Here is a 1,153,433-nt window from a genome sequence, read left to right as displayed (position 1 = left end):
GCAGTGTTCAAACTGCTAAAACCATAAAGATGTGCATTCTACATTTTGATTTTGAATGTATGTCATGAATCACAGATTGACTAAATTCCAGTGCTTTCAAATTTGTATGACACTTTGCACATGAACATAACCCATGAATATCACATTAATTCCATGAATTTCACGTAGCAAAAGAACAACCATAACATGCCTATAAGGACTAGCGCCAATCAACTATAACATGGCAGTATCAGCATTAATGGAAGTATTAACTAGGCAACACATAACATTTAATTTTGTTACTACTAAAATATCATAAAACATTTACTGCATTTATAAATCAATGTAAACAAAATGGATCACTGTGCAAACTTATTTACAGTCCATAAATTGCACGATAACTGTAACTGCATTTGAAGCACATGAGGAAAACATAACATTTCCTTTTATCCATACATGCGGGAGGCCTTCCATAAATTGCACGATGACTGTAACTGCATTTGAAGCACATGAGGAAACATAACATTTCCTTTTATCCATACATGCGGGAGGCCTTACCAGCATCCCCCCCCCATGTTGCATTGTTAATAGCTGCCGACATGTTCATTATGGATACATTTAACACACAGTACCTTTTTACTCAGCAGAACAGGAACATTTCCGATGCCCCTACGTCCCATTACAATTAGTTGCTGTAACATAGTCGTGTCTCCATACACGCTGCCCCCATGGCAGCACCACGACTGATGAGCAAACATGAGAAAACATTAAACCTCTCACAGGTAGCTCCAATTTCGGGACCATGGCCGCATAACACAAAAAATATTTTCATCTGCGAGATCCGCCGGTGGCGTATCACTTGCTTGCATTCCTGCCTGTATCGCAAATCCTGAGGTCACGTCATCACGTGAGTAACGCCTCAAGGTCCTTTCCTTTAATGTATCTTCCGCTCAGCATAACAGGGGATGGAGACTACGACGCTGTCCAGCAACGGAAAAGGAACCTTCAGAGACACAGCATTCGGGCCTGCGCCATTGCCTACAGCTGAGGCATTGCGTCATCATTAAGACAAATGCTCTCAGGCCGCACAGTGCTCCAGACACGCAACTGTTCCAACAGTCGACGCTATGCTTCAGCACTCTTTGATGGCCCAATTCAGTCACATCCATATAGTAAAAAGCCAAATATTAAACGCTGCCGTGTGCCCACAATTATTTTCTTTGAAGTTGATATTGCCGGATTATAAGCATTATATTGCCGGCTTATAAGCCTTTAAAAGAAGCATAATTCTCTATGGAAAACAGGATGCGCCAGCAGCCTCCAGCGCGCAGAACAACAATTCAACTGGCCCATGAGCACACGCTGTGATGAGCATTTCATTCACAGTAATTTATTAGCGACTGCATTATAAGGGAATGTAAATCCTTCTCTAGCCCTGTAACTTAGTCATTGTAGATGACATCCCTTATTTTAACTATTGCTGTAACGCCTCATCCGAAAACACAGTACCTTAAAGTATGGAAGTAAACAACTTCTCCAGCAGACGCTGCGTATTGGCTGCCTGCCATAGATTCACAGGATTTACACCTTTCACAGATGATTCATTCAGTCTCCTCACATGGAAGCTGGCGCTGGGCTGTGCCACTGCTGGGCTCATCAAAGACCTCTTCCATAAGCATTTCCATCATGTCAGGAGACAACAGAACCTCTTCAGTGGGTCCTTTTAACTTGGGATCAACAGGCAAATATATATCCGTGCAACAGGAACCAGCAAGCACCTGTTGATCCCATCCTCGTCGCCATTTGTAGTATCGGAGATGGTAAGAAGACATCTGGATTCAGGTAAGGCACAGGAGACCAGTATATATAAAAGGAGTAAGTTTATTGTTTAGTTACAGGGCTAGTTGGTTAGAAAGGCAGGGAGATAAATACATGGTATCCTTTCAGTAAGGTACTCCCATCCTGTGTCCCCAACTGTAGCTCTTGGAACTCTCAGGTCCCATAACATTCTATGTGACACAACTATATTCTACCAGCAGCACTGTGAGCACACAGTGCAGATAGATACCTACAATACTACACTGTCCAACTGCATCGTGACAGTAACACTTTCCGAGGTTGTCAGCAAATCAGAAGAGGCTGACAATAGTCAGCGCGGCTTGACTTGTAGACTCCCAGCAGCTTTGCATTGGTGAAATTGGAGTCATACTTTCCCCTTGAGGGACTGCAGAGAGTGGACGGGCAGTGAGCTGCAGCTTAAAGTAACACCGGCAAGTGAGTGATTAAGTGAGGAAGCAGTTCGGCAGTTCAGCGGGCACAGTGTTGTGACAAGCTTCTCCCGGGCCCTAAGTATTCAATCGTGAGTAAACGGGGGGAAGTTTTCAGCCTGAAATCTGGAACGTTTAGCTTGCTATGAAGACTGTAGGTTTTTTAAATCCTTCCTGGGATTCATAGTGCTTGAAGTGCTTATTGACAAGATTTTTAGGGTCGGTAGGAATGTATACACTAAGAAGCCGAGCGAAACCATCCAACAAGACCATTGCCGAGCAAATGTTTGAGATGCCATGTGAACTCTGCTTGTTTATAACAAGTAGTGTGTGTGCACACCTTTCTTTGAAGCAAATGTAATCAGATAGTCATAACTTTGAAGACAATTTGGGTGCAAGGGAGATAACACAAACTTGACACAAGTTTGGAAACATAAGCAACAGGAAAAAAGTATTGAAAGTATCGCATATTCCCGTCCCCTGCACACCTTATTGCTGAAAATATCAGCCAAAATGTATAAGGAGTTTATAGTGTCTTAAACCACATCTCATACAATAATGTCATTTATATAATTCAAATGATCCAATTCATTGACAATTACATTTGTTAAAATTATCTTTCTTTATGTTCATCGGTATCAGCACAACACGTTTCCGGATTTCAATCCCTTCATCAGGTGTAAGTTCACAATTCTACAAAAATAATTAGCAGTCCATCAATACCATATGAGGACATTCTCATAAAAATTACTAAAATTCAAAATATATTTTGTGCAGTAAATAACATTTCTCCAACAAGTGAGTATACAGCTTAAATCATTAAACGTTTATAAGGCTATGGAACATATCTTATATCATCAAAACAGAATGTAGAGTCAACGGCTACTCCTTATTCCATAGACGCACAGGGGGGGCGCACTTATACTACAGTGTGGGTAGGTTAGCATATACTACCACATAGATCACAGGAAAATGGAAGTAAAACAAAGTTTAATTGTTAACTCAAAGAACATTTTTTTTTTTTTAAAAGGCATAGGCCCGCATAACATGAATTGTAAAACATACATGTGAAACCAAGAGTTGCATAAGTGGGTTAGTAGCAAAATAGTGCCATTTCATGTACTGCTAAATGAGTAGCAGTACGGAATCATTGTGAACACGTATAGTGGATGTTTCTAGTTCGGATATGACTTGTACACAACAGATAATGCCATGTAAAAACAGATTTTCTGAGGGTGCCGAGCTGTCATCAGGACACTGGTATGGGTAGGGTGGACGGCTGATGCAGAGCCTTGGTTCACCTAAATCAATTGGGTGGCGTCTTGGACAAAATTAGTGGCTGGAATCTGCTGTCAATAGTACAGGCGAGGATGTCTAGTGGAGAAGGCAAGGGCTGGGCTCTGGCGCGACTGAGCAGCGTCTTAGCAGAATAGCTCGTAGTCAAATGCACAGTGTGCTGGCAAACATTTTTTGGGGGGGGGAAATACTGTAAAAATTGCAGCAGGTCGAGTAATCCCAGGTGCCAAGGCGTCAAGGATGCTCATGAAAAACTGTGTTGATCGAGAGCTGTATCTCACGAGGAGTCGTGTTTCGTGTCTCCCACCCTCATGAGTCAGGCCTCCATCACAAAAAAGAGGGTCCCTTGCCTCTTTATATATTACATATCTTATATTGTCATGAGATGTCTTTGGGTAGTCAACACTAAACGAAAATATACCCAGAGAGGAAATCACTCCTAATTTAGGGAACAAAAATAATTAGTGAAAGAAACCCAACCTGACAAGGGTGCGAAGGGTGCGAGCCTCATCACGACTTTGGCGGTAACCCCTTAAATCTGGCGGTAGCGCTATTACCGCCGGATTTAAGGGTTCGCCAAATCAGGACTTCGGTGGATTTCCCCCCAGCCCTTAGCTGGGGGGAAATCCGCCAAAGATTCACGCTATTACCGCCGGCGGGAAATCCGCCGGCGGTAAGAGCGCGAATTTTCCCCATTGAGCGCAATGGGGAATGAGGCATTCCCGAATGGGCTCAATGGGGAATGGGGACTCCAAAGTCCGCCAAAGTCGTGATCCCGCGCTATTAGCGCCGGGGCTATGGCGGTCGCGCTAATAGCCCCCGCGCTAATAGCGTTACCGTTACCGCCCAAGTCGTGATGAGGCTCAAAAGTCACTTTCTTCTACTAGCATGCCTTAATGTCAAACAAAGAATGCAGAAGGTGGTATGGTGCTAACCCCAGGTACAACAAGAGAGTAGGAGAAATAAGTACTTATGTGTAAACGAACACCTGCTAGACTGTGCCTATTCTGATATGGTTTACAAAATGTCCATGGTAACCATGGTAAATTAACTAAACCCGCTCCGTTAAACGCTGCTCATTCGAAAGTGGGTGAGTATGGCATTCAAGCACTAGCAGTTAATAGCACTTTGAGAATTTTTTTTTAAAAGACTTGCAAATCCTAGGAACATAACATTAAACAGTGTTAGCATTAGTGATCTCAAGTATCAACTATGCAATCATAACTTAGATTGTCCTACCAATTGCAGAAGCTACAGAATTCTGCAATGTGACTGATCATCACTACCCGCTGGTGGGCATCGGCTTCTGAGGCCCATGATCAGTTACACTGGCTTCCAGCGGAAATGCGGATGACTTCTAAAACCTCTTGCATAGTGCACAAATACTTCTACTCCACCAGCTCTATAAATCAATTGGGACACTTCCGTCCATTCACAATCTGCCTGTCTTCTTGAGCCAGTCATATCCGGGAAGACCACACTTGGGGGCAAAGGATTGTTTATTCCAGCTTCCTCACTGTGGATTTAATTCCCCATAGACTTTAAAATATGATTACATCACTGGCATCTCGGGGAGGGTGGGGGGAAGGGAGTGTTGTTTTATGTGAAGGTTTGTTGACCTAATTCTTTGTTCATGTACAAAATGATAATACATTTTGTTTAAAAAAATATGATTAATTCAATCGCTCTGTAGAAAATAACTTCAATATCCACCTTTATTCAGTTTAGATTAACTCGATAACTCTATAAATTCAGATCATCCCATGGATGTTCAATATTAGCCATGAGAAGCCACACGACAAGCCTTGTGCTTAACAAAAAACAATATAACACAACATAAAGTGTCACTTTATATATCAGGATTTTTAAGCACTTCACAAAACGCAGGATAAAAGAATTAATAATATTTACAGCATATGCTAAAAAAAGGGTAGTTGGAAGGAGTCCTTAGTTAGAAAATTGGAAGAACACTAAACACTAATAGTAACGAACAGGAATATTTGTTGTTTTTACTAAAAATAGACCTATGCAGAGAATTCAGTGAGTGAGCAGGACCGTTCAGATGCTGACTTAAGCAGAGAATTCAGTGAGTGAGCAGGTTAGTCCAGATGCAGATCCATGATATGATATGGCATTTATAACGTGCATATTCACAAGTGTTTCAAAGTGCAACGAGGCAAAGGAGGGGGAACAGAGGGAGGACAGAGACAACAATCTTACTAGGGCAGGTGACATTGATATCGCGCAAGTGCAGGGGAGGGGGGAAGGGGAGACATGCTAGGGAAAAGTGGGGAGTGGGCAGTTCAGTGCATAGGGTAGACAGTAAAATAAATAAAGACAATTAATAAAAGTGTGGCCAACGGTGGCAAGAGCAAGGGTAAGTGCAGACATCTGGTGTCAGTGCTTGTAGGGGGCTGTAGGGATACAGAAACAGTCCCTGAGTGAAAGGCTTGCCAAGGGGGCAGTGCAGGAGTGCAACTGGCAGAGAGGGGACCTGGGCCCCCGGGAACAGAGGGTAGTCAGGTAACCAGTGAAGTTACAGTGTCAGTCAGGAGATCAGCAGGGGAGAGGAGGAGAGAAAGCAGAGCAAAGAGCAAAGAGGTAAGCCTTGAGGTGCTTCCAGAACCGGAGATGGTTCTCCTCAAGTTTCAGAGAGGCAGGGAGGCTGTTCCAGAGGGAGGCCCCAGCCGAAGAAAGAGATTTACCACCAACTTGTTGCTTGGAGAAGAGACTGACCCTGAGAGAGTTGGAGACGGATGAGTAAAGAGCTCGAGAAGGAAGATATTTATGAAGAGAGAGTTGAAGGTATTGAGCCAACAGGCACCAGAAGGCCTTGTGCACAATTCAGAGGGTTTTGAACTTAGTCCTCGCCGCCACTGGGAGCCAGTGCAGAGATTTCAGTCCTGGAGAGATACGATCCCTGGGCTTGAGGCCAAGGACAAGTCTTGCAGTCCTGTTTTGGATGAGTTGCAGAGGGCAGAGAGTAGAGGCAGGTAGATTAAGAAAGAGGCAGTAGTCCAGCCTAGAGAGAACGAGAACTCTGAAGACAGTGAGTTTCTGGGGGAAGGAGAGGAATGGAAGAATACCTCTGAGGAGGTGCAGCTGATAGTGTGACTTCTTAGAGACGTCAGAGATGTGAGGAGAGAAGGAGAGTGTGGAGTCGAAGATGGCCCCTAGGTTTTTAGCCTCACAGGTGGGAGCAGGAAGAGGGCCAAGAGATGCCAGCCAGAGAGTGACAGGAAAGGAGGGGGTAGGTGTGCCAACGAGGAGAATCTCAGTCTTACTGTCATTAAGGCAGAGATCATTAGTGGCACACCACTCCTGGATAGCAGGCAGACAGTCAGAGATGAGAGAAGGAGAAGAGGTGGCGGAACGGAGCCTGAAAATGAACTGAGTGTCATCTGAATAGCACTGAAAGTTGGGGCAGAGAGCGACAATGCTGTTGGCAAGAAGTGCCAGGTATTGTTTGAAAAGCCAGGGAGAGAGGTGAGACCATGGAGATAATTCAGTGAGTGAGCAGGGTAGTCCAGATGCTGACCTATGCAGAGAATTCAGTGAGTGAGCAGGGTAGTCCAGATGCTGACCTATGCAAAGAATTCAGGGAGTGAGCAGGGTAGTCCAGATGATGACCTATGCAGAGAATTCAGTGAGTGAGCATGGTAGTCCAGATGGAGACTCATGCAGAGAATTCAGTGAGTTAGCAGGGTAATCCAGATGCAAACCTATGCATAAAATACAGTGAGTGTGCAGGGTGGTCCAGATGCAGACCTCTGCTGAGAATTCCGTGAGTGAGCAGGCTATTCCAGATGCAGACTCATGCAGAGAATTCAGTAAGTCAGCAGGGTAGCCCACATTCAGACCTATGCAGAGAAGTCAGTGAGTGAGCAGGCCAGTTCAGATGCGGACCTATGCAGAAATGTCGGTGAGTGAGCATGGTAGTCCACATTCAAACCTGTGCAGAGAATTCAGTGAGTGAGCAGGGTAGTCTGGATGCAGACCCATGCAGAACCTTCAGTGAATGGGCAGGGTAGTACAGATGCAGACCCATGCAGAGAATACAGTGAGTGAGCAGGGTAGTCCAGTGGTAGTCCAGATACTGACCTATGCAGAGAATTCAACGAGTGAAAAGAGTAGTCCAGATTCTGACCTATGCAGAAAATTCAGTGAGTGAGCAAGTTAGTCTAGATGCAGACCTACACAGAATTCAAGGAGTGAACAGTGTAGTCCAGATGCAAACCTATGTAGATAATTCATTGAGTGGCACCTCTTGTTGTCTATGCCTAGAGATGACACCCAGGTATTCAGAAACACACTCTGGGTGGCTTTTTTAACTCTTGCTCAGCGCAGACTTTCCTGGCTTCTCGGGCTGCACTGCCCTTACGGGAGGGACCAGACTGATATGCAAATTGATATTCTCAAAGCTTAAACAGCTCTGAAGCCATCCCAAGTGGGTTGCAGCCCACAGAATAAGTTATTGGAGCCTAATTTCACTTCAGTTAAGGATTTCTCACACTGTGGATTAATGCATCATGAAAGTAAAACATGCATGCAAAACAATCAGTGACAAAGCATTTTGGGGATTTTAATTCCCCCACCCTGGCACATAGCTCAAGTATCGAAAAAAAGGAAAAAGTGGGCACCACAAGATAATAGTCCTTAAAGTAAGGTGGAAAAGGAATTAAGCTGGTCAAAAAATGCTTTATATGAGCTGGCTGTGAAGAGTCTGGAGACACCCTGACTCAAAAATAAATAAAGTGGAGCAAAAGACTAAGTTTGGCCGACTTAGTCAGGCAGCCGCTCTCTGTTGTACCCAATCTGGGTTATGCAATTAGTAAAATCTTCTTCCAAAATGTTACTGTGTTCAAAGGAACTACTTATATCCGACTTCAAAATAATGCTCAGAGAGAATCCAAGTTTGAGATGTGAATTTGAAAGTCCTTCGATATCTTCGAAGGACATGTTACTTTTTATGATTTCAAAAAATAATTATTTGAAAACAAATTAATCGGAAACTCCACGCAATTACTTTGGGCCGTTACTTTAAGAACCAACACATCCCAAAAGGTCTGCGCATCCAATTGCGTCCCACGCTGTGCAAAAAAAGCAAAGAATTTGTACGCAGGTGGGAAGCCATTTTGAATAAATGCAGTCTTGACCTTATTCTTTTAACAATCCAAGAATTGTCCAAAAACTTGATTTCCCTGAACACCGAAATCAAAGAAATTGAGAAGGAACTTCTAGACTCGGTGGGCAAAGAGGAATATGATATCATTCTAGCGGACATCAACACCAAACTTGAAGATTATAAAACTGAACTAGAGCAGAAGAAAGTAAAGAAGTTCAAACGAGATACCTACGATTATATCAACGAAGAGGTATACATATGGATGGAGAAATACAGACCAACGGCTCCCAAAAAACTTTATAAATATCCGTCGGACAATACATCAAGCTCAGATTCAGAAGCGCAAAAAGACTCCGATGCCCAAGAAGAACAGGCACAGAGCGGTGATCCTAGCCGCACGACTGGTCCATCGACACAAACACCTACAACTTTGGCTTTTTAAGGCGCACGACCAAAAGAACCCGCAGGGGGAGGAGGAAACTTCAGAAACAAACCACAGACACGACTCCAACTAAAGAAAACTTAGCTATCAACATATCCGATAAAACTTTAAGTAAGATGGAAGAAGGCATACTACAAAAGGGCTTGAGTTTTGTGCCCACATATAGCACGGCATTGTTCGATACAAAGATCAAATTGTATACATTTGTGAGGAAACTCAAACTGAAAGTTTTCGTTGAAGAATTAGAAATGCATGAGAACGCATCCAATGCCCCTGATTTCCAACAATTTAGAGCCAAGAGTGGTTTCATACCACCAATCTCTGTACCATCCATTGACATCTTTCAAAAACTAGTGACTAGAGACCTCGAACGAATCAGCTACAAGACTCCACCACAAAAGAACCTTAAACCCCATGAAATGAAAACCATCAGGAATCTTTACTGTGACAAGAATATTACAATACGACCAGCAGACAAAGGAGGTGCGTTGATGATTATGAACACCACTGATTATGATGCTGAATGCATCAGACAACTACAAGATCGCACCATCTATGCACCTTTGGATCACGACCCTACTGTGTCAATCAAACAAAACCTCGAAACACTACTTGATAAAGCCATGGAACTTGAATGGATAAATGAACACACTCGCAAATTCTTAAACAATAATCACCCGAGAATTCCCAACTTTTACACATTATCCAAGATCCACAAAGATGCAACTAAACCACCAGGAAGACCCATTGTCGCAGGCATGGACAGCATTAATCAACTGCTAGGTGTGTACATTGACTTCTTTCTCCAACCATTGATTCAGAAGACTTCCACTTACATCAGAGATACCACACACTTTCTACAGAAGCTCAATACCACCACTTTTCAACCAGAACACCTGCTATTCACCATAGACGTCAAGAGTCTGTACACATCCATACCCCATGATTTGGGCATGGAATCAGTAGAATGGCTATTATTGGAAACACCAGAGGTCTGTGCACAAAAATAATTCATGATGGCCCTCCTCAAGTTTATAGCGGAAAATTAATATTTTCAATTTCACAACAAATTTTTCCCACAAGTCTCCGGAACATCTATGGGTGCCACCATGGCACCGTCCTATGCGAATTGCTTTATGCACAAATTCGAAATGGACAACATACTACAAAAGCGTGAATGGAATAAGTACATACATCTATGGACACGATACATCGATGATGTTTTTGGAATTTGGACTGACACAGAAGCTACTTTCAATATTTGTTTCAAATATTTGAATAGCATTGACCGTCGTATCCAATTCACCAGTGAAATATCCAAAGATAAGATCACATTTCTGGATGTCCAAATAACCAAGAGTGATACCGGTTACAACACTACACTTTTTCGCAAACCTACTGATCGCAACAATCTATTGCACAGATTAAGTTTCCACCAACCGAGTCTTTTGAGGAACCTGCCATACAGCCAATTGCTGCATGTTAAAAGGATTGTGAGTGATACAGAAGATTGCCTAGCCCAACAATTGATAATGAAGGAGAAATTCCTAGCTCGTGGCTACAAAGCATCAGAACTAGATTCAGCATCTCAGAGAGTGAATGCCCGTGACCGCAGTACCTTGTTATCCAACACTGATAAATCCCCAAGAGAACTCAAATCACCGGTATATGTTTCAAGATTCTCTTTCCAGAGGAATAAAATTAAAAACTCGATCAAAAAACATTGGAACATCTTCAAAAATGACATAAGAGTACAGAATTTGTTTGACTAACTGTCGGTTTTCGCATACCAGAGGAGCAAGAATTTGCCAGATGAACTCGTTCACACACGACCCAGGTTGAAAGAATCTTATACCCAACGGACTGGGACATATCCCTGCCTTCACTGTGCCGATTGTAATCTAGTATTGAAGGGCAATACAATACACCATCCACGTACGGGCCAGAAAATCTTTTTGAGAACATTTGGAACTTGTGATAGTACCAACATTATATATGGCATCAAGTGTCCCTGTGGGAAGTATTATGTAGGCCAATCCACAAGAGCAGCAAAAGTATGCTGGAATGAACATCATTCTTGTATTCGTAACTCTAATCCTAATTCAGCGGTGGCCCGCCACTGGAGTGAAAATAGACACAACCTAACCCAAATCAAGTTCCTGATCCTAGAGGTATTGAACAAAGTAAACCCACATGAAGATTTGGGTCTGAGGCTGAACAGGAGAGAAACTTTTTGGATGGATAAACTTGGGAGCCTATCTCCTGATGGGCTCAATGAAGAGATTAATTATCATTGCTACATCTGATTCTGATATTGTGACATTATGTATTGCTTTTACAAACACCTAAAGCTCTGAACATTGCAGACTCATTTTGTGGTTTTCTTAAGATTTTGATCTTGAGATTCCATTGTTCCATGCTTTATGTATGACAGTATTACACTGTTTTCGCCACTTCAGTTGCTAGATAAGTTGTTTTCTCGTACTTGCTGTCTGTGACCCCAGGTGTCATCTATCATATGCCATCACTTGTGACATGTTTGCATGCCTAACATGTTCCATTGAGCTGTTAATCTACCCTTTTGTATTTCTATTTGTACACTTAGTTTCTTGCATATACATTTCTGTATACACCCTGTTGTCGCACCTCCCGGACGTACTGTCTGGGACCCAAGGTGGCATTTTCCAAATGTCACCACCTGCGACATGTTTATTTATGTCTTATTGATTTTCCATGTTTGCTGACTTATTTTTTTATTTACAAGCATTTTTTTATTTACAAATATTATTCTTGTACAGCTTTGGATACGTTGCATCCGCGTAGTATTTCTTTCATTTCTATGCTTTTCTTCTTTTTTATTTTTCTGGTGTTATATATTCTATAATTCCTCAATGACCACCATTAGGTCATACTAATACTTGGTTTGCCCAATGGGGGCCTCAATACCTTGATTGCAGAGTTATTTTTGACCTACCCGCATCGCGGCTTTCTTCAGACGCGATGCGGTCACGTGGTTATTTAAATAACCGTTTCCTTAGCAAAGCCACAACATGGCGATGCACAGCGGTGATCGGACAGCTTTTCAGACGGCCGCGCTGCTTACACAGGTACTCCTGCGTTCTGGTACGATTGCTTTTGGCAATATTAACTTACTCGAATCCATTCAGGCAACTGATTAATTTAACCTTTATGTTTCCAGAATGCCACTTGATCATTGCCCTCTAATGGACTGCGTGTGCTTTTGAAATCAACACGCCTGTTATTGCAAAAGCTACCATTGGCTACACACCATTGCAGAGGTACTTTTTGTCCCTTTATTTTCTTAGCGCCATCTTATTTTCGTTTTCTGTTCACTCACTGCATTTTCCCCTGTTGTTTTTTCTCCAAAATGCTCTTCTACGTTATTTTCAACATCCCTACACCCTGGTATGTGTTTTGAATTTTCATTTTATGGTCATTTTTGATGGTTTTGTTTCTCCTTTTTTGCATTTGTATTTGTGTGATGTCATTACATTATTCTGTTATTACATTGTTACCATTTAGACTTGCCTTGACGAAGGAGTTCTTATACTCCGAAGTGCATTGGCATATATAGTCGATACTCACCAAGAGATGTGTAGCCGCATCCTCACTAAGATTGCATTAGTGTTCGGTTTTCAGTACCTGTTTGTTGATAAATCCTTATTCAACACATCTCAAACTTGGATTCTCTCTGAGCATCATTTTGAAGTTGGATGTAAGTAGTTCCTTTGAACACAGTAACATTTTGGAAGAAGATTTTACTAATTGCACAACCCATATTGGGTACAACGGAGAGCGGCTGAGTGACTAAGTCGGCCAAACTTAGTCTTTTGCTCCACATAGCTCAAATATAACATGCTTCCCTTGGAAACAGGATGATTGGTGCCATGCATGATGGCTTATACCACAGTAATACCAACTAAGCATTCCCCCCAAAACAATTACAGTGCTTAGAAGCTAGACAAATTGGGCATGAAGCACTATAGACATCACAAAATTAATATTATTAATGAAAGTGTTACACATGGGTAGGCTTGTAAAAAGAATTGACAATGTAAAGAAGGTGCCCAGAAACCATGGCATTGCTGCAATAATACTTCTTAAGAATGAGTTCAAGAAAAAAAATTGATAGTGAAGTGTCACTACTGAGGTCTAAAAGGGAAATCGAGTGCAGCAGTCAATTTACATTGGAACGAGTGTGTTGGGACAGCGTTCAAAGTTAAGTGAACTGTAGGAGACACTGCGCTGCAGGTAGATAAGATTGAAGGTCTTCAGAAAGGTTGTTAAGGTAGCACTAGCAGCAATCTGTCACGACACTTGTCAGAGAGGAAAGGCTCTCACAGATTGGAGAAAGGCTGTGCACCCCCAATTCACAAAAGTAGTAACAGGGGCAACTACAGGCCAGCAAGGTATGTTTTAATGTTGGAGGAAATACGCAGCATCAATTGCACAGAAAAATGGCAAAATAGCTGTGGTGACTAGTGAATACTTTAATTGGAGTGGCATAAACCTTTAATGTGTGCGAGCCAGCCAGCATAGCAAGGGAGCCCCTATCCACGAAGATGGCTATTAGCACCATGGCTGCCTCCAAAGTCGTGTCTGAGGCCGGGTACTTTGAATGGGTATTTACCGGGTCATTCCAACCTTGGAGGACCCGGTAAGTCTCCATTCAAAATATCCTTCCCCATTCCCATTCGAGCCCCCATATATTGCTGAGGGATGTCAGAGTAATACAATTCATGTGCAGCATGATTTGAAGTAGATATGAGTTCATAAAATAAAGAAAATTGAAGTCAAATAAAGTTTAAGATGAACATGAAGAATATTATTGATATATAAATACAATCCAAGAAATATTACAATAAAAAATTACATAATACATAGGTACATTAAAAAAGTAATTTATATTGTTAGAGAAAACGTGCTTACTCAAATTAATTTCTGTTCATGTGATTTCTTTAAATGTATATATCTTCTTAGTGTATTTAACTTAAAGTATGCTGTTAAAGTGGTATCCCTATCTTGGGCCTTTTCTGCAGCTAATTGTATGTTATCATTGTTGAAATGCACATTTTGTTTGCCTGGTTGATGAACTTGAAGTCTTTTTGTTGTATGGGTAAGGCAAAAGCTCCCTCTAGCGGTGATATGAACTACACATTTTGTTTGCCTGCAAGATTAACTTGAAGTCTTATTGTTGTATGCAAAAGGCAACAGCGGTCTCTAGCGGTGATAACAAGCGAAGCGTGCAGGACGGCTTTGGACAAACACATCTGCCTTTTATTATATAGTATGATATGATGTTTGGGGGTAGAGGCATGCAGAGGTGGGGCTGGGAGCAGAGTGGGGACTGGGGTCGGGACAGGGAGCATGGGGAATGCTGAGGGTATAGCGAGACCCAGAAGGGGACCAACCATGACAGGAAAAAGGTTCATAAAATATGCTCAAACTGAGTCGTCCAAACATACCATGTTTAAACTTAGGATAATTTACACATGTAGAACCAAGTAAACTGCAACAGAATATCCATTTATTACCGAGGTAGCAATTTGTTCAGTCCAACGCTGAGCAGGTGTTGCTTTTCATTAAATTTTGGCATTTTTTTTCCTCATATTGCTAATGTTCGTATGAGAATTGTAGTGGCAGAAGCGAAAATCTTTTGATGTCGTGTAGCAGTAGAAGATTACCCATTTTCTTTTTTAAGAGTGACTTCTGTGACTGAGTACATGGCTTGGTTTTATTATACTTTCTTGCCTTTCTAGCTGGAATTGCTCGAACTCACCTTCTGCATTCTGATCAGTTTAAGCCATAAGGCCTAGCTAGACAAGACTCTTAGTTCATTTCTTTCCATAGCCAGCTTCACGATCACTCTTGTTTCCTCCTTCTTTCCACCATTCACCGGATGCCAGTGATTTGATACTTAGCCACTGCCTTATTATTTCTTTGTGAGAAATAATGATCAAATTATAAAAAGACTTATTTTCTATGACACCTAGTTCTGTACTCTCTTCTTTGTATCCCAGGCAGTTCCTTGTCAGTGTGATCTTCACCTGTTTTGTGGAAAAAGAGTGCTTAGGTTTTCTTGCATCTTGTACCAGTAATCATAAAGCACTTCACAACCAGCATGAATGTGTCTGAGGTTGGCCATTTTGTGTACATATCTCTGCCACCCATGGTTTTCTTTTTTGTGACATCTGAACAGTTTTTCTACATTGCTGATTGAAATGTTGATGACATTTACCTGCACAGGAGGCTCCTTCCTTCCTTCCTTCCTTCCTTCCTTCCTTCCTTCCTTCCTTCCTTCCTTCCTTCCTTCCTTCCTTCCTTCCTTCCTTCCTTCCTTCCTTCCTTCCTTCCTTCCTTCCTTCCTTCCTTCCTTCCTTCCTTCCTTTGCCAAAGACTGTGTCAGTGGCTAGGTCTGCAGTATACATTTGTCTACCACCAGTGTTGGGGCAAATCAAGGCTTGTGTATTTCTCTCTTACTTTCTCTTAAATGGGCTACTGGACTCCCTCCCACATCATTCATCAATCTTTATACATACATAGTTGATGGAGTTTTGCTAAAGAGTGCTAATTCATTAGTGCAGAACATATTATCACACATGCCTCTTTGTCATCAAATAGTTTTTGTCTGATATCTTTCATATTATATTCTCTGGTGTATGAAAACAAATAAACGTCTAAAGTGATAGTGCTCTAAGTGCTGTGTATGTGCTTAAATTGCTCTTGTAAGAAAATGGGCCACATGAATTCATATCAGTTCATGTCAACATACAATGCATTATATCTAGTATACAATCTAACAAAGTTTAAAAATACATTGTATTCCACAATTTTGTTTATTTCTAATATATTGCCCTTTTCTATAAGTGCCTTATGTATTTCTCTTTTGACAGACAGGTAATGTCCTATTCTGACCACCGTACATACACATTGTTCTTTTAGTAACAGGCATTTTTTGTCATTCCATTAACACTTAAGCATTGCTCATGCTGTCTTCATGACTTCACTGATAGTCTACTCGAAATATGCTTTTACAATCACACTATTTTATACCTTTCAAAGGCGTATTACCCCTATTTTCTTCTGTTTTGTATTGATACATTTTTTATATTTTGTGCTTTCTTTATTCCTCCAAATAGGAATTTTAAACAAATGATTAACATTTATTTTTTCCAGGGGCTAAATGAGGATAATTATTTCATTACATGTAAAGTGCTTAACCTTAGCATTCTTTTTAATACACTTTTTAAAATATTATGCCATTTAAAATATTACCTTGATTAGTTTACTTTTCTTGTTCTGCTAGGACCATACTCTTCTGTTGTTTTTACTTCTACTAATCTCCATCTAGTAAAGTATAGACTACTCGTTTTTTCTTTCTTTTACATGTTGCTAAAGAGTATAAACATTATATTTATGTCTGCTTAACTATTCACTTCTAATCCAGTGCTCCATCTTTCATTGCTGTATGAAATGTGTGAGGGAAAACGCTGCATTATGCTGTTTCCCTTACATTTGCTTTAACGGATCCCAGCATGGTAATACTATTTCTGTGTTATTAGAAATACAGAACATTTGGGATTTGTAGTTTTTGGCAGTGTTTTGCTGTTTTTGTGCGAAAGTTTCAATATTTCACAAACAGTATTTGTACCTAAAATGCTACAATTTACATCTGTTTAAAGTACCTTGTTTATTGTGAATTGCATTCCTAATATTGCTCTCATGTTTTAATGTTTGTGATTCCCCATAATTTAAACTTTCAATTCTGTACATACTCCAGTTAGAAAGGAGTTGTAGAATATATCATGATTGGACTATTTGTTCTTATTCCTTCCTATTTTAGTGTTTTTTAACTGTTTTACCCCTACTGGTCTAATCCTGTCTAAAACAGGAAAAGGGAGGAGAAAAGGAAGATGGGAGGCTTGGAGATGGACGTCCCACCCTGTGGCTATGGTTAAATGTATAGTTCAATAAATAGAGAATATGTTTTAGCACAGTTCTTTTATCTAAGCTCAATGTTCCAACTTCACAAGTGTACTCAGTATTTATGAAACATATACTGGCTTAGATGTAAGTTCATAACCTATTTAGAGAATGTCCTGGCTGTCACCCATTCAATTGCATCATTTAATCCATTGAGGTCACTATGTATTCTAAAAATCATTTTTGTACCTGAATAATACATTGTTCTCTATTCTGTGGTGTATCTCCTCCTTGCATCTGTAGGAGTGCCACCCATTTGCAATGTTCCAGTTGATGTTCTGCCTCAATGATATGTTTGATGGTTGCAGCATCTAGTACCTATTTTGTAATGCAGCTTTTGTGTTCAATCATTCTACCATTCACATTTATTTCAGTTTTCCCAACGTACTTTAATCCATTTCACTATTTATATCACAGTTTGTGAGTTACAGTTAGTTAATCCAAGTCATTTCCATGCTCACTGTAGTCCTTAGTCTATTTCATCTGATTTTATAGTTTGATCCCACAGAACACAGTTGTTACAAGGATAATGTTCTTTATTTCTGGTAATCCCCATATTGTCGGTAAAGTGGGGTCTTTAGGTAGCTGTCTCTTTAGGGTGTTCCTTACTGATTTCTCTCTAATATTTGTGCTTCTTTTAAACAAGTACAGGAGTTGATAACTTTTTGATTTTCCACTATTAGGGATCTTGGTTCTTTTTCACCAAATGTTTGATTTTATATGAAAAATTGTTGTAGGTACTTACACATACTATACGTTTGTTCTCATGTGTTACATCTGTTGTTATGTGCTTTTGTTCCAAGAGAGCTTTCCACCATACCCCCTATCCTTCCACCAAAAACTCTGTTTCCTTTAAATAATCCTCCATGAACTGATTTAATGCAAATGTAGCTGCCCAATCCTAGGCTGACGCTTCACTTAAATGAAAGAAGGCTGCAACAAGTTGGTGTAATGCTAACCTGTACGGACCCTCCCTCACAATCATACAACAAACCCAAACCAATTTGCGCCAAACTTCATAGACTTGTTACAAATAAATACATCACCAAAGAATGTTTATATTGGAATTGGTATCATCATAAAATGTATAATAACATTCAATATACAATTACATTTGAGACAGAGTTACAATTCACATGTTACAGAAATCCAATCTGTGCTAGTACTGAGATGTCATATTAGATTTGCCAACCTGTGTTTCGCCTAGATCCCACATCTATATTCTCATGGAGAATAGTGAGCTTCTTCAAGGCTATGGACAAAATGCATCATATAGCACAAACTGTGCTTTCCTTTATGGTTTTGATTATCTGTATCAAAATATGATGATCACACCAATCACGCAAAGCCAATGATGCACTGAAAACAAACAATACATTTAACTCCATATTGTTGTGACTCACCACATTTTTGTATCATAAGATATTCCTTTTCATGTCGAATTCACAAGCAACAGCTTTCTACATGTAAATGCTTATCCACTGCATCCTGAGCAAAGCTGGTTTAACAAGCACTTTACATGATTCATAACTGCACCTATCCTACAATTCATCAATTGATCTCTGTATATGCAACTCATCAATTAAAGCAACATACTGCTCTCCAAATATGCAATTCCCAGCTTCGATTGGCCATTACTTTCCCATTATTTATTCTGTGACAAACAGATCACCAGTCAGTACCCTGTACTCCAAGAATATCACCTGATAAATTCATACCTTTCCCCAGTAAAAACCTTATAATTTTCAGTCCCATCTTGAAATTGCTCCTTTCGATATTTGACTTCTATCATGTCCATTAGCATTCACCTTTCAAAATGACATGGATGAGAAGAGAGGGAGGAGAGGAAGAAGAGGGAAAAGATCACAACAAATCAAGAAAAGACACAAGAGGCATTTCCTTTAACCAGGTGCAAACTCAAACACAATATGAATAGTTAGGATGGGAGAATACCATTGTCAATTTATCCAAAAGAAATATTAGTGATGCAGAAATTGATGTATTACAGAAGGTCTAACATTTGCACCTAGTGTACAGTTAAATAGTAGGTATATGTGGACACCTACATATTTTTTAGGAAGTTAAATTGAAAACATTATTTTCTAAATTACATGCTGACAGTATTGTGGCAACGGATGCTGATGTCAGTAGAGGATGAAAGCGAACCAAGTATACAAACAATCTTGAATGAGATTGATATAGAACAGGGAGCGAGTAGAGATAACTGCGTGTATGTCAAATCAAAATGTATTCTACCATTACCTACAGATAATGTTATACATCTGCTTTTTGATCTAATGACCCAGGACATTTGTAGATTGGATGATAAACTTAAGAAATATAGACTGTGTGGCAAACAAAACATGTATTTTCAATAAATGCAAATCATTAACAAGTTATAGCAGGAGGATACAAGTTATAATTAAGACAGCTGATAAAGGTGGAAATATTGTTATATTCAACAGAGAAGATTATATTCAAATGGGTCTGACTCATTTGCAATAAGTAGGAAAATATTGAATCATATCAGTAAAACCAAGGAACAATCTTAAAGATGTAGCATTAACCGAAATCAAAATGTGGTATGAAGGGGGTGTGATAAACACGAAAGACTATGCACACATTATGCAAGTAATTCCAAAAATTCATAATACATATGACAAAATAGCAACAGGCAGGTCAATAGTAAATGGCATCTGCTCATCAATGGAACTCATTTCTGAATGTATAGACAGTCTGTTTAATCCTATGGTAACCAATCTCATCTCATACACAAGAGATGCATGCATATACTTCGAAGACTTTCAGAAATTCAATGGGATCCTACTTATTGGTTAGTTACTCTAGATGTAGTAGCATTGTATACGTCTATCAATCATGAATTTGCGATTGATGCAATTTAATACTTTTACAACAAGAAGTCAGCCACAAACTTTATGGAAAGAACTATGATATCAGATCTTACAAACTTTGCATTAAAACAATGTTTCCACAATTAATTGCACAATTTACCAACAGTTGTCATGTGTGGTAATGGGATCTAAATGCTCATCATCAGCTAACTTTTGCATGGGCTTTCTAGAAGAGAATTACAGTTATAAATAGGTCTTGCACCAATTTCGTCACCAGGTAGTGTGATACATTGATTGTGTGCTAATGATATGGACAGGATCTTTTAAGATGTGTAGCTTTTATGAATGCTAATACATGGGGCATTCATCTTACTGTAATGTATAATCAGACATCCATAGCATTCTTAGATATATTCATCAGCAACTATGTAATTGAAACAAAAACATACAGAAAGGCCACTGAAGCAAATACAACTCTTCGTGCTGATAGATGTCACCAGAAGAGTATATCTAAGAACCTCCCCTATGGTGAATTTGTTTGGTCCAAAAGAAATTGTAGCTCACCAGAATTATTTCAACATCAATGTGACGCATTAAGCAAGAGATTTCAACAGAGAGGATACACCCAGAAGACTATTGCACAAGCAATTCAAAAGGTTAACTTGAGAGGCAGAAAAGAATCACTAATTCCAAGGTTTCATGAAAAAGATGCTCAGGATAAGTGCAGATTTATCACACAATATTCTGCATCAAGCCATGTGGTTCTTAATATGGTAAATAAACACTGGAACATCCTGAGGTTAGACAAGGATGTCAGTTAGTGCACAGACACAACCCCTAAAATTGTATAAAAAAGGTTCCGACAATTGTGAAAAGAGCAGCTTCAAACTTTCTGAAAGAAGAAAGGACAAAACAGCCTGGCGCAAAATTTTCTCTGATGGTCATGACAATCACATACAAATTAATGAAATAGTTCATTGGAAAAGTGGCTTCATAGTTTATGCCATTACATGTATATGTGGAAAAATGTATATTTGCAGTACTATACTCCAACTTCAAATCAGAATACATGAACACCTGCAAGCAATCAAAATACATGATGAAAAATATCATTTTGTGGTACATTGGCACCTGAAACATAAACAAGTCAATACGGATAATATTAGATTTGGTGGAATTAGACGAATGGTGCAAAATGAAAGAGGCGGAGACTTGGAGAGAATGCTTATGTAAAAGGAGGCTGGGATGATCTTTCATTTTAGAACAACTATTAAAGGTCTCAACTCGGATCATGAACTGCATGCATTTTTAGGTTAAATAAGTGATTTATGTTATCGCCAATTGAAGAATAATTCCTCACAATCACATGTTATATGCTAGGAATGGTACTTGTGCTTTTTGCTTTTTGATGGAGAGCAAACTGATGATCATTTATAATGGGTTGATAAAAATGGTTATCTCATTAGGGTCCCTTCTTCCCTCATACCCACCCAGCCTTACTCTTCCTTCCAGAGCCTGGTCCACAAACTGGTTGTCTCTCCCACCTCCTCCTTGACCATTGACACTATCTACAGGCCACACGGCTCTAGTACACTTTTCCTCTTTGAATGGGCTGATTTCCCCTCCTTTTCCCTCATAACCACCTCTAAACTTCTTTCTTCTTTCTGTGGGTGATTTCAACATTCACCTTGACTCCTCAATCACGGCATCCACCCTCTTCCATGACATCAGCTGTTCGCTCTGCATTCTCCCTTCTTGTCCCACCCACATGGCTGGGCACACTCTTGATGCCTTCATCCACACAGATCTCTCACTCTCCTCCCCACTGATCACCCCACTCTCCTGGTCAGTCCACTCCCTCCTCTCTTCCTACCTGGGTCCTCTCAGCCCTCTGACAGCACCTCCCCAGGCCCTGCCAACCCCATTCACGAACATCCGTCTGATGAAACGAGTGTGAGTTGCTGCTTTTGCATCTACCTTCATTCCCCCTCTCCCCACTACAGACACTACCTCTGGCTCTGATAGCAACCTCCATCTTGCCATTACCAACACCCTTGACATTCTTGCCTCAGTCATGAGGATACACCTGAAAGATGCCTCAGAGCGTAACACCTGGTACGACTTCGAACATGCAGCCTTGAAACGCAAGTGCAGATCTGCGGAATGGAAGTGGCAGACCTCAGGTGCATCCTCTGACAAACTGGCTTGTAGCTTGCTCCAAAGACAATAAAGACTCTTCATCCACACCAAGAAAAGGGCCCACATTCAGGCTCATGTCTCTGGTGCATCAAACAACACAGCTGAACTATTTAAAATCTGCAGGGAACTAGCCAACCCATCCACAGTCTCCTCCTCACCTCTTCTCTCCAAGGCCCTCTGCAACAAATTGGCCACACACTTCACTGTATACATTCAGGACATCCTAAGCACCCTGCTCTCCCCCACCCCTCCTTCCCCTATACCCTCCCTCCTATGGCCTCCCATCCTCCCTCTGCCTTTCTCTCCTATCACACCTGATGAGGTTACCAGAGATGTTCTCTCATGAAGGTCTCCTCCAAACAGGGTTTCCCTTGCTCTTCAAGAACCATTAAGAACAACATTGGCTATCTTGCACCTGCACGTGTGGATTTCTGCAACCACTCTTTTGCTACTGGATCTTTCCCCTCCTCTCTCAAGCACTCCCTTGTGCGCCCCTCCTGAAAAAATATTCTGCAGACCCCTCTTGCCCAGCCAACTACTGTCCCATATCTATCACCCCCATCTAGAGAAACTCTTGGAGAAGTTGGTCTTCCCCCAAGTTACCCAGCACACTGAACATGTTGGTCGCCTCCACAACCAATCTGGGTTCTGAGCATCTAGAGGCAGGGAAACTGCTCCCCTAAACACCTTTGAAGAACTGCTCACATCTCTTGACTCCAACTCTTCAGCTGTTCTCATTCTACTTGATCTCTCCTCTGCATTTGATACAGTCAACCACTCCACCCTCATAAAACAGCTCCATGGCACCCTAGGTATCTCTGAGCGGGCACTGGGCTGGCTGACCTACTTCCTCAAGGACCATCTCTCCCTTTCTCCTCCCCAACATCTATCTCCATCTGCGGTGTCCCCCAGGACTCCAATCTCTCTCCCTGGCTCTTTAACACATATCTTGCCCCGCTTGCACACCTCATCTCCACATTCTCCCCTAACTTCCAGTGTTATGCAGGTGACACACAACTCTTTTTCAAACTTCCTTCTGACCCTCTCCTTACTTCCTCCATCATCTCTGACTGCCTATCTGCCATCCAGTCCTGGTGCACTTCCAATGCCTCAATGCCAGCAAGCCAGAGATCCCTAGGAGTCCTGCTCCATCTTTCTTCCCCTCACTCTGGCCTTCTTCTAGGGGCTCTCCCCCTTCTCCTTCATCTGAATCTAGAAACCTTGGCTTCATCTTTGACTCCTCTATTTCCTTTCTCCCTCACATTCTGGACTTTGCCAAGAAAGCCCAATTTCAACTCTACCACCTCAAAATAATTCTCCCTTTCCACACTTTCCCCCAGAATCTCACTGTCTCTAGAGCTCTGGTCCTCTCTAGGTTAAACTACTGCAATAGCCTCTTCCTTAATCTACCTTCTTCCTCCTTAAAACCCCTCCAGCTAATGCAGCTTTATCCTTGGCCTCAAGCCCAGGGACCGAATCTCTCCAGCCGTAAAAACTCTCCAATGGCTCCCAGTTGCTGCAAGGATCAAATTCAAATATCTCTGCATCATCCATAAGGCTGTCTGGGGCCGGGGTATTTATAACTGGCTCTCACTAAATACTCTCCCTCCAGATCTTTACGATCCTCTGGCACCAACTCTCTTTGTGTCAAGCGCTTGTCTAAACAGCGAGCTGGTAGCCAATCTCTTTCTTCGGCAGACTCCCTCGAACGGAACAGCCTGCCCCTTCCTCTTCATCTTGAGCCGGATCTCCTCAAATTCTGGAAGCCCCTCAAGACTTTCCGTTTCACCTCTTCCTTCCCTTCACCCCTCCTCTGCTAAACCCCATAGTTTCTGAGATTGGTGGTCAGGGCCGTTATGTGTCCTCTTGGGCCCTGGCCTTCCACACCCAATTACCTTCAGCCTCCATCCGCTCCAAGCACTTGCATTGGCATCCACTGGCCTATGCCACCACTGGCTTGCACTTACTTATTTATTGGCAGCTGACCACTCAACTAGGCACTTACAGCTGCTCACTCCCTAGCACTTTCCTCCTGTTACACCTGCATTTATCCCCCCAAACCCCTCGTTCCTTCTCTCTCTGCACTTGCACATTCAAATGCTCACAAAGCCTAGTAGGTCCGCCTCTATCTTTCAATGTTATATTTGACTTTCATTCCCATGTTCCCTCCCTGTTGCCCTGTGGGCACTTTGAAACACAATTTACCTGTTGTATAAGTGCCTTACAAATGCACAATAAATCGAATAAAATAAATAATTTCATGTTTCAGATATTCAAGCTTAAAAAATGTTTGTGAGCATACATGTCCTAGGACAGGAGGACAGGGAATTTTACCTTAGATTCATCTTGATAGTTGACAGTATGTAGGAAGAATAGCGTGAAAACTCTATTGCTCTGTGGTTAAGCAATTGAGATGATGGCTTGAGCAAACAATTGGAGTGAATTTCACCCTGTGTGTGGTAAGAAGGGATACATTGTTATAGATAAAGATATATTTGCTCTCCTGCTATAACTATAAGGTGTGGTTATTTACACAGGCATATGAATGCCTCCCTGCCCCTCTCAGACTTGAGCTGGACCTCCTCAAGTTCCGTAAACTACTCAAAACTCTGCCGTTTTATACCTCTTGCCCTGCATCCCAATCTTGGAAGTCCACTGCACTAGCACTTAGCCTGAGGTTCTCCCCTTTACCTTCCCTTAGCACTTCCCTCCCAGGCTGCCATTACTCTGTCCCCCCCTATATCCTGCACTTTGCCTAACCGCACTTGCACGCCCAAATGCCACAAGGTCTAGTAGAACCATCACTGCAGTTTACTGTTTTGCTATTGTAATTTTCCCTTGTTCCCTTCCCATTTAGCCTTGTGGTGCTTTGAAACACTATTCAGTTGTATAAGCACCTAAAAAATGCTCAATAAAATAAATAAATATATGAGGCAGCTTAATATGGCGCCTTGTCGTGACAGGCGTGAGTTTCATTTGCATTTTACATAAGAAACATGGAAATAGGTTGCAAAATAGCACTCGACATGTACACCTCATAAAGGCAGTATGGCGAGATCCAAAGCAGTACACATTCGAGAGATTAACAGTTGAGTCTATGAGGAGAGAATTTAATACTTGTGTGAAGAATTCTGCAGATCCCTCACTAAAACCATACCCAGAGTGCCCAAGGGAGGGCAGACGCTTCCTTATCCCAACCCTGACGGTGGTGTACTGCGGGAGGATCACCCGGGTGGAGACAGGGCCCAGGGTAATGAGGCGATTCTGTGGGATGAGACACTGTGTTTTCTCTCTGAAGGGGGTATTTTTACCACTACGCCAGAAGAGGTTATGGCTTACTGTCTTTTAAATATCTCTCAACCTCCTGTTAAAACTAAGGTGGTAAAACCCAAGGTTATAACATATAAATATATTATACCAAAAGAACAAATCATTTGTATCCCAAAAAAAAAAAACCCTCCTCAATACCAAAGGTATACTACAAGGAATGGCAGAAATGATGCATCCTCTACACCTTCTTCCTCTGATAAGGTTGACACCTACAATCCCTCTTAAAAATACGAAGGGAATTAAATCTACCCTTAAAAATACCCAAGAAGTAGAACAATCTAACTTTTCTAAAGTGGACTACATGTCCTAGAATCCCATAGGGACTGAGTCGAAGAAGAGGGCTGAAGAGGCATGTAGAAGTGAAGGACAGGCAAGTAGGCCTAACAGCCTTTGCCAGGGTCAGGCAAATAACAGTAAGGGCCTGCACCTGAAATCACTTGCCCCACCTTGGAGGCATAAAAGGCTGCAAAAGGAGGGGGAAGCAGGGAGGAGCTGGGGATGGAGCTAGAGAAGGAACTGGAGCAGGAAGGCTGGTAGTAGTAGCAGAAGGAGAAGAGCACGAGGCTGGCAGTTCATGAGGAAATGTGATCACTTATGGGATGTCGGGACACAAGCAAAGCAGATTTCACCTACAAGTTGCCTTGCCGTGGCTGCACTGAGAGAGACATGCTGGGACAGAGGAGTGAAAGAGACTCCACGTTGGCAAGGCCGAACCAGAGACACCCATGCTGCAGAGTGGTGTGGGTCCCAAGAGTGCCTAAAGTGATAGCAGAAGGAGAAGAAGTCGGGAAGTGGAAGCAGCCCGCAACCGCAGTATTCCTGGAGCCGGTGAGTGAAGCTCCATGTTCAGGTTCACTCTGAAACCCTTGCCGGTGTGAGACACCTAAAGGTGCCTCACCCGCTAGTCCCCGGGCACGTGTCCTCCAAGTGGCCATAACACGACCATCGCTTTTGGATCCAGTTCCTGGAGTAGACCAATGCAGGAGGATCACCTGGATGCGGGGTCCTCGCGAGTGGAAGTGGCACACTGGAGGGTGAGACGCGCTATCCCCTTCCCAATAACACCTTTTCCTCATCCTGCCAGGTGGAATACATAGGAATTCACCCCTCTCACCACACCCTTTTCCGACACAAACATTTTCTCATGGACAGTTTACTGTGAGCGACAACGGTCTAACACCAGAGCTGTATACCTGACATGTCCCAACACGGGTCAAGCAGAGTCAGGCAATTACTGATAATTTCACACATCTGACTTCCATCACACTTCCCCCCAATGGATAAAAGGCGGAGCACAAAAGCACACTCTGAGCAAGGTAAAAAACACAAGAAAGCAGCAGTTCTAAGATGGCAGTTTAATACGTGGAGAAAGATGGCAAGACCAGAAAAGGTTACAAGGAGGGAATTGGCCTTGGCCTCTTCAGGGTCAGGCTACTTTCACGAGCCCTCAAGAATAAGAATCATAAGACCGAGGATTAAAGCTGAAGAAAGGTGCATTGTGTGTCGAAGGTACCCAGGGCTCTGCTGCATCGATAGCCGAGGCGTGGAGAAGCGATTGCCACCGTGGTGCTGTCCTTGGCTCCTACAACAAAGCCGCTCCAGTTAAGTCAGCACCGCTAGTGAGTCAGGGAGGCTGATAGCAGACCGCTCTGTGTTAGAACCAAAGTTGCAAGTGATAACGTTGTATGAAGAAATCTGCAAAGAAGGCATATGTGATGAGGGACACAAATATAATTGAATATCCAAGGAGTGACTGAACTTTTTGAAACCAAGGTAGATGCCATATACAGAGTGGTCCGGTGCCATCAGGTGCTCATTCAAAGGTCTCTGTTAGGTATCCAACCGCGAGTGTAAAATTGTGGACTGTGAAATCGAAGTGGTTCTGCAACGCGTCAACCCAAATCCTGTGCACATTCGAAAGTCTTTGATAGCTAATATGAACTGAAATTGGTCCGAGCCTGGCTGAAGGAGACTAATTGTGTAACAGGGATCTGAGCCCTAGTGAGGGGCATCCGGGGTGAACCGTGAGTCACCTGTGAAAAGATTGTGGTAGAAAAGGGGATCTGAGCGTGCCTGAAGGGGATCCAGGGTGAACAGTGAATCACCCTACTTGAATACTTGAAAAGGAACTTTTCGTTTGTTTGATAGATTAGGCCCTCTGAATTAAGAGACATTTTGATAACCTGAGAGACTTCAGCATGGACGGCCCTGATGCTTGTAATGGAATTGTGTCCTCATGCCAAAGAAGCCCAAGAGTGTGCTTTGCTTGAGTGAACTGGCTTGTCCTGTGCTGAAAACATGGGGAAGTGAGGCCAATGGCCTGAACTTCCTGACTTATCATTTTGTGGAAACTTCTTTCTTTTTCATGAACATTCCCCACACTATTTGTAAATTAGCAGTAAGGATTGGCAATAGGTTTTTTAGTATAGGCCCTTTCATTTTGAGAAGACTTCAATAGGACTGCATTATTATTATTATTTGATGGTCGTAGCTTGCTCCCATCTTAGATTTAGGTTTAGATAGGTCACACCCTTGATAAAGTTCAATAAACACCCTTGAACTGTGGTCACTTGTGTCTGTGTCACTTTGATACCATGCCTTCCTTACACCAGAAACTGTTACCATCTTTATATTAACTTATGTAAGAGTGGGAGCGAGGAGAAACTGTTTGTTATTGTGAAGAGTCCTGCTGACAAAAGAAATGTATCACGTGCACTTATGATACAAGTTGGAGTGCTTGCATATAAGAAAATGTTTCCATTTCCCATTGTTAAACTGTTTAACGTTACCAGAGTGCTATGTGTGTCTCTCTCTAATTAGGGAGGGGAACACTTTCAAATAACTCACAAAACCCTAATTCTGACTTTCACAAATGTTTACAAGATGTATTACATCAAAGAGGTTACATGTGCACAATTTTAGTTCTCGACGGAGTCAGAGCATAGTCTGTGTTAAAAAGTTAAAGAGCTTCATTAAAGAGTGGTCGAATGTACCTAAATCTAATTTTCTTTTGAAGATTGAACCATGCAACATCAAGAACAAATGTTTAGTAAATGTAGATTTTATTGAACTGACAAGAACAAGCATTACCCAAGCCCAGAGGCGAACCTTTACATAGTGAAACCAGCCCTTTTGAAATCTAGCCACCTAAATTCTTAGGTTGTTAAAGTTGTTAAAGGTCCAGTGTCCTCAGATACAAGTGTGACATTATTATCCAAAGCTGTAAGTGTGGCAATACATCTTAAGGGTAGCTACTGCAACCAGGACAGTTTGAATGTAGCTGGGGAAGGGAACTGGGTGCTTGTGAGAAGATTAAGTCAACCATCTGTAATGCTGAGACTGTTGAATCAGAGAGAAAAATCAGTCTGGAAGCAAAGACAGGTTATACCGGTTGCAGTAAAACAAACAGAAGAGGCAAAGAGGCTGCCATTTTCTTATAGCATAGAAAAGAAGTGTGCCTTGCCTACCTGTGAAGGTTGAAGAGTCTTGTCTATAAAGTGCTTAACAATCATAAAGTACAACAAAGTTTAAGAAGAAATACCAGAACTGTGGTTGTGTATAATACTGCCAGTGGATGTTACATTAAAGTAGGTTGAAGTAGTAGCATACTGTGGAGTCAAGGAATCTGGTTCCACAGTAACAGTAGTAGATGGGTGGTTGTCAAAAGGAAATCAACACCCTATTAAGAAGCATCCTGACAATTATGCAAAAGACACTGCATAGGTAATAAATACTTGGAAAGTTGTTCAAGAAGACATTGTACATATATTCTTTGAACTTTGGCAAAACAATCCTGGAAAGAGGATATACAGGATTACCATTGGTGTTCTTTCTTGGCTGGAATTGGAAGGGGAACATTTCAACAGAAATCTGAAGAACTTACCAGGGGATTTTTGTTTAGTGAACTTCTGTTTCATTTGGAACCTACAAGAACTGGATCAAGATTTTACTTTAACTTTTGAACATTTGGGGAAATTGACTTTGAACAATCCTTGGCAAGGGATTTACCCAGGCCAGGAAAAGGTCATCCGAATTTGTTTATTGTCAAGAGTGAGGGACAGTTTTGTTTCTGCTCGGAGTAACACCCAGAGTTCTTAGACTAGGTAGGGAACTCTCTGATAGAGTAGGTTTAGCCAGGAATCATTTCACCGTTTTATTTTAATAAAATGCTAAATTCTGAGAGAAATACAGCAGTTGTCCACCTCGCAATATTGAGCCCTCACACCTGGTAGAAGCAATTATTCGTCTCATTCTGTGGGACATACACAGTTGTGTTACGGTTTAGCCATTCTCTAATTGACTCTGTGTAGTAAAAATATTTAACTATATTTGGAGGATTGGAATAAGAGACAAGTGAGCTGTATTCAATTACATTCATAGGCTTTATTCGACAAACAAGTCTGAAAAGCACACATACATTCACATATGATCATTATACATAAAAATGAGATAAAACGAGATAAAACATATGATGAAAATGATCCTCATATAAAAATAAATACAGACAGAAGTATTGAAATTGATTTGTGTCATAGACCTTGTACTTTACTCATAGGTACCCTTCAAACCCACTTAATATATTGGTTTGTGGCATGCCCTTCCGGCTTATCAGCTGCATTTAGGCATATTGCCATTGCCCCTTCTGTCCATCTACATCCATGCCCCCAAAAGAGTGGTTTTAGAAAACGCCTCCTTAAAGGCAATGTTGCAGGACACAACAAAATCATGCGCTTCAGAATCTCCATGCCGCCCCTGCATAGGATACAAATGGATTAGGCTTCAACGTCCCATCTATGCATCAACTCTGCTGTGGGCAGGATCCCAAATTGAAATTTAACATACGTGGACCACTAGAGCTTAGTGCTGATCAGATCTAGGTAGGGCTCAAACCTCTCCTCTCTCTTAATTGTGAGATAGCATGCTAGGAATTAACACATTTTAGCTTTAGCCAGAGTATCCCGCCACATCAGAGCTAACGCTGCTGCTTTAACTCTATCTTTGCAGTGTGTGGTAATGGCATGGGGATCGGTCCAATAGCCCCCCAAACCCAGATCCATCAGACTCCTCTTTACATAAATTGCCCACTTCAAATTCATACCCCCTTGCTGGGATAACACATCCTGCAGTATTTCTCTGTATTTTAGACGTTTTTGGTTAGACCAAAGTCGGACCCAGTAAAAGGCTTAATACAATTGGCAGGCAGACTATATTCCCTGCAGTGAGTGGTATTACTTAAGCATAGTCAAAGAACCAGCAGCCAGAATTGATATAAGTAAAATCACTATGTTGTGAAATATAAATTAAAGAATACACACTAACTGCCAGTCCGAGATGATGCGCAGTTTTGAAAGGTGGAAGTCCTGCCTTTATTACCACGATCAGAATTATACAATGAGTGGGGAAAATGGTGCCCCAGTTGTCAGAAACACCAGAAGAATGTGCTAACCATGGCACAGGAGCTTGACAATTCAGGTATGGAGGTTGTAATGATCTGTGGAGGATAATAAGTATGGGCCAGGATTAATTACAAAAGAAGTTTGTCTGCATACTACACTATGTATTTTTACAGAACATTCTAGTCATTTTGAAAAACACTGGCTAATGGACATGATAGAAGTCAAATACCAAAAGGAGCAATTTCAAGACAGAACTTGAAACGAGAAGTATTTACTGAGGAAAGGTATGACATCAGGTGACAATTGTGGAGTACAGGGAAATGACTGGTGAGCTTCTTTTCACAGGATAAATGAGGAATAAATGACCAATTGAAGAAGGGAATCAATGAATATTTGGAGAGCAATATGTTGCTTTAATTGGTGAGTTGCCTATACAGAGATCAGTTTATGAGTTGTAGGATAGGTACAGTCACGAGTCATGTAAAAAGGTTGTTAGACCATGGTATTCTTAGGGTGCTATGGATAAACATCTACCTATAGAAGCCTGTTGATTGTAAATTGAACTGGAAAAGGATTATCTTATGATACAAAGATGTGGTGTTGTATGGATTAGGATTCAGGATAATGTGGAGTTAAATGTATTGACCCAGATCTCCTGAAGTTCCCAAGCTCCTCAATACCCTCCTCTCTTCCTCCTTCCCTCTCCCCATCCCTTATAATACACCCTTATGCCACTGTGACTGGCTGCCTGGGTCCCTCTGACTTCTTCAGGGCACAAACCCCCCCAACCAGTCCACCACCCTCCTCGCATTTAGCATGTGGTTCCTCCCCCCTGCACCCCATGCAATCCCTTGCACTTGCCCTCCAGGCCTCCCCCTAGCACTTGCCTATTCTCTGGGGCCTTTCACACCCTGCCTTCACCCCCCTTTTTTTACTTGCACTCTCTCCTCTTACCCTGCTCTTTCCTTCACACCCTAGCACTTCACATTTGTGCAGACTGGCACCCGCCCTCGCACTTATTGTTACTGCTCATGCACGATCCGAATGTCACAAGGCCTAGTAGGACCACTATTTTTATTGTCTCCCTTGCCCCCCTTTTTTTGTCTTGTGGCGCCTTGAAAAACCATTTGTTGTATAGATGCCTTAAAAATATCCAACAAATATATATATATAAATAATACATATGGCAATATCCCCACGTAAGGGCATACCCCTGTTGGCTTTGCCATTAATAATGCCATGCCACAATTACAAACATGTCTAAACTGTATGCACCAAAATGCCAGCATAGTTATTTAATAACAGCTTTTTATGCTCACTTTATCATAGATGCACAGGAACAAATATCATGCCACAGTAAGAAATGGCTAGACTGACTGCACCAAAATACCACTCTAGCCATGTAATAACAAATATGCTTTATGTATCATGGATGGATGCCCAATAAAAATGCCATTGTAGGGCACCCCACCCCTCAGCCCCCACCCACAAAAATCATCTCTTCAGCCGCCAGCCTGGCATGAACACATGCACACACCCATTCACACAACATTCACTCACTAATTTATTCACACCAATTACTTCTCCTTCACAAATGCACCTAGCCACCCATGCATCATACATACTCATTCACACACACAATACATAATATATAACACACCCTTGCATGCACGCATACATACAAATATACATAATAAATATGCGACACCCTCACCCACACAAACACTTACAAAAATATTTTTATTTCTTAGCTGATGTTTCCCGAATCTGAATCCCCTGAGGGATTCCTTTCAAGGCAGGCTCCCACCTCCAGTGCCAACAGCAGCCACGAAGTAAGGAGAGCTTCAAGTTTCCTGACATGCAGAGTGGAATCAGAATGCTTCCATCAAGCGCCTGAACTGGATCATTTCTTTCAGAAGTCAGAATGCATGCAGTCTGAGTTCAGAAAGAAATGCTCTTACTTCAGAAAGAAATCATTTATTTCTAAAGCTTGACGCCCCCCCCCCCCCGAGGACTGTGTGTGGCAGGGCCCCACACACCATGAGGGCTATGGAGGGCCCTGCTACACCAGTGTTCGACTGAAATCTTCTCAGGGCCTGTCAACGCCCTTTCTCCCACTTCCTCGTCTCGAAAACTTCCTTCTGTCACCTTTTGTGTATCACCTCCTTCCTCTTCTCCACTCCTTTCACCATCCTCCATCCACTCTATGATGCATTTTCTCTCCTCCTCCCCACACTCCTCACCTTCCTCCTTTTTCCTACTGATGTACCCCCACTCCTTCACTCTGATTACCTACCTCCTTTCTCGTACTGATGCTTATGCACTCCTTCCCATACCAATCACCTCTAGCCTCTCACCCCCCTCTCTACAGCCTCCTCCCTTCTGCGCTCTCACTTCAATCTCCAGCATCTCCCAAATATGCTTTTGCTCTGCCTCATACACCCACAACACAAATTACCAGGACATGGATTTTGAGTCTAGATGGCCCTGGCCTGCCTCATGGGATCATTCTTTACTAAGTGAATTAGTGTGTGTGTTAATAATCACTTTAATCTTGGATTGATATGGGAATAACAGTATAGTGTTTTTGATAGTCGGTCGTGGTCCCTCCCCTTGACTGTGGACTTGCAGGTCGAGTCTACCAAGAGGTCCGCCAACACCTTGGTTGCTCCATCTGCACATGCCGCAGACCAGATGAGGATAGCAGGGTTTGGCACTGCAGTGAAAACCGCAGGGAAATTGTCACTCTTAGAGGTGCCAGCCCTTTTCCTCTTCAAAGATTTGAGTCTCCACTGCCATAAAAACCCTTCTGTGTCTCTTTTCTGAAAACAGAGACACTACTGGGGACTTGCTAAGGACAACATGAACATACGGTATACCGTCCTTTGATCGCAGGACTTTTCCTCGCAGGGTTTTTTACCGCAAATTTATTTATGAAAAAAAAACGGGGGGTTAAAAAATTTAAAAACATTTGTGTAAGGGAATAAAAAAATTAATTAAGTTAACGGGGGGTTTGGGGGAGTAACCCCCTCCAAAAAAAAAATGCAATGGGTTTTAAAAAAAAAAAAAAATCGCATTAAAAAACCCTGTGATGAAAAGTCCCGCGATTAAATAACGTACAACCGAACATACAGGGCCTCTATCCACTTTGGGTGAGGTTTACATGGATATCTTCTTAGAAGAACATTAAACGCAGTTGACAGGCCCCTGCTTCCCACTGGTGGGATGGTGGGGTGAACTAGCAGATTCCCCTCATGCCGTCCACAGGCACTGCATCACACAGTGAGTGGTGACACCCAGCCCCATTGGCTACTCACCTCTCACCTCAAGACACAGGTAGGAGACTTTGTCACACCTGATTAACCAGTGAATATATTTGGTCTGCCCCAGTGGTGGTTTGAGGAACTCTAGAAGGGAGCTCTCATCTCTATCACTTTCCTCCATTCCCACTAGCTTACTTTTCCACTCAAGGGGAATTGGGGGGTGCAGCTGCAGCATGCTATCCCTTATTCACTTGTTGCATGGTGGCTACAGGCCACGTGTGTGTAATGGTTTTTGTTGCAGTGAACATACTTGCACATTGCCTTCAACTGATAATCTAACCTGACATAATAATCTAGGGGAGGCCAATGAAGCCAGCAGTCAACAGACACTAACAAAAACTGTATGTGTGGCAGGGGTGGGGTGTAGAGCAATTACTCTACTCCAGAAAGCCCTGCCACTCTACCTTACCTTTCCATAACATATACTGCCATAGACCTACACCATACATACTTAGAAATATTTGTGAACACCAGCCTGAATCTATACAGGACAGATTTGTAAATGTTGCCTTGCATTGCATACTAACATACTTGTCAATATCAACAAGTGCCACACCCAGAGAGAACTGTGAACATTGGCCTGTGTCGCATCTAGATAGGATTGTGAATGTTAGCATGCGCCACACTCAGATGAAACGGTGAATGTTAGCAATGACACACTTAGATGGAATTCTATACATTAGCCTGCGTCGCATCTAGAGAGGATTGTGAATGTTAGCAAGTGCCACAGTTATAATCGTGAACATTAGCCTGCGTCACATCTAAATAGGATTAGGAAGGTTAGCAAGCGCCACAGTTATAATCGTGAACATTAGCCTGCATCGCATCTAGATAGGATAATGAAGGTTAGCATGCGCCACACTTAGATAGAACTGTGAACTTCAGGCTGCCCCTCATCTAGACAGGATTGTGAACGTTAGCATGTGCCGCATTCAGATGGAATTCAAATGTTAGCATCTCTCACACTTAGTCAGAATTGTACACATTAGCCTGCGTCACATCTAGATAGGATTGTGAATGTTAGCATGTGCCACACTTAGATAGAACTGTGAACTTCAGGCTGCCCCTCATATGGACAGGATTGCGAACACTGGCCTAGCATATCCCACACTTGGATAGAATCGAACGTTAGCCTGAGTCGCTTCTTGATGGGGTTGTGAAAGTTGGCAGGTGCCACACTTAGACAGAATTATGAATGTTAGCACGTTAAATATCATATAACCCACTAACCAAAAAAAGCTCAACATTTCTGCATACTTAAATCACAAAAAAAAACTCACACAACCATCTCTCGCACAACATCCCGCACTTTTCACAACACTGCAACAACACATAAGCCGCACCAACAGCACACAAGGAAAGACATTGATCCAATACTCACACCAAGGCTCAGAACCCCGTGCATACTAAGTTGAAGCTGCCAACAGAACACCAATGCTCTCACTATCCTACTCCCTCTTCACCTTACTAACCCATCCCACCTTCTCATTTGCAGATCCGCCAGAGCACCTGGGGTCCAACTTTGTTGGTGACGGAGTGCAGTACAAATACCTTTAACATTTAACATTTAACATAAACCAACACAAGATTCCCGCTTCCGGATCTACAATGCAATCATTTTATTGCCAAGTGTTTTCTGAGTGCTGTATTTTTGCCTTTCACAATCTAAAAACAATGAATTTTCCAGAACGTTCCGCTTGGGATGCTTACAGGGTACATTACATTTCAAATGTTCCATCTTCAAACATATGCAAAAGCGTATTTCCACAAAGGATTCTACCATTAACTGTTTGTCGAATCATTTCCTTGGCCAATCATTTTGCCGATTGATCCCCCGACAGGCGCCCACAACCTATTCAACCTCTTCCTGTGGGCTTCCTGAGAGCTTAGCTTCCTCTTAAATCAAAGGACAAAACGTTATAGACATAATACCGCTCATTCATCTAGATGATATCTGGAAACGTGTTGCACAGATCTTTTCTAGGTTGTTCAGTACTGTACATAAAATGTCCTATGCAAACCATCGCAAGAAAAACAGAACAGTTAAGTAACAACAATGGGCCTGTCAGATTAATGCAAATATTGCGCATGGACATCGCAGGCAATTCAGGCACAATGTACAGTAAACCGGATAACCACTGATGTTCACAAAAAAACAGACATTTTAAAGGTGCAAGCACGTAGCAAGCAACTTGCACACGGATAGGTCAAATGAGAACACATTGAAACTATATGTGAACTGATCAAAGTGACATCGAACTATGACACACGTTTAGGAAATAGAGTTTAAAAATCGAGCCAGTTCAGGCACATTTTGCCCAGTCCCAAATACGATTTATTCCACGAGGAACTAGATTAATTTTTGATCAAGGCAAAAAGAAGTAAGTGAGATGTCTGTTTTTTGTCAGTCACCAAGTCTTTTCGAGATGGCTTCTAAATGTAGGTGTATGCCTTATTTCTTTGTCCTCACATCATTTTTCATATGCAAATTTGGGATAATCAGTGTCCCAACTCTTTCTGCCACCATTGACTTTATGTGTGTGTTTGTGTGTTTGTTTGCCCGCTTGCATGGATCGAGCAAGCGTGTGTGTGTGCATGTGTTTGCAGGTGTCCAGCAAGGAATTTCTAAAAGTAGCTAATCCTTAGTGTTGTGTGTTGGTCTAGTTCTTCTGGCAGAGAGCGTCATGACATCGTCATGACGCCTCTGCAATAAAAGGGGCTCTGCTGGCACGCACAGATCAGTTCAGCAGAGCCCCAGGAAGCAGCAACTCGTGTCTGTGCCTTTGTGTCTCGCCTGGGAACCACGTGATTGTGGCCTGGTTTACAGCGTGGCCCGGGTGCCCTTGGAGCCGCGACTGCTGATCCCCCACACTGTGAAGACTCCGCCCGGTGACCTGGGCGCTGAGGAGGTGCCGCTGTCCTGCGCGGAATGAAAGGGGAGCACACATTCGCCGAGTCGGAGAAGTTCGGCCTGCGGTGTGAGCTGCGTGGAGCCCAGGCTGCGAACAAAGGAGGGGGGCTTAGCCTGGAGCTCCGGCCCGCAGCTTGCCTGTGCGCTTCATCAGAGCGGCAAGCACACCCGCTGAGTCCCGGGCTGCCGACGGGTGAATACGTTTATGCTAAAAAAAAAACGAAAAAAAACCCACCGGAACGGATGATCGGTGCTGCTCACCTTGCCCGCAGCCAGCCTAGAAGGGGGGTGTGCACTCCCCATCGCCCCAGAGACCAAACGGGGCGTGGCCTCCACCCACATACGGCCTGCATGTGTCCCTAGCACCAGCAGGGAACAAAGGAAGTGGGGCCGAGCCATCTCCACCTCGCTCACGAACAGGAGAGTGGCCAAATGAACCAGGCCGCGGCAGTGAAGAAGGAAGGGCAATCAGGCTGCCTGCTCCCCGCATGAACAAAGGAAGCCAACGGGACAATAGCAGTGGTACAATGGTGCCCCAGACAATCCATCCTGGTGCCTACATTCGGCTGTCCGCCCCAGGGGCAGCGGCTCCACTCGGAGTACTCGTGTGCCCCCGGGAGGGACAAGTGAGAGGGGTACCACTGAGGCCCAATGCCAGTGAGCACCAGGGAAAGGGCCGACTGTGGCAAGAAGCGTGTGGGTGAGGCCCAGTGCAGCCCCCACAGGCTGTCCCTTCTGAACACCCCTGCTACCATCAGTACCCAGGGAGGTTCTGGCCACCCACGGAGCATGGGGAGGCATACGAAAGGACCCCACGAGGGGTAAGGAGACCAGCAGCGCAGGGACTGAACAATCCGCAACAGCCGGCCGCCATCGCCATAACAGTCATCCGGCCCAGCAGGCACTATGACGGAGGAAGATAATGAGGGCATATGTCGAGGACAGCTTGCGCCACTGCCCCACTTCGATGTGATGGGCTCGCCCGTCAGTTTGGGACCCTGGTGGACAGCTTGGGTGGAAAACTTAGAGCTGTACTTTGAGGCGATGGAGATCAAAGATGCAGCAAAATGCCTAACACTTCTGTACTCGGCCGGGCTGGCCGTTCAGAGGCTATTCAAGACACTAAGGCCCAGAAATCAATCATACGGTGCAGCCATCACAGCCCTGAACGAGTATTTTCGTCCCATGGTCAACAGGGACTACGAACGATTCCGGATGAGATGTGCGAAGCAGGAGGAAGGGGAGAGCCTTGATGCGTTCCATGGGAAGCTGTGTGGCATTGCACTGTCCTGGGACCTGGGAAACTTCGAGGAGGATGACATCAGAGCACAGATCATTTATGGCTGCAGCTCCTCAAAGCTATGCAAACAAGTCCTGAGGGACCCGATGCTTACCCTTGGTCGGATACTTGACCTCAGCCGGGCCCAGGAACTGGCAGAGGTGCGAGCCTCAGTGATGGACTCTTCCAGACACCACCTCAAGCTGGAGGCCCCATTCAGCGAGTAAAGATCGAGGAGGTGGCAGCTGTCGGCAAGTGGCCAGGTGGAAGATTGGTGAGGCGGGGAGACTGGCCGAGGAGAGACCCCAATGCCACAATATGTCATCAGTGCAGGTGGGACCTTCCACACCCGCAGGACTGCCCGGCGATAGGACACATCTATGGAAGGTGCGGGAAAGGAGATCACTTTGCACGGGTGTGCCTCACCCCAACACCCGCCAGCATGGCAGGGATGTCGGGGGGAACGAGTCGAAGGGGAGAAAGACCCCCAAAGTGGCGGCGGTCCAGGTGGCGGAGGGTCCCCGAGAAGTACTCCATGATGTGGGAGAGGAGGAATATGAAGAAAATATTTTCTTCTTGTCCTGCAGCAGCACCAGTGGCCAGTTGGATCCCGGGATCTTCTGAAGCTCAAGGAGCCTGTCGTCGGGCCCCGTGGGGTGCGGACTGGAACACACACACTTGTTTGCAGTGTTAAACGTTTAAGTTTTCAGTAGCTAATAGGTGGTGCTTGGACTGGAATGCACCCAATGTGTGCTGTGATGATGTAGGGGCACTGTGAGTGTGCGGACTAGGCACCCTGTGTAACCCAGTAGAAGGTTCCGTTTGCAGTTCCGGTTGCAGTGGGGTGAATTTTGTTTGGTTATAATAAAGGAGGGATGTTGTGTGTTGGTCTAGTTCTTCTGGCAGAGAGCGTCATGACATCGTCATGACGCCTCTGCAATAAAAGGGGCTCTGCTGGCATGCACAGATCAGTGCAGCAGAGCCCCAGGAAGCGGCAACTCGTGTCTGTGTCTTTGTGTCTCGCCTGATAACCACGTGATCGTGGCCTGGTTTGCAGCACGGCCCAAGTGCCCTCGGAGCCACGACTGCTGGTAACTGCAAGTGATCTCCCACACTGTGAAGACTCCACCCGGTGACCCGGGCGCCGTAGGGTGTCCCCCTACATTTAATCCGCTGGTTGCCCCCAGCGTACCTGCCGTGCCGGGTGATCCCGACAGCATCTGTGGCCCGCCCCGTTGACCGGAGGCGGGTCACCACACCTAGAACTTCATTTTGGTGAAAAGAGGGGTGTGCCACCGCTCAGGAAAAAAAACATGCAGGACGGTTACCTTCCTGTCACTCAAGTTGAAGGAAGAAGCATCCTCAGAAAAGGATAGGGGCTCAGGATGCTAGCGAGTGTACTATAGTCCTCACCAGAATTTTCTTCTTTTACATATATCTGTATTTTGTTTGTATTCGCATTTATTTTTTATTTCTATAGTCCAGTAAGCCAAAGATATCATAAATGGTGTGTGGATGGTGAGAGTGTTTGACCTTTACTATGGTGACCAGATACCAAAAAAAAGGGACAGGCCATAGACATAGAACTAGGGCTACAGTAAACACAAATAAAACTGTAGTCTTACTTCTATGTCTCGGACCTGTTGTGGGGGTTTGTGCTCCTAGGCACACTCCTCTCATTGGAGGAGAGAGGGCAGGGAGGGGAAGGGGGAAGAATTGGGGGGTGAAAAGCATTCACAGCCCCATTCCTGTACATGAAGATTCGCGCTGGGCCTGATTTCGGGATTTTGGAATCGGATTCCGGCAAAACCCGGAACCGTGGCCACCCACCCATCCGCTCCCGGGATGAGGTTTATAAAATGAAAAAACACCCAGGATCCTGGGACGGTGGATGATTTCCCGGGACTGTCCCAGGAAAACCGGGACGTTTGGTCACCCTACCTCTATACACAAAGGAAGTCCGACTGTCAGTGCTTGGTCTTTCTTTACTATTATCCTTACCCTTTTGAGGAGAAGTTGCGGTCTTAGACTCAGGGCTTCTACATTCATAGTCTGATTGGGAATTGACCCATCTTTCCTCATCAGCAGCGTTCCAACCGAAAGGGAGTGACCCAAGATGGCACAGTATTTCATTGCAACTTGGACTCCAGCTTTGACAAAAGAATGGATGGGGAGATTTTGGGCAGGTAGTTTAGAGTTGTCACCCCTTTTTTTATCGCTTCCATACAAGGGGTGCATATGTTGGAAATGTTGTCATTTATTGAATACATTTTCATTTTCATTTTCATTTTCAATTTAATTTTCATATTAGAAGAGCCACTTCATTGAGTAAAATTAATGTGAAAATCCAGAAATGCATCTACAAATGTAAATGTCACTAATTAAGATTTTTGTTCAATAGGTTAGAGGACACAAAGGTTTGCTTGATAATAATATCATGAGCGGAGGAAAGATAGCTGAGAGGCAGGCAACGCATTTGTCGTGGAAGCAAGACAACCTAGCACAATACAGGTTCGAATCCCGATCCCACACTTTATAAAAGAACAATTATAATTACAATTAATGATGATTCAATGACTTTCAGATCTCACTGAGTAGGCTTGTCTATCTTCTATTTTCTCACAGTGACATTATCAGATGCCAATTCATGTTTTTTCGATAGCTCACTGTGCCAACAGATGAGTGAAAGCATATCTACAAGAGAACAATCCATGGGATACAAGCTCATTCACTTAAAGCACACAACTAATCGCTGCTAAAGCCCCAATGACAGTAGGTTTAGTTTAGTTTAGTTTATTATTTGTATAGCGCCGCCTGGCCCTGGGGCATCCAGGCACTAAAATTGAGAACAACATTACAGAGTAATACAATACAGCGCAGATTTGGTACATTATCAGGTAAGTACAGATGAATGCAAGGTATGGCAAGCAAAGGTTATGTCAAAATACTTGGTTTAAAAGGTCAGGAACATGTCATAATACACAGTTTACTAGGTTGTGGGCAGTATGAACAGTTAGTAGAATAGTGTCAGTAGTTCAGGCTTTGTTGGTTAGTAACCATGATTTTGCGCTGTGTCTGAATCTATAAAAAGAGGGTTCAGATTTGAGATACAGGGGCAGTGAGTTCCAAAGTTTGGAGGCAAGCACGGGAAAGCTTGCGCCGCCTGCTTTTTTGAGTTTGTATCTGGGGTGGTCAGACAGTGTTTTTGCACTGATCTGGTTGGGCGAGGTGGGATGTGGAATGTGAAGTTGTCTGATAGGTATCTGGGTGCTTGGTTAGATATGCACTTGTGCGTAAGCGAGAGCGTTTTGTATTCAATTCTCTGAGATATAGATAGCCAGTTTCAGGATCTTCTGGTGTCAGATATGTGTTAATGTTTGGCAATGTTAAGAGCTGCTCGTAGGGTGTTATTTTGAATAAGTTGCAGCTTGTTGATGTTGTTTTGGCTGGTGCCCAGATAAAGGGCGTTGCAGTAGTCGACTTTTTGAGAGAACTAGCGCTCTGGCTAATGTGATACAATTGGAGGGTGAGAGATATGGTCTGCAATACTGATGGGTCTGCAGGTCAAGATAAGCACTACACTCTTAATACACATGCAACACACAAGGGCCTCATTACCTAATTTTGAAGGTATGATATGATATTTATAACGTGCCTGTACACAGGTGTTTCTAGGCACCACAAGACAAGGGAGACAAAGGGGAGACAAGACACACAATCCTACTAGACCTTTTGACATTGGGATTGTGCAAGCGCGACAACCAGAAGTGCAGGGGGGGAGAGGGGACTTGCAGGGGAGAGGCAAGGGGGAAGTGCGATCAGGGTGGCATGGCTCTCAGTTCAAGGAGGCAGGGGGGCTATAAGGGTTATAGATTTCAGCCCCTAAGTGCGTGCTATGCTAGGAGGCCATGCAAGGAAGACTGGTCATGGAGGAGCCTGATGCCCACTGCAACTCTGGGGGTACCAAGCAACGAGTCGGTGCCGCAGACAGGTAAGTTAGCAAGGAAGCATTAGAGAGAGGGGTTAGAGTGGTTAGAGGAGAAAAGGAAGGTCCGGAACTTCAGATGGTCCGGCTCAAGTTTGAGAGGGGCAAGGAGGCCGTTCCAGAGGGAGGCACCTGCAGAGGTGAGAGATCTACCCCCACTTTCTGTTTGCCAATGTATGTATTCGGTGGCATTCAAGAGAGGTACTGATGAGACAGAAAAGGGTGTAGCTATATTATTACCACTGCCCCTCAACTCAAACCTCGACTAAGTAGCATCAAACAAGGCCTTCATAGCATGAGTTAAAATGAACCTTGAATTCATATACCACAACATAACTGCTTCTCATAATGGTATGAACATAACAAAAAAAAATCAGTTTTGAAAAATGACTCAGAAACTTTGACTGAAACGTACTAATGCACCAAATAGGCAGGTTTGTCACAAACGTACTAATATTTCCATTTAGCTGTTTTCAAGCCCTTCCTGGAAACGTCTTCCCTGGGAAGATATAAGGTGGAGGAACAGTAAGACTGGTAGTATGTCCCCTATGTACATATAATTCACAGGTGTAGCAGCAGACTAACCATGTGTCAGGAAATATACTCATATCTGAAGGGCATAAGATAGCAAGCGGATAATACTAGTACTCAATAAACCCTCAACTTGGGGTGTGGAACACTAGTCCTGCAGAAGCATGAACAACACCAATCTGCACACAATGACCCTTCCCAGCAAGTCCTTCAACCAGAAACCTTTGTAATCCAATAATCTTGCATTTAAGGCTTGAAACCCTCAGGTCTAAAACCACAACCACTAACACCCAGCCAAATGGGACTAGCAATTTAATGTATACACTTAAAGAAGGTTCCTAAATCACTCACGTCTCCACATGCTTGCTTCAAAAATGTTATCAGCACACAGTGCAATTTACTATCAAGCTACTCATACTAGCACACACAGTGTCAAGTAACAAAACACCAAGACCCAACATAAGAGCCCACAGTATAAGAACACTCTTGTTGATATTATGGTTCGCAATGACATCCTACGAGAAACCAAATGATCTCAGAGGCTGCTGGCTTTCTGCCCACTTCTACCTGGTTTAGTTCCATAATTCACTGCCAGCCATCTGGCAACATTCTACCCTGCCAGCTCACAAACACTGCCCTGCTGCACTCTTCCCACCGGAGGCAGTTCATCAGGTGCCTGTTTTATTTTTCCTTTGCTTGCTGACCTTCCTTTGCTGTAGCACCTAACACATGGCTCTGAGTCCCACCCCCTCCTCACCTGGGCCCTCTATTGCTCCACCGACCAAGATGTATGCACCAATATGACACTCCCTATGGCTACATAGAATGCATTTTTCCTGCCAGACCCAAATCCATCGGAATATTGGGCACCACATTAAGCCTGGTCCGAACAAAAGCGATAGAGACTATCATCAGGGATCACACACCGCTTTTTTCCTGCAACCCTAATGTCCCGATCTGGTATTCTTCCTTCCTCCATCTAATTTGATCTGTCCCCATTAGATAGAGTTAGCTCCCATCCCACTCTAACACCACTCAAACACCACTCCACAGGTTGCCCCTATAACCAACCAATTGGCAACCTTACTTAGGGTCCCACCCTGCCCAGTTGGAACCTCACCCATATCACATATATCTGTGGCTTTAGTTTTTGCATCTGACACCTGCGATGGGCAGTCTTCACATGTCTTGTCTCTTGCATAACAAATCACCTTGTTTGTGAAATAATTTGCAGAGCTGTTAGATTACCATTTTACCCTGATTTATCCTCACCCCTGTTTATTTTACTCTCAACATAGGTGGCCTCACCTTATTGCAGTGTAGACAACGTCTATCTATTTCAGAGTTTTAAAGTCAGAGAGAGAGACGTAGATATAGATAGAGGCAGAGTGTGTGTGAGAGAGAGAGAGAGAGCGAGACAGAGATAGAGACAGAGACAGACAGAGATAGACAGAGAGAGAGTGTGTGAGTGATAGAGCGAGAGAGGGAGAGAGAGAGAGGGAGAGAGAGAGAGAGAGAGAGAGAGAGAGGTTGACTGTGCCAAAGAGGGAAACGGGAAATAAGAGTTGGCTGAAAAGGCCAGTGGTATGAGTGTGGGAGGAGTGACATTTGTTTTTCATTGTGGTGTCTGTATCATGCCTTCAAATGCCACAAAATGCCTTGCTATTTGTGGCTTTAGTTTATACACCCCTTACTTACCCGTTAACTATTCTACTTTCTAACTTATGCAATTCTGATCCCAGGTGTTCCACTGTATTTTTGCCTGATAGTCTGCTCTTATACATTCCACTGTCATTTTGCTCCTGTCTGTCTGCCCCACTCCAATTTCCAACTGGGATATTGCACCTGGGTGTCCCACTGTAATGTTGTTTGTTCCTTTGGGGGTTGTCGCACAGTTGTCCCACTACACCTTTGCCCGATTGACCATCTTGCTCCTAGGTTTCCCCATTGGGATTTTCCCCTGGAGCAGTTTCACTCCACTGTTGACTGTATACACTGCTGCCTGCTACTGTATGCCCTCCCCTAATCTGTTTCAGTAGCAATGGACAGCAAGCATCAAATGCTACACTATCAAAGCATCTCATACATCAAAGTGCCAACCAATTCATAATGCTACCATGGCTATATGAGACTCACCTCTGGACATAGGTACCACAAGTGCCTTCTACACAGAACACAGGAATCAATAAAATGCCAAAGTCATATTGCATTTCCCTGCTCTCCCACTACACTAAACCCATCCTCCCATATCTTTCAGATTAAGCAGAACACTGCAGATGATGCCAATGACAGCAAAGAACAGTTTACAATCCAGAAACTTACATCTTAAAAAGACTCACATAGGCCAAGAACATAGCTAAATGTATGAGAGTTACCGCCATACAGGGCTGCCCCAGAGTTCCTTACCGCAGCCGCATCTTCAGTAAAAACAGCAAGGCTAAATGTAAGACCCTAATCCTGCATGAAAACCAAAATTTACTTTCACAGGGAAATCCGCACCACAGAACACCAACTCGCTATTTTATATCACATTTAACAAAGTTCCCTATCTCATCCACACCATTTGTTCAGTCCTTGCAACATTAGCCATCAATGAGGGCCTTAGACCCTTGTCCAACCACCTGTGTTCCTCTTCCTTGGCATACATTAGCTGTTAGCAGAAATGTCTGAGGAGGATTCAAGCTAATTTACATGCATTGAGCTTTTCCAATCACTTCATGTCTTTCATCTCCATTTTGCTAAAATGAGCCATGCCCACAGATCCAAACATCACAATGGGTCCAACCAGAGTGAGTGACATTAATAACGGTGTGATTAATCTAAACCCAGGCACATGCCCACTAATACAGGGCTAAACACACCCTCTTGTGAAATGAATGTACTTGAGCATGCCTAGCATTCTAAAGTCTACACCGCCTGGACCACAATTAAATGTCAATCCTCAACTAATCTGCTTGCCCTATTATAGCACAGTCAAATAACCTTGACCTATGTGGTCAGACATTTGGCTAGACAAGCCTCCCCACATGATAGATTTGAATAACCTGAATAGGGGCTGCACCAATGCCCGCTCGACCAACAAAAACTCACTAATATCTGCAGCATAAGGCAACACAATACCTTGGCTTGACAGAGACGGGGTTCTCAAATGACTGGACTACCTGGTCCCCTTCCACTCAAGAATCTTGACGAACAGGAAAAACAAGAATGGGGCAACATTGCCTAAAATACCCCAATACCATTTTATTCAATGTGAACCCTTTTATTCAATATGAGTGACAGGGATAGATTTGAATCCTTCAAACAACTAGCATGGACTATTTGCCCCATCACGAGCAGTTGCACCTTGATCGTCATGTTACATGGCCGACCTGTACCACCCCATATTTTACTCCCAGAATGGAGAGAATTGATGTCCTCTTTGGCTAATCTTTTAGACAACATTCTTATGAGATTTCATCTCAGCATCTGGACCAACAGAAAGGAAAAATCCTACACCTGTAATAATTTGAGGGCCAATTCATGTCCACAGTCATACTTTGGATATCCTGTGTATCTGCAACTGAATGTCCTCCTACACTCTGGTCAGGTGACTCACTGATCCAAATCTGCCTTCAAATGCCTAAGGGTTCCTCCCTTCCATCACTGCACCCAGGTCAAAATTACCCTGAGACCCCCAAAAAAAGTTGTCTTCTAATCCTTTGCCAACCTCTTCCTCAATCTGTGTTACTGCACCAATGCCAAAGGTTTTGTAGTGATTCTCAGCAAGCTGAACACTTGACTACCCTGGCATTCTTACTCTCCGTTGCACCAAAGTCATCTGTGAAAGCAAAGAAAAAATGGTTTGATCTAGATGTAGCCTTCATGAAACCTTTGGGCTGCAAACTTGAAGCGCCCCGGATGATATCTTAACAACCAGAAGACAACTAGAAATGTATTAAGCATTTCCAAAAGTGTAGACTTAGCCTTAATGAAAAAGTTCTTTATGTACCTTCACATCAACTAAGCAACTAACAAATCCATAGAGTTTTACTGCAGTGACAAAAAATCAGTTTACCCTTCCGACATGATGGAACCAACACAAGAATTAATGGATACGATGGTACACATTTTAATATCCAAAGTGGCATCTATCAAAGATTCCAAACAACCGGGAGTGTTCACCCTCAACGCTTCCTGACCCAAAAAACATTGTTTGAAGAATTCTAGCTGCTGTACTTGGAGGACACTCTGGTCACACATTTTTTGTAAGTGTAAGATGAATACATTCCTTTACAATCTGCCTCGGTTTTACAACTGCTCAAGACCAGGTGAATTGCATAGGAATCTGTTAATCAATTCCACCTGCAAAGTGTAATTTGCAGGCATTATTTACTTTTTCAAAAGACAGAGTAAAAGAAAAGAGCAAAATCGAATTTGCCTCATTTTACCCTTTCCTTTTAACCTCTGCCTTGTGAGCATTTAGAATTACATGCAGGGGTCCCAATAGCATGTTAATGCAAACAATGGTGGTCCCCTAATAGCAATTAACATTTCTAGTAAAATAAGACTGCTTTTTTATTTATTGATCTTACATTATCGTCTGATGTTTGCAGTTTTATGTCAGCACTTTCAAGTTGCAGCAATGGCATTGTACCGCTTTATCTATATATATATTTGGGAAAGTTTGTATGTTGGGGGTTGGCTCCAGCCCCATACCAGCTGGTGGGCTGAAATTCTGGCCCAAGTTCAGTCTGGGCTGTACTGGAGATAGTGATATTTGACCAACACCACCCATTCGCAGGGTCCATCCCTGTGCCATCAGTATGGGCGATTTCGGGAGATTGACAATTTTGCGATTGTTGGCTCCAGCCCCACAATATTTGGTGGCCTGAAGTTTTGGCCCGCGGTCAGCATACCAGTCTTGGGTGTACTGGCGATAGTGAAATCTGACCAACCCCACCCATTCAATATGCACATGGCGGGGTGGATTTCTTCTATCAGTATAGGCAATTTTGGGAGATTGACGATTTAGCGACTTATTCAAAAATAGTAAGTTAGGACCCAAGCTCGGCATACCAGTCTGGGGTGTACTGGCGATGGTGAAATTTGACCAACCCAACCCATGCGCCCTGCACAGGGGTGGAGCGGGGTCCGGCCCTGTGCTATTAGTATAGGCAATTTCAGGAGATTGTCGATCTTGCGATTTTTCAAGAATAGGAAGTTATGACACAATATAACATACACAAGGCTGTAGCAGACCCCCACATGCATACCCGGGCACCACCAGGTAGTACCGCTAGTCTAAACATATATATATGAAGAAGTCCTGACTGACTGACTGACTCATCAATGCCCAGCTCAAACCGTTTAACCTAAGAACGTGACACTTGGAAGGCGCATTGCTTTCATGACGTAGGTACCCACTAAGAAAGGATTTTGGAAATTCGGTCCCAAAGGAGGTGAAAAGGGGGAAATAATTCATTTATGAGGATACCTATACCTCAAAAACCAAAGATGTTACAGACTTTAAAATTGGTATTTAGATTCTTCTTCAAAAATAGAGAAACACATGTTTTACCATTTTCTGAAAATCCAATTAAGGGAGGTCGAAAAGGGGGTGACTTTTCTTTTTAAGGATACCCGTATTTCACAAACCGAAGATGTTAGAAAAGTACAAATTGGCATTTTAAATATTCATCATAAAGTAGGTTTACGTGTCAAATGTCCTGTTCCTAACGTCTGTAGTTCTCAAGGTATGGATATCACAAAAAAATGAATACTCTTTTCTCACATCTGACAGTTGAGCCATAATATATAATTACAATGTAATATTATACGATTACAATTTAATATTACAGTAATTGTAAACAGAATAATAATAACATATTTTTAATATGCCGGATGGACACCCTGCCCACAATTTAGCTGATGGTGAACATGTACGAACAACACTGAGAATTAACGAAAACTCACAACGTTAATGTGAGCGAGTGTGCAACCCAAATGGTTGCATTTATTCCTATTTTTTAAAATTCAATTATTAATATTTTGGAGCTGCATTGGTCTGTTCCTAGATACGGTTGATTTCTTACTACATTTCAATTATTGCTTGTTACTTGGGTTTAAATTATATTTCTATCTTTAAGAAGTTTATTTATATAAGTATACATAGTAGAATAATAGTCACCAAAAATAATATATTGACCTGCTTCATTTCTTTTACTTCTTCTCCATAAAAAAATTTCAAAATGCAAATTTAACATTTCAATGTAGAAGGTGTGATGACACCACACACAGTCGGAACAATTGTAGGTGATGGAGCGTGCCTATTCCAGGCGCTATCTTATTTTATGTATAGCAGTCAAAATCTAGTTAGAGAGGTACGTAAACAAATAGTTGATCTTGTCATTGAAAACTGGGATGAATTCTCTATAATGTCCCACGACATGCGAGTGCCAATGCATGCTTTGATGACATGTCCCAACCCAGTACTTATGGTGATCTATTTAAGTTGACAGCGGCTGGACAGCTTTTCCAATTCGTTTTCATAGTTTATCATAACGGTGAACTGTACGCAAAACTCAGTAACAAAGGTAACCCTGTAGAACGGTTACCTTTTACGCGAAACCTTTCCAGGGGCCATTTTGATGCTTATTTGCCCTACGAACCTGATGGTGTTTCTAATAGCAATACATTTCCGACTTAGTTCAGTGTTATCACACACTGCTCTCAGGAATAATCTCCTTCTATTTCCACACCTAAGACATCTCACAAACGTTGTGCTAGCTACACCAATTCCACAAGGCAATAGAAACTTAGGACTACAGCAAATAACTATTCTTGGCGTAATTCTGAGCTTCACTGTTCTGGAGTGGCTGTTTATCAACAAAAGAATTAAAATATCCATGAAGCAGCATCAGCTACATACCAAGAAAACAAGGCTAAGGGGCATAGGGCGGCGGCAAAGAAATATCAACAAGAAAAGCCCGAGGTGCCTATGGCGGCGGGAGCAAGGTATGAGCAAAATGATCCTGGTAAACGAGTTGAAAGGCAGATGGTTCTGTGGAAAGTTAAGCGTACTCAGGCTTAGAATATGACCCTAATTTGAGGTATGAAAATTACAACACTGTAGCTCTTGGTGCTATGTTCCATAAATGTACTTACTGCAGCGCTCTCAAGTGGAGGGAAGAAGCTCCTGACATGTGTTGTAGTGCTGGTTAAGTGCAGCTTCCCCCTCTACAGCCTTTACCTGAGCCTCTTTATAGTTTGGTAATAAAAAATCACTGAGAACATACTCATTTAATAGACCATATTCAGAAATATATCGGTTGTTTTAAAAAAATGATGTAATTTGGTGCAAAACAGATTATAGAAAATGGTTTTATGCCAACGTTCAAGGTGCAAGGTCAGGTATACCACTTAGTCGGAGGTCTTCTACCTGTACCACATCAAGAACCTCCATTTTTGCAAATGTATTTCGTTGGGGAGGACTAAACGGAGGCACTCTTAAGGTACAGCAATTTACCTGGTATCAAACAAGGTTTGGTGAAACAATTGCAGCTTATGTTGCATAATAACAATACATATATAAGGGAACTGAAAACCAACTTAGACAAGGTGCCTCCAAACTGTGAATTTCAAATCGTCATTCATGCTGACAGAAAACCTGTTGATGGTCATGGAGGTCGCTTTAACGTACCAACAGCGAATTAAGTGGTTTTAGTGATGGTAGGGCAGCAGTTTGAATGATGAAATATTGTTTTGCAGAGCGACGATAACACGCTTCGGCGTTTCAGCCAAATTCACTATTCTTACGACGCCCTTCAGTACCCGCTTTTGTTTTGTCATGGCGAAGGTAGCTTCGCAGTTCATATTACTCAACCTAATCCCAGAAACAAAATGCCACTCAAAGAGATGGTCTCTGCAGCTTCCTTTTATTCTTATCGCTTCATGGTCAGGCAAGATGAGATTAGCTTTACTTCTGTTCTCTCTTAAGTCAGTTTTTAGTTGACATGTATGCCAAAATAGAGAAAGGTTGAACATCATTAAAAATAAGCAGGCACAACTCAGGGCAGATAATTGTATTAATCTTAGGGATGCTGTTGCAAGGCAAGATGCTGATATTAATCAACTGGGTCTGATGGTGATAATACCATCTTCATTACCCGGGGGACCCGTTACATGCCCGAAAAAACCTAGGATACCAGGACATATGTCTGCCACTATGGCAATCCAGACCTTTTATAACATTGACTTGTAACCCCCGGTGGAATGAAATCATAGATGCACTGCTGCCTGGCCAAAGGTCCCATGATCGCCATGACATTATAGTCAGGGTGTTCCAATTAAAAGGTAAGAAAATGTTTCTTTTGGAAAATTGTTTGGTGATGTTTGATGATTCCTGTTCTCTGTGGAGTGACAGAAGTGGGGACTGCCTCAATTACGCATTTAGCTATGGCTCGAGCAACACGTTTTCCCTGACAAGAATAAAGACCCTCTTCTTTATGACATCGTAAAGTCAAACATGATACATGGCCCCTGGGGAAGTGTAAACCACAAATTGCCCTGCATGAAAGAAGGGAGCTGTAGCAAGAGGTACCCACAAACTCTCCTCAAGGACACTCAGACAGGAGATGATGGATACCCGCAGTATTGACGAAGGTCTCCATCTGATGGTGGCTTCATCATTGATATCAACGTATGCAGTTAGACAACCGCTGGGTAGTACCTTATAATCCTGAGTTTTCACATACTTTTAATGTACACAACGTTGAGTAGTGCAACTTTGTTAAATCTATTTAACACTGCTTGTAACAACAAATACACTTAACTGTGCACTTTAAACATTGCCTTGAGTATTGAACACTTCAAACAAACATACTGTCAAACTTAAAGTCACTTAATTGTAGTAGTTTATTTGTTAATCCTGTGTTTTTCTTTTTCCCAATGATTATGCAAACAGAAACAGCAACTGTGCAGAACACACAGTAATGTTGTTCCAAACATAGTACTTGGAATGTACTGAGTATGAGGGTCTAACCAGTTCATGAATATGTGAGATTGTATGCAATGAAACATTGTTTACCACCAAATCTAACAATCTAACACATTCCTACTTAATAATTAATATTTCTTAAACCTAAATTTAGAAACTGACCTGTAAAACTATGAACAGTTAGAATATGCCAACTGGTATCTAACTGCATCCATAATACTGCAATGCAACTTTTGAATAGGAAATTAGTTAGAACAGGCCAACAGGTACCAAACTACTTGCAAAAATACCCTTCAGAACTATAAAACTATCAACAGTTAGAATACGCCAACTGGTATCAAACTACATCTCTACTAGTGCAATGCTGCTTTAAAAATGCAAAACAGTTTCAATACACCAACAGGAATCTAAGTACTTCAAAAATACCTTTAAAAAAATAGTGCACCGGTACTTTTGAAAAATAAAAGTTAGAATACGCCAACTACTTCACAAATACCCTTCATTACACTTCATTGCGAATACACCATCACAATTCTTTTTACTTCCACATTGCTTGTAACAACAAATATACTCATCTGTGCAATTTAAACATTCCCTTAAGTACTGCACACTTCAAACAAACATACTTTCAAACTTAAACTCACATAAATGTAGTAGTTGTTTTAAAAATTCGGTATGGATTTTTTTTCCCAATGATTATGCAAACAGAAACACCAGATGTGCAGAACACACAGTAATGTTGTTGCAAACATAGTACTTAGAATGTATTGGGTATAAAGGTCAAAAAGGTATGTGAGATTGTATGCAATGAAACATTTTAAACTATCCTGCCTAACATATTATACTATGTTTTTTTCAAAGAGAAAGAAGCAAAGAATTCTCCTTCATTATCATGTACAACAAACACAACCTATACCTATACCCTCAATGGTACTGCAATCATAAGTACTATTTGCGCTTCAATTGTATTATGCCACCATGGTACGAATACTGTATACTGCCCCTAAACTATTTATAGTTACTATACACATATTATTATAATGGTTGTATTCAGTGGCCAGATTAAATTTCTATACACATATTATTATAATGGTTGTGGCCAGTGGCCAGATTCTTGGGTGCATGGCCGTATTATGCTGTTGTGGTTATGGGCAGAGGCTAGATACGGCCATGCACCCAAGCATCTGCCACTGGCCACAACCACCACAGCATAATACGGCCATGCGCCGAAGAATCTGGCCACTGGCCTCAACCACCACAACATATTTAAACCATTCATAACAAGGACATAACAAGGACAAACAATACATATTGGAATAACACAACTCACCCTGAACCTCCCTCTCCCAATTCAAATGACGTCTACAGACACCAAAATGGACCGCCAGCCCTATTTTTCACATATGAAAACACCCACACATCATCTATATTCCATTCCCGTACCCTAACCAAGTCCTCATTCAGTCACCAAATAACCACACATGTGTTTCTCAAACTGTCTGCCCAAGACTCTGTCTTGGACTACTGCGGTATCCGTGGACTGCAGCGCCACCCGTATGCTCTTTTTCCACTTATACAAAGACCCTATATCATCTTATTTCCACTTTCCAGCCTCTCTTTCCAACACCAAATGATCCAAAATGTGTTTTCCAGAATTTTTCCCCACCGATCTGTCCGTGGTCAGTTGCGGCTGTCCACGGATCCAACATGGAGGGCGTATCGGAAAGTATGACGCTCCTCACGTTTTTTATCATCCGATGTCCGTGAACCTCATGTTGCCTACTGAATCAATCAGAGCCCCATCCGTGTACCAAACAGGAAAGCGAGTCCGCGGACCGAGCCCAGATATCACCAATTTTATTTTAACTACTTTGGGCCATTTGAAAAAGAAACTACTGATAGATTTAGACCAAATTTACAAAAGCATGCTTTCAGGACCAAGCCACCGTTCCTGCCGCAAATTAGCTGAAAATCCATCCAGCGGTTTGGGCTATAAATGTTTTCAGAATTTTGTTTCCATTGCGTCTATGGAAATAACAGACATTTTGGGACCCCCCTCTAACTCTCCCTTTACAAGAGAAACCTAGTTATTATCTCTGTATATCATATGTTCTCTAATTGTTACCTACCTTCCCAGCGATAAATAGGCTCTGATAAATAAAGTGACATACTGGAATAAACATTCGCACCCGGGAAGGGCGCTCAGCCAATCATGTGACTGGAACATCACGGGAGAATACATATTCTCTGCCTGCTGTTTCTGTCACCAGAGGCTCTTCACGGGGTGGTGCCATTCGAGCCTCCCCACTATCTCCGCAGGAAAATGAAATAAACCATTTGCATTTAAACCCTGAGGTGTAAATGACCTTCACCCCCACTGTAGCGGGTGCCATGGGTGGTAACTGCCCACAGCCCTCGCCAAGGCCCAAATTGTGGGCCGTTACCAGCCATGGCCACCTCCAACATTAGGGGTGAAAGCATTATTCTCATAATTCAACAGCTCAGAAATGTTGGAATCTGAGAGAACCTTTTGCCCTTAAGTGGACCAACTATATCAGGTGGTTGTGTTAACATTTACCCGAATATAAACAATGTTCGGTAAGGATTCACTATAACAAGATAAGGGAACCATACCCGGTCCTCATCTTGCATATAGTTTATTTCACAAGAGTTTTTTGAAAGAAGGGAGCCTGCAAAATGGATTTCTGCTATCAAATCTTTGCATAACTTGTTAACTTTGATGGGGATTCTTTTATTAGGGAAAACAAAATGTTACACTTAGGTTGTTGAGCCCTACATATCTGAATGAACTATAACTAATGAATTTGCACTCTCCTCTATGCACAAGGATAATGGGGTATCTGCAGCGTGGGGATCCTACATGGCAAAGTAGAAAACCTCAGCAGCGGTAAGTATATCATTGAGGCTGTTGGCTTGTTTCCATGCCCTTTGAGAAAAATGGCATAAGCTTTGCTTCCCTTCAATGATCCAAAGCATTTTCCCGCCTTTTTGGAAAAGAGGCGAGGCATCTCACAATGTGATTTTTACTCAGTACAGAAATGGAACAGCAATAGAGGATACAGTCCTATGTTTTCACATGCCACTGATTATGATCCAAGCTACTGCCATTTGGTGTTTTTGGAGGACGATGGGCCTCATTACGAACTTGGCGCTGATGGAATGAAGGGGGCTGGTACGGGACCGGCCCCCTTCATTCTGTGAGTGCCGATTACGAGGTTCCCTTTTTGCGGGATCAGACCAGACGTCTGATAAAACCAGATGTCTTTTCCGGGTCCCGCGAGGGGAAGAGGGAGGTAATAACGGGTCACTTGTGATGTGCTCGTTATCACCTCCCTCCCCATTCCCATTGAGCCCTATGGGGGCTCAAATGGGAATGGGGAATGGTTCCTGCAAGGAGGAATTACTGGGTCCTCCTATGTCGGAATGACCCTGTTATTCCTCATTGCAGGAACCCGGTATTGGAGCCCGGTTTGGAGGCAGCCATGGAGCTAATAGCACCAGGGCTGCCTCCAAACTCGTAATGAGAACCGTTGTGTGTATTATAAAATGTGTACAATTTCTATTGAATACTTGTGGCGAAGTATTAATTAGACAACTTGCTGTTTTTTTATGTGCAGTGTATGCATTTTAGGATCTTATGCCCCATACTACGTTCCCCATGTAATGTAAATCTTATAGAGGAATGTTTAATTCTCAGAGATTAACTCCATAAACACACTATTATTGTATAGGTTGTAATGCTATGTTTGTTGGACATTTTTATTCTGAATAAATATTTGAAGTTGTAAAATGTTTAGATGTATTTTACCTTAGCAGGGATTGAATGAGGGAAGACTAATCAAGAAAAATATACCTCAGAAAATAATTTTTGATTTAATTGCAACTAAAGAATTGTCTTGGTTTCTTCCTGCCGACCAGATCTGCCGATTGATGGGTTGTTTAAATGGAGACTTTTAAGACACAATGCTTACTCAATATGAGTGTAGACATTTTGAGGACATTGACGAGTGGCACTTGCCATCATATTGGCCCAGTTTTCGGTGCACGATCGGAATCCCGGAGAAAACTGCAGAAAGTTAATTTTAGCATTTGCTAGTCCTGAAAGGTATGGACACCTCACTACTTCCACTGCACGTAAGGCACTACAGGGGGCAAGTAACATCAGATTGACAATCAAGTGTAGTGAACCACTGAACTGTTCTTTAAAAAAATATATATATTTATAAGAGGTTTGTATCACTCACAGCACAATCATCTGTACAGTAATTCACATAGATCAATCACAGGAAGTCTATCCTAGTGGATCATAACATTCTGTTTACACAGGGGAGAATGCTCTCTCCGCTGGTGGTAAAAGGAAGCTCCTACAAGGGGCCCAAATGTCACAAGGTCTTTGTTGTACTGGCATCAGTTCAAGGATCGATGTATCCAATTTCGAGCACCACAAGACATCTCTCATCCATGCTGCCATTGTTTGCGACTATGTCTTAAGTACACTTTGTTCAACCAGCAACAGTTATCGAGCCAGTAATTTCCTTGATTATGGAGGTAAAACCCTGGTGCCACCCAATAAGCAGACCAGTGACTCCCATGGCACCTCAATATCTCGAATAAAGTAGATCTGGGTAAGTGTTGCTGTCCAAAATCCTTGCGTAACCGCACAGGACCGCATTACATGGAAAAATGAAGCATTAGGCATACCACACTTGGGGCATTGCCCTGTATTTGAGGAGTCATATCTCAATAGCTCTTTGGGAGATATGTATGCCTGGTGTAGCACCTTCAGCTCGATTACTTAATGCTTAGAGGTCAAAGAATCTTTGAGTGCATGGTTGCACATGTTAGACCATTTCTCTTCTTCAGTTGCTTCTCCCATGTTCCTTTAGCTTTGGCTTACCCCTCACAATTCCGGTTGGGTTAGCTTATATATACTGGAAATCAAGCATGCACAACTTACTGAACAACACACACGTTTCAGAATAGGGGGTTGGCTCCTTGGGGGACTCCAGGCACCATGCCTTAAATGCATGTTGCATTCTAAAATATCGAAGTAATGAAATTAAGTCACAACCCACAGATACAAACAAATCTTTCAAGACAAATTCCCCATCCAGGAACCTATCTCCTAGAGTCTGTATACTCATTGCACCCCACACCTTTTGAATCGCTTTGTGACACGTAGGTTGCTGTTCCTGTAGACCCCACAATGATACCCCTGGGAAATAATTATTGGGTACGCCAAGCTTCTTATGTAACCTCCTCCAAGCCAGAACCATACATCTGGCAGGGTCAAATTTACAGATGTCCAATCAGCAAAGCTTTTAGGGAAGACGGATATAAAGGTGCCTTCTCTGTATGCACATGTGGGAAGCACACTGATCCCGACATCCAGACAGACACAAATGGCATCTGTGCCGCTATGCAGTACAGTTCCATATGTGAGGCCTGTAGGATTATTTAGCGTCTTTTGGGAGCACAGCACCATTGCATGGGATTAATGTATTGTGATAATGCGGTACAAGCAATTGCACCATTCTTTTTCTCCTGAAATGCCTCTGTTGCAGGAGACACATTAGAGGATTAATGAACTAATATAATTAACAGTACTAACATGATCTTAATCAAATAACATCATAATGTGTTCTCCAGTGCAACATGAGGTGGAGAAGACAGGCTCTGAAAGTCATTTAAACGTGCACTTGGATTCATTTTTTTTTCTCTGTTCACTGTGTTAGCTGGATGCGAAATCTGCCTGCCAGGAAATGAGTAGATACCGTTTCTAAACCGTATAAGCCAAGCCATTGTTAAAAGAGGAGGATAGATTATTGTGCATTTTCATTGGTGACACGTCACCTTAAGGGCTGTGACAGAGGTCTCTTGGTACATTTCGGGGAGGAAGAAAGGCAGAGGACATTTTACACAGCTCCGGGGAAGACCTGGCTGGAGTTTCTATGGGGTTCCTGATTGAGAGGTGCCATCCCAGTCCATTGCTGACTTTCCCAGGCTGAAGATTCCAGTCAATAAGCACCGGCTTGAGAGACCGCAGATCAGAACTGCATGTCCTCGCTGGGGTGCTTTGAAGGAAAGCCTTGAGCCATTTAAAGAAAGCGACCAGTCCGGGGAGTTCACGTGCTAAACAGCTACAACTCGCTGGTAATTATCTTGTATGAAAGTGAGGGTGCGGTATGTGCATGAGACCTATTTTAGACAGGCAGTGTAGCGATAGCTTTTCACTGTGTTCAAATGACAGATTTTAATGTTGCCAGCTGAAGGCAAAACAAACGATGTAATTTTTTCTCTCTCTTGTGCAAATACGAAATGAAATTCGTAGTGTTCTTGCATTTTGTCTTTCTCATGTTTTTATTTCAGAAGAGGATTGTCTCACAAATGGTAATGTATCATTGTACAATGAAATTGTGATAACACAGTCTGCCTAAGAGTATTTTTGTTTCTGTTTCATTTGGTGCCTAAAAAAAATATTATGCCATAGAGGGAATGATGCTTAAAGCGCCAAGTTTCTATGCAGATAAAGTAATGTTATGAGCAATTATAAATAGCTATGTGCATGGTTCCACTCTGTGTATACATGTGTGTGTGATTTCTGAGTGGAACATAATGAAATAGTTTGCTGGACGTATATGAGTCAGCAGAAAGAGAGGCCTCTGGAAATAGTTTCACTAATGTAAATAAATTAGTGATTATACCACATGTTATTGTGAATACTTTATGGAAGCATAGCTCACTGGTGTAGATAAATCAGTGATAACAGCCATAAGTGGCATTCTATATGAAAATGTGTTATTCTTGAATAATGTAGAAGCCTGAGGCCTCTAGAGATCACAAGAACAGTCTGAACAAAAGAAAGGGGTTTTGTATGTTGGGGGCACAAATAAAACAAAGAAATTATGCTCATCACTATACCACAACGAAATGCATACCAACTACATGTATCTGTGTTCTGAAATAATGCATATCCACTATATTACTATAATACCAAACCCAATCTGAATGCAAGGAGTGATTATTGCTGAATTACTTTATTTTTGGTGGTAAGAAAATACCGCTAGGCCCCAAATCTACACAAAATAGGCTGCCCAGCTCAGTTTGGATTGCAAGTATATCCCACCTTATATGCAGTGTCTTGGGGCACCATGCTATAGGTTTGATAGTGATCTTGGCTTGGTAAAGAATGTCCAGGCCAGCACTCCTGGATGATCTGGGCACAGTTATCATTTTCACCAGCAAAATCTTGCCCTATAGCGAGAGGGGAGATTCGTCCATCTCGCCACTCTAGGGCTTCCAGAAAATTTAAATGGCTTGGTTTGAGAAGGCGAGAGTGGTCTCGGCTTACGGGGACCCTGAGTTATTTTACTGATTCCTGCTCCCATCTATATTACCCTACATTATCGGGCCTAATGGTGGCTTCATTTAGAGAGAATAGTATGTATGTCGTCTAGTTTATGTGCAGCCTGGAATAGGACCCAAATTGAGTTATCTGATGGCTTAGGGGGTGTGACATTCAGACTTGATTTCTCCAGATATAGCAAAATATCATCTGCATGAAGTTAAATTATCTCTGTGACCCCACTATAACCAGCCCCCTATTTAGATGGAAATTCAAAACCCTTATAGGTAAAGGGTCCATGGCTACTACGAACAGAGTAAGGGAAAGGGCACAGGCTTGTCTCATTCCCTAACTTAGCGAAATTGAGGTGAGCATTGCCCATGGCACATATTTTAGAAGTGGCTGCTGCATAAAACATGCCCTGTTTTTCCTAACACCCGGAACAGGTATTGCTATGACAGTGAATCAAAGGACTTTTCGTCATCCAGAAAGGTTCATAGTCATTGCATCGACTGCCAAACCGTTGAATGCCATACCACTGAAAAAAATCCATTGGCAAAAAAACATTGAATGCATTTTTTTTTTAATAGGGGTTACCCCGCACCACCCTTTTTTCAACCTTTAAAACCCAATATAATGAAACTAAACCGTTTACCATTGAAAAGAAAATTCAATGCTTTTTTTGTCTGTCGATGCATTTTTTTCAATGGTATGTCATTCGACGGTTTGGCAGTCGATGCAATGACCAGATACCTTCCAGAAATGCTGCAGTTGCCTGCACTGAAGGATCTATTAGCGCTAATACCACAAAGAGCCTTTGCATGTTGTTGACTATTGAGCTCCCCTAGAGGAACCCCAATTGATCCTGGTCAATTTGTTTTGGGTTGCAAGCATTCCAGATATTGCGACATCTCGTCGGGGGATTCCCATCTTTTGTCGCGCATAAATTGGCATAGTAACTATGGAAAATACCTAGGATATCCTCAGGAGAGGTAACTGTGTCCTGTGGCATCCTTAATTGCAATAATGTCTGATGCTCCCCTTTGACCCTTAATCAGCCAAGCTAGTGCCCTCCCTGTTGTTTCGCTCTCCCCATAACGGCAAGCAATTCCTGGCCTGGCAAGGAACCTCACCTCCCTATCTGCTGCAGTTCCGAAATTTTTAGATTTGATACCCAAAGGATGGTTCAAGTTTGTTATTTGAGTGCTCTAGCTTTTGTTCAATTTGTTTATTTTCCCTTTGCGGGGTCATGAGCTCGCAGTGAATAGATTTCAGAATCGCCCCTCCAAACCCAGGCTTATATCCAGATGTATACCGTAAAATCCTCTCGCAGTGTAGCCTCCAGTGCAAGTGACCCAGTGTTGTGCTCAAAGTAGGACAATATGGCCATATCTGCGCCTTGAATGCCACTTCCACGAGGGCCTCAGACTAAAAACCTCTACTGCAGCCTCAGACGAGAGAAATTGGAGAGGGAAAAGGAGCGGGAGTGATCTGAAAGCATCCTAGGAAACAACCTACAACTCGCAGTGGCATGGAGCAGTGAGGCGGGAACCAGTATCAAATCAATCCTGAAGTGCATATCATGGACTGAGGAGAGATTGGTTATTTGTAACGTGCTTACTAGCCAGAGGTGTCTATGCGCGGACCCAGGGATAGAACCTGTGTTGCTGCGTGTCATCTTGCTTCAAAGGCGAGCACATTGCCCCTGAGCTATCCTCCCGAGACCAGGGAGGGTGCCGGCTCTGTCACCTATCACACACCAGTGATGTAGACACTTAACTATCAAAATGATGTGTGCTTCTTATTTTATTGATTTTTTATAACGCACCTGAGTTTGGGTTTTAAGCGCGGATCAGGAATTCGAATTTCTGTTGCTCTGCGGGTTCTTGCTTCCAAAACCAGTGTGTTGCCCCTCTGCTATCCTCTGTTCACAGCGCCGTGTGAACCTAACTCACCTTCTGATATTACTTTTGATGTCACACACATTACTCCAATTCATTCAACTAAGTTGTAGTCAACTATAATGCTCTTGCATCATTTCAAAACATTTGATTATACATATTTTAGTATCCTACATCCAATGTTAAAACATAATACTGATCCCACTTTCAGAGTAAAGTGCATATTTGTACAGAATAAATATAAAAAACGTGAGAAATAAAGTGTATCCAATTTTCCTGTCCAATACAAAAGTGTCCTAAAGTGCTAGAGTGCCTCGTGTGTTACAAATAGAATTAATGTATTACAAAAGACAATTAACAAAATGAAAAAACGAATCTGATTTTAAAAACGTATTGACAAGGCGTGTACACCAAAACGATGCTTAGGATACTTAGGATTCCAGATTCTATCAAATTGACAGTTTACTCTATACAGGTAGGTATCTACCCGCTGTATCTGGAATCAGCTTGCCCTACATGCGCGTGTTTCTGCCGAGGTGTTGCTAAAACTGTTCATACTTTCATCAGGGGCTTTTGTTTCTTGTAAAGAAGTTACAGAAAGATTCTCTCTAAAATCCCATTCATCTGGCGTCTGTAAAATGTAATAACACTGCCTTAAACAACTTAAACAACACTGTTCAAATTATTCTTAAAAAACTTACTGGTGATTTACCCCAATATTCTTGAGACCCTCTCTGTCTGATTTTGACAAATGTCCACTTTGTAAAACACCTACCGCCCTTGACTGGATGGTTATATCAGATCTTTTTCATAGTTAGCATGGCTTCCCAGGGAGACCAAGGAACACAATTCACTCAGTACCATACACATGAGTCATAAGGTACACATTAATCTCACCTAGTATATAAATGTACCTGCCTGCCCTTCGACATGTGCACCCTTAAGTTGAATCTCCCATGTCACCATGTCATTCCTCTGTTTTCTCATTAAGCCATCCTGCTAGAAAAGCATTAGAAAAAATATCGAGTTACTAGTTCTACTAGTTAAAGGAATCCTACTCTACACAAAAGGGCACCTACATCAAACCTTTTTTTCACATGTTTATGATTTTGGCACAGTACTGCTTCCTGGCTGCACAAAAACCCGTTGTATCTCAGCATTCGTCCGGGCTCCGTGCGTGCATTGACGTGCAACCGTGGGTACGCCCCATTTATTGGTGCAACAGAGTTGCATCACTCGGCGCGTCTGTCTTAAATCGGCTGCACCACACTCCTCCTTTTTCATAAAAACAACAAAGAGTTATGTGGAACGCAATTAAATAAATCTTTCTTCTTCCCCCTCTGAAACTACCATACTCATAACATTATTTGTGAGTGTCTTGACCTAGCCTTTTTCTCTATGCGTCCAGCACATAGTCATTTAGACAGGAGGGTTTCTTTTGTATAGCACGTTTGGGGCACCGCCTTCCCCCTCCCTAACTTGACCTTTCATCATCTGCCAGGCCCTGATCATCTGGTTGTTGGTGGATGCTGTCATCTGCATCTTTCTCTGATTCTTCGTCATTCGCATTCCATTGCGTAGCCCATGCTTGGCCACCCTCACTGACGTTTTTAAAGATGCTCAAGTTCCTTTTCACTGTGGCGTTCCCATCTGACGCTGGCACCATGCACCCCTTCACTTCCGCCACATCCATGCGACGAGGTTCATAGATCAATGAGAGTTTTCCTTGCGGATGTCTGTTCTTTACTAGTACTTCATTTCCGGGTGTCAAACAATGTGGTTGTAGGCCCCTACGGAGGTTTTAATTTTCATTTCTGACTCTCCTTTCTCCTCCCCAGGTCTGCAGCAGGCCCGAGGACATTTCTTGAACAGTGCATTCACGGGATGCACACCCGTCCAGCAATGGGGCGCCGCTCAATATTACCTTGAGAACTGGTATAGGGCCTTTCTCAGACACTGGCCCTATCCATGGGCATTGCAAAATACATTGTTGAGAGTTTGAATGAAGCATATGGCCTCCCCATTTGTCCTTGGCCACACCAGTGACATTTTTCTGTGGTGGATTCCACACTCCCGCATGAATTGTCCAAAACCCTTTCCTTGGAAAAACGGTCCACTGTCTGAACAGATTTCTTTCGGGAACCCATGTGAGATGAACACTTTTTCTAGCACTGGTACAGTGTGGTCAAATGCCATGGATTCCACAAATTCACCTTCCGTATATCTTGTCCATTGATCAATGAACACGATGAAGTGTGTGTCCCGACCAGCACATCTAAAGTTGATGTGTACTTTCTCCCAAACGTGGAAACTTCTCGGCATAGACTTGATCCAAGGTTCACGTTGTACCGGGGCAGCCGCTTGGCACCAAACACATCCTGCCACAAATTCATCAACACATCGTTCCAGATTCGTGAACTACATCTTTACCCTCAGGCGTGCCTTGGTTTTTGCTGCTCCTTGGTGACCTTGATGTGCCAATGAAATGAGTTGCTGGATTTTGCTTGAAGGAATCACCATCGTAGGCCCCCTAAGCTAATTCCTCCCTGACCTTCTACAGTTGCTGGAGCATTGTGTGGGCATTGTGCGGGCATCATCAGTCTTTTTGTTCAAATCTTCCAAGATCCCCTTCCACTCCCCCTTTTGCAAAGCTCCTCAGAGGTGGCGGAAACACTCGTCCTCTTTAGACGCAGTGATCAACTCCTGAACAGACATTGAATTTGGAGAAGATAACTCATTGATGACTTTGACAGACTCCTCTTCCTCTGCCTCTCCAGTCTCAGTGCCACTTTGTCCCCTATTGGATGCTGCGAGAGATATGCTGCAGCGTAGTTTGCCCCAGGTCTATACACCAGACACACTCCATATTCCAGTAGGGCAAGCATCCATCTTTTAATCCTGGCAGGCGGTTTTGATGACGAGCCTGCCATGAACAGAATTGTCGGCACCCCCAAAGGGCCCAAGAGCCTCTTGCTCAATTTCAGAGTATCATTGTTCCATGTCTGACAGGACCCGGATAGCGAGCAACACTGGCTTTAGATTCCCAATTGCATCCTGCTGAGTTAGTACAGCACCCAGACCAAACGGGCTTCCATCAACCACAATTTCTGACGCCAAAGATGGATAAAAGAACGTCATGGTATCATTTGCTGTGGTGGCCTCCTTGACCTCGTCAAATTCAGCCTGCTCCGGCGGGCCCCACTGCCACACTGTGTCTTTCTTTGTCAGATTCATTAGCAGCTCTGTTACGGTGGCAAGGTTCCTGATGAAAGGCCCACAATAAGTCACCATCCCCAATTAGATGCGTACTTCTGACATTGTCTCTGGAGGTTTTGCCACCTTTTCAATGTCTTTCACCTTCCCCCGGGTCTAGCGACACACCCCCTTCTCGGAAAACAAACCCAAAAAAATCACTGCTGGTCTGGAAGTAGTCACATTTCTCTTTATGTAGAGTAAGCCCTAACGATTTTATCTTTTGCAGGGTCTCGACCAGTCGCCCCATGTGTTCCACTTCCGAGCTCACAAACATTAAGATGTTGGCACTAATGTTCAGGACACCATCCAGATCTGCCAAGACTCCACTGATGGTGTTTTGAAACACCTCCGCAGCAGACGATACCCCAAAACGGAGTCCCCTATAGCGATATAATCTTCTGTGCGTGGTAAACATGGTAATGTATCTTAAGAGCAAATCTAACTATAGACAAACACAAATGCTTAACAGTCTCACAGTATTAATAAGCATTTCTCTCCTACAACCAATCCATATATTCTCTAAGCGGACCCCTCAACTCACCCGCTTTTGGCGGGTGTCACCCACTACGGAGACAGTTCACTCACCTGCCAAGCCCCCTACACACCCTTACACTTCAATGAGTTGTCACCCACCAAAAACAATAGGGACACAAAAGTTTGAGGTATTCTCTAAGTATTGACTGTCTAAAAATTGTTCACTGCCTGTTTATTCACTTAACTGATATGTTTTGGGCCCTGTACATCCCCCGGGCATTGGTTATTAAATGGTTAAAAAATGCATTTAGGGAGGGGTTTGCTTTCTTAGTCAATGATTAAGAAATTCATTTAATTTTGACTAGCGAATTTATTGAGACACTCGTAGAACACTTGATTTATCTTTAAAGACTGGATTAATTGTTGCAATGTGCCTGTCAAAAATGTATAGCTGTCTAGAGAACCGTTAGCAACACTGCGGTTTACGCCGCTGATTTAGCTCCAGTCTAGCAGCGCAGTCACAACGGGCAGTCTAGCCTTCAGTGATGCAGCAGCAGTCGGTCATACATTTCCGCGTGATGACGTCTCCATTAGACGATCCGTCATAAGTCTGAGACGCAGGATTTACAGTCGGCCCATCCTAGACAATAAAAGATCCCTGTTGTATCACAGCGGTTCGTCCTCTCATGGCGCCTGGGGCCAGTGTGTAAATGTTGCAGCTCTTTAGCAGCGGACTGTTGCGTTAGGGAACAATTCCTACAGCATATCCCTAGGAACTGAAACACTGCACTTTAAATGATAATGTCTGTAAACTACGAGCAATTCCTACCTGCATTACATGACCTAATACGCGATTAACTTCTGTCCAGGAAAGGAGGCTTCCGTCTGCCCACGCAAAACATGGTTCAATTAAGTGTATGTTTTTTTCTTTCTGAAATCATAACTTCTTTTTCAAAATATGGAAAAGTAATTTATAAGGAGCAGAACTGGAATGCCAATTATGATCCATCTGTCTTTTGAAACCATTCTGTTCTACTGAATAAATAACTTGTTAGAAACCGCAAAATCAAATCAAGGAAATACAAGGGGTTCGTGTGTGTGCATTGAAGTTTTTCAATGAACATTTCTTAGCAGGGAAGAGGGTTCTGACTAAAATAGATGACATCATTAAAACAAATTGAAAGGAGGATGACAAAGCCAAAAAGAGTACATTTTTGATAAGCCTGGACAAAGGTGCTTAATGACTTTTTAGTGAAAAACAAACCGCCCTGCCAACATGAACGTCCTTTCGAATACATGTCAAGAATTTTTTCCACAGCACAGGCTTACCATTTATGTCAAAAAACAATCTTCAAATCACCTATAAATTTGGAACGGATTCCTTAACTGCTCGATCTGATTCCATGGCCTGAAATATGTTTTTGTGATCCGGCCAGAAAAGCACTAACTTGAGAAGGGGGAAGGCCAGACGTGCTGCAGAAAATATACGTGTGGTTAATCAACTCCAACTATGTAATGTAGGAGTTTGGGAACAATCAATCAGGTTTCCCAACTTGTAACCACCAAGTGGCTCTGAAGGGAGGACCTGGGCTTGGCGCGCTGTGGAACGGAAAGACGCAGAAGCAGCTGCAATTTGGATTTCCTTTAACAAATGTCTCGCATGCGAACTGAGGTTTCATGCGAATCGTCAAGCAAACGCAAGTCTTAAGGGGAGGATGCGTGCCCCTTACTGCAGAGCGACGATCATTCCTCGCATGTGTTTTGCCCAGTGATAGTTTCACCGATTTTTTTGTTGAGCTGATTGTACTGCTTTTTTTTAACGAAAAAAGCAGGGGAGACCCCTATACCCCCATTCTATGAACCTAATTTACCATCTACTTTTTGCGGTTAAACAAGTAGTTAAAAATAGACAAAATTAAATTAGTCGAAAAGAAGTGCCATCACAGTGCTCCCTTCTTTGTAATTGGGTAAGATGTGGTGCTCGGGGCCAGCCATGCACCCTCTATCCCAAAATGGTGGCAACCTGGGGCCAGATTACAGAAGCTGTGCTCCAGTGCAAGTGCAAAGATTGCACGGTATTAGTACTAGGGTAAAGTTTGCCCTATTTTTAAAAACATTTGGAAATATTAGAAAACCATTGCACCATGACAAGTGCATTTTGGCATGGTATAAGCATTAGGGCAAACTTTGCCCCGGTACAAGTAATGCATCCAAAATGTATCTTGGTGCATATACCATGCCAAACTGCACTTTTCATCGTGCAATGGTGTTTTCATATTTTCAAGTGTTTTTAGAAATAGGGCAAACTTTGCCCTTGTGCTAATATCATGCAAACTTTGCACTTGCACAAGTGCAAAGTTTCTGTAATCAGGCCCCTGTGCGACAACTTAGAACTGTTGTGCTGTAGAACTTGCCCCAAGCAAACATATTTGTAAAGTGTATACAAGGGTCTTCAGCATTTGGCTTTCGAGATGTTTTAGACTACAACTCCTATCAGCTGTATTTAGTTAGCATAGTCAGTCGTGAGAGCTCAGGTGGGGCCAGAGTCTAACACTGGAGAGCTGCAGGGTGCAGATCCCTGGCGTATGATTGACACCCAGCATAACACCGGTGGAGTCAGAGAAGAGTCAGGGAAGACTCACCCTCAGCGTACTAAGTGCTGCTATTTGTTTAAAGCAAGCAACAGTAAACAATTGTGAAAAAATGTAACCTTCACTAGGCTAATGCACATTTTCACAGGTCAATTTTTTAGGCAGTTTTAATGCAAAAAAGAAGCCTTGTCCAGCTTTTGACTGTGCCTCTGCCAATCCGAATGCTTGGGAACAATTCTATAGCTCCTGATATAGATGGCACTCTGAGATTTCTTCATGGCCCAGCTGCCGGGGCCTCTCTCCTATTTCGCCTCCACCAACCCTTCCTTCTCCAACCTCTGCTGCTGCACTTAACTCACCACTCATGATGGCACCCTCTCTGGTTTTTCCCCTCATCACCACTTCTGTTGCTGTCATCCACTGCACCAACTTCCTTTCCTTTCCTTGTCAGTGAAATGAGTTGGCACGGGCCAACAGCCACCGAGAGCCACTTGCTCGTTGGCGATCTTGGAAGGAGTCTGTTCTTTTACATGGATGCCGAGGGCTATTTTCTTGGTGGTTAGTGAGGAAAGGTGAAACGTCTTTCTTCGGATCATTATTTTTCTCCTTCATGATGGGTGTAAAAAGGAGTCAGAAGAAGCTCTAAAACAGTGTGCTAATAGATTTTAAACCTTGGGAGGGGTCATGATCATCTTATTAGGGTGGGCTATTTCCCTGCAATATTGCTTTTCTGCAAGGCTTTATTAAGGGCATGGTTTCTTCATAAGAAGCATTATATAAGTGTGGCATGGACAAACATATATGGAATAAAGTACCCTTTGTTGTTGTGGGGTGCATTTACAGGCCCTAAGCAGAAATCCCTGTCACCTAAAAAAACAAATTTAAAAATTGACGCGAAAAACGACTGTGCGATGCTTTCCCTGGCATGTATGTGGCAAGCATTTGAACATGCCACCAAAAAACAGCTGGGCTTTGCTGTCCCTGTCGCTGGCACATGTGTGGCAAGCATTTGAACATTTCACCAAGAACGGCACTGCATATGCTTTTCTTGCATCTGAATACCAAGAAGTTATGCACTGCATTCAAAACAGCCCTGCGTTTGCTTTTATTTCATCTGAATACCAAAAAGTTATGCACTGAATTCAAAACTGCCCTGCATTTGCTTCTCTTCATCTGAATCCCCAAAAATGATGCACTACATCTAAAAACAGTCTTGTCTTACTTTTAATTCACAAGAGGGGCAAGGATTTCAACATTGCAACCCAACACGGCTTTTGTTGGCCCTTTCATGTGAACAGCAGCACTCTAAAACACTGCAAATGAAAAGAACGGCTTGGCTTTTGCTTTATTCCATGTCAAATCAAAGAATCCTGTGCAGGGGGCCTACCCGCCGTGTTAATGGACCAACAGCAGATGCGCACAGTTAAAAAAAGGACAAAATAAAGAATTTCTTGACCTACAGAACAGAATTTCAAACATTTGATGAAAAACGGCTTTCAAACGTGTGAAATAAAAAGAAAAATGACTTTTAAAAGCCACAGTGAAAGGATAGCTTTTTGCTTGCACAGAAAATGGCAGTGAAACATGTTGTGGGTAGGGTGTTGACTAAAGCCATGTACATAATGTTTTCCCCCACAAGATTTCAATCGCCTTGGAAGAGGCTCAGAATACCAGAAAAAAACTGTTTTTGGGCTCAGGCACAAAACTCAATTGAAAGCCTTGCCTCCCACTGGAAGTCACACCTATAAGTTAACTATTCTGCAAGGACATGTGATGTGACTGAGGGTGTTATAATTCCCTGTTCTGCCAGACTTGTAGGCAGTACTAGCAGGGAGGACAAAGAAAGCAAGTGTGGAGCGAGCTTGACCAGGAAGTGTGAGTTCCTCCTGCACCCACTTCCACTGACAAAGTGACAAACTTCAAAGGGTGTAATAAATATCTTTGGTCACCGGCAGAGAAAGGCAAAGGCAGTTGGCTATGGGGGATTAATCAATGCCCTCCCATATGTGGCAGATCCATCAAATTGACATTAAAGGATTGAATATGTTTAGGTTTTTTTCCCAACACTCAGAATAAGAAGTAATTTTGTTTTTGTCATGGCCACAGAGCAAGGACCACAAGCTCCATCACATAAAGGGTCCAGTTGGACCCAGTCCTGGCGCCTTTGGCAAAAGGCTCATGATAAAGTGTGCTCTGTACATTTTTATTCTGCTGCACGTGTTATTTCCTCCCCTGTAGGGCCCCCAAATGCATCCAGGTCGGGCATGGCCATAGGAATACATTGGGCTGCACGTGCAGCATCTTCTGGGAGTGGCAGGGTGGGGCCACAAGGCAGAGCAAAGGGGCGTGGCTGGGACCAGGCTACTTAAGCCTGCCCCGCCCACATGAAAGCACTTCGCGTTAGTCTGCTCATAGCAGCGTAGCGCTCACCGCTGCCTGAAACGCTTCTTACCTGATTCCAGTGATACCATCACCTGCAGCGCATTTTACCTGATTCCAGCAATAATCATTTAAATGGTTTAATAAAATACACTGAAAAACGTTTTCATTTTGTGCTTTAAAATAAGTAATGACATGCAGATAATTGCTCTTACGGGTTAAAGAGGGATATTGCACTAATGAAACATTTATACCACAAACATTTCCATGTCAATTAATGGCTTTGATGTATCACAGAAAACTATTTTACAAGCAAGGAATTAGAAAAGCGTGTGACAGCTGTATTTAAGCGTTGTAGTGACAGTTGCAATTTCTGCTCTCTGCTGATTCAAGCAGGCGGCCTTGTGACGTCACAACCAAAGCGCAATAACTGATTAAGGAGCAGTTGTGAAGTCATTTTCTTACTAAGGTCAGTGGTGATATCACAGCTAGCTTGTAATATATGGGATAAAGTACCCCCTACCGTACATTATACAGATATTCCAAGTTCAGTGACTAAATAGAGGAACGAGGCCCAAGGTTGAGTGGCTTTAAAAAGTCACGTAACTCTGAGGTATCATGTTTTCAAGATTGATTCCTGATGGGTTGCTTTTAATATATGTGGAACAAGGTACTCATTACATACTTTATGAGGATATTTTAAGTCAAAGAGGAGGTGTGTGACCTAATGCTGAGCTCCTTTATTTACTCTCCTTCTGAATATGCTGACTTCTTCTCTTCAAAAATTCTTTCTCTTCGCCAAAACATTAATTGCTCCCTCCGCCCCTTCCCCCCACTCCCCTTTAGCTTGTATGTCTGACTTCTCTCCTGTTACTCCTTCTGACGTTTTCCCTCATCCTGTCCAAATTTCATCGTACTGCTGCCCCTTCTGATTCCCTCTCTGTTAGGCAGAATCACATGCAGTACCCTTGGGGAACACTACATGCAATTAAGACTACAAGTGTCAGTACAATTTCACCTTTGGTACACGCCTATACTACACAGTAATGTGGTAGCAGTGGCTGAACAGGCAGACTTACCTCAAGAGTTGAGTGAGCAGTCAAACAAGTTAGAACAAACTTGAATATGAGGCTGTCCCTCTACATACACCAAAGATCCTCTTTGTGAGGATGCTCCTGCTCCAAGAATTTCATGTAAGTAACAGAAGAATTCTGTATAAAGAAATTGTTTTTCACAATGCGCTTAATGCTGGACTTTAAGTGCAAGTCCAGGTATCGAACCCGTGCTGCTCAGCGTTGAACCTTGTAGTTAATTTAAAAGGAATGCGCTGACGTTTGTTTGAGGAAATACAGGAGGATGTTCTCAGTCAGCTAAATATAGCAATAACTTACCACAAACCCCAAAAGGCCATATTTATAGATCTATAGTACCAAAGCAGTGCAAGAGATTTAGTCGCCAAATCTTAATTGAATGGTGTCACATAGATTATATATTACAATAACCACACAGTTCAAATAACTCTGCAGAAGCCCAGCAATGTCACTCAAATGCCTTGAATATGCTGCTGCAATATGTAATCTAGCGAGAGCATTGGAGACTTATTTTCACAAACAATTAATACCATTCTTTGAACCATACATTGAAGAGTATAATTGCAAGAACGAATGCAGTTTAAATAGGCACTGCTGCAAACGTTTGAACAGAGCGTCTGGCTGCAGATTGGGACAGTAAATGCACAATATCTAATTACGTTAAAGATTCCATTGGAGTACTTCAAGGTACTATGCTTGGAAGGATTAGGTGCTAGAAGAGGACTAGTGCAAAAGCAAAAGCAAATCGCAGGATGACTAGAACCTCCATTTATAAGACGTGCATTGGTCACGTTCCATTAAATATTTACATCATGTATTAACAACATAAATATACAAAACTGTTGTATCGTGCTTGCTGTGTATGTATGAACTGAGCGAATGTTGATGTGCCGCTGTGCACTGTTTGGGTGTGAGTGTCTGTCAAGGTTCCAGCTTTAGTCAGTTGGGGACAAGTCAGCCTGGGTGATGGGAGCTAGTGGTTCGCTCCGTACCATCTTAAGAGACTTACAATAAAGCATAACTCAAGGAACCTAAGTGAGTGTCCAGAAGGAGCTTGATTACACAAACACAACACTAAAGTTTCATTTTTACATCTATTTTGACCCATGTCACATGTCATGAATGATGGCTATATTCAAGTGCTGTTCTGAGGACAGGAATGGAGGATCTGCCTTGATCCACATGCTAGCACCATGCTCCACCTTGAAGGTATTTTGGTTGAAGGTCAGTGGGAATATGATTACTATGATGGACATTACGATTGAGGTAGAGCCATATATTATCATCTTGGGTCTTGAAGAATTCTTAAACAGTTTTATAAAAGCAATTAAGAATTCTATGCTATAATAATAGCTAGAAGGCACATTGGGCCTCATTACGACCCTGGCGGAGTGGGTTTACGCCAGCGTTATTCGCGGCGGACCCGTCCGCCCTACTACGAGTTTCCGTAGCGCCATGGAGCGTTTTCCGCCTGGTTTTTCCGGGCGGAGAAATCCATGGCGCTACGGGACCTTGTCGTTAATTACGCCACCGTATTTTGAGGTGGCGTAATTAACGCCTTCCCCACTCCCATTATACCCTATGGGGCAAAAATGGGAATGGGGAAGGGTAAAATGGGGAATGGGGATTTACCGCCCCGCCAAGGTCGGAATGGGGCGGAAAATCCGCCAACCCCCATGGCGCTATCGGCAGCTTTCCGTGGTGCATTTTGCACCGCGATTTCCGCCAGGGTCGTAATGAGGGCCATTGTGTGTCTTGAATCGAGCGAGAGGGACTGGCTATCAATTCCTGGAAAAAATAACTAAACAAGGCAAAAAATATGATATGGACATTGTTAGAAAAAAGAAAAGACTACACAATGAATTAGAGGACAAATGAGGTTCTGAAAACTAGCACTTATATTCCAGTTAAAAGCAATAGAATAAAAGGTATTGTGAATCGGTATACAGTGTTTATATCGAATCCTGTATATTGAATCCCCATATATCATATCTTTTATCTTGAAAACCTTTATAGTGAATGTATTTAGGGTGGGGGAAAGGGTTAAATATTTTTGGGAAATGGTCTGGATGGGTTTTTAGGGCTGGGAAACAGGGGTTTGGAGGGGGGACCACTAAAAAAAAAATGCATTCACTAGAAAGGTTTTCAAGATAAAAGATTCGATATATAGGCATTCGTTATATATTACCCTGATCTAAAGACATGTAACCTTGTGAATCGTGATTTCAAACTTATTCATGTGTTCGTCCTCCAATTTTTTTTAACCACTCCTCTATTTCATTCACACTTAAGGCTGACAGGTAGTAATTAGCGTCCACAGCAAAAAGAGAAAGGAAAGAGGTAACTTTTAGTAGTCCAACGAGTGCAGTTTCCCACGTGATTGGTATTGATACTTCTGCAACGTTGGGGTTTGGTAATATGGATAAGCCCTGTCATGGTTAGAACCAAAATGGCATGGTCGCTAAAGATATTCGGGAGTACTGTAAGCTCAGTAACGTTCTCCATACAGGTATTGTTCCCGAAAAAGAAATCTAAAGTGGCTTCCCCCCAAGTACCTATATCCCATGTAAATTGACCTGGACATTTGCCCTTTGTTCTCCCATTAAGTAATGTAAGGTCCCAATCCTTAAGGAATTGGACCCACTGCCTATCTTTACTTTTACCTTTCTTCTGCAGCATAATACTTTTCTTGTCGATGTCCTGGAAAGGGGCTCACTTTTCCTCATCTATGTAGCGGACATTAAGATCACCACCCAATAAGTGAATTTCATTGTAAGGCTTACCAAGTCATTCAGCAAACAGCTCATTTAAGTCTTCGTACATGGGTTCCAGACAAGTTAAATCAGGGGAATGTAAACATTCACAACCAGCATTTTACATTTCTCCGTCCTTCCACCAAGTGTTAATTCCACCACCAGGACATTTTTGTTAATCAGGGGCACAGCAATACCACGAGAATTCAGCTTTTGGCTAACCCCAATAATGAGACCCCTGTAAGGTCTACCACGTGGACCGTTCTCTGCCATTACTTGGTACAAGTGTTATCCATCAAAATGAACCACTGAATCTAGCCAGGTTTCTTGTAGCAGAAATACATTGTATTTGGTGAGTTGGGGCAGAGAACCTTTGCTGTCCATTATATGACACAACCCCCTGGTATTCCAGCTAGCAACACTATATGTTCATTTATTACCAACCCACTGTTTTATTGGTCTACCTGAAGCACAAGGTTTTGTTGGGGACGGACCCCCAGGTATGCCAGAGGGGCACTGGGAGTCTGCTTCTATAGTTTAGTGACACTTGGCCCTGTCAGGTCCCATAGGTGCTGCTGCAATTCCATATGGTTAGTCATGTTTAAGCATCTGCAAGCCTTGCTTAGGATCACTTGTCTTGCGGTTTCTGCATTGCTGCATTTGGCTAATGGCAAAATAATAAAAGCAATGACAGTATGTATATGTATTTGTCCTCTAACTATAGAACTGTATGCTTGTGTTTTTCATGAATTTGAGTGTGTGTTTGTGTCCCGAAGTGCGGATGGCACATGTGCTTCATGTTTAACCCTGCTATGTCGTGGTGTCTCTAACAAAGTCAGCAATATGGCTTCTTGGTGTTTAGTCCAAGCTGTCCATACAGGTGTCTCTGATCATGGCCTGTGGCTCTTCATCCATGCATGGATAGATCTGTATGTCCCTTGGTCGGTAAGGCTGACTGAGGGGATACCTCTCAACATACTTGTTGATCATGGGTCCATTAGGAATTCGTACGAAATAGATTGGGTGATTACAGTGTTTTCTGGCCTTCTTCCCTGTCATGAATTTTGTAGGTGGCGGGGTGGTGGCAAGATTCCCCATCCCTCTTCAGTCCCCCCTCTGGTTGACCTGTCGACCACATCCTTATTCGACAGTCCTTTTATTCTTGTCTGCCATATCTTTGTTATTCCTCCGAGGTGCCCATAGTAGTTTGTGTGATCATCCAACGAACAGTTCATGTAACAGCACGCTTCTTCACGGTTGCACTAAACCCTCTTCCCTTCATAGTACTTTGCATCTAATGGGTTGTCCTGCTTCATTGCTCCAAGTGGGAACAGTTTTCATTGTGCAATCCTTCCCCTTATTTTGTTCCTTTCTGCCACAATCTCGTGTTTTGCTCCTCCTATATTCACATCAATTAGGACCTGCATTCCAATAGCTTCCTCTGCTGCCTTCTTGCACCAGCCATGCAGATTTGAATTCCACATATTGATGTTGTTACCAGCACATGTGCTTCAATTGTTACTTTTAGTCCATCTGACAGCCATGATGGCATCCAGGATCATATGTACGCTATCCATCTCTGGCCCTTTCCCACCCCCCTTGCTTCTTCTTCCATTTTGGCATGCATCTGTGCCAGCAGTGGCACTGCATCTGATAGTGTTCCATTGTTTTCATCGTTGGCAGGTAGGTATGTGCAACAGGAACTCCCTATCTTTGCGCAAACACCTCCTTCCATAGCTGTGACGTGGTCCAGAAGATATCTATTCTGGAGTGCCACCATCCTTATTGTTCCGAGCTCTTACTTTATTGCGTTGAACCCATTCACTGTAGAATTAATAGTCACCATCAGCTCCCTGCAGGTGAGTTGCAGATGAGTTGTACCCACTTTGCATTTGTGTACGTCTGTACAGAAGGTATTATTGATGCAAAGAACATTTGTGTCATGCTGAACAGCCTGTGTTCTGCTGGGATCTCATGTAATGATGTCTCCGATGTTTCTGAGAAGTAATTTTTCCTCTCTTTACTCTGCTCAATTCGGCTGGCTTTTCTACCTTCTCACCTGAAGCAATCTCTTCCTTCTTTTGTTATTGTCCATTTTTGGGAACTCATTTAGCTTCACGTCCTTGCGGGGCACAACTAGGCACGGCAGGTTGATGTGGATCAGCAAGCAAAATCCTCCCTAGTCGGGTGGCAACTTCTCGTATGCTTTCGATCCACATGCCAGAAGTGGTCCATCAGTACTGCTGTTCCTGCTTTCATAATTGCATGTTCACTGCTCCCGCATCCAACATTCTTGCCAACTTCAACTTCACCATTATTATGATGAGACAGTGTTGGTTTCATCAGATATATTATCGGCATCAGACCAGCTTTATTTGCCACCCATGTCAGTAACTTTGCACTTGCTTCCCATTCCTTCAGACACTTGTCATTTTTTTCTTGTACCTTGTACACTGGTGATTGTGCTAGTGTCAGTGCCTTGCTCCCTACTACACCATCCTTCCATCCATCATCTGTGTACACTTGGCCATACACTAGTATCTGTGGTCTTTCCCAGCAGTCTGGCTCTCCTCCCGTCCCTTTATCTTTGTCCATGGACATGGCAATTCTTTCAGGGTAATAGTCTTAATTTCTCATTTGTCAGGCCCATCAGTTATGTACTGTATAGCTTCATCATGTCTAATGTCTTTATGTAGTTATCTTCATACGGGAACATTGCTTTAGACATCCTTCTATCTGTCTTCCCTTGAAATCTTCATTAAGTTGTCACCATGAAGAGATACATTAGGCATTGTGCTCTTGCTGCTGGTATTTTAGTGGCTATGAACGTTCTGGAGGCCCTCATGGCATAGGAGGTTAAGTAGCAGACATATCAGCTCTCCCCAGGGGTTTCTTTACCTACTTTGGTCATGTGTTTGTACCACATATTATTAGACATTCGAGCACTGTCGGTGAGATAACATATGATATGGTATTTTATTTGTATCGCGCTCATACACAGGTTTTTCAGAGCGCAACAAGTCAATAGAGGGCAACAAGGGAGGACAGAACAACAATCTTACTAGGCCAAGTGACATTGAGAACACTCAGGTGCACAAGGTAGGGAAGGGGGAAAGTGCAAGGGAGAGGGGAGGAGTGGAAAGTGCTGAGCATGGGATAAAACAACAACGACTGGTAGTACAGCCAGGGAGGTGGCAAGTGCAAGGTTAAGGCACAGACAAGTGGTGTCTGATAAGTGCAGGTAAGGGGACTGTAGGGTTACAGATACAGACCCAAGTACAAGGGTTGCCAGGAGGCAGTGTGGGTGTGTGGCTGGGTGGGCAGGGATCTGGGCCCAAAACTCAGAGGGTAACCTGGTGCCTGATGCCGAAGCAGACAGATTAGCAGGGAGAGGAAGAGCAAAGTCAGAATCAAAGAAGAAGGTCTTGAGGTGCTTCTGGAACAAGAGATGGTTCTCCTCAAGTATCAGAGAAGCAAGGAGGCTGCTCCAAAGGGAGGCCCCGGCCAAGGAAAGAGATCTAGCCCCAACCCGTTGCTTAGAGAAGCAACTGACCCTGCGGGAGTTGGAAGTGGTGGAGCAAAGAGCTCGAGTAGGAAGGTATTTACGGAGGGAGAGTTGAAGGTATTGTGGACCCAGGCCCCAGAAAGCCATGTGGATGATTAAAAGGGTCTTGGATTTAATCCTTGCAGCCATTGGGAGCCAATGAAGAGATGTCAGGGCTGGAGAGATAAGATCCCAGGGCTTGAGGCCAAGAAAAGTCTCACAGTCCTGTTCTGGATGAGTTGCAGAGGGACGAGAGTAGAAGCAGGCAGATTTAGAAAGAGGCTGTTGCAGTTGTCCAGCCTAGAGAGAACCAGGGGTCGGGACACAGTGATTTTTTGGGGGAATGAGAGGAAAGCGAGAATACTACTGAGGAGGTGCAATTGGTAGTTTGACCTTTTAGAGACATCAGAGATGTGAGGAGAAAAGGAGAGTGTGGAGTTGAAGATGATCCTGAGGTTCTTAGCCGCACGGGTGGGAGAAGGAAGAGGGCCAAGGGAGGCTGGCCAGAGAGTGACAGGTAAGGTTGGTGCAGGTGTGCCGATGAGGAGAATCCCTGAATTACTGGCATTAGGCAGAGATTGTTGGTGGCACACAACTCCTGGATAGTAGACAGACAGTCAGAGATGAGAGAAGGAGAAGAGATGGCAGAGGGAAGCCTGAAAACGAGATGAGTGTCATCCGCATAGCACTGAAAGTTGTGGCAGAGAGCGGCAATGTGGTGGGCAGGGGGTGCCAGATATTGGTTGAAAAGCCAGGGAGAGAGGTTAGACCCCTGGGGAACACCACAGGTAGCGAGTGAGATAGAGGAAAAGAAGGACCCAAGTTGGACCTGGGAGGGTTGATCAGAGCGGAAAGAGGTCAACCAGGCCAGGGCCTGATCAGTGATACCCAGGTTATCACAGAGATGGCTGAGTAGGTTGGCATGGTTGACTGTGTCAAAGGCAGAAGAGAGATCGAGCAGGATGAGGACAGAGGGATGTTAGCGTCCAGGTTGGAGAGCAGGTCTTCACAGATGTTTAGGAGAGCAGTTTCCATGCTTCTGGAAGCTCTGAAGCCAGACTGATGGTCATGCAGACAACCAACAGAAACAGTGTCAAGATTAAGCTGAGAGATGGCCAGCTTTTCCAGGAGTTTGCCCAGGAAAGGAGTGATGGAGACCAGGCATGAGGGGTCGGCGGTGGGCTTCTTGAGAAGAGGGTGCACAAGTGTGTTCTTCAGAGGAGAGCGGAAGACTCTAGAGGTGAAGGAGAGTTTGCAGAAGTCAGCCAGAGCAGGAGCAAGGGTGTCAATGTGGTCCATGATGGTTTTGGAAGAGCAGGGAAGAACCTGATTTGATGAGACTTTCATAGATATGACTTGTCTGGAAATCTCATCAGGGGAAAACAGAGGAGAGGAAAGAAAGAGGAAGGGGGGAGGCTTCAGAAAGGCTAGGGGTAGCGGATAGAGAAGGGGGAAGAGGACAAGAGAATGAGAGGGTGGACAGGATGTCCTCGGTTTTTTAGATGAAATGAGAGGCAAGGGCTGTGCAAAGGGTATCGGAGGCAACAGGAGAGGTGGAGACTGCAGCAGGGTTGGCCAGCTCCTTGCAGATTTTAAAGAGTTTGGCTGTGTTGTTAGATGCTGCACAGACATGGGCTTGGATGTGGATTCTCTTCTTAGTTTGGACAAGGAGCCGGCATTGCCTTAGGAGCCGGCGGCTGAGCAGTTTGTGCGAGGATGTGCAGAAGCCCACCATTTCCTCTCAGCCACCCTATAATCGCGTTTAAGGGTAACTAGGTCAGAGTCATACCAAGAGTTGCACTTGGCTTTGGGCTTCAAGCAAATCCTCATGACAGGGGCAAGAACATCAAGACTATCAGAGTTGGAAGAGTAGAACATGGAAAGGGCTGCGTCAGGATGTGAGTCAGTCAGAGGAGGATGGGGGGAGAAAGTGGCGGCGAAAGCCTCAACCGAAACACCTATAATGGGTTGGATGATCGAGAAGGTAGGTGGCAGTTTCGGAGTTGGCTTGGCCTGAGGAGTAGAGAGGAAGAGATGGGAGGAAAGGAGGGAATCATCACTCCGGGAGAGAGGAGTGGTCAGAGGGATGGAGAAGGGGAGGTCAGAGGAGATCAAGATATCCAGCTTGTGCCCTGCAGAGTGTGTCAGGCCAGAGGGGAGAATAGAGAGAGAGAGAGAGAATTGCAGAGGTCACGAAAGAGTCCAGAGGAGGAACAGGGAGTATCCAGGTGGATGTTGAGGTCTCCAAGAAGGAGGAGTTCAGTGGTTGAGGCCAGGAAGCTGTAGGAGAGGTCCGCCCACTCAGAGAGAAAGGAGGTCATCTGACCAGGTGGCCGATAGATAGTAGCCACAGTAAGAGAGTGGCCAGGAGAGAGAGAAAGTCTGCAGACAAGGCATTTGAAAGAGGAGTAGGTCTGCATAGGAATGACAGAAACAGGAATCCACTCCAGGAAGACCAGGGCTACACCCCTTCTGAACCTTGTGGATCTGGGTGCAGAGAGGATTTTGTAGCCATCAGGGAGGACAGTGTCAAAGCTCATGACAGAGCTGGCAGTGAACCATGTCTCAGTGAGACTGAGGACATCAAGGTCAAGTTCTTCCAGGAGGTGACAGGTGTCAGAGTAGTGTTTGATGGCTGAGCTAGAGTTGAGAGTGGCAATGTGGAGAAGGTGCCATCCTTGAAGGGCTTCCGGGAAGGGGTACAGAGTAGAAGGAGGTATAGACGGAGCCCAAGGGAGGGGGGCAGGAGAGGAAGGAGGAGAGGGCAAGGGAGCCAAGGGGGGCTTTAGGGTGAGGCAAGGAAGCCGAGGAAGGGAAAGAGGGACAGTTGAAGAAGAAGGAGAAATTGATGAGGCATGGGATGTTTCTGTCAATGAGGAGAAGGTTGTCCTGAGGGCCTTGAACCAAGATGGTGCCATGCAGGTATATGTCTACCCCTTCATGTCTGGGTCAACAATGCACTTACCTCACCCTACCTTATCAGAAGTTTTCTGCTGTCCACGTGACATTGTTGTTCCACCTGCTTGGGTTGGGGAAATGTTAGTAGAGGGTACATCGGTAGCACTATCAACGCAACTTATTTTCCAGAATACGAAAATAATAACACTGCTAGCAATAAGTAAGACCAACAGAACCATCACATTTTTTAATAGGTCATTCATTTTCACTTATGCTGCTTGATCCTTCCAGCTTGAAGATATAGTTACCCGCCTGAAATGCACAAAGAAATGCTTTATTTTGTTAGTATTTTAAATGCTCTTAAGCCCTGCAGACCAGGTAGTCACTGATGGCAAAGGCAAACACGTCTTCCCACACTTTTCTTACTGATGGGTCTCTCAGTGTGGCGAAGACTGGGGGATTGCCATGCTCAAGCTGTGGGTATGTTTGGGCCAAATATTATATAAATGCAAGATAGTATACTCCGGGGGATCGGGCTCGGAACATGCTGGGTCTACTCACGGTATGGACAAATTGGTTTGGGATAGTATCTGGGTAATGGGCAGAAGGCAACATGGACAATCATCAGCAATTACATCGGCTTTATGTGTGGAAAGAAAAATAACAAACAGTGTACCCTAATCTATGTCCACAAGGAGTCCGTTCTCCACTTCTGCTGCTCGCGAACGTGTGACCATTGAATGCCATCCTCCTGGATGTGTACGTTCAGAACGAGCTTGTAGCTCTCCTAGGTGCTGTATGTTGGCCTTGTTGGTCAAGGTGACCTTGTTGCCAGGTGAGGCCACTGCTTTTTAGGGCTTGACATCTGCCAAGTAGTTCCAGACCGTCTTCCCCTTGAGCTTGACAGCATGGTTGGCCACTTTCTCCATGACATGCAGACCAGTGAAGCTTGGCGCATTCCAGTGCCTAACCAAGTTCCTGAGGAGGACAATGTCCCCTACCCTCACAGGGTTCTTAAATTCAGAGTCTTGTGGAATGCTGTCGCAGTTGCTCTCTTCGCTGTCTTCTGTGTTGTATCAGTTTGTATCTGGCGAGAGATAAAAGAAGCGCTAGCCACCAAATAAGTAACATAGTCAGACATTTCCTGTCCTAACACATCTGTACTACTATCACAATCTTTCAGTGCTCATGTGGGAGGAGCCTGGGTAAGATGCATGCGCCGTCCCATCACCATCTTATGGGGCGTGAAATGGAGGTCGGACCCAGGCTTATTGTGCAATGGAAACAAGGTGAGGGATTTGCAACAGGGAAAACACTATATATTGCATACGTTGTCCATGTGGCCTATATCACGTAGGAGAGACTGGACGCAAACTCAAGACCAGAATGAATGAACATGTTATCTCAGCAGTGGCCAGACATTTCATGGACAAGAAACATAGTGTGGCACAATTTAGATTTCTAACACTGGAAACCATCGAGAATTCAAAAGCAGGCAGCGACACAAAGAAATGGAGACAGCAAAGAAAAGCCTTCTGGATTGACCACCTGGATACACTTTCCCCTAGAGGGATGAACGAAGAGTTTGATCTGAACTGCTTCTCATGAATAAGGAGACATGAATGTCGATATGGTATATGTTACTAACTTCTTCACTTTTAGCAGTATCTCTAAAAGGGGTTACTTGTATGATGGATGATGATTGGTAGGTCAAGTGATTAGTCTAGGCAGCCTGTACTTGAACATTCTTACTCGATTAATCTTCATTTATCGCAGTTAGATGACTAACCATTTTCGGCATTACTATCGTATAATTACAGGGATTTTGGTGATTTGACCTTTAACACACCAGATACACAGTTTTACATATTTTGATTGTTGAATCACTTATTATTGTTTTGATCTTGTAAATATACACACGAGTGCAATATAAGAGGCACTAGCAGCACGTGTTTTTCATGAGAATACCTGCTTAGCGCTTTGTGCATCATTTACATTTTCCATAAATCAGACGTGATTAATAACCTTCCTCACACCAACCTACATCAATTGGCTTCGATATTACCCAGCCATTTGCTTTGATATTACCCACACATAGATGGCTGACCGCTTTTGCGAGGAGCGGCCATCTTGCTTGTTCTTGTTTATTCATGTCACCATGACAACGTTTCAATTTTTTCAAACACCGCAGACGAACAATCGCGTTCGTCTGGACTGAGAGCCAGCTAGCAACACGACTCAAGGTCCATAAGGTAAGAATCCATTAGACATGTTTTGTATCCAATACGTGTTCTACTTGCTTATGAGCTAATATATCACGCGGTTTCTTTCTAGATTCAACTATATGCATTCCACTACACACGTTTCGTTACACGGCATCAGCCGCTGCTAGAAAGATAATCAGGTCAGTGTTACCTTTCAGACCCTGAACACTCTGTTACCGTTATAAATCACATCATTGTGATACTCATTCGCACAAGACACGGTGGACCAATCCAGTGCTCCAACTAATACGTTATGTGTAACTGCTGTCATACTAACACAGCACAGTGTTTCATATAGATAATAGAAACGGAAAGTATCAATATTCAACGTCACTATGGTTAAAGTATGACATTGACAACCTATTAGACAATGATTAAAAGTAAGGCATGAACAACAGCATGCAAGACCAAATATGAGTTGTATTTATGTTTTTTTCTTATTGGTTTTTCTTCATTTGTTTTCATTCGTTTATCTTTTTATCTCTCTTGATCAACATTTCCTATGTGTTTGTTTGTGCTATGTTGTGGGTACCCTGTATTAATACTTACGTGTATTGGTTACTAATGCTGCACAGTAGAAATATGATTTGTTAAGGCCCTGATGAAGGATTCATTATCCGAAATGCATTGGCCCCAAACTTTGTTCGCTGTTTAACATGTTTGCCTTGTAACAAGTTGAATACAACTCACATTACAGTGAGATATAAACACAATTTATTGTATAACTAACAATGTCTAAAGTGATCATTAAACAATAAGAAGCAATTGAATGAACTTCAAATAAGCAAATAACCCCCAAGTGGGCACTACGGGTGTGCGGCCCACGCCGAAGGCTAATGGCCTAGGTCTTTTTCTTTCCTGTAATTGTTTGGGCTCAGCACAGTGGCACTCCACGGTGGGCTGTACCCCACATAAAACTTTGATATTGATATATATCATTTTGCTATAATATCAACAAACACGTGAAAAATAAGCAGTGCCCACTCAACCTCTCATCAGTATGTTGTACCCCTCCTTAAATACCATATTTCTGGTGCACTCTCACGCATTTGAAGATCTTCCTTGTTCCCATGGCACCCCAAAATATGCTCCACATTATGCCTCAAAGTGTGCTGTTTCGTTTCCCTTGAGATGAAATCTTCCCCTTTCATGTGTGCTTGGCACTTCTCTATTGCTATCTGTCTTGGATAAACAAACACATTAATCAGTCTGCCCAGTAAAAGTGCATGTTGTACTGGAGTCCCGTCCACCCTTCTGAACCTTCTCCTGAGCCATTGTGACAGTCCAGAGTGTACTGTGGATGTCACATAGGCAGAGTCGCAATATATTGTCACTTCCCTCTCTACGCTGTGTTCTAGTGCTGGTATTAGTGCCACTAGTTCTGCTGCTTGCACTGAGTAGTGTGATGGTAGTTGTGTAATGGCTACTACTTCATTAGGCCCATCTTCCTTCCGTCTTACTACTGCAGATCCCGTATGCCTGACCCCACCTGTCTGATCAATTGTTGAAGAACCGTCAATGTTGAGCACGTTTCCTCGCTCAAGTGGACCTCTACCTTGCGGGTGTCGCTGACCATATCTATGTTTGCTGTACAGTCGTGTGTATAGTCTCCTACCTGAAGGACATATGCTAGAAATGTTGCTGGGTTGAGAATTCTGCATCTCACTATCTTCAGTCCCACATTCAATAGTATCACCTCGTACCCTAATGCTCTTTGTATAGTCAGAGGGATCTTTGGCTTCTGCAGTATCGCAAAGAGGGTATGCCCCACATAGATAGTGATGGTGCACTCCATGGTTATTGCTGCTGACTTCTTCACTGCAAATGCAGCAGCTGGCAAAGCTTGTTCGCACTGATAGTATCATCTCATTATGTGGTCTAGTTTCCCACGGTAGTAAGCTATTGACTTTTGTCCCATGCTGGTCTTTTGTGTCAGTACTGCCTTCATCACTGCACCGTCAGTGTGAGAGAATAGGAACAATTCCTTTTTGTAGTCGGGGACCCATAGCACTGGTGCTGTGCTTATTGCTTCCTTCAGTTCCTTGAATGCCTCAGTCATCTCAGTGGTCCCTGTCAGTGTCTTGTTTCCTTTCTTTGCTTCCTTCTGGGTACCTAGTAGTGGCCTTGTGTATGTGCTATAGTTAAAGGCCCGCATTCTGAGTTTGGCGGTAAGTAACTCTCCTTACCGGCATGGCGGAAATAGCATGTCCGGGCAGTCATCAGTCCGCTATTAGAGGACTGTTACAACTTCGTGGGCATGAGCTTTACGCCATGCCTGTAAGGTCATTAGTGCCATGTCGTTAAAGGCACCTAATATGCCCTTAGCGGCATCAAGCATAGCACAGATAACACTACCGACAAGGTCCAAAGCGGCATTAGCAGTGACCGTTATTAGCGGTGACCGCTAATAGCAGTCACCGCTATTAACGGTCACCGCTAATAAGCGGAACCAGAAGTAGCGTCATTGCATAGGAACGGGAAGGAGCATGGCGGCCATCTTTAAAAACACAATCCATTGCCAACCTCACCACACAGGACCCTTCGGACTATGCTGTTGTCATGAAAAGATCCACTCATAACACCACTATGCCCAAGGCCCTGAAGAAGGGAGCTGCCCGCCAGCAGAAATAAAGATTCAATGAGGACAAGCTGCAGATGCTGGTAGACACACTGCAGGGGCATGCTGCCATAGTATTCTCCAATAACATGAAGAGAGAGGCAGTACTGAAGAAGAAGGAGATCTGGGCACTTGTTGCTCAGAAGGTCAGTGCCGTTGGGAACACCCCACACACGATCAAAGACTGCCGCAAGCGCTGGGACAACCTGCGACTTGGGGTACGAAATATCCTCTAAGTGAACCGCAGCCACGCTATGGGAACAGGAGGAGGTCCCAGTTCCACAATCAAGCTCACACCATGGGAGGATATCTGCGCCAGCATGATAGGAATGGAGGGGATCGAAGGTGTTGGCGAGATGGAGTGTGGCGCCACAACATCGGGCGATGGAGGTGAGTGTCCAAAGTAAACATTGTAATGCCAATACTGATGAAAGTCAACCAATATGTCAGTTCAAAGAGTCAAGTCATGGTCGAACACACACACACACTCCCAGAAAAGTGGGCGGACGCATTACAGACACATGCAGATGTCTGCCGCAAGGCAATATCGTACATGACATAACACACAAAGATGTAAATGCCATGAGTCACACAGTGTGCAGGCCCAAAATACTATGCATGTCAGATAGCATTGCTCTTGGCCAACATGAGTCACGCTGACGTATGCCTGCATAAACCACCCATGTATCAAAGAACGTGCTCATCCAAAACAAATGCCTATTACGCCCAATTGTGTGGATGAGCAATTGTCCTAATGTATGTATGATGCCTATAAAAACATCACTCATGCCGTCCCTCTCTTCGACCCCCACAGGCACTGACCAGGACAGCGACGGGCAGGATGCAACCCCTGCACAGTCCACACCCCAGAAGAGGTCCCGGGATGACAGCAACAGCCTTTTGACCTCGAGGGGACAACCCAGGGGGTGCCGTGCACCAACAGGCTAGCCACCCCAGGTACCCATTACACCGGTGCCACCAAGGCCCGTAGAGGGCGAAGCACCACCACCACCACCAACCATTGGCCATCCTGATGATTCAGGCGAGGCACCACAATCCGAGCAGTCCAGTTTGGCTGGGGAGGTGGCAGCCACAGCACCCCTGGCTGTGGAGGACCCACAGGACGACATATGGGTGCCCTTTGAGGACGTTTTGTCGGCAGTGGTCTGCACCTCAAGTCTACCGGTATCCCCACAAATATCGTCACTCGATGCAGAGCACGCCACGACCCCGGAGCAGTCTGGACAGGACCAGACGGAAGGACACTTCAGTCCCATCTTGACAACTAGGAAGGCTGAGCAGGCTGGGCAGGACAAGCAGGGACCGACCACCTCCACAGGTGCACCCGCAGGGCCTCAGCAGTCTGACCTGCTTACTGCCCTTGTGCAGGAATTTGCTGAGGACAACAGACTGGCCAGACAGGAGTGGCGTGAAAACGTTCACACCCTAGGCAGGTGCATCACAGACAACACTGCCTCCATGGCCTTCGTGGCGAAATCCATTGCTGACAACCCCAGCCGCCTCTGCGAGGAACCCTCCGCCAGGTCTTAGGCTGCATGGCGGATGCCATGGAGGCAGGGCATCCCGCTTCACAATCCCAACAGGCGGCCACTCCGTCTTCATCCAGTTCCACACAGACAAGCCCACTCCGCAGGTCGGCGCGTACCCTGCGCCGGCAAGACATGCCACCACCTGGACCAGGGAGTGCCAATTGAGCATCAGGGCAGACTCAGACTCGGGCATTTGAGACTCGATGGGACACGTGTGGGAGAGTTGTGGGGGGAAGGGGGTGCGTGGGGGAGTTGTGGGGGAATGAGTAGGGGGCTAAGGGTGTGCGGGGGAGTTGTGGGGGAGGGGGAGAGGGATGAGGGTGGTGGAGGGTTTTTGCACTTACATTTACATTGTTATATTTAATACACCCGTTGTGTGAAAAACAAGACCTGAGTGGACATTCATCATTGCAAATGTGTCATTTATTCATTTACAGTGCATAGTGTACATGTACCCCCACACCCAGTGCCCTCTGTCCAACCATCACGTCACCCTCTGCTGCCATATGTGTCAGAAATATTGTGCAATCACTGACTGGCGCACAGCAAGTCCCTCCTGTGCATCGGCACCGTGATGATGTCCAGCACATCTTCTTCTTCCCCTTCATCAACACCAGGTGGTAGTAGTTCAATGGCAGGGGCACGTTCTGGCAGATGCACATATTTTGCAGCATGACACATGCCATGATGATCTTGGCCATCTCCTCATGCCTGTAGAGGAGTGCCCCACCTGACCAGCTGAGGCAGCGAAATCGTGCCTTCAACAGGCCAAAGGTCTGCTCGATGACTACACGGGTATGGCTATGGGAACGATTGTAGTCTTCCTCGTGCCTGTTCTGTGGGTTTCAGACAGGGGTGAGGAGCCATGGCTTCAAGGGAGTGTCACTATCACTTGGGAGGCAATAAAGGTAAATGTTAGTCAATTCATGATGTATAGCTGTACTAGTCACACATGCCAGCAGTTTATAGTTGACCACATGCACATGTTCATGGATGAATTTATGCCATCTTCAGCCCCTCAATGTGTCCTGTGCCATCGACTAATGGAGTGGGTTGTATCTTCAAGATAATACATTGTGTGCACTGACGTATTGTTGCACATGCATCGTGTACGCATGCAGCTGTGTTCGTGTCAGAATTGTGATGTGTTGTGTTCTGTGAGATTTACTTAGAGGGAGCATTGCCAGTAGTCTGTGCATTATTGTGCAATTAGCGCTGATCATTCCCATGGTGACATGCAGCACTCCTGTGGATGTGGTGGCCCTGTGACAGACTGTGGATTCCCTAGTTGGTTCAGTTGAATGCACTTCCAGGGATGCTTGTCCTGTGTGGTGATATGCTGGAGGCCGCAACATAGTGCATATGCACTGCATGGTGCAGGATGGCGTTACGGAGGGTGAGGGCCGCTGATGAGTGGTGCAGGTCTTGTGGGATGTGGGGTGGTTTCCTGTTAGTCATGTAGTGATAGGTGTCAACCTTACTTCATTCCTATGGAATTTGGGTGTCATGTACCGTTTGGCAGCATGGTGGTGTGTGCATCTCTCCCCCCATTTCAATGCCATGTGCCAGTCATGCAATTTACCAAGCAGCCAGGCACGTCGTCCAGCATGACGCTCCATGAAGTGTAGCATGGTGTTCCGCAGGACCATAGAGTCATGAGTTGATCCAGGATATTGGGCACAACAATGTGTGATGGTCTTGCTGGCGTCACATACCATCTGCACATTGATGGAGTGGTATTGCTTGCGGTACACCACCTCCATGGCATGCGGGACCACCAACTCCACCTGGGTGCAGTCAAGGGCACCTACACAATTTGGCATGCCTGCCAGTGCATGGAAGCCAACTTTTGTATCAAATATCTCCTGGGGGGTCAGTGGTAGGTATATGTATGCCCTTGTGTGCTTGAGGAGGGCATCCAGCACTTGGTTCAGTATCCGAGAAAATAAAGGTTGTGATATGCCAGGCATGTGCCCCACTGTGTGCTGGTAGGTGCCTGTGGCAAGGAAGTGGAGTACAGACACTACCTTCAGTAAAGGGGGGATAGCGGTGCGTATTTCAATGAGACTGTCAATGTCGTCGTGTATCAGGTCCACAATGGCGTTGATGGTGTCCCGGTCCAGACGGTACAGGGTGTGGATCTGCTCAGGGGTTAGGTTGAAAGGACTGGGTCTGATGCGTGGAATTGGGGGCTGCCTGTGTGGTAACTGTGGCTGCACTGGTTGGGCATGCTGGGCTTGTCTCACCCTCCTTCGCCTCCTGTGTCTCCTCTGTGGTGCCGGCTGTTGTTGTTGTTGCTGCTGTTGTGGCAATGCAAGCATGTCCTCCAGCTCCAGTAATGCTACTACTATTGGAATCATCTTGGTGTGGGTGGGGGTGTGGGTGTGCTCCTCTTGTAGTGGGGAAGACTCCATTGCCTTCACCTGTGCTGATTGTGTGCACCTGTGGCAGTTGGGATCACTACACATGGCATTTTGCAGTAGGTCTGCGATGTTGGTATTTACGGCATGCCGGTAACCAATTTTAACGCCTTCATGAAGGCGTTATTTGCATGTCCGCTTAACTTGATAATATCCTACAGTTTACGGCATGCTGCTAATACCGGCATGGAGGCCCGTAAATTACGATGCCGCTAATAGCGGTCAGGCTGGTCAGAATAGCCCGTAGCGGTAATCGATGACAGTAATCCTTTACCAGCATCGTTTGTCCCTTTGCACCAACCTCGGAATGACCCCCAAAGTCCCATGCTCTGCGGTAGTTGCATAATCCAAAGAACTGTTGCATTTCCCTCACTGTCGTGGGCTTAGGTGTCTTGCGTATTGTCTCGGCTCTCTCTGGGGTGATCTGTCTGCCATTTTGGGATATTGCCTGTCCAGTGTATAACACCTCTTTCTGACAGTACTGTAACTTGGCTTTGTCCACCTTGTATCCCTTGTCAGCTAACACACTCAGCATGTGCACTGTGCACTGAGTCCTTCCTACACCGATCTTCTGTCTTGCTGCAAATCAAAATTTCATCTACATACTGTAAAACTGTGCTCTCCATCTGTATGTTGCTTAAATCCATCCGTATCACTCTGTTGGTGACTTGCAGTACCCTTGTGGAAGACAACTGTGTTTCCACTTCTGTTTTCTATGCATAAAGCTGTTCAAGTCTTGTGAGTCTGGCTGTAGTGGTACTGAGAAGAATGCATTCTTCAAGTCAATGACCGTGAAGCAGGCAGCTTCCGCCAGAATGCTGCACAAAATTGTTGCTGGGTTTGCAACTAAATGAGATTCTGCTTCTTCAATGTGGTTAAGAGGCCTTAAATCCTGTATGAAACGCCATGACCCCCCTTCGCTTTCCTCACAGGATACACTGCGGTATTACATGGGGACTCTGATGATGAAAGGGCTGTTCTTGTCTCATAAATGCCCTCATCTTCTTCTTTAGTTAGGGGGTACTGCTTAACTTTTGGTAAAATTGTTCCTGGCTTCAGCTTGATTTTCACTCCCCCTATTCTCTTTTTGTGACCCACGTCATAGGGACTTGTGGTACATGGGGTTGTGGGTATCTTGACCATATCCTCCCCCAGCATGTGGGTGGCACCTCCAGAGCCATTGCCATCCTCTGTGGTACGTCCCTGTAGTGGATTTTTAACTAATAGGTCACACTCATTTCAAACACCATCTCTATTTCAAGCCTCTCTTCCCTGAACAGCTCTTCATCGGTCTTTGTGGTCAACCTGCACCCATCTGCCACTGCGATCACTGCTCTCCATTGCCATCCTGTGTCATCCATCCTGTGCACTGCAATCCAATCCTCTCTCGCAACCACTGCTTCTATTTCTATTGGCACTATGGTTCCCTCTTCCTAGTCCATTGGCAACTCAGGCCTGAATAGGTACTCGTTTGGAACCCACCACATCTTCCCTGCAAGTCCTGGAAGCCATGCAATAGCAATGTCAGTTCCATACTGGAACATTTCTGCGTCTGTACCTTGCGTCCTCTGTACCTTGCGTCCACAATTTGATTGAACAATCTCCCTTTCATTGAGCATGTGAAATTCTGGTGTGGAGCACACTATTCCCTTGTCTGTGAATGTGATGGTCATGTTCAGTCTGCTCATAATGTCCCGTCCCAGTATGTTTACAGGTGTCTGTCGAGAGTAAAGGCAGTAATAGATCATGATCTCCTATAGAAAGTGGAAGCCCCCTTGGTTGTGATGCATCTGTGGTCCAAAGCCACGTTCCCTCTGTTGGCCCCTCTTCTTTGGAACCCTTGCTGAGGACCAGCCCGCCACATGAAACCTCCCGCATGGGCGATGCATACTGTTATGGTTGTGGCTACTGCTGTGGCTGCTGTGCCTGTGGGGTGGGGCCGGTCAAAACCACCCCTTTCATTGCGTACTTTGATAGTTTTCTTTGTACTAGTTTTGCTTCATCTATCTTCCTGTCCTCTGCCCTTTTCTTAACCTTCTCCTTCCATAGCCTACAATGGTGAACTATCATGAGTTGTATTTATGGTCACCCCTCCGCCACCATCCCTATCAATTTCCTTAAACTTTTCTGGACAGGCTCAGGCTCTGGCAGCCCTTGTACTAGTATGTGACAGAATATTGCTACCGTTTTGTCCCAAGGCTCTCGAGTTTCAAGATGCCAAAGCTCTTGAATCTCCTGAATGTGCTGGACACGGTCTTCAGCTGCCCTCATTTTCTGAGACATAATCGCCCCAATATCTGGTGTGTCTGGGTATTATGTTCTTAGTGCTTGCCATACTGCTGCCCTGCAGTTTGCAAAGGTGAACCATTGTGTGCTGTGTTTTGTGTCGTCAGCCCCGGGATCCCTGCCCTTTTCCATACATCATCCAATGCATCTCCTAGGATCGACACTAATAGTCTGTTTACGTCTCCACAGCTAGGCTATGTCCCACTGTCATTTTCTCTATCTCATTGATCCACTTTCTAGCCCCTGCACTCAACGATGGTTGCCTACACTTCAAATTCTCCTTGTCTGTATGCTTCCAAGGTACATACTGAGGTCGCACTCTCTCATAAGGGCATCTGTGTGAACCCTGCCTCCTCCTCATTTTTCATCCTTCTAGTCAGCCTGACTTGTCGGTCCCCTCACTTGCTCTCAATGCCTGCACATACATCTATTGGCTGTAGTATGGGTACTCTGGTGCTATCGTCATATCTCCTTGTTAATCATAGCCTTGAACAAGCCATTGCTGTTTCCCCTTTTCTTTGTCCTGGGAGGTCTCTAAGCCTATCGATGTATGTAGTAGTATCATGTAGGATGTGCGAGTCAGCTGCCAGTCATGCCTGCTCATTCGAGCTGCCCACTCTTCTCCCCCTGTGTGCGTCCTGAACTCCCATGACACCCGCTTGTCTGCCCCCATCCCTGTTGACTGGGATCGGAACTGCTCCCCCATCTCGTCCCCAATGTATCTATCCTCATAATCAGACCTTGTGTCCATGTTACTACAGAAATTGTCTGCAAAACTCTTCGATGTCAGGCTCTGTGCTAAGATCGATGTCCCTCAAATCGTACCTGCTTCCTCCTCACCAGGCCCCCAGATCTGCTTCTTCCCTTTCTGTGGTGCACCTGCCTTGTGAGCTTGTGCTGTCTGGTTCTGTCCGTCTGTCATCTCCTCTGTCTAGATCTCCTTTAACACTCTTATTGCTCGCTCATCCTTCTCCCTGCATGCTCGTTCCCTTGCCAGCCTATCCAACTGTAACTTCCTCTGTTCCCACTCAGCTAACTTGCTTTTTTTTGTGCTCTGCTACTCCTCCCCGCCTTTCGATCTCTTGCACTTCCCTTGTCTTTCTATCCCACTGCTCTTGCTCTGCTCTCTTCCTTTCCTTGATATCTCTTTCGATCCATTTCTCTCGTTCCCTCTCGATGTGCTCCTTCTCCTCCTCCTCCTTCCTCCTTCCTTAATCCGCTATCCTCACTCTCCAATTTCTCTTCTCTCCTCCTCTCCATGTCCTCTTTCTTGAGTTTCTCCTCTCGCTCCTTCTCTCTCCGGTCCTCTTCATCTATTATCTCCACACAGTCGGATGCTTTGCTGCTTCTCTTCAGCCCCTCCATTGCCTTAGTCACCCCTTCTGCCTCTCCATCTGTTTTCCCTTCCAGCTTCAGGAGTATCTGCCCTCCTATCCATTCGTTCGTGGCTATGCTCCCGAGCCCTCCCTCCCACCCTTCTGTGCCTCGCTGCTTGCCGATTGATCAGTAGCTGATTGCCCTGCACCTTTTACCCTCTCCTCATTAGTATATGGTGGTGGCTTATATGTCGGATTTGAGAACCCCTCTGCTGCCCTTAATTCCGAAATCTTGTACATCATTTGCACATCGTCTATGTCATTGGATGCCACGCTCAGAGGGACATGGGGAGGATCGGAGGGATGAGCCCCTGGCTCCTTTACCTCCTGCTGGCTCCGCATCCACTGATGCCTCGCAGCATTCTCCTCGCCTCCTGAAACATGTGCCACCGTTCACATATTGGCATGCATTTTGTTGACTTCTTCCCCTTATAGGTCCCCTGTATGTGTGTCAGTAGTGATTGATGCACGTATTTGGAGAAACTTCCACAAGGTGGCCATGGTTTAGATAACTTTCCCTCTGTACCTTTGGACCACTCTATGCTATATTTACAAATCTTCTCCTGATAAGGTAGGAGTGTCTTACACAGGTTCAGAAGGGGCGTGTGTCCCCCTGCACTTTGCCTGATACATATTCAGTACCTTTACCTGACTTCCAGTTGAGGGTTTTCGACAGTCCACTGTTTAGGGAAAAAGGTACATTATAATGTTTCTATGAGCCTCTCTGCTCTACAACTTATCAGGCATGCTCCTCCTTCACAATCACTGCCTCCTCAGGTACTCCCACATTCTTTCGTATGTGCCTTCCACGCACCGCCACTGGTTCACCTTGTCTGCCAATTCCAAGTTTCCAATACTAGCGCCTCACTGTCCCGTGCTCTCTGTGTCCTATGTGAAAACCTATGGGTGACGTCAGCAATCTATTGACCGAAGGTATTACAGACAAACCAAAAACTGCTTGCACACTGTAATAGCCCGTTACTCCCAACCAACACAAAAACCCCACAGTTGTCTTCCCACCTCCTGGCAGAGTATACCAATATTCTCTTGTGATCCAACTGTACCCACAGCTTTGCCTCGCACGCAAAACATCTCAATGTAGGAGACATAACAAGCCGTCTCACTTTCCGCAATCTAAGCCAGCTCCCTTGCTAACCCTTACAGGGATACCGTAATCTATGATCCGAGCAAAAACGTCCAACCCACAGGCAAATGACTATTTACATAACTTCTGTCATCAGTGCCCTCTAGTCAATAGTCTTGGTTAGTCACCAGAAAGGTTCACATCTAAACCCGAATGTGCCCTAAACATAGAAGACAGACTTCTACCTCTGCTCCTATCCCTACTACTTTGACAATGCTAGACAATACTTTGACAGTACTCCAAGACACTAAACAATGCTCCACAATACTCAATACCCCCCTCACACCCACAGTTGCTGTTAGAATGGGTCAATACTTATACTCCGTGGTCTGCTGGCGCTGCTTGTCTGCTGACTCCTCCAGAAGTTGCTCACTTCCCCGTCCTGGTCTGCCTGCACTCCTCGCTGACTTCGGGCAGGATGATTTCCAAGGGTCTCCTGACGACCTTTTTATTGCCATGTGTTTTCCCGTTGACTCGAAATATGCAAGGGTCTTGCAGCCTCTCAGGTTCAGCAGCAAAGGAGACAACCTGGTGCCGGGCTGGTGCAGCCAACCATATTCTCTGCTACCAACTTGTTGGGGACGAACTCCCAGGTATACCAGAGGGACACTGGAAGTCTGCGGACTTGGATGGCCCAACACCTTCCCCCAGGATACACAGAGGACTCAATCAACTGCAAGTTCAAGCTGCGGTTTATTACAGACAAAGCCAACAGGGATCAGCACAGGAACAGAAAATATTCATGCACATCTCGCTCTTCCTCGGTTCGCAGGCCGGTTTTATTCCCAAATGTTGTCAGCACTTCGTCACAACTTGGGCCCCTCTACAGAAAACCTATTGGACTGAGTGCTTTGGTATTGAGTATTCTATTACCTATATAGGACATTATAGATGTTATTCTACTGGGCCTTGCATGTCAGGTGGCTGGCCTGTCCCGTCTCCATGACGTTTATCTTCTACATTGTTGCAGAGTAATGGTCTCATCATTGGCCCCTTCCACCCACACCTGGATACTAAACTGTGATTGGTCAGTGCTGTCGTCCCCAGGCCTGGGACTTCAACTAGTTCACAGCCCCCTGTGCACCTCTTCAAGATGATGGGAATGGCTATGTGCCTGCATTGTAACTTGTGTGCACCACCTTTCACTCATGAGAATGTGCCTCAGACCTTGGAACAAATGTCGCTGTCTGTGATTGTTTTCAGCCTGGAGCGGCTCTCTTTCCACCATCAATCACTGTCTGTTGGCTGCTTCAGCTGCGTCACGTGTTCAGAGACCACAAATCTGAGCTGTGCACCTCTAAATTATGAGGATTTATTTGTATTTCTGCAGCTGGTCCCTTTGTCATCTGGGGATTGGAATGTCATCTGTATCTCTTGACCTTGGCTGCGGGTTCTGTCTCACACGTCTTGCTCTCTGTCCAGCCTGAATCGGCTCAGATCACCTTTTGCTCAGAGGCCTGAGGCCTTCTGTACATTTTCCTAAACCTTATAATGTGGTTGCTACAGTGTACATGCTATGCTGCACTTCCCTAGGTTAGTCACACTTGGCTCTGTCAGGTCCTATAGGTGCTCCTGCAATTCCATATGGTTAGTCATGTTTAAGCATCTGCAAGCCTTGCTCAGGATCTCTTGTCTTGCGGTTTCTGCATTGCTGCATTTGGCTAATGGCAAAATAATAAAAGCAATGACAGTATGTATATGTCTCTGTCTCTGTAAAACTGTATCGTAGTGTTCTTCATGTATTTGAGTGTGTTTTTGTGTTCCGGATGGCACTTGTGCTTCATGCCTAAAGCTGCTATGTCAGGGTGTCTCTAACGATGTCAGCAATATGGCTTCTTGAGTTTTAGTCCAAGCTTTCCATACAGGTGCCTCTGATCATGGCTTGTGGCTCTTCATCCACGCTTGGATAGATCTGTATGTCCCTTGGTCGGTAAGGCTGACTGAGGGCATACCTCTCGACATACTTGTTAATCATGGGTCCATTAGGAATCCGCCCGAAATAGAATGGGTGATTGTGGTGTTTTCCTGGCCTTCTTCCTTGTCATGAATTTAGTAGGAGGGGGGATGGTGGCAAGCTCCCCCATCTCACTTCAGTTTCTTTCCCCATTGGGCAGTCTCATTCTCACTCATAAAGTTATCAGGTGGGCACACAATAGCTATATACTTGTCCAATTGTTCATTTTCATATACCATCAATGGATAAAATCACTTATTCACAACATTGAATGCATGAGGATACGGATTAGCATTAACTGCCTTAACAGGCTGTTTGCAATACATTCTGAGCTTGTAATCTGATTTAATCAATTAACCTGTGATCATACAAAGAAGCGATAGCAGAGCGGGAGAGGCCAGTTCAATCAACACCCAATTTTTGGAGCTATCCCATTTAGGGAGTTCTATGTGTAAGAACCTGCTACTACTAATTGAAGCCTACCAGGGGATATTCTTCCACATGGCTAATAGAAACAAACGATTAAGAAGAGGGCTGTCCGAGGTGGGGCTTAGCTCTTATATCTTAACCAAATTCCCCAATGTCGATTCGGAGATGTTCACCCCACTGGAGTTACAGTTGCTTACAGCCTGATTCTCCAACAGTGAAGGGTTCGAATAATGGAACCTACATTATTATTATTATTATTATTATTATTATTATTATTATTATTATTATTATTATTATTATTATTATTATTAACAGGCACATTCCCAATATTATAGTCTCTCCCTGTTTAACGAGGAGTTCTGATGACGAAAGGCAGCCATTTTCAAACTTCTGAGGTTTATGTCTTTTGATACTTCTACAGGGATCACTTCTACTCCCATAATCAACCGTGGACGTATTTGCTTAGCCACAGACATTTGGAAGCGTCATATTCCTTGCTCTGTATATTCGTGGAACTGGGGTGTATCCATGTGTCTAGTGGTCCTCTCAGCTTCACTCTTCTTACTGACCCATCGGCCTGAACTTTGGAAACTATGTTTGGGCGTGGGTTATATGTAGAAACCTCATGCTCTACTCACTGTACTTTCTGTGGACTAACGCCCTTGTCCATGAAGACCACTCTCTTGTTGGAGTTGGACATTTTACGGGCTGGTTGACGTTTACGGCGCCTTGTATTCCCTGTACTAGATGGACTTTTCATCAAGGCGATGTCATTGCATGATGCTTTCAGCGCTGTTTTCTCAGTGCAGGCTATAATGGTCATGGGGTCATTTTGGGGAGCCATGAAACCTGGGGGAAATCAATCCTTGATGTTGTGTGTCTAGCACTTGAATAAGGCTATCCCCAGAACTCGTATTTTCCTGTATGTTATAAGCAGCACAAATCTGATCAACCTACTGGTTTCCCTCTAGCTTTTGCTCCTCCACTGCTTTCTTCCTCTGAGAATTCTGATCTAGAGACGAAAGCTTCCAAATCCGGGCTGCCTGACAAATTGGTACCAATAATGTTGCCGTGATTTATAGAAGACGGCCACAGTGAGTTCCATATAAGGTTGAGGTAAAGTTTGAGCAGGGAGCCATCATTATCATTAATAGGTGACAAACAGGAAATGCAGTTGTCAAGAACACCCATGGGTTCATCAGGCAGGGTGTGAGGGTTGCAACGTTGAAAAAACCCGAAATGTTTGACTGCAATGCCGAAGTGATATCCGGAATAGCCATTTTATAATTGTTTTCCTACTTTAAGCCTTGCATATTATTTGTCCCAGCTGGGTGTTTCGCTGGGCTCCAAGTGCATTTACCAGCCATCTGAGCTCAACTACGCAGACCGACTCGTCACTGGCCAGTGGTTTTCATACAGACAGGGAGAGCCAAAGCCAGGGACCCAATGTGGGACCAGGTACCAAGAGAGTTCTCTGTATCAACCGTTAATAATGTAAATTCTTTGCATACAGATGATCGGGCGGGATATAACTTGTCACCAAAACACCTGCCACTTGCCTTCACTGGCCACTTCTGTCCTCATGAGTTAGACCCAGAGGTTCTAGGGGAGAAAGGAGCAGGCCATGATCAAATGCAGGGCTAGAATCAGCCCCCCCTCCAGAGTCTACTTTGTAATGATCAATTCCTATGAGGGCAGGGGTATACCATTTTAATGTCTCAGGTAGTTTTGCCATGTAATTTAGGAATGTTGGTGGGCGATATCTATGAGTGATGTAGAGTAGGATTATCTATTTCATTCACTTAATTGTGTAAACACTGTCTTTGTGATTGCTAGACAGTCATATGTATTGTATTGTAGTGGCCATTTATATAGCACCTTTTCCCATTTGTATGGACACAAAGCGATTTGTGGTGGGAATGCCTTGGGGACAGAAGTCCAGGTATGGGAAACGTTCTATATGGACTTTAAAATGCGTGTGTGCATCTAGCCTAGATAAGGACTTAGTAGGGCTGGCGAGGCTCCAGTAAGCAGTCCAAGAGGTCAGGTACGTGAGCAGGTGCTGAGGATGTTCATGACAGAGCGCTAGTGCAGGAGACTTGATGTGTACCCAGCTAGACCGATTTTGTTGTAGGTTGTCATTGTATTCTAATAGCAGAGGTGTTGAGGCAAGTGTGGTGTTTCAGTGTGAAAAGTTCGGTGACCAGCTAGAACTAATTTGTCATAGCCGTAGCTGCATTCTAGAGTGCGTGGATGAAAGCCATGCCTGCGGCATATGTCCACAGAAGTGGTGCATGTATACATACCTTAAACTCAGAAGGAGTTTATTTTCGATGTCACTGGGTCAGATTATATATTTTTTTTTCTGGCACTATCGACCAGCTACCCCTAAATCTGCTAGGGCGATAGGCTGGTTGTCCTGGAGCATCTTCTAGTAAGGGCAGACATGCTACCATGGAAAAGGACCTGGCTAATGGGATTCTCTGAGTGCTATAAGCAAATAAATTAAATAGACATGGTGTGCAGTCATAATGTCGAAAAAATAATATCGAATTGCAAAAATGTCTGAACAATAATGTCAAAAAAAAATGTTGAATTTTTTATTTTTTTATTTACATGTTTTTTTTGGGTTCCGGGGGTAAAGAAAAGGGTAAAAAAAAAAAGCAGGGGGTTGGGGGGGAACCCCCCCATTTCAAACAAAAAACAACCCAAAAAAAAAATTCAACATTTTTTTTTTTACTTTTTGTTTTAGACATTATGACTTTCGATATTATTTCATTTGACTTTATGACTATAAACCAATAGACATAGCTTCTACATCTCTTCCACATTCTACAGATGCTAATAAAGTAATCAAATATGTGTGATGTCAAGGAATACTAGCATGTAACCACTGTGTATTCTAATGGCTAACCTAAGCAAAGGGGGTTGCTATCAAGAATCTTGGAGCGTCATGGGTGGGTTGAACCTTGCAGGCGTAATTTTCTGAGTAAACCACATGTGTTAATTATTTGCAGTGACAAGCCATCCACATGTCTTGACCCAGCCCTATGGCATGTCCTTGCAGGTAATGTGAGGATCTTACATATGACCTATGATATATTTCCCACCCCCAAAAACATCAGTCTAAGAGCGTCCCGTTTCATACTCCTAAGAGCCATCTTAGTGTATCACCATTCCTACCCTCAAAAATCCACCTAAGTGCATACCCTATCCTATCTCCAAAATCCAACCAGGCACACCTCATTTTCTACATTCAGTGAGCCCTCTAATTGAGCATTCTTAGTGCTTGGGAAAGCCCCTTTGATATTAGATAGTATAATCCAACTAAGTGCATAACATGTCTTATTCCCATTACCCAACCAGGCGCACCTCATTTGCTACCTCGAGTCATCCATCTAATCGAGCATTCTGAGTGTTTGGGCGAGCTCTTTTGATGTTATATAGGTCAGGGGCTACTGGTACATGTCCTGTAGGTATTTACCCTAGGTGGGAGTTGGGATGTGACCCCAGTGCATATTTCAAGGCTTGACGGGCTGTCCATAAACCTTTCAATGGTAACTTACATGCATGTTGTCTGCTAACCCGGGCACACCAGTTAGAGTGAAGGAAGTTTGGGGGGCTGAAGTGTGATGGTGTGTGGCAGTGGATTGGGGTTGAGTTTAGCAGGGAGGGCCACTGCGAAAGTAGCCTGCATCCATTGCAACATGACTTGTTGATTTTTCAGTGAGTCTGAGGCCGGTGTTTGTGTACGAGGAAAGTCATGGGACTACAGAGGGAGGAGGATTCAAGTTGTGGTAGAGTATAGCCAAGTTTTGAGGGCCTTTCTGAATGCGAGGTGGTTGTCAATGCAGCAGATGTGGAGAGGGAGAGAGTTCCAGATGTAGGAGCTTGGATGGAGAAAGAGGATCCTCCCAATCTTGTGGAGTTGCAATGGAAGATAACAAGGATCTGAGGTTCCTGGAGGGTTGGTAGCGTATGAGTTTATCCTGGAGGAATTTGGGTATGGTGTTGTGGATGGTACGGTGAGTGATGTGTATGGCTTTAAAGGTGCTCCATCGACCAATAGGGAGCCAGTGCAGGTTTCTGAGTGCAGGGCTAATGTGTTCTCTATGTGAGAGGCAAATGAGGAGACAGGAAGCTGCAATTTGGATTCTTTGGAGTTTCCTGAGCTGGAAAGCGGGTGCATCCAGATAAAGGCAATTTGCATAATCTAAGTGGGAGAGGATGATGGTGAGGATGGCAGAGATCCGGTGTAGGTCAGTGTGAGGTATGGGAAGATTCACCTGAGGATGCGAAGGTGGAAGAAGCAGGTTCTGAAAACAGAGTTGATGTGTTGTTAGAGGGATAGATTCAAGTCCATTGCATATCCAAGGTTTTTCACCAAAGTGGAACTTGTTGAGGAGGGGCGGAGGTGTTCGGCCTAGAGACTGATGGGCCAGGGGATAGGTTGGTGGACGAGAGTGGTTTTACCGTAAACTAGGATTTCTGTTTTTCTTGGGTTGGGTAGGAGGTGGTTGCTTATCATCCAGTGGTCAATATCAGAAAGGCATGATGAGAGACTGAGATGGGTGGCACCTGGCGATCTGAGTGTTATCTGCATAGTTGTAACAGATGAGGTTATGAGAACGAATTAGTGCAGGGAGAGGGCTACGATAGATATTGAAAAAGAGAGGAGACATGGATGCTCCCTGTGGAACCCCTTTCAGCACTGGCTGAGAGATGCAGGTGAAAGGGGAGGAGCATGATTTGTGAGTGATTCGAGATGAAGGAGGAGTTCCATTTGAGAACCTTGTCTTACATTCCTAAGGAGTGTAGCCTGTCTAGGAATATGGTGTTGTCAATGTTATCGAGGGAAGCCGAAGGTCGATAAGGATTAGCACTGCACATCATTCACGTCCACTATTCTTTTTAAGTCATCCCAAATTGACACCAGGAAGGACTCCGTTCCTCAGATGGGTTTGTGGGTTTGAAGATTGATTGGGCTGGGTCAAAAAGGTTGTTGGCTTCTGTGAAGAGGTAGAGCTGCTTGTATGCAGTGTGGTCTAGGAGTTTGGCAATGTAGCGTGTGTTGGAAATGGACCGGTAGTTCTTGGCAACGAGTGGGTCGAGCATGGGTTTTGAAGCCGTTCAGGAAGATTCCTGAGGTGAAGTATTGGTTAAGGGTTGACTGTGCAATGCTGCCTGCGCAGGTTGATGTTTATTAATTTATTGTTTGCTTGTTAGGTGCTTATACAGCAAGTAAATTCTGTTTGAAAGCACCCATAGGGAGACAGGGAGGGGACATGGGAATGAGACATATTAAAATACATAAAAATATTAAATACACTGGAGGGGAAAAAAGGACAAACCTAGTATGCCTTGGAGTATTCAGAATGTGCAAGTGCAGAAGGAAGGGGACAGTGGGTGTAGGTGTTGGGGTGCCCATACTTGTGGGTGAGCAATAGATGAACTGCAAGGTTTGGTAAGTGTGAACCTCCAGGACGGAGGGTGTGGCGAGGCAAGTGCTGAGGATAGACAGAAGCTTGGGGGCGATTCAGTGTGGGAGGTCAGGGGCCCGAGGATGCATAAGGGCCCTGGCCACCAATCAAAGCAACTGTGAGAATTAGCAGAGGAGAGAAGGGGGACGGAGGAGGTAAAGAGGTAGGTTTTGAGGAGCTTATGGAATTTAAGAAAGTCCTGCTCAGACACAGAGGGAGGGGGAGGCTGTTACTTGGAAGGGAGCCATTTGAGGAAAGTGATCAACCTCCTGCCCTCTCTTTAGCGAAACGCTTTACACACAAAGAGTTGGTGCCGGAGGAACGAAAAGGTCCAGGGGGAGAATATTTAGTAAGAGAGGGTTGAAGATAGTGTGGTCCCCAGCCCCAGACAGCCTTGTGGATTATACAGAGGGATCTGAATTTAATTTGTGAAGCAACCGGGAGTCAGTGAAGACTTTTTACGGCAGGAGAGATGCGGTCACTGGGCTTGAGGCCAAGGATAAGATTCGCAGCTCTATTCTGGATTACCTGGAGGGGTCGCAGAGTGGAAGAATGTAGATTCAAGTCCCTGAAGTCCCGCTTTGCCGCGGGAGACTCTACTGCGGTGCACTTTCTGTTCATTTTGTTTTGCCTGGACACATTTGTTTTCGTGCTTCACTGCATCATCCAGAAGGCTTTGCTCTGTTTTGGAGGCGGGACTACATAACGGAAACTGCACGCGCACCGCGCACGCGCACCCAGCAAGTCCCTGAAGTCCCGCTTTGCCACGGGAGACTCTACTGCGGTGCACTTTCTGTTCGTTTTGTTTTGCCTGGACACATTTGTTTTCGTGTTTCACTGCATCATCCAGAAGGTAAACAATACTACAGACTTCATATAAAGCACTTATAGTGCTATTGGACTATTCCTTTAACCCATACTTTTCTTTTCTTTAGGCTTTGCTCTGTTTTGGAGGCGGGACTACATAAGGGAGGCTGCAAACGCACTGCGGGCACGCACCCAGCAAGTCCCTATAGGCCCGCTTTGCCGCTTCGCCGCGCTCGTCGTGGCTAGTGGTGAAGATCTGTTATTTAGCAGTACATTGTCCTGTTTCATTACAGTGCTCATTCTGCAGTTTGTGAACCTTTTATGAAATGAAACATGGCATAATTTCCTTAAAAACCGGAATGCCTGTTGTAACCACGTTACATAGTACAATTGGTGCGAGCATTTCCCAGAACTACTCAGCCTCAATAACAAAAAAACCTTGCCTAAACTCTACTCCGCGTACAAGCAATATGAAAGTCAATTCAAAGAGTTGAGCCGAGGCTTTATTAGGCATGGATATTTGTTCTTTCTGCAGGGACTCTAGCTCGTTGGAAAATGCTGCAAGCATTAATGGAAATCCCATAGTAGCAGCAAATGCCTGTGTGGTCAATACATCAGCAGGTATAAAGTGGACTTCGCATGGTCAAGTAACAGAAACTAATACTGATGTGGAGGGATCATCTGGACAAATAATGCTCTCCAAGACCTCAGCTGAGGGATTCTCTGGTGAGACTGTAAAACCTGTGTCAACGGCCAGTGCCACAGTCACGTTTGCAAAAGAAAATGTTTCCCTTACGGATAGCATCATATTAACAAACGTGCTAACTGGTGCTGTGGCCTCTTCTGCTAAAGTATCTAATATTTCTGTTTCTTCTGTAAGTGATACTTCTAGTGCTAAAATAGCCTCCATGTCTGTTTCTAAGGACATACCTGTAATTGATCTAGATGTAAATACCACTGCTCTTTCAGCTCACATAGTCTCTGATAATTTATCTAAGTCACCTGTGTTATTTACAAATATCAGTGTTGCCAACTCTGTGGCAAATTTGTCATTTATTGCCCCAACCCCGAGGAAATTGGGCGAAAAGGGCCCTTCTGATGCTGGCTGTGGTGAAACTCAAAATGTGAATATTAGCATTGCTCTCACTTCTATGAATACTGCCATTTTAGCTTTGGCTAAGTTGTTTGAAGTTCTAGTTGTAAAGGCTGAAGTCCACTCTAGTCAGCTGAATCAATTACTTGTTGAACAACTCACGATCTCAAACAGACTCGAGAGCTTGAATCAGCCGAATAACACTACAATTATCAAAAAGTCTGTAATGTCCCAGACTCCCGCCGATGCTCCCTTATCTGTTCATACTTATCAGACTATTCCTTTCATATTAGACCCTATAATTGACTTAATGGACAATGCAAACGAAACATCAGTAGAACAGCAGAAAAAACCCTCTTACTCACTCTTTTGTGTTAATACTAATCCTCCTGTTGCAGCGAATTTAAGTTCCAAAAAGACTCCCTTGCTAAATGACAAAAAATCTAAAAATATTAAAACTGCGACCAAGGGTACCTCCCAAACTAAAACTTTCATTAAGAGGCTCTCAACTCCAGCTATATCCACGGTCGCTGTCTCTAAGGCAATTACAAAAAAATACTCGCAACAAATGCAGGCTACTAAGGCAAAGCTATCGCCTGCTGCAGCTGACCCTGTCATGGCTTACAGCCCTTTAAGTAAACTGATAAGTGTGGCTTCCCAGTTGTCACAAAAAACTCCCAAAGAATTAACATCTACTAGTCTCTCCTGTAATGATCCCATTGCCATCAAACCACCAGAAAATGGTTTTACTTTCAATGCTCCCTTGGCCCTGGATACCTTGAACGCTGAAAACCGCCGCAAAGAGATAAGGCAAGCAGTTGATGAGTATTTGTCATCTAAGACTGTCTCTAAAAATCTGACATTTGCGCAGAGCATATTAGCTGATCCGCAGAAAACTTCCACTCTTGTGGCTCAGAAAACGAAAAAAACAGGTGCGCCTGATATGACTGATCTAGAGAAAGCTGGGTCACAGGTGCCGTCACACAAGGGCAAATGTGTTATTGCCTCTAATTTCATCGCTCCTGGTGATGTCGAAAGATTGATACAGTCAACTCTGACCAAGTTCTTGGAGGCCTCTACTGCCTCACAAACTAAAGCCTGTAGTGCTTCTCACTCTACCTCCACTAATCCGCCCCCTATAGTTAAACAGAAACCTGTGTCTGCGCGTTTCAAGAGCCCGGCGATACATTCTTTGACTCTCAGTTGTATGATCTTGCCTGCTAAACAATACAATCTTAATCGTGCCTCTGTGCTGTCATTATTTCGTGAGATCTCAGAGCTTGATGATATTGGCACCAAAGATTTGAGCATGTTGAGTTCCCAGATGCAGCAAAACGTTATTCTGTAAATCTCTGGCTTAATTCAAGGGTTGTGGTTAATGCTATCTGGGCGGTCAAATCTCAACTTGCGGAACTTGGCTTTACTCTCTCTCCAACCCCTGACTCATCAGACAACTTACCTATTCGACATCAGGATTTACAACTAAAGCAGAACATAAATAAAACCCAAATTACGATCTGTACAATCTTGTAACTGTGACTGTCAAGGTAATCAAGGTTAGCAGTTTAACCCTTCAAAATCTGTTCTCTCCTTAATCAGCTGGAATTCCAGAGGGAATCGGCACTTAGTGAATAATTGTGCCATGCATTTGTTGGACCATGATGTAATTTTGCTACAGGAATCCTGGTTAACCAGTCCTCCATCATGGAAGAACTATGATGTTCTTCTGGTACCTGCTGTGAAACGCCTGTTGGGGCGTCCAACAGCTGGTCTGTTAACTGCTGTTAAGCAGTCATCCTGTTTAAAAATCGAGTCTTGGTTCTCTCCCAATTAATTTGTACAAATGTCCAGAATTATTGGGAAAAGTTGTTCTTGTGCTGCAATCAACATCTACTGGAACCCTTGAGGTATTTCTGATGATTGTTTCATGGAATCGGTAAATAAGGCCATTGATATTGTCATTCTTGAGGGGCATACAGATCTGATTTATTTAGCTGGTGATTTAAATTTACATTGTTTGGGTCAGTTTTGTCAATCTGAGCAAAAACGCCTTGTCAAGTGGTTAACATTTACTGAATCCTGCAATCTCTACATGCTAAATGATAACTTTCCACAGGATATCCCACCTAGATCCACTTGGCACCGTGCTTGTAGTCAGGGGATTATTGATTTCATCTATGTTAATGCACACATGCTAAATAATGTCACAACTTTTCAAATTATTGAGTCAGAAGTGAGTGACCACAACATTTTGCACACAACTTGGTGCTCGAATTCGATTATAACCGACAAAAAATCCATGTGTCTTATGGGATCATACAACGTAAATTCTGCCAGGAATCACTTAACGTGGTCTGAGAACTCCCTGAAAGCCTTTAGGATATGCTATGATGCCGAATTGAAGAACAAAGCCCTGAGTGATTTTCCATCAGATGTATATTACGATCTAATGCAGCTTTTTCAACCTAGCTCAACTACACATAAACGAAAACAAACACCACATTTACATATTTCGGACCATGAAATCAGAATCATGAAATCTATGGTTCGGGCTGAAAAGAGTAAAGTCTTAAAGCTCCCTACAGACTTATGATTAGTTGCCCTTACTTGCATACAAACCAAGTTTAGAAATTGGGTTAGAAGCAAGAAGGCTAAACTATCAAACTGATGGAAATAATCTGTTGATAGCTTTAGCATCAAAAAATACTTCTCAGTCATGGCAGATTATAAATCAAGTCACAGCTGGTCACCAGGTTGCTGTCCAAGCAAATGATGTGTCTGAGGATATGTGGGTTCATTACTACTCCAAAGTATTTGCTCTCCCTTTGGCATGTTCAAGTACATCCTTGTCGGAGTCTCAGCTCCCCTTCCATCTGTCCTTTGATAAAGATGACATACTGTAATTTATTAAACAAGCAAGTAATTCGAGAGCAACTCGCCCGGATGGTTTATCGAATGCACAATTGAAGCAGTTCCCGGACTTCTGGGCAGATATATTATATCTTATGTTTAATTCTATTAACACCTCTCAAAAAATTCCGATGTCTTGGAAACAATCAATTGTCATTCCCGTCTATAAGAAGGGTGATCAGGCCAATCCGGCTAGCTACAGACCCATTTCTCTCCTCGATGTGCCGGGTAAGATTTTCTGTCGCCTGATACTTAGAGAACTGAATAATTGGACTACAAATCACTGTAAGAGGGATCCTCTCCAATCAGGTTTTGTTAGTGGTCTTGACAAGATCCCTAATATAATCACAATCAACATGCTCAAGTCACATTATGCGTCCAGGAAGCAACCTTTATATTTTGCGTTCATCAACTTTCGATCAGCCTTTGACTCTATAAATCGTGACCTTCTATTTTTTAAGCTAAAATCACTCGGTTGCCCATCCTCTCTCTTGGCTTTAATCATTCAGCTACATACGGAAACTTCTATGAGAGTTAGGCTTTCCCTCGAAGTTCTCTTGTCTGTCTCATTTCTGACTTTCGTGGGACTCAAGCAGGGATGCATTTTGGCATCTATACTGTTCAACTTGTTTATCCTTGATATGGGTCTCTTGTTTCTTGGAATTATGGCTGATGCACCGGAGTTGGGTGGCCAGCATATTCCGCGGATGCTTTACACTGATGATCTTGTGCTAATATCACAAACTCCTAGAGGTTTACAGAATTTGCTATCTGCCCTAACAGATTATGCTGAGTTAAATCAGCTCACAGTCAATCTGTCCAAATCCCAGATCCTGGTTTGTAGACCTCATGGAAAACACAAAACTTACAATGGGGTATGGCACCTGCAAAAGAAACCTATGGAAATAGTTTTGGAGTATAAATATTTGGGCATATTTATTCAAAACACTGTTAATGATGGCAAATACCTGCTTACTTTACAGTCAAAATTATTGTCCTTAATATCTCACGCCAAAATTCTTATATACAAATATGGGAAATTCACGTTGAAACATCTCCTAATGTTTTATGAGCAAAAGGTAATTCCCATTATCCTCTATGGTGCCGAAACCAAGTTATACTCAAATGATGGTGCTTGGAATAGACTTGAGGGGACCTTTTGGAAAAGGGTTCTACATCTTCCAAACTGCTCACCGTTGCCTATATTGAGCTTCGGATTGGGCTTGAACTCATTAAGTAGCAGAGTCAAATGGAGAATGTGCTCCTTCTTTCGTAAAAGTCTGCTTGGGGTGACCAATAATAACATACTGAGCACGGTGGCTCGCTATTTGTCTGCCTCCAATCTTGCCTTCCCTTTAAAATGGCGGAATCTCGTTTTAGACACCCTAATTGAAGCCGACATATCATTACATTTCCTTATCGAAAACCCGGCCTGTGCGAAAATAAAGTACTGCCAATGGGTTTGGATTAAAAACTATGACCTGTGTGTGAAATATCGAGATTTCAATGTCAACCTTTTTGGAATAAAAGGTGTGGGCCAAGCGGCTGGTTACCTTTTGAAATGTCCATCGGAAAACGTCCGAAATACATTTCTGCGGTTGAGATTAAATTTATGGTTGACGAGAGAAGTTTTGGCGAGGCGTAAAATCATTCCTGCTGATACAAATATCTGTCGTTTTTGTGAGGTTCAGAGTGTAAGAGAAACCTTGCAGCACATAATTGTTTCCTGCCCTAATCTGAATGATATGCGAGAAAAACATTTTTATAATTTGCTAAATCTGTATGTGGAAATGGATGATAATGAGATATGGAGCATTTTTATTTAAGAGTGTCAGATTTTTGATCATAAAAGCCTTGGTGCACTTTTTGGAAGCCATCTTACCTGTTGAAATACAAATTCAATCTTGTTAAGTTCAGTGTTAATACATTCTAAAGCGGTCCTTGTGCACGGAGAGGAAAAAAAAAAATGACCATTATTATCATAAATTTGAAATGCATCTGATGCTTAATTTTAGATTAATTTTAGACTTTCTCATTTAATTGCTCGTTTTATATCTCTTTTTTCCATGATTTAAATTGTAAATATTTTTAGTTTGTCTGATTCTTTCTTGTTTAAATGAATTTGTAAATATAAATTTGTGTTGATTTTGAAAAGTTGATTAAGTCAGCTGTACCAAAATAATAAAAAAAAAAATAAAAAAAAAAGATTCAGGAGGAGGCTATTGCAATAGTCAAGCCTAGAGAGAATCAGAGCTCGGGTAACATTGAGCTTCTTGGGGAAAGTGAGAAAAGGAAGAATTTGTTTGAGAAGAAAGAGCTGAAAGTGGGACTTCCTGGTAATGTCCTGAGCGTGAGGGAGGAAGGAGAGAGAGGAGTCGAAGATGACTCTGAGGTTTCTGGCTTCAGAAGACGGAGCAGGGGAGAGCCCATGGAGGAAGGCCAGAGTGAAGAGAAGAAGGTGGGAGCAGGGGCCCCAACTGGAGGATCTCAGTTTTGCTGGCATTGAGGCAAAGATCATTGGAAGTGCACCAGGCCTGGATGGCAGATAGGCAGTCAGGGATGATAGAATGTGCAAGAGGGTCAGCAGGAAGTTTAAAAAAAGAGTTCTATGTTGTCTGTATAACACTGGAAGTTGGGGGAGAAGGAGGGGATGAGGAGTGCCAGCTGACTAAGGTAGATGTTAAAGAGCCATGGGGAGAGGATAGAACCCTGGGGGACACCACAGGTGGAGAAGGAAGTAGGATAGGAGAAAGTGCACAGGATGACTTGGGAAGAGCGGTCAGTTAGGAAGGTGCTCAGGCAGTCTAGTGCCCGTTCTGAGCTACCAATGGTGTGGTGGAGCCTTTGTATGAGGATGGAGTGGTTGACTGTGTCAAAGGCAGAGGGGGGATAAGGACAGCTGAGGAGTTGGAATCCAGGGATGCAAGCAGTTCTTCACGGGTGTTCAGAAGAGCAGCTTCCATGCCTGTGGATGCTCGGAATCCAGATTGATGGTTGTGGAGACCACCGACAACTTCAGTGTGAGAGTTGAGTTGGAGCAAGGCCAACTTCTCCAGCATTTTCCCCAGGAAGGGGGTGATGGAAATAGGGCAGTAGTTTACTGGACAGGTAGGGTCTGCTGATCGATTTTAAGGAGGGGGCGCGCAGGGAGTGTTTGAGGGAGGATGGCAAAGATCCAGTGGCAAAAGAGTGGTTGCAGAGATCAGTGAGTGTGGGGGCAAGAGAGCCAATGTTGTCCTTGTTGCTTCTGGATGAGCAAGGGGAGACCTGTTTGGATGAGACCTTCATGGAGCGTACAATTCTAGTGGCTACTTCAGGTGTGACAAGGGTGAAGGAGGAAGGAGGATGTTGAGGGGCCAAGAGAGGCAAGGGGGTGTGGGATATGTTAGGAGGGTGAGTAACAAGGCTGATCAGGATGTCCTGAGTGTTGGTGGTGAAGTGAGTGGCCAGTGCACTGCAGAGGGCCTGGGAAGGAAGAGGGGAGGAGGAGACTGCGGTAGGGTTGGCTAGTTCCCTGCAGATTTTGAAAAGTTCTGCCTTGTTGTTGGATGCACCAGAAACCCATGCCTGAATGTGTGCCCTTTTCTTGGCACGGATGGAGAGTCTGTATTGCCTTTGAATCAGGCAGCAGGCCAGTTTGTCAGAGGGTGATCATGATGTTTGCCACTTCCGTTTCAGGCTGCAAGTGTGGAGCTGTACCAGGTGTTATGATTAGAGGCTGGTTTTAGGAAGATCCTCATGACTGGGGCAAGAATTTCAAGGTGTTGGTGATGGACAAGTGGAGGTTTCTGAGAGCAGTGTTGGTGGTAGAGTCTGAGTTAGAAGGGTAAAGGGGGATAAAGGTGGAAGTGAAGGCAGCATGTTCTTGAGGAGTGTGTGTGGTCATGGGTCTCCTGGAGAGCCTGTCAGGTGAATTTGAGCTCATAGACCTGGATTTGCAAGGGTAACGGTGTGTGCTGTTCAGGAGGGCATGGGAGGGGTAGGTGGGCAAGTGGGGTAAGGAGCAAGGACAGGTTTGGGGCGGGGTGAGAATTGGGAGCTGTTGAGAGGGGGCAAGGATTGGGATCTAGGATAGAGCAGGGGAGAAGCAAGGTGGAGCCTGAGGCAGCTGAGGCGATGGTCCTTTCATGTCATTTATGTGACCCACAGGTGTGGAAGTCGGAGGGGGTGGGGGGGTGTTGAGATCAGTGTATTAGCCAGGACGGCCCTTGCTGCACTTAGCAATGGGAAATGTGAGGGTAAGGATGTGCAGGAGATGGGGGATGAGGGAGCAGAGGCAACTTGGTAGGGGGTGCGATTGAATGGGTGGGATCAGCTAGTTAGGAAAGATGGGGGAGGGGCTGGAGGCATCAATGTTCTCAACTCTAGCTCATACAGCTCCGACTCGGGAAGAGCAGAATCTGCGTTAACGTGGATGGGTGTGAGAAGGGAGCAGTTGGAAACTGGGGGTGGTGGAGCGTGGGAGTTTTGAAGGGTGATCAAGGGGCTTCGTGTAAGGATATGGGGCGGGGAGAGCTCGTTGAAGTAGAGGGTGTAGGTTGGCTGGGTAGGACATCAATATGCTTTCTGGAGCGCCAGCGTGCCCATCTGATTTGAGCAGTGTGAGGCATGTAGTCTATCGTTTGGGAAAGATGCATCCGGATTCAGAGCTTACGTATGTGGGAAAGTGCACCTATATTAAAGAAGGGGCAGGGGGTGTAGTACCTAAATTTAAAATACACGGCAGGGGAAAATGCCCTAGAACCCAAAGAACACAGCTGGGGAAATGCACCTGGAATCAAATGCACAGCATTTGGAACAATCTAGGATTTAAAGGAGCACAGCAGGAGAAAATGCAATTAGATTTAAAAGAGCATACCTAGATTTAAAGGAACACAGCAGGTAAAAATGCACCCAGAATCAATCTCACAGTATTAGGAAAAAAGTACATAGGATTCAAGAGAGCACAGCGGGAGAAAATTCACGTAGATTTGAAAGAACACATCAGGGGAAAATGCACTTAGATTAATAAGGCCACACCTAGATTTAGAGGAACACAGCAGGGGAAAATGCACCTAGAAACTATCTCACAGTATTTAGAAAAAGTACCTAGGATTTAAAAGAGCACAGTAGGAGAAATGCACCTAGATTTAAAAGAGCACACCTACATTTAAAATAACACAGCTGGGGAAAATGCACCTAGGTTTAAAAGAGCACACCTACATGTAAAAAAACACAGCAGAGGAAAATACACCTAGGCTTAAAAGAGCAGAGCAGGGAAAAATGCACATAGATTTAAAAGAACACAGTATGGGAAATGCACCTAGATTCAAAAAGAACACAGCAGGGGGAAATGCACCTAGATTTAAAAGAAGACAGCATGGGTAAATGCACCTATATTTAAAAGAGCACACCTAGATTTAAAGGAACACAGCAGGGGAAAATGCACCTAGTTTTAAAAGAACACAGAAGGGGTAAATGCACCTAGATTTAAAAGAGCACACCTAGATTTAAAAGACTATAGCAGTTGAAATGCAGCTAGATTCAAAAGAACAAAGCAGGGGAAAATGCACCTATATTTAAAAGAACACAGCAGGAGCAAATGCACCTCGATTTAAAAGAGCACACCTAGATTTAAACGAGCACAGCAGGGGAAAATGCACCTAGATTTAAAAGAAGAGAGCAGGGGAAAATGAACCTTGAACCAAACTCACAGTGGTTGAACAATGTATCTGGATTTAAGACCCTTTCAAACCCTAGCAGTACACTCAATTATTATTGCACAGTTCGGCTGGATGCAAGTAGACAAAGGTAGGAAAAGTGGAGGGGTTTTACTGGAGTGCAGTAATAGCTGCACTCCCTGACCACAGCACACTTACCTTATCAGCTGCTGCTGGTTGACTGTGGCAAGCCTCCCATGCGAACACGGGCAAACACTATGTGGAGCTGCTCAGCTGGGAGCTGCCCTTTGCCTTGTGGCCCTTAACCGGTGGCTGCCTGGGCTGCCCTGGGAGATTATCCTAAAAGGGTGTTCAGGCCAATCACGTGGCAGTGGGCAGGATGGGAGGCAGGAGCCAGGGGGAGAACCAGGAAGATTTTGGGGAGGGTAGTGGGCAAAGAAAGAGAGATGGTGTGGTATGTGCAGTGAATTGAAACCAAATAAAACAAACTAGGGTACAACAAAGGGGGTTGCGGATGCAAGTACTGTGAAAAACATATCACTGGGCAGCCACACACATGCAAAGTCCACTCATGGTGAGTGCAGTGGGGCTAGATTCTCGCTGTTGTTTTCCTGGCCTATGTGGGCCAATCACAGGGTGGTGGGCGGGATGGGAGGCGGGAGGCAGGGGGACAACCAGGAAGCTGTAGGGAGGGGAGCTGACAAAGCAAGAGAGATGGTGTGGCATTCACAGTGAATTCAAACCAAATAAAACAATTTAGGCTACAACAAAGGGGGTCACCAATGCAAGCAGGGAAAAAAACATACCACTTGGCATCCACGCAGATGCAAAGTGCCAGAGATCACTCTACTTCCAAATGCCCACTCATTGTTCTGACCATAAATATTGCAAGATGTTGAACCTCTGAAATGAGGAAGTGATGTGTTTTGTCCTTATATATCACCAAAACATTTGTGAGCAACACTTGCATGTCATGTACACTCATTGGCCAGTGGTCTGATCAAGTGGCAACTGCGTATCGACGTACTATTCTGCCTCAAACTGTTGTGCTCTATCATAGTATAGATAGATGAGGCTGTTGGGTGTAGCTCCAAAATTGTTAGCATTCACATTCATGATCATGTTTTGTCTCCTGTTTCTGTACAAGTGGTATAACCTGGCAGATGCAAGATGGCATTGAGAACCTTGCATAGGACCCATGACTGTGAGGATTGTGATATCAACACTGTGATTCCACAGGTCCTCTCGAAGGAGCATGTGGCAAACAAAATGCAAGATTGGCAGTACTTTGACTAGTGGTGTTATGGCATGGGTTCACATGTGGATGTTTTAAGGGCCCCCTCCCACTGACTCACCATATCCGGTATGATATGCGGTGGGAAGAGGTACCTCTTGGTGACCTCTTCATCAGCCAGTTAAAATAAGGTGATCCTGCTCTTATAAATTCTTTCCCTCCTCATCCTGAAGTCTCGGGAGGATAGCTCAGAGGCAACGCGTTCGCCTTGACAGCAAGAAACGCAGAGCGACAAAGGTTGCATCCTGTGTCCGCGCTTGGAAACCTCTGGGTAGTAAGTGCATTATAAATAACCAGTTATATATTATAATCCTCCTTCTCCTCATCAGTCTACACAGCAGCAGAAGGATGTCTACTGGATCAGCCATTTTGGGTGATGAGTACCTGCATCTCTGTTTTAGACTGTTATACTGTGTTGTTGGTTGTGACTTGGGTGCACTGTTTGTTTTCTGGGGGCCTGTCATACATTAGTGTCGGGAACACACGCAAGTGGGGTGGACAACGCATATTGGTGCTATTGTCAGCCCAATGCACAGGTCGCCTTTGAGAGTAATGAGCGCAAATTAAAGGAGCACATTCTCTGCGCTCCTTTCATTTGGGCTCATTTTGGGGAATCCTTCCCCCAAAGTCCACCTCCATCCATTTCAGTCGCCCTTAATATTCCAGAACATTCTGAGCCCCCACTCCTGAAGTGCTGCCTTGCTGCTCTCTGTCTGTGCCTGACTGTGATAAACATGACTGTGGTGAATTCGCAGCAACAAGCAAAGACTGAGAAGGAGACTAAACATATTCTTCAGTGCTATGGCGTTAAAGAAAATTAAGGTTATTTGTCATTATCGTTGACCAATGTCTTTATATCTTTTGCCTAGGCATGGCTACTTAGGTTCTTCATAAGCACAAGTTAAACGCTAGGTGGTGATCTACTTTCTCCCTTGGTCTACAGTCATTTCAGGGGAGTGGGGGCAACCTGGGTTCAGATGTTGGTGTTCCACTTGTTGATGTATGAAAGGCCTCCACGTGGGCTGGCCCATCTACTTCATTAAAAGGTTGAAGGTGACATGGTCAAGGAATAAATATGCAAATATGTCCCCTTCTCTCTGAGAGGTATTTGTCCAGTCCTCCTTGCTTTGCATTCTAGGGTTCTTAGTCAAGAATGTATAATGGAAAATACTATGATAACAGAAGTGTCTGAATTCAAAGAAGAAAAGGGACTGGACAAGAACCTCCCAAATACAATAGCACATGCTGGCGTATATGGTTCCCGTTAATCTCTGTAATTAACTGTGGAAAAAAAAAGATTTATTAAAATATGCTTTAAAAGGTAGATCAGATGCTCACTAGATTATCATTGATCAATATTTGTTTTGGCATCATGCATGTATGTGGGTAATTGTAATATGCCCCTCAGTAGTATTTAACTTTCAATTACTATGTTCTTGTCCTATAAAAGACCATTGGAATCCTTGAAAAGCAAGGGATGGGCAGCCGAGTAATGATCACCAGACAAACAACTATTGACAAGAGCAAAGCTTGAATGACCTCTGTTTTAAAGCTATGGACTCTAATTCACAAATTAATGGAGATGGAAATAGACAGTTATAGTAATTATATGGATCTATACATCAATATATTATTATAATAATTTTAAAATGAGGGCTGTCTTTTAAATTACTACTCTGATGAATAAATTACCCCGAGCCCTGGATTTTGACTTGTTTATGAATATCCAGTGAGCATTCACTGAAAACATGCAATTCACTCCCATGCAGGACCACCCCCCGCCACCCCAACACCCACTTACTTAAAATGAGGTGAGAGTTACACTGAATTGCTGGTTGTGAACGTGTAATCGGATCTCCATCCACTAAGCAGTGCTTTAAAACGAATTTATTATGTGCTAAATATTTCCTTTATTTGACCCTGTGGTGGGCTGCCTTAGCAATTAGGAAGTGACTGTTGCCATAAAACCTCTTTCAGATTTGTGGGGAATTGTTGATAACCAATGCAGAATTTGTAAACTGAGACTAACAAGCAGCATTTCACTCTCACGCTTCGGTGTTCCTGTGTTGCAGCATGTCACTCTGTGGCAAGGCGTCAGGCGATTAAAAGATTAGCACTGTCAAACTCTCCTATGTGTGATGCTTTCAACAAAGAACCCCATGACAGGGATGATTTTTTTTATTAGATCAAGTCTTTTGAGGCAAGTCACACAAAGCACAGTCACCCAGTAGCCATCACTGGAAGTTCACTCCTAGTTCAGAGCCAGCTGGGCAATGCATTGCGGTGATGCAAATTAGCTCAAATGTCAAGCATTAGCTCCAGGAAAACGCACGTGTCTTTAGGGCAGTACTATTTTAAACATTGAATTCTTGAACCAAAGTCATAGGATTCTTAAATTTGCAAGCAACTCTATACCAGTTTCACCCTTATAAGGGAGCATGCCTGCAGTACATCTGACGGCCTTGTGGTTGTAGCATTGGGAAATGTGCAGTAAACACCGGAAAACCTATGGTGGGTTTAAAAAGGCTTGGGGAGAAAAAAGAAATTCCAACTGAAATGTGAAAGTAGATTATAAAAAGAAGTAGGTATATACAAATCACTTGCGATCCCCAGACTATGGGTGGTCCATGCAGCATAACTTGACTTCCATTTCAGCTTCCAGCTCCCCACCCAGGCTTCACTTATCCCATAATGATTCATAAATGTCTGAAGACTTTTGCAATGTGACACCTAATGTCTGAATATATCCCCTACCGTAAGGTGGGGGGCTAAAATGTAGTGGCCCTATTTTTAAATCTCTCCCTCTGGGACTTCCTAAAGCATCTAACTGGTTTACTATTTGTTCTGTCTCTTTTCTTTCAGTGATGGTGACCCCACAAATACTCCTCACTCCCGTGTCTACTCCGTCTTACACAGATTCCATCTTCTTCTAACTCTATCTCTCCCTCTTTCTCCTCACGCCTTCCACTGATCTTATTGGGGTCTCCCAGGTCTCCTATCTCCACCCTCCATCTGGTCTCTTTGTCCTGCTTCCTGGTCTTACCTCTCTCTCTCTCCTTCTCTCTCTCTCTCTCTCTCTCTCTCTTCCTCCCTCTCTCATTCTCTATCTCTCTCCCCCCACACTCCGTCCCTTCTTCTTGTTGCTCTCTTTTACATCTCTGCTCTCCTGTCTCCACCTGCCAATTCCATCCTGGTCTTCCCTCTCGCCTCACTCCCACACTGCACCTGGCTATGCTCTCAATTATCCTCCTGACTCTCTCTTCCCTCTCTTTTATGCACACAGACACATGCACAAGCAACATCAAACAAACACACGCGCACTTTCTCTCAAACACTGTGTCTCATGTATACTCGTAACCCCATTCTCTATCCTCCCTCCAATTTCCCATTCACTCACAAATGAACAACTCATTTGGTACCACCCTCTCCGACCCAACACCTCACCATCACTTGCTCACAGCACACAGTCACCTTGCAATCCTTCTCCTCCTTGCTAAATCCGTCTCACTGGTCTGTTGGTCCATCTCCTCTGCTACTGACCTCAACCAAACACATGCTATCCTCCTCTGGACCTGCTGGATTTTTATAACCCAGCCTTCCCTCTTGTGAAATTCCTCCTTACTTCCATTAGCTCTTTACGTCAGCTGTTCCCCTTGTCCAATCACTAGCTGAGCCTATTCCCCTACATTAAGAAGACTTCTGGCCACCCGTTTTTCAGTCTCCATTCTTGTGCAGGCAGACATGTGCTCAGGGTGCTCGCTTTTGCTATGATTCTCTCTCGAAGCTTTGGTGAGGTTTACTTCGTGTCAGGCTTGGGAATCATTTCTGGGTTTTACTCTGCTTCCTTGCAGTCTATTTCAACGTTTAGTCCTTTTCCTGGTATACAACTATTCCTGTTTTGCTCTGTGTGGGGTCAGTGGGTTAGGTGTTGGGTGTCTCATTCCTTCTGAGAGGGGGAACATTCTAGTCTATTCCAACTGTGGTCAGGACTCTGGGTTTTCCAGGTTGAACCCAGGTGCATTCTGGCAGTTGTAGTTATGGTCCCCCATAACTTGTTCTTGTTTCCTGGGATCCAGGATTCCAATCAGGTTTCCCAGGTGTTAGGTGTTCACAGGCCCTTGTGTATTCGGAAAAAGAAGGAAAAGTGAACTTGCTAGGACAGACACTGATAGGTATTGTGGCACATTCAAGCACTCTGGCTCGCCAAGAAATGGGGTCCTTTTCCAGTCCCCCCCCCCTGCACCCCTGGGGTAGGACCGGCTCAGGCTGTATGCTGATAGGCCTACCTGAGGTTGAAAGGGGTCCCTATAACCTTCCGACAGGGTCATGCTTATGACCCTGTCACATATCTCAGGCGTACAAAGGGCACTCAGCACTGGTTTTGATGTTTGCATCCTAGGACTCATCATTTTGCTTTATCCATATTGCACTTCCCCATATTAAAGGCAGGACTACAGAGGCAGCAGTGGCAGCGGCACCACTAGTCAGCAGGGATCTGCTCTGACCTGGGGCGGGGCTCCAGGGCGAGTGGCTATGTAGGACCCAGTGCATAACGCAAAGTTTAGACAGGGTTTTAATGTACTGTATCACAATACACATAGAGTGTTTTCTGCCCCCCTAATAGAAGGACAGTAACAAGGCCACTATTATAAAATACTTTTTTTGTAAGGCCCCTGAGGACAGGTAACCTTTAGAGTATGGATCAACAACTAAGGTTAACGTGACAGTTCATGATGTTATTGATGAAGCTAATGGTGTAAATAATGATGCCACCATCTTTGCCCGATCCCCTAATAATTTATTATGGAATCCGATTTGCGGGAAATCATTAAAACATTACAAGGGTATTTTGAGAGAGATACCATACTGAAAGTAATTAGACTGTCAAAAGCACTAGCGCACCCGGCCCAGATATGTTAACCCTATGACCAGCAAGAACGATCGAGGACTATGTGCTGACATCCTGGAGAAGGCCTTAATTAGGGACATCATTGAGTTGTACAATGTGCCTGCCTCCTGGCACACTGCTTACCTGATTCCTTTTTACAAAAAGATTGAAAGGACATCCCTGTGAGTTATCATCATATAGCCATATTGGTTGCTTCCAGTAAGATTGTTGCTGCTCTCATACTGAAGAGTTGGAGCTTTGGACAAAAAAGTTCAAACAAGTTTCCAAATAGCTTTTAGAAAAAGCATGGGTATGAGTCCATTACCGATGTGTAATGGACTTATTAAGAGTCTACTGCTCGGACAAAGTTGATCCAAAAATGGGAATATGCTTTACATTGCCCGTGCGTATATTACTTGTGCATTTGACAAGGTCAATAGATACCTGTTATGGCTCAAACTCTTGCAATTGGCCCTTCCAGAGAAATTATTGAAACTTAACATGTTGATTCATGTTGACAGCAAAATCCAGACTGAATTGACTAGGGAAGGTGATCGGTCTAAACCCTTTAGTTTATTTGTGGGAATTAGACAGGTTTGTATTCTCACACCCACCCTTTTTAATCTTTACATTTCTAATATTAACAACCACTGGGCTAATTTAAATTGGTTCCCAGCCAACTGGGTTCTCTGACCTTGCATTGGCTAGCCTTTGCAGATTACCTCATTTTCTTCAATTTGATCTCTAAAGGCGTACAAAAGAAACTTGAGGCTTTTACTGCATATGCCAATAATAATAATCGTGAGGGCAATATCCAAAATCTAAAACCTAGTTGTTTACAAAATCAAGAAGACCCGAGGTTATGCGCTGGATGATTTCTGGGAATTAGCATTTTTCGTACCTAGGATTTACATTATCCAATTCTGTTTGTAAAAAAAAAGAATATTCTTCTCTCAAAAATAAATCTAAAATGTTCTCAGCCCATTTGAAAAGTGTTCCTATCAGACTGTTCAGCTTTTTCTTATTCTGAAAATATTACTCTACGAAGATCGTTCTGATTCTTCTACATGGTCTTGATATAACATTGTTTGATTTTAGGCCCTATCTTAACATTCAAAAAGAGTGTATTTGAATGTATACACTTTGTTCACCTTACCTATCTTACCCAATTATGTGATTCAATATGAGCTGGGTCTTATTTCTTTAGGGACAATTGCAACCTGTAAAAATATTGGACCAACGCCAGATTTCCTCTTTGAGGATGTTGAACGATGCCTCCTTGAAATTGGCATCGTTAAATAACTTCACGCAGTTTCATGATGATCTTTGTTCCAGATTGACTCTAGTCCTAGTTGTCCAGTGAAAAATCCTTTAAAGTACAACATAAATGGTATGATAGAGCTTGGATCTATTCTGAGAAAATTAGCTCTTATACACTTTTCAAAGAGTATTCCTAGTTTCCTAGGTAAAGTTTTTTTTTTAACCAAAACATTTAATGCAATTTCCTTGCTAATGAAAAGAAAATCTGTTTGAGATTTAGATTGAAGCTGGTTCCAACATTAGAAGGTTTAGGACTGAGGATGGGCGTACATAGGGATGAAAGATTTGTAGGCTTTGCAACGATGACTCAGCTACTGAAACAATGAAACATCACATAACCTCGTTTTTAGCCTTAAACAACTTGAGAACATTGCATTTCTTAAAATAGGTTTGTGCAAGTATTATGTATGCTTTTGAGACTATGTCGGTGAGACTGATGAATAGGGAACTAGTTTCAATGATTTTTTCTCTTTGTTGTTTTTTAACTTCTTTGTATGAAATGATGGAATGTTGGCCTCCTAGATTCATTTTGGAATTTAGTGCTGTTTATCATGTGTGTGTTTTAGAGGTATTGTGCAAAAAACAAGTAGGGTCCTGGGAGTCCCTCTACCAGACATTAGTCCTGGTTATGAGAGCCTTACCCAGATTCTTTAGCTCACTATCTCTCACGTAGGAGAAATATCCAAAGCATATCAGCCTTTGCCCTGCCCTGGGGCATTCCAGTACCGAAATGCTAGGCAATTCTCCTCTGAACAAGAGTACCAACAGCAACCCCAGACACGTGTTTCAGTCTGGTTGGACCTCATCAGTATGGTGTAGCTGTGCCTCTCTAAGAATAGTGAGCAAGGGGTCCACATCTGGATTCCCCTAGTAACTTAGGGTGAGACCCAAAGTTACTTAAATTATGCAAATACAAGTGGGGTCCTGGGTGTCCCTCTGCCAGACAATAGTCCCGGTTACAAGAGCCTTACCCAGATCCTTTAGCTCACTATCTTTAACAGAGGAGAAATATCCAAAACAAATCAGTCTTTGTCCTGCCCTGGGGAAGTCCAGCACAGAAATGCTAGGCAATTCTCCTCTGAACAAGAGTACCAACAGCAACCCCAGACACGTTTTTGGGTCTGGTTGGACCTCAGCAGTAGGGTGGAGCTGTGCCTCTCTAAGATTAGTGAGCTAGGGGTCCACATATGGATTCCCCTAGTGACTTAGGGTGAGACCCAAAGTTACTTAAAACAAGGGGTGTCCTGGGAGACGCTGTGGTAGTCCCTCTGCCCGGCATTAGTCCCGGTTACGAGAGCCTTACCCAGGGGTGGGGCCCTTAGGCTGGTGCCTGCTTGGCGCAATGGGTTATCCGGCATTGGGAGCGGCTATTAACAAGGAAGAAGAAGGGGGCCTACTGATGAGAATGGAAACATACCCCTTGTTGAGCCTAAGATACTCAGACCCATTGCTATTCCCTCTCTGAGAAAAGATGTGTTAAATCTGAAGTATGATGCTTCTGATTTGCTCTATTTGACCTAGAATGTGGTGGGGTAAGAGAAAAGACTGCACATGAAATATTGGTGGGATGGGCTTTCGGGGTGCTGATATGATCGGTATACAAGAAACATGGCACCTGGAGTGAAAGATGTATGATATGGAAGGATTTGTTTGTTTAGAAAAATTGCCATTAAGAGTAAACACGAAAGACCATCAGATGTTTCAGCCATACGGCTGGTGCAGAGCTAAAAGTGGTCATGAGACAAGATCTTTGTTGAGCCCACCACCCCCGCCCACACCCACACATTTTGTGTGACGGCTATACAAGGAAAGGTAAGTGATGGTTTAAGCAACAGAAGTTGTTGGCAAACCTTCAGAGATAAATTGAAAAAAATATGATATGAATGAATACAGGTTGACAAACCCCTTTTGTATTTTAGTTTTGGAAATTTTTATTTGTTTTTGGGTGCACCCCTGTTGTTTAAAGGATGATTTGTTTGTAAGAAGATGAGGCTTGGGGACCCCTCGATTTGCTAGATTTAAGCGATAAAGGAAATCGTATGTCACACAGCTAGGTTATAGTAATGGCAGAACTAGCCTTCATAAACCTGTTGAATTATGCTTTGAATTCAACTAGAGGCGGCGCCCTTCTTGATCATTTCTGCATAAATACCGAATTTTGGCCACCGGTTGTTGATTTACAGGTATAGCCCAGCCTACAGAGCAATCACGACTCAGTTATTGTCCATTTTAAGTTTGGTCATAATTTAGTTAAGCTGACTGATGTAAATGAACGAAAAAGACAGGACCCACATACTGAGAAAGAAATTTATAAATGGAGATAAGGTGTTGGGTTAGGTCAGTAATAAGGTTTGTCTGTAACTTTGGCACTTATTGAACTGCTGCTTGATGAATATTCGGATCTGCGTGATTTTTCTGTAGCGGAAAAGTCTGCGACGGAAAAGTTTGCATGAGAAATGTGCGAACCACAAAAGGTTTGTACGTTTTCCATGTGAACATGCATTTAAAACCCTACAAACCCACACCCCCACCCACACCCAAAACAGACCCATGACACAACCCACCCAAACCCTTAACACACCCCCACCCACACCCCCAACATACCCACAACCTACTTACCTTTCCTTCACGCTGTGTCCCTGTGGTGCCAGTTCCCTTTCACTTCCGTGATCGGGAACTGGCGCTGCAGGGTCCTTTTCTTTTTTCTTTTGTATTTTGTTTTTTTGGAAGATGCAGGGCTTTCCCCACAACCCCCGCATAGTGAGCGGGGTGTTGCGGGGGACACCCCTGCAGCCCCCGTTTTTTTTTTTTTCTTTTGGGTGTGCTCACCCCGCTCACTATACAGTAAAGTATAGTGATCGGGGTATTGCGGGGGACACCCACGCGGCCCCCAGCTTTTTTTTTCTTCATTTGGCGGTGTTGTCAGCAGATTCAGGCAGAAACAATGCGGTTGTTTTCCGCAATGCCGCGTTGTTTCTGCCTAAATCTGCTTTCCCATTTGGGGCTCTCGGGCTCCCCGTGGGGAGCCCGAGAGCCCCAAATGGGAAAGCAGATTCAGGCAGAAACACAACGCGGTTGTGTTGGAAAACGCTGCGGTTTTTCTTTCCAAGTTTCCCAGGCTCCTCTTTCCGAGTTTCTCAGGCTCCTCCGAGGAGCCTGGGAAACTTGGAAAGAAAAACCGCAGCGTTTTCCAACACAATAACGTTGTATTTATGTTTGCGGTCACTTCAAAAGAGACCGCAAACATAAATACAACGTTTTTAAAGCTGCGGTTTTATTTCTAAATTTTCCGGGCTCCTCCAGCCCGGAAAACTTAGAAAAAAAAACCCAGCTAGTGCTTATTTTTTTTTAAAATAAATAGCACTTACCGAGATTCAGCTGCAGCTTTCCTGCTCTGGTCTCCGGTCCCCGTCCTCCGCGTACAGCACTAATGAAGGTAAAGCCACCCAGCGGTAGCTTTTGTTTACTACAGCTGGCTGGCTTTTCCTTCATTAGTGCCGCAAAAGCAAAAGCCAGCACAGGAGGGCATCCATTTCACAAAATGGATGCGCCCATGTGCTTGCTTTTGTGAATTTCGAGCTTGACTAGCTCAAAATTTTACATAGGAAGTTTTAAAAAAGAGAATGCTAGTATTTCTTTTTTTATGTTGCCTATCTTAAATACATTTTTTTACTGGACCATGCCTTTAATCAAGCAGCTGGATTAACAGTACTACTTGGACATCAACTATTGCAATGCAGAGACACCCCTAATGTCATGGAGAGAGAGCCTCCATGTATTCCAGATGATGTACCCAATAAAAACGAAAAAAACATGATGCACAACAAACACTCCCATCATTAAATGCTTCTCTTACAAATTGCAGGTGTCCCTGGCTATCCGTTGCTCCCGTGGCTGATGACATCCATCAGAAACCATGCATTAAGAGGGTACCCAGTAATTGTATCGCAAACATTACCGAGTGGTTCATAACAGCGGACAATAACACTGAAAGACACAGACAAGATTAAATAAGATTAAATAAATATATAAAGGGTAGTGGGGTAACGATGGGGTTGAGGTGGCGTTTATAAGGGTGGAAAATAGGGGCGTTTGGGGTGGGACCCTCCAAATTTAAAAAACAAAAAAAGATTCTGTGTTTTGACCGCCATTAAATGTACCACTCTGTAATTGTGCTCGGTAAAATCACCTATATCCATTAGGACAAATGTCCCTATGCCTTAAGAGGATGCAATGCTCACCCTGACTCACACTCATACTCAAATGATGCAGGTAATCAGAGTCCAACCTGAGGTGGATGTGATGATGCCTGGGACCCGATATAGCCACCCACCAATACGTAGATAATACTCTGTAGTACATGAGAATAAAAAGCTCACAGGACATCAGTTATCTCCGATATTAGCTAGCCATCATCCAGCCATGGATGTTGGCTGCCTAACTCAAATGTAAACCAATCCAAGGCTGAATTCATCCTCATCAGTCCCCTCACTAAATAACAACTTGTTCAATAAGGGTTCAATTATATGCACCCAAAAGGATTTAATCCACAACTTTCAGATTCAGCAAAATCTTCAGGCTTCACCATTGACAGCAGTCTGTCCTTACAGAGAGACATGGACAAGAAGGTTCAAACAGCCTGGCTCCAAATCTCCACCCTTCGCAAAATCACACCACAGTGGCTCTTGTGGTCTCACACATCAACGGGGGAAATACCCTCCTGACATGACTCCAAGACGCTCACTTTCCTCCCCTATAAGCAGTCCACCACGCTTTTGCATGTCTTATGTGGAAATTTGACAGAATCACCGACATCCTATGCATATTACATTGGCTTCCTCCCGAGGCAAGAACACTGTTTAAGACTGCATGTATCATCTACAAAGCAGTAACGAGTAGCACACTAGCGGACCTGGCAGCTAAGCTCCACATATCTGATGGTACACGCTCATTGTACAGCAAATCTTCCAGCCGGCTTTAATCAAAGCTAGTCTGCAAAGAAAGGACCTGCAAACAATCTTTCACTTGTCACACACACCCACCCTCGGGAACTCGATCCTAGTATCGACTCGGAAGGCCCTCACAATTCTCCAATTTTACAAATCTTTCAAAACATAGCTTTTTTAATAGCACTTGAACATAGACTAATCTCAATGGACGCACAGAATTCACCTCACAGAACTGTGCTACTGTTAAAAGATTCCACCTCAAACGCTGGCTTCACAAACTGCAGTCGAGCTAGGTCCACGCTTTAAAGAATAACATAAAACATACAAAACACGGGAAGGGTGCATAATTCGTCATGGGGTCGTTCAGAACTTTTTTGAATGCAAATGAATGCACATTTCAATATATCATAATTTCACTAAAAGCACACCTATAAGGGAAACTTAATGAGTACTGGACTCATTTTCTGGTTTGCTGATATTTATTGAACAGAACCAGACACATCCCCACCCACCTCCCACATGTCCAACAAACATTATTACCCACCTCCCACATCCACAACACTGATAGCCACCAACCTCCAATATCTGCAACCCCCATACCCACCATCGTCACAAATTTCTAACTCTGATGTATAACCACATGTCCATGCATGCCCAGGTGAGGAGGGGCTGTTTCTGTAGAGAGTGCATCAACAGGGTGCCAGACAGAGATTCTTGTGTGGGCAATACAGAGATGAAGCTGGCTGTGTCCCCCCCACCCATGAATATGCTGCAGAGTGAATGTGATGGCCTTCAGCATGGCCTCATTGCTAGAGGATATTGACTCTGCCAACTCCTGCGCCCTTTGTGCCACTGGTGTGATAGCTGCAGTGGCATCTGCCACTCTCCGGCTTTGCCTCTCCACAGCAAATGCCACGCTCTGCAATGCCCCTTGAATGGATTCAGGCATGACCTGAGACTGCCACATGTGCTTCTGTGCCCTGGCCTCCATGTGCTACTGACTCAGCTCAATCTAGTTGGCTCTGTCACATCAAGTGTGTTTTGGGGGACTGGTGATGGTGAGTCATCGGGCATTTCCCCCACAAATTCTCAAGGCCCACAATCTGCAGTGCCATTCTCATTAGAAGTTGCATCACTATCCTTATCATGATACCACTGCACTGCCTGGCCAGTGGATAAGAGCAATGACATGGTGGTGAGAGGGAGGGAAGGACGTGGAGCAGTGCCCAGATGACGAGGCATACACCTTGGGATAACAGGAGTGTATGGGATGGAGTCTTGAGATTCCATAGGCAGCCATGACCCAGAAAAAATACTGGGCATGATTGTGGTCGGAGCCTCTGAGATACAAGATACCGTGGTGATTGTCACAACTGTGGTTGTCGGGGTGGCACATATGGTCGAGGTGATGGTATGGCCGTTGTGATCACAGTGTCAGAGCTGCCAGAGGTGGGGATGACACTGATGATTTCTGTGGTGACAGGCATGGTTGATGGAGTGGTGGGGGCTTCTGCCATGGGGCGGCTGATGCAGATTTAAGTTTGCTTTTTACCAACTGCCAGCATTCTGCTCTGCATCCCCGGTAATGTGGCTGGAATGTGGTGATGGTGTTGATGTTATGTTGCCAGAGATGCCTGCTGCACTGGTGCCTTTTCCTTCTTCCTGGCTGCCGTGGCTACCTATTCTGAGAAAAGAGACATGCTGTTAAAAGGTATGTGGAAAAGAGGCTGGTTTTGCATTGCATTAGAGTATTTCTTGTTGGGAAGGATGTGGATTTTTCACTTGGTACCCCTAGGACTTCACAGCTTGACTTCATGCAACTAGGGAATGTATGTTAACTATCAAGATGCTGTGTATGTTAGTGGGGGGCAAAGGAATTGTGTTGTGGGCACAGGGGGTGACCTGATTGGTGAGACGTGGTGCATCATTTCATGGAGTGGACTTTCACAGATTGCTAATGCATCTCGACAGGCCTTAATGGTTCTTGTTGTGGTGTGGAAAGGTGACATGTGCCCCACATCTGTCTGTGTGGCCTTTTGCATTTCATGTTTGTGGATGCCTGTGTGTGAGACTGATGAGTGACACTGCATGTCTATGGACTGGAGAGTTGGTGGCCCATTCAGGATAAATTAAGCACCCTTTATGTTACAGTTATGGCACTTTGGAGAGAGTCCTCTCACCATCATGTCAAGTGTTCCAGGGTGTGACCTGCCTGGTGCCCTGCCCATTGTGCATCTTCAGTGACAGCCTCAGAGTCAGCAGGTTCACGAGCAGGAGAGGGCTTGCAATTCTGTACTTGTTCTTATAAACCACAATGGTCTATCAAGTGTTTACCGGGTTCAGGTTGCCTGTCAGCTCCACACTCTGCATTTCTGACTCCCTCCATCACTGCCATGTGGAGTATGCTGCAGACTGCCTCCTGCCAGGGGATCAGGTTATGTTGCTCCACGGTGCCTCTTCCTGTGGCAGCTGTCTCCCTGCAATGGTGTGCCAGGAAACTGTGCAACCTGGCCTTCAGGTCATTACAGCGCTATTTGACATCTTCGATGTCCCTGGGCACTGTCTTAACTGCCACCACTTTGACACGCACTTCTGCCCAGATGATGGCCTTTCACTTGAATGTGGTCTTCTGACTACTTGCCCCATACAGATGGACTGCATGAGCCAAAATCTCTTCAGCAAGTACAGTGAATAGCGTCTCTGTGAATGCAGGCTTGTGCACCCTAAATTCTATCACTTTATAGATTTGTCTCCCAACATGTTTTGGCTTTCATTCAGGCTTGGATAGCTGTTATGGAAGCTGATGGCCTCCCTTCAGCTCCTGTTCGGTAATTCCTCCAAATACTGGTGGCAGTAACGCTAATTCTGCCAAATATTGGCTTAATTGACACTCGGTAGCAGATTTTGGCAGTAATTACACCAGGCGGAATTACTGTTCCTACTAGGAGGATTTTTTGCCCATCGGCTTATAATATGGTGGCAATTCCGCCAGACACATTCACGGTAACCTAAATTTAAACACAGAAAATAAAGTAAAAACAGATTTTAACTGTCACTCTACTCTAAGAAAAATATAAAATGCAAAGTTACCACAGTTAAAAAAAGGCCTGCTGTAAGATAATTATTCTAATATTTGACTGGTATACATGTAGGAAAAATAAATGTTGTCTGTATCATGTATTCTGAATATGGATTGATACATATCGGGACGATAGCTCAGGGGCAAGTTGCTCGCCTTGGAAGAAAGATGACACGGAGCAACACATGTTTGATCCCCGGGTCCGCACTTAGAAACCTCTGGGTATTAAGCGCGCTATGCATAACCTATCATATCATATGTATGCTAAAAATACAATGTAATATACAAAGCCAAGAACCAGGTGTGTTTTTTTAAATGAAGGAAAACTGTTTGCTATATTCCTTTTTCCTCAGACCAAGGCCCAATGTATTCAAAATACTAAGAGGAGGAATGTTTGCATTCAAAGTAAAGAAATCTGTTCAAGCTCATTTGCTATAATAGGATCTGCTTGACAGACAGGCTAAAATGGAATTGGGGTGCTCTATGACTAAGAACAAAAACAGGAACCCTCATAAAGTTATTCTTGAGCTAAAACACACGATCAGTTTAAAATCATAAATTTCTCGTAGATTAGAGAGCTAGATTAGATTTTTAGCTAGTTAAATTTGGAATTAATAACTACGTCTGTAAAACCAGATCAAACAGAATGCATTGTGTTCAATTGAACCTTGCATCTAGGAGTATGGCAAGCCCCAAAGGTTAAATGCAATCCATTAAGGCAAATGGTTTTTCAACTTGAGCACTGATAAAAACAGATGTCCGTGTATCCTAGGTCACATGTGAGGAAGGAAATAAGGAATGGAATAGGAAGATTTGAAACTGAATCTTAGCTTGCTGTGATGACATTAAGGTTTTAAATTGTTTCAAATCTGATTCAACTGTAAAAGACCTCAGGCAAAAAATGTAACATTAAAAAAACTAGCATGGTCGCATCCTTGCATATCAAGATTATTGGAACTAAAGTGATGTTTTGCAGCTAAAATATTAAAATCATAACTTTGCCACTGTACATTCTAGGGAGATGGGACACATCGCTAGACAATTTACACAGTGAGTGACAAATGAAAATGTAATTTTATGAGCTGTGAGATGCACAGTACCTATATTTATCTAATTGTGGAATTCCTCTCCCTAGAAAGTATTATTCAGTGATGTCAGATGCTAGGAGGAGTGTTTACAGGGAAATTAACCCAGCATTTAAGACAGGCACTATTGTAGCCAGCCTTCTTATGTGAAATAGCCAATAGGAAAGGATGTGTGTAAAATTAGTCATTTGCCTGTGGAGCTGGAGACCAATGAAATATGCAGGCCACTAGGAGTCAGCTATCCTCACCTACACCCTATAGGTGGACCAGATTATGTGAGAGGGATTTTGGAACGGGTGCACAGAATTATGGAAAACATATCTTGATAGATAAGCCGATGGCCTCTTTGCATCATTTCCTGTCCTGGGCCTTTGAAAGACAAACAAAAAGTGAGGATCTATGAGGAGTGATTATTTACTCATTTTTCCTGAATAGCATTTACAAATATTTTGGGAACCCACTGTAAAAGCTAGTTCACTGCAAAAAGAATACTGTGCAGGGTGTATGTGCTTTGTGATTTATATTATCACATTTGAAACCCTAATTGACATCATCATACTAGGACTTGCCATCTATGGATGCTTTAAACATCTCAAATTGAAATAGCTGTGGAATAACAAGTCCTCTGATTGGTGTCTGCCATAGTCAAAAAAGTAATTGAAATCTATTTCTTAAAGAACTAATTGAACTTTGATGTTGTGTGGGTGAACCTGATTCCTTGAAACTGGTGAGTGGATTGAGCCCCACTGTCCCAAAATTCTAAAAGCACCAGAAAGCCGGAAAAAACCCAAGCCTTTACAATTATTTACAACAAATCCAATACACTAGAAGAGACAAACAATTTGTGTTTATGTCAAATCTAGGAACCAATTGTCTGTAATAGGTAGTGTCCATGATTTTAGATTTACATCAGCCAGATTATTGAGAATTAGAGTTCAGATTTAATTACAGTAAATTGTTTTGTTGTAAACTTGATTTTGGTAATTGCTTCACCTTTTCATTTTAGGCTGAATTGGTTTAAAGGCATTATTCTCTTATGTAGATTGTTTGAGAAATCTAAGGAATACTTAAACTCGAATTAATTTAAAAGGAAGTTTCTTAATTTTCAGTGATAAAAAATGAAGAGAGGATGTGGAATGTAATCAGAGACTTCAAACAGCACCCAAGAGAAAATGGTAATCCACCAAAGTATTTACTGAGATTTACTTGCCCTGGGCTCAGAGGCATGTATATGAAACGAAGGCTTAACGCTTTACCTACTTTAGAATTGATGGGCCTTAGATGGGGCATACTGAAGGAACATAGAATATGTTGCTTCTGTAAACAAAGGTGAGTATTATAATTTGTAAAACATCTGATTATGTATTGTCCAAATTTGGGGGGAAAATGAATATTATTCCATGACAGCTTTTTTCAAAATATTGAGTTTCTTTCCTCTGCTGTCACCTGGCAGAGAAATTTAAGGGGACAACACATTTAATTAATCATAAGGGTTGCTAAAGGTATTGTTTATACCTTCTTGTTATTGTGAGATTCGATCTAAAACTAAATGTGGAACGTAGGCCAATTTCTTGATGAAATTCTCATGTTTGATTCTTTTAGATTTTACAGATCATGTTCTATTCATTGTCTAATGGATTTGTGAAAGGTTTGTTATGAATTAATCACATAATTATCAAAAAGATTTTTTGATTTAATTTTGTATTTGCATTTGATTTGATTTATACAGCCCTTTCACTAAAGCACTACATACACATTTTAGAACAGAATACATTTCATGAAGCAGACAATAAGATTCTTGATCAGAGTTAAGGGAGTGAGTTATAATGATTTAAGGTACGAAGTGAAAAGGAACAGAAGGCAAATTGGGCACATGGACAAAGAGAAGGAAGTGGGTTTCAGATGAAGGGGGACAGAGAGGGGAACAGAATGAGTCTAGGAAGGAGAGATAGGGAGGTGTCAGACCATTAGTCCACTTAACAAACACTACAGAGAACATACAAAAGTTAGCAACATTCAAAGAATAGCCCGGAAAGAGAACATAAATATACAGAAAAATAGGTGTGAGGTGTGAGGGTGTGAATAGTCGAGTTAAAGATAAAATGCAGGGGGGCAAGTTAATAGGCTGTTGAACTGAAAAGAAGAGAGTAATAAAGACGTGAGAACACAAGAGTGGGGATAAGCAATTTCATGGCATCAGGCTTCACGTATACTCAAGACTTGAAATGGTTAGGAATAGCCAAAGTTAAAAATGTGGGGGGCAGAGGAGAGGACTGATCCAAAGTAGACACCTACGTTGCAAGCTTTTGTAGACATAAGGAGAGAAGGGTGGAAATGAGGTAGGGGAGGGAGGAAAGGATTGTGGAACAAAACTATATGGATAAAATGCAAATCTCTTTTTGAGACATTTCAGTGTAAAAATAGGGAATGCAGCATATATTGGACTGCAGTGAGACAACAGGAAATATTGGTATGGAGAAAATTGTAAAAAGTGTAGAAAGATACAATGATATGGGAGTCATCAGCATAGAACTGTGAGGTTAGTGCAAAAACAGAAATTATTGCAGATAGGGTGGAAAGTGTAGAAAGAGCAAAGAAGCAGCCCCAAGATTAAACCGTGGTGAACCCCATAGATTAAAGGAAAGGTAGAAGGGTGTTTGCCAGCCCAAGAGATTGAAAAGAAATGGTTATCAAGGTAGAAGCGGAACCATTGTAAAATAGAGCCTGAGAATCCAGGAGAATAGAAGGTAGAAAGAAGAGTAGAGTGGTCTACTTTGTCAAAAGGGACCAATACATCAAGAAGGATGAGGAGAGAGGGTTGTTTGGTCTGACGGCCAAAAAAGTGAGTTATAAACACTCAAAAGAATAGTTTTCATAGAATTCACTGGGTAGAAGCATGATTGAGTAAGATGGATTAGGGAATTAGTGTCAAGATAGGACAACGTTTTAGAGCAGGTGACTCATTCAATTATATTTGAGAGACAAGGTAAAAGGAAAATAGAACAAATGTTACCAAGTGACGAAGGATCAAGCAAACGCTTTATAAGAATAGGTATGATAACAGCCTTCTTAAAATCGAAGGGAACCTTAACTGTGGAGACTGACGACTTAATGAGGGAAGCCAGAAAATGAAGTAGCAGAGGATAGAATTATTTTAAATTTTTATTACATTGCTTGTGTGAGTTTGCGGAATTTTGTTGTACATTTTGAAGAGCTTTGTTGAGGTCAATTGTGTATCTCGTGTAAAATCAAATGTCCCGATCATCTGACTCTCTAACCTATATTTAAATGGAGAATATATGTTGCAAGATAAAGCGGCATGGACAGATCAACTGGCAGTAGGAACAGCAACTGCGGTTTCAGATATTTTGGGTAAACAGAACTTTGAAAGCACTTTGAAATAGCCCCTGAAAAATCTTTACATCCCCCCATTAAAAATGGTAAGAGATATGAATAGCAAATCTGATAGAGTGGCCAAACTACTGAGGTGTTAAGAGGTTGCCCAGAAAGCCTCTGGAAAACTAATGACAGTTCAAACACTGTATGATCAAAGGACGGCATAGTTAAAGGAGCTGCAAGAGGTAGCAGCTGTACATCTGACCTCTATTCAGAAGCGGGGAAATATCATTAATCAAATATAAGGTGAGATTAAGGCCTACTTTGAAAAAAGGAAACAAGGGAAATTAATATTTAAGTGTTTTAATTGTTATTGTTTAAAATGCAGACCTAGCTGGAGAGCAGCGCAGCCCTGTACAGAGTGTGGGTAGCCAGCAGGAAATACAATTAGCCAGTGTCTAGGACACCTACGATCACAGACTGTGGGCCAATCATATATTAGAAGGGAAATTGACAAATACAGTTATCCACAATACGTTTTTGCTACATAATACAGTAACCCTGAAAAAGAAGATTAAAGAACTCGAAGGTTACAAATGATAAACTGCTTTGTAAGGAAGTCGAATTCTAGGCTGAATTTCATCAATTATATCATGATTTGAATGTTGTGCAACAACAGACATTCTAAAAAGCCAATGGGTCAAACTCTACAGCTCAAGAAAACCAACAATGACCTCAACAACCTTCTCAAGCTCAAGCAACCTCTTAAGAGGACCTGAATAAGGCATTCAGGGAATTCATGCCGTTAAGGGTAATTACAAAATAAAACTGATCTATTGGCCTCTAAAATTTAAATACTAAAAGCTAGGCAGGTCAGTCTGTTTGATTTAAATGAAGAGTTAGTCCACTGCAAACAGTGGATGATTGCTGAAATGGATAAGAATATAGCATTGACATCCAATCCGGCTGGCCAGATCGGGTGATAATGGCCTGAGGTCCAAGTTATAGGCACGAGTGCAGCGACCCGCCGGATCAGATGTTATTGCAATTCTGACACCCAGGATGCTGAGAGCAATGTATTTTGTATTAATGAATAGGACACACTCACAGCATCCAATTCATTCATACAAAATACTTACCTAAGATGGTCACCATGGAGCAGGAAGGCCAGGTTCCTGCGGAGCCATGGTTCCATCTCCATGGCTGGAGAGGTGGTGGCGGTTGCACCACCATCAAAGTAATCAGTTAAGTGGGTTAGAAGGGCAGGGAGGAAAGGAAATGGTGAGCTGAGGGGAGGGGATGGTGGGAAAATGGTGGGTAGGGGAGCAGCCTTTAGGCTGCTCGCAACGTGGGTTTGCATCGTGGGATTAAGACTGCAATGCAAACAACCTGATTGGTCAACTCTCCTGGCCTGGGTGCTAATGGCAAACTGACAAGAAATGAGGGACAGCCGAAATGATCAGGTACAGAAGCTTTTTAAGAGAGGATTTACTCTCCTGTGTCTGAGATTGCTTCCAATGTGTCCAGAAACTCCCTGATCCATACTATTGGATCTAGCATTCCTCACCGGCTCCAAGACCAAGAGGGGGCGAGGTATGAAGCTTCTCATTCCAGCCCATATTCTGACTGAAGGAAAGTTGTAGATTCCCTGTCAGAAGCAGAGGAAAACCTTGACCAACGGTGAAGGGAAGTGGCCCATTGAATGTGTCAATAGTAAACACGAGGGGGAATGAAACCACTCCCCAACTACAGGGTGTAAATGAGCGATAGCAGGTTGAGTTGAGGTAATAAGAACTCCAGAAAATGATCAGACACAGCAACCATTCAGCTCACATGGCAAAACTAGAAAGCCAGAGAACAGATTCCAGGAGGGGCAATCTTAAAACCTCTTGCTGCTTGGAGACCGGTAGGAACCATCAAGATTATGAGGAAGGTGGGAACATTTATACTTTCAGACGTATGAAGGGGAAATCACATACTATCCAACCCTCAAAAGGGATTCTGTAAAAATAATGTAGAGGAGCCTCATAGGAAATGAAATGGAAACACAGCACTGTCCTGTGTATGTAGGTGGGAGCTACTAAACCAACTTAAAAGGAGAAAAAATATGTAAGAAGGGAAGGAGTTCAAATAATGGCTCTGACTCTGAGGGAGGTTTGCCCCTAGTTCTAAGGCAAAACAAGGCACAGCTCAGCAAAAATACATGGGGCGGATGTTCTAAGAGAGCTAAGTCTATCCATGTTTGCCTCTGTTTATATACATACATAAAATCTTTATTTCGAAAGAGAAAGCCATAAAAGTAAACATAAAAAATAATAGACGGATGTGATAAAATGATGCCTCAGCCAGTACAATTCACTCAAAGGAGAAATATTGGTCAATCAAAAAAGGGATGTTGGATAAGCGGGCGAGGTTAAAAATACATTGGGCCTTGTAAGCGATATTCAATCAACACTACAGCTAAGTCAATGCCTAGTCTGGGATGCTGAGGAAAACCCTTATTGATGTATTTTTATATCCAGTTCAGTACTCTGGATGACAACCCTTGTATAATACCCCCCTCTTAGAACCCCACTGAGCCAAGAAGTAGGTTTGTTTTGCAAATTAAAAAGTTTATTTGAAAATGTAAACAATATATATATATATATATCACACTTCTATAAATAAATTGATAATGGATATTACACTTGTGAATATGAGCAGTAGTCAGCAAGAAGTAACTTATGAATAGGGACAGAAGAATAAGGTGGGAAAGAATGCTTTATATGGTTCAAGGAAACGCAAGGTGGATGAAATGCAGTACAGAAGATAACTTGATATGGCTTCAACAAAAGACAATGTAATCACTTTTCCTTGACAATTCACTCCCCCCCTATGCAATGTAAGAAATGGAAGAAGAGCACACAGTCTTCAAGAATCCCAACAAAATGCAATACGAAATGCAGTTCCCCCCCAGCAAGCTTAGAGGAAAATAGGTAGAGGTTTGAAACACAGGCCCAAAATGCTTTTAAATGTGATGGCAATAGATGGGAAAATGTGCTAACTGATTTTAATTCCCTCTAGAGATTCAGGGTGAGGGAGAGATACTTTATATTAGTTCAGGCTCACTTTAGCAATGCTCTATGTGTAGCTACCAGGTTACAAACGGATTTTAACAAAGGAAAGAATGGAGCTGCTATTTTGACAAGTGGAGAAATTGAGCCAAAATCACATATCGCGGTAAATTTCGCGAGTGCGTAAAACGTGATTGCGGAAAAAGTATAAGAAGTCGGCAAACGGTTCCAGAGATACGGACAATTTAATAAAGGTAGATTTTCGGATTTCAAGTAAAACTCAAAATGACAGGTGACAGCTTGCAGCTGCAGAATTGACAGGTGACAGTTGTGCAGCTTTAAAAATGACAGATGACACGATTTCTAGGAGGCTGTTCTAATTAGGTTAAAATAGCTTGAATTAGATTATTTTAACTAAGAGATTGGGTTCTGCACAGTTCTGGTGGTACTCACAATATATTTTGGGCAGGAATGGGCCTCGCCACGGATCTGGTCAGGTTTTGCCTGGACTCCGGTTCTGGTCTCGGCACTTCACAGCGATCTGGGTCAGCTCTGCTGTCTGGGTCTGTCGAGCACCGGATCTGCTCACAACGGTCTGGTTTATTGTTCTCTCGGGTTCCGGATACAGCACTGCTTTCTGGATACTGCTACAGGTTCTTGCAAAAATTCTTGGCAAAAATTCAAACAGCTCGCCCGGCTGTTGAATAGTTTGGTTGGTTTTGAGGCCTGCTGAAGAGGATTCAGCTGGTGGATTCAGGCTTCTCTGCTACAAATTCTGGAGTTAATTTCTGCTACAGGTTCTGGAGATTGATGGATTTGAAGTCTGGATCTCTGGGTGTGTGCCTGGGCCTAGCTAAGCCTGCCCCTCTTTACTTGTCAATGGCCCAATTCTCCCCTCTCCCATGATTGGGGGAAGGAAATGGATTGTCATCATGATGAGGTCTGTTTATGGGTCAGAGGATCCTCCCCTGGTCAATTTGCACCCAAATCTATTTCTGATCCAAATACATATTTATCTATGTACCATTTTTCTCATACTATAGGTCCAGTTAACATATTTTCTGTAGCACCAAACCATCCGATCCCTGTCTTTGTACGATGTTGTGTCCACTGATGACAGAACTCTCCCCTTTTCATCCAGATAACGACCTCTAAACCTTTCCAGATTTTACACAAATGTGCACCAGGGATATGGGTTACAGATGATAAAGTGTCAGATTTTTAACATGCATACATTTGGAGTAACAACCTTTTTTCCGCTACTATCCCCAGGAACATACCACAGGGTCCTAACACCTCTTAAAATGTGCACAGAAAAATCACAAGAATAATGATATTACTTATATAATTCTGACAAGTCCGCACTATGAGTTATCTATCTTTTTAAAATTATGCTCTGGTCAAAAAGGGGTGTGGCTTCCCACATCACATGGTGGAAGAACTGGTTTATCCACTTCCCCCACGCTCAGCTGCTAGCAGAGGCACTACCCCTCCCAGTTTTCCCAAGAGGAAGCCACTTTACGGCCCCCCCCAATATAACATTTGCCTGAGTCCAGGACAAGGCTTTGTTCAACCTCCTGCAGTCTGCAGATCCCCTCCCTTAATTCAATCAGGGAGGTGTAAGCTCCTTTTGGCAGGGACAGCAGGATGCAGCCAGGCGTGGGAAGAGTGGCTGAGCAGGTTTCTCCTGTCGGGGGTAGTTGTCAGGCAGAATCCAGTTTCATTAAGCCAGGTTTCAGCTAAATGTCACTTTTTGTTCCCATTTTTCTACATTCAAATCAAACTGACAATTTTTACACATGCAGCTAGAGTGCTGATTCTAAGTTCAAAACTATGACATTTCAACAGTTACAAACTATGTGACACTCAAAAGTAGGTCCCTCATTTAATTTAAACATTTCAATTTTAGTGGTTTTCAGTTCAGTTTAACTTAAGCTGCTGACTTCCACAGCTCAGCCAGTTTGATTATAAACATGGTTTTGGGCTCTTTTTCTTTCTAGATTTCGTATGCACACAAAACTTCATTCTGCCAAATGTCTGCTGGTGTTCAGTAAGATTTTTGAATATCCTGCAATCTTTGAAAGCTTGCATTCAGAGAAACCAAGGTGATTTCAATGGGCTTTTTAAGCTAACAGGACTGCTGTTTTTCCTTTGGCACACATTCCACTCATGGCACCCCTGGCCCATCACGCTCGCACTGGTGGGTGGAAGTTAGGCGACCGTTTTGGTGTGCGCACAAACTGCGCTGTTCTCCTAGATTCTGGCGCACATGTGGGCTTTTTGGCCATCTTGGATTTTCTAAGCCCACAGCACCAAATGTTGCAAATTAATGACTCAAACATGGGTGAATACACCTGGCAAAGCCCCCCCACCTGACTGCACTTCGAGGGGGAGTCGGGTGCGAAGAATGTTTTGACCCACGCACTGGTATGTCCGCATCATCTTCTTCCAATTCCGCAAATGGCACAGTTCAGCATCTTTTCCTCCATCCGGTTGAGTCGATCGGTTCTCCTCGCCGGTCCTGATGGAATATTGGGCGGTACCCCGGGCCCCTCGGGTCTCTGCTCCCGGTCTCCGGTCGTCCTCCTTGTTCAGTCTCCAGGTTTTCTTTCTCCTAGGACAACAAAGGAAAGCGGCAATACCTATTCGTAGACATTTCTTCCACACCATTGATATAGTGGTGTAGCATATACATTTTTTAGTCAAAACATTTGCGTTCTTATTTTAACAAAAACAAGATACAATTATAAGACTTTTTTTTTTTCCAAATCATAATATTTTAGAGACTATATGTGGGATATTTTAGGGTTGGAATTGAATTACTCTGGAGCGGTCCCCTCTGGTATTGCAGAGGACTCCTCCAGTTGTTGCAGAGTGTGCCTGGGATGGCAACACTTTAGCTGATTTCCCACTTATCTTCCCCCTCTGCCAAACTGCCTTTGGGGATGCAGATCTTATAGGCAACAGGGGAGATCTTGTCTATAATTTCAAACGGTCCCTTCCATGTAGGCAAGAATTTTCGCTGTTTCGCCTGGTTCCTTCGGAAATTGTATAGATAGACCCGATCACCCACCTTATATTCCTTTCGGGTAGTTTTCAAATCATAGTGGGTCTTCATGCTCTCGGCTGATCTTTCTAGATTCCGCTGAGCATAGGCAAAAGCACGTTGAAGGTGTTTCCTTAAATTCTCCACATACTCATGAGTTGTGGAGGCATTTATCAGTGTCTGCTCTTGGTTCTTGTAGAGCAAATGCTGGGGAAGCACCATTTTACGTCCAGTCATCAACTCAAATGGTGACATTTTAGTTGCAGATGAAGATCTGATGGCCATTAGGACCAGAGGTAATCGGATATCCCAACTTGGCCCAGAATCCGCCAAAAACTTTTTTAATATGCTCACAAGGGTTCGGTTGTATCTCTCTACTGCTCCAGAAGAAGCTGGCCTGTAAGCAATGTGTAGCTTCCTTTTAACCCCCAGTATCTCCCACATCTTTGTCATTACTTCACTGGTGAAGTGGCTACCTCTATCTGACTCAATCCTTTGAGGTAGACCAAAACGGGAAAAGATGTGGTTAATCATCAGGGCAACTGCTGTTTCTGCCTTGCAGTTTGGGGCTGGGAGACATTCCACCCACTTGGTAAACAAGCATGTAACGGTCAACATGTACTTGTTTCCTCTAGATGAGCGAATTACAGGGCCTACAAAGTCGATTTGCAAATCAGACCATGGCAGTGTCATCCCCCTCTTTTGGAGAGGTGCAAGGTGCGTGAGGGATGATGGCTGAAATTGTGCACACACAAGAAACCTCTTCAAGTATTGGTCGAGGTCCTGCCCCATGTGTGGCCAGTATGCAACCTCTCTTAAGATTTCCAGTGTTGTGTGAAACCCCCTATGGCCGGCGGTGGCCGCATCATGGGCATGACTTAACATCAGGCTTCGGAATGAGGTATGAACCCCCCACTGATCGTGGCCAGCTTTGGATTTCCTTACCAGCAAACCGTCTTGGATTCAGAACATTTTTGGACATTTCATCAACACTCTTAGGTCCTCTCTTCCAATGTAATCGGTATCCGTCAGGGGAAAGTTCTCAGGGTCCTCAAGGTGTTGGTAAAACTTACCAATAATTGGATCCCCCTTCTGAGCTGTAATTAAATCAGCATCAGGGGTCTCCTTACTCCATTGGGCAGTTGAAAGATCATTGTGAGCATTTGCTGGGACCTAGTGATAGCAGTGACCTGGATTTCCCCCAACAGGGACTCTATTTCTATCAGATCCCTGTGTATGGCCCCGGTTTTGGCCAGCTGATCAGCTAAGTCATTTCCAGTTTTGTCTGGTCCCTCTACTTTGGAATGACCCTTGATCTTTTTCCAGTAGATGGTCATCCCATTCGAGGTGACCAGATCATCAATGTTATGGATTAACTTCCCATGTTTCAGTGGTTTGTTATTAGCACATAACATGCCTCTGGATTTCCAATTAACCAGGTGCTCCACGAACCCGATCCGTACATAATCAGAATCAGTGATTATGACCAGTTCGTGGAGTTGATGTTGGACAGCAGTGAGGATGGCCTGATGCACAGCCATCAACTCTGCCACCTGACTACTTCAGGGACCAATTTTGTATCCAGCGGAGGGTTCTGGAAACTCCTTCACCCAGGCATTCCCTACGCCGGCCACCAGTTCTTTCTCCCCGTTGTTGTCAACATGGTAAGAGCATCCATTCACATAGACAGTGGGCATTCCCTCACACTTGTCTTCTTCAAAGACTTTGTGTGGGGAATTAAGGTACGCCTTCATGTTGTCCTTGATTTTTAGACTTTCGTCCTCGAGACAGTTTTCTCTGGCACAATCATGCAAGTCAGCCAGACCTTGCGCGAGGGGACTCTTCTTGTTTTGGCCATATCTGACCTCTACGGGAAAGCCTTGCATTGACAGAATCCAAGAAATAATTCGGGAATTACTCACATTTCCGGCCCGGATTCTGTCACTTTGGAGGTATTGCAGAGGCTGGTGTGGAGTCTCCACTATGATGTGATCCCACTGGATAAACGGGCGGTAATTCTTCAATGCCCACACCGTTACCAGGAGTGCCTTCTCACAATCGTTGAATTTTTCCTCCACAGAGGATAAAGTTTTGCTTGCATAGGAGATTACTTTATTGACCTTGTCATGCTTTTGGTATAATACTGCCATCAAGCACGTATTAGAGAACCCTGTCTCCAGGAAGAACTCCTTGTTTCTGACAGGGTAAGCTAGGCAAGGCGCTTGTGAGAGGCTTCTTTTGAGTTGTCTTACTGCCTCGGATTGTTCTGGACCCCATTCCCACTTGACCCCCCCTTCAGGAGATGAATCAGGGGACTAATGATCTCTGCGTAGCCCTCAATGAACTTTCTGCTGTAATTAGTCAGTCCAAGGAGGCTCCTTAGTTCCCGCAGAGTTGTGGGATCATTCAGTTTCTGAAGTGCTTCCACTTTCTTTTCCTGGGGACAGAGACCCTGAGGAGTAATCTCATGCCCCAAGAAATTAACACGGGTTCTACACCACTGTCCTTTCTGAAAGGAAAGTTTTGCTCTGGCGGCCCTCAACTGTGTCAGAACATAACAGATCTCTGCTATGTGTTCCTCCACAGATGAACTTTTGATGAGGACATCATCTACATAAGCCAGGTTACCCCTCGCACCCAGGTTGGGCATGCCCTTATGTAGGAAAATGTTGAATTAATTGCCGGAGTTGAGGTATCCGAAGGGAGTCCGGGTCCAGGTGTACTGCTGGCCCCCAAAGGTAAAAAGCCAGTTTGTATTGGTCCTCCCTACTGACAGGCACGGTCCAGTATCCATTGGTCAGGTCTATTGCAGTGAATACTTGTGACCCTTGAATCTGGGCCAGCCCTTGGTCAATGTAGGGCAGAGGCCATCAGGAAGTATGGACCCATTTGTTGAGCTCCCTAAGGTCGGCGCAGAGTCTCCACTGGCCGTTTGGCTTCAATATTCCCAACACCAGATTATTGAAAGTGCTGTGGACTGGACGGATTATTCCCCGGGACTCAAGGTTCTCAATTATTTCAGTAAGGGACTCCATGGATGCGAGAGGCAAACGATATTGCTTCACAAACACTGGAGTCATTCCAGGGTCCGTGGGAATTGTTGTGGTGTGGATGTCGGTGTGACCACAGTCATATGAGTCTACCGCAAAGAGATCTTGAAAATCCAAGAAAACTTGTTTCAACTTTTGCTTCTGTTCCAGAGTCACACAGGCATCAGCTAGGTTGACTCTCTCTTCCACCATCTGCCTGAAGCCTGGAAAGACTTCTGGTTTAGCTATCTCAGCGGCCTCCTCCAGCTGGGTGGAGAAGTCCCTGGTCAGAGTGCTGATTTGGACCGGAGGCTTCAGGTGGGCAAGGCAGCCCTCATGGACCTGGAAAATCACCTCATCCTCTCTGAAGTCACAAGTCACATCTTCCTTACCATAAGGGCAAGAAGTGTACACCAGGAACTTCCCCTAATGCCGGGTGAAAATCCTGTCTGGTGTTGTATTGTCCTCACTGTCACTGTCAAAACAGTCCTTGGGGATTGGTCCTAACAGTTCATTTCCTAGATCAATGGAAAAATGTCGGTCATCCACCGCCATTCCAATAATGGTGCCTGCGGCTAGAGTAATACTCTTTAAGTCGCTGTTATCCACCTCTATTGGAATGGTGTCATGTTCTATGTTGACTAATGGAGTTGGGTTTACCCCCAACCCTTGCTGTTGGAGAGAAGCATTTAGATGTATGTAAGCATCAGGGTTTTTCAATTTTTGTCCTCTTTTAACTTTCACTTCCAGGGAGAATTGTCGGGTCCTTTCTGGGATGGTGACTTCCTCTTTGATCTGAATTTCAACTGCATAAGGTAGCAATTGAGCTGACCTAAATGCTTTTTCTGGATCATCAAAGCCCATGGGATTATCCGCTAATCGGGACCAAGCTTTGAGGTTTATTAGGTCCAAACTAATGGCAAAGCGATTGAGAATGTCAATGCCTAAGTAAAAGGCGGCAGTGACATCTCGCACGACCCAACAATTATGGACTATGCTCTTGTTGCCAATGGAGATTTTGAGCATACACCTGCTTGGCAGGAGATGTTTGGAATTAGGTGCTTCCAGGTCCATTTCCCTTTTGTCTAGCAGTATGAATGTGGGAATGGCTGGATCTTTTGGGAGTTGGCAGAACATGGCTTCGCTGATGAAGCTCTTACCGTTGTTCACACACACTCGAGCGAGAACAGAGTCCTTCCCATCATTTAACTGAACAGGGGCAAACAACTGCTCTCCAATTTGCTGAATATCAGCCAGGCTCTGAGCTGATTTCACATCTTTCTGGACTATAGGAGTGGGAGTGTCTGATTGTGGATTGGTAAGAATTTCAGAGTGTTTCCTTCCAGTGTGGAATACCACCTTAAATTGGAAGGAAGGTTGATTTTCAGAAATAGAGAGGATCCCCCATCATCAGTCTCTTGTCCTACTGCTATTACTGTCACGTCTGGAATTTGGTTGTTCAGGAAGTGAAATACTACTTGGTCCGATTTTTGTTCAACCATGTGGCAGGTGCCGTTTAAACTAACATGGTTGACACTCAGTTTTAATTTTATTGGTCGGCTAGTCTGGGTCCAGAGGACCTTGTTTACGCAATCTATTAGGGGTGACAACCTTCTCAGGAGGTCATTCCCTAGTAAACAAGGGGTGCCCTCTGGAGTCACTACTATGACCGGGTGTTTCACCTTGTGTTGCCCAATTTTGATGTCCAAATCTGCAGTCCCCTCGACAGGAATTTCCTTCCTGTCAAAGTTCTGCAGTTGTCCAGGAAGAGAGGTGAGAGGAATACGGTAATTCTCCCCCCTTCCTGCATTTAGTTCATCAAAGGCCCTTTTGGACAGAAGGGTAGCTTGGGATCCAGTGTCCACCAGTGCCAAAATTGTACCCTGCCCCTGTACTTGTAACGGGGCATAATATCTTCCCTCCTTCTCCTCAAGGGGGCACAGATAATGCACATTTTTGGACAACTGGTGGGCTAACTTTCTGGTTTTGGACATGGCGAGAGAAGAGATTTGGGCAGAATTCTGTGAAGCGCCTGGGGGATCTGAAAGAAAAAGTTGGCAACTGGAAATGGTTTCGGGTTCTGGGCCGCCCCTCCTTTTTGGAGGCAGTCATCAGGATGGGTTTGACCCATGGGATTTTGGTATTGTCGGTTCTGGGATGAGATGATGGGCGGCGGTAGCTCAGTCTCCACATCTCCCCAGTCTGAATCGGCATCCCTTGGGACCCATTTTTCCTTGGGAGGAGTTCCCCCATCTCTGAAGGAGAAGATCCTTTTCCCAGGATCTTCTGAGGATCCCTCTCCCTCAAATTGGAAGACCTGTACCTCCTCCACAAAGTGGGTCTGTTTGGGTTCTTTGTTTCTCCTACCGCCCCTCTGCTCCTTCGGTGGCAGACTTTCAGGGGCAGGAGATTTTGTTTTCGGTTCCTGGTTTTCCAGGGGCTGTTTACAAGTTGGGAAGGAAGCTTCCTCCAAGGCTTTACACCCCTCTTCCCCTTGTGCCTCCTCCCTGGGAACCGATGGGTTATCGGGGTGCTGCCCCCGTCATTGTTCTGGAGCACCAGGTCCAGAGTTTGGGGCATTCTGCAGTGGCATGCTCATCTGAGGGTTCTGTTGAGCCCTCAGTATGTGACCCAGATCCCGTGCCATATTTTGGACTTGGCGCTCAAGTTGTGAAACCCGCTCAGGCTGATACGGGGCTCTATTTTCTCCCCTGGGCTGATCCCGGGAAGGGTAGCTATCCCTTCTCTGGTAATACCCTGGATTGGGAAGATTTGGGTACCCCTCCACCCTTGGCCTCCCCTCTCCCGGATTAGGTTGTCTGGGCTCAGGGAATTGGGGAAAGAAGGATGGATGATTTTGGGGCTGGAAATTGGGTGGATACCTGGGGAAAAAGTTCTGCCCAGGATTTGGTGAATGTCTGCCCTCCTGGGGGACGTCAGGAGGGAAGTTCCCTGGGCCAGGTGCTTGGCTGGATTCCCCCCCTTGGGCTGGAGGAGTCCACACCTAACCCAGGATGGGTCAGTTTCCCTTGTAGCGGGGAATTACATAATCAGGGGAGCGAGGGACCCCATTTGTGGGACTACCTCCTCAAATCCCTGTCTGTGACTGGCCCGAGGGCCTTCTAGGCTGTGAATTATTTGGTGCAGGCAGGTTTTTAGGCACCCCATCTCCAAATCCAAAACGGGGGTGACCTTTACCTCTGCCACCTTGGCAGCAGCAAGGGTGATGTTGGTTTTGGGGTTTTTCTGCACATTATTTTTATTTTCGCTGGGCTTCTGTACCTCATAGATCAAGGTATCCTGTTCAATGACCCAGTCTAAAGATCTTTTCTCATGAAAATCTCTCACGAGCTGGGTCATTATGTATTTGGGTAAGGCATGGAAAAACGTATTGATAAATTCTCTGCTATCCATGCGCACCCTTCTGGTGGTTTGCGCAAAAGCACGCTTTAATTCTTGCACAAACTCTTGTGGGGCCTGATCCTCCCCACATTGCAAATTGTAGGCTGCCTTGTGAGCCTCTTGAGGATTTCTGTGCACAGAAAAATGTTTCAAGATGGCCGCCCTGTATGTGGACCACCTTGAATGGTTTTGATCCTCCAGCCCTGCAAAGAAACTGGAGTATTCTGGTGAGAAGGTCCATTTGACATATTGAATACAGCTTTGGCTGTCCTTCAAATGGAAAGTCTCCATCATTTGCTCATAGAGCTCCAAGTGTTCCCAAACAGAATACTTGACGTTCTTATGATAAGGCCTGATGACACTCCTTATTGCCTTTATTTGTTTCAATGGGTCCTTAAGCAAGGCCCTTTTTGCCTTATTGGCCTTTTTGGTTCGGGTCACCCTGGTCCATTCATCCTCTGACTCCAAAGCACTGCTCCCAGAGGTGCCCGCCTGATCTTCCAGGTTTTCCCGGATTCTGCGAGCCTGGGAATGGCTGGCAGAATGTGGGGACCTGGTCTCCTGTGTCCTGTAACGCTCAGAGGAGTCTTCAGATCCCTCCTTGCTGCCAGGATTTGATGGGTATCCCCCCCACTGACCTAACTGGGCAGAGGTTTTCAGGATGCCCTTAATGGGCCTACTCTCCTGGGGTTCCCCACTAAATTGCACTGTGCTTGGGTGCCCATACCCGGATGCCCGCCCATCCATTCCTGGGAGGTACTGGCCTATGAGCCCCATACTTCTAGCTGGATAGTAATCTGCCATCCCCGTGGCCCTGGGTTCATGTGCGCGAGGGGACATGGGGGAGGCAGAGTCCAGGGACTGGGAGAGATGAAGGCCTCTGGTACTAGGGCTCCTGAGGTTATGCTCAGGAGTTTCTCTTTCCCAGCGAACCTCATCTCTATCCGCCCCTGCTTCCTGTTTCAAAGCAAGAGCCTGCGCTTTCAGTTCCTCAGTTAAGGCCTTACTAGACTCTATCAGTCTCTCCTGCATGGCTACCTGTTGCTGGAGCCTATCATTGTGCTGACAGAGAGCCTCATTTTCTCTCTGTGCCTCCTGATTGGTCCTGGAGTACTGGGCCAGTCTCTGCTGCAGGAGGGTTACCTCCTCAGTCCCATCCCTACTGGCCTGCTCCTTTCTTGTCAGAGCCTCCTCCACCCTCCTGGTGTGATCTAGCAAGCCCTGATGCTCTTTTTGGAGGTCACCCAGCCCCTGGAGGGCTAAGTGATTTTCTTCAATTTTTCTTTTTAAATGGCAGACTTCCTGGCCTAAGGTATCCCTTTCCTGACCAAGAGCCTGCATTTGTGATGCCAGGTCGTCCCTCTGCCTTTGAAAGGCACCAGCTTTCTGGCATTCTTCATCAAACTCTGCCTGGGTATCCATGTCTTTCAAAATCAATTTATTGCTTTCCTGTTTCTCTCTATCTAGTTGGATTTGCAGGGTGGCTACCTGCTCTGTGCATGCCCTGTTGAAATTGATCTGTTGCTCAAGCTTTTTCTGGCTCTGCAGTAAGGAGTCCAAACTGTCTTGATGCTCCTTCTGCAAAGCCAGAATTCTGGTATCCTGGTCTGTCTTTTCCTTTTGCAGTATATCCATGTCCTCTTTTATTTTAATGATATACTGCCTACTATCATTTTCTGACTCCTGGCTCCTCTGCAGCCTCTGCTCAGAAGAGACCAGGTCAGATTGGGCCTTTTCTAACACCATCTGTTGCCTATTTGCCAGATCTTGGCCTTCAGCACATTTGTCCTGCATGGCTCCCATATATAGATACAAATATGCCGCTATCCTGGCAATCTTATTATGTTCATCTTTGGCTTTAGGGGCCATATATAGTTCACTCAGGGCCACATGTTGGGGACCCTGATCTCTCCATATATCTGACCCTGTTTCAGTGACCTGTTGCGCGATTGCCTGCAACCAGACCGTTTGCTCCTGATGAGTCCACTCACCTCTCACAAATAGCTTATGTAAGAAGTCCTCTCTGGCTATTTTCATATCTACCAAGGTCGTCATTCTGGAATTTGAGTTCCTTCCTGACTTACAGAAGTTTGTATTTTATTTTGCAAAACAGACCGTTTCCTTAGAGCGTTCCTTTGAGGGATGCTTTCACAGTGTAAAACAGCGTGTTGATCTAACCGGATATGTGTATCTGGTCAGTTGGCACACTGTATTAATCTGCACAAGTGGTAATCCTAACCCAGAATTTCCCGGCTCCGAGCCCCCACTTTTGTAAGCGATATTCAATCATCACTACACCTAAGTCAATGCCTAGTCTGGGATGCTGAGGTAAACCCTTATTGATGTATTTTTATATCCAGTTCAGTACTCTGGATGACAACCCTTGTATAACACCCCCCTCTTAGAATCCCCCTGACCCCACTGAGCCAAGAAGTAGGTTTGTTTTGCAAATTAAAAGGTTTATTTGAAAATTTAAACAATATATATATATATATATATATATCACACTTCTATAAATAAATTGCTAATGGATATTACACTTGTGAATATGAGCAGTAGTCAGCAAGAAGTAACTTATGAATAGGAACAGAAGAATAAGGTGGGAAAGAATGCTTTATATGGTTCAAGGAAACGCAAGGTGGATGAAATGCAGTACAGAAGATAACTTGATATGGCTTCAACAAAAGACAATGTAATCACTTTTCCTTGACAATTCACTCCCCCCCTATTCAATGTAAGAAATGGAAGGAGAGCACACAGTCTTCAAGAATCCCAACAAAATGCAATACGAAATGCAGTTCCCCCCCCCCAGCAAGCTTAGAGGAAAACAGGTAGAGGTTTGAAACACAGGCCCAAAATGCTTTTAAATGTGATGGCAATGGATGGGAAAATGTGCTAACTGATTTTAATTCCCTCTAGAGATTCAGGGTGAGGGAGAGATACTTTATATTAGTTCAGGCTCACTTTAGCAATGCTCTATGCGTAACTACCAGGTTGCAAACGGATTTTAACAAAGGAAAGAATGGAGCTGCTATATTGACAAGTGGAGAAATTGAGCCAAAATCACAAATCGCAGTAAATTTCGCGAGTGCGTAAATCGTGATTGTGGAAAAAGTATAAGGAGTAGGAAGTCAGTAAACGGTTCCAGAGATACGGACGATTTAATAAAGGTAGATTTTCGGATTTAAAGTAAAATGACAGGTGACAGCTTGCAGCTGCAGAATTGACAGGTGACAGTTGTGCAGCTTTAAAAATGACAGATGACATGATTTCTAGGAGGCTGTTCTAATTAGGTTAAAATAGCTTGAATTAGATTATTTTAACTAAGAGATTGGGTTCTGCACAGTTCTGGCGGTACTCACAATATATTTTGGGCAGGAATGGGCCTCGCCACGGATCTGGTCAGGTTTTGGACTGGACTCCGTTTCTGGTCTCGGCACTTCACAGCGATCTGGGTCAGCTCTGATCTCTGGGTCTGTCGAGCACCGGATCTGCTCACAGCGGTCTGGTTTGTGGTTCTCTCGGGTTCCGGATACAGCACTGCTTTCTGGATACTGCTACAGGTTCTTGCAAAAATTCTTGGCAAAAATTCAAACAGCTCGCCCGCCTGTTGAATAGTTTGGTTGGTTTTGAGGCCTGCTGAAGAGGATTCAGCTGGTGGATTCAGGCCTCTCTGCTACAAATTCTGGAGTTAATTTCTGCTACAGGTTCTGGAGATTGATGGATTTGAAGTCTGGATCTCTGGATGTGAAGTCGTCGGTCAGCATGCTCCGCAGCAAATGGAATTGATTGTCTCTACCTGTCCCAGCAGTCTCTTTTTATCTCTACTTGTCATTGGCCCAATTCTCCCCTCTCCCATGATTGGGGGAAGGAAATGGATTGTCATCATGATGAGGTCTGTTTATGGGTCAGAGGATCCTCACCTGGTCAATTTGCACACAAATCTATTTCTGATCCAAATACATATTTATCTATGTACCATTTTTCTCATATTATAGGTCCAGTTAACATATTTTCTGGAGCACCAAACCATCCGATCCCTGTCTTTGTACGATGTCGTGTCCACTGATGACAGAATTCTCCCCTTTTCATCCAGATAACGACCTCTAAACCTTTCCAGATTTTACACAAATGTGCACCAGGGATATGGGTTACAGATGATAAAGTGTCAGATTTTTAACATGCATGCATTTGGAGTAACAACCTTTTTTCCGCTACTATCCCCAGGAACATACCACAGGGTCCTAACACCTCTTAAAATGTGCACAGAAAAATCACAAGAATAATGATATTACTTATATAATTCTGACAAGTCTGCACTATGAGTTATCTATCTCTTTAAAATTATGCTCTGGTCAAAAAGGGGTGTGGCTTCCCACATCACATGGTGGAAGAACTGGTTTATCCACTTCCCCCAAGCTCAGCTGCTAGCAGAGGCACTGCCCCTCCCAGTTTTCCCAAGAGGAAGCCACTTTACGGCCCCCTCAATATAACATTTGCCTGAGTCCAGGACAAGGCTTTGTTCAACCTCCTGCAGTCTGCAGGTCCCCTCCCTTAATTCAATCAGGGAGGTGTGAGCTCCTTTTGGCAGGGGCAGCAGGATGCAGCCAGGCCTGGGAAGAGTGGCTGAGCAGGTTTCTCCTGTCGGGGGTAGTTGTCAGGCAGAATCCAGTTTCATTAAGCCAGGTTTCAACTAAATGTCACTTTTTGTTCCCAGTTTTCTACATTCAAATCAAACTGACAATTTGTACACATGCAGCTAGAGTGCTGATTCTAAGTTCAAAACTATGACATTTCAACAGTTACAAACTATGTGACACTCAAAAGTAGGTCCCTCATTTAATTTAAACATTTCAATTTTAGTGGTTTTCAGTTCAGTTTAACTTAAGCTGCTGACTCCACAGCTCAGCCAGTTTGGTTATGAACATGGTTTTGGGCTCTTTTTCTTTCCAGATTTCGTATGCACACAAAACTTCATTCTGCCAAATGTCTCCTGGTGTTCAGTGAGATTTTTGAATATCCTGCAATGTTTGAAAGCTTGAATTTAGAGAAACCAAGGTTATTTCAAAGGGCTTTTTAAGCTAACAGGCACTGCTGTTTTTCCTTTGGCACACATTCCACTCATGGCACCCCTGGCCCATCACGCTCGCACTGGTGGGTGGAAGGTTAGGCGACCATTTTGGTGTGCGCACATACTGCGCGGTTCTCCTGGATTCTGGCGCACATGTGGGCTTTTTGGCCATCTTGGATTTTCTAAGCCCACAGCACCAAATGTTGCAGCTTAATGACTCAAACGTGGGTCAATACACCTGACAGCCTCATTGTAACTATTGAGGAATGGGTTTAACAACGCCGGTAAAGGTGCCGGCACCGTTAAACCCACTCTGCAATGTTACGAGGTTCCCTCGCGGGACCCTCTGTGGACGTCCATAGCGGGTTCCCCGAGGGAACCAGGGAGCTAACAACGAGCCCATTATGAGTGGGCCCTTTGTTAGCTCCCTCCCCATTCCCATTGAGCCCTATAGGGGCCCTATAGGGGCTCAATGGGAATGGGGGAGGACCGGGCCCGGGTTCCCTGAAGGGGAATTACTGGGCCCTCCAAACTCGGAATGGCCTGCTAATTCCCCATTCAGGGAACCTGGACCCGGACACAGTTTTGGAGGCAGCCATGGTGCCAATAGCGCCATGGCTACTTCCAAAGTCGTAATGAGGCCCATTGATTTCAGTTACACAGTATACATGTAACACAAATAAATCGAGGTAAAATCAGGACAAGTTTATGACACAATGACCTAATATAATCTACTGATGCATTTAAAATCCTGAGGACTACTTCACATAAATAATGAAGTATAGAAATTTAGGCCAGGGAAAGAAAATCTCACAGCCTCACTCACATCAATCTGCTTCAATGATACCTTCCGTCAGCCCAAACACTTCCTACTTTTATATAAATCAAGCAATTACAAAAACATTGATATTGCTTAAGCGGCCCAGTTTGAAAGTACATTGATTTTAGTTACACAATCTATATATATGTAATTAAAAATCGAGAACAATTCTGAACACATTTATGGCACAGTGATTTAATAAAATGTACGGATGCATTACAAAAAAGTGTACCCATTTAAAATTATCAGGACTCCTTCGCATAAATAATGAAGTAAGGCTATGTTGCGCGAGGAGAGAAAATCTTGCAGCCTCGCCTACGTCAATCTACTTCGGTGCTACCTCTCGTCAGCCCCAGACACTTCCTTCAGGATAGCCAAACCCTAGGTATAAGTGGAGCAGTTGCAAAAATGATGTACAAGTTGTCACCTTGGCTCAAGAATCTTTCAGCCACTACTGTTTGGCGAATACCCACGTCTCTCAGAATTGCCTTTATGTAGTTATTTCATAAATTAATAGATCCAACACAAATTATCAAAACATTTATTGTCGTCTCATTTGCAGCCCGCCAATACTTTTTGAAGGACGCGACAGGTAAGATGCCTAATCTGAAAGTATAAAGATCTTTCAAATGTCGGGCAAATAATATCCAAATATGATCTGTGACTTTTGCTCAAGATAGTCCAACCCAATCCTTAGGCTGGCAGCATCAAGCACAAGCATTTCTCTACTACTGGACTTCAATGTATTTTTCTTATTCATTATAATAGAAGTAGTTAGAGCTATCGAGATTGCCCATAAAGCAGTCACATCCAAATCCTTGAGGACGTCTTAACATTTACAATCCATTTTACACTTTTTCCTCCTTCCAGTGCAAAAAAGTACAGCAATGCTGCCCGATAAGATTCTAGGTCACGTTGTTTCCATAACTTAGCTAAAAAAATGCTAATCTTGCCAGAATCGATGGACAGCTGGGATCATGTCAAGTTCTAAATAAACCAATGCTGTGGGGACACTGAGGGGTAGCATTAAAAGTTTCTTTAGGAACTTATCCTCATATGTGTTGATTTTGGAAATTTCACAGTGACCCCAATGCTCTGAACCATTCGTGGCAGCAGGAAGGGTCTGTTTCTGGAAGAGGTCTAGTGCTGGGGAAATAGCCCCACTGCAATGTTTCACAATGAACAATAAAATGGCCCCACTGAACTTTTTTATTTTCTCAGACCATCCACCATTTTCTTGAAATTTCATCCCCAAATAATCATAATACACGACCTGTTCAAGTACCTGCCCACTTGCTTCCAAGCTTATTCTATGTGATATTGCATAGGGGGGGTTTGAACACCATGGTCTTGGATTTGTTGATATTTATGTCAAGGTGGGGCTCCTTGCACTTTGCACTTAGAAATAAGGATGCCATTGTCTGCGTAGAACAGAGCTGGGTATTTCTCTTGGTCCATTTTTGGGCAATCGTGGCAGTCTTTAAGCAATCCTTCAATAATTGCTTGAATATAGAGATTAAATAAGAGAGGGGCCAAGACACATCCTTGCCTGACGCCTCTCTCTATGTCTATGTCTAATCATAAGCTGGCCCCAGCAGTAGTGTAGAGCTGGCGGTGCCTTGTGCATTGTGAAAATTTGCCACAGGGTTGTTCTACACAATGAATCAAACGCTGTCCTTACATCTACCAAAACTATGTATAAAAGCATTTTTTTTAAAACAGTATATTTATGAATCAATAAAAAAAACATAAAACATTGAACAATTGTGTCACGATTTTCTTTTAAACCTGCCTGAAGATTATGTATTTTATATTCCCTATTGGCCCAGTCTTGAAGGTGTTTCAAAATTACTTTTCCAAATAGTTTCCCTATACTGTCCAAAAGAGTAATCGGGCAATTGTTACCCGGACAATCTCTAGCGCCTTTCTTATATATAGGTAGAATCACGGCTCTCTGCCACGATGGAGGAATGACACCATTAATTAGTGTTGTGTTAAATGCTTTAGTTAAGACCGGTGCCCAGATCATCACCTCCTCCTTTAACAGATCGATCGGGATTAGATCAGGCACAGTGGCTTTTCCACTCTTTAAAGAATTCAAAGCTATTACCAACTCCTTGACATACACTGACAGTTGTCCTGTTTCAGTGGCAAAAATAAACTGAGCTGGCAGGATGGAGTGTGGGGTACAGTCCTGGTACAATTTTGAGAAATGTGAACACCCATCATCCTCTCTGACACAACATTGTAACCCTTGGCCACCACTCGGGGCTCTATCAGACACCAATTTCCAGAACAGTACATGATCTGTTGATTTATCGGCATTCAAGAGATCAGACCATTTCCCCCAGACAAACTCCTTCTTCTTGGATGCAAGCAAACTCTTGTACTCTCCACGAAGAATCCAGAGTTTTAACCTATCTATTCCCAGCACCGATTTTGAGCATTCAATAATTCTAGATTTAGCAGTGTGGCAGTCTCGGTCATGCCAACTAGGACTGAATAAGGTAGATGTTTTTATTTTCTTTGCAGGGACAGAAACTAATGGTATCAATTTAGTGACACATTTCTCGTACTCGCTAAGAATATGTCGTTCGTTGGCGTCCATAGTGCAGATGACTTGAAAATGTTCAAAAACTGCAGAATAAAGCTTAACTTTCAGATCAGGTTTTAAAAGGTTTCACAATTTTCCCGATTTTCAGGCATTACCACAGACCTCCACTATTTGCGAGTTTGGCCTCATTCTGGGGTCACCTAATTGCGAGCCATCCCTACAAAATTCATAGCAAGCAGAAGGTGGTCACTTTCCATCCTGTCGTTTACTGCAAAGTCAACTTCTTGCTCTCAGTTTGGTCCTGAGATGAGAATTTAATCGCTTTGGGAGTTTCCATTATGATCCCTGAATGTTGGTCCACCAAGAACCGTCCATTGCATGGTCTTAAGTTTAAATGAAAGATCATGCAGCCTGTGTCAATGGCCCTGGGATGTGCTCTAAGAGGACAATCAACCTTCAACTACAGGATGTCCCAGGGCTGGTCCTTATCATCCCACAGCTCCGATATCTCTTTTAGGGGTTCCGACTGGAGGTTAAAATACCCTGCCACAATAGAGAGGCTGTCAGGGGCAAGCTGCTGGCGCTCATGGAGATGTGCTCCATGAGGGCAGTTATGGTGGCTATGCCTCGGGCGTTGATGATTTGTTAAAGATATTGTATAGTTGCAATGCTTCGTTCCCACCCAGCCAAATAACCAGTTCTTTGAGATCTGGGGAGCCAGTGAAGCTCTCCTCAGTCTTCCAAGAAAAAGAAATATCAACCCATATCAGGAGACCACCACTGGGTTGCTCCCTGGTTCCTGCTGGAATAGCGAATATTTGGATCAGACAGAGGATCGACTGCCCATGCCTCTTGCAGAATTATTATATGAAAGCTGCGCACATGTTCACACCAATCGGGGGTATTTAGCAATCTGTTTACTCCCACGATGTTGCAAGACAATAATCTAATAGCTCCCTGGAATCTCTCAATGCTACCGTCTGGGCCGTTCAGTCAGTCTACGTCCTCTCTAACCACCGGAATCATAGCCCCACTATTTTACGAAGGGCCTTACAGTACATTTATTAATGTGACACTGTTTGTTTCCTGTTCCGCGATCGGTCTGTGGTTGCCATGGCAACTATTCCAAACATTGTACCATACTGCACCACATTTAGGGGGACGGCATGGTAACATGCCTAAATTGTTTGTTTAACAAATTTGGACCACACAGTGTCTTTAAACACCTTTTTAACGGCGTGCCACGATAGAAACCTCCCCAAAATGGCCGCCCATATAAAGAGTCCGGGAGCCTGGCAATGGCGTTAACAACGCTTCGTTTCCAGGCTCCTCGCAGACACGGAATGACTCAGCATTCCGTGCTCCAGCTGCTGAAACCTTTTGTCAGCTACACGTGGCTTGCGAGCGCCGCGTACGATCATTATAGAAGGTATGCTACACACTTCCAAATGATTTTTAACAAGCTATTGACACATTGAATATCCGGCGTTGAGTGGCATATTGATATTATGCTCTCTTGCAGGATTTACCCTTCACTGCAAGACCAAGCCTGATTACAGCCTCCATTTTGAGGTAAGCTCGTTCCAGCCTAAAATTTAGCTGTGAGCCATACATAGCACGAAAGGATTATATATTCAGTATTATCCCTTTTTTTGACATTAGGAGCAACCCGGGACCAGTACCTTATGAGACAGTCACCCATACATGTGCCTAGGGTTCCCTTAGGTAAGATGTCTTTCCATGATATATTTTACATGATTCATTCACTGTATTAAAATCACTGTCACTTTAGGCACTCCCCTAATTATCTCTTCCCTTCCATATTCACAGCACTCCACGCTCATAAAGCCCCCGTCCTGATGAGGGCCGTGACAGATACGAGGCTCATCAAGCCCACACAGAAGGCCTGAAACACCCCGGTGTAGACGCACCCTTTTAACTACAAGTGCATTGTCACTATTTCTCTGAAAGAACATTTTGTCATTTGTTTTGGTGTTCGTGTTATAATGTTCATTTGTTCTCTGTTACATGCTGTCTACTAGACCTTGACAGTATGTGTTTTCATTCCATGCTTTGGTTACACAATTTACGAAACCAATCAGTGTTCATGTTATTGTGCTATTCTTTCTTGTATGAGTGTGTGTACAAAAATTGTATGTTTTGTTGACTAAATGCACAACTACCTAAATCATAAAAATCAAGAATTTCCCCAGACCAGGTATCATGAATAGAGTGTTGTGTACATTCATTTTTGACCACGGGGCTAGAAGAGGGTGCAAAAAGTTATTCCTTTTGACCTATTCGAGTGTGTTTTTGTTATATAAGTAGCCCTCCTGGGCAGAATAGGTCTCTCACCAGGAGCCCGGTTCTATAATCATTCCTGGATCACTACAGAACTCTCTGAGTTTATTATATTTTCTTCTGTATCTCTCAGCTCAACCTTGTCATGGTAATCGTGACTGCATCCTTCTTTCACTCTCTGTGAGCCGTTATTTCCCTCTCACTCTTCGTCAATCTGCTCACCCCACCCCTGCACATCTCTCCTCGAGGCCCACCTCTTCCTTCTCATCTCACAGTCGTAATTCCTTAAATAGTATCTACCTCCTTGCCTTCATCTCCCATTTCTATTGGACTTTAGATTGCCCACTTTGTCTGTGACAAATCCCATTCCATCCTTGATAGCTTCTACAGACTGAATTTGCATTTCTTCGCCTCCTGGCCTAACTGGAAAAGGAGGTGGTACCTGTATTCTATGTCCTTCTTACTGGGCTCTTGTTTCTTCACCTCCTAATCTCCCCATTTTTCATAATATGAATATCAATTCTCAACTTTCTCTACTCCTCTTTCTGATTCTTTTCTCAATCTGTATAGACCAATGGACCATTATTCATCCTTTATTAATGACTTTCCCTCCCTTCTTCCCTTTCACCTTCTACTTCCCTTCCCTTTCTTTCTTCTTGGAGATTTTAACCTCCAACTTGCATCCACTCATTGTTCCTCACCTTTAATAGCTCTCATCAGCTCTTTTGACCGGAATCAACTTTTGTTGCCACCCCTCCACAACTCTGGCTCCTCTCTCAATCTCATCTTTTCTTGTTTCCACTCACATACGTCGGTTCTGGCCTGTCCCACCTACTCTTCTGACCACCTCCTCCTCTCCTTTTCTTCTGCCTTGCCCATCACTCCTAACATTTCTCCTGCCACTGCTTCCTTCTCAAGATGTGACCAATGTTCCTTTAACTCTTCGTCATTCATCTCCTCACATTACTCTACAGATCTGTCTACTCACACTGCCTCAACATCCCTAAGTTCAAACTGAAAACTGCAGGAGGGTCCAACTTTCCGTTGTTAGCAACAAAGCTCTGGAACTCCCTTCCCGCAGCTCTCAGGGCAGAAACTTCCTTCTGGGCCTTTAGATCCAAAGTAAAAGCATGGCTCTTTGCACAGCAAAATTAAATTCATCCATAACCGCCTCTGTTCCTCTTTTACTTGCCTGCCTATACTGTTTTATATCAACTGTAACTGTATCTATGCCATATTCTCCTTTGTACACACATCCCATGCCGCCTTGTTGACTGATTTGTAACACTTGTCATCAGCCAATTGTAAATTGTTCCTTGTACATATTTCCCATGCCGGCTTGCAGACCGATCTGTAACACGTGTCATCGGCCACACACATCCTATGTCGGCTTGTTGACCATTTTGTAACACGTGTCATCAGCCAACTGTAAATCTTTCTTTGATGTTGTACTTGCAACTTACTGCTCAAGCACCCAGATACCTCAGGGTTAGGTGCGCTCTACAAATGATAAACTAATCTAAACTAAACTATTACGTCCTTCTCTTCCCTTCCCCCTGATCAGGTGGCCTCTGATCATCATTCTTCTTTTCTATCTTCCCCTAACATACACCACCCATCTCACCCCTTTCCTCCCTCCCGTAAACCTCCCCAACCTTGGCTAGTCCTCTCTCTCAGATCCTTCTGCCCATCTCTTCGCAAGGCTGAACGTTGTTGGAATGATTCACATTGCAGTGATGATCTCAAGATCCTTTCAGCTTCCTCTTACAACTCCCTTCTACTCACTGCTAAAACACAATATTTATTTCCTCTCACCATATCCCTCTCTCATAATCCTTGTTGCATTTGCACATCGCATCACTTGCACTGAAAAAAGTTTGGAGTATCTGGCCGAAGATCTCTCCTGTCACCTACACATTTTAAATCCCCCAAAAGGACAATAATTAAGGAAAAATAGGTTTACATCAATTAGTTCAAAAACTTTCATCGGCAATCATCTTTGGGACAGACTGAGCAACCAGTTGAAAATATGATGGTGTATAATTCTGCGGAAATATAAAGATGGAAAGAAAAGAAAAGAAAAATGGATACAAATGTAATGAACCAGTAAGTAATTACTGTTATAATGTTTAATGTTTTAATGTAGGGATAAATGGACCGTGGTTTCAAATGTAAGGGAATGTATTAATAAAACACATAAAACGTTTGTGTCATTATTAGTTGACTGAACCAACCTCTACACTCTTTGCTTTTATTCAAAGAATAAAGCGTGCTTTTGGATTGTAGACCGAGCCCACATAATTCGGGGGTGTTCCTTCGCTAAAAAGAAAGGCAGGACTGATTAGAAGGAAAATAAGTCAATGCCAGAGTAAAGAAGAAATAAAGAGAACCTAGGATGAAGAAACCATGAAAGAATGCATTTTCGTTTCCAAAAGATGAAGACAAAATCGATATTATCAAGATTCAGAACAGTCATTTAATTTATAAAAAGATATAAAAAGAACATAAAGAATTAGTAAAATAAAAGCCAAAATCTTAACGCATGATTAAATGGGACAGAAAAAACAGTGATCTCAGAGAATCCGATATCCCTAATGTCTGTAATACATCATTTGATTGATTAGACAGTTCTATGTGAAAAGACCTCATTTTAAAGGTCTCAAAAGACAGATGTACACTGCCCGATTTTTTTCTTTTGGTCATAAAAACAGCATTCCGAACGTATTTTTCACTTGAGACCTTTAAAATGCATTTTTAAAAAATATATATATATTCAGGTGGTTTCACCCTTCAACCCCCATTGTTCCTTCATGCCAATCCCACCCCCACCTTCTCCCGTAGGATTTCAGTCCCAGCCACCTTCCCCTGCCCCACAATCCCACACCACACCTGCCGTCCAAACCCTTACCCGTTCTCCTCGCCCTCCGCTTCCGGGTCCCACAGAGCCTCTCAGCCCCTGCGTGCACTCGTGTGTGGCAGGGGCGTGACAGTTTGATTTAGAAAGACCGATCTGTGCGAGTACATATCAGTCTTTCAAAATCAGTCTTTTAGTTAAAAGATCTTTATACTTTTAACTTAGGACCGAAAAGACTTGTGTGTTTTAATGATTTCTTTAGCTGCCATTTACTCACATGCTGGTTTCTCTTAGGTAAAAACCCTAAGTATTTGGATATATGTGTGTACTATTTACCCATAGAGCAGTGAGAGTTGGACCGGCAGGTCTATTGTGATTATGATATACTTCAGGTTAAACAAGCGTGGCCTCAGGAAGGGGAATCAGAATAATAGCGTGGACGCTCTTACACAATCAAACAGGAGAAGCCAGCCTCCATTTTATACTAAAGATGTTGCATTTTGATGGCAGGACCTCAGATCAGCACTGCAAGCGCGGATGCGCTTTATATATATATAATTAGAAGAAGGTAGCTGGCAGGTTTACCTGAATAATACTAAGTTTAGAATAGTGTTTCAAATGCGCACATCTGTATACTGGCCCATTGATGGGCGGGATGTGCAACTCACAGTCGAGTGAGGCATACTTGTTCTTCATTAACTTGGTTGGCAGATACGATTACACGCTATATATCGACTAATATATATTTGTATTCAGAACAGGGTTTCAAAAGTGCACAATTGTACAACAGCGATGAGCAAAAGACATCAGACTTGTGTGTTTTTATGTATTCCTTAGTCACCATTCACTCACATGCCCTCATCTCTTTGGTAAAAAACCAGCCGGCATGTTTATCTTAAAGTAGTGATGCCATGACCCCAGATCAGACATTCAAGCCCGGATGCGCTCTTTACATATAGAACCTGGAGTGTATAGCTGGCAGATTTATTTGAACAACACTGTTGGCTGGCATCCTTATCAAAAGTGCCGGCCTTAGTGGCAGCAGCGCCCCGGGCAGAAAAAGAGGAAATGTTTCTTTTTGTGGTAGGAGAAGTGTAATTTAAAAATTAAATGCGCTCGCAGAGGCTGTTGCATTTAACAACAATAGGATGCTGCGGCGGCGCATTTAATAACAATAGGGTGCTGCAGCATCCTATTAAGATGATTATCGCCCCACTTCCGCGCCAGAGCAGGGTGGTACTTATCTCAATCGGGTGCCAGCACCCTATAGTCGTTAAAGGCGCCTGCTCCCGTGAGCGCATTTAATTTCAAAATGAGACTTCTGCAATCACGCCAGCTCGGGGTAACCCTTGAAAAGCTCTCTCGAGCTGGCGCCCTAGGTGGCTAATGGCTCCCTTGGGCACTTTAGCATCCCGGGCGGTCAACCGGCCCGCTCTGCCCTAAGGTCGGCTCTGCTTATCAGGTAAACCAAAGGTGGCGGCAAGAAGACTAATCAGAACCATAGCGCGGACACGGTTAAATAGCAAATATAGCAAAAGTGAGCTGGCACGTCCATTATGTTATAGAGGGATGGGGTCACTGGCTCCCACGTGTTGAGGAGGCTCCATCATGAAGGCTGGGTCTGGTGGCTGAAGTATGTGTGCGCTGCACACAGAGGCAATGATAATGCAGACACTGGCTTAGTTTGCTTAGCACCTTTATTGATGGGTGAGCATTTGACCCTGAACATGTGATCCCATAGTAGATGTAGAAAGTGTGAAATGCACACCTACTCTTTCAAGTTTCAAAAAATATTAGAGGAAGAGTATGAACGGTTGTAGGTGCAGGGGAAGTACGAACAACGCTGGCACGAGGTAACAACAAAGAACAATGAGATTGGTGTCCTAAAAATGAGGACTCCAGTCCCCTGTGCACTTATACACTGTAGTGACAGCCAATAATTAAAATTCAATTCATGCAATATTTCATACAAGTATTTCAAACAACAAAGAATTTTCACAGCGCAGACTTTAAGATGTTCATCAAAGGATGCTTTATAATGTGGGATGCTCAACGCGTTTTGGGGTAACAACCCCTTCTTCAGGCGCAGAAACAACAGCTGTAGATACAAATGAAATACCATTATGTAGAATAATACAACATCCCATGCCTAGGGTAAAAACAAACAATTCACACAATAACAACAACATCACATGGCATACGTTACAGTGACCGCTAAAACTCACACTGCCCTCGTTGATCATTTAAAAACACTATTAAACACTTACAGGGAGTCCACTACCAACGTTTGGGCGGTTCAGTGTGTTATCTCATTAGTGATGGTGGTAATTACTTCACCCACATGCAGTTCTGGCCAGCACTGATGACAAGCTACTTTACTGGGCCTACTTTAGGCAGGGGATTCATACACATGACCACAGCTTCAATGCTAATTAATACTGGGTCCACTTTGAGCGTAGCACGCTTGAGGTAATACTGCATTGTAAACACGCCTGGTTGTCATAGTATAAATGTACACACATATATACATTGGCATGCAACACACACCATCGGAAAGCTACCACTGCAAACTTTATTAGTCCAGCAAAAGAGTAGGGCACGCCCCACTAGCTGGCAAAACCGCATCAGGAACACCAGGACCACATCAGCAGGTTGATCATGTGGGCAGCCCCTCCTTCGCAGTCCACAAGAGAGTGGGTGTCACCCCACTGGCTGGAAAAGCCACACCAGGGACACCAGGCCACATTGGCAGAATGTCATTGGCCAGTCCCTCTTTGTCCGTTCACCCAAGGTGGAGTGTGCTTCGTTATCTGACACACATCGGCTGTTGTCTCCCCAGCAAATCTCTACCGCTTCTGGACTATGCACACAGGCTGCCATTATGGAGCCGGTGGAAGGTCTCCCCCCAGCCCCAACTCCCGATGCTGCAGGATGGTCATTTCCAGCAGGGCCTGGTTGGTCCTTATTCCCTGCGGCAGACAGTCTGGAGTCTTTTGATCCCCCTGTCTCCCATAAGGATGGGGAAAGTGGAGGATGCCCTCCTTGAGTCCCCCACCAGTTGGAGAACAGCTGTGTGCAGGGCCACACCCGGGATCCCCCCAGGCGGGAATTGTTTCTCGCTTGCGCGGTGGCAGCAGCCCCGACGTATTGAGGCTCCCTAATACAGGAGCTGGCATGGGCAGCGGTCAGGGCAGTGCAGTGCCCCGGTTCTCCTCAGGCTGTATCCTCCCCAAGCCACATCCTCTCTCTTCATGGAAGTCACAGTCACATTAATATGGTGGCGACCCAGTGGCCAGGCTCCCCAGGAAGGGGTTAATGGCCGCGCACTTGGGCTGTGCCACCTTTCCTGGCTCGCCTATTGCCTGAAAGCATGAGCACTCTCTCAGGGGAGAGAAATGGCCGGGCCAAGGCTGCTGCATCCTTTGTTGCCTCACTCAGGTGGGAGTTCGCTGTGGCTGTGGTCTAGGTCGTACCAGGTGTGGACTCCCCCAGGCGGGAGGTCACTATTGTGGGTTCTGGGGAACAGCCACTGCAGCAGCAGTTCTTGGTGCACCTCTCTTCTCCTACTGCATGACCTGCTCCTGACTCTTGGGCACAAGGATAGGCAGGGGCAAATTGTGGCGTCCCATGAAAACACTGCATCATAAATTCTTGCTGCACCGTTCTTCTCCTTAAGGCCTTTGCCCAAGCAGGAGCTCATATGTGCAGCGCACCTCTCCCCCATTCAGGACTGGGTCTATTTGAAGCAGTGCACCACTCCACCAGAAAGGAGTGCCTCTACCAAGTGTCCAAAGGATCAGATAGCCCCCTGTGTTCTCCCCTGCCAGGAGCATCCCAAATTACTGTAGCAGCTTGGGCCACACTTCTCCCCAGGCATGAACTTGAACTATTGTGGCGGCATAGGCCACTCTTCTAAAGGCAAGGGTACCTAAAAGAAATGTTGTGGCGTGGGTCACTCTTTTCCCCCAGGCAGGAGTTACAGTTTTCACTACCTGCAGCAGTGGCAGAGGCCACACCGCAAACTCTCCCAAATGCAGGAGCACTCAGACTTACTTTAGTGGCATGGGCAGTCGATTTTCGCCCAGGCTAGAGTACATTGGCTGTGTGCCGAGGGCAGAATACTCCTGTGCCCTCTACCCACAGGCATGAGCAGCTTCTGCCAATGAATGTCTCCCCAGGCAGAAGCTCTTATTTCCAATCACATATTATTATTATTATCTCTTTGTCTGCTACGTGGGCAAGGGCTTCGCCTCACTCTTCCAACCCCCAGGTGGGAGATGGAAGGCTTTTTTTCCATTTTCAGCATCAGCGTAGGTTGCGCCTCTCTCCCCCAGACGGGAGTGTTCATTGTTTATTGCAGCACTGCTCTGCATTGATCCGTACGGCAGAGGTGGCTTCTTCGTTCCACCTGTGAGAGCTTTGAATGCTGCCCATTTATTCCGGTCCTTTGGATGTGGTAGTGAATGGTCACATTTTTCTTGCTACTCCTTGCATGGTACATAATGGTGGTATACACCGTTGGCACTGAGGTGGTCCCCAGGGGGCTGAGTGCTGTGCACTGGCAGCAGCTCCCCGGACATGCTGGGCATGGCCCGGCTCCCCCTTCAAGGCAACTCAGATGCATCCCTTCCCTTTTCACCTTGCTTTTTTTTCTTGGAACCCACTGGCAGCAGCGGAAAGGGCCAGAGACCCGTATTGCCAGTTGTCCTGCAGCGGCCACTTTCTCCTGTCCTCCCATCTCTCCTAGCCACCTACCTTCTCGGTCATTCGACCCATGAAGCGTGTGTCAGTTGAGGCTTTCGCTGCTACTTTCTGTCCTCCTTCTGCATCTTTGGTTGACTCACATCCTGACACAGCCCCCTCTAACCTCCATCTTTCTATCTCTGAGACTCTTGATGTACTTGCCCCTGTCATGAGGATGCGCTTGAATCCTATATCAAAGTGCAACTCTTGGTACGACTCAGACTTCGTCACCCTGGAACGCAAGTGCAGGGCGGCTGAGAGGAAGTGGTAGGCTACAGGTGGACCCTCTGACAAACTGGCCTGCCTCATGTTCCAAAGGCAGTACAGACTCTCTGTCCTCGCCAAGAAGAGAGCACACATACAAGCCCACGTCTTTGCGGCATCTAACAACTCAGCTGAATTCTTCAAAATCTGCAAAGAGCTGGCCAATCCTGCTGCAGTCTCTACCTCTCCTTTTCCTTCCCAGGCCCTCTGCAGGGCCTTGGCCTCTCATTTCATCACTAAAACTCAGGATATCCTGTCCAGCCTCTCTTCCTCCTCCTCCTCATCCTCCACGCCTGGCCTGCCTGTGGCCTTCTCGCCTCCTAACTTGTCTTCCTTTCCCTTGTTCCCCCAGACGATGTTTCTAAGCAAGCCAAAGCCATCAAGGACCACATTGACACTCTTGCTCCAGACCTGACTGATTTCTGCTATTTTGCCACTGGAACTTTCCTCTCCCCCCTGAAGCACTGCCTTTCCTCTCCGGCTAACTATTGCCCAATCTCTAGAACTCCTGTCTTGGGCAAACACTTGGAAAAGCTGGCCATCTCCCAGCTTAACCTTCACACTAAATCTGTTGGTTGTCTCCATGACCATCAGTCTGGATTCAGAGCATCCAGAAACACGGAAACTGCTCTCCTGAATATCCGTGAAGACCTGCTCTCTGACCTTGACTCTTACCTTCCTACTGTCCTCATTCTCCTTGATCTTTCTACATTCGACATGGTGAACCATGGTATCCTACACAAGCACATCCATCACAACCTGGGTATCTCAGGCCCTGGCCTAGCTGACCTCCTTTCACACTGACTGGCCCACTCAGGTCCAACTGGGGTCCTCTCTCCCTGGCTGTTCAACCAATACCTGGCTCCTCTCACCCACCGCATAGCTGCTCTCTGCTCCAACTTCCTTCTCCTACCTGTGAGGCTAAGAACCTTGGGTTTATTTTCGACTCCACCCTCTCCTTCTCTTCTCGTATTTCTGACATCTCTAAGAAGTCAAACTGTCAGCTGCACCTCCTCAGAGGTATTCTTCCCTTTCTCACTTTCTCCCAGAAGCTCACTGTCTCCAGAGCTCTGGTCCTCTCAATGCTTGACTACTGCAACAGCCTCTTTCTAAATCTTCCTGCCTCTACTCTACATCATCTACAACTTATCCAGAACAGGACTGGAAGACTTGTCCTTGGCGTCAAGCCCAGGGATCGTATCTCTCCAGATCTGAAATGTCTTCATTAGCTCTCACTGGTGGCAAGTATCAAGTTCAAGGCCCCCTACACTGTCCACAAGGCTTTGTGGGGTCTGGGTCTGCACTACCTCCAACTCTATCTTCCTAAGTATCTCCCTACTTGAGCTCTTTGCTCATCCACTTCCAACTCTCTGAGGGTCAGCCGCTTTTCCAAGCAGAGAGTTGGGGGCAGATCTCTTTCTTCTGTTGGGGCCTCCCTCTGGAATATCCTCATGCCTCTCGGAAACTTGATCAGAACCATCTTCGATTACAGAAGCAGCTCAAGACTTTCCTCTTTGCTGCCGCTTTCTCTTTTCCTCTCCTGGCCACCATCTGATTTTGTGCCCAGGTCCCTGCCTGTCCAGCTGCACCTCACACTGCCTTTTGGACCCACAGCACTTGTGGTCTGTATATGTAACCCTACAGCCCCCTCCCTTTGCACTTGCGACCCGCTGGCTGCACCCTCTGATTACCGGCACTTATCCACCCACTGGTTGCACTCTGTTAGCTGCACTTCTCCATTCCACTCCCCTTATTGCACTTCTCCACCCCCTTTGCACTTCTCCCCTCCCTGCACAATCTGTCTGACACAAGGCCTAGTAAGATCGTTGTTTTGTCCTCCCTTTGTTTCCCCCTCCTTGTCTTGTCGTGCCTAGAAACACTTGTGTACAGGCGCATTATAAATGCCATATCATATCATATAGGGGGCTGAGGTCTCTGGCCCCCACATGGTAAGGAGACCCCATTGTGCGGATCGGCCCTGGTGGGCCAAGTGTCTGGTGGACCACACAGACACTGGCTTACTCTGAGAAAGCCCGCTCGGCACCTTTATTGATGTGGATCACATGCGTGACCAATGAATTAGACACCTATTCAGGCAACGTATGGCCCTGTTAATACAGCCATACATCTTTTTTAAGATATAGGAATGCAGCCTATTCACCAATAGAGTTTGACAGTTAAGCAAGTATTAAGGTATGCAGAGGACCTGGTGAATATAGCCATACATGTTTTCCATTTTGGAATAATGTTTGAAATCTAGTGGTAATGGCATGATTTAACAAGTATTAATCACTTCAATGGATGCTCGCACATGAGGTGGTGGTTGGTAGACGGCTATACAGTTCAGGTAGCCGAGGAATATTATTATATTCATTGGATTACCCAATGAGGTGGTTTTTATCATTATTTGGAGTTGGTTGCATTATAATACTGTGTTCTTTTCTCTACCTGCCCCCTTTTCTCTTCCTACCTATGCTTACTGTGAATGGAATCAATTTTTTATGTATTTTTACATGTGTCCGTATGTTGTGTGAAATTATGTAATTTGATCAATGTGCAGGGAAAATGGTGGTTATGATGCACAATGTGATTTGGTTAATATTATTGTTTTTTTTTGCAACTATTGGGAACCAATTGCCCCTCCTTCTCATTAATATCTTGATTTGACATTTGATCATGTGATATTATTTCTTTTTGTTCATTAACGCATTGTTCAGTTTTTGTACATTAACACATGACACATCCCTGAGGAAGACCATACATTTGATGGAAACACGATTTGGCTGCTTATTAAAAACAACTTTTTTATTGTGTATTATGTAATAGTGGTTTTATGATTATCTCACCACTGAGATTAGCTTTTTTCATCAAGAAGTGTTAATGGGTAGGGTGCAGTGGTCAGGTTCACCTTTTGTAATTTACAATATAAATATTGAATAACATAACATAACATATGTGTTCCAAATGACACTTTGCACTGAAAAGAAAATAATTCATTTTAAACAGACACAACACAGTAAACGCAAAATTCACCAGTCACTTAGAATAGCATGATATGTAAAGTTACCATAGTTAAAAAAGGCCTTTTGGAAGATAATCATTCCAATATTTGACTTCTATACTTGCAATCAAAGTTAAGTTTGTCTTTATCATTTATTCTGCAAATGTATTATCTGTATGTATGCTGAAAACATAGGTTCTAAAATGCAAAGCCAAGAACCAACTGTGAATTTGATGTAGAAAACAGTATTCTGTAAATAATCTTTTTCACAGAGCAAGGCGCAATGTATTTAAAAAACTGTGAGAAGGAAGGTTCCTATTCAAAGTAAACATGACACACAGATCAAAATAAAATTGTAGTGTTCTTTGTCTCGTCATACTAAAATATACAAAATCTCAACAATGCAACTACACTCTAAAGAGATAGGACAAATCGACATACAATTTGCCCTGTGAGACTCATTAAAATGTTATTTTTTTAAGCTGTGAAATCATCAGAACATATATTCATAAAATTGTGACAATATTCTTCTTTAGAACTGTAACTCAGTGATGTCAGATGCTAGGAGAAGGTCTCATGGTGGAAGGAAACCAGAATTGTAAGCAGACACTCCTGTAACCAGCCTTCTTATGTGAACTAGCCAATTGGAAAGGAGGTTGTGTGAGATGTGCTATTTTCCCATGGCTCTGGAGACCAATTAAATCCATGGAATAGTAGCAACAAGGCATACATACCTCCCCCTTATGGGTGGATTATGCTGGTTATTTAAGCTCAAAGACATGGGAAGAAGAGAGAGATTTGGGAAAAGAAGAGATGCAATAAAGCCTGTGTGAAATGTGAATAGCAGGTTTTGATTCCAACATGATTTCCTTTTAAAAGGCCCTTATCCAGACTGAATTGAATGCACAGGCCTTACCCAAGCAGGACAAGATTACCTGACAGGGATTTTCGGGCAAGTTCACAGACTGTAGGAAAGGTTATCTGATAAGGCTAGTTTGTGTCCTTACCTGTCCTGTGTCTTTAGAAGATAAACATAAAGTTAGTATCTATGATCCTAACGTGCTGATAGCATTCAAATGAATTTGGGAACAGTATTTGAAAGCTTTATCAATGAAATGTGAATACAGTGCAATGTGTATGTTGTTTGTGATTTATAATTAAAATGTAAATGCTAGATAGCGTCATCGTAATAGGACTTTTCTCCTGGGATTTGGGATCACTGGAAGCTTTAGAAATCTCACATTGAGTGATTAACAAGTTCTATGATTTGTGTCTGTGATTGTCAATAAAGTAATTGGAATCTAGTCTTTAATGAACACATTAAACTGCAGTGATTTGATGGTGAATCTAATTCCTTGAAATTAGTGAGTGAGCTAAGCCATATTGTCCCAGTATTCTAAAATCAACAGAAATTTGCAACACATCCAATATTTTCAAGTAGTGTCTATGCCATGATAGGAAGCAATGGTTTGTTATAGATACTGTCCAAAATTTAGATTTAAATCAGCCTGGGCATTGAGAATTACAGTTTAGATGTAGCAGAAGTAAATTGTTTTGTTTTGAACTTGTTTCTGAAAACAGCTGCACTGTATGATTTTAGGGTGAAAGCTGGTTTAAAAACATAATTTTCTGTTGTAGATTGTTTGATTTAACTGTCTGTGAAATCGTCAATGTCAAGTTGTGTGTCTACATATAGAGAAACGAAAATTGTTTAAATTGATTTAGATTGAGGTGCAGCTGCAGTCCCATTGTAGTTCCAAGGGTGGAATCACCGGTCATAATATTTTTATGCCATTTTGTTTAATTAAAAAAGTGTTCCTGAAAACCGGCTTATTTCATTTGTGGGTTGTATTGTTACACATTAAATTATTTAACTGAGGGTTGTCTGAGAAAGCGCCAAACTATAAAAGTTAACTGTGCAGCTCTTGTTATCTAGCAAAGTTCAAGGAAGGAAAACACAAAGTGTAGGAAAGTACTCTATCCATTGATAAAGTCACCAGAATAATCCTGTGTCTGAAAAAGCTGCTTTTTTAAAATGCACTTTAAAACACGAATATAAGTGGGGGTGTTTTGGGGTAATTTTTAAAGGTAAGCTGGAGTATGGGGAACTGCAGGGAGTCTCCCCCGCATAAAAACATGTTCAAAGAGGCATTTTTAAAGGCAACTTTTTCAGCCACAGGATTATTCACTGTGTGTTTTTCACATAGAACCAACAATAACAGGTCTATATCTCCAGCATCCCATCCACTTATACATCAGACAATAATGATGATGAATGCAAAGACATGGATGAAGATCAAGACAAGATTTTTCATCCATCAAAGTCCAGGCAGGAGCATGTATTGTTGCTGGAAAGCAGTGCCACTGAAGAGGAAGAGGAGAATGAAATCACAGATACACAGGAGCTCACCCACCATCTATGTATAATTTCTTCCAGAAACAGCATTAAGGTCACATATCATAAAGCACACCACATCATTACGTGACATTGAGAACACCACCACCACTGCCTGTACCACCATGAGCAGATGAGCTCATGCTGTGTGTTGATAGCCCACTATGAAAGTCAAACTGTGGCAGTAATACACACAGTGTAAACGGTCTCTGAACTGGGCCACTTGTACACTCTATCAGAAAGTAGAATGCAAAAGGCCATCAGGGACCAACGTGGATGCCATAGCTATACAGTCCCATATTCAGTGTCAGGAGTTACAGACATGGGGAGAAGACAAAGGGTCAGAAGTGCACCTCTCCCCATGGCCCTCTGTATGCCACCACTATCCCACGCAGTTACCCCTGACAATACGTCATCTGTACTTTGTAGTGAAACACAGAGTTCTGCCTCCACATCCCAGCAATACATAGCAGCAGTGATCCCCCATTGTGCTTGGGGGTGTTTTCGACGCATTTAAGCATGACCAGAAATATCACAAGTCACATGGAAGAGCATGTCTGATCAATGCTAACCTGCTATAATGTTGACAATAGATATCTTGATCTACTCTTTTTGGGGAAAAGCCCTTGATTCCTGCAGCTTCCACTTGGAAGTTCCAGGGTGCAGTGTTTTTCTCTTACAAGACAATATCAGAATTGTGCAACAATGTTATGGCTACAGTCGGACAGAAACTACAGGGACAAAGTATACACTTCACCATGGACATGTGGGCCATTGGTCAGAGCATTGAGTACCTAGAAATCACAGCACACAGGAGGCCTTTCGTTCATCTATCAAGTAAGAGGGGTTCCAGAGGAATACAAGGGGGCAGGAGGTTCATGCAGTTCAGCACCAGGCAAAACTGTGCATGCAAGGGTTTCATGCCAGAAGCTGTAACAGAGATGACATCTGGGAAAAGGTGAAGGAGGTGGAGGCCCTGTGTCTAAGGCCTTGTAACTTTAATTTTCTATCAAATGTCCTTGCAGGTCCATGAATTGGTCTGAAATGGATGTCACCAGCTTCACGGGTGTCCTTCACCTTTTGGTCATAGGTATTAACAGCAATTGTGAGGATGTGAAAGCCATAGCCACTGTGGCCCAGAAGATCAGTTCCCATTTCAACTGGGCTTATCATGCCGAAAACGCACTGCACCAACTGCAGATCTGCCGGATCTCAGTGGCTACCTGTTGGAACCTTCCTACACACATGTTGTAGAGGCTATTTGAGCAGTGCAGTGCTATCATAGATTACGTCAAGACTCAAAGCAGAACGCTTATTACATTGTGCCAGTGGCAGCTACTGTCTCATGTCTCCTCTGCACTATGAAATTTCAAGGAGGCCACCAAGTGGGTTAGCCTTCACAGTGTGTTCCTGGGAGTGGTTCACATTCTGGTGTACCTCCTTGAGCTCAATCTGACCAACATGGCAAGGGCCTTGCAAGGTGTCACTGGTCTGGCACTGATAGTGAGTTATTGACTATCAACCTTGCATGGCAATACCTGGGTAGTTAGATATAAAGATAACATTGAGTACCTACTGGCTCCTTTTTTGGATACACATACCTAGATAAAAGTGCCCACTTTCCATCTGCATGTATGGGGGATGAATACTTGCAGCAAGCACAAGAAATACACACTGAGCAAATGTACAAAGACAAAAAGACAAAACAGCGCCGGCACCTTCTCAGTTATGCAACATACATAATACAAATAGGTCATGAACAAAAAGAGGCAGTAGCCCACCAGCCGCACAAATGCGTGTTGCATATCTACGGGATTCTTCAAAAATCGGAAAGAATGGAGATCCAGTGCATTAATGTCCCACTCAAGTGTGCAGTCTGTGAGAGTGTTTAGTGCAGCTGGGGTTATTCTCTTTAACCACAGGAGAAGACTTGCAGTGCATGTTGAACAACTGACATTTATAAAAAGGGAACAAACACTTAAGTGTGGACGAGTATGGAATGACATCTACCCCTAATCAACACACGACTTCAGATGCAATGATTTGTTACTCTATAGAAATCAGGCACCAAATCAGGCACCAAAGAGTGAAGCAGGGTTGTTGTGTGGTGCATATAGCTAGGATACAGACAAATCTAGTAATGACTGAGAGGTCCTGACAGGTTGCTGATTTACACATGACATTGCCTCTTTTGACAACAATGATTTTGAATCCTAGTTTTGTCTCACCAACACAAGCAACATATGATGGAGCCACTCCTTAAAGTTTTAGGGTTCTCTTGCATGGTATAGAAATCCAGCAAAGGTTCTTGGGCTATCTCACAGAGTGCAGCCACTCAATAAAGCTCTTTCATAGGCTACAGCTGCCTGTTAAAGTTGTGTGATATTCACGAAGGGTGAAGAAGCCTCTTAAGCTTCTAGGGTTCTCTCACAGGCACAGCCACTCACTAAAAATCTCGAGCTCTCTCATTAGGTCGCAACCTCCCACTAAAATTCTCAAGCTCTCTCACAGTACGCAGGTGCACACTAAACTTTCTCAAGCTCTCCAACTGAGGGTTTCCTCTGACTACATTTCTATAGCTCTCCCACTGCGGGTGCAGCCACCCACAAACGTTCTCAAGCTCTACCTCATGGTCGCTGTTTCCTGCAAATGGACCTTGATCTTTGCTTCCTGCTCCCACTTCAACCTTTTGCCACAACCCTCAATCATGCAGAAAATCTCATACTCCATCCCCTGGAAGTCAGTACCAATGTCAGGGCAAAAATGCCCCACTCCCAGGACCATGTGGGTTGTGCACAGCATAGAGTACACTGTTCCCTCTGGCTCCTTCTGTGCCTGGCTTGCCCCTTCCTCAATAGCAGCCACAGGGTGAGTCCGTTCCTCTACCATCTTCTTCTTCCTCTCCTCTACCACTGACTCTACCTCCACCCCCTCAGGTCGGTCCATGACCTGCTACAGTACCTCCACAGGCTGGTTCTCACCTGACATCCCCCTGAATGAACACCACCTCGTCCTCTGCACATTCACCTGCTAGGTGTAAACCACTTCCTCCTCAATGATCTCCATCCAGACAGGATTGTCACATATTGTTTGGCTGAGTAGTTGTTGTGGCTGCCCCCTTCTCCCACATAAGGAACATGCCCTCTTTCTCCTCTGCTGGTCCTGCCTTGGTGAGGGTGTCCACAAGAGACCCTGCCACTTCTGCTTCCGGGGCGGGGGGCATACAGAGAGGATTTACCTCTGCTATCTCCATGGGGTTGTCCACAAGAGACCCTGTTTGGCCTGCCTCTATGCTAGTAGTGAGGGGCTCTCCTGTGACCCTGCCTTCTCTCCCATGGCTTCACCTAAGGCCTCCCAGAATTCCCCAGGCTCACCCCATGAATCAGAGGATCAGCAATGTTGTGTGGCCTCCGCCCAGGAACTCGTGAAAAAAGAACAGCACCATTTTTCAACCAAGATGGCTAGGTACGGCTGGCGGTCGGTCAGTAAATAGGCATAGCATCATAGAGGTGATTGAAATGTCCAAAGGTTCTTAAAAGCAACAATTCTTTTGTGACCACAAAATGAAGGTGTAGCAGTGGGAGGTTAGTGAATGGGTGGTAGTGAAGAATCCCAGGCTCAACAGTAAGTGCCAGTGAGATATATATTTTGGCATCAAAGACAATACGCTCTGTTAGAAGCAGTGTGGTGGTTCTGCTGGGTGCTGAACTGTGGTCCATCGATCATCTTACCAAATGCAATGTGCATGTTCTCCACTGTGTTCAGACTAAAACAAGCTTTCCCCTGACCGGAAATTCACCAGCTACCCACCTACATCCAAGGCTGATCAATTGGGCAGGATCAACACCATTGCATTCCATAGCCATGTTGTTGGCTGTTTAGTTGACAGCAGCTCAGGGTTCTCCATTATGCCTGATTGGCTGAAGGACTATGTGTAAAAATAATGTAACTAAGTGTTGTGGGGAGGGGAAAATGTTGGGGTTTCACCATTTATTCCTATGGAATATTGTCTTTATTCCAGCACTCCAGTTGTGGGAGTGGGCGGAAATGTTGGGGATGGTATTTTCTTTAGATGGCAAAAAAGTCAGGGCCTCATTATGACTCTGGCGGTAGCCGTGCCGGTAAACACCGGCACGGCTGCCGCCGGCGTCATTTTTTTCCAGCACCCGGCAATGGCGACTTATAGCCCCGGCGGTCCCGGTAATTCCCCTTTGCCGGATGCCGAAACATATGACTCCCCATTCCCATTTGAGTCCGATTGGACTCAATGGGAATGGGGAGGATGGATGCGCTGGCGGTGCATCTGTCAAGGTCTGCGAGCTGGTGCCGTTCTGCCCGCCTGGTCAGACCTGGCAAGCTGAAAGGCACCCACTCGCAGAACTCGTAGTTTGCCGGTCTGGAAACAATGGTACCGTCAAACTTACAGGTACCGTTGTTTCCGGACCGGCAAACTTGTAATGAGGTCCAGTGTCTGATAGCACTGCTGGCTTTTCCTACATTGCCTCACTTAGTTAGAAGAAAGATAATATCAGCTTTGAAGCAGGTCAAGATCGAAGAAGGAAGGGATAAAAAAGGGTATGTGACACATGATAAATAACTTTTTGGGTAATTGTCGGAACAGATCCGTCATACGAGAAGTCCGGAGAGCTAGAGCACACGTCATGTCCAGCCAATTATCCTGGGCCTCCTGGATCCTGTTTTTAGGCAGGCAGTTCATTTAAGATTGAAACAGATAGCCAATTAATAAAGAAAGGGATAGAAAGCTCCATGAAAACCGGAGGGTGGTTGTTTTGCACTTCTATTGGCTCTGGAGGTTAAACCTCAAATTCATCTAAATGGTATTAATTGGTTTAATTGACCCCAATTTATAATGAGAACAGCAAGAAGACCCAGAGGATTGGACACTAAGGAGAATGTATGAATTGTCAAAGACAAGGAAGAAAGATTTAATCAGTAATATGCTGCCTCTGATTGTAAATAAAAAACTTTGATGAAAACGTTACTCTGGAAGAGGGTGTACTCTTAAAAAGTTATTTCTAGAAACTGAGCGTTTGTGCCACACACTGGGGTTATGAAAGCTATGGCAGAGGTCGGCAAAAAGGTATACGGATCTGTGTGCTGAAGAACAGGGTTGTTTCTCTCTTCAGATAAAGAGAGAGAGAGAGAGAGAGAGATAAAGAAAAGGAAAGATAGAGAGGGAAGGGAAGTCAGAAAGAGAGAGAGAGAAAGAGAGAGATGGAGAGAGAGAGGGGGAGGGAGAAAGAGAGAGACAGAGAGAGAGAGAGATAGAGAAGAGAGAGAGAGAGAGAGAGAGAGAGAGAGAGAGAGAGAGAGAGAGAGAGAGAGAGAGAGAGAGAGAGATGGAGAGAGAGAGAGATTTGGATTTGTTGAGCCTCCAGAGGTTTGGGTTATCACCTTTGCTAATGCAGTCAGCTCCGTCTATCAGCGTTGTTGTGGAGTAAACGTTCCTTAATTCCCCCCCAGAGCTGAGGTACCTTTCAAAATGTCTGCGTCAGTCGAATTAGCGTCACCTCTGTCAGCCAGCACTTTGGAGGGAGCGGTATGAATCGGACACACACAACGTAGCTGTTGGATTTGAATTACTGTAGGCTTCTCAAAGGCTTACAATTGCCAACATCGTCTGACCTCTCCTCATATGCACTACATATTGCCATGGATATAAGTCTAATACATCAAACGCCTATAATAACCTCATCCTCTAAGGCAATAAAACAGCCACAGACAATGGGCCTCATTACAAGTCTGGAGGTAGCCATGCCTTTAATACAGGCAGGCTACCTCTAAACTTGCAAAACAATCCGGCACCCGTGAATGGGCAATTAGCAGGTCATGCTGAGTTTGGCGGACCCGGTAATTGCCAATTCGCGGGTGCCAGTAATAAGGGACTCCCCATCCCCATTCGGCCCCATAGGGCTGAATGGGAATTGGGAGCTCGGAAGCACCGGCACCGCTCATAACGGTGCCAGTGCATCCACGAGTTGTGCTCACGGGTGCCGCACTGCCCGCCAGGTCTGACCTGGCGGGCAGAGCGAGACCCGCGAGCACCTCGTAGTATGGCGGTATGGTAGCAACGGCGCTGGTAGCACTACCGGCGTCGTTGTTACTGTACCGCCATACCTATAATGAGGCACATTGATATTAGTGAATATTAGATGCGCTCATCAAGATGCTGTTTTATGCTAATTTGTGTTTTTGCGCATATCTGGGGGCAGTTTTACACATTTAAATGCGCATCCTGAATTCACAAACGGCCTGCACTTTTAAATCCTGCTGCACTAGTTTGGAACAGGCACAGAGGGAAGTGCAAATAATGGCAGGGTCACTTCTAACTTTGTCATTGTTTTCTCTTGAAGTGTGACAACCAGGTTTTAAACGCTGTGGTCACCCAAGAATGGAAATGCTTTTTTTTTTCTTCAAACATTTCACAGAAACTTTATGGGCACGTCCCTGTGAAATATGGTCCCTGCAACAACGTTGCTGCTTGGAGCCTGTCATACATTAGTGTCTGGAGCACGCTGCCATCACTTAAGCATGCAAGTGGGCTGGACAGGGGATCTTTGCACTACTCTCCAGCCCTTCCTGAAATATGCAGGCAACCTTTGAAAAGTAGAACATTTCTAAAAGTAGTGCAAATCAAACAAGCACATTCTTTGCACTCCTGGTATTTGAGCGACCTTTTGTAAATCTGGCCTATACAGCAGTCAACTTTGCAGCAAAGAAACCCATCAAGCATACACTGGTTTTGTTACTGAAAGCCCAGCTATAGATGAACACCCACCTAAAAGGGCCAGAGACATTTTTCATGAAACCCATGTTTGCACAAGTGATACAATGTTGACAAATTGTTTACTGGCAGCATTTCCACTTGAGAGTAACACAATGTTGACAAGTGATTGCCTACTGACATAGTTTTGACTCACAAGTGATAGTTACAATTTCACTGAAGACAAGCATTCCTTTCACACACAGAGGATTCAGAAATATTTAAATATGTTGCCAGCATTGGTCTTACACAGTGAGTGAGCAAGATAGCGGTGCCCTTCTCAGGCAATGATCCCCAGCAAGAGGAGAGGGGCACTGAATTCCAAAACATCAGACAGGCAAAGTAAAGGCTGGCCTCTGACAATAAGAGCAGGGTTAGGTTGACCAATTAAAGACATCCAATCCCAGTACCTCACCAATGACAAGACACATGTGCAGACCCTCACAAAGAGCCTAACCCGGGATGGGGGACAGACACAGAGCTATGAAAGCATGCAGGCTCATTCTGGTAGTGCACAGGTTTGGAGGAAGGAGGTTGGCTTTGGAGAAACAGCTGGCAGCTTGAGAGAGGATAACAGATGGAAAAAGGAATTTGAGCAGGAGTAAGAAGTGGAGGATATTATAGGCCAGAGTGGGGGCGGACCTGGACAAGCTTGTTGTACTTAGTGAGGAGGTGGTTCGAGTTACTATGAAGTGTTAGTAGTTACTGAGCAGGATATTCTTTAGGTAGGTGGTAGAATTAAGGGGACAGGTGATGAATTTGAGGAGATGATCTCAAAAGAATTTAAGGAGGTGCCTAGTGTTTGGAAGGAGGGGCTTGGTAACTATCAGTTGGAGACGCTTGATGAAATCGAGAAGACAGGAAGATGCCAAGTGATTATAAGGAGGTAACTAGTATGTGCAAGGGGGAGGTTGGTAACTATCTACAAAAGACATTTGGTGAAATTAAGAAGGTGGGTGGAGAAGTTGTCAGGAGAACTTAATGGGGTGCTTAGTGTAAGTAAGGAGGAGGTTGATTACACTTTGGAGTAACACTTTGGTCACATTTTTTTTTCCTTTATTTGTTTTGGTTTATTCAAACCTTTACAAAGAAATATAAACAGTATAAAGCGATAAACATATTTCATTAAAACAGTATTTTCACAATTAATTGCTTATACATTTACAATTTCATTAAAATCCAAAATACAAAGAAACACACATGAACGAATAAAGAAAAACACGTACCACATCCCAAAGTATAACCACCTTAAATGCTAATACATTTACAATCTCATTAAGGTCCAAAATACAACAAAAAAAACCACACATGAACGAATGAAAAAAAAAGCACATACAACCTCCCAAATTATAACCACCTTACATGCTAAACAAACATTTTAAGACCTTTTTAAGCAATGGCACATTCTATATTATCCATTTAGGAACCAAGAGTACCCTCAACAATTTTTTTTTTATGTCAACACACAAGTGTTTTTCAAGAATTCGTTGACTTTTATTTTCAAGGCGATAGAAGAGCCATGAAGCATTTCACACCGGAGTTTGTTTCTATCCACACAGGCTGTATTAAATACAAATTGTGCAAAACTTTCCAATCTCTTCTTTCGAAGATTTGGACATTCCAGTAATAAATGTTTTAGGGATTCACCTACGCCTTTTAATTTACAGAACCAACATTCTTCGGTCCCTCAAGAGCTCAACCCCCGAATGAACAGGATCTCATTTGTACTTAGGACGTTAAACCTGAAGCGCATATAAGAGTTTTGAAATTCTCTTGACAGATATTTTTTCAGGTATACTTCCGGACGGAATTTCCAATATGACACACTATCAGAATATAACTTCGAATTTAACAAAACTACATTGTTCTCCAACCAGTCAAATGCATTAACAACCTCCTTCACTTTATCTGGAAACTTAATAAGTGTATTTACCGATAGACCTAAATCAAAGAGTTTTTTCTCACAGTCTTCTTTTAAGTTATACATAAAGTTTCCATTTGTAACTGTTTCAAATGAGCATAAATTGTACCGTTTTCAGCAACCAGACATTTTCTTAATAGAGCCAGTTTTCTATTGAACATGATACTATTGAGTGAATGCAGACCAAGTTCATATCTTATTAGCTATAGAGGAATATATTTTGGAACATAATATAATATTTTTTGCCATATCATGGACTCCAGTTGACGTAAAAAGGGCCACATAGATTTAGAGAAAAATTCACACCCATAAAACGGTCTTGGCAACACCTTGAGCCTATAGAACAGAATGCAAGGGTCAAAAGTAAATTTACCATATGTTCTTTCAATGGCTCTTATTTGATTGAGAGCCACTTCTTCTTTTTGTGTCAGGCTGGTTTTTATCACTTTACTGGAGTTACTGGAAAAAAACATACCCCAACCAGGTTAGGACCGTTTGGCTTTTAATTTTTGCACCATTACAGGTCCAATATGAAAAAAACGGGGTAGGACTTTTACAACCCACTTGAAAGATTATCGTTTTGATTGGGTTAATTTTCAGTTTTCTTTCATCAATAAACATACCAAAATCATTTATCAGCTTTTGCAGGCCGATTTTTGTGCAGTCCATTAATAAGAAATCATCAGCATATGACACCCACCTAACAGTTGAGCCTCCAATTTTAGGTCCAATGAGACCGCTAGCATCCAAGGACCTGCCTGCATTAGACACATACAGATTAAAGAGTGTTGCAGCTAATCTGCATCCTTGTTTAAGCCCGTTCACAGTAGGAATAATATCAGTCAGACTTCCTTTATTATTCAGCCTGACTCTAATTGCTGTTTCTGTGTAAAGAAGAATAATGACATCTAGCAAGGCTTTATCTATGCCTAACATTACCAAGGTTTTCCATAATGTAGGCCTATCGACAAGTTCAAAGGCGGAACTTAGATCCATGGATGCAATATGTAATGCATTCATAGCTTTTTGTTTGACCGCACTCATTAACTCAACCATCAACAATCCTCCAGCATCAGTCCCTATAGCTTTACGAAAACCAATCTGCCTATAGTCTAATATATTGTTGTCATCAATCCACATATTAAGTTTTTCAAGTACTATACCAGCAAAAAATGTTGACTCCACATTCATAAGTGTGATCAGGCGATAATTCTTGGGGCACAGACAATCACCTTTCTTGAAAAGTAACAATACATATGACACTTTCCAGTTATTTGGTATCCTCTTTTTGAGGCAAATATCCACAAATAAAAAAAGCAAAATCTTAGACCACAAATCAATGTTATTTTTTAAATTAGCAAATGACAAAAGATTGGGACCCGGAGTTGAGGTAGGCTTTGCTTTTTAATTAAGCTTTTAATGTTCTGGATTGATGTGTCCAAATGCCATACAACATCTATGAGAAACTCAGGACACAAATAGTTTTCAGGAGATTTGTATAAAGATCCAAAATACTTGGACCATATCCCAGCATCTATAGGATTCAGTTGTAAACGCTGTTGATTACATTGGTCTTTATTTAATAAAGACCAAAAGCTGGTATTATTGTTCCCACGCATGGCCTCTAACATTGCCTCCCCATCTTTTTGGCTAGCTCGCCTTTGATACTCTTAATCCAGTTCTTATATTTTTGTTTACATTGCCTAATTTTTAAACTCCTCTCAGTTTCACCCATGTCTTTTGTCTTTATATTTCTAATGGACTTTCTCATAAAGATCTTTGCTTTTTTTACAGTCTCAGCAAAAGTGTGTATGTGCACTTGATTAGATTATGTGCTACCACTTTTGAGCACCTTGCTACGATATAACATATCTTCAATGTAATCACCAAAATTATCGACAGAATAGCAAACCAACTTGTTCTCGTAATTTGAATATGCAAAGTCGTGTGTAATAAAATGGTTAGCCTTTTCCATTTCACCACAATTCCATTTTACGTGTTTCCCATCATTGAATGCTTCAATTTGAATAGGAAAGGACAAAATTTCATTATTATCCTTACTCCATGGGAGTTCCAAACTTAACATTGCATGATCGCTATTACAATTTTCTATAACTTCAAACTTTTTACAATACAATTTTTCATGGGTGGTCACAAATATATAATCTAGTATGGAACATGATCCACGAGCAGCCCAAGTTGGCAAAATGTTATAGACCGGCTCCAAGCCCCAACTCTTTCCAAAGTCCAGCCATTGACAACCTCTAGTTTTTGTTACTATCCAAATTGGGCAAAAAAGCATGTATCTGATACTGTGCAGCTTTTGTAAGTGAACAATCTGCATTCAGATCACCCGCAAGTAAAATGAAACCTTGTGGGTATGAGTCAAGCCAATTGCAGATCTCTTCATTTAAATAAACAAAGAACTCCTGTAAATCGCCTCTATTGTCATTGCATGTATTCCAATATACATTGAACATCAAAATATGAACAATTCCAACATCTGTTGTCAGTTGAAAACTTGCTCTTATGGCACAATCCAGCACAAAAGAGCTGTCCAATAGTTTGATGCACACATCAATTCTATATGCCAACAACAAGCCACCGCTAGGTCTACCTCTATCTTTTCTTTTTCCAGCTAGTCCTAGGGTATTAAAACCATCGATGTACAAGCCAGAGGTGACCCAAGTTTCTTGCAGCAGCACAAAGTCATATTTACTAAGTTTAACACTTACTTCGGTGTCTAGCAAAACATGTTTATAACCTCTTTTATTCCATGACACAAGTTGAAAGTTAGACCTTGCGCTAAAGTGGTTTGGGAACAGATTTCAATTCTGCAATAGATTCTCGTAGGGAAAGTGCAAGCCAGCGCCACTCTTGCATATCCTTTAGACAGGACTTTGCTTCATTGATAACCTCAATCCCTTCATTTCGTACAGGTAGGATTTCAGATGTTCTAGTCTCAGAGGTTCCATTGTACATCTTTTTTGTCTGTGGAGGCTTATGATTGAATGTATTATTGTAGGGTATAATAGCAAAGCCCCTCCTCTATAGCGAGCCCACCTCCTTCAAGAGAAGTGCTCTAATCAGGGGAGATTTGATGATCAGCCGTACATAATCATATCTCAGATTATGGATGAAGTCCACAAATTGTATATCCGCCGATCTCATCAGGCAAAGTTCAGGGATTACATGAAATAAATTCAATACATATGGTCTATTCAAGGAACTAGGACCGCCTTCCTTAAGTACATAGTACATAATTAAACTATGCTCATCTGGAAAAGCCGGTGGCCTTAAATGCCCAAGTGGCGGATCATTCTGCAGACTATGTCCCGTTGGCACAGGACCATTGTTAACGATGGGCATTCTGCATGGAGGTTCAAATAGCCCATCCGTCATTTAAGTAGTGTCTACAAAGTCCCTTGACGATGTGTTTTCGTTGGGTTCAATCAGAGCATAACCATTACAACTTGTGGCAAATTTCTTTTTTAGGATATTATCAACCATAGTTCCCAGAGTACGTTCTGAGACCCCGTCAAGGCCATGACCTGTACCATTTGTAACTGCTTCTGTTTCTGGTTTACAGGTCTGCCCACATACTTCATTTAATAGGTCGAGAGTCTACATTTCTGGACCCGCATGATGATTGATCCAAGGTGTCAGTCAGATTATCATCATGCAGGATTTTTTTAGTAACTTTCGGCAAGGCAGCCATGTTTTGACTCAGCTTCTGTTTTTTTAAGATGTTTTCGACCAAGCAACAAACATCTTGCTCTGTAAGGCCCTTCTGGGTCTGCACACGTTCTTCATTTATGGGTCGAGAATGTACATTCAAAGACCCGCCTGCTGGCTGAACCAAGGTTTCACTCAATTTATCTTCATGCAGGATATTGCACTTTGGTCAAATTAAGGAGGTGGTTGGTGTCATTCTGGAGGCAACATTTGGGGATATTGAAGAGGAGGGAGTTAACCTTTTGAAAGATGGGCTGCCGATACTAAGAAGGAAATTGATAGGTTTGAGGTGGAGGTACATGTAATTAAGGAGAAGGTTGGCCAAGCACCAGAGGAGGAGCTTTGTATGATTAAGATGGTGCAATATCAGGTAGAGATACTAGGAGCATTTATGGAGGACATTTTGGAGTATGAGGAGAAGTTTTGTGGCATTGTAAAGGAAGCTAGTGAAGATCTTCTGGTAAGAGTAAGGAGGAGAATGCTGAACATCTACCCGAGTAGGAGCCTGTGCTGAAGGAAAAGCTTTGTATGATTAAGATGCCGCAATATGAGGAGGCAAAATTAGGGGGATTTACGGAGGGCATTGCAGAGTATGGGGGTCATTACGAGGTTGGAGGTAACCATGGCGCTATTAGCGCCATGGCTGCCTCCAAAACCTCACTAACTCCGCCCTGGTGAATGGAGCTATTAGCGCCCCATTCCAAGGTTGGCGGGGTGGTAATTCCCCATTCACCAGAGCCCTTCCCCATTCCCATTTGAGCCCCCATAGGGCTCAATGGGAATCGGGAAGGCTCTAATAACGGTACCGCCAATTGCGGTACCGTTAATAGCTCTAAGGTCCCTTTGCGGGTCCTGTCCTTAACACCTGGTAAAACCAGGTGTTAAGGGAGGACCCGCAAAGGGAACTCGTAGTAGGGCAGTAAGGGATTGCCAGTACCGGTGCCCTTACCAGTACACGTAATCCCTTACCGCCAGGGTCGTAATTAGGCCCTATGAAGAGTTTTGTGGAGTTGCAAAGGAGGTTGGTGAAGATCGTCTGGAGGAGAAGTTTGGAGAGAGTAAGGAGGAGAATGCTGAACATCTGGCAGAATAGGAGGTTGTGAGGAGGAGGCATCTGGAGTATTTGAAGAGATATTAGGAAGAAGGGAGAAAGCAATAAGAGAAAATCATAAGGAGTTGGAAGAAGAAACGGCAGTGTTGTTAGAAGACTAAGTGGTCAGAGAAACAAAGGACACGATTAAAGTCCAACAGGAGGAGATTAAAGGCTGACAGGCTAGGAAGGTCCCAGCAGGCCTAGATCATCATATTCAAATGGGAAAGGCATTATGGAATTATCAGACCAGCCTACAACTTTGAGAAGAGAGATTACAACAGAGGTAGACAGCTGACTGAGAGGGGAGAGACAGTCCCATTTCATGGGCACCTCAGCAGCCCAGGGTGGGGGTCAACTCTGCCAGCTGTAGCTTCCACTTGAACGGAAACTGATGCTCTCCCTCTATCTCATAAAAGAGACACAGAAGAGAGTGGATCTATAGTATCAAGGCTAAATATGGAGAAGTCGTGGGTAACGCCTTTAAAACCAGCAAATAAGGATAATTATGGACAAAGCTTCAGGAAACTCCCTAAAACCAGGGACTCAGGATCATCATAGAAAAGGGGGCATGAAACCCCTGTTGGGTAGTTAATAAAGGTCCCATGGGTAAAGAGAAGTTTGAATTACGCATGCCATTTTGGGGACTGGGATATTACAAATTTGCACACATATAGTGTCGTTTTTGTGAATGGGATGAATGTTACTTTTTGGGTTATTTGTCTAAGATGATACAATTTTAGATGTGCACGTGCACAGCAATATAATTACAACGTTGTTGATATGATATAGATGAAATATAAATGTATGGATTGTCACTCAGCCTTAATGAGAAGCAAAGAGTTAAACATGCACATGCAATATAGAAGGTTGTGAATGGAGATTGTGATGAGGGAACATAGTAATCTTTAACACACACATGCAATACCATACATACATGCACGCTTTTTGGGATAGTTGGGAGACATGGGGGTTATTATGAATAAATGATTCCATGTGCCATGTGCCCACTCATTGTGGGAAGTTTGTGTGAATCGCTTAAGCTTGGATCTGCTGCGTGGTGAAACTTTGAATGGCCAGGAAACTGGTTTTACTCGATTGAAGGCTGAGAGGGAGAGTTAGGGTCAGTTTTGGCCAACCCTTTTGTATGGCATGCTGCTATTGTGGAAGAGAGATGTAATCTTTGTAAGTACATGGGAGTCTGCTATTGAATGAGAGAGAGGGATTTCGGCCACCTGGTAGGGCTGGTTTTCAGTGCCGGACAATTAACCTGATGCAAGGGATGCTTCCGCGCAAGCTGTACCAATAGATCATAGATTCTCAATTGAGTTGTCAGAGTGTGAGTTGGAACTATGTGGGCTGGAATGGTAAGTCGCATAGTTTAGAATGAAATGTGGACACCAAAAGGTTTGGGTGATAAAACCAGCAACAACACCAGCAACAATAGATAAAATAAAAGTGTGTTTGCTCCCCTTCTTTTCACACCAATGGAATTTCTATATAATGGCTGTATGCATCACAAGTAGTGGTAAAAGTTTCCAATCAGGTGGAACCTGTAATAGTTGAAACTGTTTGTGAGTTGTGTAAATGGTGTAACTAGGAGATAGGCTGTGACCAAATATGGAAGAACCCCAGAGAGGGGTGTAGTGTAACGTGCAATTATGAGTTTAAAGAGAACGGTGGTGCTTACATGAATGAATCCAGTGTGTGGAAGGAGAAGTGTGGAAACTGAAGGGAATATGGTTACATTGAATAGGTTTGACCAATAATGAGTGGGGGTTGACTCTGTAACAAAACCTGTGGGAGTTTTTTTAACTGTTGCAAATTGTACAAAATGTGTGGTTCAGGGAGACTCTGGTTAGTTTGACTATTTGATGTCATCTAGCCTTTGCCGGCTGTTTGTACAGTGAACTTACTTTAAGGACAAATGCGCACTTAGGGCCTCATCATGAGTTGGATGGTATCTGTGTGTAATTACTGTTGAGTGTTATTAATGTTAACGTCGGGATAAGTCATGCAGAAACCGCTGTATCATGAGTCTGAGGACATGCACAAATGTCCCCGGTGGTGATGCTAATAATGATCGACCCAAATAACGCTAACACTCAAAATCCCAGTCTAAATAGTGCTAGCACTGCTGGTGTAGCGTGTTAGGACTGTGCAGTAATAGTGTGCAGTAAATGCACCTCCACTGGAATGGGAAACACCACGGTGGCCATTTTGGAAATCACAATCCATTAAAAATCAGAGCCCCTGGGAGCCATCCAGAGCAACTGAAGTAGAAAAAATTCACATCAGCGTACAAGGGGCAAGTCAGCCCAGGATCGGATCCATAAGCCAAAATTTATGGAGTCTGGGCTCAATGTCCTTGTGGACGAGGTGTTAGGCCACTATAAGGAGCTGTACGGCGCATAACAAAAATGAAAACAGTTCAAAGCACTGCATCCACATCTGGGGCACCATCAGCAAAATGGTGTCTGCAGTTGGCCGGGTCCGCAGGGATGGGGAAGACTGCAGGAAGCGCTTTAATGACCTGCGGTCCGGGGCATCCTAGCCCAGCATCGGACAGACTGTATGGAACCCAGAGGAGGATCACCACCACCTGAGCTCATGCCTTGGCAGGAGCACTGCAGCAGCATCATAGAGATAGCAGGGACAGAGGGAGTCGGAGGAGTGGAGGCAGGCGTAACCACACAGGATGCCGAAGGCAAGTCACCCCCACCCCACAAATAACAAATGTAATGTGAACATCTCACCACACCATCAGCCAATGAGAATTCCCATGAGCTGCGCATTGAGCCACCACAGGCACCCACATTAGCACCCATGTGCCAGTGCACCTAGGACACCCCTATGAGCCAGAGCTGTGGGGAAGGCAGCTACGGGACACATCAAAGGGCCATTCAACACATAGCCATGGCATGGGCACAGTAGTGAACCATTGTCAGCTGGCTGTGTAAACCAGATGCCTGCAAGACAATAAATGCCTACGCCAACAATCAACCCCTGACATGCCACTGGCGAGAAACCACACCCCCAAGTGTGTCCACCCTCCCGCACCATGCCCCATATATACCAACCCACTGAAAAATACAAGCAGGCCAGGCCTGTGCATGAGTCCAACCACTCTGTGCAACCCCCTGTAAGTACTGCCATGCATGCCAAAACACGTGAGCAAATGTTGTCGGAATTGAAACAATATTATGCCTCCTATCGCAGCAATTGTATGTGTATTGGCCTACATCAAGTTGTCTAAACATCATATGCGAACAAACTCTGCGGCAAGGTCTTGACCTTAGAGAAAGTAATGTAAGTCGCCATCTTGGATTAAGTCGCCATTTTAGGTTCTCTTGTAATATGGAAGTCAACCTGAACATCAAAATGGAGGCCGAATGACATTCTGAGTAAGATTCTGGCCGTTGTGACCTCCGTACACACAAATAATTAATATGCCTGCAGGCCACTTGTCGGGGTCGCGAACTGAGACCTTGTCCTATTGTTGACCTATGTGTAAATGTACAACTATATCAGCGAAACTAATCAAAATGTATTTATTATAGGATTGACCTGGCTAGGAACCCTTATGTCCGGCTCATAGAATGGTTAACCCGCGAGAGGGTTGGCCAAGGGCTGGACAAATTGTATAAAAGACCCAAATATTCCAATGTACGGTCTCTCTCACTAACGCAGTGAACTTTCGTTGAAGTTCGTTATGTTACTCTGAGAGCCGAATAGCTATCCGTTTGTCAATTGACTTTGGTAACTGTTGTAGCTTTTAAATAAAGCACTTGTATGTTCTTTGTAACCTGTGTTGGTGTGTTTCTTTTTGGGCTTCCAGGCCTCATATTATTTTTCTGTTTCCACAGTTGGCGCCCAAACAGGGACCCTCAAGATTGATGCCGGATCATTGAAGGTTGACGCAGACTATGGAACCGGGATCGGACGGTGTGATACTGCGGGCCCGACCAAACGAGACGCGATACCTCGGCAGCGCTGCACGATCCGATCCTTGGACGATAGTCGTGTGGTCTGACACAGCATCTTGACGAGGGTCCATTTTTGAGCCGGCAGATTTGTCGAAACCACCAAACACAAGGTAAAATTCGTTAGGTAAGTTCTTTGGTAAACCGTACGGTCCTCCTTAGGTTTGGTCAGGTGCAGTCGCAACCCGGCTCTTAATTTAACCCTGACAATTTGAATTTGGCGCATTGTATCTGCAGACACAATTATTGACCAGGTAACACCAATTTTTTGTGAAATGCCTGGGAAATTGTCTAGCTGCTTTAGGGCTCTGTTCCGCAGCGATTGACAATCTTTGGAATTTAGCCGCCGGCACCACAGGAGGGGTCGCCGGCATGTACTATGTACTGTAAGTATGGCATTGGAAGTATAGTATTTAATGATATTTGGCACAGACAAACCAGACATGCCTCCGAATTTCAGTGGCCAATCAATGGTAGTTTCGAGATCCCCCATATTGAATACCTAGAAACGGTCTTGCTAAAAAAGAAGGCCAGACCTGCAGCATTTGATGTTTTGCAGAATTGGAAAAAAGAAGCATTGCAGCAGCTTAAAAGTAGGGATAAACATGCACGCCGTCACAAGACAAATGGCGAAAAGGCGTTGTTATATGATAAAGAAAAACATTCGGAGTCAGTTAGAAATATGGATAGGGCTTTCTCACTAGGTATCCAGAAAATGTATCCCTCTAAAGATTTCCATGTTTCCGAAGAATTTATTGAAAAATTGTTAAACGAACGCAGGCCTGGTGCCTCCGCACCACCTCCGTATGATCCACTCCCGGGTGCTCTGCCCATTCCTGCTGTTATTTCTGCTGTTATTCCTGTTGCCACTGTGCAACCTATTGTTCCCATTCCTCTAGTTGTTGTTCCTCCACCTATCGCACCACCCCTTTCTCCTACGCCGATCATTGTACCCCCATTGAATTTGCCCGCACCTTTGCTCCTGAGTGGTTCTGTATTGACTGAAGTTGATCGGGGTGCGGGGTCGAAGATTGTCACTCGAAATACTGTTTCTACAGGCAAGAAACAGGAATTATTTGCATGGGCTAAGCACTGTATGGAGAAAGGTGATCAAGTTAACGTTTTTTCCACATTATCAAATATAGACAATTTTCCCGAGAAAAATGTTTCTATCGAAGGTTTGGGGACTCATTTATGTGTAATGTGGGGTAGATTACAAAATTCGGATCTCCCACAAGGGTTGAGGGATCTAAATACTTTAGCGCTTTCGAGGGACACAGAGGAGAAAGTACAAGGTCATGTAGAGAGATTGTTTGAGTATAGGAGGGACTTTCGAAAGATTACGAGATGAGGATGAGGAAGACGACAGTATGTATGTACAGAAACGAATCCTTCCGTGTCGCAGATCGGCACCTGAGGAAGTACGAATTTGTACCAAAGATGCGATTCGATGGATCTCGGATTCATCGATACTGCCAGATGAAGTATATGACACGTATAGTCAGTATACAATAGATATGCAGAAGAAGGTGATTCAGGTAATGGTACAGTACCTACAAGATGAATGTGTAAGGAAGAAGGTTAGTTGTCCTATAGAATTATTGGGTATTTGTAAGAGGGCTTTTTCGCCTGACACTTCTTCAGCTGCCTTAGCGCTCGACCTGGCTCTGTTGCTTAGTAAGCGGTCAGAGTTACCTACATCTCAGTTGCCTATGAGAGAGGTTCCTCCGACATTTGTCCCTAAGGTTGAGATTCCCGCTAACGCTGGGACTGGTGCACCCGCTGTGGACATCCCTGCACACTATGTATCGCAATTTGTTCACGTCCCGTTTTCACGACAGGAAGTGAACACTATTAGACAATCAATTCCTGATATCAGGAAAAACCCAACAGGGTTTTACAAAGAGATAGGGCCTCATTACAACCCAGGCGGTAAGTTCCCTACTTTACCACCATGGTGTAAACTCCATTTACACCATGGTGGATGGCGGATTTACCGCCCCATTCTAAGGTGAGTGGGGCAGTAAATCCCCATTCCCCATTTACCCTTCCCCATTCCCATTTTTGCCCCAGAGGGTATAATGGGAGTGGGGAAGGCGCTAATTACGGCACCGTAAATTACGGTGCCGTAATTAGCACCAAGGCGGGTTAGCGCCTTGCATTTTAACGCCTGCTAAAAGCAGGCGTTAAAATGATAATCAGGCGTTAAGGGTTAACGGCGCCGACGGCGCCGTTAAACCCTTAACGCCTGGGTTGTAATGAGGCCCATAGAGTCCGTTTTGCAGTCCTCTGTGTTCACCTTAAGTGACATTGACTTGCTATTCCATGTACTCCTGTCCGTAGATTTATGGAAGCAGGTTCTAACAATAGACGATGTGCCAGGGTTAGGAGATACGTGGGCTAACATGACTAGGTTAGATGGGGAAAGACCAGCTGGTGAAAATCCACCTCAGGTAATACTTACTTTGCCTGATAGAATTGTCACAAAATTGAAAACCATAATTCCTGAGAAAAGAATTATTTGGGACAAGCTTACGGCCTGTGTTCAAGGGAAAACTGAACGTGCCACCGAGTTCTTTAATAGATTCGAACAGGTATTCTCTGATTTCAGTGGACAGGACCTGGGCACAGAGTCCGGGAAAAGGTTGTTTGTGGACAGATTTGTACGTGGATTGTTGCCCGACATCCAGTCACAGATTATGTCCTCTGAGAGTGCTTGGCAGGCGAAATCCCAATCTGAAGTTTTGCACATGGCTCAGTATTATGAGAACCGTGTGAATAATGCAAAAGAGAAAATAGAGAAGAAGAAAGGAGATTTGAAGACTAAAGTATTGTTGCAACAAATTGTTAGAAATCCCAGAGGAGGTACGTCACAGACCAGAGGTCAGTATGTCCCAAAAGGAAACGCTCCTTTGGGTTCTGTGAATATTAATCAATGTGCCTATTGCCGCCAGGAAGGTCATTGGCGAGCACAGTGCCCCGTCCTTCGCCAAAGGTCAAACAATGCATTTGGGAGTATGGGTAGACGACCTAGAGGTCGCCCCGGAGCGGGGGGCCCTGATAGAGGTCAGTTTTCGCAAGATCCTCAGCAACCTTTTCCACAGAAAAAATCAGACTTCGAGTGTGGACACGAGAAACATATTTGATCACCCTTCTGCTGCCTACCTTTCTGAAGAGCTTCCTTCAGATGACATTTTGTTTCGTTAGGACTGCCCAAAGCAGGGTTTGGATCCTTCACCTATTCCCGTTAATCAGAAAGGTCCCTACGTTGAATTGTTAGTGGGGAATAGGAAACATCAGTTTTTGATAGACACTAGAGCACAGAAGTGCTCCATTGATCATTCCCGGGTTCCAAACATTCCACTGTCAGGGCAAACAAATGTTTCTGTAGGGTTCTCTGGTATACCAATTGTCTGTCCGGTTGCTTCGCCGGTGTCTGTTTCTTTGGGTCCCTTTACGGACCATTGCCCTTTCCTTCTGACTTCAAACTGTGGAGAGAATTTGCTGGGGTTAAATTTGTTGAAGAAACTGAATGCAGTAATTCATTGTTCCTCTGATGGAGTACGACTGACGGTTTCAACACAGCAACTTCCCAGTTCCCAGTTTCTGACTCGACCATTGCCTCCAGAGTTTAGTGTTGTCCCGGAATGTTTATGAGCGGTTGACGACAATGATGTCGGGGTACTACAGATTGAGCCCGTTAAAATAGTTTTGAAACATGGAGTAAAATGACCACGCATTCCGCAGTATAAAATATCAATTGAGGGCGAGCGTGCTTTGAAGTGCATTGTCTCCGATTTTGTGCATCGAGAGGTGATTGAAGAGATTACAGGTAGTTTATGTAACAGCCCAATTTTGCCTGTATACAAAAAAGGCGACAATGAAATCCCGTACCATTTTATAAATGATCTTCGTGCTATTAACAAAGTTGTCGCCCCACAATTTCCAATTGTGCCTGATGTAACAACGATACTAACAATGATCCCTGCTACAGCTACGTATTTTTGTGTTGTGGACCTAAAGAATGCTTTCTTTAGTATTCCTATACACAAGGAGAGTAGATATTTGTTTGCGTTCACCTTGGGTGGACGTTCATTCACATTTACTCGGGCACCTCAAGGGTATACTGAAAGTCCAAGCATTTATAGTAGAGCTTTGAAAGAGCAGCTTGACACCCTTGAATTGCCACCTACTTGTACACTACTTCAGTATGTCGATGATTTGCTTTTGGCTGCAGATTTTTAAAGTGCTTGTAAAGAAGGCACTGTATTGTTACTTATTCATCTGGCCGAAAACGGTCATAAAGCTTCACTCAAGAAATTTCAATATTGTTGCCAGGAGGTCGCCTATTTAGGTTACCTCCTGTCAAAGGAGGGGTGAAGATTGACACCTGAAAGAATAAAACACATTTCTGGCATGTCTGTTCCAAATACGCAGAAGGAAGTCAGAGCCTTAATAGGTAAGGATTCCTACTGTAGGTTGTGGATCCCGAACTTTTCACTAGTGATAAAACCGATGTTGGCTTTGACGAAGAAGGGCATTTCTCTGCCACTGCCATGGAAATCGGAACATCAACGATCATTTGAGCTTCTCAAAACCGCATTATGCTCTGCACCGGTTCTGGGTACTCCAAATGATGACAAGGCCTTTGTGTTGTTTGTGCATGAATGTGATGGATGTGCTTTGGCTGTGTTAACGCAGGAACATGGAGGGAAGAATAGGCCGTGTGGCTACTACTCCTCCGCCCTTGATCCTGTCGCATGCGCTTTGCCGAGATGTTTGCGATGATACCTCACTCTGTAGATGTCCTATTGAATAAGACTCAAACGCAACACCTCACCTCTGCACGGATGACAAGAGATGAATTAATTCTGTTTGCCCCTCACATTCAAATTAAGAGGTGTTGTGTTTTTAATCCGGCTGAACTTCTACCTTTCCCGCAAAATACTGTTTGCGGTGACGAAGAATTACATGACTGCCTGTATACCACTGAACAGGAAACGAAGGGCAGGATAGATCTTATAGATACTCCTTTAGGTAATGCAGAAGGGGAGCTGTTTTGTGATGGCTCCTGCTTCAAACTCCCAGATGGTACATCTACAGTTGCCTATGCAGTTACTACGTTGAGTACGGTTGTTGAAACTAAGAGATTTTCGCATAACTCCGCGCAGGCCGAGAGATTATAGCGTTGACCCGAGCTTGTGAACTCTCCGAAGGGTATACAGTAAACATATATACTGATAGTCAGTACGCCTTTGGGGTGGCTTACAACTTCGGGAGGCTCTGGTCGGAAAGAGGGTTCCTAACCTCACATGAGACCAAGATTCAGCACGGTCCCCTGATAGTGCAATTGCTCTCGGCACGCTCACTTCCTAGGCAGTTAGCGATAATGAAATGTGCAGCACATCGTAAGGTCATAGATGATGTGGGAAAAGGGAACACTTTTGCTGACCAGATAGCCAGGCAAACGGCTACAGACCTTAGCGCAGACATGTATGCTCTAAGGGAAACAAAAGATGCCTATGTAATGGGTGAGGGTATCGGGTCTGTGTGAGATATCCAAACTGATGCTACAATAGAAGAATCTAAAAAGTGGGCTGAGGGAATGGGGAAACTGGATGACGATGGGTGTTGGGTGGATACATCTGAAGGAAAATGGTTGCTCCTTGATTCATATGTGCTGGCAATGGTTACGATGGCACACGGTCCTACGCATGTGTGTGCTCAGCAGATCACGAAAATGTTAGAACAAGTATGGGTGAATGATAAGATTTTGAAGATTGCACAGCGCCATGTTCAGAATTGTATGATTTGCTTACAGCACAATGTGGGGAAGGGGACAGTAACTCCAAGGGGAAGCTTTGGGCCCCCTTCTGTTCCCTTCGAGGTCATCCACTTTGATTTTATTGAGATGGAATGGTGTAACAATCTAAAATATGTTCTTGTGATTATTTGTGCTTTTAGTAAATGGGTCGAGGCTTTCCCCGTTAAGGATGCTACTGCCATGACCACTGCAAAGACTATGGTAAAAGAATTCTTTCCACGATTTGGGCTTCCAAGGGTAATTTGGTCAGACAATGGTCCCCATTTTGTTGCAGCAGTAATTTTGCAGATATGCACAGCGTTACACATTGAAAAGCGATTTCACTCGGCTAGACACCCTCAAAGTGCTGGGTTGGTAGAAAGACATAACGGTATCTTAAAGAATAAGCTTGCAAAAACATGTGCCGACACCAAATTGAAATGGCCAGATGCCTTACCTATTGTATTGTTAGCCATGCGTACCACACCTCAAACTAAGATTGGGCTGTCTCCATTTGAGGTAGTGATGGGGAGACCTGCCAACATTTGGGGTCTTCCAAAGCCTAAAGCATTGAGGGAGGTAGAAAATGTATTGCTTGTAGACTACTGCAACCAGTTGACTAAAAACCTGTATTTCATTTATCATCAGGTCCAATCAGCTTTACCTGTACGGTTTACGGGCCCAGGACACGATATTCAGCCTGGAAGTTGGGTCCTAGTGAAGGCCTACGAAAGGTCTTCCTGTCTCGCTCCTCGCTGGAGGGGACCCTACCAGGTGCTATTGGTCACCCAGACAGCAGTGCGGGTGGCTGGAAAAAAACATTGGATCCACGCGACGCATGTCAAGAAACTTCCTCACCCGACGCCACACGTTACAGAAGAAGCAGAACCCCTCGCTGATGCTACAATCTCTGATCCTGGAGTAGCAAACAGCACTGTGAGTGCGTCGGAGAATTTCCCTGAGCCCGTGGAGCTTGGGGAACAGTCCATTTCGTCTCCGCACTCTTTGAAAAAGTCATTTCCGGAAAACATTGTTTCAAGTTCTGCGACTTCCGTCGCCTTCGATACGTCGCTTCCCTCAGGAAGTGACGTTACCTTATTTCCAGATCAAACAGTTTTTGGTACCACCAGGTACGACCTTCGAAGAAGAAAATAGAACTACGGCACAGGTCTTTCCGTGCATTTGGAAAGAAGAAGTGATTGAAAGTTTCCTCTTGTAAAAGAAAGTTCCTTTCGAACAAAAGGAAAAAAAAAGGGGATTCTGCTGGCTAGGTTTGGGAAGGACTAAGAAGTCGCGCGACCGTAGTGTCGCCAGCAACGAACATTGGGGTCGTCGATTGAGAAACTACGATGCTTGCCACCTCCACCGCTGCTCCCCGCACTGGACTTGTAAATAAGGGGGTGACCAACTCGGACAACGAACAATATGCCTGGGCCCCGAAAACGTATTGCTGTGTTGTGTTAATAATAATTGGAATTTGTGTAATTACTGCTGTGGGACTTTGGTACTTTGAAGAAATTTACCCTCTTAAACCTCTACTGCCAATTGAGATTGTACCTCCTGCTTTGACTCCCTCTGTACACCTGCACACCTTGTCTCCTAGAGACTCCCAGCATAGACGAAAGTACCATAATAACACTTTAATGATAGTAATGAATGCAACGCATGCCATTTTTAATAAGAGTAATTGTTGGATTTGCACTCATTTACCGCAACATGGGAACAAGGGGCTAGGATGGCATATTCACCCTTTACCTTTAACGACTGCTTGCTATGCTTCTCTTAGAGCACTATTCTTTGGCCGTTGGAATGATAGCGTCTCAGGGAACTTTGATGGAATTAATTTAAATGATTTTGAGAAATGTGAATTGACTCCCCTGGGATGCTCGCTTTTTGCAAATATAAGTAGACCAAATGTCGCTTCTATTAGGCCATCTGATAAACTCTCTCTTCCTTTCCAAACTCTAATTTCCTTTAAAATGGCTCCGATAGGCAATAAGGACGCTGTGCCCCCTTCCTACTCTATTAACCATAGCCCCGATTCAGTCCCCTTTTGTGTACAAAGAAATGGCACTCGGCCAATGGGAGATTTTGAAGGTTGTATGAACATTGTAAATTTGACTGGGGAGAACAGACCTCTGTATGTAGGGGGGCCTGTTTATTTCATTTGTGGTAGTTCAGCATTTCCCTGGTTGCCCAAGGATTGGCAGGGAACCTGTTATTTAGGAATCCCGTTACCTGGGGTATTTATAGCTAGAAGTTTCGAAGGCTCGCCCACAGCGGGACGAGGATGGAGATACCCCTGGGCAAGTATTGGGAGATATAGTGAAATCAGTTGTGCCATTTTGGGAACAGATAGCAAACTCTGAAAATATTAGGGGACTAGCAAGAGTACTGGAGAGAACCATCAATCGGACCACGGATATACTCTACAATATGACACTAGAACAAAAGGCAATAAGATTGGTAGCACTCCAAAATCGGATGGCATTAGATGTCATCCTGGCAGAACGTGGTGGAGTATGCAAATTAGTGGGGCCCGCTTGCTGTGTTTTCGTACCAGATTCCTCAACGACAATTTTCAAAGCAATACAGAACTTGCACATCCTTAGTTCTGAGGTGCATGTTCCTGAGGGAGATTGGAATATTACCGCCTGGTTCTGGGATAGCCTACGATCCTTGGGTTGGAAGGTGCTTCCTGTTATCCTGGTTATTTTGGGAATCCTGCTATTCCTTTGTTGCTGTTTCCAATGTCTACCTAGTGTATGTGCAATGCTAGTGGGGTGTTGTGCTCAAGCGGTGAGCACAGTAGGGCACAAAATGTACGCCCCAGATATATCTTTAGATAGCATCTAAAGAGTTTGTGTTACAAGAGGTTCTGATGAATGACCTAATGGCTATAGACATTACAGATAATGATTCAGGATGTATGGACGACAATGCATGGAGTTATTTGCAGAAGTATTAGAAATGATATTAGCACTTGGCATAGGCCAAAAGGAGGGTTTGTCGGAATTGAAACAATATTATGCCTCCTTTTGCAGCAATTGTATGTGTATTGGCCTACGCCAAGTTGTCTAAACATCATATGCGAACAAACATTGCGGCAAGGTCTTGACCTTAGAGAAAGTAATGTAAGTCGCCATCTTGGATTAAGCCGCCATTTTAGGTTCTCTTGTAATATGGAAGTCACCCTGAACATCAAAATGGAGGCCGAATGACATTCTGAGTAAGATTCTGGCCGTTGTGACCTCCGTACACACGAATAATTAATATGCCTGCATGCCACTTGTCGGGGTCGCGAACTGAGACCTTGTCCTATTGTTGACCTATGTGTAAATGTACAACTATATCAGTGAAACTAATCAAAATACATATATTATAGGATTGACCTGGCTAGGAACCCATAGGCCCGGCTCATAGAATGGTCAACCCGCGAGAGGGTTGGCCAAGGGCTGGACAAATTGTATACAAGACCCAAGTATTCCAATGTACGGTCTCTCTCACTAACGCAGTGAACTTTCGTTGAAGTTCGTTATGTTACTCTGAGAGCCGAATAGCTATCCGTTTGTCAATTGACTTTGGTAACTGTTGTAGCTTTTAAATAAAGCACTTGTATGTTCTTTGTAACCTGTGTTGGTGTGTTTCTTTTTGGGCTTCCCGGTCTCATATTATTTTTCTGTTTCCATAATGTGACCTAATGCCATCCACTATGTCCCCTAAAGTCACGCAGGCATCACCTGCGGCTTCCAGGGAGGATGAGGTGGCGTGGCCATCCCATCGAGCACCCACCCGCATCTCCAACAGCACACCGTGAAGGGGCTGACAGGGCACACCAAGGTGGAAGACCCACCCCACCACCCCACACTGCAGCAATGGCATGCCACTACAAAGTGCCAAACCCTCCTGGGCCACGGCAACACCAACGGCCCAACCATCCAGTGCCACACCACCATCAACAGTCAAAACCTCCAGGGCCACACCAAATCCAATGGCCCAACCCTCCAGGGCCATCCAGGAGGAGGCTGTTGAAGCGGCCCCAATATCAACCACCCAGTAGGAGGGAGGGGTAAGCAGCGATGACCAGCAGGCTGCTGCGGTCCTCACACCTGAAGATATGCAAGTGCCAGAAATGAGCACACCACCGGAGAGCCATGACCGTGTAGAGGTGCACAGCCCAAGGCCACAGTGCCGAGCACACCGTCAGCGCGCCTGCACCCCGGTTGCTGACGAGGACACACCCACATATGCCTCATCATCAGGCAGCCCCACCAGGTAGAAGACCCCCCAGGAGGTACAGCCCTCCAGGTGGTATAGCCCCCCATGCAGTACTGCCCCCGAGGAAGGACAGCCCCCCCAGGCATCACAGCCCCACCCCAACACCCCCTACTGGTCCCGTGGCTGCTGTGATGGTGCAACTGGACGACGTAGAGGCATGTCAGCTGGGGATCGAGCGCCCCGGGGGGCGCAATAGGCAAGTGAAGGCCATCAGCCGTGCCATAAGGGGTGCTGCGAAGACCATGGCCAGGGACAATGCCCACATGAGGATGGTGGTGGAGTCATGAACAGCATCCCTCACAGGGTTCGGGCAGAGGGTAAGGGAGCTCTGCGAGGAGCTCTCTGCATTTGCAGAACAAATGAGGGAAACCAATAACCTCCTCGGGTAGCAAATCCAAATGCCTGCCTTCATCCCATCTACCTCCACCACCCCCACCGAGGAGTCTCAACAGGGAACCCCACAATGGTGGTCAAAGCACAGACTGCTACATAACTCTCCCAAATCCAGTGCACTAACCAAAGTGGCCACGTACCCAGTGAACGGACTGTGCACTGTTGGCCTGAGGGGCCATCACATGGACACATGGTTGGGTGGGGGTAGGGGGCACTGTGTGCAGTTGAGATGGTGTTAGGTAGGGGAAGGGGCGGACTGTGTGCAGGGGAGTTGGTGGTGGGTGGAAGTTGGGGGGACTGTGTGCAGGGGAGATGGTGTTGGGTGGGGGTAGGGGTGACTGTGCAGGGGAGTTGGTGGTGGGTGGGGAGGAGGGGCTTTGTGCAGGGGAGTTGGTACTGGGTGGCAGACTGTGTGCAGGGGGATTGGTGGTGGGTGGGGGACTGTGTGCAGGGGAGTTGGTGGTGGGTGTGGGGAGGGGATGGGGTTACTTCCACATACATTAAAGCCTGTTGAAATATGACAAAATGCAAGGACAATCATGATTGCGTACTAGTGCTCTTTATTCAAAATGTGCAGGTTGTGTTTTGGGTCTAGTCACTGTGCTAAAAAAGATTATCGATCAGTGCCTGTCGGGCCAGCCACCCCTCCCTCACCCCATCCCTGTATGCATCAGCCCTGGCTCCGGCCACATGGTTATAATCATCATATGCCCCTGGGGGTTGCCTGTCTGCATCAGGGGGTAGGGGCACATTCCACCTGCGGCAAATGATGTGCAGCATTATGCATGCCATGGTGATTTTGACAACTTTGTGCGGGGCATACATGAGGGCCCCTCCAGTGAGATCCAGGCACCCGAATCGTGTCTTCAAAAGTCCAAAATCATGTTTGATGCAGATGTGTGTCCGGCTGTGGACATGGTTGTATGCATGGTCATCTGGTGTTCTATGGTCAGGCACAGGGGTCATGAACCAGGTGAGCTGCGGTATCCTGAGTCACCTGCAAGGGATGGGATGACAACATCAGGCATGTGTACCATGCTTGATTCTGCAGATTCAGAATATTCAGCCATTATGCTCCGTGGGCATTCCTGTGAACAACAGGACCATGCAATGTGTCATGGATGTCCATCCTTCCTACTTCATGCCATGCATTATGTGCTGTGTACATCCACCCTGTGTTGTTGAGGTGGCTGTCCTTCTGCAGCTGATGGTTGACTGCCCATGGGATGGCTGGTGTGGCACGGGTGGACACGGTGCTACAGGTAAGGGGGAGCATGGCCCACTTTTACTCATCATTAATAGGTATTCATTTCACACAGTACTTTAGGGAATATGGAGTGGGTAGTGCCCTCTCACTTGAGATTCCTATCTGAGGCCCTGGGTGGACTCGCTGTTGGGTGATGGGGTGTGGATCTGCACTGCAGCACATGCCAGGTGCGTTATGGTCATTGTGGTTATTGTGGTCTGATGTGTTTTTGGGTGTGCAGCGATGTGTGTCAATCACCATGTGTGGGTCCAGGTGTGGTGGTCGTGTGCATGCAACCTTGGATCCCCCTTGTTAATGGTGCAGGTGCTGCAGAGGTGGTGACGGCACCTCTTATTGATCACGCAATGCTTCCTGTGGTGATACCCCTCTTTTTTTACTTGTGCTTAAACATACATTTATATCTGGATTTGTACTCACCCACTATCCAGGTCCATTGTCCCCTGTGCCTCTCCATTTAGGCCGGCAGTGTGCTGGTGCGTAGCACCATGGAGTTGTCAGTGGATCTAGGGTAGCCGGAACAGCAGTGGCTGATGTTTAGGTCAGGCCCACAGGTCATCTGCACATTCAATAAATGATAGTGCTTGCAGTTCCGAAAGACTGCCTCATGTGCCTGGGATGCAACCAATGCAACATGGATGCAGTCGATGACTACAATCACATTGGGCACTTGTGCGATGGCATAGAAGCGTGCCTTGAGGTCATTCACCTGGGCCTGAGTTGTGGGCAGTGCCATATGCAGGTTGTCATTGTGTAGCAGGGCATCAAGCACCTGGCCCAGGACTGCACTGAATGTCGACTGGGCCATGCAATGCATCATGGTCACAGAGCGCTGGTAGGGGCCAGTCCACAGTGCGGATGGCAATCCTGCTCCCAATGTCATTTTGTATTGTGGCCAGCAGCTCAGTGATGGTCACATGATCCAGTCGGTACTCTGTTACTGGCAGGGTGTCACTGAGGTCCCAGGGTGATAGCATGACCCTGGGGATGGGTGCATGCCTTGCTGCGGTTGGTCTCCTTCTCATCCTTCTCATCTCACCTTCTTTCCACCCCCCTCCCCCGTGCTCCCTGTGCCATGCCTTGGTTGTCCAGCATCTGTAGCTCCAGGTGCAGCATGCGGAACTGCATGTCAAAGCTCGCAGAAGACAATGGCCCCATGGTGTTGGAAAGTGTGCTTGGGTCCTGGGTGGGTCTTTTGTAGCCCTCTGGTGTGCATGGTATGCACCTGTGGTTTTATTCCTGGCACCTGGGTTCATCTACCTCCAGCTGGATTCTGGGGGTAATTCCAGCTGTATTATCGCCGGGTTTCAGGTGGTAATACTGCTGGAAATGGAGTTGCGATGGGTCTGTGATAATGGGCTGTATTGACAGCGGTATTATGACCGCCAGCTGTAATAATGTCGGCAGTGTTACACTCGGCTGTATTAACGCTGGCCCCTTTTGGGTCCTGCGCTGTCGTGATGATGCGGAGCGGTATTCCAGGAGGTAATACAGTTACTGCCGCATTTAAGGGCTAAAACCAACTCGTGATGAGGCCCTTACTCGTTAAGTGGTGGGCCTACTTTGGGTTATGGTGATCAAAGGCCCACTCCTACACATCTTATACCTGAACTCCCTTGAGCCACATATGTGAAGTAAGTCTACAAGACTTCCTTGGGAAGATGTTCTCCCAAAGAGCCAGGCGACTTTTATTTTGTGCCTTTCGTTGGGCCCTTTATTTTTTTGGCCAATGATGTGTCGTAGTCAAAGTTCAGGTATATTCCTCTCCTACACAAAATGCCAGATTGGCACTCCTCTTCCACTGCCAAGCAATGGGGCCATATTTGGTGATAATCTGCTGGTGATGCCCTTACTAAAACCCACCTTCGGTACAAATAATTCACAACGTCGTGTGTGTTCTGCTTGTTTTCTGGATTCATGTAGGAAACACTCTAGAGAGTGTTTTCCTTTTGGTACTGCTTACATGCACAGCACGCCCTATGCGCATGCCCTATGCGCAGTGTGCGCAGATAACAATCAAAAGGCCTGGTAATCTGATTCCGCTTTGCATTAAGCTACTGCGAAATACTTACTGTTCTTATAGAGGAGACAAACGTGTCTCGCTATTTGGTGTCAAGGCAGTTTAATTGACTATAACAGGTACGTCTTGTCACTGCCATATGTAATCTACGTTTGATGTTCTCGCCCTTCTAAGCTCCTTTTAAGCAGTGGCTCCTAGTCTCAGCTCCCCTGGTTGGGCGCCTAATGCTGTCATTCAAGGCACAGCAGTTCTGTTAGCATACGCTCATCTCACCACCTGCAAGGGCCCCCCAGAGGCTCATCGAGAGCAGTTTTCGGTGTATAGGTATCTCATAAAAGCAGATTGCTGTTTCTGATCACATCTGCAGATGTGCAGGGCCCCTCCACGTTGCGCACTCCCCGCAGGCTATTGGCGAGGGCTCGAAAACGCAGAGAAAAGGCCAGAGAAAATATTAGAAGTCACCTTTCCCCACTGAAATGGGTCTCCTGTTTTATCGTGTCACGCCATTGTGCTGTGTGTGCAGAGGCGTTGCACGGTGGGGAGGAGGGGCCGAGGGGGCTATAGCCCCGGGTTTTTTGGTTGTAGCCCCAGATAGAATAGCCCCCAATCCCGACAGTCCCAAAATTAGGGTAGCCCTAGATCTTTTCCAGACCTAGCAACACCCATGTGTGTGTTTGTGATAGTTCTACATGACTCGAGTTGCTCAACTTACTTGAAAAACTTAAGCCTAAATGGGTCATAAAATGGACTACTGCCTATTCTAAAATGATTGCTTATACAAGCACACCAATAACTAGATATCCGCAGAACCTCAAACACCTTGGCTATCACACTTTTATATACACCTTCATTGGACATTCCTGCTGCTTCTAAATGTTGTCACAATATTGCCTTATAGATTAAGGGAGGGGTCATGCCCACAGGATAATGACCGCCCTCAAGTTGAGGGCTGTAAATTGAGGAAGGGTCATTATTCCAAGTGATACTAACCACTGGAGAGGTCTTTTGGGCTGTTAGCACATAGTGTTAAGATCAATATAGGTTTTGGAAATGTGAAGTCTAGGCAACACCTGTTAATAAATTGATTGTGGCTTTATGTGGTCGTTTTTAACCATTATACCTCAAACCTTTTAATTGTAGCTTGTTGAACTGGAAGTGTTTTAATGAAACCATGCATTAGGTGTAGTGTCAACGTAAACCTAAGGTATGAGTATTTTTTTTTATTTTCATTGAAAAAAGATCCTCCCAAAGACTTGTTGAAAGAAATCTTTCTTCATAAATTGCATTGATGTCCATTGTTTGCAGAGCAATGTTTTCTGCTGTTTCCCTGTAGGCTTCTCAAGATAGAATGCTTGTAGTGCAAAAAATAACAGTAGTTATTGACTGCATTCCGAACATTCTAATTGTCAGATAGGCGGTCAGTAATAACATCCAGGTGTGGGTTAGGATCTTATGAGCCTGAAAGCCTGGTTTCTGGGTCCGAGTGGAGTGAGGGTAAATAAGCGGGTTGAGGGTTATAAAATCCTATATTTCCCAGTGGACAATGGGACTATTAGCACTAGGCATCAGGGCCAGGTGCTTAAATGCAATGGAAAAGGAAAAGAAAGAAAGCCATGCAGGTATTGCCCATGAGCAACAGATGCTTGGAGACCTGTGTCCATTTTGTCTGTCATGGTTCACCTAGTACTTGGAGCAGGACCGCCGTTTCCCACACCTAAAAACGCACCCCAACCTTTTCCCCAAAAGATGTAACCCTTTACCCCACCCCCACATACATTTTTGTTATGTTTTTCGTTATATAATTTTCGTTATATAATCATTCTGTATGACATGTTCATTATAAAGACTGTATAAGGGGCTCTCCAAGGGTTGGGAGGGGAAGAAGGAGTGGGAAAAAGGAGCACAGGAAGAGAATTTATTCCTGTGTACAAAAAGGGATGGCAGCATACAAGTGATTGTTGCCCAAAAGCTGACAGTCCAGATTGGCCCACAGGAATGCCACATCTACTCCGGGTGCTAATTAAGCAATATGCCCCGAGCGGCGGGGTCATTACCGACTCAGGTAATGCCCCGGGGCTCATAGTTATAGGCCCCGAGCGAAGCGAGGGCCTTAACGAAGGCCCGGGGCATTACCAGAGTCGGTAATGCCCCCTCTGCGATGGGCATATAGCTATTAGTACCCAGCCCACAAAAACTGCATGACCGGGGCACTAAAAGCTTTATTTTTTTCCCGAAAAAGACATCAAAGAAAATGGCCGCGTTCCCTTTCCATGGCAGCCATCGGGAGCAGACGCGCTGGAAACAGAAGCATTTTCAGCATCCGCTCCCGAAAAAAAGAAGGTAAGTGGGGTTGGGAGGGCGAAAAAAAAAACGTACCTGGGACCCCGGCGGGGGACGATGGAAGTCTCCAGCCGTGTGGAGGCTCGGAGCGGGGATGGCCCCGCTCCGAGTCTTCACACGGCTGGAGGCTTTCATCATCCCCCGCCGGGGACCAAGGCATAGACGGTAAGTGGGGTGGGGAGGGCAGGGAGGTAGGAGGTGGGAGGAGGGAGGGAAGGAAAAAAAATAAAAAGCCTTACCTCTGTCCCTAGCGGGGGGCAAAGGTAGCCTCTCAGCCTTGGGGAGGCTCGGAGCGGCGATGGCCCTGCTTTGAGCCTCCTCATTGGCTGAGGGACTGCCATGCCCGCTGCCGGGGACAAAAGCCCTGGAATCCCAACAGAGGGATTCCTGGCCTGGTAACGACTCGGTGAGGGCCAATCAGAATGGCTCTTTCATTCTGACTGCGCCCTCGCTGTGTACTAATCATGTTTTTGTTACCCAGATGAATAGTCATTAATAGACCTACATTGGAATCTGTATCCTGGAGGATGAACACTGATGTCTAGGCCTAGCACTTAACTTGGTAAATAATCCTGGTGGGGAAAGGGAAGACAATGGGCCTCATTCCGAGTTCGGAGGTAACCAGGCCGCTATTTGCGGCATGGCTGCCTCCGAACTCGTCCAAACTCCAGCCTGGTGAATGGAGTAATTACCGGTCCATTCCGAGGTCGGAGGGACTGGTAATTCCCCATTCACCAGGGCCATTCCTCATTCCCATTTGAGCCCCCATAGGGCTCAATGGGAAGGGGGAAGGCGGCAATAACGGTACCGTAAATTACAGTACCGTTATTGACCGGGGAGTCCCTTTGCGGGTCCCGTCCTTAACGCCTGCTAAAGCTAAAAGCAGGCGTTAAGGAAGGACCCGCAAAGGGAACTCGTAGTTGGGCGGTAAGGGTTTAACGGCACCGGTCTCGTTACCGATGACCGTTAACCCTTACCGCCCTACTCGGAATGAGGCCCAATGAGTGTGTTTTTATGGTGTGAATGTCTGAGCCCCTGGAATGGAAAGAGAGAGGAAAAGAGGTTGTACTCGTTCTAGGCGCAGTTGTCTGACCACATGGTCCACCCATTACAGGTGATGCAACGGATACACCTCCTTTGCTTTTCTGCCACAGTTACACTGCCACTGCTTCAGTTTAACCGTGGTATTCAACGCATACTCTTGCAGCTTTTTTAATCCTTGTTTTGCCACCATTCACTTGTTAGATTATCAAATCTGCTCATAGCTTTGCCACTGCTTCAGCTTTCAATGTATACAGTTACTCTTTTCCTTATGGCTCTTGCCAATGCTGGTTTTCCTCTGATAATACAATTCACAGTTCCTTATATTCATTATGATGCTTGCCAATGCTTGTTTTCATTAGTTTACACAATTCACAGTTCCTTTGTATTAGGACACACTATCCACTGCTTTCAATCACGTGGCATTCAATTATTGTTACTTACTTTTGGTTCGTTATTCAAAACCTCAAATCAGTCATATTAACTAAAGCAACCTCAAATTCACAGTTTACTCCCCTGCTGGGAATTTATACCCTATTCATGGGCTTTTTCGCACTTTCAAAGTTCACTGCTTTTCTTGCCCTTCCTTGGCCTTGACAATTTCGTTACAGTTCGGTGTTCAAAAACCGTTATATTCATTTCTTTCAGCCTTCAAATTATCATAGTAATCAATCATCTGTACTTTAAGTTTTACCAGCATTCTGATTGCCTACACTGTCCTTAGCTCATGAGTGATCCAACCTGCACACACCACAGGGTTCGCACGATAAAGCCCCGAGTCATTTAGCCTGCTTTGACACACCGGGTACGCTGCCTCCGTATGGCGTTCTCTGCTTCTGCAGGCTCTCTCTGTGGCTATTGCTGCTTCCTATAACGCACACCTCTTCCAGGGTCTCCACCGCCTTTGGTTACCAGAGAATGAGTCCTTCTGACTCCAGGAGGTCTGCAAACCAACCTTGCCACCGGAGACCTTCTGAAAACACCTGCCACAATCTGCTTCTGCTGCAATGACTCTGCAGCTCCTTGCTACTTCGTACACGCGTCTCTTTGCCTTCACCTCCGGCTGCTTTCCACATGCGATCTCATTAGCCTCACCTGAGCAGGCCATTGATACCGCCCCTTTGGCATCAGGCGAAGGCAATATTCATCAATTGCATAACGGTTTTGGTACTCGGCATCCCTTTGCCTTGTCCCAGTACCAGAGTGGTGTTTGTGTATGTCGGAGTTAAATATTAAAGCATCTATGTTTGTACGTTATCTCTTCCTTGTCTCAGTACCATATTGGTATGTATTAGGAGATGGTTTTCTGACAAAATAGGGAAGGAAGTGATAAGAGCCCATAAAAGCCTGGGGCACATTTGACTCCTTAGAAAAGGGAAATGGGGGATACTGTTTCTCACCCAAGAGTGCCTCATCCCCACTCCCGAAGTTTCCTCCGCCCAGGTGATCCTCTCTCGCATATCCACCCCCAAGGTCAGGATCCACAAGTGATGGCCTTTCCCTGGCCACCTGGTGGAAGGATATATTTACTCCCCACATACAGACCACCTGGATAGGCCTGCATACAGAGCAAATGACCACAGCTAGTTATGCTAAGCAAATCAATGTATCAATCACTTCTGCCATCATTGGTACAATAACTCATGATATATCAGCAATGAATTTCCACAGTGGACACTTCTAGAAACCAAGAGGGTCCATCAGACTAAAACCAAGCATCGGCAGAACCAGATGTAAACATCACTACTCCAGGCTCCACCACCACTACCATCACTAAAACAACAGCACCAACAGGCATCCAGTAAGTTTGCTGCCATTCCTGTCACTGAAGCCTGTAAGGATATTTGGCGTGTTACAGTACACAGTACAGCAATACTGCACAAGTAGCACAAAATTTTTGCAGCACCACCACCACAAGGGTGCGGTGCATTGCTATATGGGTTAGCAGATTAACAAGGAAAGACAGGCTATTCAGTCAAAAACGATTTTAACATATAAGATGCAAAGCTATTTTTACAGTTAAAAGCACACGTGTTCATTTAAAAATGCACACTATTTTTCACCTGAAATGCCTATATTGCTAGAGACACATTTGAAAATTAACAGCTAACCTATTAACCATTAACCTGACTAATAAAACCTTATTTTAATATAACCCACTAATAAAATGTGTTCTCTACTGCAGAATTAGGCATACTCTGAAAACCATTTAAATGAGTGTGCAGATTTTTTTTTCTTCTCTTCTCTGCCTGATTATCCGTGTTGTTGTGCACAGTAACTGCAGGAAGGAGGAAGTCAGATTTGCAACAATTGCAAATGTATAAGCGAAGCTATTGTTGAAGAGTAGGAGGATGAGAGATGATGAATTTCATTGGGACACGTCATAAAGAGGGCTGAGAGGAAAGTTTTAGTGGGCAGTAGCAGGGAAAAAGACAGGGAGACATATTTCTGCACTACTGGGGAGAAGACCTGGCTGTGGGGTCCTGACTGAATGCAAATTCCGGTGTCCTGCTGCAGTCGAGACTGGGGAAAGCTGAAAGAAAAACCTTTCCACTGGCTGAGGCATTCCTATCTGAAAAAGCTGAGAATTCCAGGCAATGACCCCGGCTTGAGAAGGCAAGCGTTCCTTTTTGCTGGAGTTAATCCAAGAGAGCCACATTCACAAAGAGAACAACTAAAGAGATAAGGTAATGAGAAGTGTGGGAGCTGAGTGTGTACGGTGATATGCAGTCAGTGTAGGATTCCTGTGCGTGTCTTAATCAAATACCAATGTTGCAAGTTGAATTCTGTTCTCCGCCACGCTCTTTGCAGTGTGTCATAGAAAATGCTTTTACTGTACCATTTTATTTATTTCTGTAAAGAATGAGATCATGTCTAAATGCAACTTTTATAATACAGAAAATATTTGAAAACAGACGGGTGGTTTATTTTCTATTTACCATTACAATGCCAATGATGTGGGGAGATTTTAAACAGTGCAATGGTCATTTTAAGACAGATGTGTGCATGTCAGAATCAGTATGAATAATTGTGAGTGACTGTAGTATAACATGTTGGAGGTACATGAGCCAACGGGAAGAGAGACTCTCTGAACATAGCTCCCTACCGTATATAAGGTAGTGGAAATTACCACAAAACTACCACATATAGCTCTCTGTCGTAAATAAGTCAGTGAGTTTGCCCATGGTGGCGCACCAACACTATCACTGGAAAATGTGGTATCCCTAGAATGCAGGTCTGAGGTCTCTCTAGTGATCACACGAAAAATCTAAGCGAAGATAAGGGATTCTGGACATTGGGGCCACAAATAAAACAAGGGAATTATGCTCACCAAAATACCACCAACCACGTATACCAAATAAGCAGGTCTGGGTGCTGAAATAATGCATGTCCATTGTATTATTGTTGCACATGGCCAAATCTGAATACAAAGAGTGATTATTGCTAAGTTATTTTTCGGCGGTAATAAAATACCGTCAGGCCCCAAATCTCCACAAAATACCCTACATATTTATGGTGCGTTGCAGGCCGGGAAAGTGATCATAGAGTACCTACTGGGCGTGGCAAGCGTGTCTCACACTGCCATTTGCACATTAAAGGGAACCCATTTTATAATAGCAGTGTGCCACTAAAAACGAATTTCAGAATGTCACAAAGGGAAACCACATTCTCAGATCTAGTGCAATATTTAGAGGCAAAGTTATTTGCACATGGGAATTGGTCTTCGAGTACCTTAGAATGGAGTAACCGCATTCAGGGTGAGGTGCAGAAAGAAAAACTAGACAATATTTTTGCAGAAGGCAGCATAATTCAGGTCTGCCTTACAAGATTATTGAATGCAGCCGATAAAAGTGCAGAGAAAGACTGTTTAATACGGCTATGCGGCAAAATATGGTTTATTTTAAACAAGTCCCTGCGAATGCAAGAGAATGATACTCAGCTAATTAACAGGTTAAAGACTGAATTAGACGGGGCAAGTAAAAATCAGGAAATGTTGAGAGCAGAATTGGATGTATGCCAAAAAGACATGCAATTAAAATGCAGAGACTTTGATACTCAGTTATCCAAAAGCAAGAAACAATTTGAAGATAGTGAGCAAGAATTGACACACTTAAAAGCATTAGTGGATCACATTAGGCAGGATAAAGATGAGGTTATTTCAGAAATGCAGATTTTACAAAAAGAACATTGTGAAAAAGAAGGTGATCTCCAGAGTGCAGAACAAGAAATGATTAAAATGATTCAAGAAAGAGACAAAAGAAATAAAGAGTTCAATGAATACCAAATGCAAATGTGCGACATGCAGGAGGCGATTAATAAAATGAGCGATGAAAATAATTACTTGCATGATGAAGCCAACAGACTCCTTAAAAAGTGTAAGGACTTAGAACAGCAAATGTGCATCCCCAGGTCCCAGGAGAGGCGGCAGGGTACCACATTCAATGGAGTGGAGGTGAATTCTAGCTCTGCCCAAAGAGCTAGTGCCCCAGTGACAGGGCCGGTGACTGAACTTGGTTGCAGCGCCCTTGGGGGATTTGATACTCCCATTGGGGGCAGCCACCAATCTCATACACCTGAAAACAGGATTGAATCACAAAATAGTGCAATTCCATGCATTGCAACAAGTAGCCCCATAAAAATAATGAAATCCATTAAAGCCCTGATCAAACCATTTAAAAAGGGAGGTGAATGCTGCATTGAGGATCACTTAGAAGCGGTGCATGACATTTTTAAAGCGCTCCAGATACCTAAGGAACAGTACAGACAATATTTTCATTTAACTTTAGATGCCCCGACGGCCAGCATCATAAGGGGATTAAATGAACAGCAAAATATGACATGGCTGGAGTTTGAAAAAGAAATTAGGCGTCATTTTTCTCCTTTTCAGTCATTGCAGGAGGCAAAGAAAGTCGCGTACACTATTACTGCTGGACCTAATACATCACCTCGCCAGTTTTTACAAGACTTAAAAAGAGCATTCTCTCGCTTTGATGTATCTTTTGACTCAAATTCCAATGAGTTTAAAACCGCATACTTCTATGGGCTACAGAAAGACATCATATCCCAATTGGTCCGTGAATTTGACCGTGACAAGTCCCTTGAATGGATTGTACATCAAAGCACCAAGCTATATGAGGTACTCTATTGTCAGGGTAGAGAAAGTGATAAAATGAAAGATACTAGGCCTAAATCTAAAGAACCCTCAGCCACAGTAATGGAAATCAGGTCAGCCAAAATGTCCCTTGAGTCTGCTCAAAGCCAAGGTAAAAATAATGTGACACCTGAACAAAGGGATAATCAACAAAGATCGCCATTTCCTGTACCAATGTTCCAATCACATGATCCTAGTAATAGAAAGAGCTACATCAGCCCTAGATATTTAGGAGATAGACCCCGGGTAAGATACCGGTCTGATATGGCAGGTATGAACAATAACCAGAGACAAAATCAAGATCAAAGAAATGATGGTCCCTACCAGTCATTGGGGACACAGAGCAGATTTGATCCCAGCACCATGATATATGGTAATCAGGATAGGCCCCGATATGTGGATCGATTTACTGATAATGGAAATCAACATAGGGGCCAGTACCCACAATCTGAGAGACAGGACATGAGGCAAAAAGTGAACTACAGTCCACGCCAGTACAATGATTCCCCACCAGGGGACTATAATCAAAGGATGGGTGCAACCCGCTCCCCTCCACAAATGAATCAAGAGTTCAGAAACCATCCCAACCGGTATCAATCACCTGAGAGGTATCAGAATAGATCCAGTCAGGGGGAAAACAACCAATATCGACCTAGGCCACAGAAAGAGGATCCTAGAGAGATGGAAAGGTTCCAGTGCCTTGAGGCCCAAGTGAAAATGTTAGCTGAGCAAATAGGAAAGCTCTATACAGCGCAAAAACAACCTTCCAAAGAGGGGGCTGATGGCTGTAGCAATGACCGGGGGGCTTCCGAAAAGTGACTAAGTACTCATGATAATCGCAGTGCCAAAATGACAGATTGCTCTGATATAATTTTGCATGACAACTCTGAGGTGACTAATGGATTAAAAATGAAAGTACCAGTAAATGAAATTGTGATAGAAAGTGCAAATACTTTTAAAAAAGAGGTACGGTTTAACTTAGAGCTAAATAAAACAGTAAAGATTTGCACAAATGAAAAAGAAACATTAGGAATTCCAAAAGAACAAAGGGACAGATTTAAGAAAAATGACTCATGCATGGGGAATACCAGTGAACAGGGAGTAAGTGGGGATGCCATAGCTCCTTCCCTGGGCAAGCAAAACAATGACCAAACACAGACAGAAAAAGGAAATACTCACAAGGAGGGTACAAGTCAATCACCTGAAAAATTCTTTGAGCCACATATTTTTGAAGAGGCTGAAAGGGCTGGTATTACACTAAATGATCACAAATGCATAGAATTAAAAAATGACAAATTGCTGAATGATGTTGTTACACATGTTCAGTTGGGAGGTTGTAATGTGGTCTCTGATGTTACCCAGATGGATGGGCGAACAGTGGCCACACTCCAAAAAACCTCTGAACATGGAGAAATGAATAAAATATCTCGCACAGAAATGGGTAAAAAGGAGGGAAAAATGTCTTTTCATTTACCAATGTGCTTAACCAAAAGTGAAAAAGACCTGAGAAAGGTGAGCCCTGAAATCAGTAAGAATTCACATTTCTTATGTGTATTAGAGGAAGTTGAGGACAGATATTATGCACCCATCACTGTAGAAGAAAAATGCCACACCTTTGCTATGATTGACACTGGCGCACAGGCCACAATTATGTCCAAGGAGCTGGTAAAGAGTATCAATGAAGGGAGGCCTCCACAGAGTCAGATCACAGTGAAGGCAAATCAAGGCCCAGTGCATAACTTTAATGGGGAGGAGGTGCCCATCATAGGTGTAACTGAGGTTGACATAAAAATAGGAAAGCACAGAATGAAACAAGAGGTATTGATCACATCTATTTGTGAAATTCCATTTCTGATGGGGACAGATTGCCTGAAAAGATTGTCTCCTCTCATAGATGGGGTGAATGGAGTGCTGTGGTCCTTAACCAAAAAACCATTGAGGCCTAAGAAACTAAAATCACAAAACAGCAATATAAAAGAATGTCACACCGTTGCCAAAACAAATGATGCTGTGGAGGTATATCTCCAGAATAGCTGCATACCTAGTGTCACTGTTATATTAATGTGTCAAGACAAAGATCAGAGCGACAATGAAAAACTACCTGTACAAATCTACTTGGACACAAGGAAAGATTGGCAGACTGCTATAGATGAGCACACATTACGTTTTTACTTAAAAGAGAATACATGCAAACAGAATATTGTTCCTAAAACAGATTCAGAGAAACACATTACCACTCTGGCAGAGATACACATAGAAGATGAGCAACCATGGGTTCACGTTGGTATAAATGATTATCTTAAAACAATAAAAGCCACTTTAGCGCTTGAACATGAAAGGAGTTTCATTAATGAGAAATTGTTGCAAAAAATTATGGAGAGGGAAGAAATCCCGAAATTTAGGATTAAAAATCAATATGTTTCTGGGTTGGACAGTCCAGACTTTGAAAACCGAATTACAGGCAGATGCATGCTTAAAATTAGCATTGGGCAGAAAACAATTTACCATAATGTATGGATAGTGAGTGGAGCACAAAATGAATTTTACATGGGCAATGACATCATGCACAGAATGTGTATGGTGTTAGATTTCCTTAATCAAAAAATATGGTCACGCCTAGGTGGGCCGGCGCCTGAATTTGAAGACAAAAGAAGGGCTTATCATTGTGCACAACTAGTTCCTTATGCAGTCGAATTACAGATGAGGAAAAATACTATTGTTCCTGCATTTACAAAACAGTTTGCAATAACACTGAAATGCAAAAATGGACAGCAGATGAAAGGCTCTGATGCATTTGTATGCCTGAATGAATCCATAAAACAGCAAGGCCTGGATTATGAATACATTCCATTGGTAGACATTGGTGAAGGATCTGTAAAAATCATGGTAAATAATAAAGGTTGTCAGGACATTCATTTAGAGGAAAACTCCCCATTAGGAATGGCCATACAAAAATCACATTATACGGCAGATTTAAATAACATGGTGATTGGGAATATTCCTGAAAAATATGTAGATGCCAAGGGCGAGTTGCCAGAACACCTGGACTCTCAGCCCAAAGGAATATTTAAAATTCATTCTGTGTATCCTTATGATTCAAATGAGACAGTGTGCTGCCATCAAGAGGATTGCATAATATTTAATTTAAATGAAAATGAAACAGGAAATCAGCCCATTGAAGTGGAAGCTGATATGCCAAAATATTTGAAAGTGGCAGCTCTACAAAAAGACACAGCCACACAGTTAGAGGAAAGCGCTGAGATTCCTTTACCAGAAGAGTTTCCAGAATTTTCCAGAATGGTAGAAGAGCAGATCTCCTTAGCGGATGCATGTGACAGCGATGAGGATCGACGCAATCTGAGGGAAATATTTATGGAGTTTAAGGATGTATTTGCAAAAGATGCTTATGATTGTGGTTTAACTGATTTACATGTGGCCACACTACCAGAAGGTTGTAGCAGAAATCCAGTGTTTGTACGCCAGTATAGACTACCGCTGGCATGTTTAGAATCATTGGCAGAGATTATTAAAAATTTGGAATCACGGGGAATAATTAGGCCCATTCATAGCACATCCAATACGCCTATTTTAGGTGTGTTAAAGCCAAATGGTCAATGGCGGCTGTGTGCAGACTTAAGAGAGTTAAATAAAAGAGTACCAGTATCTAGATGGCCACTACCATTCATTGATCAGGGCCTAGCTCAGATACATGGTTCAAATGTATTTACCACGTTAGATCTCACATCTGGATATTGGTGTGTGCCATTGGCAGAGGAGATACAACACCTATTTTCCTTTACATTTGACAGGACTCAATATGCCTGGCTTAGAGCTCCGTTCGGGTACATCAATAGTGGGAGTGAATTTGGCATATTTTTGAGAAAGGCCATGCCAGATGCAGCGGAAAGAGGAACAATAGTTTATGTGGATGATGTCTTGATAAAAAATGAAAACCTTAAAAGCCATTTTGATGAAATAAGACATGTGCTTGGCCAATTGCAGAAAGCAGGCGCCAAAGTATCTTTGCAAAAAGCACAATGGTGCAAGAAAAAAGTGAACTTTCTAGGGCATGAAGTGACTGAACATGGGCTAAATCCACAAAGGAAGAAAATAGAGGCCATACAAAGATTAAAAGATCCTAAAAATGTGAAAGGAGTAAAAAGTTTATTAGGGATGACAGGCTATAACAGAAAGTTCATTGAGAATTATGCAGAAATCACTCAACCATTGACTGAACTGCTTAAACTAAATACTCCCTGGAGATGGGAAGGAGAGCAGTCTGATGCAGTGGCTAGATTGAAGGAATGTCTTGTAAAGGCACCATGTTTAGCGTACCCCATAAAGGACAGGGATTTCTTTATAGAAATAGGCTTTTCTGAACATTGTATGTCAGCAGTGTTATCACAAAAACACGATTTGAATCACAAAACCATTGCATATGCAAGTAAGGCATTTTCCCAAGTTGAAATGAAATTTAATGAATGCGAAAAGGCCCTATTAACCACTGTGTGGGCGCTACAACATTTCCGCCCCATTGTTCAGGGAGAAAAGGTGATTATTGAAACAAATCATCAACCTTTGCAATTTTTAGAGAGTAAAAGAATTAGATCAGGCAATCTAGCGCAATCCAGAATCACTTCATGGACGCTGGCATTACAAGGTTTTCCCGTAGAAGTAAGATATGGACAAAATAAAAAGAGCCCAATTGCTCAAGGGTTAGCTGACTTACATGACTGTGCAGCTGAACAAATAACAAATGAAATGGATGTGGAAGCTAGTTTACAGGAATTTGAACAATCACCACACAAAGCTTTTGATGAAAAAACATGCAAGGATTTGCCAACTGTATATGTGGATGGTTGTGCTTTTCACATTGAAAATGACAGTAATAAACAATTAGTGGCAGGAATAGGAAATGTCTGGTTGAAATGTGAAGGCGTTCCTAGTATAGGGATGAGGATTGGAGATAGGAGCAGTCAGGTGGCGGAATTGGCAGCCATCTATAAAGCAATTGCTACTGCAGTTGATAAAAAGTTCAGTGAAATTGTCCTGGTGACTGATTCTGACTATGCACGGAATAGCTTTGTGGAGTATTTGCCTGGTTGGAAAGCAAGAGGCATGGTTACATACAACAAAAAGCCACTTAAACATGGAAAAATGATACAAGCCATAGACAAATTGGTGTCAGAAAATAATTTAACAATATACTGGAGAAAAATTCGTGGGCATTTAAAAACACCAGGAGAGGATAAGGAGGGAAATGATAAGGCAGACCATCTGGCTAAGATTGGGGCTGTGATGGGAGAATTGCTACCTATTGATTATTTAATGGGTGAAATACAAATTGATGCAGTCACACGTTCTAAAGCACCAAAAGAGGTAGATCAACCGGTGGTGCAGTGGAGTCATGACACGCCAGACCAAGATTTGATTGAGGCACAAAAGAATGATCAAATTTTGGGAATCTATTATAATCATTTGATAGATCCTGAACAAAATCCTTTAACAGAAAATGATTGTATGGGAAAAGAAGAGTTGAGGGTGTTATTAAAGAACAAAACACGAATTAGATTACAGGATGGACTCATGATTAGAGAGTCCATAACAGGGCAAATACAGTGGGTAGTACCCCTTTCATTCAGAGGACTAATGCTACACCATGCACACGATGCCATAACTGCAGGCCATAGGGGTTCACAAAAGACATTAGAAATACTAAAAGATTATGCTTACTGGCCACATATGTCCCAAGATGTGGAATTATATACTAGAGGATGTCTAGTATGCGCCCAATTTAAACCTGCTTCACCAATGCATAGAGCACCATTGATGAAAAGAGGCCTAACTCTCCCATGGTCAGATTTGCAAATAGACTATGTAGGTCCTTTAAAAAGGTCGAGCAGGGGACACCGTTATATTTTGAGTGTGGTATGTTTGATGTCAAAGTGGATTGAATGCATTCCTGCACCAGATTGTAGTGCGCAAACAGCAGCCACATTGCTGGTGAACCATGTGTTCTCAAGGTTTGGGTTGCCACAAAGAATTGAGTCAGACAGAGGAAGTCATTTCACAAGTACTCTAATGAGCAAGGTATGGCAAATACTAGGTGTGAAAAGGAAACTACATATCGCATATCGGGCGGCGTCTTCAGGTACAGTTGAAAGAAGCAATAGGTCTGTTGTGGATATTTTAAAGAAATTTGTGGCAGAAGCAGGTTCCAGCTGGGATTTACGTTTACCATTGGTTTTGATGGCAATCAGGTCGACTCCTGCCAAAGCAACAGGTGTTAGCCCCCATGAGGTCTTAACAGGTAGGAAAATGGTGTTACCACAACACCTACTATACAGAACACATGAGCAAACTCTAGTGAGTGCATCCACAGTTCATGAATATATTGATGAACTGAGGAGGCATTTGCAACATGCATTTGCTTTTGTGCAGAGAAATCTGGAAAGAGCTGCTGACAGTGCTAAGTCATATTATGACAAAAAGACATCAGTAAAGGAATACAATGTAGGGGATCAGGTGTACAAGTTTCATTTTGGAAAAAGTAAACAGAAAAATTCTAAATTTCTGGCAGCCTGGCAGGGGCCATTTCGAATTATAGATAAAGTCTCTCCTATAGTGTATAAAATTTTGAAAAATGAAGGTGAAACAGCAATAGAGCAGTTTGTCCATGTAAATCAAATCAAACCATGCCATCCCAGACATGAGATCAGGCAGCTTGAGCATGTGGAAACGGATAGAGTCCCTTGAGAAAATAAATGGGTGTAATCAGGAGGCAGTGACAAAGAAGTTAAAAAAAAGTTGATTGTTATGATGGCACATAAACACTGTAATATATGTAAAAATATATAATATAAATAAATAAATAAATAAATAAATAAATAAATGCACATATAACGGAAGCTCGTGGTTGGTGTGCAGAGAGAAAGTGTATTAAATATTGAATGCTGTTTTATATGTGTTTGTTTTCTTTTAACTTGTGTTTAATTTCAGAAAAAAGAAAAAAAAAACGAAGTATTTTTACCAAGCATGTTTTATTTTTGGCAAAAGGATGAAGTTAGTATTATGCTATGTACTTAATCTGTTTATTTTCTATTTTGATTTAGACAATTAACATTATTTGGTCGGAGGTTCCGGGATCAGAGGCCACGGGAGACGATGGAGTCCTGGAGTCCCCTGGATGAAGACCAAAAGATGCCTGCCTCCAGGTGGAGGTGAAGACAAAATAACCGGAATGCCAAAAGAGATGACTACTGTGGATTCAAGATTGCCAAGATGAAAGAGTACTCGAATGAACCGAATAACATCGCTGGTCGGGACATACCAAAAGAGACAAAACAAAAGTTCCGGCATATGAAGTTCCACGTATTTATTATTTTAATTATTTATTTTAACTTGTTATATTACTTATTTGTTTTAGTTAGTTGTTTTATTTCATTGTTTTTAATTGACTTGGAAAATTTAAACTTAAAGTAATGCCACTTCCACTGAGAAGGCAAATGTGGAACATTTTATGAACTGATGGACTCAGATGAAATGTTGATTGCAAATTTTCATTGATGCACATGAATATTCATTTTGTTGGATTGCTATATTGTAAAAAAAAAAAAAATAGAACAAGTTGTTTTTAGGAATTGGCTTGGATTATAGCCAAGTTCTAAAAACAAAAGGAGGGTATATGTAAGGATATTTGGCGTGTTACAGTACACAGTACAGCAATACTGCACAAGTAGCACAAAATTTTTGCAGCACCACCACCACAAGGGTGCGGTGCATTGCTATATGGGTTAGCAGATTAACAAGGAAAGACAGGCTATTCAGTCAAAAACGATTTTAACATATAAGATGCAAAGCTATTTTTACAGTTAAAAGCACACGTGTTCATTTAAAAATGCACACTATTTTTCACCTGAAATGCCTATATTGCTAGAGACACATTTGAAAATTAACAGCTAACCTATTAACCATTAACCTGACTAATAAAACCTTATTTTAATATAACCCACTAATAAAATGTGTTCTCTACTGCAGAATTAGGCATACTCTGAAAACCATTTAAATGAGTGTGCAGATTTTTTTTTCTTCTCTTCTCTGCCTGATTATCCGTGTTGTTGTGCACAGTAACTGCAGGAAGGAGGAAGTCAGATTTGCAACAATTGCAAATGTATAAGCGAAGCTATTGTTGAAGAGTAGGAGGATGAGAGATGATGAATTTCATTGGGACACGTCATAAAGAGGGCTGAGAGGAAAGTTTTAGTGGGCAGTAGCAGGGAAAAAGACAGGGAGACATATTTCTGCACTACTGGGGAGAAGACCTGGCTGTGGGGTCCTGACTGAATGCAAATTCCGGTGTCCTGCTGCAGTCGAGACTGGGGAAAGCTGAAAGAAAAACCTTTCCACTGGCTGAGGCATTCCTATCTGAAAAAGCTGAGAATTCCAGGCAATAACCCCGGCTTGAGAAGGCAAGCGTTCCTTTTTGCTGGAGTTAATCCAAGAGAGCCACATTCACAAAGAGAACAACTAAAGAGATAAGGTAATGAGAAGTGTGGGAGCTGAGTGTGTACGGTGATATGCAGTCAGTGTAGGATTCCTGTGCGTGTCTTAATCAAATACCAATGTTGCAAGTTGAATTCTGTTCTCCGCCACGCTCTTTGCAGTGTGTCATAGAAAATGCTTTTACTGTACCATTTTATTTATTTCTGTAAAGAATGAGATCATGTCTAAATGCAACTTTTATAATACAGAAAATATTTGAAAACAGACGGGTGGTTTATTTTCTATTTACCATTACAATGCCAATGATGTGGGGAGATTTTAAACAGTGCAATGGTCATTTTAAGACAGATGTGTGCATGTCAGAATCAGTATGAATAATTGTGAGTGACTGTAGTATAACTTGTTGGAGGTACATGAGCCAACGGGAAGAGAGACTCTCTGAACATAGCTCCCTACCGTATATAAGGTAGTGGAAATTACCACAAAACTACCACATATAGCTCTCTGTCGTAAATAAGTCAGTGAGTTTGCCCATGGTGGCGCACCAACACTATCACTGGAAAATGTGGTATCCCTAGAATGCAGGTCTGAGGTCTCTCTAGTGATCACACGAAAAATCTAAGCGAAGATAAGGGATTCTGGACATTGGGGCCACAAATAAAACAAGGGAATTATGCTCACCAAAATACCACCAACCACGTATACCAAATAAGCAGGTCTGGGTGCTGAAATAATGCATGTCCATTGTATTATTGTTGCACATGGCCAAATCTGAATACAAAGAGTGATTATTGCTAAGTTATTTTTCGGCGGTAATAAAATACCGTCAGGCCCCAAATCTCCACAAAATACCCTACATACCCCATCTAGGAAGACCCAGACACTAGCCAATCCATGCCAGGCCCCTGCAACCATGAACGCAGCACAGAGTACTCCACAAACACGGCCAGTGCCAAAGGAAGGTCCACATCCCTTAAATTCATATACCAGGCCACATTCCACCCATCTCTTGACTGTAGAGGTCAGCACAAATATTGTGGGCCGCATTCCACCCTCTCAACTGTTGCCAGTGGACCTTAGGGATGACCAGAAAGAGGAGGACAAAGTCACTCCTCTTTGCACCTACTGAAGTTTGCATCAATGACTGAGGTGGTGACCAGATCACCACCTGAGTGTGTCCAACTGATGGCCATCGCCCTGGTGATATCGAAAAACAAGTACCTCTTTTGACCTTGTCTACACCTCCTTGCCCAACAGCAGTCTTGCCATCTGTGATAGCCCCAGGCCCATAAAACATTAATCACAACACCAGGCAGTTCTGCAATATCTCAATATCTCAAAAAGATGGAAACACGACTACCGTGCCTGGAGGACATTTTTAATTAATACTTTTTTGTTCTCTCAGAATGCAGATGGCCCTAATGGGTCATGGAATGAAGACGGGACAGCACATGTCATGTCTCCACAGGAAACTGAACAGCTTTGTAGTTGCTATCATCCTCCAAAACCAGCGCATGAGGGAGAAAACAGAGACAATGACCCAGAGATTTGTAGTGATGTCTTGTATTTTGGAGCATGTGGGGACGACACTAGTTCAATTAAACACTATGTTACTCTTGACCCAACACCATACACCTCCATCAACACCCCTGATTTTATTTATTTATTTATTTCGATTGCCCCCAAAACCTGCAGGCATCGGGGCGCTGACAGAGACACAAAGGAAACAAACATAGTGACAAGATAAAAAACAGGCAAACTAATATGCCCTAGCTGAGAGGTGTTAAGTCATAACATGGAGGAGATTTAACTGAAAAGGTGTGTCTTCAAGGATTTTCTGAATTAAATCAAAGTGGAAGTCTCTCTGATAGACAGCGTTAGGGAATTCCAGAAGGAGGGAGCCAATGCCCGGAAAGATCTGCCTAGGCCTCTGGTTTTTTTAATTCTTATTCACTGTAGTAGGGAGAGGGCGGAAGATTGCAGGTCTCTGGCTGCCTTGTAAGGCATGATAATTTTTTAAGGTATTCCATGGCTTTTCCATAGAGGGAGCAGTGGATTACTAGGCCCATTTTGAACTCAATGCGTTGCTGCGCTGGTAACCAGTTTAGCTCTCTCCGAGCATTGGAGATATGAGCTTGTAGAGGAATGGTTAAGACAGTGCGGACTACATAATTTTGAATGGTCTGGCAAGTCCGAAGGTTAGACTTTGATGCTCTGCACAACAGCATGTTGCAATAGTTTTACCTTGATAAAATCATGGCACGAGCGATAGTCACTGAATTATTTTTGTTGATGAAAGGCCATATGGTCCGAAGAAGCCTCAGGTGGTAATTGCATGTCTTGCTGAGATTTTGTGCCTGTGCATCTGAATTCAGGGTGGCCTCTAGGACAACCCCTAGGGTCTTCACTTTAGATTGAGTCGGGATCTTGTTGCCTTGCAATGTAAAGTTAGCATATGTGGGGTCTAATTTTGCACGAGCTTGAGAATAGCCAAAAAACAGTAGCTCTATTTTATTGTCATTCAAGCAAAGCCAATTCAAGGACATCCAGCTCTCAATGGCATCGTAGAGGGTGTTTAATGTTAATGAGTCTGGCTGGTAAACAACACTTAGCTCGATGACTAGTTGCGTGTCATTGGCATAGTTGGTAAAAAAGACCCCTAGCTCTTCCAAAAGGGTACAGAGCAAGCGCATTTACAGGTTGAAAAGGAGTGGCGACATTGAAGCTCCTTGGGGGATGCCAAATTTGATTGAAGAAACAGGGGATGTGGCTGAGCCCCATTGTATATAGGATTCGCGACTGGATAAAAAGGACTTGACCCCAGTTGACCACCTTCTCCGAGCAGGCTCCCTGCTGTTGTAATCGCTCCAGAAGGCGCTCATGATCGACGAGATCGAATGCCGAATGAATCTGTCTTCAGCAGTCTACCTCGTAGGACTATCAGACTGTCGCAACTCCAATCCTCAAGCCTGCTAGACCTGGGGAAAAACTCAGGTAGAAATGAGGAATGTAGCTTTCTGTTCACCTCTACTTGGGAGGGGGTAGAGAGGAGTTTGTTGGGGGTAGGGGAATAGGATCAGGATTGCGTTGGGAAGGGGAATGGGTCAGGCAGAGGGTTGTGTTAGGCAAGAGGGAGGTATTGGGGTGTGTCTGGGGGGCAGTTTCAGGAGTGTTTTAGGAAGGGAGAGGGGAGAGATTAGAGTAGGAGTGCACACATGGCTTGAGGAGATGCTAAATAAACAGTGTTGTGCTGGCAAATGGGTATGTCTCTAGTTTTGTTTCTTAATATTAATCATGGGTCAAATCAGCTGCATATGGCTATGTTGCAGTATTCCAGTTATAGTTGTAATCATCAGCCATGCATAGCCTGCACTGCCTGATACTTCACAATAATACACATCAATGCCCCTTTGTGATGTGTGCCCACCCACACATACTAAATGCTGCCTGGGAATCTGAACATCCCTTGCTGGACAGATGGCTGGGGCTTCTTCTTCATCCTCATCCCCATTAGTGTCTGGTGGAGTGATGACATTCTGGGGCAATGGCACATTATGTAGCAATAAGCCCTGAGACAGCGGGCCAATACCGCCACAGGCCGTAGTTAACGAAGCCCGGGGGCATTACAGTGGGCTGGAATTGGCCCGTTGTCGAAGGGCTTATTGCCACTAGTACCTCGGCACGTTAGACTGGGGTACTAATAGCATTTTTTCTGCTCCAAAATGCTGCTGCATTTCGGAACAGAAAAAAAATTCAAATAAATTGGCCGCCGGGAAAGGGAAAACTTAGTCCGTTTTCCCTTTCCATGGTGGCCATCGGCAGCGGACATGCTGGGAACAGAAGTGTTCCCAGCGGGTTCGCTCCCAAGAAAAGAAGAAAAAATAAGGTAAATGGGGTTGGGGGCCTGGGGTGGAGATAGTTTGCAGGGGACAGGGAAGGGGGGAGGAGGAAAAAAAAACATACTTGAAAAAATAAGGTAAATGTGGTTGGGAGGCTGGGGTGGAGATAGTTTGCAGGGGACAGGGAAGGGGGGAGCAGGAAAAAAAAACATACTTGAGTCCCGGGCGGGGGACAAAGGCAACCTCCATCTCTGGGGAGGCTCGGAATGGGGATTGCCCCGTTTCGAGCCTCCTCATTGGCTAAGGGGCTGCCACGCCCCCCGCTGGGAACAAATTCAGGCCCGTACGTGCGTCCACGGGATTACACGTGGTATGGCACGGAAACGAGCCAATCACATTAATGTTTTATAACAGATTGTGGAGCATGCAACAGGCAATTACAATCTACCCAACCTTCTTGGGGGCATAGACATCTATGCTTCATCAGTTCTCTGTAACCAATGGAACATGGCTTTCAGTTGTCCTAAGGGCTTCTCTATAATGCTGCTTGTTTGTATGTGTGTCAAATTATACCGTCACTCTGTAAGCCTCGGGGGGTTTACTTAAGGAGTGAGTAACCATGGCAGGAGTTAATTGAGTAAATTCATGGATGCTTTTTAGATGACCAGACGGGTATAGTGGTGTTGTTGATGCATAACTAGATCAATGGAGCATGATTGTGGGATGTGGGATATATAATCTTGTTATGTTTTGGTGGACGTGTTCTGTGCGCGACTTCTGTTGTTGGCCTTCTGCCAACATTCCTTTCCTTTAAACTGGTGACCAACAACTGCGTTGCGCTTACCTAGGATCAATTTCCTATGTTCCCTGTGTGTGGCCATGCACACAGGGAGGTTACTAATGTACAGTGCCATCGAGTTGTGTGTAGAGCCAGGGAATCTAGCCCACCAATGTGTGATGGTCAGGTCTGTGTCACAAGTCCTTTAAACATGTAGGGTATGCTGTTAAAACGTGTTCCTGTACACTTGCTCTGTTGCCTGGGGGCTGTAATGGCACATGTGTGAACTCCATGGAACCAATTAAATGTTGGAATTGGGCAACATTTTAGAGCATCCTTTAATGGCATTTTTGCCCTCTAGGGTTGTGAGAAGAGGAACGTGCGCTGCATGGTGTAGTTGAGCAGCCAGAACCCCCATAAGAATTCCTGAAAATGTAGGCTGGGCCATGTCATGCCCCATGCCGACAGTGCAGCCTGTCGCAACATAATTGAGTATGCCAATTCAGTAGAGTGGGGATGGTATTTCATATGCCAATATGGCTCACACGTTACCTCTCGATGAGATGGAGTACATAGATTATGGTTGCCTGTCAAACCTATAACGTCTCAGGATGTGTTTGTGTTAATTCCCATGAGATTATTCTGATTTTGGGTATTGGGAGATCCTATGCTCCTCCGCTCTTGTAGGGGCATTCACTTCATGATTGCAGTATTCCTCTGGGCATCAAATAGCAGGTACAGCTTCCCTAGGTATATTGGCAGTGCTCCACTGTGCTGCATGTTGCTGTTGATGATGGGAATAGTTTTGGTTCACTTTTTTTAATGTGGGGGTTGGGGGAGGGGTGGGGGGGGATTATGTGCACCTATGATAGAATTTCCATCACCTGCCAGTCATTGCTGCCTGCTTTTTGATGCTAGTGATTTTGTGTGGTGTTTCTTGTGTTTTTTTAGTTTTTTTTACGGGAACTGGTGGTAAGAATTGTGTGATAAACACTACATCTATTATTTGCCACTCTCTTGCGTGGGTGTGGTAAGGCATGGTTACGGAATCCATTATTTTCAGAAGCTTTGCATCCAGTGTTATCGCGTGTAGCGAGTAATTAATTACTTGTACGGTGCGACAAATGGTGCAGTTTTTGCAAATACTGCATGTTTTGCCATTGCTGCCACATTCAAATTCAGGCCACGTGTGTACATTCAGAACTCTCCCATTTTAAAATGCACACTGGCGAATACTCTGAGAGGCTACCATCTCTGTCAGACAGTGTGGGCAGGACAACAAACCATTTCATGTGACAATACCTGCAATGCCTAACATGTTGGCTTTCATTTTAGTGGCCCAATGCCCTTATTTTCAGCAAGCATGCTGTATTTTTTAATAGGCCTTCACTGGCTCTTGTCAGCATGCCGTTATTCTTCACATAGGTCAGAGGTTCCTGCACTTTTCGGAACAGCAGCAATCTGTTTGATATGCACAATATTAGCTTTGTTCAGCTGGATTGCCATTCCTTCTAAGGGGACAGTTCTTGAACGTCTCATAGGAGCTGCACTTTGATGGCAGTCTCAGCATTAAATGGGTGTAGTGTCTGAACTCTTCTCTTACATTCCTGAGCAAGTATGATGCACATTGCCATAGAGAGAAGCTAGCTGTCATTGCTTTAGGAGACTTCAGGCTAAAGTGCTCAACAATCAGACACAAATCCAAATCTGTGTTAGTCTCATATGGCTTACGAGTGACTGACATACAGCCTTATCACAAAGAAGGGTGGACGAGCCCAACACTTTGTAAAAAAGAGCCCTATTGCAAAACTATATCTGTCCCTCTAGAAGAACTCTCCTGTCCCTTTGCCCAGCTTCCCCTAGATGTCACACGTAAGCCGCCTATCGAATAGGGATAACAGGAAAGACTTCCATATTCCTAAACTCCACTAAACACAATCTAAGTTGGTAAAAAAAATGTTTTGTGTGTCATACTACAAAGAGTCCCCCCAATACTCCTTTGTGTCACTAAAAAGATGGAGAACCTGTCTCCTCTCATAAAACACGGATACTTCAAGAAAGATACTCTACAAAACTTTATTCTTCCTCTTTTCTCGGATTTGTATCCTACGTTCAACTACTAAAACTACCACCCAGGTATGTCAAAACACCCTGGTGGTCTGCCAGTTCTCAGCAATGTAGTCCTATGTGTTAAAAAGTATTTCACTTCTCATGGTCGGTTGACCGGTTTCGGTGTGCCACCTCGCTTATGCCACCTTCTTCATGACCTAGCAATAGAGATCAACTATCTGTCATTTCCAAATTCTCTTGGAGTGCCGCAGGTGTATGGCTCACTATCACTCTGTATTGAATCCTGGACCTTTTTCTTCATTCAAGATGCTTGATGCATCTATCCTTTTCTTGCTGTGATGTCCACTTCATCCCTTATAGTTAGGAGGTTTAGTGTTAACAGTTTCCTTTGTGTCAATCAGGCTGTCATAAATTCACCTTTTGATCGCCTTGGTGCTTAGGGTCCTAGTGTTCATTAGCTTGTTGTCTTCAAATTGTTTTGAGGTAATCTTAATCCTGTCAGTAGTACCTGAAAACCTGTAAATAGTGGAGAGGGCAGTGTAAATTCCACAGACATGCTGTTAACACATCAAATATATAGTGTCCATTCTGGTGGTATGCACTAATATTGAACCATGATTAGAATGCTTGGATTTAGGGGACTTAGAATTCATCTTTTCATCCTCTTTAGCCATAAAATGAGGGTCAGTTGACAGTCAATTGGCCGTAACAAATAGCGGGAAGCATCAGGATTAAGATTGCCTCCCAACAATTTGAAGCCCTTGAAGTCTCCTTTGAACAGGAGTTCTAGCAGCAACCATAGCAACCGCAGACAAGGGCTTCAGCATTGTTGGGGCCCATCAGTGAGATGAAGCTGTACCTCTAAGCACTCACTGAGGAGACCGAGCATGGCCGAAATATGTGTCTGGGGTTGATGTTGGCACTCTTGTTCAGAGGAAAATTGCCTAGCATTTCGGTGCTGGACTGCCCATGTGGGTGGGACCAGACTGATATGCAAATGGGTATTTCCCCTCTGTGAAAGGTCCAGTGAGCTAGTGCAGGAACCTCTGACCTATGTGTAGACCTTCACGAGTGGCAACCTTCCCACTGAACAAGTTATTTGGCTGTGTTTGTTCTCAGTAGAAGGGCTGCCAGAACTTTTTTGTGTGAATCTTTAGACTTGGGCTTCATAAATTACCCAGGGTAATCCAGACGTGGACCCCCTTGCTCATTATGCTTAAGTACATGTCTAAGGTTGCTGTTGGTACTCTTGTTCAGAGAAGAATTGAGCAGTTACATGAGTAGTTTTGGGACGGAGTGTTTCTTTTTGTGTAGTTTGGTGTTTGCAGAGTGTTGTCTATTTTTTGGCTTCTTTGTCTGATCTGTCTCCCATGTGTTACCCAGTGGTGTGTGTCTTCTTCACTTACTTATAATAGACACAAACTGAATGGTATCTACTGTCTCCCTGAATCTCTGCTACTTTCATCTACAATAATCACATGCGTGAGTCCCACAAATGCTCTTTCTCCCAAGTGTCACCCAGTGGCACATTTCTTGTTCACTCACTTCAAGAGGGTGACAATGAATGGTATCTACTGGCCCTTTCTCCCATAACAATCATGTGAATGTGCATATAGCATAAGCTGCACTTATGTATTCCAAAAGTGTCACCCGATGGAACCTGTCTTGTTCGCTCACTTTTAAGAGGAAACAGACAGCTATCTCCCACCTCCCTTGATCTCTGCTACTTTCACCCACAGAAAACATAATAGCAGGATTCTTTCAGAAGCTGTTATCTGCTTGGGTTATCTGCTTGCCCTCCCAAATGTGACCATATGGCAAGTGTCTTGTTCATTCACTCCAAGAGAGGGATACTACCGGGTATTTTCCTATGCATGGTATACGTCACTCAATTGCTGCTATCTTCCCTGGAAAAAATCATGTTACTCTAATATCATACAAACTGCTCGCTGGGATTTTCAACTCCTCCTGTTCCATTTCCCAAGAATAAATGAGTAGCACGTGTCTTTTTCACTCACTTCAAGACAAAGAGTGTATCCAACCTCCCTGAGTCTCTACTACTTTCTACTGTCCGCTCCTCTTCCAAATCGTCACCCAATTGCACTCTTGTTGGCTCACTTCAAGAGGTAGACACTGAATGGTATTGTCATAGCCAACAGTTCATAAGTTGGGTGGTGCAAGGCATATACCACCACATTGCTGCACCCCCCAACTATGAGTTTAGTGGTAAGTTGGAGGATTTACTTCCAGCTATTAGCTGGAGGTAAATGCGCCACCTTTCCACCAAATTTTGGCAGAATTACTGCTGTGGTAATTCCACCAAAATCCCCCATGAAGTGCAATGGACTCCAAATAAATGGGGACTAATACCACCACCACCACTCATAATCCAGCAGTAATACCGCCAAGCCGAGTGGCAGTAACACTATTACAGTTCAGTGGTATCTCAGAGGATTAATCACCAAGATACCACCAAACTCATAATGAGCCCCAGGAACTTATTTCTGATGAGCTGCAAACGTACATGATGTACAGACAGAGCAGAACCGCAGACATTTCTGGGCAATGCAACGGAAACTGTGGTCATGTTTAGGGAGATGGTGAACCCTTATACCTGGGTCCTTTAAGATGAGGTAGCAATACCTAGAGATGGAACTTACTCATACATCAATAATCAAATTGACTCAAGAAGTTGGCAAAACATTGTGCTGTTTTATTTGCAATTATCTAAAACAGGGAGTTACAATGGACATCAACGAACGTCGCAAAGCACGGTCTCTGTGAATTTCATAAAAAACACAACACTTATAGTCAAAATTCGTCATCAGTGATGTCACACTACGTGGCAAACTACAAAAACCTACGTGGGGATGTGATAGGCTTACAGGGAACATCTAAGTATACATTCCATACTAACAAAGGTAGTGATTGGGTCTCTAACATCAGGTGTCCCGGAGTTCCCCCCTTCTCACCTGAGACCGATCCTTGCTGGACTCCGTGGGCGGTGTCTTCTTGCGGACAGACCTGGACTTTAATAAGGCTGAGCGAGTCTCTTCCGACTCCAGCATGCGTTTAAGATTCCGGGATGCAGCAATCCGGGGATCCGGGAAACGAAGAAGACGTGCTGATGGCGCACGAGTCCAGGAAGCAAGAGGAAAGGTAAAGGGCAAGGAATGGAAGTAGAAAAGCTAGGAACCAGGAAAGCAATACAGTGAACTACGGAGCACACGTCTGATCGCTAATTGCCAATAGCATTGAGATGCACAGAGCCGCGGGGGTGCGGTCTATTAGTAGAATACGTTACGTCCAACGTATAGACCGCGGAAGGCGTGTCACGCTGGACGGCATGTTGGGAGTGTCAGGGAATGCAAGGCCCGTTGCGATAAGGACCAGGAAGACCAAAAGGGGCGCGTCCTCTGGGTCATGACAGCATGCCTCCTCCGAAAACCTGTTCCTCCAGGTTTGCCTAGGTGTATGATGTGGTATCTTCTGAGCAGTCGAGGGGTATTCAGATTAGAAAGTGGTTCCCAAGTTCTTTCACTGGGGGGATATCCTTTCCATTCAACCAGGTATTGAAGCTGACCCCATTTATAAGTGGAGTCGCATATCCGGGACACTTCATATTCCAGTTGATTGTCCACCACCACAGGAGTGGGTCTGCAGGATTTCCGGGAGGATTGAATGTAAGGTTTTAATAAGGAGGTGTGAAAAACTTGGTGTATCTTTTTCCAGGATTCTGGTAGCTTGAGCCAGTATGAGACTGGGTTTATAATTTCCTTGATGGAAAACGGACCATAATACCGGGGGGCCAATTTGTTTGGCCGTAGATGTCGGGGTAGTAATTTCAAGGACAACCAGACTTGATCTCCAACTGAATAAGAAGGCCCGGGTCTTCTTTTGGAATCCGCATATCTCTTGGTCTGTGTTCTGGCCTTCTTTAAGTGCTCTTTGGTCTCCTTATTTATGTTGATGAGTGTTTCAATCCAGGAGTCGACAGTAGGTACCGGTGTGGGTTGTGGAAGAACATAGGGCAGAACTGATGGATGGAATCCTTGGCTGCAATAAAAGGGACTGGTCTTAACTGCTGAATGGTCGGAATTGTTATAGGCGAATTCAGCCACGGGTATCAGGAACGACCAGTCACCCTGAACCTTAGTGGCAAAACTTCGAAGATATTGTTCCAGACTCTGATTAGCATGTTGTGTGGCCCCGTTAGTTTGAGGGTGATAACCTGATGAAAGAGCACGTTGGATTCCTAATATTTGACAGAGGTGTTTCCAGTATTGAGGTCCTCGATCGGAAATTATCTTGGAAGGAAGTCCATGAAGGCGGAATATGTGCTCCAGGAAGATTCCAGCCAGTTCAGATGAGGATGGTAGCTTACTGAGGGGTGTGAAATGAGCCATATGAGTGAACAAATCAATGGTGACCATGATGGTGGTGTACCCTCTGGAAGGCGGTAATTCCACAATGAAGTCTGTAGCAATAAATTCCCATGGCCTTGTTGGCAGTGCGGGTTGAAGCAGAAGACCCGCCGGCCTCTTTTTGTCATGTTTATTCTGGCTACAGATTGCACAGGCTCGGAAGTATAGTTGTACGTCAGTCTTCATTTTAGGCCACCAAAATTGTCTTTGTATGAGGTGGAGGGTGTTGGTGATGCCACGATGTCCGGAGTGAAGGGTAACATGACAGAGGTTTATTATTCTTTGTTGTAATTTTTGTGTAGGAATGAGCAGAGCGTTGTCCTTGAACAAATATCCTTCCTTGACTCTCAGGTTCCATTGATTCTTTCTTGAAATATTCTTCCAAAGTCCAGAGGATTGGGTTTGTACTCGGATTTCTTCCAGGAGATTGACTGCTTGAGCTACAAAAATCGTGTGGGGAAACATCTTAGGATAGGCCTTATCTTCGGTAGTTTCATAGTCAGGCCGTCGAGATAAGGCGTCAGCAATCAAGTTTTGTGATCCAGGAACATGAGTGATGTGGAACTGGTGCTGGGCAAAGAAGAAGGCCCAACGAGCCTGACGACTGTTCCGACACTCCAATGACTGTAGAATTTGAAGATTTTGGTGGTCCGTGCGGACCTGGACTGGATATCTAGCTCCCAGGAGTAGATGTCACCACTCAGTGAAGGCTTGGCGGATGGCTAAAAGTTCTTTTTCCAGGACGGAGTAGTGTGTCTCACTGGGAGTCAGGGTTCGTGAAAGGTAAGCAATGGGGTGTTCTAGTTTATGCTCAAATTCTTGCTTCAACACCGCTCCAATGGCGTAGTTAGAGGCATCCGTTTCCACAAGGAATGGTCGATCAATGTCGGGTTGGGCCAGAAATGGGGGTTTGAGTAAATCTTGTCTTCAAGAGTTGGAATGCCTTATCTTGCGGAATAGACCAGACAAAGGGGGTGTCTTTTTCAGGAGAGCAACAATCGGTTGAACAATCTCAGAGAAGGTGGGTATAAACTTCCGGTAGAAATTGGTAAGCCCCAGGAAGGATTGAACTTGTTTCACGGAAAAGTGGGAGCAGGCCAGGATAATATAGCCTTTACCTTTGAAGGGTCCATGCCAATTCCCTCTGGAGTAAGGATAAATACTAGGTAATGAACAGAAGCAACGTGAAACAGACATTTCTCGGGTTTGGCCAAGAGTTTATGTTCACAGAGTCGTTGTAGTACTGCCTTTACATGCTCTTCATGCTTTAGAAGGTCCTTGGAGTAGATCAAAATGTCATCCAGGCAGACGATGACGAAGAGGAATAGCATGTCAGAGAACACCCTGTCCATAAAACGCTGAAAGACTGCTGGGGCATTAGCTAATCCAAAGGGCATGATCAGATATTCGAAGTGACCAAAGGGTGTTCTGAATGCTGTTTTCCATTCGTCTCCTTCCCGGATACGAATCAAATGATAGGCACCCCGGAGGTCCAGTTTTGTGAAAATCACAGCGCCTCTGACCGCTTCCAGGATATCCGAGATTAAGGGTAAAGGGTACCGGTCCTTGAGGGTGCATTGATTTAATCCACGATAATCAAGGCAGGGTCTGAGTTCCTTGGTGTCCTTCTTAGGAACAAAGAATAATGAAGCTCCGGCTGGAGATTTTGAAGGTCATATGGTGCCATTCTCAAGGTTGGTATCCAAGTATTCTCGGAGGGCTTTTTTGTCAGGTTTGGAAAGGATGAACATCCTGCCAAAGGGAATTACTGCTGAGGGATCCGTGTCTATGGCGCAGTCTTCAGGCCTGTGAGGGGGTAAGGCCGGGACTATGGCAGTTGAGAACACATCAACAAATCCCTGATAGGCTTTAGGAACCTGCACGATATTGGAAACCATGAGAGGTGCTTGATGGTCTATTGGTGGTTCTTTGGAAGGGGTCAAGGAGGGATCCAGGATTAGACAGTGAGACATACAAAACTCTGAGCCTAGGAATAGTGATCCTGCTGTCCAATTGATATACGGATTGTGTTTCTGTAACCAGGGCATGCCCAGTACCATGGGGTAATGAGCTGACTTAATAATGTCGAATCGAATTCGCTCTTGGTGGTGGTTAATTGAAAGCTGGATCTCTTTGGTCTGCAGGTTTATGGGTCCCGAAGTGAGGGGTCTTCCATCGATCGCTTCCACCGGCTGCATGATGCTTCGTGTTTCATATGGGATGTGGTGACTAAAAACCCAATCTTGATCAATGAAGATTCCCATAGCCCCGCAGTCTACCAAGGCCAAAACAGGATAGGTCTTATTCCCAGAGGTTGATAGGAAGGCTTGTAGTATCACTACATTGTTTTGTCCAGGAGAGTTCAAGGATGGAATTGATGTGGAGCAAACATCTCTCTCCTGAAGCCCTGCTCCATCTAGGATCGGGAGTTGGCGTACGCGAACGCCGAGGAGGGGCCAGAGGGCATTCTCTAACCAAGTGTTTGTCTGAGGCACAATACATGCACAACCCCGTATTAATCCTTCTCATCCTTTCTTGCGGGGATATGGGTCCACGAAAGGCTCCTATCTGCATGGGTTCTGGTTCGGTGACTGATCCTGGGTTTCTGTCAGATTTGGAGGTACTCTCAAAGGACACCTTCAGAGGGTTTCCTCTAGATTTTTTCTTCTCTGCCTTCCTCTCCTGGATGCGAAAGTCCATTTGCATGGCAAGGTCCATAGGAGCCTGGAATGAGTTTGGTTGGGCCACTCTGGCTAACTCATCTCTAATGTCCTCACTTAGTTCTCTACTGAAAAGGGTAAAACTTGCCTCCGGAGACCAATCAGCTTCCTTGCCCAATTGCTTGAATCGGGTTACATACGTGAGCACATCCTGGGATCCCTGCAGAAAGTCTAAGAGGGGTTCCTAGGCACTAAAAACCTGCTCTGGGCGATCAAACATGGTCTTTAGGGCCCGTATGAAACCATCATAGTCATCTAGGAGAGCGTCGCCGGAGTTAACTAGGGGTATAGCCCAGGTTAAAGCATTTCCGGAAAGGTGAGAGATTATGAAACCCACCTTAGCCCTGGGAGTGGAAAAGTAATAGGGCTTAAATCTAAAGTGAACCAAACATGAGTCCAGGAATCCACGAGGGGTTTTTGCCGACCCTTCGTATTTGTCAACAATGCCGCCTAGTAACACACTTTCTTTTGCAGCTGAATCACAGGGTAGAACTAATTGCATGAGAGCAGCGTTTTCCGCCTTTAAATTCTGCACCTCGGTGGTTCATTCTTGCATACCTCGCATCAGGTCCTGGACGGCCGCTTCCATGTCGACTTCGAGTGCGGTCGGTGGGCATCTCAAACTGTCACGGAGTTCCCCCCTCTGACCTGAGACCGATCCTTGCTGGACTCCGTGGGTGGTGTCTTCTTGCGGACAGACCTGGACTTTAATAAGGCTGAGCAAGTCTCTTCCGACTCAAGCGTGCGTTTAAGTTTCCGGGATGCAGCAATCCGGGCATCCGGGAAACGAAGAAGACGTGCTGATGGCACACAAGTCCAGGAAGCAAGAGGAAAGGGAAAGGGCAAGGAATGGAAGTAGAAAAGCTAGGAACCAGGAAAGCAATACAGTGAACTACGGAGCACACGTCTGATCGCTACTTGGCAATTGCATTGAGACGCATGGAGCCGTGGGGGTGCGGTCTATTAGTAGAATACATTACGTACAACGTATAGACCGCGGAAGGCGTGTCACGCTGGACGGCCATGTTGGGGAGTGTCAGGGAATGCAAGGCCTGTTGCGATAAGGACCAGGAAGACCAAAAGGGGCGCGTCCTGTGGGTCATGACATCAGGTGGACAACTAAGCCCTCCTCTAGTGCAAGTCATCTTCATCGTCATAATAAACACGATTATCCATTGGTTACACAAACTATAGGGCTCTCTGTTACATGGCCCTCTACAATTGGTTGGCACGCTTGTACCTATCTGGAATATTCCACAGGCTAGCAGCATGCAGGCTGGTACCCCAGGTGCCTTTGGGTTGGTCTTGACCATAGCTTCACACCCAATTAGTCTGACATCTATCCTCACTCTTGCGATCTGCCTTTCAATTAAGGCTTTGAACTTGGGTTTGCAAGAGCTCTCTGTGCCTGAGAATAAAAGGGAGTGTGACATGGTTTTATCTTCTGGTTTCGTTGTGTAGCTCAATCCAAAGTCTATTTCAATCTGACCATGTGACTGGAGACGACATTTTCAAGCTCTTTGCTCCATATAATACTAATAAATGATGAACTCTTGACACCTTCACTGTTTTTTCATTCCACTTCAACTAAAAGTTTCTTTCTTTCTCACGTTCATGTAACTACTGTATGGATAGCCAGGCTCACATTGGGTGGCCTTGACTCTTGGTGCTGGACCAGACAAGCCTTTCTTGAATTCCCTTTCGCCATTAGCTATTTTCCAACTGCACCACACTGAAACTCTGTCTATTCACAGGGTTTAAGCTTTGCTAAAGTGCATTGTGGAATATCCAGGTTCTTTACATTCCCATGTATATACATTGGCGCATCATGGCAATCTATTCATTACGTAGCCTGCCTCAAGATCACTTTGTCTACTTGCGTTATTGCATCTGTACAAATCTAAACTGACTTTGTATTTTCTTCAGCATTTCCTTGCATGCGCATCTTCATTTTGAGCCCGAAATGTTGCTCATCTTTGACACCTCCTCTTCAGATCTTATAGAATGTCTATGTTCTTTTGTCTTGTGTATCTTATCAAGGTGCGTCAGTTCTGCTTCGCATGACGTCACCCGTCCTCTTTCTCCATCTATTTACACTTCTTCCAGGACTTTGTCCAGAAGAACATCATATCTCCATGAATGCATATAGGGTTTTCTCAATGGGTACCTTGTTTCAAGAATTCTTTTCGGTACAGGCATCCTCACTGCTACTGCATGTGACGCAACTTCCGGTTCCCAACATATAGGCAACATGGGGGCGGAGCTTTTGGTGGGGGCTTTTGACTCTTCCCCTACAATGGTGTGGTAAGAGATTTGATTGGTTGCCATGGACATGTTAGACCGTAAGGCTGCTTCAGAAAGATGTAAGCCTCTGTATCAGGTGGAGGTACGCCAAGTGGTGTGCTCTACTGTGTCACATAAAGGTGTGTTTTGCTGCCTGAGAGCTGGAATGAGAGTCACCTGGGTGCCAGGTATATGTTCAGATCTGATTACATGTAATGTTAAAATCCAGTAGAGGATGTACATCTTACCACCTGGCAAGACCAATGGCATTGTACAGGTCTCAAATGCTGCTGTAAAGCCATGCCCTCCGAGGTCGAAGAATGTTCTATTAGGAAGATAATTGTTATTGGAATAGACTGAATGTGTCAAGCTAATTCTGTCTGAGGTTTGTGTGCCTGGAGGCCTCATCTTTGGGACAGATATGCTATGCTGTATTCCCTTTTGATTTCTGCATAGCTGTATGGAAATAAGTCCTGTATTTACCTCTGCTGCCTGAGGTTGCTTAATGTATTACATTGTGATGGATTTGTGTAGTATGCGTACTAAGTTCCAGAAACAGAATGTGGAGTGTGGAATGGTGAGAGACAGTGAGGAGGATGGTTTGGAGTGTGAGAGTGGGGAGAGCCTGAGACTGATGAGGTCTATTGACGAACCTACGTAAATAAAATACCAACAGTGTCTCTGCATCCAGTTACCCCAATCGGGGCTATTACAAATTCTTCTCTCTCACCAATTATGTGCTACTATAGATTCACTGACTTCAAATCACTCAATGTCTCACTCAGAATAAATATAACCAACTCTAAGCATAACTCTCTGAGGGGCCAGTCACCCACTGTCTCTCCCACCCTTCTTCCTACTCAACTACTCAATCTGTATTCCAATGTATTAACCCTTTTCAAAAATGTCCTAAGAGTGCCTACAGCAACAACCTCCTGCCTCTCTGAAAACTGTCACAAGTCTCTCCCCTTCTCACCTGCTTTTGTTGTTTGCTTGCGACCTTCTGGGATGTCTTCTTTCTCACGGTCCGGGATTCGTACAAACCCGAACGCTGGTCCTCGGATTCCAGCGTGAGGTTCGCTATTCAGTTTCCAGGAGCGTTCAGAAGTCCAGGATGGATACCAGGATGCAATGAAGTTACGCTCGGAAGCACAGAACGCCGTGACCCGAGCGCGGAAGAATTCCAGGAAGATAGTTAAAGGAATGGGAGGAAGGACAGGGTTTCAAGGAACTGGGAACAAGGATTCAAAAGGGAGCCCCGAGCAAACTCTGGCAACACATGTCCGACTTCAACAAGCGGTAGCGTTGAGACGCGCAGAGCCGCGGGGGCATGTCTCTTTTGTAAAGCGTGCAGCGTGGAACGTAGAGACTGGCCAGGAGCGTTCCGTTCCAAGCGGCCATGTTGGAAGGATCACTGCATTCAATCCCCTATGGGTCAGGGACCAGGAGGTCCAGAAGGGACGCAGACGATGGTTCATGACAAAAATTGCCTTAGACTGAAAACCAACTCCAGCCACATTGCCCCTTTATAGTTTATGAAGTCAAACTCTGTTGAATTTCTTAAAAGATTCGACGGAAGTTCGAACTGGTTGATTAACCTAAAATTGGGATGATTTGAGTTTCGACCAAAAAGCTCATACAGTCCAGGTCATAATGTAAGACAACACGCAAACTAATCTTGTGGGGAGACTGCAGGGAGTTCCTCCCGAACTTGTGAAGGGATGACTTTTGTGCAATTCCGGTTCGAAAATACATGACATAGGACTAGACCCCTTCAAAAATATGATTAGTGGCATGGCTATTCGGGTACTGTGATCTCATTTCCTAAAGTGCCTTGATCTTGCGGTGGAAATGTGCATGGGGAGGCTATGATGGGATTCCTGGGTTGGGGTTCTGATATTGGTATTGACCTTTAATCTACATCACATGTGTTTATAGAATTCTTGGCTGACAATAAGACTGTTTACACAAATATGTATTGTTTAACACATTATATGATGATTCTGGGGATATTATAAGCTTGGGTTTGGTTTGTGTGAATTGTTCAGATGATACGTTAGTTGTTATAGTTTATTGTTTATTCTTATAGAACATGGGAGAATTGACGTTATTCAGCTTTTATTGTTTATTGGCAGGTACAACCTTGATGGAATGGGGTTGGAACACTGCTTGCAGAATTTTATTATTGCTCACTTTTCCTTGGGGGTTTCCCTGAGGTTTGGTTTTTATGTGTTTTATGTTTTTTGTGTCTTGTCTTGTGGATTTTTTGTGTTTGTATTTGTTGCTTATGACTGGTTTGTTTGGATTTTTTGTTTGGTTTACCATTCTTTGAATAAAATTCTGCTTCTTCACTGGATAGGAAGGAAATTGAGATCGTCTGACCTCTAATGTTGGAATAAAGAAGGAAAGGGTTTAATAATATTTGTTTGGGATTGGTGAGATGGATGTAGGTGATCTGATGATTACGACATGGAATGTTAATGGATTGAAATGTCCAAAGAATTGGAGAAAGGTGATGGCGCGATTATGGAGATCTAGGGCTGATATAGTTTTTCTGCAGTAGGCGCACTTGATTGATGAAACTACGCAATGGCTAGTCAATTCCAAATATTCAAAGGATTTATCGAATTGTTTGTCTTCTAATTCTAGAGGAGTGAGTATTTTGTTCAGGAAAGGGTTGTAGTATAAAGTGGAGAGAGTGGCGATGGACTCAGAAGGGCGAATGATTTTTGCTGGTATAATTTATAGGGGAAAGATGATTACATTGGGTTGTATTTATGGTCCTTGCGTTTCTGGTAGAGACTTATTTGAGAAAATCTCAGAGATGTTGGATGGAATGAACGGCAAAACAATAATTCTGGGAGGTGATTTTAATTGTGTTCGGGATTTCAAGCTAGATAGGATCAGTACTTGTAGGTATACTAATAGGAATGTTTGTAGAGAATTTGATCACTTTCTTGATAAATTTAATTTGATTGATATATGGAGGGAATTGCATCAATTGAAGAAAGAATGTACATTCTTTTCTCCAGTGCATGATTCATTCACCAGACTGGATTATATCTTTGTCACCAAGACTTTATTGGATAAAACTTGTGAGGTTAATATAAGGGAACGAGGAATTTCTGATCACGCTTCGGTAGATCTTTGTTTGAGGATGGATGTGGTAGTCCCGTCTTTTAGGAAATGGAGATTGAAAACCGGTAGTTTGGAGGAGAAAGAAGTGTTAGTGGATTTACTGTCATGCATAACTGACTTCTTTGAGCTGAACGAAGGATCTGCTGATGAAGGGATAGTGTGGGATAGTTTTAAGACTACAATCAGGGGTTTTCTGATTGATTGACTTCCCGTCTTCGGAAAAAGTCTTTGAAAGATCTTAATGAGTTGGAATCACGGTTGTCTAAATTGCAGCAGAGATATGCTCGGAGTGGAAGGATGGAGGATAGGGCTGAAATGAATCAAATTCTAGAGAGGTTGACCAATGCAAATAATTTATTTGCGGAAAGGGGTCTTTTTTTCAAAACAAAAATATTAGGAGGCTGGTGACAGGAGTGGTAGATTACTGACGAATAGATTGATGGGTATGCATAATGAGACTTTTATCAAAGGTATTAAGGATGATAATGATCAACTATTGTGGAACAATAAGGATATTTGTTCTAGTTTCAGAGACTACTACAAAACTTTGTATATGGAAGATGTTTCAATAGTCAAGGAAGACTTGGAAAATCTATTTCAGGATATTCCTATTAAGAAATTGTCTGTTGATGATAAAATGGGATTAGAAGCAGGCATAGGCGTTGATGAGGTTCTTTTGGCAATTGGACAAATGCAGTTGGGGAAGTCTGCGGGATTAGATGGGTTGCCCATTCAGTTCTATAAGAAGTTCGATACTTTTCTGGATCCAAGATTGTGTGCTTTGTTTAATTCTTTCTTAGAAGGGAAACTTTTGTGTCAGTCAATGACTGAAGCCATGATTTCTGTAATTCCTAAAGAAGGGAGGGATAGTAAAAAAATTAAAAATTATAGACCTATCTCTTTGTTAAATGTTGATATTAAACTTTTTACAAAAATATTAGTAAATCGATTAGGTAGATTTTTTGGGAATGTTATTCATGAGTCTCAGGCAGGGTTTATGAAAGGTAGATCAGGTTATGATACCATCAGGACATTAATAGATATTATAAGTCTTCATGGTAATGGGGATGTTAACACTGCTTTGATCTTTAGGGACGCTGAAAAGGCATTTGATAGGGTGAACTGGAAGTTTCTAGACTTTACTATGGAGAAAATGGGTTTTGGGCTTAGGTTCAGAGAGGCAGTTGGTAATCTTCAGAATTCGGCTAGAGCGCAGGTTTGGGTCAATAATGTAATGTCGGAAACATTCACTCTTAGTAGAGGTACGAAACAAGGATGTCCTTTGTCGCCTTTTTTATTTAATATTGCTCTTGAGCCCTTGGTAGCACTAATGTAACGAGCAGAGAATATGTGGTTGGACATTTGGAACAAAGGAAATTAAAATGCTCTCTTATGTGGATGACATGGTAGTGGTGCTTTTAAACCCTGAGGAGGGGCGTATGATTCTTAAGGAGGTCCTTGAGAAAGTTGGTAAGTTTTTGGGTTATAGAATTAATTGGGGAAACAACAGAAGTCTTTCCGCTTTCGACTGCGGTTAGAAGGGAAGATTTTGTGGAATGGAATTGTAAATGGTCTGAGAGCAGTGTGAAATATTTGGGGGGTTTTCTGAGTAAAGATGTACGGAAGATGGTTCATTTTAATGTGGCTAAACTGTTGGATACACTTAGGCGAGATACTAGGAAATGGTCTAGATTGGACTTGGGGATCTGGGCTAAGATTAACACTATTAAAATGTCACTTCTGCCTAAAGTTTTATATGTGATGCAATCAATCCCTCTGAGTTTTTCGAAAAAAATTACTTAAGGACATTGATAGAGTGTTGCAAGATTTTCTTTGGGGTGAACAAAAGGCTTCTAAAATCCCAAAATATATTTTGCAGAGGGACACTAAGGAAGGGGGTTTTGGGTATCCAAATTTGGGAAAATATTATAGGGGTTTTGTATTGAAGAAGGCTGCCCAATATGTAAAGGCGCCATGTTGATGAGGAGCCAGTTTGGTTGGTTATAGAAAGGAATGCACTAATTCCTTTCAAATTGGAAAATATTTTCTCAATGGAGACATTGCCTAGAGGTTCTAATAGATTGCCAACTATTAAAGTGTCTAAAGACTTGATGACTTGGTGGGTGCTTAACTTTAAGGGCAATGTATTTCTGAATCATGTTTCTTCAATTTGGCGTAATCCTGCATTACAATTAGGCAATAGAGTCTTATGTTGGTGAAGTTGGATTTCGAAGGGGTTGTTGAAATTGGGAGATTTATTGCGGGATGGAGTCTTGAAGTCTTTTGAAGAACTTCAATGTGAGTTTCATCTGTGTGGCCGGGAAAAGAATAGATATAGAGATCTTGAACGACTTCTGACCCGAGTATTTGATATGATAGATTTACAACTGGAAAAAGAACCGGTAGGTTGGACTATATTCCATTTGTTGCCACACAATGTATCCACGTACCTGAAACTTATGAGTGTGGATGACTCAGTATTACAGTCCTGGCACGCATTGAGACAGAACTGGGAGTTAGATTTGGGTTTTGCAATCAGTGATGGAATCTGGAAGTATGTATGGCAGATTGGTCATAGTAGTAAGATAGATCTCAAACTACGTCTTGTACATCAGAAAATTTTGGGGAGGTTATACTGGACTCCAGTGCGTATATATGGAATGGGATTACTTGCTGAAGATATTTGCTGGGGATGTGGATGTGAGAGGGGGTCATTGATTCACATGTTGTGGAATTGTTTGAGAGTGTTCACCTTTTAGACAGAGGTATTGGATAGGCTGGATATCACTTTGTCGATTTCCTTTCCGAGGGAACCTTTTCAGGTTCTATTATTGGCAAAAAGGGGTTGTTGTTTGAAAGCTCGACTATATGGGTGTTGGATAGATAGGATATTAGTAGTAGCAGTGAAACAAATCATGAAAGTGTGGAAATCTAAGAAGAAACCAACTGTTGAGGACTGGATTAACGATGTGATTGTGTTGTCGGAATTTGAGTTAGTTCTAGCTAAGAAGCAAGGTAAAGAAAAGGAATATTGGTTTTTGTGGAAATCATTGATTTGTATGGTAATATAAGACAGGATGAGGGAAGTGAGGTATGAGGTTTTTTTTTTTTTGGTTTTGTCCTTTTGTCTATATGTCATGGGATTTGGTCAATTTTGCTGTGTTGTTAATTTTGTTTTGTTGATACTTACTATATTTTTGATTCTCATTTGATTGGTGTTATTTATTTTATTTGCCCATTTCCATGTATCTCATTGTATGGAATATTAACTGATATGGGTTTATGGGAAGATTTAAAGTTGATTGTGTTGTTCTTCTTATGTTGTTATTCTTCCTTGTTTGAATTTGTTTGAAAATTATAAATAAAGTTGATAAAACATTTTTTAAAAATACTGAAAAAAAAAATATGACTTCCATCAACGGTCAAGCATTCTATTCTTGCATCCTCATAAATGGTAAGATCTATGAGAACCTTATCCGACAGGTCACAATGGGATGTTACCATGGAAACCTGTTGGCCAGCCATCACTTTGTAGCAATATGTGATTCATTGACTTCCTCTGCACATATGGGAGAAGGTGGTTTAGCTAGAGGCAGGGTGAGTACATAAAGTGTCTACTTTGTGGGTTTCATGTGTGTTCTTAGCCACAGGTCAATGTTCACGTCCCACTTGCCCCCTCAGCAATATATCATCGTTTTCAGTTTTTTTTTTTTTTTTTTTTTACCAGAGCCATTCATTGGGGGTGATTTGACCTTTTCACTGCCTTATTTTTTCTTACTGGGAGCAGAGTTGTTTGGGTCAAAGTGACTTTTTTTCTAGCTGTGTGGTTACCCCAGATTTTGCTTAACTTACCTTTAAAGTAGGCACTTATTCGCCAGTCTCCTTTAAAGGATCATTCCCGGACAGAATAGTATGTTACATTTTTACTGACCGTCCTTATAAATTGCCAAGTTTTTAATGTTCCCTTATGGCAATGTGCTTGCAGAGCAGAATCGCCTTGCAGGAGATTGTATGTAAGCAATTGGTTAACCCATACGATATATAAAGATATAATTCCTCCTGGGCATATTGATGAAATCTCAGTTTCTTGTTGCATGGGTAACCAAATCAAATTATGCACTTTCTCACTATATGTATTGAATTATTTCACTCAAACTTTATTTGCTCACTGTCAAAGTGTTTTCTGTGCAGAGATATTCATTTATGGGAATTCCTGGGCAGTCATTGTTTTATAGTAATGTTGTCTTGTAGGCCTTGTACTTTTGTAATAGTTTGACCCATAGTAGCTAGAGGGAACATCAATGCCAAAATGCCCCATTCCAGTCGGAAGATGGTTGGCCAATCCTTTTTTGTTTCATTGCGTTCTGGTACTTGTAGTTCTAGTTTTGCCATCATGAATCAAGCACTTCAAGTCTCAGAATGCAAAGAGAAAACAGGAATTGACACGAATAGCACAATTGAATTGGTTTGTTATCAGGTATGAGAGTGGAGGCTTTGGGGCATTCTTTATCTAGCTCCTAATTGAGAAGCAACAGATTATTGAGCATTCTATATTGTATATCTTCAAATGAGATCTTCAAATGCCTTTGGAGATCCCACTGTAAGAAACTGTACTAAGAGGAGAGGGAGTGCGAAGGTTGATTGTTTTTACTGAGCACATGTGGAGCGTTCTATAACCAGAGGTTTGTAGAAAAAGTTGAGGTATCAGGTTTCTTTGAGTACTTTGTGACTCACTTGTGAAAACACATGCTCAGCTAAAAGGTACAAACTTTCCAAGAGGCACCTTAGGATGCAGTAGCAGACCCAGGGTTTTCAAGGGGTTGTCACCCACTTTGACCCTCCCCCATTGCCTGACTTGTACAACAGGGTTTGGTGGCCACTCAGACAACAGAGCAATCATTTCTTACTTAAAGGAAATACAAGCAGGAGATTGCAGTGCCTCTTCAACAGGCTAGTCAGACTAGTTGAGATCCCTTCTGTGGCCACTCCGTGTGTTTTCCTGTCTTTTCAGGACACCTTTTGTGGGTAAATATGTACCTGCTGCCTTGCCCTGAGAGAAGACGTAAGTTTAAGCATAAGAGTATGGATGTGTGCTGTGTAATAACGTAGTTCCCCACACATGTAAGTTGTTTGGATATCTTTATTCTTCAAACCCGAACGCCATACATCCTCTCCTCCCAGCTCCTACCCTTCTCACCAACCGCCACCCGGAACCTTCATCCCTCAACGTTCCACACATTAGAACTTTAGGAAAGGGCTCGCGGAAGCGCGAGCAATTACTACACATCTCCCCCCGTAAACCCCACAATGAATATTCATTAAATATGAACATAGATTAAGGAAATTGAAAAGTAATAACGAAACAGTAATATGCAGAAAAGACATATATATATGGAATATTGATAATTATTTACATTTCAAGATTAATCATCTGCAAATTCTAAAACAAAATCCTTGTACCTCGCTGGAATCTGCTTTATTCTGGTTGGGCGATTATTCACCTCGTTGGAGGATTCTGCTAAATTAGAATTCCCACACAGTCTCCTTCCTTGTGAAACCAAACCCGCATTATCTGACACAAGCACTGAAGGCTCCTCTACAACCCTTGTCTCCTCACCAGTCAAACCCAGAGCACCTTCATCAGAATCACACTCAGCATATCCATCCTCTCCTTTATCACCATGTCCCTCTTCTAATGGTGCAATATCATCACTTTCCGAGGCAGACACCTTCATACCTCCATGCTCCACCCGAGTAGCCTGCACATGAACTGTCTCAGTCCTATCACTCTGTAGGGGAACCACACTCTCAGACGCACATTCTGGACCAATTCCAACTGTATCACCACCTCCCTCACAACACTGGTCCTTAGTATCCGCCATCTTTCCCTTAATCAGGACCACCCTCCTCAAACTCCATCTGGTACCATCTTGTAGTTTAACATATCCATGACCTACTTTGGTCACAACACATGGCTTCATAAATTTGGACAAACCTTTGGCTACAATTCTTGGATTTTTCACCACTACAAGATCACCAACCTTTACACGCAGGGGTTTCTTTTTGGCAAGCTGAGATTCCCTGAAACGGGATTGTTTAACACGCACCTTGTCAAGAACTTCCTGCATGTTGATGCAACTTTGTACACCACCCCCAAGAGCGGCCACCCGGAGTTTAGATCCTGGTTTTCTACCTCTCATTAATTCAAATGGAGATACCCCGGTAAATGATGAAGGGGTAACCCTGAAAGCCTTTAGAGCTTCAGTCACAACACTGCACCACGGCAGACCATTCGCAAGTGCCAACTGAACCGCCCCTTTCACAAACCGGTTCATCCGTTCAACTAATCCATTGGCCTCAGGATTGTACAAAGCCACCCTATGGTGACGTATTCCTAGTTTTGAGAGGAACTCTTGCATGGCAACTGATACAAATTGGGGACCATTATCGGTTACTACTCCAGCAGGAACCCCTTCCCTGTCAAACACTGCTGACAAGAAGTCAATCACCTTTTCAGTGGTGACAGAGGACAGGGCCGTGGCCTCCACCCACCTAGATGTATAGTCAACTAACACTACAAAATACTTGAAGCTTCCACCCAAAGTATCCATTGGACCCATAATGTCTATGGCCACCTTTGACCACACGTCTTGCGGCACTTCCACAGGCTGTACAGGTTGGGGCGACGTTGTCCTACTCTTATCACTGACTGAACAAGCCACACAATCCTTGACTACTTTCTCAACCTCCTCATCCATCTTGGGCCACCAATACCCTTCTCTTAGCCTTCTCTTCGTCATAGATCTACCGATGTGCCCTTCATGAGCCAACTCCACCAACTTGGCCTTAAGAGATTCAGGTGGTATTAACCTGGTACCCCTGGCAATGCCCCACGGACCCTCAGACAGCTCAGACCATACTTGTCCGAAGGACTTGTCCAATCCATCCATGCCAGCACCGGTAGTGAGAGCAGTCTTGATGTTGTTCAATACGGGGTCCATAGCACACTCTCTACCCCATTCTTGCTCATTGACAGCCGGAAACACCTTGGCCACCAATACACATTCATCACTCGTCACATCCTGTTTTGAATTTTCCACATATACATCTTGACGGGGAAAACGAGAGAGACCATCTGCGACCATATTTTTAGTGCCAGGTAAATACTCCACCTTAAAATTATATTCACTCATGTCTGCCATCCATCGCATCACTCTAGATGATGCCTGGAATAAACCCTTAGATGTCAAAACATGCACTAGGGGTTTATGATCGGTGCGTATGGTGTATTCTACTCCCCACAAAAATGTTCTAAAATGTTTGGATGCCCAGATAGCTGCCAAGGCCTCCCTCTCTATTACAGCATATCTACGTTCTGTCTCACTTAGAACCCTAGACGCAAAAGCAATGGGGCGGTACGATCCATCAAAACACTGTTCAAGAACCGCCCCTACACCATACTCACTAGCATCCACTGTCAAAACTGTCTTCCTAGATGGAGAAAATGAAGCTAACGATGGAGCCTGGTCCACTTGAGCCTTCAAGTCTTCAAATTCACGTTGGCACAACTCCGACCACTCAAAATGTACACCCTTTTTGAGCAATGCTCTCATGGCCACTGTCTTGTCTGAGTACGTGGGAATAAACCTACTATAATATTCAGCCAAACCCAAAAATGACCGTAATTGGTCTTTACTGGTGGGTGAAGATACCTCACATAACGCCTTCACTAATTCAGCCTTGGGATGTATCCCCTTGGCATCCAACGTGTGTCCCAAATAAGTCACACTTTCCACCCCTATCTTACACTTACTCAATTTGACCGTCAGACCACTCTTCTCTAGAATGCCCAAAACTCGTAGAATCCTCTCATTGTGTTCCTCACGTGATCTGCCCCACACCAAGATATCGTCCTGGAAATACTCCACACCATCCACTTCACAAAACAACTTTTGCATCACCCGCTGAAAAACAGCGGAGGCGGATGCCAATCCAAATGGCATACGCCGGAAACGGAAAGCTCCAAATGGCGTAATGAACGAAGTAAGAGGTCGTGATTCGATGTGTAGATCCACCTGGTGATAGGCAGATGACAAATCTAAGGTGGAAAAACAAGATGCCCCTCCCACAAGTGAAAGCATTTCATGTATATTTGGTAAGGGATGCCTGTCTATCCAGATGTTCGAATTTAAATCTCTTAGATCAACACACATTCTCATACCTCCATCGGATTTGCGTGCCAATACAACCGGGGCTAACCATTCTGAAGATTCTACCTCCTCTATTACTCCAGTTTCCATCAGCTTTTTAAGTTCTGCCTGGAGACTTTCACGTGCCATGATGGGTACACGCCTAACTCTGTGTACAACGGGAACAGCACTCCTCTTGAGCACGATCTTGTGCGAAAACCCTCGCAACTTGCCCAGGGCGGAGGAGAAAACTGACGGAAATTTCTTTTGGAGAGTGTCAGCTGACAACGCACTTCCTTCACTCAAACCGCCTTCCCATCCCTTGCTCACACACAAAACAGGGACAGCTTTGCCAGGGCGAATCTCCATTTCCAGGGCAGCCTGCTCATCCCACCCAATAACCGGATCACCCTTATAAGCTACATACAGTTTTCCTCTGGTTTTCCGGCCATGAAATTCAATATCAACCCACTCATATCCCAATACTTTAATCGGAACACGGCCATAAGCACAAGGATTAATATCAGACGTCTTCAGACTAGACACCTCCTTATGGAACTTAGATTTATACATCTCAGGGGAAATCATAGTGTAAGGAGAACCCGTGTCAACCAACACACTGAGGGGAACTCCATTCACATTAAGGGTAGCCCACGCACTTTTTTTCGACGATCCCACACTCAACAGCGCACCTTCCTTTGGAAGCACATCCACCTTAACATCAGGACTAACATAACCTACAACCGTTACGTTGCTATCGTCTTCATCAGGGTCCACCATCCGCACCACTTCCTTCTGTGGGATAGCCTTACACATGCGGGCAAAATGCCCTCTTCCCTTGCATTTCCTGCACACAACAGCAGAAGCAGGACATTCCCTAGCACCAGCAACATGGCCCCTCCAACCACATTTCTTGCAGAAATCTCTGCAATTTGGCGTTACTCTTTGATCCTTGTCCCTGGCGCGATTTTCTTCATTTTTGCGAGGCTGAACCATGTGCACAATGTCTGTCTTTTCCGTCACTTCCTTGACGCTCTTCCTTGACTCTTCTAGGGCGCGAGCTATTTCTATTACTTTCTCCAACGGAGGATCCTTCTCTGTCCATAACCTCTCCCTAACTTTTGAGTCACTCGTCCTCATCATGATCTGGTCACGAATGTATTCTTCCGCTATGCCCGTGAACTTACACGTAGAAATGAGGGTGCGCAGTGCCGTCACATATGAATCAATGTTCTCGCCAAGACCTGGTGCCCTTGAAAAGAAATGATATCTCTCAAGCACAATGTTAGCTCTTTTGCCAAAACGTGTCTCAAGCTTTTTAAGAGCAGTCTCAAATTCCAAAATCACCGCCTGCCCTCCTTCTCCCTCTCCTTCACCTGACGACAAAGCTAAAACATCCTGGCCCGGAAGGTGCCTGAACACCCTCAAACCCTCCGTACCAAGGCAATTGAGTAGAGTCGCTTCCTTGTCATCATCAGACATCCTGGAACCACCTGACGCTCTCAGGTATACCTTGAAAGTGTCCACCCAAAGCTCCCATGCAATGGGGGGCTCCCCCGGATTGGGGAGGAAGGCTGGAGGAGGACGAGCATTGCTGTGCTGTATGCTCACTGGAAGCGACATAGCCACTGACAGAGGTCAATGCTATACACAATTGAATTCTCTGCGCACTGCTGTGAATAACAATGTTCTTAAGTACCTTGTTCAACACAGCGAACTAGCAAGATGAATACTCCACCATTGCACATGCACAATATTGTCACAGGCAGGCTCCAGTCACTTCCCTCCTCTATATTTTGCAGAAATAGAGGTGCAGTACCTTTAATGTCGGCACACAAGGAGTTAACTTTCCTCTCCTTGCAGTTCCAGTAATGTAGACACACCCACCAATAAACGGAAGCCTTCCGTCAACCTCCCATGTGCTGGGCTTAGCCGAACAACAATACTTCCACGGGCAGGCTCCAGTCATTTCCCTCTATATTTTGCAGAAATAGAGGTGCAGTGCCTTTAATGTCGGCACACAAGGAGTTAACTTTCCTCTCCTTGCAGTTCCAGTAATGTAGACACACCCACCAATAAACAAGAAGCTTTCCGTCAACCTCCTATGTGGTGGGCGGAGCCGAACCACCGGGCATCCGTGTATACAATGCGTCTTCTCATCTACGAAGAGCGCCGGACTGTGCCCCCTCCCAGGGTCCTCCTCTCACCTGTGCCTTTCTCGAGCAACTTTGTGCACCTCACGGCACAGCCGCACCCTGCCGCAAGCCGCGCTCGACCTCTTCCGGGAGCGCGGCTCGGCAGGCTTTTCTGCTGTGACAGCGGCCGCTCAGCCGTGACACGGCTGTACTCCTTGCCGTGTGCCGCGCTCGACCTCCTCCGGGAGCGCGGCTCGGCCGGCTGCCGAAGGCAAGATAGCGCTGGGCCAGCTGACTCTATTGACGCCGGGGGCCGCGCTCGACCACGTCCGGGAGCGCAGCCTGGAAATCAGCTGAGGTACCAGAGGATATGTACGGCTGGCAAGGCGCGTGGGTCGGGTCTGAAGATCCTCGTCGCCAGTGTAATAACGTAGTTCCCCACACATGTAAGTTGTTTGGATATCTTTATTCTTCAAACCCGAACGCCATACATCCTCTCCTCCCAGCTCCTACCCTTCTCACCAACCGCCACCCGGAACCTTCATCCCTCAACGTTCCACACATTAGAACTTTAGGAAAGGGCTCGCGGAAGCGCGAGCAATTACTACATGCTGCTATGTAATGCAATGTGCAAGCAGTGCACATGCATGCACAAGGGTTTGAATGGGTTTAGGCACATGTGTGAGAGAGTCAGTGTATGTGCATGCAAGTGTGTATGTGTATGTTAGTGTCTGCGTGTCTCTGAGTCTGACTAAGTAGGATGGCATCTGGTTGTACATATGTGCAAATGTAATGTGCGCATGTGTTTGCTTGAAACGGGAGGTGAGACTGCATGATGGAAGTCATTTAATGTGTATAAAGTGACAGTGGTGGCTTTTTTGAGTTCAGTACATTGTCAAAGTGGCATACTGTGGCACTGTTGGTGTGCAATGGGGGAACAGCATGGTGTTCAGTGGCAATGCTGGAATCTTTTGCAGGCACAGCATCAAAAAATTATATAATTTGGCAATGCAGTGATATATTGATGCATCTTAACGAAAGTTATCAATAATGTAAATACCTGATGTATCGTCGGGCTCGCTTCATGAAAGTGATGTCAAGAAAATTAATAGTGGCAATACTGCCATGTATTGTGGGTGCAACATTAAAGGGATTTCCACTGTGAGTACTGGCATATATTATGGGACCAGTGCCTAACTGAAAGGGATTTATAGTGGCAATGCTAACATATATTGGTGCAGCTCAGTGAAAGTGATTTACAATGCTTGTGCATAGTGTGGGTGCACCTTCATGAAAATGGTTTACAGAGGCAATGCTGACATATATTCAGGATTTAGCATCATACAAATGATATACAGTTGCAATGCACGCATATATGGTAGTTGCAGCTTCATGAATGTAATTTACAGTGGTAGTGCTGGCATATAGTGCGGGCACTCTCTTATGAAAATTGCATACAGTGGCAAGGCTGGCATATATTGTGGCTGCAGCTTCATGAAAGTGATTTACAATTACTATACTGGAGTAATAAAGATGCAAGTTCAAAACAGTATAAAGAAACTCACTTATCAGCTGCAAGACTAGAATGATAAAAAGGACAGGGGCTCATTCTGATGCATGTGAAACATAATCATTAATAAAAACGAATTCATAAATACAGAGGCACAGGTAAGTATATTCAAACTTAGAGGTAGGACGAAACATGGCAAATAGGCCTTAAAATCTTAATTTGGTAGAAAACACGTGTTAGCCTTTTGCGTGCAGAAAAAGCTGATGTGGCTGGTAACTTAGTGCAGAGTCTGCAATCCCAGGCCAGTACTGAAAGAAGTATACAATGGTTGTTATTTTTTGAGGTCATAGATTAGAGCTCGTAGGTTCCACCACCAAGTAATGAGTACATGACCATTCTATAATTCAAAAATCACTTGTAAAGTACGATTGTCTAATGGGGTTGAAAAGAGCCACAGCGGTTTCAAATTGCCCCACAGTACATTTTCTCTGGGAAAAAGGTTAGAGTGTCCCTGATATGCAACATTTGTGTAGCAGTACATCTGTGGTTTAAGGCTCTGATGGTGACATGGTGCTAAGCGCTTCTCATGTAAATGGAGATGAGGCGACCAGGGCGGATGATTAAAGTTCCGCTGGTCATCTCAAATGTTTCATTGAACTAACTTTGTTCTGTGGGAATTGGAGGTGGACTGTGACAGCACATGTTGTAATTGAGGGTGGTCTGGGATGTTTGGGAACCCAAATACAAAATATAATGGGCCTCATTCCGAGGTTGGAGGTAAGTACCGGTCGTTTCCGGCATGGCGTAAAGTACGACTCCGGCAAGGTTACAGACCGCTAATTGCGTCCCATTCCGACCTCGCGGACACGCGCTTTTCGCCATGCCGGAAAAGTACCTAGCGGCATGCCGCAAAACCCCCCGAAAAACCTCTACCGGCCTGCTGCGACACGTACATTACAACACCGCCATGGAAGCAGCAGCGACAGTAAATAACGGGGACCGTAATTTACGGATCCCATAAATTATGGTCACCGCAAAACAACGGAACCGGAAATTACGTCATCGCACAGGAACGGGAAGGAGCGCGGCGGCCATCTATAAAAACACAATCCATTGCCATCCTCATCAGGCAGCACCCTTGGGGGCAATCCGAAGTTGGGGAAAGCATCAGGAACCCAGGAACTATGCCTAAAGCACCTAAGAAGTCTGCGGACCGGCTCCGCAAGAAGCGATTCTGCCCTGATGAGCTCCAGATCATGGTGGACCACCTGGCAAAACACGCTGACGTGGTGTTCAGCCCAGACATGCGGAGGGACTCCACTATCCGCAAAAAGAACATCTGGGCAGAAACCGCCCAAAGGGTGAGCGCTGTAGGCTCCACCCCTCGCACCCCCAAGGACTGCCGCAAGCGGTGGGATGACTTGCGGGTGCGGGTGCAGGGACTCCTCACTGCCAACAGGAGTCAGGCCATGCAGACTGGAGGGGGCTCAAGTTCCCCTGTGCGACTTGAGGCATGGGAGGAGACATGCGCCGCAATGATTGGCACGGAATGCATAGAGGGCATCGGTGAAATGGACTGCGGGGCAACGTCGTCTGCCGATGGAGGTGAGTGTCCAAAGTCAACACTGCCAATGGCAATTGCATGATGTAGACTCCCCCAAAGGCACCTTGTCATGTAGCCACCCCCCCCATCCAACTAATGCAGAGTCAACTGCAACGCAATCAAGGGCCAACTGCAAGTACATAACACACATCAGCCATAGTGCAGTAACTTGCACATTCCATCATGCACATTGTGCATCAGGTTCGGCAGTGTGTGTGCCAGACTGCACATTACTATGGCAGGATGAGTCACTCCGACACATGCGTACACATGCGTACATTCAATTCACATTCATATGTACTAGTACTGTTGCAACGCCCATAGGGCCACAAACCCCAAATTACAGAAATGTGAATGCAGCGATCTATGCAATTAGCGCATCATACAATCACTCATGTTGTCCCTCTCCTCTACCCCCACAGGCACCGATCATGACAGCGGGGATACCCAGACGACCCGTCCATCCACCTCCACGTGCAGAGGCCGGTCCCGGAGCATTCCCGCACGGAATAAGAAAACCACCCAGGCACCACAAACGCCAGTGGAGGATGCACCACCACAATCCCTCCCTGCCTCGGCACCTGCCACATTAGACACCCCAAGGTCGGCAGAATCAAGCATTGCTGGGGAGTTGGCAGCTACGGCCACCCAGGAGAATGTGGACAGCCCCTTATCGATCTGTGGTGCCACTGAGGAGGACTTTTACCCCACAGTCCACACCCCGGAGCCCACCAATGTCCCCCTACCATCAAGCAGTGACTCTGTGGAGCAGGAAACACCTGGCCGTAGTGCTCCGGCAGATCCTGGACCTATTCCTCAAGTTGAGGCCATGCCAGGGCAGGTAGGCCCAAGACCCGCCAGGAATGTACCTACATACATTGATGAACCACATGCACATCAGCTGACGGACCTCATCAATGCGTTCATGGAGGACACCCGCCAGGGCAGGGTGTAGTGGGTGGATGAGCTAAGGCAGATGCGTCAGGCGGTCACTGACAGCAGCAATAGGTTGTGTGCGGTCCTGGAACGCATCGCGGATGCCCTGGAGGCTGCACCTCCCACACGACAGTCCCAGCGGGAGGACACACCGTCACAGTTCTCCTCCACCCAGACCAGCCCGCTCCGACGCTCATTGCGTACATTGCGCCGGCCCAACATGGATCCCCCTGGCTCTGGGGGCACGCCTTGAACATGCTGGCACACACATGTGGCCTATGTTGGCCTTATGGCACTATTCTGGGGTTGTTGTGGGTGAGGGGGAGGGGAGTGAGGGTGTGTTTGGGAGTTGGGGGGAGGGGGAGGGTGGTGGAGGTTTTGTTGTACACGTTTCATGACAATTATTCAATACACTGGTTGTTCATAATGTAAAACGGAGTGGACATTGATCATTGCGCAGGTGTCATTTGATGTCTCACAGTGCATGGAAGGCAACATTTGCATCCTGGGGAGTCCGTGGTAGGTATATGTAGTCCCTTGTGTGCTTGAGGAGGGCATCCAGCTCTTGGTTCAGTATCCGGGTAAATAAGGGTTGTGATATACCATGCATGTGCCCCACTGTGTGCCGGTAGATGCCTGTGGCAAGGAAGTGGAGCACAGTCACTACCTTCAGTGGAGGGGGGATGGCAGAGCTTTATTCAATGAAACTCACTATGTCGTCATGTATCAGGTCCACTATGGTGGTGATGGTGTCATGGTCAAGCCGGTACAGGGTGTGGATCTGATGTGGTGTTAGGTTGAAGGAGGTGGCTCAGATGCGAGGGATTGGGGGCTGCCGGCGTGGTAACGGTGGATGCACTGGTGGTGCATGCTGGGCCTGTCTCACCCTCCGTCTCCTCCTGTGTGTCCTCTGTGGTTGGGGCTGTGGTTGTTGTTGTTACTGCCCTGCAAGCAAGGCCTCCATCTCCAGTTGTGCCACTACTATTGGTATCATCTTGGTGTGGGAGAGGGTGTGGTGTGTGGGTATGCTCATTTTGTGCTGTGCCAGACTCCATTGGCTACACCTGTGCTGATTGTGTGCACCTGTGGCTGTGGAAACCACTGCTCTGTGTTCTTAACTCCTTCTCTGAGATGCCTGTATGTACTCCATGCCGGTAAGGTACTTTACGGCCTTAAGGAGACCGTTATTTACGTGTGCTCCTTACTTGCGATCAGCTCCGGTTTACGCCATGCCGTTAATTACGCCATGGTGGTGTGCGCGCACGACCCAAGACCGTAAATTACGGCATTGTTGTTTACGGTGCCGTAATTTACGGTCTGAAGGGTCGGAATGGCATGGAGCGGAAATCCATGCCGGTAAATCATTACCGGCATGGTTTGTACCTTACCTCCAACCTCGGAATGAGGCCCAATGTTTGCTTTTCTATAAGGGTCTGATATGCAAGCACCAATCAGCTCGGTGTGGGGAGATTTTCTCTTGTTGCAATGTTACTAATGTCATTCAGCTTGACTAGTATAAAAGTCTTAGATTTAGGGTGTTTCTTGACAGTGCCTTTTCATGCAGTTCTGTTCCAAGATCTGTTTGAATATAGCTTTCCCAGGTGCGTCTGGGCCCTGAATAAAAGTGTGTCACTTCTTGCACCGGCATACACTCCTTATTGACTACTTTTGTAATTTGTATTGGTGAGTTCCGACGTGACCCATGACACATTTTGGAGGCCCCACTGAGATACTTCAGCCTTTTGACTGAGGTGTGGGAATTCCATCTGTGCATCAATGTTGTGTGGGACAGTGTCCACTGGCCAGTACGAAGAGCTCTAGTACGAGGAGGTCTGTGGATGCTGAGTTCCCAAAGGTCCACCTGGTCTGGCGCTTCCTTCCCTCCGATGGAGTGCTGGCCTTTAAAGGGAGACTCCGAGGTCGAGGGAAGTGAAGAAACTCCTAAAAGGATACCTGAGTGTACCCGTGCATGAAAGCACAAGGGGCGGGAGGGATTATTCTTATGGTGTATAGGACACGCCCTGATTAGTGGTGTAGGGCGATTGGCCGTACTAGTCTTAGATGTTAGGTCTGCCAATCCGATAGGGAGCAGGTAGACAGTGGGACATCTGCATTAGAGCAGACAGTTGCGTAGTAAGTGGCCTAACTTGTTAGAGAAGAGTTGCACATAGTGCAGGCAATTGATATAGTTGTGTAATTTTCTTTTCTTTGGGGAAGAATTCGGTGAGTGGTGGCAGATTGTTTTAGTGTTTTGGGAAGTGGCCATAGTGTTTGTTTTATGTGGCTGTGGAAAAAACGGAAGAGCCAGAGCCAGAAAACATGGAAATAGTTGCAGAGCCACGTAGCACGTGTAAATGATGAAATTAATTGAGGAGAGGAGTAACCACTTTTTCTAACATACTAACATAGGGCATTGTTGTTAAGGTGGCAGGCCTGGGAAGAAGGTCTTTTCTGTAGTAATACAATATGACAAAGCGGGCCTGTGGAGAAGGCCAGTGTGAGTAAGCATTGAGAGCCAAGTGTGAAAGGGCGGGTCCTGTGCAGAAGGCCGGAGTGAATGAAAATAGGATGATTGAGAGAAGCAGTAAGTGTAAAATTGAGCAAGTGGGACTATTTGAAAAAGGAGAGGTTAAAGGTTTCAAATAATAGAGGGAAAGAGGGAAAAGGGAGAGATTAATATTTCAATGAAAAGGATTATGGTGGAGACAATGACATCCTATTGGATGGATGTCCCACTTAATTACATCTGCAGAAAGTGCCCCAATATCGTGATAAAATAGTAAAGTAACATCTTGAGTGGATACATGACACATTGGGAAAGTGTTAGAAAGAATGGCTTGGAGAGGGAACGTTCAATAAATATATTTATTATAGACAGTATGTATTCATACTTGTCACCTGCATATAAAGGTGCAAAGCTTAAAAAGAGACAGGATATTTTAGGGCTTTGTAAATTGTGCGAAGAAAGGGAAAAAAGACAGAGAAAGGAAAAGTGGAGGAGGATCAGGGAAGTGCACCGTCCCCTCCCAATATGAAATACCAATTACTAAAACCAGCTGCATGTTATACAAACCTTAAATGAGTGCCTCAAGACAAGGAAGGAACCCATAAAAGAGGAGGGTGACATGAGTGCTATTAGCAAGGACGAGAAAGGAAGGAGGATATATTTAAATGACATAAGAAAGTGCGCGCAGCAACAACTTGACAGTGTGTTCAAGGAAGCAGAAAAGAAAATGGAAAAGGAAATTGGGAGATAGGAAAGGAACACGAGAAGGGAGCCAACGAACAGGGGTGGACAACAGGATGCCTAAGGTTTAAAATAGACAATTGGGAACAGGACTCAGACAATAGTGAAACTGACATCAGAAGAAGGGCACATGATATCAGACTTGGAAGACGGGGGTGACAGCGATCCTGGGGATGACGAAACAGACACATGCAATTTGACAGACAGGAGAAGGTAAAGGAGAAGAAATTAAAGAGAAGAGGAGGGAAGAGAAGAGTCATTGGGCCTCATTCCGAGGTTGGAGGTAAGGTACAAACCATGCCGGTAATGATTTACCGGCATGGATTTCCGCTCCATGCCATTCCGACCCTTCAGACCGTAAATTACGGCACCGTAAACAACAATGCCATAATTTACGGTCTTGGGTCGCGCGCGCACACCACCATGGCGTAATTAACGGCATGGCGTAAACCGGAGCTGATCGCAAGTAAGGAGCACACGTAAATAACGGTCTCCTTAAGGCCGTAAAGTACCTTACCGGCATGGAGTACATACAGGCATCTCAGAGAAAGAGTTAAGAACACAGAGCAGTGGTTTCCACAGCCACAGGTGCACACAATCAGCACAGGTGTAGCCAATGGAGTCTGGCACAGCACAAAATGAGCATACCCACACACCACACCCTCTCCCACACCAAGATGATACCAATAGTAGTGGCACAACTGGAGCTGGAGGCCTTGCTTGCAAGGCAGTAACAACAACAACCACAGCCCCAACCACAGAGGACACACAGGAGGAGACGGAGGGTGAGACAGGCCCAGCATGCACCACCAGTGCATCCACCGTTACCACGCCGGCAGCCCCCAATCCGTCGCATCTGAGCCACCTCCTTCAACCTAACACCACATCAGATCCACACCCTGTACCGGCTTGACCATGACACCATCACCACCATAGTGGACCTGATACATGACGACATAGTGAGTTTCATTGAATAAAGCTCTGCCATCCCCCCTCCACTGAAGGTAGTGACTGTGCTCCACTTCCTTGCCACAGGCACCTACCGGCACACAGTGGGGCACATGCATGGGATATCACAACCCTTATTTACCCGGATACTGAACCAAGAGCTGGATGCCCTCCTCAAGCACACAAGGGACTACATATACCTACCACGGACTCCCCAGGATGCAAATGTTGCCTTCCATGCACTGTGAGACATCAAATGACACCTGCGCAATGATCAATGTCCACTCCGTTTTACATTATGAACAACCAGTGTATTGAATAATTATCATGAAACGTGTACAACAAAACCTCCACCACCCTCCCCCTCCCCCCAACTCCCAAACACACCCTCACTCCCCTCCCCCTCACCCACAACAACCCCAGAATAGTGCCATAAGGCCAACATAGGCCACATGTGTGTGCCAGCATGTTCAAGGCGTGCCCCCAGAGCCAGGGGGATCCATGTTGGGCCGGCGCAATGTACGCAATGAGCGTCGGAGCGGGCTGGTCTGGGTGGAGGAGCACTGTGACGGTGTGTCCTCCCGCTGGGGCTGTCGTGTGGGAGGTGCAGCCTCCAGGGCATCCGCGATGCGTCCCAGGACCGCACACAACCTATTGCTGCTGTCAGTGACCGCCTGACGCATCTGCCTTAGCTCATCCACCCACTACACCCTGCCCTGGCGGGTGTCCTCCATGAACGCATTGATGAGGTCCGTCAGCTGATGTGCACGTGGTTCATCAATGTATGTAGGTACATTCCTGGCGGGTCTTGGGCCTACCTGCCCTGGCATGGCCTCAACTTGTGGAATAGGTCCAGGATCTGCCGGAGCACTACGGCCAGGTGTTTCCTGCTCCACAGAGTCACTGCTTGATGGCAGGGGGACATTGGTGGGCTCCGGGGTGTGGACTGTGGGGTAAAAGTCCTCCTCAGTGGCACCACAGATCGATAAGGGGCTGTCCACATTCTCCTGGGTGGCCGTAGCTGCCAACTCCCCAGCAATGCTTGATTCTGCCGACCTTGGGGTGTCTAATGTGGCAGGTGCCGAGGCAGGGAGGGATTGTGGTGGTGCATCCTCCACTGGCGTTTGTGGTGCCTGGGTGGTTTTCTTATTCCGTGCGGGAATGCTCCGGGACCGGCCTCTGCACGTGGAGGTGGATGGACGGGTCGTCTGGGTATCCTCGCTGTCATGATCGGTGCCTGTGGGGGTAGAGGAGAGGGACAACATGAGTGATTGTATGATGCGCTAATTGCATAGATCGCTGCATTCACATTTCTGTAATTTGGGGTTTGTGGCCCTATGGGCGTTGCAACAGTACTAGTACATATGAATGTGAATTGAATGTACGCATGTGTACGCATGTGTCGGAGTGACTCATCTTGCCATAGTAATGTGCAGTCTGGCACACACACTGCCGAACCTGATGCACAATGTGCATGATGGAATGTGCAAGTTACTGCACTATAGATGATGTGTGTTATGTACTTGCAGTTGGCCCTTGATTGCATTGCAGTTGACTCTGCATTAGTTGGATGGGGGGGTGGCTACATGACAAGGTGCCTTTGGGGGAGTCTACATCATGCAATTGCCATTGGCAGTGTTGACTTTGGACACTCACCTCCATCGGCAGACGACGTTGCCCCGCAGTCCATTTCACCGATGCCCTCTATGCATTCCGTGCCAATCATTGCGGCGCATGTCTCCTCCCATGCCTCAAGTCGCACAGGGGAACTTGGGCCCCCTCCAGTCTGCATGGCCTGACTCCTGTTGGCAGTGAGGAGTCCCCGCACCCGCACCTGCAAGTCATCCCACCGCTTGCGGCAGTCCTTGGGGGTGCGAGGGGTGGAGCCTACAGCGCTCACCCTTTGGGCGGTTTCTGCCCAGATGTTCTTTTTGCGGATAGTGGAGTCCCTCCGCATGTCTGGGCTGAACACCACGTCAGCGTGTTCTGCCAGGTGGTCCACCATGACCTGGAGCTCATCAGGGCAGAATCGCTTCTTGGGGAGCCGGTCCGCAGACTTCTTAGGTGCTTTAGGCATAGTTCCTGGGTTCCTGATGCTTTCCCCAACTTCGGATTGCTCCCAAGGGTGCTGCCTGATGAGGATGGCAATGGATTGTGTTTTTATAGATGGCCGCCGCGCTCCTTCCCGTTCCTGTGTGATGAAGTAATTTCCGGTTCCGTTGTTTTGCGGTGACTGTAATTTACGGGATCCGTAAATTACGGTCCCCGTTATTTACTGTCGCTGCTGCTTCCATGGCGGTGTTGTAATGTACGTGTCGCAGCAGGCCGGTAGGGGTTTTTCGGGGGGTTTTGCGGCATGCCGCTAGGTACTTTTCCGGCATGGCGAAAAGCGCGTGTCCGCGAGGTCGGAATGGGACGCAATTAGCGGTCTGTAACCTTGCCGGAGTCGTACTTTACGCCATGCCGGAAACGACCGGTACTTACCTCCAACCTCGGAATGACGCCCATTGGGTGACTGGGGAAATAGACTTCAGAGTAGGAAGACAAGAATAGCGGTAGCCAAGACACCACAATGTGGCAATAAACACAGATCTTGCACACAGATGCCCCTTTTGCAGAAAGTGAGGGGCGAGGTTCACTACATACCACGGCAGAGAACGGACGGGGACAATATAGTTCACAGTTTACCTTCATTAATGGTGGGTGCAAGCAAGTGGATTCATGTTTTTATAAAGGAGACAGCGAGAAACCCATTGGCCATAGGAGATATAAAATGTTTATGGCAGTATTGGTTGGGGAGAGAAGTGACAAAATATGGCAACAGGCTCGATATGCTGGGGTAAAATTGAGCTCTAATATACATGAAGGAGCACCCTTTAACAACTATCGAGCACACGTATGGAAGGCTCTAAGGGAGCTGGTCCGATCTTCCTTGTCCACAGAAGCTGCTGAACCCCACAGATCGCCCTGAGATGTATGCTCAACAACTGATCAGTGTAACAGCTGAAATACAAAAATTCCTGCAGGGGGGAAAGGAAGTGGATAAAATAAAAAATAGGCACCAGAATCTCTTTCTTCCATTGGGGAATATCTGCAGAGGGGAAGAAAACAACAAATTAATTATTATTACTCTAACACTCAATGACCACCTTTTCCCCCCTTAACAACAATTAATACCTGTGCTTTCCTCTACAAGATCTGAGAGGAATTCTCAAATGACTTTCCAAATTCAGATATACTTCCCAAAGGCAACAAGATATCCTATTTTCAAAGTCTTGCTGAATTACTGTCTTATAAACCAACTTTGGAGAAACAGCCCTTTCTGATTTCATTTTGAGTTTTAAACTGGAAACTGTATGCATGTCTTCCTCTTATTTAAAAATGGTTCTTACATCTTTTTCCCAAAAACTGCAAAGGTTTGCTTTTGCTTAACAACTAAAGGGCCTCCCTTAACGCTAAAACTAATAGGCATGGATTGACTTGTGGGTGCTCAAGTGCAAGGAAAGATTCAATAACTCCTTACCTTCACAGCTTGGGAGTTTGGAGTTTTCAAAAAGGTAGGGGACCAGGACCAAAACCCCAAAATCCGAAAACAGTGGAGTGCAGACCATTGCGCCACTCCCTCAGGATAGGAAAAGAGCGGAAGTGCTCCAACAAGGAAATTGGGGTAAAAGGACAGCCCAGAGTGACAGAGATGGAGAGGCCATGCTAGGCCCCATTTTGAGAGCGAAGCTGGCTACGTGTGGAGTTCCTTTAAAATATAAAAGCCAGTACAAAACTGTGATTTTTTTGATACTGCCCTGTGCTCCTTTGTGCTCTCTCCCTAGCCCTCCATCTAGTTCAGTTTAGTTTAGTATATCCATTTACCACTCGTTCTTTTCTCATTCCGTATCTTCTGCTTGCAACCCCCTGTATTTCCCCACAGTTCTGCCCACTTCCGTTCTACCCCCATGCCACACCTACACCCCTCTCATCTCGCATCTGCCCCCTCATTGCATCATCTATGGTGTTCTCTGTTTCTCCTATCTTCCCCAACTGTTTTTCTATTGACTATCCTACCCTTCTCACTAAGTCTGGTAGGAAGAAGTTCAAAAAGGATATCCTGGTCTCCAACCCAGGCCTCCGTATCCCTGATACCTACACCAGCACTTCTTCCAGACAGACCATCCCGGCATCCTCTTTGTCGTTCCTTCGCCAGACCTATGGACTCTTCATATGGTCTCTGTTCTCTCTCTTTTCTCCTCCTCTCCCATTAATGGTGGCACTCGGTGGGAGGCCCTCCTGGCTTCTTTCTACTCCTCGAAGGTCATCATTAATGTTTACCTGAATGGGTCCATATTGGTCCAAGGCCCTCACGGCAATTTCCTCCTCTTTGATAGACGCTTCCCATGCCTTATCAATTTCCTTTCCTCTCCTGCTGTCACTACTCTCTCTTCTTCAGCTTCCTTGCCTCCCCCCTCTGCCACTTCTCTGGCACCCTCTTCCTCTTCTTTGGCTACCTTGCCCTCTCCTCTTACTTCCTCTGCCCACCCTCGGACTCCTTCTACACTTCCGCCGGGAGTACCTCTGACTTTTACCCCTTCCTGAAAGTCTTTCAAGTATAGCAACCTTCTCCACCTTGCAACTCTTAACTCTCGCTCAGCTGTCAAACACTCCTCTGACATCTGCCATCTCCTTGAAGAACTTGACCTTGATGTCCCGGGTCTCACAGAGACATGGTTCACAGTCAACTCTGTTACAAGCTTTGACACTATCCTCCCTGATGACTACAAGATCCTTTCTGCGCCCAGATCCAACCGTTCCAGCGGGGGTGTAGCCTTGATCTTCCTGGAATGGATCCCTGCTTCTGTGATTCCTACACAGGCCTACTCCTTCGAATGCCTGGTCTGTAGGCTTACTCTCTCTCCTGGCCACTCTCTCATTGTTGCCACTATCTACCGGCCACCTGGTCAGATCACCTCCTTGCTCTCTGATTGGGCGGACCTCTCTTCCTCCCTCCTGGCCTCGACCACTGAATTCCTCCTCTTTGGAGACCTCAACATGCACCTGGATGCTTCCTGCCCTGCCACGGGACTCTTTTGCGACCTGTGTGACTCTCTCTCTCCTTCTCTATTCTTCCCTCTGGCCTGACTCACTCTGCAGGGCACACTCTTGATATTCAGATCTTCTCAAACCTCCCCCTCTACAAACCCCCTCACCACCCCTCTCTCCTGGAGTGACCACCATCTCCTCTCCTCTCATCTCTCTCTCTCTCTATCCCTCAGGCCAAGCCAACCCCCACACTGCCACCCACCTTCTCGGTCATTCGACCCATGAAGCGTGCATCAGTTGAGGCTTTTGCTGCCTCTTTCTCTCCCCCTCCTGCACCTCTGGCTGACTCACACCCTGACACAGCCCATTCCAGCCAATCTGCTATCTCTGACACTCTTGATGTACTTGCCCCTGTCATGAGTATCCTCATGAAGCCTAAAGCAAAGTGCAACGCCTGGTATGACTCAGACCTCATCAACCTTAAACGCAACTGTAGGGTGGCTGAGAGGAAATGGTTGGCATCTTGTACATCCTCTGACAAACTGGCCTTCCGCCTGCTCCAAAGGCAATGCTGACTCTCTCTCCTCAATAAGAAGAGAGCTCACATCCAAGCCTGCGTCTCTGAGGCATCTAATAACTCTGTCAATCTCTTTAAAATCTGCAAGGAGCTGGGCAATCCTGCCACAGTCTCTACCTCTCCTGTCCCCTCCCAGGCCCTCTGTATGGCCCTGGCTTCTCATTTCATCTCTAAAACCAATTATATCCTGTCCGCCCTCTCGTCCTCTTCTGCTTCTCCCTCTGCTCTCTCCTCTTCCTATGGCCCCCCTGTGACCACCCCACCTCCCTTCTCTGCCATTCCTCTCTTCACCCCTGATGAGGTTTCTAGACAAGTCTGATCTATAAAAGCCTTCCCAAAACAGGTTCTTCCTTGATCTTCCAAAACCATCAAAGACCACATTGACACCTTCATTCCACCCATGACCGACTTCTGCAACCACTCTTTCGCCACTGGAACCTTCCCATCACCCCTGAAGCACTCTCTTGTGCACCCTCTTTTGAAGAAACCCTCAGTCAACCCCTCCTGTCTGGCTAACTATTGCCCGATCTCCATTACTCCTTTCCTGGGCTAACTCCTGGAAAAGCTGGCCATCTCCCAGCTTAATCTTCACACTGAATCTGTTGGTTGTCTACATGAACATCAGTCTGGCTTCAGAGCATCCAGAAGCAGAGAAACTTGTCTCCTGAATAACCGTCAAGACCTGCTCTCTAACATCATTGCTAATATCCCATCTGTCCTCATCTTACTTGATCTCTCTTCTGCCTTTGACACGGTCAACCATGCCATCCTGTTCAACCAGCTCCATGACAACCTATGTATCACTGATCAGGCTCTGGCCTTGCTGTCTTATTTCCTCTCGGACCGACCCTCCCAGGTCCATCTTGGGTCCTTCCTCTACTCTATCTCTCTCTCTACCTTTGGTGTTCCGCAGGGGTCTAACCTTTCTCCCTGGTTGCTCAACCAACTGGCCCACTGCATTGCTTCTCTCTGTTCCAGCTTTCAGTGCTATGCGGACAACACTCAGTTCGCTTCCAGGCTCCCCTCTGCCACCTCTTCTCCTTCTCTCATCCCGGATTTTATGTCTGCAATCCAGGAGTGGTGTGCTGCCAATGATCTCTGCCTGAATGCCAGTAAGACGGAGATCTTCCACATTGGCACATCTGCACCTTCTTTTCCTGCCACTCTGTGGCTGGCCTCCCTTGGCCCTCTTGCTGCTCCCACCTGTGAGGCTAAGAACCTCTAGGCTTGACTACTGCAACAGCCTTTTTTTAAAAATCTGCCTGTCTCTAGTCTCTGTCCTCTACAACTCATCCAGAACAGGACTGCAAAACTTGTCCTTGACCTCAAGCCCAGGGATTGTATCTTTCCAGCCCTGAAATCCCTCCATTGGCTCCAAGTGACTGCAAGGATCAAGTTCAAGACCCTATGCATTGTCTCCAAGGCCTTCTGGGGCCTGGGATCACAATGCCTCCAACTATCTCTTCGGAAATATCTTCCTACTCGAGCTCTTCACTCATTCACCACCAACTTCTTGAGGGTCGGGCGCTTCTTCAAGTAACGTGTCAGGGCAGATCTCTCTTCTCGACTGGCGCCTCCCTCTGGAACAGCCTCCCTGCCTCTCTCCTTCAGGCTACTACTTTGGGTCATGCTTGCGCACCTTACATGAAATGAAACAACATATTTTAACTGACGTGAGTCTGAAGGAAGAATTCTAAATAAAACTATTATTCATGCGTGCCAATCAAACCTTATAGAGACTAACGTCTCAGATATATTTTGAGTAAAGCGTTATTGACAGGGGCATGCATATTCCTACATTCGAAGTATGCTTGCAAACGCTGTGAAAGTAAAGCCCCTGAATGCTCACACCAGGGAAAATGTAACCCACTGCGGAAAAAAGGCCAAAGTCGATCTTGTAAGGGTAACAAGTTTAATCTCATGCGCAGAGGAGAGCAACAGCAACTGCTGCCAAGAACGTTCTGCCAAAAAGAGGTACAAGCAGAAACATTTAAGGCAAAAACATTGTCATAATGATGCAATACATATAGTTAAAACCTGCATGGCTGATTGGATGGACCCTATACAGGTGATGCCTCTATCCATATGGGATGGCAGTTTATTGGTCTGAGCCCAGTCCATCCATCTTCCATCATGTGGGTGCTGCAGGGCTCATCTTCTTCTCACGTCGTAGGTCAAACAACATATTCATTATACTCCTACTACACAACTTGTTTATCACTTATAACATGCACTTGGCAGGCTTCAAAACAGACACACAGGAGGTTACAGGGCACTCTAACCTTCACCCGCCCATTTCACTCACTCCGTCTGTGCCATCCGGCACCAACGTCTCCGCCCTTGTTTTGAGCTATATTTTTTACCTCCAAGCACCTCGCAATACAAATCACACAATTGTCACTGCAATTATACATCCTGTCCATCCTCTTTGAACATTTCAGGATTTGTTACTTTGGGGTTGATGGTAAAAGGGATCAGTTCGTGGGAGAAAAGATCGAAAGTTATTTTTCAGAAAATAACTTTCAGTCTTCTCTCCCCTGAACATTTCAGCCTTTGCCCTTGCGCCCACCCCATCCACCAAGTTACCTTTGTGGCAGCCCACTTTGCTGTGTGCCGCTGGCTCGCTGTGTCCCTACAACACCTGTTTCCTTTCAGTTCCATGATCGGGAACCAGCGCTGCTTGTTCCTTTCTTTTTTTTCCTTTCTTTTTTTTACTTTTTCAGGACCCCTGCAACCTCCACTCACAATAGAGTTGAACAAGGGTGCGGGGACACCCCTGCAGGAGCCACAGCCCTTGCCTTGCCGGCGAATGTGAGATTTGGTAGAACATTTCAGTCGTTTGAAATTTTGGAACAGACAAATTCAGCCAAATCTCCTATTCAGTTTTTTTATCTGAATTTATGGACATTTCCGATCAAAGGGCACCAAGTGTCATGGAATTTGGGGATCTTAGGGTTTAGTTAGTTATATGGGTTATAAGTCATGGTCACATGGGAATAGGATGGGTCGTGTTTTGGCCAAAGTGAGATAACATGCCCACCATGCACCGGCCTCTAATGGCGGCCTTGCAGGGCACTTTCATTTTGGGTGAAAGACACACCTTCGCAACACTTTCAAGAATCATGGACAAACATTGTGGTGGGTGGGGGCACAGCTGTCCTCATGGGAGTACAGGCATGACTGAAGATTTTATGGACCACGTCTGGACACTCGCCGACCGCGGGCGGGATACTTCTCAACCGGCTCCCGAGGGCCAATATCCGGATTGCGCTGTCCGGTCCTCTCGCAGCTCCGCGATGGTCCTGTAGTCCTCAGAAGGGGGCAACGGCAGAGGGGGCCGCGCCGCCGGGCCTCCCCGCAACGGGAGTGCCTGGAAAAATAAAAATAAAAGTCGATCTTAAACAGATCTCAGCAGTGCCTCCAACTTGTCGGGGGGGATTCTGCCGGGGTCGGCCGGGCCGTCCGCAGACCTCCGGGCAGGGAGGCCCCAACTCCTCCCGTGTATATCTCGGATCGAGACAGAGTATGAGGCACACACAAGGAGCAAGGCAACTTCTGTCGTTTATTATGCAAACGGCAGGGATGGGTCAAGGAGCGCACGCGTTCGTCCTGACACACACACAATAGTGGGGCTCGCAGGCCCTTTTTACTACATTATGACGCGCTACTTGCGTCATTCCAAAAAGTTACCAAAAGAACCTATCGCCACTCTTGATTGGTTGCTCGAGTGGTGGGGTTAGTATAGTACGCCTATAGAGAATGATATTAGTGGTTAAGGTGTAGTCAGGTGGTATATCTGGGTTGTCCCTACAATTAGATACATAAGAATTGTTACATGAAGACCCCTGAGGATTGGCTAACGTTACTGACGTCTGAGATAAGAACCTCATGTTCTGATTGGTGCATCCGTGAGCTCCCCAGCCTGGGACCACCGTTGTTCCCAGCACACGGTGCACCTGTGGTTGCAACAGTGTTTCAGTATGGGTACGTGCAGGCAATGTGAGGATTTATTCATAGGTGGGAGACTGACCGTTCCCACTGTAGCAGGTGTCCATTGAGCCTTTCAAGTGTGTCGGCCTGCGTCTCGTAGCGAGGTACCCAGACGCCTTTTCTCTCCTGGGTTTTGGCATCTCGTCAGGTTATGCTTGGTCACGTGGGGAGGGACCGTGTTTGAGGCATAATTCTGCACAATTAATATTGTTTTTCCACTGTATGTCTGGTTTAATTTGCAGATATGATTTTAACATTGGTACGTGGAGTGCGAGGTTGCAACATCGTGCCTTTGAAGATTTGTTTCTTGACTGTGGGTTTGCAACATTACGACCTTGGCTGGTTGCTCCACTGGGTTCTTTCTGCAGGCTCAGCAACCTGACTTTTGCTTTGTTAATGTCCACGGGAACTCTTGCTTGGGGCCTACTTGGGCCTGGTGCACGAGTAATCCATTTAGTGCATGGATGCTTTAGGTTATAGTGGCATACAGTTTCATGGCCAGTATCGTGTTTCCATTATATCTCTCATGATGGTAACGGGTTTCAAGAGAAGCGTGAGCAAGCGTTATAAATGAGCTCATGGTGCGTCTTGCGTTTCTGCATTCTGAAAGCCTATGTAAAAATAATAAAGATGCACGTCCGTGAATAAGCCTGTCGCCTACGTCAGAGCACTGAGTATGTTCTTCGTGTAGATTGGTGTGGAAATGTTCAGCGTGTATAATAGTTCAGCGGTGCTTCCCGTTATCTAGGTCGTCATGGCATCTCTAACGATGTGTAGATTTCAGTCTAGTTGGTCCGTGCCGCAGGTGTCGGCATGGCCAGTGCGGGCTGTTGGGCAGGCAGATGGACACATCCGTATGTTTCTGTACCAGGGTATTTGGTCATCTGGTAAATGGGCAAACTCTTCTCGTGGCGGGTGTCTGGGCCGCGACCCTCTAGGCCAAGCGCGAGAGGTGAAGGACGGGAGTCTGGTTTTCCATTCTCCCACTTCAGTCCCCCCTCTGGTCGACTTGTCGACCACAAACATATCCTTCTCGTTATCTCCTCTTACTCTCCATATCTTGGTTATCCCTCCGAGATGTCCATAATGGTTTACGTGATCTTCAAATGACCAATACATGTATTCGCATGTTCCTCCAGGAGTACAGTACACCCATCTTCCTATGTAGCTCCTAGGGTTCCTTGGGTTCTCGATCTTCACTGATGGTGGGTCTAGATGATTGGCGATGATTTGGGTGCGCAACTTCTCCCTTTCGTGTATTATCACACCTGTGTGCTGGCCGTCATCCGCTGGCATCAAGGGGTGCATTCCCACCATTTCCAGCAACTCATCAGTTGAGCGCGCCTTCCGGGCTTTCCAAAATCTAATTATTATCAGTGCAGCTCCAGCCAAAATAGCACATCCCACTATTATTTTCAGTCCATCTGACAGCCAAGATGGCATCCATGACCATAATAGTGAAAACCAGCTTTTATCCTTGTTTACGCCGTTACTTTCGTCCATCATTTTGGAGTGCATCTGGGCCAATTGTGAAACTGCTTCTGTTAGTGTACCATTGTCGGCATCGTTGGCAGGTATGAACGTGCAGCATGATTGTCCTATCTTTGCACAAACTCCTCCTTCCATTGCTGTGAGAAGGTCCAATACATATCTGTTCTGTAGTGCTACCATCCTTACAGCTCGCAGCTCCTCTTTAATTGCGTTAAACCCATTTACTGTCGAATTTATGGTCATCATTAGTTCCCATCTGGTTATTTGCAGCCATTTTGCGTTTGCGTATGCCTGCAGTCCCGGATGTATTATTGAGGAGAAGAACATTGCTGCTCTGCTGAATAGTCTGTGTTCTGGCGGTATTGAGGTTAGTTCCGTTTCCGACCTTCCCCACAGATAATTTCCTGTTAATGGCTCTCCTTGTCTTTTTCTCCTGTTTAGGACAGTATTATTGCTGTTGGTCCTGTTTTCTTGCTCCTTCTGGAGTGGTGCAGATCTCTTTCTTCTCCTGTCTCCTTCATCCATTTTCGGAAATTTCGCCACATCGACATGCTTCTTAGGTACCACTAGTGATGGTACATTGACGTGTACCATTGTGCACACACCACTCCACAGGGGAGGCAGTGTATGATATGCCTTTTCTCCGCAGGCCCAATAATGGTCCATTATTACTGCTGTTCCCGCTCCCCCCTCAGGTAACTCCATCACACTTGCACAATTGGTGTTATATCCCACGTCCACCTCTCCTTTATGCTGGTAACATACTTTGGGCGCAGTCAATGGTAATATAGTTATCGGGTCTTCATCTTCTTCTACCCACGTGAGCATTGGTACATACTTGATCCATGTCGTCCAACATCGATGATTGTGTGTCTCGATGGTTGAGATAGTTTCTTTTGTTACCATGTTGCTGCCAACCACTCCTATCTCCCAGCTGGTACCCAGGAACACCTTTCCTGTTATCGTCAGTAATGGCCTCTCCCAGCATCCTTGTTTACCCGGAACTTCCGTGGCGTACCAATCACATGGTAGATACTGCAGTGTTACCTTCTTTGTTTCTCCTTTTTCAGGGCCACTTGTTATGTATCTGAATGCTTCAGCATGTAAACTGGTCTTGTGATAACTCAGATAGGTCTTGAGGAAGTTGTTTTCATATGGGTATGAGTCTCGTGTTTTCCATGTCATGTGCACTACTGTTCCTTGGAATCTTCCTTTCGTTTGGAACAGGGCCAAATATATTATGCACTGTGCTGTTTTTTCATCTATTTCTGTGGCAACAAATGTTCGTGAAGCGCTCATGGCGTATGGTATTAATGAGCAAACGTAACAGCTATCCTCAGTTGTCTGCTTACCAATGCGGGTCATGTGCTGGTACCATATGTTGTTTGTGACGTGTGCTGAATCTTGTACATAATTATCAATACCTTTATTGTCTGAGTATGTGCTGCGTTTAACTTTATTTCGCTTTTGTTCATTGTTACTGTTACCACCTGACGTAACACCTGTTGCAGCAGGGAGGTGGGGTACATTAGGTTTGGGTGCAGCAAAAAAACTCATAGCATAGCTGTACTGCCATACAGAGGCAGCCAAAACTCCGGTGATCATAAAAATCCCTATTATTTTTATTACATATGCTAACCTCACCGACATTTTTGCTCTTACCTTGCTGCAGTCCTGGCAGCGTATTCTTGCGACGTTAAAGTTGCCCGCCTAAAAATTCTCAAAAAGTGCTTGTTATTAAATGTTAGTTTTGTTTCATTAAGCTCTCCCTATCAAATAGTCATTCAGTGCCCAGGTGAAGAGTTGCTCCCACGCTACTCTAAGTGATCGGTCTCTCAAGACCGGCAAGTATGGGCGGAGGTGGGGCATGTAATTTTCTATGGCCAGGAGGAAGGCCGTGTAGTATACACGTACCCTTTTCTTTTTTAAGTATGTTGGCCTTTTTATTTCGTATACAAATTGGTGTGACAATTCTTCTGGGTAACTATCGTCTGGCAGCACCATCTACGCCTGCACACTGAATTTGTTAGATAACTTTTCTTAACAATACAATATTACGCAGCTCCTGTATGTGCGAGAGAAAAAGAGAACATTCACGTGTTTACATGTGTATTGGTGCAAGCGAAGTCCTTAGTTTTTATTACAATTGTATTTAGTAGTCAATGGGGGGGGGGGTTTGCTCAGATGGCGGGAGCAGTTTTACTCTTTGAACGTGTGACCATGGGGTGGGCAGTGTGGGGATCGCCCCCTTCTTCGTCCGTTATTCTCTCCGAGGGAACAATTGGGTCGTTGTCTGTGGTTGTGTTTTCTTCCGCTGCCGGGGATGTTGTTGGCGTTTTTCCAATGGACCTGTCGTTGGCGCTGGGGCGGGTCTGCAGTTTGTAGATTTTTACATCATGCAGGTGGTTCCACGCACGCTTATCCTTTAGTTTTACTGCTCTTGTTGATACGTCCTCTACTAAATGGGGGCCAGTGAACCTCTGCTGGTTCCACCTTCTATTAAAATTTCGAAGTAGTACGTGGTCGCCTTTGGCAAGTTTGCACAAGTTCTCCTTTTCCAATTCTGTATTTTCGTCTATTTCTTGGTTGCTGGTGGACCCGCCCCGTGTGCGCTCGAGCTGTTGAGACACAAACACAACGCTAGTAATCAAAGAAGACACATATTGATACATTTCATCACCTAACACATTCGCAGAACTTTCTTGGTCGGTGAATGCCCTTGACGTTGGTGTTAGGGGAAGGCGCATTTGGCGTCCAGTAACCACCTCGTGTGGGGTGAGGTGGTGGTCGGACCCTGGCCTGTTTCTAAGTTCGAACAGTGCTAACGGAAGGCAATACAACCAACTTTTCTTTGTTGTTTGCTGTATTTTAGCAATTGCCTCCTTCAATAGGCCATTCAGGCGTTCACATACACCATTGGCCTGTGGGTGGTACGCACATGCAAATTTGTGTTTAATGTTCAGTAGGGATGTGATATGCTGGAACATTTCATTTGCGAAATGGGGTCCGTTGTCTGATCTTAACACCTCGCACACTCCCCACCTGGGGAATACCTCCCTTACTATAAATTTGGCTGCTCTAAACGCATCAGGGTGTGAACAGGGCCCTGCTTCGATCCACCTAGAAAATGGGCATACTACTACTATCATGTATCTATTGCCTTGACAAATGTTGATCATATCAACATAGTCAATGTGGAGGTGCCGAAAAGGTCCTTCTGGTCGGGGTATGGTACCTCTTATCACCTTTAAAGTATGACCGGCCGTGAACTGTTGACATGTAAGGCAATTGCTGATAAAATTTGACACATGGGATGTTAACTCGGGACAGAACCAATCTTCTCTAATTCGTGCTGCTATTATTTCTTTGCCTGTATGGGCAGGGTGATGTAATTGGTTCAAGGCGGTATTTAACAATGCCAATGGTATTACAACTTTCCCAGTGCCACCCTGGCGCCATAGTGCGTCGGTTGGTGACATTGTGCATCCTCTTTTCACCCATACTTCTTTTTCGGCCATTGGTGCAGCCGCTTGTAACTCCATAATCTGGGTGGCTGGGAGATGGGTGTACCCTTCTTTTATTAACATCTCCCTCGCTATTCCCCTCCCTCTCCCTCTCTGTGAGTCTGTGGGGTTCCATATCTCACCAAAATATGCAGCATATTTTGCATGTGCGTCTGCTGCTGCATTTCCTTTTGATATATAGTCTTCTCCATTGGTGTGTGCTGTGCATTTTACTAGGGCTAGTTCTTGGGGATCGTTTATTACTTCAATTAGTTCAGCCAACAAGAGGGCATGTTGTACTGGAGTGCCGTCAGCTCTCCTAAACCCTCTTCTTCTCCACTTTGATAGCCCTGAGTGGACAGTGGATGTAACATATGCACTGTCGGAATATATAGTAACTTTTTTATTAAAACTTTCCTTTAGTGCCAATATGAGTGCAACCAGTTCCGCCGCTTGAGCAGAGTAATGCTGTGGTAATTGTACACACTTAATAGCCACACACACTGGCGCTTCCATCATTTGTACTACTGCTGCCCCAGTCCTCCTTATCCTGTCTCCTTGATCAATAGTTGATGACCCATCAATAAACAAAAGCTCACCTCCCTCTAGTGCGTTTTCTTCAACTTTCCTAGTACATGAGTACATCTCAGTTACTTGGGTGCAGTCGTGGGCGTAATCTCCCTCTTCAATTACTTCTGCTAGGAACCTTGCAGGGTTAACCGTGCTACATCTAACAATTGCCAGTTCAGCTTTGGACAAAATAATCTCATAACCTGTTGCCCTCTGTGTCGTCAGTGTGGACTTAGGTTTATTCAATATCGCAAATAGTGCATGTTCTACAAATAGTGTAGTTGGACACCCCATAGTTATTGATGATGCTTTTTCTACTGCAAATGCAGCTGCAGCAAGACCTTGTTCGCAAGAGAATTGTCCTAACATTATTGGATCTAAGTGACCGCTGTAAAATGCTACTGGTTTATAGCCCATGCTAGTCTTTTGGGCCAATACTGCTTTCATTACTGCTGAGTCGCAATGTGAAAATATAAAAAATCGTCGCTCATAGTCTGGGGATGCTAGTACTGGAGCAGTTGATATTGCTTCTTTTAATTCATCAAATGCCTCCTTCATTTCCATAGTCCATCCCAACTTTTTCTCCCCTTTATTTGCTTCCTTCAAACCCTCAAGCAGGGGTCCTATGTAAGAGCTGTAATCAAATACCCATGCTCTACAGTAGTTGCACAGTCCCAGAAATTGCTGCAGTTCTCTTACAGTCTGTGGCACGGGAGTGCCTGATATTGCCTGTGCTCTTTGTGGTGCAATCCTTCTTCCATATTGTGATATCAGTTGGCCAATGTAAAGTACCTGTTCCTGACAGTATTGTATCTTTTCCATGTCTACCTTGTACCCCTTTTCAGCCAATATCGTCAACATTTTTAATGAGTCCTCTCTACATTTATCTTCATTTGTACTGCAAATTATTATGTCATCCACATACTGTAACACTGTGCTTTCCAACTCAACGTTACCCAAATCCATCTGTATTACCCTATTGAAAATTGAAGGTGATTCACAATATCCCTGTGGTAATCTGGTATGTTTCCACTTCCTATTTCGGTAAGTGAAGCTTGTCAAGTCTTGTGAGTCTGGGTGTAATGGTATTGAGAAAAAAGCATTTTTAAGGTCAATCACTGTAAACCGTGATGCTTCTGCTGGAATGCCACACAAAATTGTGGCCGGGTTTGCTGTTACTGGATACTCTGCTTCTACTATGTTGTTCAACGGTCTGAGGTCCTGTATGAACCGCCAAGACCCTCCTTTAGCCTTGCGCACCGGGTACACAGCTGTGTTGCATGGGGATTCTGAGGGGACCAATATGCCATTGTTTATAAGGGCTGTTATGGTTTCGTATATGCCCTCATCTGCCTCTCTTGACAATGGGTATTGTTTCACTCTTGGTAGTATGGCACCCTTTTTTAATTTTATCTTTACACCCCCTATGCTTTTAATGCATCCTACATCATAAGGGCTAATAGTCCATAATGATTTTGGCACCTTTGACATATCTTCTTTAAAAAATGGGACTGGTGTGCCAGCGGGTGCCTCAAGTGCCATTGCAATTTTCTGTGCCACTTGTTTGTGAGCCACTGTTAGCCACATTTCTACACTCATCATGAACACCATTTCATTTTCCTCCTTTTCTTCTGAAAACAACTCTTCATCTGACACCTGGGTCAGCCTACATCCTTCTGCTAGTGCTATCACCGCCCTCCATGCTCTCCCTTCTTTATCTTGGGCGTGCACAGCAACATAATCAGCTGTTGCAATAATGCTCTCAATGTCCACTGCAATGACCTTCCCTTCCAGTTCATTAGCTGGTGTTTCTGGTCGGAATAGATAGGCTGCTGGTCTCCTCCATATTTTCCCTCCTATCCCTGGCATCCATGCAAATGCCATGTCTGTTCCGTACTGGAATAGCTCGCCGTCTACCGGCTCCGCCCTGATCGCTATCTGTCCACAGTATGCTTGCAAAATCTGTCGTGCTGCAAGCATGTTAATCCCTGGAGTAGAGCAAATTATGCCATCCTCTGTAAAGGAGATCGTCATATTTAATCTGTTCATTATGTCCCTCCCCAGTATGTTTACTGGTGAGGCACTATAATACAAAAGTGGTACTGACAGATCGTAATCTCCAATAGATAGCGGGACGTTATCAGTAAATGGAACCAACCCTTTAGCCCCAGAAAACCCTTGTGTGTTCATGGCTTCGCCTGACATCTTAAACTTACCTTCCCTTATGCAAGACCGGGTTGCCCCGGTGTCAACAAGGAATGATAATTTTTTGTCACCTATCGTTACCTCTATGCGTGGCTCCTCCGCACTATTAGGTGTTACTGACAGGATGGGACACACCAAGGCCGTCTGTGGGCTGTCCTATTGGGGGTACAATGACTGGCCATTCCCTGTGTAAGGGTTGTGCCCCAACACCGTCACCCCACCCAATTGCGTTCGTTCAGGTTGTGGTGGTGGTTGTATTAACGCTGCACCAGTTACTTGTGGCAGGTATTGTTTTATTTGTTGTTGTGGTAGGGAATAGTGTTGGTCACTCCCTTGTGGTGACATCTGCTGTGGTTGTATGCCCTGCTGTTCTTGTGATGTCCTATGTTGTGCTTGTTCGTTCCATGCTGGTGTTCCTGGCCTGACCCTGCATGTACGTGACATGTGTCCTAATAGTCCGCAGCTCCAACACACGGGTGGTTCCCTGTTTTGCCATGGGAAGTTCCCTGTGTTGTCCTGGTATACTGGTTGCCCTGTCTGGTAGTTATTTCTGAGTCCCCCAGCCTGTTGTTGGGTATTATATCCGTATCCTCTTCCCCTCATAAACCCTCCTCTCCCTCTATTATAATTATAATACCCAGCTCCTTGCATTGGGTACCCTCCTCCCATGTTCTGTGCGTGTGATTGCAGAGGCAGCACTTGCTCTATTACCTCTTGTGGAGGCGCTATTTGAGCTGGATTTTGTGCAGCCACTACTTGCGTTGGGCTTTGGGCCATTGGTGTTGGCGCAGTTATTAGTGCCCCTTCCATGGTATATTTAGTAAGTTTTTTCTGTACTAATTTGGCCTCTTCTGTTTTCCTGTCCTCTTCCTTTTGTTTCATTTTTCCTTGCCATGTTCTACAGTGATGTACTATAGTCAGTTGTATTTCCGGCCATGGTTTTGCTTCCATCCCCACTACTTTCTTTAATTGTCTCTGAACTCCTTCTGGGAGCCCTTGTACTAGTATATGATAAAATATGGCTGGTGTTTTGTCCCATTGTTCTCTAGTTTCCATGCGCCACTTCTCTTGAATATCCTGGATATAATCAACAGGATCCTCGTTCTCACCCATCTTACGGGAAGTAATGGCTCCTATGTCTGATGTGTCTGGGTACTGCACTCTTAGTGCCTGCCATAGCGCATGTCTGCAGTTTGCAAATGGTGCCCCATCATGCGATGTGTTTGTTATTGTTACCCCATGGAATCCCGCTCTTTTCCAAATGTCATCCGCTCTATCCCCTAATATTGATATTAACAGGCCCTTAACATCTCCCACTGCTAGTTTCTGTCCTGCGGTGTGTTTTTCCATTTCATATATCCATTTACCCGCACCTCCACTTAATGATGGGAGCCTACATTTTATGTTTTCCTTATCCGTATGTTTCCAAGGTACATATTGTGGTCTAACCCCTCCTCTCTCCAGCAGTGGCATTACATTCTGTCTTGTGTCATCCTTTATGCTCCATGATGTTAACTCTTCACACCCCTCCTCTTCCCCCATTCCTTTTACTACTTCAAATCCTTCCTTACTACCTCTTCTCCTACCTCCCTCTTCTTCCTTTCCCCTTTTTTCATCCTTTCCTGTGTTCAATATTGGCACGTCTGTTTGCCTGTCTTGCCTGCGACTAGGGAGGTCCCTAAGCCGACATGCATAAGGTGTAACTTCGTCCATGAAGGGTGCGAGCTTTATTCTGTGCAGAGAGCGTGCAGTTGTTGAACATGTGGGGTGTGGCGTTAGAGAGCGTGATGGTGATGTGGGTGGCGTGTGTTGGTTGGTGAGCGTCGGTGGCGTGTGTTCGTTAGTTTGTGTTTCTCCCATTCTTTTCACTTCCTCCTTACTTCTCTCCAGCTCCTCCCATCTTCTACTCACCCATGGCGAATCTATGTTTGTTCTAGTGAGGTATAGCTTATCTAAGCTTTCCCTTTCACTCTTCCTTCCATCCTCACTACAAAAATCATTCATAAATTGCGCCCCCCACTCTGCCTTTTTTCCTTTTATTGTTACAGTTTTTAAGTCTATTAGGTCTCCCTCTTCCTTTCCGTTGTTACCACCTGTTCCCCTTAGTGCTGACGTTGTTGCTACCTCTCTATTTTTATATACTTCTCCCCATCTTTCACTCTCCCTCTTACTCTCTTCTCTCTCCCCTTCACTCCTCTCCTCCATCTCCCTACTATTTTCCTCTCTTTTCCTTTTTAATTCCTCCATTACTTCGTTGCTCATCTGTTCTAATATCCTTTCATCCTCTCTCCTCCTTTCCCATTTCACCCTTTCTCTTTCTACTATACTCTCTATTACCTTCCCCTCTTCATATTTTTTAGCTGTCTCTGATATTATCCTCCTCCTCCATATTTCCATTTCCTTTTCATTTTCTTCTTCTTCCTTCTTCTTCTCCCTCATCACTACTCTTGATACCCTTTCTGCTGCTGCTTTTACCCTTACAGCTTCCCTCTTTCTCTCCTCACTTTGCTCCCTTAATTTTTCCAATTCGTCCTTATCTTCTTTCCTTTTCCTCACTCTCTCTCTTTCCTCCCCCTCAAGTTGTTTTATCAGTTCATTCTGCTCATCCCTTAGTTTAGCTAATCTTTCCTCCAAAATCTCTTCCTTCTGCCGTAGCAGCTCCTCTCCCCTCATTTCACTCTCTCTTTCACTATCCTCGTTTGTTCTCTTTACCACCTCCCTTTCCTCTCCAGTTAGTGATCCTCGTAATTTCAACAATATCTGTGCAGCTACCCACTCATCGTTTCCTATCTCTACAGTCTGCTCTTCTCTCCTCCCGTCCCCCATTGGTATCTTTCCATGAGCCACATATGGTGGAGGGCTGTATGCCGGGGTTGAGTATCCTTCAGCCGCCCTTAACTGTCCTTTTATTTCTCCTAATTCTCTTAAAGGGTACAACCCTCCCCCCTCTGTTTTCACTCCCGGTGTTAAGGGTATCTCATTGCTCGGTTCCTGTTTTATGTCAGCTAATTTATCAACCTTTCCTCCACCCAGTTTTTCATTTCCCATATTCTTTGTTCCTTCACTCTCCTTTTCCCCATCCGTTCCTTCTTTCTTAATCTCCTTTTCTTCCGGTGTTTCCCCCATAGTGAACATTCCATTTGGTCCTGGTCTAGACCCCTGGAACATCCTCCATAAGTTAAACACCTCCACATGGTTTGCCAACTTCTTCCCCTTGTATGTATTGTGCAGATGGTTTAATAGTGAATGTTGGGCATATGGGTCAAAGCTACCATTAGGCGGCCATGGTGTCAACATTTTGTTGTCCGTCCCCTGGGTCCAATCTATGCTGTACTTAATTAACTTCTCCCTATGTGGTGGCAGTGTGGTGCATATATGTTGTAGTGGGGTAGTGAGGGTATTCCCCCACCCTCCCAACCCTCTCCCGTATGACATACTAGCTCACCCTTTCTTACCCTTCCCCTTGCTACCAGTTTGCAACATACAACCTTTTATTGCTTACCTTGCCCCGCAAGTGTGGGGACTTACGACAATCCTTTGACAAATTATGCAATGATAATAATCCCAAAAAAAAAAAATTATAAAACAAATATATTTATGATGTTATATTATATTCCTTCCCCTACGGCCCCCTGCGGCCGAAGCGCACGCAGCCCCCTGCAGCTGCGTACCCCTTACGACGATCTTACACAGTCGTCCTTTTTCCCCGTTCTCCTCCCACCTTTACACTTGCCGTGGCCGGCGTTCTCCGTGCGCAGCCACGCCCCCTTCCCCTTCTCCTCTTTGATCCACTCGTTTATCGTTTATCTCCGTGTCCGCTCCTTTATCATGTTTCTCTTCCCCACCAATGTCAAACCCAAAGCTTCTTGTGTTCACGATATCTTACTAAATCCCTACTGGTGACGTCACCTATTTCTTCGAACTACTGGTATATTCGTGTTATGTTCTTTAAATTCAAAATACACTTGCAATCTACCCCGCTAACCCTACAGCTGTCTTCCTGTCTCTCCTGGAACAAGGTAATCTCATCAATACTATAACCGGACTGTGCACGCTGCGTCGCCTCGCGTGTGATACGCCCCTCAACAGGAGGGCTTAACCAGCCAATTATCTTCCGTTTTGGGCAACTACGTAACTAGCCACCGCCCACAGGGAAACGTCATCTACCTATCGAGTTTCTTGCTCGAACAATAGGGAACCTCATCTACCTATCGAGTTTCTTGCTCGAACAATAGGGAACCTCATCTACTCATTGAATGATAAATGTCAAATCGTAGGAAACCACACACACCCACCCTCACACGTAGTCGCGATTTAGGCCAATCAGTGTCTTTCGAGCGGCTGCACGTGATGTTTTCGTTCCCCGCCCCCCTCTTTCGCGTAACGTTAGCTTTTTGTTGCGAGCGTCTGCACGTGTTGTTCTCGTGCCCTGCCCCCCTCTTTCGCGTAACGTTAGCCGCCTTCTCTCGCACTTAATTCACTACCATTCATTCCATTATCATCACTCAATTAAACCTTCACCCCACCTTTTTACAATACCTCCCTCCTCCCTTATTTACTTCCGCCCCCTCCCTCACAATTTCGCATTGCTTGTTGTGCGTGTCATGCTCACCAAGTTCCCTCGATGCAGGGCCGCTCGACTGCGTGCACCCCTCCAAGCGGCTCGCCACCTCCCCTCGTCTGGACCACGTCTGGACACTCGCCGACCGCGGGCGGGATACTTCTCAACCGGCTCCCGAGGGCCAATATCCGGATTGCGCTGTCCGGTCCTCTCGCAGCTCCGCGATGGTCCTGTAGTCCTCAGAAGGGGGCAACGGCAGAGGGGGCCGCGCCGCCGGGCCTCCCCGCAACGGGAGTGCCTGGAAAAATAAAAATAAAAGTCGATCTTAAACAGATCTCAGCAGTGCCTCCAACTTGTCGGGGGGGATTCTGCCGGGGTCGGCCGGGCCGTCCGCAGACCTCCGGGCAGGGAGGCCCCAACTCCTCCCGTGTATATCTCGGATCGAGACAGAGTATGAGGCACACACAAGGAGCAAGGCAACTTCTGTCGTTTATTATGCAAACGGCAGGGATGGGTCAAGGAGCGCACGCGTTCGTCCTGACACACACACAATAGTGGGGCTCGCAGGCCCTTTTTACTACATTATGACGCGCTACTTGCGTCATTCCAAAAAGTTACCAAAAGAACCTATCGCCACTCTTGATTGGTTGCTCGAGTGGTGGGGTTAGTATAGTACGCCTATAGAGAATGATATTAGTGGTTAAGGTGTAGTCAGGTGGTATATCTGGGTTGTCCCTACAATTAGATACATAAGAATTGTTACATGAAGACCCCTGAGGATTGGCTAACGTTACTGACGTCTGAGATAAGAACCTCATGTTCTGATTGGTGCATCCGTGAGCTCCCCAGCCTGGGACCACCGTTGTTCCCAGCACACGGTGCACCTGTGGTTGCAACAGTGTTTCAGTATGGGTACGTGCAGGCAATGTGAGGATTTATTCATAGGTGGGAGACTGACCGTTCCCACTGTAGCAGGTGTCCATTGAGCCTTTCAAGTGTGTCGGCCTGCGTCTCGTAGCGAGGTACCCAGACGCCTTTTCTCTCCTGGGTTTTGGCATCTCGTCAGGTTCGGCTTGGTCACGTGGGGAGGGACCGTGTTTGAGGCATAATTCTGCACAATTAATATTGTTTTTCCACTGTATGTCTGGTTTAATTTGCAGATATGATTTTAACATTGGTACGTGGAGTGCGAGGTTGCAACATCGTGCCTTTGAAGATTTGTTTCTTGACTGTGGGTTTGCAACATTACGACCTTGGCTGGTTGCTCCACTGGGTTCTTTCTGCAGGCTCAGCAACCTGACTTTTGCTTTGTTAATGTCCACGGGAACTCTTGCTTGGGGCCTACTTGGGCCTGGTGCACGAGTAATCCATTTAGTGCATGGATGCTTTAGGTTATAGTGGCATACAGTTTCATGGCCAGTATCGTGTTTCCATTATATCTCTCATGATGGTAACGGGTTTCAAGAGAAGCGTGAGCAAGCGTTATAAATGAGCTCATGGTGCGTCTTGCGTTTCTGCATTCTGAAAGCCTATGTAAAAATAATAAAGATGCACGTCCGTGAATAAGCCTGTCGCCTACGTCAGAGCACTGAGTATGTTCTTCGTGTAGATTGGTGTGGAAATGTTCAGCGTGTATAATAGTTCAGCGGTGCTTCCCGTTATCTAGGTCGTCATGGCATCTCTAACGATGTGTAGATTTCAGTCTAGTTGGTCCGTGCCGCAGGTGTCGGCATGGCCAGTGCGGGCTGTTGGGCAGGCAGATGGACACATCCGTATGTTTCTGTACCAGGGTATTTGGTCATCTGGTAAATGGGCAAACTCTTCTCGTGGCGGGTGTCTGGGCCGCGACCCTCTAGGCCAAGCGCGAGAGGTGAAGGACGGGAGTCTGGTTTTCCATTCTCCCACTTCAGCCTCATGGATTTGGGCTTAGTGCATGCAATGCCGCCTTTACCATGCTTACCACTCAAGCCTTCGCTTCTACCTAGGAATTTTAATATCTATGCAGAATAGTGATGCCGTCCATGCCTTGGACCGCACCATTTGAATATGCTATAATTGATGATGTTAGCATGGGGTCCTACTGAACGGGTAAGCACCCCTTTCACTGGTTCATTACAGTGCCTGGAATGCATATCGCCTTACTTGAAAGCGCCTAAGGGCGGCTGTCCACTTCCCAACATTCCCCCCTTTCGTTACTTCTACAGTAACAAATTCTGTAATTGCTCTGTGCTCACACTCCTCAGTTTCTACATCCACATATGGCTTATTCTTTTTTACTGGCACCCATGCCCTACACACTGATTGCAAACGTCCCCCCCTACGTGCATACTCTTCAGGTGAACAAGTCATGTAAATGCATCCCTCCTCCCCCGACAGGTCCACCCAAACCTCTGTGTAGTTTTCTGGATCAGAGGGTTGGGGAATGAAACTGGTATAAAGGATCAACTTCATCTTCATACAGGATAGGGCACATTTCATACTTTGGGCCATCTAGTGGGACATCGGTCTGCACTTCATTGTCTTTTGTTTCCAAAGGTGCTTTTAAACCCCCAATTGATACCATCATTCTTGCGCTCTCAGGTGCCACAGTGGCACAGCATTAAAGAACAAGCAGACACGTGCAGAAAACGACCAGGATGAATACAATGATGTCCATTAACACCTTCATGATTGCTCATAGCCATGATGGTGCCCAATTGAAGGTCATGCTTAACCAATTATTGTCCTGAATTCCTCCCTCCTTCTTCATGTGAAACCTAAACCATGAACAGCTGCAATGATTTGAGATAGTTATGCATTTTCCGTATTTTCTGGAGGTTCGAACGTGCAACAGGAATCGCCACATTTTTTGCAAACCCCACTCTCCATTGCTGTTAACATAGTGAGCATGTATCTATTTTGCATTGTCATAAATCTTAGTTCTCGTAACTCAACCTTGATCATGTTGAACCCATTCTCTGTATCGTTTGCAAGCTGGACCCGTTCCCACTGCACTATCTGTAGCCATTTGGCATTGGTCGCCGCCTGTACCCCTGGCGAGAGTAGGGAAGTGAAGAAGGACTCTTCCTAGCTGAACAGCTGAAATTCTTCTCGTATTTCAGCAAGCAAAGTGGAAGAGTCTTTAGAAATGTAGTTCAAACTTTTCATTCTCTGTGGTTGCTGGAATTGTCCTTTTCCTAGCCGGATTTGAGGCTTGTGCCTGGGTACCAGGCCCTTATCTTCAGGCTGTATTGTGGGGAAACTTGTTGGCTACTCTGCAGGCAGCACTCCCCCCTTCAGGTGCACTTCTGACATTACCAGTAGCGCTGAATGCAATGTGGCCAGCGAACAACAGCCCCTCCATGATGCTGGGAGGTGCAAGAAGGCTTGACAGGAACAGATCCAGTAGTAATCCATCAATGCCGCCATTCCTTTCTTCATGTCTGTGATCAATAGACTCTTATTACAATGTTCGTTTATGCCAACACTGTACACTTGCTGTGTAAACAGAGCTTCTATTCTTCTTCCTTCTGCACTTGCACTGGCTTTTCCATCATTGCAATCAGCGTCAGCATTGCAATATGCTATATCCAGATTTGTGCACAGGAGTTGACCACTCATGCTATTCTGTCCTTGCTGAATGTTACCAATCCTTCTACCAAGCAAGGTAGTGTTCTGGCCTGCCAGTTATTATTGAAATATTTCCACCCCTTCACCATCAGAAAAGGTAACTCCACACACTTGATGTTTCTTTGGTCGTTGGGTCACTTTACAAAATCTGGGGCCACCATTTGCAATTCCACACTGTGTGCCTGTAATGTTCCTTTTATTCTGCATAGCACAAGATGAACCAGGCATTGTTCCTCTTTAATTGGGACTGCTTGTGGTACTAACAGCTTTGGAGCCCCTGACGTGTACGGAATGAGTGAACCCATATAACAGCTCTAATTTACATCATTTATCCCCACATCACTCATGTCAGAATACCATGAATTACAGAATTCAGGGTGATGAATATCCTCAATCACATCAAAACGCAACCCTTGATATGGGTCATACTTTCGTTGTACTTCTCTTTTCATTCTTGTATATACATTCTCGAGGGTTGTCACTTTAGTAATACTGTCAGAAATACCATTGTACCCTTCAATAGAGGTAGACAATCCCCTGTTTATTGTAACCAACTTGTTCTCTATTTGGTTCACAGACGGAACTTGCATATTGGAGTCATTGACCCTGTAACCATTATTATTATTCGAATTCACATTAGTACTAATATATGTAACTTCACTCACGTTGTTGACATGTATATCTATTGTTCCATTTGGAGAATATACAATCCTATTTCTCCCACTGCCCCTTTATAGGTCCCCCCCGTATAATACCCTCCCCCAATACACTCCCAATAGTATTAGGAATATCATGCACAATCCTCCAGCAAGTGCTAACCAACAATAATAGATTGTTTCCATAGTCTTTCATTTGCATCTCTATGCCACCGGGTCCTTACTTAACAACCTTTGTACAAAGCTGCGTCCATCTTCTTTTCACCTACAATAGAAGGTCAGATGCACAGGACAACAAAAAGGGAGGGACGTGCAAGATGTACAGTATATATACAAGACAGAAAAAACACGAAAAAAACTGAAAGGGAGAGAGAGAGAGAGACAGAGAGAGAATAGAGAGAGAGTGTGAGAGAGAGAATGAGCTCCTACAAAAGGAAAAGTATGGAGTTAGCAGCCTGTCGTTTAAGCGTGCCACCATACCTGTGTCTCCTTCGGGCAGGCCGTTAAGGTGCTCGGGGTACAAGAACTGCCACCCTTGTTGTTAAGACAACTGATGCACCACTGTACTTTCTGGAGGTGCCCTACGGACATCAGATAGGTGGACCCAATACCACAGCTCATTCACTTTAACCACCAGGGGAGTGCAAAACAGCACCTCACATGGTCCCTGGAACCACGGATTGTTCCAGCTGCGCACAAAGTTGCGGACATAGACGTAATCCCCTGGCAGCATTGGTCCAGCCATTATATGCTCAGGATCTGTTCGTGTTGTCTGTGCAGCATCGGGCGTCTCCATAGTCACAGTTCTGGGAGGCGCAATCTGTCGGGAGACATATTTAATGGCTCAAGTTAGTGTCATCAAATAATCCCTGAATTCCTCTCCTGACACCACTGCATCCTATGCGCATCAGAGAGCCTTCTCACAGGGGACACAGGGTATGCATGCGCTGACCAGTAACCACCTCATGAGGTGATAGGTGATGGTCTTTGCTTGGCTGAGTGTGTAAGCTAAAAAGGGACAGGGTAGACATTACACACAGTTTTTCTTCAATGTAGTGCACAATTTAGATAACTTACTCTTGAGGAGACCATTTATCCTCTCCACAACGCTTTGGCCTGTGGGTTATAAATTGAACACATCCGATGCTTGATACCAAGTAGTGCTGTAACATGCTGGAATAATGCATTGAAGAAATGTGTACCATTGTCTGATCTCAGGACCTCGCACACACCCCAGCATGGGAACACTTCCCACACCAGAAACCTTGCAGAACACTTGGCATCTGGTGTGCACATGGCCCTGCTTCCACCCACCTTAGGAAGGGACAGACCACAACAATGTGGTACCTTGATCTATTACAGCATTCCCCCATATCAGCATAGTCTATGTGTAACTCATGGAACGGCCCAATAGGGTGGGGCAATGTGCCCCATAATGTTGGTAGTGTCATCCTTGTGCTAAAACATTGACATGTGGTACAATATCAGTGATGCTCTCCTGGATATTTTGCGTTAACCAATCCTCCTGTATATCTGCAGCTATGTGTTTTTTCAAACTATGAGATGGGTAGTGCAATTGTTCAAATGCTGCCACTAGCAATTCCCGGGGCATCACTGTCTTCCCACAGCTCCACAATAGATCTGTCAGAGACTGCTTACATCCTCTCCATAACCACAACTCCTTCTCCCACTCAGGCGCCCTCCCTTGAATCTCAATAATCTGGGAAATAGGCAATGCGGTGTATGGCACTGGATTCTCTCTGTCAGTGGGGCAGTCATAACATACTTAGTGGATGTTTAACTTCACTGATATGTCACCATTTTGGCTGCCGCATCAGCGGTTGCGTTCCCATTTGAGATTTTGTTGGTCCCATTAGTATGGGTGGCGCACTTGAAGACGGCCACACCAGATGGTTGTGATAACACTTCTATCAGCATGTCTAACAGCACAGCATGCTGTACCAGAGTTCCATCCGCCCTCCTGAACCTCCTCCTCTTCAAAAGGGAGATACCCATGTGTACTGTTGTTGTAACATACACTGAGTCAGAATATATTGTAATATGACACACTTGCGATACACTCAGTGCTTCGATCATCGCCACAAGTTCTTCTGCTTATGCGGAATAGTGTGTAGGTAAACTCTACATAACCACCGTCTTGTACGCCCCTCCCTCAAGACGTACCACTGCTGCCCATGTCCACTCCTGCCCATTCTCCTGATCAAATGTGGATGACCTGTCAACGAAAAGTACCATACCCTCCTTCAATGCACAATCCCTTGCTTTGGGAGTGTCATCCTCCTCCCCCTGGTACGTGACACAGTTGTGTACTGTCAAGTCCTCTGCCATCGGAAGATGTGAATGTGAGATTTCGAGATAATAGTCTCATATGCCGATGTGTGGACTTCGACCTCTTCAAAATAGCAAACAAACAATGTTCCACATACAACGTTACTGAAAATCCCATCACCACAGCTGTGGAGCTTTTCTCTATGACAAAAACAGCAGCTGCTAATGCTTGTTTGCACGCAAAATGTCCTTGCATCACTGTATCTAGACTACCACTATAATAGACCAATGACTTATGGCCCAGACTGCTCTTCTATGTCAACGCTGTTGCCTTAAGCTGACTATCAGAATGCAAAAACAAATATAATTGATTTGTATAATCCAGGGTGGCCAGAACGGGTGTCAAGCTGATGACTTCTGCTGTCCACAATAATTTGTGGTCCTTTGTCTTCTGTGCTTCCCTTACGGCCTGCAAAAGTGGCCTGTTGTATGCTGTCTAATACAGGCCCTGCATTAATTGCACAGGCCCAGGAACTTCTGCATCTCCTTAACTGAGGTGAGTCTGTAGGTGGCGCATACCGATGCTGCCCTTTCAGGTAGTATCCTCTTCCCATTTACTGATTTAAACTGCCCCAAATAAATAAATTCCTGCTGGCAATATTGCAATTTGGTTATCTCAACCTTGTAACCTTTACAAAATAATAATTGTAACAGTGCAACCACGTCTCTTCGGAAATGGTGTTCATTGTCACTGCACACTAGCAGGTCGTCCACGTACTGGATAATCGTGATGGGTACCTGAATATTCCCTAAATCAGCGTGCAGTATTCTGTTAAATGTACTCGGGCTCTCACATTACCCTTGAGGTAATATAGTATGCTCAAACCTCATGTGACCCTGCGTAAATGGATGAAGTGGAATCAAGAAAAATGCATTTTTCATATCTACCACAGTGAAATATGTAGCCTCCTTAGGGATTCTGCATAGAATCGTTGCAGGATTTGGAACCACTGTTACATCTTTCAACAACCCTACATCATGAGGATTCGTAGTCCACAAATGCGGGGGCATGATCCGTAAATCTTCTTCAAAAAATGGGGATGAAGTTACTACTGCCATTAAGGGACACTGCACTCTGTGGTACTGTGCCATTATCAAAAGGGATGCACATTTATTGAATCATTTCCCCCTCTTTTTCGCTATTCTCAAACAATTCATCATCTGTCACCTCCTTTAGCTGCACTTTTGGGTCTACACAGAGCACTGTGTGCCACTCACACCCATCCCTGTCCACCCCTAGTAGAACAATCCTTCTGTCTGACAGGACCAATCCCTGCAGGTCCAGCGATAGTATCGTTCCTGCCACCACCTCGTGTGACACAGCTGGATGAAAAATGAAATCAGTGGGCACTCACCAGCACTGCTTGGCAATCTGGGCACCACCTTCACAAGCACTGTTATACCATAAATAAACATGGCTGGGTCTATGGGAATCCTGCGGACCACCACCTCCCTGGCAATTGTGCGGATTATCAACATCGCCCTCACAGCACACATCCCAGGTGTAGAACATACTACTCCATGATCTGTAAAGGATATAGTCATGTTTAATTTACTGAGCAGGTCCCTACCCAGTAGAATGACAGGGTAACTCTCGGACTATAGTAGGGGCACCCACACTATCTTCCCTCCCACCTTTATATCCAACGCCTCAGTGTATGGAACCTTGGAAATAGCCCCAGAGAACCCCTGCACGTCAAGATATTTTCCAGATAGTGGAAAATTGCCTTCCATAATACACAGTTTAGTTGCACCAGAATCCACCATAAATATGAATTGCTGTTTTCTATCTCCTCCCCCACCAATGGTTCCTCTTCAGGGTGGATAGTTGTCGACAGGAGCAGACACACAGTGCTCTCTGTGGGCTGTCCAAATCAAGATGCATGCTTGTTCCAGGGAATGAGAAGGGACTACCTCCTACTACTGCTGCTCCCCCAAACGGAGCGGTCACCGCACCTAGTGCCTTGATTACCAGGGAAACACCACCCTGCTGTTGCTGCAGCAGATGTCGCGCTTGTGTGTCCGGCGCTTGGGGCTGCTGATTAAAAGTTTGGTTTTGCCCCTGAGGATGCTCCCAGTTCTGGTACCATTGGCCATGCTGCTGGTATCCTAATCCTTGAGGTCCTTGGGGCTCTTGCCCCTGTTGCTGCGGCCCATAGTTATACTGCACCATGGACCTGCTCCTGCATTCCCTTGCGAAATGCCCCCACCTTTAACAATTCCAACATTGAGACTGTCCAAACCTACCTCCCCTTGGTCCAAACCCTCCTCCCGGAAATCCCCCTCTTCCTCTGTCGGGCGGTGTACTGTTTCCCCATGCCCCACTGCCTTTGTCCTCATTCCAACCAGAGCACTGCAATAGTGGCACTTGCAACTTACTTGGTATTCTCTGTTCCCTCCACCTGTACTGGCGTTGACATGGGCATCTGAACTGCCACATTTGCCATTTTTTTCTCTACCAACTTTGCTTCATCCCCCTGATGTCTTTGCACCATTTCCCTCTCCCGCTACTTAATCCTCTTGCAATGATGCACTATTATGCTCTGTATCCAATATCGCTAGAGCATCATATTATCCAGACTAGATTATGGAAACTCTTTAATACTAGGTGCCACCAAAAAATGCCTCAAGCAATGCCAAGTGATCCAAAATAATGCAATAAGAACAATCACGGCCAAATCCAATAGAGATCACATCTCTGACAAAAGAAAAACTCTCCACTGGCTCTCCATTGAGGACCGTATCTATGTCTCTTGTCCACCACTGTCTCTATGGTTCAGCCCCTGACTATCTCAAAAAACAAATTAGACCTTATGTACCCAACCGAACATTAAGATCAGGAAACAAAGGGCTGATCCAAACTGGACAAGTAAACAAACCCAATGGCTTGGGCCGAGCCTTCCCCAGCCTAGCCACGACTAAATGGAACAGACTCCCACTCGATCTTCGACTTGAGCCCAACTATCTGATATTCAGAAAAAAACTGAAAACGGTTCTGTTTAAGTAGCCACCCCGACCCACCTCCGACCAGTCACCTGACCGATATGCACCGCTTGTCCTTTCATCTTATGTTGTCCTGCATCTCTTTGTCAGTGCCCTGATGCCCACGGGCTGCAGCGCTCTATAAGTAAATAAATAAATAAAAATCTCCAGCCACCCTTTTTGCCTCAATACCCAGAATCTTATGCAATGCCTTCTACACCTCCTTTGGCAAACCCCTCTTTACGATAAAATAGAAAAATTGTATCGATTGATCCCACTACGATCCCGTATCCGCTCTCCACCTCTCCTGCATTTTAAGAATACATCCAGCTGGGTCCTCATCACCACCCATGGTATATTGCATCAAAAACTGTAGATCGGGGGTGTCAGGAAAGGCCCTATGTAATGCGCCCCATACCAATGCTCTAACTGCGTTAAATGATGCCCCATCATGTGCATCATCTCCCAAGGTTACTCCCGGGTATCCAGACTTAACCCATACATCTCCAGCTTCTTCTCCAGCTACAGCAACCAGTAAGCTCCTAAGATCCACTATTGCCAGGAGCACCCCAGCTTTTTGTTTTTTGAATTTGTATATCCACTTGCTCGCCCCTGCTGTAAACTGTGGGAGTGCCTTCATTAAATTATTCTTATCCATTTGGGGCAAAGGCACGTACTGTGTCCTCCCTTCCCCCTTATGTATAAGGAGCATCTGGATCTTTGCGCCACTTCCCAAACCCTTCTTCACAATATCTCTTCTTTTCTCCAGTGCCTTCCGGCCAGCTCTGTTCCTTAATCTGCCTCCTGCCCATATACCTTCTACTTGGGGGGTATTTTCGGCCACCTCTTCACCCCTCCCTTTGTCTTCACTCGGGTCCTCTGTAAATGGGCCAGCATCTCCTCCCTCCACATTTTCTTCCAGCACCGTAGTCTCCTCTCCCAAGACAATCTACCCACCCGGCTGTTTTCCACCAACCATTTCACAAGGCAGAGGCCAAACTGCCACCCATGCAGCTAGAGATTCTCATCCGAGCAAAAGCATGTCTCCTGCAGGTCGTAAATCATGTCTCAAACCGCTCGATCGCAGTCGGTCATCTCACACATATAAAGCTACAGAGTCTAGTCACAGGCATAAATAGGAGGTAAATATATAATGCTCGTACCTCAATGGGCGAGGGATCTCTCAGATGCGATGCGGCCGACCGTGGTAATGGCCTTTCGCCTCGCTGACATGTGTACACTAACCCTTGCCCGGGCAATGTGAAGCATGTGTGGAAGTATGCTTTCCATGGCCATCTTGATGTGGGACTAGTCCACTCTACCACAATGTTACTAGCAGTTACTGGGGACCTCCCAATTTGTTGATTCACTCACACGGGTGCGGGGCATTGCGGCTGCAATATCCACTTGCTTGGCCCTGCTGTAAGCTGTGGGAGGGCTTTCATTAAATTATTCTTATACATTTGGGGCCAAGGCACGTACTGTGTCCTCCCGTCCCCCTTATGTATAAGGGGCATCTGCATTTTTGCTCTACTTCCCACACCCTTCTTCACAATACCACTTCTTTTCACTAATGCGATCCAGCCAGGTCGGATCCTTAACCTGCCTCCGCCCATATACCTGCTACTTGGGGGTGTTTTCAGCTGCCTCTTCAACCCTCCCTTTGTCTTCACTCAGTTCCCTTATAAATGTGCCAGCATCTCCTCCCTCCACATTTTGTTTGAGCACCGTAGTCTCCTCTCCAAGACACTCCTCCCACCTGGGCTGTTTTCAACCCCCACACGTTTTATACCTTTAATGTCCATTTTAAGCAATATTTCCCCTGACTTCCACCCTTCCACCCCTGTTCTTAGTGCACTTACTTCCCTCCCCGTTTCTGGGGATGTCTGTAACCTCTGTAGTTCAGTTAGCTGACCTGTCAATCTATCTTAAAACTCCCTAGACATGTACTCGATTGATGCTGGTTCTTCAGGCTGGTGGGTATATGGAGACGGGGGAGTGGTAGCCTGTGATGTTGCTGACACTGCAGGGGGCCCAACTTACGCAGGAAGGATCCCTATTGTGGCGGGTACATAGCTTGGAGTAGTGTACCCTTCTGCGGGATATGGTGTCAAGGGATATAATCCCTTGGTCCCTACCTGAGCCCCACCTTCTCTTTGTCACAGCTTCGGATTCCAGGCACAGGAGTGGCACAAACCAACAGCCCCCACTACGGTCTTGGTGCCGGCAAGACAGAGCTTACGCAGGCCTCCGAGACCCCAGCAGGGAAAGAGGGTTAGGATCACAATGATTGGATAAACATCGAGCAGAGGGTAACCAGAATGAAGGTTAGGAAAGGGGAGGTGGACAGGCAAGGGAACAAAGGCGTGACATAATAACAGTACATGCACACTATTACCCCCAACACACACACATTGGTCACACACAACGTTTGATACAGAAAGAGGCACTTAGCTCTGGGGGTGAGTGCTGGCCTCCTGCCTGCACACTCTCAGGTGCGGTGCCCGGAGCAGTTCAAATGCTGCAAAGAGAGTTTAGCATTAATGTTCTGTGTTTGGTTCACATATGGTAAGATACAGAAGAACTGGCATGCAGACTGATGACACCCCACCCTATGGGTTGGTTAATGTAGACACATGCACCGGCAGTGTAAATCTGCTCATGCAGCCTGTTAAATGCCAAACAAAAGATGTGCAGCTATGTCCGCCACACGTGGCTAATTATTGGTTGTCAGAACGTGTGGACCAAGTTCGCCACATGTGGCTAAGACATGAGAAATCCCATCATGTTGCCAAAGTTTGCTGCATGTGGCTTATGGCGAAAAAAGCACACTGTGCTGCCACAGTTTGCTGCATGTGGCTGAAGTGGTGGGTTTTTAGGAAGCGCTGTTCACATTAGTTTTCATGCAACATGCAGGAGAAAGTCCCTGTCTTTAAATGCAGCAAAACGCTATTAAACACTTAGCTTTGCCACAAGCAGGGGACGTGATGTGGCTGGGCTGTGCCCCCTGCGTGTGCCCCTCTGTGGAACTGGTATCCAAATGCTCCCCTCCTGTCTCTGCGCTATCTCCCTGTTGCAGCGCATAAGAATTCAAGCATGGATTCTTCCCCAAAGCTCTTGCGGTACTTATCTGGCATGAACGAGGGGCCGGAATGCTTTTTCCTTGGGGCGTGGCACCTCACGTGAATCCCCTCTGCAGGAGCTCCGGATGATGTGTCTGCTCTGGTCGGGTGCTTAAGCACAAGCCCCGTGCCTTTGCTTGCACCTATCCGCGTGCGCGTGCCCCTCCCGACGTGGGAGTGAAAAAGTAGTTCCCGGCCCGGAGGCTGCTGGGGGTTGTAGTTTGCAGGTCCTTTTTCCTGCAAAAAGGGCAAAGAAGCCTCCGATAAGGCAGGAGTCTTTTCCTTTTGTCTTGTCTTGTTCTTTTCTCTGTTGTCCTGTGCTTGGGGCCTTCTACAGAGCCCCCTCTGCCCCTTACAACACCCTGCACCCTGACAGTACTTGCACCCGCATGGAAGGGCTCGGGTTTAGGTTTTCCAGGGTGATTCACATGAAATGCCTTTACCAACCTAGGGGCATGGATATTGTGCACAGGTTCCCAAGATCGTTCCTCGGGACCATATCCCACCCAGTCGACCAAATAATAAAGCCCATCTTTACATTGGTGACAATTCAAAATGAGCCGGACTTCATACTCTGGATGCCGTTGTACTATTATGTGTGGCGGTCTCTCAGTGCGAATAGAGGGTTGGGCCGGTTTCAACAAGGACACATGGAAAGTGTAGTGAATTGCCACTGGATTGACTATATCCGATATAGTAAAGGGGCCTAACAACCGAGGCTGTAATTTGCGAGGTCCAGATAGTTTAATGTTTCTGGTTGATAACCAGACTCTGTCACCCTGTTTGTACTAGGGGTTTTTACCTCTTTTTTGTCTGCATAATATTTACAGGATCTTTTTGTAGCTTCTAAATTTACCTGAATATCTCCCCATACCTGTTGTGCATGTGCCTGATGCCCCAATAGGGTAGGTAGATTTGTTGGATGATCATTCGGTGTTGTGGGCAACACTCGAGGATGGAACCCATAGGCACCAAAAAACGGAGTATGTCTTGTGGAGTTATGTTCTTTGTTGTTATAGACTCTCTCAGCCAGCCAGACGTATTGGACCCACGATGTCTCTGTGTTAGCCGTGTAACAGCTTAAGTACTGTTCCAGACATTGGTTTACCCTTTTGGTTTGACCGTCTGTTTCCGGGTGATAACCGGACGATAGACTGGCCTCCATTCCGATTAGTTGACAAAATGCTTGCCAAAATCGAGATGTAAATTGTTCGCCTCTATCTGTGGTAACACGCGTGGGTAATCCATGTAGGTGCACCACATTGTGCAGGAACAACTCTGCTATTTCACCAGCAGTGGGAACGCCGACAAACGGAATTAAGTGGCTAATTTTAATGAGTGAGTCTACAACAACTAGGATCGAATTGTACTTTTGCACTGGTTGTAAATCCACAATTAAATCCATAGTAACCGTATGCCAAGGAGCTGGTGGAGTTGGCAATGGCTGAAGTAAACCCGCTGGTTTCTGATGACTAGCTTTTTGTCTGCTGCAAGTGCTACATTCTGATACATAGACCCGCACATCCCGAAGCAACGTGGGCCACCAGAAATGTCTCTCCACGTTTTGCTGGGTTTTCGTTATACCAGGATGCCCGGCTAGAGTGGTATCATGGCACCAACGCATTACTTCCTTTCTAAGTGCTGGTGTGGGTAAGTCTTAGCGTAGTATGGAATGCCATCTACTAAGGTATGCTGCGACCCTCGAGAACACCATTCTTGCAGATCTTGTGTGGACATGGCTCTTAGTACATCATCAAAGATGTTAGGTCTGCCTACTAGCTGTCATGATCACTGCTTCCAAGGAGTCAGGACCAGCCCAACGTCCTTGGAAGCAGGCCCCTAACCTTAATCCTAGGCACCAGCCGGTCCCCACTGGGACCTTTTGGACCTTGTCCTGGCGCCGGTGGCGCCAGGCTCATCAATGCCATCGGTCCCGGCACTGGAAGCGCCGGGCTCATAATCTATATGAAGATGCTTGGGTGGACTTACCTGCAGCAGACCATGCTGCTTACTTACCAGCTGCATAGGAATCCTCAGTAAGCCGGAACTACTTTCTTACCTGGGTGGGGCAAGCTCCACTCCCTGGATACAACACTGGAACTCTTCTGGAACAGGAACTCTTTTCTTACCTAGGCGGGGCCGTGGAGGAAGACGCCTCAGCACTCCAAGGCTATTTAAACCACACCCGATTGATGAAACGTGCTTCGCGTTATTCTGCATCTGCAGCAGAACGCTCACCGAGTCTGTTCCAGCTTTTCTTCTATCCGGGCCCGAACCTGCAAGAACAATACTTACCATTCCTGCATCCAGTCTTCAGCAGAACCTGCAAGAACAATACTTACCATCCCCGCATCCAGTCTTCAGCAGCACCTGCAAAATAAGAAACTACAGGTTAGCACAGCAACCTTCATACGAAGCGCATTACTCACCTGATCCATCGGCAGCGATCATTTCATCGCGCTGCATCTCCGCCTGTGAAAACAAAGGCATAGTTATTTCTTACCGGCACTCTGGGTCTCCAACGCTGCAATCCGGACCTGAAAGACAAAAGGAGAGACATTAGGCAGGTATTTACTTACGCCCATCGCGCTCGCCATAATAGGACGCCTGCAAATACTCTGGCGTTTTCCAGCATCTCTTCAGCACGAACCCGCAGCTGCAAGAGAAAAGAAACAGTTAGAGCGCTTGCATTTACTCACGCATTTCCAAGCGCTTCATTCACATTCCAAGGCTCTGGCTCCAGCTTCGGCTCCCTTCACACCATCGTCTGTCTCCAGAGCCCTGCAAAACAAATAGGAGAAAGCATTATACCAAACCCTGATCTACATAAAAGTGCCCTCGCACCTAAAGACTGTAAGGACAAAAGGTGTCCGGAAACTCACCGCTCGTGCAGTTAACGGCGGTAGCGATCCTCTGATGTTAAGAGGCCTACGTTTTACCCAGTGAAGGAACTGGCAACGGCACCCTGCACCAGACGCAGATGGAGAGCCCAGCATTCACCTATCTAAGGTGAGCACGTTGACCTGGGGGATTCTACGGGGAAGCTGGGAATAGAGAGAGAGAGAGAGAGAGAGACACTCAACTGCCCAGATCATTAACTCCCATATTCTCTCACCTGCAGAAATCTCACCCTTCGAGTTCGACACACAGTGCGAAGAGGCTCAGTCCCAGAAGCCAACCGAGTCCTGCACATCACCTTTCGAGTCGCAGACACCTTCCTGCCTAGACCAGCGCCTCCGTGGGAATCAGGTGAGCGTTACACTAGCCTAATTATCCGGGTAGCTGGAACTATCGCACAAGCTTTGCCCGTACCTTTGTCCTCAGGCTCCGGATAATGCAACAGGATATCAGCTTTCATATCGTTTGTTCCACGACGATACGTGATTAGGAAGACAAAACTCGAAAAGAACAACGCCCACCGAAGTTGGCGGGGACTAAGTGTCTTTGCGGTTTTAATAAACTGTAGATTCTGATGATCAGTCATGACAGTGATTGTATGGCGAGCTCCTAGCAGGTAGTGTCGCCATTCATCAAATGCTGCCTTTACAGCCAATAGTTCTCGATCAGCTATGGTGTAGTTGACTTCCGCGGGAAGCAGCTCTCAGGAATAATATGCTACCAGATGTTGTAATCCCCTCTTGGGGTCTCCTTGGGAAAGTACAGCCCCTAAAGCATAACTTGATGCATCAGTTTCAACCAATAATGGTTGACTTAGGTTGGGATGCCATAGCACTGGTGCAGACGCGAATGCTGATTTCAACTGCTGAAAACCTTGTCTAGCCGATTCATCCCAAAAGAATGCTTTCCCTTTCTTAAGCAATGTTGTGATGGGCGTGACTAGTTCAGAAAAGCTCTTAATAAAGCACCAGTAAAAATTGGCAAATCCTAAAAAGGATTGTACCTCCTTCATGGACGTGGGAGCTGGCCACTCTACCATTGCCTGTACCTTTTTCTGATCCATCTGTACCCCAGATGGAGTCAGAAAGTATCCCAAGAACGCGTGGTGCAGTGAAATTCGCATTTCTCGAGCTTGGCGGATAGGTTATGCTCTCGGAGCCATTACAGCACTGCCTTGACGTGTTTGATGTGCTCCTGCCTGTTTGGAGAATATATCAATATATATATCATCGATATAGACTACCATGAAGACATCCAAGTATTCGCATAGCACCTCGTCTAGGAAGTTCTGAAAAGCTGCTGGGGCGTTACATAATACAAACGGCATCACCTAGTACTCGTACAGACCAAATTTGGTTCTGAATGCTGTCTTCCACTCATCTCCAGCCCGTACTCGCACCAGGTTATAGGCCCCTCGAAGATCTAATTTGGTGTACACAGTTGCATCTTACACTTGATCCAGTAATACTGGAATCAATGGTAAGGGATACCGGTTTTTAACCGTGATACGATTAATTCCTCAGTGATCTATACAGGTTTTTAAATCGCCAGTCTTCTTTGGTACAAAGAAAAGTGGTGATGAGACTGGCGAGTTAGATTTTGTATCAATGTAATTTAGGTGCTCTGTCTCAGCTTCTGCTAGGACATACACGCGACTACAGGGCAATTTTGCACCTGGTTCGAGGTCAATACAGCAATCAAATGGCCGATGGGGCGGCAATGTTTCAGCAGCTTGTTTGTTTAAGTTCTTTGTACTCGGACGGTAGGTCACTCAGATCTGACGTCCCTGCAGGTGTAATGGTAGGTTCTGGTGTGGCCCCCTGAACCAAAGACATGGTCTGTTCGACTGATACAGAGTGAGACAGACAGTATGATGAGGACAAGGATACAATGCCCTTGGACCAATTCACGTGAGTATTGTGTTTAGAGAACCATGGCAATCCCAAGATAACGCCAAATTGCGGTGCCGCTATAAGGTCCCTGTGGTTTTTCTGACAACATAGCGTCAGTGTTTGTTAGGAATCCAGGACGGTCTGTCTCTAAGTTTGGCAATATACCTGTGACCAATACACAGCATGTTCATTCCCATTTCTCTTCTCGTTTTCCGTTCGCAAATCCTAACTCTTCTGGAGTACGTAAGATAGTGCACAAACATCCAGTAATTATGCCTCGTTCCTTCCAACAACGCTGGAGGTGGCCTTGGAAATGTTGGCTGCCGTTGCACAGTTATGTCAGGTCACGTTACCATCAACGGCATGCCACTGATAGCAGATCACATGACAGCAATATAAACCCTGCCCGTTCCAGGAAGCGTTGCTTCTGAATTTACTTTCTTGCTAGCCCTAAGCTTATTGACTCATGATTTGTTATTGATGCCTCTGGCCCATTTCTGCTTTCACAGAACTCTTTCTCTTGATCCATGGTTACGTCGCCTGGTTTTCTGCTGGATATTACCCATACTCTGACCTCAGAACGCTGACACGACTTGTCTTGCTTGCTGCCTTTTGCCTAAAATTAAATGCTGGTACTGGACCTTGCTCTGCTTACTGGATTTACCTTTCCTCACGTTTTGTCAACTGGATATTCTTGGAACATTGCCGACCACGGAAAGTTATTTTGGATTGCCTCCTCATCGCAACTTTTCTGCAGCTACAAACTTTTCTACGGACTTATGTGCTTAGGCTAGAGACTGCCATACGAGCACGTTATTAGGCGTTCTCGTGCCGGCGGTGTTAGGTTTGCTTTTCTGGGACCATATCTTGTATTGAACTTCGCATTTCAGTCAACATTAAGACTTTTTATTGGATTTTGGTGCTTCACGGATTCTGGTCAAGATTACTTAGGGTAAGATTTGTTTACATCTTCCTGTTTAGTCATAGAACAGTTTAAAGTCTTCCTCTTACTAATTCTGACCTTTTTTCTGTAGGAATCACCCAGTTAGTTGAGTCCTTATTCAAACTAAAGGAAGACTAAAATCGACGTGAGTTATTACTGGCTTCTTCTCTTTTGAATATCTTTTGTTTATTATCATGTTGATTACTGATTGCATGTCTTTCCATTGTAGCCAGTTGTTCTCGGGTGCTATTACCAACTTCTCGCTATTGTTATGATTGTATTACTGTTATGATTGTATTAAGCAGTGTAATAAAGCTGTTGTAAAAGTCTACAAAGCTCTCCTTGACAGATCGATGAAACCAAATGGGAGGACCAATGCAGCCGTGAAAGTTTCCCTGAGACAGCCCTGACCTCTCTTACCCAGGATAAAGTAACCCAGGAGAAAGGGCAGGACCGCCAGGGAAACCCTCTAATGGGAAGAAAACCCTGGTCGAGTCCCCCTTCGTCTGGATCGGGAGGAAGTTGACTTGGAAGCTTCCCCGACGGATGGCAGAAAAGGATTTCACACGGGAGGCTTCTCCTAAGAGCACGGGAGAGGGAAAAAAGTAGAACAGTGAAGGGGAAGCAGAAAGTAATCCTCTCACCAATGAAGGAACGAAGTTGGAGGAAGACTGTTCAGAACTGGAGATCGGATGTATCGTGGAGCAGCGGGAGACACTGGAAGGAATGAACAGGTGAGTATGCTAATCGGAGAGAGGGGGGAGCCCTAAAAGGACTACACTTACTCTAAAGGAAGTCTAGGAGAGACGGGAAACAAACAGGTCTGCCGGATTGGTCTGAATGAACAGTGTGCAGGCGAAGGCTGAAGGGAGAATCTGAATGAGGGGAGAGAACAGAGTTAGGAGAAACGGAAGGTACAAGTAGTTTTGACTAATGGAGGTAAGTAGAAGTTACAGAAGCAAACTCACGGAGCGCCAAAAGCAGAAGCGACGCGAAGCGCCGTCCGCTTTGATTCCGGATAAAGGATCACGTGAGCAGTTGGCCGTACGTCGAAGAGACGTGCAAAAACTGGAACGCTGCAGGTAGTACGGGGAATCTCACGTGCATCCATCTTGGAACTGTTCGAAAGCAGAGTGCCGCACAAACGGGTACGTGCCCACAAAGACCATTTGCAGCGATGTGTAACAGTCTGCCCCCTCCTTCGGGGGGCACCCCGGGTTTACCCGGATGAAGTAGAAAGAAACGCCAAACAAGACGAGGCGCATGAACTCCAGAAGCCGGCTCCCAAGTCCTTTCAACAGGCGAATAACCCTTCCAATCAATCAGGAATTGCAATCGACCATGTCGGAAGCGTGAGTCACAAATAGCAGCCACCTCAAACTCGTGACCACCGTCCGTAGGAATCGGAGGTGGTGGAGAACCCTAATTCCGGAGAAAGCGATCTCGCACAACCGGTTTGATCTGAGACATGTGAAAAACCGGATGTATCCGAGACCAAGAGACCGGCAAAGAAAGTTTGACAGCAGCCGAGCCAATCCTGGATAGAACCTGAAATGGTCCAAAGTACCTGGGAGACAGTTTAGATGGAACCAGGTGGTGAAGAAGGAACTTGGATGCCAACCACACTGAGCCTCCGACGGTAAATTCCCGATCATCACGACGGTGCCGATCAGCGTTCCTTTTAGCCTGATCTTGAGCCATCTGTAAAGATTGCTTAGCCAGTTTCTGCCCCTCGCGAATGTCAGTAATCAAAGAATCCACACCTAGGCAACCAGAATCAGAAGGAGACACATTCGGAACAAAGGATGGATGGTAGCCATAGGAACAAAAAAAAGGACTGGTCTGGATTGCCGAATGTCTGGAATTATTGTAAGCAAATTCCGCAAACGGAAGAAGCTCCACCCAATTATCCTGAGCAGCCGAAATAAAGCACCGTAAATAACCTTCGAGGGTTTGGTTCAACCGCTCCGTTTGCCCATTAGTTTGGGGATGGTATCTGGAAGAGAGGGCACGTTTGATGCCCAAAATGCGACTGACATGTTGCCAAAAGAGAGAGGTGTATTGGGGACCTCGGTCCGACACAATGGTATCTGGTAAACCATGGCGAGAGAAAATATGAGAGGAAGATTTTTGCCATGCAAGGTGCCCCAGGTAGCTTTCGCAAAGGTGTAAAATGCGCCAGCTTGGTGAAGTAATCGATGGTCACCGTGATTGCAGTCTTATTTTCTGATAGGGGTAGATCTGACACGAAATCAGTTGAAATGATCTGCCAAGGCCGGTCTGGAATAGGCATTCTAGCTAGTAATCCCAAAGGTGGTGATCGAGGAGTCTTAGCATGACCGCATATTTTATAGGCTGCAACATAGTCCCGGACGTCAGATCTTATAGATGGCCACCAAAAATGCTGTTGTATTAGTTCTAAGGTGGAGAGGAACCCACGATGCCCTGCAGCTTGTGAGTCATGGCAAGTCTTCAACACTTCCAGTTGTAAGGAAGGGATGGGAATCAGTACTTGAGTTCCATGAAAATAATATTCGGTTCCCTTGGTAAGATGATGGGTCGAAGCAATACTTTCACATAACACTTTATTAAGATTAGTAGCTGTTCGTAATTCTTGAAGGAAATCAGTCAGAACTGCAATGAATTAAGCATTGGGAAACATCTTTTCGGAGCAGAAAGTGGATGTCGGAGAATCCTTACGGGATAAGGCATCTGCCCTCAAATTATGTTTCCCAGGCCAGAAGGTGAACTCAATCCGATAGGGCAGAAAGAAATAAGCCCATCGGGGCTGTCTACTGTTAGTGGTATAAGCGTTCTGAAGAACTTTGAGATTTTGGTGATCCGTGCGCACCCTAACTGGATAAGGAGATCCCAAAAGTAGATGTCTCCATTCTTCGAAGGCACGCTTAATAGTCATCAGTTCTTTCTCGAGAACAGAGTAGTTCAGTTCCGCCGGATTGAAAGTCTTGGATAAGTATGCTACAGGTCGTTTATCCCCCTGTTCTGACAGTTGTAAGAGAACAGCTCCTTATGCATTCTGAGAAGCATCTGTTTCAACAATGAATTGTTTGGATTGATCTGGGGTGATCAAGATGGTTTCGGAAGTAAACATTTTCTTCAACATGTCGAATGACTTCTGAGCTGATTCATTCCAGGAAAATTAGACACCTTTCTTGAGAAGTCGAGTAATGGGAAGAATGATTTCTGAGAAACATGGAATAAATTTCCGATTAAAATTTGCGAATCCCAAAAACCTCTCGATGTCTTTTATCCCAGTATGAACGGGTCAGTCCAATACAGCTGATACCTTTCTAGGATCCATAGAAATTCCCTGAGATGATAACACGAACCCCAGATAGATTACTTGTTCCTGGTGGAATTCACACTTCGGCACTTTACAGTAAAGGCGGTTTGCTTGAAGGCGTTCCAATACAGTGTTTACATGTTCAATGTGATTTCCCGGGTTTGTGGAATAAACAAGGATATCATCAAGATAGATGATAACAAATCGGAATAATATGTCAGCAAATAGATGGTCCATGAACCTCTGGAAGACCGCTGGAGCATTTACCAAGCCAAATGGCATGACATGGTATTCATAGGGCCTCATTACGACCCAGGCGTTAAGGGTTAACGCCGTTGTTAACCCTTAACGCCTATTCTGATTTTAACGGCTGCTTTTAGCAGCCATTAAAATCCATGGCGCTAACCTGCCATGATGCTAATTACGCCACCGTAATTTACGGTGGCGTAATTAGCGCCTTCCCCACTCCCATCATGCCCTATGGGGCAAAAATGGGAATGGGGAAGGGAAAATGGGAAATGGGGATTTACCGCCCCACTCACCTTCGAATGGGGCGGTAAATTCGCCATCCACCATGGTGTAAACGTAGTTTACACCATGGTGGTAAAGTTGGCGCAATTAGCGCCTGGGTCGTAATGACCCCAATAGTGTCCAAATGGTGTACGAAAGGCGGTTTTCCATTCGTCCCCGGGAGCAATGCGTATGAGATGGTATGCACCTTGGAGATCCAGTTTTGTATACAGAGAAGCCCCTCGAAACGCTTCAATGATGTCCGTAATGAGTGGCATGGGATACTTTTCGGCAATGGTTATTTTATTGAGTCCTCGGTAATCAATACAAGGACGGAGCTCATCAGAGTCTTTCTTGGGAATAAACAAAAGTGACGTTCCTGCCGGTGACAATGATTCGGTGATAAGACCGTTACGTAGATGGGTTTGAAGTAAGCCTATGTGACAGTCATCCCTTCTATGAGGAGGCAGAGTAGGGAATTCAGGGTTTTCAAATACCGATCGGTATCGTAAATGACATTCAGGAATCTCTAGTTGATTTACGGAGGATTACGCGGGATGCAGTGTCTCTTCAGAAGGAATGCGGATCCCCACCGACTCTTGAGAAAGACAATGGTGGACGCAATACTCTGACCCAAGAAAGAGGGTCCCAGCAGACCAATTTATGAATGGGTCGTGAAGTCTTATCAAGGGAGCCCCAGGATGATAGGGTAATGGGCAGTCCTAATGACATCAAAGACTAGGGTTTCCTTATGATTTGCCAGCATGCACATAAGCGGAACGGTCTGTTCTTTAATAGGCCCAGAGCCTAAAGGACTACCATCCACTCCCTGAATGGGAGTGACAACAGTCTTTGGCACCTGAGGAATTCCGTGTTTCTTTGCCCAATCATTATCCACAAAGTTTCTAGCCGCTCCGCAGTCAATCAAAGCAGGGATAATGTTCTCAGATAATATCAGAAACAAAGATACTACCACCATGGATTGGTTAATACGAGAATTGTCGAGTGACATACTTGTCTGATATGGGGAAGAGTGCTTCTGTACGCTTACCAGTCTTCCCCTAACGGTAAGGCTTTGAAGTTTCCCGACTTCTGGTTCAGAGAACGGCGTGGAGGGACTAAGTGGCAATCTTTCAGAACATGAGAGGAGGACCCACAATACATACACAGCTTTAAGGACCTTCTCCTCTCCCTTTCAGTAGCAGATATCGGTCCTCGGATGGTCCCGATCTGCATGGGTTCTTTGGTTTGCGAATGAGACTTCTGGATCGCTGGTGAATGCTCAGACTGAGATCGAGTTCCTTTGCACTTTTTTTTCTCATATGTCCATTCATGCATACGGTAATCGATTTGCATGGTTAGTGTGATCATATCCGCCAAGTTAGCTGGGCGAGGGACCTTAGAGACCTCATCCTTGAGTTCACCTGTAAGGCCTTTCCGAAAAAGAGTAAGAAGACCTTCATCGGGCCAGCCCAGTTAGGATGATAGTTGTTTGAATTGCATAATGTACCATAGTAAATCTCTACTGCCTTGTTTTAGATCGAGAAGCCTTTCTTGAGTGGCTACCAAAATTTCCTTCCTACCAAACATGGTTTTGAGACTGTTGCTGAAAGCGGAGTAGGAATCAAGGATAGCATTGTTGGAGGTAACTAGAGGGCTTGCCCATGCTAAGGCAGGCCCAGAAAGATGTGAAATCACATAGCCCACCTTATCTTTATCCGTAGGAAAAAAACGAGATTTAAAGGTAAATTGGATTGTGCAGCTGTCGAGAAATTCCATAAGTTTATATGGGTCACCATCATACATGACTGTATGTAATGATGACGTGGGAGTGTCAGAAAAGGCTCTGGCCACTTGATGTCGCAGTTGTGCATTGTCTTGTTTTAAGGATTGCATCTCTAGGGACATGGCCTGCATTGCCGCCATTAGTTGCTGCATTTGTTGTTCCATTTGGGCTATCGACTGTCAATATTATGGGTGTCGCTTACTGTTATGATTGTATTAAGCAGTGTAATAAAGCTATTGTAAAAGTCTACAAAGCTCACCTTGACAGATCAATGACACCAAATGGGAGGACCAATGCAGCCGTGAAAGTTTCCCTGAGACAGCCCTGACCTCTCCTACCCAGGATAAAGTAACCCAGGAGAAAGGGCAGGACCGCCAGGGAAACCCTCTAATGGGAATAAAACCCTGGTCGATTCCCCCTTCGTCTGGATCAGGAGGAAGTTGACGTGGAAGCTTCCCCGACGGATGGCAGAAAAGGATTTCACACGGGAGGCTTCTCCTAAGAGCACGGGAGAGGGAAAATTAGGAGAATGTCAGAAGAGGGAAAAAAGTAGAACAGTGAAGGGGAAGCAGAAAGTAATCCTCTCACCAAGGAAGGAACGAAGTTGGAGGAAGACTGTTCAGAACTGGAGATCGGATGCATCGTGGAGCAGCGGGAGACTCTGGAAGGAATGAACAGGTGAGTATGCTAATCGGAGAGAGGGGGGAGCCCTAAAAGGACTAAACTTACTCTAACGGAAATCTAGGAGAGACGGGAAACAAACAGGTCTGCCGGATTGGTCTGAATGAAAAGTGTGCAGGCGAAGGCTGAAGGGAGAATCTGAATGAGGGGAGAGAACAGAGTTAGGAGAAACGGAAGGTACAAGTAGTTTTGACTAGTGGAGGTAAGTAGAAGTTACAGAAGCGAACTCACAGAGCGCCAAAAGCAGAAGCGACGCGAAGCACCGTCCGCTTCGATTCCGGATAAAGGATCACGTGAGCAGTTGGCCGTACGTCGAAGAAACATGCAAAAACTGGACCGCTGCAGGTAGTACGGGGAATCTCACGGCATCCATCTTGGAACTGCTCGAAAGCAGAGTGCCGCACAAATGGGTACGTGCCCAAAAAGACCATTTGCAGCATTGTGTAACAGCTGTGGTCTTCCTGGGGCAATATTCCATCTTTCAGACAATCCACCTTCCAAGATAGTCCTTCAGTACTATTGGAAGTTGTATCGTAGGGAAGAATTCCTCACCTACACTACAAGGTCAAAACGCTCATAGGCCTGAAGAGTTACGTCTCCACAAGGGGTCTTACAGTGTTTGAGTGCATTGGGTTATAGGGCCAGAGCACAAAGCAGTTCCGTCCAAAGCCCTCACTGGTTCTGATTTTTTCTTTTTACACAAGGGCACTCCCAACTTAGTAGCGTAGGCTATGTCCATGAAGTTACCTGTGGCACCGGTATCCAGGAGTAGGGCAACCCTAACCTCCTGTCCTAAGAATTGCAATGACCCAGGCAAAGTGATATGAGGGGCATAGTTTACAAAGTCTATGACTGGGGTAACTTCCACCACTTGGCTCGGCTATAGTACCCCTACAACTGCTGAGCCGAAATGTTTCCTTGCATTTTGGGTTTCGTGAGGCATTCCTTAACAAAGTGTCCTGTGGTTCCGCAATATAAGCACAGGCTTTCCTTAAGCCGCCATTCTTTTTCGTCTTTGGTAAGTGGACCCCAGGTCAAACCTATCTGCATGGGCCCGTCCCCAACTGCTTTTTCCGAGACACGGGTTACGTGTGTCTGTTCTAGTCTGGCTATTGGGCGTGAGTCCCCTCATTTTTTGTCCCCTTGTCGTTCCACCTGACAATGGTCAAGGCGTAACACCAGATCAATCATGGCAGGACAGTCTTGGGGTTGGGGGTCAACCTGTGTGATAAGGTCCTTCAACTCGTCCCGTAGACCTTGGTAAACGGGGGACATTCTTTTATTCTGAGGCCACTCCGCTCAGCCACCAGCCTATTAAACTGAGTCACATATGTGACTAACTCCTTATTAACCTGATGCGGGGTGAACAACTCCCTGTCCTTGCACATAGCTGCAGCTCTGCGGTTAAATATTTTGCCGAATTCAGATTGGAATTTGTCACAATTATACAGTGCTCCGTTGTCCCTTTGTACCAAAGGATTTGCCCAAGCCCCCGCATCTCCGGTGAGGTAGGAAATAACAAAGGCCGTTCTACACTGGGTTGCCCTAAACGCTGTTGGTTTAGTGAGAAAGTGAAGCTGACATTGAGTCAGAAAGGTTTGCTACTTCTGTGGGTCACCTGAATACGTTTCTGGAGGGGCTAATGGGACTACTGGCTCTGGGGAGACATGTACCTGAATGGGAGTGGGAGCGGTGGCGCCTCCTGGGAGAGGAGCTGTCTGCGCTGTCAAAGAGCATACTTGGGTAGCGAGGGTAGCATAGTCTTGCCTGGTGACAATGAGCTCGGCTTGCAAGTCCTGTAGGACTTTAGTACGTTTCTCCATTGCCTGGTCGGAACGTACCACTCAGGCGCCTGATATACTTGGGTTTGTGCTTCTGTCACCGCTTCGGATTCCAGGCGCAGGAGTGGCACGAACCAACCACCCCCACTATGGTCTTGGTGCCGGCAAGACAGACCTTACGCAGGCCTCTGAGACCGCAGCAGGGAAAGAGGGTTAGGATCACGATGATTGGATAGGTATCGAGCAGAGGGTATCCTGAATGAGGGTTAGGAAAGGGGAGGTGGACAGGCAAGGGAACATATTGGTGACATAATAACAGTACATGCACACTATTACCCCCAACACACACACATTGGTCACACACAACGTTCGATACAGAAAGAGGCACTTAGCTCTGGGGGTGAGTGCTGGCCTCCTGCCTGCGCACTCTCAGGTCCGGTGCCCGGAGCAGTTCAAATTCTGCAAAGAGAGTTTAGCATTAATGATCTGTGTTTGGTTCACATTGGTAAGATACAGAAGAACTGGCATGCAGACTGATGACACCCCACCCCAGGGGTTGGTTAATATAGACACATGCACCGGTAGTGTTAATCGCTCATGCAGCCTGTTAAATGCCAAACAAAAGATTTGCAGCTATGTCCGCCGCACGTGGCTAATTATTGGTAGTCAGAACGTGTGGTCCAAGTTCGCGGAACGTGGCTAAGAAATGAGGAATCCCATCGTGTTGCCAATGTTTGCAGCACGTGGCTCATAACCAGAAAGCACTATGTGCTGCCAAAGTTTGCTGCACGTGGCTTATAACAACAAAAGCACACTGTGCTACAAAAGTTTGCCACACGTGGCTGAAGTGGTGGGTTTTAGGAAGCGCTGTTCGCATTTGTTTTCATGCAACATGCGGGAGAAAGTCACTGTCTTTAAATGCAGCAAAACGCTGTTAAACACTTAGCTTTGCCACAAGTAGGGGACGTGATGTGGCTGGGCTGTGCCCCCTGCGCGTGCCCCTCTGTGGATCTGGTGCCCAAATGCTTCCTTCCTGTCTCTACGCTATCTCCCTGTTGCAGCGCGTTAGAATTCAAGCATAGATTCTTCCCCAAAGCTCTTGCAGTACTTATCTGGCATGAGCGAGGGGCCGGAATGCTTCTTCCTTGGGGCATGGCCCCTCACTTGAATCCCCTCAGCAGGAGCTCTGGATGATGCGTCTGCTCTGGTCGGGTGCTTAAGTACAAGCCCTGTATCTTTGCTTGCGTGCATGCGGGTGCGCGTGCCCCTCCCGACGTGGGAGTGAAAAAGTAGTTCCCGGTCCGGAGGCTGCTCAGGCTTGTAGTTTGCAGGTCCTTTTTCCTGCAAAAAGGTCAATGAAGCCTCTGATAAGGCAGGAGTCTTTTCCTTTTGTCTTGTCTTGTTCTTTTCTCTGTTGTCCTGTGCTTGGGGCCTTCTACAGAGCCCTGTCTGCCCCTTACAACACCCTGCACCCTGACACTCTTTCTCCCTTCATGTACCTCTTACTTCTCTGTCTCGACACCTCCACAACATTACCTTGATGCTCGGTATCTTGCAACATACTCCAAAGATCGAGGAACTCCTTTCTCCTTTGTAGCTGCTTATCCTTGTTGTCATGATGCCTACTCCCGGGAAGCCAGTTCAGGACCAGCGTCCCCGAAAGCAGACATCATGTCCCCAGGGAGGGACCCAGCAACCCCTTATAGGGGCTCTTTGGACATTGTCCTGGCGCTTTTGGCGCCAGGTTCATAGAAGGCATCAGTCCTGGCACCATAGGCGCCAGGCTCATTATGGGAGTGCTTGGATGGATTTACCTGATGCAGACCATGCTGCCCGATCCAGACCTCCTTGAGGTCTGAAAGGGACTATTTTACCTATGGGACTATTTTACCACTCGGGCGTGGCTGAGGAAGAATACTTACCTGGAACTACTTTGGGGGCTATTTAAACCACGCCCAGACAGCAGCTAACGCTTCGCGTTGTTCTGCATCTAGCAGCTGGACGCTCACCGTGTCTGCTCCTGCATCCTGGCTCCAGCCACGCCCGCCTGCAACCTGGAACACCTGAAAAGGAAGGAAAGGAGAGAAAGGTGAATAATTGAACTTTACCTACCTCCATCCGGAGTCCGGAACCATCACTCCGACGATCCTGAGAAAAGACATTATTTTTAGAAGCGCATCGCATCGCTCGCTGCAGCGCCTCGTTCCACTCACCTTCACGAGGCGCCCTCGGGCTCTTCAGCGACCATTGGCACCATCCGTCGCCTTTCAGCGCCTAAGGAGAAAAAGAGACAATACAAAGGTGAGCGAAGGAACAGATTGAGGAAGGCCTGATTCTTCCACCTTAAGACTTACCTGATTATTGTTGGGACAATCTTTCCTCACCCCGGGTCGGCGCCGCTTCTTTGGCACTTCCGTACCCCGGCCCCTAAGGGGAAAAAGACACACGCATTAGTGGGTGAAAGCAAGATCACTAAGGGAACCATCCATCAAAAAGACTCACCAGAGTTTACCTTTGGCGAATCCATTCCTCAACGCGGATTCTTCATCCTGCATCTGAAATAGAGAAAAGGACAACGGACAATTAAGGCTTGAACTTTTGCAACTGAATACTTACAGCCTCATATCGGAAAAGTCAAGTGGAGTTGAATACTCACCAAACCCGAGATCAGTGAAGTAAGTGGAAATCAACGCGCCCCTGCATCGGAAGCAGGATGGAGAGCTCGTCCATTCAGACTCTAAGGTGAGACTCTACGGGGAATCGCGGAGGGTGTTCGAGGAGTGTGAGAGGGGAAAGGGGGGGGAATCCGACACATTATCCAGCAGACAGTTAATCCCCTTTTCCATCTACAGAAGGATTCTCCTACGAGCCAGACAGGCGAGGTTTGGGGGTCCGGTCCAGTCCGTCTTCCGAGTCCTGCGCATCACCTTAGAAGAGGTCATAGCAGTCCAGAACAGGTCGGCGCCTCCGTGGGAATCAGGTGAGTGTTACAGAACGCGAAGCCTACCTATAATTTCCCACCCGGGCGCTATGGAGACTTCCGAGACAGACCAGCTGGCCCAGCTATTGGGGGAATTACAGGCTGAAGTTCATTCCGCTCGCCAGGAGACAAATGCCCTCAGGAGAGAGTTAATGGTATCTAAAGAACGAACTGATGATCTTGCCAGACAGCTATTACAAGGTCAGGCTGGTCAAACTCCTTTACCAGGTTCTGGGGGGTAATTCCGCCCCAGTGGTTTCAAATAACCCCCTGCAAATTAATCTACCTGGAAATATGCCACTGGCCCCACCGGAACGTTTTGCCGGAGACCCCAAAAGGTTTGCCGTATTCATGAATCAATGCCGATTGCACTTCCTCTGCAGACCTGGGGCCTTCCCTAACGACCAAACCAAGGTCGCTTTTGTACTATCATATCTCATGCTGTGGATTGGTCAGTTCCACTGGTTACTCAAGATGACCCAATTCTTCGGAACTTTCAAGCCTTCCAGACAAGCATGGAAAGACTTTTTGCGCGGCATTCTCAGGGACAGACCCTGGACAACGAGCTTCTATCCCTACGACAGGGTAACCTGGACCTCTTAGCCTATATCGCGACCTTCAATAGGTTAATTGTGGAGACTGGATGGCCGGAGGATAAAAGAATTACTTTATTCCATCGAGGCCTACGTGGAGAACTTAAGGATGTCCTGGCCCAGGTCGTAAATCCACCCCAAGACTGCTCTGAATATATAGACTTGGTGGTCCAATTAGATCACAGACTTCAAAACAGAAAGGCAGATCGGTCCAAGTTTGAGACCCGGGTTTTGGTCAAAACCCATGTTAACCCCAAGGGTGCCGATGTTACTGAACCTATGCAAATTGGAGGGGTTAAAGGACCTTTAACTCAAAAAGAGCGTGAACGAAGACGGCAAATACAATTATGCCTTTGTTGTGGGGCTTCTGGACACTTTTTACGAGATTGCCCTATAAAACCATCTAAGAAGGCGGTAGGAGTCACTGATAAGAACCTGATGGAATCTGAGTCGGGAAACGACCACGCCCGACAAGCGTAGGGGTCCGCTTGCCGAGCTTAAAAACTAACTCTCTGACCTTGCATTTCATCATGCCAATGGTCCTCGTAAATCCCAAGCAGCCTGGGCGGTTACATGCCATTAAGGCATACATCGATAGTGGGGCTATAGGAAACTATGTGGATCTGAATTGGCTTCCAGGATCAACCTCCCTCTTTGCCCTAAAACCAGTAAGGATGTCATCACCACAGTGGATGGAACCGAAATCGCCTCTGGCCCGGTAACACACTCCACTACTGAAGTGACATTGTTGGGTCAAGACGGTTATCGGGAGGCAATTGTGTTTGATGTAATCAAGGCTCCGCAATTTCAAGTAATTCTAGGAATCCCTTGGTTGGAAACAAATAATCCTCGAATTGACTGGCGAGCAAAGAGGATAACCTTTCCAGATTGTGCACAAACCTGTTATGCAAGAAATCCAAATATTGGCCTAGCTACATTAACCCCTGTCATTTTGCAAATACCGCCAGAATACCAAGAATTTCAAGACGTCTTCCAAAAGGAACAGGCCAACACTCTACCGCCTCACAGGTCGTATGATTGCCAGATCGATCTATTGCCCGGTGCACAACCCCCTTGCAGCAGGATCTATGCCCTTACCGAACCCGAGAATTTTCATTTACGACAATATCTAGATCAGTACCTAGCCAATGGTTTTATTCGCCCGTCTAAGTCTCCTGCATCCTCGGCTTTATTCTTCGTGCCTATAAAAGAAGGCGACCTCAGAACTTGTATTGACTAACGCGCATTGAACCAGATAACTGTTAAAAACCGATACCCTTTGCCTCTGAACCCTGAACTCCTTGACCAGGTGAAGGATGCCTGCATATACACCAAGTTAGATCTCCGGGGGGCCTACCATCTGGTGCGAATAAGGGAAGGCGATGAATGGAAAACTGCCTTCCGCACCAAATATGGGCTATTCGAGTACCAGGTGATGCCTTTCGGATTGTGCAATGCACCGGCTGCCTTCCAATACTTCATGAACGATGTCTTTCGGGAACTCATCGACGTTTGTGTTGTCGTATATATCGATGACAATCTTGTGTACTTCTCTTTGGAATCTGATCATAGAAAACATGTCAGGGCAGTTCTCGAGAAATTGCGCCAACACAAACTATTTGCTAAACTTGAAAAATGTGTTTTCCATGCCACAGAAGTCGAGTTTTTTGGTTTCATCCTGACACCTAAAGGAGTCCGCATGGACTCACGAAAAGTGGAAGCTATCCTCAAATGGCCATCGCCTAGCTCAGTGAAAGGTGTTCAAAGCATGCTTTGCTTTGGCAATTTTGATTGCAGGTTTATCCCTGAATTTTCTCGTGTGGTTCAACCCATCATTGCGCTCTTAAGGAAAAATAAACATTTCGAATGGTCTGAAGAAGCCGAGCAGGCCTTTCAGGAACTAAAAGCTAAATTTACCTCTGCACCTGTATTGAAGCACCCGCGCCCAGATCTCCCTTATGTCGTCGAAACTGACGCATCCAGCCTAGCCATGGGAGCTGTCCTGTCTCAAAGAGATCCCGAAACTAACCAACTGCATCCCGTTGCATTTTGGTCCAGAAAATTTTCGGCACCCGAGGTTAACTACGCAATCACTGACAAAGAACTGTTAGCCATTAAATCCGCCTTTAAAGCCTGGTGGCATTATCTACTTGGCGCTAGACATACCATCACGGTGATCACCGACCACTGGAACTTACAGTATTTAAAGACCGCCAAGCCTCAGTCATCACGACAGCTCCGTTGGGCTTTGTTTTTTGCGAAATTCGATTTTGTAATCACCTACCGTCCTGGCTGTAAGAATGGCAAAGCGGACGCTCTGTCCCGAATAGGAATGGGAGAAACGGATACTAACTCAAAACCTGTACCGATAATTCCCGAATAGAGAATTTTGGGCATGGCTTCTTTACAAACGCTTGAAGACATTCAAGCTAGAGTTAAACAACTCCTGGACCCTACAGACTTACAGGATTGGGTAAAAAAGGGATCTGACTTTACTATAAATAATGATTTACCTTATTTCCAAGGGCGCTTATTTCTGCCACACAAGGAATTACAAGAGCTCGTTATTTCTCGTTATCATGATACACTAATAGAGGGGCACCCCGGTATTGCCAAGACGGAAGAAAAGGTGAATAGACAATTCTGGTGGCCTTCTTGGCGAAAAGGTGTTAAATCGTTTGTGATGTCCTGTGGTGTTTGCGCCCAAAATAAAGGCCAAAAGAAAAGACCAGCCGGTCTCCTTCAACCTTTAGACATTCCGCCAGCACCTTGGCACACCCTGTCATTGGATTTTATTACGGACTTACCTCCTTGTTCAGGATATAACACTATTCTTGTTATTGTGGATTTATTTTCCAAAATGGCCCACTTCATTCCATTGAAAGGTTTACTTTCAGCTTCAGTTCTAGCCAAAGAATTCCTTGAAAATATTTTTCGTTTACATGGATTCCCGTCTGTACTAATCTCAGACCGGGGAAGCCAATTCATTTCCCACTTTTGGCGTAGATGTCAATTGGCACAAATCGATGTAATATTATCGACTAGTCACCACCCTCAGACCGATGGTCAAACAGAGAGGACGAATCAGACCCTTGAGCAATATTTACGATGTATGTTGCAGCAATCTGAAAGTAACTGGAAAGACATTCTTTGGATAGCCGAATATGCATATAATAATTCGGTACACTCTGGAACTGGGCAAAGTCCTTTTTATACTTTATAAGGGCATCACCCTCGAACCTCAGACCTCGACTCGCCTCAAGGCCTCGGAATGCCCGCAGTGGACCATCTGCATTCTACAATTACCCAAGCCTTCAAAGACGCAACTACACATTTACAACAAGCCAAAAGAAAATACAAGGAGAATGCTGACCTGCATCGGAGTGAAGCACCTCAATACCGGATTGGGGACCAAGTATGGCTGGGTACCAGGCTGTCACGCTCGGCCGCCGTTGGCGGCTGTGGAGACGCTGGCGATGGGGCGGCCATTGATTTGGCCGTCACGCTGCCGACGTTCACTTACAGCGGTCTAGTTTCTTTCGCCCCTCCTCTGTGGAGCCTATTTAGCGTCATCCAACCCGGAAGCCCGCGCGTTGCAACCCTCGCGTCAGGCTCCCGGTTGGTACGCTGAAGTGTTTCCTTTCCGTGGCGTCTGCCACCTCATTTACCCCTTGTGCATCGCTCCTCTTCCCTGGTGCTCTACTCCCGCTCCTGTTTTTGTCTTCCTAGTCCTTCTCCTTGTTTTTTCTCTTCCTCGCTTAGGCTACTTGTGTCTTTTCCTTTTGTGCCTCGCTCCCTGCTGACTTCCATAATTGCTTGGTCGTGTCGACCTTCCGGTGTAGGCTCTCCTGCCTTAGTTCTGTTTAGCGGACATTCCAAGCTTCGCTATCGGCTTACCTCTGTCCTGCCCTGCAGTCCTGCCACATCCTTCTACAGAGACCTGCAAAAAAGGGTTTTTTTGTGCCTTCTGGGCTTTTTCCCCTACACCGGTTTACCCCGGTTCAGGGGCCCCCTTTGCCCCCAGTTCGAGGGGCAGGGTGGCTTCCTCTCGGGGTAGATCTTGTCATCAGACCAGAGAGCAGGCTGTCTGGAAAAGGAGATTCGGAGCAGATCCGGAAGAGACATCTCAAAGTGAGCAGGAAGGAAGTAAAGAAATACGGGGGACAGGAGTGAAGCTAAAAGAAGGTAAGAGTAAACTTGACACAGGCACTTATCGCTCAAGGGACCTCGAACTTTTAATCCAAAATATCTGGGGCCTTACTCCATTACGGCCATAATCAATCCAGCAGCCGTTAAACTTGATTTACCAGCTAACATGCGAATTCTTGCTGTTTTTCATGTGTCACTTTTGAAACCAGTGCAACCTGGAACCAGACTAATCAAGCCTCCAGAAGCCATTCAAATAGATGGAGAACCTGAATTCGAGGTGAAGAACATTTTAGATTCAAAGATGTTAAGGTCAAAACTTTTCTATCTAATCGATTGGAAGGGATACAGGCCTCAGGAGAGGTCGTGGGTACCCAGTGACCATGTACATGCACCTCGATTAATTAAAAAATTCCACCGGATCTTCCCAAACAAACCAAAACCCCCGGAGGGAACAATCTTGGGAGGGGCCTTGGGGGAGAGTGTTGTCATGATGCCTACTCCCGGGAAGCCAGTTCAGGACCAGCGTACCCGAAAGCAGACATCATGTCCCCAGGGAGGGACCCAGCAACCCCTTATAGGGGCTCTTTGGACATTGTCCTGGCGCTTTTGGCGCCAGGTTCATAGAAGGCATCAGTCCTGGCACCATAGGCGCCAGGCTCATTATGGGAGTGCTTGGATGGATTTACCTGATGCAGACCATGCTGCCCGATCCAGACCTCCTTGAGGTCTGAAAGGGACTATTTTACCTATGGGACTATTTTACCACTCGGGCGTGGCTGAGGAAGAATACTTACCTGGAACTACTTTGGGGGCTATTTAAACCACGCCCAGACAGCAGCTCACGCTTCGCGTTGTTCTGCATCTAGCAGCTGGACGCTCACCGTGTCTGCTCCTGCATCCTGGCTCCAGCCACGCCCGCCTGCAACCTGGAACACCTGAAAAGGAAGGAAAGGAGAGAAAGGTGAATAATTGAACTTTACCTACCTCCATCCGGAGTCCGGAACCATCACTCCGACGATCCTGAGAAAAGACATTATTTTTAGAAGCGCATCGCATCGCTCGCTGCAGCGCCTCGTTCCACTCACCTTCACGAGGCGCCCTCGGGCTCTTCAGCGACCATTGGCACCATCCGTCGCCTTTCAGCGCCTAAGGAGAAAAAGAGACAATACAAAGGTGAGCGAAGGAACAGATTGAGGAAGGCCTGATTCTTCCACCTTAAGACTTACCTGATTATTGTTGGGACAATCTTTCCTCACCTCGGGTCGGCGCCGCTTCTTTGGCACTTCCGTACCCCGGCCCCTAAGGGGAAAAAGACACACGCATTAGTGGGTGAAAGCAAGATCACTAAGGGAACCATCCATCAAAAAGACTCACCAGAGTTTACCTTCGGCGAATCCATTCCTCAACGCAGATACTTCATCCTGCATCTGAAATAGAGAAAAGGACAACGGACAATTAAGGCTTGAACTTTTGCAACTGAATACTTACGGCCTCATATCGGAAAAGTCAAGCGGAGTTGAATACTCACCAAACCCGAGATCCAGTGAAGTAACTGGAAATCAACGCGCCCCTGCATCGGAAGCAGGATGGAGAGCTCGTCCATTCAGACTCTAAGGTGAGACTCTACGGGGAATCGCGGAGGGTGTTCGAGGAGTGTGAGAGGGGAAAGGGGGGGAATCCGACACATTATCCAGCAGACAGTTAATCCCCTTTTCCATCTACAGAAGGATTCTCCTACGGGCCAGACAGGCGATGTTTAGGGGTCCGGTCCAGTCCGTCTTCAGAGTCCTGCGCACCACCTTAGAAGAGGTCATAGCAGTCCAGAACAGGTCGGCGCCTCCGTGGGAATCAGGTGAGCGTTACACTTGTATTTTGCTGCTAAAAATTTGGACATGTGTTACAAAATGCTCTAATTGTGTGAGCCCTGCCCTGGCCTTGGGCAGGGCATCCCCCCTGCTCCTTTCTCTGCGATTGACTGCTCATGATATTTTTCCACCCTGTCATGATACAGAGGCAGGGCCTTATACATGTACTCTATTGGTGACCCTTCACCAATGCTAGTGATGTCTATCTCTTACGGGGCCTTCAAAGCCCCTCTAATGCGCTGTGCATGCTGCCACTTATAACAATAAAAACAAAAGAACCAACCCCTACCCTTCTCTCTCACCCTTCCATACGCAGACATGCCGCTCCAAGAGATCGGGAAAAAACCACACCACACTGCGACCCACACAATTACCACCCCTTCCAGGGCCTGCTTCTTTGCCCACAAAACACTACTACCACAAAAAGTACCAACGTGCTACACTAACAACCGCTACTTGTTCCAGGACTACTACTTATAGGAGACCACTACTTTCCAAGAACCTCCTTTAAATATTATTCTGCCTCGTGGTACCACCTTTCCTCCCCTTCCTAGGAGGGGATCCCTTACCTTACCTTCGCCTTACCTTATAATGCCTTACCTTATAAAGCTTTACCAAACTGATCAACTAATAATACACATTTTCACTAGCAATAACCCTAACTTCATCCATGTCACATCAATGAGCTCGCTCTCCACGTTCTCATACCATTCACACTTCCCCATGTAGCCAGCCCCTACTTGTTATATCTCACAAGAGTCTACTCCCATGTGCATGTTCACCCAAACCCTTCTGCCACAGGGTTCCAACACTGGCCTGCACTCTCCTACTAGGCCGTTTGGAACACATGTTTTTTCGGGACCAGTTGCTGTAGGTGGGCGCGGCTCCTTCTGGAGAAGCAGCCTGGAAGCCTCTGCAGGTACGGGGCGCTGGGATCATGTCGGGGTCACCAACTGAAAGTAAGCCGCTGAACACTCACACCAGAGAAAATACAACCAGCTATGGAAGAAAGGCCTGAGTTGAACTTGTAAGGATAACACGTTTTAATGTACAAATGAGAGAAACAGCAAAGAACTCTGCTGCCAAGAACGTTCTGCCAAAAAGAGGTGCAAGCAGAAACATTTAAGGCAAAAACATCATCATAAGGATGCAATACATACAGTGAAAATCCACGCGGCCGATTGGATGGACCCTATACAGGTGATGCCTCTATCCATATGGGATGGCAGTATATTGGTTCCAGCCCAGTCCATCCATCTTCCATCAAGTGGGTGCTGCTAGGCTCAGCTTTTTCTCACGTCGAAGGTCAAACAACATATTAATTATACTCCTACTATAAAGCTTGTTTATCACTCATATCATGCACTTGGTAGGCTTATAAACAGACACACAGGAGGTTCCAGGGCACTCTAACCTTCACCTGCACATTTCACTCACTCACTTCACTAATTTATCCCTCCCAGCACCTTGCAATACAAATCACATGATTGTCACTGCAAGGATACATCTTGTGCATCCTCTTTGAATATTTCAGGACCTGGTGTCATGGAATTTGGGGATCTTAGGGTTTAGTCAATTATATGGGCTATAACTCGTGATCACTCAGGAATGGGCTGGGTCGCACTTTGGCCAAAGTGAGATAACATGCACACCAGGCACTGACCCCTAATCGCGGGCTTGCAGGGGCATTCCTTTTGGGTGCAAGACACATCTTTGCAACACTTTCAAGAACAATGGACATACAGTGTGGCCTGTGGGGCACCAAATGTCCTCAAGGGAGCACGGTCATGACTGGAGATTTCTGTTGCCTCATGAATTTGGGCCTAGTGCATGCAATGCCGCTTTTACCATGCTTAGCGCGCAAGTCTTCGATTCTTCCTAGGAATACTAAGATCTATGCAGAATAGCGATGCCGCCCACGCTTTGGGCTGCACCATATGAATATGCTATAATTGATGATGTTAGCATGGGATTCTTCTGGATGGGAAAGGGCCTCTTTCATGGATCCCCCCTCCTCCTGGTTCATTACAGTGCCTGAAAAGCATCTTGCCTTACTTTACAGCACCTAGGGGAAGATGGGGCTGTCCCGTTCCAAACAGCTGTACCCTGGAACATGCGCACTGAACTAAAAAGAGTTTATTTCACTTCAGCTTGCATGCATTGCACTTTTTAAGTCTTTCACTCAACTGGTTCTTGAACGGGAAAAACAATGATAATAACTAACTAACTCACTAAATACCTAAACTAATAATTCCAAACACTTCAACATTTTCATGAAAATTTGCTTTTTCCAGACATTTTTCTACTGCTTAATATCACTGCACTCCCACCAAATGCTCTGCTTTTCCTGTCCCATGCAGGCTGAATTAATTCTGGATGAATTCTTAATCTGGAACTTGATCAACTTTCAAGACTTAGGCCTGCACTCAAGAGCAAAAAGACACAGGACCTTCCTGCATAAGGAAGGACAATGAAAGTCAGTTCAGAATGCCATTTCAATTCCCTGGCAACCACAATCTCCAATCAGCTTCCAGTTACTTCATTACCAATCAATTGCTATATTCATCTCTGCCATGTTGGATTGCGGAACTCTCCTTCTACAGACAATGAGGTTAAAGGCCAAACCAACTGTAAAATGAAAACTTTAATTCAGAGAAAATATGAGAATGTTCAGTAGGTGTATGAGTACAGAGTGAAGCACAAGGCTAACATAAGTCAGAATGCAGACTGCAGACCTGACAGTACCCCCTCTTCAAGCCCTGACCCCAGGGCCTGGTTTAGCTGGGTTCATCTATGAAATATGGCCCAGGTTACAGTACTGATTCAGGCATACTATCCACGTAGCACAATATGAAGGCTACCCACACACATGGAGGCGTTTCTGTACAGGGTACATGTGTTGTGGGGATGGTCTCCTGGGATTGAGGATGTGCAGGCAGCAGGAGGCAGTGCACGGGCAGAGGCACAGCAGCAGCAACATGGTGGGAGCCATGAAGGCTCGGGGCCTTCGACTTTGGAGGGGCAGGCATCGGCCGGAGGGCAGGTGGACCCAGGACGGGGTGTGTCTTCTGTGTGGCAGCGGTTGGGCCAGCAGATAGGTGCGGAGCGGCGGCGGGCGGAAGAGGCGCGGCTCACAATGGTCAGGGCGGAGAACTCCATGCGGAGGGCCCTGAGGCGGGCCGAGTGCCTCGAGGCAATCCGCAGGGGGTTGGAGGAGGAGACAGCATCGTCCCTGCAGACCCTCGGGGCCATGGAACAGGACCGCCTCCGGGACATCGAACAGGAGTTCGATGATGCCCTGGCCCAGACCACCACAGAGTGAGCCGCTGGACTTGCCCGCCACCTTTGTATATAGTTATATAGTTAGTGTTAGGTTTCCTTTATTTTTTTTTTTATTTGGTTGCTATTGGACAATGCGCCACGTTTTTGTATGTAGTTCAGTTTTTAGTTAGTTGTCATAGTTAGGTTTCATTTGGTTGGGCTCATGGACCCGGGATTATCTTGTAAATAGTTCTTCAATGGATTTTTCTTTTTTATGGATTTTTTTCATCGCCATGGAGCAATGGTTTTTGTTTATCATTTACCCTTGGATTTCTTTTCTGACTGTGACTTTGGACACCATTTATTTTGATTGTGCTGTGTGTTTTTGATTTTTTTCATGGACATTCATCTTCTTTTGTTTGTTTTGCTTTGTGGTTTTTCTCATTTCATTTCCATTCAAGTTGATTTTAAATACATTTATATTTTCATCCTTCAATGTGTCGTATCATCGCATTGCTTTCATGCATGTCATGTTGGGTGTTTTAACATTCACTTGCAGCCATTGTGTGTGACAGACATGTGTTCATTTGCATTATTTACATTGGGTGTGTAACATGTAATTGCCTTTGATATGTGGGTGGATGTGATAGTTGGTTGGGCCTTTTGGCAGGGGAGGATGGCCATTACGGACATGATTGGGGATTGGTGGGACCCAGGTGCAGAGGGGCATGGATGGGACATGGGCGAGGGCCTGGTGGAGGGTGCCCCTGCACTGCTGAGGGGTTGGGGGGTGGGAGACATGGGTGGGGGCCTGGTGGAGGCTGCCCCTGGTGGCTGGGGGGTGGGGGTGTTGGGAGAGATGGGTGGGGGCCTGGTGGAGGCTGCCCCTGGTGGCTGGGGGGTGGGGGTGGTGGGAGACATGGGTGGGGGCCTGGTGGAGGCTGCCCCTGGTGGCTGGGGGGTGGGGGTGGTGGGAGACATGAGTGGGGGCATGTTGGAGGCTGCCCCTGCACTGCTGGGGGTGGGGGTGATGGGAGACATGAGTTGGACATGAGTGGGGGCCTGGTGGAGGCTGCCCCTGGTGGCTGGGGGGTGGGGGTGGTGGGAGACATGGTTGGGGGCCTGGTGGAGGCTGCCCCTGGTGGCTGGGGGGTGGGGGTGGTGGGAGACATGGGTGGGGGCCTGGTGGAGGCTGCCCCTGGTGGCTGGGGGATGGGGGTGGTGGGAGACATGGGCGGGGGCCTGGTGGAGGCTGCCCCTGGTGGCTGGGGGATGGGGGTGGTGGGGAACATGAGTTGGACATGGGTGGGGGCCTGCTGGCAGGTGCCCCTGCACTGCTGGGGGGTGGGGGTGGTGGGAGACATGGGTGGGGGCCTGGTGGTCGGTGCCCCTGCACTGCTGGGGGGTGGGGGTGGTGGGAGACATGGGTGGTGGCCTGGTGGAGGCTGGACCTGCACTGCTGGGGAGTGGGGGTGGTGGGAGACATGGGTGGGGGCCTGGTGGAGGCTGCCCCTGGTGGCTGGGGGGTGGGGGAGGTGGGGAGATATGGGTGGGGGACTGGTGGAGGGTGCCCCTGCACTGCTGGGGGGTGGGGGTGGTGGGAGACATGGGTGGGGCCTGGTGGTGGGTGCCCCTGCACTGCTGTGGGGTGGGGGTGGTGGGAGACATGGATGGGGGCCTGGTGGAGGCTGCCCCTGGTGGCTGGGGGGTGGGGGTGGTGGGAGACATGGGTGGGGGCCTGGTGGAGGGTGCCCCTGCACTGCTGGGGGGTGGGGGTGGTGGGAGACATGGGTGGGGGCCTGGTGGTGGGTGCCCCTGCACTGCTGGGGGGTGGGGGTGGTGGGAGACATGGGTGGGGGCCTGGTGGAGGCTGCCCCTAGTGGCTGGGGGGTGGGGGTGGTGGGAGACATGGGTGGGGGCCTGGTGGAGGGTGCCCCTGCACTGCTGGGGGGTGGGGGTGGTGGGAGACATGGGTGGGGGCCTGGTGGTGGGTGCCCCTGCACTGCTGGGGGGTGGGGGTGGTGGAAGACATGGGTGGGGGCCTGGTGGAGGCTGCCCCTGGTGGCTGGGGGGTGGGGGTGGTGGGAGACATGGGTGGGGGCCTGGTGGAGGCTGCCCCTGGTGGCTGGGGGTTGGGGGTGGTGGGAGACATGGGTGGGGGCCTGGTGGAGGCTGCCCCTGGTGGCTGGGGGGTGGGGGTGGTGGGAGACATGAGTGGGGGCATGTTGGAGGCTGCCCCTGCACTGCTGGGGGTGGGGGTGATGGGAGACATGCGTTGGACATGAGTGGGGGCCTGGTGGAGGCTGCCCCTGGTGGCTGGGGGGTGGGGGTGGTGGGAGACATGGGTGGGGGCCTGGTGGAGGCTGCCCCTGGTGGCTGGGGGGTGGGGGTGGTGGGAGACATGAGTGGGGGCATGTTGGAGGCTGCCCCTGCACTGCTGGGGGTGGGGGTGATGGGAGACATGAGTTGGATATGAGTGGGGGCCTGGTGGAGGCTGCCCCTGGTGGCTCGGGGGTGGGGGTGGTGGGAGACATGGGTGGGGGCCTGGTGGAGGCTGACCCTGGTGGCTGGGGGGTGGGGGTGGTGGGAACATGAGTGGGGGCATGTTGGAGGCTGCCCCTGCACTGCTGGGGGTGGGGGTGATGGGAGAAATGAGTTGGACATGAGTGGGGGCCTGGTGGAGGCTGCCCCTGGTGGCTGGGGGGTGGGGGTGGTGGGAGACATGATTGGGGGCCTGGTGGAGGCTGCCCCTGGTGGCTGGGGGGTGGGGGTGGTGGGAGACATGGGTGGGGGCCTGGTGGAGGCTGCCCCTGGTGGCTGGGGGATGGGGGTGGTGGGAGACATGGGTGGGGGCCTGGTGGAGGCTGCCCCTGGTGGCTGGGGGATGGGGGTGGTGGGGAACATGAGTTGGACATGGGTGGGGGCCTGCTGGCAGGTGCCCCACAGTGCTGGGGGTGGGGGTGGTGGGGAACATGAGTTGGGCATGGGTGGGGGCCTGCTGGCAGGTGCCCCACAGTGCTGGGGGTGGGGGTGGTGGGAGATATGGGTGGGGGCCTGGTGGAGGGTGCCCCTGCACTGCTGGGGGGTGGGGGTGGTGGGAGAGATGGGTGGGGGCCTGGTGGTGGGTGCCCCTGCACTGCTGGGGGGTGGGGGTGGTGGGAGACATGGGTGGGGGCCTGGTGGAGGCTGCCCCTGGTGGCTGGGGGGTGGGGGTGGTGGGAGACATGGGTGGGGGCCTGGTGGAGGCTGCCCCTGGTGGCTGGGGGGTGGGGGTGATGGGAGACATGAGTGGGGGCATGTTGGAGGCTGCCCCTGCACTGCTGGGGGTGGGGGTGATGGGAGACATGAGTTGGACATGAGTGGGGGCCTGGTGGAGGCTGCTCCTGGTGGCTGGGGGGTGGGGGTGGTGGGAGACATGGGTGGGGGCCTGGTGGAGGCTGCCCCTGGTGGCTGGGCGATGGGGGTGGTGGGAGACATGGGTGGGGGCCTGGTGTAGGCTGCCCCTGGTGGCTGGGGGATGGGGTGGTGGGGAACATGAGTTGGACATGGGTGGGGGCCTGCTGGCAGGTGCCCCACAGTGCTGGGGGGTGGGGGTGGTGGGGAACATGAGTTGGACATGGGTGGGGGCCTGCTGGCAGGTGCCCCACAGTGCTGGGGGGTGGGGGTGGTGGGAGACATGGGTGGGGGCCTGGTGGAGGGTGCCCCTGCACTGCTGGGGGGTGGGGGTGGTGGGAGACATGGGTGGGGGCCTGGTGGTGGGTGCCCCTGCACTGCTGGGGGGTGGGGGTGGTGGGAGACATGGGTGGGGGCCTGGTGGAGGCTGTCCCTGCACTGCTGGGGGTGGTGGGAGACATGGGTGGGGGCCTGGTGGAGGCTGCCCCTGGTGGCTGGGGGGTGGGGGTGATGGGAGACATGAGTGGGGGCATGTTGGAGGCTGCCCCTGCACTGCTGGGGGTGGGGGTGATGGGAGACATGAGTTGGACATGAGTGGGGGCCTGGTGGAGGCTGCCCCTGCACTGCTGGGGGGTGGGGGTGGTGGGAGACATGGGTGGGGGCCTGGTGGAGGCTGCCCCTGGTGGCTGGGGGGTGGGGGTGGTGGGAGACATGGGTGGGGCCTGCTGGCAGGTGCCCCACAGTGCTGGGGGGTGGGGGTCATGGGAGACATGAGTGGGGGCCTGGTGGAGGCTGCCCCTGGTGGCTGGGGGGTGGGGGTGGTGGGAGACATGGGTGGGGCCTGCTGGCAGGTGCCCCACAGTGCTGGGGGGTGGGGGTGGTGGGAGACATGGGTGGGGGCCTGGTGGAGGCTGCCCCTGGTGGCTGGGGGGTGGGGGTGATGGGAGACATGAGTGGGGGCATGTTGGAGGCTGCCCTTGCACTGCTGGGGGTGGGGGTGATGGGAGACATGAGTTGGACATGAGTGGGGGCCTGGTGGAGGGTGCCCCTGCACTGCTGGGGGTGGGGGTGGTGGGAGACATGGGTGGGGACCTGGTGGAGGCTGCCCCTAGTGGCTGGGGGGTGGGGGTGGTGGGAGACATGGGTGGGGCCTGCTGGCAGGTGCCCCACAGTGCTGGGGGGTGGGGGTGGTGGGAGATATGGGTTGGGGCCTGGTGGAGGGTGCCCCTGCACTGCTGGGGGGTGGGGGTGGTGGGAGACATGGGTGGGGGCCTGGTGGCGGGTGCCCCTGCACTGCTGGGGGGTGGGGGTGGTGGGAGACATGGGTCGGGCCTGGTGGAGGCTGCCCCTGGTGGCTGGGGGGTGGGGGTGGTGGGAGACATGGGTGGGGGCCTGGTGGAGGGTGCCCCTGCACTGCTGGGGGGTGGGGGTGGTGGGAGACATGGGTGGGGGCCTGGTGGTGGGTGCCCCTGCACTGCTGGGGGGTGGGGGTGGTGGGAGACATGGGTGGGGGCCTGGTGGAGGCTGCCCCTGGTGGCTGGGGGGTGAGGGTGGTGGGAGACATGGGTGGGGGCCTGGTGGAGGCTGCCCCTGGTGGCTGGGGGGGGTGGGGGTGATGGGAGACATGAGTGGGGGCATGTTGGAGGCTGCCCCTGCACTTCTGCGGGTGGGGGTGATGGGAGACATGAGTTTGACATGAGTGGGGGCCTGGTGGAGGCTGCCCCTGGTGGCTGGGGGGTGGGGGTGGTGGGAGACATGGGTGGGGGCCTGGTGGAGGCTGCCCCTGGTGGGTGGGGGATGGGGGTGGTGGGAGACATGGGTGGGGGCCTGGTGGAGGCTGCCCCTGGTGGCTGGGGGGTGGGGGTGATGGGAGACATGAGTGGGGGCATGTTGGAGGCTGCCCTTGCACTGCTGGGGGTGGGGGTGATGGGAGACATGAGTTGGACATGAGTGGGGGCCTGGTGGAGGGTGCCCCTGCACTGCTGGGGGTGGGGGTGGTGGGAGACATGGGTGGGGACCTGGTGGAGGCTGCCCCTAGTGGCTGGGGGGTGGGGGTGGTGGGAGACATGGGTGGGGCCTGCTGGCAGGTGCCCCACAGTGCTGGGGGGGTGGGGGTGGTGGGAGATATGGGTGGGGGCCTGGTGGAGGGTGCCCCTGCACTGCTGGGGGGTGGGGGTGGTGGGAGACATGGGTGGGGGCCTGGTGGCGGGTGCCCCTGCACTGCTGGGGGGTGGGGGTGGTGGGAGACATGGGTGGGGGCCTGGTGGAGGCTGCCCCTGGTGGCTGGGGGGTGGGGGTGGTGGGAGACATGGGTGGGGGCCTGGTGGAGGGTGCCCCTGCACTGCTGGGGGGTGGGGGTGGTGGGAGACATGGGTGGGGGCCTGGTGGTGGGTGCCCCTGCACTGCTGGGGGGTGGGGGTGCTGGGAGACATGGGTGGGGGCCTGGTGGAGGCTGCCCCTGGTGGCTGGGGGGTGAGGGTGGTGGGAGACATGGGTGGGGGCCTGGTGGAGGCTGCCCCTGGTGGCTGGGGGGGTGGGGGTGATGGGAGACATGAGTGGGGGCATGTTGGAGGCTGCCCCTGCACTTCTGCGGGTGGGGGTGATGGGAGACATGAGTTTGACATGAGTGGGGGCCTGGTGGAGGCTGCCCCTGGTGGCTGGGGGGTGGGGGTGGTGGGAGACATGGGTGGGGGCCTGGTGGAGGCTGCCCCTGGTGGGTGGGGGATGGGGGTGGTGGGAGACATGGGTGGGGGCCTGGTGGAGGCTGCCCCTGGTGGCTGGGGGATGCGGGTCGTGGGGAACATGAGTTGGACATGGGTGGGGGCCTGCTGGCAGGTGCCCCACAGTGCTGGGGGGTGGGGGTGGTGGGGAACATGAGTTGGACATGGGTGGGGGCCTGCTGGCAGGTGCCCCATAGTGCTGGGGGGTGGGGGTGGTGGGAGACATGGGTGGGGGCCTGGTGGAGGCTGCCCCTGCACTGCTGGGGGGTAGGGGTGGTGGGAGACATGGGTGGGGGCCTGGTGGTGGGTGCCCCTGCACTGCTGGGGGGTGGGGGTTGTGGGAGACATGGGTGGGGGCCTGGTGGAGGCTGCCCCTGGTGGCTGGGGGGTGGGGGTGATGGGAGACATGAGTGGGGGCATGTTGGAGGCTGCCCCTGCAATGCTGAGGGTGGGGGTGATGGGAGACATGAGTTGGACATGAGTGGGGGCCTGGTGGAGGCTGCCCCTGCACTGCTGGGGGGTGGGGGTGGTGGGAGACATGGGTGAGGCCTGCTGGCAGGTGCCCCACAGTGCTGGGGGTGATGGGAGACATGAGTGGGGGCCTGGTGGAGGCTGCCCCTGGTGGCTGGGCGGTGGGAGTGGTGGGAGACATGGGTGGGGCCTGCTGGCAGGTGCCCCACAGTGCTGGGAGGTGGGGGTGGTGGGAGACATGGGTGGGGGCCTGGTGGAGGCTGCCCCTGGTGGCTGGGGGGTGGGGATGATGGGAGACATGAGTGGGGGCATGTTGGAAGCTGCCCCTGCACTGCTGGGTTTGGGGGTGATGGGAGACATGAGTTGGACATGGGTGGGGGCCTGGTGGAGGGTGCCCCTGCACTGTTGGGGGGTGGTGGGAGACATGGGTGGGGGCCTGGTGGAGGGTGCCCCTGGTGGCTGGGGGTGCAGGGGGACATGCGTTGGTGGGCAGTAGTGCAAGTTGACATGTGGGTTGGCTGGTGGGCATGGCCATGGTGGATGGGGTGCCTGCATGACATGTGCTGGGTAGGCCCCTGTGGTGTGAGCCACCTGCAGGGGCAATGGAGGGTGTAGAGGGAACACTTGGGAGGACCCACACGTGCAATTCACGTGTGCTGCTCCCCGCGCACCCCTGTCATACACGTACCCTGATGATATCGCGTGTGGAACTTCCCGCGCACCCCTGTAATACACGTACCCTGATGGAATTGCATGCGGAACTTCCCGCGCACCCCTGGAATACACGTACCCTGATGGAATTGCGTGTGGTACTTCCCGCGCACCCCTGGAATACACGTACCCTGATGGAATTGCGTGTGGAACTTCCCGCGCACCCCTGTAATACACGTACCCTGATGGAATTGCGTGCAGAACTTCCCTTGCACCCCTGGAATACACGTACCCTGATGGAATTGCGTGTGGTACTTCCCGCGCACCCCTGGAATACACGTACCCTGATGGAATTGCGTGTGGAACTTCCCGCGCACCCCTGGAATACACGTACCCTGCTAATGTTGCGTGGGATACTTCCCCCGCACCCCCGAATACACGTACCCTGATGAGATTGCGTGTGTGACTTCCCGCGCACCCTTGAAATACACGTACCCCGCTCATTCGCGTGTGTAAATTCCCGCGCACCCCCGAAATACATGTACCCCGCTCAATCGCGTGTGTAACTACCCACGCACCCCCGATATACACGTACCCCGCTCAATCGCGTGTGTAACTTCCCGCCCACCCCCGTAATACACGTACCCCGCTCAATCGCGTGTGTAACTTCCCGCGCACCCCCAAAATACACGTACCCCGCTCAATCGCGTGTGTAACTTCCCGCGCACCCCCGAAATACACGTACCCCGCTCAATCGCGTGTGTAACTACCCGCGCACCCCCGATATGCACGTACCCCGCTCAATCGCGTGTGTAACTTCCCGCGCACCTCCGAAATACACGTACCCCGCTCAATCGCGTGTGTCACTTCCCGCGCGCCCCCGAAATACACATACCCCACTCGATCGCGTGTGTTGCTTCCCGCGCACCCCCACAATACACGTGCCCCGCTCGCACAGGCCTGATCGCGTGAGAAACTTCACGCGAACCCCTGAAATACACGTAACCCGCTCCCCCAGGCCCGATCGCGTGAGAAACTTCACGCGAACCCCTGATATACACGTAACCCGCTCCCCCAGGCCCGATCGCGTGAGAAACTTCACGCGAACCCCTGATATACACGTAACCCGCTCCCCCAGGCCCGATCGCGTGAGAAACTTCACGCGAACCCCTGAAATACACGTAGCCCGCTCCCCCAGGCCCGATCGCGTGAAAAAGTTCACGCGAACCCCTGGAATACACATAGCCCGCTCCCCCAGGCCCGATCGCGTGAAAAAGTTCACGCGAACCCCTGAAATACACGTAACCCGCTCCCACAGGCCCGATCGCGTGAAAAACTTCACGCGAACCCCTGATATACACGTAGCCCGCTCCCCCAGGCCCGATCGCGTGAGAAACTTCACGCGAACCCCTGAAATACACGTAGCCCGCTCCCCCAGGCCCGATCGCGTGAAAAAGTTCACGCGAACCCCTGAAATACACATAGCCCGCTCGCACAGGCCCAATTGCTGTATGTTGCCACTTTTGTAATGCGCAGGGACGCTACCGCCTGCCTTCGTGTGGCGGACGTGTTTCGGCTTGTGCGTGTCTTTGGCTGTGCGTGGCTTTGCCCTATTCGATTCCATGAATACGTGTGGTTCGAGTGCGTGTGGGCGTTCCGTCTGCTTCCCTGCAGTACATCCCCAGTTACGCCCTTATTTTCGCGCGTTGTTCCCCATTCTGCGCGTTACGCCCCGTGTCCCGCCCACTTTCTGGTGTATGCGCCGAGGTTGTGCGCTTTCACTTTGCGCGTCGCGCACGCCTTTCGGGATGTTGCAGTGACTTGTGCGCCATGCACGGGTTTGGCGCACATCCCGGGGTGTACACGCGCAGGGACTTCCATGAATCGCACGCGTGCGCATGCGCCTGTTTTGGTCCGCTTGCGCCTGCTTGCGCCTGCTTGCGCGTAGATTTTCAGCGCACGTTTGTTCCATGAATCGGCCCCTTAAATAAGAACATTTTAGTTAACTGATTTCTGCCACCTGTTATCACAGAAATGTTGAACTGCATTTGTGAAGCTGACACCTTTACAACTTTGGATCACACAGCGACGTATCATTAGATCATGCAGTCTTGAATAGACTCAAAGAAAAGGGGTAACCAGAGAGATAACAACATTTAAATACAGAGCAAAAGAGGTGGAACATGTAGGACATGTGATAAATGGGCGGGGTACAAACTGAAAGAAGATTCTATAAAGGCCATCAGGGATGCAGGTTTACTATGAAATAAGGAAGAGATAGTAGCTCAACTTTCAGATAGTAGCTTCACTAAGTACCATGGGCTCAAAATAAGATTGCAGATTTTGTTCACGAATAACAGGGAGGTGGACATGGATTTGGAGGAGGCAGTGGCTTGTGTTCTTAACTTTTCTAATGGAGCAAAATCTAGTCAATCTAGTCAAGAATGCGCAGTAAGTGATCTTTGGTAGACAATTTACCAATAAGAGGGCACCAGTTGATCCATCCTGAGATTGTTGTGGTCAGCTCACGTATTACACGGATGAAGAGGAAAGTGAGGGAGAAATGTTGGTGACCTGGGTTATATATTTTTGTTGAAAGACAAGCTAAGGATTTTTGGCCATGCTGTAACTCAGAAGAAGTTCTTAAACAACAGATTACACCCATTCCCTTTCTTTTCTGGAAATGGCAACACCTAAATATAGATGTGTTGGGCCCATAATTACCATTGGGGAAGAAAGCACATTTTGTTTTGGTGATGGTAGATTTTATTCTTTAAATGGCCAGAGATAAAATTGGTTGCACATGTAACATCAGAGGATATTAAACATTTTCTGGAACAAGTATTTAGGACAGAGGGGTATTCTTCGGAACTTATGAGTGATGATGGGCCCAGTTTCTGCATGAAAGGTGTAGAAAACAATCACCTGCTCTTTATCCCCGATGGCACAGAAAAATGCTCTTGGTGCTTACTTGCTCACTTACTATCGCGCTAGATGCCTGCTTTTGAAGGGTGCATGATGTGAGTAGGGTTGGCTAGTCCAGGCTCCTTGCCTCTACCTCCTGAAAAAGCTAGACCTGATTTCACAAAAATGTTCAACAATTCCTCACTTCTTATAACTGTACTTGTTTCCCCAAGAAGGAACCGTGAACTTATGCCCAACGGACTGGCAGAGAGAGTAGAGGAAGTGAGAAACCCTTAAACCTGAGAGACTGTTAGATTGGGAATAGGGTGTGCGAATCCCCATAGCCTAAAGAACTGAGAAGCAGAACTCCCTTCAATTGACATTGTTTTCTTCTCCAATGACCTGAAGAGCTATATTTCACTTCAGGAATTTCAGATTCTCCTCTTTCATTGTCATAAGCCACCTCATAGTGCTAATTGCTGGAAGCACATGTATTTTGTTACCAAAAGGTTATTGCCTGACAGCATTATTAACGAGACAAGTCTGCTCTGTTGCATTTTGCTTATGTTCCCTACATTGTATTCTTCTGCTAATGAAGGTCAATGCTTGATCAACTGTGGATTTAGGCTTACTCATGACAATGCCATGGTGTGAAAGATCTATATGCACCATACATGTCTTACTTTACTCCAGAGACCTCTGCCCAGGACTGTACAGAGAGCCCCTGTGAATGTCACAATGCACTTTTGTCTGTAGGGGGTTGAATTAATTGTTAGAGGTTAAATCATTAAAAGGTGTTCTAATTATCTCATATCATGTTACAAAATTCCCACAGTGCCTACTGAGCCCTAATAAGTCAGACCAACTAACAGCAAACAGAAGGGATGTAACCTAGCAGTTCTGGCTGAACTGCTCCTTGGGGTGGGACCCGGCCGGATTTGCATATGATCTTTCCCCTTTCTGTAATGGCTTGGCAGGTGAAGAATGATGGACTGGATGGATGCCCAGAGCAATTGCCAAAGGTTTCAAATGAATTCTAAACCATCCAGCCATTACCTTTCTGTTTAGCTTCCTCTTTGATATAATTACTTGCCAAGACGTGGCATACTTAAAAGGTCAAAAGAACAAGGGAGAAAATGAAACCTTATGGCACACCACATTTGAGGGCCTCAAAACATTTTTTTTATGTAGTACATGATTTAGTTTGGTACACACTTTTCATGAAAAGGAAAAAGAAAACAAATTATCAGCATTCCATTTCATTTCATGTTGATCTTCTTTCAGAGCCGTTGTGTTAAAACTATACATTTAAGATACAAATTCATACTTTCTTATTCTCAATCAATTTAAGAATTACTTCAAAAATTTGCATACAGCGATTGGCATGGCTCGATGGTCTCCAAAAATGAGTTTGGACCAGCATTCTTCAAGTGAAGCTGTTTTTAGACCTTTGAGAAATTCCAGCAAAACGTGTGTCCTAAGTAACTTTATGGCCGTGCATTGCAGCAATAAATGTTTTACTGTTTCAATGTGATTCCTGTTTTGGCATAAACGCCAGCAAACATTAGAACCTCTCTTGTTGTTAGAACATTCTGCCGTATTCTCATGAAAAAGTCTCTTAATTGAGTGCTCTGGAATTTGGCTAAATAAATATTCTCTCATACAACAGGGTAGTTGATCATTTGTATGTGGATCATAGATATTGAGTGTGGATTCAATCCTGTCTCTGGATTATCTTTTTCGTCTTTTATGGATTTGTTATTAGCAGATCCTCAATGATTTCCAGATGTTGCAACCAGGCCTGACAGGAATGTTTCCACTTCATGCACATCCAATCATGTTCACTGTTAAGATTGGGGGATAGGATTTGAGATGGGAGTAGATCATCAGGCATTATACACTTGCGATAGAACGATAAGGATTTCCATGGCACAATTGAATGTAATCCTAATTCAAACCATACTGATACAATCGGGTTGCTCATGGGAAGCTGTAGTACTTTCTTCTAAAACACACCTTCTATGATGTTCCAAAAGTTCCTTGAAAAGGTTCAGTGCTGATTGATATGATATGATATTTTATTTATATCGCGCTCGTACACAAGTGAGATTCCTCTAGAAATTCTGCTCCATAGGTGACAATAGGCATGACCTTTTGTTTATAGAAGGTGATAATAGGCGTTATGGTAAATTTACAGTATTTGTTGTTGAACACGCGAGCCACTGTTGTCAATGTTCTGTTCTTCGATCTGATTGCAGTCATTCAGCCTCTCTCGTCCATGTTCCAGCTGATCTGAGCACCTAGGTAGGTAATTGACTGAACTCCACCCAGTTCTTGATTTTCCAAGAACCAAGATTGGGTTGATGTGTTCTGGCGTTTCATGTTTGATTTTCACGAATGTGCTTCTTTCAATGAGTTCAGATGAAAACCAGTTCAAGAAGAATCCACATAATCTCGTGGGGATGAACAAGATATCATTAGCACCTTGGGCTGGGGAGCCAGCCAATCAGGTGGCTAGAAACGCAGGCTTGAACCGCTGATACAAACCCACTTTCCAAGCCACCTGATGGCTGGCTCTCCCTGCCGCCATCTTCCCCCCCACTCACAGTCCCATTTTTTTCACACCCCAACTCCCCTACTTACCTTAATTTGGCAGCTGTGGGTGCTGCCGCCACATCCGCTCCTTCCCTTTGCCTCCCGCACGCCACCATGGAAAGGGAAGAGCGGCACCAAATGGAGACCTTCTTCTCTTTCTATGGCAGCCCTCTTGGAAAAGGATGTTCCTTCCTACAGTGGGACATCATGTGCTTCCCGCTGTAGGAAGGAAAATCCTTTTTTTTAGCACCCCAGGTTATCGCTTTGGCAACCCGGGGTTCTAAAGCCCTTCATCCCTGTTCCAGCCCCTGGAACGGGTGATGAATGCCGCTACTACTACTACTACTACTACTACTACTACTAATAATAATAATGATAATAATAATAATAATAAGACTAATAATAGTAATTTTCCCATAGAGTGCCCCATGTACGATTCTTCCCATGTGTAAGTGCTGTATAGACAGGCGTTATTATTACCCAATTTAATGGTACTTCGTTAGTTAAACCCGGAAGGATGAAGCGCTGAGTTTGCTTTGTTGCATGATTCAAACTTGCAAAGTGTAAGCTTAGGCAAGTGCTTATTGGACAATTAAGAATTTAATTTATGTTATATTGGCGACCTGTTAGAAAGCAACAACACTTCAATGAGTTCTCAGAAAGGGTGTGGTTTGAGTGAGGTATAAAGTTGGATACCCAATTAGAAGCTTACATGTTTTTTTAAAGGTACACCTAATGCTACCTTTGGAGACAAAGTAGACAAAGTTAAAATGCCCTCAGATAGGAAGGCATGGATGATCTTCAAAAGTAGGAAAGATTAAATAAAAACACCTTTTTTGTAAGGGTTGATTAATGACATCCTCCCATGAATGATAAAAGTAAAGTATTTGCAAGGTGTCCTTTATGTGTGAAGGTTTGTAAGTTAAACAAAATAGGTAGGGATCACAGTGGTACAGAGAGTGGTGATCTTTCTTGTTTATTTTGCTTATTTACCGAATTTTCTGAAGGCAATTTCAGAGGAGTTCTAAGTGAGAGAGAGGGCAAGTGATGACGAAACCTCACATTAAATCTAATAAGCAACGCAGGCAACAAAGGTAGAGTCAAGGGGGGCGCACTTATCAGTTGTGGGAATGATGAATAAGGGGAGGGGGCATCCCAAGATGGGGGGGAACATCATTGACAGCTGCACCAGTTAACTCGTGTTGTGTGTGCAGGTGCGGCTTGATGACATTCCGGAACAAAGAAGGGGTGGGGAGCACCCAGGAGGTGGCTTGAGGTGGCTGGGGGGATAGAGACCCTGGGACAGCGGCAACAGGCAGCAGGGGTAGCACAGTAGAATATGAACCATGCAACAGCCATAATTACATACAGGCTGCAGGCGGCAGGTAAGTAAGCCACTTCAGTTTTCACACTGACAGACCCCGTATTTCGGGGCAGACATGAATTTCTCAAGCACTGAGCCCTAGCAGCATGCTGGAGAAATATTGCAAACCCACCATTCCCAGGAGGCTGTAGTCGCTGGTAGATGGGTCCAGCCAATACTTTCGAGGTCAGTGAGCCAGGCTCCTGGCCACTCACTGGGAAAGGAAGATACTCAGTTAATAAACACTGGTAAAAACATTCATCTTTGATTCATAACACACGTATAAAAACCACGAGGGTGCCACTGTGCATTATTTTGTTCTCAGACATTGGGAGTAATATACAAACAATATTCAATTCCACAAATGGCTGAGGAGGGAACGTTCGATATCAGGATAATAGAACATATGTTCTCATACCTGCTGGCGATATACAAAGGATCCAAACTCAAGTGCAGGCAAAATATTCTAGGGCTTTGGAAGCTCTATGAACAGAGAATGAAAGAACCCAAAAAGAAGGGCAAACAGACAAAACAGTGACATGACAGAACTCCCAGCGTTCCACCCCCTCCCTATTGGTATCCAACATTAAAACCTGCCGCAGGGTACACCAACCCTTGGGGCATCTTCCCAGTAAGGGGGGACTCAAAGAGGAGGGCATATCCAGGTAACAAAAAGAAAAGGGTGACCAAAAATACCTATCAAACATAGAAAAATGCAGGCAGCGACAGCTGGATATGCTGTTCAAGGAAGCGGAAAGAGTAATAGAGAAGGAGGTGCAGAGAAAGGAGAAGGGGACCTTTGGGGGAGGAGATGGATGGATATCAGCAAAGATAACATTTGAATTGGATAAAGAGAAGTCTGACCAGGGGGAGGAAGAGATGGACACACTTGATGAAGAGTGCAGCGTCTCAACAGAGGAGGAGGAAGTAGTAGTTAGCATGGAGGACGAAGACCCCTAGGGGACAGAGACGCAGAGGAGATAGAAGCAAAGGAAGCAGGGAGAAACAGGGGAAAGGAGCATGCACTGGTCGATGATCCTCCACCAAAGAAAAGCAATGATAGGGATGACAAAAGTGAATAGAAGAGAATGGAACATAGGGACCCGGACAAGCCAAATGTCCCTACTACAGAATGGGAAGGGGGATGCACACTGGACAATGGACAGAGACAGTTTGATCTACAGCTTGCCCTCCCTTAAGGCGGGAGCGAGTACGTGGATAGATACACTTAAGAAGGAGACAGCCGGCGATTGGGGATATGAAGAGCTTTTTTGCAGCAATAATAGAGGAACGGGTGGACAAAATATGGGAACAAGAGGGCTACAACAGGGTTAAACTAAGTACCAACATACACAATGGTGTGCTCTTTAACAACTGTTGCGCACATGTTCACCAATATCAGCAGAACTTGTTTGTTATTCATTTAAACCCAGTCCATTCCACTGGATTATACTTACCTGTATTGTCTTCCCAATATCCCTGGGTACTCTATCCCCATATTTTTGTCATTCATATGTTATTAAATACATTAAGTCAAAAACATGTGCTTCTATTGACTTTCATATGTGTTAAACTATTGGATTGGTGTGACCTCTCACTCTTAAATTTTGTTTTGTTTACTTAACTACGCCCATCTGGGTTTTTCAGGGCATAGCCAGGTGCCCTTACATTTACTCTTTGACACGTGGGCCAGGAAGTGTAGCTGCTCTAATGCTACATTCAGTTAATTTCTGGTCATTACTGGCTCCTCTGTGCTATTTTGTCTCCATAACAGGTAGGTGGGAGAAAGAGAACACTCCCAATGTCCCAGAACTCCTTCTCTTCCTGAGGTGCTACTCCTTGTATTTCAAATAGCTGAACAATGGGCAGAGCATTCAATGATTCAGTTGTATCAATGATTCAGTTGGTCCTTTTTTACCCTTGCACCATCATAGGTACTTTCTCTGTTGTGCCCAGATATAATATGGTAGTCCCTTCAGGCAGGTAGGTCGCTTCTTTTGCTGCTTTGTCGGCCATCTAATTCTCTTGGGAAATAAAATCCTGACCGCCTGTGTGGGTACAGCTCTTTATTATTGTTACCTCTATGGGGACTAGCAATACCCCAATTAGCTGCTTCAACAACTGTGCATGCTGGACAGGGCACCCATCACTTCTGCTGAACCCCTTCATTTCCCATCTTGCTAACCCTGAGTGCACTGTGGAGGTGACGTAGGTAGAATCGGAGAATATGTTGACCGTGTGCCCCTCTCACATGTCTAAAGCTCTTTTTAGGGCCACCAATTCAGCCACCTGTCCTGAGTAGTGAGCCAGGAATCGTTCCTGCAAACAAATGCAAAACTCCCCCCTTATGTGGCACACCACTGCGGCACCCATATACCTGCATCTCGTGTTGCAGATGAACCATCAACAAAGATCAAGTCCCCTCCCTCTATTGCTTCCTCCTTCATCTTGGTGTTCCCCTACAACTTGTCCATATAGGATGTGCAGCCGTGAACGTACTCTCCCTGTTCACTGGGTTATGCTATAAATTCTGCTGGGTTTACCACGTGACATCTAACTATTTCAATTGCTAGGTTGGTCAACATTACCTCAAATCCGGGGGACCTTTGAATTGTCAACGTTGATTTTGACTTCTCTAGTATTGCGAAGAGTGAGTGCTCCACGTACAAAACTACGGGGAAACCCATTGTTATCATTGCTGCCTTCTCTATTGAAAATGATACAGCTGCTTCACTGGGTCTAGCAGTCCGCTGTAGTACACAGTAATTTATTTACTTATCATTTGTCTTCTCGATCACAGTTATGTGGGCGTATTTTGTGTAAATAAATATAAGCATGAGTACAACACATTACTAATCCTTATATAAGAGCACACGCTTCTTAAATAGCCTTCACCCAATGAAGCGTATCCTGGCAACCATATTTAAATGGGTTACTGAATTTAATGTGTGTTTAAAATTAACAATGGTACCTCTCACACATCACAATGTCAGAGCCTTTACCTTACCAGCGCTGGGATGGATTTATTTTTCAGTTAGCAGTTGTTGATAGCGACACCATCCCAACATTCACCTCTTTTACATTTCCTGTGCTGCATTGTATTAGGTTTCTAAGATTAATTTCTGATTTATATTGTCTTAATGCTGCCTTGAACTTCTGGATTTGTTTCTGATCAATTCAGTCTGAATTTTGCCTTAGGGTTAGGCTTGATTGATAACGTTTGCTTTTTAACTTGTTTTTATTGGTTTTCAAGATGATTTTACTAACAACCCCACCCACCTTCTCCCTCCCTCCTTCCACACAGTCTGAGTCAGAATAGTTGGGTATACATAGAGTAGTACTTTTGAGTTTCCCATTCATTACGATATGTTCGAAATGTTCAGGTTTTGGAGGCACCATTGTTGCACATAGTCCCCTTCAAGAAAGTCCAATATCTCGCCCCCATGGTTCCTGAATTTGTCCCTTTCTCCTTGGATTCCATATGTTAACAATTCCAAGGCTACAATGCCTCATATTTTACAGAGCCATTCAATGTTAGTTGGGGGGCAGGCTCGCTGTTTCCATTTCCTAGCAGTCACAAGCCAAGCCGCTATCACTAGAACCATACAGGCTTTTCGTAGGTGGTTTGTGGGGATTTTCAATTCAGGGTCCATTATCCCACACAGCCATTCTTTAGGGGTGTACCTTTGAGGGCCTTTGATCATCTGCTGTACTTGGTTGATCACCTCTCCCCAAAAAGGCTCTAACGCCGGACACTTCCACCAAACATGTCTCCAGTCCACCTTCCCAGAGCTCCCTCTCCAACATTCTTGGGATGTGTTTGGGTATATACTATTTAACCTTTCTGGTGTATAGTGCCATTGGAACATGACTTTGTACCAGATTTGTTTCGTCTGTATGGATATCGTAAGTTTGGTAATGTCCTACCAAAGATGTTCCCAATTTGGTCTCGCTATTGCTTCCCCCAATGTCTTCTCCCATCTATTATTGTATGACCATATAGAATTATGTCCCTGCCCCATTAGGAGTGAGTATAGGTGCAAGATTAGTTGTTTATCCCCTGAGTGCGTCGTTATGAATTTCCCGCATGGAGTGAGGATAGTTGCTGTTGCCATTTTGATATTGGGCTGCATCAGCCATTAACGTAATTGGTAATATTCCAACCTATCTCTTTCAGTCAGGTCTGGAGTGGCCTTACACTCATCAAATTTCATAACACCCCACCCCACCATGTCTCACCACTTTCATATATCCCTTTGCCCTCCATCTTCGGAATATCCCCTGTCTCGTGCCGGGGGAGTATTGTGGATTGTTGTAGAGCGGGGTGAAGTGAGAGGACCACGATGACAGGTACCCTTTCAATCGGAGACAATCCCAAACATTACACGTTGCCGATGAGTATCTGGCTATGCCTGATATTTTGGGGTTGATCCTGTCTCTCTAGCCATAAAAGCCCTGCAAGCTGCATCGTTGCCAGTGCGCAATACATCCTTGCCCATTGCCTAGTTCTATCTTCCGAGACCCATTCCTTTATTACTCTAAGTTGAGCTGCCTCATAGTACTTTATGAAGTCCCAGTCCACCTCGTAGTTTGGCGGCCATCGTGGTGTCCATAGCCAGTCTCTGTTTTTTATATTGCCATATGAATTGAGATATGATTCTATCACGCAATCTGAAGAACATCTTTGGTATTGCAATGGGGAGCACTTGGAAAGGATATAATAGTCTTGGCAGTATGATCATTTTGATTGTAGCTATTCTCCCCAGGCAGGAGATTTGTAGGGGGGTCCATACCTTGAGCTCTGCTTTGTTTTTAGTTAGGAGTGCCGGGTATTTTGCTTCTTAAAGTTCGGAGATCAGTGATGTCAGTTTTATGCCGAGGTAGGCAACGGTGCCCTTTTCCAAGTTGAACGGCCCTGCCAATGTGGCCTGCCGGTTACAGAGACTATGGGGCCCCAGCCACAAGAGCTCTGACTTGGTATGGTTGATTCTTAGCCCAGAAACCTTTTCCACCTCTTCCATGACCTGAACCAGGGCCAGAAGAGAGGTGTCACATTCTTTCAGAGTCAGCAGCATGTCATCTGCGAAGGGCACCACTTTATGTTCCTCCCCCCTGGACCATATACCTTGAATCGCTGTGTTACTCCTAATTGTAGCCAAGAGTGGTTCTACATACATTGCGTACAGAATGGGTGACAGCGGACATCCCTGCCTTGTGCCGCGTGTGACGGAGATCTTATTGGACAAGTGGAAGTTAATTGAAAGCCTCATTGAGGGGTCTGTGTAATTCGCCTTCACCTTCAGTACGAACTTAGGTCCCAGACCCATCTCATATAAAGCTTCCATCAAGAAAGACCACTCCACCCGGTCAAAGGCCTTTTCAGCATCAAGTGCTAGTATCAGTGGCTGTTCCCGCTTCACCCCCCCACCATCTCAATTAGGTGTGCCACTCGCAAGTGTTATTCCAAGTGTGATGTCCCTTTATAAAACCTTATTGGTCTGTATCTATCAACTCCAGGAGGAGGGGTGTGAGTCTAGCTGGTAGCACCCCTTTAAAGATCTTAGCATCCAGGTTCAGTAAGGCTTTAGGACGGTATGAGCTACATGCCGGCAGGTCTTAGTTAGGTTTAGGGAATACCACTACTTTCACCTCCATCATTGATTGTGTCACTATTCCCACCGTCCTATAGAGTTGAAAAGCTCAGCTAGTCTGGGGCTCAGTTTCTGGGTGTATTTCTGATAGAAACCCACTGGGAATCCATCCGGTCCCGGCGCTTTATTAGATGGAAGATATTTTATTACTGCCTCTACCTCCTCAGATATTTCCTCTTTCAGATGTTCACTATCTTAGGGTGTGATTTTGCCTAGGTGGAGGGTGTTGAAGTAATAGTTCACTGCGGTCCGATAAGCCTAGTCTGAGGAGTACAACTTCCCATACAATTTCTCAAAGGAGCTTATTAATGAAGTTTTAATGCTGCCTTGAGATTAGCTTTTGATGAGTGCAGTTTTAATTATGGTTTTCTAGGAATAGTTCATGATTATTGTACATTCCATTAAGTATGTTGAGAGGTACACAGGGTGAGACTCATCATGTGGTTTATTTATTGCTTTTCTTGCTGCTGCAGATGTTGGGAGGTTCTGGGAACGGTACTATGATTGAGCGGTAGTGCTGAAGCTGTCTTCGAAAGCTGTAAACAAAATGGTGGTGCCAGTGGTACAGGAAGAGTGGTTGCTCTGGAGAGCTTGAATTGAAAGAAAGAAGGTAAGTTGTCACTAAAATACCAGGGTTGTCCTCTTATGTACAGGTCTATACAAAGTGGCCAATGAGAATTGAGTCCTTTCCCTTCTGCATTCTCCAGTGATGTACGCCTGACCTATTGCCCAATGTATGTCCTGCAAGAGTTCCTGTCAGTGGCCCTAGTGGTCTCAAAAGCCCTGCATGTGCCCTGAGGTGACCACCTTGTTCAAAGAATCTGCATCTGTGTGGCTTGTCTGATATGTGTGACTGTGATGAGGGCCATGACAAGGGGTTTGTGAAGTAATGCCTATTCCTTTTACCTGTCTATGGCTCCATTCTCCTACCCTCATTTTTTGTGTTTTTTTGGGGGGGTAATGTTGTCAATTTTAAGCCATCTTGAATGTCTCTGAAGTATTGTTTCAGGAACCTGAGTCAGTCATGATATCAAACATAAAGAATTTGCCAGTGAAGGACCAAAAACCTTCTGTGCATTAGTGATCTTTATGTAGGTCTATGTTAAATCATCATTAGTTAGCTTCCTTGTGTATATCATTACATTAAATGACCACTGAAATTGGAGAGTGATCTGAGATAAATATATAGCTCATGTTGATGGAAACTAGGGAAGATGATAATGATTTGATCAGGTGTCTGTAGTTAATTCTACATAGGGATTCATGTACCGGGGACGTAGAAGAAAACGATTTGTCATGAAAGGGTCTCTGAGAGACTTACAGGCCCACTTCCTTTGTGCATGCTAGAAAGGTCGCATTGGGCCTCATTACGAGGTTGGTGGTAACCCACCGGTGCTACCTGCATGTTGCCGCCAACCCCGTAACACCATTACCTCCGCCAGATATCCCGGTGGCACCGGGTTATCACAAGTGGCAGCGGTAACGGTTAGTACCCATTTCCATGGAGTTCCATAGGACTCCATGGAAATTGGGACACGGAAGCACCAGCACCGTGGCTAACGATGTCGGTGCATCCGTGAAAACAATGCCAGTAGGGGCAGAACTCCCGGCAGGACAGGCCTGTCGGGGATCGGTGGCCCCTACCGGCATCGTTGTAGTATGGCAGTCCAGAAAGGGTGCAGGTACGTTGGTACCAGCACCCTTATATCCGGATAGCCATACTTATAATGAGGCACATTGTGTGTTCTGTGAGGGGTCTAGGAATGTATGGCAAGTGTATACTTGTAGTCCATTCATTTATTGTGGGCCCCACTCAGAATTAAATTACTTTTATTCCCTGTACATTTTTGTTCAAGTACATCATAACCATAAGGGCAGTAGAAGAATAAAATAGGTACAATTTCAAAAATGTCAACATTCTAATAAAAAGATGAAAAAAAAAAGAATACAATAAAAGAATAGAAAAAAAGGTTGGAACTTCAGATAAATCTCTACTATTAAACGAGTGATAACTCTTGGTACTGCATTCGAGAAGAACAAATTATAATACTTAGCCTATTTAATTTGGAAAATGACCTTCATTATCAGTTTGCTCCCACCACCATTATTCAACTTAACTGCAAGATAAGATTGGCATGCCCAGGAGTAGAGCCTTGACTGTCAGGAAGCATTACTTAAACTGAATGTGAATGTGTAAAGGAAGCCGTGAAGATTAAATGAATTGATGGTGATGAGGCCAATGCTACAGACATTCACCACCAACCAAGAAGCAGGCAGTAAAACAGAACTCAGGGGATTAAGTGCACTTGCCAGAAGAACAGAAAAAAGAGCATTTCCTCTATCCCCTCTAGAATTCAGGCTTGTAGCACGGACTGAAAATTAGGTAGTGGAAAAAAGGTATTTTAAGATTCTTAACAATGTTAAGAAGGAGAAAAATCTCTGCAAAAACTTTGAATCAGATTGGGGGGACTAAGGCTCCATCAAGGGGCTCTAGATGCATCTTGAAGATTTGAAAAAAACAGCAGCAGCTTAACCCCTGCTTAACCATCATAGCTTGCCGTTAATAATGAGCTGCTGTAACGCCCCATAAGATTGCAGCTTGACGATTAGTGGCCCTGAGGCCAGGACAGCCGGGACTGGGGTGTTTTTACAAAGGTCTTCACGTGCCAATAGGTCCACCTAAGGAACTGACCCACTGACGCTTCAGGGAGAACGTGTGAGCTCATTCTGCTGCTAAGCTACCAAGCATTTGGGCTTCTAATTTTGATAGCAACCGGTTGTGCCTTGAACTGGATGTTTTCTCATGAGGAGTAAGGGAGTTGGGAGACGGACTATGGGAGCCCCTTGAGTTAGTCGAATGTTCCTTGCTCTCCTGACTGGATGGTATTTAAATTGATTGACTTTCCTTTTAACCAATTGATTTTGAAGCTTTTAAATGTCTTCTTCTTAACTTGTGGTTCTGCAAGAAGTATTATTTATTTGTATTTTCATATTCTGTGTCCCTGTTGTGTAGAGACTTCATTGCTTTTGCCGTGCAGGGTAATATCTTGTGCTGATTGAGTGGGTCCTGGTGGGGCACTGAGGGAAGTTCATCAAAGACGCTTTGGAAGGACTGGGATGTTAGTGTATCAGTGATTAAGAAACCGACTTCATAAACATCACCTACAGTCAATAATTATATGAAAAGGGAAGGCCAACGGCTCCATCTCACCCCCAACCCAGAAACAAATCAAAGCACATGCATAAAGTGTTAAAACCCATAAACGAAGTAAATGTGCTGATTTCAGAAATACTGGGCCTTTTAGAGGACATTTCTGTCCCGGTCTATCCAATGGGCTTACTAATAATAGCAGTCTGCAAAGTGTTGGCTTATAAAATTCTGTTAATGGTTTTTATACCCAAATTGTGAAGGAAATGGGCATCCATGCTCTTTAAAACAGTGTTGCCCAGGACAATAAAACAGACATATTTCTTTTTTATTGTGCATTTGGTTATCACAAACCTTAAACACATTGAGTAACAAAAATCTGTCATAAAATTCATCAGAAGTACATAGAGAAACATAAAAAAAAACATAAAAACATATAAATACATTCAAATATCGCATCTAAAAAAATTAAAGTAAGAAGATACCTAAGACAATTCATTTAGCAATTTTACAAGGTACTATTATAATAGCCATCATAGGTTTTTTCTATATATAAAAAGCAGACGCAATAATCACAGTCGATTCAGCATAATATATCGTACTCCTAAATTGATCAGTATTAATAAAATCCATGTTTACTACAAATGAACCATAGCCTTTCTCATATAATTTGGGCATGTTCCCACAGGCTGTAAGTATATATATGTCCATGTCGGTTTTACAGAATCTGCAAAATCACTCCTTGTAGGGTGTACTCGTCCAGCCACCCATATTTTCTTTACTAGGAAGAATGTTAAGTCTTAAATATGCAATAAAATGTTTTAATTCAAGACTACCTGCTTTAATTACATAGCTACAAGGGGAATTCTAACAAAAACTCTGAGTTGCGAATGAAGCATATTTTTTTTGTTATGCAGGTAGCAATGGCTGGAATTTATGTCCCATGGTATGGTTTTGGCTTTCATGTCCTCAGCCATGGTGGCCGAGGTAACCAAGTCTTGCAAAGAAAGTCCAATTTCAGACAAATAATTAGTCATGGTTGCCTCTATTTCTGAAAAGAGGGTACAAGAAGACTGTTTCAAATAGAGACCTAACAATCTATTATGATGACGATTAATCAGACAAAAAAAAAAGTACACATTTGCCTTGCTCTAGTAACCATAATGATCTAAGCGATGGGAACCCAAACTCCAGCCTCAGCGCCTGCACCAGCACAGACACGGCTACTCGGATAATTGAACAAAGTAATTTGCTCTTCAGACGCTCTGACCATGTCATTTGAATTACTTTTGAAGAATCAGTACCAGGGACAATGCTGGTTTTGTATATATTGATCAATCCATCAATATTATGTCCTCCCTTGCTGTTGACGTATCTCTTAAGTACTTGCCATTTTATAAGGATTTTGCCCATAACATAGGCATAATGATGTCATTGATTCTGGTGAGTCCTCATCAGACCCCCAAGATACATATAGTTGTTTACAATTTCTAGAGGGTCTTCATCAAGTTTCCACACAAACGTGTTCTTAGTACTGGTAGTATGACCCACTATTAAGACCTTGGTCTTAGCTACATTAATTTAAAGATTATTTTCTTTAGAATAGGCCAGCAGTGCATCAATAGAGGGCTGGCGGCCTATGGGGTGTGGTCAAGTAACACAGTATCATCTGCGTATCCAAGCCAGGAAACATGTTCACCCCCTAATTTGGGAGGGAAATTATTAACTTCTCTCAGAACCTTGGCCATATCTGATACATAAAGGTTATAAAGGGGGGGAAGGGTGCAACCCTGCTTTAATGCTTTATTAGTGGAAATGGGCAGCTTAGTAATGCCCTCCTGGTTCAAACGTACCATTGCTAATGTGACTGAGTAAAGTTTTTTGATGAAGTAGAGCAAGCACGGCTCAATTGCCCAAGCCCAAATCTTCTCCCATAGCCTGGCTCGGGGGACTGTGCCAAATGCCTTACTGAAGTCCACCAAGCAAAGGTAAAGTCTCTTTGACTTAGGACATGCAGCCTCTGACATTAAGCAATGTATGGCACATATATTAAGCTTGGTGGAATGCTCCTTTCGGAATCCTGTTTGTACTTTGTTAAGCAGACCCTGTCTTTCAGCCCATGGATTGATTTTCCTCAGTAATAACATTGCAAAAATCTTCAGGCTACTATCCATCATTGCCAGGAGCCTATAATTGTCCGGGCAGCACCTATCTCCTGTTTTAAAGACTGAGATTAGCACTGTCATCCACCAGCTCTCCAGTATATTACCAGTATTTATGATCTTATATAACAGTTTTGACAGGGTAGTCGGCCACAACTATGGATTTACCTTCATACCAGCGTTCGCCAGACCATCAGGTCCCGGAGCTCAGCAGTAATTGAGTTTCTTAATAATGAGTACTAAATCATCTATATCAAATACCAACTTTTGCTCCACATCCAGATGAAAGAGTATCGCAGGATCATATGCGATGTCAGGATCAAAAACAAGGGTTGGATTGCATTAGACCATGCCAAACCCGAGACAACATTATCTCCCTGTTCAGTCCGAGCAGCAGTACAATGCCTAATTAGGCACCAAAACCATTTGTTATCATTGCTCCTCAGGAGCTTAAACAAGAGCATCCAGTTAGCATTGGACAAAGAGGCTGTATGGACTTTGAGCTAATTTTTGTAAGGTGTGGCTAAATTGGACACAATGCTTATTTTCTCAGAAGTAGGGATAGTTATGTCTCTCCTGATCCTAGCTGTGTCATGGCAGTATTCCCTTCTTTTAATTTGGATAAGCATATTGAAGGGACCATGTTCCGGAGCAGACCTAACAGTATACTTGCAAGATAGCCCAAGGTGTTCACCCAGTATGCTCATAAGCTCACTGAAGTCCCAATCATGGCATTCCTACCAGCCTAAAAGTGAAACTTCCCTATCAAGGACATATTTATGAAACTTGCTAAGATTTTATCCAGTCCAAAGAATACGGTTCCCTTGGGAATTAGTCGTAACACAGTTACCAATACTTCTGCTGTACCTAATTTTATCCAACGATGTAGTCCATTTCAGAATAGCATGATCACTGTATCCAGTATGATGAGTACTCAACTCACTGAAGCGACCTGCTGTATCAAAGTCTGCAAAACTGTAGTATAGGCAAGAGTAAACTCTGCAATTCATCCAAGTAGGACAGGGAGTCCCCCTAAACCTCCCCTTATGTTAAGACATGCCAGATCTTGTGATTACGTGTACCCCACTCCAAATTTCCTGTTCCAGATGTATCTCATGGTTCTATGCAGGAATAGCCACTCCAGTTATTATCTGTAGCAGCCAGAGGGTCATACAGGGTGGGAGAATTAAAGTCCCCACCCAAGATCACTTTTTCCTTCGGACACTGTTCAGCCCAGGAGGATATTAAGTCCTCTACCACCTTTATTCAATCAGTGTGTCCTCTTCTGTTAGGGGGAGCATATATGTTCACCCAAACAACATGTATGGGCACCCAAAGACAAAGGGTGTCGGAGATGACCGCAGGTAAGATGTAAGAATTGTGGGGGCCACTGTTGAAGGGTGTCAGTGTGAGATAGACATGTACACCAATGGCTAATCCTCCTGTTGTATTACCCCTCAGAAGACTAATTGCTGGATGACACAGAACTTGAAACCCTTCAATATGGAAATCATGAGTGAGCCAGGTCTCTTGCAACATAATACCTCAGATTTCATAATGTAGTCACGTCCTCCCAAATGCCTCAAAAAGAAACTATATCCCCGGGTGTTCCAGCACATACAATCAATGTTGGACTTGGCTTCATTATATCAATGATTACCAAATCTCAACGTGTAAGGTATCCATTATGTGACTCGCTTTTGGCCATTCACTGTATTTGTAGGAGTCATTAATGAGGCTTGTAGACTCTCCATCTCAGTAATTACAGCAGTCAAGATTGGGCTCACTCGATTGACCTGCATTGTGTTGATAGTATTTTTGATTGGGGAACTGATTACATGTTTCCTACAGACTGTGAGAATGTATCCCATCTTATTTATTTCCATATTACAACTACTCAGCAAAGTGGAAACAACAGGTGAGATTAACTCAATCAGGGCCCGGTTGGCCGAGCTGTAAGGAGTGGGGAGTTCTATGTGAAGTTTTTCATCTGAAGCAATTCCACTCAATCTTGGAATGTTACTCCACAGTTCTAGGAGGAAAGCACGATTGAGGTGTGGGCTCATATCACTCAGATTAATTTCTTCCAATTTAATCCATTTACCAATGGAAGATCCAGTTCTGATTCACCTTGGGAGGGAACCTGGTGTATATTATTTTTATCTGGATATAATATACCCCTTTGATACGATGGTAATGATGGGGGCAAATGAGGAAATAAATGTGAGGGTAAATGAGGAGTTGAGAAAGACTGTGAAAGCAGCGACAATCTCTGCATCTCATCAGACAGGGGTCCATTGTGACAATGTTCCTGGGCATTAAACATCTGTGTGTGATTATTACCTATTGCTACCGAGGTAGGCATTGGATTCCTCCCATTTGCAGAATAACCTCCCAGTTCAGAAAAATGTGCCATCCCGTTAGAATGGGTTGGTAGAGTCGGCTGTGATTGTAGTTTATTGGGGCCATGTGATCAAGTACCTCCACTTGCAAGGGACCGTTTTGTGGGACTTGTCCACCTAACTCATTACCATTGTCCCGTGCAATGCCTAACACAGGCCCCTGGTCACACTGATGGATGACATTGCCTGAGTTGTCATGCCTATTCCGAGTACCAGGAAGTTTCCACGGCTGTAGCAGGGTTTTCTGCGCCGTAGGCAAAGCCATTTATACTAGGGCAAAGCCATTTATCCAAGATGCTTCGAAGAGTAACCTGTTTGAATATACCATCCCCTTGGTCTACCATATAATTGACACCTATATGAGACCTGCTCTCTGAATCGGCTCAGATTCCTGGTATTGCCCGGTCAGCGGGCTGAGGTTCACTCTATTTCATATTAGCAGCCACAGATCCAATCAATGTTCCTTGACTTGTTCCTCTGTTTCTTGTTGGTATATTTGTTTTTATTTTTCCCTTCCTCACCACCCCCCGTACCCTAACAATGATACCAAAACATCATTATGAGTTGCGGGCCCCAACTGATTACTTTTTTCCGTCATACGGTACTCCCTTTCTAATACCTCAATTGTGTCTAAATTCACTTAAATGTTAGGGGTTGGGAGTATATGGATGCTCCCCTCGTCATTAGATGTGAGACTCTGTGGAATAAAAGAGTTCACTGTCAGTAAACAAGGTTCATTAGACATATCAGCAGAAGTATCCAGTGGCAAGTCCACATTACATGCAAGAATAACATTTACAATTTTGCGCAATATATATTTTTGTTCACGTTGCTCATCTGCCATTACAGAACATAATTGAAACAAGGACTCCATTTTAGCCAAGAGCAAGTTATCACAAGATGTGGGAGTCAAAATTGCAGTTGCTTCTGCAAAAGTAATGGCCGCCGAGAGCATGAAACTCTCATTGGTACTATATAAATCTGATGAGTCAGAGGACGTCGAGTTAAGTCGCTGTAAATCCAGACTAGCAGACAATTGTGTACCAATCATTTTATCAATCCCCAGGGAAGTCATAGGTAAAACAGCCCCTCTACCAAAGGAGTATCTCTGAAGGCCAACATACATCTTACGGAGAGAATGGTTATTGTCTATGGCCAGCAAATCAAATGAGTTTCTTTCTGAGAGAGTCTCATTATTAATGGCCAGGGTGGGGAGATCAAGCTTCTCAGAGGTTTCAATCTGTGTCATTATTGCAGGCTGAAAGAAACCAGAGATTTTACTCTGGAATACCATGATATGGTATTGTTTGTCTTTCTAAGGTGTGGGCGGGTCACGCGTCCCACACAATTTCCCTTTCCATTTTCCTTTAACAGGTGCCGGACTGTGATCCCTTTTTGCAGCGGCACTCCGTAAGGAATATTTACTATAGTTCATGTTCAGCAGATACAAGCAGGTACAGTTTCATGTTCAGCAGATACAAACTCCTCGGCAGTGCGTACCTCTGATTTGTACCCCGCCCCGGAAGTCTTTCAAGAACAGCAAACTTCTCCATATTGCCACTCTCAACTCTCACTCAGCTGTCAAACACTCCTCTGACATCTGCCGCCTCCTGGAGGAATTTGACCTTGATGTGCTCGGTCTCACCGAGACATGGCTCACGGCCAGCTCTGTCAGGAGCTTTGACACTCTTCTCCCCGATGGCTACAAGATCCGGTCCACGCCCAGATCCAACTGTCCCAGAGGGGGTGTAGCCCTGATCTTCTGGGAATGGATTCCTGCCTCTGTCATTCCTATGAAGGCTTACTCCTCTTTCGAATTCCTTGTCTGCAGGCTCTCTCTCTCATGGCCATTCACTTCCTGTGGCGTACCATCTTTCGATCACCTGGTCAGATCTCCTCCTTCATCCCTGAGTGGGCGGACCTCTCCTCTTCCCTCCTGGTCTCGACCACTCAACTTCTCCTTCTTGGAGACTTTATTATCCACCTGGATGCTTTCTGTCCTTCCTCTGAACTTTTCTGTGACCTTTGCAAGTCTCTCAAACTCTCTATTCTCCCCTCTGGCCTGACTCACTCTACAGGGCACACTGCGGATGTTCTGATTTCTTCAGACCTTCCCCTTTCTATCCCTCTCACCACTGCTCTCTCCTGGAGTGATCACTTTCTCCTTTTCTCCCAGCTCACCCTCTCTACCCCTCAGGCCAAGTCAACTCCAGGAATGCCACCTACATTCTCGGTTATCCGACCCATGAAGCGTGTTTCAGTTGAGACTTTTGCCGCCACTTTTTCACTGCCCCTACCCCCTTTGGCTGACTCACACCCTGACACAGCCCTTTCCATAATCCACTCTACTATATCTGATTCTGTTGAGGTTCTTGCCCCCTGTCATGAGGATCCGCTTGAAGCCCAAAGCCAAGTGCAAAGCGTGGTATGACTCAGACCTTGTCACCCTTAAACGCAAGTGCAGGGTGGCTGAGAGGAAATGGCATGCTTCCGGTACATCCTCTGACAAACTGGCCTGCCACCTGCTCCAAAGGCAATGCCGACTCTCTGTCCGCACCAAGAAGAGAGCCCACACCCAAACCCGCGTCTCTGCAGCATCTAACAAATCGGCCATACGCTTTAAAATCTGCAAGGAGCAGGGCAATCCTGCTGCAGTCTCTACCTCTCCTGACCCCTGCCAGGCCCTGGCTTCTCATTTTGTCTCTAAAACTCAGGACATCCTGTCCTCTTTCTCTTCCTCTCCCACTCCTCCCTCTACTCCCTGCTCTTCCTCTGGCCCTTATTTGGCCACCTCTCCTCCCTCCTTCCTTTTCTGCCTTTCCCCTGTTCTCCCCAGACAAGGTTTCTAGACAAGTCTGATCTATGAAAGTGTCATGCCCCTTCCCCCTGGCCCTCACTGGCAAGTCAGCCTTCCAGTTAGGGCCAGTCAAAGGCCTTAAAACCTCATCCAAGACTCTCTTGGAGTCAGTCCTATCGCCTTTGGCGCTAGGCTCATAACCATCATGAAGACCAACATTAGAATGGGACTATTTACTTGGGACTTTTTAACTTGGGGGGTTCAGCCAACATGGAGGCACACACATATCTCAGTTACAAAGAACTGAGCTATGCAGTCTAGTCTTTTGGGTGTGGCAGGCCTGGGACTACTTTACCTGGACTACTTTACCTGAGACTATTTAAACCACACCCAAACAGCAGAACATGCTTTGCGTTATTCTGCTGTGGGCAGTGTAACGCTCACCGTGTCCAGTTCTTTGATGCGCCAGCTTACCTGAAACCAAGGACCTGCAGAGAGAGAAAGAACACTACGAAATTTACCTGGAACAGTATCCTGTCTTCAATCCATGGCCGACTTCAGTTCCACTCACCTGAAGGTACAGACTCCATCATCTGGGACCACATGCATCCTGGAATACCATAACCTGGAAAGAGGAGAAAGAAAGACAGCATTAGTAAGCGTTTACTCACATTTCCTCCCGAATGAAGAAAGCCACACAATTCTTACCTGGGTAGTCATCTCCTGGTCAGTATCATTGCTGGAATATTACGGCGCTCGGCGAGGAACATCGCAACCTGCAAGGAGAGAAAAGACACAGGTTAGCAATATAAAAGGCGAAACAGCTCCACGCATCGCGCATTACTCACTGGACAGCATCGCGCACACCGCGCTTTCGCCTACCGACCCATGCTCATCTTCATACTGCATGACAACACCAAAATACCTTTGCATACCTAAAAGGAAAGAACCAAGACATTATTATTCGAACAAAGAGGAACATAAGAACTGCAGATAAAGACTGTAAAGCAGCAAACCTACAGAGTCGCAGCAGGCCTGGATTCTCACAGGAGGGGGGCTTGCACAAGTGAAGTAACTTGGTTGCTGCTCGCCCCCCACATCTACGCACCCCTGCCACGAGGAGCAGGATGGAGAATCCACCTTTTACAATATTAAGACCCATCTTTAATCAGAGGCCTTACCAAGGGACCGGAAGAGGGTTCGAGAGTGCGAATCATCCAACCAGGGCTGGGAGGCATCCCTGTGGATACCAGGTGAGCGTAACAGAACGCAAAGCCTCAATAATATTATCCACCTGGGCGACATGGAGACTTCAAAGACTGACCAGTTAGTTCAGTTGTTGGGACAATTACGTGCTGAAGTACATTCAGCCAGGCAAGAAACCTAGGAGAGATTTGATTGTTACTAAGGATCGTACTGACGAAATAAGTAGACGATTGCTCCAATCACAGGCAGGACAGACCCCATTGCCTGGTAACATTCTGCCAGCACCTGTACCAACTTCTTCCACCAATCCAGTACAAATAACCCTTCCTGGGGCAGTTCCTTTAGCTCCACCTGAACGATTTACAGGGGACCCCAAGAAGTACGCAACGTTCATGAACCAGTGTCGTCTTCATTTCCTTTGCAGACCTGGGACTTTTCCTAATGACCAAGCGCGGGTTGCTTTTGTCGTGTCATATCTGAGTGGCAGTGCTGCGGATTGGTCGGTACCATTGGTAAGTTAGGATAACCCGTTGTTACATGAATTTGGGGGTTTCCAGATGGAAATGAAAAAACTCTTTGCTCGTCATACCCAAGGCCAAGCATTAGACAACAAACTTTTGTCACTCCGTCAAGGAAGTCAAGACTTGCTTACATATATAGCAACATTTAACAGTCTAGTCGTTGAAGCTGGGTGGGCTGAGGAAAAAAGGACCACACTATTTCATCAGGGTCTATGAGGGGAACTAAAGGATGTCCTTGCTCAAGTGGTTAACCCTCCTAAAGACTGTGGAGAATTCATCAACCTTGTGGTGCAATTAGATCACAGATTACAAGACCGAAAAGCGGACCGGATAAGGTTAGACACTTGAGCTGTGTATGTCCGGTCAAAGGATAATGTTCCACGTACATTGGAAAACACGGTAGAACCCATGCAAATCGGAGGTGTACGGCCCCCTTTAACTAAAACTGAAAGAGACAAGAGAAGGCAACAGCAATTATGCTTATATTGCAGAAAAAGCAGGCCACTTCCTCAAAAAATGTCCAGTGAAACCACCAAGGAGAACTGTTGGAGCCACAGAGAAGGAAGAAGATAACAAGGAGTCGGAAAACTACCAAGCCCGGTGTAAGTGCCTTTCCCCGGCTTACTACGTGTAAGAGAAAATAAAATAACCAACACAACCCCTGTCGGGGAAGGAGGCACTGAGAACTGGCTGCAAGAGTTCAAAGAATGGTTTATTTCTCCAGCTAGGAAATAACCCAAAAAATGCCCAACGTCATTTACATCATCACTCATATATATATCAATTAAAGTAACTCTAACAAAAAATACTAAATGGACCCGATTGGCCAGGCAGTGTGGTGCTGTAGGTGTGGGTGGCATCTCTTCCTTCTGATTGGATGAGTAGCTGACGAGATGATGGACGTCAAATATCTTGTGCTCCACGCAGGTCCGGGTCCGGTCACTGTGGTCACTACTTAAGCTAATATGTTGCATTCGTAAAACACTAAATAACAAATTATCTAAACATTTTATACTTCTTTTCATATTTCTACACAAATCACACATAGTATTTATTGTCAGTACAATTGGGTCATTCGTGGCTTTAATTGGAGGCCTTGACCTTTATTGTGCATGTAAAAAAGTCAAGTTGTGTTTCACATATCTCCAAAGCTTTAGACCTATTAGTATAAGTAAAAAAATATTTGTGGCAAAGTGCTTAAGGTTAGTAGCGGGTGTGTTGGGTGGATTTTGCAGCGCAGGTGAGGGTCTGGCACTTGAAAGAAATACCTTACAGGGAGCGCAGGGTCAGGATGGCAATAAATTACTCTAAATGGGGGTGGGTGGCTTGCACGTTTATGGGGACGAACAAGCAAAAAGTGCTTAGCTCATCCTGGTTCACATGCTGGTTCTCATGCTGGCAGTGATCTCAGAGGAAGAAAACTGTATCATATTGGTTGTTACAACTTTCTCCAGCTTCAGCGTGAGAATGGGAGCGCAGAGCTTTCCTTCGCAGGGGGAATGCAAGGGTGGGGGCCAGCCAGTTGCCCGCACGCCTTGTGTATGTGTCTCTGTCCTTGGCTGTTGTGGTGGAAGGGGAGCTGAGCCTTGCTGTACAATCGCAGTGAGGCCTGTTTACCCAAGATGGAGTCAAAAGGGGGCACAAAAGATGGGTGCCCCGTGTCTTGCTCAGTAGTCCCATCTATGTAGCAGTCAAACGTGGTTAACTTTACATAAGGGAAAGGGGCAACCCCACTACCGGAGGCACGTGGTCCAAGTCCCGTACTGAGGAGTGTACGGCGCGAGGGGACCTGGGGGCCCCTCGCTCCCATACATTCTCCCCTTTCGTTACATCTAAAGTAACAAACTACTTATCTCGTTCTTTCCGTTCTCCCTTCGGTAGCGCTCAGCTTCGGCCACAGCCTCATCCCAAGCAGGTGTACCCTTTATGGGCATCCATCCCTTGCACACACTTCTTAAGCTGTTACCCCTTCTTGCGTATTCTTCTGGGGTGACCATTAAGTATATCCCACCATCCCCATCCAAATCTATCCAAACCTCGTTATACCACAGCAAGTCCTTTGGTTCTTTAATGGTAGTGTGATGTAGATTATCGACCACGTCCCCATACTGCCTATAGATGGCAGTCATTCTATACTGCGGTGTGGTGTATTCTCCAGTTTGTACTTAGGCATCTATCAGAGTAACCACCGTTGTCTGTCGGCCCACTGTTACCATCATCATCGCTGAATTAGGTATATTATTTTCACAGCATCTTAGTCCCCGCTGGCACACACAGAATATTAGGAGAAGAAAGACAATACCGGGAATGAGTATCTTCGCTGCTATGTTCACCCATGATGGTATCCAGCTGAACAGATTGTCGAACCACGTGCTGTTGTCTGCTCCACCTTCTGTTCTCATTCTTTCTCCTAAATTATGCACTGCTGTTATCATGTGTGACAGTGTCCCGTTATCAGCATCTGAAGTTGGTATGAACGTGCAGCAGGCCCCCCCAATTTTTTTTGCAAACACCTCCGTCCATCGACGTGATAAGATCTAAGACATATCTGTTTTGCATCATCATCAGGCGCAGTGCACGGAGCTCTATTTTTATGATGTTGAATCCTTCTTCAGTGTTGTTAGCCAGCTGGATGAGCTCCCAGCGTGTTATCTGCAGCCATTTCGAGTTTGTGCTGGCTTGAATGCCTGGTGCTAGAAATGATGCAAAAAATGTCTCTGCAGATGAGAAAAGCTTGTACTGCTGCAGGATTTCAGCAAGGAGTTCTGATGATTTGGACGAAATATAATTGGATCTTTTGCTGCGTGACAACTTGGTTCTCAATGTTTCTTCTGACAATAGTTTGTATGCTAGGGGCTCCATGATTGTCTCATCGGGCGCTGTCGATGGTTCAGCCGATTGCTCTGCTGCCGATATGTCAGCCGATTGGCCTGCTGTCAAACTGTCAGCCGAAGGCCTTGCTGTAAACTGAACGTGGCTCTCTGGTATCACCATTAGTGCTGAGTGAAGTGTGGCTAGGGCACAAGTGCCCCTCCAGGATGCTGGGAGATGCAGGTAAACTCGTTTGCCACAGATCCAGTATATGTCCATTAATGCAGCAGTGCCTTTTTTCATATCTGGTATTATTAAAGTCTTATTGCACTGCTGTGCGTTTCCCATATTCACCTTCCCTTCTCCATGGAAGCAAAGTTTGTGCGGTATTTCCTTTTGAATCTTTATGGGTCTCTCCAGTGTCAGCTTGGTGATATGCTGTGACCAGATGGGGATGCACGTTTCTTTTGCCCACCCGTATGTTTCGTCTGGCAGCCCTCGAAGCCCCTCAGCTTTGCATTCAATCGTTTCATCATGCCACTTGTTGTCTGCATACCTTGTCTCTTTTATGATGAAAAATGGCTCTTGGAGGCAAATTACTCCTTGTCGTCTGCTGGTGCATGTTTGTTCGTTTTCCAATTTTTCCATGGTGACTGTGTGTGCCTGAAATGTCTTTTTTATTCTACACAGCATCAGATGAATGAAACATTAGGCCTCAGACAAGGGTACTTTCTGTGGAATTACCATTTTTGGGGTTCCAGTTGCATGAGGAATAAGTAAGCACACGTAGCAACTTTCATTACTTGCTTGCTTTGCTGCGGTGCTCATGTCTGAATACCATTTATTTGATTGGTCAGGGTGTCGGGGTCCTCTATTTCATCTGACCCCAGGTTGTGATAAATATCATATCTGTTTTTTCCCGCCCCCCTTTTTCTCCTCCCTCTTTTGTTTTTTAATTGAGTACCAACTCGTTGATATTGCAGCAGGAATATTCTGGACCAGGCATCATCAATGCTGTTCATGGTGACATGTGTGTATTCAGTAGTGGTTTCTGGTGCCGAGTATGTGTGCATGCTTGTATTTCTGGAGTTAGTCAACCAATAGTAACCGTCATTTACATCCCATCCAGGCTCTATTTCCTCGGCCATAGTATTACTCAACAATGGGATAGCAGTTTTGTTTACATGCAATTGGTTATAGGGTGGCGTTGCATTTATACTATTCGATTCAATGTTATCAGTGTCCTTCCAAATGGTTGTTACTCCAATCCATATTAGTTTAGACCCTGGTTTTATCATGTTAGCCCCGCTCTCCCCTTTGTTCATTTCATTTGCCACAAATAAAAGAACGTTATACCAAATAAAATAAAACATCATTATTGCAAATAGTATGGCAGCATATTTTATAACGCATTCCACATTGCTCAATCTACTGGCCCTAGTGGCATCCCTATTTCTATCTAACATTTCAGCCTGCTCAGCCGTTTCGTTGTATTGGCTCATGTTGAACCTATGTGGGTGAGACAAATTCGTTAAGTCATCATGAAAAGAAACATATTTGCAGTTGTTCATTCTTTTTCATCTTTTGCTTAGTTAGGCATTTAACAATTTCTTTCCATTTATCATAAAAAGAATGAGGAAAAATAGGAAAAATAACATAATTCATATGAGAGTAAGAGAGGAAAAAAAAAGAGAAAGAGAGAGACAGAATATATCTTAGTTGCCGTTTTCGTCATGTCAGACTGTGTTAGTAATGCCATCCACACAGTCTGTTTCATTTTGGGGGAGTGCGACACTGCGCGCCCTTCTCACGTCCGAGAGGTGCACCCAGTATTTTAGTCCCTTCACCTTAACTGCAGTTGGTGTGCTCTACACCACTGTGTATGGACCATGAAATCTTGGTGAATTCCACCTTCTTACAAAGCTTCTAACATAGATGTGTTCCCCTGGCATTAATGGCCCCTACGGGCTATCTGCTGCTGGCATGGAGGTGTCTGTTGCTACATCTTCAGTAAATGGCGGAGCAATTTGTTTTGCTATGCTGCATACTGCGCGCGTTAGCTGTGCAAGGTATTCCTTAAACTCTTCCCCCAACACTATGGCAGCCCTGTGTGCATCAGATGCCCTCCTAACAGGAGAGAGCGGCGTGTGTATTCTTCTCCTCGTCACGATTTCGTGAGGGCTCAAATGGTGATCCTTGCATGGTTGATTTCTGATTTGTAACAGTGCTAGGGGCAGACAATATATCCAATTGTTTTTCAACATGCTGCATAATTTCGATAAATTGCGTTTGAGCAGCCCGTTGCTCCTCTCCACAACTCCATTGGCCATTGGATGATAAATTGAACATAATTTATGTTTCACCCCAGAAGGAAGGTTATTTCTTTGAAAAGATTCATTCACAAAGTGCGTGCCGTTGTCTGAACGGATCACGTCACAGATTCCACACCGCGAGAATACTTCTTGCACAAGGAACTTGGTAGCACATTTTGCATCAGGATGGGGGCAGGGACCCGCTTCCACCCACTGTGAAAAAGGGCATACCACCACAATCAAGTATCTCGCTCCATTACATCTTTCTCCCATATCGGCGTAGTCGATGTGTAGTTCTCTGAATGAACATGAATGGGAGTTCGTAATGTCATTCCTGAATTATAAGTTTGGCATGTAGTACACTCAATCACAAATTTAGACAAGTATTCGTGCAGATTGGGAACAAACCAATCCTCCTGAATGTCTGAGGCGATGTGTTGTTTTGCAACGTGAGCTGGGAAGTGCAGTTGTTGGAACGCTACTTCTAATAATTCTACAGGCATCACTACCTTGCCTGTCGTTTCCTGTCTCCAATTGAGATCTGTGGCTGATTGTTTACACCCTCGTTTGCCTCACAACTCATGCTCTTCCGGTGGGGCCCTTCTCTGGAGTTCTATCAATTGTGCTATGGGCGTGTTACTGTATACTTCTGCTGGTTGTTCTGCTGTGGCTGTTTTTACAACGTACTCTGATGTTGGTGTCTTATTGAAGTACGAGGCCTCCTTTGCTGCCGTGTCGGCTGCCGCGTTCCCCAATGAGACAGCGTCTGTGTTATTGGTATGGGCTTGGTATTTAACCACTGCCACTACCAATGGCTCTGCTAAAGATTCTATTAGTTCATTTAGCAACGTGGCATGTTGTACGGGGGACCCGTCTGCTCTTCTGAACCCTCTCCTTCGCCAACGTGATAGCCCTGAGTGAACTGTGGTGGTGGCATAAGCTGAGTCTGAATATATTGTTACTGCACAATCTTTGGCTGTGTGTAACGCGCTGATTAGTGCAGTTAGTTCAGCTGCTTGTGCAGAGTAGTGTGAGGGGAGGCGCTTTTGAACAATCACTTCGTATGTATCTTCTTCTATGCGCACTACTGCCATCCCCACATGTTTCTCTCCTGTCTCTGAGTTTCTGGATGCTGACCCGTATATGAAATAGATTTCTCCTTCTGTAAGCGCATTTTCTCTTGCTTTGGGAATGTCATCGCCCTCTCTGCTGCCCTTGAAAATAGCCTGATGGTCGCATTCTACAATCTTGTGAATAATGTCCCCACCTTCCACAATTCCAACATGACCCCTGTTGTCCTCCTCTTGGTCCTTGCCCACCATACCCTCTGTTTCCCATTCCTCCGTATCCTCCCCTCTGCCCACGGTACCCACCTCTTCCTTGGGCCGGCCTGTTCTGCCACTGTGATCCTTGGCATGGCTGTTCCTCTCCGTTCCACTGTCCTTGGTCCTCTCCAACCCACTGCGCTGCTATCCCAACGGGCCTTCCTCCCGCGTTTTCCTCTCCTTCGTTTTCTCTGTCTGCGTTTACACTGGCAGTAATGGCGGCGACCTTCACTAATTTTGTCTGCACTAGTTTTGCTTCGTCGGCCAGCCTCTTTTGTGTGACCTCCTTTTCCTTCTCTTTGATCCTCCTCCAATGGTGTACAATTATGCTCTGAATTTCAGGCCACCCTTTGGCTTCGATCCCAGCTATTTTGTCCAAGGCCTTCTGCACCTCTTTCGGCAACCCCTTTTTAATGATAAAATAAAATAAGGCTGTTGATTGATTCCATGCCGTACCAGTTTCACTTCTCCATAAGTCTTGCACTCGCAAAATGAATTGCGCAGGATCTTCGCTCTCCTCCATCGTGCACTGCATCACTGCATGTAAGTCTGGAATGTCTGGAAATGCACGCCGCAATGCATACCACACTTGTGCTCGAACATTGTTGAATGGTGATCCATTGTGACGATCACAGCTCATTGTTACTCCCGGGAACCTTGCCCTTTCCCAGATTGTGTCTGCTTGGACCATGATTGCTGATACTAATAAGCTTTTCACATCACCTATAGCTAACGGCACGCCTGCCGTGTTCTTCTCAAATACATGTATCCACTTACCTGCTCCTCCCGTCAGCGGGGGGAGGAGTTTTAACAGGTTGTTTTTGTACATTTGGGCCCACGGGATATAGTTTGGCCTACCTGCTCCTTTATGCATCAGTGGCATTTGTAGTTTCTGCTTCTTTCCTGTTTTGCTCGTTCTCCCTTTTTTCGTTTTACTTACCAGTATGTTCCCTGTCCTCCCTGTTCGTTGTCTTAATCTACCCTGCCATAATGGTGGTGATAGTGTGTCTGGGTAACGGCAGTTTGGCAGTGGGGAACCCTCTGCGGCAGCTGCCTCTTCGTATTCATCTAAATCATCCCATACTTCTTCTATTTCTGACTCTGGCTCGTCATTATCCTCCAGTTTTCCTTGGGTTCACTTCCTTGTCTTTCACTCTGATCTCCACTTTGTTGACTCTCTGGTGTATCTGGGCGTATAATTCTCACTGGCCTGTTATTCAATTGGAACAGGAACTGTCCTGACTGCCACTCTTGTTCTTGTCTTTGCTGTGATGACGTCCCTTGTGATGCTATAGATTGTCCTGATACTGAGACTGCTGGGGTTGCATTGCTTGCTGCCCCTATCGGAAGTGTGAGATCTGCCAGTGACAGCAGGGGTACCTCCCCTCCCCCTCGCAGCATTTGCCCTTTGTCGCATAGAGCTCTTAACCGTGCTATTTCCATTTGTGCGTGTGCAAGCTGGCGATTTAAATCGCCTGTTAAACGTGCTAGGTTCACAGGAGGCGCACTTGTGGGGCCGTACAGGCCTCCTTTGTCATATGGTGGGGGTTCATGGGCTGTTGCCCCGCACGGAGCAGTGGGGGTGGGTGGTATATACATGGGCTCACTAAACCCTAATGCTAGCCTGGTCATTAAGGGATAGATTTTTGTTACTTCGTTCTCGGTTGTAGTTGTTGAGTACTGCCCTTTTGGTGTCCCGCTTACTTCTTCAGGTATTTTCTGCTTTTCTATCATTCGGCTTGTACCTATCTCTGCCGTGGGGGTAACTTCCTCGAACATTCGCCATAAATCTAACACTTCTCTCCGGTTCTGTAACTGTTTCCCTTTGTATCGTGCTAGCAGATGTGTTGATACTAGGTCCAACACTCTTTTTCCCGAATGACCCTCCTTCTGGCCAAATTGGTATAACCCCATCTCCTTTTATCTCAGTGATCCACTGATCGTGATACTTCTGTATCCTGTCGCTATATAGTAGAAGGTGCTGGCAAATATGTGCCAGTGGCGTTACTCCCCCCATGGCAATGCTTCTTTTCCTTTCTTGTGTGTTCTGGTACCCTTGAGTCCCTTCCCACCTCTCACTTGGTATGTCAGTTACAATATGTGAAAATACGTTCTTTATCAATGCTCGCAATTATGGTATGTCACATTAGCTGTTCTTCTTGGGAGGTGTTACCTGGTCACCTCTCACAATTTATTTCTTTGCCTATTATTCATTAATCACAAGTTACTTGTACTGAAATACTTTGGCGTGTTCAACAGGACATATACACAAAGCAGACCAACAAACATATAATCATGCAACATACACATGCACTGCCTGCGCGCGTTTGTTCTTTCCCTATTCCCGTTACTGTCCCTGGTTTTTCTTCGTCCCTATTCTACCTACTATTTCGCATTCACTACCCACCTCTTTCACCTTTATTATGTCTCAAGATTTCTTACCTCCACGGAAAAAGAATATTCTAAAACTACTCCGAGTCTACTCAATATACGAGACCCCTACTATTTTCTCTTTATCTCTTTTCTGCACTCGGTCGGGACAAATGCTATGCAGCGCTGCCTTCTACCCTGTACGGGCTAGGATACCACTTCTCTTCTTCTCACTTCTTACAACACCTAATGGCCATATAAAGGATAGATCAGAAAAGCCTCGCCGTCACTCACACAGACCCTATTCTTAACTACCTTCCCTTTGTTTGCTAATTCCCTTCTTCCCGTATTTCCCCTTACCTTCCTTTGGGGTCTTTGCAACCGGGACTCCACGTGTTCAGTCAGGTACTCTGAGGGTCACCGCTCACAGCCGGACCTTGCTCAGGTCCGTCCCCCAACCAAGCCGTGGCCTGCCTTGGCGAGCAGCCTTTTCGATTGGGTATTCGTCAACCGGGAACCCTTCACCCTTTCTTCTTGATGTGCACAGTCTGGTCAACCGCGGAGGCGATGGTCTGCTGGGGGCGTCCTGGATCTCGCTGCCGGGCGGTGCAGGCCTCGAGACACTTCTCTAAATCACATCGCGGGGGTCACCAAAAATGTAGGTGCCTTTCCCTGGCTTACTACGTGTAAGAGAAAATAAAATAACCAACACAACCCCTGTCGGGAAGGAGGCACTGAGAACCGGGTGCAAGAGTTCAAAGGATGGTTTATTTCTCCAGCTAGGAAATAACCCAAAAAATGCCCAACCTCATTTACATCATCACTCATATATATATCAATTAAAGTAACTCTAAGAAAAAATACTAAATGGACCCGATTGGCCAGGCGGTGTAGTGATGTAGGTGTGGGTGGCATCTCTTCCTTCTGATTGGCTGAGTGGCTGACGAGATGATGGACGTCAAATATCTTGTGCTCCACGCAGGTCAGGGTCCGGTCACTGTGGTCACTACCTAAGCTAATATTTTGCATTCGTAAAACACTAAATAACAAATTATCTAAACATTTTATATTTCTTTTCATATTTCTACACAAATCACACATAGTATTTATTGTCAGTACAATTGGGTCATTCGTGGCTTTAATTGGAGGCCTTGACCTAAAATTGTGCATGTAAAAAAGTCAAGCTGTGTTTCACATATCTCCTAAGCTTTAGACCTATTAGTACAAGTAAAAACATATATTGTGGCAAAGTGCTTAAGGTTAGTAGCTGGTGTGTTGGGTGGGTTTCGCAGCGCAGGCGAGGGTCTGGCACTTGAAAGAAATACCTTACAGGGAGCGCAGGGTCAGGATGGCAATAAATTACTCTAAATGGGGGTGGGTGGCTTGCACGTTTATGGGGACGAACAAGCAAAAAGTGCTTAGCTCATCCTGGTTCACATGCTGGTTCTCATGCTGACAGTGATCTCAGAGGAAGAAAACTGTATCATATTGGTTGTTAGAACTTTCTCCAGCTTCAGCGTGAGAATGGGAGCGCTGAGCTTTCCTTCGCAGGGGGAGTGCAAGGGTGGGGGCCAGCCAGCTGCCTGCGCGCCTTGTGTGTGTGTCTCTGTCCTTGGCTGTTGCGGTGGAAGGGGAGCTGAGCCTTGCTGTACTATCGCAGTGAGGCCTGTTTACCCAAGATAGAGTCGAAAGGGGGCACAAAAGATGGGTGCCCCGTGTCCTGCTCAGTAGTCCCATCTATGTAGCGGTCAACCGTGGTTAACTTTACATAAGGGCAAGGGGCAACCCCACAACAGGTGGCACGTGGTCCAAGTCCCGTACTGAGGAGTGTACGGCGCGAGGGGGCTTGTCGAGCGAGAAGGATGAACCACAGACCTCACACTTTGCATTACCAGTAATTTTGATCAATCACCACAACCGTCTCGGATGCATGCTGTCGAAGCATACATAGACAGTGTAGCAGTTGGGAATTATGTAGACCAAGATCTGGCAGCAGAGATGGGGCTTCCCTTATGCTCTAAGTCGACTACTGAAAAAGTTACTACTGTTGATGGGACAGAAATAGCTTCCGGACCAGTAACCCAATGCACAGCAGCACTAACCCAACTGTGCCCGGATGGACACCGAGAATCTATTGCATTCGATCTCATCAAAGCTCCTCAGTTTCGACTAATCTTAGGGATGCCATGGTTGGTAGCTCACAACCCTCTAATAGATTGGCGTGCCAACAAGTTGGCCTTTTCCGATGATTGTGCTTGCACCTGCTATTACCAAGAAAAGGGGAAAACAGACTTGTGTACATCTGCTACTCCCAGTACGGCGGCGATTGTACTAGGTGTGACTAGTACTCTACCAAATGAATACCAAGATTTTCAAGACGTGTTCCAAAAGAACAAGCCAATACACTACCACCGCACAGGCCCTACGATTGTCAGATTAACCTCATACCTGGTGAGCAAATTCCTAGTGGTCAAATCTATGCACTTACTGAACCAGAAAACCTCCATTTGAAATCTTATCTTGATCAGTACCTGGCAAATGGATTTATCCGCCCATCTAAATCACCGGCAGCCAGTCCCTTATTCTTCGTACCAAAGGAAGGAGATTTGAGGACTTGCATCGACTATTGCGCATTAAACCAGATCACAGTAAATAAATGTTATCCACTGCCCCTTATTCCCGAATTATTGGATCAAGTCAAAGACGCTCAAATATATACCAAACTGGACGTTAGGGCAGCGTACCATCTTGTTCGAGTGAAGAAAGGAGAGAAATGGAAAACCGCCTTTCGTACCAAATACGCCTTGTATGAATACCAGGTAATGCCTTTTGAACTTTGCAATGCTCCTGCTGCATTCCAGTACTTTATGAATGATGTTTTGCTGGAGTTAATCAACGTTTGCGCCCTGGTTTACATTGATGAGATCTTAGTGTATTCTGCTACAAAAGAAGACCATGTCAGGCATGTCCGCTCCATCCTTACTAAACTACGCCAACATAAACTGTATGCTAAACTTGAAAAATGCTCTTTTCATGTCACCGAAGTGGAGTTCCATGGTTTTATCCTCACACCAAAAGGTATCAGAATGGATAGGCACAGGGTAGATGCCATTCTTAACTGGCCGTCACCAACTTCATTTAAAAGAATCCAGAGTATGTTGGGCTTTGCAAACTTTTACCGCCGATTCATCCCAGATTTTTCCCAAATAGTGCATTCAATTACATCACTATTGAGGAAAAACAATAAAAAGTTCCATTGGACCGAAGAAGCAGAGAAGGCCTTTCAAGAACTTAAGAAAAAATTCACTTCTGCTCCAGTTCTACGGCATCCTCGCCCAGACCTCCTTTATATAGTTGGAACAGATGCCTCTAGCATGGCTATGGGAGCTGTTCTCTCACAAAGGGACCCAGGAACTGGCCAGTTCTGGTCACGCAAATTCTCACCTCCCAAACTCAACTATGCCATCACAAAGAACTATTGGCTATAAAATCAGCTTTCAAGGCATGGTGACACTATCTCCTTGGTGCTACACATACTGTCACGGTCATAACTGATCATCCAAACCTGCAATACCTAAAAACAGCAAAGGCTCAATCATCCCGTCAACTGCGGTGGGCTCTTTTCTTCACTGAATACAACTATGTGATCACCTATCGGCCAGGAGTCCGAAACAGAAAGGCTGACGCCTTGTACCGCATGAAAGGTTGATGAAAAGGTATACATAACTCCAGATCCAGTAGCCATCATTCCAGAAGACAAACTGCTGGGTCTTGCGACAACATTGACACAGGGTGAACTCCAAAACAAGATCCAACTCTTAATGGATCCCACTTTCTCACAAGAGTGGTGTACTCAAGGAGAACATTACACCATTAAAGACCAGTTACCATATTTTAGGAACCGTCTATACTTGCCAAGTAAAGATTTACAAGAGCAGGTTATTACGGGTTACCACGACTCCCTGATTGAAGGTCATCCTGGAATTCCCAAAACTCTAGCTAAAGTAAAACGAAACTATTGGTGGCCCACATGGCGTAAAGACATCATACAATTTATCCAATCTTGCAGTGTGTGTGCACAAAACAAGTCCGAAAAGCAGAAACCAGCTGGTCTTCTCCAACCATTGCAAATTCCTCCCACACCATGGCACACACTGTCCCTTGATTTCATTACAGATCTACCTCCCAGTCAAGGATTCAACACCATCTTAGTAGTTGTAGACTTGTTCTCTAAAATGGCACACTTTATTCCTTTTAAGGGCCTTCCAAATGCATCCAATTTAGCAAAGGTATTCCTGGAGGAAATTGTACGGCTACATGGCTTTCACTCCGTCTTGATCTCAGATCGAGATAGTCAGTTCCTATCCAGCTTCTGGAGGTAATGCTGTTCAATGGCCCAAATTGCCATTTGACTATCCACAAGTCAAGCATCCTCAAACAGATGGCTAAACAGAAAAAACAAACCAAACCCTCGAGCAATACTTAAGTTGCATGTTACATCAAGTGGAAAGAAATTGGAAGGACTTGTTATGGATAGCTGAATATGCCTATAATAGTTCATTACACACCAGCACTGGACAAACCCCTTTCTACACTATATATGGTAGACATCCACGTACTTCAGAATTGGATCTCCCAACCCCTTTGGAAATGCCAGTGGTTAAAACCCTACATACGACTATTTCCCAGGCCTTCAAAGAAGCAGCAGAACATTTACTCCAAGCCAAGAAGAGACAAAAGAAATTTGCTGACCAACATTGTAGTAAAGCCCCCGACTAACAAATTGGAGACAAGGTCTGGTTAGCATCAAAATATGAGCCCATAAAGGGGACTCGGACCTTTCGTCCCCGATATCTTCGACCTTATTCTATTGAATCCATAATAAATCCAGTGGCAGTTAAGTTAGCACTACCTCCCACTATGCAGATTCATCCTATGTTTCACGGATCACTCCTGAAACCGGTACAACACGGTACTCAGGTTACAACACCACCAAAGCCAGTATTAGTTGACGGAGAGCCAGAGTTTGAAGTAAAGGATATTCTAGAATCAAAATACACCAGATCCAAACTATACTACTTAGTTGATTGGAAGGGGTACGTCCCTCAAGACAGATCATGGGAACCTAGCGAATACATCCATGCACCTCGCTTAATTAAAAAGTTCCATCAGAATTAACCAGCCAAACCAAGACCAGGCAGAAGTGCCACCGTGAGAGGGGCCTTGGGGGGAGTGCTGTCATGACCCTTGCCCCTGGCCCTCACTGGCAAGTCAGCCTTCCAGTTAGGGCCAGGTCAAAGGTCTTAAAACTTCATCCAAGACTCTCTTGGAGTCAGTCCTGGCGCCTTTGGCACCAGGCTCATTACCATCATGAAGATCAACATTAGAATGGGACTATTTACTTGGGACTTTTTTAACTTGGGGGGGTTCAGCCAACATGGAGGCACACATATAGCTCAGTTACAAGGAACTGATCTATGCGGTCTAGTCTTTTGGGTGTGGCAGGCCTGGGACTACTTTACCTGGACTACTTTGGGTGTGGCAGGCCTCGGACTATTTTACCTGTACTACTTTACTTGAGACTATTTAAACCACACCCAAACAGCAGAACATGCTTTGCGTTATTCTGCTGTGGGCAGCGTAACGCTCACCGTGTTCAGTTCTTTGATGCCAGCTTACCTGAAACCAAGGACCTGCAGAGAGAGAAAGAACACTACGAAATTTACCTGGAACAATATCCTGTCTTCAATCCATCGCCAACTTCAGTTCCACTCACCTGAAGGTACAAACTCCATCATCCGGCACTGCATGCGTCCTGGAATACCGTAACCTGGAAAGAGGAGAAAGAAAGACAGCATTAGTAAGTGTTTACTCACATTTCCCCCCAAATGAAGAAAGCCACACAATTCTTACCTGGGTAGTCATCTCCTGGTCAGTATCATTGCTGGAACATTACGGCGCACGGCGAGGAACATCGCAACCTGAAAGGAGAGAAAAGACACAGGTTAGCAATATAAAAGGCGAAACAGCTCCGCGCATCGTGCATTACTCACCGGACAGCATTGCGCACGCCGCGCTATCGCCTAACGGCCCATGCACATCTTCATACTGCATGACAACACCAAAATACCTTTCCATACCTAAAAGGTAAGAACATTATTATTTGAACTAAGAGGAACATAAGAACTGCATATAAAGACTGTAAAGCAGCAAACCTACGGAGTCGCAGCAGGCCTGGATTCCCACAGGAGGGGGGCTTGCACCAGTGAAGTAACTTGGTTTCTGCTCGCCCCCCACATCTACGCGCCCCTGCCACGAGGAGCAGGACGGAGAATCCACCTTTTACAATATTAAGACCCATCTTTAACCAAAGGCCTTACCAAGGGACCGGGAGAGGGTTCGAGAGTGCGAATCATCCAACCAGGGCTGGGTGGCGTCCCCGTGGATACCAGGTGAGCGTAACAGAAAGTCTCATCAATACAGGTTCACCGTTGTTCCTCCAAAACCATCAAGGAATACATTGAAACCCTGACTCCTGCTCTGGCTGACTTCTGCAACCACTCCTTCGCCACTGGAGTCTTCTCTTCCCCCGTGAAGCACTCCCTTGTGCACCCTCTTTTTAAGAAACCCTCTGCTGACCCGTCCTGCCCGGCTAACTTTCGCCCAATCTCCATCACTCCTTTCCTGGGAAACTCCTGGAAAAGCTGGCCATCTCCCAGCTTATTCTTCACACTGAATCAGTTGGTTGTCTCCATGACCATCAGTCTAGCTTCAGAGCTGCCAGAGGCACGGAAACTGCTCTCCTGAGCATCCGTGAAGACCTGCTCTCCAACCTTGATTCCAACACCCTCTGTGTCCTCATCTTACTTGATCTCTCTTTTACCTTTGACACAGTCAACCATGCCATCCTGCTCAACCGTCTCCATGATAACCTGGTATCACCGATCAGGCTGTGGCTTGGCCTACTTCTTTCCTCTCTGATCGACCCTCCCAGTTCCAACTTGGGTCCTTCCTCTCCTCTATCTATCTCTATCTTTACCTGAGTTGTTCCCCAGGAGTCTAACCTATCTCCCTGGCTGTTCAACCAATACCTGCCACTTCATTGCTGCTCTGTGCCCCAACTTTCAGTGATATGAGGATGACACTCATTTTCAGGCTCCCTTCCACCATCTCTTTTCCTTCCCTCATCACTGTCTGTCTGTCTTCTATCCAGGAGTGGTGTGCCACCAATGATATCTGCCTTAATGCCAGTAAAACTGAGATTCTCCTCATTGGCACACCTGCTCCCTCCTTTCCTGTCACTCTCTAGCCGGCCTCTGTTGGCACTCTTCCTGCTCCCACCTGTGAGGCTAAACCCTGGGGTCATCTTCAACTCCTCACTCTCCTTCTCTCCTCACATCTTTGTCTCTAAGAAGTCACACTACCAGCTGCACCTCCTCAGAGGTATTCTTCCTTTCCTCTCCTTCCCCCAGAAGCTCACTGTCTCCAGAGATCTGGTTCTCTCTAGGCTGGACTACTGCAACAGCCTCTTTCTAAATGGGCCTGCCTCTGCTCTCTGCCCTCTGCAACTCATCCAAAACTGGACTGTAGGATTAGTCCTTGGCCTGAAGCTCAGGGATCGTATCTCTCCAGGACTGAAATCTCTGCACTGTCTCCCAGTGGCGGCGAGGATTAAGTTCAAAACCCTCTCCATGTCCACAAGGCCCTCTGGAGCATGGGGCCTCAATACCTTCAATTCTCTCTTCCTAAATATCTTCCCTCTCAAGCTCTTTGCTCATCTGCCTCCAACTCCCTCAGGCCAGTCACTTCTACAAGCAATGAGTGGTTGGCAGATCTCTTTCTTCGGCTGGGGCCTCCCTTTGGAACAGCCTCCCTGCCTCTCTGAAACTTAAGGAGAACCATCTCTGGTTCCAGAAGCACCTCAAGACCTTCCTCTTAGCTTCTGCTTTCTCTCCTCCTCTCCCCTGCTGATCTCCTGGCTGGAACTTAAACTGCACTGGTCACCTGGCTACCCTCTGATCTTGGACCCAGGTACCCTCCCCGCGAGTTGCACACCTGCACTGCCCCCCTGGCAACCCCTGAACTCGGGGGCTGTTCCTACAGCCCCCTACCAGCACTTGACACCTGATGTCTGCACTTTTCATGTATTGTTTTTATTTATTTTACTGTTTATTCTATGCACTGCACTGCCCACTCCCCCTTTCCACCTGCACATTTCCCCCCTGCCCTCACTGTCACCTGGGCTAATAAGATCGTTGTCTCTGTCTTCCCTCTGTTCCCCCTCCCTTGCCTCTTCGCGCCTTGAAATACTTGTGTATAGGTGCGTTATAAATGCCATATCATGTCATATCAGTACAGAGAGGGATAAAGTCATCAATGTTTTTTCCTCGGGTACGAAGCGCGTTGGAGGAGGAGATGGAGTCAAACACTGTGCTCCAGCCTCCAATCCCCGACAGAGCACACAATTGATATCTGAGTTTCCTATCAGCTGAGGATAGGGAAGAGGCAAGTCGGCTCATGGCTCACATAAACTGTCTTCACACTGCCGTGCACCTTGCGCGCTTCGTGCGTTCCTTCCCCTTTTGAGGTGGGAAAAGGATCTGTGAGAGTAAAAAGCATAGACCGACTGCAGAGATATTGCGAGACTCAAAGGGGACAAAAAAGCAGGTTAGCCCTATAAATAACCCACCCACCCCCGAAAACGTATTTGTAACTAGTTTGAATGTGTCTACCTCTAATAGGTTCAACCCATTGATCCACGTAGATATGGGAGAAACAGAAAACAGTGGCCCAAGTGGTCTGTGGTATAATGCAATGGGTGTGCGAGTGGCCCAAGCAACTAGGAATGGGAAAGGGAATAAACCCCCAACTAATTTGGAACCTGCTATTGCCAGTGGGGAAAAGGATGTGACAGGTAAAGAGCGGTCACAGGTGCCTGATAGAATAGAGTTGGTCACTATCCTGACACTATTGCAGAATGAGATGAGCACACTTTCAAACAATGTATCTGCATTGGTGGAGAAGGTACACAGATTGGCTGAGGGCAGGGCTTTGCCTGTCTCCACTAAGTCCACCATGAGAGAGGAGTAGGGATAGTCCTCCCATGACCACGGTGATTATGGGGCTGCTATGAATGGTAATATTGTAGAAAACCCCACAATGGTTAATGAACAAAGAGGCTTACAACTGGGGCAAAGGGGTTTGGACACTCAGTCTCCGAGACCAGATCCAACAGTCGGCGTGAGAAATTTTAGGTGGGACAATGACCCACGCAGACATATGGGGAGCCAGCAAACGATGCAGTCTGCCACATGGGGAGAAAAAGTGGGTGAGGAGCATAGACAGTACCGTGGGAGGGGAACGCCGACCTGGATGGGGAAGTTGTAATGTATAATGTGCCAACTCTCTTGCAGGGTGCATTTGAGGACCAGGATTCCCTGGTCTACAAGTGCATCCACTGGATCAGGTCAGTGAAAAGTTGCACCTCAATAATTAGGGAAGATATTGTTAGGTGCTCTCGGTAAGAATGTACAAAAGTAGCAAGGATAGCATCCAGATAGAATTCTCATCCAAACACCTGGTGGAAGGCCTATATGGTATAGACCAATGAACCGTTGCACCTCATGGCTCTAGTATTTCTCTAAGGGCATTCTCCCCTCTGACTGGTTTATCCGCAAATGGCCAAGGTCAAACAACTGGACAGGGGGGTCCCTGGCAACGAGGCAACTCACTGGAAACATCAATACCCACTATTGTGTTCATGGCAGCCTGCTTTATTCACAGGGTAGGGACTTGGGGGTGTTGATTGACTCCTCCAATCGACCAGGGCTGCTTTACTTGTGGAACAGAGTGTAGAATTCCAGTCTCACATACTGTAGGTTGTGAGTAACGAGGAAGAACACAGATATATATGGGGACATGCAGTCCAATATATCTTATAAAGAGAAATGAATATTTAAATGTGTGTTGGAAGGTTGAAGTACAGTTATTCAAGCCAGTTTGATAACCATTGCGAGAGACTTCAGATGCATGCTGAGTAATGCAGTCCAAAACCAGTGAACAGGAAAGAGAATATATCTGAGGTGTACATGGGTGACTATCAACTACTGGGAAACCTTCGGTATAGGGGTCTAGTTTCACATCTGAAAGACAATGAGAGTGAAGCTCAAGATGTCTATGATCTGAATCTGAACCCCATGGTGAACTGTTTTGTGTTGTTTATTGGCACTTATCAGTTTCTTCTGTTTTTTGGAAGACAGGCAGATTCCTTTACTCTAAAACCTTGTTCACTTCCTGTTTCCATCATGGATGGCTGGAGGCAGGCTGTGAGCACTGTTAGGAGTTGGTGAAGGTGGCATGAGGAGAGAACTAGCAGGTGTTTCTTTCCTGGACGATGCAGAAGACAGGTGTGTGGGTGTGCGACATCACTGCAATGAAATATGATTTTGTTGTGTGGTCGTCATTGATTTATTAATGTTATAGTTATTGTGATTGTAGCAGCAACAAATTCAGAAGCAGCAACATCTGTGGCATAGTAGTTAGGGACTTCAACCCTGTGGTTTCTCAGCACTCAATCACATTCACAGATCAGAAACAGCGCAGAAAAGAGAAATTGGAGGGGAGTTGAAACAGAACAGTAGTGTTTTTAATCTCTTTCTCAACACATATAGAGTGAAAATGTGCCTGACATCCAAAGGGAGGCTGTTCCACAGTTTGATACAACAAAAAGTACTAGATTGTCGGCACTCCCTTGTTTTCTTAAATCCAAGAACCTCAAGAAAACAAAGCACTGGGGGATCTTAGGGGTCACAAAGATGTATGCCACCTGAATGTATGCTTTATGTATTCAGGAGATTTACTGTCAAAAGGGTTTGTGAATTAGGATCAAAAGTTTGAACTTGATCCTAGCGTGGATCTGAAGCTAATGTACTTTTCTCAAAATAAGGACCATGTGTGCCCTTTTGTTGGTGTTTGTAACAACCCGGACAACATAATTCTGAAGAATGTGTAGCCAACTGATAGACTGCCTATATAAGCCTTTGTGTAAACTGTTGACGTAGTCCAATTTTGGGCCCATTACACCGCTAGCTACAATAGCACAATTGTCTTCAGAGATCAGGGTCCCTAACTGTCTCAGGATCATTAGATGGTAGTGCACAGACCTTGATTGACTGACTCCTCATATGGGAAGCTAAAGAAAGTGAATAATCAAATATTACACGTAATGTCTTAGCCTGATAAAGAACCTGAACTCTACATCCATATTCTTCCAGGGCTATAAACCTGGGAAAGGTCTTGGACTGGTTCCCATTTGGAGATCTTTCCTGACAAGCTACGGTTGCAGTCTGTTTTTGCTGCTTTTCAGGGAGGAGGCAGAGCATAATTACTTAAACCTCACCCCAGACAAAGAGTGTTGTGGAGTATCTTTGAGTGTTTCCTGTGTGGAGATATTTCCTGGCAAGCTACGGTTGCAGTCTATTTTTGCTGCTTTACAGTGAGGAGGTGGAACATAATTACTAAAACCTCACCCCGGATGCATAGCGTTATACAGTGTCTTGGAGTGTTTCCTGTGTTCCCAGGGTGCTTGGGGCAAGGAGAGCGAGCACTGCCTCCAACTGGGACTTTACGACCTTCAAGGGTAAAACTTTAATATAACGTAATAACGTGATAACTTTTCCTGCTAAATTTCCATCTATCGGAGTCAAGAAAAACGAGCATCTAGTGGCGAAGGGTGGAAAATAAAATAAAAAACATTCCCCTTTTCCAGATACCTTGGCTTTTATGCAATAATGCGCACAAGACAACAAGCATGATGTCAAGAGGATGGTAGGCTATTGCAGGCCAAGAAGCAGACTGCCTTTGCTCCCCTTGCTCCCCCTGCTGTAGTTGCAGCTACAGTTACCGTCTCCCTGCAACGTTGCTCTCATCAAGTGCGCCTAAAAGAGGCTGAGTCCTGGCGAGAAGACTCAGAGGAGGGCACTGAATGTGTCAGCCTATCGAAGACCATGAAAGCTAAGAAATCTCAGTTAATATCTATTGGACAGCTGTTTACTCCTTGTGAAGCATGTTCTGTGCTGTCACCCAAGAACATAAAATATCTATCCATACCCTTGATGGAAACCATGGGAAATGTATCTGCAAGGAATGATGTCCACGATCTGAATGAGGCTGAAATATTGGAAATGTATTTGTCATGATGCCTGCCCCTGGAAGACCAGACCAGGCCCAGCAGCCCCGGAAGCAGGCATCATGCCACTTGGAGCATGCCCAAAAGCCCCAGTTAGGGGCTGTTTGGGTACAGTCCTGGCGCCTATGGTGCCAGGCTCATAAAGATAAAGTCAGTCCTGGCGCCATGGGCGCCAGGCTCATTATTGATAACTTACCTGAAGCAGACCATGCTGCATACTCACCTGAGGGCAGACCATGCTGCATGAAGACTCAAGCCAAATGAGGCTTAGGAAGGACTATTTTACTGAAGGGACTATTTTGTTACTTGGGTGGGGCTGTGGAAGAATACTTACCTGGATCTTCTTCCAAGGCTATTTAAACCACGCCCGGACAGCCACACGTGCTTCGCGTTATTCTGCTTGCTGCAGCGTAACGCTCACCGTGTTTTCAGCAGCTCCAGTCTTCAGCCACGCCCGCTTCAGTCCTGGGACTCCTGAAACAAGAAGAAAAGAAGGATAAAGGTTAGAACAGGAGTTTTAACTTTAATCCTTACCTGAATCCTGATCCATTTCGCCACGGAGCTGAAAGACAGAAGTCTTTGAAGCATTGCTTCGCATTCCTACGGCGCCGCGCTGAACTCACCTGCTTGGCGGTACTTCAGCATTCCATCACGCTCTCTCCATCTCGCGGCCGCCCTCCGACACCTAAGGAGACAAAGACAGCAAGGTGAGCAAGGGGACTCTCTAAGGCTATACAAGCTACCCCCAAGGACTTACCTGATTTACCACGGAGGGTACTCACCTCATCTCGGGTCGGCGCAGTCAACTCTGCTTCATCGCCGTACCCCGGCCCCTAAGGGGAAAACCACAATAGACTTACCTGAATCTTACCAATTGCCATTTGGAAATCTTCGAGTGGATTAATCGGCAACCTGCAAGGAATCGGACAGAGTGAAGATCAGACATTTGAACTCTTATGAACAATTGGTCTTTAGAGCCAATACTGGAACTCACCAATTCCTCTACGCCAGTGAAGTAACTGGTCATCAACGCGCCCCTGCGGTCGACGCAGGATGGAGAGCTCATCATTCCAAACCATCAGGTGAGACTAAGGAGGGGACATCAAGAGTGATCTGTGGGAAGACAACGGGAGTGGGGAAGGTGGGTTGACACTCAATTCCACGGGTGGTTAATTCCCCTTCTCCTTTGCAGAAGAATATTCCTGCGAGCCAGACAAACTAGGCAGAGCGGGCCAGTCCAGTCAGTCATCTCGGCGCTACACGTCACACTGGTGGAAACAACAGCGGCCCAGTTCCGGTTGACGCCCCCGTGGGAACCAGGTGAGCGTAACAGTACTTATCACCAGTCTCTACCCAGAACGTTTTTTTAGAGAACAGTGGAGTGTCCCACCGGCCGCTGAGTGGTAAAATAGAAATCTTTTAGCGCCCTCGGAACAGTGGTCTATGCCTAACTTGAATGGAAAAAATATCACAGTTGGATTGGACACTTCCATGGCGCATGGCCCTCCCCCACCAAAAAAAATCCCAAACGCTTCAGAAGGGTCCTCTGCCTCTCAAGCAAAAGTTCCTTTAGCTTCCGCACAAATTAAATTTGAAACAACATTCTCTCCATAGAATCCCCCAATCTCTCAATCCAGGCCTTTCAACAGGAACGTTGCTCTCAAAATGCCAAAGTGGTATCCTCTCCTTTAGCTGCACAGTTGGCCAGGGATATTACTCTAATCAATGAAAGACTTAATCAAAAGGCCAAATTTACTAAATCTGAGCTCATGGTTGTCCCCTTGGTCCCTGATATGCTACAACATAAAGAAAGATGTTACACAAGATAGTCATACAAGGGCCTTGCAAGTCAGCTCGATTATTGACATGGGACTTAACTTTAGCCCTAAGGAAGCCGAGGTAATTCCAAGTGCTCACTCATGAGTGATTTCCTTTTCATCTGAGCCTATAATTGAGCCAACCAAGATGCAAGCAATGTCATCCTCTCTATCATCCTCCTCCCTCAATGTTTCTACTTTTTCTCCTAAACTATCTAAGGGTCAGCAAATTCTTTAAATTCCAAAGCATTCCAAATGCATTGTAGCTTTATGTCAGCTCTAACTATCTTTCTGGCGCCTTCTCTAAAATGATATGAAACTGTGAATTAAAACAATAAAGATCAAGCAACTTTATTAGCCATGATCCACTCAAAAAAGATATACATTGAATCATTTATCACCTCTTTGCAAACAAGAGTTCATCATGAAGCAGAGATTTCTTCTCAGTTGTAAAAGAAAGTACAGGAAGCTCTGGAACTGGAATGCATAGATATATAGCGCATATTGGGATCACTGTTGTAGATTCTACACGAGAAAAAAAGGGGCCATGATCAGAGATTTACGGTTTCCAACACTCTCTTATCTGAGTAAAACATCAAATCAAAAACATCAGTAAGTTATTTAAACAGATTGTTAGGGGCTAAACCAGTTAATCTGGTAGACCTAACATATCTGTACCCTGCTGCAGGATCTGACAAAGAACTGCGATCTCCAAACCGAATAGCTCCAATTCCTAAAGAAGCAATCAGCATTTTATTGGGAATGGCAATAGAAACAGTAACCCTTGAATTGCCTATTCCAAACATAGAAGGATGTCACTCCATTAGCACGTCACTTGAGAACATCGGTGATGGCCTAACTTCACCGGCAGTCTCTTTCCTGCCATTTAAAAAAGGAAAGAACAAAAAATTGCTTAATAAAAATGCTGAAGATTGCTTACAAAAACAAATGTCTAATAACATCCAACAACAGAAAAAACGGTGCAAGGAATTTGTTACATTCCTCGAGGGCCCTCAAACCTGTCTTATAAGTCTTCGTTGTGTTCTGAATGTAATGCACAACCTCAAAATGAAATCAACAGGTCAGTTTGGGAGCCTGATAAAGTTGATGTGAAGGCTACTTCTAAGGAAGCAGACGATGTGAATTTTTCCAACTACACGATGGACGACGACTGGGAGGATGGTGAAAGTCTGGCAGTAGAAACTCAGATTTGTACTTGATTGAGACAACAACAGACTGTAATACTCTGGTGGAAAACGGATGGCTGCCAATTTGGAATTCAAGCTGGTGAACAACAGTCATAAACAGACCCCTTCTACTATGGAGAACAAGTAATTATTATAAAGTCAGTTGCTATTGGAAATGAGTAGGATATTAAATTGAGGTTTTTGAGATATAACGTGAAGGATCAAGGGAAAATGAGTGATAAGAAAGACCAGGGGGAATACCTTGCATTTGGAGCGCTTAATATTCGCTGAAGATGGTCTGATTTTAAACTTCTGTAATGTACTGAGACTATTTCACCATATTCCATTATTAAGGTTTGTCAATACCGAAGACATAAAAATTGTGGAATTTGTGAATGAAGCACAATTTGACAAAGTGATTATACACCTAAAGTCAAGTGTGTTTAAATGATCCTTACTTGAAGTAGCTCATTTACTCTTCCCTTTGAGATTTGAATTAGGTGAACCTTTAATTAACAAAAGATTGGCTTCTTCTAAGCCGCAAATCTTTAAGAAATCTGCTCATAAAAAGATCTCACCAAAGTTGACAAAAAATGTAGCTGAGGGGCAGCAGTAAATGGGCAAATGGGGTTTGGTTGATGAAGACCATTGCGGTCCATGTATAAATCCAAATCGCTCCTTAAAGGTTACATTTAACAGTTTGAACAGACCCGTATTCATGGAATTGAACAGGGCTCGCCAGCGCACAGTAAAATACTTGTAAATCCTGAAACATGTACGCCATGCGATAACTGGCGAATATGTTAACGTGCACAAAAACAAATGCATAAAAAGCCTGCACGATCAACAAATGCACGTATACAGCTACGATGAATATACCATTTGTCGCAACAGTGATCATGGGACACCACAGGATGAGGAGGATGGCCAAGGCCTAGATTTTTCTACCTAGGACCAGCCTTTTTGGGATGCCTGATGACCAGGTCTATGGCAGGTATAGGTTTCCACCTCATATCATATTAGACCTGGTCATGGAGTGGGAGTATGACCTTACATCACCCACCCTGTGCTCCCAGGCACTGAGCCCCTTGGAGAAGGTGCTCAATGTTCTGAATTTTTTGGCCACTGGGTCATTTCAGCTGACAACTGCCATAGTTGGGGGCATTTCACAGCCCACACAGTCACGCTGCCTACACCAGGTGTTGGCAATAATGACTGCAGGCAACGCAGTCCTCAGGCACCTCTACATGACCAGAACACCTGCAGAAAGGCAGGCCGTAGTCCAGGATTTTTAAGGGGTGGCGCACTTCCCAAGAGTGCTTGGTGTCATCGATTGCGACCATGTGGCTCTACGTCCACCTAGGGTGACAGAGCACATATATCACTATTGCAAGCACTGGCATTCCATCAACGTGCAGGTTGTATGTGATTCTAAGGGTATCATTACTTCTGTGTATGCAAACTATCCAGGGTCCACCCATGATAGTTTCATATTCAGAATGTCACCCCTAAACCAGGCCCTGGAACCTGGGAGGCATGGCAACACATGGCTCATTGGTGAGTATAAATGCCTGCGCACATTCATGCATGTCACGCATACACAAATACACACCAATGACAAACATTTCGCCTGCACAGGGGACAGTGCCTACGCTCTGAGCACCTACATGATTACACCAAAATGGAACCCTGCCGCACCACCCCAGGTAAGATACAACACAGCCCATATTGCAACTCAGGGCATAGTGGAGCGCACATTCGGAGTGCTTAAGTCACTTTTCCGCTCCCTTGACCACTCTGGTGGAGAGTTGCTACATGCACCACCACTAGTGTGCAGGATAATTGTGGCAGCATGTGTCTTGCACAATGTTGCAACACGGCATGGCATACCGGTGGACATGGTAGTGCCCCCACAATCGCAACAACATGCACGCCACTTGTGCATGGCAGGTCATAGGGCATGTGGTGAGGCTGCCCTTACCCAGCTTGTGGCAAAGGTTTTCACCCAAAATCCAACCACTGTGCAGTGCTCACAGTCCTGGCACATTCCAGGTGCCATTCAATGATGACAAAGGGCCAATCATCTGTGCCCACCAAACCACCCTGAGAATGTGTCCTTGGAAGTGCAACATTGTGTGTATCCCTCAGAACTAAAACTAATTTCATTTTGTGTTTCCAAAAGCAACACATAGAAGAGGGACTATGCCACTACCACCATGCCAAACGAGACATGCAATCGCCTATGTGTCACATAAACTCTTCCATATGCCATGTGCAATAATCACCAGACTGTGCTATGGTATGTAATGTCACAGGAGACAGATAAATGGCCAATATATAATACAGGTGTCTCAATGCGCTCAACGAAGCCCGGAACAAGTATAAAAATAACAGGCGGAATCGGTGCACAGTCTCGTGAGTCTGCTAACCTGCTGTATCCTGTTGGACTGTTGCTGAAGCTGCTGTGTGCTACAGTCCTCTTTCTATCTCCATCATTTACTGAGGGGTGTGGTGCTTATAATCCCCCTGTACTGCGCGGAGCGGCACGGAGTCGGTGCAGAGTCTCGTGAGTCTGCTAACCTGCTGTATCCTGTTGGACTGCTGCTGAAGCTGCTGTGTGCTACAGTCCTCTTTCTATCTCCATCATTTACTGAGGGGTGTGGTGCTTATAATCCCCCTGTACTCCGCGGAGCGGCGCGGAGTCGGTGCAGAGTCTCGTGAGTCTCTGGAGGCTCTTGAGGCTCTAAGAGTGCAATTTTCATGGATCGAGGAAAAACATCAAAAGTGCCGTCAAGAATCATACACCATCCATTTACCCGTTTGCAGTTGAAACGCGCGGAAGAAGGACCGAAGCGAACTTACCTGTGTGCTGGAATCACTTTGCCGCAACAGCCGGGAATAATCAAGTAAGGAAATCCAAACTTAACTCCTCCCCGACCGCGCGCATATTCTCACTACCGCGCATGTCCATGGAAAAAACGTGCGCTAGCGATTCCCGAACCGTGCCTGCCGCTGCTACTCTCTTGAATGCCTCTTACTCTGAATCAGACTGCAACCTCTCCCCCGATAGAGTAATGATCTCAAAATAAATAGGAACTGTACCTATAAGATCTGGTTACAGGGAGAATGAGGGTGGACTCTTCGATAATAAGGAAGGGAGGGAAGGGAATGGCGTTTTGCCTGGTTCCATGTACATGAGTGCGGAGTATTCCCCAGGGAGTGGTGCACTTGCGATGGCCGAGCCGACAGCGGCAAGCAAGCTAGTCATCCCTGAGGGGACCAGCCCTCTTGTATACGGTCTGCTGACTTGGCTGTGCCCCTGTGCCTACCGGTAGCTGCAATGCCATCTAGTTTGCTAGCTGCCGACATGCGGGAATCAGTAAACCGCAAAACACAAAGACTAACCTCTGAAGTCACCGGTGCTTGGCTTGAAAGCACCTTTGATCCTGCTCTTCCGTCTTCTCGTGTGAGAAGTCCCCCTCTGTTCCATCAGCCTAAAGACTCCCCATTTCTTCCAACCCTACCTGTCTTCTCGCCTCCTTGCGAAATACTAGCGAAAGAGGATGAAGGAGTCTGTGCCACAGAAGTCTCGAGAAGCAATATGTCAGTAAATCTGACAGAAGGAGATGAACGAGGCTCAAGGGATGCTAAAGACACCCATGCTCCTGCCAACTTTGCTGAACCTAAAGACCCAAACATACCTCACGATGAAAAGCGCAACTCCTTGGCTATAGTCAACAAACTACTAATGGACTTAACAGAAATGAACAGTTCCATAAATGCCAAATCAGCATCAAATGACACTGGGTTTAACAGCGAACCTACTACCATTGAGTCCTGCATAGAGGTACAAGCTCACAAAGAGCCTGCTGGTAACAAACTATCTAGTATCTCATGGCCGAGGGGCCTTTGAAAAAGAAGACGAGTTGACTCCAGCGAATCTCCCTCGATACCATGTTCTCAAAACAGGAAGCAGCAGCGTGGAACTTCTATGATTCAAACTTCACCAGTGTTCTCTAGGTGTCACAAGAAAGTTAACACAAGACTTTCCATATCTTCAAGCAAAGATGAGAGGCCTGATCTTTCATCCCTGGACAAATCGATGTATGTCTCACCTATTAGACATCAGCAACCTAAAGAAAAATCTCGCAATCACAGAAAATCCGCCACTCAAATATTGAGAGAGGTTAAGCTGCAGAACATCGTGAAAGAGGCCTTAAACGATCTCAGACCGTTCGTTTTGTCGTCACTGACTATAGCTATAGCCCCAATGCTCAAGTTTTATGAGCAAATCAACGACAACTTAAAAGATCTAACCAAACTTGCAGCACTTTCAAACTCCAAACTTGCAGCCGCAGAATTGTCTCATAATGGAGGAAACATCAAAGTGCTTGAATACATCCAAAGATTTGAAGTTTTAACAAAGGATCTAGCGGATCAAAAACACACTAACATCGACGAGAAACCCTTACTGTCTGAAATAACAATAGAAGCATTAAGCTTATTGAAACAAACACAAATTCCCAAGAGATCGGACCATTATTCCTACTCAGCCCCTCGGCCCGTTGAGTTTAATTTTCAAATCGCGGTTGATTCATAAATTGTTCAGAATGGCAGTGTCTTTCAAACCGATGATCCTGGAAAGTCATCAAGATCAACTCTCCCGCTCTCGACAACGAACGGTCAAGAGGTGGTAATTGCATCTAGGCGCCTGACAAAGCAGACTAATATGATTACTCTTCAACATGCTCCTCAAAGTGATGAAAAGTCTGCTAATGAAATCATTAGCCTTCTGGCCGTGGTTCAGCCAGGAGTGGCATTGGAAATACCTATGACTGATCCAGATACCGATATTGGTAATCGTCTGCCTGATGCAAACATCGCATCACCTCCCATTGACCAGCCAGAAACTTCAATGAAAATTCCTCCAACCGCTTCAACTGTTTCTATTGGAAATAGTCTGTCTGATGCAAATAACTCATTACCATCCACTTCAGCTAATGCAGAGGGAATCATTAGCATCCCAGAACAAAAAGATAGCATTTGCCCTGATAAAAGAGACAAAACATACAAAATATTTCAGAAATTACAAACCGCTGACACAAATAAAGCGCAAGAAAAAAAACCAAAGAACCAAAAATGCAAACGAAAATGTAACAACACGGGCTCAAGGAAATTTCTAAGGAACTTAAAATCAGTCAATGTATTTGTCAACACAGAGAAAGCAAACAAATTACCTAAAAAGACCAACACATTAGTCAAGCAAAATGACACTGCCGCACCTGAAACCGCAATTGTGCTTGATGAAAGTGCCGAAATTGATGAGCAAGAACTATTGAACTTATCAGTCTATGAAGACGGGACAAGTGCTGAAATGGACGACGAACAGCCTGCACTTAACAATGCATGTACCGATGCATCGGCAAAATCAGATCGGCAAATCGCCCCGATCGGAGCAGCCCCCGCATCTAGCGGGCGAGTCTGCGTACTAATACGCCCGCCTCCTGAAATCATTCCTCTGGCACCCGTTGAAAAATACAACAAATTCGAAATTATGGCAGAAAAAAGAAGACGCTTGGGTGTCCGGAACGAAGCCTTAAAAGTTGCAAATGAAAACAGTATAGATGGCTGGAATCAGCACAATAAAATGCAGACAGAATCATTGACGAAAACAAAAATCAATAAGGCTGATACGGCCAGTCTGAGCCATTTTATCTCGAGTGATGCCAAAATACTTGCAACAACAAACCAAGAAAGTAAAAACCGAGGAAGACCGTCACAGAACTTCTTCGCAAATAAAGACAAATTGGGAAAAACTGCAAAGTATAAGTTAATCTTGGAAAGAATTTTGGACACAAAAGATGGCTTAACTCTGAATCGAAATAATGTCCTTAGACTTCTACATCATGTCCCAGGACTACGGTCAATAGAGTCCAATGACATTCAAACAGTGGACTTCCTCAATGATCACCAGAATGACAAAGTCCGATTACATATAAACTCCAGGCTAATCTGCGATTTACTCTTAAATGCAGTCCCGTTCTTGTTGTCCTTGGGTTTTGATATCCATGAGGAAACTGCAAATAAAGACGCTGTATTGTGTCCTACAAAGTTGGAGGAAGCAAGGGATAACAACTCACCTCCAACACACAAGGTCATCTTTGGAAGCGCTGTCAGTTCAAAACACTCCAATACAGAATCCAACGTGACAGCTAGAAAAAAATCGGAAAATAGCATTGAACAACATAGCCCTCCCCATGAAAAATTCAACATGGAGGAAATGATTAAAATCACGATTTTGGGCACCTCTTCAGTTGAAAGTGAGGAAAACCGCAATTTACAAAACTTGGACGGCAACAACATTCCGAACAACTGGAATTGGCTTGCGGGAGTCCTGGGAGGGCAAACTAGCTAATGCCATCAGGGGCGTTCTAGCCCACATATGAATGTCCTCTCATGGAACACTCAAGGATTTACCCATTTGTTTAATGAATCTAAAAAAGCCCTCTGAATCAAACAGTGATATGCCTTCAGGAAACTTGGTTGACTCAATGCCCAATGTCTGATGACTATGATATAGTCATGAATCCAGCCACAGCGAGAAAAAAGGGTCGTCCATCTGCTGGCCTAATAACGATGGTTGAAAAAAATTCGGGATGGAAACTAAAAAGCACCATTAATCATACACCATACATTCAACATACAATTGTTGAAGCAACATCTATGGCCCACGGAAAAAATACTCAGCTTAACATACTCAATCTATACTGGCCCCGTAAAGAAGCTGGCACATAAAAAATTCACGAACACAGTATTGGACCTAATTGATGCCATCAACAGTGAGCAACAAGTCCCCAACATAATTTGCTGTGCTGATTTGAATTTGTGGTGCATAAGGGACGTGAAAGATTCTGCTACATCGGCTACAGTGCAAAAATTGGCAGCGAAATGGTGCCTGGCTATGCAAGAAAGAAACATAACAATGGCTAATGGTAACATGTGCGGAGATATTCCTGCACAAAAGACCTGGAAAAACAAAAACTCAACATCTATCATAGACTACTTTTTCATCTCAGAAAACTTAAGTCAACGAGCGGTGGCATTGACAATATCGGAAGACTCAAACAGTGATCATAGTAAGTTAATACTTACTTTGCTTTCGCCGACTATAGAGAAAGCAAACAGGTGGAGGAATCAAGTTGAAGTTGAGCCTAATAGAACTCGCCTGAAAATAAGGCCATATGAGTTAAAGTTGGTCACTGAAACATATCATAACCTCATAACTAACTCAACAGATTCCAGCCTTGAATACACCACCGTTCTAAAACAGTTTATGACTGTCCAAAATCGATCAAAAAGACCTGACTTCATACCTAAACACTGTTGTAATCATGAAATTGCAATAAGAAAGAGGCAACTACATAAAGAACTAAGACAACATGCACAACTTGAATCCGAACAGCGACAGCACTCAAAAAAAATATTGAAGCAACAATATAGAAATTGGCTAATTTCGCATAAATCCATTCAATATCAACAAGACAGTGAAGCCATGCTAGCGTTGCTAAGCAACAAGAACACAGCTGACTACTGGAAACTAATAAATAACATGAACTGTCAACAAAGTGCAATCCAAACAAATATGGTGCCTCAAGCTGAATGGCTCACACACTTTGAGTCGGTCTACAGAAAAAGCAGTACAACTATTGAATCCAATCTACCGCAGCTCACTGAATGGGATCTAAAGTTCGACAAGGAGAGCATAGCTCAGAGTATCCAACGAGCATCATCCTCAAGAGCCCCTGGTCCCGATGGACTAGCCAACTTTTTAATAAAACAAAATCCAGTAGATTGTTCTGAATTCCTCATGCTATTGTTCACAAGAATTGCGGAGGAAGCCAGAATACCATCTAGCTGGAAATCGTCAATTGTAGTTCCCATTTTCAAGAAGGGAAATAGAGCAGATCCTAAGAACTATAGGTCTATAGCATTATTAGATGTCCTCGGCAAAATATTTGCTATCCAGTTACAAAAACAACTAATGGAATGGATTGAATCAACAAAACACCTGGACTTCCAACAAACTGGTTTTGTCCGAGGCGTTGGTTGTGGCCTAAATCTGCTAATATTGAATATATTGAAAATGGATGCTATAAGATCAAACAAGAAAATCTATCTTGCATTTGTGGATTTCTCCCAAGTGTTTGATAGCATCGATAGGGAATTACTATGGAAAAAAATGGCGAATTGGAATTGTCCTCTCAGTCTACTCCTGTCTATCAAAGCACTACACACTGATACAGTAATAAGGGGGAGGCTGAATCAACAGGGTCTTCTTTCTGACCCAATAAAAACCTGTAGAGGAGTCAAACAGGGATGCCCACTTGCATCTATAATATTTAATCTGTTCATCTCAGACCTGGGGGATGCATACATGAATATAAATGCCTTCGTCCCAAAAATTAACGGAAATGAAGTAAACTGGCTTTTGTATGCGGATGATCTAGTCCTATTAGATCTAACACCCATAGGACTACAACGGAAACTGTTCATACTCGATCAATATGTCGCTCAAAACAGTCTGACTGTGAATTCCAAAAAATCAGAAATCTTAACCCTGCAAAATCTTAAAAAAAATAAAAAGAGCGTGGGAATGAAAAAGTTTGAATGGAGAATTGGGAAAGAGTCAATAAAAGGCATCGAGAGACACTGTACCTTGGCATGTGTATTAGCTCGAGCATAAACGACTTTCCTTGGGTCGAGAAAGCAAAAGATAAATGCAAACAACTAACAGCCAAGTCTGTATACTCAACAGGAAATTTGGCAAACACTCGCTAACACCTGTTATGGATTTCTATAAAATGAAATTCATTCCGGCGATAACACATGGAGCAAACAGTGCCCTGGGATGTCCAGACACCTTATGGTCATCGTTAGAAGATCATTTCTGGTCCAAAGTTTTGCGTCTTCCAATGTGTGTACCAACTGCATGCATAAGGTATGAGCTAAGTCTCTTGTCCATCAATGCAATAATAACGTGGACTACGCTAAATGAGTACAGAAAGATAACCATTGAACCAACCGCTCCACAATATCACATCTTAACTAATGCACACACAGGCACCACAGATAGTGTTCTGTTTCAATGGATAAGACGTTGTGAAAACATCTTAAGTGACTTAAGCACCAATAGAGAGTTACTCCATGTGAATCCCATCAAAGTAAAATCGTTATTATGGCATCAAGATTGGATTGACACATGTGACACACGAGGAACTCACAGAATCATGAGAACACGTCCAAGTGGAGCAAGAAAAATAAACGATCCACAAGCTTACCTGCTCAAATTCCCAGACCCTGCTCGTAGACTCCTTTATATGAAATATCGCTTGAATCAATTTCCAACAAGAGAGACGTTAGCGATTCGGCAAAAGGATGGAGCTCCATCGGTGATCTGTCGCCTATGTGGAGAAGAAAATGAAACATTAAAACACCTCACTCTACACTGCACGCAACTGCGACAGGAACGCACTACTCACTTGGGAAAGTTCATTGTGGCAAGACCAACAATGTCCGCTGAGGACTGGTGGGCTTTGATGCATCAAGACGTCGAGCTCAGCTTAACAATTGAATTGACTTTCCTTTTAGAAAAAATGGATCTAAAGCTGGAAAAATACGAAAACGATATTGAAGTCGTCATGAGTTCTGCTTGAACTTTGGAAAGGCAACTTTATCTAAGCTGCAAAGATTCCATGCATCGTGTTGTGGTCCTTCCTGATGCTTCCCTTACGTGTTGCTTGATTTCCATTTTCCTTTCCTTTCCTTTTTTTTTTTTTTTTTGAAGCTCCATCCGTGGATCTCTCCTCAAGAATGATTTCTTTTGTGAACTCTGTGATTTTTCATAACTTTTGTACATAATTTTTTAAAGGTTTGTAACAAACCAATAAAAATAAAAAATAAAAATAGTAAAAATAACACCCGCTCATAGAGATTCATAATATTCTGGACAGGAACAGTAATTGCACACTAAACTATACTACACTATCAGCAGTGCATGTAACAGTGAATCTACCTGACAGTGATTCATCATATTTTCACAAGTGCATCAATATGCCATCATGCAGGGACCAAGGACAGGGTGGAACAGAAACCAGTCAGTGGATGCTTGGGTAAGTGTAGAGAGATGCAACTCTCTCTGGTCATTCCCCAAGTGCAGTGATGATGACTCTAGTCCATGTCACGGAGGCAACTGCCACACAAATTGCTGGGGTTGACAGGGGCCTGTGAGACCTTGAGGCACATCAAGCAGACTGTCATCAAGCAGCCAGGACAAACGAAATGGAGAGAGTGAGAGAGCAGAGGGATTGCTTAGCAGGGAAGAGGGAGAGAGAGAAGGAAGAGTAGAAGATGAAACACCTGGGTAGTTCATGGAAAGCAAAGAAATGAGTCCCCAAACCTAGGGCAGCAGGATGTGTATCCCAGAGGTTGGCCCCTGCTGACGATAAAGATCCCCTGCAAAACATCTCCATCAATAACTGGCTCACCTGAAGAAGGTCAGAGTAACATGATGAAATGGCTCTTGAGGGATAGCATTGAGAAATGAACTTAAGCAGATAGGGAGTAAGCACACACTAATAGTTGAACCATAAATTCAATCCAGCCAATCTGAGAAACATTCCTAATCCCACAAACCCTGATAGGGATCAGATGTGCCACTCATTAGACGTGATAAAAGTTGAATGAGGCACATCTCAGCTCAAACATCTGCCCCTGCCACAGTCCACAAACAGTTGACCATGCTACACACTCACAAACAACCATGAAAGGTGGGCACACAGTCAGAAAGCACAGTTATCACAATCAGTAAACAGTGTCCCCAGCACTCCATCAAATTAACAAGACCATATCCATCATTAGCATCACCCCTGGGTGAGTAAAACAACCCTCGAGTAATAGTGACAGAGGTAAAGGTTAGTATAGCCAGAGAGTACACACACAGTGCCCCGTTCCCATGCAAACACCACCGAAGTGTCAGCAAATGCCATGCACTCACATGTCCGTGGAACTCACCTGCCTTGCATACGATGCACACCATTAGGAGATGCTCTACCTACATGGAAGGCAATGCAGAGTACCAGCACAAAATACATGCACATACTTAAGAAAATATGCATACAACACAGAGTGCAGGAGCAACACAGGGTGACACAGGGTGAATGGCCCTTGACATTGATATGTACAGGAATATAGTGTACCACACAAGAGAGAGGGAGAGAGAGAGTGGCACAGTGAGTGAATAACAAGCAAATGACAAAATCAAGGAGTCCATGGCCTGGTTTACCGATGTACAATGACATGCTGCACAGCACAGTCGGTTCGTCCATTGAGGTATCCACATAGGTAGCTTACACAGTGACATGAGCTCCAATTAAATTATCACAACGCCATGTGAGCATGCAAAGGACATATAAGAGAACCGACAAATGCAGCAAAAATGACCAACAATGAAGCATGCCCAACATGCAAGACAGTGCAAATGCTTCCAAATAACTGTGTCTGAATGTTATAAATCCCACATGACCTTCATGAGTAAGTGTGTTTCCTAATTTGTTAAAGGAACAACATTGTCTAGTGCAGGGTATGAGGAGTGTGGACTTCGAATGGTGCAGGATGTCTCAAATGGGACTGCCACATCACTGATTACTGGAACAACATGGACAAACATATTAAAATAGCCATTGTTCAGTATAATTGACACAGCACACATGTGCCATGGAAAAGCAAAGCTATGATTACCTGCACATGCCATCCCGTGCACCCCCATGCAAACATGCTAGATGACTTCACTAGGCATGCCTGCGCGTACACCACTGCACATGTATAGTCCCTGAGGAGTTAATGGCACAACTCAAGGGCAATCAATGCAAACAATAACAAAGACCACAACCAGGAAAGGGCAAAACTAAATATGACATGCCAACATCTGGCCAGGGGGAGTGGAAAAAAAGAAAAAAAATGTCCATCTTGTACCGGGGGTGGGGAGGTGGTCCACCCAGGAGGGAGGAGGGACAGGTGCACGTCAACACCCACATGTGTGGATGTTGAAAAAAAACAATTCCCTCCATGGATACATGTACCGCACAGCTCTCATGGATTGGGAGGGCTGCCTCTGCTGTCGCAACCTTCCTGTGTAGAATGCAAAGGTGGTAGTGGTAAGGAAGGCTGATCACGTATAGCCCTGGCATGGTCCTCCATGGCAGCGGCAAGGCGGGAACCAGATGAATGCATCTGCAACATGAAGCCTTGGAGGTCTGCATGCAACACCTCGCGGGATGCACAGAGTTCCTCCGAGATGGTATGAGTCAACAGTTGCATCTGCTGTTCGTACTGTGTACTGCTGGCTGCCTCTAGCACTTCCATTGAAAAGCTCTGAGGGACAGAAACTCTTGCCTCAGGGCCTCCCTGTGGGCCCGACCCTATGCAAGCAGGGATGCCTGCAGAGTCCTCAGTTCGGCCTGTCAGTTCCTGTTGCTGGCCTCTATGTGCAGACTGTGTGAGCGGGATGTGGACCGCAATGCCTGCAGCTGGTGCGCTACCTGTGTTGCTCGTGAGTACGTGGAAATGGCCACCCCATCAATGCCCTGAGCCAACATCTCATAGGAAGCACCCTGTAGCTGTGCAGCATGCAACATTGACTGCTACACTGTCTCCCCAGGCACGACATGTCCACCACATGTGCGTCCCCACACCTGCCGGACCCAAGGGAGCATGGCCCTTGATGTGAAGCCGCTGTCTGTGGCTGTAGGACTGCATCCCTCCCTTGGTCATCCGTCCCAGGACTAGAAGCCAATACAGTGGAGCGTGGCCTTGCAGGCGTAACCACCACAGGCGGACATGACAACACTGACTGGCCCTGTGAGTAGACGTTACCCCCTGCAGACGCACGGGGTACATCAGCACCATGACTTGATGCACTCACCTCTGACAGCATAGACAAATGGACATCCGGTTCACCACCAGTGCTACTGGTATCATTGGAGTCAGACTCATACTGATTCATGCCCCGGGTGGACTGTAGCACCAATGGATTTTCATGGGCTGCCACAAGACGTCCTCCACTCGTGCTCTGTTGGTGCTCAGGCTCCTGTTCCTCCTCTACCTCTTCCACTGAATCTGGTGGCTCATCACCTGCACATGGACACATAAAGACATGAAGAATCATGTTAATTGCATCTACTACATGCATTGTCATCACAATGCTGTCCTGCAACACATTTACATGAATGTTAACATGCCATAATTTGCATTCATGCACTATGTACAAAAATCCCTGAAATCATGGCATGTGCAGACTTGCCTGCACATCCCTGACCATGTAAGCACTGCAGACATTTCCAATAGACACGTGTGGTGTCCGAGGTGTGTGATGTGGAGAGAGTGATGACATGTGCTGGGACATAGGAAGATGGGACAGTGACACACAAGAGGGACAGGGCCATGTACCCATGGGGGGTGTGTTGAATGTGGCAGGTCAACATGGATGACTCCAGACACATTTCTTACAAGGGAGTCAGTGCCATAGTTGCGGCAGGGATTTGCACAGTTTAGTAAAATGCTATGTCACTCATGGCACCATGTCCCTCCCGCTGACAGTATTCATGGAAGGTATGTGTAGCATGAAACCACCTATTTCCTAGTGGAATTTCTACTACATATAGTGCATGATGTATACCACATGCTTCAGACGCAAGCACTTGACTGGCATAGCTGAGTCACTAGCATCACTGACATACATAGCCAGATGCCACGTTGTGTTGGCATGCTGGAAATGTGTTTTAGTATCTGACGGTTGTGGATGACTACTGTCCCAAAGCCATGTTCAACTGATGTGCAACACATGTGTTGTATGCACTCTGCAGTACACTAAACACGAGTCAGTAGACCATGACATGGTTCACCGATGGCAGTCATACAAATGCAGGCAGAAGTGCCAAACAATCATACCAATTCATTCAATCTACATACATATGTTCAGGATGCACACGCTTCATCACTCACCGGACATTTCCTCGTAAATTTGGCAGGCCTCCCACGCCTTGCACCTGATCTACACGAATCAACTCGCTCATGGCCTCTTCATGTGGTGTGAGCTCCTCTTCCTGTGGTGACCCACCTCCAGTCACCAGAGCAGAAGCAAGGTTTGCACCCAGCTTTAGTTTGGTTTGATGGTGGAGGTCATTCCACTGCTTCATGACCTCACGAGCAGTGTGCCTCTCATTCCCCAAGGCGTTGATGCCAACCGTGACTCGTTGCTAGTGGACCATAAGTTGAGCAGGCATATGTGTGCTCCCTGGCTGCGTACACATGTCACAGTGGTGGTCGCGCACATACTCCACAAGGATCTTGAGTTCATCATCATTGAAGCTCCTCTTCCTGGATGTGGCAGTCTCCTTTGCCGTGCTTTGGGATTGAGCCTTTCCCTGTTCAGCACGCTTCTGCCTCTAGGAAGGTGGTGCAGACCCCGTGTGGCTGGGACCACTCAGGGCATTAGGGGCTGGACCACTAGTGGCCTGGGCCATGCCATCACCCACTGATGTTGGGTCAGTTACTGGCCCTGCAGGTCCCTCAACATGGGAGCTGGGTCCAGGGCATTTAACTTTATGTCCCTTCCCCTTGGACACACAGACATCAGCTGCCCCTGCGTGTCAGTGTCTCAGGGGGATGACAACAGATACCGCTGTTGCTCCCTGTCACTGGTTGTTGGGGAGAGGAGCTTCCCCTGCAGCTCCCTGGCCATGGGTGGCGGGGAGAGCAGCATCACCTGCAGCTCCCTGACCCTGGGTGCAGTGGACAGCAGCATCACCTGCAACTCCCTGACCCTGTTGGTGGTGGTGCACAGCTCTGTCTTCACGTCCCTGACCCTGGCCACCTCTGCCACCTTTCCCTCATGGGCCACTCCCAACCATGGTACAGATGGATTTGTACAATGGGAGGCCCAACAAGCAATTATCCTGGGCAATAGGAGTGAGGGGGCAGGGTACATGATGCAAAGTGTGGTCCAGCAAGGTTCAATATTACCCCTGGCGTAACGCACAGGCAGCCCAAATATCAAAGGTGCGTGTATGTGACCCCTCTGTAGCTACCGTGAAAAGAAAAAGCATTACGTGATATGCTGTGGCACCCAGCAACACAAAAAAGGCATACGCAAAGCCCACGAGAGCCACTGTAATGTTAACAATGGGGATACACGATACACAGGGGCACCCAGAGTATGAATAATGCATATGTGACTCACTGTTAGCCTCAGAAAAATAAAATATACGTGTGTGTCTGCGGAGGCAAATCCCCCACCAAAATAAGAAGTTCGCACTGTCACAGTAGTGAACAAAATGTGTGGCACGCCAAAAATCTCTGAAGTCCACACGTCCGTCCGCTCGAACACGCACATGCGAATAATGTTCTCCTACGCACTCCTTTATCCCGAACCTGAACGCCAACGGCCATCGCATGTTATGTAACTTACGCAATTAGGCCCTTTCCTCTGATTTCATGTGTACGAGCTAATTTCGTACGTGCTGAGAAACCGTCACTCTGTTTCCAGCTGCCCACTTGAGAAAAACAGAAGACCCACGCTCCTACCTGCAAGCCTTTTTACCTGCCTCCTACTGCCCTGAGCTGCCTCCTACGAGCCATCTGCTGCTGCCTGGCCACTGTGTGTGCCTGCTGCCCACCTGCCCTGCCTGGTCATTGCCAGTGCTCCTGTCCTTGGCCCTGTGACCATCTCTGCTGATCCCGAAGACTCCCAACATACCATTCCATCACCACGGCTCCACAGCCCCGGGACCACCTTGCCCACCCACACCGGCCACGGGGGTTGCCATGTCTCAACAAAAATCTTCCGTGGTTAGTATCAACCCCATGGCAGCGAGGCAGAGGGCTGTCAAATTCACAGCCAGGTAGTTGACATCCTGGTGGAGCAGGTCCTGGGGCATTACAATGACCTCTTCCACAGACCATTGCAAGTCAGCAAGGAAGGACAGAAGCTGATCTGGCACCAGATCGTGGGTGCCATCAACACAGAGGGAGTGGCACCCCATGACTACCACCATGTGCACAAGCGCTGGGAGGACATCAAATCTAGGATCCACAGCAAGGACCTGTGCATCCTCCAAGCTGGTGCCAAACAGGAGGTGCAGAGGCTGAATTAACTCCACTGGCATGAGGGTCCTGGAGAAATTCTACCTGGCGCTGCACACCCATATCAGCGAGTTGCAGCTCCGTCTGTAGTCGTCAGGTGAGTGTCCATGTGTTGCTGGCCTCCATAGTGCATGTGCGTGTTGATGTATGGTGGGAGTGTGCACCTTGGCCTTACTGCAAGTATGCCTCTTGTACGGATGTCTGTGTGCATGTCCCAGGCAGTGCTCTACATGTGTTCTATGAACCATGTGTAATTTCAATGGGCTTACTTTTGCATTATGTGTTGTACTGCAGCATTTCATGTCATGCATGTGGTTTGTCACATGTGTCTGATACATGCCCGTGTCAGAGGTGTGGCAGATGGGTGTTGTTGTCAACATCATGAACATGCATGGTGTTCATGTAGATGTGTCTAAGATGTAACAGGTGCATGTCAAGGTGTGACCTAGTCTTGTTGTGTGATTGCTGTTGAGGGGACTCTGATGTGCTAGCTCAGTGCAGTGCTTGAGGACTGTCGAGTGATGTGTGTGCATGACATGTGTATGGCCCATGACGCATGTGTGTGTAGCATGCACAATTGATAGGTTGTGACAGTGCTATATCCCCATATGGGATTGTCTGGTGTGAACGACCTGCATGTATGTGTATGTATGTACATTGCATGTACCTGTGTGTTGTGGATGGTGATGATAGTTGTACCCTTTAGCAGTGTACTTCATGCGCATATTGTTTGTACTAAACACACATCAGTGCAGTACCCTGATGTTTGTGTTTTATGTCTCCTTATCCACAATTGCGTTGGAAGAAGAGGGTGGAGAAAGTGCTGTGGAGCAAGGCAGCGGGGATGCCTCCACCGGGTAGAGACGCAAGGCCCAGTCATGCCCCTTGGAAATTACATTTTCGGGGAGCAATGAGACTGGTACTGTGTCTCAAACATCAGCCAAAGGTGCTGAGGGGAGGTCTCAGAGGGCGAAGGTGGATGTGGACTCCTCAGCAGCGGGGAGTGGGGGGGCTACAGGTGAGCACACACAGGGGCCATCCATTGCGGAAGATGCTGGGAAGGCATCCATGTTTGCGGGGTAGGAGGAGGAGGAGGGTTCCATATTAGCCCAGTCCATGGGGCCCTGTGGGAGTGGTGAGCTGGGTGTGACTGGTGCAGTCCTGACTCAGGAGCATGAGGCAGCGCAGGCCACCATGGAGGGGCCTGTGCCAAATTCTATCGATGGGCCAGCACCTGCACCAGTATGCACCTGCCGGCAAGCCTCATGCCGGACCCAGCCGCATGTGTCGGATATTTCCACCCAGACTGACACCCCAATGCCTGTGGCTCTTGTTATTCGAGACAGAGTGGAACCCCTTCTAGCTGTTATTGTGAGGAGTACAGCCGTTATTCGTGATGATGTGCAGGCTTGCACTCATGGGCTTGCACATCATCACAATGACGTCTGGCATCTCCTGAACTGGCTAGCAGCCTTCCTGGTCTCGAATTGGATGCATGGGCTGGCCACGTATGCAACCCCCTCCTCGTCTTGCTCCTCTGTGTGCCAGTCGTCCACCCGGGCGCCTTCCGGCCCAGATACCACCAGGGCCCCCTGTGTACCAGTCCCATCCATGTTGGCCTGTCCTGTGGAGCAAACATCCCTGCATGTGTTGGGAGTCGACAGTCGAACAGCTGAGGTGGTCACCACGCCGATCCAGGGAATGACAGGAGCAATGGCAATGGAGGGTGAGCAGGCAAACAGGAGCAGGGCAAGGGCCCAACACCCCAGATGATGTCATCAGCCCGGAGGGTGTCCACAAGAAGCATTCACCGGGCAATTTGGCAGCAGCAGACTCGAAGTAGGAGTCCATTGTACTCAGGGCATCCCATCTCAAGGAGGCAGCTATCCGGCATCAGGCAGGACGCAAATGTGGCCCTCAGAACGAGGATGCCTTCTGTGTTCATGCGATAGGGGCAGCGAATCCGGGCAGAGAGGCAGCAGGCTCTGGAGGCGAGAGTCACCATGGCCAGGGCGGAGATTGTTCTGCGTCGGACAGAGAGGCAGGCTGACATCCTCGAGGATACTTGCAGGGAGTGGGAGGGGATGAAGAGGTCCATGCTGGAGTCCCTGTAAGCCCTCGATGAGAGAGCGGAGGCCCGTCTAGGGGAAGTGGACACAGACTTTGATGATGCCCTTGCCGAGACATTCAGTGACTTTGATGACAAGGAGGACTAGCCCGCTGCCTGTGTACATAGTTTTGTAGATATAAGTTTCCTTTTATTTTTCATTATTATTTGGAGCTTGGATCACAGACATTATTCCATTTTCTTTGTAGATAGGTCTAGAGGTGTAAGTTTCCTTTTATTTTTTATTTGTTTGGCGTGGACTCTGGACATGGATCCTCCATGTTTTCTTATACATAGTTTTTTTGTGTAAATATTTTTTATACACATGGACATTTTTATTTTTCTATTTTTACATGGACATCTTTTAATATTATGATTTCTGATTTTATTTACACTATGTATGGTTCTAATGCAACTGTTTATTATATTTATTGTTCACTCTCACAGTCATTGTCAGTCACAGTTGTTTTTGCAGTGTGCCTGTTTGTTAGTCCATTTAGTAGCCCTGATCCTGCCCATTGTTAGTGATGTGTGTGGGTGCTTATTTGCATGTGTTATGTTTTTTTTTTTGCGGGGTGACTGTACATATGGGGCGGACCGGTGGTGTATTTGTATTTATAAAATTTTATATAGCGCTTTAAGCCAAAGCGCTTTACATAAGCAACAATGAGTACAAAACAAGCAATAAAAACGAGTCATGAATTAAAAAACTGATAACAATATACAGAACATTTTATCATGAGAAATGAAAGTGAACATGATCAGAACAAGTTAGTTGTGAGAGAGAACAGTGGAGAGGTATCAGGTTGGAAATTGTACGAGGTAAGATTTTAAGGAAGTGCGGAAGGAGGAGTAAGAGGTGGTGGAGCAGATAGAGAGAGGGAGACGGTTCCAGTGAAGAGGGGCAGCAGGGTGCTGGAGGTACAGTAAGTAGTAAATGATCAGCAAAGTGAAGTGGGCGAGAAGGAGAGTAGAAGGAGAGGAGGGAGGACAGGTAGGGTGGAGCAAGGCCATAGAGAGATTTAAAGACAAAACAGAGGAAGTTGAACTTGAGTTGGGAATGAAAAGAGAGCCAGACTAGAGAGGAGAGTGAGTATGAGATGGAATCACAAGGAGAGAGAAGGCTGATAGAGCGATTGGCAGAATGGTGGATGGATTTAAGGGAGGCTAGGTGTGAGGAGGGGAGACCGAAGAGGACAGCAAAGCAATAGAAAAGTCTAAAGAAGATTAAGGAAGAGATTAGGAGTATAGCTGCATGAAAGGTGAGGAAGGGTTGGATTTTGCAAATATTATAGAGATGGAAGCAACAGGCATGGGAGGTAGTAGAGATGTGGTGAGTGAAGGAGAGGTTAGAGTCAAAGTATAGGCCAAGATTGTGGGCATGAGGCGAGATAGGTAGGTGGGAAAGAGGAAAGAGGATGGAAGGAGGTAGGGAGGGTGGTGGGAGGGTATTAGCAGGAAAGAATTAAACTTCGTTTTGTCAGTATTTAGGGTAAGAAAGTGGGAGGACATCCAGGATTTAATAGCAGAGAGGCAGGAGGTGAGCTCAAGAAGAATGAGAACAGATGAGTGTTTAGAGTAGCGAACAGAGAGGAGGGAGTTGAGAACAGAGGTGAGAGCAGTTTCAGTGGAATGGTGAGGGCCAAATGGTGGTGTGTGAAGTGGGATTTTGTGTGTGCACTGTCAAATGGCATTTCCTTTCACATGTGCAGCATGACTGTGTATTTGCCCTCACTGTGTTTGTGAGTGGGGTGGGTGGGGTGACTGTTACATGTTCCGGGCATTTGCACATGCTTTGCTTGATGCTGTTTATACATTGGCTGCCTATTGCAGCTGTCTCAGTGCGTGGTGCACTGTCTGATTGCCATGTCCTTCACACATGGGAAAACCGATTAGTGATTATCTTCTAGGAATGGCAGCTGAATGAAGCTCAGGCTGTGGGATGCCTGGCAGTATTTGTTCATGTGGCAACATTGAGGGTGGTTTGGAATCTGTCATTGGTGAACAATTTGTCCCTGGGGATTGATGCCATGACAATGTCACATGGCCGTCAGGCCCTCACTTTTGCATTCACTTGTATGTTGGGAGATGGTTGGGGACATCTATTGTGTTTGCCCAGCTGCCACACTCATGGATGTGGCCCGGGTGAATGCATTAATTTTTGTTTCAGGATACATGTTCCGGTGTATATCCAGGCTGGTGTCACTACACAGCAGTCAATGTGCACGACACACAATTGATGGAGTGATGATGTGTTAGTATGTCAGGGTTCATCATGCATGTGATGTCCCATGTGGTGATGGCTGCCTGCAGGGTGGGGTCATGGGTGATGGGGGCTGGCCGCCTGCAGGGTGGGGTCACGGGTGATGGGGGCTGGGGTATCCCATGTGGAGGGGGCTGCCTGCAGGGTGGGGGCATGGGTGATGGGGGCTGGGGTATCCCATGTGGAGGGGGCTGCCTGCCGGGTGGCATCACAGGTGATGGGGGCTGGGGTATCCCGTCTGGAAGGGGCTGCCTGCAGCGTGGGGTCACAGGTGATGGGAGCTGGGGTATCCCATGTGGAGGGGGCTGCCTGCAGGGTGGGTTCACGGGTGATGGGGGCTGGGGTTTCCTTACTGGAGGGGGCTGCCTGCAGGGTGGGTTCATGGGTGATGGGGGTTTGGGTGTCCCGTTGGCACGATGAGCAGTCTAGATCACCCCAGCCCAACAGCATTGGGAACATTGGGGCACATTAGGGGCCCTGACTGGATCAAGCCTCAAAGGAGGGCCACCTGGGCACCAGGCTCATGGAGCTAACACAAGGAAAACAAAGGTGTAGTCGGTCTGCCACTGGATGATTGACCTCTGTGCTAATTGCAGTTAAGGGCGTGGCTCTGAGCCATTAGCTTTTGCATTAGTCTGCAATCATGGGCATGGCAGAGAACTTCTGGAACTCATTGCACCTTGGGAGTGGCAGGGCGTGGTTGGCTATATAAGCACCACCCAAGCTCTAAGGCATGCTTCGCGTTATTCTGCAGTTAGCAGCGTAACGCTCTCCGAGGAACTCCTGCCAGCACTCTTCCACAAATCTGCAAAGAAAAGCTGGAGACCATCGAGCCTCACATACTCTCCTGCTCTGACTTACCTGTGCCTCCAGCAATGTACCGGTTGTTCGACGAGGACTCCAGCTTTCAACGGTCGCCGGCACCTTCAGAAGCAAGAGAAGGAAAACAAGGTGAATCGCTGAGCTCACTCATCGCACTCTGTCACCGCCGCACATTACTCACCACTTCCGTCACCATCGATCGGATTCATTCATCACGCTGGCTCACAGGTACCTGGAAAAGAGAAAGAAAGAACAGGTTAGATCACGCAAACTGCACCTGAGCTCGCGCTGGCCCTGGACACAAGGCAGACCACCCTGACCCACTGGCTCAGCCGCTCACATGCGTTGCATCAAACCAACGCACACCAAGGTGGGCTTAGTGCCACAACAGCGACACAAGCCACAACAGTGAGAAGAGCACGGACTGTGGCACGCTGAAAAGGACAACACAGATAACTGGACACAGACAACATACAATACAACAAATTAAACTGACCATAATAAGCAGAGCAACACAAGCAACATGATCAACGGTCAGTGAAGTAACTGGATCCTATGAGACATTGTGCCCCTGCTGAGACTAAGCAGGAAGGAGAGCCCAGCAACCAAATACAACAAGGAGCTGACCCAAGGCCAGTCCAGGGAACAAATGATGCGCAGAGTCTGAGGAGTGACCAGTAACTCTTTGCTTTCTATTGCTGTGGGAGTGACTTTTGCTTAAAATCTGCCTCTCCCCGCGGAGCGGGCGCGGAGTCTGGCAGAGTCTGAGGAGTGACCAGTAACTCTTTGCTTTCTATTGCTGTGGGAGTGACTTTTGCTTAAAATCTGCCTCTCCCCGCGGAGCGGGCGCGGAGTCTGGCAGAGTCTGAGGAGTCCGAGGAAGTCTGTGGAAACCGGGACTTTCCTCTGGACTCCCCTGGCTTCCTGCACACTGTGTTCACTTCTGCTTCAGTCGCAGCTATAATGCGAACCAACGCTTACACGGCTCTGGTGAAAGGGAAGACTGCGAGTGACGCTATAAAGACTCGAGCCCAAAGGAAGCGTGTGCGCGAGCCAGCGTGCCTTGACTCCGAACACTCATGGACTTCGGCGGAGTCTCCGGTGGCACTTTATACACCTACCCTTGCTGTCGCTGCTGACCCCGACGGTGTGCAATTTAAGAACGAAGGTGAGCGTCTGATGCAGCTAACATCGACACATACACACAACGACAACGATGGAGAAACAGTAAGTGTTTGTGTGGCAGCCACTTCACGTGCGGACCCGGACTCTCCTTCTCATTCCCGGCTAATGGGAGGAGCGGCAGAGGGGTTGGGGGCTGAGAGAGTGGCCGAGGCAACTGCTTTACAGCCTACTATTGACATCGTTATTGCCCAGCCCAGTCCATTCAAAACGGCCACTCCCCATGCTTTTTCACCCCACTCCCCATGTCCAAGTAAACGTGACGGGCCACCTGATAAGTGTGATAGTGCCCAGGAAACACAAGATATTCCGATGGACATGTCTAATTCGGCCCTAACATTTGGCCCTTCTGAATTCCCAGCTAGTACTTCATCATATGACAGTAGCCCAATGCGAAATGATCTCGCTGTCATGCAAACGCCTCTTTGTCAACTCAATAGTGTGATGTCTGGTGTCCAGGTGCTCCAAATGAGCCCTGGTGATTGTGATGCAGTAGGTGTCTTAACACAGAAAGAACCAACTAATGGTTCTCCACGCCCACGATTCTACAGTGCACATGAGAAGTTGCTACCTTCCCCGGCGTCGCCACTAAATACGCTGCACGAAGGTAGTTCTCCTGACACAGCGTTCACATTTAATGAAGTGATTAAACCGGTTCAAAACCCGGTTTTACAATCCTTTACCCGTGACTCCCTTACAAATGCTGAGGGAGAGATGATGCCGACTCTGCAAGAAAAAGACCCAATCAACCGCAGAAATTCCTTAGAAGTTGTTAATAAGCTCTTGATGGACCTTAAGCATTTGAATAAAAGCAGATCAAATATCTCGGCCACAAAAAACTTCACGCCGGGTGATATAGCCCCAACGAGAGCGCCCACTAACTCTGTGGCTGGTGTGCCCCTATCGGAGTCGTTGGCCAAAAGCCCCCCGCTGAGCCTTCCTATGACCAACCTGATTGAGAGTAGAAGCGGACGCTCGAGTCTTTCAACTAGCATTTCATGCTCACAGAAGAAATCTGCTACGACCAATCTGAACGAAAGTAGAAGTGGACGCTCGAGTCTCTCACCGAGCATTCTATGCTCACAAAAGAAATCTGCTTTTGCGAAAGGGGCTGACCCCATCATATCGCAAAATGGTGCATCGTTTAACTCCCATCAACGTATGCATGGACCCTCAAGCGTGAGTTCCCAATCTGACGATAAGTCAGATTCATCTTCATCGGACTCATCTATAATGGAGCGCCCCTTTCCCAAGATTAGACGCCTTCCAGTGGGCAAAAGGCGATCTAAAGGCCATACAATGGACAGCATTGGCAATGCATGCCATACATCATATATGCAAGAGCTTCAAACTCTCATTATGTCATCAACCACAATTGCTTTGGCTCCTTTTTTAAAAATGTATGAACACATAAATGACACCATGAAAGCTTTAACAGCTTTAACTAGTGGTTTAAATGCGAAGATTGCTAATCTGGAGAACTCTCAAATGACTCTTATGAATACATCCTTACATACCAACAAACAGGTGGAAATGGCACTCGTTGCTCTAATAGACAGTAACAAAAACGCACTCTTAGACAGAAAATTACTGGCTGAAGTGGCTAAACAGGCATTACACCTCTTTCAACAAAAAGCCGACAATCCTGGCTACATTGAAGCTCCTGAAGACAGAAATGCACAGACCTCTCGAACTCCAAATAACCATGTAGCATGTTCACCTCCTCGGATACCAATAGCCACGTGCGCCCAGATTGCAGAAGCCACTGCTCTCGAGTACGACAGAAGTGCAGACAAGGTAGCTTGTACTGAAAAGGTTACACCCGAAGATGGTCAGGAGCAATCGCTGTTGATACTCAATTCATGTGCTACAGGCCCGCAAACGGTCGAGCCTGCCTCCGCCGCCACTGATCTGACTACACTTGTGCTGACCAACTTTCAGGCTATCTGCCTGGAAACTCAAGATGCAGAGAATTTGGCCCTTCATGATACTCAAGTGGCTGCCTCTTCAAACCTAAATCTTGGTCCTGTTCCTGTTAAACGGTGCCGGTCGATACACTAAAATCTGGAAATGATGCTGCTGTTGCAGTCTCCGACATATTTAAACACCCTACAAGAGGGCCCATCACTGGTCTGAAAACCGGAAATCACAGAGGCAACGAACACAAAAAATCAAAAAACATGCCAATGAAAAAAAAGAACCGAGGTAATGATTCCAGGAAATTCTTGCGTAATTTAAAAACTCTGAATGTAATCGTCAACAGAACAACTCCAAAAGAGAAACAAGATGTGTGTGCACCTCAGCCAAATGCTATTGCCACTAAGTTAGATCCGGCCACTGAACCTATAATTGATTTATGTAGCATATCGGAGGAGCTGTTAAACATGTCGGTACATGACGACGAAGTAGCCGACATAGTGGATGGGACTGCGGAGCACAATTTGTTGTCAGTTACCCCCCTGGACGTATCCAGGCAGAGTGATAACACCGCTGTTCTCTCGAATGTAGTCTGCCCTACAATAATTAACCGGCCCGACACTGGATTAAATTTGGCTGACAGTAATTCTTCTCCGTCAAAAGTGCCGGCCCGGAAAACATCTAGAATCATATCTATATGTGAAGCAACTGGGCCAATCATCACTTCCATAGATGATATGAACTTTTGTTCTAAATCCTTCATGACGCTCGAGGAGAAACGCCGTAAGACCTGCAGCCAGTTTAATAAGGGCCCTTCTAAAACGAAAGATTCAGAAACTCAAGCTTCTTTAATCCCCTGTACTAATCGGCAACTACCCAAAGCCTTTAAGACTGATCCTTCAGGTGCTAAATTACAGGACCTGACTCAGACTAAACCATTGTATTCTAAGGACTTCGGAGTGCCGCAAGGAAATCCCACATTGAAAAAGCACATAACAAACGAACATCCTAAGAGTAAACATTGGAAGAGTGAGTCTTCTTACCATCAGGTACTCTTAGAACGGATTGATTCGGATGATGATTTGATACTGACTCGCCACAATGTTCTATGGCTATGTCACCTGATCCCAAGCCTTCGGGCAATTGAATCAGGTGACCTGAAAATTGTAGAATTCCTCGAGGAAACCAAAAATGATGCAGTCATTTTACATGTTCAGTCAAAAATCATAGCTGACACTTTGCTCCAAGCCGGACCAGTGTTAATGTCGCTAGGGTTTGATATCTCACTAGCTTCAACAAGGGCCTCAACAGAGACCTTGAATGAAGCCGCGAACCAGATGGAAGCTGGTAGAGATGACAAAATTCCTCCAAAGTGCTCAAGTGAGCGGGTTACTGCGGCTTTCCATTCAAGACCCGCCTCCCCGGTACAGAAGCCTTGGAAGCCTATGAATGAGTTACCTAGCCAAAACAACATCAAGATTACAATCCAAGGAGTCAGCCAAACACATCGAACTGAAGACCGCCCAGTGTCTGACATATCATCTATGATGCAAGGGAATGACTGGGCCTGGGTTGCTGAAACCCTAAACAACACCATGTCTTGTTAACGCCAGGCCCCCAAGAACCATAACAACAAAAAAACCCTCACCTTGGGCTCCTGGAACACAAGAGGCTTCAGTCACCTGTTCAACACCACCTGGGCCGATGACTTGGATATTATCTGCCTACAGGAGACATGGCTCTGTGAAAAACCCATTTTGGAGGGATTTGAAATTGCCCATACACCGGCGCTCAAACAGACTAGGGGGAGACCGATGGCAGGTCTCCTTGTAGCTGCCAGGATCAACTCAGGTCTTCGGATTCTGAATTCAATTAACATCTCTCCATATATACAGGTGACTACGGTCGGGGTGGGAAGTACACCCGCTGGAGCTACAACTAACATCTGTATTTTTAATCTTTACTGGAATCATGCAGTGAGTGGAACCATAAACTTCATAGATGAAGTCACGAAGTCCTTGGACGAGTATATGGAAGCTGGCCCCCCATATGAGTTGATAGTCTGTGGAGATCTTAATATTGACTGCTTTGATCATTCGAATGAATCAGGTTACAAGAAGACTGCAAATAACTTAGAATTCCTTCCGGTAACCCAATGGTGTCTGGAAATGAAGACACGTGACCTGATGATGCTGAATGGTCAAACGTTGGGCGATATTCCAGCTGCTCCTACTTGGCGTCGAGGCGATCTCAACTCAACCTTGGACTACATCTTTGTATCCAGTAGGATCCATATGAGAACGACTAGTCTGTCTGTCCAAACAATGCAGCACAGCGACCATGACATGGTGGTCTTGACATTCATGGAAACAGTTGAAAATCCTCGAGATCTGTGGGCCTTTCCTATCAGAACAGGAACTGGTAGGATTCGCTTAAATCTAGATTGTACTGAGACAAGCAACATCCTGAGGGGCTTCCAGACCTCTGATTTCACGGAATATGATTATCTTTTAACTCAATACCGTGAAAACAGGACCCACATGGGCAACAGTCTGTTCTCATCGAAGCACAAATTTGATCTTGAGGTGCAAAAACGGAAACGCCTCCTACGCTGGCAGATAAGATCGGCCCGCAAACAAACCCCCAGCGTTGCCAACGGAATTGTCAAAAAATTTAAACAACGCTATAAGAACTGGCTTAAGTCCCACAAAGGTATCATGTTGCAGAATGATGCAGAGCTAATGTTATCAAAAATGAAGAGCTCAAATGCCGCTGAATATTGGAGACTGATAAATGACAATCTTGCTCCTCAACATGCTCTCCAGGTTAACTTGGTCTCTGAGGCCGAGTGGGTATCCTTCTATGCAAACCTGTACTGCAATAACAATGAGGTTGTTGCTTGGAGGCCACCTGCACTGTCACATTGGGACTTGGTTTTCGATCATGAGGATATACTGAGAGTCATTAAGAACTTGCACAACTCAAGAGCCCCTGGCCCTGATGGCCTAACGAACTTTACGCTCAAGCTCCAACCTGAAATATGGACCACCTTCTGCGAGCTGTTGTTTAAAAGGATTGTCAATAACTGTAAGACTCCCATGTCCTGGAAATCGGCAGTGATTATACCCATTTTCAAAAAAGGCGACCGCCACAATCCAAAGAATTATAGACCAATTGCTCTACTTGATGTATTGGGCAAAGTCTATGCTACTCTCCTTCAACAAAAACTGACGGAATGGTTAACAAATTGCAACCAGATGGACCCTAGACAAACTGGTTTCGTCAAAGGTTTGGGCTGTGGTATCAACCTCTTAATACTAAACCTATTGAAAATGGAAGCCTTACGATCTAATTCCAAGATTTATCTCGCCCTCGTGGACTTGTCCCAGGCATTTGACACCATTAATAGAGAACTGCTTTGGTCTAAACTGATCAAATGGAATTGCCCTGCAAGTCTGTTAGCCGCTATTTATGATCTTCACACGGACACGACCATCAGAGTTCGACTAGATCAAAAGGGCAACCTTTCTTCACCAATTGACACCTTTCGAGGTGTCAAGCAAGGATGCCCGCTTGCGGCAATCCTATTTAACTTGTTCATATCCGACATCAAGAATGCATTCTGTGGTCTCCGCACTTTCCCGCCAAAACTCCATGGCTCCCATGTGGACTACTTAGTCTATGCAGATGACATCATTCTGATAGACTCAACTCCTATAGGTCTACAGCGGAAACTGAATGCCATGGAAAAATATCTAACAGAGAACGGGCTGGTTATCAACAGAGGGAAATGCGAAGTCATGGTCCTTGAAAGACTCCAAGGATATAATATGATTCGGCAGAAATTTAAATGGTATGTGAACAAAGAACCCATTGGGCGCGTGCTTAACACCAGATACCTAGGCATGCAGCTAAGTGCTAGCATAAATGATGCACCCTGGGCTGATTCAGCCAAGAAAAAATGCCGTCAATTGGCATGCCAAGCAGTCTTAATCAACAAAAAGTTTGGAAAATTTAGTTTAAGACCAACGTTAACTTTCTTCCAGCAGAAGGTGGTACCGTCTCTGATATACGCTGGCGAAAATGCCTTTGGGTGTGGGTCTGATGTGTGGAATTCCTTAGAAAACATCTTTTGGTCTAGGGTTCTCCATCTTCCCAAAGGCACCGCCACAGTGTGCATTAGATATGAACTTGGATACATATCTATGCAAGCGAGAGTTGCTTGGAACCTTCTAAGCATTTTCAGGAAATTAAATATGAAGAGCACATTGCCCCAGATGGATATTTTACACAACTTACAGTCTGCCAAGGCCCCTACAATTGTATTCCAATGGAACAAGCTATGCCATGATGTGCTTAACACGTACGACACCACGATGCAACTGCTGCTTGAAAATCCAGATGCGGCAAAACTAAAGATCTGGAGAAATGACTGGATTCAGACCTGTGATAAACGAGCCAAATCGAGGTCCATGCTCGAAGCGCCGGCCGAGGCAAGGGCATATGGATGTGTACCTCTGTATTTGGCTTGTTTTCCGGACCAGTGGGCTCGGGCCCTTTATCTCCACTTTAGACTGAATGTTATGACAACTAAAGAACGCCTCTGCTACTGGTCACAATCCCCGGACTTGGACCTTACCTGTCGTTTCTGCGCTTCCTCTAAAGAAACTCTGAAACATCTAATCCTAATGTGCCCTGTGTTTGAGTCTAAAAGAGTTAACATCTTTAGCCCAATAACAATGAACTTTCAGTTCCTCACCCGAGATGATTGGTGGAGAGCCCTGTTTGATGGATCAAACAGAGCGATGCTATATGCACTGGTCTCTTTTCTTCGTATTATAAAAGATCATCTACACGATGTCTCGGTGGATTCGATCGTTGGGTCGTTCTGAGATCCATACCCAAGCCCATGTTATGGGAAATAGATGGTGAGATGAGGGCTGGCACTGATTCGAGATGAATGTTAAGGCTTGGCTTGTGTTTGTTCTTTTTTTTTTAAAGGGTTGCAACATAACCCAATAAAAATAAAAAAATAAATAAACAAATGATGCGCAGCGCCTCAAACCAGGGAAGCAGACACTCCATGCACCAGCGCCCGACGTCCCCAAAGAAACAAGGTGAGCATAACACCCGTCCCGAGGGGGCTGCTTGCATGGTGGGGTCACGGGTGATGGGGGCTGGGGTATCCTGCCTGGTGGGGGCTGCCTGCAGGGTGGGGTCACAGGTGATGGGGTCTGGGGTATCCCATGTGGAGGGGACTGCCTGCAGGGTGGGGGAAAGGGTGATGGGGGCTGGAGTATCCCATGTGGAGGGGGCTGCCTGCAGGATGGGGGCATGGGTAATGGGGCTGGGGTATCCCATGTGGAGGGGTCTGCTAGCAGGGTGGGGTCATGGGGGATGGGGCTGGGGATGGGGTATCCCATCTGGAGGGGGCTGCCTGCAGGATGTGGTCACAGGTGATGGGGGCTGGGGTGGGGGTATCCAATGTGGAGGGGGCTGCCTGCAGGGTGGCGTCATGGGTGATGAGGGCTGGGGTATCCCATCTGGAGGGGGCTGCTGCAGGGTAGTGGCATGGGTAATGGGGGCTAGAAATCCCCTGTGGAGGGGGCTGCCTGCAGGGTGGCATCATGGGTGATGGGGGCTGGGGTAAACCATCTGGAGGGGGCTGCCTGCAGGGTGGGGTCACTGGTGATGGGGGCTGGGGTATCCCATGTGGAGGGGGCTGCATGCAGGGTGGGGGCACGGGTGGTGGGGGCTGGGGTATCCCATGTGGAGGGTGCTTCATGCAGGGTGGGGTCACAGGTGATGGGGGCTGGGGCTGGGGTATCCTATCTGGAGGGGGCTGCCTGCAGGGTGGGGTCACGAGTGATGGGGCTGGGTTGTTCTGTCTGAAGGGGGCTACCTGAAGGGTGGAGTCACGGGTGATGGGGGCTGCCTGCTGGGTGGGGTCACGGGTGATGGGGGCTGCGGTATCCCATGTGGAGGGGGCTGTCTGCAGGGTGGGATCATGGGTGATGGGGGCTGGGGTGTCCCATGTGGAGGGGGCTGCCTGCAGGGTGGGGTCACGGGTGATGGTGCTGGGGTGTGAGTGTCCCGTCAGGAGGGGGCTGCTTGCCGCAGATTGCGAGGTGCAGACAAACAATTTGGCTGAGGTGCGGCCAGGAATTGCGAGGTGTTTTCACGTGATCTCGCTGGGGTGCGACCAGGGATTGCGGGGTGTTTTCACACGATTACACTGGGCTGCGGCAAGGGATTGCGAGATGTTTGCGCGCAATTTGGCTGGGTGCAGCCGGGCATCGCAGGGTGGTTTTGTGCGATTACGCTGGGGTGCGGCCGGGAATTGCGAGGTGTTTATGCATGATTACGCTGGGGTGAGACCAGGGATCGAGGGGTGTTTTCACGTTATTACGCTGGGGTGCACCTGGGGATTGCGAGGTGTTTTTGCATGATTTGGCTGGGGTACGGCCGGGGATTTCGAGGTGTTTTCGCATGATTTGGCTAGGGTGCGGCTGGGGATTTGCGATTTGGCTGGGGTGCGGCCGTGGATTGTGGGGTGTTTTAATGCGATTCGCTAGGTGGACTGTATGCTGGACCAGGGATGGCACGGACGCTTGCGCTGTGTTAGGCATTTCACCTGCTTTTTACTGTGTGTGGGGGTGTGTTGGGGGCATTACTGTCAGGGTCCGGCTTGACTGAATTCCACAGGAGCTGATGCTGGCCCCACAGACCCTCACCAGGAGTTCACCTCTCAACCCTAAAGTAAAAACTGAGCTGAGAACCCCAAGAAAGGGAAAGGGGAATTTGGAGAAAATAACAACGGAGACACTGCAGCCCTGCAACCTTCTGGTAGGCTCTGGTATCTGTAGTAAACAAATACACTTGGTTACTTATATGTTAATATAAACTTCTTTTCTAAAATTATTTTTAAACAAACTCTAACTTCTTTACCTCTTAAACCTCTGTTTAAGTCTTAGAGGTTAATTATCTGTATGGAATATCTTGTAAACTATTATCAGGCTTTAGTGCATATAGTCTCTAGCCTTTCACGTCTCTTTAGAATTCTAAAGTAATGACCCTTGCAAGCACCTTACAGACTTAGATATTCTTCTTTGCTTTTAAAGTTCATTTAACTCTATGAAGTTTGAGTTTTAAATGCTTTTGCGAAATGTAGTCTTTCTTTGAAGTGTTGAATTCTATTTTTGTGAACATTACATTAAATAGAAACTCATAAACTTTCTTGAATGCTGCTCTTCTTCTGCGTGTGAACCTTCTCTTTTTTACACGTACGAATGTATAGTTACTTTCTTGACGTGCTTTTGCGATTAACACACAAAATCACAAGACGTGAAAAATTGTCCTCGCGTGGAAAAATCTCACGCGCATCTTAACAAACACACGCACGCGTGAAAACACGTGTACGCACTGAAAAAAACAACTCACGCTAACTTAAAATGGGCTCGCGCTCTATCGCAACTGAACACATGTGGTTATACACGACATCACTCACGTGAAAATTGTACACGCGTTAAAAACAACTTGCGCTTAGTTAAAATGGACTTGCGCTCTATCGCAACCCAACACGCGCTATCATATGCAACGTCACTCACGTGAAAATTGTGCATGTGCTAAAAACAACTCACGCTATTCATCAGGACACGCGCTCTATCGCTCAGCATACCCGCGCGCTCCCATTACGACGTTACTGAAGTCACAAGGACTCGCGCACCGTTACACAGTCTTGAAACACATTTCACGCAGTTAACAACTTTTAAACTTGAGCGCACAGTCTTTACACTTGTTTCCTTATTGTAATTAAACTGTAAAACGTCTTTTCACTCAGTAAACTTTAAAACTTGTTAACTCTTTAAGTTTCTTATTAAAAATGTAAGTTCACTGTGAAAATCTTTAAACTTTTAAAAGGAAAGATCCCACCTGATGTCTTCTTGTTCACCCTGGCTCAGCAAACGATTTTCTTACTTCTTTTGTAAATTTTCTGAACTCTGAAAGGCTTTACTTAAGGAGCTTAACTAATGTACAACCATCGACTGAATTACTATGGATGAAAGGCAGTTTAGAATCTTGCTCACCTCCCAAGAATCCAACCCATTATCCTTTCCACCAATCAGACAAACCAAACATATCATTCTTCCTTTAACCAATCAGATTAAGTTTCTTTCTCTCCATCTTGACTTGGGCAACCACAATGTTAATTCTATGTACAAACTCTTCCTGATTACTACTCCAGCCAGACCTTGTAATTCTATGTACAAACTCTTCCTGATTACTACTCCAGCCAGCCCTGACAGTTACTCGCGCAGCTTTCTGTTCCTTGCTCCACGGCTACTGATGCCTCTGGAAATCCATGAATACGCATGCCGCGCAAAGATTTCTATGCGCCACGGCTGGCACAGAATCCTTCTCGGCACACGCCCCTTGTGCCTTTTCTGCACCAGATTCTATGAATCGGGCCTTGAATGTCATGAAAGGAAGGATTTTTTCGTTCAAAATTGTTGTTATTTTACAGGTGTGTGAAAAACACTGGAGATATGCACATCTGGCACACCACACATATGGCCTCATCACGTGTTGGTTGGTATCCCGGCGGTAAGACCACCCAACTGTAATTGCATTAGCACCAGCCGTTCTGGCGTTATTAGCACCGTATCATGGGTTGGGCATTAAAGGGTAAATCCCCATTCCCCATTGGGTCCATTGGACCCAATGGGGAATTTTCGGCGCAAATATCGTGCGGTAATACGGCCGGCGGTAATTGCGCTGAAAACAGGGCACTATGAGCCTGATCACGAGTTGGGCAGTATCCAGACTGTGCTATCCACCATTTCTTTTTTGCCATTGTTTCCAACATGGTATGCGCACCCATCCACATAAACTGGGTATCCCCTGACATGTGTCTTCTTTATAGACCTTGTGTGGAGAAGTTAAGTACACCTCCATATAGTTGTTGGTCATTAGACATTCGACCTTGAGACAGTTTTCTAGAGCACAATAATGCAAGTCCATCAACCCTTGCGCTAGACCATGTCATGTTTTTGATACAGCGCCGCTTTTAGGCAAGTATCTGAGAACCCCGTCTCCAAAAATAACTCCTTGTTCTTCATGGGAGAAGCCAAACAAGGAGCCTGGTACTTGACTCCGGACTTTAATAAATTTACCACGGGCCGAGTGACCTCTGAGTAGTTTCAATGAACCTCTGACTGTAATTCATGAATCCAAGAAGGCTTCTTAATTCTCAAAGAGTAGTAGGGTCTTTTAATTCCAATAAGGTGTCCACCTTCTTTGCCTGGGGATTAAGACCCTCAGTGTTGATCTTGTGCCCTAAGAAGTTCACTCGGGTCTTACACCGCTGTGCCTTCTGAAAGAACAGTTTTGCTCCAGCTTTCTGCAACTGGATCCAAACATAACAGATTTCTGCTATAGGTTCCTCCAAAGTTGAGCTCTTGATCACAACATCATCTACATAGGCCAGGTTTCCCCTTTTGCCCAAGTCGGGCATGGTCCTATGTAGAAAGATGTTGAATTCATTGCCAGAGGTTATGTATCCAAAGGGGGTTTGGGTCCATGTGTACATGCCCATGCGGCTATCTGCCTGTGCCTAATGAACAATAACTGAGGGTGCCACCATGTGAAAAGGGGCAAGAACTACACCCCGGACAATGGAATGCCCACCCAGTCCCATAATGCAACACACTAAGACTGTTGTAGGAAACCGCTTGTTTGTTTTGTTTGTTTGAAGGTTACTGTTAAAACTTGGCATAATTACATGTTCTTAACGGAATGTGTGCAATGCAAAACTGTCTTAAACTAAATGCCAATAAAAACATTTTAAAATAAAATAAAGGCAGGTTTGTACTGGTATTCCCTACTCACAGGTACTGTCCAGTAGCCATTGGTCAGGTCAATGGCGGTGTACACCTTTGACCCATGGATCTTGGATCAGTGCCTCCCACTGGATTTGGGTCGCTTTATCGCGCAGTGGCAGTAAACCAGGGAAATTCCAGATTGGGTGCCATTTGTAGAAAGGGTGTTCAGCCCCTACATGGGAAAAAATCAGTTGCCAGGCCTTCAGTGTGGAGGCAACTGGATCCAGTGGGGAGTCGTCTTTGTACATAGTGTCAAGCATGAGGGTCTTGAGGTTGGTGCGTCCAGCAGCCAAAGATTCCAGTTTAACAGGTGGGAGAGGGTGCTTCACTAAGTACCAGTATGAAGTTTACTGCGCCTGGGAGGACATCCAGTACAATTCGATGTGTGGTGCCAAAAAAAAAAACCTTATCATAAGGGGCAATTAATTCAGTCAATTTCTTACTCACCGCCCCGGATTAACATAGGAATTGAGCAAAGAGTAAGTGCAGTTTGGTGAAGTAAGATTTACCATGCCAGACAGGGACATTGGAGAAAACATAAAGCAGTTTAGGCCACAGTGCCATTTTTATGAGTGAGAGTTTGGCCGGAGCGGACAAGGGGAGATTTTGCCACCTCTGCATTTTGTTCTCGACCACAGCTGCGGCTGTGTCATAGTTGTTTTTCAATAGTGTGAGGCGCATCCTGGATATGGTCACCCCCAGGTATTTTATATTGTCAGCCGACCTGTGAAGGTGGAAGAGGCCCCTGAATTCGGGGGTGTTATCTGTGAGCAGGAATATTTCTGATTTGGAGATGTTAATTGTGAACCCTGAGAATTGACCAATGTGAACTGTGTCTCACAGTATTGGATCTAGAGTATTGTGTGGATCCCGGACATATAGCAGCACGTCATCGGTGCAAAGGTGGGCATCTCTGATGCCTCTTCTCACCCCTTACCTTTGTAATCCATAAGGTGTCAGAATTGACCTTTTCTGCATTTAGAATATGTTCAGTACTTTATCGATTTCTACCATCAATATGATGGCAGCAATCGATACAAGACATGTTTTTTTTTTTAAATGAAGCTGGGGTATTTCTGGACTACTGCAGGTGGTATTCCTTTAGTGCCACTGAGAAAACACTGGAATAACCCCAGCAGTAGTGTTGTTTGCCTTAAGCAGTATTCGTGTACCAAAATGCATCCAACTTTTGTTGACCACTTTAATGCCCAACCCTTTTGTGAGAATTATCTGTGCTGTTGAAACATTGGTCATCAACAAGGAGAACTCCCCTTTGGAGGGCCTTCTTTAATGAGTACAATACTCCAATGTGAGTGAGGATTGCATCCCCATCATTCTGGTTTTGATTTCTGTCAGCACAGAAACTATAATGTTATTAGAGTATACAGCAAGCAGGGTCGTTACATCAAAGATGATACTTCTCTGAGAGGGGAAGATATAGAGAAAGGGTGAGAACGTTTATATATGTTTAGCCAAGTGGATTGACATATAAGAAAACGATTAGAACGTCACAGTGCCTAAATATGCATATTTACCTAAGTATTCCTGGTTCCATGTGTTAATATCCCCTCAAAAATATTGCGATACAAAAATATCGCCATATTTTTGCAGCGATATTGAGCCATGGACCCTGCGGGGGATACCCCCGCATTATTTTTAATTGTGCGGGGGACACCCCCGCAACCCCTGCTCCCACAAATTATCCCCCCCAAAAATGTTGCCTATAGCGAGACAGACGACCATATGTACAGCAATATTTTTGGTGGGGATAATATGTAGGGATACCGTATTTCTCTCTTACTTGACATTCCTCTCTTCTCAACTCTCTATAGCGAAATCAACCGTTGTCATTTACAAATCCTTAAAACACGATCAAATATAAAATTAGGATCTGTACCCTATGCCATCAGGCAAGCTTGGAGGGTGTAGACAGATTGACAAGTGAACCGGCCTATGTGATGTATGCATGCTTGGCAGTTGCTCTGACAGAATTCTGTTCTTTGAGAAGGAAAAGTAGGATAAGGCTGAAGGAGCAAGGGTCTGAGAAGGGGTTCTGCAATGATGTCACGGGACTAGGAGTTATTTATTACTAAACGTTATGACCTCCCTCTTCATAAGAGCACTGGCAGGCCTTTCTACATTCTGGAGGCGGGATGCCAAAGTGCTAAAGGGAGCAGAGCACCTGATGTGCTCTGGACACTGATGAGTTTGCTGACTTGCTAGGACGGATGAAATAACAGGTGCTTAAAGCACCATAACATATACAATTAGGCTCTGTACCCTATGGAAGCAGGCATCCTTGGCGGGTGTGGGCAGATTGATACGTTTAGTACCAGGAGGCAGGATGTGGCAGTAGTCACTTACCTCACTGAGTTGTTGCAGGTAGTTTGCCCGACCGTATCAAAAGCACAGGTTTTGAATGAATTAATAGGGCTGATTGTCTAGCAAAATGGTTCATGGCTTTTGAAGAAGTTTCCTGGCAGAACTCGCAAACAGCCCAGCCATATTTGCTCTTTTCCTATTCGGTCTAAATCTTTGCGGCTGGTTGCCTGGCAGGCAAGGCAACCATCCACAAAGATTTAGACCGAATATGAAAAGAAGGTAAGGGTTTAACGGCACCGATCTCGTTAATGGTGACCGTTAACCCTTACCGCCCTACTCGGAATGAGGTTTCTTTAATCTGACCTTTTCACCCCTTTCTTTATAGCATTCAAATCTGTGGGACCACATCACACTTTAGCCCAAACAACCTAAAATGTTTGAAAAGTACATTTGAAATGGTCAAATTCGCTAACATTTGGGGACAGTCAAGTTTGACTTGACTTGAATCAGTGTGCCCACATCTGATTTGAAATACCAGTTTCTCATTCATTCATTCATTTACGCATGCATTCATTGAAGCATGATAGCATAACCTATTATAGTAATGGCCAAGAAGTACAGCCCTTGCACTGCCGTGTATAATATATAAGATTATAATAATAAGAATAACAGTAACGATAGTATTATTTTTGTCATTGATAATAACAGTAATAATAATGCTAATAATATAATGCTTGTATATAGTACGTGCAGCTACAGTTGTGCAGTTTAGTAATGAGTATCTAATTTAAATGTGCTTCTGATTTTTTAGCGTTCTGAGGTTTTGTGAGCGTTCTTCCAGCATGCCATCTGATCATCCGTGAGGGCCGTTTCCATCACCCTCGAGTTCACCTTTCATGATGCCTTCCCGGGTGAGTTTATGCCGTACACAATGTTTCCGCTATCGAGTAACCTGACAGTGTGCACAGATTGCAATACTCAGGCCTAAACTAACATAATTTAAAATCAATTTCATTACTTTTCTGCCCTAACAATATGTATAATAGTCACTACCTATCCGAAAATGTTACTCTTCCCTTTATAATATGTATGAAGCCTGCTAACAGTCACACACCTTCGCAGACATCCCTCAGGGCAGATAACATCAGCAATACCCAAATAGACAGGGGGAGAGAGTAAGTAGTGCATATTTTTTGTACAAAATAATATTTTACTCAAACGAAACTAATACAAATGACACATTTTTAAACATCCAATCTTTTATCTAAATTCTAATTTTATAAATAAAAATAATGTTTTTAACATTGCAACCACATGTTTAGGGTTGCACCATATAGTGAAGAAAACTGTAAATCATTTTGCAGCAATTCAACCCAACACCTGGTGGGTATTGGAAGACAGCAAGGCATACTCATTTATATAAACCAACAGTCATTTTGCATATTTTTCATAAATATGCATGAAATGTGATGAATGCAATGATATCGTCACTCACTTTCTGGCGGTGACATCCTCCCATGTGGCCAGGTGATGGCAGCCGCTACCTGATACTGGTCCTGGGGGCGGCTATATGAGGGAGGATCACATGGAGACAGACAACATCCCAAGGGGAGTGATGGTATCAGTGAGTGAGACATGGTATCTCCCTTCCCCTTTGCAGGATGAGCCTCCCATTTGTAACACTCTAATGGACTATTGTAATTCCTCCCCTGCTCCCTGTATAGATAGTGTTGAATTCCTCTTGTTCCAACCTGCAGACCAACTCTAAAACACGTACTTGCATTGTAAATCTGCTAAAGTCCTCTGCTATGACTCCCCAGGCCAATTCTCTATGAATGACTTGCCATCCAAACATATTGGAAACATTTGTCCAATGTTTTCATACAAGTTACTGCAAAGGGACACCTGTTTCCAGAAACACCATAACACTGCGATGAAGAAGAGGAGTGGAGGAATGCAGAGCAAGAGAAGCCCCGAGCACAGGCAGCAGGAGCAGGCACCTGTGCCTGGGACATTTAAATCAGGACCACCAGAAACTAAGAGAGACTGCTGGTGGGAGTGGGCTGCTCCTCTCTGGGCAACCGATGGGCTGGAAGAAGGATGGTGGAGCCAACCAGCTCAGATGCTGAGAAATAGAAGGCTGCGCGAAGAAGACTGCACACAGCAGGAATGCCACAAGCCAGCACAGGGCTTCTGGGTGTTCGCCGGTATCGGAAAGCAGCAGTACACCTACCGGTGATCCGTGCACAGCAGAGAAGCCCAGCTGGAGCCACAAGAAGCAAAGACACGGAAAGCCGATGATCGTGAGGAAGAAAGCCCCCAAAGATTGTTACCGGCAGGCTGCAAGAAGGAAAGGTACCACCATGAAGAGCCGGTGAGTCCATGCTGGGACAAAGGGAACACCAGGGCATTTTTGCGAGCACACCGTATGCAAATAATTGAATATAAAAAAACAGAGAGAGGAGTGAACCCACAGGCCTGGATCCTTTAAGACGAGGCAGTAATACTTAGAGGTGGACGGGTATGAAGAAATGACTCAAACATCAATCATCAAAATAACTCAGGTTGTTGGCAAAATGATGTTCTGGTTTATTAACAATTATCTAAAACAGGGAGTACAACGGACATCATCAGTTCTAATGTTAAAAAGTGATTAGACATATCAATTTCATATTTTCTATTAGCACCCGGGGCGGCGGACACAGCCATTCAGGTTCTTCAGATCGTGGGCTGAAACTTTTAATCTCAGCCCACGTTCCTTGGAACCCGCAGGCTGCCTCTCCCCTACGTAGGCCACTATTTTTCCCCCACCCTCCCTTTTCTCTTTTTTGTGTGAAAATAATCCATATCCCCACATACCAGATTGTGGTAGCAGTGGAGCTGCCCGTGCCACTTCAGCAGCTTCCCTTTTCCAGTCGCCGCAGCCATAGAAGATGTGCTCCGTACGGAGCCCCGCCTTTTATTCCCATGGTGGCCATTTTGATAAGTATTTTCATTCATTCAACGTTGTGTTGAATGAATGAAAACACTTTTCTTTTAGCACCCTGGGTTACCACTTTGGTAACCCGAGGTGCTAATAGTGTTAAACCCCCATTAACCCTGCTTATAACCCCCCCCCCCCATGTTAACCATGCTTTTTAAAGCTTTTTTCCCACCGGCTAATACTATAAACCCCTGTTAACACCCTCGCTTTGCTCGGGCCAATGACTTGGGCTGCTGGGCCATTACCCCCGTTCCAGCCCTTGGAACAGGGGATCATGCTAGATGGATGATAGATTTCACCTTAACTAAAGTGCGACCAGTGTTGCCCTATAATAAATATAAATATATATAACATTACAAAAATGAAAGAAAGAAACCTCACCACACAAAAAATAAATTCTGGAATATGGAAAGATATATAGCAGCTTTTTTATTATGAATTAGTAATGCCACAATAAATACCATATTCAATACTTTGTGCTATCTGTTTCCTGCAGATAGCATCTAATCTTCGGCTGTTATGCTGGTCTGGGTCCTATACGCTGAATGAAGGAGGTAAGTTTTGTGTCTTCTCCTGCTGATTGGGGTGTGACTCATCAACACTCTGAGTAATCACTTCCATTGGAGGCTGCTTGCAAATGTATTCTTTCCTTCTGAAAACCAGTCTGTGTTTTACTATATGGTGGCTCTTCATGCCAAGCCCTTCTCCAGCTCAATAATGTGTATATGCTAATTATTTTTGGAAAATGCTTTCTCTGTCGTTCATTTTGATGTACAATGAGTATTCCTTTTCTTGAATCTCTATATTTTTAATATCATGTGAGCGTGATTGGTAAGTATTGCAGTAAAAGCCCTAAGATGCAGGCAACATTGTGAGCAAATTATTATTATTTTGTATTGTTTTTGGTGGGCCATCTACGATCAAAAGGAACAAGGGGATCTTAATAATGTACTTATCTGAGGTCTAGCAAGGGCTCCAGCAAGGAGGTCATTGGCTCTACTTAGATGTTAGGAATATATCATAAAGAAGTGAATACTTAAGCATTCACTTCTTTGCTCGTCTTTGAATCTATGGAGATTTAGGATGGAGATGTGATGTGTTTGTGACTCCTCAGTATAACAGTCTATGTCCCCCCCCCCCCGCTGGATTTGCATTACTTGTTAGTCTCAACCACCTCACTCTACTACTCCAATGGAGATTTCAGGGCTTCAGATCTTCTTGGATTAGTGGTGATTGCTGATCGACAGGCCACACAGAGTTAGTTCCTTAGATGAGGGTCCAAACTGACGTATGGTGTGCCCTTGAATGCATGGCATGGCACCCTGAATGGCAACCTTCATTGGGCAAGGAGTGAAGTGATGGGCACACTTTAAGTTGCTTTCCAAAATTCTGTCTGTTACTATTTCTGATACGCAGGAGAGAGGGACAACTATACCACGCCCGCTTCTTTTTTTGCTCCTCTTGACAAATGCAGCTGCATTGCCATCAACATATATTTTCCTGCTGGCGGTAAGGAAATCTGCATGAAATTTCCACATGGAAAAAGCAGGGAGATTCCATAGAATCCATTGTAAACGCCTGTTGCAAATGTTATTGTGCTACAACCCTAAAAAGGCAACGGTGGCTTCTTGTGGCATCTTAAACACACTCCAAATCCAGCCGTTTTGTTTATCACACTTCCAAATACCTTGTTGATCGCATTAAAGTGATTTACAGTGATGCACTTAAAATGCCATTGTCTTGCTCTGGAGTGTCTATGGCTCCAACACTAACATTTCTAATTTTTCTACTTCAACCCATGACCATGTTCCTCAACACAAACCCCTACATGTACTTTTGTGTCTAGCACCAATCATGTGCCTCTGACTATCTTGCCTTTGAAGTTTAGCAAATATCCATTCACTCCCAACAGACTCACCCTCACCCTCACTACGAATTTGCTGATCAGACGCGTGAGCGCCGGTGCGTGAATAGCCAAGCTGGCTTTCCCGCCTTCGCTTCACTTCTTTTTATTAATACGCGTGTGTGCTGAGAGTGTGCTCAATTGTTTTAGAAATGTTTAATTTGCAGTCGCTATATTTTTTAATCTGTGCTTTTAAATTATAGATTTTTTTTTAGCATTGCTTACTTTTATTTTACCTTATTGCCCTTGCAAACTTTCTTAACGCTCAATTTGCTGTGTTTCGGTTTTATAATTGCTCCCAGAAACAACGTGGTTTTAGCAGTTTGTTCTCAGAGACTATTCATTGCCTGATAGAAAAACTACATTTCCCATCAAACCAGTAGTCCTTGGGACTACTAATTTGCTGAGCAGGCGCATGAGCGCCGGCGCATTCATAGCCAAGCTGGTCTGTGCTGGGACACTGTCAGGTTTCCTTCTCTTATTCAAGTTTCCTTTTCATTATTTATCCTTTTCAGATTAGCTTTGTGTGGGTGGGAAGTTTTCCATTATAGTTGGTTAGGCCTTAACTTGATGATTCAGAATCCTGGTTCTGACCCAAGGCAAGATGGAGCCTCACAGTGACAGCTCTGATTGGCTAGAAGACAATGCTGAACAACAATGAACATTCTAAACTGTCACTCTGTGCCTTTCATCATCAAAACCCCATCTGAGAGGACGTGTTCAGTGGCTGCTCCTGCTTTAGTATTAGGCCTGGTGGATTTTATCCTTCAGATCTCAGCAGTTGAGCGGCTACTTTCTTGGGGGTTCAGGAGAAGTCTTCAGCTGGCAGGAATTCGTTTTGGAAGATAGGAAAAGCAGGAAATCTTTGTGAATTCGCTAAGGAGATAAGTGACTTTATTTCTACTGTAAATCTGTTCATCTTAAATACAGTCTCCTTGAAAATTCGTTAAAAGTAGTGTTTCAACTAAAACAATTGAACTATCGGTGTGCGCTTGTGTTTCCAGTGCGGTGTTCCTTAGCGCGAGATTTTGACTGTAACGTGCGTATTCAAGTGAGCGCGTGCTTTCTAGCGTTTGTATTCCGAGCGCGAGCAGAGGTTGGTCTCGTGCCATTTTAAAAGCGCGTGTGTTTTATTGCGCGAGAGATCCTTTTCGCCAAAAGCTATACGCAGCGTGAAAACTACAAAGCGCGTGTGAAATACAAAGCGCGTGTGAAATATAAAGCGCGTGTGAAATACAATGCGCGTGTGATTTTTAGCGCGAGTATACAAAGCGCGTGTGAAGTATAAAGCGCGTGTGAAATACAATGCGCGTGTGATTTTTATCGCGTGTGTACAATGCGCGTGTGAAATACAATTCGCGTGTGAAATATAAAGCGCGTGTGATTTTTATCGCGTGTGTACAAAGCGCGTGTGAAATACAAAGCGCGTGTGATTTTAAGCGCGAGAATCTGTTCGTCGCGTGCCTTGTGAGTGCGCGTGTGTTTTTTCCATCGCGAGTAATTTTGCGCGTGACAATCACTTCGTTGCTTTTGAACTCAATAGCGCGGGTGTTCTTATTTCGCGTGTCTCGCAGGAGAATATTATTGCGCGTGTGGACCATTGCGCGTGTGAATTGTTGCGCGTGTGGATTTTTTGCGCGTGTGGATTACTTGGATCGCGCGTCTTCATCCGTTTGCGCGTGTTCTTCAACCAGGAAGATTTCTATGTGAAGTTCAACGATTAATGGAAATAACCTGCGTGTGCAGTTAGCACGTTTTTTCCTCTTTCTTCAAGGATTCAAAGACTCAAGATAATTATAAATAGTTTGAAAAGTTTTGATATTACAAGAAAGAACATTTTAAAGACAATCTAATTGAACTACCAGTGCAAGTTGGAAAAAAGACAAACAAAGAACTAAAACTTCCAGTTTTGCCTAATGTAAGAAGTTGCTGGGAATTTCTAGTATCGCAAGTAAGAGAGATTTTCAGCTTCTTATCCGCTTCTCTAAGAAATTTCAAGAGAAGAACCAGGTAGGATTCTCAATTATTAGTTAAGGATTAATTACTTCCCATTCATAAGGTTAAGTAAGTGAATTAAGAAAGTGTATATGTTATTCTTTATCCTCTGCAGGTTCAGCACTGATTAGCCTTGACGCAGTCTGCCTGGTGTTGTTTTGTTGTCCCATTCCCCCTTTCCCTTTGGGGTGTAGTTTACAGAGCTGTATTGAAAACTAGTTCTGGGAAATACATCTCAGGGGGATTGTCGGGGGTTCAGCAGCTTCCGCGGATACAGGACCTCTCAGCCTGACAGAATGAAAGGCCAATAATTTAGTCCGCCCGAGCTGTCATGAACCCCGACGAATCCATGGAGATGTTAGGATCTTTGATTAGGGAGTTACGGGAGGAGTTGAAAATTTCTCGGGATGAGAATGCTTTACTTAGTCAAAAGGTGGATGACTTAAGTGTTAAAGTTACACAAATTCAACAGAGGGGAGAAAGGAGAGAGGGTGAGGTTTCAGGGGGCGCAGGTTCTCCACCAGAGTTAGAAAGAGAAGATCAGTTACCACACATACAACGGGCGCCTACAGTGGCAGAAGGGGTAAGGAGTATAATTATGCCAGTGCCTTTGGCGTCCCCAGAACGTTATCATGGGGATTCCAAGAGATTTAGGGTGTTTTTAACACAATGTGAATTACATTTTATGAGTAGACCAGAATTATTTCCATCGGATGCTTCTAAGATAACATTTATGTTGTCATATCTTTCTGGGGAAGCATCTGCTTGGGCTGGGTTGTTGGTGAGTCAAAAGAGTGCGGTTTTAGAAAATTATACCAACTTTTTAGAGATATTCCGAAAAATGTTTGATAGAAGACAGCTATCTCTGGAAGTGGATGGTGAACTTTTAGAATTAAAACAAGGTAATAGAGACTTGATTGCTTATATAACACAATTTAAGTCCCTTGTGTTAGAAAGCAAGTGGCCCGAGGCTAAACAAGCCTCGTTGTTTTATCGGGGCCTTAGAGATGAGTTAAAGGATGCCTTGTCTGGAGTAGTTGAACGCCCTCCTACTTGTGAAGGTCTGATTGATTTGGTTATTCAATTGGATTTCCGTTTGAGTGAAAGGAAGGCAGAGAGACGTCATGGTCAGAGTGATGTAAAGTCTATACTTAGAGTAGATAGACCCAAAATAGAGAGTAGACCCAAAGGGAATAATTCATCTCCAAGAATCAGAGGCCCGTTAACAGTGGAGGAAAAGACTAGGAGGAGAGAGAATAATTTGTGTTTATACTGTGGAAGAGGTGGGCATTTTTTAGGAAACTGTCCTTACACTCCCAAGAAGACTTCTTCCTCAGCAGTCAAGGTACAACAGATCGCCAATACGGTGCAGACAGCGGTTCCTCATATAACCATAAATGTATCCTTATTTTTTGATTTGGAGTGTAAGGGAAATGGTCCTGTAATGATTGACTCTGGTGCGACTGGGAATTTCATGGATTGGGGTCTGGCCAAATCGTTGGGAATTCCAATTATTCTGAAGGAGGTTGTAGAGCAGGCTAGGGCTGTTGATGGTACATGTTTATCTTCTGGTCCTATTACTCATAGAACTGGTTCTTTAACTTTGGAGTTATCAGGAGGTCACAGAGAGATAATTTCATTTGAGTTAATTGATGCCCCTTTGTTGAAGATTATCTTAGGCATGCCTTGGCTTACTCTTCATAATCCCCTAATTGATTGGAGTGCTAGGACAATTGACATGCAATCCGATTTTTGTAAAGAGAATTGCTTTTCAGGAAGTCTCTTAGAGGAAGAGGTAAAACAAAGTAATTCTGTATCTAGTTTTCTGGCTGGGACTGGAATTGGAGGTCATGATGTGGGAGCTGTAGTGGGTCAACTTCCCCAGTGTTACAAAGATTTCTGGGACGTATTTGATGAGAAAGTGGCAGGAGAATTACCACCCCATAGATCCTTTGATTGTAAAATTGAACTGGAGCCAGGAACAATTTTGCCTAGTAGTAGGGTATATGCTCTTACTGAGAAAGAGAATGATTATTTAAAAGAATATTTGTCGGAAAATTTGGCCAAAGGATTTATTCGTCATTCTAAGTCACCTGCGGCCTCTCCTTTATTTTTTGTACCAAAACCGGATGGCTCGCTTAGAACTTGCATAGATTATCGAGCAGTTAATAAAGTCACTATTAAGAACCGGTATCCTCTTCCTCTCATCTCAGAAATGCTTAATCAAATACAAGGAGCAAATATTTTCTCTAAATTAGATCTGAGAGGAGCTTACCATCTTGTACGTGTGCAGGAAGGGGACGAATGGAAGACAGCGTTTAAGACCAGATTTGGGCTGTTTGAATATCAAGTTATGCCATTCGGTCTATGTAATGCTCCAGCGGCTTTCCAATTTTTCATTGATGAGGTTTTTAGAGAATTCTTGGATATTTTTGTTGTCGTTTATATCGATGATATTTTGATTTTCTCTTCTGACCTAGATCAACATCAGAAACATGTGCGCTTGGTGTTACAAAAATTGCGAGAAAATCATTTGTTTGCCAAATTGGAAAAAAGTCAATTCCATACCGATTCTGTGGAGTTTTTAGGTTTTATAATTTCACCTAAGGGTTTAGAAATGAATCCTAAAAAGGTGCAAGCCGTTCTTGAATGGCCCCCTCCTACTAAGGTTAAGGAAATACAAAGTTTCTTAGGGTTTGCCAATTTTTATAGGAGATTTATAGAAGGTTTTTCTCGACTGGTTGCTCCTATAACGAGACTTTTGAAAAAAGGAGTGAAATTTGACTGGGACCTTGAAGCAGAAAAGGCTTTTCAAGAGTTAAAACAAAGATTTACTTCTAGTCCAATTCTAATTCATCCAGATCTTTCTAAACCTTTTTTTGTGGAGGCGGATGCTTCAAATTTAGCGTTGGGGGCGGTGCTTTCTCAAAGGAATGAAACTACTGGTCAAATACATCCAGTTGCATTCTTTTCTAGAAAGTTTTCTGCTGCTGAAGTGAACTACACAATTGCTGATCGGGAACTGTTAGCAATAAAGTCCGCTTTTGAAGAATGGAGACATTTTCTTAAAGGAGCAAGACATACAGTAACGGTCCTTACTGATCACAGAAATGTATTGTTTTTAAAATCTGCAAGAACTTTGTCTCCACGACAACTTCGTTGGTCTTTGTTCTTTGCAGATTATGATTTCATTGTGACTTTTAAACCTGGAAGTCAGAACAAAAAAGCTGATGCGTTATCTCGCCAATTTCCTGGAAGTGAAGACAAAGAGATTATAGAACCAGAACCTATAATTGCTCCAGAACGTTTTTTGTTAGCTGGAGCCATTAAAGAAATGGATTTTTTGAATGAAGTTCGTCAAAATATGTCCTTGCAGAAGATGGAGGAGTGGGTGAGACTGGATCCAGCTAGAAAGTTGAAAGACAATCTTCCTTTTTTTGATAATAAGCTTTATGTACCTACTGATGAGTTGAGAGAAAAGGTTTTGAGAAATTGTCATGAATCCATTTTAGCAGGACATCCTGGGTTCAGAAAAACTCTGGAACTGGTTCGAAGAAATTTTTGGTGGGAAAAAATTCGCCAAGACACATTGAATTTTGTTAAAACTTGTGTAGTCTGTGCACAAGCGAAAAGTCAAGTTGGGAAGCCGCATGGTTTATTGGAGCCGTTACCTGTTCCTCCTCGTCCTTGGCACACAATTTCTATGGATTTCATAGTAGATCTCCCTCAAGATAAGGGTTGTACTACCATTCTTGTTGTGGTCGATCTTCTTACTAAAGAAGCACATTTTTTACCAATAGAGGGAGAGGTTACCGCGGAAAAACTGGCTCATAGTTTTTTGCAAGGTGTAGTTCGACTACATGGACTCCCAAGTCAAGTTATCTCTGACAGGGGATCTCAATTTATTTCAAAATTCTGGAGGGCCTTCTGTAAGAAACTTGGAGTGGAAGTTAGTTTGACTTCTGGGTATCATCCGGAAAGTAATGGACAAGTGGAGAGAGTAAATCAAGAATTGGAGAAGTTTTTAAGGTGTTATTTACAAGCTAGAGAGGAATGGGTGGATTTGGTGTGGTTGGCAGAATTCTCTTACAATAATTGTGGAAAAGATGCTACTTCTATGTCCCCTTTCTTGTTGGGTCGTGGGTTTCATCCTCGCTTTCTGAGTTTTGAGGTGTTGGAGGAGGATTCAGGGAATCCTAGAGTGGAAGATCGCTTGTTGATAATGAAAAATAACTTGGATAGAGGAAAAAAGGTTCTGGGAGAAAATAAGTTGAAATATAAGAGATATGCCGATTTGAGAAGAAAAACTGGTCCTGAATATAAGGTGGGAGACTTAGTTTGGCTTTCTACCCGATACCTGAAAATTAAGGGGAAGAATAAGTTCAGTCCAAGATTTGTAGGCCCTTTTGAGGTAGAGAAAATCATCAACCCTGTGGCAGTACGATTGAAATTACCCAAGCAGTTGAAGGTACATCCTACCTTTCATGTTAGTCTTTTAAAACCAGTTTGTTCAGGAGCTAGATTCAGAACACCACCTTCCCCTGTGATTTTGGAGGATTCATCTGAGGAATTTGTGGTTAAACAAATTTTGGATTCTAGGAAAGTGAGGGGAAGATTGCAGTATTTGATTGATTGGGAGGGATATGGACCGGAGGAACGCTCTTGGGAAGATTCAGTTGATGTACATGCCCCCCGTTTAGTTGCTAAGTTTCACGCTAAATACCCACACAAGATAGGCCCAGAGACTGGGCATTAGGAGGGGGGTACTGTCAGGTTTCCTTCTCTTATTCAAGTTTCCTTTTCATTATTTATCCTTTTCAGATTAGCTTTGTGTGGGTGGGAAGTTTTCCATTATAGTTGGTTAGGCCTTAACTTGATGATTCAGAATCCTGGTTCTGACCCAAGGCAAGATGGAGCCTCACAGTGACAGCTCTGATTGGCTAGAAGACAATGCTGAACAACAATGAACATTCTAAACTGTCACTCTGTGCCTTTCATCATCAAAACCCCATCTGAGAGGACGTGTTCAGTGGCTGCTCCTGCTTTAGTATTAGGCCTGGTGGATTTTATCCTTCAGATCTCAGCAGTTGAGCGGCTACTTTCTTGGGGGTTCAGGAGAAGTCTTCAGCTGGCAGGAATTCGTTTTGGAAGATAGGAAAAGCAGGAAATCTTTGTGAATTCGCTAAGGAGATAAGTGACTTTATTTCTACTGTAAATCTGTTCATCTTAAATACAGTCTCCTTGAAAATTCGTTAAAAGTAGTGTTTCAACTAAAACAATTGAACTATCGGTGTGCGCTTGTGTTTCCAGTGCGGTGTTCCTTAGCGCGAGATTTTGACTGTAACGTGCGTATTCAAGTGAGCGCGTGCTTTCTAGCGTTTGTATTCCGAGCGCGAGCAGAGGTTGGTCTCGTGCCATTTTAAAAGCGCGTGTGTTTTATTGCGCGAGAGATCCTTTTCGCCAAAAGCTATACGCAGCGTGAAAACTACAAAGCGCGTGTGAAATACAAAGCGCGTGTGAAATATAAAGCGCGTGTGAAATACAATGCGCGTGTGATTTTTAGCGCGAGTATACAAAGCGCGTGTGAAGTATAAAGCGCGTGTGAAATACAATGCGCGTGTGATTTTTATCGCGTGTGTACAATGCGCGTGTGAAATACAATTCGCGTGTGAAATATAAAGCGCGTGTGATTTTTATCGCGTGTGTACAAAGCGCGTGTGAAATACAAAGCGCGTGTGATTTTAAGCGCGAGAATCTGTTCGTCGCGTGCCTTGTGAGTGCGCGTGTGTTTTTTCCATCGCGAGTAATTTTGCGCGTGACAATCACTTCGTTGCTTTTGAACTCAATAGCGCGGGTGTTCTTATTTCGCGTGTCTCGCAGGAGAATATTATTGCGCGTGTGGACCATTGCGCGTGTGAATTGTTGCGCGTGTGGATTTTTTGCGCGTGTGGATTACTTGGATCGCGCGTCTTCATCCGTTTGCGCGTGTTCTTCAACCAGGAAGATTTCTATGTGAAGTTCAACGATTAATGGAAATAACCTGCGTGTGCAGTTAGCACGTTTTTTCCTCTTTCTTCAAGGATTCAAAGACTCAAGATAATTATAAATAGTTTGAAAAGTTTTGATATTACAAGAAAGAACATTTTAAAGACAATCTAATTGAACTACCAGTGCAAGTTGGAAAAAAGACAAACAAAGAACTAAAACTTCCAGTTTTGCCTAATGTAAGAAGTTGCTGGGAATTTCTAGTATCGCAAGTAAGAGAGATTTTCAGCTTCTTATCCGCTTCTCTAAGAAATTTCAAGAGAAGAACCAGGTAGGATTCTCAATTATTAGTTAAGGATTAATTACTTCCCATTCATAAGGTTAAGTAAGTGAATTAAGAAAGTGTATATGTTATTCTTTATCCTCTGCAGGTTCAGCACTGATTAGCCTTGACGCAGTCTGCCTGGTGTTGTTTTGTTGTCCCATTCCCCCTTTCCCTTTGGGGTGTAGTTTACAGAGCTGTATTGAAAACTAGTTCTGGGAAATACATCTCAGGGGGATTGTCGGGGGTTCAGCAGCTTCCGCGGATACAGGACCTCTCAGCCTGACAGACACTCAAATAGCAGGCTTTATCGCCCTCGCTTCACTTCTTTTTATTAATACGCATGTGTGCTGAGTGTGCTCAATTGTTTTAGTAATTGTTGATTTGCAGTCGCTATATTTTTAAATCTGTGCTTTTAAATTATAGCATTGCTTACTTTTATTTGACCGCAGTTAGCCCTTCTTTACCTTACTGCCTTTGCAAACTTTCTTAACGCTCAGTTCGCCGTGTTTTGTTTTTATAATTGCTCCCAGAAACAATGTGGTTTTAGCAGTTTGTTCTCATTGACTATTCATTGCCTGATAGAAAAGCTTTCCCATCAAACCAATAGTCCTCGGGACAACTAATTTGCTGATCAGGCACGTGAGCGCCGGCATGTATATAGACAAGCCGGTGTGTGCCGGTCCGTGCAGGACCGGAAGGGAGGAAGCCTCGGCTTCTTTTCAGCGTCCTCTCAATGGGAATCGTAGAAGTGCCTGAAGCCATTGCGGCCACAAGGAACATTTTTAACGTACCAACTCCTAGGAAAGTCACCCAGTGTATGGTCCTGACACTAGTTCTCCAGATGTTACACTGCCAGCCAACCCGTTATTGTTAAATAACGAATCCCAGTGATTTGACCGAAGGGGAAATTATCGAGGCTGAAATATCCGAAAACGAAATGTTCGAATTACCAAAAGTTCGAACACTTTGTTTTGGACATTTCAGCCCCGATAATTTGCCAAAACACACATTCTCACACACACACACACGCACACACACACACCCATAACACCCCCCACCCACACCCTCAGGACACCCCCACCCACACCCACACCACCAACATACACAAACCCCACTTACCTTCACCTTCCCGCTGGTTCCTGCAGCGCCAGTTCCCTTTCACTTCTGTGATTGGGAACTGGCGCTGCAGGGTCCTTTTCTTTTTTTCTTTTTTTTTTCTTTTTTTTTTTAAACGGACGGCTGCGGGGTGTTCCCCGCAGCCCCCGCTCGCCATACCATAAAGTATAGTGAGCGGGGCAATGCGGGGGACACCCCCGCAGCCCCATTTTTATTTTAATGCTACCACCAGAGGATCGAACTTTTGCTGTTCGATCCTTTGGTGGTAGCATTTTTAGAACTTTTGGTTGTTTCGACCTTTTTTTTCGGTCATTTCGACCTAAATTAACGACCTGTTATCCCCTGCACTAACCTTTCCAGTATTTCACCTGGTAAGACCCACTGTACCTCTAGTTCTACTGCTGTCTTACATGAGAACAACATGGTTCTCAGCGTTACAGATGCCCCAATACGGGACACTGACATTTGTCTGGAACCTAACATGCAATTTGACAACTACCTGCCCACTACAACAGATGGACAGGTAGACCCGCCGATAGGAAATCACATGATTACCCCAGTGTACAACCTGTCTTGGATGCTTCTAAACGCTAGGTCACTAGTGAAGCCTGCTTTAGACGTTGCTAGTTTTATAGATGAAAATAAAATTGACGTCTGTGCCATAACCGAAACCTGGGGACATCTGGCAGCTGGTCCCTCTCTTAATCTGGCCATTCCAGAAGGATATAATATGATACGGAAAGATAGAGAGGATGGAAGAGGGGGAGGGATAGCAGAGATTTTTAAATCTTCCTTAACTATATGGGAAGTTAATGCTCAATTTATGAATGGAGCTGACTCGCTACACATAAAAATAGGGCTTAATGACACGGGGGCATGGCCGAACGCCAAGACGGATGGCCTCCTGACTCAGCCGCTCGGTCCTGCCACATTATATATTTGGCATTAAGTGAAGGCTTGCATTAACAATTCTCATAATTGTATACATACTTGAACGCCCGACTTACCTGTCTTCCCTCAGTGAAGCTTTCTCGTCGCTGCACGTCTCTGGAACCACTTCGCAGATCCACGTCTTTCTTCCGCCAGCTGCTTCCTGATGTGTCTGTCCTCCGTGAGGAGCCTCGCGGTGACACACCCACCTCGATGTGCCGGCGTTGGGCCTACAAGGCTCCTCCTCCAGTAAGCACCCCATAATGGATTTGTATCAACACTGCAAGTAAGCAGGGGAGGGGCATAGGGGATACATAAAACAATTTGGCGGAATTTGGGACGGTAAACAAAAACAAAGAAAAGGAAAGAGGAAAAAAAAGGAAAGAAAAATAAAAAAATAATAATAATTAATAAATAATAATAATTAAGGAGAGGAACAATTTGCATACATCCTATGGTGCTTTTTCTCACCGAACGTCAAAGCTGGATCACTATCATTTGCCCTTTTCCTGTGATACTTTTATTTATTTTTCTCTTACTTTGCTTTGGCCCTGAAAGGACTCCTCGGGCGAATCTACTCCTGTTGATACTCACTTTAACTGCAGGGACTTTTAAATGTAGTGATAATTGTTCTGTTAGCTGAGCCCCTCATTCCAAGGGCTGTGTTGTAAAACCTGAGATCATTATTACTGCTTCTCGCTTCACCACTCTGCTGCTAGGGTACAATTTTGGGTGTTTTCATGCAGTGCTGATTCACATGTATGTCAAAGCTATCTTTATCATTATAAAATTGTGTTCTGGAGCATTTTCACATCATAGTTGTCCAGATTACTTGAATAGATAAGTGTTAATTACAAGACGCTCATCTGATACTGTTGGAAAAAGAATACATGTGGATTTACACAACTATAAGGTTTAACTTTGAATCTTGCTGTCAAAATAATTTGTCTTTGACCTGTGGAGTGCTTCTTCTTACATCTCTGCAGGCCCTTAATGTTCTGTGCCTCAGTGCTTGTGCTTCCCATCAGAGTCCTCACCCTATCACAATCTTCCACAAAATGGCCGCCAGCAAAAACGCACAGGTCCTAAAAGATTCTAATAACCCCTCTATCAATCTCAAAAGACCCAAATGTGATTCACCTACCTGCTTACCATTTATGATCCTGCCATTGAAGCTATCTTACTGGAGATTAGAGCACTCAAGCCTTTTATCGAAACAACAAACCAAAAACTGCAGCAGCTGGATGACAGATGGCAGAGCTTCGATAACAGAATGGAGAAAGTGGAGAGAAGAGTAGGCCTAACGGAAGATTTATCTGCCTGAGTGGCAGTACTTGAAAAGTCTGTCAAGGACCTTCAGAGAAATAACGAAGATTTAGAAAATAGGAGCAGACGCAATAACCTTCGAATTTCTGGTCTGTCCGAGGGGTCTGAAGGAGCAAACCCCATTGCTTTCTTGCAAAAATTACTGCCAGCTATTCTTCACTTACCCGGAGAAACGCCATTTAACCTACAGCGAGCACATCGCATTGGCAATTCAAAACCTCATGTTCTCAGCGACCTCCACCTCCTAGTACACTTATATTTTATCTACTCGAATACACCCATCTCCTTATTCTGTCTAAGTCTAAGGAAATAAAATCTTTAACTTGGCATGGGAGCAAGCTCTATATTTTGCAGGGTGTTGCTAGAAGCACTGCTCTACGTAAGAAATAATTTCTCTCACTCCACCCAGCTCTGAAACAGCTCAACGTCCATTATGGTTTGTATCATCCATGCTCCTTTAAGATCACATATGAAGGCCGCTCAGTTATGTTCGATGACCCATCTGAGTTAAAAACCTTCATACGTACTATCAAAACAGATACCATGGACACTTCCCCTTCCTTGGATTCCTCAACTTCTTCTGGAACTTAGAAGTTCTTTGCCATTTTAGCCAGTTTGTGGAGCCTTCACTTGATGCAATTATCATATTCTACCATTTACTAGGTGGGATGGTTGCTGTTTCAGCATTCCTCTTCAACTGTGTGCCGTCTTTTTCTTTTTTTTTCACGGCCCAGCAGGTGTCACCTGCCTCCACTGCATTTGTCACCCTTTCTTTTTCCCATTTCCTGGTCTGATCTCCTTTTTCTTATGCTGAGGTTTTTGCTTATCATATTTGTTATATTTTCTCAATTTTTTCTACCTCAGTCCATATATTTCCTGATCAGACCCCCTTATCCTTTCCCTGTTACCTCATGTGTGTTCTTGTTGTGTCCTGACCTTAGGGATTATTATTGCTGTTCGACAGTATTGAAACATGTTGTATTGATGAAACTTTTCACAATAATATACTTTTCTGATGTCTGTTCATTACGGTTCCTTATTATATTTCTATCACTAGCAAATCTGGATTATGGTATTTAAATGCGTGACTTGGAATATTGAGTGTTGTAACAATCCCATCAAAAGATGTAAGATTCTCACACATTTAAACAAGCTTAAACCATCTGTAGCTTATTTACAAGACCCATTTAACTATCAAAGAGGCTATGAAGCTTAAATCTGCATGGGTCAGGGAAGTCATTACTAGCCCAGCTGTAGCCAAGAGAAATGGAGTATCCATACTACTTAGTAGAAAACGACCTTTCAAAATTATAGATCAGGATGCTGGTACCCAAGGGCGATGGGTATGGGTTAAACTCTTGATTGATTCCATACATCTACCCATTCTGAATATCTATGGACCCACCCTGCCCGATCCTGGTTTTTGTACTACTGTTAAAGAAAGAATTCTTAAAAACAACTTTCCAAATCTTATAGTATGTGGTGATGTTAATCCTTGACCCATTTCTAGACCGTAAATCAAATCAAAACGACTAAATCTCACAAGTCCTTCCTTAATTGCCTTGCTGAGACTGGCCTAATCGACTCCTGGAGACTATCCCATCTGACACAATTGGATTTTACATGTATTCTTCTCCACACAACACACTTTCTCGTCTTGACTATATTTTTTACCTCCAAGAGTCTTACAGGGACTATTGTTGACTCTACAATTTCCAATATCATTATTTCCAACCATGCCCCTGTGAGTACATCCTTTGAGTTGGAGGATATTAGTAAACCCTCTTCCTGATGGAAATTCAACCATTACCTATTACAAGACCATCAGTTTATTGAATCTGTCCAATCTTTCATCCAACCATTTTTTCAAGAAAACCTAGATAGTGACACAACTACAGTTAACAATTGGGATGCCTTTAAGGTCGCACTTAGAGGCCACATTATGGATTACTAAGCAAGGAAAACAAAAATTGCCGAAAAAACATCTGGATGATCTATATTCTCAGCTGACATCTGCTGAACAACACTATTATCAAAACTCCAGTGAGATAAATCTATGTCAGGTCATGTCCATAAGCCTCCTAATTAACCAAGAACTTATAGACCTAGCTGCCGGTACCATTCTTAAATACAAAACAAAGATATACCAAACATCCAATAAGGCCAATAACTCACTCGCCTCATATTTAAAGATTAAGAAATGTTTTATATATCACAGGTAAAGGACTCATCATGCACTATACACAATCACACTAAACACATAATGGATTGTGTCAAAAACTTCTATGAAAATCTATATACCCCTGATACTGATATCCCGTCCAAGAACATCAAATCTTTTCTCAATAAAATTAATAAATCATCCTACCCTCTAAAGGATCTCTCTCACCTGGATAATGACATAACACTTTCTGAGATTGCATTCGCCATTAAAGGTTTGGGCAGAGGTAAAGCCCCAGATCCAGATGGACTCTCGGCTGAATTCTATAACACTGGTGCTAATTGCCTTACTCCTAAACTTAAATCTTTATTTTCTTACTTTATCCATGAAAAATCCTCTTCTGGATCATTCTCTGAAGCTTTACTCATTCTATTCCCTAAACCTGAAAAAGATCCTTCATTTTCTTGTAATTATCATCCTATATCCCTTATTAACATTGAAAGCAAGATTTTCGCTAAACTTCTGGCCAACAGAATAGAATCCTCACTCCCTGCTTTGATTAAAACAGACCAAGTCGGTTATGTCAAAGGCCACAGCATCTCTTCTAATGCCAGATTATTACTTAATGCTCTTAACGTTGTTCCTAAAGATAAAAAAGATACACAGGGTTATGCAACTATTGGGCTGGACACAGAAAAATCCTTCGACTGTGTCAACTGGGACTTCATGTTTCAATCACTCCAATGGCACGGATGTGGGGAAAAATGTGTATCCTTTGTAAAACTTCTATACTCTTGCCTCAAATCGTCTATTAACATTAATGGTCAATTTTCATCCTTTTCCCACTGCTTAGAGGTACACGGCAGGGCTGCCCTTTTTTCCCTATCTTATATATCCTTTCGCTAGAACCCCTGCTGGAACTCGTTAGATCTGATACAAATATACAAGGAATTCCGGGAGAGACATCTGATATCAAAATTGCGGCATATGCAGATGATAGCCTCATCTTCATTAAAAATCCCAAGCTCCACCTTCCCCACTTACTAAATACTCTCCATTTATTTAGCCTTGTTTCTGGATACAAACTCAACAAAGACAAATTGAAATACTACCACTCAATTCCTTTTGTCTTAAGCATGAGATAGATGTCTTTGGCCTCAAATGGTCTAGTGATTCTATTAAATATCTTCGAATCCTTTTTGCCCCAACAATACATGACACTATCAAACTAAACACACAAGCACTGCTAAACAAACTTAAAGACCTGACCACTAAGTGGTCCCCTCTATATCTCTTGTGGTGGGGCCGGCTTGAAACAATCAAAATGATGCTCTCCCCCATTATTCTACATTATTTACAGCTCCTTCCTGTTCTACTTCCTTTGTCCTTGTTTAAATCCATTAACTCTATCCTGCTTAATTTCTTATGCGGGTATGGGAGGTGCAAAAGTATTGCTGTCGCTAAGCTGAAGGCTCCATATAATATGGGGGGTGTTAGGTTTCCTGACTTTAAATATATCACATGGCATTCCTCAACAAACAATCACAGTGTTGGTTTACCCCTACCCACATTCAAGATATGCCCTCTTGGTTTACTATAGAGGAATGCTTGGTTTTTCCTTACGAATTACCGTACCTCATCTACTTATTTAACCATACCTTTATTGCTCAATCAAACCACATCAAGGCCTCCATCCCAGCCCTAAGGGTTTATCTTTTTCATTGTACTAAAACTCCCAACAAAAACCTGTCTCCTTTTTTGAGGCACAATAAATATATTGTCATTAACAATAGGACCCCTAAGTCGAAGCTCCTGGTTAAAAAAAGGCATCAGATTTTTTCAACAAATAATAAATGGTCCTTCCATTCTGTCCTTCCAGCAACTGAAGCATTCATTTTCAATACCCAATTCGGATCTCAATTTTTTCAACAAACTGATAAACGCTTGTCTAGATGCTCTCCACCTTTTTTCTAATAATATTCTTTCACCTGATGTCTTTAGACTGCTGCAGCTTACTATGGTTTCCGATCACTGGGCCTTTAAATTCTATGAGGCTTTGGCCTCAAATCCTGTTACACAACTGGTGCGCTTGGTGTGGGAGGCTGATTTTGGGTGTACCCTTGATGATTAGTGTCCGTTTGTGTTCACATTTTTGGCAAGATGTATGGGGAATCCTTATACGTATTTTCAAGGTGGACATCCCGCTCTCCTTTCTGGACATTGTTTTGGGCAGCTTAGCCATTACTTCTTGTGATTTACATGCCTCTGGTAAACTCCATGATTTACTTATTATTCTTGCTTTAAAAGTAATTACTGCAAATTGGAAGAGCTCACACTATCTTTCTATCAGAGGATGGTGGAACAACATCTCCCACATTCAAAGGTTAGAATTATGCATGGCTAACTATCAAGACTCTATTCCTAAATATAATGCAAAATGGTCTTTTTATATTCGCTACTTGAATTGTTTTAAAGCCTCCTCACATGGCACTTGAATATATCCTTTATACACTTTGATTGTTGTACCATCTGATGCTTTATTTTAATGTGTCAATGCTGCATGTCAAAATGTATATTGTTCTATATTTTGCCTTCTCCCTTCCTTTTTGACCTCTTGTGTCTCTGTTAGTACCCTGTTTGTATTCCCTTGTCTGTTATCAATTTCAATTCTGGCATTACCTTAGCAGATTGCACGAACTTTGAACCTTTATCATTCATTATCTATTTATATTTAATACATTCTTGTAACGTTTTCTTAGCTACTAGTATTTCTGTATTGGCCTATTACATGGTTCGGTTCGATTCTTTCTCACCTTTGTATCTCCACATCCTCATGAATATCTGCTTTATGATTAATTGTACCTGTGCAATAATCTTAATAAAAATTATTAAAATAAAAAAATAGGCCTTAATGCAGAAACCACATTGAATGTATTTCTTATCTATCGACCACTGACACTCATTTCTGGTTTTATTTCTGCCCTTTCTAATCATCTGCTATCGATTTTAAATCCAAACTCTAGCTTTTTAGTATTGGGTCACCTATATTATTGGCTAGGACACAAATGTGATATTCTTGCAAGAGATATGGAGCAAGCTGTAAAGGATTTAGGATTTGAGCAAATAGTTCATGTGCCTACCCACTGTTTGGAGAATACCCTTAACTGGGTGTTGTCTCTAAAGGTTAGCACTAAGGACCTCCAGGTATGTCCTTGTCCATGGTCTGATCATTATTATTTATTGTTCAATGTACAGGCAGATTTTCCTACGAAAATGACGGGCAGGAGCATTCAAGTAGGAATGAGTAGGAACCTAAAATTACTCACACGAGAAAAAGGTGAACCCCTATTGAGCCCATCAATTACCTTTTCCCCCTCTAGTTTCACTAGAGGATATGTCTAAATATATTCTTGATAACTTGGATAATATTTCCAATCGCTTAGCGCTATTCAAACACAGAAAGGTGAAGGTAGGGACAGATAATGAAGCCTGGTTCTCACCAGAGATAAGAAAGCTTAAATCTGCTACCATGAAAATGCTGTATTCTTGGAAATCAAACTCTTTGCCAGAAGCCCTGTTAAACTATAAAGAAGCAGCTAAGGCATACAGATGGGCGATTATCGAGGCTGAGAAAAACTATTTGAATCTTGGCATTGTGAATGCACTAACTAAGGAACTTTCCAATATTTTAAAAGAACAAGACTCTACTAGCTCGGCCAACTCCAGCTGCCTCATAAAGGATGTGATATGGTGTCACGATATTTAATATAAACTGAATGGCATCAGGTCAGATACAGTTCAGAAAAAAGAAATACTCACACTACTGCCATTGAGGCCATTAAGGATCTGTATGTTAGAAGTCCAACTATTCCTCAATTTAGCTTTTCAAATATAGCGGAGGGTGAGTTATCCATTATAATTGAACAGCTTAAAGCTACAAAATGCAGAGGTGACTCTTCTTCAGCCATTGTAGTTCAACCCTGCCCCCCGATTTTGGTGGAAGCGATTTGTAAGTTTGTAAATGCATCCCTTTCCGAGGGCCGGGTACCGTTAGGCTTAAAAGACTCAGCCCTGTCTTAAATCCGGTGCTGGACCATGGTGCTAATAGCCTACCCTATTAGCACCATGGTCCATGCCAGAGTCCGGCATGGTGGATGGCCGAATTACCGCCACATTCCAAGGTGTGTGGTGGCGCTAATTCCGCCATCCACCATTGCCCCTTCACCATTGCCATGTTGCCCCATAGGGCTCCATGTTAATGGTAAAGGCGCTAAGTACGGTGCCGCAAATTGCGGCACCATACTTAGCACCAAGGTCCCTTTGCGGGTCCCGTACTTAACGCCTGGAAAAACCAGGCGTTAAGGTCGGGTCCCGCAAAGGGACCTCGTAATTAGGCGCTAAGTGTTTAACGGCGCCGCAGCCTTTTACGGCGCCGTTAAACACTTAGCGCCTGGGTCCTAATGAGGCCCTGGGTGTGATATTTGATCAATAGCTTACTATGACAGCTCATGTAGGAAGTATTGTATCTGCATAAGCATATTATATTAAGCTCTTTGCACATCTTAGACCACTCATTAGTCAGAGTAATGCAGAGACAATAGAGTGATCATTGGATCTAAAATCGATTACTGTTGCAACCTCCTTGTTGGGATTAGTAAAACCTACTGCAACAGGTTGCAGGTAATACAAAACGGGGCTGTGAGAGCAGTCTGGGATTTGTCTCAAAGAGATCACATCTCAGCTGCAAGGCAATCTCTCCATTGGCTCCCCATTGATGCACGCTTACTCTATCAATTATTAGTCATCACTTTTAAATGCAGACAAGGCTTAATGCCCAGCTATCTTCAGGACCTTATCTCTGATAAAGCGGGTAGGAGAACCCTTAGATCCAATAATGTGGAACTATTGATGCTTCCCAGGTGCAGGACCATGAAGGTGGAAAAAGGAGCTCCAAAGGCATGGAATAACCTAACTCCAGATCTCAGCCTTCAGAGCTCCTTTGACTCCTTTAAGAAAAAGTTGAAGACCCTGATGTTTGTCTGACTTTGTACCTGTATTATCCTGGATCACCAATTCTGCCTATTTTAATCTGTCCCTTTTATGTTTTGTCCGCCCCCTAATGCCCACTACTCCATGGATTGCGCATTATAAATATTAAACTAAACTAAACTAAACCGTGACCTTCACATCACACACTAACCAGCATACCCTCTGTGTCCCCACTACTGAGTTCTCATAAACTGAGATGTTGTCCCCAGACTCTCTCCACCATGAAGCAGCTCTGCTACCCTCGGAGCTCACCCTGCAACAAACACATCACCACACATTTCTTATATGTGGACGCCCACAGAACAGCATGCTTTCTCTGATCTGCTGCGCACCAACATTTTAGCAACAGCACATTTGCTCTACATGCCCTATCCCCACTCACCATCACACAACCCCTTACTTCTAGGAACCAAAGCATTAACAGGACACAAAGAGCAAAGGTTGCTCTACATAAGACTCAATTTATAAATTGGCACAATCTCTTCATACTATAATACATTATTAGGCATAATGTACCCTCTCTGCACCTCACGTTCATATTTGCAGACATTGCAGCGAGGAATGTGAAACAGAATCACTCAGCAAATTAGTTTTTTACAATCAGCATAATCATATATGTTTCCATACACGTTATACCTGTATTGTTCTAAACATATTTGTAAATGACTTCCTTCCAAAAAAGCAGTACATTGGATTACTTAAGAAGGACTTTGCAGGATACTTTTGTTATGGCATGCAAATGACATTTTTGTGGCACAGATGTATAATAACGTAAGTTCTATTTAGCATATTTATGTGTTGGGTGCAGGGTGCTCAAAGATTTGCCCTGTCAGTGAATATGTGATTGCTCCATGGACTGGATTTAGCGTAGGATCCATCCAGCTAATATGGGGATGCTGCACCAGTAAAGGTGAGACGAATAACATGTGTTACATGTCTCTCTAACTTTTTAGAATGTTAGGGCTATAGTAAAGAACCTTTAGCACCTTTTAAGATGGCCAGTAAATGTTTCAAGCTCACTTTCAGGTGAACTTAGTGTCACTGATGGCCTCAAGAACACACCAACTCTAGAAGGGGGCTAAAGTGCTTTTATTAAAAGGTTTGAATCAGATTTCACTGTGGGCCGTCCCTCTGTCTAGTGTCTTCTGTGAGGATTCTCTCCCTAGCCCAGGTGTCCCTAGATCCCAAGGTGGTCGCTAGAGATTGGTAACCCCCACTACATACAATCTGGATGGCTACAAGTGTGGACCTAGAGGCAATTGCCTTATCTCCCTTGCTCCCTCTGGTAATGTCTGCGTGCATCCTAACCTGGGGCCCCACAAGAACAACTAACCTCAAGTAATGGTGCCTTTCAAATACCCAAGTGTATTGTCTTTTAATCACCTTGGTTTGACTAAGAGCGTGATTCATGGAATGTTTTCCTATGGAATTGCACCATTATAAATTACTTGCATGAATCAGGCCCTTAATCTTTACTTGTCATGCTCTTGTATTGCATGCCCTGATGATCTGTCCTTCCCTCTACACTTTCCCTACTTTTTTCATCCCACTCTACTTTTCCCTTCCCTTTCTCTTCCTAGCTTTGTACTTTCGACGTTCTTCTGTCTACTACAACTCTTTCACACTCCCTACTATTATTCCCCGCTCTATTACTCTTCCCTATACTATGCTCCTCTTCACTCCTCTCTCCTCTTCAATCTTCTTTCTACTACCCCACTCAACTCTACTACATTAGACTTCCCCTACTACTTCCACACTCACCCTACTTTCACTCTATCAATCACCTTTCTTGTTCAGACTCACTTACTCACCCACCCACCATAGACTCACTCTCATACCCAGGTATCACTTTCACTCACCAACTAATTCCTCATGTTGCACACAGTATAACCTTTCTCCGTGCTCCACTGCACCGTCCTTCCTCTGCCTGGTCCCTTGGTCCACCTTCTCCTTCCTTGACCTCACCCAAGTGACCCACACTGTCTTGTCCCAGTGTGCCTTTTTATGCTCCTCCTGCCCCTCCCTTTGACCCCGATGCCTACCTGGTCCTGCAGCCAAATCACGAGCTGGGTCTTTCTCCGGGGTCCTGTCATAAAGGTGTGAGGCTTTGAAATGCCTCTGAAGCCCCACCCCTTCCTCAATTGCGGGTCCGCCAGAGTTCAGCCATGGCAGCCAGCAAAAAGTATAGTCAGTCCCAGAGTTAATATGCATGTGGCTGTGAGACGTGGGCCCACCAGAGTTCTGCAACTGTAGCCCATGAGAAACCCAGTCAATCCCATAGTTCTTGTGCATATGTTTTGGAACTTGCTGGTTACTGCACCCCTAATGTTCTACACCACAATTCTCCCTTTGGAAGTGCTCATTCCCTCCTCCACTGCTGGGATCTGTAGTACTAGAAGAGAGGAAACATAAAACCTGCCAGGACTGGGCACAGCGGCCATGGAGTGGTAACAAGTGGTGCTTGAAAACTGCAGAAAGGCAAAGTTAGAAGGGAAAGAGACTCGGGCCCACCCAACTCCCTCAGCACCCCTCGTGGGAGGGAGTGGCTCTATCAAACACTCTGATAGGCCTCCTGCCCCAGGTTTAGGGGGTTCCACCACCCACATTGACAGGATAAGATCTCTGACCCTTTCACATTAGCAAATTCCAAACGTATTCCTAACCTTTCAGGATAAGTAGTAAAAAGGGCAGAATTCCATATGTTTCTGCCCCATGGTCCACTAGACCATCAAGAGGAAATAACTGCTGCATAGTACAGGGACATTGGGATAACATATAAAGGTACATACACTAAGATCTCCAGCATCAGATCTTTCATAGATTCACGTGCTAGACCACCCTCCAGTGTCAGTCTACGCCTCTTCCGGTGTAATAAATTGATATGTGCACCATCATTGACAAATCACCCTCACACCGATGGCATCATCCCGCTATCAACCTAGAGCTAAACAAAGAGAGTGCCTTCAATGCCAAACATGGCAAATCCAATGCCAATAAAGATCGAGCTTCATATCCAAGGGAGCGACTCGTATATCCAGGGGCGTTGCTGGGGGGGAGCTAATACTCACTGTATTTTGGGATTCTGTACTTTGTTCCACGAAATTATGGGGTGATACCCAAGAAAACGATATCGGTCACTGGGCCTCATCACGGGATCAACAGTAAAACCCACCGCTAGGCAATGGGCTACCTGTGACCCCCTAACACTGTTTCCACCACCTGACATCTTGGTGCCACCGGGATGTCTTAGGCGGCGGAACTGTTATACTGTTATTTCCTATTCCCATGGAGTCCAATAGGACACTATGGGAATGGGAAACCTGAATTACCGGTACCGTTGCTAACAGTGCCAGAGCCTCAATGAAAACAATGCCAGTAGGGGCCTGAATTACTGGCAGGTAAGGCCTGCTTGGAGTTCCATGCCGCTACTGACAACCTCTCAGTTTAGCAGTTGAAGCCGCTCACTCCCCACAGTACCAATAAAAACTCAGAGTAAATGACACATCCCAGTAGGCAATGGAACCAAAAGATTGGTTTTTGAAAATCAGCAAAAGTTTATGTAAGATTCAGCATCCAGAGAACTCTGCTGCCATAAGAGCGCTCTGGCAAACAATACAGATACAATATGATTTTAAGGGTTACAGTGTCATCAGTGATGATTTCTATACAAGCTACACATTACAGTTTCATTGGTTAGAAAGGGGGTGCACATATAGTTCTTTATGGGCTGGCACCACAGGATTGGCTGATGACTTGGCGGGAGGGCAGACACACGTGGTTCAGCTGGGCCGGTCTGTGCGAGGTAAAGGTTGGGTCAGGTCGGAGAAGCATCAATATACCTTTGAATAAATCTTAGAAGCCTATAAATTGTACACATGTGTTTGCATTGTCCCACATTGTGTCATTCATGAAGTGAAGGGTGTGTGGGCCTTGCCCCTGCAGTAAACTAGGGGCTGGGATTGATAGCTGTCTGGTCTGGCACATCAGAGAGGGACAGGAATGGAGAGAGACATGTTAGTTTAGGACGGAATCTACTGTGACAGGGGTCTGGGTTTATTGGGGGCACTCTAGAGTGGGCAGCACAGCAGGGTCACACTTTGGTTACATCAAAAGAATACCTTTGGAGGGGCACAAGGTTGAACAAGCAGTCATTTTCCAACAGTGGGGGTGAGAAGTGCAGAAGCAGGTTTGTTGAGATGGACGAACTACGGTCATGGTTCGGCTCAGTCACACACAGGACAGTGATCTCAGAGAAACAGTGACAGGATACAATGTCTGTTTGTAACATCTTTTCTCAGAGCATCCATGAGAAAGGGAGTTGGAGGGTGAAGGCGCGAGAGGAAAAAGGTGGGGGCTGTCAGCGCTGCTGTGTGCGCGGCACTGCTGAAGGGAGAGGAGACTTTGCAATGCCAGAATGTGGCCTGGTCCAAAGATGGAGTTGAGGGTACACAAAATGGAGTCCAAGTGTGTCTTGCAATAGCCCCACTTCTGCTTATACCAGGGCCTTATCCCCTATGGCTGCAGAAGGGCAACAGAGGCATCCCCCACTAGTACAAGAGCAAGTTGTCTCTTTCAAGTAGAATGTATGGGGGGCTCAACCGGCCCCCTCCTTCCTTACATTCCCCCCTTTCGTTACATCTAAAGTAACAAACACATGTTTAGTAATATTGGCATTCCTGTAATGCTCCGCCGCCAATATTGCCTCATCCCAAGCACGTGTTCATTTTATTGGCACCCATGCCCTACACACACCTCTGAGGCTTTGGCCCCTTCTAGCCTATTCATCAGGGTTGCATGTCATGTATATTCCCCCATCCCCATCCAGATCCACCAACACTTCCTTATACCATTCTAATTCCCAGGGTTCCTTAATTGTAGTGTGATATAAATTGTCCACCCGGTCCCCTGGATAACGATACACTGCAGTCATCTGATATTTGGAGGGGCCAGACTCCCCGTCTGTATTTGTGCATCCTTCATAGTTTTACCTTTGTTGGTTGACCACTGTCACCATCATCATTGCAGAACTAGGCATTGATTTTACAAAACATTGAACCCCTACCTGGCACACACAAAAGTCAGTAACAGAAAAATTATAAGTGGGACAAAAATGTTCGTCATTATGCTGAACCAAAAAGGTATCCAGTGGAAAGTGTTGTGGAACCAGTTGCTAGATTTGATCCCCCTTCTTTCTTCATTCTTTCACCCAAGTTGTGTACGGTGGATGTCACATGTGATAGGGTCCCATTGTCAGCATCAGCAGAGGGTGCGAATGTACAGCATGCACTCCCGATTTTTCGTCAAACACCGCCGTCCATTGCTGTGAGTAGGTCTAGGATGTACCAGTTTTGCATGGTCATCAACCGCAGGGCTCAAAGTTCCACTTCGATCACATTGAATCCCTCTTCTGTGTCATTGGCCAGCTGGATCAGTTCCCAGCGCATGATCTGCAGCCATTTGGCATTTGTTTGTGCCTGGATGCCTGGTACTAGAGGAGAGGCGAAGAAAGTTTCTGCAGAGTTGAACATTTTTATTGATCAGGAATCTCTGCCAGGAGGTCTGAGGATTTGCTGGAAATATAGTTGGAGGGCCTCCGTTTGCAAAACACTCTGTCCTGTAATTCATCTTCAGACAGGATATTTTATGTGGAGGGTTCATCAGTTGCTGGCTGGGGTGCCGGCGACATTTTGGTTGGCACCCTCCCCCCTTGGACATGGCTCTCCGGGATCACCATCAAGGCTGAATGCAACAAGACCATGGCACAGGTACCTCTCCATGATGGTGGGAGGTGCAGGTACGCTTGTTTGCCACACACCCAGTAAGTGTCCATTAATGCTGCTGTGCCTTTTTTCATATCTGGAAGAATAATTGTGTTGTTGCAATGTTTGTTTTAGCCCATGAGCACACTCCCTTGGCCATGAAAACAAAGTTTGTGCTGGATTTCTTTTTGTATTTTGATTGGCTTTTCCAGGGCTGTCACCCACGTCAGTTTGGCGATGTGTTGAGACCATGTTGGAGTGCATGTTCGTTTGACCCATTGGACATTTTCTTCTGTCAGTGTCAGGGTCCGGCTTGACTGAATTCCACAGGAGCTGATGCTGGCCCCACAGACCCTCACCAGGAGTTCACCTCTCAACCCTTAAATATAAGCTGAGCTGAAAACCCCAAGAAAGGGAAAGGGGAATTTGGAGAAAATAACAACGGAGACACTGCAGCCCTTCAACCGTCTGGTAGGCTCTGGTATCTGTGGTAAACAAATACACCTGGTTACTTATATGATAAGAAAACTTCTTTTCTAAAATTATGCTAAATAAACTCTAAACATTTTACCTCTTAAACCTCAGTAAAAGACTTAGAGGTTAGTAATCTTTGTGGAATATCTTGTAAATATATCTTGTGTTGTGCAAATAGTTCAAGCCAATCTAGTCTCTTTAGAATCCTAAAGTGATGGCCTTTGCAACTTCTTTTCAGAACTAGATATTCTTTTTGCTTCAAAGTTCTTTTAACCTTATGTAGTTTTTAATGCTTTCATAAATTGCAGTTTTTTCTCAGAAAACATTGAATTCCATTTGCATAGATTACTTTAAATAATATTCTTTAACTTCCTGAAATACTGTTTTCTTTCTGCGTGTGAATTGTTTCCTTATATACACTAAGAACGTATAGTTTCTTCCTTAACAAGCGTGTGCGATAAACACGTGAAATCAGAAGACGTGAAGAATTGTCGACGCGTTTAAAATACACACGCAATTATTTACAAAACCCGCGCGCGTAAAAAAATACGTAAACGCGATAAAAAATAACACGCGCTGATAAAATGGACTCGCGCTCTATCGCAACTCAACACGCGCTTTCTCTTGAGACGTCTTTCACGTAAAAAATGTACACGCGCTAAAATTCACTCGCGCAATTCTTTTGGCACGCGCTCTATCGCAAAACCACACACGCTTTCTCAGGAAACGTCTTTCACGTAAAAAATGTACACGCGCTAAAATTCACTCGCGCAATTCTTTTGGCACGCGCTCTATCGCAAAACCACACGCGCTTTCTCAGGAAACGTCTTTCACGTAAAAATGTACACGCGCGCTTTCAAAAAACACGTACACGACAACTTGCGAGTTCGCGCACACATTAAACAGTCTTGAAGAACATTACACGCAGTTAATCAACTTTAAAATCATACGCACAATCTTCAAGCTTGTTTTCCTTATAATAACTTTAACTGTAAATGTCTCTTTTCTCAAATGAATTTGAAACTTGTTTACACTTTTAGTTTTCTTATAAAAGAAAATGAAAGTTCACTGTGACAATCTCAAAATCTTTAAAAGAACGATCCCACCTGATGACTTCTTGTTCAAACTGGATCAGCAAACGATATTCTTACTACTATGGTAGATTTTCTGAGCTCTGAAAAGGCCTTACTTAAGGAGCTTAACTAATGTACAACCAGCCACTAAATTTCTCTGGATGAAAGGCAGTTTAGAATCTTGCTCACCTCCCAAGAATCAAACCCATTGTTCTCTCCACCAATCAGGCAAACCAAACATATCACTGTTCCTTTAACCAATCAGATTAAGTTTCTTTCGCTCCATCTTGACTTGGGCAAGCACAATGTTAATTTTGTTACTCTTCCTGTTACTAAACTAACCAGTCCTGACAGTACCCCCCTCTTCAAAGCCCTGTCCCAGGGCCTGGCTTAGCAGGGAACCTCTTGTGAAACTGTTTTATCAATTGAGGGGCATGTACATCTACTTGATCCTCCCAAGATCTTTCCTCAGGACCGTATCCCTTCCAGTCAATAAGATACTGCAAGGTACCTCTAACAATCCTGGAATCTAAGATTTTCTTAACTTCAAACTCTTCGTCATTTTCCTCTGTGTAAACTGCTGGTGGTGGTTTTCCCAATCTAGTTCCTGACACACAAGGTTTCACTAAACTGACATGAAATGTAGGGTAACTTTTGATACTTGCGGGTAATTTCAGTTTGATTGCTACGGGATTTATTATTCTTTCTATTTCAAATGGACCAATAAATCTCGGACAAAATTTAGTTCTTCCCTTTAAACGTAGGTTTTTTGTGGACAGCCAAACTTTTTGACCCACCTGATAATGTGGTGCTTTACGACGTTTCTTATCAGCAAATGTCTTAAATCTTAGCTTACTTTTTTCTAAAGTTTCTTTAGCTTTCACTAAACCATCTCTAATACAAGTCAATCGCTGCTCAACCTCTGGATTGGAATACTCAGATGGCAACACTTCTTTCAAAAATCGTGGGTGGAAACCATAATTGCTAAAAAATGGAGAATACTTAGTAGAATCCTTGACAGAATTGTTATAACTAAACTCTGCTAGCCAAAGAAGATCTACCCAACTTCCTCTTTCTTGCCAAAAAGCTCTAATATATTTTTCCAATTCCTGATTTACTCGCTCTGTTTGGCCGTTGGTCTGTGGATGATAACCTGAAGAAAGCTTTACCTCAATTCCCAACTCTGTACAGAAAGCTCGCCAAAACTTAGAAATGAACTGAGACCCTCGATCTGATGCAATTTGTCTGGGTAGACCATGTAATCGTACCACTTCTTGCAAAAAACTTTTTGACAGATTCCTTGCAGAAGCCTCTCCTTTCATGGGAATGAAATGCCCAGCTTTAGTTAATAAATCCACAACTACTAATACTGTAGTGTAACCTTGATCTTTGGGAAGATCTACAATATAATCCATAGAGATTGTAAACCAAGGACTAGGGGGTACTGGTAATGGATTTAATAACCCAGATGGTTTTCCTCCTCCTGACTTTACTTGAGCACAGACTTCACAAGTTTTCACATAGTCTGCAATATCTTTTTTCATTTCTTTCCACCAAAACTTTCTTTCAACCAATTCAATAGTCTTACGAATTCCAGGGTGACCTACCAACTTTGATTCATGACATTCTTGCATAATTTCCTTTTGCAGTTCCTTGCTTGGAAGGTAAATTTTAGAATGGACACATGGAAATCCTTCAATTAAATGTCTTCCAGAATCCTCCGCTAACCAAGATTGAATTTCATCTTCTGGTAATTCCTTTAGAATCTTTTTAAGAAGCTGATTCTCTTCCTTAGTAGTACTTGCAATCACTGGTTCTGGTAATAATTGATTTTCAACTTCTCCTGAAGATCCTTGTCGTGATAAAGCATCCGCTTTACCATTTAACCGCCCAGGCTTGAATGTTATCACAAAATCGTATTCTGAAAAGAAAAGTGACCACCTAAGTTGTCGAGGTGATAGTGTTCGAGCAGATTTCAAAAACAGAAGATTTCTATGATCGGTTAAAACGGTTACTGTGAATCTTGCTCCCAACAGATAATGTCTCCATTCCTGAAATGCTCTCTTGATTGCCAGAAGTTCTCTGTCAGTAATTGTGTAGTTCACTTCTGCTGGAAGCAATTTCTTAGATAGATAGGCCACAGGATGCAACTGTCCAGTTTCAGGATGCCTTTGAGAAAGCACTGCTCCAATTGCAACATTAGAAGCATCTGCCTCCACAAAAAATGGTTGTGAAGGATCTGGGTGTAATAAGATCGGTCCAGATGTAAAACAGTTCTTCAATGTTTTGAAAGCTTGATCCGCTTCATCTTTCCACTCAAATTTCATTCCTTTCTTCAATAATTTGGTGATAGGAGCAACAGTTTGAGAGAAATTTTTTATGAATCTCCTGTAAAAGTTTGCAAAGCCCAGGAAGCTTTGAATATCTTTAACACAAGTTGGAGTTGGCCACTGTTCAACTGCCTTAATTTTCGTCATATCCATTTCCAAACCTTTGGGAGAAATCATAAAACCTAAAAATTCCACTTCCCTGGTATGAAATTGGCTCTTTTCTAACTTAGCAAATAGTTTATTCTCCCTAAGTCGTTGTAACACTTTCTTTACATGTTCTTCATGTTGCATTAGATCCTTAGAATAAATGAGAATGTCATCAATGTATACTACTACAAAGATGTCAATAAAATCTCTTAATACCTCATTTATAAAAAATTGGAAGGCTGCGGGAGCGTTACACAATCCGAATGGCATTACTTGATATTCGAAAAGACCAAATTTTGTTCTAAATGCCGTTTTCCATTCATCACCTTGACGTACTGGCACCAAATGATATGCACCACGAAGATCTAGTTTGGTAAATACTGAGGCTCCTTGAATCTGGTCTAACATTACTGATATTAAAGGCAGCGGATATCTGTATTTAATTGTTATCTTGTTTAATGCCCTATAATCTATGCATGTTTGTAAAGTGCCTTCCTTTTTGGGAACAAAAAATAGTGGAGAAGCTGCTGGCGATTGAGAGTGCCTGATGAACCCCTTATTCAAATTTTCTTGGATGTAATCCTTCAAATGTTGATTCTCTTTTTCAGTTAAGGCATAGATGCGACTGCAAGGAATGTGGGCCCCTGGTTCTAAATCAATTTTACAGTCATACTCTCTATGAGGAGGTAACTCATTAGCTTCCTTTTCACTAAACACATCATTAAAATTATGGTAACACTTTGGTAATTCTCCCATTACAGCCCCTATAGAATGTACTATAGTTCCCAAATTCACCAAACCTTCCACTACTTCTGAACAATCATCACTAGAAACATTTTCCTGAACTGCTTCTTTACAACAATTTGTAACACAAAAAGCAGAATCCAATTTCACCACTCTTCTTCCCCAATCAATCTGAGGGTTATGATACGTCAACCAAGGCATTCCCAAAATTATTTTCAACTGTGGAGTGTCAATTAATTCAAACACAATTTCCTCCCAGTGTCCTCCAATTTCCATTTCCAAAGGGATTGTTTCGTGTGTAATTAAACCTGATGTCAGTTGAGACCCATCCACCGCTCTCACATACTCTGGTATATTTTTTACAACGTAAGGCACATTCATATCTTTAACCACATTCCAATCCATGAAGTTACCAGTGGCTCCTGAATCTATTACTACTGGACCACTTCCCTTTAATTCCTCTTTAATATACAAGGATACATTCAATGTAATATGTGGTACCGCTGCTTGGATGGTATTTGCCACTTGCTGATTTCTGGAGCTGTTAGCAGATGCAGAAGTTTTTGGACACCAAGGGCAATTTCCAACAAAGTGTCCTGATTTCCCACAATATAAACATACATTATTCTGTCTTCGCCTATCCTTCTCCTCCTTAGTTAAAGGACCTCTCACTTTATTTACTCTCTCTGCATTCCCAGTTCTCAATTCTTTATTTACAATTTCTAATCTTCCTTTATCAACTCTAGGGAAAACTCTGGGTTGCTCAACTCCTCCTCTTCTACGCTCAGCCTTGCGTTCCCCTAATCTATAGTCAATTTGTATGACAAGATTAATTAAATCCTCACATGAAGTGGGTCTATTAACAATTGTAGATAATGCATCTTTCAATTCCTCCTTCAAGCCTCTATAAAATAAAGAGGATTGCTTCTCTTCTGGCCAATTGCTCTCTAATACTAAAGATCTGAACTGTGTGATGTAAGACACTAAATCTTTGGTTCCCTGTTTTAACTCTAATAGTTCTCCATCTACTTCTTGAGATAATTGGCGTCTGTCAAACATCTTTTTAAATTCTAACTTGAAAGCTAACAAGTTCTTTAGTATAGGATTCTCTTGACCAACCAATAATACTGACCACGTTGCCGCCTCACCAGTGAGGTAAGACAGCATAAAAGCTATTTTAGAAGCATCTGTGTTAAAAGCTTCAGGTCTACAAAGGAAATGAAGTTCACACTGTGTAAGGAAAATCTGGCATTTCTTGGCATCTCCCCCAAAACGCTCTGGAGGTGCTAAGGGGACTGGACCTACAGGTATATTCAAACTTCCCCTACGTCTTTCTTGAGAACTCGTTCCTTCGCCCAAATCCGCTCTAATTAACACTGGTAATTCTCTACTTGTATCCTCTGAATCTCTTGACTCCAAAGAAATTTCTTCACCCCTTCGGGTAACCTTAGAGTTTAACTCTTCAAACTTGACTAAGTAATTCCTGATTTTCTTTTCGCACAGCCCTCATTTCCTCCCTTAACTCTGAAAACATGTCCCTTATGGAACTAGCTAGTGCCTCTGTGGGATCCATATCAGCTCAGGTGGAAAATATTATCGTGGGCCTTTCATCCTGTCAGGGTCCGGCTTGACTGAATTCCACAGGAGCTGATGCTGGCCCCACAGACCCTCACCAGTAGTTCACCTCTCAACCCTTAAATATAAGCTGAGCTGAAAACCCCAAGAAAGGGAAAGGGGAATTTGGAGAAAATAACAACGGAGACACTGCAGCCCTTCAACCGTCTGGTAGGCTCTGGTATCTGTGGTAAACAAATACACCTGGTTACTTATATGATAAGAAAACTTATTTTCTAAAATTATGCTAAATAAACTCTAAACTCTTTACCTCTTAAACCTCAGTAAAAGACTTAGAGGTTAGTAATCTTTGTGGAATATCTTGTAAATATATCTTGTGTTGTGCAAATAGTTCAAGCCAATCTAGTCTCTTTAGAATCCTAAAGTGATGGCCTTTGCAACTTCTTTTCAGAACTAGATATTCTTCTTGCTTCAAAGTTCTTTTAACCTTATGTAGTCTTTAATGCTTTCATAAATTGCAGTTTTTTCTCAGAAAACATTGAATTCCATTTGCATAGATTACTTTAAATAATATTCTTTAACTTCCTGAAATACTGTTTTCTTTCTGCGTGTGAATTGTTTCCTTATATACACTAAGAACGTATAGTTTCTTCCTTAACAAGCGTGTGCGATAAACACGTGAAATCAGAAGACGTGAAGAATTGTCGACGCGTTTAAAATACATACGCAATTATTTACAAAACCTGCGCGCGTAAAAAAATACGTAAACGCGATAAAAAATAACACGCGCTGATAAAATGGACTCGCGCTCTATCGCAACCCAACACGCGCTTTCTCTTGAGACGTCTTTCACGTAAAAAATGTACATGCGCTAAAATTCACTCGCGCAATTCTTTTGGCACGCGCTCTATCGCAAAATCACACGCGCTTTCTCAGGAAACGTCTTTCACGTAAAAAATGTACACGTGCTAAAATTCACTCGCGCAATTCTTTTGGCACGCGCTCTATCGCAAAACCACACGCGCTTTCTCAGGAAACGTCTTTCACGTAAAAATGTACACGCGCGCTTTCAAAAAACACGTACACGACAACTTGCGAGTTCGCGCACACATTAAACAGTCTTGAAGAACATTACACGCAGTTAATCAACTTTAAAATCATACGCACAATCTTCAAGCTTGTTTTCCTTATAATAACTTTAACTGTAAATGTCTCTTTTCTCAAATGAATTTGAAACTTGTTTACTCTTTTAGTTTTCTTATAAAAGAAAATGAAAGTTCACTGTGAGAATCTCAAAATCTTTAAAAGAACGATCCCACCTGATGACTTCTTGTTCAAACTGGATCAGCAAACGATATTCTTACTTCTATGGTAGATTTTCTGAGCTCTGAAAAGGCCTTACTTAAGGAGCTTAACTAATGTACAACCAGCCACTAAATTTCTCTGGATGAAAGGCAGTTTAGAATCTTGCTCACCTCCCAAGAATCAAACCCATTGTTCTCTCCACCAATCAGGCAAACCAAACATATCATTGTTCCTTTAACCAATCAGATTAAGTTTCTTTCGCTCCATCTTGTTTTGGGCAAGCACAATGTTAATTTTGTTACTCTTCCTGTTACTAAACTAACCAGTCCTGACAGTCAGTCCTCGCAGTGCATCAACTTTGCATGTGATTGTCTCTTTGTGCCATTTGTTTTCTGTGAACATTGTTCCTTTGATAATAAAAATTGGTTCTTTCACACATATTACTCCTTGCGGTCGGCTGGCGAACGTCTTCTCGTTCTGCAGCATTTGTATTGTTACCGTCTGTGCCTGGAAGGTACTCCAAATTCTACATAGGGCTGGATGAACCAGACACTGAGCATCCGACAAAGGTGTTTCTTGGGGTATGAGCACTTTTGATGTGCCATAGGCATGGGGTATTAGAGAGCAAACATAACAACTCTTATTGTTTGCCTGTTTAGCTATGGCACTCATATCTGAATACCATTTATTGGATTGATCAGGGTGGCGGGGGTCTTCTACTTCATCTAATCCCAGGCTGTGGTATGCATCATAACCACCCCCCTTTTCCGTCTTTTATGCCCCTGTAGACTGCTGTGCATCTTTTTCACCTTTTGGTACCGTACAGGGAAAATGTCTGTCCAGGCCTCATCATTTTATTTGCTATCACCCGGCCAGGACTGTAACAGTGGATGCCTTTGCATGGTTGGAACATAGCGTTTAAAGTGCATATTATTGCAATCTGAGGTAGTTTCTTCAGTTGTGTGCATATTTACATATGGCGATCCCAGACTGCCGAACAAAGGGGAATCAACATTATACTCATTGGACACATCATCAACATCATAACCCATAGTAGCATATGTAAAAATAGGGGTTTTGACAGTTCGGTTTTTGTGTCGATTGGTCAGATTGGCATTTAAAGAAGCATTGTGGGCCCACATTACTTTGAACCCATTCCAAATGAGGCTTGACCCTTCTTTTATTAAATGTACACCACCCCCCTCCTTTATATCATCTAATATAAATATGAAGGTGATACTCCAGTACATACCTAGGCAAAATAACATCACAGAAAAAACAATGGCCACAAAATAGAGGCCACAATTGTAGCTGTACGCTCTAGTAGCACTCATTTCTCCCCTATCACTATCTAAATTTGTTGTGTTGTTAGTGAGGGCCCTCCTTTCTGCCATATTTCCACCTGAAGGGGTGATATAAATGGGTTAAGTACACACAAGTAAATCAAATACTGTCTCTCAACTTTTCATTTGTTTTATCTATACATATCTTAAAGGATTTAACTGTGACAGAGAATGAGCCAGAGTGTACCGTCATTGTCACTTATGCCGAGTCAGAGTAAATTGTTACTGCGCACCATTTAGCTGTATCTAGTACTTCAATTAATGCTATAAGTTCTCCTGCTTGTGCCGAAAAATGTGAGGGAGGCATTTCTGTACTATCAGAATAGGAAACACAAATTGCCACCACTAAAGGGCTGGAGAGAAAGAAAGAGAGAGAGAGAGAGAGAGAGAGAGAGAGAGAGAGAGAGAGAGAGAGAGAGAGAGAGATGAGGATGAAATCAATATATATACATATTTACTTTTTGTCAATACTCAATACTCATATACAGTTTCTTCATTTACATTTCTGTTTCTTATTTTCTTTTCACCCCACATTGCTTTAGTAACTCTTATTTAGGGCAATGCACTATCTTGCCATTGTGAATGTTCACCAAGGGGTGCTGTGCTCTCATGTGCCTTTCTTACATCCGAAAGATGTACCCAGTACTTCAACCCCTTAACCTTTACTGCCGAGGGTGTGCAATAAATAACTTCATGTATCATGGGGAGTTCCCTCTCCGCATGAAACTGTGCATGTATACGCTTTCACCGGGCATTAACTGTACTACTGGGCTGTCCAGTGCTGGTGTGTTTGTATCAGTTTCGTTTTCTGTAAATGGAGTCGCTATTTGTTTGGCTACGCTTCGCACAGTTCAGGTCAGTTGGGTGAGATATTCCTTAAATTCATCCCCTAGCAGTGTGGCAGCTCTGTGAGCGTATGATGCTCTTCTTAATGGAGATAGTGGTGTTTGAATTTGCCATCCCGTCACTATTTCATGTGGGCTCAAATGGTGGTCCTTACTTGGCTGTGTTCTGAGCTGGAACAGTGCTAGAGGCAAGCAATATACCCCATTTATTTTTGAGGGTCTGACATAATTTAGACAATCTACTTTTCAGAAGACCGTTTATCTTTCCTACCAATCCGTTAGCTTGCAGGTGATAAATCGAACAGAGCTTCTGTTTTACACATAACAATGCGGTCACTTCTTTGAAGAGGTAATTTACAAAGTGAGTGCCGTTGTCTGAATGGATCACATCACAGATCCCCCACCTCTGGAACACCTCCCTTACCAGGAACTTTACTGCACATTTGGCGTCTTGGTGCATACATGGTCCTGCTTCTACCCAACGTGAGAAGGGGCACACCACAACTATGAGATATCTTGCTGTATTACACCATTCCCCCATATCGGCATAGTCAATGTGTTATTCTAGAAACGGCCCTTATGGGCATGGCAATGTTCCTCACAACGTTCTGAGGGTCATACTTGAGCTGTATGTTTGACATATCGTGCATTCTATTATCAATTTCGTTAGGTGCTCCTGCAAATTGGGGACAAACCAGTACTCTTGGATATCTGCTGCTATGTGTTGTTTTGCCACGTGTGCTGGGAAGTGAAGCTGTTGGAATGCTATTTGCAACAACTCTATTACCACTTTCCCTGTAATTTCCTGGCACCAGAGGAAGTCTGTGGGTGACTGTTTGCACCCTATCTTTGTCCATATTTCCTGCTCATCTGGTGGGGCCTGTCTCTGCATCTCTATTATTTGAAGTATTTTTTTATTATTTATTTAATTTATTATATGCATACAACAATAAAGTTTTACATATTTTGTCACTTCACATCATAAATATTTCCATATAAAAATATACTTCATCAGAATCATCACACATCTGATAATATAAAATATCTTTTGATAGTTCTTTTAAAATTTCTAAAATCATCACATAAAATTTCATCATATAAAAAATTAGATTCAAGTCATTCCCATCTAACAGCTTTTCCCACACAGTATGCATATTACAAGTATACATTGAATTGCCATAAGTCATCAAAAATTGATAGTAGTTTATCTAAACTTTCGCACACACATATTATGTGATGTGCTGATTCTAAGATGTTTATTCCACAAAGATGACAAAACCTAGTTTCTCGGGGAATACCCACTCTACCACCTAATATTTCTAAAACATCACAGAGATTAAATTTAAACAGCAAATACCAACAGATGGTGGAGCAATTAGGATACGCAAACTGATATTTTGGTTTAATCAATCTTAATGTCAGATGCTCTACAAATACCCCACTGTTGGATTTGGTTGCCAGATTCACTATTATTTGTTCTCGATCTATTTTGCATATTAGTTCTTTCAGTTTGCGTTTTATCTGGGCTACAGAGTAGAGCAGACAACAATGGCTTTCATTGTTTATCCATTTGAAGTAAGTTCATCGGTTATGGGTGAAAGGATTGAATACAAAGGATCGAAATGCAATAGTTCCGTGCCAAAAGGACCAGGAAAAAAAGGTCTATTTTTCTTTTCTTTTTTGGCAGGTTTCCCCCCAAGCCCCTGTTTTTGGTGTAAAAACCATTTTTTTTTCTATATGGAAACCAAAAAAAAAATGTTAAAAAGGCATTCGACCTTTCTTTTTTTCGGTCCTTTTGACTCGACCCTATTGTATTCAATCCTTTTGTTTTCGATCCTTTGACTGGACACCACGTTGATCTCCATCTATCTATCATTTCAAAGTCAGTTTTAGTATCAATTACCTCATATTGCTCCATCATTCGCACCATAAAAGTATTATTAGCTAGCTGAGTTAGTTTCACATAAAGCATGGCTGTAGACAATTGCACCCTACTTCTTACACTGTTTAACTCGCATTCCAGCAATATATATTCATAGGGCAATGTTTTAGGCATTCGCATCAATATCCTCAGCATTTTTTCCTCAAATTTATCTAGGTCATTTCCAAATTTATTTCCCCAGATTTCAGCTCCAAAAATCAAGCACGAGAAAATTTTAACCGAGTACAATTTAAAAACTGTTGCGACTGAAAAAGTGCCCTGATATACCTGCAAACTTGCTTAAGGCCATGGTTGCGATCCTACATTTTCTTTTAATTTCAAACCAATGTTTTTTCCATGTGAGTTTATTATCTATAATAACTCCTAAATATTTATATTCATTAACCACTTCAATCGGTTGTTGGTTCAATGACCATCCACCATTATATCTTTTCTTATTAGAGTGGTTCCTTTCAAACCTCATAATTTTTGTTTTTATAATATTGATAACATGGTTATTAACCATAACAAACTTTTCAAGTTCATCTAATTTTGCCTGTAATCCTTTTGGTATGTAATCAAGTAATATGAGGTTGTCTGCATATCCCAGCCACCTTAACATAAGATTGCCTAGCTTGATGTCGTTCATATGTGTATTAGTAACATTATTAAGGAAATCTGCCAGATATAAATTAAATATCGTAGCAGCTAAAGTGCACCCCTGTTTTACACCACGTGTCGTCTGGATATTCTCTGATAATTGCCCCTCACTGTCTAACCGTATTCTAACAGAAGTTTCCTGGTAGAGCAGCTGTATCATATATAACAGCCCACCAGATGTGCCCCAGCGCACTAGTTTGGCCCATAATTTACTACGAGCAATCGTATCAAAGGCTGCCGAGAAGTCAATATAGACTACATACACTGGTAGCCCTCGATTTTTCCAGGAATATTCAACTGTATTAACTAATATGCCTATGTTATTGGCAGTAGAGGACTCGCATCTAAATCCAGATTGGTTCTCCGGTAGGATCCCACAGCTGGCTATCCACTGATTCAATTCACCCAGCAAGATTTTACCAACATTTTTTGCTGGGATATCCAGCATGGCTAGCATCCTATAATTGGTTGGATCTTTACGGTTTCCCTTTTTGTAGATAGGTAGTATAATACTCTTCCTCCACGTGTCAGGTATCTTCCCATTTGCTCCTATCCATTGAAAAACAATATGAAGGGCCTTAGCCCATTTTTCGGGAGACTGATGTAATAGAGCATTACAGGTACTATCGGGACCGGCCGCTCTGGACTTGGATAATTTTCTTATTATATTAGTTAAATAATCTACTGTATAATTTCCCTCCCATTTAGTTCTTATTGGTTGATATTCATTTTCGTCATTCCCTAAGGTGCCAATTGTATTATTGACATGGGTGATCCAGCTATTTTCTAGTACACAATTAATGGGTATTGTCTTTTCTTTTTTCTCATTAATAATATCCCACATTATTTGGCTATTCTTGTTATTAGAAATACTGCACATTTTCAACTTTAAAAAAAAAAAGATGTCATTTTTGCCAGCTTACCTTCTGTTAGCAACCCGGGCTGTGTGATAATCTTCCTTTTTACATGCTCGGCTGGCTCTGGCAGTATGTGTTTGTTTGGAAGGGGCATACTCATCCAAGTTCATTTCATGGGGGTCCCTTCTATCTGGCAGAGGTATTTTATATGATCGCAATTCCATGGTAGGCAAAGAGACACTCTACACAATGGCTCAGGGAATGTGTCTTTGAGGGGAGCTAGAGGTGACACAAGGGTCACAGAAGTGTAGGAAGCCTGATCGCAGTCAGCGCACTGAGCGCCGTGCCCAGTGAACAGTCAACAGTCACTTTCTGTTCACTTCCTGGTGCGCGCGCTGGTGCGCGCGCTGGTGCGCTGGCAGGCGGGTATTTCTACACACTTCCTGGTGGGCGTGAGGCGGGTTCACAGTTCTGAGCCAATTACAATGTGCTACGAAAGAGAAAGCACACAAATACACTATGTTAGAGACGTGGCATCAAAGTTGGAGCACCTACGTAGCGTGGGGGGACAGGGGAGGGGCACGGGCAGACAGGCTGGGAGGGGCACGTGTCAGGGAGGGCGAGTGCACGGGAAGGGAAGGGAGTGAACGGGTCAGTCCAGCAGGGGGGAGGAAGCAATTACTTCAGGGGGCAGGTCCAAGACATGGGATGTGTCACGAAGAAATCCTTCCTCCTGCTTGCAAATCAAGCTCCACACGAACAGAGTGACACAGTCAACAGTCACTTTCTGTTCACTTCCTGGTCCACACAGTGGTGCGCTGGAAGGTGGGTATTTCTACACACTTGCTGGTAGGTGGGAGGCGGGTTCACAGTTCTGAGCCAATAACAATGTGTTCAGGCGGCAGGTCCAAGACACAGGATGTGTCACAAAGAAATCCTTCCTCCTGCTCGCAAATCAAGCTCCACACGAACAGAGTGACACAGTCAACAGTCACTTTCTGTTCACTTCCTTGAAGTATGGGCGTAGAACTGTACCCTCATTCCTTGTCGTCTTCTGCTGCTTGGGGGATGTTAATGTATGCTGCCTCCTTCGAATCGTGAGATTGCATCTGTGTTATTTGTGTGGGCATGGCCTATTCACTAAGGCTACTACTGATGGTTATGCTAATGCTTCAATTAGGTCATTTAACAGCTTTGTGTGTTGTAGAGGAGAGCCATCCGCTCTCCTGAATCCTCTTCGTCGCCATTGTGACAAGCCAGAGTGTACCGTCGTTGTCACGTATGCCGAGTCAGAGTAAATTATTACTGCGCACCATTTAGCTTTATGCAATGCTTCAATTAATGCTATAAGTTCTCCTGCTTGTGCCAAAAAATGTGAGGGGAGGTGTTTCTGTACTATCACGTTGTATTCTCTGCTTCAATTCTTACCACTGCTGCTCCTACGTATTTTTCTCCTGTCTCAGTCAATGGATGCTGATCCATCCACAAAATATATCTCACCTCCTGCTAGAGCATTTTCACTGGAGTTAGGGATATCATCACCTTCCCCCTCATATGTAGCGCAGTTGTGTGGCTGCATGTCTTCCACTGTGCAGGGTTCTGTGATGCATGTGGCTGGGTTCATGGTTTTACACCGTACAATGTTTATGTTTGAGCTTGATATTATTTTGCATGCATTTGTTCTCTGCGTGGTGAGTATGGACGTTGACCTCTCTAATATGGCAAACAGAGCGTGTTCAACAGATAATGTTACAGAGCATCCCATTATTATAATGGTGCTTTTTTCTATCGCAAAGGCTGCTGCAGTGAGGGCTTGTTTGTAGCGAAGTACCCTTGCATAACTGAGTCCAGGGTACCGCTGTAGTAGGCCAATGGCTTGTGGCCTAACAATATTGTTTGTGTCATTACAGCTGTCATTAGTGTTCCATTGCAATGGGAGAATAGATAAAACTCCCGATCACAATCTGGTGTTGCTAGAAGGGGTGCTGTCATGATGATATCTTGTAATTTAAAGAATTGTGTGATCATCTCATGGGTCCATTTTATGGGGACGCTGTTCTTTTGAGCGTCTTTCAGTGAAGGGGCGTGTGTATGCAGCATAGTCTAGTATCCATGCACGGGATTAGGTGCAAATGACGAGGAGTTTTTGCATGTCTTTCACCGTTTTCAGCATTAGAGTGTGACGTATTGCTGATGCTCTGTCTGGTTCAATCCTTTCACCATCTTTTGATGTTAACTGTCCGAGATACAACACCTGTGCTAAGCAGTACTGCAGTTTTCCTTTGTCCTACTTGTACCCTTTTGTTGCTAGTAGGTTCAATAACGTTATTGAGTCTGTTCTACATTGTTCTTCGCTTTCACTGCAGATCAGAATAGCGTCTACATAGTGAATTATTGTGCTTTTTACATCATGTTTCCAAGATCTTTGTGCAATATTCTGTTAAATATACTGGGACTTTCACAGTAACCTTGGGGTAATCTGCAATGCTCATATCTTTTTCCCCCCAAGGTAAATGCTGTTAGATATTGGCAACTGGAGTCGAGTGGAACTGAGAAGAATGCATTCTTCAAATCCACAACTGTGAGACACGTGGCGTCTTTTGGGACACTGCATAAAATTGATGCCGGGTTTGGCACCAAGAGGAACTCTTTCTGTATGACGTCATTAAGTGGGAGGAGATCCTGGATCCTCCTCCAAGCTCTGCCCTTTGCCTTTTGTATGGGATAAATCGCAGTGTTGCATGCTGAATTTGATGGTACAATTATGCCCTGTTGTAATAGTGCATTTATTGTTTCCTTTATTCCTTGTTCTGCCTCTCTGGATAGCGGGTACTGCTTTACTCTGGGCGGTACTACACCTGGTTTGAGTTTTATTTTTTTTGGCGTTATTCCCTGCAGGAACCCTACCTCATGGGGCCCTGTTGTCCACAATCTGGTGGTACTTGTTTCATATCGTCATCAAAAATCGAAGGTGGTGCACTGACACTGACTGACCATGATGGGGTTATTTATCTCTCTATGTTGGATCATTATGTCACAAGGCACACACATCTCCATTATTATTTCCCCATCAGTGTCACTGTCAGTGAACAGCTCTTCGTCAGTAAGGTCTTGCAGCACTATATTTGGGTCTATACACAACACTGTCCTCCACTCACATCCATGCGTGTCCAGTCCTATTGCCAAAATACATCTACCCGATACCTGCACCCCGTGTAGGTCAATTGAGAGGATAGTGCCGGGCAAAATTTCTGGGCTGGCCACAGGGCGAAAAACAAAATCAGATGGCACCCTCCATTCTTTTCATGTTATTTCAGGTACCACTCTAGCTGGCACCTGTATCCCATAGATGAACATGTCAGCATCCGTGGGCACCCCCCTCACTGCAAGCTTATTTGTCATGGTGCTGATCATTAATATTGCTCGTATTGGACATACCCCTGGGGTGGAGCACACTATTCCTCGGTCTGTGAAAGAAATGGTCATGTTAAGTTTGCTAAGGAGATCCCTCCCCAGCAAATTTATGGGCGAATCTTCATGGTATAATAGGGGTGCCCAAACAGTTTTTCCTCCCACCGTTGTATCCAAACCTTCTGTGTACGAAAATTGTCCCAGAAAATCTCTGCGTTTCCAAATTTCGGCCTGAGAGAGGAAACTGTCCTTCCATGAGGCACGATTTTTCCGCTCCTGAGTCCACTATGAAGATGAACTGAAGAACTGCTTATTCCCTATCTCCGCCCCCACCAGTGGTTCCTCTTCTGGATGTAGGGTAGTTGATAGGACTGGACACGCAATTATTTTCTGTGTGCTGTCCTAATATGGGTATGGGTTCGTTCCGGGTCGGAGAAAACACTGTCTGCAATCACTGTTGTTCCACAAAATGATACAAGTGCGCTATTGGCGGTCGTAGCGAAAATGTTTGGGTGAGCCTTCCCCATTGTGTTCTGGCTAGCTACTTGAGGCTGCATGCCCTGCTGCGGTGCTTGTTGTCTTTGTTGAATTTGTTATGTTCCCTTTTGGTAATCCCTGTAATATTGCTCTTGTTGCCTGTGACCACCCATTGGTAATCCATAGGGGCTTCCTGGATGAGGGTGACCAAATTGTTGTTCATTTCCATTGGGCCTGCGGCCCTAGATAGTATCCCTTGGGTCGGCCACGGCATTCCCTTGAAAATAGTCCCCACCTCCCACAATTTGACCCTTGGCCCCCTCCCCAAGTAACTAAACCTCCGAAACCTCTACTTCCCTGACCTCCAAACCCCCCTCTCTTTCCCCTGTACCCACCTTGTCCTCTTGTAGGCCTTCCCTGCCATTGGGGACCCTCGTATTGCTCCTCACCAGCCCATTGCTTCTTTGCGTTTGCGGACCAAGTTGCTGCCATCCTTACCAGTTAGCCTCCTGCCCTCTCTTCCCCTTCTCCCTGTCTTTCAGTGGGCAGGGCCGTTGTAACTGCAGCAAGCTTCACCAGTTTATTCTGTACAAGTTTGGCCTTGTCTGCCAACCTCCTCTGTGCAATTTCTTTTTCTCTTACTTTGATTCTCTGACAGTGGTGTACTATGATGCTCTAAATTTCAGCCTAGCCTTTGGCATCTATCCGAGCAATTTTATCCAAGGCCGTCTGTACCTCCTTTGGGAGGCCTCTTTCTGATATCCCCAGGTCTTGCACCCGGAGAATGTACTGCGCAGCCTCTTCCTCCTCCCCCATGGTGAATTGCATCACAAAGTGTAAATCTGGGGTGTCAGGGAAGGTCTTCCGCAGTGCATCCCACACCTGGGCCCTTACATTGTTAAAGACTGAACCATCATGGCGAGCACAATTTGTAGTTACTCCCGGGAAACCGCCTTTACCCACACCCATCTGCATGGTCACCCACCCCGGATACTAACAAGCTCTTTACGTCCCCTATAGCCAGCGGGACCCCTGCAGTGTTCTTTTCAAATGCATGTATCCATTTCCCCACCCCTCCCGAGAATGGGGGCAACAATTTCAACAGATTATTTTGTCCATCTGTTCCCATGGTATGTAATGGGGTCTCCTTGCTCCCTTGTGGATCAGAGACATTTGTAGCTTTGCTTTACTAAATTTTTTACTTACTTTTACTCCTTCCGCTTTACTCAGTGACATGTTTCCTACCCTGCTCCTTAACATCCCCTGCCATCTTTGTCGTACTACACCATTGTGTGGCTCTTCTCATAGTGGCAAGGGTATTCCTGCTGCTGCTGCTACTTCCTCATACTCTTCTAGATCACTCCACACCTCCTCTATTTCCCTGTCTGATTCTCCGCTGCCTTGTTCCTCTCCTGCCTGGCTGTCTTCTTGTTCTACCCGTACTATTTTTATGGGAGTATTATTAAGGTGGAAGAAAAACTCCACAGATTTCCACTCATCTTCTGGCCTGCTAGATGCGTTCCCAGACGGGAGTGGAGATGGGGTTGGCCCACCTGCGGAGATCGATGGCGTCTCCCCTCCCCCAGGCAGCATTTTCCTCTGTCACATAATGCTCTTAATCATGTCAACTCCATCTGTGTGGAGGCAAGTTGCCTTTCTAAATCAGTGAGCCGTGTAATATTTACTGGAGGGGCGCTTGTAGGCCAGTAAAACCCCCTCGGGTCATAGGGAGGTGGGGCTGTTGCTGCGGGAGGGGAGAGTGCATTTGGTGCAGGCAAATAAGAGGGGTCACTGTATCCCGCAGCAGGCCTAGTTAACAGTGGGTAAAGCCTTTTGAGTTCTTCGTCCCCTGTTTTTATCATTTTCCCTTCTGGTGTTTCTTCTCCCTCCCCTGCTTGCGCTGGTGTCATCCCAGACAACACTTCTTTATTAGTACTGTTAGCAGGGGATATGTCTTTGAACATCCTCCACAGATCTAACACTTCACATCTATTTTGGAGTTACTTCCCCCGGTACTTTTCTAATAGGTGAGTTGTCACAAGATCTAATATTCATTTATCAAATGACCCTCCTTCCGGCCATACTTGGGATGATCCCTCTCCTTTTATTTCAGTGAGCCATTGATTATGGTATTTCTGAATTTTCTCACTATGTAGGGGGAGTTGCTGGCAAATATGGGCTAATGGTGTATCTCCCCCCATGGCTCCCCTATTTATCTTTTAAGGTTGCTCGTCTGGGTGTTGTGTGGCAAAGATTTACAGCCTGATTCATCGAATTATTTGCGTGAAAAACGCAGATTTGCACGCCTTTGTGCCCGAAAATCCCTGTTTGAAGTATGGGGATTTTCAGGCAGAAAGGCACGCAAATCTGTGTTTTTCACGCAAATAATTCCATGAATCAGGCAGATACTTGGGAACCACTTCTGTTAGGCTTATGATACTTCAGAAAAACACTGTGCAACGTTGCAGTTTATACAAACACCTTTTCACTTACACCTTCTTGATTCCGCATAAACAGAAAACAAATTTTATACGAACTCAATATATATCAGTTACACATGTGCCTTTTGGACACACCAACACAATTGACTTTGACAACAATCAACATATAACATAGAATTTCTTTGTTTCTAGTCGTACTCCCGCCCTATCCTAGTTCACCCTATCATAGTTTTTACTCCCTCACTCCCCCGGACCTCCTTCCCTGAGCTCCTTCGGGCTGACTTCTACAAAGAGTTATGCTCACGAGAAAAAGAATTTGCTAATATCTCCCGAGTCTAGTCCCTACACAAGACTTCTATGATTTTTCTATTTTATCTGCACTTATTTCCTGTACTGGTCGAGATAATGCTACGCGGCGCTGCCTTCCACCCCCTTTTGTAGCTAGGTTCCCGTACTCTTCCTGTATTTCGTTACTCCTGTATTCACAACCTAATGGCCATATAAAGGAAAGAAAAGAAAAAGCCTACCAGTTACACTTACACAAGCCTTAGGCCCTAAATCTGACTCCCCACTACTCGCTCGGCTTACCCTTACACCCATTACTTTTTAAATTGTGCCCTTCTTTGAGATTCTCGCAACCAATACTCACGTGTCCGGGGTGATCTGAGAGCCTCCGTTCACAGTCTATCCACAATCGCGGCCACACCCCAACCAAGCCGTGACCAGCCCTGGCGAACCGTCAGGTATTTGCAATGGCCGGGACCCTTGGAACCTCTCTTTGTGCATGCACTGGTCAGTCGCAGGAGTCGATGGTTTGCTGGGGGGCATCCCGGATCTCGCTGCATGACACAGGGGTGTCTCTCAGTGCACCCTCGATCACGTCCGACGGGTCACCAAGTGAAGGCGATCACTCCCCACATTACCAATAAGAACTCAGAGTAAAGGACACATCCCAGTAGGGAATGAGACTAAGAGATACGTTTTTGAGAATCAGAAAAAGTTTATGCAAGATTCAGCCTCCAGAGAACTCTGCTGCCCTTAGAGCGCTCTGGCAAACAATACAGATACAATATGTTTTAAAGGATTACAGCGCCATCAGTGATGATTTCTATACAAGCTACAAGTTACAGTTTCATTGGTTAGAAAGGGGGTGCACATATAGTTCTTTATGGGCCGGCTCCACAGGATTGGCTGATGACTTGGCGGAAGGGCGGACATCATGTGGTTCAGCTGGGCTGGTCTATGCGAGGTAAAGGTTGGGTCAGGTCGGAGAGGCGGATGGACCTAACTGGCTAATCGACACACTTATTCTAGACATGCGATAAACAATGAGCATCAAAATACCTTTGAATAAATCTTAGAAGCCTATAAATTGTACATGTGTGTTTGCATTGTCACACATTGGGTCATTCATGAGTTGAAGGGTGTGGGGGGCTTGCCCCTGTGGTAACCTAGGGGCTGGGATTGATAGCTGTCTGGTCTGGCACTTCAGAGCGGGAAGGGAATGGAGTGACACATGTTAGTTTAGGACGGAATCTACTGTGACAGGGGTCTGGGTTTATTGGGGGCACTCTAAGGTGGCCAGCACAGCAGGGTCCCACTTTTGTTACATCAAAAGAATACCTTTGGAGGGGCACAAGGTTGAACAAGCAGACATTTTCCAACAGCAGGGGTGAGAGGTGCAGGAGCAGGTTTGTTGAGATGGATGAGCTACGAGTCATGGTTCGGCTTGGTCACACGCAGGGCAGTTATCTCAGAGGAAGGATGAAAAGGATACAATGTCTGTTTGTAACATCTTGTCTCAGAGCATCCGTGAGAATGGGACTTGGGAGGCAAAGGCGCGAGAGCAAAAAGATGGGGGCTGTCAGCTCTCGCTGTGTGTGCAGCGCTGCTGAGGGGAGAGGAGACTTCGCAATGCCAGAATGTGGCCCAATCCAAAGATGGAGTCGAGGGTACACAAAATGGAGTCCAAGTGTGTCTTTCAATAGCCCCACCTCTACTTATAGCAGGGCCTTATCCCTTATGGCTGCAGAAATGCAACGGAGGCGTCCCCCACTAGTACAAAAGCAAGTGGTCCCTTTCGAGTAGAATGTATGGGGGGGCTCAACCGGCCCCTTCCTTCCTCACACAGTCTGGAAAGAGTGCCGGTATGTTCCTACCGGCAACATTGTTTCCAGACTACCAGAATTGTAATGAGGCCCACTGACTCATATTGAAAAGATTTGAAGGCATAATGGACCTAAAACTCAAGAAATTCTTCAAAGCAGTTCTTATACCTGGTAACACTGGTGAAGGTAATCCAAACTTACAGGAAAGGATTTCAAGTATGTTGTGGACTTATGCTGTGCATACTTTAAAACCCCCTTGACAAAAAACATAATTGTATCTTTAGATTCATGCTCGTAGGCAGGTAGTTGCAAGTTTTCAGTGCTACCACTCAGGCTAAGGTCAGCACCACCTGTCCACAAGTTATTATACCCAGTAGCAGTACATATTTGTGCAACACTTTAACCATCACAATTTGGCCAGAGTATGACAGGGTACACACTCTGCACTATGTCCATGGAACTCAAAAAGCAAAATCCCATTACAAAAGACAGACCAATCAAAGATCTTGTGGCACTGATGGCCTCTTTTATTCTTGCGATTCACTTCTGCATATTGTGGATGCAAAAGTTATGTCCAGAGCTTTAGTTTGGCCGAAACTAACAGGATTCTATGACAATGTCATCCTCTCAGTGTGCATGAAACAAGCTGAGTGGTTGAGCAAGCAATAGGAAGCTTGCAACAGGCATGGCCTTGCAACCACAACAATCAAAAGTGATTTTAGAAATGTATTCATCATTATAAGATCAAGGTGCTGAGAGAGGACCCCATAGAGTTTGTGGTCTATGGTCCCACATGGAAAAAATATACCACACCATCGTTCTAGAATGTAAAGTAGTGAGGTTAACCCTGAAACTAGAATGTTTTTCTAGGAACTAGGTCACAGAATTTTTCATCCAGAAGCAAGGAAGCATTAGATACCTAACTCTGCCAAGAGTGGTACATGAACTATAAAAGTGGGCTAAACACTGAACTGTCCCATCAGTGAACACCTGCAAAATGAAAACAGCATAAAAGGTAGATAACATAAGCAGGATCTAAAACCCCAAACATGACTGTTTGGAGGATTCTCAGCTGTTGAGAGCTATGGGGTCCTCTTTTTTTAGGGGCTGTGTGGGTGAGGACAATTGAACACAAAATGTATACAGTCCCACAAAACAGCTATCTTTCTTTTCTGCTAAGAGTGGATTTTTTGAGGCATATGTATTTGATTATGTTTGCTCCTTTACCCCAATATTGAGTAAAAAACCATGTAATGGTCACACATGTACAATAAACATATATAATTTTAACCCTCCAACCAAAAAAGGGCAAATGACCATATAGTTATCAAAAAATATACATCTTTTAATATTTATCAAAAAGCCACAACATTGCACACTTATACTATAACTCTATAAAATCAATCTAATAAAATGGCGCAGTGTTTTGCCCGTACAAGTGAAGAAGAGCATCAGTAATAACAGTGGTGGTGAAGACTCATATACATACCACCTCTAGGTATTACAAGAATAGTGAGTGTTAGCTTGTCTGCCATATTAGTTAATGTATTGATTATTGTGTATATCAGATTGATTTTATAGAGTTATAGTACAAGTGTGCAATGTTGTGGCTTTTTGATAAATATTAAAAGATATATAATTTTTGATAACTATATGGTCATTTGCTCTTTTTCGGTCAGAGGGTTAAAAATTATATATGTTTATTGTACATGTGTTGCCATTACATGGTTTTTTACTCAATATTGGGTAAAGGAGCAAACATAATCAAATACATATGCCTCTAAAAATCCACTCTTAGCAGAAAGGAAAGGTAGCTGTTTTGTGGGACTGTATACATTTTGTGTTTGGAGGATTCTACATACTCTAAACCTCTACAGGCCCACTCATGCTGGCCGACCATGGATCCTTCATCACAACATCAGCTTGTTGGTATTAGTAGTTTGGTCCCTGAATTCCTTAAATGTGACATTCTTCAATTACCAGAGTTCTCCATTGACACTCTCTCTTTGACGTGGAAGGTTCCTTCATGAGGGTACTTAATAACATTGAAAACGTTTTTATCTGTCAGCAGAATACCTTGAATCCAGTTAGCTGTAAACCACACAAGATTGCACCTCCCACACCTTGCCACTAAGTCCATAACATATCCTGGCGAAGACAAACTGCTTTCTTATCGTATCAAAAGGGGTTTCCTGAAAGGATTCCTTTTTAAATGTATCCCATGATGCTTCCCTCTCTTCCATAGGAGATCAACATTGTGCTTTCTCATTTGGCGCTGTCACTATTTCAACCACCATATTGGACTACAGTATTCATAGAGCCATCATGTCCACAAGTACTGTTGGCAAACCTGCATTAACGTGCGCAGTGACAAGGTTCAATTAAGAACTCACCTGAAACGTTTGCCAGGGATAGATTGGAGTACCATAAGAACCAGTCTGTGATCTTTATAATTTTTCTTTGTACATTACCACTTGCCTTGCAGGAAGGTCTCTCCACAGGTTGGGTGTGTAGCATGCTGCGCACTACTTTTTAGAGAGAACAAAGCAGTTTTTAATTGCATCACAATTAGTTGATACCTGTGGATCTATAAGCAAATATCGGATTAAATGTAATTATCTCTATTGAAAAATGGCTGCCCAAATTTGATCTTACACTGAAATATCATGTAATTAATGTTACTCAAAATCTAAACTAGCTAATACAAAGAAGCTTGTTTGTTTATGCTAATATGTGAACGAGTAGTATGTGGGCTTATGTAACCGGTATCTTAGTACTCTGCCAGGAAATTACAGGCATAATGCAAATTTCAAATTACTTGAGAGCTTTGGTATATTTATGAAAAGAACAGTTTACTATTTAAGTGTTATTATAAATAAAGATGCAGTAAAAAAGTATCTTTCGGTTACACGAGACTGGATATCGCAGTTTATATATAGCTTCTGTATACTGTGAACCTAAGCTAAGAACATTGGTTCAACTTCATTTTCTATTTATGTAGAACTCAATTTCTTTACAACAAGAATGCACTGACTCCACTACATTCAATGTGACCAAGGAATTAACAAGGCTGAAGGCCAATCTATGTTTCTTTGAACAACAAAGACATTGTTCCAAATTACCAAAGATACTTTAATACATTTTAGATTTGAATCAACTCAATTGCACGGACATGTATTTCTAAGATGACAGGAAGGTCAATATGTTCAGATTCTAGTGGATCATTAAAGTGCATTCTTAATAGCAAAGTCCTTGAATAGGTCCTGACCTCTGGCACTGGCAGAGCAATACGCCCTCATTTAGAATGTGTCTGCTCAATGAAGTAGCTTATTAAAAGGGCCCTTTGTTTATAACAACAGATGTTTATCCCAAGACCTTAACAATGCATGTAAATTCTGTGTGCCATAAGAATGATGTATTTCAAAGTGACAAGTGGGTAAGACATTTTCGGCTGTAACTTTAGAACCATTTGGCAATAGATATTCAAATGTATGAATCAATAATAAATTGCATATTCTAATAGCTCTGTTAAGTATGCAGCCATAAAAACACAAAGGGTGTCTATGGGTTTAGAATATTCTGATGAATCTAAATACATTATTCTTATCAATGGTATAGGTCCATACTAGGAATTATAAGGGTATGGCATTCTCCAGTCCAATTTTGATTTTACATTCCTGAGTGGAGGGCTATCCTATGACAAAGAACACTCAATGGGCCAATTGAAGCAAAGAGAGTAATCTTAATGGGTGTGAGTAAGGGAATGGAACATATCACAAGCTCTGCCCAATCCAAAATTGCCATGTCAAATGATGCTGCAAATGATGCTGCATGCTGCATGCGTGGACTTTGCAAGGTATTTAAGCTCAAACAGAAAAGGAACATTATTTTAGGAAATCAGAAAAAGAAGAAGAGCCTGTTCAATGGGAGAAACGTGGATTGGGTTTCCACCTGGATGTAGCTGATGGAGAAAATCTTCTTAAGAAGGACTTTTCCTGATGGGGTTAAATTCAGAAGCATTTCCGAAGACAGACCCAGATTAAATGAGAGGGATTTTTGGAGGAGGTGGACAGGATGAAAGGAGTGCCTATCTGGTTGTGATGCCGTGAGATGGTTGATGTTCTTACCTGCCCTGAGTCTTTGGAAGACAAACTAGGAGTAAGTAAAATAATCTCAGAACATTATCATAAATGTCCACACAATTTAATAACATATATCAATGAAATGCATTTAGGGCAAACCTGTTTACAAGCTATGTAACTATATGGGGGGTAAATATTGTGGAAGTATACTTGAAATAGATTGTCCAAAAATCTATTATTTCAAGGGGCATATTTGTCTGATAGTAAAATCTCATTCATTAATTCTTGTCCATGATGCTGATGTAAGAACTGCTTCTTAGATTATCATACATTTGCAATACAACTTGCCACTTGTAATGAAATGTATTTAGAAATGACTGTGTCAGTTATCAATACCATCTCTTTCAGACACAATTGATGGCTGGTACAAGTTGATAAGCACACAATAGAATTATATTTCCCATATTATTGAGCTGTTTCTTCTCAGTTATGTGTTGTTCAAAATAGAGAATGAAGCATTCCGTTTGGATTATTCACAGATATTAGAAGATCATAAGATTGTTCTCTGTAAAGGTAATGAATTATTAAAAAGAAAATGTATTGCATTGCATAGTCAGAAGTAATTATAACTACGGTGGTTTTGGTCCTGATTCTGCAGTTACAATGTCCCTGATGTTAACCTATTAATGTATTCTATGACACAGATTGTGTGAAATTGCATTATTGTGCTGAAATCAATGGTCTCTGCTGAATAATCTCACAAAGGATACAAATTATTCTTTCAGAATGGACAGATATTTGAGAAATGATAATTGCCCTGTATTTTGTATGGTATTGTAGTTTGATAAAATATAAAGATTTTTCAAGGGAGAAATATACTTCAGAAATATAGTTTATTTGAATATTAATCAGTAGTTATTCATTGTGATTTATGATCAAATATGTAGTATAAAAATGTTATGGGAAGTAGTGCTTGACCTAATAATGGCCTAGGGTCATGTGGAAAATGGGTGATGGAGGATAATGGAAAATAGGTCTGATGGAAAGAGTGTAAATGGTTGGAGAACATATTTTTGAAAGACAGAGCTCATTAGAGTTGCAAAACTAACCATTATAAGCTGTGTTTGAAAGTTACAAAAAATACTAAAAGAATGAAACATCAGAGAGCCCAGATAGCCCAAGTAAAATAAACTCATATTCAAGAAATCCAAACTGACCATACAATAGACACAAGCACAGGCAAAAAGTGATCAGAGCAAGGCATCTTCACAAAGGTTAGCTAGAAGAATAGCAGAAAAGTGGCACTGAGAGAGAAGTCAGAACATTTATGAAGGATTTTGCTGATGCAGTGATGCAAATAGACTAATTGCTGATAGTCTTTGAACCAAGAACCAGTAAATGAGATACATGCTTTTCAGGAAGAAAACGATTCTTTATTAAAGGAATTGCTGTAATTAATCACTGGTCCCCATAACTAAAGAGTTTGATCCTCATCAAGCCAGGCTTATAGGTAATAGGTATTACAATGTAAACAACAAAGGCTAACTGAAATTGATAATAATTCCAGATTAAGAGAAGAAATTAATGAAAATAGGTTGAGTTTTGAATCAGCAGCTTAAATTCGGCAATAATAAGTTTCACTGAAGAGGGGCGATACTCCCCAATCCATTCCAAATATTAGTGTATTTAGGACACCTTGGGCCTCATTACGAGGTTGCCGGTAAGCGAAAAACGATGCCGGTATTGGATTACCGGCATCGCTTACCGCTCCGGTGCATCACGACCCGTCAACCCGCTATTAACGACACCCTAAATAACGGTGCCACTAATAGCAGCATGACAGCGTACACGAGCCCCTCTGGGGAGCAAATACCGGCATGCCGGTAATAGGAGGTAATCCCAACCCACGCGGACATGCAAATACCGGCATCATGAAGCCAGTATCCAAGGGCTGCGCGATGCCGCCCATACAGGCATCGCGGACCACCCGCAAACAGCAATCAGGATACAAGGCAACTGCCAGAGGTGCACACAATCCCCACAGGTGGAGTCAATGGAGGCTGGGCCAGTATAAAATGAGCACACCCACACACGACACCCCTTCCAACACCAAAATGCTACCACTAGCTGTTGCAATCATGGCGCTGGAGGACATGCCCATACTGCTACAATTACAGCAACAACAGCAACAACAACAACAACTACAGCAGCAACAACAGGCAGCACAGAGGAGACGGAGGAGGAGAAGGAGGGTGAGACAGGCCCAGCAATTACCACCAGCACAGCCAACAGTGCCTTGTAGGCAACCACCAATCCCTCGCACCAGACCCAGCCCTTTTAACGTAACCCCTAAGCAGATCCACACCCTGTACCGGTTGGACCGTGACACCATCACCACCATAGTGGACATGATACAGAAGGACATTCCCAGCCTCATAGAAATACGCACTGCCATCCTCTAGCTACTAAAGGTGGTGTCTGTACTCCACTTCCTGGCCACAGGAACCTACCAACACACTGTGGGCCAGCTGCATGGCATTTCACAGCCACTATTTTCACGCATGTTGAACCAAGTGCTGGATGCCCTCCTGAAGGATGCAAGCAGCCACATATCCCTACCACGGACTGCCCAGGAGATAGCCAACACCAAAGTAGGCTTCTATGCACTGGCAGGCATGCCCAATTGAGTTGGTGCCCTCGACTGCACCCATGTGGAATTAGTAGTCCCCATGCCATAGAGGCGGTGTACCGCAATCGCAAGCAATACCACTCCATCAATGTGCAAATGGTATGTGACTCCAGCAAGATCATCACACATTGCTGCGCCCGATTTCCCGGATCAACACATGATGCCATGTTACTGCTCAACTCCACGCTACCCCGTCACATGGAGCGACATGCTGGACCACGTGCCTGGCTGCTTGGTGAGTTGCACAACTGTCCCATGGCAGTGCTTTGGGGTACTGATGTACTGATGTACCACAAAGCATAATGGGGGGGCATACTCCACCTGGGTGGGAAAGGGGAGGCATACTCCACCTGGGTGGGAAAGGGGGGGCATACTCCATCTGGGTGGCAATTGCCGGTGATTGGAGAATGCATGCAGAGCTAAACACTCCTGACCTGAACCGGCCAAACATAACATGACACATCACTGGGCCACATTTCACAAATTATGCATATTGATGACAACAAGTAAGAGGCACAACCAAGCCACCATGGTGATGGCAAGCAATGCATGAATGAACAAGATGGCAACTGTGGCAATGTGGTCAGTGTGACCATGCATAGTGAAGAATGAACAGCATGAATTGGAGGCTTAACATTGTTGCACTACCACAGCACATCTGCCTCAGCATGCATGATTACACCCTGCATCATCTATTGAACGCCATCCAGACTACCACACCTCATGACAGTATAGATTGCATTTAGGTGACATTTTTGCATGCGTACAGGGACATGTGAATGCCCACACCAAATAGCTGCCGCCATGACTGTGCTCCCTGAAGGTGGCAGTTCAGAGTGACACACACCTATTTGTATCTGCTTGCAGGTGATGGAGGATATCCCTTAAGGCCGTGGCTACTTACCCCTGTGCGGAACCCGCAGAACAGCCATGAAGAGGAGTACAATTGTGTGCACACCCGTACCCGTGTTGTGATTGAGCAGACCTTTGGCCTGCTGAAGGCGCGGTTCCGCTGCCTCAGCAGGTCAGGTGGGGCACTCCTATATAGGCCTGAGAAGGTGGCAAAGATCACCATGGCCTGCGTCATGCTGCGCAACATGTGCGTCCGGAGAAATGTACCACTCCCACCTGACATTGACATGCATGGCCCAGGTGAGGATGATGAGGATGGAGATGGAGGTGAAGTCGGCCTCCTGCCAGTACGTGATGCAAGGGATGGCCATGCTGTACGCCAAGCACTAATTGACGAATACTTCTGAAACACAGGGACTATGATAGACATGTGTCAGTGACACACTGGCTGTATGTGGACATGCACACTTGTATTGTTGGGAGCTGGCCACTGAATACCATCACACATTGAATGAACATGCACAAAATGAAGAATGTCCAGCCATTGAATATTTGGCACACAATGGGTGTATTTTTCAAACAGGCAACAATGTGAACAGTCCTCCCCATCCCCCAGTGAACTCCTTAACCCACCCTACAAACCCCAATAACCCCCAGTGAACTCCCTAACCCACCCTACAAACCCCAAATGTCGCCAAATGTACTCTAATGATTGTTCCCTTCGCCAACAACCATGTGTCCAACGCCCATTGTCTGGCCACACTACTTCTTGGCCTTTTTGTTATCCAGGGTGGCATCTCCGAGTGCTGTGCACTCCTCCGGCTCATCTACACAGGGCTTGTGGGGGCTGAGGTTGAAGGTGTTGTAGCAGAGGACGTGTCAGAGGCAGGTTCCACGCCTGCTCCAAGGCGTGGCCACTGCATATGGAGCAGGATGGACGTTAGCACTTGCGTTACTGCCCCCAGACAGTCCCTCATGAGGATTGCAGACGCGTTAATGGCAGCAGTGTTTGCAGCAATGACCGCTGTGGTCTCCCCAATGACAGTAGCAATGGCCCTCCTGGTGTCCTCCTCATCGGCAATATACTGCTGCATGAGATCAAGCATTGACTCCTGTCGTACCTCCATTCTCGACAGGCGAGCCTCAAAGGTGTTGGTTGTAGCTGGAGTGCTGGTGGCTGGAGTGCTGGTGGCTGGAGTGGTGGTGGCCGGGGTGGTGATAGCCGGGGTGGTAGTGGCCTGGGTGGTGGTAGCCAGAGTGGTGGATGGTGCATGTGTAGGGCCCACATCCAGGGTGCTGTCCTCCTCGAAGAGGCACATGTCGGAATCTCTGAGGTCGGAGTCGTGGAGGCAGGGATCGTCACTGCTGTCGGCCTCCATATGGGGTAGTGGGGGTGGTCAGGGGGCTTGGGGTGGGTGTAGTGGACACGACTGTGATGCCCTCGGTGTGCAGGAACGGAAACTCCTCCCACCGTTGTGGGTGGCTGCTGCTGGTCTTGATGTGTGTGGCCCACACTGGCAGCAGGTGTTTTTTTCTGGGTTTCAACCCGGTCTGGCACACTGCCTGTTGGTCTGGCCTCTTTCTCTGGCTGGGGGGTGGTGGTGGCGGTGGCCTTTGTCCCATGGCGTGATGTTGATGCCCTTGCACCCCTCTCCTGACTGGCATCTTCCACATCGGTGCCTGGGGGTTAGAAGAGATGCAGGTCATCAGTGATGGTGTCAAATGCCAGCGACATACTATTGCGCTGTGATATATTCATACATTCATGCAAACATTTATTACAGGGGTGTGGCAATTGGTGTTCTGAGGGGGCATGTAGGCTATCAATGCATGGCAGGTGGCATGCCATTGATATGGGGTCTGTGTGTTGGGTTACATGGGCACGGTCGTGTTATGTTGCCCGTGTGTTGGTATTGTGATGCATTTGTGTGTGGTAGGGTGTGGCACGCATTCTTGACTGGATATGTTGATGTGGGTCTGGGACATGCATTGGCTTGCCTAGTCTCACTTCCACATCACTTGTGCTACATCATGGTTTCCCCTACAGGGATGTCCAGGGTCACTCACCTCCTTCTGGGGATGATGCCACGCCCATCTCCATCCCTCCGAATCCCTCTGTTGACTCGGGATCAATGAATGATCCAGCAGTCTCCTCCCAGGGCATCAGCTTTGCTGGTGAGTGTGGCCCCCCGCCTGTCGCCATGGCCACCCTCCTGTTGGCTGCCAGGATGTTACACACCCTCAAGCGGAGGTCGCCCACCTCTTGCGGCAGTCCTGCACTGTACGTGGGGTGGTCCCCACGGCCGACACCCTCTGGGCAACCTCCTGCCAGATTTGCTTTTTCTTCATCTGGGCAGCATGTTTCATGTCATTTGACTTGATCATGTATGCATGCTGGGCCAGAGTGTCCGCCAGCATGTTGAGGTCAGCGTCAGAGAAACGCTGTTTCCGCTTCCGGGGGTTCGTCTTCCGGGTGGCCTTGGACATCCTCAGGGTTTTCTGACGCAGCACGTCACGAAAGGACTGGCGGTTAGGGATGATGGCAATGGATTGTGTTTTTAAAGATGGCCGCCGGCCCATTTCCAGTTCCTGCACGATGACGTAATTTCCGGGTCTGGTTTTGCGAACCCGGTATTGTGTTTGTATTTGTATTTATTTGTATTTGTATTTATTTATTTATAAAGCGCAGCCAGGCCCGGGGGCATACGGGCGCGTAATTTAGATCTGGTTACAGTTAAATTTGAGTGCAGTAAACAAGGGTTACGTTACGGTTACAGATAGGTACATACTTAGTATTACAGATACATACATACATAGTCTGAAATAAATACATTAATTACAAAATGTAACGTCGGCAGTCAGTCGTTCTGGGATCTGGAAGGTTAGGCTGTCGTAGAGTCCATGTTGTGAAGCCAACACTTCGTGTTGCGTTTGAATAGGTTAAATGAGGGTTCTGACCTAAGGAGCGCGGGGAGTGTGTTCCATAGTTTCGAAGCTTGTATGGGGAAGCTAGCTCCACCCGAGTTATGGAGTTTGAATCTCGGTATAGACATAGTGTTAGCCTGAGCTGCTCTAAGTGGTCTTGATGATGTATGAGGTGTAAGTTGGTTGGTGAGGTAGGCTGGTGCAAGGTTAGCCCTGGCTTTGTGTGTGAGGGCCAAAGTTTTGAGGGATATTCTGTGCTCTACTGGGAGTCAGTGTAGATTGCGTCTAGTCTCAGAAATAAGCGACTTTTTAGGGATGTTGAGGGCAGCCCTGATGACATTATTTTGAATTACTTGCAGTTTGTTGATATTTTTGTGGCTAGTGCCTAAGTAAAGGGCTTTACAATAGTCTATTTTGGACAGGACTAATGCTCTAGCAAGAGTAATGCAATTGGGTGAGGAGATGAATGGCCTACATGCAGTGATCAATTTGCAAGTGTAGGCGGCTGATGATGCTACTGCATTAGTTTGTTTGGAAAAGGATAAGGTGGCATCAATGTAGATACCAAGGGTTTTAGTGTTGTTTGAAACGGGGATGAGATTACCATCTATAGTGAAAGATTTGAAAGCGGAGTTAAGATTTCTTAGTTTGGCGTGAGTGTTAAGGATAATCAGCTCAGTTTTTTCATCATTGAGACAAAGTCCATGATGTGCCATCCATTCTTGTATTACTGAGTATATTTCATTGAGGGTATTGCTGTCTGTTTCATAGTTACCCGAGATAGGAATGAGTATCTGGGTGTCATCCGCATAATTAGTATATACGTGACACCCAGACAGTCAAGGATATCAAAGAGGGGCTTTGTGAATACATTATAAAGCGTCGGGGACACACAAGAGCCTTGCAGGACTCCACAAGGTACTGGTGAGGGTTCAGCTGAATCAGTGGGAGAGAAGACCCTCATGGTTCTGTTTGCCAAGAGGGAACTGATCCAGGCAGTGGCTGCGTCTGAAAAGTGTGCTGCAGTTTTCAAATGGTGACAAAGTGTTTGGTGGTTAACCAAATCAAAAGCTGCTGCCAGGTCAAGCAGTAAAAGGAGTGCAAGTTTGCCATTGTCTTTTAGGATTTGGATCTGGGTAGTGAGATCTATTAATGCAGTTTCCGTGCCGTGTCTGGGTCGGAAGCCGGATTGCCTTAGTCCCAGGAGATTGTTCGATTCTAGATAGGCCTGTATTTGTAGATAGGCTGCTCTGTCCAGTATTTTTAATAAGAAAGGTATGGTTGTTATCGGCCTGTAGTTAGACGGGTTGGCTGGGTCAAGAGTGTTTTTTTTGAGTAGTGGAATGACCCACGCGTATTTTAGGTTATCAGGCACTACTCTGGATTTGAAGGAGGTTTTGGTAATGAATGGTGCCAGATCGTGTGCTGCTGCTTTGATGATCGGGGCAGGGCAGGCATCACCTTAGCAGTTTGATGGTTCAAGTTTCCTAATGATGTTTTCTACTTCCCAAATTGAGAGGGGTGAGAAACTGAATGGCTTACAAGTTGACTTAAAGGTAGGTGATTTGTTAGGTAGTTGTTTGTAGTCAGGGTCAGCTAGTAGCAGGGATTTTTTCACATTGATTTTATATTGTAGGCGAGCTATTTTATCTAATAAGGCCTTCTGAATGTTACTACACCATAGTGCGTCAGTAACGCATTTGTCAATAGGGGCAATAGGGGATTCTAATTCTTTTAGAATCTTGAAAAGTTCTTTTGTGTTGGATTCCGCTTGCGTAATCCTTTTGTTGTAAGTGTCTTTTTTAGCAAGAAGGATGGCTTCTTTGTAACTAGTGGGTGCTAGGGTTAGCTCATTCTTATTGGTTGCTGAAGGGCACTTTTTCCAGTATGCCTTTGCAGATCTCTTGGTTTTGCGTAGTTCTCTTAGCTGCGGCATGAACCAAGTATTAAGGTGGCGCTGTGATTTAGGTTTCCGCAATTTTAGGGGGGAGATGGTGTTCAGTGCTTTGAGAATTGCCTGATTGTAGATGTCCACTAAAACTGTGGGGTCAGCGTCTGAGTCAATATTGTTCAGGATGGGGAGTAATATCGGTAGGAGTTTGTCAGATGTAATGTCTTTCTTATTTCTCGTGCTGGTGGCTGGGGCAATGGGGAGCCGGATGGTGTGTGTTGGCTTTGATAGAAAAGGTTATTTTATGATGATCCGACCAGATGCATGGATCATTGGATAGGAGATCAATAGAGCAATTGAGGTGAGTGAGCCAATCCAGTGTTCTTAGCATGGTGGTATTACCGTGCCGGTATTTAGGGGTTGCTCCGAGGCGGTGCCGGTATCGGCGGGTCCTGCGATGCCGCTATAGGGGGGTTGGAGGGCCTTTAGCGGCATGCCGGTATCGTACTCGTAATCACCCGCTATTGGTGGGTTCATACGAGCACGGACCCGCTCTTACCTGCATGCCGGTAATGAACCCGTTTTTACCGGGCTACTCGTAACGAGGCCCCTTGTCTTAGCCAAGACATAAATGCAATTTCTCCTTCCCAAATACACACAGACACAAGAAGAACTGTCTTCCTTGTCTGATACAGAGTGATATGTAGACCTTAAGGTGAGAGGAGGGGCGTGCACCCCACTTAGTATGTTAGGAGGGTACAGGAGAGGAAATGAGAGTGCTTACAAGCAGAAAATCAGTGTACAAATGTATCAGAATAAGTTTAGAGAACACAAAATACAATGTATGATCTAACAGAAAGGCCATTTAACCCATATGGCTGACCTTGAGAAAGAAGGAATGCAACGCAGAAAGAGGATTCTAAAAACATCTTTCTACAAAAACAGGGACTATGCAGGTAACCCAGAACCCCTAGGATAGGGAACACTGATTTTGACCAGCAAAATGAAGAAACAACCTATTATCCAGCCTCTCAGAAAGGATTTGGGGCCCATAACCCAAAGAGCAATTGAGAAAGGAAAAAAGAGGACACCCTGTATACTGTATGCATAGTTAACCTTCCTACAGACATTATCACAGGGAGAGTAAATATGGAAACATGGAAGGGAATTGAACTAGTGGCTCTGACTGGGGGGAAATCAGATCCATGTAAGAAGGCATTTAAAAAAAACACACAGTCAGATTTTGTGAAAGAACTAAATCAAACAGGTTAAGGCTGTATGTGACCCCTTATACTAAAAATATGAAATATTTTTTGTGGGAATATTTAGAATTGTACAACCAGGTGATGGAATCATTTGGATGTGAAAATTACCAAAATCATATTGAATACATAAAATAAAAATGTTCCCACAGAGTTTTCTGCTTTCTTTACTGGAATAGAAGACCAAGATCACTATAAATGTTCCTTTTTCAAGGAAGCCATTTTAAGTATTTTCAACACATAGAAACTCCCAAGACGTCCGCAAGAAGCAGCCTCTTATTTATGATGTGCTGAAGATCAAAGTGTGCATTTCCCCAAATTCCTCGACATGTCAATACTGAAAATTGGGATTTAAAAACTTTCTATGATGTGCCCTGCTGAAATATGGTGTGACTCACTTAGTCTGTGATTTTGATGACTCAACATTCTGGAAGAGGATTATCATTCAAGCTACATGGCTCTATCAAGCACAGATACCAACAGCTCTCAAAGAAAAAGAAAAGAACCACAGCTAGATTCCTCTGACAACAATCAGTAAAGTATCAGAGATGAAGAGTGTTCTGCCATGGGAGTTAGGGCAAGGGGGCCAAATAACTACTCTTGTGCTGTTAAATATATTTTAAATATTCAAGTACATGAGATTACCATCAAATCTGTGAAGGAATAAGATGATAGTGCAAGGACTTACACTTAACCTTAAAAAATAAATCTTCCAACAAATAATGTGTGGTCCTCCACTTTGGATGGAAACACGTCGACATTCTTTCCACTGCGGACTTCCAGCAATGATCTAGGTCAACCAGTGGATAATCAAGGAGACGAAATAAACATTTGAGTGTCTACACAAAGGAATGGAGGGTTTGTGATCTTTCAATTAACAGATGTAACTATATGGTTCTCCGAAAAGCCTTTTTTAACTGAAGAAATGAGCTTTCTTAGTGAAAAACTGCTTAGCCAATTACAGAAAGATCAGAAGATCCCCACATTAAATATGCTAGATAAATGGGAATCTGGCCTTGGTATGATGTATTCAAAACACCTGAATGCTATCTGGTGCTTGTCGAAGATCACACATGGAAACAAAACAGTAGGTCAAAATTGCTGGGTAGTAAGAGATGTGATTTCTGATTTGTATATCAGTAATAGCATACTACATTGATTAGCAAATCATTTGGATTTTAACAATAAAAGTCTCAATGGACTTGAGAAATCATTTTAGTCAGCTCAAATTCGACCTTGTGCTGTTGAAGTCCAAATAAAAGAAAAACAAACTATTTAGAGAAATACTTGACAGTGTACTTGGCAGATGCAAATAAGAATAGGGCAAACCTCTTTTAACAAAGAACCTTTTAATAATAAAAATAATACTTCAACAACAAGGAGCTACATAAACTCCATTAATAGATTGTAGATTGTAAAGATGATAGCATTAAAATACTGGTTGACAATATTGATCCCCAGTCATTTATCTCAAGATACCTTTTTCGGAGTGGTGGTTGATTGTAAAAACATTTCAATGGTCTTAATATATCTGTTCACTCATCATTTGGACTAAAAAGTTAAGCTGTGGAAAACACTTATTGGGGTACCATGCAGGTATTAAACTATTTCTTCAGAAAAGAGAGCGCCGATGAACCAGTCAACATTTTAGGCCATGAAACCACAGCTGAGGGCCTTAATCTTTAGAGAAAGAAAGTTGAGGCTTTATTGAAGTTGAAATACCATCCAATTCTACATGAGTTATTAAGACTCTTTGGACTGGCCAACTATAGTTTTAAATTCATAAATAATTATATAGAGATCGCTCAGCCCCTATCCATCTATTGAAGGCACAGGTCAAGTGGGAGTGGGGGAACTCAGAAACAGAGACTGTGAATCAACTGAAAAGAGGTCTATCCTAAACTTCCTATTTGACTTAGCCAATAAAAACAGAGATTATCCCAGAAACAGGATTTTCCGATACCTGTTTAACTACAGTCTTGTATCAGAAGCATGAGCAGGTTAATGCAGGTTAATAGGGTAATTTCATATTCAAGTGAGAAATGATAACCTGCCAACATTAAGTTTAATGAATGCATAAAATCATTCCTAGCAAGAGTATGGGCATTAAAAAACGACTGTCTGCTGATCCGTGGGGAACATATTACAGTTGATACCTCCCACCAGAATCTGTAGTATTTGCAGAGTGGCTGGGTACAGATTGTTCCTGTATTCTTCTATGCAAGGATACCCTGTTGAGATCAGGTATGGCTAAGAAATAAATATGGTCAGATGGCTCAAGGATTAGAAGACCTGCATGCATCTGTTGAAGATAACTGTTTAGGAGATAAAGAGTTCAATGCAACTGACAATATCTGCACTGGGGATCCTCAAACAAAAAAGAAAAAAGTTTGAGTAACGGTCCTTTTTCTCATAAAAAAAAAGTTGGTCGCCGGGTATAACTGGACGAAACCCGATAAGGGCATTACGCTCCATGCCCATTCATTGCTGCTGCCTGGGCCTACACGGAGGCACTCCCCTAACAAGAAGGGTAGCACCCAGGAGCACTACCACCTCCCAGGTGGCCCACAGTCACCACTCCTGGCCTGGGGGCACCGATAGTTACTGGGTCTCCCCACAGTGGTCTCCCCACAGTCCAATATGTTCCACCCTCCTTGGCTGCATAAAATTGAAGGGCTGCCTCCCATCATGTGGCCTACCAGGATTCCCTGGATTACACCTGGCAGACGTGGCCCAGGTGGAGGAGAGTTGTGTGAGGCTCCCCACACTGCATCTGATTGCTGGGCTGCACCTTGCATGCACAACCCAGTTTAAGTAAAGATGTTGAGGCGCACACATTGCTGGTACTGTTGCCTGCTGCTGTCTGCCTTCCAGTGAACTATTACAAGAGAGCTCAAGAAAAAAGAACATCAAGAAAGAGCAGCAGCAAGGACCTTGAGATAGCCCTGGCCAGGCTGTCTCTCAAGTATGGTGTTTTTATATATAGTTTTTTGTGCAGTGTACTGTATGGATTTTGTATATATTTGTTAAAGGCTTCTTACATTTGTAAGACTCTTTATATTTTAGCTTTTAGTTTTTAAGGTTTAGATGCACCTAGTTGATTCATGGATCTGTAGACTCAGATGCACGACCCAAGGCTTAAACAATTAACACAAAATGAACGTTTTTCTGTAATACCATCATCGAAATGGAGCAATGACTTTGGCTAGCGCCTATACTCTATGGTCACCATTCTCCCAGTACTTTCTCTTGTAAAACTGCATGCAAGTGTATCAAGTCACAACAATGATATATTACACAACAATGTGATACTGAATTATTCACTAGGCCGAACGCCAGTCCTTGAAAGGAAGTAATGTCTCTCATGTAGACAGTAATCAATGAACGCATGAATCATACTGCTCAACCCAGGATGCAATTTTTGATAGAATTAAACACTGGTTGTGGACCAACCTGACAAATACCTTGATCTGAAGCCAGGATAACTCGTAAATAATGGTTTGACTGGGCATACAACTTACCACCAACAAAGGTAACAGGCAGTAGGGCACCCCATGTGGCCTACTGCCCCATGTAATGAGTGGCCTGTATCCACTCATGCAAATACTGTATCCACTTATGTAACTAACATTTGACAACGCATCTAGGTTGGTTTAGCCCGCAATGTTAGTAGACAGTCTCCATAATGATCAATGGCACATACGTAACCAGCAGAAACATAAGATTTGAACCGGGCTACTATCCCCATGGAATTGTCATACTGGCTGTTGATATGCCCCACCACTCTTAGACACTAAAATAAATTAGGTTATTCTCTGCCTCCATCTCACTTAATATTATTATTTTTTTCAATCAATGTTGGCTACCAGCACAACCCATCAAAATACTCAATTCAGCTAGACACCATGCAAAGAGTGCCTGATACATGAGCTCATAACCAAATGATTAGCCCACTAGTGACTTTTATAATTTCTGATGGACCAATACTGCATTCACGATGCTTACTCTGGGCACGCAACGTGTCAGTGCTGCTATCCACACACATCAGCCTACTTGCGATTATAAACTAGAGGCATATTGTGTACAGTGCAGGAATGGCGTCATGACACATGCGACGTGCGCATGATATCATAATATAAACAAAGCAATAATGGCGCCCACGAGCAACTGCACGTGGATGCGAACCGAAGGCAGGGTCCTCCACCGGCAGGAATCTGATTTGATTGCTGACACCTACTGATACAAGTAAGTTAATCAGATGGGCTCCGCCCTTTGACAATGAACATCATGCACCATTTCTGACCATCTGCCCACTCCAACCTTCTTCTATTAATGTTAACTAATGTATTCTTTTAGGGACTTCAAACTGAAAAAGCACAGGAGGAGTGGGCAATTGCGCAGTGAGAACTAGACCACAAAGACAGAAGATTAGCTAAGCAAGCAATTTACCTCACTGTAAAGGGTGAGTCTTCCATATACATGCACAAACCTCAGTTATCTGTTTGATATACAAGATAGCAGCAAATAAACTGGTATTTAGCAATTTCATTGCTTGTAGCATGCCCATCTTGGAGTCTTAATAAGCAGCTATTTCGAAGTGGTGCACGGTTACTACATTGCTATTCAGCAATTCACCTTCCCAAGAGGGTGAGTACCAGGAGTTACTAATCACATAAATTATATCATTATCCTGTTTCCAGACCTGGTTGGTACAGGTTGGTCTACATTTGGTCATTTGACTGTGACTATTGATCTGAGTGACAGTGTAATGGTATGAAGATTGGTTATGCTAGCTAGATTTATGATGCTCAGGCAAGGGCTTCTTCGTAATAAAAACTGTTTTCTGAGCTGTTAGCTATAAGTTGTTCTACAATTGGCCCTTTGATTAGCACTATTGTTCTCAGTGACTTCACAATGGTATGGTATGATATAGATTGGTTTTTCGAGTTTGATTCTTAGACAAGGGCTCCTTTATAACAAGGCACTGCTGAGCCAATGCAATTATGACCATCATTTAACAGGATGCATAAATGATTGTTAATATAATGAGCACTTTGAAGTTGGTGTAGCCAAAATTTTATTTGAATCACATTTATTGTTGCTACTCTTTTGTAACCTCTCCGATTCTCTCTCTCTTTCTATTCTCCCGTCTGGCCCGACTCACTCTGCAGGGCACATGCTGGATGTTTTGATCACCTCTGTGCTCCCCCTCTCCATCCCTCTGACCACTCCTCTGGCCTGGAGTGATCACTCCCTCATTTCCTATATAAAGACAACAGATGTCCACAAACTTGTGGAACTCTCCCATCTCCTGCGCACACAATTGGTATTGTATAAACAATCAATTATTAAATTATTCAATAATTACATTACTAACCACATTTTTAGGAAATAATTGTTTACTTCAAATCACAGATTCATATAGATTTCTCTGCAACAAAATCATATTCAATTAATCACAACAAATTCATAACTTTCAATCAAGTTAAATTAACAACAAAATGTCTTACTTTTAATTATTCCTCTCAAAGTATTTCCCGTCAAACTTGTTACAGGTATGCAATTTTGCACAATGGATTTCAGTCAATGTTCACATATAAATAGATCACAAACTATATAATATTAAGTGATGTGTCCAATCCTTGTGTATTTCTCTATGCGTTTCGGGGTAATTTGTCCCCCACCTGGATGTATCTTCCTTTGAATAATTGTTTCTTTCTTTTACGGATTGTTTCAAGATGACTTTCTCCTATATGATTCTCATGCCCTGAGCTGTGGATCCATCAAAGAACTATATGTAGAAAATTGGCTAACCTAAATAAAAGACAATAGCTCCATTGTACCTTCTTAATTACATCAATTGGCATACAGAACTGGAAATCATATAAAAAGGGGTGTTCTAAGTTCCCTAGCTTTTTAAGAGAATTACCTGTGTGTTGTACTCAATATAATTAGCTACGACCAAGCCGAGTAGTGTACAGCATATAGAGTAGCTGCATCCCCAGTTGCCCGAGATCCTGTGGTGAGGCTCCCTCCCTCACACAATGTGTCTGTGAATAAAGATGTTTCATAGTACCTATGGAGCTTATCTCCATTACATTTGAGTCTAACAATGTTTTCAAATTGGTCAAGAAGAGGGTCTAAGCTCTCTTGCTGGCTTTTCAACCAATACCTGGCACCCCTTGCCTACCCCATTGCCGCTATCTGCTCCAACTTTCAGTGCTATGCGGATGACACTCAGCTCGTTTTCAGGCTTCCCTCTGCCACCCCTTCTCCTTCTCTCATCTCTGACTGTCTGCTGTCCAGGAGTGGTGTGCTGCCAATGATCTCTGCCTTAATGCTAGTAAGATGGAGATTCTCCTCATCAGCACACCTGCACCCTCCTTTCCTGTCACTCTCTGGCCGGCCTCCCTTGGCTCTCTTCATGCTCCCACCTGTGAGGCTAAGAACCTATGGGTCATATTCAACTCCACACTCTCCTTTTCTCCTCACATCTCTGATGCCTCTAAGAAGTCTAACTACCAACTGCACCTCCTCAGAGGTATTCTTCCTTTCCTCTCCTTCACCCAGAAGCTCACTGTCTCCAGAGCTCTGGTTCTCTCTAGGCTGGACTACTGCTAAAGCCTCTTTCTAAATCTGCCTGCTTCTATTCTCCGCCCTCTGCAACTCATCCAGAACAGGACTGTGAGAATTGTACTTGGCCTCAAGCCATGGGATCATATATCTCCAGCCCTGAAATCTCTTCTTTGGCTCTCAGTGGCTGCAAGGATTACATTCAAGACCCTTTGCATTGTTCACAAGGCCTTCTGGGGCTTGGAACCAAAATACCTTCAACTCTCCCTCCGTAAATACCTTCCTACTCAAGCTCTTCGCTCCCCCACCTCCTACTCCCTCAGGGTCAGTCACTTCTCCAAGCAACGAGTTGGGGTAGATCTCTTTCCTCTGCAGATGCCTCCATCTGGAACAGCCTCCACACCTCTCTGAAAGTTGAGGAGAACCATCTCCGGTTCCAGAAGCACCTCAAGACCATCCTCTTTGCTTCTGCTTGTCGCTCTTCCTTTCCCCTGATGATCTGTCTGCTTCGGCACCGGCACCTGGTTACCCTCTGATTTTTAGGCCCAGGTCCCCGCCCTCCCAGCCACACACCTGCACTGCCAGCTGGCAGCCCTTGCACTTGGGTTTGTATCTGTAACGCTGCAGTCCCCTTACCTGCTCTTATCAGACACCCCTTGTCTGCGCTTTAACCTTGCACTTGTCACCTTGCTGGCTGCACTACCAGTTGTTGTTTTATCCCTTGTTCAGCACTTTCCACTCCTCCCCTCTCCTTTGCACTTTCCCCCTTCCCTCTCCCCTGCACTTGCACGTTCTCAATGTCACTGGGCCTAGTAGGATCAGTGTTTTGTCCTCCCTTGTTTCCCTCCCTCACCTCGTCGCGCTCTGAAAACTTGTGCATGAGCGTGATAGAAATAAAATATCAAATCATGTTACATATTAAAATCGATGAACTAATGATCTATTATTTTCTCTCCTCTCCTCTTTTGTCTCCCTTCTTTCCATCATTTCACCTTTCGATTTTTGGTTATGACTCTTCTTTTGTTTAATAGGTCTCTTGATATGTTAACACTACAATGGGTTTGTGTCTTGGTAACATCAATATTGGTTTTTCTTGACTCATCAACCATTCACTGCCATATTGATTTGGAGTATTAGGTTGTTAATTCTGAAATGTTGCCTTGAAAAAGACCATAGCGGTCGAAACACATGTTGGCAAGAAAGCAGATTATGTTTGAATCCATAACAATAAATGGAACATTTAGTACAGAACCTGAATTGATATTTGGCAGCAGAGACATACTGGGACAAGAGCACAGATGTTGGCACACAGTTGTTTATCACAGTACAATAATAGGCAGGGGGTAGCCCAATAATGCCTTAATCTGCAGCTGTCTGGAATATTCTAGTGTCAGGGCATGTCCCAATCTCCAGCCATTCACCCACACTTACCTGGCTATACCCCACATTACCTGTTAGAAGTATTTACTAAATGGATTAAATGTCCCCTTGCCCCAAATTGTCAGTTGAGACAGCTGCCACTTTCTTTATCAACCACATCTTTGCTCATTTTGGCCTTCCTCAAAAGACTGAGTTCGACCTCGGAAGTTACTTTACCAGTTAGGGCATGACTAAGATGTGAGAAATTCTTCCACCGAAGAGGAAACTACACATTGCCTACCATCCAGCATCTGCCAGGGAGTTAGAGCAATCTAATAAGGCAATTATGGGAATTCTAAAGAAGTTTGTGGTGGATTCTGGACCCATTTGGGACTTACGATTACCACTGGTTCTGATGACTCGGAGATCTATCCCTACTTCAATCACAAGAAATGTCCCCTTTTGAACGACGACTGGCATACAAAATGGTATACTACTCATGAATACATTGATAATCTTTGAAAACACATTCAACAGGCATGTGCCTATGCCCAAAGAAACCTGGAGAAATGTGTGGCTGGTATGAACACATACTATGGCCTCAAGCCTTGAAAACGGGAATAATGAAGTAGCTAACCAACCCTTTCTCCTTAACCTCCAAAGTAACCAATCTTAGGAGTGTACATTTCTATCATTTTGGAAAGGAGTCTTTGAAAAAAAACAGATATCTGGTTGTCTTAGGACAAAGAAATACCAAAATGGAAGCAAAAAGAGGGAATGCTGGGTACATATTAACCTGCCAGCTAAATATCAACCCACTTCAATTCTTGGACAAGTAGAAGAATCATCTGAACCAATAGCTGAGGTGGCCACTGATTGATATTGTTTGTTTGTTTGTTTGTTTATTTATTTAGTATAGCGCGCAAAACCCAGGGGTAACAGGGCGCAACAGAGGTCAGGAAGATAGGATTGCATAAAAACTTGGTTACAGAATAAGATAGGCATGAGAAAAAGAGCATTGCATTTACAGTTACATTGTGTGGGATGTGCATATATACATATAATTGAGCGAAAGCTTACAGGTTTACATATTAATACTGTGCATAGGGGCAGTTCGGTTGCATTTACATATTTACAAATTAAGGCTGTACATGGTAGTCAGGTTATAGCACTGGCATGATCAGATTAGATGGCAGGGTTAGTCGTGAGGATCATTGGCCCGCAGCCAAGTGAGGGTGTTTCGCCTGAAGCTAAAGTAGGATTGGTCAGTCCTAATGTGGAGTGGGAGGGCGTTCCAGTGTTGGGCTGCCAGGACAGGGAAGCTGCTGCCGCCGGTTTTCTTTTGTCTGAAATTGCAATCTGCTTTAGAAAAATAAGTAAGGGAGTGTTGATGAAAGTATGGAAGATTGGATTGTGTATTGTAATTTCAGTGTTAAAATGTATAAATTAATAAATAAGTAAAATGGAGAGTGGGAAGTAAAACATCCTCTGTATCCATGCCTCAAACTAAATCAACCTTTTTACCGATCTCTCTTAACTGAAAACTAATCTGAAATTGTTTGTAGAAGGAAGACCCATAGCTGAAGACCACATACCTCAAGAAAATAAAAAGCTGCAATCTCACAGTGGAACAAGTGACAGGAAGAACTGTGAAGCAAGACACAGACAACTTATTCAAAATGGTTTATTAACTCAATGTCAGGATGGTTGCCCTATGCTTAAGTCAGAAAGTTCAACTAAAAAGTCTGTCTGTGTCCAAAACCTATCCTTGCCCTTACAACTAAAGCTAACCAATGTGTAGGGATCTCAACAATCATAGGAATATTAATCAAACAAAGTTCTGAGCTGTTTCCTGCTCCTAAATTCCTTTTAAGCTCCCCTTCCCCAAGTTCAAGAAAGTACCACAAAGGTCTTGAGATTACCTTTCTAAACAAGTTCAAAACAGTTCCACAAACCCTTGGGTTTCCCTTCCCAAGTTCAAGGTATTACTGTTCCACAAATCCTCGGGGTTCCCTTTCCCAGGTTCAAGGAAGTACAGTTCCAAATAAAAGGGTCTTGAGAGCTCCATCCTCAAGACATCATTAAATCCATCAAGGCTCAGGGTTCCCTTCCCCAAGACTTCAACTTGCCATTTTATTCACAATGGAGGATTTCTTGGTCTAGGTGCAATTGTCAGACCCCACGGTCCACCCACTACAGGTCGCGCAACCAGGCACCCTAAGCTCTTCAGCCCACACAGGTTCTTTTGTATTTGCCCCTGTATCAAGATTCACACTCGCTTAGCTTCTCCTTGTCGGCCTCTTGGCTTTATGTGCAGGTTCACACTCGCTTGGCTTCTTCTGGTTAGCCTTGTGTCTTTGCCAAAATGTGTCACATATCCTCTGTCGGACTTTGGCCTTGCTGCACTGTATTCATGCACATAGTTCACAGAATGGCGGTTTTATTTCTCCCCCACCTTTCTTTCATGCTCTTTCGCAAAATTCCACATTTGCTCTCTCATTTCGTTTGCTGTTTTCAAATGGCCAATTTCCCATTTATCTTTCATCAGACCTTAGCTTTGCCCGCAAAATTTGCATTCAGTTTGGTATTCAATATTTGCTTAACATCTCATTCTCAAGTGTTCATTACTTGCACAGCTCGATATTGTATTTCCAAAAGGTGTTTGTCTGTACTGTCAATTCACTCAGTATTCGCAAGTATTCATTATATTGTTCAGGACTATGCCCAATTACTTTCACATCACCCAGCATTCACAGAATATTTGTTATAGTTTGTTTGGCATTCTCAAATATGTGCCAGTATTAGCTGGGTACCCCGGGCAGATTGTTCCCTGGATTGCACTCACTGGTGTGCACAGCTGCTCTCTACTGCTTTGCCGGTTCTCTGTTCGATCCTCCTGGATCCACACGTTTCATCTCTCGAGAGAGAGAGGTTATCACCAAGAGCTTCCTTTGCTCTCCTGCTTGCCGCGGTGGCAGTGGGCTTTGGCTAGAGTACAGCTCCTGCTGTAGTTATCAGCAACCAGAGCTCAGCTGGACAATTAGACCCTCTTGTGGTCCACACTCAGCCTGGGTGTCTCTCTCCTTCTCCAGGCTCACGAAGCTACCAATTCTGGTTTTTCCGACATGCTTCTCTCCCACCCGTCCATTCCCTGCTGTCCCTAGAAATGTTAAGGGTCCACAGATGCGGGTCAGTAGGTTTAATTTCCTGACCTTTATGCAGCCTATTTGTTGGACATGCCTGACTTCCCCAAAGGTATTCTTTCATAGTCATCTCTTTAAATTGAAAATTGAAGGGAGCTAGTTCACAGTAGCCCATGAAGGTTGGGGGAGGGTTAGGTTGGTTTTCTGAAAGGAAAGGGGGATACCTCTTCTGAATCCCCAAGGACCCTCCACCCATGTGTTCCTCCCTCACTTCTCCACCCACAGGGTCAGGATCCAAAATCAATGGCCTTTCCATGGCCACCTGAGGAAAGGATCCAGGGGATTATGAGTGAGGATACCCTCACGTTTCTCACAGAACCAAAACACAAAAAGAAGTAAAATCAATGGCCTTTCCATGGCCACCTGAGGAAAGGATCCAGGGGATTATGAGTGAGGATACCCTCACGTTTCTCACAGAACCAAAACACAAAAAAAGTAAAATGTATGTAGGATGAAGAAATCCTGGTTTGAAAAAAATACTCCACCATCTACTCTGCAGAGGCCTTTTTTTAATCTAGTCTTTACCCCTAGTTTGACTGTGACTTTTAACAAAGATTGAATCCCATGCCCTTAATCTTTTTCCTCCAAAAACATAGGCATGGGGGGAACTGTAAGCACTTATCTCATTAAATGAAATGCTCTCCATTTAATAACATCGTATAAGAATTGAATCTGACACTGAAATATAATGTAATGTTAAACATGACACAACCAGATGTTCACTTGAAAAAGAAAATAGCTAATGCAATGAAATGCAATGGAGCTGCTGTATTTTAAAATGACTTGTGAAAAGGGAACATATAGAATTATACCACTATTTTAGTATTTTGTAAGGAAATGATAAACATAATGTAAATTGCAAATCACATGGGAGGTTTAGCATATTTATGAACCAAACAATTTGCTATTTAAGTACTATTATGAATAAAGGTATGGTAAATAGCACATTTCTGTTACATGGGACTGAATATCTCGTGTAGCTTGTTTATATTGTGAACCTACATGGTGAATTTTGGCTCAACCAAACTGTGTGTTTATGCAGAGCTCAGCTTTATTGACACCAATGACCCACAGACCCACTACATACCCTGTGACCAAGGCATTCAAAAAGCTCATTGCACATCATTGTTTATTGAAGAAGAAAGGCCTTGTTCCAAATTACCAAAAACATACACTACAAAATACACTAAATGTGAGTTTTATACTGGGTTCAGCTCAATTCAGGGGGCTTGTATTTTTAAGATGATAGGAAGGTCAAGAGGTTCAGGGTCTGCAGATCAGTAACGTGCATTTTTTAGCAGAGACTTGAGCAGGCCCTGACTTCCAATAATGGCAGAGTATTAACTTGACGTGAACATAAGTTCAAAGGATAAAACTTAATATATGCATTTAAACATTTAATTAAGACCCCTCCAACAACTCTTAATCTACATCTGACCACTCTCTCGTCCACTTCCTCCTTAGAACCTGCCTGAAACACTAAGTAGATGCCATAGAATTGTACTTTGTTGTCACATTTGCTAAAACAGGTAAGGTAGTAGATAGGAAGGAGGAAGAAAACGAAAAGATTAAGGAGAAAATACAGATGCTTGGCACACATCTGTAGTTATTACCTCGACCAAAGTTCACACTGCAATTGATTGTGAATATCACACATCTCCTTACCTTTATCGAGTGGGACCAAAAACAAGCATGCTTTTGTGTCTACCTTCTCACTGACACCATCACATCATCATCACCAACCTCTCTTCATTTCAAACATACCCATTCTGCATTCACATGGCACTACCCAGATCCTCAGTGACTACCATCTTCTCTGAACATCTGGAATGACGTATATGGACAGATCAAGGTCAATTAACTTTCACATTGCTGCCCACAGGCATTGGCATCTCTTGCATGCAGTTCAACTAGGCATACCTCTGTTCGGCTCTACAGCTCCCATTAAGAATTCTGTATGCATCCCATTCAAGTCCACATCAAGACAGATCTCTTCATCTAACCTGGACAGAGTCTGGTTTTGGGGTTAGATCCAGAGGGTGGACTGGGAAGCAGAAGAGGCCCTGGAAATAATTACTGAGAACCAAAACAGGCCCTGGAACGAATGTTCAAAGGGGCCTCAAATTACACATTTTCAGTAAGCCCTATGGGAACATTTATTTTGCATTTTTTTTAAAGCGCTCACACGAGGCGCTGTTACAGGAATTGTTCGTTTTTTTGTTGCGTAATTGTTTTTTTTTTTTTGTCTTAGTTGTATTTATAACGCCCTTAAACACCCAGAGGTTTCTAAGCGCGGACCCGGGATCGAACCTGTGTTGCTTCGTGTCGTCTTGCTTCCAAGGCACGCACGTTGCCGTTAAGCTATCCCCCTGGGACATTTTGGAAATACCACACAAAGAGGCCCAGGGTGCTGAGGCCTACCGGGAAATCTCCAGAGTTCCCTATAGGTCAGTCCACCCCTGGTTAGATCTCCTCAAGACTTCAAAAGTTGACACCTGATTTGAAGTATGAGGGTTATGCTCCCTCTAACGACACCTCCTATATCCATATACGGATCAGAATACCTCCCACCAGATATTTCAGCTCTTCATTCAGAGACTGATCAGTCCAGCAGCAGATGTAGTGGATGCAGGCAGATGCCACAGTGATTCCAATGAGCCTGGAGAGTGGGCACCCCTAATTGGGAGGAGGTTTGCCAACAATCCACACCCTGACACTAAAAACGCTCTCCTTTGCCGAGCATCAGTGAAGCGGCTGTATTAGGGAAGGCAGGAAGTTCCCACAGTGATTCCAATGAGCCTTGTGAGGAAGCGTTCTGAAGGCGGAAGAGGTTTCCTCCAACATGAACGCTGATGCTGATCGAGCTCTGCTTGCTGTGTGTCAGAGGCAGCAGGAATTTGCCTAGTTCCACGCTGGGCCCCACTACATTTTGCATTGCCTTTGCATAGCCTCGTTCGCTTGCGACTTTGCCGCTTAGCAAACTTTTCAAGTGATTTGCTGATTCTGACATTGTTCTGGTGGCTCCTGAGGGACGTTTCCTCCTAAAGCAAGGCTATGGTAAGGTGCTCATTGAGACACAGTATGATTAGAAACTATGTAAACTATGCAACTGCCAGGTTCTTGTGCTGTGATCTTGTAGGCTTGATACTGTGTAGTTTGCAACTTTAGTACAGCATGCTATATGGAGTAAGCATTATCACGAGCTGTATTGGATTCTATGCTGCTTAAAACATCCACAGTTTTTAAAGGGCCTGGAGTGCCTATTTGGTTCCTGTTGTGTTTAGAATATGGCATACAGCATTATGTGCTTTTGATATCTAGGGGCACACAGCGTTTAATTTACGCTCCAGAGTATTAATCGGAGCAGTCCTTTGCCCACACATTTGTGAACTAATGTTGAACACTGAACACTGTTCTGAGTACTGAGAACTTTGGGAAGTCTTAATCACTCCTGCTTGAATGCCGTTTTGAAGTTAGATATGTGTGGTGAGTCTTGATTTCTGGAAACTGTGCAACTGCAACCATGTATTTGCCACTTGTTTATTGGTTTCAAACGTGCACCTGTACCTCCGATTTGCATTATTGATCGTGGACTATTTGGTGCCCAGCCGTGGGAGACAGACCCTTGCACACCTGCCAAGCCAGCTGGGAATCTACCAGGTACCATAATTTGCAAAGCATGACATTTCAAATGGTCACTTGGCAAAGAGATGCTAATTTTTAAAATTATGCCATGTTGCACAATTAGAATACTTTCTTTAAAGGTCTGATTGTTTAACGTTAAGAATGTATGATCATTTCAGATCATTAACAATTCTGTATGGTAGATATTGGCACTGCTCTGGACTTTGGAACATAAAGGAGTAAGGGGTAATTCATAGAATTCGGCGCGCAAGTGACGCACGCAGCTGGCGCACAGATTGCACGTGCGGCAGTCTGCGACAGCCGCGTGCGCCAAAACCCATTTCGGTGCACAGCGTATTCATGGATTTATACATCCATAAGCAGTCGTGGCGCAGAGTGGCGCAGCGACCCTGCAGCCGGCGCAGCGACCCTGCAACAGTGCCAGTTACGCCCCCAACCCCGCCCTGTGCACCAAAAACATCACAGAAATCCAGTACATGGCGCAAAGGACAGTGGACCAGCATACAGCCCCCAACCACAAAAACGTGTGGAAAACTCCTCGCACACCCCCGCACTCCCAGAATACACGTAACCCGCTCGCACCAGCGAAATCGCGTGTAAAACTCCACGCGCACCCCCGCAATACACGTACCCCACTCGCGCCAGCGAAATCGCATGTAAAACTCGACGCACACCCCTGGAATACAAGTACGCCGCTCGTGCCCGCCAAATCGCATGTAAAACTCCACACGCACCCCCGGAATACCCGTACCCCGCTCGCGCCAGCGAACTCGCATGTAAAACTCCACGTGCAACCCCGGAATACACGTACCCCGCTTGCGCCAGGCCAATCACGTGTAAAACTCCACGCGCACCACTCTGAATACGTGTTCCCCGCTCGCGTCAGGTAAAATGCGTGGAAAAAGTCCCCCCTGTGGTGTGGGCTGCCTGCGGGTCATGGTCATGGTGGATGGGCTGCCTGCAGGGCATGGTCATGGTGAATGGCCTGCCTGCGCGTATTCCGGGGGTGCGCGTGCAATTCCACACACGATAGGCCTGGCGCGAGTGGGGTATGTGTATTCCTAGGGGTGCGCATGGAGTTTTACACGCGATAGGCCTGGTGCGAGGGGGATACGTGTATACCTAGGGGTGCGCAGGAGTTTTACACACGATTTTGCAGTGTTGGCACTCCCGGGTGTGCCCTTGCCCCCTCCCCATGCCCCACAGGCAGCCCATCCACCCTCCCCATACCCCGAAGGCAGCCCATCATAACTGAACATGACCTCCAGGCAGGCCAAATGGCACCATGCACTTGGGAGCCCCGACTTACGTCCCCACCCCACCCCCAGTGAGGGGCACCTGCCAGCAGGCCCTGACTTATGTCCCCACCCCACCCCCAGTGACGGGCACCTGCCAGCAGGCCCCGACTTATGTCCCCACCCCATACCCAGTGACGGGCACCTGCCAGCAGGCCTCGACTTATGTCCCCACCCAACCCCCCAGTGACGGACATCTGCCAGCAGGCCCCGACTTATGTCCCCACCCCACCCCCAGTGACGGGCACCTGCCAGCAGGCCCCGATTTATGTCCCCACCTCACCCCAGTGACGGGCACCTGCCAGCAGGCCCGACTAATGTCCCCACACCCCCATTGACTGGTACCTGCCAGCAGGCCCCGACTTATGTCCCCCACCCAACATGTCATCACAATCCAGATCCATGGCCCTCATGGCCACCCAAATCCCACCCCACTCCACCCCAGTCCAAACAACCAACCAAGCAAGCATTCCATCCACTCCACATTTAAATCCACATGTCATGATAGATCCCAAATAACCAGTATGCGCATGAGTACAAGTCAGTCAGACCCACACAATGGCGACACATGAATGAGAAAACCCACATTGTGACATGCACAAAACCAATGAGAGAAGACCACACAAATGAAGTAAAAAAATGTTTTATTATATACAAAAGTGAATGAATGAAACAAAATTACACAAGAAAAAAAAGATAAATAAAAGGATGTCCGAAATGAAGGAATAAATATTAATGGTGAAATCAATAAAATGCAAAGAAAAATGCCTTCAAAGTGTCCGTCCATAACACCAAATCCAAAGTCAAAATAAAAACAAAACCATTCCTCCATGGTAAAAATAAATATGTTAAATCAGGTCCATAACTATATACAATGTAAAAATCAAGGGTCCATGTGCCCAACAATCCAAAGGAAACCTTAGAAAAAACCTACCTAATAAATAACTATTTACAAAAAGACGGGGCATAGTCCATGCGCCCCAAAGGAAAAAATAAATAAAGGAAACCTACAACTACATAACTATTTACAAAGGCGGCGGGCTAGTCCCACGGCTCACTGTTTGATGTTCCGGCCCAGGGCATCATCGAACTCCATGTCGATGTTGCGGAGGCGGGCCTGTTCCCTGGCCTCGAGGTCTCGCAGAGATGCAGCCATGGAATCCCTCAACTCCCTGCAAGTTTCCTTGAGGCCCTCCACACGCCTCAAAGCCCGGTGCATGGAGTTCTCCGCCCTGACCATCCTGAGCCGTGCCCTCTCCGCCCGCCGCCTCTCTGCATCTATTTGCTGGCCCAACTGCTGCCACACGCAAGACACTCCCAGTCTGGGGTCCTCCTGCCCCTCGGCCGATGCCTGCCCCTGGGGTGTTGATGGCCCCGAGCCATGATGCCTCCCACGCTGAGCCTGCTGCTGTCTCTGACGCAACTGCCTCTGCCACCACAACGGCATCCAGGCTGATGGAATCCCCCAGTGCCATCATGCACGTGCCCTGCCCGATGATGCCGGCACATCCTCCATCCGCTGGGGTCCAGTTGGTGGGGTGGCCACACCTGCTGGACCTCCGACTCCCGACTGCGGCATGGATGGGATCTCCACCTGGGTGGCTGCCTTGGTTGGGACAGATCCACAGGGGGCCCTATTGGCATCTGGGCCAGAAGATGGCACAGAGAACTACTGGCATATAGTGTGCACAGAGGAGGAGAGGGCCGCAAGACTGGCCGACACATGGAGGAAACCCCCGACCATGGACCCTCCCAACTGGGCCACATTAGCACACAGCTCTTCGTGATGATGTGCATGGTCCCCCCAGGTCATCACGAATTTCACGTGTGTGCAATGTGACACCAATCAGGACGGACTCCATCCGGTCACGGGTCCCCTCGTCTGAAGGTAGAGGAGTGCCAGATGACGTGGACCTCACCCCTACCTGCGGACGGGCCTGGGATGGGGCATCCCTGCTGGTGCATGGTGATGCAGTAACAGTGTGAGGGACAGAGACATGCACAGGCACCTCTGCGGAAACCTGTGCTGCCTCCTGCCCCTGGACTGCACCAGTGGTACCACCCCCACCAGTCCCCATGTGCAGCTCTGTAGCGACCTCCTCCTCCTCCTCTATACACACCACCAACCTGGATGGCTCTGCACCGTCTTCCACCACTGCAAGCCCCTGTGGGGGCTCATCCGCCCCTTCCGCTGCAGCCGTAGTGGCAGAAGCGGCACCAGCCCCTCACTCCCGGATGATGGAATTTCCTGGGAGGTTGACTGGCCTTGCGTCGCCGGCCAGTGGAGGCATCCCTGCCGCTTTCCTCCACAGCGCCGTCTCCGCCCTCTTCTTCACTCGCTGCTGTATAAAGGGAGACATTGAACACAAGCATCAGGGTACTGTACATTAGTCCCCTAGACCGAAAGCAATGGCACATGAGTGGCACTGTCAAACGTCACGTCCATCATGTCTCCCAACAACACATGGGTCAGTGCAGGCAACACACATGCAGTAACCGACATGGCACATGCAACAAACATTTGCATCCATGTCCACGGCACCATAGAAACATCCATTGGTGGGCTGAAACTCACATGCATCATGGGACATGCTAATCACATGCACACGCATCACCAGAGTGTCATGCATCTGGCTTCGTATACCCACAGACACAGTGTATACAAGGATGAGTCACACATCATCACAGACATGACGCATGCATCCATGGTGCACACACTACTCAGACACACGGACATGTACATCATGCATGTCCATGACAGCAGCACACATCTCTCACACCCCAAACATGTCAAAGTACAGACACAGGCATGCATACATGTGTGCATTCCTCATGATGCATTGTAACACATACACCATCCATGTGGGTCACGCCTGACTGGACTCACATGCAGCACCATCATGTCCCTGCACACACACATCCAAACATGGCCCGTGTCACACATGCAGCCAAGTAGCTAACTACCGGCACACTGCAACATGCACTGTTTTAAACGTGAATGCAAGGCCACTTACCGCTCGACTCCAGACAGGCCTGCATCCTGAGGATCTGGTGGTGAAGCACTGGGGAAATGCGCTCCAGGACCCTCATCTGCTGGGTGGTAAGCGGGGCCCGGTGCCCCACTGCATCCGCTGCCTCCAAGAGGCTCCGGGCCTTCTTGAGGGTCCTGGATTTATAGTCCTCCCAGGGCTTTTGGATGTGTTTGATGTCGCAGGGTGCCGCCCCCCCCCCTTGATGGCACCCACTATGTCCTTCCAGATCCTCTTCCGTCCTTCCTTGTCGGTGCGCAATGGTGTGAAGAGGGCATCATAATGCCCCAGAACTTTCTCCACCAGGATACCAACTTCCTTTTCACTGAAGTTGACAGCCCTCTTCCTGTCTGCTGGGGGATTGCCACTGGTGCTGGAAGGTGTTGTGTCGGACATGGCAACCCCCAAGGCAGGTGTGGGTGGGCAACTGGGTCCTGGGGCTGGGCTGTGGAGTGATGGAACACCAGTCGGGAGTCTTCTGTTCCAGCAGGGGTGGTCACAGCAACTGGACCCCTGCAGATGGCAGATGTGCAGGCACCAAATGGCAGGGCACAGTGGCAGCAGGCAGGCAGGCAGGCAGGCAAAGAACAAAAGTGGACAGTAATACCAACACTAAAAATGCATTAAAACACAAAGAAGCGTGGTGGGTTTTTAAACTTCAAACCATCACGCAAGGACTGAATGAGGCAAATGTACCTTGGGAGTAACAACAGACTTATTAACCCTGATATTTAGCCCACTGTGCATCCCTCTGCCCTGCCAGCAAACATACCGCCTTCCAGCAGGCTCCAATACTTGTGGGTCCACCCCATGACACCTCATGACACTGATCATGATCGCAACACATCTCCTAAAAATAAAAAATAAAAACAAGTGCCAGGTTTGATGAGCCCATATGTACCCCTACATTTTACCATGCACTTTTCGCTATCTCTATTAATCTATGCCTTCCTCCCAGAACCCTACTCTGGGCCCAGGTTGGTGAAAGCAGTTAGGAGAGTAATTTTTTGGAGCGCCGACAGGCCTCACTCCTCCACATATCTCCATGATGTAGATTAGGATAAGCGGCAGCTATGGGCGATTCCTCTATAAGATAGGGCCCCATTTTGTCAAATATGTCCTCAAAGCACTAGGCAATTCTCACTAGGTGACACCCCCAGACACCCAGACACCCCGTAACCCATAAGATCTGTCAGCATATGCCGCATAGACGCCAACTCGTGTATGACGACATTTGGTTTCCATGGTATTCCAATTTCCACCGATCGGACCCAATGCGCAGGCACGGCAGCTGTAACACCAGTCCAGCACGCATGCACAGTGAGCTCCAGCATACAGCACACTGCGGATGTACGCGAACGCCGGAGAAGGAGCTTCGCTTCTTTTCTATGCCGGCAATGGCTATACAATAGAACAACCTGCCTCTGAGGTAAGCTAACTGCCTCAGAGATACGTTCCTGCTAGCAATCCCATGAACTAAGCATTTTGATCTATGCCAACAAACAGACGAACTTACCACTTTTGCAATCCCTTCTTGTTCAAACAGCCAGATAGAAATGTTCCCACGATCACCGCAGAGTCCCTGCTTTCTTCAATTCTCAGAAGACCTGGCCTTATGCTGCCACCCATCAATCTTAGGGCAGCTATTCCTCCAGCCTCCGGAAGGTATGTAGCTTCCTGAGCACCATACTGTTCTGGGCAACTTATTACTAAACTGTGTGAGTAAATTCCAATTTTTCCAATCCTCCCTCTTGTACCCAGCATGACTACCCACCCCTGCGGCCTCCAACATTAGAGGACGACAATTTACCACCCAAACTCGGACATGGCATCTTTCTGCCTCCGAACTCCAATACCAACAACCAAAGGGCAATCACAAACTCAGCGTTTGCCCTAGAACTATCAACAGGTCAGTCCCTGATTACTTCCAGCACTACCAACCAGATTTTGTTTGGTCTGGTAAAGATAAAAATGTTAAAATGTTTTAGAGTCCTCCCTACACTGCACAGTCTTCTAGCCATGCAGTAGTAGGGTTTTCACAATACACATTGCAACACCTAGAGTCTAATTCCAAGTCTCCTTTTTCCTTTTCTCTTTTCTACCCCCTCCCTGCTTTGTTTTCCTCCAGAGAAACAACCCCAGAGGCCCAGATGAAGGCTTTTTTTACCAAGGAGCCAAAACGCCTGTGGTTCAAGCATAAGATTTTGCTAAACTATCCACCCGAACTTCTTAGGGGGCACCTCCCCCTGGTGTAGACCAGTGGTTTGGTACTCTGTGGGAATATTTTAAACCACATCAGAGCTGGCTACTTTAACTAGCTCCAGCTCTACAGCTAGCCTAGAATTACCTGATTAGCCTGTATGTTTATTTATTTGTTGTTCTTTTCCTGAAGACAAGGTACATGAACACATCCCCACTTTGGATCAATACAAGGGTATATGTTTATAGAAATACTGCAGAAGCTGTGCAGATTACTGCCTTTATATGTGTGAACACTGGTGTTTTGTCTTTCAGTTGTCTTCCTACAAAAACATAAATATGATGTAATATTTACCTCACAAACAGTACTAACACACCCTTGATTTATACACTGTGATGTCGTTCAGTAGTGTTTAAAACTTTAAAACATTACAATATCTATACTCTGCTCATTTGTTGAAACATGAATATGATACATGTAAACCCAGCCAGAGGACTGGATCTGCTAAATAAAAGCTGAGTACGAAAGTATTGTCTTAATATATGCGTATGGAACTTAAATCCAGAGTAAAATAACCATACTATTGGATACTCAGCTTACTCTGTAAACACTCCAATTAAGGTTAGAGTGTAAAACAATTGACATGTGGTTGGAGCTCCCCCTTTTTGTTCTTTACCTTGCTCTAACTCTACTTCCTTCCACATAATTAGGGCTATCCCTTCTGTTACCTATTAGCAGGCAGGCAGGCAGCAGCAGATGGCTCGTGGGAGGCTGCTCAGGACTCTGGGGGGGCAGTAATTCGTCTTTCTGGGCAGGAGCGTGGTCTTCCGTGTGTTGTCGCGTAGCCAGCTTGATACAGAGTTATTTGCCACGTGAAAAAACAGCACATCAGCGTGTAATTCGAGGAAAGGCCCTTGGCGTGTAAGCGCGTAGCTGACGTAACGTGCGCATGGGTGTCTCCCTGGCATGTGTTGAAGGTCCCACGTGGATTTCCATCACTCTGTATGTGCTCTTCGTGTGTTTTCGAGACGTTGGGGTTCACACATGATTACTTCACAGCGGCTACAGTGTGTACTTCTTCTTTTGGCATGGGTGTTGGCTACGTGTTCTTCTTCTACACGCAAGGCAGACGGTGAGTCTCACATGCTATTTTTCCTACTGTGGGTGTCCCTGTTAGTCGCGTACCCCTTTTTTTCAGGCATGTTGATCACGTATGCATTTTTTGCGTTCCTGGCTGCCACAGCGTACTGTGTGTGTTTTTTTACATGCACATGGGCTACAAGGGTCGCGTATCTCTTTTTCTTGCTTTTTTGGGATGCCCGAGCATTGCGTGACACGTCATTTCTCCTAGGGGGCCACAGAATGGGACATTCATCGTAGCTGTATATACGTGTTTGTTGTTTGCATGCACTTTTGTAATGCGCAGGGACGCTACCGCCTGCCTTCGTGTGGCGGATGTGTTTAGGCCTGTGCGTGTCTTTGGTCGTGCGCGGGTTTCCCCTGTTCGATTCCATGAATACGAGTAGTTCGCGTGTGTGTGGGCGTTCCATGTTTTTCCCTACAGTAGTTCCCCAGTTACACCTTCTTTTTCACGCGTTGTTCCCCCTTCCGCGTGTTCCACCCCATGTTCCTCCCCCTTTTTGGTGTGTGCGCTGACTTTGTGTGCTTTCGCTGTGCGCATCGCACAGCATTCTGGATGTTGCAATGATGTGTGCACCCGTGTGCGCCACGCAAGTATTTGGCGCACATCCCGGGGAAAACATGCACAGGCCCTTCCATGAATCGCACGCGTGCATGTGCGCTTGCTTTTTCACGCTTGCGCCAGCTTGTGCCACGATGTTCAGTGCACATTTGTTCCATGAATCGGCCCCTTATCTGGAGAAAATTAGATTCTGTGCGATTAAGAAAATTAAGAGCATCAAACAAGGAGGAGATCAAGAAAAACAATTGAGACAACAGGAAACGAAACTCATTATCTTCTTCTGGAGCACATTTGAAGAATTAAATACAGGCTCATGTCTATGATAAATCATAAAAACCTACACATAAGTCAGAACAAGTATTCAATAACAGGAACAGTATCTCCTAAAATGTAATAACAATTAGAGTTATTGTATTACTAGCTTATATACTCGGTGTTGCCCGGGCTTTCATCACTTCATAGTTATAAGTAACTGTGCTTAATGTGGTGCAGATTGGTGAAACAGTGTGGAATTGTATAAGGAACAACGCTTCGCCAAGCCACTAGCCCACAAACCCACAAACACATTTTGACTTTTGCTGAAATCGGGGGAAAGGCGTAGGGTGTCCAAATGTGTAGCCAGTAATGTCCGGGGGTCCTAACAAGTGACTGTGTAAAATGTGGTGCAGATTGGTGAAATGATGTTGAATTGCATAGGGAACATATGCAAAGCCACAGACCCACAAACCCAGAGACCTTTGCTGAAATCCGGGGGAAGGGGTGTGGTGTCCAAATGTCATGTAGCAAGTAATGCCTGAGAGTCCTAATGGGTGACTGTGAAAAATGTGGTGCAGTTTGGTGAAACAGTGTGGAATTGTATAGGAAACATACGCAAAGCCACAAACCCACACCCAAATATGCACTTTTGCTGAAATGCAGAGAAAGTGGTGAGGTTTCCAGATGTCATGTAGCTGGTAATGTACAGAGGTTCCTAACAGGTGACTGTGCAGAATTTGGTGCAGATTTGTGAAACAGTGTGGGATTGTTTAGGGAACATACACAATGCCAGAAACCGATAGATAGATAGATAGACAGACAGACAGACAGACAGACAGACAGATAGATAGATAGATAGATAGATAGATAGATAGATAGATAGATAGAAGTCTAAAGGCATAACTGGCAGACATATTTAACTAATAAGAATGTCTAATTTTCAACAGGTGAACAAAAGCACACTAACTACATACTGGAGATATATATACATGGCTCTATAAAACACCCTGCAGATTCTGGCAGAGTCTGAGGAGTTACCAGTGACTGCCAGTAACTCTACTATTTCCATTGTGGGAGTGCCTTTTGGAGTGCCTTTAAAATCTGTTTCTTCCCGTTGAGCGGGCGCGGAGTCTGGCAGAGTCTGAGGAGTCCGAGGAAGTCAGCGGAATCCCGGACTCCTCTCCAGACTCCTCTGCCTTCCATCCAGCCCACCGCGGTCTGCTGCTACGGTCTGCTGCCACGATGCGAGTAATCGTTGCCGCCGCTGCCGCAGCCAAAGGAAAGACAGCGGGTGTATCAATGAAGACCCACGCTCAAAGGAAGCGGGCGCGGGACTCACTGTGCCCTGATTCGGAACGCTCCTGGCTCTCGGCGGAGTCTCCCGAGGCTCCCCGGGTGTCGCCCCTCGGGGAAATCAAGTGGGCTCGTCCAGGCTCCGGCCGAGACTGATTCTGCCTCGAAGGCGGATCGATTGACGCAGCTGGCATCGAAACGGACTACAACAAACAACGCCACAGTAAGTGTTTGTGTGTCTGCATCACCTACATCAGCCTCTGTAATTTTTGACTGTATTGTGCCGATGGGGGGCTCGGCTGGGGGCTCGAGGCATGAGCTTGTGGTAGACTCATCCACTTTGCAAACCACAACAGATGCTGCTCTCGTGCTGCCTGCCCAAACATTCTCTTTTGAAAGCTGTGTCCCGCATGAGGGTATGTCTGCCCTCTTGCTAAATGAGAACGCCACCCATCATGAAGTCCGTGACAGCACTATAAACACGGCTACAGGTCACAGCCCCAATAAGCCTCCTGCCCGTATTTCATCAAGCGACCAGTGTGGTCCGCGACCTGTAACCGACTTAACACATGTGTCCTCTTGTTTGACCATTGGCGACCAAGTGCCCAACACGAGCACATGTGTGTTGGACACAACACGCACTATACTACACAAAGAAACAAGCAGCGGGTCGCCTCAGCCAAGATTTTATAGTGCGTATGACAAATTGTTACCTTCGCCTGTGATGTCCCCGAACATGTCCCATGCAGCAGGTCCTCACAGCGCAGTTTTCACTTACAAGGATGGTGAGGAGCCTGGCCATGAACCGTGTGTAGAGTCTTTTAACTGTCCCTTATCCGCAAGAGTTGATTGGGAAACATCGAAAAAATTGCAAGACAAAGATGTTAATCATAGAAACTCCTTGGACATTGTTAATAAGCTGCTAATAGACCTTAAACAGATAAACAAAGGCAGACTTAATAATTTAACAATTAAGGACACATTGACGGGAGTTTCGGAACCAATGGAGGCTGCATTTGAACCCTTGGCCAGTATGAACTCACACGTACTGGCAAGTAAAAGTCAACCGCAGAGCTCACACAAACATAACTTGGTGAAAAGAAGAAGAAGTTATTCGAGCATATCACCAAGCGTTCAATGCTCACAGAGGAAGCTCCCTAAAACAGGCACGGCTGTCTCTAACCAACCGCAAAATCGCTCACTGAATGCTCCAAATCAGAGCGAGGATGGGTTCTTAGTCGAAGACGCGTGCTCTGAATCCACGTCTGACTCATCATCTTTGGACTCATCCCTAATGGAGCGTCCATTCCCAAAAATGAGACGCCTTCCTTTTGGGCAGAAAGCGGCAGGTGGGTCATACAACGGTAGACAAAGGCAATGCACGCCAAATTCCAAACATGAAAGACCTTCAGACTATCATCATGTCTTCAACGACAATGTCGCTGGCACCTTTTCTTAAAATGTATGAACACTTAAATGAAAGCCTAAAAGACCTGACAGCCGTAGTTTCTGGCATGAATGCAAAGATTGTGGATTTTGAGAACATGCACATGATCCACATGGATGCAATGGTGAACACTAATAACAAGGCTGAGCTGGCGATAGGGTCTTTAATGGACTCCAATAAAAATGCCAACTTGGATAGGAAATTATTGGCAGAAGTGGCGAAACAAGCGCTCAACCTTTTTCAACAAAAGCCAGAAAATTGCCCTCGCAATGGTGCCCTGGATGTTAAAGGAAACGGGGTCTCTTGTGCCTTAAATCATTCGGCACCTGTTTCCTCAAGTTGTTTGCCTGAGGCTTCTTGTGCCCTGCCTGTGGCGGCTACTGCAATCGCACACCGAAACAACGACGCTGTGCCGGTCACAATCGGAAAACCCTCCTCTAAACGCACTCAAGACCCATCCATCTCGGCGTCTGACAACGTTGTCAGTCAATCAGGAGCCCAAACTCTCGAGGAACCTCCAATTTTGGCTGGAACAGACAAAAGCAACCTTATACATTTCCATGATATTCTCTTGGTAAGCCAAGGTGCGGGATACCTGGCTCTCTTGGATCCCCAAACGGCTTCCTCTTCTGACCAAAATCAAAGCCTAGGCTTGGTTGGTGAGGAGCCTGAACCTGCACATAAAGAGGTGAACGGCGCTGCCTCAGCTGTCTTCGATATATTTAAGTCTGCCAAGAACGCTCCAACAACTGGCCCCAGAGTAAAAAAACTGCAGAGGCAATGGAACGAAAAAAACAAAAAACATGCCCTTGAAAAAAATGAAACGAGGCAATGACTCTAGGAAATTCCTGAGAAACTTAAAAACAGTTAACGTAACTGTTAACAAAACAATGTTGAAAGAAACAAGTGGAGAGTCAGAATTCCAGACTAATGAAGTTGTCATTCAGTTGGATCAGTCTACCGGATCGAAAATCAACTCATGCGACTTACCTGAAGACTTGCTGAATATGTCAGTATATGAGGATGCAGTAACTGAGGAACTGGGCGGGGTAGATGAAATAAATCCCTTGCACGGCAGCTCCACCAATGTGGCAGAGTCTGATGATAACACCTCTCTTCTCCCCGTCCTAGCCTGTCCACAATTGGACACCAATGTTATTCCTGCGGTAAAACCTTCATGTCCAAACCAGACTCACTCTTACATGCCATCTGAGCTGTCAAACAGAGTTGTAACATTGTGTGAAGTTAGTCAGCCAACAACTGCCTCATCAGATGGCTCGGATATTCAAAAGAAGACGTTCATGACATTGGACGAAAAACGCCGTAAGATGTCAACACTATCCAACAAATTGGCCTGCCAACTTGAAGAGCCCGGGGCTCAGATAGCGCTGGACTGTCGTGGAAAGCTGCCTCTGTTTGGGGCTGCGACGCTGGACTCTTCAAGCAAATACTCAAGGAACCCTATAGCGACCATGTCCCTGCAGCCTAAGCCAAATGGGAGTCTTCCAACAAGACCTACAATTAGAAGGAATCCACTAAATGACCCTATTAAGGCCAACCACTCAAAAAATGATTCATTGTTCCATCAAGTGCGGAACGTATCGATTCTGCAGATGATCTAATTATGAACCGTCACAACGTCTTGTGGCTATGTCATCTTGTACCAAGCCTCAGAGCAATTGAATCTGGAGACCTAAAAATTGTGGAATTCTTCAATGACACCAAAAACGATGCAGTTATTCTACATGTTCAGTCTAAACTTATAGTTGATACACTTCTTCAAGCTGGTCCGGTGCTATTGTCGTTGGGATTCGACATCTCCTTAGCACCTCCTCGTGGTTCAACTAGTGTAACGAAAGAAGGGCTTAACATGGCAGATGATGGAAGAGACAACAAAGCACACATGTCGAGGACGAGTGAATTTGCTAAACCAACTCCCCTCGCAAGCTCTCAATGTCCTGTACCTAATAACTGGAAAACACCCTTTGAGCTAACTAGCAATAGCAACATAAAGATAACAATTCAAGGAGCAAACCCAGCACCCTCCAAAGCAGATTCGATCGAGCATTGCTCGCTGCAAACGGCGAATGGAAATGACTGGTCCTGGGTTGCTGAAACTCTAAACAACGAACAGTCGTGTTAACGCCAGGCCCCTAAGCCATATAAAAACTACACACTAGGATCCTGGAACACCAGGGGTTTCAGTCACCTGATCAACACTGCTTGGACTGCTGAGTTAGATCTTATTTGCCTACAGGAGACGTGGCTGTGTGAAAGACCTATTTTGGAGGGCTTTGAAATTGCCCATAACCCAGCCATTAAACAGACCAAGGGCAGACCTATGGCTGGCCTCCTAGTGGCGGTCAGGATCGAATCAGGTCTCCGGATTTTGAACTCTGTTAACATCTCCCCTGTAATCCAAGTGGTAACGGTTGGTTTTGGGGGGGCAGTTGCTGGCTTGGCCTCCAATTTCTGCATTCTCAACCTCTATTGGAATCATGGGGCCACCGAAGCAAAATACTTTATAGATGAAGTCACAACGGTGCTTGACGACCTCATGGAATTCGGACTGCAATATGACATGATCATCTGTGGTGACCTTAACATTGACTGTATTAGCCATCTAAATTCACTTGGTAACAAGAAGAAAGTCAACAACCTGGAACATCAATTGACAACTCAGTGGTGCCTGGAAATGGAGCTACGTGAGCTGACAATGTTGAACGGCCAAACTCCGGGAGATATTCCGGCAGCTCCTACCTGGAGAAGAGGGGACCAAAGCTCTACACTTGACTACATCCTGGTATCTGGAAAGATCCACACGAGAAACAACAGTTTCGCTGTCATAAAATGAACTACAGCGATCATGACATGGTGGTTCTAAAATTTGTGTCAAACGTACAACCTTTCCAGGATCGATGGGCTTACTCAGTCAGAACAGGAACTGGCCGGATTCGTCTGAATCTTGACTACAGTGAAGTGGGTTATATTTTGAGGGGCCTTCAGTTCTCTGAATCTCTGGAATATGATAATCTTCTGACGCAATATCAAGAACAGAGGAACAGAACAGGAAATACCCAATTTATACCCAAACATAAATTCGATCTTGAGGTGCAACAACGAAAACGCCTTCTTCGCTGGCAGCTGAGAACGGCACGAAAACAACTTCCCATAGATGACAACGTTCAAGCACGAAAGTTCAAACAGGGCTATAAGAACTGGCTTAAGTCTCATAAAGCCATCATGCTGCAAAATGACGCAGAGCTCATGTTGTCAAAAATGGAGAGCTCTAACTGAGCTGATTATTGGAGACTTATAAATGACAACCTTGCTCCACAACACGCCCTTCAGGCCAACCTGGTCCTTGAGTCCGAGTGGATAGCCTTCTACGCTGATCTCTTTCACAAAAGCAACGAGACTAATGATTGGGATCCTCCTAATCTAACACACTGGGATCTCGCATTTGATTATGAGGACATCTTGAGAGTCATTAAGAATGTGCATGACTCCAGAGCACCGGGCCCAGATGGGCTAACGAACTTCACGATCAAGCACCAGCCAGAAGAATGGGCCGCCATCTGTGAGCTGTTGTTTAACAGGATTCTTAGGTGCTGCAAGACCCCCAACTCATGGAAATCCGCAGTGATTATACCAATCTTTAAAAAAGGAGATCGCAGAAACCCTAAGAATTATAGACCAATTGCACTCCTTGATGTGTTGGGCAAGGTGTATGCAACCCTCCTTCAACAACAACTTCTGGAGTGGTCCACGAACTGCAACCGGGTGGATCCGAGACAGACAGGGTTTGTCAAGGGTGTGGGTTGCTGCGTCAACCTCCTTTTGTTAAACTTACTGAAGATGGAAGCCCTTCGATCAAATTCTAAGATCTATCTCGCGCTGGTTGATCTATCCCAGGCGTTCGATAGCATAGATAGAGACCTGTTATGGGGAAAAATGACTAAATGGAATTGCCCACCAAGCCTGTTGGCCGCTATCCGTGAACTTCACACAAATACATCAATCAGAGTTCGATTGGACCAAAAGGGCAATTTATCAGCTCCTATCGACACCTCTAGAGGCATCAAACAAGGCTGCCCCCTAGCAGCAAGTATATTCAATCTGTTCATATCAGATATCAAAGACGTCTTCAATTGTTTCCGCACGTTTCCGCCCAAAATTCACGGTTCTCATGTTGATTATCTAGTTTACGCGGACAACATTATTTTGTTAGACACAACACCAATAGGTCTACAACGTAAACTTGTTACCGCGGAAAAATATCTAACAGAGAACGGCTTGAACATCAACAGGGGGAAATGTGAAATCATCGTCTTTGAAAAACTGCAAGGCTCGAAAATTAACAGGCAGAAATTCAAATGGTATGTGGACAAAGAACCCATTGGGTGTGTGCTAAACACCAGCTATTTAGGAATGCGAATAAGTGCGAGCCGAAATGACGCACCATGGGTGGAAGCAGCTAAGAGAAAATGCCGACAACTGGCATGCCAAGCGTCTCTAATCAATAAAAAATTTGGGAAATTTTCCCTAAAACCAACGCTAAATTTTTTCCAGCAGAAGGTGGTTCCCTCACTGATCTACGCCGGTGAAAATGCTTTTGGTTGTGGGAATGAAGTGTGGAACTCGCTCGAAAACATCTTTTGGTCCAAAGTTCTACACCTTCCCAAGGGTACTTCCACGGCCTGCGTAAGATACGAGCTTGGGTACATCTGTATGCAAACGAGGGTTGCCTGGAATCTCCTTAACCTTTTCAGGAAACTAAAATCAACAAATCCGACGCCCCAAATTGCAATTCTTCAGAATCCAGAGACTGAGAAAGCTCCTACAATTCTATTCCAATGGAATAAGTTATGTCGTGAAGTTCTTAGCTCATATGACATCACAACACAAATTTTGCTCGAGAATCCTGACGCTGCTAAATTGAAGCTCTGGATAAATGACTGGATCAACACCTGTAATCGAAGAGCAACATCAAAGTCAACGCAAGAAGTTCCGGAAGAGGCGAGAGCCTATGGCTGCGTTCCGGCTTATTTGGCTTGCTTCCCGGACCAGTGGATGCGATCCTCATATTTGCAGTTTAGGCTTAACGTCCTGCCAACTAAGGAACGACTCTGCTATTGGTCCCAATCATCTGACTCGGACCTTATGTGTCGTTTTTGTAATACCTCAAATGAAACACTCAAACATCTGACGATGTTTTGTTCCGGATTGGCGAAAGAAAGAAACAGCATCTTCAGCCCAGTTACCAAGAACTTTCAGTTCCTAACCCGAGATGATTGGTGGAAAGCTCTGTTTGATGGGTCAAATAGACCTGTGCTGTATGCCTTGGTTTCCTTTCTTCAGGTGGTAAAAGATTGTTTACATGCTACTATGGCTGAGCAGACCGGCAGGACGGCCTGAAGATTCGACTTAAGGTCGTATGCGATGTTCAAACACACGTATTAAGACTCTAAGAGATGTGGGTCGTTTTATGTCTTGAAAGTTCTGTAAATTTCTTTTTTTTTTAAAGGTTTGAAAAAACCCAAATAAAAAGTAAAAAAAAAAAAAAAAAAAAAAAAAAAAATAAATAAAAACACCCTTATATGATTTATAGTATCTACCTAGAAGAATAGACAGAACTAGTTAGCCGGTATATTGGGAATGTGCTAACTAATGTCCCTGTAGACTGTAGATTACCTATTGTTGTACCAAGTAGCAATCTTAAAAAACAAAGAAATAAGTTGGGCATGTGATTGTTTCTAGACATTGTTTAGGTTTACAATGAATATGGAGATTTTTACAAATTCAATGTTCACAAATGTAAGGAAATTGAGACACAAGAATAGCGGAAAGTGTAAAACAAGGAATCAATGATAGTTGATCTTCATCTACAATTACAGAAGAGCAACCCATGCTACTATAAGATGGTGCCCATGAACTACAAAATAGTAACCAAGCAATAGTCAATATTCTGAGAAAAGGAATCAGATTCTTTAAATAAGGATTCCAATATGGCACCTGTGATTAATGAAACACCAAACAAAATGTAATTATCATGCCACACGAAATTGACACTCTGAATGAGATGAGGCTTATGAACAAGATAAACAACTTTAGCATTCTGTTGGGCTGAGAATGGAATGAAATAGAACATGGATAGTATAAGATGTTGTCCTACTATAGATACAGAAACATTAAAAAAAAAGTAGATCGAAGATTACTGTTAAATCAATGAAGAGAAATAAGATAAGACGAGTGTAAGGTACGAGTGATAATAACATTGCATATCAATATTACCATAGAGAATAAATGGTCTTGTTATAGCTATAGCTCAGTTTTCTTCTATTCGTATTTTTATTTTCCAATAGTAAGGAATAATCATACAATCGAAAAAGACACAGGATTTAAAAAGTCTAGTATAATATACATGAAGGTATAGACTACAGTTAGGACATTTCAACAAATACTATTTGGGATGATGATTTAAAAAAGTTTCTAGAACTTTGAGAAAGAAATTACATACATTGTAATATATACATTAGTAACATGGGATAATATGTCTGGATTAGAGGGTGACAAGGACAGTCAGAAATTGCACTTGAATCCATGATCATTTGACTTTGAATATTAGTGTATCATGAAATATGAGTGTATGAAACCAACAGCAATTATAGTGCATGAATAATTAGCTGTAGTGATGTGCACTACGTTTTGTTATTCCCTTCTTTTTACTTTTTTTTTTTGCAATTGTGATATGATATAATCGCTAGTTATTTGTCCATTATTTGATTAATAGTCAGCTCACTAAGGGCCACATTACATATGTGTGGATCACTAAGTAAAACAAGTATTGACAAGGACGGGTGCAGTTGAAAACTAGGACCCGTGTGCTTGATTGATCTGGACAGAGGCGATGTGCAAACCTGAGCATGGTAAACAAGGAAATACAACTTAACCTTTGGAGGAATTTGAAAAGAGTGTATCATTTTGTACATTGTGTATGACAAATTGAATACTGATTAAAGAGAGACAATGAATTGTGCAATTAGTTATTTAAATCTGAGCATTGCAAACAAGGAAAACTAGGACCTGTATACCTGATTGATTTGAAGATAGTTGATGTACAAACTTAAGCATTGTAAACAAGGAAATACAAATTATCCTTCGGAGGACTTCGAAATATAGTGTATAATGTCATATATTTTGTATGACGAATTAAACACAGATACAAGAGATGCTTTAAATGTCAAATATTGAGCGCAACTGTGGTATTGGTTAAATCGTATATATGTATATATATATATATATATATATATATATAAAGAAAAAACCTTCCCTCTTAGTGGCTCTCATGCCTACACAAGCAAGTGCTCATGTTCCGGTTAAGGGAAAAAAACGTTTTAACTACACACAAGGCTGTGTTGTGAATGCGTGACTAAAATGCATGCACACACTGCTGTCTCAACTCAAAAGCACAAGTACTCAATTCCAAATAGTAGTGCTAAAACATAACTTTTATTATTCATAACATTTCATCAAGTAAAACATTTAAAGTCAGCACGGACTAAGGAAGTGGTTGCTGGGTTTTACAACCACTGTTGTTGTGCCACACATTTCATGCCAATTCTGGGACTTCCTCAGGATTTTCTTTACAGCCTCAAGCTAATGGGCTATCTTTATTTCTAAACACGGGAAAATCCTTATCTCTGGTCATGTGACTCTAACTAAAAACACCATTTATACGGCTAAAACAGGGTGGCCATCTTGACCTAGTGTATCTTGGCCGTTTAATGCACTGTTTACCTTTAAAATAATCTTGAACATTCATTATAAACAAACATTTTATATAACGAAGTTCCCTTTTTCATTACTCAATTTATATTATTAATTTGCCCATTGGATGCAATACCCTTGATTGAATTCAGTTACCATTGCAGTGAATCCTGCATGGCAGCGGGTTAAAGACAGCAACCTTCTGCATACTTGCCAACCCTACATATTTAGGCAGTAGGCTACTGCTTTTTAAGCAGTCCTACTGCCTACAGATTTGGGTGACAGACCCTACTGCTTTTTACAGTGGCAGGTAATTTATGTGACTCTAAGGCAGTCTCCACGACAAAGCATGCAACATATTAGTCTATCTGTACAGTGGGCTGCTAGGTGATTAATTTGATTGGGCTCAGGCCAATCCACTGACCTGACAGCTACGTGACTCTGTCCTGCACTCTGGCCGGTAAGAAATACATAAATGCCTCTTAGTAAAGTGACTCTTTGCAAAGTGCTCATGTTTTAAAGTGACAGTGTGCAGATAGTGAAAAAAAGCAATCGGGCTCATAGACGCAACTGAGAGTCTATCATTGAACTGCTAAATGGCTGATAACATTTAACGCTTATCGTTTATATGGAGAGTCTCAATACAGCCCAAGTGGGCTAACCATCAAAGAGAGCTTCCCCAAACACTGTAAATACTGCAGTACAGAACGTGCTATAATAGCAGCATGTTGTAGCAGGGTTATGTATCCATAACATGAATCAATTATTAAAAAGCAAGTACATTCCATATAAGGAAGTCATGAAAACACTGTTGGACAAGAAAGACATGCTGTGGCCGATGCTGCCAAGTAGCTAGTTGACTGCACAGAATTCAACCATGCTAAGGAAAATCTAATGGCCACTCCACTATCAAAAATCTGACAAGCAGCTACTTGGGCACGAAGGGCCAAATTCATAAAAATGAGCAAATAAAAAGAAAAGCGCAGCAGTTGCACTTTTTAAAATTTGTGTTCAATCTAGTAAGGCTTTCAAATTGAGGGGGGCTGGATAGAAGCGCAGAGATGCTTCATCCAGCCCCCTTGCACACCTTAGTGTTGTGCACAGGGTTTTAGGACCTGTCTCTGTGAGAAGCGAGAAAATAAAAATAGTATTTGCATCCCTGTTTTAGCTGCGGCTGTCACACTTCGACAAAAATGCATGAAAGGGACAGGAAAGACCCTGTCTTGCAATGTGCACCCCCTGAGCTACTCCAAACAGGCGCAGGGGCATGTCTTGGTTTTCCACACATTTAAACGTGCATCCTCTTTGTGAATTAGGGATTTGTTTTTAAATTAACATAAACACCCCCTGATTTGTGCAAATGCGCAAAGAGTTGAAAAAGGGCATCAGAATTCCAATGTCCATTACGGATTGCGCTGACATGCAAGAATGCACGTTTGGGAATGTGTCCCTAAACGTTTTTCACTGACTCTTTGATCAGAATGGACACTCTAAGTGGATACTCAAGTGTGTTAGATGATCCTGAAGACCTTGATCCTAGGTGTCTGCTTATTACTACTGCTTTATTAAATTAAGTGGGTGCATATACAAAAGATCCCATGCAAGAGAACATTAGGTTATTCAATTGGTCCACATGAAACCACCAAGCCTCCCCTTGGGGTTGCTTTTTATTACTTTACCTTTTAACTTAATGAATGCGGTGGGTGAGAGTTAATCTGTGTTGTTTATGTTTAATGTGTACATATGAATTAATTTTACCAGGCAGTCTCTCCATGACCTTGGGGAATATTCTGCTATGCATGTGGCCCTATGGATGATACCAAGGCTGGAATCTATATTTGCAGGTAAATAACTCAATGTTACTGTTGTTGGCTTAAGTAGATTGCGATTCCTTTAAGGGATGACTCTACTAAGATCATACAATCGCATCCACTGTCAGCATTACCAGAAGCAACAGGAAAGAAGACAGCATTCACACCCGTAAAACTGCCTTATTCTCGCCTGTAATCAAAACGTCTCATATGTGTAGCTCTTATTTGTATGCTTTTGTGATTGGGTGGAATTTGTTCGATGCCTTGAAACAGGATCATGCCACCATCTAAATTGCTGAGATTCATAAGTGCACACAACTAACAGTTACTTTTATTCTCCTGTGGGATTGGTTGCAGTTCCACCAATGAAGAGACTCAAAGGAATGACTGGAGAAGAAATTGAGTATTCTTTGGAGCAGAGTGCTATAGGGGATGTTCATGAGACCACCATTACGTGCTGCAAGATCCTGAAGAAGCCGAGAAAGGTAATCATTGTGGGCCTCTTAGTTATTGTTTGCGATTTTACAATACCTCATTGCCTGTTGCCAGTGGTTAATTTGTAAAAAAATAAGTGCCAGTGCCCACACAATATTGGCCCCATAATGCCGGGCGCCCCCATCAGTGCGGGCACGGCGTCACCGTCCGCGCGGGCGTGCCGGCCGTGCCAGTTCAGTGCTAGACCTATCTAGATCGGCCCACCACCAGCCCATCACACTGCTGCTGCTCCATGTCAGATGTTTGGCGCTGCAGCAACTGCTGGCACAGGCTAGTAGTAAATACGCAACTAAGACATGCTCCTACTGTAACTGCGCCTCGATGCCCTCGAAAGCCTGCGTGAGCACTTTAAAAATGCAAATAAATAAAAAAGCATTCTGTTTCAGTCACTGTTGCACTGTATTTGTCTCTACCCCTTCTGCCCCATCTGACAGTCTGTTAAAGTAACCAAGTATTGTTAATCGGTTACCTCCAGGAAGAGCACCCTCCCTCAGCCCGTTCTTCAGTCACCTCATCCAGGTGTTTTGTGTAATCAATTTACTCTCAAGCCCTTATCAGTCATCACATCTCATAAATGGATCCCCCTTCACCCTTCCTTCAAGCATGAGCATGGTGTTGTATAACTTGGAAAAAGTCATTTCTGCAAGACGTTGTGAAATAAATGGCCTTTGCTACTTCTGCTTTAGGGCCTCTTTCCACCTTAACACATATTAAAAAAAACGAAATATGTTTTGTCACCCAATATTAAGGAGCCAGAGGAGAATGCATATTCGGATTATCTCCTTCCCACTGACATGTCCTTGACATACTTCACTAAACTGCGGGGTGTAACAGACACCCACCTCCCTATCTGAGGATTCCTATCTGAGGATTGCATGTGCTCTCATTCGGAGCACATGCTCAGAGCGTATTGTACCCAGGTTAAGGGGCCACATCTGGTGTATAAACCACACATCAGGATAGAGAACATGCACTGGAATTATGTAAAGAAATTACAGCAAAAGATGGTTGAGAATTATTCATGAATACTCAACTAGTGCTTTTATTTATGATGACAGATAAGTGGGCACGTGCACCATGTTTATCCCCGTCTAATTTCCATGTGTGTATCTTTAAGCCTGAAATGGCATTTCAGAAGTTCGTCTTTGCATGGGCTTTTCTCGCGAAGTGCAGTCGGTTCGGTTTCGGCCCAATACGTGCACCGTTCCAGGTCCCCTCGCTGAAGCTCATTTGTGAACTAATGAGGCGGATAACATTAAAAGGAAGAACGGAAACACCCAGCCAAAAATTCACAGTTCATGTTTCGCTTAGATGAATGCTATCCAGGGTCGGACTGGGGCATACAATTGTCTCGAGTCGGGCTCGGCACCATTGAAAAAGTGGGCAAAGTTGAAAACGACAATTCATTCATTTTGTGACAGACACTAGTGGGACCACGTTGCCACCCGTGTCCCGCCCGGTCCTGGGCTTTGCCTTGCCTTGCCTCAATCACTTAGGCTACCTTCCGTGGGGCCACCACTGCCACAGCCATGCTGAGCCTGATGATGACAAAAATAGGTGCGTGGCGCAGCGGCCCTACGGAAGGTAAGATTTTAAAAGAAAAAACATATATTTGGGCGGCAGGGGCCCATCACTTTCGAAGTGATGGGCCACAGCCGCCACTCAAAATAAGTTATTTCTTTTAAAACCTACCTTCTATGGGGCGGGGCCCCGGCCACCAGCCCCACGGAAGGTCAGGTTTTCAAAGAAAAAAGTAAAAAACATACTTTTGGGCACAATCCACGGGCCAGGCCGCCCGCGACAGAGTCATCCAACTCATCTGTGGCAGCCGGCAGCCCCTGGTCACAGAAATTGGCCTGGGCCTGGCACTGACTGCAGTCAGCAGCACACTGCACACAGGTCACACAGACAGAAGCCCGGGCACGGACGGGCCCCTGGTGGGGTCCTGACTGCTGCGCAGTCAGGACACCACCTGGGGACTGTGCCGCCGCCCGGGCCCCGACCTGGGCCTTCCTTGCCTGATCACTTGACTGTGACAGGCTCAGGCTGCACCGCACGCATCAACAAGTGACTTACCTGCTTTGCCGGCTGGGGCTTGGTCTCTTGTCTGGCCTCGAAGGGGGGGGGGGTGGGTGTGCACACTGGCACGCGCACAAATGAAAAAGCAGGCAGAGGGGGCCCCAGGAAGCAACTAGGCTGCACCACACAGTGCAACAGGGCAGGCTCTCTCTCTCACAAGTCAGGACCGACGACGCCACGCCTCGACACCTTCACTTCACAGTAACTCGTGAAATGAAGGTGGCGCCGTGCTGCCTCCTGTGGCAACAACCACACGTCACCATGTAATTTCACTGGCTCAGAAGAACAGCCAATGAAAACTGCACATTCTGTGTTACTATACATAATGTATCAAATACTGCATAGTAACAACATAATGGTAGTTTTCATTGGATGTTGTTTGTAACAGTTTGTTGTTCATTCCTATTGCTGGACCCTCCCAGGCCCAGCCAGCCATGGCCTGCAACCTGCAAGCACGAGAGAGATTGAGATCAGAATGACAAATCCCAATGATTTATAATCGAAGCAAAGCGAAGTGGAAGAGCAAACAAAGGAATTGCACGTGCGCTGGCCCTGCATGAGTTCCAGTGCCCAAAAAAGAGTGCCGGTGTTGGGCACTGGCAACCACCCCCACAAATTAAGCATTGCCGGTTGCTCAACAATCTCACACCACGTTTGAATGAATAGACTGTCCGAGGCTTGTCTCAAGCAGGACATATGGATCTGTCAGGTCAGCAATGCATTATAATAGTAGCAACATCTAATACTAGAAATGTCATGAGGGAGATGGAGAAGGGTCAGTGGTTAACACAACATTTGGGGGCCCCATTGTGAGCCATGTTGAGGGCCTCCCAGCTCCTCCATGAAGAATGGGGGGCCTTTTCACACAGTGGGCAGACCTGAACCACCACGCAAATGCAATGCCCATGATGACCATGCTGATGGTGAGGCATGCCTCACACTGCACTAGGTGAAATATGTAAGTACGTTTTTTCATCGCACCTTAAATCTTTCCTCTAACAAAGAAACAAGGGGGTGGTGTTGGGCCCTTGGCACCCACATGTATGAACCACCTCTCTGCGTGGCCAGTAATAGTGCATAAGTAGCATAAACAAATATGCTCATGCTGGCTCTGCCAATATATGCTAGCATCCCCATGTGAGAGCATACTCCTGTTGACGTTACCCTTACTACCAGTCGTTAAACTAATTAGCAGTAGAAATCTAATGGAACAAGAAGAAAGCATTCTATTGCTGGCTGCACAAGTGCTTCCCCTCCGACCACGCAAGCACACTCTTCATGTTGATTTTGTGCTTAACGCCAGTAAACAATACAATGCCACAATAGGGAAACGTCTTCTTGCTGCCTGCACAAATGCCTCTTCTTCCACGTAATAACATTCATGTTGACTTTGTGCTTAGTTCCAGTATTAAAAAAAAGCCATGCCTCAGTAAGAAAACATCAATTTCTTCATGGCTGTTCAAATTCTGCCCCAATCCCCCACCATGTAAGATCATTCATCATGTTGACTTTGTCCTGGGCCTTAACACCAGTAAATAAAAGTAATGCCTCAATAAGAAAATATCTTCTCCTTGCTCCACCCCAACGTAAGAACACACATAATGTCGTCCAGGCCTTGCCCGTAATGCGAGTAAAATGCCATGCCATAGTAACAGAATGTCCAGGCTGTCTGCCGGATTGAACCCCCCACCCACTCCTCAACATAATAACACTCTTCAAGTTGGCTTTTCCCAAAAATGCCAGTAAAAGCTACCATGTCACTTTAAGAAAATGTCAGTGCTCTGATGCAGCACCCCTTCGTCCTCAGCCTCCCATTCACACTTAATCACATTCATACCCATTCATTCACCCACCAGTCACTCACCCATACAGCTTTTTTACTTACAGTCACTCACATGAGCACCCAGAAATTTCACACTACATTCTCCCCACCTGCATTCAAAACATTCACACACACTGCATTGTTATTCACATGTCACGCACACTGACACCCATACATACACACACTATTGGCACTTGCATAGAAAAACAAAGGCGTGCATACATACATACATGAGTATTCAAAATGCATGCATTATACACACTCATTCAAATTACAAATACGAGGTGTCTTACCTGTTACCACACAGCTCCAACCTCTTCAATCCAGGTCTTATGCTCCCACGCTACCTGCAGACAGGAACCAGGAAGCAAGAATTCTACCTGGCTCCTGACATGTATAGAAGAGCCAAAGGCAGGGACGGCATTTAGGGGGTGCCTGAGGTCTCCCTTGCTACCACTGTGGTCTCTCTTTCTACCCCCAAAAAAACTAGAAAACATATTTTTATGGTTTCATTTTTTAAATGCAAGTTCCAGGGCTGTGGCCAGCACCCTGTGGGTCTTTGCTTCTGGAGTGGCTGACTTTCTTTTACAGGGCTCAACCCCCCCCCCCGCAGAAAAATATAGAACAGGGGTTCCACAAGTCTAACACTTTCAACAGTGACCCTAAATAAGAAAGAATAGGAGAATAGGAATGCCAAATAGTGTGTTTTTCTGGAATTCTATACAATAATTTCTGGACTCATTAACCTTTTAACTGCCATGGGTTCCCCCCCCCCCCCCAGTGCCAAGGCCTTTTTTGGTGATTTCAGTGTTTCACCATGCAAAGCCTTCTAACATTTTCTCCTTCATTAACCCCTTAAGTGCCAAGGACGAGCTATCTCGTCCTTGGCACTGGGGAGGTAATCCCAAGGACGAGATACCTCGTCCTTGGCAGGTTTATTTCAGGCACACTTCAGGGGGTGAGTTACTAATTCAGCCTTTCATCCTTCTGAGGTCAATAAATGAGTACCAACATAGGTTGAGTGATATTGTATATATACTTTTTCTATATAAAGCGCTTAAGCGTAAGTGCTATATAATAAGACATCATTATCATTTGGCCATGGACGTCTGCTTGCATTCACAGTACTTTGTTAATATGGGCCTATACCCACTGATATTAACGAAACATATGGCAATCCATTCTTGTATGAAATGTAAATAACATGACAGTGATATCATAACCTTCTTTTCCATAGTGTACTTAGGAACAATGATATGTGATACCACTTCCTGTTTTGTCAAGGGGTGAAAGGTCATGTTCCATCGCTTTCCGCAATATCACTTCGGGATGGGATCAAATAACATCACTTCCTGTGATGTCATCAGAGGTCAAGGATCGTGTGATGTCACTTCCGCTACCCCTGGCATTTTGGTGAAATGACATCCCTGGCCAAAGGTGGAGCGCCCCCATGGTCGTAATTATAGGGGGGGGACAAGGGGTTTTGTCCCCCCCAACTTCTGTGGCATGCCTTTTTGTCCCCCCCATCTTTTGGAGGGAGGACAGGGGGGGCGAAATCATCAATTATGTAATTGGACAGCAGAAGCCCGGCTGAGGTTCCCAGCATTATGCTGAGATGCCTGGCAGCCGTGCTGCAACACATTCAGGGCCAGGACGCCCTGCAGGGCTCAGTCCCTCACCCTGGCTGGCCTGACTCAAAGTCAACAGCCAGGGTGCTGAACTGGGTGTTGCAGGGCCTGGCACCTGTGCTCCCACGCTAGCAGCATCACTTCCAGGAGCCGCGGTGCAGAGAATTGCTTTTCGGCTTTGTGTTTGTGCGACACAAAGACAGGAACTAGTACGTTCATTCAGCTTGCTGGTTTCGGTCTGGAGGTGCATGAGTGCAAAGAGGTTAGGTCGGTGTAACATGAGACGTGGCCCAGGTGGCATTTGAAAGCAGAGCAGAGGAACTTAAAAAAAAACATTAATTGTGTATATTTGCAGGGGGCTGTGCTGCGGGCTGGCTCTAGTGAGGACGTGTGTCACATTTGGACAATGTGAGCAGAGCTCACAGTACACATTAAGGCCCCAGGTATGAAGACACACTAACATTAATAAATGGTGTATTCTCTGTGGCAAGCCACAGCTCTGCAACGCCTCTAAAATTAGTCTTGCAACTTTTCAGATGCTACTAAAGCGCCACAATCCTAATTTCAAAATGAAATTGGCAGAAGGGGCGCCCTTCCCAAGTAGAGTGGGAAGAGTCAAGCTGAGAAAACCTGTGACCAAAAACTGTGGTACTCTGCAAATCATGTCAAACGAAGCAGAGTGCGCAAAGCCTTCCAAACATGGTGAACTTTTGTTCAACAGTTTTTGGTCTAGGTGCGCAGAAGGAACCATATGGGATTTTGTGTCAAAAGCACACTTTTAGGAGCCCTGCATAACTTTTCCCCCTGCCGCCAAAAATAATCTTCACCAAACTGGCAAAAAGTATTTCGAGTTTTGCAGACACTTTTTCAGGACGGTTTGGTGCAAATGAGTAAATGGGTGTCATGGTTCAGGTTACAGGCCACCAAAAACGCCTTCACTTACTAAACTAAGTAGGGGAGTATCCACCATTGAAAGAGTGTGGGGTGGGAGGTGAGCAACGAAATGCAGTGTGTGGAATTCCACATGGTCTCATAGATCCCCCCAAACTGCCCACCCCTGCCCCAATCTGCTTTTTTGGTAACATTAGTGGAAGATGGCATTTTAACACATAACAACAAAACATAAAACTGCAGGATCATTCCAGATGCAGGAAACAAATCTATTAGAGCTCTGTCCAAGCCCTCTGAGGCAAAATACATACAAACCTCCTAATTATTATATGGATTGCACCAACATAAGTGACTTCACAGAAAAGGACATTGCAAGGCGCACCATCAGTCTTTGATACTTGGAGGCACCATGGAAGTGACTTTAGAATACGTTGCCATAAATAAGCCAAGTGACTAATAACTTTGTGGTGCAAACTACCTAAATTGCACTATTGTTATTTGTGGAACAACTCTATAGTCATTAGGCTTTTCTATTATAATACCATGATACATTAACATAAGCTTTAAAGTGAACCAGTCACTTGCAGAGCTGCAGATAAGGCACAATGGGCCTCATTAGGACCCAGGCGGATTTCGCGGTGCTAAATGCACCGCGAAGCATGGCGGAAAGCCGCCGATAGCGCCATGGGGGTTGGCGGATTTACCGCCCCATTCCGACCTCGGCGGAGCGGTAAATCCCCAATCCCCATTCTGCCCTTCCCCATTCCCATTTTTGCCCCATAGGGTATAATGGGAGTGGGGAAGGAGTTAATTACGCCACCGTAAAATACGGTGGCGTAATTAACAACGAGGTCCCGTAGCGCCATGGTTTTCTCCGCCTGGTAAAACCAGGCGGAAAAGGCCGCCATGGCGCTACGGGAACTCGTAGTATGGCGGAGAGGTACGCCATGCACTACGCTGGCGTAACACCCTCTCCGCCAGGGTCCTAATGAGGCCCAATGTGATAAAATGATTTGCTCAGGATCACACACTTGGTTAAATAGTGAAACCGGGATGTGGACAATTGAAGCGATTGCGCACATATTTCCAGATTGAGTTGATATAGATATTTATTAAGGTTTTGCTTTACATTGCATGTGCTTCTATAATTATTTATAGCAATACCTTGGAAGCAAACACATTACATAATAAACTAGCCTTTCATAGTAAACTAACCATACACCATATACATTGTCATAGAAATATGTTGAGCAATGGGAGCATGGCTTTAGTTTTATTCTCCCCATTCTGCATGCAAAGTCACAATAGCATCATGTAGATTAATGTGAGCCTAACAAATCCCCCTTGGGTTTTAAAGCCATAGTCATTATTTCATAAAGCATTCAACATTATGCACCCTTCTCACTTCTGATCACTCCCTCCATTCACATTTCAAAAGGGACAAAAGTCCCTGCTAATAGAATATCCCTCCCTCCCATCAGTGCCTAATGGCTCAAATTGTAATGCTCTGTTGATACAGAGCAATGTGAGGACCCTTTGCTGCCCGGAGCTCCTTGGGACATTGTCCTGGTAGTGGGACACCTCTGCCATTCGGAACGGGTAAGGTGTCTTGCTGCCAGGACAATCAGCGTGCAGAGCAGAAATTGCTCAGCACACATTATCCTGCCAGCGGGACACCTTTGCCTTTGGGCGCCCTCTTGGAGGTGCCAAACAGGAGAGGTGTCCCAATGACAAATGTCCTCGTCTGGCTCTTAAAAGAGCCACGGGGCGCAGCTTGCTCCCCCTACCTCTCCCGCTCGGTACTCCACTGCTTGAAGCCATTTGAACACAGAAAAACATACCTTGATTTTAATCAGTCAGAATGTTGTAGAAGAAATATATCATCACGTTCACATATAAGGTGCTGTACAGAACCCAAGTTTGGAGATATATGGCATTTAAAAATTGATACCAAGTATACTTGGTCACCCACTGCACTGAATTAACCGATGGCTTCTGCTTTTGAATGAAAGAAAAAATCAAGAGAATTGCTAACATTCCAGTGAATCTGTTCCTTTCGGCCATGTCTTTATAGTTCAGCTAGGCCAAGTCAACTTAGCCCAAAATTTCAGGGATCAGGGGGTGATAAATTCTGTTCTGCTCAATGGACAGTGCGCCACTGTTTCCATGTGCTATTGTATACGTACCTCGAAATGTTGTGTACACACAGTGTATGTCGATGGAGGTGCTGGGGGCATTGGTGTGTGAGTGGGAGTGTATGCAAACATATGTGTGTTGACTTTTGTGTCTGAATGAATGATAAATAATGCATTGTTTGTATGTTATATTGGAATTAAGTTTGTGAATGTTATGTTGTGTCACTGGGTGCATGGCAGGCTAGCTGAAGATATGTGGGGGCCCAATTGAATTTTAAAGATACGCCACCAGTCTTATGAAAGTTATACCAGAGCATCAGCCCCCACTTACCTTTTCTCTATACGCCGCCTCTCTTGTACCCTGCAGTGTCAGATCCATCCATTTAACGGGGGTCAGATCTGACGCTGCAGGGTCCCTTGTTCTTCTTTTCTTTTTGGGTCCCCTACCACCAATCCTGAGGAAGCGGGGGACATGCCAAAAATACTGAACATGGTGAGCGGGGGACACCCCTGCAACCTCAGCTCTTCATGTCCGGTATCTTCGGCTTCAAACTAATGGTGGTGACTGAATTCAGTCAAATGTACTATTCAACAAAATTTTTTCAAACAATTTGGCCGAAACGATCCCTAAGACCCACCATCCTTCCTCCCTCCACCCTAGCCCTGTCCCCCCCAACATTTTCACCACTGAGCGCCCCATCTCATTCCACCAGCCACCTGTCACTGCAGCTCGGCCCCAGCCCAGCCCTATCTCTGACGTTAAACAAAAATTGTTTCCTTCTAAAGTCAGAGTGCGGGCTGAGGGGCAGCTCCCCAGAACATGAGGTGATGGGTCTCCCCACACCACAAGGGCTGCAGGGGGCCACACTCTGCCAGTGGAAGGATTTGCAGAAGACAAACAGTGCAGTTTGAATGTTCTAGATGACAAACACATTGTTTGAGATTAGTGGGGGTGGGGCAATAATAAAACATTGTTTTTTTTTTCTAAAGCAGATGGTGGGGCATCTGAAATAGTCGGCATATTGGATTCATGTGATCGGTATTTTAGCTACATATGGTCCCACCATCTTAAACATCTTGCAGCATTTTCAAGACTCTATAAGATTTTGGTGTTTCTGGGCCTAATTCACAACTATTTGCACTGGAGCAGATCAAAGCCGTTTGGACGTTCTAGATGACTAGCACATTGTATGAGATTACTGGGGAAAGACATAGATCAAAACTGTTTTTTTATTTCGAAATCAGATGGTGTAACATCTGCAATCGTTCATAATGTTGAATCCCTAATATGGGTATGTTAGCTAAACATTGTCCCATCATCTTGAAGAGATTTTATGATTTCTGACTTTAAGGGACCAACTTAAAAGGACTTCTGTGAAATGATTTTAAAAAATTGCCTACTGAGAAATGACCCAATGATATTTTTTTTTTAAAATACTGCGGGGGGAGACCTCCACTCTCCCCTTCGTCCCCCTACCTTTGCCTATCATCTTACCCAACCCTGCATCTATTTTTAATAAAAATGAACCAAAATTAACGAATTCTCCCACAAAAACTTGATAATTTCTCATTAGGTATTTTTGCATTCAATCATTTCTGCAGATACCATTTAAAATGATTTGCACAGGAGCAAATTGAGTAAACCAGAGATGCCCATGAACATCTCTGATTTACTCCTGCTACCTTACCCCCAATTCACAAACCCTAAATCTGACTGAGCACCTCCTTGTTAAATTAATTTACTACTGATCATGTCAGAGATACTCCAGGCATCCCTAGAATTGCTGCGGTTTTTGGCTTTGTGAAGCATTTGTAGCCTAGCTGGGGCAAATATGGGATGCTAATGGTCATCTCTGATTTGAGCCTGTGCTAATATTTGTGAATGTGGCCATGTGTGTGTAATCCTGGTCATTTTGAAACGTGGTTGGCTAAGTATAGTTTACATTCACATATACTTTCACATGATATATTTTGTCACCCTGACATTAGAGGTCCAAAACGGCGGCGTCGGACACTGGGAGGGCTCTATAGCTGATCAAGAGCATTCGCAATTCATAGAATGTGAGCGCAATCTTGGTGTTGTAAAACATTTTATTTTGAGAGATGGCCCAGGGTGGAAAACACATGCATTCTCTTCTCAAATACTAATCAAAATGTGATGAACTTTGATTTCAATCTTAACTGAGCTGATTACCTCCTTTGCCGGGCATCAATTTCGGGCATCCGCACACCAGGGGAGCCAGGTAATCAGCTAACACACAAACTGCTGATTATAAAACATAGACAGAAATTGTATTAGATAAGCTTGGAAACTGGTCTGGAAAGCAATATTGTGATGTTGCTGAAGTGTTTTTGGATGAGGGAACATCAGGGCATCTAATCTAATTCGTTGTAAATACAGAAACAAATATGAAATGAGAACGTTGAAACAGAAACAAGACAAAAAATGAAAAATGGGTGTATAAAAATGAACTCTGAGACTCTGTACTACTGAGTAGCAGAAATTATGAATTCCAGAAAATTCTAGATTATTATTGCTGAGGGACCTTCAGTAAAAATAAATTAATGTGAACCCAATGTGAGAGCAAGCATGAGTCTGACCCACAGAGCATCTTCACAGAGTCACTATAAATCTAGATTGGCCTCTGGATGGTATATCCACCAAACTACCTACCTCTAAAATACTGCCAGGTATAAATATGCTGTCAGTGTGGAGGATAAATACTGCAATAGCTTGGCTGTGGGGTGGAGGAGCAGACTGGTATCTTAGGAATTTTAGCGTTTGCTTGGAAGCCCTCTGTCTTTGAAAAGCTTGCAGGGTGGGTGAAAAGTCAGTCAAACTTATTATGACTGTGCCGGTCTAGTAACAACGGTACCGGTAAGGGTACCAGCACCGTTGTTACCAGACCGGCACAGTATGACTCTGCGGGCGGGTGCCGTCCCGCCAGCCAGGTTCAAACCTGCCAGGCTGATGCCACCCGCTTGCAGAGTTCTCACGGGAGCACCAGCACATTAGGACTCCATGGGAATGGGACTCACAGAAATACAGGCACCTGACTTCCCGGCCGCTGGGGTTGTAATACCCCAGTGTTTCTGGGAAGTCAGGTGCCAGTAATTTTTTCGGATCTGGCAGCAACACATCGGTATCACCGGCCGGGTTGCCGCCAGACCCGAAATGAGGCCCACGACATGTTAGCTTTTGCACCAGCCCTGCCAACATTTCAAATGTATTTGTAGGATACCTCAAGAGTACCAGTGTGGATTAGCATCCTATTGTTGGCCCTTAAATACAGCTTTTCTGTGTAAGAAAGCCAGGCGTAAGAGGTCCATATAAAGATAGGTGGATTGCGGTATGTATTTCTTTTGAAAACCGGGGGGCTGTATTGGAGGGAGGCAGGGCATTTACAATTGTATGCTGAAGCTTTGCCTGACATTGGAAGTAATTTGTTTTTAACGAAAATGTCAGTTTTTAGAGAACACCAGGGACAAATAATCTAACCACTGCCATATTGCAAATAAATTGGAGCAAATTAATTTTACCCCAGTATTGCTTTTAGTATATTGGGGAGTGGTAAAAACCGTGAAACAAATTATAGTAGGGAAAGCAAACGTAATCAATGTGCTTAGATGCTGGAAAAAACCCAAAGGAGTGTTGCATGAAACGCAAAATGTGGGTCGCTTCCCTAGCCCCCCATATATTGAAAATGAACAAGAAAGGGTTTGGCTTTCCAATGCACTCAACCCAATTAATAAAAAGTGTTGTGGTTCATTGTAAATGAAAGAAGCAGAACCTTGTGTTGATCACTGCAATGTGAGTTTATTGCAGATGTCTAAACTACTGAATGGTAAATAAACCTTCATAACAAGGGGGCCAGATGAGCCAACACGTGTTTCAAGCTATATGCTCTTATTCAGGTCTCATTGAGCTTACCATTATTCTACATCATTTTCTTGATACTGTGGTAAAAATACAAGTCCAGCTCGCTGAAGAGGCACAAACCTATCAGCTGCGGGGTTAGCCCACTAAATGATGTAGATGGCTTTCTTGATAGCCACACAGTCCTACCTATGCACTAAGCTGATCCCAACAAATTGTTATTTAGATAAAATAGTATAGCTTCAATTACAGTTAAGTGTGCAAGGCTTAACATAAGATCCAGGCACTGTAAACAGGCCTTGAAGCTTGCATTCATTCGAAATTACTTCACATTTTTACTAATCTACCTAGCAGTCGTAGCAGCATGCTGCACATTGCAAATTACAATTTTCCAGGATCATGTTGTAAGAGATGAGCAGTCTTCGACACATTCGAGGTCAGGCAGCAAAGCTCATGGATGCTGGGTAAGGCAGTGAATGCAGAAGCTTCTTATAATTTGGCATATTAGTTTATGAAACTGGTCTACTGGCGGTTTCATAATGTCCCATGGCAGTTTCAAAATGACCCATAGCATATCTCAGCCTGGTAAGTGGTCCTAAGAGTTCCAACAATGCAACATTATGCCAACTTGTCAACAGTTCAAGGTTCTTATAGTGTCATGATTGGTTGTGTTCTCATGAGAAACAGATGGAGATGTCCAGTGGCAGATGAATAAAGATCTGCTGGCCATCTCAAATGTCTCAATGGTTTGGCACTATGATGTGAGAATTATGGGCTAGACTGTGACTTCACAGAGGTGGCTGAAGGTGGCTTATTTTTGACAGAGTTTATTTTATTCAGTTCTGCTCTGAATTCTCTTTGAATTTCACTTTCCCAGCTGTATCTGAGCCCAGAATAAATTGTGGTACTTCTTGCCTGGCGTACACTCCTTTTTTAGACTACTTTTGTAATTTCTACTTGTGAGTTCCGAGGCGACCCGCGGTACAATACAATAATCAACAGGTGTTGATAGCAAGAGTGACCAACATATAACTAAAACCATCAAAGAATGAAAAAAACAGATTCTATTCAAAAGCAATTCTTCTTCTATTATTGGACTCCCTGTTGGGATGTTGATGGTCTAAGAAAGTCAAACTGCAGATGGTTTATTACATCAGTGTACTTGATAACATGAAATTGTACATTTGTGGCATCAATTCAAAAAGCTTGTGTATAGTAGCGCATCACACTGAGGGGAGACCCATTGACCGAAACGCTATTCTGTCAGGTGATTGCAAACTCAAATGCCTGATAACGCAGGGGTGAGCTAAAATTTAGAACTTGTCGGTCTCCAACGGTGGACGTTAGTCTGATGTCAACAGAAGAATCTGGTTCTTTCATTTACACTGAACCACACCACTTTTCATTAATGGAGTTGATCTCATTAGAAACCCAAACCCTTACTTGTTCATTGGTGCAAACAGGTTTATCCCTAATCTGTATTATCTAAACATAGGTTCTGTAGTGCAAACATGAAGCCGACTCTTATTTTACCATATGTGCTGTACAATTAATTGTATTAAGCACATTTATTTTCGTGTTACACAACAAACATTATGTATTATCTTGAATTTGTAAAGTGCCTCCTGTCATATAGAATGGCTTTAAAGCACTTTGGCTTTGTGAGATACAAATGAGGATTATGATAGAACATTCAGTATGGGTAGGGAGAAGCACAGTAGAGTAGATAGTTGGTATGAACGCAAGGGATAGATATGTTGCACAGGAAGGCATAAGAAAGAAAAGGTAGAGGAGCAATGTGTACAATTGGTCCAAATTTATAGTGGGACTAAACTGTATTCTATGGGGCAAAGAACCTAGAGGAGAGATAGCTGGAGAGGAGGTGTTTTTTGGGCAAGAGGGTATGTCTGGAAATTACTCACTGCATGGTGAGCCTGGGCATGTTGACGCATCCTAAATTTGTGCGATTATGCAGAACCCAAATTCTTTGCTCTGGGTACATGGATTTCAGATACACTGAAGTTGTGGAGAGAGTACCGTGTTGCCGAAATAGGAAAAGAGGAGCCTGTAAAATTATTTGAACAGGGTACAGTTTTCATTCATGCCTGATTAGACTGTTTGATTGTGACGAGTAGAAATCTCAAAAAGATTGCATTCTCAGATTAGGTGCAAAACTTTGGATTCTCCTGCACAGGGTAGTCGAAATAAAAGAGATGATGAAGAGAACATACTGAAATGTCGGGGGGAATTGAGAGAATTACATAAAAAAATGATTCAAATAGAAGATGCATCAGATGAGGGGCAGTCACCGGTTTCACCGTTACAAGCTAGGTGCGATGAATTGATATATCAGTTGTCACAATTACATGCAAACCCACAGTGCTGTGAAATGATGCAAACTGAATAAGAACTTTAAAGAAAACAAGTCGAGAAAAACTTGAAAGTGTTTAACTATTTGTTATGTTATCGTTTTTCACACCACAAGGGTGTAGCGCAACCAACACCAAAAGGCAACCTCGCGCTATAGCTGACAACCGAGGATCACAAGAAAAAAAAGAAAGAGTAAAGTTTTAAGAGCCTTCCTAAATTGAGGATGGCCAGATACCCCACGCATGGTGGCAGGAAGAGCATTAAAGAATGGCAGCTTTGACCGAGAAAGAGTGACCACCAGTCCTAGCATGACGGATGCTACGGACAGCCAAAAGAGAGTGGCCCCCAGATCATAGTGTGCGGACAGGAGCACAAGGTAGAAATGTTTGCTGCAAGTACTCCAACACCATAAGAATCCCTATGCACCAGGCATGAAGACTTGAAATTAGCACGTCTGGCCACTGGCAGCCACTGGAGGGATCTCAGGACTGGATAAATATGTTCCTGATATGGGGTGCCAGTGGCAAGGCGGGCGGCCGAGTTTTGGAGAACCTGCAGACACCATATCAAGTAATCTGGCTGAGCCAGATATACAGAGTTACAGTAGTCAAACTTGCTGAGGACAGAAGCAGAGACCAATGGGGCTCGCAGGTGAGCAGGGATAATTGGAAATGGCCAGCTTGGCAGACAGCACCAACCTGAGGGGCCATGGACAGAGCAGCGCAGCGGCCGGGCACAGAGGGCATGCCTGTTGCGCATCGAAGGCATGCTTAAGGCAAGCCCGTCTGTGCCCGTCCGAGACCCAGCTGGGTGGCAGGAACAGAGCTCCTTGTCTGTTATTAATGAGCCAGTTGTGGCTCTTACAAACAGGATTTATTGATTGTGTTAGCCCCTACAGAGAATTGTTGGCCCCATGGCTTTATACTCGAATCTGCTGGAATTGTGCCTGCAGCGGTGGCTAATTCAGATTGTTTGAATTGCCTATTATGCAATGCGAGGTATTTAGCCAATCATGCGGCTGATTGTTTTGATCTGCTCTCTGACATTAAGCCTGACTGTTTGCTTGTTAGCGAAACTTTGCTTGCTCCATCGTCTGGCCCAGCCGTAGTTGCGATGCTCCCTGCTGGCTATGATGTTTTGAGGGCAGATCGTGCAGCTAGCCATCCTGGTAGTGGCATTGCCTTTATATATAAGTCTTATTTCGCATCTTCTGTGATACCCTTACCTCCCCTTTGCAGGCTGGAGGCACTCTCAGTGCGCATGAATTTGTCTGCCTCCATGACTATTCATTTTCTCACAATCTATCGCCCCCCTGGATATGACGCCAACATTGTTCACTCTTTTACAGATCTTTTGGCATCTGTCCAGCTACAATATGCAGATTTGATTATTTTGCAGGTGATTTTAATTACAAGTGCAAAGATCCCTCAGACAAAGTTGCCGCTAAATGCATTACTGCAATGGAGGATCTTCTTCTGGTGCAGTCTGTTACTGAACTGATCCATATTCTGGGTAATCAGCTCGATGTAGTCTTTGGAAAGTGTGATACCCTGACAGTCTCCTCCCCAATATGTATTACCTGGTTTGATCACTCTGTTATTCCTTTCAAATTGAATTGTGCTGTTCACCCTCCTACCTTTCCTGAACCCAGAGTTAAGAATCGGAATTTGTGTCGTTCGATACTTCTATGATTGCTGCACTTATTAACACCAGTTGCAGTGTCTTACCCTCTGTTGATTTTGGTGCACTATCCAAAGTCTTTACTACTACGGCTGATTTGCTTGCTCCACTGCTGGAGATTCAAACTCATAGGCGGCCCTCTCAACCCTGGTTTAATGAGGACTGAAAGCCTTTCCGCCTTAAACGTAGGCAAACAGAGCGCAAATGACCCTCCCCCTACTCGGTTAGTGATCAAACTGCTTTCTGTACTATTACTTCTCTATACCATTTGGCTATTAAGCAAGCTAAAGAAAACTATTTCAACTTCCAAACTGAAAATTCGTTCACAGAGCCCATAGAGCTTTTCAAGATGGTTTGCACTTTGTTGGCTAGAGAACCCACTGATGATGTTACTCCTGCATCTCAAAATCGCTGTGATTCTTTGGCAAAATATTTTATTTGTAAAATTTACAAACTTCGAGATCTTATCTCGATTGATTTTAATCTCTCAGTTCCCAGACTTGCCTCCCCTGCTGCTGCCACTTCGGGGGCCATGCCCTCTACCTCTGCTCTGTGGGACTCTTTTCTGTTTTTTACAGATATTGATTTTATTACTGCTGTCACCAGTATGAAATCTGCTTCTCGTGCAGATGTTCTTCTGCTGTATGTGGTGAAGGATATTCTCCCCAGGTTCTACCTCATTTGACATCTGCAGTGAATCTTTCATGCTCTACATGAACTATTCCTCCTGTGCTTAAATGCGTGACTTTGATCCCCTTTTGAAGAATTTGAAGAAGCTGGCTCTCAAATCTCTAGTCCTTGCTAATTTTTGCCCCATCTCTCACCTGCCTTTTATTATGAAGCTACTTGAATCTTTGGTGTCCCCACTGTTGGTGTGGTTCTGTGAGTCTACATCTTTGCTTGATGCTTTCCAGTCGGGTTTCAGACCTAGCCAGGGTACCAAGACCATCCTAGTTTTGATGCTTGATGATCTTACGCTCATTGCTGATTTGGGTGGAGTAGCAGCTCTGATCCTGTTAGACCTGTCAGCTGCTTTTGATACCATCAACCACTCCATCCTGATCAGTTGATTAGCTGCCGCTGGCATGTCATGTCCGGTCCTCGCCTGGTTTCACTCTTTCCTGTCTGACCGATGAGAGCGTCTTCTTCTCCAACCTTTTCTCTGTGTGGTCTTGGCTCTGGTGTGTGGTGTCCCTCAGGGCTCAGCCCTGTCCCCCACTCTTTTCAATATTTACGTTCAGCCTCTGATCACTCTCATCCGTGACCACGGCTTTAGATGCTACTCATATGCTGACGATACGCAGATCTTGGTTTGGCTGGATCTTCTTTATCCAGCCCATGCCACTCAGCTGTGAGACTGTGTATCGGCCGTAGGCTGCTGGATGAGCGAAAACTGGCTTTAGCTAAATGGAGACAAGACCGAGGTTATGGTTGTGGGTTGGGGGGATTAGAGCAGGATTGAATGGATAGGGACATTGCATTAACAGAAATTGAATCATTGCACAAAAACATTAAACAGTCCTCTTGGGACGTTCAGTGCTTAGAAAGCGAACTCGCTCATTTGATGTCAGAAGGCGAGAGATGTATGAAAGTAATCACTGATTACAAAGCACGGTCACAGAAATTAATGGTTTAATCCTAAAACTGAGAAAAGAACAGTCCAAATTTGACACATATCATGATGAACCGCTGATATTGCATACACAGCTCAGAGAATTAAGGCAGCAGAACTGGGAACTGGGCGAAGCAAGGCACACTTACTAGGACCTTGCCAGCTTCCAGTATCAGGAACAGACCATAATGTAGAAAGGAAATAGAGCCATGTAACAGAATCAGAGGGCCTCCTGCACTGCAGGGAGAGAGGCGATGGATAGTACACATAATTACTGTTCACAAGAAATGTTGGTGTTTTTTGACCCACTTAAGATTATGAAATTGCGTAAAGGACTAGTGAAGTCCTTTAAAAGGATTCAAATATATCAACAGAAGAACATACAGAAGAGGTCATGCATATATACCAGTCATTAAAACAAATCCCAAAGGAACAGTATAGTTTAACAATTGACCAAGCTCATTCTGGGTTTTCTCGAAGTCTCAATGAGAAAAACATTGTAGTATGGGATGATTATCAGCAGCAAGTAACAAGATTCTTAGAGGCAAGAAGGGCAGACTATGCATTATCTGCAGCCCCTGGAGAATCCTTGAGACAATTCCTACAAACAATTAAAAGGGCATTCATGAGGTTTGATGTGAGTTGTGGTGTTAGGTGGGTCAAGATCAAAAGCATATTTTTTCACGTCCTCTACAAACAGGTAGTCCAACTTGTCCACAAATTCTGAAGTCAAAAAGTATACATTGGATTCCAGACTGGGCCAGGAAAATATGGAGGTTGTTTCTCACAATGAAAATAAGTGCAAAACGTCAAAACATAAAATAAAAGAGACAACAATGTCTCCTGCGGTTACAGAAATTAGGTTTTGGAAAAATATGGCACTGGACACAGGCCAAATAAAAAGTGACACAATGCAGAATCAGAAAGGTATGGTGACTCAAGGAAGGGCAACATCAAAAATACCAGTATTTGAATCGACAGATCACAGTCAAAGGGATGACCAAATCCGTACCCCATATCTTGGCAACTCGCCACAAATAGGATTTTGGTCCAGTATAGCAGGATCAACTAATACTCCAATTCAATCACATACTGGGCCATGCCAGACATTGAGAACACAGAGCAGATTTAACCCTGCTAAAATAATATCTGGGAATGGAAGGTGGAGTCGAGAAATGTGGATAGGTTAATTGGTAATGGGAAACAACAAAGGAAACAGTATCAACTGAATGAAAGACATAATGTGACCCACAGCCCCCACCCCTATGTTGAGGCCTCAACGCAAGTGGATTATGGACAGAGAACAACCCACGTTACCCACCTACTCTGTCAAGGGAGCTCAAGGGAAATGCTAACAGAATTCAGTCACCTGAAGGTAACCAAAATAAGACAGGGTAATTTGAATCCAACCAGTACACGGCTAGAGCACATATAAATGATTATAGGGATCAAGAAAGATTTCAATGCCTAGAAGCCCAAGTGAAAATGCCGGATGATCAAATAGGAAGTCTGTGCACTGGACAAAAGAGTCAGCAAAAGATGACAAGTCAGAATGAAGGGCATAAGAGTGACATTGCCCAAGGAACCATCACATGACTAATCAGGAAGACATCTCACACAGGAGGCACAAAGGATTCACCATTGGCTAAACACGCAGAGCTGCACAGTGACTTAGAGTAGGGGAAGCAAAGTGGTGATGACATAGGAAATAAAAACACACACTGGAAATGATTGTGGTTTAACCTAGAGTTAAACCAAAGTATTGACTCCATTCAGGTGTGTGAAGATAAGGATAAAGGAAAATGAAAATCCACAGGAGGAACACAAAGAACAGTGCAGTAAAAGGCAGTTTAAACAGAAACATATTGCACATGAAATAGATGAGGAGCATATACATGTGCAATTAATTGGCAGTGATAAAATAGGTTATCACTTGGTTAATGGTGCACTGAACACACCAGAAATAGATGAAACAGAACTAGACTAAATCACTAGAAAGAATAAAAGCAACTGAAAGGGTTTCATTACCTGATGTGTAAAATGATGGTCATATCTCCCCAGAGATAAAAACTCCTCAAAGGACACATGCAGGTGAGTCCCCAGAGGAATGTCTTGAGCCAAATGAAAAACTTTGATATACTGCCACATGAAAAAGATGATAATGAAAACGCAAAGCAGTCATGCCCCTGGGGAAGGTAAGTGAAGATAATCAAAACAATGGAAAAAACTTGCAAGGAATTGGATGTGAACTCGTGTGGGCCCGCTATGCAGGGAGAATAGCAAATCTTCAAATGGAATCTCAGGTCAGAAAAATAACCAGGGAAGTTGAAAATGAAATGGGCAAATTTGTTTATCAAGAAGCCAAGCAGGTTTAAGGAAACTCAGTCCTGAGATCAGTAACAATTTGAATTTCCTATGTATACTTGAAGAATGTGAAGATAGATATTATGCCCCTGTTACAGTGGCAGAGCGGTGCAATGTGTTTGTAATAGTTGATACAGGAGCACATGCTATTGGAATATCAAGGAAAATGCTGGATAGCATAAATGAATGGAGCAAAAACAAAACATTTTGAAATTAAGACAGATTGATGGCCAAATGCATCATTTTAATTTCAGTGGTGAAGATATACCAGTGGAAGGTGCGACTGAAGTTAACCTCAAAGTAGGGAAACATAGACTGAGACAAAAAGTAGTGGCCAATCTGATTTTGAGACACCATTGTGTTAAGCCGAATTGTCTGAAGTGACTGTCGCTGCTAATTGATGGGGTAAATGGTGTTCTGTGGTCTTTGGCCAAGAAGCCTCAAAAAGTGGTGAGCAGGTTAGTAGTGAAAAAGAATGCCACACCATTGCCAACTCAGGGAGAGTGGGAGAGGTATATCTTCAAAATGGCTGTGTACCTAGTGTTACTGTCATTCTCATATGGCAGGATGAAATGCAGGGGGAAAAAGAAAAGCAGTCCTTGTGATTCATCTGGATGCCACGAAAAACCACCAAACACAAATGGATGAAGATACATTACAATTACAATTCTAATTGATGACGATTTTAAACAATGTGACGCTTCAGTGGTAGATCAGGAAAAATATATTTCAACCATTGCAGAGATAAACATGTATGGTCAGGCATGCATACCAGTGCACATGAATGGGCATCAGGAAATTATTAAGGTAGTATTGACTCTAGAACAGGAGAGGAGTTTCATTAGTGAGAAAGTGTTCAAACAAATGCTTGACAGGAAAGAAATACCAAGTTTGAAAATAAAAACTCAACAAATAATCGGATTAGACGACCTGATTTGGGACATAGAATTGTGGGGAGATGCATGTAAAAAATAATGATAGCATCCAAAAGAATCCATCACAATATATGGATTGTAAGTGGAACTTAGGCCAAACTCTATATGGGAAATGATATAATGAACAGAATTAGTATGGTTTTAGATTTTTTAAATCAAAAAGTTGGTCCAGGCTCGGTGGGGCAGCACCTGAATTTGAGAATAGATGGCAAGAATACCATTGTGCACAAATTATACTCTATGCAGTTGAACTTCAAGTAAAAAAGATGTTGCTATTCCTGCATTCACAAGGCAGTTTACAGTATCATTAAAATCCAGGAGAGGACGAAGGATTATGGAGTCTGATGCATGTGTGTGTATCAATGAAAATATGAGACAACAGGGGCTAGAGTTTGAATATACACCCTCGATAGAAATTGTGGATGGCCCCCTCCGGATTCTAGTGGATAACAAATGATATCAGGAGATTTACTTGGAAGAAGGTACACCATTAGGGATGGAAATGCAAAAATCATATTACATGGTAGATTTGCCTTTAGACATCAAACCAAAAGAAATCTTCTGAATTCAGTCAGTGTATCGTATGAACCAAAATATGTGATTTGTCATCACCAGGATGATTGCAGTCTATTCCAGGTGGATGAAAATGAGACAGAGGAAAAACAGCAAATTGGGGTGAAGGCTGAAATGCCAAGACAGTTGAGAGTGGAGACTATCCAAAGAGATACTGCCATACACTTCGAATAAAGCAAAGACATTCCTCCTATGGGGAATTTTACAGAATGTTCAAAAATAGTAGAGCATCAAGTCCAAGCAGCAGATGCATGCACAAATGAGTTGAAGAAAGACTAGCAGAGGACAATATTTTTAGACTTCAAAGATGCATTCGCTAGAGATGCATATGATTGTGGGCATGCTGACCTGCATGTTGTTACACTGCCTGAAGGTTACGGTAGGGAACCTGTCTCTGTGTGACAATATATTCTATCCTTGGCCCGTTTAGAGTCTTTGGCAGAAATAAGAGTCCAGAGGAATCATTAGACACATTAACAGTATGTCAAACACACCTATATTAGGCGTGTTTAAGTCCAATGGTCAGTGGTGGTTGTGTGCAGACTTGAGAGAACTGAACAAGAGGATACCTGTGTCAAGGTGACCCCTCCCATTCATTGGCCAAGGCCTTGCACAAATCCAAGGGTCAATGGTCTTTACCAGTTTAGATCTAACAGCTGGGTTTTGGTGTGTGTCTCTAGCAAAGGACATACAAAACCTTTTTGTGTTTACCTTCCAAGCAAAACCGTATACATGGGAAATACCCCTCTTTGGCATTAACAATAGTGGGAGTGACTTTGGAATTTTTCTGAGTAAGGCACTCCCAGTTGCAGCCTAGAGAGGAATTGTGGTTTATGTGGATGATGTCAAGAATGAGGACATAAAAATCCATTTCAATTAAATAAGACATGACAAAGGCTGGGGCAAAGGTATCATTGCAGAAGGTGCAGTGGTGCAGAGAAAGGGTACATTTCTTGGGACATGAAGTCACAGACCAGAGATTGAACCCACAGAAGAAAAAGGTAGAAGGCATTCAAAAGTTGAAGGATCCTCAAATCTGAAGGGTTTGGAGAGCTTGTTCGGGATGACAAGTTGCAATTGAAAATGCATTGAAGACTATTCAGAAATCACATAACTGTTGACTAAGTTACTGAAACAGGGTGTGACCTGGAAATGGGGACAGGAACAGCGTGAGGCGGTAGCCAAGTTGAAGGAATGTTTAGTACCCAAAGAAAAATCAAGATTTCCTCCTAGAAATGAGTTTCACAGACCCATGTATGTCAGCAGTCTTGTATCAAAAGCATTATTAGAAATTTAATGAGTGTGAAAAAGCACTATTGACTGTTTGGGCATTACAACATTTATGCCCCATTATTCAAGGAGAGCGGATGATTGTTGAGACTACTCACCAACCCATGCAATATTTACAGAGTAAGAGATATTTAGCCCAATCAAGAATTACATCATGGACATTGCCATTACAGGGATTTCCTGTAGAAGTGAGATATGTGCAGAAAAAAAGAAGTCCATTGGCTCAGGGGTTGGTATAATTTCATGACTGTGCATGTGTAGGTGCTACAGAGAGTAAAGAATTAGAAACAGACTTGATTGAATTTGGACAATCACCACATAAGGCCTTTGATGAAGAACGATGTAGAAATTTCCCAACTGTATATGTGGATGGGTGTGCATACCATGTAAGAAATGACCCTGAAAAGGAATTGGTGGCAGGAATCGGGAATGTATCGGTCAAATGCAAAGGCATCCTATCAGTGAGCAGGAGGATATGTCCCAATGGTAGCCAGGTAGCAGAGTTGGCTCAAATGTACAAAGCAATATCCACAACAGTAGAAAACAAATTTAAAGAAATAGTGTTGGTTACCGATTCTGACTATGCCCGGAACAGTTTTTGTGGAGTACTTAACAGTATGGAAGCTAAGAGGGATGGGCACTTGTAACAAAAACACACACAAGCATGGAAAGCTGATTCAGGCCGTCGGCATTCTTGTTTTAGAGAATGAGATACAAATGTATTGGAAGAACATAGAGGGCACTCCAAACCACCAGGAAAAAATAAGGAATGGAATGAAAAGGCTGATCAGTTGGCCAAAACTGGTGCGATAATGGGCAAACTGTTTTCAATTCAACACTTGCTCAGTGAGATTCAAGTAGACGTGGTGACATGTTCTAATTCTCAAGGGACAAGTAATAAAGCAACATTCCAAAATCACTACCTTGAAAGTTCTTGCACCTTGAGTTCGGGATTACCTGACTCATGACATTATGCTATGTTCAAAGAACCCTTTTATATGCTAAGTTTTTGAGCAGTAGCCAGGCCTCAAATGACCTCTTATTATTAATGGGTAGAAGCTCTGACCACACAGAAAAGCTTTATCGTTGATCTAAGGAATACTGCAGTAACTTTTATTGCTGAATTAAATCTCTATCCAGATGTCTTAACAATGGATCAAAACTTTGAAATCAAAATGAAAAATAAAGCTAGTTGCTGGGACATGGCAAATAATATTCAGAAGCTCTACGATAAAGTTAGGTACAAAGACCTGTCAAGACAAAGTTTTAAGAGCCACTCGCCTTTTTTTTAATTTGACCATGTTATATTGTTTCTGGTGAAGATAATCAGTCTGTGATCTCCACCTACCGTTGATCTGTATGTGTTATTTAGTTTTCTAGTCTCCACTTAATAAATGACTGGTCCAAATTTAGTTGGAGGTCAGTGGCTGCATGGCTCCATAGAGGCCAATATTCACCTGTCGGCCTGTTAGGTAGGTTATGTGAGAAAAGGGGATGTCCTATGTGAGCCTAGGCGCATTTAGGTTAGTATTCCTCACATATATATATATATATATATATATTTGGTTGGTTTCAAAGATTGTCTCCTTTTTCCTGGTGCTCCTGAATGAACAGACTTCAGTGGTTCTTTGGTATTGAGTGAGAAATCACTCTTCTGGGGTCCTCAATTGGATTCCCTTTTTACTGGCGTTTACCACTCTTAACTGCAACTGATTATATCATTCCCTTGTGGGAGTGCTTGGTGTCCCTCCATGCGTTCTCATCCGCGCACAGCTCTGTTCTGCTTAGCATGAAGTCTGTTCATTCCGTAGCACCAAGAAAAAGTAAACAATTTTTGAAACCAACCAAAATATATATGTGCATCATATCAAAGCAATGTATGCATGAAGTGTAAAATCTGAATTACCATGACCATAGAGAACAATGTATTAAGTACCTTGATAAAGCAAAGCCCAAGGAAGGGCAAAACAACAGCACGTGCGGAGAAATGTTGGCACAAGTCATTTAAGAAGAACACAAACTCATCCTAAAAAGTTACCACGAGAGCAAGTTGAATAATGAATGACACTAAATGAAGATTATCTTTCTCTTGTGTGTGATGAATGTTGAACTATTGGAATTAAAGTATAACAATGTATAAACACCAACCAATGTGTACCTCACAAACATTATAGGATTGGGAAACTGTGAGGACTACTAACCTAAATGCGCATTGGCTCACATAGGACATCCCCCTTTTCTCACATATTTATTTGACTACGTTGTGCCCTATTGAACTTAAACATTTCATCCTGTATTTGCGGCTCGACTTATTACCGACCATGGACTTTGTTGGCGATTGGCTGAAAATCCCTCATAAGGATAATCTTTGCTGACTTGGCAACATCTAAACTGAGACTTGTCTCCATATCTTCACCACTTATACGTCCTTGTACACCTCCTACTTACGTGGATACCTTGATTTTGTCACCAATATCCAGGATTGCTCAAGTGATCAATTTTGGTCTATTAAGTGCATCCCCAATTGTTATAGTGGCTGCAGCCTTTAACATATGGAAGATATTGCTGAATACATTTTAAAAGCATCAATTGTGATATGATAGTACATATGTGGTAATCAATGTATTCACTTGTTTTAGGATACATGTGGTGATTAAGGGGCCGATTCATGGAATAATTAGCGCGGCGCAAGTGGTCAAAAACGTGCGATTCGCAGTGGAATAGCGAAAATCGCAGTGCAATTGCGAAAATCGCACGAAAAGCAGCGCACGTCGATTCATGGAAGGCCGTGCGCGAGAAAACCAGCGGATGTGCGATAAAAAAGTGCGCGGCGCACGTTGGCGCACAGGCCATCTAACAGCGTGCGCCAGGTCACAGCGAAAATCGCACAGGCCACAGCGAAATTCGCACATAGCGCGGCGCACGCAACAAAAGTAGGCGGAACACGGGCGTAACACTCGGAATGGGGAACAACTTGCCAAAACGTGGGCGTCACGGGGGAAGTACAGGGCACAAGTGCGCGGAACGCCCACACGCTCGCCTACAACACGTATTCATGGAATAGAATAGGGGAAAAAAGCGCACGCTCAAACCAGCGCACAGGCACAAACACGACCGCCACAAGAAAGCAGGCGGTAGCGTCTCTGCGGCTGTAAGAAATGTGCGCCAAAAGGTGCGCCAACAAATAGCACCTATATACTGCCATGGTGAATGTCCCATACTGTGGCCCTCCAGGAAAAATGACGTGCAAAGGGGTACCCACAAACACGGACACCCGCTGACAAAAAATACGTGTGCGTGTATACCGGGGTGCGCGGGAAGTCTAACACGCGATTTCAGCAGGGTACGTGCATCACAGGGGTTCGCGTGAAGTTTCACACGCGATCGGGCCTGGGGGAGCGGGCTACGTGTATATCAGGGGTTCGCGTGAAGTTTCACACGCGATCGGGCCTGGGGGAGTGGGCTACGTGTATTACAGGGGTTCGCGTGAAGTTCCTCACGCGATCGGGCCTGGGGGAGTGGGCTACGTGTATTACAGGGGTTCGCGTGAAGTTCCTCACGCGATCGGGCCTGGGGGAGCGGGCTACGTGTATTACAGGGGTTCGCGTGAAGTTCCTCACGCGATCGGGCCTGGGGGAGCGGGCTACGTGTATTCCAGGGGTGCGCGGGAAGATCCAGGGGTGTGCGGGAAGTTCCACACGCGAATAGCCTGAGGGCGCGTGTATTCCAGGGGTGCGCGTGAAGTTGCACACGCGAATAGCCTGGGCGCGTGTATTTCAGGGGTGCGCGGGAAGTTCCACACGCGAATAGCCTGGACGCGTGTATTTCAGGGGTGCGCGGGAAGTTCCACACGCGAATAGCCTGGGCGCGTGTATTTCAGGGGTGCACGGGAAGTTCCACACGCGAATAGCCTGGGCGCGTGTATTTCAGGGGTGCGCGGGAAGTTCCACACGCGAATAGCCTGGGCGCGTGTATTTCAGGGGTGCGCGGGAAGTTCCACACGCGAATAGCCTGGGGGCGCGTGTATTTCAGGGGTGCGCGGGAAGTTCCACACGCGAATAGCCTGGGCGCGTGTATTTCAGGGGTGCGCGGGAAGTTCCACACGCGAATAGCCTGGGCGCGTGTATTTCAGGGGTGCGCGGGAAGTTCCACACGCGAATAGCCTGGGCGCGTGTATTTCAGGGGTGCGCGGGAAGTTCCACACGCGAATAGCCTGGGCGCGTGTATTTCAGGGGTGCGCGGGAAGTTCCACACGCGAATAGCCTTGGCGCGTGTATTTCAGGGGTGCGCGGGAAGTTCCACACGCGAATAGCCTGGGCGTGTGTATTTCAGGGGTGCGCGGGAAGTTCCACACGCGAATAGCCTGGGGGCGCGTGTATTACAGGGGTGCGTGGGAAGTTCCACACGCGAATAGCCTGGGCACGTGTATTTCAGGGGTGCGCGGGAAGTTCCACACGCGAATAGCCTGGGCGCGTGTATTTCAGGGGTGCGCGGGAAGTTCCACACGCGAATAGCCTGGGCGCGTGTATTTCAGGGGTGCGCGGGAAGGTCCACACGCGAATAGCCTGGGCGCGTGTATTTCAGGGGTGCGCGGGAAGTTCCACACGCGAATAGCCTGGGCGCGTGTATTTCAGGGGTGCGCGAGAAGTTCCACACGCGAATAGCCTGGGCGCGTGTATATCAGGGGTGCGCGGGAAGTTCCACATGTGATTTGACAGTGTGGGTCCTCCCAGGTGTACCCTGTACACCCTCCACGGCCCCTGCAGGCAGCCCACACCACAGGGGACTACCCTGCATCCCTGGTCATGTCCCGCAGGCAGCCCACCCACCATGGGCATGCCCCCCAACAAAGGCACATGTCTCCTTGAACTAATGAACACCAACTCATGTCCCCTTGCACCCCCACCCCCCAGCACTGTGGGGCACCTGCCAGCAGGCCCCCACCCATGTCCAACTCATGTCCCCCACCACCCCCCAGCACTGTGGGGCACCTGCCAGCAGGCCCCCACCCATGTCCAACTCATGTCTCCCACCACCCCCACCCCCCAGCCACCAGGGTCATCCTCCACCAGGCCCCCACTCATGTCTCCCACCACCCCCAAACCCCAGCAGTGCAGGGTCACCCTCCACCAGGCCCCCACTCATGTCACCCACCACCCCCACCCCCAGCCACCAGGGGCACCCTCCACCAGGCCCCCACTCATGTCTCCCACCACCCCCAAACCCCAGCAGTGCAGGGTCACCCTCCACCAGGCCCCCACTCATGTCACCCACCACCCCCACCCCCCAGCCACCAGGGGCACCCTCCACCAGGCCCCCACTCATGTCTCCCACCACCCCCACCCCCCAGCCACCAGGGGCACCCTCCACCAGGCCCCCACTCATGTCTCCCACCACCCCCACACCCCAGCAGTGCAGGGTCACCCTCCACCAGGCCCCCACTCATGTCACCCACCACCCCCACACCCCAGCAGTGCAGGGTCACCCTCCACCAGGCCCCCACTCATGTCACCCACCACCCCCATACCCCAGCCACCAGGGGCACCCTCCACCAGGCCCCCACTCATGTCTACCACCACCCCCACCCCCCAGCCACCAGGGTCAGCCTCCACCAGGCCCCCACTCATGTCTCCCACCACCCCCACCCCCCAGCCACCAGGGGCACCCTCCACCAGGCCCCCACTCATGTCTACCACCACCCCCACCCCCCAGCCACCAGGGTCAGCCTCCACCAGGCCCCCACTCATGTCACCCACCACCCCCACCCCCCAGCCACCAGGGGCACCCTCCACCAGGCCCCCACTCATGTCTCCCACCACCCCCACCCCCCAGCCACCAGGGGCACCCTCCACCAGGCCCCCACTCATGTCTCCCACCACCCCCACACCCCATCAGTGCAGGGTCACCCTCCACCAGGCCCCCACTCATGTCACCCACCACCCCCACACCCCAGCAGTGCAGGGTCACCCTCCACCAGGCCCCCACTCATGTCACCCACCACCCCCACCCCCCAGCCACCAGGGGCACCCTCCACCAGGCCCCCACTCATGTCTCCCACCACCCCAAACCCCAGCAGTGCAGGGTCACCCTCCACCAGGCCCCCACTCATGTCACCCACCACCCCCACACCCCAGCAGTGCAGGGTCACCCTCCACCAGGCCCCGACTCATGTCACCCACCACCCCCACCCCCCAGCCACCAGGGTCAGCCTCCACCAGGCCCCCACTCATGTCTCCCACCACCCCCACACCCCAGCAGTGCAGGGTCACCCTCCACCAGGCCCCCACTCATGTCACCCACCACCCCCACACCCCAGCAGTGCAGGGTCACCCTCCACCAGGCCCCGACTCATGTCACCCACCCCCCCACCCCCCAGCCACCAGGGGCACCCTCCACCAGGCCCCCACTCATGTCTCCCACCACCCCCAAACCCCAGCAGTGCAGGGTCACCCTCCACCAGGCCCCCACTCATGTCTCCCACCACCCCCACCCCCCAGCCACCAGGGGCACCCTCCACCAGGCCCCCACTCATGTCTCCCATCACCCCCACACCCCAGCAGTGCAGGCTCACCCTCCACCAGGCCCCCACTCATGTCACCCACCACCCCCACCCCCCAGCCACCAGGGGCACCCTCCACCAGGCCCCCACTCATGTCTCCCACCACCCCCAAACCCCAGCAGTGCAGGGTCACCCTCCACCAGGCCCCCACTCATGTCACCCACCACCCCCACCCCCAGCCACCAGGGGCACCCTCCACCAGGCCCCCACTCATGTCTCCCACCACCCCCACCCCCAGCCACCAGGGGCACCCTCCACCAGGCCCCCACTCATGTCTCCCACCACCCCCAAACCCCAGCCACCAGGGGCACCCTCCACCAGGCCCACACTCATGTCACCCACCACCCCCACACCCCAGCAGTGCAGGGTCACCCTCCACCAGGCCCCCACTCATGTCACCCACCACCCCCACCCCCCAGCCACCAGGGGCACCCTCCACCAGGCCCCCACTCATGTCTACCACCACCCCCACCCCCCAGCCACCAGGGTCACCCTCCACCAGGCCCCCACTCATGTCTCCCACCACCCCCACCCCCCAGCCACCAGGGGCACCCTCCACCAGGCCCCCACTCATGTCTCCCACCACCCCCAAACCCCAGCAGTGCAGGGTCACCCTCCACCAGGCCCCCACTCATGTCTCCCACCACCCCCACCCCCCCAGCACTGTGGGGCACCTGCCAGCAGGCCCCCACCCATGTCCAATCTATGCCCCCCTGCACCTGGGTCCCAACATTCCCCAATCATCTCCGTAATGCCCATCCTCCCCTGCCAAAAGGCCCAACCAACTATCACACCCACCCACATATCAAAGGCAATTACATGTTACACCCCCAATTTAAATAATGCAATTGAACACATGTCTGTCACACACAATGGCTGCAAGTGAATGACAAAACACCCAACATGACATGCCTGAAAGCAATGAGATGATACGACACATTGAAGATTAAAAAAATAATATGTATTTAACAGCAAGTAGAATGGAAATGAAATAAGAAAAAACACAAAGCAAATCAAACAAAACAAGATGAATGTCCAAGAAAATAATCTGAAAAATTAAAATAAGCCAATGAAGAAGATCATCCTGGGTCCATGAGCCCTACCAAATTAAACCTAACTATGACTACTAACTAAAAAGTGAACTATATACAAAAAAGTGGTGCATTGTCCAATCCCAACCAAAAAAAAATCAAAAAAACAAAGGAAACCTAACCCTAACTATACAACTATATACAAAGGCAGCGGGCTATTCGGACGGCTCACTGGTTGTTGTCATGGGCCAGGGCATCATCGAACTCCTGGTCAATGGCTTGGAGGCGGGCATGTTCCCTGGCCCCGAGGTCCCGCAGGGATAACGCAGTGTCAAGCTCAAACTCCCTGCGAAGACCCTCGAGGCACTCAGCCCGCCTCAGCGCCCTCCGCATGGAGTCCTCCGCCCTGACCATCGTGAGCCGTTCCTCCTCTGCCCGCTGCCGCTCCGCACCTATCCGCTGGCACAACCCCTCCCACACGGAAGCCACTCCCATTCCAGGGTTCTCCTGCCCTCCGGCCGATGCCTGCACCCCTGATGTTGATGGCCCCGAGCCATGATGCCTCCCACGTTGAGCCTGCTGCTGCCTCCGACGCAACTGCCTGTGCCAGCACGACGGCATCCAGGCTGATGGAAACCACCGACGCCGTCGTGCACGTGCCCTGCCCGATGATGCCGTCACATCCTCCATCTGCTGGGGTCCAGTTGCTCTGGTGTCCACCCCTGCTGGATCTCTGACTCCCGACTGTGGCAGGGATGGGATCCCCACCGAGCTGGCTGCATTGGTCGGGGCAGGTCCACAGGGGGCCCTGGTGGCATCTGGGCTGGAAGACGGCAAGGAGAACGACTGGTGGATAGCCTGCACAGAGGAGGAGAGGGCCGCCACATTGGCCAACACATGCAGGAAACCCCCGAACATGGCCGATCCCAATTGGGCCACGTCGGCACGGTGCACTTCGTGATGACGTGCGTGCTCCTCCCGGGAAGCACGCACGGCATCACGAATCACAGCCGTGCGCATCGCGACCCCAATCAGGACCTTCTCCGCACGGCCAGGGGTTCCCACGTCCGCAGGTGGAGGGGAGTCAGATGACATGGACATCCCCTCTACCTGCGGACAGGCCTGGGACGGGGCATCCCTGCTGGTGCATGGTGGTGCACTCACAGGGTCAGGGACAGCGACATGCACAGGCCCCTCCACGGTGACCTGTGCTGCCTCCTGCCCCTGGCCCTGGACTGCACCACTCGCACCAGCAGGGATGCCCCCACCAGGCCCCATGTGTGCCCCAGTGGCGGCCTCCTCCTCCTCTGTGCAAACCACCAACCTGGATGGCTCCTCACCGTCTCCCACCGTAGCAGGCCCCTGTGGGGGCTCACCCACCCCTTCCCCTGCAGCCATGGGGGCATCCCCGCCGCCTTGCTCCACAGCGCCGTCTCCGCCCTCTTCTTCACTAGCCGCTGCGTAGAGGGAGACAAAGAACACAAGCATCAGGGCACTGTACAATGGTCCCCTAGACAGGAAGCAATAGCAGATGAGCACCACTGTCAAAGTACACTTCCATCATGTCCCTCCACAACACATGGGTCAGTCCAGGCAAAACACACACAGTAACAGGCATGGTGCATGCCATGGACATTTCCATGCATGTCCAATGGACTCTTGAAACATTCAATGATATGTAACTCACATGCATCATGGCTCATGCCCATCACATGCACACACTTCACCTCAGTCACATCCATCTGGCCCCAAACACACCAAACACAGCGGATACAAGGGTAATTTGGCTGCTTTACTGAATCTCTGCATTGTCACACACATGTGTCATGCATCCATGGCATGCACAGGTCACAGACACGCAGGTCAGGCACACAGACATGGCTACCATATATGTACCTGGCATCAGCACCCATCCCTCACCCCCACCCATGTCCAGGTACAGAGACTGGCATGCTCTCATGTTCAAAATCTGAATAGGGCTCCCCATGCGGCATTTCAACACATGCAACAACCATGTGCATCACACATCACTGGTCGCACATGCATTACCATGATGTCCCTGCACACATACATGCATACATGGCCTATGGCACACATACAGGCAAGTATCATAGAACCAGCACACCGCAACATGCCCTGTCTCACACAGTAATGCATGGACACTTACCGCTCAACTCCAGACGGGCCTCCCTCTCAAGGATCTGGGCGTGGAGCGCTGGGCGTACGCGTTCCAGGACCCTCATCTGGATGGAACTCATGCGGCCCCGGCCCCCCTCCACGAGGCGCCGGGCCTTCACAAGGGTCCTGGACCTCAAGTCCTCCCAGCGCTTCTTGATCTTCAGGACGTCGCGGGTTGCCACCCCCTCCGCGTTGATGGCAACCACACAGTCGGCCCAGATCCTCTGCCGTCCTTCCTTGCTGGCGCGGGACGATCCAAAGAGGGCATCATACTGCCCCAGGACATGCTCCACCAGGACACCAACTTCGGTGACAGTGAAGCTGGTGCCCCTCTGCCCCTCTTGCCTGGGGTTGCCACTGGTGCCAGATGTGGAAGTGCCCGACATGGCAACCCCAGAGGCAGGTGTGGGTGGGCAACTGGGTCCTGGGGCTGGGCTGTGGAGCGATGTAATCCCAGTCGGGAGTCTTCAGTTCCAGCAGGGGTGGACACAGCAACTGGACCCCTGCAGATGGCTGATGTGCAGGCACCAAATGGCAGGGCACGGTGGCAGCAGGCAGGCAGGCAGGCAGCAGCAGATGGCACGTGGGAGGCTGCTCGGGGCACTGGGGGGCAGTAACTCGGCCTTCTGGGCAGGAGCGTGGTCTTCCGTGTGTTTTCGCGTGGCCAGCTTGATACGGAGTGATTTGGCACGTGAAAATCCTGCACGTCAGCGTGAAATCCGAGGAAAGGCCCTTAGCGCGTAAGCGCGTCAGCACGCATACGCGATTCTATTGGACCAGAGTCCCTCAGCGCGTAAGCGCGTCTGTGACGTGACCCGCACGGGTGTTCCCCACTCAGCACGTGATGACGGGGCACACGTGGAGATACTGCACGTCAGAGTGTCATCGCGTGTAATTGGACAAAAGTGCGCGTACACGCGATTGTCCTATGTACGTGTATTTAATGGGTGCGCGGCCACTTACACACGCAAGTACGTCAGCGAACCTGTATCCCGTCGTGCTTGTGAATTTCCACACGCTATTGGACTGGGAACTGGATTCCAGGGGTGCGCGGGTCACACGCTGTATCCCGTGGTGCGTGTGAATTTCCACACGCTATTGGACTGGGAACTGGATTCCAGGGGTGCGCGGGTCACACGCTGTATCCCGTGGTGCGTGTGAATTTCCACACGCTATTGGACTGGGAACTGGATTCCAGGGGTGCGCGGGTCACACGCTGTATCCCGTGGTGCGTGTGAATTTCCACACGCTATTGGACTGGGAACTGGATTCCAGGGGTGCGCGGGTCACACGCTGTATCCCGTGGTGCGTGTGAATTTCCACACGCTATTGGACTGGGAACTGGATTCCAGGGGTGCGCGGGTCACACTCTGTATCCCGTGGTGCGTGTGAATTTCCACACGCTATTGGACTGGGAACTGGATTCCAGGGGTGCGCGGGTCACACGCTCGCCTAGAACACGCGCAAAGCATAAAATTGCGGACTTTAACAATAACAAGCTCAGACGCCCGGATGAACATACCGTTCCTAGCAGTAGTGGCAGTGGGCTACCAAAGGAGGAGGAGGAGGATAGTCAGGGCCAGAATATTCACACCCAGAACCAGCCTTTTCGGGATGCCTGATGACCAGGTGTATGGGAGGTACAGGTTTCCACCACACATCATACTGGACCTGGTGAGTGAGTGGGAGGATGACCTCACATCACCCACCCTGTGCTCCCAAGCACTCAGCCCCCTGGAGAAGGTCCTCAATGTACTGCACTTCTTAGCCACTGGATCATTTCAGCGGACAAGTGCCATAGTGGGTGGGGTGTCACAGGCCACCCAGTCACGCTGCCTACACCAGGTCTTGAACATCATGACTGCACGCCCATCAGTCCGCAGGCACATATACCTGCCCAGAACACCTGCAGAAAGGCATGCTGCCGCCCTGGATTTTTACGCTGTGGCACTATTCCCCAAAGTGCTAGGTGCCATCGACTGCACCCATGTGGCTCTACGTCCCCCCACATCTATAGGAACCGCAAGCACTGGCATTCCATCAACGTGCAGGTAGCATGTAATGCCAAGGGAATCATCACCCCAGTATATGCCAACTATCCCGGCTCCACCCACGACAGCTTCATTTACCGAATGTCCACCCTAAGCCGGGACCTAGAAGCTGGGCGGCATGGCGATACATGGCTGCTTGGTGAGTATGTATGCCACTGCACATGCATGCATGTTGGATACTGAGCAAGGTCACAACCCCACCAATGATACCAATCACCACCTCCACAGGGGACAGTGCCTACCCTCTCAGCCCCCACATGATGACGCCAATTCGGAACCCCACCACGCCACCCCAGGTAAGATATAACACAGCCCACATTACAACCAGGGGCATAGTGGAGCGCACATTCGGAGTGCTAAAGTCACGCTTTCGCTCCCTTGACCGTTCTGGCGGGCAGCTGTTATACGCTCCCCCAGTAGTGTGCAGGATCATAGTGGCAGCATGTGTCCTGCACAACGTTGCAACACGCCGGGGCCTGGCCGTGGACATGGTGGTGGCCCCACATCCCCAACCACATGCACAGCCGCTGCGCATGGGAGGGGAAAGGGCACGGGGGGAGGCAGCCCGTACACAGCTAGTGGCTAATTACTTCACATAGAAATCACACCCCTGTGGAGTGCACACTGCCCTGGCACATTCCATCTGACAATCAATGATGACTCAACCTGACACTGATCCTGAATGTCTGGAGAATGAACCGGGAATACCATGTCAGCCTGAGATTGTTCACCTGGAAGTGTCACAATGTGTGCATCCCTACCCACACAGACACCACCAATGCAGTTTTGTGAAGTTACACATTGAAGCAGCTAAAATGAATACCCACTTGCAAAATGCAACAAGAGGACAGTGCCATGTCAGCCAACCCAACCCCAGCACTGCCACACGACACACCGTGCCATGTCATGCTAATTGCAGGTAAACAAAGTAATCCCCACAACATGACATCAGTCTCACTATGTACAGTGGCACTATTAGAAACCTGCAACACCTGAAATGCTCACAGCAATGCCGGACCAACAACATACTTGAGCACGTAGTACCATTAACATGACATCACAAATGTTACATATTAGTAGTCTCACCACCTGGAAATGCCTGCACTCCCACCACTACCAACTGTGCAGTGTTGTCGCCATGTAGAGTTGTAGGTGCACTGCTGCCAACATGGTCCCCATCTCCAGACTAGAGGTCCTTGTGTGGACATGAGGAAGGGACCTGCAAATTGGGAGGTAGACACAGAAGAAGAGTTACACATCAATGCAACATGCAGTGTACAACACAACAGCAATATGCACTATGAATGTATACACAGTATTGACTACAGACTGGCCACACAGCTCATGGGAGTCCAACGTCACTGTGTAATTCACTGTCACTTGGGCACACCCTTTGCAAGCCCATGGAAACGGGAAGCAGGAGGGGTGTGTGTGACTCAAACCCAAGCATCTGAACCAAATACATTACAAGCCTGCATGTGCCCAGCCACAATGCAGCGTATGCCCACAGGAACCACGGAAGCCAACAGATCGTCCCAAAAAAATTGGGAATAAAAGAAATCAAAATAAAAATAAAAATAAGAAACAATCAAAAATGGCCATTGATGGGCCCGGGGGGGTTGGGGAGGCCACCCAGGAGGTCCGAGGACAGGATGCACACCAGAACCCACCTGCGTGGATCCTGGGAAGATAAAACACCTCCATGGGCTCATGGCCCACACGGCTACCCTATTGTGGGAGTATCACTGCTGTCGCTATTATCACCCTGTGCAGCTGCATCCGGAGGTGGTTGCACTATGGGAGGCAGCCCACGCAAGGCCCTAGTCTGCTCCTCCATGGCTGCAAGCATGCGGGTGTGGTAGGTCTGGTTCTGGAGGATGAGTGTGCGGAGGTCCCCATGCAACAACTCACGGGATGCCCGGACCTCTGCCCTCGTTGCCTGCATCTCAGCTGAGAGCGTACGGGTGAGACGCTACAGCTGCTGTTCTGTCCTTTGGTGTGTTGAAGCCTCAAGCTCAACAAGAGTCGTCCTGAGGTGAAGGAGCTCCTGCCTCAGGGCTTCCCTGTGGCCCTGGGACTCAATGGAGATGGCCTCCTGCAGAGTCGCCAGTGCCGCCCGCCTGTCCCTGTTGGACCCCAACATGTCCTCCCTGTGTGACTGGCAGATGGAGTCGGTTGCCTGCTCTAGTCGCTCCATCAGCCTTTCTGGGGGGACAATGGAAGTGGCCACCCTATCCATGGCCTGAGCCATCATCTCGGATGATGCAGCCTGTTGGGTAGCCATACCGTAAATGGATTGCTCCCATGCGGTATTGCCGGGTGGCGTACGGCCACCACGTCGGCGGGCACCACACCTGTCTGGGGCAAGGTGAACTGCGCCTTGCTGTGCCGGCACTGCCTGAGGCTGCAGGACTGCATTCCCCCTCTGATCTGCTGGCCCAGGAACAGGATCAGATGTCGCGGAGTGTGACCCTGCATCCGTAACCACCGAAGGCGTAGCTGCCAACACTGACATCCCCATGGAGGGTACTGACCCTGGTGCAAGTGGGTGAGACAGAACAGAATCCCTCCCTGGAACACTCACCTGCGACGGCACGTAGGTCTCATCCGAATCAACACCTGAGTACAGCTCGGGGGAGGTGCAGCCAGAGACACCCCTTGAGAGCACGACCTGCAGCACTTGTGGGTTCTCCCCCACCACCACACCACGTCCCTCACTGGTGGTTGGTCGGCCCTGGGACACCTCCTGGGTCTGCACCATCTCCACAACCGCAGCAGTATCAGGTGCGTCTTCCCCTGCAAAGACATGAAAACAAAGAAATGGAAACAGGCATTAGCACCATGGCACACATTGAGGGCTGAGAAGCAAGAGAACCAGTACTTGATTGACACATGTCCCACATGACTAAAACCCTCCCATGCATGCACCCTCACTGCGTATGAAGTGCAGGCAAATGGCACACACTGATGACACCAAGATGGAAGATGAACACATTTTCTGCATGCTGCCTGGCAGTGGCATCACACATTGGCCTGTGATTGGCAAGTGAAACACACATGCCATCACACAGATGGCATGTACCATTGCTATTGAGTGAAGATGGAGAGGAGGGCAGCACCTATTCATTCAGTCCAGTTCCCGCATGTAATTGCTTTTCTAATTCTAACAGGTCAGATTTTTCACCTGGAGCTGCCAGTCTGAAATGGTCAAATTGCACAGGGACATGTGTGTACAAATGATATCCAGGTAACAAAGTCACTCCACTTTACCATACCCATGTCAGACATGTGACTAGTGGACAGCGACATGCCTAGTGAAAGTGGTGGAATGCAAACAAACTGACTGAATGAACAGTGAAAAAGAAGCAAATATGTTGTGTCAAGGTGACACTTCAAGGGCAACTGGCGTGCAGTTGTGCTAGATGTCTACTGTTGGCAGAAGGGATACTGCTATGGCCAAATGCAGCTGCGCAGGAAGGATTGCATGAAGCACATGGCTGACCCATACGACTCAGGCGCACACACTCTCACCTGGCACCCGAACAGAAGCCCTCACACACACACCATGCACATGGATGACACACACATGCATGTGCACTCACCGGACAATGCCTCGTAATCAGCCAGATCTCCCACGCCTTGGATCTGTTCCTCCGTGACGTAGGTCCCAGCGACTGACTCATGTGGAGTGAGTTCCATGTCTACTACTGGAGACCCACCTCCAGTCACTAGAGTTGCGGCATGACTTGAGGCCAGCTTACTCTTTGCCCTGCGCTTTAGGTCATTCCAGCGCTTATAGCAATCATTGGCTGTGCGCCTCACGATTCCAAGGGCACTTACGATGTCCGCAACGGTCTGCCAGTGTGCCTGGCGTTGTGCAGGTGTGGTCTTGGATCCTGCAACAATGACCATCTCGTTGTCATGTCCGGACACATACTTGACAAGTGCATTCAGTTCGTCATCCGTGAAGCTGGGCTTCCTGGACGGGCCGGACTGTGTAGCCGTGTCTGGGGCATCAGCCTGTGCCGGACGAGCACTCTTCCTCTTCCGCTTGGAAGGTGGTGGTGATCCTGAGTGTCCTGCGCCGCTCTGGACACTAGGGGCAGGAGCCCTGGTGGACTCTGTATCAGGAGTGTGGGATTGCACACTCAGCATGGGAGTTGGTGCAGGCATTGGCTCTAGTGTGATGGTGTCAGGGGGAATGTCAGCAGCATGGACTAGGACCGACACTGTCCTGGCTGGGTGTGTGAGGGCTGGGGTGGATGGAGCCGCAGCTGCCCCTGCAGCCTCTCCGCCCTGCCTCCTTGGTGCAGCAGATGACCTTGCTGCCCCAGATCCACGTGGCATGATGGCATCAACGTGCACCAGCGCACGTGTCGTAGCCCTGCTGACCTGGAAGTCAGCCATGGAGTCAGCCAGGTCTGGTGCCACAATGGGCTGGTCCAACAAGGGCTGAGCATGGATGGTGTCAGCCACATCAGCCTCAATGGGAGGGGGGGAAGGGGGGGATTGTGGGTGCCCGTGACTGGTCCTCCACACATGGGGGGACAGGCTCACCCTGCAAGTTACGACCACGTCCCCTACCGGATCCACCACGGCCACCTTACGGAATCCTCGCCTCCCAGCCATGGCACTGATGTTAATGTGCGTATGGGAGTGGATGTAGACTATTGTCCTGGGCAATTGGGGGTCAAAGGGGTTGGGTACCAGATGGTAATTGTACCCTAGTGCTCTAGCAAGGCTGAATGTAACCCCTGGGGAAAGATGACGGGTCACGCAACGCACAGGAGGCCCAAAAAAGGGAGATGACGCAACCCCTCCTAGACCACGTGTGCAGAAAGAAAAACCTGCACTACGCTGTGGCACCCAGTAACACAAGAATGAACGTATGCGTGTCACACGCAGCCTAGAATGACCTCTGAAGGGGTAGGCTACACACGGGGCAAGCACAGATGTTAGATACGTGCGTGACTCACCGTCTGCCTGGTAAACGAGCGTGTAAAAGGAGCACGTTTGGTTGGCAACACCCCCGCCAAAAGAAGATTTGTCCGCTGTCTGAGGAGACAGGACAACAGTAGAAGGGAACACTGTTTGAGGGAACAGGCCCAGGTAAACCAGTAAAAGAGAAAAAAGAGAAAAAGCTGTCAGAGGTAACAGGGAATACGAACTTGAAACGCCGTGAAGTAAATCGCGTGTGAAACGACAAGAAGTACAGAATTCACCCACTCGCTCTCCACGAAAAGCACGTACAAGGAAAACGTGTTCTACACGTACCTTTTATACAGGCCCACACGACCAGCGTCACTTACGCGGCGTGCACGCGCTAGGGCCATTTCCACCTATTCCATGCTTTGTCACTTCTGCGTGTAGGGCCATTTCCACCAATCACACGCTTTGTCACTTCTGCGTGTAGGGCCATTTCCACCAATCACACGCAATTACACTCTGACGTGCAGTCTTTCCACGTGTGCTCTGTCATCACGTGCTGTGTGGGAAACACCTGTGCGGGTCACGTCACAGACGCGCTTACGCGCTGAGGGCCTTTCCTCAGTTTTCACGCTGACGTGCAGGATTTTCACTTGCAAAATCACTCCCTACCAAGCTGGCCACGCGTACGCACACGGAATACCACGCTCCTGCCCGGAAGGCCGAACTACTGCCCCCCAGAGCCCGAGCACTCCCACCTGCTGCTGCCTGACTGCCTGCTGCCCCTGCACTGCTGGGGGGTGGGGGTGGTGGGTGACATGAGTGGGGGCCTGGTGGTGGGTGACCCTGCACTGCTGGGGTGTGGGGGTGGTGGGTGACATGAGTGGGGGCCTGGTGGAGGGTGACCCTGCACTGCTGGGGTGTGGGGGTGGTGGGTGACATGAGTGGGGGCCTGGTGGAGGGTGACCCTGCACTGCTGGGGGGTGGGGGTGGTGGGAGACATGAGTGGGGGCCTGGTGGAGGCTGCCCCTGGTGGCTGGGGGGTGGGGGTGGGGGTGGTGGGAGACATGAGTGGGGGCCTGGTGGAGGGTGCCCCTGGTGGCTGGGGGGTGGGGGTGGTGGGTGACATGAGTGGGGGCCTGGTGGAGGGTGACCCTGCACTGCTGGGGTTTGGGGGTGGTGGGAGACATGAGTGGGGGCCTGGTGGGGGCTGCCCCTGGTGACTGGGGGGGTGGGGGTGATAGGGGACATGAGTGGGGGCCTGGTGGGGGCTGCCCCTGCACTGCTGGGGGGTGGGGGTGGTGGGAGACATGGGTGGGGGCCTGGTGGAGGCTGCCCCTGGTGACTGGGGGGGTGGGGGTGATAGGGGACATGAGTGGGGGCCTGGTGGAGGCTGCCCCTGGTGACTGGGGGGGTGGGGGTGGTGGGAGACATGAGTGGGGGCCTGGTGGAAGGTGCCCCTGGTGACTGGGGGGGTGGGGGTGATAGGGGACATGAGTGGGGGCCTGCTGGGGGCTGCCCCTGCACTGCTGGGGTGTGGGGGTGGTGGGAGACATGAGTGGGGGCCTGGTGGAGGGTGCCCCTGGTGGCTGGGGGGTGGGGGTGGTGGGTGACATGAGTGGGGGCCTGGTGGAGGGTGACCCTGCACTGCTGGGGTTTGGGGGTGGTGGGAGACATGAGTGGGGGCCTGGTGGGGGCTGCCCCTGATGACTGGGGGGGTGGGGGTGATAGGGGACATGAGTGGGGGCCTGGTGGAGGCTGCCCCTGGTGACTGGGGGGTGGGGGTGGTGGGAGACATGAGTGGGGGCCTGGTGGAGGGTGTCCCTGGTGACTGGGGGGGTGGGGGTGATAGGGGACATGAGTGGGGGCCTGGTGGGGGCTGCCCCTGCACTGCTGGGGGGTGGGGGTGGTGGGAGACATGGGTGGGGGCCTGGTGGAGGCTGCCCCTGGTGACTGGGGGGGTGGGGGTCATAGGGGACATGAGTGGGGGCCTGGTGGAGGCTGCCCCTGGTGACTGGGGGGGTGGGGGTGATAGGGGACATGAGTGGGGGCCTGGTGGGGGCGGCCCCTGGTGACTGGGGGGGTGGGGGTGATAGGGGACATGAGTGGGGGCCTGGTGGGGGCTGCCCCTGCACTGCTGGGGGGTGGGGGTGGTGGGAGACATGGGTGGGGGCCTGGTGGAGGCTGCCCCTGGTGACTGGGGGGGTGGGGGTGATAGGGGACATGAGTGGGGGCCTGCTGGGGGCTGCCCCTGCACTGCTGGGGGGTGGGGGTGGTGGGAGACATGATTGGGGGCCTGGTGGAGGGTGCCCCTGGTGGCTGGGGGGTGGGGGTGGTGGGTGACATGAGTGGGGGCCTGGTGGAGGGTGACCCTGCACTGCTGGGGTTTGGGGGTGGTGGGAGACATGAGTGGGGGCCTGGTGGGGGCTGCCCCTGGTGACTGGGGGGGTGGGGGTGATAGGGGACATGAGTGGGGGCCTGGTGGAGGCTGCCCCTGGTGACTGGGGGGTGGGGGTGGTGGGAGACATGAGTGGGGGCCTGGTGGAGGGTGTCCCTGGTGACTGGGGGGGTGGGGGTGATAGGGGACATGAGTGGGGGCCTGGTGGGGGCTGCCCCTGCACTGCTGGGGGGTGGGGGTGGTGGGAGACATGGGTGGGGGCCTGGTGGAGGCTGCCCCTGGTGACTGGGGGGGTGGGGGTGATAGGGGACATGAGTGGGGGCCTGGTGGAGGCTGCCCCTGGTGACTGGGGGGGTGGGGGTGGTGGGAGACATGAGTGGGGGCCTGGTGGAGGGTGCCCCTGGTGACTGGGGGGGTGGGGGTGATAGGGGACATGAGTGGGGGCCTGGTGGGGGCGGCCCCTGGTGACTGGGGGGGTGGGGGTGATAGGGGACATGAGTGGGGGCCTGGTGGGGGCTGCCCCTGCACTGCTGGGGGGTGGGGGTGGTGGGAGACATGGGTGGGGGCCTGGTGGAGGCTGCCCCTGGTGACTGGGGGGGTGGGGGTGATAGGGGACATGAGTGGGGGCCTGGTGGAGGCTGCCCCTGGTGACTGGGGGGGTGGGGGTGGTGGGAGACATGAGTGGGGCCTGGTGGAGGGTGCCCCTGGTGACTGGGGGGGTGGGGGTGATAGGGGACATGAGTGGGGGCCTGGTGGGGGCTGCCCCTGGTGACTGGGGGGGTGGGGGTGATAGGGGACATGAGTGGGGGCCTGGTGGGGGCTGCCCCTGCACTGCTGGGGGGTGGGGGTGGTGGGAGACATGGGTGGGGGCCTGGTGGAGGCTGCCCCTGGTGACTGGGGGGGTGGGGGTGATAGGGGCCATGAGTGGGGGCCTGGTGGAGGCTGCCCCTGGTGACTGGGGGGGTGGGGGTGGTGGGAGACATGAGTGGGGGCCTGGTGGAGGGTGCCCCTGGTGACTGGGGGGGTGGGGGTGGTGGGAGACATGGGTGGGGGCCTGGTGGAGGGTGCCCCTGGATGGTGGGGGGTGGGGCTGGTGGGTGACATGAGCAGGTGTGCAGGGTAGTCCCCTGTTTTGTGGGCTGCCTGCAGGGGCCGTGGAGGGTGTACAGGGAACACCTGTGAGGACCCACCCAGCCTAATCGCGTGTGTAACTTCCCACGCACCCCTGTTATACTCGTACCAAGCCAAATCGCGTGTGAGAATTCCCGCGCACCCCTGAAATACACGTACCCTGCTGTAGTCCCGTGTAAAACTTCCCACGCACCCCTGAAATGCATGCGCCCAGGCTATTCGCGTGTGGAACTTCCCGCGCACCCCTGAAATACACGCGCCCAGGCTATTCGCGAGTGGAACTTCCCGCGCACCCCTGAAATACACGCGCCCAGGCTATTCGCTATTCGCGAGTGGGACTTCCCGCGCACCCCTGAAATACACGTAGCACGCTGGGAGACATGAGTGGGGGCCTGGTGGAGGGTGCCCCTGGTGGGGGGGGGTGGGGGTGATAGGGGACATGAGTGTGGGCCTGGTGGAGGATGCCCCTGCACTGCTGGGGGGTGGGGGTGGTGGGTGACATGGGTTGGGGCCTGCTGGCAGGTGCCCCACAGTGCTGGGGGGTGGGGGTGGTGGGAGACATGAGTCGGCCATGAGTGGGGGCCTGGTGGAGGCTGCCCCTGCACTGCTGGGGGGTGGGGGTGGTAGGAGACATGGGTGGGGGCCTGGTGGTGGGTGCCCCTGGTGGCTGGGGGGTGGGGGTGCAGGGGGACATGAGCAGGTGTGCAGGGTAGTCCCCTGTTTTGTGGGCTGCCTGCAGGGGCCGTGGAGGGTGTACAGGGAACACCTGTGAGGACCCACCCAGCCTAATCGCGTGTGATAATTCCCACGCACCCCTGTAATACACGTACCCAGCAAATTGGCGTGTGATAATTCCCACGCACCCCTGTAATTCACGTACCCTGCCAAATCGCGTGTGATAATTCCCGCGTACCCGTGTATTACACGTGCCCTGGCTAATCGCATGTAAGACTTCCCGCGTACCCCTGTAATACACGTTCCCTGGACAATCGCGTATTGAACTTCCCGCGTACCCCTGTAATACACGTTCCCTGGACAATCGCGTGTTGAACTTCCCGCGTACCCCTGTAATTCACGTTCCCTGGACTATCGCGTGTTGAACTTCCCGCGTACCCCTGTAATACACGTTCCCTGGACTATCGCGTGTTGAACTTCCCGCGTACCCCTGTAATACACGTTCCCTGGACTATCGCGTGTTTAACTTCCCGCGCACCCCTGAAATACACGTACCCTGGCACCCTGGCTAATCGCGTGTATAACTTCACGCGTACCCCTGATATGCACGTTACCCGCTTTGCGTTCCTTGTTTGGCAGCCCTGTAAACTGGTCCAGGGTTAGCGGAGCCCTTTGCGATGATTTAGCGATTTTGATGGCTTTTCCTTGCGCGAGGGCGTTCTTGGGGGCGTTACTGGCGCTGCTGCAGGGTCGCTGCGATACTCTGCGCCACGGCTGGTTTGGGAGCCTAAAATCCATGAATACGCTGTGCGCGGAAATCGGTTTTAGCGCACGTGCCTGGCGCAGACAATCGCACGCGGACACTCTGCGCCAGCCGCTTGCGACACTTTTCTGCGAAATTCTATGAATTACCCTGTAAGTGTTTTAGTATTAGTTTTATTTTTTTCCCTTTTCTAAGTGCCTAAAGTTTTGTATTAAACTAAGTGCACAATACAAAATAAAACAAAATAAAAATAAATAAAGCCGTAGTTCAGTGGGGCTTTGACAAGCCAGATCAGGATTTGATTAAAGCACAAAAAGAAGACCTAATCATGGGTATGTTGTACAATCTTGTGTCAGATGCAGAAAGAAACCATTAACAGAGGATGCCTGCAAGGGAAGAGAAGAATTGAGGGTGATGATGAAGAATACAAATCATTTTCAGCTGCAAGATGGACTGTTGGTCAGAAACTCCATTTCAGATCTTATCCAATGGGTGCTCCTTATGTCATTTCGGGGGTTAATATCACATCACATCCATGATGTGATAACAGCGGGCATAGAGGTTTGCGTAAAACATTGAAAATATTAAATGAATATGCATATTGGCTGCATATATCCCAAGATGTGGAATTGTATACCCAAGGGTGTTTGGTGTGTGCGCATGTCACAGCCGCTGGCGACTGGTGTTTGTGGCGACGGTGGAAACAGGGACGCCATTAAAGTGTTCCGTTACGTTTTTCTCTGTCTACTAGCCACGGTCTAGTTGTTCCCAAGATGGCCGCCGCCGTTTGTATATCTCACTCGGCTCCCGGCGGCTCTGCGCGTTGTAACTGAGTTCTTTCTCGCCCCCATTGCTTGCGCTAGTGCCCTTTGACAGTTTGTCCTACATTTCGCCAATATCGCGTCTGTTTTTTCCTTCTCCTCCCATTCCCATTTGCTCTCTCTCTCACCTTGTTCCTCTTCCCTTCCCCGTTTTGCTTCCCGTGCTGCTACCCCCGCTACTCTCCCTCGCTCTCTTTTGTTCCCTCGGACATCTCTGATTCTCCCGTTCTCGCTTGTCCTCCACGCAGTGTGGTACTCACCTGTATCCAGCAAACTTCTACAGTCGGTCAGCACTGACACGCTGGCCTCACGGTCCCTGAGTTTCCGGCGGAGAACCGAACCAACTTGCTACGGATCCGGCGACTTCCATTGCCCTTACGACCACTCCGGATCCAGGTTTTTTTGCCATCCAATGGCCATTTCCCCTCTGGCTGTCGCGGAGGGGAGTCACCGAGGGTTTTCTCTGTCTTGGAGTCACGGTGGCTTCCTTCCGAGGTAGACCCTATCTTCAAAAAAAGAAGAAACCATACATTGGACTTACCCACAGAGAGAAACTGGACTATTCAGGTGAGGAGGAGTTGACCGGGGAACGCAGTAATTCTAGTGAAGACAAAAACATTGCTGACCTTCTAGCTGATCCCGTAGCCCATAGCGCCAGTTCTGATAGCGCAGTTCCAGCCCGCCTCCCCAATACATAATGCACCATTAATGAAGAAAGGTTTGACACTTCCCTGGTCAGATTTGCAAATAGTTCTAATTGGTTCAGTCCAAAGGTCATCACAAGGAAACAAGTATATGCTGACAGTTACACATTTGATGTCAAAATGGTTGGAATATATACCTGCTCCTGATCATGGCTACCTTGTTGGTGAATCATACATTTTCCAGGTTTGGATCCCCACAGAGTAGAGTCAGACCATGGAAGTCATTTTACCAGTGCAGTGATGACCAAGATGTGTCAAATTCTGGGGGTAAAGAGGAAGTTACATATTTCGTAATGGCTATCCTCCAGTGGTGCGGTGGAAAGATGCAACAGATCAATAATTGACACTTAAAAGGTTTGTGACTGAAGCCATGTCTAGTTGGGATTTACAACTCCCTTTAGTATTGATGGTCATTAGAGCAACACCATCCAAATCTAAAAATCTCGGTCCACACAAGATTCTTACAGGCAGGAAGAGGGTACTTCCACAACATTTGTTGTACAGGACCAATGAGTAAGTCTTAGTAAATGCATCCACAATTCACGAGTATGTCAGAGAGTTGAGAAAGCATTTGCAACACACATTTGAACTTGCACAGTGAAACCTAGAACAAGCAGCTGAGGATGCCAAATCATACTCTGACAGGAAGTCATCTATTAGAGAGTATGAGGTAGTTGACCAGGTAAATAAGTTCATGATGTCCTGGCGTGGCCGATTCAATATTGTGGAGAAGATTTTGCATGTGGTGTATAGACTGCTGATTAAGGAAGGGGAGCTGGCCGTGGAACAGTTTGCTCACGTGAATCCAATAAAACTGTTGTGATTGAAACATGACAGACAAAAAATGGAACAAACAGGAGAAACCATTAAGGACTGAGAGGTGTAATGATCACTTCACAAGGAAGGCTGCACCGTGAAATAGGTGAGTAAACCACTTTGTGATGGTCCACAAAGTGAAGAACATGAGATTAAGAGTAAAAGGATTCATTATAATAGGCAAGTGGGTGAGTTTAGATTGCTTGCTGGACTGAATGGATGGGTGAAGTATCAGTAAAAGTATATAAAAAAATAAATAAATTAAAAAACATGGATAAAGTTATTGATGAATGTACTTAATCTGTTTGTCTCATCTCTTTCCTCTGTGGAGAGAATAGTTAACCCGTTTTCCTCCAAAATGGTTCCTTGGAGCGGATATCCATGGAGGCGCCCCAGGACAAGGTAGGATGCAATCTCCAGGGTGAGAAGAGGAAGAGTCCAGCGGTGCAAATAGACTGGTGGACGCAAGGGGGAAATCCAGATGACAACATGGCAGTCCATGTGACGTGGCAAAAAAGCGTGTCAAAAATCATGTTGTTTTATTTCCAAAAATGTTACTAGTAATAATGTGTCTAGTAACCTGGACATGTGCCACACCAGAAAATGGGAAAGTTGTGATCAAGCAGGTGCCAGCACCAGGTCTCTTGATGAAAGACGTCACTGAATTCACATTGGGAAAGAGGATACTACTTTACGGAGTCTCCATATTATGTATCAAATCCCAATTGATGCCAAATCTTTCTTAGCCAACTTCTTATCTTGTTTCCATCTTTAAGTCTTTTTTCATAGTAGCTTTTCTTTTATCGAAGTCAATATTGTTACCAGTGACAAAGGACACATTGCAATTGTTTACACTTCAATAATATAAAGAAAGCACCTATTTAAATGATTACTTTATAATTCAATTGGGTTGACAACCATAGAACAGAAGAAAATATGCTTGAGTTGGACACATGTTCTTTAGCCTAGTTGTTCTGCAGAGTCCCCATGTTTGATCAGTATCCTCCACAGAAAAGGGGGGATGTGTAGGGGACGTTATGAGCTAAAGAATTTGTGCAGCATATTCTGTGTGTAGTGTAGGATATGGGTTACTTACATTTAGTATTGGGGATGACAAGGGGGTGACATTGGGCCTCATTACAATTCTGCCAGTCCAGAATTAAGGGTGTCAGTAGCAATGTACCGGCAACCTTTCCAGACCGGCAGACTACAACTGTGCCTTCCGGGCTCTCTGCACCCAGCAGGGCTTGAGCTTCTGGGCGCATTGGCCCCATTAGGTACAGTTTTCACAGAAGCAGCAGCACTGTTACCAACAGTGCCAGTGCTTCCGTCTCCCCACTCCCACAGAGTCCTCTAGGACTCTATTCCCTCTAGGTCCCCATTCCCATAGAGTCCTTTAGGACTCTATGGGAATGGGGACTCACGATTTCCACCGCCTGAGATCCCGGGACGCTGGTACTTGTAATGTCCCAGTGCCACTGGGATCTCAGGTGGCAGAAATAGCGTTACGGGGTTGGCGGTAACCCGCTGGTGGCACCGGCGGGTTACCGCCAAGCTTGTAATGAGGCCCATTGTTTACTAACACTCTGTATAGGGGTGAATTGAGTCCATTAGGTACAGTTTTCACAGAAGCAGCAGCACTGTTACCAACAGTGCCAGTGCTTCCGTCTCCCCACTCCCAGAGTCCTCTAGGACTCTATTCCCTCTACGTCCCCATTCCCATAGAGTCCTTTAGGACTCTATGGGAATGGGGCCTCACGATTTCCACCACCCGAGATCCCGGGACGCTGGTACTTGTAATGTCCCAGTGCCACTGGGATCTCAGGTGGCAGAAATAGCGTTACGGGGTTGGCGGTAACCCGCTGGTGGCACCGGGGGGTTTACGGCCAAGCTTGTAATGAGGCCCATTGTTTACTAACACTCAGTATAGGGGTAAATTGAGTCCTCTAGATTTGTTAGGCCACAGGCTCTGAGTGTAAGTATATTGCAGCAGGCGCACAAACACCACTGACTAACATTGTCCATTTCAGAAAATAATGCAAAGTTGAAATCTGAACGACAGTGCTTCGAAAGGCAGAGCACGCAGTGTAATAGCACGATGGGCCTTGTGACTAAACATCAATTGTGCAGAGCAGGAAGAGAGGAGGGAAGTTGCAACATTATTGGGAGGTTGTGTTATTTAGTGAACTGTCCAGAGGTCATTAAAGCCAGGGGCTTGAAAATTACGTGAGCAGAATCAGAGGGGCAGAATGGGCACAGGAAGGTTCTGGCACGTGGTGTGACAGACGACAGATAACACCAAGGAACAGGCTGGGAATAAGGTAAAGAAAATGTACAGAGGGGGCTGTCCTGCATAGCTGTTTCCGGAGGTTCCTCGGCTTGTCTGGAGTGCAGTGTAGATGTAGAGGGTTTTCTTTGAAGGACGTATTTTGAATCTGGGGCTGTGTCCTGGCAGAAAAGGGCTGAATTGTATTTGCCTGCAAGAAGGGCCTGGCGAGTCAAGGGCAAGATGATCATTCCAAAAATCAGAGAGCACAGTGTTAGTATAAATAGATCAACAATGATTTATTCATCATTTCATTTAATGTGTCTTAAATAACACTTTACACATACATACAATAAAATATTTATAATACATTTATAAATCACAATACATAAAAACATGAAACCCAATAAATACTTATAGCAAAAACATCATTCATACATATCCCAGTCAATCTTCTCATTTTAAATTTGAATCCCACATTCATGACTAGGCCAAATAATTGTTAATTATTATTATAAACAGCTTAAAATCAGTTACTGAAAGGCACTGAAATACTTACAGTCAAACACAATCACCAAGTAAGATAGTAGATTTCTGCCAAACCCTATAAAGTGCAATGTGGAAGGATGTGTTGTTGGAATTTAGGCAATAAACCACAGAAGTATTTTCTTTTATGGTGTTATAATTATATACAAATCTACCAAGTAAACACATGCAAGTTGGTCCAGGTTCACTGCACTCAGAATATGCTCCACTGTTTCAGGGATGGCCTTATTCTTACAAATATGACAATATCTCTCCTCCGCTCCAATCTTTAACATGAGTCCCAAAATGGTCAGAACAGGCAATCTATTATTTCGAAGCAGTAGAATAATCCTTGGTACCGCTGGTGTAGGACATGTTACCAGATAAATTGGAGGCTTCATAAAGTTCTAATTAACCAAAGGGAGATCCTGATACTTTTTTAATTTCATCAAGTGTTGGAAATCATAGTTCCAATCCCACTGTTCTAATCTCCTCACAAACCTTGTTTTCAATGTGTGAAAATCAAGTGACCAGTGCGGCACCCAGTTTATCTTTTCAAAAACTCTACTGCTTTCGTATACGGGTCGTAGCAGTGTTTCCCAGATACTGCTGAGGGGAGGCCAAAAATCTTCTTCCAAAACACTCCTTCCATGATCTCAAACCACTGGCGTTTTTTAAGATTTATGGTCTAAATTCCATATAGTATGGAGGCACAAAAACATTGCTTGTAAATTCTGATGATTCCCAAATAACTGTGCCCGGCTGATTGCTTAGTGAAATTAGTCATCAATTAAGTCAATCGTAATGCCTTCCTCCTGCAAGCTTCTCGCAGTAATTCGAATCGTCCACTGGGAGTATATTCAACTTCTAAGTATTTATAATTTGTTACATATTCTATTAGAACTGCATTCATATAAAGAGCTGTATGATTTAACGTTTTACTAGAAATTAACATCATTTTGGTTTTATCCATATTCAGGCTTAAATTGTTTTCATTCGCATAATTCCATAGCTCCTCAAAGGACTTCATTATACCAGTGAAAGTACAATCAAACAGCACAATATCATCTGCATAAGCAAGGTATGCGACATGAGAGTTTCCCACTTTGGGTGGGCAGCTTTAAATAGCTCTCAGCTTTGCTGGTTGATCCGACAGGTAAAGATGAATTAGTAGGGGGGCCAACACACAGCTTTGTTTGACTCCCCTATTAGTTAACCCTGGCCATCAGTCCTGACCTTGACAGACGTACACTTGTGGAACAACTACAGATAATATACCAGAGGATCCGGACACCCAAAACTCTCCAATTGTTGCCATAGCCTTTTTCTATCAATGTTGTTGAAAGCACCTCAAAGATCAACACATATTATGTATAATTCAGGATTGCCTTGTTCCTTGCCTTACCGATCAACAAGCCCATTAACCTCAAAGTACGGGTACTTGAAGAACCTTTTTTTAAACCAGTTTGGAATATATCCAAAATAGAAGAAGATTCCACCCACTTACTAATTTCATCCAGTAAAAGAGAAGAAAATATGTTGCACGTTATGTTCAACATGGACAAAAGTCGATAGTTGGATAGGCATGTCTTTGAACCCTTTTTATAGATACAAACTAAAATAGATTGTTTCCATAACAACGGAATCCTCCCCTCTTTAACTGAATAAAATGACTAACACTTTTGGCCAGATTTTCGGGATTCTGATTAGGAACAATACTGGCAAGTCCATGAGAACCTGGCCCACGGGATCCTTTAAGTATTTTTATTTTATTAACAATATCCTCACTTTCAAATATACTAGCCATCCCTGGCCGTATGTTATAAGAGCATTCTTCTTGTGCATTGCTCATAAAGAAATGTTTCCTAATATGTTCGCTCCACAGAGATCTGTTTACTAATTTATTATTTGCTTTCACATTGTACCATTAGCTGAGGCCAGCATTTACCACGTCTCTCTCATGTCCCCTCTAGTTACGGCAGAAAATACATTTTGCCAAACAACATTTTAGACAACCTTTTCCACCGGTTAACCCAGTTGTATTAAGAATTCTCTAATTTCTTTATCAATCTCTTTGCAGAGTCGTAATCCAGGTCATAATTCTTCCCATCACGTATATTTTTCCACATTAAGCACTTAGCAATGTGAATCTGCTTATAAAATCTTGGATATGAAGACTAAACCTAAAGACAAACAGCATTACATTTATTATGGGCAATGTTTGCTGTTGAATTGGAAATCTAATCCTCAATCTCATCAATAGTTAAACACTCTAAGATTGAGTTTATATCCAACACACTTACAAAATGAATAACTCTAGCAATACTTTGGGGGTTCCAAACAAAGCTGTTTGCACCATTATTGATATCAATCACACCAGTTTTTTCAATTCCAAGCTCTTTCCATGTGGAATTGATGATGAAATTAAGAAAAGCGTGATGTTACACCAAATAGGGCAGCCCCTTTGTGGGCATGCGTGGTTGGGGTCAAATTACAGTACTAAACGAAAAGATTATGTCCACGCTGCAAACAACTCATTGTGTTGTGTACATTATAATATCGTGCAAAATGTGGTCACTGAGAGTATCTCAAGTATTTGTCCATTATAGTTTTGTATTTTTAAAGCATACATGCCAAACTCAAAAGACGTATTTTACATGAGATAAATTGTGAGACAAATATTGAATCAAGACAGTGATGAGTGTTAACATAAAGAAAATGTAATATAATACAAAGACAAAAATGACAAGGAAAGCAAAAAGCAAAATGTAACCAAAACCAAAGTTCTAAAAAACATACATTAATCATTCTATATCCAAATATCCAAGTTGTGAGGTGCTGCAGGGTATACTTAACAGTACCCTGAAGGGTGAGACACGATTAATTAATAATCATGCCTTAAATCTGAAGAGTGACCCTTAAGACGAACAGCATTACATGTATTAAGGGCAACGTTTGCTGTTAAATTGGAAATCTAATCCTCAATCTCATCAATAATTAAACACTCCAAAATTGAGTTTATATCCAACACACTTACACAATTAACAACTATAGCAATTCTTTTGGGGTTCCAAACAAAGCGGTTTGCACCATTATTGATATCAATCACAACCGTTTTTATCAATTCCATGCTCTTTCCATGTGGAATTAATGGTGATATTAAGTAAAGCGTGGACACTGTAAGAGGTGGGTGTAATAGTTAATTTTCTAACATTGTACAACACATTGCCATTGACAAATATGTAATCCAATGTGGCCCGATTAAAGTCATTTCTCCAGGTGAAATTACCAACCTCATCTCATCTGACTTGACCATTTAACATGGTTGAATCCCAGTTGTCTAGGAAAGACGTCCATAACCTTCCTTATTTATTTATCTTGTTCTGAAGCATAGTGCTTTTCCTGTGTACAAATTCTGTCTCCATACACACTTTATCACATTTGCATCTAGCATTCAGGCCACCCCCTATCAGTACTGCATCATTATTGCATTCTGTATTACAATTAATTAAAAGATCGGAAAGGGTGACAAATAAACTCTCAGTCACTAACCCTCCTGGGGGGTCACAGATGTTAACAATCAGAATTCTTTCCATGCCTCTCTTAGGTAATATTTCTACAGCATGGATATTATCGTGATTGCCAGCCAGCCTAATACTCTTGGCAGGGCAAGTATTTTTTACACCAATTAGCAAGCCCCCATAAGGTCTACACGCCACACATTTTTTGGAAACATTTGAAAAATCTGAAATTCATGAGCATAAAACTAGGACCTCATCAATCACTATTGCACCAAGAAGATGCCATTCTCCAGAAGTAAATTGGGAGAATGAGAGCCCTTTACCAGATGTACAAAGCATACGTTTCCATGAGGCAACCTTCCAAATTCAAGTAGGTCAACAATCAATTTCGATCCCCTTCTGCAGGGTATTTTAATTAGCAAGTGTCAGGCAGGATGCGGAAGGCAGAACTTTTTAAATCATTCTGGTATCAAAGGATTAATAAAGTAGCCAAAATCCAACTATTAGCAGAGGGTGTCTTCATTCAAGCAGAGAGGGTCAGAATCTCAAAATCACCAGTCTCATAACCATATACTCTTGCTACTAATCCAACGTTAAGCAAGAGTAGGGGTGCAACTGAGAGCTAAAACTGTATTCATAGTGTATTGCTATCATAGCCAAAGAGTGCCAAGTAGGAGGTCTTGGGTTAGAGGGAAAACACTTACATTTGAATTGCTATGCTGTCCCAATGTAAGGGACATGCACATCTAGAATTAACTGCACGGTTCATGGTGTGTAGATGCCCAGCTAAAATGCCATGGTATAAAAACTGTGGCAGAAAGGGAAGTGTCAGGATGTCTCCTACAGCATGTTGAAGCCATGTCCATGAAAGCACATGTGGCAAAGTACTTACACTTACTTTCCTAAGCCTCCAACAACATTTGCAAGGGGTTGTATGTCAGCAATTGCAAATTTGCCAAGTTTGCAAAAGCCCCCCAAAAAAAGAGCAAAACAATTCTCACTTTTATTGGTTTCCTCCTTTATGTCACGGTCACCAAAACTCTGGGCTTCTGTGCAAAGTGCTTATGGTCAGACTTTGAGTCTTCCACAGTGTCATGGTGTGCAAAGATTGCCCTAGAGCAAAAAACAGCTCTGTATTAGCACTGGGGAAAACTGTGTTCTGGGGCAGACAATGCATTGAATAAATGTTTTCTGCACTCGGGCAACCTTTGCCCTATTTATAATACCACTTGCATCGAAGCAAAGTTTCTGTAAAGAGGTCTCAGAACAGAGCTTTGTCAACCAAATAAAATACCATATCACATCATAACCATGGGCAAAAAAGTAACTCCCGTTTTGGCATTTCCAGAAGGAAATCAATCATAGAGAAAATCTGGATTGTATATGAGTTTTGGCCTAGTAGATGTCATACAAGCTATGGTCAAAGGATGGAATGAAAGCAATGGGAAACGGATGGTGCCTGAGCTGCCCCGATGGATGGCATTTGAGTTGTGGCAAATGGATGGCGTGTGAATTGTGGCCAATTGTTGCTGTGTGGGCAAAGGACAATGAGCATATGTAATGGTAAATGATTTTGTGATGCCCACACTTGCACTTCTTATGTCAGGGTTGGCCCAAAAATTGGATTGATGTCATCCTTGTAAATGCCCTTCTGCTGTACCACAGGATGAACATCTTGTCACAGCTTTCCACCAAGGACATTCCACGTTCATCAAAATTCTGTTCTCAAGTATATTTTTATTTTATATGACGTACTATAATAAAGCTTACATTCATTGAATGGACACGTTAACTTTTGTTCCCTTGTCTAATTTAACTTATTACGTTTGCTTCTGGTTTCTTTAAAATAAAAACAATACGCCTAAAATACATGGGTTGTTTATGGGCAATATTTTAAATGACCATGACCAGTGTATAATGGAGAGGCCTTTTTTCTGCTTCATGCATATTTTTGGAGGCATAGTACAGGGTGTTAAACCATACGACTGAAGTCACAAAATATCTCTTTCCACTTGTGCATAGCCCCCTGCAGAAACTCACGTGGACAAACGAAAATGTACTGCATGGGTAGATTCCCTTTTGGGAATCAGCCCACCCACAACATGCAGGCAAGGGATGAGCACATAGAGTTGGGGGTCACAGACAAAAGTGCAACCTTATTGCATGCCATGCTTAGGGAAAGCACAGTGCTGCTCGGGGTCTTTTCCCATTGCTGACAGCATTACTGTGCCATGAATAGAAACACTGAGCATGTCTATTTCTGCTTTTCATTTACACTTCTAAAATGCAGGTCTGTGTCTTGAAGTACTCTTATTGACCCTACAAGGGCAAGGGGCTAGTCCCATTTGCCCTCCCACCTGGGGTCATTCAACCAAGGCACAGCCACGAATGCACCCGGCATTTAGGTATGCTTGAAGGGGTTGGCTGATGGTACCTTGTAAAGGTCTGTTACCAGTCCTACACACAAATGCCCATGGAGGATTAGGGATTTTGTGTCAGAAATATTCAGGTACAGGATATACTCTTGAGTTTGTCATCTTGAACCTGGGGACGTTTGTGCATTTCACCAATAGTGTTTAGCAGTTTTGGCCCAAGCAAAATGGGTATTGGGGTGAATCCCCTCCCATTATTTACACAGGTTTACTTATTCTGTCGTTCAGAGTGCTCCATTTCAGGGGCACTGTGCAGCACAGGATAATCCCCTACTGCCTCAGGTACAGAAGCCCAATAGGCCCTCATTTGGGGTTCTCTTCTAGTTGGATGTCTGCAAGGTGTCTACATGGACAACCAAAGAACCCACTACACTGCATCAGAACAAAGAAACCCATGCCACAACCTAATGCAACTCCTCAACGAAGGGACAGAGGATTCAACCGTGCACCCAGCAAAAAACAGGCTCACCCAAGAGAGAGCCGAAACGTGAGAAATTACAATGAACAGAGCACAGGCCAACTCACACACACTACACTGCAGCCTATGTACAATCTCTATGGCAAAGCACAAAACAGCATTTTGCGACCTCTTGAGAAAAGGCGGAACAGACGTGCTCTTTCACTCAGAAACATGACTATCTGACAAATACAAAGTAATCGCTCATGAAGTCAAACCAACAACCACAAACTAATGCACTCTGAAAGAGAAAATGGAAGAGGAGGAGGAATCGCCCTAATGCACAAAAATCACAATCTGCTCAACGCCATTCCCCTCAATGGACATAGAAGACTGCAAATCGCTCCAAGTCAATCTCAAGCTCAACGACCAACCTTTTATATTTTTAAACTTCTTTTTATTAGTAACTTCAAAAATAAAACAACTAGCACCATGAGTGAATATGGATATATTGTCTCACAACGTGCATTGCAACATCCATGCTTGCAAGTTCATGAGTAGATCTTAATTTAACAACTTGTTGCATGCAGCTTACTCTGTCCTTCGTATCACTGTTCTTCATTTGGGACTCATTTCACTCAGTTGTACCGCTCCCCCCTCTCCCTCCAAACTGCACTTGCAACCGATACCCATCAATGCAGCCTTCCCTGCTCCCTCCTCTGCCCACCTCCTATCTGTTCCTTCCCCTCAACTTGCTCTCCGCAACCTTCTCCTCCCCTTTCTGCGCATACTCCACCTCTCTGCAGCCGAAGTCTCATGGGGGCAGGTTGTCAGAGGATGAAATCAGCCTTTGAACCAGTGCATTCCACTCCCCCACCTCTGTGCTTGCTTCATTCCGTCCCCTTCGCACTGCTCTGTAGTCTCCCCACCATGCTTCCATCCTGGGTCCTTCTGCCAGCCTCCATGTCATGGTGATGCTGCACTTGGCCAGTACACAGATTAGGTCTTTCATCCTGGCCACGTGTGCCCCATTCCGTCTACACTTAAACAGTCCTAGCAAACCCACTTCTGGTGGCCACTCATGCATATCTATCCCTGCCTGCTGGACTCTGTCTGCTATGTTCCACCAGAACCGCACCACTACTGGACAGCACCAGAACATATGTATTGTATCTGCCAGCTCGTACGCACATCATGGACATCTCTGTATCCCTGTTCCTGTCAATAATGAAATGGTGTGCAGGGTTACGCTCTGTGTGTGACCTGGAACTGCATTTGCCTAAATCTAGCATTCCTGGAAACTTTCCATGTGTTCAGCAAAACCATGGTCTATTCTCCATCGATGAGGGCATGTCATATATCCCTCTCCCACTTAGCCCTCGCCTGAAGCGATGTTTTACCCAGCGTGCCCAGTATTCATTCATAGAGCTTAGAAACCACATGGCCTCTCTCCATCAGATAGTATAGAGTATCTAGCATGCCATCACCTGTGATTACCGTAGTCACTGCTGGCCACCTATTGACTAACATCCTAAACACTCTGTGATTCATCAGGAAATGTCCTCTTGGAATATCAAACCGCACTGCCAAGTCTGAGCACCTCTGCAGCATTCCATCTTGATGCAGGTCCCCCAGTGTCACTATCTTGTTTGCCTCCCAGTGTGCCCTGATACCGCTAACTTCCTCTCACCTCCTGCTACAGATTGTTGCCAGTGGTATGTCATCAGAGTAAGGGTCACATCTGCCCACCATCTTCCACAGCCAGTGAAATAGTGCTTGTCCCCGTGTCACCATAGCAGGTGTATCCGCCAACATCTCCTTGCCTACTCATAGCGCTTCTTTCATAAAATACGGGTTCGCCCCTTCCTGTAGCAGCCAAAAATCCAAAAAGGCCTCATCTGCCAGCCAATCCACTATGAGCTGCAGTTGGCCAGCAAGGTAGTATGCTTCAAAGTGCGGTACCCGGTTCCTCCATCTTTATAATTCCTCTGCAGAACCCCCAGTGCGATACAGCTACTCTTGCCTCCGCAAATGAGTCCCATTACTTTGGAATCTAATCTATGGAAGAACCTGCTGGGGATCTAAAATGGAACATTAACAAAATGGTACAGTAGTCGTGGGAGCACCACCGTCTTAAGAAGCGCCACGCGGCCAATCATGGACAGCAGGTGTTTCTGCCAAAACTTTACGGGATTTCTCCACCCTGAGCGCCTACAACGTATTTGCCTCGTATTCGTTTTTGGGGTCATGATATATATCCTCTCCCAGATACCTAAAGGGGTCCACTGTCCATCGCAACCCCATATCCGGTAGGTGCCTCTTCTTCAAACCCATCAACCCAGCCAGTGGCAACAGGTTCGACTTCTCCTTGCTAATAATGATTCCAGATAGCTTTGCAAAGCCATCCAGCACCCCTAAGATGTGTGGCAGATTACTGGTCGGGTCCTGCACGTACAGCAGCATATCGTTTGCACATAGAAAGATCACATGTATATTACTCCCTACCAGGATACTCGCCTCTCTGAAGTTCTTTCTGAGCAAAATCATCGGGGGTTCTAATACCAGGATGAACAGCATAAGGGAGAGTGGGCATCCCTGTCTTGTGCCTTTCCCCTAACTCTCACACCTCCGAGACATGCCTCCCAGTTCTCACTCAGGCTAATGGCTCTCTATACAACAGCTGCACCTACCTTGCATATCGCAGGCCCACTCCAAAGTGCTGCAGAACTGTGTGGAGCCAGCCCCATCTTACAGAATCAAACACTTTTATAGCGTCCATTGAGGCCACCAGGCATTCTGCGTTGTCTTTGGTTGTTCTTTCTATTACATGATGCATTCTGCGTAAGTTCTAAGATGTGCTCCTGGCCGGGATATAGCTTGCCTGATCGGGGTGCACCAGAATACCTATGACTTTGCAGTCCTGGTTAATCACTGATAGTGGTCTGTGATAACCACACTCCAGGAAGGACTTTCCTGGTTTTAATATTGGCACTATAGTTGATTCCCTGTAGCTAGTCAGTAACAGCCCTCCCTCAAAGGCTTCCTCCATCATTCGTAGTAGATGCAGCGCCAGTTCGTCGGCGTATTTGCTGTAAAATTCAGCTGGGAAAACATCTGCCCATGCGTTTTACCTTAGGGTCATGCTTGAATGGTCGCTTTCATCTCTCCTTCCATGAGGGGTGTATTCTAACATCTCTACCTGCTCGGGCTCCAAGGGAGCTCGCCCTATCTCTCCCCAAACTACTTCCATATCCTCTGCGCTGAACTCCCTGCTATTTTTATACAAGCATTGATAGTACCTTCTGAAAACCGAGTTCATGTCTCCCTGGGCCCGCCGTTCTTCTCCGCACTTGTCTCTTATAGCACTAATCATACCCCTGCCCTCCTCTGCTCGACATAACCAGGCAAGCAGCCTCCCAGGCTTATCTCCACTTTCAAGTAGCCTCTCTACGCACCTACTGTATTCATGCTTACCCTGCCGCTCCATGGGTGCTATGCAACCTCCTCTCTCTCCCCTTTCATCAGTACCTCCATCCTCTCTTCTGTTCTATATATGGTGTCTATCAAGTCTTTCCATATCCCAGCCGCCCTACCAATAGCCCCCCACCCCGATCACTACCTTGAAGGACTTCTACATGGTGCGGGTACTCCCCACACTTCCCGTATTAAGTGTGAAAAAATCCTAAATCTTCTCTCCCAGATAATCCCTAAACTGTTTGTCTAATAGCGCCTCAGCTCTCAGTCGCCACGTAGGGATGGGCCTTTTGAGAGCAGTTTTCTGCCACATCACCAACAGAGGTGCATGGTCTAAGAGGACTCTCGCCTTGTACTCTGCAGCAGTAAATTCACCTAGCATCTCCTCACCGGTGAACACATAATCAATGTGCAGACTCATGTAATAAGAGTAGCCTTTTCTGTCCCCATTCATCCATCTCCACACATCACACAACCCTAACTCCCACAGCAGGGTCACAACAACTTAGCGGGCGGTGCCCTCCTTCTTTGACTCACATCCGCTCTGTCTAGTACCAGGTCTAGGGTGCAGTTAAAGCACCCTGCTGCAACCACAAAGCTCCCCTAGATGGTGCTAGTCAGGGTCCCAATGACTTAAAAAAGCATCATGGATGGGCACATATGTGTTTATAATACAGAATTCTTTCTGCTCCAGAAACCCAAACACCACTGTCATCCAGCCTTCATTATCATTCTTAAACTCCAGGAGCCCAAATGCCACTAAGTGGGCCACCCATATAAGGGTGCCTTTAGCGTACGCTGAGTATGTGCAGCCGCATACCACTCCACCTCCTTTTTTGCAACCACTGCTTGTCTGCCGACTGTGATATCGGTCTCCTGTAGGGGGGCCACATGCACCCCCTTGTATTTCAAATACACATACACCTTGTTCCTCTTGATGTAGCTGTTTAGTCCCCTGACATTCCAGGATCCCACCCTAATGCACTGCATCTGTAGTTTACAGCCACTGTTTGCATGGGTGTCCTACTCGCCTTCCCCTTCTTCCCTTCTTCCCCGCTGTCCTGGGCCTACGTGGTGTCCCTCTTGTTTCTCCATCCAGTTCCAGGGCTATTCCTAAAACCTCCCCTTTTCCTCTCCCTGCATCCCTTCTGGGGGTGCTTCCATTTATCTCCAAGTCACACAACCACTGCCCTGGGCATGTCTTGGGCCGGTTCAGCATGCAATCCATCTCAACATTAACCCCCCCCCCCCGGCCACCACAACTCTGCTGACTAACGTGCCATTCAATTCAGTGTATAACGTCCCCCAAATCACCAACATCCCCAATTAACACCCAACAACACCTGGGCCGTTCAGGCTCAGCTGCCTCTCACACTTAACCGGTGTCTCACTCCATTCCTGCCTGTCTTGCATGCTGCAGCAGTATACCTCTACTTGGTACCCCATAGGGAGAGAGCCACTCCGATTGTATCCATCCAGGGCTGCACTCCCTCTGCTGTCAAAAAAGTGTGAGGTGCCATTACGCAGTACTTTTAACTTAGCAGGATATTTCAGCATGTATTTCAGGCCTGCCTGCCGCAATCTTGCTTTCGTGGGTCTGAAAGTCACCCTCTGTCTTTGTACCCACAGCATGGGTACACCATAATCTTGGCGAACCCCTTTCAATGATCTGCCCCTGTCTGGAAAATGTCAGGATTGCATTCCAGTCCTTGTAGTTCAAGAACCTCCCTATCAGTGGACTTGGTGGTTCCCCCGGTGGTGGTATTCTGGCCAGGGACCTATGGGCATGCTCCACTGTGAAACCCTGCAGCAGGGTTCCTGCCCAATCTCCTGCAACAGCATGTTTTCCACGTATGTCGTAGGGTTCCTGCGCTCCTTCCCATCCAGTAGGCCCAAGTGGTATATTGTTCAACCTTGCCCTTCCCTCGGTTTCCTCTGCTCTACTCTCCAGCACGGCCACTTTAGTTTCAATTCCTGCACTCCAGACAGTGCACTGGCTATATTTTGCATGTTTTCATCCACCTGCGTCCACACCGCTTGCACTCTGCCCGCCAGTGCTCGGACATCCTGCCACAAAAACCCCACGTCTATCCTGGCCTCATCCATTCCCCTCTCCAGGGTCGTTTGCAGAGTCACAATGGCTTTTAGGATGAGGTTCTCCTCTGCATTAGTGTCCTGCTCTGCAGCGGGATGGGCTGTTGGGACATCGCTGCCTCCCTTCTCCTTGCAATGGGTGTGGCTCCTCTGTATGTCTAGTCCGGGTCTGCCCTGCATGGACTGTGCTTCCCTGCCCAGGGGGTCTGTCTGCACACTGTCCGGTATCCCCGGTTATCCCCCTGCAGCACCCAGCTCCCTCAGCCAGCCGCTGTGTGCAGCATCATCTTCAATCAGGTTGGGCTCCCTGGGGGGTGCAAGTACAAACTGCCACTTCAGTTCTGAGGTCAGGGGGCTGCCGGCAGTGCAATGTTGCTTTCCGCTCTCTGCTATGCTTCCTTGCGCAGCTGTCGTGGGCTGCAGGGAGAACGAGGCAATTTCAAAGCAGGAGAGGGCTTTGGTGCAGTAGTGAGGACCTGGGATGCCGTCACCTCTTTCCAGAGCGAAGAAGCCACAGAGGTTGATCACTGCACCAGCACACAGTTATTAGACGGAATTTTCCTGATGGGTTATGACTTATTTTGTGGAGCAGCCTTCTTGTTCTTTATGTTCTGGTGTGTTATATCAATGGAGTTTGAAAAGTTATTTGTGTGGAATGCTTCAAATTAGCACATGGCCCTCAGTGGTGTCATGCAAATTCAATGTCTACTATACTTACTGCCCCTCTGTAAAAGGGTGGCTCATCAGGTGGGGTCAAGCACCAACCTTAACTAACGTTGTGACTCTCAAAGGTCTAAGTAATAAATGTAAATTTCAAACCTTTATTTTGTCCACTGGCGTATTCAAAGTTAGCTTGTGTTGCAAAAGCGGGGGAGGACTCTCTATCAGGTTGAAGGCCCCTGCGCTTACCACACACACAGGCTGAGCCTCCTGCTCTGTGCCGAGCTGCACCATGCAGGCCGACTGCTCTTGGGTGCTCGACCCTCACGAGAATCCCTCCCGACATGTTGATGTACTGTGCGGCAGCCGGTTCTTTCGTCGTGTCGTGCTGCTCGCTTCTGCACACCACAGTGCTCCCTTGTCACTCTCCGGGGGTAGATCTCTGCACCTTTGCTGCACCGGTTCTGCTGCTGACCCCATGCGCAGCATTCGTAAGGCAGCTGTTTTGTTTCCACGTCACATCTTTCAGGTGCCAGGTTCTGCCCAAGCCTCCTCCAGCCCCAGTCCTTGGTAGCTCCCTGCACGCCACGTCCCCTGCAGCTGCGGCTCCTCCTTCAAGCCATGGGTGAAATTTTACCACATCACCGTCCTGGCTGCTTCACTTCTTTGTTCCCCTTCACAGGCTCCATCGCTCCCACTCTTCCTTGCCCGCACACTTCAAGTGCCCAGGGCCACCTCACAGGGGTTTATTTGCAGTGTTCAGTATATTGGTGTGTAGTAGGGCTAATCAATTGCCGGATCAGGCGGGAGCTCCTGGAATATGTGTCCTCATCACATGGCCGCTGGACCGGCCTCCAAGCTCGGATGACCAATCTATCCTACTATTCCTTCTGATCTACAGACCGGCCAACTACAACTGCAACTTCACTACAAATGTCACTGACGCCATAGTGTGGGGTGGGGAGATCTCTCTTCTCAGCTGGGTCCTCCCTCTCGAACAGCGTCCCTGCCTCTCTCAAACTTGAGCAGAACCACCTAAAGTTCTGGAAGGAACTCAAGACCTTCCTTTTCTCTTCTGCTTTTTCTCTTGCTCTCTCCCCTGCTGATGCCCCTGTCCTCTGCTGAACTAACTTGTTACCTGGCAACCCACAGAACCACATGGCTAAAGGCTCCTGCATGACCAGTAGCCCATTGTACTGCCTCTGGGGTTCCTACCCACTTAGGTTAGGGACTGTATCTGCAACCCTACAGTCCACTGCATCTCTGCACTCACTTCAGCCACCACCCTGGCAGCACTTACCGCGTCTTGCCATTGCACCCCCCCCATTCCCCTTGGCATTTCTCCTCTTCCCTCCCCCTCACACGTGTGCGATCTGAATGACACCAGACAAAGTAAGATTGTTTGTTTTGTCCTCCCTCTGTCTACCCTTCCTTGTCTTGTCGCGCCTAAAAACAATTGTGTACAGGGGCGTTATAAATGATTTATCATATCATATCAATCATATGGAGTGACCATCATATGATCCCGTTCAACATCAAAACCCTGAGCCGCATGATGCCTGCAAACATAAAACTCATGGCGACAAACAAAAGAAACTGCAAGGGACTTAACCTGGAAACCCTAACAGATATATGGAATCTACCAAACCCAACACCCCCCACCTAAATATAAGGACACAGGACTCAGCGGGAGAGAAGAATCACACCTGGATCACAAACACGCTAGATCAATTTGCACCCCTAAAACACTTCAAACCCACTCTAAAGAAAACCACAGTGAGATGGTTCACAGAAGAACTGATGGAACTAAAAAAAAAAAAAAAGTAAACTGAAAAAACAATGGAGAAAACGTTGCAACCAACTAGACAAAACCAACTACAAGCGGCAAATCTGGATTTCCAAATTAGCAACCCTAAAGCAAAAAAAGCATAATACACCACAAGAATCCAATCAGCAACACATCCACAAAAATAAATGTTCAAAATCATCAAGGAAATAGACATATTACAACAAGTTGAACGTACCATCGCAATACCTACCTTAACCAGAAGCAATTCAACTGGCCATTGATGCAGACCGAAATACCACAAACACCATCCTGGAAACCAGCACTTCATCAACCACAACAACACTCGATCAATTAAAACCCATAAGTGAGGAAAGTTTTGACTAACTAGTAAAAGGCACCAACATCACCAGATCTCCCAATGACCCATTTCCACAGAGTATCTACAAAATCTACAAAAAAATTCTCAATTACAAAACACAAACCTTATACATTCAAATACTAATGAATCTATGCCTAATCAGAGGAATAGTACCAAAATTATACAAATCAGCATACCCCTCCTAAAAGATGAGACAGGAAACCCAGACGACCCTACAAACTATAGACCTATATCAAATGTACCATACCCAGCAAAAATGCTGAGAACCACATTTAGAGAGAACTACTCAATCATGTAGAAAGGAACGGAATACTTGACCAATCCCAAGTCAGTTTCAGGCCCATGAGAGGAAATGAATCAGCACTCCTCTCCCTATGGGACGACCTAAATTTAAACACAGACAAAAGTACCCAATCAGCTTTCATACTACTGGACAAATCAACCATCTTCGACACAAACAGAGATAAAATGCTAACAAAGTGTCATGATGCCTGCCCCCAGAGCACCGGGACAGGCCCAGCACCCCTGGAAGCAGGCATCATGCCCTCGGGAAAAAACCCAGCGGCCCCTAATAGGGGCTCTTTGGACTTCGTCCTGGCGCCTTTGGCGCCAGGCTCATATTGGACATCAGTCCTGGCGCCAAAGGCGCCAGGCTCATAAAAGAAGGTGTTTGGTGCACTTACCTGACGCAGACCATGCTGCATAAAGCCTCAAGCCAAATGAGGCTTAGGAGGGACTACCTTATTAAAGGAACTATTTTACTTGGGTGGGGACCGTGGAAGAATACTTACACTGGAACTTCTTCCAAGGCTATTTAAACCACGCCCGGACTGCCACACGTGCTTCGCGTTGTTCTGCATCTAGCAGCTGGACGCTCACCGTGTCTGCTCCTGCATCCTGACTTCTGCCACGCCCGCCAGGATCCTGGAACACCTGCAAAGGGAGAAGAGAAGAGAATAGGAGACAGAAGAGCCCTTATCTGCTAAATCCGCATTCAGGAGACATTTCGCCGACGATCCTGAAAAGGAAGACATTCATTTTAAAAGCACATCGCATCGATCGCTGCAGCGCCGCATTCCACTCACCTTTACTAGGCGCCTCACGTTCATCAGCGACCATCTGGATCCGCAACCACATTTCAGCGCCTAGGGAGAAAAAGACAAGAACAAAGGTGAGCTAGGGAAGAGAATAAGAAAACCGTAATCAGTCATCTTAAGACTTACCTGTTGGGTCATTCCCACTTCATTTCGGGTCGGTGCCGCATCCTGGCATTTCCGGACCCCGGCCCCTAAGGGGAAAAAAGACATCAGCGTTAGTGAGCGAATGCTAAGACATTACCTGAACGCTCATTAAAGACTTACATGATATCTACTGGAACTGCACCTTTCACTTCGGGTCGGTGCCATATCTCCGGCATTTCCGGACCCCGGCCCCTATGGGGAAAAAAGACACAAGCATTAGTGCATAAATGCAAGGACACTAAAGGAACCTCTCATCAAACAAACTCACCTGAAGTTCTACAATCCATGATCCAGTGAAGTAACTGGATCACAACGCGCCCCTGCATCAGAAGCAGGATGGAGAGATCCATAAGGTGAGCCTTAGCAGGGAACTTTCGGAGGTGGTCAAAGAAGAGCGAAGAGCGAAGGGGGAGGTGGGAGTAAGCACACTACTCGGTAAAGAGTTAATTCCATTTCTCCATCTGCAGAAGGATCTTCCTACGGGCCAGACAAGCCAGAGTTGGTGGTCGAGTACAGTTGGTGTTCCGAGTCCTGCGCATCACGCTAGAAGAGGTTGCAGCTATCCAGACCAGACCCGCGCCTCCGTGCGAGCCAGGTGAGCGTTACACAAAGAGACTGGATGAACGCGGCACTAAAAACTCTGCACTACAATGGCTGAAATCTTTTCTCACCTTCTGAACCGAAAGAACACACCCACCTCCACTTACATCAGGCAGTATGTTAGATCACCTGCTGTGTATTACAAGGATCAAGCCTCTACCCACTTCTTCTCAACATCTACATGAACTCTGTAATGAAACTCATTCAAACCCATGGACTGACAGCCTACAATTACGCAGACTACACCTAACTCATCTTCAAGATAACTTCTGACGGAAACCCTGACAAAACCCTTAACAAATGCCTCACTGACATAAAACCCCACTGACAAACAACAACCTCAAGATAAATCCCACCAAAACAGAAATAATGGTCTCCTCTCCAGAAAACAATACAACACATACATACCTGACCCGGCCACTGAGGTTGGGACCCCAACCGTAAACATTGACAGTGATAGAAAATGTTTGAATGCCCATGGACAATGGCCTCCCTTTGGAACCACAAGTCAACGCAATAGCAAAGAAAATGTTCTACCTCTTGCGATTAATAAGAAGGATCCTTCCTTACCTCCGTTTCTCACACAGAACCCTTGAGATCATATCTTTGGTATTACCAAGAAAAGACTACACAAATAGTCTCTATCTTGGAATGCCAGAACACAGCACAAACAAATGACAACACATCCAAAATACTGCAGCAAAACTACTCCTCGGACTAAATAGAAGATATCACATCACACCGGCACAGAGAAGTCTACACGGGCTGCCAGTAAACAAATGCATTATCTTCAAAGCCCTCTGCATTGCCCATAAATCACTACATGGACAAGGATCCAAATTCTTCCAAGTTAAAATCACCCGTTACCAAACAACCAGCAAGAGACTTAAGATCGAGCAACAACCTCCAAATAGAAATAAGACACTATGAGAAAAGGAAATTCAGAGGAACCGCCTTCTCCTATCTGATAGCCAAACTATGGAACTTGATACTGAAGGAAATATGAATGACGGAAGACCAGCGTACATTCTGGAAATTACTAAAAACCTGTCTATTCACACTCTTTTCCACCCCCTTACAACTCTCATGTCCTACACATGCTCAGAGGGCTATTGAAACAACACACCAAAACAAGCAAACCATACACCACTCTTTAATCATGCAGCAAAACCGATATCTGCAGACAACAAATGACTCAGGCACTGGATGACACCTTTCCAGATGCAACAAGCCCAGTGCACATAACAAAATAACAAAGCACACTGAGAAAGCTCACACACACAGACATCAGTTTCTCCTGGTTCTGCCCCTCTTTCCCTCAATAACCAACTCTACCCACTTTTCTTACAGAGCCACATGAACTGGAGACCATGCAAATGGCAGTGGTGCATGGTATACATCAACATAACATAACATATCTCCTGCTGTCAGTAGGGGGAGCAAGAGAGCGACGCTTATAGGAATTTATGAGGGCATATTTTTAGAAGCACTCATCATGTTTTCCTGTGGGCTGTGCGTTGGCTGGACACAGGGACGAAAGTGTCAGTCAACTTCCGTGTATTCGGACTGAGGTTCACGAGAGTGAGAAAGCAGATGTGGGACTAGCAAAATAAATAGTGTACCTGTATTGTGTAAGTGCGTTTGTGTGTCTCAAGGGGTGGAAAAATAAACATGTCTATATGTTCAAATGTGTATGTCTGTGTGTGTATATTTGTAGTGCAGGACGAAATCCTGAAATATTCGCCTCAGGCTCGAATACAATTTGTTAATGGGAAATGATTGTATATTTTTGGCGGTGCCGCAAAACAGAATGCCACAGGGCAATTGGATGGCATATTCTTGGAACTTGCTACAAGACAAACGGTTACATGGTTATGCTGGCATATACTGACACAGTAGGGATTCAAATGTCGTATTTCAGGGACAAAACACTGGCGTTATTGAGCAAAGCAACATGAAATAGCATTGTTGCATGAACCATGTTGAATAAACACCCATCCTTTATCAAGTGGAATGCAACTGCTTCTTGATATAACATGAGAGCGTTATTACATGGAAATACTGTATACATTGGCTCAGGGAGCATTACAACATCTTCCAACTGTGCCACAATACGGGCATACATTTTTGCCATTGACGTCATGCAATCTGGGAATGCTGGTATATATCAGCTGAACACAGGAATTATAAACTTGTGCTGTTTGGTGGGACACGCATCCTGAACTCTACTTTACAATGCGAAGGCTGGCATATATTCTGGGCACAGGGATCATGAAATTCAGTTTTCCTTGGCAATGCTGTCTTTAATTATTGACACAGACAACGTGGACATATGTTTCATGATACCAGTGCAGGGACTTATTTTGGGCCCTGCAGGTATGAAAATGTGTTGGAAAATGCTCCTGTGTTACCCTTCAGAACTGATTGTGAGACATTTTTAAAAAAAAATCACAAAAATGTGCTTTAAAATTCAATCTGAACCTGTTATATGAAAAATATTCTCTCAGAAACCCTAAACATGGCTTCACGCTCATTAGTGAAAAAAATGTGTTTATCCCGCCAGTGAAAATAATCAGGATTGTAAAAAGGAAGGTATTTTAAAAAAGTTTGAGCCGCCAGGCCACATTTCATCTTTATTAATCTTCCAAATATGTTTCTCTCTTTAGCTCTCAGAGCAGCAGATAAGAACCATTTTGGAGAGTATGTTAAGTATCACCACAAGTAAAAAACTCACCGTTTGCTGTGTTCTGGAGGTGGCTGTCACAATAGACATGTTCATAAACAATTCAGTAAGTACCAAGATCCCAAAAAGTCTTTTTTGATCTACTCCTTCAGAGGGGAACTTGGTGTAAGCTGCGATTTTCTACCACAGTACGATATCTCAGGCCTTTAAGTCACCCAGTAAACCTGTAAGTTAAACATGACAGACACATGAAAATCGTAGCCTTTGTTTACTTTTGAATAGTTGTGCTCATTAAGTTTGGTTATTTTGTTTTGCATGATATAATTTTCTACTTACTAAATACATTTGATAAACAGTGTTCTTTCATTTTTTTGCTTTCCTTTTGTCCTTTTGTGTAAGGTGGGAGACACCAAGGATTGCCCCCGATCACCTTATCAACACACTGTCCTGTTCTTTCACCCTCCTACTGCACTAATCTTGTTTATGTTTTTCCAGAGGGGGGAGATTCTATTGACCTCATTACAGCCCTCTGTTGAACCCTCTAAGTTTGTGACCCATCAGTATGGGAACACCTGAAATACATAGCATTACTGTTATCAGGCATTCATCATCAGTGTTGGAGGAGAGGCCTTGGAAATAATTTTTAGACTGGCCCAATATTACACATTTTCAGCAAGCCCAACCCTTTTCCTATCAGCAAATTTGGAAATACCAAACAAAAGAGGCCAGAGGTGCAGAGGCCTACCAGGAAATCTTCAGAGTTCCCTATAGGCCAGTCCCTGCCCGCCCCCCGATAAGTGTACTGTATTTGAATTCTCCTATGCGTCATCTGTCTTGCACATGTCTGGTGTGTGGCACCATTTTGAACAGATATCATTTGACTCAGAGTTTCTGCCAGTAGTAGACATACATAGTAACAGTTTCTAGACCACAATACAGTACCTGTCACTTTTTTGTCAGTTGAATCGACCACATTGTCCATGCATCTCAATACTGTTTTAACCCCTATGTGTCAACCAGAATGATGAGACATAGATTTTCGAGATGCTGTTTGCCATTTTACCAGTGGTTGGCTCTTTGCAATTCAATGGGATGGGAACACAGCACCTTTAGGAACTGGTCCGGCCATAGGTATGTCACATAACCACCCTGCCAAGCACATGGCCGTTCAGATGCCCATCACTCTGAGTACTAGCATTAGCCATAAAGTTGAATGCATACCCGGTGCATCTCTTATAGTTTAGGGACCAGGGTATGAGCCGGGGTGAACCTTATCAGCTTGGATAGTTCCTCATTAACTAAGCAACCCCTCAATGAACTGGGTCCCAGTATTCGATCCACACCACTATTGCCACTTTTGCATTCAGTATATTGTTAATTGCACAGCTTGGCTAAATATTTACTGTTTGGTTATTGTTTTGGTTTTAATGTTTCCACTGTCATTATAGGGTGGTGGTCGCCGCCCGATAGTTAATGTGAGTTGGAGCCACATAGGAACCCCTCAAAATTCTATTGTTAATAACTTTTGATTTGAGTAACAGATTTGGACAACATTTCGAAAGTGATTACATTGTGTGGGCCCCTCCAGACTGTAAAGTTCCGTAAAGATTTGTTAAAAAAATAAAAAAGTTATTAAGTGTCAAAAATAATTTTTTTCTCCAAATGTGGGGCCTACTTCCTATTAATTTTCCCTTAGACAAAAAAGGTAAATTTTTGCCAAAGCGCACAGCCTAAACCACTGGACGGATGATTTGGACCGGGTCCAAAACAACTTGGGCACAAAGTGTTGACTCACAATCCATGCATATTTGGGGTTATTCCATGCCGTAGTGAGTTTAACATTTGAAGGAGAATGGGGTAACCCCTTCCGCAAAAATTATATTTATATCTCCCATGGTGCATTGCAGGATCATGGTTTTCTGACGCAATATTGCTTTTAATGTTGTTTTTTAGATGTCTTTTTCGGGATATAAACAATGGGTCGCTCCGGCGGAAATATATCGGTGTGCAATCTATAATCCTCTAGAGTGGATGTTTTTAAATCAATCAAGAAATATCATAGCATTTTGGTCGGCTACATCTGTCAGACTATTACGGCTAATTGTTGCTCATAATGGGGGGTTTTAAATAAAACTATATAACAAGCATTTAGCGTTATAGATCTGTTTCTCTTTCCCTTGTTGAACACGTTTCTCACAATATAACAAATGCTCAGATTCCAGTGATGGGAATATTGAGTAAAGGCTTTTTCTAAGGGGGGAGTGGATTGCCAGAGAAAAGTGATTACATTGTTTTGTTGAAATCATATTGAGTATTTTCTGTATTGCATGTCATTCAACATTACATCCATCTGAACTTATATAAAGCATTCTCTACCACCTTATTCTTCTGTTCCTATTCACAAGTGTGCTAGTGCCAGACTATCCATTATTGATTACTGCTCAGATTAAGTGTGATATCCAATTAATAATTTATCATAAAGTGTGATATATATATATATATCTATATATATATATATTGTTTAAATTCTCAAATAAACCTTTTAAACTTGCAAAACAGAACTACTTCTTGGCTCAGTGGGGTCAGGGGGATTCCAAGAGAGGGGTGTTATATAGGGGTAGTCATCCAGAACGCATGAACTGGACATAAAGATATATCAATAAGGGTTTCCATTCAGCATCCCAGACTAGGCATTGACTTAGCTGTAGTGTTGAATTGAATCCTCTTAGAAATTGGGGGCTCATCCGGGATGTTTGGGTTAGATCTACCATTTGTGCAGATTAATACAGCGTGCCAGCTGACCAGATACACATATCCGGTCGGATCACCACGCTGTGTTACGCTTTAAAGCACTCCTCAAAGGAACGCTCTAAGGAAAAGGTCTGTTTTGCAAAAATAAAATACTAACTTCTGTAAGTCAGGAAGGAATTCAAATTCCAGAATGACGACCTTAGTAGACATGAAAATAGCCAGAGAGCACTTCTTACATAAGTTATTTGCGAGAGGTGAGTGGACTCACCAGGACCGCATGGTCTGGTTGCAGGCCATCACGCAACAGGTCACGGAAACAGGGTCAGATATATGGAGAGATCAGGGTCCCTTACATGTGGCCCTGAGTGAACTATACATGGCTCCTAAAGCTAAGGATGAACAAGACAAGATGGTTAGGATAGCGGCATACCTGTACCTATATATGGGAGGCATGCAGGATAAATGTACTGAAAGCCAAGATCTGGCGAATAAGCGACAGATGACGTTACAGAAGGTCCAATCTGACCTGGTCTCTTCTGAGCAGAGGCTGCAGGGGAGCCAGGAGTCAGAAAATGAGAGTAGACAGCACATCATTAAAATAAAGAAGGATATGGACATCCTGCAACAGGAAAAGGCTGACCAGGATACCAGATTTCTGGCCTTGCAGAAGGAGTACCAAGAAGGTTTGGACTCCCTACTGCAGAGCCAGAAAAAGCTGGAGCAACAGTTAGACTTCAATAGGGTATGTGCTGAGCAGGTAGTCACCCTGCAAAGCCACCTAGATAGGGAGAAGGCAGAGAGCAATAAACTGATTCTGAAAGACCTGGATACCCAGGCAGAGTTTGATCAGGAGCGCCAGAAAGCTGGTGCCTTCCAAAGGCAAAGGGACGACCTGGCGGCACAGATGCAGGCTCTTAGTCAGGAAAGGGATACCTTAGGCCAGGAAGTCTGCCACTTAAAAAGGAAAATGGAAGAAAATCACCTGGCCCTCCAGGGACTGGGTGACCTCCAAAAAGAACACCATAACTTGTTAGAGCACACCAGGAAGGTGGAGGATGCTCTGGCAAGAAAGGAGCAGGCCAATAGGGACACAGCTCAGGAGGTAACCCTCCTGCAGCAAAGACTGGCCCAGTGCTCCAGGACCAATCAGGAAACGCAGAGAGAGAATGAGGCTCTCTGCCAGCACAATGATAGGCTCCAACAACAGGTAGCGATGCAAGGGAGACTGATAGAGTCTAGTTAGGCCTTAACTGAGGAACTGAAGGCACAGGCTCTTGCATTGCAACAGGGAGCAGGGGCGGATAGAGACCAGGTTCGCTGGGAAAGGGAAACTCCTGAGCATAACCTCTGGAGCCCTAGTACCAGAGGCCTTTATATCTCTCAGTCCCTGGACTCTGCCACCCCCATGTCCCCTGGCGCACATGAGCACCGGGCCACAGGGATGGCAGATTACTATCCAGCCAGAAGCATGGGGCTCATAGGCCAGTACCTCCCAGGAATGGATGGGCGGGCATCCGGGTATGGGCACCCAAGCACAGTGCAATTTAGTGGGGAACCCCAGGAGAATAGGCCCATTAAGGGCATCCTGAAAACTTCTGCCCAGTTAGGTCAGTGGGGGGGGTACCCATCAAATCCTGGCAGCAAAGAGGAATCTGAAGACTCCTCTGAACGGTACAGGACACAGGAGACCAGGTCCCCACATTCTGCCAGCCATTCCCAGGCTCGCAGAATCCGGGAAAACCTGGAAGATCAGACAGGAACCTCTGGGAGCAGTGCCTCTGAGTCAGAGGACGAATGGACCAGGGTTACCCGAACCAAAAAGGCCAATAAGGCAAAAAGGGCCTTGCTTAAGGACCCATTGAAACAGATTAAGGCAATCAGGAGTGTCATCACGCCCTATCATAAGAACGCCAAGTACTCTGTTTGGGAACACTTGGAGCTCTATGATCAAATGATGGAGACTTTCCATTTGAAGGACAGCAGTAGCTGCATCCAGTACGTCAAATGGACATTCTCCCCAGAATACTCCAGTTTCTTTGCGGGGCTGGAGGACCAAAATCATTTAAGGTGATTCACCTATAAGGCGGCCATCTTGAAACATTTTTCTGTTCACAGAAATCCTCAAGAGGCTCGCAAGGCAGCCTACAATTTGCAATGTGGGGAGGATCAGGCCCCACAAGAATTTGTGCAAGAACTGAAACGTGCCTTTGCGCAGACCACCAGAAGGGTGCGCACAGACAGCAGAGAATTTGTCAATACATTTTTCCATGCCTTGCCCAAATATATAATGACCCAGCTCTTGAGAGATTTTCATGAGAAAAGATCTTTAGACTGGGTCATTGAACAGGCCACCCGCATCTACGAGGTGCAGAAACCGGGGGAAAACAAAAACCAGCCCAAAAACCCCAAAACCAACAGCACCCCTGCTGCTGCCAAGGTGGCAGAGGTAAAGGTTGCCCCCGTTTTGGATTTGGAAATGGGGGGGCCTAAAAACCTACCTGCACCTAATAATGCTAGGCCCAGAAGGTCCTCGGGCCAGTCACAGACAGGGAGCCAAGGAGGCAGCCCCACCAATGGGGTCCCTCGCTCTCCTGATTATGTAAGTCCCCGTTACAAGGGAAATCGACCCATCCTGGGTTATGTGTGGACTCCTCCAGCCCAAGGGGGGGATCCAGCCAAGCACCTAACCCAGGGAACTTCCCTCCTAACTTCCCACCGGAGGGCAGAAATTCTCCAAATCCTGGGCAGAACTTTTTCCCCAGGTATCCACCCAACTTCCAACCCCAAAATCATCCATCCTTCTTTCCCCAATTCCCTGAGCCCAGACAACCTAATCCGGGAGAGGGGAGGCCAAGGGTGGAGGGGTACCCAAATCTTCCCAACCCGGGGTACTACCGGAGAAGGGATAGCTACCCTTCCCGGGATCAGCCCAGGGGAGAAAAAAGGGCCCCGTATCAGCCTGAGCGGGTTTCCCAGTTAGAGCGCCAGGTTCAGAACATGGCACAAGAGCTGGGTCGCGTGCTAAGGACTCAGCAGAACCCTCAGATGGGCATGCCGGCACAGAATGCCCCAAACTCTGGACCTGGTGCACCAGAACAATGACGGGGGCAGCACCCCGATAACTCACCGGTTCCCAGGGAGGAGGCACAAAGGGAAGGGGGGTGTAAAGCCTTGGAGGAAGCTTCCTTCCTCACTTGTAAACAGCCCCTGGAAGCCCAGGAACCGGAAACAAAATCTCTTGCCCCTGAAAGTCTGCCTCCTAAGGAGCAGAGGGGGGGTAGGAGAAACAAAAGGCCCAAACAGACTCAGTTTGAGGAGGAGGTACAGATCTTCCAATTTGAGGGAGAGGGATCCTCAGAGGATCCTGGGAAAAGGATCTTCTCCTTCAGAGAGGGGGGAACTCCTCCCAAAGAAAAATGGGTCCCTAGGGATGCCAATCCAGACTGGGGAGATGTGGAGACTGAGCTACCGCCGCCCACCATCTCATCCCATAACCAACAGCAAGAAAATCCCCTGGTTCAAACCCATCCTGATGACTGCCTCCAAAAAGGGGGGGGGCGGGCCAGAACCGGAACCAGGGGAACCCACAATGGCTCTGATCTCCAGTTGCCAACTTTTTCTTTCAGATTCCCAAGGCTCTCCACAGAATTCTGCCCAAATCTCTTCGCTAGCGATGTCCAAAACCAGAAAGTTAGCCCACCAGTTGTCCAAAAATGTGCATCATCTGTGCCCCCTTGAGGAGAAGGAGGGAAGATACTATGCCCCGGTACAAGTACAGGGGCAGGGTACAATTTTGGCACTGGTGGACACTGGATCTCAAGCTACCCTTCTGTCCAGAAGGGCCTTTGATGAACTGAATGCAGGAAGGGGAGGGAATTACCAAATTCCTCTCACCTCTCTTCCTGGACAACTGCAGAACTTTGACGGGAAGGAAATTCCCGTTGAGGGGACTGCAGACTTGGACATTAAGATCGGGCGACACAAGGTGAAACACCCGGTCATAGTAGTGACTCCAGAGGGCACCCCTTGTTTACTGGGGAATGACCTCCTGAGAAGGTTGTCACCCTTAATAGATTGCGTAAACAAGGTCCTCTGGACCCAAACTAGCCGACCAATAAAATTAAAACAGAGTGTCAACCATGCTAGTTTAAACGGCACCTGCCACATGGTTGAACAAAAATCTGACCAAGTAGAATTTCACTTCCAGAATAGCCAAATTCCAGACGTGACAGTAATAGCAGTAGGACAACAGACTGGTGATGGAGGGTCCTCTCTATTTCTGAAAATCAACCTTCCTTCCAGTCTAAAGTGGTACTCCACGCCGGAAGGAAACACTGTGAGATTCTATACTAATCCACAATCAGAAACTCCCACTCCTATAGTCCAGAAAGATGTGAAATCAGCTCAGAGCCTGGCTGATATTCAGCAAATTGGAGAGCAGTTGTTCATCCCTGTCCAATTAAATAATGGGAAGGACTCTGTTCTCGCTCGAGTGTGTGTGAACAACGGTAAGAGCTTCATCAGCGAAGCCATGTTCTGCCAACTCCCAAAAGATCCAGCCATTCCCACCTTCAAACTGATAGATAAATGGGAAATGGACCTGGAAGCACCTAATTCCAAACATCTCCTGCCAAGCAGGTGTATGCTCAAAATCTCCATTGGCAACAAGAGCATAGTCCACAATTGTTGGGTCGTGCGAGACGTCCCTGCCGCCTTTTACTTAGGCAGTGACATTCTCAATCGCTTTGCCATTAGTTTGGACCTAATAAACTTCAAAGCTTGGTCCCGATTAGCGGATAATCCCATGGGCTTTGATGATCCAGAAAAAGCATTTAGGTCAGCTCAATTGCTACCTTATGCAGTTGAAATTCAGATCAAAGAGGAAGTCACCATCCCAGAAAGGACCCGACAATTCTCCCTGGAAGTGAAAGTTAAAAGAGGACAATATTTGCAAAACCCTGATGCTTACATACATCTAAACGCTTCTCTCCAACAGCAAGGGTTGGGGGTAAACCCAACTCCATTAGTCAACATAGAACATGACACCATTCTAATAGAGGTGGATAACAGCGAATTGAAGAGTATTACTCTAGCCGCAGGCACCATTATTGGAATGGCGATTGATGACCAACATTTTTCCATAGATTTAGGTAATGAACTGTTAGGGCCAATCCCCAAGGACTGCTTTGACAGTGACAGTGATGACAATACAACACCAGACAGGATTTTTACCCGGCATGGGGGGAACTTCCTGGTGTACACTTCTTGCCCTTATGGTAAGGAAGATGTGACTTGTGACTTCAGGAGGGATGAGGTGATTTTCCAGGTCCATGAGGGCTGCCTTTCCCACCTGAAGCCTCCGGTCCAAATCAGCACTCTGACCAGGGACTTCTCCACCCAGCTGGAGGAGGCCGCGGAGACAGCCATACCAGAAGTCTTTCCAGGCTTCAGGCAGATGGTGGAAGAGAGAGTCAACCTAGCTGATGCCTGTGTGACTCTGGAACAAAAGCAAAAGTTGAAACAAGTTTTCTTGGATTTCCAAGATCTCTTTGCGGTAGACTCATATGACTGCGGTCGCACGGACATCCACACAACAACAATCCCCACGGACCCTGGCATGACTCCTGTGTTTGTGAAGCAATATCGCTTGCCTCTCGCATCAATGGAGTCCCTTACTGAAATAATTAAGAACCTTGAGTCCCGGGGAATAATCCGTCCAGTCCACAGCACCTTCAATAATCCGGTGCTGGGAATATTGAAGCCAAACGGCCAGTGGAGACTCTGCGCCGACCTCAGGGAGCTCAACAAACGGGTCCATACTTCCCGATGGCCTCTGCCCTACATTGACCAAGGGCTGGCCCAGATCCAGGGGTCACAGGTATTCACTGCAATAGACCTGACCAATGGATACTGGACTGTGCCTGTCAGTAGGGAGGACCAATACAAGCTGGCTTTTACCTTTGGGGGCCAGCAGTACACATGGACCCGGACTCCCTTCGGAAACCTTAACTCCGGTAATGAGTTTAACATTTTCCTACATAAGGCCATGCCCGACCTGGGTGCAAGGGGTAACCTGGCTTATGTAGATGATGTCCTCATCAAAAGTTCATCTGTGGAGGAACACATAGCGGAGATCCGTTATGTTCTGACGCAGTTGAGGGCCGCCGGAGCAAAACTTTCCTTTCAGAAAGCACAGTGGTGTAGAACCCGTGTTAATTTCTTGGGGCATGAGATTACTCCTCAGGGTCTCTGTCCCCAGGAAAAGAAAGTGGAAGCACTTCAGAAACTGAAAGACCCCACAACTCTGCGGGAACTAAGGAGCCTCCTTGGACTGACTAATTACAGCAGAAAGTTCATTGAGGGCTACGCAGAGATCACCAGACCCCTGATTCATCTCCTGAAGGGGGGGGTCAAGTGGGAATGGGGTCCAGAACAAGCTGAGGCAGTAAAACAACTCAAAAGAAGCCTCTCAAAAGCGCCTTGCCTAGCTTACCCTGTCAGAAACAAGGAGTTCTTCCTGGAGACGGGGTTCTCTAATACGTGCTTGACGGCGGTATTATACCAAAAGCATGACAAGGTCAATAAAGTAATCTCCTATGTGAGCAAAACTTTATCCTCTGTGGAGGAAAAATTCAACGATTGTGAGAAGGCACTCCTGGCGACGGTGTGGGCATTGAAGAATTACCGCCCGTTTATCCATGGGGAACACATCATAGTGGAGACTCCACACCAGCCTCTGCAATATCTCCAAAGTGACGGAATCCGGGCCGGAAATGTGAGTAATTCCCGAATTACTTCCTGGATTCTATCAATGCAAGGCTTTCCTGTGGAGGTCAGATATGGCCAAAACAAGAAGAGTCCCCTCTCGCAAGGTCTGGCTGACTTGCATGATTGTGCCAGAGAAAACTGTCTCGAGGACGAAAGTCTAAAAATCAAGGACAACACGGAGGCATACCTTAATTCCCCACACAAAGTCTTTGAAGAAGACAAGTGTGAGGGAATGCCCACTGTCTATGTGGATGGATGCTCTTACCATGTTGACAACAACGGGGAGAAAGAACTGGTGGCCGGCGTAGGGAATGCATAGGTGAATGAGTCCCCAGAACCCTCCGCTGGATACAAAATTGGCCCCCGAAGTAGTCAGGTGGCAGAATTGATGGCTGTGCATCAGGCCATCCTCACTGCTGTCCAGCATCAACTCCACGAACTGGTCATAATCACAGAGTCGGATTATGTACGGAACGGGTTCGTGGAGCACCTGGTTAATTGGAAAACCAGAGGCATGTTATGTGTTAATAACAAACCCTTGAAACATGGGAAGTTGATCCAAAACATTGATGATCTGGTCACCTCGAATGAGATGACCATCTATTGGAAAAAGATCAAGGGTCATTCCAAAGTAGAGGGACCAGACAAAACTGGAAATGACTTAGCTGATCAGCTGGCCAAAACCGGGGCCATCCAAGGGGATCTAATTGAGATTGAGTCCCTGTTGGGGGAAATCCAGGTCACTGCTATCACTAGGTCCCAGACAAATGCTCACAACGACCTTTCAATTGCACAATGGAGTAAGGAGACCCCTGATGCTGATTTGATTACAGCTCAGAAAGGGGATCCAATAATTGGTAAATTTTACCAACACATTGAGGACCCTGAGAACTTTCCCCTGACGGATACCGATTACATTGGGAAAGAGGACCTAAGAGTGTTGATGAAATGTCCAAAAATGTTCCGAATCCAAGACGGTTTGCTGGTAAGGAAATCCAAAGCTGGCCACGATCAGTGGGTGGTTCCTACCTCATTCCGAAGCCTGATGTTAAGTCACGCCTATGATGCTGCCACCGCCGGTCATAGGGGGTTTCACACAACACTGGAAATTTTAAGAGAGGTTGCATACTGGCCACACATGGGGCAGGACCTCGACCAATACCTGAAGGGGTGTCTTGTGTGTGCACAATTTCAGCCATCATCCCTCACACACCGTGCGCCTCTCCAAAAGAGGGGGATGACACTGCCATGGTCAGATTTACAAATCGACTTCGTACGCCCCGTGATTCGCTCTGCTAGGGGGAATAAGTACATGTTGACTGTGACATGCTTGTTTACCAAATGGGTGGAATGTCTCCCAGCCCCAAATTGCAAGGCAGAAACTGCAGCTGCCCTGATGATTAACCACATCTTTTCCCGTTTCGGTCTACCTCAAAGGATTGAGTCAGACAGGGGTAGCCACTTCACCAGTGAAGTAATGACAAAGATGTGGGAGATACTGGGGGTCAAAAGGAAGTTGCATATTGCTTACCGGCCAGCTTCTTCTGGAGCAGTAGAGAGATATAACCGAACCATTGTGAGCATATTAAAGAAGTTTGTGGCAGATTCTGGGCCAAGTTGGGATATCCGATTACCTCTGGTCCTAATGGTCATCAGATCTACCCCTTCATCTGCAACCAAAATGTCACCATTCGAGTTGATGACTGGACGCAAGATGGTGCTTCCTCAGCATTTGCTCTACAGGACCCAAGAGTAGACCCTAATAAATGCCTCCACAACTCACGAGTATGTGGAGAATTTAAGGAAACACCTTCAACATGTTTTGCTTATGCTCAGCGGAATCTAGAAAGATCAGCTGATAGCATGAAGACCACTATGACCTGAAGACTTCCAGGAAGGAATATCAGATGGGGGACCGGGTCTATCTATACAATTTCCAAAGGAACCAGGCCAAACAGCGAAAATTTTTGCCTACATGGAAGGGACCCTTTGAGATTATAGACAAAATCTCCCCTGTGGCCTACAAGATCCACATCCCCAAAGGCGGTTTGGCAGAGGGGGAAGACAAGTGGGTCCACATTAACCAGTTGAAGTGTTGCCATCCCAGGCACACTCTGCAACAACTGGAGGAATCCTCTGGAATCCTAGAGGGTGCTGTCTCAGATTAATTCAGTTCTAACTTAAAATATCCTACTTATCGTCTATCAAATTATGAGTTTCTCAATGTGGGTGTTTTCATTTTTGAATGCAAAAAGAAATGTGCATGTTCATATGTTTTGACTATAAATTTATATGCCACCCCACTATATCAATGGTGGGGAGAAATGTCCATGAATAGGTATTGCCGCTCTTCCTTTGTCGTCCTAGGAGAAAGAAAACCTGGAGACGGGCCAAGGAGGACGATCCGGAGACCGGGAGCAGAGACGCAAGGGGGCCCGGGGTACCGCCCAATATTCCCATCAGGACCGGCGAGGAGAACCGATCGATCAGTACCGGATGGAGGAAAAGATGCTGAACTGTGCCATCTATTGGAAGAAGATGAGGAAACATCCCAGGTCTTGCGAGTCCCATCAGTGAAACAGAATGGCCATCGCAAGAGGGGGGCTTGTGGGAGGTTTTTACCCATGCATCCGAGCCCTACCTCAAAACTGTGCAGTACTGACATGGAAAACATCATGATGGTCAGAGATTCCCAGAAAATGCCCAGGGAAGTGCATGAAGAATAGGCTGCCACCCATTTTGCCGATGTTATGGGCACAGAAGGACACTGCCTAAAACCACCATTGGACTACCCGCACAGTAGTCTGAAACCATTGGGAATGGCAATGCTGATTGCCAAAAGCAACCTAGAATTGTGGGGAATTCATTTTCTTAAATCCCAAAAATGGGTGCAGTACCAGTACTCACCACTATCAGAAAGCCGGCGTTTTAAAACAACCCCAGACTTTTTTTTGTGTAAAACTGAATAAATGAACCCAAAGCAGGCCAAAGAAAGACTTACTGAGAGGTGGATACAATGTAAAGTTATATTCTGAAGTGACTTGAAGGTTTATAACAAGACTGGCTAAGCTGTGGATTTCAGCAGTTTAAGTAACTTTGGACTGAAAGACACTAAAAATCTAAATGTTTAAAAGAAATGAGTGACCTACTTTTGAGTGTCACATAGGTTGCAATTGTTTAAATGTCATAGTTTTAAACTTAGAATCAGCATTTTAGCTGCATATGTAAAAAATGGTTAGTTTATTTGAATGCAGAAAACTGGGTAACTAAAAGTGACATTAGCTGGGGCCTGGCTTAAGGAACTGAATTCTGCCCACCAGCTACCCCCGACAGGAGATGAGACTTGCACAACAGATGTGTTCCTAGGCCTATCTGCCTTTTGCTGCTCCCACCAAAAGGGATATGACACGTGCCTGATTGAATTACCTGGGCTCTGCAGGAAATTGAACAAAGCCCTGTCCTGACTCAGGCAAATGTTTTATTATGGGGGCCGTAAAAGTGGCTTCCTCCTGGAAGGAAAGGGGAGGAGCACTGCCTGTGAGAGCAAGCTGGCTTGGCAGAACTGGAAAAACCAGAAATTCAACCTTGTGCTGGGGGGAAACCACACCCCTTTGGGGCCAGAACATAACTCTAAAAAGATGGATGATTCATAGAGCGGACTTGTGAAAATTTTATAAATGATACCATAATTCTTGTGATTTTTCTGCCCACATTTTAAGAGGTTTTTAGAACCGGTGGCATGATCTGGGGGCAAGCTAGCAGTTAAGAGGGCATTACTTAAAAGGTATGCATGTTAAAAATCTGACACTTCATCAAGTAATGTCCATACTCCTTGCGCACATGTGTATAAATTTGGGGTAATGTCCGATATTACGAAACCAGTTAAAAAGTGCAAATGTTGCCATTTCTGAATTCAAGCTCCCAGGAAGAGCAGATTTGGACAGGGTATACCTCCTGTGATATGTGATGGGTGCATGTAATTTTAAACAAATGTGTACCTGTGCAAATATGTCTTTTGGGTCAAAATATAGATTGTGTGTAATTTGACAGGGGTGGGTTCTCTGTATCATAAACAGACCTCATCATGATGACACTTCATTTCATTCCCCCAATCAAGGGGAGGAGGATGAAGTGGCCAATGACAAGTGGAGAGGGGTAGAGCCTAGTGATGCTGCACACACACCCATTTTCAAAACACATAAAAGCAGACAGTCAGGACAGATAGGGACCTTCAAATCCATTTGCTGCGGGACGCTCTGCCGGGAAAATCCATACTTTACCTCCATCAACCTTCAGAGAGCCAACATAGAGACTTCAATCTATCCACCTTCAGAGACCAAGACTTTACTTCAGAATTTGTAGCAGAGAGGTCAACTACAAGCTAAATCCCTCTTTAGCAGGCCTCAAATCCTTGCCACTATCACAGCCAGGCGAGCTGTTTGAATTCTTTGCAAGAACTCTTGCCATTTGCCAGAGAGCAGTGTTGTATCCAGAGAGAGACCAGCTGAACCGGAGACCGCTGTATCCGGACCCACAGACCTGATCAGAACCAGAGACCCAGACCAGACCAGCAGAGTAGAGCTGACCCAGACCGCTGTTCGCAGAACTAGAGAGCTGACCCAGACGCTGTGCGCAGAGACCGTCCGTGGCGAGTGAAGAAAACCTGACCAGATCCGTGGCGAGGCCTATTTCTAAATATATTGTGAGTACCTAGCAGAACGGTGCAGAACCAATCTCTTAGTTAAAATAATATAATTCAATCTATTTTAATCTAACCAGAACTGTCTCCTAGAAGTTGTACCTTGTCATTTTGCAAAACTGTCACTTGTCACTTTGAATTTTAACATTCCAAATCCGAAAAACTACCTTTATTTAATCGCTCATATCTCCGTGACCGTTTGTCTTAGAGACTTGCAGTAACTTTCCTCTGAAAGCTGGGAATCTTTTCCTTTCAACGAACCTAGAACCGCATTCCTACCCCCGATTTTTTTGCCGCAATTGCGAAAAACGCACGTGCGAATTTTACCGCGATTTGAAAATTCCTCCACGTGTGAAAACAGCAGCTTCTTGCTAGAACTGTTAGAAAGTCGTTTGCAACCTGCCAATCATTCCTAGAACATTGCTAAAGTAAGCCTGAACTAATTTAAACCAACTAATCCTCAACCTGAACCTCTAGAGGGAATTAAAAGCATTTTAGCATATTTTTCACTTCATTGCCAGCACATATAAAAGCATTTTGGGCCTGTGTTTCGAACTTCTGTAGTCTAAGCTTACTGGGGTGAACTGAATTACATTTGATTGCATTTCTGAGAACTGTGTGCTTTCCTTCCATTTCCTTGCATTGCATAAAGGGGGGGAGTGGATTGCCAGAGAAAAGTGATTACATTGTTTTGTTGAAATCATATTTAGTATTTTCTGTATTGCATGTCATTCAACATTACATCCATCTGAACTTATATCAAGCATTCTCTACCACCTTATTCTTCTGTTCCTATTCACAAGTGTGCTAGTGCCAGACTATCCATTATTGATTACTGCTCAGATTAAGTGTGATATCCAATTAATAATTTATCATAAAGTGTGATATATATATATATATATGTATATATATATATATATTGTTTAAATTCTCAAATAAACCTTTTAAACTTGCAAAACAGAACTACTTCTTGGCTCAGTGGGGTCAGGGGGATTCCAAGAGAGGGGTGTTATGTAGGGGTAGTCATCCAGAACGCATGAACTGGACATAAAGATATATCAATAAGGGTTTCCATTCAGCATCCCAGACTAGGCATTGACTTAGCTGTAATGTTGAATTGAATCCTCTTACACCATGCTCGATAAATGATCGTCATTGAGACTCTCGGGCGTACCTTCTACAAACCGAAGGTGTTTAAACTGCTGTTGCAAGGTTCGGTAAAGAGGTTGCCAGCAACTGTAAAACCAAATAATATTATCAGGGGCATGGGATATCATGGTGTGGGCGTTTTACAAACATTTGTTCACAAAATAACTTTTTCTGCAGCTGGAAGGGGCAGCAGCACACACATGAAGGGGTGTTGTAGCTGGTATCCATAATGACAAATGCTTGCGCATTAACAAAACATGTACATATATCTAGGTGTGCGCTTCTCGGGCGAGGTTAAATCACAGCAGGGTGGTTAGCCTTCTAGGAGTTAATAAAACAAAAAATGCTATATTTCTGCCTCTATATCTGATATTTAATTCCACGTGAGTACTTACAAATGAATTCTCATTCTTTACCTAACAAGAAGCTGTAAATGAAAAACATGATATACCGCTTGAAAACTGTATAAAACCATGCATTGTATATCTCACACAACATAGCTTTAGAAGTTCTAATAAATTATTCAGCATATAGCAACCCATCCATCACCCTTTAAGAAAACAGTGGGTTGTCATTTGTTAGCCGTGTCATGACACCTGTTTTCAAAAATAAAAGAACAACTCTGTTCGTTGGGGCCTCGGGCAATCCAGTGACCCATTAATAAATCAAAAGAACAAATTCAAGCATCAGGCCCCCCAGACATTCCTCAGGCCCCTATGGATGTATCAAAATAAAAAAAGAACAACTCCAGGCATCAGGACCCCCCAGACATTCCTTGGGCCCTTGATGATGAACAACAAAGAAATCCAATTCATGAATTAAAAAAATAACAACTTCCTTAGGCCCTTACGATCAACAGCCAAGATGACACATACTCAGGCCCTCACGTTCCATAGAGCCAGTTGTCAAAACTCAGTGTTTGATATCTTTTCAGCAGCAGCTCTTCTGTGTAAAACCCCCGGTGATCACAAAACAGTGGGCCCTGTCACCCCCTCTATACTTTGTGCTTGCGGATGGTGACAGGTTCAAAAAGCATGATTTTTGTCTGAGACATTTCAACAACACTTGTTGCCAGAACTCCTTAAACTATCCCAAAAACAATTCTCTATTTATGATATGATGTGGTGTTTATTACACGCCTGTACACAAGTGTTTCTTGGTGCAGCAAGACAAGGAGGTAGAAACAAAGGAAGGAAAAAATAATGATCTTACTAGGCCTAGTGTCATTCAGATTGCACAAGTGCGGGGAAGAGGAACGGGAGAAGTGGCAGGGGGGAGTGGAAGGGGAAGGTGCAGTCAACTCACAAGTGCAGCCAGCGGGTGGCTCATAAGTGCGGAGAGAAGGGACTGTAGGTTTGTAGAAACAGCCACTTAAGTTCTGGGGAGGCCAGAGGCAGAGTAACTGGACATGCCTGGCCCCGACATGCCTGGGCGCTAGTTCAGAGGGTGATCAGGTGACCAGTGCGCAGAGCAGTCAGGTGCATCAGCAGGGGAGGGGAAGAGAGAAAGCGGAAGCGAACAGGAAGGTCTTGAGTTGCTTCCGGAACCAGATGTGGTTCTGCTCAAGTTTGAAAGAAGCAGGGGGGCTGTTCGAGAGGGAGGCCCCAGCTGAGGCGATAGTTCTGCCCCCAACTCTCTGCTTGGAGAAGTGTCTGACCCTCAGAGAGTTGGAGGTGGATGCGCGGAGAGCTCAAGAAGGAACATTTTTTGGAAGATAAAGTTGGAGGTAAAGCGGTGGCAACCCTGGGCCTTTGTAGCTCGAAGTCCCCTGAGAACCAGCGAATGGTACACTCCACAAATTCTGGCTGCGCAGATCCATCCTCAATGATTGCATGAAACCATCAGCTACATCCATGGGTATTCCTAGATCCATTTCCCCACGCCTTGATGTATGCAATATTGCACAATCAGTGATACATCCCATATCCATGACATCAGCATTCGCTGTATGCAAGGGCCCACATGTCAGACACAGTGCTGGAACAGCGCAGAGACCATGATGGTTTGTCAGACCCCCAAGCTCAACCTCGGGCCCTTAAAACAGCCACCTATGCTGTTTTTCCAGAAGCAGCATGTTGCAACATCCAAATGTTAAGAGACATTTCTGTAAAAAACATTTGAATATAGAGTCAGAATTCAGCATCTTACACCTTCATAACAACCAAGCACACAGTCATGAAAATTAAAAATGTTCAACGCTTTATGCATGGCTGCATCACATGTGTGATCTGTGACACATTGCAAAAATGTCAATATTTTATAAAAGTTGTAATTATATTTTATAAAATCATGACACACAATTAAGTCAACAACACAACATTGGACAATAGGGCCACACATTGGAGTATAGGGCCACACATTGGACACAGGAGCCACAGATCGGACAACAGGGGCCACACATTTGACCCAGGGGCCACACATCAGACAATAGGGCCACACATCAGCCCCCAGGGGCCATACATTGGACACAGAACCAATAACCCTGGTAGGCCCCATTTATAAATGGTGCCATAGCTGCTTTAGTGGTCCAACTGTCCCTGATGGTCATGCACCGACCACACGCCATCAGGGACAGTTGGACCACACATCGGACACAGAACCAGAGACCTTTAGAAACACTTTTATAAATGGTGCTCTCCAACCAGGCACTGTGCCTAGTTGAATACATTAATCTAGAATGCAGGCTGTAAGCACAGCCCACCTCAAAACTTGCAGAACTTGCAGAGAGTATAGTTGGTATAAACACTACTTTAAAATACATGTCAGCTTCACTATCTCTATATAAAGGCCATGACAATTCGCTTTGTCCATGTATTTTTTCTTGTAAACGTGTTCATATGGTTTCAAGCCCTAAGTGCATATGTAGCATTTTCATTTGTCACTGTGGTTACTTTAAACTAGCTTCACTATGCCTATATAGAGGCCATGACTATTCACTTCAACAAGGTCTTTTTTCTTCTGAAATTAATCCATGGCCCACAATTAGAAAACCACACTTCACAAAGCATCTATAGCTGGCGTGAGCCTTTGGTTACACTCAGGCCCCAGCATTTTAAAAATAAAAGTACTGGGTGTAACATTCTCCATGGATGTGTGTTTGCTTCATACAGGTTCTAGCCCTCTAGCCCTATTAGCATATAATCTCTTAATATCTCTGAGACGCTGCTTCTCAGGTGAGGGGGTGGCCCTGTGCTGCCTCGATCTTCTCGCTGCTACTTAGCCCCTGCTAAACGATTCCAGCCCTTGTGGGCCTCCAATATCGCACATACACATAGCTTCTTCCTGACAGGCTCCTCAGCCACCCGGACCTCCCCGACTGGTTCTCCTTGCTCACGGTATGCGAGCGTGTCTCTCAGCTCGGCCTGCATGCATTGCCTCTGTACCTCAGACACCGCAGAGACAAAGAGCACACACCCGCCTCTGCTGAAGTTCGGCAGCAGTCTGGGCTGCTGAACTCCACCACTGCAGCCTACAGTGATAAATCCCCGTCTTGGGAAAGCTCTATTAATATATCTGTATTGTCTTTTGCCCCGCGGGGGGTGAGAGCTCCATGATCATGCTGTTCTCCCGGCGGTGGCCATCTTGGAACCCCAATCACGATGCAATTTTTATGGGGTATCAATCATAGATGCCAGTACAAAATGTTTTTTTTTAGAAGGGTTGATATGTGATTATATGTGGCTGCACTGGCTTTTTGGGGCACCACGTCTAGCCATTTTTTGCTGTGGCATGACTTTTTTTCTATTGGGATTCTATGACAAAGCAAGCATGGAGAGTGTTATTGTGTGTCTAGACTGGCATTTCTTATTGTGGCGTGGCTTTTTTCACTGGGCATCAAGGGTAACGAAAACATGATCAGCATTATTATGTATCCATTTTAAATGAAAGTACAGGTGCACTCTGTACCTTCCCATTCCAAACCCCGACCCACTTCCTGAACATCTAGATAGATTTGTGAATATTAGCAAGCACCACACTTAGATAGAATTGTGAACATTAACCTGTGACAGACCAAAATAGAACTGTAAATGATAGCAATGGCCACACTTGGTTAGAATTGGGAATGTTAGCAAATGCCACACTTAGATAGAATTGTGAATTTTAGCAAATGCCACACTTAGATAGAATTTAAACATCAGCCCGCGTCCCATCCAGACAGAAATATGAATGTTAGCAAATGCCACGCCTGGATAGATCTGTGAACATTAGCCTGCACCGGACCCAATGGAACTGTTAATGATAACAATGGCCATACTGAATAGAATTTGAGAACACTGGCCTGCGTCACATCCAGACAGGACTATGAATGTTGCCTTGCGTTGCATTTAGATAGATTTGCAAATGTTAGCAAGTGCCACTTTTGGCTAGAATTGTGAATATTAGCCTGCATTGCACCTACTCCAAAGGATTTTTAAATCTAGGCATAGCCTCCACCTTTGTCTATGGTATGGTGAAACGTAATGTATTAGGATACCTAGGCCTCTCTCCCCCTATACAGGACTCTCAAATCTGGGTGTAACCTCCATCTCTGTCTATTATATGTTGATACCCACTCTTTGTGGTACCTAGACCTTCCTCCCACTATACAGGACTCTCATATATAGGTATTCTCTCCATCTTTGTCTACTATGGTGAAATGCAACGTATCTTGAAACCCAGGCCTCTTCATGACTTTGCAGAACACTCAAATCTTGTGTATTGTGAGACGAGGACCTCTGCGCCACCATACAGGATTCTTAAAGTCTAGGCATTTAGCCATATTGCTAAGGTTACCTGCAAGACATATAGCCCACTAACCAAAGATCTCAAAATGTCTGCATACTAAACTCACACAGAAACTCACACTACCAACTCTTGCACAGCAAGCCGCATGCACTTCACCACACTGCAACAACAAACAAACAACACATAAGCCGCACCAACAGCACACGAGGACTGACATCGATCTGATACTCGCACCAAATCTCAGCTCAGAGTGTATACCGAACTGAAGCTGCCAACAGAACACCACTCCTCTCACTATCCTACTCCCTCTTCACCTTACTAGCCCACCCCGCCTTCTCATTTGCAGATCCACGTGAGCACCTGAGGACCAATTCTGTTGGTGACGGTGTGCGGTACAAATACCTTTTAAGATATGCAACATAGTTTAACGCAACAGTCCCATTTGGTTATGCGCTATTAAAAATGTATTGTTTGCAGTTTTTCCACAACAAATAAGGCCTCTACAAAGCTGTGCTATGTGCTGCTTTGTCCTGACTCATATATATTGTGCTGAGTAAAGTATACACAGCTGGCTATAACCAGGCCTTGGCATTAGAAAAGTTTAAATAATTTCGTAAAACCAAAATGATTATTTACAGATGTCTAAAATGAGATCTAAAACACAAAAAGCTGGCAGGCAACTTCGCATGTAGAGATAAACCATATCCCTGGGGTTTTCATTTACACATAGAATGCTGCCTCTCCCTCTAATAAGCATGCCAAAAACAATAATCTTGTTCTAAAATAAAAGCTCTGGGCTAACATTATTTATTTCAGTTTGCTTTAAGCAATCTTCACTATACCTACATAAAAGACACAGCTATCAGCTTTGTCATTCTGTTTTTCTTCTAAATGTGTTCATACAGGCCCAACACTGTTTAAACCAATATATTTTTTTATTTTGCTTGTGTGCAATAAAAAATGACATTTTCTTCAAACGGAGACCCTGTGGATTTTGCTATGTGACATGTGCGCACATTTGAAAAAAAATAAAACATGTTGCAGATGTGTTGTCCTGTTTGTAACAGGCTAGCAAAGAGCTTGTTAAGTGGTGCCTGATAAGCACTAAACACCACCGAGAAATAGAATTATAAATTAGGCCTTTCTTATCTCACCAGTCACATTCCAGAGGCTTTGTCTCATATAACGTAACCCTAGCCTGAAAATTATAAAGCACACTTCAGCATCCGTATGAAAATGCAGGCAGACCAGTTAATCCAGCATGTCCCCCAAAGAATTATCACATTTTGTTTTAAATTGTTGCAATTTACCCCCGTTAAATCAAAAGACATAGTGCCAGATTCTAGAACTAAACTTTTTTAAAAAGCTGGTTTCACAAAAACCGCCTTCTTTAAAAATATGGCTAGAAACACTTAGAAACATTTTTCCAGCTTTTCCATTTCCAGAAAACACATGTTAGCACATTGAAACACCCTGTAAGCACTATAAATCCTATTCATTAGATGTAAAGATGGCATAAATATTTCACACTGTTAAACAAAGGCTTGCGGGTCATAAAAACAGCTATTTGAAATGATTTCTTACTTTTTAAACAACAACCACCTCTTTTAAAAAATATTATCAAGCACTAAGCCGACATGTGTGTTTGACAGAGAAAACCCAAATTCATTCTGGCATGACCTCCAAAAACAAATATATTTTGTTTGTATTGCACATTAAATAGCGTGGGTACATACAGAACCATTTTTAGAGCTTTTCCATTTCCAGGAAACACATGTTAACACCTTGGAATACCCTCTCACCACTATAAATACTATACTTTAAATGTAAATACTGCATAGATATTTCACACTTTTAAACACAGGCTACCATGTATTTGTAATGATTTCACACATATGTGCAAGCCTTCATAAAAAAAAAATAATAAACTAACTTTTTCAAAATAAGAATATAGGTTCTTCCGGGAGTTGGAGTTCACCAGTTCTTCACTTCCGCTAAAGGGTCCATAGATTCTTTGGTTCTCCCGGAAATCCACAGTGCTTTTCTGGCTGGCTTCCAAAGTCTGGGTATTAAAGCTCACTACAGTTGGTCCCACACCCTCTATCCCCGCCAGCCCTCAGCCCCATCCCCCTTTTCAGCAAAACCCCCCACCCACGATGACTTTGAAAATAAAATGAGCTCATTCAAAATGCAATTTCGACCCACCCAACACATTGCCACTTTAGATAGCACGATCCTTGAGGCTTGCAAGTCCTACTTGCAGTGTTACTTCATTGCCTGTTTCAAATACTTTAATACTTAGCAGCTGATGGGATGAGTCACCAAATAGCTGAGTCAGCACACATGGGCAGCCTGTGTCTTCAGGTGATGCCCGGCTTCATAGATAAGAGCACCGTCTCTGATGTGCATTGTGTGTGCATGTGTGAACCTGCCTGCAGAAATAGTGGGGCTAACCCACTGTATTTTTTAAAAAGACATTTTTGGCTGGCTAGCAAATACAGAATGTGTCACTCTGTATAGCTATATTTTACACAGTCATAAGCAATAGCTTAAAGCTTTTTTGTCTCAGTTTTCAATGGTTTCATGCCCCTTATAAATAAACATGCCTGGGCATGTTTGCCTATGGGTCTGCGGCAGTGGTTTCGTGAACACTGTTTTTAAAAATGACAAAACACCAATGTCAGATCATTCAACCTGCATAGGTCTGTGTTTTTATAGCAATGAAACTAAGCCTGCACTTTTAGTAGAGAGTGAAAGGAATGACAGAACATCAGGCCCACGAGTACAAAGGAAAGGACAAAGTGAGACCTGGGTGATTGTAAGGCATATATAATGTTAATAAACTATATATCGCCTGGCCCTGAAACTCAGCTGTTTTAAAAGAAAAAACGAGTTCCGCTTTGCCTGTCTATATTTTCAAGGGTTTAATGTTTGTCTCATAGCTGGGCATGTCCGCCCTTGCGCATCCTAGTATAAACAACATGTCTGGGCATGCCTGGATCAACTTCATATTTTTAAAAAAATGTATCGCATTAAAACACCCAAAACCCTCGAAAGCCTCTCCTTTACATTTTAAAATTATAACAGCATACATCAAAAAACGCAACCTCCGTTTTATATTAAATATAAATAGACCTGTTATAGTATCAGGGCATCGGGACTTAAAAGGCCAAATCCAGCTACATATTATTAAATCTATAAAAAAACAAACCCAGCTTTATACTCTGTCACTATTAAATCTATATAAAATCTTCATGCCAGGCCTTAAAGGCCAAACTCACTGTCACGTCATCATCATGTCACCAAACCCTAACACTCGCTATCTGATCTGACTCCTCTGTCCGGGCATGTCTGCCCCGGATCAACCTAATATAAAAAATATTTTTATTAGCATTAAAATACCCCAAACCTTCCAAGGCCTCTCCTTTACATTATGAAATGATAATGGCATGCTTTAAAAAGCACATTAAATTTCTATGATAGCATATAATAGGGCCTTTAAAGGCCCAGCACCACTTTATATTACAGCTCTTATAAAATTATGAAATCACCAAGCTTTATATTACAGCTCTATTAAATATACCATAAAGCTTTAAAGGCCAAACCCACCCCTGCATCATCATCGCGTCACCAAACCCTAACACTCTCTCATCTTTATATAGATTTATTATAAATTTACATAATCTTTATAGCAAATCATCTAAACATTGTATCAAAGTATGCAAAAACTTTATATTCAGTTTATATAAATCTGATATAAAAAACTATCACACGGAGGGTGGGATTAATACCAGAAGGAGGGGGCGTTCCCACCTGTCAAAATGTGATCACTTTAAAAAGGGAGCCCCATGTAATACTCACAGGATCTAAAGAAACTAGCAGGGTGCCCTCCCCTGGCCCAAAACGTCCTCACTCAAGAGCACAGGAGCTGGAGGCCATGTGGCTGCACTAAAGAAACTGACAGCAGGGGTGGCTGGGCACAGGGACCTGATCTGACTTTGTCCGCCTGCCGACTGTTAAGTCTGCCTCTGCTGCTTGCCTGTACAGTCTGGAATAACCTATCCAAAGGGTCAAAGCAAGCGGCCCTTAATCCGACAGGTGGTGACATTTGATAACAAAGGTGAACGTTTGAAAGCATTTTTTCCCGATGGTAATATCCTTAGAGAAGTGAAACACCCTCACCATGTGCCCATGCCAGCCTGTCATCAAAGGGTGCAGGCACTGATCTCTGGGGTCACTTCATCTAGCTTCTTTCGGATACCACCGCTGGCAGCACCAGGGTGGCTATCAGTCTGCTCCTCTAACCTTTGTCTATGCACTCAGTCTTTCTCTCTGGCTGGAAACGTGAATCCTCAGCTATGGATGGCAGAGGCGGTTTACAAATAAGCAGGAATCACTGTGTGCTGCTAAAGCAGCATGCACGTGATACCAAACAAAACTCACAATTGGCCAAATTCGTTAAGGACCCAAAGTCATTGGTTTAAATGGCAGAAGGCCATTTAAAACTAGAAAATTGTACATTGGCCATTTCACCAAGAGCATTGCCAGTTGCCATGCCAACCAGACATAGGGCCTCATTATGACTTTGGAGGTAGCCATGGCGCTATTGGCGCCATGGCTGCCTCCAAAACCGTGTCCGGGTCCGGATTCCCTGAATGGGGAATTACCGGGCCATTCCGAGTTTGGAAGGCCCAGTAATTCTCCTTCAGGGAGCCCGGGCCTGGTCCTTCCCCATTCCCATTTGAGCCCCCATAGACCTCAAATGGGAATGGGGAGGGAGCTAACAAAGGGCCCACTCATAATGGGCCCGTTGTTAGCTCCCTGGTTCCCTCGAGGAACCCGCTATGGACGTCTGGATAAACCAGACGTCCACATCGGGTCCCGCGAGGGAACCTCGTAATATTGCGGAGTGGGTTTAACGGTGCCGCACCATTACCGGGGACGTTAAACCCATTCCGCAATAGTCATAATGAGGCTCATTGTGTCCCAAAAACCCCACCCCATCTTCTTCTCTGTTCTCACTATCAATGGTTTCGGTGTTATAATGCTGCTTCACACCATCAAAATGGGCCAAAACTAAAAAGGGCAATTTCAAAAAGCATTGACAGAGGCCAGGATCAAAACTAAACTCTGCTGCTTTCTTGCTACTGAGGAGAAAGATCATGCTGCTTCACAACCAACTGAATATTGATATATGTTGAGTGATCCAGCTAGTTGACTAGTTTTGTTGTTGTTAGACTTTAGTTGAAGTGACATAAACGTGCCAGGTTAACCCATCAAAATCCCTCTGAGACCCCATCTGCTGAGCCCATCAGCACACTGATGGCACCACAAATGTCATCATTGATTACAATACGTTAGTTTGTTAACTTATTTATCATATTGACACTACATCAATACATATAACATGACTTATGACATGTCAATGACAACACTGGAATCTAGAGCACGCTCATGACTTTACAAATGACATCACTTATGAAATCATCAATGGCATCACTGGTACAATGTATCTCTTCTGAAAGCATGAAAGATGCCGGTGCAAAGTGTATTACTCCATTTAAAATAGAGTATAAGAGGACAAGTGCAATGTTTCAGTGGCATTCACATAAAAAAATCCCATCATTTTAAAACCATAGTGTTCCTATACACCTGAGCCAACCAGTATAGAATGAGCGTTTGCAATCAAAAGTTTCTCTATTGCCTTTATCAGTTTGTCATTAAATCTATGTCCTTTGCACGACACCATTCTAGTAGATCTGGATCCTCAAAATTGTAATTCCAGCTTTCAGGAGATGCTGAAAGGTGGTCGGTTTGCATACCATCACATGATAAAAAGAAAACATCATTTTTCTGATGATGAAGAACAAAGTAGACATTCTGAGTAGTATAGCAATGACTTTGCAGCTGTCGAGAAAAGGTTAGTGACTTTCCCAGATGGCCTCAAGAACACACCACCTCTCAAAGACAGTTCAAGTGTTTTTATTAAAGAACTTGTAAATGGCCTCCTAAGATCCACCCCTCTCTCGTGTCCACCCTTGGCTATTCACACCCTAGCCAAGCCATCCCTAAACACCAAGATGGTGGTCAATAGAGATCGGTAACCCCTACTATCTTGTAACTAATGGACTAGTCATGAAGACCTAAAGGCAAACTTCTTATTCATCTTACTTCCTCTGGGAACAATATAGGTGAATGTTAAGCAGAATCCCACAACAAGAATGTTATCAAGAAAAGGTGCCTCATAATCACCCAGGTCTCACTTTGTCCTTTCCTTTGTTCTCGTGGGCTTGATATTCTGTCATTCCTTTCACTCTCTACTAATCTCTCCACTTTCTCTCTCACCAGCCCTATGATGTTCTTCTTTCTACTCGTACTCTCCTTCTGTCTCTGATACTACTCTCCCCTCTCCAATCTTCTACTCTCTGCTCTCCACTCTACTATTCTCTGCTCTCCACTCTACTACTCTCCACTCTTCTACTCTACACACTCCACACTACTATTCTCCACTCTTCTACTCTATCCTCTCCTCACTACTGCTTTTACTCTTTCACACTATTACCCTTCCCTCTCCACTCTCACAACACTCCACTCCTCCTTCTGAAGTCAGCTGCCTTTTACTATCTTATTTACTACTCTTTAACTCAACCTCACTTACTCTTACACTCCCACTTAATCCCACCCTCTCGCCCAACCACTACCATGCAAGTGCTCTCACACCAAGTACCATTTTCTCTCACCAACCAATACCTCACCTTGCATTCACTGTTGGCAGTCTACCTCCATGCTCTGCTGCACCATCCTTTTGGTCACTGTCTGCCTCCTCCTACTTGGACCTCAAGCAAACATCCCATATGTTTCCATTTATCCTCCACCTTCCCTCCTTATTGGCACTCTATGTTAGATGGTACTCTGGGCCAACCGTTGCCTTCCCCTCTTTAATCCCCGGGCCAGGTTACAATTAGCAGAAAGTATAAGAAAGACTTTAAGCCTTTCATACCTGGGTCCGTCGGCTCTTTGCAAGGTGGCCCACTATGAACAAAGCCTTTGTTAGAGTCTGTGTACTTGTTGGAGGGGTTTGACTGGTACTGCTTTCTGTGGTTTCCTCAGTCTCTGCGGGCTTCCTTTCCAGTGGCTGCTCAAGTCAGGCATTCACCGCAATGACTCCTGGCAACTGTAGTCCGACAGGAGAAAGAGAAAGAGACTGGCCATCATAGTGCACAACAGGTATGGTGTAGTAGGGACAGATACTGGGGCCCTTCTAAATCACACAACCCGTTTCTGGGGCAGCACTGGTTCCTCATGTTAAGAGGGGTCCACATTCCCTCTTCATTGTGTCAGAAATCTGACCCTGTCACATAACATAAAGGATAATGAACAGTTTCACAAATCCCATTCTTTTACATATCACAACAAACTAAAAGTCAGTATGAGCAACCAAAAGTAGGACCTCACCATGTCAAAAGGTAACGTTTATGGCTGGGGGCAGTAAAGTTCAGTGATGAGGATATACAGTTACATGTTTTGAGGACACAGAGTTATCAGCACAAGCGTTAATGACATACTGTACTTTGCAAAGTTGGAGTTTTTCTAGAGTATGAGTCTGCAAACTGTGGCCTTCTAGATGTTTTAGCTTTTGGCTCCCATGATCTCTCATACTTGACTATGCTGGCTAGGACTGATGCTGTATGTAGTTCTAAACATTTGCAAAGCTAGAGGTTGCAAACCTCTGTCTAGGGTAGTGGTAGAAGTTTACCCAAAATGTTTTGGAACTGTGAATCCGATGGCAGACAGAGTAGAAAGGAAGGGGCAACGTGCAACACATTTTTCAAGGGGTGCAGTCATGCTGGTTGACATCCTATTGAGTTTAAACATATTTCACTTTAGCTGTAACTGATATCCGGCGGTAAAATGGAGAAGTGTGCTTTAACTTCAGTAGGAACAGCTTGCGGGAATGCCGAATATGGTTGCAAAAAGCTTTGGCGATGTTATCAGTATATAAAAGTAGTGGAACATCGCTCCCGACCATTCCAGCTCACTTCGGCCACTGGTCTAGGGTATATGGAAGTCTAGATTCTCCTGAGAATTATTTTATATTCAATAAAATGTTCACCAAAAAATATATATTATATCTGTGGTAGCGTGCCATATATCTTGAAATAGAGCATGAACATTTCTCACCATGACTAGAAGTTACCACTGATGAGGTCATTATTCAAGTCATATGTGACATCATATGTAATGTTATTTGGTATATCATCAGTGTTCTTAAGGGCTGCACAATGGGGACTCATAATAAAGGTAGCATAGCTGGCAAAACATGCAGAATATGTGGGGTTTTGTTGCATCAAGCACCAGCTAAATTGTGGTGGGTTTGAAAAGGCTTGAAAAAAACCTTCCACCTGAATTGTGAAAGTGTAATTTTCCATTTTATCCAAGTCACTCATTCCTCAACGACACCTAGTAACCATCGCTGGAAGTACATCTCCAGTTCACAGCCATATCAGCAAGTTATTATGGGTATGCAAATTAGCAGAAAACCAAGTTGTTTGCTCCAGAAAATTAGTTTTGTCATACAGGGCAGTGCTACGTTGTACGTAGTGTAATCAACGCAAGACAGACTATTCTCAAGACTGCAGACAACTATATTTCACCCTTATTAGGGATCAACACTGTAGAATACTCTGACAGTCTGTCTATATATATAAATATATATATATGAGAGGGCAATGATAGCCCCCCATAGTTTAGGTAAAACCGGTTATCAATAGGAAAAGCAACAATTCTACGGTTAATAACTTTTGAGCCACAGGATGGGTCAGCATGGAGTTTGAAATTCCTATATTGGGGCATGTACCCCCAGAATAGGAGGTTTTGTTCAAATTCGTTTTACACTTCAGAAGATATAAAGGATACAAAAAAGAGTGCATTTTTCACTTTTTCATTCATTTTCCACAGGGAAAATGTCCAGGTTTCACTCACCTGCACACGCCAAACTGGACTGATTAGCCCAAATAAGAAACCAGTTGGGCATGAAGCACTCAAAGAAAAGCCTTTCTTGTTTTAGCGCAAGTTCGTCCATTGTTTTCTTTTATTTGGTGCACAGCATGGTGCCCCGATACTCAAAAAGTCATATCTTCCATAATGCATTGTTTTTGCCAATCTTTTTCAGTTCCGGAAAGCAGCCATTGCGCGATTCAAGAATCAAGTTCCGATTCAACATCGAAAAGTACCCCAAATGATATAAGGGTGTTCATTAGGGAGTTCTGAGGGCAGGGTGCATGTGGGCAGGCAGAGGAAAGATTAGTGGTTTGAGCCTTGGGAATAGCAGTTTCTTTTTTCAAGCATTTTGCCGATACCGAGAAGAAGTCTGAACAGGGAAAAGAAGGAGTAAATACTAGTAAACAATATTACATTGAGATGTGGTAATCAGTATGGTTGCTAGCCAGGGCAATATTACTATTTCAAGTACATTTAGGAAACCATTCACATATATATATATATATATATATATATATATATATATATATATATATATATATATATATATATATATATATATATATATCTCAGTAAAAAAACTTTGTTTGTTAAAGGGACGTTATGGTTAAGTTGCGCTACTAAAAACCTATGAAATTCACTAAAAGAAACTTTGTTAACGGGACGTTATGGTTCCAAGTAAAACCGAAAAACCCTTGAAATTCGCCAGTTATGGTAAGCTAACCAACCATAACTCACGCCACCACCGTGCACTGCTAACACTAACACCCAGGACATCAAAGATGACATCACAAATATCATTGATGACATCACTGATGACATCACACGTCTAGCCCCTTCTTTTTTGTTCACTGCCATATCTAGGCCAGGTGGTTTTATTTACTGACAGTCAGAAACGTAACTTTTAAAATGTATTACATTTGTAGATATTGCTGTTTTCACATGTTCTTACACTACTTTCCTTACATATTAATTGCATTTTATGATGCACATATATAGGGGAAGAAGCAGCCCTGAAACACAGCAATGATTTTTTGGCGTCAATGCAATCATGTAGATTATACACAGTTCCTAATGATACTGCCTCTTGTTTCCTTACTTTACTCTCCATATATAAAGGCCACATTTGTATGCATTGTAGTCTATTCATGTTTTGTGTGTAGTAGTAGAAATATGTAGTAAGTGATGGATTATTAGCTACTTAGTACATGTTTCACAGTACAGAAAAGTCTGATACAGAAGCATTCAACGTTTCTTTATATAACTTTTGAAAATTACAAATATAACACCTCTGTGGTGTATGCTGCAGGCAATACGTACATTTCTGTATGAGTAGGTTCCTGTAGTAGAAAGAATACTGCAATAGAATGTTCTTTAGAACACTACATTGCATTATGAAGTATGTAGTTTATTACACATCTCTCGATAATCCCTGATACTTTTTTCCCAACATTACATTTACAACCCCTTGTATTAAAAGTAAATGTGCATGTGATGTCATCAGTGATGTCATCAATGATATATGTGATGTAATCAGTGATGTCATCAATGATATTTGTGATGTCATCTTTGATGTCCTGGGTGTTAGTGTTAGCAGTGCACGGTGGTGGCACGAGTTATGGTTGCTTAGCTTACCATAACTGGCGAATTGCAAGGGGTTCTCGGTTTTACTTGGAACCTTAACGTCCCGTTAATGTTTTTTTTATTGAATTTCATAGGTTTTTAGTAGCGCAACTTACCCACAATGTCCCTTTAACAAAGTTTTTTTACTGAATTGCATCGTTTTTTTGTAGCGCAACTTAATCATAACATTCCTTTAACAAAGTTGTTTTTCTAAAGTTGATAGGTTTGTAGTAGTAGCACGTAACCATAATGTAAAGTAACATCTGACTTCATTGCACACCTTGCGGAGAATGCCACATGACCATATGCTGGCGCACAGCACGGTGACGTGTCTGAGAATCCGTACACACTTAACAATAAGATGTATGCCTTGTGGACAGTGTGGAAATACATTTTTTACTGATGTAGGAACTTCCACCTTCAACATTTCGCTTGCACAGCTCGAACACTTATTCGTAGGCAACCATTAACAATTTAGGACACAGTACATACTTTTAGCAAAAGTACTAGTTATCTGAAAATAACATGAGCTAGGGCTATCCCTCCTACCTAAGAAACAGCACCACTGCTCTAATAAAGGAGCATGAGAAACACTGGCCCTACCTTACAAAAACAAACGCACAACATTTTCCCCTGTCTACCTTACCCCAAATATTACTGTTTGGTGTCTCTTTGTTCATTTCTGTCCGCAACTTTCCTTCTTACCTGTCCTTCCCCAAAAAAACATCCATAAATAAAATAAATGTTCCTTTAAGAACCACCTTTCACAGTTTAAAAATATTTTTTTTAAATGGAATACACTCCATCTACTTTATATTTCTCAGTAAAGTACATAGACGCAATAACATTTGCCATTAACAATCTAGATTTGCAAAGCAGTAGCGTGTGCTACTGAAAAAGAGGATTTCTTTTCCAAAATGGCCACCATATAAAAGGAATGCGGTTGTTCCATACATGGCCCCTCTTTGCTTTCCATGGCAGCCTGCAAATAGCAAAAAGTAAGCACTGTTAAAATATTACCACCAGCACTTTTTTCCTCCCTTTCAATTGTATCGTAATGTCGAAGCCACATTGTGCGGATGATGACCTTATACCATGACCCCGACATTCTCCCCAGTCCCCATGACTGCGGCCTACCCCTAAGTCAATAAACGTATACCGCAACATTTTTTAACTACATTGCGACACTTGTGTAATACGAAAACACTCCTACATCTCGTGACATAACCAACCCTAGTGATATTCAACACCTTTCTGGATGACGTTCCTCTCCAGCGTAGCCAAATGCGTCCATAAGCACCTACGTGCCGTGACGCAGAACCTGCAAATGAACACACAGCGACGTAGAATGTAGCACGTTACATTATGAAATAATAAACAGTTTTTTAAAGGAAAACATTAACAATTTTAGAATTTAAAAAGTACTTTCATTTCACAATAAAGTGTCCGAGACCATCAGACTATTCACATTTTCAATGAAATAGTAACTTTGTTTGTTCGGTCGTCATCAAAAATGTTAATCGTGAGCCACACGTTGATCTTTCCGCATACACAAAGTATTCGCTTTCGATAAAGTAACTGCTTTGGCCGCACAGTGATTTCCAAGACGTCGGCATGAACTTTGGACTACACCACCCTAAAACATGTTATGTTACTCCTAATGGCCACTCCAGCGTATGGACAAATGGGGCCGGGCCGGTCGTCCCACAATACAGTCATGGTTCGGCAGCCGGTCAAGAGTATGTGCATCTGGCATCCAAAGAACCCATCACTTGGTGTCTGGAATCCATGGCAATCACAGTACGGCAGAATGTAGCTGTTCGGAAAACTTAACAGAAAATACGTATCAATACCCAACCTTTACCAAACAATTGCAAAAAAGACAAAAATAACTTGGAAACGGATACACAAATCGATGTGGTCATACATGACATTTTAAAGAAATAATAGCGTTGCACATGGGTGAACCTAATGATAGCCTACAAACGGTCAGAATGTGCACTCTCCATAAGATTAAAAAAAAAATTACAACTACACATAAAGATAGTACCTCAGTTATAAAGCCAAAATTATTGTTCTGGTAATAACAAATTAAAACTCGTTCCGGTGTAGAGTCGTCAAAAGTAAGCAAAGAATCTTCTTCAACTGATATTACATGTTTTTTACAAAGGTTTTGAATACATAACCTTATAAAATGGTATTTTTCCCAAACTTGCACTCCTTGCATTCTTACGGATGTTTCCCTTTCGCTCAAGGTAAAAAAACAATTGACCCTTAGGGGTTCAGTCGGATGCGTGGGCCTACTGAGCTCGCAACCACAAAAGCAACGCAAGTGACCTTCGCTCAGAATGCAAATACATTCGGACTTTTCAACAACATGTCTCAACACATTCATGAGAAGTGGTACATCAGTCTATGGGAAAAAAACTTATTTTTCTCCCATAGACTGAATGGGGAAAAAACTTTGCTCACGCCTACAGCCCAAACCGCTGGACAGATTTTTACCAAATTTGGACCGGGAGCAGCGGCTTGGTCCTGCTTTAGCAAATTTGGTGAAAATCCGTCCAGTAGTTTTTTTTTTAAATGACCAAAAAGTAGGTGACAAAAAATTAGTGATATCTATGTTCGGTCTGCGGACACACTTCCCTGTTCGCTCCGCGGACAGTGTCCTGATTGGCCATCCGGCTTGCGTCATGTCCGCGGACATGCAACATGTTCGCTGATTGGACGGTGAAGAGCGTGAAGCATGTCAGATTTTCGGGAATGCCCGCAATCTTGGATTCGTGGAAATCCACGCACAGCGCGGTGAAACTTGGTGGAAATATACTATTTAGTAGAGTGTGGTGGTGTGTAAGACTGTTTGGGGAGGATGGGGGAGTAAGAGATGGGTTAAATGTTGTATTTATTTAGGTGGTAGACCCCCCTGTTATGTTTGCTTTGTCCGTGGACAACACAGATGTCCTGAAATGTTCTAAATAAAGGAAATGGGGGTGGCCTGAGGACACTGCACCTGTACGTATGGTTCGTAGGCAAGTTGAAACTGTTCTAAGAACACACGCGGTGTCCTAAAATGTTCGAAAATAAACAAAATGGGTGTGTCCTGAGACGGTATGCCTGTCCGTTTTGTTCACAGGCAAGTTGAAACTGTTCTAAGAAAACATCATGCGTCCTGGGATGTTCGTCAATAAACAAAATTGGGGTGTCCTGAGGATGGTGGATGCTCGTCAATAAACAAAATGGGGGTGTCCTGAGGACGGTATGCCTGTCCGTACTGTTCGCATGCAAGTTGAAATTGTTCTAAGAACACATGAAGTGTCCTGGGATGTTTGTAAATAAACAAAATGGGGGTGTTCTGAGGACGCTACATCTGTCCGTATTGTTCACAAGCAAGCTGAAACTGTTCTAAGAACACTCGTGATGTCCTGAAATGTTTGTAAATAAACAAAATTGATGTGTCCTGGGGACGCTGTCCGTATTGTTTGCTGGCAAGTTGAAATTGTTCTAATAACACATCATGTGTCCTGGGATGTTCGTAAATAAACAAAATGGGGGTGTCCTGAGTAGCTATACCTGTCCGTACTGTTCGTAGGCAAGTTGAAATTGTTCTAAGAACACATCAAGTGTCCTGGGATGTTCGTAAATAAACAAAATGGGAGTGTTTTGAGGACGCTAGCCCTGTCCGAATTGTTCGCAAGCAAGCTGAAAATGTCCTAAGATCACACGCGGTGTTCTGAAATGTTCGAAAATAAATTAAATGGGTGTGTCCTGAGGACGGTATGCCTGTACGTTTTGTTCGCAGGAAAGTTGAAACTGTTCTAAGAACACATACAGTGTCCTGAAATGTTCATAAATGGACAAAATGGGGGTGTCCTGAGGACGCTGTCCGTATTGTTCACTGGCAAGTTGAAAGTGTTCTAAGAACACATCATGTGTCCTGGGATGCTCGTAAATAAACAAAATGGGGGTGTCCTGAGGACTCTTTGCCTGTCCGTACTGTTCGTAGGCAAGTTGAAACTGTTCTAAGAACACTCATCATGTCCGCAGACATTAAAAGTGCCCATATGGCATAGTTAAAATGTTTGACTCTATGGGTGTGATATGCTGTGGTGGTTGTGGGCAAGGCCTATAGTCTTGGGTGCATGGACAAGACCAAATTTATAAGCACCCAAGTTATAGGTCACTATGGGTGTGTTTTGCTGCGATGGTTGTACTTATTATAATATACTTACTGTTTGGTTTAGTAACTGGAGTACATGTATTTCATGTTCATTTCTGTGATAAAAGAAAAGATCATGTTAGTATTGGTATTTTGTAACGACATATAACATTGAATAATCAACATTTTTTTTTTTACCCTCATATTTAGTAGATTACAAACCAGTGTACTGTGCAATTTGCTCAGTGTCTGTGTTTGTTGCTAAAATCATTGGGTCTGTGGGAGAAAAAAAAATCCATGTTGGATTAAAAAAAAACTTTTTTGTTATGCTAGAGTCTATTTGTTTGTTTATTTTCAGTGTTCACTTGTTGTTTCTGGCTAATGTTCTATATATTGGCCTGTTGCAGATTTTTGGAGCAGTTAGATACATGTTGGCATATTCTAACTGTTTATTGTTTGATATAATTTAGTGGTATTCATTTATCTGTTTAGTTGTTGTAGAATCTTGGGGCAGTTAGATACCTGTTGGCATATTTTAACAGTCCATTTTTTGTATTTATCTGTTTGGATATTGTAAAACTTTGGGGCAGTTAGATACCAGTTGGCGTATTCTAACTGTCTATTTTTTGATATAATTTAGTGGTATTCATTTATCTGTTTAGTTGTTGTACAATCTTGGGGCAGTTAGATACCTGTTGGCATATTCTAACTGTTTATAGTTTTTCATAATGAAGTGGTATTGATTTATCTGTTTGGTTATTGTAAAATCTTGTGGCAGTTGGATACCAGTTGGCGTATTCTAACTGTCTATCTTTTGATATAATTCAGTGGTATTCATTTATCTGTTTAGTTATTGCAGAATCTTGGGGCAGTTAGATACCTGTTGGCATATTCTAACCGTTTATAGTTTTTTATAATGAAGTGGTATCGATTTATCTGTTTGGTTATTGTAAAATCTTGGGGCAGTTAGATACCAGTTGGCGTATTCTAACTATCTATTTTTTATGTAATTTAGTAGTATTCATTTATCTGTTTAGTTGTTGTAGAATCTTGAAGCAGTTACATAGCTGTTGGCATACTGTAACAGTTTATAGTTTTTTAATAGAAGTTTAGTTAATGTTTAGGTACAGTTTAGTTAATAAATTTTGGTTTTAAGAAGATTAAATAAGTGTTAGTAAGATTTGCAGGTAATCTCTGCTTTTGAGTAATGTTACTATCATTACATTCGAACCATCCACATATATGCAGTATAGTGACCTGCATTGGTTGTGGCTCCTGTGTGGTAGATTATACCTATTGTTGTGAAGGTTTTCTTACCAAGTGATACTTGACCATGTGTGAATCCCGTCAGCTTGCAGTTGTTTTTGGTACCATCTGCATTGTAACGTAGAAGCATTAGTATTACGTATTTACTATGTGTTTGTATTAGTAAGGTGGAGCGATTATCCGAATTGCAGGTAGTGCATAATCTACCATGGTTTGCATTTTGTACAAGTTGCTGAAATGGAACGGATTCACAATTAGGTATTGATACATACACAAAGCGCTCATTGGGGATTTATTCTTGTGTCACATTCTTGCAGAGAGTGCAAGTATGTTTCCACATGTATGAAATCTGGAAGATTTCATTTATAGGTATGTTTTGTTTTCCAGTACTTGTAGTAAGTACTTTAGACATTCTTGTGGATCTTACTGTGAGTTTATAGTGAATTTCATCATTCCAGCACAGTAGTCCAATTGTTGTCTTATTCCATAAACACTATATGTGTTGTCAGGATTGTTTGTTGCTTTTCTATGAAGTACTAACATTTGCAAACACAATTGGTCTGTACTGTGTAAGTAAATTATGTCAACAATTGGTGGTAATTGAAATAGAATATTCATTGCTACATTTGCGTAGCAACTTACACCAATTACATTTAAAAGTTTAAATGGACCAGGTAGTTCTGTATCTGAGTGCTTTTTTTGAGTTTGTCTTCCTTTTTTGAAGAAGTACCTGGTTTACTTTCCCTAATAGTTTCTTTTTTGTTTGTGGTACTTGATGAAGTATTCTTTTTTTTAATTCTCTTTGGAGGATTTGCAGTTACATCCTGTTGCATTTCTGTTTGATTTAGTTTTCTTTTAGAACATTTTACTTTTTGTGGAACAGGATATGTTTTTAGATGGGGGTGTATAGTGAACGAAGTCTATTGTATTCTAAAATGCAAGGAATATCAGCATTTACTTTACTTACATCAAGTTGATTAGAAATAGACCGTCAAGTGTATGTAACCGTGATAGTGCTACGTAGCTCATGCCTTCTTTAAAGACTGTGTTACCAATGTCTATCAGTGCTTTGTCTAGGGTAAGACCTTGTGATTTATGAATGGTGACTGCGTATGCAAGAGTTGTTCTCTGCGTACATACATGTCTTTGACAAGAAGGAATCGAGCTGTGAGCGTCCTATCCTTTTCACTTCTGAAAGTTTGTCAAAGAGAATATTGACAAACTGAATGTTGTTGTCACGTGGGTATGTTTGAAAGCCATCAACTGTACCCATTGCCTCATTAACTAGTCCTTGATCCACGTCAAGGTTACATTTAAGCATTACTCTGCAATTTAAGGATAATTTTAATATTTTTTCCAATCCAGCTGTGTTGGAGATTGAATTTTCTAAATTATTTAGTCTTGTTGTGGCTTGTTCACACATGGGTAGTGTCATACCATGTATGTCTAGTTTGTCTGTGGCGCTAATTTCAATTATTGGTTGCATTTCTTTTTTTTAACATTGTTTCATTGAATTTGAAACAGCTTGCAAAAGTTGGCATTAAGGCCATACAATTGACATTTTTGTGGGCTAATTGTTCCATAACATCCGTAGCACATGCATTATCGCCATAAAGTGCATGAATGTGCCGGGTTTTCAATATTGCTTGTGCTTCTTGAGATAATATACCAACTCCAATACTTTTTAAGATGTTGGCATAAGTGAGATCTGCAGATTGCCGCATGTTTTCTGTTAATTCTCTGTATTGGAAATGTTGCCAAAGGTTGACATTTCCAATGCTACCAACAGTTTTACAGCAGAGTTTGTGTCCTAGGGTTTTAAAAATAGGCTCACCTTTCACTGGTGTCAATTGAAGAAGATCTCCGAAAACAATAATGTGTTTTGTTCCGAAGAGATCTTTGTAGTTTGTTTTGAGTACTTCTTGTAATCTGAGGTGAATTAAAACCAACATTAGGTTGGAGACCATGCTCACTTCATCTATTAGTAGCATTTTCATTTGTTTTAATACACTGCGTAGTTCCATTGCAGCTTCTGTAGAAAGTTTGTAATAGTCTAGTTTGTTTTGGTGTTCTACTGGCAGGATTAGTAATCGGTGTAAAGTAACACTGCCTATGTTGTTGGCAGCTAAACATGTGGGGGCAGTGACAACAGTTGACCGTTTGTTGTTTGACAATTGTTGAAGGATTTTACTGATGATTTTGATTAAGATTGTTTTGCCAGAACCAGCTTCACCACTGACGTAAAGTAGTATAGGTTTGTAATTTTGGCAGGTGAATTCTTTGTTTTCATGTTGTACACCATGTGCAATTTCTTTTGTTACTTCATGAAAAATGCAACGTTGCTCATTGTTTAGTTTTGATTGTAGTATAGTTAAGTCTTCTTTATCTTCATGCTGACACATGGTGTTTTCTACTTCCGTCATAGCTAATTTTGCCTCTTTTGTTATTAGTGGCTCTCCCAGTGGTTCTTGGCTTCCTGTTACAGAAGGTTGACTACTGTCAGGAGTGTCCTTATCTAGTTGGGCCTGGAGTTCGTCTTCGTGTTGCTGATCATTGTGCAACATTGTTTTGTACTGTGTAAAGTTTACATCGGTTATAGTGCTTTCATTTGATTTGAAAGCGTCTTCATAGGAGTCATAGTTATCTAGTATTTTTCTTCGTTTCTCCATGGTTTAAAGAGTTGTAGCAGGGACATGTAATATACTTCTTCAGGTCGAGGAGTCTTTAATGACAATTTGATATGATTAATTAAATTTGGTTTGGTGAGTTTTACTAAGCTGCCTTCACAATTTGACACTCTGTACTTACCTTTTTTTCATCTGGTTTTATATTATTTTTGTATGTGAAGTTTTGGGCTATGTGGTATAGACACATGGTTTCCAAAGTGGTACTTCTGCTTGGGTAGTATGTGTCCAGCAAATTGTTTTTCACAATGTCTTGGCTGTTGTGATCATGTTTGGCTATTGTTTCTATATCTTTGTATGATTTTAGAACTCTTTTTCTAGATTTAGCAGGACCAAGACTTAGCCATACTATATTTTCAGATTTTCCATTCAAAGCAGTACCAGTTAAACGATCTGCTGCTTCATAGGAGCCACATTCTCTATGGGAGAGAATTTTTATGCCCAAGCGGTATAATTTTTGAGACAGTGTTTTGTCTGATGACAGGTCATTCCAGAGGTCTTGTAGCTCTGTTTTGTCTGTTTTGGTTAAGTATGCTGTAATATATCGTGCATATGTATTTTTAGGTGTTTTGCCTTTAACACTATGTCTAACTGAAGACATGAAGCTATTCACTTGACCTATTTTTGTAACCGGTCTAGGGAATCCAAAGCGGCATTTGGTGTAGGATTTCCCTTTGTTTTTGTATTTGCGATGACAATATTTGCCACATTTGTGTCTTTGAAATTGTAAAATTTGTGCATGAAGATCACTATTTGTTGCTTCTGATGGAATTTCACAAGTGACATATGTTTCAATAAACTGTAACACAGTGGCGTCACTGTCTTGACCAAATTTAGGAGCTTCTTTAATCCATAAAAGCATGTGGATATGTGGTGCTCCTCTGGCTTGGTATTCTTTTCTCCAAAAGAAGTGTTGCACTTCTCCGAGGGGAGGAACAGTTTTATTACAAATAATGTGTAGCATAGCAATGAAGCGATGGTGAAAATATCTTGAAACATTAACAGGATCTAGAGAACAAAGTTCTCCAGGTGTAGTATATCTATGTTTGTTTTGTTTTTGTTTGATATGCGTAGGAAATCATGTAAATCTTCCCATGCATATTCTGCACAACTTAATGTAACAAACCAAGTGGGTGGGCCAAGGTTTCTTATCATACAACATACATCTCCATGACGTCGAAACCAGTACTCTTTAGTACCACGCATGTTTGCTAATAGATTTGTAATACTTGATTGTAAAACCTCATCTTTTTGTTGCACTTTTTGTAATAATTGTGTACCTGACATATTTTGAAAGTGGGATCCTGATTTTAATGTGTGTGCAACTCCGTAACATAAAGTTGCTAGTTCACTTTCAAAAGAGTAGGTGGAATATGTATTCCACATTTTGTCTAAATCTGGGATCTTTAGAATACATCCATAACGAGCGGTATTCTGATACTGTTATTTGAATAGGTCGTTCATCGTATCTTCCTCCTTTGCCAGTAGGAAAGAGTAGAGGAAAAGCACATGCTTCTATACTTTTTTCCCATATGCTGATTGGTGATCCTTTTGTTTGTCGCATTTGGTACGTTTCTAGTGCATCTTCTGCGGTGTCATTAGAGTGCAATGGATGAATTGTATAATGGTCTAAAGTATTGGATACTGTAGCAGGATCTAGAAGCTCAAATTGACCAGCTTCTGGTGACTCTTGAATTATTTCAGTGGTTTCCTTCAAGTTTTCTTCAATATTAATTTCTTTGTAGTATTCATTATTGTCTTTTAGATATTGCAAGTCTTGTCTAACTTTATGTAAATATACTAGTTGCTGCCAATTTTTTGTCTTTTGTAGGTACACCATTTACTAAGATAATTAAAGATTGCTCCATTGGACGTTGCACTCCCAGAGTGTGCACATTTTGTTTTAGATCTAATGGTAAATACACTACTTTTTAACAAATACCTTTCACTAATTTAGAGGGAGGTAATTTTGCTGTTTTTGGTTGAAGGCCTATTATTGCTTGAAAGGGGTGCACTGTTTGAATTATGATGCTCTCATATAAATTGAGTTGTTGTAGGGGTTTTGGTAGTGGAAATAATTCCAAATTATTTGTGATAACACTTGAAGGAGTTTGGTTGTTGTCAAGTTTTGTAGTGCAGTAACTGTAATGTATTAAGGGGTCAGTTATTTCATATTTGTTTTGTTTTCTGCTATAAGGTAGAGAGCTAATTCAAACCATTTAGAATCTTCATTGTCTTCTATTTTGCATGTTAGGTCTACAGTTTTTGTGTTACTTTTATAAAAAGTTCTGCGGCAACATACACACACATGGTTTGGTACTTCAGCAGATGTACTTTTAAATTTCAGTATTTCTTTTTTGTATGTGTGTAGTAGAAGGTTGCCATGCATAGAATTGTTGCTAATTTGTTTTAAAGCTATTTCATTCTGTAAGGCTTTCACTTGCAAAATATTTTTTCTGGATATAGTCGATTTCTTCAAGTAGGTCTTTTGCTGTACCATGTAGAAGAATGTAATTTAAATTGGCTAGTGCTAAAGCAGGACTTTTAGCATCGTACAGTTTATAGACTAGATTTCTTATAGTTGAATGATGTGTTGATATAATTTTGATATAATGGAAGGTGGTTGTGCAAGTAGGTCCTGAAATGCAGGCCAATGAATGTCCTTGTAGTCCTGTGTACTTGCGCACTGGACAGGTATCCATATTTTGCAGTAGTTTAATTTTGATTTTGTCTTTGCCTTTCACATATTGAGGAATTGGCGTAAAGACTTGAAAGATTTTTTGGGAATGTTACACATTGACCTGCATGGCCACTTGTATACTAGACATTCTGATTCAGTTGAATGGAGAGGTAATTCTAAGTTTTCTGGGGATATTTTTGTAAGCAGTATTTCTTGTTCCATTATGGTATTATTAACTTTTTCATAACCTCGTCCACTGCTATGTATGGCAATTGTATGTGTTTGCTTTTGTTTGTATGCTTCTTCATCAAAATATGGTGCTGTGCTTGTAGTGTGACTCCACTCACCTCCACATATATTTAAGAAGTTATTTCTGTTGACATTTCGTTTATTGAGAAGCCTTTTTTGTAATTTAGTCATTAATTTTGTTAGTGGTTTCATTTTGTTTAACACTAAAATAAATAACTTTCTTTTGAGAAGAATTGCACTGTCTATCAAAGTTTCTAAGATGCTCCTACGATACATTTTAAGGGTTGTGCCTGATTTCTCTCCTGTTTTTATAAGATTTTGAAGGACTCTGTGATGGAACATTTTTGCTAAAATTCTTTTTTTGGTATGCTTACTTTGCACTATATCAAGATCTATAGGAGCAGTTTTATCAGTAGTGGTAGCTGAATTTTTGTTAATTGTTTTCTGTTTCATTTTACATTTTGATAGAGGAGGCAAAATGTCTGTACTTGAAGCTTGTTTTGTTTCGCTAAATGACTGTATTAGCTGTTTTGTTTGAACTTTTTTTACAGATTCTGCTAGAGATGGATGCTTATTTTGGACACTTCTATTTTCATTTGCTCTACTTCTGCATTTCTTTCTACAGACTTGATTTTTGGTAGGCATTCTTTAGGGTTTGTTGAAAAAATAAAGAAGGTATGGGTTGGGGTGTTCTGCAATGTATGTGTGCTGTGTGCATGTGTGTCTGAGTATGATGATAAAGATGTATGTAATGGTGTGTGATTGTGCATTGGGCAACTAGAACTAGTTGGGATGGGTATTCTTGAATTTATGTGCTACTAAACTGGGGTTCAGATGACAGTAGAAAGTGGTGTGGAGAAGTACAAATAGTAAACCTAATGGTATACAATTAAAACAGTTGTTTGTTTTATAATATCAAAATTCTAGGGGCTGAGTTGGGTCATTTGTGCGCCGAAAAATTGGAATTTGTGCGCCATTCTGCCTGTAAATCTCTGTTTAAGAAATGGGGATTTGTGGACAGAATGGTACACAATCTCTAGTTTTAGGCGCATAAATAGCATGAATTAACCTTACAGTGTGTCGTAATAATAGTACAAATATTATGGTGGTATTTAACTTACTTTTTTTCAGGAATGAGCAGGTTTCTTCTTAGTTGTTCTTTGTACTTCAAATTCGGCTGCTTCTTTTAAGGACAGTGGTCTTCACTGCAATTTCAAAGGAAACAAATTAGTAATTTTGTTTGTATATAGCACTGATTTTAATTTAGACATTGATTTTTATGTTTTTGTACAAGTATTGTTGTTTGATATTTGAACATAGTGTGTGCATGCAATTTTGTTTGAGTATGTTAACTCTTTAAATTGTACTTTAAATATGTTAGTTCAACATGCTTTGCAAATGTATGTGTAAAAAGAAATTAAATAGCAGATAGGTTTGGAAGTGACAGTTGGTTATAGGAGATGGGAAAAATGACAGTAAGTTCATTTTATAGGTTATACAAGCTAAAAGTCAGTTAATTTGTTTATATGAATCTATAAGAATGGTACATGAACTATACAGAAAATATGTATACCTGTAGTTTGTGTTCATACATATGGATATGCATGCAGATGCAAGTAGAAATCTTGGAGACTTGCACAGTATTTCTTGTAGAAGGTGCTTTCCAATGATATGACACTTGTACTCAGAGAGATTAACAGTACATTTGAAGTGCTGATCTATGATGACGCAGTTATATGTAGAGGTCTTAGATGTGATTGGTGGATGGTCGTGTGACTGATATCCAATGATGGAATGGCACAGAAAGTGAAATGGAAATGGTAGAAGGACTGTCCGTGTTACGATATGTCTACGGACATGGCGGTAGTCCACGGACATCACGTGTTAAATCCAGGGATTTTGGGCTGGGGAGGCATGCAAATGAGAATGAGCACAGCAAGGGATTGGTCAGTAAAGTTTAGTGGGTGTGTTGTGCCAGGAGAGAGTTTCTCAGATACTCTTTTTGCTGAGAGAAGAACAGATAGCTATGGCTGTGTGTTTCAGAAAACAGATTGTTTGGATTTTGGGAGACTCTTGGATACATTGGTTGAAGGTGCATGCAGAAAGTTGTGGAGTAGCTGTAGATCTTGGATGCCCACATGTGGAAGTGCACTTGCATGGAGTATGTGGAATGAAGTGGTTGGACTTGCTACCTCTCTGTGCTACTTTGGAGTAACATCCAGACATAATTGTAATTAATTGTGGAGGGAAAAGTTTAGGACATGTGTCTGGAATTTCTTTGCAATTTGCAATGAAAGAACAACTTGGGAAGGTCATGGACATGTTTCCAAAATCTCAAGTAATTTTTTCACGGATTGCGCATAGACAAATGTATCTTCGTTCTTCTTCATTTCGTCCACAAATAGAGAAAGCAAGGCACAATGTCAATAAGGCTGTTTGTGCCTTTCTAAGAGATTTTGGCATGTCCTATTTTCACAATGAAAATAATATGTTTCGTAGCACATACATTTTTCGCATAGATGGAGTCCATCTTACTTATGTTGGCAATCAGACTTATCTGAGGAATGTACAAAATGCATTGCGACCTTTTTTGGAATTACAGCATCCATTTTGTAGTAGGTGTTGAGCATTTCAAATTTTTCAAACACAAACAAACACCACCACTTCCTCCCAGACAAAACTGCAATGGTTATGATAGGGCAGCACCCCAAAATTTTAGATGTTTCGCAGACTGTCCACAGACTTCTAAAAAATACACAAGGCCCTGCTTCATTTATTTTCACTTCTATTTTTAAACTGTGAAATGTGGCTCTGAAAAGAGCCTTTTTTATTTTTGTTGTTTTATATATTTTTTGGTTTTTTATACATGACACACTAGGAGAGGAGGGAAAAGCAGGGTAAGGGGGCCTCACCAACCACAGGGTTAAGAAAGGGTGGGTGGAGAGAGGAAGATGTAGAGTGGGTCTTACTTGGGTAGTGAGCAGATCTTCTCGTGCTCTGAGACCAGAGTCTCAAAAGCACTTCGAAGTCTCTCCCCCTGCAGCGTACTGCGTTGCAGTACATACACACAATTGTGACCCTCGAAAGGTAAGGGTCATCAGCATTGCGTATGGCCTGTGAGGCAGCTTGAGGAATACGTTGTCCCACAGGAGTGTTCCTTGTGGTGACAGGATCGGAAACGGAGGATGTAGTACAGGAAGTCAATTTACTACGCTCCTCGCAAGGTACAACCTTGCGAACAGCCCCAGTGTGGAATGACCTTAAGTGTCGCTTCATAGTAGTTGTCCCAAAGCTGTATGAACCAAGCCTCCCGGGACTGAGTACCATTTTGCACTCATTGCACTCTTTGCAGGTGACTTGGTTCGCATGCACCTTAGGTACATTACCATGAACGGTAAATAACCGCCACACCCAAGACTCACGCCGAGTGCTGGTAGTAGGGACTTCCACTACCTCATTCTTGTCATCCTCTTCATCCTCCTCTGCATCCTCACTCCTGTTCTCCTATTCAGGCCCTTGGGGAAGTGGTGGAGGAGGTGGGGGTGCTGCTGAGGCAGATGTAGCACCAGGTGGCAGTACTGCAGCCATGGATGCCATCAGGTTTCAGAAGAAAATCTGGAAAGTTGGCAGCAAAATGCACTGTGTTCTGTAAAATAGCCAGAAACACAATGAGAATGAGCTCTAGGGTGTTGCCTTTTATAGGGGTGCTTGTGCGCGGTTTGCGGACACACGCGCTGTCCGCGGACAGATTGAACACCCAAAAAAGGGTAAAAAAGTCCCAAAAAGTATGTAGAAACTCGGGATTACTGTCTGGGACTTGTGCTATGGTGATTTATTATTGAAAAATATTGTGGAGTGCTTGAAAAGTTTGTTTTGAATTGTTCGGGGACACGAACAGTGTCCGCAGTCAGAACACACGCTCAGCATGGGTGTGGTCATATGACAGCTTCGTGAACATGTGCGCAAAGGGAGCAGGTGTCCGCAGGACACCAAATGCACTGAAACTGTTTTGTGCATGCGCGTTGGTGTTCTACGGACACTGTTCGGGTGCTGAAACTAATTAAAAGTGCGCCACAAGTGAAAAAAACAGTTACGAACAGGTGTTTGTTCTTAGAACAGTTTCAACTTGTTTGCAAAAAATACGGACAGGCATAGCATCCTCAGGACACACCCATTTCGGTTATTTACGAACATTTCCGGACACCGCGTGTGTTCTTAGAACAGTTTTCAACTCGCCAGCGAACAATACGGACAGGTATAGCGTCATCAGGACACCCCCATTTTGTTTATTTACGAATATTTCACGACACTGTGTGTGTTTTTAGGACAGTTTCAGCTTGCCTCCGAACAATACATTGTTATATGATTGGGTACTCCCAATTTTTTGTTATCGAGGGGGCGGCACTATCAATGGGAGACTAATATGTAGAAAACAGAAAGTGATAGGTCGCCTTCCCCTACCTCAAGACCCTGAGTCGCAGAAAGGTTATGTCCAAGGTAGCCTTATATAATTTTCAGGTTACAAACACCAACCCTCATACAAACACCTAAATTATTGTTCAATTTTCAATTTATTATTCAAAAAATTAGTATAAAAACATTAATATGCAAAACAACGCCTAAAGAAATATAAAAAAACACACTGTGCTGATCACTTACAATCTAAATGGTGACAATGCACCAGACCTTTCAGAACGTCAAATGACCATAGTGAAAGGTGATGGGAAAGGACAGTATATCTTACTGTAAGTATGTACATGTATACTTATAAGGAAGAGTCAACATATATTGTGGTCTCCCAACTTCTAATGTGTACCTCAAAGGTGTTGAACCAGAGTGAATGATGTAATATTATATTCTTGATTGGTTGATCACTCTGTGTAAGGTAGCTTACATGAATACAGGGTAGCTGCGGGTGATTTAATACACGCCAGCTATCCTATCGTGATTTTTTGAAAGTGAGAGATAGGAATCGGCTAATACACACGTTCCTAATAACACGTCGACATATGTTTCGGCCTTTGTGACTCATACGGAGTTCTCTCTGGTGCCGTTGGTCAAGATGTAAATAATGGCCGTCTTCAGGACAGGGGCAGATTGATAATTTTCCGTATTGAATACTTTCCCATTGGTAGAATATCTGGATAAAAATATATAAAAAGGCATACATAAAAAGATTGTATAAGTTGTGACATATTGTTGACCAATTCTTAAAAGAGGGTATGGACTGCTGATCATAGAACAGCAGTAACTTGGACTAACCTGAAAGTAACTCTATTTCTTTGGGTCATATCTGGTAGAAAATATCAGCAGATTCAGATGGGTTCCTACAGGGTTACCATCCATTTAATTTCATATATTGTGTCTGTAAAAGATACAGACAAAGATTCGTTAGATGCCTATTGTGGCTTCTTCATTATTTATTTAATAATTTGTTAATTCATAGGTGCCAGTAGTTTATAAGCGTTACCTTTCGTTTTTCTTTTTTTCTCTTTTTCTCCTTTCTTGATAGGCTGGTGATCTAAAAAAGCTTCACTAAGCTCAATTCGTATTGGTGATAGTGTTCTTTCACTTATTGTTACACTGAGGCTGTAAAAAATGACAAAGATATTTACAGCTTGTTCATATATGAAAGGTATTTTGAGTCATATTATTTTAAAGAAACAGTAAATAACAGTAACTCTACCCGTGCAAAATGCACGTATATATTCTAGACAAATGACAGCTGCTAACCAAACGGCTAAAGTCCTGCACACTGTGCTGCTAGTCTTAGTGGTCATTGCAATTCCCGTGTAACACTGGGACCGGCAGCTAAAACAAAGTTGCATATTTTAAAACGGCTGCAGTCCTTCACGCTGTGCTGCTAGTCTTAGTGGTCATTACAATTCCCGTGTTTCTACTCCAGCAATTTAGCATATATTGGAAAAACAAAAAGGCAAGTCAGACAGCGCATCTGTGAACATAAGTCATGTATAAGAAATAGAATAGAAAATAAACCGCTGGTGGCACACTATGTCCAAAAACAGCATAAACCAACAGAGATGCTTTGGTGCGTCTTACAAATCGTGAAACAAGCGATAAGAGGTGGTGACCGTAATTTAACTCTTATCAAATGTGAGCAACGCTGGATTTACGAGACTAACTCTGTAAAGAATGGATTAAATATAGCGGTTGAATGGAACAAATTCTTGTAAATGATTGAACATATGTCTCCCTGATTGGACCAAGTTTTGTACAAAGTATGAACATGCCGAGATATTTTTGTGATTACCAAGAAGTGACGCTCAAAAGCAATTTTCATGTTGAACAACTGTGATATTATATATTATGTGCACACAATTCGATGGGTTAAGTGGGTGCAATAATATTGTATATTGTTTGTAGCACTCATGAGCCAAAAGATGGTGCCTAAAAGACACAGGCCTCTTATATAGACGTATCACCAACATGTCAATATTGCAGGATAATACACAATACACGGCCGTTAAAGGTGTTTCGGCCACTTCATGTGTACTAAAAATGAACAATATAAGTGGTTTAGTCTAAACTTTAAATTACATTTACCCTTCTGCAATGTAGAATACAACTGGTCGACGTGATGATGTTATATTTTCTAATCTGTCGCTTCCAATACACTGACTATGTGCACTACATTTCCCAGCATGCATCATATAGGTGCACTCTGCCGGACCGACACTAGAGTCGGCGGCAAGCTCTTTGCAACTACGAAAATCTGAGAATGATTGTAGGCTGTTCCTGCCACTTTCCTTCTAATACATAACATCAGATGCTTTGTAAAGTAATCAAATGTAGAAACTGAGAGGCTTAAATTCGCGGCACGTATACGCACGTGACACTTCTCACGTGCCTTTGACGTTCCTTTAAAATTACGGACTCAGCCGATACTTTCCGTTACAAGGCGTATTAACAAGACCTTGCATCGGATCGTACGTCTTCAGACTTTTACTGAAGGTGAGTTCAGACATTATATTTACGGTGCTGTAGGTTTAACAACCCACCCCGCGCTGCCTCTTTTAAACACGGGTATTAGTGGCCAAGGGTTTCCCTGCGTTCACAATATTCCGTCTTTTGAAATATGTAAATTTGTTTTAGCTGCCGGTTCCAGTGTTACACGGGAATTGTAATGACCACTAAGACTAGCAGCACAGCGTGAAGGACTGCAGCCGTTTTAAAATATGCAACTTTGTTTTAGCTGCCGGTCCCAGTGTTACACGGGAATTGCAATGAGCACTAAGACTAGCAGCACAGTGTGCAGGACTTTAGCCGTTTGGTTAGCAGCTGTCATTTGTCTAGAATATATACGTGCATTTTGCACGGGTAGAGTTACTGTTATTTACTGTTTCTTTAAAATAATATGACTCAAAATACCTTTCATATATGAACAAGCTGTAAATATCTTTGTCATTTTTTACAGCCTCAGTGTAACAATAAGTGAAAGAACACTATCACCAATACGAAATGAGCTTAGTGAAGCTTTTTTAGCTCACCAGCCTATCAAGAAAGGAGAAAAAGAGAAAAAAAGAAAAACGAAAGGTAACGCTTATAAACTACTGGCACCTATGAATTAACAAATTATTAAATAAATAATGAAGAAGCCACAATAGGCATCTAACGAATCTTTGTCTGTATCTTTTACAGACACAATATATGAAATTAAATGGATGGTAACCCTGTAGGAACCCATCTGAATCTGCTGATATTTTCTACCAGATATGACCCAAAGAAATAGAGTTACTTTCAGGTTAGTCCAAGTTACTGCAGTTCTATGATCAGCAGTCCATACCCTCTTTTAAGAATTGGTCAACAATATGTCACAACTTATACAATCTTTTTATGTATTCCTTTTTATATATTTTTATCCAGATATTCTACCAATGGGAAAGTATTCAATACGGAAAATTATCAATCTGCCCCTGTCCTGAAGACGGCCATTATTTACATCTTGACCAACGGCACCAGAGAGAACTCCGTATGAGTCACAAAGGCCGAAACATATGTCGACGTGTTATTAGGAACGTGTGTATTAGCCGATTCCTATCTCTCACTTTCAAAAAATCACGATAGGATAGCTGGCGTGTATTAAATCACCCGCAGCTACCCTGTATTTATGTAAGCTACCTTACACAGAGTGATCAACCAATCAAGAATATAATATTACATCATTCACTCTGGTTCAACACCTTTGAGGTACACATTAGAAGTTGGGAGACCACAATATATGTTGACTCTTCCTTATAAGTATACATGTACATACTTACAGTAAGATATACTGTCCTTTCCCATCACCTTTCACTATGGTCATTTGACGTTCTGAAAGGTCTGGTGCATTGTCACCATTTAGATTGTAAGTGATCAGCACAGTGTGTTTTTTTATATTTCTTTAGGCGTTGTTTTGCATATTAATGTTTTTATACTAATTTTTTGAATAATAAATTGAAAATTGAACAATAATTTAGGTGTTTGTATGAGGGTTGGTGTTTGTAACCTGAAAATTATATAAGGCTACCTTGGACATAACCTTTCTGCGACTCAGGGTCTTGAGGTAGGGGAAGGCGACCTATCACTTTCTGTTTTCTACATATTAGTCTCCCATTGATAGTGCCGCCCCCTCGATAACAAAAAATTGGGAGTACCCAATCATATAACATTGATTCTGGACAACCCTCTGGTTGTTGGGTTTAGTTATTTCACGTAAACCAATTGAGGTTGCCAATAACTATCGAGGTCTAGTGAGTACAGACCTATGCACAGTTTCCATTTCTACCAGTCAAAATGGACAACATGAATTTAGTGTCTTTTTCAGATGAGGTATATCTTAAATTAATGGGTATGCCCTCACTGCTGGGCAATAATGTTGCAGCACCGACAGAAATCACACAGTCCAATGAGGCAGAGATCCTCCTTCAGAAGAAGAAAAAACTAGTAAGGACAGAAAGTCATGGCCAATTGATGCTAGCCTACCTGAAAGCTGGAATTATACCAGAAGGTTTGCAAATTAAAAATATTCCGAGAGTATTTACCTACAACACTAAGTTTAAAGGAAAATTCAGTGGAGTCAGCAATAAATGTTCACGAGATCTCCTGATTCTCATTATTGAGACTTCCGCTGAGGAAGTAAAACTTCAACAAGATGAGATTGAGAAATTAGAACAAAAAATCAAACAGGACAATATTATGAAAAATCTTAAAGATGTGCTAGCCAAAATAGACGAAGAAATAGTTATTTTCAACAAAACTATTATTGAGAAAAAACTTTGGAAACTAAAGAAAGATGTAGAACAGTATAAAGAAACACGAACCTACCCTTATTTAGTTGAATCATATTATGATGACCTTAGTAAACAAGCCCAGTATAGGCAAGCTACCTTTAAAAAGAGATCGTATGTGAATTTTTCTAACTCATCGAACAGTTCAACAAGCAGCGACTCCACTGCTGGCACCTCTACGGGTGGGAATATTTCGAATAGGTCTCAACAACAGCCCCAACAACAATTTTTTCAAGGACGGGGCAACCGAGGCCGCAACAAACACCAGGGACCCCCTCGAATGCAAACGAGAAATTGGCAAGGCCCCCCTCTCAATTGGTAGTACCCATTTACAATTTGAGTAAATATCAACTATCCATGGAAGAAGAAAGCTTATTATTGAAAGGTCTATCTTTTGTCCCCACCACTAGGGCCCGTAGCTTTGAAACAGAAATTGAACTTCATAAGTTCTTTCGGTCTATTAGACTAAAATATTTTTTTAGAAATTCGGTTGCCAAAGAGAAAGACCCGAGTACTACGGGCCTTAAACCACCCTCAAAATTTGTACCATTGAATGCAATCGTTAGTCCATCCATTATAGCCTTTGAGAACCGTATTATTGCAGAAACAAAAACTCTGCTTTCCACGAACAACAATGACAAAGATAACTTATCAAGGAAAGAAAGAGCAGCCCTCGCAAAACTCAAAGCAAACAGTTCCTTTATAATCAAACCTGCAGATAAAGGAGGGGGCATAGTGCTCTGGGATAAGCAAGATTATGATATAGAGGTTGCTAGGCACCTTAATGATCCCCTAGCGTATCGACAACTACCTCTGGACCCTACTAATGGACTGAAAGATGAGATACAAAGTTTGATGAAATATGCCCTTGTTGAGGGCTGGATTGATGAGGATGAGCAGTCATTTCTGATCAATCCTAACCCCACTACACCGGCTTTTTACATTTTGCCTAAAGTACATAAAAATCCACTTAAACCACCAGGCCGTCCCATTGTAGCAGCAATTAATTCTATTCTAGAACCCCTTTCGATATATGCAGATTGGTTTTTGCGACCATTCGTGAACAAGATGCAATCATACATAAAAGATACTACAAACATGATAAAAACCATTGCAGACATCCAAACTACTCGAGACGACATTCTTGTCACTCTAGATGTGGTTGCTCTATATACGAGCATACCCCAACAAGACTGTCTCACAGTAATGCAAAAATATCTGAATTTGCGAACCACTACTTTGACAAAAGTACCTACAGCTTTCATATTAGAATGCATACGTTTGGCACTGAGAGAAAACTATTTTCTTTATGAGACAACCTTTTACAATCAGTTACAAGGGACTAGTATGGGTGCCACGTTTGCACCCAACCTTGCCAATCTATACATGGATGATTTTGAAACCAAATTCATCTACAATTGCAGCAACCCGTTCAAATCGAACATCATCGCATGGTATAGATACATCGATGATGTGTTTATGATATGGCGAGGTTCTACATCATCCCTGATAGACTTTCATTCCTGGCTAAACCTTCAAAATCAGTGCATTCAGTTTACGGTTGAATATAATAACTTGAAAGTCTCTTTTTTAGATCTTGAGATTATTAAGACAGACGAAGGGAAACTAGATACGGTCCTCTATAAAAAACCGACGGATAGAAATACACTTTTGAAATACTCTAGTTTTCATCCGAAAAGTCTAAAAGAGGGCCTCCCCTTTGGGCAATTCCTGCGCATTCGCAGAAACTGCTCTCAAATATCAGATTACAAAATACATGGACAAGCCCTTAAGATCAGACTGAGAGATCGAGGCTACCCAAAACAAACTATTCAAAGAGCCTACAAGAGAGCACAACACATGAATAGGGAAAACTGTCTTAATCCAGCACAGAAAATCACACTAAATAAAATCACTTGTGTGAGCACTTACAGCCCTATAAGTACACGTCTGAGGAAAACCATTTTGAAACACTGGGATATGCTTAAAACAGAAGACTTTAACCCAGCAAAACCTCGTTTTGCCTTTAAAAGACAAAAAAATCTTAAAGATAGCCTGGTACATACTTACCCAGGCTCAAAAATCGCACAACCAACTCAGAATACACTATGGGGCCTTGGCCCGGTTATTGGACATCATAAGTGTGGGAAATGTTCAGTTTGTCCACAAACTCAAAATATGAAGAGTATCACCTTAGGCACTCGAGTTATCCAACTACGAGAATTTACCAACTGCGCCACCACTTGGTCAGTATATGTCATTCTCTGCCCTTGCAATTTAGCATATATTGGAAAAACAAAAAGGCAAGTCAGACAGCGCATCTGTGAACATAAGTCATGTATAAGAAATAGAATAGAAAATAAACCGCTGGTGGCACACTATGTCCAAAAACAGCATAAACCAACAGAGATGCTTTGGTGCGTCTTACAAATCGTGAAACAAGCGATAAGAGGTGGTGACCGTAATTTAACTCTTATCAAATGTGAGCAACGCTGGATTTACGAGACTAACTCTGTAAAGAATGGATTAAATATAGCGGTTGAATGGAACAAATTCTTGTAAATGATTGAACATATGTCTCCCTGATTGGACCAAGTTTTGTACAAAGTATGAACATGCCGAGATATTTTTGTGATTACCAAGAAGTGACGCTCAAAAGCAATTTTCATGTTGAACAACTGTGATATTATATATTATGTACACACAATTCGATGGGTTAAGTGGGTGCAATAATATTGTATATTGTTTGTAGCACTCATGAGCCAAAAGATGGTGCCTAAAAGACACAGGCCTCTTATATAGACGTATCACCAACATGTCAATATTGCAGGATAATACACAATACACGGCCGTTAAAGGTGTTTCGGCCACTTCATGTGTACTAAAAATGAACAATATAAGTGGTTTAGTCTAAACTTTAAATTACATTTACCCTTCTGCAATGTAGAATACAACTGGTCGACGTGATGATGTTATATTTTCTAATCTGTCGCTTCCAATACACTGACTATGTGCACTACATTTCCCAGCATGCATCATATAGGTGCACTCTGCCGGACCGACACTAGAGTCGGCGGCAAGCTCTTTGCAACTACGAAAATCTGAGAATGATTGTAGGCTGTTCCTGCCACTTTCCTTCTAATACATAACATCAGATGCTTTGTAAAGTAATCAAATGTAGAAACTGAGAGGCTTAAATTCGCGGCACGTATACGCACGTGACACTTCTCACGTGCCTTTGACATTCCTTTAAAATTACGGACTCAGCCGATACTTTCCGTTACAAGGCGTATTAACAAGACCTTGCATCGGATCGTACGTCTTCAGACTTTTACTGAAGGTGAGTTCAGACATTATATTTACGGTGCTGTAGGTTTAACAACCCACCCCGCGCTGCCTCTTTTAAACACGGGTATTAGTGGCCAAGGGTTTCCCTGCGTTCACAATATTCCGTCTTTTGAAATATGTAAATTTGTTTTAGCTGCCGGTTCCAGTGTTACACGGGAATTGTAATGACCACTAAGACTAGCAGCACAGCGTGAAGGACTGCAGCCGTTTTAAAATATGCAACTTTGTTTTAGCTGCCGGTCCCAGTGTTACACGGGAATTGCAATGACCACTAAGACTAGCAGCACAGTGTGCAGGACTTTAGCCGTTTGGTTAGCAGCTGTCATTTGTCTAGAATATATACGTGCATTTTGCACGGGTAGAGTTACTGTTATTTACTGTTTCTTTAAAATAATATGACTCAAAATACCTTTCATATATGAACAAGCTGTAAATATCTTTGTCATTTTTTACAGCCTCAGTGTAACAATAAGTGAAAGAACACTATCACCAATACGAATTGAGCTTAGTGAAGCTTTTTTAGCTCACCAGCCTATCAAGAAAGGAGAAAAAGAGAAAAAAAGAAAAACGAAAGGTAACGCTTATAAACTACTGGCACCTATGAATTAACAAATTATTAAATAAATAATGAAGAAGCCACAATAGGCATCTAACGAATCTTTGTCTGTATCTTTTACAGACACAATATATGAAATTAAATGGATGGTAACCCTGTAGGAACCCATCTGAATCTGCTGATATTTTCTACCAGATATGACCCAAAGAAATAGAGTTACTTTCAGGTTAGTCCAAGTTACTGCAGTTCTATGATCAGCAGTCCATACCCTCTTTTAAGAATTGGTCAACAATATGTCACAACTTATACAATCTTTTTATGTATTCCTTTTTATATATTTTTATCCAGATATTCTACCAATGGGAAAGTATTCAATACGGAAAATTATCAATCTGCCCCTGTCCTGAAGACGGCCATTATTTACATCTTGACCAACGGCACCAGAGAGAACTCCGTATGAGTCACAAAGGCCGAAACATATGTCGACGTGTTATTAGGAACGTGTGTATTAGCCGATTCCTATCTCTCACTTTCAAAAAATCACGATAGGATAGCTGGCGTGTATTAAATCACCCGCAGCTACCCTGTATTCATGTAAGCTACCTTACACAGAGTGATCAACCAATCAAGAATATAATATTACATCATTCACTCTGGTTCAACACCTTTGAGGTACACATTAGAAGTTGGGAGACCACAATATATGTTGACTCTTCCTTATAAGTATACATGTACATACTTACAGTAAGATATACTGTCCTTTCCCATCACCTTTCACTATGGTCATTTGACGTTCTGAAAGGTCTGGTGCATTGTCACCATTTAGATTGTAAGTGATCAGCACAGTGTGTTTTTTTATATTTCTTTAGGCGTTGTTTTGCATATTAATGTTTTTATACTAATTTTTTGAATAATAAATTGAAAATTGAACAATAATTTAGGTGTTTGTATGAGGGTTGGTGTTTGTAACCTGAAAATTATATAAGGCTACCTTGGACATAACCTTTCTGCGACTCAGGGTCTTGAGGTAGGGGAAGGCGACCTATCACTTTCTGTTTTCTCCGAACAATACAGACAGGTATAGCGTCCTCAGGACACCCCCATTTTCTTTATTTATGAACATTTCAGGATACTGCCTGTGTTCTTAGAACAGTTTCAACTCGCCTGCGAACAATACGGAGAGGTCTAGCGTCCTCAGGACACCCCCATTTTGTTTATTTACGAACATTTCAGGACACCGCATGTGGTAGTTTGATTGCGGACATCCCGAACACCAGGTGTGTTTTTAGAACAGTTTCAACTTGCATGCGAACAGTACGGACAGATATAGTGTCCTTAGGACGCCCCCATTTTCGTTTCTTTACGGACATTACGGACACTTGCGCTGTCCGCGGACACCAAACTGCTTTTTTAAAAAAAACAAGAAGTGAATTAGGACACAATATAATAATTTTACTTTATTTTATATGGATGTTACATTTATGACAGAGAAGGTGAGGCAGAAACTGAATCAAAAACAGGAGAATTGGGGGTTTAAAGAGGATTCATATGAGGTGAAGAAGGGATGGAAGTCTCATCAAAACGTTTTTGTTCATGGAGAGGATTTGGGGATAATTCAGTGAGATATGGTGATGGGGGACAGGTACATGATGGACAATGTTATCCAGTTTTTTTCTTTCAAGTGATCCTCCACAAAGTTTTTAAAATTGATGAAATTTTCCATGAGTATGTCCATTTTTTCTTCCATGTGCTGGAGAGTCTTATCTAATAATTCTTTTCGTTTACTAATGTCAATGTTTGTATGGTCTGTACAAAAAAATGTATATGTTAAATATATATAAAATAATATTTATTAATTGGTTTATACAGAAAAGTGTCTACCGTTAGGTTCACTATCTTCAGAGTACTAGACATTTCTGTGAGAAAAAAAATGATATCACTTTTTTTGTATCTAATACCGACATTTTGGAAATATATGAGTAAAATGAAGTACACTTACTAGCTTCTGGTAAGGTGTGTTCTTACTGGTTTGTACATCTGCTGTTGCTCTTAGTTGTGGAGTTTCTGTGAGGTAATCATGTTGGAAGGCTATTTTTCTTCTTTTGGTATATTCCATTTTAGAACATATTGTATTTAAATGAATGGTTGATGTGTTAGATATATAGGTTCTACTTCTTATTTATTAGTACATATAATGTGTTTGTGTGCTGGTTTTTGAATTTATGAAGTGCTCATATGGCATGATATAACAATTTAAGATACCCCCTGAGTTTTTGGGTAGTATTGCTGTTGTCCGTGTCCGTCCGCGGACATTCGCACAGTCCGCGGACATCAAAATCACTAGCTGTGGTTCAGTATGTTCTATGTTACATGTATATAAAGTCAGGGATATTATGGTTAAGTTGTGCTATTAAAAACCTATGAAATTCAGTAAAAAAACTTTGTTAAAGGGACGTTATGGTTAAGTTGCGCTACTAAAAACCTATGAATTTCAGTAAAAAAGCTTTGTTAAAGGGACATTATGGTTAAGTCGCGCTACTAAAAACCTATGAAATTCAGTAAAAAAACTTTGTTAAAGGGATGTTATGGTTCCAAGTAAAACCGAAAACCCCTGAAATTCGCCAATTATGGTAAGCTAAGCAACCATAACTCGCGCCACCACTGTGCACTGCTATAACTAACACCCAGGACATCAAAGATGACATCACAAATGTCATTGACGACATCCCTAAACAACTATTTTTTTACACTTTTTAAAATTTCTATTGTTTTAATTAACAGTGAGCTAAAAACAAACCTGAAAAAGGGAGTCAAAAACTTTAAGAAATACTGGCAATTTCATCCATCCTCCACCCGGGCATCCTCAATTGCCTCAAAAGTTGTTGGATTTAGTCTATTGGCATATATTGTTTCCTGCAGGTGAAAACGCCACCTAGTGGAGACATGCAGACATGCATTGGTGTAGTGGATCCGAAGTTGGGCGGCAGAGGCAACACACCAGATGAAGTCAATGGGAGAGGTCCAGTGGATAACGCAGCTAGTGATGGTAGCTTCCTCCTTTGGCGTTGCAGGTTCGGTGGTGGGTTGCAGGGCAATGCAACCAAGGTGGATTGCCTGTTGCCGTAACCTGCCCCTGAAATGTTCATCCACTTGTCGTCAGTGGTAATGGATCACATGGTTGACCAGTGCTGTGGTGCCCAGGCTTTGGCCAGGAGCTGTGGAAAATACTCTCCTTTGGACTTTGCTGCAAAATGTACACCAGCCCTTCTCAATGTCTAATAATGGTGTCTCTTTAGGCACTTTAAAGTACTGCTAGCACAGGGAAGGTGTGAAGCTTCTGCAGTGCTATTTCTTGGGTGGAGCTGGCTGCTCTACCTGCACAACATTGTCCAGGTCATAGGGGTTGTTACAAGGTTTATCTCTTCATCGCTGAAGGGTGCCTTCGGAATGTTGCGTCGCCATCTCCAGAAAATAATCAAAAAGAAAAATACAAAAGTAAAAGAATCAAAAATCCTTTAACAAAACAGAATAAAAAACAAAAGTCTAATATAAACAAATAGACAGAAAGCAAGGTACAACAAAAGAAAAACATAAATGGAAAAGGTTTGGATAGGAAATAGCGCCAATGAGCACATTTGGTTGACAAAGGGCCTCATTACAAGTCTTCCCATCCGGAAATAAGGGTGCCGGTAGCAATGACTGGCACCTGTTCCGGGCCGGTAGACTACAACTGTGTCTGCCAGAGCTGTTGCACGTGGCAATTTTGAACTGCCAGGCACAACAACCCCAGTAGGCACAGTTGTCATGGAAGCACCAGCACCATTACTAATGGTGCTGGTGCTTCTGAGTCCCCATTCCCATGGAGTCCTACTGGATTCCACGGGAATAGGGAGTAACATTTTCCAGCGCCTGACATCCCGGCCCGCTGGGACTTGTAATGTCCCCGTGGTACCGGATATCAGGCGCCAGAAACAGTGTTACTGTCCAGTGACGACTCGCCGGTAGCACCGGGAGGTTACTGCCAGATTTGAAATGAGGCCCAAAGTATTCACTGTCTACCTGAATTTGTCTCCAGAGCAATGATGAAATGTAGTATGTACTAACCGGCCCACGGTAGTGGCCGTTTAGTTATGGTTAAGTTGTTAATCCCATAGGAAGAACACTTTTTTGGGTGGCTTATAACTTCGCTCTCCCTGGACAAATCCTCACCAATCCTTGCAAAAGAAGTCTATGGCCCACTCCGAATTTGTTTGCAAAGTTTGGTGAGGTTTGGTCCAGGGGGGGCAAAGTTATAGGGGGGAGGCCGAAATGTCTTTTTTTCCCATAGACTGAATGGGGAAAAATCTTTGCTCACGCCTACAGCCCAAACCGCTGGATGGATTTTCACCAAATTTGTGGCAGGAGCAGCGGCTTGGTCCCAAAAGCGTGTTTTTGTAAATATGGTGAAAATCCATCCAGTAGTTTATTTTAAAACAACCAAAAAGTAAGTCACAAAAAATTTGTGATACCTATGTCCGCTCCGCGGACACACTTCCCTGTTCGCTCCGCGGACAGGGCACTGATTGGTTAATCGGCTTGCGTCATGTCTGCAGACATGCAACGTGTTCACTGATTGGCTGGAATGAAGTGTGAGGTGCATCGTATTGTTCTGATGCGCCCGTCATCTTGGATCAGCGCGGTGACGAACAGGGGAGAAATATAAATTTGGGGAGTGTGTTGGTGTGTAAGAGTGCTTGGGGAGGGTGGGGGAGTAAGAGTTGGGTCAAATGCTGTATTTGTTTAGGTGGCAGGCGCCCCTGATATGTTCGACATGACCGCCATGTCCGCGGTCACCGCGGCTGTCGGCGGACATAAAAAATGCAGTAGCCCATATAGCCAGTTAAAATGTTTGATTCTATGGGTGTGATCTATGGGTGTGATATGCTGCGGTGGTTGTGGCCAGGGCCTAGAGTCTTGGGTGCATGGCCGATTTGCAAATATATCTATCAAATATTTGCAAATCTACAGTTTGCGTACTGTTTGCTTTGTATAGTTTGTATGTGAAGTTTTGGATATGTCATGTAATTAAGATTGTAGAGTATGGTAACAAGCACTGCAGTATAACATATCCATGGAAGTAAACATTTTGTATTGTGGTGTATGGTTAGATGTTTGCTTCAATGGTTGTGTTATGGAGCAGTATTTGTGAGTTGTATTATAATATACTTCTTTTTGATTTTTTGTATTGGATATATTTTTATCATGACTTGGGTAACTGGAGCAGATATTCTTTTTCAATTTCTGTGATAAAAGAAAAGATCATGTTAGTGTAGGTAGTTTATAAAGACATTTCTGCTTTATTTCAACCCTCATATTTAATAGTTTACAAACCAGTGTACTGTGCAATTTGCTCAGTTTCTGTGCTTGTTTCTTAAATCATTGGGTCTGTGGGAAACAAAATTCATGTTGGATTAAAAAAAAACTTTTTTGTTATGGTACAGTACATTTCTTTCTTTGTTTTCAGTGTTTGCTTGTTGTTTCAAGCTAATGTTCTATCTGTTGGCTTGTTGCAGATTGTTAGATACCTGTTGTCGAATTATAACCGGTTATACTTTTTTATTTGTATTCTCAAGTTGCTTATCTATCTGTTGGGTTGTTGCAGATTTTTGGGGCAGTTAGATACCTGTTGGCGTATTCTAACTGTTTATTTCTTGTTATATTTTAGTGGTATTGATTTATTTGTTTGGTTGTTGCAAATTCTTGGGGCAGTTAGATACCTGTTGGCATATTCTAACTGTTTATTACTTCTTATAATTTAGTGGTATTGATTTATCTGTTTGATTGTTGCAGAATCTTGGGGCAGTTAGATACCTTTTGGCATATCCTAACTGTTTATAGTTTTCTAATTGAAGTTTTATTAATGTTTATGCACAGATTAGTTATTAGTGGTATTGATTTATTTGTTTGGTTGTTGCAAAATCTTGGGGCAGTTAGATACCTGTTGGTGTATTCTAACTGTTTATTTCTTCTTATATTTTAGTGGTATTGATTTATCTGTTTGGTTGTTGCAGAATGTTGGGGCAGTTAGATACCTGTTGGCATATTCTAACTATTTATTTCTTCTTATAATTTAGTGGTATTGATTTATCTGTTTGGTTCTTGCAGAATATTTCGGCAGTTAGATAACTATTGGCGTATTCTAACTGTTTATAGTTTTCTAATTGAAGATTTATTCAGATAGTTAGATACCTGTTGTCGAATTATAACCGGTTATACTTTTTTATTTGTATTCTCAAGTTGCTCATCTATCTGTTGGGTTGTTGCAGATTTTTGGGGCAGTTAGATACCTGTTGGCGTATTCTAACTGTTTATTTCTTGTTATATTTTAGTGGTATTGATTTATTTGTTTGGTTGTTGCAAATTCTTGGGGCAGTTAGATACCTGTTGGCGTATTCTAACTGTTTATTACTTCTTATAATTTAGTGGTATTGATTTATCTGTTTGATTGTTGCAGAATCTTGGGGCATTTAGATACCTTTTGGCATATCCTAACTGTTTATAGTTTTCTAATTGAAGTTTTATTAATGTTTATGCACAGATTAGTTATTAGTGGTATTGATTTATTTGTTTGGTTGTTGCAAAATCTTGGGGCAGTTAGATACCTGTTGGTGTATTGTAACTGTTTATTTCTTCTTATATTTTAGTGGTATTGATTTATCTGTTTGGTTGTTGCAGAATGTTGGGGCAGTTAGATACCTGTTGGCATATTCTAACTATTTATTTCTTCTTATAATTTAGTGGTATTGATTTATCTGTTTGGTTCTTGCAGAATATTTCGGCAGTTAGATAACTATTGGCGTATTCTAACTGTTTATAGTTTTCTAATTGAAGATTTATTACTGTTTATGCACAGATTAGTTATAAAATTTTGGTTTTAAGAATATTAAATAAGTGTTTATAAGATTTGCTGGTAATCCCTTCTTTAGATTAATGGTACTATCATTACATTCAAACCATCCACAATTTCTTTTTATTTATGCAGTGTAGTGACCTGCATTGGTTGCGGCTCCTGTTTGGTAGATTATACCTATTGTTGTGAAGGTTTTCTTACCAAGTGATACTTGACCATGTGTGAATCCAGTCAGCTTGCAGTTGTTTTGGTACCATCTGCATTGTAACGTAGAAGCATTAGTTTTACGTATTTACTATGTGTTTGTATTTGTAAGGTGGAGTGATTATCTGAATTGCAGGTAGTACATAATCTGCCATGGTTTGCATTTTGTACAAGTTGCTGAAATGAAACGGATTCACAGTAAGGTATGGATACATACACAAAGCGTTCATCAGGAATTTGTTCCTGTGACACATTGTTGCAGAGAGTGCATGTGTGTTTCTACATGTATGAAATCTGCAAGATTTCATTCATAGGTATGTTTTTGTTTTCCAGTACTTGTAGTAAGTACATTAGAAATTCCTGTGGATCTTCTTGTGAGTTTATAGTGAATTTCACCATTCCAGCACAGTAGTCCAATTCTTGTCTTAATCCATAAACACTCTATGGGCCTCATTATGAGTCAGGCGGAGAATGGGTTAACGGGGTCCGCTAATGGATGCGGACCCGTTATTCCCATTCTGCCTGATTATGAGGTCCCCTCGCGGTACCCGGTAAGGACGCCTGGTAAAACCTGGCGCCGTTACTGGGTGCCGCGAGGGGACCAGGGAGCTAACAACGGGCCAGTCGTAATCGGCCCGTTGTTAGCTCCCTCTCCCATTACCATTGAGCCCTATGGGGGCTCGAATGGGAATGGGGAAGGTCCGGGCCCGGGTTCCCTGAGGGAGGAATTACCGGGCCCTCCAAACTCAGAATGGCCTGGTAATTCCCCATTCAGGGAACCCGGACCCGGTTTTGGAGGCAGCCATGCCACCAATAGTGGCATGGCTACCGCCAAACCCGTAATGAGGTCCTATGTGTTGTCAGGATTGTTGCTTGCATTTCTATGAAGGACTAACATTTGCAAACACAGTTAGTCTGTATTGTGCAGATAAATGTTGTCAACAATTGGTGGCAATTGGAATACAATATTTATTGCTACATTTGCATAGCAGTTTACACCAGTTATATTTGAAAATTTGAATGGACCAGATATTTCTGTGTCCAAGTAATTTCTTTGGAGTGTGTGTTGCTTCTTTGAAGAAGTACCTGAGTTACTTTGAATAGTAGATTATAGTTTGGTTGTAGTAATTGTTGAAGTATTAGCTTCTTTTACTCTCTTTGGAGGATTTACAGTGAGATCATGTTGCATTTCTGTTTGAAGTAGTTTTCTTTTACAACGTTTTGTTTTTTGTGGAAAAGGATAGGTTTTTAGATGGGGGTATACAGGGAACGTAGTCTATTGTATTCTAAAATGCAAGGAATATCAGCGTTTACTTTACTTGCATCAAAGTTGATTAGAAATAGACTGTCAAGTGTACGTAAGCGTGATAATGCTACATAGCTCATGCCTTCTTTAAAGACTGTGTTCCCAATATCTATTAATGCTTCATCTAGGGTAAGACCTTGTGATTTGTGAACGGTGACTGCGTATTATACAGTTAGAGAAAATTGCTCTCTGCGTACATACATGTCTTTGAAAAGAAGGAATCGAGCTGTTGAACGTCCTATCTTTTTTACTTCTGATAGTTTGTCAAAGAGAATATTGACAAACTGAATGTTGTTGCCACGTGGGTATGTTTGAAAGCCAACAAGTGTACCAAGTGCTCCTTGCTCCACGTCAAGGTTACGTTTAAGCATTACTCTACAGTTTAAAGATATTTGGAAATAGAGTTTTCTAAGGTATTTAGTCTTGTTGTCGCTTGTTGACACATGGGTAGTGTCATGCCATGTACGTCCAGTTTGTCTGTGGAGCAAATTTCAATTATTGGTTGCATTTCTTTTTTCAACATTGTTTCATTGCATTTTGAACAGCTTGCAAGAGTTGGCATCAAGGACATACAAGTGAAATTTTTATGTGCTAATTTTTCAATGACATAAGTAGCACATGAATTATTGCCATGCCATGTTGATTGTGCTTCTTGAGGTAGTACACCAAATCTAATACTTTTTATAATGTTGGCGTACGTGAGGTCTGCAGACTGGCGCATGTTTTCTGTTAATTCTCTGTATTGGAAATGTTTCCAAAGGTTGACATTTCCCATGCTGCCAAGAGTTTTACGGAAGAGTTTGTGTCCTAAGGATTTAAAAATAGGTTCACCTTTCACTGATGTCAATTGAAGAAGACCTCCGAAAACAATAAAGTGTTTTCCGCCAAACAGCTCTTCATAGTTTGTTTTGAGTACTTCTTGTAATCTGAGGTGAATCGAGGCCAACATTAGGTTGGAGACCATGCTCACTTCATCATTTGTTTTAACACGCTGGGCCTCATTACGAGGTTGGAGGTAGCTATGGAGCTATTAGCTCCATGGCTGCCTCCAAAACCCTACCGACTCCGCCCTGGTGAATGGAGCAATTACCGGTCCATTTCAAGGTTGGCGGGACCGGTAATTCCCCATTCACCAGGACACTTCCCCATTCCCATTTGAGCCCCCATAGGGCTCAATGGGAATGGGGAAGGCGCTAATAATGGTAACGCAAATTGCGGTACTGTTATTAGCTCCAGAGTCCCTTTACGGGTCCCGTCCTTAACGCCTGGAAAAAACAGGTGTTAAGGGAGGACACGCAAATGGAACTCATTGTAGGGCGGTAAGGGATTACCAGCACCGGTGCCCTTAACGGTGCCGGCAATCCCTTACCACCCACCTCGTAATGAGGCCCTCTGTGTAGTTCCATTGCAGCTTCTGTAGAAAATGTGTAATATTCTAATTTGTTTTGGTGTTCAACTGGAAGGAGTAGTAATCAGTGCAAAGTGACACAGCCTATGTTGTAGGCAGCTAAACATGTGGGGGCAGTTACAATAGCTAACAGTTTGTTGTTTGTCAATTGTTGAAGGAACTTACTGATGATTTTGATTAAGAATCTTTTGCCTGACCCAGCTTGACCACTGACGTATAGTAGTATAGGTTTGTAATTTTGGCAGGTACATTCTTTATTTTCATGTTGTACATGTTCTTGTACTTCTTGAAAAATGCTACGCTGCTCATTGTTCATTTTTGATTGCAGTACAGTTAAGTCTTCTGTATCTTCTTCATAGTGACAAATGGTGTTTTCTACTTCTGCCATAGCTAATTCTACCTCATTTGCTATTAGTGGCTGTCCCAGTGGTTCTTGGCTTCCTGTTATAGAAGGTTGACTACTGTCAGGAGTTTCTTTATCTAGTTGGGCCTGGAGTTCTTCTTCGTGTTGCTGTTCATTGTGCAGCATTGTTTTGTACTGTGTAAAGTTTACATCGGTTATAGTGCTTGCATTTGCTTTGAAAGCGTCTTCATAGGAGTCATAGATATCTAGTAAATCTTCTTCTTTTCTCCATTGTTTAAAAAGTTGTAGCAGGGACATGTAATATAGTTCTTTATGTTGAGGAGTTTTTAATTACAATTTGATATGATTAATTAAGCTTCGTTTGGTTAGTTTCACTAAGCTGCCTTCACAATTTGTCACTCTGTATCTAACTTTATTTTCATCTGGTTTCATATTATTTTTGTATGTGAAGTTTTGGGGTATGTGATATAGACACATGGTTTCTAAAGGGGTACTCCTGTTTGGGTAGTATGTGTCTAATAACTTGTTTTTCAAAATGTCTTGGCTTTTGGGATCAGTTGTGGCTATTGTTTCTATGTTGTTGTATGATTTGAGAACTCTTTTTCTAGATTTTGCAGGACCAAGACTTAGCCATGCTATATTTTCAGATTTTCCATATAAAGCAGTCCTGGTTAAATGATGTGCAGCTTCATAGCAGCCACATTATCAATGAGAGAGCATTTTTATGCCTTAGCTGTACAATTTCTGAGACAGTGTTTTGTCCGATGAGAGGTCATCCCAGAGGTATTTAAGCTCTGTTTTTTTCTGCTTTGGTTAAGTAGGCTGCAACATATCGTGCAACTGCAGTGGAATTGTCTGCAATGTACTGCACATTTATATTTGCATTCCATAAGAGGGCAATGATTGCATTGTATTCAATGATATATTTTGCTTCTTTTGTTCCTTTTATGTAATATGTGTTTTTAGGTGATTTACATTTAACGCTATGTCTAACTGAAGACATGAAGTTGTTTACTTGACCTGTTGCTGTAACTGGTCTAGGGAAACTAAAGCATCATTTGGTATAGTATTTACCTTTGTTTTTGTATTTGCGACGACAGTATTTCCCACATTTGTGTCTTTGAAATTGTAAAATTTGTACATGAAGATCACTATTTGTTGCTTCTGATGGAATTTCACAAGTGACATATTTTTCGATAAACTGTAAAACAGTGGCATCACTGTCTTGACCAAATTTAGGAGCATCTTTAATCTATAAAGCATGTGGATATGGGGTGCTCCTCTGGCTTGGTATTCTTTTCTCCAAAAGAAGTGTTGCACTTCTCTGAGGGGAGGAACAGTTTTATTACAAATAAAGTGCAGCATAGCAATGAAGTGATGATGGAAATATCTTGAAACATTAACAGGATCTAGAGAGCAAAGTTCTCCAGGTGTTAGTATCTATGATTATATTGTTTTTGTTTGCTATGCGTAGGAAATCATGTAAATCTTCCCATGCATATTCTGCACAACTTAATGTAACAAACCAAGTGGGTGGGCCAAGGTTTCTTATCATACAACGCACATCTCTGTGACGTTGGAACCAGTACTCTTTAGTACCACGCATGTTTGTTAACAGATTTGTAATGCTTGATTGTAAAACCTCATCTTTTTCTTGCACTTTTTGTAGTAATTGCATAGCTGACATATTTTGAAAGTGGGTACCTGATTTCAATGTGTGTGCAACTCCGTAGCATAGAGTTGCTAGTTCACTTTCAAAGAGTAGGTGGAATATGTAATCCCTAAATCTGGGATCTTCAGAATAGATCCGTAACAAGCGGTCTTCTGATGCTGTTATCTGAGTGGGTCTATCATCGTACCTTCCTCCTTCCCCAGTAGGAAAGAGTGGAGGAAAAGCATGTGCTTCTATACTTTTTTCCCATATGCTGATTGGTGATCCTTTGGTTTGTCACATTTGGTACGTTTCTAGTGCATCATTTATGGTGTCTTTAGAGTGTAATTGATGAATTGTATAATGGTCTAAAATATTGGATACTGTAGAAGGGTCTAGAAGTTCAAATTGACTAGTTTCTGGTGACTCTTGAATTATTTCAGTCATTTCCCTCAGGTTTTCTTCAATATTTATTTCTTTGTAGTATTCCTTGTTGTCTTTTAGATATTGCAAGTCTTGTCTATTTTTATGTAAGTCTACAAGTTGTTGCCACATTTTTTTGTCTTTTGTAGGTACACCATTTACTAAGACAATTAAAGATTGCTCTATTGGACATTGCACTCCTAGAGTATGTACATTTTCTTTCATATCTAATGGTAAATAAACTACTTTGCCATGAATGCCTTTCACAAATTCTGAAGGAGGTCATTTTGCTGTTTTTGGTTGAAGGTGTATTATTGCTTGAAATTGATGCACTGTTTTAATTATGATGCTCTCATTTAAATTGAGTTGTTGCAAGTGTTTTGGTAGTGGGAATAGTTATTTGTGATAGCACGTGAAGGAGTTTGGTTGTCGTCAAGTTTTGCAGTGCAGTAACCGCAAAGTATTAAGGGGTCATTCATTTCGTATTTGTTTTATGCTATAAGGTAGAGAGCTAATTCAAACCATTTGGAATCTTCGTTGTCTTCTATTTTGTATGTTATGTCTACAGTTTTTGTGCTAGTTTTATAAAAAGTTCTGCGGCAACACACACACACATGGTTTGGTACTTCAGCAGATGCACTTTTAAATTTTAGTATTTCTTTTTTGTATGTGTGTTGTAGAAGGTTGTCAAAATATTTTCTCTGGATATGCTCTATTTCTTCGAGTAGGTCTTTGGCCGTACCATGTAGAAGATTGTTATTTAAATTGTCTAATGCTAAAGCTGTACTTTTAGCATAGTACAGTTTATCGACTAGATTTCTTATAGTTGAATGATGTGTTGATATAATTTTGATATGAAGGTGCTTTTTAGGTCCTGAAGTGCAGGCTAATGAAAGTCCTTGTAGTCCTGTGTGTTTGCACACTGGACAGGTATCCATATTTTGTAGAAGTTTCATTTTGAATTTGTCTTTTCCTTTTACATATTGATTGAGGAACTGGGGTAAAGATTTGAAAGATTTTTTGTCAATGTTACACATTGACGTGCACGGCCATTTGTATACTGGATGTTTTGGTTCAGTCTGATGGAGAGGTGATACTGAGTTTTCTGGGGATATTTTTGTGAGCAGCATTTTTTGTTCCATAATGGTATTATTACGTTTTTCATACCCTCGTCCACTGCTATGTATGGCAATTATGTATGTTTGCTTTTGTTTGTATGCTTCTTCATTGAAATATGGTTCTGTGCTCGTGGTGTGACTCCATTCACCTCCACAGATATTTAAGAAGTTATTTTTGTTGACATTCTGTTTATTGAGAAGTCTTTTTTGTAATTTAGTCATTAGTTTTGTTAGTGGTTTCATTATGTTTAACACTAACATAAATAACTTTCTTTTGAGAAGGATTTGACTGTCTATGAGAGTTTCTAAGATTAATTTTCTACGGTAGGTTTTAAGGGTTGTGCATGATTTCTCTCCTGTTTTTATAAGATTCTAAAGGACTGTGTGGCGAAAAATGTTTTGTAAAATACTTTTTTTGGTATGGTTACTTGCCACTACATCAGGATTTATAGAAGCCGTGTTAACAGTAGTGGTAGCTGAATTCTTGTTAATCACTTTCTGTTTCGTTTAACATTTTGAAAGAGGATGCAAAGTTTTTGTACTGGAAGCTTGTTTTGTTTCGCTTAATGAATCTATTAGATCTTTTGTTTGAACTTTTTGTACACAATCTGCTAGAGATGGATGCTTATTTTGGACACTTTTATTTTCATTTGCTATACTTCTGTGTTGCTTTCTATGGACTTGCTTTTTGGTAGGCATTCTTTGGGGTCTGTTGAAAAAAAAGAAAGTATGGGTTGGGCTGTTCTGCAATGTATGTGTGCTGTGTGCATGAGTGTCTGTGTATGATGGTAAGGATGGATGTGGTGGTGTGTGATTGTGCATTGGGCAGCTACAACTAGTTGGGAAGGCTATTCTTGTACTTGTGTGTTTGTATACTGGGGTTCAGATGACAGTAGAAAGTAAGCTAGTGGTGAGGACAAGCACTAATAATAAATCTAATGGTATAGAATTGAAACAGTACTTTGTTCTGCAAAACTAACATTCTAGGGGCTGAGTTGTGTAATTTGTGCGCCAAAAACGAGGATTTGTGCATCATTCTGCCTGCAAATCCTTGTTTAACAAATAGGGATTTGTGGGCAGAATGGTGCACAAATCTCTGTTTTTCAGTGTACAAATTCCATGAATCAACCCCACGGTATGTTTGAGTAACAGTAAGAATATTATGGTAGTATTGTACTTACTTTTTTTGTTTGGAATGAGCAGGTTTCTTCTGAGTTGTTGTTTGTGCTTCAGATGCTGTTGCTTTTCAGGAGAGTTGTCTTCACTGCAATTGTAAAAGAAAGAAGTTAGACATTTTGGGGGTAATTCATAGAATTCAGCGCACAAGTGGCGCACGCGGTTGGCGCAGTGTGCGCGTGCGAATCCCTGCGCCAGCCGCGTGCGCTAAAATCAATTTTCCGCGCACAGCGTATTCATGGATTCCAGCCACCAAAACCAGCCGTGGCGCACAGTGGCGCAGCGACCCTGCAGCAGCGCCAGTTACGCCCCCAAGAACGCCTCTTGCAAGGGAAAAGTCATCAAAATCCCCAATCCATTGCAAAGGGCTGCGCTAACCCTGTACCAGCACGGCAAGCGGGCTACGTGTATCACTGGGGTGCGCTGGAAGTTCCACACGCGATTTCCGCAGGGTACGTGTATTTCAGGGGTGCGTGGGACGTTCCACACACGATTTCCGCAGGGTACGTGTATTTCAGGGGTGCGCGGGAAGTTCCACACACGATTTCAGCAGGGTACGTGTATTTCAGGGGTGCGCAGGAAGTTCCACATGCAATTTCACCAGGGTACGTGTATTTCAGGGTGCGGGGGAAGTTTCACACGTGACTTCCGCAGGGTATGTGTATTTCAGGGGTGCGCGGGAAGTCCACACGCGATTTCAGCAGGGTACGTGTATTTCAGGGGTGTGCGGGAAGTTCCACATGCAATTTCATCAGGGTACGTGTATTTCGGGGTGCGGGGGAAGTTTCACACGCAACATCGGCAGAGTACGTGTATTTCAGGGGTGCGCTGGAAGTTCCACACACGATTTCAGCAGGGTACGTGTATTTCAGGGGTGCGCGTGAAGTTCCACACGCGATTTCAGCATGGTACGTGTATTTCGGGGTGTGGGGGAAGTTTCACACGCGACATCAGCAGGGTACGTGTATTCCAGGGGTGCTCGGGAAGTTCCACACGCGATTCCATCAGGGTACGTGTATTACAGGGGTGCGCGTGAAGTTCCACACGCAATTTCATCAGGGTACGTGTATTTCGGGGTACGGGGGAAGTTTCACACGCGACATCAGCAGGGTACGTGTATTCCAGGGGTGCGCGGGAAGTTCCACATGCGATTCCATCAGGGTACGTGTATTACAGGGGTGCGCGGGAAGTTCCACACGCGATTTCCGCAGGGTACGTGTATTTCAGGGGTGCGCGGGAAGTTCCACACGCGATTTCTGCAGGGTACATGTATTTCAGGGGTGCGCGGGAAGTTCCACACGCGATTTCATCAGGGTATGTGTATTTTGGGGTGCGGGGGAAGTTTCACACGCGACATCAGCAGGGTACGTGTATTTCAGGGGTGCGCGGGAAGTTCCACACGCGATTTCAGCAGGGTACGTGTATTTCAGGGGTGCGCGTGAAGTTCCACATGCAATTTCAGCAGGGTACGTGTATTTCGGGGTGCGGGGGAAGTTTCACATGCAACATCAGCAGGGTACGTGTATTCCAGGGGTGCGCGGGAAGTTCCACACGCGATTCCATCAGGGTACGTGTATTACAGGGGTGCGCGGGAAGTTCCACACGCGATTTCATCAGGGTACGTGTATTTCGGGGTGCGGGGGAAGTTTCACACGCAACATCAGCAGGGTACGTGTATTCCAAGGGTGCGCAGGAAGTTCCACACGCGATTCCATCAGGGTACGTGTATTACAGGGGTGCGCGGGAAGTTCCACACGCGATTTCATCAGGGTACGTGTATTTCGGGGTGCGGGGGAAGTTTCACACGCGACATCAGCAGGGTACGTGTATTCCAGGGGTGCGCGGGAAGTTCCACACGCGATTCCATCAGGGTACGTGTATTACATGGGTGCACGGGGAGCACCACACGTGAATTGCACGTGTGGGTCCTCCCGGGTGTTCCCTCTACACCCTCCACGGCCCCTGCAGGTGGCTCACACCACAGGGGCCTACCCTGCACATGTCCTGCAGGCACCCCATCCACCATGGCCATGCCCCCCAGCCAACCCACATGTCAACTTGCACTACTGCCCACCAACGCATGTCCCCCTGCCCCCCCAGCCACCAGGGGCACCCTCCACCAGGCCCCCACCCATGTCTCCCACCACCCCCACCCCCCAGCAGTGCAGGGTCACCCTCCACCAGGCCCCCACCCATGTCTCCCACCACCCCCACCCCCCAGCAGTGCAGGGTCACCCTCCACCAGGCCCCCACCCATGTCTCCCACCACCCCCACCCCCCAGCACTGTGGGGCACCTGCCAGCAGGCCCCCACCCATGTCCCACGCCCTCCATCCCCCAGCACTGTGGGGCACCTGCCAGCAGGCCCCCACCCATGTCTCCCACCACCCCCACCCCCCAGCACTGTGGGGCACCTGCCAGCAGGCCCCCACCCATGTCCAACACATGTTCCCCACCACCCCCACCCCCCAGCAGTGCAGGGTTACCCTCCACCAGGCCCCCACCCATGTCTCCCACCACCCCCACCCCCCAGCACTGTGGGGCACCTGCCAGCAGGCCCCCACCCATGTCTCCCACCCCTCCCACCCCCAGCACTGTGGGGCACCTGCCAGCAAGCCCCCACCCATGTCTCCCACCACCCCCACCCCCCAGCACTGTGCGGCACCTGCCAGCAGGCCCCCACCCATGTCCAACTCATGTTCCCCACCACCCCCACCCCCAGCAGTGCAGGGTCACCCTCCACCAGGCCCCCACCCATGTCTCCCACCACCCCCACCCCCCAGCAGTGCAGGGTCACCCAGCACCAGGCCCCCACCCATGTCTCCCACCACCCCCACCCCCCAGCAGTGCAGGGTCACCCTCCACCAGGCCCCCACCCATGTCGTCCCACCCCCCCACCACCCTGCACTGTGGGGCACCTGCCAGCAGGCCCCCACCCATGTCTCCCACCACCCCCACCCCCCAGCACTGTGGGGCACCTGCCAGCAGGTCCCCACCCATGTCCAACTCATGTTCCCCACCACCCCCACCCCCCAGCAAGCAGTGCAGGGTCACCCTCCACCAGGCCCCCACCCATGTCTCCCACCACCCCCACCCCCCAGCAGTGCAGGGTCACCCTCCACCAGGCCCCCACCCATGTCTCCCACCACCCCCACCCCCCAGCAGTGCAGGGTCACCCTCCACCAGGCCCCCACCCATGTCTCCCACCACCCCCACACCCCAGCAGTGCAGGGTCACCCTCCACCAGGCCCCCACCCATGTCTCCCACCACCCTCACCCCCCAGCACTGTGGGGCACCTGCCAGCATGCCCCCACCCATGTCCAACTCATGTTCCCCAGCCAACATGTCATCACAATCTAGATCCCTGGTCCCTATGGTCAGCCTCCAAATGCAAAACACCCACCCGAGTATTGCATCCACCCACTCATAATTGGCAATTACATGACAGAACACCAATTGCAAGTTCCGAAACAAACACATTTCCCTCACATACACCCAACGGGTGTCAGTGAATCTCAAAACCCATATCATGATATCCATGAAACCAATGAGATACTACACATTGAAGTTTGATAAAAAAATATGTATTAAAGGAAACATAAATAGAATCAAAAATAAAGAAACAGAAATGGGAATGTACAAAAATGAAAAGAAGCATATCCGTGAAAAAAAGCAAAACCAAAAATCATAATCCAAAGTAATGGTGTCCAAAGTCACTGTCCACAAAAGAAAATCCAATGGGAAATAAAATTGAAAGCCATTGCTCCATGGTTAAAATGTGAAAGAAAAATACAATCCAACAGTGAACTATGTACATACGAACAAGCCAGGGTCCATTATCCCAACAAAAGAAATGAAACCTATCTAACTACACTAACTAATAAAATAAACTATATACAAAAATGTGGCCACTGTCCAAAAGGTCCAAAATAAATCAAAAAAAAAAGGAAACCTAACACTACCTACATAACTATGTACAAGGGCAGCGGGCTAGTTTGACGGCTCACTTTTGGATGTCCCGGGCCAGGGCATCATCGAACTCCTGCTCAATGTCCCGGAGGCGGTCCTCCTCCATGGCCCCGAGGGTCCGCAGGGCCGTCGACGTGTCCACCTCCAAACCTCTGCGGATTGCCTCGAGGCACTCGGCCCGCCTCAGGGCCCTCCGCATGGAGTTCTCCGCCCTGACCATTGTGAGCCGTGCCTCTTCAGCCCGCTGCCGCTCTGCATCTATGGCGTGGCCCAACCGCTGCCACACGGAAGACACTCTCTGTCCTGGGTCCTCCTGCCCTCCGGCCGATGCCTGCCCCTCCGATGTTGAAGGCCCCGAGCCTTCATGGCTCCCACCACATTGCTGCTGCTGCTGTGCCTCTGCCCGTGCACTGCCTCCTGCTGCCTGCACATCCTCCGCCGGCTGGGGTGCAGTCGTTGATGTGGCCACCCCTGCTGGACGTCCGACTCCCGACTGTGGCAGGGATGCCTCCTCCACCAGCCTGGCCGCACCGTCAGTGGCAGCTCCACAGGGCACCCAGGTGACTGATGGGTGGGAAGCTGGCACGGAGGACGACTGGCGCGTAGGGGGTTCAGTTGAGGAGGGTGTCGTAGCAAGCCCCAGCAAACGGAGGAATCCGGACTGGGTGACCTGTCCCAGCAGGCTGACGTGGTCAACGAGCCAGTCGAGATGACGTGCAGTCTCCTCATGAAAAGACTGCAGGTCACCTTGCATGGCCCGTTGACGCAACACCACACCAGTCAGGACAGGCTCATCCCGGACCCGGATAGCCACGTCCGCAGGCAGAGGAAGGCCAGTTGTCGTTTGCTCATCCCCTGCCTGAAAACGGGTCTGGACGTAGGCATCCCTGCTGGTGCAAGATGATGCAGGGACAGGATCAGGGACAGGATTGCACACAGGCACCTCCGCGGCAGCCTGTGCTGCCTCCTGTCCCTGGTCCTGCACTGCACCACTAGCACCAGTGGGATCCCCACCTCCAGACTCCATCTCTGTTGCTTGCACGGCCTCCTCCTCCTCCACCAAACCCCCCACCAACCTGGATGACTCCGTGCCATCTTCCCCCGTTGGGCCCTGTGGGGTCCCAGCTGCCCCTTCTGCTGCCGAGGAGTCCAACTCCAACCTCCGCCTCTTGGACCTCCCCCCGGCAGCTGCGGCCTGGGACGCGGCACCGGACTCCTCACTCCCCGACGAGATGACAACATGGGAGGGGAGCCGGGCCTTGCGTCTCCGGCTGGCGGTGGGATCCCCGCCGCTGTGCTCCACAGCACCTTCTCCGCCCTCTTCATCAGTTGACGCTGCAGACAGGGAGAAATAAAACACAGGCATCAGGGCACTGTACAATGGACACATACACACATGACAGTTGTACATGAGTGGCAATGGCAAACCTCAGACATGCCATCACAATCCACAACACACATGTCATTTCAACTCGCACACATGAGCCATACCACAGCCAGAATGCAACTGCCAGCACCATCCATACCCATACAACAGCATGAGCAGGCAAAGCTGAGCCAGACATCACATGCAACACAGGAAGTGCACCACACATGTACACACACCACCACACTTGCATGCATGTGTACACCTCTGGCAAGTGTCGCAGTGTTCAGATGGGCATCCATGTCACATCTGCCAATCAGGCTTCCACATCCGGCTGTCACATGCATCCATGTTGCATCACTGTTGCACCCTTGTCAAATACACACAGATGCACATGTACACAGTGCTGATACATGCAGCTGAAAACAACATACATGCGTGACATCACGGACATGTCTACTTACATACACATTCATCCAAACACGTGTGCCCACACAACTGCATTTGGCATGCAAGCCTACACACACAAGCACCATCCATGTCTCACACATTCCAGCCCTCGCATGTGTTAGCCCCACGGCCCTGTACACCCCCACCCATACTCGACCCCATACAAACAGATGTGCAACCTGCACACTACTGAAACATCACCACACGCACAGCTCACAATCAGGATGCACGTACACTTACCGCTCGACTCCAGACGGGTCTGCCTCTGAAGGACCTGGACGTGGAGCGCTGGGGATATGCGTTCCAGGACCCTCATCTGATCTTCCGAGAGCGCGTCTGCGGCGCGCGCGGGTGTTTCCCTCATTACATGTGATGACAGAGCACACGTGCTAAAACTGCACGTCCGAGTGTCATCGCGTGTGATCGGAGGGAAGTGAGCGTACACGCGATTGGCCTAGGTACGTGTGTTTCGGGGTGCGCGGAAGTTCCGCACGCGATTAGCCTGGGTACGTGTGTTCCGGGGTGCGCGGGAACTTTCACACGCGATTGGTGGAAATCCACGTGTGTTCTGTCATCACGTGCAATGAGGGAAACACCCGCGCGCGTCACGTCACAGACGCGCTCACGCGCTAAGGGCCTTTGGTCCAATGAAATCGCATATGCGTGCTGACGTGCATACGCGCTAAGGGCCTTTCCTCGAATTACAAGCAGACGTGCAGGATTTTCACGTGCCAATTCACTCCGTATCAAGCTGGCCACACGTAAGCACACGGAAGACCACGCTCCTGCCGAGAAGGCCGAATTACTGCCCCCCAGATCCCCGAGCAGCCTCCCACGAGCCATCTGTTGCTGCCTGCCTGCCTGCCTGCTGCCACCGTGCCCTGCCATTTGGTGCCTGCACATCAGCCATCTGCAGGGGTCCATTTGCTGTGTCCACCCCTGCTGGAACAGAAGACTCCCGACTGGGATACCATCGCTCCACAGCCCAGCCCCAGGATCCATTTGCCCACCCACTCCTGCCTCTGGGGTTCCCATGTCGGGCACTGAAACATCTGGCACCACTGGCAACCCCCGGCCAGAGAGGCAGAGGGGCACCAGCTTCACTGCCACCGAAGTTGGTGTCCTGGTGGAGCAAGTCCTGTGGCAGTATGATGCCCTCTTCGGAAGTAAACGCGCCAACAAGGAAGGACGGACTTGGATCTGGACGGACATCGTGACTGCCATCAACGCGGAGGGGGTGGCAGTCCGCGACTACCAACATGTCAAGAAGCGCTGGGATGACTGCAAGTCCAGGACCCTCTTGAAGGCCCGGCGCCTCGTGGAGGGGGGCCGGGGCCGCATGAGTCCCATCCAGATGAGGGTCCTGGAACGCATAGGCCCAGCGTTCCACGCCCAGGTCCTTGAGAGGCAGACCCGTCTGGAGTTGAGCGGTAAGTGGCTAAGCATTGCTGTGTGAGACAGGGCATGTCGCAGTGTGCTGGTTGTCTGATACTTGCCTGTATGTGTGACATAGGCCATGTATGCATGTGTGTGTGCAGGGACGTCATGCATGTGAGACCAGTAATATGTGAACCACACGGTTGGTGCATGTGTTCAAATGCAACATGGGTTGCCCTATGCGGAATGGCCACATGAAAGCATGCCAGTCTCTGTTCCTGGACATGGGTGGGGGTGAGGGATGGGTGCTGATGCCATGTACATGTATGCTGTCCATGTCTGTGTGTCTGACCTGTGTGTCTGTGACTTGTGAATGCCAGGGAAGCATGACACATGTCTGTCGCAATGTTCAGGTTCACTGATGCAGCCTAGTCATCCTTGTATCCACTGTGTCTGTGGTGTACGAGGCCAGATGGATGAAACTAGGGTGAAGTGTGTGCATGTGATAGGCATGGCCCATGATGCATGTGAGTTCCAAAACAACATTGTATGTTCCAAGAATCCCTTGGACATGTATGCTAATGTCCATAGCATGCGCCATGCCTGTTACCGCATGTGTTTTACCTGCACTAAGCCATGTGTTGTGGAGGGACATGATGGAAGTGATCTTTGACAGTGCCACTCATCTGCTATTGCTTCCTGTCTAGGGGACCATTGTACAGTACCCTGATGCTTGTGTTCTATGTCTCCCTCTACACAGCGCCACTTGAAGAAGAGGGCGGAGACGGCTCTGTGGAGCATAGCGGCGGGGATGCCCCCACGGCTGCAGCGGAAGGGGTGGGTGAGCCCCCACAGGGGCTTGCAACGGCGGAAGACAGGGTGGAGCCTTCCAGGTTGGTGGTTTCCACAGAGGAGGAGGAGGCCGCTACTGAGGCGCACATGGGGCCTGGTGGGGGCATCCCTGCTGGTGCAAGTGTTGCAGTCCAGGGGCAGGGGCAGGAGGCAGCACAGGTCGCCGTGGAGGGGCCTTTGCATGTCACTGTCCCTGACACTGTGACTGCACCACCATGCACCAGCAGGGATGCCCCATCCCAGGCCCGTCTGCAGGTAGGGGGGATGTCCATGTCATCTGACTCCCCTCCACCTGCGGACGAGGGGACCCCTGGCCGTATGGAGAAGGTCCTGATTGGTGTCACGTTGCGCACAGGTGCAATTCGTGATGAGGTGCGTGATTCCTGGGAGGCGCATGCACGTCATCACGGAGAGCACCGTGCCGACGTGGCCCAGTTGGGAACGGCCATGGTCGGGGGTTTCCTACATGTGTCGGCCAATCTGGCGACCCTGTCCTCCTCTGTGGAGACTATGCACCAGTCGTTCTCCATGCCGTCTTCCGGCCCAGATGCCACCAGGGCCCCCTGTGGACCTGCCCCGACCAATGCAGCCGGCTCGGTGGGGATCCCATCCCTGCCACAGTCGGGAGTCGGGGGTCCAGCAGGGGTGGACACACCAGCAACTGGACCCCGGCAGATGGAGGATGTGATGGCATCATCGGGCAGGGCACGTGCACGACGGCGTCGGTGGATTCCATCAGCCTGGATGCCGTCGTGCTGGCACAGGCAGTTGCGTCGGAGGCAGCGGCAGGCTCGACGTGGGAGGCTTCATGGCTCAGGGCCATCAACATCAGGGGTGCAGGCATCGGCCGGAGGGCAGGAGAACCCTGGAATGGGAGTGGCTTCTGTGTGGGAGCGGTTGGGTCAGCAGATAGGTGCGGAGCGGCAGCGGGCAGAGGAGGAACGGCTCACAATGGTCAGGGCGGAGAACTCCATGCGGAGGGCGCTGAGGCGGGCTGAGTGCCTCGAGGGTCTTCGCAGGGAGTTGGAGCTGGACACTGCTTTATCCCTGCGAGACCTCAGGGCCAGGGAACATGCCCGCCTCCAAGCCATTGAACAGGAGTTCAATGATGCCCTGGCCCATGACAACATCCAGTGAGCCGTTGGACTAGCCCGCCGCCTATGTAAATAGTTATGTAGTTATTATTAGGTTTCCTTTGTTTTTTGATTTTTTTTGGACCTTTTGGACATTGGCCACATTTTTGTATATAGTTTATTTTATCAGTTAGTGTTGTTAGATAGGTTTCATTTCTTTGGTTGGGACAATGGACCCTGGCTTGTTCGTCTGTACATAGTTCACTGTTGGATTTTATTTCACTTTCACAATTTACCCATGGAGCAATGGCTTTCAATTATTATTTCCCATTGTGGACAGTGACTTTGGACACCATTACTTTGGATTATGATTTTTGCTTTTGCTTTTTTTCACGGACATGCTTCTTTTCATTTCTGTACATTCCCATTTCTGTTTCTTTATTTTTGAATCTATTTATGTTTCCTTTAATACATATTTTTTATCGAACTTCAATGTGTAGTATCATCTCATTGGTTTCATGCATATCATGATATGGGTTTTGAGATTCACTGACACCCATTGGGTGTATGTGAGGGACATGTGTTTGTTTCGAAACTTGCAATTGGCGTTCTGTCATGTAATTGCCATTTCAGATTGGGTGGATGCAATAATCAGGTGGCTGTTTTGCATTTGGAGGCTGACCATAGGGACCAGGGATCTAGATTGTGATGACATGTTGGCTGGGGAACATGGGTTGGGGCCTGCTGGCAGGTGCCCCACAGTGCTGGGGGGTGGGGGTGGAGGGAGACATGAGTTGGACATGGGTGGGGGCCTGGTGGAGGGTGCCCCTGTACTGCTGGGGGGTGGGGGTGGTGGGAGACATGAGTTGGACATGGGTGGGGGCCTGGTGGAGGGTGCCCCTGCACTGCTGGGGGGTGGGGGTGGTGGGAGACATGGGTGGGGGCCTGGTGGAGAGTGCCCCTGCACTGCTGGGGGGTGGGGGTGTTGGGAGACATGGGTGGGGGCCTGTTGGAGGGTGCCCCTGCACTGCTGGGGGATGGGGGTGGTGGGAGACATGGGTGGGGGCCTGGTGGAGGGTGCCCCTGCACTGCTGGGGAGTGGGGGTGGTGGGAGACATGGGTGGGGGCCTGGTGGAGGGTGCCCCTGCACTGCTGGGGGGTGGGGGTGGTGGGAGACATGAGTTGGACATGGGTGGGGGCCTGCTGGCAGGTGCCCCACAGTGCTGGGGGGTAGGGGTGGTGGGAGACATGGGTGGGGGCCTGGTGGAGGGTGCCCCTGCACTGCTGGGGGTGGGGGTGGTGGGGAACATGAGTTGGACATGGGTGGGGGCCTGCTGGCAGGTTCCCCACAGTGCTGGGGAGTGGGGGTGGTGGGGAACATGAGTTGGACATGGGTAGGGGGCCTGCTGGCAGGTGTCCCACAATGCTGGGGGGTGGGGGTGGTGGGTACATGAGTTGGACATGGGTGGGGGCCTGGTGGAGGGTGCCCCTGCACTGCTGGGGGGTGGGGGAGGTGGGAGACATGGGTGGGGGCCTGGTGGATGGTGACCCTGCACTGCTGGGGGGTGCGGGTGGTGGGAGACATGGGTGGGGGCCTGGTGGAGGGTGCCCCTGGTGGATGGGGGTGCAGGGGGACATGCGTTGGTGGGCAGTAGTGCAAGTTGACATGTGGGTTGGCTAGGGGGCATGGCCATGGTGGATGGGGTGCCTGCAGGACATGTGCAGGGTAGGCCCCTGTGGTGTAAGCCAGCTGCAGGAGCCGTGGAGGGTGTAGAGGGAACACCTGGGAGGACCCACACTTGCAATTCACGTGTGGTGCTCCCCGCGCACCCCTGTAATACACGTACCCTGATGGAATCGCGTGTGAAACTTCCCGCGCACCCCGAAATACACGTAGCCTGGACATTTGCGTGTGGAACTTCCTGCGCACCCCTGTAATACACGTACCCTGATGGAATCGCGTGTGATACTTTCCGCGCACCCCTGATATGCACGTACCCCGCTCAATCGCGTGTGTAACTTCCCGCGCAACCCTGAAATACACGTACCCCGCTCAATCGCGTGTGTAACTTCCCGCGCAACCCCGAAATACACGTACCCCGCTCAATCACGTGTGTAACTTCCCGCACAACCCCGAAATACACGTACCCCACTCAATCGCGTGTGTAACTTCCCGCGCACCCCCGAAATACACGTACCACGCTCAATCGCGTGTGTAACTTCCCGCGGCCCCCGAAATACACGTGCCCCGCTCGCACAGGCCCAATTGCTGTATGTTGCCACTTTTGTAATGTGCAGGGACGCTACCGCCTGCCTTCGTGTGGCGGACGTGTTTCGGCTTGTGCGTGTCTTTGGCTGTGCGTGGCTTTGCCCTATTCGATTCCATGAATACGTGTGGTTAGAGTGCGTGTGGGCGTTCCGTCTGCTTCCCTGTAGTACATCCCCAGTTACGCCCTTATTTTCGCACGTTGTTCCCCATTCCGCGCGTTACGCCCCGTGTTCCGCCCACTTTCTGGTGTATGCGCTGAGGTTGTGCGCTTTCACTGTGCGCGTCACGCACGCCTTTCGGGATGTTGCAGTGACGTGTGCGCCATGCACGGGTTTGGCGCACATCCCGAGGAAAACACGCGCAGGGACTTCCATGAATCGCACTGTTTTTTTGCGCTTGCGCCTGCTTGCGCCTGCTTGCGCAAACATTTTCGGCGCACGTTTGTTCCATGAATCGGCCCCTTTGTGTGCTTATAGCACTGATGTTAATTTAGACATTGATTTTTATGTTTTTGGAGTATTCTTGTTTGATAACTGAATATAGTGTGTGCATGCAGTTTCCTTTGACTATGCACCCAAGACGCTAGGCCCTGGCCACAACCACCGCAGCATATCACACCCATAGATCACACCCATAGAATCAAACATTTTAACTGGCTATATTGGCTACTGCATTTTTTTTATATTGCAGCCTTTATATTTTACTTACAATATGTTAGATAGTTGTGTGTGTAAAAAAAGAATTTAGATAGCAGACAGGTTTGGAAGTGACAGTTGATTATAGCAGATGGGAAAAATAATAGTAAGTTCATTTTATAGGTTATACTGGTTAAGTGGTAGTTACACTGTGTATACACATTTATTAGATTTGTACATGTACTGTGCATAAAATATGCATACCTGTGGTTTGTATTTATGCATGTGGATATGCATGCAGCTGCAAGTAGAAATCTTGGAGACTTGTACAGTACTATTTGTAGTAGGTGCTTTCCAATGATATGAGACTTGTACTCAGAGTGATCAACAGTACATTTGAAGTGCTGAACTCTGATGATGGAGTTAGATGTAGAGGTCTTGGATGTGATTGGTGGATGGTTGTGTGACTGCTTAGCTGTATCAATTGAGGGAATGGCACAGAGAGTGAAGTGGAAAGGGTAGAAGGGCTGTCTCAGAGTTACGCGGTCCGCGGACACCGCCGCTGTCCGCAGGCATGCCGTGCCACATCCAGGGTTTTCCAGCAAATCCAGCATAGAAAGGGGACTGTAGGGATTCCCCAATCAGGTGTTGAGGTTGTGGATTTGTGTTGAAAGAGACTGTGTGTAGTGAAGATGGGAGAGGTGGAGAAAGTCAGGGTGTTGGTGCTTGGAGGTATGTTTGTGTATGGTTTACAGCAGTATGTTCAATGCAGGCATGTGGCAAACAATTTTGAAGTTAAAGGAGTGGAGGTGGTGTGGAGCACTGTGCCTGATTGCAATGTACAGGGAATTGTACAAGTTTGTGAAGATATGGGCAGGATGAACAGTCCCCATGTGGTAGTTTTGCACTGTGGTGTTTTCCATTTGGGCTATGTCAGTGCCCCTACTTTGTTGGCAGATCTGGAACACTTGGATCAAGCAGTAATGAACATCCTTCCAAATGCCAAACCTATTTTTTCTGGATTAGTAACTACTGCATATGGGACAATAGTTCTGTTTTTTGTCCTCAGCAAAACATTTCTAGGCGTGCAATCAACCAAGGCATGTGTGCTCTCATGCTTAGAGCTTGTATGTTCTTCTGTAATAATGAGAATATTGATTCCAGTAATGCTGTTTATTTTAAAGAAGATGACATTTATTTCTGTTTTATGGGAAATGCCACGCTGTTCTGGGATGTAAGGGTTGCTTTGGAGAAGGTTATGTGAAGATTTTAGGAGTAAAGTAAGAAAAAAAATACAAAATAACAGGTGTCTGTCAAGCATCTGCAAAAAAAACAAAAAAAGTCTCTTTTCAGAGCCAACCTTAAAGAGGAAATGGGGCACACTATTTAAATTTAAATTCACCACGCTCAGATTTTCGATATGTCCGCACACATGGCGGTAGTCCACAGGCATTGCGCATTACATACGGGGATTTTGGGGTGGAGAGGCATACAAATGAGAATGAGTAGAGAAAGGGATTGGTCAATAAAGTTTACTGGGTGTATTGTGTAAGGAGAGAGTTTGTCAGAAAGTCTTTTTTGTCAGAGAAGAACAGATAGCTTTGGCATTGTGTTTGAGAAAACAGGTTATCTGGATTTTGGGAGACTCATGGATACATTGGTTGGAGGTGCATGAAGAACGGTGTGGAGTAGCTGCAGATCTTGGATTCCCTTATGTGGAAGTGCATTGGCATGGAGTGCGTGGAATGAAGTGGCTGGACTTGGTACCTCTCTGTGCTACTTTGGAGACACAGCATCATCCAGACATAATTATAATTCATTGTGGCGGGAACAGTTTAGGACATGTGTCTGGAATTTCTTTGCAATTTGCAATGAAAGAAGATCTTGGGAAGGTCATGGACATGTTTGCAAATTCTCAAGTAATTTTTTCTCGTATTGCACAGAGACAAATGTGGCTGCGTTCTTCTTCATTTGGTCCACAAATGGAGAAAGCAAGGCGCAATGTCAATAAAGCTGTTTGTGCCTTTTTAAGAGATGTTGGCATGTCCTCTTTTCACAATGAAAATATTATGTTTCGTAGTTCATAAATTGTTCGCAGAGATGGAGTCCATCTTACTTATGCTGGCAATCAGATTTTTCTGAGAAATGTACAAAATGCATTAGAGCCTTTTTTGGAATTACAGCCATCCATTTTGCAGTAGGTGTTGACCATTTGAAGTTTTTTTCAAACACAAACAAACACCACCAAAAGGCTCTTTTCAGAGCCACCACTTCCTCCCAGTTAAAAGTGCAATGGTTATGATAGGGCAGCACCTCAAAATTGTAGATGTCCGCGAACTGTCCACGGACTTCTAAAAAATGCACAGGGCCCTGCTCCATTTATTTGCCACTTTTTTTTTTGTTTTATATATTTTTGGGGTTTTTACACACGACACACTAGGAGAGGAGGGGAAAGGAGGGTAAGGAAGGGACACCAACCACAGGGATAATAAAGGGCAGGTGGAGAGAGGAAGATGTAGGGTGGGCCTTATTAAGGTAGGTAGCAGACCTTCTCATGCTCCTTGACCGCAGTCTCGAAAGCACTCCGAAGACTCTCACCCCTGCAGAGTACTGCATCGCAGTACATACACAATATTGTGACACTCAGAAGGTAAGGGTCAACAGCATCAAGGACGGCCTGTCAGGCAGCTGGAGGGATGCACTGTCCCACAGCAGTGTCTCTTGTGGTGACAGGAGTGGAAACGGAGCATGTTGTAGAGGAACTCAACCTACTAGGTTTATCACAAGGTACAACCTTGCGAACGGCCCCACCGTGGAACCATTTTAGGTGTCACTTCATGGATATCGTACTAAAGCTGTACGAACCAGGCCTCCCATGACTCAACACCATTTTGCACTGGTTGCAGGTGACCTTGTTCACACGTGCTTTTGGTACGTCACCATGAATGGTAAACAACCACCACACCCAAGACTTACGGCGAGTGCTGGTAGTAGGGAATTCCACTATTTCATCCTCTTCATCCTCTTCATCCTCCTCCTCTACATCCTCATGCTTCTTCCCCTCTGCAGGCCCTTGGGGAGGTGTTGGGGGTAGTGCTGAGGCACTAGTACCACCAGCTGGATCAGCAGAAAGCATAGATGCAATCAGGTCTGATGGGAAGCAGCAAGAGCAGCAAAATCAGCAAGATTAGCAAACGCTAATATAGACAATGCTCTGTCAGGTAGCCAGAAGCACAATGAGGATGAGCTCTGGGGTGTGGCCTTTTAAAGAGGTGCAGGGGTGCGCTCCGCGGACAGACGTGCTATCCGCAGATGGATCGAACACCCCAAAAAGGCTCAGAAAGTTCCAAAAACTTTGTAGAAAGCCAGGGTCATTGTCTGGGACATGTGCAATGGTGAATTTTTACTGTAAAATACTTTGGATTGTCCAAAAAAGTACTTTTAAAATGTTCGGGGACCCGGACAGTGTCTGAAAATCAGGACACATGCTCAGCGTGGGTGCGGTCACATGATGATGTCGCGAACACGTCCGCAAATGGGATGGGTGTCCGCAGGAGACCAAATGCATAGGAATGGTTGTGCGCATGCGCGCGGGTGTTCGGCGGACAGTGTTTGGGTCCTCAAACTAATTAAAAGTGCGACACACATGAGACAGACCGTTACAGACAGGTGAAATGTTCGTATGATTTATGGGTGTGGTGCGCATGTGCATAGAGGTTCTACAGACAGTACGGACAGTTATAGTGTCCTTAGGACACCTCCATTTTTGTTAATTGCAGACATTTTGGATACCGAGTGTGCTCTATGAACAGTTCCATGTTGTTTACGGACAGTACAGAAAGGTCGTCTTTGATGTCCTGGGTGTTAGTCTTAGCAATGCACGGTGGTGGCGCGAGTTATGGTTGCTTAGCTTACCATAACTAGCGAATTTCAGGGGTTTTTCCGTTTTACTTTGAACCATAACGTCCCTTTAACAAAGTTTTTTACTGAATTTTATAGGTTTTTAGTAGCACAACTTAACCATAACGTCCATTGAACAAAGTTATTTTTACTGAATATAATATATATATATATATATATATATATATATATATATATATATATATATATATATATATATATATATATATATGAAATTCACAATTTGTGTGTCTATGAACCAATCAACTCCCGAATGTCGTACTGTGCATGTGCCCATAGGCCAATCCGTTCTTGTTTTTAGTGGACTTTTTCCAATTGAGTGCAATCATCAATGTTTTTTGTTGTGATTACATTCTCCCTTCACATAAAGTTATTGGCAGATTAAGATTCAGTTTTTGTTTCATTTTAATAAAGATGCAAGTCCAAAGCAGTAAAAAGGAACACACTTTTGGTGTGCGGGACAGTGTCCGTTGGCCAGTACTAAAAGCTGAAGCAAGAGGAGGTCCATGGACTCTGAGTTCCTGAAAATCCACCTGGTCCAGCGGTGTGTTCACTCCAGCTGAACTGCAGGCCTTTAAAGGGAGGCTTTGAGGTCCAGAGAAATGAAGAATCTCCTACAAGGATACATGAGTGTACCGGAGCACAAAAGCGCAACGGCGAGAAACATTCTTTTTATGGTGTATAGGTTGTTCCCTCATTAGTGGTGGAGAGGGCAATTGACCCTAGTAGACTTAGATGTTAGGTCTTGCAGCATTACCTGCATCTGTTGAGGATTCTGATGTGTGTATGTCTGCTGTTGTTTCCCTGCCTGTGCAATAAGTGGGCATGTTTGTGCAAAATGTCCAAATTGTCCACATGTGAAGCAGTGTACTCCGAAACATGGTGTCATTCTCCTGTACCCCATTCCCCTTCCACATGCATAGTATCCTCTCCCAGTATGATACTGTCGCATGTATACATTTCACCTGCTTGCCTATATGACCCCTGGCTGCTGCTGCTGCACATTTATGAATGTGGGCTGTTGCTGCATCTGCACCATTCCCCACTGCTGGTTGGGTGATACCTGAGTGTAAGCTCCTGGTTGCATTACTGCAGTCACTGGAAGTCTACCTTGCTGAGCTTGTGGAACGACAACTGGCCCTGTGAGCACTGCACCCTCAAGTATTCCAGGCCATTGTGGCAGGCATTAAAAGAAGCACAGAAAAACAAAACACACATAAAATGGACAGCTGAAATGGGTGAATGCTTTGACAAGCTAAAACATGAGTTAGCACATGCCCTGTGCTAGCAACTCCCTATTACAAAGAACAATTTCACTGTTCTCACGTTCAGATGGAAAGGTAATGACAGCAGTACTGACACAGAAAAAAGGACAGGGACACACACACAAACCACTTATATATTGCAGTGGTTCACTCGATGCAGTAATGCAGGGACATTTCCCTTGTGAGCAGGCCCATGCTGTTGCTGCTTCATTTGCTATTGAGAAGGCTTCCACAATAACTATGGGGTGCCCAGTAGTTTTGTACGTGGAACATGCATTATTTGCTGTACTGGAGAAAATAAAATCAACACTGACCACTCAGAGATCTTCAAGGGATGAGATATTACTAACTACCCCAGTAGAAGTTGTGAGATGCAGGACCATAAACCCAGCAGAATTCATTGCAGAGAGAATAGAGGAAGGGGACTATGTACGTGACTGCATAGCATGCATAGACTAGGGGTGAAGGAAACCCGCTGGTTAAGGGGGAAGGGATAGAAGGGTGAACATGATTTTCATCGACAGATCAGACCACAGGGTAGAGGCATTCAGGTTGCACGGTGGTAGGACATAGACATGGAGTACACAAAGGGGAGGAGTTGATAGTGTACACACAGACACAGAGCTGGTGGCCCTGATTGAAGCATTAAACATGTCAGAGGGCCATACAGTGCACATCTTCTCTGATTCGGTCTTTGTCACTTCCACAGTGCACTCAGGGTTAGCACAATGGGAAAGGAGATGATCTAAAAATAGACATGGCACTCCCGTTCAGCACGCAGGATTACTGAGTAAACTACTAGAAATGTTATCACTCCCAGTAGAGTTTGCATTAATAAAGTGCAAAGCCCATACAGGTGGGCAAGATTGTATCCCACTAGGAAATGAAAGAGCAGACAGAGCAACAAAATATGCAGCGTATATGCCAAGGGGTCACATGTGGTGTTCCCTAGCAGAAAAGAAAACACACTGCTAATAGCAGTGTTAAAAGTGAGCAAAGAAAACAATGCATTGCCAGATACTTTTAATGCAACCCCAATATTGCAGATAATTGAATTGCAGGGAGAAACATCAGATTCTGAAAAGGATCTGTAGAAAAGGCGAGGATGTTCTTTGTTCCCAACTGACTTGGTCTGGCAATAGGATAGCACTGAAAAAGTTGTGATTCTGAAAAAAACTGTTACAGGCAGCATTGGAACAGCTTCACTACCCTGCCCACGTATTGAAAGAACATGTAGCTGTAGGGATATGTGAAGACTGCTTCATGCCAAATCTGTATGAGTGTGTTGCTGAGTTCATAAATAACTGTATGTCCTGAAAGGGTGCACATTGAGAGTTGTACATGGAACATTGTTGCGAGCAAAAGGCCCCTTTTTGGCACATGTATATTTACTATATTGATATGCAAGAAAGATGTACTTCTTAAAGGTACATGCTTGTAATTGTATGTCGGTTCTCACGTTGGCTTGCAACTGGCCCCTCTGCCCATAAAGATGCCCACTCTGTGGCTACATTTCATGTAAGTGAGGTGTTCCAGAGGTCACAGATTCCAAATGAAATTTGTTCTGATAATGGGCAGCACTTTGCTAATGAGTTCATAAGGAAAATAACAACACTCCTGGGGATAAAGCATACACTCTGCATGGTTTACCATCCTCAAGCCAACGGATTGTTAGAAAAGATGAATGGACTGCTTAAAATTCGATTGGCTAAGCTTACACGAATGCTTGTAAAATCATGAGTGCACTGCTTGCCTCTTGCTTTGTTTGTGCTAAGAAATAGGCCTGGAGCAGATCATCACTTGACTCCTCATGAGATTGTTACAGGGCGGATAATGCATTGTCCTATTCTGCCATTGCGTTCATTCTCTGATATTCACTCTTCCTCTGTTATTCTGCAGGGTGAGCTTACCGAGTCCCTTACATACATATCGTTGTAGAGAAGCTCTAAAATTGAATGTGGACAATCAGATGACTCAAACTGACACTTTCCTCAGGTGGTACTCCTTTATCCAGGTGATAGAGTTTCCATCAGCAATTACATTCAAAAGTGGAAAGAGGAGCACTTCATTAGCCCACCTAAAATCATCTATTCAATACCAACTGCAGTAAAGGTCCAGGGTCAGCGAGGATGGGTCCACATCACCGGCGTTCACAAAGACAGGAGCACTGCTTCTCAAGACACAACATAATGGGAAGTAAAGCAGAAATAGCTTTCATTTTTTTTACAGCCATTCATATTTATAAAAAACCAGTAAAGGAGGGTGATGATGAAGTCTTTAATGGAAAATGCATGCAAAGAAAAATAACTTTTCAGTGTTTTAGAACTCTTTTGTTTTTTAGAGCGTGATGATGTTAATATGTTTTAGTGTAGGATTCATTATTTTGTTTTATTTGACTTATAAAGAACAAGGTGAAACACAAATGAATGTGAAAAGAAAAGAAACAGGAAAAAGAAGCATTATGAATCGGCAGGGCTTCCACCATGGCACTGAAGAGGAGCATAGATTAACAACTGGAAATGTTTGTACGATGAAACGATGTGTGTGGAGAGAAAGAGAGTAAATGGTATATGCTACGTCTGCTCTCTCCTTCTACACATAGGGGGAGCACCCCATTTGTTCTGGTTGTTATTTTTATTGTTTGAAGACAGCTAACAAAAGCATACAACTTAATGTAAAAAAAGGCAAATCCCAAAAGGCATTTGAAGAGGTGAAGTCAAACCCAGTACCCCTGACTTCTTTCTGCTGGAGGCTAAAGGTCTCTTTGCCTCAAACCCAATAGTGTGAGAATTAGGACAGGAGAAGCATAAATGACCTTCAACCTCTCCCTATACAGTACAATGCACTAAAGCTCTGGTAAATCCTTGCCCATGGGTAGCATAGTTTAATTCTAGTTCACACAGAGGAGAGAGCAAAGAGGTGCATTTAGTTTCTGCTTAGGAATAGGGACGATGGGTAAAATTAAATAAATCAAGCAGAGGTCACTTGATGATACGAGTCATGCCAACAGGCAAAATGGGCACTGTGCATTGGTGATATTAAAAATCTTGATTACACATACTATCACCCCTTTCACCTAACACACACCAATACCACCAGATAGTGATACGGTCTCTCACCATCCCTTCTGCTCTGACAATCCTCTCAATGTAAACACTTTTTCACGCTTAGCTACCCAGTACCCACTTCTTCCCCTTCCTTGTCCTTCTAACGTCCACATTCTTGGTCTGTTTTATTTGCTACTGAATTCACCATAAACATTTGACCAATGCAGAGCAGAACTTTGAATGGTACCATGTTCTGCGAAATATTGCATTTCAGTGGGCAACTATGTGTTGTGGATGGATTTCGCTTTTACTTACATGTTTTACTTCTCTTATTTGCAGAAACTCATCAGACTCAAGAAATCGGCATTCATGTTGGAAATTTCCCTGGCTTGGTGGATTCCAGACATAGTGTCCTTTAATATCATGAAACATTTCAAGACAGGCATCATCCATCACTGTGCGGTGGCCTGGGCACTCAAAGAGTTAGCTGAGTTGCATGGTCAGTCAACTTTAAGTATATTGGATATGGATGGAGGGATGGCGGAACGGATGAAATACTATAGCCTTACGTGTGTTCCCTTCACAGTACATAACCTCTGAACTTTCCACCTCTATCAGACTCGTTGCTTCTTACAATATTAACTATACAACGCTTGGTCTTCGCCCATTTAGAGCAATCCCAAATTTTAGCTCAGTATTCTGAGCAAAGGTATGTAGAATTTGGAACATCCTTTCCCTAGATAGTCAATTTGATCAAATGTTTTGGCTAATCATTAGCTGTTAAGATGGCTGTCACTAGCTAAGAACCCATCAATGAATAAGCCTTTTATTTAATTAAATATGTGTATTAGCATTTACACATCTTTACCATGATTGACTAATGTCCTTCCTTCTAAATGTCTATTGACATTCTCTTTGTACATGCAATTTTCCATCATATCATATACTGCACCCAGTGTGTAAATCTTTATGAAATATGCATTGTAGCAAAACAGGTTTGCCCATTCTCTTTTAGACAAGCACTGAGATGGGACCAAATGTATTTTGCTCAGTTTGTAGTACTTGCCCAACTTTGTGCATTCAAGCCTTTGGGGCATTTTGATCTAATTGGATATTGTAAGAAGCATGTACAATATTTAAATATAAACCAACAATGATGTTAGGAAAATGGTATGTACTAGGTTACGTTATTCTGAATATAGCGTATTCTTTTGGATTGTTTGGTCTCAGTGTTTGAATAGGCTTTTGACAATCCGGCCTGGCTGACAGTCTTTCCTGCCACTTAATGCTTTAACAAAGGCATTTCAGTCCCACCAGTCCACCACTCACGCACCTCATGGTCATGAATCATTAGTTTCTCTTCTTAGGATCAAACTACTTGTCTTGACTTCCGTTTCCTTTATCATGTCATCCACATAGCCCTTGTTCTGAAGCCAAAAGCGTTCTGGTAGTTCTTTCTGCATTTCTCAAGGGGGAACAAATTTCACTAGCTTCAACAGTTTTCGCTCCTAGGCTGAGCTCTTATTGAGACCCTTCCAATATCCGGGTCTCTTGAATATGGCTGTTGAACACCATACATCCCAACGTACGATATATCTTTACAAATTTGCTTTATTTCCTCAACTGTAGTACCACTTCCCCTGTTCAATTGTTTTTTCCTTCTGTGTTTGCGGCACCGCTTAGATTCAAGTGCTTTCCAGGATCCACATCTGTTCTTAACTTCAAGTGCTTCCTGTGGGTCATGTTATTATTTGGAATTCTGCTGTAACTTTTATGGAACCCCTACACTTTTAGATTTGTCCACTCTGAATTTTAGGTTTGTTTACTGTTTTGTGGTTGATGGCATTCTACTGAAGCACAGTGCAATTGCACACTTTTTTTAGTATAATGCTGTGAGAAACCTGACGGTATTCTCCCACCCACTATCTCGGGATCCTCCATTCAGGTGGCCATGGAAGGGCCATCGCTTTTGGATCCCACACCTAGGGGTGGACAAGCGATGGAGGATCACCTGAGCAAAGGGTTACAGGGGATTGGGAGGGGGATACCCGGGGATGAGACATGTTTTTTTCCCAAACCAGAAAACACCTTACCCTATTCTCCCTCAGCTTTTGTGGGGTTTTTAGACTATCACCTCATCTCCTGCTCCCCATTTCCAAGAAGTACTGAGATGAGGAGGAAGCACTAGGATCAATGGAAATTACCCATAGGAATAACATGGGGAAAATAAAGGAAACCGACTTGAGAAAAAACTACTGTCCCACTAATAGAGTCAGGCAGAGTCAGTCATGGGTGGGTAGGTAACCATTCACACCTGACTCCGCTTGACTGTGTGTTCGGCTATAAAAGGTGTGGTCAGTCACAGAGACTCGAATGAGCTGGGGGTGCAGTCCGGACCTGTGAAGCCCAGAAGTGGAGAGAAGAAGGAACTGCAGGCAGGAGGAAGACGGCATGCGGAAAAGCTGGCCCGGTGTGTGTGTGGGCTGCAGTGTGGCGAGGGAGCCGTGTCTCCAGGGAGCTGGAGAAGCACTGCCTGTGTTCAGAAGGCTTGGTCCAGCAAGGGGGCTTGTTCCCTTGGGGCTAGTGTCGACCCCAAGGGTGCATGAGGGGGAGGTGCTGAGACCCTGACCTCAATACTGCATCGCTTGGAGGAGCCGCCTCTCAACGCGGCGGTGCCCGATGAATTTCATGAGGCATGCTAGAGAAACTCAGGAGTGCGCGTTTAAATGACAGTGGAGCGAGAGAAAGACACTAATAGGAAAAGCGGCAAAGAATCGGAAAAGTGTGAAAGTTAAAAGTGAAAGCAAAGCTAAAAGGCTGAAAGTGCAGCAAGGAGACAGAAAGCAAAATAAAAGCAGTAAGAAAACCAGGTGGGGGCGAAAGGCAAGGAAAAGCTCGATTGAAGCTGCAAGCGAGAGAAAGTGGGAAAAAAGCAGCGAGTAGCCCATAGTGAGAGAGGGGCATGAGAAAGGCAAAGAAGAGTGCTTTGGGCATGCGATGGAAGGTGCAAGTCTGCACGTAACAAAAGAGGGTGCAAGTGCGCATGGGTGCAGGAGGACAGAAAATCAGGAAAGTGCCAGGGGCACGTAAAAGAGGGTGCAAGTGTGCACGGAAGGAAAAGCAGAAAGTGCAGGTGTAGTTTTTGTTGAACTGGTGAGAGGATTGCAGCTTGTCGAAGGGAGCCCAGAGAAGCCTACGAAAGGACCTGTAATACTATTTTCAATGGTGTTTTGAAACTTGATGAAGCTGAAGCTCGGACAAGGGAACCCTGAGGGACTTAAAGATGCTGAAGGTAGTTGGGATAGCTACAAGGGACCTGTGAAGAACGTTTTATGAACAGCTCTGTGGATTGAACTTATTTGGGTTGCATTGACCCAGCAGCACCTGGTGGGAAGACCAGCTGAAACCAACCCTGGTTTATATTTTTATTGAACCACTATTTTTCTTATTTTTGAATAGACTTAATATCAAATGTTTCTATAGAGTGAGGGTAAGCATAGGTTAAGAAATAGACAAACCTTTATTCTTAGACAGTGACAGCCATTAGAAACATCAGTTGAGGGACTAAACCCTTTAGAGTTAGGACCAGTTATACATTTCACCAACCCATGTCAATAAAGGTTTTTCACACAAACCCACTTGAGTCTGTGTCTCTTTTTATACCATGCCTGTCTCTCATATCCCATACAGCTGACTCTAAATTGGTTTTTAGTAGAGAGGACTTCAATCTTTGGCTCTCCAAATGCTTTAGACTACAAATACCATCAGGCCTACCCAGCATAGAAAATGGTGAGGAGCTCATGGGAGACAGAGTACAAGCATCTGGAGAGGAACACTTTGCTCTCCCCTGTTTTCGGGTGTAGGCTTGTGGCAGCTGTAATTAAATTTTGACTTCACCAAGTTTGCAAGCCGATTTACCATGTACGTATCCCAAAGTAACTTTTTGCCATTGGGATACTAATGTACTTATTTAAGTCCTGCACGCACTTGGCTATGTTGTTTTGGGGGTGTTCCTTTGTTTGGGGAAACCGCAAGGCAGGACTAAAATGGCAGTTGTGCAAACATGGGCTCACTTTGAGTCCTGCAATGAATTCTATATACTGGTTTGGACTGGATTAAACCAGTTCCGAGCACTCACAGGCCAATAAACATACTTTGTGGGTGGACAAGTCTGTTTGTCAGTGTTTAGAGCCAGGATAGTTGGCTGTCCACCATATCCTTTCTGTGAGGAACCCTGGGACTGAATTGAAAGCTGCATTAGGCCAACTTATGAGTGTTTGAATGTATCTAGGGGTATCCTAAACCTGCCTCAATTCTGTTGGGATGTTATTACGTTCATTACCTGTCTGCTAGAGAATTTTTGTGACAAACCTCCTGCTGCAATTTTGTGACCACATCTGGCCATACTGGTTGTGCCATGTTTCATTACCCTTAGTTTCATTTACATTTTTGGCTGCTGGATGTCCTTGTGCAGCTGTCCTTACCCGCCCCCCTGGTACTTGACACCAGATGAGCCGGAATCCTTGTACTGGGACCATTTCTGGGCTGTTTTGCTGCTGTCTTCCTGGAATCCTGCCTTGGGAAAGGAAGCTGCCATCATCTGCCAAAGACAGAGATCTGCCCCCAACTCGTTTCTTTTGAAAAAACGCCTGACCCTGAGGGAATTAGACATAGAAGAGCGAAGGGCTCGAGAAGGGAGGTATTCACGGATGGATAGTTGAAGGTATTTCAGTCCCAGGCCCCAGAAAGGCTTGTGGACAATGCAGAGGGTTTTAAATGTTACTCTTACATCCTTTCATTCCAAAACAATAAGCAAACCATTCAACTTACATTTTACTGAATGGTGAAACACTTTGTAGTCGGTGTATGTAATGTTCCAGTCAATATATCCAGCAGTCTCCAACAATTAACGTGAAAAAGAAATAAAAATGTTTGCATAATAATAGAAATGTGCATACAAATATACAGATGAGCAAGCAAAATGTAAATACAACAATTTGCATTTCATACAAAACAACAAATGTGCATGCATACCTGATATGCAATACGTATAATTTTATACACAAACATTATGTGCATGTATACTGTACAATTTAACACCTATACCTATACTCACATGATGGGAATAATGCTGCAACACTGCAAATACGCACACATAGGTAATGCTAAATACACTTTCATTGCAGATGTATACGAATATTTGTTTAAAAAACGTTCACAACTTAACATTCAAAAGTACAAATAATACATAGGCAACACTTTAGCTTAAACACTTATCTGGAGTTCCATTTTGAAAAAAACTGTAACATGATATTTTTTGCCAAAAAATACACTTCTTGGTTTACAAAAAGCACGTGCAAATAATGAGCAACTGCGCATGCATAATGTGCATCAACCAATCAGCACATAGAAACCCTCGCACCATTTGTACTTTAGACCACACCTAAACGTACACTTATTCGACCATGCCTATTAACAATATTAAACTATTCAATTGAAGGCAGTTACCAGTGCTGGTGGAAAGTAAGTACCCTTTACAAACTCATATGGGCCAAATTTACTAACTACATGTGTTTTTGGCATGAATTACATGATAAGCAAAATAGACGTTCATGCACGGTTACTTACGTCAAGATGGTTTAATTTACAAAGTAAGGTACAGCAAATTTGTGGAACTTGCACAAAAATCAGCCGCAAGTCACACATGATTCACTAAGAATAAGGACATACAACACTTACACCATCAACCTCATATTTCTAAGTCACAACACTCAACACACATTCCCCAAGATCCTCAATCGCTTAGTAAATACCATCATACTTACATTCTGGGGGTCATACTTGTTGAGACACACAACACCCTGACACGCCTATCAAAACCAGAAAACACCCAGGGACACATCTCAAAACCAATGTACACACCCACTGACACACCCACCAAAAGTGGCACACCCTCCAACAAGTTACTTGGGGAATCCAGACGTGGACCCCTTACTCACTATTCTTAGGGAGACACAGCTCCATCCTACTGACCAGGTCCAACCAGACAGAAACACGTGTCTGGGGTTGCTTTGGTACTCTTGTTTAGAGGAGAATTGCTGAGCATTTCGGTGCTGGACTGCTCTAGGGCAGGACGAAGACTGATATGTTTTAGATATTTCTCCTCTGTGAAAGATAGTGAGCTAAAGACTCTGGGAAAGTCTCATCACCGGGACTAATGTCCGATAGAGGGACGTCCAGGATCGCCCAAGGTTTTTGAAAATTTAAGTAACTTTGGGTCTCACCCTAAATTACTAGGGGAATCCAGATGTGGACCCCTTGCTCACTATTCTTAGAGAGGCACAGCTCCAACCTACTGATGAGGTCCAACCAGACAGAAACACGTGTCTGGGGTTGCTGTTGGTACTTTTGTTCAGATGAGAATTGCTGAACAGGACAGAGACTGATATGTTTTAGATATTTCTCCTCTGTGAAAGATAGTGAGCTAAGGACTCTGGACAAGTCTCTCCTAACTGGGACTGATGTCCGGCAGAGGGACTCCCAGGAACCCAATTGTTTTTTACACCCTCCAACATGACCACAATTCACAAGTCACACCTGCAGAAACACTCATACCACGTGGCCCACAGAGGCAGACACGCGGCGGAAAGCACGCCACTGATTTGTGCACCTTGCATGCTGGAACGTCCGACTCAGAAATTACATCATGGAATAGCAAAACGTCCTCAAAATGTCACGTAAATGCAAGGAGCACTCCAATCATGTAAACACGGCCAACACAAGCCAAGACAGAAACAGCACCAACAGGACATACACATCACACAGTGACACAGACATATTGAAACAAATACCATGACATAAATACATGAAATGCACACGTCAACCTCACCACACATGTAACCCCATCAATACCCCCTGGATCCTCAATCAGCAAACAAGACTCACACTAGGAAAAGTGATTGGCATGACCAAATGGTGGTCCCAACATCTGCGTACTCCCTCAACCAAGACAGTACATGCAGTTACCACTACCAAAGTGAATGTCGCACCCATGGCAATAAGCTTCAAATTCCTCCACCTCTGATAATCCGTATAAGCACCACTCCAGTGGCCACGTTCGCTGTAGAGGTCGCGGTATCCAGCAAAATGGAACACCACACCACGAACAGCCAGGGACACACACAGTGGGTCAGAGGACATCAACCCTCTGGGCATCAAGCAACGCACCAAGCAACACACCCTGAAGGAATTGAAGGAAAAGTGGTTCAAAAAGAAGGGTCGGGTGAAGCTGAAATGCACCAGGTTCACTGTCACACAAGCTCTCAGAGGAGAAACACCAGGCCCCATGTTGTGACTCACACCCCTGGAAGAGAAGATCCTGAACTTGGTCTTGCAGAAGGTGTGCACGGGCTTACAAGGCATAGACATAGGCACAGAAATCTGTGGTGAGTACATCACCTTTTTGCCCCCACTCACATCCACGTCCTCCCCACCTGCGCAACACTTGAACAATCATTGTAACATTCTCCAAGGAAACATGACATGACCAATCCAAGTTAACCAAGTTAACTACAATATTCTACTGCGTGAATGACACACCACAGGACAAACGCAACATAGAGACCTGGATGCATATGCCCACAGGACAACCATTCCCATTACACACACCGGTAATTTTCTCTCACAGAAGATTACACCGACACATGCATCACCCACTCCACAAAACCACACAACTCAGTCAAATGGATTTCTCAGATACACCCAAAGCATGCATTCAACCACAATCCATGTGTCACATGTGCACTGCCAATGATGGACAAATCCCACACATCCCCAACATGAGCTCCACCAATCGCTCTATGCCACACATGACCCCTGCCAGACATGCTCAATAACCCTCTAACGCCAAGCCGCATGGACACAGGAAACACAGCAACCAGATGCAATGCGCCTTCCCCCTCACACATATCCATGCAATGAGTCCTGGGGCTGCCACCATGACAACACACAGTAGCACCTGACACATACCAATGTTGCCTTCACTGATCGCCAATGGCAGCATCAACATGTCCACAGGGGTCAATCATACATGGGCAACAATAGTGGCTGGATGGTGCAATGGGAAGATGTGTGAGGTGTTGATGCATGTCAATATATTGCCACATGCTACAACAGTAATGTCACTAATTTTCACGCAGGGTTAGCATGTGGCAGACTGACTCCTTTTCGTTCCACTTTCCCTGTGGAATACTCCGAAAGCCGTGCAGAGGGAGATCAACACTTGCCTGACCATAGCATTACCACTGAGGAAGCTCAGGAGGAGCAGGACAGGGGGGACCACATCTCCCTAACACCGGATCACTGCCCAGCTGAATCATCATCTGGACACAGGTGTGTAGGCCGCCAAATCACCCCACCTGCTGAGGAGGCAAGACAAGAGATTCTGGTCGAGGACAGCATCCCCCTTGTGCAGTTGGAGGAATACAATGAAAAAACAAGCAGCAGAGATTCCAAGCACCTCACATCCCCACACTCCCATGATGGTGCTTCACCCATGGCATGACAGAGTACTTAGTCCTGAGCGGCTGCTGCGCTGGACCCCATCCTCCCGTTTCTTCTCAGGCTGCCTCATTTGCAGTGTCCAAGGACATGCCCAGCCCGAGTATATTCCTTATTTATGTCTTTGCCTGTTGGATCAATGGAATCCAGGCAGCTGGACATGCCTGAGAGCTCCCGTGTTATGCTGCAACCAACTTCAGCCACGATGTGAACCATGTACTGCTGCAAGAACTCGCACAGCCACTTGGGTTGCTCCAGCCAGATGGTTCTGCAGGCTATGGAGGGGGTGCAGCAAGAGGGTTGGCTCTGAGGGAAGCTTTGGCTTGGGCCCAGGCATTTGGCTAGGGCACCAGTGAGGCATCTTGTGGGGAGTGTTGGTGGGAGGAGTGATCTGCGTGTGATCTCCGCTGCTGATGTGTCACAATTGTATGCCTCAGTCTGCGCAAGAGGCATGCTGTCCTCTGCCAGCACCACTGATGTCACCTCCTATGCAGGCATAGCTATTTTGAGTCCCACGCACATGTGTGTTGCTGGTGACTGCACAGTGCCCCTCCTATGTGGAGGAGATGTGGTTCCTCAAGTCCTCCTCCTCCTATACCTCCTGGGTGGGATTGCCTCAGAAAGACAGTTGTTGTCCTCCCTCCACTGCTATTGGAGCATTCTACAGAGGCCAGTTCCTCTGTTTACATGGCTGCGAAGTGGAAGGAAAAGGAGACATGTCAGTGCATGGCTTACATCTGATGCAGGCTGACGAGTGGCATTGCTGATGCACATGTGTCTCTGTTTTGGCATGCATGTAGCCATCATGCATTTTCAAATTGCAACATTGACCCACTGTTGCCTCCCATGTATGCATGAGCCCCGTAAATGGGATCTTGAGGCCAATGGCAAGGAGTGGTGCATGGATGTACAAGGTGGCGATGTGTGCCGTGTTTGTGTGAGTTGGTATGGTGGCAGCCCCATAATTAATTGCTTGTCAATGTGTGTGGTTGAAGGTGCATTGCATGTGGTAATTGTGTCCCCTGTGTAAATTTGGCTTTGCATCTAACATTTGTTGGTGCTAATGCAGGGCTGGTGTGGGATGTGTTGTTTGGTGTCAATACACAGGTGGCATCTGTGGAGTGGTTGTAAGCACCCCGTGGTGGTAACAGACATGTCCATGTAACTGGCAGGTGTATGTGTTTTCTGAGGAGTATGTGATGCATATGTCAGTGGTGGTATCATGTTCAGTGTGGTATGCAGACTTGTGTGTCTCATGTATAAGTGTCTTATGTGGATGTGTGCATCCAGGTCTTACTGTGACATTTGTGCTGTTGCATGTCCTTCACATCATGGCACATTGTGGTGTACGTGAAGTGGGTATGGATTTTGCCTGTGTGCGTTCATGTTGTGGTCCCTGGGAGTGTTGAATGGATGGAGGAGACGCATATGTGAGCGATTGCACAAAGCTGTGGTACTTAACATGGAAATCCATGCTGTGTAAGCTGCGCACACCTCCTCTGGGATAAGGCTCATGGTCTTCTCCTCCCTAGGCATCAGTTACAACCTGGTGCTGGGTGATTCTCCTCTCAAATTGGCAGTATTTTTAGGGTGGATGCAGTACATTTGATAAATTAGGGCAATTGTTTTTGTAGACAATATTCTTGAAGGACTACGCTATGTTGTCCAGTGATTTGCTGCTTTATTTTAATTTGTTTCTATAGCATATATTTTTTCGTTAATAAATTGTTATTTCTTCCCTTACACACATTTTGTATTTCTTTGCTTAAGGGTATGTTGTGATGTGTATGTTTTAGGGGTAATTGCGTATTCTGTGTGTGGTTATGGTAAAGTTGGCTGAATATTGTTCACAGAATTATGTATTTTCTTGCTTGAGGGTATGTTGGAATGTGTATGCTGTGGGGCTTGAATGTATGATTGTAATGTGTACGCATTGAGGGTTAGTGTTTATGCTGTGTGTTTATGCTAATGTTGGCTGAATATTTATGCTGGAATTATGTATTTTTCTTTATAGTGTATGCTTGAATGCATACGCAGTGGGGATGAGTGTGGTTGCTCGGTGTGGTGTGTTTGTAATGTGTATGCAGTGGGGATGTCTGTGTATGTGTGTGGTTATGATAATGATGTCATTGCGAGGGGTGAGTGTGCTTTATGAGAATGGGGTGAGTGTACATTATTGGGCGAGTGTGTATGTTATGGGTTGAGTGTGTGTGTTGTGTGTGGTTATTATAATGGGGTGAGTGTCTATGTTATGGGATGAGGGTACATGTTGCGTGCGGTTATAATGATGGGGTCAGTTTGTGGGATGAGTGTGTTTCATGATAACAGGGTGAGTGTTTATGTTTTATCTGGTTATAATGTTGGCTACATTGAGTGTGCAGGTTATAGGGTGAGTGTCTCATGATAATGTATGAGTGTGTATGTTATAGGGTGAGTGTGTATGTTGTGTATTTTTATGATAATGGGGTGAGTGTCTATGTTGTGTGTGGTCATGATAATGGGGTGAGTGTGTATTTTATGGGTTGAGTGTGTATGTCATAACGTTTACGGCATATTAAAGCGGGAACTTTGCATTGTTTGCTTGAATGTATGTTGGCACGTGTATGAAGTGAGGGTTAGTGTGTATGCTGGGCGTGGCTGTAGCTGCTGTGCGGATGGGTGGTGTGGTTGCTGAGCATATGGTTGTTGTGTATTTTTCACTTATTGAGTGTTTATTTGTAATGTGTACAAAGTGGATCTGTGTGTGTATGTTGTGTGTGGCCCTGATAGTGATGATTGCATATAGTTGCTGGACCTATGCATTGCTTTGCTTGAGTGTATGTTGGAATGTTTTTGTAGTGAAGGTGAGTGTGTATGCTTTGTGTGGTTATAACTGCTGTGCATATGTGTGGCATGGTTGCTGAGCATATGGTTGGCTTGTATTTTTAACTTATTGAGTGTATGTTTGTACGAAGAGTCAGTGCATATTCTGTGTGTGGTCCTATTAATGTTAGCTGCATATTGTTGCTTGAATTTATTTATTTATTCATTTTGCATTTATACCAGCCCACAAAACACTGAGGCATCTAGGCGCTAGTTACAGAAAGTGTTTAGTAAATTTTGTGAAGGACAAGAACATGCATAAGTGTTACAGACAGAATCGGTGTGCACGGACTAGTAAGGCCTCACCTTATGGTACGGGTGGCCACATCAGGCATGTAGGCAAACATAGGAGACAGAATCGGTGAGTGTGCATGACTGTCAAGGCCTCACCTCATGGTATGGGGGCCACATCAGGTGCGCGGGCAAGGATAAAACAGGCATAGTTCAGCTGCATTAATGATAAGTGCATGCACAGACAGATCGAGCATCTCCTCATAGTACAGGGGGCTATAGATGCAGTTCAATGTGAGCAACAGTAAATGGTAAATGAATTACATGATGAGGCAGCCCACAACAGTAGGGCCAGGCAGACCCCAACTTACTACAGTTACATTAAGGCGCAGAGGAGTGCGTGGCACTGACACAGAGACAGGGGCAATAAACAATGGTTAAGAGTACCGTACATGAAGGGTTGGGAGACCTATAAAGAGGAGCGTAGTGGGAGCCCAATCTCATGAATCAGCACCAGGAGTTGCAAGGCTATTTCAGTGGTATGCAGATTATGTGGGAGGGTTAAACCAGAGGTAGAGAAAGTTTGCTAAAGTCAAATTAACAGCAGTATCGAAGAAAAATGGCAGGAGACGAAGTACGCGAAGTGCACCGCGTGACCAATGAGGAGAGCAGTCTCATCAATGATTTCTAGGAGGAGATTTGTGGCAGGATAGCATATTAATTTCTGGTCCATAGTTGTAGGCCGGTGAAGCCGAGTTCAGCAAGCGGAGGGCTATGTCAGCATAATAAGCAAACAAGATTTGGCATAGTGGCTGTGATGGGTGGGACAGAAGAAAATGTTGGTGGTGGAAGGCATGCAAGGGGTGATGATGCCCGTACCGAGTGAGTCCTCCGACAGCGCATGAAACTTGAGAAGCAGAACGAGAGTGTTTGCTGCGGCGGTCCGGAATTCATGGTGGAGAAAGTACATTAATAGAATAGAGGCAGTGTCAGGAGAACAAAAATGGGTAGTGGGCCTGCAGCCATTGCAGGACAGGGCCATACAGCGAATACGGTCTCATGCCTTAAAGGTTGGCCTGGATGTGGAAGGTTGCAGGGACAAGGGGAGGCAGTCTTGAACTTCTGCGTTGGTTGATGTTAGGGCAGCCATTTATAAATGGCCTGGTAAAATGATAGTTAAAAGCCTGGCAGGGCTTACCTCCATCGCGGGTTCCTTCAGATGGGAGCATGGAGGCTTCAAGCCTGGCTTCTGCATCTGGAAGTCCTCCTGAAGCATGGTGTTTTTTGCACTCGGCCAGAGAGGGATAAGGTCTCAAACCTCACAAGTTGGCCATTAGAGTGGGCTGGCAGTGCCAGCCATCTCCCTGTGATAGGCTGCATTTGAGGCACAAGCCTCCAATCATGTGCAGCAGGAAGCGGGTAAAGGGAAGGCAGACTGGAACTGATACGTTGGTCGATGTTAGGGTGGCCATTTTCAAATGACCTGGTAAAAATGATAGCTAAAAGCCCGGCAGGGCTTTCCTCCATCGCGGGTTCCCTCAGATGGGAGCATGGAGGCTTCAAGCGTGGCTTTTGCATCTGGAAGTCCTCCTGTGGCATGGTGTTTTTGCACTCGGCCAGAGAGGGATAAGGTCTCAGGCCTCACAAGTTGGCCATTAGAGTGGGCTGGCAGCGCCAGCCGTCTCCCTGTGGTAGGCTGCATTTAAGGCACAGGCCTCCAATCATGTGCAGCAAGACGCGGGTACAAGGGAAGGCAGACTGGAACTGCTACGTTGGTCGATGTTAGGGTGGCCATTTTTAAATGGCCTGGTAAAATGATAGTTACAAGCCTGGCAGGGCTTACTTCCATCGCAGGTTCCCTCAGATGTGAGCATGGAGGCTTCAAGCGTGGCTTCTGCATCTGGAAGTCCTTCTGTGGCAAGGTGCTAATTCCATGTTTGTATGTCTGTAATGTGTAGGTTTGTTTGTTTGTTTGTTTATTATTTGTAATGCGCCGGAATACCTTAGAGTAACAGGGCGCAGCATATACTAGAATTTGCGAAACTTAGTTACAGACAATAAAATATAAACATGGCATATACATGGCATATACACAATAATAAAGAAGGAAAGCAAGGAGTATATACATATATACAGTTAACAGATGTGTGTCCGGTATGTCCAAGTGGCAAAAGGGAGAGGCGGAGCCTGGCCCAGTGTGTTTTAGACAGCGGCTGTCTTCAGCCAAGACATCATCTTGGAACGGAAGTTTTGGTAGGGTAAATCCATTCTGAGAGTGGGTGGTAAGGAGTTCCACAGTTTAGCTGCTTTTACTGGGAAACTATTACCTCCTATGGTGGAGCGTTTGAAGTTAGGGACGGAGAGGCAATCTCTGTATGCTCTCCTTGTCGGTCTCAAGGATGTCAGTCTGTGAAATCTGTCGATCAGGTAGATGGGGGCCGCGTTATTGAGGGACTTATGGATTAGTGAAGCAGTTTTTAGGGAGATTTTGTCTAAGATAGGGGTCCAGTTGTTCTGCTGGCTGTGTGCTGTGATGTGGTCTCTTCTTGAGATGCCCAGGGCCGCTCTGAGTGCATTGTTCTGGAGCGTTTGTAGCTTGCTAGTAGTGGATTTAGAGGACCCAAGATAAAGGGCGTTACAGTAGTCTAAGCGGGATAGTATGAGGGCTCTGGCCAGGGTCAGGCAGCTGGTGACGGATAGAAAAGGTTTGGCTGTACGGATCAATTTACACGTGTAGGACGTGGAGGAGGCTAGTGAATTCACCTGTCTGTTAAAGGAGAAGTTGGAGTCTAGGTAGAAGCCTAATGTTTTGACTTCATGTCCCACTCTGATGGTATTGCCATCAATTATGAAGGGTGAGTAAGCTGGGCTTAGTTTCTTTAGGCTGGCAGTGGTACCCAAGGTGATGAGTTCAGTTTTATCATCATTCAGGCATAGACCGTGAGTGGCCATCCATGGCTGGATGATGATGTAAACACTATTCACCAAGGCCAAATCCTTTCCATAATCTCCAGAAAGCGGAAGGAGGATCTGGGTATCATCTGCATAGTTAGTGTAGGTGATACCGAGATGATCCAGATCATCGAAAAGGGGCTTGGTAAATATGTTATACAGTGTGGGGGAGACACAAGAGCCCTGAGGTACGCCACAGGTGATGGGTATGGGGTCTGCAGCATCTGTAGGCAAAAAAACCCTCATGGTTCTGCCATCGAGGAAAGATCTAATCCATGTAATGGCCTCGTGGGAGAAGTGGGCGGCTGTGTGTAGGTGAGTACAAAGGACCGAGTGGTCGACCAGATCAAATGCTGCAGAGAGGTCGAGGAAGAGGAGTAATGCTGCTTGGCCATTGTCTCTAAGAAGGTCGATCTGTGTTTTAAGGTCGATGAGAGCTGTCTCAGTCCCATGTTGGGGTCGGAAGCCTGATTGTCTGGCTCCTAGCAGGTGGTGTTCTACCAGGTGCTTCTGTATTTGAACACAGGCGACCTTGTCCAGGATTGTCAGGAGGAATGGTACCGTTGTTATGGGTCTGTAATTAGTGGGGGTAGCTGGGTCCACAGTAGGTTTTTTTTAGTAAAGGTAATACACAAGATTGTTTTAGGTTGGTAGGGATGGACCAGTGGAGAAGGAGGCATTGATTAGCTTTGTGATAAATGGGGAGAGGTCACGGGCAGCGTCTTTTATGAGCTGTGCTGGACATAAGTCTCCCTGGCAGTTAGAGGGCTTCAATGACAAGATGATTTTTTCAACTTCGAGTATGGTCACTTTGGGAAAATTGAATTGTGTATAGTCACTTGTGGTCTGCTTCTCAGATGGCTTGGACAAGGCAGGGTTGTTTAAGGATGCTTTTTTACAGGATATTTTGTTTTGTAACGTGGCGATTTTGTTGGCTAAGGCATTTTGGATGTTGGTACACCAGTTCTTTTCTTTAATGCAGGTGTCTGGTGGTGCTATGGGGGTTTCTACTTCTTTCAGAATAGAGAATAGTTCCTTCGTGTTTGAACTGGCTTGGGTGATACGGGAGTCAAAGGAGGTACGTTTTGCTAGTATAATTTCTTTTTTATACAGGGCCGCTAGTTTGGTGAATTTGATTTTATTGGCTATTGATGGGTCTCTTTTCCAGATAGTTTCACAATTTCTTTTTTGCTGTCTTAGATTTTTGAGGAATGGTGTATACCAATTATTCAGGTGTGTTTTGGGCTTACTTGGCCTGAGTTTGAGAGGGGCGATTAGGTCCAGGGAAGTGGACATGATTTTATTATATTCCTCAACCAAGGTCTCAGGATCCAGGTTGTCTGGGAGTGAGTTGAGCGTGGGGAGTAGATTGGGGATAAGTCTCTCCACCGTGATGCTCTTTTTGTTTCTCGTGAGTGTAGGTGGGGCCCTAATGGACTGCGTAGGAGGAGGTCTGGTGGTGGACAGCAAGAACGATACCAGGTGGTGGTCAGTCCAGGCTAGTGGTGAGATGTCAGTGATGTTAGTTAGGCAGTTGTGGTCAGCCACCCAGTCAAGTGTTCTGCCCTTGTCATGGGTGGGTTTTAGGCTTCTTTGAGTAAATCCTAATTCGGTGAGGATGTTAAGTGTGGTAATGGCAGCTTGGTCTTCGGGGTCGTTGAAACCCATGTTGAAGTCTTCAAGGGTGAGTGCCTGTGTGGCGTTTTTTAGGTTAGTGGATAGGATAGTGTTAAGATTCTCATCGAATGTGCCTAATGGGCCTGGAGGGCGATAGATCACATGGATGTTAAGGGTTTGGGTATTGGTAATGGGAACTTTGGCTGAGAGTAGTTCCCAACAAGGGACACTGATGGTGGTAGCTGCTCTAATAGGAAGGCTGCATTTATGAATGATGGCAACACTGCCTCCTCTAGAGTTAGGTCGGTCTTGTCTCAGGATGGTGTAATTGTCAGGGACTGCTAACATAAGCTTGGGGCCTGCTGCCGGATGGAGCCAGGTCTCTGTGATAGCAAGGAGGTCCAAGTTTGCATTGATAATTAGGTCTGCAATTACAGTTGCGTGGGCTACTAGCGATCTAGCGTTGATTAGAGCTCCCTTAATTTGGGGGCTCATTATGGGTCTAGTGGTGATGGAGGCCGACAATTTCTGGGTAGGTTTAGTACTTCTCAGGTTAGTGTGATGAGGGGGATATTTAATATGGTGGTTCAGAGATAATTTAGGTTTGTTGGTGTTAGAACTGGTGGGAGTGATTCTGGGTCTCTTAGTGGTAGGCATGGAACGGGCGAGTGGCTCGTGGATTTTGGCTAATCTAGCTCTGAGTCTTGTATTCCTGTCTATAGTGGGGCAAGGGATGCTAGTCAGTAGCACTTGAAGTGCCTCAATTATCATTAGCGGTGAGCTATTAGATGAGTAGGGGCTAGGTAGGGTCGCGCACTTGGTAGTTGGATATTGAGGCGGCATGATGGACCGTATTATGGTGATGAAGAGGAGCAGGGGGCAGGCAAGGCAATTGCTGAGCAGGGGAGGCATGCTAGTTAGTTGCAAAGTGCAAAATGCATATGCAGACGGGGTTCACCTAAATGCAGGATATACACAAAGGCTAAAAAACATGAGCAGGCAGGGTGCACCTAAATGCAGGATACACACTAGGGCTAAAGAGCATGAGCAGACAGGGTTCACCTAAATGCAGAATTCACACTAGGGCTAAAGAGCATGAGCAGACAGGGTTCACCTAAATGCAGGATACACACTACAGCTAAAGATCATGAGCAGACAAGGTTCACCTAAATGCAGAATTCACTCTAGGGCTAAAGAGCATGAGCAGACAGGGTTCACCTAAATGCAGGATACACACTAGGGCTAAAAAACATGAGCAGGTAGGGTTTACCTAAATGCAGGATATACACTAGGGCTAAAAAACATGAGCAGGCAGGGTTCACCTAAATGCAGAATTCACAGTCTACTGCTGTCCTTTTAAGCAAACGTGTGCATATAATCAGATGTCAACATAGTACAGATGCCTGACATAAATATACATTAAAGATATCAAGTGGCAGTTCAGACTGACCTTGCGGACAAGAAGTGGATTCGTGAGCAAATTACGTAACGTGCAAAGTGTTGCGCGCCGTACGGTGCTAGTTGGGGAAGCGTTGGGCAGTATTGAGGGCCCTATGGCCGTGTCAGGCCAAGACAGGCACAGACAGGTGCTGCCCCTTGTGTGGATGGCCTGGCAGACGCCTTCCGGCAACACGGGTGCCCGGAAGTAGCGTGCGGCAGCCAATCAGCGTTACAGGGGTTGCTTAGCAAGGGTAAACAAAAGTGATGAGGGAGCCGCTTTATGCTCCTCGTGTATGGCGGTTGTTGGCAAGGCTGGGATCACGGAGGGATTGGGATGATGGGTGCGGGCTGCGGCTGCAATTATTGCTTACCCGCGGCTCCTGTGCCCCTTTTCCTTGGTGTGCAGCTGGACGCCTGCACGGTAGAAATCCTCTGGGTCCGGATGGCTGCCTGGAGGTGGTAGGCTGGGGGAGGCTCCTGCCTCATGGCCGCGGTTTCTGAGAAAAACTGGCAGTGTGCCTTGGTGCTGTCTGCAGCAGACCGCGGGTGGAATCAAGGGCAGAGCGAGGCAGGGGTCCGGGCCCTGGACTCTGGCAAACTCTGGACAGGCTCGGACAGGGTAAGCCTTTGCTAGTAGAGCCTTCGTTAGGAGGGCCGGCTCTCACCTGCCGGTTTGGATTGGCCCGAGATATCTGGGCGTCAGCCAATCGCTGGGCAGCTTGCTCGGGGGAGGTTTCAGGCACAAGGGTGCTGCCGATCAAGAAAGGTGGGCGGCCATCTTTAACAAACAAAGCCTCATGGTAGGCAATGGCGTTGCGCAGAGTAACACAAATATGGCTTGTTGCAGGGGATCAGCTGGAAGGTTGGTGCTGATAGAGTTGGACGGCCAATAATATCATTGCGATCCAGGTCCCTACCGAAATTATTTGTGCATTTCGGCGTCGAGGTGCAAATAAGCCATCCGGCTTACCTTGCAGCACGCTTTTGCTGCGGGCATTTTCAGGCTGTAGCACTGCTCCAGCAGTGTGGGAGGGAGAGCTCCTGCTCGGACCTCGGCTTGGAAGTGGCAGTGAGTGCATATGCTGGGTGTGGTTACAGCTTCTGTGCGTCTGGGTGGCGTGTTTGCTAAGCATATATGATTGGCATGTATTTTTAAGACATTTTATATTTTGTTCCTTGAAAAACCTGGTTGTCACTTTGCATGCGTCATATATAGACACATTTTCAATTATTAATATCTCAAAATTCTATGTTCACATTTTTTTTTCAGTGCACCAATTGGAGCTAAAATCTAGGAGCTTGCAAAATAAGAGGAACGTCTAAGAGGATAATTAGAAGTTATTTGGGTCGAAGGTTTTTTTTTTACTTTGGGAAATCCTATGTTCAAATTTGTTCAAAACACGATCGGAGTAAGCATTTTTTAAACTATGATCCGTTCATGAAATCATTTCCCATGCACAGTCGGCGGCTTCAGAATATTACTCTGAAGTATGTTTAGATTATTTCATGCAAGCATTATCAAGAAAAGTAATTTTCTGAAGCTCCATGGGAACTTCCTCTTAACCTTAACAATAACATTCATAGTGTAAAGTCATACAATATATTCCTGCATTATTCTGAAAAAAATGATTACAAATCAGTTAAAGTTAAACCAACAACATCTTAAAGTCTGTCCAGACATAAGAAATAATAACGTTAACGTAACAACATAAACTTTATTAATGCATTTAAAAAAATAATAATAATAAAATCAAATGTCATGGTAACCTTAACCCACCATTTGTGTTCTGCAATATCGAGTTTTTTCTCTAAAATCCTTTGTAGAAAAAGTAATTGTAAGATATGTCCCCAAAAATGCACACGAACTCCAATGGAGTCTTCAGCTTCCTTTATTCCCGCAGACAAGCCAACTAGAATAAAAGGCCCTCCTTCCAACAGGGAAACTGATTGGAGCTCCTCACAAGGAAGTGTGCAATATATAGGGCCTCATTACACGGTAGGCGGTAGGGATTTACCGGCACCGGTAAAATACCGGTACCGGTAAATCCCTGCCGCCTTACTACGAGGTCCCTTAGCGGGTTGGAGTTTTAACGCCTGCTTTTTATACCAACCCGCTAAGGGACCTCGGAGCTAATTACGGCACCGCAAAATTGCGGTGCCGTAATTAGCGCCTTCCCCATTCCCATAGAGCCCTATGGGGCAGAAATGGGAAAGGGGAAGGGCAATGGCGGAAGGGGGATTTACCGCCCCTCCAACCTTGGGATGGGGCGGTAAATCCCCTTTCCGCCAAGGCGGTGCCGGTATTTTACCGGCATGAGCCATGGCGCTAATAGCGCCATGGCTCACCGCCTACCGTGTAATGAGGGCCATAGTATTCTATAACGTATAGAAATAAGAACACAACCTCAATAATAAACGATATTGGGTCAAAAGACCTTTACCTAAATCGAACTGTCACGCCTCTGCCACACAGGAGTGCGCGCAGGGGCTGACAGGTGCAGGAATGTTGGGTAAGTGAATGTGGGGCTGTGTGTGTGTATGTGTGGGTAGTAAGTATGTGTTGTGCTGGGAATGGGGTGGTGGGTGGTAAAAAGTGTGGTTCGGGAGGTTAAAACCCTGATTAAGAAAACAACTGGTGGCATATGGTGGGGTGGGGAAGGGATCGCCTTGCGTAGGGGGGACTATGTCATATTTTGGCATTTTAAAGCCGGCACAAAAACAGCCGAAACAAATTGGTCTTTTTTGTTTTCGGTCTTTAAAATGCAGAAATATGACATAGAATCTAATAAACATGTGTTGATGCAAGGAGAGACCCAGCAAATGAACAGCCTGAATATAAACAATAACAACTTTGAAATTCACCACAGGGACTGTGATCAGGGATCAAGCAGGAGGCATGAGATCACATAACGCACCTCTCCTCCTCACACAATGAAGACAACATCAACCTCTCACAGTGATACAACCCTTGTTCTAAACCTCACCATCGTCCAAAACCACTGCATCACTCATCACCTTGGTAACTCGCATGGGATCTGCAAACTTGCTTTGACCCTTGATGACCAATACAGGCTTTCTTACCCAGATTGTCAGCCTCATTATGTGTTTGCTGGTATACCGCTGGTAAATCCGGTGGGATATCGGCAAACAATGATACTGTTATCGGTACCTGCTCTGCCAGAATTACCAGCAAATACAGGTGCTGGGAACAGCAGTAATTCCTCATTCCATGGAGTCCCATATGACTCCATGGGGGGAATTCATGGTATTACCGTCATCAGTAATACTGGTGCCGGGGATACCAGCATTTTCTGGTGATGGGATGCCAGAATGATCGGCAATTTGGAGCTGTTGGTAAATCCGGCAACCCCACCACCAAACTTGTAGTTTGGCAGTGCGTAAAAGTGGCAGTGATGGAATTATCACCACTTTTCTCCTGCACCGCCAAACAGGTAATGAGGTCTAGTGTCTCCTTCCTCCACCGTGGTTAGTTTGACCTTCCTCCACCATGGTCAGTCTGACAGTCCTTCGAAGATCAAACCTGGCCTTGATATCATCACTTTTCTCACAAACCTGTTCTTTGAGAGATCTTTCATCCCGCTCCAAAAATCTCATCCTGCCCAACCAAGCTGGGCAGACAGCAATATCCGCCTTCCTTCTTCTGAGGACTTCAAAAGGAACTAGGCCTGTAGGCACATGTGGTGCAAATCTGGGTGCTCAGACCCTTCCCTCCAACTTGACTTCCCATTCCTTTCCCTGCCTGATTGCCATGAACACATACTTCCTGCATCCACCACTACTACTCAACGGACCAAGGACATCCATGGTAACCACGTCCCAAGGGAATTTAGGAAACTCCAAAGGCTTTATGGGTTGTCTGTGCATCTTCAACACTCTGTCAGATTCCCTACACACAACATAACCCTTGACCAGCTCTCCCTCCTCATTGTCCATTCCAGGCCACCAATAACCTCCTCTGAGGCAACATTTTACCTTGGTCATACCCAAGTGACCCTCATCAGCCACCTCCATAATCCTACTCCTAACCTGCAAAGGAGGAATTAAATGTCCCAACCTGACAACCCTTCTCTGTGCCACACTTTAGTCGTCCATTACCTTGTGAATTGCGGTCAACCCACATTCACTGGTCCAGTGTTCCAAATTTGAGAACCCCATCTCTTTCACTCTACACACAATATCATCACACTTCTCAGTTTCCTCCCGCTCTTGAGCTGTGATGGCTCCCCCACAAATCACAACGACTTCATCCTTCTCCAATATGTCTTCCTCCATTTGCATTATTTATGCTGGAACGATAGTCTGCTATAATGTTTTCTTTCCCAGGCACAAATTCCACCCTAAAACAATGACCTTACAGGGAAGTTATCCACCTGACAAAGCAGTGAGAGATCCTGTCAATCCCTTTCAACATGAACACACTCACCAGGGGCTTGTGATCATGAAGGAGCCTGAACTCTCTGCCTCACAGAAAAGTGTTGAACTTGTTGATGGCCCAAACCACACTCAAACACCTCTTTTTATGACAGAATAGTGACCCCCTGACATCCTCAGGCCCTAAGAGGCAAAGATGATCACTCTCTCCATGACATACTGACTCTGAAGTTGAATGGCCCAAAGTCCTGTGTCACTAACATCCGTTATCAGAAACATATCTCTCTCTGTCTCAAAACTCCCCAGCACTGGAACAATCACAATTGCTTCCTTAATTCCCCTCAATTCTTGATCACAGTGCTCTGTCCACTCAAAGTCAGCATCTTTCTTGCATAATGACCTGATGTGCACCAAGCAATATGAAAAGTTCCTTATGAACTTGGTAGAGTACTCAACTAGCCCAATAAATGACATAACCTTTTGCCTACTCTTTGGTGGCTGCAAGCCCACTATCACCTCAACCAGGCTGCTTCTGGGCTTAATTCCATCACCACAAAGCCTGTGTCCTAGACAGTCAATTTTACTCATCCTAAATGTGCACTTAATCTTTTCCAGATTGAGTACAGTGCTGCACAGATTCCCTAGAACAAGAGACAATCTCCTCTCCTGATCCTTATAGATTCTTTCCTTAACCTAAATATTGTCTTGGTAATAGCACACTCCTTCTATTCTACCTAATATCATGGGTATTACTTACTGAAAAAATGCTGCTGCTGACACATGACCAAATGGCATGCATCTAAACCAGAAGGTACCCGCATGAGTAGTAAAGGTAGTGTAATCTCTCGACTGTGGATGTAAGACCATTTCGTGATAGGCTGGTGCTAGATCAAGAGTACTGAAGACCTTAGCAGCAGCCGTAAGACTACTAATCTCACCAATATTAGGTAAAGGGAACCTATCAATCAACACACACTTGTCGGGTCCCCGCATGTCCACACACATCCTCATACTTCCATTGCCCTTGCACACAGCTCCAATGGTAGAGACCCACTCCGATGACTCTGCTGCCTCTATAATTCCCTCTCTTTCAAGTCTCTTTATATCACCTGTCACTCTCTTAGTCTTAGTGGAACACAACGTACTCTGCTCAACAATGGCACGCTCCTTCCTTGTTCATTTTATGGCAAAACCCTTTGGAGACATCCTAAACATTCTCTGAAAACATCATCATATCAGAAACTGCCAAATTAACTGCAGTAATAAGATCTGGCACCTTAGTATCAATCACAATTTTCAAATCACTCGGGCTCATACCATTCAAGAAGACAACTTCCCTTCTCAGATAAAAGAAACATTTGCATTGGTACTCCTGCCCAGTCACTCTAAATTGAACATTAAATACCCCAGGATGCCAATCCTGGTCCCACCATATGCAAACCCTGGGTTTGGGCATTTGCACATCCTGAAAATCTCACAAGCAAGGTTTCCTTTTCAATAATGGTGTAGTCTGACCCTGAACCAATTACTATAAACAATCCTTCACCATTGACTTGCACCTCAGCACAAGGTTTCCCACCCCTATGCTTTGATCACCAACCTCACTGACATGCTTGCACATTTCTTTGCATTCATGCACACACATTTCTTTTGAGCTATCACATTCTTTCTCAATCTCTTTCACACTCTTGGCACCATCTTTTTGGCACCATCTTTTTGGCACCATCAAGCAAAGTGTCCCATACCTCAAGCATACAGCATTATGGCATGGCAAGAAGGAACACTGGTAAAGTGGGAAAAACTCTACACTGGAAGCATTTCCTCCCCTTTTGGTGAACATCAACTTTAACATCAGAATACTTCTTCTGCAAAACCTCTGTTTGCTGCTTCTTTTTAGTGCAGTGTTTAACCTATGAAAAGCATTTTCTTCCAAAAAGCGCATTTTTTGTTTCGTCATTAGAAATAACATTCAACGAGTTGGTTGGTGCTGGCTTCTTTGCATTCCTTCATCTCTAACACTTTAAAAATGCCTGGTGTCAAGACTTGATGGTCGTGTAGGCGATGATACCTCTGTCCCCAAGTTCCACTCGAGCAAACAATCAATATACTGCTCAAGCAGCCCTTGAGGCCACAGGTGGTGAATGTCGTCAGCCGGAACCAGGAATGTCGGAAGATGTCCCCCCGACCACTGAAAGGCAAACACGCGTGTTAGATAACAAATACACCCTGTACACAATCCTTAATGTTTATCTACAAGGGAGCTTACCCTGAGTGGTTGTTTGGAAACCAATGTTGATGTGGGGTGTTTGTCTGAGGGAGCCAGCAGGGTTGACGACAAGGTAGCAGCCTGGCAATGCACTTGAAGAATGGAATCACCACCTGATACGGAACTTGGTACTGTGAACCAAACAATATGGCACGTGATCCAGAGAGCAGAGTCTAAACCAAGGGGCAATCCAATTGCAGTACAGGAGGAAAGCCGAGGTCGTGTCCAGGGGGAGCGGTTCAAGACACGGTACCAAACAAGGGAAATCCAAGAAGCAGTCCGTGGGAGTAGCCGAGGTCAAAGCCAGAAGGAAGCAGGTCCAGGCGAGGTACAAAAGGGGAAGCGGGTCGGAATCGAAGGGCAAAATCCAAGATTAAGAAAAGCAGCGTCAAGTCCGTAGTCCGTAGTCCAACCAAGATCAGCTGTGAAGCGCGGATGGGAGTTCGCGCGTCGCTTTTGAACGCTCGCTCCAGTGATCACATGGCTCACACACGTGATTGGCGCACACGCGATTGGACGCGAGGAGGAAGAGCGTCCAAGCGCCGGCAGCGGAGATGCGGAATGCCCGTGGCGCATCTCCACGGCAACCGCCAATGCAGAAATGGAAAGCGAGGCAAAAACCAGCGCCGCTGAGTTCGGCCAGCCCCTTGTCAGCAAACCTGAAGGTGAGAATGTGCAATGGTGCGTGTGGGGACTTGCTGTGCTCTATGTCTCTGCCGTGTATTGATGGAATTACGGGGTGCAACAGGAGGGCTTGTGGATGTGGATGTGGATGGGGGCGTGACACCTGGGTGTGTTCAACCCTCTTGGCAATGTCAATGACTTTCTCCAGAGATGGCTCTTCCTTTGCCCAAATCTCCTCTCTGGTTTTATTTTTACACACTTTGAGCATCTGTTGATCCCTCAACATTTCATAGTATGGTGTGCCAAAGTTACATCTGTTTGCTAACTCCTTGAGCGCCTTAACCAACTCCTCAAAGCATTCATATCTGCAATGATCATGCGTACTGAAATGGTATCTCTGCAAAAATGATGCTTGTTTTCTTCTAAAAATGCTTGTCAAGTTTTTTAAATATAGTTTCATATGGATTTGATTGTTCACTACTCTTCCCAGAGGCACCACTGTTGGGTGCTAGCTCTGGCAATCCTTTCAAGATTCTTGTGCTCTCAAAACCCAAACTATGCATGAGCAGTGCCCTGTGTCACTGTACATTGAAAGAGTGGTCATGTTTGGCCAAAAAGTAGCCTTGAAAGTCCTACTTCCACGTCCCCCACTTGACTAGAGGCTCACCAGTGCTTGGAAGAAACTGGACTGGAAGGGCTGCCATGACGTTTCTACAAAAGAAAATTACTGAAAAAAACCTGGGTGACACTTCATTAATATCACTCACCAGTCAGCATCTTCCAGAAATAAATCTGTGTCCCAGATCCAAAACAGCAGGTCACTGCACTTCTTGGAGAAACCAATTCATAGCCACCAAAGAGTTAATCAAGTACCTCGCCAGGCTCCACCAACTGTGCTGTCACATGCCTGGTTTCCCAGAAACACTCACGTTGCCGCACGACACGCTGTTGCCTTTTTTGTTTGTTACACTGAAGCTAAATACATCAGTGATGATGTCTCATTGACAAGCCACTACCCAATGCACGTGGGCAGCTGGACCGAATTTCTATCATGGGAGATAGCTGCATTCGTATGATATAGGTGTTGTGCTATGCATCTTAGAGTAATGTATGATAGCATATCTCTGTGGGGGAGTGGCTGTGACTTTGGCTAGTTTGCATAAGCATGGGGTGTGATACGTACCTCTGTGTCCTGGCTGGTTTCTTGGTTGAATAGATGCGGCTGTCAATGTCATTCAAAGTATTGTGGGATGTATTGACTGACTCCGCTATCTTATGCGGCATCACTCTGATAGTTATGGTGCAAGAAACAGCAACAATGAACAATGGCAGCAAAAGAATGTGTGCACCAAAAACCTCCAACAGTGCGTGTTTAAACACACAAATATATGGATACACAACCTGCCACCCATGGTGAATATGTGGTGGGATAGAGCACACACTGCAGAAAATGTGCCAGTGGGCTCCATGACCAGCAAACAGATTGCAGAAAGAGAAGCAGCGCTTTGCAAACAAAACTTCAAAATGTGCCTATAAATGACATTTGCTTTGCTGCTAAAAACTCCAAAATGCCTATACACAACACTTCTCAACATTCAAAATCTTGCTTGGTGCTAAAATTCATGTAATCTAATGAAGCATGTCGAATATACAAAGTCCTAAAGTGTAAAGAGCAAAACATTTCCTCAGACAAACTGGATTGTCTGTAAACTGATAGCTCCTGTCAAAATCTGTGTGCAGTACACTGGGCTACCTGTGAATGACAGCTGTCAGATGAGCTCCTGATGAAACTTCAAAGTATCTAAACTAAAAGTCTGCCGGGTTAGCAAACATAAAAGGATTGTTGCAAAAAAGAATACAGATCTCAGTTGTTCCTGATTCCACAGGTTTAAGGCTAAGCAAGTAATGTATGTATGTTATTTGATGCAACAAGTTTGGGTTTTGCTGGATTTTAAGAAATTAAGAATAAATTAGCCTGGCCGAGCTGCAAGAAGTGGATTTCCCTCCAAGGGGAGGGAAATCCTCTCAGCAGAAACTCACTGGTAGATGATAATGTGGGTTAGACCAGACTTTTGTCTACAAAAAGAGAATGAACAATGGCAGATCCTCCAGCCCAGGAAACAGACGTGTGAAAGAGTTGTCAACTGTTCCTGGAAGGAATTCCCCAAAGGAGGGGCTACTCCTGGACTCCAGGGAGAGACAAAGTGGTGGACCTTTTGCTGTTAAGAATGAACAATTTTTAGAGACTCGTAACTTGTTATTCAAAGTGGTGAAAAATACAAAAAGTTATTAGTCTAATTTTTAGCTGCATGTTTTAAGAGGCGGTAGAACTGTGTAACATATTCTGGACAGGAATAGCAATATATGTGGTTTTATGTGAACTGTGTTAATGCTAGAATTGTGAAAATGTACACACACATCCCTATGTTAAACGCACACATTTGTGGAAATTTGCAGACGATTTGGAAAATGTGTTCATGGCAAAAAGGACAAAACTCTGCAGACAGATGAAACAAGAGCCCAAAAGTGCAGGATTTTGATGTACAGATGCTACATAAAATATGGAATCTTTGTGTGCGAATTGTGTAGAGGTGATCAATGTAGAAATATGTATTTAGGATCAAATCCAATTTTGACACTAGTGGCTGAGGGGAGGTTTCTAAGGACTGTAAAGCTAAGCCATAAATGTGACATCATCCAGCCTTGATCCAATCACTCAGATGCAAGGCATAGATGAGGTCCTGATCCAATCCCAGCTCACAGGGGCAAGCTTAGTTAAGCCGGCCCATACACCCATTTAGTGATGTCATTTAAAAGGATAAATAGAGACAGCTGACAACACGTAAGGACTGACTGATTCACTCACTTTCCTGATTCCGGCAAAGCACTTTGTTCCAGCATTCAACATCCAGCTTTAACATCCTTCCAGATCCAGATGCCAAGACTCTTGCCAAGCAGTAGAGAACTATTGATTTTCAGCAAGGCCTAAATCCTCAAGCTTATTCTCACAACCCAGTGGAGCGCTGTGGTGTGGGAAGGTCTGCTGAACCAGTATCCTGAAACTATCTGGCTTGCTACCACAAGGCTTGCCCGAGGAACTCGCTATCCAGCTGATTTGAAATACCCAGAAACAAGGAGGGCAGATCCTGTGCAAATCCGGTGACCGGCCTAGCTGATCCAGTCCCACGCCTGATGTGCTGTCCTTTTCTTGATAGACCCAATTCAATGACCAGAACGGACGGTCCAATTTAATTACAAAAGACTAAGGGCCTCATTACACGGTAGGCGGTAAGGGTTTACCGGTACCGGTATTTTACCGGTACCGGTAAACCCTTACCACCTTACTACGAGGTCCCTTTGCGGGTTGGAGAATTTAACGCCTGCTTTTTGCAGGCGTTAAAAACCAACCCGCAAAGAGACCAGGGAGCTAATTACGGTACCGCAATTTGCGGTGCCGTAATTAGCACCTTCCCTATTCCCATCATGCCCTATGGGGCAAAAATGGGAATGGGGAAGGGCAATGGGGGAAGGGGGAATTACCGCCCCACCAACCTTGGAATAGGATGGTAATTCCCCTTTCCACCAAGGCGGTGCCGGTATTTTACTGCTAATAGCACCTTGGTCCACCGCCGTCCGTGTAATGAGGCCCTAAGTATTAATAGGAAGAACAGTGAGCCATAATATTTCGGCATTGTATGATCTAAATCTCAAACCCATCCCCTCTTTAGCTCAGAACCATAGTATTACTAGAATATCCTTGCGCTGACGTTTCTCTCATCTGTGTTACTAATCCCTAACTTCTTATTGATTTGATTAAGAAAAGTAATTCCCAAACCAAACGGAAACTAGAGTATCACGCATGAATGGTTATGAACGGCTGTGAATAACTGATTCCTGTGTGGCATTCTCCTTTTTGTAGTCCTTAACATAATTTAAGAAAACCTATCTGTCATATTTAACCCGAATTTCTGTTTTCCAATTTTCGCGCCTATTTTGCAATAACGAAATTTCAACTCCTACTTGTACCTACCATCTTTAGCTATCCATAGAACCCTAAACTGCGAAACAGTGCGATTGGCCAGTTATAGTAAAAATCGCACAAGGAAAAGTTTGCCGCGATTCGACATTCTGAAAAAGTTTTTACACGTGTGAATTAGCTTTAAATTATTTCCTAGTTTGACTTTGAGATTCCAAATGTTTTCGTTTGAATAAATCATTTCTTGTGATTGTGTGCTTCTGTTTAAAGTGGCTCCCACAGAAATGTATCATAATTTAAGTATTTTTGACCACATTTGGTGTTTTTACTCAGACAATTTTAAAGCCAATTCTGACAGTTGAAAAGTCAACTCTGTTCTTCTCTTGTGTTTACAGGGGGGAAGGTGGGAGTGATATTTTGTTTAAATTGTGTTATTCCTGAATACCTGCTCTCTCCTCACATCTATTTAAATTGCCTATTGGTGGGTTGAGGGGTGTTGCAGGGGGAACCTCTAACCATAGTGCTATCTGTTCCGAACCAACAGAACAGTATTCTTTTCTGTTCTGCATTTGTTTTTGTGTTCATTATTTGACTCCTAGTGCATTAAATACATTATTTAGTGTTCTGTCATCCCATTGGTGATTGTTGTTACCTATTAAAATATATTGTGATTTACATTCTAAATATATAAATAAATATTTACCTTTGGAAACTAGCCTGATTCCTGGTTCAGTGTGACCGGGGGGTCTCAGGAGAAGGGTGTGATATGAGTGGTATATCTTTCAGAATATTGAACTTATAGATAAAATAAATAAGGGTTTAATTTGGGCACTACATGCTGGGCGTGACTTGGGTGTGTGCCGGATTGAAATCACTAACAGTATGCCACTTGAATGCTCATGAATATTTTGTTATTGTAGATTTATTTTTTCAAATATTCTGTATATTTTTTCATTGCAATTTTTGGGAAAAATTATTCTTTTTTAAGTTGGTTATTATGTAGCACTTTTTTATTACAAATATATTTCATGCTTTCTTTTAACATTGATAAAGGTCTACATTTAGTGTGATGGGGATGATTTTTTATTTTATACAGTTACTTGTTTTTATGTGTGAAATTATAATAATTGTATGGTAAATGGTATGATTTTAAGTGTGTGAGTGAGTTAAGGTTACCATATTTGATTTTAATATGATTTTTTAAATGTTTTAAAAAAGTTTATTATATTGTTACCTTAAAGTTATTATTTCTGATGTTTGTAGAGTTTACGTTTTTGCTGGTTCACCCTCAACTCTTTTGTTAAAACATTTTCTTTAAATAGTTTCAACACTTTTTTATGGCTACCTGCTTATTGATTGTGAGTATTTGTTGTAATATTACCATATGTTGTAAGAGCATGTAATATAAGTGTGTGTGTGTGTGTGTGTGTGTGTGTGTGTGTGTGTGTGTGTGTGTGTGTGTGTGTGTGTGTGTGTGTGTGTGTGTGTGTGTGTGTGTGCATAGTATAAGTGTATATGTCGTAAGTGCATGTGTTGTATGTTTTTTTCTGTTTTAAGATCTTGTGTCATAAGATTGTGTGTGTTGTAGAAGCATGTGTTGTAGGAGCATGCGTTGTAGTAGTGTGTGTTGTAGGAGAGTGTGTTATAAACGTGTGTGTCATAGGTGTGTGTGTCATCAGATGGCATGTTATGGGAGCTTGTGCCTTAGGAGCTTATGTCGTACATCCACATGGCATATTCACACATGTTGTATGTCCACATGTCATAGGTGCATGTGTTATAGGTGCACATGCTGGAGGTGAACGTGCTGTAGCTGCATGTGTTTATGAGCAGGTGTCAGGAGCATGTGTGATAGTGTGTGTCATGCAAGTGTGAGTAACAGCAGTGCATGTTGCAGGTGTGCACATTATAGGAGTATGTTTTATGAGAGTGTGTTCAGGAACGCATGTCATAGGAGCACAAGTGGAATGAGCACATGTCCTAGGAGTGCATTTTATATAAGTGCTTGTCGTAGGAGCCTGTGTTGTAAGAGGGTGCATTAAGGGTTTGTGTTATTAGTGTTAATCTCACAAATGTACATGTAGGGTTTTAATATAAAATGTACCTCTATTTTGCTCATGCATTGTATGCCTCCTACACATATGAAAGCTCACATTAAAGTCAAACTTAACTTCAATGTGCATTTTTAATATGTATGAGAGTTGTATATGGACTGATATGAGTTTTTAGATGTAAACTGTGTAATGTAGGAACTATGAAACTAGTAGGCCTCTTAGAAAAACTCTTTTTTTGGGGCTGAGCATACTTAATACTTAGGAATTAAAAGCGAGGCTATCAACAAATATTAAGTTCGATCCCAGGATTTGCAGAAAGGCTGTTGGTGGTGTTCCAGTGATTGTGGATAGAAACAGGGAAAAGAAGATAGGACCAGTGGGCTTAAAGTTAATATGCTGAAGCATCAAATCTGCATATCCTATTCAGCAGATGAGCAACAATGTTTGCTATTATCTGTAGCCTTCCTGTATAAAAGTCTGGAAAGCAGAGGAATAAGAAATAACGATGGATGGACTAAGTAATGCCTTAGTGAAAAGGATTACTCCCCCTTGGTAAACTTGGCGGTGACTGGTGTTCTAACCCCCACCCCAACAATGTCCCTGTAATCTTTTCCAATAGGACTTCCTCTGAATAACTAAAAGAAGGAAATTAAAAAGTCCTTGGGCTTTGGGACAACCGCCCCAATGTTCTTTCTCAAGTAAAACAAAAAGTAAAGAATGAATCCTTTCTTTGAGCATGTACTTTCTTGACCTTGATACATGTGTCTGTCCTAGAATAACAACAAAATTAATTCTGTAGATGCCTAGAAGCCTTTATTAGTAAGTCTCCTCCATCCCCCCATGGGACCCTGATTCCTTCAGCCCCACTGGGCTCTCGGCTTTCTCAGCCCTGGTGAGTCTTCTACTTCCTTTTGAGGTAGGGTTTGGTTCAGCCCCCAGTGGATTGTGGGTATTCTCAGATTTAATTAGTAAGTTCTTGTGCCTCCTTTCAGGATGATCTCAGATTCAGCCCCTAGTGGACTGTGGGCATTCTCAGCCTTGATTCCTGAATTTCTTCTATGACTCTTCAGGATCTTGTCTTGTTCAGACCCTGTTGGGTATGGGCACCTTGTCCCAAATTATTGTGTCCCTCTCCTGTATCCCCCCGCAAGGTCTTGCTTTTCTCAGCTCCAGTGGGCTTTGCCTATTCCCTGCAGAATGTTGCTGCTCTCTGTGTGGTTTCTTGGCCTTGGTTACTAGGCTTCTTCTATCCCCCTTCAGAGTCTTGTGATTCTCAGTGTCCAGCAGGTTTCTCCTACATCCCCTCAGGATCTTTCCCAGCCCTGATTGGTAAGTCTCTTTTATACTGCTTTGGGATCTGGTGGCTCTCAACCCCCACCAGGCTCTGGGTTTTCTTAGCCCTTATTGTTGTTTGCAGCACCACCATCCTTCTATTCCCCTTTTCCTGCAGTATACCTTCTCTCTTGCAGCCAGGTTCCTGGACGGTTTTGGATTTCCAGTCTCAGGTGGTTTTGTGGCTTGGTGTTGTTCTGTGCTGAAAATGTCCAGCTTCTCTTCTGCTTCTTCTCTTTCACAAGCGTGTGTGTGACCGGGTTGCGTTGCAGCGCCCTTCATACCTCAGCAATTCTAGACTGCCTGGGTTATCTGCCTTCCTGGAAGCAGCTGCCGTGCCCGCGGAGCTCCTGCACTCTGCCCACCACAGTTATGATGGCCCGCCTCTGTCCTCCACTTCTCGCTACAGGTCGCTCTTCCGGACTTCCTGCCGGATGTTCTCTCCCTAGATTGTTTTCTTGCTCACTTTAAGTTCCTCCCTGGATCTATAAAACAAAATCCATTGGTCATCGAGCTTCAGAGAAGGTGGGAGCAAGCAGCGGTGTGTCACCTAGCCATCCACCTTAAAGGGACCTTGCATGTGAGTAATCAGGTAAACTCCCAAGTAACCCATAAACAGTGGGCTCGTAGGGGTGAGGGAGGTGGGAGGTAAGCCTGTCTTGGATCATCCTGGTCCCCAGTGGGGGGATCATCCCAATGGTATCTCGCTTGCCCAAACCTGTAGGAGGTTTTTGCATAACAGGCTCACCTCCCTAGTTCCAAAGGGGGTGGCTCCGCCTTGTTGACAAGGCACACATTTCCTGGATTTGTCACATAGATATAAGTTTAAAGCACTGGTTTCCCATCTACCATTGGTAGATGAGCCAGTCTGAAAGTTGTTAGCCTACAACACCCTGTTCCCAACAATGCAGAGTACAACATCACTGTCTTCTGCATAGGAATCAAATCAATGCCCAGAGGAGTAGGTGAGTAGGTGAGCTCTACCAGCAGCTGGTATAAAAGTGAAGCACTGTGATTGAGTGAGGAGTTCTGTGGGCTGCATAGAGTGGGAGCAACTACTTGAAAGGACATCAGTCATGGAAGGGCAAGGCCTGTGATCCTTCCCTGCTCCAGTCTTAGTTACGGCAGAGAAGAATGTGCAATGCTACACTATCCCCTTTCGCAGAAATGTGAACGTCATCAAATGAAAAAAGAAGCAGAGACTGTTCCACTGGCTGGACAGTAGTTTGCTTGTTGCTTATCAAGATAACCAGAAGATGCTATATCGTATGAACTCACCAGTAGTTGCCCTTTGTGTAACCTTACCCAAACTCTGTAGCTGGGACATGGGTTGAAAGTCAGGAGAGTTCGGAAGGCGTAGGGAGGCTATCTTGAACATCAGAATCAACATAACCTGTCTAAATGCTATGGAGACTGTTCCTGAAATGGGAGATCACTTGTCTCTGGGGGTGAGTGGGAAGAGTTCAGAAGCATACAGATGTTTAGACTGAGATATTTGGATGGTACTTCCTTCTCATTTAAAGGGTAGAACTGATTAAGATGGGGAGTCTTCTTGTGTGTACTTGCCCGGACAGACAATTAAATCTCTTTGAGCATAGGGTTATGTTATGTTAGTAGCATTTCTTAAGTGCATAGGTACACCCGAGGGCATCTTGGCGCTGGAGAGAAGGCCACTATCCATATCAAGAAGACACAGAAAGCTGTCTCAATTTAGAAGAGAAGTGTCTTAATTGCTTTCCTTAAAGCTAGATGGTGAGATAATTTCTTTATAGGAGGTGGCAGCTCATTCCATAAAATAGCAGCAACCACTGAAAAAGACTGACCCCCCTATCCATGCCCGTCAGTAAGACAGCATGATGAGTAGGTTGGCACTAGCAGAACGCAGCTGATGACTAGGAAAGCAGCGCAGAAACGTGTCTCAAAGAAACTCTGCTCTCAGATTGTGTACAGCCCGGTAAACAATACACAGAGCTTTAAACCTGATAAGTTGATGCACAGAAAGCCAATGGAGGGATCATAAAACAGGAGCGATATGGGCTCCATAAGGGGAGCCAGTGGCCACTCTTGCAACCAGATTTTGCAGAGGCTTCAGTCTCTGAATGAGCCCCTTAGGTTGGGCTAAGTATAGAGAGATACAGTACTCCAATTGCGATAGTATCAGGGCTGCTACCACCGGAGGATGGAGATGCTCAGAGATTAAAGGAGCACTCTTTTAAGGGCTTTCAGCTGAAAGTGTCCGGTTTGACAAATGGCAGCATCCTGGCACTCCATGGAGAGAGAAGGGGTGGGAAGGTTACCAAAAGATACAGGCCAGAAAGAAGACACCCAAAGTGAGCGATCAGGAGGACACCCCACCACCAAGATCTCAGTCTTATCTCCGTTCAATTTGTGAAACCCATTTGGCTAATTTAGTATGGGCCTCCTTGGGATTAGTTTCAAAGGGAACAAGATTGTTTAGATTAGTAGTAATCCAGGTCATGCATTCAGTATATGACATAGTAGCATTTGTGTACCAATCAGAATGTTGAGTAGATGTATGTTGTATGTATGTATTTTATAAAGTGCAAAAATAGCTGGAAGCAACAAAGCTCTCTACAAAAAGGATACACCCAGCGGTTAAAAGTAGGGTGAGGGGGAAGCAAAGGATAAAGAATTGGTAGAAGAAACAGAGGAGAGGGGTCCTCCAGAGGGGGAGAAAGGTATGAGTGAAGCAATCAATGATTGGCGAGATGTTCTTTTAAGAGTATAGTCTTCAAGTACTTCCTGAAGTGCAGGATGATTGGATGCCAGCCATATCTGTGTTTTCTAGCTTTCAGAGACAGAGTGCATAACAGGAAATTGCCTGTTTCATGTTGTGTTTCCCCTTGAAGTTCTTGTTTCATAGCCTGGCAATGTTATGGCTTCTTGTGCTCTACTGACTGCTGGAGATGTTGAGTGTCCTGGCAAATTAGAATAGTGTTATGTTTGGGACTGCTTTGGTAAGAGAGAGAAGACTATCCCTAAATGTATCCGGGACTGCTTTCTCCAGTAAAGGGATGGCAGTAAACCGGAGGTACAATTACTGATCGGCATTTGTAACATGTAGAAATAGTGGAAAAACCTTCAGCACAAGGATCAGTTCAGATAGGTAGTTTGTTAAACAAACATCTGACAATATGAAGGACAGAATAAATAAGACCTAGTGTGTTTTCTTTGTCATGCATCGGGCTAGTGGGTGCAGGTAAAGGCAGTCCACGTGAATAATTGTCCCACAATAAAAGATTCTAACACTCAGTGTTAAAATACCATCTGTCTATAAGAAGCTCTGCTTTAAGGGCATTGGGTAACATTTTTTTACCATCATTTGAAAATTGATAGTTATTGAGTATTATAGCAATGCAACCACTGAGAGAGTAGGACATTTGCTGTGAAGAATGTTGTACCTTAGAGCAATTCAGTGTTCTGGATCAGGGCCACATGAGTAAGCTCTCAGTAAGAAAAAATAAATGTCTCCCAGAGTACAAGATTAACTCAAGTTTCACTCCTGTTTTTGACCAAGAAGCGTTAATCTGAACACATTTGAGTTCAAGTAGGTAGTTCTGTGCAGCCATTATTAACTGATACTTAGGGTGTACGAAGTCTACGATTCAAATTAATCTCAGTAACACATGAATTAAAAAGTAAATTAAAGTTAAAACTCTTGGCAGAGGGGTAATAGGCATCTGCTGAATTTAGAGCAGAGGAGAAGCTTTGGCAGAAGTGTGTGGAAGATGGGGCAAGCTAAGCCCATGGACCATTGTGCGCCATATAGGCTTACCTCGTTCAGCCCCTCTATGTTTCTGGATCTGCCGATGCTATTTAATAGTGTGATTTATCGTCCCACCATGTTCATCCTCATGTTTATTCTGTAGTGTATGCCTCACAATGCCTTTGGTCACCAACTGCAGTAAGTTTATCTGCAATATGAAAGGCTCAATCACTTGAATTGATACCATTCTCAGTAATCGACTGACCAAGCATTTAAAATATAGCTCAGGATCAAAGATGACACCCAGATTGTGAAGAGGGCTTTATAGAACATATTGAGTGTTCAAGGGTGATGCAATCAAAAAGGATTTCCTGGCTACAATTGACATGATCTGTGATTTGGAGCCAAAAAATTAAGCCCTTTTTTAAATCCATTGTTGCACCTGAGAAAGGCCCTTTCTAAAATGTTAGTAGCTACGAGCATCATCAGATATTCTGATGTTGATATGAGTAGCTTCAGCATAAATAGTAAAGCCAGTGTTGTGGCTGGCATGAAATGGTGATGAGGGGTGCCATACAGCCATTAAATAGGATCGGAAGATGTGAAGACACTTGTAGCACTCAGTGGGTGACCTTGGATTGCTTTTAGGAGAAGGATCTCAGTCTGAACAATTGGACAATATGAGTTTCTACCATTGCAGGGTACGTTATCCAGTTCTACAAGCCCTTTCTTGTTGGTGATGGAGGACTCCCACGCGCACTGCATTGACGCCTGTAGATAGATTAAGAAGCATCAGAGCTCATATGTGGCTTTGGTCTTTGGTCATGACCAATTCCACGCTCGTGTTCCTTTAGAATGTTCTTTACACTGTGTGATCAAAAGCCTAATTGGTGGACCTTATTTAGGTTGATGCACTTAGAGCATGTGAGAGGAGGGTTGAATTATAACTGATCTCAGGATTTTTCCTGAGCAAGGGTGGATGAGAGTGGTGTGAAGGGGAAGTTAGTCAAGATGATCTGATCTGTGTTGAGATTTTTCAAATCAGCCTTATATTTCCATGGCTATGCATCACTTAGAGCTTGTCTTAGTGCAAGGTAGCCTTTATGATGAACTCACAGTTCAGTGGCAACATGACAGGCTGACTAAATTCAATAATTTTAACATTGTAGGTCACGGTTGTAGATGTTGTTGTTTTCAAATTATCCATAATATTAGTACTCATGTTTCTGAAATTCACAGAAGATTGTGGGTGAGAATCTTTTAGAGACTTTGTGGCCTCTGATAATCTTACTTGCACAGTGGTCATTCGATCAGAGAAATTTATGAGGTCATTTTGTGAAAGACATGTACTATTAGAATACTTACTAGAATTATTGGATTCATGAATTCATGTGCCAATTATGTAATTGGACAGATACATCTTTAAATAAAATAAAAATATACAGAAGTATTAGATCTAATCCAGGGATGAATGAGACCCCATCACTGAAGGAGAAGACAACACTTATTAAAGGGTAAGAGCCGAATCACTTAAGGATGTGAAAGTAAGCACATCAAGACTTAACTCAATCAAGAATGAGAATTTAATCAGGGCATGTTGCAGTCTCACTCACTGTAGGAGAAATATATGTCCTCACAATTATACCAGAATCCCTTTCTTTCCTAACATTATGTTGTTAGAGTCCTTTTCAAATGATCTGAAAATCCTTTCGAGTTTCCAGTGTAACAGAGTATTACAAACTATATATCAGTATAGAAATGGATGGTCAAAAATCCGAGAGATGTTTGGGGCTGTGAGCCTTACTAGCCAACTACTTAATCTGTTTTACTAGTTCACGTGGAAAAAGGAGGAAGAGAAGTCCAGTAGTTCCACAAATGCTGTAAAGAGATCTATAAACTGTTTGAGGAATAATCCACTAGATAGCACTGATAAATGCTCCAGATTACTGATTACTGCTTTAAATAGAAGACAGCCCTCCTATTCAGGTGTACAGCTTGAGGTGTGTGTGTGTGTGAATGTGTGTGTGGTTTTGCGTCTGCATATTTGCCTAATACCGGTCACAAGACCTTTTCTGAATACTAGCATGACATTATAGGCATAGCAGGTACCCACATTGCAAGCTGATGCCAGAATTGAAGGCATACTGTTGATTGCTCCTTTGCATTTGCACCTTTTTCTTTTCTTTTTTCCACAGCACCCAGAATTAAACCACACATGGAGTTCATTCTTGGCAGCCTTGTGGATGTTATGGAAGGTGTTAAAGACCAAAGGACTCAGTTTTGGCTGTGCCGCGGTATGTCTCATTGGGAGCAATTGTCATTGTTAGTGTTTGCTGGGAGGGGTATCCGGGTTGAGTTCACTTAAAAGAAAGTTTCCAACAGTCACTGTTGCCAAACCGAGGGAATCAAATAAAACTGTATTATTGGGTTTTAGGCCAGAAATATGACCCCATATACACCACAAGGGGAATCTGTTTCCTGAATATATGCTATCTGACCACCTAACCATGTTACCGTCGGGGCGAGGGGGGCAGTCACTCAGAATCCAAGATTCATAACAGATCAATACCATTTAGTCTATTCTTGCTTGTGAGAATAATAGTCTTAGCTTCCTTTTGACTAACTTAGAAGCTTCTTCGTAACATCCTCTGTGGGTAAAGTAGCAGGTAAAAAAATAGGAGATTCGGGGAATGACAAATTCATTAACCCCTTCCTCATATATCACTGATGATGGCAGGTATTTTAGAGCCCTGGGGGGTGAGGGGTATACACATACCCCATTGGTCATTAGACTAAAGAGAGGTAAGACCTCACAAATTGGTTGCGGGCAGCTGAAACCAAAGAGGACGTGGGGGTATACTGAAAGAGCTTGTGGATACCAGCAAATATCCGGAGTAAATCAATTCTTGGTCCTCATTCGACACTGATTAGTAGCTTTGCTTTGGAGCACAAGGCCAATATGGACTTCCATTATACTATCTTCACATATCACACATTAGCCCCTTCCGACTCACATTACGCATGATAGGATCTATTGAAAGAATCCTTTCTAACAATTTATTTGTACAGCACACTGTTCACCTCAGTTGATTTCGACTCTGCTCAGTTTAGGCTTCAAGGCAACTCATTAAATACTAACAGAAGGTGGGCACCAAGAGATCCATCGAGTGTGTTAGATGCAATGCCACTGTATTTATTGGAATACTCAGTAAACCACAATCGGACTCCAGTGCCTGCACAACACTATATTCTTCCCCTGTCTTTTCTTTTGCAGGCAACCGGTGGGCACTCATTTAAATTCAGAATGGATCATCCTATAAAAATGCAGTCCCTGTTTCCTTTATCCATATTAGTCCTTTAATTATTCCAGGGTCTTAGCATTATTGAGAGATCATGAATCATTTGGAGTCAATGTTTATCTCTGGGGCAGTGGAATTACTCGTGGAGTTTGTTACACCTAATAGTATGAATCCTGAATTGTGAATCTACATTCACTTTATGATGGGACAGAGGAATGGTTGGGGTGCATATGTGTGTGCTACTAAAGGGATAGAGGTTGCACGGCGGATCAGCGGCATCAACTGATTCCTACTATACGGATCTGCTCTTTTCACAGCATTTGCCTGCTTGGCAGACTTGTTTGAAATCAGCGCTGACGACTACCTGATTAAGCACTTCATCTTGGGTTTCTACACCTGCAAAGGCTATTACGTGGAGAACGCTCCTCATAACACTGTCCATGACAATGAGGTGAGTAAAGGGGGCAGGAATTCCCTGACCAGTAATTATAACTTAAGGTAGTTCTTCCTTGTGTTGACATACTGTATTTTGGCCATTTGTTTTCCCCTGTTAGCTCATGGCCTGCATATGTCATATCAAACATGACTTACAGTACATATTCCTCTTCAGAGATGACACCCTTTCTCCATTCCTCCCCAGTGGCCCACATGTCTCAAATGTCTCACATGTCTTTTGTGTCTCGTGTGTCACTGGTATAGCCAGGTGGGAATTCCTCAACACTCAGGCCTTTAGTTGTGCTGCTATTATATTGATATAAAGTGAGCATAATCTTCAAACTATGGCAAAGCCATTTAAAACCATGGCTACATTCTGGGCATCGCACAGCGCAAAAGGACTATAATGGACATGAACATGATTAAAATAGAGATAAGATTCCAGCACCTTGAACATCCGAAAATAAAAAGGTCTACAAGCACTAAATTAGTTAATGGAGAACATTCAGAAGCAAGCCGGCTTCTAGTCAATGGCAGGGGCTATGATTTATTCAAAACTCCCAGCTCTCACGCTACTCTTATGCTTACGTCACCCTGAGTGGGACGGGTATCCCCAGATTGGGTCCCGGGATTGCAATGCCTAGATATCCACGCCACACCTCACTGATGAATCTCAATGAAGCTAAAACTGACTGGAATTAATTTTGGGGTCATGCCAAAGGCATGTGCCCTAGCAGTTCAGGCTGGACTGCCCCTTTTTGGGGAGGGATCAAGCCTGATTTGCAGAGGGCCTTTCCCCTTTCTGTAATGGCATAACAGGCTGAAGATGATAGCCTGTAGTTTTGCGCATGTCAATGCCAGAGTTTTTCATTAATTCAAAGTATTCCAGCCTTAATGCTTCTGTTCTGCTTAAATCACCATGGGTGGAGTCTATTCCCAGATGTGGGTCACAAATTTGCCATTCCCAGAGCCCCAAGCTGCACCTCACCAACGATTTCCAATGAGTTTAAAACATTTCTGAGGCTGCCTGTGTTCTCTTTCAGAAAGATGTACCCTTGCAGTCCAGGCTGGTCTGCCCCTTTGGGCATGGGCTCAAGCCTGGAGTGCATATGGTCTTCCCCTTTATTTTATTTTTATTCTTTTTTCATTAGCAATTTTATGGTTATACAATAGATAAACCTTTAAGCCAGTTAATCCAATCTTGTAAAATCAAGTTCACTTTACGTATACAGCCTCGAGTCCATATCAAGTTCCGCTATTTCTTAAGAATCATCCTCGTGGTCTATAAATCAGCCTGCTGAAGTTTCAACATCTTAAAAATAACAGTTACCAGTTTGACAAAAGCCAAGGTAACTGAAACTCGCTCTCCTGCTAATAGAAATCTCCACCAGTCTTCCTTTCATCTGTATCCATGTTTCGTTACTGTTTCTTCCATAAGAAGCATCCTTAAAACCTTTGTGGCCGGGCAAGACATCACCAGATGATTCAATGTTTCGATCAACGAATTTTCTTTGCATAACCGGCAGACGAAAGATCCATCTCCCCGGTTGCGTGGTCTTAGAACCTCCCCCCGTCGGGAACAAGTTGAGACGAATTCTCAAAAACTGCGACCTGAAAAACCAACTCGGAAAAAGCTGAAGATATTTTGGTATAGAGTTCAATTTCTTTCCCTCTCTTATTGGCATTCCATGTAGCTTAAGCACTTGTCTTTCATCATAGGTGGTGATCCAATCCCGTCTGAAAAGCTTTTTCTTCACCATGTCCGGATTTTTCACCAAAGTTAATTTTGTTTCCACCAAGTTGGTTAGAGCCATTATACAGGTGTTGTCCCATTCTCGCAGGGAGCCTTCTGATTTCTCTATTAATCAGAGAGCTGTATGGCCCGATAGCCACCCTGTTGGGTTAGGGTCTATACACTTTCGAAACATTTGGAGAGATTTCCATGTTACTGTTGCTCTCAGGGAAGACAGGCTAAGCTCCATCCGTATGGGCTGAATCAGGTGGATCTTTGGCAGGTTCAGCACCTTTTTCCAAAATAGACCTTCGAGTACTTTCCACTTGTTGACATCGAAATTTAATGAGGTCTCAGCACCATAAGTCAAAATAGGTACAACTTTCATACTGTAGAATTTAATGAACGGGATCAAAGAGAATCCGCAAACTTCTTTCAAAATTAATTTGCCTTGTGAGGCTAAATTATTTGTTTTATTGCAGTACGTTTAGGACCATCAGAGGCAGTTGTATTTAGACAGACACCCAGATACGTTAAAGATTTTACCTCTTGTATTTTTTCTCCTTGTAAGAACCATGCTTTTGATCTTTTCTTCCTGTTCGTAATCGGATCACCGAAAGCCATATTCTTTGATTTTGATGGGCTAATTTCCATTTGCTGTAATCTAAGATTGCAGAGCATCTAGCTGTCTTTGGTTGCCCACCGGTGTTTGATCAGCCAGTACGATGTCATCTGCAAACAATAGGCGACCTATCTCTTCATCTTCCCTTTTGTATAATGGCATGGAAGGCAACAAAGCAATGGTCTGGAGGGTTGCAGGTGGGTCTCGCGATATGGGCGCAGGATTTCTGCAATTTAAAGCAACAAGAAGGAGGGTTTTCCTAAAGTATTCCCATCACTGATCAGGTGTTCTGATTACACCTATTGGTAGAGAAATAGGCTAGTATGAGTAAACAGGGGCTATACCTGGTGTCTGTAGACTTAAATCTGCTTTCAACCTCATTGCTCATCCACAAATGTGGGAGTCCCTGGCTAAACTTTCAACATCACCCAGTTTGATCACAGCAGTTCAGAGGCTAAATACACATGATTTCTTTTTGGTTTGCTGGGGACTGAGAGGAACATTGTCATGCCCACTTCCTGTGAAGAAAGTGTCTACTTTCTCCTCTTTTATGTTCAATTCATATAAATGACATTTCCCTTGACATATCCCGGCTAGTCGAGTATGCCCATATGTTGGGGAGGGGGCAGTTTGCCATTGTTTATCTAATACAAAGATTTGATTCCCAAAACACTAAGTGAGATCCAACACCAGCTGATGTTGTTTTATGAAAGATGTGTGGCTAAGGATCAGAAATGTAAATGTGGACAAGTCTAAATCAATGTCCTCTCATGCAAGAATGCCATCACAACATACTTTGTCTATAGGAAAGGAGAACATTGAAATAGTAAAGATACATAAGGAAGTTAAATGGCAGGAGCATGTAACCAAAAGTGCAAAAGCCTTTGCAAAAAAAGGGGGCTGCAATTAGTGCATTTTCTTGGCGCTTTGGATAAAGGGAATTTAGGCCAGCACTTGAGCTATATAGATCAAAGGAAGTCACAGCTGCTTTGTATGGCACCGATATTTGGGTCATCATAGACAGAACAAACATATTTCCATCAACAGATTGTTAGGTCTTCCTAACAGTACACCCTCATTTGCTTTGTTTCATTAATGAGGTTATCTACTGGTGGTTTACCAAATGAACCTGGCGATTTTGCTGTACTGGATCAGGCTATGGGGCACCCGCTTGTTAAGTAACTAGAGAGAGTACCTTCAAGAAATATTGAAACCAGGAGCTAATGCTTTTACCTGGATATAAAGTGCTACAGGCCTGTATACAGCCCTGATCTCTGTGAATGTTAGGATTCTCTGGATTGTAGTAATATATGTTTAAAGGGTGCTGTGATGGAAGCTCTAGAGATTGGCATCTAAGTAGTATTGCCAGGGATTCCAGACCAGAGAGCCTTTTTCCCACCATTTGAAAGTGAAACAGTCAGCAAATCATAAAGGTTACATGGATGTCAGGAAGAAGCCCTCACAAGTACCCTCTTGCTACTTTAAACTAAAGCAGCTCTTCTGCTAGCTGTATTTATTTCACCCTGGAGCAGCACTTCAGATATATGTCTGTAATGTTTCGATCTCACCCTCTTGTTTCTCATATGACCACTCTGTAATATCCCAAGGCTAAAGTGACTGAGGCCCTTTTTGAAAAGCCTGGATGGTTGTACACTTAAAAGTTCATTGCTTTCTACAAAACAATTGCAGTGCCATACGTTGTTGTGGGGAGGGATCATCAAATATTTGAATTGGACCTGGAAATTGAGACTGGGCAACTTAAAATAGCCATAGCATCTTTAGCCCTTTGGACATTTGTATTGCCTTCTGAATGGAGCAAGGACTTTTATGTTTTTCGTGATGAGAATTAATGTACTGTTGATGAGTGTATGTTTTCTTTTAGTCATCTATTTTATTTGTACTCGTGGAGTGAAGATTATTTATGTATATTTATTTCTGGATTGTTTATAGAATATTTCAATATATGATTTATTGTTTGTTTATTTATGACACATTTTAATGAGATAGGAATATTTTGTTTGATATTTTAAAGTGTTCAACCGAAATAAATTTGAACTGAGTTGTATTGTGTTTGGATTAGGAGACGTACAGCAACTCTGTGGCAGTTGTTTCGTTTGCCTCAACATCCCTTTCTAGCTCGGAATCTAACTCTTCAGCCATAGAGTGGGAAATGCTGGCCTGCTCCTAGCCTATGGACTACTGGTGTACGTCTGTCAGGAGTTGCTGTTTCATACTGAGTTCTCAAGGCTCAAGTCGTGGGTACACGGGGCGGGGGGGCGGGGGGGAGAGGGGCTGATTCCACACACTTTTTTCAGAGGGTATACTCAGCCCCCCCCCCCAGCTAAAATGAGAATCATTGAATGTCCTAATTGAATTTATGCATTAAAGGCGACCACAGAGATCGAACTGCAGTCATTAGATTTTCAGACGGGACACTTCACCACTGCATTATATAACCTGACGAAAATAACAAACAACTAAAAGCGAAATATCCCATTTCGGTACTTCAAGTTCCAGGGAAAACATTTGTATTGGCTCTGGAAGTTTAAAACATGCACACCTTTTAATGTTTTCAAAAACACTATTGGAAGAAAATATCCTCTCTTGGTTTTGTGTTTATGTTGATTTCATGAAAGGCAAATGCCATTCGTCCTGTGCAATGTGGGTCGTTATGCAAAGAACATTTAATGAAGTGTGCATATTTCTCCTTGATATGCTAATTTCTGGGACCTCACATTCCATTGCATTTGTTGATGAGTCCTACCACTTACATTTTTAGGACTTGACCCCTGTGCGTACTGATCACAAGCTTTTGTCACATATTGTCACTGCAAGTGGCACAGATAAATCAACATCTCCCCATTCCAGGTTGGCTACAAAACTTCAGGAAGGAAGGCATGTGTTTTAAAGTAAAAATTGGCATAAGTATGGTTTATGACATCAGAAAAGCACAAGGCGGTTCCGGGCTGGCTGGCCACCATGAGGAGGATTTCAGAGCCACCTTGCTGGTGTAGCACGGATCACGCCATATCTTCAATAGCGTGGTCTACATTCCTTTACTGGCCCACTTTAGCAATGGAATCCTCCTGAGGAGGGCCGGGTGATGTTTCCAACGAGTCGGTGCATAACAGCGAAGGTCTGGCTCCTATTTTTCGCTTTTAGACTTTTTTCGTTTCCAGTCTCGTGATGTTGTGCTACTGAATGTACACTGGCTTCCCGAGATGAGCAGTTTCTCAGATAAGTGTGGCGGCTCTTGCGTTGTCACAGCCTTGTATTTGCTAGGCTACTATTCGGACTTTTGAGGCCAGTGTAGTTCCCTCTGGATGAGGGAGATGTGGTCATTTTTGTTGATGCCCCTATTACTCCAGCTACAGTGGGGTGTAGTGCATTGATTGGGGCATGAGTGGTGGTCGGGATGCCAGCCAGAGAGGAGTGTTTTTCCCCCATCCACATGTGATGGAGCCAGGGCTCATGCCACAGGTCTGAAGTCATTGGTGGCAAGCGGGGTTGGGTTCTGCATAGTGATGTTGGCTGGTACCAGGCTGTCTTCCCCATTTTGGCGATGTGAAATTGGAAAGCCAGGTTGCAGTACACAATGAAACCAAGGGAATTAATTGTTGAAATAAGCTTATGTCATAACACTTTGAGGCTCATGTTTGCTAGCCATGATTGGATGAGTGTTTCACTGGTTGTGTTTCCAAGAAAGTCAAACTTGGGTTTGGTGGGGGTCGTAATCAAGATATACATGTATCATCGAGGACTAAATGAGCACACGTCAGTGTTTATGCTATAAGGTTTATTCAATGCAGCTAAGTATACAAGTATATTTGTGGATTATTCATTTAGTGTTTTGTAATTTGTCACTTACAGACAAAATGAGTCAGAGTGCTGCATAGCTGTGTGTCATAAGCATATTGATGCATGGCAACGTCAGGGCCAATAAAAAGAGCTCATAGAAGCTCCATCTAGGTAGGGATTGGACATGCCTTTGTGATAGGGTGGAGCCTTGGGCCCCGTCAAGTGACTGGACAGTGCATTATTCTGTGGTTTCCCATCTCAACTACTCAATACCTGTCTGCCAGGTAGGCAAACCGGACCAGTACAGAAACCTTGAAGCACATCCATTTAGCAAGGAATGTAAAATGAGTTGTATTATCAACTGTGTTGAGCACAGCTGAGAGGTCGATCAGGACAGAGCTGAACGGTCAACTTTCTTCATGATCTGTAGGCTGTCGTCGATGCACTATATGCTTACCGTCTTGGTACATTAGGGGCTAGATCCAGAATGGTAGTCCTGTAGTTGGTTGTAAAGAGTAACCAGATGCATTATTGGTGTTGTGCCTCTGAGTGTCTGGAAAACTGGATTTCTGTTTAGTAATCCCAGCTGTGATAAACTATGGAGGGGGGGATTCCCAACTCACGCTTTAACACGCTTGAAAATTGGTCCTTTTGCTGATATAGATTGTTTCCTACAAATGTGTTGTTGCACATCAGTTCTTTCAATGAGGCCGGCACATGTTTCATGCACTAGGCATTTCCTCATGGCAAACCAGTATAAACTTAGTTTGAACTAGTAATATCTTTCTTTTGTATAATTTCTGTGATCCTTTGATTAAGTCACTACGATATATTTTTTATGTGAATGTGCAGAAAAAATACTTCATCTCGAACATGATAATACTTATACTGGATTTTAACTACTAGGTGGTGGAAGGCGTTCCTCAGAAGAAGTGGTAGTAGAAAGTGGTATCATATTTGTGCCGTGCACATATATTCTCGTGCACATATCTTGTTACACTCTTGAGGAAATACAACAGAAAGCCTTACTAATGAGGATGATGTTTGAGACTTGGCAGATGTGTCTTGGGAATTCATATCAAAGAAGAGGTATGAGAGAAAGAAGAGGTTGGAGGCGATATCAAGTAGAAGATTAGAAAGGAAGAGAGAGAGACAAGGTTGGAAGAGATGCTAGAGAGGAGGGAAAGAGACACAAGGAAAGGATTGGAAATAGAAAAAGGCTCAAGGATACAGATGTTATGCGAGAGGCGGGGGAGAGAACCCAAAGAAGGAGGTGGAAGGCTTATATAGGCACATAATAATTTCGAATCAGGAAGAGGTTAACTTGACAAGAGACAAGGGTGAACCTTGGATGGGAGGAGATATGAGCTTGTGGAAGATGATAGGAGATGCATGAGTGCTTCCCTTAGACACAAGACCATTTCAACCCATCAAGGAGGACAAGAGGGTCGGACCATGGGATCAAAGCCAGGACCCAAAAACAGGGAGGTGGCAGGGGAAGTAGTGATGAAGCCAACGAGCCAGCTCAAGATGACAGCCTCCCAGTGGATGCACAGAGGCTTTGCCGGGAACTATTCAGCCACAGCCTCCACCCTCCTGTGGATGTAGCATACAGGCATGTGTAACCCAAGTCCCCAAAATCCAACGGGATTTCTCGGAAAGGAGGACAAGACGAAGAAGACATGAGCTTATCAAATAAGGAGACAAGAAAGAAGTGTTGAGCCACTCAAATCCCCCAGGACTGTGAGTGTTTGTAAATTGAACATGTACCCAGGAGGAGCCCAAATTGGTATTTTTAAGCTAAAGTCTTAAACTGATTAAACCAAGGTGAAGCCATCTTGCGTTTACATATTTTATCACAACCCAGTAAATATTCCTAATTAATCTCTGTTTAAATCTCCATGTTTTGTCCTAATCTTGATCCTACTTGGCTTTGTGATGCTACCAAACGCAAATGCCCAGCAGCAAGGACCAAATGCCAGAACACCCATCCCCCTAAATCATGAAGATTACAAATATATCCCTTCAACATCCCCTGCAGCCTTGTGCACAAAATTATAACCTTGTTCTTATTGAAACAAACTACCATCCCAAATTAAGGATGACTGTTCTATCTTTAACTCATCTCCAATTGTCAATTCCCTAACGAGATTTTGAATAGTGAGGACAAAACAAAGCATCAAAATCTTTCAGACTTCCTTGCTAGACTCCCTGTCTAATTTAAACATGGCCAATCAGCACATTGGTCGTTCTTCGCCTAGGACAGAGTTGGGAAGCTACGTGAGGAAGCTTCTGAGATTGGACCTGATCCTTTCCACCTGAATTAGAATCAGCTAAGATCCTTTCTATAGCAAATTAGAAATGGCTGCACCTTCTGATCATTATAAATTATTATGCCATGTGATATGTTTTTTAGAGTGGCAAGTGTGCCATTGTTATGGCCTCTGGGAGATAATCAATGATGCAAAGTTGATGGAAACAGTACATGGGTGTAGGTTATATCCGCTTCTCTTTAACATACCCTGCAGCCACTGTCCCAGGTAATCCATCACCAGCAGTCTAGCTCGAAATATATATGATTATCACTCAGATCGACCACATTCAGGAGAATAAACCCGGGAATAGGGACACATTCCACAACTGCCCATGACACCTCGGATCTTTGGCAGAAGGACCAATATCTACATGTGTGAACTGGGTGAGATAAGAGGCCGTGGAGCCGAAAGCTAGAAACAGAACTTCATATCTTTTGAATGGCCACTATTCTAATCCTAGGAGCAGCCCAAATTCAATTAGTGATAGTAATGAACCTACGTGTCATATTTGTCTTGGACCTTTCCTTTACCGTGCTGTCCTAAGTAGCAACTCTTCACTCATGATCCTGTAACCCAAACATCAGTTAGAGGTCACTTGCGCTGCTGCCCTTCTCAGATTACCTTACCATCCCTTATGGAGGTGCTTCTAAAAAGAAACCACAAAAACTTGAAAGAATCCAGACCCAAACAGCCGGATCCAGATTCAACTTGAAAAGAAAAGATTATGTAACACATGCTGTGAAAGAGCTCCGCTGCCTCTCAGTAGGACAGGGTGAAGTTCAAAATCCTATTAATCACCTACAAAGAATATGTGGCCAATCAGTCCTTCATATAGAGAATCAGACACTTTTACTCCCTAGAAACAGGAAAGTATGCCCCCAAAAATATAGGAAGTTAAACAAACACCCTTGCTTTCACTCATACAGCTTGACAGGCATATTCAAATGATAGCTACCAATAGAGCTGTGCCACAGGAAAGAGCTGTAATATTACTTCGACCATGAATGGGTCCCCAAATTGACTCGTAGAGTCTGGGTTACATTACTGATTCCAATTTCTATTTGGCACGGAAGATTTATAAATTGAACAATTCATATAGCTAGAACCAACCTAATGGTACACATTGAAGGAGTGTACTCCCCAGAGCCAATTATGGAGCCAATTAGAAAACCAATTCCAGAGCCAATTATGAAGCTTTGAGCAATTTGACTTTGCACTTTATTCATTGGGTTTTGTATTTTGCACATGGTTTTGCTCTTTGTTTGCAATGCTTTGCACACCCCACATCAGGTATCTCTTGAGTGATAATGTGCATATGTACATGTATATGTTTACAGTTAAAATAATGAAGCAATTTAGCCCTTAATGCAAAGGATGTTATGTGTTCGACAAAATAAAATATGTACTGCCAAAGATTAAAAGAATGGTCTGAAAAATAAAAAAATAAGTTAATTTAAGAGCGTTAAATACGCCCCAAGTCAACATTGAAGGATGTAGCACAGTCACATTTTATATAGGTATTCTACTACTAAGCTTCTATCTATCAAGAGGAACGCCTGCCTCCTAACATAGCCAAACCTGGTACCTTTGCACCTATATATTTTCCATACTTGCCTATCTGAAAACCCATAGACAAATTGATTGTTATAATTGAGCGTGCCAAAATAAATACCTTATGTACCCTCGCCAACAATGTGTCAATGGATGAGATTGACTGTGCAAAGCTCTGTCAGCAGACTTGCAACTGTGTTAGATAAATTCCGGACCCTTTTCTGTTGCCACAGTTTTGTTATATTATGGGATCTTTAGCTATACACCAGCAAGCTTTGTACTGCACGAGGCACACGCCATGTTCTTGTAACACTAAATATTGGACAGGCTGCACAATACAAACCAGACTCAGTAAACACGACCACACACTTGCACAATTATGTCCTCAGGTACCTTTATATGTATTCATCAGATAAAACATGTAGACAATCAAACTATCTCTTTTGGTATAGTGATGAGCATAGAAGCATTACTGATAAATTTGTACTGAACATATTTAGAAGACAGAAAAAACACTTTTGATGGGAAGGAAAACTAATATACTGTTGTTTGTGGATGAGCGCAGCACTTCATACATAAGTGATTTCCTTTTACCGAGAGACACCCTAGCTGGCACTTTGGCCTTGAAAGCACATGCATTATAGATATAGCTTCAATTCCCGTGTACCCCTTAGCTAGGGTTGGGTTAGTATGGGATTAGATATTATGGACTCTCCTGCTTAGCAGAACAACCAACCCCCAACACTAATTTAGATTCAGCCAACTACTTTAATTACTGGGCACCTTTGAAAGTTTGACTTCATTTCACTCGTGACTCTGGCGAACCCAGCCAGTCCGGTCTGCCTGCAACCTGGGTTAAACACAGCAGCAGCCTCACCTTCCACCTTCCAGCTGACAGGATCCCAGGACACTGCGCTGCTCTGAACTCAGATGCGCTGCCAGCTACCCACAGATATCGTCAGCTCGCAGACAGACCTCAGCAATTTTCAAGCCCTCTGTCTCTCAATTGTACTCAGGGCAGCACACCAAACAAGCCGGCACAGTTTTTTCACTCAATACAGAGGTGGCAAAAGCTCGTTGGTCACCCCCGTCCAAGGTCCTTGGTGCTAATTTTCAGGAAAGCCCCAGATCGCTTTCAGAAGTCGGCAAAAAAAAAACCCTTATGCCTTGCTACAAGTCAGAGTTTTTTAAAGCCCAGCCAAGTTTTAATGTTATAGCCAACTCAAGACAATAGACGCACTCAGTCAAAAGTCCAGCTAGAAAATAAAAACTCCTTGCCTCTCACATACATTTATATCTCTTCTCCACAATCCAGCCCTTTCTGGTATATCACATAAGGATTCTGAACAACTTTCCCCCCCTATTTGGTGATGTTAGCTGTTACCATCTTTCCCCGTTCACAAAGTCACTTCCAACTTTACCACATGTCGCAACATTCAAGCACATTCCAGTGCCTTCTAGCATCTATTCACCCCCTTCTAGTTCAACTCACGCCGCATGGTTTTAGGCAAAATTTAAGCTGCTTTCCTGCTCATCGTTTCTTCCTGTAGCTCAATCAGAGAAATTAAACATTCCCCCATCCTCCCCCTACACTTGCTTTGTCTGAGAAATGAGTATTTATTTTCAAGGCCCTTGACTACACACAATCTACCTTGCAAAGGACTGATGTCAACTCTAAATTTTGAATTATTTCTGAAACTGGCAATGATCAGCCAGTGTGTTGCTCGTGTGCCTGATGCAGTGTCAGCACTATGAGAGTCTGTGTCACAACCACCCCTATATTAGATGTTAGTACCCCAAACTCACCTCCTTTCAGTCCCTAAGGCTACATGTTAGTAATGCATGTTAGTGATTCATGTTAATACTCAATGTAAGTATTCCATGTATTACCCTACACAGCACATAGCATGTGCAGTACATATTCTTTAGCATATAGCCCTTAGCACACAACACTTGTTACACAAACTAACACTTTGAAAACACCTAAACAAATATATTGTTTACCAAGTGTTCTGGCAGGTGACGATAAACATAGACAAATCGTCTCTGTGACATTAGCTTTCATTTCTCACCTAACTTTGTCATGTGGTTCTTGCACCCGCCTCTATCAATTATATGTGTCCTCCATTTTTTCCCACAGATTAATGTGGAAGTTATCATTACCCTGGGGACATTGGCCCCCGTCTTGACGATTGAAGACCTTGATGAAGAAATTCTGTGGGTAACCAAGGAGCTGAGGATCCTGCAGCAGAGGTTGCCTGTCACCATGTCATTTCAACTGATCAAGGTGGGTTTAGGCTCTGAGATGTCATTTGATCACACAACCTTGCAACTTGCTACAAATAATCACAATAAAATGAAATCGTAGTAGTGAGGAGGGTTTCAGGAGTCTACTGTGGGATGAATGTCACCAAGGGATGCTTTGAGAGCAGGGAAAAATGTGTAGATTACAAAGAACTGCAGATGACAGTTAATGAAAGCCTGGCAAACGAATGTCCGGAATTGACTAAATATGTTTTAGCGGACAACCTGACAATATACCACGCTATCCAGTTCAATACCTGAAACCTGCCCGCTCTCTTTGGAGCTGCACATTGACTGTTATGCATTGCATCCAGGTCACTCTACTGTCTATGAGAAGCCAGTAGAAGAAAGGAAGAGCCCACGCCAAATGATTCCTTTGCGGTCAATAATTCCTCCACTAACCTGTCGAAATACATAGAAAGAGACCAATACAGACCTATAATATCTTGTGGCTTCAGCAAGAATGCAAGGCATGAGTTACAGGGGTTTTCCCCAGTTCTCTTCCTCTAATTGTCATTTCATAACTTTCTAACTCTAGCCCCTGGTTCACATCATCAAGGTTGTCACCACCAAGGGATGTGGGGAACTGAAACCGAATCTGCCCGCGCTGTTATCTGCCTTGCATCGCCCGGTAGGTTTCTGCTTCACAATCTAATTCCAGTCTAATTAAGTGAGACTCTCTAGGGACTAGAGACTTGTTAAGTTCTTACAGAAATGTTGGCAGAGAAGAGACATTTTTCAAACTTTCCTTGAAACACATCAGAAAAGATGTATGATTTAACCAAAGTTCAAGTAAATATATGCTCAGAGGCCATTCATAGTTGTGACACTTTTAAAGTGATTCAATCCAGAGTGATTACATTTCCATTTTCAGGTCTGAAAATAGGGGCCTTGGTGCCAATCATTTGTTCTGCGATGCGCGATGCATGCCCAAGAACATCACGGTGAAGACTCTAATATAGAATCAACGGTTATGTAGGAGCCAGAACTACACAGAAGGGTTGTTGAATGTTGTCCGTGAGGGCTCTTTTTGTCTACCATATCTAGGGCACTGATTGTGTTTCCACCTGTGTGCTACATGTATGTACTTAATTTGTAAAGGTTGCAGGATACTCTCTGGTGCACGGCCAAGTACATCATAGGGAACTCTCTATGATAGGATCAGCCATTTTGTGAAAGCCAGAGATACTGGGGTGGGGGATGCTTGGGTCAGAAGGAGGGAGCGCCGGAGAATGTTCCCACTATGAACAACCTCATTTGTTGTATGCATGATATATGTATGGGTACTCAGGGGTTATTTCTAGCCCGTGTGGTAGATTTTGGGATATTTAATTGTTTTGGTAATGTAAATGCATGACCACCAAAATGACTCAGTAGTTATTGCCAATACACTCCAAATGCACTGAAAAACATATTTTTCTCCGAAAAACATAACGCAACATTGCTTTTGCAGCGTGTTCTTTTGTGACCCGCCTGTTTGCTGTAGCAGCATCACAATTCTGATTACACACGGAGCATAAAAACCATGTTGGTGCAAAGGGTTATTTTTAGGAATTGTGGTAGGTTTTGAGCGTTTACTTTGGGGTATTAGAAATCCCTGGCCCTCAATATAGAAAAAATAAAATAAAAAAAAAGGATTCAAAAAATAAATAAATAAATAACTATGCATGATAAAAAACGAGTTTTGCCAACAAATGACGTAACATCATTTTTGCACCATAGGCATTTGTGTAGCATCCCGGTTCTACCTATGAAAAAGAAAAAGACTGAAAATGATGTTAAATAATTTGGTTTTTGTTTGCTGCCATTTTGATATTACCATATTGCCATGATGCAAGATTATTATTTTTCTCTTCGTTCATGTAGACAGTGGCAGGGTTAGGGCTAAGGTATTCCATATAGAAGGGCGGAACCGCAGGCAGAGAAAAAGTGACACATTCAGCAGGATGGGTGACAGCAAAGATCACAAGCCATCTCCGATGACAACACTGGCCAGTGGGGAGCCTGGTCCTCCAGAACCTTACTCTGGTGAAGTGTTATCCACCCGCTCCCCCAGACAGTATTTTTTATTTCATGTATAAATCATCAAAACTTTATTTGCTAAACGGTTCTCACACAGTACTAATTTATTGTCGTGTGAGTCATTGTAACATTATAGGCCTAATTCACTGAAGCGTTTCATAACGGCAAAACCCCATTGGAAAACGTTTTGTGATTCTAGGCTTAAGACTTTATACTGCCCTCTTTGATTCATAAAAAGTTACTATTGTAGGAAGAACTTGAAATAGATCAATCGATTCACAAAGAGTTCAAACCTTAAAGTGCATTAGGGCACTATTCTCTATGAATGGCCATTTCCATTGGCTGATTGGCGGGTCTTACCGGATCAACTCTGTGGTGTCCTCTTCCCTCAGTCCTACGGCTCCAGGTTCCTTAAACCACACACAGCCCCCGTCACCACATGCACACCAGTGTCTCTTATCATTCTAAGCCTTCCTCAGGCACCACTCCTTTCCCTCTCCCACCCTTCTGCGTTGAATCAGAGTTATAACGCCCTTAGACATCGCCGCCTCACGTCTATGCACGCCAGCTTGCTATCTGATGCTATTCCATCCATTCTTTCTGATCCCGGCAACAGTTCTCATACGCGCTCTTGCCACCTGGCCAATGTCCTCCCCCTATTAGTAACCCAGGATCCCGGAGCTCAACGCGAACATGACCCTGGGATACTTATAGCTGTAAACTACCCACCCTGTAAAGCAGCTTAGGGGCTTACTGTTTAGGTAATGTGATTTTTAAAAGAAGCATTTGCAAAGCCAACAGGTTGGGCTTTTGTGTTGGCATGTGGTAGACATTCGTCAGGCACTGCCATAGTGGTACTACCTGGCTTAAGATGGCAAAGGCTGGAAAATGGTATGATTACCTGGACATATGGTAGCAGTGTGTGACTAATACCTAAACCCAAACCAAAACTGTTGACTTTGTCCAATTGTTGTTTTTAACAGGCCTTCCAGGCAAAGAACAGATGCAAATCAAATTGCTCAAGGGTCAATTGGTTAAACATGTTTATTACACCAGTAGTACATTTACAACTGCAGTGAAGCCATTAACTCTCAGCAGACAGCTTCAAAAACAATGCTGGCAGGCCAGTGTGTGATTTCACTGCTTGATATAGCTAGCTTAAATCGATCCTAGGGTGTGTGTTTTGGGTGGGGAGGGGCAGAAACTGGGTGGGAATGGCCATAAAGATTAGCACAGCCATTGGCAGTGAACAGGTGAGTAAATAACCAAACAGCACCCACAAATGAAGTGTTCCTTTCCACATGTCATCGGCCTCTTAGAGGTGTACTCCAGTGCAATCGTTTTGGCATATAAGTGGCGCTTATATGCCACCTCAAAACCATAAGTGATTATTATCAATACTAGTAGCAAATCAGGGCAGATCAGTCATTCATGTTCAACCTCTTAGAGTCCCAGCATGCACAGAGTGCACTTCCTGTTTACCTAAGGGGTCGTCTGCCATACCCGTTCGATTGTCAGTCTGCATAACAGGTGCAGGGTGAAGCTCAAGGACATTGTCCTAGTTTGCATACTACGCAGTTCTTGTAAATAAAGTGCATTGTTTGTATGGTCAGACATTGGGCAGCTTTCACAAGTCGTGCTAAACAATGGGGGTCATTACGAGTTGGGCGGTAAGGGTTAATGGTCACCGGTAATGATGACTTTGCCGGTAAATACTTACTGCCCTATTCCGAGGTCCCTTAGCGGGTCCCAGAAGGAACGGATGGTCTGACCAGTCGTTCTCTGCGGGTCCCGTTAAGGGACCTTGGAGCTAATAACGGGCCTGCAATTTGCGGGCCCGTTATTAGCGCCTTTCCAATTCCCATTGAGCCCTATAGGGGCTCAAATGGGAATGGGGAATGGTTAACTAAATGGGGACTTACCGGGTCCTTTAAGGTCGGAATGACCCGGTAAGTCCCCATTCAGTCAGACCGGACCGGGCCCGGGTTTGGAGGCAGCCATGGCGCTAATAGCGCCATGGCTGCCTCCAAACTCGTAATGACCCCCAATGTCTTCCAGTGCAAAACTGCACATCATCCTAACATCTCTCTGCCATTATTGGTATATATAGAATCGGTACAACAAACAAATACCTCTGCAAGTCCGACCTTATCGACATGCCTCATTACCAAATCCAGGTTATGCATCAAATAAACTGTTAATGATCAGAGCCCAGGTTGTTTCTCAGAAATGATGCAAACCATGACCAATAAATACTTAGGATTTGGAACCAGTTTGTATAAGGGTTTCGGATCTCTCCTCCTTCGTGTTGCACCACAGCAGCACTTTCATCCATCCTCTGACAGGCATGGAAGCAGTACACATCCAAGTGAGAGTCACTTGCTTCTTGGTGAGGAATTATGGGAAATTGTATCAGATGATGTAGATCCGTTTAGATCTAACGTAGTCAGTGTAAACAGTTGCGAGCTTTGGGATGGCTTATTAAAAGTAGTTGCAGGATCCAAGTCCTCTTTAAACAGATCTCTCAATATGTGGGTTTCTGCTTGGGGAGAACACCACATGCCCATTATTCTTGCATTCCCTTTATTTACTTAATTATTCATGTGTTTGTTGCATTGCCTTTGTAAACTGCCTTTTCAGCCCCTATTCAAGGCCTATGAGATTTGTTTCTTTGAAGTATTCCAGCCAAGAAAGCAGCAAGATGAGGCCTGTATTTCATAGGTCATTAATAATGCAGGGATAATTCGTGATCCCAGGTTACTGAATAAGTTATTAATACCTCAGCAGACAGCCTGGACCCTTCAGGATTAGGCATAGATATGCCCCTTTCAGTATAAGTGAGGGTCAAACTTAAGTCCTAGATTCAGTGGCGGCTGGTGAATGTTTTAATTGATGGGGAGTAAATATTTTCCACAAATACGCAAGAGCGACCTAGCGTAGCGAGAGAGCCTGAACTATTCGAGCAGGGTTTTGGGTGGGTTCTACCCCTTATAATTTCTTTTTGAGTAATGGTTGAAAATGGTTAATTGAAAACCATATTTTCTGTGACCAAAGTGGGAAAAATTACAGACAGTTTGCATTCACTTTTCTAGGGTCACCATGAACAATTCCAATAGATGCAAGCCACCAACAGTGCAAAGGAGCATTTCCCAATGCATTTTCATTATGCCTTTCCCCACAAAATATGCCAGCATAAAAAACATTTTCCCACTGGTGCTGGCCAAACATTTCCATCCTGGCTCTACCGATGTATACCAGTATTCCCTTATAAGAACATACTCATATTTAGTTTGTGCATACTGCCAGTAATTATACTATAAGAGAACATGTCCGTCCTGGTTCTGCAAATATATGCCAGTATCTTTGCCATTAAAAATGCCATGCCCCAATAATAGAGCATGTCTGCAGCAATAACACATAACACTTATCATGCTTTCTTTATCATAGGTGCCCAGTCAAAAATGCCAAGCCACAGTAAGACTGGAAGCACCAAAATGCCAGTCCCGCTATTTAACAAAATGTATCATGTTTTTTAAAAATCTCAGATGCCCAGTAAAAAAATGTATTTCCGCAATAAGAAATAGCTAAACTTGCTACACCAAAATGCCAGTCAAGCTACATAATAACACTTTTCATGCTTGCTTTAGCATAGATGCAGTAAAAGAAATGTCATTTCACAGTAAGAAATCACAAGACTGGATGCACCAAAATGCCAATCTACCCACGTTACCTCACTCTCTCTTATCAGAGATGCTCAGTTAAAAAAAATGCGGCACACTCTTCACCTCCCTCCCGCCTCATCCTGTCAAAATCAGAGGCCCAGCTCAGCAAACACAAACACAAGCACACACATGCACACAATAGACACACACATTTACCGATCATTCACACACAGAATCTACTCCTCATTCACATGTGCACTCATTCATGCGCATTCATTACACAAGCAGTCATGCACCCGCAAAGCCCCCACATGCACGCATTCAAACATTCACTCTGATTAAATAAAGAAAAAGAAAATTCACTCGTTTACTCTCCCCATTCATAGACTCATGCAATCATCAGCATTTATTCACTCTCAAATTCACCAGCATTCGTTACCTCCATGTCCCTTTTTCTCGTCCAATTACTTACTTGTGAGGTGGGTGAACTCGCATAAGTATTGTGAGGAGGAAGGGTGGTACTAGGAGTAATGCAGGTTACCAGTAAGTTACACATATGTTCAGTCACATTTTACCCATTCTTACACTCATGCAATCATCAGCATTCATCCACTGGCACATTTAGCAACCATTTGCATTCATGCACGTGCTGATTTAAAAGCATTACACCCTGTTCATCACACAAGCAGCCAAGCACCCATACATCCCCTTGCATGCACACATTCAAACATTCATTCTGATTTAAAAAAAAAAAGAAAATTCACTTACATACATTCCCCATTCATACACTCATGCATTCACATTCATTCACAAATCCATTCAAGCATCACACCCTCACTCACACATATAGACAACCACTTACATACATACACACACACATGCATACACATAGCTCAGATACAGGATCCCGCTCAGCTTCTCCGGAAGGCCCTCCCTGCAACTCTCCAGGATGGAAGCACGGAGAGGTGTCAATCAACCACTTGTCCGTGCTTCCTGTTATTGCAGAGTGCAGGCGAGCAGCAGGGACTGCCTGCCTCAGGCCCTCAGGGAATTGTAAGGGTGCAGCACCCCAGTTAGCTCGGTCAGAGGGCCATGCAAGGCTGGGGAGGGAAAACACCCCAGCCTTACATGTCTCATTGGCCATACGGAGCTCGGTTACTGCACCCCAGGGAAAACCTTGTTCCCCCCAAAACACAGGTCAACCGAGGAATGCTTCCTCTGCTGCATGCTGAAGTCAGCTTCAGCATGCAGCAGAGGGGTGAGGGTGTGCTGATTTTTTCATTAGGCTCTGGCTTTGGCACCTCCATAATGGGGCCGGTCGGTGCCCCGTTGCTCATTGTGGAGGAGACTGCCCTGCCTAGATGGAACCTTTTGATACCATCACTAGTTTAATCTAAGTAACAAAAAAAAACAGTTATTTAAACTCTGTTTCCATTTTCTAGTCAATATCATAGATTTAGATTTTCTCTGATAAAGGAATAGGTGGTATGGCAGTAGCTCCTTTTTATTAAATCCTAATAAAACACAGAGGTTGCAGTGTTCAGGGGTCACATTTTTTTGAAAGATGCTATTAAGCCAGTTTCTCTGTCCATTTCGGAACAGCTCTAAGGAAATACATCCTGTCTCTAACTTTGTTGCCTAGGGTTGCTTATTAGATTACTGGCTAATGGATTTAGGTATTGAAGCTCTCCAGGGGTTCTAGGGGCATTTGAAGAACCAACGAGGTTTGGCCCACGAGAACACTACCATTTGCATATGACAATAGCTGTATGACTGTAATGCCAAGTACGGTGGCTATGATCTGGCCGAGTTCGGGGCTACCGGTACATCTGCTACATATTGCATGAAAAGAAGGGGTGCAAAATAATACCTTCTTTAAGCCCTTTGGGTGTCCGAATTTCCTCAGTAATATCACCCATACATGTAACTGAACTTGTATCTATACAGTTATCCATTTCAGAATGGTTTTTCCTACGCCCGGGTTTCTTAAAAGGGCATAATCACCACTTCAATGCACCAGTCTTGCAGAACATTTAGCTTAGTGCCACAAAACCAGATAATGTGGCTGGGCAGGTGCAGGAATTCATTTGAGGCCTGTGGCTGTGTGCTCTGCAGAAGATGAGCATGTGGCCATTTAGAGACACTGGGTTAAAATTCTGGGAGAAACAACCCGGAATTCTGGCCTGTGCCCCAATCACCTGATTAAACGCTGTTCATTTCCCAATGGGCAAAAGTCCCAGCAGGGTGCACTGTGTGGAGCCCCTGCGCTAGAGTGAAGGTTGAGATGGTACTCAACCTGATAACCAAGCAAGTGTGTTGTGAGAGAGAGATAGTTTGACACTGGCAAAGTGAGGGGAAGGTGACATGGCAGCTCCTTGCAGAGGCAAATGGTAGGAATATGGGGAGGAGGTCAGACTGCTTTCCAATATTAATAACAAAAAGGAGGAGTTTAACCCTAGTGACGCAGCTTTTGGTGGGGGTCCAAACAATATACATACAATGGGTTTCCAAAAGACCGCTAACAGAATTGTGATTTAGCCCAAATAGTGAAATAAATTCAATTGGTTTCTTTGTTGAGTATCCTAAAATATCTCAGTTATGTTAGCACCTTTGCAGTTAAAATAAACAGTCAGGCAAAAAAGGAAAAAAGAAATAGAAAAAATCTTGATGTTGTTTATTCCATGGTGGCAGAAAGTATATAAAAAACTTTTTTTGTTTGAAAACTATAATGCTATAATACAAATAAGTAGTTATTTGGTCTGAAGGAACGCTGTGCTTTCAGTTCTGTCTACTTGCTGGCAGCCACTTATCTCCCAACAGCACTGCGAGCAGTTTGGAGCTCTTGCTGTATCGGGAGATCGGATTCGCTTCCTGGAGGAGGCGGGGACTAGCTGTGTCACGTGCATGATCACGTGACCATCGGCGAGGCATACAGCGACGGCACAACCACCCTTGCGGCGTTAAGCCCTGGAGGCAGTAAGGGCTGGAGCCGCTGCTGTGCTGTGACCTGTGCATGTGCAGTGACCCCGTGAGTTATTCAGACGAGGATTTCAAGTTGATACTTCTTTTAACTTAATATTACCAGTCTTCAGGGTAAGGGGGGGAGAGTCAGACTCTGGAAGCTCCTTAAGCTGTCGGGCGTTCCCTACCCTGAGACTGAGTCTCTCCTCTGGTCTACGCTGCTCTTTTGGAACCATTATTAATTTTTTGATTTCATTTTTGAGAACAAAGAACATTTTTTGTACAATACATGTACTTATATTACTCTGATTGTTGGACAGAGAACCACATCTTTTTAAGGGTGCTTTTGGGCAGTGTCTGATGTGTTTTAAGCTGCTCTCGGTGTTCAGTGCATTTTAAATATTCGTGTTGGTTGTACTATAGATTGCATCATATGATATTTTTTCTGTAATTTGTACATATTAAAACTCAGTCTATAAGTTTGTCTGCACTCTCTTATCCTAAATCTAAGGTTGCTGTTATTCTTTTGGTTCTCCTATTCTCTTTCTTACAGGCTCTTGTCACATTTGAATGACACGAAAGGGACTTTGGAGCCAGGCAGCTATGGAGGTTTCCCTTGATTCTGCTCCTTCTGCTGAAAGGGCTTTCTCATCTGCTACACCAGTTTGTATCCAACCAGTCAATTCCATACCTGCCTCCCTGGATATCCCACAATTCACATCAGTGGATGTTTCCCAGGATTCTTCCTTTCTAAAATCCTTGGCCTAGGCCCAAATTCATTCTAGAGATAGGTCCGAGGCACTTAACATCATTAACCTACGTACACCAGTTAAGAATAGCTGCATCTTTCATGGAAAAAAATATATTTCCATAGATGCACAGGAAGAGCGTCTAGCAGCCTCTATAGCCTATAGTATATCTGGATCACACTAATATCAGTAGGGTGAACTCTAATCACCCAACCCCTGCCCAATCACATTCTAAGCCACCCCTACCTGCTTTAACGATGGATGATTCTATAGCTATTGCTACTGAATCTCTGCTTACCCTAAAAGAGGCTACTTACCTAGAGGGTAATGGGAAATATGGTACTCCCCCTATTAAATCTCCGCTAGAGGTTTTTTCCTCTAATAGGGGGGCAAACCATACTTCCTCTATCCATGTCAATCTCTCTGTTAACCCTCCTGTATTTCCAATACTTCCATAGGGAAATCTATAGTGTTTAAAACTCCTCTTAATAAACCTTTAAATCCTACTCCAAAAACAAAATCCAATATGGGTAATCAAGGTAAACCAATTCAAGGAAAAATAAATTCTAATATTTTTGGACAGAGGACTGCCACTAGTACCCTTGTTAAATCTTCACAATCACTTCCTACTGTGGCCATTTTGGATCATACCCATCTGGTCGACGTAGTAAAGAAATTAGAGATTGAAGACCGCCCAGATAATGATATTGATGATATTAGTATAATAGAATGCGCAGATAAGGCAATAGCTGACAGCAACTTAGATTTCAACTGTATCAATGCAAACAATGTTACTCAACAAATTTGTGATGATTCTTATATGGGTTCTCCTTCTGAACTCACAAATGTTATCGATGAGTATACAGAAAAACAAAATTGGTTGAGAGAAAGGGGTTTACTCCCAGATCTAAAAAAGGATCATGCTAATGAGTCTATTCTGCATCATACTCTTAAAGAGGCGGAAGACAGAATAAAACTTACTCAACCGACACTCTGTGCATTGCATATGGTTTTGAGTTCCTTTGTGAGCCTGTATGACAATATATGGTGAGAAGTTAGATCACACACTCTTCTTCTCTCTGAAATCTACTCTAGGTTGGAGGGACTAGATAGATTTGAAGAGCTAGTTAAAATTATTAAGGAAGAAAATCACTTAACGGCAACACAGTGCTCTGATCCTATTTTCTCTAAACCACCGTATGTGGAAACCCATTTGGCTAAACAGGTTCCTAATTTGGAAATACCTACTCTACAAGGGGAAGCATTAGATATGGGTTTAGGCTTCATTGTGCCCTGTTGTTCGGATAAGGTTATTGGTGATCATTCATCCATGACTCCTTCTATGACCTCTGAGGGTCCTCAAGAGGTCTTTGTTATGGAGGTAAAACTCCCTATCTCTAATACAAATGTTATTACTGAATCATCAGAGGAGAAAGTCCAAGAGGGGTCTACTGCTTATCCTCTCAATCCTATTCCTCAGGGGCTATCCTCTTCAGAAATTACTTCGGAAATAGCTGAGTCACTCAAGGGAGATTGTGAGGCCTTGTCTGTGGATTCTAAATCTGATTCTTGTTCGGAGAAATTACCTGATTCTATTGACCTTACTAAAGAAATGACACACCAAAAAGGTTTTGCTTGCATAGGAAAAAAAAACTGAACCAGCAAATAAAGAAAACAAAAAATCAGAAGAATATGAAAAAAAATTCTTCTTTCACTAACCAATTCTTTAAAAATGTATTTTCAGCAAATCTTTTGGCCTCTGTAACTCCTTCTCTTGTTCCTAAGGGGACTGCGAATCGTATGGAATTACCAGCCTCTGTGATCCCTGTTTCTAATACGGTGGCTATTCCGGGCGTACTTATTGTACAACCAGCTATCTCAGCTGTACCCGATCCACCTGATGTTCCGGTAGATGGTACTATGATTAATAATACGGTTCCTCCTTCAGCAGTGGGCAATATTGTGGGGGCTGAGGACATTCTTGCCTCATGCCCTTCGGAAATAGTTTCAACTCCATCAGAGCAGATTAATATCAACGCCTCAATTGAACCGAATATCGATACTGTTACTAAGCCGCCGGAATCTTCTGTGGCCGTGGAATCCTTAATTATACCTAGTAATTCTATATCTGGGGTAGATCTTCCCCTTTTAGAGATTACTACCATTCCGATTTCGGCCAATTTGGTCAATATCGATATGGTAAAACATCTCTTTCAGGAGTTTCTCGGTTCTAAATCTGCTAATGAAGTGGTGCCGAATCCGAACAAAAGTCCATTGCAGGACAGGGCTCCCATTATTACTTCTTCTTCTATGGTCTCCCATTCTTCTTCCCTTCCTGGTGGTCATTATACCAATATTGATCTTACAATGGGGGAGTGTGGAACGGGATTTAGACCAGTGGGGGTCTCTATGCCCCTAATTCCCTTAATCTAGTTCATCCAACTATGTCAAGTACTGGCCCTTTCACTACCTTTGAAGATGCTCCTCCTGGACCTGAATCTGCCCAAAATAGCAACTCTTCCACATTGTGTGAAAGATACCCTGTCGGACCAAAGGCAATCCAAAATAGCACTATACTTAGGGGCGCAAGGGGTAGTGACTTGGAGGCTGACTCCTTAAGTCAGTTTACCAAAAAAATCACTGATTCACTACCTCACTCAGTGGAGGCTAAAGATTTTCCTGACACTCTGCAGATTACTAGCCTCTGGGGTCAAGTTATGCCAATTTGTCTCAATCGTGGTAATATTTTAAAAATGTTCCACCAACTTCCCTTGCTTTCTCTTATTTCTAGTTATGATATGGAAAGTGTTCGTTTTCCCATCCAGGGTCGGGTAGATGTGAGTAATTTCTCTCTCAAATCAAGAGTGGTATCAGAATTGATAATGGGGCAAAGGGAAGGTATTAAGCAGCTTGGTTTTGAAGTAAACCTATTAAAATCTAATCAGTTCCCTGATAATAATGAAAGGTGTGAAGAATATAGGGGAAACCTTACTATGGTCTACCATCCGGAAAGAGCTCTACAGTACCAACTGAGGCAATTCACACCCAGATTCAATGGAAATACAAACTGTTCCCAGGTTACCCCAGGTCTGTGGAAATGAGTTCTCTTCAAAGTACTCTGAAGTGTCCTCTAAGGTTATCCCAGCGAATAGTTTCACCTTCCTCTCCTGGAACTCCAGGGGAAATTCTCATTTTTTTACGAACTTGGATACTGTAAGCATGATTAGGGCTTCACACTGTTTTTTTCTACAGGAAACCTGGATGCTCTCAATCCCCGTTCTAGATGGTTTTGATATTTATTCTCAAAATGCTAAATCTAGTCTAGTCTAGGAGGGAGGGCCTCTGGAGGTCTTCTTATAGGAATTAGAACCTCTTTTGGTTTTATGAATAATGTTCTCCCTGATACGCCCTTTGGTATCTTGGCTTTGGAGGTTATCTCTCTTGATCATTTGGTTAATCTCCTTTTGATTGATGTATACTGGCACAAAGGTATCGCTGCACTTGAGCCATTTCTGGAAAGGCTAATGGGTATGCTTCTCTCCTGGAGATCTCCACATCCTAAAGGGAAAGTGATTCTGGCTGGTGATCTTATCTCTGATTGCTCAATTTCTTCTGAAACCAATTATGACGATTTGGGTTTGGCTATGGAGGATGACATCCGTCAAGGTCAGAAATTTGCTTGGGGTAGACTTTGGAACCTTGCTTTGGTTTCGGTTGGTCTAATATGTGTCAATGGTTATTATGATGCTACTTCCTCACCTTCTCCTACATGGTGTAGAAATGTGTCAACAACTACTATTGACTATGTCTACGTAGATCATTCTCTGTTTTCTCTCTCATCTGAAGTTGAGGTTTTCTTTAATCCATGGAGTGACCATGGAATACTGTCGGTTTCATTTCTCTGCCCTTTTCCCATGAATTTTCTGCCCGCTGGGGGGCCTTGCCACCTTAATACCGTGGGACAAGGGACAGGGGTACGTTGGTCACCAACAAACATCCACCTACTCAACTGTAAATTGATCTCCTCTTTTAATCATACCTCTTTTTCCTGGAAATTAGTAGTTTTTAATACTGTCCATTTTGACAGTTTCCTTAATGCTCTCCATGGCTGTATCTCTGGTTTACTTAGGAAGGGTATCCCAAAAAAATCTCATCCACATAGGTTTGATTTAGAACTGGCTAAAGAAAAGGCCCACATCCGGAAACTTATTAGAGAGGCACAAGTTCTAGACACTGAGTGGGATAATAAAAAAGTAATAATTAAAGCTAGCCGCCAAAAATACAAAAATTACTGTAAATCAAGAAAATCTATTATGCTACAAAATGATGCGCAGCACATGCTTGAAGTTTTAATGAAAAAGAGATTTGAGGGCATTTTGGGTTATTCTCTCTAGTCAAGATGCTGTGCCGGATGCTGATCAGTTGAATGCTATCCCAGAGGTTCAATGGGTAGAGCACTACACTGATCTGTTCGATACAGGGGGAGAGGGACTAGAAATATGTAACTCTGGGAAGAATGTAGTACATGACTCCTGGAAGCCTGTAATTGATTATGAGACAATATTTGGTCTTATTTTTAAAATTAAAAAATCGAGGCGGAGCCTAATGGCTTAACTAACAACACATTAAAAGCTGAAACAGAACTTTGGGCAAGCTCCTTTCCCTGTTATTTCAAGATGTTGTTAACTCTGGCAACGTACCAACCAGCTGGCAGACCGCACATATTGTTCCTATTTATAAGAGAGGGTTACGAACTTTGGTAAAAAACTATAGACCAATCTCTCTTATTGATACGGACTGCAAGCTTTTTGCATCTATGCTTCTTTCCCATCTCAACGTCTGGATCAAGGAAAATCATATTCTCCCGAAGCAACAAACTGGTTTTAGGGCTGGCCACTCAACTAATCTTAATGGCATCATTCTAACTGCCCTACAAAGCACTGCTTGGGGTAAATATGATGGTTCTCTTTATGTTGCCTCTATCGATTTGTCAAATGCCTTTGATTTGGTAATCAGGTCAAGACTTTGGGAAAAGCTAACTAAATGGGGGATCCCAGCTGGTCTTCTCTCTCTCATCATGGCAATGTACGAGAATTCGGGGGTCCATATTAGGATTGATTTGGCAGGAACACTGTCTAGAAGGATAAGGACTCGTATTGGAGTTAGACAGGGTAGCTCTTTAGCTCCCTTCCTCTTTATCCTCTATATGGCAGATGTGGGTGAATTTCTGGAAAATACTGGCATGGTGAGGGCAACATTGGGGGAACTTAGGCTTTCATGGTTGGCATATGCCGATGACTTTCTTCTTTTTGATCATACCAAAGTCGGCCTACAGAGGCTCATCTGTAAATTTGAAGAATACGCCATTCTCATTGGGTTGAAGATCAACTCGAGTAAAACCTGTACAATGGTCTTTTCTAGGGGAAGAAAAGGGAATAGCAAGGTGTGGAAAATAGGTGGTGAAAATATCATCAGAGCACACAAAACTCTATTTGGGTTTTCTTATTTTGGCCCAACCATCAGCGATTGAACTAAGACGATTTCTCAGACACAAATTGCTCCCAATCCATAAGGTTAGACAATAAATATTGCATGTTTTCCCTCAAACCTGTAGTAGATTTCTTCAAGGGAAAGGTTACCCCAAAGTTACTCTATGGTATGGAACTCCATTATTTGGAACTTTTGACATTCTGGGACTCTCTTGAGGGTATCTATTGGAGGAAAACTTTGAAACTGCCGAACTGTGTTCCAATAGTGGCCATAAGATACGAACTCGGGTTGGTTTCACTGCGAGCTAGGATTCTCTGGAGAGTTCTTACACTTTTCTCAGCCCTGCTCTCTCCCAAATCTGATACCCTCTATGTTGATGTGGGACAGGTGATCTTCTCATAGGGACCTATGGATCGAAACCTATACCTTACTAGATTCAGTGATCTCTGTGATAAGACCTTGTCTGATCTTTCTACTGATAGGGATACTCTGCTAACCAATCCCAATAGTGTTAAGGAATGTCTATTTAGTCATGATTGGAGCAATACCCTCGAAAAACTCCATACTTATCCTTCTCTCAGTGACTTACAATTCGATCATAAGAAGAGAGGTTTATATTGCTTTCCAATATTAGGCTTTTTCATATATGGGGCTGCATTCATTGAAAAGTGCACCGAGATCACGCAAAGGACAAACACTGATAATGCCTCTATGTGTGCCTGCATGCAGAAGGTATTCTGCCCGATCCGCGTATTCATGGAATTGTTAGTGCAAAGTGACCATACGGGCAGGACGCGGCATCAACGCCCCTGAGATGCCCCCAAGCAAAGCAAAAAGAGCCAGATACAGCTAGTTTTGCGTGCTCCTCGGGGGCGAAAGACATGCACCCTTGGAACAATGTGTGGGATCCCCCGCAACAAGGGCTGCACCTCAGGGACACTGTGTGGGGTTCCCCGTAACTATTCTCAGCACCCCATCAACATGCATAACCTGTATCGTAAAAATTAAAATTTCCCAGTAAATATGCGTGTGAACCCCTGTAAACCATCCCTGCCCCCCGCTATACTGCTTACGCGTGCCCCTAACTTCTATGGGAACCCCAACTGCGTGCACGCACCCCTAAATCCAACATGCATTCTTATCTCTGTGTGGTGATTCCTATGCGCAAGTGTCTTTACGCCTGCCTTTGGGTGGCGGTTATACCGAGAGCTTTGCATGGTCATTTCCCTGATGTGCGGTTGCTTGGTCAGATCCATGAATACGATTTTACCTGCGCAGTTGTGGGTGTGCGATCGCCTCACGTGGGCCGTCCCTCGGAAAACCCACATTTTCCCTTGCTCGTCCCCATTTTGTGAGTTCTGCCCCCTACTCCGGTAAATGCGCAGGCCATGCCCAAGCTCTGAGAGGCGTTTCGTGCAAGGCATTCGGCCGCTAGTTCCAGTACAGTACTAAAAAGTCCTGCACAGTAAATTCCATGAATCAACAAACAGGATTTTGTGCGCGGTTGGGCACACAAAGTCCCTATTTGGCGCCCGAAATGTCATGAATCAGCCCCATGGTGTGATTTTTTTGTGGCCCTCTGCAACCTGCTCACCATTCCATTTTGTACCTCATAATTTGCTGCTCCCATTTTCCCACTGTGATTCTGACTGCTGTAATTTGCTCCGAAGTGCCCCACTGTAATTTTACCACTCTGAGTTATTGGTCTCTGATGCCCAACTGTGATTTCACCCCCTAGTACCTACTACAATAAATGCCCTTACTTTGTTTTTGTTCCCTTATGCCCAATGCAATTCACACAACTGGCTCCTAGACATCACACCTTGACTTTGTAGCACACATAGTTGGTCCTAGTGACCACACCATGACTTTGCCATCTCTGAGCTAGTTTCATCCACTGTCTACTTGCTACTAACTACTACATGCTCTCTAAGTCTTCGATTCCTCCCTCTGTCCCCACCTCTCATCAAGGGTCAGTTGCTGCACATTGTCAGATATTCCAGCCCACTAAAGAGTGCCTCAGGACATCTCTTTACAAGTACCTTATCTGAGGCACACTACTACCGAAACGACTCCACAGTGCGAGCCCTACTGATACATCGCTATGCCACAGTGGATGGACGCTGCAAGTTCTCCACCGGGCCCTCCACCTCCCAACACTAACATTTGCAACATTTATGCTCAATACTACTATACACATGCCAACTAAGCCAATCACACACAGTCATTTAATGATATTTACTTATTCATAGTAGATTAACAAAGCACCATCTATAAATAACCAGAGAGGATCCTCAGGATAAGTAAGTAGCATCCAGTTGTGTCGTTTAACAGTATGTTGTCTTTGGTCTAAATGTATGCGCCCTGATCCCTGCTGGCTTCAGTGCAATATAAATAAATAAATCTGTGAGGAGATATGATAACCCTCCGAACAGACATCAAACAACAGAATACTATACCTCTACAATCAACTTGCATATCACAATCCCAGCCATTGCATTCTAACGCCACAAGCAGGCAAGGCTCCCCTGTGGACACAAATACCTCTATGCTCTCAACACATTACACAAAGTAACAGTGTGCATGAACAACTCAGGGCACTTCCGGTCTGCACGCGCCTACCTATCCCTATCTCCTCAGTAACCTACTCCACTCCCCTCTCTTTCAGATCCACCAGAGTGCCTAGAGACCATGCAAATGGCAGCACTGCACTGTATAAATCCCTGTTACATGAGATATAAAAGAACATAACATGTGTCTGGCATAGAGTTTTCTTGATGAGCTTGAACTTTAAATTATCCTTTAATTCTAGGATGGGGCGCATTCAAATATCTTTCTTATGGATGAAAATATAATATTTGCCTTGGATTCCCATTTACTTTAAGTGTGTAAGTGTGTGTGTGTGTGTGTGTGTGTGTTACTATCCTTGTGGGGACTTGGGTATGAAAACATGCACACGCTGTGGGGACTTGATTTCACTGTGGGGACTTAAACCCAAGTCCCCACATAGTAATGCCTTCTACATGATTTTAAAAAACTTGAAAGTCATCTGTGCCAATTTGTATAACTTTTTAAAAAATGGCCTTGTGGGGACCTGTGTTTATTTTGGTGTGTTGATTTTTTACTCAGCTCTGCCCCCGCAGGCTGGGTGTGGTATTGTAGTCATCAACATAGGGACAGGAATTTAAACACACATGATAAATCGGATGCCCTACTTGCTTAGGCAGCAGACAGCAGATTCATGGGAACCAGTTATACACAAATACAATTGTCTTTTAAATGGACTGAACTCTGCGTTTAAATGTAAAATAATGAAATGAAGCTGTTTTTGTGTATTTTGTATGTTTACAGAATTGGATCTAATTGATGTGCAATGTAAGTCTTCCCTCATTGCACGACACACTTCCAGATTCATTTCAAGCATTGGCTATTTTTGTAACAAACCAATCACAATGTGACTTACTTATTTTTCTGTGATTTTGTTGGAGTCTCCACAGGGGTGGTGTGTGATGATGTTGAATTCTACACTGTGAAGACAACACATTATGTGCAGTGATGTCATCTAGTCTATAGTCTGATATGTGAATTAATTGAATGTTGGCATCACATTTTGTCTGATTATACAAAAAATATTCACAGGGTTGATGTTTAATTGATACTAATTTGGTTTCATTACAAGTTGATCTCTAAGGGGAAAAAGTGGCAGTAATGGAATTGCCGGCACTTTGATCAATCTGCTGATATAAGGGTTATTGAAAATGGATGCTACTTCCTCTGGTGGAATTAACCCTGAAGAAATTAGCACTGGAGGAATAAGTAATGAAAACCAGTGATAATTATCCTCCAGTGGAATTAGCGCTGGAAATAAAAATGTTAATTCCATCCTATCTTCAGGTTAAAATACCGAACGAAACACTGCCAAAAATAGTTGCCAATTTAACCAAAAATACCCAAAAGGTGAAGGAAAATGCATTCAGGTGATGAAAATGAAGCCACAGATGCACCCACTTGGCCAGACAAGTGTATGGGAATACAAATAGTATGTAATGATGCTGAAGTCCCTATAGAGCAGATATGATGGTACTGAGTCCACCAAACGGATGGTGTGTGGTCATGTTGAGGTCCCCACTGGGATGTTGTTTGATGACAGAGGTCCTCACAGGATGGTGTGTCATGGCATAGAAGGCCCCATAAGAATAGTGTGTAATTATGCTCAAGGTCCCATAGAGATGGAATGCAATGATATTGAATCCTCCAACTGGATGGTGTGTTCTGATGGTGAGGTCCCCACATGGTTGATATGTGATGATATTTAAGTCCTGACATCGATGGTGTGTGCTGATGGTGAGGTCCCCACAGGGATGATATGTGATGATATTTAAGTCCTCACATGGATGATGTGTGTTGATGATGTGGTCCGCACAGGGTTGTTATGTGATGATATTTAAGTCCTCACATGGATGGTGTGTGCTGATGGTGAGGTCCCCACAGGGATGATATGTGATGATATTGAAGTCCTCACATGGATGGTGTGTGCTGATGTTGAGGTCTCCACATGGATGATATATGATGATATTGAAGTCCTCACGTGGATAGTGTGTGATGATGTTGAAGTCTCCTTAATGAAGATGTATTATGATATTAAACTTTTCGTATGTGGGCTCTGACATTAAATGCCTTACAGGTATATAATCCTTCAATGAAGTAAAAGAGAGGTTTTGTGAAGATGTTGAAATAATTTTAAAAAGTATTTATTGGCCTGAGTGTGTTTTATGTTAACTTGAACTCATGTAATGGTAATGTTACATCAACCTCTGCTTAGTACATCGCCAAATCAGAAATTGAACGAAATCTCACCTGACAATGGGGGTCATTACGAGTTGGTTGGTATTCTGCCTGTAAATCCACTGGTCTTAACATTATCACCACTTGGTCTGGAAGAATTACCGCTGGATTACATGTGGTGGCGGCGGAGTATGTTCCCATTTTTTCAGAGTCCATTGGACTCTATGGGGCATTTTGCAGCAGTAATTCCGCCGCAGTAATTTCGCTGAAAATGTGTAGAAAGTCAGCAGATTTACCTCCAGTTTATAGCTTGAGGTGAATCATTTCTGCCAAACTCATAGTTGGGTGGTGTGGTAATGTGGCGTGAACCGTATTACTGCTGCATTTCCATTGCACCGCCCAACTCATAATGAGGCCAAATATCTTTAGTGTCTCTTCTGTGCAACTGTGAGGTCTTCTGCCACAATTCACCTACTTTTTGTGCCCATTTATTTAGTATGAAATTCATGACTGTCCTTCTTTACCGGAATGTTGAAGCTGTCCCTCAACTTTCCATTTAGGAGATTTGCTGTTGCTTCAGAGACCACAGCCAAAGATTCAAAAGATAACTTGGCCAAGGTGCAGGATGCATTGTGTGCTTTCAGGGCAAGGATGCCCGTAGTTAATATCTTGGGCCCCTAAGCATCCAGTCCCTTGCTCCCCTTGTTGGGAGACAAAAGGGGGAAATGTGGTTTGGAAGCTAGCCATCATGACCTTCACCACCAAACCTTATGGGGATGCATGGGTGGAGAGCGGCAAGACCACCCCCCTTACATTTCTTGGAGGCACTGCTGAGCTCACCTCTGATGTGCCTATACCTATCCTATCCTACCCTACCTTGAGCTAGGCATACCTATCCTCTCTCTTCTCAGGGTTAGTGTACATATTTCTAGTGCAAGTTTCCATTTTTCTTTTGTGTAAATAGTTTTTTTGTGCACATTTATGGATAGGGATTTGTTTATATTCTTGTAATAATTGTGATTTGCCACCACAGCAGATATACAGGCACCATCTTCATGAATTGGGTTCCGGTAGCCAGCTGGACTGAGCGTGAGGGGATTAAGACTGACCATTAATTAATTATAGGTGATGTCCCATGGAGCACACCCCTACAACAGGTGCTCAAAATTACTATGTCCCTTGAGTCCCTCACAGGCTAGGTCAAGTGCTTAGGTAAAGACCTTGGCCTAGCAGGGACCAGCATCCTGGTCTGCCATGGCCCTAAGAAAGTCAACCCTGAGACATTGCCCCTTACCATCCACAGGTGTGACTCAATAGTGTCCTATCCTCTTTGGGCATTCAACATCTGGCCAGTGTTATCCACACCGCCTATGCCTAGCTCAAGCCCTGCCCTGCCTTGACCAACACTGCACACATTCACCCTGCAGCAACCCTAGTTCACCTGGGTGTAGCACGCACCAGTTCTACACCAGAGGATAGAGGCACCATACTGAATGCTTCCTCCATGGCGAATGCTGTCAAACATATGTTGAATGGAGGGTATCATGACACCAGCAGAACATGGACCCAATATCTGCCTGAGACCCTTCTCAGGTGATAAACCGACCCCGAGATGTGAAGAGGAATATTGGTTAAGGGTGAACCAGACCAACCAGATAATCCACGGCTAGAGAGCTCCTGACAGGGAGACAAGGCCTTGCGCTCTTGAGAGTCTCTGATGTCTTGCCACACACCCAAACCCCACATCGAAGGACATTGTTCATGCTGGATGGAGTCTTTAGAGCCACTGAGTCGGATCTAGAGCTGACATTTCAACCACCTCCAACACAGTGAAAGTCTCTCAGAATATCTGGCCAGAACTGAACCGATTCTGCTGCTGGCTTAAAAGCAGAAGGGGATTGAGCCAAACAACCTGAAACTGGTCAGGCTGCAACACGTAATGTGTGTAGCAAGATCAGTGCTGCTGATTCTTCTGCAGCTACGACTCTGAGAATGGATCCGAAAACCACCTTCCTTTGATGAATAGGCCCAGAAGGAGAGATGAAGGACACAGTGTAGAGTCTACCTAGTCAACTGGTGTCTCCTTGCGCAGCCCCAGGATATGACCGGAGACATCAAGTGGTGAAATTGAATCAGACCAGCTTGGTGATGCAGCTTCAGAGGGCGCCAGCCAGGACACTACCTTTAGGGTCACCCATGCTACCAGAGCTTGGAAGAGACTCTACACTATTCTCCCAGGAGAGGAAATGCCAGCTCTTCGAGCCCCAAGCGTACCAATGGTGAACAGCACCGCTGTAGTCCAGACAGTTCTGCCAAAGGTGTGGACAGCAGAGCAGCCCTTTCTGTATGTGTACAAACCCACCAGATTACATCCGAGTTGCAGAGAAGTTCCAGGCCTTGAACATTCCAACATGCGCAATGGTGGGAAACGCCAGTGAGGACCAGAAGGAGGAGCAACTGAATCCTCGCAATTATTATGCACTGACAATGTAAAGACAGAGAACTGCAAGTCTGTGCCACTAGACAAAGCTGCAGTGGCACCACTTGTGGCAAGTCATCTGAGAACCAGCATCCACCCAAACTGGCTAGCCCACATGTAAGGTAGATCACCTGTAATCTAACTACCATGAAGAGAAGCACTGGGACACTTTGGAAAGTACCTAAAGGTCTCCCATGACCACCACCCACTGTGACAGTTACCATTGATGGATAGCAGGCACAAACGCTACTGCAAGCGGCTCACAGATGACCATTGTGTATGAATGGTTCTATAGAAAACCCCTAACTGATATCACATTGGATCCCTTGATTGGACTGATCCTCCTCTGCAAGAGAGATCACCCATACAAATACCTGGCATACATCTGATGCAGGCTGTAATTTCCATGCAATGTAGCTGGAGTAAGCACCGCCATCGTCTCCATGGCTTTGTTGTGCAGCAACCAGAGTGAGGAACCCACTCACTGGTGGTGATTAGAACCAATTCCTCGATGTTCAATGCATTGGCTGCACTATGTCGGGAGATGGATGAACCACGATATGTCAGCACAGTATCCATGCACCCTATGTGTCAGTAGGCATGCTTGCAGATAGATATTCGATCCAGAGCTCTACCTGATGGACCCATTGGAGATGTTCACAACAACTGGTTGGACCAGATCACAGTCCTGGCACATGCCACAGTGGGGGTTCCTGCCAGAGTGCGACTCAGTGGGGAGCAACACCCAAGATGTCTGGTGATGGAGGCACCAGAATTTGGGGAGATCCCAAGGGGTTTATTAGTACAAGAGACCATGGTGACGATGGATAGCATGTGCTTCAAGACCATCAAGGTATTGGTCATTAATGTGGCCAGCATCATCATCATGCAGTCACACCTGACCCCTCCTGTAGCCCTAGCAGGTGTTGCTACCAGCCAATCAGAAAAGGTACTGGATTTGAAGACCTTGGACTTTAGCTACTGATGTCAGAAAAGACCCGGACCACCTGAGAGAACAGGTCGCCATGTGCGCCAAGGCTTTTTCCACCAGCCCCTGGGACATCGGCAAGGCCCAAACAGTGGAATACCGCATTTGTGTGAGTGACGAGATGCCATTCAGGGAGTGATTATGATTCCTGGACCCAGGAGATGTAGAGGATTTACTCCACTACCTGGATGATCTTCTGGAGGCAGGGATCATCCAAGAGTCCAAGAGCCCCTACAATTCTCCTATCATTGATTACCATCAACTCTGTGGACCATTTATACCATCCACATGAGCCCTTTGATGATAGGTGGACCAACCAATACCAGGAGGCATTCGAGGAGGTCAAGCAGACCCTCACCACTTGAGCTCCTTGAATCCTCCCTCCAGTCCTGGCCTACACGGATCCTCAGTTGCCTTGCATCTTGCACATTGATGCAAGTCTGCAGGGATTGGGAGCTGTCCTTTACCAGGAGAACAATGATGAGAAGAGATTGGTCACTTTCACCAGCTGAGGTCTGCATGTGTAGGAGAGGAACTACCCAGTCAAGTTGGCATTTCTGGTATTTAGGTGGGCTTTCACAGACAAGTTCCAGGATTACCTCTACGGTGCGACTTTCAGAGAGCGGAGAGACAACAACCCCCTGATGTATGTGTTGAAGTCAGTTAAGCTGGATGCTTCCAGACATCGATGGCTATCATGACCCAGAACAAGCTGCAATGCTGAAGGAGTGGAAGACACTTATGCAGATGGGAGGAATCCTAAATAAGGTAAGTAAAGTTGGAATTTGGCTATTGTATTGCCTGGTTTTACCACAGAGGATCTATCGGGCAGCGATGTATGCATTTCTCGACCAGCATGGACATCTTGGCAGTGACTGATCTTTCGATTTGGTCCACTCAAGGGTTTTCTGGCCTACACTAGCTGCAGATGTGCGGTATTATTGTCAGCACAGTGCCAGGCGTGTCACCAAGAAGACTGCAGGTCATCATGCTGCTTATTTTCATCACCTACAGGGTTCCCATGGGCCTCAACTGCATCGACTTTATCATGTTGGAGATGGACAGGTAAGGTGTGCAGAACTTCCTGCTGGTGCAGACCACTTTACTCTGAACACGCAGGCGTTCCTTCCTAATGACAGTGTGCCACCACCGTTACCAGCTTGCTGTGGGAGAAATCCTTTGTGCACTATGGTTGCAACCAGGGACCGGATTTTGAGTCAACACTTGTAAAGCAGATGCTGGAGCTGGTTGCCATCAAGAAGACCAGTATTCCTCCATACCACCCTTAGGGAAATGCCAAAGTAGAGAGGTTCAATCAAACCCTCATGCCGATGCTGGGCACCCTAATGCCAGAGGATAAGAACAGGTGGTGTCAGCATGTGGTTAATTTGACCCATCGTTATAATTGTACCAAGAATGAAGCCACCAGGTTTACACCATACTACTTGACATTGGGAAGAGATGCCCGACAGCCTGTAAACTTGTATTTTGGAGTATCTGTAGATGGATCAGGTGACAAGAACTATGCCAGCTATGTGAAGCAGCTGAAACATCAACTAGAGCATGGTCATCAGCTTGTCCAAGTAGCTGTGGAGAAGGCAACAGAGAGAAACAAACACTGCTAAGACACCAAGGTAAAGCTTCAGCTCTTCCACCTGGCGATTGTGTGTTGATCCATAGCCTGGGAAAGAGTGGAGAGAACAAGCTGGGAGACAAGTGGGAGGCTCCACCATCCATCACTGAGCATCAATTAGGAGAGCTCCCTGTCTACTGACTGTAGGAAGGAGTAAAGCCAAGGAACATCAAGACATTACAACGGAACCAACCGCTCCCAGTCCAGGTTGAGTCCAGGTTGCATTTGAGCTGACACTAGCAGTGAAAGAAGAGGACGTGAACCTAGGAATTATAGGGTACTGTGGCAGGTGGCCTCTAGATAGAAATCATGGCTCAATTATTTTTATATTATTATTATTATTATTATTATTATTATTATTATTATTGTTAGTGTATTTGGAAGGGGAAGGCGGGAAAGGGATCTCCAAGCAATCAGGGGAGGAAACAGTGAGGAGCAGATCGCCCAGTCTCAGGTTGGATGCAGAGTGGAAGGTGTGTGGAGCTAGGTGTTAGCTAGATAGATTTATAAATCAGGCTAGGCCTATCCTCAAGGTTTGCGATATTTTAAATGGGGGGAAGCATGCAACAAGTAGAGTGAAAGACACCTGTGTATGATGCAGCACATAGATTCATTAAAAAAAGGAAAACGTTTGTGGCGCGAGCAGAGCGCCTTGGGGACAGTTGGTCTCAACCTTCACTGAGGATGGTGGAACAGTGCTCCACCCGTACCTTTGCTGGTTGTTTTTCACCTCTGCGGATCCAAGCTGAAAGAGTGATGCTCCCCTGACAGGTAGGGGAGTGCTAGAACCCACCACCGCCTCCCGGCAGTCCTGTCACTGCTGTGGCCTGGCTCCACAGTGCTCCCTGAGCGGTGAGCGCCTCAAGTCATTGCCCCCTCTCTTGCCCTCCTCTGTCAGGTGCAGCGCTCTCTGGTAGAGAGAGGGGAGTGCTGTGTAATGATTTAAGGCCTGGCCCCTGCCAAGACAGGCCTCTGATACTCCCAGTGCTGCATCTGGCATGCGCAGCGTAGGTGGAGCATTGGTTTGGACCCTGCTCCCAGGCTGCCATCAATGCTGGGCTGCCCCTGGCATAAGCTGCCCATCCCCAAAAACTTTGGGGACCCACCACACATGCTGCTGCCATACCTGCCATAGAACCATCACAACACAGACTTTTATATTTTGGAAGAACTCTTTATCTTTTAAAATAACTCTTTTCTCTGCTGTTTTTAGTCATTCCGTTGCCTAGGAAGGTTAATAATGTAAATGGTATTGTGTGATTATCTCTTTTTATATAAAAATCTGCTGGTGTACTGGAGGAGGGAAGATTCTTAAGATCAACTAAACAAACCGTAAACCAGCATTTTGCTGTCTGCCTTTATGTTTTGTGTGCTAAAAGGCATACCCAGTGTTTCTTACTAAGAAGTGTTTAGGGTAACCCATTCTAACCTTTGTATTTTGATCCCTCATCCACTTCCCAACAAGGTGCACCAAGGCAGGGTCAGACTGGGGCATGAAATTAGTACAGGCACCAATGAAAAAGTGGCCCACAATCAAACATTACTATTGATTACTATCCAGAACAGACTGTTTGAGTACTATCCAAGGCGTCGTAAAATTGGTTAAAACTAGTGTGGAAACAAATGAAACCGGCCTACTCTGTCCAAAAGTGGTCCATGCTGTAAAAAAATACCTGGCCCATTATAGAATCATTGGCTTGTGCTTTCGGTCAAAGCCCTATAGGCTAGTCCGAGCCTACATGCTCTAACCTCTGAGTCACTGGATCTTGCTCCAGAGAGCATATTGTTGTGCATTATGACATGACAGTCAAAGGTGTAATGGATGAAGATGCACCTGGGAACTACCAATGCCGGTTGGGATAAACAAAGGTGCTGGTCTGAGCTATTTGTAAAGGAAATAAAGATAAAAACAATATTTGTATAACAGTAAAAAAGCATTACAAATAGAAATATTAACCATGTCCACCCAATGCACAGCTGAACCTACCAATTTGACTATGATCAGGCCATCGAGGCGACTTGAACCTGCAGTTTGTAACCACATGGTCTAACCTCTGAGTTACTGGCAATCCCTTCAGAAACCATAGCTTTCTGCAATATGACATGGCGGTCAGAATTGGAATGGATGAAGTTGCATCTGGGAACTAGCAATGCTGTTTGGGTAAACATATGTGCTATCAAATAGGCAAAGGAGGAGTATTTTAGAACATTCAGTAGTGGCAGGGAGAAGTAAAGTTGGGTAGATAGTTGGATGAAGGAGAGGGATAGATATGATGCACAAGAAGTCATGAGTAGGAAAAGGTAGAGGAGCTATGTGTACAATTGAATTGAATTGATTGTGGGACTCAACTGTATTCCATGGAGCTCAGCACCAAGAGAAGAGACAGCTGGAGGGCTACCCCCTTACCGCATACCAGGTCCGGGTTCCTCGAATGAGGAATTACCAGACCATTCCAACCTTGGAGGATCCGGTAATTCCTCATTCAAGGAACCCGGACCCGGTACCTCCCCATTCCCATTCAAGCCCCCATAGGGCTCAATGGGAATGGGGAGCATGCTATTAACGGCCCATTAATAACAGGCCCGTTATTAGCATGTTGGTCCTTTAGCGGCTCCCACTAGGGGCGCCTGGTAAAATCCTTCAATGTCAATGGGAACAATATCCTAGTGGCTGAAGAGCTAAAAACATTAGGTTTCCATCTAGATTCCACACTCAATTTACATAAACAAGTTAACGCCACAGCTTCGGCCACAGGCTATACTGGTAAATTGATATGGCCTTTGAAACCTCTGCTCTCTAAGGAGTGTTACCTTACCCTTGCTGGAGCCCTCTTCCCGTCAAAGTTGGATTATTGTAATGGACTCTACTTAGGTGAAAGTAAGTACGTATCAATAAATTACAAATCCTGCAAAATAATGCACTTAGGACTGCTTTGAGTATATGAAGGTGAGAACATATCTCCGAAAAAAGAAGACAGCATAAATGGCTGTTGATCAACGATAAGATCCAACTCAAAACCATGTCTCTCATGTACAAATCCCTGAACCATGTAACCCCTCCATACTTAACTGAAAAATTTAACATCAGACCTTTAGTATGGGTCACCAGGTCATCAAATACCTCCTATCTGGTAGTCCCAGGTACAAACAAAAAAATCAGGAGGGAACAGTTTCCCATTTATGGCAGCCCAGCTATGGAACCCACTGCCACCCTCTCTTAAGATGACCCAGTCTTTCTCTGACTTCAGAATAAAATCTATTCTATGGCTAAATAAGAAGTACCTATGCCAAGAATAGGTTTTCAGCTCCGCCAAGGGCACATACTGTACATTATTTATCTCTGCACTGCTATTGTTCCCATGACTGGACATCACCTGTAACCAATTGTCCTACTCACTGTTTTATTGTATTTTTCTGTATTCTGTGATCATGCCGATCTGTATCACTTGTAAATGTTCCAATGTGCCCTGATACCTCTGGGTTCAGTGCGCTGTAGAAATAAAACAAACAAACAAACTTCTTCAGAGTTCCTGCAAAGCCTAACAATTAAAGCATTCAGGTGAATCCTTCATTTATCAGTGATATGTCTGTAGGGTGACCAGATGTCCCAGTTTTGCCAGGACTGTCCCAAAGTTCAGCAATCTGTCCCCCTGACCTCAGAGTTTTTGATTTGAAAACCCCATCCTGGAAGAAATGAGTTTCAACGCCCATTTTACAAACATGAAAGGGGCCCCTAGGGGTCCCTCGCGATATGGAAACAAGGCAATAACCATACACGAAAAGATGCGCCATACACGAGGTTCAAATTCCCAACGCTAGGGTTTATTGCAAGCAAAAATAGTCCCAATTGACCAACTGTGGTCTCACGCCCCGCGACGTGAGTTTCCTAGACCTCGAGGGACGCAAGAGAGCGAATTAGGTACATCAGTTACATAGATACAAAATGCATATCATACAATCAGCTATGTCATGTTTAACACCCCCCTTTATTAAGTTTCTTTGAACTTGGGATGACGATGGACATTTCTGACGAGCATGACAATTATGACACTTTCAATGTCTATTCTAGTAACAATATGCAATTTAGAAAGTGCGGAGGCATCTTTTAGTTGTTGAACAGAACACGGTGGTTCTGTTCTTGGAAGCAAGCTGCACACGGGGGAAGAGCCACATTCCATGCTTTGCTATCTATGAGGTGCTATTCGTGTCCTGGGAGCCGACACGCTCTACAGGGTTTTGCGAAGGGGGGCCGTAGGAAGAGCATAATTCAAGCCGTTAGCTGTTTTATTCTAACATATTCTACCATCGTACGAGACTGGCTGGCAGCTGTGAAGTGATTAAATGCCCTGCAGCTCTCCCTCAATGCTACAGAGAGGGAGTGTGGGCATTCCTTTCTGAGCTGCTCATGAGGAGTTTCAACAAACTCCTCGTCCCGCGGCCTTGCCCTTCTCATATTCAGACAACAATGTTAACAGTTTGAGCAGAGTAAGCAGAATTCGCAAGAATTGCAAGCTGCAAAGCAGTTTTAGACAGAAAGCAATGAGCAATGGTTAACAAGCAAAATGGCGATTCTTGCTACGTTTAAAATGGCTGCTTGTTGGTCAGGCATAGCAGTCTGTATTTCTATAATTCTGTGCATAAGACGGTTGGCCTACAGCCATTAAGTTACGTCTGTCATTCAAATGAAGGGTATTCACTTTTCCAGATTGACAAACCCTCCTTTTGGCCGTATGCCAAACATCTTATTCATTCATTGTATCCTCCTCCGATGAGGATAAGTCTGGGGTATCTATGTCTGAACCTTTCATGCTATCATGAGCATCATCTTCATCATTAATGTCAATAGCCATGAATTGTTTTACTGTTTTTGTTTCATCGGTGTCTCTGTTATTCCGGCCATGAGTTTGTTTTCCTCTCAACACCATGTGCATACATCCCTTAGTACATCCATCAGTTATTTCAGTGCAAACTATTGGTAAGCATTGTATGCAACAGCAACATGTTATGAATATACCAAGTACCACCATTAGTATCGAAATTAACTTCCATCCCCAGGATCGCAACAGTCCCCACAACCAGGATCCTATCCCCCAACCCCCTTCTTCAGTAGAGAGTGTGGAACTAAGGACATGTAATTTCCGGATTGCTTTAAATATCGTAGGGGAGTAATCATCTATATACACACAGCATGCAGTTTTTACGAGTTTGCAAACTCCTCCACGATCAACTAATATTATATCGAGAGCCATCCTGTTTTGTAGTGCCATTAGTCTTATTCCTTTTTCTTCTAACTTCATATTCAATAAAATATGCGTTGTTGAATCTATTGTATTTTTTAATATTCTAGACAGTTTTCTTATATTGTAGGAATTTTCTATTTGGGACAAGAATGGTCTAAACGATTTGGCTATATCTATTGCTATCATTCCATCCTCGCTACTCCTTTGAGTTCTACCTTTTGTTCGTCTGGATACTGGAACACTCCTGGAAACAGTAGACCTAGGTAGCATGTACCTCCCCAGTTCCTAGGTAACCATGGATATGCTTTTTTGCCACATATAAAGTAAACAGGGTCCCCTACGTACACGGGTTCTATTTCGTGCTTTAAAACCACTGTGTTCAGGCAGTTGCTAAACATTCCTACTTTATAGGAACCCTTTTTCTGTAAACTTAGGGGAGCAGTTTCGGGGCTGTGATCCACTGTATAGGTAGGGGGCACAGCATCTTTATTCCATTCATCCCTCATTCGAAATGTCATTACTGATGTTTCTTCTGCTGGCGGGGTTGGTTTATTCTGCCTATGTAATCTATCTAGTCTTGTTGTCTTTCGTGTATTCTTCCTCCTGGGATCTGGTGAAAACACGCGAGCTTTGTGGAATATGGAACAACCCACAGGTCTCATGATCACTTCCTCAAATTCATTCATATTGGTCTCATCTAGCTGACCCGTATTACTCTTGTTCCATTTCCCAAAGAACATTGCACTCAACGATACTTCACATGAATAAACCAATGGTAACGGTTGTACATACCAGCCTATCCCTTTCCCACCGTGCTGTGGTAAATGGGCACAAACCCAGCAATCTTTTTTCTTTAAAACCGCATGGGTCATGTTCATGATGAGCAACAATGTATTGTTGCCATATCCTTCTCTATGTTTTTCTTCCATTGGGGGCAAAGTACCAGTGATTACATGAACCGGGCTTTCAGTAGCTGCTTTTGGCAAAAGTGTTTCTAATGGGTGCGCGGACTCCAGGAACCATAGTGTAATAGCTGTTATTGTTGGTACTACCATACTTAAGAAACACAGGACCAATGTCCAAATCAGTACCTATTCCTTTTACCATGCTTTTTCCCTAAATTTACAGTCTCTAAATCTATCATCTTTTCAGCAGGGGTGCAGGAGGAGGCTGAAACCGGTCTTGATTTGTTCTTCACCGTCCTTCTTCTTGCTGGCAAAGTTCGTCGCAAATGTCTCTCGTTCTTGATGCCAGAAAAGTTCAACGAAAATGTCACAGTTCAATTCTGCCAGCCCTTTCACAGCCTAGATCACTTATCCACTCCGAGCAAGATTAGTTGTTCTTTCTCCCACTGCTTAGACGATTTCTGAACAGTTCTTTATTGATAGAGTACTATGTGCATCCAGCTTGTCCTGCTCTGGCTTAGGACACATGTACCTTTATAAGCGCACCGAGGAGCCGTGAGTCTTGAATTTTCCGACTTGCACAACTCTCACACTTCTCTCCTCTACGCCCCTGGCTCCTACTCCGTCCGTGAGTGGAACCAAAGGCAAAAGGAAAGCACCAAAGATCTGTGGATCACTTTGCCTGTCGAGGCCGCAAATTATACCGTTTCACTCCTGGTATTGTATGATCCGTGAATAGTGCCGTTGTACTTCCAAATCAAGCTCAGTGTCAGCCTGCGGCACAATGATAGGTAACGATGAGCGCCGTGGCAATGATGTAGTTTCTTTCTTTGGCTTTGGTGCGTTTGCAGAAACTGGTGGGCGCCAAAGAGGTACACGCGTTGTTTCTGCTTGTGCTTGCAATGCAGGTTTTGTGTCGCTCGGCAGTGATGTTGTTTCTGCTGAGCAACGTTGGGGCACTTTTCGCCCTTTCCCCTTACTGGCAGCCTCCTCAGGCTCTGTTTTGAGTTTCACTTCTCGCTTGGGCTTTGTTTCAACTTTCACTTCTCACTCAGGCTGATGCTGTAGCAGTGGACTGGCAACAGTTTCTTTCGTTTCCGAGACCGTCTCCTTTCTCTGGTCGTCGGAAGTTGTCAGCAGTCCTGGGAATCTTTTGGCATGTGTCGCATGGATCCACGCCTTCCGTCCGTCCACTCGAATGGCCGTTTGTGTCGCCAAAAGGACTTGGTAGGGGCCGCGCCACCTGGGTGCTAATGCTGTCTTCCGCTCAAAGTTCTGTATCAAGACCCAGCTTCCAGGCTCCAGCGAGTGCCCCGGTCCGGTGTATCGCACTGGTAACGCCTCCTGCACCTGCTGATGAATTAAACACAACTTCTGCATTAAAAGGCCACAGTATGTGTTTAACATAGGATGCTCGACCTCACATAATCTTTTGGGCTGTGGTGCGCACCATACATTTGCCGGTCTCCCCATTATAATTTCATAGGGGGAGAGCCCAGTTTTAGCCTGCACAGACGTGCGCATGCACAATAGCGCTAGGAGTAATGCATCCATCCAACTCAACTTGCTCCCAGCACAGATTTTAGCTCTCTTTGACTTTAAGATACCGTTATGCCTCTCAACAAGCCCGGCAGAACTGGGATGCCTGGAACTGTGGAATCGTTTCTCTATCTGTAGACCTGCACAGATCTGTAGTACTACTGCGCCCACAAAGTGTGGGCCGTTGTCTGACCACAGGACACGGGGCAACCCGAACCGGGAGAAATACTCTTTCAACATTACTTTTGCCGTTGACATGGCAGTGCAGTCTTTTAAAGGATATGCCTCCACCCACTTGCTAAATGCACAAATCACCACTAACACATATTTGTAGTTCTGGCACCTTTCCATTTCTATGAAATCAAAATGGATCACCTCAAATGGCATGGAGGGTGGGCCAAAATTACCTACTGGAGGCACGGTTCCCTTCCCTACATTGTGTTGCAGGCACGTAATACAATTCTGCACTAGCCTTTCTGCATTCTTTTTTATGTGCTCATTTTTTCATACTGTGGATAAATGCTGTACCATCTTCTTTGCGCAAATGTGGGTAGGGCTATGCGCCATTGTAACCATTGCAGTCACGTAACAATTTGGCAACATCCAGTTCTTTGTTTCCTTGTCCACCCAACATCCTTCCAAATCTAACTCAGCAGAGCCCTCAGCCCACCCCTGAATCTCTTCGGTCGTGGCCTCAGCCTGCATTTCTTTGACTGTGGCAACTCCATTCGCTATCATACAAGGTAATTCCTCAGTCTGTACTGTCATCATTTTATTTCCCGAATCCTTGGCTGTTTGCTTCGCAATCCTGCCTGCAAATGCGTTTCCCTCTCCCACTTTACAAGTTACTTTTTTATGCGCCTCGCATTTCACTATAGCTAAGCGCTTTGGAAACGTGAGTGCAGACAACAATCGCACAATCAAAGGCCCATGCTGAATCCTGGCCCCATGTGATGTCAAGAAACCCCTCTCAGCCCAGAGTCGCCCAAAGTTATGAACCACGCCAAAGGCGTACTGGCTGTCAGTATAAATGTTCACGTTCAGATTCTCAGAGAGTTCACAGGCTCGGGTCAGTGCTATTATTTCTGCGGCTTGTGCCGAATTGTAGGGGATTCTTCTGCTCTCTACAACACTCTCTAGGGTAGTAATTGCATATGCGGCCGTTGATGTGCCATCATGTAATTTAAAACAAGAGCCGTCACAAAATAACTCCCCATCTGGCTCATTCTGTGGGATGTCGCTCAAGTCAACTCTTCACTTCGTTTCTTCTTCAGTGACCATTAAACAATCATGGGGTGGTGATTCGTTGTTACCAATTTCTGCTATGGGCAGTGGCATTAATTCTGCAGGATTCAATGCGCTACACCTCATACTTTGGATGTGGGGTGCAAACAAGATGAGCTTATATCTTGTTAGTCTAGCAGAGGTGAGGTGTTGCGTCTGTGTTCTATTTAATAGAACGTCTATAGCATGTGGCACCATCAGAATTAAAGTGTGCCCCAATACCATTCCTTCCGTTTGTTTCACTGATGCAGCAGCCGCTGCGAAGGATCGCAAACATTGTGGTAGTGCGCGCGCTACAGGGTCCAGCGCGGAAGAATAATAGCCGCACGGCCTATTTCTTCCACCTTGTTCCTGTGTCAAAACCGCCAATGCACATCCTTCACTCTCGCTCACAAATAGTCTAAAGATCTTTTTATAGTTAGGAGTGCCTAAAACTGGCGCAGCACACAATGCAGCTTTCAATTGCTCAAACGCTTTTTGACATTCCTCATCCCACTGTAAAGGCATCACTGCATCCTTTTTAGTTAACTTTATCATCGGCTTCACAATCAACGCAAAATGACTGATCCATTGCCGACAATAAGAGGCCATGCCTATTACAGCTCTCATTCCTTTTTGAGTTTTTGGAATAGGGATACTGGAAACACTTTCTATGCGTTCTGGTGTTAATCTTCTCCCTTCTTTCGAAAGTAGGTAACCCAAATAAGACACCTCTTTCTGATTATACTGGAATTTCTTCAAACTTGCCTTGTGACCATGGGTCGCTAGGTGTGTCAATAGTAATATAGTACTCTCTTTGCAGATCTCTTTTGTGTCAGCAGCTAGTAATAAGTCATCTATGTACTGCAAGAGTATGCAACCTTCGGGTAATTCTAGCATGTCTAGCTGCTCTTTTAGCGCTCTGCTGTACATGCTCGGGCTTTCTGTGTATCCTTGTGGAATGCGTGTGAATGTGAATGATCGACCTCCTAGAGTGAACGCGAACAGATATCTACTGCTATTATCCACTAGAATGCTAAAGAACGCGTTCTTCAGATCAACTACACTAAAGTATTCTGCAGTGGCCGGTATCATTGTCAGTATTGTTGTGACATCTGGGACCAAAGGGAATTGTGGGTCTACCACTTTGTTCAATGCGCGCAGATCAATTATGAAACAATAGGGTACTTCATTGCCTCCTTTCTTGTAAACTGGAAGAATCGGGCTGTAGCACGTGCTACCTGCAATTTCTTCAACCACCCCCAATCTCACCAGGTCAGTAACAATACTTTTTAATCCCTTCTCACCTTCAACAGAAATTTTATACTGGAGAATTTGTGGTAATGTAACACCTTCTTTCAAAGTAATTTTTGCTGGCTCTATTTTCAAGCATCCTACATTGTTATCATGCATTGCCCACAGACAGGTTGGTACTCTACTTAGCTCTTCTGGTAATGCTTTTGACATAAATTCCGTCACCGGTGCTTTGTGAGTCCACATCGTGAGGAACACCCCATCTGCCGTACAATGTATAACTGCCCCCAATTTTCTCAACAAATTTAATCCTAGCAAGTTCTCCCCACAATTTTCTGTCAGAAGAAATTGACATTGTTCCGTAAATGGTCCTATTGTAATTGGGACAGCTTCGGACATGGGGTTAATTACTGGTGTACCTGCGAATCCTACAGAAACATTATTTTGCCCCGACAGTGGGATCTCCGGAACCAAGTGGTGGTCTATCGAACACTTCTGTGCCCCTGTATCTACAAGGAAACGGTGCTCCTTATTCCCGACTCTCATTTCTACGTAGGGTCCTCTCTGATTCACGGGAATAGACACTGGTTCCGACCCATGCCGTGGGCTGTCCTATTGCGAAAATAACACATCGTCCGATGTGTAGTCACCGCTGCTGCTATAATACGTGTATGGCTGTGTATCAAAAATATTCCCATTTCCCTCTCGGTGTCCTCCACTCTGATCATTTCTCTGTTGGCCCTGGCCGCCCTGATTTTGGTCCGGAACACTTTGGTTCAATGCCTGGTTCTGTTGCGCTTGGTTTTGACCATAGGATTGGTTTTGAGTACCTCCATTGGTATATCCCTGCTGCTGCTGCTGCATGCTATTTCTGCTTGGGCCATTTGACCCCTGATGTCCTCTATGAGGCCTTCTCTGGCCAAACCCACCTCTATTCTGTAGGTGCGGGCATTGCGCTCGCCAGTGTCCTTCCTCTTTACAGTACGCACGCTGATTTACTCCCAATGACACCCCGTGCATATTATTCAAATTTCCTCTGCCTTGTGCATTTCCTCTACCTCTATTGTATCCAATGACCTGCTGCAGTAACACCCTCGTTTTTAAATTTACTCTATCCTTCACCTCTCTTTCTTTCGCCACATTTACCCTGTTCTCGTAATATTGGGCTATGTGTAATATCTCACTCACCGGTTTTGCTGCCCAGGAACTTTCCGACGTCATTAGCATATCTTGAATGGGTGATATTAGTCCCCTCACATATTTATCAACAAATAGCCTTTTCTCCGACTCTGTGCTCACATCCTGCCCACTGAAGTCTGTGAATACTCCTTCAAATCTATTGAAATAATCCGTTACTGGCTCATCCTTGCCCTGTACACATGTAGTTAATTTGTCCCACTGAATCCTTTTTTCCGGAATTATTTCCCTCAATCTCCGCATTATCCGTTCTGGTAGATCTGCCATGCGGGTTCCCGGATTTTCCCCAACTTTTTTATTTTTGTCCTCCAATAGTAATTCCGCCCATGTGGCGCCAAAAGCCCCCAAGTCATCTACCGTCCTTATCTGTTTCCATATATCTGCTGGCAAAATGACTGGGAAAATCAAATCTATATAGCTCATAGTAAGCACTGCTGATCTCAGGGTTGACTCTACTTCCTTGTAGAAACCTGCTGGATTCTTTCTTATATCGGGAATCGTCTGTTTTATAGTATTCACCTCTTGCCTGGAAAAGGGGACATGCACATACTGGGCGGTGAAATGGGCTGGTGTTACCTGCGCTCCTAATGTTCCCGTTGCAGGGATCTCTACTTTTGGTATAAACGTGGGCGGAACCTCTCTCATTGGAAATGCCCCACTCACGATCCCTCCCCCTTCTCTTAGGTTCAATAGTATTCCTAAGTCCAGTGATAGGCCCGTTTCCCCTGTACTTCGCTCGAATGCTCTCTTGTATACCGCTAGTATCTCAGGTGGGCTAACCTTATTGTTTTTTACATCCTTTTCTATCAAATGTTCAGCCATCGATTGCAGTGCCTTTCTTTTCATTGGCATGGAATATTCGTCAAATTTGTCATGTATAACCATTGTTGGGATACTAGGATTCGACACCCACTTTATCGCTTCCCATATACATACTTTCAGCTTGTCACCCCTCTTTACAGATGACATTGAATGTCTCCGCTGTATGTATGGTTCTACCGTCCCTCTCCCATCTCTTCTAATATCCCAACCCCTGTACCCAGGTGCAGCAAACATTTCGGCATACTCATTATCCAACTAATTTTCAAGATCAAAAAGTCCATTCACATGTTCCTTTACTTCTTCATCTTTTATTCTACAACATGCTAATTGGTTCAAATCTAACAATCGTTGTGGCGGTAATTTGTCAAGTAACTTTTTCCATTCTCCCACCAAAAATGTCCCCATGCATTCCAACACTACCTGTCTCTCGTTGCTTCTTCGGTACCCATACAATGAGGCCACTGCTGCCGTCCCATCATTTCCTTCTATGTACATTTCTGCCTCTTGCTGTAATTCAATCTTTCTTTCTTTGCTGATCGCGCTTCGAGTTACCCGTCCAAATCCTGCTCCTTCAACCCCGCCTCTCGCCTCCCCGGTCTCAATTTCGACTTCGGGAGGGGCGGATGGTGCTGTATCTGTCTCTGGAGCGCGAGGTGCGGATGGGACAAGTGACACAGGTGGCAACTGTGAAGGGCCTTCCTGGGTGCTGGGAAATTGTGTGTCTGCGGTCTGCGCTTGTGGGAGTGCTCGAGCTGTGGGTGGGGCTTGGGTTAATGCTTGCGTGAGGGGAAGTGCTTGGGCTTTGGGAGGGAGTAGTTCCTGCTGCGGGTATACTCCTTCTATGTTCATTTGCTCACGTCTCCCTTCCCGTCTTAGACTTGCCGTCCACTCCCCCTCCTCCTTTTCTTCTGCTACCTCAACCTTCGATTTGTGCCTACGCGCATGCTTCTCTCTACTCCTAAGTCGGAGCATTCTTCCCCTCCTCCAATCTTTGACAGTCTCAAAAGCTGCGGGTCGCGCTTTTTTCCTAATCAGCACCCTTTCTAGGTTATCTATCCTCGCAATCTCAAAACTACCATTAATCGGCCACTGATGGTCCTGTTGCTTTCTAGTTTGCCTATGCCAAATTTCACAAAATATTATCGCACCCACACCATATTTTACATACATGTCATAAGCCGGCGTTCCCCCAGGCGGTGCACTTTGGCCATATTCCAAGGACTGTCTACCGCAGCTGAAAAGCCCCGCTAAAGTGGACAGTACTCCAGGCATGTTTTTAACCTTCCCCTTTGGTTAGCTAACCTTTACCTGGACATTTGAATTTGCAAAATCAACACTCTACCATAAATCAGGTTTTTATTTGAATCGGGGAATGACTCACCTGATAAAACAAGTCGCCTGTCCTAACGCAACCTCTCCCAACGTCGTGTCTGCGCTCCTCTGGCTTCTGCCTCATCTTGGGAACCTCGCCTCCTTTGCCCTCTGGCCCGGTACGTCGATCAGGGATCAGATGTGTGCAGATCTGCGGAAGGAATCTCTCCTCACTTCTACAGGGCGCCCCGTACACCTCTTGATCCCGGGTCGATCGTCCCGTCCTCGACGTTCTTCCGCCTTTACTCCGTTACAACGTATACGATGGGGCAAGTGGGGGAGGGTCCCTATTCAGGTGCCATCTTGAAAGGGGCCCCTAGGGGTCCTTCGCGATATGGAAACAAGGCAATAACCATACACGAAAAGATGCGCCAGACACGAGGTTCAAATTCCCATTGCTAGGGTTTATTGCAAGCAAAAATTGTCCCAATTGGCCAACTGTGGTCTCACGCCCCGCAACGTGAGTTTCCTAGACCTCGAGGGACGCAAGAGAGCGAATTACGTACATCAGTTACATATATAAAAAATGCATATCATACAATCAGCTATGTCATGTTTAACACCCCCCTTTATTAAGTTTCTTTGAACTTGGGATGACGATGGACATTTCTGACGAGCATGACAATTATGACACTTTCAATGTCTATTCTATTAACAATATGCAATTTAGAAAGTGCGGAGGCATCTTTTAGTTGTTGAACAGAACACGGTGGTTCTGTTCTTGGAAGCAAGCTGCACACGGGGGAAGAGCCACATTCCATGCTTTGCTATCTATGAGGTGCCATTCGTGTCCTGGGAGCCTACAGGCTCTACAGGGTTTTGCGAAGGGGGGCCGTAGGAAGAGCATAATTGAAGACTTTAGCTGTTTTATTCTAACATATTCTACCATTGTACGAGACTGGCTGGCAGCTGTGAAGTGATTAAATGCCCTGCAGCTCTCCCTCAAGGCTACAGAGAGGGAACGTGGGCAACCCTTTCTGAGCTGCTCATGAGGAGTTTCAACAAACTCGTCAGTCCCGCGGCCTTGCCCTTCTCATATTCAGACAACAATGTTAACAGTATGAGCAGAGTAAGCAGAATTCGCAAGAATTGCAAGCTGCAAAGCAGTTTTAGACAGAAAGCAATGAGCAATGGTTAACAAGCAAAATGGTGATTCTTGCTACGTTTAAAATGGCCGCTTGTTGGTCAAGCATAGCAGTCTGTATTTCTATAATTCTGTGCATAAGACGGTTGGCCTACGGCCATTAAGTTACGTCTGTCATTCAAATGAAGGGTATTCACTTTTCCAGATTGACAAACAGACCTCTTCAATTATTTGCTATACATTAAATAAACATAATTGGTGATTTCATTGTAATGCCTGAATCCAAACACCCTTGGGTGGACTTTAACCACTATCCTATCAATTAGCACTCCATAGTACTAACCAATTGTACCACAGACACTGCTCGGATAAACTGCTTTCCAGACAAGACTACGATATCAATCTGATCAAAAGTACCTTTGTATTTAGTGTCCTTAAAGCCACAGGTATATCACAATATAAGCCCAGAGTAAATGCCTAGAATCACAATACCACTCTGTTTTCCCCACTACTAAAGTGTAATCACAGCTGTCAGTCACTGTCATTGCTTAGTCCTGCTTTTATGTCGTTGGCCTATCCAATTTCTGCTTAAGAAACACTGTGCTACACGCATACGACTGATCACCACTGCCAAGGCCAATTATGACCAAAAGACCATTGCCAAAGCAAACAATGATAGCAGAGTCCTCTTCAAAGCTATCAAGAACTCCATCAACATTCTGCCTGACCTACCTGTACAATAATCCATCGAAAAATCCAATGCAATCAAGTCTTTCTCCTTCATCAAGTTCAGTATGACCTGCCAACACATAGACGGTAACGCCACAACTGACAGCACACTACACATCCCTTCTCCGAAAACCAAAACTACCTGGACACCTTTCAAGACACTCACTATTGAAGATCTCACTGGCACCTTAGCATCCCTCAAGGCTGCATCATACATGGACGTAATCCTCCCTTTCTCTGTACACAAGATCCTTCTGTCTGAAGCACTCCTCGGGACCTAACAATAATAAACAGCTCCCTTACTCAAGGCATCCTCCCCTAGGCCCTCGAGACCAGACAAATCATCCCACTTCTCAACAAACCAACATTGGATCCTGACAACATCAGAAACTACCGCCGCATCACCCATCTTCCCTTCATAGGTAAGATCCTTGAGAAAGCAGTAGCCATTCAAATCCTCCAACACATTGAGATTAACAATCTCCTTCAGTCCTACAAATCTGGCTTCAGAACAAGATGCAGCACAGAAACAGCTAAGCTATCATCAAGGTGATCAATGATTCCGGTAAAACATTTAATGATGGCCATCCTTGCTTCCTTGCTCTCCTTGATATCTCAGCGGCATACAAAACAGTAATCAACAAACACTCACCAAAAATCTACATCTCCACATGGGGATATTTGAGTTCATCCGCAGTTGCTTCAAATCCTACCTTGCTAATCGCCACCAGTTCATACAAATGGATTCCCCCAGATCACCAACCCTACCAACCACCTGTGGAGTCCCACAAGGATTTGTCCTTTCCCCTGTGATCTTCAATCTTTAGATGGTAGCGCTTGGAACTCTCCTCTCTTCACACAACATCCACACCCACCAATACGCAGATGGCATGCAGATCTTTCTCAAGAGTTCTTCCCTCAAAGGAATCCACAGGCTTAAGGCCAGCCTCACATTGACCCATTCACGGATGTCTAGTGCTTACTAGAAGCTGAACCCCTTCAAGACTGAATTCCTACTGCTGACTAACAACTCCTAACACCCTGACATCTACAACTTGCTCTATGCTATGCATCTCAAGGGATTCAAACTCCAGCTGGCCACCTGTGCCAAATCTCTCTCTCTTAGGTATGACACTGGGAGACACCTCTCCTTCAAACCCCACATACCAAGGAGGACACAAACAGCTTAGTAACAACTCGCTTTCCCTTGGAAAATCAAGCCTTTCATCCCAGAAAACAACTTCAGATCTATTGTCCAGGTGTTGGACCTCTCACACCTAGATGATGGCAATGCCCTTTTGGAAGGCCTCCCAGTGACTACAATGGCACCTCTGAGAGGTGTCCTGCATGCTGCAGCTTGTCTTATCTCAAATGACTCTGCACATTCAACCACATCACCCCGACACTCATCCTGCTGCATCATGTACTAGGCTGTTACCCTGAAATCCCCAATCTTCCTCACTGAGAAACTCTGTATATCCTGAGGCCTACAATACGCAAGAAGCAATGATACATAGAGACTTGAACTCCGGAGGTGCAGGAAGGCGAAAACCAGAAGACAGGTCTTCTGTGTCTACACCCCAAGACTCTGGAACCTCCTCCCATCATCATTTGAGTTGCCCCCTCACTTCTAAAGTTCAGGAAGAAGATCCTTCTCTTCAGGGAATTTCTCCCCCTAACACCTAGGTCCACACATTAACCACTTCACACCGTATCAGAGACTAGGTGAACTGTCCTTCAATGTTTCCTCCCAGGTTGTTGTAGATCCCTTGCTGCTAAATAACTTATGCTGTCCCCCCCCATTGTTCTGCTTCTCTCACCATTTTCTTCCCCCTACAGCCACGCCCGCATTTCGGCAGCCTCTTAGAACTCAGCCGTACTTTTCAAAATCTGCAAGGAGCTGGCCAAACCTGCTTCAGTCTCTACCTCTCCTGTTCCCTCCAAGGCCCTTTGCACATCGTTAGCATCTCATTTCACCACTAAAACTCAGGACATTCTGTCCATTCTCTCTTCCTCTACCACCTCTTTATCTCCCTCTACCTTTCCAGGCCCCTCTCTGGCTGATTCTCCTCCTTCCACTGGTTCACTCCCCACGGTGCTTCTAGACAAGTCTGATCTATGAAAGTCTTGTCAAAGCAGGTGCTCCCCTGCTCCTTCAGAACCATCAAGGACCACATTGACACCCTTGCTAAAGCCCTGGATGATGTCTGCAATCACTCTTTTGCCAATGGAACCTTCCCCTCCCCCTTAAGCACTCCCTTGTAGACCCCCTTCTTAAGAAGCCTTCTGCCTATCCTTCCTCTCCGGCAAACTATCAGCCGATCTCTCCTCCTGGGCAAACTCCTGGAAAAGCTGACCATCTCCCAGCTTAATCTACATACTGAATCTGTTGGCTGTCTCCATAACCACCAGTCTGGCTTCAGAGCAGCCAGAAGCATGGAAACTGCTCTCCTGAACACCCATGAAGACTTGTTCTCCAACCTTGACTTTAACCTACATTCTGTTCTCATTCTCCTTGATCTATTCTCTGCTTTTGAAACGGTTAACCATGCCATCCTGCTCAATCGTCTCTGAGACAACCTGTGTATCTTTGGTCAGGCCCTTGCCTGGTTGACCTTCTTTCTCAGTGATCGACCCTCCAAGATCCAACTTGGGTCTTTCCTCTCTTATAACTCTCTCTACTTGTGGTGTTCCCCAGGGCTATAACCTCTCTCCCTGGCTATTTAACTACTACCTGCCACCTCAGGCCTCAGGCCAACCACATCTCTACTTTCTGCTCTAACTTTCAGTGTTGTGCGGATGACAACCAGTTCTCCTTCAGTCTCCCCTCAGCCTCCACTGCTCCTTCTCTGATACCAGACTGTCTGTCCACTATTCAGGAATGGTGTGCCTCCAACAATATCTGCCTTAATGCCAGTAAGACTGAGATCCTCCTTAATGGGACTCTTGCTCCAGCCTTCCCTCAATCTGGCTGCCCACCCTGGGCCCTCAACCTGCTCCTTCCAGGGAGGCTAAGAACCTTGGGGTCATCTTCCACTCCACCCTCTCCTTCCCTCCTCACATCTCTGACGTCTCTAAGAAGTCAAACTATCAGCTGTACCTCCTCATGGGTTTTCTTTCTTTTCTCTCTTTCCCCCAGAAGCTCACTGTCTCCAGAGCCCTAGTCCTCTCTAGTCTGTACTACTGCAATAGCCTCTATCTAAATCTGCCTGCCTCTACTCGTCGCCCTCTACAAATTATCCAGAACAGGACAGCGAGACTTGTCCTTAGACTCAAGCTCAGGGATTGTATCTCTCCAGCCCTGAAATCTCTTCACTGGCTCCCTGTGGCTACAAGGAGCAAGTTCAAGAACCTCTGCATCGTCGACAAGGCTTTCTGGGGCCATGGACCACATTACATCCAACATTCTCTTCCCAAGCATCTTCCTTCTCAAGCCCTCTACTCATCCACCTCCAACTCTCTTAGGGTCAGACACTTCTCCAGGCAGAGAGTGTGGGGGGGGGAGATCTCTGTCCTCAGATGGAGGCTCCCTCTGGAACAGCCTCCCTGCCTCTCTCAATCTTGAGCAGGACCACCTAAGGTTCCGGAAGCAGCTCAAGACCTTCCTTTTTGATTCTGCTTTCTCTCTCCCTCTCCCGTGCTGATGTCCATGCCTGCTGCACATACTGGTTACCTGGCCACCCACTGAACTTAAAGGACCAGGCTCCTGCATGACTGGTTGCCCTTGCACTGCCTCTGGGCCCCCCAACCACTTAAGGGACTTTCTGCAACCGTACAGTCCCCTGACTCTCTGCACTTATGAGCCGCCTGCCGGCTACACTTACCAGCTACTTGCATTCTCCCCTCCCCTACGGCACTTCTCTCCTCCACCCCATGGACTTGCGCGATCTGAATGACACAAGGGCTGGTAAAATCGTTGTTTTGTCGTCCTTCTGTCCTCCCTTGTCTTGTCGTGCCTAGAAACACTTGTGTACAGGTGCATTATAAATGACTTATATCAAACCATATCGTATATCATATCATAGTAAAGCGCTCCATCACATCCTGAAGAAAGGTCAGTGCAGTTGATAGAGCATAATGCATTTTCAAATCATTTTGATGGACTTTATTGTTATTCCTTTGGAAATATTGCCCATGTCAATCACCAATGCTACATGGTAAACCTGCAGTAACGGGAGGGATATGCATGATTCCATAGGTATTCCCACATTTTGGAGTGCCATTAAATTCCACTGTGGAAATGTGGTATTGACACATGGTAACAGTATATGCCATAATGCACAGTGCAACAAAACCAGGAATTTGGTGGATGTTATATGTGTAAATGTTTGTCTTCACATAAGTGTTTTCATGTCCAGATGCAGCCCTCTTTATTACTGTACCCTCCACTCACAATTCTCCACAATCACACACTAGGACTCATTACGAGTTTAGTGGTAATTTGATTCAGCCAAATTACCGCCAAACTCGTTTACCATTACCACCATTTGGTCTCATGGGTTTACTCCGGGAATGCAATTGATGGCAATTTCCCGTTTTTGGAGTGCTTAGTGCTCCATGAGAAATGTTGGTATATATATATATATATATATATATATCACTGGCAGAGGTACCGCATGTCAAATATGCCATTTTGCAAAGGTAGGGAAATTGTCTACTTTGCCTCCAAAGTTATAATTTCGCGGTGCGAGAAAAACTGTGGTCATTTCGTTACTGCGAAACAAAATGGCTGTAACAGAATGACCACAATTTGTTCCCTGCACTGCTGAACTTGTAATGAGACCCAATACATAGGGTTTATCCCAATGCCCCACATTCAAAGCAATGCACTAAATTTGTGTGCCATTAAATAAGTGCAGTGAAATCCAAATAGGCGTTCCAATTTCCGTATATACCATTTGCAATGCATTGGTGCACAAAATGTATAAAATGGTCTAACCATAGTAAAAGCGTTAGTACACTGCAATTAAAATGTGAATATCTGCCTTTTCCATGTGCAAAACAACCCGTTTCTGTAGGAAAAATTACTACAATACAATGACAAAGATTAAAAGTGACACCATTACTTAAGTGTTGCTTAACTTTAAAAATAAAAAAAACATTATTCAATTTGAGACTATTAAAATACTGTGTAGCTTTTTAACAAAGTTTATCTTTTAAATTAAACACCAATACACTTGGCGTTGCTCATTTTAGAACATGCTGAATGCGAGGTTTCACTTGCAACTGCATGTTTTGTTTTCCCTTTGACTGTAGTGATGCCAGTGTTATCTAGGGAGAGGTCACTTCCAGCCCGGGAAGGGCTATTGTAATGATGCACCTGGGCTCAGGGAATTTAGCATCTAATTTACACACGCCTGATTTTGCATTCCTTAGTGCTGTGTGAGGAGGGGGAATTGTTGCTGCAGCCACGGCCATAGAACAAACATTTGCAAACTTGCCTGTTCTGAAAGGTTTCAGTGAAGAGGGCACTTTTGGCGTGCACCAGTGTTTTTGATGTTATCTAATATGGGGCAGCCGAGGATAGCAGGACTCTCATAGTATGGGTATTTTTAAACAGTATTAGCAGCCCCAGCCCTTTTCTATATGTTTTCACAGAAGGCATGCCATTTCTGCATGGCCAACGTTCTGTAATGATGTACTGCACATGAATGAAAGGCATGTAATACATGAATTGCAGACATAACTCCAATTTTAAAAATAACTGTACAGATGGTTACCAAACTGCAATATAACCATAAATGCTACAATGCTAAAAATGACAAAAATTTTTTTGATTGTGACTAAATTACATTTTTTTTCCACACAATTGAATATTTGCATGAAAAGATTTAATACTGGCTGATAGAAGGATCAAATGAACAAACTTGCTGACATTCTACATTGTTCATTGGCTCTCTGCTCGCTTATTATACATAGTTATCACCTTGGAGACAGAATCACTAAAGCATTTGCTGACAACCTGCGCTGACTGGTCCGACCGTCGAACTGTGTTTCTGGGCCCCACAATTGCTACAGCTCCAACGCTAGAGGTGAATGAGTGATGGTTAAAAATTTTAATGTGGGAAAAGCCATAGGCTGATTTTTGCTCTTGTTAAATTTCTCAGTGGAATTCCTCTCGGTGTTTAGGAAATGGTGGGATTTTAAAGGTCTGTGCTTTCTCTTCCTTTGAAAAATGTGGGTACATCGAAATTAAAAAAAAAATAAAAAATGTCATCTTGTTTTGCCCTTACTGGCTGTTCCTTTTAAGGTGTTTTATATATTGGTTAGCATGTGCCACACTTAGATGGATTCCTCAACGTAGCCTGCGTCGCATCTAGATAGAATTGTGAATGTTAGCATATGCCACACTTAGATGGAATTCTCAACCTAGCCTGCGTCACATCGAGATATAGAATTGTGAATGTTAGCATGGGCTACACTTAGATGGACTCCTCAACCTAGCTTGCGTCGCATCTAGATAGAATTGTGAATGTTAGCATGTGCCACACTTAGATGGATTCCTCAACGTAGCCTGCGTCACATCTAGATAGAATTGTGAATGTTAGCATGTGCACACATAGAGGGAATTCCTAAACTTAGCATGCGCCACATCTAGATAGAATTGTAAATGTTAGCATATGTCACACTTAGATGGAATCTTCAACCTAGCCTGCGTCACATCGAGATATAGAATTGTGAATGTTAGCATGTGCACACATAGAGGGAATTCCTAAACTTAGCATGCGCCACATCTAGATAGAATTGTAAATGTTAGCATATGTCACACTTAGATGGAATCTTCAACCTAGCCTGCATCGCATCTGGATGGAATTGTGAATGTTAGCATGTGCCATACTTAGATGGATTCCTCAACGTAGCCTGCGTCACATCTAGATAAAATGTAATTCGACGATTGATATATGACTCTTTTGTCAAGCCTGGACCAAGCGTGCAATCATGAATCAATAACTAACCTACTAACAATTTAATTCCTCAGCATGCACCTCTCAAACTCGAAACAAACACAACCAGAAGTCTTAAACGAAGCAAACCGCACAAACTTCACTACAGTGCAACAACAAAACAAACCGCACATAGACTTGCACAACAGCACACGACGACTACTGACCGTAAAACACCCTAAGCTCAGCCACCAGACCCACCGGGCTGAGGCTGCCAACAGCACATCACTGCTATCTTGCACTTTTCCTGCTCACTCCCACTAACTCACCCCCCCTCCCTTTTTTCAGAGCTGCCAGAGCGCCAGGGGACCACTCCGGTGGTGATAGTGCGTGGTACAAATATCCTTTAACATTAACATCATGAAACACTTGTGTATAGGCGGGTTATAAATGCCATATCATATCATCTTTCAAACCGTTATTTCAAACATTTTCCATTTGGGATACGTCAATGTTGTGAACTTGCTGCAATACGTTGTTCACAATTAATCTTTGCAAACCATACTGAAAGCTACAATATATTTTGACAAGAGCTTTCAGGTTTCCCAGCTCCATGTGTGTGTAAACCATCCAGTTCTGTCTTTTTTTAAACTTATAGCAGTTGTATGACACTGAACTGAGAAACTTGAAAGCTCTCATTGGTGTGCATTTTATCCCACCATCACTCAATAAAGCACTGGTAACCATTCAACCTTTCAGTAAGTAAAATGCTAGACAATAAATTATATAAATGTCTAATTGTCAGCTGCACAGAGAATATTGATTCTGCGATTCACTTGCTATTCTAAAGTTATTGATAAGGAAACCGGGGTACAGTGAAATAAACAAAACTAAATGGCAGAGTTTGCACAGTATTTCGAAGTCGGAAATTGTGTATTTAACTTATGCGTTATGGTTCCATGGCCATGTCGTAGAAACTGGAGAGGAAGGAGGTGAGGAGGTGCGACCTTCGAGACACCTTTGACTCTCCCTCCCCATTGCCCTGTTGGCACTTTGAAACAGAATTCATTTGCTGTATTTTCCTTCCAAAGAAGCAGGTGAGTACAGCTGTCCTTGCTGCTCCATTTTGCCCATTGTATTGTGTAAAAGTAATTCTAGGCCCTGTGTGCATGGAACACCCTTGATCCACGGAGTCTCTTCCTGGTTTCCGCCTCCCGACCCGCGCACCGCCTCTGATTGGCAGAAAACACCCGTTGCTTTGGGTCTAGCAATAAGCTGGCAGCCACCTGCTTCTTTTTCCTTCCAAAGATACTGGTGAGTGCAGCCTTCCTTGTTGCTCCATTTTGCCCATTGTATTGTGAAAAAAGTGATTCTAGGCCCATGTGCCTGCATCACCTTGATCAGTGGCGTCCCATTATGGTTTTCCTCTCCCTCCCGCCTCCCGACCCGCCCACGAGCTAATTGAGCTTCTCGTGTCTCCTGCACGCTTCCCATTCTGCGTACTGCAGCTCCGTCAGCCATTTTGATCCAAGATGGTTTCCCATTCCCTTTGGAGTTCTATGTAAAGCAAGCTTAGAAATGTGGGTTCTTCATATGCATTTCCTTGCCCTATATTAAATATGTTTTTATATGCCATCTACAATGAAATGTGCATATTCTTCATCTGCAAAGAGCATTTTTTAGCCTATTACTAGCCCTCTCAATACAAACTGTGCTTGGGTACACTCTGCATTGCCAGCCATCACAATACAGACTGTGCTTGGGTACACTATGCTTGCTCCCCTCACATTACTGACTACTGCACAGTGCTTATGTATACTCTGTATTGCCCCCCTCATCTCATAATACAGACTGTGCTTGGGTGCACTGCGCATTGCCCACCCCTGATAGCGCTGCCTGCACTCTCTTTTGGGGTGTGAGCAGGGCTGTCGGCTGTGTGCGCAATGAATGAGGCACAGAAACTTGCAGCCTTCAATGTGTGTGTTGTCCGCTTCATCGTGCCCTTCCTGGCCAGTGTAGGAGAGCTCAAACAGGCCTGCTCCTTATCACCCCAAGCACGCACACAATAATCACAGGAGACAGGGCTTGCTGAGTAACGTCTTCTTCTTTATTCACACAACCCCGTAACTGCCAGCACCCCTGCCAGCCCCTCCCTAACACCAACGTCACTTCCCTTGGGAAGAGTCCGCAACGGCGGCCTTGCCACATAACGATGTGGGTGGGCTCTGTATCAGCCCAATGCCCGAGGCCTGACATCTCTGGCCTTTTTAACTCAACAGTTCGCTCATGTCTCTTACCCCATTTCTTCTATGAGTCTCTGCGGCTTCATGCAACTTCTCTGCGGTCGCCAAGGCCTCTCTGGGGTTGAGGGTCCCGCAAGTTCAGGCGTGTGGCGCTCTGGACCTTCATCTTCTGATGCTTCACTGTCTCCTAAGAAGGGTTCATCTACTATGTGCCAGTCCCTTGCTTCCTCGTTCAATTCCCATCTCTCGCGGAGTGGGGTCAGCACTCTTTTGAATTGTGAGACTTCCGGGTTACTGAGGAATGTCCTTCTCTTTCCGAAGTGACCATGGTCCCCTTTCTCCGTGTCATTGTCAATTGTTCGGGGGCAAACGTGGCATCTTCTTTCTTGACGGTTGTCTGGCGTATCAGCACTTGGTCACCTGGTTCAACGTTGAACTCCTGTGCTTTCCTGCACCCATCTGCCGTCCGCTTCATTTTCTCTTTCTCCTCCAGATCTTTTCCTTTGGCTTGCAGCTCCAGCGGTATCAAGGGCTTAGGTGTCGGGTCGTCTGGTAGTCTTGTTTTCACAGGTCGCCGGAAAATCAGGTCTGCCGGGCAAACCCTTGTAGTGCTGTGTGGGGTGTGTCTGTATTCTCGTAGTAATTGGTACAAGGCCTGTTCGAATGGCTTGTTTGTTATGTTGGCTAATTGCAGTGTTCTTTTGATATTGGCCATGAACCTCTCGACGGTTCCATTTGCTTGAGGCCATCTGGGTGTTATCTTTCTGTGATGGAAGCCCATGTATCTTGCAAAGTTTTGGAAGTCGGCGCTGGCGAATGGCGGGCCGTTGTCTGATATTATTTTTCTAGGGACTCCATATGCGGAGAGCATCCGGTCCAGGGCTGCGATGATGCACATGGCGGCTGTGTTGTACACGATCTGCGCTTCCGGGAAGCGTGATTGTTCGTCCACTAGTACTAGGACATATGTGCTGTCTTGCATCGGTCCGAACAGATATACTGCCAGTTCGTCCCAGACCCGGTCGGCAACTTGGACATTTGCAAAGGGTTTGGGTGTGGCGGAGCGGCGAGTTGTGCACAAGTTGTGCATACACCTACCAGTGATTCCACCAGGGCGTCCATTTTTAGGAACCATACTTTTTGTCTTAGGAGTCGTTTTGTTGCTGCCACTCCGCAATGTCCTTCATGTGCTAGCTGTATTATCCTCTCACAAAGCGATTCGGGTATTACCACTTTGCAGCCCTTCAGGATAATGTGGTCTTCCACGATTGAGAGTTCATCTCTGACTTGGTCAATGCAGCGTATGTCATTTTGCACTGTCTCTGGTTCTTGTTTTGCCTGTTGTTTCATGTGCGCTCGTTTGTCCGTTTGTATGCAGTGCTTTACGATTTGCAGCGCCGGATTTGCTTGTCACTTCCGACCATTCTACGGGGAATGGTTGCAGGTGATGAACTGCATAGTTGATGTATGCATCGGCTATGGAGGGTTGAGTCTGTGCCGGGCCCCGAGAGGTGCCGGGATAAGTAATCAGCCGGATTGTCCTCCTTTTCCGGCCAATGTTTGATGCTGAATTTGTAGTCTTGTAGCCTCAACCCCCGCCTTGATATCCTCGGAGGAATTCTTGCTTTGTAGTCACCATAGATGGTAAGCAGTGCTTGATGGTCAGTGATGACTGTGAATTCCTTCCTGTACAAGAATAGGTGAAAGTATTTGCAGGCCCATACCACTGCCAGGCTCTCCTTCTCAGCCTGGGAATAGGCCTGTTCCGTGGGAGTGAGGCTTCTGCTGGCATATGCCACTATGAATGTTTTTGCAGGGTCCACAGGCTCCTTTTGAGATAGGACGGCCCATAACCCAATGGGGCTTGCATCTACTATGACCTCTGTGTCCCTTCGAGTGTCGAAGTAAGCCATGTGTTCTGCCATTGAGATGGCATTTCGGATGGATTTGAATGCCTGCTGGCACTCGACTGACCAGGTGAAGGGTTGGTCTTTGCTTGTGAGTAACTGTAGCGGGTTGCTCACTGTTGCGTAGTCCTTGAGGTATCTTGAGCAATAGCTTGCAAGTCCTAGAAAAGAGCGTAGCTCCAACATGTTGGTGGGGGGCGATGCCAGGTTGAGTGCCGCTGCCTTGTCTGAGTCTGGTCTCAGGCCCTGATCAGAGAAAATGTGCCAAAGAATCTTAGGGATCCCTTGGCAAACTCACATTTGTCTTTGTTAAGTGTGAGTCCCGCGGTTTCCATGGCGGCGCACACAAGGTGCAATGCTGTCGTGCTCTTCTTTAGTTTTGCCAAATACCAGTACGTCGTCCCAGTAATTTAGACAGTTCGGCATGTGACGGATAACTTTGTGGATCTCCTCCTGAAATATCTCAGTGGCCGATGAAATGCCAAAGCTAAGTCTCTTGTATTGAACCAAGCCCAGATGTGTAACAAAGGTTGTGATGTATCTGGATTCAGGGCTTATTTCTATCTGATGGTACCCTTTTGTCAGGTCTAGTTTAGAAAAAACCTTGGCTCAGTGGAGGAGGGGGATCATATCAGTAATCCTCAGCGGTTGGTGTCCCTCCCTTTCAATGGCAACGTTGGCCCTTCTCATGTCCAAGCATAGGCGTATTGATCCATGCAGGGATTATTTTGGAACAGGGATGATGGGTGACACCCAGGACGTCGGACCCTGAACGGGCTCAAATACTTGCAATTTCATTAATTTGTCCAATTCCTCCTCCACCTGTCTCTGTATGTTGACAGGTATTCCCCTGTAATGTTGTGCAACTGGAGGCACGTCTGGGTTGATGTGGAGGTGAACTTTCCTATTCTTCAGTTTGCCGAGCCCCTTAAACAGCTTCGGGAATGTTTCATGGATCGACTTTGGGGTGGCAAAGTATTTGTGTGCCATTAGTTGGTACAGGATGTGTACCAGGCCCATTTCAACTGCTGTTTTAAAACTTAGAATGCATCCGCTATTAGGCTCCGTCTTTAAAATGTGCAGGGGAATTTTCTCAGCATGTGATGGTGCCCTTGCATGCCAAAGGTGTGGTTTCACCGTATAGGTAGATGTCCACCGTGGCCTTGCGGATCTTTGGTTGGCGAGATAGTGAATTGTAAGCTTATTCGCTGATAATATTCACTGCTGCACCTGTATCTATCAGGAATTCCACTGGTGTGTCATTTACTTATAGTGTGAGTATCAGGCTCTGCTGAGTGGCTGTTGCATTGTTAAGAGCCCAGACGTACCCTTTTGTTTCCCGCTGATCATCCTCTGAGGACAGAGATTCACTGCTTGAGGGGGAGCGCATTTCTATGTATCGGACAAATAGCCTTCTCTGACTGCGTTTCCCTCCTTCTTGGGGTCGCCTGTCCTCCCTGGCATAGGCGCTCCTGCGCTCCTTGTCGTCTCTTCATGAGGATTTGTGGCTCCACTCAGTCCAGGTGCTTGTCGGGCTGTGACAGGTGGTCCTGTGGCGTTCCTGTGTTCTTTGTCTGCTGGAAACTGCTGGGGGGCATTTTTGCATACTGCCCGGAAGTGGTTCATGCCACCGCAATACAATACATTGTGCACGGCGACCGCGCGTGAGCCGAACTTATGCCCTACATCATACAGGGTTTACTTACCAGGCACCCTGATTCATACAAGGCTGCCATCAAGAACTTAAATCTACACGGGACATTCCCAGCAGATTTTGATTTAACATTGTACCCCCACCTACCTCTGGAGACACAGGAGGTTCCACACTGCCCCAAGGGGCAGGGAGACCTGAACATATAAGGCCCCAGAAGAAGATTGAGAATCTCTATCAATCGAAACGTCAGTGTTTCTTGTGGCAATTTGTTGTAAGACCACATCTAAGAAACACATTGAACTCTCTTTACTTTATAAACAGACGTCGGACCAGTCTCTCTCGGTCTTGGACTAGCCTAGGCTGGCCACCACTATTTCTGAACTACCTCAACACAGAAAATGCTAATCACTTGAACAAAATGTTAATCACCTGAACAGAGTATTATATGCTAAGAAATTGAATTCAAATATAATATTTTACAGTAATGGTACTAGGAGGATATGTTTTGCTATGAAATAACAATGTACACACTTCCTACCAACTTTTTCTAAAAAACACAAGAAGATGTTGCACACTGTACATGTTGATTTATGTAAGGTTGAATTTGGAAATTGCAAACCTCTTCTTTTTGTTTTAAAAAAACTCAGCCCTAGACCAGCCTTTGACTGAATCATGCAATGTTAAAATCCTGGTGCTTCATTGTGTATTTCCATGCTTTTTCATGCTTTTTCATTTTTACATTGGATTTCAACTGAATGCCTGCTTTCTATAAATATTAAAAAAGAAAAAAAACCACTTAAGAAATAAAAAAGGCTACCATAAAAAATCTACTAATGGCTAATGGTTGTTTTCTCACCTCATGTTAGGGATCCTTGGACCTTGACATGGGACACCTAGGAAGGTTAGATAACTTACTGCCCTAAACCACGTGCAGTACCCGAAATTCTTTGAGGACAGGACCACCCAATGTGTACATGCATTATTACCCCACGGCAGGCAGTCCCCTATGTGCGGGTATTCATAACCACGTCTATAGCATGTAGCGTCGGACCGTCCTCCGTCGTGGTTCACGGACGATTCTAGCTTGTTGACTGCGTCTATGGGCGTAGTGGCCTGTTGTATGTTTATTTTACCCAGGTTGTCTAGTTGAGATTCAACAGCAGCTTCCATCCTGGCTAAGGCCAGTATTTCTTCTAGTGATCTTTGCTTTTGTAGCAGTTGTTCTCTGAAAGATTGGGACAGGCAACCAGTGATTAATTGCGACCTTAGGACTTCTTCATTTGAGCAGCGATGAAATTCACAGTAGTTTTGTTTGATGCGCAGTCGCATTACATAGTTGTCTAGTGACTCGCCTTTTTCTTGTCGGCTGGAGTGAAAGATGTGGCGTTCGTAATCGATGTTGGTATGCGGGGCGAAGTATTCTGAAAGTTTGCGAAGTACTTCATCATATGTTGCCGTGTCCCAGTAGACCAGTTCGCCTGCAATGTCTCTCACAGCTGGCCCTATGGCCATGGATAGTGTGTATTTCAGCCTATCATCGTCTGCGAGACCCACTGCCCCTGCGTAGAATTAGAAGTCTCAGAGCCATGTTGCCCAATGTGGCCCCAGGTTCATTGTGTCTCGCACATCTAATGGGTTGGGCATGTGCATCACCTTTGCTATCCCCCCTGCCACTGGTGTCTGATTGCTGGCACCTCCTGTGGCTCCATCCATGCCAGATGCTGCAGCTGTGGGTGCTGATGAGGAGGCTGTGGGTGCTGATGATGAAGCTTGGTCTGTCATGCTGAGGTTCTTGAATTTTACTTCATGTGATGGGGGCAGTGTGTGGCTTCCTTGCACGAGTGTATTGGTTGCCTATAAATGTCACTTCACTTCCTGGTGTTAGTTTACCTCCAGGCAGACAGGGCCATCTGCTGCCTTGTCCTTTGGTTGTGGAGACCTTCCACGTGGGCGGGCCCTACTGGAATGGTCTGCAGGTGCTGACATGGCCTTGTCCCTTCTTTCTGTGCTCCTCCCCTGTGTGCTCGCTCCGTGTTGATGGGAGGGGGGCCTTGGGTTGCAGAGTTCCAGGCTCTCCATGGCTCTATATGCCTGCCGTGTGAGGGGCTGCGTGCCGTTTTGCTGATAGCGCTGCCCGCACTCTCTTTTGGGCTGTGAGCGGGGCTGTCGGCTGTGTGCGCAATAAATGAGGCACAGCCATTCGTGTGCGGAGAGGCTCAAAGCCTGGGCAGGCCTTACCGCCGGCCGTGCTAGTGAGGGGCGCCGACGCGCTGAACTGCTCGGCTGCAGCCTTCAATGTGCGTGGTGTCTGCTTCGTCGTGCTCTTCGTCGCCAGTGTAGGAGAGCTCAAACGGGCCCGCTCCTTATCACCCCAAGCACGCACACAATAATCACAGGAGACAGGGCATGCTGAGTAATTTCTTCTCCTTTATTCACACAACCACGTAACTGCCAGCACCCCTGCCAGCCCCTCCCTAACCCCAACGTCATTTCCCTTGGGAAGAGCCCGAAATGGCGGACTTCCCACATAACGATGTGGGTGGGCTCTGTATCAGCTCAATGCCCGAGGCCTGACAACCCCTGTACTGTATTTGGGTGCACCCTGTATTGCCCTCATCCTTCTCATAATACAGACTGTTCTGGAGTACACTGTGCATTACCCACCCCTCGCAATACTGACCACTGTACTGTATTTGGGTACACACTGTATTGCCCTCCTACTTCTCATAAGACAGACTGTGCTTGCCTTTATTATGCTTTGCTCCCCTCACAGTACTGCCTATTGTACTGTGCTTGGGTACACTGTGCATTGCACACCCCTCACAATACTGACCGATGTACTGTATATTGGTTGAATGTAGCATTATTAAATTATATTTTGTAAGCAGAGTTTTAGTTTTGAAAAATAGCGCAATGACTGCGTGAGGTACTGCATTTTCAGCCCTCTGCACTGCAAGAGCAGCTGCAGCAAATTGCATATAATACGATATTAGCAATGTTTGTCCCTGTGTTTCTGTGTTAACCTTTTTCATGACAATATAGAGCAAGCATTGGCAATGCCAACAGTTTGGGCTTTTGTGTAGACATGAGATTTAGACTTGCCAGGCACTGCCATAGTGGTATTAACTAACCATTAATGGCAGCGGGTGCAAAATGGTGCAAGTACCTGGGCATCTAATAGCAGTGCCTGGCAAATGTCTACTACTTGTACACAAGCCCAAACTGTTGGCTTTGCCAATGCCTGTTTCAGGTGTAATTGCTCCAGTATTTTCTGTTTCACAAGCAGTGTCCCTTACACTCAGCACACCCTGAGCAGAAACATACTTTTTAGTGTAATTGTACATAATGAATAAGTAAATTAAAAAACAACTTGTTCTATGGTGATTGCAGTGCAGCCCTATTGACTAGGTGGGTGGGCTCATCACTGTGAGACTATGTCCTGTAGATCAAGACCATATGTGCTGACGAAGCTCAAAACACAGAACTTGACTGATTCATAGAAAAAGTAAGTCTTTATTTGATCCTTGTCCACCCGCACAGAGAGCCAATTATCGGGAAAACGCCTACAAATAAAGAATACATTTCACCTTTTCCAAGTTGCCTTTTCATTCATGAGGACTAGATAGAAAGTTTGAAGGTCAAGCTCCACTCGATTTGCATGTTTATGTGGATAAAGGAGTTGAATCCCAAGGCCAAGTAAAGTGCTAGGTCCAGTCATTCAGGCAGGGCCTTTGTCATTGAGAATCACTAATTGGCTGCATTGACACCTCGCCCTCCTCCCAGGGCATTACATTGAGTTCCTCTGAAATCTGGGAGCTGCTGCCCAGCACACTTGGAGGAGGGGGCTGCTTTAAAGGATGTTTCCCTGTTCTTGGATTGAATGGAAAAAAAGCAGCTCGATTAAAAAATAAATGAAAGGTTAATGCCCGTCATATGTTATGTTCTGATTTGTGACATATATTAATGTTTTACACTATGTCCGTGCATTTTCTTACTTAAACACACTGTTTAAAATTTTGCATTTTATTATTTAAAGTCTTGAAAAGTTTTAACAATTGTTATTTACGTACTTTTTCCTGGCAACACTGCTGCCCCATATGCGCAGTCATGACATAAAACTAATTATACCTTTTGGGAAGTGCGGTACTGTCACTAAAAAGTAAATCCGACTTGTTAGGGAGGGTTAAAGCTGTCTATTGTATTGTATAACAGGCCTGCTTTTTAGTGAAATAAAGGTTCAACCAGTAACGAAGGCCATGAAGCTAAACTTGCAAAGCCCCACTATTTCAAGCAATCTCTAACTAAAACACGTGGACTCAGAGAAATAGCAGAATTATCAACTGCGCATTTGCCGCAGAATTAAACTATTACTGATCAGCCAGAACACACTCAGTGACAGGAAAAATCAAATAATATTCACAACAAATAATCTGAATTAAAACATCATGCTTCAATAGCATGATAACGGCTAATTACCAGTTTGGCATTGCATTACAAAAATAGTGGTAAATCATGATTGCCACTTGTATCACACTGCCAAATTCTAAGAATGGAGGTAAAGTTGAGGATTTACCTGCAGCACATGGCAGGATGTAAATCCTTCAATTTACCTCCAAAAAGCACTAGGTTAACAGTGAGCCATGCTAAGTCTGCTAAATCGCTATGAAGTCCTACAGACTTAAAATCACCCTTCTAGTAAGTCTCCAAGACAGAGTGGCGGTTTCAGTTTGCCGGTAATTCCTCCAGAAAAAGCCTAGCCACGAGCTCGAGACTGTATTTAGTCAAAGGTGAACGCGCCGCCGCCGCAGAGAGCCAATGGGCCATTTGTGTGCCGGCGCAGGGTTGGCAAAATGTGCAAAATAAATTCAAAATGAAAGTGCGTGCCTTTCACACCACTTGCAAAGACCACTAAAGGCGCACACTTCTTAGTTGGGGTATGACATTTCTCTAATTACCATAGAGTTATCTTGCTGCAGGAGATTTACGGCCAATACGAGAAGGTCCCTTATGCTCTTAGCCTCCTTGGCTGTTTCAAAATGAGATTCAATGTGCACCGGGACGGCGACAGGGCCTTTCAACTGTTTCAAGGGAAAAGGGCTTCAAGCTTCATGGGGGCCCCCCAGCAACTGCCCCCATGTTGCCAGTCAACATGGAAACATATTAATATCTCTATTTTCATCCTGGGGCTTAAATTGTGTGCTTTGCAGCGCTCGAAATACAAGCTGCAATTTCTCTTTTCACTTGATATACCGAAGTGTTATCACCTCATTGCCTTCTAACACTGGTTCCTAAACATCAGCAACTTGCTGACAAAGAAGGATTTAGAGCTCTTCAGTGGGTATTTAGTGTTTAAGCTCCCTGCTGGCTGGCTGTCTCATGATAATTGGCAGCGATTAACCTCATCTTTGTCGCCTGTTTAATGTATTCACCCTATGGGTGCCTTAGACTGTTTCCACTCTAAGCAGGGGGCCTCCAACCAGCATGTTGAAATGGGCCGCCTCACATCTTCAGCCAGGCCTGTATGTGCAAGACTGATCAGGAGATTATCATTGAAAGCCCTAAATCCCATTCATCCTATTTTAACAGCACTAGATCTACTTGTTTTATATGTCTTTTACTACTAACCATTGGATACAACATTTGAATTTCCCAGGGTTTGACAGTGGCTAGATTTGAGATGTTAGAGCGTTTGAGGCAGCAATAAAAAGCATGCAGACTGACTCTAGGCCTTGGCGGCTGCCTTGGCACCGGACCACCCTCTAACCATGTGCCTCCTCTGATTAACAACAACACTTTTCTACTTCCAAAGAACTGTAATGAGAGCGAGGTGATGTATATTCACAAATAGGCAGCCCTTAGTCGCGTCAGGATATTTGCGGTTTTTGTAGATCTAAAGGACACTTTTGACTGTAATCCCAGAAATTCCCTGTGGCAAGTGCTGAGAAACAAATGTATTCCCCAGAATTTATTGATCAAAATCCAACAGCTGTATACTGATAACACATTGTTTGTATGCTGGGGTTTGAGGGGTGAGTTGACAGACCCAATTGCTTTTCAGAAAGGTGTCCGACAAGACTGCATGCTAGCCCCACTATTCTTTAACATTTATATCAATGAGGTTATAAACCCACCTAGATTGGGCAGCACCAGGTTCCCTGCACAGTTATTTGTGGATGACATGGTGCAGCTGGCCACATCAACAATGTGTCATAAGACCACTCTGGCAAAGTTCATTGACAAATGCAATGAATTGGGTCTGGAGCTCAATAAAGAGAAAACAAAGACGGTTGTCATCAGACCCCGCCCGGCACAATCCTTGAGCTTGATATCAAGGTGGATGGAACAAATCTAGAACATGTCCTATCCTATGGCTACCTTGGAGTCAGGTTCATGGACAACGGATTGTGGTTGCAGCAGGTAACTAACGCAATGGCCACTCGTAAAAAGTATTGTGGCGGCATAGGGCATTTTTACCGAATGCATTACAGCAATGCCATTAGCCCAGTCCTGCTATTACACTGGATGCAGGCCATTTCCTTGTCACTATATGGGGCTGAGATGTGGGGACACGTGGGAGTGAAATCTCTGGCCATTGTTGAAAGGACATTTTTAAAAATGCTATTCATGTCCCGGGAGGATAGCTCAGTGGCAACGTGTGCGCCTTGGAAAGAAGATCACATGAAGCAACATAGGTTCGATCCCCGGGTCCACGTTTAGAAACCTCTGGGTGTTTAAGCGCGTTAAGATACACAACTAAGACACAAAAAAACCAATTACGCAACTAAAACACAAACAAATTCTGTAACAGCGCCTCAATGCCCGCGGGCTGTGTGAGCGCTTTAAAAAAGTAAAATAAATAAATAAAAATAAAGAAATGTTACCAAGTTCTTCGCCTAGCACTAGTATATTTATGGAATGGGACCTTCAACTGGTCGAAGATCAAGCAAGGTTGAAACCACTTTTGTATTGGATGAGGATTTGGACCTTGCCAGATTTGGCCGTATTTAAAGATGCCTTAGTGCATATTTTGTCTCTAGTGGGGTCCAAGTCCCTCCCATGGTTCAGATAAGTGAAAACAGAATGATCTAAACTAAATCTCGACCAGTACCGGAGAACTGAAACAACAGATCAAATGTACAGGTGGTGCCCTCTCCCATTGCATGTTAGAAGAGGAATGCACCACTCTTAGTACCATTTTGCATTATTTATTGTATAAACCTGCTTTGGGGTTTGAGCCTTACATGGACCTGATTAGCCCTAGAAATGCCTGGGCGCTATATATATACAGTTCTGTCTCAATACTCTAAAAGTGGGATCTTTCCGAATTATAATGCAAAATGTTGGTCATGTGGCATATCTCCCGCCACGTATATGCATATGTTTTTTGAATGTTCATATATTGTGAAATTTTGGCAGGAAATTTGGAAGCTTCTTAAGTGTATCTTCTGTGTTGATGTGCCCTTTTCCTCTGTTAATATATTTTTAGGAAGTATAGCCATTACTACTCATTTTCCATCTGACTCTGCTAGACTTTATGATCTATTAATCTGTATAGCTTTAAAATGCATCACTGCTAACTGGAAAGACTCTAGTTTGCTTTCTACCAAAATCTGGTGGAATACCATTTGTAACACTCATAAACTGGAAATGTGCATGGCCAATAATCATAACACAATTCCTAAATATAATGCTAAATGGTATTATTTCACCAGGTATCTTAACTGTTTTAATGCAACTGCTCATGGTACATGAATCTACACCCTTATATTTGCATCATTATCCTTATTTCCATACTCATATTGAAATGCCTCAACTTAACATTGATTGAAATGATTAGTTTATTTTGATGAAATAATCCAATATACCCATTCTCCCCCCTATCCTTTACCCTCCTAATTCTTATATGTCTCTTGTCTGTCTCCCTGTACGTCTCCCCCCTAATCTCTATATTCACTACATATAAGTCACTCTTTGCAGACTAGTGCTAATATTATTTTTATACGACTTGTTATATTAATGCGGTTTATATCTACCATAGTTCATATTATATTCATAAGTGATTTCAACAAAGGATTTAGCTGTATAGAAATACTATTACAAGTGACCAGAACCATTTTCTATGTCATTTCTTTATGGTTATTGTTTTATTCAAAGTCTGTAACTTGTTGATATCTGTATCAAACTCAATATTTAAACAATAAAAATCATTAAAATAAAAAAAAAGTGGGATCTTTTACACAGAATTGGCGAGGGTCAGGGGGTTCTTTGATTCTGTCATAAAATTACTGGAAAAAAGACAGACACAGATTGTTTGATGCAGGTAATGTTATGTTATGAATGAATATTTTTCTACCACACAGTGTAGTAACTATGTGTTCCAATTTTTTTTTTATCAGCCAATCATTCCGTTATTTCTTTTGTTTTACCTCAACACTTAGCAAGGGATTGGAAAGTGTAAATTATAGTTCCCAAGCAGTTATAAGCATTTTTCTTCTACAAGTGGTTAATTTCTTCTCTAAGCACCGAGTAATTCACTTAGAAAATGATGGGAGGCATTAGAATTCTCCTTGTTATCTTTCTTTGGCTGCTTTCCCTTATCCTTCTTCTGAGTTGCCCCAGAATCCTTGTGAGTAGCCCTGTTGGCAACCCACAAGTCAGCAGCCTTAGCTAGCTTCTTAGGATCTATCTCCTTTGAATTAGCCAAGTGTTGTCTAAGCTCAGGAGAGCAGGCATCATAACAAGATTTCTCATACCTCTTCATAAGTGTTCATTTTGTAACCCTTAACCCAACCATCTAAGTTCTTCAAACATTCACACACCCAGGTAGCCCAATGGGTACCATCATGCTTTTTGAGGGTCCTAAACCTCTTAAGGTACTTAGGTAATTAAAGCTAGCTTCACACATTCATAATCCTGCTTATCCTCCTCCCCCAACTCCAGTACAACATCACTTGCAACAGGGGGAAGCCTAGAGAAAAGCCAAGGAATCAAGCGATTCCCTGTGATACCTTGAATCCCATGATTATATTCAAACATTGCCAACCAATCTAAAATATCAAGTTTTGTCTCATAAATACCAACCATTTCCTTTGGCATACGGGGTCTCTTAGTACTTGAAGACCTAGAGGAACCTGGGAGAGAAGCATTTTCCAAAGACAACTTTTTCATCTCCAGAGCATGGGCCATCTCCATTTCTCTGAGCCTCATTTCTTGATGTTTCATGGCAGTTTGTGCATCTATTCGTTTAACCTCTAATTCAAGCCTCATCTTCTCTAAGGCAATAAACTCAGGACTGAGTGTAGGACCTGATGTGGGCCCAGTGGACAAAGGTTGTGGTTTCTGAGCAGGGAGAGGAGCTCTAGAGTCTACAGACTCATACTCTACCTCTTCCAACTCTTCAATCTCATCAGAATTAGAAACACTATCATCATCTGGAACATTTTCCACCTTTGCTGATGGGGGAAGGCATTTCTGACAAACTCTCCAGACTTTGTTTTTCTAATAATCTTACAATAATCTTGCGACCAATTCAGCTTTCTTACCTTTAACAGGGAGACTCCCCTACAGTCCCTACACAGATTTCTCAAAACCTCAGCAGTGTAGTTCAAGAGGCTCTCCTCACTGTAGCTTTCTGTATTTTACATGATTATAGACAATTGTTTTAGTGGTGTTTAGCCTTGTGGTTAGTTAATCCAAGGTAATAGCAGCACTCTAAGTGTAATCACTATACTTAAAAATCCCACCGCTGTACACCAGTGTTAGGCAGAATCATATGCAGTACCCTTAGGGACCACTGCACACAATTAAGACTACAAGTGATAGTACAATTTCACCTTTGGTACAAGCTTGTACTACACAGTAAAGTGGTAGCAATGGCTGAGCAGCCAGACTTATCTCAAGCGCAAAGGAGCAGTAGTAAAGATTACACAAAGGACAACAATTACTGTGATTCAAACAAACATGGACTCAAGGTTTCTGGTTGAAATAAAGTACATTTATTATCTAACCATCAGTTCATAAAACACTTCACTAAATAAAAATCCAAACCACACTTAAAATACACTACAAAAAAACCAATTCCTCTTGTTTTTGAATAGTTCGAGGCTAATACACATTCGCATTGAAAGTACAGTAGTCCAGTCTAATACATTCGCATTGAAAGTAATGTAATCAAGGCTAATACATTTGAATGGGAAAAGCACATAGAACCAACAAGGGAAAAGAAGACACACCTATCACCAACAATATTTTTAGCAAGGCAATCTAATAAGAGGGCTTATTCTAAGATGCAGATAAAAGTCAATAGGCCTGCGCAGGTGTCACTGAAGCAGATGCTTTTTGTCGAGGAGCACACGGTTAGAATAGTTTGCGGTTAAGTCTTTGCCAGGAGTATTAGATAATGTCAGTTGGAAGCAAAAGTTATAAGAAGGATAAAAGAAGGACAAGCCTTTGGCGAGGGAAATGTTTCACAACAATTCACTTAGGTCGGACGGCGAGAACGAGAAAATGGACACAGTACCTTGTTCAATGAAGAAAGCTGTAGCTGAGGCAGTTGTTCCTGGTAGCTCTTGCAGACTCACGGTTCCTGAAGCTTCAGTCATGGGGACAAGAAGGAGGATGTCTACAGGGATCTGCACTCCCCAGGGATGAAGCCAGCAGCAGCAAAGCAACAAAGAATAAAAGGTGTGCTCCTTAAAACACAGGCAAGGGCTCTTCTGATGGCTATCCGGACCACTACAGCTCTGTGCATTGATTTCGACCCAGGAGAGGCATCTCTGGCTGTTGTTGGCTGAGCTGGTTAGTCCCACCAGGCTCAAGGGAAGAAGACTCCGGGAAGGATCTTCTCTGTCGTTGAAGTGGCAGTGGTTCAGATCTGCAGCAGGGCTTCACCAGGAATCCAGGAGTTGCAGCAGTCATCTTCCTCTCAGCTGCTTGTTCCAGTGGCACTCTGCCTTCCAGTCCAAGAGACCTGCCTTTTATGCCAAAATCCCCCATTCACACAGCCTGGCTGTCAATCACACAGCAGGGTGGCAGTCCGTCCCAGACAGTCACCTAGCCAATGAAATCAGAGTGCGACTTGGGTCTCCAAGGAGACCCTGTGCAGGGGGTTACTAAACCCCTCACTCACATCCTGCCTACTCAGACACCCAGATGCCTAAGGAGGGCTTCTGTGCATAAGCCCGCCAATGGACAGCGAACAAAGAAACCAAGCCTAGTTTGGCACGAAAAGCAAACCACAAGAAGGGCCATTCCAAAACGAAATGGCGGAAACCCACACTAGGGGCCTCATTACACGTTGTGCGGTAAAAATCGCAAATTAGCGGCATGGCGCTATTAACTTGTCCGCCCTCGCAAGAGGGCGCTAATAGCGTACCATTGCGAGTACGCGGACACGAGCATAGCGCCATGCCGTTAATGACCCTACCGCCATGCCGCTAAAGTCCCCAAAAAGTCCCTTACCGGCTTCCACGAATGTGCAGATAGCACCTCCGCCTTCGCGCTGCATGCAAATAGCGGTCACCGCTATTATCGGTGACCGTTAAAATGCGGAACCGGAAATAGCGTCATCGCACAGGAACGGGAAAGAGCACGGTGGCCATCTTTAAAAACACAATCCATTGCCATCCTCTGCCCCCTGGACCTGTTTTGAGTTGTGAGCAGTGCAAAATCATCTGGGACACCCGCATCATGCCCAAGGCATTTAAAAAAACCACTGACAGGCAGCGCAAGGAGAAATATACAGCTGAGGAATTGATCATGCTAACACAGACCCTGGCTGAGAATGCAGAGGTTGTTTTTGCAAATGACATGCGCCGGCCAACCTTACTAAAAAAAAAAGCCATCTGGGAGGAGGTAGCAGTCAAAGTCAGTGCTGTGGGCACCAGCACGCGCACTGTGCGCGAATGCAGGAAGAGGTGGGACGACCTCAGACTGCGGGTGAGGGGCATCCTGGCTGAAAACCACCGCATTGCCAGTGCCGTTGGAGATGGTTCACCAATCAGAACGAAAGAATGAGAGGAGACATGTTCAAACCTGATTGCTGTTGAATCCATTGAGGGAGTAGGCAGCATGGAGCTCGGCGTGGGTACCACTTCAGATGGAGGTGAGTGTACACATGACAGGATGCAATGTGAATGTACTGTTCCCCCCATATGTGAGCACAGACTCCTCTCATGCATGGACACACATCCACACATGCATCCATCCCTCACCATGTCAGTGTCAGACCCAAACACACACACATGCACACATCACCAGAGACAAGTTCCAAACACAACCATGCATGGATGAGGCACTGAACTAGCACATCACCTGCATCCACAACTACTAAGTCCCAATGGCCACAACTGCATCATTTATGTAATCTGCACTAAGTATATTGAAACGCAACCAATGCCATCCCCCTTCTCGTCCCTGACAGGCTCACATACAGATGGTGAGGATGCCGCTGATGCATCCCAGGCACCAGCTATGTGCAAGAGGCCAAGGGCACAGGAGCCGGAGGACACCCCAACAACATCCAGGGGCAAGGGGGGAAGGTCACACCTGACGAGCGGGAAACATTGTCAGAGTGCCACTGCCAGGGCAGTAGTAGCTGCACCACAAACTGCAGCCCCACCACCGGAGGTGAACCCACTGACACCAATGCCAGCCACTGAGGGCCCACCATCAGCTGCGGCAAGCTCCGCTGGTGAGGCAGCCGCCACTGCCCCCCTATCCGATCCGGAGGACACCCTAGTCGAGCCTATGGAGAAGCACACCCCGAGCCCCCCTAGAACCCCAGAGCCAGCACCATTCCAGACCCCTGGGTCTGATGTGACTGTTGAGGACAACAACCCAGCAATTATGTCCCCCATGTTAGCTTCACCTGCTGCAGTGGATGCATCTGAGGGCACAGCATCCAGTGCACGGTCAACCAGCACTGCCCCCCAACTGACCACCATCCTGCAGTGTCAACACGAGCTGACTGTGCTGGTTGGCCAGCATGTTGAGGAGGCTGCCCATCTCAGGGAGAACATTGTGGAGACGGCGAGGCACTCCACTGAGAGGATGGATGCAAACACTGACAGGCTATGCAATGAGATAGCGAGGCTCAGGGAGGTCCTTGTTCGCATGGCCGACACCAGGGACCGCCACTTTTCACAACAAGCCCAGTCTGCCCCATCATCATCTTCCGGGTCGAGACAGACAAGCCCCCTCCGGCGCTCTACACGCACCACCAGGCGCACGTCTGACCATCCTCAAAATGCAGCCAAAGACAATGGCAAATAGGGTGTTAATGGAGATTCCTCTGTGTGCATTGGCCAGGGCAAACATGGCAGACACATGAGGGACTGTTGTGGGGGGTGGGGGGAAGGGTGTTATGGGTCTGTTGTGGGTGGTGGGGGAAGGGTGTTATGGGTCTGTTGTGGGGGTTGGGGGGTAGGGTGGTGGGATGTTTTGGGACTTGCACTTCTACTCCTTTCTGTTACTCAATACACTGGTTTCTGATCAAAACACAGTCTTGGACATCTTCATTGTGTTTGTGTACTTTATTGGCGACAGGGTCCATTGCGTGCTTCCAAACATACACCAGTGCATTAATACCCATATCCATGTGACAGTACGAAAACATGTTCCTCAGAATATTTGGTTGATCAGATGCTGTCTCACAGCACGTCCCTCCTGCCCATCCCCTCTTGCAACACCTGCATCCCCTTCACCTCCGTCCTCATCACCATCATCATCCTCATCAGGTGCTTCTATTTCAACCTCAGGGGGCAGTGGCACATTCCGTCTGATAAACATATTGTGCAGCATGACACATACCATGGTGATCTTGCCCACCTTCTCATGTCCATACAGGAGAGCACCACCAGACCTGCTAATGCACCTAAACCGTGACTTCAAAAGGCCAAAAGTCTGCTCGATCACGATGCGGGTACGGGTATGTGCACAATTGTATTCCTCCTCGTGCCTGTTCTGTGGGTTCCGTACAGGTGTGAGGAGCCAGGTCTTCAGGGGATAGCCCGCATCACCTGTATGGGGAAACGAACGGGGTCCTGTTACTGTTCACCTCAAGAGCGGCCTGTTCATATCACACAAATTGACATTGCATTGTGATTCAAGTACACAATTGACAGCATACATGTAGATGGTCTATGTGACAGCAACGTGCAAGGGGGAGGTCGACCCTGCAAGTAGACATGCCACATTAATGCCTCCAACAGTAATTGACATGTCCTGGGTGAGGCGAGGTCTTCAGTGTCCCTGGGCCCAGGCAGATATGTTTCCACACTGCTGGTGTACTGCCATTCCAACATTGATGTTGCCATGCAGGGAGGCATCACTTCAGTGGTGGAATAGGTGCGTGGTGAAATGCTATGGCTAGGCGTGATCTCTTTGCATGCATTATAGGGCACATTGCATTATTGATGTTGTGCTGGACTAATTCAGGATGACTATCTTGATGGCATGTGTGAAATGTTTGTATTTTGTGGCGTGGAATGTTGTGCAATTTGTATGTGGATGGATGTTTAATGTTACTAGACCTGTAATGTCATCTGTGTTGTGTAGCTCATACTTGCATGTCGGTTCATCTCAAGTACGTTGCCGCCTTCCCAGATGGACATTGCCGTACATTTGTATGTGCATTTTGCCCACATACGACAAGCTACACCCAGTTGGAGTATGTATCTCTCCCCCCCATTCACACTCAGTTGGAGTATGTATCTCTCCCCCCCCATTCACACCCAGTTGGAGTATGTATCTCTCCCCCCATTCACACCCAGTTGGAGTATGTATCTCTCCTCCCCTATTCACACCCAGTTGGAGTATGTATCTCTCCCCCCCCATTCACACCCAGTTGGAGTATGTATCTCTCCCCCCCATTCACACCCAGTTGCAGTATGTATCTCTCCCCTCCCCCATCACGTTGCCATGTGCTTGCCCTGCTACTCACCAAGTAGCCACAAACGTTGTCCGGTGTGTCGCTCCATGTAGCGTGGGATAGTTGAGTTCCGCAGGACCATGGAATCATGGGTTGATCCGGGAAATCGGGCACAGCAATGTGTGATTATCTTTTTGGCGTCACATACCATTTGGACATTGATAGAGTGGAATTGCTTCCTGTTTCGGTAGACTACTTCATTGTGATGTGGGACCACCAATTCCACATGGGTACAGTCGATGGCCCCGATGCAACTTGGGATGCCTGCCAGTGAATAGAAGCCAACGTTTGTGTTTGCAATCTCCTGGGCAGTCCGTGGCATTGATATGTGTTCAGGTGCATGCTTCAGGAGGGCATCGAGTACCTGGTTCAGCGTGCGGGAGAATACTGGTTGTGAGATGCCATGCATCTGTCCCACTGTATGCTGGTAGGTGCCTGTGGCCAGGAAGTGGAGCACACTCACCACCTTCAGTAGCGGGGGGATGGCAGTTCTGATGTCTATGAGGCTCACAATGTCGTCGTGGATCATGTCCACGATGCTGGTGATGGTAACCCTGTCCAGACGGTACAGGGTGTGTATCTGCTCAGGGGTTAGGTTAAATGGACTGGCTCTGATCCTGGGGATTGGTGGGTGCCTCTGTGGTATGATTAGGTGCCGTGGTGGTGCTTGCTGTGTCTGTCTTGCCCTCCTCCTCCTCCTCCTGCGTCTCCTTTGTGCTGCCTGTTGTTGTTGCAGCTGCACTGCAATGAGGTCCTCCAGGCCATGTAATGCTGCCAGTATTGGAACCATCTTGGTGTGGGAAGGGGTGTAGGAAGGGGTGTGGTGTGCTCCTTCTGAGCTGCCACAGTCTCCATTGCCTCCACCTGTGCTGATTTTGTCCACCTGTGGCAGGTGGGAACACTGCTCAGTTCTCTTAACGGGTGGTTTGCGATGCCGGTATTAGCACCATGGCGGTAAGGGGTTTGGGGGGCTTTACCATGCCGCTATTAGCATGTCCACTGGCCTTGTGATGCTGTGCTAATAGCGGCATGGCGTAATTTACGGGATGGAGGGTCGCGTGCACGCAGCCTGCCCGCTATTAGTGGCACCGTACTTAGCGGTGCCGCTAATAGCGGTGAGCCGGGTCGTGATCCGCTTGGGGATTTAATGTTACCGGTATTCCATTACCGGTAACATTAAATCCCTACCGCCATCCGTGTAATGAGGCCCTAGGACCCACGATATTAAAAATATGGGGTAGCAGGTTTTATGTTCAAGGCTAACACCATAGCCTGAACATTACTGTTTGCGATGAACCGAAGTTTGAGGCTAACACCATAGCCTGCGGTATAACGTTAAAAAGGGTAGATACCACTGCCACCAGCCAAATCGAGTTGGGAAGGGTGACAAAACATGTCCCATGAGTTATAGAAGGACAGGGGAAAGATAGTCCCTTCCAGTACTCTATTGTAGGATAGGGTGTACTGGATCCGTATTTTAAAAGACTAGTAAAAGTCAATGGTGACTTTACATATTCTGGGGGACAGTAGTCAGCCCCAGAAAATGGAGTTCACAAGGGAAGTCTAAAAGACAACCCTGTGTCACTGCACTGAAGGTGCTGTGTGACACATGACAAAAAGATGATGCCAGTGGAGCTGGTGATACTCCATAGCCCATGAGCACAAAAATGTACAACACATAGCCAAAACACATTGTAAGAGTGGGAAAAAGGCTCACACTCTTACCAGGTGGAAAAAAGAAAACCCCAGAAATCCAGCAAAGCTGCTGAGGGACTCAGTAGGTAAGGGAAATTAGCCATTTATGTGAATTCTCCCTAACAGTTAGCCCAAACCATATTTGCGAGGATTATAATCTAATCAGATATTAACATGAGTTTTAAGATAAAATGTCACTGTGGTTCTTTGACATCATTGTTATCACACACCATCTCTCTGAGGACTTTATCATCATTATAATCACACAACATCTCTGTGTGGACCTGAACATCAGTATCACAAAACAAATCTCTACAGAGTCTACAACATTGGCAACATTGCACACCATTTATACGGGGACATTAACATCATGATAATCACACACCCTCAATATAGGGACTTAAACATTAGCATTATGATACAACATCTCTGTGGGATCTTTAACACCATTTTCACATAGCATCTATGTGAGGACTTTATCCTCATCACCTACCATCTCTATGGGGACCTTAACACAGTTTATATCACCTATTATCTCTCAGTGGAACCTCAATGTCACTAATAGTCCAACCCCTTTGTGAGGACTTTAGCATCATTGTAATCACACACCATCTCTCTGGAGACTTCAAATATTACTATTAAACAATCTTTGTGTGGACGTTTACTTTACCATAATCATGTACCATCCCTATTTGGAAATGTCACTTTTGTCCCAAAGAGGACAGTAACATCTCCATCATCACACCAATCCGAGAGAGGCGATGTGATTCAGTGGGCAAGTATGTGACCTTGTAGCAATCCTGAATTCAAATCCGTGCTGCCCACTTGACCACAGTATGTGATGCTTTATTATTCACCTACTCTTTATGTGCCCCAGTTCTCCTTTCTGACTTATTTGGGGTGTTGTAATAGGGTTTAATGTCCAAATTAAGTTCTGTTAAGTGAATATCTCATCAACAACATCCCTGAGGAGGCATTCATCTCACGGTCAAAATAGATCAGCAAAATACACCATCAAAGAGGTGGCAGGCAAGCTATAAACACATATAGTTATGTTACAAGTATTGGCAACATTTGTCATTATTTTGTATGTTGAGCTATATTGGTATTAAAAAGGTAGTCTTACGTGACGTTCTAGCTGGACATCAGTATGGGAAAACCGATTTGGTCATGGACCTGCGGAGTGGGTACTACCAAATTCCAATGCATCCAGCAGATGTTGAGAAAATGGCATTCACCTGCTTGCTTGAATTGTACAAATTCATCAGGATACAACAAGAGATTTTCGGTACACCTGCAAATTTCCAACACCTCATGTAAAAGACCATCAGTCACATGAACCACCTGAAGGTAATGGTTTACATGAATGATTTCATTTTGTTCCGAATGACCCTGGAGGAACACAACAAGAGGCTCATGAAAGTGCTTGATCACCAAAGGGAGCAAGGGCTAAAGGTCAGTGTGAACAAGTGCCAGTTTTGCTGGACAAGCATCAAATACAGCGGAAAAAACCATCTCTGCAGACTACATTACTATAGATCCCGCCAAGACGGAAGCCATCTTCACCTGGTGAAGACCTCAGAACTTGAAGGAGTTACAGAATTTGCTTGAATCCGTTAACTGCTACCAGAGATTTGCTGTGGGATATGCCAACATCGCGTGACCATTTGTGGTCTTCATCAAAGGATACCTTCCTAACCAGAGGAGCCGCAGGATTACCATCAACTCTGCAGACCATTTACACCTTCCACATGAGCCCTTTGATGAAAGGTGGACCGATTAGTGCCAGGCGGCATTCAAGGAGCTGAAGCGGACCCTCACTACTTGAGCTCCTCGAATCCTCAAACCAATTCTGGGCTACACGGATCCTCTGTTGCCTTGCATCTTGCACATTGATGAAAGTCTTCTGCCTGGTTATTGTGTGTTGATCCACAGCCTGGGAAAGAGTGGACAGAACAAGCTGAGTGACAAGTGGGAGTCTCAACCATTCATCATTGAGCATCAATTAGGAGTGCTGCTTGTCTACTGACTGTGTGTAGGAGGACAGCCAAGTAACATCAAGACCTTGCACCGGAACCATCTGCTCCAAGTCCAGGATGAGTTTTAGCTGACACCGGCAATGAGAGAAGAGGACGTGAACCCAAATCTGAAAGTGTTCATTCAAGACTATTCCTGATCACATTGCTCCTGCTAAGTTGGATGTGACAGGGAACCCCTACCCATTCCTCCACTGGAATATAGAGACTTGGTACAGGGTTGATCGCCCGGTCAGGGAGAAACCCTAGTTGAGGCCCTGGCTGACCTTCGCCCTTCCACCACACCAAGGAGAGCAGGACTGTCATGAAACTAACTTAGGATTCACCAGGGGTCCAATGTGAGTTTCCCATTGCCTGATCCTCAGTTTTCCATTCTTCCTTCTTTAGTGCAGGTGTTTACGAGTTCAGGGGTACTGTGGCAGGTGGACTGTAGATCTAAATCATGGCTCAATTATTTTTATATTATTATTATTATTATTATTATTGCTAGGGTATTCGGAAGGGGGAGGGTGGCAAAGGGATCTCCAAACAATCAGGGGAGGAAACAGTGAGGAGCCGATCACCCCGTCTCAGGTCAGGTGGGGAGTGGTGGGTGTGTGGAGCTAGCTGTTAGCTAGATAGATTCATAATTCAGGACAAGGCTATCCTCAAGGATGAGGATTTTTGAATGGGAGGAAGCATGCAACAAATTAAAAGACATACGCAAGTGATGCCACACAGGTATTCTTTAAAAAAGGAAAAGGTGTGCGGCATGAGCAGAGCGCCTTGGGGACAGTTGGTCTCAACCTTCACTGAGGAGCGTTGAGCAGCACTCCTCCCTGCACCTTTGCTAGTTCTTTTTCACCTCTGCGGGCCCGAGCTGAAAGGGTGATTCTCACCAGACAGGTAGGGGAGTGCCAGACCTCACCACTACCTCCTGGCACTCCTGTCACTGCCTTTGCCTGGCTCCACATGGCTCTGTGAGCGGGGAACACCCCGAGTCATAGCCCCCCCTCTCGCCCTCCTCTGTCAGGCGTGGCACTCTCCGGTAGAGAGGGGAGTGCTGTGTAATGATTTAAGACCTGCCCCCTGCCAAGGCGGGCCTCTGAGACTCGTCAAGCCTAGGGATCGTATCTCTCCAGGAATGAAAACGCTGCACTGGCTCCCAGTGGCTGAGAGGATTAAGTTCAAAACCCTCTGCATTGTCCATAAGGCCTTCTGGGGCCTGGGGCCTCAATACCTTCAACTCACTTCCTAAATATCTTCCTTCTGGAGCTCTCCGCTCATCCGCCTCCAACTCCCTCAGGGTCAGCTGCTTCTCCAAGCAACTAGTTGGTGGTAGATCTCTTTTTTCGGCTGGAGCCACCCTCTGGAACAGCCTCCCTGCCTCTCTGAGAATTGAGGTGAACCATCTCCAGTTCCGGAAGCACCTCAAGACCTTCCTCTTTGCTTGTGCTTTCTCATCTTCTCTCTCCGGCTGATCGCCTGGGTTGAAACTGAATCTGCACTGCTTACCTGGATACCCTCTGACCTCGGGCCGAGGTCCCCTTCCCGCAGTTGCACACCTGAACTGCCACTTTGGCAACCCGTTCCACTAACTATGAACAATTGTGAGAATAGGAATAATTCCTAATTTTGCCTGAGATGAGATGAAATATTGGTCACACTATTGATACATACATTTTTTTGAAAATGTTCTTTCTCCATATAATCTGACCATGACGTTGCGACTCTTCATCTAAAAACCATTTGTGTGGTATGTTGCCTTTAAATTTTTTCGAAACACTTGAAACATTATGACATGTTTTTGTTCTTTATAAATATGAAATATTATGATTTGTATGTACATTGTGACTTCATTACAGCCTTGAAGACGACCAGTGAGGTCGAAACGGATCTGCTTGATTTTTCCATCGCAGGAAGGTCTGTGACGGAAAAGTTTGCATGAGAAATGTGCGAACCACAAAAGGTTCGTACATTTCCCATGCGAACACGCATTGAAAACCCCTACACACCCACACCCCACCCACACCATACCCACAACACTCCCCCACCCACACCATCACCGACACCCCCAACATAAACACACCCTACTTTTTTACACGCTGAGTCCCTGCACCGCCAGTTCCCTTTCACTTCTGTGATCGGCAACCGGCACCGCAGGGTCCTTTTTTTTTCAGGAGCTGCAGGGGTGTCCCCCACAACCCCCGCTCACTATACCACACTGTAGAGTGAACGGGGTGTTGCTGTGGACACCCCGGCAGTCTTTTTATTTTTTACACTTACCTACAATGCTACCACCAAATGTTCGAACTTTTTGGTGTTCGAACCGTTGGTGGTAGCATTTTTCAGACATTTTGTATGGTCTGAACTTTTTTTTCAGTCTGATCGTACAATTCTGGTCGAAACACGTGTCGGCTGTTATCGTTGATAAGCAATAAAATAGGCTAATTTGAGCCGGGAGAACTTTGTATCAATCACCTTTTTTGGAATCCATTTCTGACATCTAAAGAATGCAATATATGGACATTGATAACTTTAGGACGCTTTCCTGAGCGCGAGCACATATCCCTAGAGCCCAATTCAGATATTTTCACGATACAAACCCCAGTGGGTGGGTTTTGTTTTTGGGATCCTCGCTGCCGGAATATCACCTACAATTATTTATCTTCTTAATTCTATTGTAATATGGTCAATAGCGCACGGTAAAGGTATCACACCCACCACTCTTTAATCCTTTGTTCATCCCTATGGGGTCTGCCTGCTTTATGCTTATGGAATAGTATAAAGCAGGCGGAACCGATAGGGATCCACTGTCAAGGCTATCCAACATGGAGACATGTGGACAGAGTTTAATTGTAATTGTGTACACTGCTTACCATGCTTGCTGTATGACATGCGACCATGTTGGACATTGCTTAATTGTAATTGTGAGCGCTGCTTGCCATTCAAGCATATCATGCGGCACTCACAATTAAAAGTAAACACTGCCAGGCATGCTCGCTTGCCAGGCAGCATTTACTCAAATGCGTAGTGTGGGTAAAACTGTGCATTACTGGCATTGAAAACATCATGATGGCCAGAACTCCCCAGAAAGTGCACAGGGAAAACATGAAGAATAGGCTGCCACCCATTTTTGCCTATGTTTGGGAGCAAAGGAGGGCACTGCCTAAAACCACCATTGGGCTACACACACAGTAGCCTGAAACCATTGGGAATGGCAATGCTGATTGCCAAAAGCAACCCAGAACTGTTGGGAATTCATTTTCTTGATGTCAAAAAATTTGCTAAAATCATGGGCACGAAACCACCAAACAAAAATTCAACCCTGGTTGAGTGTTCTACTTTATTCTACTGTAAGGATTCCCATCAAAACAAAGTTAAGCAAGGATCATATACTATCAAGCAAAATCCCCTTTTTGAAATGCATTAATTCAAGACAGATCCCAAAAATGGGTGCAGTACCGGCATTTTCCACAAACCAGCACTAGCGGTCTAAACTCTGACAGTAGAACTGTACTTCAGGAGTTGCCAAAGGATCCTGAGCCAGCTGGAAACTTCGAAGCCTTTTGGTTAATTAAAATTCATAAACACCTGCTGTTCACAGAAGACAGGCTGATTCAATTAACAGTCCAAGAGGCTGGGAAACCGTCTCACCTCAGAACTCCACACAAGAAGCCAGGAGATCGCATGGACATGCTAACCAAATGCAGAGTGGCCCCCTGGCCTGCTGACCTCAGCCGACACATTAGACTCTTTCCATTGAATAGGATATGCTGATTTGGGTGTTGACTGTAAACAGAGCTCTGCCTGGTAGGAGAGACATGTGATCCCTGACTCTCCCAGTTCCTAGGGGCGGGCCAGACTGGAGTGTGAATTCATATTGCAGAAAATGTATGTTTGATTAAATTGCTTATAAAATCTTGTATTAAGCTCACAGAAATGTGCAATTTGGGAGTCCACAAAATGGAAAGGCCCTCACGATTTGAGACCAAACTCCAATTTGTGCGGTGTCCTAGGACCGAACCCCGCTAATTATTAATACTGCAGACACTGTGCTTATGCTAGAGACCTAGTAAATTACTGGAATATGTGTAGAAGGGGGGTGTACATTTGTGTAATTTTGGGTAAAGATTTAACATTGGTAAACCAACTAAAAACGAAAATAAGTTGCCATTTTTGAATGCAAGCCCCCAGGAAGATCAGAGTTGGGCCAGAATGTACCTTAAGTCATCTGCAATCTGTACATGTAATGTCAACCACTTGTGCGTTTGGGAAATATGTTTAGTTATGAGAATGAATTCTAAAGCAAAAGCAAAGGGGTGTTTCTTCAATAGATTGTAAATGGCAGCATCACCCTGACTCACAACTCAGTTCCCCCAATCAAGGGAGAGAGGAGGAACTGGCCAATGATAAGTTGAGAGGGTTGGGCATGCAGAATGAGCCGACCCACCCACTTTCTAAAGAGCCACTGGAAGCCAGACAGGGACATTCACTTTCCACTTTCTTGCGGGACGCTTTGCCGGGAGACTCCAGACTTCAAATCCATCAATCTCCAGAGACCAGAGATCCAGAGAGACCAGAGATCCAGAGAGACCAGATCACTGTGCAGTGCTGAGAGCTGACCCAGATCGCTGTGCGCAGAACCAGTACCAAGTGGGGAGAGAACTGCAGCCAATCCTGACCCAATCCGTGACGAAGTCGCATTCCTGTCCAAAATATAGTGTGAGTACTCAGCCAGAACTGTGCAAAACCCAATCTCTTAGTTAATATAATCTAATTCAAACTATTTTAACCTATTGAGAACTGCATCCTAGAAATCGTGTCATTCTGTGACTTTAAAGCTGCAAAACTGTCATCTGTCATTCTGAAACTTTAAAATTTCATTTCTGAAAATCTACCTCCACTAAATCGTCCGTATCTCTTGAACCGTTTGTGATAGAAGCGTGATTTAACTTAAAAAGCTTTAAACCGACTCGCTACTCCTTATACTTCCTCCATAATTGCGCTCGACGCACGCAACTAAATTGCCGTGATTTGACATTTTGCTTCATTCCAGCCACATGTAAAAACATTTGTCTTTTGCTTTCCTTTGCTGAAATTCGTTTGCAACCTGACAATCATTCATAGAGCATTGCTAAAGTGATCCTGAACTGATTTAAAGTATCTCTCACTCACCCTGAACCTATAGAGGGAATTAAAATCATTTTTAGCATATTTTTCCCTTCTTTGCATACCACCTTTAAAGTACTTTGCCTGTGTTTAAAATCATCCATGTTTCTCTAAGCTTGCTAGGGGGGAACTGAATTCGTATTGTACTGTGATTGTATTCCTGAGAACTGTGTGCTCTCTCTTCCATCTTCTATTGCATAGGGGGGGTGAGTTGCCAAAAGGGGAAAAGTGATTCTATTACCTTTTGCTGAAATCATATCAAGTTTATTCCTGTGTTGCTTCTTTTCCACCTTGCATTTCCTTGTACCATATAAAGCATTCTCAGCTACCTTATCCTCTATACTACTCCCAAGCAATTAAACCAGTCTGCTAGTATAACATCATCCATTGTTGATCACTGTCATATGTCTAAGTGTGATATCAAATATTAATTTATTATAAAAGTGTGATATATATCTATTGTTTAATTTTTCAAATAAACCTTTTCAACTTGCAAAACAAACCTACTTCTTGGCTCAGTGGGGTCAGGGGGATTCTCAGAGAGGGGCGTGATACAAGGGTTCATCATCCAGATTATAACTTGTCATAAAAATATATAAATAAGGGCTTCCCTTGAGCAATCCCAGACAAGGCACTGACCTAGTGGGAATGCTTGATTGGAGTCTTTAACAGTAGAGCAGTGCAAAAGTGCAGGGCAAAAGATGGCATGCACATATGTACGCCGTCTTTTGCCCTGCACTTTTGCACTACACATTTGGACTCTGCCATTCAAATGGTAAAAGTTTGGTGGTGGGGAGCCATTTACCTTGCAGTGCAAACATAATGACTTGCTGCTGCCAAAATACTCAAATGATGAAAATGATCCCCTAAGAATAAGCAATAGGTTTTGGTATGGTATATCATAATTACACACCATCACTCTGGGGACTGTGATATCATTACTATCACACACCATCTCTGTGGGGACCTTAATATCATAATTACAAACCATCACTCTGGGGACTGTGATATCATTACTATCACACACCATCCCCATGGGGACCTTAATATCATAATTACACACCATCACTCTGGGGACTGTGATATCATTACTATCACACACCATCTCTGTGGGGACTGTGATATCATTACTATCACACACCATCTCTGTGGGGACCTTAATATCATAATTAGACACCATCACTCTGGGGACTGTGGTATCATTACCATCACACAGCATCTCTGTGGGGACCTGAACATCATTATCATCACACAGCATTGCTGTGAGGACCTGAACATTATTATCAACACACAGCATCTCTGTGAGGACCTGGACATCACCATGATCACACAGCATCGCTGTGAGGACCTGAACATCATCATCATCACACAGCATCTCTGTGAGGACCTGGACATCACTATGATCACACAGCATCTTTGTGGGGACCTGAATATCATTATCATCATACAGCATTTCTGTGAGGACCTCAACATCATTATCATCACACAGCATCTCTGTGGGGACTGGAACATCATTATCATGACACACAAACTATACTGACCCTTCTACATCGCTAATCTCACATACTATGTCTATTGGGACTTTAACATCGCAATAATTACACTACACATCATCTTTGTGGGCACTTCAACACTGGTATTACTACATAGTATTACTGTGGGGTCTTTACCATCATTATTGTCACACACCATCTCTGCGGGGGATGGCAACACCACTGTTATGATGCACCATCTCTGTAAGGACTTTAGCATAATATTAATCACACACCATCTATGTGGGGACTTCAATAACAATATTATCACACACAATCTTTGTGGGGTAATTCCCTTTACCACAATCGTGCAGCATCACTATCGGGAAATTAACTTCACAATCATCACATACAGTCCCAAAGTATTGAGTGAAATCTGTATCATCATACTAATCATACAGATCATTGGTCAAGATGGCGATGGTGAAACAATGAAACCTGAATTCAAATCACTGCTTCCCACCTTCACGACGGTGTGTGATCCTGGTTTATGCATGTCATCCTTCTATGTGCCAGTTCTCTTTTCTGACACATTTGGACTATTTGATATAGGATTTAATACCAGAATTAAGAGCCTTTAAGTGAATATTTTGTAAGAAATGCTCTACCTCTACCATTTATCTGTTGAGCATCCCTAGGATGTGGAGAGGTACCAATTATTAGAACTAGAATTGTATAATGTGAAAACAGTACTGTAAAACCTTTAGTCATTTATATATGGATGTATTTAATTCCAAATAAGGATGATGAAATAAGTCCCCACAAGGATGGTAACACACGATCAAGTCCCCACAAAGATGGTACCCTACACGCGAGTAAAAATAAGCATTTTTGCAAATATGAAGTTGGATCCTGCATTATGATTTTTTTCTGAACTGTGTGTGTGTGTGTGCGTGTGTGTGCGTGCGCAGGTGTGTGTGTGTGTGTGAGAGAGAGATACCACAGATTGAATCCTATTTCAGAGCCTTTCAAGGAGCCTCTCAGCGCACCCAGCCTATACATGTTCTAATACTACACAGGCTTCCAATGTCTTTAGTGACCCCTTTTTCTCTAGACATAAATTACCAAAATAAGTCCTGTGCTTTTGTAGCCCATCGCAGCTTGGTCTAACATGTTTCTCTGTTGTTTACGTTTCTTCTTTGTAATTAAAGATGTACAGGATTTTTTCCCTTTGTTATCACCAAATTTATATTCAGCCTCTGATACTTCAATTGTGCAATCCAAAGTTTTTAGTGTTTGATGAACCTCTTCATCACACCAATGTGCTCCCCTTTTCTTTTTGTTTTATATATTTTGTTGATTTTCTGAAAGTGGATATGCCTATTATAATATCCTGAATTAAGATTGCACATTTAGATGCCATCTGGTTTTGGTCTTCTCCCAAGAGGTTGTCAAGGTATGTGTCCAGTAAAGCAAGTGCACATGGTGACCACATGGTTCTGTTGAATGTTTACATTTCTATTCGATCTGGGTCCAGGGAAGATTATTCTTTTACCTCCGACTTTTAAGGTAGGCAATAATGAAGTGCATGCTGGGGGCCACTGAGACTACCTCCAGTCGCAGAAATGTTTGATGGTAATAAAACAATAGTCATGTATTGACTGCGGGCAATGGTTTGAGAAGGTGTCTTGGGATGTCAATTGAGACTCTGCCATTCATACAGCAGACATGCAGACCATTGGATAATGCCAGTAGTTTCCCCTTAGATTCCCAGTGTTTCCTAGTAGGGTTCCATTAGGAACAGTCCCCAGGGTATGCGGATGGCCATTTATTCTTTAAAGACAGCATTGTCTTAAGGCCTTCATGTATTACAGTCACCGCCCACCAGTGTAATACCCGTAGGATGCTTTGTATAGGATTTCTTGAATATATAATCAGTTTTATTCAACATGCGATCATGTTGAGTCACTTGCAGGGTATACATGTTCACTAGTAGCAGCACCTGTAGGGAAATTGGTATACGTTGCATCACTTTTATGATCTGTGTATTAGGAGTCACTAGACGTCAGTAGAATGCCAGGAAAAAGTAGCGGTGCTATTTGGCAGTACTGCGTGTTCCCCTGTGAGCCTGACTTTTGGACCATTCCAGGAGATAACTTAATGCCCGAGACATCCCTTCAGATAGAATCATGAAGCATCCGGGTTTCTTGCATGCAGATGACGTCTGTTCTAGCAAACATGCTGCCACCCTTCATCTATTTGAGATGTTCTTTGAATCCGGCTGTGTTCTACCTTATGAAGGTTACAGATCCTTCAGGAATCAAGAGTGGTAGACTCTTGGACCTTTCTTGGTTTTAGTGCCAATTGGCATTCTCAATGTTGCACCTGATGTTTCGGGTTTCCGATTGAGTACCACGTTTTGAACCATTGGATGCTAGAGTGCATTTCTTAGAACATATCTGCCGAAAGAAGTGCTTGCCTCTGACCGCCTCCCTCTGGCACCGAGTGTGTGCCCTCACTTCTGGGAGCGACAATTCAACGTCAATAACCAGTATAATGCATGCATCAGCTCTGTCACGTCACAGAAGTGATTCAACACTCCTCCGAAAAGCTCCATGTACATGTATTCTCATAATGTCATGACAATATGAGATAAATGCTTCACGGGTCTTACAATAGGGTATGCAGCAGCTTGTCACTGTTACCAGCAGGTCCCGTTGCACAACCCACTGTGCACTGTCCGATGTGACAGCACCACGGGGGTGGTGGCACATGAGCATGGAGTTTAACATCCATTCATGTTATCACAGGAATGCTGACTCTCGCCAGTTGTTCAGAGCCCTGGTTTGCAGGGATGTCCTTTGGAGGCCACCGGGGGTCGCACCTTTGACCCACTGTGGTCTCCTTTGCTACCCCTAAAAAAAGAAAACACACGTTTTCTTTTTCTTTTTTAATTGAAGCTCCTGGGCAGTGGCCAGCGCCATGTGGCTCTTTGTTTATGGAGTGGTTGCCTTTCTTGTTCAAGCCTCTTAAAACACGGCGTTTCACAAGTGTAACACCTTGAGCAGTGACCCCAAAGAAGAAAGAATAGGAATAACAAATAATTTGTCTTTCGGGAATTCTATAACATAATTGCTAGAATCATTAAAGGTTTATTTCAGGCACACTTCAGGGGGTGAGTCAATGATTTAGTCTGTTCTTAAACACCTCAAATTCACAAATTCCAAAAAGCATTTAGAGTATAATAAGCATCCATTTCAGACTATGGCCCTCATTACAACACCGGAGGTAACCAATGGCGCTATTAGCACCATGGTTGCTGCCGGTATTGTAACGAGTCCGCCATGGTGCAATGGGGAATTACCACCCCATTCCAAGGTTGGCGGGGCGGTAATTCTCCATGCACCATTGGCCCTTCTTGAGCCCTATGGGGCAAAAATGGGAATGGGGAAGGCGGTAATTACTGTGCCGCAATTGCGGTACCGTAACTACCTTCAAGGTCCCTTTGCGGGTCCCTACTTTAACGGCTGGTCCAGACCAGCCGTTAAGGTCGGGAGCCGCAAAGGGACCTCGTAGTAAGGCGCTAAGTGTTTTAACGGCGCCGCAGCCTTTTACGGCGCCATTAAACACTCAGCGCCAGGGTCCTAATGAGGGCCATAGTAATAGTATGTTTTTTTACTGTCGTTGTCTCTATTACGATCATCATGGACGTGGTGTTGAAAGTGGTCTGGAGTGGTCCACTAGGGGCCGTGGGGCTCCAGAGGGCCGGAGCACTGGACCGGGAGTCGGGAGAAAGAAGGTGGAGGTCTGGCGGTGAGTGAACTAACTAACACTTTGATTAAAGAGTGATCCGATGTTGCCGCAATTCCCAAAGTTGCCTCCGTCCACTAAATAAATATTTTGTGGAATATCAGTCCTGGGAAAGTAAGACTCGATTGTCTTACCTTTTAGTCTTTTAGATTCAGCTGTGAAAAGTTGGCAACCTGCTTGGCCCTTAGAAGTCAGTCAAACACATTGCAAGACGGGTCCCCTTTTTGACTCAATCAGAAAAGAGGAATCCACAGGGGAAAAGAACCTGCTGAGCTGCATAGAAGAGGATGTAGTAGCAGAAACAAAATAGCGCCTCAAGGACATACCATCACAGTGCACTTCAGCCCTAAAGCAGAGACCTGCAGTTAGAGGTATTCGGGTGCATGGTGTGCTGGGGAGGAAGCCATATGCAGCATCTGAGGGCCCGCAGACTTCCCCAGTGGCTGGCAGAAACATTGCTGACTTTTACCCAAAACTGCGGGCACAGAATTGTGAGTGGCATCTCTAGTGCAAGTCACAGCAGAAGTAGACCACTTGCACTTCCATGATATTAGCATGATCGCTTTCTTAGATAACAACGGTATGTTTATAAATGACAAATTACCAAACAAAGAGGTGATACGTGTGAATGGAGGTGGGGATAGTCTATGCAACAAACATGCGATGCATCAGTAAAGGGCTTCCCCATGGAATTGATGGATTTTATGGAAAGAGAGCGTGAAGGGAGGAGTGGCATGGGCCTCGGGGACTTTTGCACCACACATTACGCGAAGCGGATGAGCACATAAGATTACCATCTCCACCAATATCTGCTCTGAACGCGGTCCTAAGTTCATTTGTCGACCTATACGACAACATATGGATTGAGTTTAGAGTTCACATCCTTAGCCTGAGTGAAACGAAGATGAATTTGAAACTATTGATTCAGCTTAAAAGTCAGGAATGCCACATTGGATGCATGAAGAGGGTTCAATTACTCATCAGAATTCAGGACAAAGGAAGTAACGTCCAGGACATGGCTAAGAGCCAGGTGGACCTAAGGCATCCAAACCTGTCAGAATTAAGGAGAGAGGAAACACAAACAGTCAACGACAATAATGGACAAGGGGAAGATATGGCACCAAATGAACTAGTGGAAGATGCGGGTAGTATGGTGATTTTGAATCTGAAGGAAGCTTCAGTGGAGTTCAGGACATAGAATCCTCTCCGTAAGGGAAAAGGAAAGAAAATAAACAATGTAAAAGTAAAAAAAGGGATTAACGTTTCCTCACGTAAATATATGGGAAACTTAACGATAATGGAAGCCTTTAACTGCCCTCTGCAATGGAAAAAGAAGAGAGGAATTAAAATCTTTGAGGCGAATCTAGAAGAGAAAGGGCAAAGAAGTGTGACTGAGAGTAAGAACTTGCCGAACAATGAAAGGGAAGAAGTGCTTGAAGAGAATGGACAGTGGTGGGAGGAAGGGGAGGGGGGGGGTATCGTGATTCAAAATGCTGAGAATGCGAGTCATGGTAAAGAGGGAAGCACCACCGAGCAAGATGGACTCAGCAGGACAGACGGATGTCAAATTGGGAAATTGTAACGAGCTATTTTCCTGTGAGAAGACAGGAAAACAAACTATTATTGCAGGTGACTCTGACTGCAATTGCCGGGGAAGCGGGGTGAGTGAGGGGGCGGGGGCTTGGCGACTAGGGAAAAAAAGGTTTTGCATGAGGGGGGAAATAACCATATTGACCAAGAGGCTAAGGGTCTCTTGGAGATGCTATATTGGCTAAATTACAAGGAGATTATAACTCACAGAGGAATAGCAAAGAGCTAGAAATTGGGACTAAAGGGCTGGGATCTTCTGAGGTATCTACACAGAGGGAACAACATGAGTGGTGTCCATTTAGTATTCTAAAGAATGCCTGGAGTAGTGACCAAGGCCTGAAGGGGGTCACCTATGAGGGGGGGGGGCGAAAAAAAACAAAGACCAGTACAGGAAACAGGGAAAAACGGGGAAATAAAGTGCCAGGAAATTATGGGTTCAAACTTTCCCTCACAAGTATTCTGGGATTCTGGGAGCCGACACTCCGGTATGTCTAGATGTTTTAAATCATTTCTGGCCATCTTCAAAGAGGTGCTGAGATTAGTAGCAATATCCTTGTGCGACATTGATAGGGTGGCATTCCATGATGGGACAAATAATGGTAACATTTTAAATCTAAGCTGGTTAGGGACGTAGTACAAATGGAAGGGGGAAACTGACACAGGCTAGGGTTCCGGGTTGAGGGAATTGAGGCTCAGCTGGAAAATGAGGGGGCAGGAGCATCAGTGAACTTGAGGGTGGTGTTTAACTCAATGGATGGAGTGGCTAGGGAGTGTAGCAAATGGGGAGGGGATAGCTGGAGGTTGGTGGCACATTGGTCAGGGGAGAAGTGAGCCCTACATGAGTAAGGGCCCCATGGGGGAAGGCAAAATGATTGGTCTGACTATGACCTAGTGGAACACCACGGGAAATATACACTTATTGACCAACCAGATAGTTACAGAACAACTAAAACAAAGCAGCTGTATACTGCTCCAGGAAACCTGTTTGACATCAGCCTTGATAATGTATGAATACACAGTGTTCCACCAAAGTGTAAGACAGAGCGAAGGGGGCCGCAATGTGGGGGGATTGAAAGTGGCAATAAAATCAGAACAGATTCCAGAGCCTTTCGGGCTATTGTCAATGCACAGAATGGGGCTTCAAGGCTAGTATAATTGAATGCTGTCTGAGAAGTTGTCTTCCATTCTGCCGCCCTGCATTTTCGTTTTAGGGCCGCAAGTTCGGAGTCGTATCAGGTGTTACGCTTAGAGACAGGTTTCAGGCAGATCCTCATGACTGGGGCAAGAATATCAAGAGTAGTGGTGATGGAAAGGTAGAGGTTGCTATTGGCAGAGTCAGTGGTAGAATCAGAGGTAGGGGGTGAGGGGGGACGAAGGTGGAAGGGAAGGCAGCAGCTGACACTAGTTTCATCAGGCTGATGTTAGCGAACAAGGTTGGTGGGTCTTTTTGGGGGGTTCTGGGGCCCAAAGGGACCCAGGTGGGAGGAGAGGAAGGAATGGTCTGACCAGGAGAGAGGGGTTTATGTGCACCTTCTCCCGACAACCTCCCTAAGTGCTGTACACATCAGCCCCTTGTTCTACTAGCTTGGGCCTGCAACTTGTGGCTCTCCAGATGTTCTGGATTACAACTTGGTTTATAGTGATAAAATCGAAAAATAAAATCTCGAAAAAAAAGGTCGAAAAAAAAGTCGCATTTTTTTTATGCCGTTTTTTATTCGAAATGGGGGGGGTTTCCCCCCCCAACCCACCTTTTTATTTATTTTTTATTTTTTACCCATTTTTTTCTTTTAATCCCGGACCCCAAAATAAATATATAATTAAAAAAAGAGTAATTCGACCTTTTTTTTTCGAGATTTTTTTTTTGACCTTATTGTCATTCGAGATTTTTTTTTCGAGATTTTGACCGACCACCTTACAACTTCTATGCTCTCTCACCATTGAATCATGGTTAGGACTGATGGGAGTAGTAGTCCAAAATATCTGGTGAGTCAAAGGTTGAAGAACCTTCTACCTCGGGTTTTGCAGAGTTTTCTTTTTACTTCACACAAAGCAGGGATGTTTCATGTCTTTTTTTTCCAGTTTCAGTGAAACTCCAGAACAAATTGGAGACTGGGGTTTCCTTAGAATTATATTTATGTTAAAATGAATATTGTTCTTGTGTGCAGAAACGTACCGCAACTTTGCTTCTGCTACCTGCAACAATTAAACATGTTTTGTACATTATACACTGAAAAACAGAGATATCTGTGAATTATTTAGGAGAAAATGAGAAAACACTGACAAACACAGATTACAATGTGTTTCAAAACAATTGAATCCATGGAAGTCTAAATAAGTGGCTGTTCTTGGACTGCACATTTTTCTAAGGCCTATCTCTTTGAGGATCTAAATGCAGCGGTGCCTCGCCCCTTTTCTCAAGGCCAGCTGCCATATATCTGTAAGGGACCTAAATGTGGCAGAGCCTGCCCTAAGACAAATACCATTCCACACAAGCGTTCCCACAGGTGCACAAACAGCTGTTTATTTTCTCTCTGTGAAGAAGGGTATGCATCACCTTTATTGATTGTGATTAATGTCTGATCAAATTGTCTTCCCCGAATAGCTAAATGCACCCCATATGACGTGGTCCTTTTGAGACCAAACCCAAGATGCAATAATAATATACGAAAAATCACGGAACATGCCAGTGTGGGAAATTATTTTGGAGGCCTATTTGTGTATTAACTGACCAGTGTATATATGTGTACAGTACAAGAGTGTTCGCCAGGGCTGAACAGGTCTATAGGGAACTCTGGAGATGTCCCAGTAGGCTTCTGCACTCTGGGTCTCTTTTGTGTCTTAACCTATGTTATTGCCACATGTTTTGATAGGAAAAGGGTTATGCTTGCTGCAAATGTGTAATATTGTGTGACTTTGAAAATTATTTCCAGGGCCTCTTTTGGTTCCCAATCCACCACAGGGACGTCATTTCACCAAAATGCCAGGAGTAGCTGAAGTGACATCACACGACACTTGACCTCTGACGACATCACAGGAAGTTGATGTCTTTTGAACCCACACTGAAGTGATATCACAGGAAGCGATGGAACACAACCTTTCACCCCTTGACAAAACAGGAAGTTGCATCAGATAGCATTGTTCCTAAGTACATTACTAAACATATGGTTACAATATCACTATAATATGATATACATTTCATACAAAAATGGATCACCATATGTATCGTTAAGATCAGTGTGTATAGGCCCATATTACCAAATTACTGTCGATGCAAGCAGACATCAGTGGTCAAATGATAATGATGTGTTATTATATAGCACTTACACTTAAGCAGTTAATATAGAACAAATATACATAAAATATCACCCAACCTGTGTTGGTACTCATTTATAGAATTCAGAAGCTGAGTTGAGGTGTTTAAGAACAAACTAAATCAGTGACTCACCCCCTGAAGTGTGCCTGAAATAAACCTGTAATGAGTTTAGCAATTATAGTATAGTATTCCAGAAAGACAAATCATTTGTTATTTCTATTCTTTCTTATTTAGGGTCACTGCTGAAAGTGTTAAGCTTGTGGAACCTCGTTTTTTTTTTTAAGAGGCCTGAACAAGAAAGCCAGCCACTCCAGAAGCAAAGAGCCACATGGCGCTGGCCGCAGCCCAGGAGCTTGCATTTAAACAAAAACAAAAAAAATTTGAATTTTCTTTTTTAAGGGTGACTGTAGGGTTCACATGTTCAACCCTGCCACCCCTAAATGACATCCCTGGTCCACCGCTGGTGTTCACTCCTCAGTCCCTACAAGTAAGGATCTCTGTTCATCCTTTGGGGTATGACAATGCACAAACGCAATAGGAGAAATGTCAGGCTGGGTTGGTGATTCGGGAGCAGATAGGAAGGCCAGCCATGTTCAGGGTGACGTTAACCCCTTAACCCATTTCCTGTGGTACCTGTCAAGGATCTCAATTGGATTTAGACTGCAGGAAGGCACAGTACCCCACCAGCCCCCTACTACTCTTGACACAGAACCCTTAGATGTACAGATCCCCAATGTTGAACAGGTGGGCTAAATTGTGATGGGACACAATAACACCCGATTTGGAGCACTGCACATGAGCAATCAATGGCGTTAGTGTACAATAATCAGTTGATGGCGAAACTGCTTACTTAGAGGAGTGTCTCCTTATCTGCCAAGCCCTGCGCTGCACTGAAAAGGAGCTCATTTCAAGGGGAAAGCTCCCTGAGAGAACGAATGAACTCATAACATAAATAGCGTAAATATGGCAATATTGAGAATTCCATCAGTTAGTTAGAATAGATAGGTTTTAGAACCTATTAGGAACACATTAGCAGCAATAAGCCAGAACTGACTCCAGTGAAATTCAGTAAAAACCAAAAAGGAACAAAGAAAGACTTGATATCTGAGACACTGGAAACTATAGACTCATGCTATGGAGAGAGATATGTCCAGACAATGCCAACAGAACAGAACATTCATTATTCATAGGCTGCTAGGCAGGTTGCAGGGGCTAGACAGGTAAAGTTAGGAATCTGTGCTGAGGAGAGGAAAGAAGCATGGTAGCAGCCAGAGAGAGCCATGTGCTATAGTGTTTCTTATGTCTTCTCATTTTTACAGACATCACCTGAGCTAAGGAGAGCCTGGGTGTGTTATTTTGACCCAATCCCCTTTCCCTCAGGGGTGTTTTGAGTGAATACTGTTCCACACCTGACGCTTGCTGACATGTGTGGGGCCCTCTTCGGCTCCTGCAGAATATGCAAGGCTTGTTACTGACGATTACTCCATGACTCACAACCTGGGGTGGGCTGGCCTTATAGGGAACTCCGGAGATATCCCAGGAGGCCTCTGCACATGGGGCCTCTTTCAGATGATAACCTAGTATTATTACCATATTTTCTCATAGAGATTGTGCTTGCTGAACATGTGCAATATGGGGCCACTTTGAAAGTTATTTCCAGGGCCTCTTTTGGTTCCCAGTCCACTCCTGCACATTAGATCAGCGACAGGCCCTCATTGCAGCGGTGCCTGTCGCCTACTTGTGTAAACAAATGGGCAGAGCAGAGGGGAAGATCTTCTGCCTGCCACACAAGTATCCTCTGATGACTACCGCACAGGGCCAACACTTCTGCAGTCCGCCCAACCAGGCTTCCAAGTGTCAAGCTCACCCCTGTGATTCCGAAACGAGGCTCTGATTCATTTACTTTTTAACTGCCAGGCTATTATGCAAGTCTATGCATGGCGGCTACAAAAGGATATTCTCTGAGAAAGGTCACCCTACCTAAAAGTCTCAACACCCATTTGGTCAGAGCTATGGCTGCCTCTGTGACCTACTAAAGTCATGTTCCTCTATGTGACATTAGTAAAGAGGCAAAATTAGCCCTGTTGGTTGTATGCTCTTTATAAACAGGCCTCGATGGCTATAACTCCAGGCCCTATGCAAAGTTTGCACAAGCTGGCCTTTGCATCATTTTCTTTTAGTTAAATTGATTCCATTTTTGATGCAGGCATATGCACCATCCCAAAAGAAAAGTGGAATTTGTAATCCCCCACAATCATGAAGGGAAGGGAGCAGAATGTAGAGCAGAAGTATGAATACCTTTCTCAGCATAAAGACTATTGTACTAAGAGCCCATTGTTCCCTTTTCTCCATATGGACCACGCTGGAGCTCCTTCTATGAAACTGTATCTTCTGGATTGACAAAAGGACTGTGGCATGGGCTGGGGAAAAACGTAAAGAGGATCCTAGGTAGGCCATGTCGTGCATGCACGGTGCCACAGTTTTTTATAATGTGTTGTATAGAAATAAACTAGAATGCTGCTACCCACCATGCTCTCTTCCCATCTCCATAGAACGGGACGCTTCCCACAAATATGGAGGACAGGGAGCTATGAACTAGGAGCACAGTAGTACCTACAGTAACTTGTGCTATTTTAATGTTTTACCTTATCTTGATATTGCTGTGTATCTGTTGGCATTTACAGTCTTGATGATGTAACATTTCTCCATTTTGTGAGCAGATCTCATGGTCTGGGCGCTCTCGTCTGAAAGAAGAAGCTCGAATTGTCTCTACCAGTGGCTTTGCCTTTCTCGGTGAGTAGTAGACCAGGCAGTGATTGGCCTGAATGCCCTGTAAATACTCCAATTGCACGGGCTTTCCTTTGCATCACACATGCTTATTGCTTCCCAACATCAAGGGATGGTCATCTCATGATATTCTATGTTGTGAACTGGAGGGAGGTGAGCTTTCCAAACGAATGTTACATTGTTTTTAAATTACACTTTTTCCCCCCTTAGAGCCAGGGGTGGACTGGGAACTAAAAGAGGCCCTGGAAATAATTACTGGGGACCAAAAGAGGCCCTGGAAATAATGTTCAAAGTGGATCCATATGACTCATTTTCAGCAAACCCAATGAGAAAATTTAAAAACACCACACAAAAGAGGCCCAGGGTGCAGAGGCCCACCGGGAAATCTCCAGAGTTCCCTATAGGCCAGTCCACCCCTGCTTAGAGCTGCAACAACATGCTGGATTTCTTAAAACTCATCCCTTTTTAAAAGATTCCTTAGGCATTGTTTCTTTAAATCATGTGTTTCCTAGACCTGTTGATGATGGTGTATACTGTCATGACAAATCAAAGAAAATACTGAAAGCAGTTTCTGTGCCGGATACCTCTCTGATGACGGATCTATCTGCTTCCACTGAAGCTTGAATTCATGAATTCCCAACCCATCAAATCCCGCCCACCAAACCCCTCTTTGGTGGTATCACATGCTAAATTTGTTTTGTCGATGCCCCTCTGCCGCCGCCTCCGCTCTGTTTGCTAATAGGGGTTTCATCTCCCATAAATCCCAAATTACCCTTCATCCTCAACCATTCAAGCACCCTCTAACATTCCTATCCATGTCTCCCTTGTGTCCCGCCCCAAGACCCATCAAGCCCCATGCCCCTAAATCACACACCCAACACCACCTCCACCCCGTCCATGCTCTCCTTTCCTCTTCATCCTCACACCTTGCTCCACTCACTGCGCCTGCATGATGAACACTGGCCATAGAAAGAGGACAATGCTTTTACTGGCCCTGTGTTCACTGCATAGGGCAGTTGGCGGTCCATGGGTCCAGTGCCTGGGTTTTGGCAAAGATGGATTCAGTGAATCCATCTTTGCTGAACATGGGAGTATCCTGATGGCACCTAACATGAGTGAAACATGTTTGGGCTTGCTCTTCCTTGCAGAAGGGTAATGGTGACCTGCCAATTTGGGAAGGACTGCCATTAAGGGGGTTGGACCAAGGTGATTTGCATTTTTCCCATTTCTGTAATGTTCAGATGGGCTAAAGATAGATAATGTACAAATACAAAAGCCTTCAGAGGTATTCCCTGTGGTTACGGCTTCCTAAAGCCATTATATACACCATTTTGTAATGTTTCAAAGTCCCCATAAGTGGTAAGGACACAAGTCTTGACGTGGATCGCGACTTCTTTTATGTTTTTTTCCAAGCTACAATCCAGATGCTCAAAGAGGCAGAAGCATGTCTTGGGTTGCTTGTGTTCCTGTGCAGAGGAGATGTAACCTAGCAGTTGGGGATGGTCTGCGACCAAGACTGATCTGCATGTGCTTTTCCCCTTTCTATAATGGCAGAGGCACACTACAATATTTTGCAATGAAAAGTGCCACAAAGTAAATTCCTTACAATATAATTGGTTCAAAATGCCCCATCCATCTCTTTGTATTTTTTCTAACTGCAGATCGGACATTTTTTCTCATTAGCAATGGGTACACTGACCCACCTTTGCTGTGCAAGTAATCATCTCATTGGCCAGCATTCTCAAAAACTGTTCAGGTATGCATCATTCAAAATACTTTTCCTGGCCAAAACGTTACTCTAACCAAGAAGCAGAAGGTGAATTAAAAACATCCCCTAGTACGTGTCTAAATACATTTAAAACATGACCCCACAGGTAATTTCTAAGTTCCCCAGTTAACATCACAATTCACCAGAAAATCACACATGCTCCTTCAGGTAAGGTTCTACGTTTGTACACATATTTATTTATTTCATTTATTTTTTTGCATTTTTAAAGCGCTCACACAGCCCACGGACATCGAGGTGCTGTTACATGAATTGTTTTTGTTTTGTTACATAATAGTTTTTTTTGGTCTTAGTTGCATATTTATAACGTGCTTAAATACACCTAGGTTTCTAAGCGCGACCCGGGGATCGAACCTGTGTTGCTTCGTATCGTCTTGCTTCCAAAGCAAGCACATTGCCGCTGAGCTTTCCTCCTGTGACACATATGTATAAAAATGTGACCAGAGCTCGGGGCAAGAGCTCTTTCGGACAATACCTTGACTTTCCTCAATGACTGGGTTGAAAGGAAAGGTGGCCTCCGACCTTGTGCAATTTCAGTCTCATGATTTTGTGGAACATGCCTGGGACTATTGCTGCCAATGGCAGATTAAGGATGGCAAAGCCAAGAGACGGTTGTTCCCTGAGCTTTTAGCGCACGCCACCTTTTCCGCACAGGCCACTTTCGGCGTCCACTTCTCCCCTGCTTTTCATAGTGATATAGGGGAAACCTCTACATCCCCACGTACCCTCTACCCATGCTCTTCTCCTCCTTGCTACGTGGTGGGTAGGGGGGGGATCGCTACAAGTCCCCTCCTAATGACATGCATTCCCTACTTCCCATTTTTGGTTTGTCCTGCCATGAGCTTCATACTCGGCCCATGCATGCCATGATCCATAAAACAGTTCTGCTCCTGTTTCTAACTTCCCACCTCTCAATAGAAAAATTCGGAACTCTACTACCACCTTTCCTGTCGTAGGATCTGTTGCATAACAAAAATAAAGCTTCCCATGCAAAGTGTGGCGAGGGTCCGCAGATTTGTAGGGCCCCCATAACTAAATGCAGGCCATGGGATAATCAGGGACAATGGGATCGCATTCAAAAATTACCTTTGTGTTTTCCATTATTACTTTGATATCTCCACAGTCCGCTCTCACCCCAATGAAGTCCATACATTCATTCGGAACTGTCTAGACCAAGAAGAAATGCATCAGCGTGTTGGAACACTGCAGCTTCTCCATGACCTGCTGACAGGAAGCGGTGAGTCTGGCAGATGGGATGAGAGTGGGCTCTCTGTGAATGGGTTGAGTTAAAGCATATAATATTACGAATTGGCATTTCTAAATGTCAGTATTGTTCAGAGGGTCCTAATAGGTGACTGTGCAAAATTTGGTGGAGATTGGTGAAACAGTGTGGAATTGTATAAGGAAGAACACTTTGCCACAGACCCAGACACCCACAATTTTTCACTTGTATAAATATAGATTCATATTCAATCACAACAAATCCCCGCAATTTTCACAAACTTTCACTCATTCATCAAATCGGACAATAACACCCGCCCATCCATTGACACACATCCATCTTTCCCCAGCTCCAAAAATCCCCCCAAACATGCAAATAAAAGCCAATCCCATCTGTGCACATATAGAAATCCATAATCCATCCACACAAGTTCACACTTCTATCAATTCATACTTCTGGTCATGCATTAGCAAACATGTTAACGTATTAAAAAGGCACACATCTCAGCTTTGCCAAAGAATGTTTATAATGTCAACTGTATTGACGAGACATATATCAGACTATTTACGTGTATTTATACGTATAAAACGGCATATAGAAATGTACATTCATTTGCTGAGTCACTTCGACATAAGGGTGAGGCGGAGCGAGAGAAAGAGGGTTTCAGGAGGAATGAGGGGCTGTGAGGTGGGAGGTGAAGGAAAGAGTGAGTAGTTGTAAGATACATATTGGTGAGTGTCAGGGTCCGGCTTGACTGAATTCCACAGGAGCTGATGCTGGCCCCACAGACCCTCACTAGGAGTTCACCTCTCAACCCTTAATTATAAACTGAGCTGAAAACCCCAAGAAAGGGAAAGGGGAATTTGGATAAAATAACAACGGAGACACTGCAGCCCTGCAACCGTCTGGTAGGCTCTGGTATGTGTGGTAAACAAATACACCTGGTTATTTATGTAATAAGAAAATTCTATTTTCTAAAAGTATTCTAAATAAACTCTAAACTCATTACCTCTTAACCTCAGTAAAAGACTTAGAGGCTATTAATCTGTGTGTGATATCTTGTAAATGTCTCTTGTGTTGTGCATACAGTTCAAACCACTTAGTCTCTCTAGAATTCTAAAGTGATGGATTTTTGCAAACACCATTTCTGGACTAAACTTTCCTCTTGCTTCAGAGTTTTCTTTAACCTTATGTAATTTTCAATGCTTTCATAGTGGCAGTCTTTCTCTGAAATATTGAAGTCCATTTGCATAAATTACATTAAGAAAATAAGCATTCTTCAACTTCCTGGAATATTGCTTCCTTATGCGTGTGAATAGTTTTCTTTATTTACATAAGAACGTATAGTTTCTTCCTTAAATAGCGTGTGCGATAAACACGTAAAAATCAGAAGACGTGAAGAATTGTCCTCGCGTTAAAAATACACACGCGATTCCTAGCAACACACGCGCTCGCGTTTAAAAATCCACACGCGATCTTTAGCAAACACACGCGCTCGCTTTTAAAATCCACACGCGATTCTTAACAAACACACGCGCACGCTTTTAAAATCCACACGCGATTCTTAACAAACACACGCGCATGAAAAAATACGTACACGCGATAAAAATCACGCGCGCTGGTTAAAAATGGACTCACGCTCTATCGCTACCGAACTCACGCGGAGAGACGAAATGGATTTCACGTTAAACAGTTCACGCGCTTAAAACCACTCGCGCTTCACCAAAATGGACTCGCGCTCTATCGCAAACCCACACGCGCTTTTCCATGAGACGTCATTTACGTTAAAATGGACACGCGCTAAAATTCACTCGCGCAATCTTTTGGACACGCGCTCTATCGCTCCGAATACCTGCGCGTCTTCAAAAAACACATAAACAACAACTTGCGAGCTCGCGCACACATTTAACAGTCTTTAAGAGCATTACACGCAGTTAATTTCATTTAAACTTCTACGCATATCTTCAAACTTGTCTTCCTTAATAATAACTTCAACTGTAAATGTCTCTTTTCTCAAAATGACTTTGAAATTTGGTTAACTTTTTAAATGTTCTTAAAAAAAATGAAAGTTCACTGTGACAATTTTAAATCTTTAAAGAAACAATCCCACCTGATGACTTCTTGTTTCAAATGGATCAGCAAACGAAATTCTTACTTCTTTAGTTGATCTTCTGAGCTCTGAAAAGGCCTTACTTAAGGAGCTTAACTAAAACACAACCAGCCACTGAATTTCTCTGGATGAAAGGCAGTTTAGAATCTTGCTCACCTCCCAAGAATCAAACCCATTGTTCTCTCCACCAATCAGGCAAACCAAACATATCATTGTTCCTTTAACCAATCAGATTGAGTTTCTTTCGCTCCATCTTGACTTGGGCAAGCACAATGTTAATCCTATGAACAAACTCTTCCTGTTACTAACCCAGCCAGCTCTGAAGGCACAATGTTAATCTTGTTACTCTTCCTGTTCCTAACCCAGCCAGTCCTGACAGTGAGCCACACTGAAGGAAAGAGAAGCCATGAGCAGCAGGTGAGAGAGTGGAGGAGGAAGGGAAAGAGTAGATGACTGGGGAGGGACAAGTAGTATGTATGCACAGATGGACAAAATCACCAACGGGACGTTCTTAATGGCGATTCCGGAGATATGCAGCCAATCAGAACAACACAACCGAGCAACTGAATCCAGTATAAACCGTTGGAAACAGTAAAATAGAAAGTAGAGCAGGGCACACCACCTTCACGCCAATGAGACACGAGAGGATAATTGTAGCCATGGAGACATTTCTCAATTGGCTCCATCTCAGTATCTTCTGGATACCATTTTGGCATTAGGATTTGGGGACCTGATTGCTATGCAAAACAACAAAACCCAATATATTGGCCCATTAGGGTATCTACAGCAACCATAACTTTGGCATCTATGACATCATTTGCAGTGCATATTTGTTGCAAAGGTATTGTTGTTGTATGATGGTATTGGCGGTTATGGTGGTTTTAGAAATCAAAGCGAGCCACATTTTTGGAATTTGAGGTTATGCATTGCCATCTAAACATTTCTTCAAGAAAACATTTTTGCTGTGTTTTGAGACACTTTTTAAGGGAAACTTATTATATATTCTCATTAACCGAAGTTTTCAAAGGAAAATGTAGGTTTTTAAAAAACATACACATATCATACAACAATGCCCAGTTGTAATGGTGCCCTGGGTCACAACCTTCACCCTTGCCCAGTGTACCTTCAAGCTGATATATGAGTCCTTTGGGAATGGCTGCCAGAAATGCACAGTGATGACTTTGAATGGGAAAAGGCCCTTGGAACCCCAATAGGCACATTGGGCAAGGTCTGCATGACGCCAAATGGGAATTTAGCATAGTACAGGACCTTCTGGCCCCACAGGCCCCCCAATGTGCTCATAGCCATGGTATAAAGCCAAGTCCAATGCATCCTTTGGAACCCCCAGCCACTCGATAGACTAGCCTTGGAATGCCAGAGCCACTCGATGAACACTGTCCATGCCCTGGAGCTATTTTGTCCAGCAGGAACTCTTCAGTCACCGGATTGCCCAGTTTTGTAAGGCCTGCATCTCATTCCAGGGGCCACTTGCTCAGGACAGGGCAGAAATGCCCAGTCCATCAGATGTGCCAATTGGGCATGAGATGTGGCCATGCTGTGTGGCTAATTGGACCACCAAGAACCCCCAAACCAGCGAATAGTCCCATATTAAGCAGACATGATCATTGTAAATTTGCATGAGGAAGAGATTTTCACCTTCCTCTGCCCACTCTGATGGACCTAGTAGCCACAATCACTGGCTGTTTTTATTGGAGCAGGCTGAAAGCTATGCCCAGGGAATCTGAGAGCCATGTTTAATGGCCACTTTCCTCAGGACAGAGGCTTTGGCCATTTATGGGACCCCCAGAGTCACCTGATAAGCCCCCTCGATATGGGTGGTAGAAATAACTAGTGGCCACTTTTGCCTCAGCAAGGCCTATGGGCCTACCACATGCCTCCTAAGCCACCCAACGGACCCAGCGTTTGGCCATGTCCAATGACTATCATGACAGGGAAAAAGAGAAGCTTCCATCCACCTCATGTCTCGCTAACCTAGTTTGGCTAGCCACTTCAGTGGACAACTGTGTCAGTGACCACTAGGTCTGGAGCATGGATTTAGGCCATGCCATGGGACAACCCAACCCTCCCAAAATGACCACTGGCAGCTTTGCCTATAGCATGACCTTCAGACATGCTTTGGGCCCTACAAAGATGATGAACGTGCTAACATTCCCAGTGGCCACATTGGCCCCATTGGTGACCCCTGTTCTTTGTTAGGTTGTGAGCATCCACCCTCGTCCTTGAGTAATATCATGGGGTTGAGACCTGGATGTTGGCCGCATCCTGTTGGTGGCCTGTTTTACCACTTTCCGGCCCACACTCCTTTCCTGCTGTCAGGGGGAACCCAAAATGGCTACGACATGCCCCTTTATAGAATGGGTTTACCTGGAACCAAATTTGAGACCACTAAAACATTTTCAGCTCTACTAAACAACTAAAGGCTCTCCTTCAAGAGCTAATCTTTTTGTCATTTGTTGGTCCCGAGATGCTGGGTACGGGTCTAACCAAAAGAAAGCCCAAGTACGCCAACTAACCAATCAGTTGGCCAAAAAGTGGCATGTTCACTGGCAGATTGTTCTGACCGAACACATGCATAACAAATTGATTTTGCTAATATTTAAGCATTTTTAAAGGAAACAAACTAATGTATTTTTACCAAATTTCCAAACCCCCCTTTGTTGTTCAGCCAATTGCTCCCTGCAAAGGTTTAGGGGAATTCCGTCCAGTTGTTTAGTCAGTAGGTTAGAGCAAAGCTAATCTTGGCAAAGTTAAGCACAAAGCTTACCACCAAAAATTCAATCAGACGGGTAATATTTTGATTGCGTTTTGTGAAGAATTAGGCAACAGTGCATAAATTATACATCTCACAAAATGCGTTATTACTATAGGGAGTCCAACATGGCTATGGGCCTCATTATAAGTTTGCCAGTCTGGAAAAAAGGGTGCCAGTAAGCTCAGTGGCACCCTGCCAGAGTCACTGTGCACGACATGTCTGACCATGCCGGACGCAGTGGCCACGGTAGGTAGACCGGTCACTGAAGCACTGGCACCATCAGCAATGGTGCCAGTGCTTCAGTGTCCCGACTCCTGTAGAGTCGTAAAGGACTCTATGGGAATGGGGACTTACATTTTCCTGGCCCCTGACTTCCCGGCCGCCAGACTTGGAATCCCCTGGTGGGACTGGGAAGTCAGGCGCTGGTAAAACGTTATGTGTCTGGCGGCAACCCAGCCGGTAACACGTCAGGGATACCGCAGGCCCCATGACTACAGAGTCTCTGTGAGACATCACAGTTTACCACAGAGAGCCGGGTCGGAGAATCCAACTCTGACAATGCAAGCTCATTTTCAATATGTTGTCCCCAGAGCATAAATGGAGGGGGTTAAGGACAGGCGTAACATGTCTTAACACCTCCAGTCACAATCCAGGGAATTTTTATTATTTCTGAAGGCAGAGGGCGGGACGTTCACATCTCCCGTTTGCCCTCCTCCTTCAGAAACAACCTGGCTTCATGCCAGCATGAGATTTTCATGCTGGCGTGAAACCAATGATTTCCCATGGAAACCTGATTATTTAGTATTTGTATGTCTAGATTCATTTTTTCTCAGATCCTCAGGTGTAATCCGGATAGGGATGGCCTGGTGGTTTTTGAGTGTTTGATTTCTGGTCTATGGTGAGTTTGGAATTAGGATGTAAATCTTTATCATTGATTCAATTCTTTTTTCTGCACTATTGGATGCACTCTAGTATATGTCTTGAGGTGTTTGGGTGTGAGCAACAGTGTCATTTTAAAGATAAGATGATACACAGTGAAATGGGAAAAAAAATGTGTAACTATTGCCATGCGTAGATGGCAGTCAGCGTTTACTCTAGTTGTACTATGGAGTGAAAACAGGGATGTGCACAGGAGCTTCCGCCACCTCTTTACAATGCTCATTTGTACTTTGTGGTGCAAATGACGGAAATTGCTCAAAGGGGACCTGTTGGCATGTAAGTATAAATGTAGGATTGGGTTGGCGTACAGCCATAGATTAGGTGCGCTCTGGCTCCACGTGTGTCTAGTAGGGAGGCTGCAGCGTCACCACTGAGAGAGATCCCCCTTAACCTCCCTTTTGCGCTGGCGATTTGCTCTCAACCTTCAATTACATTAGGTTTTTGTCTATCAAACAAATGAGTTAGGGAGTCCACATATTGTGATTGCTATTCATTCTCGTTGTGATTCACAGCCGATATGTGCTTCGACAAACTGTCATCTTCAAGGCAGCTATATCAGGTTACCCTTACTAGTTGCAAAATGTTTTCAAAAGATTGCCATATGGTCCCCACGTTAGTCGATCACTTGTCCAAATGTTGTTTATTATGTTGACTGTTAAAGAGTGCTATGAGCTTTTTCTTTATCCCGTGCCAGTAAGTATTGTGAAGTTAAGTCTTTACAAGTCGCCCAACTTTCAGCGCTGCCTGGGATTCTGCCTGATGACCAGCAGTTTCCTGAAAAGGTCCAAGAGGCTAGATGTAAAGACTTAACTTCACAATACTAACTGGCACGGGATTAAGAAAAGGCTCATAGCACTCTTTAACAGACAGCATAATAAACAACATTTGGACAAGTGATCGACTAACGTGGGGACTATATGGCAATCTTTTGAAAACGTTTTGCAACTAGTATGGGTACCTATACCCTGATATAGCTGCCTTAAAGACGTCAGTTTGTCGAAACACGTGTCGGCTGTGAATCACAATGAGAATAAATGGCGCTCAATCTTCAATTACATTTGGTTTGTGTCCATCAAACAAATGAGTTGCAGATTACAGAAGCTTTGCACCGGTGCAAGGGCAAAGATTGCACGGTATTAGCACTAGGGCAAAGTCTGCCCTATTTTTAAAAACAATTGAAAATATTAGAAAACCATTGCACCATGATAAGTGCATTTTGGCATGGTATAAGCATTAGGGCAAAAACTGCCCTAGTGCAAAAAAAGATACACTTGCACTGTATTTTTGCAACAGGGCCAAGTTTGCCCTAGTGCTAATACGGAATGGTATTAGCACTACGGCAAACTTTGCCCCGGTGCAAATATGCATTGAAAATGTATCTTTTTCACACTAGGGCAATGTTTGCCTTTGTGCTTATGCCATGCCAAACTGCACTTGACACGGTGCAATGTTTTTAAAAAATATTTTCAAGTGTTTTTAAAAATAGGGCAAACTTTGCCATAGTGCTGATACCGTGCAAACTTTGCACTTGCACCAGTGCAAAGTTTGTGTAATCTGCAACTCATTTGTTTGATGGACACAAACCAAATGTAATTGAAGATTGAGCGCCAATCGCCAGCACAAACTAAGAATAAATGTAAACTGTCCCCTCCGGGCAATTTACTTTGAAATGGTTACATTTTGCTACTCAGTCTGGCAGGTCTGTTGCATGCTTAAACACAAAGGGGAGTCCCACAAACCAGCATGCCGCCAATAGCAAATAACAAACCTATGCCTCCATTGCAAAAGCAGCAGATGCTTTTCTTTACAAACAAACTACCAGGAATTAAACTGTTTGTGCATAACCACTGACACCTCCACAAAAACAAATGTTAATCCCCAAATAGTTGCACTTTGCTGGATAATGAAACAGAATCGCCATAACCCTCCATAGCCCTCACTCATGCCCCTTTAAAACACAGTGGGCCTCATTCCAAGTTTGGTGGTACAGTAACAACGGTACCGGTAAACTTGCAGGTACCGTTGTTACGGTATGCTGAAAGCATTACAAGCTGAAATATTGCTAAAATACCGCCAAACAGATGGTATTTCTTCCAAAAACACAGTGCAGTTACCTCCATCTTATAGGTGGAGTTAAAATCATCCAGTTGATAGAAATGAATCTACAGGTGCCAGCAACTGGTACCAGAGGAGTGCATAAAGCCCATACCTTCCTCACAATCCAGTCAGGCAACATGCACTGACAAGCAGACATGGACTCTGGCATCCGCAACATGCTACTTACTGTTAATTGAGCTTCCCAGTATTCAAGGCCACAGCAAGGAAGGATACAGGCACCACAAAGACGAAGGAGACGTGTGTCTTGAAGAGGCTGCCAATAACTTGTGGTCATCCTTCTCCCTTGTCACTGAATAATGAACAATTAAACACACTGCAATCCCTGAGCGGCAACACCATCGCAGACCTGCTGACCTTGATTGAGGCAGACCTTCAGAGTGGAATTACCATCAGGACTGCCAGTCCACCCTGCTAACGATGGTATCTGTCCTGCACTGCTGTGCAATGGGAGCATTCCAACACATTGTTTGAATGCTGCATGGCCTGCCCTAGCCAACCTCATCTAAAATGATGGAGCGTTGTTGGATGCATTTATGAGACATGAGCACTACCAGCTCATCTCCAAGGCCCAGGTGCATGCAGCAAAGGCATGGTTCTTTGCCTTGGCCCACTTCCCCAATTTGATAGGAACACTGACTGTACACATGTGGAATTAGTGCTTCTCCAGCCAGTGGACTAGATGTATATGCACCAGACATGAATTTTCAGATGACATGTGATGCAGATCTCACCATCAGTCACTGCTGCAATAGTTTTCTGGGTTCCACAATGCCTTGTCCTAATGAACAGCACTTGCCAGGATACATTAACACTCACAGAGGACAGCATACCTGGATTTTCGATAAATTCTCAAACTGGCAATGCATAGGCATAGAGGCACAAAAGGAAACAGGGACGAGAACAAGTGTCATTGAACTGCATGTCCCATAATCTCAAGTCCAAGATGTATGAAGTAGGCATTGCCTATTACCCACCTGCTTCTAGCCACAGTGTGACATGAGTAGGGTAGTGCCATATGCATGAATGTAAGCACCCCATTCCTTGCATTAGTCAAGGTCCCTGTCACATTCTGCAAGCCATGCTCAGCCACTACATGGGGATAAGCCAGGAAATGGTCTATCACCATGCCCATTGTTGTCCAAACAGGCCTACACCCATTAGCAATGATGCAGGATGGATGCACTGCTCTCTTTTTTGTAGGCCCATTCAAGGGCACAGACATTGCAAGTGTCGTAGGTGGAGGTATTCACAAACACATACCATTACACAAAGGCAAAAAAGCAATAAATAATGAGCACCTCAACAACCCACAGTCACATTCAACATTGTCCTTTGTACCTGCTGTAGGTGACTCCAGATAGTGGTTGATGATACCTGTGAGGAATTCTGGTGCAACACAGGAGGGGCATATAAGGAGGCACACATAAAGGACCAGCACCTGTACTGAGCGCACATCCGGAATGCTGACGAGAAGATCCAGGTGCCTCCACCAGACAGGTGTGAAACTCACATAAAGCACCATAAACATGGGGAAATTGTTGTCATCTATGCAATGCAAAGCAACATTTGTGTATGGAGCAATATTCCAATACCTCCAGATGAACACCCAGCCTGACTCTGATGGTGAAGGTGCGGGTAAGAACAGGCCACCTGGGGATGGATGTGAGGAATTGAGAGGAGGACCCTTTCTCCTGTAGGACCTAATGGATGACTCGTTTTAATTGCACACATATGCACCTGTCACTGTACTGTTGCGTTTCACTGAAATCTCATCTATTACTGGAATGGAATGACCATCAGATTCATTTCCTCTTTTATTAAGTGATTTATTTAACATGTACAATCCCCTGCCCTCTCCACCAGCTCGTCCCCAACACCCTACCCTGCCCAACCCTTAATGCCTAACACCCTGCCCCCTCACACACTAATGTTATGCAGTCATTCACATGGAAGTCTGTACTTCTTTCTTCTCTTCCTGTATTGGAGGGGGGTAACGAGGATGTGCATCAGAGATCGCCTTGGTGGTGTGCTTGCCACAGATGCCTCTGTGGGAGTGGCTGACAAAGGACTGTCCCTTTCACCCACCCTTGGACGTGCTGGAGGGTGACGGTTATAGACTCTGTGACATTGTAATTGGTGGTAGACATGTTCTCTGCCAACTCCTGCACCCTTTGGCTCATGAGAGTTATGCTGGCTGTGCCATCTGCTGAACGCTGACAGAAACGGCCCAAGGCAGTAGCCACACTGCTGGGGAGGTGCCCTTAATGGCGTCTCGCAGCACCTGGGAGTGGCCCAATTTGGCAGATACATTCCATCCGCTTCTGCCACTGCTCCATATGCGTGAATGTCTCCCATATAACATTCATGGTGTGTTTCAAAACTAGGATGGGTGGGTCATAGTGGTGCCTACCCACAGATTCAGAAGCGTGTGCACCTTTAGCCTCATCATCCTCTGGAAGTGTATCTGTGTCATGACTATGCTGCCATTGTGGTGCGCGGCAGTTAATAAGGGTGAAGGACTAGTATGCAGAGGGGAGAGGCTGGGAACGGGAGAGGTGTATGTTGAAAAATGTCTCACCTTAGCAGCTGCAGTAGTCTGTTCAGTGGTCCCTGGCACGGGTACGGTGAGGTGGGCAGGGGAGGTGTTGGAATCCTCCACAATGGACCCCCTTGTGTAAGAGGTGGTGTTGGTGGTTTACACTCCAGACTCGGACGAGGCAGTGGTTGGGGGTGGCTGAGTGGAAGGTCCTTCTACATGTTTCCCTGTGCCCACAGTTGTTGCCAGAACAGTGGGAGTTGTGCCAGTGCTCCATAATGTCTGCAGTGGCGGTCTCAGGCGGCAAGGTCCTAGATGCAGCCTTTTGTTTTGCCCCACAACTACATGCCTTCATGGGTGCATTCATAACTGGACCATCCAGTAATTTCGTGTGACCTAGTGGCACTTTCAGAAGCAGAAGGGTACCATGCTGGGACCTTCCACAGCCTTATGGCCGACTTGTGTGCCTGTTGGGGGAAAAGGAACATGGTAAGATCAGCTTTGTTGCATTGCTGTTGGGTGTCCTTTGACTCATTTTAGAGTAAGCCACACGTAAGTATTGGTGGACAGGGTGAGGGCATGTTGGAATAACAGAGTATCACATGTGACTTGATTGATGATGTTTTTAAAGTTGAATCTGTTGGGAATGTATTGCTTGGCTGGCCTGTGTTCTCATGGAACTCTCAATTTGGCCAAGCTCACCGGTGCCCATGTGAAACTGGGCACATGTTAATGACCTGAGTTGTCCTCTCACCTATGAGGTAGGTTGTACCAGATGTAGTAAGACGGCTACATTTAGAGGATCATACCATAGGTACAGAGGGCTTATTGCAAACTCCCCTTTGCACATGTAATCTGTGGTACCTGACCATTCCATGTATGTCTACCATGGATTTGTGTTGTGCATTTTCTGAGATGGGGCTCTTTGACTGGCATGAGCATCACAGTGCCTGGCAGCAGCGGTTGGTGATGCAGTTGTTGTTGACTGTTGGTGATGAATGTGCTAAAGTAAGGGCTAACAACTTCTCTAATGTGGGCCATTTTTGGGAAATTCACCTGCTGTGCCTCCTAACATATAGTTCAATTGTGTTAGACATGTGCTCATTGTGCACGTGTTTTGCGTGCCGTGGGCTCTGCAGGTGGACTGCCAGTGTGTAGGACAACCATCAGTTAGAGATGGTGGGTAAAGTGACTATGGGCTAATCATTTACTCTCTGATGTCTTCCTGGCTGCCTGCTCCAACCTCTGCTACTCCTAGACCCTCCAGCCAATATGTGGAGTATGCTTCTCACAGCCTCCTCCCAAGGTGATGGTTGCAGAGGCTCCACCGTGCCACCTCAGTTAGCTGCTATCTGCGTAGAGTGGTGGGCTACTAGGTTGTGGACCCTGGCGTTAAGGTCATTCCACCTTTTTCTGAGGTCCTTGCAGTCCAGCAGCACTGTTCCCATGGCCAGCACCTTGCCACGTTTCTCGCTCCATATTACATTTTTCCTTAGTTGGGTTGTATTTCTGTTGTGTGCCCTTTAGAGCCCATTGGAACGAATGAGCCAGCACCTGCTCTGCACACACAGTGAGCTCCGTCTCTCTGAATTCCAGCTTTATAAGCCACATTTCTGGCACCAGGACTTTGTATTTGTCTTGTGTGTGTTTCAAATCCGAGTGGCACTTATAAAGTGGTGATTTCAGGTGGATGATTGAATTGTTAATAACTGTCGCTAAACAGCTTCCTGTTTGCTTTTTTACGCTATATGTGCTGGGTGGAATTACCTTTCAGTAACTCCTCCACTTTTCCTCTGGTACAGCTAAATCTAAAAAAAGCAGTTGAATGGATTTAGAATGACTTTTGCCATTAAGTACACTAGGCAGAATTATCAATACCTTCGAGAGACAGTGGTAATTACGAGTCAGGCGGTACATGGTAAAAGTGGCAGTAACCTGAAATTACTGCCACTTTCACTAGACCGACGAATCACGAGTTGCCACAAATACCATCACTGGTAATACCGTTGCTGGTAATGCAGTCAGGGGGAAATCAGCCAACTGTATTACCGGCAGCGGTATTTGCGGCGACAGTACTACCGTCAAAATGGTATTGCAGGATAATCACCACCTAGATTTGCTAGTAATACTGTCAAAACCACAGCAGAGATATCTCCACCTGAAAGCAGGAGGTAAATGCACAAAATGCACACATGAAGGTATAAAGGGGCCACATCTTCCCAAAGCACACATCCCAACACCACTGTGTTGCCACTGGTCTCTGAGCGCATAGATAGATATGCAGATGCTCCAGCTCAACAATGAAATGCAGGGGCTGGAGGACACACACAGGGAACATGAAGCAGAGGAGAGGGTTGGGGGAGAGGAAGAGGATGGTGAGGAGGAGACGCCATGCAAGGCGAGCGTCCATACCCCGGGTCAGGGCCTCACCATGGACCCTCACAGCCAGCCAGATACTCACCCTGTACTGGCGCAACAGGGAGACAATTACTGAGCTGCTGAGCCTGATCCAGGAGGACATTGGAAGCAGGATCAACATCAGGAAAGTCATACAACTGCTGGTGAAGCGAGTGTCGGGCTTAGACTACTTTGCGATGGGCAGATTCCAGCACACCGCGGGCACACTGCATGGCATCTCCCAGCACACATTTTTGAATGTGCTTAGTCAGCTGTTGTAAGCGCTCCTGCACCATGTGTCATGGCATATCACCGTACACACCACCCTGGCACAGGTGAATGCAAAGAAGGCACAGTTTTATACCTTGCCACACATGTCCAGTGTCGTAGCAGCCTTGCACTGTACCCATGTGGAGTTGGTGGCGCCACAGGCATTGGAGGAGGTCTACCTCAATCGGATGCAGTACCACTTTCTCAATGTCCAGGTCACTTGCGATCCTTTCCTCACCATCAGACAGTGCTTTACCTGCTTCCCAGGTTCAAACCATGATGCCATGGTCATGTGGAACAGCACGCTGCTTGGATACATGGAGAGGCTTAGAGACCAATGGACCTGGATATTGTGTGAGTCCAAGTTCACAATCACCTTGCAGCACAATTGACATTCAATTTGATGGTGGTGAGGGTTACCACACATGCAGAGTGCATGCCCTGTCAAAGGCTCGTACATACAGGATCTACCTGAACAGGATGCACATGACAAGGACATGAGTTACAATGCGTCATCAAATGGGAAATTAAAATATCCCAAGCAGGCCAGCTACACACACTGGACTTCAGGAAACCCAAGGCAACATCACACTCAGCAAGACATCCATGTTTAGCAAACTGGGGGTTTGCTTCCCCCCCGGGGTGTCCAAAGTATGTCCAGGGAGTGCCCCCAGAGCAAGGCAAAAATGACGCAGATGACAGTAGGCAACATAACAAAGGACAACGGTGACTGTTAATTCAATGTACTAATAAATCACAGCATCTGATGAATAGCCTGGGCCCCTCCAGACCATCCCTTGGGGCACACAAGTTGGAGGGTGAAACACTAGGTGGAGGGCCCACAAGCACCAGTGGGAGCTCCAGGGGGTGGGGGGCTGGGGATGGTGGTATGTATATGCCCAGACTACTGCCACACATTGAATGACATGCTGCTTAACTGCAGATGAGGAACATGACACTGGCAAATGTCATGGCATGTACTCAGCTAAACATGGATGTAAATCCATCATGGGATCATCACAGACAACCTGCACATGTAACCCATCAGGGCACATACATGGGAGCAATGCACAGGCCCAAACCAGCCACCATGACATGCTGCCCTGTCAATGATAGACCCTGAAAGGAACACGTGTTGTCTGTTTGCTTTGTGCAAGGTGTATCATGAAAGACAAAACACACACCCTGAGTAGTCGACTCCACATGCTAGGACTGGAATGTGAAATTATGTTCTGTGACCAAACATGTGGCATGCATACACAGACTGTCTATCAAGATGTTGTTGTTACATGTAACGTAACCACAGATCACTTTGAATGACACCTTGTAGGTGACTCTGGATACCCCCAGCTTCCATGGCTTATGACTCCACTGAGGAATTCCCAGATGCCACAGGAGGTTACATACAACCGTGCACACGTCCGGACTGGGGGGGGCGGGAGGGTATTGAGTGCACCTTTGGCCTGTTGAAGGCATGCTTTCGCTGCTTAAACCGCTCTTGAAGGGCGCTCATTTACAGGCCCGATAAGGTGGGTCAGATTGTCCTCGCCTGTGCATATCTGTAACAGGCAGAATATTTCCCTGCCCCTGGATGAGGACATACCACCCCCAGATGAGGACAACTCAGTGCCTGCGGGTGCTGTGCTGGCAGGCACTGAGTGGGTAGAGGCCAGGGAGAGATGCCTGGCTCGCCAGCAACTAATTTGGGCTCATAATGAGTATGGGAGTGTGGGAAAAAAGTGTCAGTAACGGAATTACCAGCACTTTTCCCACTCCGCCATACTATGCTATACTACGAGTTTGGCCCTAGAGGTAAATCTTCCAACTTTCCGCAGAAAAAACGGCAAAATTGGTAGAATTAGCGCCGGCGGAATTACCACTGAAGTAATTCTGCCGAAATCCCCAATGGAGTCCTATGGACTCAAGATGAATGGCCACTAACACTGCCACCACCACTTGTAATCAAGCGGTAAACCCACCAGACCAAGTGGCGGTAACGGTAATTCAATTGGGCAGAATTCTGGCGAATTTACCACCAGAATACCACCCAACTCATAATGAGGCCCATTGATTGATTATTCTTTCTGGGCACCATCATATTGCACTTGCCTTGCACCTTTGTAAATTGTCACTTCATTCATTAAACCCTTGCACACAATAAGGAATGACCTAGCATTGTTACAAGTGCAACCACGTTTTATGTAGACAGGTGAATCGACCTTCCCCATGACACCATCTCCCCTCCCCAAATATCCATCCCAGAAACCCTTCCCCAACATCCCCCTCAAAACACCCTCCCCAACAGCCCTTACCAATTGCACACCCCAACATTCCTCTCAAAACACGCTCCCCAACAACCATCCCCAATAACCGTCCCCAGATTCCCTCTCAATACACCCTTGCAGTGTCCAACAGTTTCTTTCTGCCCCTCTTGGCCATGGGGGTCTTCTCCTGCTCCTTGGCAGTGAGATGGCACTGTGAGCGGCGCCTTGGGTGCAGGGTAGGTATCCCTCTATGGGAGTCACAGAGGTAGAGGGATCTGACCCTTAGGCCCGGATGAACTGTAAGGTGAGCTGGATGGCATGGTTCAGTGACTAGACAGACAGAGGCTGAGGATGACTCTGTATGCTCCCGCATTCTCTGTCCCATTGAGGTCAGGGCAGCAGTGGGATGTCCCAGTGACCTGGACATTCTACAGCAACACCCATGTAGGCAGTCATGCATGGCCTGCATTTCATGAAGCTGCTGGCCCACAAGTGCCTCTATCGATGCTTGCCGCCTCTCTATGGCATCCAGCCTTGCACATACTGCCCACATGTTGCTCACGGGCAGCAGTGTTGGGCTGTGCATTGACTCTGGGCTGAAGCATGGTGAATGCTCCATATCATGGAGCCATGTCATGCTCCTCCTCATCAGTGGCAACAGCATGGGCCTTGTCATGATGGACCAGTGGCTGCACTTCATGTGATGGTGATGAGGGCGTGCTTGAACCCTGATGACTGTGGCCCAGCGCTGGGTGGGGCTTGGTGTGAGCCACAACAGGTGCTGGCTGTGGCATAGAAGTGTTGGCTTCAGTGACAGCTCTGCAACCTGCATGGCTGGTGGAGGGGCCACTGTGCACCAGCATGAGGGTGTTGACATCATCCAGAGTTGCTGGTGTTTCCACAGCAGTGTTGCGTGGTGGTGGTCAAAGTGGAGCAGTTGGTGGTGGCTTTATATCCCTGCTCTGCTGCTTACTCCCACTGGCAAGGGGTCTGGACTGTGAAGGGGTGGAGGCAGCTGATCGGCCTGTAGTGGAGGGGCCCGCCTCATCACTGTCTGTGGACTGTGTACCTGTTGGGAATGGCATGTCATGCTGTCAGTCATCTTGCAGTCTTGTCTGTGGGCTTGCAAGACACTCATGCAATATTGTGTGTGTTCCAGGGACACATTTTTCATGATTGGCTTGGTTGGTATCGGTGTAATGAGTCCTATTACTTCTATGTGGTGGTAGTGCCTGCTGAGCGTGTACACAGTGCATGTATGTGCACACTGTCTGTTGGCCTGCCAATGTGGCATGTTGTCGTGTGTGTGTGTGGTCAAGCATCACTTGGTGACATGGACTTTCATGGCATGCATGGGTGCTTCTCATATGTCCATTATTTGGCATACACATTTCACCCACATTGCCTGTACATGGCAACCTTTCCCCGTCTCCACTTGCACATGTGGATCCTCACTGTTCATTTGCTGTGATGGTCATTGTGTGAACCATTCCCTTGCCCATTTTGTACATCTCTGTTGGGGGACACATGCTTATGGTAACAGCATTCACATGTACATGGGGTGGAATGGACTTACCTGCATCGCTCTGGGGCATCCTCCGGCCTACACTCTGCCAATCCCCTCTATACTCTCCATGTGGAGGATGACATGGCTGTCTCCTCCCAAGGCATGAGTTTCAGGGTTTCCACCCTGCCACTTCCTGTGGCAGCACTCTCCCTGTCAGGCTATGAGGCTCTGCACATTCCCCTTAAGATTGTCTCACTGTTCATGGCAGTGCCTGGAAGTGCGGGAATCAGTGCCCACTGCTGTCACCCTTGACATGATGTTGGCCCATATGGCCGTCTTCCTCTTTGTAGAAGTCTTGTGATGTCTGTCCCAAAATGTTCCTCTGCATGCACCACAACTGTATCAGCGAGTGCAGTGAACTATGGCTTTGTGAACTTGGGCTACCGCAGCCGGTTCGGAACAGAAAAAAAAATGCCTTTAGTACCCCGGTCTAACGGGCTGGGATACTAATGCCAATAAGCCGCTCAACTGAGGGCTATTACTGCATATGGTAATGCCGCCAGGGCCTTCCTTAAGGCCCTTGCTACAATCAGGCATGTAACTATGGACCCTGGGGACATTACCTTATGCTGCAGTTTGATATAGTAATTTTAAATGCGCAATGAGGGTCTCCGCAAATGCTTTATAACATTTTGCTGTGAGGCCGTTGGTACCGGGAGCTTTTCCATTAGGCAGCCCATGGATTGCCTCTCTTACTTCTTCTATGGTGATAGGGTTGTTTAGATTGTCTGAGTATTCATGCTCTATTCTCTTATGGTTCAACCTGCCCAAATAAGCGTCATCTCACTTTCTGTAACGCTCAGCTCAGCTTGGAAGAGTAAAGTGCCTTATAGTGCCTCTACCCTGCTATGGTTACCACTCTCTTTATAGTGTTATGGCATCTCTCTTGTTTTGCTACGCAAGCCAGGTCTATCTTCCTCCCCATAAATTCTAGCTTGTAAATTACCATCCATTAGCATTACGCCTCTCTCTGCTAGCTCATGGAATGTTGCTATTGGTTCTCCTATTTCCTTCAATACTTATTTGGCCTGGTTCGTGGTGTGCCCCTCTTCGCGCCTCCTAATAGTTGCCTCACATTGCAAAAAGTCTCTCCCGACTCCCTGGAAATAGCCCGTCAGTTTTCAAGACTTTGCACAGTAAAGAAGCTCAGAAGTACATTGGCAGCATCGGCGGAAATGTGCCTCTAAGCAGTGACTTCCAGTATCACTAACAAACTGCTAACATGAAGAAATCAGTAGATCTTGAGTAAACAAACATTCTGAAAAGTGTTTGCTTGGGAGTATTGGATTATGGTGTCAGAAAGACCTTTCCAAGTATACCCATTTGTAACATAACCCATGAAGGTTGTACTGCTTCTGAGGTTATGTTGATATACAGCAAAACACATTGGGCCTCATTATAAGTGTGCCGTTCCAGAAACAACGGTGCCGGCAAGTTTACCGGCACTGTTGTTTCTGGACCAGCACACTCCGGGTTTGCCTGCCGGAGCCGCTGTACCCGACAGGTCTGACCCTGCCGGGCACAGCGGCCACGGTAGGCAAGCCATCACGGAAGCACCGGCAACATTAACAACGGTGCCGGTGCTTCCATGGTCCCCATTTCTATTCAGTCCACTAGGACTCTATGGGAATACTGATTTACAATTTGCCGGCGTCTGACTTCCCGGAACGCCGGGGTAGTAATCCCACAGGCTTATCGGGATGTCAGGTGCCTGTAAATCATTACGGGTCCAGCTGCAACCTGCTGGTAGCACCGGCATGGTTACCGCCGGACCCGTAATGAGGCCCTATGTGTTTGCTTGATGTTTAGTGTTGAGGAATGTGAAAAATGTAATTCTGCAATGATAGCCACTGGGAATTAAAACATTGTTCAATTGCTCGGTTAAAGCATATTAAGCCTTTGGAAGGTCAAATAATGCCACTTGATAAAAAAAAAGGTTAAGGATCACTTGATTGACTGGACAAGTCAATTTCTCAAATGGCAATCGAGTCTGTTTTGCGATTGTATGTCAAATATCGAGTTACCTTAGACGTAACTTGAATGTAGAGATTGGACGTGTGAATGGCACGGGAAGAGTGGTTGCTTTTGTGACTTTCTCTCAGAGTACCTCTGTTGAGTTAATTCTTATTATAGTTGACCACTTTAGTGCGCCTCAATTTCTGGGAAGACCTTCAGGACCCTTGCAACTTTTTAAATACATGTTTTTCCGAAGAGCAAAGTTTAATTTGTGTTCTACCTTAGCCAGAGAAAGAGGCTAAACGGGTAGAAACAAGAGTGCACATTGCAGGTTGTAAACATGTTGTGCAGAGAGCCTTTGATCAGGGTGTGTACATTTCAATACCTGACTGGGAAAGTGTGTGCAGTTTTGTGCCTGGTTACCAATGCTACTTGGCTCAGTGCTTTCACAGAGTGTTATAACTACACGCAAGCTTTGCATTGCATTTATGAATGCTTTCATGGAACCCATATTGTGACTAGAATCGGCATGTTGCGCTGCTCCATCTGCACACTGTTCACTATAAGCAAATAATAACCGATTCAACCATGCGCATTTTGCCCTGAAGATATGTCTTTAATAATGTACTACCTGAGTCAAGACACACCACACTCTGAGGAAAGCTGCACCAAGAAATAAGCAGGCCATTGCAGCCCAAATTTAGGTTGCCTTTTTATCAGCAATTTAGAAATGTTAAACTATCCGTTTCTGAACAGGGTTGAAAACTCTGCAGGTCCTGGTTATTAAATTGAAATAGACACATGTAAAAAGAATATGTGTCTTGTTTCCATTAACTCGTAAACCCTGTGATATTTATCTATGATACAAGCAAAAATAAAAACGTACTCTGCACGGGTTCTGTAGACAGACACGATAACACTCTCATCAGTTGTTGAAAATCAATTATCTTGTCCGTCGCTGTTCTGAGTGGCTTATCGCTTGATGTGCTTGGCACTCTGAAATAAACTGCGCTGAGAATTGGCGCGTGTGGCTGGCTGACATACCTCAGAGCAGACGTGCAGGGGAGGCGTGCTGCAGCATACTGGGGCTTTCTGCACGCTCTCCACACCTTTCGCCTCACCCTGGCATGTTGCAGTGCAAATATCTCAGAAACGATGCATCCTAAGGCCTTGAGATGCCTAAAATTAGCTTTGTCCTGTCCCTCTATGACCACATTGATGTTTTGATGATTTTAGGCAACCGTCTCATTTGTGAAGGGGCTGAAATTTGAAGAAAGGGATGGGGTATACAAATGTCATGCAGCCAGAAATGCCTGGAGAGTCCTACAGCTAACTATGCAGAATTTGGTGCAGATTGGTGGAACCGTGTGGAATTGTATAAGGAACAAACTAACAGATTTTCAGCTTTATATATATAGAAAGATTCATGTATTTCGTATATGTTTTTTCATGTATGTTGGTGATGTATGCATATGTACTTGCAATTATAATTGTTCTTTTATAACATATGTAATACCAGCAAGTGGTTTGTAAGTGAGTTGCTCCTGAGTTATCCTTCCTCCCTCTATATGTTAGGATGATTGTATCATCATTTGTGTCACTGGGTATATCTTAAGAGTTTTACACTTACACCTTGCCAATTTAGAAATCTGTATTTATGATAAAGGTTTGTAGAGATGACATTTATTTTTTTACACAACATGATTCAATATATTTTTGCAGAAAGGCGTTTATGTTTTTTAGAATGTTTTTCTTGATACAATGTGAAACATGCTTTAACATTGGTTTTTGGCATAATAACTGCAGATCCATGTTTTCTTATTGCTGGTTGCCCATGCCAACCAGGTGATGGTGTGTGGTTGCTTTGGGGCTTACTTCTAGGCGTTAATACGAAAAGTGTATTCAATAATATTATATACTTTTGTTTACAGGACACAGAGCTTGCCCGTCAGAGCACAGCGCTTGACTTCGCAATAAGCACAGACACACTAAATCTGCATTACATGGGCGCATGTAACACATGGACTTATGAGATCAGGGATCATTCCTTATCTGACATAGTTATTTTGGTCACAACTCTCACGAGAGAGGCATTGCACAGAATGCAACAAAGTTTAAAGTTGGCACACATTTGGACACGCCTCCAGTTTGCAAGAGATTGCCATAGAGAGAAAATATAATATCAAGAAGCAAACAAAATATAGAAACGAAGCGTGTCAAGTAGTCCCCATTGTTGTAGCAACTTACATTTTATACAGAGACCTCTCACGTTAAGATGGCCGCCGTTTTCAAAAGCACATACGGACAGCTTTAGCAGTAGCCTGTTGTTATGCTTAGTGAGGCGTGTGTGTCTTAAAATGCCCGGTTTAGCAAGATCGAATTCTTCCAGGCAGCACAGATTCACGCCTGTGGTGATTGCACACTGAAATAGATAATTCAGTTAAGTGTTGATAACACACAATTAGAGAGGATCTGTGTTTTCAACAAACACTTTTTTTGGGTAATGCAACTTGCACGGAGCTCTACACCTGCTACAGGCGAGATTGCGTTTTGGGAAAATAGAGACATACAGAGACCGCAAAAAACGCAGCCTAATTAGCTCACGCCGCATGATTTGCCTCAGTGTGGGCATCCCTGACTTTCTTTACAAAGAGCAATACTCACCACAAGATGTTCATGCAATCCTCGAAAGCAATAGGAACACACTTATTAGGTGTGCGGGCAAACAATATGGAGCGCTAACCAAAGGAAACATTTTGGGTAACATCTGATCTCTTAGAACGAGATACAAGAGGCACCCCGTAGCCCCCCACAGCAACCAGATATGTAGATCCTTTGACAAGCCTATTATCGAGAGGCATGTTCGATGCTGATAAGAACTGTCTTGTTACTGCTAACACTATCCACACTTGGGCCAGGCATTAGCACTATCTCTAGTTGTATTAGCAGCATTAAAACAGGAACACTGCCCCCCTTTTCTAGCTGCCTTTTTTCAGCTGCCCTTTTGTTCCTTGCTAGATCTAATTGCAAAAGTTGGATGGAAGATTGACACATAGCTTTGCATACCCAAGGACACGTTACTAGAATTAGCTCGCCAAGATATCCACAGGGAAAAGGCTCTCTATCAGGGAGTGAATTTATAGCAGTTTTACCCTTGACACAACATAATGGCATAATGTACTTGTGAGATACTTACAGAACTGTTGTGACTTCAGAATTAAGTGATAACGAAGGCACGTATATGTGTCTCTCTTATGTCCCTATAGATAGTGGGTTGTACACAGCAAGTGCTTTGAAAAGATGTGGAACGTTTTCTGGCACCAGAATGTGTAACAAGGTGGCTTGGGAATGACCCCAGAACTACCTTTCCTATTTTTTGTACTTCTTTACTCTTTTACTTTTTTATTGTGATTAGATTGGAGATACATGCAGACATTGATGAGAGTATCTAAATAGGGTAAGACTTTTCCCTCTATCCCTCACCTAGATAGGCAGCCCACCACCACTGGCTAGGGTGATACACCCACACTAAGGACAGCTAGAGTCTTTTGTAGGGACAGGTAATTAGACAACAGGTGACAAAAAGCACCCAATATCCTCTCTTCTTTTGTGTTTCATATAATTGTTTGAGTGTCAGAGTGGAACGTTTAAGGATTGACCAGTAGGCCATTAGTGTTAAAGCACCAACGATCAATCCAAACATTTTTACATTTGTACAGCTTCAGTTGTCTATTTCACAGAAGACTTTCCATGAAGGAGTATCTATCCACTGTGGGCGTTACACAACTTGCAGGCCGATTCATGGAATAATTAGCGCCGCGCAAGTGGGCAAAAACGTGCGATTCGCAGTGGAATAGCGAAAATCGCAGTGCAAGTGCGAAAATCGCACGAAAAGCAGCGCACGTCGATTCATGGAAGGGCGTGCGCGAGAAAACCAGCGGATGTGCGATAAAAAAGTGCGCGGCGCACGTTGGCGCACAGGCCATCTAACAGCGTGCGCCAGGTCACAGCGAAAATCGCACAGGCCACAGCGAAATTCGCACATAGCGCGGCGCACGCAACAAAAGTAGGAGGAACACGGGCGTAACACTTGGAATGGGGAACAACTTGCCAAAACGTGGGCGTCACGGGGGAAGTACAGGGCACAAGTGCGCGGAACGCCCACACGCTCGCCTACAACACGTATTCATGGAATAGAATAGGGCAAAAAAGCGCACGCTCAAACCAGCGCACAGGCACAAACACGACCGCCACAAGAAAGCAGGCGGTAGCGTCTCTGCGGCTGTAAGAAATGTGCGCCAAAAGGTGCGCCAACAAATAGCACCTATATACTGCCATGATGAATGTCCCATACTGTGGCCCTCCAGGAAAAATGACGTGCAAAGGGGTACCCACAAACACGGACACCAGCTGACAAAAAATACGTGTGCGTGTATACCGGAGTGCGCGGGAAGTCTCACACGCGATTTCAGCAGGGTACGTGCATCACAGGGGTTCGCGTGAAGTCATTCACGCGATCGGGCCTGGGGGAGCGGGCTACGTGTATTTCAGGGGTTCGCGTGAAGTTTCTCACGCGATCGGGCCTGGGTGAGCGTGCTACGTGTATTTCAGGGGTTCGCGTGAACTTTCACACGCGATCGGGCCTGGGGGAGCGGGCTACGTGCATTTCAGGGGTGCGCGGGAAGTTTTACACGCGAATAGCCTGGGCGCGTGTATTTCAGGGGTGCGCGGGAAGTTCCACACGCAAATAGCCTGGGCGCCTGTATTTGAGGGGTGCGCGGGAAGTTCCACACGCAAATAGCCTGGGCGCGTGTATTTCAGGGGTGCGCGGGAAGTTCCACACGCAAATAGCCTGGGCGCGTGTATTTCAGGGGTGCGCGGGAAGTTCCACACGCGAATAGCCTGGGCGCGTGTATTTCAGGGGTGCGCGGGAAGTTCCACACGCGAATAGCCTGGGCGCCTGTATTTGAGGGGTGCGCGGGAAGTTCCACACGCAAATAGCCTGGGCGCGTGTATTTCAGGGGTGCGCGTGAAGTCATTCACGCGATCGGGCCTGGGGGAGCGGGCTACGTGTATTTCAGGGGTTCGCGTGAAGTTTCTCACGCGATCGGGCCTGGGTGAGCGTGCTACGTGTATTTCAGGGGTTCGTGTGAACTTTCACACGCGATCGGGCCTGGGGGAGCGGGCTACGTGCATTTCAGGGGTGCGCGGGAAGTTTTACATGCGAATAGCCTGGGCGCGTGTATTTCAGGGGTGCGTGGGAAGTTCCACACGCGAATAGCCTGGGCGCCTGTATTTGAGGGGTGCGCGGGAAGTTCCACACGCGAATAGCCTGGGCGCGTGTATTTCAGGGGTGCGCGGGAAGTTCCACACGCGAATAGCCTGGGCGCCTGTATTTGAGGGGTGCGCGGGAAGTTCCACACGCAAATAGCCTGGGCGCGTGTATTTCAGGGGTGCGCGGGAAGTTCCACACGCGAATAGCCTGGGCGCGTGTATTTCAGGGGTGCGCGTGAAGTCATTCACGCGATCGGGCCTGGGGGAGCGGGCTACGTGTATTTCAGGGGTTCGCGTGAAGTTTCTCACGCGATCGGGCCTGGGTGAGCGTGCTACGTGTATTTCAGGGGTTCGCGTGAACTTTCACACGCGATCGGGCCTGGGGGAGCGGGCTACGTGTATTTCAGGGGTGCGCGGGAAGTTCCACACGCGAATAGCCTGTGCGCGTGTATTTCAGGGGTGCGCGGGAAGTTTTACACGCGAATAGCCTGGGCGCGTGTATTTCAGGGGTGCGCGGGAAGTTCCACGCGCGAATAGCCTGTGGGCGTGTATTTCAGGGGTGCGCGGGAAGTTTTACACGCGATTTCTGCACGGTACATGTATTTCAGGGGTGCCGGGGAGTCCCACATGTGATTTGACAGTGTGGGTCCTCCCAGGTGTACCCTGTACACCCTCCACGGCCCCTGCAGGCAGCCCACACCACAGGGGACGACCCTGCATCCCTGGTCATGTCCCGCAGGCAGCCCACCCAACATGGGCATGCCCCCCAGCAAAGGCACATGTCTCCTTGAACTAATGAACACCAACTCATGTCCCCTTGCACCCCCACCCCCCAGCACTGTGGGGCACCTGCCAGCAGGCCCCCACCCATGTCCAACTCATGTCCCCCACCACCCCCACCCCCCAGCACTGTGGGGCACCTCCCAGCAGGCCCCCACCCATGTCCAACTCATGTCCCCCACCACCCCCACCCCCCAGCACTGTGGGGCACCTGCCAGCAGGCCCCCACCCATGTCCAACTCATGTCTCCCACCACCCCCACCCACCAGCAGTGCAGGGGCAGCCTCCACCAGGCCCCCACTCATGTCACCCACCACCCCCACCCCCCAGCCACCAGGGTCACCCTCCACCAGGCCCCCACCCATGTCTCCCACCACCCCCACCCCCCAGCCACCAGGGTCACCCTCCACCAGGCCCCCACTCATGTCTCCCACCACCCCCCACCCCCCAGCAGTGCAGGGGCACCCTCCACCAGGCCCCCACTCATGTCACCCACCACCCCCACCCCCCAGCCACCAGGGTCACCCTCCACCAGGCCCCCACTCATGTCTCCCACCACCCCCCACCCCCCAGCAGTGCAGGGGCACCCTCCACCAGGCCCCCACTCATGTCACCCACCACCCCCACCCCCCAGCCACCAGGGTCACCCTCCACCAGGCCCCCACCCATGTCTCCCACCACCCCCCACCCCCCAGCAGTGCAGGGTCACCCTCCACCAGGCCCCCACTCATGTCCCCCACCACCCCCACCCCCCAGCACTGTGGGGCACCTGCCAGCAGGCCCCCACCCATGTCCAACTCATGTCTCCCACCACCCCCACCCACCAGCAGTGCAGGGGCAGCCTCCACCAGGCCCCCACTCATGTCACCCACCACCCCCACCCCCCAGCCACCAGGGTCACCCTCCACCAGGCCTCCACTCATGTCACCCACCACCCCCAGCCCCCAGCCACCAGGGTCACCCTCCACCAGGCCCCCACTCATGTCTCCCACCACCCCCACACCCCAGCAGTGCAGGGGCAGCCTCCACCACGCCCCCACTCATGTCACCCACCACCCCCACCCCCCAGCCACCAGGGTCACCCTCCACCAGGCCCCCACCCATGTCTCCCACCACCCCCACCCCCCAGCCACCAGGGTCACCCTCCACCAGGCCCCCACTCATGTCTCCCACCACCCCCCACCCCCCAGCAGTGCAGGGGCACCCTCCACCAGGCCCCCACTCATGTCACCCACCACCCCCACCCCCCAGCCACCAGGGTCACCCTCCACCAGGCCCCCACTCATGTCTCCCACCACCCCCACACCCCAGCAGTGCAGGGGCAGCCTCCACCACGCCCCCACTCATGTCACCCACCACCCCCACCCCCCAGCCACCAGGGTCACCCTCCACCAGGCCCCCACCCATGTCTGCCACCACCCCCACCCCCCAGCCACCAGGGTCACCCTCCACCAGGCCCCCACTCATGTCTCCCACCACCCCCCACCCCCCAGCAGTGCAGGGGCACCCTCCACCAGGCCCCCACTCATGTCACCCACCACCCCCACCCCCCAGCCACCAGGGTCACCCTCCACCAGGCCCCCACTCATGTCTCCCACCACCCCCACACCCCAGCAGTGCAGGGGCAGCCTCCACCACGCCCCCACTCATGTCACCCACCACCCCCACCCCCCAGCCACCAGGGTCACCCTCCACCAGGCCCCCACTCATGTCACCCACCACCCCCACCCCCCAGCCACCAGGGTCACCCTCCACCAGGCCCCCACTCATGTCTCCCACCACCCCCACCCCCCAGCAGTGCAGGGGCAGCCTCCACCACGCCCCCACTCATGTCACCCACCACCCCCACCCCCCAGCCACCAGGGTCACCCTCCACCAGGCCCCCACCCATGTCCCCCACCACCCCCACCCCCCAGCACTGTGGGGCACCTGCCAGCAGGCCCCCACCCATGTCCAACTCATGTCTCCCACCACCCCCACCCACCAGCATTGCAGGGGCAGCCTCCACCAGGCCCCCACTCATGTCACCCACCACCCCCACCCCCCAGCCACCAGGGTCACCCTCCACCAGGCCCCCACTCATGTCACCCACCACCCCCACCCCCCAGCCACCAGGGTCACCCTCCACCAGGCCCCCACTCATGTCTCCCACCACCCCCACCCCCCAGCAGTGCAGGGGCAGCCTCCACCACGCCCCCACTCATGTCACCCACCACCCCCACCCCCCAGCCACCAGGGTCACCCTCCACCAGGCCCCCACCCATGTCTCCCACCACCCCCACCCCCCAGCCACCAGGGTCACCCTCCACCAGGCCCCCACTCATGTCTCCCACCACCCCCCACCCCCCAGCAGTGCAGGGGCACCCTCCACCAGGCCCCCACTCATGTCACCCACCACCCCCACCCCCCAGCCACCAGGGTCACCCTCCACCAGGCCCCCACTCATGTCTCCCACCACCCCCCACACCCCAGCAGTGCAGGGGCACCCTCCACCAGGCACCCACACATGTCCCCCTGCCCCCAGGTCCTGACGATACTCAATCATGGCAGTAATGGCCAGCATACCCAGCACAAACACCCAGGCAAGGATTGCATCCACCCACATAGTGAATGCAATTACATGATACAACCCCAATGGCAAGTCTGTAAATGAACACATGTCCGTCACACACACATACACAATGGGTGCAAGTGAATGTCAAAACCCATATCATGACATGTATGAAACCAATGAGAAAATACCACAAGTGAAAGTTAAAAAAAACATGTATTAAAGATGAAAAATAAGTAAAAAAATCAAACATACAACAATGGGGATACTAAAATAAATGGTCCATGTCCGAGAACAAATGTAAAAATAAAAAAAACAAAGTAATCCAAAAACAAATGTCCAAAGCAAAATCATGTGGAAGTAAAATAAAGAAAAACCATTTCCTCATGCTGAACACAATAATTAATAAAAAAAAATTTTCTTCAAAAAGCTAACTATATACACGAAAATTCCAGGGTCCATGAGCCCAACACCATAAATGAAACCTACTACTACCTAATGAAAATAATATATACAAAAAAGTGGCCATTGTCCGAGCGGTCCAAAAATACAAAAATTAATAAAGGAAACCTAACACTAACTAATTAAATAACTATATACAAAGGCAGCGGGCAAGTCCTGCGGCTCACTCGGTGATGTTGCTGGCCAGGGCATCATCGAACTCCATGTCGATGTCCTGGAGGCGGGACTCTGTCCTGGCCCCGAGGTCTCGCAGGGATAACCCCATGTCCAGCTCAAACCCCCTGCGAGCTTCCTCGAGGCACTCAGCCCGCCTCAACACCCGACGCATGGAGAACTCCGCCCTGACCATGGTGAGCCGCTCCTCTTCCGCCCGCTGCCGCTCCGCACCTATCCGCTGGACCAACTGCTCCCACACGGAAGACACCACCATCCCAGGGTTGCCCTGCCCTCCGGCCGATGCCTGCCCCTCTGATCTTGAAGGCCCCGAGCCATGATGCCTCCCACGTCGAGCCTGCTGCTGCCTCCGACGCCACTGCCTCTGCCAGCACGACGGCATCCAGGCTGATGGAAACCACCGACGCCGTCGTGCACGTGCCCTGCCCGATGATGCTGTCACATCTTCCATCTGCTGGGGTCCAGTTGCTGTGTTGTCCACCCCTGCTGGACCTCCGACTCCCAACTGTGGCAGGGATGGGATCCCCACCGAGCTGGCTGCATTGGTGGGGGCAGGTCCACAGGGGGCCCTGGTGGCATCTGGGCCGGAAGACGGCAAGGAGAACGACTGGTGTATAGCCTGCACAGAGGAGGAGAGGGCCGCCAGATTGGACAACACATGCAGGAAACCCCCGAACATGGCCGACCCAATTGGGCCACGTCGGCACGGTGCACTTCGTGATGACGTGCGTCCTCCTCCCGGGAAGCACGCACGGCATCACGAATCACAGCCGTGCGCATCGCGACCCCAATCAGGACCTTCTCCACACGGCCAGGGGTTCCCACGTCCGCAGGTGGAGTGGAGTCAGGTGACATGGACATCCCCTCTACCTGCGGACGGGCCTGGGACGGGGCATCCCTGCTGGTGCATGGTGGTGCACTCACAGGGTCAGGGACAGCGACATGCACAGGCCCCTCCACGGTGACCTGTGCTGCCTCCTGCCCCTGGCCCTGGACTGCACCACTTGCACCAGCAGGGATGCCCCCACCAGGCCCCATGTGTGCCCCAGTGGCGGCCTCCTCCTCCTCTGTGCAAACCACCAACCTGGATGGCTCCTCACCGTCTCCCACCGTAGCAGGCCCCTGTGGGGGCTCACCCACCCCTTCCGCTGCAGCCGTGGGGGCATCCCCGCCGCCTTGCTCCACAGCGCCGTCTCCGCCCTCTTCTTCACTAGCCGCTGCGTAGGGGGAGACAAAGAACACAAGCATCAGGGCACTGTACAATGATCCCCTAGACAGGAAGCAATAGCAGATGAGCACCACTGTCAAAGTACACTTCCATCATTTCCCTCCACAACACATGGGTCAGTCCAGGCAAAACACACACAGTAACAGGCATGGTGCATGCCATGGACATGTCCATGCATGTCCAATGGACTCTTGAAACATTCAATGATATGTAACTCACATGCATCATGGCTCATGCCTATCACATGCACACACTTCACCTCAGTCACATCCATCTGGCCCCAAACACACCAAACACAGCGGATACAAGGGTAATTTGGCTGCTTCACTGAATCTGTGCATTGTCACACACATGTGTCATGCATCCATGGCATGCACAAGTCACAGACACGCAGGTCAGGCACACAGACATGGCTACCATATATGTACCTGGCATCAGCACCCATCCCTCACCCCCACCCATGTCCAGGTACAGAGACTGGCATGCTGTCATGTTCAAAATCTGCATAGGGCTCCCCATGCGGCATTTGAACACATGCAACAACCATGTGGGTCACACATCACTGGTCGCACATGCATTACCATGATGTCCCTGCACACATACATGCATACATGGCCTATGGCACACATACAGGCAAGTATCATAGAACCAGCACACCGCAACATGCCCAGTCTCACACAGTAATGCTTGGACACTTACCGCTCAACTCCAGACGGGCCTCCCTCTCAAGGATCTGGGCGTGGAGCGCTGGGCGTACGCGTTCCAGGACCCTCATCTGGATGGAACTCATGCGTCCCCGGCCCCCCTCCACGAGGCGCCGGGCCTTCACAAGGGTCCTGGACCTCAAGTCCTCCCAGCGCTTCTTGATCTTCAGGACGTTGCGGGTTGCCACCCCCTCCGCGTTGATGGCAACCACACAGTCGGCCCAGATCCTCTCCCGTCCTTCCTTGCTGGCGCGGGACGATCCAAAGAGGGCATCATACTGCCCCAGGACATGCTCCACCAGGACACCAACTTCATTGTCAGTGAAGCTGGTGCCCCTCTGCCCCTCTGGCCTGGGGTTGCCACTGGTGCCAGATGTGGAAGTGCCCGACATGGCAACCCCAGAGGCAGGTGTGGGTGGGCAACTGGGTCCTGGGGCTGGGCTGTGGAGCGATGTAATCCCAGTCGGGAGTCTTCAGTTCCAGCAGGGGTGGACACAGCAACTGGACCCCTGCAGATGGCTGATGTGCAGGCACCAAATGGCAGGGCACGGTGGCAGCAGGCAGGCAGGCAGCAGCAGATGGCACGTGGGAGGATGCTCGGGGCACTGGGGGGCAGTAACTGGGCCTTCTGGGCAGGAGCGTGGTCTTCCGTGTGTTTTCGCGTGGCCAGCTTGATACGGAGTGATTTGGCACGTGAAAATCCTGCACGTCAGCGTGAAATCCGAGGAAAGGCCCTTAGCGCGTAAGCGCGTCAGCACGCATACGCGATTCTATTGGACCAGAGTCCCTCAGCGCGTAAGCGCGTCTGTGACGTGACCCGCACGGGTGTTCCCCACTCAGCACGTGATGACGGAGCACACGTGGAAATACTGCACGTCAGAGTGTCATCGCGTGTAATTGGACAAAAGTGCGCGTACACGCGATTGGCCTATGTACGTGTATTTCATGGGTGCGCGGCCACTTACACACGCAAGTACGTCAGCGAACCTGTATCCCGTGGTGCGTGTGAATTTCCACACGCCATTGGACTGTGAACTGGATTCCAGGGGTGCGCGGGTCACACGCTCGCCTAGAACACGCGCAAAGCATACATTTGCGGACTATAACAATAACAAGCTCAGCCGCCAGGATGAACATACCGTTCCGAGCAGCAGTGGCAGTGGGCTACCAAAGGAGGAGGAGGAGGATAGTCAGGGCCAGAATATTCACACCCAGAACCAGCCTTTTCGGGATGCCTGATGACCAGGTGTATGGGAGGTACAGGTTTCCACCACACATTATACTGGACCTGGTGAGTGAGTGGGAGGATGACCTCACATCACCCACCCTGTGCTCCCAAGCACTCAGCCCCCTGGAGAAGGTCCTCAATGTACTGCACTTCTTAGCCACTGGATCATTTCAGCGGACAAGTGCCATAGTGGGTGGGGTGTCACAGGCCACCCAGTCACGCTTCCTACACCAGGTCTTGAACATCATCACTGCACGCCCATCAGTCCGCAGGCACATATACCTGCCCAGAACACCTGCAGAAAGGCATGCTGCCGCCCTGGATTTTTACGCTGTGGCACGATTCCCCAAAGTGCTAGGTGCCATCGACTGCACCCATGTGGCTCTACGTCCCCCCAGGGCATCTGAGCACATCTATAGGAACCGCAAGCACTGGCATTCCATCAACGTGCAGGTAGCATGTAATGCCAAGGGAATCATCACCTCAGTATATGCCAACTATCCCGGCTCCACCCACGACAGCTTCATTTACCGAATGTCCACCCTAAGCCGGGACCTAGAAGCTGGGCGGCATGGCGATACATGGCTGCTTGGTGAGTATGTATGCCACTGCACATGCATGCATGTTGGATACTGAGCAAGGTCACAACCCCACCAATGATACCAATCACCACCTCCACAGGGGACAGTGCCTACCCTCTCAGCCCCCACATGATGACGCCAATTCGGAACCCCACCACGCCACCCCAGGTAAGATATAACACAGCCCACATTACAACCAGGGGCATAGTGGAGCGCACATTCGGAGTGCTAAAGTCACGCTTTCGCTCCCTTGACCGTTCTGGCGGGCAGCTGTTATACGCTCCCCCAGTAGTGTGCAGGATCATAGTGGCAGCATGTGTCCTGCACAACGTTGCAACACGCCGGGGCCTGGCCGTGGACATGGTGGTGGCCCCACATCCCCAACCACATGCACAGCCACTGCGCATGGGAGGGGAAAGGGCACGGGGGGAGGCAGCCCGTACACAGCTAGTGGCTAATTACTTCACATAGAAATCACACCCCTGTGGAGTGCACACTGCCCTGGCACATTCCATCTGACAATCAATGATGACTCAACCTGACACTGATCCTGAATGTCTGGAGAATGAACCGTGAATACCATATCAGCCTGAGATTGTTCACCTGGAAGTGTCACAATGTGTGCATCCCTACCCACACAGACACCACCAATGCAGTTTTGTGAAGTTACACATTGAAGCAGCTAAAATGAATACCCACTTGCAAAATGCAACAAGAGGACAGTGCCATGTCAGCCAACCCAACCCCAGCACCACCACACGACACACCGTGCCATGTCATGCTAATTGCAGGTAAACAAAGTAATCCCCACAACATGACATCAGTCTCACTATGTACAGTGTCCCTATTAGAAACCTGCAACACCTGAAATGCTCACAGCAATGCCGGACCAACAACATACTTGAGCACGTACTACCATTAACATGACATCACAAATGTTACATATTAGTAGTCTCACCACCTGGAAATGCCTGCACTCCCACCACTACCAACTGTGCAGTGTTGGCGCCATGTAGAGTTGTAGGTGCACTGCTGCCAACATGGACCCCATCTCCAGACTAGAGGTCCTTGTGTAGACATGAGGAAGGGACCTGCAAATTGGGAGGTAGACACAGAAGAAGAGTTACACATCAATGCAACATGCAGTGTACAACACAACAGCAATATGCACTAGGAATGTATACACAGTATTGACTACAGACTGCCCACACAGCTCATGGGAGTCCAACGTCACTGTGTAATTCACTGTCACTTGGGCACACCCTTTGCAAGCCCATGGAAACGGGAAGCAGGAGGGGTGTGTGTGACTCAAACCCAAGCATCTGAACCAAATACATTACAAGCCTGCATGTGCCCAGCCACAATGCAGCGTATGCCCACAGGAACCACGGAAGCCAACAAATCGTCCCAAAAAAATTGGGAATAAAAGAAATCAAAATCAAAATAAAAATAAGAAACAATCAAAAATGGCCATTGATGGGCCCGGGGGGGTTGGGGAGGCCACCCAGGAGGTCCGAGGACAGGATGCACACCAGAACCCACCTGCGTGGATCCTGGGAAGATAAAACACCTCCATGGGCTCATGGCCCACACGGCTACCCTATTGTGGGAGTATCACTGCTGTCGCTATTATCACCCTGTGCAGCTGCATCCGGAGGTGGTTGCACTATGGGAGGCAGCCCACGCAAGGCCCTAGTCTGCTCCTCCATGGCTGCAAGCATGCGGGTGTGGTAGGTCTGGTTCTGGAGGATGAGTGTGCGGAGGTCCCCATGCAACAACTCACGGGATGCCCGGACCTCCGCCCTCGTTGCCTGCATCTCAGCTGAGAGCGTACGGGTGAGACGCTCCAGCTGCTGTTCTGTCCTTTGGTGTGTTGAAGCCTCAAGCTCAACAAGAGTCGTCCTGAGGTGAAGGAGCTCCTGCCTCAGGGCTTCCCTGTGGCCCTGGGACTCAATGGAGATGGCCTCCTGCAGAGTCGCCAGTGCCGCCCGCCTGTCCCTGTTGGACCCCAACATGTCCTCCCTGTGTGACTGGCAGATGGAGTCGGTTGCCTGCTCTAGTCGCTCCATCAGCCTTTCTGGGGGGACAATGGAAGTGGCCATCCTATCCATGGCCTGAGCCATCATCTCGGATGATGCAGCCTGTTGGGTTGCCATACCGTAAATGGATTGCTCCCATGCGGTATTGCCGGGTGGCGTACGGCCACCACGTCGGCGGGCACCACACCTGTCTGGGGCAAGGCGAACTGCGCCTTGCTGTGCCGGCACTGCCTGAGGCTGCAGGACTGCATTCCCCCTCTGATCTGCTGGCCCAGGAACAGGATCAGATGTCGCGGAGTGTGACCCTGCATCCGTAACCACCGAAGGCGTAGCTGCCAACACTGACATCCCCATGGAGGGTTCTGACCCTGGTGCAGGTGGGTGAGACAGAACAGAATCCCTCCCTGGAACACTCACCTGCGACGGCACGTAGGTCTCATCCGAATCAAAACCTGAGTACAGCTCGGGGGAGGTGCAGCCAGAGACACCCCTTGAGAGCACGACCTGCAGCACTTGTGGGTTCTCCCCCACCACCACACCACGTCCCTCACTGGTGGTTGGTCGGCCCTCGGACCCCTCCTGGGTCTGCACCATCTCCACAACCCCAGCAGTATCAGGTGCGTCTTCCCCTGCAAAGACATGAAAACAAAGAAATGGAAACAGGCATTAGCACCATGGCACACAATGAGGGCTGAGAAGCAAGAGAACCAGTACTTGATTGACACATGTCCCACATGACTAAAACCCTCCCATGCATGCACCCTCACTGCGTATGAAGTGCAGGCAAATGGCACACACTGATGACACCAAGATGGAAGATGAACACATTTTCTGCATGCTGCCTGGCAGTGGCATCACACATTGGCCTGTGATTGCCAGGTGAAACACACATGCCATCACACAGATGGCATGTACCATTGCTATTGAGTGAAGATGGAGAGGAGGGCAGCACCTATTCATTCAGTCCAGTTCCCGCATGTAATCGCTTTTCTAATTCTAACAGGTCAGATTTTTCACCTGGAGCTGCCAGTCTGAAATGGTCCAATTGCACAGGGACATGTGTGTACAAATGATATCCAGGTAACAAAGTCACTCCACTTTACCATACCCATGTCAGACATGTGACTAGTGGACAGCGACATGCCTAGTGAAAGTGGTGGAATGCAAAAAAACTGACTGAATGAACAGTGAAAAATAAGCAAATATGTTGTGGCAAGGTGGCACTTCAAGGGCAACTGGCGTGCAGTTGGGCTAGATGTCTACTGTTGGCAGAAGGGATACTGCTATGGCCAAATGCAGCTGCGCAGGAAGGATTGCATGAAGCACATGGCTGACCCATACGACTCAGGCGCACACACTCTCACCTGGCACACAAACAGAAGCCCTCACACACACACCATGCACATGGATGACACACACATGCATGTGCACTCACCGGACAATGCCTCGTAATCAGCCAGATCTCCCACGCCTTGGATCTGTTCCTCCGTGACGTAGGTCCCAGCGACTGACTCATGTGGAGTGAGTTCCATGTCTACTACTGGAGACCCACCTCCAGTCACTAGAGTTGCGGCATGACTTGAGGCCAGCTTACTCTTTGCCCTGCGCTTTAGGTCATTCCAGCGCTTATAGCAATCATTGGCTGTGCGCCTCACGATTCCAAGGGCACTTACGATGTCCGCAACGGTCTGCCAGTGTGCCTGGCGTTGTGCAGGTGTGGTCTTGGATCCTGCAACAATGACCATCTCGTTGTCATGTCCGGACACATACTCGACAAGTGCATTCAGTTCGTCATCCGTGAAGCTGGGCTTCCTGGATGGGCCGGACAGTGTAGCCGTGTCTGGGGCATCAGCCAGTGCCGGACGAGCACTCTTCCTCTTCCGCTTGGAAGGTGGTGGTGATCCTGAGTGTCCTGCGCCGCTCTGGACACTAGGGGAAGGAGCCCTGGTGGACTCTGTATCAGGAGTGTGGGATTGCACACTCAGCATGGGAGTTGGTGCAGGCATTGGCTCTAGTGTGATGGTGTCAGGGGGAATGTCAGCAGCATGGACTAGGACCGACACTGTCCTGGCTGGGTGTGTGAGGGCTGGGGTGGATGGAGCCGCAGCTGCCCCTGCAGCCTCTCCGCCCTGCCTCCTTGGTGCAGCAGATGACCTTGCTGGCCCAGATGCACGTGGCATGGTGACATCAACGTGCACCAGCGCACGTGTCATAGGCCTGCTGACCTGGAAGTCAGCCATGGAGTCAGCCAGATCTGGTGCCACAATGGGCTGGTCCAACAAGGGCTGAGCATGGATGTGTCAGCCACATCAGCCTCAACGGGAGGGGGGGGGGATTATGGGTGCCCTTGACTGGTCCTCCACACATGGGGGGACAGGCTCACCCTGCAAGTAACGACCACGTCCCCTACCGGATCCACCACGGCCACCACTTGTGGCTCTTCCACCTTTGCCACCCTTACGGAATCCTCGCCTCCCAGCCATGGCACTGATGTAAATGTGCGTATGGGAGTGGCTGGAAACTATTGTCCTGGGCAATAGGGGGTCAAAGGGGTTGGGTACCAGATGGTAATTGTACCCTAGTGCTCTTGCAAGGCTGATTGTAACCCCTGGGGAAAGATGACGGGTCACGCTACGCACAGAAGCCCCAAAAAAGGGAGATGACGTGCACGCAACCCCTCCTAGACCACGTGTGCAGAAAGAAAAACCTGCACTACGCTGTGGCACCCAGTAACACAAGAATGAACGTATGCGTGTCACACGCAGCCTAGAATGACCTCTGAAGGGGTAGGCTACACACGGGGCAAGCACAGATGTTAGATACGTGCGTGACTCACCGTCTGCCTGGTAAACGAGCGTGTAAAAGGAGCACGTTTGGTTGGCAACACCCCCGCCAAAAGAAGATTTGTACGCTGTCTGAGGAGACAGGACAACAGTAGAAGGGAACACTGTTTGAGGGAACAGGCCCAGGTAAACCAGTAAAAGCGAAAGAAGAGAAAAAGCTGTCAGAGGTAACAGGGAATACGAACTTGAAACGCCGTGAAGTAAATTGCGTGTGAAACGACAAGAAGTACAGAATTCACCCACTCGCTCTCCACGAAAAGCACGTACAAGGAAGTGGTGTTCTACGCGTACCTTTTATACAGGCCCACACGTCCAGCGTCACTTACGCGGCGTGTACGCGCTAGGGCCATTTCCACCAATTACACGCTTTGTCACTTCTGCGTGTAGGGACATTTCCTCCAATTACACGCTTTGTCACTTCTGCGTGTAGGGCCATTTCCACCAATTACACGCTTTGTCACTTCTGCGTGTAGGGCCATTTCCACCAATCACACGCGATGAGACTCTGACGTGCAGTCTTTCCACGTGTGCTCTGTCATCACGTGCTGTGTGGGAAACACCCGTGCGGGTCACGTCACAGACGCGCTTACGCGCTGAGGGCCTTTGGTCCAATAGAATCGCGTATGCGTGCTGACGCGCTTACGCGCTAAGGGCCTTTCCTCGATTTTCACGCTGACGTGCAGGATTTTCACGTGCCAAATCACTCCGTACCAAGCTGGCCACGCGTAAGCACACGGAAGACCACGCTCCTGCCCAGAAGGCCGAACTACTGCCCCCCAGAGCCCCGAGCAGGCTCCCACCTACCATCTGCTGCTGCCTGACTGCCTGCTGCCCACGTGCACTGCCATTTGCTGCCTGCACATCAGCCAGGGGTGCTGTTGCTGTGACCACCCCTGCTGGAACCGAAGACTCCTGACTGGAATTCCATCGCTCCACAGCCCAGCCCCAGGACCCAGTTGCCCACCCACTCCTGCCTCTGGGGTTGTCATGTCGGGGCAAACACCATCTGTGACCACTGACAACCCCCGGCCAGAGAGGCAGAGGGGCACCAGCTTCAGTGCCACCGAAGTTGGTGTCCTGGTGGAGCAAGTCCTGGGGCAGTATGATGCCCTCTTCGGAAGTTCCCGCGCCGACAAGGAAGGACGGACTCGGATCTGGACTGACATCGTGACTGCCATCAACGCGGAGGGGGTGGCAGTCCGGGACTTACAACATGTCAGGAAGCGCTGGGAGGACTTCAGGTCCAGGACCCTGAACAAGGCCCGGCGCCTCTTGAAGGCAGCGGATGCCAAGGGGCGCCCGGGCCACTTGTCGGAAGAACAGATGGGGGTCCTGGAACGCATATCCCCAGCGCTCCACGTCCAGGTCCTGGAGAAGCAGACCCGTCTGGAGCCGAGCGGTGAGTGTACATGCATCCTGATTGTGAGCAGTGCGTGTGGTGATTATTCGGTATTGTGCAGGTTGCACATCTGTTTGTATGGGGTCGAGTATGGGTGGGGGTGTACATGGCCGTGGGGCTGACACATGCGAGGGCTGTAATGTGTGAGACATGGATGGTGCTTGTGTGTGTAGGCTTGCATGGCAAATGCAGTTGTGCGTGCACACATGTTTGTATGTATGTGTATGTAAGTAGACATGTCCGTGATGTCACGCATGTATGTTGTTTTGGGCTGCATGTATGAGCACTGTGTACATGTGCATGTGTGTGTATTTGACAAGGGTGCAACAGTGATGCAACATGGATGCATGTGACTGCGGTATGTGTAAGCCTGATTGGCAGATGTGACATGGATGCCCGTCTGAACAGTGCGACACTTGGCAGAGGTGTACACATGCATGCAAGTGTGGTGGTGTGTGTACATGTGTGGTGCACTTCCTGTGTTGCATGTGATGTCTGGGTCACCTTTGGCTGCTCATGCTGTTGTATGTGTATGGATGGTGGTGGCAGTTGCGATATGGCTGTGGTATGGCTCATGTGTGCGAGTTGCAATGACATGTGTGTTGGGGATTGTGATGACATGTCTGAGGTTTGCCAATGCCACTCATGTGCAACTGTCATGTGTGTATGTGTCCATTGTACAGTGCCCTGATGCCTGTGTTTTGTTTCTCCCTGTCTGCAGCGTCAACTGATGAAGAGGGCGGAGAAGGTGCTGTGGAGCACAGCGGCGGGGATCCCACCGCCAGCCGGAGACGCAAGGCCCGGCTCCCTTCCCGTGTTGTCATCTCGTCGGGGAGTGAGGAGTCCGGTGCCGCGTCCCAGGCCGCAGCTGCCGGGGGGAGGTCCAAGAGGCGGAGGTTGGAGTTGGACTCCTCGGCAGCAGAAGGGGCAGCTGGGACCCCACAGGGCCCAACAGGGGAAGATGGCACGGAGTCATCCAGGTTGGTGGGGGGTCTGGTGGAGGAGGAGGCCTTGAAAGCACCAGAGACGGGGTCTGGAGGTGGGGATCCCACTGGTGCTAGTGGTGCAGTCCAGGACCAGGGACAGGAGGCAGCACAGGCCGCCGCGGAGGTGCCTGTGTGCAATCCTGTCCCCGATCCTGTCCCTGCATCATCTTGCACCAGCAGGGATGCCTACGTCCAGACCCGTTTCCAGGCAGGGGATGAGCTGACGTCAACTGGCCTTCCTCTGCCTGCGGACGTGGCTATCCAGGTCCGGGTTGAGCCTGTCCTGGCTGGTGTGGCGTTGCGTCAACGGGCCATGCGAGGTGACCTGCAGTCTTTTCATGGAGAGACTGCACGTCATCTCGAATGGCTCGTTGACCACGTCAGCCTTCTGGGACAGGTCACCCAGACCGGATTCCTCCGTCTGATGGGGCTTGTTCCGACCCCCTCCTCAACTGGACCCCCTACGCGCCAGTCGTCATCTGTGCCATCTTCCCACCCATCAGTCACCTGGGTGCCCTGTGGAGCTGCCTCTGACAGTGCGGCCAGGCTGGTGGAGGAGGCATCCCTGCCACAGTCGGGAGTCGGACGTCCAGCAGGGGTGGCCACATCAACAACTGCACCCCAGCCGGCGGAGGATGTGCAGGCAGCAGGAGGCAGTGCACGGGCAGAGGCAGAGCAGCAGCAGCAACATGGTGGGAGCCATGAAGGCTCGGGGCCTTCGACATCGGAGGGGCAGGCATCGGCCGGAGGGCAGGAGGACCCAGGACAGAGAGTGTCTTCCGTGTGGCAGCGGTTGGGCCACGCCATAGGTGCGGAGCGGCGGCGGGCGGAAGAGGCGCGGCTCACAATGGTCAGGGCGGAGTGCCTCGAGGCAATCCGCAGGGGGTTGGAGGAGGACACGGCGTCGTCCCTGCGGACCCTCGGGGCCATGGAACTGGACCGCCTCCGGGACATCGAACAGGAGTTCGATGATGCCCTGGCCCGGAACACCACGGAGTGAGCCGCTGGACTTGCCCGCCGCCTTTGTATATAGTTCTTTAGTTTTAGGTTTCCTTTGTTTTTTCTTATGATTTGGAGTCGACGGACACTGCTCCACTTTTTGTATATAGTTGATATTTAGGTAGGTTTTTTAGGAGGTTTCCTTAGTTCAGTTGTGATGATGGACCCTTGTTATTTTTGTACATAGTTCTTTGTTGCATGGAGAGTTTTTACATTTCACTTTGGACAAACATTTTTGGATTTGATTTTCTACTTTTGTGTTTTTATGCGGACATGCAGCTTATTTTTTCACATTTACATTGTAGTTATTTTTCTTTCTTTACCATTCGTATTTTTGTCCAATACATTTTTTTTCCATTGTTCACTGTGTGGTTTCATCTCATTGGTTTCATGCATGTCATGTTGGGTGTTTTCCCATTCAATTTGAAAATATGTGTGTGACGGACATGGGTTCATTTGCTTCATGAACATTGGGGGTGTAACATGTGTTTTCATTTCCATGTGGGTGAATGGGTTACTTGGTAGGGCTTTTTGGCTGTGGAGGCTGACCATTACGCACATGATTAGGGATTGTGAGGACCTGGTGGGGGCTGCACATGGTGGCAGGGGGGTGGGGGTGGTGGGAGACATGAGTGGGGGCCTGGTGGAGGGTGCCCCTGCACTGCTGGGGGGTGGGGGTGCAGGGGGACATGAGTGGGGGCCTGGTGGAGGTTGACCCTGCACTGCTGGGGGGTGGGGTGGTGGGAGACATGAGTGGGGGCCTGGTGGAGGGTGCCCCTGCACTGCTGGGGGGTGGGGGTGCAGGGGGACATGAGTGGGGGCCTGGTGGAGGTTGACCCTGCACTGCTGGGGGGTGGGGGTGGTGGGAGACATGAGTGGGGGCCTGGTGGGGGCTGCCCATGGTGGCAGGGGGGTGGGGGTGGTGGGAGACATGAGTGGGTGCCTGGTGGAGGGTGCCCCTGCACTGCTGGGGGGTGGGGGTGCAGGGGGACATGAGTGGGGGCCTGGTGGAGGTTGACCCTGCACTGCTGGGGGGTGGGGGTGGTGGGAGACATGAGTGGGGGCCTGGTGGGGGCTGCCCATGGTGGCAGGGGGGTGGGGGTGGTGGGAGACATGAGTGGGGGCCTGGTGGAGGGTGCCCCTGCACTGCTGGGGGGTGGGGGTGGTGGGAGACATGGGTGGGTGCCTGGTGGAGGTTGACCCTGCACTGCTGGGGGGTGGGGGTGCAGGGGGACATGAGTGGGGGCCTGGTGGAGGTTGACCCTGCACTGCTGGGGGGTGGGGGTGGTGGGAGACATGAGTGGGGGCCTGGCGGGGGCTGCCCATGGTGGCAGGGGGGTGGGGGTGGTGGGAGACATGAGTGGGGGCCTGGTGGAGGGTGCCCCTGCACTGCTGGGGGGTGGGGGTGGTGGGAGACATGGGTGGGTGCCTGGTGGAGGGTGCCCCTGCACTGCTGGGGGGTGGGGGTGCAGGGGGACATGAGTGGGGGCCTGGTGGAGGTTGACCCTGCACTGCTGGGGGGTGGGGGTGGTGGGAGACATGAGTGGGGGCCTGGTGGGGGCTGCCCATGGTGGCAGGGGGGTGGGGGTGGTGGGAGACATGAGTGGGGGCCTGGTGGAGGGTGCCCCTGCACTGCTGGGGGGTGGGGGTGGTGGGAGACATGGGTGGGTGCCTGGTGGAGGGTGCCCCTGCACTGCTGGGGGGTGGGGGTGCAGGGGGACATGAGTGGGGGCCTGGTGGAGGTTGACCCTGCACTGCTGGGGGGTGGGGGTGGTGGGAGACATGAGTGGGGGCCTGGTGGGGGCTGCCCATGGTGGCAGGGGGGTGGGGGTGGTGGGAGACATGAGTGGGGGCCTGGTGGAGGGTGCCCCTGCACTGCTGGGGGGTGGGGGTGGTGGGAGACATGAGTGGGGGCCTGGTGGAGGGTGACCCTGCACTGCTGGGGGGTGGGGGTGGTGGGAGACATGAGTGGGGGCCTGGTGGGGGCTGCCCATGGTGGCAGGGGGGTGGGGGTGGTGGGAGACATGAGTGGGGGCCTGGTGGAGGGTGCCCCTGCACTGCTGGGGGGTGGGGGTGGTGGGAGACATGGGTGGGTGCCTGGTGGAGGGTGACCCTGCACTGCTGGGGGGTGGGGGTGGTGGGAGACATGAGTGGGGGCCTGGTGGAGGGTGCCCCTGCACTGCTGGGGGGTGGGGGTGCAGGGGGACATGAGTGGGGGCCTGGTGGAGGTTGACCCTGCACTGCTGGGGGGTGGGGGTGGTGGGAGACATGAGTGGGGGCCTGGTGGGGGCTGCCCATGGTGGCAGGGGGGTGGGGGTGGTGGGAGACATGAGTGGGGGCCTGGTGGAGGGTGCCCCTGCACTGCTGGGGGGTGGGGGTGGTGGGAGACATGGGTGGGTGCCTGGTGGAGGGTGCCCCTGCACTGCTGGGGGGTGGGGGTGCAGGGGGACATGAGTGGGGGCCTGGTGGAGGTTGACCCTGCACTGCTGGGGGGTGGGGGTGGTGGGAGACATGAGTGGGGGCCTGGTGGGGGCTGCCCATGGTGGCAGGGGGGTGGGGGTGGTGGGAGACATGAGTGGGGGCCTGGTGGAGGGTGCCCCTGCACTGCTGGGGGGTGGGGGTGGTGGGAGACATGAGTGGGGGCCTGGTGGAGGGTGACCCTGCACTGCTGGGGGGTGGGGGTGGTGGGAGACATGAGTGGGGGCCTGGTGGAGGGTGACCCTGCACTGCTGGGGGGTGGGGGTGCAGGGGGACATGAGTGGGGGCCTGGTGGAGGTTGACCCTGCACTGCTGGGGGGTGGGGGTGGTGGGAGACATGAGTGGGGGCCTGGTGGGGGCTGCCCATGGTGGCAGGGGGGTGGGGGTGGTGGGAGACATGAGTGGGGGCCTGGTGGAGGGTGCCCCTGCACTGCTGGGGGGTGGGGGTGGTGGGAGACATGAGTGGGGGCCTGGTGGAGGGTGACCCTGCACTGCTGGGGGGTGGGGGTGGTGGGAGACATGAGTGGGGGCCTGGTGGAGGGTGACCCTGCACTGCTGGGGGGTGGGGGTGCAGGGGGACATGAGTGGGGGCCTGGTGGAGGTTGACCCTGCACTGCTGGGGGGTGGGGGTGGTGGGAGACATGAGTGGGGGCCTGGTGGGGGCTGCCCATGGTGGCAGGGGGGTGGGGGTGGTGGGAGACATGAGTGGGGGCCTGGTGGAGGGTGCCCCTGCACTGCTGGGGGGTGGGGGTGGTGGGAGACATGAGTGGGGGCCTGGTGGAGGGTGACCCTGCACTGCTGGGGGGTGGGGGTGCAGGGGGACATGAGCAGGTGTGCAGGGTAGTCCCCTGTTTTGTGGGCTGCCTGCAGGGGCCGTGGAGGGTGTACAGGGAACACCTGTGAGGACCCACCCAGCCTAATTGCGTGTGATAATTCCCGCACACCCCGTAATACACGTACCTGGCCAAATCGCATGTGAGAATTCCCGCGCACCCCTGTAATACACGTACCCAGCCGAATCGCGTGTAGAACTTCCCGTGTACCCCTGTAATACACGTACCCAGCCAAATCGCGTGTGATAATTCCCACGTACCCCTGTAATACACGTACCCTGGCCAATCGCGTGTAGAACTTCCCACGCACCCCTGTAATACACGTACCAAGCCAAATCGCGTCTGATCATTACCACGCACCCCTGTAATACACGTACCAAGCCAAATCGCATGTGATAATTCCCGCGCACCCCTGTAATACACGTACCTGGCCAAATCGCATGTGAGAATTCCCGCGCACCCCTGTAATACACGTACCCAGCCGAATCGCGTGTAGAACTTCCCGTGTACCCCTGTAATACACGTACCCAGCCAAATCGCGTGTGATAATTCCCACGTACCCCTGTAATACACGTACCCTGGCCAATCACGTGTAGAACTTCCCACGCACCCCTGTAATACACGTACCAAGCCAAATCGCGTCTGATAATTCCCGCGCACCCCTGTAATACACGTACCTGGCCAAATCGCATGTGAGAATTCCCGCGCACCCCTGTAATACACGTACCCAGCCGAATCGCGTGTAGAACTTCCCGTGTACCCCTGTAATACACGTACCCAGCCAAATCGCGTGTGATAATTCCCACGTACCCCTGTAATACACGTACCCTGGCTAATCGCGTGTATAACTTCACGCGTACCCCTGATATGCACGTTACCCGCTTTGCGTTCCTTGTTTGGCAGCCCTGTGGACTGGTCCAGGGTTAGCGCTGCCCTTTGCGATGATTTAGCGATTTTGATGGCTTTTCCTTGCGCGAGGGCGTTCTTGGGGGCGTTACTGGCGCTGCTGCAGGGTCGCTGCGATACTCTGCGCCACGGCTGGTTTGGGAGCCTATAATCCATGAATACGCTGTGCGCGGAAATCGGTTTTAGTGCACGTGCCTGGCGCAGACAATCGCACGCGGACACTCTGCGCCAGCCGCTTGCGACACTTTTCTGCGAAATTCTATGAATTACCCTGTTGGTTTTTGAAAAGAAACAAACTGCTTTGTCTGCAATAATGCTTCAGTTTCTTTCAGGCCTAGATTGCATAGAAATATTAAGGATGCTTATCTACTTTTACTGGAACCCCATTTAAATTTGTTTCCAATGCAAAATGAAATGCATTAAAGAAGTGTTGATTAGTAATAATACAAAAATATTCTTATTCTTATATAATAACAATGAAACAACTTTAAAAACGCCACTGTAAAATATTTCTGTCATGGTGCCTAGACAAGTATTCCTTTATGTGTTTATGGTGTGAGAAACCTGAGGGCATCCTCACATCTATTCCCCACGGGTCCTCTTCTCAGGTGGACAGGGAAAGGATTTTTGATTTTGGATTCTGACCCTGGGGGAAGAGAAGCGAGGCAGGATCACCTGGGAGGAGGGTCCTTGGGGATTAGGGAGAGAACGTGCCTGGGGGGAGGCAGAACTTCCCTTCCCATTCCATGATCAACCCATAATCTGAGGGACATTTATGGGTTGTTACCCATTTCACTCGAGACCAGATAACATCGGAAGATGTTATCAATCTAGAGGCCACAGAAAGAAAATGAAAAGGAGGGGGGTTAAAAGGGGGACATGGTATCCCCCTTTCCCTTATGAGACCCAACCTTACCCTCCTCTGGCCTTTATGCCCTCATTTCCCTGCAGTCAACCTACTGTAGTACCGGGACAAGGAGGAGGAGACTAGGAGTATTGAACACTAGTATGTCATTTTACTACTCTAGTACCAATACAAGGAAGAGGCCTGCAGGGTGTTGTAAGGGTCAGGCATGTACCAAGATCTCCTCTAAATGCAACCTGGCAATTACAATGTGGAACTCACACATGCAACCTGTCAAGTGGTTGCATGTATTTACAAAGGAAGGAGACCAAAAGCAAAGAGACCACCAGGAGATCCTGTGTATGAGAAGGCAGCCGTGGTGGGTCCTGCAGGAGAGCCAGGACACCGGCAGATGACCCCCAAGGAACTGTGGAGTCCAGCACCCGGCGGACTGCGGGAAGACCACAAGTGTGGGAGCGTCCACGGTCAGAGATACGCAGCCGCAGCCGTGGGCAAGGAAAAGGAAGCAAAGTGACCGACAGCATCCGCAGAGAGGAAGCCTAGACTAGGCAACCCAGTGAAAGCTAAAGACATTACAGAAGTAACCTTAGAAAAAAGATGGAATCTGATTGCACTGTTAACCAAATCCAGAAGGAGTGCAAAGTTGGCTTGGAGTTGTTTTGAACATCGAAAGATTGAGAATAAGTGCAATTCGACTGTTTTGAACTTGGCAAGGGAACACTGAGGATTTGTGGAACTGTCTTGAACTTGAGGAAGGGAACCGCAAGGATTTGTGGTACTGTCTTAAACTTGGGGGAGGGAACCCAGAGGATTTGTTGAACTGTCTTGAGCTTGGGGAAGGGAACCCTGAGGATTTGTGAAACTGTATTTATCGTGGGAAATGTAATTCCAAGACTTTTATGGAACTTTCTTGAACTTGGGGAAGGGAACCCCGAGGATTTGTGGAACTGTCCCATATATGTTTGTTAATTCAACAAGCAGTAGGGCAGGACACTATTGTAAAGGTTCAGGATCAAGATCAAGTGTCAATACTTAGGAAAGCAATTACCTCACAATTGCATATCCCTTTTTAATGTCAAGATTTATTCCATAGGTCTTAAGCCCTCCTTGATACCCTTCCTTTTGCCACCTATCACTTGTAGCACAGGGATAAAGTTGCTCTGTCACTTAGATAATCCAAAAACCTTATTCAACCTGGAGCATTAGATTCCATACATTTAAAGCAGGGGAACTCCTCCACCTATTTTCGCTTTCCTCTCCCGTAGAATTAGTAAAACCACCGAAGAACCAGATTATTTTTCTGTGTCTGAGTTTGATGGGAGCTCCAGTGACACCTTATCCTCCCCAGACCTAATGCATCATTAGAAGAGGTATTTGCCCGGCTAGCTACCCATCAGATGTAAGCTGAATAATGACTACAAGCAGGGTTGGAATGATTGATTGGCGCCCTAGAAAAGCCCAATATTCCTCAGGGAGTCCTGCCGCCATACAAAGAGGGAGACAATCTCAGAAATTTTTTCCTGAATTTAGAAAGGCTAGCAAATCAATTCCAATGGGGGATGACTTAAATCTATGCTATCTGGGTCTTCTCTTGAAAGGAAAGTTACAGACCTCGTACCAATTGTTAAACTTGCCAGGAACAACCTCCCTTTCTTACAATAAAGAAGGGCTCCTACAACAGGTCTGTCAAACTAACAACTTCTATCGCCAAAAAATCAGAAGTTTGAAATTAGGTCCCGGGAGAGACACCAATTGAACTAGGAGAGTGGATGAAGAACACTCTGCCGCTATGGTTGGGAAGGAAGACGTTACCCAAGTTATTAGAAGCTTTGAGCCTAGAACAATTTGTTTACTCTTTGCATCCCTCACTGCAACAGGCAGATTTGAAATTGAATAAACTCACTGTCTCAATAGCCATTGAGATAGCCCAAAACCTTTCAGATGAAAACACACATTTCCATTCTTTACATCGACCTGAGGAAAGAAAAGAAACCAAGGGACCTCTTAAGCCAACTTTTGTTCCTAAAGAGAGGGTCTGTTTCCCCTATCGATTCTGAGATCCACATAGCAGGGAAAAGGTAAAGATGGAGATGAGATCAGAATCTAAACCTAGAGAGGAAACGAAGAGGGCAAAACATTGAAGACCTTAATTCCGACCTGTGTTTCCTGTAAAGAACCCAGACACTTGACTAGAAATTTCCCACAGAATAGAAAAGAAGAACCCATGGGGATCGGGTGTGTGCTAGGGGAAGAATCGGAACATCCAGAATATCATAAAGAGGTAGAGGTTCAAAGTAAATTGTGGATCCTCTTCTAAGTCTACCTATGCATCAGCTGTGGTTAATGGGATTCCAGTTCAGGCCCTCAGGGATTCTGGTAGTGAATAGACCGCAGTTAGGGCTGATCAGTACTACACAAGAAGGTAAGAGGGGCTTCCCTAGTAAAAATAATATGAGTTCATGGGGATCATGAGATTTACCCCAAAACAGCTGTGCCTATTCAAATAAAGGGAAAAACCATCAACTTCTGTTCTGCCATTATCCCAGGGTTACTCGAGTAGACTATTATTGGCACCGACTTTCCCAATTTCCCATCATTACTGCAGGAAGTCAACTCCTCTCAACCCTCCTTTGCACCATCTAACACTTGGCAAGCAGACCCTTTTGAAACAACCAATTATGTGTGGGATTGGACGGGAGTCCAGGAGAGATCACAACCTGACTTAAACCCTGAGAGACTATCAATCTCTGTCCCTTGTGCAGAAGGCCGTTTTTATAGGGTAAGGGTAGGTAAGAACCCTGAGGGCATCCACACATCTACTCACAATGGGTCCTCTTCTCAGGTGGCCACGGAAAATCCATCGCTTTTGGATCCTGACCCTGAAGGCACAGAAGGGAGGGCGGATCACCTGGGTTGGGGATTTGGGAGAGGACGTCATGGAGGGAGACGATTTACTTCCCCTTCCCATTCCATGATGTACCGCTAATCCCAGGCACATTTATGGGTTATTGTTACCCCTTTCCCTCTAGCCCAGATAACATCAGAAGATATTATCAATTTAGAAGCCACAGAAAGAGGATGAAAAGGAGAGGGGTTTAAAGTGGGACATGGTATCCCCCTTTTCCACACTGAGAACAAACCTAACCCTCCCCCAGCCTGTATTGGCTACTGCAAGACATCTCCCTTCATTTGCTCTCATTCAACATACTGTAGTACTGGGACAAGGAAGAGGTGACTAGAGGTATTGAACAGTAAATCATTTCGCCACTCCAGAGACAAGGGTGAGGCCTGCAGCATGTTGTCAAAGTCAGGCAGTTATACTCTAATTGCAACCAGGCAATTACAATTTGGAACATACACCTTCAACCTGTTAAGTGGTTTCAGGTGCATAAGAGGGAGGAGACCAACAGCAAAGGGACCAACAGGAGATCCGGTGTACGAAGAGGCAGCCGTGGTGGGTCCTGCAGGAGAGCCATGAAACCGGCAGACCACCCCAAGGAACTGTGGAGCCCATGGCCATGCGGGCAGCGAAAACACCACAGGTGTGTGAGCGTTCATGGTCGGAGATACGCAGCCGGAACTGCGTGCTAGGAAAAGGAAAGAAAGTGAACAACAGGGTCTGTGGAGAAGAAGCAGAGTTGCCGGCGGGAATGGGAGAGAAACTGAAGTGCGAGAGGGGAATGTAGGTAAAGGAAAACCAGCAGGCAGAGCCGAGAAGTGAATGGACAGCTGCCTGGAAGAAATGCCAGGGACTGGTGAATGAAGAGAGAAAGGCACATGAGCCAGAGTGCTCCTGGTGGATCTGGGGAAGCAAGGTGAATGCCGAATGAATTCAACAACGTGTGCGCAATGTAGTAAACCCAAAGCCACGGGTTGGGAGAAAATTAAGGACAATGTAATATGCAAGCGGCAAAGTAAACAATTAAACATAGTGAATACCGAACTGAATGAGAACTTTTTGGCAAAGCTACGATCTGATAACAAATGAATGTGAAATTCAGATATTGCCTCATTGAAACAAGAAAGCAAGGATAGAAGATTATGGATGAGCATAACAGCAATGTGGGGAAGGAACAGAACCACCACAAAGTGAACTACATGTATGAATAAAGTGTTGCAAGGCCAAAGACTGGCAAAGGATATGTGATACATTGTGACAAAGCCAAGAGGTTGACAAAGAGAAGCCAAGTGAGTGAGAACATTCACATAAAGCCAAAAGGCTGACAAGGAGAAGCCAAGGGACTGAATATTCACACAGGGGCAGATACAGAAGAACCTGTGTGGGCTAGAAAGCCAAGGGATCCTGGTTGCGGGACCTGTAATGGGTGGACCGTGTGGTCTGACTGTCCTAGACCAGGGAACCCTCAATTGTGAAAGCCAAAGACATTGCTGAAGTGAACTAAGAAGAAGTATTCTGATTGAACTGTTAACCAAATCCAGAAGGAGTGTAAAGTTGGCTTGGAGTTGTTTTGAACATCGAAAGATTGAGAATGAGTAAAAATTGACTGTCTTGAACTTGTGGAAGGGAACCCTGAGGACTTGTGGAACTGTCTTGAAGTTGGGTAAGGGAACCCCCAGGATTTGTGGAACTGTCTTCATCTTGGGATTGTAATCCCAAGACTTTTGTGGAACATTCTTGAACTTGGTAAAGGGAACCCCAGGGATTTGTGGAACTGTCTTGAACTTGGGGATGGGAACCACAACGATTTGTGGAACTGTCTTGAGCTTGGTAAAGGTAATCCTGAGACTTTTGTCAAACTTTCTTGAACTTCGGGCGGGGAGCTGAAAAGTAAGCTAGGAGCTGAAATAAACTCAGAACTTTATTTTGATCACTATTTCTGTTATTACTGATATCCCTACACATTGTTGTTTGCTTTATTTGTGAGGGCAAGCATAGGGTTTGGACACATACTTTTAAGTTGAACTTTCTGACTCAGATTTTCCTTAATTTCTTTAAGGTAGCGAAATTCCACCTTAGTCTAGGGCAAGTTAGGTCTTCACCCATTCTGACATTTGATTTAATAAAGCTATTCTGTTGAAATTTTGAATCTGTTGTCTGTGTCTTGCTTCTTTTTGTTAATGGAAATTTGTATGGCGCCTATACATAAGTATTTTCAGGTACAACAAGACAAGATGGGGGTGGCGGGTGGGACATTGAAATCACAAAAGTAGAACAACAAAAAACTGTTATATTGGCCTTGTGACAATCCTACAGTGCAAGTGCTTAAAAACGTGGTAAGTGCAATGGGAGAGGGGGCTTAGGGAGAAGTAAGTGCAGGATTGGGGTGTCCCCAGGAACAGGGGGTAGAGAAGTTCTGGATAGGCCATGGTGGCAAGTGCCAGGGGAAAAGGGGGAAGGGAGGATGAGTGTAGTGGACAGGGAGGACCAAGTTGGGCTAGTCTGGGAAAGGGAGCCCAAGGGCAACTGCTGGCAGAGGATGCTGGGGAACTGGTAGTGGTTGATCGGGCCACTGTATGACACTGAAGGGACCAGGCCCCAGTCGCAGCAGGGGAGGGAGAGTTAGTAAGGAAGGAGGTGAGGGAAGGAAGAGGAGAAAAGGAAAGTCTTGAGAAGTTTCCAGAACTTTAGAAGATCCGGCTCAAGTCTGTGGGGGGAGGGAGGCCATTCCGGAAAGAGGAACCAGACGAGTAAAGGGATCTACTTCCCACTCTCTGATTGGAGAAATGCTTGACCTGCAGAGAGCTGGAGCCAGAGGACCGAAGGACTCTGGCCGGGAGGCATTTAGGGAGGGAAAGCTGGTTGTAAAGAGGTCCCAGGCACCAAACAGCCTTGTGGATGATGCAAAGGGTCTTCAATTTGATTTGTGCAGTCACTGGGAGCCAGTGGAGAGATTTTATGATGCCTTCACAATGGCCATGGTGTGGATGCACTCTATCTTTAGAAAGAACATAATTTTGGTATGCTCACCTTTCTCTGTGCCAAGGTGTTTCATGATTTGTTTCCTATTAGTTAAAAACAATAATTGTGGGTCATATTTGGAGTTCACAGCTACAATATTTCTATCCATAATGAAACCCTCTGATAGGTGTTTATTTATTGCTATATTAATACTGTACTGTGTTAATTAGAAGATATTTTAGGTGTAGCTGCTTTCATTTAAAATGCATGAAGATTTAAACCTCAGTTAAACTGTATGGCCTGTTTAACATTTCTTTTGAAGACTATTGGATATTTTCAACATTTTAAAAGTAGAAAAAGTGTCTGTGCGTGTGTTGTTGTCCAGTTGTGGAAGCACATTGCTTTAGTGCCGTGATCTTTTAGTATGTGTTGATAACACACATGTGCAAGTCATTTTAATTGCTAAACAGAAATAACTTGCTTTGCTCTTTATACAGATATTGTAGCAATGTAAGCAATTTTTTTTTATTCAGTGACATACAAAGCCAATATTTTATATTAGTGGTAAAAATATATGTCTGTTTAAGGTATGTATAACTTTTGCTTTTACACACTACTTTTGAAATATATAGCATGTATTAGTTGACTATTTGTAGTGGCAGAAATAAATGTAGGCCCTGCTCTCGCTATCTAGTTTCCCATACGTAAAGTGTTGGACACAAAGTGATTTAAGTATCAGGAGTTCCCTTTTAAGGATTGGATGATAATATGACAGTATATCTGTATCAAGTATAAACCAATTTCAGAAAAGATGGTGCAATCAAATTAAATACTTTTTCAAATTAATTGTTTTACTAATTGAGGTTAGTTTATGTTTAATATTTATCTTTTTTAAATAAATGTGTCATATGTTATTGATAGTAACATTTTATGAAGGCTCAACATTTGCCTGTGGCAGCTCAACCAGCATAACCATAAATAACACATACTGTTACATTCTGAAATATTCTGAAATATTATTGAATTAAATTGATATGAGATATTTTAAAAAAGTCAACGTTATTATCGTTTTGTTTTTTTACAGGGGTTCGGTATACCACGCATTCTCCTGTTTTTGTTCTTGTTTTTGTTTATTGTACTATTGCAATAAGTTAATGGTACGATAATGGTTGACTATTTCTGTGCCCTCAGAAAGTTGGAAAGTTATGAAATGTCTGGAAATTTCGGGAAGATCCTGGTAAAGTATACACATTGGTTGACAGGGTACGAAAGAAACCCTCAAAGATCTATCTTGTTAGACCATAAGAAATGGGTGAAATATAAAATATGGCATTACAGCAAGGAGACAGATATGGTAAAGTTGGCATCGAATGTGAATAGTGGTCCTTTTATCCAGTATTGGTTGAAGCGGACGCAGGTGCCACAATATATTGAAGCCTTTCCCAGCAATAACATAACAAGGCAATATCTGTTGTTCAAATTTAACATCACCAGAGTGATGGAAATAGAAGGTGCAAAAATTGGACTAGCACGGTCAGAACATTTGTGCAGACTATGTGAGGAAATGGTAATAGAATCCTCTGAGCACATTATGTTGACTTGTGTGAGTTTGAATGAGTTGAGATAGAAACATATGAAAGCATTTAACAATACAATCAATAAGGAAGATGTGTATGGAATAGTTTAATGGATGGTAATGATGTTAATTGTATATACCATTTGATTTGTTTTGATCAGAATTGTATTGTTATTTTTGATGATTCGACAGAATATTTTTTAACTGGAGGGTCGCTTGATGATGATATGAGATAGATCTTGCTTTTTTTAAATATAAAAGTGTCTGTGTTAGATATGTATATAAAGTCATTTTGGTTGTACGTATATTAATACATTATTATTATTGATTATGCTTAGTCGACATCTCGACTTTTTACTTAACAATACACATTAAAAACATTTATCAAACATTCATCAATTAAATAACAACTTTCAAACTTTTACAAATTAATAAAACCTAATTCATTTAGTAATCTCAACACTTCTAGAGTAAGAAAGGTTTCATGGGCACGAGACAATTGTATCCAAAAATCCTCAACATTTAACCATTCTTCTCTATCCACAAAACACTAAAAAAATGCTACTCTCAATTGCCAGGTTGCTCTGCACTCCACCATCAAATGCCTCAAGTTCTGAAACTTTGATTGCTCACACAAGCAACAGTTGCTGACTAGATGCTGTTGCTTATTTCAAATTCTCAAAATCTCTTCTGTGGGTATCAGATTAAGACAACACTTTAGGAACTCTTGTCTCCATTTGAGTTCGGAAAATGTTTTAAGTAAGAAGGGAGAGTTCCTCTAGGTTTGTCCACCACAGTGAATGACGTTGCCAATTCCAAACTTTTCATTTCATCTACAGTATGAATCCAATCTGCTTTCATAAGAGCTTCTTTTACCCCATTAGGATTGTCGATTAGGACCTGCTACAATCTATAACATTTCTATAATATATTTATTGCCTCTGCCTTCAGGTTCATTCACATTTCACTAGTTCCCTTTTCCAGGTGTAACCCAATATCCTCATATAATGAATTACATTTTTTGGGGATTAAGTATCAATCTGTAGAGTGAGATTAACTTTCAATCGAAATAAACTCATAGAGATTGCAGGCCAAGCTTCAAACAAACTGGGCATATGGAGAGACTGCGGAAGGTTTAGAAAATGTTTCCCACATCTACCCTCAATTCTTGTCCAGTTAACTGCTCGAGCTAAAGGCCTAACATCCATTCCATACAGAACTGTAGGACTAACTTTACTCTAATAAAACTTTATTAAGGGAATGTTTGTGTATCTGCAATATGCACCGAAGATCTTTTTCATCTGACAGCCCAGTTGAATTACTTTAGCCTCAATGTCTGATTCTAGAGATGCTATTGAAGGATAGGATCATAGTCTAAATCCTAAGTATAGAACTTCCTTAGTTATTGGAACACTATGTTCACTCAAGGTCCATCTAAATCTCTGGACCCATTTCAAAAGCTGACTGAAGCATATAATATTAGACTTGGCTGGATTAATTTGCAGATCATTCAGTGAGGCATTTTCGCCAAAGGTTGTTAGGAGTCATTGGTGGCCAATCGGAGTATAGCTCAGAAAAAATATATCACCCGCATAAGCCATCCAATGGAATGCCAGATTACCAATTTTAGGGATACCTAATGCTTGGGTATTCAGGGCATCAGACAAATCAGCAAAATAAAGATTAAAGATGCAGGGGGTGAGAATTCACCCCTGCCTCACTCCTCTCTCTGGTGGAATTGGAGCTGACAAATGACCATGGGAATCTAACCTAACCTGAATATTGTTTTTTCATGCAGGTATATAATAATTGGAAGACGATTTAAAGGGAGACCCCCACTGCTTCAATTTAAACCAGAATCGCTCCATGTTGACTGTATCGAAAGCCTTGAACAGATCAATCCAAGCCCATAAAGTACTGGGTTACCCTTCAACCATGACTTGCCTCTGATTATGTTCATTATTAAACCATTCAATGAAGTGGAAAGACCCCTGCGGAATCATATTTGTTGATTCAAGAAGACACCCTTATCTTCCGTCCCCTTCTCCAGCTCGCTCAGCAAAACTCCTGAGAACATTTTACTATCTGCATCAGGAAGGGCGATCGGGCGCTAATTCAAAGGATCAGCCTGATCACCCTTCTTTCAAATGGGGACTATAATTGCAGACTTCCACGAACATAACTCTCAGCATTAATTGCATGTCATGAGTACTATGCTGGAACCCTCATGCTCTCGACCAATTTTTATTATCATTCTGCAATTTTTTCTAAATGTTTGATAGTTAGAACTTGTATCAATTCTCTGCTTCACTACCCGAATTGCCCTTCTCAATCCCTTTTTCATAACCATGTTTCCTCATCAAAATAATGATTATGCACTACTGCAGACTTCTCATATATGAACTTTGGCCTATCTAAATCCCATAGGAAATTCACAATATTTGCCTGGCCACAGGAACATTTCAACTTGTTTTCTGACAGGAAGCTAACAGAAGTATTCAAATTTCTATTTAAAACGACACTGTCTCTTCTAAATGTAATTGTTCTGCTCCCCATTGTGTTATTATCACATTCTCTATCTCCTCCATATCTAACTATGCTATTTCCCTGCATGTTGACTTTCAGATCACAATAGTCGCCCTTTGCTGCCTCCACTAAACTTAACCAAAAACTTGCCATCAGTGTATTATAAAGACATCTTTCAGTGCCTGGGGGGGGCACCAATGTGAAATGCATGCGGTCCAGAGCTACGATAATGTTAGGGAAGTGTCCAGCTGCAAAGAAGTGTGCCTTTGTTGCATTGACCTCTGCTGGGCTGGTAGACAGGGAGATGTGCTGGGGGGCATGCTGCGAGAGCACATCCAGCACATGGGTAAGCATGATAGAAGACCTGGGCTGTGACATGTCATGCAGCATGCCTACAATGTGCTGGAAGCTGCCTGTGACGATAAAGTGCAGCACCAACACTAGCTTTAGCAGTAGTTGTATTGCTGTTCTTATGCTGATCCTGCTTTGTAGATCATCCTGCATCAGAGTGATTAGCTCTGCTATGGTCTCCCTGTTAAGGCAGTAAAGTGCTATCAGTTGCCCATCAATTAGTGCCCATGGTGATGGCCTGACTCAAGGAATGGGTGCTCCCTTTTCATGGAGTCTCCTACTTTTCTGCTGCTTGCGCTCTGTGGTACTTCTCTGCTTCCGCTGCAGCCCACTCTCGAGCAAGAGGTCCTGGACCTCGAGGTTTGCAATTGGCTGTGGCATCATGGTGTTGGGAAGTGCGTTTGGGGAAAATGTGGGCTTTGCATACTCTTTCCGGGCCAATTGGGTGCACCTGTGGCTTTGTTTCCAACACCTGTATGCATTTAGCTTCACCTTTTGGGTGGAGGTAACTGCACTGTGTATTTGGTGGAATTGCCAACATTTATGTTGGTATTCTGGCAGTAGTTCCACTTGAAATGCAAAGGAATTACCATTTTTGTTTCCGGCTCCAATTCCACCAGTGAAATTAGCACCATTTTTATTTCTGTTGGATTTTGGCAGTAATTTCGCTGGTACTAATTCTAGCCCTTAATTCAGCATAGTGGGAAAAGTGGTGGTAATCCTGTTACTAGCACTTATTCCATTTACCGCCAAACTTGTGATGAGGCCAAATGCCACTTTTAACTAGTCCAAATAAAGACGAAACCGCAAATGAGACAGAAACATTCAACTTTAATGCAAAGTGAAACTCAGCTTGAACTAAAATTCAAAGAAAGGAGAAACTACATTTTAAAGTCTGTTGGTTGGTTTCCCAAATCCTGGTTCTGGTGTGCCATCCTGCTGTAGTCTTCAGAGGAAAGATGCTTGTTAATGTTTTTATGTAGGTAAGCTCTCTTTCATGTGTATTATTGACGCATATAGCATGGGCTGATACAATATCCCCAGCAGCACTAAGTATCTGCTCACACTGCACTCTAGCCGAGGGCAGGTTAGGGATTCCACAGCTAATTGAACAAATACAGATGAACACATTGACCACTTTCCAAGCCCGAATTGCAGTGGATTGCCTTCACTAACTAGCCTACATGTATCAAGAACATAGACGTCAGCTCTGTGGTCTGCAGTGGGCCTGCTGAATTCTTTTTACCCTAATGCATACAGCACGACTAACCCCAGAAAGAGTATGGCCACCATCTCTTATGCTGCTCTAGCGTTCATTGTGGTGCTGGCTGAAGTACTTTCATAAGCTGAGGATAATGAGTGTGTGCAGTCCAATAGACCTTTCAGCAAAGGGATACTACACTGAGTTCATGTTCCTTGATCTTTGACATGCTTTTCGTGCTAGATCCGGGCTGTTAGACATTTCATTAGTGCATCCTTGCAATATGTATGACTGCCCCATCTGCTGTCCTCCTTATCAGTCTCATGAACATTTTATATAAACATTACCACCCTGAATTTAAACTGTGGGTCAAAGAAAGATGCCAACAGTTACTACAACAGGCTCCTCAGAGCAAACAGGAGCCCCCTCACCAGATGACTTCACTACGCTGCTCAGCATCCAGATGCCGGACCAGGAACATGAGGAGATGAAAAGGTGAGCAAAATCCTCGTGCAACTACCCTTTCCTTTTGCCTGCATCCGTGCCACAGAAAGATCCAATGGGCCACGACCCACTGCATACTATTTTGCAGGCCCACCTGTGTTCCACTATCACACGGCCTGACAAAATCGGCCGTATGCTTCCCAAAATGGCCGCCTATTTTTTTTGTTTACATGCTGCCTAGCAACAGCAGCCTTTTAAATCAAGAACATCCACCGGCAGGCGAAAGCACTAGTAAAGCACTGTAAGAGGATTCAATTCAACACTACAGCTAAGTCAACGCCTAGTCTATAATACTGAATGAAAACCCTTATTGATATATCTTTAGGTCCAGTTCATGCGTTCTGGATGACTACCCCTATATAACACCCCTCTCTTGGAATCCCCCTGACCCCACTGAGCCAAGAAGTAGTTCTGTTTTGCAAGTTTAAAAGGTTTATTTGATAATTTACAATATATATTATATCACGCTTTATAATAAATTAATAATTGAATAGCACACTTAATCTGATATGATAAAGATCAACAACGGAGAATCTGGCACTAGCACACTTCTTTATAATTACTAATGAGTTGACCTGAAATGGATAAGGTAGCACACTGGTAAATAGGAACACAAGTATAATGTGGTAGAGGATGCTTTATGTAGCTCAGGTGGATGCAATATTCAATGAATGCAGTACAGAAAATACGCAATATGATTCAACCAGACAATGTAATCACTTTTCTCGGGCTATTCCCTCCCCCCCTCTTTATGCAATGCAAGGAAATGGAAGGAAAACACACAGTCCTCAGAAATGCAATCAACTGTAATTCAGTTCAATCCCAGCAAGCTTACAGAAAACAGATAGGAGTTTTGAAAACACAGGCAATGCTTGGATATGTGCTGGCAATGAATGAGAAATATGCTAAATTTGCTTTTAATTCCCTTATAGAGGTTCAGGGTGAGTGGTATCTAGTTAATATTAGTCCAGGCTCACACTAGCAATGATGCAGGGATAGTTAGCAGGTTAAACGAATTTCTGGCCAATGGAAAGCAAACAGCAGCAGTTTTTACATGTGAAGAAATTGCAAATCGCGGTAAAATTCGCGGATGCGCCGAGCGCTATTACAAAGGAACCGCAAGGACTATCTCTACCGTTTTGGGGTCCTAGAAAAGCCTGGGATCTCAGCTTCCAAATGAAAGTTATTGCAAGTCTCTAGCCCAAACGGTTGCGGAGATATGAGTAATTTAGTAAAGGTCGTTTTTGGTTTTGTAAATTTTAAACGCACACTTTTTCAAAATGACAAGTGACAAATTTTTGCAGCTAGAATGACAGGTGACAGCTAGGAGGCAGTTCTACTTAGGTTAAATAGATTGAATTAGATGAATTTAAACTAAGAGATGTGTTCTGAGTTTTGCTAAGTACTCACCAGAGATTTTGAACAGGAAAGCGACTTGGTCACGGACTTCAGTCTGGTCAGGTCTTTCCGGGTTCTGCTCACAGCGCCTGGCCTCTGGAACTGCTCACAGGGGTCTGGTCTCTGCTAGGCACCGGTTCTTTGGGTCTCTCTGCTCTGGATAGATTGAAGTCTCTAGTTTGGCTTTCTGGAGTTTGATGGAGGTAAGTATGGATTTTTCCGGCAGAGCTTTCAGCGGCAGATGAAAAATGAATCTCTCTATGTGTCCTGACTCTCTGCTTTTTATCTGTTTCTTGAGAATGGGTGTGTGTGTTGCATCACTAGACTTGCCCCTCTCAATCGTCATTGGTCAGCTTTCATTCGTCCCCTTGATTGGGGGAATGAAATGAAGTGTCATCATGATGAGGTCTGTTTATGATACAGAGAACCCACCCCTGTCAACTTTACACACAATCTATATCTGACCTAAAAACATATTTGCACAGGTACACATTTGTTTAAAATTACATATACATGGTGTGGCTGAATTTAGCCATGTCTATGTCCAAATCTGCTCATTCTCGGAGCTTGCATTCAAAGAGTGTACATAATTGACTTTTTAACTGCTTTTCCAATTTCCGACATGGACCCAACTTTACATACATGTGTGCAGGGGGTAGGGACATTAACTGATGAAGTTTCAGATTTTTAACATGCACACATTTAGAGTAATATCCACTTTTCCGCTAAAACCCCCCTGAACATACCACCGGTTCCTACCACGTCTTAAACTGTGGGCAGAAAAATCACAAGAATTATGGTATCATTTATAAAATTTTCACATGTCCGCTCTATGAATTATCCCCCTTTTTATAAAACCATATCCTTGCTGCAGGGGTGTGTCTTTTCAGGTCACATGGTACAGAAACCAGTCTTTCCAGTTTCTGCCAAGCCAGCTTGCTTCTCACAGGCAGTGCTCCTCCCAGCTTCTCCAGGAGGAAGCCACTTTTTACGACGTCTGTAATAAAAAACCTTTGCCTGAGTGGAGAGGGCTTTGTTCACTCTCTTGCAGAGCACAGATAATTCAATTATCAGATAGATGGCATATCCTTAGTAGGGGCAGCAAAAGGAAGGTTGGCCTGGGAACACAGTGGTGACTCAAGTTTCACTCCTGATGGGTAGTTGCTAGGCAAAATCAAGTTCCTTAAGCCAGACCTTCAGCTAACTTTTTGTTGCTTTTAAAATAACTTGTAATTTTACACATGCAGCTAGAATGCTGATTCAAAGTGCAAAACTATGACATTTCAACAGTTACAAAGGCATGTGACACCAAACATAGGTCACTCATTTAATTTAACATTTTCGATTTTGGTGGTTTTAAATCCAGTTGCAGTTAGGCTTAAGCTGCTGACTCCATAGCATTTTTGTTATAAGCATTGTTTTTGGGCTCTTCATTTCCCAGATTTTGTAGGCACACAAAACTCCATTCTGCCAAATGTCTGCTGGTGTTCAGTGAATATTTTGCACATGTTGCAAGGTTTGAAATAGGCATTTTGCTTGCCTTCAGAAAAACACACAGAGTGGTTTTAAAACGCCGGCTTTTGGATAGTGGTGAGTACTGGTACTGCACTCATTTTTGGGATTTAAGAAATGAATTCCCCACACTTCTAGGTTGCATTTGGCAATCAGCATTGCCATTCCCAATGGTTTCAGACTACTGTGCGGGTAGTCCAATGGTGGTTTTAAAGCGCTTTGAAGCTAACCGGCGCTACTGTTTTTCCTTTGGCAACCCATTTCCCTCATGGCAACCCGGCCTTTCATTCTCGCACTGGTGGGTGGCAAGTGAGGCAACCATTTTGGTGGGCGCACAAACTGCGCAGCTTTCCTGGATTTCAGCGCACATGTGGGTTTTCCGCCATCTTGAATTTTCTAAGCCCACAGCACCAAATGTTGTAGCAGGGTAGCTTAAACGTGGGTCAGGACACCCAACAAGTCCCCCCCACGCGACTGCACTTTGAATTTGAGTCGATGGGGAGTCGCGTGCACAAGGGTTTTGACCCATGCACCGGTCTGTCCGCATAATCTTCTTCCTCTTCTGTAGATGACACAGTTCAGCGTTTTCTTCTCCATCCGGTACTGATCGATCGGTTCTCCTCGCCGGTCCTGATGGGAAGATTGGGCGGTACCCCGGGCCCGTTGTGTCTTCGTTCCCGGTCTCCGGATCGTCCTTCTTGGTCATCCTTCATGGTTTCATCTCTCCTAGGATGATAAAGCAAAAGCGGCAATACCTATTCATAGACGTTTTTCCACCACCGTTGAGATAGTGGGGCAGCATATGCATTTTATCATAACGAAACATTACATTCTTATTTTGAGAAAAAAAAAACAGTATAACTAAGAGACAGTTTCATGCAAATCACAATATTTTAGAGACTAGATGTGGTATGTTTTATGGTTGGAACTGAATTAGTCTGAGACAGTGCCTGCTAGGATTCCAGAGGATTCCTCCAGTTGTTGCAGAGTGTGCCTGGGATGGCAACATTTCAACTGGTTTATGTGGACCCACTTGTCTTCCCCCTCTGCCGAACCGCCTTTGGGGATGCGGATCTTGTAGGCCACAGGGGAGATCTTATCGACGATCTCAAAGGGTCCCTTCCATGTAGGCAAAAATTTGCGCTGCTTGGCCTGGTTCCTTTGGAAGTTGTATAGATAGACCCGGTCTCCCACCTGATATTCCTTCCTGGAAGTTTTCAGGTCATAATGGGTCTTCATGCTATCAGCCGATCTTTCTAGATTCCGCTGAGCATAAGCAAAAGCATGTTGAAGGTGTTTCCTTAAATTCTCTACATACTCATGAGTAGTGGAGGCATTTATCAGGGTCTGCTCTTGGGTCCTATAGAGCAAATGCTGAGGAAGCACCATCTTGCGCCCAGTCATCAACTCAAATGGTGACATTTTGGTTGCAGATGAAGGGGTAGATCTGATAGCCATTAGGACCAGAGGTAATCGGATATCCCAACTTGGCCCAGAATCTGCCACAAACTTCTTTAATATGCTCACAATTGTCCGGTTATATCTCTCTACTGCCCCAGAAGAAGCTGGTCTATAAGCAATATGCAGCTTTCTCTTGACCCCCAGTATCTCCCACATCTTTGTCATTACTTCACTGGTGAAGTGGCTACCTCTGTCTGACTCAATCCTTTGAGGTAGACCAAAACGGGAAAAGATGTGGTTAATCATCAAGGCCGCTGCAGTTTCTGCCTTGCAATTTGGGGCTGGGAGACATTCCACCCACTTGGTAAACAAGCATGTCACGGTCAACATGTACTTATTCCCCCTAGCCGAGCGAATCACAGGGCCTACAAAGTCGATTTGTAAATCTGACCATGGCAGTGTCATTCCCCTCTTTTGTAAAGGCGCCCGGTGTGTGAGGGATGTCGGCTGAAATTGTGCACACACAAGACAACCCTTCAAGTATTGGTCGAGGTCCTGCCCCATGTGTGGCCAGTATGCAACCTCTCTTAAGATTTCCAATGTTGTGTGAAACCCCCTATGACCGGCGGTGGCCGCATCATGGGCGTGACTTAACATCAGGCTTCGGAATGAGGTAGGAACCACCCACTGATCGTGGCCAGCTTTGGATTTCCTTACCAGCAAACCGTCTTGGATCCGGAACATTTTTGGACATTTCATCAACACTCTTAGGTCCTCTTTCCCAATGTAATCGGTATCCGTCAGGGGAAAGTTCTCAGGGTCCTCAAGGTGCTGGTAAAACTTACCAATAATTGGATCCCCCTTTTGAGCTGTAATCAAATCAGCATCAGGGGTCTCCTTACTCCATTGTGCAATTGAGAGGTCGTTGTGAGCATTTGTCTGGGACCTAGTGATAGCGGTGACCTGGATTTCCCCCAACAGGGACTCAATCTCAATTAGATCCCCTTGGATGGCCCCGGTTTTGGCCAGCTGATCAGCTAAGTCATTTCCAGTTTTGTCTGGTCCCTCTACTTTGGAATGACCCTTGATCTTCTTCCAATAGATGGTCATCCCATTCGAGGTGACCAGATCATCAATGTTTTGGATCAACTTCCCATGTTTCAAGGGTTTGTTGTTAGCACATACCATGCCTCTGGTCTTCCAATTAACCAGGTGCTCCACGAACCCGTTCCGTACATAATCCGAATCTGTGATTATGACCAGTTCGTGGAGTTGATGCTGGACAGCAGTGAGGATGGCCTGATGCACAGCCATCAATTCTGCCACCTGACTACTTCGGGGACCAATTTTGTATCCAGCGGAGGGTTCTGGGGACTCATTCACCCATGCATTCCCTACGCCGGCCACCAGTTCTTTCTCCCCGTTGTTGTCGACATGGTAAGAGCATCCATCCACATAGACAGTGGGCATTCCCTCACACTTGTCTTCTTCAAAGACTTTGTGGGGGGAATTAAGGTATGCCTCCATGTTGTCCTTTATTTTTAGACTTTCGTCCTCGAGACAGTTTTCTCTGGCACAATCATGCAAGTCAGCCAGACCTTGCGCGAGGGGACTCTTCTTGTTTTGGCCATATCTGACCTCCACAGGAAAGCCTTGCATTGACAGAATCCAGGAAGTAATTCGGGAATTACTCACATTTCCGGCCCGGATTCTGTCACTTTGGAGATATTGCAGAGGCTGGTGTGGAGTCTCCACTATGATGTGTTCCCCCTGGATAAACGGGCGGTAATTCTTCAATGCCCATACCGTTGCCAGGAGTGCCTTCTCACAATCGTTGAATTTTTCCTCCACAGAGGATAAAGTTTTGCTCGCATAGGAGATTACTTTATTGATCTTGTCATGCTTTTGGTATAATACTGCCGTCAAGCACGTATCAGAGAACCCCGTCTCCAGGAAGAACTCCTTGTTTCTGACAGGGTAAGCTAGGCAAGGCGCTTGTGAGAGGCTTCTTTTGAGTTGTTTTACCGCCTCGGCTTGTTCTGGACCCCATTCCCACTTGACCCCCCCCTTCAGGAGATGAATCAGGGGTCTGGTGATCTCTGCGTAGCCCTCAATGAACTTTCTGCTGTAATTAGTCAGTCCAAGGAGGCTTCTTAGTTCCCGCAGAGTTGTGGGGTCTTTCAGTTTCTGAAGTGCTTCCACTTTCTTTTCCTGGGGACAAAGACCCTGAGGAGTAATCTCATGCCCCAAGAAGTTAACACGGGTTTTACACCACTGTGCTTTCTGAAAGGAAAGTTTTGCTCCGGCGGCCCTCAACTGTGTCAGAACATAACGGATCTCCGCTATGTGTTCCTCAACAGTTGAGCTTTTGATGAGGACATCATCTACATAAGCCAGGTTACCCCTTGCACCCAAGTCGGGCATGGCCTTGTGTAGAAAAATGTTGAATTCATTGCCGGAGTTGAGGTATCCGAAGGGAGTCCGGGTCCATGTGTACTGCTGGCCCCCAAAGGTAAAAGCCAGCTTGTATTGGTCCTCCCTACTGACAGGCACAGTCCAGTATCCATTGGTCAGGTCTATTGCAGTGAATACCTGTGACCCCTGGATCTGGGCCAGCCCTTGGTCAATGTAGGGCAGAGGCCATCGGGAAGTATGGACCCGTTTGTTGAGCTCCCTGAGGTCGGCACAGAGTCTCCACTGGCCGTTTGGCTTCAATATTCCCAGCACCGGATTATTGAAGGTGCTGTGGACTGGACGGATTATTCCCCGGGACTCAAGGTTCTTAATTATTTCAGTAAGGGACTCCATTGATGCGAGAGGCAAGCGATATTGCTTCACAAACACAGGAGTCATGCCAGGGTCCGTGGGGATTGTTGTTGTGTGGATGTCAGTGCGACCACAGTCATATGAGTCTACCGCAAAGAGATCTTGGAAATCCAAGAAGACTTGTTTCAACTTTTGCTTTTGTTCCAGAGTCACACAGGCATCAGCTAGGTTGACTCTCTCTTCCACCATCTGCCTGAAGCCTGGAAAGACTTCTGGTTTGGCTATCTCCGCGGCCTCCTCCAGCTGGGTGGAGAAGTCCCTGGTCAGAGTGCTGATTTGGACCGGAGGCTTCAGGTGGGAAAGGCAGCCCTCATGGACCTGGAAAATCACCTCATCCCTCCTGAAGTCACAGGTCACATCTTCCTTACCATAGGGGCAGGAAGTGTACACCAGGAAGTTCCCCCCATGCCGGGTAAAAATCCTGTCTGGTGTTGCGTTGTCATCACTGTCACTGTCAAAACAGTCCTTGGGGATGGGTCCTAACAGTTCATTTACAAGATCAATGGAGAAATGTCGGTCATCAACCGCCATTCCAATAATGGTGCCTGCGGCTAGAGTAATACTCTTTAAGTCGCTGTTATCCACCTCTATTGGAATGGTGTCATGTTCTAGGTTGACTAATGGAGTGGGGTTTACCCCCAACCCTTGCTGTTGGAGAGAAGCATTTAGATGTATGTAAGCATCAGGGTTTTTCAACTCTTGTCCCCTTTTAACTTTCACTTCCAGGGAGAATTGTCGGGTCCTTTCTGGGATGGTGACTTCCTCTTTAACCTGAATTTCAACTGCATAAGGTAGCAATTGAGCTGACCTAAATGCTTTTTCTGGATCATCAAAGCCCATGGGATTATCCGCTAATCGGGACCAAGCTTTGAAGTTTATTAGGTCCAAACTAATGGCAAAGCGATTGAGAATGTCACTGCCTAAGTAAAAGGCGGCAGTGACGTCTCGCACGACCCAACAATTATGGACTATGCTCTTGTTGCCAATGGAGATTTTGAGCATACACCTGCTTGGCAGGAGATGTTTGGAATTAGGCGCTTCCAGGTACATTTCCCATTTGTCTATCAGTTTGAATGTAGGAATGGCTGGATCTTTTGGGAGTTGGCGGAACATGGCTTCGCTGATGAAGCTCTTACCGTTGTTCACACACACTCGAGCGAGAACAGAGTCCTTCCCATCATTTAACTGAACAGGGATGAACAACTGCTCTCCAATTTGCTGAATATCAGCCAGGCTCTGAGCTGATTTCACATCTTTCTGGACTATAGGAGTGGGAGTTTCTGATTGTGGATTGGTATAGAATTTCAGAGTGTTTCCTTCCAGCGTGGAGTACCACTTTAGACTGGAAGGAAGGTTGATTTTCAGAAATAGAGAGGACCCCCCATCACCAGTCTGTTGTCCTACTGCTATTACTGTCACGTCTGGAATTTGGCTATTCTGGAAGTGAAATTCTACTTGGTCAGATTTTTGTTCAACCATGTGGCATGTGCCGTTTAAACTAACATGGTTGGCACTCTGTTTTAATTTTATTGGTCGGCTAGTCTGGGTCCAGAGGACCTTGTTTACGCAATCTATTAGGGGTGACAACCTTCTCAGGAGGTCATTCCCTAGTAAACAAGGGGTGCCCTCTGGGGTCACAACTATGACCGGGTGTTTCAACTTGTGTCGCCCGATCTTAATGTCCAAGTCTGCCGTCCCCTCGACGGGAATTTCCTTCCCGTCAAAGTTCTGCAGTTGTCCAGGAAGAGAGGTGAGAGGAATTTGGTAATTCTCTCCCCTTCCTGCATTCAGTTCGTCAAAGGCCCTTCTGGACAGAAGGGTAGCTTGAGATCCAGTGTCCACCAGTGCTGAGATTGTACCCTGCCCCTGTACTTGTACCGGGGCATAATATCTTCCCTCCTTCTCCTCAAGGGGGCACAGATAATGTACATTTTTGGACAACTGGTGGGCTAATTTTCTGGTTTTGGACATCGCTAGCGAGGAGATTTGAGCAGAATTCTGTGGAGAGTCTTGGGAATCTGAAAGAAAAAATTTGCAACTGGAGATCAGAGCCATTGTGGGTTCCCCTGGCTCCGTTTCTGGGCCGCCCCCCCTTTTTTGGAGGCAGTCGCCAGGATGGGTTTGAACCAGGGGATTTTCTTGCTGTTGGTTCTGGGATGAGATGGTGGGCGGCGGTAGCTCAGTCTCCACATCTCCCCAGTCTGGATTTGCATCCCTAGGGACCCATTTTTCTTTGGGAGGAGTTCCCCCCTCTCTGAAGGAGAAGATCCTTTTCCCAGGATCCTCTGAGGATCCCTCTCCCTCAAATTGGAAGATCTGTACCTCCTCCTCAAACTGAGTCTGTTTGGGTCTTTTGTTTCTCCTACCCCCCCTCTGCTCCTTAGGAGGCAGACTTTCAGGGGCAAGAGATTTTGTTTCCGGTTCCTGGGTTTCCAGGGGCTGTTTACAAGTGAGGAAGGAAGCTTCCTCCAAGGCTTTACACCCCCCTTCCCTTTGTGCCTCCTCCCTGGGAACCGGTGATTTATCGGGGTGCTGCCCCCGTCATTGTTCTGGAGCACCAGGTCCAGAGTTGGGTGCGTTCTGCGCCGGCATGCTGATCTGAGGGTTCTGCTGTGCCCTCAGTATATGACCCATATCCCGCGCCATGTTTTGAACCTGGCGCTCTAACTGGGAAACCCGCTCAGGCTGATAGGGGGCCCTGTTTTCTCCCCTGGGCTGATCCCGGGAAGGGTAGCTGTCCCTCCTCTGGTAATACCCCGGGTTGGGAAGATTTGGGTACCCCTCCACCCTTGGCCTCCCCTCTCCCGGATTCAGTGGTCTGGGCTCAGGGAATTGGGGAAAGAAGGATGGATGGTTTTGGGGCTGAAAGTCGGGTGGATATCTGGGGAAAAAGTTCTGCCCAGGGTTTGGTGAATTTCTGCCCTCCTGTGGGAAGTTTGGAGGGAAGTTCCCTGGGTTAGGTGCTTGGCTGGATCCCCCCCTCTGGGCTGGAGGGGTCCACACATAACCCAGGATGGGTCGATTTCCCTTGTAACGTGGACTTACGTAATCAGGAGAGCGAGGGATCCCATTTGTGGGGCTGCCTCCCTGGCTCCCTGTCTGTGACTGGCCCGAGGACCTTCTGGGCCTAGCATTATTAGGTGCAGGTAGGTTTTTAGGCCCCCCCATCTCCAGATCCAAAACGGGGGTGACCTTTACCTCTGCCACCTTGACAGCAGCAGGGGTGCTGTTGGCTTTGGGGTTTTTCTGGGCATTGCTTTTATTTTCTATGGGCTTCTGCACCTCATAGATCCGGGTAGCCTGTTCAATGACCCAGTCTAAAGATCTTTTCTCATGAAAATCTCTCACGAGCTGGGTCATTATATATTTGGGCAAGGCATGGAAAAATGTATTGACAAACTCTCTACTATCTGTGCGCACCCTTCTTGTGGTCTGTGCAAAAGCACGCTTTAACTCCTGCACAAATTGTCGTGGGGCCTGATCCTCCCCACATTGCAAATTGTAGGCCGCCTTGCGAGCCTCTTGAGGATTTCTGTGAACAGAAAAATGTTTCAGGATGGCCGCCTTATATGTGGACCATCTTAAATGATTTTGGTCCTCCAGCCCCGCAAAGAAACTGGAGTATTCCGGGGAGAATGTCCACTTTACATATTGAATACAGCTTTGGCTGTCCTTCAAATGGAAAGTCTCCATCATTTGTTCAAACAACTCTAAGTGCTCCCAAACAGAATACTTAGCGTTCTTATGGTAAGGCGTGATGACGCTCCTGATCGCCTTAATCTGCTTTAAAGGGTCCTTAAGCAAGGCCCTTTTTGCCTTATTGGCCTTTTTGGTTTGGGTAACCATTGTCCATTCTTCCTCGGACTCAGAGGCACTGCTCCCAGAGGTTCCCGTCTGTTCTTCCAGGTTTTCCCGGATTCTGCGAGCCTGGGAATGGCTGGCAGAATGTGGGGACCTGGTCTCCTGTGTCCTGCGCAGTTCAGAGGAGTCTTCAGATTCCTCCTTGCTGTCAGGATTTGATGGGTACCCCCTCCACTGACCTAACTGGGCAGAGGTTTTCAGGATGCCCTTAATGGGCCTACTCTCCTGGGGTTCCCCACTGAACTGTATTGTACTTGGGTGCCCATACCCGGATGCCCACCCCTCCATTCCTGGATGGTACTGGCCTATGAGCCCCATGCTTCTGGCTGGATAGTAATCTGCCATCCCTGTGGCCCTGTGCTCATGTGCGCCAGGGGACATGGGGGTGGCAGAGTCCAGGGACTGAGAGGTATGAGGGCCTCTGGTACTAGGGCTCCTGAGGTTATGCTCCGGAGTTTCCATTTCCCAGCGAACCTCATCTCTATCCGCCCCTGCTCCCTGCTGCAATGCAAGAGCCTGCATTTGTGCTTTCAGTTCCTCTGTTAAGGCCTTACTCGACTCTATCAGTTTCTCCTGCATCGCTACCTGTTGCTGGAGCCTATCATTGTGTTGACAGAGGGCCTCATTCTCCCTCTGTGCTTCCTGGTTGGTCCTGGAGAACTGGGCCAGTCTTTGCTGCAGGAGGTTTACCTCCTGGGCAATGTCCCTATTGGCCTGCTCCTTTCTTGCTAGAGCATCCTCCACCCTTCTGGTGTGCTCTACCAAGTTCTGGTTTTCTTTTTGGAGATCACCCAGCCCCTGGTGGGCCAGGTGATTTTCTTCCATTTTTCTTTTTAAATGGCAGACTTCCTGGCCTAAGGCGTCTCTTTCCTGACTAAGAGCCTGCATTTGTGCCGCCAGGTCGTCCCTTTGCCTTTGGAAGGCACCAGCTTTCTGGCGCTCCTGATCAAACTCTGCCTGGGTATCCAGGTCTTTCAGAATCAGTTTATTGCTCTCCTCCTTCACTCTATCTAGGTGGCCTTGCAGGGTGACTACCTGCTCAGCACATGCCCTATTGAAGTCTAGCTGTTGCTCCAGCTTTTTCTGGCTTTGCAGTAGGGAGTCCAAACCTTCTTGGTGTTCCTTCTGCAAGGCCAGAAATCTGGTATCCTGTTCTGACTTTTCCTTTTGCAGCACATCCATATCCTCCTTTATTTTAGTGATGTACTGTCTGGTCTCATTTTCTGACTCCTGGCTTCTGTGCAGCCTTTGCTCAGAAGAGTCCAGATCAGATTGGGCCTTCTCTAACGCCATCTGTTGCCTTTTTGCCAGATCATGGCCTTCAGCACATTTATTCTGTATGGCTCCCATGTATAAATATAAATATGCCGCTATCCTAACAATCTTGTCGTGCTCATCTTTGGCCTTAGGAGCCATATATAGTTCACTCAGGGCCACGTGTAATGGACCCTGATCTCTATATATATCTGACCCTGTTTCCGTGACCTGTTGCATGATGGCCTGCAACCAGACTGTTTGGTCCTGGTGAGTCCACTCACCTCTCACAAATAACTTATGTAAGAAGTGCTCTCTGGCTATTTTCATATCTACCAAGGTCGTCATTCTAGAGATTGGTCTCTGTCCTGACTTACAGAAGTTAGTATTTTAGTTTTGCAGAACAGAACTTTTCTTGGAGTGTCCCTTTTGAGGAATGCTTCACAGCGTAATGCAGCGTGGTGATCCGACTGGATGTATGTATCCCGTCAGTTAGCACACTGTATTAAGCTGCACAAGTGGTATTCTAACCCAGAATCCCGGATACGAGCCCCCACTTTGTAAGAGGATTCAATTCAACACTACAGCTAAGTCAACGCCTAGTCTATAATACTGAATGAAAACCCTTATTGATATATCTTTAGGTCCAGTTCATGCGTTCTGGATGACTACCCCTATATAACACCCCTCTCTTGGAATCCCCCTGACCCCACTGAGCCAAGAAGTAGTTCTGTTTTGCAAGTTTAAAAGGTTTATTTGATAATTTACAATATATATTATATCACGCTTTATAATAAATTAATAATTGAATAGCACACTTAATCTGATATGATAAAGATCAACAACGGAGAATCTGGCACTAGCACACTTCTTTATAATTACTAATGAGTTGACCTGAAATGGATAAGGTAGCACACTGGTAAATAGGAACACAAGTATAATGTGGTAGAGGATGCTTTATGTAGCTCAGGTGGATGCAATATTCAATGAATGCAGTACAGAAAATACGCAATATGATTCAACCAGACAATGTAATCACTTTTCTCGGGCTATTCCCTCCCCCCCTCTTTATGCAATGCAAGGAAATGGAAGGAAAACACACAGTCCTCAGAAATGCAATCAACTGTAATTCAGTTCAATCCCAGCAAGCTTACAGAAAACAGATAGGAGTTTTGAAAACACAGGCAATGCTTGGATATGTGCTGGCAATGAATGAGAAATATGCTAAATTTGCTTTTAATTCCCTTATAGAGGTTCAGGGTGAGTGGTATCTAGTTAATATTAGTCCAGGCTCACACTAGCAATGATGCAGGGATAGTTAGCAGGTTAAACGAATTTCTGGCCAATGGAAAGCAAACAGCAGCAGTTTTTACATGTGAAGAAATTGCAAATCGCGGTAAAATTCGCGGATGCGCCGAGCGCTATTACAAAGGAACCGCAAGGACTATCTCTACCGTTTTGGGGTCCTAGAAAAGCCTGGGATCTCAGCTTCCAAATGAAAGTTATTGCAAGTCTCTAGCCCAAACGGTTGCGGAGATATGAGTAATTTAGTAAAGGTCGTTTTTGGTTTTGTAAATTTTAAACGCACACTTTTTCAAAATGACAAGTGACAAATTTTTGCAGCTAGAATGACAGGTGACAGCTAGGAGGCAGTTCTACTTAGGTTAAATAGATTGAATTAGATGAATTTAAACTAAGAGATGTGTTCTGAGTTTTGCTAAGTACTCACCAGAGATTTTGAACAGGAAAGCGACTTGGTCACGGACTTCAGTCTGGTCAGGTCTTTCCGGGTTCTGCTCACAGCGCCTGGCCTCTGGAACTGCTCACAGGGGTCTGGTCTCTGCTAGGCACCGGTTCTTTGGGTCTCTCTGCTCTGGATAGATTGAAGTCTCTAGTTTGGCTTTCTGGAGTTTGATGGAGGTAAGTATGGATTTTTCCGGCAGAGCTTTCAGCGGCAGATGAAAAATGAATCTCTCTATGTGTCCTGACTCTCTGCTTTTTATCTGTTTCTTGAGAATGGGTGTGTGTGTTGCATCACTAGACTTGCCCCTCTCAATCGTCATTGGTCAGCTTTCATTCGTCCCCTTGATTGGGGGAATGAAATGAAGTGTCATCATGATGAGGTCTGTTTATGATACAGAGAACCCACCCCTGTCAACTTTACACACAATCTATATCTGACCTAAAAACATATTTGCACAGGTACACATTTGTTTAAAATTACATATACATGGTGTGGCTGAATTTAGCCATGTCTATGTCCAAATCTGCTCATTCTCGGAGCTTGCATTCAAAGAGTGTACATAATTGACTTTTTAACTGCTTTTCCAATTTCCGACATGGACCCAACTTTACATACATGTGTGCAGGGGGTAGGGACATTAACTGATGAAGTTTCAGATTTTTAACATGCACACATTTAGAGTAATATCCACTTTTCCGCTAAAACCCCCCTGAACATACCACCGGTTCCTACCACGTCTTAAACTGTGGGCAGAAAAATCACAAGAATTATGGTATCATTTATAAAATTTTCACATGTCCGCTCTATGAATTATCCCCCTTTTTATAAAACCATATCCTTGCTGCAGGGGTGTGTCTTTTCAGGTCACATGGTACAGAAACCAGTCTTTCCAGTTTCTGCCAAGCCAGCTTGCTTCTCACAGGCAGTGCTCCTCCCAGCTTCTCCAGGAGGAAGCCACTTTTTACGACGTCTGTAATAAAAAACCTTTGCCTGAGTGGAGAGGGCTTTGTTCACTCTCTTGCAGAGCACAGATAATTCAATTATCAGATAGATGGCATATCCTTAGTAGGGGCAGCAAAAGGAAGGTTGGCCTGGGAACACAGTGGTGACTCAAGTTTCACTCCTGATGGGTAGTTGCTAGGCAAAATCAAGTTCCTTAAGCCAGACCTTCAGCTAACTTTTTGTTGCTTTTAAAATAACTTGTAATTTTACACATGCAGCTAGAATGCTGATTCAAAGTGCAAAACTATGACATTTCAACAGTTACAAAGGCATGTGACACCAAACATAGGTCACTCATTTAATTTAACATTTTCGATTTTGGTGGTTTTAAATCCAGTTGCAGTTAGGCTTAAGCTGCTGACTCCATAGCATTTTTGTTATAAGCATTGTTTTTGGGCTCTTCATTTCCCAGATTTTGTAGGCACACAAAACTCCATTCTGCCAAATGTCTGCTGGTGTTCAGTGAATATTTTGCACATGTTGCAAGGTTTGAAATAGGCATTTTGCTTGCCTTCAGAAAAACACACAGAGTGGTTTTAAAACGCCGGCTTTTGGATAGTGGTGAGTACTGGTACTGCACTCATTTTTGGGATTTAAGAAATGAATTCCCCACACTTCTAGGTTGCATTTGGCAATCAGCATTGCCATTCCCAATGGTTTCAGACTACTGTGCGGGTAGTCCAATGGTGGTTTTAAAGCGCTTTGAAGCTAACCGGCGCTACTGTTTTTCCTTTGGCAACCCATTTCCCTCATGGCAACCCGGCCTTTCATTCTCGCACTGGTGGGTGGCAAGTGAGGCAACCATTTTGGTGGGCGCACAAACTGCGCAGCTTTCCTGGATTTCAGCGCACATGTGGGTTTTCCGCCATCTTGAATTTTCTAAGCCCACAGCACCAAATGTTGTAGCAGGGTAGCTTAAACGTGGGTCAGGACACCCAACAGCACTGCAGAGATAAGTGTCTGTTTTGCTCCTGTTTGCACACTGTTGTGCACGTGGGGCCAGATCCCTTTCCTTTGCCGTATCTCAAGGTAACAGCATAGCAACTATTCCTATAATCGATCTCACTACCTCCCATCTTCTCTATAATTCTCTGCACTGCCAAGCTATACTAGGTGGAACTTTCAGACAATCCTGTACTGCTTAAACGTAAATGAATGCTCAATCCACTGAATAGCATGGAGCCACTGCCTCTTCATTTGCCCTGTTTTATCAACATTCGCACGTTGAGCGATTGAGCAGTCCCACTAAATCTTGCTCGCCGGCCCTCTGAAATAACAAAATCCGGAACAGCACTAGAGGTCTAGCATAGCTACCACCATTGACAGTGTCTTCTACAAGCTTCTATGATCTGTTTTTTTGTAATATCAAGTAATACGGCTTTGGTATTCACTATCGCCATTTATACAGCTTAGCTCTCCAATACCACTGTAAGAACTATCCCAACTATAAACACTGCTGTACGCAACACATATTGCCTTTATAATATAAGTAATCTGGTGTATGTAATGAATATTATCTATATATTACAAGTAACCCTTGGTACATGAACAGAAACGCACAGATAACGTGCTAAAGAATGTCTCTCTCCTACGAACATGATATCCTTGCTGTACTAAGGGCTCTATGTTCTCCATAACAAAGAGCTGTCTCTGCTACTGTTGCTAGAATAAGTATATTTAGACTGAATAAGGTCTTGTCATAACATGTAATAATTGTCATGATTGTGAATCATCGAACCCTAGCTTGAAAGATACATAATGGGTGGTTTCAATTGGCTTCTAAATATTGTTTGTCATGTATAAATATTGTTGCTTGAGCGTTACTCACTCTCTTACGTCTCACGAGGTCTGGGAGACACACGTTGCGAGACGTTAGACCCCAGTCGGCCGACTGAGAATACTTTGAAGTAAACCAGACCTGTTTGGAAAACGAACCTTGTGTCTGTCGTATCACTAGTATATGGTGATTGTGCCTTAGTTTCCATATGAGGGGGGTCTTTATGGCCCAGCAAATATGGCGCCCAAATAGGGACCCTCCCCCTTTTGCTCCATCACATATGTTAAGTTTGAAGAAGGCAAAAATGAGTCGAGGACGAAGCTGTCGAGCCGGGATCGAAAGGTGTTCGGGCACCCCTGTACAAGTGATGAGAGACTCCTTTGCAGATCTGTACAGAGCCGATCCCTGATCGACGAGCAGCGCCCAGAGAGCATCGAGGCGAAGGTCCCGAAACGAGGCAGATTGAGCCAGATACGCAGTCACGATAATTGTTGTTTGTGTCTGTATATGGACGAATTGTTTCCCGAGTGACAAATTGATTGATCAGGTGAGTCGTGCCCCGATTCTTAAAATGTCCTGAAATTGATCGAGTGTTGCTTTTGCAAGATCAAACATCCAGGGTAAGAGAAGGGTAAGAGTTGATTATGCCTGGGAAAATGTCTTCCTGCCTAGTGATATGATATGATATGGCATTTGTAACGCGCCTATATACAAGTGTTTCAAGGCGCGACGAGGCAGGGAGGGGACAAGGGGAGACAGACAACGATCCTACTAGGCCAGGTGTCATTCAGATCGCGCAAGTGCAAGGGTAAGGGGACTGGGAAAAGTGCAAGGGGAAGGGGAGAGGAGGGAAAGGTGCTGTACATGGTTAGTAGAATACAAGATAAATAATAGGGCCAGGTGGTGGCAAGTGCAAGGAAAGTGCAGTACATGGTTAGTAGAATACAAGATAAATAATAGGGCCAGCTGGTGGCAAGTGCAAGGTAAGTGCCGGGAGAAGGGGCTGAAGGATACAGAGACAGTCCCGTAGTGCAGGTAGGCAGTGCAGGGAAGAGTGGCTGGGCCAAGGACCGAGATCGGTAAGTGGCCCAGTATCAGATTCAGTGCAGGTTCAGTGAATTTAGCAGGGGAGAGAGGGAGAGAAAGCGGAGGCAAAGAGGAAGGTTTTGAGGTGCTTCCGGAACCGGAGATAGTTCTCCTCAAGTTTCAGGGAGGCAGGAAGGCTGTTCCAGAGGGAGGCCCCTGCTGCGGAGAGAGATCTACCCCCAGCTCGTTGCTTGGAGAAGCGGCTGACCCTGAGGTGGTTGGAGGTGGATGAGCGAAGAGCTCGAGAAGGAAGAGATTTCGGAAGAGAGAGTTGAAGGTATTTTGGCCCAAGGCCCCGGAAGGCCTTATGGACAATGCAGAGGGTTTTGAACTTAATCCTAGCAGCCACTGGGAGCCAGTGTAGTGATTTCAGTCCTGGAGAGATACGGTCCCTGGGCTTGAGGCCAAGGACAAGTCTCACAGTCCTGTTCTGGATGAGTTGGAAAGGGCGGAGAGTAGAGGCAGGAAGATTTAGATAGAGGCTGCTACAGTAGTCCAGCTTCGAGAGAACCAGGGCTCTGGAGACAGTGAGCTTCTGGGGGAAGGAGAGGAAAGGAAGGATACCCCTGAGGAGGTGTAGCTGGTAGTGTGACTTCTTGGAGATGTCACATATGTGAGGAGAGAAAGAGAATGTGGAGTCGAAGATGACCCCAAGGTTTTTTGCCTTGCAGGTAGGCGCAGGAAGAGGGCCCAGGGAGGCCGACCAGAGAGCTGCAGGGAAGGAGGGAGTGGGTGTGCCGATAAGTAGAATCTCGGTCTTACTAGCATTAAGGCAGAGGTCGTTGGCGGCACACCATTCCTGGATAGCAGAGAGACAGTCAGAGATGAGGGAAGGGGAAGAGGAGGCCGAGGGTAGCCTGAAAATGAGCTGGGTATCATCCGCGTAGCACTGAAAGTTGGGACAGAGAGCGGTGATGTGGTGAGCAAGAAGTGCCAGATACTGGTTGAACAGCCAGGGGGAGAGGTTAGATCCCTGGGGGACACCACAGGTAGAGAAAAAGATGTCAGAGAGGAAGGAACCCAGTTGGACCTGGGAGGGTCGATTGGAGAGGAAGGAGGTCAGCCACGCCAGAGCCTGACCAGTGATACCCAGGTTATCACGGAGACGGTTGAGCAGGATGGTGTGGTTGACAGTGTCAAAGGCAGAAGAGAGGTCGAGCAAAATGAGAACACAAGGGGTGTTAGAGTCAAGGTTAGAGAGCAGGTCCTCACGGATGTTCAGGAGAGCAGTTTCCATGCTTCTGGCAGCTCTAAAGCCAGACTGATGGTCATGCAGACTACCAACAGATTCAGCATGGAGATTAAGCTGGGAGATGGCCAGTTTCTCCAGGAGCTTGCCCAGGAAGGGAGTGATAGAGATTGGGCAATAGTTAGCTGGGCAGGAGGGGTCGGAGGAGGGTTTCTTAAGAAGGGGGTGCACAAGGGAGTGCTTGAGGGGGGTTGGGAAGACCCCAGAGGCGAAGGAGTGATTGCAGAAGTCAGCCAGGGCAGGGGCCAGGGAGTCGATGTGTGCCTTGATAGTTTTGGAGGAACAGGGGTGGACCTGTTTTGACGAGACTTTCATAGATCGGACTTGTCTCGATACCTCGTCAGCAGAAAAAAGGGGAAAGGCAGAGAAGGAGGGAGGAGGGGTGGCTGCAGAAGGGCCAGAGGGAGAGCAGGGAATAGAGGGGGGGAAGTGATAGCAGGAGAGTGAGGACAGGATGTCCTGAGTTTTTGAAATGAAGTGAGATTTTTCCACTGCGGTAGACGATCTTTGGAAACTGGCCAGGTCGCGCCACGCGCAGGGTCGCCGGCATTTGAAATGTATGTGAAGTATGGCATAGGGGCAATAATGTTTATTGCGATTTGGCATAGGCAAACCAGACATGTAGAAGACTTGCAGTGGCCTAATAATGGGAGTTTTGAATTAGAACATATAGAACACTTAGAATCAGTATTGCTACACAAGAAGGTCCGACCAGCCGCGTTCAACGTCATAAGAAACTGGAGGAAGAAAGCCAATCTCCGGTTGAGAAGTAGAGAGAGACATGCGCGCAGACATAAAACGAATGCAGAAAAAGCGTTAGAGCTTGATCAGCATCAACAGACAGAGGACTTTAGGAGAATGGATAGAGCTTTCCAATTAGTTGTACAGAAAATATACCCACAACAAGATTTGCATACATCCCCGCAATCAGATTTGCATACATAAAATGAGCTAATAAGTAAGATATTGAATAAGCGAAGAAATGAACCTCAAAGTAATACGGACCCAGCTGCACCTCCTCCATATGTACTTCTCATTCCCGTAATTCCATCGGCCCCATCTCCTCCCCCTGCTACACCATTCCCTCCACCGCCTTCTGAGCATGAGTTGGCTGCTATAATAGGCAGTTCTACAGAAATGGGGCCTGCGCAAGGAAGCGGTATAGTGACTCGTAGTACAGTTAGCAATGGCAGGAAAGAGGAGCTGAGAAATTGGGCAGAAACGTATTTTGAAGGTGGCGATGAAGCAGCCGTGCAAAGTTCCATATCTGATTATAGAAGCCTTGATGAACAGCAGATACTGTTAGAATGCATGGGGAATTGTCTTGTGAAAAACTGGAGTGATTTGACTGACACATTGGCACCGCAAGGGTTGCGTGATTTGGTTGTTCTTTCTAGGTTGCGGGATAATGCGTCGAAAGTACGGGAGCATGTGAGCCGAATGTTTGAATTTAAGTACGAGCTTGATCAATTGTATAGAGAAATAAAGAAAAAAGATAAACCACATATGTCATATGTCCAGCAATTTTTCCCACCGTTGAAGCCTGTTAGTGAAGAGATGAGGATTTGTACACGTGACGCGCTTAGATGGATTTCAGATGCCGCCATTTCCCCAATCGAGGTGCATGATACGTTTAGTCAGTAGACACCAGAAATGCAGAGAAAGGTATTAGAAGTGATGGTTGAGTATTTGCAAGATGAATGTATGAAGAAAATGAAATGTTGTCCCGCTGATTTAATGATGATTTACAAAAGAGCATTTTCACCAGAAACTGGGGTGATGGCTTTATCTCTTGATTTAGCTTTGTTGCTTAGTAAACTGAACAAATGTAAAAACACCTAGTTTGCAATTACCCATGAGGGAAGTGCCTCCCACGTTCGTCCCGAAAGTAGAAATTGCTGCAGCTGGAGGAAATGCAGCGCGCACAATAGAAGCCCATTTTATCGCGCAGTTTGTACATGTTCCTTTTTCTAGACAGGAGGTAAATAACATCAGGCAGACAATCCCTGATATTAGGAAAAATCTGTCAGGATTTTATAAAGAAATTTAATCTGTTTTGAATTCCTCTGTTTTGACATTAAGTGACATTGATCTGTTGTTTCCTGTGATTCTTCCTGTAGATGTATGGAAACAGGTTAGAAATATAAATGACGCGACTATATTAGGTGACACATGGGAGAATTTGACTAGAATTGATGGCGAGAGAAAGGCTGGAGAAAAACTGCCGCCGGTCATGTTGGCCTTACCAGCATGAATAGTGCAGAAATTGAAAACTTTGGTACCCGAGAAGAGAATAGTTTGGGATAAATTAACTGCTTGTTTACAGGGCATGGATGAAGGAGCGACAGATTATTTTAATCGGTTTGAAGAAGGATTTGTAGATTTTAGTGGTCAAGATTTAAGTACTGAACCCGGGAAATGATTGTTTGTTGATAAGTTTGTACGAGGGTTATTACCAAAAATTCAAAATGTAATAATGACATCTGAAAGTGCATGGCAACCAAAAACGCAAAGTGAAGTAGTAGACATGGTACAGTATTATGAGAATAGAGTTAACGCAGAAAAGGACAAAGAAATAAGGGACAAAGGAAATTTGAAAATGAGAGTATTAATGCAGCAAGTAGCAAACAATAATAAAGGAGGTGGGAATGCACAATCCAGAGCCCAATTTTCCAACATGCAGGGTGGTCCAATAGGAGTTAATCAATGTGCCTATTGTAGACAAGAAGGCTATTGAAGAGCACAGTGCCCGCAGATTCAGAATCGGAATGGGGCTTTCCCGAGAAGACAGAATAGAGGCCTCTCGGGAATACAAGGACAGAATAGAAACCAGAGAGCGCCGCAATTTCAGAATAACCAGGGGAATCACAACCAAAACCAGAATACGAATCAACATCAGGGAAATAGCACAAATGATGGAAATATTTTTGACAATCAGGCCAATGCATATTAAACTGGGGATTTTACATCTGACGATGTATTGTTTTACTAGGACAGCCCAAGACAGGGGTTGGAACCAGTATCTATTCCCCTAGACCAGAAAGGGCCCTACGTAGATATGAAGGTTGGGAATAGGGAACACATTTTTCTAGTGGACAAAGGTGCACAAAAATGTTCAATCGACCATCAGCAGGTTCCAGATATATCACTGTCAGGGCATGACAATAGTAGGGTTCTCAGGTACACCAGTGATCAGTCCAGTGTCACAATCAGTCCCTATAACACTAGGTCCATTTACCGAGTCTTGTCCATTTCTTTTGATGAAAAATTGTGGCAAAAATTTGTTGGGATTAAATTTACTGAAGAAATTGAATGCATTTATTTATTGTTCTCCTGATGAATTGTATTTGACAATATCGCCACAAAAAACTCCTGTGTCACAATTTTTATGCAAACCATTACCAACAGAATTGAGTAAAGTACCGACTTGTATATGGGCGGTTAATGATAACGATGTTGGTTGTTTGAAAGTGGAACCAGTGAAAATTGTTTTAAAAGAAGGAATTACTTTACTGTGTATAACACAATATAACATTTTGGCAGAAGGGGAGAAAGCATTGAAATGCATTGTGTCAGATTTAATTAAAAGAAACGTAATTGAAGAAATTTCCGGTAGTACTTGAAATAGTCCGATTCTTCCAGTTTACAAGAAAGGAGGTAATGATATACCGTATTGTTTCATAATTGATTTGCGTGGAGTGAATAAAGTTGTTGATCCAAAATTCCCATTAATCCGAGATGTGACTACAATTTTGACTATGATCCCAGCATCTGCTTCATATTTTAGCATTATAGATTTTAAGAATGCATTTTTCAGCATTCCAGTACATCCAGATAGCAGATATTTATTTGCTTTTACTCTAGGAGGACGCTCATTTACATTCACACAAATTCCACAAGGTTACACTGAAAGTCCGAGTGTGTACAGTAGTGCATTAAAAGAACAACTAGTCATGCTAGAGCTACCAGCAGGTTGTGTTTTGTTACAATATATAGACGATTTATTGATAGCAGCAGACACAGAAGACATTTGTAAAGATAGCACAGTTGCACTATTGACACATTTGGCAATGCATGGAAACAAAGCTTCGCTAAAAAAATTCTAGTATTGTCGTAAGGAAGTATCTTATTTAGGCTACCTCCTTTCGAAGGAGGGAAGAAGATTGACACCAGATAGGATAGAAAGCATCTCTGGTATGTCTATTCCAAAGACACAGAAAGAAGTCAGGGATTTAATTGGCATGGCTTCATATTGTAGGCAGTGGAACGCAAACTTCTCCATGATTGTGAAACCAATATTGGCATTGACAAGGAAAGATGCTACCTTACCTTTGCCATGGAACATTGAATGTCAAGAAGCATTTGACCTGCTCAAAGCTGCATTATGTTCAGCTCCAGTTTGGGCACCCCAAATTATGACAAGAATTTCAAGTTATTTGTGCATGAGAATGACGGATGTGCTTTTGGCTATGTTGACTCAGGAACAAGGAGGGAGAAATAGACCATGCGGCTGCTTCTCTTCTGTGTTGGATCCTGTTGCATGTGCTTTGCTGCGCTGCCTGCGAGCTGTTGCTGCAGCTGCCGTGTCAGTAAAACAAACCGCGTGTATGGTTTTAGGTCACACTTTAACGGTCGTAGTGCCCCACTCAGTGGACGTTCTTTTAAATAGAACGCAAACGCAACTCCTTACATCAGCCAGATTAACAAGGTAGGAAATTTTCCTTTTTGCACTGCATATTTAAATTTCGAGGTGTTGCGCTTTGAATCCGGCCGAGTTAATGCCTCGTCCCAATGAAGAAGGGGTTGAAAAAGAATTCCCCCATGATTGTTTAATGGTTACTGAACAAGAAACGAAAGGAAGAATTGATCAAACAGATACCCCACAGAAAGAGCCAGATGGAGAATTGTTTTGTGACGGTTCTTGTTTTAAATTACCTGATGGTACATCAACTGCTGCATATGCCATCACTATACTGAAGAGTATTGTAGAAAGCAAAAGAATCCCATACAACTCAGCACAGGCTGCAGAAATAATAGCGTTAACAAGAGCATGTGAAATATCTCCAAACCTAAATGTAAACATATATACTGACAGTCAGTACGCATTTGGGGTGGTACACAATTTTGGTCGACTATGGGCTGAAAGGGGTTTCCTAACATCACACAGACCTAAAATCCAACATGGCACTTTGATAGTGAGACTACTGTCTGCACTTGCGCTTCCCAAACGATTAGCAATAATAAAATGCGAATCGTATAAAAAAGTAACAGGTGATGTTGGAAAAGGAAACGCATTTGCAAACAAAATCGCAAAACAAACTTTCATTGATTTACACCAAAAATGTTTGTTGAAACAATGAAAGAGTTACCCTGCATGATAGAAAATGGGATTGTCACACTTAAAGAAATGCAAGCAGAAGATACTGCAGATGAAATAAAAGCCTAGTCAGAGGGTCCAGCCGAATTAGACTTTGAAGATTGTTAGGTAGAAAAAAAAGGAAAAATAATGGATGTTTAACAATGCCTATGTGCTAGCAATGGTTACTATGTGCCACAGTCCTACTGATTCAGCATCAAGATACGGTGTGGCAGAATCCCAATATCAGAGCAACTGCTGACAGATTGGTCCAAAACTGCATGTCTTGTTTACAACATAACATTGGAAGAAGGACAGCAAGACCAACAGGAAGTTGTGGCCCTCCCTCCATGCCATTTGAAGTGATCCATCTTGATTTCATAGAAATGGAAAGGTGCCAAAACTATAAGTACGTTCTCGTAGTGGTCTGCGCATTTAGCAAATGGGAAGAAGCCTATCCCCTGAAAGATTGCACAGCAATATCCAGATTTGTGCAGGTCTCCAAATAGACAAGAGATTCCATTCGACCAGACACCCGATGAGTGCCGGTCTCGTGGAATGCCAGAACGGTATTTTAAAGAACAAAATAAGCAAGATATGTGAAGGGAGTAATTTGAGATGGCCCGATGCCTTTCCCCTAGCTTTATTATGTATGCAAACCTCTGTACAGGCAAGGACTGGACTCTCCCCTTATGAAATTATCATGGGGAGACCAGCAAATGTTTGGAATGCCCCAAATCCTAAGCGTTTGAAAGACATTGAACACCCTTTGCTTACTACTTACTGTAAACTGTTATCTCAGAACTTGCGTTTAATTCATTAGCAGATGTAGGAGGCTCTTCCTGTCAGATATACCGGCCCAGGGCATTGTCTGCAGCCTGGACACTGGATCCTCGTTAGGAACTTTGAAAGAAAATCTTCACTTGCACTGCGGTGGAAGGGGCCTTATCAGATCCTCCTGGCAACACAGAGTGCAGTCTGAGTGGATGGCCGCAAGTCATGGATACATGCCAAGCATACGAAAATAATTACGTTTCCTTTGAAAGAGCTGCCTAATCCGAACGCCGAAAGAGAAACAGTTGCACTTGATCACAAAGATACCATCACCAGTTCTCTGCCAGAAGTGCTTCCTAAGCCCGCGAACGGGCCTGTGGAGATTGCAACAAAGATCAAAAGGCCAAAGGTGCCTCAACTTTGTCCGACTGCTGCCGCATCATCACTCATTGCATCGCAGGCCGGCACTGATCCTGCATCTGGAAATGAGAGTGCATTGTTCATCGATCACGCCGTACCTGGAGCCATAAGGTACAATCTACATTCTCAAAATTGAAAGTGATCTACGTGTTTGTTTTGCCTCTGTTCCCAAAATGGATGAAGTGGGAAACGGATGCCTAGGGGAATGGAGCATATGAGCTGTATCAATCTGCATCAAATTGAAAGCTCTGAAACGTGGTTTCCCAGTGCTACCTTTGAAAAGTGAAGGACCAGTGCGCGCCCGTGCGGACAAGCAGGGTGACATAAGGTACTGACACAATTGATGCTTGCTCCTGCCTCTTAGGAGCTCTTTGGAGTGTGAAATTACACGAGCTTGCTGTCATCTATTAAGCAGGCTTGCTTGGACTGGCCTGAACACTTTGCTGCTACCTGAACGCTTTGCTGCTACCTGAACGCTTTGCTGTTAAATGTACGTTGCTGTGGAGAACTTTTCTGTGACAGACATTGACAATTTTTCCTGAGACAAGCACTACAGACAATGTATACACTTACTCCTACTCCTACCTGCACCTATGCTGATGATATTATAGAAATAGAGACTAAGCAAGTTCCTAGAAAATGTTGGTTTGGGGAAAATATGCTAATAAGTATGATACCCCTTTGCATTCTGTTAACACTGGTCCTCACATTCTGGTATCTGGAAGCTATAACCCTTTGAATTCTCTTTGGCCTGCGGCCAATGCTCCAACTACAAGCAGCCCAGTACATGTGCTCTCATACACTCTCTTCTCACAGGAAGTAAAACATAGAGAAGGCTATGATAATAATACCCTGCTATTTATTATGAATACAACACATGCTATCTTGCATAAGTCAAACTGTTGGGTCTGTTCCCATTTACCCCAACATGGAGGAAAAGGAATGGGTTGGTATGTGCAGCTATTACCACTTAATACTGCATGTTATGCATCCCTAAGAGCGTTATTTTATGGAAAGTGGAATGACAGTGATACTGGTCAGCTGGATGAAACAAATATAAGCGAGTTTGGAAGAATGGTATTGGAACCGGTGGGTTGTTCCATATTTAGCGGTATAAGCAAAGTAAACAAGGTAACAACAAAACCAGTGAATAGGTTTTCTGAGCCTCACAAATCCCTAATGACTTTTAACATGGCTCCAGTAGGGAACAGAGATGATGTGCCTCCCTCCTATACTATTAATTATAGTCCCTGTTCCGTCCCATTTTGTTTACGGAAAAAGGGCTCCTATCCAGTGGGAAAATTTACTAGATGCATGAACACTGCAGTGCTTGAGAAAGAAGGGGAACCATTATACATTGGAGGTTCTGTTTATTTTTGATGTGGGGATCAGGCCTATCCATGGTTACCTAGAACTTGGGAAGGGACGTGTTATTTAGTTATACTCTTTCCTGGTGTATTTATCTCTAAAACTTCTGAAATAGCAAAACTATCCCGATCAAGACCTCGGCGAGATGATATAGCAGGACTGATTGCAGGCGAGATAGCAACATCATTCGTACCATTCTGGGGACAAGAAATAAATTCATGGAATATAAGAAAACTGTCCAGGGTGTTAGAAAAAACAATAAATGAAACAACAGATATACTCTATAATATGACAATAGAAGAGAAAGCAGTTAGATTAATGACGCTTCAAAATAGAATGGTCCTTGATATAATCTTGGCTGATGGTGGAGGTGTGTGCAAAATCGTGGGGTCAGCATGCTGCATATTTGTAAGTGACTCGTCCCCCACGATATTTGAAGCAATGAAGACATTGCATGTCCTAAGTTCTGATATCCATGTCCCCACAGGTAGCTGGAATCTGAATGTAGGTTTATGGTTCTGGGAATGATTGCGATATTGATCACGATACTAGGAATCCTTATGTTCTGCTGTTGTTGCATACAGTGCATGCCAATCCTTTGCTCTCAGGTTGCAAATGAATATGTACACGCTACAGAATTGAGGCCTTCTCACGTATTAAGTAGAGGTACACAGCAAGAAAATGAAACGATCAAAGAATTCATGTCAATTAATATTTCTGATGATGATTATAGCAGTATGGGTAACTCAGAATCAAACACATGGTCAGATGAAGATGCAATGTATGGATGATACTCTTGGCTTATGGCCAAAAGGAGGGTTTGTTAGTCCATAAACGACCCAATAGTATGTATAGTATGTATTTTATGTTGGCCTGAAGTCAATCGCATTATGTACCAGACATCACCCACACAAAATTGTCAATGTATTATGAATAAGCAGAAGGCGTCCATTTTGTGTGAATAACCGCCATTTGCTTTTTCTATTCTGTACAACCGCTTTGCAAAATGTATTCTAAACTTCAAACTCATGCACGGTGCGAGGCCACAGCCTGAACGCTGAAAGGCCAACACAGACAGGAATGTCAGACGATACAGAAATACATTGTTTTCCTCCATCACACCGTCCTTGAAGGCGAGCTAAAACTGCATATAATCAGCGGCCCAGGTGCCGGCCTGTCCCGCAAGCTCTGTAGGAATAACAGTTAAAGCATGAATTATATCCCTTCTAGCGGTACTCCTTCTTGGAGGCTGGTATTTTCTCACCCAGAACTGTCTGACCCTTGGTACATGAATAGAAACACACAGATAACATGCTAAGGAATGTCTCTCTCCTATGAATATGATATCCTTGCTGTACTAAGGGCACTATGTTCTCAATAACAAAGAGCTGTCTCTGCTACTGTTGCTAGAATAAGTATATTTAGACTGAATAAGGACTTGTCATAACGTGTCATAATTGTCATGATTGTCAATCATCGAACCATAGCTTGAAAGAAGCATTATGGGCGGTTTGAATTGCCTTCTAAAGATTGTATGTCATGTATAAATATTGTTGCTTGAGCGTTGCTCGTTCTCTTGCGTCTCACGAGGTCTGGGAGACACACGTTGCGAGACGTTTGACCCCAGTCGGCCGACTGAGAATACTTTTAAATAAACCAGACTTGTTTGTAAAACGAATCTTGTGTCTGTCGTATCACTAGTATATGGTGATTCTGCCTTAGTTTCCATATGAAGAGGGTCTTTACGGCCTAGCAGTATGTAAGCATCTAGCCTAACACCCGGCCTCTTAAGAGCAAGCCTCACCTAGCTCTCAGTGTCTTTTCACTATAATTGTGCATGTGCTATCCGTCGTTGCCTACTGAGGGTTCCCTACCCCTATACTGTACTGGTACCTACTTCTTATGTATTGCTGACATATTATATCGTTCTGGGGTAGACGATTTTGTCACCATAGCGCCCAATGCTGGAATTGAACTAATAACTGTATCATCATCCACACTCCAAACTTTAGATGCATTGTAGATTGAGCATACATTGTACCCTGTTCTGACAACTGTTTCTTAGCCAACCTTGTACCTTATAGGACAATCAATCCATTGCTCCTAAACTAGCACTGTGACATTAATGTAGGATGCTTCCAGCAGGGACCAACCCTAGAGGCTACTGAGGCTCACACTATTTTTGCATAACCTACGCTGACAAACCATATTCTACACAGCATTGATAGCTCCCTAATAACAGATGCCTCATCTCGCTAAGCCGAGCCTGCCCCTACCTGTCATACCTCTGGCAATAGATATCTTGCACTATACCAACCAGTAAGCGACCTTATTATGATTCTCGTTAAGTTTATCATTAATGTACGATTTAGTCTCCCCCTAATGGAACAGCATTTGCTAGCTGTACCTACTGTTCCTCTACTCACTAAGATAATGTCTGTCCACTGCAATGCCAAACCCACACCCTTCCTTCCCCCTTTACAAGTAACCTCCCCCTCGGAATCTATCAGTCCTACCCCGTTCCTACCGAAATTAACTCCAAACCTGGAAAATTACCAAACATTCGAACAGCTAAACAGCCATAAAAGCCCATCTACACTCACCCCTGTGCAATGGATTGAGCGGTTTGCTACTAAGCCGACTCCTAATGAACCTTGCTGCAGCATCCACAGAAACACAAGACTCGCCTCGAGGTTCACCATAGTGGCACCTCTAGTCAACATCTATCAGGAGAATCTGCCTATCCTTAACATGCCCTCCAGCTCCTCTCATAGCTTACCTTGCTCTACTACCAAAAAAAACAAAACCTAAGCTTAACGAAACATTGGCCCCTACAACACAATCAAACCCACCTCACCCTCCAGCTCAGACCAGACCTGTGCTGATCAACGGTGCACTTATAAATGCAAGATTGGTAGTTGCACACACAACTGACATAGCTGACTTAATCAAGGACAACAACCTTGATTTCCTAGCAGTAGCAGAGACCTGGCTGCATGCGCCGCAGGGCCATTTCTCATGCTAGCCATCCCAGACTCTTACACCATCACCCGAGCAGACAGAGAAAACGGTAAAGGCGGAGGGGTTGCCTTCATAGCTCGATCCAAATTGGCACTCATATCCTCAACCACCTTGTCTCTCAAATCATGCGAACTGCTCTCAGTTAAAATAACAACATCTCACATCAGTACCCTCACTATCAACCTCATATACAGGCCTACTGTTCCTCCATGAGACTGCGAGGTGGACATTATCGCACTGCTTTCTGATAACACCAAACCTAAGTCACAAATCCTAATACTTGGTGACTTTAACTGAGGCCTATCTGACCCAAACAACCAGTCAGCCAAATCCCTGGAAGAATCCCTAAGTGAACTGAACTTCACACAGAGATTCAACCAACCCACCCACACGAAAGGACGAACACTGGATTGGTTGGCAGACCATAACTGTGACACTGTAATCGCAGCCATCGAAACAACAATCCTGGACTGACCACTCCCTTATCTCTTGCACTATCAATGCTAACCTTCCAGCCCCAAAAACGAAGGCCATCGCGTCTCCACTACTTACTAGAAACAAGCGTAACATTACAGCTGAAAAATGAGCCCACCTGCTAATCCCAATACTAAACGTTAACAATTCTGAAGACCCTGAGGAATTAATAGAGCTCTTCAACAATACCATGACCATAGCCCTAGATGCCATTGCTCCTCTGAAACTCTGTAAGAGCAAATCCAAAGATCACCTCAATACCTGGTATACACAACAAGTATATCCTTAACAAACTCCAAACACTCCAAAACAATGCTCTCAGAGTAGCCTTAAACATTCCTAACAGAGCCCATGTCTCTACCTCCAGAAGGAATATCCACTGGCTAAAAATTAAAGACAGAATCACCCTCAAAACTCTCTCGCTCACGTCGAAAGGGCTAAACAATATAGCTCCCCCCTACCTAGCAAACAGGCTTAACAAGAGAATTTCAAACCGCCCCACAAGAATGACCAACGCTTATACCCTGATGGTGCCGAGATACAAAAAGAGTACAGCTGGCGGCGCCAGCTTCCCAGTCATAGCTGCCCAAACCTGGAACAAACTCCCCTTAGAACTTAGAAAGGACCAACCTTATCCATGTTTTAGGCGTAAGGTTCTTTCATGGATACGATCAAATGACATCTAACGGGATCACCCCCCTCTACTAGAACCACTCGTCTTGAGTGTCACCCCCTGACTATGCCTTTTGTTAACTTGACCTCCTTTAGGGACCCGTCCACCACTGCCAGTATCTAGGAATTTCACTGGCTCTGTCCGAGACCACAAAACTGTGGCTTATTGTTACCTAGCATTGCATGCCTTCGATATATGGCATCATCTGTATAAGTATATTCAGACTGTAACCCTGCTGAATTACCGAACTGCCTATTGTTTTGTGTCACTGCATATTTTTTTGCTTGTCATTGTAACTAAGTTCTCAAGTCACCTTGTATATGCTTGCGCCCGGATACCTGCGGGTTTGGTTTTGCGCTATATCAAATAAACAAACAAACAAACAAAGCCTTGAGGTCTGAAAAAAGGAAATGCGTGGCCACATGGAAAACCCTACCTTCCAAGGAAAATAAAGATATAGGGCCTCATTACGACCCTGGCGGAATGGGTTTAACGGCGCCGGTAAAGGTGCTTTGCGCCATTAAACCCATTCCGCCCTATTACGAGGTCCCCTTGCGGGACCCTCTCTGGACGTCTGTTCAGACCAGACGTCCTTTGAGGGTCCCGTAAGGGGACAAGCATGCTAACAACGGGCCCATCATTAACAGGCCCGTTGTTAGCATGCGCCCCATTCCCATTGAGCCCTATGGGGGCTCAAATGTGAATGGGGTGGTCCGGGTCTGGATTCCCTGAATGGGGAAATACTGACCCTCCAAGGTCAGAATGGCCCGGTATTTCCCCATTCAGGGACCACGGACCCGGACCCGAGTTTGGATGCAGCTATGCCCTTAAGGGCATGGCTGCCTCCAAACTCGTAATGAGGCCCATAGTCACAAAAATCTCTGCTCGCTACAAAGCAGAGATCATAAAAACGTACAATGACAGGATCCAAAATGCCAGTTCCAGCATCAAGGAACTATTTGGAATCCTAAGGGAATTAGAGTCACCTATAGTGCCGGATGACGCTCACCCAAAAAACAAAGACTGGTCTACCAGCATCCATAACGCCCTGGTGAATAAAATCACAACCCTCCAAAAAAAAATCGCCTCTAAGAGACTTAACATAAAGGGCTCTGATACAGCCCAGAGCCAGGACACTACTATCCTTACTAATACTATACCTGAATTCAAATTTGCACAAGTCACTACCACAGAGGTCGCAAAAATCATTAACTCTCTGAAACCCTCACGCTGCCATGGTGATATCTGCCCTGCCCAAATTATAAAAGATGCAGATAGAGATCTCACCCCTTTCATCACTAGGCTAATAAATGCCTCCTTTAAATCATGCCAGGTTCCTACCAACCTGAAAGACGTATGGGTACTACCCTTGCTTAAAAAAGCTTTCCTTGACCCTACCATTCCAACTAATTACAGGCTGATAACGACAGTCACTTTCCTTCTTAAAATTATTGATAAGGCAGCATACCTCCAAATCCAGTCCTACCTTGAGATCAACAATCTCCTAGGGCTAAAACAATCTCGATTTAGAGCCCTCCATGGAACAGGACAGCGTTACTAGATCTAAAAACGCAAATAGACCTAATAAAAGATACAAACAATGTGCACTACTTTTACTACTGGACCTCTCCGCTGCCTTTGATCTGGTCGATCATACCATACTCTGCAAGCATCTATCATCGGCAGCAAACTTCTCCCCTGAGGCTACAACTTGAATTAAATCGTCCTAAACAACAGAATGATGAGAGTATTCTCCCCTTCAGACACTGCTGACCCCACCCCTATCACCTGTAGAGTTCCTCAAGGCTCATGTGTCTCACCTACACTATACAATGTGTTTACAAAACCCCTTTTTGACATCCTGGACCATTTGGGTGTCATCTACACCAACTATGCAGATGACATCCAGATACTAATACCACTATCTGGTAACTACGACTCTGACAACGACTTACTAAACAAAATCTACTTTGTCATTCAGGCATGGATGGCTACCCATAGCTTGTGCCTGAATGATGACAAGACTGAAATTCTCATACTAGGTGCCCCCATTTACCTAAATATACTCCACCCTAAATACACCTTGTTCAATATAGACGGCAACTTGATCATTACTGTCAAGGAAACTAAAACATTAGGCTTCCACCTCGAATTGGCCTTAAACCTCAAGAAACAAGTTAACGCCACTGCGACAGCTACCCTCTATACCTGCAAACTGATTCATGCAAGTAAAAACTATCTCCCTACCAGTAGTCTCATGATCCTGGCACAAGCACTAATCTTGCCCAAACTCGATTATTGCAATGCTCTTTTTGCAGGTGCAAATAAACAAGTACTAAACAAACTCCAAACCCTGCAAAATAATGCACTAAGAACTGCATTGGGCATCCCAAGAAAGGACCACATCTCCGAAACAAGAAGAAGTCACAAATGGCTCTCTATTCAGGATAGAATCCACTTTAAACTTTTCTCCATTTCCCATAAATGTCTTCACAACGCTGGCCCTAAATACCTCATAGACAAAATCGCTTTAAAAATTCCATCCAGACCCATGAGATCAGCTAACTCCTGCTGCATTATCTCGCCGCGATTCAACCTCAAAAGAGCCGGAGGTACCAGCTTCTCGGTACAAGCAGCCCTGGCATGGAATGCCCTCCTACTCAATTTACGCACTGACCTCAACCTACATAGCTTTAGGTCCAACACCAAAAAATGGCTTCTCACCAAGGACATTACATACAAAGCTTAAACTTATAAACCAGATGTCCTAGGCCCCTTACTGATCTTTATGCACAACCTCTCTCACCGACATATGTATCTATGCACGCATAGTTTTCTTGCTCTTCTAGTCATTGCATTATACAGACATGTTGATTACATTGCTTGTATTACCTGTCTATATATTACTCTGTATTAATGTCTTCTCAAATGTACTTATGTATGTATATATTTTAAGCTGTCTTGCATAGCGCCCAGATACCCTACGGTGTGGCGCGCTGTATAAATGATAAACAAACAAACTAAACAAACTCAACATTCCCCTTCATGCCAGCAATGCATGAATCCTAACAGAAAGGTTGAGAGAAGTTTCACGGCCATTTGGCCTGCTTCTTCATTACTATGTATGTCATGTTCCTTTAATATGTTGGATAGTTCTAATTCCAACAGATACAATGAAAACAAGCACCTTGCTGAGTGACCTACTGTACAGCCTATTCTGCTGGGTGGCTTCTTCAAAGGCTTCAGTAAAGAACTCAATTGTCTAATATTTGTGGCTCTGGAACTGCTAGGTAGGCACCCTTTTATGGCTTCTGTTGATAGAGTTTTGATGAAACTGTCTGCAAAGATGAGCAACCATTATCATGTATGTTTTTTGGCCATCTTTGGAAAAGAAAAAACGTATCGTGAAGCACGGGGATCTGAAGTTTGCTTTGTGTGCACAGTGCTTGAACTTGGCAATCCAACAACTTTGTCAAAGCTTGCACACTTGGATTTGGTCTTGTTATTCCTCTGCTATCTTTAGTAGCATCAAAGAAGAGTTTTCTGATTCTCAATAAAAAAATCAGGGGATGGAGCATAATCCTTTTTAAATTCCACATTTTTGTCTGATTCCACAAAAATCTGAGTTGGGGAAACTACCGGGATCCCCTATTGCTCATCGTCTGTAGATTGGTCTCTACTGAGGTGATGTAATTTCGTCTCTCTCTTGTGACCTTCACAGTGGGGACTCAACTTGCTCACCTTGCACTTTCCCCCTCCATCGCTGTTTCCAAGCATGACAAGAGTACATGCACAATTACAATTCTTGCTAATGTTCCTGGTTCACTTGAGGAATATGCTATAGTGCAAGACACCTGCAGCCACTGATTGATCAGCATTTCATTCCCCAGGATCCTGGAGAATGGATGTCATGTTCATGGATTGGCCAGTAGGAGTCTTATATGCTTTCCTCTAGATTCCTATGGCATGAACTGTTCTACCAAAAATCAGGGTCAGTAAGGCAGGCGTCCTCATGGTAGTTGAATTATAGTAGTTGGCTCCCAATCATATTGCAACTTCTCTACGGTTACATCAGGAGATATGCAATGTTAAGCCAATTATTTGGTAGTGTTGGAAGTTTAGAAGAGGGGGTTGAGTATATGGATATTTACCAACAGGTGGACATTTGCTTACAGAAGTACAGATACCATTGACTCTGGAAAAAAAACGCAGGCAAAGTGCTCATTTTGTTGTACGGTATGAAAGAAGTGACATATCACTCTTAAAGTGTGAGATCCTGGCAGTCCTCCAGTCTCTTCAAGATGGGGGTTAGAAGCGAATGGCAGTGTTTTGTCATAGGTTTCAGGAGGTGCCATATGGGAGCATTATGTTGTTAATGATGGGGGAGACAAGCTATTGGGTAGCCTTCTCAGGAACCTTTCCTTGGTGAAACGGTTGGCCTAAACGGGTACTCCTCTATGGGATCTACCACTGGGCCTTGCATGTTTAAAGATGGTCCCATTTGAACAGATAGATTGAACCCACTGCAATTAGATATTTAACTCTCAACACAACATTTCTGATCATCAGTACTTAATCACCTCTTTAGTTGATGGTTCAGTTGGATGCTCTTGTGCTGCGATGTGATCCATTCTTTTTGCCCAAGGTGGACTGTAAGTGCCGTAGGTCTCAGGACGTTATACTGACAGCATTCTATCAGAATTCATCTTCTACAGAGGAGCACGATGGACACTGTGCAGTTCTGTAGGATATTTGTGGAACTGAGTCATTCTGTAAAACAATGTGTCACAATTGGGGATCTTGTGACTTTCAGAAGGGCTTTTGTTGGGACCAATTGTAGCTAGACCTGATCTGTAATAGGGTTCGCTTACACAGAGACATGAAGACTACTTCCTGTGAGAATTCAGTGCTGCTCCACAAAATACAGTGCAACTTCTTGGGCTAATACACAAGGTGTCTCCCTGTGAGAGATCTGCAGGATAGTGACCTGGGTGGGACCGAACATGTTTGTGGGCCAGAATAGGCTGAACGTGGACAGTATTTTGGTGGGTTCATTTGGTACAAGCAACATTCTCCACTTCGGCATGCTCTAAGCACAGAGTTGCACGTTCCCTTGATAATAAATGGTGATGGGTTTGTAACAGTCTGCATGTTTTTTTTTTGTCATAAACCCTTCTACTACATTTGCCTACCTCATAGGTAAGTACAGGGACGAGGTATGGGATTCAGGCGGCTTACTGCTAGTTTTATTCTCCCTTGTCATAATACTGATGACCCTCAGTGCCGCCCCCACCCACATAAAATGGTACATGATCCTGCTGGCAAAAGTAACTGGGTGATTGTGAGATGCTGTGGGTTATAGGAAGAAATAGAAGAAGCGTGGAATTGGTCGTGCCATGGAGGCTGGGGCTTCACTCACAAGTACTGTGATGAGGAAGAGTTTGCGATTGAGAGTAATGCTGATTACTGATAAGTAATCACATCATTTCCTGTGTTTCTCCATGTCTTGTGTTTTAGGTTTTCAAGACCTTCTGCGTTACATTCTTGGACTCACATCTTTCCATGACATTGAGCATCTAAGTGGTATCTCTATCTGGAGTTGCAGAACTATTTGAAGTGCATTATTATAATTGAGAAACTATATCCATATGACAACTTTTTTCTGTCCGTAAATAGGAGCTTTACTACAGAAAGAGTTGTATATAACAGGATCATGATGGCATGTTGTATCTCTTTGATCAGACTAAATTGGCCACGGTTGTCCTCATTACAATTTTGGTGCGAAATCTGCATCACATATGCCGAGTTATCACCAAAATAGGTTACCAGGTCTCAATTCTGTGGCATTACCACAGGATTATGAGTGGCGATATGACATCGTAAGTCCCCATTTCTGGAGTCCATTTGACTCCATGGGGATTGTTACTGAATTAACCACAAGCTGTAGAACTGCATGGTGGATCCCCCAATTTTTGGAGGTAAAGTGGAGGATTCGCCGTCTGCTTTTTTCTGGAGGTGAAGCCTCCATTTTACTTCCAAACACGGAATTAGATCAAATTGGCAGTCATTCCTTTGGCACTTTTTTTACCACGTCATGTTCAGTGTTATAAACTTTGGTTGTAGTAGGCGAAATGCTCATTGTTTGCACCTAAAGTGTATATTCCCAACGTTTGAAGACGTCATCTGCATATATTTATATGCAGCAACTTAACTCTTTTTAAAACGTATTGTTTGCAGTGACTTCATCTTTTGTTTTTTCGTTCTCGCGATCGTGCTAAATTGTATTATGATTTCGGTAATGGTGTGGGCTTTTTTGCAGTGTCTGCTTCATATGGCAATTGTGCTGGAATCATATTGTGAATGACTTGTCCAGAGTTCATTGTTCTGAGTTCACTGCGTTGAATGTACTGTTCTGAGTGCATTGTTTTGAAGTGCATTGTTATCAGCGTATTGTTTGGAGTGTACTGTTGTGGGTCAGGCTGTGTCCATTGTTTGGCTTCTATTGGCAGTCTGCGTACGATTGTTGTTCTGACTTGTATTGTTATGTAACCTTAAATACAGGGCCACAATCATGGTGCTTATTGAAATATACTTACACATAATTGGGCTCATTTGAGGTTAGCCGGTATCCCGCTGGTTATTCCAGGGGGATACCGGCAAAAGCACCTACCGTTACCGGCGCATGATATCCTGGATTTTCAGGGATATTACAGGTGCCGGCAACGGTAGGGAAATCCCCATTACTTGGAATCCATGGCTGTTTTTGCTGTTGAGGGCCTGAATTGCCTCGAGCTCTTGGTTGGAGGTAAATCAGTGAAACCCCACCAGCAAACTTATAGTTTGGCAGTGTGGGAAAAGTGACGGTAATGGAATTATCAGCATTTTCCTGTACTGCCAAACTTGGAATGAGCCCCAATGACATTATTTAATGGTACATTAAAATCACAAGTGGAGAGTATTTTATTGTAGTTCAGGAGATGTTCAGTAACCCATATCTAAGCACCTGGGTCAAGAAGAAATCAATTGAAAATGTTTTCTACTGGATCCAGTTGACTAAATGTGCGTTATTATTTCAAAATTTAGTAGCAGAAACAAATGCCAGAACATAAATAATTAATATTGTTCATTGTGCTTTTCTGTTTATAACACAATATAAATAAGCACTCTTTCCATGCATATTCAAAATTCATGTATACACGTTGGTGAAAGCGCTATACAAATAACAAATTACTAATATTATAGTTATTTTTATTATTATTGTTATTTATCTACTGAATAACTTGCAAATCCTTATAATGTGGTTATTTTGTTCCTTCTATCCATTGCAACCAATACCACATGTGGCTTTGGAAGAAGGTGTGTGCATGTTCATGTTATCGTAGGTAGGTTTTGCTGGCCCCTTTGAACGCACCCATGGTGCTGGCAGATTTTATGTCAAAGGTGAAGTTGCTCCAATGCCCTGGTGCCTGTGGGAAGGGCACCTCAATCCGAGGCCGGCAGGTGCTTGGGGAATTGGCCAGCAGTGCTCGGTTTGTGATTGTAGGGTTGTAGAGGGAACCAATGGTTACCGGCACCATTTTTCAAACTGGGTAACTAGAAGTCTGCCGGTAGGGGCAGTGAACTACCAGCAGGTCTGACTTGCCAATAGTTCTGGCCCCTAACGGTAGATTTTTCAATGAAGCACTGCCACTGTTACTAACGGTGCTGGTGCTTCAGTGTTCCCATTTGATGAAGTCCAATGGGACTCCACAGGAATGGGAACTCACTGTTCTGCCGCCGCCCATATTATGCCAGTATTACCGGGATATCGGGCAGCGGAAACGGTAAGGAGAGTCTGCTGGTAACCCGCCAGTGCTACCGGCAGACTCATAATGAGGGGCAAGCGATACTGAGTACATAGGCTTGCACAAGTCTACACACTGCACACAGAGATGGGAACTGCATGTTGCTCAGCCGAGTTGTATCAAATCCCCTTAAATCCCTTTAGTCTTTCTCTGATGTCCTTGCTATTTGCTTAGTTACATTATAGGTTGAACTTTTCCTGAATACTTTAAAACTGTTTCTTTTTCTTTGTTTCAGAATTTCTTGTGTCAGAAAAGCCTTTTTACAAGGAATCCATGCTCCAGGTTCTCCAGGACGACAATAAGAAGGTATTTGCTCTTGATCACTTGTTGATTAGTGCAGCACAGGAATGGAGCACCCACTGGAGAAAGAATGTAGCTCCCAATCCCTAGCCATGACCTAGCTCTTAGGTACTTAGAACCCACTGCTTGGCCGAGCAGCAGAGGCAGCTTTTGGTGCCAGAGGGGTTGGGGAGAGAGGAGAGGTGGGGGCGTCAGTACATAGGGCACCAGTCGGAAGCTGGGGGGTGCACTGGGCACCAGGGTGGAGTTAAGGAGGGTGCCCCCCACACCCTCCCCCGGCTCTGCCTCTGGCTTGGCCTTAATCATAGAGTGTACATGAGTGTGCATGTGTATTGAGTACTTTGAAGAACTGCTCAGTCGCTGGTGATAGAAGGCCACAGCTTAAGCGCTTAAGCAAGTAATTTTGTGTTTATTTTATAACATCAGGATTCCTACAAGTCCACCCTGCATTTGTTCAGAGCCTTCATCACTGATTACTGTATTGCCCAGGATTGTCTTTCAGCCAAGTTTCAGCAATAGATGGTGGACTCCCCTTGATAATTAAGAATGCCCAAGCCTGGTGTGGGTGAAAAGTGTGCTCTCCAGTGTCCTCCCTTTAACTATGAGTAATCATTTTGCGTTTACACAGACAATAGTTACAATGCAAAGTGATCTAGTTTTCTCACAAAAGAGGAATCCTCAACTCAAGAATTGGAAACCCTTCTTGAGAGTACACGATTGCATTTGATGACATTATTTTGTGTTATTTATTTGTATTGTTTTTTTTAATAATGCACTTAATACCTGAGTTTGGTTTCTAAGTGTGAATTCAGGATTCAGACCTCTGTTGCTTTGCATGGAATTGCTTCCAAGGCCAGCACATTGCCCCTGTGCTATCCTAGGTTCATAAGAGGGCTCACCCACTCCATCCTGGATTGTAACTTCCACAGTATTGGAACAAAGATCTATCCCCTAAAAGATGACTTTTCTCAACCGGAAATGGTTCTGCTGAACATCAATTATTATGAACTGCTTGTAGTTTATAGACTTAGGGGCTGAATCATGGAAATTCGCACAGAAATCGTGCAAGGGCAGCATGCTGAAAAGGCCACTGCGTGAGCCTGCACAATTAAGAAAATCTGTGCACCACACGTATTCATGGAATTGTTCACGCAAAGTAACTATATTCGCAAGTCACGACTGCAACGCCCATGACACGCCCACACTCAAAGCAGGAAACTGCCACATCAGCTAGCTGTGTGCGCTCCCCTGGGGACGAATACACGCACCCTTCAAACAGTGCATGGGGACCCCCGTAGGCATGCCTGCTACTTGGGGAGCCTGTGCGGGCCCCCGTAACTCTATCCAGAACCCCGACAACATGCATATGAAAATGTGTAACTCGAAAATAACTTGGGAAATGTGCATGCAAACCCACGTAAAACGTTCCTGCAACCCGCTACACAGCTTACACGCACCCCTATGTTACATCGAAATCCTGATTGAGTACACGCACCCCGAAATCCGACATGCGATCACACCAGTGTGCTGAAAATTCTACACACAAGTGTACTTATGAAGTACACTTATGAAGAACTTAAGTGGGTATTTCCCAGCCTGGACTTTGCGCGAACAATCCGTGAATAGGTCTCTTGCTGCGCAACAGTGGGCATGCGAGGGACTGCCTGCAGGCCGTCCCTCAAAACGCCCACTTCTTCGGAAGGTATTCCCCATTTCTGGTGTACCGCCCCCTTCCCAGCCCTCTGCGCAGGCCACACCCGCCCTCTGCTCAGAGACTCGCACAAGGCCCTCGACGGCTCACATACGCGTGCCAGGCCAGCGCGAAAATCACACATGTCCAGGAAATGTGCTGCACATTCGATTCCGTGAATAGACAGAGTTGTGCACGCAGAATGGGCGCAAGTAGCCTATATTCTTCGCAATAAATTCCATGAATAGGCCCCACAATAAAGTACAGTTTTCGAAAATTAAGGGTTTATTTAATATATAAAACTATTTTCGCATACCTACATCTCCTTGTGCGAATGCCCCAGATCCTTAAAAGCGGTATGACCCTTTAAACACATTCTCGGTTCTTAACGCATTAAGAAAATACTCAAGGTCGAAATGTTCAGCACCCTAATACTAAAGTGCTTCCCTAAAGACACTTGCAGATTGTGAGAAAAAAATCAAACAACGTAAAAACACAGAGCACCGATAACGAAAAATAAAGAGAAAGTAGGCTTACGTAATACCTACTGTTGAATACAGATCTGGGCAGTCTGACATGGCTGCGGCTACAGGCGGGTGAGGGGCAAAGGCCGCCGGGCTGGGCCGTCTTCCGCTTGATCAGTGCTCCGTCTTCTTCTGCGGGAGGGGCAGCAGACTGAGGATGCCCGTTTTTCTGTGGAACCGCAGAAACACAAATAGGTAGGCTGTGTTTATCATTTGGTCAACATTGAAACCCTGTACTAGTTAACATGTTCCATTAATACAAAAGTTACAATCACATTGCATATTACATATCACATAACTTCTAAAACTCATTTAAATCTGCACAAGTATTCTTAAAAGAAAAAGATACTAAACCCCGCCACAGAGGGTTGGGCCCCCACTCGTGGGGCGTGTGCCCTCCTCTGTACGCCTCCCAAGAGACACTTCTGGGACCCAGGCCACCCGATAAGAGACTCCCCTCCATGCAAACCCAACAAGGTCCACGAGTCAACCCGCATTCACTCCGGCACATTGCGGAACCTGCACCGAACCTGAGGTCTGCACGGAACTGAACACAAGGTGACGCATCTGGAGGATAGGGCCCCTGACCCCAGGGCGTGTGCCTCCTCCCAACGCTGGACTCTCGTTACCCAGGACTTTCCGGAGCTTGCCCTGCAACGCTCTCCAGTACTGGCTCATTGCCTTGGTGTTGAGGGTAGTACCCCCATTCCAGGGGCGAGTGCCTCCTCGCACCTACACAACGCATGAGCACCAAATCCAAACTAGCCAAATACACCTACACCCCGCTGCACCCCGAACCTAGAACTGCCTGCACAATGTCAGCGGACCCCTCCGAAACAGAGGCAGCGGCTACCAAGGGGAACATAGCTGCCCTCCTCAGTGAAATCAGAAACATGGGCGCCAACCTGGGTGGCAAGATCGACAAAATGACCCAGAGGGTGGACAATATTGAGGAGAGGCTCGAAAGTGTCGAGAACAACCAAGCCTCAATTGACACACTGGAAACCCAGCTGGACCTCCGCATGCGCAATATAGAGAAAAGAGAAGAAGACATCCGGCTGAAGATAGACGATTTAGAAAACAGGGAGAGGCATAACAACCTGCAATTTTTTGGGGATTCCAGAACGGGAGGGGAAAACAGAGGAGGACCTTAAACACACCATACATGACATCATTAGAATCCTAAGCGCGGGTGAGAACATCGATGAACCCGCAATAGAAAGAATACACAGAGCTAGAGGCCCACCAGGGGGCCTGAGGTCGGTCCTGGCCAGATTTCATAGATATCAAGACAGAATGAGGATTCTCACTAAAGCCAGGTCAGGGGACACCCTCACCCTTGGTGGAGCCCAAATAACCATATTCCAGGACCTATCCTCACTCACCTTAGCCCTGCGTCACCTGTGTGGCCCGCTAACCAGATGGCTCAAAGACCATGACACGAGATATAGGTGGGGTTATCCCTTCTCCCTAACGTTCGAACATGGCAGCAGGAAGATAATACTCCGCTCTGAAGAAGAGATTCGGGATTGCATCGCAGATCTCCTCGACACCGGCCCCAAAGAGGGGTCACAAGACAAATCATCACGAGAGGGTGCGCAGCGGGGACCCCGAGGACCGAGAAGGAAGAAGGTCAAAGGAGCTAGAAAATATAGACGACCCAACGACACGCTGGAGAATGCCAAATGAAGTGGCATGCACGTATCTTCTGACCCGGCGAGGCCTGTTCAGGAATTATGGTCTCGGAGTCCCCCCGTCACGTTGGAGATCGGCACATCACAGCCAACAGAGCCGGCCCGTGACGAATTTGTCTCCAGACCCAGGACGGATGATTGACTGGCCGCAAGAGAACCGGAAACCGCATGTATCACTACATTTGTTACTCAGTGATAATAGTTGTTGTTGTGTGTTAAGTTGTAATTCAAGTTGACATTTTAAGAACGGGGGGGCTCAAACTGTTGGTGAGATGATATTCGTGCTGGGGGTCGTGTGGTTATGACCCTCACGGGTGGTCCGATAGTAGGCCGGTTGCAAGCACCTGGCTCGCCTCGGACGCCATCAATCCAAGGTTCGGTTCCTTTTAGGGAAGATGTTGTGCGGGAAATTGGAACTGCCGACAACGGGTATTGAGTTCAATGCCCGGGAAGGGGGAGGGGGGAGGGAATCCAACATTTTCTGAAGTCCCATTGGATGTGGGACTATCGTCAAAAGACTTCCACTGCGGCGATTTATGATATGTACACAGGCAGTGTGACCAACAAACTCACAAGACTCACCACTCATTGGTGGACATGGCAAATCTGGTGACAGGCATGGCACACTCAGAATTGGCACGCTAAATGTTAAGGGGCTAAATTCCCCTACCAAAAGACTGCTAGTTTCCCGAGAATTCAAGAGGGCCAATCTAGATATTCTCTTTCTGTAAGAAACCCAATATAGTAAAGGAGAGGAGAGGACGGTACTCTACCCCAAATGGGGCACTGAACATTGGGGCTCTGGCCCGCTTAAAAAATCCGCGGTGGGTGTTCTCGTCAGTAAATCAATCCGATTTGAGCTCTTGAGTTCCTGGTCAGATGTCAGCGGGAGGACGCTGGTGTTAGTTGGCAAGATACAGGACACCATCATCACACTCGCGTCTATATACGCGCCCAATAATGGACAGTCTCGGTTCCTTCAACAAGCAATTCCCAAGGTCATGAACGAGGCAGAGGGAGAAGTAATAATAGGAGGTGACCTCAACCCGTGGATGTACCCGGATATGGATAGACAAGCAGGCACCTCGTCCACAACCCCTTCACAGGGCACCGGACACTCCTGGATTGTAGATATGATGGACGCCTACAATCTCAGGGATGCCTGGAGATGCATGAATCCAACCCGAACAGCCTTCACCTTTTACTCCACGCCTCACGCTACGTTCTCTAGAATTGACTATGTTTACATAACCGCAGCAATTGCCTCAGCAATGACGGCAGCTACCATATCGCCCATTACCTGGTCGGACCATGACATGGTGGTGGTCACTATAGATCAGATCGCTCTCCCTAGGCGGAGTTCCAAATGGCGGAGCAACGAAACACTTTTCAAGGACACCGTCTTTCGGGAGCAGCTGGAGTTGGACATTACTCAATACTTCGAGCATAACAACATAGGTGAAACTCCCATCAACATAGTATGGGAGGCGGGTAAGGCCACATGGAGGGGACTTCTCATTAGGGAGGGAGCAGCGAAAAAATGAGAACGCCTGCTCCTAGAAAACAAATTGTGAAATGAAATCGCCCAACTTGATCTTGCAGCTCAATCGGCGGACTCCGAAAGACCGCAGAAGATCGAACAAGCTAACGCCAAAAGAGAAGTACTACGGCAGCTGGAAACAAATAGCATTATTCACAAGCTTCAATGCCTGAAGCAAAAACACTACAAGCATGGGAACAAAGCAGGCGCGTTACTTGCTGCAAGACTCCAAGGCCAACGCTGTGAACAATGGGTTCCAACGGTGCACGATACAGATGCACCCCCAGACCATCGTCCCCCCAATATCCCTGAATCCTTCGCCAATTTTTATGAGAGACTCTACACTTCACAAGATACACTGCACCCAGAAGTGATAACAGACTATCTGACCAAAGTAGCCATGCCGACCCTGCCATCGGAAACAACGCAAGCCATAGAAACCCCTATCACGGGAGAAGAAATTATGGACGCAATTAAAAGACTTCCAATGCGGAAAGCACCGGGGAACAATGGATATACCGTAGGGTTTTACAAAACTTTTCAGAATGCACTCCTCCCGTTCATGGTGGTCCTCTTTTTTTTTTTTTATTTAAATTTTATTGGTTTTGTACAGGTTCAACAATCATGTACACGCAAATTACATCTCTGAAACAAGAAGGAGAGCGTTTACAGCGAATATCATTATCATATAACACGTATAGAGTCTCTGGAAATCAGACAATTTAACGAATAATGTCAACAAAACCCACACTAATTTCTCCCCTGCCCCCTCTCACTTAATATCAGACATGGGTTGAAAAACAACAAAAAACAATAGCAGTGAACCGCCATTATACTCATGGCATCGGGCAATAAAAACGCAGCATGATTCAAAGAACCGGCACAGCGGACTCCGTTTGTCACTAACAAAATTGACACAAGTTTCAACAGCGTTTTGCACACAATCCCTTTACAGGACGTATTTGGCACGAAACTCAGACCAAGCGCTCTCAACAATAGTGCGATCCCTGTGTAAGGCAGCCGTCAAGCATTCCATTCTATAGAGGCTCAAGGCAACCCCTAGCCATTCAGTTTTGCTAGGGAGCGTGGGCCTTTTCCATACCATGGTAAGACAGGCTTGTGCAGCCATCAACAGACCGCGTACCATTTCAGGTGCCTTTACGACTTTGTCCTCTGTTTCGGTCAGGCCAAATAAGATGAACAGCGGTTGCTTCTCTCTTTCGTCATCATCCAGGTCCCTGATCCAGCTAAGAACTTCTGACCAGTAAGTTTGAACCATTGCACATCCCCACAATATGCCAGTAATCAGCCCGCATCCCGCAGCCCCTCCAGCAGTATGGGCTAACCCTTTGGTACATTTTGGCAAGCCTGATTGGGTCGTACTGCCATCTGTACAATAACTTGACGGCGTGTAGTTCATACTGACAAGATATAGAGGATTTCGCCGTACGTCTGCAAATTTGTAGCCACAACTTATGTGAGATTTGCCTGCCCATATCTGATTCCCATCTGCTTTTGAGCACTAATGAGGGTGTAATATCAACCTCAATCAGTGCCAGGTACATAGCACTTAACAGACCTCTAGAGTCCGTGCATAGGTCTAGGATCCTTTCAAATGGGGTGAGATCTCTCTGTAATTGATCTTTCCATATCGGTCTTGTCATTACCCCCTTCAGTCTCAGATACAGGAAGACCGAGAGCGTGCCTATGCCGAGTGCTTCCTGAAGCTCCTGAATGGTTATAAAAGCGTCATTGCGCTGTAGTTGGCCCGCCCTTTCTAGCCCCGCCTGCTACCAGGTTTCATAACTTTCTGGCTCAGGGATTGCGTCTCGGATTCCCGGTGACCAAAGGTGACCCAGAGGGGAGGGCCATGTCGTAACTCCCACCATTTTCTTGCCCGGTTTCCATATAGCCCATATTGTGCCTAAAATGGGGTGAGATTTAACGCTATTACGTAATTGAGGCCCAGGGACCCATAGCCATTCACACAGAATAAAGGGACGAAGGTGATAATTATCCAGCGCTATCCACTGTGGCTCTAACCGCTGCCTGAAATGTGGGACAAGTACCCTAAGTTGAGCCGCCCTATAATATGTCTCTATGTCTGGAAGGCCACCCCTGCGTTGTCTTTGCGAAGCTGGAGCAGGGATCTCGGGATTCTAGGCTTCTGACCGTGCCATAGGAAAGCTAATAACATTTTCCTCGTGTCCGCAAAGTATTCTGGGGGCATTTTGATGGGGAGCATTTGGAACAAATATAGTATCTTAGGGAGAAAGACCATCTTTATGGCATTTAGACGGACCATCCAAGAGATTATGAGCTTTGACCACCTTTGGATATCTTTTTGAAGGGTAATTGACAATGGAGGGAAATTAGCTTCATAGAGCGAGCCAAGATCACGAGTGACGTTAATACCCAGGTATCGGAGCGTGGTGAGACTGACTTTTACTCCTAAGGGGGCAAAGCGTTCGACCTCAGAATCTTTACTTTTGTCAATCGGGAGGAGGACAGATTTCCCTGTATTAATTTTTAAGCCAGCCAACTCACCGTATTCTTCAATTATGCTGAGCGCGGCCGGGACCGAGTCTAAGCGGTCAGTCAAGTGCAATAAAATATCATCGGCATATAGTCCCAATTTGTATTCTCGGTCACCCACTGTGATGCCTTTTACTCTACTATCGTGCCTTAATTTTTGCACCAACGGTTCAAGTGACAGCACAAACAATATCGCTGGCAGCGGGCAGCCTTGCCTCGTCCCCCTTTCAAGGGGAAACCAACGAGAATAGCCTCCGTTCACCGTCACTGATGTTGTACAGTGCTTTAATGGCGCGGCAGAGTTTTGGTCCTAATCCGTTGGACACCAATACCCTTTCCAGGAAATCCCATGACACCCTATCGAAAGCCTTCTCGGCATCCAACGACAAAAGGGCTAGATCCCCACCCCCATTCCCTGTGCATCATGGAGTAAATGAAGTGTTTTTCTCATAGTGTCCGCGACCTGCCTACCGAGAACAAAGCCAACTTGGTCAGAGTGTATCAACCTAGGGAGGTGTGTTTCATGCCGAGCCGCAATGACTCTGGCGTATATCTTAGCGTCGATATTTAGGAGAGAGATGGGGCGATAAGAACTGCAGTATTTGGGGTTCCGACCTCCCTTCGGAATAACAGCAAGGAGGGCTTGAGAGAAGGACGGAGGTGCTTGGCCTGTGTCAAAAATATGATTAAACAAAGATGCAAGGAAGGGGGCAATAAGGGTGGAGAACGTCTTATAAAAACCAGGCATGAATCTGTCGTCCCCTGGGGCCCTCCCTGTTTTTAATCTCTTGATAGCGTCTGCAACCTCCTCCTCTGTGACTGGCATATCTAGGGAATCGGCCTCTGTAATTGTGAGTGTGGGGATCCGTGCCTCCTTAAGGTATGTGTCTATGTTTCCCACAGGGGAGGGGGGGTCGCACATATATAAATCTTCGTAGAAGTAGACAAATGCTTCCTGTATGTCCTCGGGGGATGTCACAGTCATGTCCGTGAGGGTGCCATCAGTCCTCTCAATCAGATCAACCCATCTCTCCGCCTTATGTGCACGGAGACGAGCTGCCAACAGGGCATCCGCCTTATCGCCCTTCTCATAATATTTTTGCTTGCGGTACTGTAAGGTCTGGGCTGTTTTGCCCGCAATAAGTATTTTCAACTCTTCTCTGAGTCCTTTAGCTTCAGCTATATACCTAGGTCTGTCAGATGGAGAAGACTGCGCCAGGCCCTGAGCTACACCGAGCCTTTCCCTAATGCCCTTATCTATCAAGGCACGTTCTCTTTTTTTTTGGGCCCCTTCCTTTATGAGAACCCCCCTCCAAGTTGCCTTGGCAGCTTCCCACACGGACGTCTTCCCTACCTCCCTTGTGTCGTTAGTAGCGAAGAATTGCTCGATCTCCGTTTCCAAAGTTTCCCTGAAGACCGAGTCAGCCCATAAGGAGTCGTTACATCTCCATTTAGTATTCCGGGGGGCCAGATCGTTCCAAAGTATATCAACCATAACCATATCGTGGTCTGTCCATGCAGAGGGATATATAGTGGCCACCTGCAGCATACGCAGGAGGCAATCAGAGAGGAAAATGTAATCGATACGCGTGAGTGTGTCATGAGGGAGGGAGTGGAAAGTGAAGCCTCTGTCCGTCGGGTGCAAGTGACGCCAGCTGTCAACGAGGCCATAAAGATCAAGGGTTAATTTAATGTCTGCCTCATTCCGGGTGATGGGTGGGTCTACAGCATCGGCCTTAGTCTGTCTGTCCATTGAACTGTCCATCCATGTATTAAAATCCCCACCAAGAACCGTGTGTCCCAAAGCCATGCCGAAAACCTTTTCGGTGATTTTGTGGAGGAACCTATTTTGCCCCTGATTAGGTGCGTAGAGCGTGGCAAGAGTGACTGTTGTGCCCCTTATGTTTCCCACAACTATGAGCGCCCTCCCCTCCCTATCCATCCATGTCTCAAGAATTGTCATCCGGAGGCTTTTGCGAATCAGAATCCCCACTCCCGCCTTTTTTAGAATACCAGAGCTCCAACAAGCGGGTCCGATCTCCCGTGATGGAATCACTCTCTCCTCACCCTTTCGATATCTCGTTTCTTGGAGGAACAGAATATCTATATTTGATCTCTTGAATTCCCTGGCCACCATTGATCTTTTTGTGGGAGAGTTCAGGCCTTTGACATTAAGTGTGCAAATGCGTAACGTGTTTTTACAGAATGTAGGTGCCATCCTATGTTTTAGATAAATTTGTAAACAGCCAGTTCGTCTGCTTCATGGCCCATGTCATGCTGGTTATTACGATGTGTGGTTCATTGTTTTTAAAGTGGGTCTTAGTCCTGTAGAGGTCAAAGACCGACCTGTCCAGTGCATACAGTGCCCCTCTATGTACCCATATTGTGTCTTTGCGCCCCTTAGGTCTGAACTGTGACAAAGTATGTGTTTACCCTCCACCCCACCTCCCCGCCCTCCCTATCCCCCCTACATTCGGCACTCGACCCGCCCGGGTTGACATCACCCAGTCGAACTCGGACCACCAATGGAGACCGCAAAACAGGCGGTCCTATCGTAGTAGAAGCGCATATATCAGTGAGCCCCCAACTTTGTGCTCGCATAACAACATCAACAAATCAAAAGTAAGGTTATCGACCCCCGCGCAAGCATCGGCATAGCGCGAGTGTTACCTCACATCTCACTCTGGGCACCTTAAGCATACAAGACCAGGCACTCCATTCATAGGAAGGAATTAACACCTTGGAGTCTAATCCTCTGACCATCGGTGGAAACTGCAGAGCAGACGGCCATTTCTAAGTATAGACCGGTATAACAGTAAGCCACCCATCACATTCTCATAACACAACAGAACCAGTTTGTAAATACGACTTCTGAGTCCATTTTATGCATCCATCCAGTGTCTGCCATACCTCATGAGTCTTTCAAGCAACCCAGGCATATTAGTCTAAATTCGTTACCTGTGTAAATGAGGATGAACAGTAAGACAAGTGTTCTGACCATTGAGTCGAGTGTGTCGGCGACATACGCCGAGGATTAGGTCCCTTTCAAATGAATTAAGTTAGTCCAACCAGCAGCGGGTGACGTACCGGCTCCCAGCATCCCCTACCCCAGTGCCCCATCAATTTTCGCATTGTGTGGCGTGTCACGTGACTCCTGGCACTATATTAGTGTTCCATATCTTGGGAATTATTCATCCTCCGGAATTTCCTGGATCCTTGAATCCTCCTCCGCCGTGGACCCTTGGTTATCCACTCACCATCAACTTTTTTCGAATCATCAAGGGAGGGGCCCTCCCCCTGGGGACCCGTCAGGTCCGCTATGCAGTCAACAATGTCTTTTTCTGAGACAAGTCTCATTGTCGAGCCATCCTACTCAAAGGTGAGGGAGAACGGGTAGCCCCAACGGTATCTGATGCCTTTGTCTTTCAACATCTTCGTGATCGGGGAGCACTTTTTCCTCATTGCCAGCGTAAGAGATGATAAGTCCTGATAGAGTGTAATGTTGGAGCCTTCCATTGAAAGTTGTGGGACGTTTCTGGCCTTGTCTAGGATTCGTGCTCTGTCAGCGTAATTATGAAATCTCGCTCAGACCGATCTTGGGCCTCCCGGTCTGCCTCCAGCTCTGTGGATACGGTCAATTCTAGGTTCGTCCACCGAATCATCCTTGAAAAGGAGCTTCAGAATAGTGTGTAAAGTTTGTTTCAGGTCAAGTTCGGTTTCGCCCTCTCTCTCGGGAACACCAAAGACTCGAATGTTATTACGACGCTCCCTGTTTTCGAGATCATCAACCTTGAGATGTATTTCTTCTTCTCTATGTTCTATCTCCGCAATGCAGTGATCCATTTGTGCCTCCAGTACGTTCAGGGATGTTTGATTGTGCTCGACCTGCTCCAGTCTGTCGTCCATTTTGTCCATCCTTTGTGTGATCTTGTCTATTTTGCTACCAATATCCGCTCTCATGCCTCTCATTTCCGTAAGTAGATCAGCTACGTCCGCCTTGGTCGCAGCTGCTTTAGACCCTGCCATTGACATCGTGGACTCTGTGAAGGACTCTGGAGATCTAGTGGTTGGTGAAAACTTGTATCTCGCTAGTTTGCTCTTAGGGTCCATGGAGGGTGGGTCTCAGATGAGTTTAGGAAGGTGAAAGCGCCAGGGTGATCATTTGTCGATAGAGCGCCTGTGCTTGCGGGCTTCTGCCTTATGGTGGCCAAGCGTGGCTTAGGGTAGGGTGCCCCAGAATGCTCCTCCGACATACAGCGTTCCCCGTGTGATCAAGGGCCACTTGATTCCTTATATGTCTCGTTCCGTCTTATTCTGATGGGGATATGATGTGGCTCGGCAGAAGAGACCGGGTGTAGATCTTCCAGAAGGGGGGACTGCAGATCATGATCAGGACACGGCAACCTCAGATATTCCACATGTGAAAGGACCACTCCAGGGGGGAAAACTGAGCTTGTTTTGCTATGTCCAGTGAACTTGAAGGTGTGTGTGGGGCCTGAGGAGGGCACACCCCTGTCGAACAGGGGCCCAACCCTCAGCCCTTCGTCACTCAGGGGAGATCCGCTAGTGTCCAGTTGCGGGTGGCCTGCGCGCGGTGTAGATTCTTTGTTCCCGGAGGGGGAAATGCGAAGTGTCCCGTTAATATCGGCTGATTGATGTGCAGGGCTACTTGAGGAGGCACAGGCCCCTGTTATGGGGGTCCAACCCTTAGTCCTGGTGGCCCTCCGGTATGTAACTGGATTTGGCGCAGGGCCACGTGGTCTGGCGGAGTGACGGCACTTTCCAAGTGTTGGTATCCAGTGGGTACTATGCGGTCCGAGGGGTGGCTATCCACTGTGCCAATCCGCGTGCGAAGTGTCCGAAAAAAATGTGGTCCCAATGCACCCAATGCTCACGGGGGAGTGCACAACGTAGGACCCGTTGAGGTCTCTCCCCCCGCGGACCTTCCGCCTTCCTTTACCCTAGACGGATCTCCCCTCTCCTCCTCACCCCCTCCCCTCACCCCCGAGAACACAGTTAGAATGTGTTATCACTTCGGAGGGGGGCGGCCGTTCGTTCGGATGCTTAAGCACTCCTGCTGTCCCGTTCTTATGATCTCCGGGCCTCGGCTCCAAGCGCGGAGGCAAGTCTTGGCTCGCAATGTCCGGCCCTGGGAGACAGGCAGGAGGAAGAGTGAGGTCCAGGAGAGCACCTCCAGCCACGCAGAGCGACAGTCCGTGGCGGGCCCCTCTCCCAGCGCGAAGAACCGCGCATGGACCGCCGTGTGGGGCAACCTTCCCTTCGTATGCCGGCACGTCCACGAGCCTTTAGTGTCAGGTCTTTGGTGCGCACGTCGTGGCAAGGGCCTCTCAACGTCGTCACCGATTTTACAGCAAAATCGCCTCCGATTTTTCACGAGCTTTTCACCAGATGGGGGGGACACCTTCCGATGTCTCCTGCTCTGAAATTAGCTCTGTGGGGGTTACAAAGTGGGGGCTCATGACCACTTTATGGACCCTAGTTGCGGAGCTCACACGAAGAGCTGACTCATCCGTGCGCCCCCTGGTGGCCGACCATGGTGGTCCTCTTTAACAATATCCTCAGCACTGGTGTGGCACCCGACTCCTTTTCTGAAGCCCCAATAACGTTGATCCCCAAAGAAGGAAAGGACGCCAAGCAATGTGCCGCCTACCGCCCGATATCGCTCCTGAATATCGATGCCAAGATTTACACGAGGGTTCTGACCGCGAGGCTCGAGGCACACATGCCCACAATAATTCACAACGACCAAGTAGGCTTCATCATAGGTAGACAAGGCGCAGACTTCACCCGCAAGACCCTCCACCTCATACACGAGGCCAGAAACCTGCCAAACACACCAGCACTGTTTTCGATCGATGCGGAAAAACCAGTCAACAGAGTCGAATGGCACTTCTTAGAGGCCATGCTGAAACAAATAAGCCTGGGAGCCATTCTTCAACGAACAATCAAGGCAGTCTATACAGCCCCAAGAGCCTCTGTAGCGGTGAACGCCCAGTACTCCCACTGGTTTCCCCTCAGGAGAGGAACGAGACAAGTCTGTCCCCTTTCTGCAATTCTCTTTACGCTCTCACTAGAACCCCTGGCCCGAGCCCTCCGAGCGGACACTGCCGTTGAAGGAATGCAGGTGAATGGCAGAGAATACAAACTGGCCCTGTATGCAGACGACATCTTGCTCCACGTGGTAAACCCACTCTCGTCAATCCCAAGGGCGATACGCCTCATTGAAGAATATGGGATACTCTCCGGTTTTAAGATAAACAGACCCAAATCCACTATCTTCCCGCTCCATGACCCATACCCGAAGCTGCTACATGACCTTGAACGCCTTGCCTGATTGTCGGAGGCCCCACAATGCGATACCTGGGAATCAACTTAACAAGAGGCCTAACTCAACTCTATGAGGCAAACTTCCTGCATATTCTAAGCGCTCTCAAAACGGATCTCGCGAAATGGAAAACCCTCACAATTTCCTGGATAGGGCACTTGAACGCAATCAAGATGGTGACCCTCCCACGCTTCCTATATCCCTTCCAGGTCCTGCCCATCACAATCCCGGACCACTTCTTCAAACAGACCAAGAAGGCCATATTGGAATTCCTGTGGGACGGAAAGAAACCCCGGATACCATATGATATCCTGATACTCCCGAAGGAGATGGGCGGAGTGAGCCTCCCGGACATTGAACGGTATTACCAGGCGACCCAACTCAGGATCCTGATCCCATACCTGCGCAATAGAAAGGACCTCCAATGGGTCCAACTAGATAATGACATCCTGCTCCATGTTACTCTTGCAGAGTGGCTATGGGTCCCCAGAGCAAAACTCACAAAACGCTTGCATGACCACCCAATACTGGGCACCATGTGGAACATCTGGAGGAAGGGGAAAGGGATGACCGGAATCACGACTTGGCCTTCTCCACTAAGTCATCTCTGGTCCCCCGGGATCCGAGAGGAAATCCCCGAACACGCCAGATACCAGGCCTGGTTTGATGCCGGACTGGAGAGAGTAACGCCAACTGTGGAGAAACGGGAACTTCATCTCGACCTCGGAACTAGGGGAGGCCCTCCAAATCCATCCAATTTCAATCTTTTTGTATCTACGATTAAAAGGGGTCATGTCAAGGAAGGAATGGAAGGAAACCACACGGCGAGATCTGACACCGTTCAAATCGATACTGGACACGGCCAACTCATCGAAAGGTTTAATAGCGCGCATGTACAAGGCCCTGATGACCAAAGACCAAACTTCAAGTCTTTGCCTCAAAGAGCGATGGGAAAAGGACTTTAATAGAGAATTTGAACAACACGCCTGCGACAAAATCTGCGAAACACCAGCTAAAGTATCAATCGCCACCCAGTACAAATTAATGCTCTGAAACTGCTCCATCAATGGCAGTATGATCCTTGCAGACTCTCGAAAATGTTCCAAACATCTAGCCCAAAATGCTGGAGACACTGGGACATGGACGCTGATTAGTGGCACATGTGGTGGAAGTGCCCCAAGGTACGCATCAATTGGCAAGAGGTCCTGGGATGGATTAAACAATTAGATGGCATAGAAAGAGTCCTATCCCCTCTCCTTATCTTATTTGGCCTTGAAGAAGAAGAAGACAGAGTGGTACGCGTAAAAGGGTTGATATCCCCCCTCCTGTTGGCGGCAAGAGCTGCCCTAGTCATCAAATGGAAGTCCCTGCGCCTACCTGACAAAAAAGACTGGCTGCAAATCGCCATGAACATATACACAATGGAGAAAATAACCGCGACCCTCCATGACAAGGCCTTCTGACAGGAGGAAGCCTGGATGGACTTCACAGAACAATATATCACAAGTACAGCCGTTACCGATTCACAGCTCTAACCATAACGCCATTCAACGGCCCATACCCGGAAAACGAATAGCGATCTACGTACTGCCTAATAGCCATCCCTGTCACAACCTTCATATAGAACCTATGACACCGACAGAGATCAACGTCACACCGCCACTTAAGACAATTTCAGCTAACGCCGACATCCGGAAGTCGTCAAAGAATGGACATGGGGGGGGCGGGGGTTCGTACTATCGTACTATATATCCATCGAGAGTGGACATGTATGTTACTAGCGGTTTGTTATTGAAGTAGATCGCGATGATCTTGTGATATAACCAAGTTTGCTCAGTTATGTATTCACCTGACTGTTCACTTTTGATGTAAAAACCCAGTAAAATTCAAGTTGAAAAAAAAAAATAAAAGAAAAAGATGTCCTTGTATGAAACGTTCATTACGCATTGCACGTTGCAGTCTAAAGTAACCCTACATAGGCAGACTGTGTTAGTTTTGCTTCTCTTCCTGGGGCCCGATTACAGAAACTTTGCACCAGTGAAAGTGCAAAATTGCACAGTATTAGCACTAGGCCAAAGATTGCCCTATTTTTGAAACCCTAGGACATATTAGAAAACCATTGGACTGAAACATGTGCAGTTTGTCATGTTAAAAGCAACAGGGCAAACATTTCCCAAATGCAAAAATATACATTTTTGCAACAGGGCAAAGTTTTTCTTTGGTGCAACATGCATCTTTTTTGCACCTGTGCAAAGTTTCTGTAATCTGGCCCCTGGTCTTTCAAATCAGGGTCTTTCTCTCTATCTTCATGTCCCCCGCAACCCCCAATTCACCCAACCCCGCCACCCCCCTCCCTCCCTCCATAGCTCTGAACATTTGTGTCGCAAAGGTGGGCGAAAACACCCGATATTATTTTTGGCGAGTGAGAGGCCCATTGAAACGAATGGGCGTGCAGGAGGCTTGGAGGGTGAGTCAGCTGTTTACAAGACGCTTGACACCAGCCAAAAGCGTGTGAGGTGAGAGCTATGCCTCCCTCTCTGGTCCACAGAGCACTTCTTTCTAAGGCGAAGGAAAGAGAAAACCAAGGGGCATATATGTTCTTTGGTGACCACTACGATCCCTGCGTCTATTGCTCATAGGAAACTCATCAAATATCATATCGGCGCAGGGCAGGCACAATATGAACATTCTAGTCCTTATTTTTAGGGGTTCTTGTACAAGGGCGCTGGCTCCAAGCAGGTGGGCAGTTGTGTGTCCCTTCTGGTGCTGAAGAGCTTGGCTTCCCCAAAGCAGGAACTGCTGAAGACGTGTCTAAGACTCAGACTTGACTATATGGCAATAGGGCAATGCCCGAAGTGCAGGCCCAACATGCTAGGGAGGGTCCGTTTTTGTTGACCATAGTGGCCCTGTCTTCTGGCCAAAATTGGACAGTTAGATGATAATATTTTTATGCAGTCTTACTTAAAAGGTAATGCACAATTTGCAAAACAGTTTCGCCCCCCCCTCTCCCCACAAACCTTGGGTAACACTCAATAGTCTGTTGCAAAAACAATCAGTTGCCACTGGTCACTGTTAGCCGCTGTTGCATTGTAACCCGAGGCCATTGTACGCCCCAGTCCGAGCCTGCCAGTTCTGTGCTGTTTTCTTTGTCTTCACGGGACGCAGGACAGCCATGGTTGATACTGCATGAGTCTGTCTTCTAACCCAGGGCAGGTCCTGGGTCCTCTGGTGTTTACATGCGCCGACACACACATATGATTGGCAGGTCCTGAGTCGACACTCAGAGCGAATTCTATCAGCGAGGCAATTCTCCAGACGATGCAGCGGACGCAGAGCTGCAGCGGGGGGCCTCGCTAGTGTCTTGTTATCTTGTCTTCATGCAGGCCTCAAATGTGCACGCTGCAAAGCTGTGGGGACATTGGATCTCTATGACAGAGCCACAGGGTCCCGAGTTGTGAGAAAATCTGATACGGGGCTCAGGGATTCTTTTTTTAAAAATGTTTTCTTTTATTTGCTCTGGAGCTAGGCTCTTCCTTCACTTGTACAGTGTGTGTGTCTATTTGACATATGCCTATGAAGCCGTTTGCCCTTTACAATGGTCTTCATTTTCATTGGCATCCATCCACCCAACCATTCATATATCTATCTATCCACCCACCCATCCAGCCACCGAGCAATCCATCCGCCCAATCATTAATCTATCCATCCATCTCCCAACCATTCATCTATCTAGCCATCGATCCACACATTAATCCATCTATCCATCCTTCCACCCAATCATTAATCTATCAATCCATACATCCAGCCAGCCACCCATCGATCCAGCCACCCACCCATCCGCCCAATCATTAATGTATCCATCCATCACCCAACCATTCATCTATCTATCCATCCATCCATCCCTCCCTCGCTCCCTCACCCATGTTCGGCTTTTTCCTTTACTGTGGGGGGAAATAATTGCCATTTCATAACCAGCCCACTTCTCCCTTATTACACCTGTTCGGGTAAATAAACCTCTTAATGCCACTCCTGGCAAAACTGATAATATGGAATCCCAAAGCTTCATTATTCGCACAAGCTCAGATCTTAAGACCGTTCCCGAGTGATGTGTTTAATTGTCTGTTTTCACTCTTGCAGGTCGTTCTGGCAGTTTTAGTTTTATTATCTGATTTGACAGCCAGAGGATGCTATGACGAAAGGGATAAAGCTGTGATTGACTACCTAGAGAAGCAAAGCAGCCGCTCTGCCAAGCCTGAGGTAAGCAGCATAGGCGTGTCTAGGGAGAGGCCAGGGGTGGCACGTGCTATCCCTGGAATCTGATTGGTCAACCCAGGGGCCACCCCATTATCCTAAACTATGATCATTATGTGTGTGTGCGCTGGTACTTCATGTCACCCCTGCATAAGTCAGTGCCCCACTTGGGCCACCCCAGTCAAAAGAGTCAGGACACGCCACTGGCCAGCAGAGCTTTTCTACTGACTCAAGTCCTGCATATTGAAAATGGGTATTGACTGGCACAAGGGTTGAATCCAGTTGTGATTCAGAATCTACAGACTGCAGGTCCGCCCCCGACATTGGTAGTATAGAGACTGGACCCTCAATGTAGTCATTGCCCGTGAGAAAATCTTCAATAGCGGGTCAAAGAAAAAAACCTTTTCCTGTTTAATAGCTGTAAGTCCCCATGGTTCCCTTAGCTTCAACAGACACAGGGGGTCATTACGAGTACAGCAGTAGGGGGTTAACGGCACCGGTGAGGATGCCGGTGTCAACCCCCTACCGCCGCATTCTGAGGTCCCTTAGCGGGTCCCACTAGGGCCGGCAGGTATTACCAGCCGCCCTTAGCGGGACCCGTTAAGGGACCAGAGAGCTAATAACTGTCCCACAATTTGAGGGCCCGTTATTAGCCCCTTCCCCACTCCCATTGAGCTCTATGGAGGCTCGAATGGGAATGGGGAATGGTTTTCGAAATGGGGACTTACCGGGTCCGCAAGGGTAGGAATGTCCCGGTAAGTCCCCATTCCGACACCACGGACCCGGACATGGGTTTGGAGGCAGCCGTGGTGCTATTAGCACCACGGCTGCCTCCAAACTGGTAATGACCCCCACAATCACATCTTCAAAGGCACAAGGATCTTCCATTTCCCAATAAAGAATAGAAAATTTTACAATGAATGTGACTGATAGCAGGCTTTTTCTTAACAGTGAACAGTATCTCCCAATCTGGCTGCAGCTGACTGACCCCAATTTGTGGTGGGGCATTTTTTACATTTTAATGTGGTAAGATTGGGGCCGATAAATGGCGGGGTGGAAAAGCTGAGAACTGGTGTTATGTGGTGTGGGTTGGCTGCAGGAAAATCTGACAACGTTCCATGCGGACAGATGTCACCGATCCACATGAACATCAGGGGCCAGATTACAGAAACTTTGCACCGGTGCAAGTGCAAGTTTGCACGGTATTAGCACTAGGGCAAAGATTGCCCTATTTTTAAAAAAATGATGGGAAATATAAGAAAACCTTTGCACCGTGGCAAGTGCAGTTGGACATGCTAAAAGCACCTGGTCAAAAATTGCCCTACCGCAAAGAACATACATTTTCAATGCATTTTTGCTCCAGGGCAAACTTTGCCCTAGGGCTGATACCAATCTGTATTAGCACTAGGGCAAACTTTGCCCTGGTGCAAAAATGTGTTAAAAATGTATATTTTGTGCACATGGGCAATTTTTGCCCTGGCACTTACGAAATGCCAAACTGTACTTGTCACTGTTAAAAGGTTTTGTAATGTATTGCAGAGTTTTTAAAAATAGGGCCAACTTTGCTAATACCGTGCACATTGCACCTGCACCAGTGAAAAGCTTCTGTAATCTGGCCCCAGTTAAACAAAACAGAATTAGGCATTTCGTGGGAGGTTATAAGACACGTTTCCCAATAGCACAACAGTGTAAATCTACAAATAAAATCTGGTCGGTCTTCTTTGAAAACAGATAACTGGATTTTGTTAAACATGGCCAAAGCTTTTAGTGTGATATGCTGTTGATCAGCAGTTTAATTTTGTGGATGTTTCTCTCTGGGATAGCCCTGTGATGAACTCAACTTAAAATACCTCAATTCAATATAATGCAAGTCGATGTATATCAATTAAATTAAAACCACCATGCAACATTTTGGAATTTAGAGGGAACATCTTCCAGGCAGAGGCGTTGCTAGGGGGGTCCTCAGGGGTCTATAGCCCCGGGTATTTTGGTTGTAGTCCCTGATAGAAGCTCAAGGGCTAAAACCAAAAGTCTATCTATCCCCGAGTCCTGATAGTCCTTACATAAGCATAGTCCCGGATCTTTCCAGACCTAGCAACACCCCTGCTTCCAGAGTATCTATTTTATAGATCTGCGTAGGGCAGTGGGAGCAATATTCCGGTCAGTGGCAGCTGGTGAGTTTGAAAGCTGGTGGGGCGTAAATTTTCCAGGGCGAATTTAGTAGCGAGCGCGCGCAGCACGCGACCCACCCCCACAAGGGGCGGGCAGAGGGGTTCTCTGCCCTTGAAACCTTTGGAAAAATGGCCTACAAAATGTGCAATTTACTGTCCAAAAAAACCCACCAAAATATGAAAAAAGCATAAAAGCATTCAGTTTTACATATTAATGGTGGTACACTAGTCTTACGTGTGCAAGTGTGATGGTGTATTTTACAGCAGGTTGTATTGAGAATAGCTGGTACTATGGTTTATGCATAAAGAAATTCATTATATAGTCAGTAATGATGGAAACATATGTTTGTTATGCTGTTGCTGGCATTCACGTGCGTTCATCCTCTTACTAAGGTGGGATTTCAGGCATTTTCTGAAAGGGGGAAACTAAGCTAAAATATGACTTTAGTTTTTAACCACTTAATTAATGCGACATTTGTCCTACCTCTAATGGCTATCTGCCTCGCTGAGTTGCCATTGCTTCAGTTGCTCAAAGTTGCAACAAGTGGAATGCACAGGTCTCAGAAATAGCACATACATATTGCATGGAGAAAAATGCAACAGAAATACTTTACTAAGTTTATTATGTTGAGTGCTTTATAATCAACCAACAACCATAACATCCAAACATACTTCACATTTCTCACTGTTCTGTCAAATAGATCACTGCAACCTTACACATAATCCTAACATATATAAGGCCATTGAAACAAAGAACTCAAGGTAACCCACAAAATAACTGCAAATAGCTTGTTTGTAACAGAACTGGTCAATCATTTTGAAAGTTTGTACACAAATTGTGCACATCTATTTTTCAGAGAGGCAAAATTATCAATAGTCCGTGTATTGAAGTCAGGGATCTCTTGAATTAGTTGTTTTTCCATGGACAGCATGGCCAAAGCATTCAGACGATCCTCAGTCATTGTGTTTCTCAAGAATGTTTTAATTCGCTTCAGGGTGGAGAAACAGCGCTCAGGCTCAGCTGTTGTCATGGGTGTAGTAATCAGAGTTTTTAATAACTGCATTGTCTCACTAAATGCTTCTCCGAGATTGTTTTCAACAAACAATTTTAATAAAGAAATTGCCCCACTTTAAGTACAGAATTCTGGTCTCTCATAAACAATCTAAAGCTCAGTGCGCAGTCTTTCCTTGTTTAACATGGGGTACGCTTGGACAGTTGCATTCAGTGCATCATTGGGAAAAGACTGTCCATGGCCCTTATTACGACCCAGGCGGAAAACCATGGTGCTAATAGGACCATGGTCCATGCCGATAACTTACCAACTCCGCCATGGAGAAAGGGGGAATTACCACCCCATTACAAGGTTGGCGGGGCGGTAATTCCCCCTTCCTCCATGGCCCTTCCCCATTCCCATTTTTGCCCCATAGGGCTCAATGGGAATGGGGAAGGCGCTAAGAACGGTACCGCAAATTGTGGTACTGTACTTAGCACCAAGGTCCCTTTGCGGGTCCCTACTTTAACGGCTGGTGTAGACCAGCCGTTAAGGTCGGGTCCCGCAAAGGGACTTCGTAATCAGGCACTAATGGTTTAACGGGGCTGCAGCCTTTTACAGCGCTGTTGACCCATTAGCGTCAGGGTCCTAATGAGGGCCCATGTGTTTGAAATAGGTCACTCTGCAACAATTTGGCCTCCTCCAAGTGGTTAGTAAATGCAAAGCGTTCTTGTGCTTGTGTAACTATAATATCACATACTTCTTTAGCCAAACGATTCAAAGTGTTCATATTTGCATTACGACCTGAAAAAGTTGCCTCTGATGGAAGTTTAGCTTCCAGATTGTCAGTGCTTCCACATACTCTGCCAATGCACTTGATAAAAGTTGCAGTAGCTTTAAGCACATACACAGAGTCAATGGGCCTCATTACGAGTCCAGCGGTAACCAAGGGGGTAAAACCGCCTGGTTACCGCCGGACTCGTATTACCATTCCACCTCCATGATTCCCGGAATTACCGGGGCATTACAACCCCAGTTTCCCAGGAATCACGGAGGCGGAATGGTGTTAATCCCCATTCCCATTGAGTCCTATGGACTTGTAATGCTGCCGGTGTTTCCTCGTCCGCTTGCAGGCGGGCGGTGTTAAACCCGCCAGGTCAAACCTGGTGGGAACATCACCACCCGCCTGCAGGAGTCGGGATCAGGCGGTCTGAAAACAACGTTGGCGGCGGGTTTACCGCCACTGTTATTTCCGGACCGCCTGATTTGTAATGAGGCCCAATGTCTCGCTTCTGAAGCTGGTTATATAGAATGTCGACATGGGGCATTATGTCATTGAACAAAAAAAGGAAGAAAAGGAGCTCCTTCTCTTTCAGAGTTCGAATGAATCCCTGGGCCTCATGCACAGTAACCCCCTCAAAATCAGTCCATATTTCAATAATGAGCTCAAAGCATGTACAGAGTGCTTCCCTGTGCTGATATATGGCTTCCACTACCCGAATATGGTAGCTCCAGCGACTGCGAGATGGTTTTGGAAGTCCTTGATCTGATACCTCATCTAGAATTGCGGTTCTTTTTGGAGAACGAGAAAAAAAGCACAGAATCCAGAGATATCACTAAAGAAAACTTGAGCTTCTGAGATTTTTGAAACAGCCTGTTCAATGATGAGGTTAAGCTGGTGTGCATAGCAATGTCCATAATGTGCATTTGGATACAGTTCAGGTACTTTCTTTTGGACACCACCAGACACCCCCCTCATTACACTCGCACCATCATATGTTTGCACAATTACTTTTTTTTTGTGGCAATCTTCAGGGAATGCTTTGTCCAATTTTTCCATTATGGAAGAAGCAATGGTCTGCACACTAGAGTCTTTCAGATGAGAGAATCCAAAAAACCTTTCAACAATTCTGTATCGTTCATCAATGTAGCGATAGACTAGCACAGACTGATTCTTAGTGGAAACATCAGTTGTATCGTCTGCCTGAATAGCCACATAATCAGTGCATTTTAACTGCTCTACAATGATCTCTCTGGTGACTGTGAGCATGCAGTCCAGCAGTTCATTCTGAATTGTTTTTGAAGTGCCCTTGAATACTGTTGCATTTTTTAAGTGTAGTTCCATTGCACTGTCTATGCTGGATACAAAATCCACCAGGCCTCTAAATACACCAGGATTTAAAGAGTCTTCAGTTTCATCATGGCCACGTAAAGCCAATTCAAATGCACCACAAAAACGCACACAGACTATTAACTTTGACAAGATGTATCGTTTTTTATCCACATCCTCATTATGCCTCATCACGCTCTGGCGATAGGCATCATCCAACTGTGTTGCAATGTTTACACTTCCCAACATGCGCAGCTGTAATATATTCTCAATATGAGATTTGCACGATTCATGTCTCTTGCTTTTTTCTGACAAATGCTTTAAGTCAGTGACTCCTGTTTTTGTCCAGGCCGTTTCACCACCAAATAGCAGGCAAGGGAAGCAGAACAAAGACCGCTTACCAATGCTACCAGTGAGCCATGTCTTCTTTTCATACCACACCATGGAAAATGTGCGTGTGTAAGCCTTTCCCCTATCTTTTGCGGACTGTTCAATTTTTCCATCTGGCCGATCAGGCCCTAGTATTTTCACCTCCAGTTTTTCACTGTGTTCGAGTCCGGAAAATGGTTTTGAGAGTAATTGGTCCACTGAATTCATTTTCGGCAACAGTGACACCTGTTAATAAGCAAAATGATTATGTACATGTATATGTAGATGGGATCATGTAGTCATTGTTAGGTATGCTCTTCAATAACACATAAGTATAATTAGTCGGTACTAGACACAGATAGCGTCTGCAATTATACACAACTCTGCTGTACTTATCATCAACCTTTCCTTAAGAAGAATCTATTGCAAACTCCCGTCCACTCTTTACATTTCATGAAACAATAGAAACCAACCAGCTGTGGCCCGCGACCGACCACTCCTGCATCATGCTAATTGTGGCATTTTATATTTTCGGCATTTTTCGACAAAAAGTGCTGAAAATATAAAACGGCACAAGTCACCACGGGAGAGCCCTGGCAGGGAGAGGGCAAGGCCTGGCACGGCTGGTGGACATGCCCTAGTGCTAGGCCTGCAGGTCTGCAAAGCACAGTGTCCCAGCGAGGAATAAGCAACCATCTGTGGTCAGTAATACCAGCACGGTCAAGGGAAGTCCCCCGTCTGGTGGACTTGTTGATTCTGTTACTCCCCAATGACCATGTGATGCACTGAGAAGTCCCAGGAGAACCAAGGGTACAGTGTGTGGTGTGCAGAGCATCCAGAACGCTGCCTGATGTCAGAATAACTACCACCACTGCCCAGTGAGCACGAGGCGTCACCAAAGCCCTAAGAAGAATGAAAAGTACATTGTGGGTCGTGATGACATGCCAAGTTCACTCCTTGATGGAATTGTGGTCCTGTCATTCCCCCGTGCCAGCACTACAGTGCGTGGTGCACTGAACAGACTAAGTGCCCTGCCTGATGGGAGTCATGTTTCTGACACAACCAAAAGAAACACAGAGTTCAAATCACATAAAAATACATGGGAGAGTGGGAAAAAAGAGTCTCACTCTGTCCAGGTAAATGTGGTAACACATTGCATTCCCTGGACCCAATTCCCATTCCCCTTTAATGCGCCATAACATGCAAGCATGTCTCTTTCTTGCCCGTGCCCACTTATAAACATTGGCGTCGCTCAAACAAGAACAATATTATCTCCCTCCACTAGTTTCCTTACAGTTTTGCTGCTGTATGTGAGCATTAATCATTATCTACGCCACGCCACGTTGCTTACAATGTGCATAAAATCCACGGCATTCCCCTTTTGTGTATAAAAGGTCTCTTTCCATCACAACCTTTCACAATCTGAAACGGTACATATTTACCAAATCTTCGTGCTGTTTGCACTTTTCAAAAGTGCTGTTACTTTGCATCTGAGGAGTGATCGACTGAATATCGACTAGTTGGCCGAAGTATTCAGCCAAAGTCAAATAGAGAGCTGAATAGTTCAGTATGGAGGCAAAGCGTGTTTCCTGCGCCACACAAGAACATTTAATATACTGCTTGAGGCACCTAATGGAAATGGCGCATCCTTTCCTTATGAACATTCAAATATCACCTATATAACATGCACATTTACACATTCTTTAAAATCACAACAGAGAATTTTGAAAGCATTTGTAAATGCACAAGTTATTTAGATCATATCACTGGTGTCAGAGGGGCATATCAGCCTGTAACTGACTGGTCTGAGATCTGTGCGATGCATGCATGTTGTTAACGGGGGCTCTGTAGCACCACCTGGAGCTCCTGCGCCCAACATCACAGATAATATTCATTAGCGGTCAGGCACCAAGGTGTCTCTTTTTTGGGGAAAGAATGTGTAAGCTAGTGATATGCTGCATACCAAAAATAAAAACAAAATCTTGGAAAGATCGTGCAATACACAGCATTACTGACCTGCAGCACGCACTTCCACTGCAATACTGCCTGGAATCCAAATCAAGCATTTCCAATGAAACACAATACTGACCTTCCGGTCCTGGCTGGAACACGCAACCAGCTATGTTATCGCACCTCAATATTGACCAGCAGCATGCCCTGTTATTGCAGTACTGGCTGGAATCGGCAACCACCTCTGTTATTGCACCTGAACCCTAACAAGCATGTCCTGCTATTTCAGTACTTGGGTGGAATGCACACACTGTTCTGCTAATGTAGCTCAATATTGACATGCAATATGTCCTGCTGCCTCAATCCCAGTACTGCCTGGTACCCACTCATAGCTCTTTTAATGCACCTCTGTACTGAACTGCTATTCTAGTACTGGTTGCACTATAGACCCATCTGCAGGAATGCACCTCAATGCTGACATGTAGCACGCCTTGCCATTCCATTACATCCTGCAATGCACACCCTGCTCTGCAAATGCATGACATCACTGACGTCAGGCACCCACTTATGTTCCAGTACTGGCTGGACAGCACACAAAGCTCCGGGAACATGCTGCATGCCCTGCTAGTTTGGTACTGGTGGTAAAACAAGGCCAACTCTCTTAAATCACCTCAATACTGACCTGCAGCACGTCCTGCTATTTTCACACACAGCTCGGCTAATATACCCGAACAAAGGATGGCAGCCTGCATTACTATTCCAGTATTGGCTAGAATCCACGTCCAGCTCTGCCAATGCACCTCAATGCTAACCTGCAACACTCTGCTAAACCAGTGCTGGCAGGAAACCCAGTTCCATTCAGCACTGACGTACAGCACATCTTGTTATTCCAGGAGTAGCAGCTGGAGTCCACACCCTGCCCTGCCACTGAACCTCAATGCTGAGGTGAAGCACACCCGATTATTGCAGTACTGGCTGGAATCCACACTCCGATCTTAAAATTCACCTTACTAGGGACCTGAACAAGCCCTGCTGCTGCAGTCCTGGCTGGAATGCACACTCAGCTCTGCTCATGCAACTCAATAGTGACTCACAACTTGGCCTGTTATCCCAGCAGTGGAGGCAATCCACAAACAGCTCTTGCAGCGCACCTCAGACCTGCCCTGCAGCACACCTTGCTATTCCAATGCTGGAAGGAATATACTCGCAGCTGTGCTCATGTGGCCCAGTTCGGACTGGAGGCAACACGTGCTAATCCAGTACTGGCTGGAATCTACACCCAACTTTGCTGATGCACCTCGGTACTGCCCCGCAGCACAGCCTGGAATCCACTCCGAGCTCCTCTAATCTACCTTAGTACCGGCCGCTGCATGGCCTACTATTTAATTATTTTATGAAATCCACACCCCACTCTGCCAGTGCACCCCAGGTGATTTGCACACCTCTCCGTTCGAATACTGCCTGTAGTCCAAACTCAGTTCTGAGATTGCACAATGTTCACCTGTTTCGTAAGAGGAACATAAATCAGGTTCCATTCAAGTGGAATGGCAGAATTATGTTTTGCAAATAAAGAAGCTGCACGAGATTATTAAAAAAGCACTTGGGTGAACCGTTCAACCAAGTGCTTTTTTAATAGTCTCGTGCAGCTTCTTTATTTGCAAAACATAATTCTGCCATTCCTCAATTGTAGGGGAATTTCACTTCGTGCTGCTGCTGCCCGAGATATCTACAAACCTATTTCAGAACTTCTGAAATAGGTTTGTAGATATCTCGGGCAGCAGCAGCACGCCTGCCTGGGCCTTGCAGACCGGTCCGTGGCCCAAGGCCCTTGTTTGGGCCATGGCACGGACCGGTCCGGTGGTAAAGCAAGTAGGCCCAGGCGGCCCCCGCCTTGTTGGTAGCGGGTGGCCCGCTACCACCAAGGCCCCTGCCCCAAGTTGATGGCAGTCATTTCAGCAACACTGAAAGACGTGTAGGCTCCGGCCTAGACGTCGTTCAGTGTAGACTGGGCCGTGGGTGGACCACATAGTTTGGGCCCTGGGGAGTGTAAGTGTAACACAGTGTTACACTCCCCGGGCCCAACGAGAAGAAAAGAAACAACATCTGGGGGGTACTTACCAGCAAGCAAGCTCGTGGTGGGCACTGGTGGACCAGGCCAGTCTCGGCTGGGCTGGTGTAGACTGACTCTCTGGATAGCAGCAGCTCACAGAGTCAGCAGTCGTGTCGCGTGAGTCTCCAAACTCAAAGAAAGAGAGACGTGTGAAGGCGGCACAGGCGCACGCACACACCCTGCGCCGCCAGTGATTCTGCACAGAGACAGTAATATCATTGGCTGTTTGCCAGCCAATGCAAGGGTTGTCTTTGGCTGGCAAACAGCCAATGACATTACTGTATCCATGGCAGGGGAGGGAATGGGGAGGGAATGTGCGTTGTTTGCGCACATTTTATACTGGCGGGACCACCCCTGAAGCGCCAAGCCTGGCCTCTAATTAAAGGGGCTACTTAGAGTGCGTGGAGCTACGATCTCGCACTCTACTATTGAAAAAATAAACTAAATTGGGACGGGCCCCACTGTTAAAGCCAGGCCCGGCCTGAATACACCATTACCTTGCCACAGCGCCCCCGCGCTGTTGGCAAAGGAAATGCAGCATCTTATAAGCTAAAAGAGATTCAATCGGAGAAGTTCTCTGATTGAATCTCTTTTAGCTTCCTCTTTCTTTTCTGGGGGGGCGGCGCCCAGCCACCCCATGATAGCAGCCACCACTGATTCCGGTCCTTAAGTCTGTTTGCACATCTTCCCCATGCTTCCACTAAACTGTTACTAGTTGTGCAGCCGTTAAGCACAAGGGCGGCGTCAATGTTGCAGGACAATGGCCCGCTCCCAAGTTCTGGTCCGTGGAGTTTCTGAGTTCCATAAGTTGCAAAAAATGGATTTACAAAAGCTACCATTACAAAGCAATGTGATTCAATCCTTTTAGATTGTAGCCCAACAGGGCAATGTAGAGCGGACTCAGTAAACTTTTTTTTTAACTTTACTGGCATAGAAGGGGTTCAAGGTGGAAAAAGCAAAATTACAGTATTGCCAGAAAGAGGTAGTTTACCTTGGAAAAATAATATCATCAGCAGAGAGGAGATTAACACCAGAAAGAGCAACCACAGTCCAACACACTCCACAGCCAACCACAGCAAAACAAATGCAGCAGTTTCTAAGCTTGTGTAACTATTGCAGGGGCTGGATATTTGACTATTCCACCTACGCCAAACCCTGTTCCAAGGTCTGAATGAAGCACAGGCAATAAAGGGACCCCTTGTCTGGACAGATGAGATGACCCAAGAGAGAGTGACTCCCTCCTAGGGTCCCAAGAGATAGTGACTCCCTCCTAGGGTCTACAAGGCTATTAGCACATAGTGCTGGTCAGTTCCTTAATTTGTCAAAAACAATAAGTGCCATCACCCAAGTAGTTTGTAGCACTGCTCTGACACTGCAGGTGGGCAGTTGCCCACCACTGCCGCCACCGCCCGTAGCTGCTCCCCACAGTGACCACATATTTTCGTGCCTTGAACCACTTGCCCTTAGAGCGGCACTAGGAATTTCCAAAAGAGAACATATAACAATGATTAGAAGACAATCTAACTGGCTCTCCACAGCTGACCAAATTAAACTTAAAACTTCATCTCTAACATTCAAATGCCTCAATAACGCTGCACCAAGCTACCTAACAGAGAGATTCAATAGAAGAGTCTCATCTAGACCTACTAGAGCAGCCTATTTAAATTGCCAATCAGTCCCCCCCTTCAAAATGACTACAACCGGGGGAAATAGTTTCCCCGTCAAAGTGGCCCAACTGTGGAGCTCCCTACCACCTACTCTAAGGACTGACCAATCATACCCCCACTTTTTAAATCAAATATGATCAAATGGCTCAAAGAAAATGACCTATAGTCTAGCTGCTCCAGCAACTTAAGCTAGTATCCTACTGGAACCTCACCTACCATTGCGACAACCCCTCTCTTGTAACACTTGAATGTTGTACTGACTCTGTTTTCTGTAATGCACCTGTACTACTTGCTGTATTCTCATTTATGTGTACTGTGATGCCTATGTAACTTTGTAACATGTAAGCCTAAAGTATTCTGATACATTCGGATCTGGCACACGCTACAAATTAAGAAAGAAAGAAACAAACAAACTTGTGTATAGGCACGTTATAAATGCCATATCATATCATACACTACAGCTCGCACCTGCTTGCTGTGGTTGCTGGATGGACTGACTATCACCACTACGTGATTAAAGTGAGTCTGAGACAATAAGTGCCACGCTGAGCCCTGGCAAACACCACCACAAATTAAACCCCGGTGCTAGGAGTAATAAAGACTTTGTGGTTCCGTTTATGAAGTAAAACATATTAGTATACTAATGAATAATAAAATAAAACTCTTTGAACTTAAAAAAATAAATACAAAATAATGAGTAATATAAACATAACAGGCCTCATTACGACCCAGTGTCCGCCGGTGTCCGCCATGGCGGAATAGGGAATTACCACCCCACTCCGAGGTTGGCGGGGCGGTAATTCCCCATGCCGCCATGGCCCTTCCCCATTCCCATTTTTGCCCCATAGGGCTCAATAGGAATTGGGAAGGCGCTAAGTACGCTGCCGCAAATTGCGGCACCGTACTTAGCACCAAGGTCCCTTTGCGGGTCCCTACTTTAACGGCTGGTAAAACCAGCCGTTAAGGTCGGGTCCCGCAAAGGGACCTCGTAATTAGGCGCTAATACGTTAACGGCGCCGCAGCCTTTTACGGCACCGTTAACCCATTAGCGCCTGGGTCGTAATGAGGCCCAACGTGTTAGTAAAGTGCTTTCACTTGGTGATTTTTAAAAAGTTAGCTTTGAGCTTGTCTTAGTAAGGTAATCATTTCCATTGTACACTTGGTTAACTGGAGCTGTTTTAGCACATGCTTGTTGTATGTGCAATGTTAAAGGGAACGCTGTAGAAATGAAGCACAGCCACCTGGAACTATTTGGAATAGGTCCTGGGCAATGCACAATGTATGTATGACAGGGCTACTTCTGACCCTGTCATGCATTTTCTTTAAGTGGAACATTAGCGGTAGTAACTGCACTGTCCCACTTGCATTTTCTAGCCTCAAACAAGCTTAGCAATGTTTTTATTTTCATTTTTAGCATTTCAGAGTGACGGGCACTTGAAAGGCTTGTTACTTTGAATTGCGCTCTCAGCACGCACACGCCTGCGGGAGCCACTTATAAATCAGTGTTGGGAGTGTGCTACTGACAATATTGTATGGAAGGGTTCTGGTAAGCGCATTATTTATGCTGCAGTTCAGCCCCCTGGACATTGGCTGGCCATTCTTGTGGATAAGGTGATCTGTGCATTTCTAAAATAAACGCAAATGTAAAAGAGGCCTCCTCTGAGCTTTTTTCATTTTCTGTTATTTTTGGGAATCTGCCCCAAGATGCATATACACGCAAATACAGGAGATTTATTCATGGGGATATTCAAGGGATTAGTGGGACCAACTTGTGATGCACACTTTTCTTAAATCAGAGGAGGGAAATTCAGTGGAAATGATTTTGTGAAATATATAAACATATCATTAAGATTAACATTTAAAATATGCGTGATATGCCCAGAGGCAGTGCAAGGGTAACAGCTCAAGAAAGAGCCTGGTACCCAGTGAGACTCTGAGGGTAGCCAAGCAACCAGTCAGTACAGCAGACAGGTGGGTCAGGGAGGTCAGCAGGGGAGAGAGAGAGAGAGAGAGAGAGAGAGAAAGCAGAGGAGAAGGGAAAGGGTTTGAGCTGCTTCCGGAACTTCAGGTGGACCGGGGCAGGGAGGCCATTGCAGAGGGAGGCAACTGCAGAGGAGAGAGATCTACCCACCACTCGCTGCCTGGAGAAGCATCTAACCCTTAGAGAGTAGGAGGTAGCTCAATGAAGGGCTCGAGAAGGAAGGTATTTTGGATGTAGTGTTAGATATAGTGCGGGCCCTGGCCCCAGAAAGCCTTGTGGACAATGCAAATGGTCTTGAACTTGATCTTTGCAGTCACCGGGGGCCAATGGAGAGATTTCATGGCTGGAGAGATATGGTCACTGGGCTTGCGACCAAGGGTAAGTCTTGCAGTCCAGTTCTGGATTAGTTGCAGAGGGCGGAGAGTAGAGGAAGGCAGATTGAGAAAGAGGATGTTTCAGTAGTCAAGCCTAGAGAGAACCAGGGGTCTGGAGACAGTGAGCTTCTGATGGAAAGTCAGAAAGGGAAGAGTCCCTTTGAGGAGGTGCACCTGATTGTGGGACTTCTTGGCGACGTCCGAGAAGTGAGGAGAGAAAGAGAGAGTGGAGTCGAAGATGACTCCAAGGTTTGCCTCTCAGCAAGTCGAAGTAAGTGGGCCCATGGTGGTCAGCCAGAGTTGAGAGGGAAAGCAGGGGCGGCTACCCAATGAGAAGGATCTCCATCATACTGGCATTATGGCAGAGATCCCTGGAGGTGCACCAATCATTAATCGCGGATAGAGAGTCAGGAATGAGCGAGAGAGGAGAGAATGCTGAGGGGAGCCTGAAGGAAAGCTGAGTGTCAACCTCATAACACTCAAAGTTAGAGGAGAAAGTAGAGATCAGGTGGGCCAAAAGGGCCAAATAGAGGTTGAAAAACCAGGGTGAGAGGATAGAACCCTAGAGACTGCCACAGGTAGAGAGAGATGTGGCAGAGAGAAAGGGACCAAGTTGAACCTGGGAGGGGCGGTCCAAGAGGAAGGAGGTCGGCCACTCCAGGGCCTTGTCCGTTATACCCAGTTTCTCACAGAGTCGATTGATCAGGATGGCATGGTTGACCATGGCGAAAGCAGAGGATAGATCAAGGAGGATGAGGACAGAAGGAATGTTGGAATAAAGGTTAGAGAGTAAATCTTCAAGGGTGTTCAGGAGAGCATTTTCCGTGCCTCTGGTAGCTCTGAAGCCAGACTGATGGTCATGGAGACAACCAACAGATGCAATGTGACAGGGTTGGAAGGAAGTCCTGGGTGAGGTCTGTCAAGCCTAGTAGTGGTTATTCATAGAGTGGGAGGATGATTTACTTCAAGGAAAGGAGTCAGGCGTCAGTTGGATTCTTATTCCCCTCTTTCACCATTTTAAGTATGAAGGGTTTCCCCAAGTCAAGATGGTGGAGGGGGGGACTGATTTGATTGTTTGGCAGAACAATAGCCAGGAGTATCTAGCTTAAACTCAGTGTTCTATAACTGCCTTTCATCCCTAGAGGTTTCTTGACAGGTTGTATTATAGTTAAGCTCCTTAACTTAGGCCCAATCCAGGGATCAGAATTTCAATTACAGAAGTAAGAAGGGTAGCAGCAGAAGATGTCCATGATATAAGAAGGTGGCTATAGGGAGGAGCTGTGATTTCAGAAGACCACAGGTGGGAGCGAAGCAGTTAAAAGTTAATGTAAAACTTGCAAGAAAAGACTGTAATGTGAATACTTGACGCAGCAGCGTTTATTGAAACTGTACAGTAGTTCTTTAGTTAATGGCTTAACAGCTGAACTGTATATACTTAACATTGCGTTTGTGAATACATCATTAAGGAACTGTCAGTGGTTCTTTTGAAGAAGAGTAATTGAGGGTAGCAGGCACATATCGACTCCGTTTGTGGGTGAAGCTATGGGCTGAAAGAGGGAAAGCAGCAAGCGCGCGGCGGCTAATGCATGCGTACGAAGTTACTGCGTTGCAACAGTCCGTGTTTTCCTTAGGCAGAGGGTTTAAAGGAAAGCTGATTCATACTGGCTTGGTGTGTGAGAAGCTACGGCTGATTGAGGGACAGCAGCAAGCACGTGTTAGTTCAAGCACGCGTACAAAGTTATGGCTTTGCCGCAGTCAGCGGTTTTCCGAAAGCAGAGTGTTTAAGCGGAGGCTGATACGTACCGGCTCATAAGCTTGTGAAGCTTCTAGTTGGCGTAGCTAGCAGTTCACCATCTGAGGCGATTGAATTCACGGCCGCGGCATCATTGAATGCAACCTCATAGATCATGAAAGAGGACTATGCATAGTTTGGGAGCTCTCGAGTAAGACAAAACAGAACACATGTGCAACAGATGGAATCTGCAATAGGACTCGCATTAGAGGTGCAGTCAAATGCAAGCAGCTAAAGTTTACAGCACCTCAAAGCTGTTAGCAGAGGTAAAACAGGTAACTAGAGAGTCTATTTACTCTAGAGAGAAGAGTATAGATATATATTGTAACATGCAAAATTGAAAATTTAGTAATTAGGTGTATTTCTTTTGCAACAGATACCAGTACCGGTCCAGGAGGTCGGGAACAAGCTTTGTCTGTAGTTTATTATTTTATCCACCACCCCTTTCACTTCCCTGGGGTTCTCAACTCAGCCGTAGATGAAAGGTTCAGCAGTGAACATCTGGAGAGGGTCTGTGGGATCGGCATCAGCTCCTGCACATTCAAGCAAGCTTGTCATGACACAGTGTGGAGACTAAACTGGGAGATAGCCAGCTTTTCCAAGAGTTTGCCCAGGAAAGGGGTGATGGAGATTGGGCGATAGTTTACTGGGCAGGTAGGATTGGCAGATGAATTCTTGAGGAGGAGGTGCACAAGGGAGTGCTTAAGGGGAGAGTGGAAGTTCCACTGGCGAAAGAGTGATTACAGAAATCGGCCAAGGCTGGAGCAAGGGTGTCAATATGGACCTTGATGGTTCTGGAGGAGTAAGGGAGCCCCTGTTTGGATGACACTTTCATAGATTGGACTTGTCTAGAAGCGTTGTCAGGTGTTGTCAGAGAGAAAGAGGAGAAAAGAGGAGGAGAGGGAGAGATGGCCAAAGGGGGGCCAAGAGAGGAAGAGGGAGCGGATATAGAGAACAGGATGTCTTTAGTTTAAGCGGAGAAGTGAGAGGCCTGAGACATAAAGAGGTCCTGGGAGGGAACAGGAGAGGAAGAGACTGCAACAGGATTGGCCAGTTTCTTGCAGATTTGAAAGAGTTTGACTGTGTTGTGAGAGGCCGCAGAGACACAGGCTTGAATGTGTGCTCTCTTCTTAGACAGGACAGAGAGTCTGCATTGCCTTTGGAGCAGGCAGCAGGCCAGTTTGTCAGAGGATGTGCCCAAAGCCCTCCACTTCCCCTCAGCCGCCCTCCATGTGCATTTCGGGGTGGCAAGGTCGGAATCATACCAAGAGTTGCACTTGTAGGTAGGCTTCAGCCGGATTCTCATGACAGGGGCAAGGATGTCCAGGGTGTTTGAAATAGAAAGATGAAGATTAGAAAGGCTGTGTCAGGGTGTGAGTCAGCTGCAGGATTAAAGGCGTAGCAGAGAAAGTAGAGGAAAAATCATTCACTGACACGCTTCCTGGACGGAATGACAAAGAAGGTAGTTGGCAGTGCTGGGGGGGAGGGGGGGGGCTTTGCCTGAGGGATAGAGAGTTTCAGATGAGAGGAGAGTAGAAAGGGGTCTGTCCAAGAGAGAAGAATGGTGAGAGGGTTAGACCAGTGGATGTCTGAGGTGATGAGACCATCCAAATTATGTCTGGCAGAGTGTGTCGGGCCAGAGGGCAGAATGGAAAGAGAGCGTGTTGCAGAGATTGCGGACAAGCCCAGAGGAGGGTGGATGTTGAGATCTCTGAGGAGGAGAAGTTGAGAAGTAGAGGCAAAGAGAGAAGACGAGAGATCATTCCATTCAGAGAGGAAGAGGTTGACATGACCAGGCATTCAAAGGAGAAGTAGGCCTGCTTTTTGATGACAGAGCCCGGGACCGACTCCGTAAAGATCAGGGCTACTCCACCTCCAGGATGGTTTGTTCTGGTTTTGGAGAGGATCTTGTAGCCCACAGGGGGGAGAGCGTCAAAACTTGTGACACAACGGCTGTAAACCATGTCTCGGTGAGAGCAAGCACATCTAGGTTGAGTTCTTCGAGGAGGTGACGGATGTCAGAGGAGTGTTTCACAGCAGTACGAGAGTTGACAGTAGCGACATGGAGCAGGTTGCCACATTTGAAAGACTTTCATGTAGGGGTACAGGCATGAGGTACCCCCTGCATAGGTGGTAGAGGGGCCCATGGGTGGGCAGAGGAGGAAGATGAAGGTGACATAGAGGTGGCAGAAGGAGTAGCAGGAGAAGGGAGGAAGTTGATAAGATGAAGGAAACGCCTATCAAAAAGAAGAAGTTGGGCTGAGTGCCCTGAACCAAGACAGGGCCATTCAGATAGAAATTAATGATGGTCTTGGAGGAGTGGAAGGGGCCCAAGAGGACCCCCCAACGAGTGCCACCGTTATTGGGAGAGGAGGAGAAAGGAGAGAGAACAGAGGCCATATGAAGTGTCTATAGGTCTGGAGAGGGGACGACAAAGAGAATGTCAGTGAAAGTCTCTCTGGAGGAAGCACTGGTATATGTATCAGCGATAGGGAGGCCTGGGTTGGAGACCAGGATGTCCCTCTTGAACTTCTTCATTCCAGACTTAGTGAGAGGGATAGGGTAAGAGATAGAGTAGCAGTTAGTGAATATGGGAGAGACAGAGAGCACCATAGGGAGTGTGAAGGAGGTAGGTGGAGGAGAAGGTGGTGATAGAAGAGAGAGAGATGCACCGCCCTGTGGCACATGACTCGGAATGCACAGGGGGAGGAGGAGAAGGTGGCTAGGGTCACAAAAAAGGATGACACAGGAGGGGAACAAGTAACTCAAAACAATGAACAGCACGACTTGAGGGGTGGGACCTAGGGGGAGCCCAGAAAGAACCAGCAACAATGCCACATTTACCAGAATGAGAAAACACCCAGATTCAACTTTCCCAGAAGGGGGAAAAGGCAGGTAGGAGTGAAGATAGGAGATAAAACATTCATGTTTATGGTTGTTACAGGAGCCACAAAGTCCTGTATAAGGGAAGGGAGGTTTCCCTGGTCAAGTAAAATAATGCACATGCATGCATTCTCTGGAGCAATTCTGTCAGTTCATTTCACTGAAGACTTACCCATCACTGTAGGTAGTTGTAAGAACCCTTATTGTATTCTAAAGAACCATAATTAACCTTCCGGGCAGGGAGCTCCTGAGTAAACTGAACATGACCATAATTTACCGAGGAGGTTATGGTGTGTTCAACACCAGGCATATGCAATGCTAGGACTGCAGCAATAACACAAGCACTTTGTAGTGATAGTGCTATACGAGGAATGCCCCTATATCCAGATTTCTTTCTTTATGGAGTAACAGTATTGCTAGGATGGATGCCCGGGATTAAAGATATACCACTGCACCTACCCACCGAGTTTCTGTTCAGGCCAGCTGTTCCCCAGGAAAAAGCATCAGGCACCTTTATTACATTCGATTTAGAAGCAGTGATTACACAAAAAAACAAAGGGCCTCATTACGGATCTGGCAGTAACCCTGACGGTGCCCCTGTGAAGAGTTTGCCTACCATGGCTGCCGCGCTCGGCAGGGTCAGACGTGTCGGCATAGCGGGTCCGGCAGGCCGACTCGTAGCTTGCCGGTCTGGAAACAATTGTGCCAGTGAGTTTACCGACACCCTTGTTTCTGGACCGGCAAACTTATAAGGCCCAAAGTAATTCCTTCTGGTACAGATGACGAAGGGATGGAAGGGCACACAGTTTTGTGCATAGACCCAACCCATCCATGGAGATGGGTGTCTGATGAACAGCTGTTTGAAGGTACCTATGACACAGGAGAAATGGTGTTTGAAATGTGTATACCCTATCAAATAATTATGAGACACAGATAAGTACCTCAAACTATACTCATTGTTAAGGCTTTACCCCCACACTTGCAGGAGGATACGGAGAAGGTACACCATTCTATGACAAGACTGGAGGCGAGCATTATGCTTCATCTTCATTTATTCTACTCTTCAGCAGTTCAACAAAACACATATAACAACTGTGAAAAGTGTTAGAAAAAACTTTCTCTTTTTTAAAACTACAACCCCCATGAGTCTCTGTAGTCCATGCTCCATCTACCAGTCACAACCCACTTCCTGTGCTTGGACTCCTCCTCTTCTTTTACTGCTCTTCAAGCAGATAAGTACTATTCCTTTCCTCTCCGTATGTCCGCGCAAATAGACTGAGTGAGAGGGAGAGTTTTTAGCTTAAAGAGTGAAATAATGCGCTGAGAGCGAATGCACTTTAGTGTGGACGTGAGAAAGATTACTTAAACTTCTGTAATGTGGTCTTATTAGTATTTATCACAGGCACGCGTTCGCGCATTGATTTTAGATATTTTAGTATTCGCAAGCCGCGAGGGATAGTCGCGGGATCTCGGAGAAAGTTTTTTCTTGGAAAGAGTATTAGACATATTTCCGGCCGCGAGGCTGACGGCCCCGTGTCGTATGCCCGACACCTTTGGGGTTTCAGTCAGCCTCGCGAGCAGCAGAGCTCCAGCCGCATGGGGAGGAGCAGCCGGCGCCTGTGAGGCCCGCAGCGTGCCGAGCTCACAGCATCAAGCTCGCAGCCCCCACCCGTGGGTGGGCGGAGCTAGCGCACAAAGCGTGGAGCTTTGCGCTCCCACAACATAGCCCCCACCCGCGGGTGGGTGGAGTTAAACGCGAAGAGTCGCGTATTACCATCACAGAAAGTGCCGGCGACTCCTCTACACACGGCTGACAAGCGGTCGTAGGAGCCGAGCAGTAAACATTGTGATCTTAAAACGAATGTTAAGAAGATTACAGCGATCATATGGTCGCGTGCGTCGTGCTTAGCTAAAGGAGGACACAGGTCTGTAGACCCTAACACTGCCGAGGAGCAGTAGATTGACGCAGTGAGTGCGAGGTCCCTCACAGGAGCCGGAAGGCAAAGTACAGACGAAGGTGCAGCCACTGGATATATATAAAAAAAAAAAAAAATTAAAAAAAAAGAAAATAACAATAATAAAAAAAACATTTTTTAAAAAATAACCTCATAAGAGAGCAGTGGGCTTGCTTGAGACACCTGATCAAGGTATTTTAGGCACACAGCACATAGAAGATGTCTGAATTTGAATGGAGTGAGGAGGAGCAATCCCATGACCTCGCTACCAGCTTTAAGAAAGTGCTGGGTAGCTCTCTTACTGATGCAGTGGCAGAGGGGGTGAGACCCCTGCAGGAGAGGCTGGAGACATTGGAAGCTATGCTTTCTCAGCCGAATACCAGCACCAAAGTCGATAAGCGCATGCCCACAGAACCCTTGAAGGAGGGACATAAGGGGAGTAAGCTGGCCCTCAAGAGGAAATCCTCTGACCACCCCCGGGGCTCATTGGAAGAGGTGACAGATATGGCCTCAGAGGTGCCTGACGCTTTCACGAAGCTTAAAGAAGCTTATCTACAAAGGCAGGCAGTGCCAAACCTCACGACCCCCGCACCAGGGGATGACAACATCGGAGAGGACCCTGGCTCGGAAGAGGAGCTAACTGAGGATCAGGCCTCATTCGGGGAAGAGGTGGCCGAGGAGGACTGGGCTAAGCCCAGTGGGAGTAAGAGAGCAAAGAAGGAAAAGCACCTCCTAGAAGCACAGGATGATATGTTCGACCCAGACACCATCCACAATCCAAGGTCCACCGAGTGGCAACCATCCCCCCGAGTAACTCAGTATATGGCGGCAAGGCTACGCAAACCACTAGACAAAGAGGTGAGGCAGCGTCTACGAGCGGAGTGCCCACGCCCACAACTGTCAGGGAAGGTAGCGGAAGCCCCCGAACTTGACCCGAAAATGCTGACTTTTGTGTCAAAAACGAGCAAGGACCCCCGCAAGGGCATCGATAGATCCTGGAAGAGCTGTCAGGAAAAGGTATTAGATCTGGCAGGACCTCTCGCCAAGATTATGGACCTCGCTGAAAGGGCAAAGGACACAGGGGAAGAAGTTGACCCAGAAGCCCTCGCAGGGTGGGCTCAGAGAGCTGTCTGTCTTCTCGGAAACGCAAACTGTGCCATCGTGTCGGAAAGACGTAAAGGCCTATTACTCAAAATAGATTCGAAGCTTAGCGATTTATCATCGTATGTAGCGGGAGAAGGAGCCCAAGGCCTACTGTTCGGAGAGACCTTTGGAAAGGAGATGGGCCGGTTTGTCGGCACTTTCGCTTCCCTAGAAAAGGCTCAAGCATCAATCCGAAAAATATTCCCTAGTAGGGTTTTTGGAGGGACCAGCCGCTCCAGGGGTCGTGCAGCTGGTCGCAGTCAAGGAGGGAGAAGACCCCAGAACCCCAGAGCGCAATACTGGGAGAACAAAAGTCAAGACTCCTTCTTCCCATCCAGAGGGAGGTTCCAGAGAGGCCGCCGGTCCAGAGGTTCAGGACGAGGTCTAAGATTCACACCAGGTGAGAGCGAGTTACTATGCGCCAGTAGGGGGGAGGACGCGCATATTTTTAGAGAATTGGCGCGAGCTTTCAAGCGATTCCTGGGTGTTGCAAACCGTCAAGGGCCTAGAGATAGATTTTATAGAGGCTCCGGTGCAGCAGCGCAAGCCGCAAGGGCAGAAATTAGCACAAGCAGAACAAGTGTGTCTGGACAATGAAATAGCGCAGCTAGTCATCAAGCAGGCGATAGAAAAATGCGAGACAGCCCCAAAGTTTGTGAGCAATATGTTCCTGGTGCACAGGAAAGAGAAAGTTCGACCGGTGATAAACCTCAAGGAACTAAACAGCTGGATTATATATCGACACTTCAAGATGGAGGGCGTCCATCAACTCAGAGACTCCTTAAGAGAAGGAGACTGGCTGACACGGCTAGATCTGAAAGACGCCTACCTTACGGTTCCTGTTCTCGAGGAGTTCAGACCGTTCCTAGCTTTTCGCTGGCGGAGTCAATTTTGGCAATTCAAAACAATGCCATTCAGGCTTGCTTCCGCACCCTGGGCATTTACGAAGCTGATGAAGCCAGTAGCAGCAGCAATCAGGGAGAAGGGTGTCAGGTTGATTGTTTATCTGGACGACCTCTTACTTATGGCGGAGGATCGAGAGGTACTAGTGTACCAAACGAGATGGGTGCAAGACCTTCTGACCTCTCTAGGTTTCCTTGTGAATACAGAGAAGTCGGATACCACACCAGCGCAGAGGCTGGACTTCCTGGGGTTTGTACTGGACACCAGGAAGGTGACACTGGAGCTTCCAGCTCGGAAGATGAAAGACATCAAGAGAGAGATCAGAGTATGTTTAGAGAAACAACAAGTATCTCTCAGAACATTAGCGAGGATAGTAGGGCTTCTAGCAGCCTCTATCCAGGCCATATTTCCGGGCCCCTTGCACTACCGAGCGCTGCAGAGATTAAAAATAAAGCATCTGCAGCAAGGGCTGAAATACCATCAACAAGTACCTCTAGATCAAGATTCCATTACAGAACTAGAGTGGTGGTTAAAGAATATGGATGCTTGGAATGGACGCGCCATATTCGGGGACAAGCCAGATCTGATTATAGAATCAGACGCCAGCCGGAAGGGCTGGGGAGCCAGATGTGGACATCTACAGACCGGAGGCAAGTGGAGCGAAGAGGAGCTTCGGCTGCACATAAACTGTCTGGAGCTTCTGGCAGGATCGTTCGCGATCAAAGTTTTTACAAAAGAAAGAGTAAGATCTTGTGTCCTGCTGAAGATGGACAACATAGCAGTGCGATACATCAACCACTTAGGCGGGACGAGGTCCAAGATGTTAGCGGAGCTAGCAAAAGACCTGTGGCACTTCTGCCTACAATCAGGGACGTCGGTGACGGCAGAGTACCTGCCCGGGTCACTGAACGTAGTAGCGGATTGGAACTCTCGCTACCTGACGGACTCCAGCGATTGGAAACTGGATCCAGCGGTGTTTCAGAGGCTGAACACGAGATGGGGACCGCTGCAGATAGACCTTTTCGCCTCCTGGCTCAATGCTCAGAAGAGCCGCTATTACAGTTGGAGATTAGATCCGGGAGCTCTAGGAACCAACGCGTTCCTTCAAGAGTGGACAGGAGGCCCACACTACGCTTTTCCTCCCTTTGTGATGTTGAGCAGAGTGCTAGCAAAATGTCGGAGGGAGAGTGCAGAGCTGGTATTGATAGCGCTGTTATGGAAGTCTCAAGTGTGGTTTCCCACCTTAATGGAGCTAGTGACGGACATCCCCAGAGTTCTCCCCGAAGGAGAGGGACTCCTCACGGACCCAGCTGGGTCGTGTCATCCTCACAGAGTGAGAGGGACACTCCCGCTAGTCGCGTGCAGGATATCATAAGCGTTGGGCGCTGCCGGGAATTTCGGATCAGGCTGCACAGCTCATCGCGGAATCCTGGGCTCCATCCACTAGGAGGAGCTATGACGCAGCTTGGGCGAAATGGACAAGCTGGTGTAAGAACAGAAGTGTTCATCCCGTTTCTGCACCTGTAGTGGAAATTCTGAACTTCCTAGCGAACCTATTGCAGAACGGGAAAGCTTTTCGTATGATAGGAGTGTACAGATCGTCAATTTCAGCCAGTCACATGCCAATAGATAACGTCCCAGCAGGAGAACATCCTGCGGTGGTGAGGCTCATCAGAGGTGCAAGATTTAAAGTACCTCCAGAGCCCAGGTATAAGACAACCTGGGAGGTAGCTACAGTATTACATTTACTATCAAGTTGGCCGGCGGATAGGTTCCTATCGCGCAAGCAGTTATCAGGTAAGCTAGCTATGTTACTATGTTTGGTGTCTTGCAAAAGAGTATCGGACGTAAGAGCACTAGAAATTATTAGACGGTCCTTCGGGCCGGAGGGTGTTACGTTCTCTATAGTCAGAAGGACCAAGACGGGAACATCTACAGTGCACTATCCTTATTTCCCGAACAACTCAAAATGGTGCGTAGCACGATGCATTAAGGAGTATGACAATAGAACCGCTGAGAACAGAGCAGCGAATACCACTCAGTTATTAATAGCGCGCAGAAAGCCCTTTCACGCAGTTACGTCAGCCACCATCGCAAGATAGGTTAAGGAGATCATGAAGGCAGCAGGTGTGAATGTGGACATGTATGGAGCTCATTCAGTGAGAGGAGCAATGGCCTCGTCAGCCGCAAGCGCATGAGTGCCTTTGAGCGAGATAATGCTAGCCGCAGATTGGTCAAGCGAGCAAACGTTTAAAGAATTTTATTTTAAGCCAGCTGAGAGTTTAGCTAATATGATGATGGGGAAGCTTTGAACAAGCATAATGCTCGCCTCCAGTCTTGTGATAGAATAAAGATTACCCCTGCTAGCTGCGCAGGGAGTATTAATTCTATTAAAGACTAAGGAGGCGAGCATTAAATTCCCACCCAAGTTTCTGTACTAGTATAAAATGTCATTGCATTATATGAACAAGTAAGGTCGTACACACCACCCTAATATCTCCTATTGTTATTTTTTCGCATAGGAGATGACCAGAAGAAGAACTGAAAGCAGTATCGTAGCCGAGAGCGACAGGTGTCCGGGAGTGCACCGGCAGTTGAGTTTAAAAGTTCAGGAGGACCTTCGCTACGTTGGCAAGGACAAGTTAAATACTATGAGAGACTGTCAGAGAAAGTAAAAGCAGAGGAGGAGTCCAAGCACAGGAAGTGGGTTGTGACTGGTAGATGGAGCATGGACTACAGAGACTCATGGAGGTTGTAGTTTTAAAAAAGAGAATGTTTTTTCTAACACTTTTCACAGTTGTTATATGTGTTTTGTTGAACTGCTGAAGAGTAGAATGAATGAAGATGAAGCATAATGCTCGCCTCCTTAGTCTTTAATAGAATTAATACTCCCTGCGCAGCTAGCAGGGGTAATCTTTATTACCTATGTACAAACCCCCCCCCATGATGTAGGATTATTGAAGAGCATAGCAGCATTTCATATACAATGGAAACAGAAGCACTTTTGCCCCGTGTGAGACAGTACCCCATGTCAAGAAAAGAAGATAAAGGGATCTATTCCACTAACATAGCATTATGGCAACAGGGTGTAATACAACCATCAGAATCCCCATGCAGTATGGCTGTATACCCAGTGAAAAAAGCAAAGGGTTCAAGTTGGGGGATGGTTCAAGAGTTACGCCCCTTGAACAATTTTGTAGGAGCAGAATTTCCAGTGGTCCCTTATCCCACCAGCATTCTTTGTAATATCCCCAATGCTATGATAAACAAACAGGTTTCACAAAACAGCTACCCTCTTTCACACACTACAGTCGTGAATATCCACACTAAGCAAAGATAGAGAGCTGTCTTAGTTTATTTAGACAGAGGTACAAAATCTCATAAAATAATACATATTTTAATTGTAATATACAAAAATTCTTTCATCAACATACTAAAACACATACAAAACGTGAACATTATTCAATGTTAATCAAAGTTCTTAATCAAAAAACACATTACTACCTCATAGAAAAGGAATCTCATTTTATTATAAAGATAGAGGTGAGATTAGTAATAGAAAGTGAGGGTTATAGTAATAACAATGTATTGGCCCTCTCGATTCTTTCTGATCTTGTGTGTCAACACTTAGTTGTGTTTCTGGATCCAAGGGAAATAACACGCTCTCGAATAAATCTAATTAGCGTGTTCCATTGGACCCACCTTCAGGACACTCCTCAGTGGTACAACGTGATCAAAATTGGCGTGTTGTCTGACAGATATCCTTGTTTACAAAGCGTAATCTTCCATGTCTTGGTGAAATATATTTGGAGTTACCCCATGAGTGACACTTGTTGTACATTCAACCACGTTGAGTTGATCCTCATTAGCTATTTGCTTGTCTCGGGAGGATAGCTCAGCAGCAACATTCTCGCCTTGGAAGCAAGAAGACTTGGAGCCACACAGGTTCGATCCCCGGGTCCGCGTTTAGGAACCTCTGGGTATTAATGCGCGTTATAAATAACCTATCATATCATATCATGAGACATGTTACTGTCTATTTTCCAGTTAAATCATTCCATATGCTGTTAAAATCTCAGTGATCCTCAATTAACATTCAGTCTAGCATTGTCACTCACTTTACAGTGTTCGTGTTGGAAACTATTTCTTCCATATGCTTTAATCCTCCGTCACTCGATTGTAATGCCTGTGAATTCTATGGTTTCTTGGAAATGATTCCGCATTCACCCACTATGATAGTTTCAAAAAGAACCATATCCCCACTGATGCAAACCCACTTCACTGTGATAGACCTCAAGAATGCATTTTTCTGCATCCCATTTCAGTCTGACACTCAGTATCTCATGGCATGTATTTACTGGTCGCAGAGATTTCAATGAAGGGCTCGAGAAGGAAGGTATTTTGGATGTAGTGTTGGATATAGTGCGGGCCCTGGCCCCAGAAAGCCTTGTGGACAATGCAAAGGGTCTTGAACTTGATCCTTGCAGTCACAGGGGGCCAGTGGAGAGATTTCATGGTTGGAGAGATATGGTCACTGGGCTTGCGAACAAGGATAAGTCTTGCAGTCCAGTTCTGGATTAGTTGCAGAGAGCGGAGAGTAGAGGAAGGCAGATTGAGAAAGAGGCTGTTTCAGTAGTCAAGCCTAGAGAGAACCAGGGCTCTGATGGAAAGTCAGAAAGGGAAGAGTCCCTTTGAGGAGGTGCAGCTGGTTGTGGGACTTCTTGGCGACGTCCGAGAAGTAAGGAGAGAAAGAGAGAGTGGAGTCGAAGATGACTCCAAGGTTTGCCTCGCAGCAAGTCGAAGTAAGTGGGCCCATGGTGGTTAGCCAGAGTTGAGAGGGAAATCAGGGGCAGGCTACCCAATGAGAAGGATCTCCATCATACTGGCATTATGGCAGAGATCGCTGGAGGTGCACCAATCCTGAATCGCGGATAGACAGTCAGGAATGAGCGAGAGAGGAGAGAATGCTGAGGGGAGCCTGAAGGAAAGCTGAGTGTCAACCTCATAACACTCAAAGTTAGAGGAGAAAGTAGCGATCAGGTGGGCCAAAAGGGCCAAATAGAGGTTGAAAACCCAGGGTGAGAGGATAGAACCCTAGAGACTGCCACAGGTAGAGAGAGATGTGGCAGAGAGAAAGGGACCAAGTTGAACCTGGGAGGGGCGGTCCAAGAGGAAGGAGGTCAGCCACTCCAGGGCCTTGTCCGTTATACCCAGTTTCTCACAGAGTCGATTGATCAGGATGGCATGGTTGACCATGGCGAAAGCAGAGGATAGATCAAGGAGGATGAGGACAGAAGGAATGTTGGAATAAAGGTTAGAGAGTAAATCTTCAAGGGTGTTCAGGAGAGCAGTTTCCGTGCCTCTGGTAGCTCTGAAGCCAGACTGATGGTCATGGAGACAACCAACAGATGCAATGTGACAGGGTTGGAAGGAAGTCCTGGGTGAGGTCTGTCAAGCCTAGTAGTGGTTATTCATAGAGTGGGAGGATGATTTCCTTCAAGGAAAGGAGTCAGGCGTCAGTTGGATTCTTATTCCCCTCTTTCACCATTTTAAGTATGAAGGGTTTCCCCAAGTCAAGATGGTGGAAGGGGGGACTGATTTGATTGTTTGGCAGAACAATAGCCAGGAGTATCTAGCTTGAACTCAGTGTTCTATAACTGCCTTTCACCCATAGAGGTTTCTTGACAGGTTGTATTATAGTTAAGCTCCTTAATTTAGGCCCAATCCAGGGATCAGAATTTCAATTACAGAAGTAAGAAGGGTAGCAGCAGAAGATGTCCATGATATAAGAAGGTGGCTATAGGGAGGAGCTGTGATTTCAGAAGACCACAGGTGGGAGCGAAGCAGTTAAAAGTTAATGTAAAACTTGCAAGAAAAGACTGTAATGTGAATACTTGACGCAGCAGCGTTTATTGAAACTGTACAGTAGTTCTTTAGTTAATGGCTTAACAGCTGAACTGTATATACTTAACATTGCGTTTGTGAATAAATCATTAAGGAACTGTCAGTGGTTCTTTTGAAGAAGAGTAATTGAGGGTAGCAGGCACATATCGACTCCGTTTGTGGGTGAAGCTATGGGCTGAAAGAGGGAAAACAGCAAGCGCGTGGCGGCTAATGCACGCGTATGAAGTTACTGCGTTGCAACAGTCTGTGTTTTCCTTAGGTAGAGGGTTTAAAGGAAAACTGATTCATACTGGCTTGGTGTGTGAGAAGCTACGGTTGATTGAGGGACAGCAGCAAGCACGTGTTAGTTCACGCACGCGTACAAAGTTGTGGCTTTGCCGCAGTCAGCGGTTTTCCGAAAGCAGAGTGTTTAAGCGGAGGCTGATACGTACCGGCTCATAAGCTTGTGAAGCTTCTAGTTGGCGTAGCTAGCAGTTCACCATCTGAGGCAATTGAATTCACGGCCGCGGCATCATTGAATGCAACCTCATACATCATGAAAGAGGACTACACATAGTTTGGGAGCTCTCGAGTAAGACAAAACAGAACGCATGTGCAACAGATGGAATCTGCAATAGGACTCGCATTAGAGCTGCAGTCAAATGCAAGCAGCTAAAGTTTACAGCACCTCAAAGCTGTTAGCAGAGGTAAAACAGGTAACTAGAGAGTCTATTTACTCTAGAGAGAAGAGTATAGATATATATTGTAACATGCAAAATTGAAAAATTAGTAATTAGGTGTATTTCTTTTGCAACAGATACCAGTACCGGGCCAGGAGGTCGGGAACAAGCTTTGTCTGTAGTTTATTATTTTATCCACCACCCCTTTCACTTCCCTGGGGTTCTCAACTCAGCCGTAGATGAAAGGCTCAGCAGTGAACGTCTGGAGAGGGTCTGTGGGATCGGCATCAGCTCCTGCACATTCAAGCAAGCCTGTCATGACACAGTGTGGAGACTAAACTGGGAGATAGCCAGCTTTTCCAAGAGTTTGCCCAGGAAAGGGGTGATGGAGATTGGGCGATAGTTTACTGGGCAGGTAGGATTGGCAGATGAATTCTTGAGGAGGAGGTGCACAAGGGAGTGCTTAAGGGGAGAGTGGAAGTTCCACTGGCGAAAGAGTGATTACAGAAATCGGCCAAGGCTGGAGCAAGGGTGTCAATATGGACCTTGATGGTTCTGGAGGAGTAAGGGAGCCCCTGTTTGGATGACACTTTCATAGATTGGACTTGTCTAGAAGCCTTGTCAGGTGTTGTCAGAGAGAAAGAGGAGAAAAGAGGAGGAGAGGGAGAGATGGCCAAAGGGGGGCCGAGAGAGGAAGAGGGAGAGGATATAGAGAACAGGATGTCTTTAGTTTAAGCGGAGAAGTGAGAGGCCTGAGACATAAAGAGGTCCTGGGAGGGAACAGGAGAGGAAGAGACTGCAACAGGATTGGCCAGTTTCTTGCAGATTTGAAAGAGTTTGACTGTGTAGTGAGAGGCCGCAGAGACGCAGGCTTGAATGTCTGGCGAGAAATGAAATGGAAGCGCTTGAGACCTGAGAATTTACATATTCTTCAATTTCTTGACCTAACCTCTCTGCACCACTCTCACACTATTCAGTGTCCTAGTGGGAGGAGCCAATGGTACGCCTATGCACCATCCTGTCACCACCTGGTGGCGTTCAATGGCGGTCTGACTGTAAATTGTTACACAATTCGAAATGTACCCGGAAAATGGGTAGGCACTTAATTTATGTGCAGATACTCATTACACACTTGGATCATATATACGCAATTTAGGTGCTAGTGTACAAATGGGCCTTTGGATCTTTATATTTACTGTGCTTTTGTTGTAAGCTATTTATAGTGCGTGCCTTTGTCCCGTGGGGCATCAGGCACTGACAAGCTAAATAGGGAAACATCAGGGTGGTAAATTTGTCATATAGGGTGGCTGTGTTTCTAAATTAAGTGGACCATGTTACTTAGTTAAGATAATCTCAGGGTTTTTAAATCTTTTTTTCTATGGCTCCTCTCTCAACTTCTCAGGGCGTGTCTCACAGTGAACTGCAAGCACTTTCAGCTGGTGCTAATGAAATTCACTACCAATTATTCGCTAGCTGTCCCTCCCCCCTCTTTGTATTTTATTTATTTATTTATTTATTTACTTCCTCTTTTCTTTCAAACCCAACCGCCACAATTTACTCCCATTCTCTCTATCCCATCTCATGTCCACTTTTTAAACCCTACCTACTCTGTTAATTACTCATTTAGTCTCGTATTTTATTACTCCACTACTGTAATTACTGTTAAATTTAAACAATATATTTATCCCCCCATTATCTGCTCTCAAATTTTAATACAACCATCATTCTCCAGTTCGTGCAGCAATGACCTCTTTCCCTATGTGTGTTGGCTAATGCATTTGTGCCAGTGCTGTTTTCAAAAGCGCTAGTGGCATTACCATTTGCACTGTTATTTTGTCTCCAAATTCATTCTGTTGGGAACATGGATCATCCACCCTTTACCCCTATTTCTCTCCTCCCGTGGTGAACCGTCAATGAAATGTAGGCCTCCCCCCTCAAGTGCACCTTCTTCCACCTTGTGTGTCTCATTTAATTGTTCTGTGTTATTCGTGTATTCATGAGCCCAGTCTCCTCGCTGAAAGATGTGTGCTCAAAATGTAGCTAAATGTACTCTCTTGTGATGCGCTATCATTATGCACCCCCCTCTGTACCGTGTACCCCCATTATGCTTAAACAATCTTCCTTACTTTCAACATGTGTATGCCTGGTGTTTAACAAGTTATGGATTTCTCTGTTAATAAGGTGGTCATATCCACATCGCTCATGATGTCACAAATGTCTCTTTCCTAATGCATGGCCTGGTCGCCCCACTGTCACCCAGAAAAGAAAATGTTTTGATACCTATTACCACCCCTATGCAATTGTCCTCTGCATTATTGATTGTGCATGAGTGTGTGTGTCGGCATGTGTCTCGCCCGCTCTGTCGGGGAGGTGGAGCATGAGTGTGTGTGGCAGAGTGAGTCAAATCAAGTTTGTCTTGGGCTGTCCTATTAGCGGTATAATGTCAATCTATGTCCTTTGAAAGGTTTGTTCCCCATCAGGAAGACCCCTCCCAGTCATGTAACCGGTACCATTGCTATTGTGTCAGTGTTCTGTATGGGTGCTGGCTGCTGTGCAGTTCCCCTGTGTTGTGATGCTTGTCAGTCCTGGGGTAGTGGTGCTGTCATTTGTTGTGTCTGTACATGTAGTGGTGACAGTGCCTGCATTGGTGCTTGTGGTGTCTGCTGAAATGATCCCGTCCTGCCCCATGTATCCTCCCCACATGGGTGGTGCATATTGTGGTGGTTGTTGACACTGCTATTGTGATTCTTGTGCGTGTGTGTTGAGGCTGTTTTTAACTGCCCCTCCCATTGCATACTTTAATAATTTATTTTGTGCCTACTTGTCCTCATCTGCCTTTCTCTGCCCCTGCCGTTTTATTTACTTATTAACCGTCCTCTCTTGCCACAATCTACAATGCACACAGTCAATGTCTAGCGCGCTATCCTTCCTTCCTCCCTTCCATAAACCCATGCATGCTGCACTACCCCTTACTGATCCTCTATCATGTTTGGCTGTGCTGTTTCGTTCAGTCCTTCTCTCCTCCTCCAATCCCTTTCTTCCCTTTCCAGTTCCCCCTCTCTATTGCTATTGTTACTCCTTGAACTTCCCCCGTTATCTACCCTTTAAAATTAAATTACTCTGTACCTCTGCCTTCAAATCTGCTTCCATGCACTGTAGCCCTCCCTTGCTCAGTCCTGTGCTGCTAGTGGGTTGTTCTGCACCTTCCTGTTTGTTTGTTTTAGTGTATTGTGATTGTGTGTGTGTGTGTGTGTGGTGTTTAAATGTCCTTCTGCTGTTTTCAGTTCGCTCATGCAATGCATTCCTTGCTTACCATCTGTGTCATCAAATATTACACTCCCGGAGGTTCAGAAGGGTGAGTCCCCTCTTCCCTCTGCTCGTGCTGGTTCTGCATCAGCTGACCCCTCGCATCTTCCCTTTCCTTTGTGCACACAGTTCAACTGTAGCCATGTGCTTTTAAAGCTATTCCCGTGTAAGTGCTGTGTATGTGTGTCCTTAGCGATTGCTGCACGCTTCTGGAGAAGCCGCCTATGAGCAGCCATGGTCTTTTTTAATTTACCTTCAGTACTTTTGAATCTTTGCACACTATGTTTTACTGACTTATTTCGGCAAGGAAGCTGTGTGCTGCACAACAGGTGAAGGGGAGTCATTTCTGTATTGTGTGATACATTTTACCTCTATTCAATTTGAAAATTTTGATAGTCCGCTGTTCAGGGAGCAAAAGTTAGAAGATAATTGAACATTTTTCAACTTCTGTGAGCCTTCTTGGCTCCGCACCTTAGCCAGTGCACTCCACGTGCAGCCCATCTTCACCAAACCATTGCCTTCTCCGGCACACCCCCACAATCTTGCGCATGTGTCTTCCACACACCGCCTCTGGGTCACCTATTCTCCAAATCCAAAACCACACCACTATCTCCTCATCATCAAAACTCTGTGTCCTATGCATCAATCTGAAGGTGACGTCACCAAACTAAAAACACAGTGCAAATGAACAGGCAAATGTGCATACAAAGAACAATAACCCATTTCTCCCAACCCCACAAAAATCCCAAAATAAAACCCGACAATCCCCACAGCTGTCTTCCTGTCTCAACTGGAACAAGGTAAACCACAATAAAAACTCTTCTAATTGGAATGCGCACGCTGCGTCGCCTCACGTGTGACACGCCCCTCACCAGGGGAGCTTAACCAGTCAATTATCTTCCGCACTCGGGAACAATCTAGCTACCTCCTGCAGGGAAACATCATCCATTCACTGAACTAAAATGCTCAATTAGAAGGGAACCTCATCTACTCATTGATCTACAACGTCAATTCATAGGAAATCCACACCCCCGTACATGAAATCGCCATCCAAACCAACCAGCGCAGCACTCCTTTCTATATGTGGGGAGTCACTACTCCACCCAATATCCTCATAAACACAAGAAGGGACAACTGCCACCGCTCCAGTCCAACCAATTCACATGCCGATCACCACCAATGCGCCGAATTTTGCGACAATGTACAATCACCCACCACCCAATTTACAATGCCTCCCCCAGTTTCTACCCAAACAAAATAACTTAACATTTCTGCAACATACTGATCAACAATGCATTATAATACTTGAAACATTTCCCCCCTCAAAGCCCATGTTGCTGGTTGACTTACATTTCCTATGCTGCACTGGCACTTGCTCTGCTACTGGACACCCCCTCAAGGCGCTTCACCGGACCCCTTCTTCTGCATGGCTCTCACCTGCCCTCAAGTGGGGTATTTCCAAGTGGCCCCCGAAGCCTTTAGCCGGTTACGTGTTTTCCGGTGGTCTTCAGGTGCAGGCGAGGGTCCCACAGCTTCCTTGAGTCGGTGGCAGGGAGTGCAGTTCAACGCAGGGCTTGCGCAGGCAGTGCTCATTCACCCATGTTACAATGAGCAATGAGCCTCACAGAGGGCACCAACTTCTTGGGGAGAAGCTGGACCCCCACCAGGGCTGTGGGGGCTAGCAGCCATACCCTCACCAGCTATGGGAGACCCCAACACCTCCCATATGGCCCACAGAAATGCAACAGAGACCCCAGCAGGCAGCCACATGTTCCAAACTGCGTTTATTTCTGGGCAGCAAAAAAAGAAAAAAACACGCAGAGCATCGTGCACATCGAGAGTTCAGGCGCCGTCTCCCCCCAGGGCTGGCTTGCAAGCCAGCTTTGTAATCACACTGCAGGCTGACCTCACAGAATTGGATCAGCTCCCAGAAACCTATCTCCTCCTGCTATTGGCTGCTAAGTGATAGGTTACCTATGTAGCCCTTATAGAGAGCCTGACAATTGGATGTTAGGCTTTTGCGTCAGTGGGTTGGTTTAGCTGTGCCAGCCCCCCATTACCTAATTCTAACTTGTTGCATTATGACTTTGTTCCCATAACTTTTTAGCTGAAGCAAGCAGTTCGCACCTGAGCTCTGAGCGCTCATTGGCTGGGCTGAGCCATTCTTGTTACAATTATGTTTCAAATGTTGTGCGAGTCTTTGCGAAAATGTCTTTCTTTCCCAGAAAGAAAAGAAAAAAACACACTGGGTTGCCGTGGCTTACTCGCATTTGTGGAGAATTAAAAATGTTTGTCTGCGGAAGGCAATCTTATCTTGAATGCGCGACCTTGGCTGCTCGTGGGTTTTGCGAGGAGCATTGCTGAAGGCTTCTGCAGCCAGTGTTCAGTGAGAGAAATGAACTTGGCTGTAATTTTCCTGAAACATGGCTTTACACTGTGCAATTAGACCATGTTAATTCATATAGGCATTTGCAAGCCTTTAAACAGGGATTTTTGTGTTTGTAGATTCTGATATTGCAGCATTGATTCTAATGTAGCATGGAAGTTGCACTGTTGGTGAAGTGGGTGTGTTTCAGCATATTTGTCACCCAGGGGTGCGCTGGGGCCTGGTTCAAATGATAAGTGCACTCCTTGTTCTTCCTGCTGTTCTTCTGTATATGCGCCTGGGGTGAGGGGGCATGGGTTTGATCTCGATTTTCCCTCTTCAGTGTGCTCTCTTCTTAGACAGGACAGAGAGTCTGCATTGCCTTTGGAGCAGGCAGCAGGCCAGTTTGTCAGAGGATGTGCCCAAAGTCTTCCACTTCCTCTCAGCCGCCCTCCATGTGCATTTCGGGATGGCAAGGTCGGAATCATACCAAGAGTTGCACTTGTAGGTAGGCTTCAGCCGGATTCTCATGACAGGGGCAAGGATGTCCAGGGTGTTTGAAATAGAAAGATGAAGATTAGAAGGGCTGTGTCAGGGTGTGAGTAAGCTGCAGGATTAAAGGCGCAGCAGAGAAAGTAGAGGAAAAATCATTCACTGACACGCTTCCTGGACGGAATGACAAAGAAGGTAGTTGGCAGTGCTGGAGGGAGGGGGGGCTTTGCCTGAGGGATAGAGAGTTTCAGATGAGAGGAGAGTGGAAAGGGGTCCGTCCAAGAGAGAAGAATGGTGAGAGGGTTAGAGCGGTGGATGTCTGAGGTGATGAGACCATCCAAATTATGTCTGGCAGAGTGTGTCGGGCCAGAGGGCAGAATGGAAAGAGAGCGTGTTGCAGAGATTGCGGAAAAGCCCAGAGGAGGGTGGATGTTGAGACCTCTGAGGAGGAGAAGTTGAGAAGTAGAGGCAAAGAGAGAAGACGAGAGATCAGCCCATTCAGAGAGGAAGAGGTTGACATGACCAGGCATTCAAGGGAGGAGTAGGCCTGCTTTTTGATGACAGAGCCCGGGACCGACTCTGTAAAGATCAGGGCTACTCCACCTCCAGGATGGTTTGTTCTGGTTTTGGAGAGGATCTTGTAGCCCACAGGGGGGAGAGTGTCAAAACTTGTGACACAACGGGCTGTAAACCATGTCTTGGTGAGAGCAAGGACATCTAGGTTGAGTTCTTCAAGGAGGTGACGGATGTCAGAGGAGTGTTTCACAGCAGTACGAGAGTTGACAGTAGCGACATGGAGCAGGTTGCCACATTTGAAAGACTTTCATGTAGGGGTACAGGCATGAGGTACCCCCTGCATAGGTGGTAGAGGGGCCCATGGGTGGGCAGAGGAGGAAGATGAGGGTGACATAGAGGTGGCAGAAGGAGTAGCAGGAGAAGGGAGGAAGTTGATAAGATGAAGAAAACGCCTATCAAAAAGAAGGGATTGGGCTGAGTGCCCTGAACCAAGACAGTGCCATTCAGATAGAAATTAATGATGGTCTTGGACGAGTGGAAGGGGCCCAAGAGGACCCCCCAACGAGTGCCACCGTTATTGGGAGGGGAGGAGAAAGGAGAGAGAACAGAGGCCATATGAAGTGTCCATAGGTCTGGAGAGGGGACGACAAAGAGAATGTCAGTGAAAGTCTCTCTGGAGGAAGCACTGGTGTATGTATCAGCGATAGAGAGGCCTGGGTTGGAGACCAGGATGTCCCTCTTGAACTTTTTCATTCCAGACTTAGTGAGAGGGATAGGGTAAGAGATAGAGTAGCAGTTAGTGAAGATGGGAGAGACAGAGAGCACCATAGGGAGTGTGAAGGAGGTAGGTGGAGAAGAAGGTGGTGATAGAAGAGAGAGAGATGCACAGCCCTGTGGCACACGACTCGGAATGCACAGGGGGAGGAGGAGAAGGTGGCCAGGGTCACAAAAAAGGATGACACAGGAGGGGAACAAGTAACTCAAAACAATCAACAGCACGACTTGAGGGGTGGGACCTAGCGGGAGCCCAGAAAGAACCAGCAACAATGCCACATTTACCAGAATGAGAAAACACCCAGATTCAACTTTTCCAGAAGGGGGAAAAGGCAGGTAGGAGTGAAGATAGAAGATAAAACATTCATGTTTATGGTTGTTACAGGAGCCACAAAGTCCTGTATAAGGGAAGGGAGGTTTCCCTGGTCAGGTAAAATAATGCACATGCAGGCATTCTCTGGAGCAATTCTATCAGTTCATATCACTGAAGACTTACCCATCACTGTAGGTAGTTGTAAGCACCCTTATTGTATTCTAAAGAAACCATAATTAACCTTCTGGGCAGGGAACTCCTGAGTGAACTGAACATGACCATAATTTACCGAGGAGGTTATCGTGTGTTCAACACCAGGCATATGCAATGCTAGGACTGCAGCAATAAAACAAGCACTTTGTAGTGATAGTGCTATACGAGGAATGCCCCTATATCCAGATTTCTTTCTTTATGGAGTAACAGTATTGCTAGGATGGATGCCCGGGATTAAGATATACCACTGCACCTACCCACCGAGTTTCTGTTCAGGCCAGCTGTTCCCCAGGAAAAAGCATCAGGCACCTTTATTACATTAGATTTAGAAGCAGTGATTACACAAAAAAACAAAGGGCCTCATTACGGATCTGGCAGTAACCCTGACGGTGCCCCTGTGAAGAGTTTGCCTACCATGGCTGCTGCGCCCGGCAGGGTCAGACGTGTCGGCATAGCGGGTCCGGCAGGCAGATTCGTAGTTTGCCGGTCTGGAAACAATTGTGCCAGTGAGTTTACCGACACCCTTGTTTCTGGACCGGCAAACATATAAGGCCCAAAGTAATTCCTTCTGGTACAGATGACGAAGGGGTGGAAGGGCACACAGTTTTGTGCATAGACCCAACCCATCCATGGAGAGGGGTGTCTGATGAACAGCTGTTTGAAGGTACCTACGACACAGGAGAAATGGTTTTTGAAATGTGTATACCCTATCAAATAATTATGAGACACAGATAAGTACCTCAAACTATGCTCATTGTTAAGGCATTACCCCCACACTTGCAGGAGGATACGGAGAAGGTACACCATTACCTATGTACAACCCCCCCCATGATGTAGGATTATTGAAGAGCATAGCAGCATATCATATACAATGGAAACAGAAGCACTTTTGCCCCGTGTGAGACAGTACCTCATGTCAAGAAAAGCAGATAAAGGGATCTATTCCACTAACATAGCATTATGGCAACAGGGTGTAATACAACCATCAGAATCCCCATGCAGTATGGCTGTATACCCAGTGAAAAAAGCAAAGGGTTCAAGTTGGGGGATGGTTCAAGAGTTACGCCCCTTGAACAATTTTGTAGGAGCAGAATTTCCAGTGGTCCCTTATCCCACCAGCATTCTTTGTAATATCCCCAATGCTATGATAAAGAAACAGGTTTCACAAAACAGCTACCCTCTTTCACACACTAAAGGCGTGAATATCCACACTAAGCAAAGATAGAGAGCTGTCTTAGTTTATTTAGACAGAAGTACAAAATCTCATAAAATAATACATATTTTAATTGTAATATACAAAAACTATTTCATCAACATACTAAAACACATAAAAAAGGTGAACATTATTCAATGTTAATCAATGTTCTTAATCAAAAAACACATTACTACCTCAGAGAAAAGGAATCACATATTATTATAAAGATAGAGGTGAGATTAGTAATAGAAAGTGAGGGTTATAGTAATAACAATGTTTTGGCCCTCTCGATTCTTTCTGATCTTGTGTGTCAACACTTAGTTGTGTTTCTGGATCCAAGGGAAATAACACGCTCTCGAATAAATCTAATTAGCGTGTTCCATTGGACCCACCTTCAGGACACTCCTCAGTGGTACAACGTGATCAAAATTGGCGTGTTGTCTGACAGATATCCTTGTTTACAAAGCGTAATCTTCCATTTCTTTTCGGCGTGTAAGGAAACATTTCTTGGTGAAATATATTTGCAGTTACCCCATGAGTGACACTTGTTGTACATTCAACCACGTTGAATTGATCCACATTAGCTATTTGCTTGTCTCGGGAGGATAGCTCAGCAGCAACATTCTCGCCTTGGAAGCAAGAAGACTTGGAGCCACACAGGTTCGATCCCCGGGTCCGCGTTTAGGAACCTCTGGGTATTAATGCGCGTTATAAATAACCTATAATATCATATCATGAGACATGTTACTGTCTATTTTCCAGTTAAATCATTCCATATGCTGTTAAAATCTCAGTGATCCTCAATTAACATTCAGTCTAGCATTGTCACTCACTTTACAGTGTTCGTGTTGGAAACTATTTCTTCCATATGCTTTAATCCTCCGTCACTCGATTGTAATGCCTGTGAATTCTATGGTTTCTTGGAAATGATTCCGCATTCACCCACTGTGATAGTTTCAAAAAGAACCATATCCCCACTGATGCAAACCCACTTCACTGTGATAGATCTCAAGAATGCATTTTTCTGCATCCCATTTCAGTCTGACACTCAGTATCTCATGGCATGTATTTACTGGTCGCAGAGATTTCAATGAAGGGCTCGAGAAGGAAGGTATTTTGGATGTAGTGTTGGATATAGTGTGGGCCCTGGCCCCAGAAAGCCTTGTGGACAATGCAAAGGGTCTTGAACTTGATCCTTGCAGTCACCGGGGGCCAGTGCAGAGATTTCATGGCTGGAGAGATATGGTCACTGGGCTTGGGCCAAGGTTAAGTCTTGCAGTCCAGTTCTGGATTAGTTGCAGAGGGCGGAGAGTAGAGGAAGGCAGATTGAGAAAGAGGCTGTTTCAGTAGTCAAGCCTAGAGAGAACCAGGGCTCTGGAGACAGTGAGCTTCTGTTGGAAAGACAGAAAGGGAAGAGTCCCTTTGAGGAGGTGCAGCCGGTAGTGGGACTTCTTGGCGACGTCCGAGAAGTGAGGAGAGAAAGAGAGAGTGGAGTCGAAGATGACTCCAAGGTTTGCCTCGCAGCAAGTCGAAGTAAGTGGGCCCATGGTGGTCAGCCAGAGTTGAGAGGGAAAGCAGGAGCGGGCTACCAAATGAGAAGGATCTCCATCATACTGGCATTATGGCAGAGATCGCTGGAGGTGCACCAATCCTGAATCGCGGATAGACAGTCAGGAATGAGCGAGAGAGGAGAGAATGCTGAGGGGAGCCTGAAGGAAAGCTGAGGGTCAACCTCATAACACTCAAAGTTAGAGGAGAAAGTAGAGATCAGGTGGGCCAAAAGGGCCAAATAGAGGTTGAAAAACCAGGGTGAGAGGATAGAACCCTAGAGACTGCCACAGGTAGAGAGAGATGTGGCAGAGAGAAAGGGACCAAGTTGAACCTGGGAGGGGCAGTCCACGAGGAAGGAGGTCAGCCACTCCAGGGCCTTGTCCGTTATACCCAGTTTCTCACAGAGTCGATTGATCAGGATGGCATGGTTGACCATGGCGAAAGCAGAGGATAGATCAAGGAGGATGAGGACAGAAGGAATGTTGGAATAAAGGTTAGAGAGTTAATCTTCAAGGGTGTTCAGTAGAGCAGTTTCCTTGCCTCTGGTAGCTCTGAAGCCAGACTGAGTGTCAACTCAGTATCTCATGGCATGTATTTACTGGTCGCAGAGATTTCAAGACAATAGGCTGCCTAAGGGGTATTGTGAATCCCAGAAAATCTTTAACAGTGTATTGCAAATGGATTTAGGAAACCTACCATTACAAAGCAATGTGATTCATTCCTTTTAGATTGTAGCCCAACAGGGCAATGTAGAGCGGACTCAGTAAACCTTTTAACTTTACTGGCATAGAAGGGGCACAAGGTGGAAAAAGCAAAATTAAAGTATTGCCAGAAAGAGGTAGTTTACCTTGGAAAGATAATATCACCAGCAGGGAGGAGAGTAACACCAGAAAGAGCAACCAGAGTCCAACACACTCCACAGCCTACCATAGCAAAGCAAATGCAGCAATTTCTAAGGTTGTGTATATATTGAAGGGCTTGGATATTTGACTATACCACCTACATCAAAGCCCTGATCCAAGGTCTGAATGAAGCACAGACAATAAAGTTACCCCTTGTCTGGACAGATGAGATGACCAAATGCTTTCAGTAACTCAAAAAAATCAAAGTTATGCACCCTTTTTAGCAACACCAGACTATACAAGCAATTATTTCTGTTCTCACATCTGAATGATCAAGTGATGACGACTGTCCTCACTCAGCAGATATCCATGGGACACAAGCCTTTGGCTTATTACAGTTGGCTGTTAGACCCAACAATGCAGGGTCAATATCCATGTGAGCAGGCATTAGCAGCAGCAGCTAATTTCGCAATAAAGAAGTCCTCTTCAATAAAAAAGGTTTCCCATTCACATTATATGTTGAACATGCAGTTTTTGCCTTCTTGGACAAGTCTAGGTCCATCATTACCACACAGAGAGGATATGAGGTGATCCTATCGAACCCCTCCATTCACATTGTCAGATGTCACACATTGAACCCTGCATCATTCTATGCAGAGCCCGCACAGCCAGATGACCTAGTACATGATTGATTGTGCAACATACAAAAGGACCGCAGAAGAGGGTACCAATATCAGGGAGGATGCACTTGAAGAGGGGGGAGTACTCTTCGTAGATGGCTCATCAACGATTGATCAGAACATGGGCAAAAGGCACATTGGTGCAGCAGTGGTGAGCCTTGTAGATGGGGGAATACAAGATAAAGGTATAAATGTGATTACTTGCACACTATTTCACACAGGCCGCAACCGTTATAGCACTTATTGAAGCATTAGAAATGTTAAAAGGATGTCAGGTCACAATTTAGTCAGACTCAGCATATGTCACCTCAATGGTACATTCAGGTTTGTCAAGATGGCACAGGAGAGGGTTAACAAAAATCAGACAGCCCACCAGTGCAGCATGCAACATCATTATGTAGATTAATAAATTCATCAGCTCTTCTTTCAGTAGTGGCAATAGTGTAGTGGGCAGCACATACAAAAAATACAGACCCATGCTTATGGTAACAATGAAGCAGATAAAGCCACAAAAGGAGCAGTATATCTACAAGTGCCAGCTCCCATAGTATCCCCTGAAATAGCATTTCAACATGTTGCAGCTGCCAGCCTTTTATAATTAAATCCTGTTGGTGCAGATTACTAAACTGCAGGGACAAGCCCCACAACCAGAGAAGGATTCAAGGGTAAAAAAAGGGTGTTCTCTATCCCCCACAGATTTTATTTGGAGACAGAAAATCACAGGAAAGAAAGTAATGCACCAGGAGTTGTTTTCAGTTGCCCTCGAGTCATTGCACTACTCTACTCATGCAGCAGACATAAAAGAGGACTGGTTTCATTTTTTAGTGAACTGTATCATATGCCATATATTTAGTGCAGGCCACACCCTTAAAACATTGAAGGAAATGTTGCCCGCCCCTCAGGGCCATTTCGGGACCTCTATATCCATTGTGTCGACATGTTTAACAGGTGTAGTAACTTTTGTTATTTAATTGTTGCTGTGTGAACAGTCTCTCGTTGGCTTGAAGCAGGACCCTGTGCCCACTCTGATGCCAAACCAGCGGGTACATTTTTGGTGCGCAAGGTATTTCCTTGCTGGGGAATATGTGATGTCCTGAAATCTGACAATGGGACAAACTTTTTTAATGCAGTCTTCATAGAAATTACCTCCCTATTAGGCATACATCACAAACTGTGCTCTTCTCTTTCACCGACAAGCCAACAAAAGCGTAGGGTGCCTTAAAGGTCTATTGAAACAATGTTGAGCAAAAATGTGCCATTCTTTGAGCACAAATTGGCTATATTGCCTTCCCATTTCCTTTTTTCAGCCTCAGGAATCAGCCAGGAAAAGACCACCATTTAACACCTCATGAGATTGTGATTGACAGGAGGCTGCACACACTGCACACATTGCTCACACCCAAAAGCACAACCTCTGACACTCACAAACAGCTGAAGTATTAGGGGATGAGTTTCAGGCATACCTTAGTGACCTAACCAAATGTGTTAAAGTAATATCTTAACAGATTGGACCGCATCCACAACAGCCGTCTGCATCATAAACAAATGACCCAGCATGTCTTCAGCAACCACAGCTCTTTGCAGGCGATCAAGATTTTCTGTGGACATTTGTAAGAAAATAAAATCAAAGAAGAATCCAATGGCCTTCTGAGGTTGTCTACGCCACACCCTCCACTGTGAAGGTTAAAGGACATAAAATGTAGAGTAATCTAACGGACGCTCAAAAGGACACCAGCACCGGCCCTCTCACTAGGATCAGGACATAAAATGGGGAGAAGCCCTAAAAAATATATTTCTTAATATGTTATTGATATTTCTGACATCAGTGCATCCTTTTGGAGGAGCAAACTCAGAACCCTTATTCACAGCCTCCAGGAACAGCGGATACAATTAGGAGAATGGTGTTGAGGATTTGTTGTCTCACTTTCTCTCTTTTTCTTTCCTTATTTATGACAAAATGTATATGGGTGGAGATCAAAAGGGAGGATATAATGATAATGAAGTAGCATCTGGGCTAGCAAATGGTAGTGTATCCGTGACCAGAAGCAAATGGGACATTGTAGATCAGTAGGTTCTTTTGGACAGTATTTCAGATGTGTACCACCCCAACACATACAATTTATGGTACAATCATATGCAGGAGGGGGGAAGCGGGAAGTGAAACGGCTCCTGATATGTTTGTTGTATCCCATGCAACTGGCACACCCAGACTGTTTATTCCCAAAGAAATGCTGCCTATAATAGCACAATGTTTAGTGCACCTAGCCCTGTGTAGGGTGCGTGAGTTGTTTCAGGGACATAAGGTTAAAGAAACTGTGTTAGAAGCTGACAACAGTGAAAGTTCAGTTTTTAATCAGAAGGAGCATTTGTGGTACAGAAAAAAAAACAATTCCAGCTGGAAGGTGCTGTTTTTCAAAACAATAAGTGGGCCAAGGGACTGATGAGATGCAGAGCAAGTTGACCATGGGCTTTTCGGAGGAAGTAGTGGCACATATCAATGCAACATGTTCTGCTGTGTGGGGACGATACATAAAACAACTGACCTGGATAAAGCAACATGAACGTCCTAATAAAGTAAAGATACTTACACCATTATCCTTGTGTTTCAGGGGCAATGACATCGTACTCTTTTGCTACAAATGGATGATTCAATAGAACACTTCATATTCCAGACCTCATTGGAGGAACAACATCGCCAATGGATATTTTTTGGACATGGGGGAGCTTTGCATATGTCCAGTTCCCTCTGTTCTGGAAGGTGGTCTGTTCCCTAAAAAAATTTAAATTCCCTTCTTCTCACTGTGCCAGATGCCCACCTCACCTTAGTGAATTTTCCCCACCCCAGTCACACATATGCCCCCTACGTACCAATGGCCCTAATCGATTAATGGATCCCCATCATCATAAATGTTCAAACTATTTTTCTCGATTCAGCAGAAAAACGTAAAGCCATCCCAAACAATACCCGTTGTTCAGGAAGACAGAGACTTTTTTTTTTACCTCCCTACTCGTTCCAGTAATACCAACAACTGAAAACTCAAAGTGGTTAGAAAGTACGCACAGGGAATTGATACAGATCGTAAATGGCACAGGGAATGGCTTCAATGCGATCAGAGAGGAGTTGAAGGCCATCAGATTAATGACACTGCAGATCTGCTACATACTGGATCTCCTTACTACCATGGAGAGCGGGCCATGCGCACAGATAGGCTGATCTTGTTGCACATACAACCTACCCCATGATTCTGATAATGGATACCCTGACTGACGCCATTGGGGCTCTACACAATGTACGTACTATAATGGAAAGTAAGGCGGGGTCTGACTGCCATGGTTTAATGAATTCCTTCCTGGATGAGCATAGCTTTAAAAGTGCTAGTTCCCATTTTGCTCCGGTCAGCTGGTCCTAAGTTGCTGCATGAAGACATTGTCCAAGCAAACAACTATGATGTCCTTAACTCTTAAAACAGGCGATGCCACTCTGCTAGGCAATAAAGACCCTGCATATGGAAACTAAGGCACAATAACCATATACTCTAGTGGCATGACTGACCTGAGTTCCGATTTCCAAACAAGTCTGGTTTATTTCAAAGTATGCTCAGTCAGCCGACTGGGGTCTAACGTCTCACAACGTGTGTACCCAGACCTCGTGAGACGCAAGAGAGCGAGCAACACTCAAGCAACAATATATATACATAACTTGCAATCTTTGAAGGCAATTCAGACCGCCCATAATGTATCTTTCATGCTAGAGTTCGGTGATTGACAATCATGACAATTATGACATGTTATGACAAGTCTCTATTCAGTCTAAATATACTTATTCTAGCAACAGTAGCAGAGACAGATTTTTGTTATGGAGAACATAAAGCTCTTAGTTCAGCAAGGATATCATGTTCGTGGGAGAGAAACATTCCTTAGCACGTTATCTATGTGTTTCTATTCATAAACCAAGGGTCAGACAGTTCTGAGGCAGAAAATAGCAGTCTCCGAGAAGGAGTACCGCTAAAAGAATATAATTCATGCTTTAACTGCCTTTGACTACAGTGTTTGCAAGACAGGCCAGCACCTGGTCTGCTGATTAGATACAGCTTCTGCTCGCCTCCAAGGACTTTGTGAGGGAGGAAAACAACGTATTTATGTATCGTTTGACATTCCTGTCTGTGTTGGTCTTTCAGTATGCAGGCCGTGGCCTCGCACCGTGCATGAGCTTGAAGCATAGAATACGTTTTGCAAAGTGTTTTGACAGAAAGGAAAAAAGGAAATGGCAGATATTTCACAAAATGGACATTGACGATTCTGTGTTTGCGATGTTTGTCACATGATGCAATTGGTTTCTGGCCAACATAATATACATACTATACATACTATAGGGTCGTTTCTGGTCTAACAACTCCTCTCTTAAAACATGTTTACACAGAGACAGACAAATGGAATGATGGGAATGAACACAGAATGGTCAGGAAAGAACATCTGATTGGTCCCCCGGGGACACTTTCCTATCCCCCACCCGATCCAGAGAACTATGCATAGCATTGGGTAGATCCTACAGTAGATGCTCTTTCCTAACATGCATCCCAGCAGAATATGGAATGAGAGGAGAAAACATACAAGGGAAGCAAGGAGAGTAGTTAATTAATTAACCAAAGGGGGGAATGTTGAGATGCAACGGCAGTATCCCAACATGAAATGAGGTGCAGACTGTGTACATTCTATTAGCAATGAGAGCTATCAGCCAGAGGATACATTTTAAGATATTGTGCCTGGTTTTCAAATGTATAAACGGATTGGCCTCATCCATATTTAGTTAAAGAAATTCCCTGTTATGAGAAAACCTGTGTACTATGCTCATCTAATATGAAGGAGGTTCAGAATGTGAAAAATTCTATTAGCAAGGAGAGCTGGTCATTTAGTATGAATATATTCGCTGTTTGGTTTAGCATTTCTGCACACTTGCTAGTTATAGTGCTAATTGTAGTTAGCTTTAACACACTTTAGAGAGCTTCACACAGTGAAACAAGGAGCAGCAACAATCCTGTTTATTATATTTATTGTTTAGGCCTAGGACACTCAAGGGCTTTGTAGCTAGCAGTGGTGAATTAAGTTGTGCTTTGTTTGTATTTCAGAGAACTTTGAATGTGTTGTTTTGGTAGTTGGTGAAAGGGTGGCTGAAATGCCATTTAGAGTAAACATTAAGTAGGATAGATTTTGATGTTTTAGCAACATAAGGGCTGTTGGCCACACTAGCAAGAGCTCTGCCATTTTGAATTAAGCCACACTAGAGGTTGTAGCTTCTGTTAGAGTATTAGCCCGCATCTTGGAGCTTCTGTTCTGTTAATTTAATTAGATTGTATTCCTCCTTCCACCCAGTGAGTGTTCAGATGACCAAGGTCCGAGGAGGAAAAGGGAAGCACCGTGCAGATGGTAGTTGATGGTGGAAGGCTGAGCAGTCCACAGCATTATATCAGTTTCATTCTGGATGATAAGATTAGTGAAGCAGCTTTGAAGGGCAAATCTTACAGAGAACAAGGTTCAGACGTTGCCAAGGTGTTGAATTAGGTTGTGGGGTACCTGCCCCCATTGAGAAGTGGCAGGTCCATAGGAACTACAGGGATCTAGCTAAACAGAGCAAATCTGAGACGTTAATCCCCAAGAGCATTGTCTCTTCTGTGTTTTTTATTAATCCACCTGGTTTCCAAGAGAAACAAGGAAGGATGTGTGCTTGCAAAATGACATGTTTCAAGATGGGAGTCGCAAGTGTTGCCAAAGCGTACAGCTACTAGGCCAAAATGTTGTTCACGGTTGCCAAGTTGTCTTGGTCTCATGAGAAAGTAATATTATGTCCACTTCATGGCCACAGGGTATTGACTTAATTGTTCACATTTGCTCATGATGGGGTCTTTTCGAGGGGCATCCACATAACAAATTATCTGAAGCTGTCTTCTCCAATAAGGAAAGTCCATTGTTGCAACAAGTTGCTTGAATGTAATGGACCAATCATAAGAAAGTATTTTTTACTGACTGCACAATTAGGTAATTCACACAGGGATTTACCCATGTTGTCACAGATACCTAATTAACCAATAGTGTAGTAATATATAGGAGATGATCAGATTTCTATATAGGGCTATCCAATAGGAAATATGGCATTAACCTGTATTCGGAACATGTTGCAAAAATCGCTTTTTCAGATTCTTGTCTTTAAAAGCTGTAACTAACGTGGGCGCGCCGAGTGAGTTTTCAGTTTGCAATTCTACAGAGCTGACTGACCCTCCCGGCTGTGTTTGCATGTAATAAACTTCTTTTCCTTGCAAAACATGCACTCCTAATTGTTCTTTGGATTGTTTTTTTATCAGTCAGTGTTTGGCCTACCGTACAGATACCATCTTCTCACTGCGTCTCTAAAGGCAATAGGTGTTTTTCAGTTTACGGGCCCCCAATTGTGGAGTGCATTACCGCTTTCTTTGTATAAACTCTCCTTCCTTATGGTCTTTAGGAAAGCACTGAAAACCATTCTTTTTCAGTGATAAGTGTAAGATGCTCATGGAGCTTAACTTCACTCAGTCGACTGCAAATGTAATATTCTGTGCCTAGGTGTGGTTTGATCCATCAAGTGTGCCATATAAACACATTTAAATCAAAAATTCACATCGTCCAGGGCTACAGGATAGAATTTGCCTCAATTCCCAGCTGCAAACAGGCCTATTCTCACCCCATACTCAAAGAATGCAGTAAAGAAAGCAGCTCTAATGATGGATAATCTTCACCTGTAAGAGAAGGGAGGTATTGTTGAAGTCTAACCGGCAGAAGTGCGAGATGCAACTATTCCATCAGCCTTCTGGTACTTAAGGGCATCGAGTGGATTCTGTGTGTTGATCAAGCTAAGGGGTGTCAACCAGATAGTGAGGATCTCCTTCAAGATGAAATCATTGTAATGGATTCTTCTGCCAATATCATGGGGCAATTGGTTGATGTTCCAGATCTTCTTGATGCCTATCTCATCATCCCGATCCATCTGGAGAACTGGAAATATTTGAGATTTGGTCTTTGCTCCATTCCTTGGGTATTCACCAAAGTATTGGTCCCCTTGGTGGGGATTCTGCTTGAGGAAGGGATTGCTGTATACACATACTTGGATGATTGGTTAATGCAGGGTTTCACAAGCAGAAGCCAGGATGTTCACCCTGAGGACTCACAGACATATGGCAGCTCACGGCTTCCTAATCCACCAGAAGAAATCTCACTTGATTCTGACCGAGCAGTTATAATTTATAGGCACTGTGTTCAACATGGAATAAGGATGCTTCTTTCTTGCGAAAGAAAGGGTCTGCTTTTTAAAGGAGGATTTCAGAGATTGTGGCAGCCCCCGACAGCCCGGGCTCATTTTTAGCTTCAGATTCAGTCTGATGGCCACCACAGAGATTATCACCCTATTCGCCAGACTACATCTTTGTCCCCTCCAGGTTCACCTAGAAAGACATTGGTCCCCAGAATGGAAGGACTTTGAACACTTCGTACCCATAGCACCAGCACTAGCAATGCAACTACAGTAGTGGTTGAGGAAGGACAACCTCCTGCAGGGGATCCCCTTGGATCCTCAATCCGAACTGACTCTTACCATGGAGGCCAGCAAAACACATTGGGTAGTTGTACGCTCCAGGAATGCTTCTTCTCCTGGAATTGCTGGGAACTAGAGGCTCTGAGACGCGCCCTGATGTCCTTCAGCAAGGTGCTGCAAGGGCGCAGGATTCTGGCCAGAATAAAACACACAACTGCCCTTCATTACATCACTCACCAAGGGGGCACTTGTCCCTGCTCACTGAACAAGATTGCCTGTTCCATGGGGTCATCGGCAGTGTGCAATCTCCTTTCCATTATGGCAGTGCATGTGAGGGGGCTAGAGAATGGTGTGGCGGAGGCCTTAAGTTGGACCTTTCTTGCAATTTTGAAGTAGAGACTGTCGAAGGCAGCTTTCTTGTCTCTATGTCAGAAGTAGGGAACTCCCACACTGGACATGTTTGCTTTGGTCACAAATTGCCTCCTTCCAAACGAAAATTGCATGCCTGAAAATACTGACAGCCTCAAACTCTAGAGACTGTTACAGATACATTGCTCTTTATGCCCTGCCCGCACGCCTGTAGCCAGCCCCACTCCTGGCAATACTACAACTAGTTTTCTGATGGTCCCAAACCAAGGGACTGTCGCACACAGAAGATACACTCTTACTTTTGCAAAATGCTATGAGCAAACTGTGCTGACGCAGACTCCTCCAGGACACGATGACTCCCTCTCTGCTTTTTGACACTACGAGATCTGAGGACTCTGCAAGGACCAAATGAATCTTTTTGCTTGCTCCAAAACCCAGAAGACTGTAGTACATGGTGAAAACTTCAAGACCCCAGGAAGGTGCGTGACGGCGGTAGGAAAGCAAGAGGTGGATGCCTGGGCCTGCTTATATATCCTGCCCCCACCGGATGCGGGTAAGGATATGCCCGCCCATCACAGAGCCCTGCTCCCTTTGCCCCCGAAAGTCCACCAACAGGGTGAGGCCCCCAACATGGCCCATGAGGCATCCCCTAATGGCGCTGCTCCTGCAGGGCCATGGCAGCACCTCCAGTCCTTTAGCAGTTTGTTGCGAGTGGCTCATGAGCTCCTGGCTGCCGACTCCAATGAAAATGTGCTTCCTCTAACACCTCGAATACTGTGGTGGTGCCTTAAGAACTGGAAGCCAGTCTGCCTATATTCGTGCACGTTGGGAGCAGCAAACCCAACAATTTACCTTATTGCAGTTTATCAACATGCCAAGAGACTGTGAGAAAGTTCCTTTCTTTTCCTCCATTCCGGACATTGCAAGTCTGCTTTGCTGAGCATACCTTAAGTCATTATAAGCTTTACGAGTAGCGGGGTGGGGGAGACGGACTATGGGAGGCCCCTGCCCCGAGCAGTCGAGAGTTTCATGGTCCCCACACATTTTCTGACAGTTTCTTGACATTTATTGGGGCAATTTTTTACATTTCATTGGCTTTTTAGCATTCTTACTTTTTTTTAAACTTTTGGTTTTATTAGATGCAAAACAATAACAATAGCCTCCGGAACAACTCTGTTACACTTCATATATTATCAAACAACTGTCGAGCACATCCCTTCTGCCCCCCTAACCCGATCTCCCCCACCTGGGGATTCCTTGAACTTGAACCGCTGGAAATTGGCGGTAGGCATTATGCTATGGCATTAAGACTTTCAAAAAGAGCTTCTTTGCCGGTGCTCAAGAACTTGCTAGAAAATGACTCTCGTGATGTTCTGCAGTTTGATCCCTTTTTGATGGATAGTGGCTCTCCCCTTCTCCTTTCTCCCCGCTTGACTCTTCTGTCCCTTCCCATTCTCGGTGTCCTCCTTCCCCGTTTCAGGTCCATCAAGACATCCGTACCTCAATGTACTTCCCATCCCCATGATTGTCTCACCCCGTCCCAGGTCGATTGAAAGGTGCTTGAATCATCGTTGACCATTGCAGTCAATTTGCCTATGAGGAACATGCTCTTCAGCTTCCTTTGCCACTCCTCTTTAGTCGGGGCTGTAGGGCTCTTCCATTTCTGTGCCAGGGCCACCCTCTGACCCTTAGCATCGTTTGCCACATTCTAGGTATCTGTATATGTCCGAGTCCCTCGGGGCAGACCTAGTAACATCATCAATGGGTCCTGTGGGAGCATGTCCCCGGTGACCTCTGCAATCCATCCCCTCATATCATCCCAGTACCTTTGAATCAGAGGACAGTGCCACCACATGTGTTTCCTCGTTCCCACCTGGCCAAATCCCCTCGGACATTTCAGCGAAACCCCCAGGAACATCTATGATAGTTTTAGTGGGTCCCTATGCCGCCCATGTAGGATTTTTAAATTATGCTCCATGTCTACTGTAAATTGGTTCCCACGGAGGCTATTTTGAAAACCTTGTCCCACACCTCTTCTGAGAGGACCTCCCCGTCATGCCATTCCAATAACTTCTGAACCCTCTCCTCTCTGTGAGATTGTTGGCATGCAATATCCTGTACATTTTAGACACCATCCCCTTCCTTGAGTTGGCAGAGTCTTCCATTTTCTCGAAGGGAGTCAGAGATTTCCTGAGTTTTATCCCCCAAGTCTGCTCACATAGGATGCCCTTCAGCCTGAGATATATTCGAAAATAGAGATTGTCTCCGGACCCAGTGCCTCTTTCATCTCCTCATATGATAGGAAGTCTCCCTCTCTGAATAATTGGCATGCCCATTCCACACCATTGTCAGACCAGGACTGCACGTTCTTGAATGCCATGCTACCCAAACTGAGTGTGGGGACCCACAGCGAAGTTAACGGGGAGGGCCATCTTGTCAAGTGGTTGGTTTGTGCCCCCTCCTGTAGGAGGTCCTGCACCTTTAGCGGGTGAGCGTCCCTGTCCTAATGGTAGGTCTAATAAGTCACCTTGCCCTCTTTCATATGTTCTAGGAGCACCCTGAGCTGGGCTGAGCAAAAGTAAAGGCAGAATTCTGGCAGTCCAAAGCCCCCTTTCTTTCTTGGAAGGTTGAGAATGGTCCTTCTAGTCCTCAGGGTTTTACCCTGCCAGATGAATACTTGCACTAATTCCTGGAGCTGTTTAAAGGTCTGGTCGGGAACACACGTGGGAAGGGCCGTAAAGAAATAAAGTAGTCTTGGCAAGATGTTCATTTTCACTGCTGTCATATGTCCGTACCATGACAGAATGATATTACCCCACCGCCTCATATCTATCTTGATTTCATTTATAATAGAGTCATAGTTGGCTGGGGCCAGTCGCGAAAGGTCCCTAGTAAGGAGGATACCCAAATAACAGATGGAATCTTTCTCAACACTTATCCCCATGAACATATTTGAAAGGTCTATCAGCGGGTCTTGTGCCCAGATAGGGAGCAACATAGATTTTGATTTATTAATTTTCAGCCCCGAAAGGCTCCTATCAAGCACAGGCGTGGGGGGAGCGATTGGCGGGGATCCACCAGATATGCCAAAATGTCATCTGCAAACAGTGAAAGTTTAAATTCCACTTCTCCCCGTATAATTCCCTTGATACTTGGGTGGGTTCTCACCGCTATGGCTATGGACTCCATTGTTTGTTTGTTTGTTTATTTATTTACTACGGCACACCAAACCCGTAAAGGTAACTGGGCGCAACAGGTAAAGAATACTCTCAGCTTAGTTACATCATAGTAAAGGTATAGTTCAGCAACGTAATATATTTACAGTATAGGTAAAAGTACAAAAAGATAGGACTAAATACAATAGTAATTACTAATGAGTGAGAAATGAGGTGAGGGAAATATCAAGAGATACAAAAGTGAAAACAGATAAATAGCAAGAGAATCAGGGAGGTTTCTCTAGATAAGAGGATGTCATAATAGGTAAGTTGGATATTAAGTGTCAGCAGATCGGAGCCACGTTAGTGCCTTTCTTCTAAAGCTAGTGTACGATTGATTTCCTCTGAGGTACACTGGAAGGTTATTCCAGGATTGTGCTGCTTTGACTGGAAAGCTACTCCCTCCAGCCTTGGACAGTTTAAATCTTGGTATCTCAAGGCAATGGGAGTTCATAGCTCTAGACGGTCGCATGGACATTTTCCTGTTTATTCAATTCGCTAGATAAGGGGGGGCTGCATTATTGAGACATTTGTGAGTGAGTCAGATAGTTTTAAGCAGTATTCTATCGCAAATGTTTAACCAGTGGTGGCCTTTTCTGGAATTAGTGATGTGCTCTCTATTGGATAGGTTCAAGGCTGTCCTTAGTGCATTATTTTACAGTATCTGCAGTTTGTTGAGGATGTAATTGTTGGCTCCTAAGTAGAGTGTGTTGCAATAATCAAGTTTGGATAATATGTTAATGTTAAAGGATATTTGTACCGTGCACTATCACCACCTGAGTGGTCCCCTGGCGCTCTGGCGGCTGTGAAAGAGGGAGGGTGGGTGAGTTAGTGGGAATAAGCTGGAAAAGTGCAAGAGAGCAGTGATTTGCTGTGGCAGCCTCAGCCCGGTGGGTCAGTTGGCTGGGCTTGGGGTGTTTTACAGTCGGTAGTCGTTGTGTGCTGTTGTGCAAGTCTATGTGCAGTTTGTTTTGTTCTTGCAGTGTAGTGAAGTTTGTGCGGATTGCTGCGTTTTAGGCTTGTGGTTGTGTTTGGTTAGAGTTTGAGAGGTGTATGAAGAGGGATGAAATTGTTAGTGGATTGGTTAGTTGGCCTTTCTGTCCTTGCAATTATGTCTAGGTGTGATGCTTGCTATCATTCACTATTCCATCTGAGTGTGTGGCGCTTGGTAATTTCAAAATTCTGTCTAGATGTGAGGAAGGCTAGTGATCATGAGGGTATTGGCCAAGGTGATGCAATTTGCTTCCGATAGAAACGGGCAACAGGCTCGAATAAGTCTACCTGTGTATGCTGTTGAGGAAGATAATGAGTTCACTTGCCTCCTTAATGTTAAGTTGGAGTCCAGGTAGAATCCCAAGGTTTTTACCTCTTTTACTGTTTTGATTAAGTTTCCATCATTGTTGAATGAGGCATAGTTAGGGGTTAGTTTCTTTAAGTTGACTGTGGAACCAAGAATCATGATTTCAGTTTTCTTGTCATTCAAGCAGAGGCCATGGGAGGCCATCCATGCTTGAATGAGAGAGTATATTTCATTTACCAAGGCCGTATCATTGTCAAAATTGCCCAAAAGGGGATGGGGATTTGGGTGTCATTGGCATAATTAGTGTAAGTGACACCCAGTCTGTCCAATTTGTCAAATAGGGGCATGGTAAAAGTATTTACATGTATTGTACATGGTGGGTGAGACACAAGATCCTTGTGGGACCCCGCATGAGTCAGATGGGGAAAATACTTGCATGGTTCTGTAAGCGAGAAAGGATTGAACCCAGGCTATGGTGTCACTTGAGAAGTAGGCTGTGGTGGCTACATGTTTGCAAAGTACTGTATGGTTCACTAAATTGAAAGCGGCCGATAGGTCCAAGAGTAGTAGCATCGCCATTTTTCCATTGTCTTTTGCTCTTCTATTTGTGTCTTAAGGTCAATCAGTGCAGTCTCAGTGCCGTGTTGGGGTCTGAAGCCTGATTGTCGGGATCCCAAGAGGTGGTGAGTTTCAAGGTAGCTCTGTATCTGAAGGTATGCTACCCGGTCAATTATTTTGAGAAGAAAAGGGACTGTTGTAATAGGACGGTAAATTGTAGGGATAGAGGGGTCCAATGTCTGTTTCTTTAGTAGGGGAAGGACCAAAGATTCTTTTAAACTCTTGGGGACGCAGTTCGATTTGAAGGAGGCATGTATGAGTTTAGTTATAAACAGAGCTAAGTCTCTGGCTGCATCTTTCACTACTTGAGCAGGGCAATTGTCCCCTTTGCAATTAGGCGGCTTCAAGGACAATATAACTTTCTCTGTTTCCAGAATTGTAACCTTAGTGAAGCTGATGGGGGTTCGGTGTAAGGGATACTTTCTTTTTTTGGATTTTAGTTTGGAGTAGGATTATTTTGTTGGTCATAGCATTTTGAATATTTTTGCACCACTGTTTGTCTTTTACGATGTTATCTACCGCAGGTAACGGTGATTCGAGCTCACAGAGGATCACGAAAAGCTTCTTAGTATTAGAGTTAGCTTTTGCAATTCTTTTGTTAAAAACATTTTTTTTGTGTATTGATTATTTCGTTCTTGTATTTTTTGGCTAGTTGGTTTAGTTGTATTTTGTTGTCTTCAGAGGGGGAATGCCTCCAAACAGCTTGCAATTTTCTTCTTTTGAGTCTTAGCTCTTTGAGTTGGGGAGTAAACCAAGTGTTCAAGTGGGCCTTTGGTTTGCTTTTTCTGAGTTTGGCTGGCGCGATGGTGTCTAGCGCTTTGGTCATAGTATTGTTATATGCCTCGACTAATAGGTTAGGGTCGGCATCCATGGAAATAGAGTTAAGAGAAGGCAGGAGCAGTGGCATAAGATTGTCAACTGTAATGGTTTCTTTGCATCTTGTGAGTAACGGAGGGGGCATGGCTACGGCTTTAGGCATTCATTTGTCTAGTTTTAGTGTGAAGTTTATCAAATAATGATCCGTCCAAGGTTGAGGGGTTATATTCCGAACAGTGGAGGAGAAGTTTAAGTCGGCTATCCAGTCAAGGGTTCTACCTTTGATATGGGTAGGGGCATGTACTTTTTGAGTAAAGCCGTGCTCAGTCAGTGTGGCTGCTATCACTGGTGCTTGTTTATCCTCAGGGTCATCAAAACCTAGGTTAAAGTCACCTAACAATAATATCTGTGAAGATTTTTTCGTATTGTTAGAAAGCAGGTTCGACAGATCATCCTCAAATGTGCCAAAAGGGCCTGAGGGCCTGTACAGCAGATGGATGGTAAGGGTTCGATTGTTGGTGATAGGTAGCTTGGCTTTAAGTAGCTCGCAGGATTTGAAAGGTTGAACTGTACTAAGCCTTAGTTCGATACTTATTTTGGCTATAATGGCTATACCACCCCCTTTTGCATTAGGTCTATCCATTCTTAGGGTATGATAGCTGTCTGGGATGGCAAGCATGAGTGTCGGACCAGCTGCCTCGTGTAGCCTTGATTCTGTAATGGCCAAGAAGTCCAAGTTGTTTGAGGCTAGTAAGTCATTTATTTCTGTGGCATTTGCCACTAGAGACCTTGCATTAATTAGGGCTCCGGTAATATTCATAGTTTTGGCACTTGTAATGTGGTCGACTGGGTTAGGGCGTAGTGTCTCCTTACCATGAAGGCTAGTGGGTGGCAGATGATTGTATAGGTACGACTTAGGGGCAGGGCTCGTGGGTCGGTTAGTGTGCGAATCTTTAATAGATCTACTAGTACTATTCACAATTACTTTATTGGCTCTAGGCTCATATATTCTAGGTAGTCTGGCACGCAGTCTAAGGTTTCTGTCTAGCAGGGGACATGGTAGGGCTGTATTTAGTGACATGTTTAGTAGGGGTATAACACAATGGGCTATTAGAAGCAGGTTATACCAGGTGCACATTGTGTTGCTAACTAGTTAGTTTGAGTTATGATTAGCCTAATTTAGTGGTTTTGGTGGATGAGTGACGTGGACATGTAGTTGTCGCCGTGCTGTAGGTCTGTGCAGCTTCTCGGTTAGATCTAACATCAATAAGTGAGCTTGGAATACACAGCAAAAAAAGAGGCTAGGTAAGTCGTGAGAGAAGGGGCTCGTCCAGTGCATGCAAATGCTGATGTAGTGATGGCTAGAGAGATACAGTTGGCAAGTACCTGGGTGGGCCAAGTAATAAGGTGGACCGTAAAGCTGATGCAATATAAACAGTTATGCAGATAGCAAGTACATAGGTGGGCCAGCTAACAAGGTGGACTGTAAGGTTGATGCAATATAAACAGTTATGCAGATAGCAAGTACATAGGTGGGCCAGCTAACAAGGTAGACCGTAAGGTTGATGCAGTATAAACAGTTATCGAGATAGCAAGTACATAGGTGGGCCAGCTAACAAGGTGGACCGTAAAGCTGATGCAGTATAAACAGTTATGCAGATAGCAAGTACATAGGTGGGCCAGCTAACAAGTTGGACCGTAAGGCTAATGCAATGTGAGCAGTTCTGCAGGTAGTTAGATCTGGCGGCATGCATAGGAAGCTTGGTATTACAGTAGATTATTTAACATGAGTGAGCAGAGTCTAGGTGCACATGATTGGCAAATGTGGCATCATAGAATGCTAGTACAAGTATACACCGATATAGGATCGAGGTGCACAAGTGGTGAGCAAAGCAGATGTATTACTGGACTTGAAAGTGGTGTAATACAGTTATTCCTCTCATAACATGTCGGTATATGACAGGTTCGCGTGCATGGATAGTGATCGGGTGACGTACTTCTCAGTGTTTGTTACATTAGTAACGTTGTTATAGGGGGACGCGTAGTAAGCGTAAGGCAGATGAATACAGATGAAGTTAACATGCTATTTGAGGGATCATATTATGCAGTGATACACATAGTAGGAACTTGGCGTGCGCCGGTTATTACAACTACTGGCGCTTACCTTATTGCAATGTTCAAAGTAACTACGTGTCGGGGCACCAGAACGCTAGAGTTGTGTTCCGCTCTTTCGCTGCTGGCAGCGGAAAGCAGCAGACAGGTCCTTATAACAGGGTCCTTTTGGCAGGGGTCCACATCCGGCTCACGCCTTCCGGCAGTGCAGGCTTGCAGGCTTCGTGAAGAAGGGAACGGCAGCCAATCAGGAGGCTGTCTGGTTCCTCAGATGTGGATTGTGTTTCTTAACAACCATTGTAAGGGCATATATTAGGGGGGAAAGAGGACACTCCTGTCCTGTACCCTGCATGAGGGAAAGTGATGTTGAAAGCTCTCCGTTCACTTAAACACTTGCTGTTGGGGCCCTGTACAATGCGGCTATCCATTTTCTAATTTGTTCCCCAAACCCCATCCTCTGGAGGAGTAGTGTCATCTCCTCCATTGGACCATATCAAATGCTTTTTCTGAGACTATCGACAGCAAGCTCGCATCAAGGTTCGATTCTTGGGCATAATGGAGCAAGTCTATTGTTTTCCAAATATTATCCGAGCCCTGACATCCCCCTATAAAACCCACTTGGTCCCCATGGACCAGCGTTGGCATGATCCCCTCCATCCGCTTGCCTATCACCTTTACCAGGATTTTGATGTCCACATTAAGCAACAATATCGGTCTATAGGAGGAGCATTCTGTCGGGTCTTTTCCTTCTTTGGGTAAAACTACTATGATTGCACCCATCATTGTTTCCGTCCCCCGCGAGGACCACATTAAACACCTTTGCCAGGTGAGGGGCTAAAGTGGAGCGGAACATATTATAAAATTTCACTGAGAACCCATCCTCCCCTGGTGACGTTCCCCCCTTCGTCCCCCTTATTACACGCACTATCTCCACTTCCGATATAGGGACCTCCAAGTCATCTGCCATCTCCTTCGCTAGGGTTGGTACCGGTATGGACTTTGGAAAGTCTTCAATTTTGGCGTCATCCCCCCCATACTCAGATCTGTACAGCTTCTCGTAGAAGCAGTGAAAGGCCCCCCAACGCTCGCGTGTCATATCCCAGTGTTCCAGACTCAGTCTTCATAGCTTTCACCATTCTATTTTTCTGGACCTCCCTCAATTTCCACACCAATATTTTATGTGCCCTGTCCCCCTTTTCATAATATTTCTGTTTAAGCAATTGGAGACTTCTCTCCGTTTTACTTAACAGGAGTTCCTTCAGCTGGAGCCTATATTCCTCCAGGTCTGTCACCCGGTCCGTGTTGACGGGCCTATCCGGGGAACTGCCTGATTGAAGCTTTGCTATTATTTCTGGGAGGGTTTCTCGGAGGGTTTTCTCCTGGGCTTCCCTCTCCCTTTTTCTTTGGGCTCCTATTTTAATTAGGACTCCGCGTATGGTCGCTTAGAATGTGTCCCATAGCGTTTGTGGGCTAACCTCCCTGTTGTCATTCAGTTCAAAATATTCCACAATGCTATCTAGCACCGTTTTTGCAATCAGCTCATCCTTTAACAAGGTGTCATTTCACTTCCAACACCCCCTCCGATTATAACCCCACCCTCCCATCAAGGTGATCCGAACCAGATCGTAGTTGGACCAAGGTACCGGGTCCACCCTATGGTCTGTTGTGCATGGGAGCAGGGATTTGTCAATGAGGATATAATCGATCCTGGAAAAGGACTCATGTATCCTAGAATAATATGTGCATGGGGGGACTTCTGCTTTCGTGCTTGGGAGTGAGTCTTCCAGGTCCTGTGAAAACTTTGCGATATGAGGCTGTCAGCTGCTCGGACGGCCTGAGGTGTCAGTCTCCTCCTATCGTTTCCGGGATTTTGGACCATATTGAAATCTCCCCCCACTTTCAATGTGCCTTGCAAAAACAGTTGGAGCTTATTTCTCACCCCCTCCCAGAACTGAGCCTGACCCTCATTAGGCCTGTATACCACCACCAGGGTTAGTGGGTAGCCTTGGAATGTACCCCTGACCAACAAGTATCGACCCTCCGGGTCCTTCAATGTTGCCCCTGTGTCGAAACCCATACCCCTCGCCATTAGGATTGCCACTCCTCTCTTTTTAGATTTGTGTGATGCGCACAAGACCTCTCCAATCCCCCCCACCGCAAATTGGATTCCTTCCCCCTTGTCCAATGTGTCTCCTGCAGGACGAGCAGGTCCAGTTTCACCCTATGGAATTCATTGCTCATTAGGGACCTCTTAGTGCGAGTGTTCAGACCCCTGACATTCAGGGAGCCCACCTCTGCACGGGCCAATTCCATGATCTGCCTTTTCGTTATTCAGCGTCCTCAGAGCACCAATCTGTGCAATATCCCTTTGCCGTCGTGTCATCATAGTGGACCACTGGTTGCCCCCTGCCGTCAACAAACTGTTAGCCCCCCTCCCTCGCCCCCCTTCACCCCCTCCCCTTCACCCCCTGGGCGGGGCTTAAACTCTAATGTCCTCCTCTGTGACCAAGGTTGTTTTTTGGCCCATGTATTCAAATGACAGGGAGAATGGATACCCCCATCTGTATCTCACCCCCTTCTCCCTCAGGCATTGGGTCAGAGGGCGGCACATTTTCTGTTTGGCCAGGGTGTGTGCAGAAAGGTCTAGGAATATTGTGATCCTTGCGTTGTGGTACGTGATGTCCCCAGCTTTCTGGGGCTCCTCTAGCGCCTTTGTTTTTCTGTGTAATAAAGATAGCGGAACAAGATGGAGCGGGGACCTCCCACTCTGCCCCCTGCCCTGTGTGCTCTGACTATTGTGGGTTCTGTGGTTGCTTCATTTCCGAAGAGGAGGCCGATCACTTCTCTGATCAGTCTGCATAGATCCCTTTCCGTCTCTCCTTCCGCCTCTGGGACGCCGAAAACACAGAGATTATTCTCTCTCCTCGTCTCTCTTTTCCAGTACCAAAAGCCTCATGTCTATCTGTGTTTCCTGGATAGTGGTCATGGATTGATTAGTCTCAAGCTGGAGCAGTCTGTCCTCCACTTACTCACCCTTTGGTACTTTTCCTCCAGTTTTTGGGCTAGGTCTCAACGCATGTCTCTTATTTCCTGTAGCACTGAGGCAAATCTTTTTTCCATCGCTTAGGTGGCCTTCGCTTCACCCTCGTGCTGCACCATGTCGTCTCCTAGGTCCGGAGTGACCCTGGTCTTCGTTGCCTCTTGGAATCGATATTCGTGGAGGGTTTCCTTCCAGCTCATGTGGCCTCCCCTTGTGCTGTGATAGTAAGATGGTCACTATGCCAGCGTTTATGTTGTGCTCCTCCCCGGTTCAGTGCTTCATGTCATGGAAGGAGTCCACTGGTTTCTGTATGGTAATTGCTGTGTGGCTGGGGAGATTACCTCTTGTGCCCCCCTTCTGGGTTCTTTGCACCTGTGGTTTGTTCTGGGTGTTAGTGCTTTTGGGCCCGAGGACGAAAGTGGCCTCTGTAGGGGTCTTCTTGGATGGGCACACGCCCCAAGCAGTGGGTCAGGGCCACCACCAAGGTTGTTGAAGGCTCTGGAGTTTCTCACAACGGCTTACATGCGGATCGCCTCCGATGTGATGTTTCCCCCTTCGTGGGCCCTGTGTTAAGGAGTTGGCCCTGAAATCGATAGCAGGGAGGGGACGTTTGGTTCCCGGGGGGTCTTGCCCCAGACAGATTAGAGTGGGGGGTTGGGCGGCCCTGCCTCACCGTCTGAATAATGTTCTTCCTTCTCATGCTCCAGCCACCAGGCCTGCTCTGGACGTCAAATTCAACCCGTTGGGTCTCTCTTGGGTGGGCACACGCCCTGGGCTCCGGCCCAGGGGCCACCACTCTGGAAGGCCTGGGTCTCAGGGGCCTCGCTCGGCAGTCGATGCCACCGTCCAGGTCCAGGGCCGATGCCTCATAGTCGTGCTCTTATGCCATCTATCAAGTAGTGAGGAGCCCCACTCCTGGGCTCCAACACTCGGTATGTTATCCCTTCCTCAAGCTTCCTCTACTACCCAGCCGGGTGCCGCAGGCCACCCTTCCGCTATGGCCCATCTGTTCAGTCTTTTACTTCCCCTCTTTGAATGCCCACCAACCGGCAAATTGCACAGGGGCTTTGGGCCACCCTCCACCCGGGGCTTGTGTCAGGCCTCCACATGTGTTATCACTTACTCCGCAGGGAGGGGGATGGTGTGCGAATGAGGGTGGGTTGGGCCACAGGCGACCACTCCTGCACCCTGTATATGCTGGCTTGGGCCTTTCCCCCAGTCCCAGACTGCCTTCAAGGGCCCTTCTGTGTGTTCTCCGCCCTCTCTCCTTCTCCTCCTGTGTTGGGGTCTGCGGGGGCCCTCTCACCAAGTGCCCTCCATTTCCTCTGCTCTGGTGCCCCCGTGCGACCCAGATCACTGGTTGAGCACCTCCCCACACAACCGGCCACGCTCGGATCAGCTGCCAGAGCCCTGGGACAGCTGCACCTTTGGACCCTGCCTGGTCTCCTGCCCACAGGTCTTTCACGGCTCCTTCCTTGTTCCCGGTCCGGCGTCCCAGTGTTCTTATTGAACTTGGGGTGAGGGAGCGCCCTCCGGGAGCGGGCCGACATTGGACCTGCCCCCCTGCACCAGCCGCCGCACAACCTACTGCGCCCGTGGGCTCTTCTCAATGTTGCAGCATTGGGCCCTCACATCCTCACCTCCCTACCACCACATGGTCCTGGGGGAGAGCAGCCGACAGTCTCCACACATCCAGTTGCCGTGGTACTTTCCCGCCGCAGACTCCACTGCTCCTCACCTCCCTCTTCTGTGGCTGGCTCTCCATGTGTTTTGCCTCTCGGCAGCGTCCAAGGCCATGGGTGCTTCATTCTCTGCACCGGAAAGGTCCCCAAGCGTGGACTTTTGTTCAGGGGGTGCCTCAGGAGTTACCCTCACTGGATCCAATCTCAGTTCTACCTGGAGCAGGTTAAAGGGGGTGCTCAGTTCCCTTTACGGCCCGGCCCGGCAGGAGCACGACAGTCAGGCTGCCATTACCTGTGCGCCCCCTGGTGGCCTCAGCATTCATACTTTTACCTTTTGAATCTAGATGTTTTCATAAGATTGTTCTTAAGGTCGTTCTTCACCCTTTGCTCTGAAGCTGAGCGCTTTGTACCTTGATGGTTTATATTGCATAATATATTTTGCACACTACACACTGCAGCCCTAATCCCGTGTAGCAGTATATTCTGCGAAAAGAAACATATGTTCATCTATATCACTAGGGCCCAAGAAGGGCAAATGGTCAATCAAACCTTTGGGGTGGGCACCTGGGTGCGGGGATTGTGGTATCAAAGAGAATCCAAAGTGTAGAAGTTGGAATGCCAATATATTAGCTCATCTGACCTAAGTACACGTATTCATGAGAGATTTTATGTGTGCCATTATTTCTGCCTTATCAGTTCCTGTTGTTTAGTTTAGTTAGATAGATATGTTGCTCCCTCGCCCCGACTTTCACACCGCAGAGATGAGCCCAGCTGACCCACGTGTGCCAAGAGCGACTGCAAGACGGCGGCCAATTAGCAGCTTGTATCCCATAAAGTATTAACTGTTTTATATGCCACTCTCCAATCCGATGCTAGAATGTGTACCCTGTGCAAGTCATCATCAGTGATGCTGTGTGTCCTTTTAATGTGCTGCCTGTGTAATGTTTCGGCTGAGCGCTCTCAGGCAGCAGAGTTCTTTGCTGGCAATTTTTATGATTATATAAACTTTATCTTTGCAACTCATCTCCTGGTCTCATTCCCCTTACGGGAAATCTACCTTATTTTTGCATATCATTGGGATACATCCTTTGTGGGTGCCTTCAGGACCACGCTATATAAAACTTGCTCTCACTAAATACTCTCCCCTCCAGATCTCTACGTTCCTCCGGCTCCAACTCTTTGTGTCTCAAGCTTTACTCTAAGCAGCAACCTAGTGGCCGTTCTCTTTCCTCGGCTGGTTCCATCCTCTGGCACAGCCTCCCCCTCCCGCTCCATCTTGAGCCGGATGTCCTCAAATTCTGGAAGCTCCTTAAGACCTTCATCTTCTCTTCCGCCTTCCCTCTCTCCCTCCCCTGCTAATCTCCACTGTTGCTGAATTGGTGGCCAGAGTCTTCATGTGTCTCCCTTGTGCCTTGCCTCTCTTCCAATCGCCTTCTGCCTATGCCGTGTCCCAAAAGTTGCCTTTTTGGGCACCCACCGGTCTGTGTTGCCTCACAGGCATGCACTCATTGTATTAGCAGGTGATCACTACTTACTTACCAAGTAATCTCTGCCATCCACTTACCTGTTGCATGCAACTGGCTTACTCCCTGGCACTTCCTCCTCTGTGGATTCTCCTAGCACTTACCCCCTTCCCTTCTCCCTCTCTCTGCACTTGCGTGTTCTGAATGCTCACAAGGCCTAGTAGGACTGCATCTTTCATTTTCCATCAGTTTTATTTCTACTTGCCTGTTGTTCCCTTGTTTCCTTCCCCCCTTGCCCTGTGGGCACTTTGAATCACAATGGGCCTCATTATGAGTTTGGCGGTAGCCGTGCCGCCGGCAGGGTCATTTTTTTTCCTGCACCCGGTGATGGGCACTTACCGGGGCATTACAGCCTCAGTGGACCCGGTAATTGCCCATTCCCGGGCGGCAGAAATTATTACTCCCCATTCCTGTTTGAGTCCCATTGGACTCAATGGGAATGGGGAGGTCGGATGCAACGGCGCCATTCCTGAATGGTGGCGTTGCATCCGACACGGTGGGTGAGCGGGTAGTGTTCTGTCCGCTCGCAGATCTCGTAGTTTGCCTGTCCGTTAACAAAGGTGCCGGTAACTTACCAGCAACGTTGTTACCGAACCGGCAAACTTGTAATGAGGCACAATGTTTTACACACTAAACAAATAAATAAAATAAAGAGTTATATTGTTCCCAGAAGTATAACCAAGTGCAATCAAAGTTACCTAATCTCTTGGAGGAAAGCAAGAGAGTGAACCCAGAAGTATTTTGTTGGCACCTATAAGATAGGATAAATCTGACAAAATGATTGATGTGAAGCCAACGTGAGAAGCCCTAAAGGAGCAAGAGAGGCTTAAGGTATAAACTTAAAAGACATGGCAAGAGGAAGAGTGTTAGGATTGAAACTCCCTGGAAAAGCGGTAAAGACACAAAAACTGTGAGGAGATCTAAATGAAACAACCTGATATGAAGAATAAAATTAAGTTGGTTTGTCTAATCTGAAGACTAAACAAAGGAAAAATTACAATACGTCACCCCTTTTTGTATTATTGTGAACCACACTACCGCACATTCAACACTGTACAGAGATCTCACTGACACTCCCACAGACAAAGTGCATTACGTGTTCCAAAGCTCACCAGCCTAAAGTACAATGTGGAACATTATAATAAGGTACTTGGAAAACAACATAACATACAAACACACAGGAACCACAAGAACACTCACACCACACTCAAGGAAAGGCACAAGGCAAACACAGCCAAACTCTCCACTATGGGGCATCATTCCGCAGAAACCTGCATCCAACAGATCTTGTAAACATATAATGTATGCTAACATTCAAACATTCAAAAACACACACACATTAAGGATCCCACACCCGTGACACACGACACTGACATTTTGTCAGATTGAAATCTACAAAGTAGCCCATTTATCACAATGCAGAGCTAACACCACACTTGCACCCAAATGGTGAGGAAACCTGGAGATAAATGAAAGGATTTGAACACCAGTCTTTCTAAATATCCAGTTATCTACATCACAGCATATCAGACAGCAGCTGATATCAAGTGGCGATGAAAGTGGTAGATGTTGTTTTTTGCCAATACTTGTATCAACACATCCTAACACACCTGGTATCTCTGCAGCTTGCTGGAAGTGACATTATAGTGCACTGCTACCGATTCCCCTGAGCCTTAGTACCTACTTTCTGAGTGGTGGTTCCCTTACATTGTTTAGCTTAATGCCTTCGGTTGTTCATGAGACCCTCCTGGCAAGTATGATCTTTTAACCTGTTGCCCTTGCATGCATTAAGACATGTTTATTTAAAAAATATATAAATAACTTGCACTTCATTTTGTCTCTCACAGGAAACTGGTGACAATGAGGAAGATGAGGAAGATGAAGATGAAATAGCTATCCGTGAAAAAAGTATTGCTCTTCTTCAGGAAATAACCTCTATCAAATCATAAAAGCTACGGTAAGCGAGGGGAGTCATGTCCCTCTTAATAATAGCATTTGCTCTGCCACGTTCTTTGCAGACATAAAATATCCATCTTTTCAACTTCATTTTTCTTGGAGTGTTTCATCTCCTTGTGGTGACATGTTGGTAGATTGAGCTGGGGGCCCTTTAAAGGGAACCAGATAAGCAATGTTCCCTCAACACAAGGCCATATAACGCTACTATCCAGAAGGAGGTATCAGTCTAGCACAAACCAAAGGTAGGGATCAGAGCTCCAGAAGCATGAAATAGTCGACCAATACTGACAAGGAAGCGATGTCAGTGTAGCAGTCCCCCAACTAGAGATACGAATGCGTGCTCAGAGCAACAAACAAGTTGGAGTGGTTTTTAGAAGCTGCCTGTTGGAGGGATCTCTTCTACAATGCTGCTACTATTAGTTAGCAATTAAACAATTAGATCGAAGCCATTTTAAATTCACACCTCGTTATTTGCTACCTTTAGAAGCTCAGATCAAAATTAAGCTGGATTGTTTGTCTTTTAAATACCTTAATAAACTTGTTTCCCATGATCAATTAAGCAATGTGATTTGTTATAACACTAGTATGAACCTCTGTTCAAATCATGATGTCCATCATGTGTACCTGACATTCCATCTCAAGCCAAAGGGGTCGACTGTTTTCAGAACAGGTATCAGAGAGTGGAGCATACTCCCTCCTAAAGCTAGAACACTCTCCAAAATGGTTGCTTTTCACCTTGCCTAAAAGAATGATTCCTTTAACTGGTCATGGGAACTGCTTCCAATTAAGACCTTGAAACTGTTGGGTAAAGATAACGATGTCAGAAATAACCATCAATTAATCAGTAAGTTACAGAGCAGGTTCTGAAGAGAGGATTGTGGAAGTTAAGCACTACTTCGGCAGGGACGTCATTTGGGGGTCACCAGGGGTTGCACCTTCGTCCCCTGAGGTATCACTTGCTACCCCTATGATCTCCTTTGCTAACCCTAAAAAAATGAACTTTTTTTTCTTCTTTTTAATGGAAGCTTCTGGATTCTGCCCAGCGCCACTGCACAGCGCCACGTGGCTGTTTGTTTTTGGGGTGGCTGGCTTTCTTGTTGTTTGGGTGATATTGTATGTATATTTGTTCAATATAAAGTGCTTAAGCATAACTGCTATATAAAAACACATCATTATCATTTGACCTTGGAGGTTAACTTGCATTCACAGTAATTTGGTAATATGGGCCTATGTACACTGATATTAAAGATAGATATGGTGATCCATTCTTGTATAAAATGTATATCACATTACAGTGATATTGTAACCATCATTTTTCATAATGTATTTTACATAGTGTACAAGGCCTAGCTCGGGAGGATAGCTCAGGGGCAACGTGCTTGCCTTGGAAGCAAGACGACACAGAGCAACACGGGTTATTAAGCGCATTATAAATAAACTATCATATCATATCATATGTGATGCCACCTCCTGTTTTGTCAAGAAATAAAAGGTCATGTTCCAACACCTCCCGTGATGTAGCGTCGGGGTGATGTCATTAGAGATCAAGGGCTTTGCGATGTCACTTCCGCTACCCCTGGCATTTTGGTGAAACGATGTCCCTGTACCTCATAGAAAAGTGGCAGGATTGAGTGTCCAACTCCCCTAATGGATGTTCAAGATTAGAGGTCCCCAAAAGATCTGGGTTCCTTTAGAGGCAGGTGTATCATTAGAGTTATCATGGAGAGGAGACAGGTTAGAGCACATGCAGCGTTGGTGGCAGATAACATTACCCCAGAAGGAGACAAAAGACCAGGACAACCCCACAGAGATGCATAATTACAATTAGAATAGTGATTGGAGGGCACTCAGGATTTCTCTAGAGGAAGTTGGAAGGACAGGACTACTCCAGAAGGATGCAACAGGCCACAGCATTCCACAAATAAAAGCAGGCTAGGACTCTGGCAAAGTTTTCAGATCCCCAGAAGAGGGAGAGCAGATGGTAAGCACTATTCCTTCAGAGAAAGGCAAGATGAATAGCCTGCATTTACTAAGAGGGATAACAAGATCAGTTCACTCAAGGGAGGCAAAACGACTGGGACTTCATTAGTACAGAGAGTAACAAAAGTACCTATACAGGGGAAGTTTGTAACATCATGATTTCTTTGGAAAGTCCAAAGACTGAGGCTTTTTCAGCAGGACACCTGTAATCCTCTACAGAGACTGAAGTCAGGCACTGCTCTATCACAGAGGGAAGCAGGAGACCAGGACATTGACTCCCTCATAAGGTGGTAAGAGACCAGTATCAGGACTCAGACAGGTGACACAGTCCAGGACAGTCTCAGACTACCTCAGAAAGAGACAGCAGACCAGACCCTGGGCTCCCCAGGGAGAAAGGCAGGAGATCAGAAATCTCTCACAGAGAGATGGGAAGTCTAACACTTTACCAGAGATGTCCCGGACACTAGGTTTCTACCAACTGTCTCCCAGACAGAAATTGGAAAGACAGAAATCTGGTACTGTCTTCAGAGTGAAACAGAAGAGCTATTTTCTTTGCAAGAAAGACCATCAGATACTAGATGTATAATAGAGAGGGAAGAAACCCACATCTCTCACAAGTTGAAGCACAGCACTGATCCTTTAAGAATTTGGAAAGCCAGGCTATTATTAGAGCTAGACAGAATGGGTGGTCCTTCTCCCAGAGAGAAACGTTAAATCATGGCTTTTTTTCTGTGGGATATGGACAAAGAGTACTCTACAAAACATAGAGCAAGGGGACCTGTACATATATAACCTCCTTTTCCTGAAATCCCCGTTTTCGTTACTCTCAAGGGAACAAACACATTTCATCAAGCTCTTGGTCTCCTTCTGCTTGGTGCCAGGCACACCTCATGGGCACTTGCATTGATGGGTCTGACCACACCAGCAATAACGTGCCTCAGGCAGGGTCGGACTGGGACAAGAAATAGGCTTGGACACCGCAAAAAAAATGGCCCACCCCTTGCCTCAAAAAAGTGGCCCACCCCTCGCCTCACGATTTGACCCCACCCCAAAGTGAGACCACTTGACAAAACAGGAAGTGGCATCAAATAGCATTGTTCCTAAGTACACTACGAAAAATATGTAAAAATATGGTTTTGCAAAAAAACAAAAAAAATGCACACATTTATTTTTATTTTTTTTTTCTAAACCGGCCCAGGCATGGGCAGAAACCGGCCCCCACTCCCCAGGGACGATTTCAGCCCGGCCACGGGCCGAAAGGCAGAGGGGCCAATCCGACCCTGGCCTCAGGCTCCTATTGGGCCCAGATACAGGAACTACAGCAAGTGGGTATGGTAGCAGACCCATGAAGTGACAAACAGTGCATCCCAACCGCTAATGATGCTTAAGATACTTAGCAACTTCCTTGGTGTAAACTAGACACTGATACTAACGTGGTTGCAGTCCGAGTCCTTAGATTGATTTGCTCAATGACGTGTATTGTTTATCTCCCCACTACACTATGCAACCACAACTTAAAATAAATGCATGATGACTACACCATTGCCAATTTCATCCTCTGGCATTTTAACATGTACATTCTAACGAAAAGGCTCATTGTTTTTTTTGGGGGTTTACCCCCCCCAAGCCCGCCTCTCCCACATATTTTTAGCTATTCCCTACCCCCCCAAACCCTCATCTGCCCTTTCCCACCCACACCCCCCTAAAAAATTCGATGAGCATATTCGCTGTAATATACACGTTCAAATGCCAGTGGATGAAATTGCAGGCGATGAAAGGACGTCGTACCGTCTTGACTTATGGCACATAATACACTCTGTTCACTCTAGACTACGATGGACCATTCTGGTTCATTCTTTAACTTATCCTCTAATGGAAGGATGCATTATGCTCGTCTAGGTTCAAATGGTCAACGGGCTTGGTACCCACATTTACGTTTCTTTCTTACTTCACTTATTCTATTACTGTGCTTTCACTGTGTGTGCACTTGTAGCAAAATGCATATAGCTTTTTCTTGGTATTCAATTATTTTATTTATTACCTTAACCCTATTTCCTGATGGCAGCCTTATTCTCTTGGACTATGGACTCCAGAGGAATGGAGTCACTGAAGCACAGGCACAGTGCAGGTGCTTCAGTGAAAACACTGCCAGTAGGGGCCTGAACTCCCAGCAGGTCAGGCCTGCCAGGAGTTCCGTGCCCCTACTGACAAACTCTTAGTTTGGCGGTCTGGATAGGCTGCCGGTACGTTGCTACCAGCAGCCTTATTTCCAGACCACCTAACTCATAATGGGGCTCTCTGGCTGTTGCTGGCAGCACCTTTAATGGGTGAAGGTTGATTCTGCACAGCCACCACTCACAGCTCCAGTGAAGAGGTAAGAACACACATAAGCCAAAAAAGGCTGCAGCCCACTATGGGGCAGACCATCCAGAAAGCGTTAGGTGCTACTTTGAGACATACTTCACAGCATCTATCCCTCATGTACAATTCGTTAAACTTCTCCCAATGCATGGACAAAATCAAAAGTACAGGCGATCCTGGAAGAGAAAAAGGGGGAAGAAAGAAAGCCCAGGGCACATGATGGCCACACACCTCTGGGTATGCCATGGAAGGAGCAATTTGGCAAGAGAAAAGCACTGAGGTCAAGGTTGGAAGAAAGCAGATGCCATAAAATATCTTCACCCAGCTTGGTCGAGGAAAGCAACAGCTGGTAGGAGCAGTCCAGTGAAGAGGAGGCGGAAACACTATAATCTTTCAGTAAAGATAAAGACAAAAGAGATCTCAAGAAAAGAAAGATTGAGTAAAATCAGAAGGAAAATGGAGATGACTTTGACTCAGACACTCCCATTCATCCCTGTTCATCAGAATGGGAGCTGCCAATAAAAATAACAGTGTATCTGATGAGGAAGTTCAGAACACCACTGGCCAAAAAAGCCAGAAACAAACTATGGACTGAGTGTCCCAGACTACATCTGCTGTAGGAATTGCTGAAACACCTAACATAGACTAAAGCACTACTAAGAATAGCACCTATGACATCAAAGATGACATCACAAATATGATCACAAATATGATTGATGAAATCACTGATACTCACGGATAATCGCGTCCGATGTCTTCAGACCATTATCTCCCCATTCCAGCCCCTGTAATGGGCGATGAAGGCCATTAGCAACCTAGGTTCCCAAAGCGGGAACCCGGGGTGCTAAAAAAGGATTTTACTTCCTACACTGGGACTCTTTTTTTTAGGAAGGAAACTCCTTTTCCAAGATGGCTGCCATGGAAAGGGAAGGTGGGGTTCCATACAGGGCCCCTCTTCGCTTTCCATGGCAGCCTGCAGAAGGCGGAAAGAGAACCCTATGACCATATTACCATGAGCACATTTTTCTTCCCTTTCAAACCTATCCCAATTTCGAATAACTTTACCACAAAGTTACTTGATAAGTTTGACAAGTGCAATGTTGTGTTTTTTAATATGTTTTTACTGCGATGTCCGCGGACACCAGTCGCTATCCGCGAATCCAATATGGCAGGCGTTTCCAAAAATCTGATGCACTTCAGACTGTTCACCATCCAATCAGTGGGCGCATCCAATGTCTGCGGACAGCACATTGCCTTCTAAGCCAATCGGAGTCCTGTCTGCGGACCGAACAAGGAAGTGTGTCCGCATAGCGGACATAGATATCACTAATGTTTTGGGACCTACTTTTTGGTCATTTTAAAAAAAAACTACTAGACGGATTCTCACCAAATTTACACACTTTCGAGACCTCCTGCCGCAAATATTGTGAACATCCGTCCAGCGGTTTGGACTGTAGGCGTAAGCAAAGTTTTTTCTCCATTCAGTCTGTGGGAAAAAAATAAATTTTGGGACCCCCCCTATAACTTTGCCTCCCCTTGACCAAACCTCATCAAACTTTGCAGATTGAGAGTGGGCCATATACTTCTTTTGCAAAGTTTGGTGAGGATTCGTCCAGGGGGAGCGAAGTTATAAGCCACCCAAAAAGTGCACTTCGTAAGGTTTTAGCAACTTAACCATAACTACATGGCCACTACCGCAGGCCATGTAATAATACCCAACATTTTTGGGGTATAACCGCGGCTAGAGTTCATTGACTTTTTTAAAGCTGTGGTTACAAACTGTTAGTTAAAGAGGGGGGCCTCACTTAGAGTTTTATACATATGTACATATTCATGTAATCGACAGTTCTTAAAAAGACCTGTTTCAGATACAAAGAGTACTTTTTCATCTTATTGTACCCTAATAGCTGCGGGAACATTGCATCAAACCTACAGCTCTGACCCCACCAGTCGTTGCTGCGATTACCCACATCTCCAAATTCTGGCTTCATGTTGGACGATACGATAGCCTCAGTTATGGAATTATGTTTTTAAAAAATAAAAACTGCTTATATGTGTAAAGTCAATCAGAATAAAGAGGTGGGAGTGTAGTTAATCTCTAAGGTACAGAAGCTGTGAATAGATTCATTACATATAGAAAAGGGACCATACAATAATATCCTTCTATCTGTAAAAAAATATTAAGTTAGAGAACACATACACTTTAAGAAACACAATTTAATTCTCACATTTTATGAGCCCCAAATCTCCTATAAAAACCTATAACAGTCAATAAACCCCAACACAATCCTTCTAAAGACTACTTTGTAGACTATGTCGAAACCCAATTAAGCAAAACCATTTTTATTTTCAATTACACAAATTACATAATCGCGACTATAACCCTGGTTACATTGGGAGGACCCTCCCATTGCCGCAGGCACAGTAAATGTTCCCATTCATTGAGAAACACGTATTGCAAATTTTACAAATTTCAATCACACATGCCTTGAGGTGAGAACATCCAAACAAAAAGACTTTAACAATTCTAAAATAATATGATCACTGCACCAAAATACAAACAGTTGTAGCCGCGGGCTCATACCCACAGCTACACCAGCCCGCCAAAGCCACGGGATTGGACAACTGCTGGTAGCCATGGCTACCTGTAACATTTTTAATGATTCAAAAGTCATATTAATAAGGTCTAAAAATTCAAACAACACAAAGGAACACACAAGGGCACAGAATCAGTAACACATGTAAAATTGTGTAGTGTAAAATCGATGAAATATCATTAATTGGAATCTCTATACCTGGGGCTAGTGCAATAGTTATAGTCACAGCTGCACCCGCCAAAAATACATGACGTCCCATTGGCTAAGTGGTACCTGTGGCTATAACCCCACTTACAGGGCACAAGGTTTCTTTGGCTGCTGTCATAACTGCGGCTATTTAAAAATAAAGTGATCAAAGATATTATCCCTTTCCAATAACTTCAAATGTTCTCTGGGTGTTTCTTAAAAGAGCCTTTAGATTATTTTACCAATATATATATATATATATATTACATGGCCACGGTAGTGGCCATGTAGTTATGGTTAAGTTGCTGTTTCCAGAGGAAGAGCACTTTTTGGGCGGCTTATAACTTAGCTCCCCCTGGACGAATCCTCACCAAACTTTGCAAAACAAGTATATGGCCCACTCTGAATCTTCTTGCAAAGTTTGGTGAGGATTCGTCCAGGCGGGGCAAAGTTATAGGGGGGGTCCCAAAACTTTTTTTTCCCCCATAGACTGAATGGGAAAACATTTTTGCTCGCGCCTACAGCCCAAACCGCTGGACGGATTTTCACCAAATTTGGACCAGGAGCAGCGGCTTGGTCCCAAAAGAGTGCTTTTGCAAATTTGGTGAAAAGCCGTCCTGTAGTTTTTTTTAAAATGACAAAAAGTAGGTAAAATAAAATTAGTGATATCTGTGTCCGGTCCGCGGACACACTTCCCTGTTCGCTCCGCGGACAGTGACTTGATTGGCCGATCGGCTTGCGTGATGTCTGCCAACATGCAATGTTTTTGCTGATTGGATGGTGTTAAGCGTGAAGCGCGTCAGATTTTCGGTAGCGCCTGCCATCTTGGATTCGTGGACATCCGCAGACAGCACGGTGAAAGTTTTTTCTAAATGTGTTTTTAGTAGAGTGTGTTGGTGTGTGGGAGTGTTTGGGGAGGATGGAAGGGTATGAGATAGGTTAAATGTTGTGGTTTTTTATGTGGTAGACGTTCTTTATGTGTTCGATTTGTCTGCGGACATCACAGGTGTTCTGAAATGTTCTAAATAAACTGAATGGGGGCTATTCTGAGGACTCAATATGTGTCCGTTTTGTTCGCAAGTAAGCTGAAACTGTTCTAAGAACACTCGGGTTGTCCTGAAATGTTCGCAAATAAACAAAATGGGGGTGTTCTGGGGACGCTGTCCGTATTGTTCTGTGGCAAGTTGAATGTGTTCTAAGAACACTCGGGGTGTCCTGAAATGTTCGCAAATAAACAAAATGGGGGTGTTCTGGGGACGCTGTCTGTATTGTTCTGTGGCAAGTTGAATGTGTTCTAAGAACACTCGGGGAGTCCTGAAATGTTTGCAAATAAACAAAATGGGGGTGTTCTGATGACGCTGTCTGTATTGTTCTTTGTCAAGTTGAAAGTGTTCTAAGAACTCTGGCGTTGTTCTGAAATGTTCGCAGGGGGGGTCCTGAAGACGCTGTTCGTATTGTTCGATGGCAAGTTGAAAGTATTCTAAGAACACTCGGGGTGTCCTGAAATGTTCACAAATAAACAAAATGAGGGTGTTCTGAGGACGCTGTCCGTATTGTTCGTTGTTAAGTTGAAAGTGTTCTAGGAACTCTCACGGGGTCCTGAAATGTTCGTACATAAACAAAATGGGGGGGTATTCTAAGAACACATGCGTTCTCCTGAAGTGTTCTAAGAAATTCACGCAGTGTCCTGAAATGTTCGTAGGGGGTGTCCTGAAGACGCTCTAAGAACACTCGGGGTGTCCTGAAATGTTCGCAAATAAACAAAATGGAGGTGTTCTGGGGACGCTGTACATATTGTTCTGTAGCAAGTTGAATGTGTTCTAAGAACACTCGCAGGTTCCTGAAATGTTCGCAAATAAACAAAATGGGGGTGTTCTGATGACGCTGTCCGTATTGTTCATTGTCAAGTTGAAAGTGTTCTAAGAACACTCGCGTTGTCCTGCGATGTTCGTAGGGGGTGTACTGAAGACGCTGTCCGTATTGTTCAATGGCAAGTTGTAAGTGTTCTAAGAACTGTCTCGGTGTCCTGAAATGTTCGTAAATAAACAAAATGGGGGTGTGTTCTAAGAACTCACGTGTTGTCCTGAAATGTTCGTAGGGGTTGTCCTGAAGACGCTGTCCGTATTGTTCAATGGCAAGTTGAAAGTGTTCTAAGAACTGTCTCGGTGTCCTGAAATGTTCGCAGGGGGTGTCCTGAAGACGCTGTCTGTATTGTTCGATGGCAAGTTAAAAGTGTTCTAAGAACACTCGGGGTGTCCTGAAATGTTCACAAATAAACAAAATGGGGGTGTGTTCTAAGAACACACGCGTTGTCCTGAAGTGTTCTAAGAACTCTCACAGTGTCCTGAAATGTTCGTAGGGGGTGTCCTGAAGATGCTCTAAGAACACTCGGGGTGTCCTGAAATGTCCGCAAATAAACAAAATGGAGGTGTTCTGGGGACGCTGTCCGTATTGTTCTGTGGCAAGTTGAATGTGTTCTAAGAACACTCGGGGTGTCCTGAAATGTTCGCAAATAAACAAAATGGGGGTGTTCTGATGATGCTGTCCGTATTGTTCGTTGTCAAGTTGAAAGTGTTCTAAGAACTCTCGCATTGTCCTGAAATGTTCGTAGGGGGTGTCCTGAAGACGTTGTCCATATTGTTCGATGGCAAGTTGAAAGTGTTCTAAGAACTGTCTCGGTGCCCTGAAATGTTCGCAGGGGGTGACCTGAAGACCCTGTCCATATTGTTCGATGGCAAGTTGAAAGTGTTCTAAGAACTCTTGCGTTGTCCTGAAATGTTCACACATAAACAAAATGGGGGTGTTTTCTAAGAACACACGCGTTGTCCTGAAGTGCTCTACGAACTCTTGCGGTGTCCTGAAATGTTCGTAGGGGGTGTCCTGAGGACGCTGTCCGTATTGTTCGTTGTCAAGTTGAAAGTGTTCTAAGAACTCCTGCGTTGTCCTGAAATGTTCGCACATAAACAAAACGGGGGTGTGTTCTAAGAACACACACTTTGTCCTGAAGTGCTCTACGAACTCTTGCGGTGTCCTGAAATGTTCGTAGGGGGTGTCCTGAGGACGCTGTCCGTATTGTTCAATTGCAATTTGAAAGTGTTCTAAGAACTGTCTCGGTGTCCTGAAATGTTCGTAAATAAACAAAATGGGGGTGTGTTCTAAGAACTCACGTGTTGTCCTGAAATGTTCGTAGGGGGTGTCCTGAAGACGCTCTAAGAACACTTGCTGCGTCCTGAAATGTTCGCAAATAAACAAAATGGGGGTGTTCTGAGGACGCTGTCCGTATTGTTAGTTGTCAAATTGAAAGTGTTCTAAGAACTCTTGCGTTGTTCTGAAATATTCGCACATAAACAAAAGGGGGTGTGTTCTAAGAACACACGCGTTGTCCTGAAGTGTTCTACGAACTCTCGCGGTGTCCTGAAATGTTCGTAGGGGGTGTCCTGAGGACGCTGTCCGTATTGTTCAATGGCAAGTTGAAAGTGTTCTAAGAACTGTCTCGGTGTCCTGAAATGTTCGTAAATAAACAAAATGGGGGTGTGTTCTAAGAACTCACGCGTTGTCCTGAAATGTTCGTAGGGGTTGTCCTGAAGACGCTGTCCGTATTGTTCGATGGCAAGTTGAAAGTGTTCTAAGAACTGTTTCGGTGTCCTGAAATGTTCGCAAATAAACAAATTGGTTGTGGCTCCTGAGTGGTAGATTATACCTATTGCTGTGAAGGTTTTCTTACCAAGTGATATTTGACCATGTGTGAATCCAGTCAGCTTGCAGTCGTTTTTGGTACCATCTGCATTGTAACGTAGAAGCATTAGTATAACGTATTTACTATGAGTTTGTATTACTAACGTGGAGCGATTATCTGAATTGCAGGTAGAACATAATCTACCATGGTTTGCATTTTGTACAAGTTGCTGAAATGGAATGGATTCACAATTAGGTATTGATATATATACGAAGCGTTCATTGGGGATTTCTTCTTGTGTCACATTGTTGCAGAGAGTGCATGTATGTTTCCTCATGTGTGATATCTGGAATTATTTCATTTATAGGTATGTTTTTGTTTTCCAGTACTTGTAGTAAGTACATTAAAAATTCTTGTGGATCTTCCTGTGAGTTTATAGTGAATTTCACTATTCCAGCACAGTAGTCCAATTGTTGTCTTATTCCATAAACACTATACGTGTTGTCAGGATTGTTTGCTGCATTTCTGTGAAGTACTAACATTTGCAAACACAATGGGTCTGTACTGTGTAAGTAAATGTTCTCAACAATTGGTGGTAATTGAAATAGAATATTCATTGCTACATTTGCGTAGCAACTTACACCAACTATATTTGAGAGTTTAAATGGATCAGGCAGTTCTGTATCTGACTGCTTTTTTTGGAGTTTGTCTTCCTTCTTTGAAGAAGTACCTTGTTTACTTTCCCTAATTGATTCTTTTTTCTTGTGGTACTTGATGAAGTATTACTTTCTTTTACTCTCTTTGGAGGATTTGCAGTGACATCCTGTTGCTTTTCTGTTTGATTTATTTTTCTTTTATTATGTTTTACTTTTTGTCGAACAGAATATGTGTTTAGATGGGGAGTGTATAGTGAGCAAAGTCTATGGTATTCTAAAATGCAGGGAATATCAGCGTTTATTTTACTTGCTTCAAAGTTGATTAGAAATAGACCGTCAAGTGTAAGTAAGCGTGATAGTGCTACGTAGCTCATGCCTTCTTTAAAGACTGTGTTACCAATATCTATCATTGCTTTGTCTAGGGTAGACCTTGTGATATATGAATCGTGACTGCGTATGCAAGAGTTAGAGAAAATTGTTCTCTGCGTACATACATGTCTTTGAAGAGAAGGAATCGAGCTGTTGAGCGTCCTATCCTTTTAACTTCTGAAAGTTTCTCAAAGAGTATATTGACAAACTGAATTTTGTTGTCACGTGGGTATGTTTGAAAGCCAACAACTGTACCCAGTGCTCCATTAACTAGTCCTTGGTCCACGTCAAGGTTACGTTTAAGCATTACTCTGCAATTTAAGGATAATTTTAATATATTTTCTAAGCCTACTGTGTTTGAGATTGATTTTTCTAAACTATTTAGTCTTGTTGTGGCTTGGTCACACATAGGTAGTGTCATACCATGTACATCTAGTTTGTCTGTGGCGCTAATTTCAATTATTGGTTGCATTTCTTTACTTAACATTATTTCATTGAATTTGAAACAGTTTGCAAGAGTTGACATTAAGGCCCTACAATTGACATTTTTGTGGGCTAATTGTTCCATAACATCTGTAGCACATGCATTATCGCCATAAAGTGCATTAGTTTGCCAGGTTTTCAATATTGTTTCTGCTTCTTTAGAGAGTATACCAACTCTGATACTTTTTAAGATGTTGGCATAAGTGAGATCTGCAGATTGCCGCATGTTTTCTGTTAATTCTCTGTATTGGAAATGTTGCCAAAGGTTCACATTTCCAATGCTGCCAACAGTTTTACGGCAGAGTTTGTGTCCTAATGTTTTAAAAATAGGCTCACCTTTTACTGGTGTCAATTGAAGAAGATCTCCGAAAACAATAATGTGTTTTCCTGCAAAGAGCTCCTCATAGTTTGTTTTCAGTACTTCTTGTAATCTGAGGTGAATCAAAGAAAACATTAGGTTGGAAACCATGCTCACTTCATCTATTAGTAGCATTTTCATTTGTTTCAATACTCTGCGTAGTTCCATTGCAGCTTCTGCAGAAAGTTTGTAATAGTCTAATTTGTTCTGGTGTTCTACTGGCAATAGTAGTAATCGGTGTAAAGTGACACCACCTATGTTGTAGGCAGCTAAACCTGTGGGGGCAGTGACAACAGCTGACAGTTTGTTGTTTGTCAATTGTTGAAGGAATTTACTGATGATTTTGATTAGGAATGTTTGGCCAGAACCAGCTTCACCACTGACGTACAGTAGTATAGGTTTATAATTATGGCAGGAACATTCTTTATTTTCATGTTGTACACCATGGGCAATTTGTTTTGTTACTTCTTCAAAAATGCTACGTTGTTCGTTGTTTAGTTTTGATTGTAGTATAGTTAAGTCTTCTTTATACTGACACATGGTGTTTTCTACTTCTATCATAGCTAATTCTGCCTCATTTATTATTAGTGGTTCTCCCAGTGGTTCTTGGCTTCCTGTTACAGAAGGTTGACTACTGTCAGGAGTGTCTTTATCTAGTTGGGCCTGGAGTTCTCGTTCGTGTTGCTGTTCATTGTGCAACATTGTTTTGTATTGTGTAAAGTTTACATCGGTTATAGTGCTTTCATTTGCTTTGAAAGCATCTTCATATGAGTCATAGTCTTCTAGTATTTCTTCTTCTTTTCTCCATGGTTTAAAGAGTTGTAGCAGGGACATGTAATATATTTCTTTATGTTGAGGAGTTTTCAATGACAATTTGATATGATTAATTAAATTTGGTTTAGTGAGTTTAACTAAGCTGCCTTCACAGTTTGTCACTCTGTATTTACCTTTTTTTTCATCAGGTTTTATATTATTTTTGTATGTGTAATTTTGGGCTATATGGTATAGACACATGGTTTCCAAAGTATTACTTCTGTTTGGGTAGTATGTGTCCAATACATTGTTTTTTAAAATGTCTTGGCTGTTGGGATCATGTTTGGCTATTGCTTCTATATCTTCGTATGTTTTTAGAACTCTTTTTCTAGATTTAGCTGGACCAAGACTTAGCCATACTATATTTTCAGATTTACCATACAATGCAGTACCAGTTAAACGATCAGCTGCTTCATATGATCCACATTCTCTATGGGAGAGCGTTTTTATGCCCAAGCTGTATAATTTCTGACACACTGTTTTATCTGATGACAGGTAATTCCAGAGGTCTTGGAGCTCTGTCTTTTCTGCTTTGGTTAAGTATGCTATGACATATGGTGCAACTGCAGTAGAATTGTCCGCAATGTACTGCACATCTATGTTTGCATTCCATAAGTGGGCAATGATTGCATTATAATCATTGATATATTTTTCTTCTTCTTTTCTTTTTATGTAATATGTATTTTTAGGTGACTTACCTTTAACACGTCTAACTGAAGACATGAGGTTGTTCACTTGACCTGTATTTGTAACTGGTCTAGGGAAACCAAATCGGCATTTGATGTAGTATTTCCCTTTGTTTTTGTATTTGCGACAACAATATTTGCCACATTTATGTCTTTGAAATTGTAAAATTTGTGCATGAAGATCACTATTTGTGGATTCTGATGGAATTTCACAAGTGACATATTTTTCAATAAACTGTAAAACAGTGGCATCACTGTCTTGACCAGAAATTAGGAGCATCTTTAATCCATAAAAGCATGTGGATATGTGGTGCTCCTCTGGCTTGGTATTCTTTTCTCCAAAAGAAGTGTTGCACTTCTCCAAGGGGAGGAACAGTTTAATAACAAATAAAATGTTGCATAGCAATGAAGCGATGGTGAAAATATCTTGAAACATTAACAGGATCCAAAGAACAAAGTTCTCCTGGTGTTAGTATATCTATGTTTTTTTGTTTTTATTTGATATGCGTAGGAAATCATGTAAATCTTCCCATGCATATTCTGCACAACTCAATGTAACAAACCAAATGGGTGGGCCAAGGTTTCTGATCATACAACGTACATCTCCGTGACGTCGAAACCAGTACTCTTTAGTACCATGCATATTTGCTAATAGATTTGTAATATTTGATTGTAAAACCTCATCCTTTTGTTGCACTCTTTGTAATAATTGTGTAGCTGTCGTATTTTGAAAGTGGGATCCTGATTTTAATATGTGTGCATTCTGTAACATAAAGTTGCTAGTTCACTTTCAAAGAGTAGGCGGAATATGTATTCCACATTTTGTCTAAATCTGGGATCTTCAGAATACATCCGTAATGAGCGGTATTCTGAAGCTGATATTTGAATAGGTCTATCATCATACCTTCCTCCTTTGCCAGTAGGAAAGAGTGGAGGAAAAGCATGTGCTTCTATACTTTTTTCCCATATGCTGATTGGTGATCCTTCTGTTTGACGCATTTGGTATGTTTCCAGTGCATCTTCTATGGTGTCATTAGAGTGCAAAGGATGAATTGTATAATGGTCTAAAGTATTTGATATTGTAGCAGGATCTAGTCACTCAAATTGACCAGCTTCTTGTGTTTCTTGAATTATTTCAGTTGTATCTTTCAAGTTTTCTTCAATATTAATTTCTTTGTAATATTCATTATTCTCTTTAAGATATTGTAAGGCTTGTCTAACTTTATGTAAATCTACCAGCTGTTGCCATATTTTTTTGTCTTTTGTAGGTACTCCAATTACTAAGATAATTAAAGATTGCTGCATTGGACGTTGCACTCCTAGAGTATGCATATTTTCTTTTAGATCTAATGGTAAATAAACTACTTTTCCACGAATGCCTTTTACCAATTCAGAGGGAGGTAATTTTACTGTTTTGAAATGGGTGTATTGTTTGAATTATGATGCTCTCATATAAATTAAGTTGTTGTAGGGGTTTTGGTAGTGGGTATAATTCCAAATTATTTGTGATAGCACGTGAAGGAGTTTGGTTGTTGTCAAGTTTTGTAGTGCAGTAACTGCAAAGTATTAAGGGGTCACTTATTTCGTATTTGTTTTCTGCTACAAGGTAGAGAGCTAATTCAAAACATTTAGAATCTTCATTGTCTTCTATTTTATATGATAAGTCTACAGTTTTCGTGGTATCAGGTAATAATATCGCCACATATATGGTCGCCATAAATAATATTGCCGGGAAAATGTTGTGGCAATATTATTTGGGTGACCATATATATGGCGACAGGGGCAAAAAAAAAAAAACATTTAAACAAAAAGAATGGGAGTTGCAGGGGTGTCCCCCGCATGTTCCATGCAATAATGTCGCCACAAAAAATTACCATTTTTCCGCGATATTTTTTCATGGCGATTTTTTTGTGGCGACATTATTACATGGAACCATTTTCGTGTTACGTTTATGAAAAGTTCTGCGGCAACATACACATACATGGTTTGGTACTTCAGCTGATGTACTTTTAAATTTTAGTATTTCTTTTTTGTATGTGTTTAGCACAAGGTTGCCTGCCATGTGTAGAAATTTTGCTAATTTGGTTTAAAGCTATTTCATTCTGTAAATGGCTTTCACTTCCAAAATATTTTTTCTGGATATAGTCAATTTCTTGAAGTAGGTCTTTTGCTGTACCATGTAGAAGAATGTTATTTAAATTTGCTAGTGCTAAAGCAGGACTTTTAGCATAGTACAGTTTATAGACTAGATTTCTTATAGTTGAATGATGTGTTGATATTCTTTTGATATCATGGAAGGTGGTTTTACAAGTAGGTCCTGTAATGCAGGCCAATGAATGTCCTTGTAGTCCTGTGTATTTGCGCACTGGACAGGTATCCATATTTTGCAGTAGTTTAATTTTGATTTTGTCTTTGCTTTTTACATATTGATTGAGGAATTGGCATAAAGACTTGAAAAATTGTTTAGGAATGTTACATATTGACGTGCATGGTCATTTGTTCTGATTCAGTTGAATGGAGGGGTAATTCTAAGTTTCCAGGGTTTTTGTAAGGAGTACTTCTTGTTCCATTATGGTATTATTAACTTTTTCATAACCTCGACCACTGCTATGTATGGCAATTGTATTTGTTTGTTTTTCTTTGTACGCTTCTTCATTAAAGTATGGTTCTGTGCTCGTAGTGTGACTCCATTCTCCTCCGCAGATGCTTAAGAAGTTCTTTCTGTTGACATTTCGTTTATTGAGAAGTCTTTTTTGTAATTTAGTTATTAGTTTTGTTAGTGGTTTCATTTTGTTTAACACTAAAATAAATAACTTTCTTTTTAGAAGAATTGCTATCAACGCTTCTAAAATTAATTTCCTACGATAGGTTTTAAGCATTGAACCTGATTTATCTCCTGTTTTTATAAGATTTTGAAGGACTTTGTGACGGGACATTTTGGCTAAAATACTTTTCTTGGTATGCTTACTTTGCACTATATTAAAATTTAAAGAAGTAGTTTTATCTCTAGTGATAGCTGATTTTCTGATAATTGTTTTTGTTTTGTTTTACATTTTGATAGAGAAGGCAAAGTTTTTGTACTTGAAACTTCTTGTGTTTCACTAAATGACTGTATTAGCTGTTTTGCTTGAACTTTTTTTACAAATTCTGCTAGAGATGGATGCTTATGTTGGACACTTTTATTTTCATTTGCTCTACTTCTGCGTTGCTTTCTACGGACTTGACTTTTGGTAGGCATTATTTAGGGTCTGTTGAAAAAAATAAAGAAGGTATGGGTTGGGGTGTTCTGCAATGTATGTGTGCTGTGTGCATGAGTGTTTGAGTAAGATGATGTATGTAATGGTGTCTGATTGTGCATTGAGAACTACAACTAGTAGGGATGTGTATTCTTCAATTAATATGTTACTAAACTCAGGTTCAGATGACAGACAAAAATAAGCTAGTGGTGTGGGGAAGTACAAATAGTAAATCTAATGTATACAATAAAAACAGTTGTTTGTTCTATAATATGAAAATTCTAGCAGTTGAGTTGGGTAATTTGTGTGTCCAAAAGTAGAAATTTGTGCGCCATTCTGGCTGTAAATCGCTGTTTAAGACATGGGGATTTTTGGACAGAATGGTGCACAATCTCTAATTTTAGGCACAGAAATTGCATGAATTAACTTTACAGTATGTTTGAGTAATAATACAAATATCATGGTAATATTCTACTTACGTTTTTTCTAAAATGAGCAGTTTAATTCTTAGTTCTTCTTTGTTCTTGAAATTCGGCTGCTTCTTTTCAGGAGAATGGTCTTCACTGCAATTGTTAAAGAAACAAATTAGTAATTTTGTTTGTATATAGCATTGTTTTTAATTTAGATATTGATTTTTTTAATTGAAATCCTCAGCGCCTTCCTTAAAACCATTAAAACTATCTTAATCACATAAGATACGTCACACCAGTTCAATACATATGATATGTTCTTAATGAACAAATTGTATTGCAATGAGTAACTGTAACAAACAACATATCTTTAGTATGTCTTGTGAAATTCATAATGTACCACTGAATACCACCATTTCTGTAACTAAGCTGTTCTAGGTAATAGTGCCTTAATGTCATGCTTAAATTAAAGTAATCAAATAAATAAATAAATAAATACATAAATAAATGTAATTGTATAAGTATTATTTTTTGAGATTGGAACATAGAGTGTGCATGCATGCAATTTTGTTTCAATGTATGTAGTCTATAAATTTCATTTAAAAAATGTTAGTTTAACATGATTTGATAGTGTGTGTATTAAGAAAGTAAATAGTATAAAGGTTTATAAGTGATAGTTGATTTTAGGAAATTGGAAAAAAGACAGTAGATTCATTTTACAGATTACACAAGCTAAAAGTCAGTTTGAAAATGTGTTCATATACTGTACAGAAAATATGCATGCCTGCAGTTTGTATTCATGCATATGGATATGCATGGAGCTGCAAGTAGAAATCTTGAAGACTTGTACAGTATTTCTTGTAGATGGTGCTTGCCAATGATATCACACTTGTACTCAGAGAGATTCACAGTACATTTGCAGTGCTGATCTATGATGATGCAGTTAGATGTAGAGGTCTTGAATGTGATTGGTGCGTGGTCATGTGATTTCTTAGCTACATCCAATGGGGGAATGGCACAGAGAGTGAAGTGGAAATGGTAGAAGGGCTGTTCATTTTACAATATGTTCGCGGACATGGCGGTAGTTCGCGGACATTGGGAGTTACATCCAGGGATTTTTGGGTTCAGCAGTCATGCAAATGAGAATGAGCAGTGAAAGGGATTGGTCAGGAAAGTTTAGTGGGTGTGTTGTGCCAGGAGAGAGTTTCTCAGATACTCTTTTTGCTGAGAGAACAACAGATAGCTATTGCTGTGTGTTTCAGAAAACAGATTGTTTGGATTTTGGGAGATTTGTGGATACATTGGTTGAAGGTGCATGCACAAAGCTGTGGAGTAGCTGTAGATCTTGGATTTCCACATGTGGAAGTACACTGATGTGGAGTACGTGCAATGAAGTGGTTGGACTTGCTACCTCTCTGTGCTACTTTGGAAACAAAGCAACATCCAGACATAATTGTAATTCATTGTGGAGGGAACAGTTTAGGACATGTGTCTGGAATTTCTTTGCAATTTGCTATGAAAGAAGGACTTGGAAAAGTCATGGACATGTTTCCTAATTCTCAAGTAATATTTTCACGGATTGCGCAGAGACAAATGTGGCTTTGTTCTTCTTCATTTGGTCCACAAATGGAAAAAGATGTCATCAGTGATGTCATCAATGACATTTGTGATGTCATCTTTGATGTCCTGGGTGTTAGTCTTAGCAGTGCACGGTGGTGGCGCGAGTTATGGTTGCTTAGCTTACCATAACTGGCGAATTTCACGGGTTTTTCGGTTTTACTTGGAACCATAACGTCCCTTTAACAAAGTTTTTTCACTGAATTTCATAGGTTTTTAGTAGCACAACTTAACCATAACGTCCCTTTAACAAAGTTTTTTCACTGAATATATATATATATATATATATATCTATATATATATCTATATATATATATATATATATATATTTATACTCTTAATATAATGATACAGTACAATAAACATGTTTTATTGCCACAAATAAACCTCACTCAAAAAAGTACATTCTCTGAATAGGTTCAACAGTTGAACAGCATCTGAGGTAGTTGACATCCTATTGGCAGCTACCCACCACACAAACAATAAACAACCAATCAGAAAGTAAATACAAGAATTTCCACCTTCTCGCCACATGCAACCTTCGTCTATTTCTAATTCTAATAACTGAGGTGACAAGCAGTATTTTCTTCTATCACAGTGCAATGGAAACCTGCATGGAAAGGCTGGAGGAAAATTATCTTAGACAGGAAGACATTTAAAAAGAATATGCTCCAGAAAAGAAAACAGAAGACAATATGCAACATTCAGGATGTAGTGAGTCCATTAATTATATTTATGTAAAATTAGACTAACAATAATATTTTAAGGAACAAATATCAGTCACCAAACAGATATAATTCATGTAAATACTTTTACATGTCTATGCAACCAACAGAAATATTCTTAAAGTGTATTATAGCTTCAATAGCTGAACAATATTTCAAATATTTTCAAATTGATGAAGAAATCATTCAAGGTTCACAAAGATTTAAACAAGAAGCACCACACAAACTACCCACAAAACTAATCATGGATTCAATAAAAGAATTAAAACAACTATTAACTAATTTTCAAAAAGTAGTGCGATCAATGAAAAAGATTTTGAAAATTTAAGACAAATCTTGGACAGTAAGAATCCAGATAATTGGGCTAAGGAAGAATATATATCATGGGTTCAAACTAAAAGAAAAAGAAAACCTGCAACATCATCCCCCAAATAAACCTGTCTTTAACAAACATTGTTTACATATTTATTTACCTTTTTAAAGTATGTACACTTCTATGTATTATTAATGAATAAAAAGTATTAACATTTTTTACAATAACTGTTTACAAATAGTACAATCAATACATCTTAAAAAAACGTTCCAAGACGACTACCCACATACGTATATATTTTATTTAATGCAACAATGCATGACGCTGCGGTGGCTGCTCCCTAGCCGTGGCTGCAGTGAGCACCCATGGGTAGAAACTCATGGTGTGAGGTGGGTTTGGGATAGCTGCGGATGACCACCCCATTCGTTGCTGTTTCTAGCCGTGATCCTCAATGCACCGATTGCTCCCCTTTTTGTATAGACGCAGCTATAACATTTAAAAACAAAAAATAAATATTCTGAGCATGGAATATGAATAATAAAAGAGTAATACAATGCAAGTTAAAAAATCACTACAGTAAATGACTGCTCTATTAGTTATGTAAGGTAAATGATGATAAAGAAAGCAGAGTATACATGACAGTAAACTAGGTTGCGGTACATTGAATGGGTACAATTACAGAAAATATAATAGCATAGGTGAGAATACACAGGCAATACAATGTATGGGGCATCTAAAACAAGAGTAGGATGGCTCCTTTTTGTATTGATTTTTTTAAACAATGTTCTTCTTTTTTCCTCACAGTCTCACATGTAAGAAAGTCAGAAAACACACAGCCAAAATAGATAATAATCCCAAATACCTACAGTGTCACTGATGATTTTTCATCCCTGACGTCACTTTACCTAAAAAATATATTTTAAAAAGAAATAAAACACAGACACTCCAAAATGTATAGCCGCGGGCACAGAACTTACCTTAGCCGCGATTTTCCATAGTCATTTGTGGCCTCGAATAAAGTCACGAATATCAGAAAAACGGCCTGCGAAGAAAAATGCTTTTGTGCCCCCAGCCCCTCACCAAGTAGCCCCCTCATCTGTGCTCGTAAAATATATAAAACAAAGTGACAGGAAAAACATAAAACAAACCCCTGGGGTAGAGGTGGACAAAATGTTTGCATAGTATGCTTGTATACTAATCTTTGCACATATAGTTATTTTTGCTGTTCCAAGGATATGGCAGTAATTAACTGATGTTTTGCCGGTAATGTGAATAAGTGTGAGTCATATGTATTACCCCCACTGTTTGAGATGCATGTTAAGCATTAAGTAAACGTATTTATTTGTTCAATATTTAAAATACAAATATATACAAAGGTTACCCTTTGCATTTTTTTTATGAATCAATTGCAAGTTTCACCATTGTTTCTGCCGGTTGTGTACTATTGCCATGATCCAGGCATACATAGAAAGATTGTTGGGCAATTGCTTTTCCAGGTGGGGATTTTGGGAGGCGGCCCCATTATTCAATCCCAGTGGAGGCACTAACTTAGAACAATTAGGCACCTGTGGTATTACTCTCATTAGGCCTCCCCGGATGCTCTGACACGCACATGTGCGTGGTAAGGTGTGTGCCCATCTCCAGTTTACCTACAGGAAGCTCTCTACTCGTTAGAATATACAACCAAAGGGCAGAAACGCCTTTCATACAACCCCAATGAGTTCCCTACAGTGGAAGGAGGGAATCCCAGGTGCAGAGAGAAGAGTGGTGGTTATTTTGTTTTCACTTTCTCAATACAGCTAGCAAATATCTTGAATAAGTAATTGTGTAAATGCTCGTACCATGTGTTTGTGTGTTGTTTATCCCTCGGTTTCGTGACAGTATCCAAGAGTTCCTTTGTAATGTATTGCCGTTAGAACACATTGTTATGTTCAAAAGTCTCTCTAGGTATGTGAGAGGATGTTTACATGGTAGGGGCTGACAAGCACGATTAACACACATGATGGTTGATTTCACATATGGTACATCTTGTGTACAGACTCTGATTCTAATTTGCATTTCCATTTGGTTTGCGCTGCCTGCCATTACTACAGCCTTTACGTTTAAGGCACTTTTTGAAGGTCCTTTTTGGTACATTTTAAGTTGATTTTGAGGCTGGAATAGGGCAGTTGGTAGCCATTGGTGGTATTAAAGGTTAGTGATGAAATAGCACTGATGGCATAATTGGTGTATTGTTGTTGGAATTTGCTGAGTATCCTGCCAGCGTTATTTTTTACACTGATATTGGGGCTTTAATGGGACATGTGATACTCAGGGTAACATTGATAAACACTGCCATGTTACTGTTACTGCTGTATGAGGTCCTGAGTCATAAACCCATATGACAGGAGGGGAAAATGAGATGGAATGGAAATCAGCTAAGAAATATATCTCTTTTTCTGAATGGAATAACTGTCCAAAACAATACCTCCATCAGTCGATGCTGCAGAGTGTAGGGAACACACTCCGGCTGATAAGGTCACAAATCTAAAGAATGATGTATTAAAGTTCCAACATGATTTGAGGTTCCCATATGTCAGTGACAACTATAATTCTGATGAAACTGCACAACAAAACCTCAAACAAAGGGAGAAACGTAGAGTCAAGTTCAGAGGCACTTTATCCAGCACAAGTTGCCTTGACAGGAGCACAGATGCTGCAGAACAGCAATTTGCCTCATATGGTAGAGGAATACGTGGCTTCAGAAGAAGGGGAAGAATTTTAGGACAGCACAGAGAGAGATACTGTTTTTTAGGACAGAGTTGGGGAGATCAACTGAGTGCTCCGGAACAATGAAACTCAGATAACTTCAAGAACCAGACAGAAATAGTTTTTAATCCATCTTATTCTTAGAAGAAAGGTCAGTTCTAGAAAAGAAATATGTTATGTTCTAAGCAACCTGAATTCTAATCCATTTGCCGGAAGATTCCACTTAAACATTATTCTTAGAACAGCCCTCCTAAAGTCGCAATGTTACAAGATTTAGGATCTCTTCCACTTTCTTCCCCTTGTTATTTCACCAGAGTCCATCACCTTTGAAAGTCTTGTCATGTGGGATTTTGAAAAAGTCAAGAAATTACCCTGCAAATGTTACACTTGCATCAGCCCTAAAGAACGAATGGCTTTAGAAGCCCTTAAAAATAACAACAACTTAGTCATGAACAGGCCCATAAGGGTAGGCCATAGTTGTAAGAAACACTGAGGAGTACAAAAAAGAATGTGAAAGATTTAGGACATCAACAGAGCTATGAGATCCTGAATCAAAACAGAGCATTTTGGTTGTAAAACACTATAGAAAGCAGAGTGGACAAAGATTAGGAGCATAGGTGGCTATCCAAACAAGACTGTGAGTACCTCAAACAGAAAAATCCAAGAACAACTGTTTTCTATGCAATACCCAAGATCCCCAAAGATTAAGCCACCCTACCCCCAGTCCCATGGTTTCAGGAATCCATTCCATCCTTGAACCCTTATCCAAAGATGCTGATTTCCTCTTGTGGAATGTATTACCGAATATGCATTCATATATTAAGGGCAACCCAGCAGTGAATAAGGTAGTAAAAGGCATGCCAACAGACGTTGGGCCTGATTTACAGAATGTTTTGAATGCTGAAAAGTGACTAAGCGCACTCTTCTGAGTGCAAAACTCCTTTCAGCGATTCATGGAGCTGCCTTTGCGTGCCTTTCTGAGGGTTTCATGGGCCCACTACGTCTTTCCGTGCAGTCGAGCGCTGGGCGTGACACTCCCAGCAAAGTGTGGGAATGGCCTACGTAACAAAATAGAGGGGGGAACATGCATTTTCCCCATTCCCCCATCAAAATGAGGAAAAACAACGAATAAAATGTGTGTGTTTTGCACGATGGCCCACACAAAGAAACCACACGCCAATCCAAGCGCAAACAAAACCATATTTATGGATTTCTACATGCAACTTCACGTCGGGAAAAGTGTGAAGGCATCATGAAGTAAGCCACAGACAACAGACTTCAAGTTCAAACAACAGGTGTTTATTAACTTACATGTGAGGATAGGGCCTAACATGCCCTATGCTAAGGTGAGATTTCCCTACCTGAACGAAACTAATGAAAGTTTGAGTCAAAGGGTTCAACTTAAAAATCTGTCTGTGTCCAAAACCTATCCTGGCCCTCACAACTAAAGCTAAACAATGTGTAGGGTTGTCAATTTCGGAAAACAAGATCTTGTGAGCAAATCCCACAATTCGAAATTTTTCATAGTACATCTTCTAACAGGAATAACACCATATCTATGTGGATCAATAGATGCAAACATTTGTTGGCAGAACTTGATATCAAGATAGAAACTCTACATGAAAATCCCAATGAAGCGAAACTAAAAATCTGGCGCGCCGACTGGGACCAGACTAGCCTACAAAGAGTTGCATCCAAAATGATGGTCGATGCTCCAGCTGAAGCACGAGGCTTTAACAATGTGCAACGATAAATCGCACTGTTTCCTGACTCGAATGCAAGAAAAATATTAATGCTTTTTCGACTGAACGCCTTAAGGACTAAAGAGCGGCTTCACGCATGGGTAAGTCACGCAAACCTAAACGCATCCTGTAGATTTTGTGGAAACGAAAATGAAACCCTTTAGCATTGGTGTTGTTCTGCAGCGACTTTCGATCTGAAAGAAAAAATCGTTTGGGACCTTGGATCCTAAATCATCCTTCCCTGGGTGCAGACGAATGGTGGCAGTATATGTTTAATGGAACTGATTTGAAATTGTTAATTCTGCTAACGTTTCTGCTAGCCATAATTGACTCATCAGTGAGCAAATGAACAGACATTTACAGCCTTGAGGGAAAGGTGGGATGAGTGATAAGTGTAGAAAGAGACTTGTTGTAGTCTTGTATTGTATTGTGTGATATTTTAAAAGTTTGCTCATAAACCAATAAATTATTTAAAAAAGAATAATAATAATAATGAAAGTAATGGTGATCAACATAATGTTCTGAGCTTCTTCCAGGTCTTAGATTCGTCTTCAGCTCTCCCTTGCCCAAGTTCCAACCAACAAAGTTCTGAGCCAAAGGGTCTTGAAGCTTCGTTCTCAAGCCAAGATTCACAATTGCTTCAGTCTCAGGTGTGCCCTTTCCAAAGTCTTTAGTTTACACAATGTCTTTGGTTCTAACAGTTCCGGGCTCACTGATCTAGGCGCAGTTGACAGACCGCAGGGTCCACCTATCATAGGTTGTGCAACAATGATCTCTAGGCTCCTCAGCCCATACAGGTCTTCCTGGCTTGTCCCTGTGTACAGAGTTGAGCTTTTGTGGTCTCTCTTGGTTAGCCTCTTCACTTATGTACAATATTCACACTCCTTTGGTTTCTCTTGATTAGCCTATTGGCTCTGCCCCAAAGTGTCACACACCTCTTGCTAGTCTTTGGCCTTGCCACGCTGCAATTATCCGTAAATATGGCGGTTTTGCTTATATCCCACCGTCTATAACACTCTTTCACACTTGCGTTCTTTCCTGTGCATTGTTGTCTCATGGGTACTTTCTATTTGGCTGTCCTCTTCATTGCCCATATAAAGTCTTATTCAGTTCACATTCAATAAGTGAAATTGCAAGGTTTCATTCAGTTTGATTTTCATTGCGCCTTTGTTATGCTTGATTTTAAGTTTTTTTTCTCACTTTGATGTTTAGATATGCACTCAATATGTTTTTCAGTTTGATATTTAATAAGTATGCTTTGTTGAAAGTTTTCCTTAAATTTGGTATTCAATATGCACTCAGTATGGTTTAATTTCAAGTTGTTAGTCAGTTCGGTATTTCGCGAGGTATTCATTGTGCTTATTTTCAAGTGTCCGTGCAGTTCAATAATTGGAATGCATTAATTCCCTACTCGCAACCTGGTTAGGAACACCCCGGTTATCGAATGCCTCTCCTCGACACTCACCAGTACTTGGCGTCATTCCAAAATGGCCCCCACAGCTTCTTTCTACCTTGCAGGTCAGCAGAGCAGATCCTGCAAGCCCCGCTCACGTACCAGGGCCTGCCTATTGCACGCTGGTAGCTCTGCTGCCTCTATGGAGACGCGGACGGCGCCCTCCTTCCTTCTGCACAGCTTCACAACATGGAGGCTCCCTCTCTGGGCAGCTGGCCAGCGTCCTGGTTTCTCCACAGGCCCCACCATGGCTGCTTCCTCCTAAGGTTTCCTGCTGGTCTCTTTCTCACAGGTTTCTCTGTCTACCATTCTCTAGCTCTCATTTTATACACCTGCAACTCTCTAACATGTTGCGAGTGTGGACCCTTTATAAGGTTTGGCTGACTATGATTAAGGGGACATGCCTGACTCTCACCATACTTTGCAGGCATCTTCCTCATCCCAGTAACAGAGTGGTATAATATAGGCTTAATGTTCATTACTCTTAGTCTCCTCTTCCTCGTCCAAGTACTTTCAACTGTCAAATGGGGTAAATGAAGGGAGAGGATTTGCAATAACCCATAAAGGTCGGGGGAGGGTTAGAGTGGTCATCAATAGGGAAAGGGGGATACCATGTCTTGCCTGCAGGTGCCCCACTCCCAATTTCTGAGGACCCTCCATCCAAGTAATCCTCCCTAACTTCTCCACCCCCAGGGTCGGGATCCATGAGTGATGGCCTTTCCCTGGCCACCTGAGCAAGTAGGAGTGAGGATACCCTCAGGTTTCTCACAAAAGTCACATGCAAACCTTGTGATCTCAACACCACATTATAGTACAAGCAAAGTATGCATAGAAAGCACCCAATGCACACCATTCCAATGTCAGTCAGCAAGGATGAATGCAGGTATACTGGGAGCCAATTTACATATACACAGAAGGAGGAAGAGGAGGATGCAAAAGCCCTGTATATTCTCAACAAGCACCACGCTGTTTGGGATGCCAGATGACCAGCTGCATGCAAGGTACAGGTTCCCCTCCATGTCATCCTAGACCTGATCAGGGAGTGGGAGGACGACCTTGTATAACCCACCATCTGATCCCATGCACCCCCCTGACAAGGTGCTAACAGGCCTACATTTCATAGCCGCAGGATCCTTCAAGCGCACCCCTGCCATTGCAGTGGGCATATCTCAGGCCACGCAATCCTGATGTCTACGCCAGGTGCGTGCCTGCCTAGGCACATTTACCTACCATGAATACTGCAGGAAAGGCTGAGAGTATGCCAGGCATTCTATGCAGTAGCACACTTCCCACATGTACTCATAGCCATTGACTGCACGCATGTAGCGCTACGCCAGCCCACCCCCCGAATGACATAACACATTTACAGCAACTGGAAGCATTGGCATTCCATAAATGTGCAGGTCATCTGTGAAGCAAAAGGAGTCATCATGCAAGTTAACGCCAGTTTTCCCAGAAGCACACATGACAGTTAAATCTACCGCCAGTCACCACTCTACCAGGGCCCTGTCATTGGGAACATTCAGTAACAGCTGGCTCCTAGGTGAGTATCAAATGTCATGCACATGCATGCAGTCACATGACACAGTGAGCAACTGACCATGACAATCAATGTCAATAACAACCATCTACACATTTGCAGGGGATAGTGCCTACCCACTATCGCCATTACTGCTCATGCCATTCAGGAAACCTGCCACACCGGCAGAGGTAAGGTACAATTCAGCACATATAGCCACTAGGGGCATGGTGGAGCACACAAGTGTAGTGCTGAAGTCATGTTTCTGCTCCCTTGACCCCTCTGGAGGTGTATTGCTATATGCCCCACCATTAGTATGTAAAATCATTGTGGCAGCTTGTGTCCTGCACAATGTCGTCAAACGGCATGGCATACTGGTAAAGATGCAGGAGGGACATCACCCCCAGCCACAGGTACCACTGATGCCCTTGGTCAGACAAAGGGCACAGGGAGAGGCTTTACACAATCAGCTTGTACATTCTTACTTCACAAACATACCAGCCCTGAGGAACAGACACAATGAAGTTACATCCCTGGTGCTATCCAATGATGAATTGGGGCCAATCTACTGTGCCCAAAACAATACCCTGAGAATATGTGTCTTGGAGAGACAAAATGTGTGTGTTCATAGTCATAAAATCAACTGCACCTACCACTGACAAAGTCATAGCAAGTATCAGATTTGTCAGTAATATCCTCCTCTTCACTCAGATATTGGAGTACACCTTCTTCCCCTTCCTCCTTACCTGATGTGGTTGAAGAATAATCCAACTTCTTTCTTCGGGTTCGCCGAGCGTCTGCCTTCTTTTTTTTGTGCAGATAAGGTCTGCCTCGGAAGGAAGCCACTGTGATTCCAGTCCTGGGAATCTCTGGTGACCCCTCTCCGCAACAGCCGGAACGTTGTAGGGGAAAAAGCCTCTGGCATAAAAAAAACCTACGTCTTCACAATGGATGAAACAATAAGCTGGTCTTGATGGTTGAAAATAGGAAACAATAATGTCTGGAAAAACTGACTGTCTTGGATGAAAAGTAAGAACTCTGCAGAATGTCCGTGGGGAAATAGCAGGGAAGAGTGTAACAAAATACGAAGTATCTGAAATAGGGAAATGAACAGGAATGGCCTAGCAACACCGGAAAGGATATAGCAAAACGAACAGACAGAACAGGGGAATAAGAAAAGGAAAACAGAAGACCGTGTTAGAAGACAAGGAAATGAGGCAAAAAGCGCAGAGCGGGAGAGAAGGAAGGCAGAGAGAGGGGCTACAAACGGTAAGCTGAAGAGTGGGCGGACCACCGCCAAGAGAATTAATGAGGAGCGCTAGCAACGAGGAGAAATCCAGGAAGTTGCAACGCTCCGAGCCGCCGAATGAAGGATAGTAAATAGAACTCGGTTGCGGCCATATTGAAAAAACAGTAGACCGCTGGGCACATTGTGAAAACAACGTAACGGCACACTCTAATGGCGGCCGAACTTCCACTTACCCCATACGCGGCAGTTACTCAAGTTCGTGACAGTATGCCCCCTTCGAAGGCTTCGTCCTCCCGGTTTACCCGGGTGGAATCTATGGAACTTTCTCAACAAACGAGGGGCCTGAATATTGGAACAAGGTTCCCAGGTATCCTCGGAAGTGGGGTATCCTTTCCAGTGGACCAAATATTCTGGGCGACCTCTGTGATACCGAGAGTCCCGGATCTGAGAGACCTCGTACTCCTCGGAAATAGTGCTGGGAAAGACACACAGTTTGGGAGCAGACTGCGTACAGGTACCAGGCAAATAATGCCGTAAAAGAGAGGAATGGAAGACTGGATGTACCCGCCTTAGGGTTTTTGGTAACTTAAGGCGATAGGCTACAGGATTGATCTTGGAATGTATCTCATAGGGACCTATGTAACGGGGAGAAAATTTGGAAGGACAGACCCAGCGAGGTAAGAACTTGGTAGAAAGCAAAACCTTGGTGCCTTTCCCCCATTCGGGTACCTGTCTACGATGTCTATCAGCTTGTTCCTTATAGCGACTGCATGCTCTTGAAGACTCTGTCTAGCCGTATCGTGGGCCTCTTTGATTTGACCGAGGATAGTCTCAATGGATGGTATGTTTGATTCAACCAAAAAAATAGGCACTATGGATTGGGGATGTATACCGTAGGTACAGTAAAAAGGACTGATTCCTAATGCAGTATGCACCGAGTTATTGTATGCGAACTTTGCAGTGGGGAGTAAAGACACCCAGTTATCTTGTTGTTGGTTGATAAAGCATCTGAGATACTGTTCCAAGGTTCCATTCAGCCTCTCTGTCTGTCCGCTGGTTTGGGGATGGAATCCAGAGGACTGAGCTAATTCGATACCCAATCTTTTGCAGAAAACTGTCCAGAATTTGGAGGTGTATTGACTGCCCCGATTGGATACGATTTTCTGGGGAAGACCGTGTAACCTGAAAATGTCTTTCAAGAAGACATCCACCATAACAGAAGCGGAGGGTATTCCGTCCAGGGTAGAAAATGTGCTAGCTTGGAGAAGGAGTCCACTGTTACCATAATACAAGAGCAACCTTATGAGACGGGTAAATCAACTATATAGTCAGTTGAGATGTGCTTCCAGGGACCAAGTGGAATTGGCTCATGTTGAAGCAATCCCAATGCCTTCTGTGTAAAATGTTTGCTCTGTAAACAAACTAGACAGGTTTGAACATACTCTTGAGTATCCGCTCTCATGTTGGGCTAATAGAATGACCTTTGGAGTAATTGGGCCTGTTCTTGCCAGCCCGCCTCGGCCGCTAATTTCTTAAAGATAGAAATGTAAGTAAGTAGGTCAGAATTTCCTTGGCGTACATCCAACAGGTCTTCACTGGCTACAAAGGCACATTCTGTCCTGAGGAACGTCTGTTGTAAGAGGGTCTTGAAAGCTGCGAAATCTTGTAGAACTAGGTCCGACTGAGACACCAATGGAGTTGCCCATGCCAAAGCGTTTCCATTCATATGAGTAATCATGAAACCCACTTTGGCATGATCTGAAGCAAAGGTGAACTTTCTAAAAGCAAAATGAATGTTGCAAGCCTCCAAGAACTCCTTTACCTTCCGTTCAGAGCCGTCAAATTTCCATGAAACCAGGAGTAAAGGGGGGAGATCAGAAGTTTGTTGTTCTCTAGCAGCCACTCTTTGCTGTAAAGCTGCATTGTCAGTCTTGAGCGCCTGAACCTCAAGATTAAGGTTCTGAACCGCTGTCACAAGTTCTTGAATCTGCTGTGGTGTGGCCATATTTTCAGTTAGGCATTGCAAGCTATCAGATTTGTCAGTAATATCCTCCTCTTCACTCAGATATTAGAGTAGACCTTCTTCCCCTTCCTCCTCACCTGATGTGGTTGAAGAATAATACAACTTCTTTCTTCGGGTTTGCCGAGCGTCTGCCTTCTTTTTTTGTGCAGATAAGGTCTGCCTCGGAAGGAAGCTACTGTGATTCCAGTCCTGGGAATCTCTGATGACCCCTCTCTGCAAAAGCCGGAACGTTGTAGGGGAGAAAGCCTCTGGCATAAAAAAAAAAACAGATCTTCAAAGTGGATGAAACATTAAGCTGGTCTTGATGGTTGAAAATAGGAAATAATAATGTCCTGGAAAACTGGCTGTCTCAGATGAAAAGTAAGAACTCTGCAGAATGTCTGTGGGGAAATAGTAGGGAAGAGTGTAACAAAATATGAAGTATCTGAAATAGGGAAATGAACAGGAATGTCCTAGACAACACCGGAAAGGATGTAGCAAAACGAACAGACAGAACAGGGGAAAAAGAAAGGGAAAACAAAAGACTGAGTCAGAAGACAAGGAAATGAGGCAAAATGCGCGTAGCAGGAGAGAAGGAAGGCAGGTAGAGGGGCAACAAACCGCCAAGAGAAATAATGAGGAGCGCTAGCAACAAGGAGAAATCCAGGAAGTTGCAATGCGCCGAGCCGCAGAGTGAAGAATAGTAAATAGAACTCGGCGGCAGCCATGTTAAAAAAACACTAGACCACTGCATACGTTGTGAAAACAACGTAACGGCACGCTATAATGGCAGCCGAACTTCCACTTACCCCATACGCGCCAGTTACCCAAGTTCGTGACAGCAATTTCAAACACCAGTATACATGTCACGTACAACAAAGCACATACAACAAAATCACTTACCAATAGCACATGCCCCCAACAAATAATTTGCATGCAGACCCCCACCAACACAAAGGAGAACATAAGTGAGAAGGCACAGTGCAAAAATCCACATGAAACAAATACATGTGAGCCTGGCCCTGATCACCCTATGCGTGTTGCACAACAACATACAGGTGGAGTTGCAACCACATTCCCTGACAAAACCATGTACACAATAAACATCTACATCAAAATAGCCATATGAACTGAGAAAATAGCAAGCTCACTACAAGACTCATGTACATCTCACCTTACATCTGTCCCTGTATGTGCCAGCACCAGCATTAAGCAGGAATCACATGTTGCTTCACTTTGTAGGTCTCAAAACCAGCCAACACTGATGAGGTGTTGCATGCAGGCATCACACAGCACTGTTGCCTTACAAATTAGCAAACATCTGCCCTTGAAGAATGCCCCAGTCCTGAAAAACAACACAAGGTCACAGCATGTAACACATCCATGCACACAATACCACTGCACCCTGTACTCCCCTGGATGACATTCAACAACTGCAACAAAAGAGTCGCCAGCCCACCATCACCATGCCACACCCATGCATCTGGGCAAGCTCACCTCAAGCCAATGCCATGTTAAACATCCCACGTAGTGACACATCGCCACCCACATCACCTGTACTGCCAGCCCCCCTGAGTGCCATGCTGAGAAGGACCATTTTGCACTTACCCCTTGTCCCAGCGAGGGGTGACTGTGATACATCAGACCGGCTGTAATCAGAATGACACTGAGAAAACTCCTGAAGAGAGATCCCTCGCAGGTTGGAAACCCAGGATTCACTTGGAAGCTCTCCCAATGCCACAATTTGGCATCCCCTGATTAACGAGGCATCAGGTCAGTGTAACAAACACTGGCAGGGGAGCCGAGATGTTATGTCGTGTTTAATGAATTTGTATAGCACACGTTCACCCGAGGGCATCATGGCGCTCAACGAACAGGAAAGACAACAGAAAGCGAGCATGGCAGTTTCAGAACAGAAAGGTCTTCAAAGCCCTGCAAAAGAGAAGATGATCAGAGCTGGAGTGCAGGGACAAGGGGAGAGAATTCCAGGTCTTGGCCGCTCTAACCGAAAATGCACGGCCACCCATGAGAGAGAGTCTGACCGGAGAAATTAGATTCAGAAAAGCTGATTGTGATCGAAGTAGTCTCGGGGGAACATAGGGATGGAATTTAGTTTGCAAATATTCAGTGCCACATTTGTAGAAAGTTCTGTGCACAATACAGAGTGTCTTAAAAAGGACGCGTTTCTCAACCGGAAGCCAATGAAGCTGACAGAGAAGAGGAGACATATGGTGCCAAAAGGGAGGCGGATCACTGACATGGCTGCTGCATTCTGAAGAAGCTGCAGACGGTGCATAAGGTAAGCAGTTTGAGTTAGGTATAGTGCATTATGATATGATATGATATGGCATTTATAACACGCATGTACACAAGGGTTTCAAGGCGCGACTATCAATATTGCAATAATCAATATTGTGAAGCACGAGAGTGGCCACCATGGGTGCCTGACATTGCACAGACACAAGGCAGAACTTTCTGTAGGATTTTAAGACAGAGGGATGGAGGTGCCAATAACCAGAACCTCTGTCTTTTCACCATTCAGCTTCAGTCAATTCTCGCCCATCCATAAACCCAGGTCTTCAAGGCACCCCTTAAACCGTGCAGCAGTATCAGGCCTGGCGAGGTCCAGACAAAGCATGATCTGCATATCATCAGCGTAGGAGTAACACAGGAAGCCATGGGAATGGATAAGGCAGATGAATGGCCGAATATAAATGTTAAACAGATCTGGCCAAATGTCTCCTGGCAGTACACAGGACAGGTTTGGCACACTTGGTGCATCTAGGTTTATGCTGGTTTACACATGTACACCCCTGTCAGCCTTTACCTGTGTTCCCCATTCAATCACTTGTTGGTCATTGTTATTTTCTGTATGTTCTCTCCTCCTGAATGTATTGCATGACTATATTTTCCATTACCTGTTCTAATCCAGCCCTCTGAGTGACTGCACAGTATGGGTGTGTACATTTTGGGCACATGCATGTGCTCCATCATTCCATCCCCACAGCTACTGTTCATCTTTTGTCCCTTTAGGTGTTGGCAGTGCACTCTATGATCCTGCCCCCTTCCTGTGAATGTCTCGTACAGGATGTGTGGTCTGTTGGAGGGGGAGGCAACAGCTGGAGATTGATGTAATGTCCATGACCTTTGGTGTCCAACAGGGGGGTTGGCGGGTGGTGTAGAGTCTGGAGTTGTGGTTGAACAGACATGTGTGTGGATGTTGCGAACATGGGCCTCTTTCTGGTGTACATGCCTTGATGTGTTGATCATGTTTTTTTTGTGATGAGCGATAACTAGAGAGACAGCCCTAGAAGTGGGATGACTATGGGCTAAGCAAAGCATGAAACATTGGGGGCATCCTGCCACATACATTTGGTTACTCACATTAATTCAAGCACGTTTTTCAAGTTTTTCAGTCAGACACCTCTCCTAGAAACACTCATGCACCCACGAAAAAGCCCAGGGAGACAATGAAAGAGCCAAGGACAAGGTTTGTGAAGCACTGCCCGTGCCCCAATGAGAATGATTATCTCAATTTACATTTTTAATCCTGTTTTAGAATTTTCCTCACAGTTGGTTTACACACACCATAGTTCACTTTTTCTAGTAATTTTATGTAATTATACGCTGCTCCTGTAGGGAGACCTTATCTATGACCCAGAAGAAGGCAGCACGTCCCAAAGCCGAAACTGGACACAACACTTCAGGTGTTCAGCAGTCCCCATAATACCTTATGACTGATTCCCTGACGTAGACCTAAGGTTAGCTCATCTTCCTGTCCGGCACCTGGCAGAGGTCAAGAGAGAGGATTCACTCAGCATATTTCTGTTCTTTTCACATTTTGTTTGTTGTCTTTATGCTACCTACACTTTTGATACAGGGGTACATATACTGTAAATACATGCACAAATGATGACTCCGCACACTAGTTGGTAACCTGTATACACATTGAAAAGAGAGTCTTTCTGTGTAAGGTAACATCTATGTATGTCAATGTACCAAGGTCTGTACCGAGTAAATGTTTATATAATTGATTCAAAAGGAACTTACCAGCCTTAATTAATAAATGCTGTGTAACTTGACCTAGAAAACTGTCAGTGTATTTGCATGTTCGTAGCAACAGATTCTAAGCAACTTTGTTGAGGAAGTGAATGGGCTAACTAATGCAAGCCCCCTACAGTAAAATGACTGAAAAACTTGAAGAAAGTACATGAATTAATGTGAGTAGCCAAATGTATTATATAAAATCTACCACTTCAGTCAGGATGGTGTCCAGTCTTCACACTAGGGAGTGCCAATAAATGTTAACTAATAAGATCCTCCAGTAATCATCATGCTCATTTGAACTGTGATCATGCTTTATTCACCATAATTTAGTGGTCAACCCTTAGCCCTGCCACTTCTTTTATTAATGCCCCTGAGCCCCTTCTCTGCCGGAGCAAACAGTGACACAAACCCATCAACAGGAGGCTCTAACATCCACATATGTTGTATGAAAATAATAGTATGCTGTCATAGTGACTTCCCTAAAATCGGGTTTGTATATAGATGATTGTGACCACAACTATTCCAAGATAGTACTGATAATTTACCAATATCTTTCCCTCTGTCACAAAAATAGATGATCAACCCAAACTTTCCCATTTAATAAAGTGTATATCACAAAGACTTTCTGTAAGGTCAAGACCAGAATCATAGAACAGAAAAGCTGGATTAGACTAAAGCTAGTTGCAGCCCCTCTGGTTCAGTATTTCCTTTCTGAAGGTCGCACAGCAGAACACCGAAAGGGGACTGTTCTAAAAAAAAGATCACAGCTTTAGACCCCACAATGGCAGAGAGATTCCTCCTTAAGAAATAACAATGATTTCCATATCAAAAGGTTGAGTGGAATTGCATAAAGTATGCCAAGCATGAGCAGAACCTGTGCATTTTATTGGAATGAGCATGCAGATGCACTGTGCACATTTGAGAAGAAGGATAACATCTTAGTTGCATTTCTCCGCATCAATAAGCAATACAATTAAAACTACAGAATGATTACCGCTACAATGTGTGAAGATTGCACAAGTCTTTCTTCTTTCAATAAAAGAACTAATGGAAAAATATAGAAAGACTATGCACACAGCACAACGGGAAAAAAGACAGGACTCCTGTTCTAGGCATATACACGACTCCCTTTCCTCTTTTGTGGCCATTTACCATCTGAATGCTGCACGTGCAAGGGCACCCTGAGAGACAGAACAACAAGCGAGCAAAACAGTACCGCTAGACTGACCCATTTTAAGATGCACTCCTTTTAGTCTCTACAACCTGCTCCAGCATAGAATGTTTTCCCTTATATTGGCAGTTGCATGCAGTGTTTACTAAATGAGGGCCTTATCGATATTCCCGAATCTGAAAGTAGCCTCTTATTCAAGAGAAGGAAGTGTCCATAACCGCATGGTATTAGTGACTGAGACGAGCCACAAGCATTAGCTGGGCATTCATTTCTCACCCTAGACATGATCATACACAAAAAGGTTAAGCTGCCTGTTCGCCCGGTCACCCGTTTTGTAAACCATGTTGAATGTCATACGAAGTCAGACTTTGGGGGCAACTTTTAGACATTTCCAACAGTCACTGTTTCTCCCTTTCGTCCCTAAGTCGGTTTTAGGGTCAATGTAGTGGTACATGAACACCAGCAACAACTAAACACCCCTCCTCACTTGTGTCTACGTGGTACATAGCAGGAGCTGGGGAAAAGGCTGTGTTGCTCGTCTTGCTGATAGCACTGTAATACTGTGATGTCATTAAAATAACAATCTGCATGTTTACTAGTTTTAAACAAATATAGTATTTGACCCACAACGCTTTTACTAAAGCTGGCGTGGAGTCCACTGGGCATTCACACTGGGAGAGTTCTTGTGTGAAATGCACAGTTAGGCGTATACATGTCCTCTTTGTTCACTTTTGTGAGACAAGGGTATCTGCCACTAGCCAAACCTTTTGAAAAAGGTGGTCTTTATTTTGACCAGTATGAAATTAGCCCCCATAATCCACGCTACACATTTTGTGATTTTCAGGATGGCGCCTCCATGATCTATGTGCACCTTTTAAAATGGACTTCTGCAGTACTTCTACCAACATCACATCGCCGAAATGCATACTTAGGCAGTGGGCACTGTATTTTCCTCTGCCATGCTACATTAGCCATCCACCACTTGCCTTTTCTGCCTCCTACCTCCATATGGCACCCTATGTGATATGTGGTGATCATATAAACTTAGACACCTAATCACCTAGTCTGGATCTATCTTCCTCTTCCGCTCGTCCTACATAGTCCCTCCCTAAACCTATGCTTCTTGAGGCTTCTTTCTCTCCCTAGTATTCTACCTGCCACTAGCCGGCCAGCTCCCATATCACACTCCTCGCCACCCTCTCACTTTCCCTTTATGCATACACCATAGTACCAGTTGACAGAAAGTGGGTGAGGGGCGCACTCTGGTTCCCAGCTTGGTGTACCTTTCCACAGTCCAGTAGATCTTCTCCTCCAAGCGCTTTCATGCCTCTTGCAATCTTCAGGGAGGCAGTCTGTTCAGTTGTTAATGGTTAGTACCAATTATGGCCTCAGGGAATTCTGGTTGCTGTAGTCAGTTCAAGTATCCAGGAACCAACTCACCCTCCAATTACACAGTGTAAATCCCCTATCCGGGGGAGTGGGGAAAATCAACAGGGTGGCTCTCCTGAGTAGGGGCATATGTCACCGCAGTGCTGCCACCTCTGGAGCCCAGGACTCCCAAAAACATTTGACAGAAAGGGGGTAAGGGGCGCACTCTGGTTCCCAGCTTGGTGTACCTTTCCACAGTCCAGTAGACCTTCTCCTCCAAGCGCTTTCATGCCTCTTGCAATCTTCAGGGAGGCAGTCTGTTCAGGTGTTAATGGTTAGTACCAATTATGGCCTCAGGGAATTCTGGTTGCTGTAGTCAATTCAAGTAGCCAGGAACCAACTCACCCTCCAATTACACAGTGTAAATCCACAATTGAGGGGAGGAGGAAAAACCAACAGTGTGGCTCTCCTGAGTAGGGGCATATGTCACCCCAGTGCTGCCACCTCTGGAGCCCGGGACTCCCAAAAACATTTGACATACCAGCTATTCTCAATACAACTGCTGCAAAATACACATCACACTTGCACACGTAAGAATAATGTACCACCATTAGGATGTAAAACCTAATGCTTTTTATGTCATATTTCTGTGGGTTTGGATAGTAAATTGCACATTTTGAAGGTTTTTTCAAAATATTTTGCGGGGAAAATACCCCGCAGCACCCTTGATGTGGGTTGGGCTCACTCAGTGCGTTCGCTCGCTATCAAGTTCCGCCAGAGAAATTGACGCCCCACCAGCTTTCAAGGTCACCAGCTGACACTGGTAAGCTTATTGGGCAAACTATTTGAATATGCAAAAAAACTACTGGAAGAACTAAGCCTAGACTTGGAGACCTTGAAAACAAGCCCTTTACAAGTAAAAAAAAACTTGTATGATGGCGATTGGATTACTACAGTGGAACGGTTCCATGCCTGTAAGTCACTATCACGCCTGACACATGAACACAAACCATTAGGGCAAGTGGCCCCTTATATGCTGCAATTTCCAAATAGAACTTGAAGGCACGTATTGATGCGTTTCAAATGGAACATCCTTCCCACAATGGAGGAGTTGTGCAGAAGGAAATTAGTGGTGGCTGACGAAACAGGATGTAGGTTTTGCAAAATGGAGGAGGATCGCAAAAACCCCAAGCACTTATTAATGGCGTTGAAGCTGGAGGTGAACCAGAGAAAGAACTGTGGTAGAGAGGATGTGGAGTAAGGGGAATTTTCTTGGCTGCCGTTGGGTGATGCTTCCGAATGATGAACCCGAAGAATCAGAGAAGTGTGTTTCATGCAAAGGGGGTGGGATGGGGATGTTCCTCCCTGGAAGAAATGTTTGGAAATTTCTTAATCTTAAATTGGATGCTATACTAAAGTCTGACGATGTTTGTTTTACACCTAACTTGTTGGAGAAATGAAATTTTATATGAAGTAAAGAGATAAATCAGTGATTTAATAATGTTTTCTTTTTGTAAAGGCTCATAGCCATACACATGTTTTTTCCTTTTTATGGTTTTTGAACCACATACAATAAAAAAAAAATACTTTTGTACTGGATACCAAAACAAAGGTTTTTGTACTCTCTGTAATTCTAGGCTCAGCTGATATTGCTTCTCACAACTTAGATATTTTAGCCATAACTTTTTTGGTATTTGACGTAGTGTTGCCTACATGCTTGTTTGCCATTGTATGTGCAGGAGGAGCACCACACTCTTTCTAGGTGAGTACCTATTATCTTCAGAGCTGCACGTTTTAGAGTTGTTAGAATGGGCTGTATCTTTCTTGTGTTTCTCGATTAAAGGAACTTGCCCATTAACATGTCCAATTATTTTATCCTAAAAACTGGAGAACAACACATCTACTGGTAGAGTCAGCGTCTAACCTGCGTAAGAATGATATACCACTTGCAGTTCATGAGGCTGGATATGCTGTCATTTAGGAACAGAATATTTGAGTGGCTGGGAAAAGCAGCTTGTTACCTGATTTCTTTTCTTCCTCTCCATATCAGAGGAAAATGAAATGAAAGCACGGCCTGTTTAATAAGCAGCTAAAATGGCTTTATCAGTAAGAGTGATGTTAAAATCAAGTGCAAAGTCTAATACATAACCTGCTGAGGGAGTAGGACAGGCCAATAGTTGCCTAAAACCCAATGAGTTCAGTAGCATGATACAGTCTTGAACAGCAAATCTTTGTTTTCAAGATGTGAATTAAAGTCACCCAGAAGAAGGTACTGAGCGTGCAGCATTTGAAGTTTGTCACAAAGAAATTGAAAATGAGATAAAAATGTGTTGTCATGTTTAGTAGGATGATAGAAAACTGTGATTAGTGCAGAGAACGCCACTCCTGTTGTCACTCTGATTGTCAGGTGTTGAAAGGAAGAGAATGGCTGTGTCTGCACTGTAGTAGCTGTAAATTGATTGGAGATAGACATGCCAACTCTCACCACCTTGCTTATTTGCCTGGTTTTTGCAGTCAATAGAATAACCTCAGGTTGTAACGTCATTAAATTTGGTAGGGCTGTCCTGCACTAACCACATCCCTTTCATAGTTAGAAGCTATGGAGCCTCTCCTTTTACTAGGTCATGTATCTCAGTTGCATGTTTAGCTACGCTTGTGGAGAGCTATTTTAGCTGTTAATATACCGTTGTGGAGAGCTATTTTAGTTCTTGATATACCATTGAGGAGAGCTATTTTAGCTTTTGATATACCATTGAGGAGAGCTATTTTACCTGTTGATATACCATTAAGGAGAGCTATTTGAGTTGTTGATATACCAATGAGGAGAGCTATTTTAGCTGTTAATATACCATTAAGGAGAGCTATTTTAGCTGTTGATATACCATTAAGGAGAGATATTTTAGTTCCATTGAAGAGAGATATTTTAGCTCTTGATGACAAAGTATGTTCAGTTCTATGAGTCACTGTTAGATTGTTGGTGGCAGATACAAAAGAATCCACTGCCTCCGTGGACTGTGCCAAAAATGTGTCCATTAACATGTAGATACATTTATGACATGGTATCCTGTCACACACGTATATACCAACTCCCTGTCAGGTCCTGGGCAAAAATGATAAGGGGGCAGGTTTGAGGTATACACAACGCAGGAGGAAATATCCAAAAGGTGGGAGGAAGCTTTGCATCTAAAGGATAGAGAAGATTTTAGGAATTGAATGAATGTAATTGTGTTAAGAAGTTGGAGGTTGGGTATGTGAGTTGCTTACTGTTTACTTTCCTTCTGTGAGGTAGAATATAACTTCAAAGACATCTAAACTGCCTTTCATCCGAGATTGCAGAGCTGGCGTGTGACAGTTTCTTTTAGCTTAGTAAGACGTTATTTTGTTGTTGTTGTTGTTATTAGTTACTTCAAGAAAGAAGAGACCGAGTGAACTTCGTGAACCTTTTACCAGACCACTGGTGGCAACTTTACATAAACTTATATTCTGTAAATAGTTGCATAGTCAGAGTGCCACTAGAATGTTTGTTGAAACAACAGTATTTATAAATGCTGAAACAGTAAAGTTGATGTGTTGCAAATAAAGTCAGCTTGAACAGCTGTATACAAAGTAATAGGAACAGCTCTGGCATAGGACCACAAGGCAAGTTTTGGCTGTGCGCATGTGATGCATGGTATTGAAATCTATTACCAGGTAATGTGCGATTTCCAAGAAGTCATTCTTTTCTGGTGCAAGGCATCCGGAGAACAGGCGGAGCATGCTGCGACGAGCTAATGAGCCGAGACACTGACTCCACTGCGAACAACAGCTCACTAGAAAAAGACAACTCTCCAAGTGTAACTCGTGCCGCGTCGTAGTCCTGTAGTCCAGTCTGAGAGAATTCACAGAAAAGAATGTTGGGCAGGTCACTGGCATGTGGTTGGTGTCTAGAAGGAGCCCAAATTATTTTTTAAGAAGCACCACGTAGACACAAGTGAGGAGGGGTTTAATGTAGTGTATTATTAACGCCAAGCATGATGATACATGAACAATCCATAAAAGGCTTTGTGGAATCTGTACAGAGCCATAACCGTGAATCTAAGGATAGTTTTTAGTTATTATTTGCTGGACCTCTTTCTAGGGCAGGAATTAGAAGAAAATGCACAAATATAAAAATATTCTGTTAATTTAAAAAATAAAAGAAATGGAATGTGGTAAGCAGTGATAACCACTTTAAGCGAAGTACACAGACCATTCTATAGTTTGTGTGACAGCCTCTCAGCTCATGCCAAAGGTAGCCATGTGTAGAGGGAACTTTGGAGATATATAGCATGGGAGTCAATATAATACATTTATGTTTTGCTGACTGCAGAATTTAAAACTTGATTTGTTTTCCGATTCTTTTAGGTGTATACATACAAGAAATGCTGAAATATTCCCACTGGAAATTGCTGGGAACGGTTCTTCTTTCAGCCTTTGAAAAAAAAAAAAAATCAAATCTCAACTCCTTCTTCCCTCGCCATTACAATGAGAATGCGGACATGCTTCCTTTGGGGAAGACAACATCTTACCACAAGCAAAAAAGGGCTTTTTGAAGGCAGAGAAGAAGTAAATCCAAACAATTGAAGGGACGGTCGCATGACACTGAAACCTGAATCTGATACTGAAATGTGTAACTGCATTTACATGAATATTCATTTTTCTAGACACACACACTTAAGAAATAAAGTATGCAATGTTGTAAACATTTTATCATTATGTGAGTAGAATTTAGCTTGCATTGGAAGGGATTATCAATGGGAATTGTAATTCATGAAGGGATATATTTCACTGTTATTATTCAGTGTTAGGAGGGTATTACATAAAATATGAAAACTAGTTTTGAGGTAACATCCTTTGACAAAACTAAGCAAGGTGAGTGACGCACATGGCAGAGACTAATTAACTAACGAGAGAACATAAGAGCTTACAAGTATGAAAGAATGTAACACAAATGACTGTGTTCAACCTTTCCAAAACAATCATTGGTTTATTCTAAATGTACTCCTTGAAATGAGGAATGTAAACCTATGCTTACATTGCACATGTCCGCTGAGATCCTCTACACTGGAAAATAACCCTGGAAAAATGAAGAATACTGAAATTAAGAGGTAAAAACAAATTGTATTGAAATGTATTAAGGTAAAAATGATGACAACATTAATATTTAATTTGAAATCAGTATGGTTTTGAGCAGAAAAGGAGAGCAGGGCTGAAATTGTGATTGGGGATCTGGGGAGTTTCCCCCCCCATATTTAAAGCATATCTTAAAAGCTGGAATAAGGTACGTGCACAAATAATATGGCAATGTGTTTATCTGAGATTGATATGGTCATTCCCTTAGTGCCACTAAATCCATAAGAAATCGAATCCTTAGTTTTACAACCAATACATATATTTGCACAGAAATTGCCCTTTAAGAATGTAAAATAATGAATTTAGTTATTTTCAGTGTATTTTAAAAACATCTTTTTTTAATGTTTACATTACTTTCAAAGTAAAATGAGTTATTTTTACCTGTTCATTATTGCCACTTCATTTCCATTCTGGGATATTATACCCAGGTTATTAGAACTGAGAGTCGCTGAGCCACAAGTATTTCCATAGATTATACATGTACATTACACTTGTGAGCTCATGGAGTTCATGGAAATGGGTATGTTTATAAACACAGAACTGTTGGATTCAGACCCTGCCTCTATTCAAGAGCAGTGCACTACTACATAGTAAGTGGTAAAAAAATACCATTCACAAAAAATAGCTTTCTTTCATGGTGGACTTGGTATGCTTTTAGGGTAATCTATAAAGTTAATGCACATTTCTACACTGAGATTCATTTCGATAAGATTCCAACTTTACATCGGGTGTAAATGTGTAATTTACTCCTAAGTAAATTGTGCTCCTGTGCTTGAGGGAGGAGTGTGGGGGAGGCTGCATGTTTGTTGCGGTCTGTACTCAATACATCTGCATGAGCAGTGTGGATTGTGCTCCTCACATTTTGACAGCTGTGTGGCGTGGAGAGGAGAAGGCATCAGGACCCACTCATCTGTCCTTATGAAGTGTTGCCAGGCTGGACACGGCCACCACTATGACAGGGCTCATTTCCCCGATTGGAGTCTTTACCACCACTGGACTCTGAAGCCCATGCCATTGACCCCTCCCTTCGGACCTGGCCATCCCATTTGGATTATCTTTTCCCTCTACTGGTTTTTGTAATTTCTCAGGACATCTCCCCATCCGCTTTCCCTTGCAGAGACTGTGTGCTCTCCACGAGTGTGTGCTTCCCCATTCCTGAGGCTGTGTATCATCATCCTTTGTGAGCACACATGATGTAGCCCCTCTGAGAGCCATGCACCCCTTCCTTTACTGAACATTTGGGCTACCCGACTCTCCTTATTGCCAACCACCTACCAGATGCATATGTGCTTCCCCATCTCCCCATTGTAAGGCTACATGCCTTCCTTCACCCTGCACTACTCCATTCTGACACAAATTGCCAAATCAAATCAAAGCCTTAAACCTGCTGGCGATTTACTTCTCTGTGTGTGTGTGTATATGTGTGTGTCTGTGCGTGTATGTGTGTGTGTGTTAACTTTTCTTTTCGTTACCTTCTTTTCGATGATTAAAATTAACTTCCATTGAAAATGTGTGTGCTTAATGTACACATTAATTGCATACAGTACACACTTATGCATGCGTCTACCTTTCATGAAATGTGCTTTGTATGCCAGTGGAAACCTTTAGGGCGTTTTCCAGGGTTAAGTCTGACTTATCACCAGAGCCCCTGTGGCGTAGCAGGACCGCACTATTCCGGCATCCCAGATTTCATCAAGAACAGTGCACATCTCTGTCTGAGGTGGATCTCCAGGCTCTTCATTGCATTTGAAAAGGGGCGCCTTCACTTTCTGTTACACCACTGGCCTACAGGCTGAAAGGTGACAGCAAGTCATTTCTATTGTAAAGTAACCCACTCCTGTTTTCACGAACAAAGGCAATTAGTATAAGCCCTGGCAAAAGCTAGAAGTTCTCATTTTACTAAATTTCACGCACAATATGGCATTGGACAGTCTCACATGTATCCGTATTTTTTATTTTATGTTATTGTTTTTGGTTTTTTGGTTTGGCTTTTATGGTTTATTATAAGCCTTATACACCATAAGAGAGACAAAAAGAAAAAATAATACATATAAGTCATAAACAAATTCATCACCTTAAAACACATGTCAAGATAATCAGTATTTGTATTTTCCCCCACGGAAACTATTTTCTAAAACCCCCTTTATTACTCAAGTTAAAAACAATTTATTTGATAATTCTCACTTTCTTTAAAAGACACAATTTCAAGCACAAAACGACAAAAAATACCTCCCTCATTTCCTACAATGTTGAGCATGAAATCATCAGATGTTTTAGTGTTTCCCGTGCTTTACCACAAAAACGACATATTGCACTTACCTGTTGGCCCCTGGTGAATAAAACGTCCCGTTTGTCTCAAATTAAACCGTACTCTCATAAAGGTTGCTCTAAAACCACCATCTGTACATTGTTTTAAGTAATTCATTAAGGATCCCCCTTTTCTTTGATAAGACACTTGTATTTACTCCTCTCATCACAAATCCAGGTCAATTTTTGGTCCAGTATTTTTCTTTTCACCCGAGTGGGATTAGTCAACAGAATCTGGAGAGACACCTTGTTTTTTTCTAAGATTTGTCGACAATTCTCTTTAAAGGAAAAAAACAAGTCCCTCCCCTTTAGCTTTCCATCTGCCCTCCCATTTATCCATGCAACGTATTAGATTTGCTTACATACAGTTTCCAGTATAACAACAGAATCTTAATTTGCACCAAGGAGACACATTAATTCAAGCCTAATTCAAAACGGAGCATAGATGTGGGCACACACAGTGGCAAAGACAGTGCTTTCCTCCAGATCAAACCCTCCAATTTGTTAAGCTCTATTTTGTCGTGCGTTTGAATGACTTCCAGTCCATGCAGTAATGAGGGAACGACTTTACATGTAAATAATTGCACCAAGGGCTGTGGGGTGAAACAACAGTATTTGTTTCGAATGTAGAGCATTTGGCCGGCATACTGTTTACCGTTAGTCCACAGTGCAATCTCCCCACTATTTTACTCCATAGGCCTAGTTAGCCCAAAACCTATATATTTCATTGTTGAGGTCACAGACTGAACGAGCCCATTCTCCACTTATAGTTTGCTGGATTATGTTTCCTTCCCTTGTAATACAGGATGCTAGATTTATTTGGGTTCACCAGCAAGCTGTTTGTTTTTATATATTCTTCAAAGCGATTTGGGAGTCTCTGTAGACATTTCAGAGTCTATCCACGTAGGCCACCCAATAACAACGTTCCCCATTTACCCTTCTAGTAAAAATCGAAGCTTCTTCCAGAAACTCCACCAGGTCCACCAAGTATAAATGAAAGAGGCACAGGGCCAGTGCACACCCCTGCCTCAGGCCATGGGTGTTTTTATGGAATTAGAGACCTCTCTGTTTATGTTTAGTCTCGCCTTTACCTCAGTATCACTATGCAAGTGAATCAGGCTTCCCCGGATCTGTGTAGGAAGGCCCCACCTCAAAGGTTTTGGCCAGAGCCTTACTCTATCCACTTCGTCAGATGCAAGGCTCAGATCAACACTCGCGATGTACAAGGGGTCCTGCCCCTCAACACTTGCCCGGTCGATTCACACTTGGATAAACAGACCACTGGCATTTGTTCTTAGATAATCACCCTGTTGAGCTGCTCCAGTCCTCTATACTTTTCAAAACGCATCTTGCAAAAATGTTGCTCTCCACATCCAATAATGCAATTGGCCGATAGCTCAAGTGCTCAAAACGGCTCCCTTTCTTAAAGATGGGGACTATAATCGAAGTATGCCATGAGGATGGGAGGGTTTTGTTGTTTAATGTATTCCAAATTAAGATATGCAGCATCAAGGCCCAAACTTCAGGGTCCTGTCTCAATACCAGAATACACCAACCGTTAGGACCTGGGGCGCGATCATTTCACCCCAGATATTATAATTGTGCATATATAATCAATAGAGATATCCACATCCCAACGATCATTCCTAAGTATATTCTGGATTTCCAAGTTCTCTTTTTTATAGAACTCTGAAAAATATTCGTTCGTTACCTCTTCAAGGACAGGATTTATCATCTCCAGGTCAGCCTTCCCATTTGTATTAAGTACCTGTGGCTTTTTACCCAGTTTTTATAGGTTTGCTTTTCTTTTCTAATTAAGCACATTTTTTTTCTTTTTTACTGGAAACCCCAAGTTTTACTTCCCTAACTCTATACGCATTTCATTTTTTCTTAACTGGACCTCCCTAGAATAAGTATGAGAACGATTTGAACGGGTACAGGTTTTGTAACATGCCCCCAAATACCTGATGTTGTTACTCAGAGTTGTAGAATGCCAGAATTCCACTATGAGTATCTTAATTTTCTCACAGTTTTTGGGATTCCAGCTCATTCTATTCTTTTGAGGATTTAACTATGTTACTGCAAATTGTCAATTTATCTTCATAGGACCAATACATCATGTTTACTAAGAGAACTTGTGACCACTTCAAGCTGATTAATTGCTAAAAGGAGACCTTCTGAAGCAACTATATAGTACATTCACGAGAAAGACTTGTTTCTGTGCCAGATGGGCTTTGGAGGTGAGTCTCCTGGAGCGTGGCCATTAACAATGTGTAGGTCTAAACCTTCCCAGAACTCCCTCCATAATTTTCCATTTCAATTTGAACAGCTGCATATTTATTAGTGGGATCCAACTTTTTGCACAAGGCCAAAGTGGGAGGCGAACAATGAGAATTAAAATCCCCCACCATTACAATTTCAGACTCTACTTTATAGGCCAGGAGAATCTTGTCTAAAGCGCCCACGATATGTGTCTATTCATAGTGATAGGGGTGCCAGTACACGTTGACCAAGAAAACAAGCTTCCGTACAGAATTCAATTTAAGCAATAGGTCAACCCCTAGCACACCCCATATATCCATTTATCAGTATCCTATGCCAGATGCAACGCAAATGCTTAGATATTGCCTTTATATGCCCGGTAAGGCCACATATGCCCATCTACAGCAAGCATATGCCCAGGTCAGGCCCTTATACTTTTTGATACTACATACATTATACCAAATCGTTTTTAAGTATCTGGAATGTCTGGTCACATCTCTACAATGGTCTAAAATCTCACTGAACAAATGGATATGTAGGGACATTAAAATCCGCCCAGGTCAAGACTCATAGATAAATGTGTAGCCATTTTATGCCAAAAACCTAACAATTTGCTAGATGCAACGTCACTTTTTATTATTTATTGGACATGTGTAACAAATTCAGGAAGAACACATTATCAGTTCAGAGCATGACTAGAGATGGGAGGGAAAAGGAGCTGACGGTGAAGATCAGTGTATTAAAAAAGGGAAAATGGAGTTGGTTCAGTAGGCGAGGCATAACAAGTATTTTCTTTTTTTACATCGGAAATTAGTTAGGGCAGGTATTCCATTGGACGGCCACATCACTGCAAATCTGTGACCTCCGAGGTGTTGTTTTTGAAACCTTGGTATGGCTGGGAGAAGAAATCTGGGGATAGAATGTATACTTCTTGTGGGCAGGTATCTCCTCAATCAAGTATGAATTCAGGAGGGTCCTGAAATTACAAGGATGTCCAAACCTATGCCAAAATGCATTCTCCTTCTCTTACTAAGGAGGCACCCTGATCTACATTTCCCAGATTGCACTCTGCTTTAAACATTATAGATGGCCTCCTTCAAATATGTACCCACAGTGCATTCTGTGTTACTCAGTGCAGTGTCCCCTGGGGACCATAGGGAACTACAAATACTATTATGCACTGTGTCACACTGAGGACCGAGGACCCACAATTTCAGAATGTCTTCATTTCTTCATTTCCCAGCAGGCATTCTGCTTCACTATGGAGAAAAGCCCCAACATGACTCCATAATCCAAATTGCACTCTGCAGCACACATCAGAGTGCTATGTTTAAAAGGGTAATGCTGAACCATTTCCAATCTTTTTCGCTGTTTTGCTCAGCTACTAAGACCACCCACCCAAAGATACATCCGTTGAGACTTGTGGTGAGTGGCCAGGCATAGGGGGTACACAGGGAATGTTACATTGGAGGTGAATAACTTCTGCAAGACAAGAGGTGGCAGACAACAGCTGATCGCCTCTTTCCGACTTCCCACCCCTGCTATTTAGCTGCCTTCATGGAAGAAAAGAAATCAAACCACGCCCCCACAAACCAAACCAACCGCCAGGCATAATGTGACTGTCATTTGGCACTGCAGTGGTATTTTAGATATGTGTGTTCCTTTTTCAGATGAATCAGCTGTGGTGGAGGGACACATCAATATTCGGATAGACTTCATTCAAATGAAGGAATGGAGCTCTCATGTTGACCACTCTCAGGCATGAGCGACTCCCAGTTCTGTGTTCTCCTTGGATGTCTGGGATGTGTAGTTGTGCTCATCCCATTTCAATCAGAACTACTGTAAAACTATTCAAAGGGAAACATTTGACCTGGCATGGGGCAACGTGGATGCTTTGGAGAAACTGCGCTGTAATGATAGTGTTGTTCAATGTGTAACTTGGAAACTCAAGCCCTACCACTATTTTTCCCAACTAGGCCTAATTGTGTGAAACTAAGACAACAATGTATTTCCTCGTATTTCTGTTTCTGTATGTGCAGGAATCTTTACATTTGGAGAAGCAGGCACCAGAATTATGCACGAATGCTGAGGCAAATATTTAAACTTAGTTTTAGTTGTCTCTGGATATAAATTAGCTTTGCAGAAGACCATAGAAATAAGGTTCATATTTTGATGATTCCCTGTTTCAGTTTTTTTGTGATAACAGTCCCAACCGCTTCTTTACATTCTGACATGGTTTCATGCCTAAAGAACTGTGCCTCAAAAAGATTATCCATTTTGACTCCAGTCTACTGAATGCCAACTTAAGCGGTTCCGCCCTAACAAAAGTGACTGCTGATAGCTATAGTGTTCAGGCTGTCCACTAAGTGACGTTTGTGCTGCCATTGCATCTCACACTGCAGGCAGTTTTTGATTGGGCTGAGCAGCCAGAAAACATTAACGAATCAATGTGCAGGTTGTAACTCAGGCTGTCTCTCTGAATCTCAATCAATCAACTGGGGCAGGGGATCACAGTTCGATTACCATGCAGGTTGAACCCTTTTATTTTATTTTTCAGGTTTCACATAAGGTTATGACAAAAACAATTAAAAAAAAAATTCTACACTGTTATACAGTAAACATAATCCTCCAATACTGTGAATGGTTACAGATAATACAGAACTGATATGGTGGGCAGGGAGTTGGTAGTTGCGGTGAGCTGGATGAGGCATACGTTCCTGTAGTACCTGTTGCAAAGAGTGTGCTAAAAGAAGATAGTATACGTTACAGTAACACCTGCTGTAAAGTCCGGTCTGAGAGTTATAGTCAAAAGCTATATACGCTGTACTCTATTTCTAGTGTCATTGTATAAAGTGAATTTTGGGGAAGCTCCTGAGAATCAGTGATGGACCATGATAGGACCTCCCTCCCTAGGATACTGCTTTTCTCTGCAAACTCATCCTTAGGTGCCCACCCAACAACCCCAAACAAAACGGACTCCGGAGAGCTAAAATGTTGAGACCATTAATTATGGACACTTTGTGGTACCCCCATTCCACATGCTGAAGGCCGCCTTTCAATGGATCATCATCAAACATCATCAACACCTCCTGACAAACAACATGTGCCTTTTAACTGAGAATGTATCTCTCTCTAAATATAATATGTATTTCCACAAAGACTTATGCAACTTGGAGAGCAATCTTTTCCATGTGCTACTCCTAAGGCCCTTTTTAAAAACCAGTGTAGGATATAATTCTGGGTTTCTTGCTGTTAAAAGCCCTGCTGTATGGTGTGTCTCTATTCTTGCCTATTTTATTAATGGTTATACTACTCTTTGTTGTATTTCTTTGACTTCCCACTTGCAGGGGCAGATGGCATTAAAATGATGTTTATGTGCATTCTGCATTGCCAGGAAATTAGCTCTAAAGGACTTAGTGATCAGAGCTAAATAGCCTCACATCTGCAGGGCTGACCCAGCCCCCAAGGCACCAGGAAAATTGCAGCATTTCCCATGCACCGTCCCCTCCTCTCAATAACTGTTCAAAAGTAACAATGGCAAAAGTATGCTGATATAGTTACACATATTTGTTTAATTTCATCATGGTTACAGGCCAAACAAAACAAACAAATGTCTAAACACATGTAGTAAAATGAAGATTTCACATATTTGGCACAGTCACATTTCCTTCAATGGCCAATTGTAGGGCCGTTTTAAGATGGGCAATTGACCTACAGAAAATGTTTTCCGAAAGAACATCAAATCAGAAGGTGTTTATACAATTGATTAGTTCAGGCTTGTTCATGGGTTTATAAACCCACTTCATATATTGGGCTGTCCCCCATACCATTTCAGTTGGATTCAAGTATGGTGACTCTGAATGAATTCTGCAGCCAAGGAATGCTCTAGATCACTGCTCTGTATTATACTTAAAGTTCCGGTGCCTTGGGCATAAAACCTTTGCAACCCATGGACAATATGTTTCTAAAAGAGGACAGAGCCCATTATCTGTTAAAGAAAAGGGTGTCTGGCCCATCCCACACCAGACAGGGACTTTCAGATTGTGGTTCTGCTGCAATTTGCTATACAGGTACCCCCTCTGTTGAACTGCTCAAGAGTGAGATAACTCTTGTCTGTGGGCTTCATGTCTTAGAAGTCCTTTCCTGTCTCACTCTATCGATTTTTTTCATGCCACAAAAATGTGTCTCATTCACAAAACAGATCCTAGATGACAGTTGTACACCTAACAGGAATGTACGATTACTACATTGTACACATAGAAACAATGTATATCAGCAATGCCTACAATTGTACAACCTCATGTTACATCATGTTACATCCATACTCAATTACATCTTGTGAGGGGTCAGCAATGTGAGACTCACAACTGTATTGAGTTTTCCCAGGTTTTGCCATTTTATTACACACAAAATAATAACATACATCCTAACTAAACCTACTCTGCAAGGGGGTTCCCCACCTATTCCAAGATCTGTGGGAAAACCTCCGAGCACTAAACAACATAAACATTAAAAACAACAGAAATTCAACATAAATAAAAGGTTACCAAATAACCCAGTGTCTTGGATGGTTTCTTGTAATCCTGGGCAGATCCTGCTCCCTGGCAATGTCCAAAAGTCAATTTTCTCAAAGGAACAAAAAGTCTTAACCAAAGTCTTGAAAGCTTCCAAAGAAACAAACTGTTCACACAAATAAAATACACTGGCCAAAGTCTCTTCTTTATTTGGTGAAAGACTTATTTCTTAACAGTTCCATAAATAATTATCAGTGCCAATAGAGCTTCCTGGACGACTTCCTTCCAGGAAAGAATAGATGAAGTTGACAAATGTATTTCTCCCACTTTGACAACTTCTTTACTTTCGACTTCTTTGATGCCTTATGTACACAGTTTGTCAGGATTTGCTCGCTTGAGTTTTACTCCTCTCTCAGCAACTTCCTTCTGTGAATAACTGTGAGAATAGGTTTCTTTCCCCCACAGTTTAACTTCAACAGTTATGACAAATACTGACAGCCACAGTGCTGCTACTGCTAATACAACTTCTACTGCTCTGTAATTTGCTGCTACAATGACAACCTAAGGAATAAGCAATTCTACAGGGCATTTTCTACCTCCACAGTTTAGCAAGGCAATCTTCATTCTATATCATAAGAAGGGGCAGCCTCTTTGCATGTCTTGCAGCTACCATAGAATCTGATTTGGGCTTCTAGACCACTTCTTATTCTTCCAAGCATTCTTTGCCATGCAGATATTTAAACAACTTCAGTGAACAAGTACCCAGCTCCCTGCCCCGCTTTATATACACCTTGCCTTCAATGACTTCCCCAACGTGTTGTGCCACTCTTCCAGATTTAGATGAAGACTCTTGGGCAACAATTCATTCATCAGCTTCAGAATATGGGTGTACAGTTCTTATGGACGTGGGATATGCTTTCATAGAGGTCCCTCTATGGGCTTGGGTAATGCGTGTTCTGTTTTCAACTTCAACTACTTCAATCTCCTTCTTCAGCCTTTTATGTTTTTGTAAAATGTGTATCTTCTATTGGAACCTCTTAAGGCACACGTGATTGCATTTCAGTATTGAACTGCCACGTCAAAGAGAGACACGTTCCCACCTTTTAGTCACCACTCATCCTCCAAGGGATCGGGAAACATTGTCTCATGCATGCAGTCCCTTTAAACAATACTTGCAAATCTTCAGGAGAGTCAGTTTAACTTCAAGTAGGCTACCAGCAGCTTACTCCACATTAACCGTAGCCCTGACAACAAACTATTGCTGATGTTGCTGATGTTAAGGAAAGAAAAGCTTTTCATTAACTGCAAGAGTTTCAGTTAAGCGCATGTTACTTTCCCATTGATAAAAAGACTTCCCACTTCTGCTTTTAATTTCTGCTTGCTTATATTTCAGCACAAGTGCAATTGAAAGCTGGCTACAGTTACAAGCAAGGAACTTCTGCTTCCCAGGAGTATGGAGCTTCCTTCTCCGACATTCAGTTATAACGACTGCAGAGTGTTGCAGCTTCCCAACGTTGTTTCTTCTCCTGCTAATACTGCGGGCAATCTTGGGATCCACACCCCTCTGCTGCACGGATATTTCCAATCCGGCCTTATTAAGGGAGAGTCTCTTACTCTTCAATTTCCCTCAGCTTGCTTCTGCAGATGGGCTTTAGGAACAACTGCACCGTCAGGTCTGCATTCACAGAAATTAGGCACATCTGGAGAGACTTCCTGCTTCTTCCACTTCCCTCCAGTGCTGCCATAGCTATTCAGGGTCTGTGAGCACCGGACAAACTCAGAGTTTGCAATTTCAAGCTGCCTCTCTACTTCAGCGTCCCTGTTGTGCTCACACTTCCTTGTGTACTGCTGGCTAAGTGTTCTGTTTCTTCTGCTTCTGCTATCACTGACCTTCCAGCTCCAACCCCTGCTTCTTTCTACTCCTTCTCTGTCATGCAACCTTTTATGCTCCTCGGGTGGGTTCATTCGGTCCAGGTCCTTATGATTGATTGCATAACCTTGTTTAGAGTCATTAGGCTTGCCTGCCTGACCTAGACCCCTACCTGCCTCTTTAGCCCTCTTCTTCACAGTCCCTGAGGGATTCTGGGACTTGTAGTTTGAATTAGGAAAATGTAATTTCTATTATTCTTCGAAAGGTTTTAGAATGGATTTTCTTCCCCAGATTTCATTAAGAGAAGAATTATAAAGTTTACCCTTTTAGAGACAGACGGTATAGAAAAGGTCACATATTCATTGCTCCTGTTGGAATATCTTCGATTTTGTGGAAGTAGTGGAACCCAAGGTGTACAAAAGATTGGTTTCTTGGGTTCAACACAAAGTGTTGTCACTCTTTCAGGTTTTACATTTTTACTCTTAATAGAGGATCGAAATGTACCAAAATGACAATAAGCTAATTCCTCCTTTTTGGTTGAACAGCATTCCTCTTCAAGGAAAAATACTGTGTCTCACCCCGTGCAATCTCCCCACTTCCCTGGGCCTGGTATCCACCCATGGGATCCTCCCACAGTACACCACCCCCAGGTTTGGGATCAGGAAGCGTATGCCCTCTCCTGACAGCCTGGCAGGAGACTCTATGTAGGGTTTTAGTGGGAAATCCACAGGATTCTGGACAATCCCCACCTTTTGAAGTGCACCAGGACCATACTATTTTCCTTGAAACGCACCACCAGTGCTTTGTGCATTAACGATGCAAGTCAACACTTCACAAAATATAAGGGGGTCTGATTTATTTTATCAACTCAGGTAAATCTCTTTAGATGAGTGATTCCAAAAGCCTTACTGTGCAGAACACAAACACTTGACATGCACACACCACAAAGCATACCCTCACACCAGGGCAGATGAAAAGCTTGACTCATCTTTCCATCTGGCATTTCTAAAACGGGGCCTGACAAGCACTGTAGATGACTAATTTCGTAACTTGGAACCCATGAAGAGAGGACAGGAGAGATTTAAGCTGGGAGAACTTTTTCTAATCTTCTTCTTTAAACAAGGAGTCAATGTTCACAAAACAGACCCATAAAGGTGCAGCAAAGCAAAGGGAATGCTGTAATCAGGCAGAAAATACACAAGACATTGAACTTCCATACAGAAGCAATAGCAGCACAAATGCCAATGTTTTGGTAATAGTGCCTCTGGGTACATTTCACACTGTATCTTTGCATATTCTGGAAAAAAACCCAGATTGTATACCCTTGGTGGAATCATGCTGTTATACAATCTAGCAAACTTCTCTGCTAGGGCATACTAGCTGTCTTCTGTCTATATTCAGAAAATAGATCAATAGCTCCCTGAACGTTTTATTTCTTTTCTACAGAGTGCCTTACTGAATGTATTCCCACTGGACTACATCAACCCAAATCCTTCCATCTTTTTACATACTTTATATTCACAAGTTTTGGGCAATCTGGCTCTTTTAGGAAACATAGTAACCAATCCAAGAGCCTTTTTTAAATGAATGACTTAAAAAAGGAAGAAATTCACAATGCTAGTCTGATAGATGTTGGCGAAGGAGATATGATATAAATTCAAGGTCCTTATTTCTTATTAAACTTCGGGGATACATGAAAATGTTCATCATGGCCAAGAAAATATTGCTCACTTCACCTGAACTATTTATGAACTTCAAATGATCCATTTTATTTTGTGTTCAATTGTTTCAACACGATTGCTGCATGATGGTATGGCTGGGCATTGTTCTGATAAAAATAGTAAAATACATTCAGAACTGAGGTAGTGCCCAAAAGGTGATCCTCATGCCATAATGTATATGACACTATCTAAACTGAGTCAGCACCTGCTTTTATCTTGCTTTTCATTGGTATCTGAAATTATCAAAGGGATATAATTGCATGACGCAGCTGCATAGGCTACCCCCATGAGCCTTGCCTTTTCACCTTCATAAAGGAAGTTCATACTGTGATTGTTTCTGATCTTTGTACTATCATCAATTCTTCCTTTTTGTCCTGTATAGTGCCAAGCCACCAAACAAAATGTGAAGTCATCCATCACCTGAAAAAACCCTCTCCTGACTCTGCGGATCCATCAAACTTTAGCCAGTTGCTACGCTGTCATATTTTGATAGTTTGATGGGAGTCTTGTCTTTCTCCTTGATATCACAGGCCTTTAGAGGGTGGTACTGGGAGGCAGTGTCAAAGCCCTTACCATTCTGGATCTTTCTGCATCGTATGACACCATTGACCACCACACTCTACTTGATTTCATTTCATTTTTCAAACCTATATGTCAGTGATAAAATATGTCCTGGCTGGAGGTGTCCAGTCTGCTACCCTTCCTCTTGATGAATCAGATTACAAGGCTACTGGAGTATCTCAGGGATTTACACATTCTTAAATGTTTACAAGCTAAAGTATTAGCTATTCTTACCTTCTAACCTCCAATAGATAGTACTGGTGCACTGCTTATCTAGGGTTAGTGACTTGTGGCATACAAAGTAAATATGTAAATTGGGTCCTGAGGAAAGTGGGACAGTAAAAACCCACTGAAACTGGTCGATGACATATAGATGGAATGTCTAACTACTAACTAGACATCTTTGTGTGTGAAATACTTCTCTGTTTTTAACACACAGTGAGCAGATATGTAGGGAGGAATAATATTGGGTCTGCCTCGCTTCTCTGCTCAAACTCTGGTTTATCTGGATTTTAGCCTTTTTTTGTAGTCATCACCAGTAGAGTCAATGAATCAATTTGAAACATTGGCCTGTTAAAAGCTTCAGGCTAGTCTCTTCTTCTACCCCCTAACGCTAGATAAGCGGCACACCAGCTTTGCTAGGGCAAGCCACCGAATGAGGTATATCTATTGGAGGTTGGAGGGTAAGAATAGCTAATACTTTAGCTTGTACATTTTTAAGTAAGGTGTATATACCTGGACTTTGTTGTGTTTTCGCATATTGGGCATTTGGTCCAAGTCACGTGGCCCCTTTGGTCCCACAATGAATTTTGGTCTCTCAGGGATTGTCACTCAGCACTTTATTGTTTAATCTCTGTATGAAATGTATAGCTTATTTTATTCACGCACATGGATTGTTCCCCTACATGTATGTCAACAACATCAAAGTTGTCCTTCATTTGGGTGATGACTGGGGGCCCAAACTGAAAGATTCAATGATTGTGTGGAGTACCACTGCCATCGGATGAACTAGGATAGCCTCAAATTCAATCATCTAAAATTGAGGTCATGCTTTGCAGTTCTTCTGACTTGGACTTCTCTGATTATGCCCCGGACAATAGTTAGGCACTGACCATGGGACTGATTTTTTGTGTTCATGCCCTTTCATTGTCCCACTTGTTCATAACTGTGGGGTTTAATCAAAGGCCAAAGTAAGCATAAATCAAAAGCCCACTGGAAAAATGACTTACCAGCCTTCCAAAACTTCCACACTGGAAATGGGCATATTAATGCACATTGTCAGGCCGATTCATGGAATAAATGTGCGCCGAAAATCCCGGCGCAGAGGGGCCAATACGTGCGCTGCGCCGAAAATTAGCGAAAAGCGCAGGGAAACCAGCGCACGTCGATTCATGGAAGTCTGTGCGCAAGAAAAGCAGAGGACGTGCGCTGAAAAACTGCGTGGCGCAGGCCGGCGCACAGGTCAACCAACGTCGTGCGCCACGGCCACTGCGCTATCACTCCGAGCGCAGCGCACAGCTCTAAAGTAGGCGGAACACAGGGCGGGACACTCGGAATGGGGAATAAAATGGGGCACAACACTCGGAATGGGGAAGAATGTGGGCGGCACAGGGAAAGTTTAGGAGGCAAGTGCGCGGAACGCCCACACGCTCGCATACAACACGTATTCATGGAATAGAATAGGGCAAAAAAGCGCACGCTCAAAGCAGCGCACAGGCACAAACAGGCACAAACACGACCGCCACAAGAAAGCAGGCGGTAGCGTCTCTGCGCCTGCAAGAAATGTGCGCTAAAAGGTGCGCCAACAAATAGCACCTATATACAGACATGATCAATGTCCAATACTGTGGCCCTCCAGGACAAATGACGTACAAAGGGGTACCCACAAACACAGACACGCGCTGAGAGAAAAAATAAACGTGTGCGTGTATACCGGGGTGCGCGGGAAGTTGCACACGCGATATGGCCGGGTACGTGGATTTCATCGGGGCGCGGGAAGTTCCACACGCGATTAGTCAGGGTACGTGGATTGCAGGGGTGCGCGGGAAGTTCCACACGCGATATGGCCGGGTACGTGGATTTCAGGGGTGCGCGGGAAGTTCCACACGCGATTAGTCAGGGTACGTGGATTGCAGGGGTGCGCGGGAAGTTCCACACGCGATATGGCCGGGTACGTGGATTTCAGGGGTGCGCGGGAAGTTCCACACGCGATTAGTCAGGGTACGTGGATTGCAGGGGTGCGCGGGAAGTTGCACACGCAATATGGCCGGGTACGTGGATTTCAGGGGTGCGCGGGAAGTTCCACACGCGATTAGTCAGGGTACGTGGATTGCAGGGGTGCGCGGGAAGTTGCACACGCGATATGGCCGGGTATGTGGATTTCAGGGGGGCGCGGGAAGTTCCACACGCGATTAGTCAGGGTACGTGGATTGCAGGAGTGCGCGGGAAGTTGCACACGCGATATGGCCGGGTACGTGGATTTCAGGGGTGCGCGGGAAGTTCCACACGCGATTAGTCAGGGTACGTGGATTGCAGGGGTGCGCGGGAAGTTGCACACGCGATATGGCCGGGTACGTGGATTTCAGGGGTGCGCGGGAAGTTCCACACGCGATTAGTCAGGGTACGTGGATTGCAGGGGTGCGCGGGAAGTTGCACACGCGATATGGCCGGGTACGTGGATTTCAGGGGTGCGCGGGAAGTTCCACACGCGAATTGGCTGTGTGCTCCCAGGCATTACCTGTACACCCTCCACGGCCCCTGCAGGCAGCACACACCACAGGGAACTACCCTGCACACCTGCTCATGTCTCCCACCACCCCCACCCCCCATCCACCAGGGACACCCTCCACCAGGCCCCCACCCATGTCTCCCACCACCCCCACCCCCAGCACTGTGGGGAACCTGCCAGCAGGCCCCCACCCATGTCCAACCCATGTCTCCCACCACCCCCACCCCCCATCCATCAGGGACACCCTCCACCAGGCCCCAACCCATGTCTCCCACCACCCCCACCCCCCACCCCCCAGGGGCACCCTCCACCAGGCCCCCACCCATGTCTCCCACCACCCCCACCCCCCATCCACCAGGGACACCCTCCACCAGGCCCCCACCCATGTCTTCCACCACCCCCACCCCCCACCCCCCAGGGGCACCCTCCACCAGGCCCCCACCCATGTCTCCCACCACCCCCACCCCCCATCCACCAGGGACACCCTCCACCAGGCCCCCACCCATGTCTCCCACCACCCCCACCCCCAGCACTGTGGGGAACCTGCCAGCAGGCCCCCACCCATGTCCAACCCATGTCTCCCACCACCCCCACCCCCCATCCACCAGGGGCACCCTCCACCAGGCCCCCACCCATGTCTCCCACCACCCCCACCCCCCATCCACCAGGGACACCCTCCACCAGGCCCCCACCCATGTCTCCCACCACCCCCACCCCCAGCACTGTGGGGAACCTGCCAGCAGGCCCCCACCCATGTCCAACCCATGTCTCCCACCACCCCCACCCCCCATCCACCAGGGACACCCTCCACCAGGCCCCCACCCATGTCCCCCTGGCCCCAGGTCCTGACGATACACAATCATGGCAGTAATGGCCAGCATACCCAGCACAAACACCCAGGCAAGGATTGCATGCACCCACATAGTGAATGCAATCACATGACACAACCCCAAAGGCAAGTATGCAAAAGAACACATGTCCGTCACACACACATACACAATGGGTGCAAGTGAATGTCAAAACCCATATCATGACATGTAAGAAACCAAAGAGAAAATGACACAAGTGTAAGATAATATAAAAATGTATTAAAAACAAAAAATAAGTAAACTAATAAAACATACAACTATGTGGCAAAGTAAATAAAAGGTCCATGTCCGAGAACAAAAATGATAAACCAAAAAACAAAGGATTAAAAAATCAATAGAATTTGTCCAAAGCAAAACCATGTAGTAGGAAATCAAAGAAAAACCATTACGTCATGGTGTAAACAATAAGAAAATAAAAAAATGTATCTCCCAAAAAATAACAATATATACAGGAATGTTCCAGGGTCCATGAGCCCAACACCACAAATGAAACCTAATACTAACTAATTAAAAAAATATGTACAAAAAAGTGGCCATTGTCCGAGCGGTCCAAAATAATAAAAATAAATAAAGGAAACCTAGCACTAACTAACTAAAAAACTATATACAAAGGCAGCGGGCTAGTCCTGCGGCTCACTTGGTGATGCTGGCCAGGGCATCCTCGAACTCCATGTCAATGTCCTGGAGGCGGGACTCAGTCCTGGCCCCGAGGTCTCGCAGGGACAACCCCATGTGCTCACCAAAATCCCTGCGAGCCTCCTCGAGGCACTCAGCCCGCCTCAATGCCCGACGCATGGAGATCTCCGCCCTGGCCATGGCGAGCCGCTCCTCTTCCGCCCGCTGCCGCTCCGCACCTATCCGCTGGCCAAACTCCTCCCACACGGAACACACCGCCATGCCAGGGTTGCCCTGCCCTCCGGCCGATGCCTGCCCCTCTGATCTTGATGGCCCTGAGCCATGATGCCTCCCACGTCGAGCCCGCTGCTGCCTCCGACGCCACTGCCTCTGCCAGCACGACGGCATCCAGGCTGATGGTAACCACTGACGCCGTCGTGCACGTGCCCTGCCCGATGATGCCGGCACATCTTCCATCTGCTGGGGTCCACTTGCTGTGTTGTCCACCCCTGCTGGACCTCCGACTCCCAACTGTGGCAGGGATGGGATCCCCACCGAGCTGGCTGCATTGGTCGGGGCAGGTCCACAGGGGGCCATGGTGGCATCTGGGCCGGAAGACGGCAAGGAGAACGACCGGTGGATAGCCTGCACAGAGGAGGAGAGGGCCGTCAGATTGGCCAACACATGCAGGAACCCCCCGAACATGGCCGATCCCAATTGGGCCACGTCGGCACGGTGCACTTCGTGATGACGTGCGTGCTGAATCACAGCCGTGCGCATCGCGACCCCAATCAGGACCTGCTCCACGCGGCCAGGGGTTCCCACGGCCGCAGGTGGAGGGGAGTCAGTTGACATTGACATCCCCTCTACCTGCGGACGGGCCTGGGACGGGGCATCCCTGCTGGTGCATGGTGGTGCACTCACAGGGTCAGGGACAGCGACATGCACAGGCACCTCCACGGTGACCTGTGCTGCCTCCTGCCCCTGGCCCTGGACTGCACCACTTGCACCAGCAGGGATGCTCCCACCAGGCCCCATGTGTGCACCAGTGTCGGCCTCCTCCTCCTCTGTGCAAACCACCAACCTGGATGGCTCCTCACCGTCTCCCGCCGTAGCAGGCCCCTGTGGGGGCTCACCCACCCCTTCCGCTGCAGCCGTGGGGGCATCCCCGCCGCCGTCTCCGCCCTCTTCTTCACTAGCCGCTGCGTAGAGGGAGACAAAGGACACAAGCATCAGGCTACTGTACAATGGTCCCCTAGACAGGAAGCAATAGCAGATGAGCACCCCTGTCAAAGTACACTTCCATCATGTCCCTCCACAACACATGGGTCAGTCCAGGCAAAACACACACAGTAACAGGCATGGTGCATGCCATGCACATTTCCATGCATGTCCAATTGACTCTTGAAACATTCAATGATATGTAACTCACATGCATCATGGCTCATGCATATCACATGCACACACTTCACCTCAGTCACATCCATCTGGCCCCAAACACAACGAACACAGGCGAAACAAGGGTAAGTTGGGTGCGTCACTGAATCTGTGCATTGTCACACACATGTGTCATGCATCCATGGCATGCACAAGTCACAGACACGCAGGTCAGGCACACAGACATGGCTACCATATATGTACCTGGCATCAGCACCCATCCTTCACCCCCATCCATGTCCAGGTACAGAGACTGGCATGCTCTCATTTCCTAAATCTGCATAGGGCTCCCCATGCCGCATTTCAACACATGCAACAACCATGTGGGTCACACATCACTGGTCGCACATGCATTACCATGATGTCCCTGCACACATACATGCATACATGGCCCATGGCACACATACAGGCAAGTATCATAGAACCAGCACACCGCAACATGCCCTGTCTCACACAGTAATGCTTGCACACTTACCGCTCAACTCCAGACGGGCCTCCCTCTCAAGGACCTGGGCGTGGAGCGCTGGGCGTACGCGTTCCAGGACCCTCTTCTGGATGGAACTCATGCGGCCCCGGCCCCCCTCCACGAGGCGCCGGGCCTTCACAAGGGTCCTGGACCTCAAGTCCTCCCAGCGCTTCTTGATCTTCTGGACGTTGCGGGTTGCCACCCCCTCCGCGTTGATGGCAACCACACAGTCGGCCCAGATCCTCTCCCGTCCTTCCTTGCTGGCGCGGGACGATCCAAAGAGGGCATCATACTGCCCCAGGACATGCTCCACCAGGACACCAACTTCGGTGGCAGTGAAGCTGGTGCCCCTCTGCCCCTCTGGCCTGGGGTTGCCACTGGTGCCAGATGTGGAAGTGCCCGACATGGCAACCCCAGAGGCAGGTGTGGGTGGGCAACTGGGTCCTGGGGCTGGGCTGTGGAGCGATGTAATCCCAGTTGGGAGTCTTCAGTTCCAGCAGGGGTGGACACAGCAACTGGACCCCTGCAGATGGCTGATGTGCAGGCACCAAATGGCAGGGCACGGTGGCAGCAGGCAGGCAGGCAGGCAGGCAGCAGCAGATAGCACGTGGGAGGCTGCTCAGGGCACTGGGGGGGCAGTAACTCGGCCTTCTGGGCAGGAGCATGGTGTTCCGTGTGTTTTCGGGTGGCCAGCTTGATACGGAGTGATTTGGCACGTGAAATTCCTGCACGTCAGCGTGAAATCCGAGGAAAGGCCCTTAGCGCGTAAGTGCGTCAGCACGCATACGTGATTCTATTGGACCAGAGTCCCTCACCGCGTAAGCGCGTCTGACGTGATCCGCACGGGCGTTCCCCACTCAGCACGTGATGACGGAGCACACGTGGAAATACTGCACGTCAGAGTGTCATCGCGTGTAATTGGCCAAAAGTGCGCGTCCACGCCATTGGCCTATGTACGTGTATTTCATCGCGTGTAATTGGCCAAAAGTGCGCGTACACGCCATTGGCCTATGTACGTGTATTTCAGGGGTGCGCGGCCACTTACACACGCAAGTACGTCAGCGCACCTGTATGCCTGCTGCGTGGGAATTTCCACACGCTATTGGAGTGGGAACTAGATTCCAGGGGTGCGAGGGTCACACGCTCGCCTAGAACACGCGCAAGGCATTAATTTGCGCACTTTTCAATAAACAAGCCAGATGCCAGGATGAACATACCGTTCCTAGCAGCAGTGGCAGTGGGCTACCAAAGGAGGAGGAGGAGGAGGAGAGTCAGGGCCAGAATATTCACACCCAGAACCAGCCTATTCGGGATGCCTGATGACCAGGTGTATGGGAGGTACAGGTTTCCAGCACACATCATACTGGACCTGGTCAGTGAGTGGGAGGATGACCTCACATCACCCACCCTGTGCTCCCAAGCACTCAGCCCCCTGCAGCAGGTCCTGAATGTACTGCACTTCTTGGCCACTGGATCCTTTCAGCGGACAAGTGCCATAGTGGGTGGTGTGTCACAGGCCACGCAGTCACGCTGCCTACACCAGGTCTTGAACATCATCACTGCACGGCCATCAGTCCGCAGGCACATATATCTCCCCAGGACTCATGCAGAAAGGCGGACGTGCATCCAGGAATTCTATGGTGTGGCTCAATTCCCCAAAGTGCTTGGTGCAATTGACTGCACACATGTGGCTCTACGTCCCCCCAGGGCAACAGAGCACATCTATAGAAACCGCAAGCACTGGCATTCCATCAACGTGCAAGTTGTATGCAATGCCAAGGGAATAATCACATCAGTATATGCCAACTATCCCGGGTCCACCCACGACAGCTTCATCTACAGAATGTCTACCCTATGCCGGGACCTAGAGGCTGGCCAGCATGGAGATACATGGCTGCTTGGTGAGCATGAATGCCACTGCACATGCATGCATGTCAGATACTGGGTCATGACACAACACCACTAATGATACCCATCACCACCTCCGCAGGGGACAGTGCCTACCCTATCAGCCCCCACATGATGACCCCAATCCGGAACCCCACCACGCCACCCGAGGTAAGGTACAACACAGCCCACATTGCAACACGGGGCATAGTGGAGCGCACATTCGGAGTGCTGAAGTCACGCTTTCGCTCCCTTGACCGTTCTGGCGGGCAGCTGTTATATGCTCCCCGAATAGTGTGCAGGATCATAGTGGCAGCATGTGTCCTGCACAACGTTGCAACACGCCGGGGCCTGCCCGTGGACATGGTGGTGCCCCCACATCCACAACCACATGCACGCCCGCTGCGCATGGGAGGGGAAAGGGCACGGGGGGAGGCAGCCCGTACGCAACTGGTGGCCAACTTCTTCACCTAGGAATCACAGTGCTGGCTAGTGCACACTGCTCTGGCACATACCATCTGACAATCAATGATGACACTACCTGACAATGTCACAAAATTACTTGACAATAAACTGTCAGATACACATCAGCCTGAGATTGTTAACATGGAAGTGTCACTATGTGTGCACCCCTACCTACACATACACCAGCAATGCATCACAACGAAAAGACACAACTCCATCAATCAAATATGCATTGCCACAGGCGATTCACTACATGACAACATTGCCATGTCACCCATTCCCTTCACAGTCCCGCCACTGAGGACACCATGTCATGGTATGTGAGAGCAAACAAACTGGCCATCACAACATGACACCGGTGTCACAAATAGCAGTGCCCCAAATGGAACATAGCCGCACTTGAACAGCTAACCGCGCTGGAGCCACTACTACACACCTGTGTAAGAGTAATTTCTATCAAATTACACACCAACCCACCCTGAAGCCCACCCAAACAAGACACAATGCATGTAATCAATGGTAGTCTCATTACCTGATTCTGCTGGTATGTCCTCACCGTCCAGATGTACAGTGATGGCGCCACGCAAAAGTGTCAGTGCACATCTACCGACATGTAGTCTGACTCCAGAGAGTATGCCCGTGTGAAGAACTGTGTGAAATACCTGCAAAACATGAGCAACATATGTAAGTAGAGGCACATATCAAACCATCATGCATAGTTAGGTGCAACAACAATGTACACTATGAATGTCTACACAGTATTGACTATGGACTGGCCAACAGCTCATGGGAGTCCAATGTCACCGTGTAATTTGCTGTCACTTGGGCACACCCTTTGCAAGCCCATGGAAACGGAAGCAGGAGGGGTGTGGATGTCTGGTACCCAAGCATCGAAACCAAGTGCCCAGCCACAATACAGTGTATGCCCAGGTACCCACACAAGGCAACACTCTTGAAAAAGAAAAAAAAATTGAGAAAAAATGGCCATGAAAGGGCCGGCGGGGGGGGGGGCACCTATGAGGTCCGAGGACAGGATGCACGCCACAATCCACCTGTGTGGATCATGGGAAACTAAAACACCCCATAGGCTCGTGGCCCACACGGCTACTCTGTTGTGGGAGATGAGTCGCTATCGCTCTGGCCAGACCCTGCAGCTGACTCAGGAGGTGGGGGAGCTGCCTCAGAAGATGGTGTGACAATGGGAGGCAGCCCACGCAAAGCACGAGTTTGCTCCTCCATGGCTGCAAGCAGGCGGGTCTGGTAGTTCTGGTTCTGGGTTATAATCATGCGGAGGTCCCCATGCAGTAACTTCCGGGATGACCTGACCTCCGCACGAGTTGCCTGCATCTCGGCCGAGAGCGTCCGTGTCAGACGCTCCAGCTGCTCCTCTGTCCTTCTATGGGATGAAGCCTCAAGCTCTAACAGGGTCGACCTGAGGTGATGGAATTCTTCCCTCAGGCCTTCCCTGTGGCGCTGGGACTCCATGGAAAGTGATTCCCGCAGAGTCGCCAGTGCCGCCCGCCTGTCCATGTTGGACGCCAACATATCCTCCCTGTGTGCCTGGCAGATGGACTCTGTAGCCTGCTCCAGTCGCTCCATCAGCCTTTCTGGGGGGACAATGGAAGTGGCCACCCTATCCATGGCCTGTGCAATCATCTCGGATGATGCTGCCTGTTGGGTGGCCATACCGTAGATGGATTGCTCCCAAGCGGTATTGCCAGGTGGCATACGGCCACCACGTTGACGGGCACCACACCTGCCTGGGGCAAGGCGGACTGCGCCTTGCTGTGCCGGCAAGGCCTCAGGCTGCAGGACTGCATTCCCTCTCTGATCTGCAGCCCCAGGAACAGGATCAGAGATTGTGTGGTGTGGCCCTGCATCCGTAACCACCGGAGGCTGAGCTGCCGACACTGACATCCCCATTGAGGGCAATGGCCCGGCTGCAGGTGGGTCGGACAGAGGAGATTCTCTCCCAAGAACACTCACCTGCGACTGCACATAGGTGTCATCCTCCGAGTCTACACCTGAATACTGCTCGGGGGAGGAACCCCCAGAGACACCCCTCGACAGCACGACCTGCAGCACTTGTGGGTTTTCACCCACAAACACACCACGTCCCTCACTTGTGGAAGGTCGGCCCGGGTTGCCCTCCTGGGACGGCTCAACCACCACATCCCCAGCATCAACAAGTGCTTCGTCCCCTGCAAAGACATGAAAGAGAAAAATGGAAACAGGCATTAGCACCATGGCATGCAACAAGGGCTGATGAACAACAGAGGCAGTAGTTCTACGACACATGTCCCACATGACTGGGAGACCTCCTATGCATTCACCATCACTGGGTCTGTAGGGGAGGCTCAGGGCATACAATGTACAGATTGGAGAGCAACGCCTGCTCACCATGCTGCCTAGCACTGCCATCACACATTGGCCGGTGATTGCCATGTCAAAGTGAAGAGGGAGAGGAGGGCAACTTTTTTGGATTTCAACCACTCTGGTCCTGACATTGCATCATCACATCAATAAGTTAACATGTTGTACATGGATCTGCTAGTCCAAATTGGCCACGATGCACAGTGCCTTGTCTACATCAACAAAATGCAGTAAACAATGTGATTCCACCTCCCCATCACCTGTAAAGGAATCATATAGCATTCGTGAAGCACCGGTCCAGAAATGTATGAAGGTACAGCGGAGCACTGAGGGGTGGTGGGGCAGAAGGGGATGCCAGTCAACAATCCTACTGGTGCTGGTGTCATTCATGTCACGCAAGTGCAGGGGTGGGTGGCACAATGAAGTGCAAGGGGAAGTGGCGGCTGGAAGTGCTGTACAAGGTAAGTAGGACTTAACGTCAAGGGCAGATGGTGTTAGGCGCAGACACGTGCTGGGGGGGGTGGCCTATAGGGGTACAGAGACAATCATGCAGTGCTGTGGGCTCGGAGGGGACAGGGGAGGTACACACTGCATCTGGCTCGGCAAGGTCCTTGCAAATTTCTATGTGTCCTGCAGAGTTGTCACATGCCGCAGATATGTGCCCTTGGATTGGGGATCTCATCTTGGTGAAAAGGGTGAGGCGCTATTGCCTTTGGAGCATGTGGCAGGCCAGTTTGCCAGAGGATGAGCATGATGCAGGACATTCCCTCTCTGCCACCCGGCACCTGTGGTTTGGGTTCACATGATCCGAGTCATGCCAGGACTCTGCATTGGCATGGGGCTTCAGACAGGTGGTCATGACCGTGGCAAAGACATCCAGTGTACCTGACATAGAGTGGAGCATGGAGTGGGCCCTGTCAGGATGGGAGTGAGCCTAAGGGGGAGCTGGATGGGGGGGAGATTTTGGCAGCATGAGCCTCGACTGACACACACTTCATGGGTTGGAATACCAAGAAGGTGTGTGACAGTGGTGAGGGTGGCTTTGCCTGTGGGGTGGTGAGGGTGAGCTGGGAGGAGAGGAGAATGTGATCACTCCAGGAGAGAGGAGTGCAGAGATGGACGGAGAGGGGAAAGTCAGATGAGATCAGAGCATCAAGAGTGTGCCCTGCAGAATGAGTAGGGACAGACGGGAGTCTAGAGGGTGAGAGGGAGTTGCTGAGGTCACAGAAAGGTCACGTGGGGGGGTCAACAAGCATGCAGGTGGATGCGTACAGCACCAAGGAAGAGGATTTCTGTGTCTGGGGACATGAGTGAGGAGGAGAGGTGAGGACACTCAGAAAGGAAGTAGTACATTTGACCAGTTTTCCCAGACACAGTACGCACAGTTTGTGAATGTCAAGGTGTGGTAGAGAGAGACGTCACACAAGCCATTCCAGAGTGGAGTAGGTCTAAGTAGGAGTGACAGTGGCAGGAATACCCTCAGGGAAGCCAAGGGCACACCCCCCCTGCACAGTAGTGGCGGGCCAAGGAGAGGGTCTCCTGAACATCAGGTAGGAGTGTGTGAAGGATGCAGACAGAGCTGGCCGTCAGACATGTTTCCATGAGACCAAGGATGTCAAGGTGCATAACCTCATGTAAGTGACAGATATCGGAGGAATGCCTGATGCAGCCGCAGTGAAAGGAGTGTAATTGTGGAGGAGGTTGACAGCCTTGTAGGATTTACGGGGAGTGCTAGAGATCAGAGGTGCAGCATGTGTAGGAGTTGGAGTGGGAGGCGGAGAAGGATCATGGGAGGGTGCAGGGAGGCAGTGCAGGATTGATGAGGAGAGAGGAGGGGGGACAGCAGGAGAGGAAAGGAAGTTGATGAGATGTGGGTAGCATTTCTCAAGGTGAATGAGGTTGGCCTAAGGGCCTTGGACTGAGATGCTCCCATTACCATGCACATCAATTGTGGCCTCTGAGGATTGGAAGGAGGCCAAGAGTACACCCCAACGGGTCCCACCATTGATGGTGGAAGAGGAGCAAGGAGAGAGGACAGGGACCATGTGAAGGGTCTATGGGACAGGCAAAGGCATGTATGAGCAGATGTCAGTGAGAGTTAGCTTTGAGTAGGCTCAGATGCACTTGTCAGCAATAGGGTGGGTCCCATTGGAGGGCAGGGTGCCCTCATTTGACTGTTAGCAAGCAGGTGTCGTGAGTAGGGCACGATGGTCTGAACTGTAGAAGTCATGGAAGATAGACCATGAAGAGCAGCATGGAGTGTGAGGGAATGGGGCTCGAAACCAGACGGTACCAAAGCACACAGGTAGGAGGTGGATGTCAAGGCAAAATCCACAGTATGACGGCATGTTGGTTGGCATTTATATACAGAGGACGCATTAGCATGTGGTATCATTGCATGTCAGGCATGTGAAGATGAAACTTGATTGGCTGGGGGAAAGTATAGGAATGGTATGTAAGACATCAGATGAATAGACAGGGGAGTATGAGCAACAATGTAGTGACAAAATGACAATTCAAGGGCAACTTCCATGGTGTAGGGCCATATGTGCACTGTTGCCAGTAGGGATAGTGCTGTGGGCAGATGGTGTTGCACTGAACATACTGGATGAGGCACATGGGTGCCACTATCAACTCTGCCACACACCCCCTTGACAGGCACCCAACATGAATGCTTCACACATACACCATGCACATGGATAATACACACATGCATGTGCACTCACCGGATGATGCCTCGTAATCAGGGAGATCTCCCACACCTTGGAGTTGTCCCTCGGTGACGTAGGATCCAGCTACGGACTCGTGTGGTGTGAGTTCTATTTCCTGTGCTGGGGACCCACCTCCAGTCACCAAGGTTGCGGCATGACTTGAGGCCAGCTTATCCTTTGCCCTGCGCTTAAGGTCATTCCAGCGCTTCTGGCAATCACTAGCTGTGCGCCTCACTACTCCAAGGGCACTTATTCTGTCAGCAATGGTCTGCCAGTGTGCCTGGCGTCTGGCATGTGTGGTCTTGGACCCTGCAACGATGACCATTTCCCTATCATGATCTGACACATACTGAACAAGTGCATTCAGTTCGGCGTCTGTGAAGCTTGGCTTCCTTGATGGGCCGGACTGTGCAGCCGTGCCTGGGGCATCAGCCTGTGCCGGACGTGCACTCTTCCTCTTGCGCTTGGAAGGGGGTGGGGATCCAGAGTGTCCTACGCCGCTGTGGACACTAGGGGCAGGAGCCGTGGTGGACTCAGTACTGGGTGTGTGGGATTGCACACTCAGCATGGGAGTAGGTGCAGGCATTGGGGGTAGTGGGATGGGGTCAGGCCTGATCTGAGGTGCATGAACTAGGACCGACACAGTCTTGGCAGGGTGTATGAGAGGTGGGGTGGATGGAGCCACACCCTGGCTACGGGGGCCAGCAGATGACCTATCTGGCATAGATGCGCGTGCCCTGATGACACCAATGTGCACCGGTGCACGTGCAGTGGACCTGCTGACCTGGATGTCAGCGATGGGATCACCCTCGGACAGGTCTGGTGCCACAATGGGCTGGTCCGACAAGGGCTGATCAGGGTTGGTATCAGCCACATGACCCTCAACTGGGGGGGGGGCATGGGTGTCCCTGACTGGTCCTCCAGACTGGGGGGGAAAGTGGCACCCTGCAAGTCACAACCACGTCCCCTAGTGGATCCTCCACGGCCACCACGTGTGGCTCGGCCACCTTTGCCACCCTTACGGCTTGCACGCCTCCCAACCATGGCACTGATGTTATTGTGCGTATGGGAGTCGGTGTGCACAATTGTCCTGGGCAATTGGGTGTCAAAGGGGTTGGGTACCAGATGGTATTCGTACCCTAGTGCAGTGGCAAGGCTATATGACACCCCTGGGGAAAGATGACGGGTCACGCAACGCACAGGCACCCCAAAAAAGTTAAGGAACGTGCACAATACCCCTCCTAGACCACGTGTGCTGATGGTAAACCCTGCACTACGCTGTGGCATCCAGTAACACAATGAACGTATGCGTGTCACACGCAGCCTAGAATGACCTCTGAAGGGGTAGGCTACACACGGGGCAAGCACAGAAGTTAGATACGTGCGTGACTCACCGTCTGCCAGGTAAAAGAGCGTGAAAAATGAGCGCGTTTGGTTGGCAACACCCCCGCCAAAAGAAGATGTGTACGCTGTCTGAGGAGACAGGACAACAGTAGAAGGGGACACTGTTTGAGGGAACAGGCCCAGGTAAACCAGTACAAGAGGAAAAAGAGAAAAAGCTGTCAGAGGTAACAGGGAGTACGAACTGGAAACGCCGTGAAGTAAATCGCGTGTGAAACAACAAGAAGTACAGAATTCACCCACTCGCTCTCCACGAAAAGCACGTACAAGGAAATGGTGTTCTACACTACCTTATATACAGGCCCACACGTACAGCGTCACTTACGGCGTGTACGTGCTTGGCCCATGTTCACCAATCACACGCTTTGTCACTTCTGCGTGTGGATCCTTTTTCACCAATCACACGCTTTGACACTCCTGCGTGTAGCTCACTTTTCATCAATCACACGCTTTGTCACTCCTGCGTGTAGATCCATTTTCACCAATCACACGCTTTGTCACTCCTGCGTGTAGATCCATTTTCACCAATCACACGCTTTGTCACTCCTGCGTGTAGATCCATTTTCACCAATCACACGCTTTGACACTGCACGTGCAGGTAACTATAGACGCACATATGCTGGTGACGGGTTTTCGCGCGATTCGCTGAGTGTGGGGTTTTCACGTGCAAAATCACTCCCTATCAGGCTGTCCACGCGTTCAAACACGAAAGACCACGCTCCTGGCCAGGAGGCCAAATTACAGTCCCCCAGAGCCCAGAGCACGCTCCCACCTGCCATCTGCTGCTGCCTGACTGCCTGCTGGCCACGTGCCCCACAGTGCTGGTGGGTGGGGGTGGTGGGAGACATGGGTGGGGGCCTGGTGGAGGGTGCCCCTGGTGGATGGGGGGTGGGGGTGGTGGGAGACATGGGTGGGGGCCTGCTGGCAGGTGCCCCTGCACTGCTGGGGGGTGGGGGTGGTGGGAGACATGGGTGGGGGCCTGGTGGAGGGTGCCCCTGGTGGATGGGGGTGCAGGGGGACATGATCAGGTGTGCAGGGTAGTCCCCTGTTTTGTGGGCTGCCTGCAGGGGCCGTGGAGGGTGTACAGGGTACACCTGTGAGGGCCCACCCAGCCTATTCGCGTGTGATAATTCCCACGCACCCCTGTAATACACGTACCCTGGCCAATCGCGTGTTGAACTTCCCGCTACCCCTGTAATACACGCACCCTGGCTGTTCGCGTGTGATAATTCCCGCGTACCCCTGTAATACACGTTCCCTGGCCTATTGCGTGTTCTACTTCACGCGTACCCCTGTAATACACGTTCCCTGGCCAATCGCGTGTTGAACTTCCCGCTACCCCTGTAATACACGCACCCTGGCTGTTCGCGTGTGATAATTCCCGCGTACCCCTGTAATACACGTTCCCTGGCCAATCGCGTGTTGAACTTCCCGCTACCCCTGTAATACACGCACCCTGGCTGTTCGCGTGTGATAATTCCCGCGTACCCCTGTAATACACGTTCCCTGGCCTATCGCGTGTTCTACTTCACGCGTACCCCTGTAATACACGTACCCTGGCCAATCGCGTGTTGAACTTCCCGCTACCCCTGTAATACACGCATCCTGGCTATTCGCGTGTGATAATTCCCGCGTACCCCTGTAATACACGTTCCCTGCCCTATCGCGTGTTCTACTTCACGCGTACCCCTGTAATACACGTTCCCTGGCCTATCGCGTGTTCTACTTCACGCGTACCCCTGTAATACGTGTTCCCTGGCTGTTCGCGTGTGATAATTCCCGCGTACCCCTGTAATTCACGTTCCCTGCCTAGTCGCGTGTAGAACTTCCCGCGTACTCCTGATTTGAAGATTGCCCGCTTTGCTTTCCTTGTTTGCCTGCCCTGTGAAGTGGTCCAGGGTTAGCGCAGCCCTTAGCGATGATTTAGCGATTTTGATGGCTTTTCCTTGCGTGAGGGCGTTCTTGGGGGCGTTACTGGCGCTGCTGCAGGCTCGCTGCGATTCTCTGCGCCACGGCTGGTTTGGGAGCATGAAATCCATGAATACGCTGTGCGCGGAAATCAGTTTTGGCGCACGTGCCTGGTGCAGACTATCGCAGGCGCACGCTGTGCGCCAGCCGCGTGCGCTACTTGTGCGCTGGATTCTATGAATTACCCTGTGTGTTGTGTTTCTACTAGTAACACAAGCAAGAGCTATGTGAATGGCCAAGCATTGGAAATCAAAAGGCCTATCGTTCATTACAAAAGGAAAGGTTGAACTGAAAGCAGCCTATAATTCACATTTGTAGAAGAAAATCAAAGGCCCCTTTTTACATGAAAAGCAGGGTTTTCAATTACTGAAACTAAAATGGCTTTGCATGTGTGTATTACAGTTTTTAAATCAAGACATGAGAAAAATGTTCCCCTACTAAAATAAAGATATTTAGGAAAATACTTGGTGTGTGTTGACAAGATGCAGATACAAGGTATTGATACATGATATGATATGATAGGTTATTTATAACATGCTTAATACCCAGGGGTTTCTAAGCGCAGACCCGCGGGTCGAACCTGCCCCGTGTCGTCTTGCTTCCAAGGCGAGCACGTTGCCCTTGGGCTATCCTCCCGAGACTGTATAGAATGTGTAAAGCAATCTATTGAATGAAAAAGAAATCCCATTTTGAAAGTGCTGGATTTCTTTTGTTTCATTCAATAGACTGCTTGACACAAAGTCTGTTAAAGGTTATATTGAATGAAACAAAAGCAATTGTACTCCTATGAAATAGCACAGTGCTATGCAACACTGGTTTGTAAACAGCAGGATAGGGGTTCCGATCCCCAGCATCGGAAAACCAAAAAAAAGTACTTTTTGTTTATTGACCTGTGCCAGAGATCCAAACCAGAAGCTTGGCAGGGACAAGCCAGTGTCACATCGAAATGTGCCACCTCTGAGATGCAGTAACTCATTCATTTCATGGAATAGACTGCTTGAGAAATAAAGCCATGTGAATCACTCTATTAAATGAAACAAAAGAAATGGAGCACCGATGAAACAGCACAGTGCAATGCGACACTGGCAGTAACCAGAGCATTTTTCTTTTCTTTTTTATTGTCCTGTGCTGGGGTCACTTCAGGCAACACCCATTACTGAAGCCCTGCACCCTCATTGCAGCCCCCCTCGATTTCTTACCCCACTTAAAGCCCTGGGTATTGGCCTGACAACTGGCTCACCAGAGAAAGTGGCCACCTCTTGTCATGATCTTTCTGAGCCTTTCAAATGAGAGGGAAAGACTCAGGGATCATTATTCCCCGTAACCCCCTTCACATCTGGAAACGCAAGGCATCCTTTATTAAATGTAGGTTATGCTTCACATGCAACATAGTGGCAACAATTGAAAAGAAAAGGCTATGTTGTTTCCATGTGTCACATGTAAATTTTATTGTAATGTCCCATGGCACCGGTAAAATGTCATGAGTCCAGCTGCAACCCGCCGGTAGCACCGGAAGGGTTACCACTGGACTCGTAATGGGGCCCATAGTTTGAGATCAAATTGTGGTCAGCTTAAGATAACAGGACAAAGTGCCAGATTTCAGCATGGCTTTATGGCATTGCAGGGCAGTGGCAAATCGGCTGCTGTGTCTGCTGTATGATAAGGATCTCTGCATCCCCCTAACTTCAAACAACAAAGACGCTAATAGTTTTTACCACAGCCTTAAAAAAAACATAACGTCCAGGAGGCTCTGGTCACATGCTTGCCAAGAAATGAAACTGGCCTGAAGAAAGGAGAGCGTAGATGTGCATACATGTGAAGACTTCCCTTTAGTTTAAATGGACTGAAGAGGGAAAATGGGATGATCCCTTCCCCCGATTCTCATCCATACCATGGCCTATGATGTCACGACCTATGCACCCACTGTGGGAGAAGTTCGACCCGCTCACTGCCGCTCCGGACGTCAAGGTCCACCGTGGCCATGCCCCGCACATCCAGGCAAGCTGCACATCATCCCAACCACGTGCTGGAACCTCGGGTGAAGCTGACACCGACCATATGGACCAACTCGATTAGGCATCACCCACAAATATCGCCATCATTAGAGATGACATGACTACATAGTCAGGGGACAAGGACACACGTGCCACCAAGCACATGGATCAGACACACACCAACCCACACAAAGAACATGCTCAGTGATATCACGTAGAGGACCACTCACACTCACATATGCATTGTTGTTATTTTTCACATAGGCCAACTACAGCACTGCAGGAACGCAAGACACCAGAAGAGCTTGTGTATATGCTTGCAGACGCTTCCTTCCTACTAAAACCATGAAGATGTAGCCCTTTATATGGACTAATGCATAAGAACCCATGTCGCCCCTTGCAACCCCCGTATTATGGATTGTATGTCGCCACCCATGAGCTAGGCCGCAAACCAGAGTCCCCAGGCTGGAGCAGCTCAGACGAAGCTGCAAGATGCTAATCATGCAGAACAAACCCTGACGAGAGCCCCACAGCCAAGGCCATGAAGTTGCAATTTACACGCTGTGCTCCCCGTGCCAAGGTTACACCTGCTACTGCTAAACACTCCCCAGAGCCGAAATACAAATCAAATACCCGTAATTCTGCTCCAGCCACAGTCTCCCAACACGTGACCAGGCCGACCTGATACGATGCCAAGCCCCAAGGACCAGAGAAGCTCTGGGGTCTCACGTCTGGGAGACAGACTGCAACAACGAAGTGACAAGTTGGACACTGATAGTGATGGGAAAGGGACACCTAACAGCCAGTAGTCAGACCTGTCCATTCTCCGCCACTGACACATAGTCATACATTGTTGCCAGCACCATGTACACCGCAAACTGGGAACAGTGATGGTCCCAGGCTTGGGGGCTCGCAGGCGAACCAATCAGAATACGAGGGACTAACCACTCATGCCACTATAGTTTAGCCAATCACTAACTTTTCCCTTATAACAATTCTTATGTAGCAACTATTAGGGACGACCCAAGCGGACCACCTTACCCCTTCTCTACCAATAACCTTTTCTTCTATACAGGTCTATACTGAACCTACCACTCGGGGAGCCAACCCGAGATAGCGTTATGTTTAGGCCCTAGTTTTCCCAGGTGACGCATGTAGTTGCGTTATCTGCCTAGAAAAAGGGCCTGCGAGCCCCCCACGAATGAGATGTTTTCCTGGGTACCTGTGCTCCGAGAACCTGTCCCTGTCTGTTTTGTGCAATAAACAGCAGTAACTCTTTGGGACGCAGGAAGAGTTGAGGCCTCCCCAACCCCGGAGGTCTGCGGACAGCCCTGCCGACCCCCAGGAAATTACCCCGACAAGTTGGAGGCACTGCTGAGATGATGAGATAGACCACAGCGAGGCCGCTTGCGTCAAGGTGGCCCGGCAACAGGGCCCCCTCTGCCATTGCCCCCTTTGGAGGGCTGCAGGACCATCGCAGAACTGCAAGACGACCGGACAGCGCAATCTGGAGATTGGCCGTCGGGATCCGACTTCAGAAGTATCCCGCCCGTGGTTGGCGAGTGTCCAGACGTGGTCTAGACAAAGGGAGGTGGTGAGCTGAATGGGAGGGGTGCCTGCAGCCGATTGGTACCAGCAGGTGAGGGCCTGATGTGAGTATGTCACACGCAACTAGCAGTGTAATGCTGTGCGGGTGGCAGGAGGAATTGTGAACAGGGTGGCGGGTGGTTTTTGCAGTCTGTTCAGAAAAGATTTTGGTCATTGAGTGGCGATCGATGTGTAAGGTGTAGTGGGGAACAGAACAAAGGTCGTCCCCTCTGGTGTTACAGAGCAAGCTGGGTGGGGCTTCGAGCCCCCATGTGTGACTGGCGGATAGTGCTGATTGGTCTAGATCATGGACACCTGTATAAGGGGGTGTGGCATTCCTATGAGTTGGCGTTGTAGATCAACGAATAGATAAGGATTCCTATTAATTGAGTCTTTTAGCTCTGTGAATAGATGACGTATTCCCGCAGGAGGTAGCTAGAGTCTCAGATTGCAGAAGATAGTTGGCTGGTTAAGTTCCCCTAGTGAGGGAGCGTATCAAACGGGAGGCGACACAGTGGGTGCAGCTCAATTCTAATAATGAAGTGATTAATGAATACTCCACTCCAGGCGTGGTGGGAAGACAGCTGTGGGGACTGTGGGGAATAACATTGTCAAAACTGGCGCATATTTTTCGTTGTAACTGTACGTACCGGTAACACATTGTAGTCAATGGTGCCATCACCCATAGGACTTGCAAAGGATACCGCAGTCTTCTTCATTGTAATCGGAGCAGAGGCACGCGATAAAGGAGGGGTGAAGGGGGACAGGCGGCCGTGCACGGAAGTCCTCAATCAAAGGGGGAAGAGATGGGCATACACTGCACAGGCAGTGAGAACACAGAGGCAGGAGGAGGGGTTAGAAGTATGTTGCAGGTGCGCCGAATAGAGGCAGCGCTGGAAAGGTTGGGCGGCTCAAAAGCACACTGCGCTGGGTGCGAGGACGCAGGGGGCCTCGTGCACCACGGGTCAAAGCGGGCCTTGGCTCCGGAAGTAGGGGTGTAGGGGGAGGTGATAGTGTTGTAAAGAAAAAGGGGGCGGTGGCGCCCAGCACAGAGGTATTGAAATAATAACCTTGCTTTTCCTTGCAGCGGAAAGTCGGAAGTCCCCAAACTACGGGGCCAGGTAACGGTGGTATTGAAAAGTTGAAAATTTGAAAATGTCTATGTATTACGGGATAGGGGCAGGGTACAGGGCCAGCACCTTAACAACACCACTTCAGCATATCTCTGCAACACTAACACCGCACAGAGATAAAATAGTAAAGTATAGTGTTGAATGGACTCAAGGGATGGATAACAGAATTAGGATACCATGGCCACCCAACGGCAGCTTTGACATGTCCACTCAACATTCATTGCTAACATACTTCATAACACATATAAGGGGAAGAAGTTAGCAGGCCACCTAAACATTTTCGACCTCTGGAGAATGTTTCAGGGGTATGTACCAAGGATGTTCAGCATGCAGGAGGTAAAAAAGGAGAAGGTGAGCGAGGAGGACGGGTGCAGCGCACCCCAAGATCCTCCCAGCGCTGAGGAGAGTGAGGAAGAGGCAGAAGGATCATACCCAGTTGCAGAGGTAAAAAAGGAAAGTGGGGGAGAGACACCCACAATCAAAGAGGTGAAGGAGACAGAAGGTTTGTCTCCAGTATGGGAATTAAGAGAGGCGGCACAACAGCAGTTAACAGCTGCTGAAGGCTACTCAAACCCTGCATGCAGCCCACCGCCATAAGCACCAGTAGACAACTGCCAAAAGGGGCTGGGTGCGGCGAGTACAGTAGAAACAAAACAGGCACAGGTAAGCTCCGGGAGCATAAAAAAGGCACAAATAAATTTGGCAAGTATAGGGCCAGACAAATGGATAGCAGCGCAGGTGTTACTGAAGCTTTGGGGGACGTTAACAGGAGAAGAGAAGTGGTAAAAAGGTAAGGTAAGGAGGAGATAGGACACACGCAGAGAGGGTGCGAGGTAAGTACAAGGGAAGAGAGAAGTATGACAAGGGAAGAAGAGGAAGTGTTCGAGGTGAAATTAGCAGAGCTGAGGGAGGCGTGAAGCGTGTGGATTAGACAGCTCGAGCAGGAGGAGCGGGAGAGAAAGGTGAAGAGGAAAGAAGGTGAGGAGGTGCGAGCAGGGTTAAACCAGCAAGAGGAAGAAAGAAGGAAACGGGAAGAAGAACGCATAAGGGGGATTGCAGAAAGAGTAGCACGCATCGAGCAGCGGGAGATCAGGAGGAAAGAAGAGGAACATGAAGAGAACGATAGGGAGATGACACTATGGAAGAGGAAGACTATATCAGAAAGCGCACGGAAGTACGAGGAAGGGATAATAATAGAGAGTATATTGGCAAAGGAGGGCGGGATATTGAACGACAAGAATATAGATGCAAGGGTACTAGAACAGGTAAGTGACGCGATAATGAACAAACTTTGCAGGGCAAGAACGGGGTTAGAAGATGAAGGAGACAAACAAAGCAATCCAGGACTACGAGGAACAAGCCAAGCACATGGGGATAAGACACATGCGTGTGACAATAAGGAGGTAACGATGACACACGTACAGGGAGACACAGAGAAGACAGGTGAGTACACAGACATAGAATTAGAAGCTGTAACAGTGGGGGGAAAACGCCCAAGCACAAAATTGACATTCTCAGACGGGTTTTGTAGTGAGGAGGAAGAGGGATCTTGCAGAGGATGGAGTGATGGGAGTGGGGAGGGGCTAAGTATATTATACATAACACGCACAGACTGCGGGTCATCATGGGTGTGTAAGACACAAGAAGAAGGAAAGACAGGACGAGAGGGCAAAAGACAACAAAGAGAAGGGACACAACGACCACTGACACCACCAGCACAACACACGCCATATGTTAAAAAGTTTAGAGACATCCCAGGATGCAGAATGAAGTGATCAATGACTGCACACAACAAGGATCAGATGGGTCAACGGAGAGGCTATAAGTGCATAGGAGATACTCGGTTTACACAACACCTTACTGACATTCTCAAAGAATTTTCTGACATGGAAGAGGAGAGTGAATACACGCACACACCACCACACATACGCACACCAGGGAGGGTAAAAGAATACACACAAATGCCATTACTAGGGAGAGGGGGACAAGGCCACAATATGTCCCATGGAAGAATGCAGACAAGGAAAACATTAAATGTAGACTACCATCTTTGAGCGGAGGAGAGGGGAAATGGATATATGAAATGGAAAAGCAAACTGCAGGACACAAAATAGCAGTGGGCGATGTCAAGGGGTTACTAATTTCCATATTGGGTGACACAGCAGATGACATTTTTAAGAGGGCGGGATTCCCAGGGGTGACAATCAGTGACACGCTGCATGATGGGGCACCGTTTGCAAATTGCAGACACTCACTATGGCAAGCGCTGAGGGTACAATATCCAGACACTTCAGACATAGGGGCAATAACGTCACGCATAATGCGTGAGAATGAGGACCTTGTTGATTACATCCGGGAAATTTAGGAGAAGTGGTGCCTGGAAATGCGGGAACCGTGGGACATAACACTAGCAATTTTGTACCACATAGTGATACAGGGGCTTCCAGAACCAGTACAAAGGCAGTTAAAAGAATTGGTAGGAATGGAAGCAAAAGCATGGCCAGAAATACAGCTAACAATAGTACACCATTGTAGGCTATGGCAAGAAAAGATTAAACAGAAAAAGGAAGACAGAAAGGCAGATGAGGCAAAACTGGTCCAAAAGAAACTGTCAAAATATGCCATAGAAGGTGTGCTAATAACATGCCCCGCCCAGGTGACACAAGTACCAGCCACACAAACACCAGCCACAACTACCAGTAGCACCACCTCAGCAAGAACAAATTACGGCAAAGCGACTGCCACCACCACCTCCATACATAGTGCAACACACATACGCTCCTCTGATGGTGGGAGGATACACGCAAGTGGGAAACGGCTACATAAACAACTACAGGGGGAGTGGTGGGTTAGCAAGGGGGAGGGGATTTGGACCAGCAGCACCCCAGCAAGGGGGAGGGTTCCGAGGGTACAACCAATATGGACAACAAGGGTACTCAGACAACACTGAAGGATACCCGTGGCAAGCCTGAGAGCCGCCAACGTGCTGGACATGTGGGCTAGTAGGACACGCATCACGCACATGCAGGGCAAGGCCAGCACAAGCAGGATGGGGAGAGCAAGGGCAACAGGGTTACAATGGGGGACAACACTACTATCAACAACCATAGCCACAACAGATGAAAGAAACACACGAGCAACAACAAGTGCCACCACAATCGCAGCAGCAAACATACAAGACGTCCCCTGCACAACAAATGCAGTACCAACCAGCACAGCAACAAGCACAACAACAGCACATCCAGACAGTACAACAGCTCACACAAATACAGGACAATAAACAACTACCCACGTACACGCCAATACAGCAGATGCAACTGGGAAAGGTGACGATACTGGGTCACAACCCATACACAGGGAACGGACAATCACTATACCCCCAATAGGACAGCCCACAGATGTCCTTTTTGTGTCCCATCCTGTCGGTAACACCTAACCCTGCGGAGGAACCACGCATAAAGGTGGCAATATGTGACAAAACATTTTCTTTCTTAGTTGATACAGGGGCCACTAGATCCTGTATTAGGGAAGGGAAGTTCAACTTGGCAGGTGAGGCCATGCACACTCAAGGATTCTCTGGGGCTCGAGCGCTGGTTCCTTTTACTGATAACATCTCCTTATCTGTCAGAGATCACAACCTATCTCTGCCACTGTTATACTCAAAACAATCACCAGTAAATATCGGCAACCATGATCGGATTCTCCATGTGGCTTGAGATTTCAAGAAAAGTTTGAATCATAGACCATCAATGATATGGTAAATCAATACCATGAGAATAATTTGAGCAAGACCACATGATATAGATCATTTAAATACAGCAACAGTCTAAATAACAACAACATCCAAACAAGTGGCTATATTAGAATTCCACCACAATATGGAATCACCATGTGAAGATTAAAAATTCAAGCCACCAATCACCAATAAGACATAAATAAACCCTCCTGATGAACCTGTCTGAAAGGATGGAGAAACACGTGTAGAGGGAGATAAGAGGGAGATAAGAGGAAAAACATAGAGAGACAACAATGTATACACTGGCAAATACAGTTTTACGAGGGAGATAAGAGGGAGATAAGAGGAAAAACATACAAAGACAACAATGTATACACTGGCAAATCCAGTTTGACAACAAATAATTGCACTATGTGAAAAATTGAGCTTGCATCAATTAAGAGGATTACAGATATGAGAGACAATTGAAAAATTGTATGAATATTTTGTATCAATGTAATACAGAGTAAATGCAACAATATGATTGCAGTGTAATGATTGTATGATTCTGAATATACAACTAAAGATAAATTACCATTTTCTGGGGCGCACCAAAGAGTCCTTGTGGTTAACTTTTCTTATTTAATCACCAGTAAATATACTTGGGAGAGACATCATGAGCAGACTGAACATGACTATATCATTCACTGACAAGGGAATAGTATGCTCCACGCCAGCCATACACATGCTCACTGCACGACACATACTCCAGGCTTACTGTGGCAAGACAGTGGCAAGGGCAGAACCAGTGGGCGGGGACCTCTTCCAATATGAGACAGACATGGCAATATCATGGCTACCGGGAATTGAGGGCAAGGTGTGGAGGAGGCCAGCAGCATACCTTTTCAGGCCGGAAATGCCCACTAGTGAGGAGGACAGGGCAATAATATCAGTGGACATCGAGAGTATTGTAGTAGCCAGAGACTACATTGCAGTTCACGCCCAGGATGGGGAAGGGAAAGCATGGAGAGCAGTAATAGCATTAGCTGAAGGATGCAGGCTGACACAGGTGTCAGATGAGGAGCTGTTCTCAGACGAAGTAGGAAATGGGGAGATGGTGTTCCATCCAGATGAGCGTCTATGTTTGGTTGAGAGTGACCTACAAGGAGGTAGCACAGAAAATGGCAATGGCACTAGAAGCACCCATCCCTACCCAAGTACCGTCCTACGAGGAAGACTTAGCAGCTGTACCCACCTCTCTATGGACTACTAGTACCTATGACGTGGGTTGCCTAAAAAGCATCGGAGGAGTACAAATAAAGCTAAAGAAAGGTGCAATGCTGCCCAGGGTGAAGCAGTACCCACTGTCTAAAGAAACTGATGAGGGGATCTACGAGACAATAACTGCCCTAGTGGATAGAGGAATATTGATACCATCAGAATCCCAGTGTAACACTGCAGTATACCCAGTGCGCAAGGCAAAGGGGGGGACTTGGCGTTTCATACAAGATTTGAGGCCTCTTAACCACATTGTGGAGGAAGAGTACCCGATAGCAGCTAACCCAGCCACCATACTGTGTGGAATACCAGCAGAGGCATCACGGTTCACAGTGATCGACCTCAAAAATGCATTTTTTTCGATACCACTGCACCCTGACTCACAAGATTTAACAAGTTTCACATACCACAACACAAAGTGGAAATACACTAGACTACCTCAAGGGTACTGTGAGTCACCATCCATCTTTAACAGAGTAATACAAATGGACCTAGGGAACACAGACTTTGAAAGCACGGTGCTGCAGTATGTAGATGATATCATCATCTGCAGCATCACTGAGGAAAAGTGCATGGGACTCTGTAAAGATGCTCACAATGCTGGCTGAGAAAGGATACAAGGTTGGCAAGGGGAAACTGCAGTACTGTCAAGAACAAGTACATTATATTGGACAGATCATTGCACAAAAGGGAAGGAACATTGCACCACAAAGAGCACAAGCAATAAAGAATACAGCACAGCTGCAGACGGTCAGGGAACTGCAGCAATTACTTGGCCTATGAAACTACTGTAGAGCATGGGTCTGTGATTACAGCTCATACATAGGACCACTGCTAGCGGCCTTCAGGGAGGCACAAAGGAGGCAAGGAAGTTGGGGTGGACAAGAGAAATGACAGATGCATTCAATGAGCTTAAACATGCTATTTCTACGGCACCCATACTAGGTACTCCTAATTATGAAGAAGAATTCTACATATTCTCACATTGCGATGGTGTAGTAATGAAAGCAGTGCTAACACAAAAGACAAGCATGAGACACAAACCAGTGGCATTTTACAGTGGCCATTTGGATCCTGTAATGATGGGGCACTTCCTGTGCGAACAAAGCCTGGCTGCAGCAGCATTTGCAGTAGAAAAATCCTCCTCAATCACCATGGGATTCTCCACCACACTGTATGTGGACCATGCCTTCTTTGCAATATTAAACAAGCCAAAATCCACACTGACTACCCAAAGAGCAACAGGGTACGAGATTATCCTGTGTAGACCTGAGCTGAAAATAGTAAGGAGCAGTAATGTCAATCCAGCACGGTTTATAGCAGAGGAAGTGGAAAATGGAGAACATGCACACGACTGTGCACATGCAATTGAATTTTTCTCATGTACCAGATAAGTAGAAGAGAATGCCCTAGAGGGGGTAAGATAATGTACATCGATGGGTCATCAACAATTGATCAAAGTGATGAAATAAGAAGGACAGGAGCAGCAGTAGTGCAATTAAGGGAAGATTGGACTTACGTACCAGTAAAATGTGTCAAACTACCTCAGCACTATTCAGCGCAAGCAGCAGAACTAGTAGCACTCATTCTGGCCTTAGAAGAAAGCAATGAGAAACGAGTAACTATATACTCTGACAGTGCATATGTTACGTCAACAGTACATTCAGGAATAATAAAGTGGCAAAGAAGAGGATTCACAAGAGCAGATGGTACTCAGGTACAACATGCTCTCCTACTGGGTGAGCTAATATAAGTAATTGCTTACCCAGCAGAGGTAGCCCTGGTGAAGTGTCAGGCACACACTAATGGTGACGATCCAATCTCAAGAGGTAACGAAACAGCAAACGCACATGCAAAATATGCTGTGTACTTTGATGAGACAAGAGACCTCCAAGAAAAACAAAAAGATAAGGGGGGGTAAGACAGATGTTAATGAAGGATGGGTACACACACATCCCGGAGACACAGATTATGGAGCTGCAGGCAGCAGCACCAATAGCAGAAAAGGAACTGTGGATCAAAAAAGGATGCACCATGTCCCCCACAGATGCACTATGGTGACAGAACAATACAGGGAAAGTTGTGAGTCCCCTGGCCCTACTGAAAACAGCTCTGGCCCAACTACACCATCCCAAGCACACAGGGAAAGAAGTAATTGCAGCACGAATAAAAGAATCATGGTTCTGCCCGAGCTAAACTCACACGTTGCAAATTTCATTAGCAATTGCCTCACATGTCAACAATACACGGCTGGTCACACGCTGCAAGTGATCAAAGGTAAATTACCCCAGGCTGAAGGACCCTTTTTGCACCTACACTTTGACTACATCGACATGATCAACGTATGTCAAGGATACAGATACATGATTGTAGTAGTATGCCCATTTTCAAGATGGATCGAGGTCGGTCCATGCTCTCATGCAGACGCATTCAGAGCAGCTAAATTCTTGGTAAGGGGGGTATGTCCGAGCTGGGGAGTTTGCGAAAGTACTGAGGTCAGATAATGGTCCACACTTTGCCAATGAATTATTCCAACACATAACTGCCCTTCTAGGAATAAAGCATATGTTTGCCTGTGCATATCACCCACAAGCTAATAGCGTCTGTGAACGCCTCAACGGTCTCCTAAAAGAAGAAATAGCAAAGATCCACCAAACAACCAAAAAGAGTTGGCTGTACTGCCTCCCCCTGGACCTGTTTGAGTTAAGAAATAGACCAGGTTCGGACCACCACCTCACACCCCGTGAGGTGGTGAACAGACGCCAGATGCACCTTCCCCTCACACCACTGGCAAGGGCAATGAGTGATTGTAATAATGCAAGTACTGTTTTTGGTGAAGAAATGCACGAGTATGTCTCTTCCTTGGTTACTAGTGCGGGTCGAAGAACAACCAACAGGGAAAAGCAACCAATGAGGAACAGGAACTGACTGTACAGTGGACAGTGAAAGAAAGAGATGTAGTTCTCGTAAAGAACTATCAGAGGAAGTCGAACTCCCCTAGATTCACAGGGCCCCATATAGTGCAGAAAGTGGCCCCTAGAGCAGTAAAACTCCACGACAAGGATGTTTGGACACACATTCACAACATCAAGCCCTACAAAGCACATACATGCCCTCATCTCAGCAAAGGGGCCAATACTTCAACAACGACACAGCACAGGCATCAGATACCCCAAAAGACACAAACAATCAGCCACCCATAGCCCACCCCATGATCACGAGATCCAAGACAAGTACGTCACCACACCAGAACAATAAATTAATAACTTCCAATAAAAGAAAGGGAAAAAATAAGTTTAACTAAAATTAACAGCCACCAGCTAAAGAAGAATATTGTCAAAGGAATCTGCAATACACACCACACTGTGTAAACACGTGCATGCTCTCTTCTCTTTTTGTCTCGCACATGCAGGTATTACACACTGTTATAGTATATATAAGTGGATGACAAAGAACATACGCTACTGCCCAGGGGCAAATGCTGCCCACAGATGATATCCCAGAAGCTCTGTCACATCAATTTTTATGTATTATAAAAATGCCAAAATATTTAAGACCACGGAGAATACGCATCTATTATAATGCGTTTCTCATGCTAATAGTACGCTTGTTTCCACACCTCCACACAGCATTACCTGCTTTAAGAGATAGGACGGTAAGGAAAGCGTGGGAAGAGCTTTTCGCCTGGGCATTGAACGACCAGTTTATACGCAGGCCGTGAATAAAAAGTACTAACAGTAATAACGCACATTTTGAGAGATTTTCAGGTGGGCACCTATATCATCTAAAGTAAAGTAGCTGCAGGACCACAGCAAAGGTAAGAGGAAAATGCCAGTGGTAATAGCAACTGTAATAAATATGTTAGGGATATTTTTCACCACTGGTCTGATTAGTGCTGCTGGCTGGCAGGCCTACTATGCTTTTTATGTGACGGCATCTCCCACTACTAACATTTCCCCTACCATGGCTGCAAGAAACATGGTGTCAGGTGTTGCAAGTAGCACGAGGCCCAACATAAAGAGGGATAAATGTAGTGTTTCTATTGATGTACAGGGGGTGTGCACATATCTTACAGAATCTGCACCATCTCCAACAACATGTGGTACAAGCACATGTTCAAAATTGGTAAGGACACAACAAAGGACAACTGCTATGTGTGCTCGTTGATCTCATACGCCATGAGCGCCTCAAGAACATTCGTGGCAACTGAAGTACCTGCAACAACTGCAGAATGCCTGTTATATTTAGGATTGTTTCAAACACAAGGACAATTTCAAGGGAAAACAGCAACACTAAGATGGAAATCAAGGTCGACATACCCCTATGAAGACAACTTCATCAAAACACTACCAATGTTTGACAATTATTGTCAGCTGACTGAAGGGCTCCAGTACATAACAGATGGACCCGACAAGGGATAAACAAAAGAGGTAACACTGAACTACCTGCCACGGCAGTGGAGCGCAAGAGAGATTGGAGGTTAACCAGGGTGCTGGGAAAGGCCACTAATGCAAATATATGGCAAGGTATACACGAAGAACGGATGGGTGAATGGAGTTGTGGGAAGTAAACCTTTGACGTTGGCAAAATCATCAGTGGTGACGGTGCAAGAAGAAAACGACAAATACTACAAGGAATGTACAATGAATGCAGCATTGGTAACATGGTTTGATAAAGAGGAAGAACCCATAACAATAATTCCCCTTACAGCACCCACACTATGTTACCAGCATGATGGAGAAATTGATGTTGGAATGAATGAAGGATGCAAGAGAATGATCAAGCTTCCTGAGCGGGTGTGGGAACAGCAGTATTTATGGACCACTATTTGGCCTGGGGAGACAAAGCATACAACAGCCTGCCACAGTTATGGAATGGAGTGCGCACTATGGTACACATCAATTTACCATCACTAGTAGTACCACAAACATGGAGAACTTCCCTAAGATGGACGGAGGGAACAAAAGGAAGAAAAGATCACTGAAGATGGTAGGAAACAAGTCACAGAGCGGCACTGCACACCTATACAGAGGAAAAACACATGGGGAACCAATGACAGGAAATTACCTGTGGGGACTGTCAGAAACAGCACTGAGCGACATTCCACCAGCACACAGGCTATTTAGCAGAGCGGCAATGTTCTTTTCCTCCATCATACATCCAGTTGTGCAGGCATATGCAAATGCAAAATGGCTACAAATAACAAGATGGAAGGTAGCGATGACGATTAACTCCACCATTAACCGATTCAACACAAAAAAGGAAGAATTAAGAGTGATTAGGATGGTGGCCCTACAGAACAGATATGTGACTGGACCTTCTGACAGCAATGGAAGGGTGTGTTTGTGCAAAAATTGGAAGTTCATGTTGCACGTTCATTCCTGTGTATGACGAGGACAACGGTACGTTATCTGCAGCGGTATCACAGCTGGCCAAGATGCATGCCAAGATGGAAGAGGAAGCAAAGGGAGTGAAGAAAGATGGTAGCTGGTTTTCATACATCTGGTCCTAGATGCCATCATGGCTCTCAGATGGCCTCAAGGTTGTGGCAGGATGCATGATTCTGGTGTTGGCTTCTCTGATGGGGATAAATCTATGGAGGACAAGATCAAAGCGTACTGCTGAGGAAATTATCGGCATGCACGTCCTAATGCCAGCTGAAGACGACAAACACACAGACGCCATCATCAAGGAATGTGAATGGCTGCGCCAGCAGATAGTAGAAGCAGACTTGTACCCACCACCCATAAAAGTTGAGAATCCAAGAAACCCGAAAAGCTATGTTGGAAAATGGGTTTATTGCAAGCCCGGTGGTGGATGTGTATATATGTACTGGTCATTCGAAGACCACGTGGACCGGTACAGGCACTTGGCAGGAATAACAAAGGTATGGCAAGTACAAGGAGAAAAGAGAGTAGATCATTTTGTGGTCGACAAGTCGACCAGAGGGAGGACTGAAGAGGGAAAATGGGATGATCCCTTCCCCCGATTCTCGTCCAGACCATGATCTATGATGTCACGACCTAATCACCCACTGCAGGAGGAGTTTGACCCGCTCACTGCCGCCCCGGACGTCAAGATCCACCGTGGCCATGCCCCGCACACCCAGGCAAGCTGTGCATCACCTCAACCATGTGCTGGGACCTCGGGTGGAGCTGACACCGACTATATGGACCAACTGGATTAGGCATCACCCACAAATATCGCCATCGTTAGAGATGACATGATGACATAGTCAGCGTACAAGGACACACGTGCCACCAAGCACATGGATCAGACACACACCAACCCACACAAAGAACATGCTCAGTGCTATGACATAGAGGACCACTCACACTCACATATGCATCGTTGTTATTTTTCACATAGGCCACCTACAGCACCGCAGAAATGCAAGATGCCAGAAGAGCTTGTGTATATGCTTGCAGATGCTTCCTTGCTACTAAAACCACTAAGATGTAGGCCTGTGTATGGACTAATGAATAAGAACCCATGTCGCCCGTCGCGACCCCCGTATTATGGACTGTATGCCACCACACATGAGCTAGGCCAAAGTAGGCCGCAAACCAGAGTCCCCAGGCTTGAGCAGCTCAGACAAAGCTGCAAGATGCTGATCATGCACAACAAACCCTGATGAGCACCCCACAGCCAAGGCCACGAAGTTGCAATTTACACGCCGCTATCCCCGCGCAAAGGTTACACCTGCTACTGCTAAACAATCCTCAGAGCCGAAATACAAATCAAATACCCGTAATTCTGCTCCAGCCATGGTCTCCTAACACGTGACCAGGCCGACCTGATACGATGCGAAGCCCGAAAGACCAGAGAAGCTCTGGGGTCTCACATCTCGGACACAGACTGCAACAACGAAGTGACAAGTTGGACACTGACAGCGATGGGAAAGGGACACCCAACAGCCAGTAGTCAGACCTGTCCATTGTCCGCCACTGACACATAGTCATACATTGTTGCCAGCACCAGGTACACCGCGAGCTGGGAACAGCGATGGTCCCAGGCTTGGGGGCTCACAGGCGAACCAGCCAGAATACGAGGGGCCAACCACTGATGCCACTATAGTTTAGCCAATCACTAACTTTTCCTTGTAACAATTCTTATGTAGCAACTATTAGGGACGACCCAAGCGGACCACCTGACCCCTTCTATACCAATAACCTTTTCTTGTATATGGGTCTATACTGACCCTACCACTCGGGGAGCCAATCCAAGATAGCGTTTTGTTTAGAGGCTAGTTTTCCCAGGTGATGCGCGTAGCCGCGTCATCTGGCTAGAAAAAGGGCCTGCGAGCCCACCAGGAATGAGACGTTTTCCTGGGTCCCTGTGCTCTGAGAACCTGTCCCTGTCTGTTTTGTGCAATAAACAGTGTAACTCATTGCTCTTGTGTGTGCCTCATACTCCTTTGGGACGTGGGAGGAGTTGGGGCCTCCCCAAACCCAGAGGTCCGCGGACGGCCCTGCTGACCCCCAGTAAATTACCCCGACAGGACTAGCATCACTAGTGATTTTCTGAGCAACAATAAGTCGCACTGTGTCCATTCATCTGTCATTTGAAAGCTAGTAATGAGCTGGTTGTTCTGTTGTAAATTTGATGCACATGTGATTATTAGAAATCATGTTATCACCTGAATTCTGTTTGTGGCTGCCCTGAAAATATCCAGAATTTAAGAATTAGCGAGCTGATGGATGATAAATTGAGGTATCTGGAGAGTGAATTGCATGTTCATAACTATTATACCTTTGCATAAATGGCAAAAATTGCCACATGGCCGTCCAACATGGTTCAAGCACAAATGTTATTTCATCAAATTCCCTGTGATTAGCTGAAGCAGTGTATATATTTATATATATATATGTATGTATATATATATATATATATATATATATATATATATATATATATATATATATATATATATATATATATATATATATATATATATATAATGGCTTTCATTAGTAAATTAAGACATTTTGCCATGTATGTACTTTTTGGCAAGAATTTGACATGGAAGAAGAGATGGGAATTTTAAATGGGAGTTGCAATATTTCTGTTCTGGACTCCTGGACCAATCCTTAGAGAGAGGTAGGACTTGGGGGTGGAGGGAAATGTAAATGTCCAATCAGTTTGCGAGATCATAAGTTTGCACCACCTAATGTTCACTTCCCATGTGAGGGACTTAGAGAGTAAAAAGGTCTATGGAAAGGGGAGAGCTGCTAAAAAAGTCACCAACAGACAACTGCCTAAAATCACCAAAGGAGATCTGCTGAAATTGCACCTGAGTAGAGTTTGAAAGAGGGCTGGAGCTGTCTATTGCGGGGGAGACTAGAAAACAGTGACTATGAGGCATCCCTGGAACTATAGACATAGAGCTTGCTTGGAATTCAGTTGACTGAAGTGCGGGCCAAATGTCAGTCTGGGGATCTATTTAATGAACCCATTCACTTTTATAATGGGTTTGCTTGAATTAGTCGATGGGGGTAAAATTGTGTAGACCCTTAACATATTGGACTGCATATTAAATCAATTACCTCCTAGCTAGTTTTGTTCTGGTGGGAGCTTGGAAGAATTCAAAACTTTCACCCTCCCTCCTAGTGGGAAGATACAAGAATGTAATTTAAAATAATTGGGGTGCCTTGATTTTCCTGTTCACCTCTGACTTCTCTAATGAGAATGGGTGACCCTTTCTAAAATGAAAATTCCCAACTGAACCCCTTACCAAAACATGTTTTTAAACAAAAGATATACTTGCCACCAAAAAGAAATTGAGCATGCTCACCATTCCCAAACTTTGCCTTTCAACCCAAAAGATATTGGACCCAAAACATGCTTTTAAATAATTTTATTAATTAATTTTATTAATGCGATCTTTCCCATCAATTAAATAGGGATGGTGTTCCAGCGTTTCATTTTTATGCATAGCTCATCTGCCAATGAGCTGTAGTATAGGGCTCGTGTGAGTTGGGCCGTTCTAGCAATGCGTGCCCCTAAATACAGAATATGTGTCGGACTCCATAATAGGTCATGTAGGTCTTGGGGTTTAGTTGTATGTTCAGTGATGGGGAATATTTCAGATTTGTTGGGATTTAGGCGGAGGCCCGAACATCTACCAAACCATTCAACCTCTGCCAGAACCCTGCCCAAGGATCGATCTGGATTCTTAAGATATAGCAAGATGTATTATGCATACAGGGTTATGATATGTAATTTGCCATCTAGCCTAAGTTCATGTGTACTATATCTTGACCTCAGGATATCTGCCAGGGGTTCTATTATTAGGGCGAAAAGTAATGGTGATAATGGGCATCCCTGTCTGGTGCCCCCTCTTAATTCAAATTTATCTGTCAGGGTTCCGTTGATTCGGATTCTGGCCTGGGGACATGTGTATAATAATTGTATCCACTTCAAGAAGTTCGGGCCAAACCCGTAATTCCGTAATACCCCAAAGAGGAAGGGCCAAGAAACTGTATCGAATGCTTTCCGCATATCAAGCGATACAGCAATGGCCTGTTCCTCGGGAGGCGTTATGGTTAGAATTTCGTGGCATCTCCTAATATTAGTTGCAGTGGATCTCCCCGTTATAAACCCTGCCTGATCCTCATGGACCATGAATGGCATCAATTGTGTTAACCTGGCTGCAATTATCTTAGCTAGGATTTTTGCATCTGTATTAATTAAAACAGTGGTCTATATGACCCACAATCCTCCGGGGGTTTCCCCGGTTTGAGTAGCAGCGTAATTACTGCCTCCCTTGTGGTTTCCGGGAGCTCTCCCTTATGCAGGGCCTCCGCCCACATCGCCAGCAGCCTGGGTACCAACAGCTTTTTGAATTCTTTATAGAACTCAGCTCCCAGACCATCCGTACCAGGGGCTTTCCCGTTGGGTAGTGTCTTTATCGCTTCCTCTATTTTTGCTTCGGTTATCGGCATCTCTAATGACTCCCTAGTATCGCCTGCCAAAAGTGTTGTTGGGATTTGGGAGAGATAGTGTTCAATCTCAGCCTCTGTGGCGCCAGATTGAGGGGAGTAAAGTTACTTGTAAAATGCTTGGAATGTATCCTCTATCTTAACCCGGTCGGTGGTGACCGAGCCGCCTGGAATTTGTATGCATGGGATGATTGTTGGTCCACTTTCTCCCCGCACCACCTCGGCCAGTAATCTCCCCGGGCGTTCACTCTCCCCATAGCGACGTGCGGCCACTGGTTTATCAAAGTATCGGATCTCCAGATCTGCTGCCTCAGTAAATTCGTCCAATTTACCCTTTATCTCTGAGCTAAATTGTGATGTTGGATTAACCGCGTATTGATGTTGTAATGCTGCTATTTGCGTTTCCAATCGATGCAATCTACTTCTAATATCCTTAAGGATTCCACTCTCCGTAGATATGGAGCTTCCTCTTATATATACCTTAAAAGCTTGCCATAGTGTTGCAAGACTAGATACTGAGTTTTCATTAAGGCCAAAATATTTGTGTGTTTGCTGGTCCAGTGTGTTCCTGTAGACCAGGTCACGCAATGCAGTGGGTTTAAATCTCTATGGTGGTCTATTCGCAAAGGTGCCAGGGATTTGTAGTGTCAACTGTATGGGGGAATGGTCCGAATATGTCCTAGGGTGTATCTGGGTGTCCGTGACCCATGAGAGAACTGTATCATCCACCAACCATATGTCTATTCTGGAGTGCATGTCGTGCACCGTTGAATAATACGTGTATTCTCTTTTAGAAGGATTTAGGGTCCTCCATGCATCCTTCAATTTCATATTGTTCATATGTGCAATTATAGTGTGTGCTGCCTTGGATGGTGTTCTTAGTTGTGTCGACGTGCGATCAGTGTATGCATCAAGAATGGTATTAAAGTCTCCCACGCATATCAGATGGGCTGTGGGGTAGTTCGCCAGTTTCCCAAAAATCGTGGAGTAAACTTCTGGGTCGTCTATGTTTGGCTCATATATGTTGAGGAGAATTATCTCTTTGTCATGTAGTGTGCCGTGCAGTAACACATATCTCCCTTCAGGGTCGCATTCCACATCTTTACGTGCAAACTGTAAGGTTTTATGTATTAAAATTGCTGCCCCTCTTGCCCTTTTAGAATACTTTGTAAAATATTGATGTGGTCCCCAATTCGGTACCATTAGTCCTCCTTGCTCTGGCCCTATATGGGTCTCCTGTAGGAAAATAATCTTGGGGGTCTGTCTGTTAATGTATGCTAGGATCTTTCTTTTCTTGACTCTGGAACCTAGGCCTCGAACATTCCAACTCAAAATTTTAATATCATGTATGCCTGATTCAGCCATTGTCTAACAAATAATCGTAAGCATGTGTATGTAGATATAGTTTTACTATACTTTTGGTATTTCTAGTGTTCATTACCTGTGTGTTTTTAGTTTTCATCCCCTCCCCAACGGAACCCCTTCCCAACATTTCCAACTCCTCCCCTCCCCGCACCCTCACAGCTCCCCTAACTTTAACTGTGCTCTTAGGATCCCGACCCTTCCCTCCCTCCAACTGAATGTGCACCTGCTACAGGGGTGGCCTGCGGCGATTCCCAGTGCCAATGCCTGGTTGGATCTCATGTAAAGAGGACCGGTTCAGTTGTTGCTAGCACACATATTGACACCTGTGGAGGATATCATTTTGTGTCACATCTTACATTATGGGGCATTTTTATCCCCACAGAGGGCTGCCCCACAAGGGGAGGGAGCCGTCGCTTCTGGATCTACATTTTACAGCATGAGCATGTTTATTGTGAAGTGGCTGTATAGATTACTCAATCCCTACGTAGTAGGCTGCCCAGACGGGGCAGGAATGTGCATTTCAACAAAGTTTGCAGCTTCCTTAGGAAAAGTAAAGAAGTGGATCTTATTCTGATATTGAATTTTAAGTCTCGCCGGATATAGCATAGCGTACTGAATCTGCCGTTCCCGAAGTAGTTTGTTTTACTCCATTAAAGAGCTTCCTCTCTTGCTGAAGCTCCAGTGTGAAGTCTGGAAAGATCCGTATAACATTGGCTTCGCATTTCAGCTCTTGTTTCTCCCTTGCCGCTTTCAGTATTAAGTCCCTGTCCCTATAGTTCATTACACGGGCTATGATTGGTCTGGGATACGCTCCTGGTTTCGGCTTTGGTGCCAGCGACCTGTCAGCCCGTTCAATTATGAACATCAGTGACCATCCTGGGTCTCCCAGTAGCGTACGGAGGAGGGTCTCAACCGCCTTTTCCATAGTGTCGGAATAGAAACAATATTATGCCTCCTATCGTAACAATTGTATGTGTATTGGCCTACGCCAAGTTGTCTAAACATCATGTGCGAACAAACTCCACGGCAAGGTCTTGACCTTAGAGAAAGTAATGTAAGTCGCCATCTTGGATTGAGCCGCCATTTTAGGTTCTCTTGCTATGTAGAAGTCACCCTGAATATCAAAATGGAGGCCGAATGACATTCTGAGTAAGATTCTGGCCGTTGTGACCTCCGTACAACTGAATAATTAATATGCCTGCAGGCCACTTGTCGGGGTCGCGAACTGAGACCTTGTCCTACCGTTGACCTATATGTAAATGTACAACTATATCAGTGAAACTAATCGAAATGCATATATTAAAGGATTGACCTGGCAAGGAACCCAAAGACCTGTTTCGCAGAATGGTTAACCCGCGAGAGGGTTGGCCAAAGGCTGGACAAATTGTATAAAAAGCCCAGGTATTCCAATGTGCGGTCTCTCTCACTAACACATCGAACCCTCGTTTTAGTTCGTTATGTTATTCTGAGAGCCGAATAGCTATCCGTTTGTCAATTGACTTGGTAACTGTTGTAGCTTTTAAATAAAGCACTTGTATGTTTCTTTGTAACCTGTGTTGGTGTGTTTCTTTTTGGGCTTCTCGGCCTCATATTATTTTTCTGTTTCCACAGTTGGCGCCCGAATGGGGACCCTCAAGATTGATGCCGGATCATTGAAGAATTGACGCAGACTATCGAACCGGGATCGGACGGTGTGATACTGCGGGCCCGACCGAACGAGACGCGATACCTCGGCAGCGCTGCACGATCCGATCCTTGGACGATAGTCGTGTGGTCTGACACGGCATCTTAACGAGGGTCCATTTTTGAGGTGGGCAGATTTGTCGAAACCACCAAACACAAGGTAAAATTCGTTAGGTAAGTTCTTTGGTACGGTCCTCCTTAGGTTTGGTCAGGTGTAGTCGTGACCCGACTCTTAATTTAACCCTGACAATTTGAATTTGGCGTATTGTATCTGCAGACACAATTATTGACCAGGTAACACCAATTTTTTGTGAAATGCCTGGGAAATTGTCTAGCTGCTTTAGGGCTCCGTTCCGCAGCGATCAACAATCTTTGGAATTTAGCCGCCCGGCACCACAGGAGGGGTCGCCGGCGTGTACTATGTGCTGTAAGCATGGCATTGGAAGTATAGTATTTAATGATATTTGGCACAGACAAACCAGACATGCCTCCGAATTTCAGTGGCCAATCAATGGTAGTTTCGAGATCCCCCATATTGAATACCTAGAATCGGTCTTGCTAAAGCAGAAAGCCAGACCTGCAGCATTTTATGTTTTGCAGAATTGGAAAAAGGAAGCGTTGCAGCAGCTTAAAAGTAGGGATGCACATGCACGCCGTCATAAAATGAATGCCGAAAAGGCGTTGTTATATGATAAGGAAAAACATTCAGAGTGAGTCAAGAATATGGATAGGGCTTTCTCACTCGGTATCCAGAAAATCTATCCCTCTAAAGATGTTCATGTTTCCGAAGAATTTATTGATAAATTGTTAAACGATGCAGGCCTGGTGCCTCTGCGCCACCTCCGTATGATCCTCTCCCTGGTGCTCTGCCCATTCCTGCTGTTATTCATGCTGTTATTCCTGCTGTTATTCCTGTTCCCCCTGTACAACCTATTGTTCCTATTCCTCTAGTTGTTGTTCCTCCACCTATCCTACCACCCATTCCCCTTGCGCCGATAGTCGCACCTCCATTGAATTTGCCCGCACCTCCGCTCCCGAGTGGTTCTGTACTGACTGAAGTTGATCAGGGTGCGGGGTCAAAGATTGTTACTCGAAATACTGTCTCTGCAGAAAAGAAACAGGAATTATTTGCATGGGCTAAGCACTGTATGGAGAGAGGTGATCAAGCTGACGTTTTCTCAACATTATCAAATATGGGCAATTTTCCCGAGAAAAATGTTTTTATTGAAGGTTTGGGGACTCATTTATGTGTAATGTGGGGTAGATTACATTATACAGATCTCCCACAAGGGTTGAGGGATCTAAATACTTTAGCGCTTTCGAGGGACACAGAGGAGAAAGTACATGGTCATGTTGAGAGGTTATTTGAGTATAGGAGGGACTTAGAAAGATTACGGGATGAGGATGGTGAAGACGACAGTATGTATGTACACAAACGGTTCCCTCCGTGTCGTAGATCGGCATCTGAGGAAGTACGAATTTGTACCAAAGATGCGATTCGATGGATCTCGGATTCATTGATACCGCCGGATGAAGTATATGACACGTATAGTCAGTATACAGTAGAAATGCAGAGGAAGGTGATTCAGGTAATGGTACAGTACCTGCAGGATGAATGTGTAAGGAAGAAGGTTAGTTGTCCTATAGAGTTATTGGGTATTTGTAAGAGGGCTTTTTCGCCCGACACTTCTTCGGCTGTCTTAGCGCTCGACCTGGCTCTTTTGCTCAGTAAGCGGTCGGAGTTACCTATATCTCAGTTGCCAATGAGAGAGGTTCCTCCGACATTTGTCCCAAAGGTTGAGATTCCCGCTAACGTTGGGACAGGTGCACCCGCTGTGGACATCCCTGCACATTATGTATCACAATTTGTTCACGTTCCGTTTTCCCGACAGGAAATGAACACTATTAGACAATCAATTCCCGATATTAGGAAAAATCTGACAGGATTCTACAAAGAGATAGAGTCCGTTTTACAGTCCTCTGTGTTCACCTTAAGTGATATTGACTTGCTATTCCCTGTACTCATGCCTGTAGATTTATGGAAGCAGGTTCGAACAATAGACGATGTGCCAGGGTTGGGAGATACGTGGGCTAACATGACTTGGTTTGATGGGGAAAGACCAGCTGGTGAGAAACCATCTCAGGTAATACTCACTTTGCCTGATAGAATTGTTGCAAAATTGAAAACCATAATTCCTGAGAAAAGAATTATTTGGGACAAGCTTACGGCCTGTGTTCAAGGAAAAACTGAAGGTGCCACCGAATTCTTTAGTAGATTCGAACAGGTATTCTCTGACTTCAGTGGACAGGACTTGGGCACAGAGTCTGGGAAAAGTTGTTTGTGGACAGATTTGTACGTGGATTTTTGCCCGACATCCAGTCACAGATTATGTCCTCTGAGAGCACTTGGCAGGCGAAATCCCAATCTGAAGTTTTACACATGGCTCAGTATTATGAGAACCGTGTTAATAATGAAAAAGAGAGAATAGAGAAGAGGAAAGTAGATTTGAAGACTAAAGTATTGTTACAACAAATTATTAGAAATCCCAGAGGAGGTAATTCACAGACCAGAGGTCAGTATGTTCCGAAAGGGAACGTCCCCTTGGGTCCTGTGAATATTAATCAATGTGCCTATTGCCGCCAGGAAGGTCATTGGCGTGCACAGTGCCCCGTCCATCGACAAAGGTCAAACAACACATTTGGGAGTATGGGTAGACGACCTAGAGGTCGCCCCGGAGTGGGGGGCCCTGATAGAGGTCAGTTCTCGCAAGATCCTCAGCAACCTTTTTCACAGGAAAATCAGACTTCGAGTGTGGACACGAGAAACATATTTGATCACCCATCTGCTGCCTACCTTTCTGAAGAGCTTCCTTCCAACGACATTTTATTTCGTTAGGATTGCCCGAAGCAGGGTTTGGAACCCTCACCTATTCCCGTTAGTCAAAAAGGTCCCTACGTTGAATTGTTAGTGGGGAATAGGAAACATCAGTTCTTGATAGACACTGGAGCACAGAAGTGCTCCATTGATCATTCTCGGGTTCCAAACATTCCACTGTCAGGGCAAACTAATGTTTCTGTAGGGTTTTCTGGCATACCAGTTGCTTGTCCGGTTTCTTCACCGGTGCCAGTTTCTTTGGGTCCCTTTACGGACCACTGTCCATTCCTCTTGACTTCAAACTGTGGAGAGAATTTGCTGGGGTTAAATATGTTGAAGAAACTAAATGCAGTAATTCATTGTTCCTCTGACAGAGTGCGGCTGACGGTTTCACCACAGCAACTTCCCAGCTCTCAGTTTTTGACTCAACCATTGCCTCCTGAGCTTAGCGTTGTCCCGGAATGTTTGTGGGCGGTTGACGACAATGATGTTGGGGTACTACAGATTGAACCCGTTAAAATAGTTTTGAAACATGGAGTTAAACTACCACGCATTCCGCAATATAAAATATCAGTTGAGGGCGAGCGTGCTTTGAAGTGCATTGTCTCCGATTTTGTGCCTCGAGGAGTGATCGAAGAGATTGCAGGTAGTTCATGTAACAGCCCGATTTTACCCGTGTACAAGAAAGGCAACAATGCAATCCCATTCCATTTTATAATTGATCTACGCGCTATTAATAAAGTTGTCGCCCCACAATTTCCAATTGTGCCTGATGTGACAACGATACTAACAATGATCCCTGCTACAGCTACGCACTTTAGTGTTATGGATCTGAAGAATGCTTTCTTCAGTATTCCTATACACAAGGAGAGTAGATATTTGTTCGCGTTCACCTTGGGGGGACGTTCGTTCACACTTACTCGTGCACCTCAAGGTTATACTGAAAGTCCAAGCATTTATAGTAGGACTCTGAAAGAGCAGCTTGCCACCCTTGAATTGCCATCTACTTGTACACTGCTTCAGTATGTCGATGACTTGCTTTTAGTTGCAGATTCTGAAAGTGCTTGTAAAGAAGGCACTGTATTGTTGCTTATTCATTTGGCTGAATACGGTCATAAAGCTTCGCTTAAAAAATTTAAATATTGTTGTCAAGAGGTCGCCTATTTAGGCTATCTCCTGTCAAAAGAGGGGAGAAGATTGACACCTGAAAGAATAAAACACATTTCTGGCATGTCTGTTCCAAATACACAGAAGGAAGTCAGTGCCTTAATAGGTATGGCTTCTTACTGTAGGCTGTGGATCCTGAACTTCTCACTAGTGATAAAACCAATGCTGGCCTTGACGAAGAAGGGCATTTCTTCGCCGCTGCCATGGAAGTCGGAACATCAACGATCATTTGAGCTTCTCAAAACCGCGTTACGCTCTGCACCGGTTCTGGGTACTCCAAATTACAATAAGGCCTTTGTGTTGTTTGTGCATGAATGTGATGGATGTGCTTTGGCTGTGTTAACACAGGAACACGGAGGGAAGAATAGACCGTGCGGCTACTACTCTTCCGCCCTTGACCCTGTCGCATGCGCTTTGCCAAGATGTTTGCGAGCTGTCGCTGCTGCTGCCGCGTCTGTAAAACAGAGTAGGGAATGGTCCTAGGCCATGATTTAATCCTGATGGTACCTCACTCTGTAGATGTCCCATTGAATAAAACCCAAACACAGCACCTCACCTCTGCACGGCTGACGAGGTATGAATTAACTTTGTTTGCCCCTCACATTCAAATTAAGAGGTGTTGTGTTCTTAATCCGGCTAAACTCCTACCTTTCCCGCAAAATACTGTTTGCGGTGACGAAGAATCACATGACTGCCTGTATACTACTGAACAGGAAACGAAGGGCAGGATAGACCTTATAGATACTCCTTTGGGCAATGCGGAAGGGGAGCTGTTTTGTGATGGCTCCTGCTTCAAATTCCCGGATGGTACATCTACAGCTGCCTATGCAGTTACTACATTGAGTACGGTTGTTGAAACTAAGAGAATTCCGCAAAACTCTGCGCAGGCCGCAGAGATTATAGCGTTGACCCGAGCTTGTGAACTCCCCGAAGGGCATACAGTAAACATATATACTGATAGCCAGTACGCCTTTGGGGTGGCTCACAACTTTGGGAGGCTCTGGTAGGAAAGAGGGTTCCTAACCTCACATGGGACCAAGATTCAGCATGGCCCCCTGATAGTGCAATTGCTCTCGGCACTCGCGCTCCCTAGTCAGTTAGCGATCATGAAATGTGCAGCGCATCGTAAGGTCATAGACGATGTGGGAAAAGGGAACGCTTTTGCTGACCAGATAGCCAGGCAAACGGCCACAGACCTTAGCGCAGACATGTATGCTCTAAGAGAAACAAAAGATGCCTATGTAATGGATGAGGGTATTGGGTCTGTGCGAGATATCCAAGCTGATGCCACGATAGAAGAATCTAAAAGGTGGGCCGAAGGGATGGGGAAACTAGATGACGATGGGTGTTGGGTGGATACATCTGAAGGGAAATGGTTGCTCCCTGATTCATATGTGCTGGCGATGGTTACGATGGCACACAGTCCTACGCATGTGTGTGCTCAGCAGATCACGAAAATGTTAGAACAAGTCTGGGTAAATGATAAAATTTTGAATATCGCACAGCGCTATGTTCAAAATTGTATGATTTGCTTACAGCACAATGTGGGGAAGGGGACAGTAACTCCAAGGTGTAGTTTTGGGCCTCCTTCTGTTCCCTTCGAGGTCATCCACTTTGATTTTATTGAGATGGAACGGTGTAACAATCTAAAATATGTCCTTGTGATCATTTGTGCTTTTAGTAAATGGGTTGAGGCTTTCCCCGTTAAGCATGCTACTGCCATGATCACTGCAAAGACTATGGTAAAGGAATTCTTTCCACGATTTGGGCTGCCAAGAGTAATTTGGTCGGACAACGGTCCCCATTTTGTTTCAGCAGTAATTTTGCAGATATGCACAGCGTTACACATTGAAAAGCGATTTCACTCGACTAGACATCCTCAAAGTGCTGGGTTGGTAGAGAGACATAACGGTATCCTAAAGAATAAGCTTGCTAAAACATGCACCGGCACCAAACTGAAATGGCCGGACGCCTTACCTATTGTATTTTTAGCCATGCGTGCCACACCTCAAACTAAGACTGGGCTCTCTCCATTTGAGGTAGTGATGGGGAGACCTGCTAATACTTGGGGTCTTCCGAAGCCCAAAACCCTGGGGAAGTTGAAAATGTATTGTTTGTGGACTACTGTAACCAGTTGACTAAAAATCTGTATCTCATTTATCATCAGGTTCAATCAGCTTTACCTGTACGGTTTACGGGCCCAGGACACAATATTCAGCCTGGAAGTTGGGTCCTGGTGAAGGCCTACGAAAGGTCTTCCTGTCTCGCGCCTCGCTGGCGGGGCCCCTACCAGGTGCTGTTGGTCACCCAGACAGCAGTGAGGATGGCTGGAAAGAAGCATTGGATCCACGCGACGCATGTCAAGAAACTTCCTCACCCGACGCCACACGTTACAGAAGAAGCAGAACCCCTCGCTGATGCTACAATCCCAGATCCTGGAGTAGAAAATAGCGCTGTGAGTGTGTCGGAGAATCTCTCTGAGCCCGTGGAGTTTGGGGAACAGTCCATTTTGTCTCCACACTCTTTAGAAAAGTTCAGTTCCGGAAAACGTTGTTTCAAGTTCTGCGACTTCCGTCGCCTCCGATACGTTGCTTCCCTCAGGAAGTGACGTTACCTTATTTCCGGATCATACAGTGCCGGGAATCACCAGGTACGACCATCGACGAAGAAAATAGGACTACGGTACGAGTTTTGCCTGTGCATCTGGAGAAGAAAAAAGAGTCATTAAGAGTTTTGTTCTTGCAAAAGAAAGTTTTTGAAAGAAAGGGGATTCTGCTGGCTAGGGTTAGGGAAGGACTAAGAAGTCGCGCGACCGTAGTGTCGCCAGCAACGAACATTAGGGTCGTCGATTGAGAAACTACGATGCCTGCCACCTAAACCGCTGCTGCTCGCATTGGACTTGTAAATAAGGGGGTGACCAACTCGGACAATGAACAATGTGCCTGGGCCCCGAAAACGTATTGCTGTGTTGTGTTAATAGTAATTGGAATTTGTATAGTTACTGCCGTGGGACTTTGGTATTTCGAAGAAATTTATCCTCTAGAGCCTCTTCTGCCAATTGAAATTGTACCTACTGCTTTGACTCCCTCTGTACACCTTCATACTCTGTCACCTAGGGACTCCCAGCATAGACAAAAGTACCATAATAACACTTTAATGATAATAATGAATTCAACGCATGCCATTTTTAATAAGAGTAATTGCTGGATCTGCACCCATTTACCGCAACATGGGAACAAGGGGCTAGGATGGTATATTTACCCTTTACCTTTAATGACTGCTTGCTATGCCTCTCTTAGAGCACTATTCTTTGGCCGTTGGAATGACAGCATCTCAGGGAACTTTGATGGAACTAATATAAATATTTTTGAGAAACGTGAATTGACTCCCTGGGATGCTCGCTTTTTGCAAATAGAAGTAAGCCTAATGTTGCTTCTATTAGACCATCTGATAAACTGTCTCCTCCTTTCCAAACTCTAATTTCCTTTAAAATGGCTCCAATAGGCAATAAGGACGCTGTGCCTCCTTCCTACTCCATTAACCCTAGCCCCGATTCAGTCCCCTTCTGTATACAAAGAAATGACACTCGGTCAATGGGAGATTTTGAAGGTTGTGTGAACATTGTAAATTTGACCGGGGAAAACAGGCCTCTGTATGTAGGGGGGCCTGTCTATTTCGTCTGCGGTAGTACAGCATTTCCCTGGTTGCCCAAGGATTGGCAGGGAACCTGTTATTTAGGAATCCTGTTACCTGGGGTATTCATAGCTAGTACATTGGAAGTTTCTAAGGCTCGGCCACGGCGGGAAGAGAACGGAGATACCCCTGGGCAAATATTGGGAGATATAACAAAATCAGTTGTGCCATTTTGGGGACAGATAGCAAATTCTGAAAATATTAGGGGGCTAGCAAGAGTACTGGAGAGAACCATCAACCGGACCACAGATATACTCTACAATATGACACTGGAACAAAAAGCAATAAGATTGGTGGCGCTCCAAAACCGGATGGCATTAGATGTCATTCTGGCAGAACGTGGTGGAGTATGTAAATTAGTGGGGTCCGCTTGCTGTGTTTTCGTACCAGATTCCTCACCGACAATTTTTAAAGCAATACAGAACTTGCACGTCCTTAGTTCAGAAGTGCATGTTCCTGTGGGAGATTGGAGTATTAGTGCTTGGTTCTGGGATTCTCTACGATCCTGGGGTTGGAAGGTGCTTTCTGTTATACTGGTTATTTTGGGAATCCTGCTATTCCTTTGTTGCTGTATCCAATGTCTACCTAGTATATGTGCAATGCTAGGGGGATGTTGCGCTCAGGCAGTGAGCACGATAGGGCACAAAATATATGCCCCAGATACAGCATCTAAAGAGTTTGTGTTGCAAGAGGTTCTGGTGAACGACCTAATGGCTATAGATATTACGGATAACGATTCAGGATGTATGGATGACGATGCATGGAGTTATTTACAAAGACATTAGAAATAATATTAGCACTTGGCATAGGTCAAAAGGAGGGTTTGTCGGAATAGAAACAATATTATGCCTCCTATCGTAACAATTGTATGTGTATTTGCCTACGCCAAGTTGTCTAAACATCATGTGCGAACAAACTCCACGGCAAGGTCTTGACCTTAGAGAAAGTAATGTAAGTCGCCATCTTGGATTGAGCTGCCATTTTAGGTTCTCTTGCTATGTAGAAGTCACCCTGAATATCAAAATGGAGGCCGAATGACATTCTGAGTAAGAATCTGGCCATTGTGACCTCCGTACAACTGAATAATTAATATTCCTGCAGGCCACTTGTCGGGATCGTGAACTGAGACCTTGTCCTACCGTTGACCTATATGTAAATGTACAATTATATCAGTGAAACTAATCGAAATGCATATATTAAAGGATTGACCTGGCAAGGAACCCAAAGACCTGTTTCGCAGAATGGTTAACCCACAAGAGGGTTGGCCAAGGGCTGGACAAATTGTATAAAAAGCCCGGGTATTCCAATGTGCGGTCTCTCTCACTAACACATCGAACCCTCGTTGAAGTTCGTTATGTTATTCTGAGAGCCGAATAGCTATCCGTTTGTCAATTGACTTGGTAACTGTTGTAGCTTTTAAATAAAGCACTTGTATGTTTCTTTGTAACCTGTGTTGGTGTGTTTCTTTTTGGGCTTCCCGGCCTCATATTATTTTTCTGTTTCCACAATAGAACCTTTCATTGCTTCTTCTGGAACACCCACAATACGAATGTTATTGCGTCTTGACCTCGCTTCCAAGTCTTCACACTTGGATTTCATTGTCCCTAGCTCTATGGCCATTGTGGAGACCGTATTTTTCAAGGCTTCAAGGGCGTCCTCACTACCCGATATTCTTATCTCTGCTTCCGCGATGCCCGACGTTGCTTTGTCTAACTTGGTTTTGATGGCTGACACGTTTGCAGTTATCCCATCTAGCTTATCATTAAGAGCTGAAAAGCCCTGTTGCATGGCCTGGAAGACCGCCTGGGGGTCCATCAATGCTCCAGACGGGGTCTGCTGATCCTGTGGTGGCATTTCCTCCTCCATCTCGGGTCCTGTCTTTTTCTGTACAGGTGTCATGTATGTATCAATGGCCCCCTTGCCTTTCTTGTGGCTGAGACTCTTGGGCATTATTCTCTTCCAGGTCAATAAGCTCACAAGCCAGGTGGGCTATTCGTCTGCCTGATGTTCTTTCTTTGGTAATTAAATGCAAGATACAGGTAGGTTCATCTTGTGTAGGCCCTACAGGCCTCCACTTCCGGTCTGCACTTCTGCTGGTGTCAATGTGTTAAATTTTTCCTCACTTCATCTGAACATTCTTGCCCCTGGGGTGGGGTCTGTCTATATGTGTTAATGCTGCTATTACAGCACCAGAGCCGTGATACAGTCGACACTATGCGGGGACAATGTTAACTGTATCGAAGGCACATTTATCACACTTGAATTTAGAAATGCGTCTTTTATGTTTCTTCCGGTTTCTGTTGAAATGCCACGGCCACGTGTAGCCCTTTCCAGTTGCTATTATACCTTCAAGGTCCTCACCCCTCATTGTGGACGACTGGCCTCACCACTCGACTTCACTGCCAGTAGTGCCCCGTCGTCCGTAGTAATGATGTGGAGTGTTCGTACCCTTTAGTATCTCCCTGTGGTTGGTTGCTTATCTCTTAACGCCTCTTTAAAAGGTGATATTATGGTCCTCTTGGCCACCGTGGTCCTGTATGCAGCGTGTGAGGCTCCTGCACCGGGCCGCCAGACCGCGGGGAGGGACTTCGCACGCGCCCAGCTCTGGCCTACAGGGGCGAGCGGGGGGGAGCCCGTACCGCCCCATACCGAGGCCAGGGCAGGGAGCCCCTGACTGTTATTAGGAGCGCCGGGTCACATCCAGCCAAGCTCCCCTCCAGCCCCGCAGAGCCACACTTATCTGTAATGTGCCCGCCACGGGACCTGGAACGTTGTGATGGCGGCTCAAGAGCCGTATGGTCCACGCCTTCTTGCAGTGAGCCCAGACGGGATCTTCGTGCGCCTCGCCTCAGCGCCCGCTTCCCTATGTTCAGAGTGTCTGGGATGGGGAGTGGAGAGACGGCAGGGAGGTCCGCAGGCGCTCAACGCGGAGCGGAGCGCCCGCAGGTTGCTGTAGAAACAGGAGGACTCTGGTCTCCCGGCAGTCACTTGCGTTGCTGTGGCCGGGCTCCTCCCCCTCGATCTCGGCTTGATCGTGGGTTTCGCTTCCTGCCACAATCGGGATTCAGATAGGGCCCTTTCTCTGCGGTTCTGCGACCAATGGTCCCCAAAGTTCGGCAGCCTGGTCCTTAACGGTTACATCTCAGCACATTCTCTTTGTATGTGAAACCAGTCTCTGCAAATGCTTATTACAGCATCTCAGCCCTGGTCCTCGCCGGAGCTCACACGGGAGCGGCCATCTTCGTCCGTGTGCAACAGTGCCCCCAACTGTTAGCATTTTGAGTCGCAGGGCACTCCATATTGCAAGTCATGAAAGTGAACTAGTTTCCACAAAAGGAAATGGTGCTTATGTTTTGATACTAAAATTCTCAGCCAGTAGTGCTGAAGATTATGTTTTAGCATTGTGCTATTTTATTATTATTGAAATTCGACATACAACTGGGTTCATGGGAAAAGAGTTTTGACCAGTTTATTTAGGCTGTGTTCCATGTTTGTGAGACAAAAGTAAATGTAGAGAAAGTGTGTTTTGTAATTGAAGCTGCATTTTCTGCCCCAAAGAAGGTGGTTGATGTGAGTGAACCAAATAGTTATTCATTGAGCTTATAATTAAAATAAATATATATTCTTTCTATACCCCAGTCAGGTTTTTGGCTCACTGTGGGCACGGGGAGAGGGGGGGATTAATGCAGCTCTGTTTGAGTCTTCAATGAGACCAGTGCTGAAAGAAAACATAAGCAAAATATGATCTGGCTCCTAGATTGGGGGGAAGGAACTCCTCAGGTTAAGGGTGGTCTCTCAATATAACACTTCACATCTCTGTGCATCCATCAACTCTACACTTCATAGAAACATCAACTTCATCAGGTTATGCATTAACATGTTTCTATCTGCGCACCTGACATTGTTTTTTGAATATTTTATATTAGGCTTTGGTTATTTTTAAATCTACCTGTTGAGATTCTTCTAAGGCAGGCACCTAGATAACATGTTTCTTCCTCTCTGGACATTATCCACTGGTTCCTAATAGCTGCTAGGATGCAGTATACGGCACTTTGCCCTCTCTATCCTGCCTTTCAACGGTAGGGCACTACATTCCTGTAGGGGAGAGTCATGGTACATATTCCTGCTAGAGATACCAAATAAGCCTTTTTGGGGCAGGAGGGTGTCACATGTTTTAAACTCCAAAGATGGAATGGCAAGTCCTTTTCAGTGCACAGGGCTAATCCCCATCACTTGAGAACGGTTGATCCATACAAATCCTAGCTGAATCCCTGTGTTATAAGCAATTGGGTCAAATGTTGTTGACCTAACATTTTCACAATCAATGGGTCTCTTTGAATTCAGGCACGGGTCCACACGCAACCAATTTCTGAGAATATCACAAATAAGAGATTCCAAGTCGCTAAGCATTTGGATGTGACCAACATTTAAGAGTTTCATGCTCTCATATATTCAACCTTCCAAAAGGAAGTGCAGGTTTAGAAGGGGATCATTATGAAACTGAGTTTGTATAATTTGTATTGACCTTGTTGGTTATAGTTTCATGTTTCTCACATTGATACTAACATCACCTGAAAAGCAATGTATAATGACAATGGTGTTGTTTTAGTGAAATGTATTGAACCCTGAGGAAGAGTTTGTAGCTCGAAACATGTGTCGGCTCACTTGTCATGAAGGTTCTGCTTATTTTCTTTGTAGGCTTATTTGTCATAAGAAATTCAGCTATGTGCATTACATACATATTGCAGTAATCAACATAAAGATCTGGTTTCTTTCAATCGATATTGAAGCACACCACTTCTTTCAAATTTGGTTCAACGCACTAGAAACCCAAATCTCTTTATGTTAATTTCCTTTTCAGTGCAGACTGCAATACTGCGGATCTCGTCAGATTACTGATCATGCCAAATAAAGGCATCCTGTGAAGATACATCTTTTCCCCAGTTATAGCCATGTGTCAAGACAGGAAGGCTGAGACCACCACCGCTCCCTAAACACGGAAGCCAAATGAAATGCGACCCCTTCCACCTTGGTTGGTACGGGTTCCTGATTATGAGTAACAGGTCCCCACGCAGCAGCCAATGGGGGGGAAGACGGTTAGGGAGAGGTTGTGGATGGGGTGGAGGAGTTAGAGAAACCGGAAAGAGGGTTAGGAGCACTTAAGTGGACAGGAATGGGGGACGAACAGGGAAAAGTCCAAACTGACACCTTGAAAAGATTCCCCTTGTTCCTGTCATACACTGCCCTGCCTCTGTTCTATTAACGCCTGCCTCCAGGTGCACATCCCTTACTTCTGTATGTCCTGCAATAATACCTTGGTAACTCTCATTCAACTTGAAACCACACACACAAACATTCTCCTTGCTAAAGGATGTCATTAAGCCTCATAGACTCTTGAATAACTTAACATAAATGACCGATGGTTACATGATATGCATGACAAAATGATTGCATGATATAAAGGCAGATAAAGACCATGATATGAAAGACAGATGAGGGGTGTGAAAATCCCATCAGACACATGACATGATGATATGGAGGACACAACTTGATAAGCACATGTTACTCGGTCCATACTACTAGAATTTAGATATGAATTCTGGGAACACTCCTGCCTCGGAGCTTAACATTGCCAAAGAGTCTGTACTGGCAATGAACCCTGTTACTTCACAGGGTCCCTGCTAATACAAGCAAACAGGTGTAGTATTGCCCAGAGCACTTATCTTAAGCTCAGAGAGCCGTCTTCCGACATCCTTCAGCCTGCCCGCCTGCCAACGTGATGATAACCCGACTACTTTGTAGCAGCAATGCTACCCAAACACGACTCCAATGCTCTCTAAAAGCCAGCAAAAATAACACTGTCTCCCACGGTGGCGGGATACCAATCCCCTTAGGCATGTTCCGCTACCACACCTGTGTTGTGCAAACGCCATAATTATCAGCACATAGCATGGGCAAAGGCGGAGCCTTTAACAGTGTGGTCTGCTGCACCGCCTCTGTGCATACTGCACAGATGCGTGGCAGGCTGCTAGGACATGTGGTTCCCAGGGCTTGTTTGTTCACACCTGACCCCTGCAGCCGCAGAGGCCCCAAACAGCCCGCACATCCCCATTCCTGATAGTATGTCACACCCCCTTCATAATATGACAAGGTTTTCTTTCACTTCCAAGGTGCCCTTTAGGTGGAAATGAACCTTATAAGAGCCTGTCCAATACCAGACCATGTTATGGAAACTGCAAGAAGTGAATTCACGCACTGGCCTGCTTTAGCATGAATAATATTTTAGGAGTGTAAGGAGGGAAAAAGTAAAAATCTAGGAATCCTCCTAAATAGTCAGGGCTGACGAGTATAGTCACCCCAGTCTCCCACAGTATACTATACAGCACTCTACTGTACTCCACTCAATTGCTCATCTTCTGGTTTAATGGTCCTTTTCTTTGGGTGCATTTTTTCTCAGATGTTATAGTGGATGGGAGGCTGCTGGAGGAATACCCCAAGAGCCATTGCTCGTTATCTGTAATGGAATACTCAGCAACAAAATGATCCTTCATATTGACGCTCATCTCTGAGCTGGTCATTTTAGGCATTGTGCAGTGTAGGAAATGTTGAGAAGTAGCACACGCATTGCAATTCACAGCCTACAGATTTATAGTGGTCTTCATAACAAGGTCCTTTTCATGGGGTAGGAGAGGAGGATGAGGGGTAGAGAAGGCGAGCAATCATTTGGAGTTTCATTGTCCAGTGTTTAGTTCAGCCATTAATTCCTGGCATGTTAATTAGGACCTTATAACCTTCCACATGCCCTTTAGTTAGTTCACAAATCTTCCATGGGAACGGGATCAAATACTTTGCCAGGCTAGATACAGTATTGGGCACTCTACATGATGTTAACATATTAATATTACTGGAGCACCCCAATCAAAAAAACTGCTTCCCTTGCCAAGTTGAGGATGCAAACTTAAGCACATAACATGGACATTGTATGTATGGGATAACTACAGTAACATGTACACAAGGTAAGAATACCAGGTTCATGCGTGCTTCACTCCATAGGGAACCACAATTCAAATAATAGAAATTAAATAAAATCCTCATTAAACAGTATTAGAGCTTTCAATAAATTAGCATGGTTTTTAAGGTCTTGTAGTAATTCAAATGTGTGACACTCTTTGAAGAGAGGAAACAACATCAGAGATGGGATTTGTTGTGAAGCGGCTTCAAACTGCACTTTATCTTTTTAGACCAAGTACAATGTGCTGCATACTGCCTCAAACTTGTTGCTAGGATCCCAGACCACCCACTTTGTGTCCTCACTAAAAGGCAGGGCAAGGCCTACACACCTCACAAACCAGGCAGCATTTCCACTACTCCCATTATCATCATCCCAGGAGAGCCGAACCACACAAAACCCAGACCAAAAAACACCAGCATAAAGAAAGACACAACCCAGATTACACTGATACAGGACGTCCTGGGGAAGCCAGCCCAGAGAAAAGGGTTATCCTTCTATAAAAGCTAGTGATTTCTGTGTAAGAGAGAAGCTGGTAGGAGGACTAGCTGGAACATAAAGCCTGGAGAAGATGTCAGAGAGGAAAATCTGTGGAGATGCTGGAGGAGAGACTCTAGGAGCTGGCAGATTAGACACAAAATAGAAAAGGGTACAGGAAATACCAGTGATTCTCAGGTCGGAGTACAAGATATATCCAAGGATTCTTAGGAAGGGGTATAGGAGATGCATAGGGATTATGAGGATTGGGTAACACAACCCACCAAGATTTGAGAGTGCAGGCGTCAACCTGAGATTTTAGAGTACAGAGGTTACCCTGAGATTTGGGGGTGCAGGATGGACACCCAAAGATTTAATCTGCCAGTATCCCACTATTTAGTGTCCCAAGATCTGGGGTTGCAGGGGTCAACTGAGACTTGCGGATGAAGAGAGTCACCCAATGATTTGGGGGTGCCAGGTCAGACAAAGATTTGTGATTGCAGGGGTCCTCCAATGTCTGGGGTGCAAAGGTCACAGAGATATGGGGGTCCAACATTTGGGTACCACGTGTCAATGTGAATGTTATAAGGAGAAACAGTAAGTAGAGAATCCTGGGCACTGAGGTGGGAGATATGTCCCTAGAGGAACTGGGGAACTACAATGAGACTACAGGAGGTAGAGATTTGGCTACACCAGGAGGGGAGGTCAGAGGCTGGGAGAGAAGGGTTTAGTCAGGAAAGACTGAACGATTACAAAGCACCATAGGAGGGAAATTGGAGTTAAGGTGGCGGGGTGGCCTGAGAGGCTGGGTCATGGTTCAGACATACCCGTTGCAAGAGAAAGTAGCAGAATGGAGGTAAGGGGGTGTATAAGGTGGACGCAGGAGGGATCGACCAGGGAGTCAAGAATGCAAAGAAGATTTTGGGCATGTGCTCATACTGTGGGAGATAGGGGTGGCCAATGAGATCATCAGAATTTTCAAACAGGTGTAACAGTGGCTAAAACAAAAGGAAGAGAGAGGGAGAGGGAGAGACTAGCAGTAGAGGTACATCTAGGAGGGATACAAATGATATCAGAAGTAGGATAAGAATAGCAGGAAACTATGACCTACCTGGTCGGTCCCAGGCAGGCACAGAGGTGGGTGGAAGTTCCAGATGGTGCAGTCACATTGAGGCAGCAGAGAGTTTACTGTAGCGGGAAAGGAGTGGTGCATGAGCCCTCAGACCAGGCACATGTGCAAAGACAGTCTGGCAGTAATGCAGGCCAGGTCCTGCGGATACCTATCCATCCCTCTCCACTGGACTCCTGAATACTGGCCTAACAGATGTTTTAACTGTGGAACCAACGACTGAGTAAAGTAAAATTGAGACTTCTGAACATCTTGCCATGAAACCAGAGACTTGGACAAGTTTTGTACCGTATGTTAGGCGGCCATTGTGAACTGTTGTTTGGAAGAAAGTCTTGAGGAATAGGGCCCTAGAAGATCACACCTAGGACTTAACACCATCATATACCTTCATCTATTAAAATGTGGGGAATGTTATGTTTGTTGTGATATATAAAACCCAAAGTAAATGAATTCCTTTTCACTGTCAGATCTTTTGTGCTTATCACTCAAGGACACCCTACAACTGGTGTCAGAAGTAGGGTGTTGTTATGGATGCCTACCCCACTCTTACAAGTGTGATTGCTCTGTTGGCAACAGCATCCTCTTATGTGCAAATCATTGGAGGTAACTGACTTAACCCAGAGGCCATTTCCTACCACAAGTGAAACCTTGAAACAGTTCACTTTATTCTTATTCTTTAGCGTTATTCCAGAGGGGCATGGCAGAACTGTGATGTGTGCCCATAAAATCACAGAGAATGACTGGTCAGTTGGAATATCATCAGAAATCTTCAAGAGTAAAGTGATAATCTCGTCCCCCTACATAACTATTTAATCCTATAATAACTGCCAGAAAAGTTCCTACCACCTGGAAAAAAGCAGACATTGTTTCTTTCTAAAATAACAGGCAGCAGAGATATCCCCTTGAATTACTGTCCAATTTCCCACCTGGATACGGTGGGGAAAATATTTGGAAAGGTAATATTAATCCATCTAGAAAATTGGGTAATGTCAATTGATTAAAATTACGGCATTCCCAATTGAAAAGGGAGGAAGGCAGGAGTGCATCTTGAGAAGCGCTGGGAGCGCGAGGAGAAATGCAGAGATGTGCCATTAAAATAAAAAGCACAACATGTGAGCAAAAGATGTGAAAAGTGGGTGGAAAGTATGCAAATACACCAAATTAGTAGGTGATAGGGTAGTGGCCACAGAAAGTGAGCAGAGCTGCACCAAAATCCTGTTCACAAAACCTGACCACTAGATTTGCTGCAAAACGTGCCCTCCAACATGTGCTCCTTTTTCAATGTGGAGCAAGTGGCCCAGAAAAGAGAGCAACCGAGTTTCCTACTAAAGAAACATGCAGTGCACCCCAATCACAACCAAAACAAACTAAAAAGCACAACACAGAGAGACATGTACACATTCATGAAATGGCCAATCTTCACTTCTTCACTGACTGATGATGTGGGAAACGAAATATGGGATGATCACCATATTTCAATTGTCTGATGAAGAGATCGCCCAGAGGCATTGATTTCCACCCCATATCATATTGGAGATGGTGAGTCAGTAGGAGGGGCCCCTTACCACAGACACAAAGCAAGCCATGACATACCAACACTAGTCTATGTACTGTCAGACATGTAATTATTTTTAAAAATCTCCTTCCAGGTCAACAGTGGTGTCATGGTGGTGATAGCATAATCCTCACAGTCACAGGCCCTACACAACACCTTCACCATGATCCTCATATTTTCCAGAGTTTATTTTCTATTCATTTTTTTTTGTTTATAAAAATCACAGGGAAAGCAATGCATTTTTGGCACTAAAATGCTTATGGAATTTACCATTGATTACAGAGCGGTGGACATGGCTCCTTTAGAATGGGGTGAGAGAATGTGACTAGAAAACGAGAGGTTGCAGTGGAAGGTGGAAATGAGAACAGGACTGAATGACATAGGAACAGGGCGGTGGAAAAAGTGCTTAATTAAGGATGGAGGAGTGAGGGAAAAGTGCTGTGTGGTTGTCCATGAAGGGTATGGAAAGAGAATAAAAAGGTGATGCAGTAGCGTAGGGTGCTAGGAAACAGATTCTTCAGAAAGAAGGAGGAGCTTGGAGGTTGTATTTAACTAGAGGTCAATTTGGAATAGTATGGAGCTGGAAAGGAAGAGCATTCCAGAGTAGGAGAGCAAGGACAGAGAAAGAGTGGAAACGAGACAGAGCGCTGTGGGCTTCAGTGGTGGGAAGGAGGTGAGAGGAAGATGATCTTAACAAGCGAGGAGGAGAGTAGGGTGTGAGATAAGCAGATAGATAGGATGGCGTGAGTCCACGGATAGATTTGAAGATGATGAGAAGAAGTTTATATTTAGCCTTTTGTTTCATAGATAGCCAGCCAATCTGGCAAAGGGCAGAGGAAGTAGAGGTAAAGCGAAAAAGTCCAATTATTTAGATGAAGACATTCACTTGTATCCAGGGCTACGCCCCTATTGTAAATAAGGTTTAGGGTCGCTTGTCATAGAGCTGCTGCTCTTTTGTCTGCCCAAGAGTTAAGTGTATGTATATATGGTTGATACAGTTATTGACTTAGCGCCACCTGTGATGAATTATGTAATCCCAATGTTAATTACACATATATAAAACAATTTGACAATATGCAATTGAACAGTTTTTCTTTCTGATATTCAGTTTGGTTGCATGACCACGTTTTTGCCCCTCCTCCATGTTTTCGTACATCCCTAGTGATGACCACGTGGCAGAGCAGCGAACGACTTTCATAATCATAGAAATATTGCACGCTGATGGACCAGGTGAGCGCGGAGGGGGCATACAGGCACCAATCTAACTGAACAGATTTCTCGCAGAACAAGCTTGCAAACCCAACCACCCATGTGCTCTTCTATGCCACCTGCCACTGCCCTCCTTAAGTTCCTGGAGCCCCAGACTAGATCGAAGTTTAAACACATGATCACTTATTGGAAACGTACTTTAAAACTTGTTTTATATGCGTGTGTGTTTTTCTTATGTTATGCAATCTGTGTGTGTGTATGTGTGTGTCTGTGTGTATGTGTGTGCGCACAAGTTTTAATGCTGTGCATGTAAGAGCAAGTCAGTGTGTGTGTGTGTGTGTGTGTGTGTGAGTGGCATCTTCATGTGTGTGTATTGGTTTGGGGGAGAGGAGCACACATGAATCATGAATGTATGTTTTTCAGTCACATGTTGGCATATGGGTGGGTATCATAATGCATTATTTTCTCACAGTCAATACTGGTGGGTGTTTGGGTACCGGCCCCATGAACTAGTGTTTGACATAACTATATGGAATATATTGTGTGTACCATCATGAAAGTATTTTTAAAGTGGCAAAACTGGCTTATAATTGCGCACGGGCCTTGTGAAGAAGTGTTTTGCAGGGCAAACCAGAGATATATTGTAGACAGAGACATAATGAGCATGTACTTTATACTGGCGATTCAGCCACATAGTGTGTGTCTCATCAGGATTGTGCTTTACAGTGGAAAGTTGGCATTTATACAGGCACAGCCAGCATGAAACATGTTTTACAGGTCCCTTCTGGCATATATTGTAGCCACAGGTTTCATGAACATGTGCTTTAAAAGAGACAGTGCGGGCCGATAGTTTGGGCACCATCATGAAAGTGTTGTACAATGGCAATGCTGGCACGCACTTGTGGCGCGGGCATTATACAGATGGTGTATAATGCCCCTTTCTAGTGTTGGTCACCTTTCACCTGTCATCTATCTTTTGGACTTTTTCATGTGTTGTCTTACAGAACCAATTGTAAATTGTTTGAGTTTTACCCCGTTTATCTCAACAAGTGTGCTGTAAAATGCAAAATTTTAAGACACTTTCCGAAAACATTTCTCAGGGCAATGCCACTTTCCTCATTGAAAGTCATTTACATTGGTTCAGGCTCCCCTGCTACGCTCAGTTGTTCGACTTATTCAGGGGAAATACTAGCATACCTCCAACAGTCACGTTGAATCATTTAAAATGGAGGTCCCCCACTTGGCTACCCAGCATCCAGAACGTAAGTTCCCTCTGCCACTTTATAAGACCCACAAATAATAGTAAAAGAAAGACTTTGCAAAACTCCTGTTGTGATATTTTATCATTCCTAAGAATATGCCATAAGGGGGACTGTCTGAATCATGCAAAAGTAGCTCTGTGACACATAGCTGCTATTTCACTGAGAGGCGCTTTGCATGTAAAATGTGGATCCCTGAAACTGTCCGTAATGCTCGTTTCCTTCTGATTAATGGTACTATATAAATATTTTTCCAAGACGTCTCCCATAAGGGCTGCAAAGTATTTTCCTACACTCTGTGTTGATATGCTTTTAAGAAGTGGCAAGGCGTTCTGGTGCTACACACTTTTAACATTCTTTCACTCACATGTCATGTGTCCGCTATAGCTGCCAGCATTTATTAAGGTGGTCGATGTCAGTCGCGCACTGATCATATTGGACGTGTTGTGGGCAGAAATCCTGTTTTAAAGGGAACATATGTTTATTTAAAGTTGGTGTATATGTAGCTACTCCTCGCAGACGCATACCTTAGGTTAAAGCAACATTACCATATTAAAACCGTGGTTTCGAATGCGTATAACTTTGCAAAAAATGAACCAAAAATGAACGAATCTGCATGAAATGAATTATCCCTTCAGGCGCAGTTTGGGAATTTCTTGTGCGAGCCTTCTACTGTGCAGATTGATTTTTAAAATGGCCGGTGAATTGGAGTGAAGATGGAAGTGGGAAATGTAACGAGGCAAACAGAAGGATAATATAGCACAGACAGACAAAGACAGAGAGTGTGCGTGTGGGGAGAACTAGAGTGAAGATGAAGAGGAGAGAAAGAGAGAAAACGAGAAGGATAGAGAGATAAAGAGAAAGAAAAAGAGAGAAAAAGAACATGTGGGTGTCAAACAAAGACAACAAAGGGGAAACAGTGAAAGAACAAGTAAATCACAACAGTACTGCATGTGGTGATTTTACATACCAGGGTCCCAAAGTACCATGCTTTTTCCAGGAGTAAGTGTGCATTTCTGTGTGTTATGGAGCAAATTCATAAAGGGATTTAAAGCCGCACAATGAAAGGATTTACTTTTGGTAGATGTTAGTATTCTTTGACGTAAGTTAGCGGCACAGTTGTGTAAGTTTAACATGCGTAAAATGCTAAACACGCATTGGCAATGTCAACAGTTTGGGGTTTTGTGCATGCAAGGAAAGGCACTTGCCAGGCACTGCTTTGGTGATATTAACTTGATGGTGCAAAATGGTGAGAGTACCTGGGCATCTAATAGCAGTGCCTGACAAATGCTTGTTTTTAACAGGACTTCAGTGATGGACACGCCTAGTTTTTATAAATTAAGAGGCTGAAGGAAGATTTGGTTAAGACATTTTTATTACAACCAGAACACATTTACAACTACAATTAAGTAAATAACTCTCAGAAGACAGCTTTGAGAAAACACTGGCAGGCACTTCAAGTGCAAAGTTGGATGGGAGTGTTGCCGTCTACTGGGTTGCATGTTTTGTTGAATTTTATTCATGCATGACGATCTCAATAAAAACTGTTTTAAAAAAAAGAGTTTAATGGGACAGCTTGATTTAAATGTGCTCAAAGAGTTCCCATGACACGGTGTTTTGGGTGGAGAGGGGCAGGAACTGGGTGGGAATGGCCATAGAATTAGCATTGCCATGGGCACTCAATGGGCTGGCATTCACCAAGCAACACCTATAAGCTTTGTGTCGCTCCTCGTATGCTATTTCTCCCTATTTGCACTCTCTTGCAATAGATTCAGCTTATAGGTTGTGCTAAACCACTGCCAAATAACCCAAACTAAAAGGTTCTCTCAAGGGCGTAATGTGGTATTGGGGTGGGGGGTTGTCAAGGAGGTGTCTGAATGGAAGGATGGATACGCCTACAAAAGATTAATATGCATTCTTTGACAAAACTTCAAAGTTGTCTTAGTGTGTTTTGTGAACAGAGTTAGGATTAACCCGGCCGTTCTAGGTGTGAGTGTGGATGTGAGGTGTGACGGTGAATGAAGGTGTACGTACATTTGTTGCATGCAAGTAGTTTCGAGGGAGAGAAGCACAGTTTGGAAATGTTCTGGGAAAATGTCAATTGTTTTCCCATCTGACCTGGAGTAAGTTACTCTGGTGCAAGGTCCTCCAAGTCAGACCACAACCTTTGCGTGCAAAAGGGATTATTTGAGGATCAGGGTTACCTTATGCTGATTTTCTGACAGTAGTTAGTAATACCTGATTTCTTCAAGAATCCCGTTTTCATGTAAAGTTGCAACTAGGTGTAGCAGTAACTTACACCTACCATAACTATGCCAAAAACGGGATCCATTTGGAATCACCAATTGTGTTTAAAATCACTGTAGGTAGCATTTGCTGAGTTATCTGCCTACGTTTGTCATTATGACTCTGGTATCCTGATGCTTTAAAAAAACAAGATCTGTTCATTGAAAAGTTATCAATGTATGTATAGTTGATTTATAAAGCAACTAATGGAAAAGCCAGTGTCCACCGGCTAATGTGAGTAAAGGAAGATGTGTTCAGTGTATAGGCACCTTTCTGAGTTCCATAGACCCTTGTTTCCTCACGTGAATACATTTTTTTGTGACCCTTTCAGTGTTGTGCACTGTGCTATTTTGTTTGGAAATTGGACATTTCCATTGTTCAAATTGACTGCGGAGAGTGCGGTTCATTTTCCTCTTTTTATATATATATATATATATATATATATATATATATATATATATATATATATATATATATATATATATATATATATTCAGTCAAAAAACTTTGTTTAAGGGACGTTATGGTTCCAAGTAAAACCAAAAAACCCTTCAAATTCGCAAGTTATGGTAAGCTAAGCAACCATAACTCGTGCCACCACCGTGCACTGCTAAGCCTAACACCCAGGACATCAAAGATGACATCACAAATGTCATTGATGACATCACTGATGACATCACATGTGCATTTACCTTTCATGAATGAAAAGTCTGTACAAGGGATTCTTAGTGTAATGTTAATAAAAAAAGTGTAAAAGATTATTGGAATAAATATCAAGTGCTAATCAGTGCATTAAGCTATGCATTGATATAAATAGCATTCTATTATGAAGTTCCATCCAGTATACTAAGGTACTCATGTAGAAACATAGGCATTGTGTGCAGCATACATGATGGAGGTGCAATATTCATAAGCTTGCCATGTTGAATAGTGAAATGATAACTGTTTTCATATTAGAGTTTTGCGTACAGTGAAACTTGTGATAAGTAGGTAATAAAACCCACTTACTACATAATTGCATTATTATAGACAAATCACAAAGAGACAACACCACATACAAATATGAATATATACAAGGGAATTGAAGTAAGAAAAAAAAACAGCAATAGTAGCAGAAAGTGTTCATAACCTAACTGATTACCTTTATGCAGAGAAATAAGTGCTCTGTTTCAAAGCTGTTGCTTACCCTATCTATATATATCACATGATGTGTCTGGACCCTAAGGAAAATAGGGTGAGTACAACATATAAAAATATGAGCATATACAGGGAAAGTACAGTAATAAAAAAACATGAAAAGTATCAGAAAGTGCTGATAACTCTACTGATAATTTTAATGCACAAAAAGGATTGCTGTCTTTCAAGGTTCTGTCTTCCCCTATGTATATGTTTCATATGATATGACTGGACCCTAAGGGAATTATTGTAAGAACATACTTGAAGGATAAGTCTAAGAATATAGTACATTTACAATTTTTAGTTCCTGACTGTTACTGAAGAAAATCATGTGGCCTAGATATGTCAGGAAAGGAAAAAAGGGGGAGTCAGATATGTGATGTCATCAGTGATGTCATTGATGACATTTGTGATGTCATCTTTGATGTCCTGGTTGTTAGGCTTAGCAGTGCACGGTGGTGGCGCGAGTTATGGTTGCTTAGCTTACCATAACTGGCGAATTTCAAGGTTTTTTCGGTTTTACTTGGAACCATAACGTCCCTTTAACAACGTTTTTTCACTGAATTTCCTAGGTTTTTAGTATGGCAACTTAACCATAACGTCCCTTTAACAAAGTTTTTTTACTGAATTTCGTAGGTTTTTAGTAGCGCAACTTAACCATAACGTCCCTTTAACAAAGTTTTTTTACTGGATTTCATAGGTTTTTAGTAGGCAACTTAACCATAACGCCCCTTTAACAACGTTTTTTTACTGAATTTCATAAGTTTTTAGTAGCGCAACTTAACCATAATGTCCCTTTAACAAAGTTTGGTTACTGAATTTCATAGGTTTTTATTAGTGCAACTTAACCATAAAGTCACTTTAACACATTCTTTTTACTGAATTTCATAGTTTTTTTATTAGTGCAACGTAACCATAACGTCCTTTTCAATGGAGGAAGACCACTAGCATCCTAGGTTCTCAAAGTGGGAACCTGGGGTGGTAAAAAAAAGATTTTTCTTCCCAAACCGGGATGCCACAGACAGGCGTCCCAGTGTAGGAAGGAAAATCTTTTACCAAGATGGACACCAGGGAAAGGGAAGGCGGTGTGTATAAAGAGAACACAACAGGGCATCGGCGGGAGGTTGGGAAGACCAGGAGAGAGACACGGGGCATGAGTGGGGGTAACACGAGGGAGACATGGGGCATGAGCGGGGTTGGGGGGTAACACGAGTGAGACATGGGGCATGAGCGAGCGGGGGGTGGGGGGGAAAGAAGGAAGACATGGGGCATGAGCGGGTGGTGGGGGGAGAAGGAAGACAGGGGCATGAGTGGGGGGGGAGAAGGGAGACACGGGGCATGAGCGGGGGAGAAGGGAGACACGGGGCATGAGCGGGGGTGGAATGGGAAGAAGGGAGACACGGGGCATGAGCGGGGGTGGGGGGTACAGGAGGGAGACACGGGGCATGAGCGGGGGTTGGGGGGATACAGGAGGGAGACACGGGGCATGAGCGGAAGGTGGGGGGAACAGGGCAGACACAGGGCATGAGCGGGGGGTGGGGGAGGAAGAAGGGAGACATGTGACATGAGCGGGGGTGGGGGGAACAAGGGAGACACGGGGCATGAGCGAGGGGTGGGGGGGAAAGAAGGGAGACACCGGGCATGAGCGGGGGGTGGGGGGGAAAGAAGGGAGACACGAGGCATGAGCGGGGGGTGGGGGTACAGGAGGGAGACACGGGGCATGAGCGGGGGGGAAGAAGGGAGACACGGGGCATGAGTGGGGGGTGGGGGGGAAGAAGGGAGACACGGGGCATGAGCGGGGGGTGGGGGGAAGAAGGGAGACACGGGGCATGAGCGGGGTGGGGGGGAAGAAGGGAGACACGGGGCATGAGTGGGGGGTGGGGGGGAAGAAGGGAGACACGGGGCATGAGCGGGGGTGGGGGAAAGAAGGGAGACACGGGGCATGAGCGGGGGTGGTGGGGGAAGGGGAAGACACGGGGCATGAGCGGGGGGTGGGGGAAGAAGGGAGACACATGGCATGAGCGGGGGGTGGGGGGAAGAAGGAAGACATGGGGCATGAGCGGGGGGTGGGGGGAACAGGGCACACACGGGGCATGAGTGGGGGGTGGGGGGAACAGGAGGAACACACGGAGCATCAGCGGGAGGTGGGGGGAACAGGGGAGACACAGGGAATGAGCGGGGGTGGGGGGGAAACAGGGCTCACACGGGCATGAAGGGGGTGGGGGAACAGGGCACACGGGGCATGAGCGGGGGGTGGGGGTGGTAAAGGAGGGAGACACGGGACATGAGCGGGGGTGGGGAGAAATGAGGGAGACACAGGGCATGAGCAGGGGTGGGGGGGAACAGAGGAGACACAGGGCATGAGCGGGGGTGGGGGAACAGGGCACACATGGGGCATGAGCAGGGGGTGGGGGAACAGGGCAGACACGGGGCATGAGCAGGGGGTGGGGGGAACAGGGGAGAGACACACGGGGCATGAGCGGGAGGTGGGGGGAGGGGGAAAGACACACGGGGCATGAGCGGGCGGTGGGGGGAGGGGGAGAGACACACGGGGCATGAGCGGGGGTGGGGGAGAGGGGGAGAGACACACGGGTCATGAGCGGGGGTGGGGGGAGGGGGAGAGACACACGTGGCTTGAGCGGGGGTGGGGGGTAACAGGGGATGACCCAGGTCATGAGCGGGGGGTGGCGGGGAGGGGAGAGACACACAGGGCATGAGCGGGGGGTGGGAGGGAGGGGAGAGACACACGGGGCATGAGCGGGGGACGGGGGGGAGAGACACACGGGGCATGAGCAGGGGGTGGAGGGGAGAGACACACGGGGCATGAGCGGAGGGTGGGGGGGAAGGGGAGAGACACACGGGTGCATGAGCATGGGGGGAGGGGAAGACACGGGGCATGAGCGAGGGGTGGGGGGAAGGGGAGGGACACACGGGGCATGAGCGGGGGGTGGGGGGAAAGGGGAGAGACACACGGGCCATGAGCGGGGGTGGGGGAGAGGGGAGAGAGACGGGGCATGAGCGGGGGGTGGAGGGAGGGGAGAGACACGGGGAATGAGCGGGGGGGTGGGAGAAAGGGGAGAGAGACATGGGCATGAGCGGGGGATGGGGGGAGGGGAGAGACACACGGGGAATGAGCGGGGGTGGGGGGGAAGGGGAGAGACACACGGGGCATGAGCGGGGGTGGGGGGTAACAGGGGACACAGATCATTAGCGGGGGGTGGCGGGGAGGGGAGAGACACACGGGGCATGAGCGGGGGGTGGAGGGGAGGGGAGAGACACACGGGGCATGAGCAGGGGTCGGGGGGAGAGACACACGGGGCATGAGCAGAGGGTGGAGGGGAGAGACACACAGGGCATGAGCGGAGGGTGGGGGGAAGGGGAGAGACACACGGGTGCATGAGCATGGGGGGAGGGGAGAGACACAGGCATGAGCGGGGGGTGGGGGGAAGGGGAGAGACACACGGGGCATGAGCGGGGGGTGGGGGGAAAGGGGAGAGACACACGGGCCATGAGCGGGGGGTGCGGGGAAGGGGAGAGAGACGGGGCATGAGCGGGGGGTGGAGGGAGGGGAGAGACACGGGGCATGAGCGGGTGGTGGGGGAAGGGGAGAGAGACATGGGCATGAGCGGGGGATGGGGGGAGGGGAGAGACACACAGGGAATGAGCGGGGGGTGAGGGGGAAGGGGAGAGACACACGGGGCATGAGCGGGGGGTGGGGGTTCAAGGGGAGACACAGGGCATGAGCGGGGGGTGGGGGGAGGGGAGAGACACGCGGGGGGTGGGGGGAGGGGAGAGACACACGGGTCATGAGCGGGGGGTTGGGGGGAGAGACACATGGGGCATGAGCGGGGGGTGGGGGAGGGGAGAGACACACGGGGCATGAGCGGGGGGTGGGGGGGAATGGGAGACACATGGGGCATGAGCAGGGGGTGCGGGGGAGGGGAGAGACACATGGGGCATGAGCGGGGGGTGGGGGGAAGGGGAGACACATGAGGCATGAGCGGGGGATGGGGGTAAGGGGAGAGACACACAGGGCATGATCGGGGGGTGGGGGAAGCGTAGAGACACACGGGGCATGAGCGGGGGATGGGGGGGAAGGGGAGGGACACACGGGGCATGAGCAGGGGTGGGGGGATCGTGAGGGAGACACGGGGAATGAGTGGAGGGTGGGAGGGAACAGAGGAGACACGGGGATGAGCGGAGACATGAGCGGTGGTGGGGGGAACAGGGGAGACACGGGGGATGAGCGGAGGGTGGGGGGGAACAGAGGAGACACGGGGATGAGTGGAGACATGAGCGGGGGTGGGGGGGAACAGGGGAGACACGGGGCCTGAGCTAACTGTGCAGGCGGCAGATCCTGCTCCTCGGCCCTCCGCAGGCCACCGTATGCCGATGGCGTGAGCGGGGGCTGGAGGAACAGGGGAGACACGGGGGTGGGGGTGGGGGTGGGGGGGACAGGAAGGAGACACGGACATGAGCGGGGGTGGGGGAACGGAAGGAAGACACTTACTAGCCGGGCTCTCACCGCAAACCACAAACAAAGATGGCGGGCGTCTTGAAAATACAACGCACTGCACGCTGCAGTGAAGCCAATGGGAAAGCACGTAACATGTCCGCGGACACGACGCAACCCGCTTGTCCAATCCCTGTCCTGTCCACCGAGCGAACAGGGATGTATGTCCGCGAAGCGAACACAGATATCACACATTTTTCTGACCTACTTTTTGGTCATTTTTTAAAAAAACTACTGGATGGATTTTCACCAAATTTGCAAAAGCACGCTTTCGGGACCAATCCGCTGCTCCTGGTCCAAATTTGGTGAAAATCCGTCCAGCGGTTTGGGCTGTAGGCGCGAGCAGAAAATGTTTCCCATTCAGTCTATGGGAAAAAAATACATTTTGGGACCCCCCCTATAACTTTTCCCCCCCTGGACGAATCCTCACCAAACTTTGCAAGAAAATTCAGAGTGGGCCATACACTTTTTTTGCAGTTTGGTGAGGATTCGTCCAGGGGGAGCGAAGTTATAAGCCGCCCGAAAAGTGCTCTTCCTATGGAAACAGCAACTTATCCATAACTGCATGGCCACTACCGTGGCCATGTACTATATACAAATATATATATATATATATATATATAAACATATATATGTGTATTTTAACATAATTTATGTTAATAGAAAAAAACATTGTAAAGGATCTTGCTCCTTTTACATGGAGGAGTAGTAACTTCAACAAAATCTCAAAGTATCCGTTGAAAGCTCAACATAATAATTAAGGCCAATTGTTGTATCTGCTTCTCATTGTCTTGGAATCCACTTATGGGTTTTAGACTCAAATATATAATGTTGAGGGATGTCAGAGTAATAAAATTCATGTGCAGCATGATTCGAAGTAGACATTAGATCATAAAATACATTAAATTGAAGTCAAAGTTTAAAACGTACATGAAGACTATTATTGATATAATAATACATACCAAGAAATATTGTAATGAATAATTACATAATATATAGGTACATTTAAAAAAATGTCATTCTTTCTGTTACACAAATAGTGTTTTATCAAATTAATTGTGTTCATATGTTTTATTGAATGTATACATTTTCTTAGTGTATGCAACTTAAATACACTGTTAAAGTGGTATGCCTGCCTTGGACCTTTTCTGTAGCTAATTTTAAGTTATCATTGTTGAAATTTTGATTGCCTGGAAGATGAACTTGAAGTCTTATCGTTGCATTTGCAAGGGCACAGCTACCTCTACTGGTGATGACAGTCAGAGTAAGAAGGATGTCTTCGGACAAACATACATCTGGTCTTTTATTAGGTAGCATATGATGGGCATGAATGCAATCACTTCTCAGAACTCAAAAGGGAAAGGCAGCAGGGGGGAGAAGGCACTTATCTGCAAAACCTTGGAAAATTGAGGTAAGGTAGAGCAGACAAAACCACAGCAACTAGTGACCCGTTTCCTTGCTATAGAAAACCTGTCTCTCCACCTTACTGCTTTCTTTCTCTTCAATTTGTTCTCCCTCTTGCTCTTTAATTCTTTTTCATCTTTCTCTATTGTTCTCGCTTTGTCCTACTTTCTGTCTATGTTTTGCCTGTTCTATATTTTCTTACCCATGGCTGTTATGTCTCTGTTCCAATTTCTGTAATTTCACAGGGCACCCCTTTCGCACACACACATCAGCCCATCAACCTTGATGGGCAAGTCTCTCCCAATGCCATCAATGATACCCTGGTCAGAGACCTGAGTGTCCAATACAAAGGCTGACACAGAAGGCTTACTTACGGAAGGGGTTCAATCTTCTCAAGACCACGATCAGTTAAGTCTATGGCTGCATGTGTGAAAGAATAGTTGCCACTGCCAATGTGATGCAATAAAGGAATATAAAATAGTCAATCTGTGATCTCTCGGGTCACTGGGGCCAAGCTCAGCACCTGTTGAGGCTGCTCGCCATCGACATGAGCTCCAACTACTATCACCTGCTTTGATCCCCTCTTGATAGAACCCTTGTTGTAAAAAGGAGTGGCATATTGAAGGAGGTCTGGGACAGACAATGGAAAGCATGACATTGGGAATGATTGAAGTAATGGAATGAGAGGTGAAATAGGATCTTGGAGATAGGCAGAAGAGGGATTAAGAATTGGAGATGAGAGAGGGCTACTAGTAATATAAGGTGGTTAAAGCGTGACCGAGCCGAGGGGATCCCTTGGAGAGGTGGAATTGCCATTCAGACAGGAGTTAGGTGGAGGTGGAAGCTAAAGAGGGAGAGACTGAGTGTAGACATAGAAATTAAGTTAAGTGGCACAGTGGGGGAGGAGCTGATATGGAGAAAGAGTTGGAAGGGAAAGTAAGATTGTGAGGGATGGAGGTGGGCAGCTGAAGAAGCTTAGATGACAAGGTCAGAGAAAATGGAAAAAGAAAGAGAGAAATTGGGAGACATAAGGGGAGTGGTCACCAGAGTTAGAAAGGAAGTGCATTGCAAGTGTTGAGAGCAGTCTGGCGGTGGCATTCTGATATGCTCTCGTTAAACTTTTGTCATCTGCAGACTTGTTTCTACAATCTATTAACCTCAGCTGCCTCTTGAAAATCATTACTCCACCTAGGAGTTTAAAGAGGAGAACAGTGCGCATTTGCATGCCTGCTTTCTGGAAGTGCAGTCGCAAATGTTAGGAGCACTCTGGCAGTGGCATTCTGAAACGCTTTGTTTACATTCTGTTTAAGCTTTTGTCAACCACAGCCTTTTTCTACAATCTATTAACTTGGGCTGACTCTCGGAAATCATTAATCCGCCTGGGGAGTTTAAAGAGGAGAGCATCGCGCATTCGCGCACGCGCATTGCAGAAGTGCAGTCGCAAGTGTTGGAAGCAGTCTGGCAGTCCAGCAGTGGGGCAGCGGGAAAACTGACAATCATTCTTATGAAGTGCAGAATTAAAAAGGAAATTATGGGAAGTGAAAACATATGATTGATACTTCTTTTTAAGGACTGCAATCAACAGTAATTTGCTGATTGTGCTCTGCTTAACGAGTCGGACTGCCCGAGTGATGCTCTGCGAAGTGCTAACACAAGGAAAGAGAACTGTGCCTCCATTGTATGTGTGGCTACTGAGCCGGTAACAAATGGCTTTGCTATTTCTGCAGAGGAAATGCTCTTAGTAGTACTGCTGGGTAGTAGTAATTGTAATTGTTTATACACAAGTGAAGTGCTTCAAAGCGCTAGTATTTGGAGGACTCCCAAAGTTACCCTGCACAGGTTTTTACATTATCAGCTACCTCCATAGAAAAAAGATAACTGATTATTTTCAAAGGAGATGGAGCTTGACCGTGGGGGACCTGATGCATGGGGCCATTACCAGTATTTACTCCGCCTCACCAGGGCACTAAGGCCCTAAACGATGATACCACTGCAGTGGATTCTGATAGTTTCCTGGAGAAGGCTTTATCAGCAAATGGGGAAGAGGCTAATATTTTAGCCAGCATGCTAATGGCTTTCGCTGCGTTATTTTTTACCAAGATCCAGGCCGGTCACTGGACTTTTCTGATCCTCCGCGTTCCCTGCGGCCTACAAAGAGCCTCAATCAGCACTCTGGGTGTGGGGTTGATAGTAATTGAATGCTGACTGCCTTGCATTTTATTTTAAATTCATTTGTAAAAGTTCTGGAAGTTGTTAGCGAATAAGTGAAAGCCCAGTCTGTGATTGTTATTGAGGCCATAAGGGAGCCGGAAATTAACGTAACAAGTCTAAAAATGCAAAATGGAAAAAAGAGAAATAGAAGTTCTTCCTTGAAGTTCCTCTGTTCATTAACCATCCCTGATGAGACTGAGGCTCCAAGCTTGGAGGATGAGCCAATCATTCAACTCCCGCCAACCCTTTCTGTGAAATCTATAGCTCCGATATTCATGCAAGGAGGAGGGCAAGAAGAAAAAGAAAAGTACAGATGTCTTAAATGTAGTAGGGCAGCCAGATCTTGGGCCAGTGCTTACGGAATCGGCTAAATCACAATCTGATGGGTTATGCCCTCCTGCTTTGTCTCAGGAGGACCATACCATACTGTGAGCGGGACCGGGGGATATTCGTAAATTTTAACACAAAAAGTTGCCCGACAGAAAAATCTTTCAACCAAAACTTGATTTTTTAAAATATTTTATTAGTGTGAGAATTATGGGCGTAGTTTGGGAACAATACACATCAATCATATGTCTCTAACCACAAACAGTCCTAATCGCATGAATCGTTTATTGTATGCTATATATCAAAATGTATTATGCATCGATTCAGGCACAAACTTCTTCATTAATGCAAATACATGTACAAACATCAGGGAATAATATACAGCACATTCACATTCACAATGATGACTGAAGAGATTTCCATTCAGCTATATATTAACATACAGTGTAAATCAATAATTAACATAAACACAATTAGGAATAATGGTAAAACATAGCACTCACTTACAAGGAAACCTGAACGATGAACCTGGGCCTAGTACTGCACAGGACTGTCGGCCTGCAGAGCCCCTCGCCAGAACCACCAGTAGCTGAGTGCGGTTAGCGCCCTCAAGCTCCGTCTCCGGACCACTATCTCGCCCACCTGCTGGACCGCCTCCGACGCTCTCCTGAGCCCACCAACCACAAGAACCTTGCCTCACTACCGCCTCCTGGGCCGCTTTGCCCTTCCCAGGACATTGCTGTGCCTCTCGCCGGAACCACCAGCGTATGGGTGCTGTTACTGGTCTTCATTCCGCGCCTGCTGAGCTGCTTGCCCCTGACAAGCTCTCCCGAGTCCACCACCCACAGGAGCCTTTGCCTTACTGCCCCCTCTTGCCTCTGCCACTGACCTCTCTTCTGTGGATGCTCTGCTGCTCCTTGCCCTGGATGCTCTGCTGCCCTGCTAATCTCTCCAGCTGCCCTTGATCGCACCCTGTTGCAACCCTTATTCTAGGTCCCTGTTGTTGCCGTCCTTGCCGCTACACCTTGGGTATCCTCCTAGCCTCTGCTACCCACCCCTTTGCCCTGGACGCTCTGCTTCCCTCTGCCCTGGATGCTCTGCTGCTCTGCTGACCTCTCCAACCCCCCTTTATCACTTTCTGTTGCATTCCCTATTCCTGGCCCCTGCTGTCCTCACTTCTCCCACATCCACGAACACTTATTTCTTCCCCTTTCTGCCATGCACCCTATCTGTCTCTCCCTTCGTCGTCTTCCCTCCATCTTCCTCCCCCTCTCCTTCCTCCTCCTCCTCTACCTTCCCCTCTTCCTAATTTCCACCCCCTCCTGTCACCTCCCTCCTGCCCACCCCTCCCTCGCCGCACTATCCCTTCTTGCCCCAATCTTATCCACCTCCCCACTGTTAGCCCCTCCAGCATTATCAACATTTCCCTCTGGAATGCCCGTTCCATCTGCTATAAAGCCACTGCGACCCTTAACCTGTTCTTCATACTCAATCTTCACTTCCTCTGCATCACCGAGACTTGGATCCCCCTCTTCAATTCCACAGTCCCTGCATCTCTCTCCACCTCCTCCTCCTCTCATGTCTCATGCCCCTCTGGTCACGGAGGTGGCGTCAGCCTCATTTTTCACCCTAAATGTCTTTCCTCATCCCCTACCCTCTCCACCTTCTCTTCCTTTGAATTTCTTTTCAAATCCTTCACCTATCCTCACGCGATCTCCTTCTTAATTATTCACAGACCTCCTGGCCCCCTCTCTTCCTTCTATGAAGACGTTGACCGTCTTCTCTCTCTCATCTCTCCTTCCCCTACTCCTCTCTCAGTCCTTGGTGACCTCAACCTCCCTCTCTCATCCACATCTCCTCTTCTTTCATTACTTGATTCCTACCTCCTCTCTCCCCTTCCTACTCCCCCTACCCACTCCACTGGCTCCACACTCTATCTCATCTTTCTCTCTTCTTACTCTTCCTTCTCTTCCCAACTATCTCTCAGATCAAGCCTTGCTCTACTTCTCCCTCACTCCTCCCTCCTTATCTTCCCCCACCTCTATCTCCTCTCCCTCATTCTCTCGTTGCGACCTCCGCAATTTGAACCCTACTCTCTTCCATGACTCATGCTCTTCCTCCCTTCCCCCTCTCTGATTTCGCCTCCCTCTCAGCAGATGATGCCCTCTCCTCACTGCCCTCCTCTATAACCTCCAGTCTTGACCAACTCTATCCTCTCACTCCCTTCTCCCCTTCTCACAAACCTTCCCAATGCTGGCTCTATTCACACCTTCTGTCCATGTGCCGCCTCAAACGACGCTGGATCAAATCCCCTTCTTTGACTAATCAATCCTCTGATTTCTAATATCACTCTCTCTACGACTCTTGCCTCTCATCTGCCAAACACTCCTACTACTCTGGCCTCCTCCACTCACAAGCCTCTCATCCTCGCCGTATCTTCCAGAACATCTCTGGAAGATTCTCGGCTTCTCTCCCCTCCCACTTCAGACCCTTCCATGAACCATCTCCTTCTGACTTCGCCAACTTCTTTTCATCCAAAATCCTCTCTCTTCACCAGAACATCCTCTCCTCGTCTTCTTTCTCCCCCTCTCCACCTCCCCCTCTTCCAGCTCTGCCAACTTGTCCACCTTTTCTCCTATCACACCTGCATGTGTCTCCCGCCTCCTGTCCAAAACTCACCCTACTGCTGCCCCCTCTGACCCAATCCCCACCTCCCTCATCCCAAAAATATACCCTATCCTTATTCCCTACCTAACCACCTTGTTCAACATCTGTCTCTCTTCCGCCACCTTTCCTTCAGCTTTCAAACATGCTACCATAATCCCTATCCTGAAGAAACCTTCTGCTAACCCTCTTCTTGTCCCCAACTTCTGGCCAATCTCCCTTCTCCCCTTTATTTCTAAGCTCCTCGAGCGCCTTGCCTACTCTCAACTTTCAGCTTTCGTCTCATCCCACTCCCTCCTCCCCACCTCTCAATCTGGTTTCCGCCCTATACACTGCACTGAGACTGCCCTCACCTATGTCCTCAACTCTCTCCTCACGGCTCGTTACGCTAAGCAATCTTCAATTCTTATCCTCCCTGATCTTTCTACAGCTTTTGATACTGTAGATCACCCCTTACCCCTTACTTCTTACTTCTTAGCACTGGGGGCCGGCCACACCATTCGAAGGCCCACTTCTGAGGCCCTGTCTACCCCTGTCCACCACGGTACGCCGGATCACCACCCCCGTGTGTCTGTGTGCCCCCATGCCCCGCAGTGAGTTTCTGTTTGCCCCCTTGCCCCCAGAGTGCCTGTGTGCCCCCATGCCCCCCGTGAGTGTCTGTTTACCCCCTTGCCCCCCTGAGTGTCTGTGTGCCCCCATGCCCCCCTGTGAGTGTCTATTTGCCCCCTTGTCCCCCTGAGTGTTTGTGTGCCCCCATGCCCCCCGTGAGTGTCTGTTTGCCCCCTTGCCCCCCCTGGGTGTCTGTGTGCCTCCATAGCCCCCCTGTGAGTGTCTGTTTGCCCCCTTGCCCCCCTGAGTATCTGTGTGCCCCCATGACCCCTGTGAGTGTCTGCCCCCTTGCCCCCTTAAGTGTCTGTGTGCCCCCATGCCCCCCGGTGAGTGGCTGTTTTCCCCCTTGCCCCCCCGAGGGTCTGTGTGCCCCCATGCCCACCCATGAGTGTCTGTTTGCCCCCTTGTCCCCCTGAGTGTCTGTGTGACCCCATGCCCCCCGTGAGGGTCTGTGTGCCCCCATGTCCCCCGTGAGTGTCTGTTTGCCCCCTTGCCCCCCGTGAGTGTCTGTGTGCCCCCATGCCCCCGGTGAGTGTCTGTGTGCCCCCATGCCCCCCGTGAGTGTCTGTTTGCCCCCTTGCCCCCCCTGATTGTCTGTGTGCCCCCATGCCCCCCTGTGAGTGTCTGTGTGCCCCCATGCCCCCGTGAGTGTCTGTTTGCCCTGTTGCCCCTCCTGAGTGTATATGTGCCCCCATGCCCCCGCGTGAGTGTCTGTTTGCCCCCTTGCCCCCCTGAGTGTCTGTGTGCCCCCATGCCCCCCGTGAGTGTCTGTTTGCCCTCTTGCCCCCCCTGAGTGTCTGTGGCCCCCCATTGCCCCCGTGAGTGTCTGTTTGCCCCGTTGCCCCTCCTGAGTGTCTGTGTGCCCCCATGCTCCCCGTGAGTGTCTGTTTGCCCCCTTGCCCCCCTGAGTGTCTGTGTGCCTCCATGCCCCCCGCGAGTGTCTGTGTGCCTCCATGCCCCCCGTGAGTGTCTGTGTACCCCCATGCCCCCCAGTGAGTGTCTGTTTGCCCCCTTGCCCCCGTGAGTGTCTGTGTGCCCCCATACCCCCCGTGAGTGTCTGTGCCCTTGCCCCCCCCGTTTGCCCCCTTGCCCCCCTGAGTGTCTGTGTGCCCCCATTCCCCCTGTGAGTGTCTGTGTGCCCCCATGCCCCCCCATGAGTGTCTGTGTGCCCCCATGCCCCCGTGAGTGTCTGTGTGCCCCATGTGCCCCCGTGAGTGTCTGTGTGCCCATGCCCCCCCGTTTGCCCCCTTTCCCCCCTGAGTGTCTGTGTGCCCCCATTCCTCCTGTGAGTGTCTGTGTGCCCCCATGCCCCCCGTGAGTGTCTGTGGGCCCCCATGCCCCCCATGAGTGTCTGTGCGCCCCCATGCCCCCCGTGAGTGTCTGTGTGCCTCCATGCCCCTCCGTGAGTGTCTGTGTGCCCCCATGCACCCCGTGAGTGTCTATGTGCCCCCATCCCCCCGTGAGTGTCTGTGTGCCCCCATACCCCCCATGAGTGTCTGTGTGCCCCCATGCCCCCGTGAGTGTCTGCGTGCCCCCTTGAGTGTCTGTGTGCCCCCATGCCCCCCCGTGAGTGTCTGTGTGCCCCCGTTCCCCCTGTGAGTGTCTGTGTGCCCCCATGCCCCCCGTGAGTGTCTGTGGGCCCCCATGCCCCCCATGAGTGTCTGTGTGCCCCCATGCCCCCCGTGAGTGTCTGTGTGCCTCCATGCCCCTCCGTGAGTGTCTGTGTGCCTCCATGCCCCTCCGTGAGTGTCTGTGTGCCCCCATCCCCCGTGAGTGTCTGTGTGCCCCCATACCCCCCATGAGTGTCTGTGTGCCCCCATGCCCCCGTGAGTGTCTGCGTGCCCCCTTGAGTGTCTGTGTGCCCCCATGCCACCCCGTGAGTGTCTGTGTGCCTCCATGTCCCCGTGAGTGTCTGTGTGCCCCAATACCCCCCTGTTTACCCACTTGCCCCCCCTGAGTGTCTGTTTGCCCCCTTGCCTCCGTTGAGTGTCTGTGTGTCCCCCCTGCCACCATGCCCCCCCTTTAGGTCCTTGTACCCCCTTGCCCCGATTGTACTGCCTTCTGCCCTCTCCCCCCTCCTTAAATCCCTCTTCTTTTGCCACCTTTCTACTCCTCACCTCACTATATTTCTCCCTTCTCTCTTACTTCCCTCCACTTAGCATTTACTCTTATCATTTGGTCTCGTGACTCTTGATAGCAGCTTGTCTGTCTCTCCTCCTCCCCTCCTTTTCTTCTCCTTCCTCCCCCCAACCCTGCTCTATTAATCTGTCGCTGACAAATTTGCACAGTAGCGTGTCTTGTTCATCTCCTTCTCCCACTCTTATCCCCCTGCCCCCCCTCCCACCCCTCCTCTTGTATACCTCTTGCACTACATCAATTGTCGTCAGGCATAGTAATGTTACTGCTTGTTCTGTTCTCCTTCTTTTCTGCTCCCTCTTTGCCTTATTTGTTCTATGCACTTGCACTATCCGAAATGTCGCCAGGCCTAGTACGATAGTTATTTTTCACATTCTGTATTGTTTCAAGGACTTTAACTGAATGTAACTGTATTTTCCTATGTTCCCCTCCCTCCATGAAACGCTTTGAAACACATTGCGTATAGGCGCTATATAAATAAACAATCAATCAATCAATCAATCACTCTGCCCTCCTTCAGCTTCGAAGACTCTGTTCTGTCCTGGCTCACCTCTTACCTCTCTAATCGATCCTTCACTGTCTCCTGCGGCGGCCGCTCCTCATCCTGCCTCCCCCTGAACTATGGCGTCCCTCAGTGTTCCGTGCTGGGACCCTTTCTTTTCTCTCTCTATACCTCCCTTCTCTCCCCAGTCATTTCTTCTTTTGGCATTTCCCACCACTTCTACCCTGATGACACCCAACTCTTTTTTTCCTTCTCTTCATTCACAGCTGACCTTGCCCTCACTCTTTCTTCCTGCCTCACGGCCATAAAAGATTGGATGTCATTCCACTTTCTTTCCCTCAATACTGACAAGACTGAGGTGCTTTTCTTCCCTCCTAACACTCTCTCCCCTTCTCCCACTCCCTTCATCCACTTTCCACCTTCCAATCTCCCCATATCTTCCCATGCCCCCAATCTTGGCCTCCACCTCGACTCCTCAGTCTCCTTCTCCAACCACATCTCTCTAACCTCTCAAGCTTGTCGCCACCACCTCTATAATATCCGCAAGATCCGCTCCTCTCTCACATTCCATGCTTCCAAACTCCATATCTCCTCCCTTATTTTCTCCCGCCTCTTCTACTGCTCCTCTCTCCTCTTTGTACTCCTTGTCTCTCAGCTATCTCCCCTGAAATCCATCTACCACTCCTCAATCCGTACTCTGTCTCCTCGGTCCTCGAGACTCTATTTCTTCTTCTCTCTCAACTTGACTGGCTTCCCTTCCTCTCACAACTGAAATTTCAATTTCTCTGTCTTGTCTACAAATCTCTCCATGACCTGGCACCCCCTACCTTTCCTCCCTCCTCTCATTTTACTCCCCCTCCCGCTCTCTCCACTCAGCAAACCTCTACCTCCTCACTGTACCCCCAGCCACATGTGCCTCCTCACGCTTCCGCTCCTTCCAACTCTTGGCCCCCCTACACTGGAACTCCCTCCCGCTCCCCATCCACTCCACCCCTACCTACTCATCCTTCCGCCACTCCCTGAAAGCCCATCTTCTTCACTCCCCCGACTTCCTTTCCCTACCCCTTCCCCTCCTACCCTTGCCCCCCTTCTCTCCCCCCATCCTCTCTCCTTCCCCTCTGACCTTAAATTGGTAACAAATACTACTTAAGGGCAATGAGGACACCAGACCACTCCCCCTTCCCTTCCCTTACCCCCTCCTTTACCCTCCCCCTACCTCAAATCCTACACTGTAACTCTCTTCACCTACCCCCTCCTCTACCCTCCTCCCACCATCCCCCCCTTGTAAATAGTTCTACTTATTGTTCTAATGACCTGTTCATGTTTGAAAATATGCTTCTCTCACTTTTGTACCTGTTGTTATATTGTAAAGCGCTTTGGCTTAATGCGCTATATAAATTCAATAAACACAAACATAAACCTCAACCAAACTTAATTTGATTTCAGGGTACCTCTCTGTCTAGCTTATTGCTAGGTGCTGTAATTAGAAAAATATGCCCTGAAGACAATGTTTGGGCTCAAGGGGAGCGGGGAGGCAAGAAGAGAAAGACAAGTACAGATATCTTAAAAGTACTCGGGCAGCCAGATCTTGGGCCAGTGCTTATGGAATTGGCTACATTATAATGTGATGTGTTATGCCCTCTTGCTGCACATAGGGCCGATGGCCCTCTGGTTATGATAGCAAATCAGCAGCTAGGAGACACAGGAGTAGGCCCTTGCCGCCCCCATTAGTTTATGCATTACCATCGCAGAATTGATGGGCAAGGACATGTCACTATCTAAGGCCTCTGCTGGTGTCTTGATTCAGTGTGGCGATGCTTATTTGCAATATAGGAGCAAAAACTTTGGGGGATCACAATTCCTCGTGTGTGAATATTGAGGGCGATATGGAGCCAATGGTTATTCAAAAACAATAAATGGCTCCAAGCCTGACAAAATACGTCATGGAATCCGTCTTCTCAAAAGATGATAACTTCATTATAAACCAGAGATCAATAATAGCCTTATTGTGTGACATTCCAGACCTAAGGATTATCACTACCAAAGATATTGCTAGAATAGAATTGGATTTTTAAGGATAGGCTCGATGTTGCAGCTATTGACATTCCATCTGTAGTAGTCCAAAAGTACTTATTAAATTGTGTGGACAAGATGAGACAAAGAGGCATCAACCTTTGCCCGTTTGTGGCTGCAAAAAGCTGCAGTAGCACTTTTGCTCACCGATTTAGTGTTTCAGGTACTTGTTCGGGGAGCAACAATTGTCCCTGGAAAGTACTCTTTAATGATAATTACGTAAGCCCTTCAATTACAACGGACTAGCCCTGTGTTGGTTGATTCCATGGCAGCCACGAGATCCATGAGTGGCCCTGGGAGGCTGGGCTTTTAACATCTCATGGACCTCCTGAGGCTTTTCTCACCTTAGAAACACCCCAAAAGCCATTTCTAAACTTGGAGGGGTGTCATTAATCCTGATTCAAGAAATATTTTTAAAATCTAACGTTGTACTTGATGGCTTTGCCACGTGTCACCAAATGGCTTTGGGTGGGCGGATGGGGCATCCTCGGGAGGCTTAATTGTTGCTGCAAAAACTTCTTGGGCAAGTGATATCTCGGTGGTATATGATCTTGCCCCTTGTTTGCTCAAGACGAAGGTGGCTGCAAATGGGCTTTACTGCCCTGTCTTGGGTATAAATTTATACTGCAACTATGAGGAGATTACACTGGAGGACATTAATGATAAAATGGTAGTGGCCTTGTTAAACTGAAAGAACTAACAAGAAGCAGAAAAGAACTAGAAATCCAGCGATTGTCCCTATACATAAAGTGGACTAAAATTGAAATGGGTGAGTAGGCTTTTAGGGGTTTCGTCAGATGTGGAGCTTCTTCTCATGGGCCCACTGAAACAAAACAATTGACAATTGAATTACAGCAAAACAACCACACTGACCCAATGGGCTCTTGATATCGCATTTAATGGAGCAATTCACAAGATGAAACAACTTCTGAACCAGCCGACACGTGTTTCGAGCGCATGCTCTTTCTCAAGGCTTGTGTTAGGCATGTTGCATAGAATAGATCCTAAGAAGAATTTAGTGCGAGGTATAAACACTGTGTCCTTGAAAAGGCAGGGTATTATGGTACCCAGATAAAATACATGCATTGACGGTATGGTAAATTCTCATTAGAACCTGTTGTAACATTTTACGAAGCTAAAATGCTCCTTAGTACTTATTATGGCTTGGAGATACATCACCATTTGGGGAGGATCATTTTGATTATCTTGAAGGACGATTATGGAAAGCCATTCTTGACCTCCCAAAGGTGGTCGGAATGACAGTAATCCGTCATCAGCTGGGTATTGTATCTATGAATGCAAAGCTGCTATGGAAAAGAGTGTTACAGTGCGCTAAATTATATTGCCCGCATCCTAATATTCAATTTAGGAGTTCTAGATGACAAATGGCCAAATGTTTTCAATCCTTTTTTTAAAATTAATAAGACTCAATTAGAAGAAAAGTGGCTGTTTACTCTAGAGCAAGTGTGTGCAAACCTGTCTAGTTACAAAGGTCTTCTATGGGATTAAGACTGGTCAAATTCCTGTGACAGGTTAAGTACTTATAAGCGGTATAGAAAGATAGGAACATGTGGTCATAAAAGAGGGCACAAAGTGACATTTTTATCTAATTATCAGTTATGATCTTTGCAAGAACAAATTTGTATTTTCGTTTAAACCTAATGAAAACTGTTTTCTGTGAAATAACAAGAGCTGGAATCCACAAAGCATGTGTTGCTGGCTTGTCCTATTTTGCACAATCTTCGTTTGCACAGTTTTAAGCATTTTGCATCTGATTTACGGGTACTTCCTTGGAATTTCTTATGGGAAGGACTGTTTTTAGATAATTTCTCTGTCACAGTGTTTTTAATGTATAATTGTGTTAAACAAATTGACTGGCTAACTTTTTTGTGGAAATGTATCTTGGAGTTAGATCGGTGTGTTTGTTGTATTTTATGTGTTTATGGAAATAGGTTCAATGAATTGGAAAAGTGTGTTAAGGTTTATTTGTTAAACCAGATAACGCAATAAACAAATAAAAGGAGGTGAGAGACATTAGGAAAGAGGTTGGTCAGAAGCTGAGTGAGGTGATTCGACCTGTTTCAACAGGTATTAGTAAATGTCCTTTCCGATTGTGCATTTTGTGAGATCGCATTCAGTAAAACTATCTGACCTCCTTCTTTTTGATGAAAGAGTGCTTTATTTAAGGTAGGCCTGCTTACAATATATTAAACCATTATAAGATATTGCAATAAAAAAAGTAAGAAATCATATCCATATGAAGAATAAGTAGGGGACAGTCAACAGAGAAAACAGGGGCCGTGTACACAATAGGTAAGATAAAGGAGAGGTGCTTACAAAATGTTAGTAAGAATAAGAAACTGCAGATTCATTTGTGCAAAATTGATGTGAAACATCATGGGTGCCTGCACAAAGCAGTCAAGAAAAGCAGGTGATTGTGTAGAGTAACTGAATAAGGTGAAGTTGTAATTTAAAGAATGTGAAAAATCACAATGTTGCTTATGCAAACTTAGTAGGGAAAGGCAAAGGTGTTTTTGAAAATTTAGTGAGCAGCCGAGTAAGAGCCCAAATGCATCAGAAAGTAAGAGAACAAAATGTTTGTGAAAAGTTTGCGATCAATATTGGATGTGATTTTGCAAAATATGTCAGACACACCAAAAAAATGTTGCAGCACGTGTGGCAACTGGGTCACCCTATGGGCCCATATTTCCTTGCACTGGCTTCCGGTGTCTCAGCATGTTGCATTTAAGGTGCTCTGTATTGTCCATTGGGCTCTACATAGTCAGGGGGCAGAATATCTTCACTCCAGGTTTGTCTGCTATCTTCCTAAACGCTTTCTGCGATCGGCATCAGTGGGTTTGCTATGAGTTCCCTCCTTCCGTCGCACCCGTATTGGTGGACAAGCCTTTTCTATTGTGGCGGCTCAATTGTGGAATGATCTCCCGCCGGCAATGAAAAAAATTGCCTAACCATCTGGCTTTCAGGAAAGCCCTAAAAACACATCTATTCTGTTAATCGCCAGTTGATATTTTCTGGCTCTATCTCCATGGTTCCTGCCTCTTCCTCTCCAGCACCATGATGCCCTTGCATGACCGTGCGCTATATAAGTGTGCATAACATAAGATAGCATCAGAGATGCAGGTGCAAAGTAGGAGAAAAAAGTAGATTGTAAATGCAAAATAACCAAGAAAGAGAATTAAAGCTTACAAAAGTAAGTCTTACATGGTGAAGCACTTTTGTAAAATAAAAGAGTAGCATACCATGTGCTTGTGCACAAACATTGAAAATCACCACAATACATTTGTAACAGGGAAATAATAGAAGTGCTTGTGCAAAGTAAACAAGAACAATAAGAGGTGCTTGTACAATGCACAGGAGAAAGGTCAGAGGTTGTTATGAATAGCATGTGTGGAAGTGTGACAAAATGCCATCTTGTGCAAGCCAGAGCTTTTTTGGTTTTCACAGTGTAAAATGATAATGTTTTTTCTCTCTTAGAATATGAGCTCTGCTAATCAGTGAGCACTTTCTCAATACGCCATGCTGAAAAAGCATTGCACACATGTATTCTGTTTGCTGGACACTGCTGACATCCCAGCACCTGCCTTGTGGTTTGTCAACATGACAGCCCCAGAGAAGAATGCACATTCCTGAAATAGCCTGTTGGAAGACAAACATTTCAAAAGCAATGGGATACCCTAAGAAGGGGGCTTCCATGATTATAATCATATATAACTGTGTATCTACAGAGCCTGGCGGCAGTTTGTTTAAATATAAAGCTGCATCTGGTTTGGCATAGTGGCCTATGTGGAAATAAGGTAATCCTTTACAAAATCCATCTAATGTCATTTTATTATCAACTGGTTTGCTGTGACTCCTACAGTTGTCAGAGTTTTTATGTATCCTTTTATGTATCCTTTCTGGAGCTGCTGTTCACACACAAACAGTTGCCAGGAGCAGCCTTGACTGCTGCCTTTGTTCTCTATTTGGAAGGTTTCCCATAGGAATAGGACATACCGTCAGAGGGTAGAGTTGGAGTCACTGTTTCAAATGAATCTCTGCCAGCTCAAGGCATATAGGAGAGGGATTGAGGTACAGGGGAGCTCAGGAAAGGATTGATCCCCACAAAAAAGGGCACCACCATCTTAGAACTATTTAGGCACTCCTTCTACCCATGACTCCTCCCAAATTCCTGCATGTTAATGTTTAGACTGTCCAAGAGCTGACTGTTTAGACCAGGCAACAAGGCCTTGCACTACATATGAACTGTTGTTTAAGTGGTGTCTGCTCTCACAAGACTCATCCTTGAATACACATTGGGGACAATGTAAAACAAACCTCGAGCGTGGACACAGGCCGAATGCAATTGTAAAGGGATAGTAAGTGATGCTTACTGCAGGATTTGAGAACATACATCGCCATTGTGCCTCCATGGAAATGCAAACCTATTTAATCCCTTGTATAATATTGTATGATCCGTATGTGAACTAGGCACAAACTCTAGACCATGAAACATTAACGTGAAGAGAAGCTGGACAATATTGCTCAAAATTGTATAAAAGCACGAACGTTTAGACATCCAGCACTCTCTCACCTCTCTCTGTCGGGCTGGTACACATTGCGGGGTGTTGTGAGCCAGATAGCTATCTTTGTTACTTTGTAAACTGTACAGTAATAAAAGATCTGTGAATCTTTTAGCCTGTGATTGGTGTATTTCCTTTGTGGTAATCAGCCTCGATATTTCCTAGTTCTTTCAGATGGTGCCCGAATACGGACCCTCAAGATTGATGCCATCTCGTTGAAGAGTTGACACGGTTATCGGACTGGGATCGGATGGTGAGAGAGGGGGCCCCCTCTTGGATGAGACACGACACCACAACAGTACTGCGCGACCTGATCCCTGGACGGTGAGCTCACGGCCCGAGACAGCATCTTGACGAGGGTCCATATATCGAGACGGGCAGTTTTGCTGAAATCACAAACCACGAGGGTCCTTTGTTGTCCTTTGTAATCCGATCGGACCTCCCTTAGTCCTTTGAATCAGGTGAGTCATGCCCCGATTCCTAAGTATCCTGATATTTGGTTGTAGTATTGTTCTCGTGAGCGCAATCGTTGCCAGGTAACACCGGCAATCTGATATGCCTGGGAAATTGTCTGCCTGTTTCAGGGCATTATTCTGCAGAGACAATCTTTGGAATTTGCCATCCAGCACCACAGGAGGGGTCCCCGGCATGTACTATGTACAGTAAGTACGACATTGGCAGTATAGTATTCAATGATATTTGGCACAGACAAACTACACATGCTTCTGAACTTCAGTGGCCAATCAATGATAGCTTCGAGATTTCCCGTATAGAGTATTTAGAATCTACATTGTTAAAGAAAAAAGCTAGACCTGCAGCATTTGATGCAATACAAAATTGGAAAAAAGAAGCTATGTGCAACTTAAAAGTAAAGAGAAACATGCACGTCGACATATGTCAAACGCCTAAAAGTCATTATTATATGATTAGCAAAAACAGTCAGAGTCTGCTAGAAACATGGATAGGGCTTTTCAACTTGGTATACAGAAAATATATCCGTCTAAAGACTTTCATGTATCCGATGAACTAATTGATAAACTCTTAAATGAACGTAGGCCTGGTGCCACTGCACCACTTCCTTATGTACCTATTCCTGCTGTCTTACCTCTTCCTGCTGTCATTCCTCCTCCCGTAGCAATTCCTGCTCCTCCTGTTCTTCCTCCTATTGTTCCTCCGCCGCCAGTTATTGCTCCGCTTCCTATTATTGTTCCTCCGCCTGTACCTCCTCCTTTACCGACTGTTGCGGTTCCAATAGATTCGTCTTTGGCGCCAGTAATAGTATCTCCACTGCCTGTTGTACATGATTTATCTATACTTTCTTCTCCAAGCGGTTCTGCTGCGCTTGTAGTTGATAGAGGAGCGAGTGCTGAATCAAAAATTGTAACTCATAATACAGTTTCCAAAGAGATAAAGAGAGACTTGAATGCATGGCTGGACAATGTATAGAGAAAGGTGAACAATCTGATGTCTTAGCTACACTCTCTAATCTAGAAAGTCTTCCCGAGCAAAATGTCTTTATTGAAGGGATGGGAATACATTTGACTATAATGTGGAACAGACTGAAGGACATAGATATCCCACAAGGGTTGAGGGATTTGAATGTTGATCCTGTTGCATGCGCTTTGCTGAGATGTCTGAGAGCTGTCGCTGCTGCTGCTGTGTCTGTAAAACAGAGCAAGGGTATGGTCCTAGGCCATGCTTTAACCTTGTTGGTACCTCACTCTGTAGACGTTCTATTAAACAGAACGCAAACACAACACCTTACTTCCACACGATTAACGAGATATGAATTGATCTTGTTTGCACCACATATACAAATTAAAAGATGTTGTGTATTGAATCCGGCTGAATTGTTACCTCTTCCGCAAGATATTGCTTGCAGTGACAAAATGTCACACGACTGCCTTTATACTACAAAACAAGAAACTAAAGGCAGGATTGATTTGAAAGATACCCCTCTAAATAATCCACAAGGGGAGCTGTTTTGTGATGGCTCCTGCTTCAAACTTCCATATGGTACATCACTGCTGCTTATGCCATCACTACACTAAGCACAGTTATGGAAACCAAGATAATTTTGCATAACTCCATGCAGGCCGCAGGGATTATTGCACTGAGTCAGGCTTGTGAACTTTCTGAAGGGCTTAGAGTGAATACATATACTGACAGCCAGTAGGCTTTTGGGGTGGTTCACAACTTCGGTAGACTATGGGCAGAACGAGGTTTCTTGGCCTTACATGGAACGAAAATCCAATATGGTACCTTGATATTTCAGCTACTCTCAGCGCTTGCGCTTCCCATTCAACTAGCAATTATGAAGTGCGTGGCACATCAGAAAATCGTAGATGATGTAGGAAAAGGGAACGCTTTTGCTGACCAGATAGCCAAACAGACTGCTACTGACCTCCACTCAGATACGTATATTACAAGGGAAGCCACAAACACTTGTACTATAGATGAAGAAATTAATTCCATAAGAAATATTCAAGCAGATGCCACTCTAGAAGAAACCAAGCAATGGGCTGAGGGCTTGGCAAGGTGGATGAAGAAGGGTGTTGGATAGATAATTCAAAGGGAAAATGGATGTTACCTGATGCGTATGTCACCATGATGATTTCAATGGCCCATGGTCCCACTCATATATGTGCTAGGAAGATCTGCAAATTGTTAGAATCTGTCTGGGTAAATGTTAACATCCCGAAAACTGCTGATCGTTTTGTCCAGAGTTGTATGGTCTCTACGTCCACCCTCTGTGCCTTTTGAAGTGATTCACTTTGACTTCATTGAAATGGAGCGCTGTAATAATTTCAAGTACGTCCTGGTAGTCATTTGTGCTTTTAGTAAATGGGTTGAAGCCTTCTGTGTGAAAGATGCCACAGCAATGAGAATGGCGAAAACCATGATTACGGAATATTTTCCTAAGTTTGGTTCGCCGAAGGTCATCTGGTCGGATAATGGTCCACATTTTATCGCTGCTGTTATTTTCCAAGTATGCACGGAATTACAGATCGATAAACAGTTCCATTTGGCTAGACATGCTCAAAGTGCTGGACTTGTAGAACATCACAATGGTATTTTAAAAAACAAGCTTGCTAAGGTTTGCCCCGGCAACAATTTGAAGTGGCTGGATGCCTTACCGATAGTACTCCTCTCGATGCGAACAACCCCACAGACTAGGACTGGGGTCTCCCCCCTATGAGACCATTACGGGGAGGCCAGCTAACATCAGGAACCTCCCCAAGCCTAGGTATTTAAAAGATATAGAGCATTTACTTCTCTCTGAATACTGTGATCAGTTAACGAAAATCTGTATTCGATGTACCAACAGGTGCGAGAAGCCCTCTCAGTTAAATACAAGGGGCCAGGTCACAGAATTCCACCCGGCGACTGGGTGCTCACAAAGTCATTTGAGGGAGCATCCAGTCTCACACCACGCTGGAGAGGACCTTTGCAGATCCTATTGGCCACACAGACTGGCGTACGATTAGCTGGGAAACAACATTGGATCCACGCTACGCATGTCAAGAGGATACCTTTCCCTTTGCCACACGACAGAGAAGACAGGAAGAAATGTACTTGCTCTGTTCCCAATGATCAATCAGTCTTGAACAACATCGAGGGTGTTTCGGAGACACTTCCTGAGCCCGCGGAGCCTGGGGAGTCTGCTGCTTTGTCTTTGAACTCTTCTTGGGATCCTTCTGCACCCTTGCACGATTCTGTTGTTATTTAATCACTCCCATCAGGAAGCAACGACACACTGTTCACAGATCACACAGTACCAGGAGTCTCAAGGTACAATCTGCATCCATGAGTTTGTCCTTTGCCACTTTTGCTCTGAAGTATAAGCAAGAGGCTGGGGACTGGTAAAGACTATCTTCAATCAAAAAACTACGTGATCAGGAAATCACCAGCAAGCGGACTATGGCGCTTTCGCATGAACTTTGTGGAACAATGCCTGTCGTTATCTCAACTCGTGCGGAGCAACCCATCGATTGTGTGGCCAACAAAGACATTGGACAATCAAATGCATGGTCCTTGAGGATGTATTGTTTTCTCGTAATTGTGTTAACCAGTCTTACAGTACTGATTGCTTTTGGGTTTTGGTATATACAGGGAGTGCGTCCACTTGAAACATTTTTGCCTACTGAAAATGTTCCCACTATGTCTACACCTTTCGTGCACCTGAAGACTCTATCTCCTAAGGACTCCCAACACAGACAGAGCTATCACAACAACACACCTCTGTTAATAATGAATGCAACTCATGTGATTCTGAATAGAACAAATTGTTGCATCTGTTCGAATTTGCCACAGCATGGGGAAAAAGGGTTGGGCTGGTATATTCATCCTTTTCCTTTAACTACTGCATGTTATGCCTCTCTAAGGGCACTATTCTTTGGTCGTTGGAATAATAGCATCTCAGGGAACTTTGACGGGACTAATTTGAATTGTAATTTGAAGTAATTTGAAAGGCGAGTCCTGACGCCTTTGGGATGTTCACTTTTTGCAAATAGGTGCATGCTTAATGTTGCTTCTATTAGACCTTCTGCTAGACTATCTTGACCTTTCCAATCGCTGATCTCTTTCAAGGTGGCTCCTGTAGGCAACCGGGATGTCACGCCACCTTCCTACACTGTTAATCATAGCCCCAACTCTTTCTCTGTCTGCATATAAAGCAATAGTACTCAGTCAATGGGCGATTTTGACCAGTGAGGACAGACCGTTGTATGCAGGTGAGCCTGTCTATTTAATTTGTGGTAATGAAGCTTATCCGTGGCTACCTAGGGATTGGCAGGAAACTTGTTATTTGGGTATCCTGCTACCAGGGGTATATGTGGCTAGTACCACTGAGATCTCTAGGGCTCGTCCAAGGTGGGACGAGAACGGTAATAATCCTTCACAAGTCTTGGGTGATGTAGCAAAATCCTTTGTACCATTTGTACCATTTTGGAGACAGATCATGAATTTCGAGGATATTAGGAGACTGGCAAGAGTACTGGAGAGAACCATCAACCGGACCACTGACATACTCTACAACATGACTCTAGAACAAAAAGCAATTAGATTAGTGGCTTTACAGAACCAGATGGTGTTAGACGTCATCCTGGCTGAGCGTGGTGGAGTATGCAAATTGGGTGGGTCCGCTTGCTGCGTTTTCATACCTGACTCCTCCCCGAACATAGCTTAAGGCAATTCAAAATCTGCATGTCCTAAGCTCAGAAGTGCATGTTCCAGAGGGAAACTGGGATCTTAGTACTTGGTTTGGGACTTCTTATGGTCTTGGGGATGGAAACTTCTCTCATTCTTAATGGTAATCCTTGGTATTCTGTTGTTCTGTTGTTGTTGCATACAATGTCTTCCTGCCATATGTTCGATGTTAGTGAGATGTTGTGCGCAAACTGTAGGAACGTCAGGACCAAAAGTGTACACACCTGAGAAGACGACTAATGTATATGTGATTAAGGATATTACTGTCACAGATCTGATGGCGATTGACATATCTGATGAATGTGATTCAGGGTGTATGGACATTGAAACATGGAGTTACGAGTAAAGTGACTACTTTTAGTAAAGGTCTTGGCTTAGGCCAAAAGGAGGGTTTGTTAAATGGTAATTGTATTGTGCCTCCTTTATATTTGTATTGGCCTAAGCCTAGTCGCGCTACGAGGAAAACCTTGTTGCAAAGTTCCGATTTTGCGTTGACTTCGCCGCCATTTTAGGATTTATCTGCCATTTTGATTTCCACTCATATGTTCTTCATTCTAAAATGGTGGACTATGTTTTCAACTTGCAACCAGGTTTCCTCACCTTTGAGTTCTGTTAATGTTTAGACTGTCCAAGAGCTGACTGTTTAGACTAGGCAACAAGGCCTTGCACTACATATGAACTGTTGTTTAAGTGTTGTCTGCTCTCACAAGACTCATCCTTGAATACACATTGGGGACAATGTAAAACAAACACCTTGAGCGTGGACACAGGCCAAATGCAATTGTAAATGGATAGTAAACGATGCTTACTGCAGAATTTGAGAACATACATCACCATTGTGCCTCCATGGAAATGCAAACCTATGTAATCCCTTGTATAATATTGTATGATCCGTATGTGAACTAGGCACAAACTCTACACCACGAACTATTAACGTGAAGAGAGGCTGGACAATATTACTCAAAATTGTATAAAAGCACGAACGTTTAGATGTCCAGCACTCTCTCGCCTCTCTCTGTCAGACTGGTACACATTGCGAGGTATTGGGAGCCAGATAGCTATCTGTGTTACTTTGTAAACTGTACAGTAATAAAAGATCTGTGAATCTTTTAGCCCGTGATTGGTGTATTTCCTTTGTGGTACTCAGCCTCGATATTTCCTTGTTCTTTCAATAGAAGGCTTGAAATTGACCAATATGGTGTTGAAAAATGTCCCCTTTCAGTTGAGTCATCTTTGAAATTAACACAAAGAAGGATTTCACTGGAAACTAATTGATGTATCAGCCTGCCTAAGGTCCTCTGACATTGGGGTTAAGACAATCATTTCCAAAGAAGGAGCAAGATCTTGCACCTGCCACTTCAGAGCAACATTTGGCATGACATGCTGCTGGAAATGCCTGCTTACCACTGAAGCACTAGTACCCAGTACTCTGCCCATTGGAAACAGCACACATTCCTGTTTTCTCTGTCTCTGGCAATGGAAGCACATATCTTTCCTCTGAGACCATGGGCAGGGCCATAGCAATCCATAATCAAGAGTAGCAGCCTTGGGGTCTGTTTCCCACTTCAAATTGCTTTAAAGCTGACTTGACTGTTCTGAAGTTATTCCGGAGCTGCTACAAGACCCAACTGAGCTGTTGGGGAGGTCTGGTAAACCAGAGGTCTGGGGGTTACTACAAGCTCATCGTTTCAGCTCCCAAGGGCCCAACAACCCTGCCCCCAGAACAAACAGATGCCAATGGCAAGTTAGATCTGTTGTTTATTACAAAAACTGAAAGGGATCATATGGGACATTCAAAAATCTCTGGAATCACCATTCCTAGAACCGTGTCAACCCTTTTTGATACAGAATGTCATTACAACCTGGGCCCTCACCAAAATACCTATCACACTTTTTGTTGGGTGCTCGTAGTGGTATATACTATGGATTGCCCTTAAAGATCTTACTCAATTGGCCCTTCCATGTCAGGTGGCTGACCCGCCCCTTCCCCAAGAAATTATCTATTAGATTTTTGCAGGATTACCATTGACCCTTGCTCTCTGCCATCAACCCTGGGATTTCTGTCCCGTGATTAGCTAGAAATGGTCTCCCCAGGCCTGGGACCCAGCTCGGTTCTCAGCTTTCTGTGCACCTCTTCAAGGTGATGAGAATGACTATGTGTACCCAATGTATCTGTTAGCAGTACGACTTTTGCCTGTCAGAGTGCTCTCCATGTTGCAATGTGGTTAACTTATTCATTTTTCACTTCATGTCTGTGTTGCTGAGAACTGTTCGTCTTCCCACCGTGGATGAATGACCATTGTCTAGATCGGCTACATCACTTGGTGAGGACCACACATTCCAGCTCTTCTGGTCTGCAATTATGAGGATTTATTCTGTTATTCTGCAGATGGTCCCTGTCATTTTAGGTGTGGAATGTGCTGCTTGTCTCTGATCTTGGCTGTGAGCCCTGGCCTTCCTGCTCTGTGCAGCCTGGATCTGCTTTTCTTTCATCTCTCGCCCTGTGGTTTGTGGTCTTATGTGATCTTTGTTATACTTATAATATCATTTCTGCACACCTATATTGTGCTATGGTTCCTATAGGTTAGTCGTATTTGGTCCTGCCATGCTCCTTATGTGATCCTGCAAATTCCATAGGGTTAGTTGCCATAAGTTTCTGCAAGCTTGCTCTGCATCTCTTTGTTGCCTTGAGTTCAGCATTTCTGCATTTGGCTAATGAGGAAAATAATAAAGTCTTTGAAAGTATGTATATGTATCTGTCCTCTATCTACTGAACTGTGTAAGCATGTTCTTCCTGTACACCAGTGTGTGTTTGTATAAAGTTGTGCATGGCTGCGAGTGTACTTCATGACTAACGTGGCTATGTCTTGGTGTCACTAATGACATCAGCACAGTGGTTTCTCTGCATTAGTCAATGTCCTCCATAAAGGCATTTGGGTCTATGACCACTGTTGAAACACCTGTATCTATAAAGAAATGCACTGGATAAAGTTTGAATGACTGTCTGAGAGAATACATTCCTGCATGCGTGTCAGTCACAGGTGCTCCTAGGGTCTGTCCGAATAGTGAGTGACTTTGTGTGTTCTTGACTCGTCGGGCCAACATGTTCATGGGGACAAGAGTGGGCATTCCTGGTACCATCTCTTCAGTCCCCCCTCTTGTCGAAATGTCGGCCAAACCTCCATACTTTGTCTCTCTTGCCTTTGGTAGCCATATCTTTGTTACTCCTCCAAGATGTCTATAGTAATTTGCATGGTGATCGAAAATCCAAGTCACATAGCTGCAATCTCCATTTGGTATGCACCATACCCATTTCCGCCAGTATCTGTTATTGTTCAATGGATTGTCGAATGTAATTATCTGAGTCGGGAACAGTAGACACTCCTTTATTCTGGCTCTCAGGTTATTTTGTTCTTCCACTATCTTGTATTTTTGTTGTTCCATGTTCACATCTACTAACACCTTCATTCCTATTTACTTCTCAGTAGTTTGTGTAATGCAGATCTTCACCACACACAGTCCTACTAGTACTAGTATGAGTGTTCCTAGTAATACTTTCAGTCTGTCTGCTAACATTGATGGCATCCAGGACCATATGTATGACAACCAGTTCTGGACTTTTCCTGTCCCTTTGGCTTATTCCTCCATCTTTACATGCATGTTTGATAATCTTGTCACTGCTTCTGTCAGTGTACCATTCTCTTATTCTCTCCGTCATTTGAAGGCACGAATGTGCAACAGGAACTCCTGATCTTGGTGCAAACTCCTCCTTCCATTGATTTGAGAAGGACTAGAATATATCTCTTTTGGAGTGCCATTAACCTTACTACTCAGAGCTCTTCTTTTATCGCATTCAAGCCAATTACTGTAGAGTTTATTGTCTGCATCAGCCCACATCGGGTTTTCTGTAACCATTTTGCATTTGTATATGTCTTGACAGATGGAACTACTGACGTGAAAAACATCTCTGTCCTGCTGGACAACCGATGCTCAGGTGGTACATCGTCTAGTGATGCTTCTGATTCAGATGAGAAATAGTTGTCTCTTTTCACTCTAATCGCTTCTATAGACCTTGTCTTTTCTCTCTTCTGTTCTACTTCTATGGATCTTTTCTTCCTCTTGTTGGTATCCATTTTAGGGAAGTTGTCTATCTTCACGTCCTACTGTGGCTCTACCAGTGCTGACATATTGATGTGCACCAAGGAGCAAACTCCTCCCCAGTTAGGTGGCAGCCTCTCGTATGCCTTGGATCCACATGCCCAATAGTGGTCCATTAATGATGCTTTGCCAAGCTTCATAGCTGAATGCTTCTCTGTGTGCCTACACTCTGTGCTATCTCCAACCTTAACTGCACCTTCATTCTGGTAACATAATGCTGGTTTCTTCAGTGGTATTATGGGCATTGGTCCAGCTTCATTGTCTACCCAGGTGAGCAATGTGCTGCTCACATCCCATTCTTTCAGTCACTTGTTTTCTCTGTGTACTTTGTTTATTGGTGCTTGCACTAGGGTATGTGCTTTACTTCTTTCTACTCCCTCTTCCATCCTTCTGCTGTGTATACTTGGCCATACACAAGCATTGGTGGTCTTTCCCAACATCCTGGTTCTCCTCCTATTTCCTTGACCCCCCACTGTACCCTTTGTCCACAATAAGCTTTAATGATGCCCCTCACATTTAAAAGGTGTATCCTTGGTGTTGAGAACACTATCCCCTTGTTGGTGAATGAAATGGTCATGTTAAGTCTGCACATGATGTCTCTCCCAAGTATATTTACAGGTGTCTGTCGGGAATAGAGTAGGGGCAAGGATAGAACTTGCTCCCCTATTGAAAGTGCAATATAGTCTGTAAAAGGAACCACGTCCGTTGCTGAAGAGAATCCTTGAGCATTCATGGCATCACCTGACATACTATATTTCCCTTCCTGGATGCAGGATTTTGTTGCCCCTGTATTTACAGGAAAGGAAAAAGTCTTGTCAACTATCGTCACCCCTATATGTGGTTCCTCTGCAGGGTTGGGTGTAATCGATAGGACACAACAAGTCAGTCTGTGGGCTGTCCTATAGAGGGTATAAGGACATACTGTTACCTAGGAATGGGCTGCCTCCCACTACAGGGACCCCCCATTTCCTAATGGGTGTCGTTGTCAGGGAGGCTGTGAGTGCCATTGTCACATAGTTTGGTGGTGCGCTGTTCTGCATCTGCAGTATTTGCTGTGCCGTGTATGCATGCTGTGTGGTACCCTGCATCTGTGGTGCCTGCGAATAGTGCTGCATAGGTGCTTGCCTTTGTGATGCCTGTGCCATGGGTTGGTGCATCTGTGGGCATGCGTTTGGTGCCTGTCCTTGTTGTGGTGTCAGATCCTGCATGAAGTACTCATCCTGTTCCCCTTGGTATGCTGGCTGGTATTGCATTCCCCCATTCTGCTGCATCCCTCCCCTGGTTCTTCACACTCTCAAAATATGCCCTATCTGTTCACATGCCCGCATTGGGGTGGCTGTCTCCCCTGCCTTTGGACCCCCAGAAAATACCCCTGGGCCCTGCTGCTTTTGTCACCCGTATCCTTGAAACACCCAGGGAGCCCCACATGGTTCTGCTGCACCTGTTGCCCATATTCATGTCTTCCAGGTGGCCTGAGTCTTCCTCAAAACCCATGCTACGGATTCCCCCACCCCATGAATCCTCCCCCCCATGGACAGTGGTGTGTACTGCATCTGTGGTGCTGTTTGTACTCCCGTCCTCATCAATACGGCCCCTTCCATGGCATATTTAGATAGCTTCCTTCGTACTAACTTTGCTTCCTTCTGTTTTCTTTCCTTGCACTTTTTCCTCGTGTTCTCTTGCAATATCCTACAAAGTGTACTATCATGATCTGTATTTCTGACCAAGGCTTTGCCTCCATCCCCACTAATTTCTTCAGTTGCTTTCGCACCTGCTCTGCAAATCCCTGACATAATATGTGGTAGAATAATGCTACTGTTTTCTCCCACGGTTCTCACGTTTCAAGGTGCCAAAGCTCTTGAATCGCCTGAATGTAGTATAAGGGTCTTTGTCTTCCCCCTTTTTGCGTGCCATAATCGCACTAATGTCTGACGTGTCTGGGAAATGTATCCTTAGAGCTTGCCATATGGCTCGACTGCAGTTAGCAAATGGTGTGCCATTTTGTTCTGTGTTCTGGGTGTTACTCCTGGGTACTGTGCCCTTTACCATACATCATCAGCGGCTTCCCTAAGGATTGCCACTAGTAGCCCTTTTACGTCCCCCACTGCTAACTTCTGTCCTGTTGTCATCCTCTCCATTTTGTATATACATTTCCCTGCCCCACGGTTAACAAGGCTAGCCTACACCTCAAGATTTTTTTGTCTATGTGCTTCCATGGGATGTGTTGAGGTCGCCCCCTCCCTTATCCAGTAAGGGCAACTGTGTGAACCCGATCTTCCTATTCGCTCCTCTTGTTAATTGGATCTACCTTTCTTGTCCCCCAGCGTCTTTAATGTCAGTACATTCCCGGCCGTCTTCCCCTTATTTTGCCCTGGAAGATCTATAAGCCGCCTCATGTATGTGATCAAGTCGTCCACACCATGCGATGCATCTCTGGACTGTTATGATTGATCGTCTATGTCACCCCTAAATCCCCCTGAGTCTTTTTATACTTCCCATGTCAGGCTTCTATCCGCGCTTTTCCCTGTCAACCGATGCTTTGGTTGCCCTCGTCCTTGCTTCCCTCTTCGTGCCCGTCTGAGATGGTTTCCATATCACTGCGGAAATCATTCACAAAGCTCAGCCTCCTAGAGTCGTGTCTTCACTGGGCTTCTGTCCAAAGTCAATAAGGTCCTCACTACCTCTTCCCCCGCAGGACCCGAAGTCTGCCCTGTCCAATGGAGTGGCAGTCCTGTACTGTGTGGCAGTGCTGTCTGGCTCCGTTTGCCTACCTCCTCCCATTTTGTCATTGCCTGTGCTCATTGCCCACTTTGTTCTTATGTCTCTTATTGCACGCTCCTCCTACTCCTTGCATGTGTAATCTTGTACAAGTCGCTCTATTTCCCCCTTTCTCTATTCCTGCTTCACTAAAACTTGCTTTGCCTTCTTGTCTTCTTCCTTTCACCTATCTCTTTGAGCTCCCTCATTCTCCTCTCTTGCTGCTCCTGCTCTTTCTCCTCCCATTACTTGTCCCTATGTATTCTCTCACATCACTCCTCTTCTTCCTTCTCCTTTCTTTCTTCTTCTTTCAGTATCTCTGCCCAGTCTTGTGCTTTGCTGCTCCCCTTATGATTCTCCATTTCTTTGATCACCCCTGCTGCTTCTCCCTTTGTCTTCCCATCCAATTTCAGAAGTGTCTTCCCTCCTACCCATTCATTCGAGGCTATGCCCCCTAGCTCCTCCTTGGTGCTAGTCTGTGTCTCGCAGTGTCCTCCCTTTCCAATGTCTGTCTATCCACCTCCCTTCTGCCACTCCTCCTTGGTATGTGTGGAGGTTGAAATACTGGATTTGTGTACCCCTCTGCTGCCTTTATCTCTCATATAGGGCACAACCCCTGTGATTCTTCTGTATCCCCTTCTTTCTCGCTTGCAGGAGAAGGTCAGGGAGCGGAGGGTGGGGATGCTGGTCCCGGTGTCTCATGTTGGCTAAGCATCCACTGACGCCTCGCTACCTACCCATAGTCTCCCTCAAACATTTGCATTAGTCCAAATATCGCCATATGATTGGCTAACTTCTTCCCCTTATAGGTGTCTTGTATGTGTGTCTGTAGTAGTTGCAGCACATTTTTGGAGAAACGTCTGCATATAGCCATGGCTTACTCAATTTACCCTCTGTTCTTTTCATCCAATCCATGCTACATTTACAAATCTTGTCCTTATAGCGTGGAAGGGCCTTACATAGGTGCTACAGGGGAGTATTCACCCGCACTTCCCTTGATACATTGCCTTTATAATCACTTGACCTTAAGTCAAGGCTTTCGACACTTTGTTATAACACAAGCACAATGAAGATTTGCAGTTCAGATTTATGAATATCACAAATACCAGTTTTCACCAATTCTTCTAAGCCTCTCTGTCCCCAAAACAATCTGTCAGGCTACGGCCATTACCCTTCTGCAACTCTCTGCCTCTTCAGGCACACCCACCAATCTCACGCATGCGCCTTCCATGCACCACCACTGAACAGCCTCCTCTGTCAATTTTAAGTTTCTCAACACCAACGTCTATAACTCCTTGTGCTCTCATACTCCTATGCGCAGTCCTAATGGGTGATATCACCACTTCACTAGAGAAGGGAGTGCTAAAGATCACTTACAACACTCACAATGCTAATTTCCCATTACACAAACATGTACACAATACCAGCATGAACCTCCAGCTGTCTTTCTGGCTCCACCGGATACCAATATTTGTTGTGCGTTTAATCTGTACCTACAGCATCGCCTTGCAGATAAAACGCCTTGTTGAGGCTTAATCAGTCAAACACCTTCCGAAATCTAGGCCAGCTCCCTTTGCTAAGCCCTTACACAGGGATACCATCATCCATGACCGGAGCTAAAATGCCCAATCCACAGGGAATCCACTATTCACATAACTTCTCTCATATGTGCCCTTAAATCAATAGTCTAGGTTATTCACCAGAACCTTTTCCCTTAAGACCGAATGTGCCCTAACCAGAGAAATGACATCTACCTCTGCTCCTTTCCCTACTATACTTCACAATACTCAACACTACTAGACAATACTAAACAATACTTCAAAGATACTCAACAATACTCATTATCACCCTTGCACCCCCGTTACTATGCCACTCTCCTTAGTTACAGTGTGGCTGAGTCAATACTTACACTCTGTGATCCAATGACGCTGTACAGCTACCAGCTCTCCCAAAGCTGCTACGCCACCCGGACCAAGTACAGGATATTTCTAAGATGGCTCTTGATGGCCTTTGAACAGGGGTGCACACCTCGTCGTCTCGGTTGCAGCAAAGTGACCCACAACCCTCCAGGCGCTGTGGCGGAAGAGGCGGCTTTATGCCAAACGGCCGTAGTAATCCATCCCTCTACTACCAACTTGTTGGTGAGGTTTGGTATGCCAGAGGTCTGGGGGTTACTACAAGCTCACCCGTTCAGCTCCCAAGGGCCCAGCAACCCTAGCCCCCAGAACAAACGGAGAACTCAGCCAAGGGCAAGTTAGAACTTTCGTTTATTACAAAAACTGACAGGGATCATACAGGAAATTCAAAAATCTCCGTAATCACCATCCCCAGACCCATGTCAACCCTTTTTGATACAGAATGTCATCACAACCAGGACCCTTATAGATCTTACTCAATTAGCCCTTCCATATCAGGTGGCTGACCTGCCCCTTCCACAAGAAACTATTTATTACATTGTTGCAGGTTTGAAGAATTACCATTGGCCCTTGCCTTCTGCCATGCACCCCTGGATTTCTGTCCCCTGATTGGCTGGAACTGGTCTCCCCAGTCCTGGGACCCAGCTCGGATCTCAGCGCTCTCTGGACCTCTTCAAAGTGATGAGAATTACTTTGTGTACCCAGTGTATCTGTTAGAAGTACCACGTTTACCTGTGAGATTGCTCTCCATATTGCAACGTTGTTAACTTCTTCATGTTTCACTTCATGTCTGTGTTGCTGAGAACTGTTTGTCTTCCCACTATGGGTGAATGACCATTGTCTAGCTTGGCTGCATCACGTGGTTGAGGACTACAAAACCGAGCTCTGCTGGTCTGCATTTATGAGGATTTATTCTATTTTTCTGCAGGTGGCCCCTTGTCGTTTTAGGTTTTGAATGTGCTGCTTGTCTCTGACCTTGGCTGTGAACCCTGGCCTTCCTGCTCTGTGCAGCCTGGATCTGCTTTTCTCTCGTCTCTTGTCCTACGGCTTGTGGCCTTATGTGATCTTTGTTATACTATGATTTCTGCACACCTATATCGTGCTATGTTTCCTATAGGTTAGTCATATTTGGTCGTACCAGGTTCCTGATGCGATCCTGCAGTTTCATAGGGTTAGTTGCCATAAGGGTCTGCAAGTTTGCTCTTCTTCTATTTGTTGCTTTGCGTTCAGATTTATATGTATCTGTCCTCTATCTACAGAACTGTGTATGAATGTTCTTTGTGTACACAAGTGTGTTTTTTATAAAGTTTTGCGAGTGTAATTCATGATTAATGTGGCTATGTCGTGGTGTCAATAATGACATCAGCACAGTGGTTTCTCTGCATTAGTCAAGGCATCCATCAAGGCATTTGGGTCTATGACCACTGTTCAAGCACTTGTATCCATAAAGACATTCATTGCATACGGTTTGAATGGCTGTCTGAGAGAAAACCTTTCTGCATACCTGTCAGCCACTGGTGCTGCTTGGGGCTGTCTGAATAGTGATTGACTTTTTTGCGTTCTTGACTCTTCAGGCCGTCATGGTCATGAGGGTGAGGGGGACAGCCCTTGGACCCTCTCTTCAGAACTGCCTTAGACATTCTCTGATCTCTTTTAGATCTGTTGAGTCCCACAAAGATGTAAAGTTATAAACAGCTGTACTGTTGTTTTGGATGCTTCCTTGCTTGCTCACACCCCTCTTGAAGAGCTCAACCTGCCCCTGGCCGACACTCCCTTAAAGATTTGAAGGAAATGTGACATCCATGTTGTGCCTACTTCACCTTTATAATTAAGATCACACATTGTTTAGTAGTATTTTGGGGTTGAATAGGAGATTACAAACCACTGATCATCTCGGTACTCCTACAGAGCAGAAGTCATTTCATTAAAGGAGTGTGGGAGCTGGCATGACTACGATCGGAGAGGGTAAGAAAGATGGATTGAGGGGGAAGAGAATATTGATTGAGATGTGGATGTGTATGAAAGGATGGAGTGTTTGACAGGAGTGTGAGAATTTCTCAAAGAGGCTAAGAGAGGAAAGAGGTAGAGTATGGTTTAGGCGGGAATAGATTAACCATGACCCAACATTGGTTAATTGATGAAGGCAAGATGTGTGCAGATAATTTTCCCTTCTTGCTGTAGGGACTGCTGGTCACCATTTCAAGATTGGTGCTGTCAGATCTGACCTGGTCATGGCAAATATTTGGTTCAGAAGTGAGCCAGCAGTAAAGATGCACTAGTGAGTCTCTCCCTCAGCTTTAATCACTGCACAGGCCATTGCCACGTCAGCAGCGGTTCTATCATGCAAATGCCTTCATTTTTTCTGTTTGAAATGCTGCCACACTGCTGCAGGAGTTCACCTTGCGGCTATCAATTATTACTCCCCAGGGAAGGCATTTCAGTGCCACAGCACCAAGACGATTTGATGGCCCATCATGGCCCAAAACTACAGGCATCGGCACTCAGCACTGTGTCAGGTGTGAACAGGTGGGGGGAGGTGAAGGCAGCGTGGGGAGAGCCTCTTCAGCTTAAAAGTGATTTTGAGGATGGTTGTATGTTGTTTCTTTGGATATCACGGGATGCCTTTCCAAACAGCTTAACACGCAGAGGATGCATGTGGTGTCCAGTACATGCCAATAAGTCCTATCCATTCAGGGACAGATAGCCCTAAATGTCTAATAGAAAAAGCCACATTAATACGGATGTCCTGACACCCTAAATTGTGTACCTCACACTAGCAGCATAACTTGGATGTGACACATGCATGCACAGTAACTCGGGTGTAGGTTTGCCGGGTCCCATTTGTCTTGTTTTTTTAATTGGCTGCACAGTGACAGCAGATATGATTGACCTTTGCACTATCGGCTGACACACAATGCACCTTTGCCACAATGCAAGACCTGTTGTCTCAGTGAGCAGCCCCAAGGGAATATACTACACTTCCTATTTTTTTAGTCCCATCAACAGTTCATATCAACAGTTCATTAATAGCTCTTTGCTACATTATATGAATGAAAAACAAGAAATAATAAGTATGTTAATGACAATTTATATTGCCAAAACTTCCGGGAATAAACAACCTCAATGAATACAGAATTAATTCTGTGTCATTTCCCGGGTATTTTTCTCACCAAAAGCACATTAGAATAGATACTGAACATATTTATAATAACATTGGTCAAGTAAGCTCGGAACCGGAGGCAATGCTAGAGGGTGGCTGAGGAGGCTATAGCCCCGGCTCTTTTGGTTGGAGCCCCAGATAGAAACTCAGGGGTTACAACCAAAAGGCTATAGCTAGCCCCGAGTCCTGACAGTCCCAGCACTAGCATAGCCCAGGATCTTGTACAGACCTAGCAACACCCCTGATCGGAACATAGGGCCCAGTTAAATGAGGGGAAAGCCAGTTGATGAGAGATTAATCCAGGTAGTGAGGGGTTCACCGGGCTCAAACCCTGGCCTTCGATCTATTATAGGGGGACCAGGCAGCCCCTCAATGACGAGTCCCTGGATGTTACAGTTAATAACCGGTGCCAGAATGTCTATGCGCTTGAATGGAAGCTCAAGTTACCCTCTCCTCCTCTGCCAAGTGTGTGTGTGGCCAGGGCCTGCACATTCAGGGGTGGGCGCTTTGACCCCCCATTGAGTGGCAAAGCAAGGGGGCACCCTCCTAGTGGTGAAACGATAAACAACACCTCACAAGGCTGTTCTGGAGTGTACTCAAAGGTGTAGTGAAGTGTGTTGCTGAGATGGCCGATTAAAATGTGTGAAATGTACAAATGTTGCTCTCAAGTATAGTATTTCAAACTAACCTTTGAAGTGCAGCACTTTAACATTACACACACACATGCACTCACTCTGCCAATGCGCTGTGACCGCCTGTGTGTAAAAAGCACTGTTTTTTGAAGAAATGCAAGAGGTACAGGCCCTGTAGACCGGCCATTTAAAATAAGTCAGGCTGCAAAAGTTCCAAGCGGAACAAAGCAAACTTGTATGCTAAATTCTGCACTGGCAAAGAAATGAATTCGCCTCTTGTCCTCATTGTTTCGGCGTCCTTTCGTGGCTCTGCGGCCTGCCTTGCAGACTGCAGACAGAGGAAGTGTGTGTCCAAGTGAGCTGAGGCTGGAGGCCTGCGGTTTGCATGGCTTCCCCTGGATCCCCCTCGCAGCTGGCAGTTGTCTGATTTCAATCAACGGCGGGTCTCTCCACATGTCCACCCATCAATCTCGCATGCTCTGGGGTGAGCTTGTCACAGCACGGTGCATGTTCCAGTTAAAAAATAGACTCCGCCGCAAACCTTCCGCCCATGTCAATGATAAGTGGCCCTTTGATATTGTTTTTTTTTATTAAAAAAGAGAATAAAGAAAACATGGAATGAAATATGGCTCCTCCTGTCCTTTTTTAGATGAAGGACTCCAAAACCCGAGGGGCGGCTAGGAAAGAGGGGCTTGGCTCAGGCGATTGTGTAAGAGCGTGGTCTGCATGATTTATCGCGTGCGCAACAACCGAGTGTTTTTGTTTAAACGTAGGCGACCTCAAGGAAACAAACTGGTTGGTCGTGACATTCCACGTGGATTGCCAACA

At 45.4% G+C, this 1,153,433-nt stretch overlaps 1 protein-coding gene across 1 annotated transcript; it reads left to right on the top strand.

Moving 5' to 3' along the window:
- The first annotated feature begins 239,725 nt into the window (after positions 1–239,725).
- Positions 239,726–1,036,648, top strand: LOC138467549 (maestro heat-like repeat-containing protein family member 1). The gene is made up of 17 exons (XM_069607658.1): positions 239,726–239,777; positions 336,259–336,395; positions 409,533–409,632; positions 412,201–412,258; positions 509,605–509,732; positions 579,096–579,218; positions 669,156–669,315; positions 707,044–707,142; positions 708,465–708,598; positions 720,741–720,887; positions 721,443–721,535; positions 810,482–810,554; positions 813,458–813,571; positions 910,110–910,180; positions 928,641–928,760; positions 994,045–994,154; positions 1,036,302–1,036,648. Exons 3-16 carry the CDS (start codon positions 409,618–409,620, stop codon positions 994,144–994,146), a joined length of 1,437 nt encoding a protein of 478 aa, XP_069463759.1. The 5' UTR covers positions 239,726–239,777; positions 336,259–336,395; positions 409,533–409,617; the 3' UTR covers positions 994,147–994,154; positions 1,036,302–1,036,648.
- Positions 1,036,649–1,153,433: the final 116,785 nt, after the last annotated feature.

This window comes from Ambystoma mexicanum, chromosome 4q, assembly GCF_040938575.1.
Source record: "Ambystoma mexicanum isolate Mex_15411 chromosome 4q, UKY_AmexF1_1, whole genome shotgun sequence".
NCBI classification, from domain to species: Eukaryota; Metazoa; Chordata; class Amphibia; order Caudata; family Ambystomatidae; genus Ambystoma; species Ambystoma mexicanum.
The sequence above is the reverse complement of the archived record's forward strand: the minus strand, read 5'-3'. Positions and strand labels throughout refer to the sequence as shown.

Bases quoted from the DNA above. Each gene is read 5' to 3' on its own strand.
- LOC138467549 (XM_069607658.1), top strand. The intron at 412,259-509,604 runs GTAAGTTTTGTG...GATTGGTTGCAG, and splicing joins CTATACGCTGAATGAAGGAG to TTCCACCAATGAAGAGACTC. The intron at 910,181-928,640 runs GTATTTGCTCTT...TCACTCTTGCAG, and splicing joins TCCAGGACGACAATAAGAAG to GTCGTTCTGGCAGTTTTAGT.